Below are 1,102,500 nucleotides of genomic sequence, written 5' to 3' on the forward strand. Positions count from 1 at the left end.
GCATGAGAGCCAAGCTCAATACATATATACAGCACCAGAACTAACCTCAGTACATAAATACAGCACTAGAACAAAGCTCAGTACATATCTACAATACCAGGACCAAGATCAGTACATAAATACAGCCCCAGAACAAAGCTCAGTACATAAATACAGCACCAGAACAAAGCTCAGTACATATATACATCCCGAGAACCAAGCTCAAGACATAAATACAGCCCCAGAATCAAGCTCAGTACATATATACAGTACCAGAACAAAGCTCATACATATATACAGCACCAGAACAAATCTCAGTACATATATACAGCCCCAGAACCAAGCTCAGTACATAAATACAGAACCAAAACAAAGCTCAGTACATAAATACAGCCCCAGAACAAAGCTCAGTATAGAAATACAGCACCAGAACCAAGCTCAGTACATAAATACAACACCAGATCGAAGCTGAGTACATAAATACAGCACCAGAACCAAGCTCCGTACAAAAATACAACACCAGAACCAAGCTTAGTACATATATACAGCGCCAGAACCAAGCTCAGTACATATATACAACACTAAAACAAATACAACTCAATTTAGTGCAATCCCTACCGTATAGGTTTGTACGGCATAAAACTACAGCTCCCAGCATGGCCCGAACATTGGTAAGGATATGCTGGGAGATGCTGTTTCACAAAAAAAATATCATACCACCCAGTGACTACATTACTGATTAGAGGCAGAATAAACATTTACATTATGTGACTTACTGGTGACCTCTCAGATTATAGTTCTTTTTCTCTTTTCCTCTCCCTCCGGTCCAGACTCTTTGATGAATTTCTCCCGGCCGCTACCCATTTCTGCAGTGTTCCACTCAGATGTCTTCAGCTTCTCACATTTAAAAACATTTCTGCACCTATAAACGAAGATAAAATTCTCAACACCTCTTAATATAACAAAGTGACATACACTTCACCACCAACTGTAATAGCACCATACACCGTGTCCCACACACACACACACACACACACACACACACACACACACACCGTGCCCCCTGTAGATAGTGCTCCCATAGCCCCCTGTAGATAGTGACCCCCATAGAGCCTCTGTAGATAGTGCCCCACATACAGCCCTCTGTAGATAGTGCCCACATATGGACTCCAAAGCTGCTAGGCAATAACCACTGAGCCACCGTGTTGCCCTACATATAGTTTCCCCTATAGATAGTGCCTGACATATAGCCCACCCCGGTAGACAGTTCCCTACATATAGCCCCCCTGTAGATAGTGTCCCACAGGTAAGCCATCCCTGTATATAATGTCCCACATATAGCCCACCCCTGTTTATAGTGTCCCACATATAGCCCACCCCTGTAGATAGTGCCCTACATATAGCTCCCCCTGTATATAATGCCCCCTCTATAGACCCCCCTGTAGATAGAGCCCCCTCCGTCCGGTGGCAATGCAGATCTGGTCTCTTCTGAGCTCTCTTCTTGAGAGGGCCCGTTCTGTCCGACACAAATGTTAGAGGCTCGGCGACGCGGGCACCGTAGTAGCGTCGCTCCCACTGTAGCAGCCATAACGCCTGCTAGCGGCACCATAGGGCATATGGGGGGTGTGTCGGCGGGCGGCACGGGCCCCCTCAAGCCGCGGGCCCCGAAGCAGCCGCTTCGGCTGCTACATTGGTAGTTACGCCACTGTATCTATCTATCTATCTATCTATCTATCTATCTATCTATCTATCTATCTATCTATCTATCTATCTTTATTCTATTTATCTGTCTGTCTATCTATCTACCTATCTATCTATCTATCTATCTGTAGGTGGGTGCTGTAGTAGTGGACAATAGATACGACACCGATGTTGGATTAACTTTTTTTTACTGTAGACAATCAGAATCGGTTCTCTTCCTTGGGATAAAACATTGACTTCAGATAACACATATCTTCATAAATGGGTGCCGGAACCCGGGCATGAGGTAGCCACGGGCGGGAGGTTGGGACGTGGAAGTGCGCGGCTCAATGTCTGTTTCATCTTCCCCGTGTGGAAAAGTCTCTGGTGCACGACTACGGGATTTAGGCCTCCTTGTCTTCGCCCAGGGGAAAAACAAGTCCAGTACCTGTGCTCCTCACCGTCGTCTCCCTCGTCCTTGGGGCTGCTTCCAAGTCTGGCTGCTGCAACTTTGCACGGCCGGACTTCGGGACGGCTGGACCTCGGCACGGCTAGACCTCTGAACAGCTGTACCGCTGGACACCGCACGGCTGGACCTCTGCACGGCTGGACCTCTGCACAGCTGGACCTCTGCACAGCTGGACCTCTGCACACCGCACGACTGGACCTCTGCACGGCTGGACCACTGGACATCGCCCAGGGCAGAATGGGAGGAGTGCAAGAACAAAACATGGAGGCAGTCACTAACCCCACATATATGGATCACATAAACAACATCTGTGTATCTCATATATATTGATATATAGTATAGTTTTATGCTGGGGCTACACGGCGACTTTGAGCTGTATGGCATTTTTTTCCAAAAATCACGTCAAAACTGCGCCGGTTTCCTGTCATTTTTCTGAAAATTGCTTCAAAACAGTGTGGTTATGCCGCGATTTTTTTGAAATATCACGGCAAAGTGGTGCGGTAAAAAAAGCATTTTGACCGCTGCATGTGTAACCGGCCTTATGAATGCTGCATTTTTTTTTTAACATTTCTTCTGACCTGCCCCAGCACATTAGCTATAGTCAGACATTCCCCCCCCCCCCCAACATTTTAGTAGTACGTTGCAGCCTAGGCTCTTTTACTAAATTTTGTAATTTGCATGCATTACCTTGCAGGGCCGCCCTCTCGTCTTGGCTCCGCCCACTGTCACTCCATTGGTTCTTCCATAGCTGCAAGAGAACCTGCCGATTGGATGAACGCCTGTCAGCTAGGAAGACTAACAGGCTCTCATCCAATCAGCAATTCCAAGTGCACAGAGTGTGCTGCATGCATGGAAGCCAGCAGAAGGAGGTATGGGGGCGGCCCACTGACTGACCAGCCCACTGGGAATCTTCCCGGTAGTTTATATTGCCAATCCGCCCCTGATTGAGTGCCTCTCCACTCTTCCTCCAGAATCTGGGACCTTGATTTCCAAATGAAATGCAAAATTTACTTTCATCTGAAAACAGGACCTTGGGACATTGAGCAACAGACCAGTCCTTTTTCTCCTTAGCCCAGGTAAGACACTTCTGACGTTGTCTCAAGGAATGCGACAGTTGTAGCCGATGTCCTGGATGCGTCTGAGTTTGGTGGCTCTTGAAGAACTGACTCCAGCCGCAGTCCACTCCTTGTGAATTTCCCTCAGATTCTTGAATGGCCTTTTCTTGACAATCTTTTCAATGCTGCGGTTGTCCCTGTTGCTTGTGCACCTTTTTCTACCACACTTTTTCCTTCCTCTCAACTTTCCATTAATATGTATGTTTGGATAAAGCACTCTGTGAACAGCCAACTTCTTTAGCAATGTCCTTTTGTAGCTTACTCTCCTTGTGGAGGGTGTCAATGACTGTCTTCTGGACAACGGTCAAGTCAGCAGTCTTCCCCATGATTGTATAGCCTACTGAACCAGACTGTTGGACCATTTAAAGGCTTAGGAAACCTTTGCAGGTGTTTTGTGTTGATTATCTGATTAGAGTGTGACACCAGGAGTCTACAATCTTCTACTTTTACCCAATATTCTAATTTTCTGAGAAGCTAAATTTTGTGTTTTCATTAACTGTTCGCCATAATCGTCAACATTAACCCCTTAGCGACATACAACCTACTATTACGTTGTTGTTGCCGAGGTTTTAAGGCAAAACAATGAAAAAAAATGCTCACTATACCCCTCAATAAATCCCTTCAGGGGTGTAGTTTCCCAAATGGGGTTACTTTTGGGGGTTTCCACTGATTTGGTCCCGCAGGTCCTTTGAAAATGTGAAATGGCACCGCAAACCATTCCAGCAAAATTTGAGCTCCAAAAGCCAAAGAATGCTCCTTCCCTTCTAAGCCCTGCCGTGGGTACGAACAATAATTTATGTCTACATATGGGGTATTGCTATGCTCAGGAGAAATTGATTTAGAAATATTGGGTTGCTTTTCTCCTTTAGCCCTTGTGAAAATGAAAAAAATCGAAGATAAATCTAAATTTTATGAGAAAAAAATTTAGATTTTCATTTTTCCGGCCTACTTCCAATAATTCTGCAAAATATCTGTGGGATACCATCCTATCCATACACTATATAAATAATAGGAATAGCTATAGCTGGATAGTATGGTACGTCTAATAATGTGTTACAAATGGGGTATTAATAGATATGAAAAGATACACACCAAGATTATAGTATGTCTATTCACAATCCCGACACTTTGCTAACGTTTGTGTGGGACTTACAGCAGAGCAAAGCGTAATCTCGCTGTAACCTGTCATTTACAGCGTGATCTCGCGAGATTATGCTTGCTCTGCTGTAAGTACCACAGAAACGTTAGCGAAGTGTTGGGATTGTGAATAGACATCCCGTCCTGGCTGGAAGGAATGTCTATTCACTGTCTAAACACTTCAGTAACGTTAATGTGTCAGTATAAGACAGCACATACTGATCTAGCAGGATCCCTATGCGCTGACTAAATGAATGGAGCAAAGTGTATGACACTGATTGGTCACTGATTGGTCAGCGTCATACACTCCTCTGTACAACGGCCACTTCGTCAAAAAGTAAAACACGCCCAGTTGTCCATTGAGAAAGTAATTAGCATAAAGCTAAAATCGCTACTAACGTGGTAAAAATAGATCGTTTTTATAAATAAAAAGCACTGCTGTCACCTACATTATAGCGGCCATCTCCTTATGTACGAGATAGGGCACTTATAATGTGGTGACAGAGTCTCTTTAAACGAGACTATATTGTGATAGTTCAGACTTTTAGAGATGCGGAAATACCAGTTATTTTAACTTTTATTTTTTTTAACATTGCTTTAGGGAAAAAATGGGAAAAGGTTGTATTTTTTTAACTTTTAATATTGTTTTTTTTGGAACATTGAAAAAAAACTTTATTTAAGTTTTTTTTAACTTTTTTTATTAGTCCCCCTACGAAACTTGAATTGGACTCACTGGATCACTTGCATGTTATACTGCAATACTAATGTATTGAAGTATATCGCTATACTGACGGTCTCCTTTGAAGCCCTGCCAGAGGCACGGCTTCAGAGGAGTACAAAGATGGCAGACCTGGGGGCCATCATGATCATCGGCACCCCCTGATCGCATCGTGGGGAGGACGCGTTGTAGCGGGCCACCATCCTGATTATAACAATTTAAATACCGCGGTCGCGATTGACCGCAGCATTTAGGGAGTTAAACGGGCGGAATCAAAGTGATCATTGATTCAGCCCGTTGCAGTGAGGTGTCGTCTGATTTACACAGCCATCACCCGCAGAGTATGGGTTGCGCTCAGACCGTGAGACCGCTCCATACTTCCCCTTCACGGAAACCACGTACATGTACGTGGTATGTGGTTAAGGGGTTAAGATTATATTTCGATCAGCTGAAGAAAATTATTGTGTTACAGCATCACATGAAAGAACTTACAAACAATAATACACTTAAAAACATAAATATATAAGCATATAGAGTCAATAAATTACCAGGTGAAAACCTACCTCCTCATTAATAAGCAACCCACGTCTAATCGCTAACTAAACTACAAAATCCACCTACTCATCATTAACAGAATCCATGTCCATCTCTCCTTGCCTGTGATTTTTTTGTTAAGGCCTATATAGTTGATGGCACAAAAGAACGTCTATAGCGCTCCTTCTTGCCTCGCAAACTAAACAAATATGTGGCTAAAGGTACTACACTTTACCTTTACCACTTCACTTAAAGTGTAGCTAAACGTTTGACAAACTTCTGACATGTTATAGTGACTTGTCAGAAGTTTGGATTGGTGGGGGTCCGAGCACTGAGACCCCCACCAATCGCTTGAACGAAGCAGCTGAAGTGCTCGTATGAGCGCTCAACCACTTTGTGTCTGTTTGGCTTTTTCCGGAAATAAATTTATAGTGTACGGACTCAATAGAAAGTCTATGAGCCGGTACTTCGATACATCGGCTTTCCGGAAAAAGCCAAACAGACACGAAAAAGGCTGAGCGCTCACACGAGCACTTCAGCTGCTTCATTCTAAAGATTGGTGGGGGTCTCAGAGCTCAGACCCCCACCAATCAAAACTTCTGACATGTCACTATAACATGTCAGAAGTTTGTCAAACGTTTAGCTACACTTTAATGGATGAGAGTCAGAGTCCGTAACTCCACTACATCATTAAAGTAGCAAATTTACACCCCACAACCTGCCCTGCCATCTTAATTAGTTTCTCCAACTTATTTGCATCTGACTTCTTAATATTATTCCCCCAGCAAATAGCCCCATAAAAAATAGAACATTGCCAACATCTTATTATAGACATTAAAAGACCGTAACTTCTGTAGGAAATACAACCATGTCACCTGTTTTATACACCTTATCCATATTTATTCCCTAATCGAGCTTCCGATCCAGACGTACACTCAGATACTTATAGTTATTGACAATATCATGACCACCAATAACCAGCCATGACTTACTGGTAGGGGCCTGCTTTCTTCAATGTAACTGATGTCGGACCCCACGTGAGTTATGAAGTCTGAGCATTGCATATTAGATGCAGAGAGAAGGAAAGTCTGTTGGGTTCTGGGGACATTTGTGGCTGGAATGGGGGCATATATAGCAGGCACTCTGGAGTGGGGACTCTGGATGGCACTCTGCAAGATATCTAGCTGGAGTTCCTCCATTTTCTTATTTTAGAACCGTAGGCCCTTTGTGTGCCCCCTTATGGTCCATTCAACACTGTATTACAGAGACATGCAATGCTTCCAAGGGAGAATAAGGGAACATTTAATTAAACAAGCCTGAAATTTTGTTTCTGTCAAATTCATACGGAATTCAGAATCAGACAAAATCCCCCCAAAAAATCAGAGGCTTACAGAGGTACAGTAAGGCCCCACACTTCTATGGATACTGTATTATGGCTCTGTACAACTTGGAGATTGTATGGAGCTGTAATACAGCCATGTGCATGAGCCATAAAAGTGTACCTCCCATTCTAAACTTTTTTTTTTACGATTTTTTTTTAAATGATATTCTGATAAACGTGTGTTAGAGAAGAGATGGAGGATTGGCGCTCCGTTGTAAAGAAATAGACAACTATAGCCTCATTAAGTATATTGTCCGTTGTAAAGAAATAGACAACTATAGCCTCATTAAGTATATTGTCAGAACAGTCATTAATAATCTTGCCGCTTTCTGGAAAATAACGTTTTTTTAATGGAAGGTACACTTTAAATACTGTTAACCTCAATCAGTAATAGGTGAGCACTGCTTTATGTATGATGAAGGTTAATTACCCACAGAAGGAACACACTGAAGGAAATGAGTGTGTTTTGTTCTGTTTTTCTATGTGTTTTTATACCATTGTGTTCCCTTGACACCAATTAGTGTATCTGTGTACTGATTCACTACGTCTTGGATCCTGTCTGAGGATTTGAAGGGTGGAAAAATGCACTACATTTCGGATGAAATGAACCATAACATTCTTTTTGCAACAACATTTTTATTTATTTTTTAATTAATGACATGCAAAAGTAAAACAATCTGATGACAAGTATTCTCTAATAAAATGTCATACATAAAAGTCAGATTAATGAAGACAGAGAAACTTTAAGGCACCTTTCATGCCATTAAAATAATTGGCTCTGTGCTCTATCCTTGAGGACAGTATTTATGTAAGACTCTGTTCACACCTGTGTCCTGGCTTTCATTTATAACAGAAGCCACAGCACTCTGCTAGATCTGTCGTACAATGGATAATAATGGCACACGACGGATGGTATTGACCTTTAATGGGGTCCGTCGCGATTTTCGTTGTAACAACGGACCCCGGCCTCTCCAACGTTTATCGTTGCTTTTCATTCATCTTGGCACTGTAAAAAAGTTATCAATAGCACAATCTGTGAATGTCGCTGTTATTGACATTTACAGATTGTGCTGCCGATAAAGAAACCATTGCTGTCTAGTGCAGGACTCTCACGAGAGCAGTTGCTAGGCAACCATGATGCTCCTCACCTGGATATTCGGAAATGTCAATCAGATCCTCAGGAACAACTTTTTAAAGAGGCCTTTAAGAAGCATTTTTTTTAAACCCTATGGGTATGTTCGCACGCTAAATAAAAAACGGCTGTAAAAACAGCCTCTGATTTTTAGCCGTTTTTTAAGTAACAAGCGTTTTTGATACGTTTTTTTACAGACGTATATGGATCTGCTTTTCTATTGACAAAGTGAAAAACGGCTCCAAAAATGGCTCAAGACATGACATGCACTTCTTTTTACAGGTCGTTTTTTAACGCGACGTTTTTTCAAATGGCCAGTGTAAAAAAACGCTCCATGGGACCAAAACGCAGTTTTTCCCATTGAAATCAATGGGCAGATGTTTGGAGGCATTCAGCTTCCGTACTTTCAGCCGTTTTTTTGGGGAGTTTATGGCCGTGTGAACATACTCTCAATGCCGTACCATAGGGCAACAGTAAAGGGAAACATATTCTTACATGATTATTTTATTAAAGTATTATAAGCACCTAACTTGGAAATGTGGATGCCATCTTCTTTATTTTTCCCCCACTAACTGCACAGAGCAAGCGTCTCTACCTGCGTGCACACTCATGCACGCTCACGCTGGCAACTGAAGCCCACAACTTAGTTAGAGCTGAGGAGCTCGTTCCAATTACAGATGTCACTCTCTATTGTGGGAGAAGTCAGACAGGGTAAGGGGGGATTCACACGAGCATGTATTCGGTCCGTGCGGGCCGCGTGGTTTTCACGCGGCACGCATGGACCAATACAAGTCTATGGGGCAGTACAGACAGTCCGTGCTTTTTGCGCAGCGTTTGTCTGCTGCGCAAAAAGCGCAACAGGTTCAATAACTCTGCGTATTTCGCGCATCACGCACCCATTGAAGTCAATGGGTGCGTGAAAACCACGCAGGTTGCACGGAAGCACTTCCGTGCGAACCGACTGAAACAGCACACCAGCTGTCAAAAGGATGAATGTAAACAGAAAAGTACCACGTGCTTTTCTGTTTCCGAACATCCAAACGGAGTGTCTTTGCGAAGCCGGACAAGCGAACCGAACTTCACCGGGTTCGGCCGAACTCGTTTTGGCCGAACCCGGCAAAAAAATTATCGGTACGCGACGTCAGGAGATAGTCACTGTCCATGGTGCTGAAAGAGTTAAACTGTTTCAGCACCATGGACAGTGACTTCCGATCCCAATATACATGAATCTGTAAAAAAAAAACAAAGTTCTGACTTACCGTTAACTCCCGGCTTCTTCCTCCAGTCTGACCTCCCGGGATGACAATTCAGTCCAAGTGACAGCTCCAGCCAATCACAGGCCAAGCACAGGCTGCAGCGGTCACATGGACTCGCGCGTCATCCAGGGAGGTGGGGCCCGATGTCGAGAGGTGCGTCACCAAGGACGCGTCACCAAGGACGCGTCACCAAGGCAACGGCCGGGAAGTTCTCGGTAAGTACGAACTTTTTCTTTTTTTTCAACAGGTTTTTCGATATTGTGTTCGGCATTCACTGTCGAGGGTGCTGAAAGAGTTAGCTCTTTCAGCACCTTGGACAGTGACAGGCATCGACTAGCCTCATCTCTATGATGGCGGCTGCGCGAAAATCAAGCAGCCGCGCATCAGACACGGATGACACACGCAGCTGTCAAATGGTTTTTGTGCGCGCAAAACGCAGCGTTGTTTGCGCGTGCAAAAACGCAACGTCCGTCTGTATCTCCCCTAACACTGACTTCCGGGACGAACATGCAAACTATTACGGACAGGTGGTAAGAAGCCGTCACGTCACGTGACTTAATAGATCAGTAGAATTAGGAAGTTAAACAGCATGAAGACATTGAACATCCAGAAATTATTCACAGCAATTAGAATACCGGTGGTGAGTTTGCTTTAGACTCACAATAAAAATATACGTCAGAATGCTTCTAAAACCCCTTAGGCTGGGTTCACACGTGGCGGAATTTCACTTAAATTCCGCTGCGGACACTCCGCAGCGTTAATCCGCAGCGGAGCCGTTTGTCCATTGACTTACACTTTAATTTAGCAGTGTTCGTTTAGACGAGGCGTAAAATTCCGCTGCGGAGCATAGGCTGCGGAGCGGAATTTGGTGTCCGCAGCATGCTCTGTCTGTTGCGGAGCAGTGGCGGACTCATGGCGGAATTTCTCCATTGACTTCAATGGAGAGTCAAAATTCCGCAATGAAGTCCGCAGATCTTATGTGTGCTGCGGAGCGTATTGGTTTTACTACCATGACATTTCTTCATTCTGGCTGGACCTATGTATTTCTAGGTCTACAGCCAGACTGAGGAAGTCAATGGGGCTCCCGTAATGACGGGAGCGTTGCTAGGAGACGTCTGTAAATAGTCACTGTCCAGGGTGCTGAAAGAGTTAAGCGATCGGCAGTAACTGTTTCTGCACCCGGGACAGTGACTACCGATCTCAATATACATGTATCTGTAAAAAAATATATAAGTTCATACTTACCGAGAACTCCCTGCGTCTGTCTCCAGTCCGGCCTCCCAGGATGACGTTTCAGTCTAAGTGACGGCTGCAGCCAATCACAGGCCAAGCACAGGCTGCAGCGGTCACATGGACTGGCGCGTCATCCAGGGAGGTCGGGCTGGATGCCGAAAGAGGGACGCGTCACCAAGACAACGGCCGGTAAGTATGAAAATCGTTTACTTTCACTAGGGAAAGTGCTGTCCCTTCTCTCTATCCTGCACTGATAGGGAGAAGGGAAGCACTTTTCCCGCAGTCCGCAGCAGCTAGTCCGCATCAATGTACTGCACATTTTGTGCAGATCCGCAGCAGAATCTGCAACGCAGATTCTGTGCGGCATTGATGCGGACAGTTGCGGAGGAAATCCGCCACGTGTGGTCATGCCCTTAAAGAGGCTCTGTCACCAGATTTTGCAACCCCTATCTGCTATTGCAGCAGATAGGCGCTGCAATGTAGATTACAGTAACGTTTTTATTTTTTAAAAACGAGCATTTTTGGCCAAGTTATGACCATTTTTGTATTTATGCAAATGAGGCTTGCAAAAGTCCAAGTGGGCGTGTTTAAAGTAAAAGTCCAACTGGGCGTGTATTATGTGTGTTACATCGGGGCGTTTTTACTACTTTTACTAGCTGGGCGTTCTGACGAGCAGTATCATCCACTTCTCTTCAGAACGCCCAGCTTCTGGCAGTGCAGACACAGAGCGTGTTCTCGAGAGATCACGCTGTGTCGTCACTCACTCACTTCCTGCCCCAGGTCCTGCATCGTGTCGGACACATCGGCACCAGAGGATACAGTTGATTCTGCAGCAGCATCAGCGTTTGCAGGTAAGTAGCTACATCGACTTACCTGCAAACGCCGATGCTGCTGCAGAATCAACTGTAGCCTCTGGTGCCGATGTGTCCTCGCTCGTCCGACACGATGCAGGACCTGGGGCAGGAAGTGAGTGACGTCACAGCGTGATCTCTCGAGAACACGCTGTGTGTCTGCACTGCCAGAAGCTGGGCGTTCTGAAGAGAAGTGGATGATACTTCTCGTCAGAACGCCCAGCTAGTAAAAGTAGTAAAAACGCCCCGATGTAACACACATAATACACGCCCAGTTGGACTTTTACTTTAAACACACCTACTTGGACTTTTGCAAGCCTCATTTGCATAAATACAAAAATGGTCATAACTTGGCCAAAAATGCTCATTTTTTAAAAATAAAAACGTTACTGTAATCTACATTGCAGCACCTATCTGCTGCAATAGCAGATAGGGGTTGCAAAATCTGGTGACAGAGCCTCTTTAAGGAGAACCTTTCACCTCCCCATACATGTGCAGCTGAGCGCAGCATGTAATGGACAGGGCCGCACAAACCCATGGGCACATTACATTTTTTTTCTACCCTCCTCCGTTATTTAGATATCGGTGCCATTATATTTGGTGCCCGATATTTAAATAACCCCCTGAACTGTCAATGGGGCGTGAAATGGCAAGGGGGCGTGTTACTATGGCTGTGACACTGTCCAATCAGCTACGAAAAATGCCACAGCAGGAGCTGGAGGGAAGAGAGCGTGTGCGCTCGCACTCACTCTTCAGTTCTCTGCAGACAAGGACAAGACAGTGTGATCTCTCGCGAGAGCTGATTGGACAGTGTCACAGCGGTGTTACACATCCTCTTGCCATTGCACACCCCATTGACAGTTCAGGGTGTTATTTAAATATTGGGTGCCAAATAGAACAGCACCGATACCTAAATGATGGAGGAGGGTAGAAAGAAAAATTAAAGTGCCTCAGTGTTTGTGCAGCCCTGACCATTACATGCTGCACTCAGCTGCACATGTATGGGGAGGTGAAAGGTTCTCTTTAAGGACACGGACAATTTTAACCTCGAGGACAGCACATTTTTGTTATATTTTCCTCTTTGCATCCCAGGGCTCAAAAGTTTTGTATTTTTTGTTCGACATAGCTCTAAGACACTTTGTTTTTTGCGGGACAAGTTGTACTTTATGTAGGTGACATTTTTTGGTACATTTACATTATCATTTCATTTATATAAATTTTTGTTTTGGCAAAAATACTGAAAAAAAAAAACAGTTCCGCACCAGAAATGTGTATATTATTTTTTGTTTTGAGACTTATATTTTATTAAGTTTATTAATGGTAAAAAATGTGCATTTGTGTATGCCAGTACATTAGCCTGTGTACTGATAGCACACAGGCAGTTGTTAAGACATACCTCAGTATGCTCTAACAATAGGAAATATGGTCAGACAGCCCTGGTGTCCTTCAATGGACCCTGGACTGTCCGACCATGCAAGGTATATCCCTCGATCGTGTCACAGGGATTCAGCTTTAATCGCGACATTCAAGTAGTTAACGGCGGAGACTGAGGTTTCTCTTATCTCCGCCATTAGAGCGAGGCTGCGGCTGTGTATTACAGCCATTGCCCAGCTCCTGAGCGTGCGAGCACACTTGTTGTGCACGCGCGATCAGCATGCTATCAATGGTGATGGAAATGTTGCTAAAGGTTTCCGTTTGTCACCGTTGTGACAGGGTTCCTTTGTTTTGACGGAATCTATAGCGCAGTCGACTGCGTTATTGAATCCGTCAAAAACGACAGAACCCTGTGACAAACAGAAATTTTTAGCAACGTTTCCGTGACCATTGATATCAATGGTGATGCAAACGGAAGTTTAGGTTTCCGTTTGCCTTTCCGTTGAGGGGGTTAACACGACGGAAACCTCCGACGGAACCTCTCAGCGCAAAGGAAAGGTGATGTCAACACAGCCTTAAATGTTGTGCTCTATTCTAAGTCATTCATTTGTAAACCTGCCTGAAGAAGGAGCCTGTGTGCTCTGAAAGCTTGCATATACAGTTTTCCTGGTTATCCAGTAAAGGTATCATACCAATACCTATTATACTATTATTATACTATATTATAGTATTTATTTAACATTGCCAATATACAGTATAGATAAATTCAGAGAAACTAAAGCATGTGTTTAATCGAGGCTTCCATATGGTCTATATTGCCAGTCTGTGAAAATATATTAAATTATATTACAACATCATGCTTTATGACTTGTAATTGTTTCCTAATCTTCTCAATTATTGCTTACTTCTTGTTTATTCTCTTCTCCATGACCTCATTAGGCAATTACTGCAGATGGGAATGTTTTCACAGGCAGACATGAAGGGCCTTTGCGATAAAGTATGTGCTTAACTTAAATGGACGGACTGAAGGAAATTATCATGTGAAATAAAATGTTTTTTATTACAAACATTTAGAAAAAACTTTTCTGTTACTCTAAGGGTATGTGCACACACACTAATTACGTCCGTAATTGACGGACGTATTTCGGCCGCAAGTCCCGGACCGAACACAGTGCAAGGAGCCGGGCTCCTAGCATCATACTTATGTACGATGCTAGAAGTCCCTGCCTCGCTGCAGGACAACTGTCCCGTACTGTAAACATGATTATACTACGGGACAGTTGTCCTGCAGCAAGGCAGGGACTCCTAGCGTCGTACATAAGTATGATGCTAGGAGCCCGGCTCCTTGCACTGTGTTCGGTCCGGGACTTGCGGCCGAAATACGTCCGTCAATTACGGACGTAATTAGTGTGTGTGCACATACCCTAAGGCTGGATCCACCCGAGCATGGCGTTTTTGTGCACGCAAAAACGCAGCGTTTTGCGTGCGCAAAAGGCACTTAACAGCTCCGTGTGTCATCAGCGTATGATGCGCGGCTGCGAGATTTTCGCACAGTCGTCATCATTATGACACTCCATTTGGATGTTTGTAAACAGAAAAGCACGTGGTGCTTTTCTGTTTACATTCATCCTTTTGACAGCTGTTGCGCGAATCACACTGTTCGCACGGAAGTGCTTCCGTGCTACATGCGTGGTTTTCACGCACCCATTGACTTCAATGGGTGCGTGATTCGTGCAAAACGCCCAAAGAATGGACATGTCGTGACTTTTTTTCAGCGGACTCACGCTGAGTAAAAATCACGGACATGTCTGCACGGCCCCATAGCCTAATATAGATCCGTGCAACGTGCGTGCAATCACGCGCGTTGCACGGATGTAATTCCCGTTTGTCTGAATAAAGCCTATGGGTATAGTGGCAAATCGCGATAAAAGCGCATGCGTTTTTTGGAAGCAAGGCAAAAACGCAACAGAAAAATCGGCAAAAGAATACACCCTTAGAAGAATATGTTAGCCGAGCCACCTGAGTGTGGCAAAAGTATAGTTACATTACTTTTCCTACAGAATTATCATAATAAAGGTTTTTCTTGAGGTAATTACTAAATTACTATTAAAGAAAATTACAGGTAGAATAGTACTTATAATTATATCTGTCAATTCTTTTGTGTTCTCCTTCAATAGGGTAGCAGAAGGTAGAGGGGACATACAGTTTTATATAATTTGATTCAGTATTTTCATGTGAGTCCTACTTTCCCTGCCCACACAGAGTGATTGACAGCTTTTTTTGTGTGAGTTTGTATGCAGGAAGAATTGTCATTTACTTTGTGAGGGGGAAAAGAAGCAGGACTCAAAGGCTACATTCAGAAATTGCGAATCCGCAGTGAATCCCGGGCAGTTCCCCGTTAGTGTATGTGCACACACACTAATTACGTCCGTAATTGACGGACGTATTTCGGCCGCAAGTAGTGGACTGAACACAGTGCAGGGAGCCGGGCTCCTAGCATCATACTTATGTACGATGCTAGGAGTCCCTGCCTCTCCGTGGAACTACTGTCCCGTATTGAAAACATGATTACAGTGCGGGACAGTTGTCCTGCAGAGAGGCAGGGACTCCTAGCATCGTACATAACTATGATGCTAGGAGCCCAGCTCCCTGCACTGTGTTCGGTCCGGGACTTGCGGCCGAAATACGTCCGTCAATTACGGACGTAATTAGTGTGTGTGCACATACCCTTAATATCTGCATGTGTTACTTGTAAATTCTGCCACGTGTTGTGCTGTGGATTTACTGCGGATTTCACAAAATCCATGGATTTTCCGCAACATTATCAGCATTCTGCAGATATATATATCTGTAGCATGATCAAATTTCGGCGTAATTTTTTTTTACTTTAACCCCATCTGCATGTATTGTGTTGCACATTGCTGCAGATATGCAGTGCAGAAACCACACTGCAAATCTGCCACATCTGAACATAGCCAAAGAACATTACAAATGTCCAAACTCAGCATCTCCCCCTCTATCTCATGCTTCCAGGGTGGTTTTTAAATCATATTAGATGCAACGGTGGAGATGATGAAATGCCCCCCCCCCCCCCTCCTCAAAATTTACAGGAATTTAAGTACAACTGGCATCTCTGGATGGGTTGGTGAAGGGTTTAATGTTAAAGTGGCTGTAATTGATAATTTTATTTACTTTAAATAGATCCAAAATTATTTATAGGGGTCAGAGCCTTTTTTTTTATTATATAGAGATTGAAATCTTCTGCTTTCCTCCACACAGTCATAGAGTTACATGATAAAATTCCAGCCACCACTGGGGTAGTTCACCGCACAGGGATTTATACAGCTTCCATTGCACAAATCCATATGCAATGAGCTTCTTCTAAGGCTACATGCACACGCAGGGCCGATTCTAACTTTTCTGCTGGCTGAGGCAAAAATTGAAATGGCGCCCCCCCCCCAGATTTTGATTGACATCCCCCTGGCTGTTCTACATCACTAGCAGCCTCCTCCAACACTTGAGGATGCGCCGTTGCCTTGTACTCCCCTTGCCTTTTTCTCCCCTGGGATACACGGTGTGTGTCCAAGTATTCCAAAGAAATGGTGCATTTGAGAAAGTTGGAGGAGGCTGCTATTGATGTATAAAATGATTTTATAGATTTTGATGCATCTGAAAGGGAATGTTTAGAAATATTGTCAAGTCATGTATTACTGCATGGTGGCCGTTAAAGGGGTTAAAACTACCTGACAGGTTCCCATTAAATATACAATGAGTTAAAAACAATTCCATCTGTCCTCTAATTTTGTTATTGTAAATATATCCTATATAATTACAGCTCCAGAACCAAGCTCTGACATATATACAGTACCAGAACCAAGCTCAATACATAAATACAACACCAGAACCAATCTCAGTACATAAATACAGCACCACAACCAAGCTTAGTACATAAATACAACACCAGAACCAATCTCAGTACATAAATACAGCACCAGAACCATGCTCAGTACATAAATACAACACCAGAACCAAGCTCAGTACATATATACAGAACCAGAACAAAGCTCAGTACATAAATACAGTACCAGCACAAATAAAGCTCAATTTAGTGCAACCCTTGCCGTATAGGTTTGTACGGCGTAATACTACAGCTCCCAGCATGGCCCAAACATTGGTAAGGATATGCTATAGAGCCCCCTGTAGGCAGCGCCCCACATAGAGCCCCCTGTAGACTGTTCCCCACATAAAACCCCTGTAGATAGTGCACCCTGTAGATAGTTCCCTACATAGATCCCCTGTGGATAGTGGCCCCCATAGAGCCCCCTGTAGATAGTGCCATACATAGATCCCCCTGTAGATAGTGGCCCCCATAGATACACCTGTAGATAGTAGCCTCTGTACATAGCAGCCTTTGTAGATAGTGCCCTACATACAGCCCCTGTAGATAGTGCCCCACATATAGCCCACTGTAGATAGCGCTCTCATATAGCCCCCTGTAGATAGTGCCCCACGTATAGCCACCCTGTAGTTAGTGCCCTACATATTGCCCCCCCTGTAGTTAGTGCCCCACATATAGACCCCCTATAGATAGTGCTCCGCATATAGCCCCCTGTAGATAGTGCCCCACATATAGTCCCCCTATAGATAGTGCCCCACATATAGCCCCCATGTAGATTGTGCCCCACATATAGCCCCCTGTAGATAGTGCCCCCTGTAGATAATGCCACTCACACTTTTAAGAGAAAAATAAAAACTTTGCATACTCACCTGATTCCGCTCCCACGCTGTCCTCTTGCAATGCAGGCCTGCTCTCTTCTGAGCAGGTCTGCTGGGACTGAACGACCAAAGCGGCGCGATTACGTCATCGCGCTGCATGCATCGTTGAAAGGCACTGAATGGCAGGGCAACGCAAGCAGGTCAGCACTTATATAGCGCTTATGCATGTAATTGTATCTGCGTCCTCCCAGTGCAGGTCTCCGTGCTCGGACCCCCACCAATCAAAACTTCTGACATGTCACTATGACATGTCAGAGGTTTGTTGAAGGTTTAGTTAGCCTCTAAGGAATCCTATGAGACTTCTCAGACTGTGTCCCCACAACAAATCTTCATCCTTTGTGCTCTGGCATTTAGTATTATCATTGGGACACTTGGTCTCAAAGCAATTAGTCAAGGGTAGGCTGTATTCTCATTGGTTGCCATGAGGCCCAATGCCCCTATGATAACACTGAGCTGCCTGAGCACCAGAGCAGAAAATGGTGTTTGGAGACATAGTTACAAACACTCACAGGAGGGCTGTGACTTCTACTGACGGTAGCCAGCACATATTTGTCAGTGTTATAGGATGGAAACTAGTTCATTAAATAGGGCAGATGATCCACGTGGTTCTGGGTTTCTCTAACCCCCAGCAATCGACTGTTATTTCTTGTGGAAACCGCGTCTGGCAATACATTTTCCTTGTAGCAGTAGTATGCAACAAAATTCTTCTTGAACAGAACAAGATGGTCATACTTGAGAAGAGAAGGGAATGTTGTTCGGTCGTTTTTCGATAATTTCAACAAAATTATCAAGCAGCTTCCACCTTTATGACTCGGGAGCATTTTGGTCTCAGCAAATAACACTTATTAAATATACATGCAATATATGATGATCTACCATTTCTTTTTTTATACTTTGTGTATATATATTTGTCATGGTTTTTAGTATCTCTGCTTGCTGTTGTTGTATGGCACCATATACTTCTTGGGATATATAAATCTGTCCTGCTCATGTGATGGACACAGGTGCATGGCTCGTTACAGTACCGTTATCATAGCTGTGACTTGTTACAAGCCGTGCACCTGCGTGATCTTTACATGTCCAGGATAGATTTTTATCTACTGGAAGTAAACAATAAAAGTTTGCATTCACTGACAGCCACAATAAAAAAAGTATATTAAAATATTGCAGAACTCGCTAATATAGAAGGAATAAGCTTTATCTTCTGAAACCGAAATCTACTTCAAGTTGTGGACATTTTTGCGCCATCTATGCAAATGACTGCACATTTGTAAAGGTAGCATTGTCTTAGCCACTGTGCTGTAGTCATGCCCCAGCAGGCTTCTTGCCCGCTTTGCATGCTTGGTGGCAAATACAAGTCACATGTCACCAAGGTGCAAGCTGCATTTTAATGGAACAACATCCACGTCAATGCTTATGCATTGCTTATTCCAGCTACTCACATGCTCCTATCCTATGTGCTATAATTTTTTTCCTTTTTACATGTATCCAAATCTATTGCATACACTTACTGATGCAAAATCAGTAAGTGGTGCCCACCTACCACGATCGATGTCTGCTTATGTGTCATTTGGGTCTTTGTGTCCCCTCAATCACCATGGACAAGATGCTGCTGATACCTCTGCACTCCATATAGTTACGCCACTGACACTAAGTGGAGTTCACTACATAAGGAGTTATACAGATCCATTGAATAAATTCATGTTCTGTGATCTCTCCCTAGTAGCGACTTTAGGCAAACAGAATTTTATAATTTATCATGGCTTTGTGAAGGGGAGTAAGGGATTTGGAGCAACAAAAAGATATAATGTAAAATTAAATTGAACAGAATTTTAGGGAGAATTTTATGAACCTAATGCATCATTTCAAGCTGGGCCCCTAGGAAGGGTGAAAAATAATACGACTGTTACGCAGCAAAGTGTTTCTATTCACGCTCCTGGGGACCATTTTGGAAGGTCACATTAAGGGTAAGTTCACACGTAGCTTAAATACTGCAGATTCAGAGGCGTAGCTAGGTTCTCCTGCACCCGGGGCAAAGATTCAGATTGGCGCCCCCCTCCCCAACTTATTTCCCGACATCTCCTTCCCCCTCGCCATGTTTGCTTTCTCTACCAATCAATGAGGTGTAATTGTTTTTTACAATTTTTTTTATGTAACTCGAGTATAAAAGCATTTCTACATTTTACAAGCGATGTAGTTCTATAATGTAATTAACATAAAAATAAATTAAAAGAAAATAAATTAGAGGCCACACACAGCCCCCTGTAGATAGCGCCACACAGCCCCCCTTGTAGATAGTGCCACACAGCCCCCCTTGTAGATAGTGCCACACACAGCCGGTTGCCCCTTTGTAAATAGCGCCACATTTCCCCCCTCTTGTAAATAGTGCCACATTCCCCCCTTTTAAATAGCGCCACACTCCCCCCCTTTGAATAACGCCACACTCCCACCTTGTACTTAGCGCCACACTGTGAACAGACCGGTGAGCGGTAGCCTACCGCTACCACTCTCCGCTCTGCCTGGTGTGACGTACCGGAGGAGCCGAGGAGGTAATGCGGCGCAGGCAGCGGCGGAGTTCCTTCTGACTAGGGTTGGTGACAGCCAGGGCCGGCCTTAGGTTGGATGGCGCCCTGTGCGGGACTCTCTATTGCCGCCCCCTACACAAACCAAAAATTAACCACATATATGGACACGCTGGAAAATATATACTGTACATATATAAAGATAGGTATTTAGACATACAGGCAAATATACATACACATATCTGGAATATATACATACAGGTAAATATATATACGTACAGACACATATACACACACACAAACACACACACACACACACATGTTACCTGCAGTCCTATGTAACACCACAGATAACACAGTGATAACTCTCTGAGTACAGATATTGTAGTAGATGTTGCCTGCAGTCCTATGTAACACCACAGATAACACAGTGATTACTCTCTGAGTACAGATAATGTAGTAGTGTTACCTGCAGTCCTATGTAACACCACAGATAACACAGTGATAATTCTCTGAGTACAGATAATGTAGTAGCTGTTACCTGCAGTCCTATGTAACACCACAGATAACACAGTGATAACTCTCTGAGTACAGATAATGTAGTAGTGTTACCTGCAGTCTTATGTAACACCACAGATAACACATTGATAACTCTCTAAGTACAGATAATGTAGTAGTGTTACCTGCAGTCCTATGTAACACCACAGATAACACAGTGATAACTCTCTGAGAACAGATAATGTAGTAGTGTTATCTGCAGTCCTATGTAACACCACAGATAACTCAGTGCTAACTCTCTAAGTACAGATAATGTAGCAGATGTTACCTGCAGTTCTATGTAACACCACAGATAACACAGTGATAACTCTCTGAGTACAGATAAGGTAGTAGTGTTACCTGCAGTCCTATTTAACACCACAGATAACACAGTGATAACTCTCTGAGTACAGATAATGTAGTAGTGTTACCTGCAGTCCTATGTAACACCACAGATAACACATAGTGATAACTCTCTGGGTACAGATAATGTAGTAGATATAAGAGACAAACACATGCAGAGACACACACACACACACACACACACTGTAACATATACACATACTAAGACAGAGACACACACTGTATACACACTACACACATATACACACACAGACACTCACCATGTCTCCTTGCTGACAGGTCAGGACGGGCTGTGGGCGTAGCTTCCCCTTCTGCTCGTCGGCTGTGTGTAACAGGAGAGCAGAGTAGAGGCAGATGCAGGGAGGCTGCAGCACGGGAGTGGACCTGTCCCCTGACCTGAGTCATCTGACCTCATGTCACTGACGTTAGGTCAGGTGACAGGTCAGGTGACTGGACTGGTCCACTCCCTGGCCGTCACAGAACCCAGTCAGAACGCCGCTGTGTAAACATACGGAGCACCTATCAGCAGCGATCAGCTGCTCTTCGGCGCCCCCCCTACCCTTGCGCCCGGGGCACATGCCCCGCCTGCCCCCCCCTAGCTACGCCCCTGGCCGATTTTCCGCAACGGATTTCATTGGGGAACATCTGCAGCATAATACAGTAGGAGCAAAGTGGGTGAGATTTGAACAAATCTCATCCACACGCTGCATACATGATGAGCGGAACAAAAAACGCTCAGAAATTGACTTGCGGTGCGTTTTTTTAATCCGCAGCATGTCAATTGTATTTGCATAATCGCTGCTTTTTTGTTGTGGGTTTTCCTCATTGAATTTAATGGGAGGTAAAACCCGCAACAAAGAGCAGTTGTTGTGATTTTTTCAGCGGAAAAGCTGCGATTCCGCAAAAACAAAAAAATAATACTTTCCCAGAATTCTGTGCTTCTTTGTCTAGGCTGTCCTACTCGGATGACGTTTCATCCCATGTGACCGCTGAAGCCAATCACAGGCCGGACTGCAGGACGGCAGAGCAATGGCTACGTAAGTATCAAATGTTTTTTTTTAGGTGCAGTTTTCCGCAGCAGACATTCCGGATGAAAAACTGCACCGCAATTTGATGCGGTTTTTCGTCCGGAATTCCCTGAGGCGCCCAGGGCGTGTCCGCCCTGTGTGAACATACCCTAAAGGTTCTAACATAAGTATGTATTGGTGGTGGTTTAAGTGCTCAAATGCTAGAATGAAGGGGCAGAAGCGCTAAACACAGCACTGTGCCCCTTCAGTTGATGTCGTATATTCTGGCTTTCATGGGAAAGCTGTGGCAGCTAAGGACAGCATAATGGACTATATATTGATCATCTGTAACTAACCTCGCCTCCCAAAAGAAAACAGGCACAGCGTTCATTCGAAACATACATAACACCCTGACCATTGTATAGGATAGCTAAAATTTCTTATGGCGACCCTGATCACAACAACAGACTTTACCACTGCAACATTAATATTTAAAGGTGTAGATTAATGCCATAGAGATAATAAATTAATATAAGTGTAAATTGAAGCAAATACAGTATTAATATCAGTACATTATATTGCACTAGAATATTGTATTTTATCCCATATTTTTTCTCTCTTACGCTATATTTCCCCTGTAACTGGAACTGCTAAAGCCAGTATTTGAATTCCCAAATTAGAAGGGGAACCTTCACAGAAAGAGTATGATGGAAACATTTGCACCTCTTCCATGTTTTGAAACCCCCCCCCTCGTTTTTGCTCACAAATACTGATGCAAATTACTGACTAAAATACTGGCAGGTGAAAGTTGTCTAAGACTCTTTTAACCGCTTAACGATATGTCACGTACACTTACGTCATTGCAGCTATTGACTTAGCGCAACTTCACAAAACTGTATGTGAGAGTGATGGAGCGGGCTCAGAAGCTTAGCCAGCGCCATCACCAGCGGGTGTCAGCTGTATATTATAGCTGACACCCTGTTGTAAGGCCACGACCCGGAGCTATCCTCCGATCTGGCCGATTAACCGCGATCAAAAGCAATTGCTGCATCTAGGTGGTGTCTAGCCTATGGCAACTGGAGGCCTAACAATGGCCTCCTGATCCGCCTGGAGGTGGGGCCTAAAAGGCTTGCGTTCAGGGCCAAGAAGATGGCGCAGGCTCAGAATCTGAGCCTGAGCCATCAGCCGTGGGTGTCCGCTGTATGGTACAGCTGATACCCCGCTGCATTGGCCAGGACTGGATCTAACCTCTGATCCAGCCGATTAACACCTTAGATGCAGCGATAAAAAGTGATCGCTGATCTAGGTGGTGGTGCTAGCTGATCGGCACCCCCATGATGCAATCGCGGAGGTGCCGATGGTTGAACGGACCTGTAGACCTAACATTGGCATTGGAAGCCTATTATGCCCCGTCCGAAGGCGGAGCATGTTAGGCTTGATGTCAGTGTATGACTGACAGCTCTAATACACTACACTATGTAGATAGAGCAGTGTATTAGAATAGTGATAAGGGGTTCTTGCCTTCAAGTCCCCTAATGGGAAAAATAAAAAGTTTAAAAAGTTAATAATAATGTTGTACAAAAGTATAAAAATAAAAGTTTCAAGTTAAAAAAACAATAACCACCTTTTTTCCCATACGACTTTTATTAAAGAAAAAAACTGAAAACATTAAAAAAAGTATACATATTTGGTGTCCCCGCTTCTGTAATGACCCAAACAATAAAGTGATCACGTTATTTTTCTCGCATGGTAAACACCGTAAAAAAATAAAATAAAAAACAGTTTGGTCACCACCCCTCCCAAAAGATAGAATAGAAAGTGATAAAAAAGTCGCATGTACCCCAAAATTATACCAATAAAAACTATAACCTGTCCCGCAAAACACAAGACCCCCCAAAATTTTTATGACTAAAAAAGTTATGACTCTCAGGATATGCCAAAAAATATATGATTTAACCCCTTCAGGACACAGCCTGTTTTGGCCTCGTGGACACACATGATTTTTTCAAATCTGACACGTGTCACTTTATACCAAATAACTCTGGAATGCTTTTACATATCAAAGCGATTCTGGGATTGTTTTCTCGTGACATATTGTACTTTATGTTAGTGAATAAATTTGGTCGATAAATTCAATATTTATTTGTGAAAATCTTCAAATTTTAGCAAAAATTTGCAAAAATTAGCATTTTTCTAAATTTAAATGTATTTGCTTGTAAAACAGATAGTAATACCACACAAAATAGTTACTAGTTAACATCCACAATATGTCTACTTTATGTTTGCATTGTTTTTTTTCACATCCTTTTATTTTTCTAGGACGTTACAAGGCTTAGAACTTTAGCAGCTGTAGCTGTAGCAGCTGTAGCGTCCATGGCCGCGGGCCGTCGGGTTTACTCACCTCCCGACGCCCGCAGCCATGGATCTGTGAGCGCTGGTCTCCGTCTCCCTCCTAGGAGATGCCAGCGCTCACTTCCGCTGCGTTCGGCTGGGTCCCATAGGGTGCGCGCACACGCTCTCGCCTAGGAAATCGTCATCACTATCAACTGCCACGATTTCCTGGTCTATAAGAAGGCCCCTGGCCTTCTAATCCTTGCCTGAGCGTTGTTAGTCTTCCCAGTCTGTCTCGCAATGGTCCCTTATTGTCTCCCGTTCCAGCTGTTACCAGTGCCCTGTTACCGTTCCTGTATTCCGTATTGTTCTAGTTCCTGTGCCTACCAGCGTTGGAGTATCATCTGCCACGTCAAGTGTCTTCTGCCACGCCAAGTCTCATCTGCCACGTCAAGTGTCATCTGCTACATCAAGTGTCATCTGCCACGTCAAGTGTCATCTGCCACGTCAAGTGTCTTCAGCCACGCCAAGTGTCATCTGCCACATCAAGTGTCTTCTGCCACGCCAAGTGTCATCTGCCACGTCAAGTGTCTTCCGCTTCATCAGATACTGCCCACCACGTCTGGCGCCACCTGCCGCACCTGCCTCCATCCGTGTTGAAGCCACAGCCACCGCCCAGACTATTTCAGGTACCCAAGCATTACTGTCTGTCATTGACTTCCGCATAGACTGTGACCTGGTCAGCTGCCTCCCCGCTACGGCGGAGCGGCCTAGTGGGTCCACATACCCTGTGTCCGTGACAGTACGCTCAGGCCATGGAACCCGCTGGCCAGCCCAAGACCCCAGTACAGAAGATTCAGACAGAGATGCATGACCTACGCACACGTCAGAATCAACTCCTTGAGGCGGTGAATTCTTTCCTGGTCCGCCTGGATCTACTCGCTGTTCCACTCCCGGTTCTTCCTCCTGAAGCTTTTGCCATGCCACTACCTGTTGTTCCCCCTGTTTGTTCCGGATCCTCAGTTCCTCTGCCCCTTCCTCCTCGCTATGACGGTGACCCCAGAGCATGTAGAGGATTTCTCAATCAATGCACGGTGCATTTTAGGCTACGGCCTCATCTCTTCCCCTCCGAGGAGGCCAAAGTGGCATTTATTATCTCCCTCCTCGCTGGCAAGGCCCTCGCATGGGCGAACCCAATCTTGGAGCAACAAGGACCTGTATCCGCGGACCTAGCCTTGTTCCTGCAGTCCTTTCGTGCCGTGTTCGAGGAGCCGGGTCGAACATCCTCTGCCGCAGCTACTCTATTGACCATCAAGCAAGAGGGCTCCACAGTAGGGGAGTATGCTATCTCCTTCCGTACCCTAGCAGCCGAACTGGCATGGAACAATGAGGCTCTGGTGGCGACCTTCTAGCAGGGACTGTCCTCTCACATCAAGGACGAACTGGCAGCCCGCGACCTTCCTTCTACCTTGGATGCCCTCATCCTGTTAGCCACCCGGGTTGATATGAGAATCCGGGAGCGCTCTCAAGAGGTTCGTGAGGAGAGCCGGGCCCACAGACCAGCACCCTCTGCCAAGAGACCACTATTGTCCACTCCTAGTGCGCTACCTGAAAAACCCATGCAGGTAGACAGAGTCCGGTTATCTGAACAGGAGAAGCAGCGCAGACGCTCCTCTGGACTTTGTATGTATTGTGGCCTCAAGGGTCATTTTGTGCACCAATGCCCACAGAAACCGGGAAACTCCAGTACATAGGGTTGATTGGAGAGGCAACTCTAGGTGGAACGTCTCCAAATGTTAAAACCTCTTCCAAATTATCGATACCTGTGTCCATCGTCACCGGACAGACATCACATCCTTCCTCCGCCTATCTTGACTCTGGAGCGGCTGCTAATTTTATCCACCAGGATCTAGTGGATCGGTGTCAACTACCCACAGTCCGTCTGGAGAGACCCCTGGCAGTTGCCTCTGTGAATGGTCTACCGTTGCCTGATCCGATCATGCTCATCACTGGGCCGTTGACACTACGGGTCGGAGCTCTTCACTCAGAACAGATCACCTTCCTGGTACTACCTAAGGCTATCAATCCTATCCTGCTGGGTCTGCCATGGCTCCGTCTACACGCCCCGACACTCGACTGGAATTCTGGAGAGGTTATTCAATGGGGTTCCAGATGCCATAGCCATTGCCTGTCACAAGTCCATCCTGTTGTGCCCCCTCTGCCTGAGTCACTCTCCGATCTACCTTCTCAGTATGCCAGTTTTGCGGATGTCTTTTGCAAACGAGAGGCTGAGACGTTGCCTCCACATCGGAATTAAGACTGTCCCATTGAACTGGTTCCCAATGCTTCTCTTCCCCGTGGACGAGTATATCCTCTCTCCTTGCCAGAGACTTTATCGATGTCAGCCTATATCAAGGAGAACTTGGATAGGGGTTTTATTCGAAAGTCTTCCTCCCCGACCGGGGTAGGCTTCTTCTTCGTTAAAAAGAGAGATGGATCTCTCCGACCCTGCATTGACTACCGTGGTCTCAATCAGATCACGGTCAAGAACAAATACCTGTTGCCACTCATTTCCGAGCTGTTTGATCGCATACGAGGAGCCAAAAAATTTTCCAAGCTAGATCTGCGGGGGGCCTATAATCTAATCCGGATTCGCCGGGGTGACGAATGGAAGACGGCATTTAACACCCGCGATGGGCACTACGAATACCTAGTGATGCCCTTCGGACTGTGTAACGCTCCCGCAGTATTTCAGGAGTTCGTTAATGATATCTTCCGAGATCTCCTCTATATGTGTGTTGTAGTTTATCTCGATGATATTCTAATTTTCTCCCCAGATCTGATGACCCATCGGAGGCATGTTCGTCAAGTTCTTCTGCGACTAAGAGAGAATCGCTTGTATGCCAAGTTAGAGAAATGCACCTTTGAAAAGAGGTCTTTGCCCTTCCTGGGCTATGTCATCTCGGATCAAGGCCTTAAGATGGACCCTGAGAAATTAAAGTCTGTCCTGGAATGGCCACGTCCTCAAGGCCTAAGGGCCATACAGCGGTTCCTGGGTTTCGCCAGTTTCTACCGGCAGTTTATTCCGAACTTTTCTTCTCTGATGGCCCCCATCTCTACCCTTACCAAGAAGGGTGTGAACGCCCAGAGGCAGAGTCCGCATTCATTAGCCTCAAGAAAGCCTTCACTTCAGCTTCAATCCTCCATCACCCTGACGTATCTCGGCAGTTCTCACTAGAAGTGGACGCTTCCTCTGTTGGTGCAGGCGCACTTCTGTTCCAGAGGAGCTCCAAAGGAAAGACAGTTGTATGTGGCTACTATTCAAGACTGTTGTCTTCTGCTGAGCGCAATTACTCCATTGGAGATCGGGAGCTACTGGCTATCAAATTGGCCCTGGAGGAGTGGAGACATCTTCTGGAGGGCGCTGCTCACCCCATCCTGATCTTCACCGACCACAAGAACCTCACCTACCTTCAGTCCGCTCAAAGACTGAATCCTCGTCAAGCCAGGTGGTCACTGTTCTTCACCCGTTTCCAATTTCTGCTCCACTACCGTCCCGCTGACAAGAATGTGAGGGCCGATGCCCTGTCCAGATCATTTGAGACGGAAGACACGGTGGAGTCCCTTCAGACGATCATAGACCCATCCTGCGTTGTCACCGCCAATCCTCTGCAGCTTAGAAATATCCCTCCGGGGAGAACTTTTGTTCGGTTAGCAGACAGAAAAATAATTCTCCGCTGGGGACACAGTTCTAAACTAGCTGGGCACGCCGGTGTCCGTAAGACCCAAGACCTGATTGCTGGTCACTTTTGGTGGCCCACGCTACCTAAGGATGTTCTGGACTTTGTCTCTGCTTGCACGGTCTGTGCCTCTAATAAAGTGACTCACTCCAAGCCTGCCGGCCTGCTTCAACCTTTGCCTGTACCCAGTGCCCCCTGGCAGCACATCGCTATGGACTTCGTCACAGACCTTCCTCTCTCAGCAGGATGCAACACCATCTGGGTGGTGGTGGACTGGTTCTCTAAGATGGCACATTTTATCCCGCTGACCGGCCTACCCTCTGCTCCCCGACTGGCGAGTCTCTTCATTCAGCACATCTTTCGCTTGCATGGCTTGCCTCTTCACATTGTATCCGACCGGGGGGTTCAGTTTACCAGTTTTAAGTTCTGGAGAGCCCTCTGTAAACTCCTGGATGTGAGTTTAGACTTTTCCTCTGCCTATCACCCCCAGTCCAATGGACAAGTTGAGAGGATCAACCAGGTCATGGAAAATTATCTCCGCCACTTCATCTCTTCACAGCAGGATAACTGGGTACAGCTTCTTCCATGGGCCGAGTTTTCTTACAACAACCACACAAGTGAGTCCACCACTTCCACTCCGTTTCACATTGTGTACAGTCAACATCCCAGAGTTCCTCTTCCTGTATCAACTTCATCTCAGGTACCCGCTGCTGACTCTGCATATGGGGACTTCCTGCAAATCTGGCAACAGACCCGGTCCTCTATTTTGCTGGCGGTAGATCGCATGAAGCGAAAGGCAGATACAAAGAGAAGAGAGCCGCCTCAGTATCTTCCTCGGACTAAAGTCTGGCTGTCCTCTCGGAACATTCGCTTGAGGGTGCCTTCATACAAGTTTGCTCCCAGGTTCCTTGGTCCTTTCGAGATCCTGCAACAATTAACCCTGTCTCCTATAAGCTGCGGCTGCCTCCTACACTCAGAATCCCTAACTCCTTCCATGTGTCCCTCCTGAAACCAGTGGTCCTGAACCGCTACAGCAAGACTTCTAGTTCCACAGTTGCTCCCAGCGGTCCTTCTGATGTATTCGAGGTAAAGGAGATCCTGGACTGCAAAAGGGTAGGAGGAAGGACTTTCTATTTGGTGGACTGGAGAGGGTTTGGTCCTGAGGAGAGGTCCTGGGAGCCTGAAGAGAACCTCAGCGCCCCTGCTCTTATTAAAAAGTTCCTCTCTCACTCTGGCCCCAAGAAGAGGGGGCGTAAGAGGGGGGATACTGTAGTGTCCATGGCCGCGGGCCGTCGGGTTTACTCACCTCCCGACGCCCGCAGCCATGGATCTGTGAGCGCTGGTCTCCGTCTCCCTCCTAGGAGATTCCAGCGCTCACTTCCGCTCCGTTCGGCTGGGTCCCATAGGGTGCGTGCGCACGCTCGCGCCCAGCCTTAAAGGGCCAGCACGCGCAATTAGGAAATCGTCATCACTATCAACTGCCACGATTTCCTGTTCTATAAGAAGGCCCCTGGCCTTCTAATCCTTGCCTGAGCGTTGTTAGTCTTCCCAGTCTGTCTCGCAATGGTCCCTTAGTGTCTCCCGTTCCAGCTGTTACCCGTGCCCTGTTACCGCTCCTGTATTCCGTATTGTTCTAGTTCCTGTGCCTACCAGCATTGGAGTGTCATCTGCCACGTCAAGTGTCTTCTGCCACGTCAAGTGTCATCTGCCACGTCAAGTGTCATCTGCCACGCCAAGTGTCATCTGCCACGTCAAGTGTCATCTGCCACTTCAAGTGTCATCTGCCACGTCAAGTGTCATCTGCCACGCCAAGTGTCATCTGCCACGTCAAGTGTCTTCTGCCACGACAAGTGTCATCTGCCACATCAAGTGTCTTCCGCTTCATCAGATACTGCCTGCCACGTCTGGCGCCACCTGCCGCGCCTGCCTCCATCCGTGCTGAAGCCACAGCCACCGCCCGGACTATTTCAGGTACCCAAGCATTACTGTCTGCCATTGACTTCCGCATAGACTATGACCTGGTCAGCGGCCTCCCCGCTACGGCGGAGCGGCCTAGTGGGTCCACATACCCTGTGTCCGTGACAGCAGCAATTTCTCATATTTTCAAGAAAGTTTCAATAGGCCATTTTTTCAGGGACCAGTTCAGTTCTGAAGTGGCTTTGAGGGCCTTCTATATTAGAAAGTCCCCATAAATCACCCCATTTTGAAAACTGCACCCCTTAACCCCTTCCCGCTCCTTGACGTACTATTACGTCATGGCAGCTGTATCGTTCGCGCTCCATGCCGTAATAGTACGTCTCGGGAGTAACGGCCGTTTCGGCCGTCCTCCCGACACATACAGGAGCTGTGACAGCTGCTGTCTTGTTCAGCAGCTGTCACAGCTCCTACAGCGGGGACCGATCGCTGTGTCCCCGCTGATTAACGCCTTAAAAGCCGCGTTCTATAGAGATCGCAGCTTTTTAGGGGTTAAGCTGCCATCGCCGGCCTGCTACGCGATAGCGGCCGGCGATGGTGACTATGGCAACCGGACACCAAACAATGGCGTCCGGCTATGCCATAGACGTAAGCCTAGTGGGTCCTGACAACGTCAGGACCCACTATGCTTGCTGTCAGTGAGTAGCTGACAGTTCTAATACACTGCACTACGCATGTAGTGCAGTGTATTAGAATAGCGATCAGGGCCTCCTGCCCTCATGTCCCCTAGTGGGACAAAGTAATAAAGTTAAAAAAAAGTTAAAAAAAAATGTGTAAAAATAAGAAAATAAAAGATTTAAAAGTAATAAAAGTAAAAATCCCTCCTTTTCCCTTATCAGTCCTTTATTATTAATAAAAATATATAAACAAACAAATAAACTATACATAATTGGTATCGCCGCGTCCGTAACGGCCTGAACTACAAAATTATTTCATTATTTATCCCGCACGGTGAACGCCGTAAAATAAAATAATAATAAACCGAACCACAATCACAATTCTTTGGTCACTTCACCTCCCAAAAAATGGAATAAAAAGAGATCAAAAAGTCGCATGTACCTAAAAATGATACTGATCGAAGCTACAGTTCGTTACGCAAAAAAGTCCTCGCACGGCTTTATTGATTGAAAAGTAAAACAGTTCTGCCGCTTAGAATAAGGTAACACAAAAAGTAAATGATTGTTTACAAAACGTATTTTATTGTGCAAACACCATAAGACATAAAATAAAACTATAAACATCTGGTATCGCCGTAATCGTATCGCCCCGCAGAATAAAGTGAATATGTCATTTATAGCGCACGGTGAACGCTGTAAAAAAACAAGAAAAAAAAACAATAGTACAATTGCTGTTTTTTAGTCACCACGCCACCTAAAAATAGAATAAAAACTGATCAAAAAGTCGCATGCACCCCAAGAAAACTACAATGGATTCCTCAAGGGGTCTAGTTTCCAAATTGGGGTCACTTTTGGGGGGTTCCCAATGTTTTGGCACCACAAGACCTCTTCAAACCGGACATGGTGCCTAATAAAAAAGAGGCCTCAAAATCCACTAGGTGCTCCTTTGCTTCGGAGGCCGATGCTTCAGTCCATTACCGCCCGAGGGCCACATGTGGGATATTTCTCAAAACTGCAGAATCTGGGCAATACGTATTAAGTTGCGTTTCACTGATAAATCCTTTTGTGTTATAAAAAAAATGGTATAAAGAGGATTTTCTGACAAAAAAAAATGTAAATTTCACCTCTACTTTGCTCTAAATTTTGGTGAAACACCTAAAGGGTTCATAAACTTTCTACATGCTGTTGTGAATACTTTGAGGGGTCTAGTTTCTAAAATGGGGTATTTGATAGGGGTTTCTAATATATGGGCCCCTCAAAGCAACTTCAGAACTGAACTGGAACCTAAAAAAATAAATAAATGAGGCAATACTTCGCTTCTTACATTATACTGATAATGAGCCGTGCCCACCCCGAGATGACCCCAGTTTTGACCGTTTGTATAAACGGAGACCCCTATTAGACCGTTCCAGTGCCCGGTTTTCCCAAGCATACACCCCCGAGAAGTGTATTTCTATTGATGAGTCCCTAGTACATTTTAAAGGGAGGGTTCAATTCCGCGAGTACCTGCCGGGTAAGAGGGCAAGGTATGGCGTGAAGATGTATAAGCTGTGAGAGTGCATCAGGGTATACCTACAGGTTTAGGATATATGAAGGAAAGGCCACCCCCAAACCAGACTGCATCCTGGACTACAATAGGTACATGGGAGGGATGGACTTGTAAGATCAAGCCCTGAAGCCCTACAGCGCCATGCGGTGTGGTATAAGAAGCTGGCCGGGCACATCATACAGATGGCATTGTACAATGCGTACATGCTACGTCGATGTGCAGGCCAGAGGGGAACTTTCCTGGAATTTCAAGAGGTGATTATCAAGAACCTAATCTTTAGGGACCAAGAAGGGGGGGGCACCCAGTACTTCTGGAAGCGAGCCCACATGCATCGTACCAGGGCAACACTTTCCAGGAGAAGTTCCCCAAACTGGCAAGAAGGGAAAAAGTCAAAAGAGGTGCAAAGTCTGCTATAAGAGGGTGATAATGGATGACACAATATATCAATATAACACGTGTCCCGAATAACCAGAGCTCTGTATGAAAGTGTTTTAAAATTTATCATACATCCCTTGGTTTATAATTTACCCCAATTTTACTTACCCTGATGCACTCCGCACAGCTTATCCCCCCTCGTCTTTCCCCTCTGGGCCCTGCTGTGTGTCCAGGCAGCTGATAACAGCCACATGTAGGATATTGCCATACCCGGGAGAACCCACATTACAGTTTATGGGGTGTAGGTCTCCGGTCAAAATGCTCACTACACCTCTAAATGAATGCCTTAAGGGTGTAGTTTTTAAAACGGGGTCACTTCTTGCGGGTTTCAACTGTACTGGTACCTCAGGGGCTTCTGCATACATGACTTCGCACTAGAAAATCCCCAGTAGGCCAAATGGTGGTCCTTTCCTTCTGAGCCCTCCCATGGGCCCAAACGGCAGTTTATCACAACAAATGGGGTATTGCGGCACTCAGAACAAATTGCGCAACAGAATGGGGTATTTTGTTTCTTGTGAAAATAAGAAATTTTCAGCCAAAACTACATATTATTTGAAAAAAATAATTTTGTTTTCATTCCCAGCCCAATTCAAATAAGTTCTGTGAAAAAACTATGGGGTCAAAATGGTCACAACACCCAGAACTGAATTCCTTGAGGGGTGTAGTTTCCAAAATGGGGTCACTTCTGGTGGGTTTCCATTGCTTTGATACCTCTGGGGCTCTGCAAATGCGACATGGCACCCGAAAACCAAACCAGCAAAATCTGTACGCCAAAGAACACACAGCGCTCCTTCCCTTCTGAGGCCTCCCATGGGCCCAAACGGCAGTTTATTGCCACAAATGGGGTATTGATGCACTCAGGAGAAATTGGGCAACAAAATTGAGTATTTTGTTCCCTGTGAAAATAAGAAATTTTGGTAAAAAATTACATCTTATTGGAAAAAATTTCATTTTTTAATGTCACAGCCCAATTGAAATAGGTGCTGTGAAAAAACTGTGTGGTCAAAATGCTAACAACAACCATAAATGAAATCCTTGAGGGGTGTAGTTTCCAAAATGGGGTCACTTTTGGTGGGTTTCCATTGCTTTGATACCTCTGAGGCTCTGCAAATGCGACATGGCACCCGAAAACCAATCCAACAAAATCTGGACTCCAACAAACATATAGCGCTCCTTTCCTTCTGAGCCCTCCAATGGGCCCAAACGGCAGTTTATTCCCACAAATGGGGTATTGCCACACTAAGGACAAATTGGGCAACAAAATGGGGTATTTTGTTCCCTGTGAAAATAAGAAATATTGATCACAAATGACATTTTATTTGAAAAAAATTACATTTTTTTCATTTCAGAGCCCAATTCAAATACGTGCTGTGAAAAAACTGTGCGGTCAAAATGGTAACAACAACCCTAAATGAATTCCTTGAGGGGTGTAGTTTCCAAAATGGGGTCACTATTAGGGGATTCCTACTGTTTTGGCACCTCAACACCTCTTCAAACCTGGCATGCTGCCTAAAATATATTCTAATAAAAAAGAGGACTCAAAATGCACTAGGTGCTTCTTTGCTTCTAGGGCTTGTGTTTTAGTCCACGAGCGCAGTAGGGCCACATGTGGGACATTTCTAAAAACTGCAGAATCTGGACAATACATATTTAGTAGTGTTTATCTGGTAAAACCTTCTGTGTTACAGAAAAAAAATGAATAAAATTGAAATTCAGCAAGAAAAATGAAATTTGCAAATTTCACCTCCACTTTGCTTTAATTCCTGTGAAATGCCTGAAGGGTTAAAAAACTTTCTAACTGCTGTTTTGAATACTTTGAGGGGTCTAGTTTTTAAAATGGGGTATTTTATCAGGGTTTCTAATACATAGGCCCCACAAAGCCACTTCAGAACTCAAGAGGTACCTTAAAAAAAAGGCTTTTGAAATTTTCTTAAAAATATGAGAAATTGCTGTTTATGTTCTATGCCTTGTAACGTCCAAGAAAAATAAAATAATGTTCAAAAAACGATGCCAATCTAAAGTAGACATATGGGAAATGTGAACTAGTAACTATTTTGGGTGGTATAACCGTCTGTTTTACAAGCAGATGCATTTAAATTCTGAAAAATTCAATTTTTTCAACATTTTCTCTACATCTTGCAATTTTTCACCAATAAACACTGAATATATCGACCAAATTTTACTACGACCATGAAGCCCAATGTGTCACGAGAAAACAGTCTCAGAATCGCTTGGGTAGGTTTAAGCATTCCGACGTTATTACCACATAAAGTGAAATATGTCAGATTTGAAAAATGGGCTCTGAGCCTTAAGGCCAAAACTAGGCTGCGTCCTTAAGGGGTTAAAGTATTCAAAATCACATTCAGAAAGTATTTGAACCCTTTAGGCGTTTCACAGAAATTAATGCAAAGTAGAGGTGAAATTTACAAATTTCATTTTTTTTGCCGAAATCCATTTGTAATAAAAAAAAAATCTGTAACACAGAAGGTTTTACCAGAGAAACGCAACTCAATATTTATTGCCCAGATTCTGAAGTTTTTAGAAATATCCAACATGTGGCCCTAGTGTCCTAATGGACTGAAACATAAGCCTCAGAAGCAAAGGAGCCCCTAGTGGATTTTGGGGCCTCCTCTTTTTAGGAATATATTTTAGGCACCTTGTCAGGTTTGAAGAGGTCTTGTGGTACCTAAACAGTCGAAATCTCCCAAAAGAGACCCCATTTTGGAAACTACACCCCTAAAGGCATTTTTCTAGGAGTGTAGTTAGCATTTTGACCCCACAATTTTTTTGCAGAATTTTGTGGAATTAGTCTGTGAAGATGAAAATCACCTTTTTTTCTGTGGAAACAGCATTTTTTCATTTTTACAAGGAATAAAGAAGAAAAAACACCCCAACAGTAAAGCAATTGTTCCCGATTATGCCAATACCTCATATGTGGTAATAAACTGCTGTTTGGTCCCACTGCAGGGCTCAGAAGGGAAGGAGCGCCTTTTGGATTTTGAAGCGCAGATTTTGCTGGATTGGTTTTCAGTGCCATGTTGGGTTTGCAACGCCCCGGAGGGACCAAAACAGTGGAAACCCCCCAAAAGTGACCCTATTTTGGAAACTGCACCCCTCAAGGAATTTTTCTAGGGGTATAGTGAGCATTTTGACCCCACAGGTTTTTTGTAGAATTTAGGGGAATTAGGCCATGAAAATGAATATCAACATTTTTGTCCACTAAAATGTTTAATTTTTTAAATTTCACAAGGGATAAAAGAGGAAAAGCACTCCAGCATTTGTAAAGCAATTTCTCCCGAGTACGGCAATACCCCACATGTGGTCATAAATGTTTTTTTATTAGAAATTAATTAACACTTTCAAGACTGATCCTTTTTTGCCTTTTCATTTTCGTTTTTCACTCCCCGGCTTCCAAGAGCCATAATTTTTTTATTTTTCCATCAATAGAGCGGTGTGAGGGCTTATTTTTTGCAGGAAGAGTTGTCGTTTCTATTAACACCATTTAAAGTACCGTAAAATGTACTGGGAAACTGAAAAAAAATAATTTGCGGGTTGACATTGGTAAAATGTGATTCCTCCATTGTTTTTGGGGTTTTGTTTTTAAGTCTACAAAACTAGAACTTTAGTTTTAGTTTTATTCTGCGTCTCAATACGATTACAGTGATTCCAAATTTATATAGGGTTTTTTTATATTTTACTACTTTTACAAAGAAAAGACTATTTGTTAAAAAAAAAAATTTTTTGTATCATCACATTCTGACATCCAGAACTTTTTTATGTTTTGGTCGATTGAGCGGTGTGAGGGCTTAGTTTTGGCGGGACGAGGTGTAGGTTTTATTGGTACCATTTTATGGTACATAAATCTTCCTGACCACTTTTTATTACATCTTTTTAGAGCTAGGGTGACCAAAAAACTGTGATTTTGGCGTTTTAAATTCTTTATTTCTCACAGCGTTCACGAGCGCAATAAATTACATTTTACTCTATTCTGTGGGTTGGTACGATTACGGCGATACCATAAGTATATCGTGTTTTTTTATGTTTTGCAGGGTTTGCACAATAAAATTACGTTTCTATGAAATAATTTATTTTCTGAGACACCATATTCTGAGCCGTAATTTTCTTATTTTTTAGTCAAAAAAGCTGTGGGAGGTCTTGTTTTTTGCGGGACGGGTTGTAGTTTTCATTGGTACTATTTCGGGGTAAATGCAATTTTTTGATCACTTTTTATTCTATATCTTGGCAGGGGTGATGACCAAAAAATAGCGATGCTGACATAGTTTTCCGTTTATTTTGTTTGCGGCGTTCATCGTGCAGAAAAAATAACATTATTCGGACCGGGGTCTGCCGATATGCTAGAAACCCCCAAAATGTGGCGATTGCAAACGATCACCGCATTTAAGGGGTTAATTCGCCTAAATCAGCGGCAAAGGACCGCTGGCCGGCAAGAGTGGAGTGTCAGCTGTCGGCGACAGCTGACCTCCCGGTTCCCGGTGCACACTGTCGGCGACAGTGTGCACCGGAAACAACTCAGTAACTATAATACGTCCTCGTACGGAAAGTAACCTCCCGTGACGGCGTATAGTTACTTTTTCGTGCGGATAGGGGTTAAAAAATATATATTTTATTGTGCAAGCGCTGTAAAACATGAAAAAAACTATATACATTTGATATTACCATAATCGTATCGACCCGCAGAGTAAAAATGGCACCTGTGTTTCAGGCCATTAGCACACTAGAGCCACATGTGGGATATTTCCAAATACTACAGAATCTGGGCAATAAATATTGAGTTTAGTTTCTCTGGCAAAACAGGCTCTGTCCAAATGTTAACTTTCATCATTGACCCCATTTATAGGGATGTATCAGAGCTAGAAGCCCCTAGGAAAAACATTGGCTGGGGATCTGTCTCCTTTTTTAAGTTGAGACCCCTCCACTTGAAAATGAAAAATAGAGAATATCTATCTTCTATCTATCTTAAAAGGGTATTGCCATTATATAATTCTATGGCATATATAGCTAGGTTCACTGCACAGTGGGTGGCTGGGAGTGTTGCTGGGCAGGGAACTGCAACATTGCACCATTAGGGCAAAGCCACACGTGGCGGAATTGCTCTTGAATTCTGCTGCGGACACTCGGCAGCGTTAATCCGCAGCGGAGCCGTTTCTCCATTGCCTTCCACTTCTTTTTAGTAGGCTTCGTTTAGGCGAGGCAGAAAATTCCGCTGCGGAGCATAGGCTGCGGAGCGGAATTTGGTGTCCGCAGCATGCAATGGCTGTTGCGGAGTTGTGGCGGACTGGTTGCGGACTCATGGCGGAATTTCTCCATTGACTTCAATGGAGATTCTAAATTCCGCAATGAAGTCCGCAGCTGTCATGCACATGTTATGTGTGCTGCGGATGCGTCTTGCTTTTTTAACATGACATTTCTTCATTCTGGCTGGACCTATGTATTTCTAGGTCTACAGCCAGACTGAGGAAGTCAATGGGGCTCCCGTAATTACGGAAGCGTTGCTAGGAGACGTCAGTAAATAGTCACTGTCCAGGGTGCTGAAAGAGTTAAGCGATCGGCAGTAACTGTTTCTGCACCCTGGACAGTGACTACCGATCCCAATATACAGCAACCTGTAAAAAAAAATAGAAGTTCATACTTACCGAAAACTCCCTGCTTCTGTCTCCAGTCCGGCTTCCCAGGATGACGTTTCAGTCTAAGTGACGGCTGCAGCCAATCACAGGCTGCAGCGGTCACATGGACTGCCGCGTCATCCAGGGAGGTCGGGCTGGATGCCGAAAGAGGGACGCGTCACCAAGACAACGGCCGGTAAGTATGAAATTCGTTTACTTTCACTAGGGAAAGTGCTGGCCCTTCTCTCTATCCTGCACTGATAGAGAGAAGGGAAGCACTTTTCCCGCAGTCCGCAGCAGCTAGTCCGCATCAATTTACTGCACATTTTGGGCAGATCCGCCGCAGAATCTGCAACGCAGATTCTGTGCGGCATTGATGCGGACAGTTGCGGAGGAAATCCGCCACGTGTGGGCATGCCCTTAAATGGAAAAGCATTAATTCTGAAGATCGGTAGGGGTACCGGGTGTCGGTTTCCCACCGATCCCCACTGTAATAGTAAGTACAGCACTTGAGATATAGTACACTCTTGGTAGATATATGACATTGCAACTCATAATGTGATTCACTGGACATATTTGTGATGCAGTTTTATGCTATATTACTCTACTGTCAATATGTGTAAAAGTGTGTGACAGTAAGATCGCATATTTCGCTACTGTGTTAGTAAATGATACGGGCAGCTTTTGGCTATAAAGGCAATCATTATTATAAATAATATATATGTATATTTATAATGTATTTTATGAGACTCTATCTTTCTCCATCTTCCTCTTTGTCCACTGTCTTCCCATTTCTTCGGGTGATTACGTGAATGGATTTATTTCAGGTTAGAAGCTTCCGCTTGCAGCTGTTTTACAGTAAACATTTTATGCAATGCTTTGAGTTAACCCATTATCTTTCCTCTAATTCATGTACCCATGACAACCAGCAGATAAATAATAGATGCGGTTGACCCAACAACTGTATTATCAAGTTCAGCTTTAACTTGGCAGACAGTGATATTTTTTCATAAAAAAAACAAACAAAAAAAAAAACAAGTGCATGAGTAAGGCATAATAAAAGGCATAGTATATACCCACTGTGGGCTATTTAGGTGTTATTACTATAATTCGCTGTGTGTTACCCGCCACTTGCTGCATGTCAGTAGCATAGCAGTGACAGTCTCAGTGGGAGGAGATAGTGTTGGGTGCTTTTCTCACAGTCACTGCTGTCTCTGCATTAGGAGATGTGTGAAGTGGGGTGTAAGTGCTGCCACAGGCAGATATATAGGCAAGACTACTAATAGCCAGCATTAAATCTCTGCTGTAAAAAAATATAGAGCCACTGACACTAATTACTAAGCGGGGACAATGACTGAGCCCAGCAGCAGGAAAGAGGGATTTAAAAAATGCCGGAGTGCCACTTTCAGCATTGATGGCTTTAGCTTTACCATAGGTAAGAACTTTATTCTTCTCTTTATTATGTTCCTTACATCCTTTATGACTAATGCTCAGTTCTTCGTATGCCGGCTTTACATCTCCTGTTATATATAATAGTTCTGCCAGGAGCAAGACTAGAGGCTCTGGCGATAAACCAGAAATATCCTTTTCTTACATTATTATTTACTTGGCTGGAGCTAGAGCATAAAGATATCCTTACCGATATTGCAAATATTATCTGATACAGTAGGTGTGTGGTACTATAATTTGATCTGAAAGTTTGTGAAGTTTTCCTAAAAAAGTGCTTTTGTTATTAGGTGCTTGGGTATCATTCACTTGTATTGTGAACAGCTTGTATGTTTATCTGTCAAATGCCACTTGTAAGTGATCTATAGTGCCCTCAATGCGTATTATTTGCTTACATACTGAACAACTTCTATCAACATATAATGTGTGCGCGTAAAAAACTGTGCCCAAAACTATTTAGAAAACCTACTGCCTGTCACTTTAAATTATTTAGTATATGTATACATACATATATATATATATATATATATATACACACTTAATAATTTTTATATATATATATATATACATATATATATATCTATCTATCTATCTATCTATCTATATATATATATATATATATATATATATATATATATATATATATATATATATATAAAAGTGACCAGTCAACAACCATATCTTTTGTCGGCCGCTTGTTAGTTTGAACTGTTGCTCCAATTTTTTTCTGGGCCATTAAAATGTCTTTCTTGTCATTAGATAAACAATTCTTGCTGTGTTCTGCTTTGACAGGCAGTCACTCTTGGATTAAACACTCTTTGGGAAAAGCTAAGTTTGATTCCAGCAGCGGAGCACTTACACCTGCCTGGCAGCCACTGAGCTATTCATGTTGGATTAATTAGGGTGTTGGCATCCGCTGTCAAATCTCCGCTTGTTCTGATTTCTAAGGTCTCATTATACTCTTGTAGAGGGGGCACCCCGACTACTCAGAGGCACAGCTGCCTACTGCTTCCCATGATGTATAATTGCTTCGAGACCAGATAGACATTCACTATGTTATGTCAAGATCTTCATCAAATAAAGCATTATTGTCACAAGCAGTGACTGCATGCATAGTACATGGCATATGTGCTTTACTTCAGCCTTTAGGGTAGTGACTGGGTTACTAGAATCATGCATAGTTTCATTTTCAGAGTAATTTGCTGTAGTTAGATCTGGCCTGTTCAGAATAGACCCGTGTTCTTTCATGCCCTTACTTTATAAGATTTCATGCTTTGTTTTCTGCCGCCACTCATAGGAATAGGTAGGGATCTTTAGAAGAATGTGGAATTTTGTTATGACAACTTAGCATTTAATGCCTCTGATATTCCTTATACACATTTCTCCGAAGTTCATAGGGTGACGTGTGTAAGTCTCTTTGAGCTATTTGAGCTTCATGCTCTCCATGTACTTCATGTTACTGCTGTTTGTTAAATGTTATCTCTAAACGAGATGCTGTACTGGTGCCAGAGGGCAAGTGAGGCATCATCCTTAATGCTAAGTAACAATAATGGCAGCTGGAGCCCTTTTGTGTGCTCCATACATGTTCTCTAAAAGACTTGCATTGTATAACAATGTGTGATATTGATTTTAATCACAAAAGTCATAGCTGCGATTTCCCTGGCAAACATTTATCAAATGTTTTAAAGTTTCTTCTATGCTTTTGTTTTTATATTAAATTCCAATCAGGAAAAGTGAGCCACTTGTTGCCACAATGAATTCCCTGGCAGGAATCCTGTTATAATGCAGGCTGCAGGAAGTGGAGCTGCGTAATCTAGAATAGCCAGTTCATGAAAACAGCTACTAGTTAGTACAAAAGATTACGTCATAACATATGGTTTGTTATTTCTTCTGTAATCTTTTTTTTTATTTTTTTGTGGTTTCTTTTTTTTAGTAATTTAAACTTGTTTGTAGAAATGTTTCAGTGTTTTATATATTATTAAAAAAAATGATAATAATAGTAGTAATAGTATAATTACCATGAAGTAATATTCCTATCTTGCAAGAAATAGTTAAACTAGTCATGGAAACCTAGGAAAATAGGAGTGATCTATCTATCTATCTATCTATCTATCTATCTATCTATCTATCTATCTATCTATCTATCTATCTATCTATACATATATATATATATATATATATATATATATATATATATATACACACATACACAGGCTGCTTGAAAGTAAGAAGTCTGATGTTGAGACTCAAAGACACAGTAAGACTTGTACTTGTTTTCCTTGCTCAGTAGGCTATGTTTACGTCATGTTTTTTTGGCCTACATTTCATGTGTATGCTGGAAAAAACGTCTCCAGTATATGTTAAACGTGATTTGTGATGGATGCTTAATAGTGGCATCCGTCACCCGTAGGCTATAATGGTATCTCTTGAAACTGATACGTCATTGAAATTATTGAAAAGCTTATGACGTATTTGTTTGACGACAGTGGCATCTGTCACCCATAGGCTACCATATTAAAAAAAAAGTATATGTTTTTTTTACTGGACTCCACTAGTCCAATATTTTATACTTTTTTTTTGGGGGGGGGGGGGGGGGTGGGGCTTATTGATGTATACCAACCAGACAAAGGCCTAAAGGACATTTTTATGTTCTCCGTCTGATACTGGAGTCCTAGGGACACATTTAGTATGTACATTGGGAGCTTTCTTGGCGTATATGCTAAATGTAAACAAGAAATGTGAATATGTAGAAGTTTTAATACAGAATTACATATACACACGCTAAAATTAGCACATAGCAGGCAATTAAATATTTATACCATTGTTATCAATATAAATTCAGGAATTTTATTTAGTACCAGTCTAACACCTTTGAATCAATTAATCTGAAAAATCTATTGTTAAAACCAGTTGTTGGAGCAAAAAATAATCCAAACCTAGCCAGTGAAGAGATATTTTGAATACAATAAATTATTTTTAGAAAAGTTCCCTTTACAAATGGATCAATCCAGTTAATAAGCATAAGGTCCATTTCAGATTACTATAACACCATGCAGGTTAGTTAACGTTGTATTGTAATATTTCAGACTTTTTACGGACGCGGCTATACCAGTTATGTTTATTTTTTTAACAATACTTTAGGGAAAAATGGGCAAACTTTTTTTTTTTTTCAATGTTTGATATTTTTTTTGTACATTAAAAGAAATGTTATTCAACTGTTTTTTATATAAGTCCCCCTATGGGACTTGAACCAGTGATCGTTTGGATCGCTGGCACTATATACTAATGTATTGCAGTTTATCGTGATTTTAACAGGCTCCTATAAAGCCTATTAAGCCTATTAAGCTCCTATTAAGCCTATTAAGCCCTGCCCTTAACCGCTTCCCGACCGCCCACTGTAAATTCACGTCGGCACTTGCTGGGCTCTGTGCAGCGCCGACATGAATTCACGGTGGGTGTTAAAAGCGCGATCCGGGTGTCTAAGAGTAGCGCTGACACCCGGATAGCGCTGTTATCCCCTGCCTCTAGTCCCGGAGACATGACTGGGACCTAATTGGTTCAGGTCGCGGTCATGTGATCGCAGGGAAAGTTTGTTGTAGCAACGAACTGGAAAGTTTGTTACTACAACAAACTTGAAAGTTTGTTGCTACAACAAACTTTCCCGGGGACCGATTGCGGGTGGTGCAGTCGGTTATAAGGCAAAACCGGAGGCCATACAACAGCCTCCGGGTCTGCCATGCACAGCAGCGTATGAGTACCAGCTGGAGGCCGGTGTGACTCTCAGCGTCGCATTGACAGTTTATAATACGTTACACTACCTAGGTACCTATAATTAGCAGCGATCAGTGCTGCAGGTCTTCCAGTAAAACAAGTAAAAAGTAAAGAAAAAAAGTAATATTTGGTATCACGGCGTTCATAACGACCCAAACTATAAAACTATAATATTATTTTTCCTGCACGGCGAACACAGCAAAAAAAATAATTAATAAAAAAACAATGTCAGAATCACTATTTTTTTGGTCATCAACCCTCCAAAAATATAGAATAAAAAGTGATCAAAAAGTCGCATGTACCCCAAAATAGAACCAATACAAACTACATCCCGTCCCACAAAAAACAAGCCCTTACACAGCTTTTTTGACTGAAAAATAAAAAAGTTATGGCTCTCAGAATATGGTGACACAAAAAACAAATAATTTTATTGAAAAGTGATTTTATTGCGCAAACGCCACAAAACATAAAAAAAACAATATACATCTGGTATCGCCGTACTCATATCGACTCGCAGAATAAAGTAAAATGTCATTTATAGCCACGGTGAACACTGTAAAAAAAAAAAAAAAGACAAAAAACATTGTCAGAATTTATGTTTTTTTGTACGGCTTGCCAAAAAAATCTAATAAAAAGTGATAAAAAAATCATATGTACCCTAAAATGGTACCAATGAAAACTACAGATTGTCCCGCAATAAATAAGCCCTCACACAGCTCTGGTGAGGAAAAAATAAAAAAGTTCTGGCTCTCAGAATATAGAGACAGAAATTGTGCAGTGTCCAAAAGCGGATAAGATTGGGCGCCATTTATAAGTGCGACATTGGCCACATATCTGCGGATTATTATTTATTTACCGAATTATTATACCCTCTTGTTATATCCTGATGTACTCTGTCCAATTTACACATACCCCCACATTATAAACTGAAATACCAGCAAAACCCCAAACAGAGTCAGTTACCAAGCAAAATCTGCGCTCCAAAAGCCAAATGGCGCTCGCTCCCTTCTGGGCCCCACAGCGTGCCCAAACACCAGCTTACAACCACAAAATATGATATTTTATATCCGGCAGAACCCGCTCAACATTGTACGAGATATTTGTCTTCAGTGGCATAAACTGGGCACAACATATTGTGCATTAAAATGGCATATCAGTGGAAAATTGTAATTTTCACTTTGCACCATCCGCTGCGCATTAACGCCTTCGCGCACCACGACTTAATAGCATGTTGTGGTGCAGGGGGTTATATATGGAGCGGGCTCATGCGCTGTATTACAGCGGACACCCGGGACTAATGGACAGGAACAGCGATCGTGCTGTTACAGGAGCCTGTAAAAATATTATACTGCAATAGATTAGTATTACAGTGTATTGTACCAGCGACCTAATGATCGCTCGTTCCAGTCCCCTAAAGGGACTTTTGGGAGGTTTCCACTGTTTTGGTACCGCAGGGGCTTTGCAAGTGCGACATGACACCCGAAAACCATTCCAGCTAAATTTGAGCTCCAAAAGCCTAATATTGTTCCTTCCCTTCTGAGTCCTGCCGTGGGTCCAAACAGCAGTTTATTACCACATATGGCGCATTGCTGTAATCAGGACAAATTGCTTTAAAAATTTTGGGGTGATTTTTCTCCTTTATTCATTGTAAAAATTAAACATTTCTATGTTAGATTTTCATTTTCACGGCCTAATTCCACTAAATTCAGCAAAAAAACTGTGGGGTCAAAATGCTAACTATATCCCTAGAAAAATTCCTTGAGGGGTGTAGTCTTCAAAATGGGGTCACTTTTGGGGGGGGTTTCCACCGTTTTGCTCCCTCCAGGGCGTTGCAAACGCGACATGGCACTGAAAACCAATCCAGCAAAATCTGCGCTTCAAAATCCAAATGGCGCTCCTTCCCTTCTGAGCCTTGCCGTGTGCCCAAACAGCAGTTTATGACCACATGTGGGGTATTGCCGTACTCGGGAGAAATTGCTTTACAAATGTTGGAGTTCTTTTTTCTTTTATTTGTTGAGAAAATGAAATTTTTTAAACTAAAGCTACGTCTTATTGAAGAAAAGAGATGGTTTTTATTTTCACTGCCCAATTTTATTAAATTCTATGAAACACCTGTGGGGTCAAAATGCTCACTATCACCTAGATAATTTCCTCAATGGGTGTAGTTTCCAAATGGGGTCACTTGTGGGGGTCTCCACTGCTTTGCAAATGCAATATGGCCTCCGCAAACCATTCCTACTAAATTTGGGCTCCAAAAGCCAAATCGCGCTCTTTCCCTTCTGAGCCATGCCGTGTGTCCAAACAGACATTTATGACCACATGTGGGGTATTGTTTTACTCGGGAGAAATTGCTTTATAAATTCTGCAGTGGATTTTCTTCTTTTGTCCTTGTGGAAATGAGAATTTTTTTTCTAAACCTACATTTTCTTTGAAAAAATGCAGATTTTCATTTTCACGGCCTAATTCCAATAATTTCTGCAAAAGAACTGTGCAGTGAAAATGCTGAAAAAGCGATTGAGTTATGTATATAAGTATTTACCCCTGTAAATTAGTTATCTACCTGTAGATGTCTACACAATGAGAAATGCTTAATATATGTTGGATGGTTAGGGGTTGCTTCCCCTGTACTTTAATCTCTGACAGTAGTGCTGGGTATGGCAGGAATAGTAAATAAATACATTTAGTTGGTAAAGAAGAAAATTATGAAAAAAAACAGGTGTGGGAGGTGAATAAGCAGTGCTTGAAGTAAACACAGGATTCAGGAAAGGATATTAATCTTGAAGATATTCTTAAAGTTCGAAAGAAGTGAAAAGTTGCGGATTTCTGCCATTAAGTTGCAATTCGAGAGCCTAGGAGAGAAAAGAAAATAGTGGCTGTCATTAGCGTAGGTGGAGCGCCTCTAAGCATCATACAGGAAATATCCAGGTTGATAAGGACATGACAGAGTAGGGGTTCCAAGTATAAAATGAAGGCTAAGCAGGACAATGGTTGGGAAAGATGAGAAAAGGTAACGATTGCTTTCTACTTAAAGAGGCTCTGTCACCAGATTTTGCAACCCCTATCTGCTATTGCAGCAGATAGGCGCTGCAATGTAGATTACAGTAACGTTTTTATTTTTAAAAAACGAGCATTTTTGGCCAAGTTATGACCATTTTCGTATTTATGCAAATGAGGCTTGCAAAAGTACAACTGGGCGTGTTTAAAGTAAAAGTCCAAGTGGGCGTGTATTATGTGCGTACATCGGGGCGTGTTTACTACTTTTACTAGCTGGGCGTTGTGTATAGAAGTATCATCCACTTCTCTTCACAACGCCCAGCTTCTGGCAGTGCAGACACAGCCGTGTTCTCCAGAGATCACGCTGTGTCGTCACTCACAGGTCCTGCATCGTGTCAGACGAGCGAGGACACATCGGCACCAGAGGCTACAGATGATTCTGCAGCAGCATCGGCGTTTGCAGGTAAGTCGATGTAGCTACTTACCTGCAAATGCTGATGCTGCTGCAGAATCAACTGTAGCCTCTGGTGCCGACACGATGCAGGACCTGTGAGTGACGTCACAGATCTGCACTGCCAGAAGCTGGGCGTTGTGAAGAGAAGTGGAGCAAACATTTATCGATCGTTATCTAGCATTGCTCTAATTGATTGTGCTATGTATGTCATGTATAAAGTAACACATATAGCACTGTTCTGATTGATTAGTGTACACAGTAACACACATGGTATTTAATTTGTATTCTACCTGAGTAGTGGTTATATAGTTTGTGAGGAATCATTATAATTTATTACCTACGATATCATATCAGGAATCACCTGGCTTTCTTTTAACCTATTCTAATAATGTCTATAGTATATACTTGGGAGGGGGGTTATCTTTGTACTATGTACTGATGTATAATAAATTGTATAACTTGTTTAATAAAATTGCATTTTGATGAAATTTATTGCATGATTTCAAGATTTCTTTTTTGGTTTAATATGTGAATTTTGTGGTATCTTGAGTATAATTACTAGTAGGAAATATATTATATAGGTTATAATGTATAAGGAAGAGAAAAGTATCTATCATGTTTTAACAAGATGCCCTAAATTTATCATATAGCATTCACCACTTATTAAATTTGGTGCATTTTCTGACTGCCTTGTCTACGTTTACACTGTCTAAAAGTTAGACAGTATCAGCAAATCTGCCCCATAATAGATCTGCAGGGGAAAAAAGAAGGGACTGTATTGGCAGCTGACAGAGTGGGAAGGAGATTCATGGACTCTTTTTCATTTATAATTAAAACCACATTGAATATTTATATTTCGAAAATACATAATTTGCAGAGACTATCATAAAATATCTTCTCCACAATTGAACCCCAATAAACTATATTTTGCTACCATGATTTAGGCCGATTTATAGAGTAAGAATTAAATGATCCAAAACGTACGAAAACATTTTCTGCTTTACCTTGTATCTTTGAATAACTCCTAAAAAGATCTCAGAGTCATTTTATACAAAAGCAAATGCCATATTTACCACTTTCTCACAATGTTTTCCTTCTGTTTCCTGAAAGCATTGTTGACATGAAGGTCAGATGTTCAAACCAAAGTTCTTTTCTGCTTTTCATTTCTCTAAGCCAAAATTATAATTGGCAAATAATTAGAGCCGTGATGCATTAAACGCATCTGTGAAAAGCTATAAAATCTTACGATGCTGATTTTTCTGTAACCATTCTGCGTTGGTTGTTACACAATATGGTACTATGGAGATATAGGGCTTGTTCCTTCCATACTTCCCAAAGGCCAATTTTACTCTCCAAGGTGGAAAGAGATAAACTGCTCACCTATTCCCAATAGCATCACCTGCTTACTATGGTGCTCTCCAAGTGCAATCACATAACAAACAAAATCTACTATGGTTAAACACAGATAAATGGACACAATGCAAGCCCATATCATAGAAATACCAAAAGAGGAGAAAGACCCATGTCTGTGCCAGAACTATCAGCCGATCGCTCTACTAATTGTAAATCTTAACGTTTTCTCAAATATCCTAGCTTTGACGCTCACCCCTCATCTATCCTAAATAATCCATAAAGAACAGGTGGGTTTTATGCCCACCTGTGACGCCCGAGACAAAAATACTAGGACAATTAACCTTCTTCACCATGCCAGGTCGAATGTCCTCCCGTTGTTTATTTTATTCACTAATGCCGAAACCCTGCAGTGAGAATTCCCTTATCCCTGCAGTGAGGGTTCGCTCCCCTGAGCTTTTAAAAAAGTGGGAGAAAGAATCGATCGAATCCTCATTGAGGTTTATGGGAATTTTGTTAGAGGAGGAACAGATCAGCCTGACACGCAGTAGTCAAGAACTAAAAGAGTGTATTACTGTAGTTAATAAATTTAACAACAACTCAGAATACGAAAGAAAGGAGGCTGTTCTACAACAAACAGTTGAGAAGTTCACGTGTCACATTAAAGAAAGGAAACATTTCCAATTTGTACGTGACACTGTGGACTTCAAAGAAGGAAGAATCTTTGACTATAGTGCTAGGACTGGTCTGTCGCATGAGCCTGATACCGATCCTTCCTCATCTGAGCAGGAACAATCGGACTCAGAGTTTGGTAGAAATCCACCCAGAAGAGGTCAGGGAGGGAACGAAACTGGTAGATACCAGACCCGTCATAATTGATTCCTTTTACGCTTATTTTAATGTATCCTTGCAAAAACGGGGACGGGAAAGGGGAAATGGATGGGAAAGGGAAATAAAGAACAGGTGCTCCTCTAAGGTAATATTGTTTTTGACAGTTGTAGTACAATATTGAAAAAAAGCTCATAGATGTGTGTGAGTCCAACTTGTGGAACGTTACCCACCCCCTTGGGTTGTGCGGACTCATCGGCAGGTAAATATATGCCACTCCTGGGTATATTTTTGGACTAATCGGCCCTTGTCCTCCATGCACACTATGCGTTTTTTTGAACGTTTTTTTCCCGCGTTCTAGCTCTCCCGGCTCTTCTGACCCAGTATATTCCTACATCTGACATTGATACCACTTGAGTATGTCACCAGTTGATGTTTCCTGTGTATCACCGGTCAGTGGGAGCGAGATGTGCTTGTGCGTGCGACCTTCTAAAAAGGAAAAAATTGGGACGGGATGATTAACCCTTTGGATCGCATCTCCGATACCTTATAACTAACATACTTTTTCGGCGATGCTATATACGCTGTCTGAATGTATCTGTGATCCCTGGCTGACGGTTGGGATAAAAGGACACTAACTGTGTCACGTCCGAGAGTGTAGTCTCCTACCGAGACGGCTCTCATGAGGACTTACCTCTCCCAATGTATCCACACGGCCTTGTTCTTTTACACTGCCGTGTGCTACACTAACTGTATCCATATTTGTATTGCTGTCGACTGACAGTTCAGGAGCCGCGTCTAGCGTCCCCTAGTTACTATGGACGCGTTCGGCGTTCAGGAACCCTCACTGGTTGCTAGGTCCGTGGGTGAGCCGCCTCCGGCACGTCACAGGTTGCCGTGTATGATGCGGATTGGTTGCTTCCCTTGGGGACGACCTTTTGAGGGCGGGCTCTCAGCCTTTTAAACCATGGGTCTTTTCGGCGCGTGTACGGCCAGTGTATTAGAGCCGTGCAGGCGCCTGGAGGCTAACAATCAGCACATGAACAGTGCTATCCAGTGCTGTAACATTATAACCATTGAAACACTTTAGAATTTAACTACAATTTATATCTATGAATCCCTGAGGAAACATCACCTTAAGTGTGATGAGGAAACGCGTAGGATCTATATAGATAGTGATTTTTGGCAAGGATATAGCGGAATTTATACTATTAGCAGGAGAATTGTTATTTAGGTGTGAGATACATCATTCACTCTGAACCATTTTCTCCTGTCGCAAATCGCTTGCTTATGCCTGGTCTGGTATCAGTGGCTGGTTGAGCCACAATTTTATAAATACAATCAATAAACTTACTTTTTAATCGTTCTTTCAGGCGGTGAACTATATTTACAATATTGGAACGACATTTATTATCAATTTTTCAGTGAATCTACTATTTAACGGTACCATTTAGTGGGGATGGCAGGATTTCTGACGAGTGACATCAATACCGATAAATGGTTTACAGACGCGAGGGAGGTCTTCTCAGACAAAGAACTGATACCGCAGTCTCAAAATTTAAGCATTACTGCCTCTTTTCGACAACTAACTAAAGTATATAAAGACCACATTAGATCCTGGTGGGAAATCCAAACTCTAGAAACGTATATCAAAAACAAAATTGTTCCAAGGGGCCTGAGAATTTCCCTTATCCCTGCAGTGAGGGTTCGCTCCCCTGAGCTTTTAAAAAAGTGGGAGAAAGAATCGATCGAATCCTCATTGAGGTTTATGGGAATTTTGTTAGAGGAGGAACAGATCAGCCTGACACGCAGTAGTCAAGAACTAAAAGAGTGTATTACTGTAGTTAATAAATTTAACAACAACTCAGAATACGAAAGAAAGGAGGCTGTTCTACAACAAACAGTTGAGAAGTTCACGTGTCACATTAAAGAAAGGAAACATTTCCAATTTGTACGTGACACTGTGGACTTCAAAGAAGGAAGAATCTTTGACTATAGTGCTAGGACTGGTCTGTCGCATGAGCCTGATACCGATCCTTCCTCATCTGAGCAGGAACAATCGGACTCAGAGTTTGGTAGAAATCCACCCAGAAGAGGTCAGGGAGGGAACGAAACTGGTAGATACCAGACCCGTCAAAACTTTAGAGGCAGAAGCAGAGGAAAGAGTCAGCATCGTGGTGGTTTTTTAGCCAAGAACCACCCGATCTCAGACTACCTTTTGCGAGACAGAAGGGAGCTATAGGCACTTCAGTAGGTAACAGTGATAGACTCCAGATAGTGAACCTCTCCACACGCAATCTCACAGGAGAGGAGGTGGAGGTACTTAGCAAGGGCCTCTCATTTGTCCCGACCAATAAATTTAATCTTTTCACGTGGGTTAAGGATCTCAACCTCTTTGCCAGGAAACTTAAGTGGAAAAAGTTTTTCAAGATGCATAACAAACGGCAATGCCTTGAATTAGGAATCATGGAAGAAGATCTCCCACATTTTAGGCTGCTGGAGGATCTATGGGAGGAGGGTCACAGGGAGGAGGGCAAGGGCCCATTTACGGAGCTAAGGGTCCCGTCTACCAAATATGCACCCCTTAGTGACAATACCCCCATTGATGTTTTTGTTAAGGTAGTGGAGGACCAACTTAAATTAATCAATCTAAAGGAGCATGGCTCTAACTTTTCCACTAGAGAGATGGCAGCTCTGTTATCTCTAGAGAGGGATGACAATATCATTATAAAACCCTCTGACAAAGGGGGGAATATAGTGGTGATGAATCGATCACAATATAGCAGGATGTGTTACGACATTTTGGATGATCGTAACTGCTATGGGGTCCTTACCAGTAACCCGATGACCACCTTCAAAGAGAAATTAAAGGACATCCTTGGTCCGGCGAAATCGGATAACCTTATTAATGATAGGGAAATGAAATTCATTTTAACAGAGCACCCGCAAACGGCAACGTTTTATAGCTTACCTAAGGTACACAAGGGGGTGAACCCATTGAAGGGTCGTCCCATTGTATCGGGGATTGAGAGCCTCACACAAAACGCTAGCCTGTACCTTGATCAGGTTCTTAGGCCATTCGTTGTGTCCCTGCCATCCTATGTGAGGGACACAATGGATGTGCTGAGGAAGCTTGAGGGTATACGCTGCGATGGTGAGACTCTATTGGCATCTCTAGACGTTGAGTCCCTATATAGCTCCATTCCACATAGTCAGGGGTGTAGAGCTATTGAACACTTCTTGATGGACAAAGGGATACAATACCAGGCCCACAATAAATTTGTGATTGAACTACTTAGGTTTGTCCTAGAACACAACTTCTTTTTATTTGATCAGAAGATCTACCATCAACTCAGAGGAGTGGCCATGGGTAGTCCATGTGCACCCACCTTTGCCAACCTATATCTGGGTTGGTGGGAAAAAGAGGTTGTGTTCAGTGATTTGATGGACCAATGGTCATCATCTATCTTGCTCTGGCTGAGATTCATAGATGATGTCCTTATCCTGTGGACAGGGACCAGGGAGGAATTTAAGGAATTTGTGGAGATCTTGAATGCCAATGAATTAGGTCTTTTCTTTACATCTGAGATTCAAGACACCAGGATCACCTTTCTGGACATTACGATCTCTAAGACGGACATGGGGATTCTGGAGACCAATATGTATCGCAAGGAGACGGCGACCAATAGCCTACTACGGTGGGAAAGCTGGCACCCATCTAACCTAAAGAGAGGGATACCAAAGGGCCAATATCTCAGGGCACGGAGGAATTGCTCTACCATTACCGATTTTAGGATATCCGCACGTGATCTAGAGAACAGATTTAGACGTAGGGGATACCCCAGGGATGTGTTGAGAGGGGCATATCAGAATGCACTTGGGTGCAATAGAGATGACCTGCTTAACCCGAAACCGAAGGAAACGAATGAAGAACAAATTAGGGTCATTGGTACTTTTGACTCGGCCAACAGAGAGGTCAGGGAAGTGCTCAAACGCTTCTGGGGCATTCTTAAGGCAGATCCAGATGTGGGGGCCCTTGTTGGGGACGCCCCGCTCATTACCTATAGAAGGGGACGAAATCTCAGGGACCGACTGGTCCATAGCCATTTACAACCGATGACACCGTGTAGTACCTGGCTGGCTAACAGTACCAAAGGGACATACAGATGTGGAACATGCAAAGCATATGTGTCCATATTATGTAGCAAGAACTTCACGAGCACCCAAACTGGTAAAACCTTTGACAACAGGTCATTCATAAACTGCAAAACAAAGGGCATTGTTTATTTGATTACCTGTAAGTGTGGCCTACAATATGTGGGTAAGACCAAAAGGGAATTTAGGAGAAGGATTCGGGACCACATTGGGGATGTCAGAAGGAAAGTGGACACCCCGGTATCAAGACACGTGTGGTCCTGCCATGACGGGGATGCTACGGCCCTTGTTTTCCAGGGAATAGAACATGTGAGACCCCTCCTGAGAGGTGGGGACTTGGATAAGAAGATATTACAAAAAGAGGCAGAATGGATATTTAGAATGCAGACAATTAACCCTTATGGCATTAACGAACAAATCTCTTATTCTTGCTTCCTTTGATCACACTTTGTGACCCTATGGCTTGCTGTGTCATGTAGGGAGTCTTCCATATAGACCAGGTAAATATATGCCACTCCTGGGTATATTTTTGGACTAATCGGCCCTTGTCCTCCATGCACACTATGCGTTTTTTTGAACGTTTTTTTTCCCGCGTTCTAGCTCTCCCGGCTCTTCTGACCCAGTATATTCCTACATCTGACATTGATACCACTTGAGTATGTCACCAGTTGATGTTTCCTGTGTATCACCGGTCAGTGGGAGCGAGATGTGCTTGTGCGTGCGACCTTCTAAAAAGGAAAAAATTGGGACGGGATGATTAACCCTTTGGATCGCATCTCCGATACCTTATAACTAACATACTTTTTCGGCGATGCTATATACGCTGTCTGAATGTATCTGTGATCCCTGGCTGACGGTTGGGATAAAAGGACACTAACTGTGTCACGTCCGAGAGTGTAGTCTCCTACCGAGACGGCTCTCATGAGGACTTACCTCTCCCAATGTATCCACACGGCCTTGTTCTTTTACACTGCCGTGTGCTACACTAACTGTATCCATATTTGTATTGCTGTCGACTGACAGTTCAGGAGCCGCGTCTAGCGTCCCCTAGTTACTATGGACGCGTTCGGCGTTCAGGAACCCTCACTGGTTGCTAGGTCCGTGGGTGAGCCGCCTCCGGCACGTCACAGGTTGCCGTGTATGATGCGGATTGGTTGCTTCGCTTGGGGACGACCTTTTGAGGGCGGGCTCTCAGCCTTTTAAACCATGGGTCTTTTCGGCGCGTGTACGGCCAGTGTATTAGAGCCGTGCAGGCACCTGGAGGCTAACAATCAGCACATGAACAGTGCTATCCAGTGCTGTAACATTATAACCATTGAAACACTTTAGAATTTAACTACAATTTATATCTATGAATCCCTGAGGAAACATCACCTTAAGTGTGATGAGGAAACGCGTAGGATCTATATAGATAGTGATTTTTGGCAAGGATATAGCGGAATTTATACTATTAGCAGGAGAATTGTTATTTAGGTGTGAGATACATCATTCACTCTGAACCATTTTCTCCTGTCGCAAATCGCTTGCTTGTGCCTGGTCTGGTATCAGTGGCTGGTTGAGCCACAATTTTATAAATACAATCAATAAACTTACTTTTTAATCGTTCTTTCAGGCGGTGAACCATATCAGGAATCACCTGGCTTTCTTTTAACCTATTCTAATAATGTCTATAGTATATACTTGGGAGGGGGGTTATCTTTGTACTATGTACTGATGTATAATAAATTGTATAATTTGTTTAATAAAATTGCATTTTGATGAAATTTATTGCATGATTTCAAGATTTCTTTTTTAATCTCTTCCTTATACACTCTAATAGTTAACTTAGTTTACACCATTTTATTGTGTTGAATTTTGGCATATTTTTGCTGCATGGTGTCACATTAAAAGCCACTACCCTTTTTCCTAGATGATGTCCTTTTCCTGCTAAGCTACACCCCCTTGTTGAGCATGTCGAAAAAAGTGTCTAAAATGTTAATAAATGTGGTGCACGGCATGTACACTAGAAATCTGTTCCAGTAGCACTACCCATGCCCCTCCATGTTTCATCAGTAAACCAGAACTAAGCAGCATCAGACAGTCAGTAATAACAAGGCTTGTGATTACTCCTGCATGTAAATAATCCAGATATTAATATTCACAAGTGTACTTTAATTTTTTATTGCACATTTATTCTTGTTTGTGAGACCTACATTGTAACTTAATGGATTTTTTCAATTTTCACTAGAAATTTATTTTGTAATATAATTGTGGTAACCATGGCATAACGTCTCAATTCTACCATAGCGAACTGAATTAAATCATTGGATTACTAAATCATTACTGAAATCTGAGTTGTGATGTCAGTGTAGCAACAAGACATCTCTTCATATTGCAGTGATGGCCATCATTTTAGCATTGAACTTCATTGCAGTCTATTGATGAATGCTCTGTATTGTGGTCACCAGAATAGGATATCTGCATTATGTTAATAGAATAGAAGGATGCATACGGACTGTTTTGCATACACTGTGGAACATATATATTTTTCGATAGCCTGCACAAGAGTAAAAAGCGGCAGTAAAATACTTTTAACTAATAGTACTCTAGATATATACTGTATTACAGTGTCTGGATCTGTCTATATGTAACATATTACATAAGATGGGCACATTTTCACTGGGTTCTATTACAGTTAACTATATAGAATTGCTTATGTTTAGACAGCCATACAGTTTAGATCAATGATTCTCAAACTGTGGGGCAGGCTTCACCAGTGATATGCGCCCTATTTGTTGGTGAGGCGCACATAATTGATTCCTTTTACGCTTATTTTAATGTATCCTTGCAAAAACGGGGACGGGAAAGGGGAAATGGATGGGAAAGGGAAATAAAGAACAGGTGCTCCTCTAAGGTAATATTGTTTTTGACAGTTGTAGTACAATATTGAAAAAAAGCTCATAGATGTGTGTGAGTCCAACTTGTGGAACGTTACCCACCCCCTTGGGTTGTGCGGACTCATCGGCACAACTCAACTTTGAAACTTCGTATCGTACAGTATGTAAGCCTTTGAATTGGACACCGGCAGCAACTAGATACCAATATCCAATGGTTTATGCAAAACAAATTCACTCCTTCTCGTGGCGCTCCTGTTTTTATTGTATGCGGTTCTTGGTTTCCCTTCTGTTCGGTAAGGAATGATTTCGGTTTAAAAATTTCCCCTATAGAACATGTGGCAAAAACAGCCCAGAATCGCATTTCCAAATTAAATGAAAGAGAAGCCTATTGAATTTTTAAACTCCTAACTTTGACCCGGATGGTCTGAATGAAAATATGGAAATAATATAAATACCTCCAAAAAGGTCTATAGCTAGATCATAATCGGCAATTGAGATTAAAATATATATAAAATCAGTCTAGATTTATACATTTTTTGCAGGAAGCTGGGAATTTTGCCAGGGAAAAGAAATAACACCATGGAATAAAGGGTTTGTAACTCCCATGGCCGCGGACCGTCGGCATTACTCACCCCCCGATGGCCGCAGCCATGGATCCTCAGGAGACGCCAGCGCTCACTTACGCTTCATTCTGCTGGATCCGTATGCTTTTTCCGCATGTAAAAAATCAGTAATTAGCCCATACTCACCCTGGACTATAAGAAGGGCCCTGCCTTCAGTGCCTGAGCATTGCTGTGTTTACCTCTATTAGTCTTTGCAAATGGTCCCTTAGTGTTTTCCAGTTCTCAGTGTTCCCGTACCTGCTACCTGTATCCTATATCCCGTGCTACCTTGTTCCTGTGCCTTAGAGAGTTGGAGTCGTGTTGTGTCACCGTTCACACCAGCTGTGTTACACCACGCCCGGTGGCTGCTGCCATCCGAGCCTAACCATCGCTACTCTCTGAGCTACCACAGGTACCCTTACCCGAACTATAGACATTGACTAGGTACTCTGTTTGGCCAGCTGCTATTCCACTACAGCGGTACGGCCCAGTGGATGCACATACCCACAGATCGTGACAGGGTTAAGTTGGAAATCAAAATACTTACCACTCGATGGAGTGAGTAAAGTCATCTGGTGGAGGATCTTTTTTCTAAATCGGACCTCCGACCTTCTGAGAGTGTCCGCTCTAGGTCTGGTGGATGATCGCAGTGAGACAGATGCGGCGGCCATAGAGAGATTACGCCGCATAGAGAGATGGAACCAAAACAGAGTTCCTGTAGTCATAGTAACAGGAACTCAGTATTTGATTGTTCATGTCTAGAACTCCATAGTACGATAGCTAAATAATCCTCAAAATTATCCTATGATAAATAAAAGGTTTCTCACTAGAAATAAAGACAAAGAAGTGCCATTAATATTTTTTTGATAAATAATTAATAAATAATGTGATAAAAAAAGACTCAAATTAGCAAAAAAAAAAGTTATTCAAAAGAAGCAAACCAGCAACATTATAAAGTAGAATAATACAGAAAGGTTGCTTGTATACTATAACAACTAGGATTATCAACTTCTTAGCCCCATAAGAAACCACATCTTAAGGGATACTATCAATATACATACTATAAAACAAAACCACTTCCCCTTGAACTTGGACCGATAGCCCCTGACCTGGTCTTGATTAAATTAGACTATGAAGATATAAATACTGCAGGAACATCTTAATTTTTTTATGCCTGATGAAGACCTAGGTTCTAGGTTGAAACGCGTTGCATGCTAGCATTGTTTTACTTGTTTTTACTCTGCAATTCAAAAAATGTTAAACTTTCCAAAAACAGAAAGATGCTTATTTTAATGTTATACAAGGTTCAGGAAACAAATGGAGGTTAAATTGAGCAGTATTTTAAAATTTTGCATGGATTGCAACGTAAGGCTCAAGTATCACTATGTTCTGGCTGGTAAGGCCCTGGTTTAGATTGTACCTTTAACAAACTGTAAGTCCCATTAGTTTCAGACTCATTGCTAAAGGCAATGGGATAATACTCCAAGGGTCAGCAGCAGTGGGCTGCACCAAAGGCCTCATGCACACAACCGTATTACAGATCCGTGTTTTACGGAGGAACATGGAAGTTTGTAGCATGTTCCATCCCAAACTGTATTAGAAAGGTATTCTCCAAAGATTTACCATATGCAGGAGGCCTAAAGCTGTTAGTGGAGTTTATAACATTCTGCCGTCCATTTGTCTCACTATCTACAGCAAATGTTACCTCACTAGTATGGCGACATGTCTATTCTCACAAGGGGGCCTAAAGCATATGTCTATTAAGCTCAATTATGGGAGGGGATGTGGATGAAAGGATGGGGAGGGGTAAATGTTAGAAATATGTTTTCCCCTTTCGATCCAGAAGAATGCAAAAACCCCTTAAGACATGAGGCCATTTTCATACAAAAAATATACACATTTATTATGTTTATGCTCAGACGTCTCTTCTCAAGACTAAATAAAAATAATTCTTTAAATATCCTGTCTTATCTAGGCTTCTAGAAGTATAATAGAGCTGTCATTAAACCATCCACCTTCTAATGATAATGAGATAAGATAAAAGCTCCTTTAAGGCTATGTTCACACGGGGTATTTTGCCGAGTTTTTTGACGCGGAAACCGCGTCGCAAAACTCGGCAAAAACGGCCCGAGAACGCCTCCCATTGATTTCAATGGGAGGCGTCGGCGTCTTTTTCCCACGAGCAGTAAAACTGCCTCGCGGGAAAAAGAAGCTACATGCCCTATCTTCGGGCGCTTCCGCCTCTGACCTCCCATTGACTTCAATGGGAGGCAGGAGAAAGCGTATTTCTAGCTGTTTTATGCCCGCGGCGCTCAATCGCCGCGGGTGAAAAATGGTGCGATAATTGCAGCGAAAATCGGCGTGCAGGGAGAGGAATATCTGCCTCAAAGTTCCAAAGGGAATTTTGAGGCAGATATTCCTCCCCCAAAATACTCCGTGTGAACATAGCCTTAGACAACCCAATACTGGCCATGAAAACAGAAAAACAGAACTATCGGCCTATTGCAACAGATCTAGTGGCCAATGTGAAAACTGGACTATTTCAAGCCTTTTTATGTTTAGAATATGTTTATAAAAATCTTTATAATAAAAAACAGATTTAAAGAATGTATAATTTACTGATGATGCATTCCCTTTCACCTACAGACATACAGCACCTTTGTGCCTATTGCATAAAATGTACCTATTTCTTTTTTTATAAATTAATACACAACTATTAAGGGCTTATTCACACGAATGGGATAATCGGCTGTGTGACATCTGTTTTTTTTAATGGCCATCACATGGCTGCATTGAAATCAATGTACTTCAATGGGGCTATTCATATGGGCATTTTTTTTTAATGGACCATATGAACGGCCTGTGAAAAATAGGACATGTCCTATTTTTGCCCATTTTCACAGATCCCTCAATAGACTCAAGTCTGATGTTTTTCACGGCCGATTTGACATCCGTTCGTGTGAATAAGCCCCAAAAATACCATGATATGGATATTTATGAAAGTAGTTTCATAGTTACAGTACGGTACAATGAGACAATGTGATCAACTATGAGGTATAAATTGTTTACAGAAGTGTAATTAGCACTATCAGTAAATTGACACTATCAGTAAATTGTTGTGATAATGAGTTTTATTGCAAAACACGTGCAGTGTCTCCTTCAACCAAAACTAATTAAAAACTCCTGACAGGAGGGTAAGTGTTATGTCTGTATGATGAGAAGAAAATGTTCGATTAACTTTGGCATAGACTAGGATTGAAGAAATTAAGCGCTCTGTATAGATGTTTTTCAAGCTCCCTGCAGTCTTTTCAATGACTGGTAAAATTAGCACTATGTACCCTGCTGGCAAAATTTTATTAGCTGATCCTTGTCCCCAGAAGGATCAATATTTATGAGTCATTACTGTGAGTCTATAGACAACTCCATTATGTCTATGTGCAAAACCATGTAACATGGAGAACTTCCGTTAAAGGACCTTATGTATTGTATGCTTTACTTACCTTTTTTTTTTTTTTAAAGCACTATCTTCCAGTATGTCAATTGTCCTGACATTCAGCAACTCAAATGTTTTGATGTAGAACAATATTCAGATAAGCCAGTTTTACAGAAGCATAATACATCCGCATTTCTGTTCCCGTATTCCGGCCGCAAATCGCAGGTCTGATGACCCAAACTACCAGCATCTTCGATACCTACACTCATGTGAAACTGGCCTTCTTTTAATTTTTTTAGGGTATTGCTTTTACAGCACCTCCCTCAAGGGATTATCCAGGATTGCTAAAAAACGAGTCATGGGAGGAAATGCTATCAAATAATAAAAGAAGCATAACTTACCTGTTAAGTCCCCTGTCGCTCAAGTGCCGCCATTCCAATGCTTCCCGCCGTTTTTTTGTTTACTGAGCTGCAGCCAATCACTGACCTCAGAAGTATGGGTCACACGTGCAACAACGAATAATTATTCTGCAGATGACAACCTGCAAAGGAGTAGAGTTACAGGCAGGGGCGTAACTAGGAAAGACTGGGCCCCATAGCAAACTTTTGACTGGGGCCCCCTCCCCTGGGTGTCACACAACCCCCCTTGCAGATAGTGCCTTTTTTACAGCCCCCCTGTAGATAGCGCCATACAGCCCCCTCTGTAGATAGCGCCATACAGTCCCCCCTGTAGATAACGCCAACAGCCCCCTCTGTAGATAGCGCCATACAGTCCCCCCTGTAGATAATGCCATACAGCCCCCTCTGTAGATAGCGCCATACAGTCCCCCCTGTAGATAACACCATACAGCCCCCTCTGTAGATATCTACAAAGGGTGCTGTATGGCGTTATCTACAGGGGGGGCTGTATGGCGCCATCTACAGAGGGGACTGTATGGCACCATCTACAGAGGGGACTGTATGGCGTTATCTACAGGGGGGCTGTATGGCGCCATCTACAGAGGGGGCTGTATGGCGTTATCTACAGAGGGGGCTGTATGGCGCTATCTACAGGGGGGCTGTATGGCGCTATCTACAGGGGGGCTGTATGGCGTTATCTACAGAGGGGGCTGTATGGCGCTATCTACAGGGGGGCTGTATGGCACTATCTACAGGGGGGCTGTATGGTGCTATCCACAGGGGGACTGTATGGCGTTATCTACAGAGGGGGCTGTATTGCGCTATCTACAGGGGGGCTGTATGGCGCTATCCACAGGGGGACTGTATGGCATTATCTACAGGGTGGGCTGTATGGCTCTATACACATGGGGACTGTATGGCGCTATCTACAGGGGGGTTGTATGGCGCTATCCACAGGGGGACTGTATGGCGTTATCTACAGAGGGGGCTGTATGGCGCTATCTACAAGGGGGCTGTATGGCGCTATCCACAGGGGGACTGTATGGCATTATCTACAGGGTGGGCTGTATGGCTCTATCCACAGGGGGACTGTATGGCGCTATCTACAGGGGGGTTGTATGGCGCTATCCACAGGGGGACTGTATGGCGTTCTCTACAGGGGGGGCTGTATGGCGCCATCTACAGAGGGGGCTGTATGGTGCTATCTACAGGGGGGGCTGTATGGTGCCATCTACAGAGGGGGCTGCATGGCGCCATCTACAGAGGGGGCTGTATGGCGTTATCTACAGGGGGGCTGTATGGCGCCATCTACAGAGGGGGCTGTATGGCGTTATCTACAGAGGGGACTGTATGGCGTTATCTACAGGGGGGCTGTATGGCGCCATCTACAGAGGGGGCTGTATGGCGTTATCTACAGGGGGGCTGTATGGCGCTATCTACAGGGGGGCTGTATGGCGTTATCTACAGAGGGGGCTGTATGGCGCTATCTACAGGGGGGCTGTATGGCGCTATCTACAGGGGGGCTGTATGGTGCTATCCACAGGGGGACTGTATGGCGTTATCTACAGAGGGGGCTGTATGGCGCTATCTACAGGGGGGCTGTATGGCGCTATCCACAGGGGGACTGTATGGCATTATCTACAGGGTGGGCTGTATGGCTCTATCCACAGGGGGACTGTATGGCGCTATCTACAGGGGGGTTGTATGGCGCTATCCACAGGGGGACTGTATGGCGTTCTCTACAGGGGGGGCTGTATGGCGCCATCTACAGAGGGGGCTGTATGGCGCTATCTACAGGGGGGGCTGTATGGTGCCATCTACAGAGGGGGCTGCATGGCGCCATCTACAGAGGGGGCTGTATGGCGTTATCTACAGGGGGGCTGTATGGCGCCATCTACAGAGGGGGCTGTATGGCGTTATCTACAGAAGGGTCTGTATGGCGCTATCTACAGGGGGGCTGTATGGCTCTATCTACAGGGGGGCTGTATGGCTCTATCTACAGGGGGCTGTATGGCGTTATCTACAGAGGGGGCTGTATGGCGCTATCCACAGGGGGACTGTATGGCATTATCTACAGAGGGGGCTATATGGCGCTATCTACAGGGGGGCTGTATGGTGCTATCCACAGGGGGACTGTATGGCATTATCTACAGGGTGGGCTGTATGGCTCTATCCACAGGGGGACTGTATGGCGCTATCTACAGGGGGGCTGTATGGCGCTATCCACAGGGGGACTGTATGGCGTTCTCTACAGGGGGGGCTGTATGGCGCCATCTACAGAGGGGGCTGTATGGCGCTATCTACAGGGGGGGCTGTATGGTGCCATCTATAGAGGGGGCTGTATGGCGCCATCTACAGAGGGGGCTGTATGGCGCTATCTACAGGGGGGGCTGTATGGCGCTATCTACAGGGGGGCTGTATGACACCATCTACAGAGGGGGCTGTATGGCGCCATCTACAGAGGGGGGCTGTATGGCGCTATCCACAGGGGGACTGTATGGCGTTCTCTACAGAGGGGGCTGTATGGCGTTATCCACAGGGGGGACTGTATGGCGTTATCTACAGGGGGGACTGTATGGCGTTCCCTACAGGGGGGGTCTGTAGGGAACGCCATACAGCCCCCCCTGTAGGAAACGCCATGCAGTCCCCCTGTAGGGAACGCCATGCAGCCCCCCTGTAGGGAACGCCTTACAGCCCCCCCTGTAGGGGACGCCATACAGCCCCCCTGTAGGGAATGCCTTACAGCCCCCCCTGTAGGGAACGCCATACAGCCCCCCCTGTAGGGAACGCCATACAGCCACCCCTGTAGGGAATGCCATACAGCTCCCCCCTGTAGGGAATGCCATACAGCGTCCCAGACCCCCCCAAAAAAATGCGACCTACAGTGTGTCTTACAAAAGACATGTATCCCCTATCCACAGGATAGGGGATACATGTGTGATCGCTGGCATTGATAGGGAGAACGGGGGACCGAAAGTCCCCCAAGTTCTCCATGACTAACCTCTGACTTCCGGCGTCTGCGCAGCTCAATAAAAATGAAAGGAGCGCTGGTCACGCATGCGCACAAGCGCGACCGGCGCTCCATTCATTTCTACGGAGCTGCCGACACAGACCCCGGAAGTTCGAGGTTTGTGATGGAGAACTTCAGGGGACTTTCAGTCCCCCGTTCTCCCTATCGCTGCCAGTGATCACACATGTATCCCCTATCCTGTGGATGTCCTGTGGATAGGGGATACATGTCTTTTGTTTAATGGCAGAGCGGGGAGATAACTCCCTGCTCTGCCGTAGTCGTGTTCAGTGGCGTCCCGCTGTAGCAGCCATGGCGGCTGCTGGCGGAGCCTCCGGCCATGGTGGGGGCCCGTGCCGGCGGGCGACACGGGCCCCCTCATGCCGCAGCCCCCGTAGCAGCCGCTACGGCTGCTATAGCGGTAGTTACGCCACTGGTTACAGGGTTTGTCACTTTTGGCAATACTGCGGCTGGTAATTTTCTTGCCCCATCAGCAATGTACTGTATGTGCCAACATCATCTGAAATTAATATGGGGATGTTAGCTTAACAAATACTCATGGTATGAATGGTTGTTCAAACATAGCATTACTGCTGTCTTATGTGTTTGGCCACCTTTGTATTGGTAATTGGTGACAGTCCAAGAGGTCCTGGACTACTGAAGGCATCTTGATAGATTTTGGTAGAGCTCCCTTTTTAGCCATGATAAATATATGACCTTTATGCACAAAAAATATCAGTATTGCTATAACTTTCTTATTTTTAGGACATGGTTGGAAGTATAAGAAGTCATCTCATTGATTGCAATAGGCAATATTAACACTTTTAGTTAAAATATTTGTTATAGAGACCATATTTTTGAAACATTAAATAATTAAAACCAAAAATATGTTCCATGAACGAGGTTCGGTTTAGTGAAGCTTTTAAAAGGTGAATTTGGGATAGCAATGTGATTTAACTTTAGTTTTCTAGCTTAAGAACGTATTGTTTTAAAACGAACCAATTAGCGATTTTTTTTTAATGAAAATATTTGTGGAAGATGAATAATCTTAGCTAGTGGATAGATATTGGAAACTGCATATACATTTTGGTTGAATCCTTAAAGGGTTTGGCCAGTAATTATTTTTATTGATACTTTAACCCCTTCCCGCCGTGGCCATTTTTCCGATTTTCACTTTAGTTTTTTCCTCCCCCACCTTCAAAAAGCCATAACTTTTTTATTTTTGCGTCGATATAGTCATATGAGGGCTTGATTTTTGCGGGACAAGTTGTAGTTTTTCATAGCACCATTTATTGTGCCATATAATGTACTAGGAAATGGGAAAAAAATTATTTGTGGGGTAGAAAATGTAAAAAACAGCGCTTCGTTTTTACGGAATTCACTGTGCAATTAAAACAACATGTTAACTTTATTCTGTGGGTCAATACGATTACAGCGATACCAAATATATATAGTTTTTTCTATATTTGACTACTTTTACAAGTAAAAACCGAAGTGTAAAAATTTAAATTTATTTTGTGTCGCCAAATTCTGAGAGTCATAATTTTTTTATTTTTCCGTCGATTAAGTGGTATGAGGGCTTACTTTTTGCGGGATAAGCTGTCGTTTTGGGGTACATGTGACGTTTTGATAACTTTTTATTTCATTTTTTTGTGGGAAATGAGGAGACCAAACAATAGCGTTTACATTTTTTTTTTACGGCCTAGGGGGCTTCAACCAGTAATCGTTAGATCGCTTTTACTATAAACTGCAATACTAATGTATTGCAGTATATCGTGATTCTGACAGGCTTCTATTTAAATGCCGCGATCGCTATTGACCGCGGCATTTAACGAGTTAAACGAGCGGGATCGCGCTGTATGTTACAGCCAGCACCCGCATTGTATGGAGCGTATGGATACGTCAAATATCGGGAAGGGGTTAACTTAATGTGGCATTTACAATTAATTTTCTAATATAAAGTATGTTTATATGTAGCAGCGTTACTTATTTCTACATTGCGGTCACATGACTGCACCTAGAGTCAATTTTTTATTTCCTCTGACGTTTAATGCTCAGCCAGCATTGTGATTGCTGTTTCGATTTATAGTAATGTGTGAACCAGAAAATGTAAAAAAATCTCTCATATCACATATATTGCATGATTCTTTATCAGTAATATACAGCATAAACACTGCAGATTTTCCACAACAGATTTAATTGCAGAAGATCCGCATCCACACGCTGCAGAAAAAATAAAATTGACCTATGCTACGTTTAAAAAAAAAAAAAAAATTGCAAATCCGAAAAAATAGCAAAAACTTGTTTTGGTTTAAAATTAATAAAAAGGTTAATACTTACCCCTGGGCATTGTCACATTGACAGTTTCTTCTGTTCTCCGTCCAGGCAGGCCTCCTGGAATGGCGTTTCATCCCATGTGACTGCTGCAGCCAATCACAGGTTGCAGCGGTCACATTTGGCTGTGGCGTTATCCCAGGAGGCCGGGCTGCACAGAGAAGAGAAGGATGCGCCACTATGACAACGGAGAAAGGCTTAAGTATTAACTTTCTTTTTTTTTCAGCAGTCTTTCCGCAGCTAATATTCCGCACGAAAATCTGTGCGAAAATTTGGCTCTGTTTTCAGCGCACTATATGGCACTCTAAAATATCCCTGAAAAAGCACTACATTCATTTAAAATCACTGAACAGGCCATACTTACTCATAAGGGAGGTACACACACCACTTCCCAGCAGGACGCAGATAAACCACAATGCTACATAGAGGGAGATTGCACAGGTGCAATATACTGATGAACAGCCATTCTCACGCCTACAATTCATGACGGGGGTGGCTGCTTAGTATTATAATTGCACACAAATATAGCTTTTATAAGAGTGTCATCACATGGGTGCATGTAGTGCACCTTGCTGGCATACAGCCTATTAGTCATGCCCATAATATTAGACAAGGTGGGCTGCCCAGCACCTTCCAATATACTGCCACACCATTCTCCCCCAGCACTAGAAGGCCTGGCTGCATCCTGAAAAGATATTCATGATACATGACAAATATCAATGATAAACATGAGGTATTAGTTGATATTTTGGCCAAAATATGCAAGCTTGCAACCCACGTCAAGAGTCCCCATCGTAATCCCTACACTCCCATTAAAAACAAATCAGTGAAAAAGCACTACATTAATTTAAAATCACTGAACAGGCCATATTGGGGCAACGCTCTGGCCGGGCATTCCGCTCCTGGAGGAACAACTGACATCACTGTCCATATATGGATAGTGACTTCAAGGGTTATCCCAAGACAGGAGTCCCTGGCCAGAGATCTTGCATTGCTCTGGACAGGTACTCGATAGTTGAAAGCCTGATATCACTGTCGATATATGGACAGTGACGTCAAGGGCTTCCCCGGTCTCAGCGCTTAAAGTAGCGATGTGCCCGGAAATTCCTCAATGAGTAGAGGAGATCAGAGGGTACTCCGATCTGTACTATGAGTGGCTCGGTGCAGACAGGCGCGATTACATCACTGATTGGATTGCGCCTGTCTGTGCCGAACGGCTCTCGGACGATTCACACAGTGAATGCTGAAGCAGGGAGCTGATGATTCCTTGCTTCACTTCAGCATTGGATTTAACTGTATCTGCGTCCTGAGGATGCAGATACAGTTGACACCGGCACATACCAGTGGCTGCCCAAGACGCTCGCAGCGTCTGAAACGCGTAGGCTCTCCATAAACCACTACAATTTTCCTTACACTACCAGGATGTCACGCTGTGCACCCAAGTCCTGATTTTTAACCAGCCAAACTTATTGGCCCATTAAACTTGGAAATTATTTTTCCATTTTATCGTATCTTCCATGCTGGATCCAACCTCGCTCTTCCTAGTTTTGTCTACTCACCGTGTGCCGACACGAGGATCCGTGCATGATTATCCAAAATCCCATATGCAACAAAGGTGAGCTGGAGGTCTTTCTTTCTATTCTTGTTCACAGAAATATATATGTCTGTAGTGTATGTTATATATTTGTTTGTTCCTGTTTAAAGCTCTGTATAAAGTCCTTTTATTATAGAGATCAGTGGTGGTCTGAGATTACAGACTTCACCAATGTGATTATTTTTACTGGATCTTCGCTTTAAGGCCCCATGCACACGAACGTGCTTTTGCGGCCGCAATTCCCCCGAAAATCCACGGGAGAATTGCGGCGCCATTCATTTCAATGGGCCCATGCACACCACCGTGGTTTCCATGGTCCGTGCATGGCCCAGGAGCCTGGACCGCAAAAAGAACGGACATCTCTTATTACGGCCGTGTTCTGCGGTCCAGGCTCATAGAAAATAATGCACGCGGCCATGTGCATGGCCCGCGATTTGCTGGCAGCTCGCAGGTGACACTCCGCAGCCGGTCGGCCAACCTGAAAATCACGGCCGTGCACATGGCTACGGTTGTGTGCATGAAGCCTTAGGTTCACTGTACTGTTTTACATACAAAGCTTCCCCAATATTTATTTAAGAAAGATTGGGAAAGATTATACACCACACAATCCTCTTTTAAGATCATTTAAAAAATGAAATAAAAAAATTTGGGAATTTGATTTTGTATAGTCAGCTATGCTTTTTAGAGATATAATTAAACAGTTTCTGTCGGATTGTACAATGAAAAGTTTTGCAGCTTTCTAGCTTTCTAATATGCCTAGTGTTTCAATTTCTCACTATTTCTAACATCTCTGCTTGATCTCTGTGTAAGGAAACATTCTTATTTACATTCAAAGTATGAAAACCTATTAATGGCTATATTCTGTTTATACAGCTCATGGGTTTTGCTACTATGCATTCATTGTAGGTAACAGCCATTACACTGGTATCCAACACAGCCATGCCAGGAGGGCTTAAAGAGGCTCTGTCACCAGATTTTGCAACCCCTATCTGCTATTGCAGCAGATAGGCGCTGCAATGTAGATTACAGTAACGTTTTTATTTTTAAAAAACGAGCATTTTTGGCCAAGTTATGACCATTTTCGTATTTATGCAAATGAGGCTTGCAAAAGTACAACTGGGCGTGTTGAAAAGTAAAAGTACAACTGGGCGTGTATTATGTGCGTACATCGGGGCGTTTTTACTACTTTTACTAGCTGGGCGTTCTGATGAGAAGTATCATCCACTTCTCTTCAGAACGCCCAGCTTCTGGCAGTGCAGATCTGTGACGTCACTCACAGGTCCTGCATCGTGTCGGCACCAGAGGCTACAGTTGATTCTGCAGCAGCATCAGCATTTGCAGGTAAGTAGCTACATCGACTTACCTGCAAACGCCGATGCTGCTGCAGAATCATCTGTAGCCTCTGGTGCCGATGTGTCCTCGCTCGTCTGACACGATGCAGGACCTGTGAGTGACGACACAGCGTGATCTCTGGAGAACACGGCTGTGTCTGCACTGCCAGAAGCTGGGCGTTGTGAAGAGAAGTGGATGATACTTCTATACACAACGCCCAGCTAGTAAAAGTAGTAAACACGCCCCGATGTACGCACATAATACACGCCCACTTGTACTTTTACTTTTCAACACGCCCAGTTGTACTTTTGCAAGCCTCATTTGCATAAATACGAAAATGGTCATAACTTGGCCAAAAATGCTCGTTTTTAAAAAATAAAAACGTTACTGTAATCTACATTGCAGCGCCTATCTGATGCAATAGCAGATAGGGGTTGCAAAATCTGGTGACAGAGCCTCTTTAAGTGATGCCTCCTTCCAGCTGATTATTTGATGAAAATATAGACCTATTCTGCCTGCCCCCCCCACCTCTCTATTCTGTTTTGTTTTTCTTTCATAGAGGAATATATAAAATCTGAAGACACTAAAGGACAGCATTTTTTGTGTTTTATTTGGGAGGGGGGGCATTTATTTGTTGATGTTTGACACATTTTAAGACGGAACAAAAGTAGTACATAAATTTATATTATCAATAGCCTGAAACAATAAGGGAATCCTTCCTTGACAGGCCAAAGCAACTGACCCATTGTTTATCTGGACTAGTTTTTATCCATTCAGCCTAATTCAACTTTTTTTAATGAATTTTGACCATCATTTTGTTTAACCATCATCGTGATATGTCAGTTCATTGAATTAATAGTTACGTTGCCTTAGAATGTGTTACATGTGTCATGTTTAATCAGTAATTTTTCATTGTTTTTAATTGAACACGTCTACATGGCATGGATTTTATTTGCTCCAAGGATTTGAGACAGCTGCTCATTGAAAATTTGAGATTTAAATGCCACATTCTAGAAGGCAAAAAGGTCACACTACGAAAAATTTATAAAAGCATTGAACATGTCTAGCTTACTTTACTTTATTAGGTGCTATTCTTCCAAGTTCACACCAGTGTATAATGTCATGCTTAACCCCTTAAGGACCAGGTCTATTTCAGTCTTAAGGACCAAGCATTCTTTTTAGTTTTTTACTCCCCGCCTTGCACAATTTTTGAGTGTATATATTATATTGCTTATCTTTTATTCATTTTTTCAGGGAAGGAATTGAAAAAAAAACCCAGCTATTCGAGCATTGTTTTTCGCGTTTCAAATTTACGCCGTTTACTATGCGCTGTAAATAACATGCTAACTTTATTCTATGGGTCAGTACGATTACGGCGATACCAAATAGGTATAGGTTAATTCCAAAGATTCAGTGTAGATTGTGTACGTTTAAATTTGTAAGTAAATATTCACTGCCTGTGTAAACGTTTAAAATAAGTTTAATTTGATCAATTTAAAAAAGTGGGCACTAGTGCCAAAAGGATCTGAGTACAGGCATTGACAACAAAAATCATGAGCCTTTAAGAAAGTATCTGAAGTATATTGATTCAGTGTTCGTACACCAATACAACACTATATAAAGGCAATAACAAATGTAATAATGGTCTGTTTGCCATTAAGAAGCAAATTTCCCTACGTGTTTTTGTGCCCCCGTATGGTCAGGGGAGCGTCCTCAGGGTGTATAAATTGCCTAAAGAGTTCTAAATGCTGGTTGGCACATATTATGCTGTGTTTACCGGCGTGCACTGGACACTGATGACTGGTCTAGAGCGCGCCGTTGAAACCCTAGAGCCTAATAAGGCTTAGCCCAAAAAAATGTAGAGAAAGACCTCCAGCTCACCTTGTATATATATATATATATATGATTCAGATCATCCTGCACGGATCCTCGTGTCGGCACACGACAAACGGACAACAATAGAAAAAAGGAGGGTTGGATCCAGCATGGATTGTAGATAAAATAGAACGAAGTTCCAAGTTTAATGAACAAAAAATAGTTGGTTAAAAATCAGGACATGGGTTGAAGTGTGAAATCCTGTAGTGTGAGGAAAAATATCGATGATGTGGAAAGCCTACGCGTTTCAGATGCTGCAAGCGTCCTTAATCATGGTTTAGCCCCGCCTACTCTGGTCGCGTCACTGGGAACCTCCACCAATAGGAGTGTACTATGTCAGAATGACGTCCGCCGAATGGGACGGCCACTTGGTAATGTCACGGCCAATCGAGTCGATGCATGCAGCATCTGTGGTCACCAGGGGAGCTTCAGGTGGACAGGATCAAAAGTCGCTATCAACCACATACAAGAAACATAATAGATACGAAGTAGGTGGCCCATAGTGTTGGACCCAATTGAAAGATGACATAACAAATTTATATAAAAATAAGACTAAGATACTGACGCTACATATTGTTGTGCCTCCTTACTGTAAATAAAGACGCACACACTGTAGCTATGGATGGTGGCAAAATACCTCTGGTTGTATTCCTCTGCATAAGTTGAGAGAGATTACGTACTTGTATGCGGGGCAACAAAAAACATTCAGAACCAACCCATGCAAGGTCCTCACTGTGATTATATTGCCCAAAACGAGCATATGGAAGAATGAGAGAGGATCAGGGAGTCAATACATATTAGAACTTTCCGTATTTAGAGAAGGGAGAGATCGGATATTTGTTCATTCAGGCCAAGCGGTCTGATGGTTTGCATCCTGAAAATCCACTGGGGCTCCTTTTGAAAACTCCTCCTGTCCCAATCTCCCCCTCTGGCAGGTGGTTTGATATGTTCCGTCCCCTGAACTTTAAGGACCATAGGGTCCCCTAAATGGCATTCCCATAAATGCCTGGAGACAGAAGTATATTCCTTTCTAATAATGTCGCATACGTGGTCCCTAATTCTCCGCCTAAACTCTCTTTTGGTCATCCCCACATATTGCATCTCACATACACAAGTAATAAAATACACCACCCCTTTAGTCAAGCAGTTGATAAAAGATCTCGTATGGAAGAATTCTCAGGTAGTCTTACGCCTGAATGTCTTAATATTCCAAATTGAGCTGCATGCTTTACACATGCCACAACAAAACGTCCCATTATCCTTGATCTTCCGACCTCTTCTGAATGTAATCTGAGGGCTATCTCCAATCAAGTTACCCACCTCTGGGTCTGCTTTGAGAATACCCGAGTAGGTCCCTATGACTCTGATGGTATCCTCTGGCAGGGCCTAATAGGCATTCAGCCAGGACTGACCTGTGGGCGTTTATTAGGCCCCTGGTTGCCATGGCAACTGTCGGCGGTCGGCGATTGCATTCGCATGCCGCCGATCGGTGATAGAGGGAGCGCCCTCCCTCTATGAAATATCTTAAATAACGTTGTTGTGATTGCATTTTAGGTGTTAAACGGCCGGCTTTGGAGGTTTCGGCAATCGTAGCGGTTGCAGCTGGGCTTCCGCGGCAATCGTGCGGACACTGCTTCGGTTCCCCGCACAATCTCCTTCATGTACATGCACGGCGGAAAGCGCTAATAACTGTATTCTGTGGCGTGCATGTACGTGATTATGCGCCAACGGGTTAAATTTTAAAAACAAATGCACCTGCTAAGCCAGAATTTCCCAAACTGTAAGTCGCGACCCTTAGGGAGTCGTTTGAAAACCTCCTGGGGTCGCGAGGCACTCACTGATCTCCTGATTTCAACTGTATCTGTGTTCTTAGACGCAGATACAGTTGAATTCAATGCTGGAGCAAGGAGCGGATGGCTGCTTACTTCAGCATTCACTATGCCGGGAGCGGTAAGTTGTGAAGGGCTCGGCACAGACAGGCGCGATGTAGTGACGTCATCGTGCCTGTCTGCGCTCAGCAACACACTGCACAGAGAAGAGGAGCAGAAGGATCTACTCCACCCATCGTGGGAACAGGCAAAGGTATGTATTTTATTATTTTTATTGGGGCTGTGTGGGGGCAGCTGTGGGGCTTTATACTGTGTTGAGGGCAGCTATAGTGGCAGTTATGGGGCATTTTACTGTGTCGGGGGGCAGCTATGGGGGCATTATACTGTAGGGAGGGCAGCTATAGGAGCATTATACTGTATGGGGCAGCTATAGGGGCATTATACTGTGGGGGCAGCAATGGGGGCATTATTCTGCGTGGAGGCAGCTATGGGAACATTATTCTGTTTGGGGGCAGCTATAGGGCATTAAACTGTGTGTTGGGCAGCTATAGGGACATTATAATGTGTGGGGGCAGCTATAGAAGCATTATCCTGTGTGGGGGCAGCTATGGGGGCATTATAATGTGTGGGGGGCACTAAGGGGGGTCATTATACTGTGTGGGGGCAGTTATAGGGGCATTATACTCTGTGGGGCACTAAGGGGTCATTATACTGTGTAGGGGCAGCTATGGGGGCATTATAATGTGTGGGCAGCTCTAGGGGAATTATACTATGTACAGACAGCTATAGGGGCATTATACTTTGTGGGGAAGCTAAAGGGCATTATCCTGTGTGGGCGCAGCTATGGGGGCATTACACTGTGTGGCACAGTGTGGCATTAAGGGGTCATTATATTGTGTGGGGGCAGCTTTATGACATTATACTGTGTAGGGAGGCACTATAGGGGCATTATACTGTGTGGAGGCACTAAGGGGACATTGTACTGTGTAGGAGCAGCAATAGGGCATTCTCCTGTGTGGGGGCAGCTATAGAGGCATTATCCTGTGTGGGGGCAGCTATAAGGGCCTTATACTGTGTGGGGGACACTAAGGAGTAATTATACTGTGTGTGAGGTCCACTGGGTAGGGGCAAATGCAGATGTGTTTCACCTCCCTGTGATAAACCCCTAGCTACGCCTCTGATAGCCTACCATCAGCAGCCATAGTTGGCCTCAGTGACACACAGCAGCAGGATGCCTTGTGCCTGCCCCATCCCCCGCCTGCACAATTGTCATTGTTTCTCGATGTTACAGAGACTTATTTTTCGAATGGAGCTAAATACCGCTATCTAACTATGAATGATGTTGACATACATCAGATGAAATGGGGCTAAGTACGGTAGTGGGGGATTCAAAACAAAAGTCTCGGCCAAAAGTGGGTCCCAGCCTCAGAAAGCTTGGGAATCACTGAACTAAAGAATGGTTGAAAAAGAAGATTTGTGTTTTGGAATGGCCAAGTCAGAGTCCTGACTGTAGAAAGCAGGTAGATAATGGTGGGCATTTTCATTGGCGCTGCTCGTGGATACCAATAACTAAGCAGTTACTTTTAAAAGATAATTTATTTGGTGCAGGACATAAAAATTATTAACTATGTGTTTCGGAGTTGGACCAACCCCTTCCTCAGGCTTGCACACCAAATATGATAGGCGTAACAAAAGGTGGGATTATATACACATGTTCAAGTAGATCCGCCTAGATGAAAATTTAAGTTCAAGTTACAGTTCAAACAGGGCGTTTACACTATCATCAGTGAAGTCCTGACCTTAACCCTATCAAGATGCTGTGGCTGTGGCCGTGGACACAAGTCATCCCAGAAATATTGATGAACTGAGACACATGTGCAGGGAGGAATAGTCCAAAATTCTTCCTCAACACTACAGTAAGTGTAGTGGATTGCTGCTAAAGAGGGGTCTACGGGTTATTAAATTCACGGGTTCACTTACTTTTTCTCCCTGCACTGTGGATCTTTACCCAATGTGCTCAATAAAATACATGAATAGTACAACTGAATGTGTGTTATTCGTTTAGTTATATTGTGCTTGTCTATAATTGTGATTTAGATAAGAATAAGATCACATTTTATTAGTAATAAATGCAGAAATTTAGGTATTTACAGAGCTTTCACATACTTTTTCTTGCAGCTGTATATTACAAGGTCAGCCTGTGTCCCCAGTATTTGGGTGATCAAGTGGTAGCCACAATGCTTCCATAACAATGGCAGCTACATTGCCCTATTGACTGCTTTCATCATCCACTTGCAGAAAGTTAAATGTACAGTAAGTAGCCAATAACTGGAAACAAGGAAGAAACCTGTCCAATGAACTGATCTCACCTTCTGGGACAGGAGCATTGGAGCCTGGGACAGTGGTGGTAATTTCTGGGACTGTCCTGTTGAATATAGAATGCTTCGGAGCAATAAATAAATTCTTATATTTAATAAGTCCGTTTTTACGTGGTTGTAATACATGGCTAACTCCACAGAGATAGCTCCTCCCACATTTTTTTAAGGGGTTGCCCAGCACTTAAACAATACAGTTAGTTTGGGTGAGTTAATATACCCCTACTTGGGACTTCCGGGGTCTGTGTCCAGCCTTTGTGTCCTGCATTTCCATATAAATTAATGGAGCGCCGGTCACTCATGCGCACAAGCGCGCCATTTATTTCTATGGAGCTGACGGACACAAGGGAGGGAGCCATTCTTGCACCTTGACATATACCGTCTATCTATCTATCTATCTATCTATCTATCTATCTATCTATCTATCTATCTATCTATCTATCTATCTATCTATTTATCTATCTATCTGTCTGTCTATCTCATATCTATCTATCTATCTATCTATCTATCTATCTATCTATCTATCTATCTATCTATCTATCTATCTATCTATCTATCTATCTATCTATCTATGTCTGTCTATCTCATATCTATCTATCTATCTATCTATCTATCTATCTATCTATCTATCTATCTATCTATCTATCTATCTATCTATCTATCTATCTATCTATCTATCTATCTGTCTGTCTGTCTGTCTGTCTGTCTGTCTATCTCATATCTATCTATCTCATATCTATCTATCTATCTATCTATCTATCTATCTATCTGTCTGTCTGTCTGTCTGTCTGTCTGTCTGTCTGTCTGTCTGTCTGTCTGTCTGTCTGTCTGTCTAACTATCTATCTATCTATCTATCTATCTATCTATCTATCTATCTATCTATCTATCTATCTATCTATCTATCTATCTATCTATCTATCTATCTGTCTGTCTGTCTGTCTGTCTGTCTGTCTGTCTGTCTATCTCATATCTATCTATCTCATATCTATCTATCTCATATCTATCTATCTATCTATCTATCTATCTATCTATCTATCTATCTATCTATCTATCTATCTATCTGTCTGTCTGTCTGTCTGTCTGTCTGTCTGTCTGTCTGTCTGTCTGTCTGTCTGTCTGTCTGTCTGTCTGTCTGTCTGTCTGTCTGTCTGTCTGTCTGTCTGTCTAACTATCTATCTATCTATCTATCTATCTATCTATCTATCTATCTATCTATCTATCTATCTATCTATCTATCTATCTATCTATCTATCTATCTATCTATCTATCTATCTATCTATCTGTCTGTCTGTCTGTCTCATATCTATCTATCTATCTCATATCTATCTATCTATCTATCTATCTATCTATCTATCTATCTATCTATCTATCTATCTATCTATCTATCTATCTATCTATCTATCTATCTATCTATCTATCTATCTATCTATCTATCTATCTATCTCATATCATATCTATCTATCTATCTATCTATCTATCATATCTATCTATCTATCTATCTATCTATCTATCTATCTATCTATCTATCTATCTATCTATCTATCTATCTATCTATCTATCTATCTATATCATATCTATCTATCTATCTATCTATCTATCTATCTATCTATCTATCTATCTATCTATCTATCTATCTATCTATCTATCTATCTATCTATCTATCTACAGTAGGGCATAATTGAACTGTAAGAAGAGTCCTCCCTTTCTTACCCTAATGTGAATTGCAGTGCTAAATAAGGCCTCCAGGACTGTCGTGTGATTAGGACTATTGGGATCCTCCGAGCTTACTAAATAGTTTGCATTAAGAGCCTAAGCTCCCATTAGTGCAGGCAGACATAATGTTATCATTTAACTATATAGCCATGCAAGGGATTTGGAGCACTGAAGAAATGGCAATAATCAGAACAGAATTGGGGATTTATTTAGGTGAAAAAAAAAAAAAGGTGTTCCAGGGTGGACATTCGGATTTAGACCAAAATGCTGGCCTTCAATAGGTTAAATTCTGTGCACACAGTGGGGCAGATTTACTAATACTGTCTAAGATTTAATAAACATAGACCAGACATTCTGAATATGCGCCAAATTTCTCACAGTGCAGCAAGCTGTGCTATATATTTGGCACATCTTGTAGTCGTGCATTTTAATCCATGCCCCTTTTCTGCTAAGCTATGCCCCTTCTTTTAGACACTTTTAAAAAAGGGTCTAGTAAAGCGCAATAATATGTTCTTAAATTATTTTAAATTGAAATTTGCTAAATTACGCCAAATTGCACCAAAATTAGACATATTTTTCTACACATTTTAGATGCGGACACAGTAGTAAATCTGCCCCAGTGTAACCATAAAATCATGGTACGGATTTGCACATGTACATAATCTCAGTAGTAGCTTCACAATGATTGTCAATCTAAGGCACAGTTCAATAAAAAATCATTGTCACAATTAGATAATGTAACAGATAGTACTTTAAATTCGTTTCTCTCTGCTTTTCATATCTTTCCTACTGGTTTCAGCAATGATAGGTCAATCATAAGGTCAATGTAAAAAAACGTGCCATAGAAAATACAGCGGATGAATGCTGTTTTGGATGTTTTCCTCTGAGCCTCAACATTTCTAAAGGAATATGACAGACCTTTTATTCAGTGACTTGTTAGAACCAGAGAACAACTGCGTGAAACTGTATGGTTCGTCAGTCGCTGTCGCTTTTCTACAATGATCAAAAGAGAACGGAAGGTGCATTTAAAGACCCAGTGGCAGATTTGTCAATACTGGCACACCATACAAACAATGTGCCGGTGTCTCCCTCAGTGCAGCATGCAACATATCCATCTCCCCGGTGATAACTCTGCTGATGTTATAAAACAACGCCAGGTCGGACCTGGCATTGTTTTCGGACATTTTTATAGTTAAAACAGTGTCGTTAATTGCTCATAAATGAGTTGCGCTAGGCAGGGGCGGACGCAGAAAGCTGAAGGCCCCTTTTCAAGAACAGTAAATGGACCCCCAGATAGCCAATATTTCATCATAAATCACCCTTATGTCTCTCTAACAATCTATCAGTAATTCTAGGCAGTGATTACCCTTTTATCTCTACTGTAAGGCCAGTGGATCCACAAGGAAGGAAAGGTAAAAAGTTTTCCTTCACATACAGATTTTGTTCTGTCAAATAAAACTATATATAAAAAAAAAACACTTCTAAAAACCCCAGCAATATTAAAATGTAACTTTTGTTTTTTAAGGCTTTTTTAGTGTTTTTGGTGGCCTTTTGTCCATGCTTTTTGTTCTGCCATTTTTGTCATTTTTAGGGAAGCCTATGGGAAGAACGCGTGAAAAAACGCCAAACCAAGACTATGCTGCATTTGGAAAAAAAAGCTACTGATAAAAAAAATGCCTCAAAAATGGACAAACCAAAACGCAGTTCTATGTAGTGCACTTTATCTTTCACTATAACTTTAATGCTACATCTGGCCGCACTAAAAAACGCTGATAAAAACACCACGAAAAATGCACAAAAAAGCAGGAAAATGCTGTGTGTGAATCCATCCTAAAGAAAATACTGATGCATCTCCTTTCTTTTGTGTTAACTTCAGAGTTTGGCTCACAAAAAGGCTGATTTCACAAGGGGCGGATACGCTGCGTAGTAGCGCTTTTTTGAATGTCCGCTGTGAAACACTGCAGCATTTAGCATTGCTGCTAGCAGGCCGGCCTCCTGGGATGTCGCTTCATCTCAGGAGACTGCTGCAGCCTGTGAGTGACTACAGCGGCGGTCGGTCCTCTGGCGTCATCCAGGCCGGCCTCCTGGGATGATGTTTCATCCCATGTGACTGCCGCTACAGCCTGTGATTGGCTGCAGCGGTCACATGGGATAAATAATCATCCCAGGAGGCCACTCTGGAGGGAGGAACACAGATTTACGCAGCATGTATTCTTTTTTTATCTCATCCACTTAGCTGCTACTATATTTGCTGAGGATTTTCTGCAACTAATTCCGTTGCGGAAAAACCACAGTATTTATGCTGTTGTTGCTGTCTTCTGGGGAACTCTAAACAAGGATCCATGAAACGCTGGTTGGGAAGCGTTTATTAACACGTATTAGATGTATTGGGTTTTTAGGCCTCCTTGACACACTTTCTTTTGAGCGTTTTAAAACATATGTAAAAAACTCCATGCGTTTTTAATTGTGTTTTATTACGTCAAATTTTTAATTGCTGTTTTTGTGTCATTTTGTTCAGACGTTTATTCCAGGTGTTTTTTGTAAGTCCTATTAAGAAGTTATTAAGACGTTAATGGAAAAGAAAAAACGGTAGAAAAAAAGTCATACGTACGTAGAGCATTCTGCATTTTGAAAAAAAACCAAAAAAAAACGCCACTGACCTCAAACGGGGCTACAAAACATCACAAAGCAAAATGCTGTGTATACAAACGTTCTCAAATTTTACTATAGTCTTTAATTTAACATCTAGTCATAGCGTTTTTGTGCAATGCATAACAACACACAGAAAACCCGAGTAAATGCAGTGTGTGAAACCAGCATAAAAGAGGTGGAAGAACACTTCTGACATTTTTTTCTGTGTAGGTATAATAAACCATAATATCTCCCCATCCTCCATTTTTAAAGCATTTCCCTCATTTTCTATAAATGTAAAGGTTATTTTACATAGGAAGATATTCCCCCGTGTTTACCACCTTTAAACGAGTGACGATCGAAAAACAGCTTGTCGATCCGCGCTCGTTTGCTTCATTCACAAGGAGCAACGATTAAGTATGGGGACCAATGATTGTTACTTTGATCCATACATTTGCACCTTGTTGGCACCACATCCCCTGTTTACACAACCATTTTTATGACCGCATAAAAGATCCAATCAGTCGATAAACGAGTGTTTGCTCATTCATCGGCTGAGCTTTCCCTGTTTACTCAGGGCTATAATCGGGAACGCTCGTTCACCCGATCATTGGCCAGTGTAAAAGGGCCTTGAGTCATTGAGCTATCCTCGTTTATTAAATAGTTAAAAAGAGTTGTTTTTGTGAACGCTAAATTGCAACTTATTTGGTCGACACAACAGGTTGTTGTCACCCACTATAGACCTGAAATGGCAAATCTACTGAGCAGTCCATTGTTGGGTAACATCCCCTGGATCTTGTGTGTTTACGAAGGCAGTTGTTTTCTCTCTTTTTTATTTTATTTTATCAGGAACACATCTTTATTACATTGACCTCATAAGGACACGGCTCATTTTGGCCTTGAGGATTCAGCATATTTTTCTGTTTTTGCCTCACTGCATCCTGAAAGCCATAACTTTATTTTTTCACTGACGTTGCTGTGTAATGTCTTGTGTTTTGCATTTTGGGGTGTATTTTTTTTAATGATTAAGGTTTTATTTATTTTCGTTAATGGAAACTGTTTTTATTAAAAATTATCGTGTTTAGTTTATCCTCCTATCAGCTAAGCAAATGATAGCCAATGCTTGAAAGAAACCATATATTCCGTACTCTGAATTTCTTTCCAGATTCAATGCTTTAATGACTAATGAACAACTCATTCCCATCTATCACTTTATAGTATCTCCTTTGGATAGTTCCTAGAATTTCTCATAGACGCCTTTCCCCCACACCCCCCCTCCTCCACCTACCCTTTTTCTTTTTTTCACTTTTCTCTTAACTTTTTTCTATTTCTCCTTCTTGTCTTTATTTCTATTCTGACTCTTTCTTTTCATTTTCCTACTTCTTTGGTGCACTTTTGTAGGTGTAATTTGTTATATTACTGTAAAGTTACAGTTTTTGTACAGATGGAATGGCACATGCAACGTTCTGTCTGTTTGATTAATGTTGTTTCTAATTGTTTCCAATGAGAAGAAGCATATAGTCTAGCTTCAATAAAATATTTTGAAAGTGAAAAATAATCCTGTTTATTATATATTTTTCATGTTCGTGGGTTTTCTTTTACAAATTATTTTATTATATATAACACAGAGAAACAATTAAGAGCCTTTGACACCAATGTATATATATATATATATATATATATATATATATATATATATATATAAAAGTTTTAAATTTTATTAAACAAACACCATACATCGTTAAAATAAACAGAAAGATATGACTCTAGTATAACAAACGGAGACCGCACAAAATATTGTTGCTAACTATAGTCTATGGGCAAACATGTAGATATATTAGACAGACATCTATTTCAAAAGTGTAGTACAAAGAACAATACATTGAGCAAGATTAGCTGTCTCATCATATACTTACCCATAGGTAGCAACAGAGAGTAAAAAACAGTGTCTGCTCCGCCGCATAAACCCCGATGCGTGTTTCGCCACGTGTGCTTCCTCAGGGGGATGTATAATAGTACTACTATTATACATCCTACTGTTATACATCCCTCTGAGGAAGCACACGTGGCGAAACGCGCGTCGGGGTTTATGCGGCGGAGCAGACACTGTTTTTTACTCTTTGTTGCTACCTATGGGTAAGTCTATGATCAGACAGCTAACCTTGCTCAATGTTGTTCTTTGTACTACACTTTTGAAATAGATGTCTGTCTAATATATATATCTACATGTTTGCCCATAGACTATAGTTAGCAACAATATTTTGTGCGGTCTCCGTTTGTTATACTAGAGTCATATCTTTCTGTTTATTTTAACTATGTATGGTGTTTGTTTAATAAAATGTAAATTTTTATATATATACATTGGCGTCAAAGGCTCTTAATTGTTTCTCTGTGTTATATAGATTAGTTCATGGAGCCGCCTAGATGATATGGGGGGACAGTGGTGGTTTAAACAGTCTCCAGCCCTTACTACAATTTTGTTTGGAGTCTATATATTGATTCAAATTATTTTATTAAACTTTATTAATATTTTTTATTTGGTCCCACAAGGGGACTTTTACTTCACAATTAAATATTTTTATTTTGATGCATTGTAATAATAATATAACTTATAATACTATATGTGCGTGTAAAATGCTCAGGTAGATGATAGGGCATGCTTCAGGTATGCCCTAAACATGGGATCACACTGGACAGCCTTGGTGACCTTTGTTAGGCTGAGAACTCTGCTTTAAAACTGTTAGCTCTGGCAATCTCTATTATCAGGGCTGACAATCAGGTACCTAGGAGACCCCCCACCTCCATTGTTATTCCACAACTGCTATTGATTGCACAATGCTGTGGTCAGGGCCGGATTGGGACTTAAAATCAGTCCTGGCATTTTTAAGCACACAGACCCCCGCAGGCCATACGCAGCCGCCAGTGTTGGGCTGGAGTACATGGGACCACCTTTCAGCTATACAAGACATGGGGAAATTTATGAAAACAGGTCTAAATGAAAAGAGGAATAGTTCCTGATAGCTCCAACTCCATTGAATACACTGCATTTCCACGAGAATAATGAACATTATTCTAGGGGAAATTTTTTTTGCAGGTTGGAAAAAGAATTCAAGCGGGCGTACAATATTCGTCAGGTGTGAAAGCACACCACTACTATAGGTGTTACGCTGCTACAGAAGAGTGTGAATGCACACTACCTATATGTGCTGGTGCTCATTTCAGCAATAATGCACACTGTGTCATAGGTCTTGCTAATTAGTGTGAATGCACACTTAGTATATTATATCTATCTGGTGTGAATGCACACTTTTGTCTAAATGTACAGTCCCTTGTAAGTGTGAATGCACACTACTGCTTTAGGTGCTGCACTGTTAGTTATGGGTGCTAATGCATAAGAAATGTATGTGCTGTGTCTCATTTCAGTGTGAATGCACACTGTGTTGTCAGGGTATGTTCACACGAGGGCGTCCGTTACGGCTGAAATTACGGGGATGTTTCAGCCTGAAAACATCCCCGTAATTTCAGCCGTAACGGCATGTGCAGGCGCTTGAACGCCGCGTCAATTACGGGCGTAATTGGCGCTGCTATTCATTGGAGTCAATGAATAACGGCTCCAATTACGGCCAAAGAAGTGACAGGTCACTTCTTTGACGCGGGCGTCTATTTACGCCTCGTGTGAACAGACAAACGTCTGCCCATTGCTTTCAATGGGCAGATGTTTGTCAGCGCTATTGAGGCGCTATTTTCGGACGTAATTCGGGGCAAAAACGCTCGAATTACGTCCGTAAATAGGCCGTGTGAACATACCCTAAGTGTTGCGTTTCTACTACTGAGTGTTCATGCACACTATGCTAGGTATCAAATCTTTATTCAGTGTACACTTTGGTATCTAGTCCAGGTAGGGACAGAATTTATATGTTTTAACTAGATATTTGGAGTAGTTCCATAATAATTTAATCTAAGTGTATTGGCATCCTTATCTAGTCCTACCTACCTGTTTAGCCTGATGTCTATAGGAATTATTGGCTTGATTAGCCAATTTTAAAGATTTAATAAAATGTAAATATTTTTTAAGCGTTCTTGTCCAGGCAATATTATCTAGAACACATCCTCCACTCACACCTAGGACATATGCTGCACATGCACCACTCACACCTAGGACACATGCACACGCACACCACTCACAACTAGGATATTTGTAGAAAGTAGAAAGTACGAGTCACTCACCGCAGTGGCAATCAAAGGTTTATTGAAGTTGATCTTGGTCTGTTATAATGTGGAGGTTTGCATCCTCCACATTATAACAGACCGAGATCAACTTCAATAAACCTTTTATTGCCACTGCATCCTCCACATTATAACAGACCGAGATCAACTTCAATAAACCTTTTATTGCCACTGCATCCTCCACATTATAACAGACCAAGATCAACTTCAATAAACCTTTTATTGCCACTGCGGTGAGTGCCTCGTTCTTTCTACTTTCTACAAATCAAGTTTTACACGTGTGCTATTTTCTACCGATGAGCACCCCGCGGGCAACATTTTGACAGCTGTATTTCCACGTGTTTTGAGCCACACAGCTTCTATACGCAGAGTCTGTGTTTTTCCCCTGCATTGGGGCAGTGCCATCCTTCTTTCTCTTCCAATTAGTAATACTACTAGGATATATTCTCCACTCTTGCCACTCACACCTAAGACATACGCCGCATGATGTCTACCCACACCAAGGAAACATGTTGAACACGCACTACTCGCACCTGGCACTTATGCTGCACACACCACTCACATACTAGACACATACCACTCACACACTAGACATGTACCAGACACTAGACACATACCACACACACTACTTACACTAGACACATACCACACAAATGCAAAACACATACCTCACATAACACTTCCTCACTAGACCTATACCACACATACCACTCACAGTCACATTGAAAACAACACGCACAAAAATGCCACTAATACATTAGAAGAAGACACAAAACTCACACAAATTGCATATTTCACTCATACAATTGACATACACTGTTAACACTACATCAACCAGTCACACTACAAAAATCAATCCAACACTTCACTCAATTTGCGGTATTTACCTGCTTTCTTTTGTTGACTGCTGATTTGTGGGCACTGGCATACAGGATGCTGGCAGTACATAGGCATCTATACCTGAGATGCCCCCCCACCACTAAGCCCCGTCCATGTGCCCACGAAGCCATGCCCCTTTTACAAAGCTAGTCCCATCTGTGGCTCAAATTAACCATAACCTGATGTTTACACTTTTAACCCTATAGCTCCTCCTATCTACAGTATCTGGACCCCATCCCACAAGCAGGTTGCTTGCAGATACTGTGTGCATCACCCATGTCCTTTACACTCACTTATTCACCCCCCACCCCACTCATTGTAGAAGGCAGCTTGCAGCTTACATGAAGCTGAAGCAGATAAAGAAATAAACCTGCTGGCGCTACAGCCATCAGCAACATACCTGCCAGGGGCTGCAGTCTCCTTCTCTTTGGCAGCCAGACTGAAGCTGGGCTCAGGGGGCAGTAGAAAGAGCAAGCCCATCAATGATTGGCTGATGCTCAGCCAACCAGTGTTAGGTTTAATTTGTACATGATGACTGGGCAGGTACTGATTCTCCTTTTCCTCTGCGGCGCCAGAGATGTACGCTAATGAGCGAGGCATCAGTGCAGAAAACAAGTCTAGGGCTGATTAGCTGTGGCTCAGCCAACAAGCACTATATTCATTTCTGCAGTGCTCCTTCCCGTCATTGCAAAGTGAACAGCAATAAATCTCGAAAGATGTGTTTTTAAACACCGGGAGGCAGCAGTTGTTGTAATGTTGGTGCTTGTGTTCACTACTGTCCGCAGGGACGATTCTAGCTTTTCTGCTGCCTGAGGCGAAAATTTAAATCGCGCCCCCCCCCAGATTTTAAATGACAGTCCTATGGCTGTTCTACATTACTAGCAGCCTCCTCCAACTCTTGCGGATGTGTCGTTGCCTTGTACAGGCATGCGCGGTGCAGCCAGGCAGAGTACACCTCGGTGGACGGTGTGTGCCCAAGTAGTATAATGGCTGGTAGGGGATCAAATACTTATTTCTCTGTGCACAATGCAAATAAATATATATAATTTTGACTATGTGATTTTCTGTTTGTTTTTTTTTTTAATACAATCTATCTCTCACTGGTAAAATTAACCTAGCCTAAAAATTCTAGACTGTTCATGTCTTTGACAGTGGGCAAACTTACAAAATCAGCAAGGGATGAAATACTTATTTCCTTCACTGTATATACAGCACCAGAACTAAGCTCAGCATATAAATACAGAACCAAAACCAAGCTCAGTACATGTATATATGCTTTGAGATTGGATTTTATGCTGTATATATGTAATGATCTTGGTTCTGGTACGGTATATTTGTACTGAACTTGGTTCTGGTGTTGTATTTATGTACTAAGCTTGGTTCTGATCCTGTATATATGTATTAAGCGTTTGTTGTCGTGCTGTATATTTGTACTGAACTTTGTTCTGGTGCTGTCTTTATGTACTAAGCTTGGTTTTGGTGCTGTATTTATATGCTGAACTTGGTTCTGGAGTTGTATATATGTTCTGAGCGTCTCTTTGTTGCTGGTTGAGCTTGGTTGTTATGAAGTATATAACTCCAGAACCAAGCTCAAGCATAAATACAGCTCAGTACAGGGATCATTTTCAAATTCAGTTCAACCCCTGTCATATAAGTTTATACGACATAAAACTACAGCTCCCAGTATAGCCAGAACGATGGTAAGGATATGCTGTGAGTTGCTGTTTCACAAAGAAGAACGATACACCCATCATCTCGCTGCAGATCATACAGTGACTACAGTACTGATCAGTCACAGGGAGAATAAACATTTACATTAAGTGACTCACTGGTGACATCTTCTCAGATTGGAGTCGTTCTTTTTCTCTTTTCTTTTCCATTTAGTCCAGATTTCTATGATAACGCCTCCTGGCCACGACCCATTTCTGCAGAGTCTGCTGCTCAGATGTCTTTGGAAGCTCAATTTTCCAACATTTCCACACCTATAAAGAAGATAAAATTCTCATAGTGCCACACTCTATGCCACTAAACATAATAGTATCATATACTGTGCCCCTGAATATAATAGTATCATACACTGTGCCCCTGAGTATGATAGCACCATACACTGTGCCCCTGAATATAATAGTGCTACACACTGTGCCCCTGAATATAATAGTAACATACACTGTGCCCCTGAACATAATGGTACTATACACTGTGCCTCTGAATATAATAGTACTATACACTGTGCCCATGAATAAAATTGTGTTAAGATAGCGCCCCTCATAGAGCCCCCTGTAGACAGTGCTTCTCATACAGCCCTCTGTAGATAGTGCTCCTTATAGAGCCCTCTGTAGATAGTAGCATTCCCTGTAAATAGTGCCCCCTGTAGCATTCCCTGTAGATAGGGCCCCCTGTGGCATTACCTGTAGATAGGGCCCCTGTAGAATTCCCCGTCGATAGGGCCCCCTGCAGCATCCCCTGTAGCATTCCCTGAAGATAGTGCCTTCTGAGGCGGTCCCTGCAGATAGTGCCCCCTGAGGCATTCCCTGTAGATAGTGCCCCCTGTGGTATTTAATGTAGTTAGTGCCTCCAGAGGCATGACCCATATATAGTCCCCTGTAGTTAGTGTCACCTATATAGTCCCCTGTAGTTAGTGTCCCGTATATAGTTCCCTGCAGTTAGTGCCCCCTATATAGTCCCCAGTAGTTAGTGCCCCCTGTATAGTCCCCTGTAGTTAGTGCCCCCTATATAGTCCCCTATGTTTACTGCACCCTATAGAGTTCCCTGTAGTTAGTGCCCCTATATAGTCCCCTGTACTTAGTGTTAGTGACCCCTATATAGACCTCTGTAGTTAGTGTCCCCCTATATAGTCCCCTGTAGTTAGTGCCCCCTATATAGTCCCCTGTAGTTTGTGCCCCCTATATAGTCCCCTATGTTTACTGCACCCTAGATAGTCCCCTGTAGTTAGTGCTCCCTATATAGTCGCCTGTAGTTAGTGTTAGTGACCCCTATATAGACCTCTGTAGTTAGTGTCCCCTATATAGTCCCCTGTAGTTAGCGTCCCCTATATAGTCCCTTGTAGTTAGTGTTAGTGCCCCCTATTTAAGGCCCCCAACCCTGCACACAGTAAAAGGGAAAAAAAAGTAAATTATATGCTTACCTGTCCCGTACCCGCACCATCCTCCAGCAATGCCAGTCCTCCTCCAGCGGAACGACGCAGTTGCGCTATGACGAGCGGCAAGATGACGTCTTCGCACCGACCGCATCATCGTTAAAGCGCGAATGGTGAGGCATCCTGTGCCTCACCAGGGCAGTGCTAGGCAACCCAATTGTATCCGCATCCTAAGGACGCTGATACAATTGCGTGCAGGGGACCGGTTTCGGTTTCCCGCTTCACTCCGGTTCCGCGAACCGTCTGTGATTTTAACAACTGGTTCGGGAGAACCGGGGCAAACCGCCCGGATCCCACCCCTGACCAGAACCAAGCTCAGTACCTATATATAGCACCAGAACAAGCTCATTACATATATACAGTATCAAAACAAAGCTCAGTACATAAATACAGCACTAAAACCATGCTCAGTAAATATATACAGCACCAGAACCAAGCTCATTACATATCTACAGCTCCCGAACCAAGCTCATTACATATATACAGTACCAGAACAAAGCTCAGTACATAAATACAGCACCAAAACAAAGCTCAGCACATAAATACAACACCAGAACCAAGCTCAGTACATATATACAACACCAGAAGCAAGCTCAGTACATATATATACAACACCAGAACCAACCTCAGTACATAAATACAGCACCAGAACAAAGCTTAGCATATAAAAACAAAACCAGAACCAAGCTCAGCACATAAATACACCAGAACCAAGCTCAGCACATAAATACAACACCAGAACCCAGCTCAGTAAATATATACAGCTCCAGAACGATGCTCACTACATAAATACTGCACCACCAGAACAAAGCTCAGTACATATATGCAGCACGAGAAACAAAATCAGTACATAAATACAGCACCAGAACAAAGCTCAGTACATATATAGAGCTCCAGAACCAAGCTCAGTACATATATACATCTCCAGAACAAAGCTTATTACATATATACAGTACCAGAACAAAGCTCAGTACATATATACAGCACCAGAACAAAGCTCAGTACATAAATACAGCACCAGAACAAAGCTCAGCACATAAATACAATACCAGAACCAAGCTCAGTACATATATACAACACCAGAACCAAGCTCAGTACATATATACAACACCAGAGCCAAGCTCAGAACATATATACAGTGCCAGAACCAAGCTCAGTACATAAATACAGCACCAGCACAAATACAGTTCAATTTAGTGCAACCCCTGCCTTATAGGTTTGTACGGTATAAAACTACAGCTCCCAGCATGGACCGAATAATGGTAAGGATATGCTGGGATTTGCTGTTTCACAAAAAAAAAATCCTACCACCCATCATCTCGTTTCAGATCATATAGTGACTACAGTACTGATTAGAGGCAGAATAAACATTCATATTAAGTGACTCACCAGAGACGATCTCAGATTCTAGTTGTTCTTTTTCTCATTTCTTCTCCATCTGGTCAAGACCTCTATGATGACTTCTCCCGGCCACGGCCCATTTCTGCCGAGTTTGCCACACAGATGTCTTCAGCTACTCACTATTCAAACATTTCTGCACCTATAAATGGAGATAAATTTCTCATAGTGACACACACTGTACCACTAAGTATAATAGTTCCATACACTGCACCTCTAATTATAATAGCACCATACACTGTGTCCCCGTTTATAATAGCACCATACACTTTGTCCCTGATTATAATAGCACCATACACTGTGTTCCACACACACACACACACACACACACACACACACACACACAGTGCTCCCCGTAGATAGTGCCCCCATAGAGCCAACTGTAGATAGTGCCCCCAAATGAGCACCCTGTAGATAGTGCCACACATATAGCCCCCCCCTGTAGATAGCGTGGTTCTGGTGCTGTATATATGTACTGAGCTTGGTTCTGGTGTTGTATTTATGTGCCCCCTATAATGCCCACTATATTGCCCCTTTGTGCCCCCTGCAGATAGTGCAACAGTGCCAATGTATATAGTGCCTTAGTGTCCCCCGTAGATAGCACCATAGTGTCCCCTGTAGATAGTGCCACACACAGTCCCCCAATGTAGATAGTGCTGCTCCACAGCCTTGAGATGATGAGACGGGACCCTTGCATGGTCTGGTGTCATCACACTGGCCTGCGCAGGGATTCTGTCCCAGCATCTTATAGGCTTCAGGCCTAATGTAGCCTCATGAATGGCGGAGCAGTGAGCTGCTCCGCCATAGTATTAAATTGTATCTGCGTCCTGAGGACGCAGATACAATTAAATGTGACAGTCTCTAGCACTGGGGCAGTCGCTAGCTGTAAAGGGAAGTGTATTATATATTTATATCTATGTACATTTGAGTGTAGATGTATATATATTTGTCCCTCCAGAAAGGTGTATCTCCAGCCTCCGGGGAAGGGGGGAGAAGACAGTGGACACATTCCCACTGCTTGTCCCCCCCTCGCCAGGTAATGAGATTCCATGTGGGGAGCCATAAACCCATGTCCCCCCATTTCACGTGCATGAGCATGTGATGTCACACAGATGTGCACGGGAGGGTTTAAAAGGACAAACTGTCCCACACTCTTCCTTCTTTTCCTGCCTCTCTCAACAGAGACCAGCTCACCAACTTTGGACCACATGAACCGCTAAGTGTCCACGTGTAGCAGCAGCTACACGTAACCCTCTCCACCCTACACACTTAACCCTTCACTTCTCTCCCCTATACACTTACCCTTTACTTCTCCCCCCTACACAACGAGCTGGTGACCCATCTGCCTACACAACACTTCCATGGTCAACCCTTTCCTACCTGCCTGCACATTACCTGAACCCTTTACACAGCAACCCATTCCCCTTGTTAACCCTTGCTGCCCCTGAGCTAACCCTTGCTTACCTGCATATCCCCTGGTACACGTTGTTAACCCTTTTACCTGATTAACCCTTAGTGTAAAGGGACAGTTATATTAGGTGGGAGTGGGACAGAAATAGTGAGCGTGTATTGTATTGTAACTGTATTCATATGTATGTTTAGGTAAGTGGGTGGTGGTATAAAGAAGGATTGTGATACCGTGTTTATAATGTACTACGTATAGTGTGAGTATACTCAGTATATATTAACTTGTTATATGTATTGGTGTATACTGATACTATACTGTGATCAGTTACTGTGCTCTGTGTTTGGTGTATTTCATATGTAAGTGTAATTATTGTTAGTAATAAATATTACCCCTTATTTACTATACAATTGTATTTACTATACGGTCTTATACGCTTACTTAGTAGCAAAGCAAGTAGACGTTAATACAACAAAAAGGTAGGGGAACTAGACATAACCCTAGTGAACCTGATTATAAAGGAGGTAGTAATAGTGGGTGACACGAGTAGGTGAATCCCGCTATTATACCAGCCCTTTTACACTAGCACATAAATTTGTATGCTACGTGGGCCCCGTAGCAGTCGCTATGGCTGCTATAGTTCTATCCTGGGAGAATAGGGGGTCCTGGGCAATTGCCCAGTTGGCCCCCCCCCTAACGCTGGCTATGAGGATGGGACATCGATCGGTATTAAAATAGAAAAACAATTTTCATTTTCAATCTACCATTAAAAGATAGCTGCTACATTAGCATTGGTTGCTGTAATAGGACTGTTTTTGTTTGCACTGCTTTTTCTTCTGGTGCATGTAAATGCATGTAACAATGTGGTTTATTCCTTGAAACATGCAAGATATGGAAGTAGCGTTTCAATTATTTTGTAAACTGGTGTCTAGAATATTCATTTGAACTTTGGGACTATGGCAATAGTGGCAATGTTGCAATACAAACTGCTTGTAATTTGAGTCTTACAATTAGGTCTTGTTCACACAGTGCAGATTTGATGCAGATTTGTAATGTATTTATTAAGCTAAAACCAGGAACGGAACCTAAACAGAAGAAATATATATAGGAACGCCTGAAAGTATCTTCTCTGTTTGATCCAATTCTAGTTTTTGCGTAAAACCGCATGCAAAATTTGGATTAAATCCGCACTGTGTGAACAAGGCCTTATAAGGGGTTGAGTTATAACCCTTGTGTAGAGGCTTCATCATATGCTTGTCATATATGTGTCATATAGAAGTTTAATTATATTTACTTGTTATGTTCCAAGTTATGTTGTCATAACAATGTAATTGTACAGTAAAATCTGACCTTCAGCATTATATATGATATATTACACTGATAAATTGTGGACTGGTGTAGATATTTGATGTGTAGGTTTTATTGCATTACGTCCCAAATAACTTTCCATACTGTAAAATGTATTGCTTTAATCAACACAGACCATTTATTTCTACATTTGATATCTATGAACATATCTTCATGGATAACTTCAATTATAGCTAGGATTGAATTACTGGTTCTATCTAAGGAAAATGCAACCCACAATTGTAGAAGACATATGCATTTTACTGTTGGAGACATCACTAACAAGCAGGCCAGAGGACAAACTCTATACTAGATTAAAAGGTCATAAAAATATACTAAATTACTATTTGAATTGTAAATCATAATGTAACATCCTTAGCCTTGAAAGCATCGTTTGTATTCTAGGGATGTTTCCTTTTCCCTTGTTTGATAGTCTAATTAATGTATATATTACCACATATGGAAATATGGTTATTTTATATCAGTAACATCAATTTAAAACAAGATCTATGCAATAAATTCATCAATGCATTTGCATTTAACAAAATTTGTTAAATGAAATATAAATCATTAACTGTAAGCATTCATTAGAACTATAAAATATGTAAAGTTGAAATAAAATATTAGACAAAACATTAAAGAAAAAAAATTCCAGTTAAGAAAAAAACCCTTACCACTTGGCGGGGTAGCCAATTTTAGCCTGTATGACGCTGTGATTTTTGTTAGTTTTTTTCATCCCTGTCTTCCGAGGGCCATAACTTCTCTATTTTTCTGTCGTTGTAGTCATATAAGGTTTTTTTTTTTTGCAGGACAAGTTGTATTTTTTTGGCCATTTTGGGTTAAAGAGGCTCTGTCACCAGATTTTGCAACCCCTATCTGCTATTGCAGCAGATAGGCGCTGCAATGTAGATTACAGTAACGTTTTTATTTTAAAAAAACGAGCATTTTTGGCCAAGTTATGACCATTTTTGTAGTTATGCAAATGAGACTTGCAAAAGTCCAAGTGGGTGTGTTTAAAAGTAAAAGTCCAAGTGGGTGTGTATTATGTGCGTACATCGGGGCGTTTTTAATACTTTCACTAGCTCGGCGCTCTGATGAGAAGTAACATCCTCTTCTCTTCAGAACGCCCAGCTTGTGACAGTGCAGATCTGTGACGTCACTCACAGGTCCTGCATCGTGACGGCCACATCGGCACCAGAGGCTACAGTTGATTCTGCAGCAGCAACAGCGTTTGCAGGTAAGTCGATCTTACCTGCAAACGCTGATGCTGCTGCAGAATCAACTGTAGCCTCTGCTGCCGATGTGGCCGTCACGATGCAGGACCTGTGAGTGACGTCACAGATCTGCACTGTCACAAGCTGGGCGTTCTGAAGAGAAGAGGATGTTACTTCTCTTCAGAGCGCCCAGCTAGTGAAAGTATTAAAAACGCCCCGATGTACGCACATAATACACGCCCACTTGGACTTTTACTTTTAAACACACCCACTTGGACTTTTGCAAGCCTCATTTGCATAATTACAAAAATGGTCATAACTTGGCCAAAAATGCTCGTTTTTTAAAAATAAAAACGTTACTGTAATCTACATTGCAGCGCCTATCTGCTGCAATAGCAGATAGGGGTTGCAAAATCTGGTGACAGAGCCTCTTTAAATGTATTGTATTAATAAACAATTATAAATTGTGTTGGGAAGGTAGAATGGAAAGAAAAAAAGTAATTCCACCACTGTTTTTTTTACTTAGTTTTTAAACCATGCGGTATAAATGACATACTGATTTTTCTTTCTGCGGGTCAGTACGACTACAGCGATACCAAATGTAATATTTTACCACTTTTGCACAAAAACAAACACTTAAATAAACAAAACATTTGTTTTTGTATGGCTGCATTCTGAGAGTCATAACTGTTTTTTGAATTTTCTGTCACCTGAGCTGTGTGAGGGCTTATCTTTTTTGCAGGATGAGTTGATGTTTTCGTTAATACCATTCTGGGGTACATACATAGATTTTTATTTTGTTTTTTTGTGAGATAGAATAAACAAAAAAAACAATTCTTTTTTTAAATAACGTTAATGCACTGATGCAAAACACTGATCCAATCGAATGGATATGTTTAGAATATCAAGGGTCAAAAGAACCACGCATAAATCAAAATATAGCACCAATAGAGAAACTGCATGCTTAACCCATAGGAATAAAAGTAGAATTAATTTTATCGGTATACATTAAAAGCCAAATACAAATAGTATAAAAAATACACAGTACAAGTCACATAAAAGAGAAATGGTGAGTATGCAGGGCAAAAATATGGTCACAAACAAAAGGGGAAAGACATTTTTATAAACCCCCAGATACAGTTAAATAACTGAAATCAGCAAATCAAGATAGATGAAGCAGTAAAGTACATATAGTAAAGGATACAGGGTAAATAATCTGGTATTCCTGAATGAATAAAGAGGGATAAATCAATATTCAAGAGGCAAGTGCCCCAGACCAGTGACCATGCATACCCACCCAACCCGACAGGCATATCGCACCAATATAGGACATGCAGTGAGTTTTTACGCAATGGACACACGCTGCGTGAAAACTCCTGCATGTGTGAATTGCCCCATTTAAATCAATGGGTCAGTGTGCTGTGCGTGATTTTCACGCACAGCACATGAACGAGTTTTACGCTTGTCTGAATGAGCCCCTAGGCTAGAGGGGGCCCTGTGCAGCAGAATTATTTTGGCTCCCCCTCCCATATTACATACCTTCCACACAAATAATGCCACCATATACTGTTCACATAAATAACACTGGCATATCCTGCACGTACAAATAATGCTACCATTTATACTTTATACATAAATAGTAAGTTTGTAAAATGTATACATATATAATACCACCATATACAGTACACATTAATAATACTGCATATATAAATTATACCCCCATGTACTGTGTGTCCATACATATATATATATATATATATATATATATATATATATATATATATATATGTATATATATATTCACACATATAAAAATGCAAAGCAAGGTAGGAGCAGCACCGTAGCAAAAAGCCAAAATTGGCTGGTGCTATGCTTCAAATAGTGAGGGGTTACTTCTCCCCATATGATGTATACAGAAATGGAGTACGGAAGCAGCACTCAAAGCAAAAAATGTGAAATTTATTCACCCAGCAAATGCAACGTTTCGCTTCCTCAATGGAAGCATTCTCAAGCACTGGAGAATTCTTCCATTGAGCAAGCGAAACATTGCATTTGCTGGGTGAATAAATGTCACATTTTTTGCTTTCAGTGTTGCTTCAGTGCTCCATTTCATTATATATATATATATATATATATATATATATATATATATATATATATATATATATATATATATATATAATGCTGCCATATAATGTACATATCAAGTCCAACATATGCTGTAAATATAATTAATAATCACTTTATACTCTACACACATATAACACCACTACATATTGTTTGTAGAAAACAATACTGTACACATATAATACCATTATATCGGAACATACACTACGCACAAAATACTGCTATGCAGTCTACACACACACAATACAACTATATACACACTATATACTCTACACATCACAGTTTTGCCACTATTTACACTCATACACTGTAATGTGCTGTAATGTAGATAACAACAGTGGTTTTTATTTTGAAAAACTATCATTTTTGAGCAAGTTATGAACAACTTTAAATTTATGCTAATTAGTTTCTTAATGCCCAACTGGGCGTTTTTTAACTTTTGACCAAGTGGGCGTTGTAAAGAGAAGTGAATTACGCTGGTCAATCAGTGTCATACACTTCTCTCCATTCATGTTCATCTGTATTCACAGCACAGCGTGATCTCGCGAGATCACGCTGTGCTGTCACATACACCCACAGTAACTTTACCGAACTTTACTCTTGAGAGTGAATAGAGATTGCCTCCAGCCAGGATGCGATGTCTATTCACACTCCCAACACTTTGGTAAAGTTTCTGTGGGACTTACTCACACCACAGAGTGATCTTGCGAGACAAGCACAGCGTGATCTCGCGAGATCACGCTGTGCTGTGTGAGTAAGTCCCACAGAAACTTTACCGAAGTGTCGGGAGTGTGAATAGACATAGCACCCTGGCTGGAGGCAATGTCTATTCACTTAAAGAGGATCTGTCACTAGTTTATTAATGCCCTATCTCCTAACTAATCTGATAGGCACCATGATGCTGATAACTACAGTGTAAAAAAAAATCAAAAACTTTTATTATTTGCAAAGTTATGTGCATTTTGCAAAATATGCTAATTTGGCTATACTTGCCAAATGGGAGGTTACGCTTTCTTTTCACTCTTTCTTTTCACTCTGGGAGGTGTAATGTTTTCTGTATGATGCTGTCTAATCAGCATATGGCTTCCCCCCCTTCCCTGCCCAGCAACACGGCGTGATCATATAGTATACAGATTCCATTCCCGACTGTGTTTTCAACTTGTGATATCACCGTTTGTTTCACAGCTAGAACTGTAATCCTGATGCCATATGAAAGATTTGAATCTCATCTTTCATATACCGTCACTGTTCTAGGTGGTCCACAGCCGGAGATATGGCTATTTGAAGTGACCCCCCTTCCCTCCAGCTAGAGATGAGCAAACCGGGACAACCGAACCCGGTTTCGGTCCGAACATCGGGAAAAGTACGGTTCGCAGCGAATCTGAACTTCACCGGGTTCGGCCGAACACGTTTTGACCGAACCCGGCGGAGATAGTCACTGTCCAGGGTGCTGAAAGAGTTAAACGATCGGCAGTAACTGTTTCAGCACCCTGGACAGTGACTTCCGATCACAATATACATCAACGTGTAAAAAAATAGAAGTTCCCACTTACCGATAACTCCCTGCTTCTTCCTCCAGTCCGACCTCCTGGGATGACGATTCAGTCCAAGTGACTGCTGCAGCCAATCACAGGCCAATCCCAGGCTGCAGCGGTCACATGGACTGCCGCGTCATCCCGGGAGGTCGGACTGGATGTCGAGAGGGACGCGTCACCAAGGCAACAGTGACGCGTCCCTCTCTTGACATCCAGCCCAATTGTGATTGGCTGCAGAAACAGATGACCTTCTTGTGAGATATTGAGGTCAACCACCTGACAATGAAACCGCTGAAATGTCCCTCCAATTCCTTAGAATAAGTTAATAAAAGGATAATGAGAAAAGGCAATAACAGAAGTAATAGTAGAACAGAAAATTGAAGGATAAAACCGTAATTACTTCTCGTGGTGCAACCATGAAAACACCTTATTGTTAACAGCTTTATTTTACATGTGTCTATACACAAGCTAAACATTTGTCAGTCATTGTTAAAAATGTCTTACTGCACACAGCTTCGCCATGAGCATTGAGCCTATACAGAGGCAGACATCGTCCTTGTACTTCTGTACTATGCAGCTATAGGTACTCCATGTACTATTACAGGTTACCTTCATATCAGGCTGCAGCCAATCACAATCGCGCTGGATGTCAAGAGAGGGACGCGTCACCGTTGCCTTGGTGACGCGTCCCTCTCTTGACATCCAGTCCGACCTCCCGGGATGACGATTCAGTCCAAGTGAACGCTGCAGCCAATCACAGACCGCTGGCCTGTGATTGGCTGCAGCCTGTGATTAGCCAAGTGACCGCTGCAGCCAATCAAATGCTGCAGCCAATCACAGGCCAATCACAGGCTGCAGCCAACCACAATCGGGCTGGATGTCAAGAGAGGGACGCGTCACCATTGGCTTGGTGACGCGTCCCTCTCTTGACATCCAGCCCGACCTCCCTGGATGACATGGCAGTCCATGTGACCACTGCAGCCTGGGATTGGCCTGTGATTGGCTGCAGCCTGTGATTGACCTGTGATTGGCTGCAGCGGTCACTTGGACTGAATCGTCATCCAGGAATGTCGGGCCGGATGTCGAGAGGGACGCGTCACCAAGGCAACGGCCGGGAGACCGGACTGGAGGAAGCAGGAAGTTCTCGGTAAGTATGAACGTCTTTTTTTTTTACAGGTTACTCTATATTCTGATCGGAATTCACTGTCCAGGGTGCTGAAACAGTTACTGCCGATCAGTTAACTCTTTCAGCACCCTGGGCAGTGACTATTTACTGACGTCGCCTAGCAACGCTGCCGTAATGACGGGTGCACACATGTAGCCACCCGTCATTACGGCAGCTCCATAGACTTCTATGGGCTGCCCGTGCCTTTATTACGGCCTGAAATAGGACATGTTCTATCTTTTTCAACGGCACGGGCACCTTCCCGTAAGAAAACGGGAAGGTACCCGTGGCCAATAGAAGTCTATGAGCCCGTTATTACGGGTCGTAAATACGACCCGTAATAACGGGAGTTTATACGGTCGTGTGCATATATGCAAATGAGCTTTGAAATGGACAACTGGGCGTTTTTTTTCCGTTATGTCCAACTGGGCGTGTATTGTGTTTTTAACTGGGCGTGTTTATGTGTATGACGCTGACCAATCAGTGACCAGTTAGCGTTATACACTCCTCAACATCTGCACGCTCCTCTCCTGAAATATTCTGTGCTGCTGTGAACTCTGCTCTTACCATTACGTAGCTCTCAGTCTGTTACCTCTCCTCCACTCCTGTCCTCAATAACACCTTCACATGATTGGCAAGTCACCACCACCACAAGATCCGCATGCTCATCAATACTCTGTGCTGCCTTAAACTCTGTGGACAGGTCAGGATCCTGTTTCTTTTAAATGCTGCTGGGGAACCCGCTCTATCCACTTATATAGTGGATCGAGCGGGTTCCCCAGCAGCATTTAAAAGAAACAGGATCCTGACCTGTCCACAGAGTTTAAGGTAGCACAGAGTATTTCAGGAGATGAGCGTGCGGATTTTGTGCGGGGTGGTGACTTGCCAATCATGTGAAGGTGTTATTGAGGACAGGAGTGGAGGAGAGGTAACAGACTGAGAGCTACGTAATGGTAAGAGCAGAGTTCACAGCAGCAAAGAATATTTCAGGAGAGGAGCGTGCAGATGTTGAGGAGTGTATTACGCTGACTGGTCACTGATTGGTCAGCGTCATACACATAAACACACCCAGTTAAAAACACAATGTGTGTCTCTACGGTAACCGATTACAAACAAACCCTGTGATTGGCTGCAGAGGCCGCTGCAGCCTGTGATTGGCTGCAGAGGCCACGGCAGCCTGTGATTGGCTGCAGAGGCCGCGACAGCCTGTGATTGGCTGCAGAGGCCGCGGCAGCCTGTGATTGGCTGCAGAGGCCGCTGCAACCTGTGATTGGCTGCAGAGGCGGTCACGTGACGTGCGTGACCGCCGTTACAGCCTGTGATTGGCTGCAGTGGCGACATGGATGAAATGTCATCGCTGGAGGCCGGACAGGAGGAATGTAAGTATGAACGTATTTTTTTATTTTTTTATTTCTTTATTACATTAAAATTGTATTTTCCGCGCGCCGAGCATGGTACTGTCAAGGTTGCTGAAAGAGTTAGTGCAGCCCATTAACTCTTTCAGCACCCTGTACAGTACCATGATCAGCGCACGGAAATTACAGGTTCGGTCAGAACTAGTTCGGTCCAAATCTAACTTTTTCGTGAAATTCGGCGAACCAGCCGAACCGAACTTTTCATAAGTTCGATCATCTCTACCTCCAGCCTCAGTCTCTCACACTGTGAGGAGGCTTCACCTTAGGAGAATCTATGGTGTTGACACCCACTTGTCTAATATAGGCTCATTTGCATATTTAGAAAAAAGCTCATAACTTTTAAAATAATAAACGTTTTGGGACACAATTTTCTCTAGCATTATCAGTGACAGCGCCTATTAGATTAGCTATTAGATTTGGCATTACTAAACTAGTGACAGAGCCCCTTTAAATAATAACAATGTACAGGAAAAGTTCTTAAATCGAATTGAGAACATGTGTTAACTTTACTTGATATAAATTTACTGTAGAGACAATATATTCATTGTAAAACAAAGTTAAAGTGGAAAATATTTTACTGTGCTGAGAAGTTAGCGAGGTCATTGCCACAGGCTTCATGATTAATCCATTTCTTTATACAGAAAACATGCATCATGGGCAGAATGCCCAGATTATGACAATGTTTAAAGTCTAGCTTCAATTAAAACTGGCTGTGCAGGATTAAAGGTTTATTTACCGTTTGGACAACTTTCTATAATATGCCCAATTTGGGCGTATGTATGCCATAGAGGGGGTTCCCTGCTTGACAGCCACCTCCAAGAGCCAGAGCCAGAGAAAAGATCTGCTGCAGAGAGTGTCTCCCACTCTGGCTAACTCAGTGCGATCATGAATGACATGGTCACTCATTCAAATAAATAGGAGCCATGTAGTACTATATTTCTCCAACAGTGGTTTCTGCGGGGTAAATAAGCAGCCATATAGAACTTCTCCTGACAAAAACAGCTGATTGCCGGGAGATAGAGAAGCCAGAACCGTCAGGGCCGTTTTTATTTTAAGAAAGGCTTGTCCAGACTATTTATTTTAGTACTCAAAATACTGTATGTATATATATATATATATATATATATATATATATATATATATATATATACATATTTTTATTTTTTATTTATTTTTTATTATTATTTTTTTTAACCATGTAGAACCACTATTTTGCCACTCAGGGAAAGTAAGACTTTTACTGTTAATCACAGTATATTCTTTATATCAATTCTGCAGGGACAGGGTGATCTAAATCAGCCCTGCAGTGCAAGAAGATAGCAAAAAGAGCCAATAATCTGAGCTTCATGGTCCCCTGTCAGTATGGCCTAGAGGGGAAGAAGGATATTGTGCTTAATTGCACTTAAGAATTATTTTTTTTGCTGTGTCAAATAAGGCCAGAAAGGATAGCCAGCAAATCTGTGTATGATGAGGAGCGTGTTTTTATCATGAGTTACACAGAAGTTTCTGCAAGCCTTCCCCTACCTCATTTGCAAAATAGCTAGAAAATCAGAATCAAATATAAAACTATACACAGAATAAAGCTGATTACACTGTAGAAGAGTTTTATTCATTACGCAGATAAGGTTATGTTCACGCTACCATTGGATGCTCCGCTTGTAGCCTCTGTTGGTTGTTGCGTCACATTTGACAGCAAGAATACAATGCTAGTGTCTATGGGGTTCGTAGGACTTTGTCGGATTCACTCATACAATGGATCCAGCAGATTGTCGTGGCGTGTAGTTATAAACAGAAGCCACAATGCAGATGTAAACAGAGACTAACTGTTAAATTTGTAATGGTAAATAAAACAGAATATATTTATGTATATATATATATATATGCGGCGCTGTCGGGCAGGGCTTCCCGCAAAGCGCAGTACTATTACGTCGCGGTTATAATGCGGGCTCAGGAGCTATGTTACAGCTGGCACCCTGATGTAACGGCCAGCACCGGAGCTAGCCTCCGGTGCGCCCGATTAACCCCTCAGATGCTGTGTTTAATAGAGATCGCAGCATGTGAGCGATTTTTAGCCACCAACACCCCAGCAACGTGATCGCTGGGTTGCCGGTGGCCCCAACGGTAACCGGAGGCTTAATACTGGCCTCCCGGTCTGCCAGCAACGGAAGCCTCCTATGCCCCGCTCGGAGGCGGGGCCTAAAAGCCTTCCGATACCATCGGCAAGATGGCGCTGGCTCAGCTTCGGTTCAGAGGCTTCTGAGCCGGCGTCATCAGCAGTGGGTGCCCGCTAGCTCTGATTCCTGCCATTAACACCTTAGATGCAGTGATCGAAAGTGATCGCTGCATCTTAGTGGTTTGTAGCAAATCGGCAGCCCTGCCATGCAATGCAATGGCAAGGCTGCCGACTGCTACTATGGCAACAGGAGGCCTAAAAATGGCCTCCTGTCTGCCATTACGAAAGCCGATTAGGCCCCGACCGGAGACGGCGCCTGATCGGCTTGCTGTGAGTGAACAACTGACCATTCTGATACATTGCACTACATAGGTAGTGCAATGTATTAGAACATCAATCAAACAGTTGGAACTTCAAGTCCCCTAGTGGGACTAAAGAAAAGTGTAAAAAAAAGTGTAAAAAACAATAAAAATAAAAGTTGTAAAAAATAAAATAAAAGTTTCAAGTAATAAAATAAAATACAATTGCCCTTTTCCCCTTATCAAGTCATTTATTATTGAAAAAAATAATAAAACCATACATATTTGGTATCACCGCGTCCGTAACAACCTGAACTATAAAAATATTATGTTATTTGTCCCGAGCAGTGAATGCCGTAAAAGAAATCTAAAAAATACTGCCAAAATTGCTGTTAAAAAGCACACAGGATATGTCATAAATGTTAGATAGATGCGGCTCTGGGACCCGCAGCTATCTCTAGAATGGGGCCCCTAAACCCTGTTCTACCTCTTTGTGTTCTGGCTCATTTGCGACCATAAAGGAGAAAACAGCGTGGCTCGCTGAGCTACGCTGTTTCCATAAGCCCCATAGTACTGAATTCTACGCTGCTTCCGTAACTGCCATTCACTACTATGGGAGTTACGGAAACAGCGTAGGTCAGCGAGTTATGCTGCTTCCATAACTCCCGACCATGTTATCAGGAAGTGGCCGGGCGTCAGCGTGAGCACAAAAAGCTAGAACGGGGATTAGAGGGTCCCGTTCTAGAGATAGGTGGGGGTCCCAGAGGTGGCGCCCACATCTATTTTACATTTATGGCATATCTTGTGTATATGTCATAAATATCCCTCGTGGGAAAACCCCTTTAATACTGATAATTGTAAAATTATGCACTAATGAAGGGAAAATAGTAGTCATACTAAAAGGGAAAATACTGAGTAAAACCGACATGGAAAAGGACTTGACTTGGGTAAGGGCTTGTCCACACGTAACGGAATTGCTGCAGAAAAATTCTGCAGCATTTCCGCTAAAACTAGCAGACATTCCGCTGTGGAAAAACCACAAGATTTCCTGCGTTTTTTTACTGTAGAAAATTCTGCTGATTTTGCTGGTTTATTTTTCAAGCCTGTGAGAAGGTGATATCTCCTCTGAAAAACTCAGCAATTTAGTACACTTTCAGCAGCAGCAATTGACATCCTGCTGAACTAAAAAAACACACTGCAGGGGAATTTCGGGATGGAAATTTTTTGCAGCATGTGGATGAGATCTGTTAAATCTCACATACTATTGTGCTACTGTATTCCGTTGCGTATTTTCTGTCCGCAATTCCGGATGGAAAATACGCAGCAATTCCGTTACGTGTGGACAAGGCCCAAATTTGAATCCCAATTACCTATAATTTATTAACCTCCCCCCACACATCATAGAAAGACTCGAGACCAGAGGTTGGATAAATTGCCCACAGCACCAATTTTATTAGAAACAAAGAAACAAAGTTATGCAATAAATAACCATATCTAAATAATATTGTCATTATTTATTATATATGATCAACAAATCTGAAAGGCAATAAGCGTTATCCACAACAACACCATCACGTCAGACCACCACTGACAAACAACCTTAACACATAGACCAGGAGAAGTCCTTGGAGCTAAACAAGGTTTTTGACGGCACTCTGCCCACACCAAGTTACCCCCAGCTGTAAAGCTGGCTCAGAGGCACCGATATGCCCAGCAGATGCCATAATGTGATCACCACTGCCTCTTAAGGGATAACACCCTGAGGAACCCCACACCATCAAGTCAGACTGTGTACTTCCCACCCTGAATTTATGGGGTATATCTACCAGCATTGCTTCTCCCTCACTACTTTTCCAACAACTCCATGGAGTCGTCCCCCCCCCTCCCGCAAGCTGCCATGACAAACAGAAAAAAGAATCCCAACAAAACCACCAATAAAACATAAACACACCACATACCAAAGTTTCTACACCGGGCAGGCGGGAATGTTGCTCCTGTGCTGCTCAAGCTGACTTGGGTGATTTGAGTCATGTATGTAAATGTGAATCCCTAATATCTATAATCATGGTCGGACTGGGGCTTAAAATAAACATTTTTAAGCACACAGGCCGACCGCAGGCCATACACAGCCACCAGTGTTGGGCTGGAGTACATGGGAACACCTTTCAGCTATACAAGACATGGGGAGATTTATTAAAACAGGTGTAAATGAAAAGAGGAATAGTTCCTGATAGCTCCAACTAGAAAAAAATCCACTGCTTTTCCACGGGAATAATGAACATGCTCGTTATTCTAGGTGAATTTTTTTTGGGTGGAGTGGGAAAAAATTCAAGCACACTTCTTTCTGCTGCAAGTGAATGGATATAAAATAGCCCATTCTCTTGTAATGGATGCAGAATGTTAGTGTATTTGAAAGGGATTTAGTTGTGGAATCAGGGGCTTAGTCCTAATAAATTCCAGATTGCGTGATCATGGCCTAATACTGACGTATAAAGATTGCAAATTATACCATTATACAATGCTAAAATATCACCATACCGTAACTAAATAGTATGATTTAAATTTTATAGTCAGCCATATACACACACACTCACATGCTGGACACATGACACACAGATGCAACCCACAAGCTGGACACATGCTGCATTAGTGTCACTCACACCTAAAACACATCCGCACGCACATCACTCACACCTAGGACACATGCACACGCACACCACTCACACCTAGAACACATGCACACGCACACCACTCACACCTATGACTCATGCGCACGCAGACCACGCACACCTAAGGACACAAGCGCACGCACACCACTTATACCTAGCACACATATGCACACACCACTCACACCTAGGACACATGTTCACGCACACCACTCACACCTAGGACACATGCACACGCACACCACTTATACCTAGGGCACATGCGCACGCACACCACTCACACCTAGGACACATGTGCATGCACACCTAAGGACACATGCGCACACACATTTACATCTAGAACATATCCCCCACTCACACCAAGGACATACGCTGCACTTGCACCACTCACGCCTAGGACACATGCGCACGTACATCACTCTCTCACCTAGGATATATCCTCCACTCTCGCCACTCACACCTAAGACATATGACGCATGTTGTCTACCCACACCAAGGACACATGTTGAACACACACTACTCACACCTGGCACAGATGCTGCACACACCACTCACATACTAGACATATATCACACACACATTAGACACATAACGCACACACCACACAAATGCTAAACACATACCTCACATAACACTTACACACTAGACCTATACCACACATACCACCCACACTTTCATTGAAAACAACACGCACACAAATGCCACTAATACATTAGGAATAGACACAAAACTCACACAAAGTGCATATTTCACTCATACAATTGACATACACTGTTAACACTACATCAACCAGTCACACTGCAAAAATCAATCCAACACTTCACTCACATTGGTATATTTACCTGCTTTCTTTTGTGGACTACTGATTATTGGCCACTGGCATGCAGGATACTGGCAGTACATAGGCATCTATACCTGAGATGCCCCCTCCACCACTAAGCCCCATCCATGTGCCCACAAAGCCATGCCCCTTTTATAGAGCTCCTCCCATCTGTGGCTCAAATTAACCATAACCTGATGCTCACCCTTTTAACCCTACAGCTCCTCCTATCTACAGTATCTGGACCCCCTCCCTTCCCACAAGCAGGTTGCTTGCAGATACTGTGTGCATCACCCATGTCCTTTATACTCACTTATCTCCCCTACCCCCCTCATTGTAGAAGGCTGCATGCAGCTTACATGAAGCTGAAGCAGATAAAGAAATAAACCTGCTGGCGCTACAGCCATCAGCAACATACCTGGCAGGAACTGGAGTCTCCTCGGCAGACAGACAGAATCTATGCTCAGGGGACAGTAGAAAGAGCAAGCCCATCACTGATTGGCTGATGCTCCGCCAACCAGTGTTAGTTTAATTTGTACATGTAGACTGGGCAGGTACTGTTTCTCCTTTTCCTTTGTGGCGCCAGAGATGTACGCTAATGAGCGAGGCATCAGTGCAGAAAACAAGTCTAGAGCTGATTACTTGTGGCTCCGCCAACAAGCGCTATATTCATTTCAGCAGAGCTCCTTCCCATCTTTGCAGAGTACACAGCAATACATCTAGGAAAGATGTGGTTTTAACCCCTTAAGGACGCAGCCTAGTTTTGGCCTTAAGGCTCAGAGCCCATTTTTCAAATCTGACATATTTCAATTTATGTGGTAATAACGTCGGAATGCTTAAACTTACCCAAGCGATTCTGATATTGTTTTCTCGTGACACATTGGGCTTCATGTTCGTGGTAAAATTTGGTCGATATATTCAGTGTTTATTGGTGAAAAATTGCAATATTTAGAGAAAATTTTGAAAAAATTGAATTTTTCAGAATTTAAATGCATCTGCTTGTAAAACAGACGGTTATACCACCCAAAATAGTTACTAGTTCACATTTCCCATATGTCTACTTTAGATTGGCATCATTTTTTGAACATTTTTTTATTTTTCTTGGACGTTACAAGGCTTAGAACATAAACAGCAATTTCTCATATTTTTTAGAAAATTTCAAAAGACTTTTTTTTAAGGTACCTCTTGAGTTCTGAAGTGGCTTTGAGGGGCCTATGTATTAGAAACCCTGATAAAACACCCCATTTTAAAAACTAGACCCCTTAAAGTATTCAAAACAGCATTTAGAAAGTTTTTTTAACCCTTCAGGCATTTCACAGGAATTAAAGCAACGTGGAGGTGAAATTTGCAAATTTCATTTTTCTTGCTGAATTTCAATTTTATTCATTTTTTTTTTGTGTAACACAGAAGGTTTTACGAGAGAAACACTACTAAATATGTATTGTCCAGATTCTGCAGTTTTTAGAAATGTCCCACATGTGGCTCGACTGCGCTCGTGGACTAAAACACAAGCCCTAGAAGCAAAGAAGCACCTAGTGCATTTTGAGTCCTCTTTTTTTTTAGAATATATTTTAGGCAGCATGCCAGGTTTGAAGAGGTGTTGAGGTGCCAAAACAGTAGGAATCCCCCAATAGTGACCCCATTTTGGAAACTACACCCCTCAAGGAATTCATTTATGGTTGTTTTTACCATTTTGACCACACAGTTTTTTCACAGCACGTATTTGAATTGGGCTGTGAAATGAAAAAAAATTATTTTTTTCCAATAAAATGTCATTTGTGATCAAAATTTCTTATTTTCCCAGGGAACAAAATACCCCATTTTGTTGCCCAATTTGTCCTTAGTGTGGCAATACCCCATTTGTGGTGATAAACTGCCGTTTTGGCCCATGGGAGGGCTCAGAAGGAAAGGAGCGCTATATGTTTGTTGGAGTCCAGATTTTGCTGGATTGGTTTTCGGGTGCCATGTCGCATTTGCAGAGCCTGAGAGGTATCAAAGCAATGGAAACCCACCAGAAGTGACCCCATTTTGGAAACTACACCCCTCAAGGAATTAATTTATGGGTAATGTGACCATTTAGACGTCATAGTTTCTTCACAGAACTTATTTGAATCGGGCTGGGAATTAAAAAAATATATATTTTTTCCAATAATATGTAATTTTAGCTCAAAAATTCTTATTTTCACAAGAAATAAAATACTCAATTTTGTTGCCCAATTTGTCCTGAGTGCGGCAATACCCCATTTGTGGTGATAAACTGCCGTTTGGGCCCATGGAAGGGCTCAGAAGGAAAGGAGCGCTGTGTGTTCTTTGGAGTCCAGATTTTGCTGGATTGGTTTTCGGGTGCCATGTCGCATTTGCAGAGCCCCAGAGGTATCAAGGCAATAGAAACCAACCACAAATGACCCTATTTTGGAAACTACACCCCTCAAGGAATTCATTTATGGGTGTTGTGACCATTTTGACCCCATAGTATTTTCACAGAACTTATTTGAATTGGGCTGGGAATGAAAACAAAATTATTTTTTTCAAATAATATGTCGTTTTGGCTGAAAATTTCTTATTTTCACAAGTTCACAAGAAACAAAATACCCCATTCTGTTGCGCAATTTGTTCTGAGTGCCGCAGTATCCCATTTGTGGTGATAAACTGCCGTTTGGGCCCATGGGAGGGCTCAGAAGGAAAGGACCACCATTTGGCCTACTGAGGATTTTCTAGTGCGAAGTCATGTTTGCAGAAGCACCTGAGGTACCAGTACAGTTGAAACCCGCAAGAAGTGACCCCGTTTTAAAAACTACACCCTTAAGGCATTCATCTAGAGGTGTAGTGAGCATTTTGACCGGAGACCTACACCCCATAAACTGTAATGTGTGTTCTCCCGGGTATGGCAATACCCTACATGTGGCTGTTATCAGCTGCCTGGGCACACAGCAGGGCTCAGAGGGGAAAGACGAGGGGGGATAAGCTGTGCGGAGTGCATCAGGGTAAGTAAAATTGGGGTAAATTATAAACCAAGGGATGTATGATACATTTTAAAACACTCTTTCATACAGGTTATTCGGGACACGTGTCACATTGATATATTGTGTCATCCCTTATCGCCCTCTTATAGCAGACTTTGCACCTCTTTTGACTTTTTCCCTTCTTGCCAGTTTGGGGAACTTCTCCTGGAAAGTGTTGCCGCCCTGGTACGATGCGTGTGGCCTCGCTTCCAGAAGTACTGGGTGCCACCCCTTCTTGGTCCCTAAAGATTAGGTTCTTGATAATCACCTCTTGAAATTCCAGGAAAGTTTCCCTCTGGCCTGCACATCGATGTAGCACGTACGCATTGTACAATGCCATCTGTATGATGTGAATAGCCAGCTTCTTATACCACACAGCATGGCGCTGTAGGGCTTCAGGATTTGATCTGACAAGTCCATCCCTCCCATGTACCTATTGTAGTCCAGGATGCAGTCTGGTTTGGGGGTGGCCTTTCCTTCATATATCCTAAACCTGTAGGTATACCCTGATGCACTCTCACATAGCTTATACATCTTCATGCCATACCTTGCCCTCTTACCCGGCAGGTACTCGCGGTATTGAACCCTCACTTTAAAATGTACCAGGGACTTATCAATAGAAATACACTTCTCGGGGGTGTATGCTTGGGAAAACCGGGCACTGAAACGGTCTAATAGGGGTCTCCGTTTATACAAACGGTCAAAACTGGGGTCATCTCGGGGTGGGCACGGCACATTATCAGTATAATGTAAGAAGCGAAGTATTGCCTCATTTATTTATTTTTTTAGGTTCCAGTTCAGTTCTGAAGTTGCTTTGAGGGGCCCATATATTCGAAACCCCTATCAAACACCCCATTTTAGAAACTAGACCCCTCAAAGTATTCACAACAGCATTTAGAAAGTTTATGAACCCTTTAGGTGTTTCACAGAAATTTAGAGCATAGTAGAGGTGAAATTTACATTTTTTTTTTGTCAGAAAATCCTCTTTTATACCATTTTTTTTATAACACAAAAGGATTTATCAGAGAAACTCAACTTAATACTTATTGCCCAGATTCTGCCGTGTGGCCCTCGGGCGGTAATGGACTGAAGCACCGGCCTCCGAAGCAAAGGAGCACCTAGTGGACTTTTTTATTAGGCACCATGTCCGGTTTGAAAAGGTCTTGTGGTGCCAAAACATTGGAAACCCCCCCAAAAGTGACCCCATTTTGGAAACTAGACCCCTTGAGGAATCCATTGTAGTTTTCTTGGGGTGCATGCGGCTTTTTGATCAGTTTTTATTCTACAGTGAAGGAAATAAGTATTTGATCCCTTGCTGATTTTGTAAGTTTGCCCACTGTCAAAGACATGAACAGTCTAGAATTTTTAGGCTAGGTTAATTTTACCAGTGAGAGATAGATTATATTAAAAAAAATAAAAAAAAATAACATTGTCAAAATTATATATATTTATTTGCATTGTGCACAGAGAAATAAGTATTTGATCCCTTTGGCAAACAAGACTTAATACTTGGTGGCAAAACCCTTGTTGGTACGCACAGCAGTCAGACATTTTTAGTAGTTGATGATGAGGTTTGCACACATGTTAGATGGAATTTTGGCCCACTCCTCTTTGCAGATCATCTGTAAATCATTAAGATTTCGAGGCTGTCGCTTGGCAACTCGGATCTTCAGCTCCCTGCATAAGTTTTCGATGGGATTAAGGTCTGGAGACTGGCTAGGCCACTCCATGACCTTAATGTGCTTCTTTTTGAGCCACTCCTTTGTTGCCTTGGCTGTATGTTTCGGGTAATTGTCGTGCTGGAAGACCCAGCCACAAGCCATTTTTAATGTCCTGGTGGAGGGAAGGAGGTTGTCACTCAGGATTTGACAGTACATGGCTCCATCCATTCTCCCATTGATGTGGTGAAGTAGTCCTGTGCCCTTAGCAGAGAAACACCCCCAAAACATAATGTTTCCACCTTCATGCTTGACAGTGGGTACGGTGTTCTTTGGGTCATAGGCAGCATTTCTCTTCCTCCAAAAACGGCGAGTTGAGTTAATGCCAAAGAGCTCAATTTTAGTCTCATCTGACCACAGCACCTTCTCCCAATCACTCTCAGAATCATCCAGATGTTCAGTTGCAAACTTCAGATGGGCCTGTACATGTGCCTTCTTGAGCAGGGGACCTTGCGGGCACTGCAGGATTTTAATCCATTACGGAGTAATGTGTTACCAATGGTTTTCTTGGTGACTGTGGTCCCAGCTGCCTTGAGATCATTAACAAGTTCCCCCCGTGTAGTTTTCGGCTGAGCTCTCACCTTCCTCAGGATCAAGGATATCCCACGAGGTGAGATTTTGCATGGAGCCCCAGATAGATGTCGATTGACAGTCATTTTGTATGTCTTCCATTTTCTTACTATTGCACCAACAGTTGTCTCCTTCTCACCCAGCGTCTTACTTATGGTTTTGTAGCCCATTCCAGCCTTGTGCAGGTCTATGATCTTGTCCCTGACATTCTTAGAAAGCTCTTTGGTCTTGCCCATGTTGTAGAGGTTAGAGTCAGACTGATTAATTGAGTCTGTGGACAGGAGTCTTTTATACAGGTGACCATGTAAGACAGCTGTCTTTAATGCAGGCACCAAGTTGATTTGGAGCGTGTAACTGGTCTGGAGGAGGCTGAACTCTTAATGGTTGGTAGGGGATCAAATACTTATTTCTCTGTGCACAATGCAAATAAATATATATAATTTTGACAATGTGATTTTCTTATTTTTTTTTAATATAATCTATCTCTCACTGGTAAAATTAACCTAGCCTAAAAATTCTAGACTGTTCATGACTTTGACAGTGGGCAAACCTACAAAATCAGCAAGGGATCAAATACTTATTTCCTTCACTGTATATAGCACCAGAACCAAGCTTAGCATATAAATACAACACTAGAACCAAGCTCAGTACATAAATATAACACCAGAACCAAGCTTAGCACATAAATACAACACCAGAACCAAGCTCAGTACATATATACAGCTCCAGAACCAAGCTCAGTACATATATATAGCGCCAGAACCAAGCTTAGCATATAAATACAACACTAGAACCAAGCTCAGTACATAAATATAACACCAGAACCAAGCTCAGTACATATATACAGCTCCAGAACCAAGCTCAGTACATTATACAGCACAAGAACCAAGCGCATTACATATATACAGCACCAGAACAAAGCTCAGTAGTCAGTACATATATACAGCAGCAGAACTAAGCTCAGTACATATATACAATACCAGAAGCAAGCTCAATCCATGTAAAACCCCCTCAAAAACAAGGGGGCACTCCCGTCTGGAAAAATAAAGGTTCAATGTAATGATGGGGGTAGGGAAACGGACAAGTGAGCCCTAATCTACCCGCCACTCTGTCCCTGCCTACTTGCAACGACCCGCCCTAGGCGACGGGGTACAACTGTGCAACGGTCCCTACACTCAGTAAGTGCATGAGACAAACAGACAAGGGTACACAAAGCTAAGGGAAATGGGGCAGTTGCCCACGGCAACACCGTGAGCAACAAGAGTAGTGAACGAGCCGAGACAAACCAGGAGAGTATGAGGTACCAAACGCAGAGTAGGAGAGTAGTCAGTAAGCCAAGGTCAGTATGGAGCAGGATCAAATAGTTAGAAGCTGTAGCAGGGCCAGGAAACCACACGAGAAGAATCACAAGCAAAGGAGGAACAGGAAAGGCAGGTATAAATAGACAGAGGGCGGGAGCTAGCTCCGTCTGGCCAGGCTGCGATAGGCTCTCCCACTCCTAAGCCTGCCATCCTGAGTGGTGGAAGATGGAGTCAGTCTCAGAGACATAGACTCAGGTGCAGACTGATTACCTATGGGCGTATACACAGAAGTTGTGCCTGACAGATCCTTTACATTCAAGCTGCAAAGGCGACAAGCCTTCTTTACTGTGAGAACTGTGAATCTATGGAATAGTCTACCGCAGGAGCTGGTCCCAGCAGGGAGAGTAGATGGCTTTAAAAAAGGCTTAGATAATTTCCTAGAACAAAAAAATATTAGCTTCTATGTGTAGAAATTTTTTACTTCCCCTTTCCCATTCCTTGGTTGAACATGATGGGAATGTGTCTTTTTTCAACCGTACAAACTATGTAACTATGTAACATATATACAACACCAGAATCAAGCTCAGTACATATATACAGCACCAGAACAAAGCTTAGTACATATATACAGCATTAGAACCAAGCTCAGTACATAAATACAACACCAGCACAAATACAGCTCAATTTAGTGCAGCCCCTGTCTTACTGGTTTGTACGGTGTAAAACTACAGCTCCTAGCATGGACCTGACAATGGTAGGTATATGCTGGGAGTTGCTGTTTAATTTTTTTTTAAATAAATCATACCACCCATCATCTCGCTGCAGATCTTACAGTGACTACAGTACTTATTAGTGGCAGAATAAATATTAATATTAAGTGACTCACCGGTGACGATCTCACATTCTAGTTGTTCTTTTTCTCTTTTCTTCTCCATCCGGTCCAGACCTCTATAATGACTTCTCCCAGCCACGGCCCATTTCTGCAGAGTTTGATGCTCAGATGTCTTTAGCTACTCACTATTCAAACCTTTCTGCACTAATAAACGAAGATATAATTCTCATGGTGACACACACTATGCCCCTAAATATAATAGCACAATACACTGTGTTCCTGACTATAATAGCACCATACACTGTGTTTCTGATTATAATAGCACCCTACACTGTGTCCCTGATTATAATAGCACCATACACTGTGTCCCTGATTACGATTGCACCATACACTGTGTCCATGATTATAATAGCACCATACACTGTGTCCCTGATTATAATAGCACCATACACTGTATCCCTGATTATATTAGCACCATACACTGTGTCACCTATTATAATAGCACCATACACTGTATCCCTGATTTTAGTGGCACCGTACACTGTGTCCTACACACACACACACACACACACACACAGTGCTCCCGTAGATGGTGCCCCCATAGAGACCCCTGCAGATAGTACCCCCATAGAGCCCCCTGTAGATTGTGCCCCACATATTGCACCCCTGTGGATAGATTCCCACATATAGCACCCCCTGTATATAGTGCCCAACATATAGGTCCCCCTGTAGATGGTTCCCCACATATAGCCTCCCTGTATATGGTGTGCCACATATAGCCCCCTGTAGATAGTGACCCACATATAGCCTCCCCTTTGGATTGTGTCCCCACATATAGCTCCCCCTGTATATCGTACACCACATATAGCCCCCCTTAGTGTCCCACATATAGCCTCCCCTGTGGACTGTGCCCCACATATATCCTCCCCTGTAGATATTGCCCCACATATAGTGTCCCCTGTAGATTGTGCCCCACATATAGTTCCCCCTGTATATATTGCCCCACATATAGCCCCCTCATAGTGTCCCACATATAGCTCTCCTGTAGACTGTGTCCTACATATAGCCTCCCCTGTAGATAGTGTCCCACATATAGCTCATACATACTTACCGTGATCTCGTTCCCACGCTCTCTTCTGATCAGGTCCGCTTGGGCTGAACGACTGCGCTGATTGGCAGGGCAGAATGACTTGCTTTGTCAATCAGCGCCTTTCAACAACCGAAGCGGCGCGATGATGTAATCGCGCCGCTAGCATCGTTGAAGGCACTGATTGGCAGGGCAGAATAACTTGCCACACCAATCAGCACCTTTAAACAACGGAAGCGGTGCGATGATCGCGCCACTAGAATAATTGAAAGGCGCTGATTGGCGGGGCAAGTCATTCTGCCCAGCCAATCAGTGTCATTGTAAGGCGGGTACAATTAGTACTGGAGGGGCTGGCGGCGGCTTGTTTCAGTGAGACAGCAGGCCGCCGACACTGACTGTTTGGGTGGCCAGCAGGCGGCCCACTGTTCACCAGCCCATCTGGCATTTGCCAGAACTGCCAGATGGCCAGACAGCGTACTTCACACCCTTAAATTATGGGGGATACATACCCGTGATGCGTCACCCCACCACTTTTTCCACAAACTCCAAGGACTCCCCCCACCACAGCAAACAGGCCTTGACACCCTCAAGCCTGAGAGTTGCGCCACATCAAAACAGCCCGCTTAATGCCATCTTGCAGCAGCAAGCACCACATGTCCATTCCATGCCCACGTCATTTAGGTGCACTCCAGCCTCTCTCCAGAATTCACCATCTCCTGCTCCTAAGTCCCAGTGCCACACGCATATGCCACTGTTCCGAGCGACAAAGCAAGAGACAGCCCTGTTGACTTTGATCCGGGCTTTGTTAAGCCGCTCCACAGAGTGATCTAGCTGCCGGTTTTTCCTAGGCACGATGTCTGACCACACCATGACCAAACCTGGGTAGAACGACCATAAGCACAGCAAATCGTGCTTCACTTCCCGGACAAGTTCACGGAATGGGCGGGCCCCTAGATTGTTGCCCCTGACATGGAGGACAAGGATGTCGGAGGGGGTGGTCTAGTTGAGAATACACCTGGAACTTGAGTAAAAACCCAACCCCACAGCATACCGTAGAAACCAAGCCAATGTATCGATGCAGTGCCTCGAGGAATACCAAGCTGCCAACAATTAGGCCTTATATTTGGCCTGTGGGCACCCCAATACACAATACACTATGATCCAGATAAGGCAAGGGAGGAGACCTAGAAACAGCAAAGCAGAACAAAAAGAAAAAGACCATTAGCCACACCCCAAGCAGACCAAACATAATCCCAAAATGAACATCACATAAAAAAGAACAGTCAGCAGAGGAAAAAGATCAGACATGTGACAGAAGGCAGAAACTAACTTTACAGATTCCCACCGCCCGATACGCTGAACTCCCACCTCATCCAGACCCCACGGAACCACTTCCGTAGCAGCTCCAATGCGGAAAGAATAGGACGAAAAGTGATCAACACTAACACCCCAACTGCCAGACACTTCCTGAACCCTGCAGTAAACTGATATTTAGACAGAAAAGACCCGTCCACATGACGCAACAGAGGGAGATCCGGATTGATGGCCTCTATTCCAAAAAACTGAAGGCAAAGCACTGGGCATACCTCAACTCCTGGTACTGCAAAAAGCATAACACGTCTACTACTGCCAAACTGGTCCGTTTTTGAACGACGCTGCCAAAACTCCACCCCGTCGTCGTATAAATCTACATCCTCTCAAAACAAAACCCCAGGACACTGCGAGCTGGGAGAAACCATTTCCACCAACCGAAGAGCTCCGAAAAAGGCCAAGGAAAAGCAAGACTAAATAACCGAATCTCATATAGAGAATGGCAAACTGACCTGACCCAACCCCCCCAACTGCACAAATAACTGACATGAAACTGGACGTCTCATATTCTTGACAGAACATCCCTTACGAAAACCCTTTAATGCCTGTCCGACCAGGAAATCCTTTGTGACATCTTTCCACCCCTTCCTTTTAAAACCAAAAGCGCAAGCTGTCACAAAACGATTCACGCGGGAGATGACCAACCCAAGTCCACAGCGGGACCCAAAAGAAAAAGCAAATCCACCAAACTGTCATTGTCCAACCTGATGTCACCTTACGTTTGTACCCACTTCTTCCAATACCGCAAGCTAGCCGCGTATGACGACCACGTACTACCAGCCAATGACCATCTAATCAATGCTTCCACACCTCGAAAACCAAGGGACACTCCAAAACCACTTCATCTGCTTCTGGTGCCAACAGCCGGGAACCGGTCCCACTGTGAATGACAGAGAGCATCAGCAATAGAGTTAGCTACCCCAGGCACATGTATGCCACAACCCAGGCATTCAAAGACAAACACACCAAAACTAAATGGCGCACCAAACGAACCATAGGGGAGAGGAAGTTGATATATTGTTAATGGCCAATACCACAATGGAACCTTCTTGTACCTGAGCTTATCCCCAAATGGTCACCACGACCACGATGGGAAACAGCTCGAGCAAGGCCAAATTCCTTGTGAGTCCTGATTCCACCCAACTAGCTGGCCACAAACTGGCGCACCACTGACCATTGCAGAAAGCCCCAAACCCACCAGAAGCGGTTGCATCAGTAAAAAGGTCAAGATCTACATTGCTCACCACCGAAGACATCCAGAAGGAGCGACCATTGTATTGTTCCAAAAAGCATCCCACACATTTAGGTCGGCCCTATGCTCCGCCATGTGGTGCACATTGCAGTGCGGTTCGCTGAAGCCTGCTGTTGCGGAGGCGAGACGACAACAGAAGACCCTGCCCATCGGTATGAGTTAAGTTTACCGAGCAAGGATTGGAGATCCCTGAGGATGATCTTCTTAAGGTGGCAAGCCCTACAAACATCCTGACGAAGAGCCGACAACTTATCCGGAAGCTGACATTCCATGGCTACCTAATCAATGGTGATGCCAGAAAAAGCAATAGAAATAGGAGAACCTTCCATTTTCTCTGGGACCAGAGTGAACCCAAAGTCCTGCGCCATCCGCTGCACAATATGCAGCAAGTTCGCGCACACCAAAGACCCCGCGCACAAAAAATCATCCAAATAATGAATGAGCGATTCCACTCCCGCAGCTTCCTTGACCACCGACTCCAAAAAGTAGCTGAAGGCTTCAAAATACGCGCAAGAGATGGAACAACCTGTTGGTAGGCATCGATCGACATGAAACCAACCCCACCAAAAGCAACCCAGCAAATGCTGACTTTCGGGATGCATCGGGAGAAGGTGGAAAGCAGCTTCAATGTCAGTTTTTGCCAGCAGGGCCCCCATCCATAGAAAAGTACCCACCGGACAGCAGTGGGAAAAGATGTATACACCACCGAACAAAGGTCAGTCTATGCCATCATTTACCGACGCCCCCTTTGGATAAGATAAGTGATGTATAAAACTAAATTTGTTTGCCTCCTTTATGGGAACAACTCTCAAAGGAGAAATAACCAAATTCGTGATTGGGTGGGAAGCAAAAGTACTCGCCATACGTGCCAACAACACTTACTTGGCCAACTTTTCCGATACCAACCCAAGGTGCTGGTACGTGGACTTCAAGTTTCTTGTGGTAAAAGGGACAGAATGGGATGGGGAAGGAATCCAGAACCCCACACTAAAACCCACTGACAACAACTGTGTTCCCATCCTATCAGGATTGTTATTTAGAAACTTGGCCATCCTTGCCAGCTTCGGTCTCCGCCATGACCAACAGGGGGCTTCCCCTTACGCAAACATTTGGAGGCCACGTTGGTTGAGTCATTGAATTGGGGGCACATGTGTTTAAACTTGCATCCCGTGCCAAATTTACACTGGCCCTCATTAAATTTCCACCAGAGCCCAATTGGCTGGCATGTCCATTTTCCCGGGAAGGGGGAAAGGACTGGCCCACACTCACTGGGGCAGTGACCCACTGGCACAAACCGATATTCTTGTTGTTGCACTTTTTGGGCCGCACCGCATTCCGATGCCGGAACTGTTTATCGTAACGCAACCACATGTGACCCCCTGTACACCTGATACGCTTCCCCAATGGAATCCATGTAACAGAAAAGGGGCGAACACAGTTCAGACGGCTTCTGGCCTATCAGACTCGCTAAAATAACAAACGCCTAAAACCAGTTAACAAACGTCTATGGGATGAGCTGATAGCGCAGTTTTTCCTCAGGTCAATCTTTTCAAGCGGCAACAGGAAAAAATTCTCCACATACTCGTAATTCTAGATTTTTTCCCTGAACTCCTGCCAAAGATGGGCTCTCAAAGAACCCTCAAAGCCTTCAAAGCCGACATAAACCTCCCCCTAGCTCCACCACCGTCGGGGATTCCGTCTGAACCGAGACTGCCACAGCCTCTCTTCCAACCACGACTGTGGAAGGGGAGAACCCTGTCCCATTCCCATGCCAGAGGGTCCCATCCATGCCACAACCGGGGTCGGAGAGGGAACCCTGGCAACCTGACCACTATCCAGACACCTAACTAACTCCCTAATACATCCTACAAAATCACACCAACTTTCCCCCCCAACTCCGTAAGCAAGGGCCCAGACCCACTCCTAGGGGAACCCACCCTGGCCTCCCTAACATTAGAAAAACCCCCATCAAAGGAGAGATAAGAATAGCGAGAAAAGGTAATGAAGGTGATAAAAAGTCACCGGACTGCACATGCACAGTGAACCCATCAGATGGGAAACGTCTTGACTACGAAGAGAACCCGTCAGTTTGCCATCCTCCAAGTCCACACGGGTTCCGATTCCCGAGCCACACTGGCAGGAGCCCGTCAGACACCCGGACAGCAGGAGCTCCAAGTGGGTCGACATCTGTCTGCAATGTAGGACCTGCATAGCGCCTGTGGGGGCCATGCATCACCAGTGAACAAAGCCATCTAGTCCCTTGCATGCCTCCTCCTCCCATCCCCCGACATAGGCCTCAAGCTCCTGACGACCAGCAGCCCCCCGGCTGGGACATCACCAGTTGTGGCTCGAGTATTCATCAATCCAGGCGCTGAACGAGAGCGTTTAGGGGTGGCCGGAAGTGTAGGCCACATCTCCTCCACCAGAGTGAGTCACTTATTTGAATGACCCTCTTCCTCTATGTGATCCCATTCCTACCATGTGGCCATGTAGCCTCCCACATATCTCCGTCATGTAGGGCCTCCCCATAACAGTCCGAGGATCAGTCCGGCCTGGGATTTAGTTGACAGTAAACTTAAAGGGGTTGTACAGTCCCTAAAAATTGATGGCCTATCCTCAGGTTAGCCCATCAGCATCTGATTGGTCAGGGTCCGACTCCAGGGAAACCCTGACACGCAGCTGTTTTGAAGGGGCTGCAGCACTCAAACCCATTAAAGTGAATGGGAGAAGGCTGTAATACTGTGAACCACTGCTACAAGTGTGTCGATTTACAGTACGAGCAGATAAGGAATGACTTGGAAGCGTACGAGCACTGCAGCCTCTTCAAAACATTTGATCGGCGGGGGTCCTGGGTGACTGATCCTGACCTATCAGATATTGATTGCCTGGCCTCAGGATTTTTAGAGACTGGACAACTCTTTTAACTTAGCAACCAGAATCAGGCAGCTGCTGCCAAGGCAAATAAGATTATGGGGGGGGGGGCATCAAAAGGGGCATTGATGCACATAACGAGAATATACAGTAGTTGTACAACTTTATAAATCTCTAGTAAGACTGCATGTGGAATATTGTATACAATTTTGGGCACCAGTGCACAAGAAAGATATAATAGAGATTGAACAGGTTTAAAAGTAACTAAAGTAATAAATGGAATGGATGGACTACAGTACCCAGAAATATTATTAAAATTAGGGTTATTTAGTTTAGAAAAAAATAGACAGCTAAGAATTGAGTTAATAACTATGTATAAATATATCAAAGGTCAATACATAGATCTCTGTCATGATCTCTTCTAACCTTTAAGAATGGGACATCCTCTACGTCTGGTGGAAAGAATTTTCCTTCATTAACATAGAAGGGGATTCTTTACTGTAAAAGCAGTGACGCTATGGAACTCTCCGCCTGAGGAAGCTTCTATGATGAATTCACTAAAAACGTTCAAAAGGGGCATGGATGCCTTTCTTAAATGTTATAGTATTACAAGTTATATTTATTAGATTATTATAGATGGGTGGTTGAACCAGGAATTTATTTGGATTACTATATGGGAGTCGGGAAGTAATTTTTGCCTAGGATGAGGAAAATTGCTTTGCTTCATGGGAATTTTGCCTACCTCTGAATCAACATTACAGAATAATAGGCTGAACTAAATGAACATACCGTATTTTTCAGACCATAAGACAAACTTTTTAGCAAGAATAAATCTTGCTAAAAAGTCTGTGCGTCTTATAGTCGTCAGTCAAGGGGTCCGGCTGTGCCAGACCCCCCTGACCGCTTCCTTAACCCTTTCCTGGCCCATGACGTGCCGGCACGTCATGGAGCAGGGGAGGGGGTGATGTTTGGACCGGGATAACGCGGTGAGCCTGCTCAATACACTGCAGGTGTCAGCTGTGTTTTACAGCTAACACGCTGCTCTAACGGCTAGGAACAGCGATCGCGCTGTTCCTGGCCGTTTAACTAGTTAAATTCTGTGGTCAATAGCGGCTGCAGCGTTTAAAGGGGTTTTCCCATGAAGGACATTTATGACATATCCACATAAATGTCAGATAGATGCGGGTCCCACCTGCCATTTACTACTATGGGAGTTACAAAAACAGCGTAGCTCAGCGAGTTACGCAGTTTTCGTAACTTCCATAGTAGTTACGGAAATGGCGTAGCTCGCATGCTACGCTGCTTCCGTAACTGCCATTCACTACTATGGGAGTTAGAGAAATAGCGTAGCTCAGCGAGTTACATTGTTTCTGTCAGCATGATGTGTGGCTCTATATACAGGGGGCATGTGTGGCTCTATCTACAGGGGGCTGTGTGGCTCTATCTATAGGGGGCTGTGGGGCTCTATCTACAGGGGGATGTGTGGCACTATCTACAGGGGGCACTGTGGTATTATCTACAGAGGGCACTGTGGTATTATCTACAGAAGGCACTGTGGTATTATCTACAGAGGGCACTGTGGTATTATCTACAGAGGGCACTGTGGTATTATCTACAGAGGGCACTGTGGCACTATCTAAAAATAGAATGAGTGGCTCTATCTACAGGGGCTGTGTGGCTCTATCTACAGGGGGCTGTGTGGCTCTATCTACAGGGGGATGTGTGGCAATATCTACAGGGAGCAGTGTGCAGCAATATTTACAGGGGGCAGTGTGGAGCATTATCTACAAGGGGCTGTGTGGCAATATCTACAGGAAGCAGTGCATGCAAATATCTACATGGAGCAGTGTGTGGCAATATGTACTGGGGACAGTGTGGAGCACCATTTACAAGGGGCATCTGAGTGTGGCAATATCTACAGGGAGCAGTGTGTGACAATATCTACAGGGGGCAGTGTGGAGCATCATCTACAGGGGTGCTGTGTGGCAATATCTACAGGCAGCAGTGTGTGACAATATCTACAGGGAGCAGTGTGTGGCAATATCTACTCGGGGCAGTGTGGAGCACCATCTACAGGGGGGCTTTGTGGCAATATCTACAAGGAGCAGTGTGTGGAAATATCTACAGGGGGCAGTGTGGAACATTATCTACAAGGGGGCAGTGTGGCAATAAGACATGTACCACTAGCCACACCCACCAGATAAGCCAAATCCATAATACACACACACCAAAGATGCCACACCCTAAGTGTCCCTGGAAATTAAAATTCAAATGTTGGCAACTATGATATAGTACCACATGTATAGCTATGTAATGTGTAATAAAGAACAGTATAGTATGTATAGCATAGCGTTGTATAATATTGGACTGTAAAGCATGTATAGTATTGTACCATATACTATGTATAATATAGTACAGTATAGACATTTCGCCCTGCAGCTTTCTCTTGGATATCACGGATGAAAACGCTGTAAATCCAGTTTTCCTCCAATTTTATAAGGATCAGTACACACATTATTCATACACACAAATCAAAACCAACATACACTGATTCAGAAGCCCTTTATTGGTGCTAGGTGTATTTTAAGACTTGTTGGGTATACTTGTATCAGACAGACAGGAATAAGGCAAGAAAAATACAGTACTTTTTCCAAACATTACAGCCTGCAGTTTAAACATCAAGGATAGATTCTAACTATAAGCTTTGAAAAATTACTATCTGTTATGGAATGACTGGCCCGTGGACCTCCACCTTAGATAAACTATTAGTAAATTAAATCAGGATTGAGGAAACCAACAACTTTATTAAAATCAAATGGGCAGATTTACTATTTTAAATGCGCCTGAATACTGGCTAAATTGTGCCGGAATGATGGCATAAATTCTGTGCGCCAAATTTATTAACTGTCTTAAAACCTTTTTCGACATGCTCGTCAAGGGGGCGTGGCTGAGCGGGAAAGGATGCGGTCTAGTGAAAAGGGCGTGGTTTAAATGTGACACTCAAATAATAGGTGGTATAAGGAAAAGAAAAGTGTCTATGTTTTTCAAGTTGCGCCATATGTATTATATAGCATGCACAACTAATTTTGGTGCATTTTCTGACTGACTGGTCTAAGTCTAAAACTTCAACAGTAAAGTTTCCCCTATTTGGACCCTTAACATCTGGTTTCATGTTGTCAGTAGTCACTTAAAAAAACAGCCTCCTACGCCATGTTTGTACATGTAGTTTTACATGTTATTTTCTATCTTGTATTTTTCCTTATTAAATCAAAGTGGAAAGATTGACAAATATGGCAGCCTGTGATGTAGAAGGATACAGGAAGCTCTAATATCGATGCAAAAAGTGGAAAATATTTGTTATGTGAGCCTATAAAATCTCACAAATTGCACATCTGCCAGTTACAATAAAATGCCACAAAAATATTCTGTGTGAATCCAGTCATAGAATGACTAAAGTGGTAATTTAGAATTTTATTCCACTATGTCAAATATAAGTGGACTGGAGGCCAATGTCATTGTGTATTGTATTTTGTGTCTTCTATATGGTAAAGCTCTGCCATATACACATTAATGAATAGTTTTCAGTGTCTGATGTTCATCACTGCTTATCTCTGACACATAGCTTTAAGCCATCTCGGGAACAGTAGTCAAACAACAGTAGTCTTTGCTTTGGTTGCTAATGGATGGTGTATTGTAACAGACAGTCCTGTCATTTCTACTTGCCGAACAGCCTTGTTAAACACTACAATGTCAATGAAGACAAAATAGAAGACTAAAAGTCATAATGTGGAAGCAAACTAATGCTCAGATGAAAATGACATCGTCGTAAGAAATAACCGAACAATCTGGACATATCTCTGTAGGCTTCCAGTTTTACCACTGCTTGCCTGATCCAATACCATCAAAACACATTCGTACTTTTCTTACTGACATAAAATGTATGTGTTAATGCAGAAAAAGTTCACTTTTCACTCCAGCAAGTATTGATAGGGCTCAGGCACATGACATTGCTCTTCTATATTATGGACCCGTTGATGCTCTGTGGAGATTGTACTGTATCTAGAATACTTACAGGGGAGAATACTTCCATAAAACAGATTTTTTTTTTGTATGGAATATAAGAGATTTATGAGAGAAAACAACCTGACGGTACAGTTTGGGTCCATAGACTTCTATGGGTGCTGTGTTACCGTTTTTTTTTACCATGAGCCCTTAGGAAATTGAAATATTTCAAACTTTTTTTGTTTAGTTTAGTCTTTAGTTTACAAAAGGTAAATCCAACTGCTGCATTTTTCTGTACTTTTTAGAGGAAGAATTTCTACAATAATACCATTATGTTTTATGTTAAACTGAAAATTGTTGATTTATGATTCATCTGTTTTCTTGTAATATTAGTATAATAATATAATGCAAAGTCGGTCTGTGAATAGGAAATTTAATTTGCGTTCAAAGCTTTACAATTCATTGCATTAAATGGCTTAGGAATACACCATAAGGGTTGCCTTATTATTATCCAATATCACAATTTTCTAAAATATAAACGGTGTATTGGAACGCCAAAGATTGGCGGGTGCTGAGCCTCAAAGTGTCTTGACCAAGTCCCCTTCAAGATATCGAGTCATAATCCAAAGAAGGAGGCAGCACTCCAAGTAAATGTAAAACATTAAACATTTTTACATTACATGGAGTGCTGCCTCCTTCCTCGGATTATGACTCACCATTTTCTTTCTAGTTATCGCTAAATAACTCCCAGTATGCTGAAAATGACAAAGCTAGCTAAAGATATCATCACCTCTAACCCCACTGCATTGAAACTCTTTGTGTCAACTACTTATGCTAGGTTTGTAAAAGGAAGCATAGGGTGTTCAAAAAAATTAGAACTTCTATTGCCTAGCAACCCCAAGCTCCGTTTCCAAAGGCTCAAAGAGCATTCTGTTCCCTAGCAACACTCTAACCGCCACCTATTTCAGCTCTTCAAGCTGGAGTGACTTTTTGAAAACACTACTTAGCATTCTTATTCTTTTATGGCCATATGTATTGTTTAGTTTACACACAAATTCCTTTACAAAATTTACTACGTGAAACATAACCTTTATAACTTATTTGATGCATTTGTAGGAAATTATCAGTAATTGTTATATTTTAGTCTTTTATGGATATGTAATTAGAACGTGTTGTAATGAATTTTTATACTGTAAATAAGTAATACATAAACTAAAGGAAAACATTTTGTATATTGTCCATTAGTACTACTCTTTTTGCTAACATTTGTTATTGTACTTATGATTATTACTAAACGGAAGTGTGTTATGGAAAACAATAAAAATTAAATATTTAAATAAGGTTTTAATTATAACATTTTTGGGGGTATTTTGTTTTTTTATGTGACTATCTATACTAGTATTAAAGAAAATCCTAAAATGATTCAGTTTTAACACTCATCCCATTATGATTTGAGGGAAGGGGATTTAATAACAGCTCTATTGCATTGCTTGAACATAAGGCAGGGTAGTAAAACTATGCAGACAGATAAAGCTCTGTATACAGCACTCCTGCCACTGTCTGGGGAGGGGTCCGTACGCCATCACTTCCTGAACACTGAAATAGTCTATGAAAGCTTTACTGTTTATTAACGCCCATACACTACAGTTGCCATGAAAACACACAGCCTACTGTACTGAATATACACTGAATTTACAGCCGACACATCACTGTAACGAGCGGAATCACGCTGGAGTGCGATCCTGCTTATTTAACCCCTTAAATGCCGCAGTCAATAGCAACCGCAGCATCTAAAGCGATAGAAAGATGGGGAGATCCCCTCTAACAGCTCATTGACCCCTTGCTATGCGATCGCCGGGTGCCGACGGTTGGCATGGCAGCCTACGGGCCTAATGAAAGACCCCAGGTCTGCCATCTTAATACTCCTATTAAGCTCTGCCTGCCTCCAGCAGGGCTTAATAGGAGCCTGTCAGAAACACGATATACTGCAATACATTAGTTTAATAACGTTTTTTTTATGTTTTAAAAAATATATATTAAAAGTAAATAAAAAAAACTATTCCCATTTTCCGTCTAAAGCATTTTAAGAAAATAAATAAACAAACATAATGGGTATCACCTGCATCTGTAAAATTCTGAACTATTACAATATAACATTATTTAACCTGCACGGTGAACGCCGTAAAAAAAAAAAGTAAAGCCCCAGAATCGCTGTTGTTTGGTCACCTCATCTCCCACAAAAAAATGGAATAAAAAGTGATTAAAAACTTGAACGTATCCCAAAATGGTACCATTAAAAACTGCAGCTAGTGCCGCAAGAAAATAACCTTCATACCGCTCAATCAACAGTAAAATAAAAAGTTATGACTCTCAGAATGTGGCGACACAAAATAAATGTTCGTTTTTTACAGCTAGTTTTTCCTTGTAAAAGCAGTACAATATTTAAAAAAACCAATATAAATTTGTTATCGCCATAATTGTATCGATCCATAGAATAAAATGAACATGTTGTTTTAATATCAAGGTGAATGTCATAAAAACTAAGTGCAAAAAAACAATGCAGGAATCGCAGTTTTTTTTTTTCATTTTCCACCCCACAATTTTTTCATTAGTTCATTATATGGTACAATAAATGGTGCCAAGAAAAATTATAAGTCATACCATAAAAACCAAGCCCTCATAGGGCTATATTAACTGCTTCCTGACCGCCCACAGTAAATTCACGTCGGCATTTGCTGGGCTCTGTGCAGCGCCGACGTGAATTCACGGTGGGTGTTAAAAGCGCGATCCGGGTGTCAGCGCTACTCTGTTAACCCCTGCCTCTGGTCCCAGAGACATAACCGGGACCTAATTGGTTCAGGTCCCGGTCATGTGATCGCAGGGAAAGTTTGTTGTAGCAACGAACTGGAAAGTTTGTTACTACAACAAACTGGAAAGTTTGTTGCTACAACAAACTTTCCCGGGGACCGATTGCAGGTGCTGCAATCGGTTATAAGGCAGAACCGGGGGCCATACAACAGCCCCCGGGTCTGCCATGCACAGCAGCCTATGAGAACCAGCCGGAGGCCGGTCCTCATAAGCAGAGGCGTAGCTAGGTTCTCCAGCACTCGGGGCAAAGATTCAGTTTGGCGCCCCCCCCCAACCTCTTTCCCGACATCTCACCATGTTTGTTTTCTCTACCAATCGACGTATCATTTCTTTTTATGTAACGCGAGCATAAAAACATTTGTACATTTTACAAGCAATATGGTTCTATACACAACACCAGAACCAAGCTCAGTACATAAATACAGCACCAGCACAAATACAGCTCAATTTAGTGCAACCCCTGCTGTACAGGTATGTACGGCGTAAAACTACAGCTCCCAGCATGGCCCGAACAATGATAAGGATATGCTGGGAGTTGCTGTTTCATTAAAAAAAAAATCCTATCATAATCATCTCGCTGCAGATCATACAGTGACTACAATACTGATTAGAGGCAGAATAAACATTTACATTAAGTGACTCACCGGTCACGTCTCAGATTCTAGTTCTTTTTCTCCATCCGGTCCAGACCGCTATGATAACTTCTCCCGGTCACAGCCCATTCCTGCAGTTTGCCGCTCACATGTCTTCAGCTTCTCACTTTTCCAACATTTCTGCACCTATAAATAAAGATAAAGTTCTCATTATACCACACACTACGCCCCTAAATATAATAGCACCAAACACTGCACCTCTAATTATAATAGCACCATACACCGTGTCCCACACACACACACACACACACACACACACACACACACACACACATACACACACACACACACACACACACACTGTGCCCCCTGTAGATAGTGTCTGCCATATAGCCCCCTGTAGATAGTGCCCCCCATAGAGCCCCCTGTAGATAGTGCCCCCATATAGCCCACCCCTGTATATAGTGTCCCACAAATAACTCCCCCTATAGTGCTCTACAGATAGCCCACCCCTGTATATAGCCCCTGTAGATATAGCCCAGCCCTGTATATAGTGCTCCACGTATAGCCCAACCCTGTATATAGCCCCCTGTAGATATAGCCCACCCCTGTATATAGTGCTCCACAGATAGCCCACCCCTGTATATAGCCCCCCCTGTAGATATAGCCCAACCCTGTATGTAGCCCCCCTGTAGATATAGCCCACCCCTGTATATAGTGCTCCACATATAGTCCACCCCTGTATATAGTGCTCCACATATAGTCCACCCCTGTATATAGTGTTTCACAGATAGCCCACTCCTGTATATAGCCCCCCTGTACATATAGTCCACCCCTGTATATAGTGCTCCACTAGATAGTCCACCCCTGTATATAGTGCTCCACAGATAGCCCATCCCTTTATATACTATATACAGGGGTGGGCTATCTGTGGAGCACTATATACAGGGGTGGACTCTATGTACAGGGGGGCTATATATAGGGGTGGTATTTGTGGGATACTATATACAGGGGTGGGCTATATTTACAGGGGGACTATATCTACAGGGGTGGGCTATATCTACAGGGGTGGGCTATATCTACAGGGGGACTATATCTACAGGGGTAGGCTATATCTACAGGGGGGCTATATACAGGGGTGGGCGATCTATGGAGCACTATATACAGGGGTGGGCTATATCTACAGGGGGGCTATATACTATATAGCCCCCCCTGTAGCTATAGCCCACCCCTGTATATGGTGCTCCATAGATAGCCCACCCAAGTATATAGACCCCCTGTAGATAAAGCACCCCGCGTGTAGATAAAGCCCCCCGTAGATAAAGTCCCCCTTGTAGATAAAGCCCCCCCTGTGTAGACAAAGTCGTCCCCCCGTAGTCAAAGTCCCCCCGTAGATAAAGCCCCCCCAGTAGATAATGCCACACACTTTTATTACAATTTAAAAAAAATAAAAAAAATATTCAAACTCACCGTAATCCCGCTCCCACGCCGTCCGGCAGCCATGGAGACCTGCTCTCTTCTGCGCAGGTCTCCTGGGGGTTGAACGCAGCGTCTATGAAAGGCGCTGATTGGCTGGGCAGGATGACTTTCCATGTCACTCAGGGCCTTTCATCGACGGAAGCTTCACTGGTACAAAAGGTACCAGTCGCTTCACTGATGCAAAAGCGCTGAATAGCCGGGCACGGAACGTGCCCGGTCATTCATTGCTTCTAATTGTACCTATGTCCTATAGACACAGGTACAATTATAGTGCAAGAGGAGGTGGCGCTGGCGCCCCCTCTAAGTTGCACCCGGGGGACATGCCCCGCCTGCCCTCCCTAGCTATGCCCCTGTCATAAGCTTCCTGTCAGTGTGACTCTCAGCGGTAGTGTAATGTATTATAGCAGCGATCAGTGCTGCCAGTCTTCAAGTAAAACAAGTAAAAAGTAAAAAATAAAGTAATAAAAATGTTTCATAAAAGTGTAAAAACAAGTTCTAAAAGTTACAAAAACAAAAAATGCTTTTTTTCCTATAATAAGTCTTTTATTATAGGAAAAAAATGACAATGTTAAAAAAAGTACACATATTTGGTATGACCGCGTTCACAAAGACCCAAACTATAAAACTATAATATTATTTTTCCCGCACGGTGAACACCGCAAAAAAAATAATTAAAAAACAATGTCAGAATCACTATTTTTTTGGTCATCAACCCTCCAAAAATATAGAATAAAAAGTGATTAAAAAGTAGCATGTACCCTAAAATAGTACCAATAAAAACTACAACCCGCCCCGCAAAAAACAAAACCTTACACAGCTTTTTTGACTGAAAAATAAAAAAGTTATGGCTCCCAAAATATGGTGACACAAAAAATACATAATTAAATCGAAAAGTGATTTTATTGCGCAAATGCCACAAAACATTAAAAAAAAACTATATAAATCTGGTATCGCCGTAATCGTATCGACCCGCTGAATAAAGTAAAATGTCATTTATAGCACACGGCGAAAAGTGTAAAAAAAAAAAGACAAAAAACATTGTCAGAATTTGTTTTTTTGTCACTTTGCTTGCCAAAAAAAATCACATGTACCCTAAAATGGTACCAATGAAAACTACAGATTGTCCCGCAACAAATAAGTCCTCACACTTCTCCGGTGAATAAAAAATAAAAAAAAGGTTCTGGCTCTCAGAATATAGCGACAGAAATTGTGCAGTGTCCAAAAGCTGATAAGATTGGGCACCATTTATAAGTGCGACATTGGCCACATATCTGCGGATTATTATTTATTTACCGAATTATTATACCCTCTTATTATGTTCTGATGTACTTTGCCCAATTTACACATACCCCCACATCATAAACTGAAATACCAGCAAAACCCCAAACAGAACAGTTACCAAGCAAACTCTGCGCTCCAAAAGCCAAATGGCGCTCCCTCCCTTCTGAACACCAGCTTACGTCCACATATATGATATTTTATATCCGGGAGAACCCGCTCAACATTGTATGAGGTATTTGTCTGCAGTGGCACAAACTGGGCACAACATATTGTGCATTAAAATGGCATATCAGTGGAAAATTAGAATTTTCACTTTGCACCATCCGCTGCGCATTAACGCCTTCGCGCACCACGACTTAATAGCATGTCGTGGTGCGGCGGGTTATATATGGAGCGGGCTCATGCGCTGCGCCCGCGCCATATTCTGCAGGTGTCCTCTGTGTATTACAGCTGACACCCGGGACTAATGGACAGGAACAGCGATCGCGCTGTTACAGGAGCCTGTAAAAATTATATTATACTGCAATACATTAGTACTGCAGTGTATTGTACCAGCGACCTAATGATCGCTCGTTCCAGTCCCCTAAAGGGAATTTTGGTAGGTTGCCACTGTTTTGGTACCTCAGGGGCTTTGCAAATGCGACATGACACCCGAAAAGCATTCCAGCTAAATTTGAGCTCCAAAAGCCAAATATTGTTCCTTCCCTTCTGAGTCTTGCCGTGGGTCCAAACAGTAGTTTATTACCACATATGGCATATTGCTATAATCAGGACAAATTGCTTTACAAATTTTGGGGTGATTTTTCTCCTTTATTCATTGTAAAAATTAAACATTTCTATGTTTTTTCATAAAAAAGTAGATTTTCATTTTCACGGCCTAATTCCACTAAATTCAGCAAAAAAAACTGTGGGGTCAAAATGCTAACTATACCCCTAGAAAAATTCCTTGAGGGGTGTAGTCTACAAAATGGGGTCACTTTTGGGGGGTTTACACAGTTTTGCTCCCTACAGGGCGTTGCAAACGCGACATGGCACTGAAAACCAATCCAGCAAAATCTGCACTTCAAAATCCAAATGGCGCTCCTTCCCTTCTGAGCTCTGCCGTGGGTCCAAACAGCAGTTTAGTACCACATATGGGGTATTGCTGTAATCGGGAGAAGTAGCTTTACAAGTTTTGGGGTGCTTTTTATTCTTTATTCCTTGCAAATATTATTTTTTTTAATATTTTTTCAGAAAAAAAGTCGATTTTCACTTTCACAGGCAAACTCCAATAAATATAACAGAAGACCTGTGGGGTCAAGATGCTAACTATACTCCTAGATAAATTCCTTCAGGGGTGCAGTTTCCAAAACCGTGTCACTTTTGGGGGATTTCCACTGTTTTGGCACTACAAGACCTCTTCAAACCCAACATGGTGCCTAAAATATATTCTAAAAAAGGAGGCCACAAAATCCACTAGGTGCTCCTTTGCTTCTGAGGCCGGTATTTCAGTCCATTATCATACTAGGGCCACATGTGGGATATTTCTAAAAACTGCAGAATCTGGGAAATAAATATTGTGTTGCGTTTCTCTGGTAAAACCTTCTGTGTTACAGAAATTTTTTTATTACTAATGAATTGCAGCAAAAAAAAAAAAAATTGCCAATTTCCCCTCTACATTGCTTTAATTCCTGTGAAACGCCTAAAGGGTTAAGAAACTTTCTGAATGCTGTTTTGAATACTTTGAGGGGCGCAGTTTTTAATATGGGGTGATTTATGGGGTCTATCCAGTACATAAGGCCCTCAAAGCTGCCTTAGAACTGAACTGGTCCCTGTAAAAATCGCCTTTTTACATTTTCTTGAAAATGTGAGAAATTGCTGGTAAAGTACTAAGCCTTGTAACGTCCTAGAAAAATAAAATAATGTTCAAAAAACGATGCAAATATAAAGTAGACATATGGAATATGTGAAATAGTAACTATTTTGTGTGGTATTACTGTATGTTTTACAAGCAGATACATTTAAAATTAGAAAAATCATAATTTTTGCGAATTTTCTTTACATTTTGGTGTTTTTCACAAATAAGCAATGAATTTATTGACCACATTTTTCCACTAATATAAAGTACAATATGTCACGAGAAAACAATCTCAGAATCGCTTGGATAGGCAAAAGCATTCCAGAGTTATTACCACATAAAGTGACACATGTCAGATTTGAAAAAATGGGGCTGGTCCTGAAGGCCAAAATGAGCTCGGTCTTGAAAGGGTTAATAGGACAATAAAAAAGTTCTGACTTTTGGAAAGTGAGGAGGAAAAAATTAAAATCGGCTGCGGCGATAAGGGATTAAAGACGACCCGGATATCAGTTGACCGGCGGGTCGAGCCTCTGAAAACCTTTGGGATAACAGTTGAAGCTACTGCTGGTCATACATTTCCCCTGCAGTGAAAAACTAGTATTACATGGCAGTCATAAGACATTACTGTAGAAAAAGACAGACCACACTTTTATACATTTATATATTGCTTCTAAGCAAAATGTATAAACATGAACATGAGTTTCTTTATTAACATTTTGATCAAACTGTATAAGCCCACTTGCCACTTCACTCCAACATCTTTCAAGTGGGTACCTCTTTTAAGGTGCAGTATCACATGGCAGCTAATACCGCTGCAGCACAGCACTTGGAGGGAGAGCAACCCAGAGGCCTAACAGCAACCTTGCTCATGGGCTTAACTAGGAAAGACTGGGCCCCATAGCAAACTTTTGACTGGGGCTCCCTCCAGGTGCCACATGCAGTCTCCCTTATAGATAGTGCCCCCCTGATTGTGCCATACAGCCCCCATGTAGACAGTGCTATACATCCCCGCCTGTAGACACACCCCACTTGTAGATAGTGCCATACAGATCCCCTGTAGATATCGCCATAAAGCTCCCTGTATATAGTGCCATACAGTTCTCCCTGTATATTATGCCACACAGCCCCCTCCCTAGTATATAGTTTCACACATCCCCCCTAGTAGATAATGCCACACACAGACCCCTGTAGATTGCGCCAAACACAGCACCCTGTGGATAACGCCACAACCCCCTCTTGTAAATAGTGCCATGCAGCCCCCCTAGTAGATAGTGCCACAAAGCCCCCCTTAGTAGTGCCACACAACCCCTTGTATAGTGCCATACAGCTACCCCTTGTGTATAGTGCCACACAGCTCCCCCTTGTGTATAGTGCCACACAGCCCCCCTTGTGTATAGTGCCACACAGCCCCCCTAGTATATAGTGCCACCCTGCTTCCCCCCTTGTATATAGTGCCACCCTGTTCCCCTCTTGTTTTTAGTGCCACTCTGCTCCCTCCCTTGTATATAGTGCCACCCTGCTCCCCCTTGTATATGGTGCCATCCTGCTCCCCCTTGTATATAGTGCCACCCTGCTCCCCTCTTGTGTATAGTGCCACACAGCCCCTTTGTGTAAAGTGCCACACAGCCCCCCTAGTATATAGTGCCACCCTTCTTCCTCCTTGTATATAGTGCCACCCTGCTCCCCCTTGTATATAGTGCCACCCTGCTCCCCCTTGTATATAGTGCCATCCTGATCCCCCCTTGTATATAGTGCCACCCTGTTTCCCCTTGCATATAGTGCCACACAGCCCCCCCCCCCCAACAAAAAAATATATTGTACTTACCTTGCCCTGTTCTTGTGACAGATCACTGCACAGGCTCCGGTTGGGACACATGCGCAGTGTGATGCAGTGACATCATCAAGACGGCCTGCACAGGGAGTCTTTCCAGCACATTATAGGCTGCAGGCCTAATGTGGCCTGCAGCCTCAGGGCCGATTGTAGCTTTTCTACTGCCAGCGGCGAAAATTTAAATGGCGCCCCCGAGATTTTGATTGACATCCCCCTGGCTGTTCTAAATCACTACCTGCCTCCTCAAACTCTTGCGTATGCGCCATTGCCTTGTACTCCCCTGGCATGAGCAGTGCAGCGATGAAGCCGGGCAGAGTACACCTCGCTGCACGGTGCGTGTCCAAGTAGTACAAGGCAATGGCGCATCCAAGAAAGTTGTATCAGCCAGGGGGATGTCATTCAAACATGGAAAGGTGGGTTTGGAGGCAGGACTATGTGACTCTTCAGGATAATGGCACCGCCCCATGACCCTTTAATGAGTAATTAGCATTCAGTGTGCGCCATTTTAAAAGTTGATTTTATAGATTTTGCGCTATCTGAAAAAAACATACATTTGGAAATATTGTCAGGTCATGTATTACCGCAAGGGGTTAAAACTACCAGACAGGTTCGCATTAAATTTACAATGAATTGAAAACAATTCCATCTGCCCTGTAATTTTGTTATTATAAATATATTCTATATAATTACAGCTCCAGAAACAAACTCTGACATATATACAGTATCACAACCAAGCTCATTACATAAATACAGCGCCAGAACCAAACTCAGTACATAAATACAGCACTAGAACCAAGCTCTGACATATATACAGCACCAGAACCAAGGTCAGTACATAAATACAGCCCCAGAACAAAGAGCAGTACATATATACACCAACAGAACAAAGCTCAGTACATAAATACAGCACCAGTACAAAGCTCAATACATAAATACAACCCCAGAACCAAGATCAGTGTCACGTAGGGTTTGTCGATCCACTGGGCCGTACCGCCTTGGCGGTATGGCAGCTGGCCAACAGGGCGCAGGTCAGAGTCTATAGTTTATATACGGTGACTGTGGCAGCTCGGACAGTAGCAAGGCAGGCTTGGCAGGAACTAGGCAGCAGGTAGACGTCAGGCGTGGAGAAGCAGGACAGGTGTGGTATACAGCACAGCACGGCTACAGCTAAGCACGGCACTAGATCAGGATACAGGTTACAGGAACAGGAACAGGAAACAGTGGGAGCAGGAAACACTAGGGGACCATTTGCAAGACAGACTAGGAATACAACAACAAAGCTCAGGCGTGGGAGGATGGGGCTGGGACCTTCTTATAGCCCAGGGTACTCTGGACCAATTAGCTCAATCACAAACATGCTTGCGCTTTGGCTTCTCAAGTCTGGACTGAGCTCGTGAGTGCACCCTGGTGGTCACTGTGGAACAGGACATCTCTTGAGAGAAGGACGTCGACTGGATTGAAGGAGTTTGTGGTCAGCGACCACGGATGTTACAATCAGTACATATATACAGCACCAGAACCAAGTTCAGTACATATATACAGCACCAGAACAAAGCTCAGTACATATATACAACACCAGAACAAATACAGCACAATTTAGTGCAACCCCTGCCATAAAGGCTTGTACGGCGTAAAACTATACATCCCAGCATGGCCCGAACAATGGTAAGGATATGCTGGGAAATGCTGTTCCAAAAAAAATAAAAAATCATACCACTCATCATCTCGCTGCAGATCATACAGTGACTACATTACTGATTAGAGTCAGAATAAACATTTACATTAAGTCACACATTGGTGATATCTCAGATTCTAGTTCTTTTTCTCTTTTCTTCTCGATTCGGTCCAGGACTCTATAATGGATTTCTCCCGGCCACGACCCACTTCTGAAGTTTTCCGCTCAGATGTCTTCAGATTCTCACTTTTAAAGCATTTCTGCACCTATAAACGAAGATAAAGTTCTCAACACCTCTAAATATAACAGTGCCATACACCAGACCTCTAACTATAATAGCGCCATATACTGTGTCCCACACACATACCATGCCCCTTGTAGATAGTGCCCCCATAGCCCTCCTGTAGATAGTGACCCCCATAGAGACTCTGTAGATAGTGCCCTACATAGAAGCCCCTGTAGATAGTGCGCAACATACAGCCCCCCCGTAGATAGTGACTGCCTACATATGGACTCCAGAGCTGCAAGGCAATAGTGCTAACCACTGAGCCACCATGCTGCCTCACATATAGCTCTCCCTGTGTATAGTGTCCCACATATAGCCCACCCCTGTAGATAGTGCCCCACAGGTAACCCACCTCTGCATATAGTGTCCCACATATAGACCAACCCTATAGATAGTGCCATACAAATAGCTGCCCCTATATATAGTGCTCCACATATAGCCAACCCCTGTAGATAGTGTCCTACATAGAGCGCCGTCCAGTGGCAATGCGGACCTGCTCTCTTCTGAGCAAGTCTGCTGGAGCTGAACGACGCAAGCGGCGCGATGACGTCATCGCGCCACTAGCGTCGTTGAAAGGTGCTGATTGGCTGATTGCTAGCGACGCCACTGGGCATGGGGTGGCCATGTCAGCAGGCATCATGGGTCCTCTCATGCCGCGGGCTGCGTAGCAGCCGCTATGGCTGCTAAAGCTGTACTTACGCCACTGTTCTTGCTGCCAGGCTAGGCACAGAATGAAAGTAACAAAGTCAACCACACAACACCACAACCATTATACAGATCAAAAGAGCTCACCTCTGCATGTGGTCTTAGTGGACAAACTGGGAGTAAACAAGTAGAAACCCTTATGCAGTCTCTTGCTACTTAAAAAAACAGCTTGTCTAAATGGGTGGAGTGCTGGTACCAAGGGAAAAAAAATAATCAAAATGGGGGCACAGAATATGCAAATAAGCCATACTGCAGAACAAGACATGGACCACACATCCACTTTATATACATTGATCTATTGCTAAGCAAAATGTATAAATATGAACATACCCACCATGTTTTTTAAGAGACTATCCTCTATGACTCTAATAGCGGGGTACCAAATGGGTCCCCCCTTATGACATCCATATGCTCTAATAAAGCATATGGACAGATGTTGTCAGCAACCCCATAAAATATAAGATACAGTTGCTTTAACCGCTTCCCGATATTTGACGTATAGCTACGTCATAGCCGGGTAGGGAAAGTATGCAGCAGGCTCACGGAGTTAGCCCGCTTCATACAATGCGAGTGTCGGCTGTAACATGTTACAGCCAACACTTCACAGTAACGAGCGGGATTGCACTCGAGCGTGATCCCGCTAGTTTAACCCGTCAAATGCCGCGGTCAATAGCGACCACAGAATTTAAATAGTTGGAAAAAGGGGGGCAACCCACTCTAGCAGCTCATCGCGCCCCCCGCAATGCATTCGCGGGGTTTCGATAGTTGCTATGGCAGCTTGGGGGCATGATGAAGGCCCCCAGGTCCGCCATCATTGTGCTCCTATTAAGCCCAGCCTCTGGCAGGACTTAATAGAAGCCTGTCAGAAAGACGATATACTGCAATACATTAGTATTTCAGTATAAAGTGCAAGCGATCCAATGATCGCTGGTTGAAGTCCCCAAGGGGGACTAATAAAAAAAGTTAAAATTTGTAAAGAAAATTTTTTTTTATGTAAAGAAAATAAAAATATAAAAAGTAAAAAAAAAAAAACTTTTCCTATATTCTCCCTAAGGCCTGATGCACACGACCGTGTTCGGTCCGTGATATACGGTCCGCATGTCGGCCGCTTGTCCCGGACCGTACAAAGTACAGGGAGCCGGGCTCCTAGCATCATACTTATCTATGACGCTAGGTGTCACTGCCTATCCACGTAACTACTGTCACACACTAAAACATGATTACAGTACGGGACAGTAGTTCCGCGGACAGGCAGTGACCCCTATCGTCATAGATAAGTGTGATGCTAGGAGCCCGACTCCCTGCACTGTGTTCGGTCCGGGACATGCAGCCGACATGCGGACCGTATATCACGGACCGAACACGGTCGTGTGCATGGGGCCTAAAGCATTGCAATTTTTTTTTATAAATAAACATAATTGGTATCCGTAAAAGTCTGAACTATTACAATATATCATTATTTAACCCGCACGGTCTACGCCATAAAAAAGAAAAATGTAAACACTAGAGTCTTTATTTTTTATCACCTCATCTCCCACATAAAACGGAATAAAAAGTAATCAAAACCTCACATGTACCCCAAAATGGTATCATTAAAGACTACAGCTCATCCCATAAAATAAAAGCCCTCATACCACTTAATCGACAGAAAAAAAAAAAAAGTTATGACTCTCAGAATTTGGCGACACAAAATAAATTTTATTTTTTACACAGTATTTTTCCTTGTAAAAGTAGTAAAACATAGAAAAAAAATGATATATATATTTGGTATCGCCGTAAACGTTTTGACCCACAGAATAAAGTTAACATGTTGTTTTAATTGCACTGTGAATTCTGTAAAAACAAAGCGCAAAAAACAATGGAGGAATTGCTGTTTTTTTCATTTTCTACCCGACAAATAGGTTTTTACCATTTTCCCATTTCCTAGTACATTATATGGCACAATAAATGGTGCTACGAAAAACTACAACTCGTACCGCAAAAATCAAGCCCTCATAGGACTATATCGATGGAAAAATGAAAACGTTATGGGTTTTGGATAGTGGGGAGCAAACAGTGAAAATGAAAATCTGAAAATTGTTTATGACAGGAAAGCTCATGATGCAGCCCGCCAGAAAGTGAAGCCACATATGAGCTAACATGCGTTTCATAATTGGAATGACTTAGTGAGTTTACAGGTTAAAATAGGAGTGAAAGGTTGGAATAAGAACATTGGTCTCATTTATCAAAACTGTATAACAGGTCTTGTTGCCCATAGCAACCAATCAGACCTTAGCTTTCATTTCTTAAACGGCTCTGGAAAAATGAAAGCTGGGCACTGATTGGTTGCTATGGGCAACAAAGACAGTTTTAATTTTAGACAGTTTTGGTTATTTTGGCCCAATGTATATATCCAATATTTATATACTCATTATATGTTTGCACATATAAAGTATTAATGCCTTACTTGAAGGAACAGCAAAATGGCAAACAACTTATTTAAAACAAGCGTTTAAGCAAGTGTGGGACCTTGGGAGAGTGCATTGGTCTGATGTGTGCAGTGTGAATTCAAATTCAGTGACTTTAGATTAAGTCACTTTAGAAGAAATTGTTAATTATGGTTTTAGTTGTATTTTTTTTTTCATAACTTGTGCTGTATATTGATTTTATATCACCATTAGAGACAATGAACTCCATTGGTGCCAATGCTACGCAGAGTACCGTACATCCTGTTCCATGTATTTTCTTCTTGAACAACTATTTGAGGGACCATGCTGCTGTACAGTATGTGTGAGAATTGCCCCTCTGGAAGCCCAGATTCTGGATCTAAATAGGCAACTTTCAACACTGCGGACAATTGACAGCATAAAAAGAAAACACAATCACAGGCAGATGGGCAAATGTCGCAAATATACAGTATATTACAGCCGACACCCAGCGCGGATTGCAAGATGGCAATTAGGTCGTAATGACAAATTAAGTTTAATGTGGATAAATGTAAGTTATGAACTTGGGCCAAGGAAACAAATTCTACAATTATACATTAAAGGGTTGTACCAAGATTAAATGGTATCCCCTAACCACAGGACAGGTGATAACATGCTGATCAGTGGGGGTCCGACCGCTGGGAACCCGACCGATCAAAAGAACGGGTGTCCCGTTGCCCCGAATGAATGGAGCGACAGCTCCATTCATTGTGTATGGCACTGCCGGAGATAGCTGAGCGCTGTACTTGGCTATCTCTGGTACTCCTATAGATGGGGAATGGAGCGGTAGTGCGAATGCTCGACCTGCCGCTCCATTAATTTGGAGGAACAGGACCCCTGTTCTCATGATCCGTGGGGGTGCCCCACCAATCTGCATCCTGTGGTTGGGGGATAGCATTTAATCTTGGGACAACCCTTTTAAATAGTAAAACACTGGGCAAAACTGACACTGAAAAAGACTTGGGGATATTGGTGGACAGTAAACTTACCTTTAGTAACCAGTGCCAAGCAGCCGCTGCCAATGCAAATAAAATCATGGGATGCATCAAAAGAAGCATAGATGCTCATGATAAGAACAAGGTTTTGCCTCTATACAAATCCCTAGTCAGACCACACATGGAATATTGTGTATAGTTTTGGGCACCTGTGTTTAACAGGTTCCCGACCGCTGGCCGTATTTATACGGCCAGCGGTCAGGGTCTCTAAAGTCCGGCGTATAGTATATATACGGCCGCACTTCAGAGACTGTGCACGCGGGATCGCGTGCACACAGCTCTATGCCCTGGCTGTTGCTAACAGCCATGGGCACTGGGCAGAATGTCAGGGGTCAATCTTTTGGCCCCTGAACATGTGATCGCTGTGACAACCAATCACAGCGATCACATGCATTTCTGCATAGAAAACAGTGTGCACGCGATCGCGTGCACACAGCCCTGTGCCCTCGCTGTTACCAACAGCTCTGGGCACTGGGCAGAGTATCAGGGACCAATCTGATGGTCCCTGAACATGTGGTCGCTGTGACAACCAATCACAGCGATCACATGCATTCCTGCTTATAAAACAGTGTGCACGCGATCCCGTGCACACAGCCCTGTGCCCACGCTGTTACCAACAGCTCTGGGCACTGGGCAGAGTATCAGGGACCAATCTGATGGTCCCTGAACATGTGGTCGCTGTGAAAACCTATCACAGCGACCACATTTGTTTTATTTTGACTTTTCTGGCAGTAAATCTCCTGCCTCTTTTCTTCTCCTCAAACATTGTTTCAGTTTGAGGAGAAGAAGAGACTCGGGAGAATTGCTGCCAGAAGATTACAGTTACAGTTACAAAAAAATACAGTTACACTCTAAAACATTCTCTGTATAGATAGATTTCTATCTATCTATACAATCTATCTATCCATCTATCTTTTTTTCTATCTATCTACCTTTCTTTCTTTTATTCTATTAGAATAGGCAGGTAGGGAGTATATAATTATATATATATCCACATATATATAATATATATAGCAATAGCGGTTTATTTTTTTGTTAGCGGTAGTGTAGATATATATAGCAGTTAGTTTGTGTGTTTTATAAAAAAATAAAATAAAATTTGTTTAGTTAGTGTTAGTGTTAGTTACGTTATGGCGAGGAAGTTGTTTAGCGCCGAGGAGGCATACGCCATGCTGTGGTCTGAGTCGGAGACCGCATCAGAGATGGCGTCCGAGATGGAACCTGTTTTAGGTAGTGACGATGACAGCGTCACTTCAGGTTCATCTTCAGGGGACGTTGTCCCTGATGCAGTCGAAACTGCAGAACATGAAAGCGCAGGGCCAAGTAGCGCTGTAGCACGGGACAGCCTGGTCCCTCCAGTCCAGGCTCTTGTATGGGCACCTGCCCCATCTTTTGGGCCTAGAATCCACGGATTTACGGCCACTCCTGGCATAACCGTGGACAATACAAATTTTGTCCAAATGGATTACTTCCATTTATTTATAACGGACGACATCCTAAATCAGATTGTCCACGAAACAAATTTATATGCCACGCAATATATAAGGCAGAAACCTTCATCCACCCATGCCAGAGATTGGACGCCCACCAATTTGCAGGAATTAAAAAATTTTTTGGGGCTCACCCTAAATATGGGTATTGTCAAAAAGCCCTCCATTAGGTCTTACTGGTCAACAAGACCCGCCCAAGCCACCCCAGTATATTCTGCAGTAATGCCCAGGTCTCGTTATGAGACAATAATGAGGTTCCTCCACTTCAATGACAACGCACAGGCCCCCCCAAGTACCGATGCAAACCGGGATCGGTTGTTCAAAATAAGACCGCTAATAAATTCCCTGAATAATTTATTTCTGCAACTCTACACCCCTGAGCAGAATGTAAGTGTGGACGAATCCCTCCTCAACTTTCATGGCAGACTTAGCTTTCGCCAATATCTACCTTCCAAAAGGGCAAGATATGGCGTTAAGCTCTACAAATTGTGTGAAAGCGGGTCAGGATATACCACCGCCTTCAGAATTTATGAAGGGCGGGACCGCACAATAAATGTTCCTGGATGCCCCCCTGATCTTTCCACCAGCAGTAAGATCGTGTGGGAGATAATGCAGCCTCTGCTTCACAAGGGGTACCACCTGTACTGTGATAATTTTTATTCGAGTGTGCCCCTGTTTAGGCATTTGCATGCTGCAAGGACTGGGGCATGTGGTACCATGCGCAAAAACAGAATTGGTTTTCCACAGCAATTAGTGGGGAAGCGCATGGTAAAGGGGGACTCCTGTGCTTATGCATCTGAAGAATTGCTGGCGGTCAAGTTCAGGGATCGCAAAGACGTGTATGTGCTAAGCACGATTCATACTGCAGGAACAGTGGCAGTGAGGGAAAGAGGGGCAACATCGGACAAGCACAAACCAGTGAGCGTGTCCGAATATAACAAGTACATGGGGGGGGGGTGGATTTAAGCGACCAGGTTTTACAGCCCTATTTAGTAAAACGCAAAACTAAAACCTGGTACAAAAAGGTGGCCATTTATTTGTTACAGGTGGCCATCCACAACTCATTTGTGCTCTACAAAAAAAACAGAGGCAGAGACACATACCTGGATTTCCAGGAAAAAATTATTGAAGGCCTCATTTTTGATGTTCAGGACACCCGAGAATGCCCCCAGTCTGAGGATGTCACGCGACTGACTGAAAGACACTTCATCAGTCGGATTCCCCCAACAGCAACCAGAAGCAACCCCCAGAAAAAGTGCCGCGTCTGCAGAAAAGACGGGCACCGCAAAGATTCCCGATATTTCTGTCCCTCATGTCCCTCGCAACCAGGCCTGTGCATTGAGCCATGTTTTAAAAAATACCACACTGTTCTGAATTATTAGATTTTAGTTAATTTGTTGAAAATATATTTGCCCTACATTACGTTTTTATTTTTCCCATGATTTTACTCCAAGGGTGAGGGAGGGAATGGGTGGGGGGTGGATGTCATGTTTGATGTTTTCTAAAGTTCATCTGCTGGAGAGCTCCATTTGCATTAACCTGCAATTTCTTATTTTAGAAAACCCAAAAAAATAAATTCCCATTATACCCCTAGATGAATATTTTGGGATTTCTGCTTCAAGAGCAGATATTTTGGAAGTGTTATAGCAACTCTGTTGAGTTTTGTAAAACCAGCTTTGAAAAAAAGCGATATGTGAAATAATCTTCTTCTATCCTCCGCCCTCCTACATCTCTATGTGATAAATAAGGCCACATATTTGGTATCCCCGTGCACGGGAGAAGTGGCAGAATGTGAACGGAGATTAATTTTGGCCGTGGTCTATACCGTGTGTGAAAAATACTAGCCTAAACTGACGCATTTGCTAAAAAAGTGCTGATTTTATTTTGTTACATCTTATTCAAGAAACTTTCAGAAGAAAACTGGACTTGCTAAAAATATGATAAACCCCTTGAAGGAAACCTTGTGGGGTCTACTTGTGTGAATGAAGTCATTTATGGGGTGTTTCTAATGTTTCAGCAGCATTAGGACCCCCAGAAAACAGTATGCGGCTATAAAATCAAATGCAAAATTCCTGGACCGAAAAGGCCAAAAAGCCTCCTTTTATGCCAAGCCCTGGCACATGCCCGCACAGTGAATAAGGCACACATATTTGGTATCCCCATGCACGGGAGAAGTGGAAGAACGTGAAAGGAGATGAATTTTGGCCGTGGTCTATACCGTGTGTGAAAAATACTAGCCTAAACTGACGCCTTTGCTAAAAAAGTGCTGATTTTATTTTGTTCCATCTTATTCAAGAAACTTTCAGAAGAAAACTGGACTTGCTAAAAATATGATAAACCCCTTGAAGGAAACCTTGTGGGGTCTACTTGTGTGAATGAAGTCATTTATGGGGTGTTTCTAATGTTTCAGCAGCATTAGGCCCCCCAGAAAACAGTATGCGGCTCTAAAATCAAATGCAAAATTCCTGGACCGAAAAGGCCAAAAAGCCTCCTTTTATGCCAAGCCCTGGCACATGCCCGCACAGTGAATAAGGCACACATATTTGGTATCCCCATGCACGGGAGAAGTGGAAGAACGTGAAAGGAGATGAATTTTGGCCGTGGTCTATACCGTGTGTGAAAAATACTAGCCTAAACTGACGCCTTTGCTAAAAAAGTGCTGATTTTATTTTGTTCCATCTTATTCAAGAAACTTTCAGAAGAAAACTGGACTTGCTAAAAATATGATAAACCCCTTGAAGGAAACCTTGTGGGGTCTACTTGTGTGAATGAAGTCATTTATGGGGTGTTTCTAATGTTTCAGCAGCATTAGGCCCCCCAGAAAACAGTATGCGGCTCTAAAATCAAATGCAAAATTCCTGGACCGAAAAGGCCAAAAAGCCTCCTTTTATGCCAAGCCCTGGCACATGCCCGCACAGTGAATAAGGCACACATATTTGGTATCCCCATGCACAGGAGAAGTGGAAGAACGTGAAAGGAGATGAATTTTGGCCGTGGTCTATACCGTGTGTGAAAAATACTAGCCTAAACTGACGCATTTGCTAAAAAAGTGCTGATTTTATTTTGTTCCATCTTATTCAAGAAACTTTCAGAAGAAAACTGGACTGTCTAAAAATATGATAAACCCCTTGAAGAAAACCTTGTGGGGTCTACTTGTGTGAATGAAGTCATTTATGGGGTGTTTCTAATGTTTCAGCAGCATTTGGCCCCCCAGAAAACAGTATGCGGCTATAAAATCAAATGCAAAATTCCTGGACCGAAAAGGCCAAAAAGCCTCCTTTTATGCCAAGCCCTGGCACATGCCCGCACAGTGAATAAGGCACACATATTTGGTATCCCCATGCACGGGAGAAGTAGAAGAACGTGAAAGGAGATGAATTTTGGCCGTGGTCTATACCGTGTGTGAGAAATACTAGCCTAAACTGACGCATTTGCTAAAAAAGTGCTGATTTTATTTTGTTCCATCTTATTCAAGAAACTTTCAGAAGAAAACTGGACTGTCTAAAAATATGATAAACCCCTTGAAGAAAACCTTGTGGGGTCTACTTGTGTGAATGAAGTCATTTATGGGGTGTTTCTAATGTTTCAGCAGCATTAGGCCCCCCAGAAAACAGTATGCGGCTCTAAAATCAAATGCAAAATTCCTGGACCGAAAAGGCCAAAAAGCCTCCTTTTATGCCAAGCCCTGGCACATGCCCGCACAGTGAATAAGGCACACATATTTGGTATCCCCATGCACGGGAGAAGTAGAAGAACGTGAAAGGAGATGAATTTTGGTCGTGGTCTATACCGTGTGTGAAAAATACTAGCCTAAACTGACGCATTTGCTAAAAAAGTGCTGATTTTATTTTGTTCCATCTTATTCAAGAAACTTTCAGAAAGAAAACTGGACTGTCTAAAAATATGATAAACCCCTTGAAGAAAACCTTGTGGGGTCTACTTGTGTGAATGAAGTCATTTATGGGGTGTTTCTAATGTTTCAGCAGCATTAGGCCCCCCAGAAAACAGTATGCGGCTCTAAAATCAAATGCAAAATTCCTGGACCGAAAAGGCCAAAAAGCCTCCTTTTATGCCAAGCCCTGGCACATGCCCGCACAGTGAATAAGGCACACATATTTGGTATCCCCATGCACGGGAGAAGTAGAAGAACGTGAAAGGAGATGAATTTTGGCCGTGGTCTATACCGTGTGTGAAAAATACTAGCCTAAACTGACGCATTTGCTAAAAAAGTGCTGATTTTATTTTGTTCCATCTTATTCAAGAAACTTTCAGAAGAAAACTGGACTGTCTAAAAATATGATAAACCCCTTGAATAAAACCTTGTGGGGTCTAATTGTGTGAATGAAGTCATTTATGGGGTGTTTCTAATGTTTCAGCAGCATTAGGCCCCCCAGAAAACAGTATGCGGCTCTAAAATCAAATGCAAAATTCCTGGACCGAAAAGGCCAAAAAGCCTCCTTTTATGCCAAGCCCTGGCACATGCCCGCACAGCGAATAAGGCACACATATTTGGTATCCCCATGCACGGGAGAAGTGGAAGAATGTGAAAGGAGATGAATTTTGTCCGTGGACTATACCGTGTGTGAAAAATACTAGCCTAAACTGACGCATTTGCTAAATTCTTGCATTTTTTTCCAATTTTGCCCACTTTAGAGAAAAAAATAAAAATGATATATACTGACAAATACCACTAAAACAAAGCCCTATCTGTCCTTTAAAAAGAGTGTAAAATTCAAAGATGAACTTTATTCACCTACAGAGTTATAGTCATCTAAAGAAGCGCATAGCAAAATTGTGAAATTTGCTCTGGTCATTTAGCTGTAAAACAGCCTAGTCCTTAACCGGTTAAGAAGAACATAGCTGAACTAGAACGGGTGCAAAGAAGGGCAACCAAGGTAATTAAGGGAACGGGCGGATTGTAGTACCAAGAAAGGTTATCCAACTTGGGGTTATTCCGTTTAAATAAAAGACGGCTTAGGGGCGATCTAATAAAAATCTACAAATATATAATTGGACAGTACAGATATCTTTCTAATGTTATTTTTACATCTAGGCCTGTAACAATGACAAGGGGCATCCTCTACGTCTAGAGGAAAAAAGGTTTCACCATCATCACAGACGGGGATTCTTTACTGTGAGAGCAGTAAGACTATGGAACTCTCTTCCACAGGATGTTGTGTTAGTTGATTCTCTGAACAAGTTCAAGAAGGGCCTGGATGCCTTTCTTGAAAAATATGATATTACAGGTTATGAGTACTAGATTCTTGAGATGGGACGTTGATCCAGGGATTTATTCTGACTGCTATATTTGGAGTCGGGATGGAATTGTTCCCCTAATGAGGCTATTGCCATCCGCCTCATGGGGGTTTTTACTTTCCTTAGGATCAACACAATAGGATTATAGGTTGGACTCGATGCAACAGTATTTTTTTCAACCTTATCAACTATGTAACTTTATATATATATATATATATATATATATATATATACATATATATATATATATATATATATATATATATATATATATATATATATATATATATATATATATTTATATATTTGTATACTGTGACATGGTAATAGGATATTGGTATTTTGGAATTTCCATTTGAATGAACAAATAAAATGTACACAAGCCATAATGTGAATTATGTTCCAGCTGGCCAAACCACAGAGCACCCCAGCAATACAAAGTCCCACACTAGGGTACCTAAATAGTCCAGACAGTGGCCGAGGCTTCTGCACAGATGGAGGTGAGTGCAGCAGCTTACGCCAGACGTGGCAGATGACAACAGGTGCAGCACGTTGCGCCAGACGTGGCGGATCACACTGGACGAGGACGATGGCACTGGACGTGACAGATGACAGCAGGTGCAGCACGTTGCACCCTGACGTGGCGAATCACACTGGACATGGAAGATGGCACTGGACGTGGCAGATCATACAGGATGTGGCAGATGACACAGGATGTGGAAAACGACAGTAGGTGCAGTAGACACGACTCCAATACTAGTAGGCACAGGAACAAGAACACAGCACGGGATACAGGAACAGGTAACAGGGCACGGGTAACAACTGGAACGGGAAAACACTATGGGACCATTTGCAAGACAGTCTTGGGATACACTAACAATGCTCAGGCAAGGATCAGAAGGGCAGGGCCCTTCTTATAGTCCAGGAAATCATGTGTGGTTGATGATGATGATTGTTCACATGTGTGTGCGCTGGCCCTTTAAGACTGGGCATGAACGTGCGCGCTCACCCTACGTGACAAAGCGGACCAGAGCGGAAGTGAGCGCTGGCGTCTCCTAGGATGGAGATGAGAGCCAGCGCTCACTGATCCATGGCTGCGGGCGTCAGGTGGTAAGTAAACCCGACGGCCCGCGGCCATGGACGGTACACAATCACAGTGTTTGTAGATTTGCTGTCATAAATAAAAATGTAGTATCAATTATTGAAAATGTAAATCTAAACATTGTGACTCTTGAGCTATGTCCGTCTATAAGATATATTAAAAAAATTAGTCAGCACAGAAACAAACCAGTGTTGAAGGGTAGACATAAAAATTTTTATTATTCTTTTATTTCAGTGGAAATAGTTTTAAACATAACAATAAAATAGAGGCGCATGCGCGCGGGACTGATGGTTGACTTGTATCACTAGAGCTCCGCACCTCAATGGGAGTATCCAGCTACTATAAGCTATATTCAGCCACTCACCTCGATTGCCTTCCACTGGAATTCCTCCTGCTTCTTCTCAGGGAACTTTTGGTGGCGAAAGGGAACGTCAAAAAGTCTGGGATCGTGACCAGATCGACGGCTGCGGAAGCGGCGACTCCATTGCAGGATGCACACGTGGAGCAGGCCATCATGGCTCCAGACCCGCCTCACTCTCATCAGTTGCAGGCACCCTCACTGGACCCAATACACAGTGCGGATGGAGCCTTGCTTCAGATCTGTTTGGGGATGAGGATTCCAATGCTTTGTCCGCAGAACCTCCGGCGCAAGGGTTTTCAATTAACCAGGCTGGGCAGGAGGGGTCTCCGCCATTATCCTCCCCGCAGCTGCAAGCTAACACTGGTGCATATTCAAAGGACAAAGTACTTATTGCACGCTTTTCAAAACTCTTACAGCAAGAGCTGGAAAAAACATGTCTGAAGATCAGATCTGAACTTAAAGCTGATTTTCAAGCTCTGGGATCTAGGATGAAAGCAATGGAGGCTTAAATTGATAATACGGTAACGACTGTTAATCAGGACTCTGATTGTATTGATATATACCAACAGTTTGAGGAAGCCCACTCTAAGCTTGAAGACATGGAAAATAGATCCAGGCGGGAAAATTTCTGTATAAGAGGTCTGTCGGAGAATATTATGGATTTAGAAAATGCGGTACATGATCTTTTCTTGTAACTCCTTCCTGATTTATCTGAACAATATTTTGACATTGACAGAGTGCACAGGGAACTTACTGCTCCCCGTACGGATGGTCTGCCTAGAGATGTTTTCGTAAAGCCTCATTATTATTCTGTGGTCATGAAAGCTTCCAGGTCCTCAGAACAGCTACGACTGGGTAGCTGCGACATTAAGATCTTTGCTGATTTGGCTCCTCGTAGGATCCAGAGGCGTCGTTCATTTAAAACTCTCCTCCAAGTCCTGAGTCGTCACAAGATCAGATATCGATGAGCCTTCCCTTTGCGTCTTACTTTTTCTTATCGCAATCGGTCACACAGCTTTGCTTCTCTCCGAGAAGGAGAAGCCATTATGGAATGCTTTGGTCTACTTTCAAAAGATGGCATGCCCCCGCTGAGGAAATTGCCACCACCTGCTTCCTCCTCTTCTACAGCACGTCTTCAACCTCTGTGGAACTCCAGATTTTCGACCCGACACTCAGCTTCTAATACCTGAACTTGCAATGCCTTGATTTCATCTGGATGCACTCCACATAGGATCCTGCGACTGGAACTTTCTTCACACAATGATTCCTTTTGATGCTTACTATTAATGTTTACTTTCACATTGCTTTTGCCTTTATTCTTGTGGTATTTTTTGCTGTTGTCTTTCAGCTAAATAGGGGCTGAGCTAGTGAGAGCTGGCCCTTCTGTTGGGTGATGGCATGCCCTCCTTGGGATCTTGAGAGACCCCACTGATATTGTATTGTTCTCGGGGTGGTGTGCTCTCAACATCCCTTATGGCCCTGTTTGGGCGTTGCTTTACATTTTGCTATATGTACCAAATCAACATGTGTTTATTGTCCTTTCTCTTTTACTTTTGCTTCTCTTCCCTTCTTTAATGTCCCCTTCTTATGATGGTCGAGTGTCTTTGATATTGTGCTTTCTTTGAACATTTAGGTCATGGCTGATCCTCCATCCTCCTTTAATATTGTCACTCACATTGTTCACGGCCTCAATTCACCGACTAAACGGCACAATGCTTTCCAAACATATAAGTCCTTGCAATGTGATGTTGTGATTTTACAAGAACTGCATTTCTGCATTTCTTGTCCTAAATGTATGCATAATCATTATCCTTTGTATTACTTAGCGGTTGCTGTGGAAAAGAAGAGAGGAGTAGGCATCTTTTTAAAAATAAATCTTCCCTTTACATATCGAACCACGATGGCAGATCCTGAGGGCAGGTATTTTCTTGTGAATGGTACACTACAGGACACTCAGGTCACTCATCTCTTATTACTCACCAAACGAGGGCCAAATCAATTTTTTTAACGCCATGTTTAGACACTTACTTCCTCATCTCCTTGGTAAAGTGTTTTTGGGCGAGGATTCTAATGTAGCATTAGATCACCTCCTTGACAAAACAATCACAGGTCGCTCCTCCCTTTACCCCCCTAAACAGGGGTTGCAATTAGCCAAACTTTTACACTCTCATGATTTTGTTAATGCCTGGAGATCTGGCAATCTCTCCACCAGGGATTATACCTTTTATTCTCATGCCCATTCGTCTTACTCTTGTATAGACCATCTATTTCTTCCATCTCAGCTCTTAAATAGTCTACTTCGTGCCAAAATACATCCCATTTCGTGGTCAGATCATGACTTGGTGTTGTTTACATTGGATTGCTTCTGGCTTAAACCTAGGTCTATCTCATGGCGTTTGAATGAGTCCCTCCTGACAAACCCCCAAATATTCAAAGAAATCACATCGCAACTTGAACAGTATTTCCAACTTAAATGTGCGACTGACACTTCCCCAGCAATAAACTGGGAGGCACACAAATCTATCCTTAGAGGGAAACTTACTCAGATTGCCTCAAGTCTAAAAAGAACTAGAGAACATCAGAAAAATCAGAAGCAGAACGGGGAATATTTTTACGCGGCCGTTTTAAAAAACGGGCGCGTAAAAAACGCCCTCGAAAAAGAAGTGCATGTCACTTCTTGAGCCGTTTTTGGAGCCATTTTTCATTGACTCCATAGAAAAACTCTAAAGGATCTGCCAGAAACAGCTTCTGTGTCGACGCCCGTGGTTAGTCAGTCTGCACCTGCTCCTAAGTCTGATCGAGTGACCCCTTCTTCTACCAATCAGGCTGGGAGGCTGAGGAGTGGGAGAGCCTATCACAGCCTGGCCAGATGGAGCTAGCTCCCGCCCTCTCTCTATTTATACCTTCACTTCCTGCTCCTCCTTTGCCTGTGATTCTGTCTGTTTCCTGGCTCTGCTGCTGCTGCTTATACTTTTGTCCTCCGCTCCATATTGACCCTGGCTTACTGACTACTCTCCTGCTCTGCGTTTGGTACCTCGTACACTCCTGGTTTGACTCGGCTCGTTCACTACTCTCCTGCTCTGCGTTTGGTACTTCGTACACTCCTGGTTTGACTCGACTCGTTCACTACTCTCCTGCTCTGCATTTGGTACCTCGTACTCTCCTGGTTTGACTCGGCTCGTTCACTACTCTTGTTGCTCACGGTGTTGCCGTGGGCAACTGCCCCATTTCTATTAGCTTCTGTGTACCCTTATCTGTTTGTCTGTCGTGCACATAGTGAGCGTAGGGACCGTCGCCCAGTTGTATGTCGTCGCCTAGGACGGGCCGTTGCAAGTAGGCAGGGACTGAGTGGTGGGTAGATTAGGGCTCACCTGTCTGTCTCCCTACCCCGGCATTACAAAAACAGCTCCAAAAATGTCCGTAAAAAACTCAGCGAAAAACGCGAGTTTGCTTAAAAAACAGCTGAAAATCAGGAGCTGTATCAGCTTGAAAACAGTACAGTATTTTCAGATGTTTTTTAGTAAGTGTATGAACATACCCTTAAAGATAGGAAAGAGACTTACTTGGCTTTAGTTAGACAACAGAAGGCGGACACTAATCTTGATTTGCGGTTTAAAATTGAGGATGCCCGTACTGAGCTTAATTTATGCCTTACAACTATAGCAGAACGTCCGATGGACGCAATACCGATTTTTTGCCCAATGTGATAAATCCGGCACCCTCTTAGCTAGGAAACTTACTCCATTGTCTTGTAATTTTATGGTCCCTAAACTAAGGCTAGCGAATGCTCACGCAGCAACTCACGCAGAACCCTAAAGAAGATCTCAATAGTTTATTTTCATTCTATTCCTCCGTGTATAAATCCCCTCCCAGCTAGATGAAGTGAAAGCTGAAACATTATCTAAGGATATCTCCTTGCCCGTATTACCTGACCCCCACAGAGATACTATGGAGGCCCCTATTTCGACTCAGGAAGTTCTGGCTGCCATTAAATCCCTCAAACCAGCTAAATCCCCAGGACCATATAGGTTCTTTAATCTCTATTTTAAAAATTTGCGGATGTTTTGGCTCCTCACCTGGTCCTCCTATTTAATGCTTTAAGGGATGGTAGTCCTCCTAGACCTGAAGCTCTCAGGGCGTACATTTCCGTGATCCTGAAGCCAGGTAAAGACCCCTCTTCTTGTCAAAACTATAGGCCAATATCACTAATTAATTTTGACATGAAGATTCTCACTAAAGTCTTGGCCACGAGACTCAATGCCTTTGTAGAACAATACATTCACCCTGATCAGGTGGGTTTCGTTCCAAACAGACAAGCGGCTGATTAGACTAGAGGGATTATTGATCTTATATCTCTTGTTCGTTCACACTGGGATGGAACATGGAAGACGGGAGCACTGTGCCTGTCACTGGATTTGCATAAGGCTTTCGATTCTCTGACCTAGGATTACTTATTTTTTGTTCGGAAGCGTTGGTGGTTTAGAGATACATTTCTTACCCTCTTGAGAAGTCTATATTCAGCTTCATCTGCCCAGGTAATGATCAAGGGATTCTTCTCAGACCGTATAACTATAGGCCGGGGAATGAGACAAGGGTGCCCTCTATCCCCTATTCTTTTTGTCTTGGCAATTGAGTCCCTGGCCCACCTGATCAGGAGTAATAACGATATAAAAGAGGTTGAGTTTGGGGGTCAGACACATAAGTGTGCATTTTATACGGACGACATCTTACTGGTTTTGTCGTCCCTCCTTACGTCCCTCCCGAATCTCTATCACGTCTTAGACCAATTTTCCCAAATCTCGGGATTAAAAGTCAACTATGATAAGTCTGAGCATTCCACATTCCACAGCCAAGTTGATACAATTGAAATTTGAGCTGAGATGGAGGGAAGACAAAATCTCCTATCTGGGGGTTCACCTTACTCCTTGCTATTCCACCCTTTTTCGCACAAATTTCCTCCCTCTTAAACAAATATTGAAAACAGACCTGCTGCACTGGGCTTCTATGCCTCTTTTGTGGTTCGGTAGGATAGCAGCTGTTAAAACGACGGTTCTTCCCAGAATCCTATACTTCTTCCGCACTTTACCAATAGATGTCCCTGCCCCCTATTTAAAAGAGCTTTAAAGGCTTATATTGTCCTTCGTTTGGGGTCCTAAAAATTGTAGAGTTCCACAAAATACTCTATATGCTCCTAAAGTATCCGGGGGTTTAGGTTTACCGAACCTCACTAAATACTATTATTCTGCTCGTTTGACACCTTTAGTCTCACTCCACAGCATAAGTAACCAAACACGTTGGATTTCTATAGAACAAACAGCTACTCCTGATGTTCCTGTAGACCAGTTGTTATGGCTAAAGCCCAAACATAGACCACCTGTGTTGTGTCCACTCCTCTCTTCTTCCTTGGCGCTGTGGGATAAGTTGAGTCATAGGTTCTGGCTCTGTTCTGTGCACACACCTGCAGACAGATTACTTGCTAATCCTATTTTTGCTCCTGGAATGCCACCGTCAGCGTTTCAATGGTGGCTGGATAAAAATCTATACCGAATTAGACTATTTTGTGATAGACTAGGCGTAAAACCCTATCATTTTTACCAGTCCATCCACCACATGCCGGAGATTTTTTGCTTTCACCAGATTCACCATTTTATGTCCTCACTTAAATCTACTTCGGTTCTGCAGAATACTTCAGTGTTTGAGAATTTATGTTTGAATAATTCTAATGGTCATCATATATTGTCTATTATTTACTCATTTTTAGTTTCCCCGTCGGACAGGCTGTCATATATGTCTATGTGGGAGAGGAACTTAGACACATCCTTTACTGTTAGGGAATGGCAGGATATGGCAGAACGTACTGCAAATTTCTATTAACGCTTCTCTGGTCAAAGCCAATTATAAAGTATTCTTACAATGGTATTTAGTTCCTCCTAGACTGGCTAAGATGTTCCCTTCTACCTCGTCTTCTTGCTTCAGACACTGTGGATGTGTGGGAGACCCTCTGCATATATGGTGGGTTTGCCCGAAGGTACGCTGGTTTTCGCGGCAAATCTTTAATATGCTATATTCAATAACTCAGATTAACATGAAATTGTCCCCGTAACAGGCATTTCTTAATAAGACTTTCCCTGGACTGTCTAAAGCCTCTCATACATTTGTATCCTTTCTTTTCCTGGCAGCCAAAATTGCTATAGCTACATCCTGAAAAAGCCATGTGATTCCTCTTCATCTGGTTAAGACTAAACTGAATTGGAGTATGGTCAATGACCGTTTACGCCGTATGGTCTCCGATAAGGAAGAACTCTTCCTTCACGTTTGGTAACCATGGCTCAGATACCTTGGGACGATCTCTTAGGTTCATTTTGCCTGGAAGACATTTGACCCTAATTTTCCTGTCTTTCCCCCATTTTTCCCTCTTTCCCTCCCTCCCTTTTATTCCTTCCTTAATTTTTTCTTTCCTTTTTCGATATATGGCAATATTTGGAGTATATTTCTCTGTTATGATTTCATTTGCGGGGAAGACCCCCGACCGTTATTTGCACTGTTTGATGTACAGTTTGCCTTTTCTTGAAAACCTTCAATAAAAATTATTGAAACACAAACAATAAAATAACTCATAACTAATAATGCAATGTTTTATGTCTTTTATAGAAGTAGAATAAATACATAATTCTTAATGTGCTGAAAAGTGTAAAAGGCCTTATATTATACACAAAGCAGCTATTTTAAAAGGGTCAACTCTTCTTTATTATTTTATCTTTTTACACAATATCTTTGTTCATAACGCATTATTGCTGTATTTTGGTGTTTAGTGGAGTAAGAACCAAAGCTGTACAACAATGACATTAAATGAAACAAGTTATTAAAGTGTGAGAGCAAAAACAACCCTCAGGGGGTTTGCTAGCTCTTTTTGTAAATGTAACAAAGGCAGAATGACCTGAAATAACCTAAAATAAATGGACAGCATTAAACACGCTGTGAAGCTCCAGAGCTCTATCCTTGTTAAGGGAAGGTTCAGTCGTTTTATTATAGATAGCAAGAAGAGCAAGAATTCACATGATATTAAAGAGGTCAGATCTTTAAATGTTCATATTTAAACCGTTACCTTTCAGGCCATTTAATAGATCTTAAAAAATGCTGTTTTCAATCACAAAAGCAAAAAAATTAGAATACTTTTGAAAAACTGCTGTTTTCAATCACAAAAAAATTTAAATAATATAATATGTATTGTATTAGGAAAATAAAGTAGAAGAGACCGCAGGCCACCTTTTATGGTGTAAAATGCCTGACAGCTTAGCCTTTCCAGAACTATTAACTTTATTCTATGGGTCAGTACGATTACAGAGATACCAAATATGTATAGGTTTTTTTTATGTTTTTCTACTTTTGCACAATGAAAACAATTTTAAACAAAAATTATTTGGTTTTGCATTGTCGCATTCTAAGAGTCGTAACTTTTTATTTTGTCCATCGATGTAACCATATGTGGGCTTATTTTTTGCGGGACGGGATGTAGTTTTCATTGGTATCATTTTGGAGTACTTAGGACTTATTGATTAACTTTTATTTTATTTGTTGGTCGGGGGAGTGAAAAAAAAAAGCATTTTTACAGTCTTTTTTTTGTTTGACGGCGTTCACCCGGTGGTTTAATTAATGAGTTAACTTTAATACATGGGTTGTTACGATCGCGGCAATACCATATATGTGTGTGTTTTATTTTTTTATTTTTTTTACATTTCTACATAGGTAGTGCAATGTATTAGAAAAGAAACAAAACAGACAGTTGGACCTTCAAGTCTCTTAGTGGGTCTTGAATAAAAGTGTAAAAAAAAGTTTTAAAACATATAATAAAAGTTTCAAGTAATAAAATAAATCTTGCCCTTTTCCCTTATCAAGTCCTTTATTACTGAAAAAAAAAATAAAAACCATACATATTTGGTATCACTGCAACCGTCACGGCCTGATCTATAAAAATATTATGTTATTTATTCCATGCGGTGAACAGCGTAAAAAAAACCGGAAAAACTATACCAGAATTTCTGTTTTTTATGTTTTTTTTAAGGGGTTTCCTAAATGGAGTCACTTTTTGGGCGTTTTCATTGTTTTGTCCTCTCAGGGGCTTTGAAAATGCGACATGGCCTCCGCAAACCATTCCTACTAAATGTGATCTCCAAAAGCCAAATAGAACTCTTTTCCTTCTAAGCCCTCCTGTGTGTCCAAACAGCCGTCCATGACCACATGTGAGATATTGTTTTACTCGGGAGAAATTACTTTACAAATTTTGCAGTGCTTATTACCCTCTAGTACTTGTGGAAATGAAAAAAATTAGCTAAACCTACGTTTTCTCAGAATAAAATTAGATTTTAATTTTCACGGCCCAATTCCAATAATTTCTGCAAAAAAATCTGTGCGGTCAAAATGCTCACTATACATCTAGATAGTTTCCTCAGTGGATGTAGTTTCCAAAATGGGGTCACTTGTGGGGAGTTTCCACTGTTTTGTCTGCTCATGGGGCTTTGCAAATGTGTCAGGGCCTTCGCAGACCATTCCTGCTAAATTTGAGCTCCAAAAGCCAAATGGTGCTCCTTCCTGTCTAAGCCCTGCCGTGTGTCCAAACAGCTGTTTATGACCACATGTGGGGTATTGTTTTACTCGGGAGAAATTGCTTTCCAAATGTTGTGGTGCTTTTTCTCCTTTAGTCCTTGTGGAAATGAGAAAAAATTAGCTAAACCTAAATTTTCTTTGAAAAAATTTTGATTTTAATTTTCACGCCCTAATTCCAATAATATCTGCAAAAAACCTGTGCAGTCAAAATGCTCACTATACCTCTAGATAATTTCCTCAATGGGTGTAGTTTCCAAAATGGCATCACTTGTGGGGGTTTCCACTGTTTTGTCCCCTCAGGGGCTTTAAAATTGCGACATGGCCTTCGCAAGCCATTTCTGCTAAATTTGAGCACCAAAAGCCAAATAGCGCTCTTTCCCTTCTAAACCCTACCGTGTGTCCAAACAGCTGTTAATGACCACATGTGGGATATTCTTTTACTCGGAAGTAATTGCTTTACAAATTTTGTGGTGCTTTTTCCCCTTTAGTTCTTGTGGAAATGAAAAAACAATTAGCTAAACTTAAATTGTCTTTGAAAAATTGTAGATTTTAATTTTTACAGCCTAGTTCCAATAATTTCTGCAATAAACCTGTGGGGTCAAAATGCTCACTATACCCCTAGATAATTTCCTTGAGGTGTGTAGTTTCCCAAATGTGGTCACTTTTGGGGGATTTCCACTGTTTTGGCATGGCAAGAGCCCTTCCAACCTGACATGGGGCCTAAAATATATTCTAATAAAAAGAAGGCCCCAAAATCCTCTAGGTGCTCCTTTGCTTCTGAAGCCTGTTCTTCAGTCCAGTAGCACACTAGGGCCACATGTGGGATATTTCCTAGATCTGCAGAACCTGGTCAATAAATATTGAGTTGCATTTCTCTGGAAAAACTTTCTGTGTTACAAAAAAATTGATTAACAAAGAATTTCTGCAAAAAAAAATGAAATTTGTAAATTTCACCTCTACACTGCTTTAATTCCTGTGAAATGTCTAAAGGGTTAAGAAACTTTCTAAATGCTGTTTCGAATACTTTGAGGGGTGACGTTTTTAAAATGGGGTAACTTCTTAGGGGTTTCTAATACATAAGTCCCTCAAAGCCACTTCACAACTGAACTGGCCCCTGTAAAAATAGCCTTTTGAAATTTTCTTGAAAATGTGAGAAATTGCTGCTAAAGGTCTAAGACTTGTAACGTCCTAGAAAAATAAAAGGATGTTCAAAAAGCGATGCCAATCTAAAGTAGACATATGGGGATGTTAATTAGCAACAATTTTGTGTGCTATAAGTGCCTGTCTTACAAGCAGATACATAAAAATTTAGAAAAATGTTGGTGATTTTCACAATTAAATATTGAATGTATTGAGCAAATTTTGGAAGTAGCATAAAGTCCAATGTGTCATGAGAAAACAATCTCAGAATCGCTTGGATAGGTAAAAGCATTCCGAAGTTATTACCACATAAAGTGAAACATGTCAGATTTTAAAAATGAGGCTCTGTCAGGAAGGTCAAAAGTGGCCGAAGAGTGATTAGGGGACTTTACAATGTGATCTTCTGATCGCAGATAGAATATACTCAGTATACCAAAGCATTATTGCCAGTCAGTGTAAAACTTACAGGCAATCTATTAGGCCATGCCTCTGGCATGGGCTAATAGGCATACAGCCAGGGCAGGCATGGGGGCCCTTGATAGGCCCCCGGCTGCCATGGCAACCCATCGACGGTTGAAGATGACGTTCGCGGGCCACCGATCGGTGACAGAGGGAGCTCCCTCCTTCTCTCAAACAACTTAAATGTCGCTATTGACCATGACATTTAAGGGGTTAAATGGCAGGGATTGGAGGTTTCTCCAATCCTAGCCATTGCAGCAGGAGCCTGGCTGTCATTCACAGCCATGCTTCCGCGGTGATCGTGTGGGAAAAGCTTCTATGCCAGCACGATCACAATCTTGCACATGCACGGTGGAATGCGCTAATGGCTGCATTTCTATGCCGTGCATGTATGTGATTCTGCGCCAAGGGGTTAATGTTGTTTTGTATTGATGTCTGGCTAGATACAAAAAAATGAATCTCGTTCCTGGAGTGGTCTAACTGGCTTCTAAAGTCCATAGTGATCTGCCCACCTTTGGTTTATAGTGTCTATTTTGTTCTGTCTCCAATTCTACTAGTTTGTTTCTATTATTTTAGTATCTTTCCTTTACCCCTTCTCCACCAATTCTCTTTGTATAGCTTCTTATAACAAAAATTTGCAATCTTCCACAGGATTTAACCCTGGCTAGCCTAGATATTTTTCGTCTACCTTATTAACGTTACTAATAAATAATAATTAGATATATTGGTGAGTGGCCTCGGCACTCTAGTTTTGGCCATGGTCACATGGTACCTTAAAGGAGTTTTCCAGGAAAAGCAATATTGACAGCCTATCCTCAGAATACACCATCAATGTGTGAACCTTAAGGACTTATTCCCTCGAGCGTTAAATACGTCCCTGTGATGGCCGTTAAAAGAACAGCCGTCACACGGACGCATGTTTTTCTATGGGGCCGTTCACACGGCCGTTGTTTCAACAGACCATGTGAAGGGTCCTTTGAAAAATAGAACCTGTCCTATTATCTTCCATTTTCATGGATCCCTCCGTAGGCGGAAGTCTATGGGGATCCGTGAAAACGGGACCCACATGGGGGCACCTCGAACATGAAAAACGTCACATTTTTCACGTCCGAGTTTCCCCACATTCGTGTGAATCTAGAATAATAGTGAAACTTCCGAAATTCAAACTGAACCACAGATTGAAGCCGCCATAGCATAGTATGTGTGGTTGTGTCTAGTACTACAGCTTATAGAGCACCTGTCACCTCTCCTGACCTGTCTATTTTAGTAGATTATTTTATTTGCCTTGAAATAACACTTCTGGAGCATCTTTTCTAAAGAACTCAGCATTGTGCCATTTCTCTGGTATTTTTCCTAGAAATTCATAAATAAAATGACACATGAATGGGTGTTACTAGTTGAGGGTGTCCCTACACAGACTGACACTGACCAATCAGTGCTGACAGAGGGAGACTGTGCCGGGACGCACCCCTTTTACAGGGGAAATTGTAACACCCAGTTGTCAATTAATGCATACATTTTTAGGAGGAATAACAGATGAATGGCACAATGCAGAATTCTTAGAAAATATGTACCAGAATTGTTATTTCATGGGGAATTCCATTATTTTTATGTGAACAGAGACTTAAAGGGGTTGTTCAGGTTGGGGGCTGTTTTTATACTGATCAGTATATGATCGGAGGGGGTCTGACACCCGGACCCTGCACGCAGCAGCCGTTCCAGCTGCTCAGCTGAGCGCTTCTGCACCTTCATTTCAGTGACGGTGTGGGTTTTAGCACCCGGACCCCACCATTCCAAACTTCTGATATGTCTCTATGACGTATCAAAAGTTTGCTGAAAATGCAGTTACTCATTAACTGCGGAAGTTAGTGCTGGTTTCTAACCATATTGTTGTATTAAAGATGTAAAAAAAAACAGCAACTCTAGATAAAATAGTAACCTTTCCGTGACAAGGTTGTTATAAACATATACAGCAAACAGAAAAGTTTTCATGGACGGCATTGTTCATGAAGCAGGGTACTGTACACTAACTAGTAACTAGTAACTTGAAATGTCATGGATTTTTTGGGGAATAATTTAAGTGGAATAATAATTGAAAACATTGTAAAAACACTATTCTCATAGGTTAATGGCTACATTGAGTAACCATGTGAATATTTTTACTGGATGGAGAATACAGTATTACATATTGTACTGGCTCCTGCATCTAGCACAGTACATGCTATTACCAACTGCTACTAGATGGTTGAACTCTGTGCAGCTTGATAATGAGATGTGTATTTACCAGGATTACCCTCCTTAGAGAATGATATGTGCAAACAGTTATTTGTGAGATATCAAGCCTGAGTCTCTCTTTCCCGGAGGCTGCAAGTGAAACCTAATTACTAAGGAAATACAACAAACTCAAGCCCGTGGTTGTTCGTGTTTCAGCGAAGGGCTTAATCATAATATTGTATATTAAAGATAATATTTGTAGAATGAAATATGATATAATATTCACTGTGATAATGTATCATTTATTAATTTTGGAATAATAATGGCAACTACACTTTATTAACCAAACATATTAAAAATGTCATGTTAAAGAAGAACTCCAGCAATTTTTGTTTATCGCAAATATGATGCTAACTCACCAGCAATATTCTAGTAGTGTCATTTGTTTCTTCCCAGCTCAGTTGCATCCATGTATTTTGAACCCTTTCATTATGGGCAGTTGTGTCATGTGATCTCAGTCTGAACACCTGAATAGACCATGCTCCCATGTGTAGACAGAAGGTCATTCTCTCCTTTGTAGATGACTTCCTGTGAACTACAGGATTACATAATCACCAATCAAATCCCTCCTGGCAGCTCTGAGACCCCTCCCCACCAAACTCCACCCTCCTTGCTCCTCTGTATGTTCCTCATGCATATAGTGCTGCTGAATAGATCATTCCAGCCCTATCCAAGGGGGCAGGAGTGAAGTGAATTAATAGTTATGTCCATATAAAGATTAGCTGCAGAGTTATACAACTCCCCTGAATCACACTGACTGTCTATACTATCTGTGTGCAGAGAGTCCAGTGTATATCTATGAGATGCTGCTCACTGTCTCCTGCTTGTAAGAATTGACAGAGATAAATCAATCAATAGCAGAATTAGGGTGAACAAGATAATGATACACAGGCTACACTCAGACTCTGCAATGTCAGTATAGAAGTTCTGTGTCACTGATATATTACTGGCAGAGAGAGGCTGAAGCTGCATCACATAGGATACACTGAGACTGCAGTGTGAGGACAGCAGTTCTATGTCTCTGATCGATCACTTGCTGCATTTACATAAGACGCAGAGCAAGTGCAGTGTGATGAGAGTCCGACCCATCTGCCTCTGCAAAGTCAGAAGCATCATGGGAAATGTAGTCTGCATTAGGGGAAACATATAAGAGGGCATGATGGAACAAAGAAGCAGACAACCCATCAATTGCACATCAACTAAAACAGGTATACACAAGGCATACACATTATTCTTTAATAGCAGACTATGCTGCACTATATAGGCAAAAAAAAATTAAAAAAATTGCTGAAGTATTTCTATAAATAGTTTCTGAGGGCTTATGCACACGGCAGAGCCAAGTGCATGGTTGCCTGTACACAGGGGCGTAGCTAAAGGCTCATGGGCCCCGATGCAAAAGTTCTTATTGGGCCCCCGCACCGCAAACTTCTCATGGCCGATGGTCCGCAGCTTTCAGCTGTATCGCTGGGTCTCCTAAGTGACCCAATGCAGCACTAGCAGCCAGGGGCGTCACTAAGGCTGGGTACACACACACTATTTACAGACGTAATTCGGGCATTTTAGCCCCGAATTACGTCCGAAAATGCGGCTCAAAAGCGTCGGCAAACATCTGCCCATTCATTAGAATGGGTCTTACAATGTTCTTTGCCGACGGTCATTTTTTTTACGCACCGCTGTCAAAAGGCGGCGCGTAAAAAATATGCCCGCGTCAAAGAAGTGCCTGTCACTTCTTCAGACGTAAATGGAGCCGTTTTCCATGGACTCCATGGAAAAACAGCTCCAATTACGTCCGTAATGAACGCAGCGAAAGACACCTGCACATGCCTTTACGGCTGAAATTACGGTAATTTCAGCCGTAACGGACGCTGCCGTGTGAACATACCCTCAGGGCTTAAAATGTCAGGGGAAATAGCCCCAATACATATGTGTCCGCCCCAAAAAAAAATGTGTGTATAGGAGACAGCATAGCATATCTATAGCACTACAACCCTATAAACTATGGATAGGATTAGATACATTGGCTCAGCAGACAGTATCACACATAATAGGATTAGATACAGTGGTTCAGCAGACAGTATCACACATGATAGGATTAGATACAGTGGTTCAGCAGACAGTATCACACATGATAGGAATAGAGATAGGGCCCAGCAGACAGTATCACCCATGATGGGATTAGATACAGTGGCCCAGCAGACAGTATCACACATGATAGGATTAGAGATAGGGCCCAGCAGACAGTATCACACATGATAGGATTAGATACAGTGGCTCAGCAGACAGTATCACACATGATAGGATTAGATACAGTGGCTCAGCAGACAGTATCACACATGCTAGGATTAGATACAGTGGCTCAGAAGGCAGTATCACACATGATTGGATTAGATACAGGGCCGAGCAGACAGTATCACACATGATCGGATTAGATACAGGACTCAGCTCGCTGACATTGCGGCTCCAGCGCTGGACCCAGGAAAGGTAAGAATAATAATTTTGCTTCTTTATGTGTTACTGATTATTTTTGTGTGTTTGTGTTTTTTTACAGGTTCGGTTGATGGACTTCGGATACGAGGACTTCAATGACGGCGTTTTTTCATTCTCAATAAAATGGTTAATGGGGGTTGTGTTTTTTTATTTCAATAAAATATTTTTTCTATGTGCTTGTATCTTTTCAAACTTTATTATCACCGCCTTAGTAATGGCCGCTGGCTGATTGACAACCTCCATTACTAAGGCGGGGCTTAATGTTAGCCAGTGTAAAGGCCAACACTAACCCCCATTATTACCCCGGTACCCACCGCCACCAAGGGTACTGGGAAGAGCCGGGTACGAACCAGTACCCGTCCATCTGTAGTGACGGGAAGGCACCGGGGTGGCCGCAGGCTGGTAGTATTAGGCTGGGGAAGGCCAAAAACAGTGGCACCTACCACCCTGGTAATGCTGCCTGCTGCTGCTGTGTTGTATCTGGCTGGTTATGAAAATTGGGGGGGGGACCCGACATCGTTCTTTCCAATAATTTTTTTAAAATGACGTGGGGTCCCCCCCATTTTTCATAACCAGCCAGATACAATAAAGCAGCAGCAGGCAGCATCACCAGGGTGGGAAGGGCCACTGTTTTTGGCCTTTCCCCTCCTGATAATACCAGCCTGCGGCCATCCCAGTGGCCGACCATCACTACAGATGGTCAGGTACTGGATGGTACCCGGCTCTTCCCAGCACCCCTGGTGACGGTGGGTAATAAAGGGGGTTAGTGTTAGCCTCTGCACCGGCTAACACTAAGCCCCGCCTTAGCAATGGATGCTGTCAATCAGCCGGCGGCCATTACTAAGGCGGTAGTAATATAGTTTCAAATAAAAAGACAAAGACATAGAAAAATATTTTATTGAAATAAAATAAAAAACCCACACAATCCTCATTAACCATTTTATTGCTAATAAAAAAAAGCCGTCATCGAAGTAGTCCTGGAATCTGACGTAGTCCAACGACCAAACCTCTAAGAAAACACATGTGTTAGGCTTAGATACAGGGCCCATGTGTGATACTGTCTGTGGGACCCTGTATCTAAGCCTACCACAAGGTAGGCTTAGATACAGGGTCCAGCAGACAGTAATCTTATACAGTATATGGTTACTGTGTGCTGGGGTCCTGTATCTAAACCTACAGTGTGGTAGGCTTATATACAGGGCCCATCACACAGGATCACACATGGGCCATGTATCTACCTTGGATGCCCTCATCCTGTTAGCCACTCGGGTTGACATGAGGATCCGGGAGCGCACTCAAGAGGTTCGACAGGAGAGCCAGGGCCACAGACCAGCACCCTCGGTCCAGAGACCACTATTGCCTTCCCCTAGTGCACTACCTGAAGAACCCATGCAGGTAGACACAGTCCGGTTGTCTGAACAAGAGAAGCAGTGTAGACGCTCCTCTGGACTATGTATGTATTGTGGCCTTAAGGGTTATTTTGTGCGCCAATGCCCACAGAAACCAGGAAACTCCAGTACCTAGGGTTGGTTGGAGAGGCAACTCTAGGTGGGACGTCTCCAAATGTTAAAACCTCTTCCAAATTATCGATTCCTGTGGCCATGGTCTCTGGAGAGAGGTCACATCCCTGCTCCGCCTATCTTGACTCCGGAGCATCTGCTAATTTCATCCAGCAGGATCTAGTGGATCGTTTACATCTACCCACAGTTCTTCTTGAAAGACCCCTGGCTGTTGCCTCTGTGAATGGTCTACCATTGCCTAATCCGATTGTGTTCATCACGGAGCTGTTGACACTACGGGTCGGAGGTATCCACTTGGAGCAGATCGCCTTCCTTGTGCTACCTAAGGCTATCAATCCTATCCTGCTGGGTCTGCCATGGCTTCGCCTACATGCCCCGGTTCTTGACTGGAGTTCCGGAGAGATTCTTCAATGGGGTTCCAAATACCATAGCCATTGCCTGTTAGAAGTTCGTCCTGTTATGCCCCCTCTGCCTCAGTCACTCTCCGATCTACCATCTCAGTATGCCAGTTTTACAGATGTCTTCTGCAAGCGAGAGGCTGAGTCGTTGCCTCCACATCGGAATTATGACTGTCCCATTGAACTGGTTCAAAATGCTTCTCTTCCCCGTGGACGGGTGTATCCTCTCTCCTTGCCAGAAACTTTATCCATGTCAGCCTATATCAAGGAGAATTTGGAGAGGGGTTTTATACGAAAATCGTCCTCCCCGGCTGGGGCCGGCTTCTTCTTCGTTAAGAAGCGAGACAGATCTCTTCGATATGGAAACAAACTTCATCATCAATCCACATGATTTCCTGGACTATAAGAAGGCCGCAGCCCTTCTGATCCTTGCCTGAGTGCTGTTACTATATCCCAAGTCTTTCTTGCAAATGGTGCCTTAGTGTTTCCTGTTCCAGTTGTTACCCGTGCCCTGTTACCTGTTCCTGTATCCCGTGCTGTGTTCTTGTTCCTGTGCCTACTAGTGTTGGAGTCGTGTCTTACTGCACCTGCTGTCGTTTGCCATGTCCAGTGTCTTCTGCCCCGTCCAGGGTCTTCTGCCACTTCTCTCCACAACGCCCACTTGGTCAAAAGTAAAAACACACCCAGTTGGGCATTAAGAAATTCATTAACATTAAGCTAAAATCGCTCATAACTTGGAGAAAATAGATTGTTTTTCTAAATAAAAAACACTGCTTTTACCTACATTACAGTGGCGATCTCATTATGTAAGAGATAGGGCACTTATAATGTGGTGACAGAGCCTCTTTAAATAATCCCCAAATTTTTTTTTTTCATCTAATGAATGTATTTTATGTTTCCCATTTATTCCATTTTATCTTAGATGACTGAGCTAATCTTGTATAGCTTGGGATAAGAAAATTACATTTCATACTTCTGCTGTAAACCTCTATTACTCCCTTCTCCAGTTTATATGATCTTTACTAGAGATTGACTTTAGCTACTGTATTTTTGAAAAATCTGTATAATACTTCAGTTTTATGTGCTTCATATACTTTTTTCCATTTGCAATATTAGAAAATTATTAGAATTTGAAAAATAGTAATTCCTGGCTTTGCAATGTACATGGACTAATACATGCATTAGAAGGAAAAGACTTGTAATTATATTTGACCGTACATTTCCTTGCATTCGTGAAGCTCAATTTACTGTCACCGGACATATCTCCCACACAATTACATTCACTGAATGATGCTGACTGTAAAGTCCTAGCAAGATCTCTGAGATTTCAGATTAGTCTCTATATATTGCATTTATTAACTGTATGTAAATGTTTAGCTTAGTATATGGAAGCTTGTCTTATAATATTTCCTAATGATTTTTATTCCTAAACGTATAGTTTTGTGTTATATTCAGTGACTAAGTGATTGCTTAAATGAAAAAAAACAAAAACTGTATTGTTTGAAAAGGGGCTATTACGTGCTGTTTATAAAGCAGCATCATATTCCACTGCACAGTGATGTACATAGAAGAGAGGGTGCCCAATAGCAAAGATCAAACTGGACCCCCCATTGAGGTGCTGAGGTCGGCCACCCAGCACAGAAGGGCCCATTCATTGTTTAAACCGCCATGCCCTATTCAAGACCCTCGTGCCATTTTTCCACCCCTTCTCTGCTAACAACGCAGTTCCTCTGTAGTGCAGACTCCGCACTCCGCACCTTTGCAGTTTGGGGACTATTGCTGGGAAAGTGTTGTTCTGGTATAATACGGGCACCCTCACTTCCAGCAGATGTGATTGGGCCCTACTGTTCCTGGTTCCCTAATTTTAGGGCCTTGATAAATCGACTCTGCACAACTGCATATTTTTCTTTCCTGATTTATGGGAGCCTTAACTTATTTTATTTTTTCATAGATGTAGTGGTATGAGGGCTGTTTTTTTTGCGGGACGAGCTGTAGTTTTCATTGGTATCATTTTGGGGTACATGCAACTTTTTGATCACTTATTATCCTATATTTTGGGAGGCAAGGTGACCAAAAAACAGCAATTCTGGTCTTTTCATTTTTTTTTATACAGCGTTCACCATGTGTTATAAATCACATGCTAACTTTATTTTGCGGGCCAGTACGATTCAGACGATACCTAATTTATAACACTTTTTTATGTTTTACAACTTTTTTCTCAATAAAATTACTTTTGTAAAAATAATGTATTTTTTCTGTCACCATGTTGTGAGAACCATAACGTTTTAATTTTTTGTCAACGGAGCTGCAGGAGGGCTTGTTTTTTACGAGACAAGCTATAGTTTTTATAGGTACCATTTTTGGATACATGTCACTTTTTGATCACTTTTTATTCAAATTTTTGGAAGGCAAGGTGACCAAAAAACAGCAATTCTGGCATTGTTTTTTAGGATTCTTTTTACAACGTTCATCGCACGAAAAAAATGACATAATATTTTTATAGTTAAGGCCGTTACGGCGCAGTTATATGATATATGTATATTTTTTCAATAATAAAAGGACTTGATAATGGAAAAAGTGCGCTTGTTTCAGTTAAAACTTTTTTCACTTTTTTTTAATTTTTATTTTTAGTCCCTCTAGGGGACTTTAAGGTCCAACTGTTTGATTGCTGTTCTAATACATTGCACTACCAATTTTTCCCGCCAGCGTTTTTTTCCGCTCATGGGAAAAAACACCTGCACCTCCCCCTGAGATCCATGGGAGGCAAATTTGACCGCTTTTTGCCACGGTTATTGCCGCCGTTTCCGCTTCAAAAAATGTGTCGGAAAAGTCTGTGTGAACAGGGCCTTAATATACCAAAGCATTACTGCCTTTGAGTGAAGCACAGACAGGCAATTTATAAGGCCCCATGCACACGAGCGTAAAAAATCTCCGTAATTGTGGACCTTAACATGGTCTGCAATTATGGAACCGCCCGGTTCTATTGGCCGCAGACACCTTTCCGTATCGCTACGAATAGGTGTCCGCGCCGTAGAACCGTGCCGGGAATTATAGAGCATTTCCTACTTTTTGTTTTTTACAGGCTGTGTTCTCATACTTTGTATGCAAGCACGGCCCAAAAATGCGACTCGCGGCCGTCGGCGGCCGTCCATGCTTACGGGAAAGGCAGTGTGCATGAGGCCTTAGGCTGTGCCAATGACCAATCGGTGAGAGAGGGAACCCTCTCCCTCTGTAAACCACTTAGGTGCCACAGTCGCTATTGACAGGGGTTAAATGACCGGGATCGAAAGTTCCTCTGATCCCGGGCGTTAGAGCAGGAGCAAGGCTGTAATATTATAGCTGAACAGCTGCTCCAGCCTGCATGAGAAACCTGTGCAGGACTTTGACTAGGCTGCCGTAAAAAGGCGGCAGCCTAGCCTATGGCCCATTAGTTACCTCCATAAAAAGGTGTATTAGCGGTCACTAACAGGTTAATTATATGACAAATAGTCTCAGAGCTGATTTAGATCTTGTGAATATGTTGTTAAAATGTAGATTATAGTAATACAATTGAAGTATATGTAAATAATGCACATATAATTGATATGTTCAGAATACACCAATTATACTGGCGTTGTACATCTGTGTGACTTGATACTGTAGCATACTGCTCACCTGTCAGATTCCACAGCACCTCTTTTGTTTCTTACTCCACCCTGTATGAGCTCCTCCCCTTATTATGCACATCCACCTTTAGGGGGAGTAGGCATATTTCTAACCTTTTTACTGCCTGATGCAAAGGTGCATAGATGGACTTTGTATCACCCAAGATGCTGTCCGCTCTAGTAAGGGATTGGCGCTGCCCGAACAAAGTTCTTAATGGCTATGTACACCTTTGATTTATTTTTTAATAAAAGAGTCAATCAGTGTGTTTGGTGAAACTTTATATTTAGTTTTTATTAAAAATTCGTTTTGCTTTTTGAGATAAAGCTGCTCTGTATTCTCTATACAGAGATACAGAGCAGCTGTATCGTTCGCTAAGGTTTGAATCCGTCAGTCCCGCGGACCTGACGGGTTTAGTGTCAGCGGGTCCTACATGTCTCTGACACAATCTAACTTAGATGTGATTGATAACAAGTGGATCCTGCGCGTCAGAGACACACAGGACCTGCTTTCACTGGATGCGTCAGTCCCGTGGACCTGACGGGAACAGGATTTAGCAAACGATACAGCTGCTCTGTATACAGAATACAGAGCAACTGTATCTCACAAAGTAAAACAAATTTTTAACTAAAACAAATTATAAAGTTGCACCAATCAAACTGATTGATCATTATATATATATATATATATATATATATAAAAAATCCCTTTCAAAGATTTACATAGCCTTTACCTTATCTTGTGGATGGTGTATCCTGTAATGTAAGTTACTTGTGTACATGGTAATATTTCTCACATCAACTAAATTTATTTTAGTTTTATCTCTGTCATTATGTTGTAAGCCAAGCATAAGTAAAGTGTTTAATTCCAGAACTGTACAGAAATATAAAGAACTGATTCCTGCAATCTATTATCAGACATTGTCATGATAAAATCTGCATTATAAATGAAATAATTCCACTAATATATTTATTTATAAAGCGCCAACATATTACGCAGCGCTGTACAGAGGTCCACCGTGCTGCCCAATATAATTATTTAACCAGTCAACTCCCTGCTGGGTGCCATGTAATGTCTTTCCTTTTCAGTTGTTATCTACTACTAAAACATTTTTTTCTCATGGAACACAGAGCTCTAAATTTAGCAATGTCGTGGTGGGTTCATAGTCATTTATAATAGATAAACTTCACCTTGGGAGATATTTCAATGTTGAAAACCTTTCAACTTTTTAAAATGGTTTTATTTATGATATTTTCATGATTAAACAATACAATTGAAACAAGTACGCTAATACCAAATAGATGGCTGCATATGACCAATGATATTCTATTACAGGTAGGTTTTAAAAGTCCGTAATATGGACGCATTTTAGCGTTCATATTACTGCTGCAAATCCAAGAGAGCCCAGCGGTACTACTAAATCGAACTTAGATCACAATAGAACCCTATCGATGGTGTGATTTTGGTTCAGTAGGAATGAGGTGATATGCAGCCGTAATTTAGAGGCAAAAATGTGCCCATATTGTATTTTGGCTGTGTCAAACAGTAGCGACAGATCATAGGCAACTTGAGTATGGAGAATACACTAAGGAAGAAAAGGGACAGATGATATTTATATTTTGAGATATCAAGACATTGTTTCTAAAATGATAGCACCAATTATCATGGGAAACTGGTGCCTTATTTGGGATATACATAATTATGACACTATAAAAAAAACAACATGTTATATTTTTTAGAAATTAACCAAAATATGGGTTTTTATTTTGCCAGGTGAGTGGAGATCATATTATGGCAGTAGAAGGGATATGGAACTATGCACCAATGGGTCTGTAGAGCAGTGCACCTGTGCACTAGTGAGACTGTAGAGTTCTGGGGCTGTGAACCTCTGAAACTGTCAGTTTGGATATTACCCTACGATCTTGACTAATATTAATATGTTATTTATTATTTTATAAGTCTTTGTCTTCTGTACATGAATTTTACAAGTTTACATGAAATAAACATTCATCACATCTGGGCTTTCCATTTGAAAAATTTGATAGCAAATAATGTTTATTATTTTTTTTCATTTTCTCAACAAATAAAGGAAAAAAAGAACCCCAACATTTGTAAAACAACTTCTCTGGAGTACGGAAATACCCCATATGTGGTCATAAACTGCTGTTTGGGCACACGGCAAGGCTCAGAAGAGAAGGAGCGCCATTTGGTTTTTGGAGCACAGATTTTGCTGGATTGGTTTCTCGGCACCATGTCACATTTGCAAAGCCCCTAAGGTACCAGTACAGTGGAAACTACCCAAAAGTGACTCCATTTACAAAACGACACCCTTGAGGAATTCAACTAGGGTTGTAGTGAGAATTTCGACCCCACAGGTGTTTCATACATTTTATTAGAATTGGGCAGTAAAAATAAAAAATAAAAATTTTCTTCAATAAGTCGTAGCTTTAGCTCAACATTTTTCATTTTCTCAACAAATAAAGGAAAAAATGAACACCAACATTTGTAAAGAAACTTCTCTGGAGTAAGGAAATACCCCATATGTGGGCATAAACGGCTGTTTGGGCACACGGCAGGGCTCAGAATAGAAGGAGCACCATTTGGCTTGTGGAGCACAGATTTTGCTGGATTGGTTTCTTGGCACCATGTCGCATTTGCAAAGCCCCTGTGGGATCAAAACAGTAGGAACTACCCAAATGTGACTCAATTTGGGATGCTACACCCCTTGGGGAATTAATATAGGGGTGTAGTGAGCATTTTGACCCCACAGTTGTTTCATTTTCTCAACAAATAAAGGAGAAAAAGCACCCCTAACATTTGTAAAGCAATGTCTCCTTAGTATGGCAATACATTGGCACACGTTAGGTTTAAGAAGGGAAGGAGCGCAATTTGGCTTTTGGAGTGCAGACTTTGCTGGATTGGTTTCTGGGCGCTATGTCGCATTTGCAAACCCCCTGTGCGACCAAAGCAGTGGAAACCCCCCAGAAGTGACCCCTTTTTGGAAACTACAGAAATTAGTGTGCACTCGATGTTGCAGAGTGAAAATGGGAATTTTTCCTAACACAAAAGTTTTGTATTTTTTTAAGCTGGTTCACAAAAAAAAATAATTCCAAATTCTACTGGACCAACTGCCTATTTAGAGACAGGCAGCAGCTCCCGGAGCGACATCATAAGGGTAGGAACACACTAGGCGGATATGCTGAGTAAAACTCACTGGCAGTCTGCACGGCCCCATTCACTAACATAGGTCCGTGCGAGGCGCGTGAAAATCACGCGCGTTGCACGGATGTATTACACGTTCGTCTGAATAAGCCCTAACAATGAGGCCCAGTTCACAGAGTTTTAGGGCCTTGATATTGACTCGGACACTGCGTCAGAATCAGCACCAAACAACTTCCAAAACCGCCTCCCATTGATTTAATCTGAAATCAATGGGAGCCAGTCGCGGAAAAAAGAAAAAGCAGCACGTCCTTTCTTGCCACTGTTCTGCCTCTGACCTCCCATCGAAATCAATGGGAGGCAGAAAATGCATTTTTCGCTGCGTTTTTGTCTGCTGTCCTCAATCACCGCGGGCAAAAAACGCAGCAAAAAAACGCGGCAAGATAGTCTGGGCAGGTCAAAATCTGCCTCAAAATTCGGTGCGCTCTTGCAGGCGGTCGCGGGTGCGTGCGGTCGTGGGGGCGCACTCGCGGACGCTCGCAAGTGCGCACGTGCGGGAGTTTGCAGGTGCGCGCGATCGGTCACGCGGGCGGGCGGTGTTTGACGGCCCCATGACGAGAGGGAGGGCCCGCAGCTCACGACAATCTTTTGGTTAAAAAAAACGGGCCCCATTTCAGGGGCCTGTTTTTTTTCTACCAAAGGCAGTTGCCGGGCCCCCCTTTCAATTAGGTTTGGCAGGGCCCCTCACATCAGTACCCCTAATACCCCCCTGATGGCGGCCCTGGGTAGCATGATATAGTGCTGGACGGAGTACCGTTAACAGGCGGTGCCACGGTAGGGGGGCCCAGAAAATGTAGCTGTATGGGGCCCTGAAATTCCTGATGGCGGCCCTAGGTATAGTGACCATTTTCACCCTACAAGTCTTTTCCATAAATTAATGAACTGCAGTTGGTGCAAAGTAAAAATTGCAATTTCTTCCTAGATATGCCATTTCAGGGGCAAATATGTTGTGCCCAGCTTGTGCCACTGGAGGCACACACCTCAAAAATTGTTAAAAGGATTCTCCCTGGTTTGTTGATGCCATATATATGGAAGTAAACTGCTGTTTGGGCACACTGTAGGGCTTAGAAGGGAGGGGGCGTCGTTTGGCTTTTGGAGCGTGGATTTTGCTTGGTAGTAGTTTTGTTTCAGTATTGCTGGTGTTTTCAATTATAATGTGGGGGTACATGTAAGCTGGGCAGAATACATTAAGGGCAGTTAGGGGGTATAATAATGGGGTAAAAAAAACAATAAAATAATCCATAGATGTGTGTTACGCTGTGCTGCAATCCTTTATGCACAGGCCAGTGTTGCACTGATAAATGATGCCTTTTATTATTACCTTTAACTCATTTTATTTTTTCATAGTGGTATGAGGGCTGGTTTTTTTTTTGCGGGACGAGCTGTAGTTATTATTGGTACCATTTTGGGGTACATGCAACTTTTTGATTACTTGTTATCCTATATTTTGGGAGGCAAGGTGACCAAAAACAGCAATTCTGGCATAGTTTTGTCGGTTTATACAGTGTTCACCATGCGTTATTAATTACATGTTAATTTTATTCTGCGGGTCCGTACGATTCCGGCGATACCAAATTTATAGCACTTTTTTATGTTTTACACATTTTTTCACAATAAAACTACTTTCGTAAAAATACTGTCTTTTTTCTGTCGCCATGTTGTGAGAACCACAACTTTTTACGTTTTTCGTCGACGGACCTGTATGAAGGCTTGTTTTTTTGTGAGACAAGATATCGTTTTTATAGGTACAATTTTTGGATACATTCCACTTTTTAAGCATTTTTTGTTCCAATCTTTGTAGGGCATAGTGACCAAAAAACGGAAATTCTAGCATTTATACGCCGTTCACCGCGTGGAATAAATAACATAATACTTTTATAGATCAAGCTGTTGCAGTCGCGGCAATACCAAATATGTATGGTTTATTTATTTTTTCAATTATACAAGGATTGATAATTGAAAAAGGGTGATTGTATATTATTTTATTACTTGAAACTTTTATTATAATTTTGACAACTTTTTTTACACTTTATTTTAGTCCCACTTGGGGACTTGAAGGTCCAACTGTCTGATTTATTTTCTCATACATTGCAATACCTATGTAGTGCATTGTATTAGATATGTCAGTCGTTCACTGGCAGCAAGCCGATTAGGCTTAGTCTCCGGGCAGGGCCTAATTGGCTTCCTTAACGACAGAGCAGGAGGGCATTGTTAAGCCTCCTGTTGCCATAGCAGCAGTTAACAACCCTGTGATCGCATGCAGGGCAGGCGATTTGCTACTAACCGCAACGATGCAGTGATTGTTTTCAATCGCTGCATCTAAGGAGTTAATGGCAGGGATCGGAGCTAGCTCCTGGTCCTGCCGTTACAGAAGGGTGTCAGCTATAATGTACAGCTGACATCCACCACTGATGACGCCGGCTCAGCTCCTGACCCGGCGCTATCTTGCCATCGGCTATGGAAGCCTTTTAGGCCCTGCCTCCAGGCGGGGCCTGGAAGGCTTCCATGCTAGGCAGACCGGGAGGCCAGTATTAGGCCTCCGTTTGCCTTTGCAGCCACCGGCAATTTCGTTGCTACGGTGGTGATGAGCTGCAAACACCTTAAATGCAGCGATCGCTTTTGACCACTGCATTTAAGGGGTTAAAGGTGGGGATCGAAGCTAACTTCGGTCCCCGCTATTACAGCAGGGTGTCAGCTGTAACATACAACTGACATCCGGGGATGATGGCACGGACTCAGCATTTGTTGACAAATTGCGGGAAGTACTGGCTTTTGATGACGTATACTTACGAAAAATGTTGGGAAGGGGTTAGTATTAATTTGTCTCTGCATCCTGAGGACGCAGATACAAGTGAATGTGGCTGTTGCTAGCACCAGGGCCCCCTACGGTGTGAGCGCTGCCACCGAGCATGAGGCCCGTAGCAGCCGCGGGCAGTGGGCCCTAAGAGGATGAGGGCCCTGGAAAATTGCCCAGTTTGCCACCCCCCCTAACGCTGGCCCTGCCTGTAGCCTAGTAAATGGCAGAGTAGGGAGATACCTCCCTTCTCTGCCATAGCATTTAATAGTATCTGTGTCCTAAGGACGCAGATACTAATGAATGTGGCGTCGCTACCACTGTAGCAACCATAGCGGCTGCTAGCAGCGCCACCAGACATGGGGAGGGGGCCATAACGGCTGGCGGCACAGGCCCCCTCATGTCACGGGCCCCGTGGCAGCCGCTATGGCAGCTACAGTGGTAGTTACGTTACTGACAGCAGCCCATCAATCACTGTGAGGAGGGCAGGGAGAGGCGGTAGGAGAGCTCCCCTCATGAATACACCAGACTCATAACTATGAGTCCTGTGTATTCCTTGATCACTCGTATTAACCAATTGGCACAATATATTTTGTGCCGTTTTGGCTAATTTGAGAACAGAACTGTCCCCATAATATGTTGCCCTTATAGAGACCAGCATAGTTTGATGACAGATCTCCTTTAAGACCAGTGCTGAATGATGACAGTGTGGAGACTCTATGGGTAGAAATCAATGAAGTGGGCAAGAATGTTAAATTACTATGTTGAAACAAATAGAAAAGGCGGCAAATAATAATGGGGTGCTTATTATGGGGGATTTTAACTATCCTGGCATTTATTGGGACATAGGGGCCGCTGAATGTGCTAAAACCTAGAAGTTATTATCCACAATTCAACAATTATTTCGCTCAGCTGGTTGATAAAACAACCAGAGGGGATTATATGCTGGATCTGGTCTTATCTAATGGACCAGACACACTATCAGATGTGGAGGTCCGGGAGCACTTGGGCAACAGTGACCATAATATAGTAAGTTTCAAAATAATATAAGGAAAGTGTTTGATACACCAGTTTTAATCTAAAAAAGCTGGAATAAAATGCACCTAACTTATTTAAAGACGCACGCCTCTTAACCCTTTCAGGATCAGACTATTTTTTGTTTTTATACTTTTGTTTTTCCTCCCACCTTCAAAATGTCATAACTTTATTATTTTTTCGCTGACACAGCCATATGAGGGCTTAATTTTACGGGACAAGTTGTACTTTCTAATGCCACTATTTAATGTTATGTGCGATGTACTGGGAAGCTGGATTTTCTGCCATTTTCTCATGTCATTACAGTTATCACGGCACGGGGTGTGGACCCACTGGGCCGTACCGCGTAGCAGGATAGCAGCTGGCCAAACAGGTATATGCAATGTTTATAGTTCTGAAAGGATACCTGAGGCAATGTAGACAATAGCAGTGGTTTCAGGCTAAGATGAGGCTCCAGCAGTAGACAGACACCCGGGGGGTGCGACACAGTAGATGCAGCGGAGAGCACAACACGACTCCAGCTCTTCAAGGGACAGAGGCACGGTAGCACGAGATACAGGGTACAGGCGGCAGGAACGGGAAACACTGGGAACTGGAAAACACATAGGAGACCATTTTCAAGGACAAACTAGGGTAACACAACAACGCTCAGGCAATGATTGGGAGGGCAGAGCCCCTTTTATAGTCCAGAGGCATTCTGGGCTAATTGCAGCTATTCTGCATTTGCGCATACTGGCCCTTTAAGGCAGAGCACCCTGCGTGAGCCAGTCTCAGAACACGGAATTGAGTACCGGCATCTCCCAGGAGGGAGATGCCGCCTGGAACTCACTTGTCCATGGACGTTACAACAATTTTTCACTTTAAACTGAAAATTACACATTATCTTTATTTTGTGCATCAGTTCGATTACAGTGATACCAAATTTATACAGCTTTTGTTATGCTTTAGTACCTTTAAAAAATTTTTTTACGTTTCAATGAAACCAAAAATATTTTGCATCGCCATATTGTGACCCCCATAACTTTTTTATCTTTCTGCGTATATAGCTATGTAAGGTGTATTTTTGTACGTGGAAAGATGTTGTTTTTATTAATACTATTTTTGGGGAATGTCTGGCATTTCGATCACTTTTTATAAAAAAAATTTTGGGGGTGGAAGTGGGAAAAAAAACTGTGATTTGGCAATTTTTACCTTTTTTTCCCGCTACGACGTTCACTGTATTGGAGAAATATTTTCATAGTTCGGGCATTTTGGGACACCTAATGTGTTTATATTTATTATTGTTTATTTTTTTTATATGTGATCTAGCGAAAGGGGGGTGATTTGAATTTTTTAATTTTTAAAATTACTTTTATTTAGTCCCCCCTAGAGGGCATGAATCTGCTATCATTAGATCGCTTATGCCATAGACTGCAATATCACAGAATAGCAGTCTATGGCAAAATCAGTACATTGCTATTGAGACCTGCCACAAGCAGGCTTCAATAGCGATCTTCCTATAGCAGAAGGCCCCCAGCTGCTATAGGAGTATACCGGCTCTCCCGATCTCGCCGCATGGGAGCTAGTGACCAGCCCTGAAGTGAAAGGGGCAGTAAAAACTCCTCAGATGCCAGTAGTCACATCTGACACTGGCATCTGAGGGATTAAATGCTTGCGATCAGAATTTTTTTGTAACACAGTAGAGACCCGGCAGCTATGGCGCCCGCTCTGCTTCTGGGAGGCGCCATATCTAAATACCCTTTCCCGTAAATCAACAGTGGTCGACGGGAAAGGGTTAATATATTAGCTGCATCTCTGGCTTGCCATGCACCAGAAAATCAAATCTACGGCAGCTAGGAGCTGGAACCAATTTGTGTTATAGATTGTCCAGTTCTCTGGCGTAAATTCTAGTAAATTTGTTGACCTTCTAAATCCTGACCACTTTTTAGTAAAGTGGCGTGGGCGGCATAAATGTATTAAAAGTCACAATTCTTTGTTCAAATTGCGACTTTTGATGCATTTGTGAATTTTCAACGCCATAAACACCATAATGGCGTAGGCAAGTTAATAAACTCCCCCTTAGTATTGTAGACTGTAATCATGTACTAATAAATTGGGACACAGACTAAATGGTGAGTTTTTAAAAACACATTGCATGAAGAGTACGGTAAGTTTATACCCTCTGGTAACAAAATGTCTAGAAATAAAAGAAAACCATTATGGATGAATAGGGAAGTACTGAATATAATAAGGGTATGTGCACACACACTAATTACGTCCGTAATTGACGGACGTATTTCGGCCGCAAGTCCCGGACCGAACACAGTGCAGGGAGCCGGGCTCCTAGCATCATAGTTATGTACGATGCTAGAACTCCCTGCCTCGCTGCAGGACAACTGTCCCGTACTGTAAACATGATTATACTACGGGACAGTTGTCCTGCAGCGAGGCAGGGACTCCTAGCGTCGTACATAAGTATGATGCTAGGAGCCCGGCTCCCTGCACTGTGTTCAGTCCGGGACTTGCGGCCGAAATACGTCCGTCAATTACGGACGTAATTAGTGTGTGTGCACATACCCTAAGACAAAACCAAAAAGCCTTTAAAACATTGAAGGCTGAGGGTTCAGAAAATACATTCCAGACTTCCAAAGATCTTAATAGAAAATGTAAAAATTAAATCAAGCTAGCAAAGTAAAAAAAATGTAAATGTAAAGAATCTTTTTTTATATTATTGGTCCTTTAACTCTTTCGCTGCCAGAGTTTTCGTCTTTATAGCCCCCACCGCCTGTGTCCCGCTACGGCCCCCTCTCCTTTTGGCCCCTAATATGCTAATTTTGAGTAAAGGTACTAAAGAGGAGAAAACCTCATCTCCCCTCAGTAGGTGTTGCCTCGTGATGATGTCCAATTTGAGTGGACAGCCTCACAGTGATGCAGAATACCTGCTGTTTTTGCGAGAGTTACTGCAGGTCTTCTGCAACGCCTACTAAGGAGAGATGAGGTCTCCTCCTCTTGATACCTTTACTCAAAATTAGCATATTAGGCCACATAATGAGCAGGGGCCGTAGCGGGACACAGGGGGGGGGCTATAAAATGTTTTTATTTTATAGTGCTGGAATCGGGAATCGGCTGAGAATACGGGGATGAATGTGGTAAAAAGAAAAAAAAAAGATGACAGGTCCTGTTTACATTTTGCACCTCTGGTAACCAGGAAACTTTTTACACTTTTGTACAAACAAAACCTAAATTACAAAATAAAAAAATCATACTTGATCCCCATACCTATACATTTTCTAAACGTAGACCCCTGGCATATTGTCAAGATGCCACGCAGTACTTTATATGCACAGGTACCGCCATGTAATTTAGTGTATTTTTTATCCAAAACTGCATAAACATTGATATTTATGGCTAAGGGTATCCTCAAATTAGCGTCGGGCTTCCATTCATGGGTTCCATTCGACTTTTTCGTCGGGTGAACGAAAAACCATAGTTTTTTTTCGCGGAAACAATAGTCGACTATGCTATTTTTTACGCAAAAAAACGGAAACCTTACAGAATGGAAACAAACAAAAACAAACTGCAACGAAAGCATTACCATTGACATCTATGGTAATGCAAACGGAAGCTGTGTTTTTTGGCTTTCCGTTCATCGATTCATCCAACGGAAAAGTCAAACGGAACCCATGAATGGAAGCCCGATGCTGATGTGAACAGGCCCTAAAAGTGTGACCGTAGCAGAAAATTGTATGCATCACACATCCTAAAAAATGAATGTTCAATATGTGCAGAGTTCATACATACCTTTTAGGCCTATGTCTACATGCATATATATTCATAAAATCACCAGAATTGGACAGACCAACGCTTTTAAGCTGGAAATTTTAATTAGTAACAACCTATAAAATTCAGGGGGAAAAAAGTTAGTGTTAAAGAAATGCCCAAAGCATAGGAATATATAATGACGGGGTAGGGAGACAGACAGGTGTACCTGCAACGTCCCGTCCTAGGCGACGGCGTACAACTGGGCGACGGTCCCTACGCTCAACAAGCGCACGACAGACAAACAGACAAGGGTACACAGAAGCTAAGGGAAATGGTGCAGTTGCCCACGGCAACACAGTGAGCAACAAGAGTAGTGAACGAGCCGAGTCAAACCAGGAGTGCACGAGGTACAAATCGCAGAGCAGGAGCGTAGTCAGTAAAGCCAGGGTCAAAAATGAAGCAAGGTCAATAATCATAGCAGGAGCAGCAGAGCCAGGAAACAGAAAAGAATCACAGGCAAAGGAGGAGCAGGAAATGCAGGTATAAATAGACAGAGGGCGGGAGCTAGCTCCATCTAGCCAGGCTGTGATAGGCTCTCCCACTCCTCAGCCTCCCAGCCTGACTGGTAGAAGATCGTGTCACTCTCTCAGACTTAGGAGCAGGTGCAGACTGATTACCCATGGGCGTCGACACAGAAGCTGTGTCTGGCAGATCCTTTACAGTACCCCCTCTTTTAAGAGGGGCCACTGGACCCTTTCTAGGTGGACCTGGATTTTGTGGAAGCGAAGATGGAACCTCCTGAGCAATACCCCAGCGTGAACATCCCGGGCGGGTACCCAAGTCCTCTCCTCAGGCCCTTATTCCTCTCCAATGGACCAGGTACTGGTGGGAGCCTTGGACCATCCTGCTGTCCACAATCTTGGCCACCTCGAATTCTACCCCTTCAGGGGTGAGAACAGGGACCGGAGGTTTCCTCGAGGGAGCCAAGGACGGGGAGCAGCGTTTAAGGCGGGAGGCATGAAACACGTCAGGTTAAGGACTTCAATGACCTTGTACGGCCCTATATATCGGGGAGCAAATTTTTTGGATGGGACTTCAAGGCGCAAATTTTTAGAAGATAGCCACACCAGATCCCCGACCACAAACAAGGGATTAGCAGAACGTCTTCTATCTGCCTGAGTATTTTGTATGCTCTGGGACGCCTCTAGGTTCTTCTGAACCTGGGCCCAGACTGTGCACAGTTCCTGATGAACGACATCTACCTCGGGATTGTTGGAACTACCAGGTGAAACGGAGGAGAACCGTGGTTACCGCAAACGCGCGGTCGCGCGCGAATGACCGGGCACGCCGGAAAGCAACCCGCTCGTGCCCTACGCTGAGAGGGATGCGGTGCGCATGCACCAAAAGTACAGCGACCAATCAACTGGGAAGAACAGCCACACAGGGACAGCGGCGCACAGTCTAATTACCTGCTGGCCCGCCTCCTCCTCCACCTCCTCGTCCTCCTCGTCCGCCTCCTCGTCCTCCTGCTCGGCCTCCTCGTCCAGTGCCTCCTCGTCCGACTCCGCCTCCTCCTCCTTCTCCTTCTTCTCCAGAGCATAGCTGCGTAAGGAGAGGGGGAGGAGTCCAGTTCTTGCGCGGCGGCAGGAGTTCTTCGATCCCCGCCATTTTCTGGAGCCTGGAGGTGAAGGACGACATCTGGACCGAAGACATCGCCTGACGAGGACTGGAGTGGGAGCAGCTATTCTGACACAGTGAGTAAAATCTCTCAAAGTGCTGTTTATGTATGGCCCTGTTCACACAGAGTATTTTGCAGGCCGAAAAAATCTGCCTCAAAATTCCTTACAGAATTTTGAGGCAGATTTTGACCTGCCCACACTATCTTGCCGCGTTTTTTGCTGCGTTTTTTGCCCGCTGCGATTGAGGACAGCAGACAAAAAATGCAGCGAAAAATGAATTTTCTGCCTCCCATTGATTTCGATAGGAGGTCAGAGGCGGAACCGCGGCAAGAAAGGACGTGCTGCTTTTTCTTTTTTTCGCGACTGGCTCCCATTGATTTCAGATTAAATCAATGGGAGGCGGTTTTGAAACGTCATGACAGGAGGCCGGGCTGCGCTAAGAATAGAGGATCGCGTCACCAGGACTACGGCTGGGGCAAGTCTAAACTTTTTTATAAATGTAAAAAAGTACCTTTTTTTTTTCTCACGTGTGATTTTTGCGGCAGAACCGCAGCATTTCTGCAACAGAGGAGCAGCGATTCCACAGAATAAATTGACACGCTGCGGCTTAAAAATCCACACTGCAGGTCCATTATTTTTGCAGCGTGCGGATGAGATTTGTTCAAATCTCATCCACTCGGCTGCGACTGTAATACGCTGCGGATTTTCCACAATAAAATGTGTTGCATAAAATCCGCAGTGTTCACGCCTAGTGTGTTCCTACCCTAAGGCCGGATTTACACAAGCGTGTGCTTTTTGCGTGCGCAAAAACATGGCGTTTTGCGCATGCAAAAGGTCCATAACAGCTCCGTGTGTTAGCAGCGTATGATGCGCGGCTGCGTGATTTTCTCGCAGCCGCCATCATTATGACACTCTGTTTGTATGTTTGTAGCACGTGGTGCTTTTCTGTTTTCATTCATAGTTTATACTGCTGCGGAAGTGCTGGCCGTGATTTTCACGCACCCATTGACTTCAATGGGTGCGTGATGCGCGAACAATGCACAAATATCGGACATGTCGTGAGGTTTACGCAGCGGACACACGGACACACGCTGCGTGAAAATCACTGACAGTCTGAACGGCCCCATAGAGTAACATAGGTCCGTGCGAGGCGCGTGAAAATCACGCGCGTTGCACGGACGTATTACACGTTCGTCTGAATAAGCCCTAACAATAAGGCCCAGTTCACAGAGTTTTTGGGCCTTGATATTGACTCGGACACTGCGTCAGAATCAGCACCTGAAATCAATAGGAGTAAGTCGCGGAAAAAAGAAAAAGCAGCACGTCCTTTCTTGCCGCGGTTCCGCCTCTGACCTCCCATCGAAATCAATGGGAGGCAGAAAATGCATTTTTCCCTGCGTTTTTTGTCTGCTATCCTCAATCGCCGCGGGCAAAAAACGCGGCAAGATAATGTGGGCAGGTCAAAATCTGCCTCAAAATTCGGAGCGCGGTTCCAGGCGGTCGCGGGTGCGCATGCGCGGGAGTTTGCGGGTGCGCGCGATCGTTTGCACGGGCGGCAGTGTTTGACGGCCCCCATGATGACCCCCATGCTACCCAGGGCTGCCATCAGGGGGGTATTATGGGTACTGATGTGAGAGGCCCGGCCAAACCTAATTGAAAGGGGGGCCCGCAGCTCACGACATTCTTTTGGTGAAAAAAACAAGCCCCATTGCAGGGGCCTGTTTTTTTTTCTACCAAAGGCAAGTCGCGGCAGTTGCCGGGCCCCTCTTTCAATTAGGTTTGGCCGGGCCTCTCACATCAGTACCCATAATACCCCCCCTGATGGCGGCCCTGGGTACCATGATATAGTGATGGACGGAGTACCGTTAACAGGCGGTGCCACGGTAGGGGGGCCCAGAAAATTTAGCTGTAGGGGGCCCTGAAATTCCTGATGGCGGCCCTGCCTATAGGTGACCAAAAAGTTGAATCTAGTAAAAAATAACGCCCATCGAGCTTGTCTCGGGTTTAGCCTCCGGGCAGATTCTAAGAAAACCAGATTCTTGTGGTCGGTAAGGACCGTTAAATGGTGCCTAGCCCCCTCTAGGAAGTGGCGCCACTCTTCAAATGCCCATTTAATGGCTAAGAGTTCGCGGTTGCCAATATCATAATTACTCTCAGTGGGCGAGAACTTCCTGGAGAAATAGACACAGGGACGGAGAAGGGTGAGGGACCTGGTACCCTGGGAAAAGACAGCACCCACTCCCACCTCGGAGGCGTCAACCTCCACGATTAATGGCTCCAGTTGGTTAGGCTGAATCAGCACAGGGGCCGAGATAAAGCACTTCTTAAGGACCTCAAAAGCCTGGACCGCCTCTGGAGGCCAGTGGAGGAGATCAGCCCCTTTGCGAGTAAGATCCGTAAGAGGCTTAGCGATGACCGAGAAGTTAGCAATAAATCTCCTGTAATAATTAGCAAATCCCAGGAATCACTGTAACACCTTCAGGGAGGCAGGTTGGACCCATTAAGCCACAGCCTGAACCTTGGCAGGGTCCATGCGGAATTCATGAGGAGTGAGGATTTGACCCAAAAATGGTATCTCCTGCACCCCAAACACACATTTTTCGGTTTTAGCAAAGAGTTTGTTTTCCCAAAGGGCCTGGAGCACCTTCCTGACATGCTCAATGTGGGAGGACCAGTCCTTGCAAAATACAAGTATGTCATCAAGGTACACAACATGAAATACCCCCAGGTAGTCTCTTAAAATCTCATTTATAAAATTCTGGAAGACCGCGGGAGCATTACACAAGCCAAAGGGCATGACGAGGTATTCGAAATGACCTTCGGGCATGTTAAACGCAGTCTTCCACTCATCCCCCACTTTGATGCGGATAAGGTTATAAGCCCCCCGTAGATCAAACTTAGAGAACCATTGGGCCCCCTGAACCTGATTGAAGAGATCAGGAATCAAAGGAAGGGGATACTGGTTCCTTACAGTGACCTTATTCAAGTTTCGGTAGTCAATGCACGGCCTAAGACCACCATCCTTCTTCCCTACGAAGAAGAAGCCAGCACCTACCGGAGCAGTAGAGGGGCGAATGTAACCCTTGGCCAGGCATTCCTGGATATACTCTTTCATGGCTTTACGTTCGGGAGAAGAGAGATTAAATATCCTACCCTTAGGGAGCTTAGCTCCTGGTACCAAATCGATTGCGCAATCAAATTCTCTATGAGGAGGTAACACTTCGGAGGCCTTTTTAGAAAAAAACATCAGCGAAGTCCTGAATAAACTCAGGTAGAGTGTTCACCTCCTCAGGGAGAGAGATAAAATAAACAGAAAAACATGACGTCATGCATTCATTACCCCATTTGGTAAGATCCCCAGTATTCCAGTTAAACGTGGGATTATGCATCTGCAACCAGGGAAGGCCTAAAACCAAATCGGATGATAATCCCTGCATCACCAGTACAGAGCACTGCTCCAAATGCATGGAGCCAACAAGGAGTTCAAAAACAGGGGTATGCTGTGTAAAATAACCATTAGCAAGAGGAGTGGAGTCGATACCCACTTCCGGGACAGGTTTAGGCAAGTCAATCAATGGCATAGCTAGAGACATAGCAAATTCCACAGACATAATATTAGCAGAAGACCCTGAATCCACGAAGGCACTGCCGGTGGCGGACCTACCCTCAAAAGAGACCTGAAAGAGAAGCAAGATCTTATTAGGTTTCATATATACGGGAAATACCTGTGCGCCCAAATGACCTCCACGATGGTCACTTAGGCGTGGAAGTTCTTCCGGCTGCTTATTCTTATGCCTAGGACAGTTGTTCACTTGATGCTTGTCATCCCCACAGTAGAAGCAGAGACCATTCTTCCTGTGGAACTCTCTACGTTGTTGGGGAGAGACGGAGGCCCCGAGTTGCATAGGTACATCCGAGTTTTCCGTGGAAGAATGAAGCAACGGAACCTCGGGAGCCATCATTTAGCGGTACGTCTTGACCAATGTCTCAGGGAACGACGACTAGAACGTTTTTGTGCCTTCCCCTCTGACCCCCCGTCAGAGGGGAAGGCACAAAAACGTTCTAGTCGTCGTTCCCTGAGACGTTGGTCAAGACGTACCGCTAAAGCCATAACCTTATCTAGGGAGTCAGAAGAGGGATAGCTAACTAACAGGTCTTTCAGGGCGTTCAACAGACCCAATCTAAACTGGCACCTCAAGGCAGGGTCATTCCACCGAGAAGCTACACACCACTTCCTAAAGTCAGAACAGTACTCCTCAACGGGTCTCTTACCCTGACGTAAGGTCACCAGCTGACTCTCGGCAAAGGCAGTCTTGTCAGTCTCGTCATATATGAGCCCGAGAGCGGAAAAAAAAAGATCAACAGAGGAAAGTTAAGGGGCGTCAGGAGCCAAGGAGAAGGCCCATTCTTGGGGCCCGTCCTGGAGCCGGGACATAATTATACCCACTCGCTGGCTCTCAGAACCTGAGGAGTGGGGCTTTAAACGGAAATAGAGCCTACAACTCTCCCGAAAGGAGAAAAAAGTCTTCCGTTCCCCTGAGAAGCGGTCAGGCAACTTGAGGTGGGGTTCAAGAGGTGAGGTGGGCGGCACTACCAGGGTAGCATCATGCTGGTTGCCCTTCTGAGCCAGGGCTTGGACCTGTAGGGAGCGGCCCTGCATTTGCTGAGCCAGGATCTCAAGGGGGTCCATAGATGTGTCAGGGACCAGGGTAGAAAAGTTATATGTGCCTGTGATTATGTAATGACGGAGTAGGGAGACAGACAGGCGAGCCCCAATCTACTCGCCACTCAGTCCCTGCCTACCTGCAACGGCCCGTCCTAGGCGACGGCGTACAACTGGGCGACGGTCCCTACGTTCAACAAGCGCACGACAGACAAACAGACAAGGGTACATAGAAGCTAAGGGAAATGGCGCAGTTGCCCACGGCAACACAGTGAGCAACAAGAGTAGTGAACGAGCCGAGTCAAACCAGGAGTGCACGAGGTACAAATCGCAGAGCAGAAGCGTAGTCAGTAAAGCCAGGGTCAAAAATGAAGCAAGGTCAATAATCATAGCAGGAGCAGCAGAGCCAGGAAACAGAAAAGAATCACAGTCAAAGGAGGAGCAGGAAATACAGGTATAAATAGACAGAAGGCGGGAGCTAGCTCCGTCTGGCCAGGCTGTGATAGCCTTTCCCACTCCTCAGCCTCCCAGCCTGACTGGTAGAAGATCGTGTCACTCTCTCAGACTTAGGAGCAGGTGCAGACTGATTACCCACGGGCATCGACACAGAAGCTGTGTCTGGCAGATCCTTTAGAAATGTACCAACCAATTTTTTCATGCAAATTAAATTGGACATTATATAGGTATATAATTTTCTATCTCCTACACAAGCTACACTTACTTTTTCAATGACTTTTCAATGGCTTTTGTTGTGTGATATCACGCTGCAGCAAGTTTTCAGAGTCAAGATAAAGATGGTTACATCCGTATGTTCAAACGTTGTAGTCAAATCGCAAAGTGTGAACACAGCCTGCGCCTAATCAATAATCGTAATTTCCTAACCTTAATCGAATATACTAATTTTTACTGATTTGTTTTAGTGGATCTTGTTGGAATTATGATGAATTATGGCAATCACCAATGGATGACAATGTCTTTTCTGACTGACTGACAAATCTTTTCTATCCATCATAAATATATTAGACAATACTCTCTAGTAATAATTCTAATTGCCATGACTGTAGCGTGTAATGGGCCTCGCTAAAGAAGCGATCAGCGGATTTTATACTAAAGATCAGGTATGAACAGGTTAGGGACTGTGTATAATGTATAAACTTAATTATATGTAATGTATAAAATTAATTAATAGTGCATATGGTTAGAGACATTAGTAGCAACCACGTATTAGATATGTCCTTGGCTACTGAAGTGCCTTCTTGCTAGGGCATATGAGATACGTCCTTGGCAGGGAAAGGGTTAAGAGATAACACTGGGAATATAATTCTAGATGGCAAAGAAAAGGCTGTGTTCAATGATAAGCTGCCAGTGCCAGATATTCAGGGGGACAGAAATCAAGGTTCTCCTGCCAAAATTCCCTACTTAACACAGGAGGAAGTACAGCTGCATCTGAGCAAATTAAATATTGATAATGCCCCCATCCCAGGAGTTGTTGGTAATGTGGCTTTTGTGATTTATCTGGATTTTGCAAAAGCATTTAATACTGTACCTCACAACAGCCTTGTACTGAAGCTACAGAGGCAGGGACTAGGGGAACATGCAGGTAGATGGGTAAAAAATTGGATAAGGGACAGAAAACAAAGTGTTGGTATAAATGATACAGGCTCAAAATGGACTAAAGTCAACTGTGTGGTACCACAAGGATTTGTATTAGGGACAATTCTTTGTAATCTTTTTAGTAATGACCCTTTGGAAAGGATTGAAAGTAAAGTGTCAGTTTTTGCTAGTGACATAAAACTTTATAGGATACATAAAAACTTAACTTCATTGTAAAATATTATAGAAAGAAGGTTACAAATAAGCTAAGCAGCACTCAATTTCAAGCGGCAGCTGCTAAACTAAATAAGATTTTAGGGTGAATAAAAAAGTGATAAAAACCTGTAATCCCAAAATAATATGGCCCCTTTATAAATCCTTAGTAAGACCACATCTCAACTGTGGCATTCCGTTCTGGGCTCCAAATTGTAAACAAGATATAGCAGAGCAGGAGAGAGTTCAAAGGCGGGCAACTAGATTATTAAATTAGATGGGAGGTCCCTTTTATAATGAAAGGCTAGAAAAATCAGGATTAGCGGTGATCTTATTAACCCATATAAATGTATGTGTGGTCAATACAAAGAACTGGCACATGATTTATTATTTCCTAGAACTGTAAAAAGGACCAGGCAACATTCTTTACATATGAAAGAAAGGCATTTCAGACATCAGTATACATAGGAAAGTCTTCTTTACAGCTAGAGTAGTTAAGGTATGGAATGCTCTTCCCTAAGGCCTCATGCACACTTCCGTTTTTTCCTTCAGGGTGCTATCCGTTTTTGTCACTGATAGCACCCTGAACCCATTCATTTCAATGGGGCCATGCACACCTCAGTTTTTTTGACGGTCCATTGCTCCTTTCCGTTCCAAAGTAGAGCATGTCCTACTTTGGTCCGGGATTCCGTGACCGTGAGGCCCATGCAAGTCAATAGGGCCGTCAAAAGAACTGAAGGCACACGGAAGGCATCCGTGTGCCGTCCGTGTGTGACGGAGCCGTTGCCTAGCAGAAAAACATGACAAAAATATTACACTAATCGGCGGGCAGAAAAACATGACAAAAATATTACACTAATCGGCAGCCACTTGTCTCTATCAATAACTGATAGAGAAAAGAGGCTGCTGATTAAAAATAAAATAAAAAGCCTTTCATACGTACCCGGTCGTTGTCTTGGTGACGAGTCCCTCTTCTTCCTCCAGTCCGACCTTCTTTTGTGACGCGGCAGCCTGCGGTTGGCTGCCGAGGGCGCGGCAGCCTGCGATTGGCTGCCGAGGCCGCGGCAGCCTGCGATTGGCTGCCGAGGCCGCGGCAGCCTGCGATTGGCTGCCGAGGCCGCGGCAGCCTGCGATTGGCTGCCGAGGCCGCGGCAGCCTGCGATTGGCTGCCGAGGCGACATGGATTGAACGTCATTGCTGGAGGCCGGACAGGAGGAATGTAAGTATGAATTATTTATTTTTTTATTACATTATTTCCGCGCGCCGAGCATGGTACTGTCACCCTGCACACTAAAACCACACAGCTCTAAAACGGGTTCACGGACCCGTCAAAAGCGGCCGTGAAAAAGGTGTCGGAAGTGTGCATGAGGCCTAAGAGTTAGTAATGGCAGATACTATGACAGTATTTAGCTGTGGATTGCTGAAATTTCGCTTCAGATTCTCCATTGCGAAAATCTGCAGCATAACCGTCCCGTTGGAACATACCCTTATAATTGCTTATGGATTGCAACAGGGGTCGGCAGATAGTCGATTGCCGATGGGTCCCGAGTAGATTGTGGAGGGTCAAGCTCCACTATGAACTTGAAGTTTAAAGATAAAGCTGAAAACTGCGGTAGAGCTCGGGAGCCGTAGGCTCGTGCCCCGTTGTGTAGCAATGCCCCCTCTCGCACTATCACTGAGCTGCGCAGCTTAACCACTTCAAGCTGCGCAGCATGAACTGTATTCATGGCTGCTTGCTCCTGGTGGTGCTTGTGGCATTAGCCACACTAAATAATGATCAAGCGATCAGCCTCTTCAAAGAAAGTGGCACCTCGGAGTTGGAATCTTCCTCCCAATTTTTCCACTGTTCTCTGGCTGCCGGAATAGAGCAAACTACAAGAAGTGCAGCAAGACTGAGCCACATAGAAAGGTGCACAGGACCACTAGTCCACCCCCAGGAATAAAAATAATTTACTATATGCGAGTGACACCGAGCAGTCAGGAGAGGAGTGATGCTGCAAAGAAACATTCATATTTGATGGAAAGATCAATATTCTAATGTTTCTGACAACCATCTAATGTGTAGATCTGGCTTAAAGGGAATCTGTCAGCGGTTTCGAGGCCTCAGACAGAGCGATATAGGGGAAGGCATTTCAAAGGTACCTTTTGTCTAGGTCATGCAGGTTAAACCACAGAAGAAAAAACGGTCACGACCATATAATAGAAAAATACAAAAGATCCTTTATTAATGTCAATTAGACAAATGAAAACAGACAACATTAAACGCAATAAAATAGCAGGTTGCATGACCTAGAAAATTATGTTTAATTCCACAAGTGCCACGATTGCAAGTGTCACTAAGGCGGGCACTCAATGTGCAAGTGCACCTGCACTGCATGCTTCAAGCCCCACCCCTCTGCTCTAAATGACGGCTCTAGCGGTCTTCTGATTGGCCACTAGTGCTATCTCTCAGAGCAGAAAGTAGCACTTGCGACAGCTGCGCCGTGGGAATCAAACGTCGGTGCAAGTTGCATGACCGAGACGTAGGGTATGTTTACAATGTCCTCCCCTATATCGTTCTGTCAGCAGTTTTTGAGGCCTGACAGATTCTCTTTACGCCCTCCTGCACATGGCAAACGCCTTGTGCTGCCTAATAGTGATCCATTTGGCACCATGTATCTGGGATATTTTTCCTCATGGCACAATTTTTTCTCTGTCAAATTCATGTGGAGTCGCAATACATCTATGTGCATGAAGCCTAGCCCTTCAATTGACATGTGACACTATTTTAAGCGGATGTTGCACAAAAAATAAATAATTGTATCTGAATTCTTAGCTTTAAGGGAAGTTACTATGTATGAAAAGAAAAATGTAACATAAATAATTGGAACAATTAATCCAGGATTTTTGCTCATTAAACAGAGCCGGCCCCAGTATGTTTTGTGCTTCATTATACTTAAATGTCCCTTTGCCTTGACCACATGTCACTATTCAGTGGTAACATCCGCACTAAACACACTGCTCATTAACAGTGGATTGAGCTGGTTTACTGTAAGAAAACTCCTTCTGAGATACTGTACACAGACGATGCCTTTACTTCATAATATGAAGCAGCTTTTCTGTTCCAGTCCAGTAAGTTATAACTGTTAACATGTTCTGCATGATAATTGTCCATGACATTCGAGTAATTGCTTTTCATCTACAGGATATAATTGTATTTTATATGTAGACTTGGACCAGCTCTTCGAATAACAAGGGCTTAATTGGCCCCCACTAGATCTCTCAAAGGGCCCTTAAACACCAGTTCATTAGGGCTAAATTAAATCTAGTTGAATTAAAGCTCAAACTTGCATTTTTAACCATACAGTCAAATTTGTGTTATCAGAAAAATAAAAAAGATAGCATTATAGAATTTTAACATGCAAGCCTGGGCTTGCAAACATCATTCAATACTTGGTATGGTATGGTAATTATTGTTGGTTAAAGAGGACCTGTCATCTCTCCTAACATGTCTGTTTTAATAAATACTTGTATTCCCCATGAAATAAGAATGCTGTAACATATTTCCTTAGAAATCTGTGTTGTACCATTTGTCTGTTATTTCTCATAGAAATGTATGAACATATTGACAACTGAGTGTTACCATTGTGTCAGCAATGATTTGATAGAGTCAGAGTGTATAGGCAACTGTCTCAATGACAAGATTGGTGACACGCAATGGTTAATTTATTCATACATTTACAATTTTTACTGGAAATACAAGTATTTACTAAAACAGATACCTCCAGAGAAAGGATGTGTCCTCTTTAAACCAACAGTAACAGAATGCATCATTGTTTACACAGGTACCCCCACCAATCATGAGAATGGGGGACCCAAGCCCCCAGATCCTCCACATAGCACCCCCTGCTGTACTCAACTATTTCCGTCATTCCCTTAGACTTTGAATATATAAAAACAAAAATAAAATTGTATTCAAATCATACAGCTTACTCTTAAAGATTTAATTTACTATACATATATATATATATACATATATATATATATACATACATACACACACACACACATATATATATATATATATATACATACACACAAAATATATGCGTCAAATATCAATACATTTTGGCGTTATACAGTAAGGGTGTCATAGAGATAGAAATTATAAAATTTTTGCACTATAATAATAACCTGCAGTGTCCACACCAAATGACCACAACTCCGACCGCCTTTATAAAATCCGGCCTGTGATCACACATTTTACCCAAAAATTTAGTGAAATATACACCTAGAAAAGAGATAGAAATTAATGAATCCCTCATTCATTTTAAGGGACGGCTAATATTCAAACAGTACCTCCCTAATAAAAAGACCCAGAGACGGCATCAAAATATATAAGTTATGTGAGTCTGAAACTGGCTACACATATACATTCAGAATTTATAAGGGCAAAGCCCTCAGACTGCCCTCCTGTCCTAGGTACAAGTGGAAAAATTGTCTTGGATCTCTTGCACCCCCTGCTAGACCACGGCTACCACTTGTACCTAGACAATTTTTACACTAGTGTTCCACTTTTTAAACGTTTGACCGTAAAAAAAACCCATAGCCTGTGGAACATTACGGAAAAATCAGAGAGGCCTCCTAAAGACCCTCCTAGGCCAAAGGCTACAGTACACAATGAGATAAGCACTCTCATCCCTGTGCGCGGAAGATCTGAGAACCCAAAGCCTGTTTGTATACAGGCGTATAATAAATACATGGGGGGGGGGGTCGATCTTTCCAGCCAGATGATTAAGCCCTATAATGCTATGAGGAAATCCAGGACCTGGTATAAAAAGTTAGTTATTCATCTAGTCCAAATAGCGATGTATAACTCGTACATTTTGTACAGATCTGCCGGCCATCGTAGTAGATACCTGGAGTACCAGGAAAACATAATTAAAAAATAAATTTTTTGAAAGCAGCGAGGAAGAAGGAGAACCTTCAGCATCAGTCAGTGAAGCCTCAAGAATAGTTAGAGGGCAACATTTTCCAGCAGAGGTGACCCTAATGTGTTCGTGTGAATCCAGCCTTACTCTCTACAACCTCATACATTTCTGCCAACCCCTTGTGCTTTAAAAATTCTTATTACACCCCTAGATGAATACCTCCAGAAGAGAATAATTATCATATCCTAAACAGAGTTTTTATATTTTTGCCTGCGTTTTTATGACCATGTTCTGCCGTATTCAGCTGTTATGTTTATTCTCATAACCGGTGATATGGGCATTGTGCTTTTTTTGTTGTTGGAGGATTTCAAGCTGTTCATGATCAATACAGTATCGGCTCTAGATGGTTTTATTCTGTTTCTTCACTGACCTCTAAATACCAAGAAAACTTCTAGTAAAGCTGACAATACTTTGGGGACTGGTGGTCCTTTACTATCCATATATACAGAGTTGGACACTGCCCCTTATATATTCTGCAGGTAACAGGTTGTTTTGTGCACATTCTAGTTCCCACCTTGCCAAGCAGGGACCTGTTATGGTGTGCTGACGTCACTTGGCACGTCTGTCTCTCATATAGTGATTGATGGTGCTAAAGAGGCGTTGTACAATCATTCCTTTTGAAAAAAAGATGTTGAATATATTTCCCTGTAACTGTTCTTTCATCCTGTGAACACGCTTGAGATTTAACACGGCTGATTTTTCCTCCATTTTTCAGATATATTGCCCTTCACTGCAGGACAATTTTTCCTTGCTTGCTAACTTACTATATATCCAACCAGGACTATGTTTGATGGCCAACAGCTTTGTTGGCAAGATATGGTCATATAGTAACTACAGGCAAAAATTCACTGTTTGGGACAAGCCTTTTTTACCAATAAAAATTGGTGCTCCTCTATTGTTAGATCACACAGAAATGCAACTTATCTCTAAATATAGGAGTAACAGAGTAAAGGAATAAATTGTGAGAAGACATGCCATTTATATATTCTGTACCAGAATGGCACATTTCCATTTTTTTTTTACACCTAACCCCCATTATTTTACGCTTTAAAAACTTTTATCACTACATCCCTAGATGAATAGTTTAGGGGGTAAAGTTTTCAAAATGGAGTAATTTCTGGGGATGATGTATAGTTTTGGGCACTGTCGTGTGGCTAGGCAGCAGACTATGGCCAAAGTAGAGGTATTACTGAACACAGAAGAAACGGTGCAATAAATATTGGGGTTCATTCCTTCAGTATCATGAATTTTGCATGACAAAAATACCCTTAAAATGACACTTTTGTGAAAAAAAATTCACACCAGCTTTGCATAAGTTCTGGATCAAAATGTGGGTTCAAAATGCGCACTACACCCCCTAGATGAATACCTTAGGGGGTTTAATTTTGAAAATGGGGTCAATTCTGAAGGTGTTACAGTGTTCTGCCAGCTGAAATCCCTTAAAGGCGTGGAATAGGACCTATAATTTCAATAAAATGATGTCCTGAAAGTCACACGGTGCTACTTTTGGGACCCACCCTTTGATTGAGCAGCAGATGGGGGTATTTATAAACATAGTAGTAAAGGCATAATCCTTGTTGGGGTACAACTTTAAATTTGTGAGACAAAAAAATCAGATTTAAATTCTTCACATAGACTTTGCACCATATCCTACAAAAAACTTGGGCTCAAAATACTCACTACTCCACTAGATAAATACTTTAGGGGGTGTAGTTTTCAAAACTTTTGGGGGCCTCCCCTGTACTGGTACCTCAGGAGCTCTGCATATGTGATATGGCGCTCAAAAACCATTCCAGCAAAATCTGTGCTCCAAAATCCAAATGGCGCTCCTTCCCTTCTGAGCCCTGCCGTGGGTCCAAACAGCAGTTTATTACCACATATAGGGTATTGCCGTAATCGAGAGAAATTGCTTTACAAATGTTGGCGTGCTTTTTCTCCTTTATTCCTTGTTAAAACAAAAATATTCTATGTTTTTTCAGAAAAAAAGTCGATTTTCCTTTTCACAGACTAGTTCCAATAAATTTAGCAAAAAAACATTGGGCTCAAAATGCTAACTATACCCCTAGAAAAATTCCTTGAGGTGTGCCGTTAACAAAATGGGGTCATTTTTAGGGGGTTTCCACTGTTTTGGCACACAAGACCTCTTCAAACCTGACATGGTGCCTAAAATATATTCTAATAAAATAGAGGTCCCAAAATCCACTAGGCGCTCCTTTGCTTCTGAGGCTGTTGCTTCAGTCCAGTAGCACGCTACGGCCACATGTGGGATATTTCTAAAAACTGCAGAATCTGGGCAATAAATATTGATTTGCATTTCTTGGGTAAAACCTTCTGTGTTACAGAAAAAACTGTATTACAAATGAATTTCGTAAAAAAAAATGAAATTTGTAAATTTCACCTCTACTTTGCTTTAATTCCTGTGAAACGCCTAAAGGGTTAAGACACTTTCTGAATGCTGTTTTGAATCCTTTGAGGGTGCAGTTTTTAAAATGTGGTAATTTATGGGGACTTTCTAATATAGAAGGCCCTCAAAGCCGCTTCACAACTGAACTGGTCCCTGAAAAATTTGCCTTTTGAAATTTTCTTGAAAATGTGAGAAATTGCTGCTAAAGCCTTGTAGCGTCCTAGAAAAATAAAAGGACGTTCAAACAATTATGCAAACATAAAGTAGACATATGGGAAATGTTAACTAGTAACTAATTTGTTTGGTATTACTATCTGTTTTACAAGCTGATACATTTCAATTTAGAAAAATGCATTTTTTTGTAAATTTTCTCTACATTTTGGTGTTTTTCACAAATAAATATTGAATTTAACGACCAAAGCTTTTTCACTATCATAAAGTACAACATGTCACGAAAAAACAATCACAGAATCGCTTGGATAGGTAAAAGCATTCCAAAGTTATCACCACATAAAGTAATACATGTCAGATTTGAAAAAAATCGGCTGTGTCCACAAGGCCAAAACAGGCTGGGTCCTGAAGGGGTTAAAGCCTATTGTGAATTATTGATAAGGCTTTATACAAAGCGTTTTGGTTCGTGGCCTTTTTAAGGCACTTGTTCACTCAGTGGCAATTTTTTTTTTTTTTTTTTTTTAAACACAGCATGCTGTGGGTATGGCATTTTTCCTATAGGAGTCTTTATAGGATATTTTAAAAAAAGCCACGAAAAACTCATTAATTAAATGATACTAAAGATAAATGCTACTAAAAACGCATGAATAAACGTGTAAAAATTTTACATTTAAAAAGTGCTGGTGTTTTGCTATGCAGTTTAGAATGCCAGACAAAAGCCCTGTGTGAAGAAGGCCTAATAAATATAAAAGCGAATAAAAGGAACTACTCACAAGCACATCAGTGATAGCATTACATGACCTTGAGGATCCAATCAGCATCTCCTTACACGTTACTGTGGTTTGGCTTCATCAGAGGCATGGATACAACAGGTCTGGTTCCTGAAATGCCCAGCGATCACATAATATTACCAGGGGAGAAGTTTCAGCCAGCCATACATTTACCCTGCATTGGCCCAGTTATCCCACGGTATTACATGGGGTTCATTAAAATGAATAGCCAGACATGTAGTAGATGGCCAGCCTATGTCCTCCAAACCGGAGGTCACTCTTTCTAACTATTAGAGGGGAGTAATATGTCCTTATAGAGCATATGGACAGGACCTATATTATTGAGACCCCTACTTTAACTAACCCAAGTCAAACTGACTTTTAGCAATATTTCTGTTAATTTCAATCTGTTTGGTTGCTATGGGCAGCTGCTCCATGTTTTCCTTGCACTATTTTTGAAAAAATATCCCCCATTGTTTTTCCCCCCATAACATTCTGTTAATAAATACTAACAATAATCGGAAAATCCTTGAAAGGTTCAGTTGAATTTTGAGTGTGACTGTAATTTTAAGAAAATGTTGACATTTGAATATAATAAGTTATAAAATCTGCCTGCTCACTTTTAAGCTCTGAGGCCCTGTTCACACTGAGCTTTTTTTGCAACTTTTGTCGCTGCGTTTTCGCCCGCGGGCAAAAAACAAAGTGAGAAATGCTTTCTCTGCCTCCCATTGATTTCAATGGGACGTCAGAGGTGGAACCGCAGCAAGAAAGAGCATGCCGCTTTTCTTTTACCGCAATTGGCTAAAAACCACTGGGGAAAAAAAACGCATCTGCCTCCCATTGAAATCAATGGGAGGTGGTTTTGGACGTTTCTTGCCGCTGTTTCCGATGCGGTTTCCGTGTCAAAACCAGCAAAAGGCCCAGTTCACACAGAGTTGTTTTAACCTGATTTTGACGCTGGAAACCATGTTGGAATCCGCGGCAAAAAATGGCCAAAACCGCCTCCGACTGATTTAAATGGGGGGCGGGAGCGTTTTTTTTTCTGCCCTGACCATTTGCTATGATACCCATGACGAAACTGCCGGCTGTCTTGACCATTTGCTACAATACCTGTGACAAACCTATGCCACCTGCATTGGCTTTTTTGCCATACCTGACCACGATATAGACACTAAACCTGTTACATTGGCCGTCACCAATGGAGACTTCTCTGGGGGTAGTGACCTGGGATTCCCCTGCAGTGAAGTCCAGATCCCTGTATAAGTGTTAAAGTGTGAAGACTAGTGGTTCCCCTAAACTCTGCTTCCCCTTAGTGACAAGGTGAATTCAAACCAACCTCTGCTTGCCCTGTGACAGAAAAACCCACGGGCTCCGTGACAAAATGTCTGCACTATAACTGCCACGTATGACCATAACCTGAGACAGATTTATACTACATGGAATATTAGTGATATATACTTAGGTATATAAGCAAACTAGAAGTGGACTGGATGTAATTGAGAGAATTGTACTGAACATTGCTTTGTGGTTAAAATTTGAGTTGGGCACATAGTGGAGTAGATTTTTCAAAACTAGCGTAAAGGAAAAGTGGATGAGTGGCCCATAACAGGTAACGACATGCCTCACAACCTTCACAGATGCAGCGAGACAGTCCTGGATTCCGGTAGATGTCCCGCTGTCCCTGGAGGCCTGCATCATGTCCCGGTTTTAACTGTATGTGCGTACTCAGGACACAGATATAGTTGAATGCAATGGTGGAGCAGAGCTCCCTGCTGAACCATTCACTATGTGACACCTAATGTAAGTGACATCATCAAGCCTGCCTGCGCTGAGCCACCCACAGCACAGATCAGAGTAGACCTGCAGCATGCTTTCCTCCATTTGTCATGGGGACAAAGCTAGGTGAGTATTTATTTTATTATTTCCTAGTCACTATGAGGGCATTATACTGTGTTTGGGGCACTATGGGGGCATTTTACTGTGCAGGACACTATGGGGCATTCCACTTTGTGAGGCACATGAGGGCATTATACTGTGTAGGGCATTATATTGTGAGTGGGGGCTATCGGGTCATTATACTGTATGGGGGCACTATGGGGACATTATACTGTTTGGGGGGCAGTATGTGAGTGTTATACTGTGTGGAGATGGGGGCATTAAATTGTGGGAGGGGGTACTATTGGGAAATTATAATGTGTGTGAGCCACTATGGGGGCATTACACTGTGTGTGGGGGGCAGTATGGAGGCAAAATACTGTGTGTGTGACACTATAGGTTCATAATACTGTGTGGTTGGCACCCCTAGGGCATGACACTATGTTCGGGCACTATGGGGAATGATACTGTGTGTGGCACTATGTGGCATTATACTGTGTGTGTGGGGGACTAAGGGGCATCATTACTGTGAAGGGACACTAAAGAGGTATCATCACTGTTTGGGGACACTATTGCTGTGTGCCATACAAAGAGGGCTCTGTGAAAGTGTGTGGAGCACAAAGGAGCAATTTTACTGGTTGTTACCCAAAGGTAGGCACTATTACTGTGTGTGGACATAAAGGAAACTGGGTGTATATAGACAGGGATTTGGCGGGGTTAGAGGCATGCTATAATGTTAAAAAATTTGCTACCTCTCGGTCCTGCATCTATGTGGAGAACGGGGGTCTCACAATTCCTGTCCTGCTTGGTAAGATTGCTGTCGGCTCTCATGTGTGTGGCTCTCTACATTTGTTCCCTGCCTGGACATGGCAGCTGGCGGCTACCTCTTCAGTTGGGATCTGAGTCAGAGGATCCCTATTCCCCACATAGGTGCGGGACCCACACCTATCACACATTTATGGGAAACTGTGGATATGCCATAAATGTGTAAGTTGGGAGTTCGGGATTACCCCTTTAAAGAGTGAGAAGATGAGCAGTTACACATATAATCACCCCCTGCGCCAAATCTGGACATTTGTCAACTATGTGACTGGTATGTTTGCCGGCACCTGAATCCCTGAAAATTTTAGTCTATTCAGCTCTGGTGATTATGTGAAGATATAAGCACGTAGACATAGCCATAAGTGGCATGTATGAACTCTACACATTGTGCACTTTATCTTTAGGAGGTGCTGTGCTTCCCAGGCTTTCTGGGGTCAAACTTTTAGCCACGAACATGAAATGTAATGCATTGTTTATACTCTGATGCAAAATTTCCTGAAAGCGTCAACAATTGTAAAGTGCTGTTGGTATTTTCACAAAGGGTCCAGTGTCTACTTTCAGAAAAAATATGGGTGGTGGGGTATAACTAGATTTTTTTTATTTTATAATTCAGGTTTTATTTTTGTACTGTATGTGAAAAGTGAGAACATTGTCTTGGCAGTGAAAGGGTTAAAACTATATCCTGAATCATATAAAAACAAAAAATAAAAATAGGTTAGAAAAAAAGTAGATGTATTAATTCTATGTTCTTTACATGTTTACGTGAACAGCAGTTCAGATAATTTCTTTGAGCTTTGTGGGCATGCTCTGTGTTCTGCGCAGAGGTCACTGTGCAGGGAGGGGGAGGAGGTGAGCTTTCCCAATCACGTATTGTCCATGTGATCCTATCTACAGTACATCCAGCTTATTATTAGAGGTGTAACTTTTCATTGTTATTCTGCCTGTGATGATGATAATGAATGATGATGAGATGAATGCTGATAAGTGATCACTGCAAAAACAGAAAATGTCAGCTTATTGTGTGTCCAGTGTAGAAATATCAAGATTTCTTGAAATTTTGTTTTCATTTCGATAGTGACACAGAATGTAAAAAACTATTTTTTTTAATTCAGTTTTTTTTTTTTGGGGGGGAGGTGGGGTGGAAAAAAAACATTTATGCCATTGTACTTTATATTTATATATATATTAAATTTTTCCGTTGCTGAATATCAATATGGTATTCTAAATCTATTCATAGTCAATATAATCTAAGATGAAGATTAACATTTATGCCAGATCACCTGAAGAAATATCATATTCTAACCTTGTCTAAACTATAAAAAAAATATGTTTTTATTCTAACCTTTCCTTTGAGAAAGACAGTTAATAGCGCTGCACAGATGTAGATGTAAATTGCGGTGCTCTTTGACTGGCTGACTTTTTTATGAAATATCAAATTGCAGGAATATGTCAATCATCTATTAACCAGGTAGACAACGCATTTCGACTATGCTCGTCCTTAGCAGTAGGTAGTTGCAGCATCTGGATGAGCATTCTTGTCCACAGCAAGTGTTTCTGTGTGATCAGGAGCAGGGCAACGGCTATAATACGCAACTACGGCCCTGCTGTAACAGCAGAGAACAGAGGAACCTTTGATCTCTGTTGCTTAACCTGACACTGACAAGCAATAATCAAACAATCACTACTTCAAGTCCCTTAGGGCCTGTTCACATCAGCGTTGCCCTTCCGTTGAGGGGTTCCGTCTGAGGTTTCTGTCGGGCTAACCCCTCAACGGAAACCTTAGCTTCCGTTTGCATCACCATTGATCATACCCTCCTGGGAAGTAGTCAAGAGTGAGACAGATAGGATCTGTGGTGTTCATTTTTTTCTTAATCCTGGGACGATGCTCCTTTGGGTCTCTTTACCGGACTATAAACCGTCCAAAAACTGTTTGGCTTCTTGTTTGGTACAAACAGCTAAACTACTTATTACCTTGCATAAAATCTGAGAAATGGATGGGAGCACCAGGACTTTCTTACAAAGGTTTTTAGGAATGTAGTGTAATGTGTCTGTAACGTCTATGGCCACGGCCCGTCGATTGGACGTTAACCCCGACGGCCATGGACAGCTTACCTGCCTGCAGCGTCGTCCCCCAGTCAGGCGCCGGCACTCTCTTCCGGTTTCCGAGTGTCTCCGGCGGGTGCGCGCGCCCGCGCGTGCACGGCCTTAAAGGGCCAGTGAGCGCGTTTTTGCAAAAACTGCAATCTTGCCCAGGATGCCCTGGGCTATAAAAAAGGTTCTGCCCTCTTGCCCTTTGCCAGAGCGTTGTTAGTTTTCCCGTTGTTCGTCTTGCTTATGGTCTCCCAGTGTCTTCCAGCCTCCCAGTGTACCCTGCTCCTGTATTCCGTATCCCGTATCCTGTTTCCGTGCTACCTAGTGCTATTGCCATGCTGTGCTACCTACCGTGCTGTCCTACAGTCTACGCTGCCCTGCTACGCCTCACCGAACGACTTCCCTCCGCCTGGTTCTGGACGTGTCCGCCTCGCTACTGCCTACGATTGCCTCAGGTACTCTCGCTGAACCATTGAACTGTGTACTTTCCGGTTTGGCCAGCTGCCATCCCCGCTACGTGGTACGGCCCAGTGGGTCCACACCCCGCATCGTGACAGTACGCTCTGGCCATGGACCCCGCTGGCCAATTCAAGGGCTTGTCACCCTCCCAAGCCATGCAGGCGGATCTGCTGGATCTCCGAACTAGGCAGGACCAGCTCCTCGTGGCCGTGGACTCTATGGCGCAGCAGCTAGGGACGCTAGTTGCCTCCATTCCTGCTTCTATGCAAGTTCCTCAAGCCGACCCTCCTGTTGCTCCTCCTGGCAGTTCCTGTACGGACCCTCGGTTCTCGCTGCCATTGCCCTCTCGGTTCGATGGAGACGCCAGTGCTTGTCGGGGGTTCCTGAACCAATGCCACATTTATTTTACCCTGCACTCTCGGGCATTTCCGTCAGATGGAGCCAAGATCGCATTTATCATCTCCCTTCTGACCGGCAAGGCCCTGGCATGGGCTAACCCTATCTGGCAACGTCAGTGACCCAAGACCCGAGACTTCCAGGAGTTCGCACGAATATTCCAAACCATTTTTGAGGAGCCAGGGCGAGTCTCATCAGCCGCCACCGCCATCTTCAACCTTCGCCAAGAGGACAACTCCGTGGGCGAGTATACTATTCAGTTCCGAACTCTGGAATGAGAGCTATCCTGGAACAATGAGGCATTTGTGGCATCCTATTGGCATGGCCTGTCGCCCGAGATCAAGGACGAACTGGCTGCTCGAGACCTGCCTCCCGCGTTGGACGACTTGATTCTGCTTGCCACTCGGGTTGACATAAGGCTGAGGGAGAGATCCCATGAGGTTCGTCTGGAGCGCCGGCGTCCTAGACTGGCGCCCAACTTTCAGCAACCCCTCTTGCCTGCTTCTATCGCTTTGCCCGAGGTTCCGATGCAAGTTGACCGACTAAAATTATCGGTCCAGGAGAAACAGCGCAGGCGCACCTCTGGACTGTGCTTATATTGCGGCCTCGCTGGCCACGTCGTGCGTCTGTGTCCTCACAAGCCAAAAAACCACAGCGCCTAGGCTTGGTTGGAGAGACAACCCTGGGCGTCAACACATTGAAGCAAGAACTCTCCTCCAAGCTATTTATCCCTGTAACCATCATTGCTGGCGAGAGGTCTCATCAGGTCTCCGCATATCTGGACTCCGGCTCGGCAGCCAACTTCATCTGCCAGGATCTTGTGGATCTCCTACAGTTGCCTACTACCCCGCTTGAAAGGCCGCTGATCGTTGCCTCGGTGGATGGACTGCCATTACCAGATCCAGTTGTGTCCATAACCAAACCGTTGAAACTCCAAGTGGGAGCCCTTCATGCTGAGATCATCTCTCTGTTCGTCCTGTCCAAGGCCGTCAACCCCGTGCTGCTGGGGTTGCCTTGGCTTCGGCTGCACGCCCCCGTCCTGGATTGGAACTCTGGAGAGGTTCTCCAGTGGGGCCCGAAGTGTCTTGACAGCTGTCTGAGTCACATCCAGTCACCACAGCCCGCTCCTCTTCAGTCGTTGGCAGGTTTGCCCCTCTGTTTCTCCATGTTCGGCGATGTCTTCAATAAAAAGGAGGCCGAGACCTTGCCGCCACACCGGGCATATGACTGCCCAATCGACCTGGTTCCGGAATCGTCTCCCCCTCGTTGTAGAGTGTACCCTCTCTCCTTGCCAGAGACCCAGTCCATGTCGGCTTACATCAAGGAGAACCTGGAGAGGGGTTTCATTCGTAAATCTTCATCCCCGGGTTCTTCTTTGTTAAAAAGAAAGATGGATCATTACGACCTTACATCGACTACCGAGGCCTAAACCAGATCACGGTGAAGAACAGGTATCCTCTGCCTTTAATTTCTGAACTGTTTGATCGCATACGGGGGGACAAATTTTTTTTCTAAACTGGACCTGCGGGGGGCCTATAATCTGATCCGGATTCGTCGAGGTGACGAGTGCAAGACTGCCTTTAATACTCGTGATGGGCATTACGAATACTTAGTCATGCCTTTCGGCCTGTGTAACGCTCCCGCAGTATTCCAAGAATTTGTCAATGACATTTTTCGTGATCTCCTTTATGTTTGTGTTGTGGTGTATCTCGATGACATTCTGATTTTTTCCCCGGACCCAGTAACTCATCAAAGTCATGTCCGCCAGGTGTTGCTCCGTCTAAGAGAGAATCGACTTTACGCCAAGTCCTGCTACAAATTAACCCGGTATCCTACAAGCTGCGGCTCCCCCCCGCTCTCAGGATTCCTAACTCCTAATTCCTAACTCCTTTCACGTCTCCCTGCTAAAACCGGTGGTCCTGAACCGCTACTCCAGGACTCCTAGTCCCACAGTGGTTCCTGGCGGCCCATCTGGGACTTTCGAGGTAAAGGAGATTCTGGCTACCAAGAAGGTGGGAGGAAGGACATTTTATTTGGTGGACTGGAGGGGGTTCGGCCCAGAAGAGAGGTCTTGGGAGCCAGAGGAGAACATCGATGCCCCTGCCCTTGTGAGGAAGTTTCTCTCTCGCTCTGGTCCCAAGAAGAGGGAGCGTAAGAAGGGGGATACTGTAACGTCTATGGCCACGGCCCGTCGATCGGTCGTTAACCCCCGACGGCCGTGGCCATGGACAGCTTACCTGCCTGCAGCGTCGTCCCCCAGTCAGGCGCCGGCACTCTCTTCCGGATTCCGAGTGTCTCCGGCGGGTGCGCGCGCCCGTGCGTGCACGGCCTTAAAGGGCCAGTGCGAGCGTTTTTGCAAAAACTGCAATCTGGCCCAGGTTGCCCTGGGCTATAAAAAGGGCTCTGCCCTCTTGCCCTTTGCCAGCGCGTTGTTAGTTTTCCCGTTGTTCGTCTTGCTTATGGTCTCCCAGTGTCTTCCAGCCTCCCAGTGTACCCTGCTCCTGTATTCCGTATCCCGTATCCTGTTTCCGTGCTACCTAGTGCTATTGCCATGCTGTGCTACCTACCGTGCTGTCCTACAGTCTACGCTGCCCTGCTACGCCTCACCGAACGACTTCCCTCCGCCTGGTTCTGGACGTGTCCGCCTCGCTACTGCCTACGATTGCCTCAGGTACTCTCGCTGAACCATTGAACTGTGTACTTTCCGGTTTGGCCAGCTGCCATCCCCGCTACGCGGTACGGCCCAGTGGGTCCACACCCCGCATCGTGACAGTGTCAAGCAGAACCTGAAATGGATCTAATATTTATCTTTGCTATTTAGCCCCCTATGTACGCCACTAACAATAGTGTAAGTTACATAAAAAAAAAATATTTACATAATTCAGAATCTACTTATGATATCATGGTAAAATTATTTGTGTGAAAATAGATAGCATTTTGATGAAAGGCGCATTTTATCCCTTTTGTTTTCTTTTTCTTTTTTTCTTAAAGTTGTTGTCCAGTCCCTAAAAACGTATGGCCTATCCTTTTGGATAGGCCATTAATATCAGATCGGTCAGGCTCCGACTGACAACACTCCTGCCGATCAGTTGTTTTGAAGGGGCCATCCCCTTCATTTCCCTTACTGCTCACACTGTGAATCGCCCACTTTCTTCAATGGGAGAAAGTTGTGATACGATGAACCGACGCTACAAGTTAATATAATGCAATTTTTATTGCTGCTATTATAAACAAATACTATTAATTCTAATCATTTTATTTAGGTTTGATGAACGTTTGCTGAAATAGTACATTTCTTTTTTGGTTTCAGTTGCAAATGAAGCTGGTGAAAAAAATGCAAGACCCCTGGCGAGATTTGCAAGTAAGTAAATAATAGTTGCCATAATGCAATGCTTACTTGTTTAAGAAATTAAAACATGGTTCTCCATAGTGAGGAAACCTTTTGGTATGTTGAGAATGTCCAGAGGGAGATATAACGGCTCACCTTGGCGAGATGTGCTAATAACAGGCACAAGTCTGCACAGTAGCTTTGAGCAGTTTTGGACTAGCTACAGCTCCTCCTTGGCCGGTTGTGCATGAAAGCAGCCGCAATAAGTAGCATAAATAAAGTTTTAAAAAAACCAAAGATATCTGGGCGCTGCTGGATGAATCAGTTTAAAAGTGTTTTTCTATTTCATAGGGCTACAAGTTTTAACACCGAACAGGTGTCTTCCTCAGGCAAGTGTAACAGCAGTACAATATACAGGAGTTTATATACACACCAGTAAAAGGAAGGGAAAATAAAAGTATGACATCATAGAGTAAAGGGGGCGTGGTCTAGAGGGTTAAGGTCAATTGACATTGTTACAATACAAACATGATTAGTAAAAAATGTTTTATAGTAACATTATAAATAGGTAAAATAGACAACATTGGTGGAATATATACCATCAGAAAGTTGGAACAGTGTTAAAAATTGAGAAGAGGTTTAAAAAATAAATATCATGAAAATTCTTAGTACAGTATGTAAGGGGGGGGGGGCGTGAGGAAGGGGCTGTTGGGGAAGAGCAGACTATGTAAACCAGTAAATTGCATAAATGGGGTTTCCAGGAGTTGGAGATGCAGCCGGAGTGATGCTTACTTTGTAGAGAAACACATATATCTAGATGAGCAGTGTGTTCAAGCAGTGTAACTAAGCCACGGAGCAGGGGACCAATCAGAGCACTCTGTAGTTGTCTACAGTAATGTGGAGAGGATGGAGGCTGGGACGGGCATAAATGACTCGTCGGCCGTAGCACACAAATACATGGCGATGTGCAATAATGCAATGTTTATTTGACTAAATTGTAATGTCTAATTTCAATGTAATGTTTTTTGTTGCATATTTTGGGCAATATAGAATGGAAAATGTGAAAATTTAGGCAACAGAATAAAACATTGGAAAATTTGAATTACAATGTATCTATTTAAGTGCTATTCAGACATCAGTTCCTGTCCTCAATGACTCTCACAAACCAATAAACAGCCAATAAACCCATGCAGACCACCATGTTACTTGCTTTAGTTTATTACCGTCATGTGACCATATTTGTACATGTCCTTCTACAGGTCCTTCACTGCCCTGCACACATTTTGTGAGGTTAGGGGTTACTCTCACGTCACAGTTTTGTTATATTTATTTGTCACAATAAAACCGGAACATGCAAGTAAGTCCTAAAGGGATAAATCTGTGCAGGAGTGCAGAGCTGGAGGCTAAATTGCCCCCCACTGCTGTCTTGGTAGGCCGCCACCTTAGACAAAATGCAAATCTCACATCATGGATAGTGCAACCCTGTATTTTAAGTCATAACAAAGTCTGTATGGAAACTACTCTATTAATCCTTTGGTCAAAAAAAAAGATATGAATTTTGCTGATGGGCACAAGGCCGTTAGGGCTTGATTTTCATTGATTTCTGATAAGTTTTTGTTTCGATCTGCTATTGATCCATATGAAAATCAATAAGGAACCTATGGCCCTCTTGCCCTTCAGTGTCATTCATCCTTTTTTTCTGCCACTTCGTGGTACTAGAGGCAGCCAAGGAAACAATGCTGTGGTGTGCATGTAGCCTTTTCCATAAATAACTTTTAATGCTACACATGTAATTCAAATTAAAGTTACAACATAGCCTTGTGCACATTACATATATATGGGGTAAAGAGGTAAATAACCGATGCTGTTGGTCACAACATTACCCCAACCTTAAACTGATCAATTCCAACTTTTTTTTGTTAGGGATCTGCCAGGTACTACCTCTAGGTATACTCCTGGGATTAATCAATCCACACCTGAGGCCAGACCTCTTAGACTGACACCGACTCCCACCAACCAGGGTGGCAGGCTCAGGAGTGGGAGAGCCTATCGCGGCCTGGTCAGTCGGAGTTAGCTCCGCCCCCTGTCCTTTATTACCTGCTGTGTTCTCTTCCTCAGTGCTTGTAATTCTTCTGGATTCCTGGCCCCACTGCTGCTTGCTCCAGCCTGCTTCTGCCGTGCTTCTGCCTTGCTGCAGTTCCGCTTAACCTGCTTCGCTTGCCCCTGGCTTGCTTCCTTCTCCGTGCTCACGTTTGTATACTCCACTTCATCCTGGTCCTGACTACTCATCCACCTCTCCGTTTCCTCGCGGCGTTCCGTGGGCTACTGCCCCTTCCCTTGCGTGTTCCCTGTTTGTTCTCCCGTGCACTTAGACAGCGTAGGGACCGCCGCCCAGTTGTAACCCGTCGCCTAGGGCGGGTCGTTGCAAGTAGGCAGGGACAGGGCGGTGGGTAGATTAGGGCTCACTTTCCCTTCACCTCCTTCCTGCCATTACATAATTACAAGCCCATACCTAGTCTACCATTTCTCCTACGCTGACGCTATCATGGACCCCCTTGAGACCCTGACCCAGCAGATGCAGGGCCTCTCCCTACAGGTCCAGGCCCTGGCCCAGAGGGTCAACCAGGGTGACGCTGCCTTGGTAGTACCCCTCACCTCACCTCTAGAACCCGACCTCAAGTTACCTGACCGGTTCTCAGGGGACCGTAAGACGTTTCTCTCCTTCCGGGAGAGTTGCAGATTGTATTTCCGCCTAAAACCCCACTCCTCAGGTTCCGAGAACCAGCGGGTGGGTATCATCATATCCCGACTCCAGGAAGGGCCCCAAGAGTGGGCCTTCTCCTTGGCTCCTAACGCCCCTGAACTTTCCTCTGTTGATCATTTTTTCTCTGCCCTCGGACTCATTTACGATGAGACTGACAGGACTGCTTTGGCCGAGAGTCAGCTGGTGACCTTACGTCAGGGTAGGAGACCGGTTGAGGAATACTGTTCTGATTTTAGAAAGTGGTGCGTAGCTTCTCGGTGGAACGACCCGGCCCTAAGGTGCCAGTTTAGGTTAGGATTATCTGACGCCCTGAAGGATCTGCTGGTTAGCTACCCCTCTTCTGACTCCCTTGACCAGGTTATGGCCCTAGCAGTACGACTTGACCGACGTCTCAGGGAACGTCAGCTTGAACGTTTCAATGTGCTCCCCTCTGACTTTTCTGCGATCCCCCCCGAGGTCCCGTCTCCTCGCCCCTCCACGGAGGACTCGGAGGTACCTATGCAACTCGGGGCCTCCATGTCCCCTCGACAACGTAGGGAGTTTCGCAGAATGAATGGTCTCTGCTTCTACTGTGGGGACGACAAGCATCTATTGAACACCTGTCCCAGGCGCAAGAATAAAAAGCCGGAAAACTTCCGCGCCTAAGTGATCATCGGGGAGGTCACTTGGGCGCACAGGTATTTCCCGTTAATGTGAAACGCAATGAAATTTTGCTTCCCTTTCAGGTCTCGTTTGCTGGCCGGTCTGCCACGGGCAGTGCTTTCGTGGATTCTGGCTCATCTGCTAATATCATGTCTGTGGAATTTGCTATGTCTCTAAAAATGCCTTTTATTGATTTACCTTATCCTATCCCTGTAGTAGGTATCGACTCCACTCCCCTTGCTAATGGTTATTTTACTCAGCATACTCCTGTTTTTGAACTCCTGGTTGGCTCCATGCATTTGGAGCAGTGCTCTGTACTGGTGATGCAGGGATTATCGTCCGATCTGGTATTAGGTCTTCCCTGGTTGCAGTTGCATAATCCCACGTTTGATTGGAATACTGGGGATCTCACCAAATGGGGTAGTGAATGTCTGATGTCATGTCTTTCAGTTAACTCTATTTCTCCCCGGGAGGAGGTAAACACGCTTCCTGAGTTTGTTCAGGACTTCGCCGATGTGTTTTCTAAGGAGGCCTCCGAGGTGTTGCCCCCCATAGAGATTACGATTGCGCCATCGATTTGGTGCCTGGTGCCAAGCTTCCTAAGGGTAGGATATTTAATCTTTTATGTCCTGAACGTGAAGCCATGAGGGTGTATATCCAAGAATGCCTGGCCAAGGGTTTCATTCGCCCCTCGACTTCTCCTGTAGGTGCTGGCTTCTTCTTCGTGGGGAAGAAGGATGGTGGTCTTAGGCCGTGCATTGATTATCGTAACCTGAATAAGGTCACCGTAAGGAACCAGTACCCTCTTCCTTTGATTCCGGATCTTTTTAATCAGGTTCATGGAGCCCAATGGTTTTCTAAGTTCGATCTACGGGGGGCATATAACCTTATCCGCATCAAAGAGGGGGATGAGTGGAAAACTGCGTTCAACACACCCGAGGGTCATTTCGAATACCTGGTCATGCCCTTTGGGTTGTGTAATGCCCCTGCTGTCTTCCAGAATTTTATTAATTAAATCCTGAGAGATTACCTGGGTAATTTTCTTGTTGTGTACCTTGATGACATACTGGTGTTTTCCAAGGACTGGTCCTCCCACGTGGAGCATGTCAGGAAGGTGCTCCAGGTCCTTCGGGAGAATAATCTGTTTGCTAAGACTGAAAAATGTGTCTTTGGGGTACAGGAGATACCATTTTTGGGTCAAATCCTCACTCCTCATGAATTCCGCATGGACCCTGCCAAGGTTCAGGCTGTGGCGGAATGGGTCCAACCTGCCTCCCTTAAGGCGTTACAGTGTTTTTTAGGGTTCGCCAACTACTACAGGAGATTTATTGCCAACTTCTCGGTCGTCAATAAGCCTCTTACGGACCTTACTCGCAAGGGTGCTGATGTCCTCCATTGGCTCCCTGAGGCCGTCCAGGCCTTTGAGACCCTCAAGAAGTGCTTTATCTCGGCCCCCGTGCTGATTCAGCCCAACCAAGAGGAGCCATTTATTGTGGAGGTTGACGCATCCGAGGTGGGAGTGGGGGCCGTCTTGTCCCAGGGTACCAGCTCCCTCACCCATCTCCGCCCCTGTGCTTACTTCTCTAGGAAGTTTTCGCCCACGGAGAGTTACTATGATATTGGCAACCGCGAACTTCTAGCCATTAAATGGGCTTTTGAAGAGTGGCAACACTTCATGGAGGGGGCCAGACACCAGGTAACGGTCCTTACTGATCACAAGAATCTGTTTTTCCTAGAATCGGCCCGGAGGCTTAATCCTAGACAAGGTCGGTGGGCACTATTCTTTACCAGATTTAATTACTTGGTTACCTATAGGGCTGGGTCCAAGAATATTAAGGCTGATGCTCTGTCACGTAGTTTCATGGCCAATCCTCCTTCCGAGAAGGATCCTGCTTGTATTTTACCCCCTGGTATAATCGTTTCTGCCACGGATTCTGATTTAGCTTCTGATATCGCGGCTGATCAGGGTTCAGCTCCCGGGAACGTCCCTGGGGACAAACTGTTTGTTCCCCTGCAATACCGGCTAAGGGTACTCAGGGAAAACCATGACTCCGCTCTATCTGGTCATCCTGGCATCTTGGGCACCAAACACCTCATTACCAGAAACTATTGGTGGCCTGGGTTGCCTAAAGACGTTAGGGCTTACGTCGCCGCTTGTGAGGTTTGCGCTAGGTCCAAAACCCCTAGGTCCCGACCTGCGGGCCTACTACGTTCCTTGCCCATTCCCCAGAGACCTTGGACCCATATCTCCATGGATTTTATCACCGATTTGCCCCCATCTCAGGGCAAGTCAGTGGTGTGGGTGGTAGTAGACCGCTTCAGCAAGATGTGCCACTTTGTGCCCCTTAAGAAGCTACCTAACGCCAAGACGTTAGCTTCTTTGTTTGTGAAACACATCCTGCGTCTCCATGGGGCCCCAGTCAATATCGTTTCTGACAGAGGGGTACAATTTGTTTCCTTATTTTGGAGAGCTTTTTGTAAAAAGTTGGAGATTGATCTGTCCTTCTCCTCCGCCTTCCATCCCAAAACTAATGGCCAAACGGAAAGGACTAACCAATCCCTGGAACAATATTTAAGGTGTTTCATCTCTGACTGTCAATTCGATTGGGTCTCATTCCTTCCCCTTGCTGAATTTTCCCTGAATAACCGGGTCAGTAACTCGTCAGGGGTCTCCCCGTTTTTCTGTAATTTTCGAGTTTAACCCAAGGTTCTCCTCCGTTTCCCCTGGTTGTTCCAATAATCCTGAGGTAGAGGATGTTCATCGGGAACTGTGCACAGTCTGGGCCCAGGTTCAGAAGAACCTAGAGGCGTCCCAGAGCGCACAAAAGATTCAGGCTGATAGTAGACGTTCTGCTAACCCCCGGTTTGTCGTCGGGGATTTGGTCTGGTTGTCGTCAAGGAACTTGCGCCTTAAGGTCCCGTCCAGGAAGTTTGCTCCCCGATTTATTGGACCTTATAAGATCATTGAAGTCCTCAACCCTGTATCCTTGCGTCTGGAGCTGCCCCCATCCTTTCGTATACATGACGTCTTCCATGCCTCCCTCCTTAAACGCTGCTCCCCGTCCTGGTCCCCCTCGAGGAAACCTCCTGTTCCCGTTCTCACCCCTGAGGGGGTGGAATTCGAGGTGGCCAAGATTATGGACAGTAGGATGGTCCAGGGCTCCCTCCAGTACCTGGTCCATTGGAGAGGATACGGGCCGGAGGAGAGGACTTGGGTACCTGCTCGTGATGTTCACGCTGGGGTATTGATGAGGAGGTTCCACCTCCTAAACCGGGTCCTCTTAGTAAGGGTCCGGTGGCCCCTCATAAAAGTGGGAGTACTGTTAGGGATCTGCCAGGTACTACCTCTAGGTATACTCCTGGGATTAATCAATCCACACCTGAGGCCAGACCTCTTAGACTGACACCGACTCCCACCAACCAGGGTGGCAGGCTCAGGAGTGGGAGAGCCTATCGCGGCCGGGTCAGTCGGAGTTAGCTCCGCCCCCTGTCCTTTATTACCTGCTGTGTTCTCTTCCTCAGTGCTTGTAATTCTTCTGGATTCCTGGCCCCACTGCTGCTTGCTCCAGCCTGCTTCTGCCGTGCTTCTGCCTTGCTGCAGTTCCGCTTAACCTGCTTCGCTTGCCCCTGGCTTGCTTCCTTCTCCGTGCTCACGTTTGTATACTCCACTTCATCCTGGTCCTGACTACTCATCCACCTCTCCGTTTCCTCGCGGCGTTCCGTGGGCTACTGCCCCTTCCCTTGCGTGTTCCCTGTTTGTTCTCCCGTGCACTTAGACAGCGTAGGGACCGCCGCCCAGTTGTACCCCGTCGCCTAGGGCGGGTCGTTGCAAGTAGGCAGGGACAGGGCGGTGGGTAGATTAGGGCTCACTTTCCCTTCACCTCCTTCCTGCCATTACATTTTTCATACAAGAAACAGAAAATAATTGAACTCAGATGAACAAATGAAGCTCAAAAGACATTAAAGAAATGATGAAATATATATTTTTTTTATTTGATTCATTATGGGTACACTTTGATGTCTGTTTTTCAAACCATTATTCTTATCCTTCCTCAGAAAAAACAGTAAATGTTTAAATGCCATACCCTTAACCCCTTAACGACATGCCACATACTACTACGTCTCTCTCGTAGGGGTTTTCTGAGATCGAAAAAAAAAAATTATTAACAGTCTTCCGCTTTTATTAGCCATAAATAAATCCCCCTAATTTCCTTTTGTTAGTTTTCGGTTTCTTTTTGTGCTGTAAACGTTCTATGTTTACATCCTGAACTTTGTTTACATGCCTCCGTTTCTTGAATGACAGCTTCCGCTCCGCTCCTATCATGCATCGCTTTTTATCCTAGCATGCCATGCGCCAAAAGCAAGGCCGGTGAAACACGCTTACTACACTAGGGGGAGGGGTTTTGGCAGGCTAGGGGAGAGAAAATTCTGCGCAAGTGCTATTAGAGCACATGAGTGGGCATGCCTGGTAAACACTGTTAGTGTAGCAACCACGCATGTTCAGATACACCGGAGAAAGAGTATCCGGTCCACCACTTTTCTCAGTGTACAGTGAGGTCAGGAATGACGTTCCCGTACATTGAGCCAACCGGAAAACGGAAGTGAAAGAGCATGTACTGGGCAGCGTCTGGAAGTGCAGATTTTCTTATTCAAGACGCATCATGTGACCGCCGCTGGAATCAAGTGTTAGAAAATGAAATAAAACGCAGGTATACTACAAATTGCATTATTTTTATATGTGCAGTGCAATAACAATTAGTTCGTTGGTTCCGGAAAACCGTTAACACCTCAATGACGGCGCTAGGCGCGAGGAGCTAGTTCCCGCATAAGGACAGATATATTCGTCCTCTAATCGCGTGGACACTGCCAGTGTACCCACGTGATCAGCGTCAGGAGCACGGCTGTTATACACAGCCTGGCTCCTGCCCCAACTGTCAGAATCGAAGCCCCATCGGTGCAAAGAAATCTCGGGGCCTTGTCAGGTTTCCATGGCAGCCGGGGGCCTAACAAAGGCCCCCAGGTCTACCTTCAGCAACTGGAGCAGCTAGAGGCATGGCCTAATAGATTGCCTGTCAGTTTTACACTGACAGGCAATAATGCTTTGGTATACTAAGTATACCAAGGCATTATATCTGCGATCTAAAGATCGCAAAGTAAAGTCCCCTAGTGGGATAAAAAGAAAAAAGTTAAATAGTTAACTAAAGTTTATGAAAAAAAACCAAAAAAGATTACAGTAAAAATAAAATAAAATTTAAATTTATAACGTGAAAATCAATGCTGGAATAGCTGCTTATTTTCAATTCTCTCCCAAAATAAAGTTAATAAAAGTAAATCGATATATTATATGCATCCAAAAATGGTGCAATTGCAAAATACAACTCGTCCTGCCAAAAAACAAGCCCTTATACGGCTATGTCGACAGAATAAAAAAAAAGTTACGACTCTTTGGAATGCGACCGTGAAAAAACAAAAAATAATCCTTGGTCATTAACGTGCAAAATTGCCTGGTCATTAAGGGGTACATTGGAGCGTTAAGCGGTCACCGTTTCTAAATGCATGGGGACCAAGTAAAGATGACTGCTGTCCCTGACAGCATGCCCTCTTTACTCGATAAGAAGAAAGAGGAGGAACCCTCCAGCTCACCCACAGAACGTCTCAGTCCAGACTGCACTCGGATCCTGCGTGCGTCATTTCTGCACCAGATTTCAACAAGCTTACTTCCCCGAAAAGAACATTGCAATAGATGAGTCCTTTGTACATTTTAAGGGGAGGCTAAAATTCTGCCAATATCTTCCCAGTAAGAGGGCAAGGTATGGAATTAAAATGTACCACCTGTGTGAGAGTAGCTCAGGGTACATCTACAGATTTCGGGTGTATGAATGGAAGGACTCCAGGATTGAACCCCCAGAATGACACATTTATCTGTGTGACACCTGCCCCGAAAAACCTGGCCTTTGCATAAAGGATTGCTTTGAAGCGTACCACACATATATAACTTATTAATGTTATTATTTATGTATCCTTTTATTATAGTCTGATTTGCTTTTCACAACTTACATATGCCCCCAGATTACAAATTGAAATACCAGTAAATATGGCCTAATTCAAATAAATTCAGCAAAAAAACCTGTGGGGTCAAAATGCTAACTATAAACTTAGATAAGTTTCTTGAGGGGTGTCATATCACTTTTGGGGTATTTCCACTGTTTTGGTCCCTTCGGGGATTTGCAAATGCGACATGGCACCTGAACATCGAGCAAAATCTGGATGCGAAATAGCGCTGCTTCCCTTCTAAGCCCAGCCGTGTGTCCAAATAGTAGTTTATTACCACATATGAGGTATTGCTGTGCTCAGGTACTTCTGCTGAGCGACTGTTTCTAAACCTATCATGTGTGATATTTTCTGCTGAGCTTCTGTATCTAATCCTATCATGTGTGGTACTGTCTGATGAGCCAATGTATCTAATTCTATCCAGTAGCATAGTGTAGGGGTTGTAATCTTATAGATATAAAAAAACATCAACTACATATATGTATATATATATATATATATATATATATATATATATACACTACCGTTCAAAAGATTAGGGTCACTTAAAAATTTCCTTATTTTTGAAAGAAAAGCACAGTTTTTTTCAATGAAGATAACATTAAAATAATCAGAAATACACTGTATACATTGTTAATGTGCTAAATGACTATTCTAGCTGCAAACGTCTGGTTTTTAATGCAATATCTACATAGGTGTATAGAGGCCCATTTCCAGCAACCATCACTCCAGTGTTCTAATGGTACATTGTGTTTGCTAACTGTGTTAGAAGGCTAATGGATGATTAGAAAACACTTGAAAACCCTTGTGCAATTATGTTAGCACCGCTGTAAACAGTTTTGCTGTTTAGAGGAGCTATAAAACTGACCTTCCTTTGAGCTAGTTAAGAATCTGGAGCATTACATTTGCGGGTTCGATTAAACTCTCAAAATGGCTAGAAAAAGAGAGCTTTCATGTGAAACTCGACAGTCTATTCTTGTTCTTAGAAATGAAGGCTATTCTATGCGAGAAATTGCCAAGAAACTGAAGATTTCCTACAACGGTGTGTACTACTCCCTTCAGAGGTCAGCACAAACAGGCTCTAACCAGAGTAGAAAGAGAAGTGGGAGGCCCCGCTGCACAACTGAGAAACAAGACAAGTACATTAGAGTCTCTAGTTTGAGAAATAGACGCCTCACAGGTCCTCAACTGGCAGCTTCATTAAATAGTACCCGCAAAATGCCAGTGTCAACATCTACAGTGAAGAGGTGACTCCGGAATGCTGGCCTTCAGGGCAGAGTGGCAAAGAAAAAGCCATATCTGAGACTGGCTAATAAAAGGAAAAGATTAATATGGGCAAAAGCACACAGACATTGGACAGAGGAAGATTGGAAAAAAGTGTTATGGACAGACGAATCGAAGTTTGAGTTGTTTGGATCACACAGAAGAACATTTGTGAGACGCTGAACAACTGAAAAGATGCTGGAAGATTGCCTGACGCCATCTGTCAAGCATGGTGGAGGTAATGTGATGGTCTGGGGTTGCTTTGGTGCTGGTAAAGTGGGAGATTTGTACAAGGTAAAAGGGATTTTGAATAAGGAAGGCTATTACTCCATTTTGCAACGCCATGTCATACCCTTGCAACACATCGAAAAAAAGAGTCATATACTATCTTAATTTTTTTTTTTTTTGTATTTCAAATTTTTATTTTCAACAAAAATATTAGGGATACAGAAGAAAGAGAAGGTGACATGGGTACATAAGTTTCAGCCAAGTAATAACATCTCAACACTTTATTCAACAATTTGTACGAATTCAACTATTATTGTTACTGTAACATATCCCGTACATCTATCTAGTGTTCTAGTGGCCAGTTTTACACTTGAACTTAACGCCTCTATTCGGCAGCTCCGAAAACCCCATCTCCACCCATCAGAATTTAGTCCTTATGTTCGGAAAATCACCAAAAAATAGTAGAATTCAAGGGAAAGAGAGAAATAGGAAAAGATAAAAGATCAAGGAGAAGTCTGGGAGACCTCTCTCCCCGTTCCCCCCCCCCCCACAGCCCCCCAGGAAGCCAGGTAGTCTATGCACTCCCAGCATTACCACCAGACCGTTCGCCCATGACGCTTTTGTACCTGTCCGAACCACAAAAATCGAACCAGTAAAACCAAGTTTTCCTGAATTGACTCGCACGTTCAGGTGAAGAATGAAGCAGTTCTTCCATTCTCCGGATGTCGTTTACCCGCTCCAACCACTGTCTAATCAAGGGGGGCTCAGAGGATCTCCAGTTTGCCGGAATACATGCCTTGGCAGCATTTAATAAATGCCTCACCAACAACTTCTTATACGTCCCAATAGCAATGTCATGGTGATGTAACAAAATCCACGCCGGGTCATCCTCTATTGTGAATCCCGTAATTACAAATATAATATCTTGCACCCCTGACCAAAAGGGCCTAAGACTTTCGCAGCTCCAAAATATATGTAGCAGCGTACCTTCTTCCTTGCCACATCTCCAGCAGAGACTAGATATTTCGGGGGAGCATTTTGTGGAGCACATGTGGGACTCTGTACCAGCTGGATAATATTTTATAGTTCGTTTCCTGATACGCATTACTGATTCAGGCTTTATGCGAAAGGAGCATGACCTTCTCCTTCTGCTCTTGCATTAAGGAGATCTGAAGATTTCGCTCCCATTTTGCAATAAACGGTGGCGTAAAGTCCTCCGCTGGAGCATTTAATAAACCATAAATATTGGACAATGCTCGTTTCACATGGCTCCTCTGAGAGCATAGAACTTCAAACTGGGTCAGTGGGCGATCATATGTACCCGGGGCAGGTAAATGTGTTAAGTGATGAGTCAGCTGTAGTGTCTGCCACTGGGATGCTACCGGCAACCCCTCTGGTCGAGAAAGTTCCTCCTCGCATAGCCACTTATTATCTCTATAAAAATTGCCAACCCTAAAGTGTCCCTTCTGAATCCAGGTCCTAAATGTCCTATCCGTTAATCCTGGCTCAAACTCTGGCGTGCCCAGCACTGGTGTGAGCGGCGAAGGTGTCGACGAAATACCCTTCCGGCTCTGCATAGTCCTAAACACCTGCAGGGTTGGATACACAGTAGGGTGATCCCACAAGGATCTCCAATGAGCCCTATGTATCCAGGGCAAACATTTCAATGGAAGATCTGTAAAGCCCTGTTCCACTGCTATCCAATCCTTAAAGGCATTGTGTTGCCAGAAAAACATGTTGTTTTTTTTTTAATTAAACATTTAGTGTGTGGGTGATTAAACATTGTTCAAATTTTTTTTATTTTTTTCACGAGTCAGGAAATATTATAAATTAATTCTAATTTATAATGCTACCCATTTTTGGTCACTAGATGGAGCTATTCCCAAAATTGCAGCATTGCAACATTGGGTTAAAAGCCCTCGCTCTAGTGAGCTCTCAGCATCCCCCCCTCCTTTATCCTGGCTAGTGCCGGGATAAACGAGGGGTTTGAACGGTGTAACTTCCTACACTGTGTGTCGCCATTTTTTGAGCTAACACACAGTGTAGTAGGTTTACATACAGTAGTAAACACACACAAACACGAACATACATTGAAATCTCTTACCTGCTCCTGCCGCCGCGGCTCCCTCCGGCCCGTCCGCTCCGTTTGCTGCCGCTGGTCCAAGTGCACAAATCCGGAAGCCGCGACCAGAAGTAGTAATATTACTGTCCGGCCGCGACTTCCGGTCCACAGGAAAATGGCGCCGGACGGCGCCAATTTCGAATTGGACTGTGTGGGAGCGGCGCATGCACAGTTCCCACACAGACGCCGTACACGGAAGTCAATGGGACGGGAGCCGTTCGCAGTCCCTATGGGACTGTGGCTACCGTATTCCATGTCTGTATGTGTCGTTAATCGACACAGACAGAAATGGAACAAAAAATGGCAGCCCCCATAGGGAAGAAAAAGTGTAAAAATAAGAAAAAATAAAACACAAACACACAAATGAATATAAACGTTTTTAATAAAGCACTAACATCTTTAACATATAAAAAAATAATTTGTGATGACACTGTTCCTTTAAATGGTTCATGACGGCACCAGTCAACCACCCTAGTCAAGTGAATGGCATGATAATACTGCTCCACATCAGGTAACCCAATCCCCCCACGTCTCTTGGCCAGGACCAGAATCTTCCTCTGAAGCCTCGGGTGTTTATTGGCCAATACAAAGGAGGCAATGTGTTGATACACAGTTTTAAAAAAGGACGAAGGTAATTTAATTGGCAACGCTTGCATCGGATACAGAAATCTGGGCAAGACATTCATTTTAATAATACCCACTCGCCCAAACCATGAAAAGGTCCCCCTCGTCCACCGAGCCAAATCACTCCTCAGTGTTTGTAACAGAGGTAAGAAGTTTAGGTGAAAAGTCCGCTCTATACAGGCCGGCAACTGGATACCCAAATATTTGATCGAGTCGCGTGTCCATCTAAAGGGAAAACTAGCACGTAAGTTGTTCTCTGAATCCTGCGGAACATTCAACGTCATCGCCTCCGACTTCTGGAAGTTAATTATCAAATTGGATAATGAGCCATACTCCCTGAACAACTGCATTAGATTGGGCATTGCAATGTGAGGAGAAGTCACAAAAAACAGCAGATCATCTGCATATGCAGCTACCTTAAAAACTTTTCCTTTCAAAGTTAAGCCACTCACATTAACATTACCTCTAATTTTACACAAAAAAGGTTCCAGGGCCAAAGCAAAGAGCAGGGGCGAAAAAGGACACCCCTGTCTTGTGCCATTATGGATCAGAAACGGGGAAGAATAAGTACCATTCACTCTCACAGAAGCCGAAGGCGATGAGTATAGAGCCCCTACCCAGGAGCGCATATTAGGACCCAAGCCCATGTGCTCCAGAGTTCCAAATAAAAATGGCCACCCGACCCGATCAAAAGCCTTCTCCGCATCAGTTGATAAAATAACAACTGGGTTTTTCTGTGTATTGGCCCAGTGGACTAGGTTGAGGGCCTTAGTCGTGTTATCTCTTGCTTCCCGAGACGGAATAAAGCCTGTTTGATCTTTGTGAATCACAGTGGTCATCACTGGGGCCAGCCGGTTTGCCAATATCTTAGAGAATAGTTTCAGGTCTACGTTAAGCAGAGATATCGGCCTATAACTCGCACATGAGGATGGATCCTTGCCATCTTTTGGGATAACCACTATGGTAGCTCTCAATGAATCTGAAGGAACTGAGCTACCTGATGACACCGCATTAAGAGCCCCCAGAAAGCCAACTGGTCCAAGAACATTTTATAGTAACCCATCGTCAGTCCGTCAGGGCCCGGAGCCTTCCCTTTCTTAGTGTCCCGCATAGCCCTTGTCAGTTCGTCTAAAGTTATTGGGTGGTCCAGTTCAGAGCAAGCCGCTTCAGGCAATTGTGGGAGGCCCGAGGAGGATATATACTCCTGTACGGCCTCCCAAGTGGGAGGAGAATGTGGTGTAAGTTGATAGAGCGAGGAATAAAACTCCCTAAATGAACGGGCAATCTCTCTCGGCGAAGTGACCTTCACCCCTGCGCCAGACATAAGATGTGGCACATATGTGGAGGCCCTCTGAGTTCTCAGAGCGTTTGCCAATATCCTCCCTGTTTTATTTCCATACTCATAAAATATTCTCCGGCATCTAACCAATGTGGCTTTAGCCTTAATTTCATAAAGTGATCTAAGTTCCTCTCGAAGGGCCAGCAAGACATCCTTAGTTTCTGGTGTTTGGCGTTGTTTATGTTTGACCTCTACCTCGCTAATCCTAGTCAACAGGTCTCTCGTCTTTGGCATTCTCTCTCTCTTGAGCCGCGCACCCCATTTAATGAAGAAGCCTCTTATATAACATTTATGGGCCTCCCATAAGGTGAATGGATTCGATACTGAACCAGTGTTAGTAGAGAAGTACAACTCCAATTCACGGTGAATTTCCGTTTGAGCTTCAGAGTGATGAAGCAAAAACTCATTAAGTTTCCACTGGCCCTGCGACTGAGAAAACAGAGCAAAAGAGAGAGAGAGCGCTATGGGTGAATGGTCTGATAAGGGAGATGAATGAATGTCCCCCCCCCCCCCACTCTATCCAGATGGAAATGGCTGATATAAAAATAGTCTATCCTGGAAAACATATCGTGTGTTGCTGAGTAATATGAATAGTCTCGATTTCCCGGGTACAGAGTCCTCCACGCATCCACTAGTTGGTGATCGTGAATAGTTTTCCTGATTGACCTAAGTTGAGAGTACGGAAGATGAGAGGCACCCCTGGATACATCTAGATGAGGTTCCATGGCCACATTAAAATCTCCTCCAACTACAGTCAGGCCTTCCCCAAAAGACTGAAGCTGTTCCAGATAATCAGCAATCGCTGCTGACTGCCCCGTGTTAGGCAAATATAAATTAGCCAACGTGACGATCTGTGAAAATAAAGTACCTTTGACAAACAAAAATCTACCCTGAGGGTCCACCTGAGAATCAATGAATGACCAAGGCACATTTTGAGCGATGAGAATACTCACCCCCCGAGATCTAGAATCCTCTGAGCACCCATGATAGCAGTACGGAAATCGCTTATTGGAAAGCTTAGGTACCTTATCTTTCCTGAAGTGTGTCTCTTGGAGAAATGCTACCTGGGTTCTAAGTCTCCACAACTCAGTCAAAATCATGGAGCGCTTCTCAGGCGTCCTCAAGCCCCGAACATTATAGGAGATTAATTTCACGTCCGTGTTCATGTTTCCCGAAAGCTGCGAGGAAGGAAGCAAAAGGGAGAGAGAGAGGAAAAGAAAAGAAAACGGAGAAGAAAACCAGGAAGAGAACTAGGGAGAGACAAGCAAATAAGGAGGGTCTGGAAAAAATTTCTAAGGAAAATCCTAAGAAACGAGGAGGCTCAACCAACGAGACACCCCGGTGGGAATACCTAAGGGGGGGAAGTTGGTAAGGTATCTAAGGAAGTGGAGTCCACCTCCCGTGTTATTATTTATAAACATTACACCATCAGCGACCATCAGCACCCTTTCTAAAAAGAGTGTACATGTTATCTATTAAGGAATTCTGGTAAACAACCCCAGAGCGTGACATACATTAACCTAGATATCGGACTGCCAAGTATGGACCCGAGGTCCCTCTCCCCCATAAGAGTCAATTGACTCGCACCAACCACCCCAACAATTCCAAGAGGGATCCAAGACTCTTTGCGTAACCCCGTAGCATCAGATATAACCCGGATCCGCCCCCGAACCCCACCTCAGCTGATCCCCGAAAAACCCTTACGCACTCAGGGTAGTATGCAAAATTATCCGCAACTTAGAGGATTCGTGTCACCCATCAATTGCTCTCAGCTGACATATCTTAAACAATTTAAACAATTTAAAGAAGCTATTACTCAACTCTGCATTGGGACTCATAAAACATCAATATTCTTCCCACCCTGCTAGCAATACACTCATGTAACCACACATCATACATCTTAATCGGGGAAAAAACCTGGAGTGTCCAACATAAACCTGACTCCACACCCGGCCAGGATTCTCCCGATGCTATATTCTTTTTTTTTTCATGGCAGCTGCGGTTTCACCGGTCGGGCGCGCTGCGGCCTGGGTCTGAGAGGATCCACAGGGCGGTTCCTGCCGCGTCTAGATGGACGATAACTTAGGGCTGCAGCAATCGAATCCGGGACGGTGCTCGGCTGGACTTCCAGCAGGACAAAAAGGGCGGGCAGGTCTTGCGGCGAATGTACTGCAACCACTAAGCCTTGTTTCTTGATGATAAGGTGAAACGGAATCCCCCACATATATGTCGCATCAGCTTCTTTAATTATATCCAGCAATGGTCGCAACACCCGTCTCATGTGCAAGGTGCGAGCCGACAGATCAGGCATAATATGGATTTCAGCCCCTCGAAATTTCACCCGGCCAATGACACGCATCCTACGCATTAGGGCTTCTTTTACCGTGAAATAATGAATCCGACACACAATGTCCCTAGGTCTATCCAGATCTACTGACATGGGGCCCAGCGCTCTATGCACACGGTCCAGCTCAATATGGTTATCCACAGGGTCTCCCAGAATACCATTAAACAATTCCACAACCACAGCGCGTATGTTGTTTCCTTCCTTGTCCTCTGGCAGACCTCGAATCCGTACATTATTGCGCCTATTTCGGTTCTCCAAATCATCGTGATCTAACACCATTGCCTGTATTAATGAATGTTGCGAGCACATTTGGTCTTCCAGCCTATCTAATCTGCTGCCATGAGTATTCGTCTACTGTTCAATTGCTGAGACCCTAGAACACATCTGCTCCACCGTGCGGTTCACCTCCTCCAAGCACGTACGCTGCATTTTTTCCATCCTCTCCAGCATGTTATCAAAAAAGTTCTGTGATGGGAGATGTTTAAGGGCCTCTGCCAGGTCTAGTCTAGTCAGGAGTGGGGAGACAGGGCCGGGAGACCACGATCCTCCATCAGGAGATCTCTCTGGGCCTGGACTGATATCAGGGGTAGTCGTCAGGGGCTTGACTGAAGTGGACACACCTGATACAGAGCCGGAGTGAGCCGAGGCCATCGCTGCCGGTCGTTGAGGCGTCCCACTGTGTGCCGCGGTCGCCATGTTGGATTCCTCCTGTGTCTGTGAGACGCGTGGCCGCAAGAATCGGGACAGCGAAGATGCCGGCGTAGTCTTCTCTGTAGCTTTCAGAGACTTCCCCCGGGGCATACCTCGATGATACGGTAAATATCACAAGTTAATTCACGGTCGGCGGGAGCTCCTCAGAATGCGTCCTTCTTCCTCACATGCCGAGACCACGCCCCCTACTATCTTAATTTTAAATGCCAAAGGCATAGAAAAGGTAGAAACTTTATTGAACAGTACAAAATACAAATAGTTAAAATCGGGACCTCAAATCAGACAACTGTATATAAGTTGCACATAGGACAAAAGAGCACGTAGGTGTCAAAAAGTAGGCTCTAAAAGACGGCTAAAAAAGCCATATCTGAAGTAACCATATAAATGACAATATTCTATGTCAAACAGGGAATATGCATAGTTACATCGCACAATAAAATCCAACACAGACAGAGTATATACCGTGATAATGTCTGTGGAGGAAGAGGTAAATTGTAACTTCGCTATATAGTATTCTTACACTCACATCTAAAAGGCGCCAAAGTCAATCACCAGATTGGAAGAATTCTCAACTTCCAATCGATCATACTATCCCGTTCAATCGAGAACAGAGTCCATGGACAAATTCCAGCCCATCGTAGAAAGAGAACTTCAACAATTACAAGAGTCCAACAGGAGGGGCTACAGCAAACACAATATGTCTATTGCCCAGAAAAAAGCCATGAAATCACTCCAGGAGAATAGAGACATTGTAATTCGTATGTCTGATAAAGGGTGTAGTGTTACAGTTCTAGATACAGACACATATGTGAAACAAATCATGGAGTTACTCACAGATACCGAAACATACCTAAAATTAGAGCACAATCCCACCCAAACATATCGCTCAATTTTAAGAGATCTATTAAATACTGGTCTAGAGAGTGGCATCCTATCCAAAAAAGAATATGACTACTTATTAATTGAATACCCCATTATCCCAATCTTTCATGCATTACCGAAAACTCACAAGGGCTTAGTTCCACCGCCTATGCGCCCAATTGTCTCCGGTATTGGGTCTCTTACCGAGAGACTCTCAGAATGGCTGGATCTTCTGCTCCAACCATTGGGACAGAGGGTCCCTGGCCACCTCAGGGACACTAAAGATGTCCTCTGTATATTTCAAGACAAGATATGGGCAAACAATTTTACATGGCTTAGTTGTGACGTTATTGCACTGTATACGAGCATATCCCATACGGTTGCAGTTAAGGCCCTGGGATTTCATCTGCGGAAATATGGAAAATATGACCAGACGTTACAAAATTTCGCCACTGATGCTCTCATATTCCTCATGACCCATAACTATTTTAAGTTCAATGGCTGTTTCTACCTACAAAAACGGGGAGTATCAATGGGGGCTAAATTTTCACCCTCATTGGCTAACTTGGTTATGGCCTGGTGGGAGGAAATCACCCTTTTTTCTAACACCAATCCCTTTGCCAATTATATACATTGGTATGGCAGATACATCGATGACCTCCTCTTTATATGGGAGGGAGATGTATCTGCCATACCTGATTTCCTCATTTAGCTCAACAATAATGACTTCAACCTTAGATATACATATACTAGTCAAGAGAGTAATATTAATTTTCTAGATTTAAAACTTACTGCCACAATAGACAAAACAATACATTCTGAAATTTACCAGAAACCAATATCTGGTAATACCATATTACATGCCAGTTCCAATCATCCAAGACACACTATCGCATCAATTCCTATAGGAGAATTTACACGAGTAAAGAGGAATTGCAGCTCAAGCCAAAGCTTTGACAGGGAACAATCTAAAATGTGCAAAAAATTAAATAAAAGGGGCTACAAGAATTGGATGCTCAACAGGGCTAAAGCAATAGTAAATACTAAAGACAGACAGGATTTACTAACAGACAAATCAAATAAAAATACCAAGAAAATGACAACTACCATAAATAACGACATTCCAACATTAAGTCTACAATTCAGTAACCAATTTCCTGCTATCAAAAATATGATTTACAGATACATCCCATTATTATATGAGGATGCCAACTTAGAAAACATTCTGAAATCAGGGTGTAGGATAGTAGCACGCAGAGCACCGACGATAGGTAACATTTTATCTCCTTCACTACTGTCAACTAATACAACCAGCACCACCTGGCTTGAACAGCAAGGTTTTTTCAAATGTGGATCTCACCCCTGTAAGGTGTGTAATTACACCAAAATAATTAGAAAATTTGAAGATTCCAATGGCCAACACAGCTTTCCTATTAAATCATATATTAATAGTAACAGTGAGTTCGTAGTTTACATCATAGAATCACCAGTTGTGACTTAAAATATGTAGGCTATACTACTAGAAAACTTAAAATCAGAATTCTAGAGCATTTGAGTTATGTCAGAAACCCTGCAATCACCAACATATCAAATGCCGCACAGCATTTTATCACCTGCCATGATAGGAATATAACTTCTCTAAAAACCTATGCTATTGAAAAAATTTAAAGTTCTATCAGAAGAGGGGACCTCAAAAAAATGCTTCTAACTCGAGAAGCATTTTGGATATACAACTTGAAAACAAGGTTTCCACAGGGTCTTAATCTGAGGAAAGAGCTCATGTTTCTATACTGAGTCACTCAGGCAATCTAATTTTCTCCCCACTCAGCCAACCTATTATAAATATATTACAATCAGTTAATCATCTAGACAACTAAATTTTCTTTCCTACATGACAAACTTGTTATAAATATATTATAACTGCATTACTTTCAATCCCTACAAAAAGGATCTCTGCAACAATTTTTAATCCGAGTCCGGACACATTTTATAATTGAATGACTAGCATACCTCTGTTTCTCTAAATTTGAAGCTGTAACATTAAACACTTTAAGCCAAGAGCATATTTACCACCACTTCTGTATCTGGTATATTTATGCCCAATGAAGTTGGTATACGGAGATAGTTCTCTCCATATATACACCTATGTACAACATAAGAATATATCAAATAAATATACACAATACTTTAGGAGTAATTGTTTCCACCTTAACCACACAAATACTCTTTGTTTTTAAAACAACATAGAATCCATTATGTTGATATCTACATTTACATTTGTTTTTAACATTCCCTTACGTTTTTTCATTCGAATTACTAATGTCCTCTTTAAAATTATTTTCCAAATTTTTTCTATGTTTTCTAACATGTTGCAAGACTGGTATTTATGTACATTTCACTGATTCACAGATACACAAGTCCATAATAGGTTTAAATTTTTCCCTAAATCGGCATGGTTAGTGCGCCTTCACATTTGGTGCGGCTTAAATGCGATAACAGTTGATTTTCATATTATAGATTGGCATCAATCAATTCCAGATCAATAAAAGACACATATCGGGGTCATGATGTATACCATTCATAAGATATAAACAAAAACATACTCACCGATTGATCGATCTTTGGTAGTACCTTCCGTGCACCATTCTCTGTGTTTCTAGAGGAGAGATAAAATTATTTAACCCATGGACAACAAAGGGTTAACAGTATACTCTATACTCCTAAGCAACACAGAAGCTGCCCGAACTAATTAATTAAGAAACACTTCAAGCTCCACCCATGGAGCCAAACACATAAACCTAAGGACTTGGGTCTCAGTGAATGAATGATAGCCATGATTAAGAGCACCCGATGTGCTTGAAACGCGTAGGCTTACTATACCTACCTGTTGCTGCCTTGCTACCAAGTCTGCCTGTTATACTATTTTAACATTTTCTGACATTAATAAATTTAGAAATACGTTCCTTTTTAAAAAACACTCCTGCAGCGCTGGATCAACTTTTCTATTTCTTCGCCAGTGTATGTACTCAGCGTCTATAAGTCTCAAAGGGACTAAATGGTCCCGGAATGTAATATAAATTTCGTAAGTAGAAAGAGTAACTAACCCATATCGCTCAGATGGTCCAGTAGCTCCAAGGTGAGGAGAAACCCCAATGCGCGTTTCGCGTGGACTGCTTTCTCAAGGGGCATCTCTGCCATACCCTGTGGACAGCGCTTGATTGGAGCCAATTTCATCCTACAACAGGACAATGATGCAAGAACTATTTAGGGAAGAAGCAGGCAGCTAGTATTCTATCTGTAATGGAGTGGCAAGCGCAGTCACCAGATCTCAACCCCATAGGGCTGTTGTGGGAGCAGCTTGACCGTATGGTATGCAAGAAGTGCCCATCAAGCCAATCCAACTTGTGGGAGGTCCTTCTGGAAGCATGGGGTGAAATTTCTCCCGATTACCTCAGCAAATTAACAGCTAGAATGCCAAAGGTCTGCAATGCTGTAATTGCTGCAAATGGAGCATACTTTGACGAAAGCAAAGTTTGAAGGAGAAAATTATTATTTCAAATAAAAATCATTATTTATAACCTTGTCAATGTCTTGACTATATTGTCTAGTCATTTTGCAACTCATTTGATAAATGTAAGTGTGAGTTTTCATGGAAAACACAAAATTGTCTGGGTGACCCCAAACTTTTGAACGGTAGTGTATATATATATATATATATATATATATATATATGTATTTATTTTTATATATATATATATATATATATATATATATATATGTATATATATATATATATATATATATATATATATATATATATATATATATATATATATATATATGTGTATATATATAGCACCAGAACCAAGCTCGGTACATATACACATACACACAACACCAGAACCAAGCTCAGTACATATATACACAGACAAAACCAGAACCAAGCTCAATTATATTATACAGCCTTAGAACATATATAGAGCACCAGAACCGAGCTCAATACATATATACAGCTCCAGAACCAAGCTCAGTACATATATACCGCACCAAAACTAATCTCAGTACACATATACAGTATCAGAAACAACCCAGTAAGTATATACAGCACCAGAACAAAGCTCAGTACATATATACAGCACCAGAACAAAGCTCAGTACATAAACAGCACAAGAACCAAGCTCAGTACATAAATACAACACAAGAACCAAGCTTAGTACATAAATACAGCAGAAGAACCAAGCTCAGTACATAAATACGGCACCAGAACCAAGCTCAATACATAAATACAGCACAAGTACCAAGCTCAGTACATAAATACAGCACCAGAGCCAAGCTCAGTACATATATACAGTACCAGAATCAAGCTCAGTACATATATACACAGCACCAGAACCAAGCTCAGTACATATATACATTACCAGAACAAAGCTCAATACATATATACATTACCAGAACAAAGCTCATACATATATACATCACCAGAACAAAGCTCAGTACATAAATACAGCCGCAGAACCAGACTCAGTATAAATACATTTCAGTACAGAGATCATTTACAAAGTCAGGTTAGATGCTTCCAGTATGACCTGAACAATGGTAATGATATACTGGGAGTTGGTTACACCCCAAAAAATAGTACCCTCCACCATATGTACAGATCATACAGTAAAAATTAGGCTTAGTTCACACCTGTGTCGGTTTTCCGTTCGAGGGTGCCGTCAGACCTTTCCCTCCGGGGAACCCACGAACGAAAACCAAACGGAAACCATGGCTTTCATTTGCATTACTATTGATTTCAATGGTAACGCTTCCGTTGCTAATGGTTTCCATTTGTCTTTGTTCCGCAAAGTTTCAATTTTTGGTTGGAATCAATAGAGTAGTCGACTGTATCCACCTGTAATCTATCACATCTAAGTAACTTAGATGTGATCTATTACAGGTTTGTCCTGCGTGTCAGAGACACATAGGACCCGCTGACACTGAACCCGTCAGTCCCACGGACCTGACAGGTTAAGGATTCAGCGTAAGATACAGCTGCTCTGTATACAGGATACAGAGCAGCTGTATCTCAAAAAGTAAAAAGATTTAAAAATAAAAACTAATTATAAAGTTGCACAAAACACACTGACATTTTATAAAAAAATAAATAAATCCCTTTCAAAGGTGTACATAGCCTTTAATGCAAACAATCAGATCGTAACAACAACCATTGTCCAGTACAACACTTACCACATGCAGTTTTAGCAAAAGTCGGTACGTTTTTCAAAGGATTGTTAATGTCTACAAAAAACTGCATGGACATTAACAATCATTTGAAAACTAAGCAGACTTGTGGGAATACAGCATGTTGGCGTGGTTTGCAGCTGTATCATTGTAAGACAGCAGCTACTACATGTATATACTATGAGTATGTTCACACAGGGCGGAAACTCTGTGTAAAAGCACACAGCGCATTTGCCCTGGGCGCTGTATGGAATTCTGGCAAAAAACCCGCACCACGCTGTGGCTCCGTTTTTCGGCCAGGAATGGCCGCTGTGGAAGAACTAAGCAGAAAAAAAATAATGGATACTTACCATGGCGACGCTTCCCTCCAATATCCTGCAGCCCTGGGATGACGTTTCTTCCCATGAGATTGACTGCGATTGGCTGCAGCAGTCATATGGGATGAAACGTCATCCCAGGAGGCTGGCCCAGACGAATAAACAGAATTATGGGTAAGTATAAGGGTATGTGCACACACACTAATTACGTCCGGAATTGACGGACGTATTTCGGCCGCAAGTCCCGGACCGAACACAGTGCAAGGAGCCGGGCTCCTAGCATCATACTTATGTACGATGCTAGGAGTCCCTGCCTCGCTGCAGGACAACTGTCACGTACTGAAAACATGATTACAGTACGGGACAGTTGTCCTGCAGAGAGGCAGGGACTTCTAGCATCGTACATAAGTATGATGCTAGGAGCCCGGCTCCCTGCACTGTGTTCGGTCCGGTACTTGCGGCCGAAATACGTCCGTCAATTACGGACGTAATTAGTGTGTGTGCACATACCCTAAGATTTACATTTTTTCTGAGTTGCTTTTCTGCCGCAAAAAAACCACAAAAACTGCTATTTGTTGCGGGTTTCACCTCCCCATTGAATTAAATGGGGAAGACCAGAAACAGATAAGCAGCGTTTACGCCAATTCAAATGACATGCCGCACCACACGTCAATTGTCTGAGCGTTTTTTCCGCAGTGTGTGGATGAGATTTGTTAAAATTTGTCCACACATAATGGAATTGCTGCTTATTTTCCGTCCGGAATTGCTGACGGAAAATACGCAGCAGGATACAGTAGCAGCAAAATGAGTGACATTTAACAAATCTCATCCACATGCTGCATAAAATATCCGAGCAGAAATTCACCTGTGGTGCGTATTTTTCATACTGCAGCATGTCAATTCCTGCTTCGGAAAGAGGACTGAATTGATGCGTTTTTAAGAGATGTCACCATCCCCCAACATTGTGAAAAACGCAGCAAAATACGCATAATTTTCGACAACAAATCCGTTACGTGTGGAGAAGCCCTTATGCTGCGGATTTTCCACAACAAAATCCATTGGAAAAATCTGCAGTATTTAAACTACGAGTGAAATAAATACAACAGCTCACACTTTATATACATGTACACATTACACATGTACACATGTACACATTACACAATACATTACACACTATATATATATATACACACACACACACACACACACACACACACACACACACACACACACACACACACACACACACACACACACACACACACACACACACACACACACGTACACATCACATGCACACTATATATATATATTTATATATATATATACACACACACACACACATACATATCACACACACTATATATATATATATATATACACATGTACATCACACACACTATATATATATATAGACACACATGTACACATCACACACACATTATATATACACATGTACACATCACAGACACTATATATACCTGTATACATCACAGACACACAAGAATATGCACATTACATGCACACATCATATACATACAAATAAGCACATTATACACATATAAAGTACACATTGTATACACACATGCACTTACTTTTTATGTATCATATTTGGGAAGGGAGTTTAGCAGCTTGGTTGGGTGAGAGCCTTCACTCCAGCATTTCTCCTGCTCACAGCCCGACACAGTGCCCTCTGTCTCCCCTCCCGTTCCCTCACGTCCCGACTGGTAATAGCAGCAGCAGGAGGATAGGTTGTGTGAAGAGTAGAGAAGGGAGGGCTGGAGGGGGAGATTTTAAAGTAACACAGGGAGTTTTAGTAAGATAGCAGCACGGACAACAGCTATTACATGGGAGTTGGACGACAGTTCTTAGCTTCTGTACAAATGCTGTACCCGGCCGCCTGAGGCCAGAAGCTCACCTCGCCTCTTGGCAGGTGCTGGCCCTGTGCGTGAGGGATTATCCATAGGGCGAACAAGACGATGGAGGTGGTCCCACAGATGCTCAATAGGGTTCAAGTCTGGCAAATTAGGGGGCCAGGGAAGTACTTTGAAGTCTTGGTCGTGCTCTTCCAACCACTGTCGGACATTTCTAATCTTGTGACATGTTGCATTTTCTTGCTGGAACATTCCATCTGCCCCATATAAGACACAAACAGCATGTATGGGTGGACGTGATCTGCAATGATGTGGTTGCAGGGTGTTTGCTCTCAAAAGTTTCTCGCCTGACACGCCAACGTCCATCCGTTCGATGAAGCAGAAAACGTGACGCACCGGAGAAGGCAACCCTTTGCCAATCATCGGTGGTACAATTCTGAAACTGCCGTGCAAATTGAAGCCTTTTTTTCCAATGCACCTTTGTTAGCATTGGAACAGTGACCATCCGTCTGCTTCGGAGCCCCATACGCAGTAGAGTTCGCTGAACTGTTGTTTTAGACACACGTCTGGTAGCACCCTGGTTGATTTTCACAGTGAGCTGCTCCACTGTACCGTGCCGTTCGGCCCTCGTGCACCTTCGTAGCCGACGTTCACCTCTCACATCAATGGCACATAGTTCTCCGCAGTTTCCACGTCGGATATTCCCATTGGTGCCATGTGTCCACTCACAATATACTTTCACCACATCAGCACACGAACAGTTCACAAACTGCGCTGTTTGAGAAATACTGTCACCCTTGGCCCGAAAGCCAATAATCATCCCTTTTTGCAACTCTGATAAATCGGCCCTTTTACCTATGGCAACAACGAGTGATATGTGTTCAGGCATCCTATCGCACGCCTTATATACCCACCAAGCCAACCCACGACACATTACTTCCTTCATGGGCTACGCGGCTGCCGACGTCGAAAGTAGGAGGTGGTCATAATAACGTGAGTTGACTGTGTATGTGTATATATATATATATATGCACTCTAGGAATTTCCAATACATGTGATGTGATTTATTCACTCATATAGATAACCACATTTTATCCCTCCCATAGAGACTTTCTCAAGAGAGGGATGAAACGTTGTATTTATCTACATGGATCAATAAATCACATCACAAGTATGCAGATTCCTGGGGTGCTGCAATCTTTTTTATATTTGCAATTATATTTTTTATTAGATTATGCAAATTGAAAAAGTAGCAGGTGTTGCTAAGTAGCAGGTGTCGATTAGCTCCAATCTATGGCATGTGAGAGGGGCATAAAAGCCAAACTGAAAGCAACGTTTTTTAGCCACATAAAATCTCAAAAATCAATTGGTGTGGGATGATTGTGCGATGCCTCCTGTTTGTCGACGTGCCAGTTATCGCCACTTGTCGCAAACTGAGAGGGAGAGAATCCTTGAACTGAGAAACCATGGTTTATCACTCCGGCAGATTGCTACGGGCCTAGACCAAGATGTCAGCACTGTTCAATGTTGTATTGTCCCAGAAGTTGGAAGAACAACAACAACGAACGGGAACAAGAGCAAGAGGTGCGCAGTGGTGAACCTCTGCACGGACGGATCGTCTGATTGAAACAATGTACTGCAAGTAAAATTGGACATCACATCCCAAGTCTAGGGCGGCAATCAGTGTCGAGACAATCCCCCTTTTTCCCTTATCAGTCCTTTATTATTAAAAAATAAAAATAAATAAACTATTCATAATTGGTATTGCCGCGCCCGTAACTGCCTGAACTACAAAAGTATTTAGTTATTTATCTAGCGCCGTGAACGCCATAAAAGAAAATAATAATAAACCATATTAGTCTCTTCACCATCCAAAAAATGGTTATGGCTATTAGAATATGTTTACACAAAAAGTAAATGAGTTTTTATAAAAAGTGTTTTATTGTGCAAACGCCATAAGACATATAAAAACTATAAACATATGGTATCGCCGTAATCGTATCGCCCCGCAGAATAAAGTGCATATGTCATATATGCCGCATGCTAAACACTCTATAAAAAAAAGGAATAAAAAACATTAGTAGAATTGCTATTTTTTAGTCACCAAGCCTCCTAAAAAAATAGAATAAAAACTGATCAAAAAGCCGCATGCACCCCATGAAAACTGCAATAAATTCCTCAAGGGGTCTAGTTTCCAAAATCGGGTCACTTTTAAGGGGTTTTCCCTGTATTGGTACCTCAGAAGCTCTGCAAATGTGACACACGCCCAGAAACCAATCCAACAAAATCTACATGCTAAATAGCACTCCTGCCTTTCTGAGCCCTGCCATTTGTCCAACCAGCAGTTTATGACCACATATGGGCTATTGCCGTAATTGGGAGAAATTGCTTTACAAATGTTGGGGTGCTTTTTCTCCTTTATTCCTTGTGAAAAATAAAAATTTGTACCTTTTATCGGAAAAATTTGATTATCAATTGCACAGCCTAATTCCACAAAATGCAGCAAAAAACCTGTGGTGTCTTAATGCCCACTATACCCCTCAATAAGTTCATTGAGGGGTGTAGTTTGCCAAATAGGATCACTTTTGGGGGATTTCCACTGTTTTGGCACCTCAAGACCACTTCAAACCGGACATGGTACCTAATAAAAAGTAGGCCTCAAAATCCTCTAGGTGCTCCTTTGCTTCGGAGGGCGGTGCTTCAGTCCATAAGTACACTAGGGCCACATGTGGGATATTTCTAAAAACTGCAGAATCTGGGCAATACATATCGAGTTGTATTTCTCTGGTAAAACCTTCTCTTTCACAGATTTTTTTTTTTTTTAAATGATTTTCTGACAAAAAAAAGAAATTTTTAATTTTCACCTTTTTTGCTTTAAATTGTGAAACGCCTAAAGGGTTAAGAAACTTTCTAAATGCTGTTTTGAATACTTTGAGGGTTCTAGTTTGTAAAATGGGGTGTTTATGGGGGTTTATAATATAGAAGATGCTCAAAGCCACTTCAGAACTGAAATGGTACCTAAAAAAATTTAAATTTTCTTCAAAATCTGAGAAATTGCTGCTTATGTTCTAAGCCTTGTAAAATACTAGAAAAATAAAAGAATGTTCAGAAAATGATGCCAACATATAGTAAACATATGGGAAATGTGAACCAGTAACTATTTTGTGTGGTATTACTATCTGTCTTACAAGCAAATACATTTAAATTCCAAAAAATTCTATTTTTTTCAAACTTTCTCTAAATTTTGCTTGTTTTCACAAATAAACATTGAATATATCGACCAAATTTTACAACTAACATAAAGCCCAATGTCTCACAAGATAACAATTGCAGAATCGCTTGGATAGGTAGAAGCATTCCAGAGTTATTACCACATAAAGTGACAAATGTTAGATTTGAAAAATGGGCCCGGAGCCTGTAGAGGGAGTGGGGAAGAGGAGCAGTAAGACTCATTTTTTTAATTTATTTCCTTTATTTAACTATTTAACCCCTTAAGGACACAGCATAGTTTTGACCTTAAAGGGGTTTTCCAAGTTAAAACGACTATGTGTTAATGCTTGAAATTAATTAATGTAAATACATTTGTAATATACTTACATTTTCTAAATTGGCCCCGTTTCCAGATGCTGCCACGGGGTACTAGACGGGTGACGTCACCCTCTGGCCTCTGTGTTGATCTTCAATTATTTTCCGGGTAGACACGTCACTGGTGGCGCACGGGCACGCCAAAAGATGCAACACATTTATTAAGAGGAATTTGCCTCTAAATAAATGTGTCAGCGTTTACTCCAACTTTTTTGTTAATTAAGACTGGAGTATGAGGTGCAAGTCTTAATAAATTTCCCATATATGTTTTACCCCTATTGTTCGAGAAGAAAGTCAAAAATAAAAACATAAGTCACGTACCAGAATTTTTATTTCATGGGGAATACAATAATTTATTAAAACAGACATGTCAAGAGGTGATAGATATTAACCCCTTCCCTCTTTAGCCACTTTTGACCTTCCTGACAGAGCCTCATTTTTCAAATCTGACATGTTTCACTTTATGTGGTAATAACGTCGGAATGCTTTCACCTATCCAAGCGATTCTGAGATTGTTTTCTCGTGACACATTGGACTTTATGTTACTGGCAAAATTTGCTCGATATGTTCAATATTTAATTGTGAAAAACACCAAAATTTCGCGAAAAATTGCAAAAATGAGCATTTTTCTCAACTTAAATGTATCTGCTTGTAAGACAGGCAGTTATAACACATAAAATTGTTGCTAACTAACATCCCCCATATGTCTACTTTAGATTGGCATAGTTTTTGAACATCCTTTTATTTTTTTAGGACGTTACAAGGCTTTGAACTTTAGCAGCAATTTCTCACATTTTCAAGAAAATTTCAAAAGGCTATTTTTACAGGAGCCAGTTCAGTTGTGAAGTGGCTTTGAGGGTCTTATATATTAGAAACCAACAAAAAGTCACCCCATTTTAAAAACTTCACCCCTCAAAGTATTCAAAACAGCATTTAGAAAATATGTCATGCCCAGCTTATGCTACTGGAGACACACACCACAAAAATTGTTAAAAGGGTTCTCCCGGGTATGACGATGCCATATATGTGGAAGGAAACTGCTGTTTGGGCACACTGTAGGGTTCAGAGCGGAGGGAGCGCCATTTGGCTTTTGAAGAGCGGATTTTGCTTGGTAGTAGATTTGTTTGAGTATTGCTGGTGTTTCCATTTATAATGTGGAGGTACATGTAAGCTGGGCAGAGTACATCAGGGGCATAGTCAGGTGGTATAATAATGGGGTAAAAAAACAATAAAATGATCCATAGATGTGTGATACACTGTGAAGCAATCCTTTCTGCACAGGCGGGTGTCGCACTGATATATGGCGTCCTTTCTTATGCCTCTTTTGGTCCACACTCCGCACCTTTGCAGTTTGGGGAATTTTGCTGGGAAAGTGTTCTCCTGGTATAATACGCGCTCCGTCGCTTCCAGCGGATATGTTTGGGCCCTCACCTTCCTGGTTTCCTAATTTTAGGTCCTTGATAAATCGCCTCTTGAAACAGAAGAAATGTTCCCCTCGGGCCGGCACAACTGCATATTTTTTTATTTCCTGACTTATTGGAGCCATAACTAATTTTATTTTTTCATAGACGTAGTGGTATGTTTTTTTTTGCGGGACGAGCTGTAGTTATTATTGGTACCATTTTGGGGTACATGTGACTATTTGATCACCTTTTATCCTATTTTTTTTAGGTTTTTTTTATACAGCGTTCACCATGCATTATAAATTACATGTTAACTTTATTCTGCGGGTGAGTACGATTCCGGCGATACCTAATTTGTAGAACTTTTTTATGTTTTACAACTTTTTGCACAATAAAATTACTTTTGTAAAAAGAATGTATCTTTTCTGTCGCCAAGTTGTGAGAACCATAACTTTTTAACTTTTTGTCGATGGAGCTGTATGAGGGCTTATTATTTGCGAGACGAGCTATAGTTTTTATAGGTACCATTTTTGGATACGTGCGACTTTTTGATCACTTTTTATTCCAATATTTGTAGGGCAAAGTGACCAAAAAACAGAAACTCTGGTATAGTTTTTTTACGTTTTTTTTTTTACGCTGTTAACCGCGTGCAATAAGTAATATAATATTTTGATACCTCAGGTCGTTACGGTCGCTGCGATACCAAATACGTATGGTTTATTATTTTTTTCAATAATAAGGGACTTGATAAGAGAAAAAGGGCGATTGTGTTTTATTTTATTACTTGAAACTTTTATTGTTTTCAAACTTTTATTTTGTTCACTTTTTTATACTTTTTTTTACACTTTTTACACTTTTTTTCAAGTCCCACTAGGGGACTTGAAGGTCCAACTGTCTGATGTTTTTTTTCTAATACATTGCACTACCTACGTAGTGCAAAGTATTAGATCTGTCAGTTATTCATTGACAACAAGCCGAATAGGCTTCGCCTCCCGTCTGGGCCTAATCGGTTTCTGTAATCGCAGAGCAGGAGGCCATTGTGTCTCCTGTTGCCATAGCAGCAGTCACCAGTCCGGATTGCCTGTCAGGGCTGGCGATCTGCTAGCAACCGCTAAGATGCAGCGATCGCTTTCGATTGCTGCATCGAAGGGGTTAATGGCAGGGATCGGAGCTAGCTCCGGTTCCTGCCGTTACAGGTGAATGTCAGCTGTAACACGGCCCCACGTGACTGAGCTCTTGCTTCATGTGCTGTTCCTGAACATGACCGCAAGGGGCTCTCACATTGCCTATTGCTTGAGTCCCGAGCAGAGCATCAGCTAGCGCTTTGCTCGGGACTCCAGCACTGCTCCTGATGTCCATATTTGGTCAATTCAGGGGTTTCCTATCGCTGGAGTCCCTGAGCAGAGCATCAGCTGATACTTTGCTCGGGGACTCCAGGACTTCTGTCCACCTCACTGCACTGTTCATATATAGACAGTGACGTCGGCAACAGTACTGGAGTCCCAGAGCAGTGCATATATGGACAGTGACGGGGGCAGAATGGTGAAGTCCCCAGGCCAAGCATCAGCTGACGGTTTACTTGAGGATTCCAGTATTACTCTGCCGATGTCATTGTCCATATATGGACAGTTACAATGATGTAGGCAGAAGTTTGGGAGTCGCCAAGCAGAGCTCAGCTGATGCTCTGCTCCGGGACCACAGTACTGCTCTGCCAACGTCATTGTCCATATATAGACAGTGACGTGGGCAGAAATTGTGGAGTCACCAGGCAGAGCATCAGCTGATGCTCTGCTCGGGGACTCCAACGATAGGAAACCCCTGAATTGACCAAATATGGACGTTGGAAGCAGTGCTGGAGTCCCGAGCAAAGCGCTAGCTGATGCTCTGCTCGGGACTCAAGCAATAGTCAATGTGACAGCCCCTTGCGGTCATGTTCACGAACAGCACATGAAGCAAGAGCTCTGTCACTTGGGGCCGTGTCAGAGCGTCATCACTTTTAGGCCTTATTGACACAAACGTGTTTTACGTCCGGATATATGTTAGTCAATGGGGCCGTTCAGATAGTCCGTGATTTTCACGCAGCGTATGTCGGCTGCGTAAAACTCACGACATGTCCTATACTTGGCTGTTTTTCGCGCATCACGCACCCATTGAAGTCAATGGGTGCGTGAAAATCGTGCACGGCACACGGAAACACTTCCGTGTGTCGCGTGTGATTCACGCAACAGTAGGTAAAGAAATGAAAGAAAAAATAAAAGCACTTCCTTCATTTCTTTTTCTAAACAGCAAAACCGCGTGTCATAAGGATGGCATATGTGTTAAAATCACACAGCCACGCACCATTGACTGATGACACACGGAACTGCAACGCACGCAAAACGCTGCATTTTTTGCGCGTGCAAAACGCACACGCTCGTGTGAATCCGGCCTTAGGGTATGTTCACACGGCTTCGCAAAATACTTCTGAAAATACGGAGCTGTTTTCAGGCGAAAACAGCTCCTGATTTTCAGACGTTTTTGTAGCAACTCACGTTTTTCGCGGCGTATTTTACGGCATTTTTGGAGCTGTTTTTTAATGGAGTCAATGAAAATCGCCTCCAAAAACGTCCCAAGAAGTGTCCTGCACTTCTTTTGACGAGCTGTCATTTTCCGTGCCGTATTTTGACAGCGATGCGGAAAATTAAGGCTCGTCGGAACAGAACACCATAAAACCCATTGCAAGCAAATGTACTGAAAACAAATGGGATAAGTAATGTGGTGCGGGAGTTTACATTAAACAGCTCTCTCTATATAATCTTCAGTATGTAAAATAGTACATTTTATAAACTATATACATTTTTAAAAGGAAATATAACCTGATCATTAAGGAGGATGTATCGTATAGATTTTAGTTTGGCACAACATAAAAGTTTAGTGTAGTTTGAGGCCTTGTTCCCACAGTGCAGATTTTGAATGCATTTTGTAAGCCAAAACTAGAATTGGATCCAGAAAAGCAGACCTATAAGGCATTTCTTCATATATTTCTTCTGTTTAGGTTCCATTCCTGGTTTGGGCTTAAAAAATACATGCAAAATCTGTTGCAAGTCTGCACTGTGTGAACTAGGCCTAATAAGTTAAATGTTTTTACTTTGTAAAGTATTTAGCAAAAGCAATCACTAGGTGGCAGTACAAGACTTTAGGAAGAAGAAGGAAATCATAAACATCACTGATATATAGAGGAGTGAAGCTAGCCACTGTTATCATAATGTTCTATAACACCACAATTTCCTATAGTCTTCATGTTTTGAACTTTATGAATTAATGAAATATGTTATCCTGTAAAATGTAAGTTAGCTGCTGTTACAGAAAAAACTCATGGACAGGTGTGGTGTTATTTTCTGAAAAAAGCAGACCTTATTTTTCTAATCCTGAACAATACCTTTTAAGGGTATGTTCACACGAGGGCGTCCGTAACGGCTGAAATTACGGGGATGTTTCAGCCTGAAAACATCCCCGTAATTTCAGCCGTAACGGCATGTGCAGGCGCTTGAACGCCGCGTCAATTACGGCCGCAATTAGCGCTGCTATTCATTGGAGTCAATGAATAACGGCTCTATTTACGGCCAAAGAAGTGACAGGTCACTTCTCTGACGCGGGCGTCTATTTACGCGCCGTCTTTTGACAGCGGCGCGTAAATATACGCCTCGTGTGAACAGACAAACGTCTGCCCATTGCTTTCAATGGGCAGATGTTTGTCAGTGCTATTGAGGCGCTTTTTTCGGACGTAATTCGGGGCAAAAACGCCCGAATTACGTCCGTAAATAGGCCGTGTGAACATACCCTAATAAGGAAACAGAGAGACAGAAAAAAACTTCAGGCTGGGTTCACACGACCACATTAACGTCCGTAATGGACGGACGTATTTCGGCTGCAAGTACCGGACCGAACTCAGTGCAGGGAGCCGGGCTCCTAGCATCATAGTTATGTACGATGCTAGGAGTCCCTGCCTCTCCGTGGAACTACTGTCCCGTACTGAAAACATGATTACAGTACGGGACAGTTGTCCTGCAGCGAGGCAAGGGACTCCTAGCATCGTACATAACTATGATGCTAGGAGCCCAGCACCCTGCACTGAGTTCGGTCTGGGACTTACGGCCGAAATACGTCTGTCCATTACGGACGTTAATGTGGTCGTGTGAACCCAGCCTTAGGGCATGACCACACGTGGCGGATTTCCTCCGCAACTGTCCGCATCAATGCCGCACAGAATCTGCGTTGCAGATTCTGCTGCGGATCTGCACAAAATGTGCAGTAAATTGATGCGGACTAGCTGCTGCGGACTGCGGTAAAAGTACTTCCCTTCTCCCTATCAGTGCAGGATAGAGAGAAGGGACAGCACTTTCCCTTGTGAAAGTCAAAGAAATTCATACTTACCGCCCGTTGTCTTGGTGACGCGTCCCTCCTTCGGCATCCAGCCCGATCTCCCTGGATGACGCGGCAGTCCATGTGACCGCTGCAGCCTGTTATTAGCCTGTGATTGGCTGCAGCCATCACTTAGACTGAAACGTCATCCTGGGAGGCCGGACTGGAGACAGAAGCAGGGAGTTCTCGGTAAGTATGAACTTCATTTTTTTTTACAGATAGATGTATATTGGGATCGGTAGTCACTGTCCAGGGTGCAGAAACAGTTACTGCCGATCGCTTAACTCTTTCAGCACCCTGGACAGTGACTATTTACTGACGTCTCCTAGCAACGCTCCCGTCATTACGGGAGCCCCATTGACTTCCTCAGTCTGGCTGTAGACCTAGAAATACATAGGTCCAGCCAGAATGAAGAAATGTCAAGTTAAAAAAGCAAGACGGATCCGCAGCACACATAACATGTGCATGACAGCTGCGGACTTCATTGCGGAAATTAGAATCTCCATTGAAGTCAATGGAGAAATTCCGCCATGAGTCCGCCACTGCTCCGCAACAGACAGAGCATGCTGCGGACACCAAATTCCGCTCCGCAGCCTATGCTCCGCAGCGGAATTTTACGCCTCGTCTAAACGAACACTGCTAAATTAAAGTGTAAGTCAATGGACAAACGGCTCCGCTGCGGATTAACGCTGCGGAGTGTCCGCAGCGGAATTTAAGTGAAATTCCGCCACGTGTGAACCCAGCCTTAGGGTATGTTCACACGTAGTGACCAAAAATGTCTGAAAATGCAGAGCTGTTTTCAAGGGAAAACAGCCCCTGATTTTCAGACGTTTTTTGAGCAACTTGCGTTTTTCGCGGCGTTTTCGCTGCGTTTTTTACGTCCGTTTTTGGAGCTGTTTTCATTGGAGTCTATGAGAAAACAGCTCCAAAAACGTCCAAAGAAGTGTCCTGCACTTCTTTTGACGAGGCTGTATTTTTAGGGTATGTGCACACGTAGTGACCAAAAACGTCTGAAAATACGGAGCTGTTTTCAAGGGAAAACAGCCTCTGATTTTCAGACGTTTTTTGAGCAACTCGCATTTTTCGCAGCGTTTTTTGCGCCGTTTTCGCTGCGGTTTTTACGTCCGTTTTTGGAGCTATTTTCATTGGAGTCTATGAGAAAACGGCTCCAAAAACGTCCAAAGAAGTGCCCTGCACTTCTTTTGACGAGGCTGTATTTTTACGCGTCGTCGTTTGACAGCTGTCAAACGACGACGCGCAAATGACAGGTCGTCTGCACAGTATGTCGGCAAACCCATTCAAATGAATGGGCAGATGTTTGCCGACGTATTGGAGCCCTATTTTCAGACGTAAAACGAGGCATAATACACCTAGTTTACGTCTGAAAATAGGTCGTGTGAACCCAGCCTTAGGGCTTATTCATTTGAGCGTTATTAAAATCGTCCGAGTTAAGTTAATGAAAAACAAACGATTTTACATCAGTTTGCATCAGTTTTTTCTGAGATTATCTTCAGTTTGTCAGTATTTTCCGTCTGGATGGCATCCATGTGCCATCCGTTTTTCACGTCCGAGAAAAAAACAAACCTTAAGAATGTCCTGAATTGCCCCCAACCCACTGAAAATACCCCCAGAAAGGTCAAATGACTGCAGAAAAGCCATTTTAGATTTAAATTGGCCCAATTAGAAAGCCGGTGGATTTATAAATTGGGTAGCTTAGCTCCACATGGCCATAATGAAAGGGTCCCATATATGCAACTTTATTCATTGATATATGACCTTGAATTTATAGGTATTCTTTTTTTGGCTTAATAATTTATATATAAGTCTATATGTGAAGTCTAACTATATATTAAGCTTGTTTTGTATGAAGTTTATTTTGTCAGTTTTCACCTTTAAGCACTCAATATATTGTACACGTAATTTTAAGTCTATTTTTGTATTACGTCTATTTCGCCACGTCTGCAATTTATGCACCAATTATACTGTATACGTGATTTAAATTAATAACTTTTTGTGTGTTAAAAATATGAAATCAGTTTTTTAATTACTTGCACAGGTTTACATTATTATGATTTATAGCGACATTTAGCTCATAATACACAATATTGTTTATTTGATACATATATGTATTCTTCACTATTCATTCACTCTGTTTTTACCTAGTTCTCGTACCACATTACCATCACTGTATGGTATCTATCTATTTATTTTCCACACATCCCCCTTATTTTAGTAAAGAAATATGTAGATGGGTATGTTTGCGGGATGTCCATACCACCTCACGCTGATCCGGACAGTCCGGGTTGGATAATATCCCGTGCACGCCCCATCTCAGGGTCCGATTTTCCCAATTTTTATTCTGAGGGGGTTAACTCTGACTGATGTTGTACAATCACGGTCCTCTTTCTCCTAGTTTCTTTCTTTTTTATCTATTTTATTTCTATTGTTATTCCTTATTATTCTTATTCTCTTTCTAAAATATACATATACCCCTGCCATTACAGTTAAAATATACTTTATTCTCTACTCCATCTTTTCTCTAAATCTAAGCCACCTCCAACATGGCTTACGATATTGAAGGCACACCTAGTTGCGCAAGCACGAACATATTGATGCTTCATCAATTCTTGCCACCTCCAACACGGTCCACGGTACATAGAGCATGCGCAGTGCACAAACCTAAACACATAGGCTTTCATGCATAATTTCCGTCGTTATTTCCATCGGATGTTTGGCATAGCTGGCGGAAAACATACATGGTGATGACCATTTGACTTTTTGCATAGGTCGTAGCTTATTAGTTTCTGTATTCTTTAGCCCTATCAGTCTGGTTCATCCATCGATTGTTGTTTTAAATCATTACTCCGTTGGCCAACCCATCCTATTTAAAGGCGTCCTAAACACTCTCCAACCACGCCTCCTGAGGAGAACTACGACGAAACTCGCGTCGAGGCGGTCATACAAACTAGTCACTCCACTAACTTTGTGCCCATTGTGTCATCGAAGTAAAGCTGCTTTGTTGTCTGTGTGTGAAATGCTATTATAACATCTTTATTACTATTTACAAGGACATAATATAAGTCAGTTAGGCTATGTTCACACAGAGTTTTTTGCCAAGTTTTTTGACGCGGAAACCGCGCCAAAAAACTTGTCAAAAATGGCCCGAAAATGCCTCCCGTTGAAAGAAGCGACATGCCCTATCTTCGGGCGTTTCCGCCTCTGACCTCCCATTGACTTCAATGGGATGCAGAGAAAGCGTATTGCGCGGCGTTTTATGCCCGCGGCGCTCAATGGCCGTGAGCGAAAAACGCAGCGAAAATCGGCGTGCATGGAGAGGAAAATTCCGCCTGCAAAAAACTCAGTGTCAACATAGCATTAAGGCTATATTCACACTGAGTTTTTTGACGCGGCAACCGCGCCCCTAAAATGCCTCCCATTGATTTCCATGGGAGGCGGAGGCGTCTTTTTCCCACCAGCATCCAAATAGGAATTTTGAGGCAGAAAGTCCACCTGCAAAAAACTCTGTGTGAACATAGCCTTACTGATACTTATGCATAATACCTCTGCGGATTTATGCAATATTATTCTGTATTTTTGTGAATGTATCTTGTCTAGTACTAATAGTTTAACTTTACCATGGGTCTATTCCTTAATGGTACACAAATGAGATTCTGAATATATTATATATAATAAAAGACTTTGGAAACAACAGGCAGTAGATATTGGATAGCGTTGTATGAATTCTGTTGATTGAATCTTTTTTTCTCATTGTATGTTTCACCTTGCTTTTTTAAATTATTTCCCAATAAAATATATTATGTTTTAATTCTAATTGAAGTTATTCATTGTCTATATGCTCCTACTTTTTTTTGAGTCAGTTGAAATTTGATATCTGTGGGAGTTCTAGCCGTCTTTCTATAAAGATGGACCAAATGTAGGAATACCTATTTATATTGCTTATAATATAAAGAGCATTGTAAGATATTTCTTATATGTATTTTTGGCTTTTGACCATGTTTTAATCTAGGACCACACTGCTCTGGCTCTACTTTCTGTTTTCATTTCTTAAGTGTCTCTAGGCAACCATACGTGAAAACGTGGTGAGTATGCTATTTTTTTAAATTTAAGGGTGGAATCGTAAGTTCCCGATTTCCTTGTCAGACTCCCGATCTCTTCTAGGTCTGTATCCAAGTAGGATACAGTCCTAGAAGACATCAGGGAGTCAAACAAGGTAATTGAGGCACTTGCAATTACACCCCTAAAATAAAAAAAATACCATACTCACCCCCACCACTGATCTTCCGTAGCGATGCATTCCTGCTAGTCTCCTGAGATGATGTTGTTTTGTCCAATGTGATCGCTACAGCCAATCACAGAGCGCAGCGGTCACATGGGAGAAAACTACGTCCTATCAGGAGGCCGACAGGTGAGATGATGTAGTTTTGTCCCATGTGACTGCTGCAGCCAATCGTTCATCTGAATTAGCTCCCTTTCTTCTTATTAACCTACTGAATATATGGAAAGGTAGACTGCTGCTCTAGGGAGAGGTCCAGACTATGCAGCCAGCCTGCTGTTATAGGGGTTTTCCAGACTACTTAGCTAGATAAGCGGTGGTCCAGACAACAAAGCCAGACTGGTGTTATAGGGGTTTGATTAAACTACACAGCCAGACTGCTGTTTTAGGGGTACTACAGACTACACAGCTAGTGTCAAGGTCTGGAAGCAGTTTTGTCCAGTGACTGATACAATATGGACAGAGGGTAAGGCAGAGATGTGGTCAGGAAACAATCACAGTTTGGTATACCAAGCAGCAGTTTTCTGTAGAGTAAGGCATCAAGGAACTAGAGTAGAGGCAGGAAGCTCAGTAGTCTGGCATGGAGGAAGTGCACTGACCAGGCTAATATAGGAGGCCAAAAGGGTCAGACTAATTAGGTAATTAAGGCAAGGAATCTCAAAAAGCAAGAATCAAGAGAACCAGGACAATAGATTCAGCAGTGGAGGTGTCCAACATCCCAGATAGCTCTATGAAAAGAGCTGTTGCCTGGGTCACAAACTTTTCTGGGTTTAAATCCTACACAATCAGACTACATAGTCAAAGTGTTTTTATAGGGAGTGGTCTAGACTATAGAGCCAGACTGCTGTTATAGGGGGTGATCTACACAGCCAGATTGTTTTTTTTTTTTTTTTTTTTTATAAATGGCAGTCCAGACTACACAGTCAGACTGTTTTTATAGGGGTGGTCTTAACAACACAATCAGACTATTTTTTTAATTTTTATAAGGGGCTGTCCAGACTACACAGTCAGATTGCTGTTAAAAAGGTTGTCCAGAATTACAAAATGTTCCAAAACCTCATGAAATCACACATCACCAGCACTGATGTCGCTGGTGGAATTAATTCAAACTGACCAACTTTCATCATTGCTGGTGCAGAGGGTCCAGGAAGATGTCAATAACAGAGGCACCCATAGCTCTATAGAAGAGTTCCGAGTAACTGTGTCTTCCTGCTAATCATACTATAAAGAGCTCATGGAAATGACAATATAATTTTGTGACACATCCCAGAAATGGAGCTTCACTCCAATTACTGTCAAAAATGATAAAACTGAGACATTTAACCCTAGTGTACAACTATATACTGTGAGCAACAATTAAATCTAGTAAAAAATAAATATACAGTATACATACATTATGTTTAAAAGAAAGCAAAAAACGAACGGTGCCACATAGTGCAGATCACCAAAAATAATGGAATAGAACGAAAGTCAATTGAGCTCACCTCTTGGCGTTGTGCTAGCATTGGCACAACACTGTTGTAGACTTATAATGAAATAGATATCATTAGACCGCTGCAGACAGGTCCCATCCGGTAACTGGAGTTGGTTACAGCTGTAAAGTATTTGGAGGAAGAAAAAAATCGGTGGACCATAAACGGCGCTGCTGGTAATAACGGTAGAAGCAGTTCCCGTGTTTTTAAATACAAAGATAAATAATTTATTGCAAAAGACTACGTGTTTCAACGCTGAACCAGCGTCTTCATCAGGCCAAGTGTGCAGTACCATAAAACGGTCATCTTATATAGTCAGTGTGGTCACATGCATAAGAGGTTTGAGAAAACTGCTAAGTCATAGGTCAAAATTCAGCTCTGACATCACAAGGGATCATGGTGATGCAACTTCACTCAATGCAAAATAGGAGTTCAGAAAAAGAACTTCACTCAATTCAAAATAGACCACAATTTAAATTTATAATGTTAATACTTCAAACCAACAGATAAAACCCCAATCACGGTAGATGTACGTCCCAAATCAAATTGTTACCCCTCACACAAACATGGGTCGACTCTTGAAACTTTCTCATTCTGTCACTCCGAAAGGAGAGCTATCAAATCCCTGAAGAACAATTCAGCTATAGTTATCCGTTCTGCAGACAAAGGTGGGGGGATTGTTTTACAGGATATGTCAGATTATATCCATGAATCCCTTAGGTTGTTAGCAGACACCTCGTTCTACGAAAATTTGGAAATTAACCCCCTTTCTTCATACACCATTGCATACAAATCCCTTATAGAATTGGCCTTTAGTGATAACATCATTACCAAAAAGGAAAGGAATTTTTTGTTAGTTATGTCTTTTATATATCATTTGCCAAAAGTACACAAATCACTAACCCCCCCCCCCCCCCCCCCGGGCACCCATAATTGCAGGTATAAGATCCCTCACTTGTAACCTTTCCCACTTTGTAGATCTACACCTCCAACCGTTTGTCTTAAAACTACCGTCATATCTAAAGGATTCAACGCAATTAATTAGAGACTTGCGTATACTCAACTCCGTACATAGTTTGGCATCCCTCAGTTTTCTCACAGCAGATGTATACACCAACATCCCACATGACAAAGGCCTAGAGACCATTGAATTCTACTTACACTCCAATCGGAACATTCCTGGAAAACAAGTATCCTTTTTAACCAATTGTATTGAATTTATATTACATCATAATATTTTTACTTTTGATAATAAATTTTACAAACAGATCAGGGGTTGCACTATGGGGTCACGATTCGCTTCCTCCAATGCCAACCTCTATATGGGTGCTTTTGAGGACCTTCATATTTATGGCAATCACCTTTTTAAAGATAATATTTTATTCTACATGACGCTACATTGATGATTTATTTTTTATTTGAAAAGGGGATGCGACCGAGGCCTGCCTCTTCATTGAATTTTTAAACTGTAACCAATTTGGATTAAACTTTACACATAACTTTTCAGGCACTTTTGACTTTTTAGATCTCATTATCAGCAAGGATACCAATGGAAATCTGGTCACCAACACACATTTTAAGACAGTTGACGTGAATAGTTACCTGGATTTCAAAAGGGCCCATTACCCTCCCTGGCTGAGAAACATTCCTTTCAGTCAATTCAGAAGAATTAGAAAAAATTGTTCCAACCCAAAACTTTTTAATTTAGAATGTGATATTTAAAAAAACCGATTCAAAGACAAAAACTTTCCAAGTGGTTTGATAAAAGGGGCCCACATGAAAGCTGCTAGCCTAACCCAAGAGGATTGTATACGACCAGTGGTAAGGACTATTGACACTGAAAAAACCAACCACAATTTTATCATGACTTTTAATATGGGAAGTAAACACTGGTACATTTTAAAAAATTATCCATACATGAAAGACATTTTACCAGACCTGCCAAAGATCACCTATAGAAGATCTCAAACCCTAAGAAATATTCTTGCCCCAAGTGATCCTAAGCCCAATCGTCCTAGTATGTTCCCCTCACTTTGTGGTTCTTTTCGTTGTGGGCACTCAAGGTGTTTTTGTTGTACATATCACATAGAACCACATCATACACTTCTGCTGTCACCCTTGAATTCTTCCACATCAAAACATTCCTTAATTGTGGGAGCGACTATGTGGTCTACTTATTGACATGCCCCTTCAATCTCCAATATATTGGTAGAACAACACAACCCTTACACTGCAGGATTAATAAGCACTGTTCTAATGTGAATAATGGACACCTCAAACAGAGTGTGTTAAGGCATTGTGGACTAAAACATTACTGTAAATGCGGCAATATATCCATTGCACCCATCTAACAAATTCCTCCAGGTACTGCCGACAGATTCCCTCGCTTAAAACGGTGAGAAAACTATTGGATCTATAAACTAGCATGCTTGCACCCTGAAGGCCTTAACGATATAATTGAAACGTCACCTGATTGATGTCAGATGACTATTGTTTCTCAATCTTTATATAATTTTTTGCTAATCAGGTATCATCATCACACTACAATTTTTGTACTTGATGTTGTTTTATATGTTACTCTCACACATTATGTTTTCTAATTATGCAGCTTCGCTTTATTTATATTTTTATCCATTTCTTGAGCAACTTCTTCATTATGTCAACCATTTCTACATTTTTCTGTGTTACATTGGACAGGAGTCAAGCCTGGGCTTCCAGCATGGTAGGTGAGAGTTCTGCCACTGGGCCACCAATGCCCTTGTGCCAAATCTTAGGCATACTTTTCATTTTATTTTGTATACTCTTTGTACCTTCTTGGCACTTAATGATCTCATTTAGTGTATTTGCACTTTTATTTGTTTGAAGTATTAACATTTTAAATGTAAATTGTGGTCTATTTTAAATTGAGTGAAGTTCTTTTTCTGAACTCCAGTTGCATCACCATGACCCCTTGTGATGTCAGAGTTGAACTTTGACTATGACTTTTTTCAAACCTCTTATGCATGTGACCACATTGACTATATAAGATGACTGTTTTATGGTACTGCACACTTGGCCTGATGAAGACGCTGGTTCAGTGTTGAAACGTGTAGTCTTTTGCAATAAATTATTTATTTTTGTATTTCAAACACTGGAACTGCTTCTACCTTTATTACCAGCAGCGCCGTTTATGGTTCACCACTTTTTTCTTCCTGCAAATACATTATGTTTACTTACAGATATTTAAGAATAACGTAACTAGTTTCAAGATGTTATGCACCTCAGTCAGTGTAAGCATTTGTTATGTATGCAAGTACTGTACCTGGCGACACTAGTGAATGGCCTCATGTATAAAAATGAGCGCAGAGAAAAGTAATCACCCATAGCAATTATTCAGATTCCAGCTTCCATTTTTATCTATGAGCCCAATGTGTCAAAGACTAGAAATACTTGAACATTTCCAAATAAAATGCAAGAACTAAAGATTGTACAAATATTTCATGTCTGTTTTAGGGTCCAAGTCTCAGAACAGCTTGTGGAATAGCATTATTAGTGGGCTGAATCTCAAAGAAAAACAGAAGCCGGCAATTGCCACTGATCCTCGTAGTCCTGAAGAGATTTTAGCAGACGAATTGCCGCAGATTGACAGCCCAGATGCAATTCCGAAAGCATCAATCAGGTTTGATGGATACCGCACTCGTGTATATTTGCTTATTATGTCATTTTGCTGAGTACTATGTAATCTGTGCTGGATTTGATAAAAAATATTAAGAGCAGTTTATGACACAATGAGAACACTTTTCACAGTAGACTTGTAGTGTTATTTGGATTTTGAGGTTGATGTTGCTAATAACAGTATTTCACAGGCCAGTGATCTGATATTAAATCAATTTGTAATTTTGGAAAGATTTTAAAAATTTTACGGTTCAAAGCCGAGCAAACTATTCAGAAACTTATTGTATCTGCAACACTCTAGGAATGTTCATGTAATTACACTTGTGTAGACATGGTTCACTATTGTATTATTCCAGTCATCTGTAACCTAAATCAGTTAATAAAGTAACTGCATGCATATCAAATATCCCTGTAGCGCTCACACCTTCAGCAAGTCTCTAATGCAACAAGATATTATTGGCATCGGCCCTTTTAATAAACTGCAGGGCTGTAGAGAGTTCTTGCCAACTAATAGTCAAAAATGATTCTCGGAATAACATTTATTAGGGAATTGATATTCAATCAGTTAGTTATTACATAAGGTGGCTCCAAGGCTGAAAATTTACATAAATATGAATTATGCTCTCTACAAAACTTCCACAATAATTATAACATCTTTAACAGTGTTTTTTTTAAATCTTCCAGCCTACAATGACACTTAGGCCTCATATTACTGATCTGTGTGATACGAATCCATAATACAGTGTTAATAGCCTGCTGTGGGCCCATCATGTACCTCCACATTCCTAACAGTGTTAGTTAATATGTAAGACTATCATGTCAACATCCAATGTTTTTCTACCGATTCCAGGAATATTTTTTTATGTTCTGACCTACAATGACACTTAGACCTCATGCCTACAATCTTATTATGGATCTGTGTGGTACGGATCCGTAATACAGTGCTAATAGCCTGAAGGGGCCCATAATGTACCTGTATGTGCCTTTGATTTAATACGGGTGCAAATGGTAGTATTTTTGAACGGATTCGGTGAGAATACATAAGTAAAAAAAATGTTGCATGCTCCATCATCACATGCTATATTACGGAGGTATTCTGCCCTTGAGCCATTGCTTTTAGGGAAAAATATAGTGCCTTGTGAATAAAACATACAGAAGTACAAGAGTTAGTGTAAAGCCGTACAGGGTCTCGGCATGCGTCAATGCCATATGAGGGGAATTTAAAGCACTCCAGCAATTTTTGCCTACCTAGTGCAGCATAGGCTATTATTAAAGAATAATCTAGAGGTTCTTTTGTATGCCTTGTGTATACCTGTTTAGATGATGGGCCATTTATAGGTTGTCTGCCATCTTGGTTCCTTCTTCCCCTCTGATATGGTTCCTCTAATGCAGCTTACTTACATTTCCCCTGATGACTTTGGCTTTGCAGAGGGGATGGAGTCTCATCACCTTGCTCTGAGTTCTATCTAAGTGCACTTGCTCTGAGTCCTATCACAGTGCAACAAGTGATAGATCAGTGAGATAGAACATCTGTCCCCTACTTGCAGAGTTTTAGTGAGACCTATGTGATGCAGCTTCACTCTACTCCCCCTAACTCCTGCTAGTGATAGATTGGTGACATACTGTAGAACTGCTGTCCTCCAAAACAATGGTGCTGAGTCTTACTGTATCCTGTGTGATGCAGCTTCAGCCTGTCTCTCTGCCTCCTGCTAGTGATAGTACTCACACTGCAGAGTCTCAGTGTATCCTACATTATGCAGCTTCACAGTCCTCTCCCTTCCTCCTGCTTGTGATAGATCAGTGACATAGAACTCTTGCACTCACACTGCAGAGCCTTAGTGTTTCCTATGTGATGCAGCTTCAGCTTGTCTCTCTGCCTCCTGCTAGTGAGATTAGTGATATAGAACTTCTGTACTCACACTGCAGAGTCTCCGTGTATCCTATGTAATGCAGCTTCACTGCTAGAAAATTGGTGGGGAGTTAGCATGAAATGTGCAAAAAAATTGGCTTCTTTAAGTTGCAGTATTCAGAACATCATATTTGTGATAATGTAAATTTTGTAAATTAATGTGAACAAGTGACTTTGCTGGTAACAGAGAAATAGTTATAGTAGAGCTATATGTACTTTCAACATGCCTAAAAGTTGCTTTATTTAAATTTCTTTAAAATTTGAATCTCTTTCTTTATATTATTGGATAATAGCACTCATACTCATAGTGATTTGCACATCTACATTGCATTACCACAGTAATATGTGCAACAAAAATGCACTTTTTTTTAAAACTAATTTACCTGCTTTTTTTGAGATTGCACTGTAGATTTTCTAAAAATCTGCAGCGTATCCTGCCTGTGGGAGCATATACTAGAGGCATTTACACTTTTGCCAGTTTCAAATATTTAGCCTTACTTGCCAGCCTTGAAAGAAATCCAAGACAAACATTATTTACGGTAAGCCTCCAACGATAGGAAAATAGGTATGCACATTGAAGTGCGCTTACAATACATGGATGTGCACTTGGCAAAATAGTAGAAAAAAAATACTTTGTGCATCATTTGTACACCATAAAAGACCTCAATTTTATCTTCATAAAATAAAAATGTTTTTCAAATCTTTAGCAAACTTGACAGATGTTCATAATAATATGTACTTTCCATTTCTGCATAATACTTAGGAGAAAGTGGAAGATTTGTATCAAGTCTACATGATAAGAATTGGTTCAAAAATAATAGTACCTGTTCATTTACTATAAAGACTGCATGAAGTAAAATTACATTGAACATGATAATGTACATATTAGCATGGAGTTAAAAGTATTTGTAGAAATGATACATTTACATTGCATATTTTTCAATTATTTAAAGCAATTAAATTTGTTCATCATTATCTATATTCTATTTTACTGGAAAAACAGAAATGTATGCCTCAACTGTATGCTCAAAAAGTTGTGTGAAACTGTAATAGTCTGATTCTAGTGAAACTCAGGGAAAGAACCCACCGGGCGGCACAATTTTACCTATAGCACATTCTTGTCCCAAAAGTTTAATTAGGGTTAAGGTATTCATCTGTCCCCAAGACTTAGGTGCCTCTAGCTGGTCCTGTGGTTGATTTCCTGGTTTAACCAGAGGAGAATCAGACCAAATGAAAGTACAGTAGTAATGAAAGGGAGAGGGGAATGGGAGAAAACCTCCAGCTCACCAGTCTGATGCTCCTGTGTTGATGATCGCCCGGACCATACGTGACGGCACACGGCAGGCAATAGCAGAGAAAAAAAAAAGGATCCAGCGATTCGTAGTATAACTTGGAAACACTCGGTTTCCCCTTTATTGAATATAAGCAAACAAAAGCTTTGAAAGAAACACCAGGAGAAAAAACAAGGTGGTGGTTTGTGGCAAATAGATTAGCCTACGCGTTTCAAGCACTAGCTGTGCTCTTAATCATGGCTAGGTCCATTTTTTTCTCCTGGTGTTTCTTTCAAAGCTTTTGTTTGCTTATATTCAATAAAGTGGAAACCGAGTGTTTCCAAGTTATACTACGAATCACTGGATCCTTTCTGTTTTCTCTGCAAATGAAAGTACCATAGTTGAAGATACGGATGCTATAGGCAAAAGACAAATGTAAAAAGTCTTTAACACACGACCGAGTTCAGTCGGCTGGATTTCCTGGTCCGACCACGGTACAGGTGAACGGGACTCCTGGCATCATAGACATTTTATGATGCTAGGAGTCCCTGCCTTCCCACGGAACTGCTGTTCCGTACTGTATAATTTTGTTCAGTCCCCTTCACCTCTACTGCGGTCGGGCAGGGAAATCCAGATGACACACAGACTGTTTTTCACGGCCCGTGAAAGGTTTCAACGAAGGAAGGGTATAACGAAGAGATAGGGAACAGAAGTGTGGTCAAGCAATCTATAATGAGGATGTAACAGGTCCCTAAAGTTAGAGTGGGTTAACATAACTTTACCAGTCCACTAACGGACACGGGTGGTGTTTCAGAACGAACCTTTACTGTAGATGTACTTCTCATACAAAGGCAGAATCCTTACAACTTTTTACATGCAATGAACACCGTCTCTTTCAATGAAGACCTATATATATTGGTTGATGGTGATGACATCCCCCTTTTTCCACGCTGGTATACCAAACAGGCCCATTTCAGCAGTGTCTGCCCAGCTCGGCAACTGGGTTTCCAGCAGGCCATAGAGGCTTCCATCAGGCATGGCAGCTCGGCTCCTAGCAAGTCCGTTCATTGACTTTTGCAACACTTGACTGCACGCCTGAAACTCTGTAGATCTGGGTGGCCAACAATTGCAGTAATTCCGCCCATATTTCAGGTAAACAGGCCCTCTCCACACTTTGTGGCACACTCCTCAACAAGGTAGGGAAGTATCTCTCTCTGTTCATGGGGTTACTCCGAACAACCTTGGTGCCAACACTCCCACCTATTTTTTATCTTGTAAGGTCCCACCAGATGCAAGACTACATACTTACGCCTGCGCATCTCAAAGGCTTTTACATTATAGTACCTCAGCTCTCCAACAATATTGCATCTGGGAATTAAATTTCCTAAACTTATAATGCCCACTATACAAAGAAGTCACATTCTCAATCAAAACTACCATGCCAGAGGTAGTCATCACCACCCATCACACCAAAACACACACAAATACAATTCAGACACAGGCTTTACCCCACCCACAAGTCCAGAAGTTAGCAATGGGGATTAGGCCGATACAGGTACTGTATGAGGTAATGTTAGTATAGTCGGTAGAGTCAAAGGTCTGATAATTGATGTGAACTCCCAGCAGTGAGATCCCTACATGATCAGCATATTTAGGGATGGCCAACAGTATGGGAACAGGTTTTCCAAATTATTTAATCCTTTACATGTCTATGGTATTTAGAAATGACTTACAAAGTTGGGTTTTATTGTTAGTGGTGGCTTAATAACTTATTATTTACAGTAATCCAACTTATCTGCACTCTCTATATTAAAAAACGTACTTAATTTCTCCCATATCCTATCCATAAGGGTTGTGCACGGTTTGCGTAAAAAATATAGGCTTAGAGAAGCCAAATTTCATTCATATCATTCACTGCACTTGTGCAACCTAGAATATAGGACTCAGGGATTTGCACAATGTAAATTCAAGCCTAAATATGGTTCTGAATTTCTCTGCATTTATAGACTATGATTTTATATTGCATTGTACTTAAGGCATCCAAATGACATTAGTTCCCAGAACAAAGGCTTATGCCAATCTCTGGAGATGACTGTAACAAGATCAGAATCCTTTCCTGCCAAATAAGGTTCATGTGAGTATGTTCAAAAACTAGTTTTGTAAGACCTTGGCACTAAGTAAATAGATGTTCTGTTAGGCTTATGTGTCATCTGATTAGAATAATGCTATGTCGTTTTGCCAGTCAAAAAGGCCAGCGGACAGGTAACTCATTTCAAACTATTACTGAAATGTGTCACTGTCTTTTATTACTCATTTAAAGCACAGTATTATGAATGTAAATGATATAGCAATAGATAAAAGGGCTTTTCCTTATCAACTCTTCAGAAGTTTTACGTGTGTCATGGAAAGTCATTGTATAATAACTGTCGTAACATAAACACATATGGCTTTAGAGATTGTCATGTTCAGAGCAAATAAAATATTTGCCCAATTTGCCCAACCCTTGCTCTCTTCAGTAGACAGCTAAACATAAGGATATATATATATATATATATATATATATATACATATATATATATATATATATATATATATATATATATACATACGAACAAGCTTTTCACGTCCTCTCATCATCAAACACTAATACACTAAAACTTAAAGTCCATACAAGGGCAGATACGAACACCAGTTCCCAACAGGATGCAGACAAGCCACAATGCTACATAGAGGAAGAGTGCTCAGGTGTAAAATACTAATGAACAGCCACTCTCACACATACTATTCATGAGGTGGGTGGCTGCAAGCATTATCATTGCACACAGATAAGGCCTATATAAGGGTGCCAGTCAAAGGGTTACGTGTAATGCGCTATGCTGGCTTACAGCCTATTAGTTACACCCATACTATGATTCACAAAAAAGCCAAGTAGAAAGAAAGGGCAAAATACTATGTAGAAATAAGAAAATGTATGCTTTTATTTTAAAACTGTATTATACATTTTCTTAGCAAACAAAAACCAGATTTAAATAATGTAAACTTTTTTATAATCTGATTTTCAAAAAAACAGAACATGAGCGTCATAAAATAAAAAAAGTATGTGAGCAGATTTCGATATTTTAATAGGGATATCACATGAGAACAGCCCCTTTCCATATGTCCTATTAGGTCATATGGATATCATAGCGGGGATTCCCAACTCACGACCCCTCTCTATAAGCCAGAGCATAGAGCTGCTTGGCAAGAGGCTTGGTGGACCAGCATATCCATGCATCACATGGTCAGTCATTTGAATGGCCCACATGTAAGGCTATATTTACCTGCAGTGGTCTTTCACCTTTATGAACAGACGCAGCTTCCCCTGGCAATAACAGCTGATCATCGGGGTTAGAGAACTACATCGGCAGTGATCATCTGATTGACAGGCCGGCTTTTATTTGAAAAGGGGTTGTCTTTGTGAGACCGCCCCTTTCTTTTCATGTGTCAGAAAGTGGTTTGTTGGTGGATTTCCCCCTTGCCACATAGTGGGTGCACATATGGAGCCCAGCAGTTTATTGTTACAACCCTGATAAAGGCAGGTATTACAAGTAGTATATTTTTCTCTTCTCCATATAGAATTTGCACTGATGTGTTCATAAGATATATAGTAAACTGTTTCCCACACTAGTGGGAAACGTTATTTGCTCTACTTAGTTCAGTCTGTTGGCAATAGGAATATGATACACTGGTGTGGAGTATGATGAAATAAGTGCTCTTAAAAGCAACTGCGAAGCATGTTAGATATTATTCTATAAGAGAATGACAAACAATAAAGTACAGTAGATTAAAGCTCAGTGGTTTAGAGGTTCTAGAGGTTATTTTTATAGGTCCATATGTCAGTAAGGCCCAACCCCCCCCCCCCCCTGCTACATGAAATAGTAGATGTACTATAAGTGACTATGGGAAATATTAGATATGCTAACCATACAATAATGTATTCACACTAGAGAGGACAATCTCACTATTCAACATACCTCAGTCTTAGGCCGGATTCACACGAGCGTGTGCGTTTTGCGCACGCAAAAAAATGTGGCGTTTTGCGTGCGCATAAGGCACTTAACAGCTCCGTGTGTCAGCCCCATATGATGCGCGGCTGCATGATTTTCGCGCAGCCGCCATCATTATGACACTCCGTTTGGATGTTTGTAAACAGAAAAGCACGTGGTGCTTTTCTGTTTACATTCATAGTTTGACAGCTGTTGCGCGAATCACGCTCGTCCCACGGAAGTGCTTCCGTGTGGTGCGCGTGATTTTCACGCACCCATTGATTTCAATGGGTGCGTGATGCGCGAAATACACACAAAGAACGGGCATGTCGTGAGTTTTTCGCAGCGGACTCATGCTGCGTAAAAATCACGCAACTGTCTGCACGGTCCCATAGACTAATATAGGTCCGTGCGACGTGCGTGAAAATCACGCGTGTTGCACGGACGTATATCCCGTTCGTCTGAATTATCCCAGGAGACCAATGCAGCCTGTGATTGACTGGAGCGGCAGTCACCTGGGATGAAGCGTCATCCCAGGTGGCCGACCTTTGATGTCACCTAGGCCGGCCTCCTCGGATGACGTTTCATCCCAGATGGCCGCCACTACAGCCTGTGATTGGCTGTAATGGTCACATGGGATGAAATATGGCTCTCATAGTATATCTATCGTCTTCACCCTAACGTGGAGAGGCGATCACAGCTAAAGGTGCGGAGTACTCAGCTAAGCACTTCTGCACCTTCGTTTCAGCGACAGTAGGATCAAAACTTCTGATATGTTTCTATGATTTATCCAAAATTTAGCAAAAGTGCAGTTACACTTTAATTTTGCACAAAATTGTTTTCAAATGTGACTGTAGTCACCCATTGTGATTATAAATGCTGTTTGTGAAGGACAGGAAACCTTGCAAGCAATACTGCTACTACAGAAAAAATATAGATTTTGGGCTCTTTTAGTTGTATATTGAGGTTTATGGGAAGATGGTTGAAAAATCTAATGGGTAAGTAATAATGTCCTTAGTCGCATCTGATTGATTGTCATATAATCCGGAAAAATTGATGATAATGATGACAGCGATCATGACTGATGACAATTAATGACATTGATTACAATAATGACATAGGTGACAATTAATGACAAATATGACAATAATCAACTGATGACACTAATGCCAAGAATGAAAAAAATGAGAATGATGAAAACTGATGACATTAATGACAATGACTTGATGTCAACTGATGATAATAAAGACAATGATGATATTTTATGACAATAATGACTATGATGACAACTGATGACATTACAATGATGACAATAATGACACTAATGACAAGGAGGACCACCAATGACATTAATAGCAATGATAACACTTGATGACTACTGATGATAACAAGGACAATTATGACAACTCATACAATAAAAATGATGACAATTTATGATAACTATGACAACTGATGACAATAATGACAAGGACAGCAATGTGCTTTTTTCCACATTGTATCTATGAAAACTGCTGTAAAAACTGATGCTTTTTTGAGTTCTGATTTTTCATAAGGATCAACAGAGCAAGATTTAATCTCCAGTGTGAATATAGCCTAAAGACGATCATTTACAACTTAAATTATACTGTGATTTCAACTGACAAAGGGGAGTTCAGAAAATAAGCTTTAGTCTCATCTGGTAGTTTTAAAAATAACAAAGCTTGCTGAAGAAAGTGACCATGGAATAAAATGAAAACATGCGGAAAGCTCAATAAAAACCTTCCAGAAATCCGGCCTGTTATTTGGCAGGGGAGAAATACATATTGCAGAATTGAATCTTTTTATTAAACCCTCAAGGTGTCTGTTAGACAAATGCGTCATTATTAACACAGCTCTGTATCATGCATTACAGTAGCCTATACACTCCGTATGAATGTGTTTATTTAATGTAAAGTGTACGGCGCCTGAGAAAAGAAAGTAGTCATACTAAAGTATCGCAAGACGCAAACATTTGCATTAGGCTTGTGTGTAAATGAAGGAGGAATCATAACTACAGTAGAGACACACACAAATGTTGGTGTATATAACATAGCAGGCCTCCTATTCTTACTTCAGCTTGAATTCACTCATTACCTGTGGAGCAATGCTGCCAAATGGAACATTTTCATAATTTGATCCATGTTATAAAGAGCGCTGTGATAAAGAGCGCAGATAAAAGCAGCGCATGAGAAATAATGCCATGCACTGTGAGATGGAAAGCACTCACCACCGAGAACATTTCACAGGGAACTAAAGCAATGCTATCCATTCTGCAGCCTATATACAGAACATCACATTCATGAATGATACTTATTAATGATTTTTATTAACACCCCTGGCTGTTCTACATCACTATCAGCTTCCTCTAACTCTTACGAATACGCCGTTGCCTTGTACTGTCAAGCGCGGTGCAGCCAGGCAGAGTACACCTTGCTGCACGGTGTGTAGCCAAGTTGTACAAGGCAATGGCGCATCCGAGAAAGTTGGAGGAGACTGGTAGTGATGTATAACAGCTGGAGGTAGCACGGTGGCTCGGTGGTTAGCGCTGTTGCCGTGCAGCGCTGGGGTCCAACCAAGGACGACATCTGCATGGAGTTTGTATGTTCTCCCTGTGTCTGCGTGGGTTTCCTCCCACACCCCAAAAACATACTGATAGGGAACTTTGATTGTGAGCCCCAATGGGGACGGTAAGTGTGGACCTTTGTATAGCGCTGGGGAATATGTTGGCGCTATGTAAGTGACAGAAATAAATAAGGGATGTCAATCAAGCATGGAAAGGTGGGTTTGGAGGCAGGACTATGTGACACTTCAGGATAGCGGCACCACCCCATGACCCTTTAATGAGTTATTGGCATGTAGCGTGTGCCGTTTTGAATGTTGGTTTTTCTACATCTGAAAACAACATACAGGGGGAATGTTTGGAAATATTGTCAGGGCATGTATTACTGCATGGTGGCGGTTCAAGGGGTTAAAACTACCTGACAGGTTTCCATTAAATATACAATGAATTGAAAAATATTCCATCTACCCTGCAGTTTTGTTATTATAAATATATCCTATATAATTACAGCATCAGAACCAAGCTCTGACATATACGGCTCCAGAACCAAGCTCAATACATATATACAGCACCAAAACAAAGCTCATTACATATATACAGCTCCAGAACCAAGCTCATTACATATATACAGTACCAGAACAAAGCTCAGTACATATATACAGCACCAGAACAAAGCTCAGTACATAAATACAGCACCAGAACCAAGCTGAGTACATATATACAGCACCAGAAATAAGCTCAGTACATATATACAGCACCAGAACAAAGCTTAGAACATAAATACAACACCAGATCCAAGCTCAGCACATAAATACAAAACCAGAACCAGGCTCAGTAAATATATACAGCTCCAGAACCAAGCTCAGTACATATATACAGAACCAACTTCAGTACATATATACAACACCAGAACCAATCTCAGTACATAAATACAGCATCAGCACAAATACAGCTCAATTTAGTGCAACCCCTGTTGTATAAGTTTGTACAGCGTAAAACTACAGCTCCCGGCATGGAAAGAACAATGGTAAGGATATGCTGGGAGTTGCAGTTTCACAAAAAAAATAATCATACCACCCATCATCTTGCTGCAGATCATACAGTGACTACAATACTGATTGGAGGCAGAATAAACATTTACATTAAGTGACTCACCGGTGACGATCTCAGATTCTAGTTTTTTTTCCCCCCTTCTTCTCCATCCGGTCCAGACCTCTATGACGACTTCTCCCATCCACAGCCGATTTCTGCAGTTTGCCGCTCAGGTGTCTTCAGCTACTCACTATTTAAACATTTCTGCACCTATAAACGAAGATAAAATTCTCATGGTGCCATACACTGTACCCCTAAATATAATAGTTCCATACACTGCAACTCTAATTATAATAGCACCCTACACTGTGTCCCTGATTATAATAGCGCCATACACTGTGTCCCTAATTATAATAGCACCATACACTATATTCCACACATACAGTGCTCCCTGTAGATAGTGCCCCCCATAGGGCCCCCTTTATATAGTGCTCCACATATAGCCCCCCTGTAGATAGCTCCTCACACATAGAGCCCCCCTTGTATATAGTGCCCCACATATAGCCCCCCCGTAGATGGTGTCCCACATATATATCCCCACCTGTAGATTGTGCCCAACATATAGCGCCCCCTGTATATAGTGCCCCACATATAGCCCCCTGTAGATAGTGTCCCACATATAGCCTCCCCTGTAGATTGTGCCCCACATATAGCCTCCCCTGTAGATAGTGTCCCACATATAGCCTCCCCTGTAGATAGTTCAGCACATGTAGCCTCCCCTGTAGATTGTGCCCCACATATAGCTCCCCCTGTATATAGTGCCCCACATATAGCCCCCCTTAGTGTACCACATATAGCCTCTCCTGTAGACTGTGCCACACGTATAGCTTCCCCTGTAGATAGTGTTCCACATATAGCTCCCCCCTGTAGATAATGGCACTCAAACTTTTAGGTGGAAAAAAAAAATCATTTTCACATACTCACCTTGATCCCGTTCCCACACCGTCCTCTGTCAATGTAGGCCTGCTCTTTTCTGCGCAGGTCTGCTGGGGCTGAACAATGGCGCTGCTTGGCAGGGCAGAATGACTTGCCCCATTAATCATAGCCTTTTAACAACAGAAGCGGCGCGATTCCATAATCACGCCGCTAGCGTCATTGAAAGGCGCTGATTGGCAGGACAGAATGACTTGCCCCGCCAATCAGCACCTTTCAACAACGGAAGTGGCGCGATTACGTCATCGCACCTCTAGCGTCATTTAAAGGCGCTGATTGGTGGCGCAAATCATTCTGCTCTGCCAATCAGCATCTTTGTAAGGCACTGAACTTGCCCAGCCATATAGACGCAGGTACAATTAGTGCAGGAGGGGGTGGCGGTGGCTGGTTTCAGTAGCGCCACCGCCCCCTCAGAGAGGCAGCAGGCCACCGCCTGTGGCAAGAAGCTTACCTTGCCTCATGGACGGTTCATCCCTAAATATATGAATGTGTATGGTTTATTGACACAACTATAATGGTATTAGTCCAGTTTACAGAGAGAACTTTAAATCTTTTCTGTATTAAACTACTATTATCACCTAGGTTATCCTGCTTCCTATTCCTTCAGGCAGTAATGAATATTATTTTCTCTGTTTCCCATAATTTAATTCTACATACAATATTATAGTTTAGTACTAAAGCCCTATTTTTCAGGTATAAAGGGAATGTGCAGAGATTCAATTTTATACTGGCTTTTTTATGCAGCTTTGGTAAAGAATTAGATTTAAAGGGATTGTTCATAACCCCTCATAAAATGACTTTTCAGGGTGAGGGCTAACCCAACTCTCTGCTCTGGAGCAATGCCTAAGTCCTACTTCTTAATTTCCATTTCAAACTTTGAGTGTTCTCTTTACATTTTTATTAGGGGAGTTTTACCAAGCAGGAATTTCATTGTGAATGGCTCTAAGCAAACGGAGTACATGGCGTGCGCCAGATTTAAGGTGTTTTAGGCACTTTTTTACCTTACAGAACAGTTTTGAAAAGTACAGAGAGAAAGAGAGGTGACTAAGAGGAGTCAGAAAATGAGACATAGATAACTACTCATTTCTTCCTTTGCACCAGTTTTGATACATTCCCTTATCTCATATTAATGGTTGTTTTAATTTGGTCTTTAACTTTTGCCACCTCATCTGAGCCACAAGGTCCGCACGAATCAGATACAAAAATAAAATAAAATTCTAAACACAATTTCCCTAGGTAAAGGGGAAGGAAAAAATATTGGTGTACACTCAATAATACTGGAGCACCACCGAGGTGCACTTTTGAATAGGTTTCACTATATACTAGTATATATATATATAAAATTCATAATTTGTTAGCATGATGTAATATAGCATAAATGGAGACGTGATTGTGTTGAAAACAACAATATATATCTGGTGTTATATGCATTGATTTATTTTGTTCTGATGGCGTGATTCACATGCACTTAGAGAACATATAGCTGCAGTAGTTGTTTGTAGAGGGAGACTATTTTACTGCATATTAAATTTAGACTATAGAGCTGTTATGAGAGAAATAATTTCTGCACTATCCAGCATGACTCAGATACTAAGGGGGTTCTTGTTCTGGTGATACACCTTTGAGGCTGAGGGGGAGGTAAGAACATTTGCATCATGTTTTCAAGTTTGATGCTAAAAAGGAATGTCAGCATAGCAATTCATACTTCCATGCAAATATTGCTTATAGGATAGTTTCAAGGTACAAAAATAACATAAAATAGAAAGCAAGAAAGTAAATACAAGGAGTGCTCTAGTCTCCTGTGCCCGGATGGGTACATACTATAGAGGCAGATAGGTACCCGACACAAATGCACACTGTGCCCGGATGGGTACATACCATAGATGCAGATAGGTACCCAAAAGACACACTGTGCCCGGATGGATACATACTATAGAGGCAGATAGGTACCCGACACACACGCACACTGAGCCCGGATGGGTACATAACATAGAGGCAGATAGGTACCCGACACACACACTTTGCCCGGATGGGTACATACTATAGAGGCAGATAGGTACCCGACACACACGCACACTGTGCCCGGATGGATACATACTATAGAGGCAGATAGGTACCCGACACACACGCACACTGTGCCCGGATGGATACATACTATAGCGGCAGATAGGTACCCGACACACACTCGCACTGTGCGCGGATGGGTACATACCATAGAGTACCCGACAAACGCACACTGCACTAGAGCACAGCTAACAGCTTGCATTTTCACAAGTACAAACATACACACACGCCAATGGATCCTATTAATTAGTCTAGTAAATCCAGATCTATAATAAAAATTATTGATAATTTAATCAGTTTATTCCCCCAGCTCTGAAAATGTACAATGTAGATACCAGTTCCATAATATTTTATAACATATTTCATTACAGGTCTCATCCGTACTTGGTTTGGAAGGGGGAATTACCCAGGGGGTCACATTGCCCTTCTATCCCACAAGAGATGGGAAGCACAAATACAAAAATAATAATACACTGAGTTGCAGATTTCATTTGTAAACTGCAACGGAAGAGTGCGCAGTGTGTAATGCAGCAAAAAAAACACACACCATTACTGCACCCCAAAAAAACAACATGTATTTTCATGTGTTCCTTTGTTGCAGGATTGCTATAATTGAGGTCATGGCTTTCATTACAATATTAGGAACTGTTTCTTTTGTAATACTCTAACCACAATTGTGGCAAAGCTGCTCATGAAAAATACTTGACTAAGTTTATGTGATTTATTTCGGTGTGGTAACAGCGTGGTTTCATCTGCATCATTACCACAATGTCTGATAGTATCCTGAGTCGAAACTTGAGAGCTTACATATTTCCTAAATTCACTACATTCGTTTTTATAGACATCATTACAAGGCCAGTTGCAGCGGGCTTGACGCATGAGATTTTGTTAGATAATACCTGAGGAAAGAAGTATAAAGAAAAGCTTTATGGTATTTTTTATACTCGACAGATTTGTTGTATACTGTTTTGTCTCGACTTGCATACTTCTGAATGGAGATTGTAAAAATCCCTGTCCATGCTACAGAACACGTCATTCAGATGTATGGAACAGATTCTAAGTTGCAGAAAATTCTGCAAAGTATAAACATACCCTTCTCCATATACATAAACTTCTCTAACCTTTTGGATCTGATCCCCGAAAGGTATGCTAAAATTGTACCACAACAGGGGCGTAGCTAAAGGCTCATAGGCCCGGGTGCAAGAATTCAGCTTGGACCCCCCTACCCCTCCCCAGCACTACCATCATCATCAGACCCCTGCGCGCTCCTATGCCCAGACGCCTTGCCCAACAGCCCCCATAGTATAATGCCCCCACACAGTTAATGCTCCCATAGCTGCCCCCACACAGTATAATGCCCCATAACGTATACTGCCCCCCATAATAGCCCCATACCGTATAATGCTCCCCATATCAGCCCCCCATACAGTATAATGCCCCCCCCCCCACAATATCAGCCCCCCCATACAGTATAATGCCCCCATATGTGCATAATTACTTACCTATCCCCGTTCCCACGTCGAGTGGAGGATCCTTCGCCTCCTCCGGTGTGTACTATGAGTGACTCAGCGCAGGCAGGCGCGATGATGTCGCTACATCCCGCCTGCCTGCGCTGAGCCGCTCACGGCACAGGGAATGCTGGATCAAGGAGATGTCAGCTCCTTGCTCCAGCATTGATTGGAACCGGGACCTCGGTGAGTGACTCACAAACCCCCAGGGGGATGCGACCCACAGTGTAGGGATGTCACAATACCAAAATTTGGACTTCGATACCGATACTTCATTTACTTTGCCAACAGTAATAAAAAAAAAACAAGTTCTTCCATTTTCTGATGTGAGGCACGAGGTGTGATGATGAATTTTGATTGTGCCTCACATTAATAGTAATTAACCCCATCATGTTTCTCAGTCATAATGGGTTAATATGTAAGGTACATGATGGGGTTAATTACTAATAATGTGAGGCACATGGAGGTTAAATTCATCATCGCACCTTGTGCCTCACAATTAGGCCCCATGCACACGACCGTAAATAACCTCCATTCACTTTCATTGAGCGCGGACACATTTCCGTAGCGCTATGGATGGGTGTCCGTGCCGTAGAAATTTTGTGCCGAAAATTATGGAACATGTCCGTCCTTTTGCATTTTGCGGGCCATTCTCCCATACTTTGTATGGGAGCACGGCCCGAAAATGCGGGTGGCAGTCGGCGGCCGGCCGTGATTGCGGGCACGGTCGTGTGAATGGGGCCTAAGTGATAGAAAGCAATTTTTATTTTAGTTTTTTACAGAGTACACATCATAAATGATGCAAAAAAATAGTTGTGCAGGTTATTACGAGCGCGCCAATACCGATTATGTGTATGTTTTATGTATTGAGACTTTTTTTAATGTTTATTATAAAAAAGGTGTATGTGTATTTTTTTTATTTAACATTACTTTGTTTTTACCTTATTTTTAAACTTCAATGTACTGGCCTATAGCTATATGCCAGTATACTTGGATATAGTATAGAAAAGGGAGGAAACCTCCAGCTCACCGATCTGTTGCGTCTCCGGACTCTTTGCTCGGATCCCCGCTACGGCTGGCGGTGCGTAATAGAGGAAAAGAGAAAATGATCCAGCACTGAGTCGTGCTCTTGTTTAAAAAGGAAGAAATATTCCCACTTTTATTGGAGAGATGAAATTAAAAATTGAAAGGAGACGCAGTCCCAAGACGTGTGATGGTTGTGGGCCGTTGCCCTAGCCTACGCGTTTCAAGCACGTACCGTGCTCTTACTCATGGCGTCTCCTTTCAATTTTTAATTTCATCTCTCCAATAAAAGTGGGAATATTTCTTCCTTTTTAAACAAGAGCACGACTCAGCGCTGGATCATTTTCTCTTTTCCTATATGCCAGTACATTAGCCTGTGTACTGATAGTACACAGGCAGTTGTTAGGACATACCTCAGTATGCCCTAACAACAGGAAATATGGTAGGAAAGCCCTGGGGTCCTTCAATAGACCCTGGGCTGTCTGCCCATATATGGTATGTCCCTTAATCGCGTCACAGGAATTCCCTGTGACGCGATCCAGGGGCATCCCCCCTTCTCATTTTCCCCTGAATGCTGCAGTCAGCTTTGATCGCAGCATTCAGGAGAATAGCGGCGGAGATGAGCGGTTTCTCTGATCTCCGCCGTTATAGAGCAGGGCTGCGGCTGTGTAATACAGCCATTGCCCTGCTCCTGATATAAGTGCGCGCACGGTCAGCATGAGGAGATGCGGCCGGCGCTGCACTAATGAGCGGCGGTTCAGGCATTGAGGACAGAACATGGGGGTGTTTTGTAGCGCGCCCACCATGTTCTGTCTTCAGTGCTGACGCTCATTAGTGCAGCGCCGGCCGCATCACATCATCCTGACGGCGCGCACATATCAGGACTCAGGAGCGGGGTAGTGACTGTATTACACAGCCGCAGCCCCGCTCTCATACACTCATGTGTACTATACTGTATTGTGTTGTATTGTGCAGTTTGCGGTGGAGGAGGGGGGGCTGTGATTTAACCCCCCCCCCTCTCCACCGCAAACAACACAATACATTACAAGGCATCACAACACATTACATTACATTACAATACATAACGTTACAACACAATACATTACATTACACTGCAGCTTACCTGGAGTCCTCCGCACCGACTTTTCTGCTCTGTCTGGAAGCCGTGTCACGTGACAACACGGTCACATGGTACACTAAGTGTACCATGTGACCGTAACCAGGAAGTGCCGGCTTCACGGCACAGAAGATTTAGTTAGAAAACATGCTGTATGGCAATGGGGGCCCGTGGGTCCCCCAGGCTTAGGGGCCCGGTCGCAACTGCGACCTCTGTGACCCCTATAGCTACGCCACTGAGCCCAATCTTAAAGGGGTTGTCCCATCATTAAATATCATATTCATTGTATAGATGAATAATGAACAAGGTTTGCCAATTACATGCTGTTTGAAAAAATTATCCAGTGAAGAGTTATAACATTTACTTACATCGTATGGCGCCACCTGGTATTCAAAGTGTATAGCAGCGTGCTATTGACCGCGATAAGACGTAATTGTAAACCCAGTATATGGCACAAGCATAGGAGCTGTGTCTGCGCCATCCACAGCGGGTGCTGGCTGTAATATACAGCCAACATCCCGCTGTAATGGCTGGGATCGGAGTCACCTCTGAACCTGGCCATTTAACCACTTAGGGGTGTTTTTTTACACGAACGTGTAATACGTCCGTGCAACACGCGTGATTTTCACGCGCCTCGCACGGACCTATGTTAGTCTATGGGGCCGTTAAGACAGTCCGTGATTTTCACGCAGCGTATGTCCGCTGCGTGAAACGCATGACATGTCCTATATTTGTGCGTTGTTCGCGCATCACGCACCGATTGAAGTCAATGCGTGCGTGAAAATCACGCGCAGCACACGGAAGCACCTCCGTGTGACGCGCGTGATTCGTGCTACAGCAGTCAAAACTATGATTGAAAACAGAAAACCACCACGTGCTTTTCTGTTTACAAACATACAAACAGAGTGTCATAATGAAGGCGACTGCGTGAAAATCACGCAGCCACACATCATACAGGGGTGACACACGGAGCTGTTAAGTACCTTTTGCGTGCAAAAAATGCCGCGTTTTTTGCGCGCGCAAAACGCACACGCTCGTGTAAATCCGGCCTTAGGCGGCACAGTGATAGGTGAACATGGAATCTAAATGGCTTCAATGGGAGGGGGCTCCCTATGTCTCCCGATCAGTGCACTGTGACATGTTTCACATGGCGCCGATGGGTAACCATGGCAGCCGACAACCTAACAAAAACATCCAATCCTGCCATGACAATATGCCTATCAGGCTATTGATTGCCTGTCAGTTTTACACTGGCAGGCAATAATGCTTTGGTATACTGAGTATATTAAAGAATTATAGAAGCGATCAGATGATCGCATTGTGAAGTCCCCTAGTGGGACAAAAAAAAATTGTTAAACACAGTTTAATAAAGTTTATTAGGGTATGTTCCCATCAGCGTTCGGTTCCTATTGATGGGTTCTGTTCAAACCATAGCTTCCGTTTGCATTACCATTGATTTCAATGGTAATGCTTCTTTTGCTAATGGTTTCCGATTGTCTCCATTCCGCAAGGTTTACGTGTTTTTGATGGAATCAATAGCGCAGTCGACTTAAGTGTATGACAGACATGTAGCTCAGAGGGCTTCACTTAGCAAACTGTCTTCATAGTTAAATGTGCTCTGCCATCTTTGACAGTTCTATCTAGAGGAAGTTTGTGATACTGTAAGTTGCTATATTTCATTCATTCATGTGTCAATTACCTATATTCAATAGATGCTCAAATAAAGGGAAAACTTACATAGTTTCCTGAGCTCATGAAGGCAAGAACCCCTTGCCCCCACACAATCTGCTTGTTTCAGGGGAATCCTCAACAGGAGAAAGAGTCGCTCAAACAGACAACCGTTTTACTTGATACACTAGATGCCAATACCTTAATTTGAGTCTGTAGGTGCAAACTTAAGAGGATGTGCACTGGACATGTTACTAGCTGAACCAGCATTCCTATCATATAAAGCTACCTTTAGGTAATGTTTACATACTTTTTTTCTTTGCTGTTCTTTAGTATTGGCTGCTTTTTAACTATGTTCTAGGACAATTCTGATCAGTGACTAGATGTTAGGCTTCGTTCACATCTGTGTCAGGGCTCCGTTCCGACGTTCCATCTGAGCTTTTCGTCGGAATGGATCCCTGACTGACACAAACAGAAACCATAGGTTTCCATTTCCATCACCATTGATTTCAATAGTGACGGATACGATGCATATGGTTTCCATTTGTCTCCGTTGTGCAAGGGTTCGGTTGTTTTGACAGAATCAAAACCCATAGTCGACAACGGTATTGATTCCATCAAAACGACGAAGGCCTTGTACAACTGAGACAAATGGAAACCATTGGCACCGGATCCGTCACCATTGAAATCAATGGTGATGGAAACGGAAACCTAAGGTTTCCGTTTGTTTCAGTCAGGGCTCAATTCTGACGGAAAGCTCAAACAGAACATCAGAATAGAGCCCTAATGGATATGTGAACGAAGCCTTAGCTGTACAGCTCACTGCATAGATTTAGAAATCTGCCTCATCTATCTTATCACTCATGATGTTACAGGCTGAAGTTGTTGCTATTTGTCTTCATCCACAATGATTAAGGCCTCATGCACACAAATAATTTTTTACGTCCGCCATTTATCGCAAAAGTGCAGATGAATTGCGGACCCATTCATTTCTATGGGTCCATACACACGACTGTGTTTTACATGGACCTTGTGGGGCCCGCAATATGGACCGCAAAAACTCAGGACAAGTCATTTTACGGTCCACAATTGTGGTCCGGCACCATTGAAATGAATGCACATCTTTTGTGTGCATGGTCAGTGATTGCGGACAACACTCCTTTGCCGGTCGTGCCCGTAATCACATGTGCATAAGGCCTTATACTACAGATTTGTGTGATTAGAGTGGCTGCTGTGTATAAGCACAAACTCACCCAATTCCAGCAGGAAGTCAAAGCATGGAGAGATATGTAGATATAGATAGATTTATATATCTAAACATATAAATGGCATATTGAATAAACACATTAAAGGCTATGTACATCTTTGAAAACAATTTGTGTTTGAATAAAAATGTGTATCAGTGTGATTGATGCAACTTTGTAATTACATTTTACTAATAATAATTTTTACTTTTGGAGATACAGCTGCTTTGTATTCTGTATACAGAGCAGCTGTAGCTTGCGCTGAGACCTGAATCTGTCAGTTCAGCGGGACTGACGGGTTGAGCACAGGATCCACCTGTAATCTATCATATCTAATTTATGAAGTTACATGTGATTGGTAACAGCTCGAGCCTGCAAAAGTAAAAATAATTTTTAATAAAATATGATTACAAAGTTGCACCAATCACACTGATAAACATTTTTATTAAAAAAAATAGTTTTCATAGGTGTACATAGCCTTTTGTGCACAGATGGTGTGATAATACAATCCACATTTTTATATTTTCCTCAGCTTTCTTCTCAGTTTGTATTTTTATACCAATTTCTCCATTATCCATCTCATCATCCATCTCTACAACCACTTCCATCAAAAAGACATGGGGCAGTACCTGGCTCAGTCGATGGATTAGCTGCAAATGTTTAAATAGTAAAAGCACCGTAATGAAAATTTTCCAATAGAATCAAATAATCAACTAAAGTTTTCTCATTCTGTGTCTCTCCTTCCAACACTGCTAGTATGGAACTTTACTTATTTTAACTATACATTTTTACATTTTGTCTAATAAACAGTCTATGCTCTGGGGCTGCAGTCAGATATATTGATTTTAATGATCTATAGCAGACAGGTTATCTCCATGGCTGAGCTCATTCTTGTTTTTAAACAATGGCAATCACAACTGACACATGACTTTAAGGACAGAAGATTGACACCCGCCAAAACCATGGCCCCACCTTTTCCCTCAAATAAAGACTCAACTACCGTTATGGTGCATGGCCATAGCAGCCATATTTATTAACAAATATTCTCATAAATAACTTTACATAAAATACTCCTAGAAGATATTACCCTGTTCTATCTTCTCCATTTTTTTGGGGGAAAAACGATCCTTAGAGGCAGTCTACATTTTTTTAACCCCTACTCTCCAAGTAAGGTAAAATCTCCTTACCCCTATCCGTCCAAACCTGGCCTAAGGGCACCGAATACAACTTATCCAAATATTCCTGGGGGACTCCTTTCCCCAGGACTCCATTCGTTGTATTACACCTTAAATTCAAATGTATGGCCCATTTTCGTGCACCTGACCATAAAATTTCTTCCTCCAAGGACCCCTTCTCCCCGCTCCTAACCTACTGCTATGACAACAATAACCCCTTATACCCTTACCGGGCAGGTGGGCGGGAACTGCTCTATACTGGTACCAACTGAGGTACCCTCTCCTTACCACCTCCTTTAAAGGATTTGCCAGACACAGCTTCTGTGTCGACGCCCGTGGGCAATCAGTCTGCACCTGCTCCTATGTCTGTGAGGCTGACTCCATCTTCCACCACTCAGGATGGCAGGCTTAGGAGTGGGAGAGCCTATCACAGCCTGGCCAGACGGAGCTAGCTCCCGCCCACTGTCTATTTATACCTGTCTTTCCTGTTCCTCCTTTGCTTGTGATTCTGCTCTGCTTGTTTCCTGGCCTTTCTGCTACTGCTTGTACTACTCATCCTCTGCTTGTTATAGACCTTGGCTTTCTGACCACTCTCCTGCTCAGCGTTTTGTACCTCGTTCACTCCAGGTTTGACTCGACTCGTTCACTACTCTTGTTGCTCACGGTGTCTCCGTGGGCAGCTGCCCCGTTTCCCTAGCTTCTGTGTACCCTTGTCTGTTTGCCTGTCTTGCACTTACTGAGCGTAGGGACCGTCGCCCAGTTGTACCCCGTCGCCTAGGATTGGTCGTTGCAAGTAGTTACTGAGTGGCGGGTAGATTAGGGCTCACCTGTCTGTCTCCCTACCCCTTTTATTACATAATCACAAGCCCATATACCTAGTCTACCCTGGTCCCTGACACATCTATGGACCCCCTTGAGACCCTGGCTCAGCAGATGCAGGGCCTCTCCCTACAGGTCCAGGCCCTGGCTCAGAGGGACAACCTGCATGATACTACCCTGGTACTGCCCTCCACCTCACCTCTTGAAGCCCACCTCAAGTTGCCTGACCGGTTCTCAGGGGACCGGAAGACTTTTTTCTCCTTTCGGGAGAGTTGTAGGCTCTATTTTCGCTTAAAGCCCCACTCCTCAGGTTCTGAGAGCCAGTGGGTGGGTATAATTATGTCCCGGCTCCAGGACGGGCCCCAAGAATGGGTCTTCTCCTTGGCTCCTGACGCCCCTGAACTTTCCTCCGTTGATCTTTTCTTTTCTGCTCTCGGGCTCATTTATGACGAGACTGACAAGACTGCCTTTGCCGAGAGTCAGCTGGTGACCTTACGTCAGGGTAAGAGACCTGTAGAGGAGTATTGTTCTGACTTTAGGAAGTGGTGTGTAGCTTCTCGGTGGAATGACCCTGCCTTGAGGTGCCAGTTTAGATTGGGTCTGTCGAACGCCCTGAAAGACCTGCTAGTTAGCTATCCCTCTTCTGACTCCCTAGATCAGGTAATGGCTTTAGCGATACGACTTGACCGACGTGTCAGGGAACGACGACTTGAACGTTTTTGTGCCTTCTCCTCTGACTCCCCCATGATGCCTCCCGAGGTTCCGTTGCTTCGTTCTTCCACGGAAGACTCGGATGTACCTATGCAACTCGGGGCCTCCGTGTCCCCCCAACAACGTAGAGAGTTCCGCAGGAAGAATGGTCTCTGTTTCTACTGCGGGGATAACAAGCATCAAGTGAACAACTGTCCTTGGCGTAAGAATAAGCAGCCGGAAAACTTCCACGCCTAAGTGATCATCGGGGAGGTCACTTGGGCGCACAGGTATTTCCCGTAAAGATGAAACCTAATAATATCTTGCTTCCCTTTCAGGTCGCTTTTGATGGTAGGTCTGCTACCGGCAGTGCCTTCGTGGATTCAGGGTCTTCTGCTAGTATTATGTCTGTGGAATTTGCTATGTCTCTAGCTATGCCATTGATTGATTTGACTAAACCTGTCCCGGTAGTGGGTATCGACTCCACTCCTCTTGCTAATGGTTATTTTACACAGCATACCCCTGTTTTTGAACTCCTTGTTGGCTCCATTCATTTGGAGCAGTGCTCTGTACTGGTGATGCAGGGATTATCGTCCGATTTGGTTTTAGGCCTTCCCTGGTTGCAGTTGCATAATCCCACGTTTAACTGGAATACTGGGGGTCTTACCAAATGGGGTAATGAATGCATGACGTCATGTTTTTCTGTTAATTCTATTTCTCTCCCTGAGGAGGTGAACACTCTACCTGAGTTTGTTCAGGACTTTGCTGATGTTTTCTCTAAAGAGGCCTCCGAAGTGTTACCTCCTCATAGAGAATACGATTGCGCAATCGATTTGGTACCAGGAGCTAAGCTCCCTAAGGGTAGGATATTTAATCTCTCTTGTCCCGAACGTGAATGAGAGAGTATATCCAGGAATGCCTGGCCAAGGGTTACATTCGCCCCTCTACTTCTCCGGTAGGTGCTGGCTTCTTCTTCGTAGGGAAGAAGGATGGTGGTCTTAGGCCATGCATTGACTACCGTAACTTGAATAAGGTCACTGTAAGGAACCAGTATCCCCTTCCTTTGATTCCTGATCTCTTTAATCAGGTTCAGGGGGCCCAATTTTTCTCTAAGTTTGATCTACGGGGGGCGTATAACCTTATCCGCATCAAAGAGGGGGATGAGTGGAAGACTGCGTTTAACACGCCCAAAGGTCATTTAGAATACCTGGTCATGCCCTTTGGGTTGTGTAATGCTCCCGCGGTCTTCCAGAATTTCATAAATGAGATTTTAAGAGATTACCTGGGGGTATTTCTTGTAGTGTACCTTGATGACATACTTGTGTTTTCCAAGGACTGGTCCTCCCACATTGAGCATGTCAGGAAGGTGCTCCAGGTCCTACGCAAAACAAACTGTTTGTGAAGACCGAAAAATGTGTGTTTGGGGTGCAGGAGATACCATTTTTGGGTCAAATCCTCACTCCTCATGAATTCCGCATGGACCCCGCCAAGGTCCAGGCTGTGGCGGAGTGGGTCCAACCTGCCTCCCTGAAGGCGTTACAGTGCTTCTTGGGGTTCGCTAATTATTACAGGAGATTTATTGCTAACTTCTCGGTCATCGCTAAGCCTCTTATGGATCTCACTCGCAAGGGTGCTGATCTCCTCCACTGGCCTCCTGAGGCTGTCCAGGCTTTTGAGGTCCTTAAGAAGTGCTTTATCTCGGCCCCGGTGTTGGTTCAGCCCAACCAAATGGAGCCATTTATCGTGGAGGTTGACGCGTCCGAGGTGGGAGTGGGGGCTGTCTTGTCCCAGGGTACCAGGTCCCTCACCCATCTCCGTCCCTGTGCCTACTTCTCCAGGAAGTTTTCGCCCACTGAGAGTAACTATGATATTGGCAACCGCAAACTCTTAGCCATTAAATGGGCATTCGAAGAGTGACGCCACTTCCTGGAGGGGGATAGGCACCCGGTAACGGTCCTTACCGACCACAAGAATCTGGTTTTCCTAGAATCTGCCCGGAGGCTAAACCCGAGACAAGCTCGATGGGCGTTATTTTTTACCAGATTCAACTTTTTGGTTACCTATAGGGCTGGGTCTAAAAATATTAAGGCTGATGCACTGTCGCGTAGCTTCATGGCCAGCCCTCCTTCGGAGGAAGATCCTGCTTGTATTTTGCCTCCAGGTATAATCATTTCCTCTATTGATTCTGATTTAGTCTCTGAAATTGCTGCTGATCAGTTCAGCTCCCGGGAACCTTCCTTAGAACAAGCTGTTTGTTCCCCTGCAATTCCGGCTAAGGGTACTTAGGGAAAATCATGACTCCGCACTATTTGGTCATCCAGGCATCCTGGGTACCAAGCACCTCATTGCCAGAAACTATTGGTGGCCTGGGTTGCCTAAAGACGTTAAGGCCTACGTCGCCGCTTGTGAGGTTTGTGCTAGGTCCAAGACTCCCAGGTCCCGACCAGTGGGCTTACTACGTTCTTTGCCCATTCCCCAGAGACCTTGGACCCATATCTCCATGGATTTTATCACCGATTTGCCTCCATCTCAAGGCAAGTCGGTGGTGTGGGTTGTAGTAGACCGCTTCAGTAAGACGTGCCACTTTGTGCCCCTCAAGAAACTACCCAATGCTAAGACGTTAACTACCTTGTTTTTCAAGCACATCCTGCGTCTCCATGGGGTCCCTGTCAATATTGTTTCTGACAGAGGGGTACAATTTGTTTCTTTGTTTTGGAGAGCCTTCTGTAAAAAGTTGGAGAATGATCTGTCCTTCTCCTCTGCCTTCCATCCTGAAACTAATGGCCAAACTGAGAGGACTAATCAGTCTCTAGAACAATATTTAAGGTGTTTTATCTCTGACTGTCAATATGATTGGGTCTCATTCATTCCCCTCGCAAAATTTTCCCTTAATAACCGGGTCAGTAACTCGTCAGGGGTCTCTCCTTTTTCTGTAATTTTGGGTTTAATCCACGGTTCTCCTCCGTTTCACCTGGTAGTTCCAACAATCCCGAGGTAGAGGTCGTTCATCGGGAACTGTGCACAGTCTGGGCCCAGGTTCAGAAGAACCTAGAGGCGTCCCAGAGCATACAAAAAACTCAGGCAGATAGAAGACGTTCTGCTAACCCCTTGTTTATGGTCGGGGATCTGGTGTGGCTATCGTCAAAGAACTTGCGCCTTAAAGTCCCGTCCAAGAAGTTTGCCCCCCGGTTTATAGGGCCGTACAAGGTCATTGAAGTCCTCAATCCTGTCTCCTTCCGACTGGAGTTGCCCCCATCTTTTCGAGTACACGACGTGTTTCATGCCTCCCTCCTTAAACGCTGCTCCCCGTCCTTGGCTCCCTCGAGGAAACCTCCTGTCCCCGTTCTCACCCCTGAGGGGGTAGAATTCGAGGTGGCCAAGATTGTGGACAGCAAGATGGTCCAAGGCTCCCTCCAGTACCTGGTCCATTGGAGAGGATACGGGCCTGAGGAGAGGACTTGGGTACCCGCCTGGGATGTTCACGCTGGGGTATTGGTCAGGAGGTTCCACCTTCGTTTCCCCAATAAACCAGGTCCATCTAGAAAGGGTCCGGTGGCCCCTCATAAAAGGGGGGGGGGTACTGTTAAGGATCTGCCAGGCACAACTTCTGTGTCTACGCCCATAGGTAATCAGTCTGCACCTGCTTCTGTGTCTGTGAGACTGACTCCATCTTCCACCACTCAGGATGGCAGGCTTAGGAGTGGGAGAGCCTATCACAGCTTGGCCAGAAGGAGCTAGCTCCCACCCTCTGTCTATTTATACCTGCCTTTCCTGTTCCTCCTTGCTTGTGATTCTTCTCGTTAGGTTTCCTGGCCCTGCTGCATCTTCTTGATCTATTTGACCCTGCTTCATATTGACCCTGGCTTACTGACTACTCTCCTGCTCTGCGTTTGGTACCTCGTACTCTCCTGGTTTGACTTGACTTGTTCACTACTCTCCTGCTCTGCGTTTCGTACCTCGTACACTTCTGGTTTTACTTGGCTCGTTCACCACTCTTGTTGCTCACGGTGTTGCCGTGGGCAACTGTCCCTTTTCCCTTGCTTCTGTGTACCCTTGTCTGTCGTGCACTTATTGAGCGTAGGGACCTTCGCCCAGTTGTACCCCGTCGCCTAGGGCGGGTCGTTGCAAGTAGGCAGGGACTGAGTGGCGGGTAGATTAGGACTCACTTGTCTGTTTCCTTACCCCCATCATTACAGCTTCAGTAAGATGTGCCACTTTGTGCCACTCAAGAAACTACCCAATGCTAAGACGTTAGCTACCTTGTTTGTCAAACACATCCTGCGTCTCCATGGGGTTCCTGTCAATATTGTTTCTGACAGAGGGGTACAATTTGTTTCATTGTTTTGGAGAGCCTTCTGTAAAAAGTTGGAGATTGATCTGTCCTTCTCCTCGGCTTTCCATCCTGAAACTAATGGCCAAACGGAGAGGACTAATGAGTCTCTAGAACAATATTTAAGGTGTTTTATCTCTGACTGTCAACATGATTGGGTCTTATTCATTCCCCTCGCCGAATTTTCCCTTAATAACCGGGTCAGTAACTCGTCAGGGGTCTCCCCCTTTTTCTGTAATTTTGGGTTTAATCCACGGTTCTCCTCCGTTTCACCTGGTAGTTCCAACAATCCCGAGGTAGATGTCGTTCATCAGGAACTGTGCACAGTCTGGGCCCAGGCTCAGAAGAACCTAGAGGCGTCCCAGAGCATTCAAAAGACTCAGGCAGTTAGAAGACGTTCTGCTAACCCCTTGTTTGTGGTCGGGGATCTGGTGTGGCTATCTTCTAAAAATTTGCGCCTTAAAGTGCCGTCCAAGATGTTTGCTCCCCGGTTTATAGGGCCGTACAAGGTCATTGAAGTCCTTAACCCTGTCTCCTTCCGACTGGAGTTGCCCCAGTCTTTTCGAGTGCACAACGTCTTTCATGCCTCCCTCCTTAAACGCTTTTCCCTGTCCTTGGCTCCCTCGAGGAAACCTCCGGTCCCTGTTCTCACCCCTGAGGGGGTAGAATTCGAGGTGGCCAAGATTGTGGACAGCAGGATGGTCCAAGGCTCCCTACAGTACCTGGTCCATTGGAGAGGATACGGGCCTGAGGAGAGGACTTGGGTACCCGCCCGGGATGTTCATGCTGGGGTATTGCTCACAAGGTTCCACCTTCGTTTCCCCAATAAACCAGGTCCACCTACAAAGGGTCCGGTTGCCCCTCATAAAAGGGGGGTACTGTAAAGGATTTGCCAGACACAGCTTCTGTGTCGACGCCCGTGGGCAATCAGTCTGCACCTGCTCCTATGTCTGTGAGACTGACTCCATCTTCCACCACTCAGGATGGCAGGCTTAGGAGTGGGAGAGCCTATCACAGCCTGGCCAGACGGAGCTAGCTCCCGCCCACTGTCTATTTATACCTGCCTTTCCTGTTCCTCCTTTGCTTGTGATTCTGCTCTGCTTGTTTCCTGGCCTTGCTGCTACTGCTTGTACTACTCATCCTCTGCTTGTTATAGACCTTGGCTTTCTGACTACTCTCCTGCTCAGCGTTTTGTACCTCGTTCACTCCAGGCTTGACTCGGCTCGTTCACTACGCTTGTTGCTCACGGTGTCTCCGTGGGCAGCTGCCCCGTTTCCCTAGCTTCTGTGTACCCTTGTCTGTTTGTCTGTCTTGCACTTACTGAGTGTAGGGACCGTCGCCCAGTTGTACCCCGTCGCCTAGGACGGGTTGTTGCAAGTAGGCAGGGACTGAGTGTCTCCCTTCCCCGTTATTACACCTCCTTTATATATCCCCTACCAAGGCCATACCCATACCCCGATCTAGTGGCTTAAATTGAATAGTGCAGACCCCCATCACTATATTCCCACTAATCCCATTAATGATCCTGCTACTTCTACACCAGTCAAGCCGCACTCCGCTACGGTTTCACCCCGCTCCATTGCTCTCCGTCATGTGTTGTATTCCTGTATATAGACAACTTCAGCACTCTGGATATAAGTAATACGTACAGATTTTGTTGCAAAAAAGTGGATTTATTCACACATTAGTTTGTATGGTCAAAACTGATGACAACTATTGACAACCGATAACAACTGATGGTTCCGTAGTAAAAATTGTGAAAAAGCCTGATGGCAACTGATGCATTTTTGCATCAGTTTTTGCATCAGTTGTAATCGCTTGAGAGACAAAAAAAAACTGATGCTGATGCAACTTATATTTGTGAACGCACCCTTAGAAAAGTCTGGGAAGAGTCTAGAGATATTGAGCTGTGTTGCCCCTGCGACAACAGATCATAGTCACTGGTTATCTAGAATGGTGCAAATGTAAATAAGATAAGAGACCTAAAAATATCCTCCAGACGGATCCAATTGCAAAACAAAAAGATTTTGAAAAAATAAATATTTTGGCACTATCAACATGGACACTGGGGCACTATATAGGGGCACTATCTACATGGGCACTAACTACATGGGCACTGGCACTTTATATGTGGGCACTGGCACTAGGGGCAGCTTTGGGGGCATTATACTATATAAGGGCAGCTAGGAGGGCATTATACTGTATGGGGCATTGTACTGTATGGGGACAGCTTTCGGGGCATTAAGCTGTATGGGGCAGCCATGGGGCATTATACTGTATGGGGCAATTATGGGGGCATTATACTATATGGAGGCATCTGTATGGGCATTATACTGTATGGGGCCATTATACTGTATGGGGCAGCTATGGGGGCATTATGCTGTATGGGGGCAGCTTTGGGGGCATTAAGCTGTATGGGGGAATTTGTTTAGGAATTATACTGCATGGGGGCATCTCTGTGGAGATTGTACTGTATGGTGGCATCTGTGTGGGCATTATTCTGCATGGGAGAATCTGTGTGGGCATTATACTGTATGGGGCATTACACTCTATGGGGCATTATGCTGTATGGGGGCAGCTGTGGGGGCATTATGCTGTATGGGGGAATTTGTTTAGGCATTATAATGCATGGGGCATCTCTGTGGAGATTGTACTGTATGGTGGCATCTGTGTGGGCATTATACTGCATGGGAGATTCTGTGTGGGCATTAGGCTGGGTTCACACGACCTATTTTCAGATGTAAACGAGGCATATTATGCCTCGTTTTACGTCTGAAAATGCGGCTCCAATACGTCGGCAAACATCTGCCCATTCATTTGAATGGGTTTGCCGACGTACTGTGCCAACGACCTGTCATTTACGCGTCGTCGTTTGACAGCTGTCAAACGACGACGCGTAAAATAACTGCCTCGTCAAAGAAGTGCAGGACACTTCTTTGAAACGTAATTTCATCCGTTCTTCATTGAATTCAATGAAGAACAGGTCAAATAATGCGAGGAGGAGCTTTTACGTCTGAAACGACGCAGCTGTTTTCTCCTGAAAACAGTCTGTCTTTTCAGACGTAAAAGCCACTTCTCGTGTGCACATACACGTATACTCTATGAGGCATCTGTGTAGGCCTTATACTGTATGCGTGCATCTATGGGGGCATTATACTGTATGGTGGCATCTACGGGGGCATTATACTGTATGGTGGCAGATAGAGGGCATTATAGTGTGTGGAGGCAGCTATTTGGCATTATACTGTGTGGGAGGCACTATGGGAGAATGATACTGTGTGGGTTTACCCGGGTGTGTATGGGCGGGGATTGGGTGGGATTAGAGGCATGGCTTAAAAGGAAAAAAAATTGTGCGCCGCATCGGTTGTCCCTCTTTGTGATACGTGAAAGTTGGGAGGTATGTGACTACCGTGACCTCAAGGATCAGAGAGTGATGCCAGATCCTAGCACTTTCTGTGATGGGAAAATCCCTTTGTGGTTAGGGATGCACACAATGTAAACACTGCAGATTTTCTGCAATGGATTTCATTGCAGAAAATCTCCAGCATAGTACAGTAGCAGCAGAGTGGACGAGATTTCAACAAATCTCATCCACACACAGTGGAAAAAATCAGCCAAGAAACCGTTCATAAATTGACCTGCGGTGCGGTTTTTAATCCACAGCATGTCAATATTTTCAATCTTTTCATTGTCAATTTTCCTCATTGAATTTAATGGTGACGTAAAACCCGCAACTTATAGGCAAATGTTGCAATCTTTGCAGTGGAAAAACTGTGAATTAGCAGCAAAAATTACAATTCAGAAAAAAAAATACAACTTTTTGGGTTTAAAAATAATAAAAAGGTTCATTCTTACCCCCTGGCGTTGTCATCACGATGCAATCATCTGTTCTGAGTGCAGTCCGGGCTCCTGGGATGACGTTCCATCCCATGTGACTGCTGCAGCAGAAACAGTCGCTATGTCAACGGGTAAGTATGATTGAACTGTTTTCTTCTAGCATTATTACCGCAGCGGAGATTCTGCCCCAAAAACTGCGCCACAATTTGGTGCAGTTTTTCAGGCGGAACTCTCTGCGGCCTACCGGACGGATATGCTGTGTACTTTTACACAGAGTATCCCCCTGCCTGTGTGCACTTACCCTGACACTAGCTCTTGTAAATCAGCAGAACAGCTCCTGACATTCCGCTGTGGTCAGGGGACGGCTGTTTTCTTACCTCAGACCAGGAAGTGAACAGACCGAGAAGTTGCAGTCGGCGCACGGATAAAATTAGGTGTATTTTACAGTACACTGAAAATAGAACATTTAATTTTATAAGGCCATTTCATATGGAGCATGGTTTTATTATATAAATATGGCTGTGTGAGAACACCTCCCGCTCTGGCTGACCCAGCAGGTCCTTGTATTGTATGTAATGCCCGGTAATGCTACTGTTAGGCCGGGTTGACACGTAGCATTAATACTGTGAATTTTCTGAAACGGATTTCATTGCGGAAAATCCGCAGCGTCTTACCGTAGCAGCAAAGCAGATGAGTGCGTTTTTTTAAATCCACAGCATGTCAATTTATGTTGCCGAATCGCTGCTTTTCTGTTGGGGGTTTCCCCCATTGAATTAAATGGAGAGGCAAAACATGCAACAAATAGCAGATGCTGCGATTTTTGCGGCAGTAAAGCTGTGATTCCGCTGCAAAGATCGCAAGTAGGAAAAAAATATATATATCATAATTACCCAGAACTCTCTGCTCCTGCGTCCAGTCCGTGTCCAGGGATGACGTTTCATCCCATGTGCCTGCCGCAGCCAATTACAGCCAATGGTATAAAATGTCATCCGAGGAGGCCGGGCTGCAGGACGTCAGAGGAACGTGTCACCATGGCTACAGGTAAGTATGAGCTTTTTTTGTTTTTTTACCCTAAGAGCGGCAGCAGAAATGTGTGCCTGGCTGCGCCGGGTTCTTCTTGTCTTCATCAGACAACCCCTTCAAGTCTTAACTTAGCTTCCGATATAAAGCTTTCACTATAAATTGGAAAACACACGAAGAACCAAGTAACCTAGAACATAAATTAATTCACAACTAACGGTGTGAATTAGAAAAGTTAAACAAAGTTAGGTCATATACAATTCAGGAAGCGATAGCTCATTTTTTTGGGATCATCAATCATGCCTAAAATCTTAGTAATATTGGGACCCTGCAATAGTTGCGGTTGATGAATTATTATTGTATACCTCATTGAAATGCATAGCTTCCATCACAAACACATCAAGCATTGTGTTTCTAGCTTTACAGATGCATAATGTTTATCTAAAAACTGAACATAAATCAACAGAAACAATAGAAGTTTCCCATTTCTCTTGTGCCCTTTTTGCTTTGTACTATATATTATAACAACAATATTAAAATTCATTCTTAGAAAAACTCTACTTGTTAACACTTTTTTTTATTCATTTTTATGTTCTGTTTTTCCAAATACAGAATATGTATATGCCTGGATCTATAGTGCAGGCTATAAATCTGTTTGTATCAATGATGTGAGTTTTTCTGGTGAATTATCCTTGGTTCCGCTCATACAGTAAAGCAACTGATCCTGCTAAAAAGACACAATAATTCATACCCTCTTTTTTTTGTGACTCTCATTTCAGTATACTCAGTAGTGCTATGCATCACACAAAAAGTTAGAAGTTCAACAGGTAGCATGGTGTACAAAAGTTATACAGATCTTTTCTACGGTATAAAATGCCCTGACCATGCACCAATACCATACCAGTCCAGCTTCAATGAGTTTCCACTCTCTGGTTGATCTTGTCTGGATATTGCACAGTCAGCTAAGTCAGTATGAATAGAATATCTACCCTAAAGGAATGTACACTTTCTGATTGTGAAACAAGGTGTGATTCCTGGTGGAAAAGTGGGAATGCGTATTTAACCTGGTGGATCAGATGGCAATTATCCAGTAGCCGTTGACCCAGTGAAGAAGTGATCCTTTTTCTGGTTGCCGAGTACTCCAAATTCAGAATTCAGGCTTATACAGTAGATAAGCAAGAACCTACAAACCTGGTTTGCTGATCGAACTTGTGGCACTCTATCTTCTAGGAAACTCCAACTCCCAGCATGCCTTGACAAATGCAGGCTGTCAGGGCATGCTAGGAGTTGGAGTTTTTGGAGAGCCGCAGGTTGGAGTTCAAGAGTCTTCTGGATAATACTTAGTTCAGATGTCTGATGATGCCTGTGGCTATCAGGGTTTGATGGGTGTTGTAGTTTTGCGACAGCTGGAGAGGCTCAGGTTGTAGATCACTGGTCTACTGGATTTATACCTAGTTCCTGATGTTCAATGATGCCAGCGCTTGTCAGGGTATGTTGTTTTACAACAGCTGAGGAGCCACAGGTTGGTAACCATTTATCTATGGGATAATCCTCAGTTCTTGATGTCCAATAATCACTTACATTTATGTTCTTGAGTTGAGAGGCAACAAACCGCACTGTTAGGTTAAATTTGCCCTAGTCCTGAATCCACAAAGGGTGAGTAAAGCCGCGGCCATTAAAGGTGATACAGTGGTGACCAGAGACCATGGAACGTTACAACTGTTGAGGACTGGTGCATACAGTATAAATGGCCTAGAGGAGAACAAAAGTAAATTGCTGCTTGAATACATTATTCCATTTAATATATCTCAGGACCTCTTTGCGCTGCAATGTCTGAAAAAAATGGCCTAGATTTGTCATTTTGTTCCTACTGAAGAAGTCTTTTTCCACATTATGTTCTTTTATGGAGCTGATTTATTAAGCTGTGAATTCTTTAGACATGTTGATGAATTGTCCCATAGATTTTTACATTTGCGGAAAAATTAGGCAATTGTATGCAGAGGTAATACACTTGGTTTATCTCTTTAGGCTATGTAAGTTACAGAAAGCATCACATTAAAATTAAAATAGATATTATGTGCTATGGTAAAGAATGTTTCAAATGTTCATTATATTAAATCTAAATTAAAGGGATATACCCAGAATTGAGAATTATTACTTAACCACAGAATAGGGAATAATTGTCTGATGGCTGAGGGCACCACCGCTTGGAGCTCCACTGATCGCGAGAACGGGGGTCCCGAAACCACGTTCCTCCTTACTGCACACTCCGCAGTGTGGAGGACATTGAATGCAGCAGCGGTTGATCATATGCGCTGTCGTACATTCAAAGTGTATGGGAATAACGGGAACAGCCGAGTATAGCGCTTGGCTGTTTCTGTTAGTCCCATACACATTAAATCTAGTGGAGGGCGCATGCTCACCACCGCCACATTTAGTGTCATGGATAGGGGATAATTTTTGATTCTGGGATTACCCCAGTGGCGCAACTACCGCCGTAGCAGCCATAGCGGCTGCTAAGGGGCCCGCGGCATGAGGGGGCCCGTGTCGCCCGCCGGCATGGGCCCCCACCATTGCCGGAGGCTCCGCTAGCAGCCGCTATGGCTGCTACGGGCGGTAGTTACGCCACTGGCCTTGCCCCCTGACAAAGCTCCGTACCTCATATCAAGTGATCATCATCACTTTACAGCGTATAGGAGCTCCGCCCCCTCACAGATCCCCGCTCCCTGATGTCATGTGATCATCACCTTCACACACCGCAGGAGCCCCGCTCCCTCACAGAGATCCGACCCTCATGTCATGTAATCCTCTTCACATGACATGAGCTCATTATTCCCACTTCTAAGCTCCTCCTCCTTATGATACAGTGGTCACGTGATTTTGATATCACAGGTCCTTCATCCACCAGGTCTCTCCACTGATAAACTCCGCCCCTCCTGTCCCGGTCACATGCTGAAAACGTCATCACAGGTCCTTTAGGTATCTCCCCGCTCTGCCATTAAACAAAAGACATGTATCCCCTATCCACAGGACAGGGGATACATGTGTGATCGCTGGCATTGATAGGGAGAACGGGGGACCAAAAGTCTCCTGAAGTTCTCCATCACATTCTGTGTTGGCAGCTATGTAGAAATGAATGGAGCGCCGGTCGCGCCTATGCGCATTTTTATTGAGCTGCGCAGACGCCGGAAGTCAGAGCTTAGTCACGGAGAACTTCAGGGGACTTTCAGTCCCCTGTTCTCCCTATCGCTGCCAGCGATCACACATGTATCCCCTATCCTGTGGAGAGGGGATACATGTCTTTTGTAGGACACACTGTAGGTTAGATTTTTTTGGGGGGTTGGGGCTGCATGGCGTTACCTACAGGGGGGCTGTATAGCGTTACCTACAGCGGGGGCTGTATAGCGTTACCTACAGGGGGCTGTATGGTGTTACCTACAGGGGGGGCTGTATAGCGTTACCTACAGGGGGGGCTGTATGGCGTTACCTACAGGGGGGGCTGTATAGCGTTACCTACAGGGGGCTGTATGGCGTTAGCACATACAGCCCCCTCTGTAGATAACACCATACAGCCCCCACTGTAGATAACGCCATACAGCTCCCCTGTAGGTAACGCTATACAGCCCCCCCTGTAGGTAACGCCATAAAGCCCCCACTGTAGATAACACCATACAGCCCCCACTGTAGATAACGCCATACAGCCCCCCTGTAGGTAACGCTATACAGCCCCCCCTGTAGGTAATGCCATACAGCCCCCACTGTAGATAACGCCATACAGCCCCCTGTAGGTAACACTATACAGCCCCCCCTGTAGGTCAAGCTATACAGCCCCCCCTGTAGGTAACGCCATACAGTCCTCCCTGTAGGTAGCGCCATACAGCCCCCCTGTAGGTAACGCCATACAGCCCCCACTGTAGGTAACACCATGCATCCCCCACTGTAGATAACGCCATAGAGAGTCCCCCCTGTAGATAGCGCCATACAGCCTCCTCTGTAGGTAACACCATACAGCCCCCCCTGTAGATAACGCCATACAGCCCCAACTGTAGATAACGCCATACAGAGTCCTCCCTGTAGATAACGCCATACAGACCCTTTTGTAGATGACGCCATACAGCCACCTCTGTAGATATCTACAAAGGGGGCTGTATGGCGTTATCTACAGGGGGACTCTGTATGGCGTTATCTACAGGGGGACTCTGTATGCCGTTATCTACAGGGGGGCTGTATGGCGTTATCTACAGGGGGGGGGCTGTAAAAAAGGCACTATCTACAAGGGGGGGTTGTGTGACACCCAGGGCAGGGGGGGGGGGCCCAGTCAAAAGTTTGCTATGGGGCCCAGTCTTTCCTAGTTACGCCCCTGGATTACCCCTTTTATTAATGATCATTAAAACAATCAATAAAACATAAAAGTGTAAAGAGGTACAGCATAGTGTCCATACAGTCACTCCAAATAATGACGTGCATGAATTTATGCTGCTTTGACTTTTGGTTATGAGAAAAGTCATAAACACGCAAATAAAATCAATAACATAATCCAGGATTCAGAACAGGTCAGGTGCATGTGTGCTCAAAAGACATAAAAGCATCCTTTAGAATCAATGAGGTATTTAATTTCTGTCATTCTAATAGTCGTTTTTATGAGCCAGGCATTGCACATATTCATTGATTACTGATAAATCGATTAAGGTCATATTCATAAAGTGACAATGCAGTAATGAAACATTATGAACACATCTCTGTCATTGTTCTATGGGAACATACAACACAAGCAACATTCAGGGTTCCCAGCCCTCAAGGCCGCACTGTTCAGCTGTACCAATATTGCTGCTTTAGGACTTGTTCACACAGTTGAGATTTAATGCAGATTTTGCATGCATTTTTTAAGATAAAACCAGAATTTGTGTCCCTCTTTATATATTTCTTCTATTTAGGTTCCGTTTCTGGTTTTGGCTTAAAAAATACATGCAAAATCTAAAGCAAATCTGCATTGTGTGAACAAGGCCTTATGAGTTAGGCAAAGTCCTTATAGATTCTTACCTGAAAAGCAAATAATATGAAATGTGAAATGCTGTTTTACATAAAAAAAATATACCTTACCAAAAGAAGTTATTTATTGGAAATAAAGCTGAAAAATAGGAATCAGGTGCATCCAATATATGGCCTCCCAAATTGCAAATCAGGGGGCTGGAAAGTAATTTGGTACATACTAATTAGCATATGCAGTCGCTCCGTGAGTGCATTCAGCAGGAACGGCACAAGGGGTAGGAAGATTATTTATTTATGTGGGCAACACGGTGACTCAGTGGCTAGCACTGTTCCTTGCAGGATTGAAGTCATCAATTCAAATCTGACCAAGAACATCTGCAAATAAATCGATAAATAAAAGGGACAAATGTGTATGTTGCTTGGTGTATCAGGGCTGATAACTGTTGACTAAAAGATCGTCCATCCAACAGCTATCGCACTAGATACTAAGGGCGGAAACAAATTCTGAAACTCCTGCCTTGGGTTCCAAGAGAGGTTGTCCCATTGCTGCCTCTCAACTATTCGTCAGAGCCATAGGGGCCAAAAAGACGTACTCTCCTGCACAGTGGCGGATTAAGTGTACCATGGGCTCTGGGCCGTTGACACAACAAGGGCCCCCTCCTTTTCCCTTACACGCAATGTAACCACTCAACCCCCTTTTCCCTTGCTAGACACCTAAACAATGCTTTTCTTCTTTGAACTTTTTTAAAACTTTAAAAGAAACAATCCTATTAATATATTTTTTTTTAAATGTAAAACCGTAGTATATGAACTTAGATTTGATCAATAACAGCTCGATCCTGCGTGTCAGAGACAGGCAGGACGCGCTGTCACTGAATCCGTCAGCACCGCTGACCTGACGGATACAAGTTTTAGTGCTAGATACCGCTGCTCTGTATACAAAGCGGCTGTATCTCAAAAAGCAGTTTTTAAAAGGTGTACATAGCCTTTAATACATCAAAACAAAAAATTTTAACACCTCTCTTTAAAGTGTAACTAAACTTTTATAAAAACTTTTGATATGTCATAGTGAAATGGCATATGTTTTGATCGGTGGGGTACAAGCACTGTGGCGCTGTGATTCCGCCAAAAAACAGAAACCTTACCGAACGCAGACAAACGGAAACCGTTTGCAATGGAAACATTACCATTGAAATCAAAGGTTATGCAAACGGAAGCTATGGTTTCCGTTTGCCTTTACGTTGATGGGTTCCCCCGATGGAAAGGTCTGACGGAAGCCATCAAGGGAACCCCGATACAGATGTGAACACACCCTTAGGCGAAATTCACACGATTTTTGTGCATCAGTGTTTGGTGCGTAGCTGCGTGATTTACACGCATATGGCATCCTTATGACACGCGGTTTCGATGCTTAGAAACTGCAATGAATGTGGTGTTTTTTTCCCCCTTCATTTATTTAACAACTGTAGCGCGAATCACGAGTGACACACGGAAGTGCTTCCGTGTGCTGTGCTCGATTTTCAAACACCCATTGACTTTAATGGGTGCGTAATGTGCGAAAAATGCTCAAGTATAGTACATGTCGTGAGTTTTATGCAGCGGACACACGATGCGTGAAAATCACGGAATGTCTGAACGGCCCCATTGACTTACATAGGTCCGTGCGACGCGTATCACGGACGTTAAATACGCTCGTGTAAATAAGGCCAAACAGTATGACTAATGCAGTCAATTAAGAAGGCGGTGTGCAGAGGACTGCATCACTGATTTCTAGAGGGTCCAGGAGTGTTGCAAGCCCCAAAGCATATGTCCCCCCTCTCACACAAAAAAAATGATCTACATACATATACAGTTATTATATCATACCACTATACGAACTATATGGAATATTACCTGCATACTGTTACTGAACACAACTCACTATTATAAGACCAATATTATCAATAATAACACAATATAAGATCCAAATAATACCGCCACAACATAACCGCATAGTGACTGAATAATACCCCCATACTGTTACTGAATAATACCGCCACACCATAACCATATAGTGACTGAATAATACCCCCATACTGTTACTGAATAATACCACCACACCATAACCATATAGTGACTGAATAATACCCCCATACTGTTACTGAATAATACCCCCATATTGTTACTGAATAATACCCCTATACTGTTACTAAATAATACCCCCATACTGTTACTGAATAATACCCCTATACTATTACTGAATAATGCCTCCACCTCCACACCATAACCACATATTTCCACCACATAGTGACTGAATAATACACCCATACAGTTACTGAATAATACCACCACATCATAACCACACAGTGACTAAATAATACCCCCATACTGTTACTGAATAATATCGCCATACCACAACCACATAGTGACTGAATAACACCCCCCATACTGTTACTGAATAATACTGCCACACCATAACCACATAGTGACTGAATAATACCCCCATACTGTTACTAAATAATACCGCCACACCATGATCACATATTACCACCACATAGTAGCTGAATAATACCACCACACCATAACCACAGCGGCACACACAGCCCCGTGTAGATAGCGCCACACACAGCCCCCTGTAGATAGCGCTACACACACACACACACACACACACACACAGCCACCTGTAGATAGCGCCACATGCACAGCCCCCCTGCAGATAGCGCCACACACACAGCCCCCTGTAGTTAGCGCCACACACAGCCCCCGATAGATAGTGCCACACACACAGCCCCCTGTAGATAGCGCCATACACAGCCCCCTGTATATAGCGCGACACACAGCCCCCTGTAGATAGCACCACAGTCCTCCCCACCTTGTATATATATTGCCACACAGCCCCCCTAGCAGATAGTGCCACACAGCCCCCTTAGTAGATAGTGCCACACAGCCCCCCTCTTGTATATAGTGCCACACAGACCACTGTAGGTAACACCACACAGCCCTCCACTTGTAGATAGTGCCATACAGCCTCCTTAGTAGATATTGCCACACACAGATGCCTGTAGATAGTACCACACAGCCCCCCTATTATATAGTGCCACACAGCCCCCCTTGTATATAGTGCCACACAGCCCCCCTTTAATATAGTGCCATACAGCCCCCCCTTGTATATAGTGCCACACAGCCCTCCCTTGTATATAGTGCTACACAGTTTTCACCCGTTGTATATAGTGCTACACTGAAACCCCCCCTGTATATTGCCACACAGCCCCCGTTGTATATAGTACCACACAGCACACACCCCCTTGAATATAGTGCTACACAGCAATCCCCTCCGGTATATTGCCATACAGCAAACGCCCCCGATATATTGCCACACAGCCCCCCAAAAAAATGTACTTACCTTGTCCCGTTCCCACAACCGGCATAGCGCGACACAGGCTCCGGTCCGGACGCATGCGCAGACCAGCATGATGCAGTCACGTCATAAAGCCGGCCTGTGCCGTGAGTCTTCCCAGCGCCTTACAGGCTACAGGCCGAACGTGGCCTGCAGCCTATAGTATTCATTTGTATCTGCGTCCTGAGGACGCAGATACAAGTGAATATGGCTGTCGCTGGCAGCGGAGCATGAGGGGGCCCGTGCGGTTATGTGCGGTTCGGGAACTTGCGCCCCCCGGACGGCCGTCCGAAACACCCTAATGATGATCCACCACTGCTCCTGCAGTCTTGACTCCTTAAAAAGAAAACCCAATCTAATGTATGTGACCATCTGTGGTAAGACCTTAAAAAAGCACTCCACTGTTTTCTTTTATTGCCCCCTCCATTTGTACATTGGTGTTTCAGTGGGGTGCTGTGTGCAGAAATACTTACCGTTCCCCGCATCGTGTAGTTTTTAGGTCCAGCGCCACCCACGTGATCTTTACTCTGACCTGTCTGGAATCACTGTGCTACTCAGTAAACTGGAAGTCAGGCTCTCAATACATTCCTATGGGAGCCAGAACAAGGCTGGACCCGAAAACGACACGTTGCGGGGATCAGTACAAATAGAGGGAGCAATCAAAGAAAAAAGTGGAGCGCTTCTTTAAGGGTTGTACGGTTTCAGCAAATTAAGAGTATGATTATTCCTTTACATTTGTAATTCGCTGACTTGTAAGGCCTCATGCACACAAATGTATTTTTTTCCTTCCGTAAATACTGGCGTAAATACGGGTCCTTGGTCACATGTATTCGACCCATATTGCACCAGTATTTACAGACTCGTGCCCGTAAATACGGGTCTGGTGTCACTAGTATTCCACCCGTATTTATGGGCACGTTTTCGCTGCAAAATTGCACTGCACTAATCGGCAGCCCCTTCTCTCTCTCAGTGCAGGATAAAGAGAAGGGGCAGCCCTTTCCGTAGTAAAAGTAAAAGAAATTCATACTTACCCAGCCGTTGTCTTAGTGACGCGTCCCTCTTTCGACATCCAGCCCGACCTCCCTGGATGACGCGGCAATCCATGTGACCTCTGTGGCCTGTGATTGGCTGCAGCGGTCACATGGGCTGAAACGTCATCGCGGGAGGCCGGACTGGAGGAAGACGCAGGGAGTTCTGGGTAAGTATGAACTTCTATTTTTTTTACACGTTGCTCTATATTGTGATCAATAGTCACTGTCCAGGGTGCTGAAAGAGTTACTGCCGATCGTTTAACTCTTTCAGCACCCTGGACAGTGACTATCCCCTGACGTCGCCTAGCAACGCTCCCATAATTACGGGTGCACACACATAGTCACCCTTAATTACGGGAGCCCCATAGACATATGGGCCTGCCCGTGACGTTATTACGGCCTGAAATAGGGCATGTTCTATATTTTTCAACGGCACGGGCACATTCCCGTAAGCATACGGGGAGGTACCCGTGGCCTATAGCAGTCTATGGGCCCGTAATTACGGGCCGTAATTACGGCTCGTGATTACGGCCATTTTTACGTTCGTGTGCATGGGGCCTAACCATAGAAATGGCTTGAGACAAAACAGGAGGGCTTATTTTTTATTTTGTACCGAACCCAAGGTCACTTCAGAAAAATAAATCTCTTGGGTAACACTTCTTTGAGTTAAAAAGGAAATACTGGATGAACCGACATGAAAGTGTTACCTGAAATTCAGCTATCAGTGTATTGATTTTAAAGACTGATTAAAAACAAATTACGTTCTATTCAGCTTGGCCTATTTTCCATATCAGATGACTGCAATGTCATCACGGATACAGGAGAGTAATGACAAGGTTTTGTGATTTCACAGATTACAAACTTCATCTTTATTGAAGGAAGGAAGGAAGCAAAATGTATCATATGTTACTAATTTAACCCTTTATCATGTCAGAGGTTTTAAAAGGGAATCTGTCACCAGGTTTATGCTGCCCTATTTGAGTCCCCGATATTTATGAGCTGCAGAGAGCTCCGCCCACCAGACACTGATTGGCAGCTTTCTCCCTATGCACAGAATAGGAAGAAAGCTGTCAATCAATGACCGGTGGGCGGGATAGACACAGCCCGTGTATACATTGTAGATAAGTACGTAATATAGCATTGGAATTAGGGTCCCTGACTACTTTATGCTGCACTCAGATAGGGCAGCATAAACCTTGTGACAGATTCCCTTTAAAGTGTTATTTCATATAAGAAAAGATGACTAAGGGTATGTGCACACACATAATCAAAAACGTCTGAAAATACAGAGCTCTTTTCAAGGGAAAATGGTTTTTCGCTGCATTTTTAACGGCCGTTTTTGGAGCTGTTTTTCTATAGAGTCTATGAAAAACGGCTCAAAAAACGGCTCAAGAAGTGGCATGCACTTCTTTTTCGCGGGCGCCTTTTTGCATGCCGTGACGAGGCGTAAAGAAACAGAACTCCGTATTTCCCATTGAAATCAATGGGCAGATGTTTGGAGGTGTTCTGCTTCCGATTTTTCATGTTTTTCGAGACGTTTATAGCCCGAAAAACATCTGAAAACACTGCGTGTAAACATACCCTAAAAGGGGGTTTTACACTGGGCAATTATCGGGCAAATGATCGTTCATAGAACACCCGTTGCTGATAATTGCCCTGTGTAAACAGGGCAGCGATCAGCAGATTATCGAGCAAACGCTCGTTCATCTGCTGATGGTATAGTTTTAAAAAAGTTAAATATTATCGTTGTTGGCAGCATATCTCCCTGTGTAAACAGGGAGATACCCTGCCGACATGATAATAATGTATGGGGATGAGCGATCGGAGTAACGACTGTTCATCCCCATACATAGCTCTGTGTGACAAGAGCAAACGAGCGCCGATCAACAAGCTGTCTCATTGATCGGCGCTCGCTGCACCGGCCAAAATCGGCCGGTGTAATGGGCCTTTAGTTTGTGTAGTGTAATTAACATCGGAATTAGTAGAGTGAGGTATATACAGTGAAGGAAATAAGTATTTGATCCCTTGCTGATTTTGTTAGCTTTCCCACTGTCAAAGACATGAACAGTCTAGAATTTTTAGGCTAGGTTAATTTTACCAGTGAGAGATAGATTATATAAAAAAAAAATCAAAAAATCACATTGTCACAATTATATTTATTTGCATTGTGCACGGAGAAATAAGTATTTGATCCCTTTGGCAAACAAGACTTAATACGTGGTGGCAAAACCATTGTTGGCACGCACAGCAGTCAGACATTTTTAGTAGTTGATGATGAGGTTTGCACACATGTTAGATGGAATTTTGGCCCACTCCTCTTTGCAGATCATCTGTAAATCATTAAGATTTCGAGGCTGTCGCTTGGCAACTCGGATCTTCAGCTCCCTCCATAAGTTTTCGATGGGATTAAGGTCTGGAGACTGGCTAGGCCACTCCATGACCTTAATGTGCTTCTTTTTGAGCCACTCCTTTGTTGCCTTGGCTGTATGTTTCGGGTCATTGTCGTGCTGGAAGACCCAGCCACGAGCCATTTTTAATGTCCTGGTGGAGGGAAGGAGGTTGTCACTCAGGATTTGACGGTACATGGCTCCATCCATTCTCCCATTGATGCGGTGAAGTAGTCCTGTGCCCTTAGCAGAGAAACACCCCCAAAACATAATGTTTCCACCTCCATGCTTGACAGTGGGGACGGTGTTCTTTGGGTCATAGGCAGCATTTCTCTTCCTCCAAAAACGGCGAGTTGAGTTAATGCCAAAGAGCTCAATTTTAGTCTCATCTGACCACAGCACCTTCTCCCAATCACTCTCAGAATCATCCAGATGTTCATTTGCAAACTTCAGACGGGCCTGTACATGTGCCTTCTTGAGCAGGGGGACCTTGCGGGCACTGCAGGATTTTAATCCATTGCGGCGTAATGTGTTACCAATGGTTTTCTTGGTGTCTGTGGTCCCAGCTGCCTTGAGATCATTAACAAGTTCCCCCCGTGTAGTTTTCGGCTGAGCTCTCGCCTTCCTCAGGATCAAGGATACCCCACGAGGTGAGATTTTGCATGGAGCCCCAGATCGATGTCGATTGACAGTCATTTTGTATGTCTTCCATTTTCTTACTATTGCACCAACAGTTGTCTCCTTCTCACCCAGCGTCTTACTTATGGTTTTGTAGCCCATTCCAGCCTTGTGCAGGTCTATGATCTTGTCCCTGACATCCTTAGAAAGCACTTTGGTTATGCCCATATTGTAGAGGTTAGAGTCAGACTGATTAATTGAGTCTGTGGACAGGAGTCTTTTATACAGGTGACCATTTAAGACAGCTGTCTTTAATGCAGGCACCAAGTTAATTTGGAGCGTGTAACTGGTCTGGAGGAGGCTGAACTCTTAATGGTTGGTAGGGGATCAAATACTTATTTCTCTGTGCACAATGCAAATAAATATATATAATTTTGACAATGTGATTTTCTTTTTTTTTTTTTATATAATCTATCTCTCACTGGTAAAATTAACCTAGCCTAAAAATTCTAGACTGTTCATGTCTTTGACAGTGGGCAAACTTACAAAATCAGCAAGGGATCAAATACTTATTTCCTCCACTGTATCACCTAGGAGCTTCAAGATGTTTTTACAATCCCTTTTCGTTCTCCAAAATATTTGCTCTGCAGATGGTGCCTCATAACTAGTGCCACCAGTTGTAATGTAATTTGAGAATTCTTGAACAATTCTCAGAGAGAGAGAGAGATTTTGATAACAATTTTCCTAAATTGTTAACATAGCCTCAGCCACACATGACGGCGAACCTGTGAACCTTCCTGACCTGCTCTCTGCCAGCACATGTCTCTGCAGCCTGTCTTCTCCCCCTGTCTGTCCTGACCTTCTGCTGATATCTAATCTTAAAACAGCATCGTAGACAGGAAAAGGAGGGTGGGGGATGCAGGATCTAAGAAAACTTGAATGATGACTCCATTCTGCCTCCACTTATGATGTCAGCCCCCACGCTACCACACAGCAGGCTCTATAGAACTCAGTGGTGGAAGAGACAGACCTGTAGCTGCTCTGATGCTGCTTCAGAGTAGGCAATAAGTGGGAGAGCGGCACATTTGTTACGTGTCTGCTGTGCCCGTGTGCTCCCCTCACTATGCCTGCTAGATTCTAAGAGCTCAGAGGCTGGGCTTGCATATTGCCGCCCCCCCCCCTCATGAAGCTGCAGGCTGCCACCTGAGGTAGGATGGTAGGGACGACCCTGCCTACAGCCCTTTGCACACCACCTACAAGCTCAATAATCGTTGTGTGTAATTGCTGTATGAGCAAACAAGCAACGATTCCAGTAACGACTGAACAGCGAAAAGTTTTAGCAACCATTGTCACGTGTAATGGACCATCTTTTTGAACGAAAATGACTCGCTTAATCATCGCCCATTGCTTGTCCATTAAGAAAATATGCCCGTCTAATAGGACCCTTAGTATTGTAATGATTTGTGTATACTTTTTTTGTCCATTCAAACCCAGATTGGCTTTAAGAAATTTGGCTGTTCTTGGAAGGATAGTGGTTTAGTAATGGTGGCTCAGCCATTAGCACTGTTGCCTTGCAACTCTGGGGTCCTGGGTTCAAATCCAACCAAGGACAACATGTCCATGGAGTTTGTATGTTCTCCCCATGTTTGTGTGGTACTCTGGTTTTCTCCCACACCCAAAAACATACCATTAGGGAATTTAGATTGTGAGTCACAATGGGGACAGTTAGTAAGGACCTCTGTACAGCACTGTGAATATGTTGGTGCCATATAAGTAACAGAAATAAACAAAATAGTAATGCTCTACTAACAGACATGATCTAGCAGATTACCTCTGTGTCATTGTCATTTGAGCTTCTACAGTGCACTACTCTCTGGAAACCAGCGGAATTCTGAACTTACCTACATATGAGTGGAGAAGAAAACATCAGTGTAGTAGCGTCAAAATGCACTTTGGACTGCTCCAATGCATCTGAAATAGAAAATGAAGCAACTTTGCAATAGTCTTACTTACATGTCCTATTGCTCTGTGTCTACAGCTGCTATGCAAACCTATGTGTCTCCATGGTTACAGACTACAAACAAACCCTGTGTAGTCTGATGTTGCAATCATAATCTCTTCCATCTGTCGTTTACTTCTTGCTACAATACTGTACATGCAGTAGAATGGTGGGATACTTTTGATCAAGAATATTTGCAAAATTGATTCAATTAGCATTTTAGTTGCTTTAGGGTATGTTCACACGGCTTATTTTCAGTCGTTTTTCGTGCCGTAAACGTTCCGAAAAATGGCTGAAAAAAACGGAAGCTGAACGCCTCAAAACATCTGGCCGTTGATTTCAATGGGAAAAACTGTGTTTCGTTCCGATGTGGCGTTTATTTACGGGGCCGTTTAAAAAAAACGGCGCGTAAAGAAACGCCCAATAAAAAAAGTGCATGTTACTTCTTGAGCCATTTTTGGAGCAGTTTTTCATTGTATCAATAGAAAAATAGCTCCAAAAACGGCCGCAAAAAAGGCATCAAAAAACGTTTGATGCTTAAAAAACGGCTGAAAATCAGAGGCTGTTTTCCCTTGGAAACAGCTCTGTATTTTACAGCCGTTTTTTGTTTAGCGTGTGAACATAGCCTTGGAGGAATAGAAAAATTGGTTGCACATATCCTTTAAAGAGAACCTGTCACCTCTCCTGATATGTCTATTTTATTAAATACTTGTTTTCCCCATGAAATAACAATACTGGAACTTATTTTTTTAGAACTCTGCATTGTGCCGTTCCTCCGTTATTCCTCTTACAAATATATGAATAAATTGACAACATGGTGTAATCATTACCCAAGAGGGTGTGTCCATACGCAGTCTCACTCAGTCAATACTGATTGGACTGTGTCAGACTGTGTAGGGACACACCCCCAACTGGCAACATTCATTTTTTTATTTATTCATAACTGTATAGGAGGAGTAACAGAGGAATGGCACAATGTAGAGTTCTAATAAAAGATGTTCCAGAATTGTTATTTCATGTGGAATAACAAGTATTTATTAAAACATAGATGTCAGAGGAGAGGTGACAGGTCTTCTTTAAGTTTACCATTTAAATGTATGTTTTACATATCAATTTGTAGAATAATGAACTATTGACCCAAAATAAATATTACCCACAAGAGGGACAATCCTGTAAAGTATAATCATGTACCATTATATTAATATTATCATTATCATTTTATGCAATTAGGAATACTATATTTATATTGTGACTCTCCCTATGTTGCTAGGTATAATTATCATGATTCTAAGGTCAAAATATAATATATCATGTGGTGCTTTACAATCGAACCTTTTAGATGAAAATGAGAATAGTAATTGGAAACATTCTAATCAGCAGGGAATTACTGTGGCTAAACAAATCCCATGAGTTGGTTATAATCATATAGTAGCAACTGGAATAATTATATTCATCAGTACTAAACTGAATCCGCACTGGTCGCCACATACTGTACTTTCATGATTTCCGTCCTCTACAGGCATATACGAAGTGTATATATTCTATCTATCTATCTATCTATCTATCTATCTATCTATCTATCTATCTATCTATCTATCTATCTATCTATCTATCTATCTATCTATCTATCTATCTATCTATCTATCTATCTATCTATCTATCTATCCACACACACACACACACACACACACACACACACAGTATATAGAAACTTTTCTCTTCCTTACGCCACATAATGGCTGGCATACTTTATATCAATATTTGTGCAACACAAGAACGGTGCACGATTAATAAATCTGGCACAATTTAGAGCTTCTCTTAGGCACGATCTTTTTTCAAGACAATTTTCAAAACTGTCGAGTGAGTTGTAAAAATTGTCTAAAACTCATAATACATTTTGTGCGAAATTTGAGCCAGAATTGTGGTTCATTTGGATTTCTTAATGTTCCCCATTGTTGTTTCTCTATTTAGTTATGGTGGCTATTTTTGTGACAAGTGCAACCATCTTACTTTTTAATGAACTTCTCAGAAAATTATGTTAATTCGAACTTTATTATCGATAGTAAAGACTTAGGGCATGCCCACACGTGGCGGATTTCCTCCGCAACTGTCCGCATCAATGCCGCACAGAATCTGCGTTGCAGATTCTGCGGCGGATCTGCCCAAAATGTGCAGTAAATTGATGCGGACCAGCTGCTGCGGACTGCGGTAAAAGTGCTTCCCTTCTCTCTATCAGTGCAGGATAGAGAGAAGGGCCAGCACTTTCCCTAGTGAAAGTAAACGAATTTCATACTTACCGGCCGTTGTCTTGGTGACGCGTCCCTCTTTCGGCATCCAGCCCGACCTCCCTGGATGACGCGGCAGTCCATGTGACCGCTGCAGCCTGTGATTGGCTGCAGCCGTCACTTAGACTGAAACGTCATCCTGGGAAGCCGGACTGGAGACAGAAGCAGGGAGTTCTCGGTAAGTATGAACTTCTATTTTTTTGACAGGTTGCTGTATATTGGGATCGGTAGTCACTGTCCAGGGTGCAGAAACAGTTACTGCCGATCGCTTAACTCTTTCAGCACCCTGGACAGTGACTATTTACAGACGTCTCCTAGCAACGCTCCCGTAATTACGGGAGCCCCATTGACTTCCTCAGTCTGGCTGTAGACCTAGAAATACATAGGTCCAGCCAGAATGAAGAAATGTCATGTAAAAAAAGCAAGACGCATCCGCAGCACACATAACATGTGCATGACAGCTGCGGACTTCATTGCGGAAATTAGAATCTCCATTGAAGTCAATGGAGAAATTCCGCCATGAGTCCGCAACCAGTCCGCCACAACTCCGCAACATCCATTGCATGCTGCGGACACCAAATTCCGCACCGCAGCCTATGCTCCGCAGCGGAATTTTCAGCCTCGTCTAAACGAACCCTACTAAATAGAAGTGGAAGTCAATGGAGAAACGGCTCCGCTGCGGATTAACGCTGCGGAGTGTCCGCAGCGGAATTCAAGAGCAATTCCGCCACGTGTGGCTTTGCCCTTACAGAGTAAGGCTATGTTCACACGGAGTATTTTGCCGAGTTTTTTGACGCGGAAACCGCGTCGCAAAACTCGGCAAAAACGGCCCGAGAACGCCTCCTATTGATTTCAATGGGAGGCGTCGGCGTCTTTTTCCCGCGAGCAGTAAAACTGCCTCGCGGGAAAAAGAAGCGGCATGCCCTATCTTCGGGCGCTTCCGCCTCTGACCTCCCATTGACTTCAATGGGAGGCAGAGAAAGCGTATTTCGCGCTGTTTTATGCCCGCGGCGCTCAATGGCCGCAGGCGAAAAACGGCGCGAAAATCGCCGTGAAAATCGGCGTGCAGGGAGAGGAATATCTGCCTCGAACTTTCAAACGTAATTTTGAGGCAGATATTCCTCCTGGAAAATAACCCGTGTGAACATAGCCTAATAGTTCGTCTTATGTAATGTGGCGAAACTCCCTATCACTTTTGCAAAAAACTTTGACTATTTATTAATATATGACCAACTTAAATTATATTTGGAAATAATATCAAAGCAGCCCTCATGAATGTTCCTAGGAACTAGAGGTTGGAGCCATAGTCAGCTTATTTCAGATTATTGAACCAAGATATCTGGCAGCACAGTCATATAAAGGATGACTATAAAGGATACCATCATAAAATCATCTGATACATTGTTGGGGCATCCATTCCATGTCAGCCCTGTACTTGTCCAACATGACAGTGAAAGTTTTTGCTGGTCCTCATCAGAAAACTTTCTCTAACACAAGGCTTGTAAAAAGTATATATATACATATATATATATATATATATATATATATATATATATATATATATATATAAAAGAAATTATATAATAGTATCATAGTGTAATAGTGTCAGTCGAGGTGCATGATAATAGTGTCGGTCATAGTGAATAAATAGAGATCAGGGGCGTTGCTAGGGTCTTAAAAGATCAGGGGCACAAGCCCCGAGACATAGATTTACCCCCCCCCCCCCATGAAAAATACATAATTTTTACATACATGTCGGATAGCATATCATTTAAGACTAAGGCTCCTATAGCTACACCACTGGATAGAATTGGATGCATTGTCTCAGCAGACAGTATCACAAATAATAGGCTTAGATACATGGCCCCAGCAGACAGTATCACACATAATAGGCTTTGATACATGACCCCAGCAGACAGTATCACACATGATAGACTTAGGGCTATTTCAGACGAGCGTGACTTTCGTAGGTGTGCTGTGCGTTAAAACAACGCACAGCACACAGACCCATTGGTTTCAATGGGGCCATTCACACATGCGAGAGTTTTCACACAGCGAGTGTCTGTTGTGTAAAATTCACTGTATGTCCTATATTGGTGTATTTCATGCACCTAGTGGCCCATTGGAGTCAACGGACTTCACGGACAGCAAACAGACGACATCCGTGTTTCACGCATCAATTACACTAAAAAAGAAAAGTGCTTGCGAGTGCGTGAAAAACACACACCACGCGCAAAGCACACTGATGTAAAACGCAACGCACACGACCAGATTTACGTGTGTTTTTTATGCACGTAAATCTGTCACGCACGTGTGAATGTAGCCTCAGATACAGCAGTAAGTATCCTTCTGGGGCAACCCTCAGGGGCAAATTTTGCATTTCTGGGGCCCCAAGCAAAGTTATGTCTCGGGGCTCTAATCAAAGACACCTGTAGAGCGTTCCCCATACAATGCCCCCTTTATATAGTGTCACAGTCCCCCAGTATGGTTCCACACTCAGTCCCCCTGCCATACGTACCCCTTGTAGACAGTGCCATGCAGTCCCCTGTAGGTAGTCCCACATACCCACCTTGTCTCAGCAGACAGTATTATACATGATAGTCTTAGATACATGGCCCCAGCAGACAGTATCACACATAATAGGCTTAGATACATGGCCCAGCAGACAGTATCACACATAATAGGCTTAGATACATGGCCCAGCAGACAGTATTACACATGATAGACTTAGATACAGTGCCCCAGCAGTTAGTATCACACATGATAGACTTAGATATAGTGCCCCAGCAGACAGCATCACACATGATAGACTTAGATACATGGCCCAGCAGACAGTATTACACATGATAGACTTAGATACAGTGCCCCAGCAGTCAGTATCACACATGATAGACTTAGATATAGTGCCCCAGCAGACAGCATCACACATGATAGACTTAGATACATGGCCCAGCAGACAGTATTACACATGATAGACTTAGATACAGTGCCCCAGCAGTCAGTATCACACATGATAGACTTAGATATAGTGCCCCAGCATACAGTATCACACATGATAGTCTTAGATACATGGCCCAGCAGACAGTATCACACATTATAGACTTAGATACAGGGCCCCAGCAGTAAGTATCCTTGTACTAACATATGTTCACCCCCCAAAAAAAATGTGTATTCGTGTATGTATATATATATATATCATATCATATCTATAGACATCATATCTATAGCACTACGACACTATAGCTATGGATAGAATTAGATACAGTGGCTCAGCAATGGCCATTACTAAAGCGATAGTAATGAAGTTTAAGAGAAAATAAAAAGACATAGAAAAAATATATTTTATTGAAATAAAACCCCACACACAACCCTCATTAACCATTTTATTGAAAATAAAAAAAGCCGTCATCGAAGTAGTCCTCGAATCCGACGTAGTCCAACGACCAAACCTGTAAAATACCGCAAACACAAAAAAAAAAACACATTAGTAACGCATGTGGTAGGCTTATATACAGGGCCCATGTGTGATGTTGTCTGTTGGACCCTGTATCTAATCTTACCACAAGGCAGGCTTAGATAGTAGTAATACTGTATAAGATTACTGCCTGCTGGGATCCTGTATCTAAGCCTGCCTTGTGGTAAGCTTAGATGCATGGTCCAACCGGCTGTATCACACATGGGCCCTGTATCTAAGCCCATGTGTGATGCTGTCTGTTGGACCCTGTATCTAAGCCTACCACAAGGCAGGCTTAGATACAGGATCCCAGCAGGCAGTAATGATGTTACACTTACCCAGCTCTTCGGTGCAGCGGATGTGACGTCATGCGCGGCGCACAGTGTCATGACGTGAGGGGTCTGGCAGTGGTATATTGCTTTCTTCCCCTCTCCCCATTGAAAGCATGCATGCTCAGTCAAGCCAGGCTTGCATGTTTATGGCGGAGTTAGCAGAAAAAGCTATCTGCAGGATGAGCATTTAGCCGAGAGCTATCTCATGTGTATGGCCAGCTTGTCAAATAACTCTCTCACTTGAATGACTAGTCTGGATTCCGAAACAAGGTTGAATTAACTATTGGGAGTTGGGACCTCTGACTTTGTCGTTTTACTTTAATAAGATGAACTGGCTACTTACTGTCTGATGAAAGCTCTCTGTACCTATATACACATATATACAGGGTGCTACCCTGCTCTCTCTATATTGAATAAAGTCCTCTGTATCAAATAGGTTAAATAATGGAATCTATTGTAATATATATAAAAAAGAATCACTGTATATCTTTCTCCTACATTTGCTTTGGGAATAGTTATATTGTATCAAGTCACTATATCATTTATTTTATTGAGTAAATGACATTTAGAGTGATGATTATTTGAACATCATAATGTAACAGGCAGCACTTCATTAATAATCATCCAATTAGTGTTTACTTTTTGGCACTTTAATTGTAAACTGTCTTTGTTGCTCTTTGGATTTCGCTCGAGGTCTCTACTAAGAAAAATGCCTATTTAATTTAACTAAAGATGTTCCATTAAGGTAAGTGCTATCGATTAGTTATTTTTCTGAGCCAACAAAGTTTCTATTCATGAATGTCACATTAACTCTTTAGTGACTGGAGTGCTTCAGAAGTTCTGATGGGAAACTCAAGGAGCATTGTGTGTTGGGTCCACACCTGAAATTGGGCCTAGATGGGGTAGGAGAGAATGACGTTTTTAGTTAAATAGTTGATAAGGTTCAAAAAAGACACAAGTCCATCAAGTCCAACCTATAATCCTACCGTGTTAATATAGAGGATGGCAAAAGCCCCATGAGGTTGATGCCAATTGCTTCATAAGAGGAAAAATTCCTCCCCGACTCCAAATATAGAAATCAGAATAAATCCTTGCATCAACATCCCATCTCCAGAATCTAGTACTCATAACCTGTAATATTATATTTTTCAAGAAAGCATCAAGGCCCTTCTGGAACTTGTTCAGAGAATCAACTAACACAACATCCCGTGGCAGAGAGTTCCATAGTCTCACTGCTCTCACAGTAAAGAATCCCCGTCTGTGATGATGGTGAAGCCTTTTCTCCTCTAGACATAGAGGATGCCGCCTTGTCCTTGCTACGGGCATAAAGATCTCTGTACTGTCCAATTATATATTTGTACATTGTAATTAGATCGCCACTAAGTCGTCTTTTTTCTAAACTGAATAGCCCCAAGTTTGAGATCCTTTCTCGGTACTGCAATCCGCCCGTTCCCTTATTTACCTTGGTCGCCCTACTTTACAGCCATTCTAGTTCAGTTCTAGTCCATGTTTTGCAATTCATAGGAAGGTGTTAATTTACTGTAGCAGATTAGAATAGATTTTGGCTGCTTTTACATAAACATATTTTTCAGCAATATTTCATTAGTTTTTTTAATGTCAGTAAAACAGAGCTAATGTTAATCAATGAAGCTATTCACATAGGCATATAAAATACGCGCATATTTTAAAAACGCAGCATGCGTTAGTTTTATTTGTACTGCGGATGGAAAACAGCCATTGAAGTCTATGGAGAGTGATTAAAATACAGATACATCCTTTTTTGGTCAGTTTGTGATCTGTATTGCATTCGCAATATTGTATCCATATTACATCTGTTTTTTTTTAAAGGGGCTGTCTTCTGTATTACGGATCTGTAATACTGATGACCCACTGATGCAATATCATCCATAAGTCCACTTTAGCATGGCAGTATAAAGTTCAGTATTTTGCTTCAGTGTTTTGAAGCCAAAACTAGGAGTGGAACCAAACACAGAAGAAGTACAAATCTTTCCATTATACTTTTCCTCTGTGTAGGTTCCAATCCTGGTTTTTGCTTCTAAATACTTGTGCAAATTATTGACCAAAATACTGGCACGTGAAAAAGGCCTAATATGCTCCTATTTCAGGTTTGTATTATGGAATTTTACAAATAATTGCTTTTGAAAGTGACCATAGGGTAAGGACCCATGTAGTGGCATCCGCAAAAGGGCGAAAACCACACCCACATGAGGTGAGCGCGGATTTCAAATTGTGAGTTAATATTCCCAATCACAATGTTAACGGCTACGTAGTTTTGCGAGTTAAACTGCAAAATTGTGCTACCCACCGCACGTGGACTTGATTTTCGGCTGCATATGAAAGCTGCTACATATGTCCTCACCCTAAACTGGTTGCCTGGTTTAGAAAACCCATTTTGAAATACCGTATTAGGAAATTTGTTTCGGCTGGTGGAAGCCGTTCGACCACAAACCATATCGCGAAACGATGGTAAAATGCACCATTTGTGGAGTTGTAATTAGCTACACGGCAAAAAGATGGTGCAATTCGGCATGCGTGACGTTAGACTAACAAATCGGGATTGTCAAAAGCATATTAAGGCCTCCTTCACCTGGAGATTTTTTCTGGCAATTTAAACTGCATCAAAAACGCCTAAGATGTAGCATGCATTTTTTTATGGCGTTGTTAGTGTAACTTTTCGAGGTACTTTTAATGCAGTGTCATTTTGTACATTCTTTTTTCAAAAAAATTGTACTTTAAAGATACAGCTTCTATTTATCCTGTATACAAAGAAGCTGTATTGCTCTGTCAAAGACGATTACGTCAGTTCAGCTTAAATGATTGTGTGGCTGAAAGTGGATTCCTCATGTCTCCGATACACAGGATACAGCTAATAATGATCAAATCTGAGTTAAAAACTTAGATGTGATCGATATTAGGTGGATCCTGTGAGTCAGAGACACGCAGGACTCATACTCAGCTGAGCTTTAGTTCAGGTGATCTGAGGGAACTGGCTGAGTTAGAACGATACAGCTTTTACCTATACAGAATACATATAAGCTGTATCGTAAAAAAGTAAAAAAAAAAAGACAATAAAAGTCAAGGTAAAAGTTGTTTAAAAAGACATAAAACATTAAAAAACTATTTTGTAAAAATGTTCCTTTAAAAGTTGTATATAGCCTTTAATGTTTGAATGTATGCCAAAATGGTGTCCAGAATGTCACAGCCCCAACTGTACCAAAGAGTGCAGTCGACTACACTTTTCAATACAACTATATGCAAAAACAACATTCATCCTTTTTTGTAATGGCAGTAATCCGCGGTGTGAATTTAGTCTTAGTTGTATAGTTCTTCCTTATGAAATTCAAAAAGAGACAGCAGTAACTGGCTGCAATTACAGCTGCCATAGTGTTTTCGACCATACTTTCCCAGATTCCCGAATGGTAAGGCTGGGTTCACACACCCTATTTACAAACATAATTCGGACGTTTTAACCTCGAATTACGTCAGAAAATACGGCTCCAATGCGCCGGCAAACATCTGCCCATTCATTTGAATGGGCTTTACGATGTTCTGTGCCGACGGTCATATTAATTCTTGGAGCGTTTTACAAGCTTTGTTTTTCCATTGTCTTTCTCATTGGCACTTTAAAAAAACGCCCTGAAAATACAGCACAAAATACGCTTCAAATACACGTGCAAAATTCGAAAAAGCATTGGAGGGCAGCTAGTAAGGGCATGACCAGACGTGGCGGAAATGCTCTAGAATTCCGCTGCGGACAGTCCTCTGCGGAAATCCGCAGCGTACACGTTTCTCCATTTCTTTCCACTGCTTTTTAGTGAGTTCCGTTTACACGTTGCGGAAAACTCCGCTGCGGACCATAGGCTGCGGTGCAGAATTTGGTGTCCGCAGCATACACTGGTTGTTGCGGACGTGTAGTGGACTTGTTGCGGACTCATTGCGGAATTTCTCCATTGACTTCAATGGAGAGTCAAAATTCTGCAATGAAGTCTGCAGATGTTATGTATGCTGCATATCATATTTGTTTTACGAACATGACATTTCTTCATTCTGGCTGGACCTATGTATTTATAGGTCTACAGCCAGACTGAAGCCCCATGCACACTAACGTAAAAACGCCCGTAATGACGGCCCGTTATTACAGCACGGGCAGGCCCATAGAAGTCAATGGGGCTCCCATAATTACGGGTGACTACGTGTGTGCACCCGTAATTACGGGAGCGTTGCTAGGCGACATCAGTAAATAGTCACTGTCCAGGGTGCTGAAAGAGTTAAACGATCGGCAGTAACTGTTTCAGCACCCTGGACAGTGACTTCCGATCACAATATACATCAACCTGTAAAAAAAATAGAAGTTCCTACTTACCGAGAACTCCCTGCTTCTTCCTCCAATCCGGCCTCCCGGGATGACGTTTCAGTCCAAGTGACGGCTGCAGCCAATCACAGGCCAATCACAGGCTGCAGCGGTCACATGGACTGCGGCGTCATCCAGTGAGGTCGGGTTGGATGTCAAGAGAGGGACGCGTCACCAAGGCAACGGCCGGGTAAGTATGAATTTCTTTTACTTTTACTAGGGAAAGTGCTGTCCCTTCTCTCTAACCTGCACTGATAGAGAGAAGGGAAGTACTTTCACTTCAATACGCAACGGCTAGTCCGCATCAATTTAATGCCCATTTTAGGCAGAGCCGCAACAGAATCTGCAACGCAGATTATGTGTGGTATTGATGCGGACAGTGGCGGAAAAAAATACGCCACGTCTGGTCATGCCCTTAAACTCCTGGTTTTCAGAAACTGTTTTCTCTTGAAATCAGCGTCGTATTTTTCAGCCTGAACATTTGCAATGTGAACATAGCCTAACAGATAACTGATTTTAATAACTGACTAATGTGTCATTTACCTTGTGGCGGTGCTGCTGGGATATTTGATCACTAGGGGTCCCAGCAGGTACATTATGTAATAAGTTTATTGTTGGGGGACCCCTCTTACAAAAAGGGATTGTCCAAAGCCAAAAACTCCTTTAGATCAGCATTAAAGGACAGTGTATCTTATTTGTACTGAACGATATAGTACAACAATCATTCTTGTTCCTGTAGCCATGGCTATGCCACATGTCATGAGAATGGAAACAATGACACCAAACAAGGACTAGATGTACACGGTGACACATGCACTAGTAGACGACTCTAGGTTTACAAACTTTGATGGAAAATCTCAATCAATATCATAAAAAACTGTAAACAAATTAAAAAGAAAAAGTGTTGAATGATTATAATACATCACAGATGTTGTACCGAAATGCCGCCGTACCTCTGTGCACGTCTCAGTAAATTATACTGAGCAACTGCAGTAATCAATATTGTCTGGTCATAATATCTGTATCTACTTGTAAGAAGAGGTTGATTCTATTCAAACAGTCCTAGAAGCCTGCAGTAAATAAAGTATAGATGTTTGCCAGAACAATCATCTGCATTATGTCAATACCATCAAATAGCTTTAATATTAATACCAATTCAAGTAGCTCCTGCTATCTAAGTGCAGCAATGAATCAACAAAATGATTAAGCTAATGTGTTCATGCGAAGTGTCGTTCCAGCCATTAACTTTCTTTTCCATATATTATATTGACTCAGTGACAGACAAATAGACTGTATTTGTTTATAAACTAGCAAGTGTGCATATTATATAACAATCATTTGTAACGTTAGTGAGCAGGCAAAATAGGGCCAAGGTACAATCCAATGGTCACTACTTGCATGACAGAGTTATGTAGTTCATTGTAAAAATTCCACTTGATCCAGAGGAAGGCAAAAAACCCTTATTAGTTTGGCTGGCTGCTTAATTGAGATGTGACCGCAGCAGTGGGATACAATCATGCATTCTTCTCTAGAAGCCATGCTCTTTATCTATAGTTATACCCAAGAACTTCTCCACCAAAGACTTAGTGGTGATCTATTCAAGGTATACACTGATCAACCATAATATTAAAACCACTGACAGTTAGGGTATGTTCACACGGCCTATTGACGGACGTAATTCGTGCGTTTTTGCCCCAAATTACGTCCGAAAATAGCGCCTCAATAGCGCTGACAAACATCTGCCCATTGAAAGCAATGGGCAGACGTTTGTTCACACGAGGCGTAATTTACGCGCCGCTGTCAAATGACGGCGCGTAAATAGACGCCCGCGTCAAAGAAGTGACCTGTCACTTCTTTGGCCGTAATTGGAGCCATTATTCATTGACTCCAATGAATAGCAGCGCCAATTACGCCCGTAATTGACGCGGCGTTCAAGCGCCTGCACATGCCGGTAGGGCTGAAATTACGGGGATGTTTTCAGGCTGAAACATTCCCGTAATTTCAGCCATTACGGACGCCCTCGTGTGAACATACCCTAAAGTAAATAACATTGATTATCTCATGGCAGCTGTCAAGGGGTGGGATATATTAAGCAGCAAGTGAACAGCCAGATCTTGAAGTTGATACATCCACTGGATGTTTCTCTGCAGATGTCTCTACTTAGACACAGACAAATGTTTCTGGTAAAGTGTACTACTCTATAACTAATTGTATTATTTCTTTGGCCTAATATAAATGTGAATGAATTGCTGGTCCAAAATAGTGGCATAAATATATACAGTGAAGGAAATAAGTATTTGATCCCTTGCTGATTTTGTAAGTTTGCCCACTGTCAAAGACATGAACAGTCTAGAATTTTTAGGCTAGGTTAATTTTACCAGTGAGAGATAGATTATATAAAAAAAGAAAAAAAAAGAAAATCACATAGTCAAAATTATATATATTTATTTGCATTGTGCACAGAGAAATAAGTATTTGATCCCTTTGGCAAACAAGACTTAATACTTGGTGGCAAAACCCTTGTTGGCAAGCACAGCAGTCAGACGTTTTTTGTAGTTGATGATGAGGTTTGCACACATGTTAGATGGAATTTTCGCCCACTCCTCTTTGCAGATCATCTGTAAATCATTAAGATTTCGAGGCTGTCGCTTGGCAACTCAGATCTTCAGCTCCCTCCATAAGTTTTCGATGGGATTAAGGTCTGGAGACTGGCTAGGCCACTCCATGACCTTAATGTGCTTCTTTTTGAGCCACTCCTTTGTTGCCTTGGCTGTATGTTTCGGGTCATTGTCGTGCTGGAAGACCCAGCCACGAGCCATTTTTAATGTCCTGGTGGAGGGAAGGAGGTTGTCACTCAGGATTTGACAGTACATGGCTCCATCCATTCTCCCATTGATGCGATGAAGTAGTCCTGTGCCCTTAGCAGAGAAACACCCCCAAAACATAATGTTTCCACCTCCATGCTTGACAGTGGGGACGGTGTTCTTTGGGTCATAGGCAGCATTTCTCTTCCTCCAAACACGGCGAGTTGAGTTAATGCCAAAGAGCTAAATTTTAGTCTCATCTGACCACAGCACCTTCTCCCAATCACTCTCAGAATCATCCAGATGTTCATTTTCAAACTTCAGACGGGCCTGTACATGTGCCTTCTTGAGCAGGGGGACCTTGCGGGCACTGCAGGATTTTAATCCATTACGGCATAATGTGTTACCAATGGTTTTCTTGGTGAATGTGGTCCCAGCTGCCTTGAGATCATTAACAAGTTTCCCCCGTGTAGTTTTCGGCTGAGCTCTCACCTTCCTCAGGATCAAGGATACCCCACGAGGTGAGATTTTGCATGGAACCCCAGATCGATGTCGATTGACAGTCATTTTGTATGTCGTCCATTTTCTTACTATTGCACCCAGGGCCGCCATCAGGAATTTCAGGGCCCCCTACAGCTAAATTTTCGGGGCCCCCCTACCGTGGCACCGCCTGTTAACGGTACTCCGTCCAGCACTATATCATGGTACCCAGGGCCGCCATCAGGGGGGGGTATTAGGAGTACTGATGTGAGAGGCCCGGCCAAACCTAATTGAAAGGGGGGCCCGGCAAACTGCCGCGACTTGCCTTTGGTAGAAAAAAAACAGGCCCCTGCAATGGGGCCCGTTTTTTTCACCAAAAGAATGTCATGAGCTGCGGGCCCCCCTTTCAATTAGGTTTGGCCGGGCCTCTCACATCAGTACCCCTAATACCCCCCCTGATGGCGGCCCTGGGTAGCATGGGGGTCGTCATGGGGGCCGTCAAACACCGCCGCCCGTGCGACCGATCACGCGCACCCGCAAACTCCCGCGCATGCGCACCGGCGACCGCCTGGAACCGCGCACCGAATTTTGAGGCAGATTTTGACCTGCCAACACTATCTTGCCGCGTTTTTTGCCTGTGGCGATTGAGGACAGCAGACAGAAAACGCAGCGAAAAATGCATTTTCTGCCTCCCATTGATTTCGATGGCAGGTCAGAGGCGGAACCGCGGCAAGAAAGGACGTGCTGCTTTTTCTTTTTTCCGCGACTGGCTCCCATTGATTTCAGATTAAATCAATGGGAGGCGGTTTTGGAAGTTCTTTGGTGCTGATTCTGACGCAGTGTCCGGGTCAATATCAAGGCCCAAAAACTCTGTGAACTGGGCCTTATTGTTAGGGCTTATTCAGACGAACGTGTAATACATCCGTGCAACGCGCGTGATTTTCACGTGCCTCGCACGGACCTATGTTACTCTATGGGGCCGTTCAGACTGTCAGTGATTTTCACGCACCTCGCACGGACCTATGTTACTCTATGGGGCCGTTCAGACTGTCAGTGATTTTCACGCAGCGTGTGTCCGTGTGTCCGCTGCGTAAAACTCACGACATGTCCGATATTTGTGCATTGTTCGCGCATCACGCACCCATTGAAGTCAATGGGTGCGTGAAAATCACGGCCAGCACTTCCGCAGCCGTATAAACTATGAATGAAAACAGAAAAACACCACGTGCTACAAACATACAAACAGAGTGTCATAATGATGGCGGCTGCGCGAAAATCACGCAGCCACGCATCATACGCTGCTGACACACGGAGCTCTTATGGACCTTTTGCAAGCGCAAAACGCCACGTTTTTGCGCGTGCAAAAAGCACACGCTCGTGTAAATCCGGCCTTAGGGTAGGAACACACTAGGCATGAATGCTGCGGATTTTATGCAACACATTTTATTGTGGATAATCCGCAGCGTATCACAGTCGCAGCAGAGTGGATGAGGTTTAAACAAATCTCATCCACACGCTGCAAAAATAATGGACCTGCAGTGTGACTTTTTAAGCCGCAGCGTGTCAATGTATTCTGTGGAATCGCTGCTCCTCTGATGCGGAAATGCCGCGGTTCTGCCGCAAAAATCACACGAGAAAAAAAAAAAAGGCACTTTTTAAAATTTATAAAAAAGTTTAGACTTGCCCCGGCCGTAGTCCTGGTGACGCGATCCTCTATTCTTAGCGCAGCTCGGCCTCCTGTCATGACGTTTCATCCCATGTGACTGCTGCAGGTCACATGGTCTACAGCGTCATCCCAGGAGGCGGGGCTACGTTCAGAAGAGAGAGACGCGTCACCTAAACTACGGCCGGGGCAAGTCTAAACTTTTTTTTCCCTACAGGATTCCCGCAGCGGACACGCCTCACCAAACCTGCGCCACTATTTGGTGCGGTTTTGCTGGCAGAATTCCCTGCGGCTACCGGTGCGGATAAGCTGTGTAGTTTTACTCAGCATATCCGCCTAGTGTGTCCCTTATGATGTCGCTCCTGGAGCTGCTGCCGGTCTCTAAATAGGCAGTTGGTTCAGTAGAATTTGGAATTATTTTTTTTTGTGAACCAGCTTAAAAAAATACAAAACTTTTGTGTTAGGGCCTGTTCACATCACCGTTCGCTTCCGTTCCGTCTGAGGTTTCTGTCGGGTGAACCCCGCAACGGAAAGTGAAAGTGACAGCACAGCTTCCGTTTCAGTCACCATTGATCTCAATGGTGACGGAAACATCGCTAATGGTTTCCGTTCGTCACCATTCCGGCTGGTTTTTGGACGGAATCAATAGCGCAGTCGACTGCGCTAATGGTGATGGAAACGGAAGCTGTGCTGTCACTTTCACTTTCCGTTGCGGGGTTCACCCGACAGAAACCTCAGACGGAACCCCGGAACGGAAGCGAACGGAAACGAACGGTGATGTGAACAGGCCCTAACACAAAAGTTTTGTATTTTTTTAAGCTGGTTCCCAAAAAAAAATAATTCCAAATTCTACTGGACCAACTGCCTATTTAGAGACCGGCAGCAGCTCCAGGAGCGACATCATAAGGGACACACTAGGCGGATATGCTGAGTAAAACAACACAGCTTATCCGCCCCGGTAGCCGCAGGGAATTCTGCCAGCAAAACCGCACCAAATAGTGGCGCAGGTTTGGTGAGGCATGTCCGCTGCGGGAATCCTGCAGGGAAAAAAAGTTTAGACTTGCCCCGGCCGTAGTTCTGGTGACGCGTCTCTCTCTTCTGAACGTAGCCCCGCCTCCTGGGATGACGCTGTAGACCATGTGACCGCTGCAGCAGTCACATGGGATGAAACGTCATGACAGGAGGCGGGGCTGCGCTAAGAATAGAGGATCGCGTCACCAGGACTACGGCCGGGGCAAGTCTAAACTTTTTATCAATTTAAAAAAGTACCTTTTTTTCTTCTCATGTGTGATTTTTGCGGCAGAACCGCAGCATTTCTGCAACAGAGGAGCAGCGATCCCACAGAATACATTGACATGCTGCGGCTTAAAAAGCCAAAAGTCACACTGCAGGTCCATTATTTTTGCAGCGTGTGGATTAGATTTGTTCTAATCTCATCCCCTCTGCTGCGACTGTGATACGCTACGGATTTTCCACAATAAAATGTGTTGCATAAAATCTGCAGTGTTCATGCCTAGTGTGTTCTTACCCTAAGGCCGGATTCACACGAGCATGTGCTTTTTGCACGCGCAAAAAACGTGGCGTTTTGTGCATGCAAAAGGTCCATAACAGCTCCGTGTGTCAGCAGCGTATGATGCGCGGCTGCGTGATTTTCGCGCAGCCGCCATCATTATGACACTCTGTTTGTATGTTTGTAGCACGTGGTGCTTTTCTGTTTTCATTCATAGTTTATACGGCTGCGGAAGTGCTGGGCGTGATTTTCACGCACCCATTGACTTCAATGGGTGCGTGATGCGCGAACAATGCACAAATATCGGACATGTCGTGAGTTTTACGCAGCGGACACACGGACTCACCCTGCGTGAAAATCACTGACAGTCTGAACGGCCCCATAGAGTAACATAGGTCCGTGCCAGGCGCGTGAAAATCACGCACGTTGCACGGATGTACTACACGTTCGTCTGAATAAGCCCTAACAATAAGGCCCAGTTCACAGAGTTTTTGGGCCTTGATATTGGCTCGGACACTGCGTCAGAATCAGCACCAAACAACTTCCAAAACCGCCTACCATTGATTTAATCTGAAATCAATGGGAGCCAGTTGCGGAAAAAAGAAAAAGCAGCACGTCCTTTCTTGCCGCGGTTCTGCCTCTGACCTGCCATCGAAATCAATGGGAGGCAGAAAATGCATTTTTCACTGCGTTTTTTGTCTGCTGTCCTCAATCGCCGCGAGCAAAAAACACAGCAAAAAAACGCGGCAAGATAGTGTGGGCAGGTCAAAATCTGCCTCAAAATTCTTTAAGGAATTTTGAGGCAGATTTTTTTTTGCCTGCAAAATACTGTGTGAACAGGGCCATACATAAACAGCACTTTGAGATAATTTACTCACCGTGTCAGAAGAGCTGCTCCCACTCAAGTCCTCTTCCGGCGATGTCTTCCAGGCGAGGTCTTCGGTCCAGACGTCCAGTCCTTCACCTCCAGCCAGGCTCCAGGTAAGTTTTGTCCATGTGTGTCCGCGGCTGCGCGCGCTTCGTTCGCGGGTGCGCGCGCGGCCGTTCGCGGGTGCGGGCGTTCGTGGGTGCGCGCGTTCGTGGGTGCGCGCTCGCGAGTGCGCACGCGCGGGAGTTTCCTTGTGCGCGCGATCGGGTGCGCGCTGCGGGCGGACTGTTTGACGGCCCCCCATGACGAGGGGAGGGGGCCCGCAGCAGCAGCAGCAGCAGCAGCTCATGACATTCTTTTGGTGAAAAAAACGGGCCCCATTACAGGGGCCCGTTTTTTCCTACCAAAAGAATGTTGCGGCAGTTGCCGGGCCCCCCTTTCAGTTAGGTTTGGCCGGGCCCCTCACACCACTACCCCTAATACCCCCCTGATGGCGGCCCTGATTGCACCAACAGTTGTCTCCTTCTCATCCAGCGTCTTACTTATGGTTTTGTAGCCCATTCCAGCCTCTATGATCTTGTCCCTGACATCCTTAGAAAGCTCTTTGGTCCTGCCCATGTTGTAGAGGTTAGAGTCAGACTGATTAATTGAGTCTGTGGACAGGAGTCTTTTATACAGGTGACCATTTAAGACAGCTGTCTTTAATGCAGGCACCAAGTTGATTTGGAGCGTGTAACTGGTCTGGAGGAGGCTGAACTTTTAATGGTTGGTAGGGGATCAAATACTTATTTCTCTGTGCACAATGCAAATAAATATATATAATTTTGACAATGTGGTTTTCTGTTTGTTTTTTTTTAAATATAATCTATCTCTCACTGATAAAATTAACCTAGCCTAAAAATTCTAGACTGTTCATGTCTTTGACAGTGGGAAAACTTACAAAATCAGCAAGGGATCAAATACTTATTTCCTTCACTGTATAGCGTACCTGTCGTTTCATTTGATTTTCAGCATAAACTACCATGTGTGAGTACATGAGGAGTAGCACTATTTCTGGCCATTATATGACTTTGATTTTGCAATTTTTAGCAGTTTTCCCCTCTGCATGCTATATCTGTAGTTTGCATTTCTCTCTGAGCTGCGGGGTGGAGACTAGTTACCATACACTACACACAGTAAGAAGAGGAGAATCTGCTCCCCAACCTTCTCTCTCACTCAGAAACAGCTCCAGGATCATTCAGGACATATCTAGAGAAGTACTGACCTGTACGGATGTGAATAAAGTTCTTTGGTTCTGATAGAAAGCTTCTATGTGCTGGGAAAACACCTTTTCCTTTAAGGTCGCTATGACAATCCGTCTAGCTTCTGGGCGGTTCTTCTTTTGCTTTGAGCCTATCTCCCTTCTCTGTCTTTCTGCCAATCCGCTGTGGGCTTGTATTTATACCTATTTTTTCCCATCTGTCTTTGCTTGTGAATCTTCCTGGTTCCTGATCAAGCTCCTGACTGCTCTTGAATTTCTGATTTCTGGACCTCGTGTATACTGACCTTGGCTTGTCTCTCATTAACCCTCCGCCTACCGATTCTAAATATCCACTCCCGACTGGTTTTAACCGTGGCTTTCCTGATTACCTCTACTCCGTTTCTAGACTTTCAGTTAATCTACTGGCTGTCTGGTTTTCAGTTCAGGTTTGCCTCTTTGCACCTCTTTTCCAAAACTACACTCAGTTAAGACAACTTGGGTTCTAAGCAGCAAAGTCCATCTCACCTTGCGGTCAGCTCTGGCGAATACCTTAGAGTAGCCTTAGACTCTGTCGACCAGAGTGGTTACAGATTAGAGGTTGCGGGTTTACGTGCATGCTCTCTCCCAGCAGACTCCTGCAGCCTTGAGATATCGTTCCACTTGCATTTACATAACACTATGCCTATCGATCTGCTCTTATCTCCTGTACTTCCTGCACACTTTTCCCCCGTCCCTCACCATAGACATGTGTAATCTGATACATGTGAGCTGCAGCCCGACTCGGGATGGATAGAGCTAAATTTTCAGAGTGAAAGTCATTTCAACTGAGGGAGGGGGAGCAGGAAAACAACCAGATAAGTACAGAAAGAGGCTGGTTACTCTGATAAGATATATTACAAAGTTTCTTATAATCGCCTGTACTATTAATTTATGCAAAGTTTGTTTAAATGACACTGCCAATTTATAGAGAATCTGTCACCAGAAAGACCCAATAAATAAAGAGCATCTGTAAGATACTCATGGTAATGCACTTCAGTGGTTGCTTTTGCACCTGCTACACGGTGCCCCAAACTCCTGTTCAGTGCACTGTTCAAGAGCAAGTGTAAACAGCTCCTTCCTGCCTAATCAACCAACAGACATGCCATGGTTACGACTGTGCGATGCCTCTTGACCGTAATGCTGGGAAGTGGTGTCATTAGCAATAGCTTTCGCTGAAGTTCTTGAGCATCTTATAAAGGCTCTTTATAAATCGATGGCAGGTTCACTATTAAGTTGTTCTTTTTAAAACCTTGATTAGGCTATTGGGTGTACGTTCGAGAAGGCAGCAGTAACACAGGATACATAAACAAGTGCCTGCTTACTTTTCTGTCTACTATATAAAGCTTGTCCTTACAGGCACTAGTACAGAAAAGCGTGTAGCCTGTGTTCCTGCTTCCTCCTCACAGCTGCATACTGTAGACACTCTCAAAACTATGTTACATAGTGTGAGCACCTAGGATTTCATTTCCATAAAAACTTTTTAAGTAAAAACAAAATAAATGATAAGCCTTTATATGCAGAGCTATCGAAAAAGAAGAAAAAAAAATAAGATAATTTAGACTTTCAAAACACCTGGGGCATAGGTAAACCAGGACGTGGAAAGGGAAGGGTTGGGAGATTGGGGATTAGGTAATGATGCAAATATAAGTGTAGGATACTCAGTAGCACCATGTGAGTGCATCTCTGATTGGATTTTTGTCTTTTCCATTTTAGTGCCCCCCAAACTTGTATACGCCCAGCCCAGTTTATCCAGGATGGGCTCATCTCTACATCTGACATGCGAGACTTTTTGTACCGAGCCGTAAAGGCTTCATCAGATGCCATGTTACATAGTTAATAGTTAATACGGTTGAAAAAAGACACATGTCCATCAAGTTCAACCAAGGGATGGGAAAATTGAAGGTAATAATTTCTACACATAGGAGCTTATATTTTTTTGTTCCAGGACATTATCTAAGCCTTTTTTAAAGCCAACTACTGTAGCTACTGTGACCAGCTCCTGCGGTAGACTATTCCATAGATTCACAGTTCTCACAGTAAAGAAGGCTTGTCGCCTCTGCAGATTGAACCTTTTTTCTCCAGACGGAGGCTGGGCCCCCTTGTTTTTTGAGGGGGTTTTACATGGACCAGGATTTTACCATATTTTTTGTATGTGCCATTAATATATTTATATAAGTTAATCATGTCCCCCCTAAGTTGTGTTTAATCTTTCCTCATAACTTAGATTCTCCATGCCCCTTATTAGCTTTGTTGCTCTTCTTTGTATTTTTTCCACCTCAGGGCATGCTTTCTATGAACTGGAGCCCAGAACTGTTTGTTTAAATCCGCTTGCAATTCACAAACACCTTCCATAGACTGAACATTACTACATAGCTTGGTGTCATCTGCAAAAATAGAAATATTGTTATTAATTCCATCCTCTATATCATTAATAAATAAGTTGAATAATAGTGGTCCCAGCACGGAACCCTGGGGTACACCACTTATAACCGGGGACCATTCAGAGTAGGAATCATTGACCACAAGTCTCTGGATACGGTCCTTGAGCCAATTCTCCATCCAATTACAAACTCTACTTTCTAAACCTAGAGTTCTTAATTTACCCATTAGACGTCTATGAGGGACAGTGTCAAATGCCTTTGCAAAGTCCAAAAATACTATATCCACTACAGCCCCTCTGTCTAGGCTTTTGCTCACCTCTTCATAAAAAAAAAAAAAATATATATATATATATATATAATACTATTTGTAATGTCCGTGGCTGCGGGCTGTCAGCTCCAACCTCCCCCTGACAGCTGCAGCCACGAGTCGGCAAGTGCTGGCCCCAGCCTCCTCCTCAGGAGACGCCAGCGCTCGCGTCCACTCACCTCTGCCGGATCCCGTAGGGTGTGCGCGCACGCTCGTGCCTGCTCTTAAAGGGGCAGCGCGCACACTGGACCTCATGGACGAACTTTGACCCGTGAGTACCCTGGACTATAAGAGGGGTCCAGCCCCCTAGTTCTATTTCTGAGCGTTGTTGTGTTTCCTTAGTCTGTCTATGCAAATGGTCCCCTAGTGTTTCCTGCTCCCAGTATTTCCTGTTCCTGTAACCTGTATCCTGATCTAGTGCCGTGCTTGCTATAGTCGTGCTGTTCTGGATACCACGCTTGTCTGCTTCCCCACACCTGACGTCCACCTACTGCCTAGTTCCTGCCAAGCTACTGTCCGTGCTGCCACAGGTACCCTATATCCTATAGACTCAGACCTGCGCCATGTTGGCCAGCTCCCTTACCGCCAAGGCGGTACGGCCCAGTGGGTCCACAGACCCTTCGTGACACTATTTTTCAGCACATAATCCTGTATATAGTCCCTCAATAGCCCCTCAAAATTTTTTCCCACGATGGATGTTAAGCTTACTGGTCTATAATTACCCGGGGAAGACCTAGAGCTCTTTTTGAAAATAGGCACCACATTTGCCCTGTGCCAGTCCCTTGGCACTATACCAGTCACTAGAGAATCTATAAATATTATGAAGAGGGGGACAGAAATAACTGAACTAAGCTCTTTAAGAACTCTAGGGTGTGACCCATCTGGTCCCGGGGCCTTGTGTACATTTATTTTATTTAATTTAGCTTGGACTATATCTACATTCATCCAATTCAGTATATCAACTGATATATTAACAGCACTGTCACAGGCTACATCAGCTGCTCTTTCTTCGGTTGTATATACAGAGCTAAACCAGAGGCGTAGATAGGTTCTCCAGCACCCGGGGCAAAGATTCAGTTTGCCGCCCCCCCAACCTCTTTCCTGACATCTCCTTCCCCCTCGCCGTGTTTGTTTTCTCTACCAATCAATGATGTGTCATTTCTGTTCCACATTTCTTTTTATGTAACTCGAGCATAAAAACATTTGTACATTTTACAAGCAATATAGTTCTATACACAACACCATAACCAAGCTCAGTACATAAATACAGCCCCAGAACCAAGCTCAGGACATATATACAGCACCAGAACCAAGCTCAGCACATAAATACAACACCAGCACAAATACAGCTCAATCTAGTGCAACCCCTGCCGTATAGGTATGTACGGCGTAAAACTACAGTTCCCAGCATGGCCCGAACAATGGTAAGGATATGCTGGGAGATGCTGTTTCACAAAAAAATAAATCATATCATAATCATACCACCATCATCTCTCTGCAGATCATACACTGACTACAATACTGATAAGAGACAGAATGAACATTTACATTAAGTGACATCTCAGATTCTAGTTCTTTTTCTCCATCCGGTCCAGACCTCTATGATGACTTCTCCCGGTCACAGCCCATTTTTGCAGTTTGCCGCTCAGTTGTCTTCAGCTTCTCACTTTTCCAACATTTCTACACCTGTAAATAAAGATAAAGTTCTCATTATACCACACACTACGCCCCTAAATATAATAGCACCATACACTGCACCTCTAATTATAATAGCACCATACACCGTGTCCCACACACACACACACTGTGCCCCCTGTAGATAGTGCCTGCCTTAGATCCCCCTGTAGATAGTGCCCCTCATATATAGTGCCCCCATATAGCCCACGCCTGTATATAGTGTTCCACAAATAGCTCCCCTATAGTGCTCCACAGATAGCCCCCCCCCGTGTATATAGCCCCCTGTAGATATAGCCCACCCCTGTATATAGTACTCCACATATAGTCCACCCCTGTATATAGTGCTCCACATTTAGTCCACACCTGTATATCGTGCTCCACAGATAGCCCACCCCTGTATATAGCCCCCCTGTAGATATAGCCCACCCCTGTATATAGTGCTCCATAGATAGCCCACCCCTGTATATAGTGCTCCATAGATAGCCCACCCCTGTATATAGCCCCCCTGTAGATATATCCCACCCCTGTATATAGTGCTCCATAGATAGCCCACCCCTGTATATAGCCTCCCTGTAGATATAGCCTACCCCTGTATATGGTGCTCCATAGATAGTCCACCTCAGTATATAGCCCCCCTGTAGATATAGCCCCCCCTGTAGATAGAGCACCCCCCTGTAGATAAAGCCCCCCCCCCCGTAGATAAAGCCCTCTTATAGATAAAGCCCCACTTGTTATATACTGGGACCACTATATATACTTTTGTATTACAATAAAATAACAAACTATTCAAACTCACCTTAATCCCGCTCCCACGCCGGCCGGCAGCAATGGAGATCTGCTCTCTTCTGCGCAGGTCTCCTGGGGGGTTTAACGAAGCATCTATGAAAGGCGCTGATTGGCTGGGCAGTATGACGTTCCCTGTCAGTCAGCGCCTTTCAGCGACGGAAGCGTGATACCACTTATACAAAAGAGCTGAATGGCCGGGCACGGAACGTACCCGGCCATTCATTGCTTCTAATTGTACCTGTGTCCTATAGACACAGGTACAATTATAGTGCAGGAGGAGGTGGCGCTGGCGCTCCCCTATAAGTTGCGCACGGGGCACAAGCCCCGCCTGCCCCCCCATAGATACGCCCCCGGCTAAAGAACCCATTTAGTAAATTTACCTTCTCTTGATCCCCTGTTACCAACTCCCTATTACCACTATCTAGGGGTCCTACATGTTCCGACCTTGGCTTTTTTGCATTTATATACTTGAAGAATTTTTGGGGATTTGTTTTACTATCCTTGGCCACCGCCATTCATTTTGTATTTTTGATGATTTTATTCGCTTTTTACAGATTTTATTAAGCTCTTTATAACTTAAAAAGGCTACAGCTGTACCCTCAGATTTGTATTTTTCAAATGCCCTTTTTTTGTCATTACCTGCACAGAAGGTGTAAGCTATGTGGGTTTTAATTTTAATCGTTTATACTTGTTACCTATAGGATTAAACTTTGCACTATAATTACCCAAAGTACATTTGAAAATCTCCAATTTATGATTTTTTACCATTATTTGACATTAGTTTTTCCCAGTCGATATCAGCCCTCATCCTGGGGAAATTGGCCTTCTTAAAATTAAGTGTTTTTGCCCTCCCAGCCTGTGTTTGTTTTTTACAGTATAGGTAAAATGTAACTATATTGTGATCACTGTTACCGAAGTTTTCACGAACATAGACATCCCCAACAAGCTCTGCATTATTAGAAATTACCATTTCAATCAGAGCTTCACCTCTAGTCGGGTCTTCCACAAACTGGCCCATAACATTTTCCTGCAACAGGTTGAGGAAATTTCTCCCCTTTGAAGTTGAAACCGAACCATGACACCAATTATCTCGGTAATTAAAATCTCCCATTATCACTACAGTACCCCCCTGTGCAGCCTGCTCCATTTGTTTATATATTTGACCTTCTATCTTCAGTTATATTGGGGGGTCTATAGATTACACCAAAAGTAATTGTTTCAGTGTTTACCTCCCTTTTTAATTCCACCCACAAGGTTTCAACCTCCTCACAGTATTCACCCACTATTGTCTCTTTCACACTCGCCTTCATATCATTTCTCACATACAGACATACACCACCACCTTTCCTATTTGTCCTGTCTTTCCGAAGTAGTGTAAAACCCAGTAGATTTACAGCCCTGTCATGTGAAGAGTCTAGCCATATTTCAGCAACACCAACTATATCTATATTTTCTTCCAGTACCAAGGCCTCCAGCTCCCCTATTTTGCTTGCTAGCATTCTGGGATTTGTGAACAAACACTTTAACCTGCCTTTAATTTTTTTCACTGTTAGTTTCAGAAATGTGATTATTTTACATTATTAGGGCATTTTTATTTTCATTGCTGTTTTGTAACAAAAGGATCTCCCTATCCTGTTGTCTAGTCCTCTCCCCACAGTCTATTTCTCCCCCCACCAATATAGTCTGACCCCTCTCTAACCTGACTACTCCTTTATTTTCTACATTGACCTCCCTCCACAGCCCTAGTTTATAGCCCCCCCGTGTATATAGCCCCCTGTAGATATAGCCCACCCCTGTATATAGTACTCCACATATAGTCCACCCCTGTATATAGTGCTCCACATTTAGTCCACACCTGTATATCGTGCTCCACAGATAGCCCACCCCTGTATATAGCCCCCCTGTAGATATAGCCCACCCCTGTATATAGTGCTCCATAGATAGCCCACCCCTGTATATAGTGCTCCATAGATAGCCCACCCCTGTATATAGCCCCCCTGTAGATATATCCCACCCCTGTATATAGTGCTCCATAGATAGCCCACCCCTGTATATAGCCTCCCTGTAGATATAGCCTACCCCTGTATATGGTGCTCCATAGATAGTCCACCTCAGTATATAGCCCCCCTGTAGATATAGCCCCCCCTGTAGATAGAGCACCCCCCTGTAGATAAAGCCCCCCCCCGTAGATAAAGCCCTCTTATAGATAAAGCCCCACTTGTTATATACTGGGACCACTATATATACTTTTGTATTACAATAAAATAACAAACTATTCAAACTCACCTTAATCCCGCTCCCACGCCGGCCGGCAGCAATGGAGATCTGCTCTCTTCTGCGCAGGTCTCCTGGGGGGTTTAACGAAGCATCTATGAAAGGCGCTGATTGGCTGGGCAGTATGACGTTCCCTGTCAGTCAGCGCCTTTCAGCGACGGAAGCGTGATACCACTTATACAAAAGAGCTGAATGGCCGGGCACGGAACGTACCCGGCCATTCATTGCTTCTAATTGTACCTGTGTCCTATAGACACAGGTACAATTATAGTGCAGGAGGAGGTGGCGCTGGCGCTCCCCTATAAGTTGCGCACGGGGCACAAGCCCCGCCTGCCCCCCCATAGATACGCCCCCGGCTAAAGAACCCATTTAGTAAATTTACCTTCTCTTGATCCCCTGTTACCAACTCCCTATTACCACTATCTAGGGGTCCTACATGTTCCGACCTTGGCTTTTTTGCATTTATATACTTGAAGAATTTTTGGGGATTTGTTTTACTATCCTTGGCCACCGCCATTCATTTTGTATTTTTGATGATTTTATTCGCTTTTTACAGATTTTATTAAGCTCTTTATAACTTAAAAAGGCTACAGCTGTACCCTCAGATTTGTATTTTTCAAATGCCCTTTTTTTGTCATTACCTGCACAGAAGGTGTAAGCTATGTGGGTTTTAATTTTAATCGTTTATACTTGTTACCTATAGGATTAAACTTTGCACTATAATTACCCAAAGTACATTTGAAAATCTCCAATTTATGATTTTTTACCATTATTTGACATTAGTTTTTCCCAGTCGATATCAGCCCTCATCCTGGGGAAATTGGCCTTCTTAAAATTAAGTGTTTTTGCCCTCCCAGCCTGTGTTTGTTTTTTACAGTATAGGTAAAATGTAACTATATTGTGATCACTGTTACCGAAGTTTTCACGAACATAGACATCCCCAACAAGCTCTGCATTATTAGAAATTACCATTTCAATCAGAGCTTCACCTCTAGTCGGGTCTTCCACAAACTGGCCCATAACATTTTCCTGCAACAGGTTGAGGAAATTTCTCCCCTTTGAAGTTGAAACCGAACCATGACACCAATTATCTCGGTAATTAAAATCTCCCATTATCACTACAGTACCCCCCTGTGCAGCCTGCTCCATTTGTTTATATATTTGACCTTCTATCTTCAGTTATATTGGGGGGTCTATAGATTACACCAAAAGTAATTGTTTCAGTGTTTACCTCCCTTTTTAATTCCACCCACAAGGTTTCAACCTCCTCACAGTATTCACCCACTATTGTCTCTTTCACACTCGCCTTCATATCATTTCTCACATACAGACATACACCACCACCTTTCCTATTTGTCCTGTCTTTCCGAAGTAGTGTAAAACCCAGTAGATTTACAGCCCTGTCATGTGAAGAGTCTAGCCATATTTCAGCAACACCAACTATATCTATATTTTCTTCCAGTACCAAGGCCTCCAGCTCCCCTATTTTGCTTGCTAGCATTCTGGGATTTGTGAACAAACACTTTAACCTGCCTTTAATTTTTTTCACTGTTAGTTTCAGAAATGTGATTATTTTACATTATTAGGGCATTTTTATTTTCATTGCTGTTTTGTAACAAAAGGATCTCCCTATCCTGTTGTCTAGTCCTCTCCCCACAGTCTATTTCTCCCCCCACCAATATAGTCTGACCCCTCTCTAACCTGACTACTCCTTTATTTTCTACATTGACCTCCCTCCACAGCCCTAGTTTAAATACTCCGCCACCCCAGCTAGAATGATCTCCCCAGCACAGCAGACCCCCTTCCATTTAGGTGCAAATCATCTGCAGAATACAGTTTGTACCCCCAATGAAAATTGAGCCCAGTGCTCTAGGAACCCAGAGCTTTCTCCTCTACACCAAAACTTAAGCCATGCATTTAACTCCCTGAGCTCTCGCTGTCTGTCCTGTGATGCGAATGGCACAGGCAGTATTCCTGAGAATACAACCTTGGAGGTCCTTCCCTTCAGCTTGTAGCCTAGTTCTTTAAAATTATTCTTAAGGCTCCTTCACCTACCATTTATTCTGTCATTGGTACCTACGTGGACCACGACAGCTGGATCATCACCAGCCCCTCCCAGTAATTTATCCGCCCGTTCTATCACATGCCGAACCCTGGCACCAGGGAGACCACAAACCATTCAGTTGAGGCGGTCTTGGCGACAAATTATTCTATCTATCTTCCTGATTATAGAATCCCCTACAACTACCAATTGTCTTGCCTTACCTGCATTACCATTCCGCCGACTACTAGCTGGGCTGTTCTCCCGGCTGTTAGGAAGATCGGTATCTACTAGGGCTGCCATTTCTGAGACCGACACCTTCGCATTATCACCCAACTTGGCAATTTTGCTTGGAATATCAGAAACAGGATTGGCCTTCCTTTTCTTGGTTCCCTTTCTACTTCCCCTAACTACATTGACCCAGCTACTTGTCTGATCCTGCTCACCCTCTAGTTCTTCCCCACTAACTGCTTGCTCTGTGAGCAGCATGCTTCCCTCAAGATTGTCTATTGCCCTCATTGTTGCATTTTGCTCCTCCAGATCTCTAATGCCAGCTTCCAGGTGAAGAACATGCTCACATCTGCCACAGAGGTATTCACCCTAGAACTCCTGCTCCAATTGTGCATACTTGCTATCCATTATCCCAGTTACAAAAAAACTGTGAACAATTGTTAAAGTAAAAGAAAAGAAGAGTACTTACAGGGGCTTTAACTCCTCTTTTTAACTCCAGTTTAGTAACTCCACTTGATATACAAACCACTTGATTTTGCAAGCCAAAACAGAGCAAAAAAAGATTTAGAAGAGTTAGAGAATTTTTTTCCCTTAAGCAATGCTTCTAGGGGAGAATACACCGCCCAAAAGAAAACCGTTACCATAGTCTTGTTTAGTTTACACTCCTGTTTTAAAGGCGTTGTCTCAGTTTAGATATTGGTGGCATATCACCAGGATATACCATCAATGCCTGCAGCAAAGGTCTGACCACTGTGAACCCTGTCAATCCTTAAAATGAAGTTGTAGTGCCCATGTTACTCCTGTCAGATACACTTAACATTTCTCGGTGGTCAAATGGACGGCTATTGGCTCTATAGCCCCCTCAAAAACCGTATAATGTGAATTATTTTTGCCCAAGTTCCTTTCTTTATGTTTTCCCATCTTGTAGTAATTTCTCGGAAACACTGTGCTTATCAGAACATTTAATTATATCCTTTAGAAAGAATTCCACATGGTATCCAGGTATGCAAGATAAGAGTGAAATGTCCTTGGCACTACTTGACATACTCTTGATGTTCAGCTGAGCTTTTATGTGGCCTCTTCACAGACATTTACATAATATTTTTCTGAGAAATTGGAAAGAATATTTGGTGAATTGAAAAAATGAACTATAAAAGTCGGAGATATTTTTTGTCATTATCTTCAGATCTGTAGTTGTATGTTAAAAATACTGGTCCACATGTTAGTTTTCATAGAAAACTGGGTATTAGCATTAGTATTAATTATTCATTAGGAAGTATACGTCTCCTAGTTTCTGTTTCTCATTTTAGACACAGCACCAGGGACATGCATTTTTATATTGTCCCAACTGGATAACCCCATCTTAGATTGAAGCCACCCTGGTGGTCAACTTATCGCAATGGGTTGAGCTTCTCTAATTCCCAGTGGCTATCTAATAACACACGGAAAAGCTCTGTGCAGCCATCCAATGAAGTATTGAGTGGCTCATATTCAGGTGATATTGAATATGATTGTGCCGGGTCCGCCAGACAGGAAGATTCTGTATCCAGCAGATCTCTGCTCGATTTCATAGAAGAAGGTTCTGAAGAAATGGACTTCCTCTATCATGGTCATATTCCCTAATAGGGCATATGGACAGGAGTTGTCCAGACAGGACAAACCCTTATCTGGCAAATAGTGCACAATGGGAGGAATTTATTAACAGCTTAATGCCACTTTTGTGCAAATAAAAATACATAAATTATGGCGCAGTACATATTTGCACAAATTTTTTTTTTCTTTGTGCCATCTTATGCTTCTCCAGTAGCGAGAAAAGTAGCCAGTGTTTAGCAGGAGGGGGCATGGTCTCCCACAGATGTACTATAATTTACGCCAGAATTTTGTGTTAATTACAGAATAAGTCTCTGCCTGCTATTTATGAAGAGGTGCATTTTACTCCGGCGCAGTTCAGTTTAAGACGTATAAAATTGCAGTCTTAATAAATTCCCCCTAATGTACAGTATATGAAATAGTGCATTCTCTTCATGATAGAGGATGCATCAATGGCAGGAAATATACCATTGATGCGTTCACGTGATCCCTTTTAACCAATCAGTGATGTGCTGTTTTATATACTGTGAACACCCCCTCTTGGCTCTAGCATTAGAAATTTTGATGGCTATTGAGTGGTTATTGCACCTAGTAATCTAGAACTTTTAAGCCCTATTCAAACGACAGGGATTTTCGGGCCATGTGACGGACGTTTTTTGAACGGCTGGCACGCGGCCGCAGTAGGCACAATAGACCCCAAATGGGGCTATTCACACAGCCTATTCTTTTGACAGCCTACTAAACTGGGCCATCAAAAAATGGTACATGTGCTATTTTGGGCCGTTCTCCTGGCCGCACGGCTCCCATAGACGTCTATAGGGCCATGTAAAGCACGGCTGCCACTTGGATGTGATCCCAGTGATGGCCGTGCTTTCTGCCGCTCACTCACTCTCTTCTCCTCCTCACAGTTCGAAGTACATGTGAGGAGAAGGAGGATATTTTTTTGCTCCCTGTAGGAGCGGAATCCCTAATCCCTGGCCACAGTGTTGCCGAGCGGAATCCCTAATCCCCAGCCACAGTGTTGCCGAAGGGTCAGCGTCGGACTGGGGTTCCTTGAGCCCACCAGAGAAGATGATTCTGAGGGCCCATGCCCCATCTATATAGATCATGTACATGTCAACTATTCATTCCATCATAGTCCTTGTTGTTATCGTTGTACACACAGGACATATCATCAACAAATTCTAATAGGTAATTTGTGAATCATCCCATTAAAAGTAGAACCTAGTGGAAAGTGATTGGCTCCAGATGGGAATGTCTTTTGCTGGACCTTTAAGGCCCATTATTGTATTAAAGCCTCAGCCCACTGAAGGATCCCCTTGTTCTCTGGAGGGCCAGTCCGACCCTGATTATGCTATGTCCACACGTAGCGTAAGCATTGCAGATATTCCGTAACAGATTTAATTGCCAAAAATCTGCAGTGTAATACAGTAGCAGTAGAGTGGTTGAGATTTGAACAAATCTCATCAACACGCTGCGTACAAAACCATCCGAAAAAACATTGATAAATTGACATGCGGTCCGTTTTTTTAATCCGCAGCATGTCAATTTATGCTCCAAAATCGCTGGCTCTCTGTTGATCTCTCCATTGAATTCAATGGGGGAGGTAAAACCCGTAACAAATAGCAGATGTTGCGATTTTTGCGGCTGAAAAGCTGCAATTCCACCGCAAAATTGCAACTCAGAAGGAAAAAAAGCCTATATTTACCCATAGTTATGGTGGTGCGTCTTTCTGATGTCTTGCAGCCCGGTCTCTTGGGATGATGTTTCATCCCATGTAACTGCTGCAGCCAATTACAGGCTGCAGAGGTCACATGGGATGAAACGTCATCCCAGGAGGCCAGGCTTCAGGACATCAGAGGAACGCGTCACCATGACTATGGGTAAATATAGCTTTTGTTTTTTTTGTAACATGCTTTTTCCCGCAGTGGACATTCCGCTTGAAAAACTGCACCACAATTTGATGCAGTTTTTCTTCCGAAATTCACTGCAGGCTCCAAAATGGATACACTGTGTACTATAACGCAGCATATCCGCCCTCTGTGAACATAACCTTAGGGTATATTTAAGCTGCACTAATATATAGACGCCTGTCTAGTGAAAAAGGTATTTATTGGAATTATACAAAAAACAGGATATACAATGGCGAAATAATCAAACTCCACGCAGGGGGTGGTGGAGTAAAGGGTTAAAAGCAAAGTGAAGAGAAAGGGAAACAGAGGTAAAAGATACATTATGATACAATTGGGTAATTATAACAAGAGCCAATAACATATACGATAGTAAAAGTCACAAAGCCTCATATAATACGAATGAAAAGTACTATGCAAATCTGCTAAGATAAGGCTGATGAAACCAGTCCGCAAGATGAGTATTCGTAGAATGTTATACAATATTGGAAATAAGGTGCGTGGGAGGAGGAAAACCATGGGTACAAAACCCTACAATGGGATTCAAAAGAATAATTTCTAATAGCATCTAATTTTTCATGGATTGCAATGCGATGAATTCATCCGAAGAAGTTTCTCTCCCAGTAGGCAAATGGACATCCGTGTATTGTGATGCAATTTTTGCCATGATTTTGCCGTGATTCTGGTCTTTTTTTTTTAAAGAAGTAGTTCTAGGAAAACATTCCTAGACCTTCTTATATTGAAAAACGCACTACGGTGCTGCACATGATTGCAGCTTTTACTGTTTTTTTAAACTCTAACATGTTTCAATGGGGGAAAAACAACTCGGCAACAAAAATGCAATCGATAGGGAATGCTGTGGGTTTAGGGAAAAATTATTTTTGCATTGTGTGAATCCCATTTACTACAATGTAACTGCTGAATGTGTTAATTACTGCAATAGCCAAAACACACAAAGAATGTGACAATACCGTTAAGGGGAGCTAATTAATCCGCCGCTCGTCAATCACCAATCAATTAGTAAAGAAATACTCGGCTGTAAACTATTATTCATTACTTGCTGGTAACACTCACTCTTCCCTCCAGTAGTATGCAACCTTATAGTGTCCTTGAAGTGTAGTATGCGCTGCCCAGAGCCAGCAGAAGTGTCTGCACACATACAAGCTGGACCGAGCTCATATTTCATCACGTTATGACTATTTTCTGTTATCAGCTGTGTGCTATATGTTTCTAAAATTTTATTATCACATCCACTGAAAATTGTGATGACTGGGAATATTTTTTATCTCTTTTAGGGCTTGTCCACACGTAATGGAATTGCTGCGTATTTTCCATCCGGAAATGCGGTCGGCAAATACGCAGCAGAATACAGTATCAGCAAAATGGGTGAGATTTAACTAATTTCATCCACAGAAATTCACCTGCGATGCATATTTTTCTACCGCAGCGAGTCAATTCTTGCTGCGGAAAGTGGACTCAATTGCTGTTTTTTCAGAGGAGATGTCACCATATCCTAGAATTAAAAAAAAACGCAAAAAAATCGGCACCATTTTCTACAGTAAAAACCGGAGGAAATGGTGTGGTTTTTCACAGTGGAATGTCTCTTAGTTTTAACAGAAATACTGCAGAAATTTTCTGAAGCAATTCCGTTACGTGTGGACAAGCCCTTACAATTCATAAAACAATGAATTCCTCATTTGCTCTGTTTTACTTTGACGCCATTGTATAACTGTGGAGTATACAGAAATTGTCTGTTCCCTGTTACTAATCTGTTACTAATTTATGTTGGGTTTTTTTCCGGTGCATTCTATGGAACAGCATGAAGTGCAGTATAGGATAGAGAATAGTTCTGTATTTCCCTTCTTGATGTTATCTGTGTTACACAATTACCTGTGGCAGTTTATTTGACTATGAATTACGCATGCTTTACAGGAAAGCCCCATGCTTCCAATGGCATTTGTCTTTTTATATCTACAGATGTATTATGTATAGTATTTGGGGGAGATATAAATATATATTTGAAATAACTACATGTATGGACACAGACGTATAGCTATATGACTAAAGAACGGAATCAGATTGTAATGGAAAGAGTTATTATCCATAGCAGTAATATACTTGGTTGCTATATTATGAGAAGGTGCTCACTTTTCAATATTGAGGTTTTAAATAAGAATATGTGCACACCCCTCCTAATTAATGAGTTCAGATGGTTCAGCTGCACCAAGTCCAAACAGGTACATAAAATCATGTCCACAGCCATGCAATTTCCATAGAGAAATCGAACTAAAAGTTTGGGTCGTACTGAAAGGCTCAGTGACTTTAAACGTGGCACTGTCATAGGATGCCACCTTTATAAGGTTTGAAATTTCTCCTCTGCTAGACCTGCCCCATCAACTGTAAGTTATATTATTATGAAGTGGAAGCATCCAGGAGTAACAACAGCTATGCCACGAAGCAGTAGACCAAGCAATCTCGCAGTGGTGCCGATGAGTGTTTAGGTGCGTAGAGACATCAGTAGAGACATCAGCATAAGAACTGTGCTTTACGAGCTTCATGAAATGGGTTTCTAAGGTCGAGCAGCTGCAAACAAACCTAAGATCACAAAGTACAATGCCAAGCACAAGCTGAAGTGGTGTAAAGTATGCCGCCACCGGACACTGGAGCGGTGAATAGATGTAATCTGAAATGATTAATCACTTTTCACAATCTGGCAGTCTGATCGATGAATCTGGGTTTGGCGGATGCCAGAAGAAAGCTACCCACCGGAATGTAAAGTGCAGACTGTAAGGCTGGGTTCACACGACCTATTTTCAGACGTAAACGAGGCGTATTATGCCTCGTTTTACGCCTGAAAATAAGGCTACAATACGTCGGCAAACATCTGCCCATTCATTTGAATGGGTTTGCCGACGTACTGTGCCGACGACCTGTCATTTACGCATCGTCATTTGACAGCTGTCAAACGACGACGCATAAAAATACAGCCTCGTCAAAAGAAGTGCAGGACACTTCTTTGGACGTTTTTGGAGCCGTTTTCTCATAGACTCCAATGAATACAGCTCCAAAAACGGACGTAAAAAATGCAGCGAAAACGCTGCGAAAAACGCAGTGAAAAGCGCGAGTTGCTCAAAAAACGTCTGAAAATCAGGGGCTGTTTTCCCTTGAAAACAGCTCCGTATTTTCAGACGTTTTTGGTCACTACGTGTGCACATACCCTAATATTTGGTGGTGAAGGGATAATGTTCCGAGTTGGTTTTTCAGGGTTTGGTCTAGGACCCATATTTTCAGTGAAGGGTAAAGCTAATGCTACAACATACAAAGACATTCTTGACAATTGTATGCTTCCAACATTGGTCTGGCGAGTTTGATGTGGAGGAACTTGAGTGGCTTGCACAGAGCCCTGACTTAAAACCTATCGTACATCTGATTGAAAGCCAGACATTCTTGTTCACATTAGTGCCTGACCTTACAGATGCTCTCTTGTTTGAATAGGCACAAATTCTCATAATAACGACTATGGTTTTAGAATGGGATGTTCAACGTGCTCATATACAGTAGGTCAGTTGTCCACATACTTTTGGCCAGATAGTGTATTTGATAATGCACGCAGTAATGTTACTGGGTAGGAATAATTCTTACAGTTACAGTATGTCACATAGCCTGGATAACGCACGGGTATAGTTAACACAATTAAATCACAGTACATGGATAATAAACACAGGGATGTTACAATACAGAAATATTAAACAGTGGTATTTCCACACAGGTATAATAAAGTCAATCATGTCACAGCATACGCTATATGCAATAGCTAAACTGAAGTAACAGAACAAGAATAATAGTTGCATTGATGTCACAGTGCAGGGATAATGCACAAAGTGATGTCACAGTACATGGATAATAAACCCTGGGAAGTCAGTATAATGGGATATAGCACACAGTGATGTCACAGTATGGTAATAATGTACACAGTGATGTCACAAAACATAATAATCATAGTGATATCACAGCTAATGGTTGAGAACCACAGCGGTGTAACAGCACAGGGATATTAAACACAGCATCACAATGCAAGGATAATGCACACAGTGGTTTCACAATACAGATAATAAACAATAGTAGTCCATTGGACCCCCTCAGGCCCTAGACCCAAGTACGACTGCTTCCTCTGGATCCCCTATAGTTGTGCCCCTGATATTCCCTTTTTGGTTAAGAACAAGTTTAGTATTTTGTCTAGGGACATATGGAGTAACCTCCCACAATTAACAGTGGTCCTTGATTTTCTGATCAATAGCCCAACTGTAAGGCTAGGTGCACACATTGAGGGCAATTGAATAAAACTAGCGTTTCATACGCCATTCTAAATCTGAAGAAAGTTGGACTAAGAGGAGCCTAATTTATTAAGTGGCCCCTGCCTCTTAATAAATTAGGCACATCTCTGGCCATCTTTGTGCTAGAAAAACAAATCTACTCCCAACTATGAGCTGCAATAGATTTGCGCTATAATTTACTGACATAAATTATAGTAAATGTATCAGCCTGTAGTGGCCCCGCTCCTCTTGCTAAGCCCAGACCCTTTTTTTTGTAAAGCGTCAAACGCGCCGTAAAATTAGAAAAATTACAACATTTTTGAGCAAAAATAATGTTTTTGTGCAAATTTTAACTTCTCTATGCCAAAAAACTGGCGTAGAGGTCTTCATAAATTTTTGTTTTCGGTGCAATTTTTAGTGATTGTTTTCAAGCGCTTTTTCTTAGGCAAAAATGCTGTGAACAGATATTTGCTGTTAGTCAATAAGAGTATATGAAGTTATCAACACACTTTGCGTATTTATTTTTTTTGTGAATTGGATCTTGGTGACGTTTTTTTCAAAACACAGCATGCTTCATGTGTTGGCATTTTGAGGACTTCCCCCAATAGAAAAAACGTAACTGCTTGTGTCCTTTATGTGCTAATTTTTCTGCAACTCTCATGGTGTTTCTATGTGCGTTTTTAAGCTAAAAAACGAAAACGTGTGTAGGGGGCCTAAAAAGGTGGAGACTCGTGGTAGTTCAAAGTGAGGAGCTGTTGGTGTGGGATTTGGTGATCTAAGTTAACTAGTGTGGCACTTTACTTGTTAACCTTTAAAAAATAAAAAACTTTCTGACATGTCAGAAGTTTTGATCAGTGGAGATCTGAGCACTGGGATCCCCACCGATCGCTAAAACGGGTGAACGCTGAGCTGCTTCATTTCTGATAGGCTTTTTTCAGAAAGCCAAGCAATTGGTCTCATAGACTACAGGTGGTTTTCCCATAAACTTCTCTATAGGACCTCAAAAACGCCAGGAAAAAAACATGTACAAAATAACACTAAGGCCCTGTTCACACGGAGTTTTTTGACGAGTTTTTTGAGGCAGAAACCACACCAAAAAACTCCTCAAAAACCGCCCGAAAATGCCTCCCATTGATTTCAATGGGAGGCAGACGAGTTTTTTTTCCACGAGTAAAAAAAACTCGTCGTGGTAAAAAGAAGCAACATGACCCATCTTGAGGCGGTTTCCTCCTCCAAAACCCCATTTCAATGAGTCAGAAAGAGGAAAAAAAACCCTCGACGAGTGTTTTGACGAGTTTTTGTCAAACCACTGTGCAAAAACCTACTGGAGCAGTTTTTGCAGGAGGAATTTTCCTCCTGCAAAAAACTCCGTGTGAACACAGCCTAAAGACCCCACAAAAAAACGCCACTAAAAACGCCATAAAAAATGAATGTTACTTTTGAAAACTGCTAGTGTTTTTTTGATGCAGATTAAGGGGGGATTCACACGAGCGTGTATTCGGTCCGTGCGGGCTGCGTGGTTTTCACGCGGCACGCATGGACCAATACAAGTCTATGGGGCAGTACAGACAGTCCGTGCTTTTTGCGCAGCGTTTGTCTGCTGCGCAAAAAGCGCGACAGGTTCAATAACTCTGCGTATTTCGCGCATCACGCACCCATTGAAGTCAATGGGTGCGTGAAAATCACGCGCACCACACGGAAGCACTTCCGTGGGACGAGCGTGATTCGCGCAACAGCAGTGAAAAGGATGAATGAAAACAGAAAAGCACCACGTGCTTTTCTGTTTCCAAGCATCCAAACGGAGTGTCTTTGCGAGGAGCGAACCCCGACAACCGAGGCAAACTTCACCGGGTTCGGCCAAACTCGTTTTGGCCGAACCCGGCAAAAAAATTTCCGGTCCGCGACGTCGGGAGAGATTCACTGTGCATGGTGCTGAAAGAGTTAAACTGTTTCAGCACCATGGACAGTGACTTGCGATCCCAAAATACATGAACCTGTAAAAAAACGAAGTTCTAACTTACCGATTACTCCTGTCTCCTTCCTGCAGTCCGACCTCCCGGGATGACACTTCAGTTCAAGTGACAGCTCCAGCCAATCACAGGCCAAGCACAGGCTGCAGCCAATCACAGGCTGCAGCGGTCACTTGGACTGCCGCGTCATCCAGGGAGGTGGGGCCCGATGTCAAGAGAGGCGCGTCACCAAGGACGCGTCACCAAGGACGCGTCACCAAGGCAACGGCCGGGAAGTTCTCGGTAAGTAGGAACTTTATCTTTTTTTTTTACAGGTTTTTCGCTGTTGTGTTCGGCATTCACTGTCGAGGGTGCTGAAAGAGTTAGCTCTTTCAGCACCTTGGACAGTGACGGGCGTCGACAAGCCTCATCTCTATGATGCCGGCTGCGCGAAAATCACGCAGCCGCGCATCAGACACGCATGACACACGCAGCTGTCAAATGGTTTTTGCGCTCGCAAAACGCCGCGTTGTTTGCGCGCGCAAAAACGCAACGCTCGTGTGAATCTCCCCTAATTGCCAGAAAAAATTTGTGTGTGAAGGAATCCTAAATCATTCATATTTATTTAGCACTTTTTTCATTCTTCTTATTTTATATCTTTTAGGGTATGTTCACACTTTTCATGCGTATTTCTGAGCGTAAACGCCTTGAAATACACCTGGAAAAACATTAGATAAACGCCTACAAATGGCTTTCCATTGAATTCAATGGGAAAAACACTGTGCTGTTCACATGAGGTGTATTTTTACGCTGCTGAATTTAAGAAACACCTCGTAAAAAGAAGCCTTGTAAAAAGAAGTAGCATGTCATTTCTTGAGGCTTCTTAATATTCAGCCATATCTTTTTGTATGTGCGAACATACCCTTAGGCTTCCTTCACACATAGATATTTTCTGCCATTTTAAACTGCATTAGGAAACTGCATGTTAAAACGCGAGCGTTTGGTAAAATGTAACAGCGGTTTTTCATGGTGTTTTTAGTGGCATTTTTGGTGGCATTTTTTATTTAGTGTCCTTGTGCACATGCGTGTTCTTCTGGTGTTTTTGAAGTCCTGTATAGAACCTATGTAAAAGAAACTGAAAAAACGCCAGATCAAGCTGTGTTGCTGGTGCTGGAAAAAAAGGCCACTGGCCATGAAAAAAGGAGCAAAAATACCACAAACCAAAACACACTTGTATGTAGTGCATTCTGTATTCCACTTCAAAGTAACATCTACCCACACTAAAAATCGCATAAAAAAACACAGTTTAAAACGCCATTAAACACACCACAAAAAAACTAAACAGAAAACCACTGTGTATGAATCCAAATACTGGTGTGTTTTTTTTGTTACATGAATTGTTGGCTGCAGACAAAAAGTGGAGCTGTTCCCCAGAGTAAGCAATCAGATTTCAGCTTAAATTGCTTTGTGTGTTGTTGTTGTTGTTGTTGTTGAAAGCACTGTTACCTAAGATTCTGTACGCTACACAATGGCATTTCTGCTTATAATTCTGAGCTGCTCTCCCTATAGATATCACCTAGTCTAGGTTAAAAAAATCTGTATTTGTATCTGTACTCGATATCTACATGTCAAACTAGCTGTATATGCCTATGTGTAATAACACTCTATGAAGGCGGTTTTACATGAACGGATAATGTCAGTATCTTTATTTTTATTGCCAAGCACACAATCTGATCCCTTCCTGTAAAATTAGGAAAATCTTTACAAATCTGATCCTGTCCTCGAAACTAAATATATGACTCCTGTGCGGAGCCTTAATACGATGTAGCTTTCACAGTGGGAGAGATTTAGGGCAAAGCCCCACGTGGCGGAATTGCTCTTGAATTCCGCTGCGGACACTCCGCAGCGTTAATCCGCAGCGGACCTGTTTCTCCATTGCCTCCCACTTCTTTTTAGTAGGCTTCGTTTAGACGAGGCTGAAAATTCCGCTGCGGAGCATAGGCTGCGATGCGGAATTTGGTGTCCGCAGCATACAATGGATGTTGCGGACCAGTGGCAGACTGGAAGTTGACTTCAATGGAGATTCTAAGTTCCGCAATGAAGTCCGCAGCTGTCATGCACATGTTATGTGTGCTGCGGATGCGTATTGCTTTTTTAACATGACATTTCTTCATTCTGGCTGGACCTGTGTATTTCTAGGTCTACAGCCAGACTGAGGAAGTCAATGGGGCTCCCGTAATTACGGGTGACTATGTGTGTGCACCCATAATTACGGGAGCGTTGCTAAGCGACGTCAGTAAATAGTCACTGTCCAGGGTGCTGAAAGAGTTAAGCGATCGGCAGTAACTGTTTCTGCACCCTGGACAGTGACTACCGATCCCAATATACATCAACCTGTAAAAAAAAAAGAATTTCATACTTACGAGAACTCCCTGCTTCTTTCTCCAGTCCGGCTTCCCAGGATGACGTTTCAGTCTAAGTGACGGCTGCAGCCAATCACAGGCTGCAGCGGTCACATGGACTGCTGCGTCATCCAGGGAGGTCGGGTTGGATGTGAAGAGAGGGACGCGTCACCAAGGCAACAACCGGTAAGTATGAAATTCGTTTACTTTCACTAGGGAAAGTGCTGTCCCTTCTCTCTATCCTGCACTGATAGAGAGAAGGGAAGTACTTTCACCGCAATACGCAGCAGCTAGTCCGCATCAATTTACTGCACATTTTGGGCAGATCCGCCACAGAATCTGCAACGCAGATTCTGTGCGGCATTGATGCGGACAGTTGCGGAGGAAAACCGCCACGTGGGGCCATGCTCTTACAGAGAAAAATGTGCCGGAAATCTGGTGAAAAATGCTCCGAAATAATGGAGTACACGTGTTTTCGTCACTTTTATTTTTAACCTTCCTTGGCGGGTTTTAAGTGTCTATATAAAGGGGCTTAACTAAGTGGAGTTGTATAATGCGCCAAATGTAATAACACTTTGGATAATAACATGTGTATATGGGTTTTTAAAACAATTTTTCAAACAACTTATGCTAATTTAATAGCATACCTGATATCTAGCAGCTTTTTAATTTACTTGCTGTTATAACTTAGTAGTTTTATTCATGCAAATTCAGTGTGAAGTTACTGCCACTAGGTGTCTCTCTTCCTGTAATCTGCTGTCCACCTCCTGTTGTTAAGCAAAATCAGTCTCTAGTTACAGTGCAGAGGAGAAGTGATAGGAAAAGGGGAAAGGAGGAAAAGGAGCGTGGAGGGTTAAAGTCGCCTTCAATTAGGGTCTATTGATACCGACTGGAACAAGAGCAGAAAGATTGTGTTGTGCAATGTCCCCTATTATTATTGCCACGTTGTAAGGTATTGATTGTTACAATGTGTCATTACGACTTTTATCTAATTCACCAAGGTGGAAATTTTGTTTTTGGTTTTATCACTTTGGTGAAAAATAGAAGAGGTAGTGCTGCAAGGATGATTGATATATGTAAAATTCCTTGCATACGCACCCCGCAAGAGGTTATATTCAGATTATATGAGCAACTGCGTATTGCTTGATTGCGTTTATGGTGTTATTCCAATTGGTTAGTTGGTTATATTGTTGTGCAATACGGACTGCAAATTAGGCCGGTAAGTAGTTGGTTCGCTAGTGCGTTTTATGTACAACGCTATTGCTTTAATCCCAGTTGGATATACACCTTATTCAGCAATATGAGCACTATCGTTATGAACTGCCAATTCCTAGTATATACTGTATTACATTCAGGCGGCCGTGCACATAAGTAGACAGGCTCTGTTTGATTTGTAAGTATTACTAGATAAATTCAATTATGAGATTTGCTGGTTATTTACGTCAGCAAATACTCAGGATGTAAGCTATCAGAGCCACGGCAGCTCAGTGGCCTATGATGATATTACCACCACGTTCGTTCGTTCCCCTTTTGTACGGAGGGAACTCGCAGTTCAACAACCTGTAGTGCTGTAGGATGTAAGCTGTCAGAGCCACGGCAGCTCAGGAGCCTGTGATGGTATTACCACCACGTTCGTTCATTCCCCTTTCGTGCGGAGCGAACTGACAGCTCAACATCCTGTAGTGCTATTGCCACTACCTCCGTTCGTTCCGAGTTTGCAGTGGACGAACTGATTGCGGTAAGATTAGATTTTAAAATTTTTTCATTTGCTAATCTTGCCCTCTATAGTCGAAAATCTTTCCCTATTGCCAGGGTCGGTATGATCCCGACGCGCGTTTCACTGATCAAAGTCAGCTTCTTCCGGGGGCGGGAGCATTTTGTTCCTGACGCTACTTAAAGCCCAGGATTTGATTGACATTGAGTGTAGCCAATCAGTTACAAGGTGATTTGTTACACTGTTTCTATTGTGAAGGGAACTGTGATTGAATTCCCATCAGTAGTTACAAAACAACCTCATTTCGTACAGAATTCACCTCAGCAATGTTTAATGGATTGATTGACTTCTTTAACATTTATTTGTATGTCCAAAACATTCGGACATATTGTGTTGAATGGTATCACATCTTAAACTATATGTTATTTAATAACTTTAAGAGTAATATGTTACTGAAATATTGTTATTTTTACTTATTGTATTATTGGACCTACAAAATTTTTATTTTTTGTTTTTTATTTATTATTTTATATATTCGATGTTTATGTAATCTTTTTAATATTAATATTTATTTTATTTTAATAATTAATTATTTTTAAATGTTTTTGAAGGTTTTTTTTGGGGTTTTGAGTAATTTTTATGTATTTATTGTTTTTAATAATTGCTGACCCTTATAAGTAAAGTACTAAATTCCATATACCATATCTAAGTAAAATCCATGTATACGATAATATCACGATTTGTCAATCCCATGGTTGTTGTCTCATTAATCTTCTTTATTACCTGAGACTAGTTTCCCATGTACCCTTTTTTAGTGGATATTCCTAGAGATTATGACATTTTGTTGCACACAATATACCAGAATCTCCTATTTTTGTTGCTCTAATATTATTATGGACTTATAATAATATATGATTGGCTTAAGACTACATGTAATAACACATATTACAGATTGGCTAGTTAGGAAGTTGTAATTTTTGTGGATAAGGTGAAATGGAAGTCTCACATATTTAGAGAAAGCAGCCAAAATTGAAAGATTCATTTAAACCATGTGGGCTCACAGAGTTCATGTTGAAAATCCACTTACTCTCTTCTTTTAACAACAAAGAGTCCACATCCCCACCTCTGATTCCAGTGGTGAGGTGGCAAATGGCCCAGCCAGATAGTTCTCTAAAATTGAGATTATGGCTGTGTTTAAAGTGTCTGGCCACTGGTGTTGGTTGAAACTGTTTATTTTGTTTTTTTGTTTCCATTTCCACTTTATCATAATTTCTTATGTTTCCAATATGTTCCCTTATTCTAGATTTGAGGTCTCTCTTGGTTTTTCCCACATAATGTAGGTTACACGTACATCTTAGGACATATATCACCCCCTTGGTGGCACAGGTGATATGCTCCCGAATTTTGTAGTGATCTCCTTTTCCGTTCTTAAAACCCTGCTTTTTTATGAGGATTTGACAGGCTGTACATAGGCCGCATGGATAGAACCCTGGGTATTTTTGTTGTTTCTTTTTTATGCAATCCCTCGAAAAATGACTTTTTACAATGTGTTGTTCTATGGTATTGCTTTTTCTGTAACCTGAGGAGATTGTTGTACCGAGATGTTGTTTAAGGTCTTCGTCCAGTAGTAAAATCTGCCAATGTTTTGCCATGATGTTATGCATATCTTGCCATTTGTCGTGCAGTGTGGTGATAAACCTTACTTTATTGTCACTTTTCGACTTTGCCTTTGTAACTAGCAATGTGTCCCTGTCTGTCCTAAGTGCAATGTTATATGCCTGTTTTATCTGATGTCCAGAGTAGTGTCTGTCTTTTAATCTTATTTTCAAATCTACTGCTCCTTTCTTGAAATTTTCAAAAGTAGAGCAGTTTCTCCTTAATCTGAGGAATTCCCCTTTGGGGACCCCTCTGATTGTCCTCTTGAGGTGAGCACTATTTGCGTCAAGCAGGCTGTTGGTAGCTGTCTCTTTCCGATACAGGTTCGTGACAATATCACGATTAAGATCAGTGCCAATTTTAATATCTAGGAATGTGACCTCCTGCCTGCTGTAATTTAGGGTTAATTTCAAGTTCAAGTCGTTGGTATTAAGTTCCTTCATGAAATTTTGTAGTTCACCCTCTGTACCACTCCAGATGAACACGATATCGTCGATATATCTTCGCCATGTCGTAATCTTATCTGTGTACATCTGGAGTGGTTCCCCAAAGACAACTTCTTCTTCCCACCATCCAAGGAACAGGTTGGCAAAGGTAGGTGCACAGGTTGTCCCCATCGCCGTTCCTTGGATTTGTAGGAAGAAGCGGGAGTCAAACACAAAATAATTCCTACTTAGAATAAATTTTAAGATCTTGTTGGCAAAGATCCTCCTGTTGGGGTTATAATCTTGTTCTCGTCCCAAAAAGAAATCCACAGCTTTACAGCCCAAATCATGTCTGATATTTGTATAAAGACTCTCTACATCCAGGGTTACGAGAATTTCTCCTTCCTCCAGATTAGCATTGTTTAGCTCTTGGAGTATTTGCATCGTATCCCTGGTGTAGGAGGGTAGTCTATATACAAAATCTCTTAGTTCTTGATCGAGCCATTGACTACATCTCTCAGTTAGACATCCTTGGCCAGATACAATTGGTCTGCCCGGTGGATGTTCCGCATTTTTGTGAATTTTAGGTAGCATATAAAAGGTTGCCACCTTAGGATGTCCAACTGAGAGAAACTTAGCCTCACCTTCAGAAATGGCCCTTTCTTCTACACCTGACTTAATAAGTCTCTCATATTCCTGTAGGAATTGAATGGTGGGATCCCCCCACGCTCCTTTTCCTCCTTTCCCCTTTTCCTATCACTTCTACAATTCAATAGGTGGTGTACACCTGAGCATGGAGGGATAATCTATTTTAAATTAATATCAAAAGTGGAGGTCTCCTCTACTAATCTCTCTACAGTGCAGAGGAGACACACTGCAAAAAGTAGGGGGTGTGTCTCTTCCCAGCCTGCGCCATAGTAGTCTATGGATAGGAGAGGGGAAACAGGAGGATGGAGCAGAGAGAGACACTCACACACACACACACACACACACACACATAGGAGAGGGGAAACAGGAGGATGGAGCAGAGAGAGACACTCACACACACACACACACACACACACACAAAGACTGCTACCCATAGAACTCTATGGAGAGGGGGGCAGGAGGAGCAGGGAGCAGAGAGAGACACCGACATGCTGCCCATAGAAGTCTATGAAGGGAGGAGGAAGCAGGAGGAGGGAAGAGAGAAAGAGAGAAAGAGAGAGACTTGTCTATATGGAGAGGGGAGGGGGAAGCAGGAGCACAGAGAGAGTGAGAGAGAGAGACGCTCTGCCCATAGTAGTCTATGGAGAGGGGAGAAGAAGCAGAAGGAGGAAGCAGTAGCAGACAGAGATACACACACAAAGACACTGCATATATGGAGATTTCATGGGGGCAGGAGGAGGGAGCACAAGCAGAGAGACACACACACACACACGCACACACAAACACACACACACACACACACAAACACACACACAAACACACACACACACACACACAAACACACACACACACACACACACACACACACACACACACACACACACACACACACACACACAGATGCTACTGCCCATAAAAGTCTATGGAGAGGGAAAGGGGCAGGAAGAAGGAGTAAGAGCAGAGAGCAAGAGGGGACAGAGGCTGCTGGTAATTGTTATTTGTCACCCCAGTGCTGGATTCACAGCTATACTGCTAATTTCTTCTGTCTAATTTCCTCCATGCTGCTGTTGCCATATATGTGATAGATAGAGATAGGAGAGCAGGATTCTCATCATCTCTGTGTGCAGTGTATAGAAGACATGATAGCTATTAGGCTCCACCCACTTGCTCAGGTAAAACTGAGAATTAAAGATAAAGCCTTCGGAGGGAAAACTGCTAAATAATGCAGAATACAAGTCATAATGGCCAGAATTAGTGTTATTCTTCATGTACACACATATGACAGCTTATTCTGAAAAGTCATCTGAAAAGTTAGATACGCTTTAAGGAGTTTTCATTATTGTACAAAAAAAAAAATACCTCATGGTACCATATGATTGTTACCATCTCAAAGAAGTGTGCTGTTGTTTATGGCCAGGGATCCACACCAATTAAATAGCCACGGCAATCACGTTAGATCGCAGTGCCATATCATGGCTGTAGTATCTTTATGGGGTCGCATGAAATCGCAAATCGCATGTGTCCTTGTGATGTCTATCGACCACAATATGTTATTGAAAAAAGAAACAACCATTTAGAATAATTACATGCACTTTTTTTCCCATAGGGATCTAATAAAATTGCATTTGATATAAGGTAATTGCGATTTTAGACACTATGCATTGTGATTTTAATTCTCTTTAAAAACAAGGTTCCTCCCCTAAATTCCAGCACGTAGAATTGCATGTAAAATCGGAATGTACTTATTGCGTGAGATCAAATTACAAGACGACGTCACCAGGAGCGCTAGGCTTATTCTGAGCAATTCCTACTTTTTCATTGCGGCAAAACAGTTAAAATCTTACACCTAGAAAGTTGCCTTCTGACAATATGATTATTTCCCATCGGATTTGCCAACATGTAAATGAAAAAGGTCAACTCACGGATAAACCCTGATGCCTGTGTGCGTATGGAGTGAACAGATATTATGTGTGACTATATTCCTATTCCCTTTTATTCTGGTCTGTAAATACTTCATATGAAACTGCTTTTCTGCTGACTGGGATGAGACGCTAGCATGCTAGAAAGGAAATCTCACATAGTGCTTTATTTTTGTCAACTGTATATTTTACAGACGACATTGGAATATAACAGGGAACGTCTTCTCTGTGGATTCTAGATTTGTGTATCAATGTGCGATACTACTGATATTCTTCCCTTAGCCAACTTTAAACCTTACAAGCTGGGTCGTTGGTGTGAATGTGTTCCAAACAGCACCTTGCCAGTATCTCCTCCCATATATCACTGTGCTAATGAGAGCCAGCTTTATTATTACTTTTCTTCAACCCACCCCCATTTCTATCAAGTAGCAGCCAATTTTTCCTGCAGCCTGGTTAGTGCATCTGTGCATGGGAGTAGAAGAGTGTATGTGTGTGTATAAGTGTGTGTGTGTATATGTGTGTGTATAAGTGTGTGTGTGTGTATGTGTGTGTGTGTGTGTGTGTGTGTGTGTGTGTGTGAGTGTGTGTGTGTTTGTGTGTGTGTGTGTGTGTGTGTGTGTGTGTGTGTGTGTGTGTGTGTGTGTATGTGTGTGTGTGTGTATGTGTTAGAGGCATATCCCTAGCCGGCTATGGGATGACTTTTCTCTCACTTGTCAATTCCCTTGCCTATCAGCGGAGCTGCTGGTAGTGGAAAAGGGATAGAAGGGAGGAGAGAGGCAAGAAATAAGGGGAGGGAGAAGCAAAGCTGGAGGGGACAAGGGCTGGCATTCAGAGCATCCTGGAGTAAAGAACTCGCAAGGTCCATCAAATGGGAGGAATAGACTCATTAGGAGCTGTGCAGATGCCTCTGTTCTGCAATTCCCAGCTTGTCGTCACAGCTTTTTTTTCCAATGATAAAGAGTCTTCAGCTGGTATTACCGATTGTATGTCTGGCTTATCGTTTTAAACAAAAAAATCTGTAGTGATTTCAATCTAGAGATCAACTTAATCCCTTAAATCAGACTCAGGATCATGGCATTCTGCCACAGCTACTCTCAGTATACACCTGGAGCTCCTATTGACAGCACACACTTTCTCTAATAAAAAGAAGCATTCTGGAAAACAAATAAAAGGCAACAATAAGACAAAAAAAAGAGAAGAAGAAACAATTAGAAAATGTTTGATGCTCCCCGTCACTGTTAAAGGTGAAGTTTGTAGTGTCTGTCTGTGCATGTATTGGTATTTGTTTGTTCGGAGTAACCATCCTTCATGAGCTTCAACCAAAGTCACAAACCTATAGCCATGGAGTCACCTACTAAGGAAATCGAAGAATTTGAAAGCAATTCACTGAAGTATCTGCAGCCGGAACAGATTGAGAAAATCTGGCTGCGTCTCAGAGGACTGTAAGTACTAGTCTTTTTTATATATATTTATTTAGTAACCCATACAAATATGCTGCATCTCCTTCCTGCCAACTTTATCTGTTCTCTCTAACTAACCCTCGTACATGAATTTGCCAACATGTGAAAGATTAATTCTAAAAAATAACACACAAAAAGCATAAAGGATGAAATAAGTTGTATCACTAGTGAAACATTATTGACTTCATTCATATAATGAATCTGTCCAGCATTATCTGTCCTGAACCTGATCAGTGACGTGACAATTATATGTATATTACGCTATATGTCGGGTTGCTGATATAATATATACTGTTTACAGTATGCTATGGCGAAAAGATTAAAAATCGAACACTTATAAGGGTCATGGTGCAATTCCCATAATAAATCTTAGGTTTAGATACCTGTTTCTAACAGCTTTGCTTGAACGTTCAAAAGCAGAGTCTCCGTGTCGGAATGTCACTATTGTATACTGTGCAAATAGAGTTTGCACATGATATTTCACCCATTAGTATAGCTAGGACAAGAATGCCAGTGTTAACAGGTGTAGGCTATGCCATCAGATTAAACAGATGTAAAAGGGCACTCTATATTATAGATGTGGTGTATTAGATCCAATGAGAATATTTAACCTATAGCTTTCATGTAGAGTTCAAAATATTTTCCATGAATGATTTTTGATGTTATATCCCTAACTGATCTGAACATCAGCTGATTGACTGCACACAATATGAAAGGCTCTGTTCACACTGGCATCATGGCTTTTGTTTTTACAGGATTGGTTTTTTTTCCCCCATTGACCTATAATGAATCCATCAGGTTTCCATTATTTTTTCTGGTATAGCATGAGGTCATAAAGAATTGAATCATTACAATAATTGCAGCTGTTGCTTAGAACCAATTTTTACATTCTGTGGATAATCGCCCTTACTAAATAACCGATTTAGTAGCACTACACACGTTTATACTGTACATACTGTGGCTTTTATGAGCTATACAGATGTGTCCAACCTTAACTTTTCTTGAATTTTGTTAAGTAATACAATTTGTCATGATACCAATTAAATATAATCTCGAACCATCCGGTAGAAAAAAAAACCGTATACATTAAACATATATCTTTTTTTAACATGTGAGTCTAAGGGTAATGGATGGTAGATGGGTAGCATCCGTCAGAGGCGTGAGAGGCATCCGTGAAGTCATCCAGTAACAAATGTGTTAAACGTTAAGTCTTTTAACATAGGAGTCTTTGGGCAACGGATGGCTAATGGAAGGCATATGTCGAAGGCAACTGTTGGAGGTATATGCTTTTCTTGCATGCTTCTTTAACATCTCGCGCCATATGTAACATCTCGGTGCACACTACATTTTCTGCCTTATGTTTGATGCATACAGAGAAAAAAAAGCACCTCTCTTGCACACGACCGTTGTGCCACTCGGACTGTTTTTGACGGCATCCGTGTGGCACTCAATAGTCTTCATGGACCCATTCACTTTAGCAGGTGAATCGGGTCCGTGAAAAATGGTCCAAGTCTCCGATTCGAGTAAAGATAGAACATGTCCTATCCTTCCTCGGATCACTGACGGAACTGGGACGGCGCACACGGTCGTATGCATGAGGCGGAAAAGTGGCATCTGGCACCATAGAGTATAATGGAATCTCATGACCCTGTTCGTGACGTATACATTAAACACATACCATTATAGTCTAATGGCAACGGATATGCATACTTTTTTTTTTACGGGATACTGCGGGATGATAAATTCTACTATGTCTCCTATGCTATTCCATCCTCCGAAATAAAGGTATATTGACATATACCAGCCCAGCGGAGGCCAAAAGGACACTTTTTTGGCCTCCATTATGCTAATGGAGCCCTACGGACATGTTTAGCTTGTACATAGTAGCTTTCCCGACGTACACACTAAACATAGGGCATAACCGTAGTGTGCCCAGAGCCTAAGTTAAGAAAAGACAAATCTGTATACAGTATCAAAAATCTTAGTCAGGACATTAGGGGCATAGACAACAATTTGTCCTGGTCCGAACGAGTAGCTCTGACCACTTTAGAGAAAAAACAAAATATTGTTCTAAAGACATCTGATAAAGGTGGGAACATCGTAATCATGAGTAGAGATGACTATAAAAAAATGTGTGAGGACATTTTACTCAATCCTGACTGTTACACCATTTTAAAGGACAACCCCACAGCACTGTTCAAAAAGGAGCTGCTGGGCATCTTGAGTGATGCAAAGAGCAGATCTTTGATCAGTGCGAGTGAGTTTGGGTTCCTGTTCCCACAATTTCCTATCATGGCGTGTTTTTATAGCCTGCCCAAAATCCACAAAGGGTATCCCCCCTTACGTGGCAGACCTATTCTTTCAGACATTAACAATTTAACTCAAAATGTGAGTACATATGTAGATCAGGTGTTGCGCCCTTTTGTCTTAAGTCTCACATCATATGTACGTGACACTATGGATGTTCTGAAACAAATTGACGGTATTACTTTGGAAAAAGACACACTGTTGGCTAGCCTGGATGTTGAGGCGTTGTATTCGTCCATACCTCACAAATTGGGGTGCAGGGCAGTCGAGTACTTCCTTGGATCAAGGGGCACTCAGTTTGTAGCCCATAACCAATTTGTTTTGCAGTTACTACAATTTGTTCTTGAAAAAAATATATTTATCTTTGAAGACAAGATCTTTCATCAGCAATGTGGCACTGCAATGGGGAGTCCTGCTGCTCCCACCTATGCAAATTTATTTCTTGGCTGGTGGGAGGAGACTATTGTCTTTGGGGACCAATTTGCCAAATGGACTTCGTCCGTTGGATTATGGATTAGATATATTGATGACGTGCTGCTTCTTTGGAACTCAACAGCTGAGGAGTTCCATAGTTTTGTAGCAGCCCTCAACACCAATGATATAGGGCTAAGGTTCACATGTGAGATCAGTGAAAAAGAATTGTCCTTTCTGGATTTGAAAATTATAAAAACAAGAGAAGGCACAATTCGCACCAAGGTACACCGTAAAGAAACAGCAACCAATAGTTTCTTGCAATGGAACAGCTGTCATCCTTATCCCCTCAAACGTGGCATTCCAAAAGGCCAATTTATGAGAGTACGTAGGAATTGTAGCTCCATGGGTGATTTTGAGAGTCAGGCTCAGGAACTCAAAACAAGATTGAAGGACAGAGGTTTCCCCAAGGGTGTAATCAGAAAGGCCTATGAGGGAGCAAGGGACGCAGATAGGCAATGTCTTCTGGTTCCTAAAAAACGTAAAGAAGAACAAGTTACGAGACTCATAGGCACCTATGATTCTAAACAAAATGATATTATGCAAATCCTGAAAAGGTATTGGCGTATTCTCAGCTCTGATACAGATTTGGTAGATCAGATCACACAATGGCCCTCTGTCACGTACCGGAGAGGGAAAAACATTAGGGACAGAGTTATGCACAGTTGTTTTGACCCCATTATACCTAGGGGTACGTGGTTGGACAGACAAACACCAGGCACGTTTAGATGTGGTAGCTGTAAAGCTTGTGACTTTATTCTCAAAGGGAATAGCTTTATCAGTGTTGCAACACAGGAAAAGTACAACATTCGGGATTTTGTCAATTGCAAAACAGCGGGGGTAGTCTACCTTATTACATGCCCATGCCCCCTAAACTATGTGGGCAAAACGGCACGACAATTTTGGCGCCGGATAAGGGAGCATGTTGGAGATATTATCCACGCTAGGGACACCTCAATATCAAAGCATGTACATGCTAAACACCAAGGCCGTGCAGCATGTTTAAAGTTTCAAGCAATTGAACTCATTAGACCCCCTAAAAGAGGAGGCGACTGGGACAATTTAATTCTACGCAAAGAAGCCCAATGGATCCATAGAATGGCATGTATACAACCAGCGGGTTTAAACGAGCAGACCAATTATACGTGCTTTATTTAATATGCAATTCCATTCCTCTCGAGGCGGCCGGTTTTCACCCTGGGCTGCCTTTTTGGGTGAGTGGTGTATTTTTGTATTTTGCATAGTGCATTTTGTTTTTGATATGGCCATCTTGGCCAGGCAACAAATAAAGAGATTTTTTGTCAGAATTTCTAAGTGGGAGGGACCCCGCATTTTTGTCCACTCAACATGTGTTTATAAACTATAGAGTTGTTTTTTGAGGTAGTCCACTTGCGGTGGGTAACTGTCCCGCAAGACATACTTACAAATCAATTATCGTTTTGCTCTTACCTTCCTCTAACTTGGCAGTCCGGGCGTTATGTCCTTGGCTTCTACTGCGCCTGCGCGGTCGGCTTGATGCGGTCGATGATGACCCCTGGCTGTCAGCTGACGGCGAGGGGTCACATGGGCAGGTGTCACGAATCGTGAGGGCGTTGTGATTGGTCAGTTCATGTAGCGCCGCCAAATACGAGGGGTGGAGTCGTGGTGCTTATAGTAACCCAGCGCCTGTAATGAAGTATGCCGTTGACATCGATACGAGCATCTTCCCGTGACGCACAGCAGAATATCTGCTGTTGAATATTATTATCGCTGGCGACGAGGCCAGAGTGACCAAGATACGGACCCCTGAGGATGAGTATCTGAAACGCGTAGGGTCTTTCATTATACATGGAATGTTTGCATAGGGGACAGTAGCATTGTGTTACACCCAGCGCTAGGAGATCCGGTGTTTGCTCATGGACACTGGTGCTTTTTGGGGATTGTACTATTGCTGTGCCCAGGACAAATGCTGGTTCCAGTAAAATATTGTTATAAACACTGAGATATATTTATCACAATGACTCAGTGTTTCTTGTTTAATTCATTTTTTAATTTACACGGTGGGGCCTATTTCACAGTGGTGTGTTACCCCTGTTTTTAAAAACGAGTTACTAATAAAAGGTATATTTTACTCAGTTGTCACTTCAGTGAACCCTTGAATTTTCTCATATTGTGGGAGCACAATTATATTTATATCAATTTAAACAGTGAATTTTCTGTATACAGTATGAGTGACTGTGAGAAAAGGCTTTACAAATCCCTAATATAGACCTCCTGTGCACTCAGTCTCACCTACCTGCTGTGGAGACTGACCGCTTACAAGTTTCGTCCTGGTGACATAACACTGCAAATCCCAGTATGTTCCATGCTCAAGACTAGGCGGCAGGGAGAGGGATAAAGCAGCTTTCTTGCCGGTATTAGCCACAATTCTGTTGTAATTATTCCTGCTTGCCTGATGGCTGATGTCACCAATTATTATTCTGTCAGCCCTGGTCCAACAGAACTAAAATGGGCAGATAGCAGAAAAACAAGAAGCTGAAAAACATTTAAAAAGGTGCTCCATACGTTACTACACTGAAAAAGTGAGAATAGTGACTTAGAAAACACTATCTACTTTTGTGGTTGTGCAATGAACCTTGGGGGGAGGGGGGTGCTCAGATGATCAATACTGATGCTGGTGCAGGACCAAAATATGTCTCTCCTCGTCTCTGATATCTATCTATCTATCTATCTATCTATCTATCTATCTATCTATCTATCTATCTATCTATCTATCTATCTATCTATCTATCTATCTATCTATCTATCTATCTATCTATCTATCTATCTATCTATCTATCTCATATCTATCTATCTATCTATCTATCTATCTATCTATCTATCTATCTATCTCATATCTATCTATCTATCTATCTATCTATCTATCTATCTATCTATCTATCTATCTATCTATCTATCTATCTATCTATCTATCTATCTATCTATCATCTATCTATCTATCTATCTATCTATCTATCTATCTATCTATCTATCTATCTATCTATCTATCTATCTATCTATCTATCTATCTATCTATCTATCTATCTATCTATCATCTATCTATTTCATATCTATCTATCTATCTATCTATCTATCTATCTATCTATCTATCTATCTATCTATCTATCTATCTATCTATCTATCTATCTATCTATCTATCTATCTGTCTGTCTGTCTGTCTGTCTGTCTGTCTATCTATCATCTCACATCTATCTATTAAAATGTTTTTCATTCTCCGTATTTTAGACAAAAGTTGTGAAAACGGGAAGCTCTGTTTAGTGGCACAGCAGTAGGCAATTCATATTTTTTAGCGAATACAAATTTCAATAACATTGGGTATGTGCAGTAACAATGTATTGAAGTGTTTCCATCACCTCTTCCATTGATCATAGCAAGGAGTGTATATTGTGATTCTCAGACTAATGTCTTTCCATTGAAATATCCCTTTGTGACTGGTAGTTGTTTAGAAATGGCCTGACATCACCTGTAGACAATTGTAGTATCAGGATTTATGGAAGATAAATAAACCTATAATAATATATATATATAACCTACAAGGAAATTTATGCTACAAAAGAGAGTATAGAAAATTGAAAAAAATCTTTATTGAAATAACCATAAAAAGCTTGCATTGTGGGCAAAAAAAAAATATTTTTATGGCGTGAATATAGGAAAAAGTGATTCTCGGCATCGTTTTTCTTGTTTCTTTTTTATCCTATTCACGTTTCACCCTAAATAACCTGTTAAATTAATTATTCAGGTTATTATGGTCGTGTAGATACCGAATATGTGTAGGTTTTTTGATTTTATGTAATATAGGGGCAATAAAATATATTTTATACAAAATAATAACACTTTTTTTGGGACATTTTTTTAAGTTATTTTTTTATTTATTTTTGTTACTTTTTTTTAATCCCATTAACCCCTTCAGGACTGAGCCTGTTTTGGCCTTCAGGACGAAGCCGATTTTTCAAATCTGACATGTGTCAATTTATGTGGTAATAATTCCGGAATGCTTTTACCTATCCAAGTAATTCTGAGATTGTTTTCTAGTGACATATTGTACTTTATGTTAGGGAAAAAATTTGGTCGATAAATTCAATATTTATTTGTAAAAAACACTAAGATTTAGAGAAAATTAGCAAAAATTAGCATTTTTCTAAATTTAAATGTATCTACTTGTAAAACAGATAGAAATACCACACAAAATACTTACTAGTTTATATTTCCCATATGTCTACTTTATGTTTGCATCGTTTTTTGAACATTATTTTATTTTTCTAGGACGTTACAAGGCTTAGAACTTTAGCAGCAATTTCTCATATTTTCAAGAAAATTTCAAAAGCCTATATTTTCAGGGACCAGTTCAGTTCTGAAGTGGCTTTGTGGGCCTTATATATTAGAAAGTCCCCATAAATCACCCCATTTTGAAAACTGCACCCCTCAAAGTATTCAAAACAGCATTCAGACAATGTTTTAACCCTTTAGGCGTTTCACAGGAATTAAAGCAAAGTAGAGGTGAAATTTACAAATTTCATTTTTTTTTCTGAAAATTCATTTGTAATACTTTTTTTCTGTACCACAGAAGGTTTTACTCAAGAAAGGCAACTCAATATTTATTGCCCAGATTCTGCAGTTTTTAGAAATATCCCACATGTGGTCCTAGTGCGGTAATGGACTGAAACACAGGCCTTAGAAGCAAAGGAGCACCTAGAGGAATTTGGGGCCTCCTTTTTTTAGAATATATTTTAGGCACCACGTTAGGTTTGAATAGGTCTTGTGGTACCAAAACAGTAAAGACCGCCCAAAAGTGACCCCATTTTGGAAACTACACCCCTCAAGGAATTTACCTATGGGTATAGTTAGCATTTTGAACCCACAGTTTTTTTGCGAAATTTTTGCGAAATTTATTTGAATTAGTATGTGAAGATGAAAATCTACTTTTTTTTCTGTAAACATAGACATTTTTAATTTTTACAAGGAATAAAGTAGAAAAAACACCCCAACATAAGATTATAGCAATACCCCATATGTGGTAATAAACTGCTGTTTGGACCCACAGCAAAGCTCAGAAGGGAAGAAGCACCATTTAGATTTTGGATTTCTGATTTTGCTGGAATAGTTTTCAGTGCCGTGTCGCGTTAACAATGCACTGGAGGAACCAAAATAGTGGAAACCCCCCAAAAGTGACCCCATTTTGGAAACAACACCCCTCAAGGAATTTTTTTAGGGGTAAAGTTAGCATTTCGACCAAACAGTTGTTTTGCTGAACTCATTGGAATTAGTCTGTAAAGGTAAAAATCTACTTTTTTGCTGAAAAAACGGAGACATTTTTAATTTTTACAAGGAATAAAGGAGAAAAAGCACCCCAACATTTTTAAAACAATTTCTCCTGATTACGTAAATACCCCATATGTGATAGTGCTGTTTGGACCCACAGCGGGGCTTAGAAGGCAAGGAGCGCTATTTGGATTTTGGAGCTCAAATTTAGCTGGAATAGTTTTTGGGTGTCATGTCGAATTTGCAAAGCCGCGGAGGGACCAAAACTGTGGACGCCCCCCAAAAGTAACCCCATTTGGAAAACTACACCACTTAAGGAATTTATCTAGGGGTATAGTGAGCATTTAGACCCCACACATCTTTTGCAGAATTTATTAGAATTAGGCCGTGAAAATTATTATCAACATTATTTCCACTAAAATGTAGAATTTTTTCAATTTTACGAAGGATAAAGGAGAAAAAGCACCCCAATATTTGTAAAGCAATTTCTCCCGAGTACGGCAATACCCCACATGTGGTCATAAATGCTTTTTTTTTTTCTTTATCAAAGATTTTTATTTTGAAAATATAACAATATATAAACATTTCACGTTTTTTGCAAAAAAAAAAATAGAAATTTGCACGCAGTGCAATACATTAAGTGAAGTTTCATAGTATAACAATAATATGTAATATATATATATACATGTATAAGAACATCAGTAGGAGGTAGCCTCCCACCTATCAGAATTGAGTGATAAGAGGGATATAACGGCAATAACTGTACCATGTTCGCATCAAAACAGTGCAATAGTCAGGGAGACCACCCCCCCAGTAAAGTGAGAAGTGGCACATATAAGAACACTTTTAAATGTATGGACACACAACACATAACATCAGACAACAAAGGGGAAACACATACAGACAAAGCGCCTCAGTTAGGCTATATAATTCGTTCAGAACATTCCATCCAGCCAGAGAGGTAGATCAGCACCACCCCGGAATCCAGACCACACCGCCCAAGTTTGGACGAAGAGCACTGATTTGCCCCTATCAGCAGACAGCAACTCCTCCATCCTCATAATCCCGTTCACCTCCGTCACCCATTCCGTCAGGGACGGTACAGTATGCGACTTCCAGTGACGAGGTATCACCATTCTCGCCACGGTCAAGAAATGTCGAAAGATCCCCTTTTTGAGGTGTGGGAGTGATCCAGGAACCATAGAAAGCAAGTCTATGGAAGCCGAGGTCGGAACCTCAGTATGGAAAAGCTTGTTGCCTAGATCAAAAATCTTTCTCCAAAAGGGTTGTAGCATGGGACAGTCCCACCAAATATGCAACATAGTTCCAGGAGCCTCCCCACACCTCCAACAATCAGCAGACACATCAGGATATATCCTATGTAACAGGGTCGGACAACGGTACCACCTGGTAAATATTTTGTAGTTCTTTTCCTGGGCAAAACAAGACATCGGTAACTTATGGGCTAAAAAGAAAGCGGTAGTCATAAATGCTTTTTCATTAGAAAGTAATTAACCCTTTCCCGACTGATCCATGTTTTGCTTTTTCTTTTTAATTTTTCCCTCCCCGCTTCCCGAGAGCCATAACTTTTTTATTTTTCCATCAATAGAGCGGTGTGAGGGCTTATTTTTTGAGGGACGAGTTGTAGTTTTTATTGGTACCATTTTTTGGTACATACAACTTTTTTAGCAGTTTTTATAAAAAGTTTTGGTAGAGCCAAGGTGACCAAAAAAGAGTGGATTTGCCGTTTTAAATTCTTTATTTTTCACGGCGTTCACCGTGCGAGTTAAATAATGGTATATTGTAATAGTTTGGACTTTTATGGACGCAGCGATACCAATTTTGTGTATTTTTTTAATTTTTTTACATTACTTTAGAGAAAAAATTTGAAAAGGTTGTTTTTTTGGACTTTAAATATATATATTTTTTTTCCACTAATAATAACTATTTACTTTTGTTTTTACATATTTTATTAGTCCCCCTAGTAGACTTGAACCAGCGATCGTTAGATCACTGGTAGAATACACTGCAATACTAATGTATTGCAGTATATTGTCATTTTTACATGCTCCTGTAACAGCACAATCGCTGTTTCTGTCCGTTAGTCCCGGGTGTCAGCTGTAATACACAGCTGACACCCGCAGCGTATGGCGCGGGCTCAGTGCGTGAGACGCTCCATACATCACATCCCACACCACGACATGCTATTAAGTCATGGTGCGCAAAAGGTTTAATTCGCAGCGGATGGTGCAAAGTGAAAATTACAATTTTCGACTGATGTGCCATTTTAGTGCACTATATGTTGTGCCCAGTTTGTGCCACAAATACCACATTAAAATATTAACAGGGTTCTCCCGGTATGGCGATGCCATATCGGTGGACGTAAACGGCTGTTTGGGCACGCTGTAGGGCTCAGAAAGGAGGGAGCGCCATTTGGCTTTTGGAGCACAGATTTAGCTTCGTAGTAGCTCTGGTGTTTTGCTGGTATTTCAGTTTATAATGTGGGGGTACATGTAGGCTGGGCAGAGTACATCAGGGGCATAATAAGAGGGTATAATAATGGGGTAAATAAATAATAATCTGCAAATATGTGGCCAGTGTCGCACTTATAAATGGCGCCCGATCTTATCCGCTTTTGGAACACTGCACATTTTGCATCGCTATATTCTGGGAGCCAGAACTTTTTTTATTTTTTCACCACCAGAGCAGTGTGAGGGCTTATTCTTTGCGGGACAATCTGTAGTTTCCATTGGTACCATTTTGGGGTACATGCAATTTTTTTTGGATCACTTTTTACCCTATTTTTCGTCAAGCAAGGTGACCAAAAACCATCAATTCTGACAATAATTTTTATTTATTTTTTACGGCTTTCACCCTGGGCTATAAATGACCATTATACTTTATTCTGCGGGTCGGTACGATTACGGCGATACCATATGTATATCATTATTTTTAGATTTTGCAGCGTTTGCGCAATAAAATAACTTATTTATAAAATAAACTATATTTTGTGTCACCATATTCTGAGAGCCATAACTTTTTTATTTTTCAGTCAAAAAAGCTGTGTAAGGGCTTGTTTTTTGCGGGACGGGTTGTAGTTTGTATCGGTACAATTTTGGCGTACATGCAACTTTTTGATCACTTTTTATTGTATATTTTGGGAGGGGAGGGGTGGTGACCAAAAAATAGTGATTCTGGCATTGTTTTTCGTTTATGTTATTTGCGGTGTTCACCGTGCGGGAAAAATAATATTACAGTTTTATAGATGGGGTTGTTACGAACGCGGTGATATCAAATATGTGTACTTTTTTTTTACGTGTTCATTTTTTTCCTATAATAAAAGACTTATAATAGGAAAAAAAAGCAGTTCTTGTTTATGTCACTTATAACTTTTATTTTGACACTTTTTTTATATATATATATATATATATATATATATATATATATATATATATATATATATATTTTTTTTTTTACTTTCTTTACTTGTCCCTTTAGGGGACACTTAGACTTGCAGCTCTGATCGCTGCTGGAATACATTGCACTGCCTACGTAGTGTAATACATTCCAACTGTCATTGTGACCTGACAGTCACACTGACAGGAAGCCTACGAAGACCACCCTCATAGGCTTCTGTACATGACAGCCCGGAAGCCATTGTCTGGCGTCTGGTTGCCATGGGTACCATCGCCAGCCCCCGTGATTTCAGGAGTGGGCTTATGATCTCTGCTAAACTCCTTAGATGTGGCGATCGGAATCGACCGCCGCATCGAAGGGGTTAACTGCCGAAATCAGCGGTGATGGGCCGCTGATCGGCAACAGGGAATGCAGGGCAGACACCCTGCACAGTTAACCGCCGCGCGGCGGTTAACTGTCAAAGCACAGACGTAACTGCACGCCGAGGTGCGCGGTGACTGCTCACCTCGACGTGAATTAACGTCAAGGTGCGGGAAGGGGTTAAGGGAGAAGTTTACTTACAATTAAATTTTTTACTTGTAATGTATTAGCATACTCATGTATGCTAATACATTACACTGTGTCACTATGACACAGGCTACTGTTAGGGTCCCATAGTGTGCTCTAACAGGAGGCAAACTGAACAGACAGTCCTGGGGTTCTTTCTAGGTCCCCAGGGCTGACTGCAGAGGGATTCCCTGGTCTTTGATCACGTTACCAGGTTTCCGATGACAAGATCAAAAAAGGAAGTTCCCATTGATCATGCTGTGGTCACGGACCGCGGCGATCAAGGAGTTAAACAGCTGGGGTTGGAATGTTTTCTGATCCCAGCTGTATTCAGCAGGCTTCTCTAAGATCAGGAGCTGTAAGTTACAGCTCCTGCTTAGAGGATGAGCGCTCACAGGAGTGCTCATCAGCCTTTTCTATAACGACGCCAAAAGACGTCGCTGTAGACGAAGCACCTGCACCGCCTGCTGTCAAAAGATGGTGGGCGGTCGTTAAGGAGTTAAAAAGTGCAAGAAGCGGTCAGTGCATAAATGAGAACAAATATGAATCAACTATTCAAACAAATGTAGAAGGATATAACTTATCCATAATGAGTTGTTCAGGAGCGTCAAACCCAACACGCGTTTCGGCGCAAAATGCCTTCATCTTGGAGCATTTATGTGAATTGTTTTCTAAATACAGTATGGTATACACAGACTTAAGGCCTCATGCACAAGACCGTATTTTTGCGGCTGCAATTTTTCTGCATTTTTGCGGATAAATTGCGGACCCATTCTTTTCTATGGTTCCATTCACACGACAGTGATTTACACGGATTGGTGTGGGGTCCGCAAATCCGGACCAGATTTCGGATGACACACGGATGCTCAACAACGGACCGCAACAGACCCGTAGTTTTGCGGACCGCAAAACCAATACGGTCGTGCGCATGAGGCCTAAGAAATCGTTTACTACACATTTTTTTAGGAATGTACTGCTAAATGGAGCTTTAATTCCAAAACAACAGCCGGTGTCAGCCCGCAGACAGAAAAATCTAAGGTATGAACTGTAGCAAAAAGCTGTCAGTTTGTGTTAAGCTCATGCTTCATAAGGCAGCCTTGTCCTGGTCACACAGGAGTATAACACTGAATTACTTCTTTATCTGATGATTAAAACAGAGAATGACACATGGGGCAGTAATGTTTTATGTGCTTTCCGTTTATTGCACATAGCAAGGTTATATCAACATTTATTTTATTCTTTTTAATGTTGTATTATTGCTATGAGATCTGTCATGCTCAGGTGTGTCAGTCTGTACCTGGTTTAACCCTTTCCTTTCTGGAGAACACATTTATATGAAAACCTCATATTTATAAATGATAAACATTGTTTAATAATTGTCTGTCTCGTAGGTCAACATTTAATCTGTATTACTTAAATGGTTTGTAGAATTTGGTTCCTAGAACAAAAGGAATGTTGTCTTAATGTAGGTTAAGGCCTCATGCCAGAACTTGTATGGAGATGCACTCCATGTGCCGCCATACGGTGCCTCCATATGGTATCATTCAGTAGTAGATTGATATTCTCCGATAAAAGCAATGCTTCGAGGGGAGCATTTCTCTGTAACACAGCTTCTTGTGTCAGCGATCATTGGGTCTAGTCTTCTAACAGATCCAACTGTCGTGGTCACAGACAATAATTCACATAGGGGCCCGGGAGAGAACAGGACAGGGAGGCTTCACCTTTGAAGCCAGAAGCAGTTATGGAAGATGTCTCAGTCCTAGGATAAGTTGGGAGGACATGTGCTTGAGCTAGAGGATGGAATTCAGATAAGTAGTAAAAAAAGATGGTAATATCCATTGATTTATTGAATTTTTGGTGGTTAGGCTTTAAAGGGAATGTGTCACGAAATAATATATATTTTTTTAAGTAAGTTACTTATTTTTATTTATTTTATTTAACGTTTTTTTGCTGTATATATTGTTTTTCTTCCACGAGGTGGAAAGTTTTAAAAATAAAATAATAATTTGACGTGTTTTCCTACGTTGGCCACCAGAGGGAGCACTTCCCAGAATTACAGCAAGGTGAATCAGGCAGAGTAGACTGACCTACAGCTGCTGTAAATGTGGGAGGGAGACTCACCCCCCTTCCTATTTTTGGCTACAAGCCAGGAAGAGATGTCTTCAAATTGCTAAGCAGTGTCCAGATCTTATTTTTGGAGTGCTTTTACAATGGCAGCTGGCAGAGCTCTAGGACACACTAAAAGGCTAAGAATGATGAAAGTCAAGAGGGAAGACCCTGTGGTGAATGACTTTTCAGTTGACAGGTTCACACGGCGTGTATTTGACTGTGTTTTTGATGCATTTTACGCGGCCAAAAAACGCGTCAAACGCTTGATTAAGCTTCCCATTTACATCAATGGGAAAGTGTGACGTTACTACATACAACACGATTTTTTTACGCAAGTGTTTTTAAAAAAACGCGTTGCAGAAAAAAATAAGTGTCTTGTCGATTCTTTGGCACGTAAAGCGTGCCAAATGTTCCCATAGTCTATGGGACTAATAATTATGCACCAAATAACGTGCAAAAAACCCCTTGAAAGATGCATCAAAAAACACTTAATTAATCTTACCATTTACAGCAATGGTAAAGCGCACCGTTAGTTCATACAACACGATTTTTTACGGGAGCGTTTTAAAAAAAAAATTATTCAATAAAAAAAAAAATCATAACACCTTTTTTTTTTTAAGGCTGATCGTATTGCTTTAGGGTATGTGCACACACACTAATTACGTCCGTAATCGACGGACGTATTTCGGCCGCAAGTACCGGACCGAACACAGTGCAGGGAGCCGGACTCCTAGCATCATACTTATGTACGATGCTAGGAGTCCCTGCCTCGCTGCAGGACAACTGTCCCGTACTGTAATCATGTTTTCAGTATGGGACAGTAGTTCCATGGAGAGGCAGGGACTCCTAGCGTCGTACATAAGTATGATGCTAGGAGCCCGGCTCCCTGCACTGTGTTCGGTCCGGTACTTGCGGCCGAATTACGTCCGTCAATTACGGACGTAATTAGTGTGTGTGCACATACCCTTACTATGCTGCTCAGGAGGTCAGAAGTAAACTGTTCTGGGACTATTGTACTTATGCTACTGCCTGTTATAGCCATTGAATTTTTCAAGATTATTGCCAGAGGAAGGGGTTATTGTGAGCCTGTACTAGAGACCATGTGGCTCGAAGGTGACTCTGGACTAAATAGATACTACCGGACACTAGAAGTGAGAACATTAGCAATACATTTACCCATCACCAATTACACAGGAAGGGTCAGGGTGATCCGAGTGGTTCCAATTTAATAAGCAGATGAATAAATGTATCTATGAAAGGATTTTGATTCCAATGGCCTGAAAAACCACCACTGCCACAAAACCATTGTCAGACTTGTTGTGATAAAAAAAAAATACATTTTAACAGGACCTACTATATGCAACCCAACTCATATCCTATATAATTAAGGCTAATGTCCATGAGAATTAAAAAAAAAAAAAGCACATATAATCATGTATTTTTTGCTGAAGTTTACCTAAAAAAGCAGTTCAAATCAAGTCAAAATTGTAAGAAAATTTTGTTCACCACAGTTTACATCTGGCTGCTGTGGTATATGAATGCACAGCAAAAAGACGTTATATGTTAAGTAAAAGGCCAGAAAGATCACACCTAGAATACACCTCCCATTAATAAAAAGCACAGCATGCTCTAAAATCCCACAAGGCTACATTCACACAAGCATGACAGATTTACGCACATTAAAAACGCGGGTAAATCTGTCCGTGTGTGTTGCGTTATGCATCAGTATGCTTTGCGAGTGGCATGCGTTTATTACGCACTCGCAAGCACTTCTTTTTTTTATGTAATTGATGCGTTAAACACGGACAACACACGGATGTACTTCAATGGGCGGCTAGGTGCGTGAAAACGCAACCAATATAGGACATGCAGTGAGTTTCACGCAACGGACTCTCGCTGCATGAAAACTTACGCATGTGTGAATAGCCCCATTGAAATCAATTGGACCGTATGCTGTGCGTTGTTTCACGATGAGATTCACGTTAGTGTGAATTTCCCCTACGCTCTTAAAAACATAACATCATATTTTCCGATGTCTTTATAAATATCATGTGGCCGCTGCCTTTCTTAGCAAGAGGGCTCAGAAAAGCTGTCTCTTAAGGAGGTTTTACACTGGGCAATTATCGTGCAGATGAACGTTCACAGAACGCTCGTTGCCGATAATTGCCCTGTGTAAAAAAGGCAGCGATCAGCAGATGAATGAGCAAACGCTCGTTCATCAGCTGATCGTATAGTTTTAAAAACTTTAATATTATCGTTGTTGGCAGCACATCTGCCGACATGATAAAAATCGGAGTAAGGAGCGCTCGTCCCCATACATAGCTCCTTGTGACAGGAGCAAACGAGCGGCGATCAACGAGCTGTCTTGTTGATCGGCACTTGTTGATGTTTGGGCCCTTTTGTTACTTTTCTGGTGTAGAAAAGTTGATAAATTACCCCCAAAGTCTGCATGTGATTTATGATGAATGCAGTGTTAACATGGTACATCCTCAGTCCAATTATTGGATAAGCCAGCGTTCACAGAATGCTCATTCCCATTGTGTAAACAAGGCACGAGCATATAGTCTTAAATGTCTTAAATGCCTTAAATATTATCGTTGCCGGCAGCACATCTCCCTGTGTAAACAGGGGGATGTGCTGCCAACATGATAGAAATGTATGGGGACGAACGATCGGAGTAATGAGCGCTCGTCCCCATACTAGCTCCTTGTCAAAGGAGCAATTGCGCTCCGATCAACGAGCTGTCTCATTGATCGGGCCAGGTCGGACCGTGTAAAAGACTTCATGACAATTTTACGTGCAGCCATTATCACACTTTGCAATTGCGATAAGACCACTGCGATATTGTGCGCTAGCACCGCTAAAGTTACCCTGTAAAGACTGGGCCTAATGTAGCTAGAAACAGTGTCTAAACTCCATAAGGCTCTTTTCTGCTTGCAAAAAACAATATGAATTTTAATCGTTTTTTATCATTGCATTTTTTTACCAGCATTTTTAGTGGCGTTTTTTTTATTTTTATTTATTACATTTGTAGTTTGCATTTTTTTTCTCGCGTTTTTCAAGTTGTATAGAGAAGTCTATGGGAAAAACACCAGAAAAATATCATACCTAGAGCATGCTGCAATTTGAAAAGGCCAGAAGTAAACCACAAAGAAAAAATAATTATTTGTAGTGAATTAAAAATTTCTATATAGATTTTTGGCCGAAATAAACAAAGGGAAAAATTGCCACAAAAAACACTTCCCAAAAATGATATAGGGGGAATTTATCAACCTTTTTACTCCAGGGCTTTCTTGGACTGCTCTCACCGCTTCGGAAAAGAGCGGCATCATAGCGGCCAAACTAATTTATTTTAAGTTATTCCAGAAAATGGTGTAAATTATAGTGGAAAACTATGCCAGCTCCTAGCACATGTAAATTTCACTCTGTGTGGCATAGCAAGCTAGAGTATCGTGCTGGGCCTCATACCTTCTTCCAGCCAATTGGGCTAACCCCCACAAACCAAACCCCCATCGGAAAAATAAATGTACAATTTTTTTTTTTAGTTCTTGCTCACCTCATGACTCCTCATTTCCCCTCTTGGTTCACACAGCATGTTGCGGCTCATACAACTATGTACTGATGACATTGAGTGCTGCGTTGCAGATGTAGTGTATTCAGAATCCTGACACTTCGCTAACGTTTGTGGCTGATTTACAGCACAGCAGGCGTTGTCTCGCTGTAAATGACAGTTTACAGCGTAATCTTGCGAGACTACGCCTGCTGTGCTGTAAATCAACCACAAACGGTAGCGAAGTGTCAGGATTCTGAATACACATCCCATCCTGGCTGGAGGTAATGTCTATTCATTGTCAGGACACTTGAGTAACGTTAGTGTGTGTGTATGTGGCTGCACATTGTGATCTAGTAAGATCACAATGTGCAGAATAAATGATTGGTCAGCGTCATACAATTCACTCCACAATGCCCACTTGGTCAAAAAGTAAAACACGGTCAGTTGGGCATTAAGAAAGTCATTGGCATAAAGCTAATATAGGTCATAACTCCATCAAAAATGATCGTTTTTCTAAATAAAAAACATTGCTGTAATCTACATTACAGCGCCGATCACATTATGTACAAGATAGGGCACTTATAATGTGGTGACAGAGCCTCTTTAAGCTTTTGACCTGAATACCCATGATCTATTATATAATATCGAGGCACTTTTATACATTGACTACCTAGAAGAAGCTACATGTTAGAAAAGGCCTATCACAGACTTATTCATGTAGCACTTATTTATATAAATGAATAAGCTATGTCAATGTTTTATTTTCATATGTTAAAATATGGTATCCAAGTTAAGATCTCTAGAACCCTTGTAGTACAGAGGTGTTCTGATTATTTACATGCCTATGGACCTTGTTAATACCATGATGTGCATAAAATGTGCCCTAGAAATACATAATATTTGAAGAGATGCTATCCTGGAGGATCTCAATGAAGATAAACTCATAATGCAGAATCAGCATGGGTTTATGAGAGATCAGTCCTGACAAACTAATCTGAGTAGCTTTTATGAGGAGGTAAGTTCTAGACTGGATCTGGGTAAGGCTGTGGATGTCGTATCTCAATACAGTATCAAAGGTGTTTGATAATGTACTGCATAAAAGGTTGGTACATAAAATGAAAATGCTGGGACTGGGGGAAAATATGTGCAATTGGCTCAACAGCTGGCTCAGTGATAGAAAACAGAGAGTGGTTATTAATGGTACATCCTCAGAGTGGGTCACAGTCACCAGTGGGGTTCCACAGGGGTCAGTACTGGGCCCTCTTCTTTTTAATATATGTTTTATAAATGAACTTGTAGAGGGTTTACAGCAGTGGTGTCATTCACATTTTTTAAAACAGGTTCTCTGTTTTGCAGACAAAAGCATACAGTGCCAGAACCAAGTTCAGTACATATATACAGCACCAGAACAAAGCTCCATACATATATAGTTCACCAGAACCAAGATCAGTACATATATACAGCACCAGAACAAAGCTCACTACATATATACAGTGCCAGAACCAAGCTCAGTACATATATACAGCACCAGAAGCAAGCTCCATACATATATACAACACCGGAACAAAGCTTAGTACATAAATACAGCTCCAGAACCAAGCTCAGTACATATATACAACACCACAACCAAGCTTAGTACATAAAGGCAACACAAGAACCAAGCTCCTTACATAAATATATATACAATTCTAGAACCAAGCTCTGTATATATATACAACTCCAGAACCAAGATCAGTGCATATATACTACACTGAAACCAAAATCAGTATATATATACATATATACAACACGCCAAATACATATATACAGCACCAAAGAGGAGCTCCGTACATATATACAACTCCAGAACCAAGCTCAGTACATATATACAGCACCACAACAAAGCTTAGTACATAAATACAGCACCAAAACCAAGTTCAGTACATGTATACAGTATATGTTTTGAGTTTGGTTGTTATGATGTATATATGTACTGAGCTTGGTTCTGGTGCTGTATTTATGTACTGAGCTTGATTCTTGTGCTGTAAACAGTGGATATAAAAAGTCTACACACCCCTGTTAAAATGCCAGCTTTTGTCATTTTACAAAATCAGTACAAGATGAATCATTTCAGAATTTTTTCCATCTTTAATGTGACCCATAAACTGTACAATTTCATTGAAAAACAAACTGAAATCATTTAGAGGGGAAACATAAAAATAACAAAACTACAATAATGTGGTTGCATAAATGTGAACACCCTCTTATAATTGGGGTTGTGGTTGTGTTCAGAATTAGCCAATCACATTCAAACTGATGTTAAATAGTAGTCAGTACACAGCTGCCATTACCTAAAGTGATTTTGAGTAACTCCATATAAATTTCAGCTGTTCTATTACGATTTTCCTGATATATTCTTTGTTTCATGTGACAGCAAAATCCATGGTCCATAAAAAGCTTACAACACATCAAAGGGATATGATTGTTGAAAGGCATCAGTCAGGAGAAGGGTACCGAAGAATTTCCAAGGAATTAGATACACCATGGAACACAGTGAAGACAGTCATCAATAAGTGGATTACATTTGGCACAACAGAGGGGTGCAGTGGAAAGACAGAAGCCTTTTCTAACAAATAAAAACATCCAAGACCGGTTATTTTTTGCAAAGACCTACATCAAGTCTGCCAAAAGCATGTGGGAAAATGTGTTAGGCTGGGTTCACACAACCTATTTTCAGACGTAAACGAGGCGTATTATGCCTCGTTTTACGTCTGAAAATAGGGCTGCAATACGTCGGCAAACATCTGCCCATTCATTTGAATGGGTTTGCCGACATACTGTGTAGACAACCTGTAATTTACGCGTCGTCGTTTGACAGCTGTCAAACAACGACACGTAAATGGACTGCCTCGGCAAAGAAGTGCAGGGCACTTCTTTGCCAAGTAATTTGAGCTGTTCTTCATTGAACTCAATGAAGCACAGCTCAAGATTTACGAGCGTCTCAGACGCCTCACAAAATGCGAGGAGGAGCATTTACGAGTGAAACGAGGCAGCTGTTTTCTCTTGAGAACAGTCTGTCTTTTCACACGTAAATGACAGCTAGCGTGTGCACATACCCTTATGGTCTGATGAGACCAAGGTTGGTCTTTTTGGCCATAATTCCAAAAGGTATGTTTGGTGCAAAGCCCACACTGCACATCACCAAAAGAACACCATATCCACAGTGAAGCATGGTGGAGGCAGCATTACGCGTTGGGGCTGTTTTTCTGCAGCTGGAACTGGGGCTTTAGTCAAGGTGAAGGGACTTATTAATAGTTCCAAATATCAGTCAATATTGGCACAAAACCTGCAGGCCTCTGCTAAAAAGCTTAAGATGAAAAGGAATTTCACATTTCAGCACAACAGCGACCCAAATCATACTTCCAAATGAACAAAAGAATGGCTTCACCAGAAGAAGATCAAAGTTTTGGAATGGCCCAGTCAGAGCCAAGACCTGAATCCCATTGAAAATCTGTGGGGTGATCTGAAGACAGCTGTACACAGGAGATGCCATCGCAATCTGACAGATTTGTAGTGCTTTTGCAAGGAAGAGTGGGCAACAATTGCTAAGTCAAGATGTGCCATGCTGATAAACTTCTACCCAAAAAGACTGAATGTTGTCATAAAGTCAAAGAGTAATTCAACAAAGTATTAGTTTAACGCCTTAACGACCGCCAATACTCCTTTTCACTGCGGCCGTTAAGGGTACTTATGCCAGAGCGCCGCCTTTTCATGGCGCTCTGGCATAAGCTCGGCACGGGTGTCCTGTAGTTTGGTCTAAAGACAGCCGGACACCTGCATTAACAGGCGGGATCAATTTCAACATCGATCTCACCCATTTAACGCCTTAGATGCGATGCTCAATAGCGCGTGCCACATCCACGTGGTTTTAGAGAGACGGTACTCCCTCTCTCACCCCATCGGCACCCTGCAATTGCAAACGCAGGGTGCCAATGGCTTCTATGGCAGCCAGGGGCCTAACAAAGGCCACGAGGTATACATGTACTGGATGCCTGCTAAGCCATGCCTGAGGCATGACCTAGCAGGTGCCTGTCAGTTTTACACTGACAGGCAATAATACACTGCAATACAGAAGTATTGCAGTGTATTATAAAAGTGATATGAAGATCGTATAGTGAAGTACCCTAGTGCCACTAAAAATAAAGTTATCAAAAAGTTTAATACAGTTAATAATAAATAAATAAAAATCCCAAATAAAAAAAAAATGAAAAACCCACTTTTTCCCTTATAAAATATTTTAATATGAAAAAACAAAAAAATAAAACTTTAAACATATTTGGTATCGCCGCATCCGTAACGACCCCACCTATAAAGTGATTATGTTATTTTACCTGCACGGTGAACGCCATAAAAAATAGAATTAGAAACAATGCCAGAATTGCTGTTTTCTGTTCATCCTGACTTAAAAAAAAATTGATAAAAAGTGATCAAAAAGTCACATGTACTGCAAAATGGTACCAATTAAAACTAGAAGTCGTCCCGCAAAAAACAAGCTCTCATACAGCTGCATCAGCGTAAAAATAAAACAATTATGGCTCTTAAAACATGGCAACACAAAAATCAATAATTTTTAAAAAAAAAGTGTTTTTACTGTGTAAAAGTAGTAAAACATACAAAACCTATATACATTTTTCCCATAATGGTGCTATTAAAAAATAAAACTTGTCCCGCAAAAAACAAGACCTTATACAGCTATGTTGACGCAAAAATAAAAAAGTTAGAGCTCTTGGAATGCGACGATGGAAAAACGCAAAAAATAGCTGGTAATGTAAGTATGTACTGAGCTTTGTTCTGGTGCTGTATATATGTACTGAGCTTTGTTCTGGCACTGTATATATGTACTGAGCTTGATTCTGGTGCTGTATTTATGTACTGAGCTTTGTTTTGGTGCTGTATTTATATGCTGAGCTTGGTTCTGGTACTGTATATATATATGTACTTAGCTTTGTTCTTGTGCTGTATTTATGTATTGAACTTGGTTCTGGTGCTGTATGTATGTACTGAGCTTTATTCTGGTGTTGTATATATGTACTGAGCTTTGTTCTGGTGCTGTATATATGTATTGAGCCTGGTTATGGTACTGTATATATGTACTGAGCTTCTCTTTGGTGCTGTATATATGTATTGAGCTTGGTTGTTATGATGTATATAACTCCAGAACTAAGCTCATACATATATATACAGCAACAGAACCAAGCTCAGTACATATACAGCACAAGCACAAATACAGCTCAGTACAGTATATACAAATTCAGTTTGACCCCTGCCATATAAGTTTGTACAACATAAAACTACAGCTCCCAGTACAGCCTGAACAATTTTAAGGATATGCTGGGAGTTGCTGTTTCACAAAAAAAGAAGGATACACCTATAATCTCGCTGCAGATCATACAGTGACTATAGTACTGATCAGTGAAAGGGAGAAAAAAACATTTACATTTAGTAACTCACAAATGACGTTTTCTCAGATTGGAGTCGTTCTTTTTCTCTTTTCTTTTCCATCCAGTCCAGACCTCTATGATGGTGCCTCCTGGCCACTACCTATTTCTGCAGAGATTGCCGCTCAGATGTCTTTGGCTGCTCACTTTTCCAACATTTACGCACCTATAAACGAAGATAAAATTCTCATGGTGCCAAACTCTAGGCACCTGAATATAATAGTATCATACACTGTGCCCCTGAATATAATAATGCTACACAATGTGCCCCTGAATATAATAGTACAGGAGGCAGCCGGAGCGACTGATCGGTGCGGGGTCCCGATAATGGACAGATCATATACTGATGACCTATCCTGTGGATAGGTCATCAGTTGTACGGTCGTGGAAAACCCCTTTAACTACTTAACTATGTCAATTTGTAACTATAATGTCCCTATTGGGATTCCAGGATCTTCTGGTTTGTTAATTATGTGAGGTGTGAAACCGAGAATTGGAGACTCTAAAAAGAGTTCCAAAAATTATTTGTCCGATTTGAAATACATCCAACTTTTGTTTATCTTATGTAATTTTACATTAATATTGTGTGCCACAGAACAATGGCACACAGGCACTAAAAGCCATTGAATCGGATTTAGACAAACTAAGTTCTAATTGTACTTCTTTAGGTAACAATGATATCACTGACTATGTTACCTTAGTTTACCGTATCTTTGTATTGGTAGCTGAAACATTTTATAATGATAAGTTCTGCAATTTTCTAATATACTTTGTATTTCAGTGCTTTACGATGTCCAAGATCTCTGCTTGATGTCAGTGAACATCCTTCAGAACAGACCTAACGTTTGACACAGTGAAATGTTTGCTTCAATTGCATCTAGTCTAAACAATCTTCTGTAAACTACATACATCAGCAGCACAAATCTCTCTACTGTCCTTATAGTTTACTACAATTTATCAGTCTGGAGTCCTGGCTGAATAGCTCACATAGGATTGTCTAAACTGGATACTATACTAGCAATCACTCTGTAAGAAGTGTTAGGTCTGTATGGATGGTCAGCCCCTGGATGTCAGCAAGAATATTTCCATTCACTCAAATGAATCAGAGATCTTACAAATGGTGGGGAGTTGAACACACAGGATATTGAAATGTTGCAAAACTTTTCATTATTCAATTATTAAGCTTTATTTACATAAAACCAGAAAGCCCCTCTCAAACTCATTTATGCTATAACATTTAAAGAAGAACTCTGACAGGGAGACAAGAAATCCCATTCTTGCCCCTCCAAACCCCTACACCATTAAAAAAAATATATATAAAATCCACAGACCAGGATTGGGCCCCTAGTTGTTAACACTGGAAGTGATGGTGGTGTGTATGTCCAATATTCTCTCACTGTAGGATATATGATTTTTGCAAAAGCATAATTTCCCCTTTAAATACAAATTTATTCCTGCAGAGGAAGCAGATTTGATACTGAACATATCTATGTGTTTCAAGGCTTAGGCCTCATGCACACGACCGTAACCATGTGCAGGCCGTGATTTTCTGGTCGGCCGGCCATGGAGTGACTGCCACGAGCCACCCGCAAATCGAGGGCTGTGCACATGGCCGCGGCCATTATTTTCAATGAGCCTGGACCGCAGAACACGGTCGTAATAAGGCTTGTCCGTTCTTTCTGGCTCCGGGGCCATGCACGGACCGTGAAAACCACGGTCGTGTGCATGGCCCCATAGGAATGAATGGGGCTGCAATTCTCCCTTGGATTTTTGTGGGAATTGGGGCCGCAAAAGCACGTTCGTGTGCATGGGGCCTTAGGGATGTGATATCACACATACACAATTAGTATTTAGATAATTAGTAGAATAATACCGGTATTGCAATTACTACCACTATATACATCATGAGTCTATATTCCTCGCTACACAAAATAGAACATCATTTCAGAGAACAACATATGGCAGTGTGTAAAGCTAAAGTATAGCAGCTCCAATTGCTACTTGAATGTTTAATTGACAATAAGTGCCGTGTTATTTCTTTCCCAGCATCAGGATAAAAAAGACTCTCATTTGCTCAATTGTATGCAACCGGCAGTGAGTGCCTGCATGAAATGACATAAGACTTCAACACTGTGCAAATCTCCAAGCGTTTGACTGTTTACTGTTGTTTAACAGCTGTAGCTGACAGAACACAGACTTCATGTTCTGCGCTCGCTGTGTGGCTACGGCTCTACACATTTTCTTTGCTTCCCGTGCACAGAGTTAATTCTAGAGTGATGCACTCTTAATGTATCATAATGAATTATTTGATACATGCATTAAAGTAAAATTCGCATTAGGAGCATATTGACATGAATGGAAATCTCTTTACACAGTTAACGGCTTTAGCCTCACCAGTCATAGGTCTCATTCAGCTTAGAGCTTGAGAACTGGTAAGGCAATTGCATATAAGTATATACAATGTGAGCATATTGCTTGCAGCATAGTGCATGCAAATGCCTGAACATTTGCTGCTACTGTAAAGTTGTACCAGTGTCGTTTTTGCCCTTTCTGAAGAAAATATCAGCCATATTTTATGGTTAAAAGCATAAATTCTATTTAGGCATACAGTGCAACTGCTATAGGAAAATCTGAGAGAGTTTCCAACTCATCTTCAGCTTATTCCCCTATACCGTAGGTGGTGTGAAGATGGAAAAATTCTCCCACCGCCACAAGCACTACATTGTAGGTGAACAATTGTGTGTAATCCGGCCTTTTACACCGGGCCCTCATGTCGTCACTCAAGACACTGTGAGTCAACACCAAGAAGCGGGGGCACCGAATATCATGACTCCAGGGAAGTCACAAGAAATATATACCTGCTGGTTATTATGTGTGCATACCATAAAAAAAATACCTGATATAGGCTATAATATACAGTGAATGTACATGTGCAGGCCACCTCTCCGATGGGATACATCAGATGGTATCTATCTTATTGGAGAGTGGATATATTATGATCATTTTTTGTTACCATAACTCACTTAGATGTGAAAACCCATTTCAGTTTGCAGCTGCCAATTGAGGCGGGTCTGGTTCCCGGAACCTTTGGCAAAACAAAATATTTTGCCAGGCGAAACCACTGTAGGATTACATGGCGGCTATGATGACATCTGCATTTGGGGCTCCACTCCTGGTCTGAGCCTCCGTCCATCGTTGCATCACTTTTAACGGCAAAGATAGCACAGCATACAGCACAATTCTTGCTTTCAGAATGGCAGAAACCTTAACGGACCTCCAGCAGATCCTATTAGAAATCAATAGCCTCGGCACTGTTTGAGAGGAAGGGTCCTGAGCGCGGAACCCTCTCTATGATTTCCATATGTCCTAATAGGGCAAATGGACAGGGATTGTCTTCAAGGGATAACCCCTTTAAGATGCACGTTTAGGGTCTGGTAGAGTACCATAATGCAATTTGGCAAGCATCAAATTCAAACATCTCTTAGTCTTAATGGGTGTTCTTCCTGGAATAGAACTTCCGTCCTATTTTCCTAGGTAAAGAAGTGGTAAATGATCGCTTCTCAGGGCACCACAAATGCATATTCTCCATGTGGACCTGTCCTACTGTTGGAAAACTTCAGTGTGGACAACAATACAAGCAATTTTCTAGTAAAATAATAAAAAGGTCATGTGATGCAGAATAGGACACTATCGTCATAGAAAACTAAAATGGGATAATGTTTTGTTTTTTTATTATTCAGAATAACCATTCTTAGTTTTGCAATAGAACAAACAGAAAAAAGGAAGGAGTGCAAAAATACCAGCCACAATAATATTAACCTTTTTTTATAAAGTAGTATGTTTTCCCAACTTACTCTCTGTGAGTGGCAACTAAGTTCCCACCCAGAAATAATTCAAAGCAGACAGAAATAAACTCCTTTTCCAGCCGCTGCAATCCTGATGGAGTCCTTCATTATCAGGTTCCGTATAAACGATGCAAAAATATAGAAAAGCGGCTGTATTGAAGTTCAATGCAATGCAGTCAAATTAGCATGCAAATGGCATTGTACTCACATGTGTGAGGAGAGCCAGGCACCCAGCTCCCCTCCGATCCTCATTCACTTTAAATATCACTCCTCTGGTCACTCTTTCATTAATGCAGCAGGCAGAATCATTAACCGCAGTAAAAAGGTGAATTTAATAGCATTTGAATATAAAACAGATATAAAATGGCCAAACATTCCACGCGTATCAGGGCATCCCCCCTCATCAGGAATCATTAGCTGTCATATACTAACACTGTTAGTATATGACAGGTATAAATACCCACTTTCCCATTATTCCCGCCTCCCTTACCCGGAAGTGACAGAAATCTGCAACTCCTCTATAATGTGATTCAGCCTCTGACATATAGCTCCTCCCGCAGGAAGTGACAAAACCTGAAACCGCTCTATTCATGCTCCCATGTCTCCTTTCTCACACCGGAAGTGACTCATAATTTGAACCCTATCCACAGCCACACCTCCTACAGGAAGTGACACATGACCTCAAACACCACTATCTCCACTTCCACATCTCACTTCTCACACCAGAAGTGACACCTAATATAAAAAGACAAAAAGATATAAAGAAGACCCTAGGTAGTTAGCGGGCACAATATACAATTAACAAAAAGAATGCCTGCAGGCAAATAAACCCTATTTCCCAACTACCTCAATGAGAAGGGGGTTAGGAACAATACTTTATTAAGCTACGTATAGCAAGACAGACCACATAGAATTGTATTAAAATTATCACTGCCTGAGACCGGACACAGGAGTAATTGACATGTGCAGGTACAAAAAAGTAGTAAGACACAGCCTAAGAGCATTGGCTCCCAGCGATATCAAGTTAAATTGTCTAGGTAATTTGGCAGTGAATCCGGTCAAAGGTAGGAATTAAAACAAAGGAAGCCCCCCTGACATGTTTCGCTACAGAGTAGCGTCCTCAGGGGTACATGGGGCTAATGAAGCTTCGGATTCACTGCCAAATTACCTAGACAATTTAACTTGATATCGCTGGGAGCCAATGCTCATAGGCTGTATCTTACAACTTTTTTGTACCTGCACATGTCAATTACTCCTGTGTCCGGTCTCAGGCAGTGATAATTTTAATACAATTCTATGTGGTCTGTCTTGCTATACGTAGCTTAATAAAGTATTGTTCCTAACCCCATTCTCATTGAGGTAGTTGGGAAATAGGGTTTGTTTGCCTGCAGGCATTCTTTTTGTTAACCTAATCTAAAAATCTCTCCACAACCACACCTCCTGCAGAAAGTGACAAGTAACCTGAAACAGCTCTATCTTTACTACAATATTAGAGAGCACCATCTATAACCCCACATATACTTACTCATTCGTATCTACTGCTCCATCTTCATTTATAACATCCATTCTCCGAGACCTCACTCATTTCCAATTATTAGGAAATTGAAGGTGGGCATCAGTACCCCTCTCTGGACTACCTAAAAACTATATAAACTATCAAACCCTCCCCTAATTTTTCATACTCCAAGATAATAATCTCTGAAATTACATACCTATTTTCTATGCCGTATTGCTTCTCTCAAGTCACCCTCTCTAACATTTCATTCGAAGCTAATATCCTAGTACAATTATAGAAGGGGCAAGTAATAAAGCATTAAGCCTGAACCAGAAGGATTGTTTGACCTTGAAGAATAAAAGAAAAGAGTACGAAACATAAATGAATTATTGTACAGCATTTGTAACTTAGTTTTCTAGAAATTCAACAGACAAGAAAAAAATCCTTAGAAGACATTGGCAAATACTCTTGAGTGAGCGTTTTTTGAAGGGGGAGGTGACCAGAATCCCGCAGATGATTTTTAAAAGATCTAGAGAAATAATGTTGTGGCTCCATCATATCCTAAATTAGTAGAAAGCTATAGCAATGTAAGGGGAATAGGAATGGGGGTAAAGAAAGGGTCATACAGATGCAGGCATAATAGATGTAAGTGTTGCTCTGAAATAACGCAAAAGAGACAATAAATAGTGTGCCATATGACTAAGGAACAATTAGAGATAAAGCTGTTTTTGAACTGCGACAGTGACTTTGTGATATACTTGCTGGAATGTCCATGTGGCCTCCAGTATGTGGGTAGGACGACACTCACCCTAAGCGAAAGAATCAACAAACACCGGTTTAATATAAACCATAGATATATGAAACACAGTGTTTCCAGGCATTTTTCTTGGAAGCACGGAGGGGATGCCTCTTTAATGAAGGTTACTCCTATAGTACACAGTCGCAGTTTAAAAAATTAGTGAGAAGAGAGATGTACTGGATTTTCAGATTGGAGTGCCTCTGCCCAAATGGGTTAAATTAAATGATAACGAGGGTGACTTCAGAGAAGGAAGATGGCATAGAAAATAGGTATGTAATTTCAGAGATAATTATCTTGAGGTATGAGAAATTAGGGGAGGTTTTGATAGTTTATATAATTTGTAGGTAGTCCAGAGAGGGGTACTGATGCCACCTTCAATCTCTTAATAATTGGGAATGAGTGAGGTCTCAGAGTATGGATGTTATAAACGAAGATGGAGCAGTAGATACGAATGAGTAAGTATATGTGGGGGTTATAGATGGTGCTCTCTAATATTGCAGTAAAGATAGAGCTGTTTCAGGTTACTTGTCACTTTCTGCAGGAGGTGTGGTTGTGGAGAGGGACTTTTTTTTTTAGATTAGGTGTCAATGCCGGGAGATGGTGGTGTTTGAGTTCATGTGTCACTTCCTGTAGGAGGAGTGGCTGTGGATAGAATTCAAATTATGAGTCACTTCCGGTGTGAGAAAGGAGACATGGGAGCATGGATAGAGCGGTTTCAGGTTTTGTCACTTCCTGCGGGAGGAGCTATATTTCAGAGGCTGAATTGCATTATAGAGGAGTTGCAGATTTACATCACTTCCGGTTAGGGGAGGCGGAAATAAGGGGAAAGTGGGTATTTAAACGTGTTAGTATATGTCAGCTAATGATTCCTGATGAAGGGGGATGCCCTGATACGCGTGGAATGTTTGGCCATTTTATATTTGTTTTTATATTTAAATTCTATTAAAATCACCTTTTTACTCCGGTTAATGATTCTGCCTGCTGCATTACTGAGAGAGTAAAAAAAAAAAAACACCGAAAAAGGCCATACTTACAAATGGACACAGCCAGGTCAGAAACGCTGATGAAGGAATGAGCAGGTGCTTTAAATAATAATAGCCACTCCCACTGGTCTTGAGGGGAGTGGTGTGTGTGGTGCATGGGATGTGTGGTAAGAAAAAATAAATGAATAGTGTGTGTGCAAGTGTAATACTATGAGTGAAATATAGAGGGCAGTAATGAGTGAAGTGCCTCAATAGAAATAAATGGGTAATGGGGTGCAAGTGTGTGAAACATGGAGGGATAGTGTGTACGTCATGAGGCATTACTGAGAGAGTGACTAGTGGAGTGGTATTTAAAGTGAATGAGGATCGGAGGGGAGCTGGGTGCCTGGCTCTCCTCACACATGTGAGTACGATGCCATTTGCTTGCTAATTTGACTGCATTGCATTGAACTTCAATACAGCCGCTCTCCAAAGTTTTTTTTCTATATTTTTGCGTCATCCTTAGTTTTGTCTTCCTGCATAAAAAATAAATGCTGTTGTAAATGCTGCTTTAAATCACTGGTATAGTACACTCTCAGAATATGTTGCTTTAGGAGGACCAATAAAATATCTGCACTTTTAAAATATGCATTTTAAACTAGGCATATTGTTTGCTATTCATTTTACATTCTGTGAGCTTTATGTAGCTTTGATGATTACTTGAAGAGAACCTGTCACTAGATCATATAAGTTGAACTGATTAGCTAACCTGAATAGGGATGTCTTTCTGATTCTAATGCTGTTTTTCTTCTTTTTTTCCCCTGAATTTCCCTTGTTCCAGAGATTTTGCCACTGTTGTGTTGGCTCCCTATATGCTAATTTGCTGTAGTTAGCCAACAGGGTGGAGCTAGCTTCCCTGCCTTTAATGCTGACCAATCAGTGCGGGGCAGCTTTAGGGTAGTTCATGCTCTGTTGACTAACTATAGTAAATTAGCATATAAGGAGTCAACACAACAGTGGGCGATATCTCTGGAATGGGGTGTTCTGGGAAAAAAGAAAAAACAGAACTGGAATCAGGGAGACAGCGCTATTCATGTCAGAAAAAGCATTTCAACTTATATGACCTAGTGACAGGTCCTCTTTAATAACATGAAATATATTACATTATCTTTAACTGATTTTTCATTTTTTCCCCCGCTTAATAAAATATAGAACAAAAAAAAAATGCCACAACCTATTATTAAGTGATCAATTTGGGACATTGAGCTACTACAGTCATTAAAGTAGCGATAAGCATAAAGATGTACGTAGAGAGATCGCTGGCGATTTAAGTAACATAATCACGCTGAAAGAAAGTGACGTATAGCTTAGGCCAAAGTATAAAAGGTTTTGTTTTATTTCTTAGCTCCATTCATGACATGTAACAGTGAGTATTTCTATACTTGGCAGTATTTCAGCTGAAACTCTGCTGTCCTACTTGAAACAGGCAGGTGAAATTTCATATGCTAAAAACTGATCAGGTTGTCATGGCGGGTAATTCTCAATGTTTTCTGATGTGTTAATGAAGTGAAAACAAGTCTTTACACTGGTACACACTACATAATACATCGTCTTTAGGTTGAGTGGAACAGATGTCTTAACTGCAGGCAAGATTCTCAGCCTTGTTATCTTACAGAAGCCTAAAATAATCAGTTATTGCAAAGATATATATATATATATATATATATATATATATATATATATATATATATATATATATATATGTATATATATTAGCATGTAAATGTTTAGAAATTACTTGCTTCTTAAATAATTGAAAGTCTTTAGTTTATTTTATTGCCATTAATATGTTTCTAAACTATAGTTAACTCTCTAATAATCTTGTAAATTAATATTACTGCTTGAGATGACTGATTTATGAGCTATTATTCACATGTGACTACATATTAGATATTATTCCAATGCCAAATCTTGTAATGTTAATTAGTTAGTAGGCTAAATGCACACGTTGCGGAATTTGGTGCAGAAAATCTGCATCAAAACGACAGGTATACGCAAGTAGGGAGGGAGGGGGGTTGAACTCGGGAGCGACGTAAGAGCATTTAGGTGCAATGGTAACGCGCTCATTACACCTAAATGCTCATTAGCATAAACGTAATAAAACGTATTTCTCTACAAAGAAGGCAGTAAGCAGAAAATTAAAATAAACCTTAGAAACAGGTTAGTCTCCTCTGCAATACCCTGGTACTAGTTTAACTCAGACATTCTGGGGACATACGCCCTTTAAGTCAATGGTAAAAAAAAGCCACGCAAATTTTATGGATAGGGGATGCTGTGGTTTGAAAAACATGAAGCAAAAATGACTGACTGTGCCTGCAGCGTACAAATAAGATTTATATAAATCCCATCACAATATAACATCCAACCACTACAGTAGTAACACCTTGGCCTAATTCTGAATAAATAAGCTACCCTCCAAAAATATATACTTAAAGATGGGTAACAGTAATAGCTGCTAAGGTGTAGATTAAAGCTTCTGCCCCTTGAGCAAAAGCTTAACCACAAACAGTAATTCCCAAGGGTCTGCTTTTTTACAGAAACAGTGCCACGCTTGACCACGGGCTATGTCTGGTATTATAGCTCATCCACATTTAAGTGAATGAAGGTCAGCTGCAATACGAGGCATAGTCCATGGACAATAGTGGCAGATCTTCTCTGCAATTCTACACATGCGCTATAGTACATCTTTAGAGTAGTGTCCTATGTTGTTATTGTTTGTTTTCTAACTTTACATAAATCTTATTTTCCTTATTCTGTATTTAGAAAAACAAAAATGAACGACTTTGTATAAACACAGACAAAGGAGTAAAAAGAATTTCATAAATTGATATGACAAATAAAAGAGCAAAGAAGCATTCTATAAAGTCATGCAGCAGTAAATTCACAAATACGCTTGATGAAGTGGTCTCTACATGTCAGAAAAAAGCACAGGATTTCGGCAGAACCTACTGACTCAGAATGTCACTTGCTAAACAGCATGCACTCTCACCTCATCATAGGTCACCTTTTTGTTATTTTCACGTAGCAAAAGATGAAACTTTCCTTTTCTTTAGGTGGCCTTTAAACAAAAGCTTTGATGTGCCTATTTCCATTATAAGCTATTCTTGCACTCTCCATAAGCAACACCTTGGTGCCAAACGTGTAAATTAGATTTCAGTTGAGAAATATGAATATGCAAATTCACTTTAAGTGATAGAGATGATGCTAGACTTAATTTGTTTCTGAAACCAGGGCAAATAATTATTTCTAGTCTGTGCACATGGATAGGTGCTTCACTAGTAACTACTAATAATGGACAAAATAATAATGCCATACTGTACCCAAATAGTGCCTAAAATATTTTAATATCGTGCTAAAATAATATTGTCATTCAGTAGATAAATAATAACACCATACCGTATAAGGACAAGAGTGCCTGAAAAATGATACATAAATAAACAATGCTCAAATAATACAATGATAAAATAATTCCTCCATACTGTTCCTACATAATAACATGATAAAATGCCAAAATAATAGTCCATACAGTAGTCCTAAGTGTCCAATAATACTGCCATAGAGTTCTTAAATAATAGTGTCATACAGTGACCTAATAACATCATACATTTCACAAATAATAATACCATACAGTTTCCAATCAATGTTCAAAATACTGCTATAAAGAGCTCAAATAACTACTGTCATGCATACAGTGTTCATATAATAATCAGGCCATTCCTTTGGCCAAACAGTACCTAAAAACACTGTCATAAAGTTTCTGAAAAACAATACCATCCAGTGTACAAATAATAAGGACATACAATACCCAAATACTGTCCAAAAATAATCCCATACAGGAATAATATTATACCACCTAGGCAAATACCATCATACAGTGTAAAAAATACTGCAATGCAGTGCTTAAATTATAAACCGCATACATTACAGAAATAATACCAACATACAGTAATCTAGTATTCCCAAACAATTCTTTAATAACCTGTCTTACAGTGCTTAAATATTACTTACCATGCAGTGCACCAAAAATGTTATGCAATACCCAAATAGTAATGCCATACTGTGCCCAGTGTCCAAAAATACTGTCAGAGTTATAACAATTGCTTACTTAAAGAGGCTCTGTCACCAGATTCTCAAATCCCTATCTCCTATTGCATGTGATCGGCGCTGCAATGTAGATAACAGCAACATGTTTTTTTTTAAAAAACGTTTATTTTTGGCCAAGTTATGAGCTATTTTATATATATGCAAATGAGGTTTGAAATGGACAATGGGGCGTTTTTTTTTTCATTATGTCCAACTGGGCGTGTATTGGGTTTTTAACTGGGCGTGTTTACGTGTATGACGCTGACCAATCAGTGACCAGTCAGCGTCATACACTCCTCTCCATTCATTTACACAGCAGCGATGTGCAGCCACATACACAGAGATTAACGTTAATCAAGTGTCCTGATAATGAATACACATGATCATCCAGCCTGGACGTCATGTGTATTCAGAATCCTGACACTTCTGAATCTTTTCTTTGAGATTTCTAGCAAGGGAAACGAAATCTCGCGAGATTACGGAGGTAAACGAGATTTCGTTTCTCTTGCTGGAAATCTCAAAGAAAAGAGTCAGAAGTGTCAGGATTCTGAATACACATGACGTCCAGGCTGGATGATCATGTGTATTCATTATCAGGACACTGCAGTAACGTTAATCTCTGTTTATGTGGCTGCACATCGCTGCTGTGTAAATCAATGGAGATGAGTGTATGATGCTGACTGGTCACTGATTGGTCAGCGTCATACACATAAACACGCCCAGTTAAAAACACAATACACGCCAAGTTGGACATAACGAAAAAAAAACGCCCAGTTGTCCATTTCAAAGCTCATTTGCATATATATAAAATAGCTCATAACTTGGCCAAAAATGAAAGTTTAAAAAAAAAACTTTACTGTTATCTACATTGCAATAGGAGATAGGGATTTGAGAATCTGGTGACAGAGCCTCTTTAATATCACCATACAGTGACAACATAATATTACCATACATTATACTGTAATTATTTTCATAAACCTTGTGTCTTTTGCCACTGCAATTACAGACATGCCTAGTTAGCTTGCATGATATAAATAATGGCAAATTGGAAAGCTGTAATAGACCACATTCAGAACGTTGGGGCAGATTTACTTAGGCTAAGTTCACACTGACCGTTACTATAAATTTACCTCTCTTCCGTCAGAGAAAGAGAGGATAGATACATTAAACGGAAATTAACGTTCCGTTAGAACTACCATTGATTTCAATAGTAATTCTTTTGTATCAGTTGCTTTCCGTTGGTTTCTGTTTTTTTGAACGGAAACAAAAGTGCAGTCTGCAGAACTTTTGTTTCCGTTCAAAAAATTGGGAACCTAGCCAACGGAGACAAACGGAATGCAACTGATACAAAAGAATTACCATTGAAATCAAAGGTAATTCTAACGGAACCGTTGTTTTCCATTTAATGTATCGATCCTCTCTTACTGTGACGGAAGATAGGTAAACTTATAGTAACGCTAGTGTGAAAGAAGCCGAGTTGCACGCCTCTTCAAAACTCTGTTGCATCTTCCCTCTGACCGTGCGGCACAACGACCGCGGCTGTGCGCCACAATTTAGACACATCAACAGCCATGTGCCATTTAGTCTCCTGACATCAGATAAAGAAAAGTAACTCACCTCACCGCTCCTCTTCTCCCCCCCCCAGATCCTCTTAGGCACTCCTATTGTGCAGCGTCAGGGTCTTATATTAGATGCAGCACTCAAAGCCATCAATGCTTCATCGCATACAACATCTTGACGCTACTTGGCGTCAGGACCTTGTATGAGCTGCCGCACGCTAAGGGAGTCTGAGGGGACATGGAGGGGAGAATAGAAGCGGTGAGGTGATGATTATTTTAATTTTACTTCTGTAACTGTCCGAAGGGGGGTAGTTTAATCAGGGAAGGCAAGGAACAAGGCTTGGCACGGGTCTCTACCTTGCTACACCACACAGGGTAAAATCTACTAGGAGCTGGCTTTGATTTCTACTATATTCTATACACACATCCCCCCTGAGGAAGCAACCGTAGTGAAACGCGCGTTGGGGTCTATGTGAAGGATCAAATACCAACTATTACTTTTCCTTGCTGTCATGAGTAAGGCTGCTAGATATACACTACCGTTCAAAAGTTTGGGGTCACCCAGACAATTTTGTGTTTTCCATGAAAACTCACACTTATATTTATCAAATGAGTTGCAAAATGACTAGAAAATATAGTCAAGACATTGACAAGGTTAGAAATAATGATTTTTACTTCAAATAATAATTTTCTCCTTCAAACTTTGCTTTCGTCAAAGAATGCTCCATTTGCAGCAATTACAGCATTGCAGACCTTTGGCATTCTAGCTGTTAATTTGCTGAGGTAATCGGGAGAAATTTCACCCCATGCTTCCAGAAGGCCCTCCCACAAGTTGGATTGGCTTGATGGGCACTTCTTGCGTACCATACGGTCAAGCTGCTCCCACAACAGCTCTATGGGGTTGAGATCTGGTGACTGCGCTGGCCACTCCATTACAGAGAGAATACCAGCTGCCTGCTTCTTCCCTAAATAGTTCTTGCATAATTTGGAGGTGTGCTTTGGGTCATTGTCCTGTTGTAGGATGAAATTGGCTCCAATCAAGCGCTGTTCACAGGGTATGGCATGACGTTGCAAAATGGAGTGATAGCCTTCCTTATTCAAAATCCCTTTTACCTTGTACAAATCTCCCACTTTACCAGCACCAAAGCAACCCCAGACCATCACATTACCTCCACCATGCTTGACAGATGGCGTCAGGCACTCTTCCATCATCTTTTCAGTTGTTCTGCGTCTCACAAATGTTCTTCTGTGTGATCCAAACACCTCAAACTTCGATTCGTCTGTCCATAACACTTTTTCCCAATCTTCCTCTGTCCAATGTCTGTGTGCTTTTGCCCATATTAATCTTTTCCTTTTATTAGCCAGTCTCAGATATGGCTTTTTCTTTGTCACTCTGCCCTGAAGGCCAGCATCCCGGAGTCGCCTCTTCACTGTAGACGTTGACACTGGCATTTTGCGTGTACTATTTAATGAAGCTGCCAGTTGAGGACATGTGAGGCATCTATTTCTCAAACTAGAGACTCTTATGTACTTGTCTTGTTGCTCAGTTGTGCAGCGGGGCCTGCCACTTCTCTTTCTACTCTGGTAAGAGCCTGTTTGTGCTGTCCTCTGAAGGGAGTAGTACACACCGTTGTAGGAAATCTTCAGTTTCTTGACAATTTCTCGCATGGAATAGCCTTCATTTCTAAGAACAAGAATAGACTGTCGAGTTTCACATGAAAGCTCTCTTTTTCTAGCCATTTTGAGAGTTTAATCGAACCCACAAATGTAATGCTCCAGATTCTCAACTAGCTCAAAGGAAGGTCAGTTTTATAGTTCCTCTAAACAGCAAAACTGTTTACAGCGGTGCTAACATAATTGCACAAGGGTTTTCCAGTGTTTTCTAATCATCCATTAGCCTTCTAACACAGTTAGCAAACACAATGTACCATTAGAACACTGGAGTGATGGTTGCTGGAAATGGGCCTCTATACACCTATGTAGATATTGCATTAAGAACCAGACGTTTGCAGCTAGAATAGTCATTTAGCACATTAACAATGTATAGAGTGTATTTCTGATTAATTTAATATTATCTTCATTGAAAAAAACCTGTGCTTTTCTTGCAAAAATAAGGAAATTTCTAAGTGACCCTAAATTTTTGAACGGTAGTGTAAATGATACTTTAAATCTCCAGTACTTTATCCTATCTTTTCCTCCCCTCTTATCTTTTACTTATTTTTGATTATATTAATAGGATTTTTTGATGAATAATAGGATAATCACCTCTTTTGGGGTCTGTACCTAATTCACGTAATTCATTTATATAGCCCTTACACCTGTGGACACCACCTTGCAGTGTTAACAATTGCTCCATTGTTCATACTAGGGTTTTGTTCTTGTTTAACTTTTTATACCGTGTTTGTGATATGTAATATATGTTTAATAAAAGATTACTTTTTATATGAATTAGCTTTATGGCTCTTTTCTGTCCTTCTGTATAGTTAATTATGTGGAGCTGCCTGTGTGGTAAATTATGGGGGGACGTTTGTGTAGTAATCCGTACCCAGCCCTTATTATAAATGCTTTTGGAGTGCATATGGTGATTATATTCTATGTCAGTTTTCTAGCGTGAATTATTATAAATTTGTCTGGCCACTCTGGCTACGTCCCCTTTTAGAAATCCCCTGTGGAGAGGGCGGAGTAAAAAAGGCCAAAAGTCTTGCAAAGCAAATTGCGACTTTTGGGCCCTTTTGCGACTATTCTACGCCACGTTGATAAGTTCTCCTCATTGTGTTATAAGTGAGATTAGTGACGGTTACTCCAGAATATTTGCACTGATTAATTGGACAGAAAAAAGTCTTGCAAAAAAGTCATATTTTGAGCGTTTCAAAAAGTTCATATAAATAAGATCTATCATGTCTGGTTGAGCACTGATCATTGTACTTATATATCATAAGCTGTAGTACATAGTATAGCCCCTAGGCCCCATGCACACGACCGTAGATTTTGTCCGTAATTACGGACCCATTAATTTCTATGGCCGACGGACACCTTCCCGTATATTTACGGGAAAGTATCTGTGCCGTAGAAAGGCTCTGCAAAATATAGGACATGTCCAATTATTTGCTTTTTACGGACCCTACTCCCATACTTTATATGGGAGCACGGCCCGCAAATGCGGGTGGCTGTTCGCGGCCGTCAGCAGCCGGCCGTGCCCATAATCACTGACCGTGATTACGGGCACGGTCGTGTGCATGGGGCCTTACTTTGTTCTATCCTTCAATGCAAGACAGTTTGTCGTCCTGGGGCTATACTTAAATGCACTGCCCATTTCCTGTCAAGTTCACATTAACTACACATCCATATAAGTTGAAGAACTAAGATGACAGATTATAAACTGTCTTAACAAATGAAAGCAAACATGAAAAAGGTATGCATTATTTATCAGAATTTGAAACTTAGTACATTGGGCAGGAGCCTACCACGAGGCTCTAATGTGATTCTTGACACCCTCTGAGGGCTGCACATTACATTCAGTATCCCGCATGCAGCATAGAAGTTGCCGCACATGGCCAGTCATTAAAACAGTACTTTGCAAAAAGTATCTCCCATTCAATATAATGGAATTTGACTCTGGATGGGTGACCATCTCTCTGCTGCACATGTGGAATGCAGGACCCAAGAAACGTTTTACGGCATATCCTATCAACATTCAGCTATAGATCCATATTTCATGCAGTGCCGACAGAAATGTTTTGTGTAACCTTGGTCTTTCCCGCTGCATCAATTGGGTAAGTGCACACAGGGTGGATACGCTGCTTAAAAATATACAGCGTATCTGTCCTGGAAGCCACAGGGAATTCCGCCTGAAAAATCGCACCACATTGTGGTGCAGTTTTTCGGGTGGAATTTCCGCTGCAGTAACATTTCTAGAAAAAAAAAAAAGTAACCTTTTTTTTTTTTTCTTTTTAAACCCCATATTTTTATTTTTATTTTCTAATTTGAGATTTCTGCGGCAGAATCGTAGTTTTTCTGTTGCAAAAATCACAACATTTGCCTATTTGTTGTGGGTTTTACCTCCCCAGGGAATTCAATCGGGCAAAACCCACAACAAAAGAGTAGCGATTTCGCAGCATAAATTCACATGCCGTGGATTAAAACAAAAGCATCGGGGGTCAATTTTTGAATGGTTTCTTCGCTGATTTTTTATGCAGCTTGTGGATGAGATTTAAATCTCATCCACTCTGCTGCTACTGTAATACACAGTGGATATTTCCGCAATGAAATGTTTACGCTGTGTGTGTCGCTACCCTTTCTGTGAATGTTTGTTTTTTTCGCTTTATGCTGCCAAAGCTACATATGCTGTGGGCATTGATCATGTCTCCTCGCTGCTGCTCCCCTGCCCTTTATACAGTATGATCCCCCTCATTCAATCTCCGCTCTCACAGCATAGACATCGAGGGAGAGATTCTGCTGCAGCTTCTCTCTTCTCTCTGTCTAGTATTTACTGTTTCATACTAGATAGATTTTTATGAGTTCCTGAAGGTGTTTCTGAATATTTACAGAGACCCGGACAGTGAAGAACACGCTAATTTAGCTTAATAAGTTATAAAACAAAGTTCACATGTACTGTATTCACATCTACTAGTGATTTATGCAAATAATTAAAAAGAAACTACAATATAGCAACGTTTGAAATAAATGCTATAATAATTCAAAAACTATCTTATGTGTTTACTCACATTCCTTTTGGTAATTTTATATTTTGCTTTTGTTAGACACCCGTTTGCCTTGTAGTCCTGTTTAAATTCATATTTACAATGGTTTTAAATATGACGTCAAAGCAGATACTTTTTTATATAGTCACTGTATAGAAAACATGTCATACAGCATGTTTAACCCCTTAATGACAAGCCAATTTTTGTTTTTTCCATTTTTGTTTTTTCCTCACCGCCTTCCAAAAGCCATACCTTTTTATTTTTCCATCGATGTAGCCGTATGAGGGCTTGTTTTTTGTGGGACGAGTTGTAGTTTTTCATGAAACCAAGTAATGTACCATAGTATGTACTGGGAATCTGATAAACATTATCTGTGGGGTAAAATGGGCAAAAAAAAGCAATTCCGCCATTGTTTTTTGGGTTTTGTTTTTTTTGGCATTCATCGGGTGGTAAAAACGACATGTTATCTTCCTTCTGCAGGTTGATACCATTAGGGCAATATCAAATTTATATAGTTTTTTTTGTGTTTTACCACTTTTACAAAGAAAAAAACATTTGTTAAAAAACAAAATTTGCTTTGTGTCGCCACTTTCTGAGAGCGATACATTTTTGTTTTTTGCTGGGCAAGCTGTAGTTTTTATTGGTACCAATTTGAGCTCCAAGTGACTTTCAATTTCTTTTTATTCCATTAGGTGACCAAAAAACAGCAATTCTGATGTTTTACATTTTTTTTTTTTTACAGCTTTCACTGTGCAGGTTAAATAAAGTTATATTGGTATAGTTCAGATGCTGCATTAAGTTATGTTATTTTTATTTACATTCATTAGGCCCCCAGGCTGCCATGACAACCATCGGCACCCCGTGAGCCTCTGAGTGCTCTCCATACATATATGTGACATATGATCAAACAAATTGAATATTACATGGTATTTAATGCCATGCAATACTTTGCCTGTATAGTCTTTCTAATATTTATATATTTTATAGTATGATATGATGATATCATTTTTTTCTATTATACCATTACCAGCAGTTTACAAGTCCAGCAACACAAGAGAAACATTATAGAGCACATACATTGACCGAAAATAACTTTGATATATGTGTACTGAGAAGCGTTCTAAAGTTTGTTTACTTATACTGTAAGTATCGGCTAGCATTTATTCTAAGAAAAAAAAATCATAGGAGGAACGTTGAAATGGACCTGAAGGACAGATAACACAACTCGACTAATAGTCTGTATCCTCTTAAAGTGTTTTCAAACCCTAAAAATTGATGGCCTATCTTCAGGATAGGCCATTAATAGCTGATGGTTCGGGACCCCCGCCAATCAGCTGTTTTGAAGGGGGTGCAGCCCTCCCCTTCATTTCTACTTGCTCAATGTAAATCATCGACACAGATGTAGCGGAGACAGTATTGCATTCACTTCAATAGGATCAGGCTGTAATATGTAAATTGCTGCTAGAAATGAAGGGGCATACGAGCGATGCACCTCCTTCAAAACAACTGATTGTCGGGGGTCTGGAAAACCCCTATAATAGCTACAGACATGATGTTGGTAAGTGCACCACAACTGTCACTATTCCTACTATTAGAACTTGAAAACAGTGTATGACTTGAGTCATTCCTCTTGTTGAGCAAATTATTAATTAAGTAAATTGTATTCACATGGGCATGGAGTTATTTTTAATCTGTTTTAATATAACAAACGACTAATATTCAGCAATTCCTTTATAGGGGTTGTCTGATATAGGAAAATCTGATAATCTGATATAAATCTGAGTAATCTTACAAAGCAAAATTTAAATTGGTCATTTTGAAAAATCTCTTTTTGTTAGAAGTTTCCTTTGATGATAAGATGATCACAAGGTGTCCTGCTGCTAGGATCCTCAGCGATGAGCTGTAATAGGGAATCCGGAAGCACGTGTTCAATTCCCCTGCAGCGCCACCAAAAAGAAAATTAAGCATTACACAGTTCCTATTGAAATCTATGGGCTGTTTGTGTTATGCATGAATGTAAAATAGTACAGGAATATGACACATAGTGCCGTCATGTGTTTTGTAGTCCAATATTTTTAGACTACATTGTTAGGTTCCAGAATTTAAATGCAAGATATTTCTTCTAAATGTTTTTACGTTTTATATGATGTAAACCAAAAACTTGCCTTCATATTTAGTGATGTAAAATCACTTATGAGTTTTTGAGGACTCTCTGAATTAACACAGTCTAAAATCTTTATCATATTGGTGTTTTTAAAGACTTCTACAAAGGATATATTAGCTTGACTTTATATTATTATGATTTATTATGGCCGCAACACTCGAGCTCATGTGGTTCTGCTAGACAGTTCCAGAGGTGTAACTTGAATCTACTGGGTCTCAATTCAAAAATCTGTATTAAGGCCCCCACCTACTATGTGCCATTTATAATACTGGTGACTTCTAATGTAGCAAAGGGGCCTTTTGACTCCCTCAGGTACCAGAGCCTTATATACCACAGCTACCTTTGCACCCCTATAGCTATGCCTTTATAGGGTTCATTGGTAATCACAGTACAGCTTAGTATGGCCATGAAACCAGTCAAAGGGTACATTTTGCTGAAAGCTGCATAAAAGCTGAGACAAAACTGCATACATGTGTTTTTGCCGTGATTTTGCTACTATTGGTTGTTGTATTTTTGTTCCCAAAGCTGTTCCTATGGAAAACCACATTTCTTTGGATAGTCTTATATTTCCCTGAAATAACTATACCTAAAACTTGATCAATAGCGCATGCTACATATTTATAAATCTTGGCATATCTTAAAAATGACCACAGCATGTGCTTTAGATGTGACACAATCACATTGTATCAATACAATCTTATCTGAAATTAAGAATGGTCATGAAAGTTTAGGAGAAATGTGTACTTTTCAACTATTATCCATTTACACCTTTACCTTACGGTTCCTTATGCCCATTATAATATACTTGTCTTATAGAGAGTCTTTTACTAGAAATTTGCCTATCGAAGCAGCAGTACAGTACTATAGTGTAGCTTCACCTGAATCTAACATCTTTTTATTTCTCTGCTGAGTGACTCCGTTGCAGCGATAATCCCTTTATTCTTCATATGCAAATGAGCTTTTTGGAGCAACGATGGAGTCACTATTGCTCCAAACTGCTCTAACTTCTATCCCCAGCCCGTCCCTCCCTTCCGTCTTTGATTGACAGGGCCAGGCAGTGTAGAAGACATGATCACGCTTGGCTCCGTATTCTCCATGAGCCTGTCTGCGCCTCTGCTTCCTAATCTGCGCATGCGCAGTACATTATTGAAGTTTCTCGGTCTAGACACATATATACACACAGAGACTTATATACACAGCCACATACACAGGCACATATATACAACACACATACTGGAATATATACACATATATATGCAGATGCATATATAGACACACAGACACATATGCACACACATACTGGAACATATACATATATACACAGACACATATATATACACACAGGCACTTACCATTTCTCCTTTCTGAAAGGCTCACAGGCTTCTTGACTGGCGGGCTGTGGGCGGAGCTTCCTCCTTTTCTCTTGCTGCCTCGGCCCTTATTTACTCTGTGTGTGTAACTAAGAGCAAAGGACAGATCAGAGACAGAGCCCACTGGCGCCCCCTACATGCTGGGAGGGTGCAGTGCGCTGTGCACTCGCACTTGTCGCACATCCCTAAGGCCGGCCCTGAGCATACGTGCATACAAACATGCTTTGTTAATAATATTTTTATAAATATCACATTCTAATGTCAGACCCTGACAACTATATAGAGATGATGCTGTGTAGGCTCTTACTGTAATAGTTTTCTTTAAAGTTCTTCTGCAGCTGCAGTATGTATGATTCAATACTCCACCTCAGTTGCTGCAGGACCGGCACTATGAAAGGGATACAGGTGTTTCATATTAATCTATCAATGGTGGACAGGAATAACACCATTACTCTTCAGACATAAGTTCTGCAGCAGCTGAAGTTTGTATTAAAAGGAATAATGTACTCACTACTATAAATGACTAAGGATATGAGGAGAAGCCTCATAGTTCCATGACCTGTGTTAATGGACATGGCCTCATGTTATTATGTGGTCATGGAACTCCTCTGTGACTTCTTATATTCTTATAATGTGCAGAAGGTGGTACATTATCTGGTATATCTTAATAACAATAATTTCATTGCAGTCTTTCAAATACAATGAAAATAAATATCATAAGACATCATGGTGAGGGAAGGGAGAATAATGTGAGCGGCAGAAAAGCAAAGTACGTTACTTGGAGTACAGGTGCATGAGTTCCTCGAATTGGCTACAATAAAAGTTGTGTCACAGCGCAAAGGCCTAGCAATTTATTATTTGCATATAATAGTCTTTTCCATATGTTAGCCAAAGTTTTTGAATGTTGTCATGCTTATGTACACGGAAATCTGGTGCTGGTCAAGCTCATCTGTGGGTTTATGTGTATGTACATAAGTATAGCCAACCTATTGTGACTATACAGGTTAATCCATTAATTGTATGGGGAAAATTTTATATTTCACGTTCATCATACTAACTTCATAAAAATATATTAGAGACAAACTGGTTCCTCCTTGTGATAAGTAGCATTTACTCTCAAGAACATTGGTTTTACACTAAGTAAGGCTGCCTTCCAGGTCTGCCAAAGAGGTGTGCGACCTGTGCAATCGCATAGGACAACACTTTTACATCACTGCTCAAAGGGGCGCTACTGTCCTTGATGGTCTGGGCACCTGGCACTTGCACCCGCAGTCAAACATTGTGTGCATGAAACTATGGGTATAATGCTGCTATCTTTCGTACTTTTTTGATTGGGCAGTGTTCTGTCTGGCACTGTTATTTGGGCACTGTATGTTGGTGGTCATCATTTATTTATTTTCTGTTACATCGCTGTTCAGAAATTGTCCACATTCCCACTAGTCCCTGTCCCCAAAGGGGCTCACAATTAAATTTCTCAGATGCACACACTAATGCTAATTTCATAGAATGCTAATTAACATTATGGTATTGGAGTCTTCGATGAAAGAGCAAACCCAGAGGAAACCCACACAGATATGCAGATGTTACCATTGGTTTGATTAAAATCGAGGACCCAAGTACTACATAGCAACAGCACTAAACCACTGCGCCACCATGCACTGTATGGTAGTTTTATTTTGGCACTATGTGGTACACCATGGGAGGGGGAGGTTGTCAAAAGAAGGGTCTGCACAGAACACCATCCTACCTGAAATCTGCTCTGACTTCCTCCATTGACTGATGTTTTGTTGGTGGTGGCTGTAAAGAAATCGTCCTCATTGCTTTTGAACTTTATACCACCCAAAACAATGTATTGACATATTATGTATAGTATTTGTCCCACATGCATAACACTTAGGATTCCCATTATATAAATGTTTGGCTATCACTTGTACAGAATGTGGATTATTTTTATGAGAGAGTCTAATTTGTGGGATATTTCCTTACAATTAGGGTTCTGTCCCCATGGGATGTAAATGGTTTGTATCATCACAGATGTTCATATGTAGTGTAAGCAAAAACAACTGACAATCCAAGACACAGTCCAAATGATTTACTGCAGCTTAGGACTAGATGTTGATTTATTCTGTTTCTCTTAATAAAGTGATGGCCAGTTTGATGTGATTCTAATCTCTCTTCTCTGCTGCAGCTGGTAGCGATAAATCCTTCTTCCTCTAAATTCCCAGTACACTGCTGTAATCCCCAATACCAACTGTACAGCCGCCATTTCATTGTTCCAAATATGACAGTATATATATTGATGGTCATGTTTGATTTATAATAACAGACACTGTTCCTGAAATGAAGCATTTAAGTGTAATATTGGACGTTTAAAGGACGTGTGATGATGGAACAGATATTTCCACGTTATATATATATCTTGATGAAACACTTCATTGTGCAGTATATATACATCCAGTCAGACAGTTTTCAATAAATAACTCATAATCAGCAAATAAATAAATATGGACTGATAGAAAAAGCAATATGTGACTTCACAATAAACCTAACACCTGCTGAACTATTTTCAGATATGTGTCTTGTCTATTCCTGAAAAGTTTTAAGTTGCACAATGTTGTTGGCTGATTTCTGTAGCGTTTCTTTTATTTTTTTATGTGAAGCTTCAAGTTCTGAGTTCAGTGGGTGTTCCCTTTGAAGTGTTTTCTCTCCCCCCACCTTACACTCAATCCTGTGTCTCCTCTCTTAGACCTGTTTCACAGACACAAACACACACACACATACATTTTTTCTAGCATTTTATAACACATGTAAAAAAAACGTAATGTCGTTCAATCATTATTAATGCCATTTTTTTTTACATGCGTTTTACATGCAAGAAGCATGGGTCAATGAGAGAAGAGGAATACATGACTGAAGAATCAGTCTACATACAAGACTTGTAGTCGGTAGCTATGCTGCAGCAGCTGCATCACCATGGTGTGCATAAGTCTCCACAACAGCTCCACAACACCCAAAAATGTCCGAAAAAAAAGAATTAAAAAAATTATAATAAAAAAAATAAAAATATATATACCGTATTTTTCGGACTATAAGATGCAGTTTTTAGCAAGAATAAATCTTGCTAAAAAGTCCCTGCATCTTATAGTCGGCAGTCAACGGACTCGGCTGCACTGGGCCCAGACTGCTTCCTTACTTAACCCCTTCCCGACCTATGATGTGCCGGCACATTATGGAGCGGGGCGGGGATGATGTTTGGAGTGGAGTGGGCTAACACACTGAGCCCGCTCCATGCAGGTGTCAGCTGTGTTTTATAGCTGACACACTGCTCTAACGGCCAGGAACAACGATTGTGCTGTTCCTGGCCATTTAACTAGTTAAATGCAACGACCGCAGCTTTTATAGGGGTTTTCCCATAAATGACATTTATGACATATCCACAGGATATGTCATAAATGGTAGATAGATGCGGGTCCCACCTCTGGGAACTGCACCTATCCTCTAGAACGGGGCCCCTTAAACAGCCACTTCCTGGTTAGGTGGTCGGGAGTTACGGCCGAGTGCTCGCTGAGCTACGCTGTTTCCGTAACACCCATAGAAGTGAATGGTAGTTACAGAAACAGTGCAGCACCGCGAGCTACGCTGTTTCCGGAACTCGGTTGCTACGAAAACAGAGTACATGGTCGAGTTACGGCAACAGCATAACTCTCTGAGCTACGCTGTTTCCGTAACTCCCATAGAACTGAATAGTAGTTACGGAAACAGCGTAGCTCGCATGCTATGCTGTTTCTGTAACTGCCATTCATTACTATGGGAGTTATGGAAACAGCGTAGCTCAGTGCGTTACGCTGTTTCCACCACTCATCCATGTATTGTACCAGTGATCTAATGATTGCTGGTTCAAATCCCCTTGGGGAACTAATAAAATGTGTAAAAAAAATAAAGCCAGAGAAATATTCAGGAGTGTAAAAAAAATATTAAAAGTTCAAAAAAAACAAAAGACACCTTTTCGAATTTTTTTCCAAACACAATATAAAATTTTTTTAAAAAAAGGGTATCGCTGCACCTGTAAAAGTCCGAACTATTACAGTATAAGATGTGACTCGCACGGTGAACGGCAGAAAAAAAACCAAAAACATTTGAAACCCCAGAATCGCTTTTTTGGTCACCTTAGCGCTACAAAAATAAATATAAAAAGCGATCAAATTATCATATGTACCAAAAAATGGTGGCAATAAAAACTACTCGTCCCACAAAACATAAGCCATCATACCGCACAATCGATGAAACAATATAAAAGTTATGGCTCAGAATGTGGTGAAGCAGAACACATTTTTTTTTTAACAAATAGATTTTTCTTTGTAAAAGTAGTAAAATATGATTCTTTTTTTTTTCTATTTTCTGTTGTCTAAAACCTGGTTGCGTCTTATAGTCATGTGCGTCTTATAGTCCGAAAAATAGGGTATATGTATGTATGTGTTTTAAGACTATTTGCAAAGATGCTTTATTTTTTTAATTGAGATGTAAGGGAACAAAGAAAGAATACTGGCAAAAGTGTACAAACCCTTTAAAGCAAAAATCAGGTAAAAGCTTGCCATGGTAATTATTTTTGTAGAAAAGCAGACTTAGGCTATGTTCACACGGGGTCTTTTGCCGAGTTTTTTGACGCGGAAACCGCGTCGCAAAACTCGGCAGAAACGGCCCGAGAACGCCTCCCATTGATTTCAATGGGAGGCGTCGGCGTCTTTTTCCCGCGAGCAGTAAAACTGCCTCGCGGGAAAAAGAAGCGACATGCCCTATCTTCGGGCGCTTCCGCCTCCGACCTCCCATTGACTTCAATGGGAGGCAGGAGAAAGCGTGTTTTCTGCCCGCGGCGCTCAATGGCCGCGGGCGAAAAACGGCGCGATCATTGCTATTCACACGGAGTATTTTGGGGGAGGAATATCTGCCTCAAAATTCCGTTTGGAGCTTTGAGGCAGATATTCCTCCCCCAAAATACTCCGTGTGAACATAGCCTTAAGCTCCCAGTATTTGCAGCCTGAATATGCTTGGGCCATTGCTCGCACAACAATGGCTGCGCCAACTGGTGACATGCCAGATCTGCATGATCTTTTGTCACTCACCAGTCAATAGAGGCACTAGTTGCTGTTTTAAATTGCGCCACATGCACTTTCTATGCCAAATGGAAAAGAGATTTTTAGGCAGGATGGAGTTACTTAAATATTCTCCAGTACTATACAAAACATGTATTCATTGAATTCAATATTTGCCCCTCCAGAGTTTCCAATACACTATCCCTGCTTACTTTCTCCTGTTTTTCATTATGTATAGGTATTGAGTTTTTCTTTTCCATGTTACTACAACAACACTTGAGGCACATAAATATAAATTATTGAATGGCAGGTCTAGGTGGCTGTAAATTTCATGGAGTCTTTAAAACACAAATAACCGATTAAACAACGTTTTTTTAAGACTATTTTCATTGGGGAGGTTTACACCCTACATAAAATCATTGTTAATGGCAGGTACACTATTTAAAGAAGCAATACTGGCTGCAAAACGAAAAATAAGTCGATTCACAGTACTTACATATTGGATTAAATCTATGACACACTTTATAATTGATATCACTCTTCACATTTATGTTTTTTTTGCTTTATGTCAGGGATTCCAGTATGTTTGACATCAAAAATAGTGTAGTCTGCAACGATATTCTTGCTGACAAAATACCAGGACCCAATGTCAGTGAGAATTAGCAGAATTAATTTGGATCTGTTAAAAAACTAAAACCGTCACAGCTGTAATAGCTCCATTTGAATGGAGATCATGAAGCTAGTATGAACAGAGACTAACACAGTTAAATCTTTAAAGAGATTCTTTAAGGGCATGACCACACGTGGCGGATTTCCTCCGCAACTGTCCGCATCCATGCCGCACAGAATCTGCGTTGCGGATTCTGCTGCGGATCTGCACAAAATGTGCAGTAAATTGATGCGGACTAGCTGCTGCGGACTGCGGTAAAAGTACTTCCCTTCTCCCTATCAGTGCAGGATAGACAGAAGGGACAGCACTTTCCCTTGTGAAAGTCAAAGAAATTCATACTTACCGGCCGTTGTCTTGGTGACGCGTCCCTCCTTCGGCATCCAGCCCGACCTCCCTGGATGACGCGGCAGTCCATGTGACCGCTGCAGCCTGTTATTGGCCTGTGATTGGCTGCAGCCGTCACTTAGACTGAAACGTCATCCTGGGAGGCCGGACTGGAGACAGAAGCAGGGAGTTCTCGGTAAGTATGAACTTCTATTTTTTTTTACAGATAGCTGTATATTGGGATCGGTAGTCACTGTCCCGGGTGCAGAAACAGTTACTGCCGATCGCTTAACTCTTTCAGCACCCTGGACAGTGACTATTTACTGACGTCTCCTAGCAACGCTCCCGTCATTACGGGAGCCCCATTGACTTCCTCAGTCTGGCTGTAGGCCTAGAAATACATAGGTCCAGCCAGAATGAAGAAATGTCAAGTTAAAAAAGCAAGACGCATCCGCAGCACACATAACATGTGCATGACAGCTGCGGACTTCATTGCGGAAATTAGAATCTCCATTGAAGTCAATGGAGAAATTCCGCCATGAGTCCGCCACTGCTCCGCAACAGACAGAGCATGCTGCGGACACCAAATTCCGCTCCGCAGCCTATGCTCCGCAGCGGAATTTTACGCATCGTCTAAACGAACACTGCTAAATTAAAGTGGAAGTCAATGGACAAACGGCTCCGCTGCGGATTAACGCTGCGGAGTGTCCGCAGCGGAATTTAAGTGAAATTCCGCCACGTGTGAACCCAGCCTAAAGGTTAGGTAAACCTTTAAAATCGTTTTTGTGTTTTTTTAAAAAAAAAAAAAAAAAATGTCTATCAGTGTGTTTGGGGCAACTTTCTAAATACTTTTTATTAAAAATAATTTTTACTTTTTGAGATACAGCTGCTTTGTATCCTGTATACAGAGCAGCTGTATCTTGACATGCAGGACCCGCTGTCACTGAACCCGTTAGTGCCACTGACCTGACTTCAGGTCTCAGCGCAACATACAGCTGCTGTATACAGTATACAAAGGAGCTGTATCTGAAAAAGTAAAAATAATTTTTTAATAAAAGTATTTAGAAAGTTGCACCAAACACACTGATAGACATTTTATTTTTTTTATTTTTTTAAAAAACAACAATTTCAAAGGTATACATAGCCTTCAAGTTACATAGTATATAGCTGAAATAACAGCACAAGACCTGTTCTAATTTCCTAATCAGTGGCGTAACTACCGCTAAAGCAGCCGTAGCGGCTGCTGCGAGGGCCGCAGCATGAGGGGGCCTGTTCCACCCGCCGGCACGGGCCCCCCCATGGCCGGTGGCTTCGCTAGCAGCTGCTATGGCTGCTACAGCGCGACGCCACTGAAGGGGTTGTTCCTACAAAAGACATGCATCCCCTATCCACAGGATAGGGGATACATGTGTGAACGCTGGGACGCCCAGTGATAAAGAGAACATGGGACCGAATGTCCCCCGAAGTTCTCTATGACAAGCCTCGGACTTCCTGTGGATAGGGGATACATCTCTTTTCTAGCACAAACTATAGGCCGTTTTTTTTTGGGGGGCGGGGCTATATGGCATTATCTACAGGGGGGGTCTGTGTGGCATTATCTACAGGGGGGGTTCTGTATGGTGTTATCTACAGGGGGGTCTGTATGGCATTATCTACAGGGGGGACTCTGTATGGTATTATCTACAGGGGGGACTCTGTATGGCGTTATCTACAGGGGGGTCTGTATGGCGTTATCAACAGGGGGGTCTGTATGGCGTTATCTACAAGGGGGTCTTCATGGCGTTATCTAAAGGGGGTCTGTACGGCGTTATCTACAGGGGGGCTGTATGGCGTTATCTACAGGGGGGATTTGGGGCTGTAAGACGTTATCTACAGGGGGCTCTATGGCATTATCTACAGGGGGGCTTTATGGCGTTATCTACAGGGGGGGCTGTATGGCGTTATCTACAGGGGGGCTGTATGGCTGTATGGCGTCATCTACAGGGGGATTTGGGTCTGTAAGACGTTATCTACAGGGGGAAATATAGTGTTATCTACAGGGGAGGGCTGTATTGCGTTATCTACAGGGGGCTGTATATGGCGCTATCTACAGGGGTGCTATCTATAGGGGGCGCTGTGTGGTGGAATCTATAGGGAGGCACTATCTACAAGGGGGTGTGCGATACCCAGCAGAGGGTAGGGGGCCCAGTCAAAAGTTTTCTATGGGGCCCAGTCATTCCTAGTTATGCCCCTGTTCCTAATATAGGGTCTATTATAATTCTCTCCTTAAGTAATGATCTCAAGGATCATGACTGAGAAGAAGCAACTAATGAAGAACATGTAATAAGATGCACCCCAATCTTTAAGGATAGTAACTGAATAGTTGCTTTGTGACAATGCTTTTTCACAGAAATTTTAGATGACTTCAGTTATATTCTCTAGTGATAGGCCAGTAAACAATTTTTTTTGCTTCTCCTCCTCCTGAATAATATCTGTCATCCATGTAATACCTTATTCAGACGAACGTTGTATACGTCTGTGCGCTGTTCGTTAAAAAAAAGTACAGCACATGGACCTATGCAATTTAATGGGGCTATTCAGACCTCCGTGATTTTTCATGCAGCGTGTTTCTGTTACGTGAAACTCACTGCATGTCCTATTCTGGTCCATTTTTTCGGATCACTTCGCCTATTGTAGTCTATGGGTGCATGAAAATCACAGACAGCACACGGACATCATCTGTGTTTCACGCAACAGTTCTTAAAGAAATGTTGAGAAAAAAAATTCAAATGTGCACCAACACTGACATTAAAAACTGATGCCACACGGAACAAACACTGATGGCACACGGAACTGAAATGCATTAAATACAGACGTTTTTTCGGCTGCCATACAGACACGCTCGTCTGAATAAGGCCTAAGGTTAATAAGGTAGACAAATTCTTCTGATTGTGTACTACAGTATATCTACATTGGACTACACTGCTGGACCCACGTTGCTCATTTATTGCCTCACAAGACCAATTGAACTCTTACTATCTGTGGAATAGTGTTAAAGGGGTATTCTGATCTTAGAATGTTGTGACATTGCATCTTGTTCTGTATGCTCAGAGCTTTCTTTGGTGATTTTCATTCTGATAAGTGTACAAATCAGTACAGTGCAGAAATCTGATAAACAATAGGAAAAACTTAATGTCCTTCTAAATTATAGGCGCTCAGATCAACTTAGGTGTGTCTGACAACACGCTTGTTGACTGTTTCCAGTGACAACCAACAGGATTGTATGCAGTGCTATAATACAGTGCAAGATAAGAAATGAGAATGTATTTACAAATTATTTGACTTTTATGTAAACTACGTTCATATATACATTATTTATTCTATATATAAAGTGTATGTTGGTGTTCAAAGGCAAACACACGCTAAATAGGCGACTGGCATTAAATAAATGAATGAACCGAATAAAATTCTTTGAGGACATTCAAAGTTAAACAATATAAGAATTTAGGAATCCTTCAGGGATCAAAGTAAATTTTTCTTATAATAAAACCTATTTTCCTACGCTTTGTATTTAGACCTGAATTTCACTTAAAGGGGTTTTCCCCTACCAGACAACTGATGACCTATCCACCGGATAGGTCATCAGTATATTGCCCTATTCACACTGAGTTTTTTTGCTGGTAAAAAAATCTGCCTCAAAATTCCTTCAGCAATTTTGAGGCAGATTGTTACCTGCCTGCACTTTCCTGCCACTTTTCGTTACCGCGAGCAGCTAAAAGCCGCCACGGAAAAACACCTCTGCTTCCCATTGAAATCAATGGGTGGCGGTTTCAGATGTGTGAACTGGGCTTCTGTGTGGTGGGGGTCCAACACCTGGACCCCGCACCGATCAGCTGCTCTGGCTGCCTCTGGGCACCGGACATCCATGCTGTAAGCCGGTGGCTCCGATCATGGAATAGCAGCCGAGCTGCAGTACTGCAGCTCTGCTCCTATTCAAGTAAATAGGAGCGGACCTGCAGTTCTGCAGCACAGCCGCTATGCAATGTACGGAGTCAACTGCTTCCAGCTCCGTATACAGCATAGTGTGCAATGACATGTGGCACTGATCATATACTGATGACCTATCATCAGTTGTCCGGTAGTGGAAAACCCCTTTAAGCCAAAATGCTAAATTGAAGCGCAAGCCAATTGATGTATCTACTTGTAAAACCCTTTTTTTTGCATTCAAAATGAAAAACATTGGAAATGGAACATTCATGGCCTCTTTAATCAGGGAAATGTATTAGTTATGTTGCTTATGCATTTATCTTTAGTTAATGCAATTCTTCCACTGAACAAAAACAAAAGAAAAACAGAGAAGCTTTTGTGAAGGACAAAGATAAGAACAATTAAATGAACCCACTGAATATTATCTATGACAGATATATGTATTATATTCTCAAACAAATTTATAATTTTACATTTATATGCAGAAATTACTCATTTTATTTTTATTTGATTGATTTTGCTTCAACACGCGGTACATTGCTGCCATGTATACTTGCCAACTTTTGAGAAGGGAAATTCTGAAAAGAGTAGCTTGAAGCAAAATGTTTATACTCCGCCCATTTATATAGGACATGCCCCCAACCTATGCCATTTGAATCATAAATAATGTATGTGACCCCCCTTCATCATACCCCAAAATGAATACAGGACCCATACCAAATCCCCTAAACAAATATAGACCCCAGGCCAGACCCCCTAAATAAAGACCCCAGGCCAGACCTCAAAATAAATCCACACTCCTAAATAAATACAGGCCCCAGACCAGACCGCCTAAACATTTACAGACCCCCCACAGACCCAGACTCCCTAAATGGAGGTGTTATCCGGGTCTTTAAAATGAATGGCCTATCCTTAGGATAGGCCATCAATATAAGAAAGTAGGGGTCAGACTCTCGGACCCCCCGCTGATCAACTGTTTAAAGGGATCATGTCGTTCGTACGAACGCCGCAACCTCTTCATTGTTTACATGGTTTCCTTATTCGTAGTTTGCATGTGCCGTTACATTTGTAGTGGCTGTGCAAGGTATTGCACCACTGTCCGATTAACTTGAATGGGACAGTGGTGCAATACCTTGCACAGCCGCTACATATGTAACGGCACGTGCAAGGACGAATGAAAAGGAGAACAATGTAAACAATAAAGAGTCTGAAACGCTTGTGTGAGCGCCGTGGCCCCTTCAAACAGCTGCTCACGTGTGTGCTGAGAGTGTGACTCTCACTGATCTAATATGGATGGCTTACCCTAAGGATAGACCATCTGTTTTAAAAACCCGGATAACCCCTTCAAATTAAAGGCCAGACCCCTTAAATACATACCTCAGACAGACCCCAATATAAATACAGACCCCCTAACTAAATATAGACCCCAGAGCAGACTGCCTTAACAAATACAGACCCCGCATCCCCTAATAAATACAGACTATGACCAGATGCTTTAAATAAATACAGACCCCAGACCAGAAACCCTAAATACAGATCCCCAGACCAAATTTCTAAATAAATACAAACACCGGACCAGATCCCCTAAATAAATAAAGAACCCAGAACCCTGAAAATCATACAAATATCAGACCAGATGTGCAGATACTCACCTCTCTTCATTCCTGCGGTCCTCTTCACTCTCAGACGCCTTGGAACACAACATCCCGACGCCAACCCCGGCCTCAAGGCATTGTCTGCAGAGACATCCAGGAATGAAGAGGACTGCAGGAATGGCGAAGGGTAAATATATTTTGAGAGATTTGCCTGTTTTTCTGGAAGTCTGGGAGATCTTGCCTTTTTCTCCCAGACATTCTAGGGAGAGTTGGCAAGTAGGCTGTATTATTGTCAGTTTTATTCAACTACATCAATGTCCAAACAATGTACACATAGAACAGGGAATGCTGTGGGAATCTTTCAGTAGTACAATCAAAGAGTATGGACCTATAACTTTAGCTAGGACTGATGAATGTTAAAGGGATCCTGTCATCAATATCTTACCTGTTAAACTCTCCTGATCCCTCAATGGCCGCAGCTGTTCAGAGTTCGTTCCTGTTCTCTTCTTTCCTGAAGTCCTCCTCTGTCAGTAAATATCGTCGTTTAAACTCTTCCCGCCTTTTATGGTAATTATTTTTCCCTCTGGGATGCAGCTTCTTAACCCCGCCCACCGTTGCCACCTGTCTGGCCCTGACTGGCTAAGGAGCTGTCAATCAAAAAGAAGGAGGTGGAGTCCACTCTGAGACGCTGGAGGAATGAAAATCTGACTCTTTTCAGATGAAGATTTGACTCTTTTCTGCTCATTTGCATACGGCGTGGGACCACTGATAAACAGAATACTAAAGGTACAGAGCTTACTTAGAACATATTTATAGCTTAGATGACAATGATTTTTCACCCACTTTCACCAGGTATTTCTGGCTTTATAGCTAAAATGCTGGTGACGGGTTCCCTTTAAGGGGCACTCTGTCCTCTGTTGTAAAAGTGGTCTGGCCACTCATCTAGAAATCTAGTTATATTTGTACAGTTTTCACTTAAATAAGTTAAGCTTATTCATTATATAATGAAACATTGTGCATGTTTCTGATATACTATGTGTATCAATTCCTTATGGTTTTCAAGATCTTGAACCTTGACTGGAGGGATTTAAAACTTAGTCCCTTTCATTAACCCCTTCTAACCAACCCCCTTTTTGGCCCTTAACCTTCCCAAAAACTACAGACACAAGTTTTTGTGGTTGAAAAGGCCACGACAGCCAACTTTTTTTTTCCTTAGGCCTCATGCACAGGGCCGTGCCCGTAATCACGGCCGGCGGTTGCGGGCACGGCCGGCCGAGGGCCACAGCCTGCATATTTGGGCCGTTCTCCCATACTAAGTATGGAAGCACGGCCCGTAAAATAAGAAAAATAGGACACGCTCCATAATTCCCGGCACAGTTCTACAACATGGACACCTATCCGTAGCGATATGGAAAGGTGACCGCGGCCAATAGAACTGGATGGGTCCGTAATTGCGTAATACTGTAATATTTTACGGTCATGTGCATGTGCATGGGGCCTTACCACCTGTTTTACCAAAATATAAATAATACCCAAACAAAACAAAGAATTGCACATATCCATGACATAAAAATACAATAAATGACTTTTTTAACAGGAAGAGTCCTGGGAGGCATTTTCATTTTTCCAATCATCAAAATTGCAACCTTCTTTTTAGTGCCAGCACATGACCTTTACCCTTAGCCGCTAACGCCTGACCCAAGGGCACCCAAATTCAAGCATGGCACTGATTAACATCCTGAGGTACCGAATCACCACCAGGAGTCCCAACTTGTAGCTGTACCATAAACAGCTGTTAACCTCCATCCTTCAACTGATCGTATTCATTACCTCCAAATAATTATCCTCCAAAGACCCTTTATCTGCCACAGATGGAAATGTATGACACCTTATACATTTCCATCCCTCCACACCCGAACAGCAGTCTCCATACCTTCCTGCTGAGACAAACACCACATCTCAATGCCGATGGCATTAAGATGCACCCCGTCACTCCTCAAGTATTCACCTTCCCACTCCCTGTGACGCACAACAATACCCCTAGTCCTCTTCACAAAATGAGCAACCTCCTTGTTGGCATTTACCCGTGCCTTGTTTAAAGCCACCACCGACCTTGCCCCCTCCAGACCTTGCGTGCCACTATATCGAATAAGACCAGAAAAATTCCCCGGAAAGGCGAAGCATATCCATTTTTACATCTCGAAAAGGCCGCACACCCAGATCGTTGCCGCCCGCCTGAATATCCAGCACATCAGGAGGTCTACCTACTGCTACGTGAAACTGAACTTCCCTCAAGAGATGACTCCACAACATGCCCCTTACACCTATCCATCAGACCAACGCCTTGTCCCTACCGATGCCCAACTGACGACCATCCCTGCGCACATCAGCTCGCACAGCACCCAAAAGTATGTGCGAATGGCCGACGATCCAAATCAAACAGGGCCCGCTATCTGAAAAAGAAACAAAAACATGCTATCACCAGTAACATACTGTCCCTCACACTGCCCCGTAACCCCCACATATAGCATATGGTAACTCATAACAGGTGTGGACGAATGTATAGACGAAAACGTCGTGACTTCCAGCGTCCATGATCAGGGGACTGTAGAGTACGTTCATTCTCATAGGGGTAATGCTACTATGAATACTACCCCCCCACCTTAGTGGCCATACCACCTACCCAAACCGTCCCCTATAAGAAAACACGAACACCTTGGGTTGGATAAATTTGGCCACAGCAGCCATTTTATTTCCAAACAAACATAATAGAAACAACAATTTACATATAAGAATAACAATGGAAGGGGAGTCCTTGGAGCTACAAAAGTCTGTCAACATAAACAGCCCACCTGCATCATATTTTACTCCCAGCCGTCACCCTACAGGCTCAGGGGCACCGTCATACCTGCAGTTGGCTGACCTAAACTGCACCCACTCCCCGGGACACCACCCAGCAGGATCACAAATTGACCAGACCACTAAACCATAATAAATTATGGAGGGACCATACTCCCGATGAATCCCCCCCACACCAATTTACCACCAACTCCAAGGACCCCCAATCCGCCATGCTAATGCTGCGACATTGCAAAAACTGCTCCTCAGGATCCTCCGGTACCTGTGAAAATAGCAAAAACAACGAGCAACAAAGCGAAATCCCAGACTTGCCAATATACATAACTAAAATTAAATTAGAGAGGGAGGGCGGGACAAGTTTCACGCTGTCTGCTCTGTAATGGCGCCCCTCCACACTCATCCACCCTTAAATACACCTCGCCTTGCCCCACTAACCTCCACCCCCACTACCTCCTAACCACCCCTCCTAACTCCCTTAACTCCTTCCCTACCTACATCCTGATCATGGTGGCCTACCTCGATGGCCTTCTGCCGGGTCCGACCTGTACTAAACTCTTAATCCTCTCGTCACCCACACCCCAGCGCACTGCCTCAGTTGCAGCACCAATCCGGAAGGAATGAGAACTGAACTCCAAGCTAGACAAACCCCTCGACCGCAGACGTTTCCGAAAAATTTGCCCAAACTGATACTGTGACAAGAACCATCCTCTTGAACAAGCAAAGGACCCACGACCGCCGGGCGCACCACTGAAAACTGTCGAACACATTGAACTGGGCAAATAATAGTCCCAGGCAACTCACCAAATTCAATCCACACACTCCTACCAACCTGAACCATGGAAGGCATGAGCCGAACATCGTCGTACAACAAGCCGCCTAACTTGTACTTGTACTTTAACCCAAAAAATGCCAAAGCAAAAGCAAGCTGAAAGAGCAAACATTCATAAGCAGACAAGCACACCCTCGAAACACAAACACCCAAATGTTCTAACAGCTCAAACGAAACCGGCCTCCTCGAATCCACTCGCAAACGACCCTTTCTGTTGCCTTTCAAAGCCTGCCGAACCAGGAAATATTTTGTGACATCCTCCATACCTCTCAGCTTGAACCAAAAAGCCACAGTTGCCATGCAACAATTCATGCCAGATACTGACACTCCAATCTCATGCCACAATCCCACAAAATACTAAACCACCGCTACCCAATCGACCAGTTTCTCACCTGACGTGATACGTTCCAGTAGGGACCCCCAGTCCTTCCATACCTTCTCATACTTCAGCCAAGTACTATTACTCAGTGACATCCTGATCAATCCTGCAGCTGTCTCGATACCACTGCCCACAATTGTTCCGGACAAGGAATACTGCAGCGTTCTGCCTAAATCTGTCCCACTGCAGGCGAGATAAAGAGTCAGCCACGTTATTATGAATTCCCGGGACATGTACCGCCACAAGCAAGGAGTTAAGAGACAGGCCTTGCAAAATCAAATATCGCAATAACCGTACAACCGGGGGAGAATTTAAACAGTTCTCTCCACCTCCCTGGCCTTTACTTGACTTCCTGACATTACCAGCTTTCTACAACATATAATTTTAACTCTTAGTGTTCCCTGCCCCTTCTCACTTGCACCATAACTCTACAGAATTCCCCTAGTTTAAACCCCTTTCAAGCCGCCTTACTACGCTACACCTGCTGTCCGCTACTTGGCTCCCATTATTATTTACTTCCAAAGGTTGAAAGTCACTCCTGGCATGTGATGATGACAAAGGTAAATTACAGTTACATTATATGTATAGGAGCTGAACACCCGTGTGATGATCATGACCGGCACAGATTATCATTCTCTGGAAGTAATGATGGCTCCCATTCAGTGACAGCAAGCAGAGGTCTTAAAACCGGTGATGAACTAATACACAAAGTATATAGGAAGATTGCATATATAAAACTTTCATACAATTAATGAGTTGTCCTGAACCTAGAAAAAAAAAGAGGTAAAAAAGACAGACTCACATGATATTTGTTGCAACTAAATATATGTCATCCACGTATCTGCCCTTTGCCTCATCCACGGTAACATTTTCCTTAGCCTCAGTGCTATGATGATGGATTTAAGCTTTTTACAGAAAACTGAATAAAGCCAAAAAGCTTTTTTGGAGCATACACTGTTCTGCTCCAGTGCACATCCTACTCAAGCTGTGTGGCTGTGCCCACGTCACTGTATGTCCTCAATTTGAGCTGCACAGGAGACAGGATGCATTATATAAGTATGTCAGACCCCAAGGACACATAACTCATTTTCTTTTTTGAAAGAACTTAAACCTTTAAAAGGTTATGATGATATTACATCGGAACAAAGACATGTAGACTTTCAGAACTAGGTTGATGATAAATATAGTGACAGAGCAGGCACAGTACACAAGTAACTTATAGCTGTTTTTAATGTGATTGTGCATTGCCATAAAATAAAGAGAAAAACATGTCTCACGTTGTTCTTCAAGCCTGACCAAGGTTCTCGAGCATCTTACAGGTTTAGGAAGCTTGTGGTATAATGGACAACTACTTATTCTATATGTTTACTGTGACAGAGGAATAATATGTCTCTAATTGATCACTTTAAGGCCCTGTTTACACGGCTGATTTTTTGTGTCGAAATCTGCCGTGGATTACGCTGCAAATTTCCGCCTCCCATAGATTTCAATGGGAATTAGACGCTTCTTTTTCCCGGTAGCTTGCTTTTTTAGGCTAGCTAATTCTTCGGGTAGCGTGATCGATCTTCGGATTCCGCCCGAACATCCCATTGAAGTCAATAGGAGGAGGAATCTTCCAGGAATAATTCTGCTGCAGAACTTGCAGCGGGACCCGCCAAACAAAATCCGCCATATGAGTAGGGCTTAAGGTCACTTTCACGTGGCAGTATTTTGGTTTGTATTTTGCATCAGTATGTGGAAGCCAAAACCAGGAATGGAACATAGAAAGAGAAGAAATATAATGGAAAGATTTGCACCTCTACTGTGTTTTAGACCCACTCCTGGTTTTTACTTCCAAATACTGAAGCAAAATACTGACCAAATTATGCCACGTGTGAAAGCGGCTTAAGACTGGAAGAAGACGGCACAAAAAATGCTCAAAGTTTCCGATAGCCCCAACCGTTTCCTACCAGAGGATATGATTTAAAAGTTGTTATATGCAGACATCAAAATAAAGGTATACTGTATATGTACTAAAAGCCTAGAGCTGCACAACAAAATTTCCACCCCAAAAAAAAAAAAATGGCTATATATTGGTCAATAAGCCCAAATAGCTCCTGGGAAACTCATAACCTACTGTTATTTAGTTATCACGTTCTAACAATACCAAAATAGAATGTACAGAGAATGGCTGCACTTCCTGTTGTCACTTTGGTAAAAATGGTCAAAGCTACAAAACAGAAAAATACAAATATCTCTGTAAGTAAATAAAATAATGGCAAATTTTACGCTTTGGGTGTAAATCCTGTAGTACTTTCTTGCTTTATCCAGCAATTGACAGATAATTATGACATTGCAAATATACCTGTTGTGATCGTGATTGGGAGAGTTAATTTCTTTCTGATCATTGATTTGATCTACTTTAAAAGCCAAAAATTATCATTTTGAGCTGCAAAAATAAACAACAATATGTATAAATAATGTATAAGTAAGAATAAATGTAACATAAAACCATAGATTTTGATGTGAACATAGGTCCCCATCTCCTTAGAAATTGCCAAAAGTGATGGCTTACCTAGATTGGGCCCTGGCATCTGCCAAGATTTGTTTGGGGCTGCCAGCACTGGCTAGGACTAGCATCAATCTCTTGAATGGGATATCTCAGTCCACTGTCCTTCCCCACCAGCACACCCACAGTGGGGAAGAGTTGCATGGAAAGTTGCCAAGCATGCGCACTAATACTTCATGCAACTAAAAGGGTAAGTTCACACGGAGTGTTTTCAGCCGTTTTTCGGGCCGTAAACGGCTGAAAAATCGGGACCATAACGCCTTTAAACATCTGCCTATTGATTTCAATGGGAAAAACTTTGTTCTGTTCTGACAGGGTGTTTTTTATGTGGCTGTTTTTCTAAATGGCCGCATAAAAAAACGGCCGCAAAAAAAAAAGTGCATGTCACTTTTTCTTTCGTCTTTGGAGCTGTTTTTCATAGACCCTATAGAAAAACAGCTCCAAAAACGCAGCGAAAAATGCGACTTTGAATAAAAAACGTTTGAAAATCAGGAACTGTTTTCAGACGTTTTTTATTTTGTGTGTGCACATACCCTTGAAGGCACTAAAACAGCCAAGTGAAATTATTCCAGGGATCGATGGGGGTCCTAATGGTCGAACCCTTACCGATCCTCTATGAAGAAATGTAGTGATATGTTGTTCATTCTCATTATAAGGGTATGTGCACACACACTAATTACGTCCGTAATTGACGGACGTAATTCGGCCGGAAGACCCGGACCGAACACAGTGCAGGGAGACGGGCTCCTAGCATCATACTTATGTACGATGCTAGGAGTCCCTGCCTCGCTGCAGGACAACTGTCCCGTACTGTAATCATGTTTTCAGTACGGGACAGTCGTTCTGCAGAGAGGCAGGGACTCCTAGCATCGTACATAACTATGATGCTAGGAGCCCGGCCCCCTGCAGTGTGTTCGGTCCGGGTCTTCCGGCCGAATTACGTCCGTCAATTACGGACGTAATTAGTGTGTGTGCACATACCCTTAGACCACTTTGGACAATTGCCGTCCACACTGTTGCCGTCACTATCGACAGCATCATCCCCACAGGGTGGATACGCTGCATAAAAGTACACAGCGTATCCGCAGGGAATTCCGATTGATAAACCGCACCAGATTGTGGTGCAGTTTTTCGGACAGAATGTCTACTGCAGAAAATTGCACGTACAAAAAGTTTCATGCTTACGTAGCAATGGCAACGCATCTCTCTGCCATCCTGCAGGCCAGCCTCCTGGGATGCTGTTTCATACCATGTGACCGCTGCAGTATGTGCTTGTCCACACATAGCGCAATTGCGTATTTTCCATCCGGAATTGCGGACAGAAAATAAGCAGCAGAATACTGTAGCAGCAAAGTGGGTGAGATTTAACAAATCTCATGCACACGCTGTGTTAGATTTCCGACCAGAAAATGACCTGCGGTGCGTCTTTTTCATACCGCATCATGTGAATTCCTGCAGCGGAAAGTGGACTGAATTGCTGCGTTTTTCAGAGGAGATATCAATGTCTCCCAGCATTGAAAAATGCAGCAAATTCCGCACCATATTCTGCACTAAAAAATGCAGGAAATGGTGCATTTTTGCTGCAGCGGAATGTCTGTTATTTTCAACGGAATTGCTGCAGAAATTTTCTACAGCAATTCCGTTACGTGTGTTATGAGTTAGGATAGGTAAAAGTAAAATGGTAACAATCTGTCCACATCTATGTTGTGTTTTCCATTATTCTGTTCAGTCATAGGAACTAAAATTAGAGAACAAACTATTTTGTCAAAGTACCCATTGATTTCAATGATTTTTTTTTATTGTGCTCAGTTCGGCACTGTTCGGTCAGTTTTCTGTTTTTTTGCCAAAAACAATAGAGAAGTCCGCTGTTTTTTCTGTCCAAAATTATGTAAACTTGACGGTAAGGAGCTTTTCAGTTTTTTTTTACATTGAAGTAACCGATGACGGATAAAACGGAACGTCTTACAGATCTGATTTTCCTACTGCGCCTGCACGTCACTTCCTACATTCAAAAAAGGCAAAAAATAAAGACAGAAAAAGAAGGATCCGTTAAAAACGGAGTATAACGGATGACCAAAATGAAATAGACGAAAGGTAAAGTTACAGTATTTCTGACGGATCCAGCTTACTAATATGTCAGAAAAAATTCAAGTTTACCTTCCGTTTGTTTCAGTTTGGCATCCGTTTTTGCATCTGTTTCCATTAAATTTGACTAATCCATTAAAAGCAGAAGGGCCAACGCTGATGTGAACAGAGTCTAAGGGCAAACTCAGACATGGCAGAATTTTTCCGCTGTCAGTGTTGCTGCAGATTCGCGGCAATTACGCAATGAATTCGCAGAAACATTTGCATAATTGACAGCTAATTCAGAAGTTGCGGATATCACAGCGGACTTGCCGCAGATTTCAGATTTTGAATTGCAAAGGCTGAAATCCGCAGTGAAATTCCGCTGCTTCTCCGCAACAAAATGTGCATGCTGCGGCGTGAAAATTCTGCACCGCAGCCTAAATTCCCCACTGTTTTTTTCCGCAACATCTGAACTAAGTTACCTAAAAATGTATAGAAAAAGACGGCTGCAGCAGATTTCCACTGCGGACTGTCCACAGCGGAATTCAACAGCAATTCCGCCACGTCTGAATGTGCCCATGGGGAGAAAGGGTACCTTTACACCTACCCAGCAGGTAGAAAAAAATAAGACATGGGGAGGAGCACAAGATAGAACTCCAAGGCTGTTCACACATTGCAGTACATTAGTGTTTTTCTGCTGTGACTAAATCACAGCAAAAAGGAATAGATTTGAAAGCCTTCAGTCTGATTAGTTCTAAATTTGGCATCTGTCCTAACTCATAGCGGACGGGGAAGCTAGCAAGCTTATATTCAAATCGGACCAGAGGTAACATTTGGGTGGAGTTTATATGTTCCCTCTGTGTTTGCTTTGGTTTTCTCCAACATTTAAAAAACATACTGATAGGATAATTGACTTCCAATGAGATTATAGACAGGGACTGATATGAATGGTAACAAACTCAGTCCTCCGAAATATGTTTGAGCTATGGTGATAGCCAAGGGCGTAGCTAAAGGCCCATGGGCCCCGATGCAAAAGTCCTTCTTGGGCCCCCCAACTTCTCATGGACGACAGCCCGCAGCTTACAGCTGCATCGCTGGGTCTCATAAGTGACCCAACAATGCAGCACTAGAAGCAAGGGGTGTCACTAAGGACTTAAAATGTCAGGGGAAATAGCCCCAATATATATTCCCCCCAAAAAGAGAAATGTGTGTGTGTATACCAGGGTGAGATTACCCACGGTTTCTGGCCTTTCCCAGCCTAGTAATACCAGCCTGCGGCCGCCCCAGTGCCCGGCCATCACTACAGATGTTCAGGTACTGGATTGTACCCGAATCTCTTCCTGGTACCCCTAGTGGTGGTGGGTACCGTGGTAATAATGGGCATTAGTGTTAGCCTCTGCACCAGCTAACTTTAAGCCCTGCCTTAGTAATGGACGCTGTCAATCAGCCAGCGGCCATTACTAAGGTAGTAGTAATAAAGTTTAAAAGAAAATACAAATACATAAAAAATATATTTTATTGAAATAAAAAAACACACATCCCTCATTAACCATTTTATTGAAAATAAAAAAAGACGTCATCGAAGTAGTCCTCACATCCGACATAGTCCAACGTCCGAACCAGTAAAAAAAGCACAAACACAAAAAAACCTCATTAGTAACACATGTGGTAGGCTTAGATACAGGGCCCATGCGTGATACTGTCTGTTGGACCCTGTATCTAAGCCTACCACATGTTAGGCTTAGATACAGGGTCCTAGCAGACAGTAATCTTATACAGTATAAGATTACTGTCTCCTGGGTGGCTCTTGGAAGGCGGGGAGTGAAAAACGAAAAACACTAAAAATGGCTTAGTCATGAAAGTGTTAAAGGGGTTGTCCCAAGATTAAAAGTTATCTTCTAACCACAGAATAGGTGATAACATGCTGATCAGTGGGGTCTGACCGCTGGGACCCCCACCGATCATGATCATGGGGCTCCATTCAAATGAATGGAGCTGCAAGTCCTGCTTGCGCCCTGCTGCTTCGTTCATTCTCTATGGCACTGCTGGAGATAGCTGAGTGCTATACTCTGCTATCTCCGGCAGTCCCATAGCCAGTGAATAGAGCCGCAGGGTGCAAGCGGGACCTGCCGCTACATTAATTCGGAGGAACGGGACCCCCGTTCTTATGATCAGTGGGGATCCCAGCGGTCGTACTTCCACAGATCAGCATGTTATCACCTATCCTGTGGTTAGAAGATAACTTTTAACCTTGGCACCCTTTAAGCAGCAACTTGCATTCTCCCTGGTTCTTTACCATTAAATTGCAGGTTGTGCAGGTCAGGACTGCAGCAGACCCTCTCCAGTCACAACAATGACGAGGAGGTGGAACAAGCACCCCTTGTTTGTCCCACTGCCCTACGCACTGGCCAACCAGGTTAGCGCACAGGGACATCATGTACATCGTGTACCCCTTCTTCCCAGGCTCTCATGGACAACACAACCGCCCACATGCTGGCCAGCTATCGTCCCCGGCAGCATTTTCAGAAACGTCGGCGGGACGTGGGAAGGCTCTTCTGACTCAAAGAAAGTGCAGACGACGGCGAAGTCAGTGACTGGGGAGTCGGGAGTAAACCCACGTCCTGCAATCCTCCACTGTTGGTTCCCCTGGCGGACTTCCTCTGCTCTTGGTGCCCCCGACAACCCACCGCTCTTGGTTCCCCCAGCCAAGTTATGGATTTGGCTGCAGTGCACGGTGTAGTAAGGGAGGCCTCTGGGCCTCCCTTTCTTAGGGGCCCGGTCGCAACTGCGACTGCAGCGACCCCTATAGCTACGCCACTGGTGATAGCTGGACTTTCAACTTGTGCCAAAAGCCCTTTTCAGGGCTTTATATACCTTCCTTGCTTTTCTAACCATTGTATTTTATTTTTTATTTTGGAACTATTAGGGCTTATTCAGACGAACGGGATATACGTCCGTGCAACACGCGTGATTTTCACGCGCGTCGCCCGGACCTATATTAGTCTATGGGGCCGTGCAGACACTTGCGGGATTTTTACGCAGCGTTGGTCCGCTGCATAAAAGTCCCAACATGTCCGTTCTTTGAGCGTTTTTAGCGCATCACACACCCATTGAAGTCAATGGGTGCGTGAAAACCACGCATGCCACACGGAAGCACTTCCATGCGACCAGCGTGATACGCGCAACAGCTGTGAAAAGGATGAATGAAAACAGAAAAGCACCACGTACTTTTCTGTTTACAAACATCCAAACGGAGCTGTTAAGTGCCTTTTGCACAGGCAAAACGCCACGTTTTTTTGCGTGCGCAAAAAGCACACACTTGTGTGAATCCAGCCTTAAGATAACAAAAAAAAACACAGGTACGCCTTAATAATAACACCAAGGGATTCTGAAATGTATCAGTGTTTTTGCCTTTGGCTACCCTTTATTATGATGTACTGTAGAATGTGTACAAGATAGGGTACATTTGTGGTCACTAACGCTATAGATATGCTGTGGAGAAATTTTTTGGGTTGTGGGTTAAAGTTTCTTAGTATTTTTTCTTTCCTTCTCTTTATTACAGCGCATCTTTGAAAAGGTCTGAAGATATCTTCAGGTAACATTATCATTTTCTGGGTTTTCACTACAGTACTGACCTGACAAGTATCATCTTTCACATTTTTCGCTAGATCTCTGACAGCTTTGTATTTGAACTGTGTCCGTAGAGCTGCTATTAGAGAGCACTGTAGAAAGGCTCTAAGATAACACCCCGTACTGGTCACAAAAATAAATTATTATTGACGGCCATTAAGGCCGGGTTCACACGAGCATGTGTGTTCCGTAAAAGACCGACCGTATGTCAGCCGCATTTCCCGGATCGAACACACTTCAGGGAACCGGGCTCCTAGGATCATAGTTATGTATGACACTAGGAGTCCCTGCCTCGCTGTGGGAAAACTGTCCCGTACTGAAAACATGATTACAGTATGGGACAGTTTTCCCGCAGAGAGGCAGGGACTCCTAGTGTCATACATAACTATGATGCTAGGAGCCCGGCACCCTGCACTGTGTTTGGTCAGGGAAATGTGGCCGACATACGGTCCATATTTTGCGGACCGAACATGCTCGTGTGAGCCTGGCCTAAGGGTTAAAAATATGTAAAAATATGCAAATGTGCCTAAGGGTCCATGCAAATGCTATTGCCATGTGCTTGGACTCTCTGTGGTGGCACACAGGGCCTCTGTGAAGCATTACTTTTCCGTTATACAAAATGGATCCGTATACAGCTGTGTGCACGGGTACTTAAACTTGACAAACCAATCAGCAATTAACTTTTATCTGAATAATCCAAATTAGACATGATTCACACATTTCTTAATAGTTGTTATAGTTTAGTTTGGATTTTCAGCTAAAACCAATGCTTGTAACTAACCCTTCATTTATAATCTTGCAATATATATGTGCCACATGGAAAAGTACTGACAAATTGAAGCATCCCATAATTAGGACAAGAAACCTTCTTTTAATTTGTCTCCAGACGTCATTAATTAATTATCTCTATGGGGATATGTGAGGTTAACAAATTCTGACATTTCAGGGGAAAAACCTAAAGACCTTATCTGCCCTAGAGTTTAGATATCTATTTATAATCAGGTTGCATGTTTTCCACAATTTTCTTTTCTTTTTTTTTTTTTACATTTTCCAAAATTCATGGCATTTAGGATTATTTTTTTCAAAAACATTAAAAGATCATCTGATTTTAACACTGAATACATAGATCCTTAGAGACATATTGTATTTCCATGGGGCAGATCAGTGCTTAGGGATTGTATTTTAATAGAGAGCACATGGACTGACTGGACCCAAAAGTTCCCACAACCTCATACAACACACATCAGCATAATATCAAATGCAGAGGCTACACAGTACCTATGGATATGTGGGGGTCGGTCACGGCTTTATTTTAGTATTGTCGTGGAAATCCATGGCTCAAAATATATTAGACTGAAATGTATACGAGTCCAAAAAGACTCTCAAGGCCAGACCCCATTAGTCAGTATCCTAATTAGGATATTTCACCGATATATATCGAGAGAGGAGAGGAAAACACACAGACACGCTGATATGCTCAAAATGCTCCTCTGAAGGATTTATTATCAGACTCAAACTGTTAAACTGAAATTCAGAAGGGGTGTAGGCTTGAGGTTAACCAATCAGAGACAATGTAACAATATTTGTTATTCAGTAAAAAGCATACAATAAAATACATCCCAGATACATCATTATAATTCTTCACACATTAGGTTTGCAGGCCTTATCTCTTTTGGACACAATGTTCTTGTGGAGATGGGGGAGACCTTCCTTCACGCATACTTGCCACCCTCCCATCTCCCTCCCTATCCAACTTCGCATGGGAACCAAGGTCAAAGATAAAACCTACGAAATCAACATTACTTGTATTAAAGGAACAATGACTTTTCTATTCACTACAATAAAACCAAGATGGGAACTCCAGACAAGATGGCTGCTGCACGAAACTAAATCATTTAAACATTATCATCACTTTCACATATTACATATCTTAGTAATTCGGCATCCAGCTTGATAATTCACAATGTAATTTCATACAGAGAATATAAGCAAATAAACCATCCTTCACAGTATGAAGAACCTTGTCCATATATATTATGATGATACTTCAGTCCAATATACAGTGACATTGTAATGGGGAGTGTTTTTGGCTGGAGATTGTCAAAAGACAGGACCACCCTCACAGCCGTGTTATAAGGACAACTCGGGCTAGGAGAAACCTCCTCCCCACTTTTAAAGTCAAAGGCTCCCCATCTTATAACCCAAGAATCCTTAAAATAAATGAGAGCATGTCCAGTACAATTTTTTTTAAGTATATTAATATTTCCCCAGAGAACCCCTTTAAGAATATAAACTGTCTACTGTAATGACATGTATATCATTAGGGTATACACACAGCCTGTACTGTAAAGGTGGTGACTGGTAAAAGTTGGCACCTCGCTGTTTTAGTACAGAGCTTTGATTGTGTATCTTCAATGCGGAGCTGTACTGCTTGAGACTTTCTTCTATTCTTCTTTCCAGAAGATATTATTTCCCTGCAGTGTTTTTTCTTGTTGAATTATACAGTACATGAGAGGATTTCTTGTTTGAGCATGCAACGAGCTTGCTGTACTATTTTATATGACACAGAAGAAATAAGTTTTACAGAGAATACAGAACAATATCATACTAAATACTTCATGTTAAAGCTATGTGTTCAGCCTTAGAGCAGCTGTATTCTAGTGCACTTATTAAAACTACTAAGGATAAGTTCACACGTAGCGTAAACTCTGCAGAATTTCTGTCCGGGCAAAAAATCCTGATAGAAATTCTGCAGTGTTTAGGCTACATGTGAACTTACTCTAAGGGCATGCCCAGACGTGGTGTATTTCTTCCGCAACTGTCCGCATCAAGGCCGCACAGAATCTGCGTTGCAGATTCTGTTGCGGCTCTGCCCAAAATGGGTATTAAATTGATGCGGACTAGCCGTTGCGTATTGAGGTGAAGAGGGCTTCCCTTCTCTCTATCAGTGCAGGATAGAGAGAAGGGACAGCACTTTCCCTAGTGAAAGTAAACGAATTTCATACTTACCGGCCGTTGTCTTGGTGACGTGTCCCTCTTTCGGCATCCAACCCGACCTCCCTGGATGACGCGGCAGTCCATGTGACCGCTGCAGCCTGTGATTGGCTGCAGCCGTCACTTAGATTGAAACGTCATCCTGGGAAGCCGGACTGGAGGAAGAAGCAGGGAGTTCTCAGTAAGTATGAACTTCTATTTTTTTTTACAGGTTGCTGTATATTGTGATCGGTAGTCACTGTCCAGGGTGCTGAAACAGTTACTGACGATCGCAACTCTTTCAGCACCCTGGACAGTGACTATTTACTGACGTCGCCTAGCAACGCTCCCGTAATTACGGGTGCACACACGTAGTCACCCGTAATTATGGGTGCACACACGTAGTCACCCGTAATTACGGGAGTCCCATTGAGTTCCTCAGTCTGGCTGTAGACCTAGAAATACATAGGTCCAGCCAGAATGAAGAAATGTCATGTTAGTAAAACCAATACGCTCCGCAGCACACATAACATCTACATAACATCTGCGGACTTCATTGCGGAATTTAGAATCTCCATTGTAGTCAATGGAGAAATTCCGCAATGAGTCCGCAAACAGTCCGCCACACGTTCGCAACAACCATTGTATGCTGCGGACACCAAATTCCGCACCGCAGCCTATGCTCCGCAGCGGAATTGTCCGCAACGTGCAAACGAACCCTACTAAAGAGCTGTGGAAGGCAATGGAGAAACGGGTCCGCTGCGGATTTCCGCTGCGGGGTGTCCGCAGCGGAATTCCAGAGCAATTCCGCCACGTCTAGCCATGCCCCAATACTGATCTGAAATCAACTATGCAGGTTCCCCTCTATACACCTGCATAGCTGAATAGGCTCTCTATTTTTATTGATATAAAATATGGTTGCCATAACAGCTCCCACGTGATTGTCACCCAGTTTTCCTAGATTTCTGAATGACAAATTTGCCATGTTTCGCACTGATATATTATTTTCGCTCAAATTGCTGCACAACAAGATAGATTAACCATTTATCACTGAAGGAAAGCTGGGTGATAAACGGGCTAACAACCAGTGTGTAACCTTTAATAGTAGCCATTTTGGTTGTCACAAAGCATTTACTCAAATACATAGAAATAATATTCAACACCTTGACATAAGAAAACAAACAAGATGCCCTGGCCGTATTACTGATCCATATTACTTGAGATGCAACCATACTGTTGTGTAATATGGTATCCACAAAATAGAGGCATATAGAGATTTTTTACATGCCATGTTGCAGAGGTATTCTCCCCTAGAGCCATTCAAAGAGCCGTTGGGTCCAAAATATGGATCTGTATGTATTTCGGGTTCTGCCATGCACACGGCAATGCCACTTTCATGGCATTATCGTATGATATGGTATAATTTCTAACCTAAAATATAATTTGATATCATTTCTATATAGACTAAATTTCTTGCTTGCACTATCTTACCATATGATATATGTTTTATTTCTCTATCTGTTTCTCACACTCACATAAGCACAATGGCTCCCTGTCACGCATGCATTCACTGTCACTGATCCACAAATACCTAATCATCTACTAATTGTTATACAATATACACTTACATTAATGCAATTAATAGATGTATGATAATCTTGAATATCACAAGACCAGAAGCAGATGAACCAATTATAATACTGCAGAAGATTTGATGATAACAATTTTTTTAGGCTGCCTTTCTCAAGTTCTACCAAAAAATTAGATCCAATATACTAGAATATCTAATAATCGTCGCTCATTAAGTCGTGTTAGGTACTTTATTTTTTTATGTTACATTTTATAATATATGTCATGGTATGATAGTGTCTATATATGAAGATCAAGTAATGTAGCTCAGGTATGTGTACTATACTTACCACAGAGCTGCTACCTGTATCTTGAGAAGTCATTTTATCTTAGCAAAGTATCTAAGCAGCACTACCTGATTTTGGTGCAGTTCAGATACAGCCAGCCACTCTGATAAATAGCTGTCCAGACAGCCAGACAGTCCTCTGCTCCTTCTGCTCGACTGGCCGGGAACAGTCTGTGTTCTTCCAGTATCACCAAGTTCTGCTTGGCAGTTATGAATTGCTTATCACTAGATGAGCAGAGCTGCATGAGGTTTACAGAATGTAAGCAGCAGCCTGACTGATTTTCAGAACACAGACTACTGTAATCCCGTCTGCCCAGAAGCCACCTACAGCAGGAGGACCAAAAGGCCAAAAAAAGCTTTGCATAATAACATTCACTCTGAAAAAAACATTTGAACCATTAGTCAAGGGCGTATTTTAGCTCATATTTTAAGAGAAAAATATCAGAAACATTTTGTATATTTATTGGTGATTCTTTTAGGACCAATTAGCCGAAAGGAAAAGATCTGATTGATCCCTATGGGCAATAATGACACTTTTTTTTTTAAGAACAGTTTTCTATGTATGGATATTAAAAACATACAACCCCTCTTTGAACATTGTTACAGCTGTGGTCGCCTTTTCTTTACTGCACCTGAAAATATTATTGTGCATGTTTGAAAGTCACCAAATCCACTTTGTTTCATCTTAAATCATAACCTCACTCCCGCTGGTACATTCGCAGTTTATTCCTGATGAGGTAGACAATTGTCATACTTCTCCATTGTAGCATAATGGGGGCCATGGACAAGAGATAACTGTGGACCTATAGTTCAGCCAGCAGCTATTTCCACCTCAGCTGATAGATAAGTGGGAGCGTGGATTTAATGCCGCTTCTCCTTCCAAAAACAGGTTGAGGCGGCCTGTTTGTTATTTTAGACCTGAGATTGTTGGAGAGTTGGTTAGATCTGCCAACAATAATCTCATGTCTATGGGCAGTTTAAGAAAAAATATTCCTAAATTAAGACTTTGACTATACGATCAAAGCATGACACAAAAGAACTGCCTGGTATGAGCATTTCAAAATATTCATTATAAAGTCATGAAGTCTATGCATATTGGATATGATTATCAGTGCCCGATTATTATGAACAATTGCCACATTCCTTTAAATGAACCCCAAACTAAAGGGTTCATTTTCTTTTTATGCCAGAAAACCAATACCTGCATATTCTGCATTAGACTGAATGTTCTGTACATTGCTGCTATAGTAGAATTTGCCATCAGAGTGTCAGGGAAAGACAATGATTATGCATTACATTCGCCATAGGGAGCAGACCACTAGCGACAGGTATGCTGCTCTATTTTTTCCTGCTAAAAAACCGTACAATATCTGTTCCAGCTCTTAATAGTTCCTAGGGGGGGGGGGGCTTTGTTTCAAAACTACTAAAATAGAGTGTGCGACTTCGAACATCATATACATTTCCAGCTTGTACATAGTCAACAAACAATAAGCACCATTACTTAATCATTTGAGTTCCTACTGCAGCAGATATGGTCAGAAAGAAATGAGGTCGTTTTCCTTTAAACAAAATAAAAAACATGAATAATGTATATGCCTTGTATGTACTCCATTCTGCTCATAAATTATACATTTGATATAATTGTCAAATATTTTAGATTTGTTTTTGTGCTTACTCCCTATTCAGTCTATTGTGTTGGGTATTAATCCTTTTATGAGCACATTTATTTTTTGAGAAGCACAGCTTGTGCTGTACTGTACATATACAGTGGGAGGTACAAAATAAATATATCACAAGAAAAGCAATGTATTCTGTTTGGAATTTTGAGGCAGATTTTCCTCTGCCTGCACGCTGATTTTCGTGACGTTTTTCGCTCGCGGTCATTGAGCGCCGTGGGCATAAAACTCCGCAAAATACGCTTTCTATGCCACCCATTGATGTCAATGGGAGGTCAGAGGCGTAAATGCCCGACGATAGGGCATGTCCTTCTTTCTCCCGCAAGCCAGTTTTTTCGCTCACGGGAAAAAAACGCCTCCGCCTCCCATTGAAATCAATGGGAGGCATTTTCGGACGTATTTTGCAGCATTTTGCCGCGCGGTTTCCACGCCAAAAAACTCAACAAATAACTCTGTGTGAACTGGCCCTTAAAGAGAACCTTTCACCTCCCCATACAGCAGAGTGCAGCTGAGTGCAGCATATAATGGTCAGGGCTGCACAAACCCTGGGGCACTTTACATTTTTTTCTAACCTCCTCCGTTATTTAGATATCGGTGCCGTTATATTTGGCGCCCGATATTTAAATACCCCCCTGAACTGTCAATGGGGCGCGTAATGGCAAGGGTGCATGTTACTATGGCTGTGAAACGGTCCAATCAGCAAGAGCGAGGATAGAGGAGAGAGTGTGCGCGCGCGCACATCCTCTCAGTCTTCAGCTGTCAAGATCAGTCTTCTGCCGAACTGGACAGTGTAAATGCGCGCTCTCCTCTCTTCAGCTCTTACACCATCCGTAGCAGTGACATGCCCCCCTGCCAGTTCGGCAGAAGACTGTAAAGACTGTAAAGTGCCCCAGGGTTTGTGCAGCCCTGCCCATTACATGCTGCACTCAGCTGCACATGTATGGGGAGGTGAAAGGTTCTCTTTAAGATGTAGATGATGGAGTTGTGCGTAACTTAGTTATGTGAACAGAGTTTTTAATATTTGCATATAAATACATAGAATATTGTAAAGGGAAGTGTCCCTTTTATTATATCTATCTTGTAGCGTCCATGGCCCCGGACCGTCGGGAATGCTCACCCCCCACCGGCCGTAGCCATGGATTTGTGAGTGCTGGCCCGCATCTCCTGCCCAAGAGACACCAGCGCTCACTTCTGCCCCGATCCGCTGTGTTCCGTAGGGTGCGCGCGCACGTTCGTACCCGGCCTTAAAGGGCCAGCGCGCGTACATGGGAATTATCACTAATTAGCCCAAGATCACCCTGGACTATAAGAAGTGCCCTGCCCCTTTGCTCATTGCCTGAGCGTTGTTGTGTTTTCCTATATTAGTCTTGCCAATGGTCCCTTAGTGTTATCCTGTTCCAGTTGTTTCTCATGCCCTGCTACCTGTATCCTGTATCCCATGTTATTTGTTCCTGTGCCTTAAACCTGTTGGAGTCGTGTTGTGCTACCGGTTCCACCTGCTGTGTTACACCACGTCTGGTGTCTGCTGTCAAGGTCCCATCTCTGCCTAGCCATTGCTACTATCTGAACCACTACGGGTTCCCTTGTGCTTGGACTATTTATACATTGACTTGGTACTCTGTTGGCCAGCTGCTATCCCGCTACGGCGGTACGGCACAGTGGGTCTACATACCCACAGATCGTGACATATCTATCTATCTATCTATCTATCTATCTATCTGTGCCCCATGAGCCAGGGCCATAGAAACACAGCCCTGGCCATGGGAAATTGCTACAGGCAAAACTAGACAATTAATTGTCTGCTCTGCTCTCCCTGCTCTGTGGAGGGCTGGAGAGGTAATTGGGATGTATCAAAGAATGCATCACAGGACGTCTCCACTTGCATTGCCCTGCCCCCCATTCGCTCATGAGTTGGCAGGTGATGTCATATCACTGAGCCGACCGATTTTAGCTGGGCACGAGCACCACTATTGTGCCTGCGCCTGGCTCAGGAGACCAATGCGCTAGCTCTCTTTTCCTGCTTCCACCACCAATGAGGACCTCCTCTCCAGCTCCCTCTACCAACTCATCGCTCCACCAACGACCGAGCATATTAAGCCTAAGTATCCTCCACCTCTCCTCTCTTTCCCTCCCCTGGACAACAAGCATTATCTCCCTATCTCTCTCCCCCTATACAACAAGCTGGTGCCTCATTATTCCCCTGGTTAAACCTTTACCTGCCTCTCCCATACAACGAGCATTAACCCTTTCCTGCACTACCTACACATCCCCTGGCACCTTTACCTCCCCTATACAGTGAGCACATTTCCCCCTGGTTAACCCTTTACCTGCACATCCCCTGGTAACCCTTTTCCTCCCCTAGCACGCACGTTGGTTTAACCCTTTACCTCCCCTAGCCTGCACACTGGTTTTATCATTTCCTGCACTACCTACACATGCCCTGGTAACCCTTTACCTCCCCCATACAACATCCTGCATATTCCCCTGGTTTTACCTCCCCTAACCTGCACATTGGTTACCTACCTGCACATTCCCCTGGTATTTAACCCTTCACCTTCAATAGCCTACGCTTTTCCCCTTGTATTTAACCATTCACTTCCCCTTGTCAAACCTCTCTATTTACCCCAACCTTACAAAAGTTAACACATTAGTAACAGGGACAGTTAAAATTAGGTGGGGGCGGGACATAGAAGCAATATAATATATGTTTGTTTAGGTACGTGGAGGCGTATTGGGATAGAATTGTAATACTAGTACTGTGCCACATGTAGTGTTAGTATACGTGATACATATTAAGTTATCATGTGTATTAAGGTATACTGATACTATACCTTGAATATATATATATATATATATATATATATATATATATATATATATATATATATATATATATATATATATAGCAGAAAAAGAATGGCGACAGCACCCTGCGACACTAATGGCACCTAAACCACTAAATATAAATTAATATGCACAAAAGCTAAATCTACTTATAATAGGGAGGTTCTTAGTGCACATTTTGATCAAAAAGTGTTTGCCCACCTGCCACGACAAGGCGACCTCTGTAAGGTGGGAAACTACGCTGCACATACACCCAGAACTGGGACTAAGCCTACATATATCTGGGGATGGTAGGAACCAGCATTAAACTTATTAAAATCACCCAGGGCAGAATGGGAGGAGTGCAAGAACAAAAATGGAGGCAGTCACTAACCCCACATATATGAATCACATAAACAACAAAAATTTGAACAGCACATTCCAACTAAATGATATAAAATGTGTATGCAGGTGCAGGAACACCTGTGACTGCAAATATACAGCAGAAAAAGAATGGCGACAGCACCCTGCAACACTAATGCCACCTAAACCACTAAATATAAATAAATATGCACTAAAGCCAAATCTACTTATAATAGGGAGGTTCTTAGTGCACATTTTGATCAAAAAGTGTTTGCCAAGGCGACCTCTAAGGTGGGGACCTACTCTGCACATACACCCAGAACTGGGACTAAGCCTACATATATACCATTTTATATCATTTAGTTGGAATGTGCTGTTTAAACCTTTGTGTTTATGTGATCCATATATGTGGGGTTAGTGACTGCCTCCATTTTTTGTTCTTGCACTCCTCCCATTCTGCCCTGGGTGATTTTAATCAGTTCAATGCTGGATCCTACCATCCCCAGGTATATATGTAGGCTTAGTCCCAGTTCTGGGTGTATGTGCAGCGTAGTTTCCCACCTTACAGAGGTCGCCTTGTCGTGGCAGGTGGGCAAACACTTTTTGATCAAAATTGTGCACTAAGAACCTCCCTATTATAAGTAGATTTATCTTTAGTGCATATTTATTTAGATTTAGTGGTTTAGGTGGCATTAGTGTCGCAGTGTGCTGTTGCCATTCTTTTTCTGCTGTATATTTGCAGTCACAGGTGTCCTCCACCTGCATACACATTTTATATCATTTAGTTGGAATGTGCTGTTCAAATTTTTGTTTTATATATATATATATATATATATATATATATATATATATATATATGTACATATATTTTGTGTATTTTGTGTTATTTGGTGTTTAATAATGGAGTGTGATTTGTGTTAGTAATAAACTTTTATTTACTATACACTTGTGTCGCAAATTGATAAGCATAATACAAAGAAAAAGTTGGGGATGCTAGGCATAAACCTAGTGACCCTAATACAAGGAGGTAGTAATAGTGGGTGACACTAGCCTAGGAAACCCCACTAAAAAACGGCCCTATTACAGATATGGACACTAAGGCTGGGTTCACACGTGGCGGAATTTCACTTGAATTCCGCTGCGGACGCTCCGCAGCGTTAATCCGCAGCGGAGCCGTTTCTCCATTGACTTCCACTTCTATTTAGAAGTGTTCGTTTAGACGATGCGTAAAATTCCGCTGCGGAGCATATGCTGCGGTGCGAAATTTGGTGTCCGCAGCATGCAAGGGATGTTGCGGAGTTGTGGCGGACTGGTTGCGGACTCATGGCGGAATTTCTCCATTCACTTCAATGGAGATTCTAAGTTCCGCAATGAAGTCCGCAGCTGTCATGCACATGTTATGTGTGCTGCGGATGCGTCTTGCTTTTTTTGACATGACATTTCTTCATTCTGGCTGGACCTATGTATTTCTAGGTCTACAGCCAGACTGAGGAAGTCAATGGGGCTCCCGTAATTACGGGAGCGTTGCTAGGAGACGTCAGTAAATAGTCACTGTCCAGGGTGCTGAAAGAGTTAAGCGATCGGCAGTAACTGTTTCTGCACCCTGGACAGTGACTACCGATCCCAATATACAGCAACCTGTAAAAAAATAGAAGTTCATACTTACCAAGAACTCCCTGCTTCTGTCTCCAGTCCGGCTTCCCAGGATGACGTTTCAGTCTAAGTGACGGCTGCAGCCAATCACAGGCTGCAGCGGTCACATGGACTGCCGCGTCATCCAGGGAGGTCGGGCTGGATGCCGAAAGAGGGACGCGTCACCAAGACAACGGCCGGTAAGTATGACATTCTTTTACTTTCACTAGGGATTCGGGAAAGTGCTGTCCCTTCTCTCTATCCAGCACTGATAGAGAGAAGGGAAGCACTTTTCCCGCAGTCCGCAGCAGCTAGTCCGCATCAATTTACTGCACATTTTGGGCAGATCCGCCGCAGAATCTGCAACGCAGATTCTGTGCGGCATTGATGCGCCACGTGTGGCCATGCCCTTATGAAAGTGATTACATTTAATTAAATGATAATTATAATAACAGCATGCAGATGACTGTTCAGAAATGCTACAAACAGTCTTGCAGACAATGATTGCATTTTATCTGTATCATTAATACATAGGAAATAGAAAAAAAAAATGCGGAGTGGCTACCAGGTCGCTACCTCTTGAGGTGGCCCTGACGGAGTATCTGCTGGCCAAACAGACTAGAAACAGGCACTAGCAGATGGTGCCTTGAAGGATGGAAGTTGGTAGCAGGTCACTGGTCACAGGTGGATAGTGAATAGCTGGACACAGGCAAGCATTGGGTAGCTGTACACAGGCAGGTAGCGGGTAGCTGGACACAGGCAGGTAGCTGGATACCGGCAGACAACAGATAGCAATAGCTGACTGGATACAGGCTGGTAATGGATAATCTGATACAGCTCGACCACAGATAGCAATAGCGGACTGGATACAGGCTGGTAATGGATAACCGGATACATGCTGACCACAATGGCAGTAGCAGACTGTATACAGGCTGGTAATGCGTACAACCTTCGCAAGATAACACTACATTGTTCCAATGTTGCTCAGGTACCAGGTGGATAGTGAAGGTGCCTTAAATAGTCCTGGGGCAACAGGGATTGGTTAAGTGATTTTTACATTTTGTGCGCGCTGGCTCTTTAAGAAATGTCCGGCGTGCGCACTAAGGACGGTGCGGCTGCGAGCAGAGGACAACCGAAGACACTGGCAACCTGAGATAGAAACAGGCCGCTGGAGGAGGTATGAGACCCGGCACCGGGGACCCCCAGCAGGAGCGTAACCCGTTGTAGGCATTACAGAATCTATGTTGAGCCTCCTAATGACACTATTGTATAGACAGTATATTTGTGTTTTGCCTTTGAACTGAGGTGTGGTAAGGGGTTATAAATGTAAGACAAATGTATTCATTTCAGTCAAAATTCTGTCTTTAAGGTGTTGTCCAGAATTAGAAAAAAAGTGTATTTTTTTCCGGAAAAAAAGTGTCATGCTCGTCCATAGGCTGTGTCTGGTAGTGCAAATTATCCCCATTCCACTGAATTAAGCCAAGCTGCAATACCAGAAACATCCCTTGGACAAGAGTGATGCTGTCTATGGAAAAAAGTTTTAAAAGTGGGTGGAGCTTATCCTTATTTTAAAACAAATTAATAAAAACTTTTACTTACAGCCAAACCCATCCCAGTTACTATATTGATAAATCTGCACCACCGTATGTTTCATTTTTTACAGGTTTGGTGTAGACTAAAAATATTATTAATTGCATTTTACTTTAGCATGTTATTTAAAGATTTATAGTAAAATAATTAAATGCATTGGTATTAAATCATTCTTAATGGACATAGACAAACATATTATTAGCTGTATTTCATAATATTGGTAAAGATTATTGTACAGAACATTATATAATTGATATGTCAAATCCTCAAAACAGGCAGAAAAAAGTGTAATGTTCATAAAAACGTCCTGACTTCAAAACCTGGGCACATGTTTCCACATCCAAGTGAAATATTATGATTATCTGAGAACTAATCATAGTCCTGGGAGCTGGTGGAGTATGATAAGATACGTCTTTGCAGGAGTTCAATACCAATACATCTGGCTCTATTCAACCACTGTATGATATTGACAGCAGCACATGGATTTTCCAGGATACAATAAGGCAGTTTGTAATGTGGTTAAAGCAACAAATAAGTTACACCAAGGAAACTTAAAGGAGCCGTCACATGGTTTGGCATTTTGTACTATCAAATTAAGGTTTCATTTGCCCTTTTTAGGGGCACTAGACAGGGCTGTCCCTTATCCCTTCTGCTCTTTGCATTGGCAATAGAGCCATTGGTCGTACATGTTAGGGTTAGTATGACTATTAAGGGTTTTAAATATGGGACAGTGGAAGAGAAGGTGGCATTGTATGCCGATGATATGCTGTTGTTTCTGGAGGATGTGAACTCGGAGGAGTGATGAAGTTGATTAAAAAATTGGATATTTAGGAAAATCCAATCTGATGGGTTTAGGGGGTGGTAATATTAAAGGGGTTGTCTAGTCCCTAAAAATTGATGGCCCATCCTCAGGATAGGCCATCAATATTTGATCGGTCAGTGTCTGACTGCCGGGACCCCCACCAATCAGCTGTTGTGAAGGGGCTGAAGCGCTTGTACAAGCGCTGCTTCCCCCTAATTTCCCTTACTGCTCACACTGTGAATCGCCGACATGCTTGTAGCGGCAGTTCTCGGTATTACAGCCTTCTCACATTCACTTCAATAGGAGAAGGTTGTAATACTGTGAACCGTCGCTACTGCTGTGTCTGTTATTCAAAGTGTGAGCAGTGACTGGAATGAAAGGGAAGCAGCGCTCGTACGAGCTCTGCGGCCCCTTTAATACAGCTGATCGGCGGATGTCCCAGCACTTGGACCCCAACAGATCAGATATTGATGGCCTATCCTAAGGATAGGCCAACAATTGATATGGACTGAACAACCCCTTTAGGCGGAAGGTAGAGCTACGAGTGTAAGGGGAGAATTTAAACTTTAAGTATTTAGGGGTTCACATGTCACAGAAAGTAGAGGGTTATAGTAGATTAAATATCTCACCCTTGCTGCGTACGTTGAGCAATAAAATAAAGATCTGGCGCAGATTACCTATATCTATGGCAGATCGTATTAATATATCTATGGCAGGTGGTATTAATCTGATTAAGATGGTCTTCATTCCCCAGGTTTTATTTGTATTACCGGACTCCCCAATATGAATACCAAGACATATATTCAGAACCTTGGACTCAGTGATAAGAGAGTTTGCCTGGGAGGGGTGGGTGGGGGGGTAGACCACCGAGAATTAGAAGTGAAGTGTTGCAACTTTCAGGGAAGGATGGTGGGTTTGCCCTTCCAAATTGGTTTATTTATAAGAAAATATAAGAGGATTCCTCTAGCTCGCCAGTATGTATGTCCAGATTTGGACTGCGCACGGATCCACGTGGCGGCACACGGTACAAACACAGCAGAAACTGAAGAATTTGATCCAGCGTTGTTTGTTAAAAGGGAGTAATATTCCAACTTTATTTCATACAAGCCTTACTACTGAGACAACCACCCTTACTCCTAGTGGATTTTACTCTTGCCTTAAATAAAGTTGGAATATTACTTCCTTTTAATGAAACATCGCTGGATCAAATTCTTCCGTTTCTGCTGTGGTTTATTTATACCTTCCCAGCTTAGATATTTGTGGCGATAACCCCTATAATTAGGTATATTTTCAATAAAAGGGAAAGTAGAGGAAGGTATGAAATACTCTTTGGAGTTCTTGAATCAGGAATATTTGGTAGCATAGAAAATAATAATCAAATGTTGAAATTGATGAATGAGATATAGGGGTGTTTAAGAAGATATTAGGGTGAAGGGATATTTGACATACACACTGTTATGGGAAAACCAAAATTTAAAAGAGATTAAAAAAATGAAGGAGTAAGTAAATTGGAATATGAAAGAAATACAACTTTTGAGTCGAGATACTTAAAGACTTTACCACTTTCTCTAGGGAATTGGGATTCAACAGAAAGATTTTTATAAATATTTACAATTGAAAAATTCGATACTGTTATCACCCTCACAGGTCTGTTATAAGGAAGCTTGACTGGAGTTTGGGTTTGGATTGTAGTGTTAATTCTGCTATGGGGTTGTGTTGTTTTATATATATTTTTTTGTGGGGGGGACTTTATTTCCGCCTTCCTGGGGGATGGGTGGTGGTGCGGAGGGTAATTGATGTGTTTTTTAATTTTGAAATATACTTTACAATTTACAGTTTTTGTATTTCCAAACCTTATTCGGTGGATTTGGATGAGTGATTTTATGCTGTTATTCTGGAATTTTTTATTTTAAGAAATTTATATTTAAAAAAAAAGTTTCATTTGCATGTGAGCTGGTTATTGGTTGGAAAATTACCTCTGAACTTCAAAGATGCCATTATAATACTTCTAATTTGTGTAACCCATGTTCCCATATACTTTTTTTTTTTTTTAAAAAAGGTCTTCACATGATGTCTTCCAGTCACCTTTAATGACAGTGACATTTATAAAAATTAAAATTAAAAATTAAAATCTTGAAAAAGAGAAGCATTTTTAGGACATGTCATAAAAGATTATTTCAATTCACCATACTGTAGGTCAGGTATACTTATCCTCAGCCTTACATCAGTGATTTCAGACGTTCAGGGTTGATCTATAAACCTTGTTAATGACAACGCCATGTGTTAAAATCACAAATCACAGATCGATCACTGCCTTGATCTGGATTTCTATTGATGGGATTCAGATCAGTCATTTCCCATGAACAACTTTCCAAGGACTGCAGCTGACAATCGCTGAAAAAAATCCAACACAGCATATCTCCTATTCCACAGATATTCATCAGAAAATGGTCTAAATCGTCCTTCTCGGATGCAAAAAATCTCTATTGTATGTTCAGCTTTATAAATTCCTCAAAAATTAACTTTTGGGAAAAATATGCTTTAACAAGGTCATCAAACTAATATTTTCAGACTGAATTATAAAAAATCTTCAAAAGTATATGTGGTAGATATGTACTATACTAAGTAATGATCTGGAAATATATTACGTTTAGCAGATCTATGTGACGCTTATAATGAATAATGCAAGAAACATAGATACTAAATACTATATAAAAAAAGTGAGAAGAAATCATAGGCTTGTATTAAATGACCACCCACAGATTTAAAAGCCTCAGTTAATCTATTTTACATGGCCATGGAAGAGCAAGAAAAATTTATTATTTTATATTCTTGTGAATTTTGCCTATCTAAGGTTGTATGGAACTTGCTCTATTTTCCTTTGAAGGACCTTCTCTCAAAAATATTAGGAGTGGGTGGAATAGTCTTCTATCTATACCTTCCCAAACCTTATCTACTTAGTATCTCATATTATAGTTGACCACAGGGCCTAATGCTAGGCACCTTGTGCCTGTGTCTTATCTTTTGTCTTCTACTTCCTTTACACAGAAGACAAGAACACAAATCCCTGAAAAGTCTAAATATTAAACCTTTGTCTGGGATATAACATTTATGGACTATACTTAGGATAGGTAGTTTCTGAAATCTTGCGGTCCGACCCCAGGTATGGCATGATCAGAAGAAAGAAGAGGTCACGGCCCCTTAACAGCAGTACCTCACACAGTGAGGCCTCTCTTTCATGTGTCTGTGTCTAGCAAAGTAATTTATTCCTTTCTCAAACTCATTCACTCCACCCTTGTAAACCCTCCAGTCAAGACAGTAGAAACAACCTCTTATTTAAAATATAGAGTTATCAAAAGTACATTTTAATTTTTCCAATTGGTAATACGCACAACCACAAACTATGGACCTTCGCTTTTTTCTCTACACTACTTAATACTTAGGATAAGTTCACACTACTGTAAGTATACGTTTACCTCTCTCCCGTCAGAGGAAGAGAGGATCGAAAGATTAAACGGAAAGCAACGGTTCTGTTAGAATTACCGTTGATTTCAATGGTAATTCTTTTGTTTCAGTTGCTTTACATTTGTCTCCAATCGCTAGGAAACCTAGCGAACCGAGACAAATGGAAAGCAACTGAAACAATTGAAATCAATGGTAATTCTAATGGAACCGTTACTTTCTGTTTAACCTTTATATCCTCTCTTCCTCCGATGTAAGAGAGGTAAATGTATACTTACGGTGGTGTGAAAGAAGCCTTACCCTCAAAATACTCCCACAAGAGCTGTCGGTAGGCAATATTGCTGCTCTTTGACTGGCAGGGAGGATTTTCCTCCCCGCAGGCTATGAGAATCATACCAATAGAGATGTCCATCAGATCATCAACTATTATTTTTCAAACTACCAATCATTCATCTGTGGTTTCAAAAATCTTGGTGTATAAACCCACATTATAGGCACTCATCCTATACCTCCCTCTTTCCTAATATAACCATTCTAAAACCTATCCTTTGCTTCCACTAGACCTACCCTTAACTTTATCTCTTACCTAACCAGTCTCATCTTCCAATACTTTGCTAGTAGGTCCCTCCACTAGCACATTCAGACTAAAAGGGATCTGATGTTAATATAAAAAGCTTTCAATCTAAATATGTCAAGAAGAGCATATCTAGCATATAGTCTTATGAACTAGTATTAAAAGAGTTTTGGTAGATAAAGGGGTTGTTTGCTTTGATGACCCACCCGACGTTAAGCTGATCATACTGTAATCACATCTAGCTTGGACCCTCATGATCTACTGCAAATATTAAATTTCCCTACAGTGCTACCATATGGGAAATGATGCTTTACACAGTGCCAGTTGAGATCAGAGAGCTGTCCATGTAATATGTCGACATGCTGGGTCCAACAGAGCGTGAGACACTCTTTTTAGCATCTCTCTGCTTGGGTTAAGAGATGAAGTTCTGAAATGAGGAACAACCTATATTAACTCAGGATTTCTTATAAGGCTGGGTTCACACGACTTATTTTCAGGCGTAAACGAGGCGTTTTACGCCCCGAATTACGCCTGAAACTACGGCTCCAATACGTCGGCAAACATCTGCACATTGCTTTCAATGGGTTTGCCGATGTTCTGTTCCGACGACCTGTCATTTTACACATCGCTGTCAAAAGACGACGCGTAAAATGACAGCCTCGTCAAAAGAAGTGCAGGACACTTCTTGGGACGTTTTTGGAGCCGTTTTCTCATAGACTCTATTGAAAACAGCTCCAAAAGCGGCCGAAAAAACGGCGCGAAAACGGTGCGAAAAACGCAACGAAAAACGCGAGTTTCTCAAAAAAACGTCTGAAAATCAGGTGCTGTTTTCCCTTGGAATCAGCTCCGTATTTTCAGACGTTTTTGGCTCAGCGTGTGAACATACCCTTAGAGAACCCGAGACAACTCCTTTATGGTTAAGGTTTGTATTAGCCTATACAGGAAAGGGTTCCAGTTAAATTTTTCCTTTCTGTTCTATTTTCATAAAATGTTTATCCTTGTACGTACAACAGGCTTGTACAGTACCTCTAACATATTCTTGAATATTTACTGATGATATATTAATGTGGATTCTACACATTGATGTGTTGGTTGGACCTTGAGGCAGCACATTTGTGTGAGACTTGGAATTCATTATTAGTTTCTACAGTTCTGCATAACCTTGAAATTAGTCATCAGAATACCCCTGAATAACTCAGATAATCTTTTAAATGTCATTTACTTTCGTTGCTAAGTATTGAGTAGGAATGCATATATTCCTAAGATGCCCTTTTTTATCTTACATGGACGAAATCAGATGTAAAGATAATGTTCAGATTCTGACTCTCAAGGGTCAGGTGACACACTAAATGCATTTCACATTTAATTTCTTGGTTCAGAGATTCCAATGTGAACCCTTTTCATCCGTTCTATTACATTGGAGTTTTGGAAAGCTTAGTTGCCAGGCTAGATTTCAGCCCTCAATAAGGAAATGAAAAGGCGTCTACTAATATATAAAGGACACATAGCCAGGACAGTTTTATTTAGAGGTCAATGAAGTCTTGTTAGGGTCATCAACTCTGATAGGTTTGATAGTGGCTTTTAAAAGGAGTTATGAATAATAAAAAGGAAACTAAATGCCATTGGGAGGAATGGAAAATGGAAGATTTTACAGAAAAATCTAAAAGTTAAAGACAAAAATACACATTTCAGATGTTCAAGAAGGTGTTTTGAAATGACAAATTCCTACAGGTGGTTTTCGCTGTAGCTTGGAATTGTGCTGTGTACTAAAGTAATATAATCTGTTCTATAGGACCATAGAAAAATGATGACAACCTGCAAATGCAACTTATAGTTATAAACATGTCACGATTATAATAGAAATAAAATAAAGAGTCTTTTGAAGGTGATGATTATAGACAATAATGATATAAAATTGCAGTTGCTTCCTTTTTACCATCTTGCTCATTGTTGTTGTTCAAACTAGATTTGTCTTTTAATATTAACTGATCTGTCCAAGTGAAATATATAGTCTCCACACAATTATTTATGCAATTTTAATTTATCTAAAAGCAAATAATGAATAGTATTAGTGAAATATTTTACTTTACATACATGGAGGAAACATCATAGCTACAAACAACATTTTCTAGCATTTACATTTGCATAAATCCTTAAAGAAAGTAGTTAGAATATTTGGTAACGTGTACTGACCCCATATTATTACATATTACACAAGAAGATTTAACACAAATTACCCCCATGTCACACTCACAGGTGTCCAGGATTCCTGGTAGTAAGGATTTGTTTTACAGGATCTTGATTGATAAAAACTGGGGGTCACTGGTATTTTTTGTTCCCTAAGAACATTTTTTGATCCCTTGACACCACAGCCTCTGTTTTGTGTACAAAAAAGGGCTTGTCCAATTTTTATTTTTTTATTTATGTATATTGTAGGAAGTTATACAGTTTTTTAATATACTTGTATTAGAAATTCTGCTCACATACCTTTCTTATACCAGTGCAGTAGGCCCCTATCTCTTCATTGTAGAATGCTATAGCCCACAGAATAGTCCTGTATAGGGCTGGCCATACACTTTAGATAGCTGGCAGCCGATGGTTCGGCCAACAGCTATTTCTTACGACTCCTCCATACACATGCACGCTTGGGCCAGCAGAGCGTGCATGTGTTCTTAGGGAGAAAACTTCTGCCAGACTCCTCTGGCTGGGCTTATCTCCAAACAAACAAAAGGTTTGTGTGGATTCGACCGACATACATCTAATGTGCATGGCCAGCTTGATGCATCAGTTATGTGACACACATAGACACACATGATGTGACCCCTAGCATTTGGTTAGCTACCAAGATTACATGACAAATATGTGTTGGGCAGCATAGAAGACATATCGATGGGTTATATGAATAGGAGTAATAGTACTGTACTTGTATTTACCTGTATAAAATGTCTGCCTTGTTAATAAAGTTAACTGTTAAAAAAACACCACAACACACAAAGAGCAGACATGGAGAAGAATTTAAGAGCTTTTCCTACATAGACAATGGCAGACATGATGAGATGTTGCTGTAGGTAGAAATATCTTAAGCTCCTCAGTAAAATACTACTAAACTGTTAGATACCTGGACAAAGTTACCTGAATGTCAGTTGTCACATGATGTGGGTCACATGACTGACGCAATGTTTAGTCCATTGAGTTATCCTAGAGATGCATTACTATGGAATAATCTGTGAGCTATACCATTTTTTTAAAAATCTGTGGGCTACTGAACTGGTATAAGAAAGTCATGTGAGCAGAATTTTAAATACATGTATAATATAAAATGTTAGGAATTCCTATTCTACAAATAAAAAAGTTATAGAAATAAAAACTGGAAAACTCCTTTAACCTCAGTTCTCCTAAGGTCCCTGCCAAGCAAATTCCCATATCCTACCATCCTTGAGACAAGTGAGTGGCTTATTTGATAAGTCCTTTTACAGCTAAATGTCGAGGTTTTGGTAAAGTTAGGCTCTGAAACCTACAAGCTACAGATATTTCTTCTCTTATATAATTAGGGAAAATGGCTGATTGTAAAGAGACAAATTGCTCTTCTTCTCGAGCAAAAAAAATAAATCCTAAAATCTTCAGTTTGTGTTGCCAAAGTTTTAATGACCCATCTGTGGTCTAAAACACATTTTAGAATTTTATTTAATTTGCTTACATGAAATAGGATTTACATGTTCCAGTCATTTACTTAGGAATTCTAGTCTGATCTTTCAAGGGTACAAGTTGCCTATACAAAATAACGTCATCTTGTGATAATGGAGTCATCTTGTCAGTTGCCCCAATATTCTTGACATGCAGTTGAAAAAGCCACAATTCAAGTGCCAGGAAGATCAACCCTAATAATATTAAGAGATATATTATAATTCTCGGTCATTTGTTAGTATGACGTCACTAGCTTGGTATTGTTGAATGAACATTTATGTAAAGCCAGGCATATAGTGATGATCATTCACTCTAAGGGTATGTTCACACGATGAGAGGCATTTACGTGTGAAAAGACAGACTGTTAACAGCTGCCTCGTTTCACACGTAAGGGTATGTGCACACGAGGGCATTACGTCCGTAATTGACGGACGTATTTCGGCCGCAACTACCGGACCGAACACACTGCAGGGAGCCGGGCTCCTAGCATCATAGTTATGTACGACGCCAGGACAACTGTCCCGTACTGTAATCATGTTTTCAGTACGGGATAGTTGTGCTGCAGCGAGGCAGGGACTCCTAGCGTCGTACATAAGTATGATGCTAGGAGCCCGGCTCCCTGCACTGTGTTCGGTCCGGTACTTGCGGCGAAATACGTCCGTCAATTACGGACGTAGTGCCCTCGTGTGCACATACCCTAATTCTGATCTTCTACTTCCATCTTACACAATCCATTTGATTTCCTCCCCAAATGTATTAAATATATTTTAAGTATTTAATAACTTATTGATTTGTAACACTTGCATAATACGAGAAGCTACATTTAATAAAATATGGGAAATCATTTTATTTTTACTCAAGTTTGTGCCTTGTCTCCCAGTGTATCATAAAATAGAATTGTCTCTTGTGGTTTTACATCTATTACTTTTTCTTTTTTTTTTTATTGGAAGGTTGGAGGGGGTTGTGAACTGTAATGTATTATAATTGTATTCCCTGTGAAAACATTTGCAAGTAATTCCCATGAGGAAAAGGAATAAAATCTCGCAATTATCACTTTAGAACAGAATCTGATACAGCTTTAAGAATACAAAGACCCATTCCATGTGCGTTTTTTCAAGCGAATTTTTACAAAGATAACATAAATAATGCCTAAGATCCAAAATGTTATTGCGTGTGATGATGATGACTCGTGAACTATGTAACAATATATTAACATCGGTCTTTTAGGATTAAGACCAAGATCCCTATACTGTGGGTTGGGAGCCTCCTGGGTACTCAGAGTCTGTTTTTGGGACCTTATATGTATTCAATATTTGTCTAGTTTTTGTAATGTACGCTTAACTGCAAGTCGGGCGCTGGTACATATTTTTATTTTTGTATTAATCTTATCAATTAAATTATTATCCTTTTTAAACAAATTAATAGTTAAAAAAAATATATTAAAATGGGTAGGGTCTAATGCTGACCTCTTAAAGGAAAACTTTCCTTTTATTAAGTTGTGATGACTACAGTACTGGAAAACCATTGCTATAATACAGTTATTTACATAAAAGTTATTACTTGATATTCTTGCAGCCCTTACTGCGCTCAGGGATGAAGCTAGGCCTTTTTTCACCTGAAGGCAAAGATTTATTTTAGTGCCCCTAATACATAAAATTCCTTTATGTGAAGTGGCCCAATCCTCAGCCTGCCCTGTTCCAACACAGCTGCTTTTGGGTTACTGGCCTGCTCTTCTTCACCATGCCAAGTAAATCTGCTTGCAAAATAGTATACAACCCTGTTATGATTAACCCCTTGGATTCACAGCCAATTTTTTTTGTTCATTTTTGTTTTTCCATCGTCGTATTCCAATAGCTATAAGTTTTTTAGTTTTTCATAGACACAGCCGTATGATGGATTGTTTTTTGTGGGACGAGTTGTAGTTTTCCACTGCACCATTTATTGTACCATATAATGTATTGGAAAACTGAGATACCTCAATCTTTTGAGGGGTTTTGTGTTTACGGCTTTCACCTTACGGTAAAAATGGCCTGTTAACTTTATTCTACCCGTCAATACGATTTCGGCAATACCAAATTGATATAGTTTTTTATTATGTTTAACTACTTTTATAAGGAAGAAACTTTTTAGAAAAATACAATTTGTGTTTTGTCACCAAAACTTTTTTATTTATCCGTCGATTTAGCAGTATGAGAGCTTATTTTTTGCGGTGTGAGTTGCGGTTTCCATTTTCTGTGGGATATGAAGTGACCAAGAAACAGCGATTCTGGCGTTTTAATTTTTTATCTTTTACAACGTTCACTGTGTGAGTTAAATAATGTTATATTGTAATAGTTTGGACTTTTACAGACGCGGCAATACCAATTTTGTTTATTTTTGACATTACTTTAAAGGAAAAATGTGAAAAGTTTTTTTTTGGAACTTTTAATATTTGTAATTTTTTTTACACTACTAAAATCTTTCTTAAACTTTTTTTACACAGTTTATTTTTCCTCCTATGGGACTTGAACCAGCGATCGTTACAATACACTGCAATACTAATGGGCAGTTCTTAACAAGAGATGAGGCAAGGCTTAACAGTAGATGAAGAAAAGCAGTCCTGGGGGCCTTCATTAGGCCCCTGGGCTGCCATAACAACCATCAGCACCACGTGATAGCGTTGAGGGGAGGCCATGAGCTGTCGAAGGGGGGTTCCCCCCTCTTTCTAACATCTTAAATGCTGGGATCGTGATTGATCGCAGCATTTAAGGGGTTAAACGTCCAGGAACAGCGCGATTGCTGGCCGTTAGTCTCGGATGTCAGCTGTAATACACAGCTGACACCCGCAGCGTATGAAGCGGGTTCAGCGGGTGAGCCCGCTCCATACCTCAACCCTCCCCCCACACCACAATGTGCTATTAATTTTTATTTTCCTTCACCCCCTGGGTTAAATATTGTGATAATTTAATAGTTAAGACTTTTATGGATGCAGCAGTTATGTTTGCTTCTTTATTGCATACCAAATTTTGGGGGAAAAGGTTGTTTTTTTATTTTTAGTTATTTAAAAAAATGTTTTACTTCATTAGACACTCTTGCAATACACTGCAATACTTATGTAGTGTATTGCCTTTCTCTGTGCTCTACTATTAAGCCCTGCAAGGCTTAAAGGGGTTGTCCACAACTGAACAACTGATGACCTATCCCCAGGATAGATCATTAATATATGATGCAGAACGGCAACTATGCAGTGGTTGGAGCCACGTGCTATTATATTTCATTCCGCTCAAAACATCCTGCGTCTGGAGGCAGCCGGACTGGCGGATCAGTGTGGGGTCCAGGTGTCGGACCGCACTGATCATATACTGATGACCTATTCTGGGTCATAGTGACGTCAGAAGTTTTGATCGGTGGTCGTCCGAGCACTGAGACCCCCACGATCACTAAAACGAAGTGGCAGAAGCGCTTGAGTAAGCGCTGAGCTACTTAGTTTCTGATCATCTTTTTTCTGAAAGCCGATCTAGAGGTGACGGGCCCCTAGACTTTCTATTGAGTCCGTTCACTGTTACAGCAGTTTTTGGAGGAAAGCCGATCAGAAACGAAGCGGCTCATGGCTCACCTGAGCGCTTTTGCGAATTTGTTTTAATGATCGGTGGGGGTCTCAGTGCTCGGACTACCACCAATCAAAACCTATGGTTTCCATTGGTTTCAGTCAGGGTTCCGTTCTGATGGAAAGATACGACGGAACGCCAGAACTGAGCCCTGACGCAGGTGTGAATGAAGCCTTAAGCAGAGATTGTACATGCATATCCTTGTTATCTAAGTATGTAGTACCATCTTAATGTTGGACAGTCATTAGGTAAACCATAGGTCATTTTCTGATTGCTGACGCCACATCTAAAATAAGAGATTCACTTATAATTTCACAAAACCTAATCCAAAATGTCCATGAAGTCTTTAGCTCTAAAAATCAAAGCATCCATTTAAGATGAGAAAAGAGACACTTTCCATGTACATGAGGTGGGAAATCACTCTTGGATCTCATCAGTGTACCTGTCTCAGTATCCCATTCTGCAATGAAATGATCACTCTTCAAGAGTACAAGCAAATGAAAGGCTGTCTCAAGCGTGAATGTTAATCATGGTTATTGCTGAGTAGGTGAGCTGAAGAAAAGAAGTCAATTTCTAAAGCAGTGTTTCCTCAGTGACTGATTTAAGCATTTATCCCTATTGTTTCAAAATAAAGGAATTGAAGCACTTCTGAACAACTAAAACATGGCTCTTAGCAAAGTCTGAAGATATATTATTACCGAACATTTCTCTAAAAGTATGACAATTTCACTATGTCCACATACCATACCTATCAAGTTTTAGACAGAGCAGTGGTTACATATCAACTGTAGTAAGTATAGGACTTTATGTGGACTCTCACATGTTAGAAAGAGTTAACTTGCTTTTTTCAATAGGTTACAATTTAAAATGTAGATATTTTTCGGAAATAAGTCTAAGAAGAACTGATAATCTGGCACTTGTTTCTAGCGCGGAACTGAGATTTAACTCCTTAAATACCAGGTCTACAGTATTTTGGCCTTAATGACCAAGCATTCTTTTTAATTTTAAGTCCAAGAATCATAACTTTTTTATTTTTTGTCAATATAGCTTTCTGAGGGCTTGTTTTTTGCGCAACTAAATAAATTTTTTTAATGGCACCATTTTGGGTACATATAATATATTTATGAACTTTTTTGGAGGGGAATTGAAAAAACAGCTATTTCGGCATTGTTTATTACCTTAGATTGTTACCTTTTTCTTTGGGTTGATATAGTTACGGTGATCTTTTTACTGTGCACGTTTTTGTATTTTTTTAAATACATTTCTTTAACAATATTTAAGCATTTTTTGTAGTCCCACTAAGGAACTCGATCTTCTGATTGCTGATATAATGCTTTGGTATACTCAGTATACCAAAGCATTACTATCAGTCAGTGTAAAACTGTATTTGCATGTCGGGGTGCAGGAAGGGAACCTTTCCCGTGATGTACATGTATGTGAAAATGCAAGAAAGAGTTAACATGAAATATCACAAGACCAGAAGCAGAAGGCTGATAGAACCAGATATGAAACTCCTATGATTAAAAAAATAAATAATAATTGAAACATTTTGTGGTAACAATTTATATTGGGCTATATTTTCCAGAAAGTTCTCTACCTGAGAATTGAAGTTTATACCTTTTTTTTCTTATGAATGTCCTATAAATAAAACAAGCTCCCGGGTTCTGTTCTGGAAACATTCACTTCTATGGGAGTCCCAGCAACAGCGTAACAAAACATGCTCATCTGTTCCTGGAAAGCCCGGCCACCAAGTAAGTCAGTGGCTGGAGTCCACTGCTAGTGGCAGAAGATAGGATGGGTGCCCCGTTCCATTGAAAGGTGCACGTCCTATAGGTGGGACCCATGTCTATCGGACATTTATAGCATATCTTGTGGATCTTGCCATAAATGTCAGAGATGGAAATAGCCCTAAATTCATACCAGTTACCTGGGCTTCATGTAGGAAAATGTAGCTTTATTAAGGCAATAATCCACCTGCTGTGTTTCCTTGTCATAGTATTCTCAATGGTCTTCAATAATATCAAATTATCAATAATGTTCACGTACAACTTCTAGCTTTCAAATTGATATGAAATCATAGAAAATCCCATTGTCTGAATTCCTGATATTTGCTTTACAATGACATTCAATTTAAAGACCGTTTTCTAAGTCTTTGTTCTCTGATCTATCATTTATTTTAGTTATCTGCAGGCCTAGCAGTGGCGTACATAGAAGTCAATGGGCCCCATAGCTAAGATTTTATTTCCCCCCATTATTGTTCCTTGTTCTGCCACAAAGGACATAAAGGCATAGGGTATGTTCACACGGCCTATTTTCAGCCGTTTTTCAGGTCGTAAACGCCCGAAAAACGGCTGAAAAATCGGAAGCAGAACGCCTCCAAACATCTGCCCATTGATTTCATTGGGAAAAACAGCGTTCTGTTCCGACAGGCCGTTTTCTTATGCGGCCGTTTTTCACGTCCGAGATGCGCCACACTCGTGTAAATAAGTCCTAATGCTCAGAAAACGAGGATCTGAACATCTTTTCTGCCATGGTTTGTTTAGAGACAGGCAGGATACCTTGTAGAATAGACATTGAGAGACGCTGTTCTAGGTTTGCATCTACACCGTTGAGCTTTAAAGTGTCTTGAACAAATGCCACATCTCTGCTCAAAATGAAAAACAAATTGCTGAAAGAAAAGAAATGGATTTTATTTCACCCTTATTAAATACTTACAAATTAGATATTTTATTTTTACTTCTTCATACCCATGGAGACTTGAAGTTACTATCTGTAGGGCATGTACAATGAAGTATAATTTATTGCAGCTGTGACTGTTTGCTTTCTGCACTGTAACTAGAGGGTTAAAGAAGGCGAAACCATATACAGAATTAGTAATGTGGTGTGATCATCATCAGCCATCTTGTAAAGAAACCGCAGGTGTAGGAATAATGACACCAATAGCACATTGGATTCCTGGGAATTCATCTGCAAAGCAATTTCTCATGGTCTATTTAAATCATTAACTTCATTATGACTCTAAATCAATAGAAGTACGTTTATGTGGATGTGAAGACTGCTTTTTCTAAACTGTCAATTTGGTGACGGTTTCAATTGGCAAGTGTAACTAGATGTAAGTAGATTTAGCAGAAACTAGCAGTAAATCCGCTGCGGAAAAACGGCACTATTTCCTGCTTTTTTTACTGCAGGAGATGGTGTTGAATTAGCTAAGTTTTTTTTCAAGGCTAGAAGGTGACATCTCCTCTGAAAAACGCAGCAATTCAGTCCACTTTTCCGAAAGACACGTACCGCAGGTGAATTTCTGCTCGGAAATTTTACGCAGCATGTGGATTAGATTTGTTAAATCTCACCCATTTTGCTTCTACTGTATCCTGCTGCATATTTTCCATCCACAATTCTGGACGGAAAATACGCAGCAATTCCGCTATGTGTGGACGAGCCCTTACAATGGTTACTTAATAAATTCTACTTTTAAAATTAAAGTTTAGAGAAGAAACCGGAGGTTACATATGATATATTGCCATATATAAAATTCCTCCCTTCCTTTCATAAAGAGGCAGTGGACAGATTGTATTTCATGATAATTGCACAACTGACATAGTAGACAGAATGGTATGTGACGGATAGGTACGGGGGGGGGGGAGGTGGTACATATATTATTTAAAGTATACCTATACTAATTATATTTTTTATATTTGAAATATATAAAACTTGGTAATATATTTTACTTAAGGTTAGCTGCATATTCCTTAATTTCCAGCAACCCTTTCCTTGCATGCAGGTTCTCTGTAAATTTTCAAACTTCTCAGTCAAAAAATGTCTGTCTAGATTATTACAGTAAGCAGAGATGACAGGGAGTAGGGGGATGCAGCTTCAGTTTCCATTTAACGTTTCCATATAGCCATATGAGGATAAAGGGGAGGAGAAGGAACAGGCAGAGACATCTGATTGGCTTAGAGCACACAGCACAGCTCTGACATCACACCAGGAAATCCCGCCTACTCAACAAACATGGAGGGAGAAACCAGCAGAGGGAATGAAAAATATTGCACTACAGATGTAGCCAAGTTTATCTTGACTTCTAAGTCATTTACACAGTGTCAATAAACTTTTACTTGACTTTTTCACTGACTTTTGAATGGCTTTTGTTGTGTGATATCACACTGCAGCAAGTTATCAGAGTCAAGATAAACTTGGCTACATCTGTACATATAAAGCTCCCTAAAGAGTGATTTGCCTTTTGTAAGAATACAGATGTAGCCAAGTTTATCTTGACCCTGACAACTTGCTGAGGCTTGATATCACACAACAAAAGCTAATGAAAACGTCAAGTTAAAGTTTTCTGACACTGCGTTAAATATCAAGCTAAAGATGGCTACATCTGTAGGTTTGCTTTAAGGGCATGGCCACACGTAGCGGAATTGCTCTGGAATTCCGCTGCGGACACTCCGCAGCGGAAATCGCAGCGGACCCGTTTCTCCATTGCCTTCCACAGTTTTGTGGTTGGGTTCATTTGCACGTTGCGGACAATTCCGCTGCGGAGCATAGGCTGCGGTGCGGAATTTGGTGTCCGCAGCATACAATGGTTGTTGCGGAGGTGTGGCGGACTGTTTGCGGACTCATTGCGGAATTTCTCCATTGACTTCAATGGAGATTCTAAGTTCCGCAATGAAGTCTGCAGATGTAATGTAGATGTTATGTGTGCTGTGGAGCGTATTGGTTTTACTAACATGGCATTTCTTCATTCTGGCTGGACCTATGTATTTCTAGGTCTACAGCCAAACTGAGGAAGTCAATGGGGCTCCCGTAATTACGGGTGACTACGTGTGTGCACCCATAATTACGGGTGACTACGTGTGTGCACCCGTAATTACGTGAGCGTTGCTAGGCAACGTCAGTAAATAGTCACTGTCCAGGGTGCTGAAAGAGTTAAGCGATCGGCAGTAACTGTTTCTGCACCCTGGACAGTGACTACCGATCACAATATACATCAACCTGTAAAAAAAATAGAAGTTCCTACTTGCCGAGAACTCCCTGCTTCTTCCTCCAGTCCGGCCTCCCAGGATGACGTTTCAGTCTAAGTGACGGCTGCAGCCATTCACAGGCTGCAGCGGTCACATGGACTGCCGCGTAATCCAGGGAGGTCGGGCTGGATGCCGAAAGAGGGACACGTCACCAAGACAACGGCCGGTAAGTATGAAATTCTTTTACTTTCACTAGGGAAAGTGCTGTCCCTTCTCTCTATCCTGCACTGATAGAGAGAAGGGAAGTACTTTCGCCTCAATACGCAGCAGCTAGTCCGCAAAAAATTATTGCCTATTTTGGGCAGATCCGCAACAGAATCTGCAACGCAGATTCTGTGCGGCATTGATGCGGACATTTGCGGAAGAATTCCGCCACGTGTGGCCATGCCCTAAGGCTACACCCATGTGGAGATAAATATTTTCTGATTTAGATCTGCTGTGCTTGGTTAATATCCAGAACATGGGAAAAGACAGGCCAACAAATACTTTTTTTTAGAAGCTGTGCATTGAAGAACCTTAGTTGCAGGCATTTAAGTTTGATAGCAAGACAACTTTTATACTATAAAAGCAACATAAATGATAAACTGTCATTACAAATAGTCAGCCAGGCATTATACAATTAATAAAAACACAACACAGTGTTCCTGAGGAACCTGAGACCATTGTTATATTGTAAGTCATGTATTTTGTATTAAACAAAATATTAAACAGGAAAACACATGAATCATTGCTGCATTAAAATATAAAAATTGGTGTTAAATTAAATAGACTTTCACATGTTGGTAATTCATAATTTATCTAAGGCTTCGTTCACACTTGCTGGATGGATTCTTTTTATAATGGAGTTATGACCGCTATGACAAATCTGTCAGTTTCTATGGATTCAAATATGGATCCCATTGACTTTATTGGGGTCTGTTGGAGTTCCAGCATTTTTCATGGTAAGAAGAGTGCTGCACACAGCGCTGTGATGTCAAATGGAACTAATGGAACCCCTGTATGCCCGAAATGTGAACAGAGCCTAAAATGTCTACAATGTTGTGGAGCTTAATATGCCTTTTCATATATAAAAAAATTCTCATTATTGATATTTTTAAATACTAATAATATGAGGGCTAAACAATATGATTTAACATACTGTATACATATTGTTCCTTTATCATCATCATCATCTTCCAATTTACTATTTGTGTTTTATTCAAGCCATATATAATGGATTGATAGCACATAAAACATTTGAATGACTGTGCAATTATTACATTGATCATGCAATGTACATGTATTTTTCATACACTAGGGTCTGGCTAAGAGAAATAGTATAAAAGCCTTAAAGGGGATGTCCAGTTTAGAAAAGCCATTTCCATAAACCCTTTTATGAATCCTCATGTTTGGGCCAGAGTGGAGAGCTTGTCTCGCTCTGGAGAACCTATCCTGCAGCACACAATGACAAAAGAATAAGCACCGCGTGATGCTTAATTTCTCCTGTGATGGCGCTGCAGGTAAATTTAACACTTATTTCAGGCTTTTCCCATGGATAATAGCTGATTGCTTAGGGTCCAGGAGTTTGACACTTTGTGATCAGATTATTATCAATAGTCCTATCTAACAGGTACTGTAGGAATGTGCAAAGCGGAAAATTTCCTTTAAAATTAGCCATATATGAATATGTCAGAATTTAATATGATAGTCAAAGTTTGGATATTTTTGCCAAAATGGCAACAGTAAGAACATTTGATCAATATATTGCATTCCTTTATTTTTTCAAAATTAAATTTAGTTCGATAGCTATGTTCCTGCTTTTTCTCTGTCATTCATGTCCCAAATTGTGAGCATGTGAAAGGGATATGATCAACTAAAGATTGCTCCTCTTCTACTTTGATAAATGTATCAACATTTTTCTGCTATCAGCCTCCTGTTTATATAAGACCAAAAAGTGTTGGCAGCAAAATCCTCTCGTTTTGTTTCCTTTCGTGTTTTAGGCAAAATTTGCCAACCGCAGAACTTCATTTTATCTGTTCATTATGATTTAATTTTAGGAATAAAAAATTTATTTTCAAAAGCCACAAATAAATGTAGCAGAGGTATTTGTCATTTGACCCAACTCATCATTGTGATTTCCCTTCTTCCTGTCATCTTTCCGCTACATTGTCAGGCATACTGCAGTCCTATCTACTGTCCCTTCTTTTATTAATGGTTATGTCAGCTTGTTGCATTTGGTCTGTGGGAGTATTTACTGGCATAAAACAGGCATAAAATCTATTGCTCACCTCGAAAGCCGGGTGCAGCCCGTAAAAGCTGTGCCCACGGGATTACCCACAGTAGCATGGCTGTGGATAACAGCTGCGCTCCTGCAACAAAAGCTGACATGAGAAATTCATCCGATCCTGGCCTTCTAACCCGTCAGATATTACAGGCATCTAAGGAGTACAAATAAAGTGAGGGGGTCGATTTGTTACTTCCGTATAAACCGCTGTCAGAAAGTACTACAACCTTAGAAGCAATCTTTACAAACAAAAATGCCCAGTGTTGCCTCACGTATGGCTTCCAGTAGTCAATTGATATCAGAACAAAGAGGGGTAAGTTGGAAGTCCTGGGACCCACTGCAAAATCTGTAACAGGGCTACCATGTTTATAGTACTGGTCTTTGGTCATATGAGGCAGAGGTACCTTTTGGGCCTCCTTAGGCTTCAGAGCCCCAGGATAAGCACAACCTCAAGCATGTATCATTAGTGGCACATATTTTATGTAATTGTGAGATTACTTATATACATCTGAGCCTTGTGCCTCATTGTAAACATGAAGCCTAATTTATCAGACATGTCTAACAGAAAACTGGCCATGTTGCCTATAGAAACCAATAACAATGCAGCTTTTATATTTCCTGAGCAGCTGAAGAAATGAAAGCTGATCTCTTATTGGTTACTATGACAGCAAGGTATATTTTTTTTTTCTGTAAGGCACTTTTTATATAAAAGGCCCAATGTGTGTCCAGAGAAACATGTGAAGATGCAAAGTTCAACATTCAACCACTATATTTTGTGAGGTTTGCCTTTAAGGGGTCTAGTAAACCCTCTCAGCAACAGAATCATACAAAATGGAAAAGTAAATAGGCCATTGCATGTTATAAGCAACTGATGATTGTTAAAGGGGTTATCCCAGGATTAAATATAAAATTTCTCTGTTAGATTACACAAAACTGTTTTTTAATTGCAATAATTTGAAATAAAAAAAAAATGATTGCGTCTAGATATTGCTTTGCATACTTGTTATGTCGCACTACAGTAATTTATACGGTGTAAGGCCTCATGCACACGGACGTATTATAGCTTCCTACAAGCTCTGAGTTGTACAGAGCTGTGATACAGCACACATAGAATTCTGTACCTCCTTATGCCTCTGATTTCATACCATTTTTTTTTTCCTGATTACAATGGAATCCAATAAAAATTTGGGGCATGCTCCATTTTTGCCTTATTACAGAATCCTTTTTCCCTCAAAGGATTGCGTTTAGGGGAGAATATTTCCATAATGTCAGCCCATAGGGAATTCCAGGTTGTAGAGAACTTTGTATGTTAATGGAAGGATTTTGAATGGGATTCTTTGGAAAATAAGCAGCCAGAAATCCAGTTTAGGAATCACGAGAAAGGACAGGGATTTAAAGCGGCCATACACATTAGATGAATGTCGTCCGATCCCACTGACCGTCCATTCAATGTGTATGGCAGTGTCCCGACTGTTCCCCCGATTGCTGATGTCAGGGAAGATAAGGATTGGGCTGCTGGATTTCAACATGTTCGATCGTTTTGCTTGTACGGAGATAAGCTGTTGCCAGAGGTTTCTGACAGCAGCTTCCTCCTTATTGAGAAAACATGAATGCTCGGCCGACTTGCAGGTAACCTGCTAACACAGAAGATTCAAAATTCTCAAAATTGATTTCATCCACCCTTCTCTACCCAAACATGAATCTTTAGAAGAATTACAAAGTAATTAAAAAGTGGTCACCTAGCGCACATGTGTATAATAAGAGGGCGCAAATCCTGGCCGATCACGTGTCTAATAACCTGATCTAAGAGCATCATAAGGATCACAGGCTACACATATAAGGAAGTGCACCCAAGTTGAAGAAAATATTTTTATTACTGCCAATAAAACCACCTTGCTTCATATACCAATGCATTTAGGTGCCAATTAAGGTGCACTTATGAGAACTATGTGGTAAAACAGACATAGCAGTTCACATCAGCTCAATTTTCTTTTCACGGATGAGACCCAGTGTGAGCAAAATTTTTAACAACGCTTGCCTCAACAAGCCCTTACTCATCACCATAGCTCATTCATTTCATTCCGAATGTGTTAATTGGTTTCATCTCCTGCCAGAGCAGCACAATTTACCCGTATCATTTGCAATTTATCAAAACCTGATATTTACCTGTTCACAGTTTTGTAGCTGTACATCCAGCTGATTTCATAGCTGGTTGTTAATCACTACCCATCCTCCATCCTCGGAACAATCACTTTTTCATAAGCGTGAGAGACAACATCTATTATTAAGAGATTCTCCCAGACTTCATGTTTTGATTTTTTTTTCTTCCAGGAGAAAATACAAGAAAACATCACAAAGGTAGGACTCACATTTCAAGAAGAAGTCCAGTATAAGTCGCAAACTAAATTAAGTTTAGATTTAATTTTTGTATTTTTTGAAGTTCTCCCATCTCAACAATGCAAAGTCCACTTTGAAAACTCCTGCATTGTTTTGACAGAACAATTATGTTTTCAGTGCTATATGATGGTATATACATGATCAACTCCATGGTCAATGTGCTCTAAAATGATCATTGAACCAATACTTTTTCCATGGGGCAATTATTCCAAAACATGAAATATATTTATATAGTGGCATACCTACTATATATACACATTGCCTCCCAAATAAAAATCATGAATGAATGGTGGTGGTGATCCCTGTCTGATATTTCTGTAACTTAGCAGATCTAAAATGTATTAATACGGGGGGCACAGTGCAATTGGTGCACCACTAACTTTCTTTTGTGGCGTGCGTCTCACATTTGAATGCCCTGCTAATGAATGTGGCACAGGCCAAAAACAACGCCTAGTCAGAAATTTATAGTAAATGAGTCGCTTTTTATGCAACTTTGAAGACCAACCTGGTCGGAGAATTATAGGTAATAAACCGCATTCCTTGCAACTCTGAAGCAGAGGGAATTCTGGTGTACGTCTTAATCCATATTCTTTTTAATGTATTTACACTAGGAAACTGGTGTAAACACTTTGATAGATCTGCTCAAGTGTCTCTTTAGCATCTTGCACTATTGGTTACATCAGATTTTGTTGCAGGAATTTCTGGGACTGAAAATCAGTTCTATTCATCTGAATGGGGTTGTTTCTACAGCAGGTGCATGGATTTTGGCAAATTCAATTCAAATAAATTGAACAGATTTTCATTTGGAGAAATTTCTGCAACAAAATGTGACGCGTGTGACTGAACCCTAAAACTTCAGCTAGTATAGAGGTAAAGCAGTCCTTGCACTATAGAGAGCATTACAACTCAAACCTATAAGGATTATCAGGATACTGGGAAAGGTTTTTCTCTTCCATAATGGTTGTAACAGCATTTAGACTTCATGCATTCGGCACTATCAGGAATTTGTGTTGTATAACATTACATTTTATAGCTTACTATGGGCCCATGTCGTACCTTTGTGTGCCCCATTTTCATTTAAAAATTCATGGCATACCCTAAAAGTATTACTGCTTGTAAAGAATACACAGCCACATTTAGGTCCCATATGCCGGCACACAGGGTGTCTGCAGGTCCATAACACAAAACTGTAAGGACTTCATGTTTTGCCGTACAGGGGCAGGGCCTAAACCCTTGTCATATGTGTGAGCTTTTATAATATTTGTCTTTCATACCTTCATATTAAACATTATTACCATTTGTAAAACTATTAAACAGTAGTTGAAAACCTAGCGTTTCGTCATAATAACAATTTTTTCATTATGTTTACGCCAGCATATCTGTACACTTGTTTAATCACAGTCTTGTAGAAGCTTTATGTAAAAGTGGAGCAATGTAATCACATATCTTCAGATTTATCACAGTTCAGGGAATTACAATCCAATATGTTTAATATGCACATTTCTATCTAAAAATATATCTTCATGATGACAAAAACTCTTTACGAACATTCAAACCTGCATTTTGTTGCACTTATTTGAATAATAAATTCATAAAAATTAGGGAAATAATTTTTCCCTGCAATGGTTTTTGCCATAGATTTATAATGATTTCATGTTACAATATTGCTATTGATATTAATATATTTTTAGTGATTGAACTGTGCTGTACAGAAGTTTATGAGCTAATATTTCACTGTGCGCATAAAAGATAGTCTTAATAACTACTTGTTTTTGGAATGGCGCCGTCATAACCTGTAATTATTGAATCAATTCAGTGTCAGTAATGCAAAAGTTGTTCCAACTTCCAAACATTTCAAATAGAACATATTTTGTATAGCAATTTAATATTTATGTGTGACATGGAACACTTTACAATTCCAAGCAACTTTATCATTATTGCTTTTTTTTCTTCCACTAAGGCTGGGTTCACACGAGCATGTTACGTCCGTAATGGACGGAACGTATTTCGGCCGCAATTCCCGAACCAAACACACTGCAGGGAGCCGGGCTCCTAGCATCATAGTTATGCACGATGCTAGGAGTCCCTGCCTTGCTGCGGGACAACTGTCCCGTACTGTAATCATGTTTTCAGTACGGGACAGTAGTTCCACGGAGAGGCAGGGACTCCTAGCGTCGTACATAACTATGATGCTAGGAGCCAGGCTCCCTGCAGTGTGTTCGGTCCGGGACTTACGGCCGAAATACGTTCCGTCCATTACGGACCGAACATGCTCGTGTGAACCCAGCCTATTACTTATATATGTATAAAGTGATCTTTTTTTTTTTTACTAGCTTTGTGCCAAGACAATAAACTAATCCAGGGCCAGATGAAGTTTGATCTTCCCATAATCTGGCCCTGAACTGATCACAGGAGATCTTGCTGCTTAGACTCTCATGCTTTACCCCCTGTGATCAGCGGTAATAAGTAATCAGCTGTTACCTATCAGACCTGGGTAAAACTGAACACTGATACTGGACAGGGAGCTGTCCAGCATCTCAGGTAGCTGAGTAAGTAGTCTTCTACCTGGAACAGAAGAGTTTCTTGGATCAAATCTTGACAGCTACTATGCATTTAAAACAACATGATACCACAAAAACTTTTAAGTATACATTTGCTTTATGTAAAATTAATGGTAGACATATCCAAACGTATGGGCACACATTTGCATAGTATATGTTTAGATCTGTCTGAAGAAAAAGAAAACACCAAAAATCTTCACCTCTATAAAAAAAGACGTCAATCATATATAATTGTATACTAACTGTACATGATGGATCCGTCAAAAAAATTATACAGTTGCAGCCTTTTTTTTGCAGGCATGCCTCCGATAAAGGGCACAATCATTGTTGAGCTTACCCTAAAGAAAAAAAGGGAGAGCGTAGATGCAGAAGGGTTGAGAAGGGGTAGCAAGGGTTGAGTATATTTCTCTATACTTTTATTATGTTACATATATCTTTGAAAAGGCAGAGACAAAAGAAATGCATGATAATTAGCGGCCCTTTACAGTATTAAGTAATATAATTATGGTTTATTAAAGTATTAAATCAACGTGATCCAGAGAGGTCAGTTGCCTGCATTTACTAAGCAATTATTTTTTTTGATAGTGATGCATAAAGTAGTAAAATATTTGCAGGTCAACTTGAGACAAACCCATTGAAGATTTCCCATTACAAAGCATTTCTTGTGGTCTTCTTTTGCACAAAATGAACAGAATGATTGATGTCACTTGTCTTCAGTGGACACTCTCATGTCTACCAAAGCCAATGACTAGTGAAGTATGTAGTAATCAGTTTTATCTAAAAGAGTGGGATCTCTACTATTATAACACGCCTTGATAACATAAGTTTAGACGTTTTAAAGGAGATTTGAAAGCAAAACTATAAACAAATGTCAGTGAAATCAACCAGCAAAGTTGTATAGGTTGTCCCTGTCGTTACTGTAAGTGACATGTCAGAAGTTTGGATTGGTGGTGGTCCAAGCACTGAGACCCTCACCAATAGCTAGAACGAAGCAGCTGAAACGCTCGTGTGAGCGCTCAGCCGCTTCCGTGTCTGTTTGGCTTTTTCTGGAAATAAATGTATCAGTGTACGGACTCAATAGAAAGTGTATGAGCCCGTACTTCGATACATCGGCTTTCTAGAAAAAGCCGAACAGACATGAAGCGGCTGAGCGCTTTAGCTGCTTCTTTCTACTGATTGTTGGGGGTCTCAGTGCTCGGACCCCCACCAATCCAAACTTCTGACATGTCACTATATCATGTCAGAAATTTGTCAAACATTTAGCTACACTTTAAAGCACTACAACGCTTGGGTTCTGTTGGCAACTGTCTAACTTACAGTAACTGCAGGGACAACCTATAGCTCAAAGGCAAGTGTCATAGTAAGCATTCTATAATAAGCTTTCACAGAATCCGAAATAAATGTAGTTATATAGAACAGGTGACTAGGCAAATCTTAGGGTATGTGCACACGGTAGCAGGCTTTTACTTCTGAAATGACAGGCTGTTTTCAGGAGAAAACAGCTGCCTCGTTTCAGACGTAATTGCTCCTCCTCGCATTTTGCGAAGCTTCTCTGACAGCCGTAAATTTAGAGCTGTGCTTCATTGAGTTCAATGAAGAACGGCTCAAATTACATCTGAAAGAAGTGTCCTGCTCTTCTTTTGACGAGGCTGTATTTTTACGCGTCGTCGTTTGACAGCTGTCAGACGATGACGCGTAAATGACAGGTCGTCGGCACAGTACGTCGGCAAACCCATTCAAATGAATGGGCAGATGTTTGCCGACGTATTGTAGCCTTATTTTCAGACGTAAAACGAGGCATAATACGCCTCGTTTACGTCTGAAAATAGGTTGTGTGAACCCAGCCTAACAGTAACTACTGCAAGTGGATAGATGGATAAAATTGTACAGAGCACCGGGACCTCCAATACTATTATGTTTGCAACTTGGTGTCTTGACCTTTTGCTGGATATGATTTCTTCTTGGTGACTCATCAGAACTGGTAGTTTCTCATAGTTGACATTTGATGGATTCCTACTATATGTTATGAATATCGAGACAGTTCACCTGTGAGCTGCTTATACAGTTCCTTCTAGCCGTTAGAGCTACAGTATAACGGAACCCTGCATTGTTTCCAGAAATTATTAAATTATTATATGGTACAAGGTCTGTAGCAGATTCGGAGTCCAGTAGCTGAAACAATTTGTCAGGAAGGGGAAAAAAACAAGAGTAGTCAAATTACAGTCCATGTTCGGTAAACCGATAAGTGGTAATCGGTTGAAGTGTGAGGACGAGATGTGGTCAGGAAACTACCCAAATAGTTTGGTACACAGATGAGCAGCAATAGATTTAGCATGAGACAGAGAGGAAATAGACTACATGTAGTAAGCTCAATAGTCTGGCAATTAGGAAGTGCAAGGGCTAGGCTTATAAAGTGAGCCAAAAGGGTAAGACCAATCAGGCAATCAAGGCAAAGAAACCAGAGAGACAAAAGTCAAGAGAAACTAGACAACAAAGTCAACAGTGGAGCTGTCCAGCAGCACCAGTTAGTTTAGTGAGAAGAGCTACTACCTGTGGCACAGGAGTTTCTTGGTTTAAATTCTGATATATGGTTTATTCACACTTGCCCATAGATTGCGTTACTAATCTTGCATTGATCAGAGTAGCATTCACAGTTTGCTGGGTGTCACTGATATTAATTGTCAAACTTGTCGAGAGACACTCCCCTAAAAACATAGCTGACCTCCTTTAATGGACAGTTAGCGTTTCCTAAATCAGATTACTGTTTTGTCCCTGATGGGAAGACTATGCTTCCCAGAATGCAGATTACAAGAGCAAACATGCCTGATCAAAACATCTTAAACACTATTTTTGCCTTCTGTTAAAATGCTAAAACATGAATGACCTTTGAGCTCACATTAAAAGTATAGTCAGACTTTTAGAATCCCTTTTTGTCAGAATGGTTTCCTGAAAATAAGCTGAACACAAGTTGTCCAGGTGCTGAGACACCCAGCAATCAGCGGAAATATGTTGGGAAACACTGCAGTAAATGCTGAATTCCCCTGCAGAACCCCACAGGGGAAATAAAGTATTGCAAGGTGGCCATTGAAATCATTGGGTGTTCCGTGTTATGCAGGAATATGCCAAGTCCTGCAAAGGGAAAGTCACTCTTTGTAGCATCTCTGTACTCTGGATAATAGATGAGAGTTCTGAATGGGGGACCCCTTCTATTAATTCATAATTCCCTAATGGGGTATTTGAAAAAAGGTTTATAAAGCAGGCAATTACCTTAAATAACTTTACTACTCTCTGTTTTACTATTATAAATATGCAGTACTATGATAAATACTGTGGAACTTAACAAAATAACTCAGGATGTTTTTGTAATGGAATTAAATAATTTTTTATGTCATCACAGCTTATGGCAAAAATGGGGTTAATCTTAGACTGTAAGCTCTTTCAGACAAGGATTAGTGAGAGCCAATCTCTGTTGTACTTCTATCTCAGTAATGGTTTTGTGGTATCTATTGACTGCATGTGCACTACACATAATTATGGTTTGTCATTTCACTTTCTCGTTACATTATAAATCAGAGTATAATCTAAAAGAGGTCATGGTAATGAATTGGAGATGTCATTCGTGTGTAATGATAAAGTAAATAAGGGCTGAATTATGGCTCCCAATTATAAAATCTAGCAGCTGCTAATTATACTGAACTGACTCACATTTCTATCTCCATTTTAACACTAATGCAGGTTATTATTTTACTGAGAATTATCAGTGTATAGGTCATAGGCATAAACATCCATGTTCTTAAACAGCAAATAAATTGTATACTCTTGTCCCCCATGTGTTCAAAATGCAGCAATGTGAATATGTTTATAGTAGAAGGTCTATTCTCTGTACCAGATGCAGCCAGACCTCGTGGAATGTCCATAAGGATTTTCTTTCTTTGAGACTCTCTTTAAATTTAACTTTACTAAAATTAAATGCTATCTTGATCTCCCAAGATCTCATCTGAGTGCAGCATTTACATAACTTATCTGCTCCAATGTGATCAACCCTATGTGCTTTTTCAAAGGTTCTGAAACTACAGCCATGATTCTTTGCATGTAGTGTCACATTAGGCAGGTCTTATCCCTGAGCTATCAGATCTTTTTAGACCCTCTCAAGTGAATTTGTTTTCTACATATCATCTTGACGCGTGAACTCAACCAACTACTGGCTGAACCCATGACATCTGTAAGTAGGATGCATTACCTTGATGGTTGCCCTTGGATAATATTTCCATCTCCTGCTGATGGCTTGCCATCTTTCATCAGGATCTACCATTAAGTTAAAATTTATGGTGGCTTTTAGATTCCCTAGCCAGTTGTGTACATAAAGGAGAGGGAGTTTCATAGCACTAGTCATATTGGTAACCCTTCCTTGCTCTGTTTCATGCCCCCACTATACCTTAACAGCAAAGTCCAGAACATGCGCAACTCATCTCTCTTCTCTTAAATGAGTTGTCCAGGATTAGAAAAACATGGCTGCTTCCTACCAGAAACAGCGCAACAACTGTCCATAGGTTGTGTGTGGTACTACAGCTTAACCCCCTTCACTTCAGGAGCTGAGCTGCAATACCAGAAACAACCCAAGGACACGAGTGGCGCTGTTTCTGTAAGAAAGCAGCCATGTTTTTCTAATCCTGGACAATCCCTTTAACTGTTGGCATGTCCCTTAGGGCATGATCACAAAGCTTATTTTCAGGCATATTTTGGAGCATAAGACGATCGCATTAGACAACAAAATACACTTTAAATACGCCTGAAAACAGTTTACCATTGATTTCAATGGGATATACACTGTGTTTCGTGTAGTGATACATATTCATAAAACTCTGCTTTTTAAAAAATAGTGACATGTCACTTCTTGAAACGTTTTACAAGCTGACTTTCCATTGACACTACAAAAAACGCTTTTAAAATACGCCTCAAAAAACACTTAAAAAAAGCTTCAAAATACGCTTCAGAAACACAGTGACTTAGTTACTATAAACTTTAAGGGTATGTTCACACGGCCTATTTTCAGACGTTTTTCGGGCCGTAAATGCCCGAAAAACTGCCGAAAAATCGGAAGCAGAACGCCTCAAAACATCTGCCTATTGATTTCAATGGGAAAAACGGCGTTATGTTCCGAGGGGACGCTTTTTTACGCTCCGTTTTGAAAAACAGCCGCTTAAAAAATGGCCGCGAAAAAGAAGTGCAGGTCACTTCTTAGGACGTGTTTGGAGCCGTTTTTCATTGACTCTATGGAAAACAGCTCCAAAAACGGCCGCAAAAAACGCAACGAAAAACAAAGTGAAAATCGCGAGTGGCTTAAAAAACTTCTGAAAATCAGGAGCTGCTTTCCCTTGAAAACAGCTCCGTATTTTCAGACGTTTTTGACTCAGCGGGTGAACATACCCTAAGGGCACGGCCAGACGTGGTGGAGGTTTTCAGCTGCAAATGTTGGTGCAGATTTGGGGCATTTACGCAACAAATCTGCACCAGCATTTGCATATTTGACAGGTAATTCAGACATTGCAGAAATCACAGCGGACTTGCCACAGATTTCAGTTTTTGCATTGCAAAGGCTGAAATCCGCAGTGAAATTCCACTTCTTCTCCGCAACAGTCAGTGCATGCTGCGGAGGGAAAATTCCGCACCGCAGCCTATGGTCCGCAGCGGAGTTTTCCGCATCGTCTGAACTGACTTGCCAGAAAATGTATTGAAACAACTGTAAAAAACGGCCGCTGGAGAATTCCACTGCGGACTGTCTGCAGCGGAATTCCACAGCAATTCCGCCACGTCTGGTCGTGCCCATACAGTCAGTCTCGATTGAACCTCTTGATACCTCTCTCTGGGTCATTACGTTTTCAACATCACTCTCTGTTTCAGCCATAGTTCCTTTCACTATATACAAATTGCAAAGAGGCTTCTCCTTGCACCCAACTCAATCTTTTTCCTAATTTGTTGCGCATTTCTCATCTGTGGCAATTATCAGTCCTTCTACACTCTTTGGCCTCTTATCTTACTCGGCATCAGTACTTGAATAGTCTTTCCCTTTTTCAGTCTTTCCCTTTTTTCCGCTCACCAGTGATGCGCTGAAATTTGTAGCATATCCCAATCAACAAGCGTCACTATGGGACACCCAATGAAGAGAAGAGAAATACCTGTTTGATTTTGCAACCTCCACCAAGCAGACCAAAATGCAGGAAATAAATACAAAATAAATACTTTATACTAAATAGCGGCATGATGCACAACGCTGTAACGGCCATGGTTGCGGACCGCCGCCTTGTCTCACCTCCCGGCTGCCGCGACCGCAGACCTCTGAGTTCATGCCGGCATCTCCCTCCCCAGAGATGCCAGCACACACCGCTGTACTGCCCTGCAGCCTCTCCGATAGAAAAAGAAAAGTTCCTCAAATTTTCTCCCAGAGTCAAGGTCAGGCTATCCTCAAGAAACATTTGTCTCAAGATGCCTTTTCACAAATTTGCTTCCAAATTCCTCAACCCTTTCGAAGTCTAGAAACGAATACACACTGTGTCCTTTAAGCTTCGGCTGCCTCCTACTCACAGGATTCCCAACTTCTTCCATTTGTCCATCCTAAACCTGTGGTTCTGAACCGCTATAGTAAATCTCCTAGTTCTGCAGTTGCTCTCAGCGGTTCCTCTGATGTCTTCGAGGTGAAGGAGATTCTGGACTACACGAGCGTAGGAGGAAAGACTTTCTATCTGGTGGACTGGAAAGGGTTTGGTCCTGAGGAGAGGTCTTGGGAGCCGGAAGAAAACCTTAATGCCCGTAGCCTCATGAAAAAGTTTCTCTCATGCTCTGGACCCAAGAAGCGGGGCGTAAGGTGGGGCACTGTAACGACCGTGGTCGTGGATCGTCGCCTTCTCTCACCTCCTGTTGGCCACAACCGCAGTCCTCTGAGTTCATGCCAGCGTCTCCCTCCCTGGAGACCCCAGCACTAGGGTGCGTGCTCATCCCCAGCCTTAAAGGGCCAGCGCGCTCACTAGTAAAAAGTTCCATAACCAATCCCCAGATCACCCTGGTCTATAAAAAGGGCTCTGCCCTTCCACATCTTGCCTGAGCTTTGTTGTTGTTGTATTCCCATGTTAGTCTAAGCAAATGGTCCCTTAGTTGTATCCTGCTTCCAGTGTTCCCGTATCCCTCTTCCCGTATCCTGTTGCTGTGTTTGTTCCTGAGCCGAAGTCTATTGTTGGAGTCGTGTATGTCTCATCTGTCACACGTCCAGTGTCATCTGCTACTTCCACTCCTGTCTCCCACGTCTAGTGTCGTCTACCACAACCAGTGTTATCTGCCACGCCAAGCATCATCTGTGCCTAGTGTCTGCTAGACCATGTGTCTGCTACTCCGAGTATGTGCCAGATCATCTCCCCAAGTATTTTTACCCTAGAGACTGTTATTGACTGTCATTTGGCCATCTGCTACTCCGCTTTGGCGGAGCTGCCTAGTGGGTCCACATACCCCACAGGCGTGACAGTACGCCCAAACTCGTAGAAATACCAGTCTTCTAAAGAGAATACAAACATGATAAGTTTCATAGGGAAGTATGGAGGGCGCTCACGGGCTGAGCACCCTCCATGACCTGCGGGTGTCAGCTGTGTTTTACAGCTGACAGCCCAGAATAACGGCCGGGAACAGCGATCGCACTGTTCCTGGGAGGTTAACCCCTCAAATGCTACGGTCAATCGCGACCGCAGCATCTGAGGCGTTATAGAGAGAGGGGCGGCCCCTCCGACCGCTCAGCAGCACCCCCACACCGCGATTGGAGAGTGCCAGTGGTTGTCATGGCAGCCCGGGGGCCTAATGAAGGCCCCCAGGGCTGCCTTTTGTCTGCCTCTGTTAAGCCGTGTCTCTGAAAGTAGATGGTGAAAAAAAAGTTTGAAAACCCCCTTTTCATATTTTTCCTCTAAAGGGATGTAAAAAAAAATCAAAAAAAAATCAATATTGGTATCGCTGCGTCTGTAAAAGTCTGAACTATTACAATATACCATTATTTAACGCGCACGGCGAACGCAGTAAAAATCAAAAAATTTCAACCGCCAAAATCGATATTTTTTGTTTGGGCACTTAAGCTCGCAAAAAAAAATTAAGAAGAAGTGATCCAAAATTTGTAAGTACCAATAAAAACTACAGCTCGTCGCACAAAAAATAAGCCCCCACACCGCTCAATCCACGGAAAAATAAAAAAGCTTTGGCTTTCGGAATGTGATGAAACAAAATTTTTTTTCTTTTTAAGGGCATGTTCACACGTGGCGGAATTGCTTTAGGAATTCCGCTGCGGACAGTCCGCAGTAGAATTCTCCAGCGGCCGTTTTTTACATTTGTTTCAATACATTTTTAGGCAAGTTTGTTCAGACATTGCGGAAAACTCCGCTGCGGACCATAGGCTGCGGTGCAGAATTTTCTGTCCGGAGCATGCACTGTCTGTTGCGGAGAAGAAGTAGAATTTCACTGCATATTTCAGCCTTTACAATGCTAAAACTGAAATCTGTGGCAAGTCCGCTGTGATTTCTGCAACGTCTGAATTACCTGTCAAGTATGCAAATGTTGGTGCAGATTCGTTGTGTAAATGCCCCAAATCTGCACCAACATTTGCAGCGGAAAAACTCCACCACGTCTGAACATGCCCTAAAAGTAGTAAAATATAAAAAAAACTATATAAATGTGGTATTGCCATAATCGTATTGACCCGCAGAATAAAGTTCAGTTGTTGTTTTTACCACACGGTGAAAGCCGTAAAAAAAAATAAAAAAAATGTAGGAATCACAGTTTTTTCCAATTTCAGCCCACAATTTTTCTTTCAGTTTCCCATTATATGGTACATTAAATGGTGCCATTAGAAACTACAACTCCTCTCGCAAATAATAAGCCCTTATATCACTCTAGTGATGTAAAAATAAAAAAGTTATGGCTCTTGGAAGGCGGGAAGTGAAAAATGAAAATGAAAAATGGCTCGGTCCTTAAGGGGTTAAAGGCATTTAATTGAACATTCTCAACAGCTATACATAGATGGACAAGGGTCACACCCTTCAAAATCGCAGAAGAACTTCCAGACATCTCATGGGTCATGTCCACCTCACCAGAGTTTGACAGCAATTCCCGTATGTAGATCTTTGTATTCCCCTAGGATTTTTGTTAATATGCCTATGCAGCAATAACCTCATCTAATGTCTTGATCTTTGATAAAGAAAATTAAACTTGTTTGATTGTACATCTAAATTATGCGAAATTAATAATTAATTACACATTCTGATTATGATATTGCTAATCATATTACATTTACATGTCTCTGCATAGTAACTGATCATTTTGTGAGATTCTTTATAACATTCACAACTTTAAAATTTGCATATAACTTTATTGATGAGTCTGAAATTCAAAGTGTTTTTCCTTTACACAGCATTTGCACAACTTTGATGCTCGATTAACCTCCTAGAAATATTTTTTTTAAGAAAACATATTTCACTCCAAATGTCCTGACTTTATTCCAGAATGATCTTCAATTTCCTTTATAGAGCACACATACAAATAGGACTATTTGTGGCAAGCAACATTTGTCATGCAAACCTGAAGGAATTTCATTTAAAAGTTCTATTTTCAAATCAAGATGATTTACATTTAAATGTTATACCTTTCTGCAATACACAATTTGCAACTATTTAAAAATAGCCTAGTGCGTTATTTCCAATCTATTGGTTATATAACAGTTAATATACAAGACCTGTTTTTAGGCAGTTTCCTTTCAGAAGAATTGTGAGCAATGGCACTAAAAATAATATAGGGCTTTGAGAAAGCTTTTTCTTGCTTTAATAAAATCCCTCTTGTTACAATTTTTGATTACACTTAATGCTTCTGAATATTTAAACAAAATTTAATATTAGACAAAGGGAAAATGAGTAAACAAATTTTATGGTATGCTTGTTGCAAATATAGGGCTCATGCACACGGCAATGACATGTGCACGAACTCCAGGGTGGCACATAGGGTTCTAATGGGTCTGTATTACCCATAGGTACATTATCGAAACATATAGTAAAGGAAGAAATGGGATACAGAAGAAAAGAAGGGAAAGGGGGAAGAGTACAATCCGATCCAAACTCCACAGGAGATTGGGTCGTAATCATCTGTACCAGGTCAATTAACAGCAATCCATATAATAACAATACACCAAGTAGCATAGTTATATATGTCATAGCAATATATGACACGTATATTTACATAACGAATACAGTCGCTATAAGAAATGGACCTGCAAATGTTGTCGAAGGAACTCCTTGTCCTGTGACTATACCGGGAAAAAAACACAATAGGGCCCGTTCACATCAGCATTGCCCTTCCGTTGAGGAGTTCCGTCTGAGGTTTCCGTTAGGTTAACCCCTCGACGGAAAAGGAAGCAGAAACCGTAGCTTCCGTTTCCCTCACCATTGAGCTCAATGGTGACGGAAACGTTGTTAATGCTTTTCATTTGTGACAGGGTTCCTTTGTTTTGACGGAACCAATAGCGCAGGTCAAAACAACGGAACCCTGTCACAACGGTGACCAACGGAAACAATTCACAAAGTTTCCGTCACCATTGAGATCAATGGGGAGGGAAACAGAAGCTAAGGTTTCCATTTGCCATTCTGTTGAGGGGTTAACCTGACGGAAACCTCAGACGGAACCCCTCAATGGAAGGGCAACACTGATGTGAACAGGCCCTTAGAAAAAGCAGATATGAATCAGAAAAGATGGGAGACAGAAGGGAGGAAAAAAGAAAAGAAAAACTCCTCTTCCCCCTCCACAGTCAGCCACCCCCAGATCTAACTCCCACAGATGCACCCAAAATCTCCAGATACCTGGCTGATGTGGTAAAGATATACCAGTAGAACCAAGCGTTTCTAAACTGAACTGAGCGTTCAAGCGAGGAATGAAGAAGATCTTCCATCCTCTGGATCTCATTAATGCGCTCAAGCCATTGTCAAAGCCATTGTCAAATAGATGGGGGCTCAGAGAATCTCCAACAGGCTGCATTTAATAAATGTCTGACCAGCGAACGTGTATGATTTTCCAGTGAAACATTCTGATGATTGAGAAGGATCCATTCAGGATCATCACCCAAGGACCATCCTGTAATTTCATGAATAATGTCTTGGACCTCAGTCCAAAAAGGCCTGAGTTTGTCACAACTCCAGAAAATATGTAGGAGTCCCTTCCTCTGTTCTATATCGCCGGCAGAGCGACGAGACATCTGGGAACATTTTGTGTAGAACATGTGGGTTTCTGTACCATCCCAAGAGGATCTTAAAGTTAGTATCTTGATATGCATTGCTAATTGATATTTTGTGAGCTAAAAGCATGATCTCCTCCCTCTGTTCTCCCTCTCCCATTTCTGTATATGAGGAGATACATGTCCTTCACCAGGTGAAAGAAGCAATTTAGAGATATTTGATAATGTCCGCTGAGTATGGCCAGTATGTCAGCATAGGGATTAAAATGGAGTTTGCTTATGAGCATAGGCATTAGGCTCAGGAAGGGAAAACAGGTAGTGTGTCTGCCAATAAGTTGCCACTGGAAGATCCGTAGGAGCCGAGAGCTCCGCCACACCCTGCATCCAAGCAGTATCACTGCAGAAATGACCAACCCTATATCGCCCAGCTCGAAGCCAAATCTTAAATGTGTGATCTGTCAGACCAGGGCTCAATATAACCTTATATTAAAAATAAATGTAGAAAAAAAGAATATAAACACCTCACCAGAATGTCCATCATAAAGTACCATAAGCAATGTTAAGTGTGTAGGAAAATAAGGGTTGGATAGCTGTACGTATTTAGGCTGAGGGAACTAAATGTCTCTAAATGAAGCCCTAGGTCAGGTATTTTAAACACGCAGCCCGCGGACCACTTGTGGTGTCATCTGCGGCCCGCGGGGCACCCTAGCTTCAGAAGAGAGCAAACCGAAGGAGGAATGCACCGGCGCTACTTCATGACGTCATGAAGAGGCGCAGTCCCTTTCCCACTCTGGATCATTGGTGGTAGGTGAGCAATGGCCACACAGCCCACTGTAGATAGTGCAACCCCCTGTAGATATCGTCCCACACACACCCCCTGTAGATAGTGCTACATTCCCCCGGGGGACCTCCCAACCATCCCGGAATTAGCGGGACAGTCCCGAATTCTGGGTGGTGTCCCGCTGTCCCGGGTGGCTGGGGGTAAGTCCCGCTGTCAACTGTAAGGAATCAGATACAGTTGAACCCAATGCTGAAGCAGGGTACAGTCAGGTCCCTGCTAAAGCATTAGTTCAGAGCGGAGGAGCAGAGGGAGCTCCTCCGCTTCCCCAAGGAATCCCCAGGCACAGCACTGCTTTAATATATGGACAGTGACGTCATTGGCTACTCCTGGAGCGGAATCCCCATTGCCAATGCTCTGGCAGGGGATTCCGCGCCAGTAGTAGCCCCTGACGACACTGCCTATATATGTACAGTGACATCAGGGGTTCCCTCTAGGAGCGGAATTCCCCGCCTATGCTCTGGCTGGGGATTTCACTCCTAGAGGGAGTCCCAATGGCACTATCTACCTGGGGAGGGGGTAGCGCTATCTACAGAGGGCAGTGTGGCACTATCTACAGAGGGCACTGTGGCATTATCTACAGTTATCTACAGAGGGCACTGTGACACTATTTACAGAGGGCAGTGTGGCACTAACTACAGAGGGCACTGTGGAAGTATCAACAGAGAGCACTGTGGCATTATTTACAGAAGACAATGTGGCATTATTTACAGAGAGCAGTGTGGCATTATCTACAGTGGGCACTGTGGCGATATCTACAGAGGACACTGTGGCAGTATTTACAGAGGGCACTGTAGCACTATCTACAGAGGGCACTGTGGCACTATCTACAGAGGGCAATGTGGCACTATCTACAGAGGGCAGTGTGGCACTATCTACAGAGGGCAATGTGGCAATATTTACAGAGGGCACTGTGGCATTATCTACAAAGGGCACCGAACTCTGCATATGACTGACCACAGCTGATCTTTCCACTCCTGTGTACTGAACTCTGCATATAATAGACCTCGGCTTATCCCTCTCTCCGTTGTACTTCCTCACCTGCAGCCCAGCTGTCATTTGGGGAGTATCCCAGGAACTGCGACTTGCAGGAGGTTCAGTGTGAAGACCAAGGAATTCCTCGTCTATTGGATTTCAGACCCGGGTACTAGGTGCTGCCCCGAAAATAAACCTTTTCCTACTTGCCCCTAGTGTCTGCTGATAGACCCTCATATATCTAGTAAACCATTTTCCAACAGGTTTCCACAAGTAGGAGACTTGGTTCATCAGGGAGTTAGTACAGGGGCCAAAATCCCTTATGGATATGCCAGAAAAATCCTTTCTTTGTCAGGCAGCAATTGTCATACAAAGATGTAGATGACGATCAACCAACTGACCAAATTTGAATGATAATTATTTACTCCTTGTAGAAAATATGCATACATATTGAACCATAAGAGGGCAAAAGACAACACAAAGAATTTCAATTAATAGTTTTTGGAATTTATTCTTTCTAAGGCTTTAGGGATAGGTGAGAGCCATGGTCTCCAAGTGGAGATGACTTGGTACAGTGGTGAATCTTCTCAAAAGGAACTGGCCTGCTATTAAGTCACAAAACAACCCTGGAGAGTACCTAAAAACTGCAGATAACATTCCATTGTGAGTGGACTAACACTGAAGGTAGATTTCAGACTAGTTCAGATTCAATATACAATGTAGCTAAACTGAAGCCAAAGATTATAAATGTTCCCTAATGGAGCAGAGCTAATCTGCAGTGCAAGCATTATCCAAAATGAATGACATACTTATATATAATTTTAAAGGCCACATCTGCACTTCCACTATAAATATGGCTCAAAGATTTCAGAACCGGTCTACTCTTTACAAGTCAATGATTGTAGATGTTTAAAACACACCTTTTAAATAGTAAATGAAGAAATTACTAGATCTACGGATGACTTATGTAGTACCTTACTCTGCTTTTTCTTTTGTCAGAGTCTTAAATACCCTTCTCCACAATTAAATTTTCTGCATGTAAGCACAATGAAATGGCAGGAACATAATTTGCATTACCAATGAAGTTCTTTCTGGAGAATAGATTAATCTCTACTCTAGAATGGGGTTTACGGTTTACATTCGGAAAGACTTCAGACCTTTTACATTTTTTCACATTTTGCTATGTTAAGGCCTTGTTCTAAAATAAAAAAAAAAACGTTTTTCCCTATCATTCTGCACTTAATACCCCATAATGACAAAGTGAAAACAGAATTTTCAACATTTTTGCGAATTTATTAAAATTGAAAAACCTCAAATTTTGCATGAACATAACATATTCAGACCCCTTACTATGATGCTTAAAATTTAGCTCTGGTGACCTCCCATTTCTCTAGATCATCTTTGAAATGTTTCTACACCTTGATTGGAGTCCACCTGTGGTAAATTCATTTGATTGGACATGATTTGGAAAGACACACCCCTGTCTATACAAGGTCTCACAGCTGACAAAAAAAACAACCCATGAGGAGGGAAGACAGGTAGAGGTAGATGTTAAAGATAGTATTTCATGGAGGCACAGCTCTGGATAACAGTACAAAAAAAATCTGAAAATTGAAAGTTCCCAAGAGCACAGTGGCCTTCTTAAATCTTAAATGGAAGAAGTTTCGAACAACCAGGACTCTTCCTAGAGCTGGCCGTCCCACCAAACCAAGTAATCAGGGGAGAAGGGCCTTGGTAAGAGAGGTGACCAAGAACTGAATAATCACTATGGCTGAGCTCCAAAGATCCTGTGTGCAGATGGGAGAAAAATCCAGATGGTCAATCATCATTACAGCACTCCACCAATCTGGGCTTTATGGCAGAGTAGCCAGAAAGAAGTCTCTCCTAAGGAAAGGCACATGAAAGCCCATCTGGAGTTTGCAAAAAAGCCCCTAAAGGACCCTCAGACTTTGGGAACCAAGATCCAATGTTCTGATGAAACTAAGTTTTAATTTTTAGGCCTCAATTCTAAGCGTCATGTCTGGAGGAAATCAGGCACTACTCATCACCTGCCCAATACCATCCCTACAGTGAAGCATGGTGGTGGTAACATCATTCTGTGGGGCTGTTTTTCAGTGAGTGGAACAAGGAGACTGGTCAGGGTTGAGGGAAAGATGAATGAAGCAAAGTACAGAGATATTGTTAATGAAAACCTGATCCAGAGTGCTCTGGACGTCAGACTGGGCCGAATGTTCACCTTCCAACAAGACAATGACCCTAAGCACACAGCCAAGACAACATTAGGAGTGATTTAGGGACAACTCTGTATATCTCCTTGAGTGGCCCAGCCAGAGCCCTGACTTGAACCAAATCAAACATCTCTGGAGAGACCTGAAAATGGCTGTCAACTGACAGTCCCCATCCAACCTGACAGAGCTTGACAGGATCTGCAGAGAAGAATGGCAGAAAATCCTTAAATCCAGGTGTGCAAACCTTGTGGCATCATACCCAAGAAGACTGGGACTGTCATATGTGTGTACATGAGGAATAACACTATTTCTGGCTATTATATGACTTGTATTCTACATTATTTAGCAGTTTTTCCCTCTGCAGACTCTATCTCTAATTCTCAGTTTTCTCTGATCTAGTGGGTGTAGCCTAGCTACTATCATATCTTCCTTACACTGCACACTGGGAGAAGAGGAGAATCCTTCTCTCCTATCTCTGTCTATCACATATATAGAAACTGCATTATGGAAGCGATTATACAGCAGTAATGAGCACTGAAGCTGAGAATCCAGCACTGGGGTGAGACATAACACTTACCAGGAAGCTGCTTTGGCATCTGCCTGTGTTACTGACTTTGCTCCTGCTACCTTCTCCCGTCTCCATTGACTTGTATGGGCAGGCAGTGAAGAAACACACCCCCACTTCTGCAGTCCGTAAATTCTGCTCTGTAAGTAGGGGCATATTTTGCTTGACAACAAGGGGCGGACAGCAGATAACCAGATGAGACACACCTAGTGGCAGCAACTTCACACAGAATTTGCATGGATAAGACAACCAAATTTCCAAAAACCAAAGTTTATATGTATATATATATATATATATATATATATATATATATATATACACACACACACACATATATATATATATATATATATATATATATATATATATATATATATATATATATATATATATATATATATATATATATGTCAGGTATTAGATTAGCATAAGTTCTTTGAAAAGTTAGTTACCATTTAAATTATATTCAAGAAAACAAACTAAAAATGGATGGTAAGGATTGTGCCTGATGTTGCATATACTAAATAGTCCATCTAAAAGACTGAAAACTGAAATGATCATAACATTATCAAAATAAATATATGCATACATTTATAATTTCCAATTCTCTAAAAAGAACATGCTAAAAGTGAAGGTGACCTGTCAGCTCTCCTGACATCTCTGTTTTCAATAAATACTTGTTGTTAGGAAACGTCTGTTCCTTTAACCCCCTAATCATCGCATTCCAAGAGCTATAACATTTTTATTTTTTCGTCGACATAGCTGTGTAAGATCTTGTTTTTTGCGAGACAAGTTTTATTTTTTAATAGCACCATTTTTAGGTACATATTATTTATTGATTAACTTTTATTAACTTTTTTTTGGGGGGGAATAGAAAAAAAGCATAAATTTCGCCACTCTTTTTTGCGTCCTAAATCTACGCCGTTTACCATGTGGTATAAATAACACAATAACTTTATTCAGCGGGTTGTTACGATTGCAACGATACCAAATTTGTATAGTTTTTGTATGTTTTACTACTTTTACACAGTAAAAACGCTTTTTTTCAAAATTATTAACGTTTTAATTTTTTCGCCGATGCGGTTGTATGAGGGCTTTTTTTTTTTGCGGGACGACTTGTAGTTTTTATTGGTACCATTTTGGAGTAGATGCGACTTTTTGATCACTTTTTATCACATTTTTTTAAAGTCAGTATTCACAGAAAACAGCAATTTTTCCATCGTTTTTTATTAATTTTTTTACGGCGTTCACCGTGCGGGTTAAATAATGTAATAGATTTATAGTTGGGGTCGTTATGGACGCGGCGATACCAAATATGTGTAACTTTTTAACTTTATTTTGTTTTTTTAATAGTAAAGCAATTTGTAAGGGGAAAAGCTGGGTTTTTCATTTTTTTTCAAATTTTTTTTTAAATTAACTTTATTAAACTTTTTTTTCACTTTTTTACTAGTTCCATTTGGGGACTATAATATGCGATTCTGAGATCGCATTTATAATACACTGCAATACTTTTGTATTGCAGTGTATTACTGCCTGTCTGTTTAAAACGGACAGGCATCTGCTAGGTCATGCCTGCGGCATGATCTTGCAGGCATTCACTCCAGGCAGACCTGGGGGCCTTTATTAGACCCCCGGCTGCCATTAGAGGCACAGACACTCGGCGATCGTATCGCCGGGTGTCGGTGGGGGAGAGAGGGAGCTCCCTCCCTCTCTCCAAAACCACTCAGATGCGGTGCTCGCTATTGAGCACCGCATCTGAGGGGTTAAACGTGTGAGATCGATACAAATATCTATCTCACACGGCAGAGCAGGGACGCTCCCAGCCCTCAGCTGCCTCTGGCAGCCGAGAGCAGGGAGATTTGACAGCTCCCTGCTCTGTTTACTTATTCCGATGCCGCGACGTAAAAAGTCTATGGCATCGGAATAAGGCCCGTTAGTGACCGACGTAGAAACACGATGGGCCGGTCACTAACGGGTTAAGTTCACCATTAATACTAATCTAGCTTCTGAGCGGTTCTGGTCTTACTTGTTCAGCCTATCCCAGTTCTCTGTCTTTTTCCCTGTCAGGTGTAAGGGTGGAGTATTTATACCTGGCTTCCTCCCCTTTTTCTTTGCTTGTGAATTTCCTGGTTACCCTGTGTTTGATCAAGCTACTGACTATACCCTGTACCTTTAGCTTTTGACTTCCTGTAACTGGACCTCGGCTTGTCTCTGGATTACCCCTTGTTCTCTGATTTGAACTTTCTGTTCCCGGTTGGTGCAGACCTCTGCTTTTCTTGACATCCCCTAGCTTTGTGAGATGGATTCTCTGTTTACCCTCTGGCGGTCTTGTTACCTGTTCTGGTATAGCCTGCATTGCACCTCTTTTTCAACACTGAACTCTGTTAAAACAGCCTGGGTTCTATGCAGAAAACACCAACCTGCCTTGCGGTGAGCTCTGGCGAACACCAAGAGGTAGCCTTAGACACTGTTGATCAGCGTTGTGATGGATTTAGGGTTGCAGATTTATTTGCACGCTCACTCCCAACAGTCTCCAGCAGCCTTTGGGGAATCGCTCATCTAGCCATTTTTATAAACTTCCACCCTGGGAATAGCTCAATTAGCAATTCCACAGCACTTGTATTCCCCATAAAATAACACTGCTGAGCCTTTTTTCTTCCAACTCTGCATTCTTGTGTTCATCTGTTATCCCTCCTGGAAATGTATGAATAAATTGACTTCTTGCCATTACCATTGCTCTTATCAATAGGTGTGTCCTTACACAGTCTTACATTGTCGGCACAGATTAGACAGTGTCAGAGTACTGATTGACATGAGGAATTGTAACACCCAGTTATTAATGTATTCATACATTTCCTGGAGGAATAATAGAGGGACACTACAAATCAGAGTTCTAAGAAAGTATGCACCTTAATCCCTAGCTGTACTCAGAGAAAAGATACACAGACAGGGCTAAGTGTGAGAGCAGCTATGAATATGAACATCAGGAACAACATGAAATAACTCAAAATCTGTACCAAATTAGTAAAGCAAAGTATTTGCAAAGTTACTGTGACATTCAACATGGTTTAGCTGGGGAGCCCATATGTCAAGTATATTAAAAGGAGGCATCCTGTTCCATTGAAAGTAAAACCAAACATTACAGGGTACCCATTGTTTTAAGTGGACACCTATGGTCCTCCACAGCTTTGCAGGGCAGCTGTCATCTTAAGATAATATATGGGAACAGGGTCCCAATTTAGTGACCTTTTCATCAAGAGCCACCATATAAGCAATCAAAACAATGCATTGTGAAATTCCCTAGTGGGAGTAAAAAACATTAATAAAATTAAAAAAAATAGTAAACTTTAGTTTGTACTAGTGTAAAAAAATTAAAATAAAATACACATATATCATATGGCTGTAATTGTAACGACCTAAACAATAAAGTTAAGGGCCTGTTCACATTAGCATTCGGTTTCCGTTGATGGGTTCCGTTGGAGCTTTCCGTCGAAGGAACCCATCAACGGAAAGGCAAACGTAAACCATATCTTCCGATTGCATTACCACTGATTTCAATGGTAATGCTTCCGTTGCTAATGGTGTCCGTTTGTCTCTGTTCCATAACGGTTCTGTTTTTTTGGCGGAATCAATAGTGTAGTCGACTGTGCTATTGATTCCATCAAAAAAACGCAACCGTTACGGAATGGAGACAAACTAAAACCATTAGCAATGGAAGCATTACCATTAAAATCAATGGTAATGCAAACGGAAAGCTATGGTTTCCGTTTGCCTTTCCGTTTATAGGTTCCTCCGACAGAAAGCTACAATGAAACCCATGAAATGGAAAGCGTACGCTGATGTGGACACACTCTAAGACTTTATCTAAACTGCATGGTGAGCGCTGTATAACGTAAACCTCATAAAACAACGCTTTACTTTATATTTGCGCCCCGATTTTTTTTTTTATAAAAGTTAATCAATAAGTCCCATGTATGCCAAAATGGTACCAACCAAAACAACATGTCGTCGCGCAAAAAACAAGCCCATATATAACTACACTGATGGAAAAATACAAAAGTTACAGCTCTTGTAATGCAGTGATGCAAAAACAAATTATTTTTGTTTAAAAATGTTGTTATTGTGATAAAGTAGTAAAGCATAAAAAAACCTATTTCAAATCCCCCCGAAAAAAGTTAATTAAATGCAATCAATATATTATATGTGCCCAAAAATTGTGGCATTGAAATATACAACTCTTTCTGTAAAAAAAAACCATCATGTTGACGGAAAAAAAAGTTAGAATTCTTGGAATGCGTTAATGAATAAATGAAAAAGAATGATTGGTCATTAAGGGGTTGATAACTTACTAAGCCCCTGATTGGGAAGGGGGGGGGGGAGTTGGAAAGAGAGTGTCTACTGTATGTCATTTAGTGTCCCTGAGCCCTCTTGCACAATCAGTAGATTTCATGTTCGCCTACTCTGGATGAACACTTTGTTAAAATGGGAGCAAGTCCACAGCTAGAAGTCCATTTGTGATGCCAAAGTACAGTAGAAAATATACAGCAAATGCCTTACAAAAGCGGTTTTGATATGCAGTTTATTGGGCTCCACTAAGTTTTTTTTTATCAGAACATCTTATTGGTGTCCTAAAATACAAATCCAAAAGGTCTGTTTGTTTAATGTAGCGGACAATGGAGGTCACAGGGTTAGATTATCCTATCAAGAATTATGCTTAGATGTCTTTTCCAGGGCCTCTACATAGGACATTTCATCACACTACATGACAGTTACTTTTTCAAGTGTTTGACTAAGAAGAATATTTGACATTGACCTTCACAGTGGCAGGGGTCATTTGTAGAAAAAGTGACTGTTTTAACAACAGGAATCAAACCAAACACCACAGTGAATGAAGCAGGGAGTGCTGAGGAATAAGTTATGGCCAGGGTGCTCAATATATAATATTTACAATTACATGTCTCATGAAATGTATCATTATTCCTTGAGTAGTGTGAACAGGGAATATAATGAAACCTCTTTTTCACAGTACTGTGTTTATGAAGCAATATATTATATTTTTGTTCTACTTTTTGACAGAAATACAAAGACCTTGGCTAGGAACACAAAGAAAGACTTCATCGATAATGTATATCCTGACACATTTGCTTAGATGCTAATGAAACTTTATTGTAGAACACATCATGTCTTGTTACAGGGTAAATGTAAATATGTAATTTCGTTTTGTCCAGTTGAATAGAGAATTTGTCCACATTTACCTATATCATGTATCCTTTCCTTATTACTATTTTACTATTCCTGTTCAGTTCTAAGTGTATATGTGTACTGTATATCAGTTTTCTACCTTCCAATTTTTCCAAATATAAGCAGATTCATTCATACTAACGCCACTTTGATCTACATTTCACAGTTGCATAGCACTTTGTAATGAGAACATAAATTCTAAAATTCACCCGCTAGGTGAAAATTAAAATGAAATGTGAGAACTTAGTTTAGAGTAATCATGAGGAAAAACATGAAATAAGTTTTGATGGCTTGAGAAGAACAATGTTGCTTACATTGGGTAACAAAAAGTAGAAAGATTTTCTTCAAGCCACTAAACAAATAAACAGCTGTAGTTTTGACAATGACGACAATGAGAAAACAAACAGCATTGTGCAGTATCCAAGTGATATCTAGTGGTGGTAGAGAGTAAAGGCCCTATTACAACGGCCAACAGCTCGTTGATCGGCACTCGCTTGCTCCTGTCACGAGGAGCTGTGTATGGGGACGAGCGGTCGTTACTCCGATCGCTCCTCCCCATACATTATTATCATGTCGGCAGGGCGTCTCCCTGTTTACACAGGAAGATGTGCTGCCGACAACTATAATATTTAACTTTTTTAAAACAATATGATCAGCAGATGAACAAGTGTTTGCTCGTTCACCTGCTGATCGCTGCCCTTATCAGCAACGAGCGTTCTATGAACGATCGTATGCCCGATAATTGCCCAGTGTAAAACCCCCTTAAGGCTAGGTCCACATTGTATTTTGGATCTTCATTTAACGTACACGTTTAAAGTGTGCCACCAAAGGTATTCCACCAGATGTATGAAACTATGTAATTAAAAAAAATATGTAGTCCATAAACTATAACAGAGAAAACTCAAACTCATGCTTATGGAACTAATGGCGAGATTCCCATTGCTATACTTTAACGTAAACAGCTCAATCTGTATCACTTCTTGCAGAAGAAATAGCTACATAGTACACAAATTTAAGAACTATCCTGTTAGTAAAGTGACTTGGTACCCAGATGCCCCAACGCACGTTTCGCCACAGCTTCGTTACTTGTCGTGTCATGGGGGAAAAAGAGTGGTCTAAATACCCAGGGATATCCAATGAGGAGAGCTAGATTTGTCATGTGACCACTGACATAAGGAGAATTATCTATACACGCAGGCCCTATGTGGAATAATCACTTAGTAAAGATAGCATTGGCATCACTGCATTCACAGCCGGACTGGCCAACTGCGAGTGCGCATGTACGAGGTCATCATCCTGATTATGCATCTCCTAGTGAAAATGAACAACGCGCACCTATCACTCAAAGAGTGGCTTGTCCTGGAACTCAGGGTGCGCTGGATCTGTCATGCGCTCTGCACTGTGCTTCAAGAAGATTAGAGGAGGATCAACAGAAGATACAGAATGTGAAGGAAAATAAGGTGCCCTAAGGTGATGATGCTTTAGTATTATAATACTAATAATTTTTATTGTCTGATAGGGAAGGGCGGCTAGTCTGATCGAGGGGGGGGGGAGTACTCTTCCTTATAAAACAGAGTGAACACGCTAGCTAGAAGCTTGCGTATCTTTCCGTTGCAATTGACACTTGTTTCTTTGGCATAAATTATAGTAAATTTGTCATGCTGTGAGTGGCTCGCACCTTTCTACTAAGCTCCATTCACTTTTTTCAAATGTGTAGTGACCGACGCAGACTGCCAAAAAGTCAAAATTTTCCAGTCAAATTGCTACTTTTGGCCCATTTGCAACTTTAATACGCCAGAAAACTATCGTAGAAAGGTTAATTAATTCCCTCAATATCTTTTTGTTATAAGGTTAGGCTCACAAAGAGCAGCAGTCACGTACGGTTCAAAACCACGTGCACATGCTGTGGCGAATGTGGCTGCCACTCTGTGTGTTCTCACCCTTAGGGCTTATTCACACTTGTGTATAACAATGCATTGCAAATACTGATGCACAATACGGATCTTTTTTTATAACTTGTTCCGTGCTTGTTTCTGTATGGTATCCGTTTTGTTCCGTATTTCGTTATGAGTTTATCCATATTTCATCTATATTCATTAAATTTTTTGTTAAAGGATTAAATATTTTTTGCTGTTTGATGTAAATAAAATGGAACAAATAATGTAAACTATGCTAAAATGGAACATGCATTTTAAAAATCAACCCGTTGGCTTCGATGGGCTAAAAACAGTACCAATACAGATCTGTTGGAACGTGCTGCAAATTGGAAAAAATGGAATGGACATAAAAAAACACACGTATAAAAAGCGGAAATGTGAATAAAATCATTTAAATGCTTAAATGTATTAGCACCATTTTTTCAATAAAAAAAATAAAATCGAATTACTATGAATATGATATTTGGAAGTGTGAATAAGCCCTTACCCTAATGGAATCAGTATATGTGAGTTGTCCCAAGCTGGTGACAGTCATTATATACCTTTTAAAAGAGAACATTTCTGCATTTTATGGTGGAAAACCACTCCATCATGGGATTTTACTTTTCTTTATTCATTGGTTCAATATATAAACACATTATAAAACAGAAATGTAAAGTAGTTTGTTGCTAATAGTTTATGCTCTAGTTATCCCAGAAGACTTAATTTTTCTATAAGCAATCTCAGTGTTATTAACACCTAGGAATACAGGCTTGCAGCATACAAAATCCCATGCTGGTCCATGAAGGTTATTTACAGGACTGTTTTTATTCCTATTAAGTTATTCTAAACATATGATAGCAAGCACAGCACATGTTATAACCATGTAGATGGGGGCAGCCAATGAAAAATAAACTGCCGTTTGTTCTCTATGTAAAGTCATATTGAAGAATGAATAAAAAAGAAATATTTGTATGGCCTCATATACACTGCCGTATTTCTGATCAGTATTGTATGGATCTATAATACAGCGCCTGTAGCCTAGTCTAATTTTAAAGTGAATATCCACCATTTTATTTGTTTTTTTATCTCAATAAGTTAAAAGGTTTGTTCAGAATAAAAATATGACATGCAGGCTGCTTGCAACTGCCATTAGAGGGAGCTTGGGAGCTAACTGCATACTATTTATACACTGAACTCAGTCAGTATACAGTACACTTATACAGTCAGTATGCAATAAGTTCCCTCTAGTGGCAGCTGCAGGCCGGCAGCCATCATGTTATCTTCTAAATGTATGTACTAGTCCTTTTCAATGAATTAGAATATCATCAAAAAGTAAATTTATTTCAGTAATTAAATTCAAGAAGTGAAACTCATATATGATATAGATTCACCACACACAGAGTGATCTATTTCCAGCATTTTTTTTCTTTTAATGTAGATGATTATGGCTAAATGTTAATGAAAACAGCAAATTTAGTGTCTCAGAAAATTAGAATATTATATAAACCCAATTTCAAAAATGATTTTTAATCCCGAAATGTTGGCCTACTGAAAAGTATGTACAGTATATGCACTCAGTACTTGGTCGGGGCTCCTTTTGCATGAATTACTACATCAATGCAGCGTGGCATGGAGGCGATCAGCCTGTGGCACTGCTGAGGTGTTATGGAAGCCCAGGTTGCTTTGATAGCGGCTTTCAAGCGTCCTTGTTATATCAAGTCCAGAGTCAACGCAGCCGTCTAGCAGGACATTTTTGAGCACTTCATGCTTCCCTCTGCTGACAAGCTTTATGGAGATGCTGATTTAATTTTCCAGCAGGACTTGGCACCTGCCCACACTGCCAAAAGTACCAATACCTGGTTTAATAACCACAGTATCACTGTGCCTGATTGGCCAGCAAACTCACCTGACCTAAACCCTATAGAGAATCTATGGGGTATTGTCAAGAGGAAGATGAGAGTCACCAGACCCAACAATGCAGATGAGCTGAAGGCCGCGATCAAAGTAACCTGGGCTTCCATAACACCTCAGCAGTGCCACAGGCTGATCACCTCCATGCCACGCCGCATTGATGCAGTAATTCATGCAAAAGGAGCCCCCGACCAAGTATTGAGTGCATATACTGGACATACCTTTCAGTAGGCCAATATTTCTGTATTGAAAATAATTTTTGAAATTGGGCTTATATAATTTTCTGAGAGACTAAATTTAGGGTTTTCATTAACTGTTCGCCATAATCATCCATAATAATAATAAAAAATGCTGGAAATAGATCATTCTGTGTGTAATGAATCTATATAATATATGAGTTTTACTTTCTGAGTTGAATTACTGAAATAAATTAACTTTTTGATGATATTCTAATTAATTGATGCAGGGGATTTAAAGCTCTGTTTCAGAAAAACATAGCTCTGACTGGTATAAAGATCTGTTAAGAAATTAGTCCGCAAATAATTTTGAACATAAAAGCAGGTGGAGATTCTCTTTAGAGTACTTTGCATATCACTACAGAACAATTTTTCTCTAAAACATTTTTACTAATGAATTTTTATCTAAAAAAAAAACTTGGGTAGCACAGGAAAGTTAAGCTGAACTGATGGAATTGACTTAAAAAGAACAATAGAGCTTTTATGTATAAATGATACTTAGAAGCTGTATCGTGAAAAGTAATAAAAATTTTAATAAAAGTCAATTTAAACAGTGCCTAAAAACACAAGAAAACAAGATTTTATAATAAAAATGAAAAGAAAAAAAAACATTTAAATGTGTACATTGCTTTTAATGCCAAAATAGCCCTGGTTGTTAAAGTGGGGGAGAACAAATTATAAACCGGCCAAAGCTTAAGGTTTCTTGACACTGTGTATTTATATGTAATGCGTTAAAAGTCAAGATAAAAATGGCTACATCTGTAAGTGAAATGTTACTGTGACCGTTAGATTACATAAGCACATCATTTTCAGTTTGCATTACCCCACTACTAGACTTGTCTGGATTTATCAGATCATTGTGTGAGCAAGCTTGTAGTTTAATTGACTTTTAGTGCTTTTTATAAGTGTATATGATTACTCTGCAGGAAGCATACCCAGGTGAATGAGGGAACATCAAGTTTAATCAGATATTGCGCTTTTAATCATGCAAATTATTAGCATGAACATTGAACGCAATCATAATATTTATGATGTTGCGATTAAATTATTTTATTTCAGTTTGGCATGTTCTGGCCTTTCTTCAATTTATTGTAGAGAAATTACATGGTTTGTGAATTAAAGAAAATTATAGTCCATGCGACATTATTCAGCGAACCGTCACCTCTTCTTAGTGTGTCTGCTGGTAATAAGCTTTTTGGCAGGACAAACACAGTTTAAGGAAAATGCAGTTTTACTGTTTCATGCATCTTATAAGGTAATGCAACTAAAGTGTATTGTACAATTACGGTTTTGTATGCTGCGTTGTATGTATTTAACATTGGTATATCTTAATTCCCAGATATGTTACATAAATATACGTGCCTGGGCATTGACTTTACTTCATGTGATGTTACTGTACCCAATGACCGGCTGAGACTACCCTGGGCTGAACCCCTATGTTTAGACTAGTGACATCACAACGTACAGAGCATGAACGTCACTGTTCACACTTACAGGCTGAGGTTGCCCAATGCCTAATCCCTATGCTGGGACTAGTTACATCACGTCACTTAATGTAGTGTTACTTTGTCCAATGACTGACTGATTGAGACTACCCTGGGCTGAACCCCTAGTGTATGTTGGGACAAGCGACATCGCTATACCAAGAGCAGTAATGTCACTAAATGTATGTCCCTTAATGTAATGTTACTGTGCCCAATGACTGGATAAGTCTACATTGGGCTGAACTACTTTGCTTAGACTACTGACAGCTTTAAACATCCAGCCGGAAGATGTAGAGTCAAAAGTAATCCCTTTAACTGATCTAGTTGATTTACTTCTAGTACTGGACTCCCACATGAAGTTAGCATCAGTGTCTGCCCTACTCAGCTGACAGGTGACAAGAAATGTCTTATATAGGCTACATCTTTGTGCTCATTATTGTATCCTGCTAATAACCTTGTAAAAAGCTTGTCAACATGCAGTAAACTTATTAGAATACAATTTTAATATTCTGGAATGTTTGGGACCACCAAATTGGTGGATTATTAAATTTGACGGACCACTCAATATTGTTCCGGTTTGGGTTGGCAAGTAAGATCCCTGAACCTCAAGTGCAGGGTCTGAAGACGTAAAGAAAAAAATACATATCCGCAGGTCCTTTTGTCTTCAAGCGATGTACTTCTTCTCCTGCTAAACTTCCTTGAGTTTGAGATTACATTTACAAATAGTTAGTGGGTTAGAAGTGTGCAGTGGTTGAGTACAGCACAGTAAACTTTTATGGTATACTAGCCGCACTAAACCTGGTGTAGAAAACAATACACTGAAAAGTACAGTAATATATTTTACTAAGTTAACAAAAATACACCAAACACATAACCCAAAGTTGATCCATTTTCTGAGCCAATAAGAGATTCTGAGTGTTCCTAATGATATGAAGTGTTTATTATCATACAATGAGATTACTCAACATGTTCGAAAATCTATTTGAAAATGCAGAACATTCCGACCTTCGTAAAGACCTATTCTTGCCGGTATAAAATGACTTGACTTCTCCATAGCAGTTGTTACTATTGGTAATGGTTTGAACTGTTAGTGTATTCCATGCAGATTCATATTGCACCAACAGTTACAGCATTTGTAGAAAAGTGAAGGACCAGAACCCAATGTACTGGTGGCATCTACAGATGAGTAGATAACTCCATGACCATAGATATCTGTACATGTATGGTTAATTTAATAGAGATATGGCAAATGACAGCTCATTTTTTTAAATGTGGGAACCCCTTGACATTTTTGGAATTTTGAAAATAACATCACACAGTAAAATGTGTGTGTTCCCATGTAAGAACATTTTACTAGCACGTCAGATCTCATGTACAAGCTAATTTTGCTGATATTTAGAAAATTCAATAGGGTTCACATATGTTTTCCACACAATTGTACTTGGCATAGTTTTTCTTTTTCTCCGGGTGAATGCAGTATTATGACGTACAAACAACCTTAAAAGCTTAGAGGGTTTTTTGTGCTGTGTGCTAAATGCTACTACACATTGCTTAGCAGATATTGCATTCTGTTGAGAATTTCTGTTCTCCAGTCCTTTTATGTCAAGTCACAAAAACTACTGATTTCATGTCATTTCAGTTGACAGACAGTTGGCATATAATCACTAGCTACATCAGTTGTACATTTCTCTCGGTGCCTTTAAAGGAATGGATAACTAGATAAGCATATAGCAGCTGATAAAAAAAAAGTCCCTAGCATGATATAGTAGACTATTATTAAAATATAGCTGCATTTTATTACAGAAAAGATAATATATTCATGTTGATATGCATTTTATTATACCGTGCGTTTGACGTTAATAAAATATAGTAAATCATTCTGTTCAGAAGCCTATATTACTTTTACAATTCTGTATATATTTTATGTGTAGTCTATTTTTACAGTGACACAGATTGGTGGATATAAGCATATGGGAGGATGGCGATCTCATACAGCTTAGGGGAGTATTAGTATATTTGCCATCTCTTAAGCTGGCCCTATGTAAGATCATTGTTAAAGGATCCTGGCGATTTCTGCAGGATCGGACAATCTACTATGTATGAGGGTACTCTGATTGTCCCCCAACGTCTACTGTTGGGAGAAGAAAGGATGAACATGTTGGATTTCAACATATCTGATCCATTGTTCACCAAGGAAATCATCTGCTTATCCCCTTCGCCCAACTAAAGTAAACGTGCACTTATGGCCATTCTAAGTGTCTATATTTATATGGGAGTTGAGGGGAGAGAGCTGTGGGCTGAATGAAGTTGTTTAGTCAGTAGCCATCTAAAGAATATAGCCGGCCTACTAATGTATTAAATCCCCTTATCGCTATAGTTAGCACTGAGAGCTTATGCTGAAGCCGTTCTGTCATCAGTCTGGCAGTTAGTCTCCGTATGTAGAAAGAGGGTTTCCTGAATGTATATCAGAACTGTGCGGAGTGCAGCTGCTGTTAAAAAGTACTGAAAAGCATTGCAGATTATGGATACCCATTAGAAATGTTAAAGGGGATCTCCAGGACTTTAAGACCCCTAAGGCACTTTTACATGGACCAATGTTTGGGTGAACAAGTGGTCCCAATAATAACAGGGCAACGATCAGCCGATGAACGAGCAGACGCTCATTCATCGGCTGATCGCATCTTTTATGCAGCGAAAAAAAATGGGTGCTAGTCGGCAGCAAATCTCCCAGTGTAAACAGGGAGAAGTGCTGCCGACATGATGCAATTGCATGAGAACGAACAATCATAGTAACAATCGTTCATCCCCATACTAAACGATCATTGCTCCGTTTAAAGGGAGCAACGAGAGAAGATCAAGACGCTTTATTGAGATTGTATATAAGAGTGGTAAACACGGGTGTTATCTGCCCAAGTAAATCCACCTTTAGAAAGCACCATTAATGTTTGATTGTGGAGGTCTGACTTCTGTAACCCAGATAAGTACAGTGAAGGGGCCGCAGCAACGACGCGAGTGCCGCTTCACCTTCATAAGCATCTGAATGGCTTTGTTTTTGCAGAATGCACATGGATTCCTGCAAGCCTCATTCAGATGTTTGGGATAGTTGCAGACATTTCTGCAGAAATCTGCCTCATGTGAATATACTCGAACTAATATATATATATTATATAAATAATAATAATCTGCCTAATAACGAGATACAGGAGATGAGTGACAGGTAGAGGGACTGTTGTCTGATGCATTAATATTACTGCAGTTGCTACATATGCAAATGGCAGAATAATTATTTGCAACTATTAGTAACGTACCTGTCTAAAACTATGATGGCAATGTGATTGATGGGCATTTAAAAAAAAAAATAATAATCATGAGCTTTATTTTTGTTAGACTTCTGGACAGCTGGACTAAAAGCCAGGTGATTTTGACACAGCCGACTAACCCGAGCCTGAAGCACATTTACAAATTAAATCAATATAGTAAAAATAGACAGAGCTAACTGACAGCAACATACATATGGCTATGAATTCCTCTAGGACAAAGATGTCAAATTATGATTTTCTGGTTGGCGGTAAATGAGGTTTATTTTTTATTCAAAATGTAATGTGGTTTAATGCTTCCTGAAGCATAACAAACTCCATATTAAAACCAGCTCTAGCTGCAGTCCGAATGCTCGGGAATCCGAGAATATATGCCAGGGCATTTCTGCATCTCACTGTGAACTTTAGAGTAGTCAAACTCAATAATGCTCTCAGCGATTATTCTGCATTATTTCTAGAGCGCTAACATATTCCTCAGTCTACACATTCAGTCCTTGTGTCTACTTGGGCTCATAATCGAATTCCCTTATGTCAAGGATAAATACACATTAAAGGGAAAATTTTATAAGAAGTCAATTGACTTATCAATATGTTTTCCGGAGTGCGGGAGGAAACCTAAGTACTCAAAGTATTCTGACCGGATACAGATGTAGCCGTCTTTATCTTGACTTTTAACGCATTAAATACACAGTGACACAAGACTTTTCAATGGCTTTTGTTGTGTGATTTCACACTGCAGCAAATTACCAGTCAAGATAAACTTGGCTACATCTGTATGCACTTACCATCTTCATATACATTAACATAATAGGAAAGAAGATATTACCGGAAACTGACTTTATTATTTTCTTTTATATTATCTTGCATACCCAAAAGTGAATTTCCACACAACCCAGCTACCTTTTTACTGGTAAGAAATGACTGTGAACAGATCTCCCGTCTAACATGTGAAAGACTTTGAATGTTTTCTCTTTAAGAAAGATGCAGGTTGTCAGGTTCCCTGCTGTGCTTTACTACAGGACATTTAGATTTTCTGTCTGGCATCAGCAAAGACAAAAGAAGATTCTCTGCCTGTATTACAGCAGTTCTAGAGCTGCCGTATGCATCCTTTATATACAGTATATTAGTACTACTTGTCTGAGTCATCTGGCGGTGACAGTGTTAAAAATGTTTTTTTTATTTTTTTATTGTGAATGCAACTATACAGATGCTTCCCCTTTAATATTAAAGGGAAGGCACACTATCATTGTATATTAGGGACCGCATTGCTTGTATTAGCATTATATTGTTATTATCTGAATACATGTTTCTACTTTTTACCAAAGCCATTTGGAGGCGATAATGTTAAAAATAGTTTGTAATGTAAATTCAACTCTACCGATGCTTTTGTATTAAAGAATATAATTTCCATAATGCAGTATACTCCTGTTACCATAGAAAGTAATTTAGGTAAAAGGGTGAAGCAGCTACAAAGGAATGAAATTAAATTCCCTACCACTGCTCTCCCCAGCACTATTAAAAGACTACAGTACTGCTTTTTTCTGGAAAGGACAGAGGTTGTTGTACCTGTATACAGTCGACTGCACTGGGGACCAGATTACAGAATCCCTACCACTATTAAAAGGAGAAATTAGGATAATAGTACTTAGATAGCATATCACTAAGACTTCATTCACATCAGCGTTGGGACTACGTTCATGGGTTCCATGAGAGCTTTCCGTCAGGGGAACCCATGGACGGAATCCAAACTAAAACAAATGAAAACCATCGTTTTCTGTTTGCATCACCATTGATTTTAATGGTGACGGATCCGGTGCAAATGGTTTCCGTTTGTCACCGTGGTGTAAGGGTTCCGTTGTCTTGACGGAATGAATAGCGCAGTCGACTACAGTATTGATTCAGTCAAAACAACAGAACCCTTACATAACGGTGACAAACGGAAACCATTTGCACAATATCCGTCACCATGGTTTCTGTTTGTTTCAGTTTGGATTCCATTCATGGGTTCCCCTGACGGAAAATTCCGATGGAACCAATGAACGGAGTCCCGATGCAGATGTGAACGCAACCTTAGGTCAGTTTCACACAAGTGTATTTGTAAACGTCCGTAATTCCTATTCCATATCATGGATGATATTGCATCAGTATGTCATCAGTATTGCCTCAGTATAATATTCGTGATACTGATGGACTGACTTCGAGGGAGGATATTGCATTACATGAGACAGCCACTTTGAAAAATAAAGGCAAAATAGATGACATACATATAATATATATCTAGAATGAAGTGGCAGTAGCACTAGGAAAGCACCATGCCATGTTGTCTCTTGTTTTTTCACAATGGGAGTCCATGGGTGACGTCTGCGACTGTATCACATACAGCTGTATACATTTGGTGTATGAAACAAAATGTTCCCGGTGAACACCAAATGTACACCACAAACACAACCCTGTTACAACATTAGACATCTTATTGTGTAGGGTTATCACTTGCACACATTATAAAGGTGTAACAAAATGGCACCATCTGTCTACTTACTGTGTCCAAAAATGGCAGCTCCGGGACAGATTCTCTTTCTCACTGCGGCTTCATATACCAGCCATTTCCAGCGCCGGAGGTCCCTCCCAGTGATTGGCGTGCAGTTGTACACACCGGAGTTCTCTCTAGTGGTCAGTGTGAGAAACTACCTTTAAACTAGAAGACCCTCTGGTGTCACATGATCCCATTGGACTGTCTTTATAAACCTCTTACTGAGCACCAACAGGTGCCAGAGTATTAGGTCCCATTCAGACTCCAGCACTCTTGTGTTGTTGCGATTGTCTTTTCGTGTACCTGACCTTGTCTTGTGACCCAACTTCTGAACCATTGTCTATAACCGGGATTTTGGCTTTGTTTTGATTATTCTCGATTTTAGCACTGCGTCCTCATAAAGTCATCTGCTTATCTCCGACTAACCGTGCTACAGGGGCAGTTAGAGTGCCGTGACCAACAGGTCCCTGGCAGCTTAGTCCAAACTGGTCCCTGGGGAAGACCGGGGGGCCTGTTAGACTCTGTGGCTTGACATTATCCTCACGAGCACTAACCCTAAACTGGCAAAAATAAATCCAATACGTCCTTCCAGGTTCGTGACAAGCAGCCACAATCATGATCAGAAATAAATGGCAAGACAGTTTTACTATTACACCATGCTGTAATTCTGCTGCACATATTGGAACTATCATTTTAAGAGATCCGTTCTCAATTTTCTTATAATGATATTTCACACATTTATTTTTCCTTGCTAGACAGCACATGTGGGAAAAGGACACATGGTTCTGTATACCAAATGAGGCAAAATTGTGTTTCTAACCACTGATCGCACTTAATTTTCACTGAGAATAACAGTTAATTTTGTAATAACTGTTATCATGGACAAAAGTTTCCAGAATTTTATGCAGTGATAATTTTTTTAAATAAAAAGTATTGCAAGAAATATTGTTTGTTGAGAAATTATGTCATTCCATATTTATATGCACACTTAATAGAAATATGAAGTGCGGCCTCTAAGAACTTCAAGAACAACTTTAGTGCTTGTAGACCAGATTTGCACAAATAAGTAAATGTAGTATGTTGGAAAAGTGGCATAGTAGAGAGAATGCTTTAGTAACTATCAACAATAAATATGCTATGTTCACATAGGGCGGATACGCTGCGTAAAAGCACACAATGTATCCGCCCTGTGCGCCGCAGGGAATTCCGACCGAAAAGAAACTCACCAAATTGTGGTGCAGTTTTCCGGTCAGAAGGTTCGCTGCAGAAAACTGCAAAAAAACTTTTCATACTTATGTAGCCATGGCGATGCATCCTTCCGCCGTCCTACAGCGCACCCCCCTTGAATGACGTTTTGTCCCATGTGACCGCTGCAGCCATTGATTGGCTGCGGTGATTACATGGGATGAAATGTCTTCCCAGGAGGTGGGCCTGGCTGAAGATTCACAGAATTCTGAGTAAGTATATAATATTTCTTTTTTGTCAGAATCGCTGCATTTCACCCGCAAAAAAAACACAACATCTGCTACATGTTGCGGTTTTAACTCCCCATTGAATTCAATGGGGAAAACCCACAACACCAAAGCAGTGATTACACAAATACAATTGAAATGCTGCGGATTAATAAACGGCACCGCAGGTCAATTTCGTGTTTTTTCCACTCAGCATTTACGCAGCGTGTGGATGAAATTTCTTCAAATCTCATCCACTTTTCTGCTACTGTATTATGTTGCAAATTTTCCGCAACAAAACCTGTTGCGGAAAATGCGCAATAATTACTCTTCGTGTGAACTCACCCATAAGGTGGGTATGGGACAAGATAGGTTATATTTTGTAAAATCCATATCCAAAGTTCCATAGACGTTCAATCTTTACTTTCCTGCTCATCCTGATAGCTGTTAGCAGAATCTTCTTGCTGGCTGCTCCTTGCCGATTTATTAGTTAGTCAACAATAGAAACTGCTTACCCTTCAGAACCAATTCCTATTCACTTTTCTAGATTGTAATCTGGTTACTCATAGAATGATGTATTTGGCATTTTCACATCTCCAAACCCCTGCTGTGCCTTTGTTGCTCCTGGCACCTTGAAGGTTTGTTTGTTTTGTATTACTATAACCAATCTGGTAACCTCAATTATTTTCCATCATGCAAAGTCCTCCCTATTTACAGTCTGATTGTCCGATTATTGTCCCTGTTTAGCTACTATAGTTGACTATTGGTCAACTATAACAAGGCTTTCTTTATTTCATCAAATGGTAGCCCCAAACTAGATCGTTAGTGTTTGATGATGTAAGGACGTCACGAGCTGTTTGACATCTTTTTTTTTTGTCCTTGAACCCACCTCTGTAATTCCTGGAATTATAGGGGTTTGCTATTCAGATGAAATAATACCACCAGACTAGCCACCATTAGCATAAATCCACTTGCAAAATCACTTTTGCTTGTACAGCTACATAGCTCTGGCCAAAAGTTTTCGCCTGGAGTTAGACTTTACCTTTTTAATAAAGTAAGACTGTGTACTTTCCATTTTCCTCATGGACAGGCTCACAGCGAAGCAGCTGCTGTCCTTGTAATTACTGCTGCTGTGGGATATATATGATCAGTAGCGTGGTGGTGAAGGTCATAGGAATAATTTGTTGTGCTTACATTGCTGACAGCCACGTAGACTTGACTCTTTATGTATGAAAGCAAGTTACTCATAATATTATTTAAAAACGTAATTCCTCATAAAAAAAAACATAAAATAAGAGACAAAAATTAGGCATAACATAACAGGTGTCATCCTACAATGCAACTTGCTGCTAATGAATGAATTTAATAGATTTCCCTAACAGTAAATAAAGTACACATGGTCCAATTGAAAATTGACTAAACTTCCTGTTACTTGTGTTCATTCTGTATAACTGGTGTAGTTTTAAGTGGATCAGGCCTGGTTGTAGGTATAGTTGAAAGTACTTGTTATGACTGCGGTCGCGGACCGCTGCCGTCCACCTTCGGCGAACGGCCGCGACCGCAACTTCTTGGCTTACTGCCATTGTCTCCCTCCCCAGAGACGTCAGCTGGTGTGGCCTCCCCTTCCTGGACTGTACGATATGCTGCATGCGCATGTGTTCGTCCCCGGCCTTAAAGGGCCAGCACGCACACTCTCTAAAAAGTTCCCTAACCTATCCCCTGGACTATAAAAATGGCTCGCCCTTCCACTCCTTGCCCTAGCATTGTTGTAGTTTTCCCATGTTCGTATTGCAAATGGTCCCTTAGTCTTATCCTGCTCCCAGTGTTCCCGTGCCCTGCTACCTCTATCCTATGACCCGTGCTGTGTTTAGTTCTTCAGCCTGTCTAGTGTTGGAGTCACACTGTGCCGCCTGCTGTTATACACCACGTCTGGTGTCATCTGCCATCTCTAATATCCTTCGCCACGTCTGGCGCAACCTGCCATGCCTGCTGGTATACAGCATGTCTGGTGTCATCTGCCACTCCTGGTACCATCCGCCATGTCTGACGCAACCTGCCACATCTAGCCCCATTGTGCCAGAGCCTCTGCCATTGTCTGGACTATCTCAGATACCCTTGTGCTACGAACTCTTATATGGACTGTGCATAGACTGTGACTTGGCTAGCTGCCTCTCCGCTAAGGTGGAGCGGCCTAGTGCGTCCACATACCCCTAGATCATGACAGTACTCTACCCTGGCCATTGGCATATTAAGTAGACCATAGGCCCTGTGCTGTTCCCCATACTTGGGCCCCCCTTCTCCACCTCTGCTCTGCCATATCGTGTCTATATGGAACACCACCTCTCTGTGCGAGCAATGACAAATGGGTGTCATGATTCCCCTTGTCAAAGGGCTGCATCTCTACATACTGCCAGTCTCCGACCATTCCTTACAGCATAACAGTGTGTAGGGACACATCAATCTGACAATGGGAATGGTAACACACATTTGCCTATTAGTCCTGGGCTACCAAAAGACTTTATGTGGAATACAAGGTTTTCCTATAACAGACATGTCAGGAGACGTGACAGATCCTCTCTAAATCCAGTGAACCACAGGTGACCTCCTTTCTGATGGGAGTCGTTCTCTTTTCTTTCTTCTCCATCTGACACAAACCGGTTTGGCGACCTGCTGATGACTGCAAAGTTTCCTGATGAGACATGTTTGCCCCTCGCTTCTGCAGCCATTTACAGCCTTTATAGAAACATAAAAATTCAGACACCAAACCCCCTAAATTGTTGTTCCATTACCCAGACCAGATCCCTAAGCAAATTCTGGCCCCAGGACCATACATTAAAGGGGCTGTTTGGGCACGGACCAATTTTTCATACTGATGACATATCCACAGGATAGGTCATTAATATTTCCTGTGAATAGGTCATCAGTATGAAAAACCAGTCCGTGCCCAAACAACCCCCTTTACTCCGACTAAAAGATTCGGACCCCAGACCAGACCCTAGAATACATACAGACCCAGACCTTCCAAACTATTACAGTACCCAGACCAGACCCTCCTAAACAAATACAGACACCCTAAATACGGAGCTCGGACCAGACCCCTAAATACAGACCCCAGACATAACCCCCTAAACTAATGATGATCCCAGACCTGACTCCCTAAACTAATACAGACCCATAAATACAGACCCCAGACCCCCTAAATACAGACCCCTAAATACAGACCCCCTAAATATAGACTCCAGACCAGACCTTCTAAATACAGACCCGAGACCAGACCCCATAACAAGAACTGCAAACATAAGGTCATCTGACCTTATATTTGCAGGCCCTTTTGCAGTACATGCACAATGCAGTTTTGTCGCGATTTGCAGCAAATTTGTTTTGACAAAACTGTAATGTACTTTGGGCGGCCATTGGTGCTCCGGAGCCTCGGGCCCCGGACGGCCGCCCCAAGTGTCCCCATGATGATCTGCCACTGACCCCGGCACCTGAATGTACAGTATTTGGGATGTTTAAGAAGGCTTTGCTGAATGATTCAGGTGCTATTCACATTACATTTATTTTTATTAGCACGATTGAGATCAAAAGGGTGTCAATCTGATCACCGTCAAGCTGGTATACATCGTTATAGCTTGTTTTTTGAGGTATGGAATAACGTAGTAGATTATGTTATTCCATACAATGGGATCTCAGAAAAAACGTATACCACGCGATATAATTTTTTTTTTTTTACATGAGAGCCTATGGGTAACATACAGTATGCCACAGTATGGCATACATCACAGGCATCAGTTAAACGTATGTGTCATGAGCTTTTCATGTCATTAGCATTTCATGACGTATACGTTAAGCAGATGCTATAATAATCTATGGATGATGGATGCCACTGTTAACCATCCATCACAGTTTAAATTTAATGTATACTTTTCTGAGCTTTTCTCAACGTATATGCTAAATGTGGGCTGAAAAATGTTATGTGAACAAGAGCAAATCCTCAAGAGGAAACTCCACATAAAGGGGACCCCCAACATACACTACCGTTCAAAAGTTTAGGGTCACTTAGAAATTTCCTTATTTTTGCAAGGAAAGCACAGTTTTTTTCAATGAAGATAACATTAAATTAATCAGAAATACACTCTATACATTGTTAATGTGTTAAATGACTATTCTAGCTGCAAACATCTGGTTTTTAATGCAATATCTACATAGGTGTATAGAGGCCCATTTCCAGCAACCATCACTCCAGTGTTCTAATGGTACATTGTGTTTGCTAACTGTGTTAGAAGGCTAATGGATGATTAGAAAACACTTGAAAACCCTTGTGCAATTATGTTAGCACCGCTGTAAACAGTGTTGCAGTTTAGAGGAGCTCTAAAACTGACCTTCCTTTGAGCTAGTTGAGAATCTGGAGCATTAAATTTGTGGGTTCGATTAAACTCTCAAAACGGCTAGAAAAAGAGAGCTTTCATGTGAAACTCGACAGTCTATTCTTGTTCTTAGAAATGAAGGCTATTCCATGCAAGAAATTGCCAAGAAACTGAAGATTTCCTACAACGGTGTGTACTGCTCCCTTCAGAGGACAGCACAAACAGGCTCTAACCTGAGTAGAAAGAGAAGTGGGAGGCCCCGCTGCACAACTGAGCAACAAGACAAGTACATTAGAGTCTCTAGTTTGAGAAATAGACTCCTCACAGGTCCTCAACTGGCAGCTTCATTAAATAGTACCCGCAAAACGCCAGTGTCAACGTCTACAGTGAAGAGGCTTCTCCGGGATGCTGGCCTTCAGGGCAGAGTGGCAAAGAAAAAGCCATATCTGAGACTGGCTAATAAAAGGAAAAGATTAATATGGGCAAAAGCACACAGACATTGGACAGAGGAAGATTGGAAAAAAGTGTTATGGACAGACGAATCGAAGTTTGAGGTGTTTGGATCACACAGAAGAACATTTGTGAGATGCAGAACAACTGAAAAGATGCTGGAAGAGTGCCTGACGCCATCTGTCAAGCATGGTGGAGGTAATGTGATGGTCTGGGGTTGCTTTGGTGCTGGTAAAGTGGGAGATTTATACAAGGTAAAAGGGATTTTGAATAAGGAAGGCTATCACCCCATTTTGCAACGCCATGCCATACCCTGTGGACAGCGCTTGATTGGAGCCAATTTCATCCTACAACAGGACAATGACCCAAAGCACAATTCCAAATTATGCAAGAACTATTTAGGGAAGAAGCAGGCAGCTGGTATTCTATCTGTAATGGAGTGGCCAGCGCAGTCACCAGATCTCAACCCCATAGAGATGTTGTGGGAGCAGCTTGACCGTGTGGTACGCAAGAAGTGCCCATCAAGCCAATCCAACTTGTGGGAGGGGCTTCTGGAAGCATGGGGTGAAATTTCTCCCGATTACCTCAGCAAATTAACAGCTAGAATGCCAAAGGTCTGCAATGCTGTAATTGCTGCAAATGGAGCATTCTTTGACGAAAGCAAAGTTTGAAGGAGAAAATTATTAAATAAAAATCATTATTTCTAACCTTGTCAATGTCTTGACTATATTTTCTAGTCATTTTGCAACTCATTTGATAAATATAAGTGTGAGTTTTCATGGAAAACACTAAATTGTCTGGGTGACCCCAAACTTTTGAACGGTAGTGTAGTTGATTTGTCTATTTCACAAATTTTACTTACAAGAATGTAGATTCTTACCTGTTGATATATTTATGTGAGGTGTAAGAGGCATTGTTGGTGGGAGAGGAGTAAAAAAGGCTTGTTATCCCTTTGTAAGGTGGTAGTTGAGGCAAATGGATTCGCAGCTAGTTAATTTTTGGAGCGGCTCGTAGTTGGTAAAAAGGCCTCAAATCCAGGACTTTGGCTGCACGTATCGAAACAACTATCCACTTTTCAACTATCAACAATATCTGCAAGGGATATTACCCCTGTTAAAGAGAGAAAGTGATGGACTTTAAAGATTCCATTAGACCTCCAACAAATAGACTGCTTGAACATTAGGGGAACCGGGGTGAAATTTGGATTAAATTAGAGACTGGACAATGAGAGAGGAGAGGAAAAATTATTTACTGGAGTATGTAACATGATCCCAAATTGCTAAAGATTCTTGTATTGAGGAGCTTAGGGAATGGGGACAATTGGCCTGGTGGAACCAGCTGTAGATATCATCAACAAAGAGACATTGGGGGAGACTTATTAAGACTGGCGTTTCATATGTTACTCTTATTATAAAGATAGCTGGAGTAAGATGCATCTAATTGAATAAGAGGCGCACAATCCTTATTAAATTAGGTGCATGTCTAGCTGTCCATGCACCTAAAAGGGAAATCTACACCAGTTAAGAGCTAGCGTAGATTTCCGCTATCATTTCCGCCAGTTTCTGGCATCAATTATAGTAAATCTTTTGGGCCGTGGCTCCCTTTTGCTAAATTCCACCCACTTTTTGAAATAGAAAGGTTCATAATTTCCCCATATTGTTTACTGATTCAGTTCCTTTGCGGTTTGGATCAGCCCTAGTGAGGGCTGCCAATAATTCTATTGTAAGTATGTAAGAATAGGGGAGAGGGGACAAACTTGCCATGTGAATCTCTCTATCCTAAAGCTGTCAAACGTACATTATGCATATTCTACTTGGGCGATAGCGGATCAGGACAGGTTTCAACATAGATGTAAACAATTATTATTTCCATTCACTCACAGGAAGAAGATATCCTTAAGAACTTTGTGAGGAACTGAAACAAAAAAAACAAAAATTAACCCCCTTTACATATCTAAAATAATTGTTTCTTGACAGCTATGCAGAGATGGTAATTTAACAGCCTCAAATCTAGATTAGGGATGACTTTGCACTGGTCAACAGGCTGACAGTTTTAGCTAACACAATCTTCTACGTCAGCATGATTCTTGATATCACTCTTAAGGCCTCATGCACACGACCGTAGTGTTTTTCTGGTCCACAAATTCCAGGACCGTGTTCCGTGAAATGTCCTCCGCAGTTCATCCGTATGTAATCCGCAGTTCATCCGTATGTAATCCGCAAAATGCGGATAAAAAAAAAAAGCCTAGGTAAAACAGGATGACGACAGAACTCATTCCCGGTCGTCGCCTAGCAACACTTCCGCAAATCCGCAAACTGCGGTTGACACACGGAGGTGTACCCGCATTTTCCACGGGCCCATTGACTTCTATGGGCATGTCCGCATCGAATTTGCGGGCCGTAATAAGACATGTCCTGAGTTTCTGCGGCACGGATTTGCGGACATGCGGAGACGGGTGAAAACACGGATAGTGTGTATGGGCCCATAGAAATGAATGGGTCCGCAATTCTCTCGTGGATTTGCGGGGGAATTGCGGACTCAAAAACACGTTCGCGTGCATGGGGCCTAAGTCAGTTCACCCAAACAATTTTTTCCCATATATTTATTGTTTGTATACTCCTATTGCACTTTTTCCTTATTCACAAGAACATTTCAATCGGCCATGTGTCGGACGTTTTTCTTAACGGCTGTCACATGGCTGCATTAAAATCAATGTACTTCTATTTTTTTAACGGACTATGTGAACGGCCTGTGAAAAAATAGGACAGGTCCCGTTTTTGCCCATTTCCACAGATCCCTCAATAGACTTAAATCTATGAGGGATCTGTGAAAACAGGTCCTTGAAAAATGGCAGATTTGACCCCTGTTTGTGTGAATACGTTTTTATTGTAGGCGGGAAGCAGATCAGATGGGAACATCGTGTGGGGAAAATAAAAAGCAACTTCATATCCAATTATACTCCAAGGATACTTTTCTTGCGGTGGATATTTATTATGCCTTCAGAATCAGTCTCATTTATTCACATGCTGACAATAGTTAGTTGTTTTTGTTGTTTTAGGAAGAGAACAAAATGGATAAGAATTTGAATATATAAGCAAATTTCCAACCCTGCTACTTTATGGGCGCAGCCTATAGATGATGCTATTTGGAAAAGAAAGTGACGGTAAATCATCTAGAAACATTCATTTGTGGTCTCATTTTTTCCATATAAAGCTTTGGTCTGCTTTTAGTAATAGATAATAAGACACATAACACATTTCATCACTGGCAGTAAGCCACTTCTGTCTAATGAGAAAAAGAAGGCAGACAACTGAGGGCGTAAATTGAGGTAGTATTGGCACACAAGCAATTTTCAGCTGGTTATGAGTGGCTTTGCAGTATAACCAGGGTTCTATATTAATAACACATTTGTTATAAAATCCAACAGTAAAAAGCATACTCACAGGGTCCAAGAAGACGTTTGGTGGGGTCCTTACTATAGAGAGTCGTCTCAGCTGTCCCTGTGTCTGTCTATGACAGAGGGATCACTATGGTCATGATTTTCCCGACTTTCTGGGATGAAAAGCATTTTTCTAGTTTTGTTAGTCAAAGTAAGAAAGTCAGGGATACAAAGTCAACAGTAACCACATTATTTCCTCCAAGTCGCAGTCAGGCACCACCACACCAGAGCCTCAGAAGAATTAGTACAATAAACTTTCCTGCAAAGAAATGGGTAACTTAAAACCTGTCACAAATGATGGAGGAACCTGCTCTAGTGTGCCTGTAAGAGTATGTTCACACACAGGAACGAGCCACACCATTACTGCGGTACAGTTGGGGCATTAGATTAACGGCCTTTTTTGGGGGAGGGGCTACATATAAAGGGGTGGGGCATGTGTCTGAAAATTTAGCATGGCACAGAAGTTTGTTTTCAGAAGTAGGCAAGTATGTCTATAACTTATAAAATTGTCTGCAAAAATATTTTTGGGAGTCTACAGAGATTATATACAATATAATGAAATACAGTAGTGGCCACTGTGTTACATTCATGTACTGCAGCAACTCTCTAGCGTGAGTCCAGTAAAAGAGCATCCTAGTTCTCAGCTTCGGAATCGCATCGAACATGAGTTATTGTATCAACTGCCCTGTAATACAAAGCATGCAACACTATAAATCTATGTACACAAAGCAAACATTTATGTCAGAGAAAAAGCTTCTATTACAGGTTTCTTATTTATAAAACATTATCACATAGTATAATAATACTGGACATACTGTAGTCACTCACATAGCCATGCAAGCTTAGTAACCGGGGTTATCAGGATTTTAAATGTCAGTGCTTATTCCTGGCTCTTGTATCAGGTACTTGAGAATAAAGCAATGCAGATGGAGCTATTTGCTGAGGATATAGAAACGTAATTACACAAAAAATATGTAGATCACATGTCCCAAACGCTGTTTACTCTGGGATGATTATCACTATTTCCAAAAGTCCAAATCTTTTTTTAATTGATTGCTAATTCAGTTTATTACCTACAGCAAATATTTGCCTGTTTGTGTATTCTACTATAAATTCCTAGCGGTATCTTGAGTGCCATGTTAGAAGGAAGAAACACTATAACAGGAGAAGATAATTTTGACAGCAACCTTCCTGAAGGTGACCACTTAACAACCATGGCTATGCCTTTATGCATTTATATAATGATATGTAAGGAGTGTTATACGGGAGCGTCATTAAAAGAAAGCACCCCAGAATATCGGTTGCACAGAGCATTGCGCAGCCATAGGTCGGGTACCCAGCAGTTACAGACAGCTTAACACTCAGTAGAAAAGCCAAAAACCGTATTTACAAACATAACATATCCAGATGAGAGTTTTGTAGACAATGGAGGAGGCAACCAGCTCACTGCCGCTATCGGTCACTGTGATTGCATGGTCACCGTGCTTCTTTATACAAGTTAAACAATAAAATTCTGAACTTGAAACATTGTATATTTTTACTATTTTTCACGCACTCACGGCCCTATTTATCAAAAATGTCTAACAGTAAACATGTCTTTGTTCCCTATAGCAACCAGATTTCAGCTTTCATTTTATCAGAGCCGTTTAAAAAAATAAAATAAAGCTGCACTGTGATTGGTTGCTGTGGGCAACAAAGACAGTTTTACTGTTAGACAGTTTTGATAAATGAGGTCCTTAGTTCTATGGAATGGTAGATCACCGAGATTAGCTTAAAAATTGCTCATCCTTAAAACCTTGTTAGGTGGTATGGGACTCCCAGACCCCTTCTCTATTATAAGGCGGCACACTTAGGTAGATGGGTTCACCCCAATAGTTCTTTAGAGTCCTCCCCCAACATAATAGCAGAACGAGCCCTCCTGAATCCTGCTGATGCAGTTCGCCTCTGGTCCACAAAGGTTGTTGAGCCTACTCATATGACCAAGACTAACCCCACAACTAAAGGCAATATCTCAGTCTTTCATGATTATTTAACAACTTAATCTCCACAAGAACGATTTCTGTATTTTAAACTTTTAACAATAAGAAACTTCCGGAATTACGAGATCTCCTCACATCCCTTGACCTGTCCCGTGTATTCTTTCTTCATGAAAGCAGCTTACATCAAAGTTGCAAACAATTCTTATAGACATTTCCTGACATTATCGAACCATCGTGGCTTGTGACGTATGAACTTCTTCCTTTCCCTGCAAAGGGATTGCTCTCAAAAATGCATTCAGGTTTGCTCATTACCAAAGCACCAAATAAACCCAATTACCTATCTGCCTGGGAGGAGGCACTGGATGTGTCTCTTTCCAGAACAGAGGTGCATCACATTTTACATCCCTCACATTGGTTTTCAAGATGTGTACATGTGCAGGAAAATTCCTATAAGACTTTGTCTAGCTGCTACAGAACACCAGCTTTTCTACATAAAATAAATTCCACAATATCAGACAGATGCTAGCGATGCGCCACACACAAAGGTTCTATATCTCATTTAAGCCTTATTCACACCAATGTATTCTATGTCCGTGACACGCGCGTGAAAATCACGTGCGTCGCACGGACCTATGTTAGTGAATGGGGCCGTTCAGACAGTCCGTGATTCTCGCTGCGTATGCTCGCTGCGTAAAACTCATGACATGTCCTATACTTGGCCGTTTTTCGCGCATCACGCACCCATTGAAGTCAATCATGCGGCACACGGATGCACATCCGTGTGCCGCGCGTGATTCGCGCTACAGTTGTAAAATTAATGAATGAAAGCATAAAAGCACCGCCTGCTTTTATGTTTGTAAACATAAAAACAGAGTGTCATAACGATGCCATATGCATGAAAATCACGCAGGCACGCACCAAATACTGATGCCACACGGAACTGCTACGCGCTAAAAACGCAGAGTTTTTTGCACGTGCAAAACACACACGCTCGTGTGAATCCGGCCTTAGTCTGTGTTCACTCGGAGCGGATACGCTGCATAATAGCACTGAGCGTATCCGCCCTGTGCGCCGCAGGAATTCCGGGCGAAAAAGTGCACCAAACTGTAGTACAGTTTTTCACCCAGAATATCTGCTGCGGAAAACTACAGAACTTACCGGCCTGCAGAAAAACGCAACAACTGCTATTTGGAGAAAACCCGCAACAAATAAGCAGCGTTTACGCAAACACAATTGACATGCTGCTGAAAATAAAATTACTCACCGCAGATCAATTTCTGAGCGTTTTTCCGATCAGTATTTATGCAGTGTGTGGACGAGATTTGTTTTATCTCATCCGGTTTGTTGGTTCTGTATTAGCTGTGTATTTTCCATAACTAATTCTTACAACCCTTCTGGAAGAAGGGAGAATCTATTTTTGGGTCACCAAACAACGGGTGACGTTCACTCCCATACTTGTACTACTATGGCTTCCATGTAGTAGCTTCCACCCAAACCGAAATAATCTACTTACCCATTAGATTGTTTCCTGCCATTCCTCTCATGCCGAGACATTACAAATCTAAAGTTTGACATGATTTGTAGAATGGCAGTACTTCTAAGTTGGGAACTACGTTGACATAACAAATATATTGATCTTTGGCACCCATGGCTCACCTTTAGGAGACATAATTCCTCCCCACCTCCATCACCCTCCTGATCTAGTGTTTCCCCACAGTGAAAGATAATTTATTTCTTTGGCTTCTCTTTTGACAAATTGGTTTGTGGAGGCTACTAAGGGAGTGACAGATAAACATATAACCTTTCCTTTTTAGATGAGATTGAGATACTCGTGGTTTATTAGAAAAACGTATACAAAAGCGGCCTCAATGATCATGTACTTTATTTCCTCTCTTCACCTTAGATTGTCTTATGTACTTGTGTGTATGATATAAATATTCACACTTCATTTGGAACCGTGTCCATAGTTTCATGTTTTCTTTATTGCTTTGATACTTTCCTATAGATGAAAATGTTTAATTCTTTGCCCCATTTTTTAATAAGGCCTGCTTGCCTTAATTGTCATCTATGTGACTTCTGTATATTGATGCAATCCAATATATTTATGTTCATCTTTTCTTAAAAAAAAAGATTTGCAAAAAAAAAAGAAAAGGGCCCTGACAGACTTAATTGACTTACAATGTGATTCATTAGATTCCACCAAGGTGTCTATCGTTTTGACAGGAAAAGTAATGCTATTTTTCCTGTTAAATTTGACGGCCCCTGCGACCGAGGCTCTGAACCGAGCCTCCAACGCAGATGTGAATATATCCACAAAAAATTATTTTTCTTAAAAAGCAGATACTGTGTCTCCAAAAAAAAAATTATCATGACATACAAAAATCTGTTAAATACACTAAGGCCCCATGCACACGAACGTGCTTTTGTGGCCGCAATTCCCCCGAAAATCCACAGGAGAATTGCAGCCCCATTCATTCCTATGGGGCCATGCACACGATCGTGGTTTTCACGGTCCATGCATGACGCGGGAGCCTGGACCGCAGAAAGAACGGGCATGCCTTATTATGGCCATGTTCTGCAGGCCAGGCTCATTGAAAATAATGCCGCAGCCATGTGCACGGACCGCAATCTGCGGGCGGCTCGCAGCTGACAATCCGCTGCTGGCCGACCAGAAAATCACGGCCGTGCACATGGCAACGGTCGTGTGAATGAGGCCTAAGTTATAGCCATTTAACCAGTTGGTGAATAAAATAACTACAGTGTTTAGTCATTAAGGTCTAAAATATCTCAGGTATTAAGGGGTTAAGATAGTATTTGCTGCTTCTCCGCAGCCAGCATAATCTACGGTGGGTTAAGTGTCAGTGCATATCAGCTTTTGAGGGATTGCTATTGATCTCTTATTATACATTAACACCTTCCCGACCTCCACAATATATATATATATATATATATATATATATATATACATACACTACCGTTCAAAAGTTTGGGGTCACCCAGACAATTTTGTGTTTTCCATGAAAGCTCACACTTATATTTATCAAATGAGTTGCAAAATGACTAGAAAATATAGTCAAGACATTGACAAGGTTAGAAATAATGATTTTAATTTGAAATAATAATTTTCTCCTTCAAACTTTGCTTTCGTCAAAAAATGCTCCATTTGCAGCAATTACAGCATTGCAGACCTTTGGCATTCTAGCTGTTAATTTGCTGAGGTAATCGGGAGAAATTTCACCCCATGCTACCAGAAGGCCCTCCCACAAGTTGGATTGGCTTGATGGGCACTTCTTGCGTACCATACGGTCAAGCTGCTCCCACAACAGCTCTATGGGGTTGAGATCTGGTGACAGCGCTGGCCACTCCATTACAGATAGTATACCAGCTGCCGGCTTCTTCCCTAAATAGTTCTTGCATAATTTGGAGGTGTGCTTTGGGTCATTGTCCTGTTGTAGGATGAAATTGGCTCCAATCAAGCGCTGTCCACAGGGTATGGCATGGTGTTGCAAAATGGAGTGATAGCCTTCCTTATTCAAAATCCCTTTTACCTTGTACAAATCTCCCACTTTACCAGCACCAAAGCAACCCCAGACCATCACATTACCTCCACCATGCTTGACAGATGGCGTCAGGCACTCTTCCAGCATCTTTTCTGTTGTTCTGCGTCTCACAAACACCTCAAACACCTCAAACTTCGATTCGTCTGTCCATAACACTTTTTTCCAATCTTCCTCTGTCCAATGTCTGTGTGCTTTTGCCCATATTAATCTTTTCCTTTTATTAGCCAGTCTCAGATATGGCTTTTTCTTTGCCACTCTGCCCTGATGGCCAGCATCCCGGAGTCGTCTCTTCACTGTAGACATTGACACTGGCGTTTTGCCGGTACTATTTAATGAAGCTGCCATTTGAAGACCTGTGAGGCGTCTATTTCTCAAACTAGAGACTCTAATGTACTTGTCTTGTTTCTCAGTTGTGCAGCGGGGCCTCCCACTTCTCTTTCTACTCTGGTTAGAGCCCGTGTGTGCTGTCCTCTGAAGGGAGTAGTACACACCGTTGTAGGAAATCTTCAGTTTCTTGGCAATTTCTCGCATGGAATAGCCTTCATTTCTAAGAACAAGAATAGACTGTCGAGTTTCACATGAAAGCTCTCTTTTTCTAGCCATTTTGAGAGTTTAATCGAACCCACAAATGTAATGCTCCAGATTCTCAACTAGCTCAAAGGAAGGTCAGTTTTATAGCTCCTCTAAACAGCAAAACTGTTTACAGCGGTGCTAACATAATTGCACAAGGGTTTTCAAGTGTTTTCTAATCATCCATTAGTCTTCTAACAGAGTTAGCAAACACAACCATTAGAACACTGGAGTGATGGTTGCTGGAAATGGGCCTCTATACACCTATGTAGATATTGCATTAAAAACCAGACCTTTGCAGCTAGAATAGTCATTTAGCACATTAATAATGTATAGAGTGTATTTCTTATTAATTTAATGTTATCTTCATTGAAAAAAACTGTGCTTTTCTTTCAAAAATAAGGAAATTTCTAAGTGACCCTAAACTTTTGAATGGTAGTGTATATATATATATATATATATATATATATATATAAAAAATAAATAAATATATATATATATATATATATATATATATATATATATATATATATAAACGGCGGAGATCAGGTGGAAGTATGGAGCTGGCTTACAGTGTGAGCCCGCTCCATAAGATGAGCGTGTCTGCTGTATGTTACAGCCGACACTTCAGCACAACGGGTGGAGTCCAACTCGCTTAACCCCTAAAATGCCGTGGTCAATACCAACCGCGGCATCTAAGCCATTAGAAACGGGGAAGCCGGCCTCATCTAACGTACCATTGCCCCTGCGACATGATTGTGCGGTGCCGATGGTTGTCATGGCAGCCTGGGGGCCTAGTGAAGGCCCCCATGTCTGCTATTTTTGTATTCCCTTTAAAAAAATGAACATAACTGATATTGCAGTGTCTGTAAAAGTCCATATTATTACAATATAAGAGTATTTAAACCAGTTGGTAAACGCCGTAAAAAAAAAAAGAGACATCTCATCTCCCACAAAACATGGAATAAAAAGTGATCAAAAAGTCTCATGTACCCCAAAATGGTACCAATAGAAACCATAGCTCAATCGACGGAAAAATAAAAAGTTATGACTCTCAGAATATGAGGAAACAAAACAAATCTTTTATTTAGTGATTAGTTTTTTCTTGTTAAAACAGTAAAACATAAAAAAATATATAAATTTAGTATCACTGTAACCATATTGACCCACAGATTAAAGTTAACTGCCGTTTTTACCGCATGGTGAACGCTGTAAAAACGAATTTCAATAAACAATGGAGGAATCTCAGATTTTTTTCCCATTCCACCCCACAAAGATCTTTTTTTTTCCAATTTCTCAGCACATTATATGTTACAATAAATGGTGCGTTGAAAAACTACAACTCGTCCTGCAAAAAAACAAGCCCTCAAACGACTATATCGACAGAAATATAAAAAAGTTATGGCTTTTGGAATGTAGGGAGGAAAAAATAAAATTCAAATCCAAAAATGGTTGCGGAGGGAAGGGGTTAACAGTTATCCCTCAGAAGGCTGCTAAGGAGCAGTTGCAGGTATTCAGGATTGCTCAGAGCTGTTTAGGTGCCCTTTTAAAAGGAGTGTTATCAACTTCAAGAAATGAACAATGGACATCTACACCTGTACTATTTCATGAGTACTTTTGCTCTATTTTCTAACAGCTTGAGCCACACTGCACTAAGTCAGTTACTTTCTTATAAGATGAAGATGTTTATAATCACAGCTGTAACTTAAAGTTCATGGCCCCCATATAAAATCTGTTACAGGGCCAATCATTTACCCTGCTCTACATATAGTACTGGTCCACAAACCTGATAGAGGGGGCTTTGGGCCCCATGTGGCTCCATGACACTCACTCGTGAAACTGCATTGTCCACACCGCTATAGTTACACAACTTTTTGTTGCTGAAGCACTCGCCTGAATTCTTTCTACTAAAACTGTTATGGAGTTATGCAAAGTATTTCTTGAAAATAACAAATTCACAATGACAGTAGTTTCAGCTACAACTGTAGACTAAGGATTCTCTCTATGTAAAAAGAATGTCCAACTTTTAACACCATGTCACTTTTAATTTCAACATTCTGTGCTGAGAATTTCTTAGAATAAAGTTATAGCAGTCAGATCTTTGTTTTTCTGTGATACAAAGTTTCAAATGCCTTTTTAGGCATAGTTTTAAATAATAAAATTGTTAAATGGATACAGTAAACTCCTACACTTTCTCTATTGGTGGTTGCAGGAATCAAGAATTTTATCATCAGTGTATGCCTATGCCTATGCCTGGGATTTGGAGCTTTGTATCAGAAAAATTAAACAGCAGTCATCTATACTGTAGGAGCCTGAGATTCTCTTTTTCAATAGATAGGGCCTGTTCACATCAGCGTCAGCCTTCCGTTCATGTGTTCCGCTAGACCTTTCCGTCGGAGGAACCCATGAACGGAAAAGCAAACAGAAACCATAACTTCCGTTTGCATTACCATTGATTGCAATGGTAATGCTTCCATTTGAAATGATTTCCGTTTGTCTCCACAGTTGACTGCGCTATTGTTTCTGCCAAAAAAATTAAAACCTTAAGTAACAGAGACAAATGGAAACCATTTGCAATGGAAGCATTACCATTGCATGGTTTCCGTTTGCCTTTCCGTTTATGGGTTACTTCGACAAAAACATCAAACTCAGCTGATGTGAACACACCCTTAACAGTCTCATACTTAATTACGAGGTGCAACACACATAAAATGCATTATAGGCTCTTGCCTATAGGAAGAAATTCATGAAATAACATCTTTATTATATGTTGAAAATAAAGTAAAATAAGTTCTTATAAAACTTGTATAATAAAAAACTAATTCCTATTAAAATATTTGACTACTTGGCTTGTATTTACAAGGCAAGTTATATTTACCGGGTGCCTGCCCTTCTGGGGATTCGTGGCAGTCTTCACCACAACTTCCTATTCATGTCCCCAGCGGCGGCTGTCATTGGCTGTGTGGAAAATTGTACAGGAAACAACTCTCCGTGCATGGTGCATGCCCATGATTCTCCCGAAAGTATATTGGGAAGAGGGTGGGTGCCTTCAGACAAATAAAAAAAATCTGCATTTCCAGCTATTTTTTGCAGGGTCAAATAAACTAAATATAAACTAAATATAACTATAATATTTTCTCTACACATTGATAGATAGTATTTGTATTTCAGGAGTGATATAAGAAGCAGTGACTACAGAGATTAGACTACACAATCGAGTCATTTGGCCTTGTGGATCAATATCTCAATATCTTTTTTCGTATTGCACTGTTCAGTTTTCTACTGCAGTTTAGAAAATGAAAGCAGGACTTTGACTAGCTTCTATCGACATTTAACGTATAACTTTGAGCAATTTTAACAACAGTTCCTATATTGATCTTTGTTCCGTACAAAATAACTACAAGTGGTCCAGGTCTTGGAGCCGTAATATGGATATTAAAATGCAGCCATTATGTTTGTCTAACGTCGAAACTTAAAGTTTGAGGGTTCAGAGTATAGCAGTAAATATTGCAATTAAAATGAAGAGTAATATTATTGTCTTAGAATTCTCTTCAGTCAAAGGAATAAAAGAACATAACTGACTTAATGATTTATGTTTTAAATGAGATTCTACTTCTTTTTACTGCCTAATTTCTAGTCTGACATTATTTGCACCTCTTTAGAAAACAGTATCCCACTTCCAGACAGAAACTATGATTATTATGTCATTTGCAGAATGAATTATTGTTGGAAAAATGAGCATGGATTGTAAGAAATCCTTACTTTAGGAACAGGGTGCCTTTTATAACCGAACTGCTCCATGTAAAGCTAATAACCTTCTTTAAGAAAACTAATAATCTAGGAAAGACATGAAGGCCTCATAATTATACATGATAGGTTCAGCTATAAAGAAGATTATAAGATATTCTGTGTAATAGCAGAATCAACCTATTCTTAGTTCCTGTTAAGTGCACTTTTGCTGCATGATTACAGTTAATAATATCCTATTATTTGTTAACATGTTATTCATTATGCCAAAAAATACCTTATAATTTCACTACCAGCACTGGCAGACAAAGATAACACCTGGGCTGCCATAGTAAGATATAGTTTCATTTTGCTTTTATATCATGTCTTACTATTCACATAAAATACCGGATGTTTTTCTATATTTACATAGTTACATAGTTGACAAGGTTGAAAAAGACACAAGTCCATCAAATCCTACCTATAATCCTAACGTGTTGATCAAGAGGAAGACAAAACCCCCATGAGGCGGATGGCAATAGCCTCATTAGGGGAAAAATTCCTCCCTGACTCCAAACACGACAATCAGAATAAATCCCTGAATCAACGTCCCATCTCCAGAATCTAGTACTCATAACCTGTAATATTATATTTTTCAAGAAAGGCATCAAGGCCCTTCTGGAACTTGTTCAGAGAATCAACCATCACAACATCCCGTGGCAGAGAGTTCCATAGTCTTCAGTAAATAATCCCCGTCTGTGATGATGGTGAAACCTTTTTCCTCTAGATCAGGAGTCTCAAACTCGGCCGGGTAAGTGGGCCACATATAGAAAAAATGGGAAGTTGACGGGCCGCATTACTTTCAAATTATACAAATTAGTTATTTGAACTACTATAATAAAACTACATTACTATAATAATAGCGCTAGGTTTAAACTTAACAGAAATTTGTGAGTTTTCTCCACGTGGTTATTTCAACAATCCAGTTTTCCAGCTTAAGTGTCGCTAAATGCAGTCCGGCAGCTCAGTTGGCAGCGTTTGGCAGACACACAAATGTCAATATTGCGCAGCCCCTTTTTAGATAGTGCCCTCTGTAGATTATGCCACACTGCCCTCTGTAGATAATACCACACTGCCCTCTGTAGATAGTGCCACACTGCCCTCTGTAGATACTGCCATAGTGTCCTCTGTAGATATCACAACAGTGCCCACTGTAGATAATGCCTCACTGCTCTCTGTAGATAATGCCACACTGCCTTCTGTAAATAATGCCACAGAGCCCTCTATAGATACTTCCACAGTGCCCTCTGTAGAAACTGCTACAGTGCCCTCTGTAGATAAAGAAAATACAATTTCATAAAAGGATATTTCCACGTTTCATCATTTAAATGTTTGCTCTGCAGTTCTCATTTAATCTCTGGTGGTGTGCAATTATTGACTTTTATATTTAACATTAATATTGCAGATTTGTTTTTCTTTAACGCTGAGGTAAAACGTTCTGTAACATATCAAACGTTTCTTTAGAAAGGGTTCTTAAAGAGTTCTGAACTTTCATCATGAGCAAACCATTAATCAACAGTCAACATGTTCTGTGCTGTGCTGGGGGAGATAATTCTAGCAGGGGTGGTGGAGTATTTAAACTAGGGCTGAGGAGGGAGGTCAATGTTGAAAATCAAGGGGTAGTCAGGTCAGAGAGGAGTCAGACTATATTGGTGGGGGGAAAAACAGACTGTGGGAAGAGGACTAGACAACAGGATTTCGTTACAAAAAAACAGTGAAAATAAAAATGCTCAAATAATGTGAAATAATCACATTTCTGATAATAAAAGTGAAAAACTGAAAGGCAAGTTAAAGTGTATGTTCACAAATGCCAGAAGTCTAGCAAGCAAAATGGGGGATCTGGAGGCCTTGATACTGGAAGAAAATATAGATATAGTTGGTGTTGCTGAAACATGGCTAGGCTCTTCGCACAACTGGGCTGTAAATCTAGAGGGTTTTACACTTTTTCGGAAAGACAGGACAAATAGGAAAGGCGGTGGTGTATGTCTGTATGTGAGAAGTGATATGAAGGTGAGTGCGAAACAGACATTAGAGGGTGAAGATTGTGAGGAGGTTGAAACCTTGTGGGTGGCTAGAAAGGGTGGTAAACACTGAAAAAAATTACTTTTGGTGTAATCTATAGACCCCCCCAATATAACTGAGGATATGGAAGGTGAGCTATACAAACAGATGCAGCGGGCTGCACAGGCGGTTACAGTAGTGATAATGGGAGATTTTAATTACCGGGATATTAATTGGTGTCATGGTTCGGCTTCAACTGCAAAGGGGAGACATTTCCTCAACCTGTTGCAGGAAAATGTTATGGGCCAGTTTGTGGAAGATCCGACTAGAGGTGAAGCTCTGTTGGATCTGGTCATTTCTAATAATGCAGAGCTTGTTGGGAATGTCAATGTTTGTGAAAACCTCGGTAACAGTGATCACAATATAGTTACATTTTACCTAAACTGTAAAAAACAAACACAGGCTGGGAGGGCAAAAACATAAAATTTTAAGAAAGCCAATATCTCCAAGATGAAGTCTGCAATTCAAGATATAGACTAGGAAGAACTAATGTTAAATAATGGTACAAATGATAAATGGGAGATTTTCAAAACTACTTTGGGTAATTATAGTGCAAAATTTATTCCTATAGGTAACAAATATAAACGATTAAAATTAAATCCCACATGGCTTACACCTTCTGTGAAAGGGGCAATACATGACAAAAAAAGGGCATTTAAAAAATACAAATCTGAGGGTACAGCTGTAGCCTTTTTAAATTTTAAAGAGCGTAATAAAAATCTGTAAAAATGTAATAAAATTAGCAAAAATAAAAAATGAAAGGCAAGTGGCCAAGGATAGTAAAACAAATCCCAAAAAATTCTTCAAGTATATAAATGCAAAAAAGCCAAGGTCTGAACAGGGGATCAAGAAAAGGCAGAGTAACTAAATGGGTTCTTTAGCTTTTTATATACAACAGAAGAAAGAGCAGCTGATGTAGCTGCTGCCAGTGCTATTAATATATCAGTTGATATACTGAATTGGATGAATGTAGATATGGTCCAATCTAAATTAAATAAAATAAATGTACACAAGATGAGTTACACCCTAGAGTTCTTAAGGAGCTTAGTTCAGTTATTTCTGTCCCCACTCTTCATAATATTTAGAGATTCTCTAGTGACTGGTATAGTGACAAGGGACTGGTGCAGGGCAAATGTGGGCTCTAGGTCTTCCTCGGGTAATTATAGACCAGTAAGCTTAACATCCCTTGTGGGAAAAATGTTTGAGGGGCTATTGAGGGACTATATACAGGATAATGTGACAAAAATAGTATTATAAGTGACAGCCAGCACGGCTTTACTACGACAGAATTTGTCAAACTAACCTAATCTGTTTTTATGAAGAGGTGAGCAGAAGCCTAGACAGAGGGGCCGCTGTGGATTTAGTGTTTTTGGACTTTGCAAAGGCATTTGACACTGTCCCCCATAGACGCATAATGGGTAAATTAAGGACTATAGCTTTAGAAAATATAGTTTGTAATTGGATTGAGAATTGGCTCAAGGACCGTATCCAGAGAGTTGTGGTACATGATTCCTACTCTGAATAGTCCCCGGTTATAAGTGGTGTACCCCAGGGTTCCGTGCTGGGACCACTATTATTCAACTTATTTATTAATGATATAGAGGATGGGATTAATAGCACTATTTCTATTTTTGCAGATGACACCAAGCTATGTAATATAGTTCATTCTATGGAAGATGTTCGTGAATTGCAAGCAGATTTAAACAAACTAAGTGTTTGGGCATCCAGTTGGCAAATGAAGTTTAATGTAGATAAATGTAAAGTTAAGCATCTGGGTACCAACAACCTGCATGCATCATATGTCCTAAGGGGAGCTACACTGGGGGAGTCACTTGTTGAGAAGGATCTGGGTGTACTTGTAAATCATAAACTAAATAACAGCATACAATGTCAATCAGCTGCTTCAAAGGCCAGCAAGATATTGTCGTGTATTAAAAGAGGCATGGACTCACGGGACAGGGATGTAATATTACCACTTTACAAAGCATTAGTAAGGCCTCATCTAGAATATGCAGTTCAGTTCTGGGCTCCAGTTCATAGAAAGGATGCCCTGGAGTTGGAAAAAATACAAAGAAGAGCAACGAAGCTAATAAGGGGCATGGAGAATCTAAGTTATCAGGAAAGATTAAAAGAACTAAACCTATTTAGCCTTCGTCCCTTGGTTGAACTTGATGGACATGTGTCTTTTTTGAGCCGTACTAACTATGTAACTATGCAACCTCACATCAGGCAGATATCAGCAAACAGCCAGTTACTGGCACATACGTCTTGCATGTTCTAATTGTCTTAGCTATTTGCTGCCTGTTAGAGAAGTTGTTTAAAGCTGACGTTCACTTCTCAGGTACTTTAGCATATGGCATTGGCATCTAAAATCGAGCTGTGTAGGACTAGTATATTTTTTTATCCCAAAACAATTTCCGTGCTACTGCTCATTAACATAAAAAAAGACTATGCTGTGGATCCCAAAGATACCTGTATGCAACAGGACACCCCCTTTTCACTGGCTTTATTAGGGCATGCTGAGATGCTCGAATTCCTTTAGCTGTGTCAATATATATATTGTAATAAATTAAAATTTTGCCTGCTTAGTACTGTTAGTGCACAGTATATGCTACTGGTTTATAGATTTCTGTGATTAACTAATGGCTTCTGACTACAAACAGTATTCTCTGTAGTCCGGTTCAGTAGACACTACCCTGTACTCTGACACTATCCTCCTGCTGTATTCCTCTCAAATGTCACATAGCAGGCTGCAGTAAATGATGAGAGGGGGTAGGAAGAAATTGGAAGCTTTAGAAAAAGATAATAGACTGCATTTTATCTGTATTTAAAATTCAAGACAGAGTATTTGCTGCAACTCTATACAGTCTATACCCAGGTGCTACATAGGTATCTAGAGTCATACAGGTAGAAACATTGGCCCCTGAGGCTGCTGGAATTACATTACATTATTGTAATTACATGACATTACATTACATTAGGTTACGTTACATTAACCTAGGACCTGTTGACACCCCGCTTACCACAGTAGTGAACTATTAGGTCATGTTTTAGTCACATGCCAAATTATTGGGATTTCCAAATTATGGGGTGCCGAATTAATGTAATTTTACTGTATAAGCTGTTTTACATGCACCACATAATTGTTGTTGGTAGACAATTTAATTTAGGCCTTATTCACATGAGCGTATTTCACGTCCGTGTTACGCGCATTAAAACAACGGACGTCATACAGACCTATGCAATTCCATGGGGCCATTCAGACATTGAGTGTTTTTCACGCAGCGTGTGTCCGCAGCGTGAAAATCACTGCATGTGCTATACTTGTGCATTTTTTGCTCATCACGCAGCCATTGAAGTCAATGGGTGCGGGAAAATCACGGACAGCACACGGACGCATATCCGTGTGCTGTGTGTGATTCACGCAACAGTTGCTAAAGAAATGATGAGAAAAAGAAAAACACCTCCTTCAGTTTATTTTGCTGACGTAAAAAACTCGTGACATACGGATGACGTACGCGCGTAAAAAACGCAGACACGCAAGACTGCAACGCAAGAAAAACGCTGCATTTTTTATGTGCGCAAAACGGACACATTCGTGTGAATAAGGCCTTACAGATCAGCATGCATGTGCTTAAAAGTAAATATTTTGTCACTGAAACAGATGTATAGATATCCAGAGAAATACATGTTTAATGTGAACCTATAACCATACTTGCTAATTTTTAGGAAGGAACATCAGGGAGATTCCAAAAAACATTGTATGACACGTGTTGGAAATTTGTACAAATTTTTCAGCCTATTTATATTTAAAGAGGCTCTGTCACCAGATTTTGCAACCCCTATCTGCTATTGCAGCAGATCGGCGCTGCAATGTAGATAACAGTAACGTTTTTATTTTTAAAAAAACAAGCATTTTTGGCCAAGTTATGACCATTTTTGTAGTTATGCAAATGAGGCTTGCAAAAGTCCAAGTGGGTGTGTTTAAAAGTAAAAGTCCAAGTGGGCGTGTATTATGTGCGTACATCGGGGCGTTTTTAATACTTTTACTAGCTGGGCGCTCTGATGAGAAGTATCATCCACTTCTCTTCAGAACGCCCAGCTTCTGGCAGTGCAGATCTGTGACGTCACTCACAGGTCCTGCATCGTGTCTGACACATCGGCACCAGAGGCTTCAGTTGATTCTGCAGCAGCCTCGGCGTTAGCAGGTAAGTCAATGTAGCTACTTACCTGCAAACGCTGATGCTGCTGCAGAATCAACTGTAGCCTCAGGTGCCGATGTGTCCTCGCTCGTCTGACACGATGCAGGACCTGTGAGTGACGTCACAGCAGTGATCAGGCAGAAGCTGGGCGTTCTGAAGAGAAGTGGATGATACTTCTCATCAGAGCGCCCAGCTAGTAAAAGTATTAAAAACGCCCCGATGTACGCACATAATACACGCCCACTTGGACTTTTACTTTTAAACACACCCACTTGGACTTTTGCAAGCCTCATTTGCATAATTACAAAAATGGTCATAACTTGGCCAAAAATGCTCGTTTTTTAAAAATAAAAATGTTACTGTAATCTACATTGCAGCGCCTATCTGCTGCAATAGCAGATAGGGGTTGCAAAATCTGGTGACAGAGCCTCTTTAAATGCCAAACTATATTGCATATGACCCCTTCATCACATCCCAAAATAAATACATACCCTATACCCCCGTAACAAATACAGACCCCTAAACAGATACAGACCCTAGACCAGGCCTCCTAACCAAATACAGACCCCAGACAAAACCCCCTAAACCAACACAGACTCCAGACCAGAACCTCTAAACTAATACACAAACCAGAGCACCTAAATATAGACCCCCTAAAAAAATACCAGACCTTTCAAATAAATAATGACGAACCAGGCATATACAGACCCAGTAAATACAGACCCCACACCAGACCACATAAATAAAGACCCCTAGACCAGACCCACTGATTATAGATCCCTGACCAACTAAATAGAGCCCCCATAAATGCAGTACTCTGACCACTTAAATACAAAACTCAGAACAGTAGTCCGTCACCTCTCCCCATTCCTGTGGTCCTCTTCACCCACTACATCAGGACGTTGTCTGCAGGACACTTGGGAGTGAATAGAACTATAGGAACGAGGAGTGGTATGTTATGAGGGTACATTGCAACTGGGAGATTTTTAAGCTCTTCTGGGAGTCAGGGAGGTGTCCCCTTTTTCTGGGAGTCTTCGGCAAGCATACATATGACCCACAAATAAAAGTCATATTATCTGTACTTTCTACTAGGTTTTGTAGGTGCACGTCACAGAGGAGGGTTACCACGCTTAGAACACTCCTCTATGAGCTACAACAGAAAGCCACTGACGCACAGTGGCTGTTGCTCGGGTAAACTTGAGCTGTCAATGTATTATATTACCAACTGCATCTCCCCCTAGCAAAATAAGCTCTTTGCCCGGGGTCTTGGGAGCGTCAATCAGCTGATCTCCACATTTGCTATAAGTTTAAAGATGCACAGATGTAGCACCTTCTAAAGTTTTTTTTAGTAAACATTGTTGAATCGTTTACAATTTTGTTTTGTTTGTGTGCTGCTATAGTCATTGTTCTAGAAGGTCCTCATCTTAGCTTGGTCTTACATACTGTAGGTCCTACATCCTGCTTATTTGTTGCTGCTCAATTTGCTACAATTGTTAAAAATTTAAAATTGTCATTGGATACAAAATAAAATTCAGATAATCTGATCCTCTGGACTCCTCAGGTGCTGGATTTTTGGAACTGCTAGACCATTACAGGTACATATACATATTTATGCACATGCGCATATATTGACCATGGTTAGATCCAGGGGAACGGCCAGATAGGGGCTTAGAGTGTCCCGGGATAACGTATTAATTTCATCCCATGTTCCTCAGGGTTTTATGCGTCCTCTCGAACCATAAATCAATAAAACTGTGTTCAGAACTATTTCTATAGGGCTCCTATGGCCTCCTAATGAAAAGTAAATATGTCAGCACATTCTGGAGTTTGTATTCCTATTTGTCTGTAATGAAGGTCCCTGCAGGTGCTTGCAACGTTGATGTGCTGCTGCTGACATACTGATGTTCCCACATGATACTAGGAAGCCCAAAGGAGGCCTGTAGAGATTAGTTATGGAGTTTGTTTCCTATGTTTCCTATTTTGCAGAAAGATACATTGGGCCCTGAGGTCCATGAAATCAAAGTTATACAGTAACCTAGGGCCAATTGACCACAGAACCAGTGTTAGAATATCAGGACATTTTAATGATAATCTGCCATGGGAATATTTTTGTTGCACATTATATTATTGGGATTACCAGCCCATAATGTGTCAAATTAATGGAAATTGACTGTATAAACTATTTTACATTCATCATATTATGGTAGTTTGTGGATTATTTCATTCCCAGAACTACATTTGTGTCATTTTTCTACCAGTAAAGCTGCAGGTAATTCAGTTACCTCGTTGTTAACCTGTTGCCTTCAGGCATTGGTTACTCTAAACAGTGCCTGCATTCCCGCTGATAGTATCTTCACGGTTTGTCGAGGTCTGTAGCAGATTCCAAGTCCAAAGGCTAAAACGATCAGGCACGAGAATGCTAATATCAAGCGTAGTCAAGTAACAATCCAGGTTCTATACACTGATAAGCGGCAACAGGTTGTAGCATAAGGCAGATTTAAACAACGTGATATTATGGAATTCCTTATTATTATATTATTATATTAAATTGTGTGAGGCCAGATGTTGTCACTGTGGCTCAGCTGATGTGCCGTGATGGGCCAATATGCACCTTGGCCTGCAGATCTTACAGTCTTACAGCAAGGTGGTGTGGATTTGCAATGCTCATCTTCGGCTGCACAGTTTTTGCAAGTGTTTGAGATGTTTTACCTGAAAAAACCATGGAGGAATACACAAGCATTGCAAAACGATACCAATTTGCAGTAAAACCACATGCTGTTGTGGTTTTTCGGATGCAGAGTGTGGCCTCACCCTAACAATAGTTTAATCTAAAGTCTCTTATTAACTTTATCTACAAAAACAAGGCATCAACCATGTTAAAGGGAATGTGTCATCAGAAAATGACCTATTGTTTAAATCAATTTTTCAATGTTAAACATATTTTTCAAGAATTTTTACATTTTTATTTTTTGTCATTATCTAGATTAAAAAAGAATCCTAAAATCTTGCATTTTTCACACTGGCCTCTAGGCCTCACAATAGACTGACTCTTCCTGTTCTGTAGAGATCACTTCTCAACAGTCATCTCATTATCATCACAGGCAGGATCGCAATGAAAGGTAACACCTTTATATAGATAACACAGGATCCACTATTGACAATAGGAGATGGACACAGCCCCCTCCTATCCCTTCCTGCACAGGTCACAGAGCATGCCTAGAAAACTCTCCAAAAAATTGCAATGGTTCCCCTTCTGTTCACAGGTTCTAATGATTCATCTGGCTGCTGTAAAGCATATCTCTAAATGCTGTTAACAGCAGCTCAGGCAAGATAGCTGCCCCTTAACTTTACACAGAAAATTAAATTTAAAAAAATCGATGATCTGAAAATAAAAATAGACTAGAAAAAATAGAATATGTATAAGTATGTGTTTTTAATTAGTAAACCAAAAAAAAAATGGGTGATACATTCCCTTTAAATGTATTTGTATAGTCAGGTTGTATGAATCTAAGTTTTTTGCTACCATCTTAGGCCTCATGCACACGACCATAAAAACTCCCGTTATTACGGGTCGTAATTACGACCCGTAATAACGGGCTCATAGACTTCTATTGGCGACGGGTGCCTTCCCGTTTTCTCACGGGAAGGTGCCCGTGCCGTTGAAAAAGATAGAACATGTCCTATTTCAGGCCGTAATAACGGCACGGACAGTCCATAGAAGTCTATGGAGCTCTCGTAATGACGGGTGGCTACATGTGTGCACCCGTCATTACGGCAGCGTTGCTAAGCGACGTCAGTAAATAGTCACTGTCCAGGGAGCTGAAAGAGTTAACTGATCGGCAGTAACTCTTTCAGCACCCTGGACAGTGACTACCGATCAGAATAAACCTGTAAAAAATAAAAATAAAAGACGTTCATACTTACCGAGAACTTCCTGCTTCCTCCAGTCCGGTCTCCCGCCCATTGCCTTGGTGACGCGTCCCTCTCGACATCCGGCCCGACGTCCTGGATGACGTTTCAGGCCATGTGACCGCTGCAGCCAATCACAGGTCAATCACAGGCTGCAGCGGTCACATGGACTGCCGCGTCATCCAGGGATGTCGGGCTGGATGTGAAGAGAGGGACGCGTCACCAAGACAACGGCCGGGTAAGTATGAATTTCTTTAACTTTTATTACAGAAAGGGCTGTCCCTTCTCTCTATCCTGCACTGATAGAGAGAAGGGGCTGCCGATTAGTGCAGTGCTATTTTTCCGCCAAAAACGTGCCTGTAAATACGGGTGGAATACGGGTGACACCGGACCCATATTTACGGGCACGGGTTCGTAAATACTGGTGCAAAACGGGTCGAATACGTGTGACACCGGACCCGTATTTACGCCAGTATTTACGGGTGGGAAAAAATACGGTCGTGTGCATGAGGCCTTAGGGTGTTTTCCTTATGTTGAGCTGAAGTGGGATAAGTAATCATGTTCTGTCATGTACGGGGCCAGTTACAAAAAGTTATCTCGATGCATATCTCATGAAAGATTAATCAATGCTTTAATGCAGTTGGGCAAAACATCAATAATATCCCTTCAGGGCTCACTGTTAAGTGCTTACAGATTCCCAGCACCATGACTTTTTTAATCAACTAAATCCTTTCTCTCCGTGATTAAAATATTTATAGTGTCTTTCGATGAGTTTGAAGCTAGAACGCAGGCATGAAGCTTGACTAATCCGTGTAATCTTGCTCACCTCTGCTGGTAGTAAAAATTATGTTTTGAAGAATCATGTCTGGTCGCAGTTAGTCTTATAAAGATTGGATTTCTTTATGCTGCTGTGAAAATCCATTGAGATATGTGACATATAATATTAAAACAACAGATGCAACAAATATATATGTATATGTAGATATTGAATGTGTTTTTTGTCTGCTTGCATGGGGGTGCTAATACAAGCTTATTGTATTAGATTATGCAGGGCATCATGGTAGAATTTCACATATCTATAAAACAAAAATGAGAATTTGAGTTCTCAACCAGCTCTCTATTATCCATGTGGCGAAATAGCTTCTCTACTGCTAGCCAATATCTCAGAAAAAATTGATATCTTTAGTGGCATAAACTATAGGGGTTGTAGAAGTTAAGCTGCCTGCGATGGCAAAAATCCCTTTATCACAGGAAGATGGCAAAACTAAAAATTGATAGTTAGGGGAACCTGGTAAATGACTTTTCATTGGGGACTAGAAGACCTAGCCCAGCAGGCTGTTGCAGGGTCAAATTGGCCCACCAGAGCAAAGGAGGAATCTTCATTGAACCTGACTTGATCATGTTTAAAACAACAGCGTTTGTGAGGTCCAGCTATAGACAACTGATATGAGGCTGACAATGAAACAGATCATTCGCTGCTTGTGCTTATTATAAAGTATATGGCATATCACTAAAATATGCCATTATTTTATGATCGGTGGGGGTCTGACCTCTGGGACCCCCACCGATCCTGAGAATGAATAAGATGACGTACTGATTCACAAATTTTCCCTAAACAGCAGCAATCCCTGCAGCTGTGTTAGGAAAACAAAGAGGGGGACCCAGCGCTAAATCAGCGATATGCCTTCAATTTATAAAATGGGAATAACTCTTTAATTCATAGAGGTCCTTCTCAATGAATTAAAATATAATCAAAAACTTAATTTATTTCAGTAATTTAATTCAAAAAGTGAAACTCATATATGATATAGATTCATTAGACAGAGTGATCTATTTCCAGCATTTTTTTCTTTTATTGTTGAAGATTATGGCTAACAGTTAATGAAAACCTAAAATGTAGTCTCTCATGGGGTCACACTCTAATCAGCTAATCAACACAAAACACCTGCAAAGGTTTCCTAAGCCTTTAAATGGTCCAGCCGTCTGGTTCAGTAGGCTACACAATCATAGGGAAGACTGCTGACTTGACAGTTGTCCAGAAGACCGTCATTGACACCATCCACAAGGAGGGTAAGCCACAAAAGGACATTGCTAAAGAAGCTGGCTGTTCACAGAGGGCTGTATCCAAGCATATTAATGGAAAGTTGAGAGGAAGGAAAAAGTTTGGTAGAAAAAGATGCACAAGCAACAGGGATAACCGCAGCCTTGAAAGGATTGTCAAGAAAAAGCCATTCAAGAATCTGGGGGAGATTCACAAGGAGTGGACTGCAGTTGGAGTCAGTGCTTCAAGAGCCACCACACACAGACGTATTGAGGAGATGGGCTACAACTGTCACATTCCTTGTGTCAAGCCACTCATGACCCAGAGATAACATCAGAAGTGTCTTACGTGGGCTAAGGATTGAAAGGACTGGTCTGTTTCTCACTGGTCCAAAGTCCTGTTTTCAGATGAAAGTAAATTTTGCGTTTCATTTGGAAATCAAGGTCCCAGAGTCTGGAGAAAGAATGGAGAGGCATCAATCCAAGTTGCTTGCGGACCAGTATGAAGTTTCCAAAGTCAGTGATGGTTTGGGGAGCCATGTCATCTGCTGGTGTTGGTCCACTGTGTTATATCAAGTCCAGAGTCAAGGCAGCCGTCTACCAGGAAATACGTCATGCTTCCCTCTACTGACTAGCTTTATAGAGATGCTGATTTCATTTTCCAACAGGACTTGGCACCTGCCCACACTGCCAAAAGTACCAATAACTGGTTTAATAACCACAGTATCGCGGTGCTTGATTGGCCAGCAAACTCACCTGACCTAAACCCCATAGAGAACCTATTGGGTATTGTCAAGAGGAAGATGAGAGACACCAGACCCAACAATGTAGAAGAGCTGAAGGCCGCTATCAAAGCAACCTGGGCTTCCATTACACCTCAGCAGTGCCACAGGATGATCGCCTCCATGCCACATCGCATTGATGCAGTAATTCATGCAAAACGAGCCAGACCAAGTATTGAGCGCATATACTGTACATACTTTTCAGTATGCCAACATTTCTGTATTAAAAATCATTTTTGAAATTGGGCTTATATAATATTCTAATTTTCTGAGAGATTAAATGTTGGCTTTTCATTAACTGTTAGACATAATCATCAACATTAAAAGAAAAAAAATACTACACCTGCAGGATACCAAACATTAAAGGGGTCTTTCTTAGGATAGGTCATCAATGTTTGATCGATGGGGGTTGGATACCCTGGACCCAGCAATTCATCATGATGAAGGGGCCATGTGAATTTACCTGGGCCAGCGCTCCTGTGGACTAGCACCTGTCAGACATTTATGGTATATCCTATGGACATCCTTTAAGTATTAGAGACCACCATTAATAATATGATTCAAATATATCAGACTCAAATCTTTGAAAAAACATTATAAAATATGCGAAATAAATTCACATTTAGGCCTTGGATAAAAGACCACTCCTTCCTCAATGTAATGTATATTTGAGTCCCACAATGGCAGATGTTCAGGGAAACAAGGATCGGCATGTTAGGTTTCACTGTGCCCAATCCTTTGTTGTGCCAGTAGATAAGCTGCTGTCAGACAGCGGCTTGTCTCTCTCTCCCTGTTGAAATAACATGCAGCTCAGCCAAACCCGTGTGCATGAATATGGGGCATTTAGGGAAAATAGCTATTGGCTGAACGAGCGTTCACCCAACACCTACAGTATCTTATGTGTATGGTCACCTTAACAATCTCAAATTATGGCTTATCATAAATGAGCTTCTAGTGGACCATGTTCAGAGTGGCTGGCATCAAATGAAAGTTTTCCCACTCTCTATTGTTCCTCCCAATTATATCATTTTCAAAAACATGGTCTTAAGTCTTTAACGACATGAATGGATATGTCTTGTAGATGGTATAATTCCAGCAAGATGTGTCTTCTTTTCTTTTTTTTTTACAGTTGGTGGAGGGTGATTAAACATTCAGGGCATTCATGTGATTGGGAATTATGTTCTATACCATTTCTGAAAGTAATTGGGAAATACTCCCTTTGTCTTACTATATACATGAACATTTTTTTTTTTTTTTTAAGACCCTGGTGGTGAAATCATCTATAGGAGAAAACAGATTCTTGTAGTTCTGGCTACTTTTACATGAGCCAATAACCTTCAGTGACAGTCTGAGTATATTGTAGAGCCATTGTACGACTGTACACAAGGGTGTGAAAGCTTCATAGTTCATTTCTGAGTGTATTCATGCCCTGGTGAATCAATAAAATACTTAGCTGACCTTATTTAATATAGTTGAAAGAAAACTCCAGCAAAAAAGTAGTCTCTAATTAGTAATGATTTATTAGAGAGTCTTTTAGGCTCCAGGGAATTTACTGGTGGGAGACGTGATGTCTACTTGTCGTATTTTACTTTTAGGTTAGAGTGCATGAAATATTACATGAAATATTCTCCTTTACTTTAGCTTTTTATTTCATTTCTCATTGAAGAGAATCATAAAAGATGCTTAAATAGATAAGTTTTCTCGAATTAGCGTGACCTTTACCTGAACTCACAATAAGCAACACAGGACAGACTCTTGCTTTGGCAATAACACTAAATGATTCAGGCCGGCTGTCAGCATGCCAAAGAAAACCATGTAAATCAAGTTGACAAATTCATAGTTAATATGGAAATTGTGGACGTTGTCTGATTAAAACAGTAATGGAAATTAGTTCATATGCTTCAGCCGGGACTCCCAGTATGATCTGCGACATTAGTTTCTAGGGTTTGTCGGACAAAGGTCTGTCCTAAAGAATAACCTACTAATTGTACTGACTTGTGGCTCAAAATGAATATGTTCTGGTACTTGCCGTTGAATCTACAGGCCACATATCATCTCAAATGCCATATGTTTGGTATAATGGTCTTCCTTTAAGGCACAACAAAATGCAGTAATGAAATAGTATAAGAGCAATTTCTAAACCAGCACTTTATATCTTTCCTTAAAAAGCAGCAAACCACAGAGCTGCCGCCATTCCTATGGGTAAAGTATTTGTTCTTCTTACTAATAAACTACGAGGAACAGAAAAATGTTTTGGAGAAATGCATCATCCCTTTGCCAAGTGAACAACAAAAGGAAAATAAATATCAAGCAACACTTTCTTCAGAAACATATTAGTCAACACCTCCCGAGTGACCCCGAGTGGTACTCATAATGAATACCGGTAATTGATGGTGACCATTATCTTAATGTTGCATTTCTCCCGTTGGGCAGCAATTTTCAATTATTAAATTATCTTTTTGCTGTAATTATAAAATTTCATTGCCTGTCCAATAAAAATTAGGCGGGATTCACACGACCGGGTCCCGCCCGAGCCCGAGTGTCGGCCGGTAAAATCGGTCATTTTGCCCGGCCGGTTTGCATAAAGTTTTGCATCCGTTCCGGGCCGGGCAGATCTGGACAGTGACATCAGCGGCAACTCCTGAAGGGGAATCCCCATGTGTTCGGGGATTCCGCTTCAGGAGTTTCCCCTGATGTCACTGCCCAGATATGGACAGAGACATCAAGCGCTCTGTCCAGGAGCGGAATCCCCGAAAACACTGGGATTCCGCTCCTTCAAGGAGCTAAAGTGGGGCTAGCACATAGCAGAGCGGGGAGATACCTCCCTGCTCTGCTATAGTGGCGTCGCTACAGTAGTAGCAGCCGCAGCAGCAGCAGCTGCTAGCGGCGCCATGGAAGGTGTCGCCGGGCCAGGGCGCTTTTAACAAGCAGGGGAAGGGAGCCAGCGCAGTGCTCCCTTCCACCAGCTGTACACCCCGGCCCTGCCACACAGTGTACAGCGTAGCCATTCGTCCTAATGGCATCAACTCCTCCTCCTCACATGCACTCTGCGCTGTGAGGAGGAGAAGATAGAGCGCAAGCCACGGAAAACCCGGCCATCACTCGGGACACATTCCGGTGATGGCCGTGTATTACCCGGCCCCATAGACTTCTATGGGAGCCGGGCGGCCGGGCACCCGGCCGAAAATAGAGCATGTCCTATTTTTTGACGGCCGGTTTTCCCGGCCGTCAAAAAATCGGTCGTGTGAATAGCCCCATTAGGGGTCTATTATTCCTAATGCAGCCGTGTGTCGGCCAATTTATGAACGGCCGGCACCCGGACGGGAAACCCTGTCGTGTGAATGAGGCCTTACATTTTCATATATACAGTATAATAAATAGGCATATATACTGTATGTATTTTTTTTATTATTAAAGGTGTTGTTCCATCTGGAAAACCCCTGTTCATATGTCCTGTGAGAGCCACTAACAATCAGGGGCTTGTGATCTGGTGGATCCTTGGGCTGTTCATAATATACTACATTTTTCCTTCTGAAATGTCTGTCTGGCAAAATCAGCTGTTTGCCAAGAAGACTTGAAAGCTGTATTTATGCCGTGGCTACTCCCAAATGAAAGGGTTTATGATGCGACCCCTCCTTCAAGGAGTATATGTACCTCTTTTATTGCTCCCCCCCCCCCACCCAATTCATCTAAAAAAAAAATGAAGCAATTTTGCAAATAATGTTTTCTGTGTATATAGTCCCAATACAGATTCATAGTTTTCTCTTCTAGTCATACTCTCTCCAATCAGTCCCCTACTTCTCGCTAACACACATGATAGAAGTGCAGGGTAAGATTACACACGGTTTGCATTCTCTAACAATGACACATAGACATCCTTTTACAATTGCAATCCACATGGAAAAAAACAGTATCTACTGTATATGTCCCTGGAAGCATTTGTCTTGTCTCCCCCTCTTCTTTTCCCTTTCAATGTTGAGATGAGAGTCGAAGTCTTTCCACACATCTCAGTCTGCTGTAAAGACCAAGAGAGGTTCACCCTAACCTTTTCTATGCACCATCCTATGAAATGCTCCTTTTAAACATGGAGGGAATCAAGAGGTTAAGGACCACTGATTCTTTGCCAGACTCCTACAAGAAATCTTGTTTATTCACACGTAGTGGCCGAATTGCTGTAAAACTGCATGACACCTCAGTTTAGGTATAGCTTAAGGCCTCGTTCCCACGGAGTGTTTTGTAGGCAGAAGAAATCTGCCTCAACATTACTTCAGGAATTTTGAGGCAGATCTTGACCTGCTTGCACGTTCTTGCCGTGGTTTTCGCTGCATTTTTCGCTGTGCTTTTCACCCGCGGCAAATGAGCACCCGCTGCAGTAAACGCTTTTTCCACCTCCCATTGATTTCAATGAGCGGTCAGAGGCGGAACTGCAGCAGGAAAAGGCATGCCACTTTTTTTTCCCCTCGAGCGGATAAAAGCCGCCCAAGAAAAAAAAAACGCCTTCGGTTTCAGATGTTTTTTGGAGCTGAATCCGACGTGGTTTCCGTGTCAAAATCAGCGCCAAGAAACTATGTGCGAACTGGGCCTTAGGGGATCTTTCTATGCCTTTTTTGCAATCGTTTTGGAAAACTCATCTTTATATTTTACTACAATTTGGAATTGAAATGTTGGGAGGTATAATTACTGTGACACATAAGCAAAGGGTAAAATGGTAAATTCTGCTCTGCTGCATGTGAATATTTATACACAGGAAAGACATTTGTCAGATTTTGAAATAATTTCTGTTTAACATTATTTTCTTACACCTCCCAATCATAGAGTTGGCGTGAATGCTTTGTTTTACTAATGCTAAAAAACAGTTTGTCACATCCATCACATGCACAGTAAAAAAAAAAAAAGTCTGTTTGATCCATAAAAATTTATTTATAAATCAAATGCAGCCCTTCTGATTTTTGTCATTCTCAGGTGGTTCCAACAAATTCTAACTAAATAATTGTCAGAAAAATTATATGAATGTCCAAGCTACGAAATGATGTACTGCATTATCCCGTGTGAGTCGATTCTGTACAGTGCTGCCAAATATAATTATCGTCCCTGTAGATCCTACTGCAGATATTTTAATGCTATTCTATTTCTATTCCCAGTCTTTGACACATTGTTTTTTGTTTTTTTTGTATATTGGTTTCTTGAGGATTGTATTAAAGAATGAGTCACCGTGGTTTACAAGAGCACTTAGGCCCTAGAGCTCTTGAGCTCAGCGATTCACTTCTCATCACAGTAGATTGTTGTATGTAGAAGTGAAATGCTGGGAATTAAAAAAAAATATAGGTATAAAGAATAAAAAAGGTGTATAGCATAGATCTCTTAATCTCTGATACATTTACTATATTACACTCCTCAAAATTGAAATTGCAACACCAAGAAGTGCAAGTCGTAAGGTTATGCAAATCGAGGAAGTAGCAGGTGTCGCTAAGATCTGCAAATCATCATATTTTCAAGCACTTAGCTCCAATTTGTGGCATGTGGGATGGACATAAAACCCTGATTGAAAGCAAAGTTTTTTTGGCCACATGAAACCTCAAAAATCGGATCAAGTGGTGTGGGATGACTGTGCGATGTCTCCTGTTGGTCTACCTGGCAGTTGTATTTCACTGTATATTTTGTTTTTATATTTTAATTGTGTTCCCACAACTTCACTGAATGTGATTAAAGAGTAAAATTGCTTTTATTTCAAAACTTGCTAAAACCAGGGGTACATTCACCACCGTGAAAATAACCCACTGTGCTCAGATAATATATAATATAATATCAAGTGGTGTGGCATGATTGTGCGATGCCTCCTGTTCGTCGACATGCCAGTTATCGCCACTTGTGGCAAACTATCAGAATCCTTGAACTGAGAGACCTTGGTTCATTACATCGGCAGATCGCTACGGTCCTAGACCGAGATGTCAGCACTGTTCAACGTTGCGTATCCCGGAGGTTGGGAGAACAACCTCCCAACGATCCCGGAGGTTGGGATCGTTTGATTTGAAGAATGGCACATAGTGATCCATTCTGTACTGCAAGTGAAATTGGATGTCACATCCAAAGCCTAGGTCGGCAACCGGTGTCGACACAAACCATCAGAAGACGTTTGCATGACATTGGGCTACAAGACAGACTTCCAGCTACAGGTGTTTCCTTGACCATATGCCATCGCTCTCAAAGGCTATCATGGTGCACAGCAAGATGACAATGGAGGCTGGAATAGAGGTCTATCCTCTTCAGCGATGAGTCCCGCTTTTGTCTCGGACGCAATAATAGCCCGAGATTGGTCTGGAGACCGTGTGGGCAACTTCACAAGGGAACATCACACCATTCCTACTCCCAGGATTATGGTGTGGGGTGGCATAATGTATGGTATTCAGACCCCTCTATTCTTCATTTCAGGTACACTAACAGCTTGGCGTAACATTGGTTTGGTCGTGGAATTAGTGGTACGGCCATTTCTCCAAAGTTTCCCAGAAGCCATTTTTCAACACTACAACGCGAGGCCGCATGTTGCTTGTGCTACTGTGAGCAGCCTGTGTGGCCTGAATGTGCTACCATGGCCTGCAGAACCTCCGGACTTGTGTCCCGTCGAGCACATCTGTGACATCATTGGTTGGCAATTGCCAAGGGAGCTGCCAGCAGCCAATCTTTATGAATTGCTTGCCCAAGTGCATTCAGCGTGACATAACTTTCCTCAGACAACCATTAATAACCTCATTGGTAGCATGCCAAGGCGTGTAATTTAGATTATTTCTGCGCGTGGCGCTCATACTCGATACTGAATAAATCAAGATGTTTGGAATATTTTGTTTCCAATTTTTTATCATTTGCATATCATTAACATGTCTATCGTGCCTGTTATTGCCACAATTCCAATACTTTTCCTTCTTGGTGTTGCAATTTTAATGTTGCAGAGTGTATATTTACTATTTTCATTCATAAATGCATTTCATATGTATATTCATATAGACATAGTGGCACACAGACTGTCTCGAAGCACTGTGTGCCACCATATGGTACCTCGGTTTAGAGCTGTAGGCACTGTCGGCAAATGGTTTCCCCAAACCACTGTACATTTATGGAGCGGTGATGTTGCGGGTTCAACAGCTGAGCCCGCGCCATCACCAGGGGGTTTCAGCTGTATGCTATTGCTGACAATTTGCTCTAAAGGCAGGGTTCAAAGCTAGCTCTGATCTCGGCCGTTTAACCACTTAGATGTTGCGGTCAATAGCGATTGCATCATCTAAGTAGTTAGAACTCCATCAGCGCGATAGCGGGGGTGCCGATGTTTTTTTGGGCAAATGGAAGCCTAACAATGGCCTCCAGGTCTGTCACCTGCGGAAGCCAATTAGGCCCTGCCTAATAAGCTGACTGTCAGTATAAAACTGACAGTTATAAAATGCTGTAATACATGTGCAGTGTATAATAACAGTGAGTAGGCATTTGGACCTTCAAGTCCCCTAGTGGGACTTATTTCCCTCATTGAAAAAAAATAATTAAAACTATACATAATTGGTAACGCTGCATCTGTAACGAAACAGACTATAATACTATCACATTATTTATCCCGCACGGTGAACGCTGTAAAAAAAATTAAATAAAAAATACAGCTTTCTCAATCAAAAAATAAAAAATGTATGGCTCTTAAAAAAATGATTTTATTATGCAAAAACTGTAAAACTTAAAAAAAAAAACAGTATAAATGTAGTATCCCCATAATCGTACCAAACAGCAGAATAAATTTAACATGTCATATATATTACACGGTGATTGTTGTAAAAAAAAAAAATAATCTAGAAACAATGCCAGAATTGCTGATTTTTGGACCCAGTAATAAAAAAGTTGCATGTACCCCAAAATTGTAGCAATAAAACTACAAATTGTCCTGCAAAAAACCCTGCCCTCACACAACTCCTTTTACGAAAAAAACTAAAAAGTTGTGGCTTTCAGAATATTGCAACACAAAAACATGATTTTTTTAAAGGACGCAAATACAATTGAATGCAGGGGACCGGTTCTAGGTCCATCTTCTCCCGGTTCTCCGAAACATCTGTAATTTTAACAACCGGTTCAGGGAACCAGGGTAAACTGGCCGGATCCCACTCCTGCCTCTGGCCCCGGGCAGCCACCCAAACCACCTATTTCGGTACCTGTCATTGACCTGTGGGATCAAAATGCTCACTATATCACTAAATAAATGCCTGAAGGGATGTAGTTTCCGAAATGGAGTCACTTCTCAGGGGTTTCTACTGGAGTGGTACATCAGGAGCTCTGCAAATGCGACAACGCGGACAGAAACCAATCCAGTAAAATTTGAGCTCCAAACGCCAAATGGTACTTCTTTCCTTCTGTGTCCTTCTGTGTACCCAAACATAAGTTTATGACCACATATGGGGTATTAACGTACTTGGGAGAAAGTACATAACATAATATTGGTTGTTTTTCTTCTATTGCCCCATTTGAATATTATTGGGGAAAAAAAAAAATCGAATTTTCTATTTTCACATCCCAATTCTAATAAAATCTATGAAACACTATAAAATTATCACTATACCCCTAGATTAATTTCTTAAGGGGTGTCTTTTCTCAAATGGAGTCACTATACTAGTACCTCGGGGGTCTGCAAATGTCACATGGCACCCAGAAACCAATCCAGTAAAATCTGCGCTCCAAAAAAACAAACACCCTGTGTCTATACAGGGATTAGTGTCATGATCTAGGGGTATGTGGACCCAACTAGGACGCTCCGCTGTAGCGGAGTGGCAGTTGGCCAAACAGCAGTCTATACACTCTATGCAAAAGTCAGCAGACGTGGCCGATGACAGCAGACATGGCAGATGATACACACGACTCTAACTAAAGGCTTAGGTACAGGAGACAATTCAGCAACAGGATACAGGATACGTGATATGAAAACACTGGAAGCAGGATACAACTAAGGGACCATTTGCAATACGAACATGGGTAGACAACAACAATGCTCAGGCAAGAAATGAAAGGGCAGGGCCCTTCTTATAGTTTAGGGTGAACTGGGGTTAATTTGTCATTATTTGCATGTGTGCGCGCTGGCCCATTAAGGCCGGGCATGAGCGCGTGAGCACACCATAGAGGACACTACGAGGCAGATTGGCTGCATATGCTGACCTTTCCAGGGAGGGAGACGTCGGCCAGAAGACAGGAGTCTGTGGTTGCAGCCGTCAGATGGTAAGGAGAGGTGGCAGTCGTTACAATTAGTATACTATTATTGAAAATAGCCACTGAGGCAGAAAAAGATCCCTAAATTACTAGGCTTACTAAAATATAGTAACGAAGCCAGGAGCGAAACGTGTGTTGGGGTGTTCTGACAGTGTTGTGGCAGTGGAATGGCTCATGGTGGGTTTTGGTATGCGTGTCATAAGGTGCTAATGATTTTCCTATGATCATTACCATATATTTTTTGTGGTCATACTTCAGGCATCTGCTGTGTTATATTGGTACAAGTATATTTATACCCATGGCACATACTTGATATTGTATGATATAGTATGCATAGTACCACCTTTGTTTGCCCTGCCTTATATTCAACACTGTCTATTTCTCTGTACTGATTGTACATTGTTTTTATGGGTGATTATTTTTAAAGTGTCCTGATCAACTGTGATGTTTGTTTTCAATAAAGTATTTTTGTATCTTTCTACGATACGTTTGATTTGGTCTTATTGCAGCATGTAGGGATAACTTTTTGGTGTTTCTATGCATGGGGTCCCATATGTGTAATTATACTTATTTATATATGACCTTTAAATATATAGGTATTCTTTTTTGATTTTACTAAAATATAACTTTTATTAATTGCAAATGAAATAGTTCTCAAAAACAATGAATGATAAAATCCTAATTTAACTGCATCACTAATATAAAGACTGTAGAATTAATATTTCTATTGCTGTAGATCAAATACAACAACTGCAGGTATGCTACCTGAGCAATTATAACTAGCCTATAGATGCATCACCATTAGAGCATGTAGTAGTGATGGAAAACCATTCTTTAACTGCAGACTATCATTCTACCACCCTGATGACGCAGGTCATGGCGAAACATGTTGAGAAGGCTAACTTGTAAGGTTTAAATGTACGACCTTCCTGCATCATAAACCAACGTGATACACACCAATCATGTGATAGGCTGCAGCTAAAGCATGGTTTTTCATCAATACCTTGTGTTCCCAGGCTTGCTGCCTCTGAATGTAAAAAAAAGTGTTCTACTATAACACTAAGAAAAAATTTAAGGAAATTACAGAAGAAATTAAAATAAAATTGTTAAAATATATAATTATTTAAAGGGTTAATGCATAATTTTGAACACTAATGAGATGTTTTAACTTTAAGATTTGGAAAAGTGGTGACTCTTCCCAGCTGTAGCCAGCCTTCCAAACTTACTTTAACCCCTTCCTCCTGCATGCATTCTGACCAAGCAATTTTTTTAGTTTTTCCATCATCACATTCAAAGAGCTATAACTTTTTTTATTTTCACGTGGACTATATGAGGACTTGTTTTTTGTGGGACTTCATTGCTACCATTTTGGGGTACATGGGACTTATTGATTAACCTTTTATTATAATTTTTTTGGGGGAATGGGAAAAAATAGCAATGTTGTCGTCTGTTTTTTTAAGGCGTTCACCTTGCAGTTTAAATAATATACTAACTTTATTTTTACGATTGCGGGAATACCATATATGTGTAGTTTTTATTTTATTTTTACACTTTTACTAAATAAAACAATTTTTTGTGGCAAAAAAATTGGTTTTATTTTTCTATTGTGTACTTTTTTATTACGTTTTATTTCACATTAATTATTTTTTCAGTCTCACTCGGAGACTTCACTATGCGATCTTTAGATCGCAGATATAATGCTTTGGTATACTTCATATACCAGAGCGTTATTGCCTGTCAGTGTAAAACGGCACGTCCTAATAGGTATATAGCAAGGGCAGACCTGGGGGCCTTTGTTAGGCCCCCGGCTGCCATGGCACCCCGTCGGATGCCCGCAATTGCATTTGCGGGCCGCCGATGGGTGACAGAGGGAACTTCATCCCTCTGTAAACAACTCAAATGCAGCGGTCGCTAATGACCCCTGCATTTGAGGGGTTAAACGGCCGCAATCTAAGTAAACTTCGATCGCTACCATTGGAGCAGGAGCCTGGCTTTCATCAGACAGCCGAGCCCCGACTCCAGCCTGCACGGCAGACCCGTGCAGGACGTTGATTAGGCCACCGTGAAAAGGCGGCGGCCAAGAATAATGCCCCTTAATGACTGCCGTGAAAAGGCGTATCAGTGGTCATTAAGGGGTTAAAGGTGTGGTGAAAAGACATCCAGTAAATGATTATTTGGTTAAAAAAATAATAATATTGAATTGTGTATTGTATTGTAAAAATATATTTTTATTGGATATCTCGCTAAAATCAGGTGTACAGTTACCTCCATGAAAAAATTCAATGTGTTTAAAAAATAAAACAAGAAAACGACGTAATTCATCAACTGATTCAATTGTGAATCCTATGGACGAACACACTTATGATGATACATAGGGCTAACGTATTTTACAATGTTGCCACACTGGATCATTTCCCTTAACCTGTAAGGCAAACAGGGCATTCCCTGAGTGTCCCAGAACAATTGCTGTATGATCTCAATACGCTGGCTACACTCATTCCCCCTCTATTCTAACCCTACGTGTTTCTATACAAAGATATCATCAAAATTCAATTATGCTGACTACACATGTCATATGCACAATTGCGTGCTCGCATTTGATTCCAGCGGCACGCTAAAATTAAAGCTACTCTTTATTCACAATCAGTGAAATGTAATAATAAAATTGTGGGAGCACAATAAATATATATAAAACATAAAATATACAGTGTAGTATATATTGTATTGTGTTAGAAGTTCATACACTGTATCTGAATTCAAGCAGTTTTGCCAAGAAGAGTCCGTTTAAAATTCCTAAAGATTGAAAAACTAATATCAAAGTATATAGTGATATAGTTACATAGTAATGTTGTAAAAAGATACAAGTTCAACATGTTTAACCTATTATCCATCAGTGTTGAAGGCAAAAAAATAATTTGATGAATAAACCATTTCAACATCCTATGACAGATGTTCCATAGACTTACTTTTAAAAAAACAAGGCAAAAAAAACCCCTTCTATGCTCAAGGTAAAGCTTTCTTTCATCTAGATATAGTAAATGGCCCTTGTAATAGTTACAGGTCTAGGTATGAATAGATCACTAGATATCTGTCTATACGTACATAATACTATTGTCACCCTTAAGCCATCCTTGCTTCATAAAAACAACCCCAAGTTTAATTATCCTGATTTCTACTGCCATCCACTCATTCTCTTAATTACTTTGGTTGCCCACCTCTGCCCCCGTTCCAGTTCAGATATGTCTTTCCTACATAGTTTTTACGGTACAAAATAGACACATGTTCATCTGGTTTAACCAGAGGATGGGTGAAAGTAAGGGATGGTAGGAGTAAATTGTATAACTTTTTTTTATTTTTTACCCCTATTGATCCGCAGGAAGGCAAAAACAAACCCATAAAGCATGAGACAATTTTTTCTAAAAGGGAAAAATTTCCTTCCTGATCACAAGTGGCGATCATACTGGATTAATGTTCAAACAAGAATTTTATAAATTTAAATAAGCACTGATGTTACTATGTTCTATGAAACCATCTAAGCCTTTCTAGAAGCCATCAATTATTCCACACCTTCACAGCTCTTAAGGTAAAAAAAGGTTTAGCGCCTGGAGATTGAACTTTTTTTCACCGGAGTGCTCCCTTGTTTTTTGAGGGGATTTTACATTAAAGAGGCTCTGTCACCAGATTTTGCAACCCCTATCTGCTATTGCAGCAGATCGGCGCTGCAATATAGATTACAGTAACGTTTTTATTTTTTAAAAACGAGCATTTTTGGCCAAGTTATAACCATTTTTGTATTTATGCAAATGAGGCTTGCAAAAGTCCAAGTGGGCGTGTTTAAAGTAAAAGTCCAACTGGGCGTGTATTATGTGCGTACATCGGGGCGTTTTTACTACTTTTACTAGCTGGGCCTTCTGACGAGAAGTATCATCCGCTTCTCTTCAGAACGCCCAGCTTCTAGCAGTGCAGATCTGTGACATCACTCACTTCCTGCCCCAGGTCCTGGATCGTGTCGGCCACATCGGCACCAGAGGCTACAGTTGATTCTGCAGCATGATCAGCGTTTGCAGGTAAGTAGCTACATCGACTTACCTGCAAACGCTGATGCTGCTGCAGAATCAACTGTAGCCTCTGGTGCCAATGTGTCCTCGCTCGTCCGACACGATGCAGGACCTGTGAGTGACGTCACAGCGTGATCTCTCGAGAACACGCTGTGTGTCTGCACTGCCAGAAGCTGGGCGTTATGAAGAGAAGTGGATGATACTTCTCGTCAGAACGCCCAGCTAGTAAAAGTAGTAAAAACGCCCGATGTACGCACATAATACACGCCCAGTTGGACTTTTACTTTAAACACGCCCACTTGGACTTTTGCAAGCCTCATTTGCATAAATACAAAAATGGTCATAACTTGGCCAAAAATGCTTGTTTTTTAAAAATAAAAACGTTACTGTAATCTACATTGCAGCGCCTATCTGCTGCAATAGCAGATAGGGGTTGCAAAATCTGGTGACAGAGCCTCTTTAAACAGGTTTTCACCATACTTTTGGTACAGCCATTGATATACTTATAAAGATTTATTGCTTACCCTCTTAAAGTTCTCTTCTCAAGTCTAAAAAAAATGTAATTATTTGAATCTTTCCTCATAAAGAAGATTCCCCATGCCCCTTTTGTGTCTCTTCTTTGTATATTTTCCAACTGCAGAGCATCCTTTGTTTGAACCGATGCAAAGAATGAAACTGGGTATTCTAGATGAGGCCCCATTAATACTTTGTAAAGTAACAATACTAATTCTCTATCCTGCAAGTCCATGCCTCTTTAATACCCAACAGTATCCTACTGGCTCATATGGCATCCAAAAAGTTGAAAACAATATTACATGTGCAGTTACTAGTGATCTTTAAAGCCATAGAACTATGTTCTGATCATGTGCACATATGTCCTTTTTAATGTTTACCATGATGTTATTTGACTTGGCAACAGCTGCCTGGCACTGGTTGTTATGTTTTTTGTTTTTTAAGAAAAGGACTTGTCAGCTCTCCTGATATGTTTATTTTAATAAATAATTTTATTTCCCATAAAATAACAATTCTAGAACATATTTTCTTTGAACTCTGCGTTGGGCTGTTCCTCTGTTATTCCTGCTTAAATATATGAATAAATTGACAAGTAGGTGTTACCAGTCGGGGCTGTTTTTTTAGGCCTCTTGCACATGACCGTTGTGCCACTCGGGCCGTTTTTGACGGCATCCGAGTGGCACACGATCATCTTCACGGACCCATTCACTTTGACGGGTGAATAGGGTCCGTGAAAAATGGTCCGAATCTCCGATCCGAGGAAAGATAGAACATGTCCTATCTTTCCTTGGATCACTGACGGGACTCGGACGGCACAGTCGGTCGTGTCCATGAGCCGTTACACAGAGTAACACTGTCCAATCAGTACTTATAGAGTGAGACTGTGTAGGGACGCACTCCTTTGACAAGATGAATAGTAACAACCAGTTGTCAATTTAATCATACATTTCTCAGAGTAATAACAGAGGAACGACACAACACAGAGTCCTAATAACATATTTTCCAGAATTGTTACGTTCATGGGGAATACATGTATTTACTAAAATAGACATGTCAGGAGAGGTGACCGGTCCACCATAATATCCTTCATTATTTCAAGAACTTTATTCATGGCAGTTTTACACAGTGTTTTACCATTTACTATGCAAGTTTTATTGGGCACTTCTCCAAAGACTCCAACATCCTCAAATGCCTTTGTAATACAAAACTATTTTCTTAATTATATCATGAAGACATTGGTTGCAAATGCTATTGAGGCTTAAAGGCTACGTACACTTTTGGTTTGTTTTTTTCAATTAAAGACATTAATTTAGTGATAGAAAAATTACTTTAGTAATTTACTTTTATTAAAAAATGTTGTGTTTTAATTCTGAAGCTTCTATGTATCACTGCTATGACAGCTCGGCTGACAGTGAATCCTGTTTTCACGATCTTCTAAGTTCAGTTCTGGATCCACTTTGCTATCTCCATCAGTCCCATAGAGAATGAATGGAGAGTGACCGCATGACTGCTGAGCCATTAAAACAGGAGACTTGGGACCCCCGTTTTTGTTCTTAGTGGGTGTTCCAGCAGATCCTGTGGATAGGTGACAAGTTGTTATGGTGATAATACCCCTTTAAGCTACATAAGAAACTTCTGGTTTCAATTACGAGTTTTATAGCATAACTCCAAGAGTCTCTATTTTGGAGAGAATGTCTCTACTATTAGGGTATGTTCACACGCACTGTTTTCAGACGTAATTCGGGCATTTTACGCCTCGAATTACGCCTGAAAAAACGTTTCCATTACGCCTACAAACATCTGTCCATTGCTTTCAATGAGAATTACGATGTTCTGTTCCCACTAGCCATTATTTTACGCGTCTCTGTCAAAATACGGCGCGTAAAATGATGGCTCGTCAAAAGAAGTGAGGGACACTTCTTGGGGCGTTTTTGGAGGCGTTTTTCATTGACTCCATTGAAAAACAGCTCCAAAAACGGCCGTAAAAAACGCAGCTCTGTATTTTCAGGTCACTGCGTGTGAACATACCCTTAAACCAAAACCTCTCTCCACTTTCTTTCTATTTCCATGTTACAAAACGTGGTGTGTGAACCTGGCCTAAGTTTGACTTTTTGAAAATCTAGTTTTCTGAGAGGTATGCAGTGTTTAAACACAATGGAACAGGAAGGAGCTCTTGTTAGCGTGCCATTGAACAGGCGCCTTAGAGGATTCTTTTAGTGTTTCTTGAAGAAGTTTTCCAGCTTAAGACATTGATTTAATATCATTAGTATATGCCATAAATGTCCTATTTGAGGAGAACGACGTAGTAACAGTGCTAGGAAAGCACTTTGCCTCTTTGACTCCTGTTGGCATTGCTTGCAAATTTTTTGGAGGCTGCATGGTAAAAAGCCAAAGTAACCCACTGCTTTCTTAGGGCATGCCCACACGTGGCGGTTTTCCTCCGCAACTGTCCGCATCAATGCCGCACAGAATCTGCGTTGCAGATTCTGTGGCGGATCTGCCCAAAATGTGCAGTAAATTGATGCGGATTAGCTGCTGCGTACTGCGGTAAAAGTGCTTCCCTTCTCTCTATCATTGCAGGATAGAGAGAAGGGACAGCACTTTCCCTAGTGAAAGTAAACGAATTTCATACTTACCGGCCGTTGTCTTGGTGACGCGTCCCTCTTTCGGCATCCAGCCCGACCTCCCTGGATGACGCGGCAGTCCATGTGACCGCTGCAGCCTGTGATTGGCTGCAGCCGTCACTTAGACTGAAACGTCATCCTGGGAAGCCGCACTGGAGACAGAAGCAGGGAGTTCTCGGTAAGTATGAACTTCTATTTTTTTGACAGGTTGCTGTATATTGGGATCGGTAGTCACTGTCCAGGGTGCAGAAACAGTTACTGCCGATCGCTTAACTCTTTCAGCACCCTGGACAGTGACTATTTACTGACGTCTCCTAGCAACGCTCCCGTAATTACGGGAGCCCTATTGACTTCCTCAGTCTGGCTGTAGACCTAGAAATACATAGGTCCAGCCAGAATGAAGAAATGTCATGTCAAAAAAGCAAGACGCATCCGCAGCACACATAACATGTGCATGACAGCTGCGGACTTCATTGCGGAATTTAGAATCTCCATTGAAGTCAATGGAGAACTTCCGCAATGAGTCCGCAACCAGTCCGCCACTGGTCCGCAACATCCATTGTATGCTGCGGACACCAAATTCCGCGCCGCAGCCTATGCTCCGCAGTGGAATTTTCAGCCTCGTCTAAACGAAGCCTACTAAAAAGAAGTGGAAGGCAATGGAGAAACGGCTCCGCTGCGGATTAATGCTGCGGAGTGTCCGCAGCGGAATTTAAGAGCAATTCCGCCACGTGTGGCTTTGCCCTTAGTCCTGCTACCACTTCAGTCAGGCGACCGGTAAGGATCACAGTGGTTGGACCTCCACAGATAGAAAATTCATGCCATATCCTAGTGATATGTGATATCAAGGTAGCCCTTAGACTTCTAGTGTGCTACTTACAGGAATAAATTGGAAATCCTCAAAGCAGTTTCTTGTTTTTACAAACATGCAAAACTTATATCTTATATCAGAATACCAAAGATTGTGGAGCAGAATTTTCTGCAGGCTCATAATTATTAACATTGACACATTCTGATTTGTGAATTTGTATTACAACTCATTTGCTTATTACTAAGTAACTTTAATTTACTAGCTTGCAATATAATTATTTCAATTATGATTTGTAATATATAGTAGCATGAAGAATATAATAGCATTGAATAGTAATGATAGAAAAAGTCAGTTTTTTATTCTGAGACAAACGTCAGTATCCCTAGACCGTAGTTTCACCATGTACACAATATTAGGTAAATAAACAGAGCAGTGTAAGGCTATGTTCACACAGAGTTTTTTGCAGGTGGAATTTCTGTCTCAAAAGTTTGAGGCAGATTTTCCTCTCCCTGCACGCCGATTTTTGTGGCGTTTTTCGCCCGCGGCCATTGAGCACCGTGGACATAAAACGCAGCGAAATACGCTTTCTCTGCCTCAAATTGAAGTCAATGGGAGGTCAGGGGCGTAAATGCCCAAAGAAAGGGCATGTCGCTTCTTTTTCCCGCGAGGCGGTTTTACCGCTCGCAGTTAAAGACGCCTCCGCCTCAGATTGAAATCAATGGGAGGCATTTTCAAGCCGTTTTTGACAAGTTTTTTGGTACGGTTTCCGCGTCCAAAAACTCGTCAGAAAACTCTGTGTGAACTTAGCCTAATAGAAAAGTTTTTGTAATCGATCCACTTATCGTCGATGGAGAGGGCTTCTCTCCCCAAGAGACTACATTATTCTGTAACAGACAACAGCATATAGATAAGGGAGGACTATTGACTACAGATGGTGAAGTCATCTACCCAATGATTTTCCTTTGTTTCTGCTATGGAATGCAAAGCAAGACAACAGTAATAATAATAATAATAATAATAATAATACAATAACACTTATACTTAGTGACTTTCCGTTCTAGCAAACAGAGGAGGGTCTCAAGCCCTATTAGGGAATATGAATAGAGGTTAAGACCCTCCCATGGAGTTGCTAATTGTTTGTGTAACTTCAGGATCACAATTTATTATCCTCCTCACCAGATAGCTTCAATTTTTTTCTGATCCCAATGAAAGATATAATACCTTTGACTCATCCATCACTGACAATTGTCTAAATGTTTGCCACCAACATGGCATGATATATTAGGGTTGTATAAATATTCATGTATTATTTTATTGTCTGGTTAAGATGTGTTGAATTGTAGCAGAAAGTTTCTTGTTTGGAGCTATTGTAAATGTGTCTACTATACTATGAATTGTAAAGTGTAGAAGGTGGGTGTTTCCATTTTTTGATGAGAACACATTAACATCACAGGAATTAGTCTTGATACCTATCACTGACAGCATCTAGTCTGATCAATAAGTGGCCAGAGGTGGGTTTAGAACAGAGCTTGTGACAGATTTACTAGTGAGGCCTGCTCAACGCTCAGTTGCCAAGAGCACGATTACCTGTAGCCGCTCCTGCAGGTTTTGGCTTTGTTGACAATTATTGTATTTCATGATTGGTGAGGCAAGCGGACCTTTGGGCTCCACAGGTATAGGGGCCTGGTCAGGCTTCTGGAATCATAGAAAAACACCAGTGCCATCCCCTCCCTAGTCTAATATGGCCAATACAGATAACAATAGAATGCATTGAACTGCACAGCACACATGGGACACTGTAGTGAGCCCTTAAATTTGAATATATCTTCGCACATCGATTTTAAAATTCCTTGACACATTATAGGGAAGTATGGAGGGCGCTCACAGGCTGACTGCGCTCCATACGCTGCGGGTGTCAGCTGTGTTTTACAGTTGATACCTTGGACTAACGGCCGGGAACAGCGATCGCGCTGTTCCTGGCCGTTTAACCCCTCATTTGCTGCGGTCAGTCATGAACGCAGCATATGAAGCGTTAAAAAAATGAGGGTCGGCCCCCTCCGACAGCTCATTGGTGCCCCCACACCGCGATTGCAGAGTTCCAGCGGCTGTCATGGCAGCCCAGGGGCCTAATGAAGACCCCCTGGTCTGCCTTTTGTCTGCCTCTGTTAAACCGTGTATCGGGCACGGCTTAACAGAAGCCTGTGAAAATGATGATATACTGCAATACATTAGTATTGCAGTATATTGTACAAGAGATCTGATGATCGTCGGTTCAAGTCCCCTAGGGGAACTAATAAGATGTGTAAAAAAAAAGTCTAATAAAGTTATTAGTAGTGAAATTTTTTTTATTCAAAGTTAGAAAAAAAACTTTTCCCATTTTTCCTCTAAAGTAATATAAAAAAATAAACAAAATTGGTTTAGCTGCATCTGTAAAAGTCTGAACCATAACAGTATACCATTATTTAACTCATACTGTGAACGCAGTAAAAAAAAAAAATTTAAACGCCAAAATCGCTGTTTTTTGGTCACCTTAGCATGCAAATTTTTTTAATAGAGAGTGATCAAAAAGTTGTACATACAAAAAAATTGTACCAATGAAAACTACAACTCGACCTGCAAAATATAAGCCCTTACACAATCCACAGAAAAATAAAAAAGTTATGGCTCTCAGAATGTGATGAAACAAAACAATTTTTTTTCAACAAAAAGTAATTTTTTTCAAAGTAATAAAATCGAAAACAATTATGTAAATTTGGTGTCACCCTAATCATATTGAGCCGCAGAATAAAGTTAAGTTGTAGTTTTTTACCACACGGGGAAAGCTGTACAAACGAAAACCAAAAAACAATATAGGAATAACAGTTTTTTCCAATTTCAGCCCGCAAATAATTTTTTTTCTGTTTCCCAGTACATTTTATGGTACTTTAAATGGTGCCATTAGAAACTTAAACTCCTCCGGCAAACAATAAGCCCTCTCACCACTCTATGAATGGAAAAATAAAAAAGTTAGAGCTCTTGGAACGCGGGGAGTGAAAAACAAAAATAGCTCGGTCATTAAGGGGTTAACTTGTAAAAACGATTAACCCTTTCACGACCAAGGACGAAAATGCAAGTCCTGGTCGGCTGCTAGTTCCCGCACCAGGACGTGCATTTTCGTCCGCATTTCAAACTGTCACTCTGTGTGAACACAGAGTGACAGACCCGCGCTGACAACTGTCCTAGACAGCTGAGACATCAGTCTCGCCGGACAGCGGACCATCGCCGCTGCTTTCGGCAGTTAACCCCTTAAGTGCGGCAACGGATTGCCGTCGCCGCATTTAAGTGGTTTGAAGCACATCGGCAGCCCCCACGAAGTGATTGTGGGGGCTACCGATGCTTGTCACGGCAATCGGAGGTCAGATAATGACCTCCGGGTTGCCATGTACGGAAGCCTCGGAGGAACAGCCTCCGGCCGTTCCTCCTCTGCTTCCTGTCAGTGTGACAGTCACGTCACAATGACAGTTAGAGTACATTACACTACGTGTGTAGTGTAATGTACTCTAGCAGCGATCAAAGCTGCAAGACTAAGTGTCCCCTAGTGGGACAAGTAAAAAAAGTAAAAAAAAGTAATAAAAATGTTTAAAAAAAAAGTGTAAAAATAAAAGTTATAAGTTCTATAAACACAAAATGCTTTTTTTCCTATAATAAGACTTTTATTATAGAAAAAAAATGAACACGTTAAAAAAGTACACATATTTTGTATCACCGCGTTCGTAACGACCCCAACTATAAAACTGTAATGTTATTTTTCCCGCACGATGAACACCCCAAAAAAAAACAATAAAAAACTACGACAGAATCACAATTTTTTTGGTCACCACCGCTCCCTAAATAAAGAATAAAAAGTGATCAAAAAGTCGCATGTACCCGAAAATAGTACCAATATAAATAAGTCATTTTATTGTGCAAACGCTAAAAAAAAGGACCAAATCTATATACATATGGTATCGCCGTAATCGTACCGACCCGCAGAATAAAGTAAAAATTTAATTTATAGCGTACGGTGAGCGCCGCAAAAAGAAAACCTAAAAAATGGTGTCAGAATTCCTGTTTTTTGATAAAGTGATAAAAAAAAAAAAAGCATGTACCCCAAAATGGTACCGATGAAAACTACAGATTGTCCCGCAACAAATAAGCCCTCACATGACTCCGGTGGTGAAAAAATAAAAAAGTTCTGGCTCTCAGAATATGGCGATGCAAAATGTTCCAAAAGCGGATAAGATCGGGCGCCATTTATCAGTGTGACACCAGTCACATATCTATGAATTATTATTTATTTACCCCATTATTATACCCTCTTATTATACCCTGATGTACCCCGCACAGATTACATATACCCTGATGTACCCCGCACAGATTACATATACCCTGATGTACTCCGCACAGATTACATATGCCCCACACATTATAAACTGAAATACCAGCAAAACCCAAAACAGAAAAACTACCAAGCAAAATCTGCGCTCCAAAAGCAAAATGGCGCTCCCTCCCTTCTGAGCCCTGCAGCGTGCCCAAGCAGCAGTTTGCGCCCACACATACGGTGTTGCCATACCCGAGAGAACCCGCTTAACGTTTTATGAGGTATTTGTCTTCTGTGGCACACACTGGGCACAACATATTATGCACTAAAATGGCATATCGGTGGAAAATTGCAATTTTCACTTTGAACCATCCGCAGTGCACTAACCCCTTTGCGCACTATGACTTAATTGCCCGTCATGGTGCGGCGGTTGATGTATGGAGCCGGCTCACGTTCTGAGCCCGCTCCATACGCTGCGGGCGTCGGCTGTGTATTACAGCAGGCCCCCTCGGTACTAACGGACAGGTACAGCGATCGCTCTGTTACAGAAGCCTGTAAGAATAACAATATACTGCAATAAATTAGTATTGCAGTATATTGTACCAGTGATCAAATGATCGCTGGATCAAGTCCCCTAAGGGGATTGATTAATAAAATGTGTAGAAGAATTATAGTTATTAGTAGTGAGAATTTTTTTTTTTTAAGTTAAAAAAACAAAACACCTTTTCGCATTTTTCTTCTAAAGTAATGTAAAAAAATGAACAAAATTGGTATCGCTACGTCCGTAAAAGTCCGAACTATTACAATATACCATTATTTAATTTGCACAGTGCACACCTTAAAAAAATTTAATAATTGAAACCGCCAAAATCGCATTTTTATTTTTTTTGTCACCTTCGCTCTAAAAAAAAAATGTAATACAACTTTTGAATCACTTTTTATGTACCAAAAAATGGTACCAATAAAAACTGCAGCTCCTCCCGCAAGAAATAAGCCCACACACCGCTCTATTGATGGAAAAATAAAAAAGTTATGGCTCTTGGAATGCGGGGAGGGAAAATCTAAAATATGAAAGCAAAAAATGGATCAGTCCTGAAAGTGTTAATTCATTTCTAATGAAAAAAACGTATGACCCCATGTGGGGTATTTCCGTACTTGGGAGAAATTGCTTTATAAAAAATGGTTGTTTTTTTCCTTCTTTATCCCTTGTGAAAATGAGAAAATGCAACATTTTAGTGGAAAAAATTTTGATATTAATTTTCGTGCCCTAATTCTAATAAACTCTGCAAAAGACCCGTGGGGTGTAAATGCTCACTATACCCCTAGAAAAATTCCTTGAAGGTTTTTCCAAAATGGGGTCACTTTTGGGGGGTTTCCACTGTTTTGGTCCCTCCAGTGCATTGCAAATGCGACATGGCACCGAAAACCATTCCAGCAAAATCATAAATCCAAATGGCGCTCCTTCCCTTCTGAGCCCTGCTGTGGGTCCAAACAGCAGTTTATTACCACATATGGGGTATTGTCGTAATCGGGAGACATTGCTTTACAAATGTTGGGGTGCATTTTATTCGTTATTCCTTGTAAATAATAAAAATTTCTAGGTTGTTTCAGAAAAAAAGTACATTTTAATTTTTACAGACTAATTCCAATATATTTAGCGAAAAACCTGTGTGGTCAAAATGCTAACTATACCCCTAGATAAATACGTTATCATTTTCAAGCCTCCGGGTGCTCCCTTCCTTTGGGGCCCTGCCGTGTGTCCAAACAACGCATTAGGGCCACAATGTGGGTATTTTTGAAAACAGGAGAAAGAGGGTGATAGATTTTGGGGTGTGTTTCTTCATTTTCATATTCGCTTTACAAAGAAATCGGTCTTCAAACAAATACTTTTATGAAAAAAGTAAAATTATTATTTTTTTCACCTGATATGCATTAAATTTAGCAAAGAACTGTGGGGTCAAAATAATTACTATACACCTAAATAATTACGTTATGGGGTCTAGTTTTCGAAATGGGGTAGTTTATGGGAAGTTTCTATCGTTCTGGCAGCTCAAAGCCTCTCCAAATGTACAGTGGGGAATAAAACATTTTCAAGCAAAATATGAGTCCTGAAAGCCTCCGGGTTCTCCCTTCCTTTTGGGCCCTGCCGTGTGTCCAGGCAGCGCATTAGGGCAACAATGTGGATATTTTTGAAAACAGGAGAAACAGGGTGATAGATTTTGTGGTGTGTTTCTTCATTCTCATGTTCGCTTTACAAAGAAATCGGTCTTCAAACTGATACTTTTATGAAAAAAGTGAAATAATTTTTTTTTCACCTGTTATGCATTACATTTAGCAAAAAACTGTGGGGTCAAAATACTTACTATACCCCTAAATAAATACCTTATGGGGTCTAGTTTTCTAAATGGGGTCGTTTATGGGGAGTTTCTATCGTTCTGGCAGCTCAAAGCCTCTCCAAATGTACAGTGGGGCCTAAAACATTTTCAAGCAAAATATGAGTCCTGAAAGCCTCCGGGTGCTCCCTTCCTTTGGGGCCCTGCCGTGTGTCCAAACAACGCATTAGGGCCACAATGTGGGTATTTTTGAAAACAGGAGAAAGAGGGTGATAGATTTTGGGGTGTGTTTCTTCATTTTCATATTCGCTTTACAAAGAAATCGGTCTTCAAACAAATACTTTTATGAAAAAAGTAAAATTATTATTTTTTTCACCTGATATGCATTAAATTTAGCAAAGAACTGTGGGGTCAAAATAATTACTATACACCTAAATAATTACGTTATGGGGTCTAGTTTTCGAAATGGGGTAGTTTATGGGAAGTTTCTATCGTTCTGGCAGCTCAAAGCCTCTCCAAATGTACAGTGGGGAATAAAACATTTTCAAGCAAAATATGAGTCCTGAAAGCCTCCGGGTTCTCCCTTCCTTTTGGGCCCTGCCGTGTGTCCAGGCAGCGCATTAGGGCCACAATGTGGATATTTTTGAAAACAGGAGAAACAGGGTGATAGATTTTGTGGTGTGTTTCTTCATTCTCATGTTCGCTTTACAAAGAAATCGGTCTTCAAACTGATACTTTTATGAAAAAAGTGAAATAATTTTTTTTTCACCTGTTATGCATTACATTTAGCAAAAAACTGTGGGGTCAAAATACTTACTATACCCCTAAATAAATACCTTATGGGGTCTAGTTTTCTAAATGGGGTCGTTTATGGGGAGTTTCTATCGTTCTGGCAGCTCAAAGCCTCTCCAAATGTACAGTGGGGCCTAAAACATTTTCAAGCAAAATATGAGTCCTGAAAGCCTCCGGGTGCTCCCTCCCTTTCGGGCCCTGTCGTGTGTCCAAGCAATGCATTAGGGTCACAATGGGGGCATTTTTGAAAACAGGAGAAACAGGGTGATATATTTTGGGGTGTGTTTCTTCATTCTCATGGTCACTTTACACAGAAATCGGTCTTCAAAGTGATACTTTTATGAAAAAAGTGAAATTATATTTTTTTACGCCTGCTTTGCATGAATTCTTACAAAAAAACTGTGGTGTCAAAATACTTACAACACCTCTTAATAAATACCTTAAGGGGTGTAGTTTTCAAAATGGGGTCACTTGTGGGGGTTTCCACCATTCTGACACCTATGAGCCTCTGAAAACCTGGCTTGGTGCAGGAAAACAAAATGTACTTCAAAATGTATAAAATGATTACTAAATTTGTAAGTCTTCCAAATTGCTCAAAAAAAAATATATTTTTTCAAAAGTGCTGCCAAAATAAAGAGTAAAGAGATGGAAATATATATTTAATTAAAAAAATTGTGCAGTATGTATGTACATATGTGACATATTGCAGTTAAAAATAGGGAAAAATGATAATTTTTACAAAATTTCTTCAATTTCTCTATTTTTTAATTAATTTCCGCAAATCGTATCAGTCTACTTTTACCACTAAAATAAAGTACAACATGTGACGAAAAAACAATGTCAGAATTACTTGGATATTCAAAACTTTCAGAGAGTTATTCTATGATAAAGTCAGACATACCAGATTTGACATATCTGGCTTGGTCATTAAGGTACAAACATGCCCGGTCATTAAGGAGTTAAATGTGGAATCCTTATGTTTTATGGTCAATATTGGGTGTCATAGAAATAAAGTGGTATTGGTAACAAAGTATAAAGTCAGGAACGTTCTGCTATAAATCACAATTCATGATATTTATTATTACATTTAGAATAATCAAGATTTAACTTATCAGTCAGTCACAAAAACGAGGAAAGAATGGATATTCCAGAGGTATATCTTAGATCTTAAATATCTCGTATAAGTGCATTTTAGATATGACTTGAATCATCGGTCACTAAATTATGATTTATGATCAAATATAAAAGCTTAAAATAGGAATGAGTTTATTATATGTGCACATATTTAACTCATGAGAAAGTGAAGCCCGGGGCAGTGTATTCTAAATGACAGATAGTATGTTGGAGAATCAAGAACTGCTGTCAGCTATAGTCAGTGCACACAAAAGAGAAGAACCATTACCAGACTGAGTGCTTACTTCTCTCTACCAGACGTCTTTTGAGGTCATCATGTTTTTAGCTCTGTTGGTGACAGCGTTGATGAGATTAGAAAGCACATTAAGGTCTATTTCATTAAGCTCCACAAGGAACATATTAGATAGTATGCTCTATTAAATCTTGCTGCAGGAGGAAAGAGAAGGAGCTATTGTGTAGCAATAATAATAATAATAATGATAGTATTATTATTGTCACAATAACATCTGCCTACTGGATTTTGCGTAAAGGTTTTATGCTTTGTACTGGGCATTGTGACAGTCTGTGACCATAAAATTCTCTGCTGTATTATATGGAACTCTATCTATCTATCTATCTATCTATCTATCTATCTATCTATCTATCTATCTATCTATCTATCTATCTATCTATCTATCTATCTATCTATCTATCATCTTTCAATTCCTTAAAGAGACTCTGTCACCATATTATAAGTTCCCTATCTCTTACATAATGAGATTGACGCTGTAATGTAGGTAACAGCAGTGTTTTTTATTAAGAAAAACAATCTATTTTCACCAAGTTATGAGCGATTTTAGCTTTATGCTAATGACTTTCTTAATGCCCAACTGAGAGTATTTTTACTTTTGACCAAGTGGGCGATGTGGCGAGAAGTGTATGACGCTGTCAATTACACCCACATTAACGTTACTGAAGTGTCTTTACAGTAAATAGACATCACCTCCAGCCAGGACAGGATGTTTATTCAAAATCCAGACACTTCGGTAACGTTTGTGTGGGACTTACAGCATAGCAAGCACAATCTTGCGAGATCACTCTGTAAATGACAGCTTACAGCGAGATCACCGCTTGCTGTGCTGTACGTCCCACACAAACGTTACCAAAGTGTTGGGATTGTGAATAGACATTGCGTCCTGGCTGGAGGTGATGTCTATTCACTGTCAAGACACTGCAGTAATGTTAATGTGGGTGTATATGACATCACATAGTAAACAACGCATCACTATGTGCTGATTACATGAATGGAGAGAAGTGCACGACGCTGATTGGTCAGCGTCATACACTTCTCTCCACAACGCCCACTTGGTCAAAAGTAAAACCATGCACAGTTGGGCATTAAGAAAGTCATTAGCATAAAGCTAAAATCGCTCATAACTTGGTGAAATTAGATCATTTTTCTAAATAAAAACCACTGCTGTCACCTACATTACAGCGCCTATCACATTATGTCAGAGATAGGGCACTTATAATGTGGTGACAGAGCCTCTTTAAAGCAGCATCCTCGCTGGTAACATATTGAGAGTAGGTGCAAGTCCCAACTGTGCCCACTGTCAAGAAGGTGGGACAGTACTCAACTGTAGTGATACATTTCTTAAGGCTCCAGTGTCACAGTAGTTACAGCAGCAATGTTTCAGACAAATAACATCCTTTTTTATAACACCTTTGGTCTCATCATGCATCTTCATGCCAGCTTGACAAAGGATCTCAAGACTAGTGCATGGAAATAATAATGCAGCTTTCTAGAGCAGCCAAACAGGTTGTTAATCTCATAATGCAAGGAACTTCAATAATTGAGAGCTGTATTTTGATTGGTTGCTAAGGGCAAATGTTTGCATTCAAGTTTTTGGGTACAATACCAGATACAACCAAAGATTGGCGCTGTTGCTGGAAAGAAAAGCAGATCCTTCTTTTAAATCTGATGCAATCCCTTTAAGATCACAGACAAAGTATAATGGTGTTCAATAGTAGCAAGGCTTAACAACACACTTTCGCATTTGGGGCAGTAACTGTTGGAAGGAACAGGTTTTCTTCTGTAGCATATGAGCAATTTGTTCATCTTCTACATGTTGTCTGTACATTGCTGGAGATGTTTGACAAAAATAAGTGCATGTCTTCTAAAATACTGTATGTTGTGAACTAAACAGAGGGCAGAAGGCTAAGTTCTGTAAATGTACATTCCGACTTTCATCATTTATGAATTAGCTATTATTATCATCTACCATTATTGTCAACTAAGTGCACAAATTGATGGAGACTGAGAAGTAATGAAATGTCTCTCATACCTTTAGAGCCTTAACACCGTTGAACTTTTTCAGTTCAATTGTTTTAACATATCCAATATGATTTAGGCCTCATTTACACGAGCGTATTATACGCGCGTGCGACGCGCGTGCTTTTCACGCGTGTCGTACGCACCTATAATAGTCTATGGGGCTGTTTAGACGATGCGTGAATTTTGCGCTGCGTGAGTGCGTTGCGTAAAACTCACGACATGTTCTATATTCTTGCGTTTTTCACGCAACAAGCACCCATTGACTTCAATGGGTGCGTGAAAACAACGCATGCCACACTGACGGTCCTGCGTTGCATGCGCGAAAATCACGCAAGAGCTGTCAAAAGGATGAATGTAAACAGAAAAGCACCACGTGCTTTTCTGGTTACAAACATCCAAACGGAGTGTCAAATTAGAGATGAGCGCACCGAACTTCACCGGGTTCGGCCGAACTCGTTTTAACCGAACCCGGCAAAAAATGTTCGGGTACGCGACGTCAGGAGACAGTCACTGCCCACGGTGCTGAAAGACTTAAACTGTTTCAGCACCATGGACAGTGACTTTCGATCACAATATACATATACGTGTAAAAAAAAACAGAAGTTCTGACTTACCGATAAGTCCCGGCTCCTTCCTCCAGTCCAACCTCCCGGGATGACAATTCAGGCCAAGTGACAGCTGCAGCCAATCACAGGCCAAGCACAGGCTGCAGCGGTCTCATGGCCTGCCGCGTCATCCTGGGAGGTGGGGCCGGATGACAAGAGAGAGACGCGTCACCAAGGCAACGGCCGGGAGACCGGACTGGAGGAAGCAGGCAGTTCATGGTAAGTGTGAACGTCTTTTTTTATTCACAGGTTGGTGTATATTGTGATCGGCATTCACTGTCGAGGGTGCTGAAAGAGTTACTACCGATCAGTTAGCTCTTTCAGCACCTTGGACAGTGACGGGCGTCGACTACCTCATCTCTATGATGGCGGCTGCGCGAAAATCACGCAGCCGCGCATCATACACGGATGACACACGGAGCTGTCAATTGCCTTTTGCGCACGCAAAACGCAGCGTTTTTTTGCGCGCGCAAAACGCACACGCTCGTGTAAATGAGGCCTTAAACGGCAGTTAAATAACTCGGAACAGGTCAAATTAGAATTAAAATTAGAATTTCCTTATTAGCTCTGGGTTTTTGTCTGAGTCTCATGACTTTCCCAAAAAGCATTCTACTGCTGAGCCACTTAGAAAAAAACAGTTATTACTTTTCCTGAAATCCCAAATTTTCCCTGTCTTCAAACCATTATGAGGCAGGAAAGAAATCCCACACACGTCGCTGACAGTGTATGAGAGGGAAAAACAAATTCTCCCCTTTTCTTTAATAAAATTAAGTAATTGGAGTCTTAGCACAAAGATTTTTAAAGATGTAAAGAAACTTTGGTGTGCAATATTGTGTTTTTTTTCCGTAGCACTAGTTATCTTCACCTTGATTTTTCTATAAACTATAACTTTAAAGTTTATACCTATCTTTTAAATGCCATGATGTTTTTAACCCCTTCCTGCTGTGGCCACTTTTGACCTTCCTGACGGAGCCTCATTTTCCAAATCTGACATGTTTCACTTTATGTGGTAATAACTTCGGAACACTTCTACCTATCCAAGCGATTCTAAGATTGTTTTCTCATGACACGTTGGACTTTATGTTACTGGCAAAATTTTCTCGATACATTCAGTATTTAATTGTGAAAAGCACCAAAATGTAGCAAAAAATGGCAAAAATGTTTCTAAATTTAAATGTATCTGCTTGTAAGCACAAAATTGTTGCTAATTAACATCCCCCATATATCTACTTTAGATTGGCATCGTTTTTTGAACATCCTTTTTTGAATATCCTTTTATTTTTCCAGGACGTTACAAGGCTTAGAACTTTAGCAGCAATTTCTCACATTTTTAAGAAAATTTCAAAAGCCTGTTTTACAGGGGAAAGTTCCGTTGTGAAGTGGCTTATAGATTAGAAACCCACAATAAGTCACCCCATTTTAAAAACGGCACCCCTCAAAGTATTCAAAACAGCATTTAGAAAGTTTCTTAACCCTTTAGACGTTTCACAGGAATTAAAGTAATGTAGGGATGAAATTTACAAAATCCATATTTTTTTTTGCAGAAATTCATATTTAACCCATTTTTTTTTTTGTAACACAGAAGGTTTTACCGACAAACGCAACTCAATATTTATTTCTCAGATTCAGCAGTTTTTAGAAATATCCCACATGTGGCCCTAGTTTGGTAATGGACTGAAGCACAGGCCTCAGAAGCAAAGGAGCACCTAGAGGATTTTGAGGCCTACTTTTTATTAGGTACCATGTCCGGTTTGAAGTGGTCTTGTGGAAACCCCCCAAAAGTGACCCTATTTGGCAAACTACATCTTTCAATGAACTTATCGAGGGGTATAGTGGGCATTTAGACCCCACAGGTTTTTTGCTGCATTTTGTGGAATTGAAAATCGAATTTTTACGATAAAAGGTATCAGGACATGTGGCTCTAGCGAGCTAATGGACTGAAACAAAGGCCTTTTTATTAGACTATATTTTTAGGCACCATGTCAGGTTTGAAGGGCTCTTTCGGTGCCAAAACTGTGGAAATCCCCAAAAATTACCCCATTTGGGAAACTACACCTACAGAAATTATTGAAAGTAGGCAGTGAAAATGAAAATCCACATTTTTTTCAAAGAAAATGTAGGTTTAGCTATTTTCTTTTCATTTCCACAAGGTCTAAAGGAGAAAAATAACCCCAACAATTTCTCTCGAGTATGGTTATTCCCCTTGTGTGGTTATATACTGCTGTTTACATATATGGGAGGGTTCAGAAGAAAAATGAGTAGTATTTGACTTTTGGGGTGTAGATTTTGCTGGAATGGTTTACGGACGCCATGTCGCATTCGCAAAATCCCTGATGTACCAAAAAAAAAGTTACTCCATTTTAGAAACAAAACCCCAAAGGCATTTATCAAGCGGTTTAATGAGAATTTAGACCCCATTTGTGTTTTTCAGAAATTAATGCACAGTGGATGATGCAAAATAAAAATTGCAATTTTTCTACTGATCTTCTATTTCACTGCTCAATGTGATGTGCCCAGCTTGTGCCACTGGAGAATCTTACCCCATAAATTGTTAAGCGGGTTCTCCCGGGTATGGTAATGCCTTAAATGTAGACGTAAACTGCTGTTTGGGCACACTGTAGGGCTAATAAGGGAAGGAGCGCCATTTGGAGCAAGGATTTTTCTTGGTAGTAGTATTTGTTTGTGTATTACTGGTATTTCAGTTTAGAAAGTGGGGGCATATGTAATCTGTGCGGAGTACATCAGGGCATAATAAGAGGGTATAATAATGGGGTAAATAATACAATTATCCATAGATGTGTGGTACGATGTGAAGCAATCCGTTATACACAGGCCAGTGTCGCACTAATAACTGGTTTTCTTTCTTATTCCCTTTTGTAACACTGCACCTTTTGGGGACTTGTTCTCCTTTGTAGTTTGGGAAATTTTGCTAGGAAAGTGTTGTGCTGGTAAAATACAGGCGCCCTCACTTCCAGCAGATATGCTATGTCTCTTCCCTTTCTAATTCCTAAATACCACTGTCCTGAAACGGAAGGAATGTTCCCCTAATGCCTGCACATCGGGATGTTTTTTCATCACCGCATTACTAGTTCCATAACTTTTTTATTTTTTGGTTGATGGGGCAGTGGGTGGGCTTGTTTTTAATCAAGATGTAGATTTTATTGGTACCATTTTGGGACACATATGACTTTTTGATCACTTTTTATTTCATTTTTTTAGAAGAGGAAATTACCAGAAACAAGCAATTCTGGAATAGTTTTTTATTGTGTTTTTTTTTTGCATTCATTGTGCGCCATAAATTACATGTTTACTTTATTCTGCGGGTCGATATGATTATGGCAATACCAAATTTACATAGTTTTTTTTATATATTGTAGCTTTTACACAATAAAATCTGTTTTCTGTGTCGCCATATTCTAAGATCGATAACTTTATTTTTGCGTGGACAAAGCTGCGTCAGGGACTTCTTTTTGCGGGACGGGTTGTCGTTTTTATTGGTACTATTTTGTAGTAAATGTGAGTTTTTTATCACTTTTTATTAAATTTTTTGGGAGGAGATGAAAAAAACCCCAAAGATTCTCGCATTGTTTTTCATTATTTTTTTATGCCATTCACCATGCAGGATGAGGACGTTGTATATGACACCGCACTGAGGACATTGAAGAGTTGCGTCGCATACAAGGCCTTGGCGCTGCTCAGCGTCAGGACCTTGTGTGAGCTACACTGGAGTGATGAAGAGACCCGGAGGGGAGAAGTGGAACGGTGAGGTGAGACTTTGACTCCATTCAACACCTCCTGGCAGCGTGATTGTGGCTGCGGAGAACGGGGGACATAGCAGTGGGACTCCCACCGATCTAACCATTATTACCTATTCAGTGGATAGGTAATAACTTCTTGTGACCAGAATACCCCTTTATATAATCAATCAATTAGTCACTCACTCAAAAAAGCACATTTTGAAACATCCAAAGACAGCACTGAGAACTGTAAACCGGGAAAGCTGTGTAAAATATCATTGCCCTAGTTTTTCATTTCATTGCAGTAAGTCAATCCTCACAGAGCATACAAAACAGAAGATTAACAGAGGATTTCCCACAGAACATGTTTATGTTAGATTACAAAATCCTAAAGGCATTCTTCATGTTAAGGATTCAGCGTGCACAATAGTTAAATTTACTAAGTACAAAAGATTTACTCTCCTCAACTGTTTAGAATGTGTTTGGATTTTATTATAGTATAAGTGACCCAGGACAAAATGATTTTCAAAGGAGAAATGCCCCAAGTTAATTTCTTGTCATAACTGGATTATCGCACTCACCAATCAACCTATATAGATTCTAGTCTTATTAAGAAAAAAATACAGGGGTAAAACTGATGGACATGTATAATATTACTCTGACGGGTGGACAAGTACATCATAAGTATGGCACAAATAATTATAAATAACAAGTCTTTAGATCCATCCTTCCAAGATAACTATCTGCAGGTGAACATTTTCTGTATAGGATATAGTCCATTCTATAAGACTGCGAAAGTTAAGATACAAATAATGTTAACATTGCTAACCTGTTAGTCCACAAATCCATGCATTTTAACATGTGAGGCGGCACAAGCTCTTTCGAAGTTCTTCCTAAGTTCAGTGTCAGATTGGAGTTCCTTGGGACCATCAGAAGAAATGATTCTGAGGACCTACCGTCTAGCTATACAGTACATTTGCATGTTAGTATGATCCTTAACTAAAAATAGTTTGATCCTTAACTAAAACATAAATAAAACTATACATATTTAGTATCACTGTAAATATAACAACCTTTAGAAAAAAGTAAATACATCATTTATATCACTTGTGAACGACATAAATCTCAAACGCAAAAAACAATGGCAGAATTGCTGTTTTGTTTTTTGTTTTTTGCAATTCTTCTTGCTAAAAAAAAGTTAAAACAGGTTAATTAATAAGGTATGCACCCAAAAAATGGTGTCCTTGAAAAATACAACTCGTACAGCAAAACACAAGCTCTCATACAGCTACGTCAATGGAAAAAAAAAGTTATGGCTCTTAGAATGCGATGATGAAAAAACAAAAATAAATTGCGCGGTCCTTAAGGCCTAAAATCGGTGGGTCCTTAACCCCATCGCCGACATTTGACGGAAATGTATATCATAGTTTGTAGGTATTACAGCTGAGACCTCGCACGGCTGGGAGCAGTCATAACTCCATTCCCGGCTGTTTAACCACTTAGATGTTGCGGTCAACAGCGAGCGCGGTATCTAACCCGCGAGAAATAGGGGGGCCCCCTGTGACCCCATCGCCCTACAATGACGCGGGGTTCTGATGGTGTCATGTCAGCCTTTGGCTCTAATGAGACCCCCCCAGGTCTGTGATCTTGTTCCTCCTATTAAGCTATGCCAGAAGAAAAGGCTTATAGGAGGACGCTAAAAGCACAGTACATTGCAATACATAAGTATTACAATGTATTGTATCAGCGACCTAATGTTCGCATGTTCAAATCAATTAGTGGGGCTATAAAAAGTAATTAAAAAAATTGTTAAATACAATTTTTAGTAATATACAAAAAATATAAAAAGTAAAAAAAAAACAACAATTCCCACTTTCCCCCTAAAGTAATGTAAAAAATAAATAAAAAATAAACATAATTAGTATACCAGCATCTATAAAAATCTAAACTATTAGAATGGAATAAAAAGTAATCAAAAAGTTACAAATATATACCCCAATTTTTTTCTTACAAAAGTAGTAAAAGATAAAAAAAAAGATATACATTTGGTACGTAGTAACATATAATTTTTACTGCTTGGTGTGTCTCGTAAAAATTCAATCCCAAAAAACTTATGATGTGTTTTCTCCATTCCTGTCCACAAAATAATTTTTACAAGTTTCTCAGTAAATTATATGGTACATTAAATGGTGGCATTAAAACAACTGGTCTGGCCAAAAAAACAGCCCTCATACGGCAATGTCACCATTTTGCTTTTATTTTTCTATTGTTTACAAACCTGCATTATGAAATAAAGTCTAACTTATATCTGTAATTCCAAGTGGTTTCTACAGCCACATCTCTTATGGTCCTATTACATGGCCCGACGTGGACCATGTAAATGAGTGCTGATGATAGAGACAGCTCGTTGATCGTCTCTCATTTCCTCCCTACACAAGGAGCAATGATTGCTTATCTATAGGGACAAGAGCTCGTTACTCTGATCGTTCGTCCTCATACATTTTCAACATGTCGGCAGCGCATCTCCCTGTTTACACCGGCCTTAGGTTGGATGGCGCCTTGTGCGGGACTCTCTATTTCGCTCCCTACACAAACCAAAAATTAACCACATATATAGACACGCACATACTGGAATATATATACTGTACATACATAAAGACATATATTTAGACATAAAGGCAAATATACATGCACACATTCTGGAACATATAGATACAGGTAAATATATAGATGTACAGACACATATACACACACCGGCAGATAAATACACAGACAGGAACATATACAAATACATAAAAGGCACATATATACAAGCACAAAGACACATTCCCAAACAGACCCATATATACACAGTACAGATAATGTAGTAGTTGTTCCTGCAGTCCTATGTAACCCCACAGATAACACAAAGTGATAATTCTCTGAGTACAGATAATGTCGTAGATTTCACGAGCAGCCCTATGTAACACCACAGATAACACACAGTAATAACGGAGTACAGATAATGTAGTAGATGTTACCTGCAGTCCTATGTAACACAACAGCTAACACAGTGATAACTCTCTGAGTACAGATAATGTAGTAGATGTTACCTGCAGTCCTATGTAACACCACAGATAACACAGTGATAACTCTCTGAGTACAGATAATGTAGTAGATGTTACCTGCAGTCCTATGTAACACCACAGATAACACAGTGATAACGCTCTGAGTACAGATAATGTAGTCGCTGTTACCTGCAGTCCTATGTAACACAACAGCTATCACAGTGATAACTCTCTGAGTACAGATAATGTAGTAGATGTTACCTGCAGTCCTATGTAACACGACAAATAACACAGTGATAACTCTCTGAGTACAGATAGTGGAGTAGTGTTACCTGCAGTCCTATGTAACACCGCTGATAACACAGTGACAACTCTATGAGCACAGATAATGTAGTAGCTGTTACCTGCAATCCTATGTAACACCACAGATAACACAGTGATAACTCTCTGAGTACAGATAGTGTAGTAGTGTTACCTGCAGTCCTATGTAACACCGCTGATAACACAGTGACAACTCTCTGAGTACAGATAATATCGTAGAAGATAACTATACACACAGCCACATATAAACACACACACACACACACAGAGGTATATATATATATAAGGGCAGCAAAGTATATAAGGAGCAGCAGAGTTTATAAGGAGCAGCAGAGTATATAAAGGGCAGCAGGGTATATAAGGGGCAGCAGAGTATATAGGGGGTAGTAAGTTATATAAGGGCAGCAGGTTATATAAGGGGCAGCATGGTATATAAGGGGCAGCAGGGTAGATAAGAGGCAGCAGGGTATATAAGAGGCAGCAGGGTATATAAGGCGTAGCAGGGTATATAGGGGCAGCAGTTTATATAAGCGGAAGCAGGTTATATAAGGGGCAGCAGGATATATAGGGGGCCACAGGATATATAGGGGGCAACAGGATATATAAGGGGCAGCAGGGTTTATAAGGGGCAGCAGTGTATATAGTTGGCAGCAGGGTATATAGGAGGCAGCATGGATCTCTTCATTTTATCTGTTCTACTTTAAAATTGAGTTCTACACTTTTACAAAGAGACATAAACACATGCAGACACACACTGTAACATATACACATACAAACACAGAGACACATACTGTATACACACACACATACTGTATACACACACACATATACACACACAGAGACACACATAGATACTCACCATCTCTCCTTGCTGACGGGATCACAGGTTTCTTGCAGGACGGGCTGTGGGGGGAGCTTCCTCCTCTTCTCTTGCTCCTCGGCTCTTATTTACTCCGTGTGTGTAACTCAGATAAGAGCACAGAGTAGAGGCAGAGCCCAGTGGCGCCTCCTACATGCTGGGAGGGTGCAGCGCCCTGTGTGCTCGCACAACTTGCACACCCCTAAGGACGGCCCTGCTGCTGACAACGATGATTTTTAATGCTGCATAAAAGAGCAGATCAGCTGATGAACGAGTTAGTTGATCGGCTGATCGTTGCCCTGATTAGACAGGGCAATAATAGGAAACGACTGTTCATATGAACTCTCATTTGCCCAATCATTGGGCCGTGTAAAAGGGACTTTTTACCATACTACTGAAAACTTGTTTTTAAAAGATAAGGGATTTATGAGATGTTCACATTGATAGCGTCTGCCCAGTATCATTAATGACTCAAAAAAGTGATTATTTTATAATAAATAAAGCACCATACACAGTCCATAACTCAATCACTGCCATTACTATGGAATTCAATCTTATGCACACATTGTCAAGATTAATTTTTTTTTTACACTTCATATAGCAGACAGATGTCCTAAAATGCACAATTAACTCCTAATTGTATATTTAGAATATTCATAAAATCTTTGGTTTTTAAAACACTCACAATGTTCTGTAAGATGTGAACTCAAAATGGGAAGGGTCCTCTGCAGCGCCACTAGAGGAGAAAGGAAGCATTACATGGTTCAAATTAAAATCAATATGCTATGCATGTAATGCAGGGTGATCTAGGGTAATCTAGAGAGAGAGAGAGAGAGAGAGAGAGACACTCTGTAGTTGCTCTCTGTTCGAATAGATGAGAGTCCTGAACAGGAGACCCCCTCTCTAATCTCATGATTCTATAGTAGGAAATTTGAAAATTGGTTTTCTAAAATAGACAAACCCTTGAATCTAAATGAATGTAATTATATGACTGTACCAACAGCACAGTGAAATATTTTATGATTTATTGCTACCTACTATTTATTTTAGACGTAAACACAAAGTACATCATTCTTCTTCTATCCCGTATATGTGACAGGGTAAACTATGCTTTGGTACCCAAGCTTTATGGAGGGAGGAAGGTCCATACTCTGAAATGTCACATCTTGATGCATTTTGAAAGGATTGCTGTGAATGGAAATCATAGCAGCTGGGACACGGCATTGTAGAAAGTCATATTCATGTTGTGTCGTGTGTGAAGCACTTTGCTAAATTCATCCAGCCTGAGGCTGGCATTGATTTTCATTAGCTAAGTCACTACTATAATATGCTAGGGCTGGCGTCTATTGAGCAGTACCAGGGTGCCAAGAAAAAAAAGTTTCATTTTTCAAATGAGTGTTTTATAATATGAGTTTTTCCAACCCTATTTTTATTTACATTTTACATAAAAAAACATAACACAAAGACAACAATAAAAATGGACACCTCCAGAGTTAAATATTGTTTGTTTGTTATAAATTAAGAAATAGACTAACGAAATTCTAGATATTCTCCCAGCATCAGAAAACTTTTGCATTGTATTATAAATACATGAACCAATAATGAAGCAATAAGGGAATGACTGATGACTGGGGATTTGATGGCACAGTCCTAACTGTTGTGAGGAATTTGGGTTATCATGGACAGCCTATTAAGTAAGCATAAAAAAAGGTGAGCTCTGATGAGTCTTATATTACAACATATAGATCTTGTTGAAGTCTACACCGGAAAATTCTAGAAGAAGGCTAAAAAAGTTTATGTTCAGAGGTCTCTCAAAAAGTATTCAAAAATGTCATATACTTACCTCCCAACAGAAATGATAGCACACATTTAATAGGTTATATGTTGTCAGTTCTTTCATGCATTTTCATTATTAATTCTAAGGTAAAATCCTGGTTTTGGGAATTTTAAGTTAATGCCAAAGTTTTGTGAAGAAAAAACCTTGTGATACATGTGAACAGACACGTAACTAATGGCTAGTAATTGAAGTCATGTTCCGGTTTGCTGTGCCATCCTGCATCAAACAATGCCCTCCTGTCTACCTCTTTCCAGCAAATGACCTGACTTCCTTTCTCAGTGACCATGAGGTCTGGTCTTCTAACCGATCTATCTTTCAGTGTCATAGACAATAATTAACATAGTGGCCTAGGAGAGAACAAGCCAGGAGGGCCCCACCCAGGAAGCCAGATGCAGTTATGGAGGATGGCTCCTAGTCCTGGACTAAACTGGGAGTATGTGTAGCTTGAAGAAGGGGATGGCATACGGATATGTTAAAAAAGCAGTCTGACTCAATCATCTAACAGTCCTAATATATTTTAACTTCACTTTAGTTGATCCTTTAACCCCTCAAAGTACAAGACTTTTTAAAAAAAAAAAATTCTCCCCGCCTTTCAAGAGCCTTAACTTTTCTTTTTTTTCCATCAATAGATTGGTATGAGGGCTTATTTTTTTGTGCGAGGAGTTGTAGTTTCTATTGGCACTATTTATAAAACATATAATGGACTGGGAAATTGAAAAAAAAATTATGTTTGTGTCGCCATATTCTGAACATATTATATTTTTTCGTCAATTGAGCGGTGCGAGGGCTTATTTTTTTGCAGGATGAGCTCTAATTTTTATTGGTACCATATGACTTTTTGTTCACTTTTTATTGCAGTTTTTTTAGAGGTAAGGTGACTAAAAAACACCTATTCTGGCGGTTTCATTTTTTTTTCTTTTATGGACGCAATGATACCAATTTCTATTTTTTGCATTACTTTAGAGGAAAAATGGAAAAAGTTTTTGTTTTTTTTACTTTTAACTGTTAAAGGAGCACTCCACTCCCCCCCCCCTCTGTTTGTACATTGGTCTGTCAGTGGGGTGCTGTGTGCAGAAATACTTACCGATACATGTATCACGTCGTTTTCGGATCCAGGTCCTCCCAGGTGATCACTTTCTGACCTAGTCTGGAATCGCTGTGCTTTTGAGACAACCGGAACTCAGGCTCTCAATGCATTCCTATGGAGCCTCGTTCTGTCCATTGTGACTGTAATTTTATGGAAAAATAGCAATAAAATTTATTGAAACAGAAAAAAAAGGTGAAAATATGCATAGAGCGAAGGGTTTGTTGGATTGGTAAACGGGGGTTTTCAGGGGGAATTACACTTCTACGTGGATTATAGAATCAGCATTGTTTTCCTTTTTTGGCATAGAGTTTTTCAGGAAATATTGCGAGTAGTTAAACTCCCACTTATGGAGATTTTAGTATGAACGACAATAACTTACCTCCGGAATGGTTTAATCAGAAGACACACAATGTAAGTGTATACTTATGTTCTATTTTGCTTCTTTGTCAAGATAAAATATTAGGTATGCTCTTTATTAAACCTTTCCTCTAATTCCTGACTGCTCATATTACTTGGTTTACATTTATATTGTCAAATATGAAAATCTGTACCTCAGCAAAGCTATAGACTGATATTTGATATACTATGCATAGTAAGTATAGTTAACCCTTTAATGACCGACCTATTTTGGCCTTAATAACCAAGCAATTTTTTTAGTTTTTTTTTCATCGTCACATTTAACCCTTTCCCGTCGCAGCCATTTTCTGGATTTTCGTTTTCATTTTTCCCTCCCCACCTTCCAAAGGCCATAACTTTTTTATTTTTCTGTCGATAAAGCCATATGAGGGCTTGTTTTTTTGCAGGACAAGTTGTAGTTTTTGTGTGGTGGAGTAGGAAAAAAACTGATTTGCGGGGTTTCGTTTTTATGGCTTTCACATAAAGTAAAAATGGCATGTTAACTTTATTCTACCGGTCAAAACTATTACAGCGATACCAAATTTCTATAGTTTTTTTTAAATTGGTTTACTACTTTTACAAGGAAGAAACTAAATGTTAAAAATACAATTTGTGTTTTGTTGCCATATTCTGAGAGCCATAACTTTTTTATTTTCCAGTCGATTGAGCGGTATGAGGGCTTATTTTTTTTGCGGGGCAAGCTGTAGTTTATATTAGTACCATTTTGGGCTACATGAGACTTTTTGATCACTTTTATTAAATTTTTTGTGCAATATGAAGTGACCAAGAAACAGCGATTTTGGCAATTGAAGTTAAATTTTTGATTTTTTACGACGTTCACCGTGCGGGTTAAATAATGCTACATTGTAATAGTTTGGACTTTTACGGACGCGACAATACCAATTTTGTTTATTTATTTTATTTTTTACATTACTTTAGAGGAAATTAACCAGCGATTTTTAGATCGCTGGTACAATATACTGCAATACTAATGTATTATAGTATATTGTAATTTTTACAGACTCCTGTTAAGCCCTGCCAGAGGCCAGAGGCATGGCTTAACAGTAGAGGAAGAAAGGCAGTCCTGGGGGTCTTCATTAGGCCCCCAGGCTGCCATGACAACCATCAGCACCCCCTGATCGCGTCACAGGGGGTGATGAGCAGTGGGAGTGGGCGCCACTCTTTCTGATTGAATGAAGCATCTAAGGGGTTAAACGGCCAGGAACAGCGCAATAGCTGTTCCTGGTAGTTATTCCCGAATGTCAGCTGTCAGCTGTAATCCAGCGTATGGAGCGAGCTCAGTGGGTGAGCGTCATACACTTCTCGTTACAACGTCCACTTGGTCAAAAGTTAAAAACCGCTCAGCATTAAGAAAGTCATTAGCATAAATCAAAAATTGCTCATAACTTGCTCAAAAATTATCGTTTTTTAAAATAAAAAAGTGTTGTTATTTACATTACAGCGCCAATCACATTATGTAGGAGAAAGGAAATAGGCACTTATAATCTGGTGACAGAGCCTCTTTAATTCTAATTTAACTTGACATATAATACCTCCATAGGAAGTTGTGTTTGGTCAAAGTTCTGTATGAATGAATCATTATCATAATTTAATCATTTTTTCATGATCTTTTCGGAACTGACCAACATTTCATTAGTTTGTGGTGCTCGCAGAGCATTGTTTGTGCTTGTCTTTGATGGTCTATGCAGATGGGTTTTTGGTAAATAACAGGTTATTTATGTTTTTTCCATCCTGATATTCACATATTTTATTGCAGTAGTTCACAGATTTTAACCATTAGGCTATATTCACACGCTTAACAAAAACTGGCTGTAAAATACGGAGCTGTTTTCAAGGGAAAACAGCCTCTGATTTTCAGCCGTTTTTGTGCATCAAGCGTTTTTTTTATGCGTTTTTTACGGCAATTTTTGGAGCTGTTTTTTTATTGACCCAATGAAAAACGGCTCCACAAACAGCTCAAGAAGTGACATGCACTTATTTTTTAAGTTTTTTTTTTTATGTGCCGTTTTTAAAAATGGCCGCATAAAAAACGCCCTGTGGGAACCATTGAGTTCAATTGGCAGATGTTTTGTAGGCGTTCAGCCCCCATATTTACGGACAGAAAAATAGCTGAAAATAGGTTGTGTGAACCCATACCCTTAAAGCGGTAGTCTGGTTTAGAAAGTCTATTTTAAATACCCTATTAGGGCACTCTGAATTGTAAGAGCAGAGTCGATCATTTGAAACCTCCATCAATTAGCTGGAGAGGAGAACAGTAAAAACAAGCATCTCTGGAGAACCCAGAACATCCGTGCATTACATAGATAGCCCATTTATTTCTCTGGGCATTGTGTAGTGTTTCTTGTCCCTTGTGCTGGAATTGTAGAGGAATTAAACATTTGCTGCAGGCTTCCTCCACAGATTACAGCAGGTCACTGGGATTCAAGCAGTAGGACATCCTTCTAACAAAATAGGGATTGTCAAAAGTGGACAACAACTTTAACAAAGTTATCAACAGCAGCATGTTTCTGAATATTTTCACCTTTATAATAACTATCCACCTCAATATTTTATTACAATTTTATACGCATATTTCTTTCTGCAAAAATAGGAAAATATTTAAACATACTCCGTCCATATTTTTCCTTATTAAATGGTTTGTTTATCATTGGTTTTGATTATGATTAACCACTTATGAGATCCATAATTCATCCATACCATTTGTCTTACTAGCAGCCACTATTTCATTTTTTTTTTGTCATTCTCCTCCTGCTTCCCTTTAATTCATCAAAATCTTCCCTGTTGCATTCCTATCACTTCTCTGATTCCTTCCCATCCAGGCTTGGAGACTGACTATGTTCTGCCTAAATGGGTGTAGCTATGGGGGTTCAGAGGTATGGTAGCAGTTTCACCTGTGCCCTGGTGCTTGAGTGTTCCCAAAGGCCCAACTGCCACATAAGGAGACCCTAATATTATAAATGATACATGATAGGTGGGGGTCCTGTTACAGGTTTTGTATTGGGGCCCAAAAGTTTTAGGTTACGCTTTTCTGTGCCTCTTAATCCCCGCTCTTTCAGGTCTCATCTATATACACATTCTATTTGGAATGTGAGGAAGTTAAACCATTCATGCATAATCTAAGGTTGAGCAGACCTGCTCACTAATGTTGGGACCTGCTCAGTAATGTTGGGATCTCCTATCTCAGAAATGGGGGACCCCAGTCAGTAAGACTTGGGGAAATTAAATATCCAGCAAAAACTTTTCCCATTTTGTATTCCATATTCCACAACTTATCCTAAGTTATTTGATTATTATCTTAATTGTAAAGAAGCTAATGTTTCTGTGAGGTTTTAGGTTTTGAACCTCTTTTAATTTTTCCTATTTTCAATTATGTAAGATATATTAGTATCCATGACACACTACAAAATCTTTTCCTATGAAATAAAAGTGAAATTTTTAGTCTCTTATAAATCATATATGCCAACTGAACTTTAGAATTAGGTCTAGAATTCTAAATGTAAAATTTTTGGTAAAAGTAAAAAAAATATTTTCCTAATTGTAGGTCCAGTTATTCAACAAATGTTGATGAGAGAGCTTTGATGAATATACAATTTCATTTAGAGTTGTATAAGCATCAATATTTATTTAAAAAACAAACACAAAATCGAAACTTCATCTAGTATATTCTGAAGAAAATAGTCCTTGTTAATATAATATATCAGCATATATAGGAGGAATAACGAAAAGTAATTGCATTTCATGTCATAGAAGTCAGACACCTTTTGTCAGCGACATTCATTTCCAGCTGTAAAATCACAATACAAACAGTGATTAGTGAGCAGCGAGCTTTTGTTTTTGGGAGATTAATTCAGTATTGAATAACCGCAGGGCAGGATTTTAAGACCTATTACAGAAAAACATGACTTAATGAGTCCGGGACTAGTAAGAACAGACTTTTGTTTATGTCGGTGCTGAATCTCACATGAAAAACGAGTCATTTATTTTTATAGAAGTCAGTAATATGTCTTCACCTAGCTTTTCTGAAGATAACAGACATCTTTGTTTTTTGGAACAGAACCGTATTATTAAGCCTTGTAGTATCACTTTTAATATCATACAATATGTCCATTCTCACATTTAACTAATGTTGCATAGAATATTGGTAACACAGCTGTTGTATGGGACCAGGGCTGTGGAGTCCGTAAGCCAAACTTCTGACTCCAACTCAAATTTTTTACTGTACGAGTCCGACTTAAGCTCTAACTCCGACTTCTTTACAAATAGCTCATGTATAATACTTAGTAATAACAAATTTACTGCAGTAAAGTGGTAACATCAGGCTTTTCATCACCAGCATGTAAATATTTAGGCCACTTTGATAGAACATAAAAAACATATTTATTAGAATGCAATTTCTGAATAAAAAAAACCTATCTAAATTACTGTGACTAATTAAGCAACCCATTATGCACTTAATAAATTAATACAATATTAATAATATATCATATTAAATATTGTATTAATTAATAAAATGCATAGTGTGTTGCCTATTTATTGTACCAACTCCACCCAAAACTCTGACTCCACAGCCCTGTATGGAACAATGATGGACAGCAACCAATGATTGTTTCTTTTGACATGAACCAAAATTGATGTAATACAGTATACTAGATGAATTAGTAATCAAGAAAGCGTAACATTACTAGATAACATTATAACCTGTGACTACCTGCCTTGGCTTATATATTATCTCTGTGTCTCTTTTACATAGTAACAATATAGTAATTAAGGTTAAAAAAGGGCGTAGGGCGATCTAACCCCCTATTCAAACTCATGAGAACCTAGTCGATTGTTCTCATCTCAGGGGAAACATTCTTCCATACTGCAAAAGATGGCAATCACTATTTTAAACAAGGCCAACTTGCTGTAATTAGAGAAATACTGGAAATTTCACAAGCTAAAAAACAACAACAAAATAAAACATAAGAAAATGTGCAATGTATTGCTTGTATGTAGTAAATATGCTTCACTAAGTATAATGATTTATGAAATTACACAAAATAGCACGATACAAGGAAAGAGTAGTCTGATTCAAATATATGTTTATTGGTGTAGTATTAGGCTTCGTTCACATATCCGTTAGGGCTTCATTCTGACGTTCCGTCAGAGCTTTCCGTCGGAAAGGAGCCCTGACTGACACAAAGGGAAAGCATAGGTTTCCGTTTCCATACCATTGATTTTAATGGTGACGGATCCGGTGCCAATGGTTTCCGTTTGTCTGAGTTGTGCAAGGGTTCCGTCGTTTTGATGGAATTAATACCGTAGTCGACTACGGTATTGAGTCCGTCAAAATGACGAAACCCATTCACAACGGAGACAAACGGAAAGCATTGGCACCGGATCAGTCACCATTAAAATCAATGGCATGGAAATGGAAACCTATGGTTTCCCTTTGTGTCAGTCAGGGCTCCGTTCCGACGGAACGCAGATGTGAACGAAGCCTTAGATGGCTTTAGTAGGTAATATTTTCCAAACAATGAAGGAAGTCAACAATAAATAAACAAGATGCATATTTCAATGTCAAATGTGACAGACATATTGAAGACCACCAGACACATAAAAATGCTGAATTTGGAAAGGGACAAGGGAGGTCACATACAAATCAAATGCCCAGAGTGCTAGAATATTGAGTGAATCTCTCCTTTACTATTTGCCACTACGGCTTGTGCACAAGATTTTGCTTCAGGCTAGTTCTGCATAGGATATGGCCTCCAGTAGTGTCATATAGCATATTACCCTAGAGTTGTTGAATTGGTTGACCACAGATATGTGGCCTCATTTTATGGGCACAAAAATAATAGTAATGTGTATGCAGCTGAATTATAATAAACAGCCTCACTTCATTATAATTGTGTACTACAATGCAGTGCTCCACAAATGACAAGATTTGGCAAGTTCCAAAATGATGCATGTTATATGCTGAAATGTCTGTCTGAGAACCTTTTCCACTTGCAATTTTTAAAGAAACATTTTTGTATTGACTGGGTTCATCCTTCTTGCAATAATGCCATTGAAGAAATGAATGCCATATTTATCAAACCTTGTGCCACTATGCCCCCCATGTGCGCAATCTTGGGGACTATGGTGCAAGCTGCTCTGTAGTTACATATTGGGGTACATTAGTAAATTTGCCCCATTATCAGCAGAATTCATTTAGAAAAAGCTGTAGGCACTTGTTGTCTCTGAATAAACAGAAGAGTGCCGCTGTATTGATGTGCTCATGGCCATAGTGGTTCTGCTGTTTCCATAGACAAAATACAGGTCCCGTAATTTGTTCTCTAGATGCCAATGCAGAAAATTATTTTTCCTCTTATTAACCTAATTGCTCTTGATCTAAAGGTAGCAATTTGGATATAAGAGGCATATTAGGGAATTGCTTTAAATATAATGTATATGCAAACATTCGCTATATATATGATTGTTACCTCCTAATCTTTAACAATGAATAATAGAATAATTAATTTTTATAATATGAATCATTTAAATGGTGTGAGGGGACATTTGTCATCTTTATTTCTCAAGCAGAAGTGTGTCATATTAACCATGATCCTTTGCATCTGACTATAACAGCTTTGTTCTCAGCTGGTGACCCAAGCCCTTACAGATATGTTGCCTGAACTAGGGACTTTATTTTTCAGGCAATATTCTGAGTAATGTTTATTGCTACAGCAAGACAATTACTGTTAATAAAAAATATACAATAATGTTAATGACAAGTACAAACTTCTTGTACGTTGCAGTAGAAATTGCAGTAGTGTAAGCTCTACACAAGTTTTGTTTTACTAATATTTATGCATATTATGGGAATCTATTTAACTGTTGCAGCAAATGTGTTATTACAATTGTTGCAATTCCATAACTTGTTAATCATTTTGAAAATACACTTATAAATTGTTTTGCATTCCTTATGTGATCCTTTTGATGTTATGCAGTGATCACTTCTGGGTTTGTATATAGGGTTCAGTGACTGCCACTTGGGGCCATTCAGCAGGCCCAGTAAATTGGGGGGGGGGGGGGATGTGACGGTTACTGTGTATGGGAGAGAATATGGCAGAAACTATATATAGGAGCATGTTGCAAGCCCTGCATATAAGGGGCATGTAGTGTATACACACTGTGTATGGGAATCATGTGACAGGCACTCTATATGGGGAGGCATGGAGCTTCACTATATGTGGGACACATGTAGCTGGTAGTTATAAGAGGCATGTGGCCAATCAGTGGCGGATTAAGAAGACCATGGGCCCTGGGCTGTTACCCAAACTTGGGCCCCCCTTCTCCACCACCACCCTGCCGCGCCGTAACTATTGCTAACACTACCTAAACACTAGTACACAAAGTAGGCACATTATGCACAAAGTACACACAGTACACAAAGTACGCACATTATGCACAAAGTACGCACATTATGCACAAAGTACGCACATTATGCACAAAGTACACGAAGTAGGCACATTATGCACAAAGTACGCACAGTACACAAAGCACCACATTATGCACAAAGTAAGCACATTATGCACAAAGTACGCACATTATGCACAAAGTACGCACAAAGTACGCACAGTACACACATTATGCACAAAGTACGCACAGTACACACATTATGCACAAAGTACGCACAGTACAAAGTACGCACATTATGCACAAAGTACGCACAGTACACAAAGTACACACATTATGCACAAAGTACACAAAGTAGGCACATTATACACAAAGTATGCATAGTACACAAAGTACACACGACTATGCACATTATACACAAAGTACACCTTGTAAACACATGAATATGGACATTAAACATACATGAATATGGACATTAAACACACATGAATATGGACATTAAACATACATGAATATGGACATTAAACATACATGAATATCGACATTAAACACACATGAATATGGACATTAAACATACATGAATATGGACATTAAACATACATGAATATGGACATTAAACATACATGAATATGGACATTAAACATACATGAATATGGACATTAAACACACATGCACTTACCTTTTATGTCTTCACTGCAGCTCTTCTCCTGCTCACAGCACAGAGCCCGCCGACAGTCTCCCCTCCCCCATGTCCCGACAGCTAGCAGCAGAGGAGAGATGTTTAGAGCAGGGAAGGGGGGCTGGAGGGGGAGCTTCTAAAGCAGCACAGACCACGGCTGCTAAGTAGAAGTGAAGCTCCCCTCGCCTGACAGGTGCGGTCCTGGCACCGGGGCTCCCTCCGGTGCTAGCGACGCCACTGGGCATGAGGGGGTTCGGGCGGTCATGGGCCCCCTGGGAGCCTTGGGCCCCCTGGGAGCCTTGGGCCCCGGGCGACCGCCCGAAACGCCCTAATGATAATCCGCCACTGTGGCCAATGGAAGATCATCATAGGAGCGTTTTGGGCAGCCGTCCTGGCCCAGCGCTCCCGGGGGCCCCATGGCCGCCCAAAGTACATTGCAGTTTTGTAGCGATTTTGCCGCACATCACGGCAAGAACCGTGCAAGAACTGCATTGTGTATCTCCTGCAAAAGGACCTGCAGACATAAGGTCACATGATCTTATGTTTGCAGTTCTTGTTACTGTTTAGAGACATGACCTCAGGTCCTAGTACAGCAGCAAGACTCCATAGAGAAGACTGAGCTGCTATGTAAGTAGAAGAGGGATGGATTAGTTTAAAGAGTCTGTGGTATGTATTTAGGGGGTCTGGTCTAGGGCCAGTAAAAGTTTAAGGCATCCGGGGTCTGTATTTAAGGGGACTGGTCTGGGGTCCGTATTAGTTTAGGGTCTGGGGTCTGTATTCGTTTAGGCACAAAAGGTCCCAATTTCCCAACCACCATCGAATATAATGTCAGTTAAAATATAACTGGTAATATGCTAATGTAGCCCCGAATTATCCCCTGAGGACGCTGCTTGTGCAGCGAAACATGTCGGGGGGGCTATCGCCATTTTAATATTCATCGACGGCCTGGTATCTCTCTTCACTCGTGTGGGACTGTACTAGCCTACGGCAGTCTGCAGCTGCCGAGTCAGCTTCTCTCACTGTGTTCAGCGACGTGCTGGATACACTTTCAAAATCCTCTATGACACACACTAGCCGTCCTTTGAAAACCATTTTAACCCTTACTTGTTGTTTGTCTCTATTTTGATACATTAATAAAAGTTATATTTTAACTGACATTATATTCGATGGTGGTTGGGAAATTGGGACCTTTTGTGCCTAGGCACATTATTTTTCATTGTTAATATATCCCTGCCAACCACTAGGGGTCTCCTCTTTATCTTTCTGTATTAGTTTAGGGGTTCAGGTCTGGGCTCTGTATTCAGAGCTGGCCTTAGTATAGATGGCGCCCAATGCAAAATTTTGTTTATGTGCCCCACCCCATCATAAACAAAATGCCCCATAAAAAAGTATAATGCCTCCCCAGAGTAGAATGCCCTTTTTAGTGCCCCCACACAGAATAATACCCGCTTTAGTACCCCCCACACGGTATATTGTCCCCTAAGTGCTCCCACAAAGTATATTGCCGCCACACAGTATAATGCCCCTTTAGTGCACCTCATACAGTATAATGCCCCCAATAGCTGCCGTTTACAGTATAATAATAATATTTAATAATATTTAATAATATTATTTAATAATATAATATATTATAACACCTTTAAGGACACAGTATTTTGTCCTCTAAGTGTGCCCACACAATATAATGCCCCCTAAGTGACACACACAGTATATTACCCCCTGTTGGGCCCCTACACAGTATAATGTCCCCACTCCCCTGGGTAGCACACACAGCCCCCCTTGTAGATAGTGCCCTTTGTAGATTTTGCCATACAGCCACCCACCTCCCCCTCGTAGACAGTGCCCACCACCTCCCCCTTGTAGACAGTGCCCCCACCTCTCCCTTGTAGATAGTGCCCGCCACCTCCCCCTTGTAGATAGTGCCCTCACTTCTCTCTTGTAGAAAGTGCCATACAGCCCCCCACCTCCCACGTGTAGACAGCGCCATACAGTCCCCCACAACCCCCTTGTAGACATCGCCATACAGCCCCCCATCACCCGTTTGTAGACAGTGCCTCCTTAACAAATAAAACAAAACCTTTATACTCACCTAGGCCCCGTTCCCGAGACGAAGGTAGCGGCTTTACAACGCCGACTGGATCCTTACGTAGGCTGGTGTGATCCAGTGACGTCGTCACGCCCACCTGCGCAGCATATATCGGAAGGCATGTGGCTGGCATTAATCTGTTAGATGTTTTATATGGGGACAATTATTTTGTATGTAACGTGGGTGTATTAAGGAATTTATGTATCTAGGAACATGTGAATATTGTTGTATGAGGTTCTTTGATTGTTACTTTATATTTTTCCCATCCCTTTTCCCTTCCTTTGGTTGAACCTGATGGACATGTGTGTTTTTTCAACCGTACTATGTAACTATATATATATAACTATGTATTTTGGAGCTGGCATTATTTAATCATATACCTGCAAAAATGTCTATCCCCCAAATGTATTCCCCCCAAAAAACTAAGATAAAACATGTGACCATGCAGCAAAAAAATAAAATAAAATAGAAGTTACAGATGATTAAATCAAGGTGGTTCAAAACAGCAAAATGTTCTCTGTCATTGAAAGAGTCAAATGCAACATATATCATTAACCCGTTAGGGATGTTGCATATTTTGGTGTTCATGATGCAGCAATATGTTTTCATCACCGCATTCCAAGAGCCATATCAATTCTCTTTCCGGTCAACGTAGCCGCATGAGGTACAGTTTTAGGATAGTTTTTACATATTGATTAATATTTATTATATTAACTTTTATATTTATATAAATATAATAGGTACATACACATGGCAGATTCCAGGGCCTTTGTTAGGTCCCTGGCCGCCATGACAACCTATCAGCACCACGCTACACATCGCAGGGACGATGATGGAGTGACAGAGGGAGTCCCCTCTCTCTGTTAAACTCCTAAGATACTCTGTTCGCTATTCACTGTGGCAAGTAAAGACTTAAGCGTCCGGGATCGAGTTATCTCTGCACCAGGTTGTTATAGCAGCATGTCAGCTGTTAGTTACAGCCGGCACCCGCTGGTGAACTGTGCCCGCACCATCACCATGCCGTAATAGTGTGTAGGTTTGTGAAAAGTGAAAATGCCGCTCTCACAGTCAATGGGTGAGAATGGGTTAACATAATGAATTATAGAATCAAATAAATATTGTAGATCTCTCACATTAGATTAGCACATACTGAGATACAGTATATGAAAAAATGATTGAGCTGTTCATTCTGTTAAGCTTCCTTGATTTTTATTTAATTAAAGGATCAGAATGTAACTGATACAAGCAGGCAATCTCATTAAGCGAATACATCCCTTTAGCCAGTTAACTGAGAGCCAGAATCAACACTAAAAAGATTAATTTGGCAGTGAACCTGAAATCAAACACTACAAATTGCCTTTTTTAACGTATTCAGCTTTTGATCAAATTTAGATATTCAGTAATGAAATTGTCTTCTTGTTAGTTGTCAGTTCAATAATTCAGCCTACTGCACTGTAAAGCTTGAAAGGTCTTTAGCACTCATCACATGATACAATGAGGCAGATTTACTATTCAAAATGGGCCAGAATTCTGGTTTAAATTAAGGGTATGTTCACACGGCCTATTTTCAGCCGTTTTTCGGGCCGTAAAAGCCCCGAAAAACAGATGAGAATACAGGTCTGTACACCTCCTAACATCTGCCAATTGATTTAAATGGGAAATATGGCGTTTCGTTCCCACGGGGTGTTTTTTTTTACACGACTGTTTGTAAAAACTGCGCGTAAAAATACGCCCTGTAAAAAAGAAGTGCATGTCACTTCTTGAGCCATCTTTCGAGCCGTTTTTGATTGTCTCAATAGAAAAACAGCTCCAAAAACGGCCGTAAAAAACGCTTGATGCATAAAAAAACGGCTGAAAATCAGAGGCTGTTTTCCCTTGAAAACAGCTCCGTCTTTTACAGACGTTTTTTGTTAAGCGTGTGAACATAGCCTAACACTGAATTCTGGCGTACATGCTGTGTGTCACATTTATTAACTGCTTTAGGCAGTTATTGCTCCGTGGAGTAGTGGGGCGTGGTTAAGCATGAAAGATAAATGGTCTAGCTAAAAGAGGGTATGGCATAAATACGACATGGTGCACCAAAAATGTATAAGGAAGAGAAAAGTGTCTAACAAGTCTAGCAAATTTATCATACAGCATGCACCACTTTGATAAATTTGGCACAGCTTCTGACTGCCTTGTCTCACTGTCTAAAAGTTAGTATTAGTAAATCTGCCTCAATGTCTCTAGTATGCCTCTTTTACAAACATTTAAAATGAGCATAAAGTTGTCAGATGGGAAATGGTTAATAATTGGAATCTCTAAAATAGTGATAGGTACACTTTAAAGGGGTTATGTGGGGACCAAAAATTATTAGCAGTCTACTCACTGCAGTATGTGAGTACACTCGCTTATATACATTCCGGTCCCCCCATCGCACTGATAGGCAATAAAGACAAAAAAAGAGCATTAAAAAAATACAAATCTGAGAGGTTAGCTTTATCCTTTAAAAATTACAAAGAGCTTAAAGGGGTTCTCCAAGTTATTTTAAAAATTGGCCAAGGTAGGAGGGATGCCAAAAAAAAAAAAAAAAAAGCCATTACTCCCATCACAGATCCCCATCGTTCCAGCGAGGCTGCTTCTGTTCCTTGCCTGTGCTGTTTATTGACATAGCTACAACGATGATGTGCCCGTATACCCACAAGATCGCTGCAGCCAAGCACCAGCCTCAGCAATTCTGTGCCACATATCCACTGAGACCAGTGATTGTCTGCAGCGATCATGTGGGTTTACAAGCAAATCATCACTGCAGCTAAGTCAATACACAGCGGCAGGGAGGATTGCTGCTGTGTAGTGGTTGAGCATCATCTAAAGCAGTGGTCACCAACCTGTGACTCTCCAGCTGCCAGGGCTTGCTTGTAATTTTAGTAGTAAACAGCTGGAGAGCCACAGCTCTATCAATTTTAGTGTTACCTCAATTTTAGTGTTAAGTGTTATACGTACAGTGTATATATATATATATATATATATATATATATATATATATATACACACACACATATATAGATAGATACTGTAGATAGATAGATAGATAGATAGATAGATAGATAGATAGATAGATAGATAGATAGATAGATAGATAGATAGATAGATAGATAGATAGATAGATAGATAGTGTAATGATGGGGGTAGGGAAACGGACAAGTGAGCCCTAATCTACCCGCCACTCTGTCCCTGCCTACTTGCAACGACCCGCCATAGGCGACGGGGTACAACTGGGCGGCGGTCCCTACGCTCAGTAAGTGCACGAGACAAACAGACAAGGGTACACAAAGCTAAGGGAAAAGGGGCAGTTGCCCACGGCAACACCGTGAGCAACAAGAGTGGTGAACGAGCCAAGTCAAACCAGGAGAAAACGAGGTACCAAACGCAGAGCAGGAGAGTAGTCAGTAAGCCGGGGTCAGTATGGAGCAGGATCAAATAGAAAGAAGCTGTAGCTGGGCCAGGAAACCACACGAGAAGAATCACAAGCAAAGGAGGAACAGGAAAGGCAGGTATAAATAGTAAGAGGGCGGGAGCTAGCTCCATCTGGCCAGGCTGCGATAGGCTCTCCCACTCCTAAGCCTAACATCCTGAGTGGTGGAAGATGGAGTCAGTCTCAGAGGCATAGACTCAGGTGCAGACTGATTACCTATGGGCGTATACACAGAAGTTGTGCCTGGCAGATCCTTTACAGTACCCCCCCTTTTATGAGGGGCCACCGGACCCTTTCTAAGTGGACCTGGTTTATTGGGGAAACGAAGGTGGAACCTCCTGACCAATACCCCAGCGTGAACATCCCGGGCGGGTACCCAAGTCCTCTCCTCAGGCCCGTATACTCTCCAATGGACCAGGTACTGGAGGGAGCCTTGGACCATCTTGCTGTCCACAATCTTGGCCACCTCGATTTACACCCCCTCAGGGGTGAGAACGGGAACAGGAGGTTTCCTCGAGGGAGCCAAGGACGGGGAGCAGCGTTTAAGGAGGGAGGCATGAAACACGTCGTGTATTCGAAACGATGGGGGCAACTCCAGTCGGAAGGAGACAGGATTGAGGACTTCAATGACCTTATACGGCAAAATAAACTGGGGAGCAAATTTCTTGGACGGGACCTTAAGGCGCAAGTTCCTAGACGATAACCACACCAGATCCCCGACCATAAACAAGGGGTTAGCAGAACGTCTTCTATCAGCCTGAGTTTTTTGTACGCTCTGGGACGCCTCTAGGTTCTTCTGAACCTGGGCCCAGACTGTGCACAGTTCCCGATGAACGACATCTACCTCGGGATTGTTGGAACTACCAGGTGAAGCGGAGGAGAACCGTGGATTAAACCCAAAATTACAGAAAAAGGGAGAGACCCCTGACGAATTACTGACCCGGTTATTAAGGGAAAATTCGGCGAGGGGAATGAATGAGACCCAATCATATTGACAGTCAGAGATAAAACACCTTAAATATTGTTCTAGAGACTGATTAGTCCTCTCCGTTTGGCCATTAGTTTCAGGATGGAAGGCAGAGGAGAAGGACAGATCAATCTCCAACTTTTTACAGAAGGCTCTCCAAAACAATGAAACAAATTGTACCCCTCTGTCCGAAACAATATTGACAGGGACCCCATAGAGACGCAGGATGTGTTTGACGAACAAGGTAGCTAACGTCTTGGCATTGGGTAGTTTCTTGAGGGGCACAAAGTGGCACATCTTACTGAAGCGGTCTACTACAACCCACACCACCGACTTGCCTTGAGATGGAGGCAAATCGGTGATAAAATCCATGGAGATATGGGTCCAAGGTCTCTGGGGAATGGGCAAAGAACGTAGTAAGCCCGCTGGTCGGGACCTGGGAGTCTTGGACCTAGCACAAACCTCACAAGCGGCGACGTAGGCCTTAACGTCTTTAGGCAACCCAGGCCACCAATAGTTTCTGGCAATGAGGTGTTTGGTACCCAGGACGCCTGGATGACCAGATAGTGCCCTTAGCCGGAATTGCAGGGGAACAAACAGCTTGTCCTCAGGAAGGTTCCCGGGAGCTGAACCTTGATCAGCCGCAATCTCAGAGACTAAATCAGAATCAATAGAAGAAATGATTATACAAGGAGGCAAAATACAAGCAGGATCTTCCTCCGAAGGAGGGCTGGCCATGAAGCTACGCGACAGTGCATCAGCCTTAATATTATTAGACCCAGCCCTATAGGTAACCAAAAAGTTGAATCTGGTAAAAAATAGCGCCCATCGAGCTTGTCTCGGGTTTAGCCTCCGGGCAGATTCTAGGAAAACCAGATTCTTGTGGTCGGTAAGGACCGTTATCTGGTGCCTAGCCCCCTCCAGGAAGTGGCGCCACTCTTCAAATGCCCATTTAATGGCTAAGAGTTTGCGGTTGCCAATATCATAGTTACTCTCAGTGGGCGAAACTTCCTGGAGAAGTAGGCACAGGGGCGGAGATGGGTGAGGGACCTGGTACCCTGGGACAAGACAGCCCCCACTCCCACCTCGGATGCGTCAACTTCCACGATAAATGGCTCCATTTGGTTGGGCTGAACCAGCACCGGGGCCGAGATAAAACACTTTTTAAGGACCTCAAAAGCCTGGACAGCCTCAGGAGGCCAGTGGAGGAGATCAGCACCTTTGCGAGTGAGGTCCGTAAGAGGCTTAGCGATGACCGAGAACTTAGCAATAAATCTTCTGTAATAATTAGCGAACCCCAAGAAACACTGTAACGCCTTCAGGGAGGCAGGTTGGACCCATTCCGCCACAGCCTGGACCTTGGCGGGGTCCATGCGGAATTCATGAGGAGTGAGGATTTGACCCAAAAATGGTATCTCCTGTACCCCAAACACACATTTTTCGGTTTTCGCAAACAGTTTGTTTTCCTGAAGGACCTGGAGCACCTTCCTGACATGCTCAATGTGGGAGGACCAGTCCTTGGAAAACACCAGTATGTCATCAAGGTACACAACAAGAAAATTACCCAGGTAATCTCTCAGGATTTCATTAATAAAATTCTGGAAGACAGCAGGGGCATTACACAACCCAAAGGGCATGACCAGGTATTCGAAATGACCCTCGGGTGTGTTGAACGCAGTTTTCCACTCATCCCCCTCTTTGATGCGGATAAGGTTATATGCCCCCCGTAGATCGAACTTAGAAAACCATTGGGCTCCCTGAACCTGATTAAAAAGATCCGGAATCAAAGGAAGTGGGTACTGGTTCCTTACGGTGACCTTATTCAGGTTACGATAATCAATGCACGGCCTAAGACCACCATCCTTCTTCCCCACGAAGAAGAAGCCAGCACCTACAGGAGAAGTCGAGGGGCGAATGAAACCCTTGGCCAGGCATTCTTGGATATACACCCTCATAGCTTCACGTTCAGGACATGAAAGATTAAATATCCTACCCTTAGGAAGCTTGGCACCAGGCACCAAATCGATGGCGCAATCGTAATCTCTATGGGGGGGCAACACCTCGGAGGCCTCCTTAGAAAACACATCGGCGAAGTCCTGAACAAACTCAGGAAGCGTGTTTACCTCCTCCCGGGGAGAAATAGAGTTAACAGAAAGACATGACATAAGACATTCATTACCCCATTTAGTAAGCTCCCCAGTATTCCAATCAAACGTGGGATTATGCAACTGCAACCAGGGAAGACCTAATACCAGATCAGACGATAATCCCTGCATCACCAGTACAGAGCACTGCTCCAAATGCATGGAGCCAACCAGGAGTTCAAAAACAGGAGTATGCTGAGTAAAATAACCATTAGCAAGGGGGGTTGAGTCGATACCTACTACAGGGATAGGATAAGGTAAATCAATAAAAGGCATCTTTAGAGACATAGCAAATTCCACAGACATGATATTAGCAGATGAGCCAGAATCCACGAAAGCACTGCCCGTGGCAGACCGGCCAGCAAACGAGACCTGAAAGGGAAGCAAAATTTTATTGCGTTTCACATTAACGGGAAATACCTGTGCGCCCAAACACCAGTATTTCATCAAGGTACACTACAAGAAATACCCCCAGGTAATCTCTTAAAATCTCATTTATGAAATTCTGGAAGACCGCAGGAGCATTACACAACCCAAAGGGCATGACGAGGTATTCGAAGTGACCTTCGGGCGTGTTAAACGCAGTCTTCCACTCATCCCCCTCTTTGATGCGGATAAGGTTATACGCCCCCCGTAGATCAAACTTAGAGAGCCATTGGGCCCCTTGAACCTGATTAAAGAGATCAGGAATCAAAGGAAGGGGATACTGGTTCCTTACCGTGACCTTATTCAAGTTACGGTAGTAAATGCATGGCCTAAGACCACCATCCTTCTTCCCTACGAAGAAGAAGCCAGCACCTACCGGAGAAGTAGAGGGGCGAATGTAACCCTTGGCCAGGCATTCCTGGATATACTCTCTCATGGCTTCATGTTCGGGGCAAGAAAGATTAAATATCCTACCCTTAGGGAGCTTAGCTCCTGGTACCAATTCGATAGCGCAATCGTATTCTCTATGAGGAGGTAACACTTTGGAGGCCTCCTTAGAGAAAACATCAGCGAAGTCCTGAACAAACTCAGGTAGCGTGTTCACCTCATCAGGGGGAGAAATATAATTAACAGAAAAACATGACGTCAAGCATTCATTACCCCATTTGGTAAGCTCCCCAGTATTTCAATCAAACGTGGGATTATGCAACTGCAACCAGGGAAGGCCTAAAACCAAATCGGACGATAATCCCTGCATCACCAGTACAGAGCACTGCTCCAAATGCATGGAGCCAACAAGGAGTTCAAAAACAGGGGTATGCTGTGTAAAATAACCATTAGCAAGAGGAGTGGAGTCGATACCCACTACCGGGACAGGTTTAGGCAAATCAATCAAAGGCATAGCTAGAGACATAGCAAATTCCACAGACATGATATTAGTAGAAGACCCTGAATCCACGAAGGCACTGCCGGTAGCAGACCTACCACCAAAAGAGACCTGAAAGGGAAGCAAGATTTTATTACGTTTCATATTTACGGGAAATACCTGTGCGCCCAAGTGACCTCCCCGATGATCACTTAGGCGCGGAAGTTTTCCGGCTGCTTATTCTTACGCCTAGGACAGGTGTTCACTTGATGTTTGTCATCCCCACAATAGAAGCAGAGACCATTCTTCCTGCGGAACTCTCTTTGTTGTCGGGGGTACACGAGTTGCATAGGTACCTCCGAGTCTTCCGTGGAAGAGCGAAGCAACGGGACCTCGGGAGGCATCATGGGGGAGTCAGAGGGGAAAACACAAAACCGTTCAAGTTGTCGTTCCCTGAGATGTCGGTCAAGTCGTACCGCTAAAGCCATAACCTGGTCTAAGGAGTCAGAACAGGGATAGCTAACTAGCAGGTCTTTCAGGGCGTTCGACAGACCCAACCTAAACTGGCACCTTAAGGCAGGGTCATTCCACCGAGAAGCTACGCACCACTTCCTAAAGTCAGAGCAATACTCCTCCACAGGTCTCTTACCCTGACGTAAGGTCACCAGCTGACTCTCGGCAAAGGCAGTCCTATCAGTCTCGTCATAAATGAGTCCGAGAGCAGAAAAGAAATGGTCAACGGAGGAAAGTTCAGGGGCGTCTGGAGCCAAGGAGAAGGCCCATTCTTGGGGCCCTTCCTGGAGACGGGACATAATTATACCCACCCGCTGGCTCTCAGAACCTGAGGAGTGGGGCTTTAGACGAAAATAGAGCCTACAACTCTCCCGAAAGGAGAGAAAAGTCCTCCGGTCCCCTGAGAACCGGTCAGGCAACTTGAGGTGGGGTTCAAGAGGTGAGGTGAGGGGTACTACCATGGCAGCGTCATGCTGTGTTGACCCTCTGAGCCAGGGCCTGGACCTGTAGGGAGAGACCCTGCATTTGCTGGGCCAGGGTCTCAAGGGGGTCCATAGTAGTGTCAGAGACCAGGGTAGACTAGGTATATGGGCTTGTGATTATGTAATGATGGGGGTAGGGAAACGGACAAGTGAGCCCTAATCTACCCGCCACTCTGTCCCTGCCTACTTGCAACAACCCACCCTAGGCGACGGGGTACAACTGGGCGGCGGTCCCTATGCTCAGTAAGTGCACGAGACAAACAGACAAGGGTACACAAAGCTAAGGGAAAAGGGGCAGTTGCCCACGGCAACACCGTGAGCAACAAGAGTGGTGAACGAGCCAAGTCAAACCAGGAGAGAACGAGGTACCAAACGCAGAGCAGGAGAGTAGTCAGTAAGCCGGGGTCAGTATGGAGCAAGATCAAATAGATAGAAGCTGTAGCTGGGCCAGGAAACCACACGAGAAGAATCACAAGCAAAGGAGGAACAGGAAAGGCAGGTATAAATAGACAGAGGGCGGGAGCTAGCTCCGTCTGGCCAGGCTGCGATAGGCTCTCCCACTCCTAAGCCTGCCATCCTGAGTGGTGGAAGATGGACTCAGTCTCAAAGGCATAGACTCAGGTGCAGACTGATTACCTATGGGCGTATACACAGAAGTTGTGCCTGGCAGATCCTTTACAGATAGATAGATAGATAGATAGATAGATAGATAGATAGATAGATAGATAGATAGATAGATAGATAGATAGATAGATAGATAGAGCCAAAAAAAGAAAAATCCAAAAAAAGAAAAATCCAGCAGCACCGGTGAATAAGAAAAGATGGGTGCAAATCCCAGAGAACCGACCAAGCTCTCAATATCCACAGACATACAAAAATAGGCAGCACACCATAGATGAAGTGAAAAAAGAAGGGTACTTTATTGGCCCCAAGTGCGACGTTTCAGCTCTATCCACTAGAGCCTTTCTCAAGCCTTGAGAAAGGCTCTAGTGGATAGAGCTGAAACGTCGCACTTGGGGCCAATAAAGTACCCTTCTTTTTTCACTTCATCTATGGTGTGCTGCCTATTTTTGTATTTCTGTAGATAGATAGATAGATAGATAGATAGATAGATAGATAGATAGATAGATAGATAGATAAGTACATAAAAATGTATTTGTGTTGTCTGTTCTTGAGGCGCTTTCGAAGGTTTTACACTGGGTTTCGACTCTCTAGGGCCTACCGTCCTTGCCATATATTCACAAAAATTGCAATACAAAAGCAAATTGTAATGGGATTCCCCAAAGGCTGCAGGAGAGTGCCGGGAGTGAGCATGCAAATGAATCCGCAACCTCAAATTCGTCTCATCTCTGATCAACGGATCTAATGATACTCTATGGTTTTCGCCAGAGCCGACCGCAAGGCAGGATGGTTTTTGCTTCATAGAACTCAGGTTGTTTTAGCAGAGTTCAGTGTTGAATATGTTAGACAGGTGCAATGCAGGCAAACCTGAACAGGATAACCAGACAGCCAGAGGGTAAACAGAAAATACAAATCAGAAAGCAGGTGGATATCAGGTATAGCAGAGGTCAAAACTGGCTGGGAGCAGATATTCCAAATCAGTAAACAAGGTGTTATCCAGAGACAAGCCGAGGTCAGTTTCCAAGAAGTTCAGAAGTCAGAGGTATAGGGTTGTAATGGCAGGGGGTAGGGAGACGGACAAGTGAGCCCTAATCTACCCGCCACTCTGTCCCTGCCTACTTGCAACGACCCGCCCTAGGCGACGGGGTACAACTGGGCGGCGGTCCCTGCGCTCAGTAAGTGCACGACAAACACGACAAACATACAAAGGAACACAAGCAAGGAAAAGGGGCCGTTGCCCACGGCAACACCGTGAGCAACCAGAGTGGTGAACGAGCCGAGTCAAGCCAGGAGTGTGCGAGGTACAAAACTAAAAGCAGAAGAGTAGTCGGTAAGCCAGGGTCTGTATGGAGCAGGATTAAAAATAGCAGGAGCTGTAGCTGGGCCAGGAAACCACAAGGAAAGAATCACAAGCACCGAGGGACAGGAAGGGCAGGCTTAAATAGACCGAGGGCGGGAGCTAGCTGAGTCTGGCCAGGTTACGATAGGCTCTCCCACTCCTAAGCCTGCCAGCCTGAATGGTGGAAGCAGGAGTCAGTCTCAGGGATGTATTCTCAGGTGCTGACTGATTAGTTCTGGGAGTTAACCCCGAAGCTGTGCCTGGCAGATCCTTTACAGTACCCCCCCTTTTATGAGGGGCCACCGGACCCTTTCTAAGTGGACCTGGCTTACTGGGGAAACGCAGGTGGAACCTCCTGACCAATACCCCAGCGTGAACATCCCGGGCGGGTACCCAAGTCCTCTCCTCGGGCCCGTATCCTCTCCAATGGACCAGGTACTGGAGGGAGCCTTGGACCATCTTGCTGTCCACAATCCTGGCCACCTCGAATTCCACCCCCTCAGGGGTGAGGACGGGAACAGGAGGTCTCCTCGAGAGAGCCAAGGACGGGGAGCAGCGTTTGAGGAGGGAGGCATGAAACACGTCGTGTATACGAAAAGACGGGGGCAACTGCAGCCGGAAGGAGACAGGATTGAGGACCTCAATGACATTATACGGCCCAATAAACCGGGGAGCAAACTTCTTGGACGGAACCTTGAGACGCAAGTTCCTAGACGACAACCACACCAGATCCCCGACCATAAACAGGGGGTTAGCAGAACGTTTTTTATCAGCCTGAGTTTTTTGTACGCTCTGGGACACCTCTAGGTTTTTCTGAACCTGGGCCCAGACTGTGCACAGTTCCCGATGAACGACCTCTACCTCGGGATTGTTGGAACTACCAGGTGAAACGGAGGAGAACCGTGGATTAAACCCAAAATTACAAAAATAAGGAGAGACCCCTGACGAGTTACTGACCCGGTTATTAAGGGAAAATTGGACGAGGGGAATGAAAAAGACCCAATCAAATTGACAGTCAGAGACAAAACACCTTAAGTATTGTTCTAGAGATTGATTAGTCCTCTCCGTTTGGCCATTGGTTTCAGGATGGAAGGCAGAGGAGAAGGACAGATCAATCCCCAACTTCATACAGAAGGCTCTCCAAAACAATGGAACAAATTGTACCCCTCTGTCCGAAACAATATTGACAGGGACCCCATGGAGACGCAGGATGTGTTTGACAAACAAGGTAGCCAACGTTTTGGCGTTGGGTAGTTTCTTGAGGGGCACAAAGTGGCACATCTTACTGAAGCGGTCCACCACCACCCACACCACCGACTTGCCTTGGGATGGAGGCAAATCGTGATAAAATCCATGGAGATATGTGTCCAAGGTCTCTGGGGAATGGGCAACGAACGCAGTTGCTTGTGATTATGTAATGGCAGGGGGTAGGGAGACGGACAAGTGAGCCCTAATCTACCCGCCACTCTGTCCCTGCCTACTTGCAACGACCCGCCCTAGCGACGGGGTACAACTGGGCAGCGGTCCCTGCGCTCAGTAAGTGCATGACAAACACGACAAACATACAAAGGAACACAAGCAAGGAAAAGGGGCCGTTGCCCACGGCAACACCGTGAGCAACCAGAGTGGTGAACGAGCCGAGTCAAGCCAGGAGTGTGCGAGGTACAAAACGAAAAGCAGAAGAGTAGTCGGTAAGCCAGGGTCTGTATGGAGCAGGATCAAAAATAGCAGGAGCTGTTGCTGGGCCGGGAAACCACAAGGAAAGAATCACAAGCACCGAGGGACAGGAAGGGCAGGCTTAAATAGACCGAGGGCGGGAGCTAGCTGAGTCTGGCCAGGTTACGATAGGCTCTCCCACTCCTAAGCCTGCCAGCCTGAATGGTGGAAGCAGGAGTCAGTCTCAGGGATGTATTCTCAGGTGCTGACTGATTAGTTCTGGGAGTTAACCCCGAAGCTGTGCCTGGCAGATCCTTTACAAGGGTATTGTTAGAAGCTTGATCAAAACATCTGAGGACAAGTAAATCACAAGCAAAGAACAAGTGGAGGAAGCCAGGTATAAATACTCCACCCTTACCTCTAATAGGAAGAAAGACAGTGAAGAGAAATAGGCTCAAAGTAAAAACAGAACTGCCCAAAAGCTCGACCAGTAGTTAATGCGATCTTAAAGGAACAGACGTTGCCTAACACAAATATGGCACTATTGGCTTCCATTTAAAATGTCCTCTTCCATATCACTGGCACCACTGGTTTCCACATCAAGGGTACTCCTCTATATCACATCAGATGACCCGTATTCTAGGCCTTCTCCATATCACATCGGATGACCCATATTAGCCAATATAAGCTTGCAGGTTCTTCATTCTTAGCCTCACTGACAAACACACGGTTTTATACCAGGTCCCCATAAAAAAAATACATTTTTGTTTAACACCAGGTTTCCTTAACAATCCAGCCATCTTTCTTTGCTCACCGTGAACGGACTGTACCTATATTACACTGTGGAGAGACCTACAGACTAGAAAAATGATCAACTCTGGCACAAAATGCTTGAATAAAAAAATATACATTTTATTACAGATAGACACAACAGAATAAAAAGATGAGTCACACAATGAGAATGCTATGCTAAGAACTATGCAAGACCAAAGAAAACACGTATAACGAGCATGCTTATGGGTAATGTCAAGATACAGGCACATATGTGAATTGGAGTCCAGGAGGGACAGCCAAACCGCATAAGGTGTATAGCAGGTGCTTAATGTTAATAGCAATAGTAGCCAAATATAAAGTGCTGCGAGATGCAGGTAGCACAGCCTATAGCCACATACTAACAGACTGTGTGTAAATCAAATGTTAAGCTGAGAACTGTGTAGCCCATTAACTGAAGGGCAAAATAACATAAGACCAAAAGCATATAACACAAACACCTGTTGAAGGTAACATACATACTCGAGGTCATGGTCTTGTACAGAGAAGACGCCAACACCCGGCGCGTGTTTTGGCGAATGCCTTCGTCTGGGGGGTGGCATCATTCTGGCGGGACCACCTCCTATATACTACCTGACCCATGTGTTCCGGGTCTGGAACCACCGGTTTACAACGGAAGGAGAAAGACGGCATCAGACAGGGGGTACAAATATGGCCGCCTCCCCACTTCCGGAACCACGTCAACGGGGAGGATGTGAGGCAGCGATGTCTGACAGCGCCTCCCACATACAGCCCCGAACGAAGACAGTGGATGAAGGGTGCGTAGGCCACTCCCCCCATCAGCGCACTTGCCCTCCACTGTGATCCGGCGAGTTGGACCGGGGACAACGGAAATAACATATAGAATAGTTTGAGGACATAGAATAAAGTTATATAAAAGATGTGATAAATAACCAGGAACAGAGAACTGAGGTAGCCATACAGAATATACTGCCTTACTGTGTTGAAGGCATTTATATATGTGGGTATATGATGAATTTCTTCATTCTTAGGGTATGTTCACACGGCCAAATTTCAGACGTATACGAGGCGTATTTTGCCTCGTTTTACGTCTGGAAATAGGGCTATAATACGTCGGCAAACATCTGCCCATTCATTTGAATGGGTTTGCCGACGTACTGTGCAGACGACCTGTTATTTACGCGTCGTCGTTTGACAGCTGTCAAACGACGACGCGTAAAAATACAGCCTCGTCAAAAGAAGTGCAGGACACTTCTTTGGACGTTTTTGGAGCTGTTTTCTCATAGACTCCAATGAAAACAGCTCCAAAAACGGACGTAAAAAACGCAGCGAAAACGGCGTGAAAACGCTGCGAAAAATGCTAGTTGGTAAAAAAACGTCTGAAAAGCAGGGTCTGTTTTCCCTTGAAAACAGCTCTGGATTTTCAGACGTTTTTGTTGACTACGTGTGAACATACCCTTAGCCTCACTGACATACACATGGTTTTACACCAGGTCCCCATAAAAAAAACTGACATTTTTGTTTTACACCAGGTTTCCTTAACAATCAAGCCATCTTTCTTTACTCGCCGTGAACGGACTGTACCTATATTACACTCTACCTGTACTAGATTTCAGCATTCTCATAAATTGAACCCATTTCAGACCAGTCATGGAGTAAAAGGAACCCTGCACTTGAACGAAAGACTCCTGCAGCAAAGCACATGGGTGCTGGCCGAGCTGCTGTAACCTCTGAACGGACCCAAGCCCGTCTCCAGGCTAACCACACGCGCAAACAACAAACAAATAGCCGGGTAACTCTGCTAGTCTTATATAAAAAACAAGAATGACATTTGTTTAATTAGATTGGGAAATTACATAGACTCTTTTTATTATATTCTGCCATATGCAGTGATGATTTAATTAAACTTTTCAAGTGACACATAATTTAATATGATTTTAATGAACCAGTTACCATACAACCGGTCAAAAAAATGACTTAATATAAAATCTGCATAATTGTGCATAATTGTGATGCATAATTCTTTCATGTCTTTCGGGAACTAGTCATTTGTCTTTCTGAGGCATACATCATAAAATCACAGCATGCTGAAAGTTACTAATATATTACTTGTGATCATCATAGAATTACCAGAATTTATTCTTAATACTACTAAGAACATAGACTAGAATTGCACATAACTGATTATCACTTATTGTTAAGTCAATGCCTTTCAGATATTTCTGTCATCATAAGGCAGAATTTCTAACAAAAAGCTTCCTATACTACTTTATGTAAGAAAGAGGTAGCAGTCTCACCCAGGCCGTGGTGCCTGAGGTGGCCCTAAGGCATCTCTGCCACGTAAGAGACCAGTATTATAAATTATACATGTTAGGTGGTAGACCCAGGTACAGATGTTGCATTGGGGGAACAGAAGCTTCAAGTTACGTCTGTGACTTCAGATTGGTACTTGAGGACTAAAATTTAACCCCTTAAGGATGCAGGCTAGTTTGGGCTTTAAGGAACCAGCCATTTTCTTTCTTTTTTCATCTCCACATTATGAAAGCCAAAACTTTTTATTTATTTTTTATCGACGTAGACGTATGAGGGCTTGATTTTTGCAAGATAAGTTCTAATGGCACAATTTTGGGGTAAATATTAACTGTTATTAATTTTTTGGGCAGATAGAAAAAAAGTTATAAATAACATAACTTTATTCCCTCTGCAAAAAATGATTACGGTGATAACAAATGTATATAGTTTGAGGATTTTTTTTTACTACTTTTGCACAATATAACCCAATTAATTTTTTTTTAGAAAGTTTATATATTTTTTTGGTCTCCTCATTCTAGGAGCCATACCATTTTTATTCCTTCTGTCGATGTAGCTTTGTGAGGGCTTGCTTTTTGCGGGACGAGTTGGGAGGGGTGCAGGAAGGGGTTAATGCACGATTTTACAAAAGTAACTATGTGCATCCTTTTACTTTAAACATATATAGAAACATACAGTGGTGGGACAAGCTCTGCTGGTGCCCACCACATAGGTTTCAGAATACCCCACCACCCCCCAGCTTAGGCACTAAAGTTCAATAAACAATCATTCATTTAATTGCCCCCCATCTTCCTAACCTTCCTCACCAATTGTGTACAGTAAAAAAAAAAATTCACCCCATTCCATTAACAGGGACATTAAAGAGGCTCTGTCACCAGATTTTGCAACCCCTATCTCCTATTGCAGCAGATCGGCGCTGCAATGTAGATAAGAGTAACGTTTTTTTTTTCCAAAAACGAGCATTTTTGGCCAAGTTATGACCATTTTTATATTTATGTAAATGAGGCTTTCTTAAGTACAACTGGGCGTGTTTAAAGTTATGTCCAAGTGGGCGTGTATTGTGTATGTACATCTGGGCGTTTTTACTTCTTTTACTAGCTGGGCGTTGTGAATAGAAGTGTATGATGCTGACGAATCAGCATCATCCACTTCTCTTCGTTAACACCCAGCTTCTGGCAGTGCACAGACACACAGCGTGTTCTCGAGAGCTCACGCTGTGACGTCACTTCCTGCCCCAGGTCCTGCATCGTGTCGGACGAGCGAGGACACATCGGCACCAGGCGACAGAGGCTACAGTTGATTCTGCAGCAGCATCGGCGTTTGCAGGTAAGTCGATGTAGCCTCTGTCGCCTGGTGCTGATATGTCCTCGCTCGTCCGACACGATGCAGGACCTGGGGCAGGAAGTGACGTCACAGCGAGAAAAAAAATCGTTACTCTTATCTACATTGCAGCGCCGATCTGCTGCAATAGGAGATAGGGGTTGCAAAATCTGGTGACAGAGCCTCTTTAAGGAAAGCACTCATTGTACACCAGCATTATCAACTGTTCAAACACAGTATCCATTTAATTGTACAAAGAATATATATCTGTATATGTATATATATAAATATATATATATATATATATATATATATATGCCATCATACACGCCATTTAAGAGAACTAACAAAGAAAATACTAATAAAACAACAGCTTCTTTGACAACAAAATTCATTTTGCACGCCTATTACAAGTATTGTCTGCCTTGGCCAGCTAAAGTTGGCTATGCACATAAGATTTAAGTTTTCCCTGACACCCTAGTGTATTTATGGCTGGTAAACATCCTTGTGTTTCTACTCTAGTCGGTGCTAGGGTCATCAATTTAGGCAGGTCATCAACTGGACCTCGTAGTCTCTTATCTGGTTTCAAATATGTGGGAGAGCTTGACGATGCATCGGAGAGAAACTACACACTTCACACATTTTGTAAGTGCAATCAGTTTCTCTAGTTTACTAGCAAACAATACATATATTATATATCATTAACCCCTTAATGACCAGCCTATTTTGGACCTTAATGACCAAGCTATTTTTTACGTTATTCCATCGTCGCATTCCAACAGCTATAACTTTTTTATTTTTGCGTCGACATAGCTGTATAAGGTCTTGTTCTTTGCGGGACAAGTTGTATTTTTTAATAGCACCATTTTGAGGCACATATTATTTATTGATTAACTTTTATTAACTTTTTTTTGGGGGGAATAGAAAAAAATCTGAAATTTCGCCACTCTTTTTTGCGTCCTAAATCTACGCCGTTTACCGTGTGGTATAAATAACACAATAACTTTATTCAGCGGGTTGTTACGATTGCAACGATACCAAATTTGTATAGTTTTTGTATGTTTTACTACTTTTACACAGTAAAAACGCTTTTTTTTCAAAATTATTTGTTTTTTGTGTCTCCATATTTGAAGAGCCGTAACGTTTTTATTTTTTCGCCGATGGGGTTGTATGAGGGCTTTTTTTTTTTCGGGGATGACTTGTAGTTTTTATTGGTACCATTTTGGAGTAGATGCGACTTTTTGATCACTTTTTAATCACATTTTTTTAAAGTCAGGATTCACAGAAAACAGCCATTTTTCCGTAGTTTTTTATTACATTTTTTTACGGCGTTCACCGTGCGGGTTAAGTAATGTAATAGCTTTATAGTCGGGGTCGTTATGGACGCGGCGATACCAAATATGTGTAACTTTTTTACTTTATTTTGGTTTTTTAATAGTAAAGCAGTTTGTAAGGGGAAAAAGTGGGTTTTTCATTTTTTTTCACATTTTTTTTTAGTAACTTTATTAAACTTTTTTTTTACTTTTTTACTAGTCCCACTAGGGGACTTCACTATGCGATCCTCCGATCGCTATTATAATACACTGCAATACTTCTGTATTGCAGTGTATTACTGCCTGTCCATTTAAAACGGACAGGCATCTGCTAGGTCATGCCTGTGGCATGACCTAGCAGGCATTCATTACAGGCAGACATGGGGGCCTTTATTAGGCCGCCGGCTGCCATTGGAGACACAGACACTCGGCGATCGTATCGCCGGGTGTCGGTGGGAGAGAGAGGGAGCTCCCTCCCTCTCTCCAAAACCACTCAGATGCGGTGCTCGCTATTGAGCACTGCATCTGAGGTGTTAAACGGGTGAGATCGATACTAATATCAATCTCACCCGGCAGAGCAGGGACGCCCCCAGCCCTCAGCTGCCTCTGGCAACTGAGAGCAGGGAGATTTGACGGCTCCCTGCTCTGTTTACTTATTCCGATGCCGCGACATAAAAAGTCTATGGCATCAGAATAAGGCCCGTTAGTGACCGACGTAAAAAGACTATGGGCCGGTCACTAACGGGTTAAAAGGGGTGTTGTTTATGTCTCCCCCTCCAATCACATAAGAGGGGCTGTGGCCTTCAGTCTATCCAATCAATATTGACCATGTCTCCTTCTCTAAATCACAAGGGATTTTATCCTGGAGTCATCATAAAAGAACACGTGTACATTATGTCACATTATATCACATTATATCATTTTATATCACATGTTTTGTTATAACTGTAATCATCATATATTTTAGCTATGCGAGCAGATTCATAGTCTGTCTAAGAAAGAGGAAATATCTTTTTAGCTTGCGGTGAGACATCTAAAAAGAAGAACAAAGGTTAAAGTGTTACATAAGTGAATCAGTCGTTTTAAAACTTTGAGAATAATATATAAAATGGAAGATAAAAAGTCCAGGCTTCCATCTCATGGGTATTTGTTCCCCCACTTCCGCCTCATATTAGCTGTGGATAAAATGTCAGGCAGTTATTCCCTCTGCCTCATTCACAGCACCTTACATGCATGTTAGGCTGAATGTCTGAGTTTGCGGTGATAAATGGTGGCCACATCACACTCTTATGTGTATGTCTTTGTAAATACATTGCATCACCTATCCTTTACTGACCCTGAGTTACAGCCTGTTCTATAGTCCAGAGCTGCATTTACAATTCTGATAGTTATTATAAGTAACAGACAAGAAGCTTCCTGATAGACACGTCTCTAACAGTGTAGCCGTGATCCTATAATGCAGGGGGATTGTTCGTTTTCATACATCCGATTACTGTACAGTGCCTTGTGTAAAAACACTTCTTTGAATGCAATGACTGGCGGAAGCTTTCAGCTCTGCAGTTTGCAGAATGTTAATGCAGCTTTGGGTTATAATACATACTGGTACTTTCAAGATCAGACAAAGATAAGTAAAATTACTCCACATTTTATGTAGATTAATTATATATGTAAATTGTAAATGCTGTACATACGTGAACATATGTATGAAAAATACATACTTGCAGAACATAAAAAAAAAGGTTCCTGTTTACAGACTGAAAATAAAGTCTGGGTAGTTCCTAGCACATTCACTTGGGTATAACTTGCATTCTACCAATAAATCCAAGCTCTGTATTTATCTTCACATGCCCCCAGATCTGTCACATATTTATGCTGCCCAGGGCCCTGTCTGAGGGCAGCATAAAGAAGTGACCGACACACTGAGGTAATGTTATGTAGTTTAGGAGAATTTACAGTCAAACTTAATGGTACGGCAAGTTGAGTCCAAGAATATTAAAACGTTTGCACTCCTCCCTGCCCTCCAACCGCTTATTGACACTTTTCTCCGTCTTACTGTGCATAAAGCCATGATTAAGGACGCTTGGAGCGTCTGAAACGCGTAGGCTTTCTATCTACCACTACCACAATTTTTTCCCCACAACATCAGGATGTCACACCGTGCTCCTTATTCCTGATTTTAACCTGCCAAACATACTGGCCAATTAAACTTGGAATTATTTCTTCCATTTTAATTAACTGTCCGTGCTGGATTCAACCCAATTTCTCTGGACTATATGTATATACTTGGCCTAAAGCATGGAGCGCCAGTCGCGGGCCTCAAGTATATGTCCTAAATACTCTTAAACTATGAAACATTAACTGATAAGTGACTATGCGGAACTCAGTGTGACTATCACCTCTTTATGTTGCTCTTAGACAAGGCAACATTAAATATCTGACCAACCCACTTTAAAGCCTAAACCTTTTTATTCTGTCCAGTATCCCATAGTTGGTGTGCACCCTGTCAATATAAACAGCACCCCCCCCCCCCAGAATCTCAGAGTAATTTTACCTGCTTAATAAGTTTTATTACTTTAGTATTAAAAAAAACAAGACGTGGTGATATTAACCGCTCCAAATGAAACAGCAAAATAGAAATAAATGTAAAAGAAAAAGCTCACAGTGACTTGAGATATATTTGTATGAAGCTATGCTCAAGCTGTTTATATTGACTCTCACAGCCGCCTGCTGCTCCTGAAATAGTATTTAAGAAATGGAATCAATCACTGCTATAACAATTTCTTGTCACATGAAGGCTTATTGTAGAAAGCTATAATTCCTCATGGGTACCAGTGATGGAGTTTTCATTTACTTAATGATTTTTCCAATAGAAACAGTAACAGGTGTGATGAGGACTGCTTTGCTTAACTCTTTATGGCAACATGACATACGTGTACTGTACGTCATTAACTGTCTTAATTAAAGGTTCTAAGACATCATGATAATCGCGCCGACACAGGACCTGTTCCGTGTCATCAACTGCAGGAGCCAAGCTGCGATTGACAAAAAAGGAGCTGCTCCTTAGATGTCATGGTTAATAGCGACCACAGAATCTATGGAGCTTGACAGAGGCAGGTATCTCCCCCTCTGTCTGCCCATAAGTGCCCAGAGGTGTTGATGGTTTATCATGGCAACTAGGGGCCTAACAAAGACCCCAAGTCTGCCAGCGGTATCTGCCTTTTAGGCAAAACATAGCTTTAAAGAGAACCTTTCACCTGCCCATACATGTGCAGCTGTGTGCAGCATGTAACAGTCAGGGCTTCACAAACACTGTCTCACTTGAAATAATTTTTCTAATTTCCTCCTTTATTTACATATTGGTGCCGTTATATTTGGCGCCTGACATGTAAATAAGCCCCTGAACAGTCAACAGTGTGTTTCTAGCTAACTAAATGGCAAGGGGGCGTGATGTCTTCGCTCTGACACTGTCCAATCAGCTACGGACAGTGTCAGGGCGGCTTGCGCTGTGTACCCTCCCGCGAGAACACACATAGATTGAGAGAGCGCTTCAGAACCACCAGCCCGTCTGTATTTTCGCGGGAGGGAACACAGCGCATGCCACCCTGACACTTTCCCTAGCCGATTGGATAGTGTAAGATCGAGGAAATCACACCCCCTTGCCATTTAGCTAGATAGAAATGCCCCATTGACAGTTCAGGGGCTTATTTACATATCTGGCACCAAATATAACGGCACCGATATGTAAATAACGGAGGAAGATAGGAAAATAATTTCACATGTTCACATGTATATCGGTCCTACAAAATGATATCTAACTCCTGTCTGACTGGCGAAAATGTTTCCTTCTCAATCTAATCTTTGTTTTCCGTGACTGCGAAGAAGTGGGCTCATTGTTCCACATCTGGTGGACTTGCCCATCAGCTAAAATTTAATGAAAATGCTTAGAAAGGTAGATTCGGGCTAAACTGAATCTTCATGTCAGCTTGTCCCTTTGGTCGGCGTTACTGAACGCCTTGATTTCAAATGTTTCCATAGAACAACATAGACTGTTAACTCATTTTCAATATCTCCCCATGATTTCTTTACTACCATTTTACCTCTTAGCGTAACACCACAGAGCTCCATTTTCCAATTAAAGGATAAAGTACATTATGATACTATCTGTATTCCATCTTGTCTGTCGCTGCACATGTAATGTATTGGCAATTGTAAGAAGCTTGTAGGGGATATGAAATAAAAGGAAATGTGGCAAAATTGTCTTAGTTGCCCCTATAATTTGGCTGCCATAGAAAATTTGCCTTGCAACAAAGGAATCTAAAGTAAATGTATATGATTGTACAGACATGTCATTGGCATTGCTTGAGAAAGGCCCATGTGGGCTGAAATATTGCACTGCCATATGGATGAATAAACCTTTTTTTCACTGAATTGGAACCTGTGTTGGGCTGTCTATTCGTTTGTATATATATATATATATATATATATATATATATATATATATATATATATATATATATACATATATATATATAAAAAGCAGTAAATAGGCATCACTCATAAAGGCTTATGGTGAAAAAAGTAGGTGCTTTATTAACCCCAAAAGTGTGACAATTCGACTTACACAATCTGAGCGGTTGGTATATATATATATATATATATATATATATACAGTGAAGGAAATAAGTATTTGATCCCTTGCTGATTTTGTAAGTTTGCCCACTGTCAAAGACATGAACAGTCTAGAATTTTTAGGCTAGGTTAATTTTACCAGTGAGAGATAGATTATATTTGAAAAAAAACAGAAAATCACATTGTCACAATTATATATATTTATTTGCATTGTGCACAGAGAAATAAGTATTTGATCCCCTACCAACCATTAAGAGTTCAGCCTCCTCCAGACCAGTTACACGCTCCAAATCAACTTGGTGCCTGCATTAAAGACAGCCGTCTTACATGGTCACCTGTATAAAAGACTCCTGTCCTCAGACTCAATTAATCAGTCTGACTCTAACCTCTACAACATGGGCAAGACCAAAGAGCTTTCTAAGGATGTCAGGGACAAGATCATAGACCTGCACAAGGCTGGAATGGGCTACAAAACCATAAGTAAGACGCTGGGTGAGAAGGAGACAACTGTTGGTGCAATAGTAAGAAAATGGAAGACATACAAAATGACCGTCAATCGACATCGATCTGGGGCTCCATGCAAAATCTCACCTCGTGGGGTATCCTTGATCCTGAGGAAGGTGAGAGCTCAGCCGAAAAATACACGGGGGGAACTTGGTAATGATCTCAAGGCAGCTGGGACCACAGTCACCAAGAAAACCATTGGTAACACATTACGCCGTAATGGATTAAAATCTTGCAGTGCCTGCAAGGTCCCCCTGCTCAAGAAGGCACATGTACAGGCCCGTCTGAAGTTTGCAAATGAACATCTGGATGATTCTGAGAGTGATTGGGAGAAGGTGCTGTGGTCAGATGAGACTAAAATTGAGCTCTTTGGCATTAACTCAACTCGCCGTGTTTGGAGGAAGAGAAATGCTGCCTATGACCCAAAGAACACCGTCCCCACTGTCAAGCATGGAGGTGAAAACATTATGTTTTGGGAGTGTTTCTCTGCTAAGGGCACAGGACTACTTCACGGCATCAATGGGAGAATGGATGGAGCCATGTACCGTCAAATCCTGAGTGACAACCTCCTTCCCTCCACCAGGACATTAAAAATGGCTTGTGGCTGGGTCTTCCTGCACGACAATGACCCGAAACATTCAGCCAAGGCAACAAAGGAGTGGCTCAAAAAGAAGCACATTAAGGTCATGGAGTGTCCTAGCCAGTCTCCAGACCTTAATCCCATCGAAAACTTATGGAGGGAGCTGAAGATCCGAGTTGCCAAGCGACAGCCTCGAAATCTTAATGATTTACAGATGATCTGCAAAGAGGAGTGGGCCAAAATTCCATATAACATGTGTGCAAACCTCATCATCAACTACAAAAAAACGTCTGACTGCTGTGCTTGCCAACAAGGGTTTTGCCACCAAATATTAAGTCTTGTTTGCCAAAGGGATCAAATACTTATTTCTCTGTGCACAATGCAAATAAATATATATAATTTTGACAATGTGATTTTCTGTTTTTTTTTAAATATAATCTCTCTCTCACTGGTAAAATTAACCTAGCCTAAAAATTCTAGACTGTTCATGTCTTTGACAGTGGGCAAACTTACAAAATCAGCAAGGGATCAAATACTTATTTCCTTCACTGTATATATATATATATATATATATATATATATATTTTTTTTTTTTAATATATATATACACTACCATTCAAAAGTTTGGGGTCACCCAGACAATGTGTTTTCCATGAAAACTCACACTTATATTTATCAAATGAGTTGCAAAATGACTAGAAAATATAGTCAAGATATTGACAAGGTTAGAAATAATGATTTTTATTTGAAATAATAATTTTCTCCTTCAAACTTTGCTTTCGTCAAAGAATGCTCCATTTGCAGCAATTACAGCATTTCAGACCTTTGGCATTCTAGCTGTTAATTTGCTGAGGTAATCGGGAGAAATTTCACCCCAAGCTTCCAGAAGGCCCTCCCACAAGTTGGATTGTCTTGATGGGCACTTCTTGCGTACCATACGGTCAAGCTGCTCCCACAACAGCTCTATGGGGTTGAGATCTGGTGACCGCGCTGGCCACTCCATTACAGATAGAATTCCAGCTGCCTGCTTCTTCCCTAAATAGTTCTTGCATAATTTGGAGGTGTGCTTTGGGTCATTGTCCTGTTGTAGGATGAAATTGGCTCCAATCAAGCGCTGTCCACAGGGTATGGTATGGCGTTGCAAAATGGAGTGATAGCCTTCCTTATTCAAAATCCCCTTTACCTTGTACAAATCTCCCACTTTACCAGCACCAAAGCAACCCCAGACCATCACATTACCTCCACCATGCTTGACAGATGGCGTCAGGCACTCTTCCAGCATCTTTTCAGTTGTTCTGCGTCTCACAAATGTTCTTCTGTGTGATCCAAACACCTCAAACTTCGATTCGTCAGTCCATAACACTTTTTTCCAATCTTCCTCTGTCCAATGTCTGTGTGCTTTTTCCCATATTAATCTTTTCCTTTTATTAGCCAGTCTCAGATATGGCTTTTTCTTTGCCATTCTGCCCTGAAGGCCAGCATCCCGGAATCGCCACTTCACTGTAGACGTTGACACTGGCATTTTGCGGGTACTATTTAATGAAGCTGCCAGTTGAGGACCTGTGAGGCGTCTATTTCTCAAACTAGAGACTCTAATGTACTTGTCTTGTTGCTCAGTTGTGCAGCGGGGCCTCCCACTTCTCTTTCTACTCTGGTTAGAGCCTGTGTGTGCTGTCCTCTTAAGGGAGTAGTACCCACCGTTGTAGGAAATCTTCAGTTTATTGGCAATTTCTCGCATGGAATAGCCTTAATTTCTAAGAACAAAAATAGACTGTCGAGTTTCACATGAAAGCTCTCTTTTTCTAGCCATTTTGAGAGTTTATTTGAACCCACAAATGTAATGCACCAGATTCTCAACTAGCTCAAAGGAAGGTCAGTTTTATAGCTCCTCTAAACAGCAAAACTGTTTACAGCGGTGCTAAAATAATTGCACAAGGGTTTTCAAGTGTTTTCTAATCATCCATTAGCCTTCTAACACAGTTAGCAAACACAATGTACCATTAGAACACTGGAGTGATGGTTGCTGGAAATGGGCCTCTATACACCTATGTAGATATTGCATTAAAAACCAGACGTTTGCAGCTAGAATAGTCATTTAGCACATTAACAATGTATAGAGTGTATTTCTGATTAATTTAATGTTATCTTCATTGAAAAAATCTGTGCTTTTCTTTCAAAAATAAGGACATTTCTAAGTGACCCTAAACTTTTGAACGGTAGTGTATATATATATATTTAGAAGCAGCAGCAGCATGGAGGAGGTTATACAGTAGTACTGAACAGTGTAGCTGAGAATCTAGAACTGGGGTAAGATTTCTATCTATTATCTATCTATCTATCTATCTATCTATCTATCTATCTATCTATCTATCTATCTATCTATCTATCTATCTTATTATGACCAGCAGCAGCCTCTGTGTCTTTTTTCTTTATGCCTCTCTCTTATTCTGCTCCTACTCCCTCCTCTCCCTCCCCTCTCAATAGACTTCTATAAGCAGTAGCATCTGGGTGTGTCTCTCTCTATTCTTGCTCCCTCTCCCCTCTTTATGGACTTCTATGGACAGCAGCATCAGTGTCTCTCTCTGTTCCTGCTCCCCCACCCCTCTCCACAGACTTCTATGAGCAGCATGTCTGTGTCTCTCTAAACTGCTACTCCGCCCTCCTCCTGCTCCCCCTCCCCCTCCACAGGTTTCTCTGGCCAGCGTGTCTCCCTCTCTTCTCCCTCCCCTCTCCATGAACTTCTAAGGGCAGCATGCCTGTGTCTCTCTCACTGCTACTGCACCCTCCTCCTGCTTCCCCTACCCTCTCCAGAGACTTCTATGGGCTGTAGCGTGTCTGTGTCTTTTTCTCTTTGCTACCTCCTTCTGCTGTCCCCTTCCCTCTTCATAAACTTCTATTTTCAGGCAGTAAAGAGACACACCCCCACTTTCTGTAGCCTGTCTCGTCTGCTCTGTAACTAGAGAAAGAATTTGATCAACATGGAGTAGACAACAGATTTCAAGAAGGGAAACATCTAGTAGTAGTACCTTCACACATAATTTGCATAGATAAAACAACGACATTTTAACATTAACATAGTTGCAAACATTTAAAAACATTTCTAGGGACACTTATGGTGTGGCTTTTGTGGTGGGTTTGTCTTATGGACATGGTTTATCTGGTGGGTATGGCTAATGAGGCGTGGCTTTCTTCCCAGAATTTCTGCATACAAATAAACAAACAAAAATTTCTGCACTAGACAACTACTCTGGTGGCTGGTATATCTCTCTGGTTATCTGGTTGTATACAGTCAGGTGATGTCTCACTTTATCACTAGGGCTCGGTGATATGTGCTGACCACTACTGATAGCGTAAAATTCAGCAAAGATAGTGCCACACTGTAGATGGTGCCCCATACTGCCCCCAGTAGATAGTGCCACACACTGTTACCAGTAGATATTACCACAGACTGCTTCCTGTAGATAATGCCACAGTGCCCAATGTAGATAGTGCTATACACACCCTGTAGATAGTGCCACACAGCCCCTTTTTAGATACTGCCACAGTGCCTTCTGTAGATAATGCCAAAGAGCCCTATGTAGATAGTGTCCCAGTCCCCTTTGTAAATTGTTCCAAAGTCCCCCCTTGTAGAAGGTGCCCCACTCCCCCCTTTATAGATAGTGCCACACTCCCACCTTTTTAAATAGTGCCACATATCCCCCTGTAGTAAGGGCCACACAGCCCCCCTAATCATAGTGCCACATCCCCCTCTGTAGATAATGCCACACACAAAGGCCCCCTGCAATTAGTGCCCGGGTGCCCCCCAAACAAACAAAAAAACCTTATACTTACCTAGCCCTGTTCCCATGAAGAACAGAGCTCCACAGTCTCCTCAGTCCTGCAGCCTATGTGGCACTGAGACAGGGTGTCCCAGCGTTTTATGGGCTGCAGGCCTAATGTGGCTTGTAGCCTAGTGAATGGCAGAGCCGGGAGCAGGCACCCTTGCCTGCTATAATATTCAATTGTATCCTGAGGAAGTAGATACAATTGAGTACGACAGTTAACAGTTCAAGTTGTCGGGACACGTTCTGGGACAGTAGATTTTCTCTGTAAATTTGGGACAGTCCCGGCAAATTCGAAACTGTTGGCAACTATGCAGTAAGTAAATGACAAAGTTGATCTTCTTGAGGTATACTATTAAACTAGAAATAGTTGTTTAAACAGTTATTGTCCTTTTAACAAAACATGTAAAAGGGAAAGATAGATCCAGCAGCCCATTGTTTGCTTGGTATAGAGATGAAGGGCTATGGACACCTTTGAGGGCAATTTTTTTTAATAAAGAGATTAGTCAGTCTTTTTAGTCTGACTTTGTAATAAGTCTTTATTAAAAAAATATATTTCACTTTTCGAGATACAGCTGTTCTGTATTCGCTATACAGAATAGCTGTATCGCTCGTTTTACACTGAGTCCCGCAGACCTGACGGGTTCAGTATTGGCAGGTCCTGGTTCTCTCTGACACGCAGGATCCACCTGTAATCAATCACATCGAAGTGATCGATTACACTTAGATGTGATCGATTAGTGTGTTACAATAAACACACTGACTAATCTGTTTATTAAAATTGGTTGTGTTAAACTTTATCTTTCTAGAAAATGATTCTTAATATCTACTTCTATTGCACTGTGATTATTTGGAAATGTTTCATAGAAATATCAGAGCCAGGTTCCATACAACTTTTGTACTGTATGTACATTATATATAAATATGTGCATTCTTGTAATGAGCAGTGATATAATAATAAAATAATAGATGGTACTTGCAGTAAATCGGTAAAACTAGTCAGTTAGAATTACTATTTAAATATTGCAATTTAAAGAATACCTAAATGTTCAAAGCAGTTTAGTCTAATGTACCTATAGAATTCGTACCCAAAACAAACATCACAAATATAAGCTCCACTTTGTGTAATAGTAAATTAAATTTATGTACAGCAGTTATGCGGAAATGTTTTATCATCGTAGTTAAGAGTTTATGAAGGTGGATTTATATGCTGAACATATTAGAAGTCAAAATAGTGCTGTGAAGAGAAAGCCATTTACGCACATTGAGAGATAGTAATGCTCTAAACGATCCTAGAAATTTAGCAAAACTCCAGGTTTAATGGAGGACAGGGGCAACATCCGGTTTATTTTGACAATGTTTTTGTTTTTCTTATTTTGTGTAGATATAATGAATATATGGCATAATCTATTGATGGAGATCACTGTTCAGTTTGTGCAAAGTACATATGCAGCAGTGTTTGGGTTAATAATCATTGTAAAATAAGAATGGGACCGTGGAAATGTACCAAACATTCACCAAAGGCAAAAAAATATTGACATCACGGAATTTAGTAATTCTTTTTGTAACATTTAAGTGGTTTGACAGAGGTAGGGGCTCCCTCTGTCACTCATTGGCAGCCTGTGAATGCATTTGTGGACTGTTGGTTGGATACCATGGCATCCTGGGTGCCTTATAAAGGACCCCAGGCATGCCATTGCAGTATGTCTATTAGGCCGTTCCAGAGTAGGTCTAAAAAATGTATGAAATAAAGTAAAATAAACATTTAAAAAAAAAAAAAAAGTGCACCTCTTTTAGGCCAGCATACACCAATTTTACGTTCTGCCCAGCTATGGCTGAGCATTTCTAAATATTTAAAGGTAACCTGTCACATTGAAAATGCTTTTCAATATGTGGGCAGCATGTTATAGTGCAAGGAGAGCTGATCAGGTAGGATGTATATTTTTGTAGCAAAAGATTCATTATAACTTGTAGTTTATTAACTTATTTCCCTGCTCATTCTGGGTTTAGGAGTTCAGTGGGCGGTTCTAATCACTGATTGACAGCTATCTATGTAGTCACATTTATACAGGGAAGACTGTCAATCACTGAGTAGGACCGCCCACTGGACTCATAATGAGAAGAGTTTTAAATAACTGAATTAGAAGTTATACTGAATCCTTTGCTACACAAAAATATTGTAATCTCTTTAGCTACTTCTGCTCTATAACATACTGCCTGGAGATTGGTCTGCATTTTAAATATGACATGTTCCCTTTAATGCTGTCTGGCACTCCTTTTAAGCCATAAGCTTAATTAAGTTCCTGGGATCTACAAAGGTGTTCCCTTTTGTGTTTATCTGGTTTGACTAACCCCCTACTCTGACATCACTTCCTTTTCTGCAGCTATTATGTGAACCTACACCTCGCACACTTCTTGCTCTCTACTCCCTTTCTGCTACTTTTCCCTGCTTTCTAGTTCAAATGCAGATAAAATGAAGAAGAGAGTTCTTAGTATTACCAGTATTATGTGCAGAGTGCATTGGGCTTAGAAGGCCTATGCCAATATGTAGCTCAGCATCGTGTTATCAAGATGGTTGCATATGTACCTTGGAGACTATAGATAATTAAAGGATGAAGTAATACGTGTTTCAGCATAACTAAACAGGCTAAACAAGCAGTTAAGCAACAGTTGTTCAGTAGGAAACAAAGGGACAGAGGACTGAATATATTTTTACCAAGAGGAGGAATTAGTGAGACAGGAAGTTGCATCTCATTAACCACACCCTTCCCTATAGAAACATTCTATACGTGAAGACTTCTATCTCCAGAGGAACCACCTCAGCCTAAACGAATATTTTTATAAAAATAAAACCACTACAGAAGTAAAGGGTCCCAAACCCAAAAGTCATGTTTCCTGTCGCTTACCACTCCAGGATCTTTATGTAGTAGAAACAACCACCTATATAGCCTTTAAAGGCACAGCACAACAACGAAACAAAAACCAATTACTACTAAAATGGAAAAAAGTGCATTTTTAAAGGAATGTGTATAACACTAATTTGTTGTCCAGCCCAAGCTTTTTATACAGATTCCACAATAATGCTTATCTACAAAACACATTCAAATCCTAAATGTTGTGCCCTATTTGAAATGTTATATCAATATATATAGCAACAGCAACCATAAAACTGAATGATAAGGACACACACATTAACCTGTTCGCTCACCACGACATACTATTGCGTCATGGTGTGGGGTGTGATGTTTGGAGTGGGCTCACCTGCTGAGCCCGCTCCATACGCAGCGGGTGTCAGCTATGTTGTACAGCTGACACCGGGCCGGGACTAATGGCCAGCAACTGTGATTGCGCTTTTCCTGACTGTTTAACCCCTTAGATGCTGCAATCAAGCACGATCACAGCATCTAAGACGTTAGAAAGAGGGGTGCTCCCCCGTCTGACAGTTCATCCGCCTATGGTTCCCATGGCAGCCCAGGGGCCTAATGAAGGCCTCCAGGGCTGCCATTTTTCATCCCTTGTTAAGCACTCCTCTGGAAGGGCTTAACAGGAGCCTGTAAAAATTACAATATACCGCAATACATTAGTATTGCAGTGTATTTACCAGCGATCTAACGATCACTGGTTTAAGTCCCTAGGTGGACTAATGAAATGTGTAAGAAAAAACATAACATTTGTAGTAGTGTAAAAAAAAAAAAAAAAATTACAAATGACAAAAAAAATAGCTTTTTGCCATTTTCCTCTGAATAATGTAAAAAATAAAAAATATATAAAAAATTGGCATTGCTGCTTCAGTAAAAGTCCGAACTATTGCAATATACCATCATTTAACGTACACGGTGAATGCATAAAAAGAAAAAAATATAAAATGGCAGAATCGCTGTTTTTTGGTCACTTCATATCTCACAAAAAATTAAATAAAAAGTTGATTAAAAAGTCTCATATAGCCCAAAATGGTAGCAATCGAGAGCTCGCCCCACAATAATTAAGCCCTCACACCGCTTAATCAACAGAAAAATTCAAAAGTTCTGGCTCTCAGAATATGGCGACAAAACACAAATTTTCCTTGGAAAGTAGTAAAACATTAAAAAAAAACATTTTTACCATATGGTGAAAGCCGTAAAAACTAATCACTGTTTTTTTCCTATTCCACCCCACAAATAAATTTTTTCCCAGTTTCCCAATACATTATATGGTAGAATAAATGGTGCCATGAAAAAATACAACTCGTCCCACAAAAAACAAGGCCTTATATGGCTATATCAACAGAAAAAATTTAAAAGTTATGGCTTTTGGATGGTGGACGGAAAAAAGGAAACGAAAATCCCAAAAATGGCTGCGTCCTGAAATGGTTAACAGTCTTTTACATTTGCTATGGTTTAAAAGACTGGAAATGTAAAATTGTGAAGCACCCTACAGAGAATTGTGCAGAGTCTTTCTTGCCTGCGTTACACATCAGGGAATGCTAATCTAACGTAATATTCATTTGTAATAACATTATACGTTAATTATACTTAAAACGTTTTAATTACTCCAATAATTCACTTGTAATTATAACACGTTTCTGAGAATGCTTTTAATGCAGTTCATTTGCCATTGAATGAATGTAGATGTAGCGCAGTGTTTTAATAATTAAAATCTAATAAGCTTTTACATCTATAGAGGGTCTGATATACTTTCTTTTTTATGTGACCTGCAGGTTAAGATGTCTGGTAAAACAGCTGGAAAGAGGAGAAGCTTCTGTGATAGACCTGAAAAAGAACCTGGAATATGCAGCAACTGTGCTTGAGTCCGTTTATATTGATGAGACAAGGTGGGCAAAATTTTGAAGTTCTTATGTGTGATGTATTATGTTGTAGTATTATAGTCTGATTATTGTTATTGGATACTAGAACACAAAATGAGCATCATTGTCAAACAACAATGAAAAGAGGAGTATAAAAAAATAAATAAAAAATAAATAAAAAAGAAACAAACAAGCAACATAATATAGATATAAGGATAAGTTTGTTTAGGCTATGTTCACATGGTCATTTGGAGCCTCCATCTAGGTCTTCATCATTTTTCATAGCAAGAATAGGGCAGCATGCACTGTACACGGCTATCTCTGTAAGCTCAATAGACATCTAATAGAGCAGTAGTGCACACACGTGACCGATGCACCATTACAATGGGGGCACACGGGACCTTCGTTTTTGTGATCGGTTGGGGTCCCAGTGATCATACATTTATCACATTTATTATGACATAACCCCTTTCAGATTGCAGTTGACACCACCGTCACACAGCTGATACTGCCGGGGAAGCCTTGTCTGACCAGACATTTCTCCTGCAGAGGTTGCTGAAATGAAATGTAGTAATACATGGCAGGTATCTATGTGAATGAATGTCCAGGTAATACAAGAACGGCTTGCGTCCACCAGTGTGGGAGCCCCTCAGAGAGCACTCTGTTCTGGTTCATAGAGGGGGTCCCGAGCTGTTCTTCTATGATGTCCAAATGCTGTAATAGGGTGTATGGGCAGGATTTGTCTTCATGAGACAACCAATTCAAAAGGGTTGTCCACAATTTGAAAAAAGTGGTCTGCTTTTTTTCCAGGATCAGCAACACCTTTGTCAGGTATTGCATCATATTCCTATTCAAGTAAATGAGGCTAGACTGCAATACCAGACACAGCCCATGCACAGTGGTGGGGCTATTTCTGGAGAGAAAAAAAAGGCAGACCCTGTTTTTTTGTCTTAGACATCTCCTATAACACCTGATTGCAGAGGATCCCAGCTATCATCTAGTTGTTAGGAGCTGCTTCTAACAAAAATGGGTTGTCCAAACCGGACAAGCCCTTTAATAAACCTTTCGTGCAAGCTATATGAGCCTACCCTACCATATCCTTGTGGGACATTTAGAAAATGGGGTGGCCGTACGACTACAAGTCAATGTGGTTGCAGTCACTAATATAGTGTCAATGAGGCCAACAAGGTTTAGCATTATTTAGTAATTTGTCCTTGTTTATAATATAGTGCTAACATGTTCCACAGCGCTGCACAGAGATCAGGGATCACAGTCTTATTTCCCATCTTAGACACATACACACTGGAGACAATTTCATAGGAAACCAAATAATTTATCAGAATAGTGTTCTGGGAGTATGGTAAAAAACTAGAGTGTCCGGAGGAAATCCACACAAACACGGGTAGACCAGACAAACGCCATGTAGGTTACATTCTTGGTCAGATTTGAACCCCCAGCACTGCAAGGCAACAGCGCTATGCACTAGATACCAGTCTATTATAAAAAAGCTTGCATTAGCCTTTGTATGTTTGGAAAAGGCCCCATTCTCTTGATATGGTCATTGTTCTTTTTAACCACGATCCTGAGCAAACGGTGAAGTCCAATGGTGATTATTTAGTTCAAGTATCCCATTGGAACGTTTTTAGATTATTAGATGATATGAATGACACTCATGTATGTAATATTCTGCACTAATCTACATTTTGGTACTGCCAATGAATTATCAAATGTCTTTTCTCCAGACGTTTACTGGATACAGAAGATGAACTCAGTGACATCCAGTCAGACTCAGTTCCCTCAGAAGTGCGGGACTGGCTCGCTTCTACATTTACCCGACAAATGGGGATGATGTTAAGGAGAACAGAGGAGAAGCCGAGGTTTAGAAGCATTGTTCATGCAGTGCAGGCTGGGATATTTGTGGAAAGGTAAGGAAGGATTGTAAATATTGTGTTACATCACGTGTTTTCTTTTTTATAATTCTAGTGTCGCATTCCATTTATAGCTGAGATACAATCTGAATCATGAGGCACATGTATTATGAATGACAGCACAGATCCTAACCGGGGTGACAGCCACACTACTGAAGAAGTGACAACTGCTGCTCTCATCCCCTGCACTTTAGTTTTACACATTTTCAACAGCATTTTAACCCATTTAATACGTTTCAATATATTTTATATATTTACCCCAAATTAATTTAATAGTTTGTCTAAAGGCCATTTTACACTGGCCGATAAGCAGCCGATGCAGCGAGTGTCAATCAACGAGACATCGTTGATCGGAGCTTGCTTGCTCCTCTCACCCGGAGCTATGGATGGGGACAAAAGGTCGTTAGTCCGATCGCTCGTCCCCATCTATTATCATCATGTCGGCAGCGCATCTCCCTGTTTACACATGGAGATGTGCAACTGAGAACGATAATCTTTTACTTTTTTAAAACAATACGACCAGCAGATTATCGAGCATTTGCTCGGCCATCTGCTGATCGTTCCCCTGTTTCCACAGGAAATTATCGGCAATGAGCTTTATATTAAAGTGTAGCTAAATGTTCGGCAAACTTCTGACATGTTATAGTGACATGTCAGAAGTTTGGATTGGTGGGGGTCCGAGCACGGAAACCCCCACCAATCGCTAGAATGAAGCACCCGTGTGATCATTCAGCTGCTTCGTGTCTGTTCGGCTTTTTCCGGAAATAAATGTATCAGTATACGGACTCAATAGAAAGTCTATGAGCCCGTACTCTGATAAATCGGCTTTCCGGAAAAAGCCGAAAAGAAACGAAGCAGCTGAATGCTCACACGAGCGCTTCAGCTGCTTCGTTCTAGCGATTGGTGGCGGTCTCCGTGCTCGGACCCTCACAATCCAAACTTCTGACATGTCACTATGACATGTCAGAAGTTTGTTGAGCGTTTAGCTACTCTTTAAGGCTCGTCTGCACGATAATTGTCCAGTGTAAAACCCCCTTAACAGAGATGTAACCGTCTTTATTTTGACTTTTAAAGCATTAAATACACAGTGTCAAGAAAATGTAACTTTACTTTTTCAATGGCTTTTCAATTGCTTGTGTTGTGTGAGATCACACTGCAGCAAAGTTATCAGAGTCAAGATAAAACTGGATATATCTGTATACCACCAACTCACAATATCAGTGCCAACAATTAAGGCTTCGTTCACATCTGCGTCGGGACTCCGTTCATGGGTTCTGTCAGAGCTTTCCGTCAAGGGAACCAATGAACAGAATCCAAGCGGAAACAAACGGAAATTATAGGTTTTCGCTTGAATCACCATTGGATTTCAATGGTGACGGATTCGGTGCAAATGGTTTCCGTTTTCCACCATTGTGTAAGGGTTCAAATCGTTTTGCCGGAACCAATACCGTAGTAGACTGCACTATTCATTCTGTCAAAATGACGGAAGCCTTACACAACGGTGACAACTGGAAACCATTTGCACCGGATCCATCACTATTGAAATCAATGGTGATGCAAACGGATACCAATGGTTTCCGTTTGTTTCAGTTTGGATTGTAAAATGTTTCAGTTTTTGATTGTAAAATGTCAATCAATAGCAGAGTCTGGAAATAGTTGCATTTTACCCTTCAAGGGGTTGTATGATATACTGTATAGTCTGCTTTTTTCTCCAGAAACAGCACCACTATTGTCCACTAGTTGTGTCCCATCAATGATATTACTTTAATTAATTTTCTTACATAATATATATTTTTAAATTAAAGTATTGTAAGGGCGCATTTCCAGTGATCTGGACAAAACATAGTGTTTGCAACAAAATTGCTATAAGTGTTTCTTAAAACGCCAAGGCTATATTCACACGACAGTGGAAAAAAACGGCCGTTAAAACCTAATGAACTGTCAGTTTTTCTTGACCATTTTGCTGTAGGTAGTGCCAATATAGTGCCACACTGCCGACTGTAGATAGTGCCCAGTGCCAATGTAGGTAGTGCCATACACAGTGCCCATGTAGATAGTGCCACAGTGTCTCTTGTAGACAGTTCCCAAATAGTGCTACAGCTCCCATGTAGATAGTGCCCCCTGTAGATAGCACCACCCTCCCTGCCGGGGATTCCCTTGACGTCACTGCCCATATATGGACAGTGATGTCAGGAGCTTTGAGATGGCAGAATCTCCAGATGGCCAGAGCATTCCAAGACAGGAGTCCCCAGCCAGAGCGCTTGCAATGCTCTGGCTTTGGACTGAAAGGCTTGAAAGCACCTGACATCACTGTTCATATATTGTTCACTTTTGGACAGTGAGGTCAGGGGTTTCCCTGGGCTCAGCGCTTAAAGTAGGGCTGTGCCAAGGGAATCGCCTTGTGAGGGCCAGGGTCAGTTATTAACAGCCGTCACCAGTATGACTTTCTGAAAAACAGCCGTTAAAAATGTATCCATTGACCTCTATGAGGGCCGTCGAGCCAAACATGTTCTATTTTTTTGACTACCAGTATTCACGGGCCTTTAAAAAAACGGCCGTGTGAATACAACCATAGAATTTTGTAATTCTGAAAATGGCCATGTGACAGCCGGTAAAAAAAACATCCGTCTCACAGCCGTTTTTTTACTGTTGTGTACATATAGCCTCAATACCCTGCGTGCTGCTTCTTCCTTTGATGATGTCAATACTAAACTATATTGCCCTGGATGTCCAGCTGCCAGGCAGTTCATCACTGAGCTATCATTGTCTATCTATGTCTCATTCAGTATGTGCTATCAATGGTTACACATACTTTTTATGTGAACACACATGTGCTGCCTGTTTTCCCCTTGCAACAGGAACTAAATACAGCTAGCACTCAGGATTGGATGGAGTTCTGGTCAATATTTTAATATATGCCCAATTGACATTTCATAAATCCCTGTTTTGGAAAAACCACTTAAAGCGAGATTCAGGGTAGTTTAATCCCACAGTTGATGCATTTTTTGTAGCCAAAAACCAAGAGTGGATCCTAAAAGTAAGGACACAGACAAAGGAGACTTCTTCTTGTAATTTGATAGGTCTGGAGCCCTAATAACTGAGCAGAGAAAGTCTGCTCATATAAGAATTCAGGAGCACAGTCAAGTTTTCATTTTGGCTGGAGGTATAGAAGTATGCCTTAAAGTAGTAGCAAAGAAGAAGTATTGAGCCGCAGTCTAATTAAAGTCAATTGATTTGCTAAAAAAACCAAACTGCAGAACATTGTTGGAAAAAGCAAAAGGATTAATCTATTTGAAAACTTTTGTCCTGAACAGCAATTGCCCTTAAAATAAGTAAATAACCAGCAAATATATCTCTCTGAGTTGTCGTATTTTTCTTCTAAGTTGTTAAATATTTCATTCAGTAATTTCTTACTTGTGTCTAAAGCCTCTATTGCAGTTACCATAGGGATGCCCAATCCAGCCTTACCAGACTTCTTCATAAAAGATCTTTCCAGCATATAAAACGCAGTAGCTAAAATAAATAAATGTAACAGAGAGGGAAAAAAAAGCAATTATTTGGCGATGGCCATAAATTACATAATTACATAGTTAATAAGGTTAAAAAAAGACAAAGGTTCATCAAGTCCAACCTATAATCCTACCATGTTGATCCAGAGGAAGTAAAAAAACCCTATTAGGTTGATGCCAATTGCTTCATTAGGGGTAAAATTCCTCGCTGACTCAGAATGAATCCCTGGATCAACGTCCCATCTCCAGAATCTAGTACTCAGCCTGTAATATTATATTTTTCAAGAAATGCATCAAGGCCCTTCTTGAACTTCCTCACCAAATCAACCATCACAACATCCTGTGGCAGAGAGTTCCATAGTCTCACTGCTCTCACAGTAAAGAATCCCCGTCTATGATGATGGTGAAAGCTTTTTTCCTCTAGACGTAGAGGATGCCGCCTTGTCCTTCTTATAGACCTAGGTGTAAAAAGATCATTAGAAAGATATCAGTACTGTCCAATTATATATTTGTACATTGTAAGTCGTCTTTTTTTCTAAACTGAATTAAAGTTACACTTTTTCATTATATCCCTGGTACAGTGGGTTTTCATTCAATATAATGGCGATACAGCTTCTTGAATTCCAAGAGATACTTTTAATTATGACTATCCTCATGTAGTCTCAACACTAAATTATACGACTGGTGGCATCTAGTAAATAAATCTACTCTATTTTCAGGACACTGTTGTCTGTTACCATTTATTTTTCAATTAATAAAGAGACCTTCTGCTCCTGTTGCCTACAAAGGCGCACTTGAAATAAAATGTACTATATTTTGTATACTACTCATCTTTGCTTTTGGTGTAATATATAGATTTATTAATAATTATTTTTAACCTGTTTTTTCTTTTTAAAGGATGTACAGACGAACGTCGAACATGGTTGGACTCAGTTATCCTCCTGCTGTCATTGCTGTTTTAAAGGCAAGTGACATTCATAACACTTTTTCAACAACAGGCAAAGTATTTCAGATCACTAATTGGAGATTAGACAAAAACTTTATGTTATGTGTATATTTTCTATATCAGTATTTAACAGGAGTTTGTGAAAGTCAGACATATAATTCCGCCATAATACTGCTCACACAAATAATGCCGAAATATACCGTACACATAAACAGTACTGTCATATACTGTACACAAGAATAAAGCCGCAATATACTGAACACACATATTGCTAGTGTACTCTGTGCATACAATTAATTTCTGTGTCAGCAATCCATTTCATACGGTACATCTGGATGGTATTCTTTCTGCAGCATGTGCATGGTATTTTATAAAACCATTTAGTTGTATGGAACGCATTGTTCCTGCCACTGAAGTTTTCTGCAGCAGAAATCCCCAATGTCCACAAGGTCTAAAGTCATGTTCACACATTCAGGAATCTGTCAGGATTTAGGCTTGAATTTCACATGTAAAACCTAATAGTATCTGCTAGCAGCTATCTGTAAAGCATGTGAATATCTGCAGTATGTTCATTATTGATGCGGATTCTGCAAGAAAAATTACAAATTACAATGGGGCTAATCCGGATACAAATCTACTAGGCAATCCGTGTCAGAATTCAGAGTTTCAGCTGCGGATTTCTGCCACGGGTTGTCTACATAATCCACAGCGGATTTGTCAGTGGCAAATCCATGCTGCGTTAACATAACAGATCTCATGTGCACATGCAGTACGCAGATTTAGTTACATATATGCACAAACTACATATATATATATATATATATATATATATATATATATATATATCACATATATTAATATTGACACACATATGCACACATACATACAAGTCTTTCTCAATTAATTAGAATATCATCAAAAAGTTAATTTATTTCAGTAATTCAATTCAGAAAGTGAAACTCATATATTCTATAGATTCATTATACACAGTGCTCTATTTCCAGCATTTTTTTCTTTTAATGTTGATGATTATGGTAACAGTTAATGAAAACCCCAAATTTAGTCTCTCAGAAAATTAGAATATTAAATAAGCCCAATTTCAAAAAAGATTTTTATTACCGAAAAGTTGGCCTACTGAAAAGTATGTACAGTATATGCACTCAATACTTGGTCGGGGCTCCTTTTGCATGAATTACTGCATCAATGCGGCGTGGCATGGAGGCGATCAGCCTGTGGCACTGCTGAGGTGTTATGGAAGCCCAGGTTACTTTGATAGCGGCCTTTAGCTCGTCTGCATTGTTGGGTCTGGTGTCTCTCATCTTCCTCTTGACAATACCCCATAGATTCTCTATGGGGTTTAGGTCACTCGAGTTTGCTGGCCAATCAACCACAGTGATACTGTGGTTATTAAACCAAGTATTGGTACTTTGGGCAGTGTGGGCTGGTGCCAATTCCTGCTGGAAAATGAAATCAGCATCCCTATAAAGCTTATAAAGCATGAAGTTCTCTAAAATGTCCAGGTACACGGCTGCGCTGACTCTGGACTTGATATAACACAGTGGACCAACACCAGAAGATGACACGGCTCCCCAAACCATCACTGACTGTGGAAACTTCACATTGGACCGCAAGCAACTTGGATTGAGTGTCTCTCCACTCTTCCTCCAGACTCTGGGATCTTGATTTCTAAATGAAATACAAAATTGACTCATCTGAAAACAGAACTGGACCACTGAGCAACAGAACAGTCCGTTTTCTCCTTAGCCCAGGCAAGACGCTTCTGACGTTGTCTCAAGGAATGCGACAGTTGTAGCTCATGTCCCGGATACGTCTGTGTGTGGTGGCTTTTGAAGCACTGACTCCAACTGCAGTCCACTCCTTGTGAATTTTCCCCAGATTCTTGAATGGCCTTTCCTTGACAATCCTTTCAAGGCTGTGGTTATCCCTGTTGCTTGTGTACCTTTTTCTACCACACCTTTTCCATCCTCTCAACTTTCCATTAATATGCTTGGATACAGCACTCTGTGAACAGCCAGCTTCTTTAGCAATGTCCTATTGTAGCTTACCCTCCTTGTGAAGAGTGTCAATGACTGTCTTCTGGACAACTGTCAAGTCAGCAGTCTTCCCCATAATTGTGTAGCCTACTGAACCAGACTGTTGCACCATTTAAAGGCTTAGGAAACCTTTGCAGGTGTTTTGTGTTGATTAGCTGTTTAGATTCTGACACCAGTAGTCTACAATCTTGTACTTTTACCCAATATTTTAATTTTCTGATAGACTAAATTTTGGGTTTTCATGAACTGTTAGCCATAATCATCAACATTAAAAGACAAAGATGCTGGAAATAGATCACTCTGTGTGCAGTGAATCTATATAATATATGAGTTTCACTTTTTAAATTCAATTACTGAAATAAATGAACTTTTTGATGATATTCTAATTCATTGGGAAGGACTAGTATACAGACTGACATACAAAGACCGCTAACCTTCTGATACCCTTGAGGAGCACTCAATTTTGCAGGTAGCATTGTGTGTGTGTGTGTGTGTGTGTGTGTGTGTGTGTGTGTGTGTGTGTGTGTTTGTGTGTGTGGTGAGGTAGAGGCCAGACATAGCTGAAGCCTTAGGCCCCTTGCACGCGACCGTAATATTCATCTGTAATTACGGAATCCATAATTACGGATGAAATTGCGGACCCATTAATTTCTATTGGCCATGGACACCTTTCCGTATATTTACGGATATGTGTCTGGGCTGTAGAAATGATCTGCAAATTGTAGAACATGTCCTATTCTTGTCCACAATTGCGGCACAGACTCGCAAATAGAAGTCGATGGGCGCTTCCGCAATTGCGGACGGCTATGGATGTGTATTTGTAGCCATCGGATTCCATATTTGCAGACAGTAAAAACCCTTACGATCATGTGCATGAGGCCTTACTGTTAATTTTCTACATTAACTTCTAGTGCAGGACCTGGACTACTGGAAGACCTCAATAGACAATCAGTAGCAGGCTCAATATGTGTGCCCATGCACTGATTTTTTTGAGCCTGCCCAGCTGTCCAGTCCTGCACTAGAAGTTAGTGTACGAAGTTTACACTGAGGCCTCATCTCTACCCGGTACCCGCCTCTCTTCTAACTCTGTTCATTTGCGGCCTGGAAAGATTAAAATTAGGCAATTCCCAGTGGAGGCTAGGGCCCAATGGAGGATCCCCTGGTCCCCGGGTGGGCCAGTGCAACACTTTGTGACCTCCCACAAGGCACTGCATTCTGGGAACATAAAACCAGCAGAACTTGAAATGTTGTTTTAAACATGAATGGCTGAGAATACATCATGTAATTGTGCAATGTATTTCAATTCCAGAGTTTCCGTTAAACCAGTGGGAAAACTTAAATAATATTTGGCAATACGGACCCATATAGTAGCAGCTCACAAAAGCTTTGCCCCACTTATTTTCTGACTAGGGAACCAATTTGTTAAATGCATGGCATTGCTTCTGTCAGATAATGACATCTTTGATCTGCTATTCTTATGTAGAAGCAGACCTCTAGTAGTAACCTGCAGTAATTGATATAAATCAATACTTCATGTACTGACTCAACTGAAGTCGTACAAACGTCTTGTGTTCAGATAAACCTGTATGCCCTTTTCTTACAAGGCAGGGCAGAGATAGCAGCCTGTAAAAGTACAGATAACCCTAGGATGAAAAGATAATAATCCCATAGCGACACTGTCGTAACTTTATACTTCTAAGGTTAATCACTGATCAGTTCAGTCATTTCCTTAGGACAACTGAACTGCCGTTGAGTCTTAACTCTATTTACGAGCTGTCTTTTAATGATCACTTATAATTTATTAACAACATGAAGAAGATGAATATTAAGAAAATGGATGTTAAAACAAGTTGAAAACCATGCTTGATCTATATTGAACCATATTGAATACTGTATATTAATTACAATCATTATATATGTAGATTAATGCAGTGCCTTATAATGCATCTTAAAGCCAGTGACATTAAAATGTAATACTGTCAATTATTCTGCCAAGGAACAAAAGGAAGAAAAAAAATCCGGTCAGATGATGTATCATGTAGATAAAGATTATACAAGAATATTAAATTTTAAGGCAATATCGGAATTTTAAGGCAATGAAAATAAATCTAAGAAGGATCATTCCATGAAATTGCCTGCAAATTAAAGGGGTTATCTCACTAGGATATCACATGAATAAGCCATCAATTTTCACGACCATTATAATAGAAGGGGCTGCTCCGCTAGGAAAGTAATGTTTTTTTTTTTTTTACTTTACTAACCGTGTTATTGTGTATATCATTGTGATATAAAAAAAGTCATCTATCTTACTACATTATAATAACTCACTGCACAAATTAAATAGTTAAATGGCAATTCTGTTGAGCTAGATCTGTTTGAGTCTGCAAAAATCCTAAGAGTCACATACATGAGGGCCAGAGCAACAGTTTGGGGAACACTGCCTAGTACATTAGTCCACAACAATAGTAAATAGATCTGAATATTTCCTAAATGTGAAATTAAATACTAAAGTTTTTATATGCTTAGGTTAAATGTCAGGATCTGATCTTGATGAAAATTTTATGACAACCATCATAATGCCTGATCCTTTTTCCGTAAGTCACTTATGAGCTGTGAGTCATGCACGTATACTGTATATACACAGGAAAAGTGTAGCATTTTTCTCTAGTTTATTCAAATGACTATAGGGAATTGGGAAATAACCCCTGACAGATATTGAGCATAAAACGAAAGATCCAATTTAAGGATTTTAATCTTTAATGCAGGGCTAGAACAATGAGACTTAGCTATGCATGAATTTATACAGACTGAACATACACCATCACTTTTACTTAAGAATGAATTAAGTCTGGCCACAGGCCATAGACTCTATTTAGACTCACATCATTTCCAAAGAAAAACTTAATTTTAACCCCTTCAGCATACTACGGCAATACATGCAGTCGTGTACCCTCAATGTAGTGCAATACGCAAATTATTTTTCCAATTTAAACTGTTAAACATTGTAAGAATAAGTATTATTATTTTTAATAAAATGCAAACCTTAACCCCTTAATAAATGTTAAAGGAAAAAAGGGGACCAAAGCCGGCGCTGATAATGATGTTTTATTGCAAACCAGGCTAAGCATTTCAATGCCGCAATGGCATCTTCATCAGGCCATATGGCCTGATGGAGATGCCGGTGGGGCATTGAAACACGTAGCCTGGTTTGCAATAAAACATCATTATCATTAATCATCATTTGTTCCTTCATTGAGTAGCAGCGCCGGCTTTGGTCCCCTTTTTTTCCTTTAACATTTATTGTCTCTATTGCGGTGGCCAATTGGCCTCACCGGTTGGGATCTCAGCAGCAGTACTCTCTCCAAACAGCTATTTCAACGCGAATATTCTACTGTCCTGTGGTGAGCATTCACTTGAATTTACTGACTGCTATTCCTGGGCTTACTTACACTATGTGGTGCCGTGCTCTTTCTCTTTATTTCTTAACCCCTTAATGACCAGGCCAATTTGAGTTTTACATTTTTGTTTTTTCCTCGCCCCCAAAGCCATAACTTTTCTATTTGTTCGTCGACATAGCCATATGAGGTCTTGTTTTTTGCGGGACAAGTTTTAGTTTTTTATGGCACCATTTATTGTACCACATAATATACTGGGAATCTGAAAAGAAAAAAAAATTTGTGGTGTGAAATGGGCAAAGAACAGTGATTACACCATTTTTTGGGGGGGTTTTGTTTTTACGGCATCCAGCAGGCGGTAAAAACTACATATTCACCTTATTCTACTGGTTGATACGAGTACGGCAATACCAAATTTATATGGTTTGTTTTATGTTTTACTACTTTTTTAAAAATAAAACCATTTGCTAAAAAAAAAATGTTTTGTGTCGCCATATTCTGAGAGCCATAACTTTTTTATTTTTCCATCAATTTAGAGGTGTGAGGGCTTAAATTTCGCGGGGCGAGCTGTAGTTTTCACCGATACCATTTTGGAGTACAAGCAAATCTTTTATCACTTTTTATTCCATTTTTTCGAGAGCTAAGGGGACCAAAAAACAGCAATTTGCATGCTTTATATCAGGGGTCTCAAACTCGGCCGGGTAAGTGGGCCACATATAGAAAAAATGGGAAGTTGACGGGCCGCATTACTTTTAAATTTGATACATTACAAATTTATTGTTAAGGAATTAGTTATTTGAACAACTCTAACAATACTACATTACTATAACATTACTACATTACTATAATAATACTACATTACGTTACTATAACATTACTACATTACTATAATACTACATTACTATAACAATAACACATTACTATAATAATAGTACATTACTATAATAATACGACATTACTATAAAATTACTACATTACTATAACTGTACTACATTACTATAATAATACTACATTACTATAAAATTACTACATTACTATAAAATTACTACATTACTATAATAATACTACATTACTATAACATTACTACATTACTATAATAATACTACATTACGTTACTATAACATTACTACATTACTCTAATACTAAATTACTATAACAATACTACATTACTATAATAATAGTACATTACTATAATAATACAACATTACTATAAAATTACTACATTACTATAACTATACTACATTACTATAATAATACTACATTACTATAACATTACTACATTACTATAATAATACTACATTACGTTACTATAACATTACTACATTACTATAATACTACATTACTATAACAATAACACATTACTATAATAATAGTACATTACTATAATAATACGACATTACTATAAAATTACTACATTACTATAACAGACAAAAAATGGCGACAGCACCCTGCAACACTAATGCCACCTAAACCACTAAATATAAATAAATATGCACTAAAGCTAAATCTACTTACAAATAGGGAGGTTCTTAGTGCACATTTTGATCAAAAAGTGTTAGCCCACCTGCCACGACAAGGCGACCTCTGTAAGGTGGGAACCTACGCTGCACATACACCCAGAACTGGGACTAAGCCTACATATATACCTGGGGATGGTAGGATCCAGCATTGAACTGATTAAAATCACCCAGGGCAGAATGGGAGGAGTGCAAGAACAACAAGTGGAGGCAGTCACTAACCCCACATATATGGATCACATAAACAGAACAAAAAGTTGAACAGCACATTCCAACTAAATGATACAAAATGTATGCAGGTGCAAGAACACCTGTGACTGCAGAAATACAGCAGACAAAAAATGGCGACAGCACCCTGCAACACTAATGCCACCTAAACCACTAAATATAAATAAATATGCACTAAAGCTAAATCTACTTACAAATAGGGAGGTTCTTAGTGCACATTTTGATCAAAAAGTGTTAGCCCACCTGCCACGACAAGGCGACCTCTACATTACTATAACTATACTACATTACTACTATAATAATACTACATTACTATAACATTACTATAATAATACTACATTACTATAACATTACTACATTACTATGATAATACTACATTACTATAAAATTACTACATTACTATAACTATACTACATTACTATAATAATACTACATTACTATAACATTACTACATTACTATAATAATACTACATTACGTTACTATAACATTACTACATTACTATAATACTACATTACTATAACAATAACACATTACTATAATAATAGTACATTACTATAATAATACGACATTACTATAAAATTACTACATTACTATAACTATACTACATTACTATAATAATACTACATTACTATAACATTACTACATTACTATAATAATACTACATTACTATAACATTACTACATTACTATAATAATACTACATTACGTTACTATAACATTACTACATTACTATAATACTACATTACTATAACAATAACACATTACTATAATAAGAGTACATTACTATAATAATACGACATTACTATAAAATTACTACATTACTATAACTATACTATATTACTATAATAATACTACATTACTATAATAATACGACATTACTATAAAATTACTACATTACTATAACTATACTATATTACTATAATAATACTACATTACTATAACATTACTACATTACTATAATAATACTACATTACTATAACATTACTACATTACTATAATAATACTACATTACGTTACTATAACATTACTACATTACTATAATACTAAATTACTATAACAAAACTACATTACTATAATAATAGTACATTACTATAATAATACGACATTACTATAAAATTACTACATTACTATAACTATACTACATTACTATAATAATACTACATTACTATAACATTACTACATTACTATAATAATACTACATTACGTTACTATAACATTACTATAATACTACATTACTATAACAATAACACATTACTATAATAATAGTACATTACTATAATAATACGACATTACTATAAAATTACTACATTACTATAACTATACTACATTACTATAATAATACTACATTACGTTACTACAACATTACTATAATACTACATTACTATAACAATAACACATTACTATAATAATAGTACATTACTATAATAATACGACATTACTATAAAATTACTACATTACTATAACTATACTACATTACTATAATAATACTACATTACTATAACATTACTATAATAATACTACATTACTATAACATTACTACATTACTATGATAATACTACATTACTATAACATTACTATAATAATACTACATTACTATAACATTACTACATTACTATAACTATACTACATTACTATAATAATACAACATTACTATTATAATAATAACAATACTACATTACTATAATAATGCATTACTATAACAATGCTACATTACTATAACAATAACACATTACTATAATAATAGTACACTACTATAATAATACGACATTACTATAACATTATTACATTAATATAACAATACTACATTACTATAATAATACGACATTACTATTATAACAATAATACTACATTACTATAATAATACATTACTATAACAATACTACTTTACTATAATACTACATTACTATAATAATGCTACATCACTATAACAATACATTACTATAACAATACTACATTACTATAATAATACTACATTACTATAACAATACTACATTACTATAATAATGCTACATCATTATAACAATACATTACTATAACAATACTACATTACTATAATAATGCTACATCACTATAAAAATACATTACTATAACAATACTACATTACTATAATAATACTACATTACTATAACAATACTACATTACTATACCAATACATTACTATAATAATACTACATTACCATAACAATACTACACTACAATAACTACATTAATATAACAATACTACATTACTATAATAACACTACTACATTACTGTAGTAATACTACATTACTATAATACTACTACATTACTATAATAATACTACATTGCTATAATAATACTACATTACTATAATACTACATTACTCTAATAATATTACATTACTATAAGACTACTACATTACTATAATAATAGCGCTAGGTTTAAGCTTAACAGAAATTTCTCTACGTGATTTTTTCAACAATCAAGTTATACAAGTTTTACGGTTTTACAGTTTAAGTGTTAGTAAAAAAATGGGAAAAGTGGTTTTTTTTTTAACTTTTAATATATATTTTTTTTGGAACATTATAAAAATCTTTATTTAACTGTTTTTTACTATTTTTATTAGACCCCCTAGGGGACTTGAAGCAGCGATCGTTGGATCGCTTGCATGATATACTGCAATACTAATGTATTGCAGTATATTGTGATTCTGACAGTCTCCTTTGAAGCCCTGCCGGAGGCAGACCTGGGGGCCTTCATTAGGCCCTCTGGCTGCCACAACAACCACTGTAAATGGCCGATTGTGCCGCAGTGGGGGAGCGATGGCGTGTTTGAGGGGGCGCCCCCTAATTCTAACAATTTAAATGCCGCGGCCGCGATTGACCGCAGCATTTAAGGTGTTAAAAGGGCGGAATCAAAGGGATCTTGGATTCCGCCCGTTGCAGTGAGATGTCGGCTGTGTAACACAGCAGTCACCTGCTGAGTATGGAGCGAGGTCAGCCCGTGAGCCCACTCCATACTTCCCCTTAACGGCTGCGGCGCACCAGTATGTGACATGTCGTTAAGGGGTTAAATAGGGTAGTACAATATGATTAGAAGGGTTAGGCTGGGTTCACACGACCTATTTTCAGACGTAAACGAGGCGTATTATGCCTTGTTTTACGTCTGAAAATAGGGCTACAATACATCGGCAAACATCTGCCCATTCATTTGAATGGGTTTGCCGACGTATTGTGCAGACAACCTGTCATTTACGCGTCGTCGTTTGACAGCTGTCAAGCGATGACGCGTAAAAATACAGCCTTGTCAAAAGAAGTGCAGGACACTTCTTTCAGACATAATTTGAGCCGTTCTTCATTGAACTCAATGAAGCACAGCTCAAAATTTACGGCTGTCAGAGAAGCCTCGCAAAATGCGAGTAGGAGCATTTACGTCTGAAACGAGGCAGCTGTTTTCTCCTGAAAACAGTCTGTCATTTCAGACGTAAAAGCCTGCTACCGTGTGCACATACCCTTAGAGTCTGACTCCCAGTGATCAGCTTTAACCTGGCAGTTTATGTTAAAGGTTTTGTAATCCTTTGAAGAATATATTTTTTTTCATTTTTTTTTAAATAAAACTGTGTATTTCAATGTTTTGTGCAACTTTGTAATTTGTTTTTATTGAAACATATTTTTACTTTTTGAGATACAGCTTCTATGTATCCTGGGTACATAGAAGCTGTATCCTGCAGTGAAACCTGGACCCGTCAGTGCCGCGGGCCTGACAGATTCAGGTTTCACTGCAGGATACAGCTTCTATGTACCCAGTATACATAGAAGCTGTATCGCAAAAAGTAAAACATTTTTTTCATAAAAACAAATTACAAAGTTGCACAAGACACTCATGTGATTAATATTGAATTGCCCACAGGTATGAAAAAACAGGTTTGCACATGACATGCTCATGCACAGTCACAAGCAAAGTGATAATGTATCCTATTTATACATATTAATAAATCATAAAGGTTAAGTTCAGTATTTAATAATTCAACATCTATTTTTTTTTTACACTTAATTTCTTTTCATTGTAATGTATTTGTTCTCTATTTATTACTTTCATTTGTATTTCACATTTTATTATAAATTAGAACCAGAACCCAGACACTACAAAGAAATGCTTTCATCATTTTACCTCATGCATCCCATTTTTCTTTTACTTTCTACGAATTAGCGGATGAAACATTTGCAGCATATTACAGTAGCTGCAAAAGTAGATGAGATTTTAATAAATCTCATTCACATGCTGTGGAAATAATATGCAGGGTAAATGCAGTGCAGATATTTAATCCACAGCATGTCAATTTATGCTGCGGAATCATTGCATTTTTGTTGCAGATTTTCCACATTGAATTCAATGAGATGTAAAAACCCACAAAAAATAGCAAATGTTGCTGTAAATCTGCAGCACAAACTGCTAGCAGGGAGAAAAAACACCTATTTTCTCTTTAAAATAGAAAAAAAAGCCCATACTCACCTCACATGGAGTTGCCTTAGCGACAGCTCCTTGTCCCCTCAGGTGTTCTCCATGCTGTCGGCCTGATGCGATGATGCTGCATGTGACTGCTGCAGCCAATCACAATCTGCAGTGGTCACATGGTACGCAGTATCATCACAGAAGGCCAGTTGCATGGATACCAGATGTGAGGAGCAGGGACACGTCGTCATTCTAGCCGAAAATCTACACTAAATTAAATACAATTTGGTGCGGACTTTCATCCGTAATTGCCTGTGGATTCTGGTAGGGATACGCTGCAGATTTTTCCGCAGCATATCTGTCCCGTGGGAACATAGCCTCAGGCCAAGAGAAGCATATACAAAGATAGAAAGAAAGCAAGGCACTACCATATACTCAAAAAATTATTCAACTCTTTATTAATACCACGTATAAATAATAATAATAATAGAAATAATAATAACAATTATATAATGAAATTACTTTTTATTTCATTTCTTTTAATATGGAAAATGTATACAAATGGTAATGCAGCACCTGTAGGTAACTTGAGATACCACTACTTGGATCATTCCTGTGATTTTGCATGGAATAATTCCACATATATTTCTGAAGAAGCAGAATATATAATACTGTAAATGTTAAAAATACAGTGTATGTACAGTATCTTAAATTATGGGGCCTTGAATAAGATTGGGCCACTAATTCCTTAATTCCGCATCTTGAGGATCTGTCCTACTGAATTATTTCTGCACCGTTTGTTAACTATAGAGCCTGTAATAATGGTTCGATAATTTGTTCTTCGGTGATCACAATGCCGCTCAGCCTTATAATGCATAGCCAGCTGGACTGAGTTGACCTGGCTATCGCTGTAAAGCTCATTAAAACAGTCTGCATACGCCTCAGTAGTTATACGTTTATATGTGTAAGTCATACACAGCCTTATGCCATTCACCATTAAAATATTTCTTCTGAGTCCTCATAAAAAATGGAGGCATCACAGTTTCAAATAAATGCTTCCAAATCTGAGCTAAACACATAATGGAGCCACAATTACATTTACTCGGAGAATGAAGAAAGTCACAGCTATGGCTATCCTTCAAAAACCAATTACTGGAACATTCCGCTACCTTCTGGATGCATTTGCATACAGGATCGAATTTGTTCTTCACTTTCAGTGAAGCAGATAGTCTTTGCATCTATTTTGTTTGAATTTGCAGCCAGGGCCGGCCCTAGGATAGATGGCGCCCTGTGCGAAATGATATTTAGGCGCCCCACCCCATCATTAAAAAAAAATGCCCCATAAAAAAATTATAATGCCCCTTTAGTGCCCCATACAGTATAATAATGATATTTAATGATATAATATATTACAACCCCTTCAAGGACACAGTATTTTGTCCTCTAATTGTGGCCACAGTATTATGCCATCTGTAGTACCCCTACACAGTATAATGTCCGCTTAGTGGCCCCCACACAATATAGTGCCCCCCTGTAGATTTTGCCATACATCCTCCCTGTAGACAGTGCCATAATTCCCCACCTCCTTTTTGTGGATCGTGCCATACAGTCCCCGCACCTCCCCCTTGTAGACATTGCCATACAGTCCCCCACCACCCCCTTGTAGACAGTGCCATACAGTCCCCCACCTCCCCCTTGTAGATCGTGCCATACAGTCCCCGCACCTCCCCCTTGTAGACAGTGCCTCCAAACAAAAACAAAAATTGTACTCACCTAGGCCCCCGTTCCCATGACGAACTGAGCTGCTCCATGACGGGACCCTATAGCCTAGTACAGAGTTTCCCAACCTTTTCGGACTCGAGGCAGCACTGGAAAAACAAAATTTCCTCAGGGCCCCCCTACCAAAAATTGTTTTGAGAAAGACAGAAAACTGCTAAGAACAAACACTCCACTCATAGGGCATGTTCACACACGTTTTTTGTAAGGCAAAAAAAATCTGCCTCAAAATTCCTTCAGCAACTGACAGCATTGTGTGACCTTTTTTTTTGTGTTTTTTCTTAAGCTGTTGAAGCGAATGCAAAAGACGCAGGAAAAAAAAGCTCCAAATGGGCGCCGCAGGTATTTTCTGCCTCCTATTAATCTCAATTGGAGGTCAGAGGTGGAAACCACTTGAAGACCATCAGCCCCTCACTCACAATAAAATGACCATCAACCCCCCACTCACAGTAAAATGACCATCAGCCCCCCACTCACAGATTCCCCCTGTAGGTAGCGCCACACAGCCCCTTGTAGGTAGCGCCAGACAGCACCCTTGTAGGTAGCGCCAGACAGCCCCCTTGTAGGTAGTGCCAGACAGCCCCCTTGTAGGTAGCGCCACACAGTCCCCTTGTAGATAGCGCCACACAGCCCACTTGTAGATAGCGCCACACAGCCCCCTTGTAGATAGCGCCACACAGCCCGCTGTAGAGAATGCCGCACAACCCCCTGTAGGGAGTGTCCCACAGCCCCATGTAGGGAGTGTCGCACAGCCCCATGTAGGGAGTGTCGCACAGCCCCCTGTAGGGAGTGCCGCACAGCCTCCTGTAGGGAGTGCCGCACAGCCCCCTGTAGGGAGTGCCGCACAGCCCCCTGGTAGGAAGTGTCGCAAAGACCCCTGGTAGGGAGTGCCCCACAGCCCCCTGGTAGGGAGTGCCGCACAGCCCCCTGGTAGGTAGTGCCCCACAGCCCCCTGATTGGTAGTGCCACACATTCCCTTGGTTGATAGTGCCACACAGCCCCCTGGTTGGTAGTGCCACACAGCCCACGGCCCCCTGGTTGGTAGTGTCACACAGCCCACAGCCCCCTGGTTGTTAGTGCCACACTGCCCACAGCCCCCTTGTAGGTAGTGCAAGGACTATGAAATGACCCTGATAGCTGGCGGGCAATAGACATTCAAAAAAGGACAACTGTGCAGGAGCACACAAGATACCCAGCTTTCCCAGCTATCAAATAAATGTGTGGAAATAAACTAAGATATAACTTTTATTTAGTCTGAGTAAAGGATTAATCCTTTTAGCTAGATTAAATAAAAGTTATATCTTAGTTTATTTCCACACTTTTTTTTTTTGATACACGGGAAAGCTGGGTATTTTGTGTGCTCCTGCACAGTTGTCCTTTGTAGGTAGTGCCACACAGCCCACAGCCCCCCCCGTAGATAGCCCCCCCCCCTTCCAGTAAAGATAGCGCCACTGTAGCTCCCTGAAGGAGCGGAATCCCCGTGTGGCCGGTGATTCCGCTCCTGGAGCGCAGCTTGATGCCTCTGTCCATATATGGAAAGTGACATCAGGGAAAACTCCTGAGGCGGAATCCCCGTCCACAGCGTTGCAGACGCTATGACCGTCGGTTCCACTCCAGGAGAAGCTCCTGTCGTCCGTGTCCATGACGTCATTGGCTTCTACTGGAGTGGAATCCCCGATCATAGAGTCTGCAATGCTGTGACCGGGGATTCCGCTTCAGGAGCTTCCCCTGACGTCACTGTCCATACATGGACAGAAACATCAAGCAGCGCTCCAGGAGCGGAATCCCCGGCCACACGGGGATTCCGCTCCTTCAGGGAGCTACAGTGGCGCTAGTAGACAGCAAAGCAGGGAGATACCTCCCTGCTCTGCTATAGTGCCTCCTGTAGATAGCAACCCCCCCCCCTTCCAGTATAGATAGCGCCACTGTAGCTCCCTGAAGGAACGGAATCCCTGTGTGGCCGGGGATTCCGCTCCTGGAGCGCTGCTTGATGCCTCTCTCCATATATGGACAGTGACATAAGGGAAAACTCCTGAGGCGGAATCCCCGTCCACAGCGTTGCAGACGCTATGACCGTCGATTCCACTCCAGGAGAAGCTCCTGTCGTCTTTGTCCATGACGTCATTGGCTTCTCCTGGAGTGGAATCCCCGGTCATAGAGTCTGCAAGGTTGTGACCGGGGATTCCGCTTAAGGAGTTTCCCCTGATGTCACTGTCCATATATGGACAGAGACATCAAGCAGCGCTACAGGAGCAGAATCCCCGGCCACACGGGGATTCCGCTCCTTCAGGGAGCTAGAGTGGCGCTAGTAGACAGCAGAGCAGGGAGATACCTCTATAGTGCCGTCGCCACAGCAGCTGCTAGCGGTGCCACAGCCCTCATGCCCGGTGTCACCGCTAGAAGCCGCTATGGCTGGTACAGCGGTAGCGACGGTTAAGTGAAGAAGCGCCCAGGTGGAAAGGCGCCTGCAGTTAGTGTTTGTATCCACGCTGGTAGTTGCAACGGCGCGGGGATACACACACCCGCTGGCGCCCCTCTTGCAGTGTGGCGGCTGGCGCCCTGTGCGACCGCACTGGTCAAACATAGCTAAGGCCGGCCATGTTTGCAGCTGCACTCCATGTCTAGTGAACGCTCTTGTTACTTTAGTATGCATTTGATAAATGAACTTTCTGGGCTGTACACAAATACAATGTCTTGGGTCCGGCTGCCATTAAAATATATACCATCTGCGGGCCACACTCCATCACCCGCAATGTTTTCCTCTAATACTTGAGAACTGAGTTATAACTTTGTGAACATTCAAACTACTGTACATCTTACTCTGGATGCATACACTTTCTATTTTAGATGACTCTACCTGCCGGTCCTTAAATTAAAATGAAGATATACTAGTAGAATTGCCCTTATTGTTGTTGCTCCCAATTGCTTTTGGCAAGAATAGAGGACAGCTATCGTGAGGATCAAAATATAATCTCCCACCACCACTACATCAATTATTTGTGCCCCCACAATTCATGTATATCTAGGCTCCTCTTTGTCTATTTTTAATTTTAAATATTAAATACTATTCTGTTTTTTTAAGTTCTATCATTATTATTATACATTTTTGTTAAGTCCATATCAACATGTTAGTGAATATTTCATGCATAAATACTGTTTATTCTATAAACTGCATTACTGATTGTTTATTGGAGAAGAATGGCTCAACCTGCAATAACTACTTCTCAGTGTTGATCATAGTGCCCCGATCAAAGGAAGTACACGTATAATATATCATATATATTTCTATCATTAATGCTGGCAGGATAAATGTTAATGTCAAAGTACATGTGTGTTGGTTCGAGAATTAATAACTCCTCATGTTGTTCTCTTGCAGAATGTTGACAAGTGGACCTTTGATGTATTTGCACTAAATGACTCTAGTAGCGAGCATGCACTTAAATTTATCTTTTATGAATTACTCACACGTTACGATTTGATCAACCGCTTCAAGGTGAGTAGCTAAGACTAAACACATTGCTTATAGTCATCATGCATTTATTATATGAATCACTTGGAAAATAATTTTGAGTCTTATTTGTCTAAGGTAATTCAAGTAATATACTGCTACTAACATTCTTTTGCCTCAAGAAAAAAAAATATTTTTTTATTTATTCTAAATCCCAAGATATAGATCAAGATATATTTTTACATTGAACTTTATAGTAGATCCCCCCCCAAAATTTGCAATTTGTTTTTAGTTATTGACATATACATACATTATTATCCAAAGCTCTCAAATGACCCAGATTTCCAGCATATCTGATTGGTTCAAAAATGGAAAAGAGAAAATCTGATAGCTGTTTCTTCAGAGACCCCAAAATATTTTAGCGCATGGTAGGACTTGTGTCTCTTTTAAGATTCTTTTAATCATATATGTTTGACTTAAGTTTTCCTTTTTTACATTAGTATATGGCCGAGTTCACACGTAGCGTAAATACAGCATATTTTCCCCAACGGATTTAGTTGTGGATAATCCGCAGAATAATTCAGCAGGAGCGGAGTGGATGAGACTTGAACAAATCTCGACCACACATTGCGTAAATGATAAGTGGAAAAAATGCTCAGAAATTGATCTGCGATGCTGTTTTTAATCCACAGCATGTCAATTGTATTTGCGGAATCACTACTTTTTTGTTATGGGTTTTCCCTCTTGAATTCAATGGGGAGGTAAAACCCACAACAAATAGCAGTTGTTGGGGTTATACTTACCCAGAATTCTCTGCTCCTACATCCAGCCTGGTCCCCAGGGAAGACGTTTCATCCTTTATGACTGCTGCAGCCAGTCACAGGCTGCAGCGATCACATGGGATGAAACATCATCCCAGGGGGCCGTGCTACAAGTTTTCATGTGCAGTTTTCTGCAGCAGACATTCTGGCCAAAAAACTGCACCACAATTTGGTTCTTTTTTGGCCGGAATTCCCTGCGGCCACCAGGGTGGATACCCTGTATACTTTTACGCATCATGTCCACCCTATTTGAACATACGCTATCTCTTCCCCTGGTGTTTATTATCCACCTAATCATTACATCTCATATGACTCGAGGGGAGAACCTTAGATAGGGGCTACAGTTTTAACTATCAAGTGACAGCTGCAATCCTTAGGAGTTGTATGATTATACCTCTGGACTGCAGCTGTAGCTAGATTTTTGCTTCATTTTAATGTATTTGTTTATATATGACATTAAACAGTATATCATGTGGACTATTGTTGGTACTGTCTAGGTACAGAACTTATATCCTTGTTATTTTATTTCTTGTCTTTTTGATCAATTTCTAACAATTTTAACAAAGGTTTAATTCTTAAAAAATGCAAATTTATATTACGTTATAATTTATATTATAGGTTATAGAAATCACTTGTATTCATTTTTTGTCATAATGCTAGACATATTTTGCTTTCATGTCTAAATAAAAGTTGGTAAACAGTATAAATAACTAGTGAACAGCTTTACTCTCTGTGAATACACATTAACATTTTGAAGCTCACAAGTTTGAAATGAGAGGAGTTATGTATTTAATATGAGGTTTTCATTCCAGACATTTTTATGAAAAATACAACATACAATCAGATACCTGGAGGGCTATCTTTTATGTGTTTATGGCAACTTGTTATATTATGGTTTTATGTTTTTATTTTTCCAGCTCATTGACTTGTTGGTTAAATATAAATTTAGCAGAAATACTACAGTAGTTTACTAGTAGAGCTGTTAAGTTCACATTACAACTTTAAGTTGTATTATACTTTAATGCATGTCTTCTTTAAAATAAATTTCCATATTTGGAGGTGAGGAATTTTTACGACACCTACAGGGCATTATTAAAAATCTATTTACTTATTTGTGGATCTCTACTGGAGAGCAGAAAAAGAGACAAATACAGATTGAAATTAGCGGAGTGTAATTTAAAGATTTTAACCCAAAACATAAAAAAGCTATGTTTTAGTAAATCAGATGTAAGAGTAGGAGCCACAGTTTTCTAATTATTCTACTTTTACATACAGATATATGGACATTTCTTATTTCATTTAAATGTGGCAGAAAAATTTGCTAAAGTCCAGCCATATTGGTGGTTACCTTTAGATTAGCTTCCCTCAATTCCAGTGGGTTTGTCTGATGTCGGCTCTAATATTAACAGTATCCAAACCAATATGCAATAAGCAGACTAGTATGTCTAGAATTATACATTATTCCACTAAAGAAGGAGTACTGACATTACTTTTTGTTTGTAATTTATGATTTGCATTTTATAACTATGCAGTTATTGATGCATAATTTTGATAATGCATAATCCTTAGGATATGCCATCAACGTCTCATCAATGGGGTTCTGATACATGGGACCACATCAATGAGCCGAAATATGGCAATATGTTGTTACATTATGCTGACCGGTGGAGTTCCCTTCCTAGGGTTAGTGGAGTTGTTTTCCTGTGGTCGGACCCTCATAGCCAGGCCTTCAGGCTCAATGCACACGATGCGTATTAGGTGCGGTTTTGCCGCGCAGATATGTGTGTGTCAAATCCGCAGCGTAAGGGTATGTTCACACGCAATGTTTTCAGACGTAATTCGGGCGTTTTACGCCTCGAATTACGCCTGAAAAAACGGCTCCATTACGCCTACAAACATCTGCCCATTGCTTGCAATGGGTTTTACGGTGTTCTGTTCCCACGAGGTGTAATTTTACGCGTCGCTGTCAAAATACGGCGCGTAAAAAGATGCCAGCGAAAAAGAAGTGAATGTCACTTCTTGGGAAGTTTTGAAGCCGTTTTTCATTGACTCCATTGACTCGCATTTTTCGCAACATATTTTACGGACGTTATTACGTCCGTAAAATATGTTGCGAAAAATGCGAGTTGCTACAAAAACGTCTGAGAATCAGGAGCTGTTTTCGCCTGAAAACAGCTCCGTATTTTCAGACTTTTTGTTCCCTGCGTGTGAACCTACCCTAATACAGTACCAGCATAGTCAATGAGATTCCAGGAAATCTCATGTACACGCTGCAGTATTTTGTTGGGACAGAAATTAACCTGCGGTGCGTATTTGAAAATCTGCAGTATGTAAATTTATCCTGTGTTTCCGCTTGTGAATTGTATCTGCCTAGTTTTGTGTAAAATCACACAAAAACCTGCAGCATGAAAACGCACCGAAAAACGAATCAAAACGTAAAAACCACATAAAAAAACGCATCGAAAAATGCATGATTAAGTGCGAATTTCCTGCGAATTGCTACAGTTTTGGTGCGTATTTTCCGCAGAAATATACACAACGTGTGATGTAGCCTCAATGTTTGATTTTGTAAAATCCCATAAACATCATATTCATTAAGACCCCTACCTTTACTTCGTGCATGTTGTCCATCATTTGACATTGGGCTGGTCCTTCTATGACTCTTTACAGACTTTTAGAAACATCTCTGCAGAGCCTGCGGCTGGAGAGGCGAGCCGGCTGTCAGAGACAGTCACACTCCCATAGAGTGCCGGGTATACTGTTAAATATGCTAACCAGTCCGGACTGGGTGCTGGGTATCAGCAGTAGCTGCTTGAGCTTAGAATACCCAAATAATCTCTACAGTGTATGTAAGAATAATGTATTTCTCCCTGTAACTGAGACTGATAGTTACAGTCCCAATTACAAGGGAGATCAACAATGTAAAAAAATGTATGTAAAGTTAAAATGTTCCCCAAAGGTTCTCTTCGACCCGATGAGGGACACAATGTGTAAAAAAATAGTAAAGAAAAAAAAAAGGGAAACCCCCCTAAAATAAACAACGACTACCACAGCTAGCTGAAGGGTTACTGACCAATGTATTAATCCCCTTTATCAAAATGACCACAACAGAAATGTATTTTAGTGGCATTAGTGGCAAAATAGAAAAAAAAAAACAGACGCTTTTCTTGTTTTATTTTTTCCCCCATAAAACACCAAAAAAGCATAAAAAGTATCACGGAAAATAAAAGTTAAAAAATTATTTGAATATCCAAACGAGAAAACATGTTATGTCTTTGAAACCTGCAAGTACTAGAAAAAACAAAACTGTGCCCAATAATTAAGGGAAATATAGCCTGTTCTTAAACTGGTTAAAAAAAAGCAAAAAAACCTTTGGCATCAGGAAAAAATCTTTGTTTATTTATACTTTTTTTTTTATCATGGTATCATTAAATTGATTTCAAAATACAAATCACTAATTTTGCAAATAACAAAGTGCAGGTTAACCCCTTAGTGTCTAAGCCTGTTTTGGCCTTCAGGACCAGCCCCATTTTTGCAAATCTGACATGTGTCACTTTATGTGGTAATAACTCCAGAATGCTTTTACCTATCCAAGCGATTCTGGGATTGTTTTCTCGTGACATGTTGTACTTTATGATACTGAAAAAATTTTGTCATTAAATTCAATATTTATTTGTAGGAAACGCCAAAATTTAGAGAAAATTAGCAGAAATTAGCATTTTTCTAAATTTTAATGTATTTACTTGTAAAACAGATAGTAATACCACACAAAATACTTACTAGTTTATATTTCCCATATGTCTACTTTATGTTTGCGTCGTTTTTTGAACATTCTTTTATTTTTCTAGGACGTTACAACGCTTAGAACTTTAGCAGCAATTTCTCATATTTTCAAGAAAATTTCAAAAGGCTATTTTTTCAGGGACCAGTTCAGTTCTGAAATGGCTTTGAGGGCCTTATATATTAGAAAGTCCCCATAAATCACCCCATTTTGAAAACTGCACCCCTCAAAGTATTCAAAACAGCATTCACAAAGTATTTTAGCCCTTTAGGCGTTTCACAGGAATTAAAGCAAAGTAGAGGTGAAATTTACAAATTTCATTTTTTTTCTTCAAAAATTCATTTGTAATAAATTTTTTCTATACCACAGAAGGTTTTACCCTAGAAATGCAACTCAATATTTATTGCCCAGATTCTGCAGTTTTTAGAAATAGCCCACATGTGGCCCTAGCGCAGTCATGGACTGAAACACCGGCCTCAGAAGCAAAGGAGTACCTAGAGGATTTTGGGCCTCTATTTTATTAGAATATATTTTAGGTACCATGTCAGGTGTGAGGAGGCCTTGTGCTGCCAAAACAGTGGAAACACCCCAAAAGTGACCCCATTTTGGAAACTATACCCCTCAAGGAATTTATCTATGGGTATAGTTAGCATTTTGAACCCACAGTTTTTTTGCTAAATTTATTTGAATTAGTATGTGAAGGTGAAAATCTACTTTTTTTGTGAAAAAATTAGGAAATGTTAAATTTTTACAAGGAATAAAGTAGAAAAAACACCCCAACATATGTAAAGCAATGTCTTCCGATTATAGCAATACCCCATATGTGGTAATAAATTGCTGTTTGGACCCACAACAGGCCTCAGAAGAGAAGGAGCACCATTTGGATTTTGGATTTCTGATTTTGCTGGAATAGTTTTCAGTGCCGTGTCGCGTTTGCAATGCACTGGAGGGAAGAAAACCGTGGAAACCCCCCAATAGTGACCCCATTTTGGAAACTATACCCCTCAAGGAATTTATCTATGGGTATAGTTAGCATTTTGAACCCACAGTTTTTTTGCTAAATTATTTGAATTAGTATGTGAAGATGAAAATCTACTTTTTTTCTGAAAAAAGGTAGCCATTTTTAATTTTTACAAGGAATAAAGGAGAAAAAGCGCCCCAACATTTGTAAAACAATTTCTCCTGATTACGTAAATACCCCATATGTGGTAATAAACTACTGTTTGGACCCACACCGGGGCTTAGAAGGGAAGGAGCGCTATTTGGCTTTTGGAGCTCAAATTTAGCTGGAATGTTTTTGGGTGTCATGTCGAATTTGCAAAGCCCCTGAGAGACCGAAACAGTGGAAGCCCCCCAAAAGTAACCCCATTTGGGATACTACACCACTTAAGGAATGTATCTAGGGGTATAGTGAGCATTTAGGCCCCACACGTCTTTTGCAGAATTTATTAGAATTAGGCCGTGAAAATTAATATCAACATTATTTCCACTAAAATGTTGCATTTTTTCAATTTCACAAAGGATAAACGAGAGAATGCATCCCAACATTTGTAAAGCAATTTCTCCCGAGTACGGCAATACCCCACATGTGGTCATAAATGTTTTTTCATTAGAAAGTAATTAACCCTTTACGAACTGATTCATGTTTTGCTTTTTCGTTTTTCCTCCCCGCTTTCCAAGAGCCACTACTTTTTTATTTTTCTGTCAATAGAGCGGTGTGGGGGCTTATTTTTTCCGGGACGAGCTGTCGTTTTTATTGGTACCATTTTTTGGTACGATGCCATATCGGTGGACATAAACGTCTGTTTGGGCACGCTGTAGGGCTCAGAAGGGAGGGACGCCATTTGGCTTTTGGAGCGCATATTTTGCTTGGTAGTAGCTCTGGCGTTTTGCTGGTATTTCAGTTTATAATGTTGGGGCACATGTAGGCTGGGCAGAATACATCAGGGGCATAATAAGAGGGTATAATAATGGGGTAAATAAATAATAATCCACAGATATGTGGCCGGTGTCGCACTGATAAATGGTGCCAGATCTTATCCACTTTTGGAACACTCTGCACATTTTGCATCGCCATAATCTGGGAGCCGGAACTTTTTTTATTTTTTCACCACCGGAGCCGTGTGAGGGCTTATTTGTTGCAGGACAATCTGTAATTTTCATTGGTACCATTTTGGGGTACATGCGATTTTGTTGATCACTTTTTATTCAATTTTTCGGCAAGCCAGGTGACCAAAAACCATCAATTCTGACAATGATTTTTATTTATTTTTGACGGTGTTTACCCTGGGCTATAAATGACTATTATACTTTATTCTGCGGGTCGGTACGATTACGGCGATACCATATGTATATAGGTTTTTTTATGTTTTGCAGCGTTTTAGCAATAAAATAACTTATTTAGAAAATAATGTATTTTCTGTGTCACCATATTCTGAGAGCCGTAACTTTTTATTTTTCAGTCAAAAAAGCTGTGTAAGGGCTTGTTTTTTGCGGGACGGGTTGTAGTTTGTATCGGTACTATTTTGGCGTACATGCGACTTTTTGATCACTTTTTATTACATATTTTGTGAGGGGTGGTGACCAAAAAATAGTGATTCTGGCATTGTTTTTCGTTTATTTTTTTTGCGTCGTTCACTGTGCGGGAAAAATAATATTATAGTTTTATAGTTGGGGTCGTTACGAACGCGGTGATACCAAATATATGTACTTTTTTTTTACGTGTTCATTTTTTTTCCTATAATGAAAGACTTATTATAGGAAAAAAAGCAGTTCTTGTTTATGTCACTTATAACTTTTATTTTTACACTTTTTTTGAAAACATTTGTATTCTTTTTTTTACTTTTTTCACTTGTCCCACTAGGGGACACTTAGACTTGCAGCTCTGATCGCTGCTGGAATACATTACACTACACACGTAGTGTAATGCATTTCAACTGTCATTGTGACGAGACAGTCACACTGACAGGAAGCCTACGACGACCACCCTCGGGGTGGTCCTCATAGGCTTCTGTACATGGCAACCCGGAAGCCATTGTCTGGCGTCCGGTTGCCATGGGTACCATCGCCAGCCCCCGTGATTTCACATGGGGGCTGCCGATCGGCGCTAAAGACCTTAATTGTGGCGTTCAAAATCGAGCGCCGCAATTAAGGGGTTAACTGCCGATATCAGCGGCGACAGGCCGCTGATCGGCAACGGGGAGAGCAGGGCTGACACCCTGCACAGTTAACCGCCGCTGCGGTGTAGCGCCGTGCGGCGGTTAACTGTCAAAGCACTGCCGTAACTGTACGTCAAGGTGCGCGAACTTACTGCTCACCATGACGTACAGTTACGTCATGGTGCGTTAAGGGGTTAAACTTGCTGATTTATCATTTATTTGTTTTTACATATGACTGCAAAGCCCAGTTTCCTGCATTCATTACTCCAGTGTTCTAATGGCAAACTATTTGATCTCATCTTTATCTAATCATGTTATCTGTTAATTGGTCATTAGATAAAACTGCAATTATGTTAATAAAGATAAAATGCTTATTCTGTTCAGTAAAGCAGGGAAATTGTCTTTTCATGGGATGTAAGGTGTGTTGTGCTCTGGTATTTCTAAGTTTTAATTCTCAGTTAAAAAAATTGCAAAAACAAGGCAGCTTTCTCAAGAAACATGTCAGTCTCTTGCTGATAAACTGGATCTTACCAGGCAAGGTCCTGTCGGCTAGGTACACACCAAATACCAGTGTCATCAGGCTGTTGACTTTATAGTCAAAGCTTAAAAAAAGGCCAAATTTTAGGCTAAATTCACACGACAGGGAAAAATGGCCGTGTGAAACAAGTAGAAATTGAGGCCTTGAGGAAGCGTGTACGCACGTGAAACGGCCGTAGGCTAATTCCACATCCTGACCGAGATCCAGAAATAAAGAAGTTTGTTGAATATCCGGTGAGTGCCTCGATAATTTCTACTTGATCGATGAGCACCTCCGGGCAACTAGGCTGCCATAATCAGCAAAGATAAGAAAACCATTTGATATACTCCGTTTACACAAGTGTTTCTGGTTCAGCAGTGCCAGCCGTTTTTTCCTTCTTCCCATTCAGGAAAAATGGCCGTATGATGGCCATTTTTTTAACGGCCATCACATGGACATTTTTAGAATAATGTAGTTCTATGGCAGAAATCACATGGCTGTTTTTTTAATGTCCTTTTTTTGACTGTTTTCAAATAGAACTCAAATGATCAGTTTTTAACGGTCATTTTTAAGGAATCAATTCTTGTGACGACTGTTAAAAACTGATCGTGGACCTCACAATAGGATTTCCCAGGCACAGCGCTACTTCATGCGCTGAGCCCAGGGAAGCCCTTGAAGTCACTGTCCATATATGGACAGTGATGTCAGGGCTTTCAACTATGAAGTTCCGGGCCAGAGCATCGCAAGCTCTCTGGCCAGGGACTCCTGTCTTGGGAAAGCTCTTGACGTCACTGTCCATATATGGACAGTGATATTTGGGGCTTTGAGATGCCAAAATCCCATGCCAAAGTGTCGGCAACGCTCTGGCCAGGAATTCCGCTCCTAGAGAGAGCCCCTCATGTCACTGTCCATATGTGGACAGTGACGTCAGAGGCTCCTCCAGGAGAAGAATCACTGGCCAGAGCGTCGGCAATGCTCTGGCCGGGGATTTCCCACTTGTTGGAGCCCCTGGCATGACTATCCATACAGTAAAGAAAATAAGTATTTGATCCCTTGCTAATTTTGTAAGTTTGCCCCTTGTCAAAGACATGAACAGTCTAGAATTTTTAGGCTAAGTTAATTTTACCAGTGAGAGATAGATTATATAAAAAAAAAAAACTGAAAATCACAGTCAAAATTATATATATTTATTTGCATTGTGCACAGAGAAATAAGTATTTGATCCCCTACCAACCATTAAGAGTTCAGCCTCCTCCAGACCAGTTACACGCTCCAAATCAACTTGGTGCCTGCATTAAAGACAGCTGTCTTAAATGGTCACCTCTATAAAAGACACCTGTCCACAGACTCAATTAATTAGTCTGACTCTAGCCTCTACAACATGGGCAAGACCAAAGAGCTTTCTAAGGATGTCAGGGACAAGATCATAGACCTGCACAAGGCTGGAATGGGCTACAAAACCATAAGTAAGACGCTGGGTGAGAAGGAGACAACTGTTGGTGCAATAGTAAGAAAATGGAAGACATACAAAATGACTGTCAATCGACATCGATCTGGGGCTCCATGCAAAATCTCACCTTGTGGGGTATCCTTGATCCTGAGGAAGGTGAGAGCTCAGCCGAAAACTACACGGGGGGAACTTGTTAATGATCTCAAGGCATCTGGGACCACAGTCACCAAGAAAACCAGTGGTAACACATTACGCCATAATGGATTAAAATCCTGCAGTGCCCGCAAGGTCCCCCTGCTCAAGAAGGCACATGTGCAGGCCCGTCTGAAGTTTGCAAATGAACATCTGGATGATTCTGAGAGTGATTGGGAGAAGGTGCTGTGGTCAGATGAGACTAAAATTGAGCTCTTTGGAATCTCAACTCGCCGTGTTTGGAGGAAGAGAAATGCTGCCTATGACCCAAAGAACACCGTCCCCACTGTCAAGCATGGAGGTGGAAACATTATGTTTTGGGGGTGTTTCTCTGTTAAGGGCACAGGACTACTTCACCGCATCAATGGGAGAATGGATGGAGCCATGTACCGTCAAATCCTGAGTGACAACCTCCTTCCCTCCACCAGGACATTAAAAATGGCTCGTGGCTGGGTCTTCCAGCACGACAATGACCCAAAACATACAGCCAAGGCAACAAAGGATTGGCTCAAAAAGAAGCACATTAAGGTCATGGAGTGGCCTAGCCAGTCTCCAGACCTTAATCCCATCAAAAACTTATGGAGGGAGCTGAAGATCCGAGTTGCCAAGCGACAGCCTCGAAATCTTAATGATTTACAGATGATCTGCAAAGAGGAGTGGGCCAAAATTCCAACTAACATGTGTGCAAACCTCATCATCAACTACAAAAAAAGTCTGACTGCTGTGCTTGCCAACAAGGGTTTTGCCACCAAGTATTAAGTCTTGTTTGCCGAAGGGATCAAATACTTATTTCTCTGTGCACAATGAAAATAAATATATATAATTTTGACAATGTGATTTTCTTTTTTTTTTTTTATATAATCTATCTCTCACTGGTAAAATTAACCTAGCCTAAAAATTCTAGACTGTTCATGTCTTTGACAGTGGGCAAACTTACAAAATCAGCAAGGGATCAAATACTTATTTCCTTCACTGTATATTGACAATAATGTCCGGGGCTCATCCTGGACTCCCCAGCCAGAGCATTGCTAACACTCTGTTCGGTGATTACACTCCTGGAGGTGCCCCTGGCGTCACTATCCATACATGGACAGTGACGTCAGGAAAGGATGACTGCAGTGAGATGCAAACTGGTAATGGCTCTGTGGAGGCGCAGGAGGGAGAGAGTAGGTGGCACAGCTCTGTGGGGGGGGGGGGGGGCTAAGAGAGCAGAAGCACTGAAGCTGCTGCTTTTACACAACACTGCCACTCACCAAGATGCAGTTCTGGCTCTGTGATCTTCCAGCGGCATGGCATTCCCAGACGAGGTCTCCACCTTCTCTTCACACATCACACCCATGTCACCTGCATAGACACCAGACACAAAATGAATTTATACCCCTGATCACACACAAAATCAGTTCAGACTCCCAGCCAGATTTCTAAACGAATTCAGACCCCTAAATTAATTTACACCCCCAATCAGACCCCCAAATTATTTCAGTCTCCCAACTGCACCCCTAAATAAATTCAGACCCTTTAGCAGACCCTAATTTAATTCAGACCCCAGACCAGACTCCTAAATTAATTCAGCCCCCCGTCCAGACCCCTAAATTAATTGAAGCCCCCGACCAGAGAAAAAAAAAATCAGACCCTATGTATTTAGCACTCCCGGTTTCTTTTGCATTCATCTCTGACTGGGGGCCTGTACTCTTCGGCCCCCACTTTTCCCCCGGACGCCACTTCTTTTTTGGTGCTGGGGTTCTGCTTCACAAGTTTGACGATTGGCTAGCGTCACAACGTTAGTTACTTTGGAGACGGGAACGGGCCCTGCAATATAAGAGAGCCCATTCCTTTCTCCAAACCACCTGTGGGCGGCAGCAGCCAGTACCGGCGGACTGGAGGGACCCTTTTGTTTTTCTTTGAGTCGGACCCCTGGCGGGAGTACAAGTGGTACTGCCCGGATGGCGGCCCTTAGAAGAACAATCTGAAGTATACTACTTAATTATGCAAAGACTATTTAGTGAAAAAACATTTCTCTCTGGGTGACACTGTCAGGTCCGCATTTCACACCGAATAACCACCTCTGTAAATTGAAAGCTGAAGGCATGCCTGGAGAGAAGTACACCACACAAATGTCTGAGGTACAGCTTCAATGTCAGCCAGGAGGGACTGAACTTTTATTCAGAACAAAGAAACACACACAGAGAAGACACATGCCCCTCCCTATAGATGTGTGACTTGCTTGAATTCCATTGGCTCTTCTGCTGTAACTTTTGCTATACATTCTTCTGCACACTCCTCTTTGCATTCCAGGGGGCGGTGTCTTCCATAGGTGTGTCCGACATGAACAAAGAACTTGTTATATATATCAGTATATTACACAAAGAACTGAAATGTATATACATATGTGTGAGGATAATATTTTTCAGACAATATACATAGTAATGATCCCTGACAGTCCCCCCTAAAAATATTATTACTCTATCCCTGAGTCTTGCCTAGCAACCTACCACTGACCACTCGAACCAGGCGGGTAGGGGTTTTGGATTTCTTCACCAGCTTGAGACGAGCTACTCCTGATGAGTAACCCCCCTTTGTACCTGGACTTCCAAGGTGTCGGAGTGGTCCTAACTTTCCCTATTCTCCTCTGGATACAGGATGGTTGTCTTGATATAATCTACAAACCGTTGCTGGTTGTAATATATATATATATTAATCCGGTCTACATTTTTATTAACAGTAATAATTGTCGCACTGTCACTTACTGTCCTAATGGGACTTTACCCCTGCAGATATGACAGGTCATGGGCAGCACAGTGACCTTCACCTCACACCTTCACATAAAACTCCTCAGATTGTAATTTGCAGTACCGTGGCATATTTACACACATTATAATTATAAACCTCAGACATTATAAACAATAGGGCCTCAGCTAATAACATAATGCTATCACCAATCTCATGCTATCACCCTCAGGTCTCGGGTCCCATCAGTTCATTGCCAGTCCTGTACACCATCATCTTCTTCTTCTCCTGTCTTCTGCTCTTCACTGACTGTCACCCTCAGGGTAACCCACACAATTGTGGAGTCAGACTACGTTGGTGTCCAGTGGGGGAGTTATTATTACCCCCTCCTGGTCACTTACTTATCAAAACACTTGATCCTGCTGACGGATTCACTCAGGTCTTTGGTCTTTACTTTGCTGATGTCCTCAGGACTTGGTTTGGTCCTTCTCATCTGTCCGACACCGTCTCCTTTAGTTTACGTCATCAGGCTGTACATAGCACCGCATGTTGTGAGCCTGGGGTGAGATCCCACGTAGGCGGATTAGTGGAGTTGTATTGTGACTATCAAACCCTCCGCATCTGTACTCTTCCTCTGGCAAGTTACTTGTCTGGGCGGCCGCTTAGAATTGGGACACTGCCGTCAGTTCATGATAAACGCGTTGTACTGGCTCAGGCTGTGCCTGCCGCATCTCAGTGATAAAGTTCATCGTGTTAAAAGTCTTTTAGTTCATATTTACTGGCACTTGCTGGGGACCCCCAACTCTTGTCAATTGTTAAAATAAATACTAATCTGGTGACAACATCATCCGCATACATTATAAACGTTGTTCTAAGTACATACAATAATGTCAGGCCCCTAAATGACATCAAACACCTTTATATAAGGAAAAACTTCTCTGTTACAATGGACAGGGCACCTAGAAGATGTGTAACTTACTGGGTACATTTCATTTGCATTTGGTGATACCCTTTCAGCAGGATTTGTACCTTGATCTCAGCTGATTGCCTGGAACATCTCCACCTCACAGAAAGATACACAGATTCCACATGTTTATCTGACAAGCGTCTTAAACCTATTTTTCTTACTCTAATCTGGTTCGTTATACCTGGGAAGGCCTCTCAAGGTCGGTTCTCTTCGTGGGAGGCGGGTATGATAAGGTTGGCACCGGTCTGCCAGGACTGTTCTGTAGGCAAATCAAACAGCTCTAACAGAATTTAGCAGCAACAGCTGTAAAGCCTGGGACATACCAATTAGATCTCACCAAATCGATCCTTGCAGTCTTGGGGCCTATGTGAGGTCATACACCATCAATGCAAAAGCCATCAAGAGTGCTTTGGGTCTTACCGGTTCACGTTCCCTTATCCGTCCACATTCTGTTAGAATCTGGTTCTCACGCCTTCCGCTCCCAGTTGGACTCTTCCTGTGGAGAACAAGCTTTTCATAGCCTAATCAGTAATTGATCTTAATCAGATAATTCAATTGAAGAAAAACATTAACAAATAGCATCTTTACATCAAACGTTCACACTGGTCAGTAACTAAAACTTACAAATTGATTCTTCTTCTTTATATACATATCTATACATACACATATACACTGCACAGAATTCTCTGCTCTAAAATTTCCCTTTCACAACAAAAATAAAAATAAACAAATAAATTTTTTTCGAATGGGAATATTCCGCTTCTGTACCTTTTATTTGACGCATGACTCTAATAGTCCAATGCTAAGGCTGGTCCAGAACTTTACATAAAACTTAACCTCAGTATTTAATATTCCCACAACACTTCTTAAATACAATTATTAAACAAACTAACTTTGGGATAACATCTGGAGAACTGCTGATATCTTATTGTACAAACATCAGGTCAATACCTGGGATACCATTGTTCCCCTGTCACTTACACACAACGTCTGCAGTGGGGAAGATACCGGCCATGCTTCAGGCCCCCCTGAGAACAGGTCTACACACACGAGCACATTGTCATACACTTCTACCTCCGGTAGTTGTATGTTCTGCAGTCGCTGGGACTGTTAATCTGGCCGGGCTGCACTTTTCACAGGTACCTTTGCTGTTTTACCTATGTCATGCCGTGCGCACATCATGCCGGCTGCTACAAACCTAGTGGTGGCATTATTGTATCCAGGGACAAGCCAATTTACTGACACCTGGCTGCACATATCCTTGTTGTCAGGTCTGTCTTCTCTCGCTCTCTCAATTGGCTTACCCGATGATCCAATAAAGTTCCTACTACCAATGGGCCCATAATTGTGGGCGATGCCAAAAGCGTACCTAGAGTCAGTGTAAATGTCGGCCGTCTTACCTTCTGCCAGGTTACAAGCCTCAGCGAGCACCTCCAGCTCCGCTCCTTGAGATGAACAAGAAGGTGAGAGTGGTTTCTGGGTAATTTACCTTGTGCCTCGTATCCTGTTCTACACATGCTGTATGATAAAATATCTCTTTATTACAAATTTACATTGGAAACCCATGTCACATATATATATAACATTTCAAAAGGATGGAGTTTTATTGTTCCACATTCATCTGATAATCCAGAACACTTGTAAATCCCACCCACCAGGTCCTGTAAATACCTGATTAATATAAAAAGAAAACATTCCTAAAAACTTTACATCAAATTAACAATGTCCAGACAATTTTTGTTTTGCCTTCTCCCTCATCTAAATCCATAAAGACTTGTGTGAGTGACGTCACCTCTGCCTCCTGTGTAACTTTGCTGGAGGGGGATGTTCTCTTACACAACCATCTACACAAACCTCAAAATGTAGGTTACTCTCATACACATTTAATCTGGATTACTCATTGGGGTCTCTTACACATTTTTAGATCTTCTGAAACCAAATTAATTAACTCAAAACAAACCAAAATTGTACCTGATCAGTTCCTTCACCCTTCCCCCCTTTGTGGACTCTGCGAGAGTGATGTAGCAGAGTTCAAAACGACATCTCAACATAACACTAATTTAACCCTCTGTAATGTACAACAGCCTGAAACAAAAAATGACTTTTTCCTGACGAAAATACATTTGATCTTTACAATGACATAACTCATGTGTGAAATCAAAAATAAAACAATTGTAGTTAGTTATTCAATAAAACAGAAAATATTATCTCTGATAACATTAATTACTGCAAACCAATAAACTGTATATAAAAATAGGGAACGGTGGGGGCACATACATTTTCAAAACCCCGTGTCTCACAGTATCTAAAGTTTAATACATCTGAATTAACATCAAAACACATGAAATCTGATCACATCAGAACACATAAATATCGTAACTTTTATAACCAACAGCGCATGCGCAAAAGAGAAGAAATTTATTTCGGTTTGTACACATTACATATATATATATATCAGCAGTGCATATTGAAATCCCTTTGTCTCATCAGCCCTGCAGACTGCACCCAGTCAGCCCCCCTCCTCCTCCTCCCAAACACAGCACACTACAGGGGAGAGGGAGGGGGGTCACACAGCTTCTCGCAACTTCTCACAGCTTCTCACAATCTTAACACTTTCAATGCCGGCAAAACAACATACGTATCTGCAATCATTCATCACACCATTGTATAGGAATTATCTACGTATCAAACACATCTTTAACCGTACAATTTGTCGGCCACCATCTCTATATTATAATGACGTGTTGTTTCATCAGTGAACTAGACTGGAACTTCTGTAAATAGAAAAAACACTACAAATGACAAAATTAACAAGGTGATTATTTCATACTGATTTGGTTGGGCCGGGCGTGGCCACATCAGGGGCAGGGGGGGGCAGCCTCTCCCATTGGAAACACAGTGCGCAGCTGTGAAGGGGGGGGGGGTGGTTTCCCACCAACAATGAGGACACACTCAACATGAGGTACGGACGCCATTACCGGGCGTCGGCTGGTCGTGTTTTCTAATACATACAACATACAATACCTTTCTTATTCCTAACTTCCTCTTCTGCAAATCCCTCTAAAGCACTTTCCATCAACTTACTACCTTCCAACTTCCCTTTGTTCTCCAGAATACCTTTTGCCCAATCTGCGGCTTGGAGCCGCCCTCCTCTATGGATCCCACACACTTCCATCAATTTCTTCATTTTACGCACGATCCTGGAGATTTGAATATGGACCGTAAACCATCCATTCTAACAGTCTATATTATACACGTAATTTATATAACAATTTTCGATCTGCAACTCTTGGTCTGGCAGGAAATAATATAATTTCACAGTCTCCAACGCTAAGTCTCGCCGAAATAGTATCATCTCTAGTCTGCAATGTATTTATTATTACATCTCGCTAGAATTATACAAATCTTTAATTAGACTCTCAAAAATATTCAATTAGACTCTCTGGCCTCGCTGGAAATATTAAAAATTCCACAGTCTGCAGCTCTCTGGTCGTGTTATATAACTTTATTTATTTAGACTCTCTGGCCTCGCTGGAAATATTAAAAATTCCACAGTCTGCAGCTCTCTGGTCGTGTTATATAACTTTATCCAGTCCCTAATTACCCAGAGGATGGTTAGTCGGGCGCGACTAAGGTCTCACAGGTTTTCAACCTCACAGCGGAAAATATCACCTCTGTCGCCTGAGATAATCCAGGAAATCAACAAAAGGGTTCTACAGATCGCTACAAGACTGCCCACTAACACAGATAAGACGAAGATTTATAAAATCAATTCGCTTACCGTGTTATTGCGGAGGTGATCAAATTCCTTCAGTGGGCAACTTTGAGTCCTCTGTTTCACCCTGTGATTGTCGACTGTCCGGATTTTGATTTTTCCTCGAGTGAGGTCCCGGCTTCGGCGCCAAATGTCAGGTCCGCATTTCACACCGAATAACCACCTCTGTAAATTGAAAGCTGAAGGCATGCCTGGAGAGAAGTACACCACACAAATGTCTGAGGTACAGCTTCAATGTCAGCCAGGAGGGACTGAACTTTTATTCAGAACAAAGAAACACACACAGAGAAGACACATGCCCCTCCCTATAGATGTGTGACTTGCTTGAATTCCATTGGCTCTTCTGCTGTAACTTTTGCTATACATTCTTCTGCACACTCCTCTTTGCATTCCAGGGGGCGGTGTCTTCCATAGGTGTGTCCGACATGAACAAAGAACTTGTTATATATATCAGTATATTACACAAAGAACTGAAATGTATATACATATGTGTGAGGATAATATTTTTCAGACAATATACATAGTAATGATCCCTGACAACACAATCTCAGATGTCAATCCTAATAAGCTTTTCCTAAGAGCTTGACCATAATATCAGGAAAATTATCATACAATTTAGTAGAACCTTTGGGAAAAGATACAGAATCTGTGGGTAGAACTTTGATCAGAATATCTTCAAAACTAACAGCTAGAATATCAAATGCCTCTAAAGTACCAGATTGTTAAAAAAACAACAACACATTTCTTATTGTGTGTGTGTGTGTGTGTGTGTGTGTGTGTGTGTGTGTGTGTGTGTGTGTCAAATATGCTGACAAATCTAAATGGTGGACCTTGGCTAGGCTTTGCTGAAGTCCAATCGGCTGATCTTCACTCTTAACTCCTTCATAAAGGTATAGCCTTTACTGCACAGGAATGACACAGACAATGCCTTCAGGATTGCCACCATATGGACGCCACTACTATATGTTTAGAAATGGCAGACATTGTGAAAGATATAGCTGGCAGCCATCCCAATGATCTGGAGTTGCTGCAGATAGGATTTAGCAAACAAAAGTGGATGATCGACCAAAGTAAGTTCAACCAAAGTAAGACCAGAATCAAATCCAAGATATGTAACTGGAACACAGCCGAGGACAGACCAGAACCAAATCCAAGAGATGTAACTGGAACACAGCCGAGGACAGACAACACAGAACCAGTAGGCAAGCCAGAACCAGAGGACAAGATCAGGTTACAACAGCTGAACATAACAATACGACCAGGCTAGGGTCGGTGCAGTAGAAACCATGAGATTCTGGCAATGAATGCAAACAATGATATCATTGAATCATGCCAGTTGCCAGGTGAGTGACACTCTGTTTGATAAGGTAGGAGAACAGCTCCTGTTGCTAAGGACGAGCATGGGAATTTAGATATATAGATAAATTGAATAATATTTTAACTCTAATCATATTCTTTCCATACTTCAAATCATGAAGGCACAAAGTTAATAGTATATAAAGTATGCATTAACCTAAAAGCCGGCTGCACTTGAAAAATTGCTTTTTCCATATGATATTGTGCTTAGATTAAACATATTTCAATACTTAAATTGTCCAAACCAATCTGCTACCCTGTTCACAATAAGAAATGGCATTTAATATTGAACACAATGTACAGTATTTAAACACCTTGAATTCCACAGTTTTAATTTATTATAAAATGCTCTAATCCTACTTTGTTTTATCAATAATACTATTGATTCGTATGCTTTTATCTATTCTTTTGTGCTGTCATGCTAATCTATATTAATCTGCCTTCTTAAATCTAAAATGCTATTCTTTATCCCAGGTATTGTCTAGCTTCTGCAAAGTTTTTTTTCCAGGGTATTGTCTATCTTCTGTAATGTTATTATTTTTCCAGGGTATTTTCTAGCTTCTGCTAAAATTTTATTGTCTAGCTTCTGCAAAAATTTTATTGTTTAGCTTCTGCAAAGTTTTTTGTTTTTTTTGCTAGTTCCATTACATACAAATAATATATCAATGTGATACTCAGGATGTGACTAGTATGGAAAAGAAATGTAAAAATGACAGGGAGGATAAAAAGGTCAGAGATATTGGGGTTTAGGGAAAAACTAGTGCAGGCAAAGGTGTAGCTATAGGGGTAGCAGAAGTAGCTGGGCCCTGGTGCCTGAGGGGGCCCACTGAAGACTCCAGTATTACAAATGGCACATGGTAGATGGGGGCTTTGTTACACAATTTGCATTGGGGCTCAGAAGCTTCATGTTACATCTCTAAGTGTAGATAAGCAGTGGAAAGTTCTGATATAGAAAATGAAAGGTGGAATCAGTTTTCTTTTGTCTGCACAGTTTTTTTTCACATGAGGCCCAATGCTCTACCACATTGATAAAATAAGTGTATGTGAATCGAATACGTAACTGTATGATGTTTTTAACTCCACTTTGTTTTGTATTTATCAGTAAAAAAATCTTCTTAAAGAGGCTCTGTCACCAGATTATCAAATCCCTATCTCCTATTGCATCTGATCGGCGCTGCAATGTAGATAACAGTAACGTGTTTTTTTGTTTTTTTTTAAAACGATCATTTTTGGCCAAGTTATAAGCAATTTTATATTTATGCAAATTAGCCTTTCGAATGGACAACTGGGCGTGTTTTCGCTTATTTCCCACTGTGTTTTTAGCAACTGGCGTGTTTACTTCTTTCACTGCACAATCACACTGTGCTGTGGATCATGCTGGGCTGGAACAATGAGAAGTGTATAATGCTGATTAGTCACTGATTAGTCAGCCTCATACACTCCTCTGTACAATACCCAGTTGGTAAAAAGTAAAAAAACGCCCAGTTGTCCATTGAGAAACTCATTAGGATAAATCTAAACTAGCTCATAACTTGCTAAAAAATGATTGTTTTTCAAAATAAAAACCACTGTTATCTACATTACAGCGCCGATCACATTATGTAGGAGACAGGGCACTTATAATCTGGTGACAGTTCACAACATGCTAGGAATTTCAATGCAGTAATATTTTGCATTAATAAAAATACAAATGCTAAAAGTGTGTCACATTTAAAGAGAACATTCTATTTTCATTGTCCATTATCCCATAATAACAACAACATATTTTGCATTAATACTAATTGTACAAAGTAGAATTAAACCACTACTGTCTATCTTCACTATTTTCAATATATTTGGTTGCTATGTGCAGGAGAATAAGATGCTTTATCTAGGGATGTTAACTTTTAGTTTGAAAGTAAACTTAAAGAAGTTGTCACATCAAGATAAGTTCTTTAAAAACAGTGAAGTACAGTAAGCAGAGGCGTAGCTAGGTTCTCCAGCACTCGGGGCAAAGGTTCAGTTTGGCGCCCCCACCCCAACCCCTTTCCTGACATCTTCCCCTTCGCCATGTTTGCTTTCTCTACCAATCGACGTGTCATTTCTTTTCCACATTTCTTTTTATGTAACTCGAGCATGAAAACATTTGTACATTTTACAAGCAATATAGTTCTATACACAACACCAGAACCAAGCTCCGTACATAAACACAGAACAAATACCCAGAACCAAGCTCAATACATATAAACAGCACTAGCACAAATACAGCTCAATTTAGTGCAACCCCGAACGTATAGATTCACACTAAATTGTTTCCAGCTCCCAGCATGGCCCGAACAATGGTAAGGTATAATTTTTTATACTGATGACCTCGACCGACAACCCCTTTTACTCAGACTAATAAATTTGGACCACAGACTAGATTATAGAATACATACAAACCCCAGACATTCTAAACTATTGCAGTCCCCAGACCAGACCCCCCTAAACACATACAGACCCCAGAACAATCACCCACAATAAATAAAGACCTCAGACCGGACCCCTAAATACAGAAACCAGACCTGACCCCCTACACTAATAATGGCCCCAGACCTGACTCCCTTAATACAGACCTCAGACCAGACCCCCTAAACTAATACAGACCCCTAAATAAAGACCCCAAAACTAATACAGACCCCTAAATACAGACCCCATAAACTAATACAGACCCAAGACCACACCCCCAAATACAGACCCCCCCAGACCAGACCCTCTAAATACTGGCACCAGACCTCAAACTAATACAGACCCCCTAAATACAGACCCCAGACCAGATGCCCTATTCTACTAGAGACCCCAGACCAGACCCCTAAATACAGACCATTAACCTAATACAGACCCTAGAACAGGCCCCCTAAACAGACCCTATAAACTAATACAGACCCCAGATCAGACCCCCTAAATACAGCCCCCTAAATAAAGACCCCTAAACTAATACAGACCCTAGAACAGGCCCCCTAAATAGACACTATAAACTAATACAGACCCCAGACCTCAAACTAAAACAGACCCCCTAAATACCGACCCCAGACTTCAAACTAAAACAGACTAGGTGGTACCGACCCCAGACCACTTAAACTAACACAGACCCCTTAATATACAGACCCTAAACCCCCTAAACTGATACAGACCCCAGACCAGACCCCCTAAATACAGACCCCTTAAACTAATAGACACCAAACCTCCTAAATACAGTCCCCAAACCAGGCCCCCTAAATACAGACCCCACACCAGACCCCCTAAATACAGTCCCCCTAAATATAGACCCATTAAACAAATCAATCCCCTTATACTTACAGTCAGTCTTCTCTGTGGAGTCTTGCTTCTGCTGCTGCTGGAGTCCTGCGGTCATGTGACCAGCAGGTCTCTAAGCAATAGTAAGAACTTCAGAGATAATGTAACCTTATGTCTAAAGGTCCTTTTGCAGGACATACACAATGCAGTTTTGTGGCAAAATCGCGACAAAACTACAATGTACCATAATAATATGATAATCCGCCATTGAAGGCCGGGCACAGAACGTACCCAACCATTCATTGGTTCTAATTGTACCTGTGTCCTATAGCCGCAGGTACAATTATAGTGCAGGAGGGGGTGGCGCTGGCGCCTCCCTCTAAGCTGTGCCCAGGGCACATGCCCCACCTGCCCTCCCTAGCTACACCCCTGCCGTAAGGGCAGCTACTAAAATGCTGGGAGATCAGTTATTATCACAATGAACTGGCCAAACCTCTCCTCTGCCGATACAGGAAAAATGTAGTATTTCATGGCATACATGACCAGGGCAAGTCTACCAGAGTGGGAGTGCTCTTACTTAGCAGGTCTCCACTCTCTTATAGAGGCCTGCGCGTGAGGCCCTCTGTATGACATCCATATGGCCTATTAAATGCAACAACCCCTCTTAAAATAATCGATGATATACGAATTTTAAAAATTCTATTGAAAAATAGAAACATTTATTAAAATATATATATATATGGGGCATTCAATTATAGAGCCTCACTAGTAAAAGAGAATTTGCATTGTGAAGATTTTTCCTTAAATAAATGAATCTAATGGTGATCATCCAGAATGGCTTTACTTAATGTACCATGGCCACCATTTCATTAAAATACTGTCAAAATAATAATAAAAAAGATTTTACTATTCCAACAAATTAAATATGTTACTAATCCAAATTCCAATGGATTTCAAAAAAATGTGGTCACTTCTTCCCGTGGCACTCCTGTAGTCCTTATTTGAAACACATAATGTGCCTTTAATTTAGGAGGGAATACTCCAAAGTCCTTAGGTGTTGTTGTGGTTTCATTTTGACAGAAATAAAACAAACAGGATAAAAACATGCAACACGTTTCAACCTAGGACCTAGGTCTTCATCAGGTATCTGACAAAATAAAATGATATAATGAATATATATTTTTTATATATTTTCTAATAAACAACTTTTTTACCACAAAAACGCCTAAGGACTACGGAGTATTCCCTTCTAAATGAAAGGAATAGTATGAGTTTCAAATAAGGACTACAGGAGTGCCACGAGAAGGAGTGACCACATATTTTGTAATCCATTGGATATTATCTTTCACCGGACATCTTGGTGGTTACATGTCGCCGGTGTTCACTCCAGAGGCTTGCACACTGTTATAATACGAATCAATCAAGTTGAGTTGTGCCAACCTTTCTTAGAGGGCGAGTACCACTCAATACGTTTGACTCACCTATACTCAAGAGTCCCACACAGCACCATCTGCATCACTTTGTTCATGCAATATCACCTTAGGGAGCGCCTCTTTCTTTTTTGTCTTCCCCTCTCCACATCCCTTTTCCCCATTCCTGTTTTTTTCAAGGAAACTTACTAATCCAAAGGAAATGTGCAGAAGGTATTAGTTGAGTAGTATCTCAAACTAATTTAACTATATAATTTTACTTTAATCTCACCAAGATTTGGGACACAGACATTTTTTGGGTAATGTGGCCTCAATTCTCTAGGACCAATTCCTGCCTTGTGCTTGTTAAATATAGTAATTTTGTAACATAATGGGATTATTGTCTATTCATAATGCTCCATAAAACAGTGATTGTATCATTAATAATATGTGAGAAAATGCATGCATTGTGTTTCCTTTTCTTGTAAGATATGTCCATGATATTTCATACCAACTTTACACTTGCCATCTTATTATTAATCTTAGTTATTGTTGTTAATTATAGTTATTAACTTAGTTACTAATAATTAATAACTTAGTTGTTAACTTATTTATTAATCTTGCTTATTGTTGCTATTGCTTATCTTAGTTAATCTTAATAGTTATTAATCTTAGTTATTAGATTGTAAGCTCGATGAGCAGGAACCATGAAGATCATTTTGAAGGAAGGTATGTACCTGATATTAAGGTATTTTGTAAAAGTGATATTCCTATTAGTATCTTGCATTGTATCGTATGCATTTATGTTCCATCTGAAGCTCTATTGCTTGCAAGAAGTGATACCTTTTACTGGATCAAAATAAATACTACATGGTTGCAGCTGCACATATGGTTTACAGGAATTTTGGCAATGTGGTCCTGTTAATCTGTGTGCAACTTCATCTGTGTCTTCTTGTTTCATTAAAAGGTGTCACATTTTGCAAACAATTTGACAAGTCTTAGTAGTTTATATTAGCTGTAGGTAATTGGGTCTTCATAGGAGAGATGCACTTGTCCATTCCTTCATTTGACTAGAGGAAATATTGATGAACCACCCTTCTTCCGGTCTGCGTCTCTGAAAGCCTGAATTACTTAATTGAGGCTATCTGTGTAGCCTGCTCTCATGACCCGGCTACCCATGTAACCCTTTTACAGTAGTTCAGATCAGAACCCTGGACAGCGCAACTCTCAACACAGCAGCCCAAAAGCTTCAGAAATCATGTTTACTGAAGAAGCCACACACAGAAATATATTAATACTCATGTATACCAAAGAGGCAGATGACCGGACTACAGTATTTAACCATTTGCAGTATTGATAACCTCTGTGATATAATATGCCTGCATGTCTGAGACGCAATCTTTGTTATATTGTGCTTTTTGTCTGCCGTCTTTATTATTTGCATAATTAAACATGCTACGTAATTGTATTTACTAGGAAGGAACGGCTCAAATAAAATAACGATTATATTTTGGCCATCCAAAGACCTTTTTAGTCCTTGCATAACTACCAATCACCAATACATGGGCGTAACTATCAGGGTAGCGGGAAAAAAACAGTGCTATGGGGCCCATCAACCAAGGGTCCAATCTACACGGTAAGAAGAGGTTTGATTGGTAATCCTACTGGACGGTAGAAGGAGAGAGTGGAAAGAGCATTGGAAAATTGAGGGCAATGGAGTGGAGACCAAAATAATCCTAAACTTTTCAAGTCCTGTGCTCCCTTGGGAGTGTGGCCCCTTTGCATATGTGACCAGTGCAATATATAGAGGCAAAATGGCCACCAAGTGCCTTTCTATGACATAGCTTCATACTGTATCTTCACTGTTAGCATTAAGTTAGAATTTACTTGAAAAGTTTTTATCTAGGCAGTATTAGTGTTGTTAATAATAAACCTCACTGTAACCTTGCCTTCATTTTCATTTGCACACACTTACATACACAAAGACATCACTTAACATACCAATTAAATATCATCTACTGTAGGATTTGTTTATAGGTCGTGCTTGCAATACAGTTTAGATAAAGCCATTTTCTACATTATATCAAACCAAATATATGAATGTATAAGCACAACAAAACGTTTTGGGAAATAACTTATAATTTACCTAACTGGAAAGACAATGATCACAGATTTTGAAGGGATAATATTTCATATATATAAAGGACATCAGAGCAGCATCGAATATTAATATATAAATACTGTATAGTAATATATAAATATTAATAGAATATGTACAGACAATATCAGACATTACATACTGACAAATTAATTAACAATTCAAACAAGAGGACTAAGGACCCTGCTCGTAAGAGCTTACAATCTATGAGGAAATAGAGGAGACACAAAATGTAAAAAATGCTTGTTAAGTACAATGATCCATCCATCTTTTATACACATGGGGTAGTACATATAAAGCTGCATGAGTTAGTCACCACCAGTATCTGTGTATGACAGACATGAAGTGCATTAGGGTTCAAGGAGTGTGGGGGATACTGCTGAATGAGCGGGTCAGGTTCTGATGACTAATGCAATATGGGGCCAAGGAACGGAGTCATATTAGAGAATGTTATAAGCCTGTCTAAAAAGGTGGGTTTTCAGGGCACGTTTAAAACAGTGGATGTTGGAAATGAATCTGATTGTCTGCGGTAGTGCATTCCAGAGAACAGGTGCAGTACGAGAAAAATCTTGCAGACGGAAGCGGGCGGTTGGACTTATGGAGGATGTTAATCTAAGGTAGTTGGCAGAACGTAGAGCGTGAGTAGGCTGGTAGACAGAGATGAGGGAGGAGATGTAAGAAGGTGCAGCACTCTGGAGAGCTTAAAGGGAATGGGAAACCAATGCAGTGACTGGCACAGGGTAGAGGCATTGGTGTAGCGCAGGGGTCTCAAGAACGCGGCCCGCAGGCCGTATTCGGCCCCTGGGGCTGTCATCTACGGCCTGCGGGACACAGAGCCGCTAGTACAGACTCTGGTCTGGGACTCTGGAATTCCCTGACATAACTGTCCACATATGAACAGCGTTGTCAGGGTCTTCCCCAGAGCGGAGTCCCGGGCAGAGCGCTAGCATCGGCTGTGCTCCGGGACTCTGTGGAATTCCCTGACATCGCTGTCCATATATGGACAGTGCATCAGGGTCTTTCCCAGAGCGGTGTCCCGCGGCCAGAGCGATAGTACAGGCTCTTCTCCGGGACTCCGTGGAATTCCCTGACATTGCTGTCCATATATGGACAGTGTGTCAGGGTCTTCCCCAGAGTGGAGTCCCGGGCAGAGGGCTAGTATTAGCTCTGCTCCGGGACTCTGTGGAATTCCCTGACATCGCTGTCCATATATAGACAGTGTGCCAGGGTCTTCCCCAGAGTGGAGTCCCGGGCAGAGCGCTGGTATTGGCTCTGTTCCGGGACTCTGTGGAATCTTCTGACATCACGATCCGCATATGGACAGCGATGTCTGGGGCTTCCCCAGAGCTAGAGTCCCGAGCAGAGCGCTAGTATAGGCTCTGCTCTGGGACTCTGGGGAAGCCTCTGACATCGCTGTCCATACATCGACAGTGATGTCAGGGGCTTCCCCAGAGCAGGAGTCCCAGTGATGTCAGGAGCACAGCGGAAGTCCCAGGCAGAGCCTACAAGTGCTCTGCCCGGGACTTCAGCTCTGGGGTTGCCACTGACATCCATATCCATATATGGACTGTGATGTCAGGAGCAGAGCTGAAATCCCAGGCAGAGTGCTAGAAGTGGCTCTGCTCCGGGACTCCAGCTCTGGGCAAGCCCCTGATATCACTGTCCATATATGGACACTGATGTTAATGGCTTCCCCAGAGTTCCGGTGCAGAGCCTATACTAGTGCTCTGCTCCGGGACTCCGTCTCTGGGGTTGCCCCTGATATCACATTTCGGTCCAGGAGGATCCCATTATGTCACTGTGTATGGACAGTGACATCAGGGGCTCCAACAGTAGAGGAATCCCCAGCCAAAGCATTGGCAACGCTCTGGCTGGGGATTCCACTCCTAGAGGGAGCCCCAATGGAGCTATCTACTTGGGGTGTGTGTGGCATTATCTGCAGAGGGCACTGTGGCAGCATCTGTGGAGTGCACTGTGGCAGCATCTGCGGAGGGCACTGTGGCAGCATCTATGGAGGGCACTGTGGCAGCATCTACGGAGAGCACTGTGGCAGCATCTACAGAGGTCACTGTGGCAGCATCTACAGAGGGCACTGTGGCAGTATGTACAGAGGACACTGTGGCATTAGCTAGGGGTGTGTTGCATTATCTACAGAGGGCACTGTGGAATTATCTACAGAGTGCACTGTGGCATTATCTACAGAGGGCACTGTGGCATTATCTACAGAGGGCACTGTGGCATTATCTGCAGAGGGCACTGTGGCAGCATCTACAGAGATCTGTGGCAGCATCTACAGAGGGCACTGGCAGCATCTACAGAGGGCACTGTGGCAGCATCTACAGAGGGCACTGTGGCAGCATCTACAGAGGGCACTGTGGCATTATCTACAGAGGGCACTGTGGCATTATCTACAGAGGGCACTGTGGCATTATCTACAGAGGGTACTGGGGCATTATCTACAGAGGGCACTGTGGCATTATCTACAGAAGGCACTGTGGCATTATCTGCAGAGGGCACTGTGGCAGCATCTACAGAGGGCACTGTGGCAGCATCTACAGGGGCTCTGTGGAGGCATCCACAGGGGGCACTGTGTCACTATCTAAAAAGGGGCTGCCCGATCTTGACATGTGTGTCTGCCAAATACTGCTAACTGAGCTGCCGGACTGCATTTCGCGACCCTTAAACTGGAAAACTGGGTTGTTGAAATAAGCACGTGGAGAAATATCTCAAATTTTAAACCTAGAGCTATTATTATAGTAATGTAGTATTGTTATAGTAATGTAGTATTATTATTATAGTAATATAGTGTTATAGTAGATCAAATAAGTAATTGATTAACAATAATTTTGTATTGTATAAAATTTTTAAATAATGCGGCCCGTCAACTTTCCATTTTTTCTATATGTGGCCCACTTACCCGGCTGAGTTTGAGACCCCTGGTGTAGCGGTTGGTCAGAAAGATGAGCCTGGCTGCTGCATTAAAGATAGATTGGAGACGGGAGAGTTTAGTGAGGGGAAGACTGATTAGTAATGAGTTACAGTCGTCAAGACGAGAGCGAATCAGAGCGACAATGAGAGTTTTGGCTGTGTCCACAGTAAGAAAAGGGCGGATTCTGGAGATGTTTTTGAGTTGAAAGTGACAGGTGCATGGAAATTATTGAAAGTGTGGAGTAAAGGAAAGATCTGAGTAAAAAATAACCCCGAGTCCACACACTGAGATTGAGACATCAGGTTCAGGTGGATTAGTAGATGGTGGGAATAGAAGGAGCTCAGAGGACATAATGTTAGAGACAGCAGAGAGACAATCACTGGTGTTAAGTATTAGAGCGGGTGTGATGTCACGGTGAGAGGTATATAATTGGTTAGCCTACAGATGGTACTGGAAGACAAATCTGCTGATGGTTTGTCCAATAGGGGCTGTGTAGGGAAAAGAGTAGCGGACCTAGGATTGATCCCTGAGGATCGCTGATAGCAAGGGGAAGAGGAGAAGAAGTAGAACCAGCAAATGAAACACTAAATGAGCGGTCAGAGAGATAGGAAGAAAACCAAGAGAAAGCAGTGTCCTTAAAGAGGCTCTGTCACCAGATTATAAGTGGTTTGTATTTTGAAAAACAATCAATTTTGAGCAAGTTATGAACAATTTTAGATTTATGCTAATTAGTTTCTTAATAGACAACTTCTTGACCAATCAGCGTCATACACTTCTCTCCATTCATTTTTAGCGGTACTCGCAGCACAGCGTGATCTCGCGAGATCATGCTGTGCTGTCACATACACTCACATTAACTTTACCGAAGTGTCTTGAGAGTGAATAGACATCGCCGACAGCCAGGATGCGATGTCTATTCATACTCCCGACACTTCGGTAAAGTTTCTGTGGGACTTAATTACAGCACAGCGTGATCTCCAAAGAACACGCTGTGAATGACAGCACAGCGTGATCTCGCGAGATCACACTTTGCTGTGTGAGTAAGTTCCACAGAAACTTTACCGAAGTGTCGGGAGTGTGAATAGGCATCGCATCCTGCCTGGAGGCAATGTCTATTCACTCTCAAGACACTTCGGTAAAGTTAATGTGGTGTATGTGACAGCACAGCGTGATCTCGCGAGATCACGCTGTGCTGCGAGTGCTGCTCAAAATGAATGGAGAAAAGTGTATTATGCTGATTGGCCTAGAAGTTGTCTATTAAGAAACGAATTAGCATAAATCTAAAATTGTTCATAACTTGCTCAAAATGTATCATTTTTCAAAATAAAAACCACTGTTATCTACATTACAGCGCCGATCAGATTATGTAGGAGATAGGGCATTTATAATCTGGTGACAGAGCCTCTTTAAAGGGAACCTGTCACCAGCATTTCACATATTGAACTTTACTTATCCCTCACTGGCCGCTGCTATCAAAAGTTCATTGCCGTTATCACCACTCCTCCTCCGACTGTAAATAACGGTCTGCAAACATTTTGCGCTTTTTATCATAATAATCTGGTATCCCTTTGTGCGCACACACCAGAAGAGGACATCAATGCATAAGCGTGGGATTCTGTGTGCTGGGGGAAGGCGAGGAGCTGTCAATCAAAAGTAAGGAGGCGGAGTAAACTCGGAAAGACTTGAGGAATGAAGATATGACTCTTTTCAAATGAAGATTTGACTCTTTTCAAACGAAGATATGACTCTATTATGCTCATTAGCATACGGTGTGGGAACACTAAAAAACTGAATGCTAAAGCTACAGAGCCGACTAAGAAGACAATTATAGGTTATATAGAAATTATTTTTCACCTACTACCACCAGGTATTGCTGGTTTAATAGGTGAAATGCTGCTGACAGGTTCCCTTTAAGACCAACACAGTGGAGCATACTGAGTAGAAGTTGGTGGTCTACAGTTTTATGAAAAGTTCAGTTCTTTTGATCTCTTTATTTACTTTAAATTTGACCACAATTATGTGTTTGTTTTTTAGTGCAGTACTATAAACAGAACAGCTAATAAAAATATTAATATATAGTTTATCATTACATCATTTTTAACCTCTTAATATCTGCCCAAAAATGTTTTAAATGCAGTTGTCAAAGGACTTTTTTTCTGATACTCTATCTTTGAAACTTTTCAATGTGTATCGGGGTCCAGCTGTCAATGACAAAGAGAGATCGTGGGGAGAAGGCAGAAGTGGCTTTTTTATTGCTTATCCTTTCTTCTTCACTGTTTACATAGCACTTAAGGAGCACTGTACAAAAATGACAGGAGGAAGTAGTGCACTGTCTATGGAGAGAACTCCATATCGACCCAGTTCAGCATTCAGTGAGGCAGAAGTGACAGAATAGGAAATGTTCTCCTGTAACTAGGGCTGCTAAAACAGCTCCAGATACAGGGGGAATCTAACATATAAAGCAAATAAATGTCGGCAAAAGTCTCTGTTGGATTTAAGTTGGATTTATTCTGTAAAATAAATAAAATAAATTAGAAAAATAACCCCCCCCCCCCAAAAAAAAAAAAGTTCTGGACCTATAAAAATTTTTTGCTTATCACTTATATATGGCATTAATTTAGGATCTGTGTGATTCTGACGACTGGTACCACCACCAATCATGAGAAGGAAGGGACTTTGAGTTCTACAAGACACAGTGCCACTCTTGTGTCTCTTGCTCTGGAGGACCTGTCTTGTCCTGCATTACACAGACAAACAATTATTTGAAAGGACACTGTGCAATGCCTAATTTCACATGTGGTGGCGCTGAGGTGAAATTAAACACATATTGCCAGTCTTTCCCACATATTACAGCTGATCACTGGGGGTTCCAGCAGGGTGACACTTTGTGATCAGCTTATTGTCAAGGGACCCTTCTAACAAGTAGGACAACCCCTTTTAATGGCTGAGCTGCAATAACAGACAGCAGCACCCATGTCCATGTGCTGAGTATTTGGCTGCAGCTTTCAACCAAGCATTGTGATCAGTGGGGGTGTCAGCTGTCAGACCCACACTGATCACATATTGATTGCATATGTTATGATGAGATCAATTAACAAAAAGTACAAAACCCTTCACCTGGGCCAATCATATGTGTAGTCCTGGCCATAAACACAAATACTTTCAACATAAGGAATTTAGAAACATTTTAGACATTTATGGCATAGCCATTGCCCAGCGGCCATATATAAGAGGAGATGAGCTAGAGAGGTGGCTTGACAGAACTCTGCGGCAACCTCTTGACTTCTCTTCACCCTCATATACAGTGAAGGAAATAAGTATTTGAGCCCTTGCTGATTTTGTAAGTTTCCCCACTGTCAAAGTCATGAACAGTCTAGAATTTTTAAGCTAGGTTAATTTTACCAGAGAGAGATAGATTATATTAAAAAAATAAAAACACATAGTCAAAATTATATATATTTATTTGCATTGTGCACAGAGAAATAAGTATTTGATCCCCTACCAACCATTAAGAGTTCAGCCTCCTCCAGACCAGTTACACGCTCCAAATCAACTTGGTGCCTGCATTAAAGACAGCTGTCTTAAATGGTCACCTGTATAAAAGACTCCTGTCCACAGACTCAATTAATAAGTCTGACTCTAACCTCTACAACATGGGCAAGACCAAAGAGCTTTCTAAGGATGTCAGGGACAAGATCATAGACCTGCACAAGGCTCGAATGGGCTACAAAACCATAAGTAAGATGCTGGGTGAGAAGGAGACAACTGTTGGTGCAATAGTAAGAAAATGGAAGACATACAAAATGACTGTCAATCGACATCGATCTGGGGCTCCATGCAAAATCTCACCTCGTGGGGTATCCTTGATCCTGAGGAAGGTGAGAGCTCAGCCGAAAACTACACGGGGGGAACTTGTTAATGATCTCAAGGCAGCTGGGACCACAGTCACCAAGAAAACCATTGGTAACACATTACGCCGTAATAGATTAAAATCCTGCAGTGCCAGCAAGGTCCCCCTGCTCAAGAAGTCACATGTACAGGCCCGTCTGAAGTTTGCAAATGAACATCTGGATGATTCTGAGAGTGATTGGGAGAAGGTGCTGTGGTCAAATGAGACTAAAATTGAGCTCTTTGGCATTAACTCAACTCGCCGTGTTAGGATGAAGAGAAATGCTGCCTATGACCCAAAGAACACCGTCCCCACTGTCAAGCATGGAGGTGGAAACATTATGTTTTGGGGGTGTTTCTCTGCTAAGGGCACAGGACTACTTCACCGCATCAATGGGAAAATGGATGGAGCCATGTACCGTCAAATCCTGAGTGACAACCTCCTTCCCTCCACCAGGACATTAAAAATGGCTCGTGGCTGGGTCTTCCAGCACGACAATGACCCGAAACATACAGCCAAGGCAACAAAGGAGTGGCTCAAAAAGAAGCACATTAAGGTCATGGAGTGGCCTAGCCAGTCTCCAGACCTTAATCCCATCAAAAACTTATGGAGGGAGCTGAAGATCTGAGTTGCCAAGCAACAGCCTCGAAATCTTAATGATTTACAGATGATCTGCAAAGAGGAGTGGGCTAAAATTCCATCTAACATGTGTGCAAACCTCATCATCAACTACAAAAATCGTCTGACTGCTGTGCTTGCCAACAAGGGTTTTGCCACCAAGTATTAAGTCTTGTTTGCCAAAGGGATCAAATACTTATTTCTCTGTGCACAATGCAAATAAATATATAGAATTGTGATTTTCTGTTTTTTTTTTAAATATAATCTATCTCTCACTGGTAAAATTAACCTAGCCTAAAAATTCTAGACTGTTCATGTCTTTGACAGTGGGCAAACTTACAAAATCAGCAAGGGATCAAATACTTATTTCCTTCACTGTATGCGGCCACTGCCAGCTACCTTGGCTTACTGAACAAAGATATGCTATTAATGTCAGAATTGGGAATAATTCTTTAAAATAGCTAAGCTCTGGTTATTAGGTACCAAAATACCTCCATCATTAAGGGATAATTTTTCAAACAGAATGTTTAGGACATAATAATAATGACTTAAATACTTCATTGGTGTGAGTTTTTCTTGGCACTTGCATAACACAGATCTTTGGCTTAGGCAGCTGTTTCCACTTACAAATTGCACATAGCATGCAAACAAACAGATGAAAAATTATTACACTCAATAACCCCAGGTAAGGCCTCATGCACATGAACGTATTTTTGTCCTCTCTTAAATACTGGCATAAATACGGGTCCTTGATCACACGTATTCGACCCGTATTGCACCAGTATTTACGGACCCGTGCCCGTAAATACGGGTCCGGTGTCACCCGTATTCCACACGTATTTACGGCACGTTTTCACTGCAAAATTGCACTACACTAATCGGCAGCCCTACTCTCTATCAGTGCAGGATAGAGAGAAGGGTCAGCCCTTTCCGCAGTAAAAGTAAAATAAATTCATACTTACCTGGCCGTTGTCTTGGTGACGCGTCCCTCTCTTGACATCCAGTCCGACCTCCCTGGATGACGCGGCAGTCCATGTGACCGCTGCAGCCAGTTATTGGCCTGTGATTGGCTGCAGCGGTCACATGGGATGAAACGTCATCCCGGGAGGCCGGACTGGAGGAAGAAGAAGAAGAAGAAGAGTTCTGGGTAAGTTAACTTTTAATACTATTAACTCCAGCGGTAGTCACTGTCCCGGGTGCTGAGAGTTACTGCTGATCAGTTAACTCTTTCAGCACCCTGGACAGTTACTATTGTCACGATGCGATGTGTGGACCCACTGGGCCGTACCGCGTAGCGGGGATGGCAGCTGGCCAAACCGGAAAGTACACAGTTCAATGGTTCAGCGAGAGTACCTGAGGCAATTGTAGGCAGTGGCGAGGCGAACACGTCCAGAACCAGGCGGTGGGAAGTCATTCGGTGAGGCGTAGCAGGGTAGCGTAGACTGTAGCACAGCACAGTAGGTAGCGCAGCACGGCAATAGCACTAGGTAGCACGAAACAGGATACGAAATACAGGAGCAAGGTACACTGGGAGGCTGGAAGACACTGGGAGACCATAAGCAAGACGAACAATGGGAAAATCAACAACGCTCTGGCAAAGGGCAAGAGGGCAGAGCCCTTTTTATAGCCCAGGGCATCCTGGGCCAGATTACAGTTTTTTCAAAACTTGCGCACTGGCCCTTTAAGGCCGTGCACGCGCGGGCGCGCGCACCCGCCAGAGACACTCGGAACCCGGAAGAGAGTGCCGGCGCCTGACTGGGGGACGACGCTGCAGGCAGGTAAGCTGTTCATGGCCACGGCCGTCGGGGTTAACGACCGATCGACGGGCCGTGGCCATAGACGTTACAGTATCCCCCCTCTTACGCCCCCTCTTCTTGGGACCAGAGCTAGAGAGAAACTTCCTCACAAGGACAGGGGCATCGATTTTCTCCTCTGGCTCCCAAGACCTCTCTTCTGGGCCGAACCCCCTCCAGTCCACCAAATAAAATGTCCTTCCTCCCACCTTCTTTGTAGCCAGAATCTTCTTTACCTCGAAAGTCCCAGATGGGCCGCTAGGAACCACTGTGGGACTCGGAGTCCTGGAGTAGCGGTTCAGGACCACCGGTATTAGCAGGGAGACGTGAAAGGAGTTAGGAATCCTGAGAGTGGGGGGAGCCGCAGCTTGTAGGATACCGGGTTAATTTGTAGTAGGACTTCAAAAAGGACCAAGGAACCTCGGGGCAAATTTGCATGACGGCACCTTCAGCCGGATATTCCTAGAAGACAGCCAGACTTTAGTCCCTGGAAGGAACTGCGGAGGAACCCGTCTTCTTGTATCTGCCTTTCTCTTCATGCGGTCCACCGCCAAGAGGATAGAAGATCGGGTCTTTTGCAATATCTGTAGAAAGTCCCTGAAGGTGGAGTCGGCTGCAGGCACCTGGGACATTGTAGAAACAGGAAGAGGTATACGAGGATGTTGGCCGTAGACGATGAAAAATGGACTGGATGTGGTCGACTCACTGGTGTGGTTGTTATAGGAGAACTCTGCCCACGGGAGCAACTGCACCCAATCATCATGGCGCCTGGACACAAAGTGACGTAGGTAGTTCTCCATAATCTGGTTAACTCTCTCGACTTGCCCGTTGGACTGGGGATGATAGGCCGAAGAGAAGTCCAATTTCACACCAAGGAGCCCGCAGAGTGCTCTCCAAAACTTCGAGGTGAACTGGACACCTCTGTCCGAGACAATATGCAGGGGCAATCCGTGCAGACGGAAGATGTGCTGTATGAAGAGGTCAGCCAATCGCGTAGCAGACGGCAGAGCGGTCAACGAGATGAAGTGAGCCATCTTGGAAAATCGATCCACCACCACCCAGATCACACTGCAACTCGCAGAAGGAGGAAGATCCGTGACGAAGTCCATAGCGACATGTTGCCACGGGGCAACGGGCACAGGCAGTGGTTGGAGCAGGCCCGCAAGTCTGGAGTGAGCAACTTTATTTGCTGCACAGACTGTGCAAGAGGAGACAAAGTCCATGACATCTTTGGGCAGCGTGGGCCACCAGAACTGACGGGTGATTAAATCTTGGGTCTTACGAGCACCTGCGTGACCTGCCAGCTTAGAGTTGTGACCCCAGCGAAGAATTCTTCCTCGGTCAACCAGACGCACAAAAGTCCTACCCGGAGGAATGTCTCTGACTTGCAGGGGATTCACAGAGAAGATACAGGATGGGTCAATGATATTCTGTGGAGATTCCATGGCGTCCTCGGTTTCGAAAGATCTAGACAAGGCATCGGCCCTCACATTCTTGTCGGCGGGACGGTAGTGAAGTTCGAACCGGAACCGAGCAACGAACAATGACCACCTGGCTTGACGAGGATTCAACCGCTGGGCCGTCTGTATGTAGGTCAAAATCTTGTGATCCGTGTAGATCAGGATAGGGTGAACCGCGCCTTCCAGTAGGTGTCTCCACTCCTGCAGAGCCAGTTTGATGGCCAGTAACTCCCGGTCCCCAATCGAGTAGTTACGCTCTGCGGGAGAAAACAGCTTGGAATAGTAGCCGCATACCACGGCCTTGCCTTTCGGTCTTTTCTGGAACAACAGTGCACCAGCACCCACTGAGGAGGTGTCCACCTCTAATGAAAACTGTAAGGATACGTCCGGATGGTGCAGAATGGAGGCAGATGTGAAGGCTTTCTTTAAGGATTCAAATGCGGCTTCAGCCTCCGGGGTCCACATCTTGGCATTCATACCTTTCTTAGTGAGGGTGGAGATAGGTGCTGTCAAAGATGAGAAGTTGGGGATGAAGAGTCGGTAGAAGTTGGCGAATCCTATAAAGCGTTGGATGGCCCTTAAGCCTTGGGGGCGTGGCCACTCCAGGACGGCCTTTACCTTCTGGGGATCCATCTGGAGACCCTGATCTGAGATAATATAGCCCAGGAAGGATAGAGACTTCTTCTCAAACACACACTTCTCCAATTTGGCGTAAAGTCGATTCTCTCTTAGACGGAGCAAAACCTGGCAGACATGACTTTGATGCGTTACTGGGTCTGGGGAAAAAATCAGAATGTCATCGAGATACACCACAACACAAACATACAGGAGATCACGAAAAATGTCATTGACAAATTCTTGGAATACTGCGGGAGCGTTACGCAGGCCGAAGGGCATGACTAAGTATTCGTAATGCCCATCACGAGTATTAAAGGCAGTCTTCCACTCGTCACCTCGACGAATCCGGATCAGATTATAGGCCCCCCGCAGGTCCAGTTTAGAAAAAAATTTTGCCCCCCGTATGCGATCAAACAGTTCAGAAATTAAAGGCAGAGGATACCTGTACTTCACCGTGATCTGGTTTAGGCCTCGGTAGTCGATGCAAGGTCGTAATGATCCATCTTTCTTTTTAACAAAGAAGAACCCTGCTCCGGCCGGGGATGAAGATTTACGAATGAAACCCCTCTCCAGGTTCTCCTTGATGTAAGCCGATATGGACTGGGTCTCTGGCAAGGAGAGAGGATACACTCTACCTCGAGGAGGAGACAATACCGGAACCAGGTCGATTGGGCAGTCATATGCCCGGTGTGGCTGCAAGGTCTCGGCCTCCTTTTTATTGAAGACATCGCCGAACATGGAGAAACAGAGGGGCAAACCTGCCAACGACTGAAGAGGAGCGGGCTGTGGCGACTGGATGTGACTCAGACAGCGGTCAAGACACTTCAGGCCCCACTGGAGAACCTCTCCAGAGTTCCAATCCAGGACGGGGGCGTGCAGACGAAGCCAAGGCAACCCCAACAGCACGGGGTTGACGGCCTTGGACAGGACGAACAGAGAGATGATCTCAGCATGAAGGGCTCCCACTTGGAGTTTCAACGGCTTGGTTACGGACACAACTGGGTCTGGTAATGGCAGTCCATCCACCGAGGAAACGATCAGCGGCCTTTCAAGAGGGATAGTGGGCAACTGTAGGAGATCCACAAGATCCTGGCAGATGAAGTTGGCTGCAGAGCCGGAGTCCAGATATGCGGAGACCTGATGAGACCTCTCGCCAGCAATGATGGTTACAGGGATAAATAGTTTGGAGGAGAGTTCTTGCTTCAATGTGTTGATGTCCAGGGTTGTCTCTCCAACCAAGCCTAGGCGCTGGGGTTTTTTGGCTTGTGAGGGCACAGACGCACGACGTGGCCAGTGAGGCCGCAATATAAGCACAGTCCAGAGGTGCGCCTGCGCTGTTTCTCCTGGACCGATAATTTTAGTCGGTCAACTTGCATCGGAACCTCGGGCAAAGTGATAGAAGCAGGCAAGAGGGGTTGCTGAAAGTTGGGCGCCAGTCTAGGACGCCGGCGCTCCTGACGAACCTCATGGGATCTCTCCCTCAGCCTTATGTCAACCCGAGTGGCAAGCAGAATCAAGTCGTCCAACGCGGGAGGCAGGTCTCGAGCAGCCAGTTCGTCCTTGATCTCGGGCGACAGGCCATACCAATAGGATGCTACAAATGCCTCATTGTTCCAGGATAGCTCTCCTGCCAGAGTCCGGAACTGAATAGTATACTCGCCCACGGAGTTGTCCTCTTGGCGAAGATTGAAGATGGCGGTGGCGGCTGATGAGACTCGTCCTGGCTCCTCAAAAACGGTTCGGAATATTCGTGCGAACTCCTGGAAGTCTCGGGTCCCTGACGTTCCCAGCTAGGGTTAGCCCATGCCAGGGCCTTGCCGGTCAAGAGAGAGATGATAAATGCGATCTTGGCTCCATCTGACGGAAATGCCCGAGAGTGCAGGGTAAAATGAATGTGGCATTGGATTAGGAACCCCCAACAAGCACTGGCGTCTCCATCGAACCGAGAGGGCAATGGCAGCGAGAACCGAGGGTCCGTACAGGAACTGCCAGAAGGAGCAACAGGAGGGTCGGCTTGAGGAACTTGCATAGAAGCAGGAATGGAGACAACTAGCGTCCCTAGCTGCTGCGCCATAGAGTCCACGGCCACGAGGAGCTGGTCCTGCCTAGCTCGGAGATCCAGCAGATCCGCCTGCATGGCTTGGGAGGGTGTCAAGCCCTTGAATTGGACAGCGGGGTCCATGGCCAGAGCGAACTGTCACGATGAGATGTGTGGACCCACTGGGCCGTACCGCGTAGCGGGGATGGCAGCTGGCCAAACCGGAAAGTACACAGTTCAATGGTTCAGCGAGAGTACCTAAGGCAATCGTAGGCAGTGGCGAGGCGAACACGTCCAGAACCAGGCGGTGGGAAGTCGTTCGGTGAGGCGTAGCAGGGTAGCGTAGACTGTAGCACAGCACGGTAGGTAGCGCAGCACGGCAATAGCACTAGGTAGCACGGAAACAGGATACGGGATACGGAATACAGGAGCAAGGTACACTGGGAGGCTGGAAGACACTGGGAGACCATAAGCAAGACGAACAACGGGAAAACTAACAACGCTCTGGCAAAGGGCAAGAGGGCAGAGCCCTTTTTATAGCCCAGGGCATCCTGGGCCAGATTACAGTTTTTGCAAAACGCGCGCACTGGCCCTTTAAGGCCGTGCACACGCGGGCGCGCGCACCCGCCGGAGAAACTCGGAACCCGGAAGAGAGTGCCGGCGCCTGACTGGGGGACGACGCTGCAGGCAGGTAAGCTGTCCATGGCCACGGCCGTCGGGGTTAACGACCAATCGACGGGCCGTGGCCATAGACGTTACAACTATCCCCTGACGTTGCCTAGCAACGCTCCTGTGATTACGAGCGTTTTTACGTTTGTGTGCATGAGGCCTAAGATACAATTTCTTGGTAGAAACTTGAACTATATAAAGTAATAACAATACTATTATGTATAATACAAGAAATCAACGACAGGTTTTTTTTATTTTATATGGGCTGTAAAAACTTTAGGATGTGGCATAGTTTATATGTTTTTTTTTGTTCGGTCATTTACGAACACTACAAATTACATGTTATGTTTATTGTATGGGTTGCAATGATTAAGGAGGATACCTAATATGTTTACATTTTTCAATGTTTTATGACTTTTATGGTTTTCCCATATCGCCTGGGATGATAATTGTGACACAAAGGAAGCCGCAACCAGATATTGGTGGCATCCGGACATTGGTGGTATATCTCTAGCATATACTACCAATGTCTGATCGGCGGGAGTCACACAAAGTGGCAGTGGCATTAGGAGATCACCTTTCCTATTTTTCTCCTGTTGGCTGCATGCTGCCAGTGATATAGGTATTATTTTTCCATATAAAAATTCAGGCCAAAGTAGTCCTACAATGAACTTACTTTTTATTCTATATGTCACATGCGTTGAACATATACATAATACTACTGTATAGCTCATACATGAAAGCCAGTATGGCAGAGTCCCTTCATTCCTTACTATTGAGTAATAGACAGTCCATGTGTCACTATGTGTTGCTTCTGTGCGACACTCTATTAGAAAGGTATTCTCCCCTATAAGCAATGCTTATTGGGGAAAATACCAACGTAGTGCAATGTGGTACAATTTCCTCTAATTCCATATAAATCAGAGAAAAAACTGAATATGCAATTGAAGGCATACAGAGGTACAGTATGGCCTAGGGCCGGCGTTAGCGGGGGCAAACTGGGCAATTGCCTAAGGCCCCCATCCTCTTAGGGCGCCCTGCCTGCAGCTGCTACAGGGCCCGAGGGAGCCCCCTCATGCTCGGTGGCGTAGCTACCACCGTAGGGGGCCCCGGTGCTAGCGACAGCCACATCCACTTGTATCTGCGTATTATTCAGTCACTATGTGGTTATGGTGTGGTGATATTATTCAGTAACAGTATGGGGGTATTATTCAGTCACTATGTGGTTATGGTGTGTAGGTATTATTCAGTAACAGTATAGGGGTATTATTCAGTTTCTATGTGGTTATGGTGTGGCAGTATTATTCATTAACAGTATGGTGTTATTATTTAGTCACTGTGGTTATGGTGTGGCAGTATTATTCAGTAACAGTATGGGGGTATTATTCAGTCACTATGTGGTTATGGTGTGGCAGTATTATTCAGTAACAGTATGGGGGTATTATTCAGTCACTATGTGGTTATGGTCTGGCGGTATTATTCAGTAACAGTATGGGGTATTATTCAGTAAATATGTGGTTATGGTGTGGAGGTATTCAGTAACACTATGGGGGTATTATTTAGTCACTGGTTTTGGTGTGTTGTATTATTCACTAACAGTATGGCGGTATTATTCAGTCACTATGTGCTTATGGTGTGGCTGTATTATTCAGCAACAGTATGGCAGTATTATTCAGTCACTATGTTGTTATGGTGTAGCGGTTTTATTCAGTAGCAGCATGGGGGTATTATTCAGTCACTATGTGGATATGGTGTGGTGGTATTATTCAGTAACAGTATGGGGGTATTATTCAGTTACTATGTGGTTATGGTATGGTGGTATTATTCAGTCACTATGTGGTTATGGTGTGGCGGTATTATTCAGTAACAGTATGGGGGTATTATTCAGTCCCTATGTGGATATGGTGTGGTGGTATTATTCAGTATCAGTATGGGGGTATTATTCAGTCACTATGTGTTTATGGTGTGGCGGTATAATTTGGAGCTTATATTGTGTTATTATTGGTCTTATAATAGTGAGTTGTGCTCAGTAACGGTATGCAGGTATTAATTAATCAGGTATAGTTGTATGATATAATAACTGTACATGTATACAGATAATTTTTTGTGTGAGATGGGGGACATATGCTTTTGGGGCTTGCAACACTCCTGGACGCACTAGAAATCAGTGATGCAGTTCTCTGCACACCGCCTTCTGAATTGACTGTATAATTGATACAGTATGGGTGCATTTGTTTTCCATTGATGGCTTCCTTCAGACCTTTCCGTCAGAGGAACCCATCAATGGAAAGGCAAACAGAAACCATACCTTCCGTTTTTATTACCATTGATTTCAATGGTAATGCTTCTGTTGCAAATGGTTTCCATTTGTCTCTGTTCCGTAAGGTTTCCGTTTTTTTTTACGGATGTAATAGCGCAGTCAAATGTTGTATTGTTTCTGCCAAAAGAATGAAAGCCATTTGCAACTAAAACATTACCATTCAAATTAATGGTAATGCAATCGGAAATCTATGGTTTCCATTTGGTTTGCGTCCATAAGTTTCCCTGACGGAAAGGTTGATGGAAGCCATTAACGAAACCCTGACGCAGATGTAAACAGGCCCTATTTCAGAATTTGCGGCCCCACTTTTTACTTTACCCAGGGCCACACTTTGTCTTAAACCGGCCCTGAGTATGGCCCAATAGACTTTAAACTTGTAAGAGTTGTAATACGGGCATGTGCATGAAACCTGATAATAGTTTTACAGGGTCATATTTGTATACTATGGATGAAAAATATGCACATGTGAGAGCAATCCTAGAGTGCATTTACACTTTATTCATATTGTCAGCAGAAAGTCCAAGACTACACACAGCCTTCACAGAAGTGCATTGTGCTTTATGCAACTCAATGAGGCAGATTTACTAATGTGTTTGTGCCTACAGTATGTCATTAAATGCACCAAAATGTGGCGCATTTCTGGCAAATAATATCGAATCAGGTCTCTCAAAAAGAGAGGGTGGCTTAGCCAATGGTGGTATAGGAAGAAAAAAAGTACAGCGTGCACCACTGTGATAAACTTGGCACAGCTTCTGGCTGCCTTATCTAAGTTTAGAAAAAAGAGCAAAAAACACGGCGCCACCTTGTGCGGATCAATAGGTTAGATAGGTGAGAGTGTAAGACATTACCATGCTCACCTAGGTCAAATGCATATATCGCAAGAAAGGTCCACAAGTGCTGCTGCCAGATCCGAACCGGTTCCCAGAAGGGACCGCTTAGTAAAACGAATAGAGGGATGAAAAGGAGTTGATCATCTGAAGGCGCTGCTGCGTGGTGAAATCACGGAAGGACAGGGAGATGAAGTCCAGGTATAAAATATCTTGTCTCAAATAAAAAGATATTTTATACCTGGACTTCATCTCCCTGTCCTTCCGTGATTTCACCACGCAGCAGCGCCTTCAGATGATCCACTCCTTTTCATCCCTCTATTCGTTTTATCTAAGTTTACACTCCCCAAATCTTATACAGCATTAGTAAATCTGCCCCAATACATTTCTCTGGACTGCAGCTGTAGCTGGAAAGTAAAGATTGGAACATCTCAGTACAAATATTTTTTGTGTAGCACTGGCATATGACTGTGCAGGTCTGGTCATTTCTAAAAGGTCTGAATGATGTCTAGAGACACTGCTGTGTCTCTTTCCTCTCTTTGCCCTGGCAAATCTGATGGGAAGGAAAGTGGTGCATCCTGTCAAAAATACGGAAATCACGGCAGCACCCGACAGATCCAATTTACGTCGATGTGAACATGGCTTTATTATTTTTTTAAATAATTTTCGAGCAGTTACAGAAAAAAGAAAAAGTACTACAATAAAGAAAATTCGAGAATGAATGCACTTAAGGCTTCATGCACATGACAGAGCTCCGTACCATGCACGGAGCTATTCTCTCCTAAAGGCAATTCCACAATAGATGTGGAATTGACAAAAAAAAACAAAAACTCTTTATGCTTCCAATCCCTACGCTGTGTCAGTGTTTGTAAAGGTAAGCGGCAGATTTGTTGCAGAAATTTCAGTAAAATTGGCTTAACCCCTTAAGGACGCAGCCTTGTTTTGGCATTAAGGCTCAGAGCCAATTTTTCAAATCTGACATATTTCACTTTATGTGGTAATAACGTCGGAATGCTTAAACCTATCCAAGCGATTCTGAGATTGTTTTCTCGTGACACATTGGGCTTCATGTTCGTGGTAAAATTTGGTCGATATATTCAGTGTTTATTGGTGAAAAATTGCTAAATTTAGAGAAAATTTTGAAAAAATATCATTTTTCAGAATTTAAATGCATCTGCTTGTAAAACAGATGGTTATACCACCCAAAATAGTTACTAGTTCACATTTCCCATATGTCTACTTTACATTGGCATTGTTTTTTGAACATTCTTTTTTTTTTCTTGGACGTTACAAGGCTTAGAACATAAACAGCAATTTCTCATATTTTTAAGAAAATTTAAAAAGCCTTTTTTTTAAGGTACCTGTTCAGTTCTGAAGTGGCTTTGAGGGGCCTAATTATTAGAACCCCTTATAAAACACCCCATTTTAAAAACTAGACCCCTCAAAGTATTCAAAACAGCATTTGGAAAGTTTTTCAACCCTTCAGGCATTTCACAAGAATTAAAGCAAAGTGGAGGTGAAATTTGCAAATTTCATTTTTCTTGCTGAATGTAAATTGTATTCCATTTTTTTTCTGTAACACAGAAGGTTTTACCAGAGAAATACTAATAAATATGTATTGACCAGATTCTGCAGTTTTTAGAAATGTCCCACGTGTCTCTACTGCGCTCGTGGACTAAAACTCAAGCCCTAGAAGCAAAGAAGCACCTAGTGCATTTTGAGGCCTCTTTTTTTTATTAGAATATAGTTTAGGCAGAATGCCAGGTTTGAAGAGGTGTTGAGGTGCCAAAACAGTAGGAATCCCCCAATAGTGACCCCATTTTGGAAACTGCACCCCTCAAGGAATTCATTTATGGTTGTTGTTACCATTTTGACCCCACAGTTTTTTCACAGCACCTATTTGAATTGGGCTGTGAAATTAAAATAATGTCATTTTTTCCAATAAGATGTCATTTGTGATCAAAATTTCTTATTTTCACAGGGAACAAAATACCGCATTTTGTTGCCCAATTTGTTCTTAGTGCGGCAATACCCCATTTGTGGTGATAAACTGCCGTTTGGGCCCATGGGAGGGCTCAGAAGAAAGGAGTGCTATGTCTTTGTTGGAGTCCAGATTTTGCTGGATTGGTTTTCGGGTGCCATGTCGCATTTGCAGAGCCCCAGAGGTATCAAAGCAATGGAAACCCACCAGAAGTGACCCCATTTTGGAAACTAGACCCCTCAATGAATTCAAATATGGTTGTTGTTACAATTTTGACCGCACAGTTTTTTCACAGCACCTATTTGAATTGGGCTGTGAAATGAAAATAATGTCATTTTTTCCAATAAGATGTCATTTTTTATCAAAATTTCTTATTTTCACAGGGAACAAAATACCCCATTTTGTTGCCCAATTTCTCCTGAGTGCAGCAATACCCCATTTGTGTCGATAAACTGCCGTTTAGGCCCATGGGAGGCCTCAGAAGGGAAGGAGCGCTGTGTGTTCTTTGGAGTGCAGATTTTGCTGGATTGGTTTTCGGGTGCCATGTGGCATTTGCAGAACCCCAGAGGTATCAAAGCAATAGAAACCCACCAGAAGTGACCCTATTTTGGAAACTGCACCCCTCAAGGAATTCATTTATGGGTAATGTGACCATTTAGACACCATAGTTTCTTCACAGAACTTATTTGAATTGGGCTGGGAATTAAAAAAAAATATATTTTTTCCAATAATATGTTGTTTTAGCTCAAAAATTCTTATTTTCACAAGAAATAAAATACTACATTTTGTTGCCCAATTTGTCCGGAGTCCGGCAATACCCCATTTGTGTTAATAAACTGCCGTTTCGGCCCATGGGAGGGCTCAGAAGGAAAGGAGCGTTATTTGTTCTTTGGAGTCCAGATTTTGCTGGATTGGTTTTTGGGTGCCATGTCGCATTTGCAGAGCCCCAGAGGTATCAAAGCAATGGAAACCCACCAGAAGTGACCCCATTTTGGAAACTACACCCCTCAAGTAATTCATTTATGGGTGTTGTGACCATTTTGACCTCATAGTTTTTTCACAGAACTTATTTGAATTGGGCTGGGAATTAAAACAAAATTAATGTTTTCCAATAATATGTAGTTTTGGCTGAAAATTTCTTATTCTCACAAGAAGTAAAATACCCCATTCTGTTGCGCAATTTGTCCTGAGTGCAGCAATACCCCATTTGTGGTGATAAACTGCCGTTTGGGCCCATGGGAGGGCTCAGAACGAAAGGACTACCATTTGGCCTACTGGGGATTTTCTGGTGCGAAGTCATGTATGCAGAAGCCCCTGAGGTACCAGTACAGTTGAAACTCGAAAGAAGTGACCCCGTTTTAAAAACGACACCCTTAAGGCATTCATCTAGAGGTGTAGTGATCATTTTGACCGGAGACATACACCCCATAAACTGTAATGTTGGTTCTCTCGGGTACGACAATACCCTACATGTGGCTGTTATCAGCTGCCTGGGCACGCAGCAGGGCTCAGAAGGGAAAGATGAGGGGGATAAGCTGTGCGGAGTACATCAGGGTAAGTAAAATTGGGGTAAATTATAAACCAAGGGATGTATGATAAATTTTAAAACACTTTCATACAGAGCTCTGTTTTTTTGGGACACGTGTCACATTGATATATTGTGTCCTCCCTTATCCCCCTCTTATAGCAGACTTTGCACCTCTTTTGACTTTTTCCCTTCTTGCCAGTTTGGGGAACTTCTCCTGGAAAGTGTTGCTCTGGTGCGATGCGTGTGGCCCCGCTTCCAGAAGTACTGGGTGTCCCCCTTCTTGGTCCCTAAAGATTAGGTTCTTGATAATCACCTCTTGAAATTCCAGCAAAGTTCCAGTCTGGCCTGTACATCAATGTAGCACGTACACATTGTACAAAGCCATCGGTATGATGTGCACGGCCAGCTTCTTATACCACACCGCATGGCGCTGTAGGGCTTCAGGACTTGAGCTGACAAGTCCACCCCTCCCATGTACCTATTGTAGTCCAGGATGCAGTGTGGTGTGGGGGTCTCTGTACTGGTACCTCGTACTGGTACATGGGTACTGGTGTGACATCTCTCTTGTTTTGTACTTGACACACAATATGTTGCTGCTAGAATGTGCCCTGCTCTCACCCCTTCTTGTTTGCCCAAGCAGAGTCTTAGGGAGGCCTCTCAAATTTCTTCTAGCAGTGCCGCATGACTTCTGGAAGCGAGGCAGTTGAAGAGTGGGACGCTGGTATAAAAATTATCCATGTAGAGGCAGTTGAAGAGTAGGACGCTGGTATAAAAATTATCCAGGTAGAGGTGGAAAGCCTGGTCCAGCAGTGGGTGCACCAAATCCCACATAATTTTTGCATTAACTCCCAGTAAGGGGGGGGGCATTCTGGGGGCTGAATACTGGTGGCCTTTCCTTCATATATACTAAATTTGTATGTATACCCTCATTCACTGTCGCACAGCTTATACATCTTCACGCCATACCTTGCCCTCTTACCCGGCAGGTACTCGCGGAATTGAACCCTCCCTATAAAATCTACCAAGGACTCATCAATAGAAATACACTTCTCGGGGTGTATGCTTGGCCAAACCGGGCACTGAAACGGTCTAATAGGGGTCTCCGTTTATACAAACGGTCAAAACTGGGGTCATCTCAGTGTGGGCACGGCTCATGACCTGCCTAAGTAGAGTCGTGTGTTAGTGAACCTTCCATTAACCCTTCCTATCCCTCCACCCCCACCTTTAGAAAAGACACGTGACACCGAGGTTGGATGTGAAATGGCCACAGCAGCCGTTTATTAATTTCAACAGATTGTAAAACAAATTAAATCCGAAACGTTCGGATGACTAAGTAGGAATCCACCAGAGAATTACTCCTAATAATTCACATGACCCAACATGGGTCAGAATCATAAATAACAATTTAAACGTTAACATTAATCCGAGCAGAGGAAGTCCTTGAAGCCATTTTTTGATATTCCTTTTAAACACACCCCGAGTTAGCCATCTGCAACCACCACCAACCAATTACCTCCAGCCGTAAACCAGCTCGGAAGCACCGCTCACCTCTGCAGATTGCTCCAACCACTAGAAGTCCACTTCAAAGGGATAACACCCGATGAAGCCCTCAAGTGATATACCTACCACTAGAAGTCCACTTCAAAGGGATAACACCCGATGAAGCCTCCAAGTGATATACCTTCCACCAGAAGACCACTTCAAAGGGATACCACCCGATGAAGTCTTCAACCATGTACCTTTTTTGGGGGACGCATACCCCCGATGCGACCCCCCCACCATTTTTTACTGACTGGCCTCAAGGACTCCCCCCGCCACAGCGAAACAGGCCTTGACCACCTTAAGCCTGTGAGTTCCGCCACACCACCACCGCCCTTTCTATTCCTTCTGCTATCGCCAAGCTCCAAAGATCAATGCCAACCTCGGTCAGATGAACCCCATCACTCCTCCAGAAGTTCCCCACTCCTGACTCCAAATCCCTGTGCCGCACGCAAATGCCCCCGTTTTTGGCTACAAAACGGGACACCGCCCGATTAACTTTTATACGCGCCTTATTGACTCTCTCCACTGACCTAGCCAACCGCCAATGTTTCCTTGGGACTATGTCCGACCACACTATCACCAACCTGGGATAAGAAACCCACAAACACAACATATCGTGTTTTATATCACGCACCAACTCACGAAAAGGGCGGACTCCTAAATCATTCCCACCCACGTGCAACACTAAGACCTCCGGGACCCTATCAAGCCGGGCATATGTCTGGAATTCCGCCAACACCCTGCTCCAAGACATACCTCTAAATCCCAGCCAATGCACAACCGCATCCTGTCGCGGAATGCGCAACTGACGACCGTCCGGGCGGACGTCCGCCCTCAAAGCCCCCCAGTGCACGTACGAGTGACCCAGCAACCACACCAAACACGGAGGCGAATCTGAAACGGAAAAGAGAATCAGACACCACCATACAAAACATTTTCTTAAGCATTAACAACAAGCCTCATAACAAATGGGGGTGGACATAGGACCTAAATCTGTTGGACTCCCAACGACCGATGCGCCGTACCCCTTCATCATCCAACCCCCAGCGCCCCGCTTCCGTTGCTGCGCCAATCCTGAAGGAACGAGATGAATATGAGCCCGCCGCGACACCAACTGCCGTCAGACATTTTTTAAATACAGCTCCAAACTGAAACCTGGACAAAAATGACCCGTCCACATGACATAACAGTGGCAACTCTGGAGACCCCGCTTGTGGCTTAAAACCCTGCATGCACGCTACCGGGCACATAACCGACCCCGGGAGGCCGAACAAAACTATCCGCTTCCCCTTCCCTAATTGGTCAGTTTTTGACCGACGCAACCATACCTCAAGCCGATCCGCGAATAGACTCACCTCCCCAATTCTCAGCCCACCTGCCTGCTTGGTACTCGGCGACACCAACTCACCTATTCTAAATGCCCCAAAGAACGCTAAAGAAAAAGCCAACCGAAACAACTCCATTTCGGCCGAAGAACGACAGACCGATGCCAGTGAACCACCCAAAGAGCTAAGCAAAGCAAACGACACAGGCCTTCTACCATCCGCCTCCACTCTACCTCGGCGCAACCCCTTCAAAGCCTGTAACACCAGAAATTCCTTGGATACATCCTGAAAGCCCCGCAACTTAAAACCAAACGCCACCGCAGACATGAACCGATTCACCTTCGCCAATGAAAACCCCGCCTCCCAGGCGTCCCCTAACCAGTACAAAAGTGCCACCAACCTGTCTCTATCCGTGTTGACGTCACCCAACTCTCTTACCCACTCTTCCCACTGCCTCCAACAAGCAGAATAAGCACTCCACGTCGTGCGCGCCAAAGACCTTTGTACCAATTGTTCTACGGGACCGAGACCAGATCCCAAAGATGTTCCGGACAAGCCAAACCGAGCCGTTCCGCTCCCGGTGCCAATTCCCAAAACCGGTCCCACTGCGAGCGAGAAAGAGCATCAGCGATACAATTCCGTACTCCCGGCACATGCACCGCCACCACCCACGCGTTCAACGATAAACACACCAACACTAAATGCCGCAACAACTGAACTACCGGAGGAGAGGACGCTGTGATGTTATTGATAGCCAGCACCACCCCCATATTGTCGCAGTAAAAACGAACCTTCTTATCCCTGAGCCTGTCCCCCCAAATGGTCGCCGCCACCACGATGGGGAACAGCTCGAGCAGGGCCAGATTCCGCGTGAGTCCACTGGACACCCAACTAGCCCGCCATTGACCTGCGCACCACGGACCTCCCCCGTAAGCTCCAAAACCGCCCGCCCCAGCCGCATCCGTAAAAATATTCAAATCACTTGTATCCTGCGCTGGGGCCATCCATAGCGAGCGACCATTGTACTGGCCCAAGAAGTCATCCCATACCTGCAGATCCGCTCGATGCTCCTCCTTGAGCCGCACAAAATGATGTGGCGCACGCACTCCCGCCGTTGCCGCCGCCAACCGTCTACCAAACACCCTCCCCATTGGCATAATCCGGCAGGCGAAATTCAACTTCCCCAGCAGCGACTGAATCTCCCGCAGCGTCATTTTCTTCAATCTACAAGCCCGCCGTACCTCCAGCCTCAAAGCACCCAGCTTATCTGCAGGAAGACGACACTCCATCGCCACCGAATCTATTTCAATTCCCAAAAAACAAATCGTCGCTACCGGGCCCTCCGTTTTTTCTGGCGCCAAAGGGATCCCAAAATCCCTCGCCACCTTCTGTAGCGCATAAAGCAAATTCCCGCAAACCGGCGAACCCCCCGGGCCAACGCACAAGAAATCATCTAAGTAATGGATCAACGAGTCGACCCCGGCTACTCCCTTCGTTACCCACTCCACGAAGCTACTAAACGCCTCGAAGTATGCACAAGAAAGGGAACACCCCATTGGAAGGCACCGATCCACGTAAAAAGCCCCATTCCAAAAACAACCCAACAGCCGTTGGCTTTCTGGATGAACTGGCAACAACCTGAACGCCGCCTCGATGTCGGTTTTTGCTAGAAGCGCGCCTGGACCCGCAGCCCGCACTAACCCCACCGCCTTATCGAATGAGGTATACACTACGGAGCACAACTCGTGATCAATCCCGTCATTTACCGACAAACCCTTGGGATACGATAAGTGTTGAATCAAACGAAATTTCCCGGGCTCGCGCTTAGGAACAATACCCAACGGGGACACAACTAAATCTTTCATTGGCGAATCAACAAAAGGCCCCGCCATGCGACCCAACGAAACTTCTTTAAACAATTTTTTCGACACGACCTCGGCATGCACGTAAGCAGATTTTAAATTCCTCCGCGTAACCGGGACCTCATAAGGAGGCGGAGGAATAACAAAACCAACACAAAACCCCTCGTAAAGCAACTTAGCCGCCGCCCTATCCGGATACTCATTTAGATAAGGGGCCATCTTTTCCACCCTCACCGGTGACACCCCCTTGACCAGCCGAGGAGGACTGGTTCCCTGACCTCTTTTTCCGCATACATTTTGCCGCCCCGTGTGATGCACCATTACACTCGGAACACACGTGCTTGAACTTGCACGTGGCCCCGAACTTACACTGGCCTTCGTTAAATTGCCAGCAAAATCCCGCCTTTCCCCCGCCGCCTTGTCCCGCCTGACTGGACTGGCCTCCTTGGCCGGCGCTCCCGGGAAAGGACTGCCTAACCGTAGCCGTAACCCGTAACCAGAGAGCAATATCCTTCTGGTCCCAGCGAATCGCCGGCCGAACCACTTTTCGCTGACGGAATTGCTCATCGTATCACAGCCACGCCTGACCCCCATACGCCCTGTGAGCCTCCCCAATGGCATCAAAATAACAAAACAACGCCGAACAATTTTCCGGCGCCTTTTCTCCTATTACACTGGCTAATATGGCGAACGCCTGCGACCAATTAACGAACGTCTGCGGGATAAGCCTATACCGCCGACGTTCCTCCTCGTCCTTCTTACTCTCGTCCCGCTTGCTCTTATCCAAATTGAATTTAGCAAGCGGCAAGAGAGAAAAAATCTCAACATATTCGTCCTTCCAGATCCACTCATGCACCTCCTGCTTTAAATGCGCCCCCAACGGACCTTCGAAACAAACATACACCTCCCCACGAGCCCGATCATCAATACGCACCCGATCGCCATCTTTTTGCACCTCGGTCTGTACCGACACCGCGACCGCCTCTCTAACCGCCATCACGGGCCGCGCCTGTAACGATCCCACGTCTCTGGGGCCTTCCCAAACTACCGCCGGGGACACTTCCGTGACTACCGGCGCCGCCGCCCTATCAAGGCGCCCGACCAGCTCCAGCAAGCAACCCACTAAGTCCGCCAGACCCGCGCCGTCGCGCCCGCCCGCGCCACTACCGGCCACCGATGCGACGCTAGCAGCCCCCCCGCCGACACCCGACATAAAAATCGCTGGATACGACAATGATGGAGTTATACACTCACCGGGCTGCACAGGCGCTGTGTTCCCGTCAGCCGGACCATCCTGACCTCGACGATACACGTCCAGTTCACCTTCCTCCAGCTCTTCTCTCGCCGACGACTGGCCATCCCACCGACATCTTCGGAACGGGGATGAGGACGCGCTGACCGATGGGCCGGCAACCTGCCGCCCGACCGCCGGGACCCAGACTTCCGACCGGACCTGTTGCCTCGACGTCGCTGCAGATCTAGGCGTCCGTCTCGATGATCCTGAAGAAGCCTGCCCCCTGGCCGGAACATCACCAGGCGGGGCGGCCGTACCATGTCCTCCAAATCTTCCATCCGATGGGGGAGGGGTGACAGGGAACCCGGCCTGTGACTCCCTGCTTACCGCCGGACCCCGTCGCGGCTGGGGATTCCTGCCAGGACGCAGGGCCTGGGAAGAGGCGGCCCTCCCAGCTGCCTGGCCTGCAGCGTCCGTGTTCGGGCTCCCCCTGCGACGCCGTGTCCGCGGGACCGCCTCAGGGCTGAGGCGCTCTGGAGGTCGGGACTGCCGGGAGTGACGGGTAGACCCGGCCTGAGTCGCCGTCACCCCCGGCAACGCTCTCTGCCTGCTCCCAGCAGGAGCGGTTGTTGCCGACTCCCCCCCTGCCGCCATAGTAATGCTAGGAAGGAGGCCGGGGGAGGGGAGCCTGTCCCCCGCAGCAACAGACCTCGTAAGCCGGGCCTGACGTGGCGATACGGCCTCCGGGATCTTTGTAATTGCAGCCACAGTCTCCTCAAGCCAACCGGGACCGTGGTGCACAGCAGCGGCGCACAGCCGCTCAAGTAATGCAGCCTCAGACATGGCACAGAGCAGGAAAACAGGGGAGCTTGTCTCTGTGCGTGTTACTCCTCCCGCTGCTTCCGGCTCAATGCCGAAAACAGCGGGAAGCTCAGCAACGGCACCAACTCCTCCTTGTCCCTCCTCCCCCTCCCTTCAACTTTCCCTCAACCCTTAACCCTTTCCCTCCTAGTGCTGTCATGGAGGCTTTCCTCCTAAGCCCTGCAGGCTGCGTCCAGCCTCTTCTTTATCAGTATAATGTAAGAAGCGAAGTATTGCCTCATTTATTTATTTTTTTAGGTTCCAGTTCAGTTCTGAAGTTGCTTTGAGGGGCCTATATATTAGAAACCCCTATGAAACACCCCATTTTAGAAACTAGACCCCTCAAAGTATTCGCAACAGCATATAGAAAGTTTATGAACCCTTTAGGTGTTTCACAGGAATTTAGAGCAAAGTAGAGGTGAAATTTACATTTTTTTTTTGTCAGAAAATCCTCTTTATTCCATTTTTTTTATAACACAAAAGGTTTTATCAGAGAAACGCAACTCAATACTTATTGCCCAGATTCTGCAGTTTTGAGAAATATCCCACATGTGGCCCTAGTGCGGTAATGGACTGAAGCACAGGCCTCCGAAGCAAAGGAGCACCTAGTGGATTTTGAGGCCTCCTTTTTATTTGGCACCATGTCCGGTTTGAAGAGGTCTTGTGGTGCCAAAACAGTGGAAAACCCCCAAAAGTTACCCCATTTTGGAAACTAGACCCCTTGAGGAATTCATTTATGGTTGTTGTTACCATTTTGACCCCACAGTTTTTTCACAGCACCTATTTGAATAGGGCTGTGAAATTAAAATAATGTCATTTTTTTGCATGCGGCTTTTTGATCAGTTTTTATTCTATTGTTAAGTGGCGTGGTGACTAAAAAACAGCAATTCTACTATTGTTTTTTTATTCTATTTTTTTTACAGCGTTCACCGTGCGCTATAAATGACATATTCACTTTATTCTGCGGAGCGATACGATTACGGCGATACCATATGTTTATAGTTTTTTTTTATGTCTTATGGCGTTTGCACAATAAAATATGTTTTGTAAAAACTCATTCACTTTTTCTGTTACCTTATTGTAAGAGCCAGAACTTTTTTATTTTTCCATCAATAAAGCCGTGTGAGGACTTATTTTTTGCGTAACGAACTGTAGTTTCGATCAGTACCATTTTTAGGTACATGCGACTTTTTGATCTCTTTATTCCATTTTTTGGGAGGTGAAGTGACCAAACAATTGTGATTCTGGTACGGTTTATTATTATTTTCTTTTACGGCGTTCACCGCGCGGGATAAATAACAAAATAATTTTTTTGTTCAGGCCGTTACGGACGCGGCGATACCAATTATGTATAGTTTATTTGTTTGTTTATATATTTTTATTAATAATAAAGGACTGATAAGGGAAAAGGGGGGATTTTTACTTTTAATACTTTTAAAACTTTTATTTTCTTATTTTTACAATCTTTTTTTAACTTTTTTTTTACTTTATTACTTTGTCCCACTAGGGGACTTGAGGGCAGGAGGCCCTGATCTCTATTCTAATACACTGCACTACATGCGTAGTGCAGTGTATTAGAGCTGTCAGCTACTCACTGACAGCAAGCATAGTGGGTCCTGACTTCGTTTGGTGTCCGGTTGCCATCGTTACGATCGCCAGCCGCTATCGTGTAGCAGGCTGGTGATTGTAGCTTAACCCCTAAAAAGCCGTGATCACTATTGAACACGGCTTTTAAGGGGTTAATCAGCGGGGACACAGCGATCGGTCCCCGCTGTTGGAGCTGCGGCAGCTGCTGTACGAGACAGCAGCTGTCACAGCTTCTGCATGTGTCGGGAGGACGGCCGAAATGGCCGTTACTCCCGCGACGTAATAGTCCGTCGCTGAGCGCTAACGATACAGTTAGCGCAACGGATTATTACGCCGCTGAGCGCGAAGGGGTTAAAATCCATTCTATTAATCTGAATATGGTTGTTTCGGCCGCAAGTGCATGGAAATTTGTAAACCCCATTCATACTATATGTATGGAACAGGTGCAGAAATATCTGCATCAAATATGCGCCACATTGAGAGATATCCTGGTTTACTGAGAGGGTGGGCTCGTCCTAGAATGGATCTAGAGTGCTATTCCCAGGTCCATTATGTGGGATTATGTACAGATGTAGCCATCTTTATCTTGACTCTGATAACTTGCTGTAGCGTGATATCACACAACCAAAATGTCATTGAAAAAGTCAAGATAAAGGATCTAGCCATTGTTTATTTAAATTTTTTAAAAGTCAAGGTAAAGACGTGTATTTTGCCCTGTAATACAGTCCACAATACGGAACTATATTGCTTGTTACATGCAGGCAAAACTGTTCTACATTGGGTTCTTGCACCATTTCCCCTACTAAAACATTACATTTCAAAATACAATTGATGCACAATGTCATGTTTTTTATTGCAGACCCTGCAAAACCGTGTATAACACAGTTTAAAAACACAGCAATAGGCATGCCTCGATTGAAATGCATTAACACTGTATATCAATTTGTATAAATTCATGTGCATAAACCCTTAGGATTGGTTCACTCTAGAGTTTTTTGCAGTATTCTTTTTTTTAATGTAATGGACGGAACGTATTTCGGCCGCAAGTCCCGGACCGAACACACTGCAGGGAGCCGGGCTCCTATCATCATAGTTATGTACGATGCTAGGAGTCCCTGCCTCTCTGTGGAACTACTGTCCCATACTGAAAACATGATTACAGTACGGGACAGTTGTCCTGCAGAGAGGCAGGGACTCCTAGCATCGTACATAACTATGATGCTAGGAGCCCGGCTCCCTGCAGTGTGTTCGGTCCGGGACTTGCGGCCGACATACGTTCCGTCCATTACGGACGTAACATTCTCGTGTGAACCCAGCCTTAATATATCTGTGTAGAAGTTTCATTATTATTGGCAATATATGAGTGAATATTTAAATGAACCGCTTACAGAACCAACTGTAATGTATTACAGATGTACTACAAATTGCATTAAAAATAAACTCTTAATTTTTAATCTCCAAGATCTGTTGGGTTGATTTAACATTAACCTTTCAAATGTGTGAAAAACATATGAAAAATATTTAAATGTCTTGAATTTTGCATTGCAAGCAGTGTCCTAATGCTTGCTGGAGGTGATATAAGTAGCGGGAAGCTATTTCTATGAAAAGAGGAGATTGGCGACAAATTGTTGAAAATTCTTGAAAATGTATTCACAGCCTAATTGCTGGAGCTTCAGGCTTCTATATCAATAGAAGAAATCCAGATCTTGTACCCCTCACAGTTGTTTTTTTAGTCTATATTATTAGGTGTAGACACAGACAACCCCTCAAGTATACAAACATGAATGTAAAAATCCCCTTAAAGATGTAGCTGGAGAGCAGTGGCGGATTAAGTAGACCATGGGCCCTGGGCTGTTACCCAAACATGGGCCCCCCTTCCGCACCGCCGCCCTGCCACGCCGTAACTATTTTTAACACTACCTTTTTGGGCAAGCATTAACAAATTGGTGTTACGATTCGCCTTGTCACAGGGCTGTGTCCCTACATACTGACAGTATCACACTGTGCTGGGACACATCCTCCTGACAAGGGGAATTGTCTATCAGTCCTGGACTTCAGAAAGACTTTTTGTGAAATACAAGGATTTTCTATAATAAACATGTCAGGAGAGGTGACAGATTCTCTATAAATCTAGTGACTCACAGGTGACGACGTCTAAGATTCTTGTAGTTTTTTTCCTCTTTTCTTATCCATCCGGTCCAGAGCTCATGACGACTTCTACCGGCCATGACCCATTTCTGCAGAATTTGTGACACAGATGTCTGCGGCTCCTCACTTTCCCAACATTTCCACACCTATAAACGAAAATAAAATTATCATGGTGCCACATACTGTGCCCCTAAATATATTAGCACCAAAGACTGCACGGCTGAATATAATAATACCAAACGCTGTAAAATGCCACATATACACAGCCCCCTGTACATACTGCCACACACAGCCCCCTGTACATAGTGCCACACACAGCCCCTGTAGATATTACACCCCCCCATAGATAGCGCCACACACAGCCCCTGTAGATATTACACACCCCCTATAGCTAGCACCACACACATCCCCCTCATAGAGAGCGTTACACACAGCCCCCTATAGATAGCGCCATACAACCCTCCCCCTCTTGTAAATAGCGCCACAGAGCACCCCTGTAAAAAGCACCACACGCATACCGCTGTGGATAGCGCCACACAGCCCCCCCTTGTATATAGTGTCACACAGCGCTCCCTCTTAGTATATAGGGCCACACAGCGCTCCCCCTTGCATATAGGGTCACTTAGCGCTCCCACTTGTATATAGGGCCACTTAGCGCTCCCCCTTGTATATAGGGCCACATAGCGCTCCCCCCTTGTATATAGTGCACACAGCGCTCCCCCTTTGTATATAGTGCCACACAGCGCTCCCCTCCCCCTTGTATATAGTGTAACAGAGAACTCCCCCCCTTGTATATAGTGTCACAGAGCACTCCCCCCCTTTGTATATAGTGTCACACAGCGCTCCCCTCCCCCTTGTATAGAGGCCCACACAGCGCTACCCTCCCCCTTATATATAGGGCCACCCAGCACTCCCCCCTTGTATATAGTGTCACGGAGAGCTCCCCCCCTTGTATATAGTGTCACGGAGCACTCCCCGGGCATTATACTATGGGGTATGATACTTTATCGCACAGCTATGGGGGGCTGTAAGGCGTTGTCTACAGGGGGCTGTGTATGGCGCTATCTACAGGGGGCTGTGTATTGTGCTATCTATAGGGGGGCGCTGTGTGGTGGAATCTATAGGGAGGCACTATCTACAAGGGGGGGGTTGTGTGATACCCAGCGGAGGGGGAGCCCCGGTCAAAAGTTTGCTATGGGGCCCAGTCTTTCCTAGTTATGCCCCTGCTTCTCAGACCTGTAGTCCTGCTGCGTGTCCACACTATGTGTGCTTGATCGTCTCAGGCCTGTAGTCCTGCTGTGTGTCCGCACTGTGGGTGCTTGATATTCTCAGGCCTGTAGTTCTGCGGCGTGTCCGCACTATGTGCGCTTGCCCCTCTGCTTATATGTATTCCATCTGTGTATTCACTCCAAAATGATTGTTGAAGTGCATCAACGTTTGCATCAAAGATGGTTTTGTATAAAAAAAATGATTTGCTCACCCGGGAGGCGCTATTTTCATCAAGATGATATGAATGTTTGTTACTCCATTGGTCTGTACTCTTATGCGGTATTCACATATATAAAGCAAATTGTAGATAGCTACATACAAGTCAAAGCATCCTCTGCTCCTTTGTCGATGAATGGATAGATAGATTTTATAGTTGTTGAATTATACACAAGTAGTGAATTGGATCTTATTAATTCTGATACACAGAGGAAATTTTACTAAAACCCGGAATGGATACAGATGTGTACTCCCACATCATAAACAATAACACTATATGGACATAAGTATTGGGACACACATAAAAGGCTCACTGAATTCCAGCGTGGTACAGTGTAACAAAATGTGTTCTTGCCCACCTCCTTTCTGCTGGCAATGTCGTTTTTGACCCTGGTGGGATTGAGTATTCATTTCAAATATTAACAAAAATGAAAAAGATCCTGGGTAGTTGGTGGGCGCAATACACAATAATAACTAATTGCCGTTAGGCAAAAAAGCCCTGTTTTCCAACTGCCATGAAAGATAATAAATAAATAAAGTAAATTCTTTAATGTGCTATATATAGCAATAGGACAGACCACATGAAAGTTAAAAATATCACTGCTTGATTGCCGGGTAAACGTATGCAAGACTGCTGTCCATGCACTAGTGTGATACACCTATGAACCAACGTGCCACGACCGCTGACTTAGCCGTCAGTGGTTATAGTGTGTGATGTAGTTTAACCAGCAAGCAGGAATTAAAAATTGAAGAGCCCCCCCGACATGTTTCGTTACTGCTGTAACGTCCTCAGGGGAAATGGGGCTAATGGCGACGCGCCGGGAAATCCTCCCCTCTTGTAAAGTCCGTCTATGACGTAAACCAAAGTACGTCAGTATACACTCCCAATCACCGAGAGCGAAAGAGTACCAGCCTCCACAGCTGATCCGTGGGCCAATAGGAGGCCATTCATGGAACCAATCAGCCATGGAGAGGTGCGCAGGCGCACACTTGCCGATCGGAAACATAGTCCAAAAGAAGTCCTATAGTGATAGACTGATTATACAGCGTCTATGCTGGTACAATTGAGGACCACGCATGCGCAGTGATACAAAATCACAACTTAGAGAAAAGTAAGATAAGATTACAGTGTAAGTGGAAAGTATAAAGTAGGCAGTGACGCCTGTGCATGCATAGATGGATAGGACTTCATTTCGCTAAAACGAAGGAAACGGAGCACCGTTGGTAAATGATATAAAGAACCTAATCATACAGCGGGACCTATATGTTTATCCAAGATAAGGACAAACATATGGTCTCCACTTTATTAGGAGATGGAAGCATGGACTAATGGGAAACGGCAGTGTGCGTAGGGCACATACGTATCATGAGGGACATAGTCTGAGGAGTCAATAGTTTGTGGACAAATGCACAGCATATGCAAGGATCACGGTAAAAGTGACGCATGCGCAGGTAGATGATATCCAGACTTAGAGTAAGTAGGGTATGAATTCATGAATTCAGCGGACTTGTTTTACCTGGAATAAAGATATAACCAAACATCACAGTGCCCGAGGCAGAGCGAGAAGTAAATGATGCAATTAATACATTAGGGAGCATAAGTAGATAAATCTCCATTTCACTCTGCATCGGAATCGGATGCGGATAGGCTACAGGAATTACAAAGTCCATTGGGTTGACTAAATGTCAGATGAATATCAATTGCAAATATTGATTCCAAATTAAGAGGGGAGAATATGGGGGCCGCCATAAAAATGTGGTCCTAGATAGTGTAAACTTTATGAGAGAAACTTGTGAGATTTACTAAAGTATCCATAATTCATCGTCAAGAACAGGTATATGGCTACACTATCCACTAGTATATCAATTAATCAATAAATGTGTATAAACACATATAGGAGAGAAGCCACAATGCGCATTAGGGACACGTAATCAAGAGCTCCAAATAAAAAACAGAAACAGCATCAGAGAAAAGCAGTGAAGGTGAACCCCTCATTCAAGCCCTGCGGGGTCAGAGTGCCGAGCCGATGAATCCAACGTGCCTCCTCTTGTAGGAGTCTACGATCTAAGTTACCCGCCCTGGGGCCCAGTTTGAGCTGGACAACACCCCAGAATTGCAACAATCGAGTATCACCCCCATGAAATTTATGGAAATGCCTGGATAGAGTAGTATCTTCTTTATTATTGATGGTACTCCGGTGTTTGGAGATTCGTCTCCTCAATTCCTGAACGGTCTTGCCCACGTACAACTTAGGACATGGGCATTTTGCTATGTATATAACTCCACTAGATTGGCAATTGATAAATTGTTTAATCTCATACAGTTTACCATCCACTGGATTGGTGAAATTCTTAACTGTTGGCATGAGATGGCAAAAGGAACATTTGCCACATGGATGAGAACCTTTGACTGATCTTTTTAGCCAACTAGATGGAGCACTAGATCGTCTAGAATGATGGCTATGTACTAGGAATTCCCGCAGATTTTTCCCCCTGCGGTAGGTAATGCTGGGACTCGCTGGAATTGCATCCCTAAGGTCAGGGTCAGCAGTGAGTATCGACCAATGTTTCCGTAAGATATTAGTGATTTGAGGAGAGCAAACGTCAAAGGTACCTATACAACGTATGGCATTGGATGATCTAGATGTAGTACGTCTGGCATCTTTATCTAGAAGTAAACTAGGTCTATCAGATGCCTTAGCCCTGGCATAGGCCCTATGTAGCCACTTTTTGGGGTAACCTCGGGCTAGGAATTTATAATATAGACCGTCGCATTCAGTTTGGAAGGATAAGTCGTTGGAACAGTTTCTCTTGGCTCTCAAATATTGGCCGATAGGAATTCCTTTTTTGAGAGCAGGTGGATGATAGCTGTCCCAATGAAGGAAGCTGTTAGTGGCTGTTACTTTACGGAAAATGTCAGTTTGGACACTGCCACCAGGGTCCAAAGAGATCTTGAGATCGAGAAAACTAATCTCATGATTATGTATCTCATAAGTGAATCTCATTCCAATTGTATTGTGGTTAAGTATAGACATGAAGTCAGTGAAGGTATTGACATCTCCATCCCAAAGGATGAGAATATCGTCAATATAACGCCCCCAAAATAAAATGTGAGAGGTGAAAAAAAGTAAAACATCCGTGAAAACAAAACATCTTCAATTTTTAATTCCTGCTTGCTGGTTAAACTACATCACACACTATAACCACTGACGGCTAAGTCAGCGGTCGTGGCACGTTGGTTCATAGGTGTATCACACTAGTGCATGGACAGCAGTCTTGCATACGTTTACCCGGCAATCAAGCAGTGATATTTTTAACTTTCATGTGGTCTGTCCTATTGCTATATATAGCACATTAAAGAATTTACTTTATTTATTTATTATCTTTCATGGCAGTTGGAAAACAGGGCTTTTTTGCCTAACGGCAATTAGTTATTATTCATTTCAAATATAGCTCTGCTACATTACATGTTTTCCCGCAGCTATAATCAGGTGCTTTACACAATCACATTCTGCAGCAGCCATGGAGTCATTAACCCCTACCCGCATGAGTACGTAACTGTACGTAACTGTACGTCGTTGCGGGAGGTTACTTCCCGCACGAGGACGTACAGTTACTGAGTTTTTTCCGGTGCACACTGTCAGCGACAGTGTGCACCGGGAACCGGGAGGTCAGCTGTCGCCAACAGCTGACACTCCACTCTTGCCAGCCAGCGGTCCTTTGCCGCTGATTTCGGCGAATTAACCCCTTAAATTTTAGGGGTTTCTAGCATATCGGCAGACGCCGGTCCGAAATCGCGGGGTTTGCCGATAGTTAGTATGGCAGACGGAAGCCAAACAATGGCTTCCGGGTCTGCCATGGACGGAAGCCCATCAGGACGAACCTTCGGCTAGTCCTGATAGACTTCCTGTCAGAGTGACAGGAAGTCACTGTGTCGTTCCCGATGCACACTGTCGGCGACAAGGTGTGCATCGGGAACTGGGAGATCAGCTGTCCCCAACAGCTAAAACTCCTGTGTTGCCGACCAGCGGCTCATCGCCGCTGATTTCGGCAATTAACCCGATAAATGTGGTGCTCGATTGCGATCACCACATTTAGGAGGTTTGTAGCACATCAGCAGCCCCCATGCAATTGTGGGGGCTGCTGATGCTTGCGATGGCATCCGGAGGCCAGGCAACGGCCTCCGGGTCTGCCATGTATGGAAGCCTATGAGGACCAGCCTCTGACTGTGACGTCACATTGACAGTCGGAATATGTTACACTACCTAGGTAGTGTAATGTATTCTAGCAGCGATCAGAGCTGCAGGTAAGAAAAAGAAAGTGTAAAAAGTAAAAAAAGTTAATAAAAATGTTTTATAAAAGTGTAAAAATAGAAGTTTTTGTTTTCCTATAATAAGTCATTTATTATAGGGAAAAAATGAAAACGTTAAAAAAATACACATATTTGGTATCACCGTGTTCGTAACGACCCAAACTATGAAACTATAATGTTATTTTTTCCGCATGGTGAATGCCGCAAACAAAGCAAACGGAAAACTATGTCAGCATCGCTATTTTTTGGTCACCACCCCTCCCAAGGTATAGAATAAAAAGTGATCAAAAAGTCGCATTTACCCCAAAATAGTACCAATAAAAACTACAACCCGTCCCGCAAGAAACAAGACCACCCACAGCTTATTTGATGAAAAATTAAAAAGTTACGGCTCAGAATATGGTGTCTCAGAAAATAAATTATTTTATAGAAACTTAAATTTTATTGTGCAAACGCTGCAAAACGTAAAATAATCTATACACATATGGTATCGCCGTAATCGTACCGACCGGCAGAATAAAGTAAAACATAATTTATTGCGCACGGTGAACGCTGTAAGAAATAAAGAATTGAAAGTGCCAAAATCGCTTTTTTTTGGTCACCTTAGCTCTAAAAAAGATCCTGTGTGGTCAAAATGCTCACTATACCCCTAGAAAAGTTCCTTGAGGGGTGTAGTTTCCAAAATGGGGTCACTTTTGGGGGGTTTCCCCTGTTTTGGTCCCTCCGGGGCGTTGCAAACCCGACATGGCACTGAAAACCAATCCAGCAAAATCTTCACTCCAAAATCCAAAAGGCGCTCCTTCCCTCCTGAGCCCTGCTGTGGGTCCAAACATCAGTTTATGACCACATATGGGGTATTGCCGTAATCAGGAGAAATTGCTTTACAAATGTTGGTGTGCTTTTTCTCCTTTATTCCTTGTAAAAATGAAATTCTATGTTTCCAAAGAAAAAGGTGATTTTCATCTTCACAGACTAAGTCCACTAAATTCTACAGAAAAACTGTCAGGTAAAAATGCTAACTATACCCCTAGAAAAATGCCTTGAGGGGTGTAGTTTCCAAAATGGGGGTCACTTTTTGGGGTTTCGACTGTTTAGGTACCACAAGACCTCTTCAAACTGGGGTGATTTATGGGGACTTTCTAATATAGAAGGCCCTCAAAGCCACTTCAGAACTGAACTGGTCTCTGAAAAAATGGCCTATTGAAATTTTCTTGAAAATATGAGAAATTGCTGCTAAAGTTCTAAGCTTCGTAACGTCCTAGAAAAATAAAGTACGTGAAAAAAAATGATGCAAACATAAAGTAGACATATGGGGGATGTTAACTAGTAACTATTTTGAGTGGTATTACTATCTATTTTACAAGCAAATACATTTAAATTTAGAAAAATGCAAATTTTTGCAAATTTTTACTAAAATTTTACATTTTTCACAAATAAATATTGAATGTATCGACCAAATTTTTTCACTAACATAAAATACAATATGTCACGAAAAAACTATCTCAGAATCGCTTGAATAGGCAAAAGCATTCCGGAGTTATTACCACATAAAATGACACATGTCAGATCTGCAAAAATCATCTGTGTCCACAAGGCCAAAACAGGCTGTGTCCTAAAGGAGTTAACTCCTCCTGTGCTGGACTTTTGTGCTTTGATACTTCTTGTTGTTTCATTGGCTGCTGCTGATGAACTCTGCTATTTAAACCCTGTTTGTCACATCAGTTTGAGCTTGAGGAAATGTGTGTTCCTGACTGTGGCCCTGTCCAGTCTGGTGTATTCTGCCTCTTGCCTCTAGATACTGTTCCTGGTACTAGTGGTCCTGTCTACTGCGTTTGATCTCTTTCTCTGCTGCTGTGATTGTGTAGTGCTGCTTCATGTCACCTGTGCCAAGATCTCTATCCTGGGATGTGATACCACTTGCTCATAGACGCTGCTCCTAATATCTCCTGGTTCCGACCGGCTAATCCTGGACTCTGTTCCTGGCATCTCCTGGTCCCAAGTCTAGTGCTTAAGCCTGGCCTCTGCTCTAGGTGGGTCCTGGTTCCGTCTGAGGTTAGCTTCATCTCTGCCACTCCGGTGTTTTCCACGTCTGGGCCTGTCTGTTTTAGGACTGTCCGGTTACCCCATTATCTGTTTCTGCATCCCTGTCCTTGTGTAGTTGTCACTGCAGCTTCTAGTTGCCAACTGGTTGCAGTCCAAGCATCCCCTACCCAAGTTAATAAATTATGTTGCATTATCAGGAAATCTGCTTATCTGTTCCTGTATCCGGTCTGTCAATAAAGCATGGTTGAATACTGTAATAGGATGCCACCCCTGCAACAAGTCAGTCTGTGAAATGTCTTCCCACCTAGATATTCCACGATCAACTGTCATTGGTATTATTGAAAATTGGTAGCGTTTAGGAGCCACGAAGTGGCAGACTACTTAATGTAACAGAGCAGGGTCGCGAAGTGCTGAGGCGCACAGTTAAAGTCACGAATGCTCTGCTGACTCAATAAGTGTAGAGTTACAAACCTCCTCTGGCATTAACATTAGCACGGGAATTGTGCGCCGGGAGCTTCATGGCATGGGTTTCCATGGCCGAGCAACTGCATGCAAGCCTTACATCACCAAGCAAAATGCTAAGCGTTGGATAGGGTGGTGTAAGGCATGTTGCCTCTGGACTGAAGAGCAGTGGAAACGTGTTCTGTGGAGTGAGGAATCATCCTTTCTATCCAGCAGTCTAATGGACGTGTTTGGGTTTGATGAATGCCAGGAGACCATTACCTGCCTGACTGCATTGTGCCAACTATGGTGGAGTAGGGATAATGCTATGGTGAATATTGTTATTCAGGGGTTGGTCTAGGCCCCTTAGTTCCAGTGAAGGCAAATCTTAATGCTTCAGCACACCAAGACATTTTGGACATTTGTATACTTCTAACTTTATGGGAACGGTTTGGGGAAGGCCCATTTCTGTTCCACCATGACTATGCCCCTGTGCACAAAGCAAGGTCCATAAATGTATTGTTGGTTGAGCTTGATGGGGAACAACTTGACTGGCCTTAACCCCATCAAAAACCTTTGGGATGAACTAGAACATAGATTGCGAGCCAGGCCCTTTCGTCCAACATCCGTTTTTGTCCGCACAAATGCTCTTCTGAATGAATGGGCAACGATTCAATCCAAAATCTTGTAGAAAGCCTTCCCAAAAGAGTGGAAGCAGTTTTAGCTGCAAAGTCAGGACCAACTCCATATCAATGCTTGTGGATTTATAATGATATGTCATAAATGTAACATCCACGGCTGCAGACCATCATGGTTACTCACCCCTCGACAGCCGCAGCCAAGGACTTGTGAGTGCTGGTTTGCATCTCCTCCCCAGGAGATGCAAGCACTCATTTGTGCTCCTCAGTGTCCCGTAGAGTCTGCACGCATGCTTGTGCCGGGCCTTAAAAGGTTAGCGAGCGCACAGGAAAATATGGTTCTAATTAGCCTAATCACCTTGGACTATAAAAGGGCCCCTGACCTTTCACTCTTTGCCTGAGCATTGTTTGTATTCCTCTGTTACTATTGAAAATGGTCCCTTAGTAGTATCCTGTTCCCTGTGTTCCCGTGCCCTGCTACCTGTATCCTGTATCCCGTGCTCTATTTATTCCTGTGCACTCTCTAGTGTTGGCGTCATGTTGTACCGTCTACTACGCCTGCTGATTTACACTACGTATGGTGTCATCTGCCACGTTTTTCATCACCTGCCGCCAAAGTCCCATCTGTGCCTAAGCCGCTACTACTGTCTGGACTATTACAGGTACCCTTGTGCTTGGACTTTATAATGACTTGGTACGCTGTTGTTTGGCCAGCTGCTACCCCGCTACAGCAGTGCGGCCTAGTGGGTCCACATACCCATAGATCATGACAATAAAAGCTGCTGTAGGTATAATGTGTAGGTGTCCCAATACTTTTGTCCATATAGAGTAACTGCAATTTTATATACATTGTTCTAGTAATTCAGACTATATGTAGAGACCTTTACAGGGATACTGATATAAAATAACAAGCTTTTATCTTTGCTGGTCGAGAGTAATTGTGTTAACACACACAATGTGGTTGCATCTAAAAAAAAAAAAACAGTATTGATAAATGTGCAAACCTACACAAACTAAACTAAACTCATTCTGACAGTCTCAATATGATGCTTTGAAATACAATATCCACATGACAAATGATACACAATAATTAATATGATATGAAAGCACTGGTCCAGAAATGAGAGGGGCGCATAAAAGTTTTATCACTTACCAAATTAGCAATTATAGAGCATCTGGACAATACATAATGTGATTAAATTGTACTACTGCAATCTTACAGATTGTTGTGGTCAAATTGTTCTTGGATCTGAGTGAATAGTTGATCAATCATATAACAGTATTCAAGATCAAGTTGACAGCATGTAAAATATAGTTGCTAATCACATTTAATACTACCATAATAACACCACATACAGTGCATGCACACATGAACCCGCCAGTGAACTCATCGCAGTAATACCTGACACGGTCAGGTCTTGGGACAGGAGCGTGAAACCACTGTGTCTCTATTAGATTTGGCTAGGGTAAAACTGGGGGAGGAGTCTAAAGGATTTTGAAATCGACACCTTTAAACGCCACTCTAATAACATGCTTGCAGATTGTATTTCATTCCAAAGCGAGATACTAGAATCGATAGTTGTACAGGACTGGTAGAGTTAATGCAACATGTTAAGATAGATACAGGTTAGGGCCGTTCACATATATCCGTTGCTCCTTTCAGTTTCTCTCCGGCGTGTTGCAGAACAGCCAGAGGGAAACTGATGTTAGAACGGATCCCATAGCTTTCTATGGGATCTGTCCTGGCACAGAGGACATACGTTGTGGCTCCGTACAGCGCTGGACCTGTGCAGGAGCCAGATCCAAAAACATTACCAGCAGCGTTTTTGTTTTTGGCTCCCATGGAAGTCAGCCCCCGTATCCTATGCTTTTAATTATGGCCGAATGAACGTCGGGTGCTGCCACATCCACCTTCCGGCAGCACCCGGGGGGAAGGTGGATGTGAGCTAGGAGCGGAATCCCCGGTCATAGAATTGCCGGGGATTCCGCTCCAGACGGAGCTCCTGATGACTACCCTCCCAACCGTCCCGGATTCAGCTGGACAGTACCGCATTCCGGCCGATGTCCCACTGCTCCGGGCAGCCGGGGGTATGTGCTGCTGTCAACTGTGTCTGCGTCCTCTGGACGCAGACACAGTTGATCTTAATACTGAAGCAGGGAATCATCAGGTCTCTGCTTCAGAATGAGTTCAGAGCGGAGGAGCAGAGGGAGCTCCTCCGCTCGCCGAGGATTCCCCCGGGCACACCGCTACTTTAAGCACTGTATACGGGGAAGCCCTTGATGTCTCTCTCCATATATGGACAGTGACGTCAGTGGCTACTGATTGAGCGGAATCCCTGTTGCTGATGATCTGGCCGGGAATTCCCTTGTGGTTACTGTACATATATGGAGATCGACGTCAAGGGCTCCTGGAGCGGAATCCCCGGCCAGAGTCGGCAAGAGGTATTCCGCGTCAGGGGGTCCTGCATGAAGGAATCCCCGGCCACAGGGTCGGCAATGCTGGCCGGGGATTTCGCTGCTAGAGGGAGCTTCAGTGGCGCTATCTACAGGGGATGGCGCTATCGACAGTGGGGCGCTATGTGGCACATTCTACGGGCGCGCTGTGTGGCGCTATCTACAGGGGGGCTATTTGACATTACGAAATTATCTACAGGGGATACTGTGGTATTATATACAGAGGGCACTGCAGCACTACCTACAGGGGGGTGTGGCCCTATCTACAGGGGGGTGTGGCCCTATATACAGGGGGGTGTGGCACTATCTAAAGAGTGCACTGCATCATTATCTACAGGGGGTGTGTAGCACTATATAAAGGGGGCACTGTGGCATTAGCTACAGGGCGTGTGTGACACTATATACAGGGGGGATGTGGCACTATCTACAGTGGGCACTGCAGCATTATCTACAGGGGGTCTGGCACTATATCCAGAGAGCAGTGTGGCACTATCTACAGAGGGAACTGTGGCATTATCTACAGGTGGTGTGTGGCACTATATACAGAGGGCACTGCAGCATTATCTGCAGAGGGCAGTGTTTCATTATCTACACATGTAATTCATCTGTTTTTAACAATTTGTCAAAAACGAAAAACACGGACAGGGCACAGATACAAAACAGATGCAAAATGGCTGTCAAAAACGGCCCTGGACGGCTGTTTTTAACGACCGACACCTGAACCCTGTTGTGTGAATAAAAACAACAGCAATCCCTGCATGGTGTGGGGTGGGTAGGAGATGCGGGGTGAGATGAGTAGCTCTAAAGGCGTCAAAAACTAGCTACTCCCTAAACTTAGTGCTAGTGTTTGGCGTTTTTGCAGGTTCACAAGGCTGCTTCGAAGATCTGATCAGCTGCCTGCTGGGCTCTCCCTCTTGGTGCAGGCCTTAGCGCTGCACTGATTATGACACACGTGACATTACAATGTGTGTGTCAGACCAGAGATGGAGAACCCTGACATGGTACACAACAAGTATCTAATCTATCATGTATTCAATCTATCGCAAGCTATACACCACTCTGATAAAATGGACACATTTTCAGACCCTAGACTATCTTCTTGGTGGACCATTGTGGAAAAAAATTATGTTAAAAACTGATGACAACTAACGACAACTGATGACAACTGATGGATTTTTAGTAAAAATTGTGAAAAAGCCTGATGACAACTGATGCAAAAACTGATGCAAAAATGTATCAGTTGCCATCACTTGAGTGACAAAAAAACTGATGCTGGTGCAACTGATATATGTGAACGCACCCTTATGGCCTGTTCACATCACCGTTCGCTTTCCGTTCCGGGGTTTCGTCGGAGGTTTCCGTCGGGTGAACCCCGCAACGGAAAGTGAAACTAAAACCACAGCTTCCGTTTCAGTCACCATTGATATCAATGGTGACTGAAACATTGCTAATGGTTTCCGTTCGTCACCATTCCGGCAGGTTTCCGGTTTTCCAACGAAATCAGGGCCTGTTCACATCACCGTTCGCTTTCCGTTCCAGGGTTCCGTTGGAGGTTTTCGATGGGTGAACCGCGCAACGGAAAGTGAAAGTGAAACCACAGCTTCCGTTTCAGTCACTATTGATATCAATGGTGACGGAAACATCACTAATTTTTTCCGTTCGTCACCATTCCGGCAGGTTTCCGTTTTAACAACGGAATCAATAGCGGAGTTTACTGCGCTATGGATTCCGTCTGAAAAACGGAAACCTGCCAGAATGGGGACGAACGGAAACCATTAGCAATGTTTCCGTCACCATTGATATCAGTGGTGACGGAAACGGAAGCTGTGGTTTCAGTTTCACTTTCCGTTGCGGGGTTCATCCGACGGAAACCTCCGAAGGAACCCCGGAACGGAAAGCCAACGCTGATGTGAACAGGCCCTTAGACAAGAAGAGTACATTCAATTCATAGGCAGTTGGCAGGTACAATAAGTTCTTGTGATTAGAGTAAATAATTACTGGATAATAAGCTTCTTCTAGTAGCCACTCTTCTATTTAAAATTCACAATTTAAGGGCAAGCAACTCATGATCACTGATGGAGTAATTTCGTTAAGCAGGACTGAATGTTTTTGAGAATAAACCGTAAGGCCAGAATTTTCCTAAAGAGTTTTTTTTGCAAGAGGACTGACCCAACACCCACTCAGGGAGCTGAAGAACTGGTGCACAAGCAAATTCTTTTATATTAACCTTTCAAAGGCTTCCACAGCTTCAGTTGGCCATATTTTTTCAGAGGCTACTTTTCCAATCTATCTGCAGACACTGGAAGATGAAGGTGTGACACCAGGCACAATCAGATCACAATTTGTCAATTATGGACTTTCTAATTTAGCATATACGGTAGCTTATTGTTTCTTAGATGCTAAAGCACAATCTTTACATGAGCATGATGTGACTGGATATCTGGGGAGAAAATTAAAATGTCGTCTAGGTACAGGACCACAGGAGATCCCGGGAAATTTAATTTACAAATTCCTGGAAGACAGCAGGAGAATTGCATAGCCTGAATGGCATGACCATATAATCATAAGTTAATGAAGCCTCACACACCTTAGAACCCCCATCATAGCTAGGTGGCAGAGACCGTTGAATACCTGGAGCCGAAGGCAGAGGTGATACTGAAGCTGCAGTCTGCAGGAACGGAGATACAGTATTGGAGGGCGGTTAACTTTTTTCTGTGCAGTCATGGAATTCATATACTGTAACATCTGGCCTGCCGACTGCTGAGGTTATGGATGGCATCGTAGAGGACCTGCACCATAGGTTTCAGGTTGCCAGCGGAGTCCATGGCCTGATAAAACTGTTAAGACCAGCAGGTTTGTGGACCCATTGGGCTACTCCACTGGTTTGGCCTAGGGCCACATATAAGGGTGTTGTCTAAGTATCCTCCTCAGTCTTCACCATTCAATCCCTATACAGGAATCTGGTATTTGCTGCGGGAGGCTACTAGGTTGCTAACTCTTGAGGTGGTTCCTTTTAATCCAACTGCCAATGACTAAATAAGTGGACAAATAAATAAATGAACACATTTTATTGTGCTTCTATAAAGCAAAAAAGACTGACTACCCTAATTAATTAAAATGAGTAATATCACCAGTGGCGGATTAAGTAGACCATAGGCCCTGGGCTGTTACCCATAGTTGGGCCCCCCTTCTCCACCGCCACCCTGTAACTATTGTTAACACTTCCTTTTTGTCCAGACATTAACAAATGGGTGTTACTACTCCCCTTGTCAAAAGGCTGTGTCCCCACATACTGACAATCTCCAACCATCGCTGACGGTATCGCACCGTGTAGGGACACATTCTCCTGACAAGGGGAATAGTAACAGTTATTTGTCTATCAGTCCTGGACTGCACAAAGACTTTGTGAAATACAAGGATTTCCTATAATAAACATGTCAGTAGAGATGACAGATTGTCTATAAATCTAGTGACTCACAGGTGACGACGTAGTTTTTTTTCTCGTCTCCATCCAGTCCAGACTTCATGACGACTTTTCCAGGCCATGACCAATTTCTGCAGAATTTGCCACTCAGATGTCTTTGGCTCCTCACTTTTCCAACATTTCCACACCTATAAACAAAGATAATATTATCATGGTGCCACACACTGTGCCCCTAAATATAATAGCACCAAACACTGCGCCCCTGAATAAAATAGTACAAACACTGTGCCCCTAAATATTATAGCACCATAGACTGCGCCCCTGAATATAATTGTGTCAAACACTGTAGATAGCACCACACACAGCCCCCTGTAAATAGCGCTATACAGTCCTCCCCCTCTGTAAATAGCGTCACATAGCCCTCCCCCTCTTGTATATAGTGCTACACAGCAATCCCCCTTAGATATAGTGATACACAGCGCTCCCTTCTATATGGTGCTATACAACAATCCCCCCTTGTATATTGTGCTACACAGCGTCTCCCCCCTTGGACCTGCAGCTCTTGTAATTGCTCAGTATAATGCCCACCGTAGCTGCCCCCACAGTATAATGCCCTTCATAGCTGCGACACAGTATAATGCCCCCATAGCTGCAACACGGTATAATGCCTCCATAGCTGCGACACAGTATAATGCCTCCATAGCTGCGACACAGTATAATGCCTCCATAGCTGCGACACCATATAATGCCTCCATAGCTGCGACACAGTATAATGCCTCCATAGCTGCGACACAGTATAATGCCCCCATAGCTATGACACAGTATAATGCCACCATAGCAGCGACACAGTATAATGCCCCCATAGCTGCGACACAGTATAATGCCCCCATAGCTGCGACACAGTATAATGCCCCCATAGCTGCGACACAGTATAATGCCTCCATAGCTGCGACACAGTATAATGCCTCCATAGCTGCGACACAGTATAATGCCTCCATAGATGTGACACAGTATAATGCCCCATAGCTGACACAGTATAATGCCCCATAGATGCGACACAGTATAATGCCTCCATAGATGTGACACAGTATAATGCCCCATAGCTGACACAGTATAATGCCCCCATAGCTGCAACACAGTATAATGCCCCATAGCTGACACAGTATAATGCCCCATAGCTGACACAGTATAATGCCCCATAGCTGACACAGTATAATGCCCCATAGCTGACACAGTATAAGGGTATGTTCACACGGCCTATTTACGGACGTAATTCGGGCGTTTTTGCCCCGAATTACGTCTGAAAATAGTGCCTCAATAGCGCTGACAAACATCTGCCCATTGAAAGCAATGGGCAGACGTTTGTCTGTTCACACGAGGCGTATATTTACGCGCCGCTGTCAAATGACGGCGCGTAAATAGAAGCCCGCGTAGAAGAAGTGACCTGTCACTTCTTTGGCCGTAATTGGAGCCGCTATTCATTGACTCCAATGAATAGCAGCGCTAATTACGGCCGTAATTGACGCGGCGTTCAAGCGCCTGCACATGCCGGTACGGCTGAAATTACGGGGATGTTTTCAGGCTGAAACATCCCCGTAATTTCAGCCGTTATGGACCCCCGCCGTGTGAACATACCCTAATGCTCCATAGCTGACACAGTATAATGCCCCATAGCTGACACAGTATAATGCCCCATAGCTGACACAGTATAAGGGTATGTTCACACGGCCAAATTTCAGACGTATACGAGGCGTATTTTGCCTCGTTTTACGTCTGGAAATACGTCTCAAATACGTCGGCAAACATCTGCCCATTCATTTGAATGGGTTTGCCGACGTACTGTGCAGACGACCTGTTATTTACGCGTCCTCGTTTGACAGCTGTCAGGGTATGTTCACACGCTGAGAGGCAGTTACGTGTGAAAAGACAGACTGTTAACAGCTGCCTCGTTTCACACGTAAAAGCTCCTCCTCGTAATTTACGAGGCGTCTGAGACGCTCGTAAACCTTGAGCCGTGCTTCATTGATTTCAATGAAGAACGGCTCAAATTACGTGGCAAAGAAGTGCCCTGCACTTCTTTGCCGAGGCAGTAAATTTACGCGTCGTCGTTTGACAGCTGTCAAACGACGACGCGTAAATTACAGGTCGTCTGCACAGTACGTCGGCAAACCCATTCAAATGAATGGGCAGATGTTTGCCGACGTATTGCAGCCCTATTTTCAGACGTAAAACGAGGCATAATACGCCTCGTATACGTCTGAAATGTGGCCGTGTGAACATACCCTCAAACGACGACGCGTAAAAATACAGCCTCGTCAAAAGAAGTGCAGGACACTTCTTTGGACGTTTTTGGAGCTGTTTTCTCATAGACTCCAATGAAAACAGCTCCAAAAACGGACGTAAAAAACTCCGCGAAAACGGTGTGAAAACGCCGCGAAAAATGCAAGTTGGTAAAAAAACGTCTGAAAAGCAGGGTCTGTTTTCCATTGAAAACAGCTCTGGATTTTCAGACGTTTTTGTTGACTACGTGTGAACATACCCTAATACCCCATAGCTGACACAGTATAAGGGTATGTTCACACGTAGTCAACAAAAACGTCTGAAAATCCAGAGCTGTTTTCAAGGGAAAACAGACCCTGCTTTTCAGACGTTTTTTTTACCAACTCGCATTTTTCGCGGCGTTTTCACGCCGTTTTCGCATCGTTTTTTATGTCCGTTTTTGGAGCTGTTTTCATTGCAGTCTATGAGAAAACAGCTCCAAAAACGTCCAAAGAAGTGTCCTGCACTTCTTTTGACGAGGCTGTATTTTTACGCGTCGTCGCTTGACAGCTGTCAAACGACGACGCGTAAATAACAGGTCGTCTGCACAGTACGTCGGCAAACCCATTCAAATGAATGGGCAGATGTTTGCCGACGTATTTGAGACGTATTTCCGGACGTAAAACGAGGCAAAATACGCCTCGTATACGTCTGAAATTTGGCCGTGTGAACATACCCTAAGGCTGGGTTCACACGACCTATTTTAAGACCTAAACGAGGCGTATTATGCCTCGTTTTACGTCTGAAAATAGGGCTGCAATACGTCGGCAAACATCTGCCCATTCATTTGAATGGGTTTGCCGACGTACTGTGCAGACAACCTGTAATATACGCGTCGTCGTTTGACAGCTGTCAAACGACGACGCGTAAATGGACTGCCTCATAAAAGAAGTGCAGGGCACTTCTTTGCCACGTAATTTGAGCTGTTCTTCATTGAACTCAATGAAGCACAGCTCAAGATTTACGAGCGTCTCAGAGCGTCTCAGACGCCTCGTAAATTACGAGGAGGAGCATTTACGTGTGAAACGAGGCAGCTGTTAACAGTCTGTCTTTTCACACGTAAATGCCTCTCATCGTGTGAACATACCCTAATACCCCATAGCTGACACAGTATAATGCCCCATAGCTGACACAGAATAATGCCCCATATGTACGTACCTAATAAAAAAGAAAACATAATTACTTACCTATCCCGGTTCCCACGACGGTGGGGGATGCTTCTCCTCCTCTGCACTCTGCTGTGAGTGACTCCGTGCAGACAGGCGCGAGGACGTCACTACATCGCGCCTGCCTGCACCGAGCCACTCACGGCAGAGTGAATGCTGGGGCGAGGCTCCAGCATTCAACCCAACTGAATCTGATTCAGCTGGAAGCGGGCAGCGCGGCACCGCTGCATAGGTTTTGAAGTTTGTGTGCGGTTCGGGCCGCGATTGGCCCCCTGGCAGCCTCGGGCCCCGGGCGACCGCCCGATCCGCCCATATTATAATCCGCCATTCAATATCACCTCCGTTTAGGGTATAAGCAGACTGTGCACATTAGACCACGTGTATGTATGTTGTATTCAGTATTGCTTGCGGCTGCAGACCAGCGAGTCAAACATTAACATATGTGGAAAGCAACGGAGGTTCATATTGGATTAAAATTTGTAAGTATCAGAGCCCCCCCAACATGTTTCGCTGTGCTAGACAGCGTCCTCAGGGGTTCAGGGGCTTAATGGCAGCGCGCCGACGAAACAAGCCTGTATTAAGCTGTCCGGAAGGAACAGCTGGGAATCAGGCCAACCAATCACATGCCATCATTGCGGCCAAGCCCCCGGGATGGCCTGACTGACATCCCCACAGGCCAATCAGTGACCATCATCGAGGGCCAATGAGAAGAGCACAACGGCTCTGTCCAATAGAACGTCGAGGGGAGAGACATAGCTCCCATCTCCTCAGACGGACATAGGAGGCAGCCAAATAGGGAGGAATCACGGCGGGGCTGTGACAAGTGTCCGCCCCCCGTGTATTCTCATGCACTAAACCTCCTCCTCAATCGCATTTTGCCGATGTACAGAAAGCCCATCTAGCAGTACTCTAAAGGGCAAACTGCCAAGCAGACACTGCACACTTGTGCAGGGTTCTTTGAAATTCTCAAGTACGTAGAGGAGAGAGACATGACTGACCATCCCCCCTGATGGATGCAGAGGGCAAACAATCAGGGAGGAATCATGGCGGGGCTATGACATATGTCCGCCCCCTGTGTGTTATTACACACCATCATACCTCCTCATCAGCCGTATCGTGCAAAAGCACATACATTAGTACAATAGATGTCAAGTTGCCAGGCAATCATTGCACAACTATGCAGGGTTCACTGTAATTTACCAGCGAACCAGGAATAGATCAATAGGTGCATATAGTGCCGCTCCGGGGGACGTGCCCACAGATGGATGCAATATCAAAAAGAGAGAGTGGCCAAGTATCAGTACTGTGCAACAACACAGATGTGTACACATAAGGCGCGCTATTATCAATGATACAATAAAAAACATATAGGGTAGTCGGAACCACTATCTCAATATGTCTCAGAAAATAAGAAGATCAAAATAATTATTCAAACAGGAACGTGTGCATCAATGCATTAACCATTACAATAATAGGGTGTATAAATTTAATATGATGGTTAGCTCAACTAAGCAACCTGCATGCACATTTATTGCTTGCATATTATCCGATTTTTAATAGTTAATAATAATTCCGAATCATAAGAGTTATATTCATTAGATGAAGGCTGCAAAATTGAAGCCCTCATTGAGTCCAACAGGGCTCAGAGTATTAAGGCGATATATCCATCTGGCCTCCTCCTGCAACAGTTTACGGTCAAGATTGCCTGACCGTGGGCCCATCCTGACCGGAGATATACCCCAGAATTTTAACACTCGAGTATCACCACCATGAAGAGAGCGAACATGTCTCGATAGTGATGTGTCTTCTTTTCCATTAATGGAGAAACAATGTCCAGAGATTCTTCTCCTAAGTTCCTGAATCGTTTTTCCTACGTACAGTTTCGGACAGGGGTATTGTGCCGCATATACCAAACCGCTATTCTGGCAGTTCATGAATTTTTTAATCTGATATGTCTTACCATCCGAGATGTTACAAAAACTTTTGGTGACGGGCATATATGGGCAGAATGAGCATCTGCCACATGGATGTGAGCCTGTAATTGTTGTTCTAATCCAACATGTAGAAGTAGGTGACGGTTTTGAATAATGGCTATGGACCAGATATTCCCGTCGATTCTTCCCTCTTCTGTACGTTACACTGGGGATGGGAGAGATCCGATCACATAGATCAGGATCTGCCCTTAGAATATGCCAGTATTTTTCTAAGATCTTTCTGACTTGGGAGGAACATGCATCGTAAGTACCGATGCATCTGATAACAGGGGTGGGTTCTATAGAGTTAACATTTCTGACGCGTGTGGCTTCACAGAGAAGATCCTGCCTTTTTGTCACCCTGACTCTTGCATAGGCCCTATGTAAATGTTTTTTTCGGGTAACCCTGAGCCATAAATTTTTTAAATAAACCATCACATTCAGTCTTAAAAGACGCTTCATCTGAGCAGTTCCTTCTTGCTCTCAGATACTGAACCACTGGGATACCCCTTTTTAATTCCGAGGGGTGATGACTATCCCAATGGAGGAGACTGTTAGTAGCTGTGGGTTTACGACTAATCTTAGTCTGGACACTACCATCAGGATCCAGAGAGATCCGCAGATCTAGAAATACAATTTCTGCATGATAAATTTCATGTGTGAATCTCATGCCAATAGCATTACTGTTCAGTACAGACATGAAGTCCAGGAAAGTAGTGGAGTCTCCCTCCCAAAAAATCAATATGTCGTCTATATAACGACCCCAAAATAATATGTGACACGTGTAGCAAAGTAAATCGTCTGAAAAGACAATTGTATCTTCCCACCACCCCAAAAATAAGTTGGCATAAGTGGGGGCACATGCTGTGCCCATTACCGTGCCTTTTATCTGATGATACAATTTCCTGTCAAAGATAAAGTAATTATGGGACAAAAGAAACCGTAAAAGTGACAGAAATAAATTATTGTGCATATGAAATTGTGTACCCCTAGTGCTCAAAAAATGAGTGACTGCGGTGATACCCATCTCATGTTGTATACTTGTATATAAAGACTCCACGTCTATACTGGCAATCAAGGTGGATGAGTTGACCTGGATGTCCTGGATCCTGGTGATAGTGTCTTTGGTGTCTTTGAGATATGACGGTAATGAGGTAACGAATGATGAGAGCACCTCATCTACATATAGGCTAATGCCTTGAGTGAGGCTATCATTGCCTGATACAATGGGCCTGCCAGGGACAGGGCGAGAGGTCTTATGTATTTTGGGGAGCGCATAAAAGGTGGGGATTGTGGGACTAGAGATGAACATAGATTTAAACTCATCTTTAGTGATGATATTATGTAACTTTGCTTCGACAAGAATGGCATTAAGCTCAGTCAGATAAATGTCTGTAGGATTTTTTTCCAAGATTACATATGTGGTCCTATCGTCCAACGGCCCGTGCACCATATGGACGTAATCCTTTTCATCCATTACAACTATGTTACCACCCTTGTCAGAGGGTTTGATAACAAGTTGTTCATTTTGACATAAGTCCTCAAGTGCCACTCTTTCAGTCTCATCCAAGCTACTGGAGTTATTCTCTCTGTTTGGTCTCAGTCTCTTTAGATCTGCGCTCACCATCTTTACAAAAACATCAATGTGAGCGTACTGGGAAAAAGGGGGGGTAAATCTGGATTTAGGCTTGAGAGATGAAAAAGGGCCCTCTGCAGTAATGCCCCCATCCTCGTTTTCAAGCAGTAATGTCTCAAGATCATATAAGGTCTTGTTTTCCATCCTGCCAATACTATTATCTCCAATGGCATTGTTCTTAAAATATTTACCCAAGGCCAATTTACGGGCAAAGAGATTGACATTCTTAACCCAATTGAACTCTTCAAAAGCAGGGACTGGGGTGTAAGACAGGCCCCTACATAAAAGGTTCTCATGGTGTAGACTCAATGGCATCGATGAGATATTGCAAATTTGCATATCATCACTCCCATTGGTAGGTGGTCTTGTTACCGATGTCATTGTTTCAGACCCCAATGTAGGTTCGGTGGTCCTAAAAAAGGAAACCCATTTAAAGGGGGAGCACTGGCAGCGCCTGTATTGATTAACTGTCTGGTATTCGGATGAGGGGTCGGTGGTATACTTGGAGTAGTAGATACAAAGGGAGAAGCAGACAAGAGACTGGACCCAGCACCGGACTGAGTTGCCGGAATAGTTTGACATGTTGGAACTGACTTCGTTTGAGTTGGAGTTCTTTTAGAGGAACTAAATTTGGTGTTCCTAATTTTTCGTTTTGTTCCAATTTTTGAGCTGGTAGACTCGTCTGTGCCCGAGATCTCTTGTCACAGCCCCGCCGTGATTCCTCCCTGATTGGCTGCCTCCTATGTTCGTCTCAGGAGATGGGAGCTATGTCTCTCCCCTCCACGTTCTATTGGACAGAGCCGTTGTTCTCTTCTCATTGGCCCTCGATGATGGTCACTGATTGGCCTGTGGGGATGTCAGTCAGGCCGTCCCGGGGGCTTGGCCGCAATGATGACATGTGATTGGTTGGCCTGATTCCCAGCTGTTCCTTGCGGACAGCTTAATACAGGCTTGTTTCGTCGGCGCGCTGCCATTAAGCCCCTGAACCCCTGAGGACGCTGTCTAGCACAGCGAAACATGTTGGGGGGGCTCTGATACTTACAAATTTTAATCCAATATGAACCTCCGTTGCTTTCCACATGTGTTAATGTTTGACTCGCTGGTCTGCAGCCGCGAGCAATACTGAATACAACATACATACACGTGGTCTAATGTGCACAGTCTGCTTATACCCTAAACGGAGGTGATATTACTAATTTTAATTAATTAGTGTAGTCAGTCTTTTTTGCTTTATAGAAGCACAATAAAATTTGTTCATTTATTTATTTGTCCACTTATTTAGTCATTGGCAGTTGGATTAAAAGGATTTTTTCTGCTGGTAGCAGTTTTTTGTAAATACTTTGTCCTTGATTCCTACCAACTGCTGGGGTCTCTCTTTTTCATGTGCAGACCCCAGACTACAGCCCTAAATTTATTTCAGACCACTACATTACTTTAGACCCCAGATCAGAACCTATATACATTTCAGACCCCAGAACCATTAAATACTCAGACCTCAGACAAGACCCCTCTATATACTCCCACATATTCTTCAGCTCCAGGCGAGTGTTGTTTGGGGGTGGGGGGTACGTTTCTCCACACTGCTCCCATAAATCCATTCCTGAGTTTGACCGTGGCTTAGACATTGAAAATTCCTGCTGACTTGGAATCAAGGAAGGCGTCAATCACATTGTCGGTTTGGGTAGACAAATGAACAGGGACAGTAATTCTCAGGTTTTGGGACGTGTTTTATTTTTGCTTTTATCTAGGGAAGCCTCCCCTACAGATCCTGGATGGTGAGAAGTTTCCTAGCTAACTCAGACAATTGCAGACAAAATGTTTTGTACCAGTTCAGTACTGTATAAACAGAGATTTTTCTGGCGGCGACAAATTCGTAAAGCTTCAGAATCCAACTTGCATGGATTTTTCAAGGGGTGCTAGTGTAGCAGATGGCAATGGTCTCTGAAATGTAGGAGCCAATCGAGGAGCTCGCCGAGTAGACTTCTATCTCAAAAGCAAACATCAGTACACATGGCTAACAGTATTAAATAATACATGGTAGACAGTATATTTTAGTCTGATTGTTCATCTTTAAAGGTTAACTAAATGTTTAACAAACTTTTGAAATGTCATAGTGACATGTCAGAAGTTTTGATTGGTGGGGCTCCGAGCACTGAGACCCCCACCAATCGCTAAAACGAAGCAACAGAAACACTCGTGTTAGCGCTGAGACGCTTAGTTTCTGTTCGGCTTTTTCCGGAAAGCCGATGTAGCATCATACGGGTCCATAGACTTTCTTTTGACCCCATACACCCCTACATTGATTTCCGGAAAAAGCCAAACAGAAACGAAGCATCTCAGCGCTCGCACAAACGCTTCTTCCACTTTGTGTTAGCGATTGGTGAGGATCTCAGTGCTCGGACCCACACCAATCAAAATTTCTGACATGTCACTATGACATGTCAGAGGTTTGTCGAATGTTTAGTTACCCTTTAATTCTACCAGACAGAGCCTCCCATAGGGTTGCCAAGAGGGCCTTATTATTCCAGTCCAACTCAGATGCCAGAGTCTGAAACAGTGTTGCGTATTCGGCAACAGATAAAGTCCCATCTTTAAGGAGGCTCTGTCACCACATTATAAGTGCCCTATCTCCTACATAAGGAGATCGGCGCTATAATGTAGGTGACAGCAGTGCTTTTTATTTAGAAAAACAATCTATTTTTACCACGTTAGGAGCGATTTTAGCTTTATGCTAATAACTTTCTTAATGCCCAACTGGGCATGTTTTAACTTTAGACCAAGTGGGCGTTGTACATAGGAGTGCATGACGCTGACCAATCAGCGTCATACACCTCTCTCCATTCATTTACACAGCGCATAGGGATCCTGCTATATCAGTATGTGCTGTCTTATACTGACACATTAACGTTACTGAAGTGTTTAGACAGTGAATAGACATTCTTTCCATCCAGGACGTGATGTCTATTCACAATCCCTGCACTTCCGTAACGTTTCTGTGGTATTTACAGCAGAGCAAGTGTAATCTCGAGAGATCACGCTGTAAATGACAGGTTACAGGGAGATTACGCTTACTCTGATGTAAGTACCACAGAAACGTTAACGAAGTGCAGGGATTGTGAATAGACATCCCGTCCTGGCTGGAAGGAATGTCTATTCACTGTCAGCATCATACACTCCTCTGTTCAACGCCCACTTGGTCTAAAGTAAAAACACGCCCAGTTGGGCATTAAGAAAGTTATTAGCATAAAGCTAAAATCGCTCCTAACGTGGTAAAAATAGATTGTTTTTCTAAATAAAAAGCACTGCTGTCACCTACATTATAGCGCCGATCTCCTTATGTAGGAGATAGGGCACTTATAATGTGGTGACGGAGCCTCTTTAAGTTGCAAGAGTGCCGATGCTGCAGATAAAGACCAAGCTGGTTCTTCATACACCCTTTTATACCAACTGACCATTCTGTTCCCATAATGGGGTGGCCTAGGCAAGAGTCTCTTCAGACGGGAGTGATACAATGTACACCACCATTACTCGAACTGTGGATAACTACTGTGCCAAACCACAACCTTACACATCAACCAATTTGACAGCTACGCCGTACAGGCATGCCATTTTGCTTTTTATCAAATAGTTAGTGTCGTTTTTCTCCTATAGTCCTACATAGGTTTTTATTTTACTCTTTAAAACAGCATGTGTAAACGTGTGTAGTGTTTATTATAGCGTTTTTTCATAATGAATCGTGTTGAAAAAATTTATCTTTGCATCAGATGATTTTCAATGTGAAACACGGCACATGAAAAAAACATTATTTGGAAAAAGCGCCACACGAAACGCCATAAAAAACACATGTACCATTTTACCCCAAAACTTTTTTTAGATGCATTTTTTGGGGGAAAAAATGCACACAAAAAGTATCTGTGCCGGAAACGCAAAATATTAAAATAAGTTAGCTAAGAGGCATTATAACAGCGGTGTAAGGAAAAGTTCCTAACATGTCTAGCTAGATACGTCAACTTTATCATTCAGTATGCACCACAAATTTAGGGCATCTTCTAACTGCCTTTTCGATGTTTACACTGTCTAAAACTTAGACAGCATTTGTAAATCTTCCCCAGTGCATTAAAAAGAAAAATGCACAATTACAAAAAAAAGCTAATTTTAGTTTCATATTTCGCAGTATTTCCAGGAATTAAATATATGAAAGGAATACATAGCCCAATTATGCAAGGGTAAATGAGGGATAAAGGACAGCAGAGAAAAGAGTATACATAATGAAACCATTGTCATGTAAACTGAGCTTTAGATAAAAAATGAATGAAAAATACAGATTACAATAGAGTTTCTAGAAATTCAAGCCGATTTTTCTTTTTAGTTGCTTCTAGACTTCATACTGTATTCTGTAACATAGTCTGTGTGACATGGGACATGGCAGGAGGCCCAATAGTGGCTCAATTTCATAAAGCTTATACTTGATCTTCTTAGAACCCACAAGTTTTAACACAATAAGAACCTGTTTAAATATAATGTATGACAATTTCTTCTTAACTGCCTCTAAATAGAAATTTGTGGTTGTACCCATAAAAGAAACACATGTATATAGGTACCCATAGCCAAGGTGTACGATGGTTTTATCAAACGCAGAAATACAGTACTACATACAAATAATATCAGTTCTAGAGATTTAAGAAAAGGGCTTTGTGCCCTCATTTCTTCTGGGATTTATTCTTGGATTTGCCCTTATTAGAGGCGGCAAATACTTTACCATCTGGTCACAAGGAGTTCATTATAAGGACAGAACAACTACGTAAGCTGCACAACATTTAGTTGCGCCAAAAATACAGTCTGAAAGTTCACATTGCACACATATGACTTGACAAGTCTACTTAGAACACACAAAAACATATTGCAATATATTAAATGAACTTGACACTCAGCAGGTCAATATGACACCTACAGTCCAAGGTCTAATGAGGCATAATAACATTTGGAGCAAAGTTTAAATAATCTTTTTATTAGTATTAATATAGATAATTGTATGTAGAACTGGTATAATCATAGTATATCACTGTTAGTGATAAGAAAACCTCACCGTTTCTTTCATTCTTATTCCTGAGACCAAAATTAAAATTGGTTTAGATTAAAGGCCCTTTTACAAGGGCCAATAATCTGGCAAATGAGCGTTAGTGTAAACAGGGCGCCGATCAGCCGATGAACGAGCAAACACACGTTCATGGGCTGATCATATTGATCATGCAGCAATAAATATTATCATTGTCGCCAGCACATCTTCCTGTGTAAACAGGGAGATCTGCTGCCAACGTGATGGAAATGCATGGGGACGAGCGATCGTAGTAACCATCGCTCGTCCCCATACATAAACAATCATAGCTCCTTGTGAAAGGAGAAAATGAGCACCGATCGACAAACTATCTCGTTGATTGGCGCCTGTTTTTACGGCTTATATTGGCCGGTGTAAAAGGACCCTTAGGTTCTGATGCCACTCATCAATTTTTTTATCTCTTGCAGCTTCAGTTGTGTGAGTGTCACAATGTAGCCCTAACCTAATATGTATAATTTAATTAAAAGGGCGCTTCAGCCTATCAATGTCCCTTTTGAGGATGAAGAGCAGGATTTGTTTATTTGGCACATTTAAATGAGTGAGTCTTGAATATATCCAGTTTTGTTACGTGCCATCCAGTACTATCCTTTGCTTACGCACAAGCAAAACCACATTGGACCCCATTGCAAAATTGTGAATAGTGCCACACTCCATTTTAACCACCATCAACAGCAAGTGAGACCAGGAAATAAATCGGTATGATTATTTTGTTCTTCACTCTCTCACCTTTGTATTTTCCTCCCTTCCTTTGGCTCTTTGTGTTATACTCTCACCCCTGCTTTTCCGCCCCGTGTGCACTTACCCTTATAGTGGGCAGGTGCCTTTTTTCTAAAGATTATAATCCATTTTTTTTAACCTCCAAATGTCCAGGATAATGCCATTCCAACTGACATTACTGACACGACAATAGTGACGACATTGACAACTGTGATATTATAAATCTGGATAAATAGGACATATAATCAGAATATTGACCATGACAAAAGGGAAACAATAATGTTGACTTTAGCCATCATAAGCCTGGAATGACAATACCGACATAAATAAAAAATGATCTTGGCAATACTGAGGTAATTCTAACTACAACAGCACTGGCATCATAATGGTCACATGATAAGGCCTCATGCACACGACCGTAACCGTGTGCACGGCCGTGATTTTCGGGTCGGCCGGCTGCGGACTGTCAGCCGCAGGCCGCCCGCAAATCGCGGGACATGCACATGGCCGCGGCCATTGTTTTCAATGAGCCCGGACCGCAGAACCGGGCCGTAATAAGACATGCCCGTTCTTTCTGCGGTCCGGGCTCCCGGGCCGTGCACGGACCGCAAAAACTACGGTCGTGTGCACGGCCCCATAGAAAAGAATGGGGCCGCAATTCTCCCGTGGATTTTCGGGAGAATTGCGGCAGCAAAAACACGGTCGTGTGCATGAGGCCTTACACTTTTATGTAAAATACTGATCATTGCAACACAAATATTAAAGTGTTTTTTCCCCTGCGGATCACGACTCATTTAATTTTCATAATGTATGTATATTCTAATTGGGCATAAACTCCTTTAGAGACCTAGAACTGAGTTTTCCTTTTTTTCTTTTGTTGCTTCTGCACTGTATATAATGTGTTTGCAAATTTCTTTGTGGAATATGTTTTGAAATTAGATATAATTGAAGAGAGATATTTCTCCTGGATGGATCTTCCTGTGTCGGAGAGTTGGAAATTGTTTTAAATGCTATGTAAACCTTTGACAGTAATTTTTTCTTAAAATAAAAATGTCAGTCATTGAGATTGGTGCAATTTTCAAATTAGTTTTTAGTATAAATTCTTTTTACTTTCTGTAAATCCTGTATACAGAGCAGCTGTGTCGTATTCTGAATCCTGTTTCCGTCAGGTCCGCGGGACTGACAGGTTCAGTGTCAGCGGGTCCTGCGTCTCTATGATAAGCAGGATCCACCTTTTATCCATCACATCTAAGTTCATAACTTAGATGTAATACAGTAGATTACAGGTGGATCCTGCGTGTCAGAGAGCAGGACCGACGGATTCAGGTCTTATGGAAAGATACAGCTGCTCTGTATAGAGAATACAGAGCAGCTGTATCTCAAAAAGTAAAAATTATTTTTAGTGAAAACTGATTTGAAAGTTGCACCATTCACACAGACATTTTTATAAAAAAAAATCAATTTCAAAGGTTTACATAGCATTTAATGTCTCATAAATATATATTAATGTATTTTTTTTATGTGCTACTCACAATGATCGCCTGATTTTGCCTGTCTGTTATAATAGGTAGAAAGGTACTGTATAATCTATATATAATATGATATATTGATCTAATCATGGTAAATCCATTTAACTTTATTTCAAGCCTTCTCGATTTCTATTCTCTTGCTTTCCTTTCTTCTAGCATTTACACGTGGATAAAAACAATAACATTTTTCTTTGCATTTTCCTATGGATATTTATTCTTAAAACCACATAGCTACTGTATGCGGCCTGAAGCCTAGATCTCTATTTACAGAGGCAATCTTCACTGTAAGCATGTCAGCTGTCACAATGATAATGATACAGGATGCGGTAAAGTTTTCAATCTTTACTAAAAGTGGCATATACATCATATCTATATATATGACCTTTATTGTTCTTTTTATACAAAGCCTTAATTTCTTTTCTCAAGTGTGTTTATTATGAAATAGTTGGGGTTCCCTCCTGATGATGTCATATCTAGAAAACAACATAATCATAGTGCTTTCTATTTTAGATACCAATCTCTGCACTCGTATCTTTTGTGGAGGCGCTAGAAGTTGGATACACCAAACATAAAAATCCATATCACAACCTTGTTCATGCGGCAGATGTTACACAAACTGTACATTACTTTCTCTTTAAGTCAGGGTTAGCGGTAAGTAATGATTTTATTTTTAATATTATGCTTTCTTTTATAGAAATATTCGTCATTTTAAATGTGTGGTTAAATTTAAAGGGGTATTCAATTATTGATGTTTATGGCATATCTGTACTGTATTATGGTGAACAAGAAAGGGAGAAGAGTCAGGAGAGAGCATTATGGGAATTCGCCTTCTTTCTCCATTAGAGTCTATGTGAAGCTCAGCACATTGTTTAGGCTGTTTCCCTAAATTTCAGATGGTGAGCAGCATACATGCCCAGTTTGATCTCTCCCGACTCCTGTTCCATTCTTGGTTAACCTCGACTATTTTGCTTTTTCTAGGGACCCATGTTCCCCCGATAACTAGTGACCGAGACAGATCCAACGGATACACCAGAAGTGTCAATAGTTAAATCTATATTCAATATGAGGTAGCTTATAATAAAAATAAAACTTATACATTTATATTTCAGTTTGCTAGACATAAGACACTTCATGTTTTACTACATAGAAACCTTGAACTTCTTACTTGCTTGTCCCCATGCCTGTTGGGCACATATTCATAACAGTATGGCTGGGTTCACACGACCTATTTTCAGGCGTAATGGAGGCGTTTTATGCCTCGAATTACGTCTGAAAAAACGGCTCCAATACGTCGGCAAACATCTGCCCATTACTTTCAATGGGCTTTACGATGTACTGTGCCGATGACCTGTAATTTTACGCGTCGCTGTCAAAAGATGGCTCGTAAAATTACAGCCTCATCAAAAGAAGTGCAGGACACTTCTTGGGACGTTTTTGGAGCCGTTTTCTTATAGACTCCAATGAAAACAGCTCCAAAAACGGGCGTAAAAAAACGCTGCGAAAATGCAGTGAAAAACGCCTCGAAAAACGCGAGTTGCTCAAAATAACGTCTGAAAATCACGGGCTGTTTTCCCTTGAAAACAGCTCCGTATTTTGAGACGTTTTTGACTCTACGTGTAAACATACCCTATATCTGGATACAAGATTGCAGGTAGACAATATATTATGTGTAGATGATGAGGCAAAAGTTTAAAGAGGACATGTCACCTCTCTTGACATGTCTGTTTTAGTAAATAATTGTATGTTGTGGGGACAACTTTGTTAATAAATTTTGCGCATTTAATGACTCTTCGGTGCCATGCCGTTTTTCTTCACGTGATTTAAATCTCTTGAGAGACGTATAACAAGTGTCCAAGTTCTCCACATTTTTGCTTAACAAATCTTGTAATAGTGTATTTTATATGGTCTAATGGCAACAAAACTTTTGCTTTAAAGAGGACCTGTCACTAAGTCATATAAGTTGAACTGGTTTACTCACCTGAATAGCACTGTCTTCTTGATTCCCTTGCTGTTTTATTATTTTGTTTTCTCGACCCCCCTGTTCCACAGATACGGCCCACTGTTGTGTTGGCTCCCTCTATGCTAATTTTCTGTAGTTAGCCAACGGGGTGGAGCTAGCTTCCCTGCCTCTGAGGCTGACTAATCAGCGCGAGGCAGCTTGAGGGAATTTCACGCCCTATATGCTAATTGCAGAAAATTCGCAAATAGGGAGCCAACACAACAGTGGGTCATATATCTTGAACACTGGAAGCATTGAGATTTTAGCATGGAAAAGGTAAGATTACATAAAAGGCATTCCTAATCTGAGCCCAAAATTGACCGATAAACCTTCTCAATACATCTACTTTGCTAACCTGACGTTGGTCTGGGTGGCTTGTTCTGGACTTGTTTTTAATAATCTGAAAGTGTTTAAGGGCATGACCACACATGGCGGAATTCCTCCGCAACTGTCCGCATCAATGCCGCACAGAATCTGCGTTGCAGATTCTGCAGCGGATCTGCACAAAATGTGCAGAAAATTGATGCGGACTGGCCGCTGCGGACTGCAGGAAAAGTGCTTCTCTTCTCCCTATTCAGTGCAGGATAGAGAGAAGGGACAGCACTTTCCCTAGTGAAAGTCAAAGAAATTCATACTTACCGCCCGTTGTCTTGGTGACGCGTCCCTCTTTCGGCATCCGGCCCGACCTCCCTGGATGACGCTCCAGTCCATGTGACCGCTGCAGCCTGTGCTTGGCCTGTGATTGGCTGCAGCCGTCACTTACACTGAAACGTCATCCTGGGAGGCCGGACTGTAGACAGACGCAGGGAGTTCTCGGTAAGTATGAACTTATATTTTTTTTTACAGATACATGTATATTGAGATCGGTAGTCACTGTCCCGGGTGCAGAAACAGTTACTGCCGATCGCGTAACTCTTTCAGCACCCTGGACAGTGACTATTTACAGACGTCTCCTAGCAACGCTCCCGTCATTACGGGAGCCCCATTGACTTCCTCAGTCTGGCTGTAGACCTAGAAATACATAGGTCCAGCCAGAATGAAGAAATGTCATGGTAGTAAAAACAATACGCTCCGCAGCACACATAAGATCTGCGGACTTCATTGCGGAATTTTGACTCTCCATTGAAGTCAATGGAGAAATTCCGCCATGAGTCCGCAACCAGTCCGCCACTGCTCCGCAACAGACAGAGCATGCTGCGGACACCAAATTCCGCTCCGCAGCCTATGCTCCGCAGCGGAATTGTACGCATCGTGTAAACGAACACTGCTAAATTAAAGTGAAAGTCAATGGAGAAACGGCTCCGCTGCGGATTAACGCTGCGGAGTGTCCGCAGCGGAATTTAAGTGAAATTCCGCTATGTGTGAACCCGCCCTTAAACGTCATGACATTTTGTTGTGAGTAATAATATAGTAAAGGAGGCAAAACTCAGGCACAAGGAATAGAAGGGTGATTAATTCTAACTTTTGCTTCATATCAAATGTACCTCCAGCAAAAAATAAAAACTTGACTGTGCTCCTGAATCATGTGCAGTAAGGACCAGTTCACACAGTTTTTTAATGCTGATTTTGAAGCAGAAACCGCGTCGGAATCAGCGGAAAAAAAGTCTGAAACCGCATCCCATTGATTTAAATGGGAGGGGAGGCGTTTTCTTTCCCGTGGTAAAAAAGCGGCATAATCTTTCTTGCCACGGTTCCTCCTCTGACCTCACATTGAAATCAATGAGAGGTAGAGAAAGCGTTTTTTGCAGGGGGTTTTTGTCTGCGGTGATCAATGGCCACGAGGCGAAAAACACCACGAAACACACCATGAAAATTGCAGCAAGAATTTGCAGGCAGGTCAAAATTAGGCAGATTTTTCTGCCTGCAAAAAAACTCGGTGTGAACAGGGCCTAATAACTGTGTGCAGTCTTTTTTTTGTAAGCTCAGCTGTTACTTTCACGCGACAGGATTTTGATCAGTATTTTGCATCAGTATTTGTAAGCCAAAATCAGGAGTGGGTCCAAAACACCAAAGAAGTACACGTTTTTTTATTTTTTCTATTGTACTTTTATGTTTATGTTCCACTCCTAGTTTTGGCTTACAAATACTGATGCAAAATACTGAACAAAATATTGACGTTTGAAAGTGGCCTAAAAGTGAATCCCCATCATGTTGTTTTTGGGTCCATTTACATTTCCTTATATTGGTGGAAGCTCTATTTTTTTGATATAGAGGTGTAAATTCTCTGCACAGACATAGTTTAAAAAAATAAACTGCTGGCTCCCTGTTTCCGCCATAAGGGTATGTTCACACGCTAGCTGTCATTTACGTGTGAAATGACAGACTGTTTTCAGGAGAAAACAGCTGCCTTGTTTCACACGTAAATGCTCCTCCTTGCATTTTGCGAGCCGTCTGAGACGCTCGTAAATCTTGAGCTGTGCTTCATTGAGTTCAATGAAGAACGGCTCAAATTACGTGGCAAAGAAGTCGTCGACGACGCGTAAATTACAGGTTGTCTGCACAGTACGTCGGCAAACCCATTCAAATGAATGGGCAGATGTTTGCCGACATATTGCAGCCCTATTTTCAGGCGTAAAACGAGGCATAATACGCCTCGTTTACGTCTGAAAATAGGTCGTGTGAACCCAGCCTTAGGCTGGATTCACACACAACGTTTTGCTGCGTTTTTAACAGTTTTTTAAATGGCATTTTGTACTGTTTTGTTTTATGCATTTTTTTGTGTGGCCAGATGCTAGATTAAAGTCTAAAGTAAAATATAAAATGCACTACAAACAACTGCATTTTGTTTTGTGGCATTTTTGAGGCAATTTTGTGGTCAGTGCAATTTTTTCCAGACGCAGCGTGCTCTGGGTATGGCGTTTTTTTAAGGCATTTTTCTTATAGGCGTCTCTATAGGTTTTCAAATATGCCAGAAAAAAAGCATCTATAAAATCACACTCATGAACTTAGATGTGGGGATTTGGAACTCTGTACTCCTGAGTCATTAAAATCCTGCCTGACAGACTCCCTTCTCTTTTATCCTGCATCATGTATAGTACATATTATTAGTAACCATATGTTTTGGGTCATTGTCCATCTGTACTGTGAAGCGACGTCCAATCAACCTTGTAGCATTTGGTTAAATCTGAGCAGAAAGTATATCCCTGTACACTTCAGAATTCATCCGGCTGCTTCTGTCTTCAGTCACATTATCAATAAATACTAGTGACCCAGTGCCTTTGGCAGCCATGCATGCCCATGCCTTCACGCTGCCTCCACCATGTTTTACAGAGGATGTGGTGTGCTCTGGATCGTGAGCTGTTCCAAGCCTTCTCCATACTTTCTTCCTCCCATCATTCTGGTACAGGTTGATCTTAGTTTCATCTGTCCACAGAATGCTGTTCCAGAACTGGGCGGCCTCTTTAGATGTTGTGTGGCAAAGTCTAATCTGGCCTTTTTATTTTTGAGGCTGATTAATGGTTTGCACCTTGTGGTGAACCCTCTGTATTTGCTCTCATGAAGTCTTCTCTTTATGCTAGACTTAGATGCTGATACACCTACTTCCAGGAGATGGTGCTTTACTTAGGTAGATGTTGTGAAGGGGTTTTCTTCACCATGGAAAGTATTCTGCGATCATCCACCACTGTTGTCTTCCGTGGACATCCAGGCCAGTTGAAGTTCACAAAATCACCAGTGCGCTGTTTTTTTCAAGAATGTACCAAACTGTTGATTGTCCTATCTTTCTGATGGATTTCTTCAGTTTTTTTTTCAGCCTAAGGATCGCTTGCTTCACTTCCATTGAGAGCTCTTCATGTTGTGGATTCACAGCAACACCTTCCAAATGTGAATGCCATACCAGGAATCAACTCCAGACCTTTTACCTGCTTAATTGATGATGGATTAACGAGGGAATACAGCCCATGCAGCCCATTAAAAAGCTTTTGAGATAATTGTCCAATTACCTTTGGTCCCTTGAAAAAGAGGCAGCTACATATTAAAGAGCAAAATTAGCAGTGTAGAAGGTATACGTTAAAATTTCTAAAGTACAAATATTCTGCCTGTATAAACGTTTAAAATACGTTTTTATTGACAAAATGTATTATTAAAAATGGTAGGGCACAGAGTGCCAAAAGATCCAGGTACAGGCGTTGGCAACCAGATCAGAGATGCACAATGAAGCCTGTGTGATATAGACAGTCAGCGTGCACCCATTCAAAAGTGCCTGAGATGTCAGATGCTATTTATCACATTGCCTAACTCCATGTGCTGGCAAATATTAGTTTAGTCTGATTGCCACAGATTAACAGACACACTTCCCAACGCGTTTCTGCACCACATAAGGGAGCGTCCTCAGGGGTACGAGTTGCCTGATTATTATAGTAGTATTAATAAAGTGCCGGTCAGCAAGTATTCAGTTGTTCATTTAGTGTAACGACGCGCACGAGACACTGATAGTGGTCAGTGTCTCGTGCCTCCGTTACACTAAATGAACAGCTGAATACTTGCTGACCGGCACTTTATTAATACTACTATAATAATCAGGCAACTCGTACCCCTGAGGACACTCCCTTATGTGGTGCAGAAACGCGTTGGGAAGTGTGTCTCTTAATCTGTGGCAATCAGACTAAACTAATATTTGCCAGCACATGGAGTTAGGCCAGAGGCGTAGCTAGGTTCTCCAGCACCCGGGGCAAAGATTCAGTTTGGCGCCCCCCCCCAACCTCTTTCCCGACATCTCCTTCCCCCTCGCCGTGTTTGTTTTCTCTACCAATTGACGTGTCATTTCTTTTTATGTAACGCGAGCATAAAATTATTTGTACATTTCACAAGCAATATGGTTCTATACACAACACCAGAACCAAGCTCGGTACATATATACAGCCCCAGAACAAATACAGCTCAATTTAGTGCAACCCCTGCCGTATAGGTTTGTACGGCGTAAAACTACAGCTCCCAGCATAGCCCGAACAATGGTGAGGATATGCTGGGAGATGTCGTTTCACAAAAATAAATCCTATCATAATCACACCACCCATCATCTCACTGCAGATCATACAGTGCTGATTAGAGGCAGGATAAACATTTACATTAAGTGACTCACCGGTGACGCCTCAGATTCTAGTTCTTTTTCTCCATCCGGTCCAGACCTCCATGATGAATTCTCCCGGTCCATTTCTGCAGTTTGCCGCTCACATGTCTTCAGCTTCTCACTTTACCAACATTTCTGCACCTATAAATAAATATAAAGTTATCATTATACCATACACTACGCCCCTAAATATAATAGCGCCATACACTGCACCTCTAATTATAATAGCACCATACACCGTGTCCCACACACACACTGTGCCCCCTGTAGATAGTGCCTGCCATAGAGCCCCCTGTAGATAGTGCCTGCCATAGAGCCCCCTGTAGATAGTGCCTGCCATAGAGCCCCTGTAGATAGTGCCCCCATATAGACCACCCCTGTATATAGTGTCCCACAAATAACTCCCCCTATAGTGCTCTACAGATAGCCCACCCCTGTATATAGCCCCCTGTAGATATAGCCCACCTCTGTATATAGAGCTCTACAGATAGCCCAACCATGTATGTAGCCCCCCTGTAGATATAGCCCACCCCTGTATATAGTGCTCCACATATAGTCCACCCCTGTATATAGTGTTTCACAGATAGCCCACCCCTGTATATAGCCCCCCCCTTGTACATATAGTCCACCCCTGTATATAGTGCTCCACTAGATAGTCCACCCCTGTATATAGTGCTCCACAGATAGCCCACCCCTGTATATACTATATACAAGGGTGGGCTATCTGTGGAGCACTATATACTGGGGTGGACTATATGTACAAGGGGGCTATATACAGGGGTGGGCTTTCTGTGGAGCACTATAGGGGGGAGCTATTTGTGGGATACTATATACAGGGGTGGGCTATATCTACAGGGGGACTATACACAGGGGTGGGCTATATCTACAGGGGGACTATATCTACAGTGGGACTATTTACAGGGGACCATATCTACAGGGGGACCATATCTACAGGGGCACCATATCTACAGGGGGACCATATCTACAGGGGGACCATATCTACAGGGCTGGGCTATATCTACAGGGCTGGGCTATATCTACAGGGCTGGGATATACACAGGGGGGGCTATATCTACAGAGGTGGGCTATACAAAGGGGGGCTATATCTACAGAGGGGGGCTATACACAGGGGGGCTATATCTACAGGGGTGGGCTATATACAGGGGGAATATATCTACAGGGGGCTATATCTACAGGGCTGGGCTATATACAGGGCGACTATATCTACAGGGGGGGGCTATATACTGGGGTGGGCTATCTATGGAGCACCATATACAGGGGTGGGCTATATCTACAGGGGGCTATATACTATATAGCCCACCCCTGTATATGGTGCTCTATAACAGCCCACTCCAGTATATAGCCCCCTGTAGATATAGTCCCCCTGTATATAGCCCAGCCCTGTAGATATAGTCTCCCTGTAGATATAGTCCCCCTGTAGATATAGTCCCCCTGTATATAGCCCAGCAGATATAGTCCCCCTGTATATAGCCCAGCCCTGTAGATATAGTCCCCCTGTATATAGCCCAGCCCTGTAGATATAGTCCCCCTGTATATAGCCCCCCAGCAGATATAGTCCCCCTGTATATAGCCAAGCCCTGTAGATATAGTCCCCCTGTATATAGCCCAGCCCTGTAGATATAGTCCCCCTGTAGATAGACACCCCCCGTAGATAAAGTCCCCCGTGTAGACAAAGTCCCCCCCCCCCCCGCAGATACAGCCACACTTCTATTACAATTTAAAAAAAAAAAAGAAAAAAAAAAGAAATTTCAAACTCACCTTATTCCCGCTCCCACGCCGTCTGGCAGCCATGGAGACCTGCTATCTTCTGCGCAGGTCTCCAGGGGGTTGAACACAGCGTCTATAAAAGGTGCTGATTGGCTGGGCAGGATGACTTTCCCTGCCAGTCAGTCAGCGCCTTTCATCGACGGAAGCGTCACTGGTACAAAAGGTACCAGTCGCTTCATTCGTGGAAAGGAGCTGAATGGCCGGGCACGGAACGTGCCCGGTCATTCATTGCTTCTAATTGTACCTGTGTCCTTGCGACACAGGTACAATTATAGTGCAGGAGGAGGGGGCGCTGGCGCCCCCCTCTGAACTGCGCCCGGGGCACATGCCCCGCTTGTCCCCCTAGCTACGCCCCTGGTTAGGCAATGTGATAAATAGCATCTGACATCTCAGGCACTTTTGAATGGGTGCACGCTGACTGTCTATATCACACAGGCTTCATTGTGCATCTCTGATCTGGTTGCCAACGCCTGTACCTGGATCTTTTGGCACTCTGTGCCCTACCATTTTTAATAATATATTTTGTCAATAAAAACTTATTTTAAACGTTTATACAGGCTGAATATTTGTACATATTAAAGAGCTGTAATTCCTAAACCCTTCCTCAAATTAGGATGTGAATACCCTCAAATTAAAGCTGAGAGTCTGCACTTTAAGCCCATATTGATTATAGAACTGTATATTCAATATGTTTTGGTAAACAGCTAAAATGCCAACACGTGTCACTGTCCAAATAATTCTGGACCAAACTGTAGCTAAGATTTTGATCTACCGATTGCTTCCCGGGGCGTCCATAATCATAAGGATACTAATCAAGGAAACAGCAAGGATAAAATGAACTTGACTACACACCACACAGGTATTTTTTAACGTTTTATCTTTATTCGGGTTTTACAACAACAATTTTTTTGTCATATAAAAGTACAGCTGTTGCAACCCAGCCTGATTTGATGACGCCGCAGCCCATGTGACCGCTGCAGCCTCTGATTGGCTGTAGCAGTCACATTGGAAGAAACATCATCCCAGGAGATCGGGCTGCACGGAGAAAAGAGGAACGTATCGCTATGACAACTCCCTGGGGCTAACTATTGGCTTTTTTATTAATTTTATTTTATTTTTTTCATATTTGCAATTCTTGCGGTAGAATTGCAGTGTTTTGTCTCAAAAACTGCAAGATATGCTATTTGCTGCAGGTTTTACCTCCATGTTGAATTAAATGAGAAAAACCCATAACAAAAGAGCAACATTTCGGCAGCATAAATTGACATGCTGTGGATTTAAAAACCGCTCCGTGGGTCAATTTATGAACGCTTTCGCAGCTGATTCTTTCTGCAGGGTGTACATTAGATTTGTTCAAATCTCGTCCTTTTTGCTGCTACTGTAATTGCTGCGAATTTCCTGCACAGAATTCCGTTGTGGAAATTCCGCAGCTCTTACACTATGTGGGAACCCAGCCTAAGTTTAACATTTGTGATACTGTCTGCTGGGCCCTGTATATAATCCTGTCAAATGTGATACTGTCTGATGGGGCCCTACTTCTAAGCCTATGATACTTTCTGTTGGGCCCTGTATCTAAGCCTATCATGTGTGATACTTTCTGCTGGGCCCTGTATCTAAGCCTATCATGTGTGATATTGTCTGCTGAGTCAATGTATCTAATGCCAACATGCGTGATACTATCTGCTGAGCCGCTGTATCCAATTATATCATATGTCTTGGGACTAGTGCCCTGTGATCTTTTAAGACCGTTGCAACATCCCAAGCTGCTAGTGATGCTTCGATGGGTCACTTTTGTGACCCAGCCAATGCCGCACCTGCCATGAGGCGAGGTGAGCCGACAGCCTCAGGCGGCGCCACCTAGCCGAAAATGGGGGCGGCATTTTGAACCAGGGACGAACTGGACCGGGGGAAGGGGGCATGCCTTATTTTACTTACCTGACGTGCCGCATGATAGGCACGTCTGTAAGAACACTCCTCCTCCTCTCTGACGCTGTACGCAGCACGCAACACACAGCACGCGCCGCCAGAGAGGAGCGGGTCTGCAGAAGGAGCGGTCGAGAAGAGAAATGACGAGATGCACGAGGTGAGCCTGTGATAATTAGTTTGCCAGGTGTGCCCAATCAAAGGAAAACTACTTAAGAAGGACGTTCCACATTATTAAGCAGGCCACAGGTTTTAAGCAATATGGGAAAGAAAAAGGATCTCTCTGCTGCCGAAAAGCGTGAAATAGTGCAATCCCTTGGACAAGGTATGAAAACATTGGATATTTCAAGAAAACTTAGGCGTGATGATCGTACTGTGAAAAGATTTGTTTCTGATTCAGATCACAGATGGGTTAGTTCAGATAGCCATAATGAAGAAGGTTTCTGCCGGACAAATTAATAGGATTAGGAGAGCAGCTGCTAAAATGCCATTGCAAAGCGGCAAACAGCTATTTGAAGCCGCTGGTGCCTCTGGAGTCCCCCTGAACCTCAAGGTGTAGGATCCTCCAGAGGTTTGCAAGTGTGTATAAAGCTATTATTCTGCCACCCCTAAACAATGCTCACAAGCAGAAACGGTTGCAGTGGGCTCAGAAATACATGAAGACTAATTTTCAGACCGTGTTGTTTACTGATGAGTGCCGTGCAACCCTGGATGGTCCAGATGGATGGAGTAGTGGATGGTTGGTAAATGGCCACCATGTCCCAACAAGGCTGCGACGTCAGCAAGGAGGTGGTGGAGTCATGTTTTGGGCTGGAATCATGGGAGAGAGCTGGTAGGCCCCTTTAGGGTCCCTGACGGTGTGAAAATGACCTCTGCAAAGTACGTAGAGTTTATGACTGACCACTTTCTTCCGTGGTACAAAAAGAAGAACCGTGCCTTCCGTAGCAAAATTATCTTCATGCATGACAATGCACCATCTCATGCTGCAAAGAATACCTCTGTGTCATTGGTTGCTATGGGCATAAAAGGAGAGAAACTCATGGTGTGGCCCCCATGTTCCCCTGACCTCAACCCTATTGAGAACCTTTGGAGCATCCTCAAGCAAAATATCTATGAGGGTGGGAGGCAGTTCACATCAAAGCAGAAGCTCTGGGAGGCTACTCTGACATCCTGCAAAGATATTCAAGCAGAAACTGTCCAAATACTCACAAATTCAATGGATGCAAGAATTGTGAAGGTGATATCAAAGAAGGGGTCCTATGTTAACATGTAACTTGGCCTGTTAAGTTTTTTTTTTATTGAAAGAGCTTTTGATTTCTGTAAATATGACCTCCTGATGCTGCAAATTCAACAAATTACCAATTTAGTTCTCTTTACAACCTTTAAAATGTTTTGATCTCTGTTGTGCATAATAATTTGAAACAGTGCATTTTGAGTTTTTTACTTCTAAAAAAAAATCTGTTATCATTAGGAGATTTGTTCAATAAAATTTGCATTATACTCCAACGGTTGATGGCTTGAAGATTATACTGACTGTCATTTGCATCGACTATTTAGGAAAATCAGCGAAAAATAACATTTGCATAATAATTTCGAACGCGGTTAAGTAACGAAGGAGGGTAGAAAAAATGTAAAGTGCCCCAGAGTTTGTGCAGCCCTGACCATTACATGCTGCACTCAGTTGCACATGTATGGGGAGGTGAAAGATTCTCTTTAAAGGAAAGGTGTTATAGTTATTTCATTTTTTTTTATTCTCCGTGCTCGGACCCCCACCAATCCAAACTTCTGACATGTCAAAAGTTTGTCGAACGTTTAGCTACACTTTAAGCATTTTTTCAATAAAATGGTAAAAGTGGATTGTGTGGAAGAGTTATTTCAATAAAACTTTTTTTTTATGTCTCTGTTTTTAAATACTTCAATACCGCCTTAGTAATGTCAGTTGTCTGATTGAGAGCGTCCATTACTAAGAAGGGGCTTAGTGTTAGCCAGTAAAAAGGCTAGCACTAACCCCCTATTATTATCCCTGTACCCACCACCACCAGGAGTACTGGGAAGAGCTGGGTATGATCCAGTACCCGACCATCTGAACTGAAGGGTAATGGGGTGACCGCAGGCTGGTAATATCAGGCTCGGAATGTCCCAAAACCGTGGCCCTTCCCACCCTGGTGATGCTAGGCTGCTGCTGCTTTATTGTATCTGGCTGGTTATGAAAAATGGAGGGGATCTAACGTAATTTTTTTCTATTTATTCTTAAAAAATTACGTGGGGTTCCCCCTATTTTTCATAACTAGCCAGATACAATAAAGCAGCTGCAGCCTAGCATCACCAGGGTGGAAAGGGCCAAATTTTTTGGCCCTTCCCAGCCTGATAATACCAGCCTTCGGCTGCTCCGCTGCCTAACCGTCTTTTCAGATGGCCAGGTACTGAATCGTACTCATCTCTTCCCGGTATCCCTGGCGGCAGTGGGAACCGGGGTAATAATAGGTGTTAGTGATAGTCTTTTTACTGGCTAATGCTAAGCCCCAGCCTTAGTAATTGAATGCTGTCAATCAGACCTCAGCCCTAAGGCCATAATAAAATATAAAAATAAATAGACGTAAGATTTTTTTTTTATTGAAATCAAAACTCCCCCATGCAACCCTCTTTCACAATTTAAAAAAAAATAAAAAATAGATCATCGGAGTAGTCCAATGAATCTACGACGTAGTCCAGCGGAACCTACCAAAAAAAAGTTAGCAGTATAAAAATGTTAAAAAAAACTTACATTTGCCACAATAGAAACTAGAGGTCAAGGAAAAATAATTCCCCTTCATGTAACTCTGCTACCTATCAACTGAAAAGTCATCCGCCAGAGGGAAAAATGTTTCCCCATGGCGGAGTACATGAAAGTCTAATTCCCAGGTGAGGCTTTCTTGTACTCCGCTAACAAGAAACATTTTTCCTCCTGGCGGATGATTTTTACGTTGACAGGTAGCAGAGTTCTTCTGTAGCGATGTTAGGGGGGAAAACTCGCCAATTGCCCAGTGCCCCCAGAATGGGCCGCTACTCTTGGGCCAGTGCTGAAATTTGCCAGCCAACCCTTGCCATTGGCTCCCTGCTCTGCCGTTTGCTCTTGTAGGCCACAGCCTGGTTTAGACCTGAGGTCTACAAGAGATCGGGAGCACGCTGATGACGTCAACTGCCCGGCACGATGACGTCACTGCATTATGCCGTCCACGCCGGGCCACTGAACTCAGTTAAAAATCATAAGTCAATTAGGTAATAAAAAGGGGGCATAGAAGACGTGTTAAACCATTTTCAATGTTAATGCTGTGTTGCTGATCTATGATACTAAAGTACTACAGTAAGTAGAATTCTTTGTCTTTTCTAGACATTAAATAGAACTTTAACAAATAAACAAAAAATGTTTTCCTATTTAAAAAATTTATATATTGCGTGTTTGTTGTGTAAAGCTAGTAATGAGAAAACTCGGATGGATTGGGGGGGGGCATTATTTTATAGTTCGCCTCAGGCAGCAGGGGGGCTTGGTTCACCCCTGGACCCAGCCATGCAGCTGAAAGTTGCGGCTCGCAGCCATCATAGGTGAAGAGAAGTTCGGGGGGTAGAAGAAGTTCTGCATCGGGGCTCGTGAGCCTTTAGAAATGTCTTTTCTTACAAGAATCTGAAGCATGTGCTTATCATGTTCAGCTTTCTTTTACTTCCCATACTAATCTCTATTTGAGAGGAGTCTTCTGTGGTTATACAGTCACAGGGTTCTCTCCGTGCCTGATCACAGTGAGGGGAGAGATCCTTGAGCTGGAGTAGACAAGTTTTAGTATTGCCATTGAAAATGTAATATTATTAAACCTGGTATCAATCGCTGGGTGACTGCCCTAGTTATTGAATTCAATGGGGAAAATCCACTACAGAAAGCAGCAATCCTGAAGCATAAATTGACATGCTGCGAATTAAAAAACCGCACCGCAGGTCAATTTCTGAAAGTTTTTTTGGTGGATTTTTTACGCAGCCTGTGGATGAGATTTGTTCAGACCACAGATACACTCTGCTGCAACTGTAATATGCTGCAGATTCTCCACAATAAAATCTGCTGCGGAAAATCGACAATGTTTACGCTGCATTCACACGACAGTGAAAAAAAAATGGCCATTAAAAACGTATCAACTGTCAGTTTTTCATGGCCATTTTGCGTCAGTGTCTCCAAATTTTCAGTATGTCTGTCTATTTTTAATGGCCACTTGTCATGGCCATTTTCTTTGTCCCAACCAACTGAAAACACCACAGTGCCCATGTAGATAATGCCCACATAGCACCACAGTGCCCACATAGGATCACTGTAGCTCCCTGTGGGACCAGGATTCTGCTCATTGATGGAGCACCTGATGCCTCTGTCCATATATGCCTCTAAGTGTTGGCAGCTGGGGATTTGGATTCAGGAGTAGCATAGAAATTCATTGTTCTGAAAATGTGTAGGGTTTTAACATTGGGTATTACAATCTAAATTTCCCATTGGTATGTTTTTGGGGTGGTAGAGGAAACTGGAGTACACCCACTTGAACATGACAAGAACATACAAACTCCTTGCAGATCTTGTCTTTGGGTGGATTTCAGCCAAGGACCCTAGCGTTGCGAGGCAATAGTGCTAACCACTGAGCCACGTGCTGCCCTTAAGGGCCTTGCACACGACCGTAAAAATCGTCCATAATTGCGGACCGCAATCATGGACCCCTTCACTTCTATTGTCCAAGGACACCTTCCTGTTTATTTACGGGAAGGTGTTCGGGCCATAGAACTGTACTGCAAAAGATAGGACATGTCCTATCTTTTGCTTTTGTAGTGTCCGTGCTCCCATACTTTGTATGAGAGCACAGGCTGAAAATGCGGGCGGCCGTCCGTGGCCTGCCATGCCCTCAATTGCGGCCCGTGATTACGGGCATGGCCGTTTGCATGAGGCCTTAGTGCATGACATTGTATTCCAGGATCCTGCGGATATGCAATAAATGTTGAAGTGCTGAAATGTTGAAATGTCCCTTTAATGAGAAACATTTCCAATTAAGTTGCAATCAGAAAATCTTTTTTTTAATCATTGAAATGCCCGCCAACTTTTTCAATTAAGATATTAGTGTGTCAGTTTAGAATTATACTACTCCAACACTTACAGTAACATATTTGGCATTGTCGAACCTATAAATGAAAAATAAAATGACTTTAATGAGAATCTTGAGTCTGCTTAGCTGACTCCAAAATAAACAGATGGTGTGTGCAGTTGCTTTGACAAGCCACCGTAGCATTCACTTTGGCTCAGAATTCAAGACCTCAAAACTAAAACGTTATTTTTAGAGCAAAAAGAAGGCTGTGATCTTACTTTAATCCCTTCCCGCTTTGGCCACTTTTGACCTTCCGGACAGAGCCTCATTTTTCAAATCTGACATGTTTCACTTTATGTGGTAATAACTTTGGAATGCTTTTACCTATCCAAGCGATTCTGAGATTGTTTTCTCGTGACACATTGGACTTTATGTTACTGCCAACATTTGGTTGATACATTCAGTATTTAATTGTGAAAAACACCAAAATTTAGTGAAAAATTGCAAAAATTTGCATTTTTCTCAATGTAAATGTATCTGCTTGTGAGACAGGCAGTTATACCACACAAAATTGTTGCTAATTATCATCCCCCATGACAATCTACTGAACTTTAGATTTGCATAGGTTTTGAACATCCTGTTATTTTTTTTAGGACGTTACGAGGCTTAGAACTTTAGCAGCAATTTCTCACATTTTCAAGAAAATTTCAAAAGGCTATTTTTACAGGGGCCAGTTCAGTTGTGAAGTGGCTTTGAGGGCCTTATATATTAGAAACCCCCAAAAACTCACCCCATATTAAAAACTTCACCCCTCAAAGTATTCAAAACAGCATTTAGAAAGTTTCTTAACCCTTTAGATGTTTCACAGGAATTAAAGCAAAGTAGAGGTGAAATTTACAAATTTCCTTTTTTTTTTGCAGAAACTAATTTTTAATCCTTTTTTTTGTAACGCAGAGGTGGAAATTGTTCAAAGAAAGAGCATGCCACTTTTTTTTTCTGCGAGCGGCCAAAAGCTAGCCGTGAAAAAAAAAAGGCTCTGCCTCCCATTAAAATCAATGGTGGGCAATTTGGGTCGTTTATTGGCGCTGACTCCGATGCGGTTTCCGTGTCAAAATAAACACCAAAAAACCCAGTGTGAACTACCACATAGATTGTGAGTTCCACTGGAGACAGTGACTGATGACAGAATTAAAAATAAATAAATAAATAAACCGCTTGTGTTTGACTAGAAATAAACATTAAAAAGCTTGTTTTACATTTTATACTAGAAACAGATTCTGTTTCAGACAATATTGTATATTATAAAGGTTTTTCTGTAGTTAGCAGTGTAAATAATTTCTGAAGATTAGGTTGACAGCTTCTATCATCCTAATGAAACTCATGTAAGATTAGTAGTTCTTAATTAAATGTACATATGCCCTGGGGACACAGAGTCCCGTCTGCAAGAATTGCTTCTCATTTGAAACACTCAGGAGAGTTCTGTATATACATTAATAATTCAAAAGTTCAACACTGTAAACAACCATTTAGAAAATTCCTGCTATTTTGAAGCTAAATCTTTTATGATGTTCATGATAAATTGCTATTTATATAACATAGTAGGGACTCCTGCTGTAAAGCGTTCATAATAGATCCTATTGTGATCTACAATTAATCCTTTGTATTCCTGTATGGATCCATCATAATAAATAATAATGAGAGAACTTACTATCATAGAAATAGACAGCCTGACCTGTAAAATACCCAATGTTTGAACATATCACATATAATTTATTTCAAGTTTAGTTAAAATTATTAAATAAAAAATCTTCCCACAATTATTACACAATAATTAAATGAATGTAAAACATACAAATAGTAAAAAAAAAACAGAAGTAAATCAATGGGGTGAATATATCAAAAGGTTCAAAATCTTGTCACACACTATAGTTGTGCTAAAATTTGCGACTTTTTACTTTTCTCGTTCCTTTACTGAAGTTTCAAAAAAAGGGTTGAGGTTAAGCTGAAGTGAACAGGGCCTCTGCTAAAATGACAGATTTATCCTAATTTACGCCAGAAACGGGAATGTTATGGCGCAAATCTACACCTGTATATTTTCATTTCTAGCTCACGGACAGCCAAATATATGGCAAATATAATAAGAGGTATGCACCACTTTAGATATTTGGCACATTTTCATGTCAACGTAAATTAATTTAAGCTTAATCTATTTCCCCCAGTGTGTACATATTTAGTAATAGTCCTTTTGCAGTATAGAACATCTCCATTTACAAAAAGAAGCTCATTATGATTGTGTTCTGTAGATCTGACCAGTTCCAAATATGCTACTTTTACATGATACAATTCTGTCCTCTGTCATTCATGCATATGTCACACAGCTGCTAATGACGATACACCCCCTGTCACGCCACTATTCAAAGACTAAATCATCACTCTCCTGAAGGAACTCTGATCAAAACTGACACCTTGGTTCAGATTTACAAAGAAAAATGCGGCAGAATTCTCATACAAATTTGCTAAAAAAAAAAGTGGCATATATGGCATACACCAATTTTTTTCTGTGTTTTAGACACTTTTTGCACCTTCTTGGATGGTTTTGAACAGTTTGTAGATGGAAGAAGGAAGAGAAAATTGTCTAACATGCCTGGCCTAGCAAGATGCAACTAATTTATCATAAAGCGTGCACCACTGTGAGACATTTGGCGCAGTTTTGCCAGTCTTGTCTAGTCTTTAGCCGGTCTAGTTTTATACTATCTATCTTTAAAACATTATTAAAGAAGCACTCCCACAAAATGTTTTATTTTCTGGCCCGTTGGAAAGGCACATTATGTAAACTGTGGTGCGGTGGCTGTATTTGTTAGTTATCCACTCCCTTCTGGTCCTCAGCTGTGTCATGTGACCAGCAATAGGACTCTCCAACGGACACAGCGTCTCATGTGTGGACAAGAAGTCAGTTTCTCCATTCATAACTATAAGGCCTTAATCACACGAATGTGTTATACGTCCGTGCTACGCGCGTGATTTTCACGCGCGTCGCACAGACCTATGTTAGTGAATGGGGCCGTTCAGACTGTCAGTGAATTTCATGCAGCGTATATGCCGGCTGCGTGAAACTCACGACATGTCTTATACTTGCCCGTGTTTCGCGCTACACACACCCATTGAAGTCAATGGGTGCGTGCAAATCGCGCACGGCACACGAAAGCACTTCCGGATGCCGCTCGTGATTCGCGCAACAGTAGTAAAAAGAATGAATGAAAACAGAAAAGCACCTTGTGCTTTTCTGTTTGTAAACATAAAAACAGAGTGTCATAATGATGGCGGCTGCGGGAAAATCACGCAGCCACGCACCATATGCTGATGCCACACGGACCTAATTTTAGAAAAATTTGCATTTTTCAAAATTTTAATGTATTTGCTTGCAAGACAGATAGTAATACCACACAAAATAGTTACTAGTTAACATTTCCCATATGTCTAGTTTATGTTTGCATTGTTTTTTGAACGTCCTTTTTTTTTTCTAGGACGTTACAAGGCTTAGAACTTTAGCAGCAATTTCTCACATTTTCAAGAAAATGTCAAAAGGCTATTTTTACAGGGACCAGTTTAGTTCTGAAGTGGCTTTGAGGGTCTTATATATTAGAAATCACCCCATTTTACAAACTAGACCCCTCAAAGCATTCAAATCAGCATTAAGAAAGTTTCTTAACCCTTTAGACGTTTCACAGGAATGAAAGCAAAGTAGAGGGGAAATTTAATTTTTTTGCCAAAACTCATTGGTAAGACATTTTTTTCTTTAACACAGAAAGTTTTACCAGAGAAATGCAACTCAATATTTATTGCCCAGATTCTGCAGTTTTTAGAAATATCCCACATGTGGCCCTAGTGTGCTACTGGACTAAAATACAGGCCTCTTAAACAAAGGTGCACCTAGTGGATTTTGGGGCCGCCCTTTTTTAGAATATATTTTAGGCACCATGTCAGGTTTGAAGAGGTCTTGTGGTGCCAAAACCATGGAAACCCCCAAAAGTGACCCCATTTTGGAAACTACGCCCTCAAGTAATTTATCTAGGGGTATAGTTAGCATTTTGACCCCACAGTTTGTCTTTACCAAAGTTATTGGAATTAGTCTGTAAAAATAAAAATCTAAAAATACTTCTAAGTTTGTAATTTTTACAAGGAATAAATGAGTAAAAGCACCCCAACATTTGTAAAGCAACTTCTCCCGATTACGCCTTGCCCCATATGTGGTAATAAACTGCTGTTTCGACCCACGGCAGGGCTCACAAGGGAAGGAGCACCATTTCAATTTTGGAGAGCAGATTTTGATGGAATAGTTTTCAGTGCCATGTCGTGTTTGCAACGCCCTGGAGGGACCAAAACAGCGGAAACCCCCCAAATAGTGACCCATTTTGGAAACTTCACCCCTCAAGGAATATTTCTAGGGGTATAGTTAGCATTTTGACCCCATACATTCTTTTCAGAATTTAAGGGAACTATGCCGTGAAATTGAAAATCGAAATTGTTTCTAATAAAATGTAGTTTTACTAATATTTTTTCATTGTTACAATAGATAAAGGAGAAAAAGCACCGCAACATTTTTAAAGCAAACTCTTTTGAGCACAGCAATACCCCATATGTGCTAATAAACTGCTGTGTGGACACACGGCAGGACGGAGAAAGGACAGAGAACCATTTGACTTTTGGAGCTCAAGTTTTGCTGGAATGGTTTGCGGCGCCATGTCATATTTGCAAAGCCACTGAGGTGCCAAAATAGTGCAAACCCCGCAAAATTGACCCCATTTGGGAAACTACACCTCTCGTGGAATTTATCTAGCGGTATAGTGAGCATTTTGACCCCACTGTTTTTTTTGCTGAATTTATTGGAATTAGGCAGTGAAAATGGAAACCTACATTATTTTCACTAAAATGTTGAATTTTTTTCATTTTCACAAGGAGAAAAAGTGCCCCAACAATTCTAAAGCAATTTCTCCGGAGTACAGCAATACCCCATAAACGGTCATAAACTGCTGTTTAGACACACAGCAGGGCTGAGAATGGCAGGTGTGCTACTTGGCATGTAGATTTTGGTTGATTGTTTTTTGGGCGCCATGTCGCATTTGCAGAGCCCCTGTGGTACCAGTACAGTAGAAACCCCTGAGAAGTGACTCTATTTTGGAAATTATACCCCTCATGTTAATAATCTAGGGGTGTAGTGAGCATTTTGATCCCACAGGTGTTTCATAGATTGTATTAGAATGAGGCAGTGGAAATTAAAAATTATTTTTTTCCCCAAAAATATGTAGTTTTGCACCCAATTTTTTTTTCCCACAAGGGGTAATAGGAAAAAAAAACAACACAATTTGTTACCCAATTTCTCCCAAGTACAAAAATACCCCATGTGTCTCCCTAAACTTCTGTTTGGGCACATGGCAGAGCTCAAAATGGAAGGAGTGCAATTTTGCCTTTAGAGCGCAGAGTTTTCTGGACTGGTGTACAGGCGCCATCTCGCATTTACAGAGCTCCCTTAGGTACTAAAGTAGAGTGTAACACCCTGAGAAGTGACCCTATTTTGTAAACTACACCCCTCAGGCCATTTATCATTTGCCTGGACATATGACAGGGCTTAGGAGTGAAAGGCGCATGTGAGGCCTATTTTGGTGATTTTTGCAGCATTAGCCCACAATGGCAGGGCTCTGGGGTCAAATAATAAAACAAGCCCCCAAGTAGTGACCCCCATTTTGGAAACTGCACCCCTCAAGGCATTTTTTTTAAGGGGTGTAGTGAGTGTTTTGACCACACAGGTTTTTTTTTTTTATTAGAAATAAATGCTCAGTGGACATTAGAAATGAATGTGCAGGTGCAAAGTGAAAATTGCAATTTTCTACTGATATGCCATTTTAGTGCACAATATGTTGTGCTCAGTTCGTGCCACTGAAGACAAATACCTCAAACTGTTAAGTGGGTTCTCCCAGGTATGGTGATGCTATATATATGGACGTAAACTGCAGTTTGGGCACACCGCAGGGCTCAGAAGGGAGGGAGCACCATTTGGCTTTTGGAGCACAGATTTTGCTTGGTAGTAGCTCTGTTTGGGGTTTTGCTGGTATTTCAGTTAATGATGTGGGGGCATATGTAAGCTGTGCGGGTACATCAGGGTATAATAAGAGGGTATATTAATGGGGTAAATAAAAAATAATTCATAGATATGTGGTCGGTGTCGCACTGATAAATGGTGCCCAATCTTATACGCTTTTGGAACACTGCACATTTTGCATCGCCATATTCTGAGAGCCAGAACTTTTTTTTTTTTTCTCCACCGGAGCTGTGTAAGGGCTTATTTGTTGCGGGACAATCTGTAGATTTCATTGCTACCATTTTAGCGTACATGCGATTTTTTGATCACTTTTTATTTCATCTTTTGTCAAGCAAGGTGACCAAAAACCAGCAATTCTGATGTTTTTTATGCTTTTTTTTTTTTTACGGCGTTCCCCATGCGCTATGAATAACAATTTTACTTTATTCTTTGGGGTCGGTACGATTACGGTGATACCATATGCATATACTTTTCCTATGTTTTGCAGTGTCTGAAAGCCATAACTTTTTTATTTTTCCATCAAAAAAGCTGTGGAAGGGCTTGTTTTTAATGGTATAATTTTTGGGTGAATGCAACTTTTAGATCCCTTTTTTTTATTCTGTTTTCGGAGGGGTAGTGACTAAAAAACAGTGATTCTGGAATTGTTTTTTTATTTTATTTTTTTACAGTGTTCACCGTGCGGGTAAAATAGCGTGATATTTTTGTAGTTTGGGTCGTTACGGATGCGGTGATACCACATTTGTGTACTTTTTTTTAATGTTTTCTGTTTTTTCCTATAATAAAAGACTTATTATGGGAAAGAAGGCTGTTATAGTGTCTTTTAAAGTGAAACTTTTATTTTTTGTTTTAACTATTTTTTTCTCCCACTAGGGGACAGGCATTAATCCCTGATCGCTATTCTAATACACTGCACTACCTACATAGTGCAGTGTATTAGAGCTGTCAGCTGTTCACTGACAGCAAGCTTATTAGGCTTCGCCTCCGGGCGGGGCCTGATAGGCTTCCGTACTAGGAAGCCATTGTTAGGCTATGGTTGCCATAGCAACCATCGGCACCCCCGCGAGTGCCGATGGTTGCCATAAGCAACCATACGGTGTGATCTAACCACATAGATACAGCGATAGCATCTAAGGGGTTAATCGGCTGGATCGGAGCTTAGCTCCGGTCCTGGCCGTTAGAACAGGATGTCAGCAGTGACAAACAGATGACACCCGCGCCCGTGGCAACCATCATGGTTTTCGACAGGCTAGAAGCCACTTAGATGCATCAATCGCTTTGATCGCAGCATCTAAGGAGTTAATCGGCCGGATCGGAGCCTAGCTCCAGTCCTGGCCGTTACAGCGGGGTGTCAGACAGTCGATACCCGGCAGTGATGGCGCTGTCTCCATCACATTCACATTCTCATGAAGCTGTGATTGGTCAGTCTGCTGTGACTGACCAATCACAGCAATCGCCGGCCTGGGACTGCTGTAATTGGTCCCCTGCCATCTTACTGTGCCGATCAGCTGTCATAAACAGTTGATGGCACAGTTCTGTCACCCTGTCCATTGAGTGTATTCAAGATTTTGAGGATGTCTTTTCTGAAATTGGTTTCTTCCTCCTCATAGGCCATACGACTGCCCTATTATACTTCTCCCTAGTGCTAAGCTACCGAAGGAGCAGATTTATAATTTTTCTGCTCCGGAAAGACAGGCGATGAAAAATTACAATATACTGTAGACAGTCTATGTAAGGGTCATATTCATCCATCTACTTCTCTGGAGGGTGCTGGGTTTTCCTTTGTTGAAAAAAAAAGATGGCGGTTTAAGACCCTGTATCGACTATCGTGAATTAAATAAGATTGCCGTTAAGAATCAATATAATTTTCCACTCCTCTCGGACCTGTTTAATCAAATCTCAGGAGCCAAGAGACAATTTGGTTCGTATCCGCAAAGGGGATGAGTGGAAGACATCATTTAATACTCCAGACAGTCATTATGAGTATTTGCTAATGCCTTTTGGTTTAAGTAATGCGCCAGTAGTTTTTCAAAACCTGGTTAATTTTATTTTCAGAAATTTTATTGGACGCTTTGTGATGGTGTATCTGGACTAGAGATGAGCGAACTTATGAAAAGTTTGGTTCGGCTGGTTCGCCGAATTTCATGAAAAAGTTCAATTCGGACCGAACTAGTTCTGACCGAACCTGTAATACAAGAAAGCCCCTAAAAATCGTGTATAACACTGTTTAAAAGCCCTAGAAGCCCTGTATAACACTCTTAGGTCACCAATGAGTGTATCCAAGTACTTTTGAGCTGTCTTTAAGGCAAAGTTAGTGTCAAAGTTACGCCAACATGTATGGCTATAGGAAAACGGATGGGACACGGTGATAACTAACAGAAACCACTGCACTTGTGCATGTTGTATGCTTAATGCATTGTTAAAAAAGGTACAAAAATTAACCATTTTTGGCGGCAGATGCCTGCCAGGGTTCATACATATAAGGTGGTAAAAGAAGAAGCAATGGCTTTTGACAAGCCCTCAAAAAATGTACCCTTTATGGTGGCAGATGCCTGCCGGGGTTCATCCATACATAGATGTAATGCAAAAGCAAAAAGCAATGGCTTTTGAGTGCAATACCTCCAAAAATGTACCCTTTTTATTGGCAGATGCCTGCCGGGGTTCATCCATACATGGATGTAATGTAAAAGCAACAAGCAATGGCTTTTGAGTGCAAGCCCTCAAAAAATTTACCCTTTTTATTGGCAGATGCCTGCCGGGGTTCATCCATACATGGATGTAAAAGCAACAAGCAATGGCTTTTCACAAGCCCTCCAGGCCTGCTTGTAGCAGACGGCAGTGGAGGTGTATTGGTGGTAGTAGAGGTAGCCAACGGAAAGCAAGGGTGGTGGTAGTAGTAGTAGTAGTAGCAGCACATTAAAAGAGACTGGACAGTCACAGGACAAAGCCCTGTGGTGGGGCAGGCCTCAGGCCTGCTTGTAGCAGACGGCAGTGGAGGTGTATTGGTGGTAGTAGAGGTAGCCAACAGACAGCAAGGGTGGTAGTAGTAGTAGTAGCAGCACATTAAAAGAGACTGGACAGTTACAGGACAAAGCCCTGTGGTGGGGCAGGCCTCAGGCCTGCTTGTAGCAGACGGCAGTAGAGGTGTATTGGTGGTAGTAGAGGTAGCCAACGGACAGCAAGGGTGGTGGTAGTAGTAGTAGTAGCAGCACATTAAAACAGACTGGACAGTCACAGGACAAAGCCCTGTGGTGGGGCTGGCCTCAGGTCTGCTTGTAGCAGACAGCAGTGGAGGTGTATTGGTGGTAGTAGAGGTAGCCAACAGACAGCAAGGGTGGTAGTAGTAGTAGCAGCACATTAAAAGAGACTGGACAGTCACAGGACAAAGCCCTGTGGTGGGGCAGGCCTGCTTGTAGCAGACGGCAGTGGAGGTGTATTGGTGGTAGTAGATGTAGCCAACGGACAGCAAGGGTGGTGGTAGTAATAGTAGCAGCACATTAAAAGAGACTGGACAGTCACAGGACAAAGCCCTGTGGTGGGGCAGGCCTGCTTGTAGCAGACGGCGCTGGGGGTAGATTGGTGGTAAAAGTAGTAGCAGCACCAACAGCGGCACATTAAAAAAAGAGCGGACAGGACAGAATCCTGTAGTAGCAGGCGGCAGTAGCAGGCGGCAGTAGCAGGCGGCAGCGGCAGCAGCAGCAGCAGCAATGTCAGATCTAATCAGTGGCATCAGGCATAGGGGTTTTAAAATCCTCACCGATCCACGCTTGATTCACTTTCAGAAACGTGAGATTTTCCAAGCTGTTGGCGGACAATATTGTTCGCTTAGGGGTGACGAAGCCCCCTGCCGTGCTGAATTCTCTCTCTGACGGTACACTGGAGGGTGGACAAGACAGTACACCCATGGCAAACTGGGCCAATTCTTGCCAATGATCTAATCTGCTGACCCAGAAGTCCATGGGGTCTGGGATCAGGATTTCTGACGGAGAAAGGGCACAGTCCAGGTACGAGTGAACCTGGTTGTTTAGGTGCTGGACCTGGTGATGGTGAACATCCCTTTGGTGACTACGATGTGTGTCAGGTCGGGGTATTGGATGTAAAAATGTTGTCATATTTTCCAAACTGAATTGGCTACTGCTGCTGCTGCTGCCGCTGCTGCCGCCTATTGCAGAGGTAGCTCTGCCAGAGGCGGTGGAACGATGAGACAGTGGGGAGCAGAGAGTGGCCCCCCGGTGAGACATGCTTGCAGCAGGTGTTTGCCGTTTGAAAGCCATGACAAGCTGGCTGCATAGCTTCTCTCGATAATAAGACAATTTTGCCTCCCTCTCGGAAGGCGCAAAAAACTCCCCCATTCTGGCTTTATACCGAGGGTCTAAAAGTGTGGCTATCCAGTACTCATCTCTTTGCTTCATGCTAACAATACGTCAGTCAGCTCGCCATCCTGGCCAGCGTTTCAGAGGGCCCGGTTGGTTCCATCTCCGCCCCATACTGCCATGGTTGTCCATCATCAAGGTCGTCGTCAGACTCGTCATCACCATCACTGTCATGTTGTGCGGCTGCCTCGTCCCCTATCCCTTCCTGTGATTCCATCTCCAAATCCAGCTCCTCTTCAGGTCCTGTTTCCTCATTCTCATCCTCCTCCTCCTCCTCAACATCCATAGCCAGATGTGATCCTTCCTCCATTCTTTGCTGAATCATCGCTGTGAGCGTTTGCTCCATAATGAATATCAGCGGCATAACATCGTTCATTCCGCTAGCGTCACGGCTCACAAATCGTGTGGCCTTTTCAAAGGGCCTCAAAACGTGACATGCGTCTCTAACCAGCTGCCAGTGCCTGAGCTCGAAATTACACTGGCTCCAAACGCTGCCCGTCTGCTGCATCAGGAAATCATTCACGACTTTTCGCTGTTTGTACAGACGGTCCAACATGTGCAGGATGGAATTCCAGCGTGTTGGAACGTCGCAAATCAGGCTGTGTTCTGGGAGATTGTTTTGACGCTGCAAGTCCAGGAGGGCGTGCTTAAATGCATACGATCGTCTAAAGCGAACGCAATCCCTCCTGGACATGGCCAGCACACCCTTCAAACCAACATATGACTTTAAGAAGCGTGTTATGACCAGATTGATCACATGTGCCATGCAAGGAGCGTGTGTCAGGTGACCTAGACGCAGTGCAGCCACAACGTTCTTCCCGTTATCAGAGACAACATTGCCCAGTGTGAGTTTCAGAGGAGACAGCCAGCGTGCGATTTCCTCCTTGATGCATAGCAGCAGCTCCTGCCCTGTGTGGCTTTTCTCGCCCAGGCTTAGCAGGTGTAAGACAGCGTTGTGGCGCTTCACCTTGCACCTATGAAAAGAGGAGGGAGGAGGAGTGGAAGATACGCTGTGTCCTGTCGGGGATGGGAAGACCTCCATTCAGGAGAGCAAGGAGGAGGAGGAGGAGTAGGAGGAGGAGGATGGTAGGCACCTGGTGTCCGGAGTTGAACCAGAAAGATACAAGCGTGGAGGTGGTAATGCCTGGCATTGCTGCGGTGGTGCATCGGACTGCAAAATATTGACCCAGTGGGCCGTGAAAGACATGTACTGTCCCTGCCCATAGTTGCTGCTCCACGTGTCGACGGTGGCATGTACCCTGAAGCACACGGATAATTGCAAGGACTGGCCCACCTTGTCCTCCACGTGCTTGTGCAAGGCAGGGACAACTGTTTTGGAGAAGTAATGGCGGCTAGGTATTTGCCACCTAGGCTGAGCGCACGCCATCAATTGCTTGAAGCCGGCGGAGTCGACCAGGTGGTACGGCAGTGACTGCACCACCAACAACTTAGCCAGGTGTGAATTAAGCCGCACGACAAGTGGATGACTGGGTATATATTGTTGCTTATTGGACAACGATTCCGTAATGGATAACTGACGGGACGTAGGAGGAGCACTAGATGACAGTGATGATGATGATGACAACAACATGGTGGATAAGGCCTGGCTACTACTTAGATGACAGGGACTCGGAGCAGCAGCAGCAGCGGCAGAGGGGTCTTCATTAGATGTACATGATGATGGTGGGGCATGTCGATTGTCCCACATGGCCTTGTGATGCCGCTCCATGTGTTTATGTAGTTCCTACATTGCTGCCCTGCCCACGCCTTACTTTCTGCTTGCAGATGCGGCACTGTGCCACACGGCAAAGTACCGTAAAGAGGTAGTACCACGTCCACCACCACCACCACCACCACCACCCGAGCTTGCCCCTTGTCTGTTAGGCTTTTTTCGGGAGCCTACACGAGTAGCATCAGTGTCACCGTCACCGGCTCCTGAGCTGACCCTACCGCTGCAACGTTTTGCAGATTGACTTCTGCCCCTACCTCGGTTTGGCTGTTTATGACTGCCAGTGCCGCCACTACTACCCTCCTCCTCTGACGCCGTCATCACCTCGTCACTTGGTTCCCACGTCCTGTTTAAAACAACATCATCATAGCCCTCCTCATCATCCCCGCCACTTCTGTCACTGTGTTGTGAATGTGATGTGACATCATGGCGGGCTCCATGCCCCCCCCTCATTACTGCGTCTGCCACCACGGCTACCACCACCAACACCCCCACTACCACAGCTATGCGTCTCGGACACCGCTTCCACCTCCACCACCGCCGCAACACACTCCGTTGGCTGACTCGCGGAAAACAAATCATCATCACTATGTTGTTCAGTATCTTCCTTCGCACCCGAGGAGATGTCTCTTAGGACTCTCAGGAAAGATGGCTTCCCGCTAGGAAGGGGGATTGAAGACATAGATGATGGAATGGAAACGCTAGAAATACCCATATTACTACTGTCACTGTGCCAAAGAACTGTAGAGGATCTGGAATCCAACGAAACCTGGCTTGAAGCCAGATAGTCAGAGTCTTCCTGCTGAGATGACCGCGAGCCAGCCAACCAGTCCACAATGGCCGTATTGTCTAAAGTAACCCGCCCACCGGAGGAGATGGACAAGTCTGGCTTGCTGATACTGCTACTACTACCAGCAGGCACATTGCTGCTGCTACTAGTGGAACTGGGCACATGTCTTGTGCCACAAATGCTGGTACTGGGTCTGGCACCAACAGATCCAACATTTGGACTGGAAGAGGACATGGCATGGGTGTTTTTTCCTCTACCCCGTCCTTTCACAACCTTTTTTTTACCATACATTTCACTGCTGTGCTGGAGTGCAGCAAGTTGAATCAAAACCTCGGGGATAAGCCCCTTCTAAAAGCGTATTCACACACTGGCTTGGCAAATGGCAATGAATGAGAATTTCTATCAGCCACGCCACGGTGCACTCAGGGAATGCTGGGCGTTGTAGTACTACAAAGGCTGCCTGTATTGCAAGTTGGATGCAATGGGGATGAGCCCCTTCTAAAAGCGTACTCACACACTGGCTTGGCAAATGGCAATGAATGAGAATTTCTATCAGCCACGCCACGGTGCACTCAGGGAATGCTGGGCGTTGTAGTACTACAAAGGCTGCCTGTATTGCAAGTTGGATGCAATGGGGATGAGCCCCTTCTAAAAGCGTACTCACACACTGGCTTGGCAAATGGCAATGAATGAGAATTTCTAATAGCCACTGCACTGACTCAGGGAATGCTGGGCGTTGTAGTACTACAAAGGCTGCCTGTATTGCAAGTTGGATTTTTATGTTAACGGGGATGAGCCCCTTCTAAAAGCTTATTCACACATTGGCTTGGCAAATGGCAATGAATGAGAATTTCTATCAGCCACGCCGCGGTGCACTCAGGGAATGCTGGGCGTTGTAGTACTACAAAGGCTGCCTGTATTGCAAGTTGGATTGTTATTGTAACGGATAACGGGGATGAGCCCCTTCTAAAAGCTTATTCACACACTGGCTTGGCAAATGGCAATGAATGAGAATTTCTATCAGCCACGCCACGGTGCACTCAGGGAATGCTGGGCGTTGTAGTACTACAAAGGCTGCCTGTATTGCAAGTTGGATTGTTATGTTAACGGATAACGGGGATGAGCCCCTTCTAAAAGCTTATTCACACACTGGCTTGGCAAATGGCAATGAATGAGAATTTCTATCAGCCACGCCGCGGTGCACTCAGGGAATGCTGGGCGTTGTAGTACTACAAAGGCTGCCTGTATTGCAAGTTGGATTTTTATGTTAACGGGGATGAGCCCCTTCTAAAAGCTTATTCACACATTGGCTTGGCAAATGGCAATGAAGGAGAATTTCTATCAGCCACGCCGCGGTGCACTCAGGGAATGCTGGGCGTTGTAGTACTACAAAGGCTGCCTGTATTGCAAGTTGGATTGTTATGTTAACGGATAACGGGGATGAGCCCCTTCTAAAAGCTTATTCACACACTGGCTTGGCAAATGGCAATGAATGAGAATTTCTATCAGCCACGCCGCGGTGCACTCAGGGAATGCTGGGCATTGTAGTACTACAAAGGCTGCCTGTATTGCAAGTTGGATTGTTATGTAACGGGGATGAGCCCCTTCTAAAAGCTTATTCACACACTGGCTTGGCAAATGGCAATGAATGAGAATTTCTATCAGCCACACCGCGGTGCACTCAGGGAATGCTGGGTGTTGTAGTACTACAAAGGCTGCCTGTATTGCAAGTTCGATTGTTATGTTAACGGGGATGAGCCCCTTCTAAAAGCTTATTCACACACTGGCTTGGCAAATGGCAATGCATGAGAATTTCTATCAGCCACGCCGCGGTGCACTCAGGGAATGCTGGGCGTTGTAGTACTACAAAGGCTGCCTGTATTGCAAGTTGGATTGTTATGTTAACGGATAACGGGGATGAGCCCCTTCTAAAAGCTTATTCACACACTGGCTTGGCAAATGGCAATGAATGAGAATTTCTATCAGCCACGCCACGGTGCACTCAGGGAATGCTGGGCGTTGTAGTACTACAAAGGCTGCCTGTATTGCAAGTTCGATTGTTATGTTAACGGGGATGAGCCCCTTCTAAAAGCTTATTCACACACTGGCTTGGCAAATGGCAATGCATGAGAATTTCTATCAGCCACGCCGCGGTGCACTCAGGGAATGCTGGGCGTTGTAGTACTACAAAGGCTGCCTGTATTGCAAGTTGGATTGTTATGTTAACGGATAACGGGGATGAGCCCCTTCTAAAAGCTTATTCACACACTGGCTTGGCAAATGGCAATGAATGAGAATTTCTATCAGCCACGCCACGGTGTACTCAGGGAATGCTGGGCGTTGTAGCACTACAAAGGCTGCCTGTATTGCAAGTTGGATTGTTATGTTAACGGGGATGAACCCCTTCTAAAAGCTTATTCACACACTGGCTTGGCAAATGGCAATGAATGAGAATTTCTATCAGCCACGCCGCGGTGCACTCAGGGAATGCTGGGTATTGTAGTACTACAAAGGCTGCCTGTATTGCAAGTTGGATTGTTATGTTAACGGATAACGGGGATGATCCCCTTCTAAAAACGTATTCACACACTGGCTTGGCAAATGGCAATGAATGAGAATTTCTATCAGCCACGCTGCGGTGCACTCAGGGAATGATGGCCATTGTAGTACTACAAAGGCTGCCTGTATTGCAAGTTGGATTGTTATGTTAACGGATAACGGGGATGAGCCCCTTCTAAAAGCTTAATATTCACACACTGGCTTGGCAAATGGCAATGAATGAGAATTTCTACCAGCCACGCCGCGGTGCACTCAGGGAATGCTGGGTGTTGTAGTACTACAAAGGCTGCCTGTTTTACATGTTGGATTGTTATGTTAACGGATAACGGGGATGAGCACCTTCTAAAAGCTTATTCACACACTGGCTTGGCAAATGGCAATGAATGAGAATTTCTATCAGCCACGCCGCGGTGAACTCAGGGAATGCTGGGCATTGTAGTACTACAAAGGCTGCCTGTATTGCAAGTTGGATTGTTATATAACCCATGCAACGGGGATGAGCCCCTTCTAAAAGTGTATTCACACACTGGCTTGGCAAATGGCAATTAATGAGAATTTCTATCAACCACTGTACACTGACTCAGGGAATGCTGGCCCTGGGCGTTTAGTACTACAAAGGTTGCCTCAGCTGCCTGTATTGCAAGTTGGATGCAACGGGAATGAGCCCCTTCTAAAAGCTTATTCACACACTGGCTTGGCAAATGGCAATGAATGAGAATTTCTATCAGCCACGCCGAAGTGCACTCAGGGAATGCTGGGCGTTATAGTACTACAAAGGCTGCCTGTATTGCAAGTTGGATTGTTAGGTTAACCCATGCAATGGGGATGAGCCCCTTATAAAAGCTTATTCACACACTGGCTTGGCAAATGGAGAATTTGTATTGCAATTTGGATGTTGATTGTTGAGAGTAGAGTAGACTCCCGCTGTAGTGCATGAGCCCCTTCGATTGCTGGATTCCTGGCTTTTAGATTCCTAAAGCTTTCCCTAACTGCACAGAGATGCTATCCCTACAGCTCCTGTTTGTAAAATGGCCGCTGAGCTCCGTGCATAGACTTTTATTGCAGGCTTGAGCCCGCCCCTATGCTGCCTCCCGATTGGCTGGGAGAGCCATTTGCAAGGCATTATGGGGTAGCCTGATGTCAGGTGATATTGTGAAATCCTCCATTTTACATCTAACGTGTGGCAGGCGCCAAAATGTAGCCGGGTTCGGTCAAAACGGGTTCGGCCGAACCCGGTGAAGTTCGGATTCGCTGCGAACCGAACTTTTCCCGATGTTCGGACCGAAACCGGGTTTGGTTGTCCCGGTTCGCTCATCTCTAATCTGGACGATATTCTTGTGTTTTCTTCTGATTGGTCCTCTCATGTTCAACATTTAAGGTCCGTCCTTTAAGTACTGAGGGAAGTTAACTTCTTGGGATATGTTCTGTCTCCTCATGATTTTTGTATGGACTCTGCTAAGGTTCAGGCCATTCTTGATTGGGTTTAACCCACTTCACTAATAGCTCTGCAGAGGTTCTTGGGTTTTGCTAATTATTACCGAAAATGTATTCATAATTTTTCCTCCATTGCCAAACTTTTGGAGGTTCTTACGAAAGTGGGTTCTGATCTTGTAAATTGGAAACCTAGTGTGGTTTCCACCTTTGAAACCTTAAACCAGCGTTTTATGGAGGCACCTGTACTTGTTCAACCTGACCTTTCTAGTCCCTTTATTGTTGCGGTTGATGCCTCAGAAATAGGTGTGTGGGCTGTGTTGTCTCAAGGGTATTGACTAATTTGCGTCCCTGTGCTTTCTTTTCTCGCAAATTTTCTTCCACTGAAAAGAAATATGATATAGGTATACATAAGCTTCTTGCTATTAAGTGGGCATTTGAAGAGTGGAGCCACTTGCTAGAGGGAGCTAGACATCAAATTACTGTACGGACTGATCATAAAAACCTGACTTTTTGAGAATCAGCCAAAAGGCTCAATTCCAGACAGGCTAGGTGGGCCTTGTTCTTTACCAGGTTTGATTTTATTGTAACCTACAGACCCGGCTCTAAAAATGTGAGGGCCGACACATTATCTCAAAGTTTCTGTTCCTCACAGGACACCGACATTCATCCTGAACCTATTTTATCTAACGGGATATTGGTTTCTGCAATATCACCTGATCTGGCGACTGAGATTAAAGAATGTCAGCAACTCGCTCCGCAAACGATTCCGGCTGGGAAGTTGTTTGTACCTCCTCAGTTCAGATTTCGTTTGCTCAATGAGTTACTTGATTCTGTTTTGTGTGGCCATACAGGGATAACTGGTACTAAAATATTAGTAGTCTCGCGGCTCTATTGGTGGCCGTCTTTGTTTCGTCATGTGAGTTCCTACAGCTCTGCTTGTGATGTCTGCGCTCGCGCTAAGACTCCTCGAACTCGTCCTACGGGTGAACTACTACCATTGTCTATTCCACAGAAACCTTGGTCTCATCTGTCTATGGATTTTATCACTGATTTGCCTTCCTCTGTAGAGAAAACTGTCATTTGGGTGGTGGTGGACCTTTTCAGTAAAATGTGTTATTTCATTCCGTTGCCGCAACTCCCTGATTCCAAAACTCTGTCTAAATTATTTATTGATCAAGTGGTTCATCTGCATGGTATTCCGGAAAATATTGTCTCAGATAGAGGTGAACAATTTGTGGCTAGCTTCTGGAGAGCTTTCTGTAAGAAACTTGGTGTACAGTTACCTTTCTCTTCGGCTTTTCACCCTGAAACCAATGGCCAAACCGAGCGTTTCAATCAAACCTTGGAACAATATCTTAGGTGTGATATTGCTGATAACCAGGTTGAATGGGTCGCATACCTTCCTTTAGCGAAGTTTTCTATAAATAATCGCCAACCTGTGTCTCTTGATACCTCATCGTTTTTCTGCAAATATGGTTTTCATCCTCGTTTTGGTTCATTTTCCGCCTTTTCTAGTGATAACCCTGAGGTAGAAGTTACATCAAATAAACTGTGCACAGTTTTTGCTTAGGGTCAATCGAACCTGAAGAACGCCCAAGTTATTCAAAAGAAAAATGCTAACAAAAAACGTATGGTGGGTCCTGTGTTTAGTGTGTGTCAAAAGGTGTGGCTTTCTACTAAAAATCTGCAACTGAAAGTACCTTTTCATAAGTCTGCCCCTAGGTTTATTGGTCCATATAAAATTGGTGAAATTATTAACGCTGTATCTTTTCGTCTGGCTCTTCCTCCGTCTTTTAAGGTTCATGATGTTTTTCAAATCTTTCCTAATTTTTTTTTATCCACCATCTATTCCATGCAGGAAACCTCCCCTCCAGTTCAGGTAGATGGGGATATGGAGTTTGAGGTTCAGAGGATTGTGGATTTTAGGGTCAGGGGTACTTTCCTGTACTTGGTGCACTGTAAAGGGTATGGGGCAGAAGAACGAACTTGGGTTCCTGCCCATTCAGTAGATGCTAGTCGTTTAGTTAAGATCTTTCATTCAAAGTTTCCTTGAAAACTAGGCTGAGGTTTATGGGTCCAGTGACCCCTCGAAGAAAGGGGGTACTGTTAGGAAAATGCCTTTTCCCTTAAGATCCCCATGACTACTGTTCTAGCTTCTGGGCGGTTCTGGTTTTACTTTGAACCTATCTCTTTTCTCTGTCCTTCTGCCTATCAGGTATAGGGTTAGTATTTATATCTGGCTTCCTCCACCTGTTCTTTGCCTGTGAATTTCCTGTCTGCATGCGTTTTGATCAAGCTACTTACCTATACGCTTTACCTCTGACTTGTGGACTTCTTGGAAATTGACCTCTGCGTATAGTTAGATAACTCTTTGTTTACTGATTTTGATTATCTGCTCCCGGCTGGTTCCTACCTCTGCTTTACCTGATATCCACTTGCTTACAGTTTTGGACGCTCCGTTTACCCTCTGGCTGTCTGGTTCCTGTTCAGGTTTGCCTGCATTGCACCTCTTATCCAAGACAACCTGTATTCTATGCAGCAAAAACCATCCTGCCTTGCGGTCGGCTCTGGCGAAGATCTTAGAGTAGCCTTAGACTCTGTCGATCAGAGTTGTGACGGATTTGAGGTTGCGGATTTATATTGCACAGTTTCTCCCGCCAGTCTCCAGGAGCCTTTGGGGAATTGCTTAACTTGCAATTCCATAACACTATGTTTACACCTGTGTTCTGTTGTTTTGCTCCATCAGAGGAATAACGGAAGCAACGGCTCTGTTGCACGCTGAACAGCGGCGGTGGCCGACAAAACCTATTTAGTGGGTTTGGTCTGCTTTCCGTCGGGGGGGTCCGTGGTTTTACGGTAGATAATAGAGCAGCAGGCTGCGCTATTGTCTTTAGTAATCGCTGGTAATCCGAGCCGGATCTGTGACAGAGGGCCCTAATGGATCATCCAACCCAGATGTGAACGAGGTCTTCGATACAGCTTCTTTGTATCCTGTATAGATAAAAGCTATATCGTTCCGTCAAAGCGGATTTCGTCAGGACAGCTGGACTGACAGTTGAAAACGGGTCCTGTGTGTCTCTATGTTCAGATTCACACGAACGTTGTATACATCCGTGTGCTGTCAGTGAAAACAATGAACAGCACACGGACCTATGCAACTCAGTGGGGCTATTTAGACATCAGTGATTTTTCACGCAGTGTGTTTCCATTGCGTGAAACTCGCTGCATGTCCTATCCTGGTTCGTTTTTGTGGATCACGCACCCATTGAAGTCAATGGGTGCGTGAAAATCACAGACAGCACATGGACGTCATCCGTGTGCTGTCCGTGATTCACGCACCAGTTGCTGAAGAAATGCAGAGAAGAAAATAAATAAAAAATGTGCCACACAAAACACACACTGATGCCACACGGAATTGCAATGCAAGAAAAATTCCACGAACGTTCCGCAAAACGGACACGTTCGTGTGAATCTAGCCTAACACGCAGGATCAAACTAATAACAGTCACACCTAAGTTGATGAACTTAGCTGTGATCCTTATTAACTGGATCCTGGGTGTCAGAGACACGCAGGACCCGCTTCTAAGCTCAGCTGTCATTCCAGCTGACCTGGCAGAATCAGCTTTGACGGAACGAAACAGGATACATAGAAGCTGTATTTTAAAAAGTAAAATATTTTTTAATTGAAGTTAATTTAAAAGTTGCTTTAAATCACGTAATACATTGTTTTATTAAAAAGAAAAAAAAATGGGTTTAAAGGTGTACAGAGCCTTTAAACTCCATGAAAAATGCAGCGTTTTGTAAAATGTGACAACTTTTTTGGGCTTTTTAAGTGGCGTTTTTTGTGATGCTATTTTTACTGCTGTTTTTGAAGTCCTATATCGGAGCCTATGGGAAAAACGTCTGATAATGCGCCCCACGCAGAGCATGCTGTGTTTGAAAACAAAAATGCCACTGACTATAAAATTGCCTCAACAGCGCCACATGTCAAATACAGTTCTATGTAGCGCATTTTAAAATTCCCTATAGACTTTAATGTAACATTTGGCTGCACTATAAAACACACAAAAAAAAAGCTGTTAAAAAAATCAATAAAAAAAAAACGAAACGCAGCATAAAGCTTTATGTGAATGCAGCTAGGCATTGTTCACACATTAGGCCAGATATATCAATGGGTAAATATTTAAAATTAGGTGTTAAAGAGTTGCAGACAGCTTGCGCCATATTTATAAAACATTGGAGGCCTACAATGACCTAGAAAGTCAACCATACAAATAACATAACTCTTAGGCTGGATTTACATGAGCATGTTCGGTCCGTAAAGGACGGAATGTATTTCGGCCGCAAGTCCCGGACCGAACACACTGCAGGGAGCCGGGCTCCTAGCATCATAGTTTTGTACGATGCTAGGAGTCCCTACCTCTCCGTGGAACTACTGTCCCGTACTGAAAACATGATTACAGTACAGGACAGTTGTCCGGCAGCGAGTCAGGGACTCCTAGCGTCGTACATAACTATGATGCTAGGAGCCCGGCTCCCTGCAGTGTGTTCGGTCCGGGACTTGCGGCCGAAATACGTTCCGTCCTATACGGACTGAACATGCTCCTGTGAATCCAGCCTTAACCAAACACTCGGTAGCTATCTCCCCCAACCTCCCTCGATGCTCAGATCAACTGAAGATTATTGAGGTGAAGGTTATTTCCTGTTTTTTTTTTTATTTAGTCAAATAAATGGTAACAATTTTATTTGTGAAGTATGAACTGCATGTGTTTACATTCAAAGATATATCTTTTTTTTTTTCATTAATTTGTATATTTTTATGTGCATGGGATATTTGAACTTTTCCATGTCTGTAGAATTGAATATCTGAATATATAATAATGGTATATCATCATTTTTCTTATTATTAGTTTCAGTCTTCTCTCCTTTTGCATTTTAGCACTGGCTTACAGAACTGGAGATATTTGCAATGATTTTTGCTGCTGCAGTCCACGACTATGAGCACACCGGCACAACAAACAACTTCCACATCCAAACAAGGTAGTAAAGTTACTGGTTTACATCTTAGGGCCTGTTCACATCACGTTTGCCTTCCGTTTGGTCTTTCCGTTCATTTGTTCCGTCAGTGGAACAGATAAACAGAAAGACAAACGGAAAGTATAATTTCCGTTTGCAATACCATTGATTTCAATGAAATTTATTTTCTTTCAGTTGGCTTCAATTTGCGTCCTTTCCACTAGGTCTCAGGCTTTTTTACGGAAACAATAGCACAGCAGACTGCGCTATTTTTTCCGTAGAAAACAAACAAACCTAGCAGAAGGGTTGCAAATTGAAGCCAACTGAAAGGAAAAAAACACCATTGAAATCAATGGTATTGCAAATGGAAATGATGATTTCCCTTTGTCTTTCTATTCATCTGTTCCTCTGACGGAACAAATGAACGGAAAGACCAAACGGAAGGCAAACGTGATGTAAACAGACCCTAACGCTTATAGACTCTCTCTATCGTGTTATTCTACTCTATAATGTCTCTATATTGACCCAGGGTCCCCATGCACACGACCGTAGATTCAGTCCGTAATTACGGACCCATTCATTTCTGTGGCCGATGGAAACCTTCCCATATATTTACGGGAAGATGTCCGTGCCGTAAAAACCTTTCGTAAAAAAATAGGACATGTCCTATTTTTTTATTTTATGGACCATGCTCCCATAATTCATAATGGGAGCACGGTCCGCAAATGCGGATAACTGTCTGCAGCCATCCGTGGCACGGTCGTGTGCATGGAGCCTCACCTAGCTCACAACATGTACAGTGGAGGAAATAAGTATTTGATCCCTTGCTGATTTTGTAAGTTTGCCCACTATCAAAGTCATGAACAGTCTAGAATTTTTAGGCTAGGTTAATTTTACCAGTGAGAGATAGATTATATAAAAAAAAAAAAAGAAAATCACATTGTCAAAATTATATATATTTATTTGCATTGTGCACAGAGAAATAAGTATTTGATCCCCTACCAACCATTAAGAGTTCAGCCTCCTCCAGACCAGTTACACGCTCCAAATCAACTTGGTGCCTGCATTAAAGACAGCTGTCTTACATGGTCACCTGTATAAAAGACTCCTGTCCACAGACTCAATTAATCAGTCTGACTCTAACCTCTACAACATGGCCAAGACCAAAGAGCTTTCTAAGGATGTCAGGGACAAGATCATAGACCTGCACAAGGCTGGAATGGGCTACAAAACCATAAGTAAGACGCTGGGTGAGAAGGAGACAACTGTTGGTGCAATAGTAAGAAAATGGAAGACATACAAAATGACTGTCAATCGACATCGATCTGGGGCTCCATGCAAAATCTCACCTCGTGGGGTATCCTTGATCCTGAGGAAGGTGAGAGCTCAGCCGAAAACTACACGGGGGGAACTTGTTAATGATCTCAAGGCAGCTGGGACTACAGTCGCCAAGAAAACCATTGGTAACACATTACGCCGTAATGGATTAAAATCCTGCAGTGCCCGCAAGGTCCCCCTGCTCAAGAAGGCACATGTACAGGCCCGTCTGAAGTTTGCAAATGAACATCTGGATGATTCTGAGAGTGATTGGGAGAAGGTGCTGTGGTCAGATGAAACTAAAATTGAGCTCTTTGGCATTAACTCAACTCGCCGTTTTGGAGGAAGAGAAATGCTGCCTATGACCCAAAGAACACCGTCCCCACTGTCAAGCATGGAGGTGGAAACATTATGTTTTGGGGGTGTTTCTCTGCTAAGGGCACAGGACTACTTCACCGCATGAATGGGAGAATGGATGGAGCCATTCTCTGTGCACAATAAGTTAATCATGTCCCCCCTTAGTCGTCTTTTTTCAAGGCTAAATAGGTTTAGTTTTTTTAATCTTTCCTCATAACTTAGATTCTCCATGCCCCTTATTAGCTTCGTTGCTCTTCTCTGTATTTTTTCCAACTCCAGGGCATCCTTTCTATAAACTGGAGCCCAGAACTGAACTGCATATTCTTGATGAGGCCTCACTAATGTTTTGTAAAGTGGTAATATTAAATCCCTGTCCCGCGAGTCCATGCCTCTTTTAATACACAACAATATCTTGGCCTTTGAAGCAGCTGATTGACATTGCATGCTGTTATTTAGTTTATGATTTACAAGTAAACCCAGATCCTTCTCAACAAGTGACTCCCCCAGTATAGCTCCCCCTAGGACATATGATGCATGCAGGTTGTTCGTACCCAGGTGCATAACTTTACATTTATCTACATTAAACTTAATTTGCCAATTGGACGCCCAAACACTTAGGCCGGATTCACACGAGCGTGTGCATTTTGCGCACGCAAAAAACGCTGCATTTTGCGTGCTCAAAAGGCACTTAACAGCTCCGTGTGTCAGCCCCGTATGATGCGCAGCCGCCATCATTATGACACTCCGTTTGGATGTTTGTAAACAGAAAAGCACGTGGTGCTTTTCTGTTTACATTCATAGTTTGACAGCTGTTGCGCAAATCACGCTTGTCCCACGGAAGTGCTTCAATGTGGCATGCGTGATTTTCACGCACCCATTGAGTTCAGTGGGTGCGTGATGCGTGAAATACGCACAAAAAATGGACATGTCGTGAGTTTTTCGCAGCGGACTCACGCTGCGTAAAAATCATGCAACTGTCTGCACGGCCCCATAGACTAATATAGGTCCGTACGACGCGAGTGAAAATCACGCACGTTGCACGGACATATATTCCGTACATCTGAATAAGCCCTTAGTGTGTTCAAATCAGCTTGCAATTCACGAACATCTTCTATAGACTGAACATTACTACATAACTTGGTGTCATTTGCAAAAATAGAAATAGAATAGAAATCATTTACCACAACTCTCTGGATACGCTCCTTGAGCCAATTCTCAATCCAATTACAAACTATATTTTCTAAACCTATAGTCCTTAATTTACCCATTAGACGTCTATGGGGGACAGTGTCAAATGCCTTTGCAAACTTCAAAAACACTATATCCACAGCAGCCCCTCTGTCTAGGCTTCTGCTCACCTCTTCATATAAACAAATCAAGCTGGTTTGACAGCTTCTGTCCTTAGTAAAACTGTTCTGGCTGTCACTTATAATACTATTTATTGTCACATAATTCTGTATATAGTTCCTCAATAGCCCCTCAAACATTGGGCCCCATGGAGGATCTTCCTGTGGGTAGTTTTCTCCCAAAGAGAGAAACAAGAAGAACTATCCTGGGCAGGAATGGACATGCCCCTAAAGAGAAATGGGAACTGTAGATCTACAGTACAGTGGTGTAATTGAATAGGAAGGTCATGTCAGTGCAATACCTATGTTATGGAATTGCAAGTTGAGCGATTCCCCAAAGGCTGCTGGAGACTGCCGAGAGAAAGCATGCAAATAAATCCGCAACCTCAAATCCGTCACAACTCTGATCGACAGAGTCTAAGGCGACTCTAAGGTCTTCGCCAGACAGGGTGGTTTTTGCTGAATAGAACCAATGTTGTCTTAGAATAGGATAAGAGGTGCAATGCAGGCAAACCTGAACAGCAACCAGACAGCCAGAGGGTAAAAAGAACGTCCAAAACAGTGAGCAAGTGGATATCAAGTAAAGCAGAGGTCAGTACCAGATGGGAGCAGATAATCAAAATCGATAAACAAAGGTTTATCCAAATACATGCCGAGGTCAGTTTCCAAGAAGTCCAGAAGTCATAGGTAAAGGGTGTAGGTAAGTAGCTTGATCAAAACATATGAAGAACATGAAATTCACACGCAAAGAACAGGTGGAGGAAGCCAGGTATAAATACTAACCCTATACCTGATAGGCAGAAGGAAAGGGAAAAGAGATAGGTTCAAAGTAAGACCAGAACCGCCCAGAAGCTAGAACAGTGGTCATGGTGATCTTAAGGGTACAGGCGTTTTCCTAACAACCTAGAGATCTCATGTTACCGAAAATCAGCAGAGCTACCAGCCTGGAATAAAATCACTTTAAAAACATGTAAGGCCTCATACACACTGCAATATTATGACTGTTTTGTATGGAACCATAATAGACACACATAGAGGTGCATAGGGCTTTATCGTACATTTATTTGCCTCCAATCTCAAATGAAAGTATGTGGAAGTGTTTTTCAATATAAACCTGAGAGAAAAACCATTGTGGCATATTTCATCGCATAAGGTATTATGGAGCTGTTCTCCAATAAAGGCATTACTGCTAGGGAATATCTCCCTGATATAGCATGGTACGGCAGCACACAGAATTTCTTCGGTTCGGCAATATGTAGTTGCAAGGGAATCTATGGGCCAACGTATAGCATCTTGGACTGGGCTCTGCTGTATGCATGAGGGCTATGGTTAAGGCTTAGTTCTCACCATGTGTACCCATTCCTTGGTTTGACCATTATTTATTTTATACATTGTTGCAAATATTAGTGCAGTATAAAAACGACTAAGAAATGTCGATATTTTCTTTTCTCTGTGTGGCTTTTATATACAGGGAACATGAAACTAATAAAATCCACAAAAGGCTTCATCAGAATGACTTACATACTTCCTCCTGCTTTCTGGGAATTAGATTATTATACTATTATTATCTTAGATGATAACATGCTGCTCCTCCTTCTTGCGAAGCCATATAATTAAACTCTATAATACATTGTGCTTTTACAGAGTATATTATCTATGAGAACAATGACACAGTGCAGTAAGTCAGTTTGCGCATATAGCTTTTAATGAACAAAATGAATGTGTAGGAATAACATATAGGACTACAGCAAAGAAGCCTTTTATTAGGTTTGATTGAGATCTTTGTTCTGTTTATTAATTGTTAGTTCCCGGAAGGTTCAAATACGTCGTCTATATATTCATAAAAATTAGTTTTCTTCACAGATCTGTTCGAAATAAGTAACACTTCTTAAGACCCACTTACACGAGCAGATATTCGTATCAGAAAATTTAAGGCTGGAATCAGACAAGCAGTTTTTTGTTTTCAAATATGGCCACGTAAAAAACCGCCCGTCAGAACAGAATGCCGTATTTCCCATTAAAATCAATGGGCAGATGTTTGTAGGCGTTCTGCTTCCGATTTTTCTGCCGTTTTTCAGGATGTTTACTGCCTGAAAAAAGGCTGAAAATAGCCTGTGTGAACATACCCTAACACTGCGCACCACATGTTGGAACAAAAGTATTTTTTTATGCTCACAAGGATTCCATATAAAAACAGAATGCATAATATACAATATATAACTACGCAGCTCACCAAGTCCAACCAGACTTAGGGTTTTACCTTTTCGGCTACTTCCACCTTTAACCCCTTCAGGACTGAGCCTGATTTGGCCTTCAGGACGAAGCCGATTTTTCAAATCGGACATGTGTCACTTTATGTGGTAATAACTCCGGAATGCTTTTGCCTATCCAAGTGATTCTGAGATTGTTTTCTCGTGACATATTGTTCTTTATGTTAGGGAAAAAATTTGGTCGATAAATTCAATATTTATTTTTAAAAAACACCAAGATTTAGAGAAAATTAGCAAAAATTTGTATTTTTCTAAATTTAAATTCATCTACTTGTAAAACCGATAGTAATACCACACAAAATAGTTACTAGTTTATATTTCCCATATGTCTACTTTATATTTGCATCGTTTTTTGAACATTCTTTTATTTTTCTAGGACGTTACAAGGCTTAGAACTTTAGCAGCAATTTCTCATATTTTCAAGAAAATTTCAAAAGCCTATTTTTTCAGGGACCAGTTCAGTTCTGAAGTGGCTTTGAGGGCCTTATATATTAGAAAGTCCCCAGAAAATCACCACATTTTGAAAACTGCACCCCTCAAAGTATTCAAAACAGCATTCAGAAAGTGTTTTAACCCTTTAGGCGTTTCACAGGAATGAAAGCAAAGTAGAGGTGAAATTTACAAATTTCATTTTTTTTTTCGAAAATTAATTTGTAATACATTTTTTCTGTACCACAGAAGGTTTTACCAGAGAAATGCAACTCAATATTTATTGCCCAGATTCTGCAGTTTTTAGAAATATCCCACATGTGGTCCTAGTGCGGTAATGGACTGAAACACAGGCCTCAGAACAAAGGAGCAGCTAGTGGATTTTGGGGCCTCCTTTTTTTAGAATATATTTTAGGCACCATGTCAGGTTTGAATAGGTCTTGTGGTACCAAAACAGTAAAGACCCCCCAAAAGTGATCCCATTTTGGAAACTATACCCCTCAAGGAATTTATCTATGGGTATAGATAGCATTTTAAACCCACAGTTTTTTTGCTAAATTTATTTGAATTAGTATGTGAAGATGAAAATCTACTTTTTTGTGAAAAAAATTAAAAATGTTACATTTTTACAAGGAATAAAGTAGAAAAAACACCCCAACACATGTAAAGCAATTTCTTACAATTATAGCAATACCACATATGCGGTAATAAACTGCTGTTTGGACCCACAGCAGGCCTCAGAAGAGAAGGAGCACCATTTGGATTTTGGATTTCTGATTTTGCTGGAATAGTTTTCAGTGCCGTGTCACGTTTGCAATGCATTGGAGGGATGAAAACCGTGAAAACCCCCTAATAGTGACCCCATTTTGGAAACTACACCCCTAAAGGAATTTTTTTAGGGGTAAAGTTAGCATTTTGACTCCACAGTTGTTTTGCTGAAGTCATTGGAATTAGTCTGTAAAGGTAAAAATTGAAGGAATAAAAGAGAAAAAGCACCCCAACATTTGTAAAACAATTTCTCCTGATTACATAAATACCCCATATGTGGTAATAAACTGCTGTTTGGACCCACACCGGGGCTTAGAAGGGAAGGGCCACCATTTGGCTTTTGGAGCTCAAATTTAGCTGGAATAGTTTTTGGGTGTCATTTCGAATTTGCAAAGCCCCTGAGAGACCGAAACAGTGGAAGCCCCCCAAAAGTAACTCCATTTGGGAAACTACACCACTTAAGGAATCTACCTAGGGGTATAGTGAGCATTTAGGCCCCAAACGTCTTTTTCAGAATTTATTAGAATTAATATCAACATTATTTCCACTAAAATGTTGAATTTTTTCAATTTCACAAAGGATAAAGGAGAAAATGCACCCCAACATTTGTAAAGCAATTTCTCCCGAGTACCGCAATACCCCACATGTGGTCATAAATGTTTTTTCATTGGAAAATAATTAACCCTTTCCGGACTGATGCTTTTTCTTTTTTGTTTTTCCTCCCCGCTTTCCGAGAGCCACAACTTCTTTATTTTTCCGTCAATAGAGTGGTGTGGGGGTTTATTTTTTGCGGGACGAGCTGTAGTTTTTATTGGTACCATTTTTTGGTACATAAGGCTTTTTGAGCACTTTTTATTACATTTTTTGGTAGAGTGAAGGTGACCAAAAAACTGCGATTTTGCCATTTAAAATTCTTTATTTTTCACAGCGTTCACCGTGCGAGTTCAATAATGGCATATTTTAATAGCTTGGACTTTTTTACGGACGCAGCAATACCAATTTTGTATATTTTTTTTATTTTTTTACATTACTTTAGAGAAAAAATATGAAAAGGGTTTCTTTTTGGACTTTAAATATTTATTTAATTTTTTCCACTAATAATTATTATTTACTTTTGTTTTTACATATTTTATTAGTCCCCATAGGAGACTTGAATCAGTAATCGTTAGATCACTGGTAGAATACACTGCAATACTAATGTATTGCAGTATATTGTCATTTTTACATGATCCTGTAACAGCGCGATCGCTGTTTCTGTCCGTTAGTCCCGGGTATCAGCTGTAATACACAGCTGACACCCGCAGCGTATGACACGGGCTCAGCGCGTGAGACGCTCCATATATCACCCCCACACCATGACATGTTATTAAGTCATGGTGCACGAAGGGTTTAATTCGCAGCCGATGGTGGAAAGTGAAATTTAAAATTTTCCACTGATGTGCCATTTTAGTACACTATATGTTGTGCCCAGTTTGTGCCACAAATACCACAAATAAAATATTAACCGGGTTCTCCCGGGTATGGCGATGCCATATCGGTGGACGTAAATGGCTGTTTGGGCACGCTGTAGGGCTCAGAAGGGAGGGACGCCATTTGGCTTTTGGAGTACAGATTTTGCTTGGTAGTAGCTCTGGCGTTTTGCTGGTATTTCAGTTTATAATGTGGGGGAAAATGTAGACTGGGCAGAGTACATCAGGGGCATAATAAGAGGGTATAATAATGGGGTAAATAAATAATAATCCGCAGATATGTGGCCAGTGTCGCATTTATAAATGGTGCCCAATCTTATCCACTTTTGGACACTCTGCACATTTTGCATCGACCATAATCTCTCAGCCGGAACTTTTTTTTATTTTTTCACCACCGGAGCTGCGTGAGGGCTTATTTGTTGCGGGGACAATCTGTAATTTTCATTGGTACCATTTTGGGGTACATGCGATTTTGTTGATCACTTTTTATTCAATTTTTCAGCAAGCATGGTGACAAAAATTATCAATTCTCACAATGATTTTTATTTATTTTTTACGGCTTTCACCCTGGGCTATAAATGACCATTATATTTTATTCTTCTGGTCGGTACGATTACGGCGATACCATATGTATATAGGTTTTTTTATGTTTTGCAGCGTTTGCGCAATAAAATAACTTATTTAGAAAATAATTTATTTTTTGTGTCCCCATATTCTGAGAGCCATAACGTTTTTATTTTTCAGTCAAAAAAGCTGTGTAAGGGCTTGTTTTTTGTGGGACGGGTTGTAGTTTGTATCGGTACAATTTTGGCGTACATGCGACTTTTTGATCACTTTTTATTGTATATTTTGTGAGGGGTGGTGACCAAAAAATAGTGATTCTCGCTTTGTTTTTCATTAATTTTTTTTGCGGTGTTCACCGTGCGGGAAAAATAATATTATGGTTTTATACTTGGGGTCGTTACGAACGCGGTGATACCAAATATGTGTACTTTTTTTTACGTGTTCATTTTTTTTCCTATAATAAAAGACTCATTATAGGAAAAAAAGCAGTTCATGTTTATGTCACTTATAACTTTTATTTTTACACTTTTTTTGAAAACATTTTTATTCTTTTTTTTACTTTTTTCACTTGTCCCACTAGGGGACACTTAGACTTGCAGCTCTGATCGCTGCTGGAATACATTACACTACACACATAGTGTAATGCATTCCAACTGTCATTGTGACGTCACAGTCACACTGACAGGAAGCCTACGACGACCACCCTCGGGGTGGTCCTCATAGGCTTCTGTACATGGCAGCCCAGAAGCCATTGTCTGGTGTCCGGTTGCCATGGGTACTATCGCCAGCCCCCGTGATTTCACATGGGGGCTGCCGATCGGCGCTAAACACCTTAATTGTGGCGTTAAAATCGAACGCCGCAATTAAGGGGTTAACTGCCGAAATCAGCGGCGATGGGCCGCTGATCGGCAACGGGGAATGCAGGGCAGACACCCTGCACAGTTAACCGCCGCTGCGGTGTAGCGCCGCGCGGCGGTTAACTGTTAAAGCACAGACGTAACTGCACGTCAAGGTGCGCGAACTTACTGCACACATTGACGTGCAGTTACGTCAAGGTGCGGGAAGGGGTTAAGGACTTCTTGAGTATAAAAATAAATTGTTGTTTTTTTAAAAGCAATAAAAATTTTTTTGCTGTTTTTGTACTGTTGCTTAAATACGGGATGTTAAAAAAAACTGAACAAATACGCACATGTGAACTATACAAAAACAGAAACTTTTGTTTTTAAAATTACCCCATTACCACTAGGGGCTAAAAACTGAACTAATACAGACCCATTGGATAAAAACAACATGTGCATAAAATAACCTGCGTATAAAAAACAGAAATATGAATAAAACCATTTAACCCCTTCCCTCACCTTGACGTAACTGCACGTTCAGACGAGTTAGCGCACCTTGACGTACAGTTACATCTTGACTTTTAACAGTTAACCTCCGTGCGGCGCTACACCGCAGCGGCGGTTAACTATGCAGTGTGTCTGCCCTGCTCTCCCTATTGCCGATTAGCGGCCCATCGCCGCTGATTTCGGCAATTAACCCCTTAGATGCGGCGATTGGGGGTTTGTAGCACATCAGCAGCCCCTGGGGGCTGCCGATGGTTGGCATGGCAAACGGAGGCCAGACAATGGCTGGTCCTCATAGGCTTCCTATTACGTCACTGTCCATGTCAAACTGACAATTGTAATACATTACACTACATAGGTAGTGTAATGTATTCTAGCAGCATTCAAAGATGCAAGTCATCAAGTCCCCTAGTGGGACTAAAAAAAAATAATAAAAATGTTTTATAAAAGTTATGTTACAAAAACAAAAAATGCTTTTTTTCCCTATGAAATCTTTTATTATAGGAAAAAATGAAAACATTAAAAAAGTACACATATTTCATAACGACCCAAACTATAAAACTATAATATTATTTTTCCTGCACGGTGAACACCGCAAAAAAAAAAGTAAAAAACAATGCCAGAATCACTAGTTTTTTGTCACCACCCCTCACAAAATATAGAATAAAAAGTGATCAAAAAGTTGCATGTACCACAAAATAGTACCGACAAAAACTACAGCCCGACTTACACAGCTTTTTTGATGAAAAAATTAAAAAGTAAGGGCTGTCTGAATATGGTGACACCATTTTTTTTATTATTTTATAAAAAAGGGATTTTATTGCGCAAGCGCTGCAAAACATAAAAAAACTATACATATGGTATCAACGTAATGGTATCGACTCGCAGAATAAAGTAAAATTGTCATGAATGTGAATGTCGTAAAAAAACTAAAAATAAAAACATTCTCAGAATTGATGGTTTTTGGACACCTTGCTTGCCAAAAAATGTGATAAAAAAAATTGCATGTACCCGAAAATGGTATCAATGAAAACTACAGATTGTCCCACAACAAATAAGCCCTCACACAGCTCAGTTGGAGAAAAAAGTTCTGGCTCTCAGAATATGAGGATGCAAAATATGCAGAGTGTTCCAAAAGCTGATAAGATTGGGCACCATTTATCAGTGCCACACTAGCCACACACAGGGGCGTAACTAGGAAAGACTGGGCCCCATAGCAAACTTTTGACTGGGGCCCCCCCTCTGCTGGGTATCACACAACACCCCCTTGTAGATAGTGTCACCGCACAGCGCCCCTTGTTGGTAATGCCATACACCGCCCCCTGTAGATAACGCCTTTCAGCCCCCCCTGTAGATAACGTCTTACAGCCCCAAATCCCCCCTGTAGATAACGCCATACAGCCCCCCCCTGCAGATAACCCCATAAAGCCCCCCTGTAGATAACGCCATACAGACCCCCCTTTAGATAACGCCATATAGCCCCCCCCCTAAAAAAAAAGAACGGCCTATAGTTTGTCCTACAAAAGACATGCATCCCCTATCCACAGGATAGGGGATACATGTGTGATCACTGGCAGCGATAATGAGAACGGGGGACTGAAAGTCCCCCAGTGTTCTCCATGACAAACCCCGGACTTCCGGCGTCTGCGCAGTTCAATAAAAATGAAAGGAGCGCTGGTCACGCATGCGCACAAGCGCGACCAGTGCACAATTCATTTCTATGGAGCTGCAGACAGACCTCGGATATCCAAGGTTTGTCATGGAGAACTTCGGGGGACTTTCGGTACTTCCAGCGATCACACATGTATCCCCTATCCTGTGGATAGGGGATGCATGTCTTTTGTAGGAACAACCCCTTCAGTGGCGTCGCACTGTAGCAGCCATAGCAGCTGCTAACGGAGCCTCCGTCCATGGGGCGTCCTCATGCTGTGGGCCCCGTAGCAGCCGCTACGGCTGCTATAGCGGTAGTTGCGCCACTGGCCACACATCTACGGATTATTATTATTTATTTACCCCATTATTATACCCTCTTATTGTGCCCTGATGTTCTCTGCACAGCTTACATATGCCCCCACATTATAAACTGAAATACCAATAAAACAGAACTACTACCAAGCAAAATCTGCGCTCCAAAAGCCAAATGGCGCTCCCTCCCTTCTGAACCCTACAGTGTGCCCAAACAGCAGTTTACGTCCACAGATATGGCATCGCAATACCCGGGAGAACCCGATTAACATTTTATGAGGTATTTGTCTTCAGTGGCACAAACTGGGCACAACATACTGTGCACTAAAATGGCATATCAGTGGAAAATTGGAATTTTCACTTTGCATCATCCGCTGCACATTAAACTCTTTGCGCACCACAACATAATAGCATAGAACTCCTTCCCTTCTGAGCCTTGCTGTGAGTCCAAACAGCAGTTTATCACCACATATGGCATATTGCTGTAACCGGGAGAAATTGTTTTAGAAATTTTAGGGTGCTTTTTATTCTTCCTTGTAAAAATTAAAAAGTTCTATGTTTTATGCTGGGGGGTGGTGATGTATGGAGCGGGCTCACACACTGAGCCTGCAACACTAACATGTTCTACCAGCGATCCAATGATCACTGGTTCAAGTCCCATGGGGGACGAATAAAATGTGTAAAAAAGAAAAGTTAAGTTATTGTTAGTGAAAAAAATTATATAAATATTTAAAGTAAAAAAAAAAAAAAAAACCTTTAGAATTGAAAATGCCAAAATCACTGTTTTTTGGTCAACTTAGCTGTAAAAAAAATTTACTAAAAAGTGATCAAAAAGTTGTATGTACCAAAAAATGGTACCAATAAAAACTGGGGTTCCTCCCGCAAAAAATAAGCTCTCACACTGCTCAATCGACAAAAAAAACATGATCGTATTGATTTGCAGAAAAAATTTAAGTTGTCGTTTTTTCCGCACGGGGAAAGCCATAAAAACGAAACCCAAAAAATAATGGAGGAATCAGTTTTTTACAACTTCAACCTATAAAGAATTTTATTTTCAGTTTCCTAGTACATTAAATGGTACTTTAAATTGTGTCAATAGAAACTACAACTCCTCCCGCATGAAATAAGCCCTCACACCACTCAATTGATGGAAAAATAAAAAAGTTATGGCTCTTGGAAGGCAGGGAGGGAAAAACTAAAATGAAAAAGCATCAATCCTGAAAGGGTTAATTAACGTCATTTTTAATGAAAAAACATTTATGACCACATGTGGAGTATAGCCGTACTCGGAAGAAATTGCTTTACAGATGTTGGTGTGCTTTTTCCTCCTTTATCCTTGCTGAAAATGAAAAAAAAACATTTGAGTGTAAAAAAAATGTTGATATTCATTTTCACGGCCTAATTCTAATAAATTCTGCAAAACGCCTGTGAGATCTAAATTCTCACTATACCCCTAGATAGATACCACTAGATAGTTTCCTTAAGGGGTGTAGTTTCCCAAATGGGGTCACTTTTGGGGTGTTTCCACCATTTTAGTCTCTCAGGGGCTTTGCAAATGCGACATAACACCTACAACCCATTCCATCTAAAGTATAAAAAAAAAACACAGAAAAAATATTTTATTGAAATAAACCCCCCCACACAACCCTCGTTAACCATTTTATTGAAAATAAAAATGCATCATCGAAGTAGTCCTGGAATCCCATGTAGTGCAACAACCGAAACAACCCAAAAAAAACACATAAGAAAAACATTAGTAATTATTTAATATACTTACCTTCCTGGGTCTGTGACAGTAAACTAAGAAGTGAAAGCTCTAAGCTGTCATTGGTTAGTTTACATCACATGGTCCTATGTTACCTCAGTTCATTGGCCTACTTTTAATAGTAGGACAATATACTGATGTAACTGGCAGGGCGTAAAGTGCTCTGTTCGGGAAGGGGGGGGGGGTCGCTGTGTTTTTTATTTTTCTAAAAAATAATAAACCGTGACCTGATCAATAATAGCGAAAATGGGCCCCTGTGTTCATTTTGGGTGCGAAGGGAGGGTATGTTAATGGGGTAGCACTGAGTATTCTTTTTAGGGTAAGTTCACATGTAGCGTAAACACTGCAGATTTTCTGCAACAAATTTCATTGTGAAAAATCTGCAGTGTAATACAGTAGCAGCAAAGTGGGTGAGATTTTAACAAATCTCAGCCACACGCTGCATAAATAATCCACCGAATAACCGTTCACAAATTGACCTGCGGTGCGTTTTTTTAAATCCGCAGCTTGTAAATTTATGCTTCGGGATCGCCTTTTTTTCTGTTACAAGTTTTCCCCATTGAATTCGTTGGGGAGGTCAAAGCCGCAACAGTTAGCACATTTTGCGCAGAAAATATGCATTATCGGGGGCGTCAGCACCAAAAGTGCCTAGTGGAGCACCAATTCCAAATAATACGGCCCTGACATTAGCCTCTTGATTATATAACAACATTTGACCCCCTCCTCCTTGAGGCGGGGCGCAAAGAAATGATAGCAGGTAGGGAAGGGGTAAGAAGCAAACTGGCAGGAGCTCTGTGGAGGGGCAGGGTGGAGACAGCAGGTGTGTGGGGCTTCTGTTAGGGGGCAAGGGGGAGAAACTTGATTGCTGGGCTCTGTTGGGGGAGAGAGCTGGGGGAAACTAGAAGTAGCAAGGGCAGAAGGGGTTCCAAGGGGAGACACAACCTGACAGGCTATGTGGATAGGAGGAGAGAAGACAGGTGTGCAGTGTCTCCTTAGGGGCCAAAAGGGAGACAGTAGGTGTACATGTGCTCTGGGGGTGTAGAGAGGCAACATAAGTAAAAATGTTTGCACTAAAGCTACTACCAGTACACAGCACAGTCACTCACAAAGATGTAGTGCGGACTGCTGCTTCTGGCTTCTGCAGGCTCTAAGATCTTCCCCTGCTGTGGCACGTCTGGATGAAGTCTTCACCTTCTCTTTACATACGGCACTAACATCACCTGCGTAGTCCCCAGACCAGATGCCAAAATTAATTTAAGATGTCAGGTCAGACACCTAAAGTAATTCAGTCATTTATTTCACCAGGACCCCTCCCTGCGTCCAGACCTTACCGTTCAGAGACATTTATGGTCTATCTAGTGGATATAAGAGTTGGATAACATAACATTTATTAGTTGGGACTATGAGTAAGACTCTATCGGAAAGATGCCCAATTTACGTCTCTTTGGAAAGCGGGGAGTGACAAAAGGTGGCAGGGGCTATGTGGTGTAAGTAACATTGCCTCTGTAAGGGGAAGGAGGCAGTAGAAAGGGGGAGATGCCAAGTGGCAGGGAGTAGATGAAGGGGCTCTGTGGGGGACACACACCTTGGCAGGGGCTTTGTGGGTGGTGCATGTGGCAGGGAGACGGAAAAGAATTTGCCTGGGCTCTGTGGGGAGAAGATATGGCTGTTCCACCAATTGCAGTAGCGGTCTGACACTCACTGTCAGAAGACTGCTGCTTCTCTTGCTGGATTGCCGCTTGTGGCCTGATCTGGATGAATAGCCGGCTCAGACTTCTGCTACTTCTGCTGCTTGACATTTACAGTCCCCACTGAAAGAATGGAGGGCTAAAAACATGCGCTGCACTATGAATGAAGTCTCCACACTTTATCCCCCCCCCCACACGCAGCCACACATGTCACATTGCTGTGGAGGATTAGAGGAAGATGAGCAAATGGAGTGGACTGGCTGGGTAGGAACTGTGTGACTAGCTTTCTCTCTCCAGTGGACCCCTATGGTTTTACTTTAGTGGAAAGAACAGGCCCACGATTGGGTAATATTCTTTTCCCCAAAGAGAAATCATATAGACCCCAGATCAATGCCAGCAGCTGCAAGAAGGCCCTTTTTTTTTACATTTATGGCTGGGCCCCTGACAGCAGTCCCGCCAGTACAGCCCTGTTAGTATAACTTTAAACGATAAACGAAGGTAAAAATTCAAATTAATAATCAACTGAAATTCACATGAAATGGGAGAAGGCCTTCAAGGTTATTTATCGCTGTATCCTGTAGGTAACTTTTCTCAGCCATAACATGCTAACGTGATGCTGCATTTCTGTAAATGTTTTCTGGGACACCAAACCATCAGGAAAACCATTGTACCACCATTTTTATACAATACCACTCAGCCCAAACTCAATAACTATCTTCAAAGACCTGACACCTGCAGGCTCCCATGACATATCCATTAAAAGCCTTCTCCCTCAATAAAAAAAAAAATCAGGGGTGGCAAGCTGCAATATTTGGCTCCTCCTCGCAAAACCACCATTTTCACATTTTCCTCAACTCCACTCTTCACCCCTTCCAACTGCTCAACCTCCTATACCACTACAACTTCAATTAACCCCCTTATTCTCAGGGCCCTCAACCCTTAAGCACAATCATATACTTCTTCCCCTATGATGTTCATGCTCCACTCCCGCTATATCACTGCAAATTCGGACATGAAACTTCCAATTAAATGGCTGCACCTGGAAAATACAGGACAGGCCAACTATGATTGTGGATTATCCATTCTTCCATACAGCAGAACAGTTTTATATGTATGAATGAGCATATATTCATTGTGTATATATAGCTATGGACGTGAAATCTATGAAAGTCACAGTTATCTGTCACTAAATAACAACAATAATAAGATACAAATATTGCACCATAATAAATGTAAAATAATTAATTCCACTTGTTTGATATTATTCTTCCTCAAATTGCCTTTTTGTTTGGCCTTGCCATAAAAGAAAGAAATGACAATGTCATTGTAGAGGAAATGTCTTACTTATTAGAGTCGTTGTGTCAGTAATTGAAGTGTCAGTGGCATGCTTTTTATTCAGCAGAGTAATGTGATATTGCCAGTGGTGTCAGCATATTAGACACCTTTCACCATATACTCTACGGAGTAGTCATTTTAATATAGTATTCATGTAGTCAGCTCTCTGTTTCCGATTTTTGCTAATGTGATATCTGAAGTCTGTTATATCAAGCAGATTAATGCATTTACAGTATATAACAATTAAAGCATGCACTTAATGTCATGGTGGGACAAACAACTCATTCTTTTTCATAATACAATTTCCTTGCCACCAGTACAAAGCATTGTCATAGAAATGATTGATGCAGCTTCAAGGCAGCAAACATGGAGAGGCTATGTGCCATTGCCAACAATAAAAAGTGTTATAAATAAAAATATAATGTAGTTATTATGTGTCCCTGCACCTACAATATAAATGCTCATGTGGGAGCAGCTTTTTATGGTAGGAGAACATTGTTTTATGTGATCAAGGATCTGGGTACACGTTGTTCTTTACCAACAATAAATGCACTAAACAAGTAGACTTACATTTCTAGACGCTTCATTTTTAAATAAGGAAAGAATATTACATGGGAAGGGATGTGATTTTTACCACTCTACAAAATTATTTCAATTCAGTTCTAGTTTATTAGTGTTCACCCAAATATTTGAGAAAAGGCCCTTTTACACCGGCCGATAATTGCCGATGCAGCGAGCGCCGTTTAACGAGACATTGTTACTCCGATCGCTCGTCCCCTTACGTTATTATCATGTCGGCAGCGCAACTCCCTGTTTACACAAGTAGATGAGCTGCCGACAATGACAATATTTTACTTTTTTTAAACGATACGACCAGAAGAAGATCGAGCGTTTGCTCGTTTATCTGCTGATCGTTCTCCTGTTTACACAGATCAATTATCGGCAACGAGCTTTCTATGAAAGCTCATTTGCCCGATAATCGCCCACTGTAAAACCCCCTTAAGACACACATTGAAATTGTTACAAACTTGGTTGCAGACCCTATGTTTAGGGGCGGATCCAAAATTTAAATCTGGGGGTCCACGGCAAATTTTGTTCAATTTCGTCGCACCCCTCACCACTTCCTTAATCCCTTAACGACCAGGCCTTTTTTGGACTTAATGACCAAGCACTATTTTCTGTTTTTTTACTGTCGCATTCCAAGAGTCATAACCATTTTTTTTCCGCCGACATAGCCGTATAAGGGCTTGTTTTTTGCGAGACAAGTTGTATTTTTCAATTGCACCATTTTTGGATGTATATAATATGTTGATTAAAGTGTAACTAAACCTTCAACAAACTTCTGACATAGTGACATGTCAGAAGTTTTGATTGGTGGGGGTCCGAGCACTGAGACCCCCACCAATCGCTAAAACAAAGATGCAGAAGCGCTTGGGTGAGCGCTAAGCCGCTTTGTTTCTGATCTGCTCTTTTCAGAAAGCAAATGTAGTGTTCTACGGACCCATAGATTTTCTATTGGGTCCATACACTGCTACATTGGCTTTGCGAGAAAAGCTGATCAGAAACCAAGAGCGCTTCTGCCGCATTGTTCTAGCGATCTGTGTGGGTCTCAGTGCTCGGACCACCAACGATCAAAACGTCTGACCTGTCACTATGACATTATACATATATATCGTCCACTGAATTAAACATTGTTGCAACTCCTTGCAAATATTAAACCTAACTCAAAAAAAGGGTTATGCAACCATAACTAATGATATCAAAAAGTATAAATTGTATTGAAATACATATCAATGAGGCGAGGTGACCAGACACACTACTGAACATCTACCTAGGTGAGCTATTTTTTACTGTTATCATCTGAGAGTATCTGACAGATCCATAGCAGTTGGTAGCCACATAGATTTGCACACTTCCTCTCAAAGGTCCATATATATTTTTTGACAGGTGGTTCAATTTCATGTAACTGCAGTATACATATTACTATTTGACTAGCTATCTGCTGTATTAGAGATCTTTTCATATATACCTATTCCAAGCCAACTGTGGTTGTTAATAATTCATTCAGTATGTGTACTGGTCTATTTTGGTGATCCATCATTGATTTTATTATATGCAATATTTTATGTATTTCAATAAAATGTATACTTTTTGATATCATTAGTTATGGTTGCATGACCCTTTTTTGCGTTAGGTTTAATGTCACTATGACACTTACCCTCCTCTCACCTGGGCACCTCTTCAGCCTGGTTGCCGCAACAAACGTCCTAACGTTGAAAGCATCAAAATGTTTTGTGCGCTTCTGCACATAATCTTCTGACATCGGACTTAGCAGTGATTTAGTGGTTTAGCCCCAAAATCCGCACCTGCCTTTGTGTTACTGTAATATTTGTTGACTACCCGATTGCCCCATGGCCTCTACTACCAGGTAGACCAGTTCAATAATTACAAGTTTCATCTTCCGAATAGTGTCAAGAGTTTTTCCTTTTCTTGGCCACAACCTCTATCTGTTAGGGACAGGGTGCCGTCAGTACCACGTTGATACCCATTATTTTAGTTCTGCGCATAGTCTGGTATAGCCAACCTTATCCATACCCTTCCAGTAAAATAAACACCAAAGACACCTGCACCAAAATAGAACAAATGTGAAAGAGGACTTAAACCTGATGGATTACCACCGACCAATATGTTGCACCCTGGGCTCACCCATCCTCAAGGCACTAAAAATGCGAGTAGCATACTTATCACGTGTATACACAATCAACTGGAAAGAGACTGGGAACCTAGAGTCTTATTCAAACTCCCCCTACTGTATCGCTATAGTCTGGCCCACCAAAAAATTCAATGTAACGCCCCTAACACTGGAAAGTTTAAAGTAAAACTCGAGGGCAGTCACTAAGCTATTCACCTTAGATACAGTCCAGCCCATAAAAGCAGCATCACCCAAGAAAAAAAAAATATTTTAACCTGTCTTTGTATGCACACCTCCAGACAACCTCACCAAACTCCCATTGATGCCAGACTGTGAAATAAGCAGCCAATGTGCCTGCGGACTGAAACCACTCATTTAACTCCCTTACCACTTGAAATCCGGTTTCCACAGATGACAAGGAAATTCTGTGCTCACTTCTGATGCCTCTGGAGCCAATTGGTGAAAATTATCCCAGTGTGAAGGAGAGAGCATTGTCAAATAAGTTATGCACCCCAGGGACATGCACCAACATCACTAACACATTAAAAGATAAACTTTCTATCACTAAGTGCCTTAGCAGTTGCACCACCCAGTATTATTAGCTATAACCAACCCCATGTTGTCACAATTAAAACAAAATGTCTTATTCCTGAGCCTGTTACACCAAATGATAACTGCACCCTCCATGTGAAACAGCTCAAAAAGAGAACCCACACACCACCTACCCTGACAGGATGCACTGAACCCCTAGGACCAGGCCAGGCTGCATCAGTAAATTGGTCGCACATGGCACATCTGCACTGTCCATCACAGATGTCAAGGTCTGTAGCAGATTCAGAGTCCAGTGAATGCAATGATCAGTCAGTGGGGTGATAACAACAAGAATAGTCAAGTAACAGTCCAGGTTCGGTGCACAGATAAGCAGTAATAGTTCATAGTGTGAGACAGAGACATGGCCAGGCAACAATCCAAGTACAGATAAGCTGCAAAAGTTTGTAGAAAGGAAGCAAGGAACTAGACTAGAGGCAAGAAGTAGTTTGGCAAAAAGGAAGTGCAAGGGCCAGGCTAATATAGGAAGCCAAAATGGTGAGGCTAATTAGTCAATTAAGGCAAGGAATGTTAGGAGAAACTAGACAATAGATTCAGCAGTGGAGCTGTCCAGAGTTTCAGATAGCTCAATAAGAAGATCTTCTGCCTGGCACACAGCCTTACAACCGGGCACATTCGTAATTAACCCCTTAATGACTGATATATCAGTCACAGGCGGTTGCTAACTCCCGTATCGTGATGAATATATATGTCACTCGGATCTCTTGGGTACTGCCACAGAGATCAGTGGTAGGAGCACGGATGTTGTACACAGCCTGGCTCTTTGCTGCAACTGCCAGAGAGAACTCCAATACCATGGCAGTTGGGGGCCTAGCAAAGGCCTCCAGATCTGCCATCGGTAACTGCCCATTAGGCCGTGCCAGAGGCATAGCCTAGTAGATTTCCTGTCAGTTTTACACCAAAGCATTATATCTGCGATTGTGAAAAAATAAAAACAGTTAAATAAAGTTTATTAAAAAAAGAAAAAAAAGGTGAACAGTAAAAATAAAATAAAACCACTTTTTTTTCCATAAAAAGTCTATTTATTTAGTAAAAGTGTAAAAAAAAAAAAAAGACATACAGTTATCACATTAACTAAATCGCTGGGTGAACGGCATACAAAAAAACCCACAAAAACAACAAAAAAATAGCTTTTTTTTTTCCATTTCCCTCAAAAATAAAATAGTACCTATAAAAGCTACACCTTCTCCCGCAAACAACAAGCCCACATCCTGCCACATCAACAGAAAGATAAAAAAGTTACAGCTCTTGAAATGCGGTGAGGCAAAGACAAATAATTTTTTTAAAAAGCGTTTTTATTGCGCAAATGTAGTAAAACTTAAAAAACCTATACATATTTGGTATCACCTTAATCGTACCAACCCGAAGAATAAAGGTAACATGTTATTTATGCCGCTGAGTGAATTTTAAACACGAAAAACAATGATGAAATAGTTGCTTTTTTTTTTAATTCTCTCCCAAAAAAAGTTGATAAAAGTTAAACAATATATTATATGCACGGTTGCGGTAAGCGGTTGACAAATATAACTCACCCCACAAAGAACAATCCCTCATACCGATATGTCGACCAAAAAAAAAAAAAATTATGACTCTTGAATTGTGTGTCCTATCAAGATAAACACTTGGAGACATCCTTGCTAGCATTACCAGTGTCTGTCCCTTTACTAGAAAAGGGATCCTCTCCCCCACCCATCTTTCCCTTCCTGAAGCATCAAGACACCCCATGGGATGTTTTGCACTGCAATTAGAGTAGGCATGCTTGAGCTTGCATGTGACCCCAAATTTACAATGCACCACCCCCTTTCTGGATTTCTCTAAAGTACCCGTGGCACCAGCCCCCCTGGAAAGGATTGACTTGGTCGCATGTGCATGGTGCCCACTGGCCATAATGCAATGTCCTTGTGCTCCCAGTATATGGATGGGTTCACTGCCTTACTTTGCCTAACTTGTTCATCATAATGGAGCCAGGCCTGCCCCCATATTTCCTGTGCACCTCACCAATAGAATTCATGTAGCAGAAAAAGGCCAAACCGTGTTCCAGCACCTTCTGCCCTATAACACTTGACAAAATTGCATACTCCTGCAACCAATTGGCAGAAGTCTGCATGATAAGCAGGTACCTGTGTATCTCCTCTATCTCCTTCTCTCATCCCTCTTCCCCTTATCCAAAATGGTAGAGATTTAGAGAAAAAGGGCTCCTTTATTGGGCACTCTTGTGTTAGTGATGATTTGCTGTGATGTCTCTACCGATGGAGTAAAACTCCAAAAACATCTACAGACTATTCCAGTTAAAAAAATAGGATTTATGGCTGAAGAAGTAACATGCAACGCATTTAAACCTCATACTGAGGTTTGACAAATCAAGGCATCTAAAAAAACTCTTACACACAAACAACATATTCATTATTCCAGATACGTCCCCTAACCTCCTGTTTAAGGTACGCCACAAGCGGACATTCAAAAAAAACGTATACCACGTCCTGAACCCTATTATCTAGTCTATCGCCATCACCATACCTGGCAGAATCTGTATGGATGAATACCGAATTCTTGCATGGCATTGAACCCAACCCATTTGTCCCAATGTACCTGAACATACTGTGACAGGAGACATAGCCGGAGTACTAGGCAAAACCCTGTGAAACCAGCACCCCAATGGACCCAGCAAATATCACACCAATATCCCACCAAGTCACCCAATTTCCCCAACCATCTCTTGACATGGGACCACTTATTAAAGTCACAGAATCCTTCTCAGACATTTCTAACAAAAATACTCACAAGGCTGCACAGGAGCTGTGATCACACCAGCTGAAGATCACAGGAACTCCACAATCTTGCCAGCTGCTGCGTCTTTTGGGCATGCAGGCTGATGATCCTGACAGCATGAGTAGTCCAGAAGTTAAACTTCACTACCGTGGCCTGTGACCTGCGATGCTTGATTCTGGTCCCCTCACTTCTGGTCCCCTTGCGGTCTCTCCCTCTTTATTGTGCCCGCTACGTTCTTCACACTGGCTGCCACTGCCGGGTGCTCCCTATTTTCTAACATAGTCATGCAAGCCTGCCCCTTTGACTGCGCCTTCGGTACAGTCTGTTTTAAAAAAATAAAATTTAAAAATTCAAAATCATCTTCACGACATGAATAGGTGTTAATAGATGCACAAATTCTGTATTACACTTTTACCTGTAGAAACAACACCAGGTAATTTTTTTTTAGAGGATTAGTCTGGATTTAAGGTATCCATATACTTTAGATAGCTGGTGGACAAACAATCGTACAGCCAACAGCCTTTCCTCCCAGCTCCACCATTAAACATGCACGTTTGGCCTGGCCAAAATACAATGTTTATCCTATTAAGAGCTTCCATTTCAGCTGAGGCCTAAAGAAGGCCCCCAGGTCTGCTATGTGTGTATGCAGTGTATTATGCAAGCAATTAAACGACTACATGTCCAAGTCCCTCTAGTAGGAATAAAAAAAATGTACGTTAAAAAAAAATGTTCAAAAATAAAAACATTTAAAGAAAAAAAAAAGCTTTTCCCCTTGCAGAATGCTGTTATGGAAAAAAAAGTACACATACTTGGTATCGCCATAGCAACAAGTTAACTTGTCATTTATATCACACGGTGAACGCTTTAAAAATAAAAAAACAAAAAAACAATGGCGGAATTAGTTTTATTTCCATTCTTCAATACATTATATGTATCCCAAAATTGTGCCATTAAAAATACAACTAGAAAAAACAAGTCCTCATACCACTGTCGGTTTAAAAATGAAAACAGTATGGCTCTCGGTAATCCAGCTATTAAAAACAACAAAAAATAGCTGTATTGATTAATCGGTAATCCCAGAACTCTCATTTATCACCTAGAGAATAGAGGATTAGTGTCTGATTGTTGGAGGCCCCACCACAAAGACCCTCCACCAATTTCTAGAAGAGCCCTCTGTTCCTTCTTATTTCCCCCCACCACAATGTGTAGCAGCTTGAAATGAGCAGCGGTCGAGCATGTGTATTGCCACTCCATTCAATGTCTATGAGATTGATGGAAACGTCTGAGCGCTGTATTTGACTGTTTCGATCAGTCCCATAGACTTTAAATGGAACGGCACCGTGCATGCTCATACACCACTCCATTTAAAGTTCTCCTCATTGCGGTTGTGCTGTGAGGAAGAACTGGGGGCTCGGGGAGCCCCGTTCTAGTTGTCGCGGGGATTGAAGCGGTGGATCGGTGCTAAATGTCGATTTTGAGAAAAACCCTTTTGGGACCCAAAACACCTGTGCCCTTATAGCGTAATGGTCTTATCTCTTTATATTGGTTCTTAGGCCGGGTTCCCACGGGTCAGATACGCTGCATAAAAACTGTGCAGTGTATCCGACCTGGAACTGGCAGCACCTTCCATGCGCAAAAATCACAACACATTGTGCTGCAGCTTTGCGGACGGAATGTCCTCTGCGTAAAAAAGTGTTCATATTTACCCCCTCCCTCCTTTGACGTCCGCTCCGGCCTCCTACGATGACGTTGCAGGCCATGTGACACTGCAGCCTGTGATTGGCTGCAGCAGTCAAATGGGATGATACATCATCCCAGGAGGCCCAACTGCAGGAAGAAGGAGGGTGTTCTGGGTAAGTATGCTTTTTGTTTTTCCGGAGTTTAGATTTTTGCGGAGTAATCGGCTTTCTGTTGCGGGTTTTGAAATCCCCATTGATTTCAATAGGGAAAACCCGCAACAGAAAATCAACAAATACACAGCATAAATTTACATATTGCAGATTTAAATTCCGCACCGCAGGTCAATTTATTAACATTTACTCTGCGTTTTTTTCCGCATGCATGGGCATTGCTGCTAATGCTACGGCATTTCCGCACACAATTCCATTGCGGAAATTCCGCTGCATTTACGCTACGTGGGAACACGGCCTTAGGGTCTATATTTAGCACTTACAAAGCTCAGCACTTTTTAGTACAAGTTTATTCTAATATTCAGAATAATGTATGGGGTTAAACTTTCTAGCACCACCATATCTTATCTAAGCCTTGTACTCTTACCATGTAAATACTGTATTACCTTAAAGTTGCTTTATGGTTAATGAACCAAACCCAAGGCCAACAGCATCAATGCAATGAGATTATAGATCTGTCATGAGATTCAACAAGAACATAAACAGACCTCTAAATTGGATGGACATTGGAAAATAAATATATGATACTTTTATAATGATTCTGCTGATCTTTGTTACTTAGGTCAAGTATTCTTTCATAAAAGTACACAGAAACTATACAAAAAATCTGTAATTCTTCAGGGACGGGCAACACGTAAATTGATTGATTTCTAAAGGATTGCCTTTATGCTGGATCTATAATTTAATCCTTTTACACAGATTTACAACACGCCTTCCACTTGATTGATTTGTATTTTCATTAGCGCTTCCATGCTGATGATATAGCAGTAATAACAGTTATTTGGTGCTTCTAGATTTAAAGCACTTAGAAATATAAATAGCTACAACAATATTGCAAAGAAACAACTGTTGAGGTGGAAATGTTCTTATATTGTCAGTTATTCTTAAAGGGGTTGTCTGGTTCTTCTAAAAGTCCCTTGGATTGACCGTTTTTCGAGCAAGTTGCGGTAATAAAGTGAAGGTCACTTAAGTGTATCTGTATGGCACTTTCCTGTACATTAGGTGGCTGTGAGCGCCTTTATACAGAGAAAAATAATAGTGAATGGGCCATAGTGCTAAACCATCGCTGCGGTCTCTTCATTCTCAGGATTGGTGGGGGACCCAAAGGTTTGACCCACCAGTCAGAATGCTACGGAATATAAATTGGGAATAACCATTTAAGTAATTGTTTTAATAAAGAGTATAAATAACAAATATATATATTATCCCAAATATGTACATAATTATTTTTCCCACAAAAACAGACCCATACCCACCCAAACAACACGAGGAGAGAGAGAGGGAAAAAAAATATGTTTCTAATTAAACCCCCAAAAAGTTTTTTTGCTGGTAGTTAAGCTGTTCAATCTATATACTCCATTCAATAGCAAATTTCCAAGCTCTACCTGTAGTCCAGAAATAACTTTTTTCAGAAAGCATGAAACTATTAAGAAGGTGTTTCCAATCGTTTAATGTTCGAGCTTTTTTTACAGCCATTTACATAAAAATCAGCAAAAATAATAGCTGTATTATTAAATCAGTGCTCTAAAAGACAGAAAACTTCAATCTCCCAGTAAACAAAAAAAATAAAAAATGGGTCAAATGGAATTGCTTGTTTAGCCATTAATTTTAATAAATCAAGAATTTCCCTCCAATGTCTAAATGTCTTAAGACACATCCATGTTAAATGAGTAAGGTCTGCTTCACTTTGTAAATACCTAGGGCACAAATGATTTAAGTAGTTATGCCAACAAACGAAGTAATGAATGAATTACTTAATGAAGTTATCAAACCATAACTTAAACATTGTAAGGCCCTGTTTACACTGAGTTTTCTCCAGGCAGAAAAAATCAGCCTCAGAATTCCTTCAGGAATTTTGAGGCAGATTTTGAACTGCCTGCCCTTTTTTTCCTCCGAAAAAAACACTTGGAAACGAGCGCCATGGGTTTTTGTCTGTTTTTGGGTTTTTGATTCAATGGGAGCCACGGTAAGATATGACATACCACCTTTTTTTTCCCCCTCGGGCAGCCAAAAGCCCCCCCCCGGGAAAAAATGCCTCTGCCTTCCATTGAAATCACTGGGGGGGGGGGTGACACGGTTTCCACGACAAAATCAGCGCCAAAAACCTCTGTGTGAACTGACCCTAAAGTTTGTCTTAGAAGTGTCCTCCAAAAATGAGCTGATGACATGGTGTCCCCAGTGATCAGCCGTAATCTGTGTGGGAATTCTGCCAGTATGTGTTTAGTCTCTTTGTAGCGCCACTGCGGTGTAAATGAAGCTTCATTGTCTCTATTGAAATAACTTACATTTCCATGTAATGCATGAAATTAAACGTTTTTTTGGAGTTATAGACGTTTTTTTGTAACAGTTTTCTACTCTGGACAATAGATGTTGATCCTGAACAGGGAGTTAACCTTTTAGTTACTTCAGAATTCCATAATGAGGAACTTAAAAATGGCTTTTAATCACTTTCATTAGAGTTTACAGTATGCATATATAACTGTTCATTTCCTATTATTGTATTGTTAAAAATATTAAAAATGACTACAAGATTTTTTGACATAATAGTATTGCAGATGGTGTCCTGAATTTCAAAATTTTTCATGCATTTCCTAAATGTCAGTAAGCAATTTCTGGATAAAGCTAGCTATTCAGATGAGAAATGTCTACTGTCATCACCATCTCATTGTGCTAAAATAAATCTGGAATAGGATTTATATTATTATTATTATTATTATAATATCATCTGTGTTCTTATTATGATTAGTTTAAACCACATATATCTGTGAGTGAGTCATAATATTTTAAACAATGAACTAAGTAAAATTAATAGAAATATTTAAAAAAAAATGAAAATAGAAAAATTTAGTTAGGGCCACTTTCACACGGCAGCATTTTGAGCAGTATTTTACATCGGTATTTGTAAGCCAAAACTAGAAGAAAATCCAAAAATTGGAAGAGGTGCAAATCTTTTCATTATACTTTTTCTGTTTAAAGAGACTTGTCACTAGAGAACCCAGGTAACCCCTTTAATTCACTAAGTGATATCACAGAATAGGATTAAATGGTGATGTCACAGTAAAGATACATAAAACTCTATTAATCATGTGCTTAGTGATATCCCAGCAGGGCCGCCATCAGGGCAGTACTAGGGGTACTGCAGTACGGGGCCCGGACCAAACCTAACTGAAGGGCACCCGCCGCCTGCCTTTGGTAGGAAAAAACAGGCCCCTGCAATGGGGGCCTAGCCGTCAATCACCGCCCCCCCCCCCCTGCGCGCTCCTGCGCGCACACAGCCTCGCGCACCCGGCGGCTCGCAGCCACGCGCACCCGGCTGATCGCTCCTCTGCTGTCTGCACATTACATCCCCCCCTCTTTTTTACTAATCTCCTCCTCCTCAATGTAAGAGCGTAGCTGCGTAAGGAGAGGAGGAGGAGTCAAGTTATAGCGCGGCGGCGGGTATTTTCCGATCCCCGCTATTTTCTGGAGCCTGGAGGTGGAGGACTGGACCAGGAAAACGTGGGACAATGAGGACTGGAGTGGGAGCCAGCAGCTCTTCTGACAGTAAGTAATGTGTCTGAAAGTGCTGATTAAGTATGGCCCTGTTCACACAGAGTATTTTGCAGGCAGAAAAAAATCTGTCTCAAAATTCCTTCAGGAATTTGAGGCAGATTTTGACCTGCCTACACTTTCTTGCCACGTTTCTCGCAGCGTTTTTCGCCCGCGGCGATTGAGGATCACGGAAAAAAACGCAGTGAAAAGCACTATTTTTGCCTCCCATTGATTTCAATGGGAGGTCAGAGGCGGAACCGCGGCAAGAAAGAACATGCCCATTTTTTTTTCCTGCGAATGACTCCCATTGATTTCAGGTAAAAAATCAATGGGAGACAGTTTCGGGCATTTTGTGGCGTTGATTCTGATGCAGTTTCCGCTGAAAAACCCAGCCATGTCTGAACGTGCCCTTAGGGTAGGAACACACTAGGCGTGAACGCTGTGGATTTTATGCAACAAAATTCATTATGAAAAATCCACAGTGTATTGCAGTTGCAGCAGAGTTGATTCAATGGGGATTTAAAACACGCAACAAAGCGCTATGTGTTGTGAGTTTTGCGCGTGGAAATGCTAAGATTCCTGCGCAAAAATCACAAATGAGAAAAAAAAGGTGTTTTTTTCTTAATTTCAAATTAATAAAAATGTTTATATTTACAACGGCCATGGTCTAGGCGACACGATCCTCTATTCTGTGAGCAGCCCGGCCTCCTGTCCTGACGTTTCATCCCATGTGACTGCTTCAGCAAATCAAAGGCTGTAGCAATCACATGGACTAAAGGCGTCATCACAGGAGGCCGGGCTACACTCAAAAGAGAGAGACGCGTCACCTAGACTATGGCCGGGTTAAGTCTAAACTTTTTTTTTCGCTGCAGGATATCCGCGGCGGACATGACGCCCGAAAAACTGCACCACTATTTGGTGCGGTTTTGCTGGCAGAATTCCCTGTGGCTACCCCCGGGTGGATACGCTGTGTAGTTTTATGCAGCGTATCCGCCTTGTATGTTCCTACCCTTATGATGCGCTCCTGAAGCTGCTGCCTGTCTCTAAATAGGCAGTTGGTTTAGTAGAATTTGTAATTGTTTTTTATTTTAATTTTAATTTTTATATGTATCACTCAAAGAGTGTGATATGGTACTGGACGGAGTTAATGGGTGGTGGCACGGGAGGGGGGCCCAGACAATTTGGCTGTATGGGGCCCTGAAATTCCTGATAGCGGCCCTGTATCCCAGTACAGGGTTAATGAACAGAGTAATGTCACAGCATAGAGATAACTGACAAAGTAATTTTATAAAAGGTTAATCTATTTCGAATTATGAATAATGTCACAATGTAGGGATAATGCACAAAGTAATGTTACAGTGCAGGGATAAGGTACAAGACGATATCAGAGCACAGGAATGATACACACATAATTGTCACCAGGCACTAAATGAGGTCACAGCACAGGAAAAAACACATAATGATGTCAGAGTTTCAATATAATGTACACAATGATGTCACAGTGCAGAGATAATACATATAGTGATGTCACAACACAGTGAAAATTGATGGTAACTATGATGCTCTATAGCTAAACTTTAAAATGGGCCCCATTCAATTTTCCCCTACCTCCTCCCATCATTCATATTCATTACTAATATGCACATGACCGTGGTTATTTTGCGGTCCGCAAAACCACGGATCCATTGTCTGTATTTGTGGTCCATTTGTTTGCAAATAACTTTCCGTAGTTTTTCCGTGTGCGTCATCAGGATTCACGGATCCGAAAAAAAAGGTAGGCTGAAATGGTCACCAGTTTGTCCTAACCCCCTGAGTAGGTCACAAAGAGGACACGCAAATGCGGACAGTAAAATCACATATCCTGAGTTTTTGCAGCCCGGAATCGACGGCCTCAAATGAATCCGTGACCATCACTGTCGTGTGCATGCGGCCATATAAATTAATAGGTCCGTGTGCTATCCCCAAAATTGCGGATAGCACACGGACAAAAAAAACACAGTCGTGTACATTAGGCCTAACTGCAACTTACCTCTAGTAGATGCTCTGTCATCTATCCTGTAGTTTAATCCATGTTTCTATATAAATAAGCAAGCATGTAATGTTATAATAAAATCATCAGTATTAGGCCTTGTTCACACGGCGTGTATAAGCCCTCACATAGCTGCATAGATGGAAAAATGTAAAAGTTATGGGTCTCAGAATACAACGACATAAAACTATTTCTTTTTTTAAACTGTTATTTTTCAAAAGTAGTAAAACATAAAAAAGCAATAAAAATTTAGTATTGCTGTAATTGTACTGACACGCAGAATATAGTTAACATAATTTTTACCACACGGTGAACGTCTTACAATTAAAACCCAGGAAGCAATGGAAATTTATTTTTTCCATTCCACCCCACAAAAAAAAAATAAAAAAAAAAATTTCAGTAACTTATATATTTATACAATAATGGCTGCCATAAAAATAAGACTCATTCTGTAAAAAAAACAAGTCCTCATTACGGCTATGTTGATGGAAAAATAAAAAAGTTATGGATCGAGATGAAAAATTCAGAACAAAATAATGAAAACTAAGTGTGGCAGGAAGAGGTATTTTTTCCATTTTAGGACCATTTGTAGAAAATATATTAAGAATGATATACTATACTCGACGCTAGAACGGCTAATAGGAGATCCAATTTTATCAGTTTCATCAGTCATGATGAATGAATAATTTTCTTTTGAATTTCAGATCAGATTCAGCTATTCTATACAATGACCGATCTGTACTTGAAAATCACCATGTAAGTGCAGCATATCGCCTGCTTCAGGATGATGAGGAAATGAATATACTGTATAACCTTTCCAAGGATGACTGGAGGTGAGATGCAATATATAACATTCTTAGTAAGTTTTAATCACTATTATTTAATGCCGCCATTTTTCATGTTTTCTGCCGTTCTATAAAATAACAGTTAGGGCAGAAAGACACGAACGTTGCGTTTTTGCGCACGCAAACAACGCTGCGTTTTGCGCGCGCAAAAACCATTTGACAGCTGCGTGTGTCATCCGTGTCTGATGCGCGGCTGCGTGATTTTCGCGCAGCCGCCATCATAGAGATGAGGCTAGTCGACGCCCGTCACTGTCCAAGGTGCTGAAAGAGCTAACTCTTTCAGCACCCTCGACAGTGAATGCCGAACACAATATCGAAAAACTTGTTGAAAAAAAGAAAAACTTCGTACTTACCGAGAACTTCCCGGCCGTTGCCTTGGTGACGCATCCTTGGTGACATGTCCTTGGTGACGCGCCTCTCGACATCGGGCCCCACCTCCCTGGATGACGCGCCAGTCCATGTGACCGATACAGCATGTGCTTGGCCTGTGATTGGCTGGAGCTGTCACTTGGCCTGAATTGTCATCCCGGGAGGTCAGACTGGAGGAAGACGCCGGGAGTTATCGGTAAGTCAGAACTTCGTTTTTTTTTTACAGGTTCATGTTTATTGGGATCGTAAGTCACTGTCCATGGTGCTGAAACAGTTTAACTCTTTCAGCACCATGGACAGTGACTATCTCCTGACGTCGCGTACCGATAATTTTTTTGCCGGGTTCGGCCAAAACGAGTTCGGCTGAACCCGGTGAAGTTCGGTTCGCTTGTCCGGCTTCGCTAATCGCAAAGACACTCCGTTTGGATGTTCGGAAACAGAAAAGCACGTGGTGCTTTTCTGTTTACATTCATTCTTTTGACAGCTGTTGCGCAAACACGCAGTTCGCACGGAAGTTCTTCCGTGCAACCTGCGTGGTTTTCACGCACCCATTAACTTCAATGGGTGCGTGATGCGCGAAATACGCAGAGTTATTGAACCTGTCACGCTTTTTGCGCAGCAGACAAACGCTGCGCAAAAAGCACGGACTGTCTGTACTGCCCCATAGACTTGTATTGGTCCATGCGTGCCGCGTGAATACACGCTCGTGTGAATCCCCCCTTAAAATATTCCTCACATGCCTTTCTTTTACCAGTGCAGTAGACCACTGTTTGTACATTTGAATTTTCCGTCATAGTGCAGATACAGGTGTATTACCCCTCCTTCTGAGACCAGGGAGTGGAAGAGGAGGTGATGCATACAAAGCCTCACATGTGTGTAGTGTTGGTTACCTTTTTTAAGCATCCAGCTGTACAATAGATCTGTATCTGTCATTAAATCCCCAATTCTCTGCTGACCCTGCCCCAGTCTACACAGCAAAGCTGACATGTGAGCTGTAGAAGACAGCAAATGTCAGCCTATTGGCTGTGCTCAGTGACCAGTGTGAAAACTATAATATTTAAGAATGGTTTTAATATAGTCACATATAAAAACACAACCAAAAATTAAAAAAAATTAAATATTCTTATAATAACTTGCTCACACTGGATTTAATATTTAAAGACATAAGCTTACCTCCCTCAGAATAAAGATATCAGAAAGGGGTTTGCGACACATATGGTTTACAGTGGAAATGTCACAAAAAATTAGCAGATGCACAAGAAAACTAATGTCTTACACATTCTTTTTCTTTTGGTCTTATGACAACCCTAAAGGGAATTCCGGGCTTTGGTGATTGAGATGGTGTTGGCCACAGATATGTCCTGTCACTTCCAACAAATCAAAGCAATGAAGAATGCTTTGCAGCAACCGGAAGGGTAAGTAACCTTGTTGTGATGTCCTATGGTAAAAGGTTAAAACAAATGCTGGTAGTCTATTATTATTTTGCCCTTCAAAAGGTATTATCTTATGAAAGCTTTTGTGTGCAGCTTTCTGAAGTCTCTTTAAAATTGAAGAATGAAAGATTAAAGTTCACATATATCAAATTGCACAAATTCTCTTCAAAGAACCAGCAGCCAAAGTATTTTCTTTTTAGGATACACATGTAATGTTTATTCGTGTGTAATGTGAATTTAGATAAGTACAACATTTAGAATAGTCGCTGAAGGCAATGCAGTTAATTTTTGGGTAACAAATTATTGTAGTTGTAGATGGAAAAATAACTTCATTTTGGAATCACCAGATTATAATCTAATGTGTATGTTATTCACATATAGATATAGCAAACACTGGGTCTCATTTATAAAACATTTATTAAAGAAATAAAATAAAAATCATTGTGCTAACAATTTTCCTTGTGAGCATTTTTACTGGACATGTACCATATTGAAAGAAATGGCAGATATGTTGTATATTACAGGCTACAACAAGAAAAAAGTATCAGAACAATGCTTCATAGGGTAGTACAATAGGGTTTCTACAGAAAATTTGTCTGATACTGTACAGCTATAACTTAAATGCTCACCGTCGTGCGTTGTTATGCGTTTCCTAGTTCAATCTCTACTTGTTATGCGTTTCAGGATGTCAGTTGTAATATAAATCCGACATCCCGCTGCAATGGCCAGAATCGGACATGACTCCGATCCCGGCCGTTTAACCCATGGCCAATGGCGACCGCAGCATCTAAGTGGCTACAGAGGGAGGGGGCTTCCTCTGTCCCTCCATTGGTGCCTATGGGTTTCCATGACAACCAGGGGCCTAATAAAGGCCGCTAGAGCTGCCATAGCTATATTCCTAATAGATTGCCGTCAGTTTTACACCAAAGCTGAATATACTAAAGCATTATATAAGCAATCAAAGGATTACATTCAGAAGTACCCTAGTGGGACTATATCAGTTGTAATACAGTAGATGGCACAAAAATACAAAGAAAAAGCACCAGTTACATGTTCAAATAGATTAGGCTATGTTCACATTTGTGTTCGGTATTTCCGTGGCTCTGCTCCATCATAGGAGCAGAGCCACGAAAATACTGGATACACCTCTTCCGTTGCACCACGGACCACAAGTGGAGGCCGATAGAACACATTGACTTTAATGGGTTCCGTTGGGTTTCCATCAGGGTCCCTGTGGATTTACTGGAAATGGAGCCTCCAACGCATATGTGAACAAGACCTTACAGTTCAGAGGTCAGTGAATGCATTTTTATAAAAATTGTTAAATAGTATAGTCATGTACATAAAAAGAGCTGAATAACTTGTTATCACTAAACTTGCGGGACTAAGTGGATTGTGTAATAAGTGGAGTTAATAAACTGGAGCTGTGCTGTTGTGTGTGATTCTGTGAACGGATTGAGTGCTCGCAAATAGAAGTTAGCAAGTTTTTTTTGTGTGCAGCTTCTGTTCTAACTACTGACATAATTTAAAACCCTTTTTTCTTTTCTGCTGTGCACCTAATTAAGGGGAGGGGTTAATTGCTCTCATGTGATATAAATGAACCTGCTGAAACTCATTTTGAACTTGTTCTCATTGAGCTTACTGGATTAAGTGGCTTGTGAAATAAGTGGAGTTAATAAAATGGTGTTAAAATGAGGAGTTAAAGTCCCTGTAAGTACTCTTCTTTTCTTTTACTTTTTCAATTGTTCACAGTTTTTTTGTAACGGGGATAATGGATAGCAACGTTGGAGGTTTTCTTCAGTGCACAGTTTGCCATATGTATGCACGACTGGAACCGGAGTTCCAGGTCGAATACCTCTGTGGCAGATGTGAGTATTTTGTTCACCTTGAAGCTCGCATTAGAGATCTGGAGGAGCAAAATGCAACCCTGAGGGCGATAGACAATCTTGAGCGGAGCATGCTGCTCACTGACCAAGCAGATAGTGGGGTAGAACTGGAGGGTGAAGACATGGGTCAGCAGGACCAGGCAAGTAGCTGGGTTAATGTAGTTAGGGGAAGTAGAAAGGGGTCCAAGAAATGGACCACTTTCTTACCTATACTGTAAAAAACAAACACAGTCTGGGAGGGCAAAAACACTTAATTTTAACCATTTCCCGCTTCCCGCAAATTGTCATATACTTACGACAAATGGATGGCACTGGCTCAGAAGCTGAGTTGGTGCCATCATCCCCGGATGTCAGCTGTATCTTACAGCTGACATCCTGCTGTAATGGCGGGGACTGAAGTTAGCTTCGATCCCCGCCATTAACCCCTAAATGCAGCGGTCAAATGCGATCGCTGCATTTAAGGTGTTTGCAGCTCATCACAACCCCAGCAATGAAATTGCTGGGGTGCCAATGGCTGCAATGCCAACGGAAGGCCTAATAGTGGCCACCCGGTCTGCCTAGTCTGGAAACCTTCCAGGCCCCGCCCAGAGGCGGGGCCTAAAAGGCTTCCGTTGCTGTCGGCAAGTTGGTGCTGGCTCAGAAGATGAGTCGGCGTCATCAGCAGTGGATGTCAGCTGTATGTTACAGCTGACATCCACCTGTAATGACAGGAACCGGAGCAAGCTCCGATCCCTGCCATTAACCCCTTAGATGTAGCAATCGAATGTGATCGCTGCATCTTAGTGGTTGGCAGAAGATCGGCAGCTCTGCTATGGCAACAGGAGGCCTAAGAACGGCCTTCTGCTCTGTCATTACGGAAGCTGATTAGGCCCCGCCCGAAGGCGAAGCCTCATTGGCTTGCTATTAGTGAATGACTGACAGATCTAATACATTGCACTACACAGGTAGTGCAATGTATTAGAAAAAAAAATCTGACAGTTGGATCTTCAAGTCCCTTAGTGGGACCAAAGAAAAGAGTAAAAAAAAAGTGTAAAAAAAAAAGTGAAAAAAACAGTTGTACAAAATATAATAAAATTTTCAAGTAATAAAATAAGTCCTTTGTTATTGAAAATAATAAACAAACCATACATATTTGGTATTGCCGTGACCGTAACTATAAAAATGTTATGTTATTTATTCCACGAGGTGAACGGCGTAAAAAACCCTGTAAAAAACAATGCCAGAATTTCTGTTTTTTGGTCACTTTGCCCTACAAAAATTGAAATAAAAAGTGATCAAAATGTTGCATGTATCCAAAGATAATATCTATAAAAACTATAGCTCATCTCGCAAAAAACAAGCCCTCATACAGCTCCGTCGAAGAAAAAATTTAAAAGTTTTGTTTCTCACAACATGGCGACAGAAAAAATACATTCTTTTTACAAAAGTTAATTTACTGTGCAAAAAGTTGTAAAACATAAAAGTACTATAAATTTGGTATCGCCGGAATCGTACTGACCCGAGTAAAGTTAACATGTAATTTATAATGCATGGTGAATGCTGTATAAAAAAAAACTAAATAACTATGCCAGAATTGCTGTTTTTTTGTCACCTTGCCTCTCAAAAAATAGGATAAAAAGTGATCAAAAAGTTGCATGTACCCCTAAATGGTACCTATAATAACTACAGCTCATCCCACAAAAAAAACAGCCCTCATACCACTACGTCTTTCAAAAAATAAAATTAGTTAAGGCTCCAATAAGTCAGGAAAAAAAAAATATGCAGTTGTGCAGGCCCGAGGGGAACATTTCTTCTTAATCAATAGGCAATTTATCAAGGCCCTAAAATTAGGGAACCAGGAAGGGTAGGGCCCAAACATATCTGTGGAAGCTAGGGTTCCCGTATTATACCAGGACAACACTTTCTTAGTAAAATTCCCCAAACTGCAAAGGTGCGGATTGTGGCCCAAAAGGGGAATAGGTAAGGACCATTTATTAGTGCGACACTGGTCAATAGAGAAAGGATTGTCACAGCGTAACACAAATCTATGGATTATTTTACCCCATTATTATACCACCTGACTATGCCCCTGATGTACTCTGCTCAGCTTACATGTACCCCCACATTATAAACTGAAATACCAGTAAAACTCCAAGCAAAACTACTACCAAGCAAAATCCACACTCCAAAAGCCAAATGGCTCTCCCTCCCTTCTGAACCCTACAGTATGCCCAAACAGCAGTTTACGTCAACATATATGGCATCGCCATATCCGGGAGAACCCTTTTAACAATTTTTGGGGTGTGTGTCTTTAGTGGCACAAGCTGAGCACAACATATTTGCCACTGAAATGGCATATCTAGGGAAAAAAATTTAACTTTTACTTTACACCATCCGCAGCGCAATCATTTATGGAAAAGACCTGTTGGGTGAAAATGCTCACTACACCATTTAATAAATGCATTGAGGGGTGTAGTTTCCAAAATGGGGTCACTTCTCAGGGCTTTATTTTATTATATCACATCAGAGCCTCTGCATGTGAACCAATACTGTGTAAGTCGTCAAATTAGGCCTAAACTTTGCATGGTACTCTTTCACTTCTGAGCCTGCTTGAATGTCCAGGCAAAAGATTAGGGCCACATGTAGGGTGTTTCTAAAATCGGGAAACACAGCATAATAATTGGAGAGCTGTCTTGTTGTGGTAGCACAAGCTGGGCATCACATATTGGCATATCTATAGAAAAAAAATCCAATTTTCACGCTGCAACATCGAGTGCACACTACTTTTTGCAAAACACCTGCAGGGTTAACATGCCCACTACACCCCAAGGTGAATACCTTGAGGGGTGTAGTTTCCAAAATGGGGGGTTTACACTGCTTTGGTCACACAGGAGCTTTGCAAAATGCTACATAGCAACCAGAAACCAATAGCTCCAAAAGCCAAATGGCCAAATGGCTCTCCTTCCCTTCTGAGCCATACTGTGTGCCCAAACAGCAGTTTATGACCACATATGGGGTATTTCCGTACTCGTTAGAAATTGATTTATAAATGTTGTTGTTATTTTTTTTCTTTATTTGTTGAGAAAATGACAAATTTTGAGCTGAAGCTACGTCTTATTGAAGAAAAGGGATTTTTTTTTATTTTCACTGCCCAATTCTAATAAAATCTATGAAACACCTGTGGGGTCAAAATGCTCACTACCCCCCTATATGAATTCCTCAAGGGGTGTAGTATCCTAAATGGAGTCACTTCTTGGGCGTTTTCTCACTTTTGGTCCTTCAGGGGATTTGCAAATGCGACATGGCCTCCACAAACCATTCCTGCTAAAATTGAGCTCTAAAAGCCAAATGGCGCTCTTTCCGTTCTAAGCCCTGCCGTGTGTCCAAACAGCCGTTTATGACCACATGTGGGGTACTGTTTTACTCGGGAGAAATTGCTTTACAAATTTTGTGGTGCCTTTTCTCCTTTAGTCCTTGTGTAAAAGAGAAAAAAATTAGCTAATCCTACATTTTCTTTGAACAAATGTATATTTTCATTTTCACGGCCTACTTCCAATAATTTCTGTGGGATCAAAATGCTCACTATACCCATAGATTTCCTAAAGGGGTGTAATTTCCAAAATGGGGTCACTTATGGCGAGTTTCCACTGCTTTGTCCCTTCGGGGGCTTTGCAAATGCGACACGGCCCCTGCAAACCATTCCTGCTAAATTTGAGCTCCAAAAGCCAAATGGCACTCTTTCTCTTCTAAGCCCTGCCGTGTATCCAAACAGCCATTTATGACCACATGTGGGTGTATTGTTGGGCGATTTTGTGGGATTTCCACTGTTTTGGCACCGCAAGAGCCCTTGAAACCTGACATGGTGCCTAAAATATATTCTAATAAAAAGGAGGCCCAAATTCCACTAGGTACTCCTTTGCTTCTGAGGTCGGTGTTTTAGTCCATAAGCAAACTAGGACCACATGTGGGATATTTCTATAAACTGCTGAATCTGGGCAATAAATATTGAGTTGCATTTCTCTGGTAAAACTTTCTGTGTTACAAAAAACTATTTTGCACAAAAAAAAATGAAATTAGTAAATTTCACCTCTACATTGCTTTAATTCCTGTGAAACGTCTAAAGGGTTAAGAAACTTTCTAAATGCTGTTTTGAATACTATGAGGGGTGATGTTTTTAAAATAGGGTGACTTATTGGGGGTTTCTAATATATAAGGCCCTAAAAGCCACTTCACAAATGAACTGGTCCCTGAAAAAATAGCCATTTGAAATTTTCTTGAAAATGTGAGAAATTGCTGCTAAAGTTCTAAGCCTTGGGGGGGCGTGGCTTGGCGCGCAACGGGATCAGTCGCATGACTTGAGAGCTCCGCTGTGGTCCCATGCTATATTGATCCTGTGAATATCCTGATCGTTCCTTACCTTCATCATTACGTCCCGGAGATCCAGGCAGCAGTCGGGTGGTAAGAGTGGAGTTATGGGCCCCACGAGAGGTCAAACGGCCACGGAAAAGCTACAGAGCTATGCCCGGGAAGATATCAAAGATGGCGGCCGTGCTTCCCTGCAGCAACGCTCAAAGGGCAGTGAGACGCCTGGCGGGACGACATCTTCCTCAGCGGTGGTGGAGGAGACAGAGCCGGAACCTACCCCGACGGAGGTGATGAATAAACTCCTGGCAGCCATATCAGCATGCAAGACCTCGCTGACCGGTAAGATGGAGGAGGTGAAAATTGATATAGGCCTCATCAGGCAGGATATACAGGCCTTGAGAGAACGAGTGACGCATGTGGAGGATAGAGTGTCAGGGGTGGAAGACAGGATGGCGGCCATGCCACGTGCGATTACGGATCTGGAATCCATGACGGAGTTATTAAAACAAAAAAATGATGATTTGGAAAATAGGCTGCGCCGGAATAATATCCGTATAATAGGAATACCTGAGAAATCGGAGGGCCAAGATCCGGGCGAATTCATATCTAAGTGGTTGAAAGAGATACTGCCAGATGCACCTTATTCGCAGGCCTTTGCAGTAGAAAGGGCGCACAGAGTGCCAGCAAGACCACCTCCACCGGGGGCCCCTCCGAGGCCGATGCTGGCCCGGTTGCTTAATTGTAACGACAGGGACATGATCCTGAGTCAAGCCCGCCGACTGCAAGGAATTAAGTATAATGGCGTTGCTATATCCATATTCCCGGATTTCACGGCTGATCTACAAAAGCGCAGAGCTACGTTTATGGCGGTGAAAAGGCGGCTGAGGGATCTCAATATCCCATATTCTATGGCGTATCCTGCAAGGCTGCGGGTAGTGGATAACAACCGTTCTATCTTTTTTAACTCTCCGCTGGAGGCCGACTATTGGGTGAGAGGGAGGAGATCGCCCCGCCGCGTGTGATCCCTTTGGAGGGTGAGGATGGAAAGTGCTGCAATTTAAAGATGATGCTGGAGTTCCTCATGCGCCTGATGCAGGCTAAAAGTTTTTTTTTTGCTGGTTGATCTCCTGTGTTTAAGGAGGGATTCCAATGTTATGGTACACCCAACTTGAAGACTTATCCGGCGGGTGGATAGATCCGGAGGCCCTGAAAAGGGTCATTCTTATCCTCCCCATTTCATTTGAATGGACTGCCGGGACTATCAATCTGTTACCATTCTGTTCATGGAGCTTGGCCTATAGTGGGAAGGAGTGATCCGGCCGAAGTGAAGAAGGGGTCTCAGTTGAGAAACCGCAGGAGAGATCCTGGTATATGCGCAGGAAGCATATTGCGGTTAAATATTACTGATATATTGTTTACACTGCTGATTGATTTATAGTCCTCCTGTACAAATTTATGGAAAGGGCTTAAGATGTAATGTGATGTTTGAAGATGCAGATAGGGAAGGATACGTTAACACTGCCTAATAGCACGGGGCCTTCCCCGTTACTCTTTGGTGCCACGAGGAGGGCATGATTCGGCAATGGCCTATGTGTCATCTCGCATTGCCGATACAATTTACTGTTTATATGTTAGTTCTGTCATTTATGTTTTCAACGCCGTATTTAGGCGAAATTATACTCATTTATGGATGCAAATGTCTAAAAAGTCATACAGTGCAAAGAAGGTGGGGAAAGGTCGCTAGGGAAAGTATATTGATATTATGCAGGAGTCGGGAGCCATCTTCCCTCCGAGGCAGACATAGTTTCCGGGCCCACTAATGGCGTCTATACCGATCGTGTCTTGGAATGTACGGGGGCTGGGTACCCCGAGGAAAAGGGCGGCCATTTTTGCATGTATCCGTAAATTTAACCCCTCTATAATATGTCTGCAAGAGACGCATTTAATCCCAGACAAAGCGAGATTATTGCGTAGACCTTGGATCCAATGGTCTTCACACTCTTTTCATACGTCCTACTCCCGGGGGGTATTTGTATTAATCCACAAATCTCTGAGGTGGGAAGCGGTCAAACTTAAAGTGGATAAGGAAGGTAGATATGTGTTTATACATGCTTACATCGACACTATACCATTTGTATTACTGGGCCTATATGTTCCTCCTCCGGCGAATACACAGATTTTACATGAGGCTGCCGCATTTGCTGCCGCTTACCCACAAGCTACGGTACTGGGCATGGGGGACCTTAACCCTTTCACGACCAAGGATGAAAATGCACGTCCTGGTCGGCTGCTAGTTCCCGCACCAGGACGTGCATTTTCGTCCGCATTTCAAACTGTCACTCTGTGTAAACACAGAGTGACAGGCGCGCGCTGACAGCTGTCCTAGAAAGCTGAGACGTCAGTCTCGCCGGACAGCGGACCATCGCCGCTGCTTTCGGCAGTTAACCCCTTAAGTGCGGCGTCGGATTGCCGTCGCCGCATTTAAGTGGTTTGAAGCACATCGGCAGCCCCCACGAAGTGATCGTGGGGGCTACCGATGCTTGTCACGGCAATCGGAGGTCAGATAATGACCTCCGGGTTGCCATGTACGGAAGCCTCGGAGGAACAGCCTCCGGCCGTTCCTCCTCTGCTTCCTGTCAGTGTGACAGTCACGTCACAATGACAGTTAGAGTACATCACACTACGTGTGTAGTGTAATGTACTCTAGCAGCGATCAAAGCTGCAAGACTAAGTGTCCCCTAGTGGGACAAGTAAAAAAAAGTAATAAAAATGTTTCAAAAAAAGTGTCAAAATAAAAGTTATAAGTTCTATAAACACTAAATGCTTTTTTTCCTATAATAAGACTTTTATTATAGAAAAAAAATGAACACGTTAAAAAAGTACACATATTTTGTATCACCGCGTTCGTAACGACCCCAACTATAACACTATAATGTTATTTTTCCCGCACGATGAACACCCCAAAAAAAATCAATAAAAAACGACGACAGAATCAGAATTTTTTTGGTCACCACCGCTCCCTAAATAAAGAATTAAAAGTGATCAAAAAGTCGCATGTTCCCAAAAATAGTACCAATAAAAACTTCTATCTGTCCCACAAAAAACAAGCCCTTACACAGCTTTTTTGACTAAAAAATAAAAAAATTATGGCTCTCTGAATATGGTGACACAGAAATTTTTTGGGTTTATAAATAAGTCATTTTATTGTGCAAACGCTAAAAAAAAGGAACAAACCTATATACATATGGTATCGCCGTAATCGTACCGACCCGAAGAATAAAGTAAAAATGTAATTTATAGCGTACGGTGAGCGCCGCAAAAAGAAAACCTAAAAAATGGTGTCAGAATTCCTGTTTTTTGCTCAGGATTGCAAAAAAATTGAACAAAAAGTGATTAAAAAAAAAAATCGCATGTACCCCAAAATGGTACCAATGAAAACTACAGATTGTCCCGCAACAAATAAGCCCTCACATGACTCCGGTGGTGAAAAAATAAAAAAGTTCTGGCTCTCAGAATATGGCGATGCAAAATGTTCCAAAAGCGGATAAGATCGGGCGCCATTTATCAGTGTGACACCAGTCACATATCTATGAATTATTATTTATTTACCCCATTATTATACCCTCTTATAATACCCTGATGTACCCCGCACAGATTACATATACCCTGATGTACCCCGCACAGATTACATATGCCCCCCACATTATAAACTGAAATACCAGCGAAACCCAAAACAGAAAAACTACCAAGCAAAATCTGCGCTCCAAAAGCAAAATGGCGCTCCCTCCCTTCTGAGCCCTGCAGTGTGCCCAAGCAGCAGTTTGCGCCCACACATACGGTGTCACCATTACCCGAGAGAACCCGCTTAACGTTTTATGAGGTATTTGTCTTCTGTGGCACACACTGGGCACAACATATTATGCACTAAAATGGCATATCGGTGGAAAATTGCAATTTTCACTTTGAACCATCCGCAGTGCACTAACCCCTTTGCGAACTATGACTTAATTGCCCATCATGGTGCGGCGGTTGATGTATGGAGCCGGCTCACGTTCTGAGCCCGCTCCATACGCTGCGGGTGTCGGCTGTGTATTACAGCAGGCCCCCTCGGTACTAACGGACAGGAACAGCGATCGCTCTGTTACAGAAGCCTGTAAGAATAACAATATACTGCAATACATTAGTATTGCAGTGTATTGTACCAGTGATCCAATGATCGCTGGATCAAGTCCCCTAAGGGGATTGATTAATAAAATGTGTAGAAGAATTATAGTTATTAGTAGTGAGAATTTTTTTTTTTAAAGTTAAAAAAACAAAACACCTTTTCGCATTTTTCTTCTAAAGTAATGTAAAAAAATGAACAAAATTGGTATCGCTATGTCCGTAAAAGTCCGAACTATTACAATATACCATTATTTAATTTGCACAGTGCACACCTTAAAAAAAATTAAATAATTGAAACCGCCAAAATCGCTGTTTTTTTTTTTTTGTCACCTTCGCTCTAAAAAAAAAATGTAATACAACTTTTGAATCACTTTTTATGTACCAAAAAATGGTACCAATAAGAACTGCAGCTCCTCCCGCAAGAAATAAGCCCTCACACCGCTCTATTGATGGAAAAATAAAAAAGTTATGGCTCTTGGAATTCGGGGAGGGAAAATCTAAAATAAGAAAGTAAAAACTGGATCAGTCCTGAAAGGGTTAATTCATTTCTAATGAAAAAAACGTATGACCCCATGTGGGGTATTTCCGTACTTGGGAGAAATTGCTTTATAAAAAATGGTTGTTTTTTTCCTTCTTTATCCCTTGTGAAAATGAGAAAATTCAACATTTTAGTGGAAAAAATTTTGATATTAATTTTCGCGCCCTAATTCTAATAAACTCTGCAAAAGACCCGTGGGGTGTAAATGCTCACTATACCCCTAGAAAAATTCCTTGAAGGTTTTTCCAAAATGGGGTCACTTTTGGGGGTTTCCACTGTTTTGGTCCCTCCAGTGCATTGCAAATGCGACATGGCACCGAAAACCATTCCAGCAAAATCATAAATCCAAATGGCGCTCCTTCCCTTCTGAGCCCTGCTGTGGGTCCAAACAGCAGTTTATTACCACATATGGGGTATTGTCGTAATCGGGAGACATTGCTTTACAAATGTTGGGGTGCATTTTCTTCGTTATTCCTTGTAAATAATAAAAATTTCTATGTTGTTTCAAAAAAAAGTACATTTTAATTTTTACAGACCAATTCCAATATATTTAGCGAAAAACCTGTGTGGTCAAAATGCTAACTATACCCCTAGATAAATACCTTAAGGGGTCTAGTTTTCGAAATGGGGTCATTTATGGGCAGTTTCTATCGTTCTGGCAGCTCAAAGCTTCTCCAAATGTACAGTGGGGCCTAAAACATTTTCAAGCAAAATATGAGTCCTGAAAGCCTCCGGGTGCTCCCTTCCTTTGGGGCCCTGCCGTGTGTCCAAACAACGCATTAGGGCCACAATGTGGGTATTTTTGAAAACAGGAGAAAGAGGGTGATAGATTTTGGGGTGTGTTTCTTCATTTTCATATTCGCTTTACAAAGAAATCGGTCTTCAAACAAATACTTTTATGAAAAAAGTTAAATTATTTTTTTTTTCACCTGATATGCATTAAATTTAGCAAAAAACTGTGGGGTCAAAATACTTACTATACCCCTAAATAAATACCTTATGGGGTCTAGTTTTCGAAACGGGGTCATTTATGGGCAGTTTCTATCGTTCTGGCAGCTCAAAGCTTCTCCAAATGTACAGTGGGGCCTAAAACATTTTCAAGCAAAATATGAGTCCTGAAAGCCTCCGGGTGCTCCCTCCCTTTCGGGCCCTGTCGTGTGTCCAAGCAATGCATTAGGGTCACAATGGGGGCATTTTTGAAAACAGGAGAAACAGGGTGATATATTTTGGGGTGTGTTTCTTCATTCTCATGGTCACTTTACACAGAAATCGGTCTTCAAAGTGATACTTTTATGAAAAAAGTGAAATTATATTTTTTTACGCCTGCTTTGCATGAATTCTTACAAAAAAACTGTGGGGTCAAAATACTTACAACACCCCTTAATAAATACCTTAAGGGGTGTAGTTTTCAAAATGGGGTCACTTGTGGGAGTTTCCACCATTCTGACACCTATGAGCCTCTGAAAACCTGGCTTGGTGCAGGAAAACAAAATGTACTTCAAAATGTATAAAATGATTACTAAATTTGTAAGTCTTCCAAATTGCTCAAAAAAAATAATATTTTTTCAAAAGTGCTGCCAAAATAGAGTAAAGAGATGGAAATATATATTTAATTAAAAGAATTGTGCAGTATGTATGTACATATGTGACATATTGCAGTTAAAAATAGGGAAAAATTATTCAAAACTTTCACAGAGTTATTCTCTGATAAAGTCACACATACCAGATTTTACATATCTGGCTTGGTCATTAAGGTACAAACATGCCCGGTCATTAAGGAGTTAACATGGTCATGGATCCCAAATGTGATAGATTTAGAGGGGAAGTGGATTGTGGGGTTGCACCGGTGGCTCCAACAGAGTTGAATTTGCTATTTCAAGAAATGGGTTGGATAGATATATTTAGGTGCAAACATCCGAATGTAAAGGTATACTCATGTCATTCTATCGGTAGGAATTCCCTGTCCCGTATAGATTATATCTTTGGGAACGCTCTAATGGTTCCGATGGTAACGGATATTTCTTATGAAGGAAGGGGAGTGTCAGACCACTCTCCGATGGTAGCGTGCTTCAATCACCCAGGGCCTGTGAGGATTGGTAGCTGGAAAATTCATCCATTCTGGCTCACCCTGATAGGGCCGCAAGATCGCATACCAGATCAATTGGAGGTTTTTCCAGATACCAATAACTCGTGTGATAATCTTAATATTTTATGGGATACCCTGAAGGCCTACCTGAGAGGCTGCTTGCGATCTACAATCTCCTACATAAAAAGGGAAGCGGCAAAGGAAGAGGGTCAGTTGGCACAGCAATGTAAAACATTGGAGGGCGAATATATAGAAAACCCATCGGAAGCAAATAAACATGCATGGCTGTACATACTTATTATTACTACAAGAAAAAGCTGATAGGAAACTGTTTTTTGCTCGGCAAACCTATTTTGAATTGGGAAACCAATCAAGTAAATTGCTGGCTCATTTAATTCACCACAGCTCTCAGAGCTCAGCAATACTAAAGATTAAGGACAGTCAGGGCCGTGAGTTGACTGATACCCCTAGTATAGATTCACCCAATTCTATAGGGACTTATACTCCTCCCAGTCTACGTATGATTGGTCCGAGTGTGTATCATACTTGGAGGACTTGAAATTTCCACAGTTAGATGTGGCAGGCAGGGATATGTTAGAACTTGATATCACGGAAGACGAGGTTACACAGGCATTGAGGGATATGTCGAAGGGTAAGGCATCGGGCCCAGACGGGGTACCATTGGAGGTATATCTTCGTTATTCTGACCAGCTCATTCCCCCATTATGCTCTATGTATTCGTATGCCCGGGGGGAGGGAAAACTCCCGGACAGGTTCTATGATGCCACAATTGTAGCGTTACTAAAACCTGACAAAGACCCTAGGGACTGTAGTTCTTACCGTCCTATTTCATTACTGAATCTAGACTACAAGATACTTGCAAAGGTACTGGCAAATAGACTGAATAAGGTGATATTACAACTCATCCCCCCGGATCAGGCAGGCTTTATGCCGGGGAGGTCCACATCTGACAATATACGCAAGGTTCAAATTTTGGCTCAAATAGGAGAGGCACTGAAGGAGGACTGGGCAATGGCATCTCTTGATGCGGCCAAGGCCTTCGATTCCGTTGAGTGGGCATATTTGTTTGAAGCATTACAGAGGTTTGGTTTTTCCCCGATTTTCATTAAATGGATAAAAATCCTGTATAAGGATCCGAGGGCACAAATTTTGATTAATGGTATAATGTCCCCTTATTTTCAACTCCGTAGAGGTACCAGGCAGGGGTGCCCTCTCTCCCCGCTATTGTTTGCAATAGCTATTGAGCCTTTGGCGATACGTGTCAGAACGCACCCAGAATATCGGGATGACGTGATATTGTATATGTCATACCCGAAGGACGACTTGGGGCTAGCTATTGAAATCCTGAACCAATTCGGTAAATTTCCTGGCCTACATGTTAATTGGAACAAATCATTTTTCATGCCTTTGAAGGAAGTGGGGTGGGCGGATGCTGAGCACGGTCTGCAGGTGGTGTCGTCATTTAAATATCTGGGTATTATCATAAACAGAGACCATAGGCAGGATCGAATCACCAATATATTGCCTCTGTTAGACTATATCAAGCTCAAATTCAAGGTGTGGGGGGCACTCCCACTGGCAGTGACGGGTCGCATAAATTTAATTAAAATGCTTATTCTGCCAAAATGTCTGTATGTTCTGGAGCACGCAGCCATACCAGTATATAAGGCCTTTTTTAAATCCCTACATGCATTATTCCCGGCTTTAATATGGGGATCCAACAGATCCAAACTTAGCTTGGCTACTCTGCAGAGACCTAAACAGGAGGGGGGAATGGCACTGCCGGACTTGTTTATGTACTATCTAGCTGGGCAGTTGAGATATCTACAGCTATGGACAGGGCCGGACTCGTTACCAATGAGGGAACAGCACCTCGCTACATATTTGCATCTAACACACCTTTGGCCAGTGCTAGAAAGCTCCCCGGGAACTTATAAAAAAATGCTCCCAATCCACAAGGTGGCAGTGCAGGCATGGACGGCTGCCAAACAAATTTATGCATATGCAGATATACAGGTGGACATGCCACTATGGGATAATCCCCTTCTTTCAAATCTAATGGAGGGGCAGGCCCCCTCTTTCTTTGAGGTACGTAGAGTCGGGGATGTGTATACGGATAATGTCATTAAATCCTTTGCGCAAATGCAAGAGGACTTCCAAATCCCTAGGAAAAGCTTTTATAGATATCTGCAGCTGCGACATGCTCTCGCAAGTCAATAACCTAGGTCAGACCACGAATTCTCACGATTCCCTTTGAATGTAGTTTTTAAATCACAGGGCCCCCGGGGGCTGATCTTGGCTGTCTACACGGCCCTTATACAAGCTAAACTGGCCAATGTCAAGTTACCGGTAAAAGATAAATGGGAGAGCCTGATACCAGATCTGACAGGGGAGGAATGGGAGGATGTACTTTCATCTCCTATGTCTGTATCGCCGGCGGCAAATAACAAAATGATTCAATTATCTATAGTTCATCAGAGTTACCTCACGCCGGTGAGACTGCATAGAATGGGCAGATATCCTAGCACTGAATGCCACAGGTGCCGTTTTCCCAGATCTGATTTCTGGCATATGATCTGGGATTGTCCAGTGGTGGCCTCCTTTTGGGGGTAGGTGTTGAAAGTGGTTGAGGAAGTGGTGAAGCAGCCGATCCCCTTTTCACCCAAGATTTGTCTATTTTGGGGTGCTGCCTGAAGATCAGTGGCCATTCCACATGCGTATTTTATTGCAAGAAGTATTGTTCATGGCAAGGAAAACCATCGCACTTCGTTGGATGGATCAGAGACCTCCTAGGGTGACGAAATGGAAATCATTGATCAATTCCATTATTCCATATGAGCGAGTATTATATAAGAAAAGAGAGTGTATTGGTAAATTTTATAAAATATGGCAGATTTGGTGTGATTCATCGTGTACCCTGTATACTCCGCATAGATTCACAGACCTGAGGGACCAGTTGCTGCAACCTTGAGGAGGACGGATGTCGCATGATTGGTTACTTATAGGATTTCTATATTTTGTCTGGAATAACTCAAATTGGCCTGGGAAAGTATTTTGCCCGCTGGGATGTTATTACTGAGGGTTAACTATGTGATCTATTAGGTTATGACATGTTAAATACCTCCATAGCCACTATGCATCTGTGTTCAAAATTTGTGTGACTACATAAATGTGTTTATTTTCTGTTATGTACTATGGACATTTGTATTGTACAATTCTTTCAATAAAACGAGTTTAAAAAAAAAAAAGTTCTAAGCCTTGTTACATCCTAGAAAAATAAAAGGATGTTCAAAAAACTATGTCAATCTAAAGAAGACATATGGGGGATATTAATTAGCAACAATTTTGTGTGGTATAACTACCTGTCTTACAAGCGGATACATTTAAATTTAGAAAAATGCAAATTTGTGCAATTTTTCACAAAATGTTGCTGTTTTTCCAAAATTAAATACTGAATGTATTGAGCAAATTTTTCCAGTAACATAAAGTCTAATGTGTCACGAGAAAACAATCTTAGGCTGGGTTCACACGACCTATTTTCAGATGTAAACGAGGCGTATTATGCCTCGTTTTACATCTGAAAATAGGGCTACAATACGTCGGCAAACATCTGCCCATTCATTTGAATGGGTTTGCCGACGTATTGTGCAGACGACCTGTAATTTACGCGTTGTCGTTTGACAGCTGTCAAACGATGACGCGTAAATTGACTGCCTCGGCAAAGAAGTGCAGGGCACTTCTTTGCAACGTAATTTGAGCCGTTCTTCATTGAACTCAATGAAGAGCAGCTCAAGATATACGAGCATCACAGACGCCTCGTATATTACGAGGAGGAGCATTTACGGCTGAAACGACGCAGCTGTTTTCTTCTGAAAACAGGCTGTCATTTCAGCCGTAAAAGCCAGCTAGCGTGTGAACATACCCTTAGAATCACTTGGATAGGTAAAAGCATTCAAAAGTTATTACCACATAAAATTAAACATGTCAGATTTGAAAAATGAGGCTCTGTCAGGAAGGTCAAAAGTGGCCAAAGCGGGAAGGGGTTAAGAAGGCCAATTTCCCCAGGATGAGGGCTGCAATTCAGGATATAGACTGGGAAGAACTAATGTCAAATAATGGTACAAATGATAAATGGGATATCTTAAAATCCATTTTGTATAATTATAGTGCAAAATTTATTCCTATAGGTGACAAGTGTAAACGACTAAAATTAAACCCCACATGGCTTACACCTGTAAAGAGGGCAATATATGACAAAAAAAGGGCATTTGAAAAATACAAATCTGAGGGTTCAGCTGTAGCGTTTGTAAATTACAAAGAACTTATTAAAATCTGCAAAAAAAAAAAGTTATAAAATCAGCAAAAATACAAAATGAAAGGCAGGTGGCCAAGGATAGTAAAACAAATCCCCAAAAATTATTCAAGTATATAAATATAAAAAAGCCAAGGTCTGAACAAGTAGGACCCCTAAATAGTGGTAATGGGGAGTTGGTCACAGGGGATCAAGAGAAGGCAGAGTTACTAAATGGGTTCTTTAGCTCTGTATAAACAACAGAAAAAAGAGCAGCTGATGTAGGAGGTACCAACGCTGTTAACTCCTTCCCGTCACGGACATTTTCTGGATTTTCATTTTAACCCATCAACGACGAGCGACAGATATATCAGTCGCAAGCAGGTGTTAGTTCCCGCATACCGACGGATATATCCGTCGCTCTGATCGTGTGGGTACTGCCAGTGTACCCATATAATCAGCGGTAGTAGTAGGGCTGTTATACACAGCCTGGCTGCTGCCTCAACTGCCGGAATCAAAGAGCGCGCCGATTCCGGCAGTTTAACCCATTAGATGCCGCTGTCAATAGCGACAGCGGCATCTAATGTGTTTGACAGAGGGAGGGAGCTCTCTCTCTGTCACCATATTGGCACCCCTGCAAAGAAATCGCAGGGCGCCGTCGGGTTTTCATGGCAGCCGGGGGCCAAAAAAAGACCCCCCAGGTCTGCCTTCAGCAACTGCAGTATGGCCTAACAGTTTTACACTGACAGGCAATAATGCTTTGGTATACAAAGTATACCAAAGCATTATATAAGCGATCAGCAGATCGCATGGTGAAGTCTCCTAGTGGAACAAAAAAAAAAAGTAGAACAGTTAAATAAAATTTATGAGAAAAAAAAATGACTACAGTAAAAATAAAATAAAACCACCTTTTTCCCTAACACATATACATATAAGGTATCGCCGCAATTGTAATGACTCAAACAATAAAGTTAACACATTAATTAAACCGCCAGATGAAGGCGCTAAAAAAAAAACGCAAAAAACAATGGCAAAATTCCTTTTTTTTCTCCCATTCCCACCATAAAAAAATTAAATAAAAGTTAATCAATAAGTCCCACGTGCCCCAAAATACTACCACTGAAAACTACACCTTGTCCCATAAGAAACAAGCCCAAGTTTTTTATTTTCCAAATGTAAGAAAACATAAAACCTTTACATATTTGGTCTCCCTGTAATCGTGCCGACCCATAGAATAACGCTAACATTTTATTTATGCCACATAGTGAACGGCGTAAATTTATAGTGTCAAAAACAATGATGAAATAGCTGTTTATTTTCAATTCTTTCCTAAAATAAAATTAATAAAAGTTAATCAATATAGTATAAGCACGCAAAAATGGTGCAATTGAAAAATACAACTCGTCTCGCAAAAAACAAGCCCTTATACAGCTGTGTCTATGGAATGAGAAAAAAGTTACGTAATCCTTGGTCATTAACGTGCAAAATGGTCTGTCATTAAGAGGTTCATTTTTTCCTCCCCACCTTCCAAAAGCCAAAAGTTTTTTATTTTTCCATCGATAAAACCATATGAGGGCTTGTGTTTTGCGGGACGAGATGTCGTTTTTCACTGCGCTATTTGTTGTACCATATAATGTATTGGGAACCTGGAAAAAAAAAACTTTGTAGGGTGGAATAGGTAAAAAATGTGATTCCTCATTCTTTTGAAGGGTTTTGTTTTTACTGCTTTTACCGTACAGTAAAATTGGCATGTTAACTTTATTCTACCAGTCAATACGATTACGGTGATACCAAATTTATATAGGCAGTGACGATGATAGCGTCACTTCAGGTTCAACTTCAGGGGACGTTATCCCTGACGCAGTAGAAACAGCGGAACATGGAAGCGCAGGGCCTAGTAGCGCTATAGCACGGGACAGCCTGGTCCCTCCAGTTCAGGCTCTTGTATGGGCACCTGCTCCTAGAATCCACGTATTTACTGCCACTCCTGGCATAACTGTGGACAATACAAATTTTGTCCAAATGGATTACTTCCATTTATTTATTACAGATGACCTCCTAAATATGATTGTCCACAAAACGGATTTATATGCCGCTCAGTATATAAGGCAGAAACCTTCATCCACCCATGCCAGAGATTGGACGCCCACCAATTTGCAGGAATTAAAAAAAAAATTGGGGTTCACCCTAAATATGGGTATTGTCAAAAAGCCCTCCACAAGATCGTACTGGTCAACAAGACCCGGCCAAGCCACCTCAGTGTATTCTGCAGTAATGCCCAGGTCTCATTATGAGACAATAATGAGGTTCCTCCACTTCAATGACAACGCACAGGCCCCCCCAAGTACCGATGCAAACCGTGATCAGTTGTTCAAAATAAGACCGCTAATAAATTCCCTCAATAATTTATTTCAGCAACTCTACACCCCTGAGCAGAATGTAAGCGTGGACGAATCCCTCCTCAACTTCCATGGAAGACTTAGCTTTCACCAATATCTACCTTTGAAAAAGGCAAGATATGGCGTTAAGCTTTACAAATTGTGTGAAAGCGGGTAAGGATATACCACCACCTTCAGGATTTATGAAGGGCGGGACCGCACAATAAATGTTCCTGGATGCCCCCCTGATCTTTCCACCAGCAGTAAGATAGTGTGGGAGATCATGCAGCCTCTGCTTCACAAGGGGTACTACCTGTACTGTGATAATTTTTATTCCAGTGTGCCCCTGTTTAGGCATTTGCATGCTGCAAGGACTGGGGCATGTGGTACCATGCGCAAAAACCGAATTGGTTTTCTGCAGCAATTAGTGGGGAAGCGCATGGTAAAGGGGGACTCCTGTGCTTATGCATCTGAGGAATTGCTGGCGGTCAAGTACAAGGATCGCAAAGATGTGTATGTACTAAGCACAATACATACCGCGTATGGGGCAACATCGGACAAGCACAAACCAGTGAGCGTGTCCGAATATAACAAGTACATGGGGGGGGGGGTGGATTTAAGCGACCAGGTTTTACAGCCCTATTTAGTAAAACGCAAAACAAATGTTTGGTACAAAAAAGTGGCCATTCATCTGTTACAGGTGGCAATCCACAATTCATTTGTGCTCTATAAAAAAAACAGAGGCAGAGACACATATCTGGATTTCCAGGAGAAAATTATTAAAGGACTCATTTTTGATGTTCAGGGCTTAACAGAAGCCTGGAAAAATGACAATATACTGCAAATCATTAGTATTGTAGTGTATTGTACCAGTGATCTAACGACCGCTGGTTCAAGTCCCTTAGTAATGTGTAAAAAAAAAAGGGAAAAAGTTTTTAGTACTAAAAAAAATAATAATAAAATATTAAAAGTTAAAAAAACAAAACTTTTCTGCAAAGTTACATAGTTAGTACGGTTGAAAAAAGACACATGTCCATCAAGTTCAATCAAGGGATAGGAAAAAAGGGAAGGGATGAAACAAAAATTATACACATTGACATAGGAGCTGATATTTTTTTGTTCTAGGAAATTATCTAAGCCTTTTTTAAAGCCATCTACTGTCCCTGCTGTGACCAGCTCCTGCGGTAGACTATTCCATAGATTCACAGTAAAGAAGGCTTGTCGTCTCTGGAGATTGAATTGGAGATCTTTTAAGGGACTTTTACATGGAACAGGATTTCACCATATTTTTTGTATGTGCCATTCATATATGTATATAAGTTAATAATGTCCCCCCTTAGTCGTCTCTTTTTAAGGCTAAATAGGTTTCATTATTTTACTATTTCCTCATAATTTAGATTCTCCATGCCCCTCATTAGTTTAGTTGCTCTTCTTTGGTTTTTTTTTCCAACTGTAGGGCATCCTTTCGAAGAACTGGAGCCCAGAACTGAACTGCATACTCTAAATAAGTCCACACATGCTTTGCAATATTACCACTACAATGACTTGTAAAGTGTTAGTATTATATCCCTGTCCCGCGAGTCCATGCTACTTTTAATACCCGACAATATCTTGCTGGCCTTTAAAGCAGCTGATTGACATTGCATGCTGTTATTTAGTCTATGATTTACAAGTACACCCAGATCCTTCTCAACAAGTGATTCCCCCAGTGTAGCTCCCCCTAGGACATATGATGCATGCAAGTTGTTGGTACCCAGGTGCATAACTTTATATTTATCTATATTAAACCTCATTTGCCAAGTGGATGCCCGAACACTATGTGTCCAAATCGGCTTGTAATTTATGAACATCTTCCATAGTCTGAACTATATTGCATAGCTTGGTGTCATCTGAAAAAATAGAAATAGTGCTATTAATCCCATCCTCTGTATCATTAATACAGAAGTTGAATAATAGTGGTTCCAGAACTGAACCCTGACCACATAGAACCTGTGAATATTCAGAGAAGGAATCATTGACCACAACTCTCTGGATACGGTCCTTGAACCAATTTCCAATCCAATTACAAACTATACTTTATAAACCTATAGTCCTTAATTTACCCATTAGACGTCTATGAGGGACAGTGTCAAATGCCTTAGCAAAGTCCAAAAACACTAAATCCACAGCGGCCCCTCCATCTAGGCTTCTACTCACCTCTTCATAAAAACAAATCAGGTTGGTTTGACAACTTCTGTCCTTAGTAAAACCGTGCTGGCTGTCACTTATAATGCTATATATTGTCACATACTGCTGTATATAGTCCGTCAATAGCCCCTCAAACATTTTTCCCACAATGGATGTTAAGCTTACTGGTCTATAATTACCCGGGAGAAGACCTAGAGCCCATTTTAAAAATAGGCATCACATTTGCCCTCTACCAATCCCTTGGCACTATATTAATCACTAGAGAATCACTAAATATTATGAAGAGGGGGACAGAAATAACTGAACTAAGCTCTTTAAGAACTCTAGGATTTAACCCATCTGGTCCCGGAGCCTTGTGCACATTTATTTTATTTTATTTAGCTTGGACCATATCTACATTCAGCCAATTCAGTATATTAATTGATGTATTAACAGCACTGGCACAGGCTACATCAGCTGCTCTTCTGTTGTATATACAGAGCTAAAGAACCCATTTAGTAAATCTGCCGTCTCTTGATCCCCTGCGACCAACTCCCCATTACCACTATTTAGGGGTCCTACATGTTCAGAATTTGGCTTTTTTGCATTTATAAACTTGAAGAATTTTTGGGGATTTGTTTTACTATCCTTGGCCACCTGAATTTCATTTTGTATTTTTGCTGATTTTATTACTTTTCTACAGATTTTATTAAGCTCTTTATATTTTACAAAGGATACAGCTGTACCCTCAGATTTGTATTTTTCAAATGCCTTTTTTTGTCATATATTGCCATTTTTACAGACGGTGTAAGCCATGTGGGGTTTAATTTTAGTCGTTTATACTTGTTCCCTATAGGAATAAATTTTGCACTGTAATTATTCAAAGTGGATTTTAAGATCTCCCATTTATCATTTGTACCATTATTTGACATTAGTTCTTCCTAGTCTATGTGTTTAATTGCAGCCCTCAACTGGGGAAATTGGCCTTCTTAAAATTAAGGGTATGTTCACACGACATATTTTCGGCAGTTTTTCGCGCAGTAAACGCGCGAAAAACGGGCAAAAAATCGTAAGCAGAATGCCTCCAAACATCTGCCTTTTGATTTCAATGGGAAAAACAGCGTTCTGTTCCGGCGGGCCGTTTTTCTTAAAAACGGGCGCGTAAAAAGAAGTGATGGTCATAGACTCTATTGAAAACAGCTCCAAAAACGGCCGCAAAATACGCAGCGAAAGACGCCGCGAAAATCGAGAGTGGCTTAAAAAACGTCTGAAAATCAGGAGCTTTTTTTCCCTTGAAAACTGCTCCGTATTTTCAGACGTTTTTTACTAGCGTGTGAACATACCCTTAGTGTTTTTGCCCTCCCAGCCTGTGTTTGTTTTTTACAGTATAGGTAAAATATAACTATATTGTGTTCACTGTTACCGAGGTTTTCACGAACATTGACATTCCCAACAAGCTCTGCATTATTAGAAATGACCAGATCCAACAGAGCTTCACCTCTAGTCTTGTCTTCCACAAACTGGCCCATAAAATGTTCCTGCAACAGGTTGAGTCTCCCATTATCACTACAGTACCCCCACCATACTGCCTGCTCCATCCAAAAACTACAAAACTACAGCTCGTCCCACAAAAAATAAGCTATCACACCCCTCAATCCACGGAGTTATGGTTATGGCTCTCAGAATGTGGTGAAATAAAAAAAAAATAATTTTTAACCACATTTTTTTTTTAAATGAGTAAAATATAAAACAAAAACGATATAAATTTGGTATCACCGTTATTGTATTAAACGACAGGATAAAGTTAAGTTAAGTTGAGTAAAGTTAAGTTGTCTTAACACCACTCTATTGACAGAAAAATAAAAAAGTTATGGCTCTTGGAAGGCGGGAAGTGAAAAACAAAAATGAAAAATAAAAAAGTGGCTCAGTTCTGAAGGGGTTAATGTAAAGTTATGCATCTGGGTACCAAGAATCTGCATACATCATATGTCCTAGAGGGAGCTATACTGGGAGAGTCACTTGTTGTGAAGGATCTGGCTGTACTTGTAGATCATAGACTAAATAGCAGCATGCAATGTCAATCAGCTGCTTCTAAGGCCAGCAAGATATTGTCTGTATTAACCCCTTCAGGCCTGAGCCTGTTTTGGCTTTGAAGACAAAGCCAATTTGTTCAAATCTGACATGTGTTACTTTATGTGGTAATAACCTTGGAATGCTTTTACCTATCCAAGGGATTCTGAGATTTTTTTTATCATGACATATTGTACTTTATGTTAGTGGAAAAATGTGGTCAATAAATTTAGTATTTATTTGTGAAAAACACCAAAATTGAGAGAAAATTTGCATTTTTTCTAAATATAAATGCTTCTGCTTCTTAGGCCTCATTTACACGAGCGTAATATACGCGCGTGCTTTTCACGCGTGTCGTACGCACCTATATTACTCTATGGGGCAGTGCAGACGATGCATAAATTTTGCGCAGCGCGAGTGCGTTGCGTAAAACTCACGACATGTTCTATAATCATGCGTTTTTTGCGCATCACGCACCCATTGAAGTCAATGGGTGCGTGAAAACCACGAAGGTCGCACGGAAGCACTTCCGTGCGAACTGCGTGATTCGCGCAAGAGCTGTCAAACTGAATGTAAACAGAAAAGCACCACGTGCTTTTCTGTTTACAAACATCCGAACGGAGTGTCTTAGAAATGAGCGAACCGAACTTTACCGGGTTCGGCCGAACTCGTTTTGACCGAACCCGGCAGGAGACAGTCACTGTGCAGGGTGCTGAAAGAGTTAAACTGGTTCAGCACCCTGGACAGTGACTTCCGATTCCAATATACGTGAACGTGTAAAAAAAAAAAAAGTTCTGACTTACCGATAACTCCCGGCTTCTTCCTCCAGTCTGACCTCCCGGGATGACAATTCAGTCCAAGTGACAGCTGCAGCCAATCACAAGCCAAGCACAGGCTGCAGCGGTCACATGGACTGCTGCGTCATCCAGGGAGGTGGGGCCAGATGTCAAGAGAGGCGCGTCACCAAGGACGCGTCACCAAGGCAACGGCCGGGAAGTTCTCGGTAAGTACGAACCTCTTTTTTTTTAAACAGGTTACTCTATATGGTGATCGGAATGCACTGTCGAGGGTGCTGAAAGAGTTACTGCCGATCAGTTAACTCTTTCAGCACCATGGACAGTGACTGACGTCGACTAGCCTCATCTCTATGATGGCGGCTGCGCGAAAATCACGCAGCCGCGCATCATACACGGATGACACACGGAGCTGTCAAGTGCCTTTTGCGCACGCAAAATGCTGCGTTTTTTGCGCGCGCAAAACGCACACGCTCGTGTAAATGAGGCCTAAAACAGATAGTAATACCACACAACATAGTTACTAGTTTACTTTTTCACATATGTCTACTTTGTTTGCATCATTTTTTGATCGTCCTTTTATTTTTCCAGAACGTTACAAGGCTTAGAACTTTAGCAGCAATTTCTCACATTTTCAAGAAAATTTCAAAAGGCTATTTTTTTAGCGACCAGTTTAGTTCTAAAGTGACTTTGAGGGCCTTATATATTAGAAAGACCACATAAATCACCCCATTTTAAAAACGGCACCGCTCAAAGTATTCAAAACAACATTCAGAAAGTCTCTTAACCCTTTAGGCAATTCACAGGAATTAATTTACAAATTTAATATTTTTTGCCGAAATTTATTTGTAATAAAAAAAAATTATTTAACATCGAAGGATTCTGCAGTTTTTAGAAATATCCCACATGTGGCTCTAGTGTGGTAATGGACTGAAACACAGGTCTCTAAAGCCAAGGAGCACCTAGTGGATTTTGGGGCCTCCTTTGCTTGTCAGGTTTGAAGAGGTCTTGCAGTGCCAAAACAGTGGAAACTCCCCAAAAGTGACCCAATTTTGGAAACTACACCCCAAAGGAATTTATCTAGGTGCATCGTTAGCATTTTGACCCCTCAGTATTTTTGCTAAATTTATTGGAATAAGTCTACTTTTTTTTGGAAAAAACGTAAAGTAAACAATAAAAAGCACTTCAAAATATGTAAGGCGATTTTTCCAGATTACGGCAATACCCCATATGTGGTAATAAACTCGTATGAGAAAACTAGATGGATAACAAATCATCAGTTCGATATATATCTGAGGATTTGGGGAACATGGACGTATTTCCTTACCTCAACAAACTAAGACTCAATGACATAATAAGAAAGATTCTATAAGTATTATTTCTGTCATTGTATCAAGCTGTATATCTATACATAACATCTATATATAGAGACATGCTTCTGTGATATTCATGCACAGTTTTGGTCAGCAGAGATGAAAATTCTACTGTTGTTATTTCACCTGTATTGACTTCATATCTATACCCCCCTCCCTTGTCCTAATTATGTACCCATGTCTTCCTATCCCACTATTTGTTCCTTCACTCAAAACTTTAAATAGAGAATTTACAAAAAAACATTTAAAACTCAAAAAAAAATATAATAATAAATGAATATCAACATTTTTTTCCCACTAAAATGTTTGTTTTTTTTCATTTTCACAAAGAATAAAGGAGAAAAAGCACCCCAACATTTGTAAAGCAATTTCTCCCGAGTACGGCAATACCCCATATGTGATCATAAATGTTTTTTTTTCATTCAAAATTAATTAACCCTTTCAGGACTGATCAATTTTTTGCTTTTTCATTTTTGTTTTTCACTCCCGCGTTCCAAAAGCCATAACTTTTTTCTTTTTCCGTCAATAGAGTGGTGTGAAGGCTTATTTTTTGCGGGACGAGTTGTGGTTTCTATAGGCAGCATTTAAAGTACCATATAATGAACTGGGAAACTGAAAAAAATAATTTGCGGTCTGAAATAAAAAATAAACTACGATTCCGACATTATTTTTGGGGTTTCGCTTTTACCACATGGTGAAAGCCGTAAAAACAAAACCCAAATAGACAATGGAGGAATTGCAGTTTTTTCCAATTTCAGCCCGCAAAGACAACTTAACTTTATTCTGTCGTTTAATACGATTATGGTGATACCAAATCTTTAAGGCTTTTATAGTTTACTACTTTTCAAAAAAAACTTTTTGTTAAACTTTTTTATTTTTATTTTACCACATTCTAAGAGCCATAACATTTTTATTTTTCTGTGAATTGAGCGGTGTGAGGGCTTATTTTTTGTGGGACAATTCCTCCATTGTTTTTTTGGGTTTCATTTTTACGGCTTTCACCATGCGGTAAAAACAACTTTGATTACGGTGATACCAAATATATATAGTTTTTGTAAAAATATTTCTCTTCTTTTACATAGAAAAAAATATTTGATAAAGAAAAAAATTGTTTTGTTTCACCACATTCTGAGAGCCATAACTTTTTTGGTCGATTGAGTGGTGTGAGGCTTATTTTTTGCAGGACGAGCTATAGTTTTAGGGCACGGCCAGACGTGGCGGAATTGCTGTGGAATTCCGCTGCGGACAGTCCGCAGTGATATTCTCCAGCAGCCGTTTTTTACATTTGTTTCAATACATTTTCTGGCAAGTTAGTTCAGACGATGCGGAAAACTCCGCTGCAGACCATAGGCTGTGGTGCGGAATTTTCCCTCCGCAGCATGCACTGACTGTTGCAGAGAAGAAGTGGAATTTCACTGCGGATTTCAGCCTTTGCAATTTAAAAACTGAAATCTGTGGCAAGTCCGCTGTGTTTTCTGCAACTTCTGAATTAGGGTATGTTCACACGTAGTCAACCAAAACGTCTGAAAATCCAGAGCTGTTTTCAAGGGAAAACAGACCCTGCTTGTCAGACGTTTTTTTACCAACTCGCATTTTTCGCTGCGTTTTCGCGGCGTTTTTTACGTCCGTTTTTGGAGCTGTTTTCATTGGAGTCTATGAGAGAACAGCTCCAAAAACGTCCAAAGAAGTGTCCTGCACTTCTTTTGACGAGGCTGTATTTTTACGCGTCGTCGTTTGACAGCTGTCAAACGACGACGCGTAAATAACAGGTCGTCTGCACAGTACGTCGGCAAACCCATTCAAATGAATGGGCAGATATTTGCCGACGTATTGGAGCCGTATTTTCAGACGTAAAACGAGGCATAATACGCCTCGTATACGTCTGAAATTTGGCCGTGTGAACATACCCTAACCTGTCAAATATGCAAATGCTGGTGCAGATTCGTTGCGTAAATGCCTAAAATCTGCACCAAGATTTGCAGCGGATAACCTCCGCCACGTCTGGCCATGCTCTTAATGGTACCATTTTTTGGTACATACAACTTTTTTGATCACTTTTTATAACTGTTTTTGAGAGCTAAGGTGACCAAAAAAAGCGATTTTGGTGTTTCAAATTCTTTATTTTTTACATCGTTCACCATGCGAGTTAAATAATGCTATATTGTACTAGATCAGACTTTTACAGATGCAGCGATACCAATTTTGTTTATTTTTAACATCACTTTAGAGGAAAAATGGGAAAAGTTTTTTTTTTTTACTTTAAATATCTACTAATAGGTTTTTTTTTTTTACTTTAAGGCTGGGTTCACACGTGGCGGAATTTCACTTAAATTCCGCTGCCGACACTCCGCAGCGTTAATCCGCAGCGGAGCCGTTTGTCCATTGACTTCCACTTTAATTTAGCAGTGTTCGTTTAGACGATGCGTAAAATTCCGCTGCGGAGCATAGGCTGCGGAGCGGAATTTGGTGTCCGCAGCATGCTCTGTCTGTTGCGGAGCAGTGGCGGACTCATGGCGGAATTTCTCCATTGACTTCAATGGAGATTCTAATTTCCGCAATGAAGTCCGCAGCTGTCATGCACATGTTATGTGTGCTGTGGATGCGTCTTGCTTTTTTAACTTGACATTTCTTCATTCTGGCTGGACCTATGTATTTCTAGGTCTACAGCCAGACTGAGGAAGTCAATGGGGCTCCCGTAATGACGGGAGCGTTGCTAGGAGACGTCTGTAAATAGTCACTGTCCAGGGTGCTGAAAGAGTTAAGCGATCGGCAGTAACTGTTTCTGCACCCTGGACAGTGACTACCGATCCCAATATACAGCAACCTGTAAAAAAATATAAGTTCATACTTACCGAGAACTCCCTGCTTCTGTCTCCAGTCCGGCCTCCCAGGATGACGTTTCAGTCTAAGTGACGGCTGCAGCCAATCACAGGCCAATAACAGGCTGCAGCGGTCACATGGACTGCCGCGTCATCCAGGGAGGTCGGGCTGGATGCCGAAGGAGGGACGCGTCACCAAGACAACGGCCGGTAAGTATGAATTTCTTTGACTTTCACAAGGGAAAGTGCTGTCCCTTCTCTCTATCCTGCACTGATAGGGAGAAGGGAAGTACTTTTACCGCAGTCCGCAGCAGCTAGTCCGCATCAATTTACTGCACATTTTGTGCAGATCCGCAGCAGAATCTGCAACGCAGATTCTGTGCGGCATTGATGCGGACAGTTGCGGAGGAAATCCGCCACGTGTGAACATGCCCTAAATATCTACTAATAGGTTTATTTAACTTTTTTTTATTACACATTTTATTAGTTGCCCTAGGGGACTTGAACCAGCGATCATTAGATCGCTGGTACAAATATTGTCATTTTTACAGGCTGTAACAGCACGATTGCTATTCCTGTCTGTTAGGCCTGATTTACACGAGCGTGTGCGTTTTGCGCACGCAAAAAACGTTGCGTTTTGCGTGTGCAAAAGGCACTTAACAGCTCCGTGTGTCATCAGCGTATGATGCACGGCTGCGAGATATTCGCGCAGCCGCCATCATTGTGACACTCCGTTTGGATGTTTGTAAACAGAAAAGCACGTGGTGCTTTTCTGTTTACATTCAGAGTTTGACAGCTGTTGCGCGAATCACGCAGTTTGCACGGAAGTGCTTCCGTGCGGCATGCATGGTTTTTACGCACCCATTGACTTCAATGGGTGCGTGATGTGCGAACAGCGCACAAAGATAGGACATGTCGTGAGTTTTTTTCAGCGGACTCACGCTGAGCAAAACTCACGGACTGTCTGCATGCCCCCATAGACTAATATATATAGGTGCGTACCACACGCGTGAAAAGCACACGCGTCGCACGCACGTATATCACGCTCGTGTAAATGAGGCCTTAGTCCCAGGTGCCAGATGTAATACACAGCCGAAACCCGCAGCGTCGCGGGCTAATACATCACCCCCTGCACCACCACGTGCTATTACGTCATGGTGCGCAAAGGGGTTAATGCACAGCGGATGGTGCAAAGTGCACAATATGTTGTGCCCAGTTTGTGCCACAAATAACTCATAAAATGTTAAGCTGGTTCTCCCGAGTATGGCGATGCCATATATGTGTATGTAAACTGCTGTTTGGGCACGCTGTAGTTCTCAGAGGGGAGGGAGCGCCATTTGGCTTTCGGAGTGCAGATTTTGCTTGGTAATAGTTCTGTTTGAAGTATTACTGGTATTTCAGTTTATAATGTGGGGGCATATGTAAGCTGTGCAGAGTACATGAGGGCATAATAAGAGGGTATAATAATGCGGTAAATAAATAATAATTCATAGACATTTGGCTAGTGTCGCACTGATAACGTGATAACTGATAACTGATAACGTGACAAATCATGTCCGCTTTTAGAGCGCTCTCAACATTTTGCATCACCATATTCTGAGAGCCAGAACTTTTTTTAAAAATTTCCAACGGAGCTGTGTGAAGGCTTATTTGTTGCGAGACAATCCGTCATTTTCATTGGTACCATTTTGGGGTAAATTCTATTTTTTGATCACTTTTTATTAAATTTTTTGACAAGCAAGATGACCAAAAACCAGCCATTCTGATGTTTTTTATTCTTTTTTTTTTCACCATGGGCTATAAATGACAATTGTACTATATTCTGTCGATACGATTACGGCGATACCATATGTTTATCTTTTTTTATGTTGTGCAGAATTTTCACAATAAAATCACTTTTTTTTTAAAAATAATTTATTTTCTGCATCACCATATTCTGAGGGACATAACTATTTTTTTTCCCGTCAAAAAAAGCTGTGTAACGAGTTGTCTTTTTGCGAGACGGGTTGTAGTTTTCATTGGTACTATTTTGGGGTACATGCGACTTTTTGACCACTTTTTATTCTATATTTTGGGAGGGGTGGTGACCAAAAAATAGCAATTCTGGCATTGTTTTGTTTTTTCTTTAATGCGGTGTTCACCCTTGTGGGAAAAATCCCATTATAGTTTTATCGTTTGGGTCATTACGAATGCGGTGATACCAAATATGTGTACTTTTTTTTAATGTTTACATTTTTTTCATATAATAAAAGACTTATTACAGGAGAAAAAGCAGTTTTTGTTTTTGTAACTTTTATTTTTCCACTTTTTTGCAATATTTTTTTTTACAACTTTTTTTTTCCCCCACTAGGGGACTTGAACACTAGCAGCATTGATCGCTGCTATAATACTTTACACTACCTGTGTATTGTAACGTATTATAGCTGTCAATGTGAAGACAGGAAGTCTATCAGGACCAGCCAGAAGTCTGGCCTTCGGTTGCCATGCCAACCATCGGCACCCCTCCCCGGGATCGCATCGTGGGGTGCTTCATGGGGGTCTCCCGATGTGCTACAAACCCCTTAAATGCGGCAATTGCAATCGATAGCTGCAATACAGGGGTTAATTGCCAAAATCAGCGGCAAAGGACCGCTGACCGGCAACAAGGGAGATCAGGGCAGACTTCCTGCACATTTAACATCCGCTGCGGTGTAGCGCCACATGGCAGTTAACTGTTAAAGTGCAGACGTAACTGCACATGAAGGTGCACAAAGTAACTGCTCGCCTGGACGCGCAGTTACATAAAGGTTCGGGAAGGTGTTAAAAGAGGCATGAACTCGCGGGACAGGGATATAATATACCACTTTACAAAGCATTAGTGAGGCCTCATCTAGAATATACAGTTCAGTTCTGGGCTCCAGTTCATAGAAAGGATGCACTGGAGTTGGAAAAAATACAAAGAAGAGCAACAAAGGTAATAAGGGGCATGGAGAATCTAAGTTATGAGGAAAGATTAAAAGAATTAAACCTATTTAGCCTAGAAAAAAGACGACTAAGGGGGGACCTGATTAACTTATATAAATATATTAATGGCACATACAAAAAATATGGTGAAATCCTGTTCCATGTAAAACCCCCTCAAAAAACAAGGGGGCACTCCCTCCGTCTGGAGAAAAAAAGGTTCAACCTGCAGAGGCGACAAGCCTTCTTTACTGTGAGAACTGTGAATCTATGGAATAGCCTACCGCAGGAGCTGGTCACAACAGGGACAGTAGATAGCTTTAAAAAAGGCTTAGATAATTTCCTAGAACAAAAAAATATCAGCTCCTATGTCAATGTGTAGAAATTTTCGTTTCATCCCTTTCCTTTTTTCCCATCCCTTGGTTGAACTTTATGGACATGTATCTTTTTTTCAACCATATTAACTATGTATATATGTAACTATAATTATGGATAAAACAATAATAACATGGTTGAATAATTACATAGATTGTGTGACAAACGTTGGTAAGGGCCAGGTTGTTGATGAGGCTTAGAGTGTTGCTATGCACGAGGAACATAGTAGGCGGATATTGGAAACTACATGCGTAGGATTTTGCAATGTGAAAAATAAATTGTGTGTACAACCTATTTCTACAAGTGCTTCCTACATGGAAGGTGATTTGTATTTATTAACAGGTTATTCCAATCTTGGACATTTACGCCCATATCGGAAACATTTCTGTTACTCTCATAGAATAGAATGGAGAGACCAGTGGTTCTCGAGATGGTGCGGTTCCCAGAGCTGGGACGTCCATCTATCAGACATTTATGGCATGTCCTGTGGATTATAGTTAACATTATAGTTTCCATGCCCTCTTCTTCCTAAAAGATAAGTTTATGTATAGAGCAACCGCTTTTCTCTTGGTATACAGTAGTTTTAATTAATTGCAGCCGTTGTTTTAATCAGTACTTTGACACCGAAGGTCTTGTTGGACAACTGTGTAGGAGGAAAATACTTTATTACCTTTAACTAAAATAATTCCGAAAAGGCTCCATAAATATTTTTTGGGATATTAACTTGTTTTGTCATTTTAATTTGCAGGATTGACAAGCCAAAAGCCTTATCCCTGCTATTGCATACAGCAGACATAAGCCATCCAGCTAAAAACTGGGACCTCCATCATCGGTGGACCATGTCACTGCTAGAAGAATTTTTCAGACAGGTAGGAATATGCTTATAAGGGTGTTGGAAGCCACAATTTCACCGAATATATGATGAGCATATTTTTTTCTTTTTGAAGAGTTGCTTTTTATTACATCACATATGCTTTATGCTGTGAAGTTAACAAGGTTCCAACAAATAATAAACTTTAAGAAGCCAAAGTTTTATAGTCCAAGAAGTTTTTTTAGTCAGTGCGAAGGCAATTTTCTAGTTGTTTTGAGATGTCATGATTCGAGACTATAGTTAAATTATTTAGCTGGAGTCCTGTGGTATTTGTATTACTACATATGATATACAAAACTCTTCTCAAATACTTTTATTAACCCATTCACGCAAATAGGCATATCATTACATCCTAGGAGCAGTCTTTTGGCCACAATAGGTCGCAATGTTATGCTCAGTGGATGGCATGGGTATAGAAGCTGTACCTGCGCCATCCGCAGTGGGTGTCAACTGTAATATACATCCGTCATCCCGCTGCAATGGCTGGGATCGGACATAACTCAGATCCCAGCCGTTTAACCCACGGACAATGGAGACCACAGAATCTAAGTGGCTACAGAGGGAGGGGGGCCGGCTCTGTCACACCATTGTTGCCGATGGGTTGCCATGCCAACCAGGTGTTTAACAAAGGCCCTGTCGGCTTCCATAACTATATTCCTAATAGATTGCATCAGTTTTACACCAAAGTTGAACATACCAAAGCATTATACTGTATAAGCGAACAAAAGATTGCATTCTGAAGCACCTAGTGGGACTATAAAATAAGTAAAGTTTAAAAAAAATAAAATTACAGTAAAAATAAAAAATAAAATTTCCATAAAAAGTGGCTTTATTATGCAAAAGTGTTAAAAAAAAACACATATGGTATCATTATGATCCATTTAATAAAGTTAACAAATGAATTGAACAACATGATAATTGGTGTAAACAACAAAAAATTAAGGCACTTTTTTTCAATTCAATCCCCCAAAAATTCATAAAAGTTAAATAATAAGTTATAGGTAGCCCAAATGGTTCTATTAAAAATTAGACTCGTCCCATAAAAAAACAAACCCATATACGGCTATATTGACAGAAAAATAAAAAAGTTATAACACTTGAAACGTAGTGACAAAAACAATTTGTTTTCATAAGTTTCTCTCCACAGAATTGTTTTTTAGTTTCAATTCCCCTACCCAAATAGTTCATTGAAAGATAATCAAAGTTATATGGACCCAAAAATGGTGCCAAATTGAAAAATACAACTATGCCCGCCAGAAATAAGCCCTCTTACAAGCTATGGCGATGCTAAAAAAAAGTTAATACTCTCAGAATGTGGCAAAAATAGTAAAACATAAGAAAACCTATATGAATTAGGTATCGCTGTAATCGTAACGACATGTAATTTTTAGTCCATGGTGAAAGCCGTAAAAATAAAACCCATAAAATAATGGCGGATTTGCATTTTTTTTCCATTCTCCCCCCGAAAAATTAATAAAAGTTTTTTAAAACACAATGGTGCCATTAACCCCTTGACTCACCAGAACATGTTGGTATGTCATGGTGCGGGAGGTTGAAGTTCCATACGCTGCAGGTGTCAGCTGTGTATTATAGCTGATACCTCTCACTAATGGCCAGGAACAGAGATCAACATGTCCTATCTGTTGCAGTACGCTTCTACGGCCCGGACATCTTTCCGTAAATAAACGGGAAGGTGTCCGTGGACAATAGAAGTGAATGGGCCTGTAATTGTGGACGATTTTTAGGGCCGTGTGCATGATGCCTAAGGGGACTAATGAAAAGTGTAAAAAAGAAATATTAAAAGTTCAAAAGACCCCAAATTCCCCTATTTTTCCTCCAAAGTAATGTAAATAAACAAATAAACAAAATTGGTATTATCACATCCGTAAAAGTCTGAACTATTACAATATAGCATTATTTAACTCGCACGCTAAATGCTGCAATAAATTAAAAATGGAAACATTTAAAACGCCAGAATCAGTTATATATTTTTTATATAAAAAGTGATCAGAAAGTCGTATGTACGAAAAAATGGTACCAGTAAAAACTACAGCTCGTCCCACAAAAATAAGCTATCGCACCGCTCAATTGATAACAAAATAAAAAAGTTATGGCTCTCAGAATGTGGCGACACAAGCACATTTTTTTTAACAAATAGTTTTTTTCTTTGAAAAGGTAGCAAAACATTAAAAAAATATATGAATTTGGTATTGCCGAAATCGCATTGACAGGCAAAATAAAGTTTTGTTGTCGTTTTTACAGCAGGATTGAAAGTCGTAAAAACAAAACCCAAAAATAAATGGAGGAATCACAGTTTTTTCCAACTCCATCCCACAAAGATTTTTTTTTTCTTTCCAAGTACATTATATGGTACAATAAATTGTAGCAATAGAAACTACAAGGGTGGATATGTTTTGTACTTTTATGCAGCGTATCCGCCCTGTGTGAACTTGGCCTAAGAGCCACCCATAAGTCATTGTAACCTTCCTTTTCCACAGTGCTGTACACAATTTAGTTATTTCAGCTGTACATCAGAAACTCCACATTTATCCCTTTACATATCTACCCCATGTTTTTCCTAAAATATCAATAGCTCCAACAGTTTTTTTCGCCTAGGGAAAAGTTGTCAAAAAGTGCCATCTTCTTTTAGTTTTGAATTTGCACAAAGGATGCCAGCTTCCCACAAAAATTAGGTTAATGGGCAGAAAAAATAAATAAAAGTCCTCGCTTTCTTGTAAGTGCCACTTTACATACAGTGATGCCCAAACTGCCCATTGGGGTTTATGAATAGGTCTTATGAGGGAAGGTCTTTGCCAACTTGACTTTGCCGCGTCCTCTTCTGCCTGTTCTCTTCGCTTTCTTGTAAGAATCCTTTTCCTTTAACTGTGCTGCCGCGGAAATGTAGAGATTGGATGCCTTTGGGTATTTTTACTGTTCCTTAATGAAAAATGAACTCAGAGTTGCCTGAACTTCCAGATGATATGGATGTATTTTACCAGATCCCTTGGGCGTTTTGTAAGAAGGGTACACTATATTGGTGCAGGCAAATTTGTTATTTTCGAGTAAATAATGACAATGTAAATAGTCAATCCATGCCGAAGAAAAAGAGGTGTAAATAAACTGGTAACTTTCAAGGTCAAAATCGACAGAACACTCAAATGCCTATCCTCATAACAAAACATGCCTTACATCACAGTAACTGCTTGTTTTTCTCTATGCTGAAGAAGTCCATGTGTTATAAAGAATTCCCACACTACAACATAACTTATAAAATTGTACAAACAAACCCTATGCTGGCATATCCATGTACATTGCTTTACAATACAGATGATAGCAAAGTCAAAATGCAATTCAATCTGTTCTTAGTGCAGTACACAGTGCAATAAATCAGAGCTGATATGTATCTTAAGACATCAATGTCACCCAATTTTTCTATATATAGATATATATATCTATATATATTGAATATATATACATCAATCACTCAATAAGTAGGGGCTGATCTCAGGATGTACCAGTACGTCACCATTTTTCTCTGCAACTCCATTAGTGCAGCAAAAAAGTAAATTCAGGACATACTGTACATATTAAGACCTGCCCTGATTCCAGTTTGATTGCAGTAGAGGACCCCTTTAATCAAATAAGTTCTCCTCTTTGAAAAATCACTACTTATTAGAAGGGTCCATTAACAATAAGCCGATCACGAAGTGTCCCCCTGCTGTGCCCCTTCGCCCACCCCTTATCTATATTCAGAACTAAGGCCCAATATGAGCAAAATATGTTTTATCATCTGTGAGTAACTATTAAATATTAACCCCTTCTCGACATCCACCGTACATATACGGCAGAGATTTGCTAGGGGAGTATGGAGTGGGCTCACGGGCTGAGCCCGCTCTGAAGATTGAGTGTGTTGGCTGTATGTAACCGCATCTCAGCCGTCAGAATGAGGGAGGGCCGCCCCGGCCCCCTCTGACGTGACATGCCCCCCACTGCAATGCGATTGCAGGTTGCCGAAGTTTGGCATGGCAGTCTAGGGACCTGATGAAAGCCCCCAGGTCTGCCATATTTGTACTCCTATGAAGACTCCTATGAAGACTGTCAGTATAATAATATACTTATATAAGTATATTTTATATATCGATATATATATATATATAGTTCAAGTTATAGATCACTGGTTCAATTCCAAGGGAATTAGTAAAAAAAAGTTAAATACAGTTTAATAAAAATATTAAAAGTTCAGATAATTCCTCTTTTCCCATTTTCCACCAAGCGCAATGTAAAAAAAATAAAAATAAATTAACATCACTGGTATCGCCAGTAAAAATCCGTAATATTACAATTTAAAAAAATTAAAACACCAGAATCGCTGTTTTTTGTCACCTTATCAACCACAAAAAATTTCATGAAAAGTGATCAAAAAAGTCTCATGTACCCCAAAATGGTACCAATAGAAACTACAGCTTACCCCGCAAAAAAATAAGCCTTCATACCGCTCAATCGACAGAAAAGAAAAAAGTTATGGCTCTAAGAAAATGACGACAAAACCCAAATTTTATTTTTAAGCTTTTTCCTTCTAAAATAAATAAAACTTGGTATCACCATAATCATATTGATCCGCAGAATAAAATTTGAATGCCTTTTTATCGCATGTTGAATGCTGTAAAAAAATAAAAAAATAAAAAATTGAGGAATTTATTTTTTTTTCCCATTCTACCCCACAAATATTTTTTTTTCCAGTTTCCAGCTACATTATATGGTACAATAAATGGTGCAGTAAAAATCAAATCATCACGCAAAACACAAGCCCTCATATGGCTATATTGACGTAAAAATATAAAAGTTATGGCTTTTGGAATGTGATAAAACTAAAGTCAATATCCGAGAAATAGCTGCGACGGGAAGGGGTTAATGAGTAACTACACTTTCATCAAACTTTTGATATATCAAAGAGACATATCATAAGTTTGTATCGGTGTGGGTCCGGGTGCTGGGAAACTAAATTTTGTGCTTATCAAAGCAATAAACCGTAATTCAACCGTACCATGTGTATAGACCTAAATAGTGATCTAAATATTAACAGGTTATATTTTAAGCTTACTTTTAGAACTGTGCCCTGCAGCAGCCAAACACCCTTGGCTGCCACGGGACGTGGCTAATAAAAATATTAATTAGCGTGTGGTGTTTAAGATGACGAGTGGTTTGGCCGGCCATGCCTCCCCCCCAACCAGAGTCTCAGGTCCCGGACGGCTGCCTAAATTGCCAATAATATCATCTTCCAATGCGTTTCACTATTTTACACTACCAGTGAAGAATAGATGGCATTAACCATAGTGGTTAATTTTTCTGCAAAGTGCTGTATGAGTCGCATGTGTTCTCTACATTTCTAAGGGTGCTCCAAACTAAAGAAGTGAGGGGCAAATTTTTAGGCGTTAACAATCTTCAAGATCAGATGGGTGAACAATAGTGAGGACCGCTCTTGCTACTTTATAATTTTTATTTCCAGTTCTAATCCTGAACTCTTTTCACTATCACTCATTTTGTAAAAAAAAAACAAAAACACCTTATGGTCCAATATGCTTCACGGTGACAGCCTGCCGCCCCCTGCCGCAAATTCCAGTGATTCTATACCTTAGTTTTTCATCCTTCAGAGTATAAATAACATCATATGAGTATATTTCAGCTGGGTGTGTCAGGCGAGGAGAGCTATTCACTTTCACCCCAAAATATGCATTTATCTAGTCCCAATTTACAAGCAAATGAAATGCCAGCATCTAAAAGAGTGCAATTCATTATTCTTCATTCAATACTCATTATGTACATGAAACTGACACCTGCTAATAAATTCAGTGTTTTCCAATGAGGAAGCTACTGTATATATCTTAGTAATATAAGGGAACAGAGTGGAATCCAGATTTTGATCACTTTATTATACAGTTTCTTTACTCACATAAAATAAGACTTCATATCACACTGAGAATTCTCTGCGCTGTTCAGCATTGATTTTATTGTGCAGATACTACTCCACCGGTATTATAAGGACATAGTATAGATGCATTTTCAATAGCTCTTTAGATGTATCTTCTACATCTCACGTAGGCCTGGTTCACATCTGCGTTGGGCTTCCGTTCCTGGGTTCCGTTAGACCTTGAACCCGTGAACAGAAAGCCAAACGGGAACCATTGCTTCCGTTTGTCTCCGTTCCGTAAGGGTTCCTTTTTTTTTCGCGAAAACAATAGTGCAGATGACTACGCTATTGTTTCCGCAAAAAAACGGAAACCTTACGGAACGGAGATAAATGGAAACCATTTGCAACGGAATCAATACTTTTGAAATCAATGGTAATACAAACGGAAGCCACGCTTTTCATTTGGCTTTCCGTCCATGGGTTCCCTGAAGGAAACTTCTAACAGAACCCATGAACTAAAGCCCGATACAAATGTGAACGAGGCCTTATCTGTGCATTCATGTTCCAAATGGTTAGTGTTTAAAAATTTGCAACTCACTGAATACTGCTTACAGGGTGACAAAGAAGCAGAACTCGGCCTTCCATTTTCTCCACTGTGCGATCGCAATTCAACAATGGTTGCCCAATCCCAAATAGGTAAGTTTCAAATGTTCTGTATATGCATTATTTTTACAAAAAATAATAATATGTGTATGAAAATTTGATAGAGGAGATAGATTGGGTAGATCAATATTCAGCACCTTGTTTTATGTAGAAGTTTTTCATATACCACTACTTCTTTCCTGAAGAGTTTAGAGGCTCCTCTCTTCTTCTGCTCCAGAATCATGGCTGAAGCCCACTTCAATTATTTTTGACAGCCGTGAGACCAAAGAAAAACATTACTCTTCATCATCCTGTGCCTCTGACATGCTTAAAAAATGATAAAGCATTTGTAAGCGACTGAGAATATGTAAAAAGTTCTGATACATCACAGGACTTCCAAGTGGAATAATTTATTGCCAGCTAGTGCCTCTTGTTTTCACCTTCAGACCTTCTTCCTCGTGGCCTATGAAGCACAGCAAGTTTTACTTTGTGTCTTTTTACACAAGGGCAATGTTATTATACAAAACGTTCTCCTCTTTGGTCACAGTCTATAATAAACTACTGTTGAAACAGAGAAAATTTGACTTTCCATTTATTAAAATCACCACTGGCTTCCGTGTCCCATTTGTGTTATTACCATAAAGAGCGCTAATAGATATAAAGGAGTAATGAGTTCAATGGCTTAATGACCTAGAACTTCAATTTCAATATCGATGTCCCTTTTATGCCGAAGACCGCAGCTTCATTTTCTCCACCTTTGTTGAATAATTTAATGGTTCATTTACAAAACTGTTGAACCAAACGTTCCAAAAGTACCGTCAATCACTTAGCATATCTATCTATTGAAGCCTATAAGATGAGGTCAGGAAGACTGTGTCTTAAAAAAAAAGCCAATAAATACATTTGGTATTTTGCCTTTATTTAAAAGTCAAAGTAACTCTTGGTATTGTGCAGTACTACTGACAATGTACCAATGCAGGGCCTTTCTATACTTATTTATACAATGGCACCACTTAGTGGAGATTGTATAGACATGCAGACTTGAGTTCTCGTTATGTTACTGATATGATATCTATAGATATTTCTATCTAAACTACTGTCATACATTAAATAGTGACAATAATACCCTGTTGTTTAGGTTTCATTGACTTCATTGTGGAGCCGACATTTACCGTATTAACAGACATGACAGAAAAGATTGTAATTCCACTCATTGATGAGGCATCCCGGTCTGGGCTCACAGGATTTAGGCGATCTAGGTAAGTTGAGTTTGTCCTTTTACACTACATGAAAAATTTATAGTAAAGAAAAACCTTTATTACTTTACTGTAGACTGCTAATATAAATAAGATGCACAACTTGCAGAGCTATGGGAGCTTTCTCAACATTCAGATATAACAAAAATATTAAGAACATAATGAATAAAGCTTATAATGTATATGTATACTTCAGGGTTGGACAGACAATGATCTGGGCCCTTGAGAATTAAGGCTCACAGATTTTCTATACTACTCCCTGGTGTCCTCTGGTGGTGTGGAGGTAACATTGCCTCTATCCTGTTGATGGGAGTAGCTTATATTTCAGGGATATCCCTTCAGGCAAGGGATGGGTAATATATATTGTTGTCTAGTAGGGAGGAGGATAATATACCCTGGTTTTAAGTGCTTTGGGTTTTATAGGGGTGGCACATTTTTTAGTATACAACAGATGGCGAAGGTGTCAGTCACATTCCATGGTGTCCAGTGGGTGAGGTAATGGCAGTAGGTCAGAAGTACTTGGCAAGAAACTGGAAAAAGAGGATAGTTGCCATGTAGTATCCAGTGAGAGTGGGGAGGAGGTGCCTGTCGAGACCATGGTGACATTGTCCAAGTTCTGGGTTCTAGTGTATTACGTGGTGCTGCTTCCAGTTTCCAGGTGCTCAGTAATGAGTGAAATGGAATGAGGAACCGTTTTCCCAACATTGCCATACTATGTCTGTCCAGGATGCAGGGGCTCCCTACTTTTTTGGGCCCACAGGCATTGGCCGAATTTCCAAAAGGCTTGTTCTACTACCAGTATACTTTTCTACACAGAACTGTTTATTTCAGGGTATGGAAAATTAAGACCCTGTAGATAGCGCCACACACAGCCCCCTGTATATAGTGCCACACACAGCCCCCAGTAGATAGTGCCACAGTCCCCCCCAGTAGATAGTGCCACACAGCCCCCCCCAGTAGATAGTGCCACACAGTTCCCCCTAGTAGATAGTACCACACAGCCCCTCTTAGTAAATAGTGCCACACAGCCCCCTCTTGTGTATAGTGCCACACAGCCGCCTCTTGTGTATAGTGCCACACAGCCCCTCTTGTATATAGTGCCACAAAGCCCCCCTCCTTGTATATAGTGCCACACAGCCCCCCTGCCTTGCATACAGTGTCACATAGCGCTCCCCCCTTGTATATAGTGCCACACAGCACTCCCCCTTATATATAGTGTACCTCCCCCCTTGTATATAGTGCCACACAGCATTTCCTCCCCTTGTATATAGTGCCACACAGTGCTCCCCCTTGTATATAGTGCCACACAGTGCTCCCCCTTGTATATAGTGCCACACAGTGCCCCACCCTTGTATATAGTGCCAAACAGCGCTCCCCGTGTATATAGTGTCACACAGCACTCCACCCCTTGTATATAGTGCTACACAGCGATCCCCCTTTGTATATAGTGCTACGCAGAAATCCCCCGTATATTGCCACATAGCCCCCCTTTGTATATAGTGCCACACAGTGGTCGCCCCTTGTATATAGTGCTACACAGCAATCCCCCCTGTATATTGCCACACAGCCCCCGCAAAAATAAATAAATATTGTGCTTACCTTGCCCCATTCCCACAATAGAGTGCTACACATCCTCCAGTTGGGACACATGCGCAGACCAGCATGATGCAGTGACGTCATCACACTGGCCTGTGCAAGGAGTGTTCCCAGCGCCTTATAGGCTTCAGGCCTAACGTGGACTGCAGCCTATAGTATTCATTTGTATCAGCGTCCTGAGGATGCAGATACAAGTGAATGTGGCTGTCGCTAGCACCGGGGGCCCCCTCCAGTGCTAGTGATGCCACCTGGCGTGAGTGGGCCCGTGCAGTTCGGGTGGGCATGGGCCCACTGGGCGCCTTGGGCCCCCGGGTGGCCGGCCGAACCGCCCCAATTATGATGATCCGCCACTGTCTATCTATCTATCTATATCTCCTCTACTACCATCTGCAGTACAATTTACTATGAACAAAGTGATTGGCGCACATCCCTGTCTTTGCTGTGGGGCCCTATGAATCATAGTTACGCCCCTACAACTGACTGTGTATAGCCTGTGACTTAGCAGCTGAAAATATTCGTTGATAAGCTGCTGGGCATTAGTATACCCCACTGAAGCCCTGCTTTATTATTGGGTCTCTTGCTTATAAATGACACAAATATATTAGGGAATGGCTGTATATGAACTTACTCTGCAATTTTACATATTAGTGACCTTTGCAATATATATATCTATCTATATATATATATATATATATATATATATATATATATATATATATATATGTGGCTGCACTCTCACTTATAGTATTACTATTTCAGTTTGAACAGCATCACCCCCTCAGAAGTTAAAAGATCGAGTGTGAAGAGCACTGGATCAGAAGGAAGTGCCTCTTTGAACTGTTCAATTCTCACTGTGGACTTCAAATGTTTTAAAAATACCTGGTATGAAGTGGTGCAACAGAACAGAGAAAAGTGGAAGGCACAGGGAGCCAAAGGTGATACGGAAGTGACGTGAATAATGCATTTATTTATTACTTATTCTATTTACTAGATATCCTTGTACGTTATTGTAGCAGGATTAACACCTATACGCCACATTTAGTTTAGGATATAGAGGATTTTATTTGGCTGTCTAAAGCTAAAGGCATTTTAAGACATTGATGTTATATTGCTAAGGTATGTCATCAATGTTCAATCCGTGGGGGTCAGAAAGCTGTGACCAGCACCGATTGCTAGAACAAAGGAGCAGGATGGGCCATGCACCTACGGCTTTTGCTGGCTCAGTTTTTGGAGGCCACATGACTAGCCATTATAGTCAATGGCCGATCATGCGGTCTCCAAAAAATGCTGAGCGGAGCTGAAGGGTTGCAAAATTTTCTTAGAGGCATGGCCACTTACTTCTAGCAGTCCTACTGGGTTGCATGGCTAACACCCCATCCGATCAGACTTTAATGGCATTTCCTTTGCTTTAGGTCTACTTAAAAAACATACACCCAATGATTGTGCTACTTGTTATTCTCTGTAGATGCAGAAGAAAGGGCAAAGAAAGATGCAGAAGAAAACAAGCTGCAAGAAAAAGATGATAAAAAGAATGATGAGAGAGAAGAAAAAAATGAAATAGAAAAATCTTCACAATCCAAAAATGAGGCAAATAAAGAAACAAATTCCAGTGATGGCAAACACACTGAATCTAGTCAGGGAAATATTAATGGGACTCGATTACCAAATGTAAACAGACAAGATGATTCCTCAGGACAAAGTCAAAGTAAGCAAGAGAAGTCTGGTGAAAGTGATGGGAAACAGCAAGTGCAAAATGGTGAGTGAAGTTGTCTTAATAATTGCACTGCAAGAGAATGTATAACTTTTTGTTGCATGAATCAGTAGTACATGTGAACATATAAAACTTTGTAATATATCTTATTAGGGGAAAGTGTCATCTTTCTTAACTTCCACAGCCTGTAGTCCACCTCTGCCTCCCTGCAGGATCTCTGTAAACAGTCATGACATGCTGTGAAAGAGAATTTGAAAAGTCTGTCTACCTTAGGCTGTATGAAAGACTGCATGCTGTGAGAGGGGAGGGGAAGCAGCAGGGAAAAGGCAGCTGATTGGTCAGAGCACAAGATACAGATCTAATATCATACTAGAAAGAACCCAATTATTCAGCAAGCATGAGAATAAAAAAAATAACACTTACAAAAACACCAAAGGTATGTTAGAGGGTGAATATATATATATATATATATATATATATATATATATATATATATACATACATCTAGGGACAGAATTATCTGGACAGTGACACGATCTTCATGATTTGGGCTCTGCATGCCACCACATTGGATTTGAAATGAAACAACTGAGACGCAATAGAGTGTAGACTTTCAGGTTTAATTCAAGGAGTTGAACAAAAATATCCTGTGAAACGTTTAGGAATTGAAACCATTTTTCTACAAAGCCTCCTCATTTCAGGGGCTCAAAAGTAATTGGACAAATTAACATTACCATAAATAAAATGTTTTTGTTTTTTTTAATACTTTGAAGAGAATCCTTTGCCATCAATGACTGGCTGAAGTCTGGAACCCATGGACATCACCAAACGCTGGGTTCCCTCCTTTGTGATGCTTTGCCCGGCCTTTACTGCAGGTGTCTTCAGTTGTTGCTGGTTTGTGGGACTTTCTGCCTTAAGTTTTGTATTGAGCAAGTGAAATGCATGCTCGATCGGGTTGAGATCTGGTGATTGACTTGGCCATTGCCTTATAAAAACTCCTGGGTTGCTTTCGCAGTATGTTTTGGGTCATTGTCCATCTGCACTGTGAAGCGACGTCCAATCAACCTTGCTGCATTTGGTAGAATCTGAGCAGAAAGTATATCCTTGAACACTTCAGAATTTATCCGGCTGCTTCTGACACATCATCAATAAACTCTAGGGACCCAGTGACATTGGCAGCCATGCATGCCCATGCCATCAGACTGCCTGCACCATGTTTTACAGAGGATGTGGTGTGGTTTGGATCATGGGCCGTTCCAAGCCTTCTCCATTCTTTCTTCCTCCTATCATTCTGGTACAAGTTGATCTTCGTTTCATCTGTCCAAAGAATGCCAATCCAGAACTGGGCTGGCTTCTTTACATGTTGTTTGGCAAAGTCTAATCCGGCCTTTCTATTTTTAGGGCTGATTAATGGTTTGCACCTTGTGGTGAACCCTCTGTATTTGCTCCCATGAAGTCCCCTTTTTATGGTAGACTTAGATACTGATACACCTACTTCCAGGAGTGTGTTCTTCACTTGGGTAGATGTTGTGAAGGTGTTTTTCTTTACTGTAGAAATGGTTCTGCGATCATCCTCCATTGTTGTCTTCCATGGATGTCCAGGCTTTTTGGAGTTCACGAGATCACCAGTGCGCTCTTTTTTTCCCCAGAATATGCCAAACTGTTGTTTTGACCACTCCTAACATTTGTGCTATCTCTCTGATGGATTTCTTAATTTTTTTCAGCCTAACGATGGTCTGTTTCACTTGCATTGAGAGCTCCTTTGACCTCATGTTGTGGGTTCACAGCGACAGCTTCCAAATGCAAATACCATACCTGGAATCAACTCCAGACCTTTTACCTGCTTAATTGATAATGGATTAACGAGGGAATAGCCCGTGCAGCCCATTAAAATGCTTTTGAGATAATTGTCCAATTACCTTTTGGTCCCTTGAAAAAGAGGTAGCTACATATTAAAGAGCTGTAATTCCTAAACCCTTCCTCAAATTAGGATGTGAATACCCTCAAATTATAGCTGAGAGTCTGCACTTTAAGACCATATTTATTATATAACTGTATATTCAACATGTTTTGGTAAACAACTAAAATGTATATATTTTTTATTTTCCTAACTGGACCTACCTGGACCTAACTATATATATATATATATATATATATATATATATATATATATATATATATATATATATATATATATATATGAAATGTATATATTATTGTGAGATTTTCAAGGGAATCAGCTCATGGGAACACCCTCTCTTAAAAGGGTTGGCAAACAATGGAAGTTCCCTCCAAAGTAAATGTGGGTCTCAAACAACTAGCCTCAGGCAGTTTTATTACCTCTCCGTGAAGAAAAAGACAAAACACAAAAATAAGTACAACAAAATAAATCCTAGGCTGTCTGGCCACTAAATAAAACATATAGTGCCCCTAGGTATCAGGGTGAAAGGCCTTGTGCCCTGTACCTCTAAACACACTTTTGTTCTTTACCAGAATTATTTTTTTCCCCAAAACTTTGTTTTTATTAAACACTCATCAAAAATCATCATTGTACTAATGAGGACATATATAAATAGGTCACATTGCTAGACAGTGTTTGTAAACCATAGAAAAGGACAATAAAATAATTAACCAACAACTATCATCAACTAACAAAGTGAATGGAGTGATAGCAAAGGCTATCAGTTGTTACTTTGGTCACCAAATAAAAGATATAAAGCATGCAATTCAGTTTAATAGAGATTTGGAATAAACTGCATAATAAGTATGACAGGAAGGGTTTAGGTCCTCCTAATGGTGAAGTCCAACCATGTTTGCCAGATCTTCAAGAAATTGTGTCTATGTTTATTCTTCTAACCTCCCAATTCCTCCAATCTACATACAGTATCTGGTGTATTTTCAAGAGCCATTAATCGACTGTTGGAGGTTTCACCTTATAAGTAGTTTGCAGATATGGATCTAAAACATTTACTGCCAAACAAAATAAAGAAAATGTTAATACATAACCAAAATAATATATAAATAAATATATACCTCGAGTTTGAAGAACTTTACACACTTGAAGGTAATTGCAAAAACATAAAAATAATAATACTAATATTAATGGAATTGCTCCTGATTGCATTAAGAGCACTCTTAGAATAGAACAGGGAAGCCTTAGGGTCGGATTTACTACAGACAACTGCTGCAGCAAATCAGATCCAGATTCTACAGGGAAATCCTTCAGAAAGTCTGCACCAAATCATGTTTGATTTGGTACAATATTTTGGCTGAGCTTGCCGCTGCAAAGAAGTATAGGGGAGAAGAGGAGATTTATAAAAAAAAGAAATAGACTATGCTTACCGCCTCTGACACTTCAGTAGTGAGGCCTCCCTGCTCCCATTGGCTGGTCCCTGTGCAGCCGGCCTCCTGGGGTGACTTCTCATCCCATGTGAAGCTGACTCGTGGAATTGGCTGCAGTGGTCACATGGGACAAAAGGTAATCTCAGGAGGCCTGCTCAACAGAGACCATTGAAGGAAACAGAGACGTGTCAATACGGGAGTGCCAGGGAAGATGAGTATGGTCTATTTTTTTATAGAGGAAAAACTTTTTTTTCCCCTTTAGTTGCAATGCTTGCAGAAGTGCAGCTGTTTCGCAGCAAGAAATGCAACATTTGCCGTGGATTTTCACTTTCCTATTGAACTAAATCGGGCAAATCTGCAACAAATTTGCAACCATTCCGCAGCATCTCTGCATTGAAATTTTCTGTAGTGTATGCATTCATAAAATCTCATCCACTTTGCTACTACTGTAATACGCAGCGGATTTTCCGCCTGCAAATCCAGACAAAAAAGTCTGCAGCAATTATGTGTACATAGGCTTAAAGGGGTCTTCTGGGCTTAATAAACAAATAAACACGCAACTGCTTATCCTATAACATAACAAAGAAGCACATAATCACATTTTAAATCCCTACCACTCCACGCCACCAGTCTACTGTTCCCCTGCTTGTTTGTGTTTACCTTACTGAAGTGATAATGTGTTGAATTGTCACGTCATTGCTACAGCCAATCGCTGGCCACAACAGTCATGTCCAGTGGCGTAGCTATAGGGGTCGCAGCGGTCGCAACTCCGACCAGGCTCGAAGCCAGGGAGGCCCGCAGCCCCCCGCACCACATCAATAAAAATTTACTGTAGTAACTCGGGCCGCGGGCCCCTCTTACTATAGTAACTGATAGTACTTACCTTCCTGGTTCCAGAATCGCAGCGGAGGTCCTGACGTCACAGCACTGTGTGCAGAGCATGACGTCACAACGCTATGCGCCGCGCACAACATCGTGATGGATGGAGTCAGGACAGGACTTCCGCCGCGGCTGAAGAGGAGGGTAAGATTAATATCCCTGTCTGCTGAAGCTGATTGGCGGGGTCCGACTCCCGGGAGCCGGCAAATCAGCTGTATTGAAGGGGCCGCAGCACTCGTACGAGAGCTGCTTCCCCTTCATTCCGGTCACTTCATTCCGGTCACACTGTGAATCCGTGTCGGCGATTCACAGTGTGAGCGAGTAAGGGAACTGAAGGGGAAGTCGCTCTCGTATGAGTGCTGCGGCCCCTTCAAAACAGCTGATTGGCGGGTCCCGGGAGATGGACCCCGACACATCAGCTATTGATGGCCTATCCTGAGGATACAGCAAACATAGAATGGTGACAGCACCCTGCGACACTAATGCCACCTAAACCACTAAATATAAATAAATATGCACTAAAGCTAAATCTACTTACAAATAGGGAGGTTCTTAGTGCACATTTTGATCAAAAAGTGTTAGCCCACCTGCCACGACAAGGCGACCTCTGTAAGGTGGGGACCTACTCTGCACATACACCCAGAACTGGGACTAAGCCTACATATATACCTGGGGATGGTAGGATCCAGCATTGAACTGATTAAAATCACCCAGGGCAGAATGGGAGGAGTGCAAGAACAACAAGTGGAGGCAGTCACTAACCCCACATATATGGATCACATAAACACAGCAAAAAGTTGAACAGCACATTCCAACTAAATGATACAAAATGTATGCAGGTGCAAGAACACCCATGACTGCAGATATACAGCAAACATAGAATGGTGACAGCACCCTGCGACACTAATGCCACCTAAACCACTAAATATAAATAAATATGCACTAAAGCTAAATCTACTTACAAATAGGGAGGTTCTTAGTGCACATTTTGATCAAAAAGTGTTAGCCCACCTGCCACGACAAGGCGACCTCTGTAAGGTGGGGACCTACTCTGCACATACACCCAGAACTGGGACTAAGCCTACATATATACCTGGGGATGGTAGGATCCAGCATTGAACTGATTAAAATCACCCAGGGCAGAATGGGAGGAGTGCAAGAACAACAAGTGGAGGCAGTCACTAACCCCACATATATGGATCACATAAACACAGCAAAAAGTTGAACAGCACATTCCAACTAAATGATACAAAATGTATGCAGGTGCAAGAACACCCATGACTGCAGATATACAGCAAACATAGAATGGTGACAGCACCCTGCGACACTAATGCCACCTAAACCACTAAATATAAATAAATATGCACTAAAGCTAAATCTACTTACAAATAGGGAGGTTCTTAGTGCACATTTTGATCAAAAAGTGTTAGCCCACCTGCCACGACAAGGCGACCTCTGTAAGGTGGGGACCTACTCTGCACATACACCCAGAACTGGGACTAAGCCTACATATATACCTGGGGATGGTAGGATCCAGCATTGAACTGATTAAAATCACCCAGGGCAGAATGGGAGGAGTGCAAGAACAACAAGTGGAGGCAGTCACTAACCCCACATATATGGATCACATAAACACAGCAATCCTGAGGATAGGCTATCAATGTTTAGGGACTGGACAAGTCCTTTAAGCCTACGATGTAGGCAGGCTTAGAGGGCCCATGAGACAGGATCACAGATTGTGTGATGCTGTCTGCTGGGCCCTGTATCTAAGCCAATCACATGGTAGGCTTAGATACATGGCCCATGTGTGATCCTGTCTGATGGGCCCTGTATTACTGTATGAGATTACTGTCTGCTCGAACCTGTATCTAAGCCTACCTTGTGGTAGGCTTAGATACAGGGTCCCACAGATAGTATCACACATGGGCCCTGTATCTAAGCCTAACACATGTGTTACTAATCATTGTTTGTGTGTTTTCTTACAGGTTCGGTCGTTGGACTACGTCGGATTCCAGGACTACTTAGATGACGGCTTTTTTTATTATCAATAAAATGGTTACTGAGGGTTGTGTGTTTTTTTTTTATTTCAATAAAATATTTTTTCTATGTCTTTGTGTTTTTTTACTACCGCCTTAGTAATGGCCGCCGGCTGATTGACAGCATCCATTGCTAAGGCGGGGCTTAGTGTTAGCCGGTGCAGAGGCTATCACTAACCCCCTTTTTTACCCCGGTACCCACCGCCACCAGGGGTGCTGGGAAGAGCCAGGTACGATCCAGTACTTGACCACCTGTAGTGATGGCTGCGCAATGGGGTGGCCGCAGGCTGGTATTAACAGGCTGGGAAAGGCCAGATACAGTGGCGCTTCCCACCCTGGTAATGCTAGGCTGCTGCTTCTTTATTGTATCTGGCTGGTTATGAAAAATGGGGGGGGGGGGCCCATGTCATTTTAAGAAAAGAAAATAAAAATAATTGGAAAGAACGATGTGGGGTCCCCCCCAATTTTCATAACCGGCCAGATACAACACAGCAGCAGCAGGCAGCATTACCAGGGTGGTAGGTACCACTGTTTTTGGCCTTCCCCAGCCTAATACTACCAGCCTGCAGCCGCCCCGGTGCCTAACTGTCACTGCAGATGGTCGGGTACTGGTTCGTAACCGACTCTTCCCAGTACCCCTGGTGGCGGTGGGTACCCGGGTAATAATGGGGGTTAGTGTTAGCCTCTGCACCTGCTAACATTAAGCCCCGCCTTAGTAATGGAGGTTGTCAATCAGTCAGCGGCCATTACTAGGGTGGTAATAATAAAGTTTAAAAAAGTACAAGTACACAGAAAAAATATTTTATTGAAATAAAAAAACACAACCCCCATTAACCATTTTATTGAGAATAAAAAAACGCTGTCATTGAAGTAGTCCTCGAATCCAAAGTAGTCCAACAACCGAACTTGTAAAAAAACACAAACACACAAAAATAATTAGTAACACATAAAAAAGCAGAACAATTATTATTCTTACCTTTCCTGGGTCCAACGCTGGAGCCGTAATGTCAGCGAGCTGGGCCCTATAGCTAATCCTATCATGTGTGATACTGTCTGCTGAGCCACTGTATCTTAGCCTATCATGTGTGATACTGTCTGCTGAGCTGCTGTATGTAATCCTATCATGTGTGATACTGTCTGCTGGGCCCTATCTCTAATCCTATAATGTGTAATACTGACTGCTGAGCCACTGTATCTAATCCTATAATGTGTTATACTGGCTCCTTAGCTGTGTATCTAATCCCATCATGTGTGATACTGTCTGCTGAGCCACTGTATCTAAGGCTGGGTTCACACTACCTATTTTCAGGCGTAAACGAGGCGTATTATGCCTAGATTTACGCCTGAAAATACGGCTCCAATACGTCGGCAAACATCTGCCCATTCATTTGAATGGGTTGGCCGACGTACTGTGCCCACGACCTGTAATTTACGCGTCGTCATTTGACAGCTGTAAAACGACGACGCGTAAAAAGACTGCCTCGTCAAAGAAGTGCAGGACACTTCTTTGGACGTAATTTGAGCCGTTTTTCATTGAATTCAATGAAGAACAGCTCAAATTTACGGCCGTCAAAGACGCCTCGCAAAATGCGAGGACGAGCAATTACGTCTGAAACAACGGAGCTGTTTTCTTCTGAAAACAGTCTGTAATTTCAGACGTAAAAGGCAGCTATCGTGTGCACATACCCTAATCCTATCATGTGTGATACTGTCTGTTGAGCCAATGTATCTAATCCTATCAATAGTTTATGGGGTCGTAGGGCTATAGATAGGCTATGCTGTCTCTTATACACACACACACACACACATTTTTTTGGTCGGACACATATGTATTAGGGCTATTTCCCCTGACATTTTAAGTATGACGCCCCTGGCTGCTAGTGCTGCATTATCGGGTCACTTAGGAGACCCAGCGATGCAGCTGAAAGCTGCGGACCGTCGGCCATGAGAAGTATGCGGGGGGGGGGCAATAAGAACTTTTGCATCGGGGCCCATGAGCCTTTAGCTACGCCCCTGGTCATGTCTATATTTTTCTTTAATAACATATATTACAAAGTTTCTTATATTCGCTTATATTTTGACAAGAAAATAATTTTTACATATTTAAGTGGTTAAGATAAGTTACAAAAAGTTGCGATAAGTTTCAGGCTTCAATCTCAATTCATTCCTTCATTCATTTTCAGACCCCCTGATATTACATAGTTACATAGTTACATAGTTAGTACGGCTGAAAAAAGACACATGTCCATCAAGTTCAACCAAGGGACGGGAAAAGGGAAGGAAAAATTTTTACACATAGGAGCTAATATTTTTTTGTTCTAGGAAATTATCTAACCCTTTTTTAAAGCCATCTACTGTCCCTGCTGTGACCAGCTCCTGTGGTAGGCTATTCCATAGATTCACAGTTCTCACGGAAAAGAAGGCTTGTCGCCTCTGCAGCTTGAACCTTTTTTTCTCCAGACGGAGGGAGTGCCCCCTTGTTTTTTGAGGGGGTTTTACAAGGAACAGGATTTCACCATATTTTTTGTATGTGCCATTAATATATTTATATAAGTTAATCATGTCCCCCCTTAGTCGTCTTTTTTCAAGGCTAAATAGGTTTAATTCTTTCAATCTTTCCTCATAACTTAAATTCTCCATGCCCCTAATTAGCTTCGTTGCTCTTCTTTGTATTTTTTCCAACTCCAGGACATCCTTTCTATGAACTGGAGCCCAGAACTGAACTGCATATTCTAGATGAGGCCTCACTAATGCTTTGTAAAGTGGCAATATTACATCCCTGTCCCGTGAGTCCATGCCTCTTTTAATACACGACAATATCCTGCTGGCCTTTGAAGCAGCTGATTGACACTGCATGCTGTTATTGAGTTTATGATTTACAAGTACACCCAGATCCTTCTCTACAAGTGAATCCGCAAGTGTAGCTCCCCCTAGGACATATGATGCATGCAGGTTGTTGGTACCCAGATGCATAACTTTACATTTATCTACATTAAACTTCATCTGCCAAGTGGACGCCCAAACACTTAGTTTGTTTAAATCTGCCTGCAATTCATGAACATCTTCCATAGACTGATCTATATTACATAGCTTGGTGTCCCATCTTCTATATCATTAATAAATAAGTTGAATAATAGGGGTCCCAGCACTGAACCCTGGGGTACACCACTTATTACCGGGGACCATTCAGAGTAGGAATCATTGACCACAACTCTCTGGATACGGTCCTTGAGCCAATTCTCAATCCAATTACAAACTATATTTTCTAAACCTATAGTCCTTAATTTACCCATTAGGCGTCTATGGGGGACAGTGTCAAATGCCTTTGCAAAGTCCAAAAACACTAAATCCACAGCGGCCCCTCTGTCTAGACTTCTGCTCACCTCTTCATAAAAACAGATCAGGTTAGTTTGACAACTTCTGTTCTTAGTAAAACCGTGCTGGCTGTCACTTATAATGCTATTTATTGTCACATAATCCTATATATAGTCCCTCAATAGCCCCTCAAACATTTTCCCCACGATGGATGTTAAGCTTACTGGTCTATAATTACCCGGGGAAGACCTAGAGCCCTTTTTGAAAATAGGCACCACATTTGCACTGCGCCAGTCCCTTGGCACTATACCAGTCACTAGAGATTCTCTGAATATTATGAAAAGGGGGACAGAAATAACTGAACTAAGCTCTTTAAGAATTCTAGGGTGTAACCCATCTGGTCCCGGGGCCTTGTGCACATTTATTTTATTTAATTTAGCTTGGACCATATCTACATTCATCCAATTCAGTATATCAACTGATATATTAACAGCACTGGCACCGTCTACATCAGCTGCTCTTTCTTCTGTTGTATATACAGAGCTAAAGAACCCATTTAGTAACTCTGCCTTCTCTTGATCCCCTGTGATCAACTCCCCATTACCACTATCTAGGGCTCCTACATGTTCAGACCTTGGCTTTTTAGCATTTATATTTTTTGGGATTTGTTTTACTATCCTTGGCCACCTGCCTTTCATTTTGTATTTTTGCTAATTTTATTACATTTTTACAGATTTTATTAAGCTCTTTATATTTTACAAAGGCTACAGCTGTACCCTCAGATTTGTATCTTTTAAATGCCCTTTTTTTGTCGTGTATTGCCCCTTTCACAGAAGGTGTAAGCCATGTGGGGTTTAATTTGAGTCGTTTATACTTGTTACCTATAGGAATAAATTTTGCACTATAATAACTCAAAGTAGATTTGAAAATCTCCCATTTATCATTTTTTCCATTATTTGACATTAGTTCTTCCCAGTCCATATCCTGAATTGCCGCCCTCATCCTGGGGAAATTGGCTTTCTTAAAATTAAATGTTTTTGCCCTCCCAGCCTGCGTTTGTTTTTTACAGTATAGGTAAAATGTAACTATATTATGATCACTGTTACCGAGGTTTTCACGAACATTGGCATTCCCAACAACATCTGCATTATTAGAAATTACCAGATCCAACAGAGCTTCACCTCTAGTCGGGTCTTCCACAAACTGGCCCATAAAATTTTCCTGCAACAGGTTGAGGAAATGTCTCCCCTTTGCAGTTGAAGCTGAACCACGACACCAATTAATATCCCGGAAATTAAAATCTCCCATTATCACTACAGTACCCGCCTGTGCAGCCCGCTACATCTGTTTATATAGCTGAACTTCCATCTCCTCAGTTATATTGGGGGGTCTATAGATTACACCAAAAGTAATTTTTTCAGTGTTTACCTCCCTTTCTAGTTCCACCCACAAGGTTTCAACCTCCTCACAGTATTCACCCACTATTGTCTCTTTCACACTCGCCTTCATATCATTTCTCACATACAGACATACCCCACCACCTTTCCTATTTGTCCTGTCTTTCCGAAAAAGTGTAAAACCCTGTAGATTTACAGCCCAGTCGTGTGAAGAGTACAGCCATGTTTCAGCAACACCAACTATATCTATATTTTCTTCCAGTATCAAGGCCTCCAGCTCCCCCATTTTGCTTGCTAGACTTCTGGCATTTGTGAACATACACTTTAACTTGCCTGTCAGTTTTTCACTTTTATTATCAGAAATGTGATTTGACATTATTTGGGCCTTTTTATTTACACTGATGTTTTGTAACGAAAGGATCTCCTTATCTTGTTGTCTAGTCCTCTCCCCACATTCTGTTTCTCCCCCCACCAATATAGTCTGACCCCTCTCTAACCTGGCTACCCCTTTTTTTTCTACATTGACCTCCCTCCTCAGCCCTAGTTTAAATACTCCACCACCCCAGCTAGAATTCTCTCCCCCAGCACAGCGGACCCCCTTCCATTTAGGTGCAAATCATCTGCAGAATACAGTTTGTACCCCAATGAAAAGTCAGCCCAGTGCTCTAGGAACCCAAATCCTTCTCCTCTACAGCAAGACTTCAGCCATGCATTTAACTCCCTGAGTTCCCGCTGTCTTTCCTGTGATGCGCATGGCACAGGCAGTATTCCTGAGAATACTACTTTGGAGGTCCTTCCCTTCAGCTTGTAGCCTAGTTCTTTAAAATTATTCTTAAGGCTCCTCCACCTACCATTTATTCTGTCGTTGGTACCGACATGGACCACGACAGCTGGATCATCACCAGCCCCTCCCAGCAATTTGTCCACCCGTTCCACCACATGCCGAACCCTGGCACCAGGGAGACAGCAAACCATTCGGTTGAGGTGGTCTTGGCGACAAATTATTCTATCCGTCTTCCTGATTATAGAATCCCCTACGACTATCAATTGTCTTGGCTTACCTGCATTACCATCCCGCCGACTACTAGCTGGGCTGTTCTCCCGGCTGTTAGGGAGATCAGTATCCACTAGGGCTGCCATTTCTGAGACCGACACCCTCGCATCATCACCCAACTTGGCAATTTTGCCTGGAATGTCAGAAACAGGGGGTCGGCCTTCCTTTTCTTTGACCCCTTTCTACTGCCCCTAACTACATTAACCCAGCTACTTACCTGATCCTGCTCACCCATGTCTTCACCCTTCAGTTCTAACCCACTAACTGCATGCTCCGTGAGCAGCAAGCTCAGCTCAAGATTGTATATCCTCCTCAGTGTTGCATTCTGCTCCTCCAGATCTCTAATACGAGCTTCCAGGTGACCAACATGCTCACATCTGCCACAGAGATATTCACCCTGGAACTCCAGCTCCAGTCGTGCATACATATGGCAAACTGTGCACTGAAGAAAATCTCCAATCTTGCTATCCATTATCCAAGTTACAAAAAAAACAGCGAACAGTTGTTAATCAAAAATAAAAAGAAGTAGAAGAAGAGTACTTACTGGGGCTTTAACTCCTCTTTTCAACTCCGGTTTTTGGAACTCCACTTGATCTACAACCCACTTGTCTTTTCAATCCACAGAGCAGGCTCTACAGAGTACTGAGGCCTGATTTATAGCACCTGGTACCAGCTAACCCCTCCCCCTAGTCAGCTACTCAGCAGGAAGGAAGCTGCAAAGGAAAAATGGTTTTAAATTATGTCACTTTTGCAAACTTTGTAGCAAGCAAGCAATCAATACATATATCACATACAATGGATATGTAGTTTAAAACCTGCTCCTAGTTTCAGGCTTTCTCTTGTGGTTATGTTTCTCACAGTAATACATGCCTAATGTGTGTTATGTGACTCCAGGATGGTGCTGCCTTCACTAGCTGACATGTATCAGCAGCACAGTTTCATTCTTGTACTGCTTTCCCCTTCCAATACAACTCCTATATAATCCCCAATTCCCTGTGCTGACACAGACACTGATGCTGCGTGTGTGTGTGTGTGTGTGTGCGTGCGTGCGTGCGTGTGTGTGTGTGTGTGTGTGTGTGTGTGTGTGTTGATATAAAGCGTGTGTGATTCTTCCCTGGCAGCCTTTGTCATGGATCATCTCCTTTCTATCAATACTCTAGTTCTGCCTGCTCTGTATAACTTACTCCGCTCCCTGCTGATATCTGGAACACTGTGCTACTATAAGAAGAGGGAAGGGTAGCGCAAAAAGGGCAGATTACTGTACATCAGCCCTGAGCCAACAATAGCCAGGAGCAGTGTGCTGTTGGATATATTTCTGAAGCAGCAGCACAACTCACTAAGTTAAATAGTTGCATAGATTCTACAGCACAAAAAATGGTCAAAAATATTTATTCAACAATATTTAGAAAGTTGCTCAATTTTGCATTTAAGAAGCAAATAAACAAAAATTGTGTTCAAAAGTTTCCATAGCCTTTCAGCAATAGTCTATGCCCGATCTCAAGGACCTAACAGAGAAATTCTAAATCCCCTCACAACCCATGCTGTATTTTGTGATAACATACACTGTTACATGGGGAAATCCAGTAATTGTAAATAATGGAATTACTCCAAATTTTTTCCTTCTGGTAGAGTAAATGAAATGTAGTATTTACTGTAAAGAGATTATACCCGCACAATTTTGTAATTTTGTATTTGTCAGCAGTCCATGTTGTAGGTAGGAAGTAAGGAGAATGGTGGGATATATCTTGTGACAGTAGTACTGTATGTGTAGAAGAAGCAGGATGGTGTTGCCTTGTCGCGTAAAATAATATTACACCACTGGGTCACATGGCTGGGCAATCATACCAGTGTAAGATGTACAACACAGTGGCATAAATACCGCTGTAGCATTTATAGCGGCTGCAACGGGGTCCGCGGCATGAGGGGGCCCGTGTCGCCCGCCATCATGGGCCCCCCATGCCTGGTGGCGACACTAGCAGCCGCCATGTCTGCTACAGCGCTAGCGATGTCTTGTTCAATAGTATCTGTGTCCTTAAGACGCAGATACTATTGAACACTACGGCAGAGCAGGGAGGTATCTCCCCGCTCTGCCATTAAAGGGGTTGTCCCACCAAACACATGTATCCCCTATCCACAGAATAGGGGATACATGTGTGATCACTGTGGGTCTGACTGCTGGGACCCCCAGCGAAAAGGAGAATGGGGGACAGAAATTCCCCCAAAGTGCTCCATGAGAAGCACTGGACTTCCGGGATCTGTGTCCGGCAGCTCCACATAAATGAATGGAGCGCTTGTGTGCATGCGTGATCAGTGCTCCAATAATTTCTATGGAATTTACGGACACATGAGCCGGACACATGACCCGGAAGTTCCATGCTTCTTATGGAGCACTTCGGAGGACTTTCGGTCCATCGTTCTCCCTACCAGCGATCACACATGTATCCCCTATCCTGTGGATAGGGGATACATGTGTTTTGTGGGACAACCCCTTTAGCTAGGCTACAGGCCATTTTTTTTCTGAGGGGGGGTTGGGACTGTATGGTGCTATCTACAGGAGGGGGGGCTGTATGGCGCTATCTACAGGAGTGGGGTTGTATGGCGCTATCTACAGGAGGGGGAGCTGTATGGCACTACCTACAGGGGGGGGACTGTATGGGCTGTGGGGGCGGTGTGTGGCACCCAGGGGAGGAGGGGCCCAGTCAAAAGTTTGCTATGGGGCCCAGTCTTTCCTAGTTACACTCCTGGTGCAACATGCTCAATGTTGCAGCAAATGCTCATACTTAGCCCTTTTTTCACCTCCAAAAGATTGTGAGTTATGATTATGTGCCATTCTGTCTTTACATAGGTACCTGGCTTACATATTAAGCTATAGTGCATCTTCCACACCTTCAAGCAAAACTGTAGTTCCCTGATCTTGGCTGCAGGCTCTTTAAATGTTAAGAAAGCTTCTCAGTCATCAAAAAATTCTTCTATAGTATGCAGCTGTGGTATCACACGTTTTCTGTCTGGCAGAATTAATTTTCCTCAAAATTCCTTCAGAAATTTTGAGGCAAATTTTGAAATGCCAGTGTTTTTTTTAGCTTCTTTTTCCATGTTTTTTTGCAGTGTTTTTTGCTGCTGCTTTTTTTACCCGCATGATTTTAATGCAAAAAAGGCTCTGAATGAGCACTGTGGTTTTTTTCTGCCTCCCATTGATTTCTTACAGGTGGAAACCACTCAAAGAAAGATCATTACACCTTTTTTTTTCCTGTGGGTGGCCAAAAGCCACCCGGGAAAGAAAACTCCTCTGCCTCCCATTGAAATCAATGTGGGGGGGGGGGTGATTTGAGGCACTTCTTGGAGCTGATTTACTCAAAATCAGTGTAAATAAAACGCTGTGTGAACTACCTTTTTGTGTAAGATTCATGCAGTGATGGGGAGGTAGAAAAGCATGGGGAGACAGATGATTGGTCAAAATACACTTCGCAGCTCTGACATCATTCAAGGAAGAGTCTACTCATTCAGCACAGTTATAACAAAATAGTATGTATTTACAGAAAGGAAAGACAAAGACCCAAGACATGCAGGTTATACACATTTCTTTTTTTTCATCAGATGGATTTTTTAAATTAAACATTTAGCAATTTTACAATACAAAGATAAAATAAATTAAAAAAACTAACATTACCTCACACCTTCTCCTCCCTCCCCAGTTGGACATACAGTAAGTTATTGCCAAACATCATTTTGAAAGTATTACACATTAGCAATACAGAAAAGAAAGCTCTTAGAGAGCAGATAGTTGGGTATAAATATAGCAAGGTATGTACCCAGATAAATAATCTTAAATGTACACAGAAAGACCCACTTAAATAACAGTAAGGGACACCTGGTGTTCCAAGCCACGCCCCCCATTTGTTCTCAAATTTAGTGTTGCCATTACCTTTACTATAAACCCCTTTTTGTAAAGTAGGTTACATCCATTTCTAGCTGCACTACTTCTAATACACATCTACAGCTGTCTCATTGTTGCCAACAGTCCCGAATTTGCAGGGACTGTCTCGGTAAATTACTGTCTCGGACGTGTCCTGGCAACTGCCATATTCAATTGCTCAGGACACAGATACAATTGAATACTATGGCAGAGCAGGAAATTATCCCCTCCCTGCTCTGCCATTCACTCCTCCTCGAGCGGAATCCCTTGGCCGGAGCTTTTCCGATGGGGATTCCGCTCCTGGAGGAGCCCCTGGGGTCACTATCCATATAAGGCCCCATGCACACGACTGGACCCATTAATTTCTATTGGCCACAGACACCTTTCCGTATATTTATAGATGTGTGTCCGTCCCGTAGAAATGCTTCGTAAAATATAGAACATGTCCTATTCTTGTCCGCAATTGCGGCCTGGAAGTCTATGGGTGCTTACGCAATTGCGGACGGCTACGGATGTGATTTCCCACCATGAAAGCTGAGCTACGCGGTTTCCGAAACGCATATAGTAGTGAATGGCAATTACGGAAGCAGCGTTTCCATTACTACCATTCAGTTCTATGGGACTTACGGAAGTTTCCGTAATTCATGGTGGGAAATCACAGTTTTCAGCTACAACACATAGCAGTAGAACGGGGTTTAGGGGGCCCCGTTCTAGAGATAGGTGCGGATCCCAGAGGTAGGACCCGCATCCATCTGACATTTATAACATATCCTGTGGATATTTCATAAATGTCTCCGATGGGAAAACCCCTTTAATACAGCTTCAAGTAACACGACCGGTCTGGCTTACAGTGAATGCCATGTGCCAGAAATTCAAGGAGCCTGCTGTCCAGACCCGAAATAAATAGTGCAGTTGGCTGAGCTTTTAAGAAAAATTTAGAACTGTTTGCAAGGACTTATTCAAAAATGTGATATAGAGAAACATCTAAGGCCCCATGCACACAACCGTATATTTTTTCTCTCCCGTAAATACGGGTCCTTTGTCACACGTTTTTGACCCGTATTCCACCCGTATTTACGGACCCGTAAAAGAAGGGGGGCTGGAAATGATGTCACAATGGGTCACATGATCGCACAGACGCAATTTTCTTTTTTTCTCTTTATTCAAAATTGAAATCCCCTGACGTCGCCTAGCAACGCTCCCGTAATTACGGGTGCACACACACGTAGCCACCCGTAATTATGGGTGTTTTTATGGTCGTGTGCATGGGGCCTTAAACTGTGTTCACATCTGCATCTGTGGCTCCATTAGGAGGCTCTGTGAAAAATGGCAGATAAAATCGCGCAGTTGTGTTACGGATCCGTCGTAGCATTGAATTCCGTTTTTCTGCTCTTATGACGGAATAGAAAAATGGAATTCATAGCATAGATATGAACATAGCGTAACTCAGTATGAGTATATATAAAGTAATATGAGCAGAGCCTTAGAACTCATACCAAAAGTTGAATAAGAAAGAAGTATCCGTCACACCAATTGAAGTAAATTATTATTATTTATCTTAGTTGCCAGTGGCAAAGTGCAACGTTTCGGTCTTAACAACCTTCTTCAGGCACTGAGCCGTGCAGGGGATAGTGGTACGAGCGCACTGCTTTTAACGAAGCGTCTGGTAGCGCCACAACTAGGGCCAGCCGCTTAGTTAAAAGCAGAGCGCTCGTACTACTATCCCCAGCACGGCTCAGTGCCTGAAAAAGGTCGTTAGGACCAAAGCATTGCACTTTGCCACTGGCACCTAAGATAAATAATAATAAAAAAACTTTACTTCAACTGGTGTACCGGATACTTCTTTCTTATCCAGAATTGGGTTGGGCCCCTATCCGTGCACCCCTCCCTCAGAGCTGGTGCTGGTGCTATCTGAACCTGCGTACATTCATACCAAAAGTTGTTAGGGAATATATATAGATTTAATGATGAATGCAATAATTGTCTTTTTACTGTGCCTGTATTATTTAACATATACATAAATAGATACATTGTTATCCCATAATTAATTTGCTTTGTATTAAGAAAGATTATGCAGTTTTACTTAGCCCTAATTCACACAGCAGGGTTTCAAAGAACGGCCGTCACACGGTTGCAATAGGAACAATAGACCCCTAATGGGGCTATTCACATGACCGAGTTTTTGATGGCCCGGGAAACCCGACCATCAAAAAATGGGACATGCCCTATTTTCGTCCGCCCGGCTCCCATAGAAGTCTATGGTTCCGGGTAATACACGGCCATCACTTGAATGTGCTCCAAGTGACGGCCGTGTCTTCCGTCGCTCGCTCTCTCTCCTTCTCCTCCTCACAGTGCGAAGTGCGTGTGAGGAGGGTATGTTTTTTGCTCCCTGTAGGAACTTCGGCAACGCTGTGGCCGGGGATTGGGGATTCCGCTCCAGCAGAATTCCCTGACTTCACTGTCCATTTATGGACACAGTGACGTCAGCGACTTCTGAAGCGGAATTCCCGGCGATGTGGCCGGGGATTCCGCTCCAGGAGAAGTCTGTGACTTCACTGTCTTCATATATGTACATTGAAGTCAGTGACTTCTCCTGGAACGGTGGCACTATCTACAGACAGGTAGGGAGGGTGCTGTGTAGAACTACCTGCAGGGGGCTGTGTGGCATTACCTATGGGGGGGCTGTGTGCCATTACCTACAGGGGGGCTGTGTGCCACTACCTACAGGGGGCTGTGTGCCACTACCTACAGGGGGGCTGTGTGCCACTACCTACAGGGGGGCTGTGTGCCACTACCTACAGGGGGGCTGTGTGCCACTACCCACAGGGGGGCTGTGTGCCACTTCCTACAGGGGGCTGTGTGCCACTACCTACAGGGGGCTGTGTGCCACTACCTACAGGGGGCTGTGTGTCATTACCTACAGGGAGCTGTGTGGCACTACCTACAGTGGGCTATGTGGCACTACCTACAGGGGGGCTGTGGCAGTATCTACAGAGGGCAGTGTGTGGCATTATCTACAGAGGGAAGTGTGTGGCAAAAATTTAAAAATTAAATTCATCCGATTTTAAAACGGACAGGGAAAAAAACGGATGCAAAATTGGTCAAAATCGGCCATTAAAAACGGCAACACGGCCCGGAACGGAATCGGAACTCATGCAAAATGGATGCAAACCAGCCGGGAAAAAACAGCCCAAAACGGCCGATTTTATCGGTCGACACTCGGACCCTGACGTGTGAATAAGGCCTTTTTGTCCCTTTAGAATCAGTCACACTGAAATATTTTTAAATTTAATCTGGCCTAATACCTGAATATTTTTATTTTTGTTGCCATTTGTATGCAATAAGAAATTATTATTTACTTATTGATTGATGTTGATTTTGGTTTAATGCATTAAACCCTAATTTCTAAGAGACTTTAAGACTCTGCTACAGCAAAGTGTGAATACCAGCAAAGTATTGACATGTTGGTTCCCAGTTGGCACTGTTGCCTTACAGCACTGGGACCAAAAGTTTGACCAAAATGTAAGGGATATTCTTCTGGTGGAATTCCTCTGGGTCTTTGAGAACTCTGATTTCACACTTAGGGCTCATCTGCATGGCATCCCTGTATCCTGAATGGTGGCACACGGAGTACCTGGGAGTTTATATTACACTCTATTTGTGTTAGCACTCTGTGCCACTGTATGTTGCCTCTACTTCTAGACTTGAATACCAGCCTAATCTGACTTGCAATGGAACATGTCACTGATATAAAATCTGAGGCACACAGAGGTACACTATGAGTCCATAGAAGTCTATGAGTTCTGTATTACTGATGCATGACACAAGGATCCATAATACGGCTGTTCATGAGGCCTTTATCCAAACACGTTTAGGTCAACTGGTTTCCCACAAATATAGTTACGTGCATCTTTGAGATATAGAAATAACATTGTAGTCTTTATTGAGGGCAGAACGTCTTCTCTGTACGACACTGTGGAGTCTGCTGGCATTATATAACAGTGTGAAGATAATACCGCCTACGAAAAACTGCAGTTGACAAAAAAAGCGCTTATTTTTTTCAGATTCTTCTGCTGTATCAGTATTAATCAGTATTATTGCATCTCAGTATTATTATTTTTATTTTTTTCAGGGTCAAGGAAAAAAAATATTTTGATTTTAACCCTTTTTTTTTTTCTTTGTAGAGTAAATTATCCAAAGGTATTTGTGTATCCTCAGGAGATAAGAATGTGAGTGACTAACATTATTTTTTTTACCTTGTGTTCAAGTATAAAAGTCATATGCAGCTATGACAATAAATATACATTGGAGCCAGATTTATAGTGTAGAAGATGCTGTTTTTCTAAAAGCAAGGCTATCATATCCTACTGTATCTTGTTCTATGTGTTCTCATTTCTTTAGACCCATTCTTTTGTTCAGCTGGGGCTTTGTGAATTAGGATCCCACCTTAGGCTACATTCAGACGAGCGTGTCCGATTTGCGTTGTGTTTTTTCTACATTTCATATCCGTGTGCCATCAGTGTGCATTGCGTATTGGTATCAGTCTGCTTTGTGTGTGGCATGCATTTTTCAGCACACGGATGATGTTCATGTACTGTACGTGGTTTTCACGCACACATAGACTTCAATGGGCGACTAGGTGCGCAAAAATGCACCAATATAGGACATGCAGTGAGTTTCACGCAATGGACAGTCCCTGTGTGAAAACGTATGCATGTCTGAATAGCCCCATTGAAATGAATGGGTCCATGTGCTGTGAGTTATTTCAACGCACAGCACATGGACGAGGAACACACCCGTCTGAATGAGCGTATACCAAGAGTCAGTGTCCTTTGAAAGTGTCCATTTTAAGACACCGTAGAACTGTGTTCATCAGCTGTACAAGAGTATAGTTGTTGTCTACCAAAAACAGCGCCACACCTGTCCATTAGTTGTATCTGGTATTGCAGCTGAGCTATATTGAAGTGAGTAAAACCACATAAGAAAACAGGCATGTTTTTCTCAACCTGGATATAAGCAGGTTGTACACTGTGCAAAATTTGATAAGATTCAATGGGGTATTTACTAATACTGGTGCACCTCCAAGCAGTGCTACAGGTTTCCCTTTCCTGCAAGGTCTACCTGTCACCACAACTTTTTCGAGCAGACAGGTGGCTGTATTCTTATTAAAAAAAAGTTGTACTACATGTGACTATAAAGCCATACTCATTTTTTCTGATACTTTGCAAGAGTTGGAAAAAAAGAGTTTGAGACTTAGTAAATATGGCATTCACCCTAAACGCTATTCTTTTTAATGCAATTTTGCCTGAAAACTGGGGCAATTGTAATATTAAGTATGTCCCAGTGTTTTTCAGGAACTATTATAGGCAATGTAGGCATTTTGTATTTAATAATACAATATTGCAAAGTGATTTGTGTTGTTCGTCCCTGTTGATTGTTCCAACTGCACAGTAAATACTCCTTTTGGTGTGGTCCATTGGGACATGTGAGTTGTCTGATCTTTATATGTTTTATAATGATATATTAATATTATTTATTTCAAAGTTCCAACAACCTCTGGGCTACCAAGGGATTTTTAGACTTTTGCAATTTTTCAGTAAACATAAATACCTATACAGTGCATACAAACACGTCCTGTTAGGTTATAGAAACTCATGTATTTATAGCCCAAACTGTATAAAGTCTTATTCTGTTAAATCCAGAGAGAGAGTATTATTAAATGAAATGTATATTTCACCGGAAAGACCCTCTTTTCCTGCAACTTTGGTTTGGGTCTTCGTACTCTGCTGACCTTAGAACTGAAGTGCAAATTGGTTCTCCGGCAATTGATAATCTGAATAATGATAGAACCGAGGCAAAAAAAAAAACACAGTGGAGTAGTTACAAGAGCAACAGGGGACTTGCAGGCATCTAGCCCGGTCAAGATTAGTTGGTTGAGGGCATGGTCAAAGCCAAATGAAGACAGTTAGGAATCCAGACATGGTAACGGGTGTATAAACAAATAGCGTAGTCCAGGGTCCCTGTTTTGTGGACAAAGACATACGAACCGTGGGTGGGGGGGCGGGGTTCACGGTGTTTTGCGGTGTATCACGCCACTGAAAATTATTCTATTACTAAAATAAAACAATTACGATATTCCAAATACCCCCTACATTAAAGTGGACTCTAAATGAAGGAATTCCATATCCAGAATGTTTTAGTGTGGATTGCCACACTATGTATATAATTACATAAGCATACAGACCTATCCACACATTATATTAAACTCACCCATTACGTATAGACCTATATGGGCACATTCAATATCCTAAGCGTGGTTCTGGTGTTGTATATATGTACTAAGCTTTGTTGTGGTGCTGTATATATGTACTGAGCTTTGTTCTGGTGCTGTATATATGTACTAAGCTTTGTTGTGGTGCTGTATATATGTACTGAGCTTTGTTCTGGTGCTGTATTTATACGTGGAGCTTGGTTCTGGAGTTGTATATACTGTATGTTCTGAGCTTCTCTTTGGTGCTATATATATATGTATTGAGTTTGGTTGTTATGATGAATATAACTCCAGACCAAAGCTCAGTACATATATATATATATATATATATATATATATATATATATATACAGCACCAGAACCAAGCTCAGTACATATATACAGCTCCAGAACAAAGCTCTGTACATATGTAAAGCACCAGATCCAAGTTCAGTACATATATATATATAGCACCAGAACAAAGCTCAGTACATATATTTAATACCAGAACCAAGCTCATTACATATTTACAGCACCAGAACAAAGCTCAGTACATATATACAGCACCAGTACATATACAGCTCAGTGCAGAGATAATTAGCAAATTTAGTTTAACCCCTGCCATATAAGTTTGTACAGCATAAAACTACAGATCCCAGTATAACCAGAACGATGGTAAGGATATGCTGGGAGTTGCTCTTTCACAAAAAAGAACGATACACACATCATCTCGCTGCAGATCATACAGTGACTACAGTACTGAGCAATCACAGGGAGAATAAACATTTACATTTAGTGACTCACCGGTGACGACTTCTCAGTTTCTAGTCGTTCTCTTTACTTTTCCATCTGGTCCAGAACTCCATGATGCCTCCTGGCCATGACCCATTTCTGCGGAAATGGGTCAATTTGCTGCTCAAAGTCTTCGGAAGCTCACTTTTTAAAAGTTTCTGCACATATAAACGAAGAGCAAATTCTTATGGTACTACACTCTATGCCCCCAAATATAATAGTATCATACACTGTGTCCCCGAATATAATCGCGCTACACACTGTGCCCCTGAATATAATAGTACCATACACTGTGCCCCTGAATATAATAGTATCATACACTGTGCCTGTAAAGGATCTGCCAGACACAGATTCTGTGTCGACGCCCGTGGTTAGTCAGTCTGCACCTGCTCCTAAGTCTGATCGAGTGACCCCTCCTTCTACCAATCAGGCTGGGAGGCTGAGGAGTGGGAGAGCCTATCAAAGCCTGGCCAGACGGAGCTAGCTCCCGCCCTCTGTCTATATATACCTTTACTTCCTGCTCCTCCTTTGCCTGTGATTCTCCTGTTTCCTGGCTCTGCTGCTGCTTGAACTATTTGTCCCTGCTTCATATTGACCCTGGCTTACTGACTACTCTCCTGCTCTGCGTTTGGTACCTCGTACACTCCTGGTTTGACTCGGCTCGTTCACTACTCTCCTGCTCTGCGTTTGGTACCTCGTACACTCCTGGTTTGACTCGGCTCGTTCACTACTCTCCTGCTCTGCGTTTGGTACCTCGTACACTCCTGGTTTGACTCGGCTCGTTCACTACTCTTGTTGCTCACGGTGTTGCCGTGGGCAACTGCCCCATTTCCCTTAGCTTCTGTGTACCCTTGTCTGTTTGTCTGTCGTGCACTTATTGAGCGTAGGGATCGTCGCCCAGTTGTACGCCGTCGCCTAGGACGGGCCATTGCAAGTAGGCAGGGACTGAGTGGCGGGTAGATTAAGGCTCACCTGTCTGTCTCCCTTCCTCGTCATTACAGTGCCCCTGAATAAAATTGTTTCAAACACTGTAAATTAATGTACCACACCCAGTGCCCCCTGTAGATAGTGCTCCCGTAGAGCCCTCTATAGATAGTTCTCCCCATAGAGCACTCTGTAGATAGTGCTCCCAGTAGAGCCTTCTGTAGGTATTAGCGTTCCCTGTAGATAGTGCCCCCTGTACCGTTCCCTGCAGACAGTGCCCCCTGTAGCGTTCTCTGTAGATAGAGCCCCCTGTGACATTCACTGTAGCGTTCCCTGTATAGTGCCCCTTGTAGAGTTCCCTGTATAGTGCCCCTGTAGATAGGGCCCCCTGTTGCGTTCCCTGTAGAGCCCCCTGTAGCGTTCCCTGTAGATAGAGCCCCCTGTGGTATTCACTGTAGCGTTCCCTGTATAGTGCCCCCTGTAGAGTTCCCTGTATAGTGCCCCCTGTAGATAGGGCCCCCTGTGGCGTTCCCTGTAGATAGAGCCCCCGGTGGTGGTCCCTGTAGATATGGCCCCATGTCACGTTCCCTGTAGTTAGGGTCCCCTGTGTTGTTCCCTGTAGATAGATCCCCCTGTGGCATTCCCTGTAGATAGATCCCCCTGTGGCGGTCCATGTAGATATGGCCCCATGTCACGTTCCCTGTAGTTAGGGTCCCCTGTGTTGTTCCCTGTAGATAGAGCCCCCTGTGGTGTTCCCTGTAGATAAGGGCCCCCTGAGGCATTCCCTGTAGATATATAGTCCCCTGTAGTTAGTGTTCCCTATATAGTATCCTGTAGTTAGTTCCCTATATTCCCCTGTAGTTACTGTTCCCTATATAGTCCCCTGTAGTTTCTGTTCCCTTTATAGTCCCCTGTAGTTACTGGTCCCTATATAGTCCCCTGTAGTTAACGTTCCCTATATAGTCCCCTGTAGTTACTGTTCCCTTTATAGTCCCCTGTAGTTACTTTTCCCTGTATAGTCCCCTGTAGTTACTGTTTCCTACAGCCCCCTGTAGTTAGTTCCCTATATATTCCCCTGTAGTTACTGTTCCCTATATAGTCCCCTGTTGTTACTGTTCGTTATAGTCCCCTGTAGTTACTGTTCCCCATATATTCCACTGTAGTTACTGTTCCCTATATAGTCCCCTGTAGTTACTGTTACCTATGTATAGTCCCCTGTAGTTACTGTTCCCTATATAGTTCCCTGTAGTTACTGTTCCCTATATAGTCCCCTGTAGTTACTGTACCCTATATAGTCCCCTGTAATTACTGTTACCTATGTATTGTCCCCTGTAGTTACTGTTACCTTTGTATTGTAACCTATAGTTACTGTTACCTGTGTATTGTCCCCTGTAGTTACTGTTACCTATTTATTGTCCTCTGTAGTTACTGTTCCCTTTATAGTCCCCTATAGATAAGGCCCCCAATGTTGCCCACATTAGAAGGAAAAGGAAAAAAAATACATTATATTCTTACCTGTCCCGTTCCCGTGCCATCCTCCAGCGACGCAGTCCTCCTCCAGTGGATCGATTCAGCGGCGCGATGACGTCATCTCGCCGACTGCATCATCACTAAAGCGCCGAATGGTGAGGCATCATGTGCCTCGCCAGGGCAGCGCTAGGCTACTCAAGTGTATCCGCGTCCTAAGGACGTGGGTACAATTGAGTGCAGGGAATCTGTTCCACCAGCAGAACCGGCTGTAATTTTAACAACCGATTCGGGAGAACCGGGGCAAACCGGCCGTATCCCACCCCTGGCGTAGTCAAATATTCCGGGTACAACATGAAGTAAATAATGAGCAGGTGCAAACAGAATGTCAGCAAGGTACAGGGTAAAAGTATTGTAACTGGCAACATCAGCAGGTTGAATAAGATGTTAAATAGTGCCATTTGGCATCCTGGCCAGCCCTGCTGCAAGACACAGTGGTGGCTGGGAGCTGCAGAGAGGTAAGTTCCTTACATACACACACTAGATAACTATATATACAGGCCCCATGCATCCTGCATCCGTACATTGATGTCATCATTAAGACTTTGATGGCAATTCTAGGACATATCCAGAGATCCAAGTAATGAATGTGGCAAACACATATATTTTCAGACACTTAGACCCACACAGGAAAAGTACCTCTGACCCAAGATCACCATTAACCCCTCAAATGCTGTGATCAATCTAAGACACTAAAAATGGGGGGTAGCTCCCTCCGACAGCTCATCGGCGCCCAAGACTGCCTTCACCCTGCCTCTGTTAAGCCCTGCCTGTAGCAGCCTGTGTCAAGGCACAACAGAAGCCTGTAAAAATGACTATACACTGCGATACATTAGTATTGCAGTGTATTGTAGCAGAGATCCAACGATCGCTGGTTCAGGACCCCTAGGGGGACTAATGAAATGTGTAAAAAAAAAAGTGAAATAAAGTTTTCAGTAGTGTAAAAAAAATATATACTATATATATACAGTGAAGGAAATAAGTATTTGATCCCTTGCTGATTTTGTAAGTTTTCCCACTGTCAAAGACATGAACAGTCTAAAATTTTTAGGCTAGGTTAATTTTACCAGTGAGAGATAGATTATATAAAAAAATAAAAATAAAATCACATTGTCAAAATTATATATATTTCTTTGCATTGTGCACAGAGAAATAAGTATTTGATCCCTTTGGCAAACAAGACTCAATACTTGGTGGCAAAACCCTTGTTGGCAAGCACAGCAGTCAGAAGTTTTTTTGTAGTTGATGATGAGGTTTGCACACATGTTAGATGGAATTTTGTCCCACTCCTCTTTGCAGATCATTTGTAAATCATTACGATTTCGAGGCTGTCGCTTGGCAACTCGGATCTTCAGCTCCCTCCATAAGTTTTCGATGGGATTAAGGTCTGGAGACTGGCTAGGCCACTCCATGACCTTAATGTGCTTCTTTTTGAGCCACTCCTTTGTTGCCTTGGCTGTATGTTTCGGGTTATTGTCGTGCTGGAAGACCCAGCCACGAGCCATTTTTAATGTCCTGGTGGAGGGAAGGAGGTTGTCACTCAGGATTTGACGGTACATGGCTCCATCCATTCTCCCATTGATGCGGTGAAGTAGTCCTGTGCCCTTAGCAGAGAAACACCCCCAAAACATAATGTTTCCACCTCCATGCTTGACAGTGGGGACGGTGTTCTTTGGGTCATAGGCAGCATTTCTCTTACTCCAAACACGGCGAGTTGAGTTAATGCCAAAGAGCTCAATTTTAGTCTCATCTGACCACAGCACCTTCTCCCAATCACTCTCAGAATCAACCAGATGTTCATTTGCAAACTTCAGACGGGCCTGTACATGTGCCTTCTTGAGCAGGGGGACCTTGCGGGCACTGCAGGATTTTAATCCATTACGGCGTAATGTGTTACCAATGGTTTTCTTGGTGACTGTGGTCCCAGCTGCCTTGAGATCATTAACAAATTCCCCCCGTGAAGTTTTCGGCTGAGCTCTCACTTTCCTCAGGATCCAGGATACCCCACGAGGTGAGATTTTGCATGGAGCCCCAGATCGATGTCGATTGACAGTCATTTTGTATGTCTTCCATTTTCTTACTATTGCACCAACAGTTGTCTCCTTCTCACCCAGCGTCTTACTTATGGTTTTGTAGCCCATTCCAGCCTTGTGCAGGTCTATGATCTTGTCCCTGACATCCTTAGAAAGCTCTTTGGTCTTGCCCATGTTGTAGAGGTTAGAGTCAGACTTATTAATTGAGTCTGTGGACAGGAGTCTTTTATACAGGTGACCATTTAAGACAGCTGTCTTTAATGCAGGCACCAAGTTGATTTGGAGCTTGTAACTGGTCTGGAGGAGGCTGAACTCTTAATGGTTGGTAGGGGATCAAATACTTATTTCTCTGTGCACAATGCAAATAAATATATATAATTTTGACAATGTGATTTTCTTTTTTTTTTATATATATATAATCTATCTCTCACTGGTAAAATTAACCTAGCCTAAAAATTCCAGACTGTTCATGTCTTTGACAGTGGGCAAACTTACAAAATCAGCAAGGGATCAAATACTTATTTCCTTCACTGTATATATATATATATATATATATATATATATATATATATATATATATATATATATATGTATATATATATATATATATATATATATATATATATACATTAAAAGTTATTAAAAAAAACTTTTCCCATTTTTCCTCTAGAGTAATCTAAAAAATAAGAAAAGTAGAAAAAGTTGGTATACCTGCGTCCGTAAAAGTCTTAACTATTGCAATATGACGTTATTTAATGCGCATAGTGAACATCGTAAAAAATTTATATTTTAAAACACCAAAATCGCAGTTATTTTGGTCAACTTAGCTCTAAAAAAAGTAATAAACAGTTATCAAAAAGTTATATGTACCAAAAAATGGTACCAGTAAAACTACAGCTCATTCCACAAAAAATAAGCCTTCACACCGCTCAATCGCCGTTAACACCTTAAATGCCGCGATCAAAGCTGATTGTGGCATTCAAAGTAAATAAGGGAAGTGGGGACTACCCTTTGATCGTGTCACAGAAAATCCCTGTGATACGATCAAGGCCCATAACTTGTATGGCCAGACAGCCCAGGGTCCATTGAAGGACCCCAGGGCAGTCTGACCATATTTCCTGTTGTTAGGGCATACTGAGGTATGCCCTAACAACTGCCTGTGTACAATCAGTACACAGGCTGATGTACTGGCATATGGACAATGTTATATAAAAAAAAAAGTAACCAAAATACACAGAAATAAATTTTTTACAATAAATACACTTTTTCAAATATATGTCCCAAAACATGAAATAATATAGACATATTTGGTTTTGCCACGACCACAACAACCTGTACAACAAATGTATAACATTATTTATGGTGATCGGTATATGGTGTAAAAAAACATTTATTAAAACTGCAGTAGAACTGCTTTTTTTCTGCATTTTAAATAGAAATGTATATAAATTAAACAATAATGTATTTGTACCAAAAAATGGTACCTACATAAAGTACAACTCGTCCCGCAAAAATTGTTCTGTCCTCAAGACCAAAATTTGCCGTGTCCTTAAGGGATTAATATCTTTGCATATGTGCCAGTATGTGTGTATATATGTCCCTGTGTGTGTATATAAGTGCCTCATGTGTGTGTGTGTGCGTGTGTGTGTGTGTGTGTGTGTGTATATATATATATATATATATATATATATATATATATGTGTGTCAGTATGTCTATATTTGTGCCTTTACGTGTGTGTGTGTGTGTGTGTGTGTGTGTGTGTGTGTGTGTGTGTATATGTGTTCCAGAATGTGTGTATATATATTTGCCTGTATGTTTAACTGGTTGTCGATACAGGACAAGTATGCTCGTCCTGAGCGGCGAGCACTTCGCGCATTAGGATGAGCATACTCGTCCTGTGTGACAGCCGTCTCTGTGTGTGCGATCGAGAGCGGGGCAACGGCTGTAATACACAGCCACGACCCCGCTCTGACAGTGGAGAGGAGAGAAATATCTTCTCTCCGCTGTTAACCCTTTGAACGCCGCGATGAAAGCAGATCGCGGCGTTCAAAGAGGGGGGACTGCACATTGATCGCGTCACAGAAAATAACTGACGCGATCAAAGCCCACAACTCGTATGGCCAGACAGCCCAGGGTCCAGTGAAGGACCCCAGGACTGTCTGAACATATTTCCTGTTGTTAGGGCATACTGAGGTATGCCCTAACAACTGCCTGTGTACAATCAGTACGCAGGCTAATGTACTGGCATATAGATCTATGCCAGTACATTGCAGTTACAAAATCAAAATCAAAATGATAAATCCCTTTATGGGATTAAAAAAAAAAGTTAAATGAATGTAAAAAAAAATGATGATCGGTGTATGGTGTAAAAAAAATAATATTAAAACTGCTGCGCAACTGCTTTTTTTCTGCATTTTAATCTAATAAAAAATTTATAGAAATTCAACGATAATGTATTCGTACCAAAAAATGGTACGTACATAAAGTACAACTCGTCCCGCAAAAAACAAAGTCTCATACAACTACGTCGTACAAAAAATAAAAGCGTTATGAGCGTCGGGATTCAAAGAGGGAAATGTAAAAAAAATTGCTCTGTCCTCAAGGCCAAAATTGTCCGTGACATTAAGCGGTTAAGTATGTGCAGTGTGTGTGTATATATATATATATATATATATATATATATATATGCATATATATATATATATATATATATATATATATATATATATATATATACATGTTCCAGTATGTGCGTGTCTATATAGGTGGTTAATTTTTGGTTTGTGTATGGCAGCAATAGAGGGCCCCGCAGTGGGCGCCATCCAACCTAAGGCGAGCCCTGCTACAGCATTCACCGGGTAAAGCCGGCAGTTAGAGGCTCGGTGCATTCAGGCACGATGCAGTGATCTCATTGCACCTGTCTGTGCTGAGCCAGACACTGCACAGACCGGAGGAGCAGAGGGATCTCCTCCACTCACCGTGGGAACAGGGTTAGGCAAGTTTTTTTATTAGCCACAATTGGGGTGTTATAGTGCATGGGGGCAGCTATGGGGGCATTATACTGCATGGGGACATCTATTGGGGCATTATGCTATTAAGGGACAGCTATGGGGGCATGATACTGTGTGGGGGCAGGGGAATTATACTGTGTTGGGGAACTATAGGGGCATTATTGTTAGGAAAATGCCAGTTCCCTTAAGATCACTATAACTATTGTTCTAGCTTCTGGGCGGTTCTGTTTTACTTTGAGCCTGTCTCTTTTCTCTATTCTACTAAACTGTAGGGTTAGTATTTATACCTGGCTTCCTCCACCTGTGCTTTGCTTGTAAATTTCCTGTCTGGAGGCGTTTTCATCAAGTTACTTATCTATACCCTTCACCCTTGACTTCTGGACTTCTTGGACATTAACCTCAGCGTGTATTTGGATAACCCTTTGTTTACTGATTTTGATTATCTGCTCCCGGCTGGTTTTGACCTCTGCTTTACCTGATCTCCACTTGCACTGTTTTGGACTTTCTGTTTACCCTCTGGCTGTCTGGTTATCCTGTTCAGGTTTGCCTGCATTGCACCTCTTATCCAACACTGACCTCTGCTAAGACAACCTGGGATCTGTGCAGCAAAGACCATCCCACCTTGCAGTCGGCTCTGGCGAAAACCTTAGAGTAGCCTTATACTCTGTCGATCAGAGTTGTGACGGATTTGAGGCTGCAGATTTATTTGCACGCTCTCTCCCGTCAGTCTCCAGCAGCCTTAGGAGAATCGCTCAACATGCAATTCCAGAACAATGATATTGTGTGGGGGCAAATTTAGGGGCATTATTCTGTGTGAGGGCAGCTATTGGTGCATTATACTGTGTGGGGAGGCGCTATAGGGGCATTATTCTGTGTGTGTGGGGAATTACAGTATATTAGCATTATACTGTGTGGGGACAGCTTTAGGGGCATTATTTCCACTGGGGAAGCTGTAGGGGCATTATACTGTGTGGGGAGGCACTATAGGGGCATTATACTGTGTGGGAAGGCACTATAGGGGCACTATACTGTGTGCGGAGACACTATAGGGGCATTATACTGTGTGTGGAGGCACTATAGGGGCATTATACTGTGTGGGGAGACACTATACTATGAATGGAAGTTACGTAAACAGAGTAGCAATTACAGAAACAGCGTAGTTCGCTATGCTACGCTGTTTTCGTAAGACCTATTCACTTCTATCGAAGTTTACAGAAACAGAGTAGCACAGTTAAACTAAGCTGTTTACATAAGCATGACCCTTCCGGATGTGCCTCTGTAGTTGTTAATATGCGTTGAGGGGCCTAGCAGTTTGGGGCCCACTCAGATGTGTTTCGACCCCCCTGTCCTGAACCCCTAGCTACGCCTTTAGTGCTGCCCTATAATTTATCTGAATTTGTGGTGGGTGGTAGTATGGAGGATTATGATGAAGTTCTGGATAGTACTTGAGAAATGTACCTGGGTAAGGAGGAGACATACTAGGATGATTCCAACTTTGAAGAGGGGGGCATGCACCTATTTTGATTATTATTTTAAATTACAGCTGCTTGTAAAGCGGCAACTCCCTCAGAGATTATGTCACCATGGTTGCTCTGTAGTCCCAAAAAAACGAAAAGCTGTGATAGAAAGGGCTAGACATTTTTTTCAACTGACCGGATTATACGTTGTAAGCCACTTGCAAGGGTGTGCATAGGCGCAACACTTCATTTTCATCAGTCCTATAACAAAAATTTCAAGTACTCTAAACCAGTGAAGGTCTCCTCCATTTCCTCCTATAACTCCCTTAAACATAACTATATAACTCCCTATTTTTCAAGGAGTTTTTATCTATCTATCTATCTATCTATCTATCTATCTATCTATCTATCTATCTATCTATCTATCTATCTATCTATCTATCTATCTATCATCTATCTATCTATCTATATATATATATATGTAATTTGGAAAGTCAATTTTTTAACAAATTTTATGTTGAGGCCTTGTTTTAATATAAAAACAAACTCAGGTTTTTCCCCATCATTCTGCATTAAATACTCCATAATGAAAACAGAATGTTCGTAATATTTGCTAATTTATTGAAAAGGAAAAACTAAAATATTGCATTGACATAAGTATTCAGACTCTACTCATTACTTAGTTGAAGCACCTTTGGAAGCGATAACAGCCTCCAGTATTCTTGGGTATGATGTCACAAGGTTTGCACACCTGGATTTGGGATTTTTTGGCCATTTTCGGCTTGCTATCGGGTTGGATGGGGACTGTTGGTGGACAGCCATTTTCAGGTCTCTCGAGATATGTTTGATTGGGTTCAAGTCACGGCTCTTGCTGGGCCAATCAAGGACATTTACAGAGTTGTCCCTAAGTCAGTCCTGTGTTGTTGTGGCTACTTGCTTACGGTCATTGTCTTGTTGGAAGGTGAACCTTTGGCCCAGTCTGAGGTCCTGAGCACTCTGGATCAGGTTTTCATTAAGAATATCTCTGTACTTTGCTCCATCCATCTTTCTCTCAACCCTGACCAGTCTCCCTGTGTTTTCCGCTGAATAACACCCCCACAGCATGATGTTACCACCACCATGCTTCACTGTAGGGATGGCATTGGGCAGGTGATGAGCAGTGATGGTTGACCTTCTAGAAGTTTCTCCCATTTGTACACAGGATCTTTGGAGCTCAGCCAGAGTGACTATTGTTTTGTTTTCTCACCTCTCTCTTTCCAAAGCCCTTCTCCCCCGATTACTTCATTTGCTGGGGCGGCCAGCTCTATGAAGAGTCCTGGTTGTTCCAAACTTCTTCCAATTAGGAATTATGGAGACCATCTGCTCTTGGAAACTTTCAGTACAGCAGAATGTTTCTTGTACCGTTCTCCAGATCTGTGCCTCCACTCAATCCTGTCTCTGAGCTCTACAGGCATTTCAATCATGTACAATCAAAAGATTTTACCACAGGTGGACTCCAATTAAGGTGTAAAAACATTTCAAAGATGATCTAGAGAAATGGGAGACACACAGAGCAAAATTTCAAGAGTCATAGCAAAGGGTCTGAAAACTTAAGTCCATGCGAAATTTGTGTTTTTAATTTTTATGTCTAAAATTCTGTTTTCACTTTGTGATTATGGGGTTTTGAGTGCAGAGTGATGGGAAAACCTTGTTTTTTATTTTTTATTTTACAACTCCTATACAGTGTCCTTTAAAAAAGCTAGGATATGTTGCATGCATCTATACAATTTGGGTATGTTACACGGGTCGGGTTTGCTGCGGAATATCGTGCTAATTTTGGTGCAGATACTGCGAAAAACAGGCAAGAGTAAAAAAAAAAGTCTATGACGGCAATCCAGAAGTTGGCAACAAGTGTCAAGCAGAGACAGATGCGATACCAGGGGTGAGAAAGTCAGGATGCCAGGGGTCAATAATGTAAAAGCCAGGTATGCAGCACAGTTTTCAGTATTCAGGAGATTAGTCAGATGATCCAAGACTCAGTCACAGTTATGTATCAGAGTCGGTTATGTAGTAAAGTTGCGGTAGTCAGGAAAGTAGTCGCCAAGCCAGGTCGCACTGTAGTCAATACTCTAGGGTTGTCATGATATCAGAATTTGGACTTCCATACTGATACTTTGTGCAGTATTGCGATTACATTATGCTGACCGCGCGCACACTTGTCAGGAGCGGGGGAATGGCTGTATTACACTTGCAATACTAAGCTGTGCGGCCGCAGAGCTTAGTATCGAAATGCATGAATTAACGTTATTGAACTGTTTGTGGGTGCACAGCATGTAAATAGTATTGATATTTCGATGCATCGTGCAACCCTACAATACAACCTATACACGAGAAAAGAGCCTAGCTAGGGAATACACTGTAATATTCGGCACAGAGGAAAGTGCATACAGTAGCTGTTTTAAACATGGTGCCCTCTTCCCTGATTGTTTTGGCAGTCTCTACTCTCCAGAAAAGGTGCTGGAGCGGGACTAAGTGAGCATATGGCACTTAATGGGAAATAATAGAAATCTGCAAACTAATATATCCACAATGTGTATGCCTGCTTATTTCCTTCAGAACACTCTAAAGATGTCTATCAAAAGTTTTGGGGAGCGTTTTAGACTAGCACTTTACCCCATTGCTCCAGTTTTGAGCATGTAATTGGATCCAGACTTGGGCTGCTGTATGAGAGCGTACATGAATATATAGCAATGATAATATATACTATGCTTTGATCAATATTTTTCATTTAAAAGTTTTAATTCTCAAGGTCGTTCTATACATGGTTTGATTTTTGTAATTCTGTAAGCATTATTGTAAATGTACATACCTATTTTTTGATGGACAAGTGAACCTATATATCAATTCTACAATTTTATGAGAAAACAATAATCTCTTCTTACAACTTTTTTGTCAATGATATTTAGCCACCACTTTACGGCATAGGATAAGACAAAAGACACAGATGCATAATATGAATCAGTCTCCTCTGAAGCACACTTCTAGACAAACCTCACAATTCAGTTTTGAGTGCAAACAATGTAATTTCTCCCTCCTAACCACAAGTCAAACTCGCAAGCAATATAGAAAGAAGAAACCAGGATGTAGACATGTGGGTTGTTGTATGCATCGACCTCTCACTAGATAGCTGAATATATTGTTCTTGTGCCCACAACACTGATACAAAGGAAGGAACGTAGTCTCCAATCAATCATTTTCTTTCCCTGACTCATAAAATATTGGATCTGTATTTAAAATAATCAATTGTTCACTTATAAGTCATGTAAAGCCATTACTCTGTACTGCGGACATAATGTAAAATAGGAATATCAGTAGTGTACCCCCTGAAGAAGCTGTACGCGAAACGCGCGTCGGGGCATCACTTTATCCATTGGGTCATACTACTTCACTACTGATTATGGGTAAGCATATGGCAATGGCCTTGTCAGGTCCTACACACAGTTAATGTGACGTCTTTGTTTACTAGATGATAATCGTCACTTTCAACTTTTCACTTTTTTTCTGCTCTGACATATGCCGACCTATATGAGTATATTACTAACATGTGTTAGAATAGATGAGTGACTTTTTATGCCATATATTGTCTATACCTAACTCTCATTTGTGCCATATATTGCCTATACTCAATTTCTACTTAATGTATATTCATTTTTTGATCCAGTTAATAACGTGTTTTAGATTCCCATGTGTTTGATCAATAAAGATTTTGTATTTTCTTAACATTAGATATCTTTGTACTCTTTTTCTCAAGTTTATATATCATGGTTTAGAGTCCGTATCTCTGAAATATTGTGGGTGGTTGAGACTCTTTGCATCCCACCCTTACACTCTTGTGTCCTGTGAGACTTTTTTGTCTAATTAATCTAGGAAATTAAAGTCTCATAAGTCTTGTAAACAAACAAAGTAAAAATAGTTAGGGTATTCATAGCGGTTGCAAAGATATTATCATTTAACCCCTTAAGGACACGGCCAATTTTAGCCTTGAGGACAGAGCAATTTTTTTTTAAATTCCCTCTTTGCATCCCGACGCTCATAACGCTTTTATTTTTTGTACGACGTAGTTGTATGAGACTTAGTTTTTTGCGGGACGAGTTGTACTTTATGTAGGTACCATTTTTTGGGTACAAATACATTATCATTTAATTTCTATACATTTTTAATTAGATTAAAATGCAGAAAAAAAGCAGTTGCGCAGCAGTTTTAATATTTATTTTTTTACACCATACACCGATCATCATAAATAATGTTATACATTTGTTGTACAGGTTGTTACGGTCGTGGCTATACCAAATATGTCTATATTATTTCATGTTTTGGGACTTATATTTTAAAAAGTTTATTTATTATAAAAAATGTGTGTTTTTGTGTATTTTATTTACTTTTTATTTATTTATTTACCATTATTTTTTTTTACATTCATTTAACTTTTTTTTTTAATCCCATAAAGGGATTTATCATTTTGATTTTTATTTTGTAACTGCAATGTACTGGCATAGATCTATATGCCAGTACATTAGCCTGTTACTGATCGTACACAGGCAGTTGTTAGGGCATACCTCAGTATGCCCTAACAACAGGAAATATGTTCAGACAGCCCTGGGGTCCTTCACTGGACCCTGGGCTGTCTGGCCATACGAGTTGTGGGCTTTGATCGCGTCACAGTTATTTTCTGTGACGCGATCAATGTGCAGTCCCCTCTCCTTGAACGCCGCGATCAGCTGTCATCGCGGCGTTCAAAGGGTTAACAGCGGAGAGAAGATGTTTCTCTTCTCTCCGCTGTCAGAGCGGGGCCGTGGCTGTGTATTACAGCCGTTGCCCCGCTCTCGATCGCACGCACAGACGCGCGCAGGGACGGCTGTCACACAGGACGAGTATGCTCGTCCTATTGCAAGAAGTGCTCGCCGCTCAGGACGAGCATACTCGTCCTGTGTCGGCAACCAGTTAAAGAAGTGCATATCAGAAATGAAGATTTGACCTGAACACAGGGGTATCAATGACCCTTGGTCATGAAAGGGTTAATTAAGCTCTACATCTATGAAAGGTATTGGACCATAGTATAAAAAAAAAAAATAGAGCTTTGACTGCTATAAAATTATATTAAGAAATTAATCAGCACCAAATTTTTTACCTGTTTAGATTCAATAAATAAAATATTGTTCAAGTGTGGACATTTAATTTATGGAGATGAAAGGAGAATGGGCTGAGCTTTTTGTGAGGTAACCTACCTACTGAGATCCGAGTATTCATAAAACAAAGACAGCACACACATAAATAACTAGTTTTTAACTAGATTGATAGTCCGATACACCAAATCAGATATTCTGTGAAATAATATATTAGAAGTGATAAATAAAAAATAGGGCAAATAAATCGAGTCATATTGCATGTGATAACCAATCAGACCTATTCTGACATTTCCTGTATGATATGGAGAAGTGACGTAACCTCATTGGCTGCTTTAGGCATATTCTCCCTTTTTATACATCTTTCCCAATCATGTGCAGCAAGGCAAGGGCTGGGGTGATTTGGGGTCAGGCAATTGGCAATTTGAGACACAGACACATCTGCACATACATATAAATACATTACACACACAGATTGTGTCCTACTGGGTGAGTCAAGGCTCATAGCTTGACATAGCTCATAGGCTATTCGACAGCTATCATGCTAAACAAAAAGAACCGATGATGGGGAAAGGGTATTATGATACTTCTGCTTTGGGGCACCAAGGGAGCTTGTCCCACCCCTGAGCAAGTAGCTAGTGTCATTGTGGACAAATATCATCATCATCCACATAAACAGTATTACACATGGTAATCTAAAGTGCCAAACTCATTGCTGCTTTTTGATATCCCTGATGGTTTCTTTTATCAGTAGCTTTCTTTCAGATGGAAGATCAAAGCGGAAAGGACTCACAAGTGACTCTCCTTTTATTTCTTTTTATTTTCCAGATAAAGAAGAGTAAAAAAGAATGCCAATAAAGTGCATCATTTTAGCTGTGCTTCTTCATTCTGTCCCTACTTCCACAAAGACAAGTTTCTTGGAAATACAAGGCATTAGCTTTATAAGCAAGGCATCCACTGGCTCCTTTACAGTTAAAGACTAGTTTTTTGTGTATTTTTTTTAACGCTCTCCTTTTTTTTTTTTTTTAAAGTAATATAAAACTGACTTGGCTTTTTACACAACAGGCAAAATAAGCAGGGGAACTCTAAAGCATTGGTCATTACAACATTAAGTTGGGGCTTAGAAGCCCCTTAGTGAATTCAACGAACATTCACATGGAAATAATTGTGAAACCTGCACTACCATAATTTCATGTGTCCCAGAAGTCTAAAGTGTGTTTGCGCATGTGCTTGTATAAGCCAAATAACGGATGATCATCCTGCACCTAAAGCAGAACTTCACAGATCCAAGGCTCTGCACCATGGCTTCACACGTGCTTCACAGGGTTCATCACTGTCTATTTGAGTGTTTTTATTTGTAATGTACAAGAGATATGTTAGAGTTAATTTTATCACTAATATTTATTATTTTTTCATAATATGTGTTTAGTAAAAAAAAAAACCCTGAAGAACAACCCATGTAATGTCTCATTTATGTGATGAAAGCTCATTTACAGATTAACATGTCAAGGTCTTCCATAAATATTGGTTTCTTAAGGCACATCTGGAAAAAGGCGGTTTCTCATCTTTATACGTTTGCCAATGAACTGTGTAAAAGGCAGGAAGAAAAAAAAGCTGGTATCAAATGGAAATAATGGACTAAACCTTTAGCGCTTATTATTTTTATATCTTTTTCTTCTAATATTTATCACAATTTGCTGTAACACTTCTTTACATAGAATGAGATTTATGTTCAAATCATTTAAAGAGGCTAGCCCTTATTGCACAATAATAGTTACTAAAGAGAGTTTCATATTCTGGGAATACTTATCATTTTGGGGCAACTCAATGGCATTGCTGCATGTAGTACTGCTGCTGCTGTTCTCTGACCTTCAGTGGGGCCTCATTGGTAAATGGTGCAGATGACAGATCAACAAGGTGGACATGGCAAAATCTGCCTTTTCAGCTGTTGCTCTCTTTTTAAGCTTTGCTAACTGAAGAACCACTCATTATCTGGCCTACTATTCTATATACGGAAACCTATACAAATGCAGACATAGATTTTAATATTCAATATGTAAACTCGTCTTTTGTCAGGTAGACATCATGGCTGCAACATTACTGCAGCTGTTGGATGGGGATGTACTGTAACTTGCTTCCTCTTGATCCAATAGCCATGTCCATGCCAGTCTGAGGCTATGATCATAAACATTGCAAATTGCTGAACTTCTATGATGGTGCCAGTCGCCTTGCCATGCTGACTCCTTTGGTTTCAGTTTGTGTCAGTCAGGGCTCCGTTCCAACGGAAATCTCAGACGGAACGTCGGAACGGAGTCCTGACGCAGATGTGAACGAAGCCTAATACTGCTTTAATCAATGTTTATGATAGATTGTCTTCAAACTGTCAAAGGTAATTCCATCACAAAAGATATGGTGACTTTACTCAGCAAGACAGGTATACCCATGATGAGATGTGAGGCCAGCTCAATTCTATCTCTGGGTGGAATTATTTGACCTGACTTGTTACTATTGAACTTTTAGGAACCAGTCTGATGCAGCCTGGTACTAAGTCACTTGGCCCCTAAAAGACTAAGCATGACTACCAATACATTTAGTTCAGAAGAATATTTAAATTGTACTAAAAAAAAAATTTTTTTAATACAACATTGCAACTTTGGTAACAGTCAGTCAGAATTTCAAGTATCCAAACATTATTAGATGGCTAATTCCATACCCTATAATAGCTCAGTATGGGTTTTATGGGTACCCCAAAAGCACAAGCAATAGCTGACTAGCTAAGTTGATAGTTAAAGATTTAGTCATTGCCTCCATTTGCAAATCAAGTGGAAACATAAAAACATGGAGTATTGATGCCACCTAAATACACATGCCAGCCCCATCACAGGAAGAAAGCTTCACCTCTATGATCTGATGCTTCAATGTGCTCAATATTAGGTTTAGTATAAAATGCTATGGGGTCTAAAGTATCTTTATAAGAGAAATATCTGTCTTGTAGTCACTACTTTGCAAGGTGATTTACAAAACCTATTTGGACTTTTTTGTATATACAATAGGCTAGGTTTATGTAGTAAGATTTGACTCTCTATTATAGAATTAGGGTTAGGCTGGTCATTTACAAAATATATTTTTATAGCAGACAAGATTATTTTCGAATCCATTAATTGTATGCGTTTACACTTTGAAATGATCACTAACACTCTGTTAGCACTACTGTCATGGCTTCCATTCTTAACAGAACCAGAACCAGTACTATATGTCGGAACTATCTTCAAATGAATCCTGTTGAAACACATCAACTTACAATGGGCTCCATCAGTTTTCTTTTCGGGGTTCCAGTATTTTTGATAGCAAGAATAGCAGTTATTGTCATCAAAAACACTGGCACTTCAACGTAACAAAAGAAAAATGCAATGTGAACAGAGCTTAAATAGTTATTTTTTTGGTCGAATTGCTCCAGAAATCTCTATTTGTAAGCCCAGTTTGCTCTACCAATTTGATGTAGTACTCCCTAAATGACATCCTAGAGGACATAGTACTGTACTAGAAGAGAGCACAAGGATTACTGCATGTGTCACAATCTTATAATAATCTTCATTTCTAGGACAATTTGTACATTTCCATGAAAAGGCTCCACTGAATGTCAACAATGGCTACACTGATCATACACTAGTAAATACATATTTTTCTAGCTGGATGAGCTAAATATATTTATAATAATGTGGCAATCAAGTCTATAACCACTGAACCACAGACAAAAATGAATCTAGTGATGTAAGCCAGGCTCACATAATGTTTATCTGTTTATAGACAAAAATAAACTTTTTTTTAGAGAGAAAAAAAAGAATGTAGGATGTTTATTGATGTTATGCGGCTACATTAACATTGAGGTGACTGAGTTGTAAGTGGTGGATTTCCATTTGTGTTCATTTAAAGCTGGACGTTGGCATTCTATTATTCACATGCGGACTCAGCTAGATGTTGACTGGGGTACCTTCGACCAACAGCACAAATGATTTTGAGGAATCATTGTCTAGATGTAAAGGATCTGCCAGACACAGCTTCTGTGTCGACGCCCGTGGGTAATCAGTCTGCACCTGCTCCTATGTCTGTGAGACTGACTCCATCTTCCACCACTCAGGATGGCAGGATTAGGAGTGGGAGAGCCTATCACAGCCTGGCCAGACGGAGCTAGCTCCCACCCACTGTCTATTTATACCTGCCTTTCCTGTTCCTCCTTTGCCTGTGATTCTGCTCTGCTTGTTTCCTGGCTCTGCTGCTGCTACTTGAACTACTGATCCTCTGCTTGTTATTGACCTTGGCTTACTGACCACTCTCCTGCTCTGCGTTTTGTACCTCGTGCACTCCTGGTTTGACTCGGCTCGTTCACTACTCTCATTGCTCACGGTATCTCCGTGGGCAGCTGCCCCGTTTCCCTAGCTTCTGTGTACACTTGTCTGTTTGTCTGTCGTGCACTTACTGAGCGTAGGGACCGTCACCCAGTTGTACCCCGTCGCCTAGGACGGGTCGTTGCAAGTAGGCAGGGACTGAGTGGCGGGTAGATTAGGTCTCACCTGTCTGTCTCCCTACCCCGTCATTACATAATCACAGGTCCATATACCTAGTCTACCCTGGTCCCTGACACAACTATGGACCCCCTTGAGACCCTGGCTCAGCAAATGCAGGGCCTCTCCCTACAGGTCCAAGCACTGGCTCAGAGGGACAACCTGCATGATGCTACCCTGGTAGTGCCCCCACCTCACCTCTTGAACCCCACTTCAAGTTGCCTGACCGGTTCTCAGGGGACCGGAAGACTTTTTTTCTCCTTTCGGGAGAGTTATAGGCTCTATTTTCGCTTAAAGCCCCACTCCTCAGGTTCTGAGAGCCAGCGGGTGGGTATAATTATGTCCCGGCTCCAGGACGGGCCCCAAGAATGGGCCTTCTCCTTGGCTCCTGACGCCCCTGAACTTTCCTCCGTTGATCTATTCTTTTCTGCTCTCGGGCTAATTTATGACGGGACTTACAAGACTGCCTTTGCCGAGAGTCAGCTGGTGACCTTACGTCAGGGTAAGAGATCTGTTGAGGAGTATTGTTCTAACTTTAGGAAGTGGTGTGTAGCTTCTTGGTGGAATGACCCTGCCTTGAGGTGCCAGTTTAGATTGGGTCTGTCGAACGCCCTGAAAGACCTGCTAGTTAGCTATCCCTCTTCTGACTCCCTAGATCAGGTTATGGCTTTAGCGGTACGACTTGACCGACGTCTCAGGGAACGACGACTTGAACGTTTTTGTAACTTCTCCTCTGACTCCCCCATGATGCCTCCCAAGGTTCCGTTGCTTCGTTCTTCCACGGAAGACTCGGATGTACCTATGCAACTCGGGGCCTCCGTGTCCCCCCAACAATGTAGAGAGTTCCGCAGGAAGAATGATCTCTGCTTCTACTGTGGGGATGACAAGCATCAAGTGAACAACTGTCCTAGGCGTAAGAATAAGCAGCCGGAAAACTTCCGCGCCTAAGTGATCATCGGGGAGGTCACTTGGGCGCACAGGTATTTCCCGTAAAGATGAAACCTAATAAAATCTTGCTTCCCTTTCAGGTCTCTTTTGGTGGTAGGTCTGCTACCGGCAGTGCCTTCGTGGATTCAGGGTCTTCTGCTAATATTATGTCTGTGGAATTTTTTGCTATGTCTCTAGCTATGCCATTGATTGATTTGCCTAAACCTGTCCCGGTAGTGGGTATCGACTCCACTCCTCTTGCTAATGGTTATTTTACACAGCATACCCCTGTTTTTTAACTCCTTGCTGGCTCCATGCATTTGGAGCAGTGCTCTGTACTGGTGATGCAGGGATTATCGTCCGATTTGGTTTTAGGCCTTCCCTTGTTGCAGTTGCACAATCCCACGTGGGGGATAATTACCAAATGGGGTAATGAATGCATGACGTCATGTTTTTCTGTTAATTCTATTTCTCTCCCTGAGGTGGTGAACACTCTACCTGAGTTTGTTCAGGACTTCGCTGAAGTTTTCTCTAAAGAGGCCTCCGAAGTGTTACCTCCTCATAGAGAATATGATTGCGCAATCGATTTGGTACAAGGAGCTAAGCTCCCTAAGGGTAGGATATTTAATCTCTCTTGTCCCGAACGTGAAGCCATGAGAGAGTATATCCAAGAATGCCTGGCCAAGGGTTACATTCGCCCCTCTACTTCTCCGGTAGGTGCTGGCTTCTTCTTCGTAGGGAAGAAGGATGGTGGTCTTAGGCCGTGCATTGACTACCGGAACTTGAATAAGGTCACTGTAAGGAACCAGTACCCCCTTCCTTTGATTCCTGATCTCTTTAATCAGGTTCAGGGGGCCCAATGGTTCTCTAAGTTTGATCTACGGGGGGCTTATAACCTTATCCGCATCAAAGAGGGGGATGAGTGAAAGACTGCGTTTAACACGCCCGAAGGTCATTTCGAATACCTCGTCATGCCCTTTGTGTTGTGTAATGCTCCCGCGGTCTTCCAGAATTTCATAAATGAGATTTTAAGAGACCACCTGGGGGTATTTCTTGTAGTGTACCTTGATGACATAGTTGTGTTTTCCAAGGACTGGTCCTCCCACATTGAGCATGTCAGGAAGGTGCTCCAGGCCCTTCGGGAAAACAAACTGTTTGCTAAGACCGAAAAATGTGTGTTGGGGGTGCAGGAGATACCATTTTTGGGTCAAATCCTCACTCCTCATGAATTCCGCATGGACCCCGCCAAGGTCCAGGCTGTGGCGGAATGGGTCCAACCTGCCTCCCTGAAGGCGTTACAGTGCTTCCTGGGGTTCGCTAATTATTACAGGAGATTTATTGCTAACTTCTCGGTCATCGCTAAGCCTCTTACGGATCTTACTCGCAAAGGTGCTGATCTCCTCCACTGGCCTCCTGAGGCTGTCCAGGCTTTTGAGGTCCTTAAGAAGTGCTTTATCTCGGCCCCAGTGCTGGTTCAGCCCAACCAAATGGAGCCATTCATCGTGGAGGTTGACGCCTCCGAGGTGGGAGTGGGGGCTGTCTTGTCCCAGGGTACCAGGTCCCTCACCCATCTCCGTCCCTGTGCCTACTTCTCCAGGAAGTTTTCGCCCACTGAAAGTAACTATGATATTGGCAACCGCGAACTCTTAGCCATTAAATGGGCATTTGAAGAGTGGAGCCACTTCCTAGAGGGGGCTAGGCACCAGGTAACGGTCCTTACCGACCACAAGAATCTGGTTTTCTTAGAATCTGCCCGGAGGCTAAACCCGAGACAAGCTCGATGGGCGTTATTTTTTACCAGATTCAACTTTTTGGTCACCTATAGGGCTGGGTCTAAAAATAGCGTAGCTTCATGGCCAGCCCTCCTTCGGAGGAAGATCCTGCTTGTGTTTTGCCTCCTGGTATAATCATTTCCTCTATTGATTCTGATTTAGTCTCTGAAATTGCGGCTGATCAAGGTTCAGCTCCTGGGAACCTTCCTGAGAACAAGCTGTTTGTTCCCCTGCAATTCCGGCTAAGGGTACTTAGGGAAAATCATGACTCGGCACTATCTGGCTATCCAGGCATCCTGGGTACCAAGCACCTCATTGCCAGAAACTACTGGTGGCCTGGATTGCTTAAAAGACGTTAAGGCCTACGTCGCTGCTTGTGAGGTTTGTGCTAGGTCCAAGACTCCCAGGTCCCGACCAGCGGGTTTGCTATGTTCTTTGCCCATTCCCCAGAGACCTTGGACCCATATCTCCATGGATTTTATCACCGATTTGCGTCCATCTCAAGGCAAGTCGGTGGTGTGGGTTGTAGTAGACCGCGTCAGTAAGATGTGCCACTTTGTGCCCCTCAAGAAACTACCCAATGCTAAGGCGGGATTCACACGACCGGGTCGTTCCCGAGCCCGAGTGTTGGCCGGTAAAATCGGCCATTTTGCCCGGCCGGTTTGCATTAAGTTTTGCATCCGTGCCGGGCCGGGCAGATCCGGACAGTGACATCAGCGGCAACTCCTGAAGGGGAATCCCCATGTGTTCGGGGATTCCGCTTCAGGAGTTTCCCCTGATGTCACTGCCCAGATATGGACAGAGACATCAAGCGCTCTGTCCAGGAGCGGAATCCCCGAAAACACGGGGATTTCGCTCCTTCAAGGAGCTAAAGTGCGGCTAGCACATAGCAGAGCGTGGAGATACCTCCCCGCTCTGCTATAGTGGCGTCGCTACAGTAGTAGCAGCCGCAGCAGCTGCAGCTGCTAGCGGCGCCATCGAAGGTGTCGCCGGGCCAGGGTGCTTTTCAAGCAGGGGAAGTGAGCCAGCGCAGTGATGATCCCGGTGATGGCCGTGTATTACCCGGCCCCATAGACTTCTATGGGAGCCGGGCGGCCGGGTACCCGGGCGAAGATAGAGCATGTCCTATTTTTTGACGGCCGGTTTTCCCGGCCGTCAAAAAGTCGGTCGTGTGAATAGCCCCATTAGTGGTCTATTATTCCCAATGCAGCCGGGTGCCGGCCGATTTATGAACGGCCGGCACCCGGCCGGGAAACCCTGCCGTGTGAATGAGGCCTAAGACGTTAGCTACCTTGTTTGTCAAACACATACTGCGTCTCCATGGGGTTCCTGTCAATATAGTTTCTAACAGAGGGGTACAATTTATTTCATTGTTTTGGAGAGCCTTCTGTAAAAAGTTGGAGATTGATCTGTCCTTCTCCTCGGCTTTCCATCCTGAAACTAATGGCCAAACGGAGAGGACTAATCAGTCTCTAGAACAATATTTAAGGTGTTTTATCTCTGACTGTCAACATGATTGGGTCTCATTCATTCCCCTCGCCGAATTTTCCCTTAATAACCGGGTCAGTAACTCGTCAGGGGTCTCCCCCTTTTTCTGTAATTTTGGGTTTAATCCACGGTTCTCCTCCGTTTCACCTGGTAGTTCCAACAATCCCGAGGTAGATGTTGTTCATCAGGAACTGTGCACAGTCTGGGCCCAGGTTGAACCTAGAGGCGTCCCAGAGCATACAAAAGAGTCAGGCAAATAGAAGACGTTCTGCTAACTCCTTGTTTGTGGTCAGGGATCTGGTGTGGCTATCTTCTAAAAATGTGCGCCTTAAAGTGCCGTCCAAGAAGTTTGCTCCCCGGTTTATAGGGCCGTACAAGATCATTGAAGTCCTTAACCCCGTCTCCTTCCGACTGGAGTTGCCCCCGTCTTTTCGAGTACACAACGTGTTTCATGCCTCCCTCCTTAAACGCTGCTCCCTGTCCTTGGCTCCCTCGAGGAAACCTCCGGTCCCTGTACTCACCCCTGAGGGGGTAGAGTTCGAGGTGGCCAAGATTGTGGACAGCAGGATGGTCCAAGGCTCCCTCCAGTACCTGGTCCATTGGAAAGGATACGGGCCTGAGGAGAGGACTTGGGTACCCGCCCGGGATGTTCACGCTGGGGTATTGCTCAGGAGGTTCCACCTTCATTTCCCCAATAAATCAGGTCCACCTAGAAAGGGTCCGGTGGCCCCTCATAAAAGGGGGGTACTGTAAAGGATCTGCCAGACACAGTTTCTGTGTCGACGCCCGTGGGTAATCAGTCTGCACCTGCTCCTATGTCTGTGAGACTGACTCCATCTTCCACCACTCAGGATGGCAGGCTTAGGAGTGGGAGAGCCTATCACAGCCTGGCCAGACGGTGCTAGCTCCCGCCCACTGTCTATTTATACCTGCCTTTCCTGTTCCTCCTTTGCCTGTGATTCTGCTCTGCTTGTTTCCTGGCTCTGCTGCTGCTACTTGAACTACTGATCCTCTGCTTGTTATTGACCTTGGCTTACTGACCACTCTCCTCGTGCACTCCTGGTTTGACTCGGCTCGTTCACTACTCTCGTTGCTCACGGTGTCTCCGTGGGTAGCTGCCCCGTTTCCCTAGCTTCTGTGTACCCTTGTCTGTTTGTCTGTCGTGCACTTACTGAGCGTAGAGACCGTCGCCCAGTTGTACCCCGTCGCCTAGGACGGGTCGTTGCAAGTAGGCAGGGACTGAGTGGCGGGTAGATTAGGGCTCACCTGTCTGTCTCCCTACCCCGTCATTACACTAGATATACAGAAAAAGTGTTTGAGCTGTCGTAAACTGCTGTTGTCATTGCACTCATATCATTAATAAGGTCTCATAGGTTACTTGTGACAAGTATTTCCTGTGGAGCTTAATGGAGCCTGTTGTTACTGTGGGCCCATAGAGGCAATTCAGTTCCTTTGGTAGACCCTGTACAAATTTACTATTGAGGCTTGTTCATAAGAATATATTTCAGGTCTGCATTTCTGTTATTCAGGGATGTGTACCATATTCCTCAATAGGCATGTACTGTGTTGGGGAATAGAAAGTCTGCTACACAAGCATTTTACACTGGCATACACCAGGATTTGGAAGTGTGCTTGTTTATGTTGTTACTACACAATGCTAAGCAGATATCAAATTTTAACATTCCTCCTCTCTCAAAGAGACCTACTAGAAGAAAATGATAATATAATTTTTAATGTACGGTAGATTAACCCATTAGTGACCGTCCATTAATTTTTTACGACAGCCACTAACGGCTTTATTCTGATGCAATTGGCTTTTTACGGCGCTGCATCAGAATAAATAAATAGAGCAGGGAGCCCTTAAATCTCCCTGCTCTAATGAGTTAGATCGATATCAATATCGATCTACCTGTTTAAACCCTCAGATGCCGCACTCAAAAGTGAGCGCCGCATCTGAGTGGTTTTGGAGAGAGGGAGGGGGCTCCCTCTCTCCCCCCACCGGCATCCTGTGTGTGATTGAAGAGTGCCGGTTTCTTCTATGGCAGCCGGGGGCCTAATAAAGGCCCCAGCTCTGCCACCAGCTATGCCTGCTAGACCATGCCAGAGGCACGGCCTAGCAGATCACTGTCTATTTTTACACGGACAGGCAGTAATACACTGCAATACAAAAGTATTTCAGTGTATTATAAAATCGATCGGACGATCGCTTATTGACGTCCTCTAGTGGAACTAATAAACAAGTAAAAGAAAAAATTAATAAAGTTAATAATAAAAAACAAGTGGAAAAAAATAAAAACCCCACTTTTCCCCTTACAAAACTCTTTATTATTAAAAAAATGTTAAAAAGTTACACATATTTAGTATTGCCGCGTCCGTAACGACCCCAACTATAAAGTTATTACATTATTTAACCCGCATGGTGATTGCAGTAAAAAATAAAATCAAAAACAATGCAAAAATTGCTGTTTTCTGTAAATCCTGCCCTTAAAAAAATTTGATAAAAAGTCGCATCTACTCCGAAATGGAACCAATGAAAAATACAAGTCGTTCCGCAAAAAAAAAAAGGCCTCATACAGCTAGATCGACTGAAACATAAAAAAGTTAGGGCTCTTGAAATATGGAGACACAAAAACAAATAATTTTGGAAAAAAAAGTGTTTTTACTGTGTAAGAGTAGTAAAACATACAAAATCTATATACATTTGGTATTGTTGCAATCGTAACAACCCACTGAATAAAGTTATTGGGTTATTTATACCACATGGTAAATGGTGTAAATTTAAAACGCAAAAAAAGTGTGGCGAAATTGCTGTTTTTTTTCTATCCCCCAAATTTTTTTGGGAAAAGTTAATCAATAAATTCTATGTACCCCAAAATGGTGCTAATACAAAATACAACTTGTCCAGCAAAAAACAAGACCTTATACAGCTATGTCGATGCTAAAATAAAAAACGTATATCTCTTTGAATGAGATGATGGAAAACCTTAAAAAATAGCTTGGTCATTAAGGGGTTACAAATCTAATAAACGTTGTTTATTAGCTTACTTCGATGAGATTCAGATGATAACATGTTCCCTTCTGAGCTCTGTCAGGTGCCGTGCTGTCCTGGAGATATTGTGTGGATCCAATTCACTATCTAAATCTATATCCTACATGTCTTAAAGCTGCAAGAAAAATTATATGAACCCTTTTATATAACCTGGATTTCTGAATTGATTACTAATAAAATGTCATCTGATTGTTACAAATCACAAATATAGACAAGCACAATGTAACTAAACTAATAACACACAAACAGTTGTACTGTTCATGTATATTTATTGAGCAAATTGAGTAAAGATCAATAGTGCATGGAGGATAAGTTAGAGAACCTCTGTGTTAATGACTTGTCAAAGAGCTAAAAGGCAAAAGGTCTTTTAGTTAAAATATGATATTGGAAGTGTTCTTTGCCCATTAAATAAAGGCACATAAAGCCTTGTTACTGACAGATCTGTTCTTCTCAAGAAAGATTGGTTAGTGTGAACCATGCCTCAAGAAGACCTCAGAAGATGTGTTATAGTGATGCATGAAGCTAGAAAAGGCTACAAAAGCATCGCTAAAGATTTGAGTATACATCAATACACGGTTAGACAAATTGTCTACAAATGGAGAAAAAGACTATTGTATTGAAGACTACAAACTGCAAAAACCTCTGTTCATGTGTCCACTATTAGAGAAAAACACTGAACAAGAGTGTTGTTTTTGGAAGGACACCACAAAGTTAGCCACTGCTGACCCAAAAAAACATTGTGGCCCATCTCAAGTATGCCTGAGACCACCTGGATGTTACACAATACTTCTGTTATATGGATAGATGAGACAAGTGGAACATTTTAGCACAAATGCACAATGCTATGTTTGGAGGAAAAATAACCCTGCACACCAACACAAAAACCTCATCCCAACTATGAAGCATGGCGGAGGGAGCATCATGGTTTGGAGCTGCTTTGCTGCCTCAGGGCCTGGATGCCTTCCGATCATTGAGGGAATAATGAATCCAAAGGTGTATTAAAACATTTTACAGCAGAATGTAAGGGCAGCAGTCCATGACCTCAAGCTGAAGAGAAATTGGGTGATGCAACAAGACCCAAAGCACACAAGTTAATTAACTAAATAATGGTTGAAAAAAATTTGTGTTTTAGAATGGCCAAGTCAGAGTCCTGACCTGAACACTATCGAGATGATGTGGCATGACTTGAAGAGGGCTGTTCACACAAGACATCCCAGAAATATTGACCAACTGAAACACATTTGCAGGGAGGAATGGTCAAAAATTCTTCCTCATCATTGTTAAAATCTTAATTGCAGCTGCAGGAAACTTTTGGTGAAGGTGATTTCTGCTAAAATGGGATCTACAGGTTATTAAATTCACGGTTTCACTTACTTTTTTTTCTCTGCACTGTGCATGTTATAGGCTCAATAAAAAAGATGAACAGTACAACTGTTTGTGTGTTAATACTTTAGTTAGATTGTGTTTGTCTATGATTGTAACTTAACCCCTTCCCGACTTCCACTATATATATATATATATATATATATATATATATATATATATATATATATATATATATATATACACGCAAAGCACAGTACGGTTACGTTGTGGTGATAGTACTTGATCAGGAGCTGAGCCCGCACTATCATCGCCGGGTGTCAGCTGTATGTTGCAGCTGACACCCTTCTGTAACCGCTGGGTCTAGAGCTAGTTTCCGATCAGGCTGATTAACCGCTCAGATGCTGTGCTCAATAGAGATCGCAGCATCTGAGGGGGCTTTGTGATCGCTGGGCTGCTGATGGCTGCAATAGCAACCAGAGGCCTAATACTGGCCTCCTGGTCTGTCGGCTATGGTAGTCTCCTAGGACCCGCCCAGAGGCGGGGCCTAAAAGGCTTCCGTAGCTGATGGCAAGATGGGGCCGGCTCAGGAGCTCAGCCGGCGTCATCAGCGGTGGGTGTCAGCTGTATGTTACAGCTGAAACCCTGCTGTAACAGTAGGGACCAGAGCCAGCTCCGATCCCTGCCATTAACCCCTTAGATGCAGCGATCGAAAGCAATCGCTGCATCTTAGTGGTCTGTAGCAAATCGGCAGCCCTGCAATGCGATCACAGGGCTACCGACTGATACTATGGCAACCGGAGGCCTAACAATGGCCCTCCTGCCCTGCAGATTACGGAAGCAGATTAGGCCCCGCCCGGAGGTGGAGCCTAATGGGCTTGCTGTCAGTGATCATAGGCAGTGCAATGTATTAGAACAGCAATCAAACAGTTGGACCTTCAAAACCCCTACTGGGACTAAAAAAAAAAGTGTAAAAAAGGGGAAAAAAAGTTGTAAAAAAATAAAATAAAATTTTTAAGAAATAAAATAAAACACAATCGCCCTTTTTCCCTTGCATGTATCCAAAACTGATACGTATAAAAACTATAGCTCGTCTCGCAAAAAACAATCCCCCATACAGCTCCATCAACAAAAAATTAAAAAAGTTATGGCTCGCAGAACATGGCGACAAAAAATTGATTCTTTTTATAACACTTACATTTTTTTGTGAAAAAGTTGTAAAACATAAAAAAATGCTATAAATTTGGTATCGCCAGAAACGTACGGAAGTAAATTTAAGATGTAATTTTCTAATGCATGGTGAACGCTGTACAAAACAAAGACGAAAAAACGAAGCCAGAATTGCTGTTTTTTGGTCACCTAGCTTCCCAAAAAAAGGCTAAAAAGTGATCAAAAAGTCGCATGTACCCCAAAATGGTACCAATAAGCTACAGATCGTCCTGCAAAAAAACAGGCCTAATACCACTATGTCTACGAAAAAATAAAATTAGTTAAGGTCAGGAAAGAAAAATATGCAGTTGTGCGGGCCCGAGGGGAACATTTCTTCTGTTTCAAGAGGCGATTTATCAAGGCCTTACAATTAGGGAACCAGGAAGGGGAGGGTCCAAACATATCTGCTGGAAGCGAGGGTGCCCATATTATACCAGGACAACACTTCCTAGCAAAATTCCCCAAATTGCAAAGGTGCGGAGTGTGATAAGGGGATAAGAAAGGACACCATTTATCAGTGCAATACTGGCCTGTGCAGCGTAACACACATCTAGGGATTATTATTTTTTTTACCCCATCATTATACCACCTGACTATGCGCCTGATGTACTCTGCCCAGCTTACATATGCCCCCACATTATAAACTGAAATACCAGTAAAACTCTAAATAAAACTACTACCAAGCAAAATCTGCTCTTCAAAATCCAAAAGTCACTCCCTCCCGTCTGAACCCTACAGCGTGCCCAAACAGCCGTTTACTTCCACATATATGGCATCGTCAAACCAAGGAGAACCATTTAAAAAAAAATTGGGGTGTGTGTCTCCAGTGGCACAAGCTGGGCATGACATATTTGCCACTGAAATGGCATATCCAGGGAAAAATTTTAATTTTTACTTTGCACCATCAGCAGCGCAATCATTTATGGAAAAGACCCGTGGGTTAAAATGTTCAGTACACCCCTTAATAAATGCATTGAGTGGTGTAGTTTCTAAAATGGGGTCACTTCTCAGGTTTTTTTTTTTTTATTATTTCACATCAAAGCCTCTGCAATTGTGAACCAATACTTTGTAAGATGCCAAATTAGGCCTCAATTTTGCATGGTACTCTTTCACTCCTCAGCCCTGTTGATCATCCAGGCAAAAGACTAAGGCCACATATAGGGTGTTTCTAAAACCGGGAAACACAGCATAATAATTAGGAAGCTGTCTTTTCATGGTGGCACAAGCTGCGAACCACATATTGGCATAGCTACAGAAAAAATTATATTTTCACTCTTAACATTCCACTAATATCTGGAAAACACATGCAGGATTATCATTCTCAAACACCCCTAGGTGAATACCTTGAAGGGTGCAGTTTCCAACATAGTGTCACATCTAGGGGGTTTCCACTGTTTTGGTCCCACAGGGGCTTTTCAAATGCGACATAGCGCCCAGAAACCAATCCAGCAATATCTGCACTCCCTCCAAAAGCCAAATGGCACTCCTTCCCTTCTGAGCCCTACTGTGTGTCCAAACAGCAGTTTATGACCACATATGGGGTTTTCCCGTACTCGGGAGAAATTGATTTACAAATGTTTTTTTCCTTTTATTTGTTGAGAAAATGAAAAATTTTCAGATAAAACTATGTCTTATTGGAAAAAAATTTTTTTTTTTATTTCCACTGCCCTATTCTAATAAAATGTATGAAACACCCGTGGAGTCAAAATGCTCACTACACCCCTAGATGAATTCCTCAAGGGGTGTAGTTTCCCAAAGAAAGTCACTTTTGGGTAGTTTTCACTGTTTTAGTCCCACAGGGCTTTTGCAAAAGCGACATGATGCCAAGAAGCCAATCTAGCAAAATCTGTGCTCCAAAAGCCAAATGGCGCTCCTTCTCTTCTGAACTCTGCCGTGTGACCAAACAGTGGTTTATGACCACATATGAGGTATTTCCGTACTCTGGAGAAGTTGCTTTACAAATGTTAGAGTTCTTTTTTTATTTTAACTGTTCAATTCTAATAAAATCTATGAAACACCTGTGGGGTCAAAATGCTCACTACACCCCTAGATAAATTCCTCAAGTGGTGTAGTTTCCCAAATGGAGTCACATTTGGGGAGTTTCCACTGTACTGGTACCTTAAGGGCTTTGCAAATGTGACATGGTGCCGAGAAACCATTCCAGCAAAATATACGCTCCAAAAGTCAAATGGCGCACCTTCCCTTCTAAGCCCTGCCATGTGCCCAAACAGCAGTTTATGACCACTTTTGGGCAGTTTTCACTGTTTTGGTCCCACAGGGGTTTTGCGAAAGCGACATGGTGCCAAGAAACCAATCCAGCAAAATCATTGCTCCAAAATGCAAATGGAGCTCCTTCTCTTCTGAGCTCTGCCGTGTGCCCAAACAGCAGTTTATGACAACATATGAGGTATTTCCGTACTCTGAAGAAGTTGCTTTACAAATGTTGGGGGCTTTTTCTAATTTATACCTTGTGGAAATAGATTTTTTTTTTTTAGCTAAAACGACATCTTATTGGAAAAATTTTAAAAAACGTATTCTCACGTCTAAATTCTAATAAAATCTATGAAACACCTGAGGGTTCAAAATGTTCACTACACCCCTAGATGAATTCCTCAAGTGGTGTAGTTTCCCAAAGGGAGTCACTTTTGGGTAGTTTTCACTCTTTTGGTCCCACAGGTTTTATTGAAAGAAAATATATATATATTTTCACTGCCGAATTCTAATAAAGACAATGAAACACCTGTGGGGTCAAAATGCTGTAGTTTCCCAAATGGAGTCACTTTTGGGAAATTTCCACTGTACTGGTACCTTAGGAGCTTTGCAAATGCGAGATGGTGCCATGAAACCAATCCAGCAAAATATGCGCTCCAAAGGCCAAATTGTGCGCCTTCCCTTCTAAGCAATGCCATGTGCCCAAACAGCAGTTTATGACCACATTCGGGGTATTTACATACGCTGGAGAAGTTGCTTTACAAATGTTGCAGTCTCTTTCTGCTTTATTCTTTGTGGAATTTTTTTTTTTTTTTTTAGCTAAAACGACATCTTATTGGAAAAAAAAAATTTCTTTATTTTCACGTCCAAATTCTAAAAAAATCTATGAAACACCTGAGGGGTCAAAATGCTCACTACAACCCTAGATTAAATCCTTGTGGGTGCAGTTTCCTTTGTTTTGGCCTCACGAGACCTTCAAACGTGACATGGTGCCTAAAATAAAAAGAAGGCCCCAAAACCCTCTATGTGCTTCTTTTCTTGTGAGGCCTGTGCTTCAGTCCATTAGCACACTGGGGAAAAGTGTGGGATATTTCTAAAAGCTGAAGAATCTGGGCAATAAATATTGAGTTGCATTTCTTTGGTAAAACCTTCTCTGTTACCGAAAAAAATTTATTAAAAATGAAAATGAATTTCTGCAAAAAAAAATAAATTTGTAAATGTCACCTCTACTTTGCTTTAATTCTTGTGAAATGTCTAAAGGGCTAAAAAAAACGTTCTAAATGCTGTTTTGAATACTTTGAGGGGTGCATTTTTTAAAATGGCATCAATTGAGGGGTTTGTATTGTATGGGTCTCTCAAAGCCACTTCGCAAAAGAACTTGTCCCTGAAAAAATTTCTGTTAAAGTTCTAAGCCTTGTAACGTCCTAGAAAAAGAAAAGGATGTTCAAAAATCGGATCACATTTTACTACTAATATATGCAGAAATCCAAGTAATTACAAAGTGTTCACCTAGTCCTTTTATTTTTCTAGGACGATACAAGGCTTAGAACTTTAGCAGCAATTTCTCACATTTTCAAGAAAATTTCCAAAACCTATTTTTATAGGTATCAGTTCAGTTCTGAAGTGGCTTTGAGTGCCTTATATATTAGAAACCCCCATAAGTCTCCCAATTTTAAAAACTGCACCCCTCAAAGTATTTAATACAGAATTTAGAAAGTTTCTTAACCCTTTAGGTGTTTCACAGGAATTAAAGCAAAGTAGAGGGGAAATTTACAAATTTATTTTTTTTGTCGGAAAATCCAATTTAAGCCATTTTTTTCTGTAACACAAAAGGTTTTACCAGAGAAACGCAACTCAATATTTATTGCCCAGGTACTGTGGTTTTTAGAAATATCCCACATGTGGCCCTAGTGTGGTAATGGACAGACCTCAGAATCAAAGGAGCACCTAGAGGATTTTGGGGCCTCCTTTTTATTAGAATATATTTTAGGCACCATGTCAGGTTTGAGGAGGTCTTGTAGTGCCAAAACAGTGGAAACACCCCCAAAAAGACACCATTTGGCAAACTACACCCTGAAGAAATTTATCAAGGGGTATAGTGAACATTTTAACGCCACAGGGTTTTTGCTGAGTTTAGTGGAATTAGTCCGTAAAAATTAAAATCTAAATTTTTTTCAATAAAACTTAGAAATTATACATTTTTACAAGGAATAAAGAAGAAAAAGTGCCACAAGATTTGTAAAGCAATTTCTCCTGATTACGGCAATACCCCATGTATGGTAATAAACGGCTATTTGGACACACAGCGGGGCTCAGAAGGGAAGAAGCGCTATTTGGCTTTTGTAGAGTCAAGTTTATTCAATTGGTTTTCGGGTGTCATGTCACATTTGCAAAGCCCCTGAGGGACCAAAACAGTGGACACCCCCCAGAAGTGACCCCATTTGGGAAACTACAGCCCTAAAAAGAATTTGTCTAAGGGTATAGTGAGCATTTTGATCCCATAGGTTTTTTGCTGAATTTAGTGTAATTAGGCCATCAAAACTTCTATTGTTTTTAATCTTTTTTTTTTACGGCGTTCACCGTGGGCTATAAATGACATATTTAATTTATTCTGTGGATCGATGCGATTACGGCGACACCATATGTATATAGGTTTTTTAGGTTTTATGGTGTTTGCACAATAAAATCACGGTTTTAAAAAAAATATTTTGTTTTTGTGTCTCCATATTCTAAGAGCCACAACTTTTTTATTATTATATCAGGAAAGCTGTTTGAGGGCTTGATTTTTGCGGAACAAACTGTTGTTTTTATCGTTACAATTTTTGGGTACATGCGACTTTTTGATCCCTATTTATGCAATTATTTGGGAGCTGAAGTGACTAAAAATAGCAATTCCGGTATTGTTTTTTTATTATTTTTTTTATGGCGGTTACCGTGCGGGATAAATGACATTATAGTTTTATGTTTCAGGCCGTTACGGACGCGGCGATACCAATTATGCATAGTTAATTAATTTTTTTCTAATAATAAAGGACTTTATAAGGGAAAAAAGGCGATTTTTAAATTTTATTACTTTGACATTTTGTAACTTTTTTTTACTTTTTTTTTTTTTTAGTCCCACTAGGGACTTGAAGATCCAATTGTTGGATCGTTGTTATAATACCCTGCAATTCTTATGTATTGCAGGGTATTATACCTGTCAGTTTCACACTGACAGGAGGCATATTAGTTCCTGCCTCTGGCAGGACGTAATCGCCTTCAATAGATGGCAGACCGGAAGCCTTTGTTAGGCTTCCGGTTGCCATAGCAATCACCCCCCCGCAACAATCGCCCCCCGCAATCGCGTAGCGGGGTGCCGATGTTGCTATAACAACTTAAATGCGGCTGTCGCTATTGACTGTCGCATTTAAGGGGTTAATCGGTCCGGAACATTGACCCGATGTTTTCCCCCAGTACTAAGGCTGCTAGTAGCAGCCTGCACTGGGAGATGCCGGGCTGCGGGGGGCGCCTGTGTGCTCTGTTAGGAGCACACATAGATTAACAGGCTCCAGGCACAAGGACCAGCTCTGCAGCCCGTTAATCTACGTGGGGTGGTCGGGAAGGGGTTAAGTGGTTCCCGACCGTTAACTGTAAATTCTTGTGGGCGCTTGCTGGGATCTGTGCAGAGCCGATGTGAATTCACGGTGAGTGTTAACAGAACGATCGGGTGTCTCAGAGTGGTGCTGACACCTGGATTGTGCTGTTGACACCTGCCTCTGGTCCCGGAGGCATGATCGGGACCTGATTGGTTCAGGTCCCTATCATGTGATCTTGTGATCATGGCATCGCAGGGAAAGTTTGTTGCAGCAACAAACTTTCCCGGGGATCGATCGCGGGTATTGCCGTTGGTTGTCATGGCAACCGGAGGCCATACAACTACAAACTACAACTCCTCCCACAAAAAATAAGCCCTCACACCACTCTATTGACGGAAAAATAAAAAAGTTATGGCTCTTGGAAAGGTGGGGTTTGACAAATAAAACTGAAAAACCAAAAAAAGGATCAGTCCTGAAATTTCTAATGAAAAACCATTTATGGCTACTTATGGGGTATTGCTGTAATCAGGAGAAATTGTCTTACAAATGTTGGGGTGCTTTTTCTCCTTTATCCTTTGTGAAACTGAAAATGTCAATATTTTTGTGGAAAAAAATTCTGGAAAAAACCTTTGGGGTCAAAATGCTCACTATACCTCTAGAAAAATTCCTTGAGGGCTGTAGTTTCCAAAATGGGGAAAATGTGGTCACTTTTGGGGGGATTCCACTGTCAAGACCTCTTCAAACTGGACATGTTGCATAAGTTTATTCTAAAAAAAACGAGGCTGCAAAATTCTCTAGGTGCACCTTTGCTTCTGAGGCAGGTATTTCAGTCCATTTGCACACAAGGGCCACATGTGGGATATTTCTAAAAACTTTAGTTGCGTTTCTCTGGTAAAAAACCTTCTGTGTTACACAATTTTTTTTATTACAAATAAATTTCGGCAAAAAATAGTGTAGTACCCTCTGTTAGCCAGAGACAATATGCAATGTTAAATACTTTTGTGTCAAAAAAGACAAAAGTATAGAAGGTATGATACCTTTATTGGCTAACCATAAAAGTTCTATATGGAAGCTTTCAGAGCACACAGGCTCCTTCTTCAGGCTAGTTTAATTAACATTCAAATGTTGTGCTTTTTTCTGTCATTCATTTGTTAACTTGCCTGAAGAAGGGGCCTCTGTGCTCTGAAAGCTTGCATATACAACTTTTATGGTTAGCCAATAAAGGTATCATACCTTCTATACTTTTGTATTTTCTGACACAAAAGTATTTAACATGGCAAAAAAAAAATGAAATGTGTAAATTTCACCACTACTTGGCTTCAATTCCTGTGAAACGCCTAAAGGGTTAAGAAACTTTCTGAATGCTGCTTTGAATACATTCAGGGGTGCAGTTTTTAAAATAGGGTGAGTTATGGGGGTTTTCTAATATATATACCCCTCAAAGCCAGTTCAGACCAGAATTGGTCCCTGAAAAAATAGGCTTTTGAATTTTTTTTGAAAATGTGAGAAATTGCTGCTAAAGTTCTAAGCCTTGTAACGTCCTAGAAAAATAAATGGACGTTCAAGAAACGACGCCAACATAAAGTACTGTAGACACATGGAAAATATAAATTAGTAAATATTTTGCGTGGTATTACTATCTGTTTTACAAGCAGATACGTTTAAATTTAGCAAAATGCTAAGTTTTTATTTTTCACAAATAAATGTAAAATTTATCAACTAAATTTTTTCACTAACATAAAGTACAATATGTCACTAGAAAAAAATCTCAGAATCAGGGTGTGTCCTGAAGAGTTTAAATAACCTATATTTGGCTCAATAACAAGATTTTGATTATACCCCCCCTAATATTTGCCCTGAGGAAATTGCTCCAAAATGTTCATTATTGACTGTGAGCTAAGGTTCAGGCACACCACTTCACAAACTAGATTCATCTAGAATTATCTGAGATTAGGAAGGAAATATTGTATTCTGTAAAGAGGTGTACACTAGAGTCACCTCTGGGACCTTCACCTATCTCCTGAACGGGGTCGGCCAACCCCACCTAACATGGTGAGACTGCCGATGGCTGCTGCATTCAGGCAAAATATCAGTGCACAGCAGGACGGGTTACTGAAAACAGCAGAACTTGCTGACTACATGGAGCTCCCAAGTCACGTATACAGCATAGCTCGGTGTGCTACGCTGTGTCCGGAAACCTATCCTTCTGTGCACTGATTCCCCACATGGAGGTGGCGGCCAGTGGCTGCCTCATTATGTGGGTCGGAGTCGGGGTCCCCGTTCTGGAGATAGATACAGCTATGGGACCCGCACCTATCAGACATCTATCAGGATCCACATCTATCAGACATTCATGGCATATCCTGTGGATATGCCATGAATGTCTGTCATGATACTATCCCCTCAAGCTTCAGGATGAGAGTGATTATTTAAATGTTTTCTATCCAAAAGAGATTAAGTTAGAACTTGGAAAAACTGAAACTACTACATGTGATTTGGTCTAAGTACTGTCTAATCCATAAGAGTCACTGTCCTTATAAACGAAGTATGATGACAATGATCTTACCAGAATAAAAACAAAATAGGATGTTAACACCTTAACGCACCATAATGCAACTGTACGTCATGGTTTGCTCTACCTTTAGGCACTATGAGGTACACTTATGACATGGTTTTTTTTCTTTGACCATGTCAAAAGACATGGTGACAGAACAGTGATATCGGCTATCAGCCAATAGTCACTATGATGCGCGGGAGTCCAATCACAGCACGGAACAGCCCGCAATTGCTGTGATTGGTCAGTCAGTAGTGACTGACCAATCAAAGCACTGCAGCATAGTTACCTGACAAAAAGAGCCAGGAATTCAGTTTGCTAGCTGATAGGCTGTTGGCAACAGGAGGCATAACAATGGCCTCCTGTCTGCCAAGTATGGAGGCCTGTTAGGCCCTGCCCGGCAGGGTCTAAAAGGCTTTCCAGCTGCAAACGGAAGATGGCGGCGACCTCAGAAGGCGGGTGTCAGCTGTTAGTTACAGCCAATGGTGGATCATCATTGGGCATTTTGGGTGGCTGCCCGGGGCCCGAGGCTCCCGGGGGGCCCATGGCCACCCAAAGTACAATGCGTTTTTTTGCCACGAATCGCAGCAAAAACTATGACAAAACGGCATTGTGTACGTCCTGTAAATGACCTGCAGACATAAAGGTCACATGACTTTATGTCTGCAGTTCTTGTTATTGACTAGAGACCTGCTGGTCACATGACCGCAGGTCCTACAACAGCAGCAAGAGAGAAGACCATGAGGTGAGGTGAGCTGCTAGGTAAGTATAAGGGGATCATGGATTTGTTTAAGGGGTGGGTCTGGGGTCTGTGTTAAGGGGGTCTGTATTTAGGGGGTCTGCGTTTAGATGGTCTGGGGTCTGTATTTCGGGGGTCTGGTGTCTGTATTAGTTTAAGGGGTCTTTATTTAGGGTGTCTGGTCTGGGGTCTGTATTTAGGGGGTCTGTATTTAGGGGGTCTGTATTAGTTCAGTGGGTTTGGTCTGGGGTCTGTATTTAGGAGGTCTGGGGTCTGTATTAGTTTAAGAAGTCTGCATTTAGCTGGTCTGTATTAGTTTAAGGGGTCTGGGGGTCTGTATTTAGGGGGTCTGGTCTGGGGTCTGTTAATTTAAGGGGTCTGTATTTAGGGGGTCTGGGGTTCTGTATTAGTTTAAGGGGTCTGGGGTCTGTACATAGGGGGTCTGGTCTGGGGTCTGTATTTAGGGGTCTGGTCTGGGGTCTGTATATTTAGGGGGTCTGGTCTGGGGTCTGTATTTTGGTGTCTGGTCTGGGGTCTGTATTTAGGAGGTCTGGGGTCTGTATATTTATGGGGTCTGGTCTGCGCTCTGTATTAGTTTATGGGGGTCTGTATTTAGGGGGTCTGGTCTGGGTCCTGTATTAGTTTAGAGAGTCAGGTATGGGGGTCTGTATTCGTTTATGGGGTCTGTATTTCGGGGGCCTGGTCTGGGGTTCGTATTAGTTTAGGGGGACTGGTCTTGGTTATGTATTAGTTTGGGAAGTCAGGTCTGGGGTCATTAGTTTAGGTGGTCAGGTCTGGGGTCTGTATTTAGGGGTCTGGTCTGGGGTCTGTATTAGTTTATGGAGTCTGTATTTAGGGGGCCTGGTCCGAGGTCTGTATTTAGGGTGCTTGTTCTGGGTCCGTATTTGTTTAGGGTGCTTGTTCTGGGGTCTGTATTTGCTTAGGGGGGTTTTGGTCTGGGGACGGCAATAGTTTAGAATGTCTGGTGTCTGTATGCATTCTAATTTATTAGTCTGAAAGGAGTTGTCCGGGCACATCAATAGGTCATCGGTATGAAAAACCGGTCCATGCCCGGACAACCCCTTTAATGTATGGTCCTGGGCCTTGGTGTCTGAATTTTTGTGTTTCCATAGAGGCTGGAAATGGCTGCAGAAGTGAGGAGCAAACATGTCTCATCAGAAGAAATCGCCATACTGGTCTGTGTCACATGGAGGTGCAGGCCTTCAAATCCCCTAGTGGGGCTAAAAAGTTTAAAAAAAACTTATAAAAATGTTGTACAAAAGTGTAAAAATAAAAGTTATAAGTTGAAAAAAATAAAAGCTGCCTTTATTCCTGTAATAAAATTAAAATGTATTCAAAAATAAAATAAAAATGAAAACATTAAAAAGTACACATATTTGGTATCACAGCATCCGTAATGACCCAAACTATAAAACTATAATGTTATTTTTCCCCGAACGGTGAACACCTCCGAAAAAATCTATGAAAAACAATGCCAGAATAACAATTTTTTGGTCACCACCCCTCCCAAAATATACAATAAAAGTGAACAAAACGTTGCATGTACCCGAAAATAGTACCAATAAAAACTACAACCTGTCCCGCAATAAACAAACCCTCACACAGCTTTTTTGAATGAAAAATAAAAAAGTTATGGCTCTCAGAATATGGGGACACAAAAAATAAATTATTTAAAAAAAGAAGTGATTTTATTGTGGAAACGCTTCAAAACATAAAAAAGAGTATATACATATGGTATCGTCGTAATCAGATAGACCCACAGAATAAAGTAAAAATGTCATTTATAGCCCGAACACTGTAAAAAAAAAAAAGAATAAAAAACAATGTCAGAATTGTAGGTTTTTGGTCACCTTGCTTGCCAACATTTTTTATAAACAGTGATCAAAAAATTGCATGTAGCCCAAAATGGTACTAATGAAAACTACAGATTGTCCCGCAAAAAATAAGCCCTCAAAAAATAGAAAAATTCTGGCTCTCAAAATATGGCGACGTAAAATGTGCAAAAGCGGATAAGATTGGGCACCGTTTATCAGTGCGACACAGGCCACACATCTACAGATAATTATTTATTTATCGCATTATTAGACCCTCTCATTGTAGCCTGATGTACTCTGCACAGATTACATATGCCTCCACATTATAAACTCTAATATCAATAAAACCCCAAACAGAACAGAACTACTACAAATCAAAATCTACGCTCCAAAAGCCAAATGGGGCTCCCTTCTGAGCCCTACAGTGTGCCCGAACAGCGGTTTACATCCACATATATGGCATCACCATACCCGGGAGAACCCGCTTAACAATGTTTTCACTGGCACAAACTGGGCACAACATATTGTGCACTAAAATGGCATATTAGTGGAAAATTGTAAATTTTCACTTTGCACCTGCACATTCATTTCTAATGTTAAAACACATGTGGGGTCAAAATGCGCACTACAGCCCTTAAAATGCCCTAAGGGGCGTAGTTTCAAAAATAGGGGTCACTACTTGGGGGTTTGTTTTACTATTTGACCTCAGAGCCCTGCAATTGTGGGCCAATGCTGCGAAAATCACCAAAATAAACCTCAAATGCGCATGTTGCTCTTCACTTCTGAGCCCTGTCATATCTCCAGGCAAATAATAAATTCCTTGAGGGGTGTAGTTTCCAAAATTGGGTCACTTCTTACGGGCTACCACTGTACTCTAGTACCACTGGGGTTTTGCAAATGCGACATGGCGCCCTAAAAACAATCCAGCAAAATCTGCATGCCAAATTGCGCTCCTGCTTTTCTGAGCCCTGCCGTGTGTCCAAACAGCATTTTATGACCACATATGGGGTATTGCTGAACTCAGGAGAAATTGCTTTACAAATGTTGTTTTGCTTTTTCTCCTTTATCCGTTGTCAAAATGAAGAAACTCTACAATTTAGTGGGAAAAACATTTTCATTTTCATTTTCACGGCCTAATTCGAATAAATTCTGCAAAAGACCTGTGGGGTCTAAATGCTCACTATACCCCTAGATAGATTCCTTGAGGTGTGTAGTTTCCCAAATTAGGTCACTTTTGGGGAGTTTCTACTGTTTTGGCTCCTTAGGGACTTTGCATATGCAACATGGCACCTGGAAACCAATCCAGCAAAATTTGAGCTCCTACCTGTCTAAGCCCTGCCGTGTATCCAAATAGCAGTTTATGACCACATATGGGGTATGGCCGTGCTCAGAAGAGTTTGCTTTACAAATGTTGGGGTTCTTTTTCTCCTTTATTTAGTGTGAAAATGGAAAAATCTGAACTAAAACTAAATTTTATTAGAAAAAAAAACGTAGATTTTAATTTTCACTGTTTAATTCCATTAAATTCAGAAAAAAAACCGGTGGGGTCAAAATGCTCACTATACCTCTCAATAAATTCCTTAAGGGGTGTAGTTTCTCAAATAGGATTACTTTTGTGGGGTTTATACTCTTTTGGTCATTCGGGGGCTTTGCACATGCAACATGGCACCCGAAAACCATTCCAACTAAATTTGAGCTCTAAAAGCCAAATAGTGCTCCTTCCCTTCTGAGCTAGAAGGCGCCAAAATCCACTAGGTGCTCCATTACTTCTGAGGTCGGTGCTTCTGTCCATTAGGGCATTTCAACTAGGGCCACATGTGGGATATTTCTAACAACTGCAGAATATGGGCAATAAATATTATAAAATAAATATAAAAGTTGCGTTTCTCTTGTAGAACCTTCTGTGTTATAGAAAAAAATATACACATATCATAGACACATATTATATGTACCTCCTCATTGCTCAGAAACAAACCCCAGGGTTAAGTAACTTAGACCATAAAATAAAATAAAATAAATAAATCAGACCCCAGAGATAATATTCTATGGCATTGTGCTGCATTCATACACTGTCTAAATGCATGTTTTTATAATAATACCATGAAGCCAGGCAAAATAGTGCTAAAGACTGTATATGAGAGCTGCATATATACTCTTAAAGGCCTCGTTCACATCAGCGTCGGGTTACAAAGGATACAAAGCAGCTGTATCTCAAAAAGTACAAATAATAAAAAAAAAAAACTAATTATAAAGTTGCACAAAACACACTAATTGGCCTTTTAAAAAAAAATAAAATAAAAAATAAATCGCTTTCGAAGGTGTACATAAAGGGGTTGTCCAGGCATGGACAACTAATGACCTATCAGTTGTGCGGGGTCCAATCGTAAAAGAAGTGACATGCCTTATCTTCGGGCGTTTACGTCTCTGACCTATGAATCTATGGAATAGCCTACCGCAGGAGCTGGTCGCAGCAGGGACAGTAGATGGCTTTAAAAAAGGCTTAGATAATTTCCTAGAACAAAAAAATATCAGCTCCTATGTGTAGAAATGTTTTACTTCCCCTTTCCCATCCCTTGGTTGGACTTGATGGACATGTGTCTTTTTTCAACCGTACAAACTATGTAACTATGTAACTATGTGACCTCCCATTGACATCAATGGGAGACAGAGAAAGTCGTAGTTTTTTGCCCACGGCACTCAATGGCTACAGGCAAAAAACGCTGCAAGCAACGCGGCAAACGGCGTGGAGGCAGATCAAAATCTGCCTCAAAATTCCAGATGGAATATTGAGGCAGAATTTTCTGCCTGCAAAAAAACTCAGTGTGAACATAGCCTAAGGCCTTATTCACACGGACGTGACTGTTTTGCGCCCGCAAAAAAACGCTGCGTTTTGCGCGCGCAAAAGGTCCGTGTGTCATCAGCATATGGTGCGTGGCTGCGTGATTTTCGCGCAGCCGGAATCATGATGACACTCTGTTTTTATGTTTACAAACAGAAAAGCACAAGGTGCTTTTATGTTTTCATTCATTTATTTTACTACTGTTGCGCGAATCACGCACGGCACCCGGAAGTGCTTCCGTGTGCTGAGCGCGATTTGCACGCACCCATTGACTTCAATGGGTGCTTGCTGCGCGAAACGCGGGCAAGTATAGGGACATGTCATGAGTTTCACGCAGCGCACATACGATGAGTGAAATTCACTGACAGTCTGAACGGCCCCATTCACTAACATAGGTCTGTGCGACGAGCGTGAAAATCACGCGCGTAGCATGGAGGTATTATACGTTCGTGTGAATAAGGCCTAAGTACTATATGGCCTCTCTGTATTCTATATCCTCTGTTATTGTGACATATATTATCTGTGGTCTGAATATATATTGCAGCAATAATACTATGCGTCAGAGTAAAGTAATGGAAGAAAAGAGGTTTGTGTTCTCAAGACCAGTGAGTGTGCATAGGGGACCTGATTAACCCCTTCCCTCCACAGCCATTTTTCAGGTTTTCACTTTTGTTTTTTCTTCAATACATTCCAAAAGCTATAACTTTTTCAGTTTCCTAGTGATATAGCAGTATGAGGGCTTGTTTTTTTGCGGGATGAGTTGTAGATTTTTCTGGCACCATTTATTGTACCATATAATGTACTGGGAAACTGTAAAAAATTTCCTTGTGGGGTTGAATTTGAAAAAAAACAGCGATTCCTCAATTTTTTGGGGGGATTTGTTTTTACGGCGTGACATGACATGTTAACTTTTTTTCTGTGAGTCAATACGGTTACAGCGATACCAAATTCATATATGTTTTCATTTACCAAATTGACTGAATGCAACTATGTTTTTGGAACATTAGTTTAAAATTTGGGGCTCCTCTTGTAATTTTGCCCAGGGCCACACTTTGCCTAAAACCGGCCATGTCAATTACTAGTGGGAGGGATGTTTTCTCTCTTTACAAGCAAATTCACTGGATCAGCATGAGTTGCAGTGCATTGTTTATTAGAAAATGACATCACTTGCGTCCTCCTTTGTAGAATACATACGTAGCACTCCGATAACAAAAAAGTAGCAGATTAGCCACTCTATTTCTCTATTTCTTTTCATGTTTTCGTGCAGGTTTTCAGATTAAATTAATTCCTTGTAGAAACTATAATAGTATTTAACTCGATATTTATGTATTTTTTCCATAGATACGAGGTACAAATTAAACGATTCCTCCTGCACCGTTGATTCTCCGTATCTGCTTAAATTACCTGGTAGGTTTTCCATTTGTGTGACATCAGAATCATATTGACTATAAAACAAGGTGCATGATAAAAGCAAAGGTCTTATTTAATATATTGTGAGATTAGCACAAATGTATCAAAACCATACTTGCCAACTTTTGGAAATGTCCTACAGGGAGACGCCAGTTTTGAGGCATGCAAATTTCCCCCATAAGCCACACCCTTTTATTGCAGACCACACCTCTTTTGCAGACCATACAAGGCATGCTAGCTTGTGTTTTCAGGTTGAAATACCATTCAACATTATAAATGTATATAAATGATCCCACACCCCTTAAATAAATAAGACCCCCTCAAAAAAGACCACAGACCAGACTCCCCCAAAATACAGACCCCAGAACAGACTCCCCCTAAATACAGATGCCCTCACCAGACTATTATTCCCTTAATACAGACCCCAGACCAGACTACTGTCCTCTTATACTGACCCCAGATTAGAACACTATCCCCTTATACAGACCCCCAGACTGGACTACTACCCCTTCATACAGACCCCAGTCTACTAATTTCTTATACAGACCCCAGACTAGACTACTATCCCCTTGTACAGGCCACAGACCAGACTACTGTCCCCTTATACAAACCCCAGGCCAAACTACTATCATGTTTACAGAACCTAGACTAGACTACTATTCCCTTATACAGACCCCAGGCTACTATATTCTTATACAGACACCAGACTACTATTTTCATATACAGAACTCAAACCAGACTATTATCCCCAAATATTAGCTCCTATGTGTAGAATTGTTTTTACTTCCCCTTTCCCATCCCACTTCCCCTTTCCCATCCCTTGGTTGAACTTGATGGACATGTGTCTTTTTTTCAACCGTACAAACTATGTAACTATGTACATACCACAGATCAGACTACACTTTCCTTATACAGACCCCAGGCCTAACTACTATCCTCTTACAGACCCCAGACTAGACTACTATCCACTTATACAGACCACAGACTACTATTTTCTTATACAGACCTCAGACCAGACTACTATCCCCTTATACAGACCACAGACCAGACTACTGTCCCTTTATACAGATCCCAGGCCAAACTACTATTCCCTTTCCCGCCTCCAGACTAGACTACTATCCTCTTTTACAGACCCCAGGCTATTATATTTTTATATAGACACTAGACTACTATCCACTTATACAGACCACAGACTACTATTTTCTTATACAGACCCCAGACCAGACTACTATCCCCTTATACAGGCCCTAGATCAGACTACTATCCCTTTATACAAACCCCGGACCGGACTGTTATCTCATTATACAGATTCCAGACCAGACTACTATCCACTATAGTGGTCCTTATAAAGACCCTAGACTACTAAATGTACATCACAGACCTTATTGTCAATAGGGCCTTAATCAGTAGAGAACAGTCTGCATAGGATATTTCTCAAGTTTATTCTGCATTTTCTACAGTTGTATTTGACCAGCGTCAGACCGAGGTTCCTTGGCCCACCAGAGGAAATTATTCTGAGGGTCTTCTATCTATCTACACAGAACATGTGCATGTCCACTGTTAGTTTCATAATAATCTTTCCTATCATTGCACACACAGAGCATATCATTAAAGTGGTTTTCCGAGATCTCCCAAAAGATTAGAACTTATAAAAAACATTTTCCCTAATGTATACTTGGCTACACCATTTTCTAGTGAAAAAAAAAGTTATTTACCACCATTCCCAGTGAGTGTTGTGTGTTTACAATATTTTGGGGCATGCTTGTTTACTTCTGCTTCCTGTTTAGCCTCTGTTTCCCATGTTTTCTTGCACACTGGACCACGGAAACTGTGCATTGACCCACGGAAGGATCCTCTGATATTCGGGTGGGCCAGTCCCATCTGTATGTGGCCATAGGATAAGTGCAATTATATCTGTTTGTTTTCCAGTGCTGAAACCCCAGCTCAGATACTTTAAGAGACCAAGCTACTGTACGACAACCCGCCTGCCCAGCTTCCACAAGAAAACAGATGAAAATGTGGCAAAACACAGACCAGTAGACCAAAGGGGAAGAATGAAGAAAATCCAGCATATATCCCTCCACTGGAACAAAAAATGATAGGGATCTTTATGAAACAATTTTGGCTTAGTTAATATTATGGACTCTTTCCTATAGGCATAGAATTGCATAATAGGAAATAAAATGCTGAATTATGCAACATAACACTGAAGATATAGTAGCTGCATATCACTTCTAAACAGCTAAAACATCACATATCATAGCTCATAGCGTAAACAAATTATCTTTTCTATGCTCAACTGCTGCAATGGTATTCTAGAGTGCTACCACAGCATGAACAATACCCATTTTCTTCTATGCAGTTGTCTTCTTTGGACCATCCCTTTTTCTTAGAAGAGTCCCTCCACGGTAAGATAATCACAGGTACGTGTAGTCCTGCTGCTGGGACCCTCAGCGATCATCTGTGACGTGTGCGGGAACCTGGCAGCAAGTGTTCAATATCCCAGCAGCGCCGCACTAATGAAAATTAAGCATTACACAGTGTCCATTGTATTCACTAGGCTGTCCATATAAAGCATGGATGTGCTGCAGCATCCAGAGAAAGAGACACTTTTTGTAGCCGCGCTTTGCCCTGGCTAATAGATAATAGCTATAAACAGGAGACCCAGCTTTCGTTAACTCTTTCACTGATGTGATATTTTAAAATAGGTTTTGTAAACCAGATAACCCCTTTTAAGTATATATTAGGTGTCTAGACTAATTTATATACCAATTGCCTAATTCTCTTTTATTAGCAAGGGCAATCCTAGGAAAGCCTAGTATCTGCAGCCGGTCAATGTGATACCGTACTGTATAAAATCAAAATCACCTGTAGGTTTTTTTCTCATAGATTCTCTCAGAATTATTTGCGACATGCTCCAGTGCATGCTGTTTTATGGAGCTGTTCATTGCTCACAAAGGCACCACGTGGCGGCACAAGAAGTGCCTATGGGTCTGTATTGCAGACCTGTGGTGCAGTCCATGTACACAGCATATCCGTATGCATGGACCTTAGAACAGTCAGATCCCTGAGTCCCATAGACAAACTATAGACGGCTATAAAGGGGCTTTATAGTTTGTCAAATTCCTGAGTCTATTAGCCCAGATATTGCAAACCTGAGGTATACTTCAAAGATTTTCTATGGCACACCCAGTGACAGACATCTGGGAGCAACTAAAGCCCATGGTGGTTCAGATGATTTCACCTTGCAGGAATCCATGTGGTGCCCACTTGAGTGAATCCCAGGTACAGTAGTAGTACATGTATTGTTCGAAAAATACTGGACAAGTCATAAAAAAAACCTAGTTACAGCTACTGTATGCTGATTATATATAAAGAACAATTCTAAGGCACATATTAGATAGCAACAGTGACTTTTACTATATTACAGCACTTTTATATTATTGGCTGTCTTACCTGATTGTAGAGATTTCACATGTAAAACATACATGTTCGTCAGATTAAGAAGAGATGAATGATCTACTTACCACGACTCTCACCAGAATTTCATAAACTATATTTTTTTTTACAGGAAGAAGTTGTACAAACAAGGTACCATTGTGTGATCAGTTTGTACAAATGTAGCAGAGCTGAATTTCTGATTCTGACTCTTTTATGCTTTATGATAATTCTCTGAGTTATTGCACTAGGTTTACCTACAGTCCTATGCAAAAGCGATGACATCAAACTGGCGCTTCTACATCTGTATATTGATATTACAATTGACTAGACCTATTCTTGGATTCATATTTGAACATATTTAAAATGTTTGAGAGACTTTTTCTAAGTCTCATTACCCATTACGTTGTCATTTTGAATAAAGTGTATAATTGGATTAATAAATAAATTATTAGTTTGCCATCACCACTTCCAATTTGTCAAACTTCTAAACAATTATTTAATATGTTGAATGTCACATAAAGAAGGAATCTGTTATTCATGTATTTACGAAATGTTTCATGGTTATTACAGAATTGTACATTCTCATTAAGTCAGAATATCAATTAATGAAACTAAATTATGTTTATTTAAATATATATATATATGCACTATACATTTAAAGGGGTTGTGCAGGATTAGAAAAACATGTCTGCTTTCTTCCAGACACAGCGTCACACCTGAGCTGCAATGCTACTCACAACCTATGGACAGGTGTGGCACTGTTTTATTAAAGAAAGCAGCCATGTTGTTCTAATTCTGTACAACCCATTGAAGGCTGCACATTTGCAATGAATGAGAGGACAGAATTTTCAAAAGAAAATGTTCCTTCTCTTCTTTTGTGATCTACTCCTCTTTTTGGGTTTTAAAAAAAAGAAGCAAGTATAGGAGAACAGAGTGGAATGTTATGTTAAATGCGGCATGACCAGCTCTATTTATCAGAAAATCTATGAGATATCAATCCCTACAAGACTGTATTTTTACTTAAAGGGGTTGTCTGCTTTGGACAATCCCTATTTTTTATGTGTCCTCGGAAAATGTGCTGTTCATAGGGTGTTGGGATATTTGTAATCTGTGAGGTAACCAGGCAGCAAGTGTTTAATTCTAGAGATGAGATAATTTCTTAAAATTAGGTTTAGGGTCGAATTCGTCGAATTGGCCATTCTTTGCGTTCCGGATCGAATAAATTTGCTGCGACTTCAAGGTGCCCGATTGACCAGAAAACTCATGTCTGACTCTCTGATGTCTTCTAGGAGGGTATATAACCCCTTTCACGCTCTTTAACACCAAGACAGCATTAGTAATTTGAAAATGACAGCAACATTCAAATCACTACTGTTCAAAAGTTTGGGGTCACCCAGATAATTTGGTGTTTTCCATGAAAACTCACGCTTATATTTATCAAATGAGTTGCAAAATGACTAGAAAATATAGTCAACACATTGACAAGGTTAGAAATAATGATTTTTATTTCAAATAATAATTTTATCATTCAAACTTTGCTTTCGTCAAAGAATGCTCCATTTGCAGCAATTACAGCATTGCAGACCTTTGGCATTCTAGCTGTTAATTTGCTGAGGTAATCGGGAGAAATTTCACCCCATGCTACCAGAAGGCCTTCCCACAAGTTGGATTGGCTTGATGGGCACTTCTTGCGTACCATACGGTCAAGCTGCTCCCACAACAGCTCTATGGGGTTGAGATCTGGTGACTGCGCTGGCCACTCCATTACAGATAGAATACCAGCTGCCTGCTTCTTCACTAAATAGTTCTTGCATAATTTGGAGGTGTGCTTTGGGTCATTGTCCTGTTGTAGGATGAAATTGGCTCCAATCAAGCGCTGTCCACAGGGTATGGCATCGCATTGCAAAATGGGGTGATAGCCTTCCTTATTCAAAATCCCTTTTACCTTGTACAAATCTCCCACTTTACCAGCACCAAAGCAACCCCAGACCATCACATTACCTCCACCATGCTTGACAGATGGCGTCAGGCACTCTTCCAGCATCTTTTCAGTTGTTCTGCGTCTCACAAATGTTCTTCTGTGTGATCCAAACACCTCAAACTTCGATTCGTCTGTCCATAACACTTTTTTCCAATCTTCCTCTGTCCAATGTCTGTGTGCTTTTGCCCATATTAATCTTTTCCTTTTATTAGCCAGTCTCAGATATGGCCTTTTCTTTGCCACTCTGCCCTGATGGCCAGCATCCCGGAGTCGCCTCTTCACTGTAGACGTTGACACTGGCGTTTTGCGGGTATTATTTAATGAAGCTGCCAGTTGAGGACCTGTGAGGCGTCTACTTCTCAAACTAGAGACTCTAATGTACTTGTCTTGTTGCTCAGTTGTGCAGCGGGGCCTCGCACTTCTCTTTCTACTCTGGTTAGAGCCTGTTTGTGCTGTCCTCTGAAGGGAGTAGTACACACCATTGTAGGAAATCTTCAGTTTCTTGGCAATTTCTCGCATGGAATAGCCTTCATTTCTAAGGACAAGAATAGACTGTCGAGTTTCACAAGAAAGCTCTCTTTTTCTAGCCATTTTGAGAGTTTAATCGAACCCACAAATGTAATGCTCCAGAATCTCAACTAGCTCAAAGGAAGGTCAGTTTTATAGCTCCTCTAAACAGCAAAACTGTTTACAGCGGTGCTAACATAATTGCACAAGGGTTTTCAAGTGTTTTCTAATCATCCATTAGCCTTCTAACACAGTTAGCAAACATAATGTACCATTAGAACACTGGAGTGATGGTTGCTGGAAATGGGCCTCTATACACCTATGTAGATATTGCATTAAAAACCAGACGTTTGCAGCTAGAATAGTCATTTAGCACATTAACAATGTATAGACTGTATTTCTGATTAATTTAATGTTATCATCATTGAAAAAAACTGTGCTTTTCTTGAAAAAATAAGGAAATTTCTAAGTGACCCTAAACTTTTGAACGGTAGTGTATATGGGGACATATATACACAAAACCACAAAAAAAGGCCATACTTACAAAAGGACTCAGGCAGGTCAGAAACGCTGATGAAGGAGAGTGAACAGGTGCATTAAATAATAATAGCCACTCCCACTAGTCTTGAGGGGAGTGGCGTGTGGTGCATGGGATGTGTAGTAAAAAATAATAAATGAATAGTGTATGTGCAAGTGATAATAATATGTGTGAAATATAGGGGGCAGTAATGAGTAAAGTGCCTAAATAAAAGAATAATGGGGTGCAGGTGTGTGAAACATGGAGGGATAGTGTGTAAGTCATGAGGCGCAACTTGTATAGCCAGGTAGAAGCCTATTTGTGATGCGTTGTAAATTCATAGAGCGGGCTACCCTGCTTGCTATGCCAGATAACAACACACCATACTCTCCCAGCATCAAAGACCCGGCTGTGTCCAAAAGAAGCAAATATAATGCAAGTAAGCATGAAAAATATCTGGGGTATTAGTAATCATTTTGGCCAAAAGGACGCAAGCTCGCAATCCAACTGGAACTTATTGTTCCTGATATACAAACCATACAGATAAAAACAAGGGGACATATATACACAAAACCACAAAAAAAGGCCATACTTACAAAAGGACACAAGCAGGTCAGAAACGCTGATGATATACATACGTGTGTTTGTGTGTGTGTGTGTGTGTGTGTGTGTGTGTGTGTGTGTAACAGCAGCGCATTTTGGGAAGGCTGCCTGCAAGGTATTTTGGTAAAGCCTGCCCAAGGTCATAAGATCCTTTCTGTAATCTGTAAAATTGTGGCCTGTACTTGCTGACGGCCACCATTTTTCTGTGATTCGTAAGCCATAAGCCTCAAAAGTTTTTGAATTAGCTGAATCCGGACTGAATTTGATTAATGTAAAATCAATTTCTATTCTATTCCCCTGAAGGGCCACCACAGGAAAAATTATGCTTTACATGCTGTCCTTGTTATCAATGATAAATTAATTCCTGAACTGGGGACATCCTTCTATAAATACGGTATTAAAAATTGGGATTTTACGACAGACATCTCTAGTGACAATCTAGCTAAATCAATCAAAAAAGTGCATTCTAGTACACCGCGTTCCAAATTATTATGCAAATGTTATTTTTCGCGGATTTTCCTAAATAGTCGATGCAAATGACAGTCAGTATAATCTTCAAGCCATCAACCGTTGGAGTATAATGCAACTTTTATTGAACAAATCTCCTAATGATAACAGATTTTTTTTTAGAAGTAAATAACTCAAAATGCACTGTTTCACATTATTATGCACAACAGAGATCAAAATATTTTAAAGGTTGTAAAGAGAACTAAAATGGTAATTTGTTGAATTTGCAGCATCAGGAGGACATATTTACAGAAATCAAAACCTCTTTCAATCAAAAAAAACTTAACTGGCCAAGTTACATGTTAACATAGGACCCCTTCTTTGATATCACCTTCACAATTCTTGCATCCATTGAATTTGTGAGTATTTGGACAGTTTCTGCTTGAATATCTTTGCAGGATGTCAGAATAGCCTCCCAGAGCTTCTGTTTTGATGTGAACTGCCTCCCACCCTCATAGATATTTTGCTTGAGGATGCTCCAAATGTTCTCAATAGGGTTGAGGTCAGGGGAACATGGGGGCCACACCATGAGTTTCTCTCCTTTTATGCCCATAGCAGCCAATGACACAGAGGTAATTTTGCTACGGAAGGCACGGTTCTTCTTTTTGTACCACGGAAGAAAGTGGTCAGTCATAAACTCTACGTACTTTGCAGAGTGTGCATTTTCACACCGTCAGGGACCTTAAAGGGGCCTATCAGTTCCCTCCCCATGATTCCAGCCCAAAACATGACTCCACCACCTCCTTGCTGACGACGCAGCCTTGTTGGGACATGGTGGCCATTCACCAACCATCCACTACTCCATCCATCTGGCCCATCCAGGGTTGCACGGCACTCATCAGTAAACAACACAGTTTGAAAATTAGTCTTCATGTATTTCTGAGCCCATGATGGGATTTACCTTAGTCAATGTAGGATCCTGTGTGGATTGCGCATTCGTATGGCGGCTGACCGCTGTTATTAGGTGCTACAGGGGGATCGGGAGTATCCTCTATTTATGTCCCGGTGTAGGGTCACATGTGTTGCCTCGTAGTGCTTGGAACGCACAAGTGAAAAGCAACGTGACCGGATGTATTTGTAGGACCGGAAGTGGTCATCGGGCTGTGCAGAGAACTGCTAACACATGGCTAATTAGATTGGATGGTGAGCGCAGCGCTGGGGATACATCTTGTTATTAAGTTAAGATGATGTGTGTGCACTAAGGAATATATTGGCGATTTCTAAGTGTCAGAGAAAACATTTGTAATGTATAAATGTAAAATAGGTAGTAAAAGAACAGCAATGAAGAAATAGGTGTATAGAGAGTATAACGTTAGTAGATTGTGTGAGGAAGATCGGAGGCTAATAAACTAAAGGAGAGGAAAATCATGTCAAGTTGAAAGGATACATGGTGATGAAGTATATCCTGCATGGATCCTGAGACCTTGGATGGTGTTATTAAGTCTGCAATAAAATTGTAGTAGTTAGTATCAATTACATAATCATTTGCCTTGCTGTAAATATCACAGAGACGCTACAGAAGTGGTAAGGATTCTGAATACACATCACGTCCTGGCTGGAGGTAATGTATATTCAATGTCAGGACACTGCAGTAACGTTATAGTGTGTTTATGTGGCTGCACATAGCGATATAGCTATATCGCTATGTGCTGTGTAAATGAATGGGGAGAAGTGTATGACGCTGATTGGTCAGCGTCATACACTCCTCTGTACAACGCCCACTTGGCCAAAAAGTAAAACACGCCCAGTTGTTCATTAAGAAACTCATTAGCATAAAGCTAATATAGGTCATAACTCAGTCAAAAATGATAGTTTTTCTAAATAAAAAACACTGCTGTAATCTACATTACAGCGTTGATCACATCATGTATAATATAGGCCACTTATAATGTGGTGACAGAGTACTCTAGTGGCCTAGCTGTATTTTTACATTGCACGCAAAACTGATAAATGTTCATTGTCGGGGGGGGGGGGGGGGTGGAAGATGTGGGGTGCGGGGCTGTTTGTTGCGGGGGAGGGGGCCCAGTGAAAAGTTTGCTATGGGGCCCAGTCTTTCCTAGTTACGCCCCTGATGTACACAAATAATCCCACCAAATACTTCAAAAACAATATTACAAAAGATTCCAGTATATAAGGCCCAAATAATGCAGCCACACCATGATCACTACTACATAGTGACTAATATAATATTATCATACTGTTACTGAATACACAGGTGCTCTGCAGACCAAATAAGTTATTACAGTACAGTTCCATGCAGTAACTTACAGGTGAAGTATTCTCTGAATGTAATCATTCACTTTTCCCATCTTTTCCGGCAGATACCATTATGACGTCTTGTATCTGCAGAGTTTGCTGCCTAGGCATCTTTGGCTCCTTACTTTTCCAGCACTGTTCCTAGCATTTCCCAACCTACACAAACTCCCCATCCTGCAACTCCCAATTTTGCGCCTGCTGCTACCCCCAATTCTGTGCCTATTGCTACCCCCAATTCTGTGCCCTAATTACTATACCTGCTATGTTTCACCAGTGCTTTCACTGTACTTCACAAATAATGGTGTCCTAACTATAGTTACCCCCAAAAAAATAGTGTCACACATACAGTGCCCCTGAACAAAAATAGTGCAAGCGAGATAGTGCCCCCAAAATAATTTTTCTAAACAGATAGTGGCTACATTGTGCCCGAGACAGTAATAGCAGACCATACAGTAAAAGTGCCCCCATTTGTGCTCCACAAAGCATTGGTGCCCCATTTTGTATCTCACACAGTAATAGTGATTATATCAGTGCCCCCAAAACAGTAACAGTGCCCCCTCTTTACTCCCATACAATACTAACGTCCACCTTTCTGCCTCCTAATAGGTATAGTGCCCACAAAAAATAAATAAAACCTATACTCACCTAACTCTGGCTTCAGGCCCAGTCGCAATTGCAACCACTGCGACCCTTATAGGTACACTACTGCATCCACAGTGTATGTACTTGATTGGATCTCCTATCATGTCTTCAAAACCCTGCTATTTATTGAACCCTACAACATATAATCACAATATTGTGTAATTCCTGTCCTTAAAATTCTCGAACCAGTGGCGTATCTATAGAGGTCGCAGTGGACGCAGCTGCGACCAAACCCCTAAGCCATGGGAGCCCACAGGTCCGCTTCACCACACAATGACTGACTGTATTATGCTTTTTCCTGCACAGTGTGGTTTGCGGCAGCATGTAAATCCTGATTCCTCCTCCCCTATCTCCTCCTCTCTGGAGCTCTAAGGCGCTGGAGTGGAGAAAAAAGGGGAGGAGAATTCAGGATGCACAGACTGCTGCACACCTTTCTGCACAGGATAGCATAAAATAATATAAAGGCGTTTCTATCATCGGGATGGGGGTGTGACTACCCGGGACAATAACCACTTGGAAAGGAAGTTAAGGAGGGATGGCACAGAAGAGGATCTACCGCAGCTCAAAGGAAAGCAGCAGAGGACATATTTGCAGTGCTCACAGACTATGAGCACAAACTGTTAACACTGCAGTGTTGCGCACTGACTGGGGGGCATCCGATAGGTCTGGATCCCCCATATGTCTTCAATATAGTTTATAATTTGACTTTGATTTTTAGTATCCCTGCTGATCATCTGCATGCAATAGCAGGGACAGCATTGGCACCGACGTATGGATCAAGTAGAGCGCAGACCTCCTGACATCCTCCTTTCTGCATTTGGAGCCTTGCAGAGACGGAGCGGAGAAGCAGAACAGCCAGCACATACTGTTAGGGTATGTGCACACGATAACTGCAATTACGTCTGAAATTACGGAGCTGTTTTCAGGAGAAAACAGCTCCTGAATTTCAGACGGAATTGCATGTACTCGCGTTTTGAGGGGCGTCTTTTACGGACGTAATTTGGAGCTGTTCTTCATTGGAGTCAATGAAAAACGGCTCCAATTACATCCCAAGAAGTGTCCTGCACTTCTTTTGACAAGGCTGTTATTTTACGCGCCGTCTTTTGACAGTGACGCGTAAAATGACAGGTCGTCGGCACAGTACATCGTAAAGCCCATTGAAAGTAATGGGCAGATGTTTGCCGACGTATTGGAGCCGTTTTTTCAGACGTAATTCGAGGCGTAAAACGCCTCCATTAAGTCTGAAAATAGGTCGTGTAAACCCAGCCTAAGAGTGTCAGGTCTGTCTGTGATAAAGAAACGCTTGGGCGCCAACCAGTTGGAAAGGGGTTAAACCCGGGAGGAGGTCTTTTGTACCGCTGCTCAGAAGGAGCAAGAATGGATTGGCATTGCTCACAGACTGTATGCGTAGCACCCGGTGGATTATCCAACGAGTATGGACCACCTCCACCTCCCCTAAATACAGTATTTTAATAGAACTCATTTAAGTGATGCTTGTTTGCAGTCCCTTTTTTTAATCACGAGTAGGAGCTCCAGTCTTCTTACACCCGCAGATCAGATAATTGATATTCGTGTAGTGTATATATCCCTTTAAGGACACTTTAAGAAGGTCGTATTTACAAGCTTATTTGTGATTCTATCATGCTCTAACTCTAGTTTGGATGAACTGCTATATGTCTAGGCAGAGGACTAGCTAGGTTCTCCTGCACCCGGGGCAAAGATTCAGATTGGCGCCCCCCCCCCCACTTCTTTCCCGACATCTCCTTCCCCCTCGACATGTTTGCTTTCTCTACCAATCAATGAGGTGTAATATATTTTTCGCAATTTTTTTTATTGTAACTCCAGCATAAAACCATTTCTACATTTTACAAGCGATATAGTTCTGTAACAATAAATTAAAAGAAAATAAATTAAAGAGGCCACACACAGCCCCCTTGTAGATAGCGCCACACACAGCCTCCTCTTGTACATAATGCTACACAGCCCCTTGTAGATAGCTCCACACACAGCCCTCCTTGCAGGGCCGGCCTTAGGATAGATGGCGCCCCGTGCGAAATTTTCTTTTGGTGCCCCACCTCATCATAAAAAAAATCCCCATAAAAAGGTATAATGTCCACCACAGTATAATGCCCTATGTAGTGCCCCCACACAGTATAATGCCCCTTTATTGCCCCCATACAGTATAATTCACTGTATTTCAAAGATATATTCAATTGTGCTCCCACAACATAACAATTTTAAAGGATTCACTGGTGTGATATATGAGTAAAATATAACATTTATTTATAACTCTCTCAAAACAGGGGTACAATCACCACTGTGAAAAAGCCCCACCGTGTGTATAAAAAAGTATTAAATAATAAGCACTGAGTTCTAATTCAATTGTGAACCTACTATAGCTCAGTGTTCAACAAGAATATCAATATGGAATCAGCATTTGAAAAATGGGCATAACAATAGTCTTGACCCTAATTCACACTAGAGTCCGTGATAACCGCACCGGAAGCTCCTAGTGTTAAGGTATACAAACAATGCTAGTGTTCCCAATGCAAAAAAATTCCTATTCACAACCGACCCTACGCGTTTCAATACTCATCATCAGGGGTCTGTAGCTTGGTCACTCTGGCCGGGATGCCAGCGATATTTAGTTCAGCAGCAGGTATTCTGCTGTACTCCACGGAAGCATGCTCGCATAGATGTCAGCGGCATGCTTCATTCTGGGACTCTGAGTTATTTAAAGCATCTGACTCCTCCCCCTGTCCTCGGCACCGCCAATCGAAACAGCCAATCACACTCACCAATTGAATTCGTGACACCTGTCCATGTGACTCCCGGCCATCAGCTGACAGCCAGGAACCAACATCGACCGCATCAAATGCCGAACGCGCAGGCGCAGTAGAGGCCACAATCGAGTCGCCCATGCCGCCAGGAACTCACCACTGTAAGGAAGGAGTATATCAATATTTAAAGTTTGGGTAAGTGTTGCGGATCAGCTCAAAACCCGCAGCTGGACTGCCATTGATAAACAACTACACTGATAATACATATTGTGTAGATAAATGAATGTCTACCCCACTATAAAGTGTCATTTGAATACCTACTGAATAAGGAACCAAAGCCAGACTGCCCCATAATAATATTTAATAATATAATATATTATAACCCTTTCAAGGACACAGTATTTTGTCCTCTAATTGCGCCCACATAGTATTATGCCCCCTAAGTGCCACACACAATATATTGCCCCCTGTAGTACCACTATACAGTAAAATATCCGCTTAGCGGCCCCCACACAGTATAATGCCCCCCTCCCCTGGCTACCACACACAGCCTCCCCTTGTATATAGTGCCTCCCTGTAGATTGTGCCATACAGCCTCCCTGTAGACAGTGCGATGATCCCCCACCTCCTCCTTGTGGACAGTGCCATAATCCCACCACCTCCTCCTTGTAGACACTGCCATAGCCCCCCACATCCCCCATGTAGACAGTGCCCCCATACAAAATAAAAATTGTACTCACCTAGGCTCCGTTCCCACGACGAACTGAGCTGCTCCATGACGGGATCCTTCAGTAGGCCGGCGTGACCCTGTAGCCTAGTACAGAATTTCCCAACCTTTTCGGATTCGAGAAACCACTGGAGAAATAAAATTTCCTCAGGGTACCCCTACCAAAAAATGTTTCGAGAAAGTCAGAAAATGGCTAAAAACAAGCACACGTTTTTTGTAAGGCAAAAAAAATCTGCCTCAAAATTCAGACAGGAATTTTGAAGCAGATATTGAATTGACAGCGTTGTTTGACCTTTCTTTTTTTTGCGTTTTTTTTAAGCCGCGAAGCTAATGCAAAAGATGCAGGCAAAAAAGCACTCCAAACGAGAGCCGCAAATAATTTCTGCCTCCTATTCATTTCAATTGGAGCTCAGAGGTGGAAACCACTTGAAGACCATCAGCCCCCCACTCACAGAAAAATTACAATCAGCCTCCCTCTCACAGTAAAATAACCATCAGCCCCCCACTCACAGTAGAATCACCATCAGCCCACCACTCACAGTAAAATGACCATCAGCCCCCACTCACAGTAAAATGACCATCAGCCCTCACTCACAGATTCCCACTGTAGATAGTGCCACACAGTCCCTTTGTAGGTAGTGCCACACAGCCCTCTCGAGGTAGTGCCACACAGCCCCCTGTAGATCGTGCCACACAGCCCCTTGTAGTTAGTGCCACACAGCCCCCTGTAGGTAGTGCCACACAGCCCCCTTGTAGGTAGTGCAACACAGCCCCCTTGCAGGTAGTGCCACACAGCCCCCTGTAGGTAGTGCCACACAGGCCCCTGTAGGTAGTGCCACACAGGCCCCTGTAGGTAGTGCCACACAGCCCCCTGTAGGTAGTGCCACACAGCCCCCTTGTAGGTAGTGCCACACAGTCCCCTTGTAGGTAGTGCCACACAGCCCCCTTGTAGATAGTGCCACACAGCCCCCTTGTAGGTAATGCCACACAGTCCCCTTGTAGGTAGTGCCACACAGCCCCTAGTAGGTAATGCCACACAGCCCACAGCGCCCTTGTAGATAGCACCCCCCTTCTGTAGATATTGCCACTGTAGCTCCCTGAAGGAGCGGAATCCCCCTGTGGCCCCTGGAGCACTCTGCTTGATGTCTCTGTCCATATATAACAGTGACATCAGGGGCAACTACTGAAGCAGAATCCCCGTCCACAGCGTTGCCGACGCTGTCATCGGGGATTCCACTCCAGCAGAAGCCCCTGTTGTCTGTGTCCATTTATGGACAGTGACGTAACTGACTTCAGGGATTCCTGGAGTGGAATCCCTGGTCACAGATTCAGCAAAGCTGTGGACGTGGATTCCGCTTCAGGAGTTGCCCCTGATGTCACTGTCCATATATGTTCAGAGACATCAAGCGCTCCGTCCAGGAGCGGAATCCGTGGCCACAGGGCGCACGGGACGGCACGGGCACCCTCATGCCCGATGTCGCCTCTTGCAGTCGCTATGGCTGCTACAGTGGTAGCGACGGCACTGAGTGAAGAAGCGGCTGCTGAGTCGCCTGGCCCGGGCGCTTCTGAAACAAGCAGGGGAAGGGAGCCAGCGCAGCGCCCCCTTCCACCTGCTGGAGTAATGTGCCCTATGCAATGGCACCGGTAGTACACCCCTAAGGCCAGCCCTGCCTCCTTGTAGATAGCTCCACACACAGCCCCCTTGTTGATAGCTCCACACACAGCCCCCTTGTAGATATCGACACACAAAGCCCTTCTTGTAGATAGTGCCACACACAGCGCCCTTGTAGATAGTGCCACACACAGACCCCCTGTACATAGCTCTACACACAGCCCCCTTTGTAGATAGCTCCAGACACAAACCCCTGAAGATAGCGACACACACAGCCCACCTGTAGATAGCGCCACACACAGTCCTCTTCTTGTATATAACGCCACACAGCCCCATGTAGATAGCTCCATACACAGCCCCCTTGTTGATAGCTCCACACACAAACCCCTGAAGATAGCGCCACACACAGCCTGCCTGTAGATAGCGCCATACACAGTCCCCCTCTTGTATATAACGCCACACAGCCCGCTGTAGATAGCTTCACACACAGCCCCCTTGTAGATAGCGCCACACACGGAATCCATTGTAGATCGTGCTACAGACAGCCCCCTTGTAGATAGTGCCGCACTCACCCCCCTGTAGATAGCTCCACACACAAACCTCCTTGTAGATAGCTCCACACACACACCCCTGAAGATAGCTCCACACACAGCTCCTGTGGATAGTGCCACACACACACACACACACACACACACACACACACACACACACACACGCGCGCACAGCCCTCCTTGTAGATAGCTCCACACACAGCCCCCTGTAGATAGTGCCACACACAGCCCCTCTCTTGTAGTTAATGCTAGACAGCCCACTCTTGTAGATAGCGCCACACACAGCCTCCCTCTTGTAGATAACGCCACACAGCCCCCCATGTAGATAGCGCCACACATAGCCCCCCCTTGTTGATAGTGCCTCACACAGCCCCCTTGTAGATAGCGCCACACACAGCCCACCCTTGTAGATATTGTGCACAGCCCTCCCTTGTACTTAGTACCACAACCCCCTTGTACATAGTGCTACAGCCAGTGTCGGAAATAATTCTTGGGGCCCACCTATCAGCTATATAGAAATAATGCAACCACTCTTAATTGTGTAGCAATACAGTGAACATATACTGTAGTGGTAGACACCAGTCCTACACAAGCGTTCTGCAGACCATATAACGTAAGGGAGTTTTCCAATCTTAGACAATTATGGCATATCCACAGGAAATGCCAAAAATGTCTGATAGATGCGGGTACCAGCAGCTATATCTAGAACTGACCGTAGAATCCAAGTTTGACCAGTGGAGTGAGGGTCACCCGCGTGCAGCTCTGTTCAATGGGAGTTATGGAAACAGCCGAGTGAGAGCTGCTCGGCTGTTTCCATAACAACAATACAACAGAATAGAAAGAGCTGCGCGCATGCGTGACCCTCTCTCCACTGGTCCCGCCTGGATTCAGTTCTAGATTTAGCTGCGGGTACCAAAGCTGGGACCCGCATCTATCAGACATTTTTGGCATTTCCTGTAGCTATGCCATAAATGTCTAAGGCCCTGTTCACACGGAGTTTTTTGACACGTTTTTTGACGCGGAAAACGCGTCGGAAAACGCGCCAAAAACGACCCAAAATGACTCCCATTGATTTCAATGGGAGACGGAGGCGTTTTTTTACCGCGAGTAAAAAAAACGCCTCGCGGCAAAAAGAAGGGACATGACCCTTCTTGATGCGGTTTCCGCGTCCAAAACCGCATTGAAAGCAATGGGGACACGTCAAAAAACACCTCGAACTAGTGAGGTGTTTTCTGACGAGTATATTGCCGAGAGTTTTGGAGGAGTTTCTTGCAGTCTCCTGCTGCTAGTCCAGCCCAGAAAGGGGCTGTCATTTCCTGTCTGCTCGTGGAGGCTGAAAAACATCGTGGACAGAACTCAGGGATACAGAAAACCGAAGTCCTGCATCCAAATACAAGTAAGTGCACTTGCTCCTATGTTCCATACATGCTATACATGTATGGAGCTGTGCATTTTTTTTTTTAGAATTTTTTTTTTAATTTTTTTTTCTGATTTTTTTTTTAGATTTTTTTTTTCAATTTTTTTATTTTTAATTTTTTAATTTTGTTATGCAGTTGTTCATGTATGTCATCTCTTTTTTATTTTTATTTAACATTTCAGGAGCAGAAATGACGACAGCAGAGGTGTACCACCGAATGGACATTGATGTTGGGAAATTGATTCAAGAAGTAAGTATACTTTTTTTTTTTTAATGTGGGCCTGTTCACATCAGCGTGGTTTCCGCTGAGGGGTTCAGTCGGTGCTTTCAGTCAGGGGAACCCCTCAACGGAAAGGCAAGTGTGAAGTGGTGACAGATCCGTTGCTAATTGTTTCTGTTTGTCCCCGTTGTGCAAAGGGTTCTGTCGTTTCGACTGAACCAATACCGCAGTGTAGGGAATCCCATTAGCAACGGATCCATCAGCATTGAAGTCAATGATGATGCAAACAGAAAACAATGTTTTTTTTAATGTGGGCCTGTTCACATCAGCGTGGTTTCTGCTCAGGGGTTCCGTCGGTGCTTTCAGTCAGGGGAACCCCTCAACGGAAAGGCAAGTGTGAAGTAAGTTCCGTTTGCATCACCATTCATTTCAATGGTGACAGATCCGTTGACAGAAGGCTGTCAGGCTGGGTTCACACGACCATGTTACGTCTGTAATGTATGGAACGTATTTCAGCCGGAAGACCCGGACCGAAGACAGTGCAGGGAGCCGGGGTCCTAGCATCATAGTGATGTACGACGCTAGGAGTCCCTGCCTCGCTGCAGGACAACTGTCCCGTACTGTAATCATGATTACAGTACGGGACAGTAGTTCCACGCAGAGGCAGGGACTCCTAGTGTCGTACATCACTATGATGCTAGGAGCCCGGCTCCCTGCACTGTCTTCGGTCCGGGTCTTCCGGCCGAAATACGTTCCGTACATTATGGACGTAACATGGTTGTGTGAACCCAGCCTCATGCGTGTGAAAACCTCGGCAAAAACAGCCTGAAAAACCGCCTGGAAAACCGCCTCAAAAACCACGTCAAAAACCACGTCAAAAACCACGTCAAAAACCACATCAAACATGAAAACCTCCAGGGTCAGTTTTTACAGGAGGAATTTTCCTCCTGCAAAAAACTCAGTGTGAACAGGGCCTAAGATGGGAAACCTCCTTTAATACAATACAGTGAAATCCAGTGACTCACCAGTGACGTCTTCTCAGATTGGAGTCGCTCAGTTTTCATTTTGTTCTTCATCCAGCCCAGATTGCCCTGATGCCTTCTCCCAACTACAAATTGCCTCTGCAGAATTTGAATCAAAAACATCTTTGGCATCTCGCTCTTGGTGCACCTCCCCACCCTCTACAAATCCCTCAGCATCTATAGTGCCCCAGATGGAAAAAAAAAACCCTTGGTGCCACACACTATAATAGTACCCCCTTTAGGCCCCACAATAATAATAGTGGCACACACAGCCCCCCTCTTGTAGATAGTGCCACACACAGCCCCCTCTTGTAGATAGTGCCACACACAGCCCCCTCTTGTAGATAGTGCCACACACAACCCCTTCTCTTGTAGATAGTGCCACACACAGCCCCTTCTCTTGTAGATAGTGCCATACACAGCCCCTTCTCTTGTAGATAGTGCCACACACAGCCCCTTCTCTAGTAGATATTGCCACACACAGCCGCCACTTGTAGATAGTGCCACACACAGTCGCCCTCTTGTAGATAGTGCCACACACAGCCCCTCTTGTAGATAGTGCCACACACAGTCATCCTCTTGTAGATAGTGCCACACACAGCCCCCTCCTGTAGATAGTGCCACTCACAGCTTCTTCTCTTGTAGATAGTGCCACACACAGTACCCCTCTTGTAGGTAGTGCCACACAGCCCCCTCATATAGTGCCACACAGCCCCCTAGTAGATAGTACCACACAGCCCTTCTCCTAGCAGATAGTCACACAGGGCTCACCCTGTATTGTGCCACACAGCCACATAGTAGATAGTGCCACACAGCCCCCTAGTAGATAGTGCCACACAGCCCTCCCCTATATAGTGCCACACAGGATATGAGGCACCAGGTAAATCATCCAGAAACCACTCTCACCTTCTTGTTCATCTCAAGGAGCGGAGCTGGAGGTGCTCGCTGAGGCTGTAACCTGGCAGAAGGTAAGACGGCCGACATCTACACTGACTCTAGGTACGCTTTTGGCATCGCCCACAATTATGGGCCCATTGGTAGTAGGAACTTTATTGGATCATCGGGTAAGCCAATTGAGAGAGCGAGAGAAGACAGACCTGACAACAAGGATATGTGCAGCCAGGTGACAGTAAATTGGCTTGTCCCTGGATACAATAATGCCACCACTAGGTTTGTAGCAGCCGGCATGATGTGCGTACGGCATGACATAGGTAAAACAGCAAAAGTACCTGTGAAAAGTGCAGCCCGGCCAGATTACCCGTCCCAGCGACTGCAGAACATACAACTACCTGAGGTAGAAGTGTATGACAATGTGCTCGTATATGTGTAGATCTGTTCTCAGGGGGGCCTGAAGCCCGGCCGGTATCTTCCCCCACTGTAGACGTTGTGTGTAAGGGACGGGGGAACAGTGTTATCCCAAGTATTGAACTGGTGTTTGTACAATGATAAGATGTCAGCAGTTCTCTAGACATTGTCCCAAGGTTAGTTTGTTTAATAACTGTATTTAAGAAGTGTTGTGGGCATATTAAATACTGAGGTTAAGTTTCATGTAAAGTTCTGGACCAGCCTTAGCATTGGACTATTAGAGTCATGCGTCAGATAAAAGGTACAGAAGCGGAATATTCCCATGCGAAAACATTTTTATTTGTTTATTTTTGTTGTTATTGTGAAAGGAAAATTTTAGAGCAGAGAATTCTGTGCAGTGTATATGTGTAAGTATAGATATGTATATAAAGAAGAAGAATCAGTTTGTAGGTATCAGTTTTAGTTACTGACCAGTGTGAACGTTTAACATAAATCTGTCATTGTTAATGTTTTTCTTCAAGTTAATTATCTGATTAAGATCAATTACTGATTAGGCTATGAAAAGCTTGTTCTCCACAGGAAGAGTCCAACTGGGAGCGGAAGGCGTGAGAACCAGATTCTGACAGAATGTGGACGGATAAAGGAAGGTAAACCGGTTACACCCAATGCACTCTTGATGGCACTTGCATTGATGGTGTATGACCTCACATATGCCCCAAGACTGCAAGGATCGATTTGGTAAGATCTAATTGGTATGTCCCAGGTTTTACAGCTGTCGCTGCTAAATTCTGTTAGAGCTGTTTGATTTGCCTACAGAACAGTCCTGGCAGACCGGTGCCAACCTTATCATACCTGCCTCCCACGAAGAGAACCGACCTTGAGAGGCCTTCCCAGGTAGAACGAACCAGATTAGAGTAAGAAAAAATTGGTTTGAGACACTTGTCAAATAAACATGTGGAATCTGTGTATGTGAGGTGGAGATGTTCTAGGCAATCAGCTGAGATCAAGGTACAAATCCTGCTGAAAGAGTATCACCAAGTGCAAATGAAATGTACCCAGTAATCACACATATTCTAGGTGCCCTGTCCATTGGAACAGAGAAGTTTTTCCTTTTATATATATATATATATATATATATATATATATATATATATATATATATATATATATATATATATATATATATATATATATATATATATATATATATAAAGGTGTTTGATGTCATTTAAGGGCCTGACATTATTGTATGTACTTAGAACAACGTTTATAGTGTATGCGGATGATGTTATCACCAGATTAGTATTTATTTTAACAATTGACAAGAGTTGGGGGTCCCCAGCAAGTGCCGGTAAATATGAACGAAAAGACTTTTAACACGATGAACTCCATCACTGAGATGCGGCAGGCACAGCCTGAGCCACTACAACGCGTTTATCATGAACTGACGCCAGTGTCACAATCCTAAGCGGCCGCCCAGACAAGTAACTTACCAGAGGAAGAGTACAGATGCGGAGGGTTTGATAGTCACAATACAACTCCACTAATCCGCCTACGTGGGATCTCACCCCAGGCTCACAGCATGAGGTGCTATGTACAGCCTGATGACGTAAACTAAAGGAGACGGTGTCGGACAGATGAGAAGGATGGTGTACAGGACTGCCAATGAACTGATGGGACCCGAAACCTGAGGGTGATAGCATTATGATTATTAGTTGAGGCCCTATTGTTTATAATGTCTGAGGTTTATAATTATAATGTGTGTAAATATGCCACGGTGCTGCAAATTACAATCTGAGGAGTTTTATGTGGAGGTGTGAGGTGAAGGTCACTGTGCTGCCCATGACCTGTCATATCTGCAGGGGTAAAGTCCCATTAGGACAGTAAGTGACAGTGTGACAATTATTACTGTTAATAAAATGTAGACCGGATTAATTATATATATATATATATTACAACCAGCAGCGGTTTGTAGATTATATCAAGACAACATCCTGTATCCAGAGGAGAATAGGGAAAGTTAGGACCACTCCGACACCTTGGAAGTCCAGGTACAAAGGGGGGTTACTCATCAGGAGTAGCTCGTCTCAAGCTGGTGAAGAAATCCAAAACCCCTACCCGCCTGGTTCGAGTGGTCAGTGATAGGTTGCTAGGCAAGACTCAGGGATAGAGTAATAATATTTTTAGGGGGGACTGTCAGGGATCATTACTATGTATATTGTTTGAAAAATATTATCCTCACACATATGTATATACATTTCAGTTCTTTGTGTAATATACTGACATATATAACCAGTTCTTTGTTCATGACGGACACACCTATGGAAGACACCGGCCCCTGGAATGCAAGAAGAGTGAGTCTGAGAAACTTGTGGGGGGCTTGGGCACTCCGACATCTCTGGGGAGGAGGCATGTGTCTCTTTCTGTGTTTCTTTGTTCTGAATAAAGAGTTTTCAGTCTTCCTCCTGGCTTTGAGAGGGAAGCTGTACCAAACATTACTCTGTGTGGTGTACTTCTCTCCAGGCATGCCTTCAGCTTTCAATTTACAGAGGTGGTTATTCGGTGTGAAATACAGACCTGACAGTTTAACCCAATGCTGAAGCAGGGAACATCAGCTCCCTGCTTCAGCATTAGTACAGAGGACTCTCCGGGGACAGTACTACTTTAAGCGCTGAGCCCAGGGAAACCCTTGACGTCACTGTCCATTTATGGACAGTGACGTCAGTGGCTCCTCCATAGCGAAATCCCCTGCCAGAGCGTTGCCGTCGCTATGGGAGCATGATATTGTTTGGACTAAAGCCGGTGTGTATCGGCGGGGATTGGGCAGGATTAGAGGAGTGGCTTAAAAGGGGGTTGTACCTTTTTGCGATACTTGAAAGTTGGGAGGTATGCTTCATGCTATGTTCACATTGGGAGAAAAATCTGCATTAAATCTGCAAGAAAGTCCACAACATAAATCCATAACATCCTTAGGGTATGTGCACACGGTTGCAGGCTTTTACGTCTGAAAAGACAGACTGTTTTCAGGAGAAAACAGCTGCCTCGTTTCAGACCTAAACGCTACTCCTCGCATTTTGCGAGGCTTCTCTGACAGCCGTAAATTTTGAGCTGTGCTTCATTGAGTTCAATGAAGAACGGCTCAAATTACGTCTGAAAGAAGTGTCCTGCACTTCTTTTGACGAGGCTGTATTTTTACGCGTCGTCGTTTGACAGCTGTCAAACGACGACGCGTAAATGACAGGTTGTCTGCACAGTACGTCGGCAAACCCATTCAAATGAATAGGCAGATGTTTGCCGACGTATTGTAGCCTTATTTTCAGACGTAAAACGAGGCATAATACGCCTCGTTTACGTCTGAAAATAGGTCGTGTAAACCCAGCCTTATACAGAATTTGATGCAGATTTTAGCACAGATTTGACTTTTTAATGGCATGTGTGAAATCTGCAGTAAATTTGTCCACCTTTCCATAGCAGAATAGAGCAGCATGTGGATATAAAAATCTGTAGCACTAGAATCCACCCAAGTTTTTTTTGCATCATGTGAATAAAGTTTTGAAACTTACATTCCACTTTAGTTTGCTATGAATTTTCAGATCAGAGTGCTAACAGAAAATCTGCAATACTGTAAGGGCCTGTTCACATCAGCGTTGCCTAAACTATGGAGTTTTATGTTACCACAGATATATAGGAAATAGAAATATGGTAATCTTGTCTTTATAGAACATATTTTCTATCACTATCCAGGTCATCCATCAGTACTTATATACTGCCCAATCTTAATATGTTCCCCTGTGTGTGTAGTGTGTACAGAGCGCCACTTACTGATCAACGTCCAGGAAAATGTAAGAGAAACCTGTAATGAAGAAAAGCTGCCTGTGGGGCTCAACAAATGCTCCTCTCCTGATCCGGAAATCAAGAGTCGCTGTGATATCTACTACTCCTGGTCAGGAGAGGTTATCTTGAAACAACAAGTTCAAATCATACTGTGCGTGTGCCAGTGACCAGTAACTGCCAATCACATGCCAGTCACATGACCCCTCACCTGTAGCCAGTTAGCTTCCATATTAAGTACTGGAAAAACTGTTTTTATCTATAATATTTTCTGATATGTAGACAATAAAATGATATGAAATGATACATAACCAGTAGCAATGCCTTGTATGTTCTACATATGTGTCCACTGTGAAAAGATGACATTAATCAATAACTCTCACTATTGTTATATCTGCCTATATTAACGTATCACATTCACATAGTTGGCAACATTTGAAGTTTCTTTCCAGGGAGACTTAGGGTGTGGCTTCTATCGTGGGTGTGTCTTATGTGGGCATTACTTATTTGGTGGGAGTGCCTAATGGGTCGTAACCTTCTTCCCAGAACAAAAATGTCTGCACTAGTTTGGCTGACAACTACTATGGTGGCCGTATCTCCCTCTGGTTATCCAGTTGTTTACAGGCAGGTGATGTCTCACTTTATCACTAGGGCTAGGTAATATGTGCTGACCACTACTGGTAGCGTAAAAAACAGCGTAGATAGTGCCCCTTGTAGATGGTACCCCATACTGCCCCCAGTAGATAGTGCAACACTAATCCCTGTAGATAATGCGACAGTACCCACTGTAAATAGGACCATATGGCCTCCCTGTAGATAGTGCCATAGTGCCCTCTGTAGATTATACCACAGTGTCCTCTTTAGATATTGCCACAGTGCCTGTAGATAATGCCACAGTGCCCTCTGCAGATAGTGCCACACACACTTATGTAGATAATGCCACAGTGCCCTCTGTAGATAGTGCCACACACACCCCCTGTAGATAATGCCACAGTTCCCTCCGTAGATAATGCCACAGTATTCTTTGTAGATAATGCCATAGTGCCATCTGTAGATGTTGCCACACTGCCCCCTGTAAATAGTGCCACAGTGCCCTCTGTAGATAATGCCACAGTGCCCTCTGTAGATAATGCCACAGTGCCCTCTGTAGATAATGCCACAGTGCCCACTGTAGATAGTGCCACATGGCCCTACTGTAAATAGTGCCACAGTGCCCTCTGTAGATACTGCCACAGTGCCTTCTGTAGATAGGGCCACACACCTCTTGTAAATAAAGCCACACTGCCCCATATAGATAGAGACACACAGCCACCCTGTAGATGGTGGCACACAGCCCCTTTTTAGATAGTGTCACAGTGTCCTCTGTAGATACCGCCACAGTGCACTCTGTAGTTGTTGCCACAGTGCCCTCTGTATATAGTGCCACAGTGCCTTCTGTAGATAGTGCCACACACCCCCTGTAAATAAAGTCACACAGCCCCCTTGTAGATAGTGCCACACACGCCCCCTTGTAGATAGTGCCACAAACTCCTCCTTGTAAATAGTGCCACATACATACCCCCTTGTAGATAGTGGCACACACACTCCCTTGTAGATAGTGTCACACACACACCTCCTTGTACATAGTGCAACACCCCATATAGTTAGTTACACACACACACACCCCTGTAGATAGCTCCATTTTGGCTCCCTCTAGTAGTGGAATCCCCAGCCAGAGCATTGCTCATGCTCAGGCCGGGAATTCCTCTCCTGGAGGAGCCCCTGACGTCACTGTCCATATATGGACAGTGATGTCAGTTGCCACCTCTAGGGGGTGGCACTATTTACAGGGGGCTGTGTGTGGCACTATCAACAGGGGGGTGGCACTATCTACAGGGGTGTGCATGGCACTTATACAGGGGTATGTGTAGCACTATCTACAGGGGAGGCACTTTATAAAGGGGTAGGTGTGTGGCACTATCTACAGGGGATTCCGGTCCAGGAGGAGCCCCTTACCTCACTGTCCACATATGGACAGTGACGTCAGGGGCTACCTCTAGGAGCAGAATCCCCGGGCAGAGTGGCGGCAACTCTCTGGACGATCATCTACTTCTGCTCCACCTGTAAACCGGATCTGTATCCAGAGTACATCAATCTAGAAATGCAAGAAGTGGTTGCTGAAGGATAAGACCAGAAGACTAAGATCAATTTAAAAGACTTTATTCAGGGGCGTAGCTAGGGGGGCAGGCAGGGCATGTGGCCCGAGCGCAACTAATAGGGAAGGTGGGGGGCGTAAGGCTGAAACAAGCCGCCGCCACCCCCTCCTGCACCATGCCCGGCCATTCAGCGCCTTTCAATGATTCAAGCGGCGCAATTACTTCTTTGCACCGCTTGCGTCGTTGGAAGGGAAAGTTATAGGGCCCTGCCAATCAGCGCCTTACATAGACGCAAGCGGCGCAATGACTTAATCGCGCCGCTTGCTTCGTTCAACCCTAGCAGACCTGCTCAGAAAAGAGCAGGTCTGCATTACCACCAGACGGTGCGGGAATGGGATTAAAGAGGCTCTGTCACCAGATTATAAGTGCCCTATCTCCTACCTAATCTGATAGGCGCTGTAACGTAGATACAACAGTGGTTTTTATTTTGAAAAACGATCATTTTTTTAGCAAGTTATGAGCAATTTTAGATTTATGCTAATGAGTTTCTTAATAGACAACTGGGCGTGTTTTTACTTTTGACAAACTGGGCGTTGTACAGAGGAGTGTATGTCGCTGACAATCAGTGACCAATCAGCATCATACACTTCTCATTGTTCCAGCCCAGCTAGCTTCTTTCAATGCACAATCACACTGTAACAATCACACTGTGCTGTGGATCATGCTGGGCTGGAACAATGAGAAGTGTATGACGCTGATTGGTCACTGATTGTCACCGTCATACAATTCTCTTCACAACGTCCAGTTGGTCAAAAGTTAACCAGTTCAGGACCGGGCTATTTTGAGCCTTCAGGACCAGACACCATTTAGCCCTTTTTAGGACGTATTAGTTAAATGGCTATAACTTTTTTATTTGTTGGGCTAACAACGTAATTTTTGCGATGTTTTTTCGGTAGAGAATGCAGGTTTCTTTTTTTATCGTTTTTATACACATCCTTTTTGCTATTTTAGAATTTTTATTCATAAAGTTTGAAAATAATAGTAAAAAAATAAGCTTTTTTACGTTTCAGCTATTTTTTTGGGTAATAACATAGTTTTATCCTAAAATAGACCTTTTATTTGTCTACCGTAAATTTTTAATATATTACATGTCTATATTAGGGTAATTGGGTCCGGGCTAGCGTTATAACAATGATTAGCGGGGTGGGGGGAACGTTTTTTTGGGGGTGGGTATTTTATGTGTATTTATTATTAAAAAAAATGTGCACTTTACTTTAGTATTTTTTTTATTACTATGGTCTGTCCCTCAAAGGTCAAAAAAGAAACTTTATATATTTTTTTTCTTTCTTTTACACCATGTTTTTCCACTGTAACTGGAGCTGCATAGCAGCCCCAGTTACAGGGGAAATCAGCCCTCTCATAGTGACGATTGTCACTAATAGGGCTGTGCTGCGTCTAGTAAGACCCAGCAGCAGTCTGCCACCAACGGCACCCGGCGATCATGTGACCAGTCACATGAACACCGGGAGGAATAGAGACAGCGGCGCGGCCGCTGTCTCTATTCCTATACACAGCGTTCATTGAGCGCTGTGTACAAGTGACCAGAGAAGACAGAAACAGCGAAAGCTGCTTCTATCTTCTCCTCAGGGTCCCCGGCAGTCACTGACAGCCGGAGACCCGACATTCAGCTGCCCGATCGCACGGGCAGCAAGTTAAAACCTGAGCCATAAAAAGTCTATGGCTCGGGTTTTAAGGACCCTGACCTCTGTCCATAAAAACACAGCCTGCGGTCGGGAACCAGTTAAAAAACGCCCAGTTGGTCATTAAGAACTAATTAGCATAAATATAAAATTGCTCATAACTTTTTTTTAAATGATTGTTTTTCAAAATAAAAACCACTGCTGTTATCTACATTACAGCGCCGATCCGATTATGTAAGAGATAGGGCACTTATAATCTGGTGACAGAGCCTCTTTAATGTGAGTATGTAAAGTTTTGTTTTTTTAATTCTAATAAAAATGTAAGTGACATTATCTACAGGGGGGCTCTATCTACAGGGGGAGCTATATACAGGGGTGGGCTATATGTGAGGCACTATATACAGGGGGGCTATATACAGGGGTGGGCTATATGTGGAGCACTATAGGGGTAGCTATATGTGAGGTACTATATACAGGGGCTGGCTATATGTGGAGCACTAATTATAGGGGGAGATATATGCAGGGCACTATCTACAGGGTTGGGCAATATGTTGGACACTATATACACTACGTGTGGGACGCAGTGTATGGTGCTATTATAATTAGAGGTGCTTTACGCTATTATATTTAGGGGCATAATGTCTGGCACCTTGAGAATTTTATCTTTGTTTATAGGTACAGAAATGTTCGAAAAGTGGGAAGCTGAAGACATCTGAGTTACAAACTGCAGAAATGGGCTGTGGCCAGGAGAAGTCATCATAGAGGTCTGGACCGGATGGTGAAGAAAAGAGAAAAAGAACAACTAGAATCTGACGTCACCTGTGAGTCACTTAATGTAAATTTTTATTCTGCCTCTAATCAGCGCTGTAGTCACTGTATGAGTTGATGGGTACTATGATTTTTTTGTGAAACAGCATCTCCCAGCATATCCTTACCATTGTTCGGGTCACGCTCGGAGCTGTATACAATTTAGTGCAAACCTATACGGCCGAGGTTGCACTAAATTGAGCTGTATTTGCGCTGGTGTTGTATTTGTGTACTGATCTTGGTTCTGAGCTTTGTTCTGATGCAGTATATATGTACTGATCATGGTACTGGCACTGTATATGTACTAAGCTTTGCTCTGGCACTGTATATATGTACTGAGCATGGTTCTTGCACTGTTTATATGTACTGAGCTTTGTTCTGGTGCTGTATATATGTAATGTGCTTTGCAAGACCTAAAGTTCGGAGTCTGACACACCAAAATAATTTAAAACAAAGGTTTCTTTATTAAATACATCTAAAAAGTAACATAAATTAAAACAGAGATGATTTCCACAGTGCAGAAAGACAACCAGATTACAAGTATATAATATAATATATCCAAATATATGGGTGATGGGCGACACTGTTTAAAATCCAGAAATGCAAAAATACATCATCAGTATATTACAATTATATGATGTGCATATTCTGTTACATAAACCAGCAGAAGAAACTATTCAGCAGCAGGACAAATCTTTATATATTTATCACATATTTGTCACATTGGAGGTAAGATTTGATATAAATGTAAATTCATTAAAGCGTGTACAGCAGTGTTAATACCCCTGACTAAAGCCAGATAAAGGGATCAATAATAGTACTATACATACAAAATATATGGCTCAGTTTACCCCATAAGTAAAGAAGCACAAATCAGAATCAGGGCTGTGGCTGTGTTGTCAGCCACAAGTGCAGACAACCACTACCCAATAGTTATAATCTGAAATAGAAGACTCGTTTTGCTGAAAAAATTACATATGCTGGAAGCGGAGCTCATACCCATTTAGACAGGTCACCGTCTCTGGTGTCACCCCTGCTATTATTCAGCGGGTTCACCGTTATTACCATGCTTTATTCCCCATAAGCTATTATGTAATAAGTCAGACTTGTGACTACAATAAATGTATCCGGGGTTTTTTTTTCGTGGTGTTCTTCATGTAGGTATACTACATGTAATGTGCTTTGTTCTGGTGTTGTATATATGTAATGAGCTTGGTACTGGTGCTGTATATATGTAATGAGCTTTGTTCTGGTGCTCTATATATGTATGAGCTTGGTTCTGGTGTTGTATATAGAACTATATTGCTTGTAAAATGTTCAAATGGCTTTATGTTCGAGTTGCATAAAAAAAAAGTGGAAAAAAAATGACACCTTATTGTTTGGTAGACAAAGCAAACCTGGCAAGGGGGAAGTTGATGTTGGGAAAGGAGTTCAGGGAGCGCGCGCCAAACCGAATCTTTGCCCCGGGTATGGAGAACCTAGCTACGCCTCTGCTTTATTTGTCAAATACTGCGCGTTGCTGCACAGCATCGGTGATCAATTGTTAAGTCAACCCCTGCCATATAAATTTGTACCATATGAAATTACAGCACATAGTTTGACGAACAATGGTGAGGGTGTATACTGGGAGTTGTTCTCATTTGCTGCAGACCATATAAGTGACTACAGTACTGATTTGACACGTTCAGACGCAGAATAAACTTTGACATTCAGTGTCACAGGTCTTTCTGGTATATTAATATATATTTTTTTAACACCTTCACCATGCGGGTCAAATAATAACTTATTTTTACAGTGCTTTTGGGGGGAAAGAGGGGTTCTTTGAACTTTTAATATTTTGTTTATATATATGTATTTTTTTTTTAAACTTTATTTAACTATATTTTATCAGTCCCCCTAGGGGACTTTAATCAGCGATCCACAATATATTGAAAATCTAATGTATTACAGTATATCATGATTTTGGTCAGGCTTTTATTCAGCCCTGCCTCTGATTTAACCCGTTAGTGACCGCTAATACGCCTTTTCACGTCAGTTACTAACCGGCTTTATTCTGATGCATCTTTTTACGGCGCTGCATCGGAATAAGTAAACAGGGCAGGGAGCTGTCAAATCTCCCTGCTCTCAGATGCCAGAGGTAGCTGAGGGCTGGGGGCGTCCCTGCTCGAACGTGTGAGATCGATATAAGTATTGATCTCACCCGTTTAACCCTTCAGATGCGGCGCTCAATAGCGTGCACCGCATCTGAGTGGTTTTGGAGAGAGGGAGGGAGCTCCCTCTCATCCCACTGACACCCGGCGATAAGATGCCGGAGGCATGTCCTAGCAGATGCCTGTCCGTTTTAAACGGACAGGCAGTAATACACTGCAATACAAAAGTATTGCAGTGTATTATAATAGCGATCGGAGAATCGAATATTAAAGTCCTCTAGTGGAACTAGTAAAAAAGTTAAAAAAAAAGTTTATTAAAGTTAATAAAAAAAAATTTGAAAACCCACTTTTTCCCCTTACAAACTGCTTTACTATTAAAAAAACAAAATAAAGTAAAAAAGTTACGCATATTTGGTATCGCCGCGTCCGTAACGACCCCGACTATAAATCGATTACATTACTTAACCCGCAAGGTGAACGCCGTAAAAAATTAAATAAAAAAACTATGGAAAAATTGCTGTTTTCTGTAAACCCTGACTTAAAAAAAATGGGATAAAAAGTGATCAAAAAGTCGCATCTACTCCAAAATGGTACCAATAAAAACTACAAGTCTTCCCGCAAAAAAAAGCCCTCATACAACTGTTTTGGCGGAACAATAAAAAAGTTATGTCTCTTCAAATATGCAGACACAAAAACAAATAATTTTTTTACTGTGTAAAAGTAGTAAAACATACAAAAACTATACAAATTTGGTATCATTGCAATCATAACAACCCGCTGAATAAAGTTATTGTGTTATTTATACCACACAGTAAACGGCGTAGATTTAATACGCGAAAAACAGTGGCAAAATATCTGGTTTTTTTCTGTTCCCCCCCAAAAAAAAGTTAATAAAAGTTAATCAATAAATAATATGTACCTCAAAATGGTGCTATTAAAAACTACAACTTGTCCCACAAAAAAACAAGACCTTATACAGCTATGTCAACGCAAAAATAAAAAAGTTATAGCTCTTGGAATGCGACGATGGAAAAACGTAAAAAATGGCTTGGTCATTAAGGTTTAAAATAGGCTGGTCATTAAGGGGTTAATAGGGCTTAAAGGGGTTTTTCGGGCACGGGGCAGTTTTGCATACTATTTGCCTATTTACAAGATAGGTCATCAGTACTTAGTTGGGGTCCGACACCCGACGTCCCCGGATTGGACTATATCCAGCACATCCCACAGATATTTGATCAGATAGGAAGACTGTTTCCATGAAGGAGTGTACTTTGTCTGCAACAATGTTTAGATAGTTAGTACATGTCAAAGTACATAAAATCCACATGAATGCCGGATTTAAGGTTTCCCAGCAGAACATTGCCCAGAGCACCAAACTGCCTCTGCCAATTTGCCTTCTTCCCATTGTGCATCCTGGTGCCATCTCTTCCCCAGGTAAGCGACGCACACACACCTGGCTGTCCACATAATGTAAAATGAAAACGTGATTGATTAGACAGGGCCACGATCTTCCACTCTTCTATGGTCCGGTTCTAATGCTCATATGACCATTGTAGGCGCTTTTGGTGGTAGACAGGTTTCAGCATGGCAACTCTGACCAGTCGTACTTTTAGAGCGGTGCTTGAGTAGCTCTATTGTGGGATCGAACAGGGTGGGCTGGTCTTCGCTCCCCAGCGCATCAATAAGCCTTGGGTGCCCTTGACTCTGTTTCCAGTTCACCGGTGGTCCTTACTTGGCCACTTGTGGTAGGTACTAATATCTGCATACTGGGAACACCCCACAAGACCTGCCATTTCGCAGATTTTCTGACCCATTCGTTTAGCGTAAGTATCGCTTGGACCCTTACGCTTGGACTTTAAGGACTGACAGTTCACTTGCTGTCTAATATATCTCACCCCTTAAAGGGAAGGTGTCATGATTTTTTTTTTTTTATCATATTGCTTTTAGTATGATATGAACATAAATTTTATTTATTTGTGTTCTTGTGTTCTACTTTTTAAATTTTTCTTATTTTTACTTCTCTATGGGGGCTGCCATTTTTTTCATCTCTGTATGTGTCGATTAACGACACATACAGACATGGAACATAGAGAATGCAAACGGGAGCCGTTCCACTCTCTGCAGCGTACGCCGTCTGTGTGGGAACGGCGCATGCGCCGCTCCCACACAGACCAAAATGAAGCGTGTTAGCAGAGCAAAATCCGGCGCCGTTTTCATGTGGACCGGGAGCCGCTGCCGGACAGTAAGATGACGAATTCCGGGCGCGGCTTCCGACCATATGTTCAAGGAAGCGAAGACGCAAGGAATAGGAGCGGAGGCAGCGGGGGCGGCAGGAGCAGGTAATTTATGTTTGTATATGTGATGTGTGTATTATGTTCGTGTATGTTCGTGTTATACTGTCTGCTTAGCACTGTATCTAATCCTCCTACACTGTGCAGTCGCTCAGAAAATGGCGGCACACAGTGTAGGAGGTTTGAAGATTGAAACCCCTCCTTCTCCTGGCACTAGCCAGAATAAGGGAGGGGGGATTGTGTGAGGACACTAGAGCGAGTGTGTCTACCCCAAATTTGCAGCATAAGGCAATGAGGATGCTTTACCACATTGACCATGCTGCAATTTTGGAGACTGCTCCCTCTAGTGACCAGCACATGGAAATGTTATAAATAAGAATCTAATTTATAATATTTCCTGACTTGTGAAAAAAATTAAATCAATGTGTAAACACTTAAATAATAATTGTTTAACTAAAAAAAAAAAAATTCTAGCGACACATTCCCTTTAACAGGCGTCATTGTAATGAGATAATCAATGTTACTCACTTCGCCTGTCAGTGGTTTTAATGTTATATATACGTTCTGTATAAATAATAATGCTACAATATTTGAAATGACACTCGATAATTTATATGTTACATAAAAAGTATTTAAATGACATACAAAAATGTACAAAAACTTTCAATATAATTAAGAAGTTGGACAAAACACATATATTCTCCTATGGTTTCAGTACTGAAAAATGAATCTTGTTCCAAAAAAACTGTATATTTGAACATGGTCTTCTATTCATGACTTTCTTCACTCTCTGCAATAATGGTTCTCCTGCCTTCTTTCATGGGTTTTATAGCTATTGTAAAGGAAAACAAGTAAGTAAATTCCAAGTGAATAACAAGTAATGCAAAAAGATAACCAAACAACAAAATAAAAGGAGAGATGTCCCTGCCCATATGAGCTTACAATCTAAATAGAATGCTGGGAGTGACACAATAGGTACATGGTGCAACGAGAGTAGCAAGTTGAGGACATAGCACTGTGCAGTGGAGATATCTGCGACCGTGTCAGGTTGTAAATGGGTCATGTACTATGTTTACATATGTTTTTCTGTATGTGTGTGTATATATATATATATATATATATATATATATATATATATAAATAATTATTATTATTTATGTATTAAAAAAAAAAAATTGGCTTATCTGTGACATTGCAAGATAATCTTAAAAAGTAAGTTGCACATTCTCAATAAATGTATAACAGCCACTTTTCCAGTAGTCCTGCAAGTGTATCCTTCATTTATAATAGGCTTTTATTATGACAAGTTGTTGCAACTGTGTAGTCATTTATTACGGGTTAGCGCTGTATCTCCAGTAAGTGTTTCATTAATAAGCCATTTAACTATGGTTCTAAACGCTCAGGTCTCAAGTGGCTCTCCTCAGAATTCCCGTTAAAAGAATAAATCAAATATTGTCATGTGATAATAGTGTCTCATCAGTCTCATTTCCTGTTTACTATCGCTATCAAATGAATATTTGATCTTTACAAAATCTTCTTTTCCTAACATTATGTCACTGGTATGAGAATACTTTACAATGGTGCTGTCTGTTTGTATTTGGATATAATATATATGTCGCACAAAATGAGGATGAAAAAAAATAGGCATATACATTGACATGTCTGAATTAGGTTAATTAAGAATTATTAGAATTTATATTAAATTATACATTTTGTTTAGTGTTTGTTTAGAAGGCAAACACTATAATATGTAAATGTTGCTGTATATGTATGAGAAAGTCCTTCTAAGGCTTCGTTCACATCTGCGCCAGGGTCCCGTTCCGATGTTCCGTCTGAGTTTTCCATCGGAACGGGACCCTGACTGACACAAACGGAAACCATAGGTAGTGTGATCGACTACGATATTGATTCCGTCAAAACGACGGAACCCTTGCACAACAGAGACAAACGGAAACCATAGGTAGCGTGATCGACTACGATATTTATTCCGTCAAAACGACGGAACCCTTGCACAACAGAGACAAACGGAAACCATTGGTACTAGATCCGTCACCATTGAAATCAATGGTTTCCGTTTGTGTCAGCCAGGGATCCGTTCAGACGGAAAGCTCAGACAGAACGTCGGAACGGAGCCCTGGCGAAGATGTGAACGAAGCCTAATTTGTATGAAAATCCATAAGTAACACAGGTAAGAGCCTATACCTGAGATCTAGACAAGTAACCTTTAGGACAATAATTAAATGCCCACTTCTTGCAGCATCCTAGTGTTGAGGCTTGAAGAACATACGCACTTTTACTCAATGTTCAACTTGCGTAATAATGATGTAGATTGGATAATAGTTTATTATTGGTGAAAGGTGTGCAGCAGTTTTTCTGGCTCAAGTAGATGACCATATTACAGACTAATATCAGTTCCAGTGGTACAGATCCGTAATACAGTGCTAATGTTAGCCTATGGAGTTTTATGTTCCTCTATATGCAGCCCGTGTGAAAATAATTTGCGGCATTCTCATTTGGATGCCATATGGACACTGATTTTCCCTCGTAGAAGGTGATGGAGTCTGAAAAATCAGATTTATATGACTCAGACCAGTGAGAAACCTACGTATGGGTACTTATGAATACTTTTAATCCCTAAACTACAGGTGCATCAATTGGCGCATCTCTCTTTTTTATACGGAACGCAAACTGAACTTGTACTTAACATATTTGGTACTACATAGAACAGTTTACACATTCATATGGGGTGCGGTCTGAACTGATTTTTTTATAGTCATGTGCGTGGACCCTGTATAGTGAAAATCATGTAGATAATAATAGAGAGAGGGGTGAGGGTGAGGTATAGAAAATGAAATGTTTTTTTTTTTAGTAACTGAAATCGAATGTTTGCTCAAGGATGGTCTTTCCGCCATGCTGTCAAAGACTGTAGGATGATAATAATGATAAGATTACAGTGAATGTCATACTTATTGTACCTGGGAGAAGTGGTGCAGTGTGCAGTGTGCAGTGCAGGGGTATCTTTTCTCCTCGGTTTCCTTAAGTCTTGATCTTTATTTATGACAGAAGGAATTTGCATATTCTTTTGTTGTTTTTCCACTTCATCAAACCTTTTCAGTAATAGCTCTGAAAAATCTAAAACACAATTTCCTGTTATAAGGTAGCAGAGTAAAAAACAAAAATATAAAACAACAGATGAGTTGCTTAAAGGGAGATCATTCTGTACACGGCCAAATTCTGAAAAGGACTTTCTGCCCTTTTTTAGTTGTTTGGCTGAGCGTATATAATATCCTAGGCAGCCCGGCCCTTTACCAGTGTCAGGAAGAAGCCATAAAGCCCAATATACAAAGCAAATTAAATTGGACTGGGTCTGCTGGTAGATTCCCTTCTTAAGAACTCTAGTCCTTGCCTGCAATAAATGGTGGCTTGTGTATGGCTGGCGTGTCTTTTCTCCGTGGTAATTTTAGATCATTTTCATTGTTCTGGGAAGCAGGAGCAGTTTTTCCTTTTCTCACTTTCATCTGAATATCACAGTTCCTCATCAATTGCTCAGAAAGATTATCTGGAAAGAATTGAAATATAATTTCATAATGGATATAAAATATGAAGTGACAAAAAGGTGGTTGACCACTAGGGATATTTTTACAGATTCCTCCAGGTAATATATGCTCTACAAAGCCACCCCCCATTTACAAATTCCCCAGTCTTTTACAACTACTGAATCTAAGGTAATAATAAACCCGGCCAATACATGATGAAGAAAAGAGTCAAGTAATAAACTCTACACAGGGCAGATTTACTATTTAACCCCTTCCTGTCGTAAACTACTTTCAGATTTTAATTTTCGTTTTTTCCTCCCCACCTTCCAAAAACCATAACGTCTTTATTTTTTCGTCTATATAGTCCTATGAGGGCTTGATTTTTGTGGGACGAGTTGTAGTTTTTTGTAGCACCATTTATTTTGCCATATAATGTACTAGGCAACGGAAAAAAAAATATTTGTGTGGTAGAAAATGGAAAAAACAACGATTCCTCCATGGTTTTTTGCGCGCAGTTTTTACGGAATTCACTGTGCAATTAAAACAACAATTAACTTTATTCTGTGGGTCAATACAATTACGGTGATACCAAATATATATTGTTTTTTCTATATTTTACTACTTTTACAAGTAAAAACCTAAGTGTATAAAAGAAAATGTATTATGTGTCGCCAAATTCCGAGAGCCATAACTTTTTTTATTTTTCAGTCGATTAAGTGGTATGAGGGCTTATTATTTGCGAGATAAGCTGTAGTTTTTAATAATATCATTTTGGTGTACATGCAACGGTTTGATCACTTTTTATTTCATTGTTTGTGGGAGATTAGGTGACCAAAAAACAGAGATATTTATTTATTTTTTACGGCGTTCACCGTGTGGGTTAAATAATGATATATTGTAATAGTTCAGACTGTTACGGACGCGGCAATACCAATTATGTTTATTTTTTTATTTTTTTTACTATGCTCTAGGGGGAAAATGGGAAAAGGTTTTTTTTTTTTTTACTTTTAATATATATATTTTTTTTTTTACACAAAAAAACAACTTTATTTAACTAATATTTACTTTTTTTATTAGTCCCCCTAGGGGACTTCAACCAGCGATTGTTAGATCGCTTGCATGATATACTGCAATACTAATGTATTGCAGTATATCGTGATTCTGACAGGCATCTATTAAGGGCTTAATAGGTGTACAAAGATGGAGGACCTGGGGGCCTTCATTAGGCCCCCAGACAGCCATAGTAACCATCGCCCCCCGCGATTGCATTGTGGGTGGCGCGATGAGCTGTTAGAGGGGGTCGCCCCCCTCTTTCTAACGATTTAAATACTGCGGTCACTATTGACCACAGCATTTAACGAGTTAAACGAGCGGAATCGTGCTCGTTACTCTGAAGTGTCGGCTGTAACAAACAGCCGACACCCGCATCGTATGGAGCGGGTTCACTTCCCTTACCTGGCTATGACGTAACTGTATGTCATATGTCGGGAAGGTGTTATAATGCACAAAATTCTGGCTCAAATTCATCATGCCATGCACTACATTTATTGTTAACTGCTTACACACTTTTTGCAACTCGCTCAAAAATAGGAGTGGTCTATTGAAAAGGGGTGTGCCTTAAAATGTGCTGCTGTGCGCCAAAATTTTGGTGTAAAAAAATCTAAGCCAACTAAGACGTGGTGTAAGGAAAAGAAAAGTCTCTAAAATGTACAGCTAGATGCACCAAACTTATCATACAGCATGTGCCACTATGATAAATTTGGCTACCATGTCTAAGTTTAAAGAGGCTCTGTCACCAGATTTTGCAACCCCTATCTGCTATTGCAGCAGATAGGCGCTGCAATGTAGATTACAGTAACGTTTTTATTTTTAAAAAACGAGCATTTTTGGCCAAGTTATGACCATTTTTGTATTTATGCAAATGAGGCTTGCAAAAGTCCAAGTGGGCGTGTTTAAAGTAAAAGTCCAACTGGGCGTGTATTATGTGCGTACATCGGGGCGTTTTTACTACTTTTACTAGCTGGGCGTTCTGACGAGAAGTATCATCCACTTCTCTTCAGAACGCCCAGCTTCTGGCAGTGCAGACACAGAGCGTGTTCTCAAGAGATCACGCTGTGTCGTCACTCACTTCCTGCCTCAGGTCCTGCATCGTGTCGGACGAGCGAGGACACATCGGCACCAGAGGCTACAGTTGATTCTGCAGCAGCATCAGCGTTTGCAGGTAAGTAGCTACATTGACTTACCTGCAAACACCGATGCTGCTGCAGAATCAACTGTAGCCTCTGGTGCCGATGTGTCCTCGCTCGTCCGACACGATGCAGGACCTGTGAGTGACGTCACAGCGTGATCTCTCGAGAACACGCTCTGTGTCTGCACTGCCAGAAGCTGGGCGTTCTGAAGAGAAGTGGATGATACTTCTCGTCAGAACGCCCAGCTAGTAAAAGTAGTAAAAACGCCCCGATGTACGCACATAATACACGCCCAGTTGGACTTTTACTTTAAACACGCCCACTTGGACTTTTGCGAGCCTCATTTGCATAAATACAAAAATGGTCATAACTTGGCCAAAAATGCTCGTTTTTAAAAAATAAAAACGTTACTGTAATCTACATTGCAGCGCCTATCTGCTGCAATAGCAGATAGTGGTTGCAAAATCTGGTGACAGAGCCTCTTTAAGCTGTCTAAATCTTATACAGATGTATCCGTCTTTACCTTGACTTTTAACGCATTAAATAAACAATGGCTAGATCTCTAAGGACCAGTTCAAACAGAGTTTTTTGACTCGGAAACCGCGTCGGAAAACGCGCCAAAAAACTGACAAAAATGCCTCCCATTGATTTCAATGGGAGGCGGAGGCATTTTTTTCCTAAAAACGGCTCGCAGGAAAAAGAAGTGACATGCCCTAACTTCGGGCATTTACGTCTCTGACCTCCCATTGACATCAATGGGAGGCAGAGAAAGCGTATTTCGCAGCGTTTTTGCCCGCAGCGCTCAATGTCCGAGGATGAAAAACGCTGCGAAAATCTGCGTGCAGGCAGAGCAAAATCTGCCTCAAAATTCCAAACGGAATTTTGAGGCAGATTTTCTGCCTGCAAAAAAACTGTGAACCCAGCCTTATCTTGACTTTTTCAATGAATTTTCAATGGCTTTTGTTGTTTGATATCATGTTGCAGCAAGTTATCAGTCAACTTAAAGATGTCTACATCCGTACATTATTAACAGATCTTCCCCTTATTGCTCTAGATGTCACGCAGATCATGACAACTTTTGGTAAGTGATGTAGCAATATTGCATTGGGGGCTGCTGATGCTTGTAATGGCACCCGGGGGCCAGACAATGGCCTACGGGTCTGCCATGTATGCAAACCTATGAGGATCAGCCTCTGGCTGGTCCTCGTAGACTAACTGTCAGAGTGACTGTGACGTCACACTGACAGTTGGAATACGTTACACTACCTAGGTAGTGTAATTATTCTAGCAGCGATCAGAGCTGCAGGTAAAAAAAGAAAGTGTAAAAAGTAAAAAAAAAAGTTACAAAAAGTTAAAATGTTTTACAAGGGCGTGGCTTGGCAGCCGAGAGACATGGCAGCTTGAATCCGGAGCTCCGGCAACGACAAAGCTAATTTCAAAGCTAGGCTCTACTAAAAAGTGATTTCGGCACCCGAAAAGTAGTTATAACTACTCATGATGACAAGGGGCAAGAGAAGCCTTAAACAACAAGGCAAACTGGACTTCTACTTTGAGAAAGACCGTGAAGGAGAAGACGGGGCTACTGGCCTCACTGCATATCCTTCCACTTCAAGCCCGGGAAAATCAGCTTCGCCTCATTCCTCCAGCTCTTCCCAGAGTATGAAAAGATCTACACTCACCTCAACGGAACCTAGGAGGTCTACGCAGAAGATAATCCCGGGATCTCGATACAGTCCCTTGGCAGCGGAATCGCTGGAGGAGGTTAGTGACGAGGGCGCCATGCGGTCGACGCCATCTTCCCTTCACTCAGCCCTGAGAAGCAGCGCCTCAAGTTACAGGTGCAGTCATGTCGGGACACAGAGGTAAGAGAGGGAGATTCCCACTCCAGGGGTTCGTCTTCGGGGATAAAAGCATTCCGGGACATTCCTACCAATGATGGCCCAGCATCGGGCACTGTGATGAAGGAGATGTTGATGGCATTTAGCGCCTCCATACACTCAGAATTTACTGCTTTATTAGCTCCCATCACTGCTACACTACAGGGGATGGGCCAGCGAATCCACCATATTGAGCATAAAATGGGAGAGTTCGCCACGTCTCACAACAACCTGGTAGATTCACACTCTGGTATGGCTACAGAAATTGAAAATTTACAAGCTAAAGTAGTAGATCTTGAGGATCGTTCTAGAAGGAACAATATAAAGATTAGAGGTATATCGGAGGACATTCAAAATGCAGATCTCATCAAATATGTGCAAACACTCATGATGGCAATACTACCAACAAGCTCAGCTACTGACATCATAATTGACAGGGCACACAGAGTACCAAGACTGAAACACCTACGGGAAACCTTACCTAGAGATGTCCTTATCAGGATTCATTATTATCACGTCAAAGACGCGTTGATGGCAGCGGTTAGGTCGACAGGGGATATCCCAGCGCCATACCAGCATATCAAACTGTATGCGGATCTATCCTTAGCCACCCTTCACATGCGTAAAAGTTTGTCACCCATTACTGCAATTTTACGGGACCATAATATCGCGTATAGATGGGGCTTCCCTGTTAAAATTTTGATACGCCATAATGGAACATTTCATGTTATATCTACCCTGGCAGAGGGGAGAAAGTTTCTTTCAATCCAGGAACCTTCCTTGCCCGGAGATGACAGAAGATCAAGGGTTGTTACCAACTCGCATAGGTCAGGAATGGCAAGTGGTGCCACCTCGGAAGAGACTTCCTCGCTAAAGAGTCACCAATACAGCGTGACACAGTTGCCGTTTGGAGTTCTGGCATGTCTCTGGGATTCGAGCCCTGAGAAATTGTCCCGTTATCCATCAACATCTTATTCAGCTGTATATGTGTTTAAAGTGTTTATGTGGTTGGTGCGACTCTACATGGGTCATGAGGCACCCAAATATGTTGGTTTGTTTTATATATCTCTTGAAAAGTGATGTGATGAAGTTGGATGATAATATAACAGATATATCTGTACCTAAATGGTTAAATTTAATGTCATTTTCAGTAGTGCTGGAATCCTGTACCATTCTCTTCCGATTAGTTAAGCATATCGAACCCAAAAAGTTAAGGTTAAGGGGATATCACAAGATATTACACTCCCACAATCTCGCTTCTCTAATACATTATGATGGTTAAGTTTGTCTCCATAAATGTGAAAGGTTTAAACAGTCCTCACAAAAGAGTGTTTATGTGGAAAGAAGCTCTCTCCCTGAAAGGAGATATACTCTGTGCACAAGAGACTCATATATTAGAACAAGATGCACATAGAATAAAACACCTGCAATTTCCAAACATTATCCTCTCTCATTACACTAAAAGAACAGAGAGGGGTACTTCTAGCAATAAGGAACACAGTCGCATTTAATCCAATAAAGTCGTTCCTAGATCCGGGGGGGGGGGGGGAGATATATCATACAGATAGGAGAGCTTAATAATGTGCTATTTACAATAGTGGTTGTATATGTCCCAAACACACATCAAATTCGCTTCCATAACAAATTATTTTGTAAGATTAACAAGGTTAAACGAGGAAAACTAGTGGTATGTGGGGACTTCAATACCATACACGATCCCACAATGGACTCCACGAGTGACCATAAAACCTACTATCAATCTTTAGCACCGGTCTTACTAAGGGAAGATGTATATGATATCTGGCGTATTCAACACGACTCAGAAAGGGATTATTCCTTTTATTCTCAGGTACATAAGTCTTATTCCCGCATAGATTTATTTCTAGCTGGTCGCTCGTTGATACAGAAAGTGGAAAAATCTTCTATTGAACTGATTAAATGGTCGGACCATGCAGCTATTACTATGAGTGTTAGGGAAGTTCATGATACAACTTCTCACTTTTTATGGAGAAACAATGCCTATTTGATGTCTCACCCTAAATATAAAGAAGAATTGCGTAAGGGTTTAGAGGAATATTTTCTACTGAATGTTAATTCTGTAAGGGATCCTTTTGTTCTGTGGAACGCTCACAAGGCATATATGAGAGGTCTTTATATAAAGTGGGGTCATAGAGCAAAGAAGGAAAGGGATAGCCAATTTGATGATACAATAGCACAATTGCGTCGGGTAGAAGCCCTGAACAAAGCAAATATATCCCAAGCCAACACTGAGACGATAAGGAATCTTCGGATTAAATTGAGGGATTGCTTAATGTATAAATGTGAAGAAAATTTGCAATCCATCAAGGCACAATACTATTCTCAGGATAATAAAGCCAGTAAGCTTTTGGCACATAGATTAAACACTGCCGGCTCACGTCCGCTGCGATGACTCGGATCCGGAAGTGGGGCAGTAGCCATCTTGCTACCCCCGGCCTGTCGCCATTAACCATCTCTCGCTGGCCTCACTGATTGGGATCACATCTGATTATACTAATATATAAGGGAGGGTCCCGCTGGGAAGACGCCACCCCCGGACGAAGGCATCTGCCAAAACGCGCGTCGGGTCTGGCGTCTCCTCCATGCGGTGATATGAATCCGGGTACGTACCATTACATTTGCTATATGACTCTTTTGGCTGCTTATTGATTACATTTAGGCTATATCTTGGGCATATCAGCCCTCTGCAGTTATTGCTATCTGACCTGTCTTTACTTGCTGTACTTTGACACACATGTATTGTGTCTTTTTCATAGGAAGCATATTGCCTCTGTACACCAGCACTAGCACTTTATATACACATTGTTCTCTATAAATCATGTGGATATTAGCCTACTATTTTTAACCTCAGCATCCATGTAATTGGGTCTCTCCATACATGTTCATATCCCACTAGTATTTTACATATCCTGCATGGGTTGACGCCTTTTTACATTGTATGACTCATTTTTTAATCGTTCATGTATTTGTTCATTAATAAAGATGTTTTTTCTATTACATATGATGTTTCAGTTGTACTTGACCATTTCCTCTATAGGTTGTTACATAGATTAAAAGCCAGGGCTGTGAAGAGTAGATACCGTTTCTCAAAGACCCCCTGGGAACCGCTAAAATATATTCACCTGGGGATATAGCACAGAAATTTAAGGAATATTACGAATCCTTATATAATTTAGAGTCACATATAGCAAATCCACAACCAATCCAACAAGTCGTCAAAGAGTTCTTGATTGACCTAAAACTCCCACGTCTATCACCCCATCAATTGGTAGATCTCAATCTTCCTTTGTCAGAGATAGAAGTCTCCAAAATAATCAGGGCTCTCCCGCTTCATAAAGCCCCTGGACCTGATGGTTTATCTGGAGCCTATTATAAAACTTTTGAAGAGTCTCTCCTACCTCACTTGCTTGAAATCCTGAAACACGCCATTATGAAAGGTTCTTTCCCAAAAGAAATGCTGAGTGCAGTGATAGTGACACTCCCGAAACCAGGAAAAATACCTGACTCACCACAAAACTTTAGGCCTATATCCCTCCTTAACTCTGACTTAAAAATCTACGCCAAAGTTTTGGCAAATCGCTTGACAGACGTGATCCCATCTCTAGTAAATAGAGATCAGGTGGGGTTTGTTAAGGGCAGGCAGGCCACGGAAAATACCAGGAGAGTTCTTAATATTTTAGACTATGTAGACAGAAAAGGGACTAAAGCTGTTATGGTGACTCTAGACGCCGAAAAAGCCTTCGATAGGGTTAACTGGTCATTTGTCTTTGCGGTCCTAGAGGAAATGGGATTTGAAGGTTCTATTTCACATGCAATTAAAGCTTTATACTCTGTTCCGTCAGCGAAGGTCTTTGTAAACGGGGCATTATCTGAGGATTTCGAAATAACGAACGGGACAAGGCAAGGATGTCCACTGTCACCTTTGATTTTTGTCCTATCCATAGAACCCCTAGCTCAAGCTATTAGACAGCACCAAGATATTCAAGGGATAAAAATAGGAGGACGCTCTCATTGCATATCCCTATACGCAGACGGCATAATATTAACCAAAGAACATCCAGAAACCTCATTATCAGCTGCATTTGAGATCATACAGAAATTTGGACAGATAGCGTTTTATAAAGTGAATATGGAAAAATCTCAAGCCATACCCTTGAACTGCTCGTTGTCGGACCTCGGATATATGAGAGGGACAGTTCCATTAGATTGGCAACAAACACACATAAAATACCTGGGGATAAACATCACCCCTAAAATTTTGCAGTTATATCAGGCCAATTATTCTACTATGTTATCGCAAATAGATCTAGAGTTGAAACACTTAGCAACACATGAAGTCTCGTGGATAGGCCGTATAGCGGCTTTTAAAATGCTAGTACTCCTGAAGTTATTATACCTGTTTCGGACATTGCCGATAAAAATGCCCTTATCCTTTTTCAATAAAGCACGTAAGATGGTAAGCGCGTACATTTGGCAGAAGAGTAGACCGCGAATAGCGGCGAGACTATTGAATAAAGGGAAAAAACATGGGGGCTTGAGTTTACCCAATATTCAACATTATTATCTATCTACCCAGATATCCCAATTAAAGGATTGGTGGGAAGGAGACACTTCCAAACATTGGGTGCACATTGAAACATCAGTATCACCTATAAACAATTTAAAAGCTCTTCTAATAGTAAAATTACACTCTAAAACTCATAATTCATCTCTGCCATATTTTCTAGCTACTTCATTACAGAATTGGGTAAAGTTCCACTCCTTGTGTAATAAGTCTTCATTCTCTATACTCCCAATTTCACCGTTAGACGTTCTAGAGTTCTTTATACCTGACTTGGATCTTCGGTCCTGGAAGATAAAGGGTCTGACACAGATGATATCTTTGATAGAGAATAATCAATTGGTGCAATTTAACTCATTACACACTAAATTTGGTATTCCGAATACCGAATTTTACAAATTTCTGAGAATCCTAGCATCTTTTGCAAACGAATTGCCCACTAGAGGTTACAGCCAATGCGGATATATTCCGATTTTGGTCTCAAACTGGGACGCATATTAAAGGAATGCGGCCCATATATGATGTTTTGGGATCTAAAAATTCATTTGAAAAGTCTCCATCCTTTTTGGCTTGGGAAAGGGAACTTATGAGGGTTTATTCGACTCAAGAGTGGACTTACGCACTTACTTTTGTAGCGAAAAACTTGTACTCTTCATTATGAGTCAGTGATGAAGACGATACTCCGATGGTATTACACGCCAGATAAGCTTCAACGCATATACCCGACTGCTTCTCACTACTGTTGGAGAAACTGCAGTGGTAGAGGGACTTTGTTACATATTTTATGGACTTGTCCATTACTCAAAAATCTCTGGAAGGCCTCATTCCTTTTATTGTCAGAAATTATAGGGATTACAGTGGTTCCCTCCCCATCGCTAGCATTGCTTTTTTTAAACATTAAAGATATCCCGAGGGAATATAGAGTAATTGCCGCGCATATCTTTATTGCAACCAAATTAGCAATAACTCGGTACTGGAAAAGTCAAACAATTCCCCCATTAACAGAAATTATTGCACATGTCAACAGTACATGCTCGCATGAGAAAATGATGGCACATAAGAACCATTCAATTCCTAAATACGAGGAAGATTGGGATTCATGGTTGAGTAGCGCTCATAACTTTATTCCTTAGAGAGGAAATATATGTACAGAAAGGGATACCAATGCCTTAGAGACATACACCTGCAAGGTTTCAAGAGGAGAGATATTATATTATTATATTATTTAGTATGTTTTGTGTTAATTCTGGATTATGACTTTTGTATTGTAAGTGTTTTGATAATGCTAGTATTTCACAGTTTATACATTGGAATGCAAATGTCTGTTATTTGTGTGTTGAAAAATTTCAATAAAAACTTATTGAGTTAAAAAATGTTTTACAAAAGTGTAAAAATAAAAGATTTTTTTTTCCTATAATAAGTCTCTTATTATAGGGAAAAAATGAAACCGTTAAAAAACAGTAAACATATTTGGTATCACCGCGTTCGTAACGACCCAATCTATAAAACTGTAATGTTATTTTTACTGCACGGTGAAGGCCGCAAAAAAAATAAACTAAAAACAATGCCACCACCCCACGCAAAATATAGAATAAAAAGTGATCCAAAAGTTGCATGTACCCGAAAATAGTACCAATAAAAACTACAACCCGTCCCGCAAAAAACAAGCCCTTACACCACTTTTTGGCCTGGAAAATAAAAAAGTTACGGCTCTCAGAATATGGTGACAGAAAATAAATTATTTTATAAAGAAGTGATTTTATTGTGCAAACGTTGCAAAACATAAAAAAACTATATACATATGGTATCGTCGTAATCGTACCGACCCGCAGAATAAAGTAAAATTGTCATTTATAGCGCATTATGAACGCCGTAAGAAATAAAGAATTTAAAACGCCAAAATCACTGTTTTTGGCCACCAAAGCTCTAAATAAAATGTAATAAAAAGTGATCAAAAATTCGCATCTACCAAAAAATGGTACCAATAAAAACTACAGCTCGTCCTTCCAAAAATAAGCCCTCACACTGCTCATTTCATGGAAAAATAAAAAAGTTATGGCGTTTCGAAGGCGGGGAGTAAAAAACTAAAATGGAAAAGCAAAAAAGGATCAGTCCTGCAAAGGTTAATTAATTTCTATTAAAAAAATACATTATTACCACATGTCGGGTATTGTCATACTCGGGAGAGATTGCGTTACAAATTTAGGGTGACTTTTTCTCCTTTATCCCTTGTGAAAATGAAAAAAATCAACATTTTAGTGGACAAAAATGTTTATATTCATTTTCACAGCCTAATTCTACTAAATTCTGCAAAAGACCTGTGTGGTATAAATGCTTACTAAACCCCTAGAAAAATTCCTTGAGGGGTCTAATTTCCAAAATGGGGTCACTTTTGGGGTGTTTCCACTATTTTGTTCCCTCCAGGGGGTTGCAATCGCGACATGGCACTAAAAACCAATCCAGCAAAATCTGCGCTCCAAAATCCAAATGGCGCTCCCTCCCTTCTGAGCGCTGCCGTGGGTCCAAACAGCAGTTTATTACCACATATGGGGTATTTCCGTAATCGGGAGATGATGCTTTACAAATGTTGGGGTGCATTTTCTTCTTTATTCCTTGTAAGGGTATGTTCACACACACTATTTACGGACGTAATTCGGGCATTATTGCCCCGAATTACTTCCGAAATAGCGGCTCCAAAGCGTCGGCAAACATCTGCCCATTCATTAGAATGGGTCTTACGATGTTCTGTGCAGACGGTCATTTTTTTTACGCCCCGCTGTCAAAAGGCGGGGCGTAAAAAAGACGCCCGCGTCAAAGAAGTGCCTGTCACTTCTTCAGATGTAAATGGAGCCGTTTTCCATGGACTCCATGGAAAAACAGCTCCATTTACATCCGTAATGGACGCAGCGAAATAGCGCCTCAACATGCCATGACGGCTGAAATTACGGAGCTGTTTTCTCCTGAAAACAGCCCCGTAATTTCAGCCGTTACGGACGCTGCCGTGTGAGCATACCCTAAATATTACAAATTTCTATGTTATTTCAGAAAAATAAGTAGAATTTCATTTTCACAGACTAACTCCAATAAATATAGCAAAAGGCCTGTGGGGTCAAAGTGCTAACTATACCCCTAGATAAATTCCTTGAGGGGTCTAGTTTCCAAAATGGGGTCACTTTTGGGGGAGTTTCCACTGTTTTGGCACCACAAGACATCTTCAAACTCGACATGGTGCCTAAAATATAATCTAAAAATAAGCAGGCCCCAAAATCCACTGGGTGCTCCTTTGCTTCTGAGGCCAGTGTTTCGGTCCATTACCACACTAGGGCCACATGTGGGATATTCCTAAAAACTGCAGGACCTGGGCAATAAATATTGAGTTGTATTTCTCTGGTAAAACCTTTTTAAAAAATTTTTTTATTACAAATGTATTTCGGCAAAAAAAAGAGAAATTTGTAAATTTCCCCTCTACTTTGCTTTATTTCCTGTGAAACGCCTAAAGGGTTAAAATACTTTCTGAATGCTGTTTTGAATACTTTGAGGGGTGCAGAATCGCTTGGATAGGTAAAAGCATTCCGGAGTTATTACCACATAAAGTAACACGTCAGATTTGAAAAAATCGGCTGTGCCACAAGGCCAAAACAGGCTGCATCCTAAAGGGGTTAAACGGGGGTTAAAGGGGTTAAACGGATCCCATAATAGTCTTTGGGTGATGTATACCACTATTAGGCATTCATCAAAGCTTGTTTGGCTTATACGTTTTAGCATATACACTAGACGTATGTCAAAAAATGTGAAGTGAACAGGACCTAAAATAGATGTAATACCGCTGCAATACTGATGACATACTGATGCAATATGACCTATTAAATATCAGTATTATGGATCAGTATTACGGACATAAATACTGATCCACACTTTTTTTCTGTGTTTTAAAATGGATGTTCAAAACGCATTTTCCCTGGCATTTTAGAAGTCCTATGAAGAAGCCTAAATAAAAAATGCCAGAAAAAGAGGATGCTGTGATTTACAAAAATACCACTGACCCAAAAATTGCTACAGAAATGCCTCAAACCAAAATGGTGTGTTTGTAGAATTTCTTATATTTTAATAGAGAGAATGAAAAAACGCAAGTATACGCTTTGTGTGTGTGAAAGTGATTAGAATATGTTTAAATGATATTATTTAGAGTAAACTCCATCTTGTATGGTGGCGTCCATTTTGGATAGTTGGAATCCATCTTGTGGCCTGTAGGAACCATTTTGAGATCAATAAGTCATGTTGCTTTAAAGCTAATACATCTATGTCAGCTTTGTCTAAAACAATTCTATGTTTTTTCTTTAGTAAGCTGTATGCTTTTTATTTCGTTTTTCTTGTTTCGGAGAATATAGATAAATATCTAACCCATTATTGTGTGATAAGGAGCCTCTCATCCTTGAGCGTCTGAAGAATGACATTGTTTACTATAAGGGATGGGGTCAGTCTGACGCCTAGCATCTATAACGTGGTATATTTTGGGAACTCATGGTTTTACATGGTTTTACATTCTTAGGGCATGCCCAGACGTGGCGGAATTCTTCCGCTACTGTCCGCATCAATGCCGTTGCAGATTCTGTTGCGGCTCTGCCCAAAATGGGCATTAAATTGATGCGGATTAGCCGTTGCGTATTGAGGTGAAAGTACTTCCCTTCTCTCTATCAGTGCAGGATAGAGAGAAGGGACAGCCCATTCCCTAGTGAAAGTAAAAGAATGTCATACTTACCCGACCGTTGTCTTGGTGACGCGTCCCTCTTTCGGCATGCAGCCCGACCTCCCTGGATGACGCGTCAGTCCATGTGACCGCTGAAGCCTGTGATTGGCTGCAGCCGTCACTTAGACTGAAACGTCATCCTGGGAAGCCGAACTGGAGGAAGAAGCAGGGAGTTCTGGGTAAGTATGAACTTCTATTTTTTTTACAGGTTGCTGTATATTGTGATCGGTAGTCACTGTCCAGGGTGCTGAAACAGTTACTGCCAATTTCTTAACTCTTTCAGCACCCTGGACAGTGACTATTTACTGACGTCGCCTAGCAACGCTCCCGTAATTACAGGTGCACACACGTAGTCACCCGTAATTATGGGTGCACACACGTAGTCACCCGTAATTACAGGAGCCCTGTTCAGGATAAAAAGATTTTGGAATACTCTGAATAATGTAGTTATGAAGGGGTTTTCAAATTTATGGTGAATAAACCTTCTTGGTTTAAGGGCACGTTCAGATGTGGCGGAGTTTTTCCGCTGCAAATGTTCGTGCAGATTTGGGGCAATTACGCAACGAATCTGCACCAACATTTGCATATTTGACAGGTAATTCAGTTGTTGCAGAAAATACAGCGGACTTGCCACAGATTTCAGTTTTTGCATTGCAAAGGCTGAAATACGCAGTGAAATTCCGCTTCTTCTCCGCAACAGACAGTGCATTCTGCAGAGGGAAAATTCCGCACCGCAGCCTATGGTCCGCAGCAGAGTTTTCCGCAACGTCTGAACTAACTTGCCTAAAAATGTATTGAAACAACTGTAAAAACCAGCCGCAGGAGAAATCCACTGCGGACTGTCCGCAGCGGAATTCCACAGCAATTCCGCCACGTCTGAACCTGCCCTAAGGGCATGGCCCCACGTGGCGGTTTTCCTCCACGGCTGTCTGCATCAATGCCGCACAGAATCTGCGTTGCAGATTCTGTGGCGGATCTGCCCAAAATGTGCAGTAAATTGATGCGGACTAGCTGCTGCGGACAGCGGTAAAAGTGCTTCCCTTCTCTCTATCAGTGCAGGATAGAGAGAAGGGACAGCACTTTCCCTAGTGAAAGTAAACGAATTTCATACTTACCGGCCGTTGTCTTGGTGACACGTCCCTCTTTCGGCATCCAGCCCGACCTCCCTGGATGATGCGGCAGTCCATGTGACCGCTGCAGCCTGTGATTGGCTGCAGCCGTCACTTAGACTGAAACTTCATCCTGGGAAGCCGGACTGGAGACAGAACCAGGGAGTTCTCGGTAAGTATGAACTTCTATTTTTTTTACAGGTTGCTGTATATTGGGATCGGTAGTCACTGTCCAGGGTGCTGAAATAGTTACTGCCGATCGCTTAACTCTTTCAGCACCCTGGACAGTGACTATTTACTGACGTCTCCTAGCAACGCTCCCGTAATTACAGGAGCCCCATTGACTTCCTCAGTCTGGCTGTAGACCTAGAAATACATAGGTCCAGCCAGAATGAAGAAATGTCATGTTAGTAAAACCAATACGCTCCGCAGCACACATAACATCTGCATAACATCTGCGGACTTCATTGCGGAATTTTGACTCTCCATTGAAGTCAATGGAGAAATTCCGCAATGAGTCCGCAACAAGTCCGCAACACATCCGCAACAACCATTGTATGCTGCGGACAACAAATTCCGCTCCGCAGCCTATGCTACGCAGCGGAATTGTCCGCAACCTGTAAACGAACCCAACCACAAAGCTGTGGAAGGCAATGGAAAAACGTGTACGCTGCAGATTTCCGCTACGGACTGTCCGCAGTGGAATTCCAGAGCAATTCCGCTACGTGTGGTCATGCCTTAAGCCTATGATTGGTTCAGGACAAAACATATTGTCATTATATGCTATTGGCTAAATCAAATCCAAATTAACATCACATTGTAAACGATTGGCTGGAATCAAGCTGTTTATACTGCAAAATATATTATTGTAATTGTTTGATGAACAAACATCAGAGAAGGATTTTAAGTGTACCAACAATGTGCCTGTGTCTTCCTTCTCTCCGATATATCTATAAACTATGATTTGAAGCTGGATAAATTCACTGGGGGTATTGGTTGACATGATCAACCAATTGGTAGTCCATGATCAGGAATGCATGATCATGTTTAAGCCAAAATATCTCTACCTTGACTAATCATTTACATTATGTCAATATATAAAAAAGAGTTCAGCCTTGTTTTATTTTCCCCCTCTTTGTATTAATCTTTTATTGTGTTAGATATGGTTTGGTTTTATACTTATAACTTATAGAATACAAATGAATAACAGGATATTTTTCAGTTATACAGTTTCCCATCCCATGGGGAGAAACCTTAGCCATCATCTTCCCATCTGGCATCAGGTCTGTTACCAGAAAGCAAGTGATATCAGGTTTCTAAGATTCAGCTGGATGAATCATTGTCTACTATGGTCATGGTGACTCTGGATGACTCATCGCTGTATCTAATGAATTACACGTCAGAAGCACCAATAATGGCATTTACCTAAAAGCTTACAGTGCTGTTCTTGCTTTTCCAATATGTCTTCTGAGAGATCCAGTGGCGACACAAATTCTGTTGACATAATTGAAAGGTTTTTTCTTCTGTCTGTGAAAATGTATACAATGATGAAAACAATGAAAGATATGGAAAAGGGATTAACAGTTTTCATATCTTTACTACAATATGCACAGAAAGTTTTTCATTGTAAAATGTTAAACAGTTTCCTATATAGAAAGATGGAGTGCAGAAGATAGATAGATAGATAGATAGATAGATAGATAGATAGATAGATAGATAGATAGATAGATAGATAGATAGATAGATAGATAGATAGATATGAGATAGATAGATAGATAGATAGATAGATAGATAGATAGATAGATAGATAGATAGATAGATAGATAGATAGATAGATAGATAGATAGATAGATAGATAGATATGAGATAGATAGATAGATAGATAGATAGATAGATAGATAGATAGATAGATAGATAGATAGATAGATAGATAGATAGATAGATAGATAGATAGATAGATACATAGATAGATAGATAGATAGATAGATAGATAGATAGATGAAACGAAAATGGCAAAGTTCAACCTGTAGATGTAATATACTTTAAATAAAGGTATGACAGAAATTATAAACTGTAACATTTACATATGGAGGTGAAATCCAAAGCTTACTGAGGATGCATCATTAAATGCTAGTATTACATTATATTTTATGTTTGATAGCCAATACAATTATATTATTTAGTACTTATAATTCATTTACAAAACTGCAGAATATACATAGATTAATATTTTGTATGTTCCGTGTTCTGACATTACTAAGATCGTTATATTAGTGGAGAAATCAACTAATGAATACATGGTATGAGCTGAAGAAACACATTAATAGCATAATAAATCTGCTCCATATGTCATTGCTCACATAGGGGATGGCCTATTCAATATCCATGAATAATTCACATTATAACCTCTAATTAAGCATGATAGTAACAATGCTCACCAGATAATATTATTATTTTTTTTAATTGTCAGCAACTCTTGTAAAGAACAGTCTGAACGTAATATATATATATATATATATATATATATATATATATATATATATATATATATATATATATATATATTATATATGCAATACATAGACTAGCTAACCGTAATAATATAATAAGAGATAAAGAAATATTATTATTTTTTTATTATTATTATTAATATTATTATTATTATTATTATTATTAATCATATGCCAAAATATCCTATCATAGTAGGAAAATTAATGTTTGCTGATGATGATGAGGAGAAGGAGAATGGAGTTTTTTTTAGGAAAAATGTTCCAAGATCACTATTTTACTTCCAAAGTAGCCAATATATTAATGTCACCAAAAAATAACAAAGAATAAAAGCTCCCGCACAACCACAGAGAATCTACATACACATGAAATCGACAACATACTATGAAGCTGCGCTATGTGCCGTTCTGCATTTTGTATAATACATTTTAACATCCTTATACAAATTGTCAGAAAATTATAAAAAGGTAAAAAAAATACATATGATATATTCTATACAGGAAAAACATATTACATTGCAAAAAGTACTCGTTCCATATAGTATAATGTACTCACAAATGCAGCAGTGCTGGCTGGGAGCTCTGGGCAGCAGGAGGTCCGGGTCCAGCTGATGTTGCCTTGTGTTCTCCACTCCTATTTAAGTAACTGGAAGAGGTGTTACCGTGGAAACATTGTATAACGCTTTAGTGCCCCACTTGCACCCTCCTCCTGATGATTTTCTTATGTAATTCAAACAACAGAATTAATCAATGAAAGAAATAACAGGAGAACATAAAAGCAATTATACCATGAGATCACAGAGATGATGCAACTTTATGTTTAGTTACGTGAATATAGACAGGGAGAACAGTAGAGCAGTGGTAGAATAGTGCATGTATTTGTATTATATAAGAAGTAGCTTGGTAGAACATTGCATTATAAAGTATATTGAACAATTATATTAAAGCGTAACTAAACTTTCAAAAAACTTCTGACATGTCAAAGTGAAGTTTTGATCGGTGGGGTCTGACCACTGAGACCCCCACCGATCGCTAAAACAAAGCTGCAGAAGCGCTTGGGTAAGCGCTGAGCTGCTTAATTTCCACAACAGGCAGAACTGCTACACAGTCTCCAAATGGGACCCTTGCGTAGGTCAGCGTGATCCAGGGACATCATCACGCCAGCTTGCGTGGTCTAATAGGCTTCAGGCCTAACGTGGCCTATAGCCTATAGTTTTACCCCCCCCCCCGGTGCTAGCAACGCCACCAAGCATGAGGGGGCCCGTGCCGCCTGGCCCATAAATGTTATGTGCCGGGCGACACGGGCTCCCTCATACCGCGGGCCCCATAGCAGCTGAGGCAGAGAGCCCTGAGAGGAACGGGGCCCATGGCAATTGTTTTGTTTCACAGCGTCCATCAGGCGGTAAAAACTACATGAGCACCTTATTCTACAGGTTGATACGATTATGGCAATACCAAATGTATATGTTTTGTTTTATGTTTTACCACATTAAAAAAATATATATATTTGTTGAAAAAAAAAATGTTTTGTGTTGCCATGTTCTGAGAGCAATAACTTTTTATTTTTCCGTAAATTTAGTGATGTGAGGGCTTAATGTTTTCGGGGCGAGCTGTAGTTTTCACCGATACCATACTGGGGTATATGCGACTTTTTGATCACTTTTTATTTCATTTTTTTGGAGAGCTAAGGTGTCTAAAAATGTATGTATTCTATATATTTATTTTATATATAAATATATATTTTTTTATCATTATTTTTTTACGCCGTTCACCGTGCGAGTTAAACAACACTATATTGTGATAATTCTGACTTTTACGGACGCGGCAATACTAGTTGTGTTAACTTTTATTTTTTTAACCTTCCCTCTTCAGCCACTTTTGACCTTCCTGACAGAGCCTCATTTTTCAAATCTGACATGTTTCACTTTATGTGGTAATAACGTCGGAATGCTTTCACCTATCCAAGCGATTCTGAGACTGTTTTCTCGTGACATATTGGACATTATGTTACTGGCAAAATTTGCTCGATTCAGTATTTAAATGTGAAAAACACCAAAATTTTGTGAAAAATTGCAAACATTAGCATTTTTCTAAATTTAAATGTATCTGCTTGTAAGACAGGCAGTTATACCACACACAATAGTTACTAATTAACATCCCCCATATGTCTACTTTAGATTGGCATAGTTTTTTGAACATCCTTTTATTTTTCTTGGACATTACGAGGCTTAGAACTTTAGCAGCAATTTCTCACATTTTCAAGAAAATGTCAAAATTTTTACAGGGGCCAGTTCAGTTGTGAAGTGGCTTTTAGGGCCTTATATATTAGAAACTCCCAAAAGTCACGCCATTTTAAAAACTCCACCCCTCAAAGTATTCAAAACAGCATTTAGAAAGTTTCTTAACCCATTAGACGTTTCACAGGAATTAAACCAAACTAGAGGTGAAATTTACAAATTTCATTATTTGTTGTTGCAGAAATTCATTTTTAAATAATTTTTTTGTAACACAAACTTTTACCAGAGAAACGCAGCTCAATATTTATTGCCCAGGTTCTGCAGTTTTAGTAAATATCCCACATGTGGCTCTAGTGTGCTTATGGACTGAAACACAGGCCTCAGAAGCAAAGGAGCACCTAGAGGATTTTGAACACTCCTTTCTATTAGAATATATTTTAGGCACCATGTCAGGTTTGAAGAGCTTTTATGGTACCAAAACAGTGGAAACCCTCCAAAAGTGACCCCATTTGGGAAACTACACCCCTCGAGGAATTTATTTAGGAATTTATTTAGGCGTATAGTAAGCATTTTGACCGGACAGCTTTTTTGCAGAAATTTTTGGAAGTAGGCCATGAAAATGAAAATCTACATTCTTTCAAATAAAATGTAGGTTTAGCTAATTTTTTTTAATTTCCAAAAGTACTAAAGGAGAAAAAGCACTGCAAAATTTGTAAAGCAATTTCTCCCGATTAAAATAGTACCCCACATTTGGTAATAAACGGCTGTTTGGACACACGGCAGGGCTGAGAAGGGAAAGAGAGCCATTTGGATTTTGGAGCTCAAATTTAGCAGGAATGGTTTTCGGAGGCCATGTCGTGTTTGCAAAGCCCCTGAGGGACCAAAACAGTGGAAACCCCCCACAAGTATCCCCAATTTGGAAATTGCACCCCTTGAGGAAATTATTTAGGGTTATAGTGAGCATTTTGACGCCACAGGTTTTTTGCAGAAATTATTGGAAGTAGGCCGTGAAAATTAAAATCTACATTCTTTCAAAGAAAATGTAGGTTTAGCTATTTTTTTCTCATTTCCACAAGGACTAAAGGAGAAAAAGCACTGCAAAATTTGTAAAGCAATTTGTCCCAAGTAAAATAGTACCACACATGTGGTAATAAACGGCTATTTGGACACACGGCAGGGCTGAGAAGGGAAAGAGCGCCATTTGGCTTTTGGAGCTCAAATTAGGCAGGAATGGTTTGCGGAGGTCTTGTAACATTTGCAGAGCCCCTGAGGGGACAAAACAATTAAAACTCCCCATAAGTGACCCCATTTTGGAAATTACACTCCTTGAAGAATTCATGTACGGGTATAGTAATCATTTTAACCCCACAGGTGTTTCATAGAATTTATTAGAATTGGGCAGTGAAAGTAAAAACAATATTTTTTCTTCAATAAGATGTAGCTTTAGCTCAAAATGTTTCATTTTCTCAACAAATAAAGAAAAAAAAAGAACCCCAATATTTGTAAAGCAACTTCTGCCGAGTACGGCAATACCCCATATGTGTTCATAAACTGCTGTTGGCAGCGCTCAGAAGAGAAGGAGCGGCATTTGGCTTTTGGAGCACAGATTTTGCTGTATTGGTTTCTTGACACCATGTCGCTTTTGCAAAGCCCCTAAGGTACCAGTACAGTGGAAACTACCCAAAAGGGACTCTATTTGTGATACTACACCCCTTGAGGAATTAATCTAGGTGTGTAGTGAGCATTTTGACCCCACAGCTGTTTCATAGATTTAATTTGAATTCGGCAGTGAAAATAAAAATTACATTTTTTTCCAATAAGACGTAGCTTTAGTGCAAAATTTTTCATTTTCTCAAAAAATAAAGCAGAAAAAGAACCCCAATATTTGTTAAGCAATTTCTCCAGAGTATGGCAATACCCCATATGAGGTTATAAACTAATTTTTGGGCACACGGCAGGGCTCAGAAGGGAAGTGCCATTTTGCTTTCGGAGTACAGATTTTGCTGGATTGGTTTCTGGTCGCTATGTAGCATTTGCAAAATCCCTGTGGGACCAAAACAGTGGAAACCCCCCAAAAGTGACCCCCATTTTGGAAACTACACCCTCAAAGTATTCACCTAGGGGTGTAGTGAGCATGTTATCCCCGCAGGTGTTTTGCATAAATTAGTGTGCACTCGATATTGCAGAGTGAAAATGGGATTTTTCAATAGATATGCCAATATGTGGTGTCCAGCTTGTGCCACCATAACAAGACAGCTCTCTAATTATTATGCTGTGTTTCCCGGTTTTAGAATCACCCTACATGGGGCCCTAATCTTTTGCCTGGACATTTGACAGGGCTCAGGAGTGAGAGAATACATGTGAAATTGAGGCCTAATTTGGGGATTTACACAGAATTGGTTCACAATTCCAGAGGCTCAGATGGGAAATAATGAAAGAAACCCCCCAGAAGTGACCCTATTTTAGAAACTACACCCCTCAAGGCATTTATTAAGGGGTGTAGTGAGCATTTTCACCCCACAGGTCTTTTCCATAAATAAATGTGCTGCGTATGGTGCAAAGTAAAAATTAACATTTTTTCCCCAGAATTTCCAATTCAGTGGCAAGTATGCCGTGCCCAGCTTATGCCACTGGAGACACACATCCCAAAAATTGTTAAAAGGTTCTCCAGGCTATGGCGGTGCCATATATGTGGAAGTAAACTGCTGTTTTGGCACACTGTAGGGCTCACATGGGTGGGAGCGCCATTTGGCTTTTGGAGCGTGGATTTTGCTTGGTGATAGTTTTGTTTGGAGTTTTACTGGTGTTTCAGTTTATAATGTGGGGCATATGTAAGCTGGGCAGAGTACATCAGGGGCATAGTCAGAGGATATAATAATGGGGTCAACAATAAATAATCCATAGATGTTTGTTACGCTGTGAAGCAATCCTTTCTGCACAGGCTGGTGTCACACTGATAAATGGTGTCTCTACTTATCCACCTTTTGGTCCACACTCCGGGGTACATGCGACTTTTTGATCACTTTCTATCCTATTTTTTGAGAGGCAAGGTGAATAAAAAACTGCAATTCTGCCATAGTTTTTTTAGTTTTTTTTTTTTATACATCGTTCACCATGCGTTATAAATTACATGTTAACTTTATTCTACGGGTCAGTACGATTCCGGTGATACTTAATTTATAGCACTTTTTTATGTTTTACAACTTTTTGCACAATAAAATTACTTTTGTAAAAAGAATGTATTTTTTCTGTCGCCATGTTGTGAGAACCATAACTTTTAAATTTTTTCGTCGACGGAGCTGTATGAGGGTTTGTTTTTTGCGAGACGAGCTATAGTTTTTATAGGCATGATTTTTCGATACATGCGACTTTTTGATCACGTTTTATTTCAATTTTTGTAGGGCAAAGTGACCAAAAAGCAGAAATTCGGGCATTATTTTTTACGTTTTTTTACGCCGTTCACCGCGTGGAATAAATAACATAATATTTTTATAGTTCAGGCCGTTATGGTCGCGGCGATACCAAATATGTATGGTGTATTTTGTTTTTTTCAGTAATAAAGGACTTGATAAGGGAAAAAGGGCGATTGTCTTTTATTTTATTACTTAAAATTTTTATTATATTTTTTACAACGTTTTTTCACTTTTTTGTTCACTTTTTTTTACACTTTACTTTAGTCCCACTAGAGGACTTGAAGGTCCAACTGTCAGATTTTTTTTCTAATACATTGCACTACCTACGTAGTGCAATGTATTAGATCTGTCATTTATTCACTGACAGCAAGCCGATTAGGCTTCGCCTCGCTTCCATAATGGCAAACAGGAGGCCATTGTTAGGTCTCCTGGTGTCATAATAGCAGTCGGCAGTCGTGCGATTGCAGGGCACAGCTGCCGATCTGCTAGCAACCACAAAGATGCAGCGATCGCATTCCAATTGCTGCATCTGAGGGGTTAATGGCAGGGATCGGAGCTAGCTCCGGTTCCTGCCGTTACAGGTGGATGTCAGCTGTAACATACAGCTGATATCCACCGCTGATGACGCCGGCTCATCTCCTGATCCGGGGATGATGGCACCGACTCAGCTTCTGAGCCGGTGCCATGCATTTGTCGTAAGTATACGGCATTTTGCGGGAAGCACTGGCTTTCCATGTCGTATACTTACGACAAATGTCGGGAATGGGTTAACATTGATTTTGGGAAAAAATGCTAATAGGGTTTTTTTTTATCTTTTAATCCTTTTTCTCTTTTGGAACCTAAAAAAATCCTTTATATAACTTGAACCAGGGATCGTTGGATCGCTTGCATGATATACTGCAATACTAATGCCAGAGGCAGGGGTTCACTCAGCCCGTGATGCTCCATGCTTCCCCTTGGCGACATTTCAGTAATAGTACGTCGTATGTCGCCAAGGGTTTAAATCCCTTGTTTCGAGTTTTCATTAATTTGAACTCTTTTGTCTTGTGTAGGATAAATGAGTTGTGAAAGTAATCGTGTTAGTATTCATTATAAGTGTGCATGAGATATTTGAGACTTTTCTCTCCTCCATGGTATAATGTGACATATTTGCTGCTCAAAGTTGCATCAAAAGAAGCTGCATCAAACTTATTTGTGCTGATATCAGTTCCAACATGAAGGAACGTTTTATACTCTTCTTTATACTCTGCTCTATTATTTGTTTGCACAGTACAAAAAAACAAAACACTTCAATAGGAAAAAACACAGTATTGAAAACCACATTCACGGAAGCAGAAACATTTCCATGAATTTCGGTATATTGCTGTGGTTTTCACTTGGCGGATGTGGTGTGGCTTTGTGCTGCACCACAACACTAGGTGTGAACCTGGCCTTAGAAAAATTGACAAAAAGCTTTAGGAGAATCTGCATATCTCAATTGTATTTTCCTGCCGATAGCCATAATAATTTGTTCTTCTTTGTCTTGCATATTCTCAAAAAGCCTTAACACTTTATTTAAGTCCTTCTAAAAGATAAAAAGCAAACTTAATAAAATAGTAGAAATAGTCAAATGGTAAAACAATCGCCAAAGCGAAAACCATCAGATGCGGCCAAATTCTATTTCATAGCATTTTATTACTACGTACCTAGGCCTGATAGATTGCTTCCTATTCGCTGTAATATGGCAATGTACGAGCCCCAACACAAAGCTTTGTTGTGAGTGCTAAATAAGATAATGTCACCACATCTGGATGAGAAGATTGTGTAATTTGATTCAGAGACTTCCTGTCTATTGTAAACAGCTCTCAGTGGAGCTGCGGTATTGATCCATCTTTTGATTAATTCTGTTTTTCACATTACATTCTGTTGATTTCCCGGAATGTTCACTGATGGACGTGTAAAAAATGTTTTTTATTCATGACTATGTTATTTCTTTATGTAATATCTTTAGTACTACATAGGTATTGCAATGCATAATCTTTCCTGGTGTTGTTCTGGACTCATCACAAGTTACCGTTCTTCCTTTAGAACTAGTCCTTTATTTTCCAGATTTACCCCCAAGTCATGTTCAGCCTCAAGGGCGTACATACCAAAGAGGCAGCTGCTTGGATAGAAGGGGTCCAGCCATTTTTGGTCCCATCTCCTTTGCTATTGGGTAGTTAGAACCTGTACAGGACTTCTCTCTACATTAGTAGGGAATTGGCCCAAGGGTCATGAAAAGGGAAACAAACACCTGAAAAAACTGCCACCATAATGAGGGGCCTTGTTATTTTCTATGGGATTCCCTCTACTATTTGTACCCCACGGTTGAGTCTAGCTACAAGAGTGTATATTATCAGTCATTTGGGAGAGGGGACTTGTATACTATGCTGCATTTTTCCTTGTACCAGTCGTAGCCACGGATACGCTATATCTAGCTATTGTAATCCTTACCATGTAATAGTTATACCTATCCATAAATATATACAAAATATAGGAATAAAACATTCAACGGGTGAACATTGCATTTAGTGACACAAAAAATATACATTTAGTCTTAATATCACAGACAAATTCTTCCTCGCTGAAACTCTAATTTAACCCCTTAATGACCGGGCCTGTTTGGACCTTAATGACCAAGCCAGATTTGTTAAATCTGGTATGTCTGACTTTATCAGAGAATAACTCTGCGAAAGTTTTGAATATCCAAGTAATTCTGACATTGTTTTTTCGTCACATGTTGTACTTTATTTTAGTGGTAAAAGTAGACTGATATGATTTGCGGAAATTAATTAAAAAATAGAAAAATTGAAGAAATTTTGTAAAAATTATAATTTTTCCCTAATTTTAACTGCAATATGTCACATATGTACATACATACTGTACAATGTACAATTTTTTTTATTAAATATATATTTCCATCTCTTTACTCTATTTTGGCAGCACTTTTGGAAAAAAAAATGTTGTTTGAGCAATTTAGAAGACTTACTAATTTTGTAATCATTTTATAAATTTTGAAGTACATTTGGTTTTCCTGCACCAGGCCAGGTTTTCAGAGGCTCATAGGTGTCAGAATGGTGGAAACCACCACAAGTGACCCCATTTTGCAAACTACACCCCTTAAGGTATTTATTAAGGGGTGTTGTAAGTATTTTGACTGCACAGTTTTTTTGTAAGAATTCATGCAAAGCAGGCGTAAAAAAATATAATCTCACTTTTTTCATAAAAGTATCACTTTGAAGACCGATTTCTTTGTAATGCGACCATGAGAATGAAGAAACACACCCCAAAATCTATCACCCTGTTTCTCCTGTTTTCAAAAATGCTCCCATTGTGACCCTAATGCATTGCCTGGACACACAGCATGGCCCGAAAGGAAGGGAGCACCCGGAGGCTTTCAGGACTCATATTTTGCTTGAAAATGTTTTAGGCCCCACTGTATATTTGGAGAGGTATTGAGCTGCCAGAACGATAGAAACTGCCCATAAATGACCCCATTTAGAAAACTAGACCCCTTAAGGTATTTATCTAGGGGTGTAGTGAGTATTTTGATCCCACTGTTTTTTGCAAAATTGAATACATAGCAGGTGAAAAAAAATTACATTTCACTTTTTTCATAAAAGTGTCAGTTTAAAGACCGATTTCTTTGTAAAGCGAACATGAAAATGAAGAAACACACCCCAAAATTTATCACCCGGTTTCTCCTGTTTTCAAAAATACTTCCATTGTTGCCCCAATCTGCTTATTAGACGTGTGGCTGGGCCAAAAAGAGAGGGAGCACCCTTTGGCTTTCAGGGCACAATTGAATAAATTTTTTAAAGGAGGAATATAATATAAGGGGTATTATTTCAGACACTATGGGTATAAAATGTTTTCTTCAAATTCTTATTACATTTCCAGATAAAATAGAGGAGACGTGGTAGAAGGTTATTTTGTTAGAAATATGCCACATTAATAAATTTGTGCGGCATACAAAAGAGAAGTGAAGCCGTGTATTCATAACGGATACATGTTGCTATAGACGTATTTGCCTGTACTTATGACTGTGTCTTGCTGAAGAAGCCGTTGTCTCGCATCTGTGCCATTATGATGTCATTGTGGACAGAATTCTGTCCTAATATAAAATCAGTCAGAGAGGAAAAAAATAAACTGTACTGGAGTGACGGGCAATATCTTCAAACAAATGGAGGAAAATGTATCCAACTATGTTGCAAACTCGAGTCTGTTCACTAGATAGAAGAACACCTGCAGGGCTGTCATGACAAGGTTTTTTTTTTTTCCAGTGACTGGTTGTACAACGTCTCTTTAGCTCCATCAATCCTTATGAGGGACGAAGTGCCAAGTGACGCGGTACACCATAACAGGCCCCTGCCCGGCAAGGTAGGAACCGCTATGTCCACAAAACAACCAACCACCTACAGAATATATAAAGGGGCAGTGTTCAAAACCATCTATAGGAACAGTAAAGGATCACTAATCCCCAAAATGATGTCAGTATTTCCAGAAGAACTGTAACAAAGCCCATGGTGTATTGATAAGGCACAGCTCGATTATTAGAGATCCTCCAAAAAAAAAAATATCATGCTCATATCACGGTACAGAATTAGGAATGTAACAGCCGTATGTGGCAGGACGTAGTCATAAGAAAAAGGAAATACATCCCCAATTTATTCTTGTAAATATTGCTAAAATGCACGACTTCCACTAATTCAGGGGCGGCACGGGCCGCAGGTGTTGGATTTATCTACTAATAAATGCAATGCCCACATTTATTTTTTATTTCAAGAACACTTGTGGGAGTCCATGTTCTGAATAGACAGATGTGGGCTCCTGCACAATAAACAGTATTCATTTGTGAGTGATCAAGTCCAGGATTTAATTGTCCAAGAAATGTATAAAAAAAAATCAAAAAGGGGAAAATTAGTTTTACAGTCTGAAATAAATAATTTACTACCTCCCCGTGAGAATCCCTCCCTCCCTTGGAAAGCCCAAAAACGAAACAAAAAATATGAATAAATTAAATTGACTCCCTAAAATGAATCCCCTACCCCACCCTTTTTGGTGTTCCCTAAATTATATATAAAATCAATAATTAGAAACGGTGTGGTAGGTCTCAAAACAGGGGTAGTTGCACAGGGCTGGATGTGAAGGGCACATGGGGCAGTAAAACCGGGTATCCCTCCTCCTTCCATGTTTACTGCACACCTGGCATCTCCTTTGGGGGTATTCCTTATTCTCAGTGGCAGGGACAGGGTGAAGGAAGTGGTGCTCAGTGAGCCTTTTGACTTCCTCTGACTCAAAGGATTCTCCAGGTGCGGGGGAGTCAAACAGGAGGTGCTCTATAATTTTCTCCTGATATTGGAGGAAACTGAGCGTTCCCTGGGTCTTGTAGAGCACATAGCTGTTGTAAGTGGCCATTTGGATGAGGTAGATCGCTACCTTTTTATACCAGGCCCTAGCTTTGCGCTTGACCAGGTACGGACCTGGTCAGATAGATCGACTCCCCCCATGAACTTATTGTAGTCCACCACGCAGACCGGTTTCCTCTTATCAGAGGTAGCACCCCTCTCTCTCACTGCCACTGTGGTGACCTCATGCACGGTGGTCAGCATGTACACGTCATTTTGTCACTCCATTTGACACCGAGCAACTGGTTGCTTGCAAAGGAGAGTGTCGCACCCCTTTCTATTCTCCTGGACACCAGTTGTTGAGGGAAGCCGACCCTATTTTTGCGTACCGTCCCACAGGCCCCTGTATTAGCAGCATGGAGGGACTTATACAGGGGGAAACTGGTGTAATAGTTGTCGGTGTACACATGGTACCCTTTCTGTAGGAATGGCACCAGGAGTTCCCAGACAATTTTCCTACTAATGCCAATATCCTCTGGGCATCCTGGGGGATTAAGGTGGCGGTCCCTGCCCTCATATATAAAAAAGGCATAGGTGTAGCCCGTTGTGCTCTCGCACACCTTATAGAGTTTCACTCCGTATCGGGCTCTTTTGGAGGGGATGTATTGGCGAAACGATAGACGGCCCTTGAAGGACATAAGGGACTCGTCTACCGCTATTTTTTTGTCCTGGGGTGTACAAATTTAGAAATGACTCAGATAGGAGGGAGATGAGGGGTCTTAACTTGTTGAGGCGATCATGTCCTGGGTCACTTCTTGGGGGGATTTGGGAGTTGTCCGAGAAGAGTCTAATAGCGCGTTCGGGTCATGACAGCAGCAAATACAGGGGTGCTATGGATAGCGCTGGTAGCCCAGTAGGAGCGGATAGAAGTTTTTTTTACTATCCCCATATTTAGTGTAATTCCCCAAAAAAATGTAATTTCACAGACGGTTGTGGGGATCCATCCTCTGGCATAGTAAGACCTGGGATTTTGGATGACAAATTGCCTTGCGTATAAATTCGTCTGCTGGACAATTAGTTCCAGGACCTGATCGCCTATAAACAAATTAAAAAAATTATAGGGGGTAAAATTTGTGACATCAGAGTTGATGCCTGGAGTCGCTGTAAATGGTGGAATTTGGGGGGAGAAAGAAACTGCAGGATCCCACATTGCTGGAGGCACTGCAGTACTAGGCCCGGCTCCTGACGCTTCACCGGTGACCGCTGCGTCCACCACCATAGGGCTGGGGGGTCCAGTGGCAGAAGCAGAACTTGTGTCGCTTTCTGAGCCAAGTTCTGCTTCTGACGCAGTGTCCGTATCACTGCCGGAATCGCAAGAGCACAGCATGGCGTATGCCTGCTCTGCAGAGAACATTCTGCGGCTTCTGCGGTTCATTATTTTGTGAACACTAAACTAACAAGTACATTTTTTTTTTTGTATTTTTTCTTTTTTTTGTATTTTTTTATATATTAAATATAGACAAAACACTAACAGAAAATTCAATTAAAAAAAATACGGTAAACCACAGTTAATAACAGCAACTAAAACTAATTCACGGGAAAAAAAAAAGAATTACGGAGATAACAAGTAATTGCGGGTAATCTGGGGTGATTACGGGTAATCTGGGGTGATTACGGATAATATAGGAACACTGGCAAATATGTGGTGTATTTCACAGTATAATACAGCACAGGATTTGTATAGTATCTCTCTCTCTCCTCTCACAGATCAACTACAGTGAGAGGAGGGAGGGAAAGAGCACAAATCCTGTGCTGTATTGCGTAAATATGGGACTATGGTCACTGTGATAGGTATATCACAGTGACCATCTGATCAGGGACCAATTATCAGGGTCCCTGATCAGTTTCTATGTACAGGCAGAATAGCTGCCTTACACTGACAGCGCATGCTTGCACCATTTTTCTTTTTTTCTCGGCAGTTAGGGGTGGGGGACGGGGGACACGATCGGTGGCAGCAGGGGGCCTAACAAGTAGTTTTTTTATCTCCTCTCACCAAACATACATGGGGTGAGGAGATAAAAACCTCATTTACATCGGCACATTCATTGTAACGGCGGTCGCCGGTATGGGGACCGCAAACAGCGGTCCCCAGTCACTGCTCCAAGCCCTCAGCTACCTCCGGCAGCTGAGAGCAGGGAGCTAAACCTCCCCCCGGCGGCGCTACTTTATTCCGATGCCACGACGTAGAAAGTCTACGGCATCGGAATAAAGCCCGTTAGTGACCGACGTAAAAAGACTATGGGCCGGTCACTAACGGGTTAAAGGCTATGTACACCATTCGAGGGTAATGTTTTTTTTTTTATAATAAGTTCAGTCAGTGTGATTAGTGCAACTTTCTAAATAGTTTTCATTAAAAATGTGTTTTAATTTTTGAGATACAGCTGCTCTGTATTCTCTATACAAGCAAAATAAATGAGATTTCAAGTAATCTCATCTACACGTTGCAGAATTTTTTCGCAGCTAAATTGACCTGCAACGCATAATTTAAAATCTGCAGCATGTCAATTTGTCCTGTGTTTTCACCTCAGAATTGTACAAGTTAATAGAAAACCGCACCAAAATACACAGCATAAAACTCCACCTATTCCCGCATCAAAATGTAAAAACCGCACCTAAAAACGCATAAAAGAATAATGTACGGAATTTACCTGTGGAATTATCTGAGTTTATCTGCGGTTTGATGCAAATTTTCTGCACCAAATTATGCAATGTGTGCATGTAGCCTAATGGTTCCATTTCTTTCATTATTCTCAAAGGTGGAATTGTATCCAATTATTATGTAGGTAAGAGAGCCAGACATTAACCTTTTCCCGACATCCGCAGTATACAGTATATACTTCGGAGGCCGGCAGGGAAAGTATGGAGTGGGCTGAGCCCGCCCCATATGTTGCATGTATCGGCTGTATGTTACATCCGCCACTTCACTGCAACGAGCAGGATCCCGCTTGTTTAAGAACTTAGATGCCGCGGTCAATAGCAACCGCAGCATCTAAAACGTTAGAGAGAAGGGGACAGCCCCTTCCAACGTCCTTCCCCCCCCCCCCCCCCCCCCCGTGACATGATTGCAGGGTGCCGAGATTAAGCCCTTTCAGAGCCTTAAATCACGTATATCAAAGGCTGTAAAAATCATGATATACTGCAATACATTAGTATTGCAGTATATCATGCAAGGGATCCAACCATCGCTGGTTGAAGTCCCCTAGGAGAACTAATAAATAAAGTCAAATAAAGTTTTTTATACAAAAAAGAACTTGAAATATTAAAAGTTAAAAAAAAACTTTCCCATGTTTTCTCAAGGGTTATGTAAGAAAAAAATAAAAAATGAACATAAAAGTCCGAGATATTACATTATAACATTATTTAAGGCCCCATGCACACGAATGTAAAAATGCCCGTAAACACGGGCCGTAATTACGGTCCCATAGACCTCTATTGGCCACGGGTGTAATGTCCGTGGCTGCGGGCTGTCAGCTCCAGCCTCCCGCTGACAGCCGCAACCACGAGTCGGCAAGCGCTGGCCCCAACCTCCTCCTCAGGAGACGCCAGTGCTTGCATCCACTCACCTCCGCCGGAGCCCGCAGGGTGCGCGCGCACGCTCGTCCCCGTTCTTAAAGGGGCAGCGCGCGCACCGGACATCTTGAACGACCTTTGACCCGTGAGTACCCTGAGCTATAAGAGGGGTCCAGCCCCCTAGTTCGATGCCTGAGCGTTGTTAGTTTTCCCAGTCTGTCTTGCAAACGGTCCCTTAGTGTTTCCCGTTCCTGTTGTTACCCGTACCTTGTTCCCCGTTCCTGTTTCCCGTGCTTTGCCCTAGTATCTAGTCGTACCACGTCCTGTGTCATCTGCCATGTCCAGAGGAATCTGCCACGTCCTGTGTCATCTGCCACGTCCGGAGGAATCCGCTACTTTCTGTGTCATCTGCCACGTCCGGAGGAATCTGCCACGTCCTGTGTCATCTGCCATGTCCGGAGGAATCCGCCACGTCCTGTGTCATCTGCCACGTCCGTAGGAATCCGCCACATCTGGCGCAACTTTCAGCTCCTGTGTCATCCGCCACGTTTGGCGCCATCTGCTGCACCCATCTCATCTGTGCCAGAGCTGCGGCCACCATCTGGACTATTCAGGTACCCTTGTGCGGGACATTGTATTTCTGGGGTGTCCTCTTGTTTGGCCAGCTGCCTCCCCGCTGCGGCGGTACGGCCTAGTGGGTCCACTAACCCGCTTCGTGACAGTAAGCTCAGGCAATGGACCCCGCTGGTCAACCTGAGACGTTGACTACACAAGCCATGCTGGCTGAGATGGAGGATCTCCAGTCACGACAAGACCAGCTCCTCCTGTCGGTGAACGCCATAGCCCATCGGCTGCTTGCTCCGTCCACAGTCATCACCGCACCCGTTCCTGCAGTTCCGCCTGCTACACCTCCTGTCTGTACCGGTACCAACCCCCTGTGTTTCTTGCCGCTACCTCCACACTATGACGGAGATCCGAGGTCCTGCAGGGGATTTTTGAATCAGTGCCTGATCCATTTCAGACTACATGCCAGGTCCTTCTGCTCGGATGACGTCCGGATCGCCTTTATCATCTCTCTCCTTACCGGCAAAGCCCTGGCATGGGCCAATCCTCTGTGGGAACATCAGGGACCTGAGACCCGGGACTTGCAGTGCTTCTTACGGACCTTCCGCTCGATCTTTGAGGAACCTGGGAGAGTTTCTTCGGCTGCTGCATCCTTGCTGACCCTACACCAGGGAGACCTCTCCGTGGGCGAGTATGCCATTCAGTTCCGTATCCTGGCTGCTGAATTGACCTGGAACAATGAGGCTTTGGTGGCTACATTCTGGCAGGGACTGTCTTCAGCAATCAAGGACGAGCTGGCTGATCGCGATCTGCCATCTACCCTGGACGATCTTATCTTACTCGCCTCCCGCGTTGACATGAGGATCCAGGAACGTTCCCAAGAGGTTCTCCGGGAGAGAGAACTTCCTAGGCTGGATTCTGCTGTCCCGCAATCCTCCTCAGTCGTCCCACCAGAGTACCTGATGCAGAGTAATTATGTTAAATTGTCTACCCAGGAGAAACAACACAGACGCACTTCTGGACTTTGTTTGTATTGCGGCCATGGAGGCCATATTGTGCGCCTGTGCCCCCAGAGGCCGGAGAGACCCCATTGCCTAGGATTGGTTGGAGAGACAACACTAGGTGGAACAGAATCTAACAGAGGATTCGCTTCCAAACTGACTATTCCTGTGACCCTGGTATCCGGCGACAGGACGCATCAAGTCTCTGCCTAGCTTGACTCTGGCTCTGCTGCAAATTTCATCCAGAAAGAGCTTGTGGATCGTATTCAGCTGCCCACAGTTCCCCTGGAGACATCTTTGGCTGTGGCCTCAGTTAATGGACTGCCTCTGCCTGATCCCATTATCTCTAAAACCAAGCCGTTGAAGCTCCAGGTTGGAGTACTTCACTCTGAATTTATTTCGTTCCTTGTTTTGCCCAAGGCCATCAATCCTGTTCTGCTGGGCCTGCCTTGGCTTCGACTTCATGCCCCAGTCCTGGACTGGAATTCTGGAGAGGTTCTCCAATGGGGCTCCAAGTGCCATGGTCGTTGTCTGTTGCAGATCCATCCTGTCAAGCCTTCTCTGCCTCAGTCGCTGTCGGGACTGCCTCCCCATTTTGCTCAGTATGCAGATGTTTTCAGCAAAAAGGAGGCTGAGACGCAGCCTCCACATCGCACCTATGACTGCCCCATTGAACTGGTTCCTAATGCCTCTCTTCCCCGTGGACGGGTATATCCTCTCTCCTTGCCTGAGTCTCTATCCATGTCGGCCTATATAAAGGAGAATGTGGAGAGGGGTTTTATACGAAAATCTTCCTCCCCGGCCGGGGCTGGATTCTTCTTCGTTAAAAAGAAGGATGGATCCCTTCGTCCCGCATTGACTACAGGGGCCTCAACCTGATCACAGTCAAGAACAAATAAGGCAGGGAGTTGAATCCAGCGATGTAGAGGATAAAATGGAAAGTTTCCAAGTTTACTAAATATCAAGGTTAAAACAGGATCCAGTGGAAAGTAATCCTGGTGTGCAGATAGAAGAGTGTCTCGGTCCAGTCTAGGGGCCTACGCGTTTCAGACGCTGTGCTCAACTTCTAGAACACCATCAAACATGTAAACTGGATTCCAATCAGCCGACACTGGTTTTACAGCAAAGCAACCAGTTTCAGGAAATAAAACACCTAGTAAATAGGTATCTACCTATCCTTATGGAGGACAGTGACCTGCGGTCTATACTTAAGGAAGGATGCAAAGTAATAGCAAGAAAAGCTCCATCAATAGGCAGCATCCTCTCACCATCTGCATTCACATCACAAGAGACCAAATCGACCTGGCTAGAAACCAAAGGGTTCTACAAATGTGGACAGCACCCCTGTAAGGTATGCCAATTTGCATACCCCACGAAAACCTTTTGTGACTCCACACAGTCAGACACATACACCATCCAAAATTACATTAACTGTAATACTGAGTCGGTCATCTACGTCATCGAATGTACTGAATGCTTATTAAAATATATTGGCTGCACGAACCGAAAACTAAAAATTAGGATCCTCGAACACCTCAGCTACATAAGAAATCCAAATATTACAAATATCTCAAGTGCCTCCAAACATTTCATACATTTCCATAACCGCACAATTAATACTTTTCGTTGCTTTGCCATAGAAAAAATTAATCTCCCTAAAAGAGGAGGAGATTTGAAACACAAAACTCACCTGCGAGAGGCATTTTGGATATATAGATTAAAAACAAGGTCCCCTCTGGGACTCAATCTCAAGAAAGAACTCATGTTCCAGTACTAATCCAGGTCATTACATCCTTCGTACACCGTGTCCTCCCATAGTTGTAGTCATGCCGGAATAGGATCTTTTCACAACATGTACTTTCTCCACTTGTATACCCGAGTCTACAATATCTTTTTGCTGACATAACATGTGCTTTTTGTACAGCAAATCAACAAAATATTCGAGACTTTTTTAGCCACTTTTCTTTTATTTTTCAATCAATTTTTCTTCATTTTTTCTGCATTCCCTGCACTCTTTAAATTCTCGCTCCATGCATAGAAACTCAGGGCCTCGCCCCTCCTCCAACATGAATCTCTTCGCAAGATCATGTTAAATCATCAACTCTAGTACAGTTCCGATACAGGTCATACATTTAGGCGAATAGATGATTATAGGTCTTACAATGGCCAAAATACTGTATGTTACAAACCACACAAGAATAACAATCCAAATGTCACAAATAATCACGCCAAATCCTATCCTCATTAGACATGCAAAGAGTTCTACTCACCCACAACGTACTTTGGAGCACTCCAGCCGCCATCTACGTGATCAGTGTGGCTTGTTTTCATTGTCGGCTGTTTCTCAGACTTAGTATTAAAATCTGTTAATCAAATAAAAACCAATGTCAACAGCCTCAAGAGACGAGAACATAGCCTCAATCGATATTACTACATAGGGTCACATGTCACTTCACCGTACTCCTACAGTGCTTTCCATTAGCGTTCAATACCTAACCAATACATGTCATTCCGTTCATTAATCTATAATCTACAGTAGTCTCCTACTAGTAAACAAGGAATATATATTTACCTTGCACCACATCAAACTGGAACACCGGCTGATTGCTGGAGGCCTCCAAGTGCCCTTGCCTCTGATTGGTCCGCCCCGTGGTCCAGCACTATACATGGAACCTGGAACGCCAACAAAAAACCAGACACTATGTAACACACCAGATGAAATTTCTCCAATAATGACGGGAGCAAAATCATAAAGTCCTCTTTAGTGTCGTTAGTCGGCCAGACCTAGTATAGTTATTTGCCATTTAATAAAGGCTGACGTCTATATCTTCACAAGACTATAACATAGCCCTAATTGATACTGCCCTATAGGGTCAAACGTTATTTATCGTATTTATATATTGCATTATAGCTGAATCAAAACTTAACTAAAACATGTCCCTTTCCATATCGATTAGAAAATATTCAAAGTTCTGTTGATAGAAACCACGGCACATACATATTTACCTTGCTTCTCATCAGATCGGAGCGACAGCTGATTGCGGGAGGCCGGTCAGTTTCTCCCGCGTCTGATTGGTCTGTTTTGCTGTCCAGCACTACACAAGATTCTGGAACGCAAACAAAAATCCCGATATTACGTAACATACCATATGAAGTGAACAAAACCACTGAGTCACCAGACAAATACTAGTTTGCTCTTGTCTTTATGGTTTCCTTCCTCTCCCTAATGATAATTTCTTTTAGATCACTGATCACTATGTAGTAACCCCTGGCTGTATTTACTTACCTCATTAGCGTGCGCTTCAGTGACTCACCCAAGTGTGAACCGCAATTAAGCATGACAGCTGGTAAAACCGGAACTGACAGACACATAAAAACAGAGCCCCAGTTTCTAAAACACCAAATAGCCATGATTAAGGACGTGCACAGCGTCTGAAACGCGTAGGCCCCTAGACTGGACCGAGACACTCTTCTATCTGCACACCAGGATTACTTTCCACTGGATCCTGTTTTAACCTTGATATTTAGTAAACTTGGAAACTTTCCATTTTATCCTCTACATCGCTGGATTCAACTCCCTGCCTTGCCTGTCTTCATACATCGTGTGCCGACACGAGATTCCGTGCGATGTCCGCGACACACATGCCAAGTGTCAGGTGAGCTGGAGGATCTCTCCCAAGAACAAATACCCGTTGCCACTCATCTCTGAGCTATTTGATCGCATACGAGGGGCCAAAATTTTTTCTAAGCTAGACCTGCGTGGGGCTTACAATCTAGTCCGGATTCGCCGGGGTGACGAATGGAAGACGGCATTTAACACACGGGACGGGCACTACGAATACCTGGTGATGCCCTTCGGACTGTGTAACGCTACAGCAGTGTTTCAGGAGTTCGTTAATGACATCTTCCGAGATCTACTCTATGTCTGTGTTGTTGTTTATCTCGATGATATTTTGATTTTCTCCCCAGATCAGACGACTCATCGGAGGAATGTTCGTCAGGTTCTACTACGATTGAGGGAGAATCATTTATACGCCAAGCTGGAGAAGTGCGTCTTTGAGAAGAGTTCTCTGCCCTTCCTGGGCTACATCATCTCGGATCAAGGCCTCAAGATGGATCCTGAGAAAGTGAAGGCTGTCCTGCAGTGGCCACGTCCCCAAGGCTTAAGGGCCATACAGCGGTTCCTGGGATTCACCAATTTCTACCGGCAGTTTATTCCTAACTTCTCTTCTCTGACGTCTCCCATCTCGACCCTTACCAAGAAGGGTGTGAACGCCAAAGTGTGGACTCCAGAGGCAGAGTCTGCATTTAATAGCCTGAAGAGTGCCTTCACTTCAGCCTCGATCCTCCATCATCCTGACGTATCTCGGCAGTTCTCACTGGAAGTGGACGCTTGCTCTGTCGGTGCAGGTGCACTTCTGTTCCAGAGGAGCTCCAAAGGAAAGGCTGTAGTATGTGGCTACTACTCTAGACTGTTTTCTTCTGCTGAGCGCAATTATTCCATTGGAGATTGGGAGCTGCTGGCCATCAAATTGGCCCTGGAGGAGTGGAGACATCTTCTGGAGGGCACTGCTCACCCCATCCTGATCTTCACCGACCACAAGAACCTCACTTACCTTCAGTCCGCTCAAAGACTTAATCCTCGTCAAGCCAGGTGGTCGCTGTTCTTCACCCGTTTTCTGTTTGCGCTCCACTACCGTCCCGCGGACAAGAATGTGAGGGCAGATGCCCTGTCCAGATCGTTTGAGACGGAAGACACGGTGGAGTCCCTCCAGACCATCATAGACCCGTCCTGCATCGTCACTGCTAATCCTCTGCAGGTTAGAGACATCCCTCCTGGGAGGACTTTTGTTCGGTTGGCGGACAGGAGAAGAATTCTCCGCTGGGGACATAGTTCTAAACTTGCTGGGCACGCCGGTGTCTGTAAAACTCGAGACCTGATCGCTCGTCACTTTTGGTGGTCCACGCTACATAAGGATGTTCTGGACTTTGTCTCTTCTTGCACGGTGTGTGCCTCTAACAAAGTGACTCACAGCAAGCCTGCCGGCCTGCTTCAACCTCTGCCTGTACCCAATGCCCCCTGGCAGCACATTGCGATGGACTTCGTCACAGACCTTCCCCCCTCAGCAGGATGTAACACTGTCTGGGTGGTGGTGGACCGGTTCTCTAAGATGGCTCATTTTATCCCGCTGACCGGCCTACCTTCTGCTCCTCGTCTGGCAAGTCTCTTCATCCAGCACATCTTCCGCTTGCATGGCTTGCCTCTTCACATTGTGTCCGACCGGGGGGTTCAGTTTACCTCTAAGTTCTGGAAAGCCATCTGTAAACTCCTGGATGTGAGATTGGACTTTTCCTCTGCCTATCACCCCCAGTCCAATGGGCAAGTTGAGAGGATCAACCAGATCATGGAAAATTATCTCCGCCACTTCATCTCTTCACAGCACGATAACTGGGTACAGCTTCTACCATGGGCCGAATTTTCTTACAACAACCACACAAGTGAGTCCACCACTTCCTCTCCGTTTCACATCGTCTACAGTCAACATCCCAGAGTCCCTCTTCCTGTGTCGACTTCATCCCAGGTTCCCGCTGCTGACTCTGCATATGGGGACTTCCTGCAAATCTGGCAACAGACCCGGTCCTCTATTTTGTTGGCAGTAGATCGCATGAAGCGAAAGGCAGATACTAAGAGAAGAGAGCCGCCTCAGTATCTTCCGGGGACTAAAGTCTGGCTGTCCTCTCGGAACATTCGCTTGAAGATGCCCTCATACAAGTTTGCTCCCAGGTTCCTTGGACCATTCGAGGTCCTGCAGCAGATCAACCCTGTCGCCTACAAGCTTCGGCTGCCTCCTACCCTCAGGATTCCCAACTCCTTCCACGTCTCCCTCCTGAGGCCTGTGATCCTAAACCGCTATTCCAAGACTCCCAGCCCTGCGGTTGCTCCCAGCGGCTCCTCGGACATCTTTGAGGTAAAGGAGATCTTGGACACCAAGAGAGTGAGAGGAAAGACCTTGTATTTGGTGGATTGGAGGGGGTTTGGTCCCGAAGAGAGGTCCTGGGAGCCAGAGGAGAACCTCAATGCCCCTACTCTTCTAAAGAAGTTTCTCTCTCGCTCCGGTCCCAAGAAGAGGGGGCGTAAGAGGGGGGATACTGTAATGTCCGTGGCTGCGGGCTGTCAGCTCCAGCCTCCCTCTGACAGCCGCAACCACGAGTCGGCAAGCGCTGGCCCCAGCCTCCTCCTCAGGAGACGCCAGCGCTTGCATCCACTCACCTCCGCCCGAGCCCGCAGGGTGCGCGTGCACGCTCGTCCCCGTTCTTAAAGGGGCAGCGCGCGCACCGGACATCTTGAACGACCTTTGACCCGTGAGTACCCTGGGCTATAAGAGGGCTCCACCCCTCTAGTTCGATGCCTGAGCGTTGTTAGTTTTCCCAGTCTGTCTTGCAAATGGTCCCTTAGTGTTTCCCGTTCCTGTTGTTACCCGTACCTTGTTCCCCGTTCCTGTTTCCCGTGCTTTGCCCTAGTATCTAGTCGTGCCACGTCCTGTGTCATCTGCCACGTCCAGAGGAATCTGCCACGTCCTGTGTCATCTGCCACGTCCGGAGGAATCCGCTACTTTCTGTGTCATCTGCCACGTCCGGAGGAATCTGCCACGTCCTGTGTCATCTGCCACGTCCGGAGGAATCCGCCACGTCCTGTGTCATCTGCCACGTCCGTAGGAATCCGCCACGTCCGGAGGAATCCACCACGTCCTGTGTTATCTGCCACATCCGGAGGAATCCGCCATGTCTGGCGCAACTTGCGGCTCCTGTGTCATCCGCCACGTTTGGCGCCATCTGCTGCACCCATCTCATCTGTGCCAGAGCTGCGGCCATCATCTGGACTATTCAGGTACCCTTGTGCGGGACATTGTATTTCTGGGGTGTCCTGTTGTTTGGCCAGCTGCCTCCCCGCTGTGGCGGTACGGCCTAGTGGGTCCACTAACCCGCTTCGTGACAACGGGTACCTCCCCGTTTGCTTACGGGAAGGTGCCCGTGCCGTTGAAAAATATAGAACATGTGCTATTTCAGGCTGTAATAGTGGCACGGGCAGGCACATAGAAGTCTATGGGGCTCCCGTAATTACGGATGACTACGTGTGTGCATCCGTAATTACGGGAGCGTTGCTAGGCGATGTCAGGGGATAGTCACTGTCCAGGGTGCTGAAAGAGTTAAACGATCGGCAGTAACTGTTTCAGCACCCTTGACAGTGACTACCGATCACAATATAGATCAACGTGTAAAAAAGATAGAAGTTCATACTTACCCAGAACTCCCTGCTTCTTCCTCCAGTGCGGCCTCCCGGGATGGCGTTTCAGCCCATGTGACCGCTGCAGCCAATCACAGGTCAATCACAGGCTGCTGCGGTCAAATGGACTGCCGCGTCATCCAGGGAGGTCGGGCTGGATGTCGAAAGAGGGACGCGTCACCAAGACAACGGCCGGGTAAGTATGAATTTCTTTTACTTTTACTACGGAAAGGACTGTCCTTCTCTTTATCCTGCACTGAGAGAGAGAACGGGCCGCCGATTAGTGCAGTGCAATTTTGCAGCGAAAACGTGCCCGTAAATATGAGTGGAATACTGGTGACACCGGACCCGTATTTACGGGCACGGGTCCGTAAATACTGGTGCAATACGGGTCGAATATGTGTGACCAAGGACCCGTATTTACGCCAGTATTTACGGGAGGAAAAAAATAAGTTTGTGTGCATGAGGCCTTACCTGCATGGTAACGGCAGAAAAAAACCAAAAATGCCAGAATCGATGTTTTTTGGTCACCTTATCCTCTCAAAAAATATTGAATAAAAAGTAATCAAAAAGTCATATGTACCAATAATGCCTAACGCTCATCCGGCAAAAAACACACCCTCACACCACTCTATCGACAGAATAATAAAAAAGCTATAGCTCTCAGAACATGGCAACATATCAAATTTTATTTTTATTATGTTTTTACCTCATGTTGAGCGCTGTTAAAACGAAGCCCAGACAACAATGGAGGAATTGCTGTTTTTTTCCGATTCCACCCCACAAAGACATTTCTTTTTCAGTTTACATTACATTATATGGTACAGTAAATGGTGCCGTGAAAAACTACAACTCGCCACACACAAAACAAGCCCTCATAAGACTATATTGACAAAAATAAATAAAAAAGTTATGGCTTTTGGAATGTTAAGAGGAAAAAGAGAAAATGTAAAACCGAAAAATGGCGGGAAGGGGTTAAAATACCATTGTAGGAAATCACTGCAGGATTTGTGACATCATATGTGTTCCTCCACTCCTGGCATCATATAAAAAGACATTACACCTGTTTATGATATTGTCTACACTTTTAAAAGATATAGCACCTAAATCTCGCAAATTAATACAAATTCTAAATCTTCCAACAATTAAAAAAATGACCCCTGGGATATCCCATGAATATCTGATAGGTTGGGGTTGCATCTCTAGAACCCCATGTATCAGGATAATTGGAATTCCCCATCCCCTGTCCAATACTCTAGAGAGGAGGAGATGGGGTGGAGAGGTGGCCATGCATGCATGCTGCTCTCTTTATTGTAGTTTATGTAGTTGTGAACCACTTGGCCGTTTCCATGTTCTCCTAACATTGGGTTCACACGTCGCAATCAAAATGTGGTCAATTACGAAAATCGAGGCAAAAACCACACTGACCACGCTGTGTGAACACTGAATGGCGGTATTATTCAGTCATTGTATGGTGGTATTATTTATTTACTGTATGTGGTATTATTCAGTCCCTGTAATGTTGTATTATTCATTCACTATATGGCTGTGTTATTCGGTCTCTGTATGGTGGTATTATTTAGTTATTGTATGTGATATTATTCAGTGACTGTATGGAGGTATTATTCAGTCATTGTATGGTGGTATTATTTAGTTATTGTATGTGATATTATTCAGTGACTGTATGGAGGTATTATTCAGTCATTGTATGGTGGTATTATTTAGTTATTGTATGTGATATTATTCAGTGACTGTATGGAGGTATTATTCAGTCACTGTATGGTGGTATTATTCAGTCACAGTATGGTGGTATTATTTATATTGTATGTGATATTATTCAGTGACTGTATGGAGGTATTATTCAGTCACTGTATGGTGGTATTATTTAGTTATTGTATGTGATATTATTCAGTGACTGTATGGAGGTATTATTCAGTCATTGTATGGTGGTATTATTTAGTTATTGTATGTGATATTATTCAGTGACTGTATGGAGGTATTATTCAGTCATTGTATGGTGGTATTATTTAGTTATTGTATGTGATATTATTCAGTGACTGTATGGAGGTATTATTCAGTCACTGTATGGTGGTATTATTCAGTCACAGTATGGTGGTATTATTTATATTGTATGTGATATTATTCAGTGACTGTATGGAGGTATTATTCAGTCACTGTATGGTGGTATTATTTAGTTATTGTATGTGATATTATTCAGTGACTGTATGGAGGTATTATTCAGTCATTGTATGGTGGTATTATTTAGTTATTGTATGTGATATTATTCAGTGACTGTATGAAGGTATTATTCAGTCATTGTATGGTGGTATTATTTAGTTATTGTATGTGATATTATTCAGTGACTGTATGGAGGTATTATTCAGTCACAGTATGGTGGTATTATTTATATTGTATGTGATATTATTCAGTGCCTATATGGAGGTATTATTCAGTCACTGTATGGTGGTATTATTTAGTTATTGTATGTGATATTATTCAGCGACTGTATGGAGGTATTATTCAGTCACTGTATGGTGGTATTATTCAGTCACAGTATGGTGGTATTATTTATATTGTATGTGATATTATTCAGTGACTGTATGGAGGTATTATTCAGTCACTGTATGGTGGTATTATTTCGTTATTGTATGTGATATTATTCAGTGACTGTATGGAGGTATTATTCAGTCATTGTATGGTGGTATTATTTAGTTATTGTATGTGATATTATTCAGTGACTGTATGGAGGTATTATTCAGTCATTGTATGGTGGTATTATTTAGTTATTGTATGTGATATTATTCAGTGACTGTATGGAGGTATTATTCAGTCACTGTATGGTGGTATTATTTAGTTATTGTATGTGATATTATTCAGTGACTGTATGTGGTATTATTTAGTCCCTGTAATGTTGTATTATTCATTCACTGAATGGCGGTATTATTCAGTCATTGTATGGTGGTATTACAGTATTTAGTTACTGTATGTGGTATTATGCAGTGACTGTATAACAGTATTATTCAGTCACTTTATGGTGTCATTATTCATTCAGTGTACGGCAATATTATTAATTCACTGTATGGTAATATGATTCATTCATTGTATTGTGGTATTATTCGGTCACTGTATTATGGTAATATTCTTCAGTCATTTTATTGTGGTATTACGGGCACCAGATACGTATGCATTGAGGTTCTCTAAATAAATAAAATGCTGGTGGTATTATTCAGTTACCACATGATGGTATTATTCATTCACTACAGGGTGGTATTATTCAGTCACTGCAAGGTAACATTTTTCAACCACTGTCTGTGATACTGGAAAAATTCCTTGGGGTGGGCTGTGGTGGGGTTCGCTAAAGACACCTAAGTAAATGTTGCTCCTCTTTATGGTGCCCTAGGTGTTTGAGATTCTAGCAATGTTCCTGATGGTTTCAGTACTTGATGTCAGGGGTACACTTATCACTAGGCAAGGATAGCACTTTGCCTCATGTGGCTTCTTAGCCTGACTGCAGGGGGAAGAACTTTTCTCTATATACAGACCCGGGTTCTCCCTTTGAGTTAACATCAGACATTACTGGGGCAGAGGGGAGCACGTAAGAAGTTCTATTACATCCTCTAGTACTGTATGTCATATGTGCACTGCCTGTTACAAAACATGTGTTTCTCCGCACAGACGAGCACTTCCAGTGAGTGGTATACAGAAGGAGAGTAACGCTGGGGCTACATAAATTTTTAAGCATTCAGCAGTCATAGAATGATTTTAATTTATATTAAAATGTTCAAATATGTGTAGTGTATTTAAAAATGACTAACTTTTTAAACTGTTTATAGAGATTTCTAACGGCATGAAATGTTTCTCTGAGTGTATCCAAACATTATACTGGAAAATTAGTTTTTCTTTTATTGACATCTAACAAAATTCCAATTGACAGTAAGATTCAGTGAACTGTGACCGGCCGTCTGTCACACTGGGCACAACCACACAATGGGACATTGCATTTGGCTCTGTGCACACATCTACTCTGCCTAAAAACATTGTTGTCTCTCTCCTTGGAAAGTTTGTAACAAATCACATTATAAAAACAGATGTTCTACAATTAAACAGAGCATCTGGTCAGAGATTGCGTTACAGGGTATTCCTCTTTAGCTGCAAATGAAGTCAGCTACATATTCTGCTCTGTACATGGATGTGTACATCATTTATTGCATCCATTGATATAGATATCATTTATTTTTAACAGATAATATGGTTTGTCTATGTATAATATATGACGTGCACACAATTATATCTCACTAGAGAGTATCTTAACAAAACCTGGACTAGTTTTATTCACCATTATCAAGGTTCTTTAGTGTGATTGGGCATTGTGGACTAAGCTTAGCCATAGTCCTCAAAAATAAAAATAAAGGTTAAGTTAATCTTAACGTCTATTTGTAATAATAAATATCACAATTGTAATTAATTGTTATCTTTTGGACATTGATAGGCCGTTATCATTCACGATTTAAAGCTTTCCTACTGATGATCGGTTGAAAAGTAGTGAAAAACATGCTGATATAAAATTGAGGCCTTCGCACTGGGCTTGCAATGGAATTGTAATTTTTATGCAATTTATCTTTTGCACATCACAAATTATTGGCATTTCACTGAACCATGAAAATTTGCAAATTTCTCTGCCAGACTTGGTTTGCCCATTTCTAAGCATAAATCATTACTCTATAGAATGTATTTCCACTGCTATTGTCTAATTGTGCTTTACATCAATCAAGCTCATTCTTGACATTGTGCACAATGATCTACTCTCTCATGGATGCCCAATCCATTAAGCTACTATTGAATGTTGTGTGCTGTTTGTGCCTCCAAGGGCAGTTTAGAACTTACTAATGAGTATTAGGCTGGGTTCACACGACCTATTTTCAGACGTAAACGAGGCGTTTTATGCATCGTTTTACGTCTGAGGGTATGTTCACACGGCCTATTTACGGACGTAATTCGGGCGTTTTTGCCCCGAATTACGTCCGAAAATAGCGCCTCAATAGCGCTGACAAACATCTGCCCATTGAAAGCAATGGGCAGACGTTTGTCTGTTCACACGAGGCGTAATTTACGCGCCGCTGTCAAATGACGGCGCGTAAATAGACGCCCGCGTCAAAGAAGTGACCTGTCACTTCTTTGGCCGTAAGTGGAGCCGTTATTCATTGACTCCAATGAATAGCAGCGCTAATTACGCCCGTAATGGACGCGGCGTTCAAGCGCCTGCACATGCCGGTACGGCTGAAATTACGGGGATGTTTTCAGGCTGAAACATCCCCGTAATTTCAGCCGTTACGGACGCCCTCGTGTGAACATACCCTAAAAATAGGGCTACAATACGTCGGCAAACATCTGCCCATTCATTTGAATGGGTTTGCCGACGTACTGTGCAGACGACCTGTCATTTACGCGTCATTGTTTGACAGCTGTCAAACGACGACGCGTAAAAATACAGCCTCGTCAAAAGAAGTGCAGGACACTTCTTTCAGACGTAATTTGAGCCGTTCTTCATTGAACTCAATGAAGCACAGCTCAAAATTTACGGCTGTCAGAGAAGCCTCGCTAAATGCGAGGAGGAGCATTTACGTCTGAAACGAGGCAGCTGTTTTCTCCTGAAAACAGTCTGTCTTTTCAGACGTAAAAGTCTGCTACCGTGTGCACATACCCTTACAACCAAAGACATGGTTTTTACACACTATATGCCTCAGCACATGGCAGCCACTTATCTGATGTCTTGCCTGGCCCACCACTAAACGATTGAGCTGTAGTTGCACATATATTTTAGGCTTCACAATAACAAAACTTATATACTGGCACAGCTATGGGGGGTCAGACATTTCAGTCACCACCTGTCCCTGACTCATTGGCAACATAAGCAGTCAGTAGTATTATAACTGACACATCCTAAGTCTGTGCAATGTTATAAGCAAGGCTGTGGAGTTAGTATGCCAAACTTCCGACTCTTATAATTCCATTGTCTAACTCCAACTTCGACTCCAGCTCCGACTTCTTCATAAATGGCTCATGTATAATAAGCCCGGTTGTCTGCTCGCTGTGTATAAATGTAGGTGTGGTTGGTAATACTGTAAGAAAATAATATGCACTCAGATAACTTAATAAAACTATATATGTATGTTTCCTCTGGACGCAGACATAGATGAAAGCCAGGGGCGTAACTAGGAAAGACTGGGCCCCATAGCAAACTTTTGACTGGGGCCCCCCTCCCCTGGGTGTCACACAACCCCCCCCCCCTTGTAGATAGTGCCTTTTTTACAGCCCCCCCTGTAGATAACGCCATACAGCCCCCCTCTGTAGATAGCGCCATACATCCCCCTGTAGGGAACGCCATACAGCGTCCCCCCTCCCAAAAAAATGCGACCTACAGTATGTCCTACAAAATACATGTATCCCCTATCCACAGGATAGGGGATACATGAGTGATCGCTGGCAGCGATAGGGAGAACGGGGGACTGAAAGTCCCCTGAACTTCTCCATGACAAACCTCTGACTTCCGGCAAACCTCTGACTATCCCCTATACATGTCCTGTGGAGATCCTGTGGAGAGGGGATACATGTCCTGTGGAGAGGGGATACATGTCCTGTGGAGAGGGGATACATGTCCTGTCTTTTGCTCTATTTTGCGCCTTCAGGACCAGACACCGTTTAGCCATTTTTAGCACGTGTTAGTTAAATGGCTATAACTTTTTTATTTGTTGGGCTAACGACGTGATTTTTGCGACGTTTTTTCCGTAGACAATGCAGCTTTCATTTTTTATCGTTTTTATACGCTCCTTTTTTGCTATTTTAGAATTTTTATTCATAAAGTTTGAAAATAATAGTAAAAAAGTAAGCTTTTTTACATTTCAGCTATTTTTTTGGGGGTAATAACATAGTTTTACACTAAAATAGACCTTTTATTTGTGATCGCCATTGTCTACCGTAATTTTTTATATATTACATGTCTATATTAGGGTAATTGGGTCAGCGCTAGCGTTACAACAATGATTGGCGGGGGGGGGAACGTTTTTTTTTTGGCGTGGGTATTTTATGTGTATTTATTATTTACATTTTTTTTGCACTTTACTTTATTCTTTTTTTATTACTATGGTCTGTCCCTCAAAGGTCAAAGAAGACCTTTGGGGAACTTTATATATTTTTTTTCTTTATTTTACACCATCTTTTCCACTGTAACTGGAGCTGCACAGCAGGGAAATCAGCCCTCTCATAGTGACGATTGTCACTAATAGGGCTGTGCTGGGTCTAGTTAGACCCAGCAACAGTCTGTAAGTAACAGCACCCGGCGATCATGTGACCAGTCACATGCTCACCGGGAGGAATAGAGACAGCGCCGCTGCTGCTGTCTCTATTCCTGTACACAGCGCGCATTGAGCGCTGTGTACAAGTGATCAGAGAAGACAGAAGCAGCGAAAGCTGCTTCTATCCTCTCCTCAGGGTCCCCGGCAGTCACTGACAGCCGGAGACCCGACATTCAGCTGCCCGATCGCGCGGGCAGCAAGTTAAAACCCGAGCCGTAGAAAGTCTATGGCTCGGGTTTTAAGGACCCTGACCGCTGGCCGTAAAAATACAGCCAGCGGTCGGGAACCAGTTAATGGCAGAGCGGGGAGATACCTCCCTGCTCTGCCGTAGTGTTCAGTGGTGTCCCGCTGTAGCAGCCATAGCGGCTCCTAGCGGAGCCTCCGGACATGGTGGGGGCCCGTGCCGGCGGGCGACACGGGCCCCCTCATGCCGCGGGCCCCGTAGCAGCCGCTACTGCTGCTACGGCGGTAGTTACGCCACTGATGAAAGCCTTTAAGGGGGATTTGGGGGCGGACAATCATACAAGGGGAGAGTGACAGTGTTGTTTGTTTTCCGCTGTGTATGTGTCCCTTGTTAGCCTTTCTGTCTTTCACCATCACTGCTTGTCTGTCTTCCTTCTCCCCTTTTAGGTCATTCTAGCTGATTTCTATCTTGTAGTTCTGTCCAGAGGCGTGCAGCTCACTGCAGCGCCGCTGAACACTCTGTAGTGTTCCTGTTTGCCAGGGATATGGAGTTTACCAGGAGGCCCGGCTAGAAGAGTGGAAAGACGCCAGCTTGTCCTGAGCCCAGCACTAACGTAGGGTATCTGTGCCACACCAGCTGAGTGGATTGTCTGGGTGCTGATGAAGAAGAGGGAAAGGGAATATAGGAGCAACAAAAAGGGTTGCATCGCAGAGAAGGAGACCACATGATAAGTACAGCACAACCCTGGTGCTCACAGTCCTCAATGCAGCCCGATCACTGGAAACAAAGACAATATTAACCCTCAGTGCTCCAGTCTTATCAGGAGGGGAAACCCACATGATATTTTTGAACGGGGCCCACCAAACGGCACTGTGCCCAGTTGTGAACCTCCTCTCCTGGTCTTCAGAAGAGGAACTTAACTACCAAGCATGTGTAGAACAAATTTTAACTTTAGGGCCTTCAAGCAGCAGCGTGAATATACTTAGTCTAAGGGAGAGGAGAGAGAAACGGAGAGCTCATAACTGATTTTCCATCGCTGCTAGAATATCCTAGTTATCATTTTTTTTCTATAAATAAGGGCCTTAGATTGAACAACACATATATTGTATTTGTATTTATTAAATTAATATAATATTAATAATATTTAATATTTTTATTTTGAAGCACGAGTTGGAGTTGGTTTATTTCTACCAACTCTGACTCCACCCAAACTGTCCCGTGACTCTGACTCCACAGCCTACAGTAAATTTTTATTTTCCGGTGACGTTTTGTGTCTTTGTTTAGCCAGCACTTCCAGCTGAACAAAGGCACAGCGCATCATCAACTACATTTACAGACAGTGGGCCGGGCGGATGTTTCATGAGCTTTTCAGAGCTTTGCCTGTGTTCCAACTGCCGTAGACATAGTTGATGACGCGCCGTGCCTCTGTTCAGTCGGAAATGCTGGCTGAGCAAAGACATGGAGCGAAATCAATCATACTACACGCCCCTCCTCCTCCTGTCTCTTTGTCCACACCCCCTCCTTCACTCTTGGAGCCCCCGTGCTGCCTGTAAAGGTAGTTGATGACGTGCCAAACCTCTGTTCAGCTGGAAGTGCTGGCTGATCAAAGACACGGCGCGTCGTCTCTCCTAGAACACGCCCCCTGCTTCTACTCTCTGATGTAGAAGGAGGAGGGGGCAGCGTTGTTTTTCCTCAATCTCCACGCGTCCCAATGGTTACATAAATACAGGGCTGATGGGCTTACATGACTCCCATTATCCCTGTATGTGACACCCATCATTCCTGTATGTGACCCCATCATCCCTGTGTATTACCCTCAACATCCCTGTCTATTACCCCCAACATCCCTGTCTATTACCCCCAACGTCTCTGTCTATTACCCCCAACGTCCCTGTCTATTACCCCTATTAGTGTGTGTGACAGTGAGCGGGGAGCTGGCTGACTGTAATTAGCGCAGGGAATGACCTGGGAACATAGAGGGGCGTGGCAGTATGCAAATAGCTGAGATGCTTTGGAGGAAGGGGGGGGGGGGGTGCAAGCTGTCTCCTCAGATGCAGCAAGGGATCATGGGTATGGTGGGTTACAAGACGGGAAACAGCCAGGACCAAGAGCAAGGGATGTAAACAAACAGAAACAGCAGCAGTGACGATGGAGATCAAACAGAAACTGGTTATAAAATATGTAGGGGGTTTTAGGGAAGGCAAACCAAGGCTGGGGGACCTTTTTAGAAAATATTTTGTTTCTGGCCAACCCCCTTAATACACCAGTTGGTAATATGTGTGGCTGAAAGAGCTTAGTCTATTCATTAGAAGGAGTGAACAAATACTTTTGTCCATGTGGTGTAAGTATTATGTGGTCCACAAATAATGCAACATACCTTGTATCCATATAAACTTTTCTGTGGAAAAATTCATGGAATATGTCCTTAGAGTGCTATGGAACAAGCCACAGTAAAATCTTTTTCTGTGAGGGAACTGAAAATGGAAAAGCAAGCACAAATGTGAACAGAGCCTAAGGCAACAAAAAACACTCCTGCTTGTGACTCAAGCAACAGTATTGGTAACAAAACACACATCGCTTCTTTGCCCCTGCTGGCTCCTTGGTAAATTGAGTTGGCTTTTGAGTATGAGACATATTCTAAATGCAAGGATAACAGTCTAATCAGGATTTGGTTCTGGATAAATAAAGTTTAGTCATTATATAATGAAAAGTTGTGCAACTCCTATGCAATTCCTCACGATTTCCAATATTTCTGTTTACCGTCTATGAATAAAAACCAGCGTCGGACTGGGGTTATTGGGCCCACCAGAGGAGATGATCCTGAGGGCCCACCCTCCTTCTATATAGAACATGTACATGTCAACTTTTTATTTGATCATAGTTCTTGTTATTATCATTGTGTGTTATCAATTAGGTCTAATAGGTAATTTGTTAATCATACCATAAGAAATAGACCCTAGTGGCAAGTGTTTGGCTCCAAAGAGCTCCAAATGCGGGACATTTAAGGCCCATTATTGTGTTAGCGTCTGGGCCCACCAAAAGATCCTCCGGATCTCTGGTGGGCCAGTCCGACCCTGATGAGAAAATTCACGTTTACATCCAGAGGCTGAAACAGACCTAATACTTCTCATAGCTAAGGATTTGCTACAATTGTATCCAGGCAATCCTCTCTGAGATAAAATGCATCAGATTTAAGTTCAGGCTGTGTATCTCACAGATGATTGTCTAGACTGGATACAAGTCTTGTAAAAAGATCAGCTGAGAAGTATTTGGTCTGTATGGGTTTTCAGCCTCTGCATGTAAAAAACATTTGATGGTATTCCCATAAGGCCCTGAACACATTTGCGTTAGAGGGTCCGTTAGGGAACTCCATCGCAAATTCTGTTTTTTTTGACCGTTTCTTTCTGTCATGCGACAGATCCGGCGCTTTCAGTATTCTCGTTATTCCATTCCTATGATGGAGCAGAACAATGGAACCTGGAATGCAGGTGTAAACACAGACTTATACAATGGTTACGATTATTTTATATTATACTACATACTTTGTTGTAGGCCACTATGGATTTCTTCAAAACCCAGAACCTGAAATAACTAATATTTAAGGATGGTGTTTGCTTTTAAATTGCTAAATATAAGTGTTTGAATTCCATTATGCCCTATTGATGGCACACACTGCGCGGGTGAGAGATGCCAGCACATTGCTTGCATGGTGTGCCAGTATTACAGTATTAGAAAATCTATACCATTGTGGTCCTCTTTGAAATAAACTTTTGTACAGAAATTGCGTTGTTACATTCCCCTATTTCTCAACCACATAATGACGACAATACCCCATTGTGTTAATATCATAATTTATTAGTCTTTTACATTGTAAATTTCCACTCTTTAACAATATATGGTAATAATTTTCTGCAGTAGATCCATCATTAAAGGGGTTTTACCAGAATCAAAAATGATCACCTATCCAAAGGATAGGTTATAATTTTCTGATCGCTGGGGGCTACACTGCTGGGACCACCACCATCACAAGAACAGGGGTCCCAAACCCCCTGTTTCTCCTCACTGCTCGACCGCAGTGAGGAGGACATTGAATGTAGCTCCATTCAAAGTCTATAGTAATGACATAATACAGCCGAGTACAGTGCTTGGCTGTTTCTGCCATTCTCATAATCATTGAATGAAGCAGCAGGCGCATGCTGGACGTCTGCTCCATTCAAGCTTTTCCTTACTGCGGGGGTTTGAGACTCCTGTTATCTGATCGATGGGGGTCCGAGCAGTTAGGCCCCCAGCTATCAGACAATTTTCACCTATCCTGTGGATAGGTTATAATTTTTTATTCTAGGAATATCCCTTTAAAGTCTTGTTTTACATTTATGTAAAATCAGTAAATGTTACATATAGTAAGACTGAGTAAAAGAGCAAACGAAAACACAGTGACAGATTAGTTCAGTATTTCTTACTTTTTAGCTTTGTTGTCCTGTATTATTGTAAGGCAGTCAAACCTACATGTTAAATATAACACCACTCTGAAGCTTATTTTGCTTAGTGCACTGGACATTTCTTATACTGTAGACTATATCCACGGAGGACGGTTTATGATGCACTGTTTTGCAGTCAAATGCAAGTACTTCTATTTCTCCTATTATCTGGTTCCAAGCCATGTTTATCGTTAAAGAAAAAACATCAGAACTTCTAGACAGAATATGTAGCCCCTTATTCTCTGCCCATCAAAAAGGTCATAACTTAAAGGCCCTTTTGCATGGGCCGATGATCGGGCAAACAAGCACTGATACGAACGCTCGTTCCCGATCATTGACCCATGTAAGAATGACAGCTATCAGTCGACAAGCGAACAAAGGCTTGTTTGTCAGCTGTTTTCATCTTTCATGCTGCCTAAAAAATAATATTTCACCGGCAGCCAGCTCGCCATATAAACAAATAAATTATTGTAGTCAAAATGAAAACTGCATAAGGACAAGCAATAATAGTAACGATCGTTTGGCGCCATACTCACAATCATTGCTTCAAGTATATGGAGCAAACGAGCGCCAATCGCCATGCTGCTGTCATTGATCGACACTTGTTACCGCCCATGTAAAAGCACCTTTAGTCATTCGAGGTCCTAAAGTCTAGCACCCCCTGCCTTTCCCTTGTCCCTCTCTGTGTGTCCTCCTCTTATTGTGTACATATGAATAAATATATATATAATTAACATATAAATACACATTGCTCAGATGTGTTTTTTTATGTGGAAGTTTTCGCTATTACAGACACCCCTCCACCAAGGCACTTCCTTCTCCATTCCAGATCAAAGGCTGCATTTTAAATCAGTCTATTGTCCATCTTTGGTTTTCCGACTAAAGAATATTTGGACTAAAGACTACAGGGAATTCATCAAGAGGATGAGGATGTGGATGAAGAGGACATTTTGAAATTTTGGTAAAAATAATCTTTTAACTTTTGTTTTAAAAACTCTCGAGCAATGACTTGCAGCGGCCAGCTACTTTTTTTTCCACTTGTTTTTCGTAAATAATAGCCAAAGTTGCATTTTTAGTGCCTGTCACAAATATGCAATGGATCCTGCCAATGTGCTAAAAATGCAGAGTTCTATCAATGTGTCAACAAAAAACATGCAATAGGTTCTCTTTTATGAGAAAAGTAAATATTATACAACTATTTTATTCTAAATATTTTATTCAAGTGATGTTTCATAATACAATTTAAGTGCCTAAGGCTGGGTTCACATAGAGTTTTTGCAGGCGGAAAATCTGCATCAAAATTCCGTTTGGAAGTTTGAGGCAGATTTTCCTCTGCCTGCACGCCGAGTTTCGTGGCATTTTTCGCCCGCGGCCATTGAGCGCCGCGGGCATAAAATGCCGCGAAATAACCTTTCTCTGCCTCCCATTGATGTCAATGGGAGGTGGGAGGCGTAATCGAGTGAAGATAGCGCATGTCCCTTCTTTCTCCCGCGAGCCGGTTTTACCGCTCGCGGGAGAAAACCGCCCCCGCCTCCCATTGAAATAAATGGGAGGCATTTTTGGCCATTTTTTGGCGAGTTTTGGGGAGCAGTTTCCGCACCAAAAAAAAAACTTGTCGAAAAACTCTGTGTGAACCCAGCCTAATAGTTCAAGCTTCCCCAGCACTAGTACAAAATCTGAACAGAACAGCTACAAGGCACAGCCCATGTTAGATTCTAGCCCAGTAGCTCAGAAGAACTACTACCTTCTATGCGTGATGTGAGATCTGCCACTTTTCATCATTCATGTATTTTTTTTTTTCATATTGCAGAGTTAACTGTATCTGCTAGAGGCAATATTCTATAGCAGATGGAGCAGACATATTTTTTTATATGTTATAGGTAAACCTAACAGAAAATGAATGCCTCATTATTATACCTCATGCTTCTATACCTCTATATCCTGGTGTGCGTGGAGCAGCGTGGACATCGAGGGAAAAATAAAAATGTCCACAACTGGTGTTGGTTCATGCCATAACATCCCACCATCCCAAGATAGTCTTCATCCCTAGTAGGTGAGAAGGGTGGCATGACTTTCTGGTCATTTCCTCCTCACTTGTTTAAAACTATTGCTGCAATTGTGGAGAGGGAAGCCCTGCATATGTTCATACAATCCACAGGAAATGTGGGTAGAGTTAGCCTGGGCTGAGCTACCACTCTCATGGGCCCCATAGCAGTCGCATACTATGTAGACCCTTGTCTTTAACCAATTTGTAGTCTTAAATTCTCTGACTGAGTGTCATTAATTCTTAGTGGATATGTAAATTGGTAATCTCATTAAATGGCTGCTTATCTTATTTATATTTCTATAAAATGATTTTTGCTTCTTTTTTATGTTTGTATTTATGGTAACTACAATTTTTTTCCGGGCATTTAAAGGCTATGTACACCTTTGAAATCATTGTTTGTTTTTTAAAATAAAATTGTGTATCAGTGTTGGTGCAGCTTCCTAAAGACATTTTATTAAAATTTATTTTTACTTTTTGAGATACAGCTGAGTTATGAACTTGGTTGTGATAGATTACAGATGGATCCTGCGTGTCAGAGACCCGCATGACCCGCTGACACTGAACCCGTCAGTGCCGCTGACCTGACAGATACAGGATTCAGCGTACGATACAGCTGCTCTGTATACAGTATACAAAGCAGCTGTATCTTAAAAAGTATATCTTTAGGAAGATACACAAATCACACTAATACACATTTATATATATATATTTTTTAAAACACAGCATTTTTAAAGAATAAGGAGAACACCTTGAGGCTATGTTCACACAGGGCGGATAGGCTGCATAAAGGCAGACAGTGTATCCGCCCTGTGCGCTGCAGGGAATTCCGGCCAAAAAACCATACCAAATTATGGTGCATTTCTTCGACCTGAATGTCCGCTGCGGAAAACTGCACATAAAAAACAAAAAAGGTTCATACTTACGTACCCATGCGACGTGTTCCTCTGCCGTCCTGCAGCCCGGCCTCCTGGGATGATGTTTCATTCCATGTGACCGCAGCAGCCCATGATTGGCTGAAGCTGTCAAATGGGATGAAACATTATCACAGGAGGCCGGCCTGGATGAAGAAACTTAGAATTCTGGGTAAGTATTGCTGCTTTTCCACCGTAAAAAAACCACAACATCCGTTATTTGTTGCAGGTTTTACCTCCCATTGAATTCAATAAGTAATTCAACAAATAAGCAGCGATTATGCAAATACAATTGATATGCTGCGGATTAAAAAAACGCAGGTAAATTTCTGAGCAGTTTTTCCACTCAGCATTTCTGCAGCATGTGGATGAGATTTATTCAAATCTCATCCACTTTGATGCTACTGTATTATGCTGCGGATTTTCTGCAACAAAATTCGTTGCAGAAAATCCGCAGTATTTACGCTACGTGTGAACTTACCCTGACAGTTAAATAGAGATGAGCAAATATGTTTTGAATTTACCAAAAGTTTAAGATTTTAGCAAATCTAAAACATTTGGGATTTGTTCAGCACAAATTGCTCAATATAGCTGCCGCCATTTTACAGATCAGAAGAAGAAAGAGAAAAAGTATAATACCACCTCAGGCAGTGGCATGGCAGGCTTCCTCATTATGTCTTACAGGAGCCCTCCCTCTAGCACATCCAAGGGTACAGGAATAAGTCAATGATGACTTAGTGGATGACTAATAGCAATACACAGAATGCAGATAGAGAGTGGATTCGTGTCAGTGAGTGTGTGTCATAGTGAGACAAAGAAAATAGTTAGATTTACAATAATTTGATAGCGAGATAGATTTTAGAGAGAGATAGGAGTCAGTCAGTGTTAATGTGTTAGTTAGACAGTCAGCCATTGCTGTGAGTAAGTGCTGCTGCAGCTATACAATTCTTACATTAATTTGTGAATCACCAATCTTCATCACATAAATCACAAATATTCTTCAATAATATTCATCCAGAGTGACTTTTCAGGGCAATTTCGATTTGCAACAAATAAATTTATACTAAATCTGACAGCCTACTTAAGGTGGTCTTACACAAACCGACATGTAAATGAGCCCCGATTAATGAAACAGCTCGTTGAGCTGCGCTCGTTTGCTCCTTTTACAAGGAGGTAGTATGGGAACGAGCGCTTGTTACTACGATCACTCGTTCCTATACATTTCTATCATGTCGGCAGCACGTCTCCCTGTTTACACAGGGAGATGTGCTGTCGACAAGATAATATTTTCAGGATTTACAACGATACAATCAGCCGATGAACAAGCTCATTCATCGGCTGATTGTTGCCCTGTTTACACAGGGCAATGGTCGGGAATGACCGTTCTGTGAACGCTTGCTTGCCTAATAATTGGCCCATGTAAAAGACTTCCTCCTTTCTACTACAAGTTGAATGTTTCTCTCTAGACTTTTATCTGAAATAATGACTTTCTATTGTCTGGCTTCCTGATGATAATTTACTGTTCTTGTTCCTCTAAAATACAAGGTTACAGCGAATAACCCATACACAGTGGAGGATATCGGTAATCAAAGGTGCTAGACACTGATCAATGAGGATTGATAATCAGGTTATGGCAGTACATTATCTGAGATGAGAATTATAGTCTATTTTTTAGGCATATTACATATTTGGTATGTACATATAATGTATTGATGACCAAAATCCAGAAAGATTGAATGCCACGTCTCTCGCTTTTTCTTCATGTTTAGGAGTTGTTAAAACTTCTGAAGGTTTTCTTGATCTACAAAAAACAACAAAAACACATTGGTAAGAACAACTAGATTTGGTTCTGACTGAATGTTAAATTGAACCTACCACTATGTTTAGAGCCACATGTTCCTATGCAGCTGTAGCTGGGCGTTCGAAACATGTCCACATCAAAACCGAACTTTTCGACAATAGTTAGTGAAAGAATTTACAAGTTACTGCGATACTACTAGGCCACAGCTAAAGTCGAGCTATGGTGCCATGACAATGTACCATGCTTTTATGAGCCACTTGGGAGTCATAATAGCAAATACTACTAATGTTAACTGTATGATATAATGACAAAATGATAACTGAGCACTGAGGTCACTGTTGTCTGAAACATTGCACATATGGGTGAATAAAGGATTCCTATTTCTTCACCAAACTTTATTTTTGTATGCTAAGAAGGAACACTGAGTCGGGCGTACTAGGAGAATTTGCAATCCCTCTACTTCCGGTGCTGCTCCCTTACCCTTATATATTTAAGTCATTAACAACTCGGGAGAAGAAGGCATCATAACAAGGTCATAAAGTTTGATATGGTTTCTAGAACAGTAATTCTCATTATTTAATCAGGTGGAACCTAGTACGTATCAACACATACATAGATAGCAACTAAGCTAGATCAATTTAGCACTGGCAGTCCTGAGGGTGTAATGGGATCCTACAAAACAATGATTTATAAGCCATTTAGGGTCTTTAGAAAGCTAGTTGACAACCCCTATTCACATAGCAATGACAGCCATTAGTGTATGTCACCCAACATCTGCTATTGATGTACGAGACACATATAATTCTGAAATTACTACGTTAGTAACATAGACTTTTAGGGAGAAATTGTCTTACAGTATCACAGTTTCTGTTTTCCTCAAATATTTATCACATAAGGTAATAATAATACTCCATATATTACCTATTCATTATTATTACTTACATTACCTATACATTATTATATAACTTACATTTTGTAAAATAGTACTCAGGTCAATCTTTTGTGACTGAGTCTTGGATTCTTCCTGGTTAATTGGGGTGCCCTGATCTTCTTTCTGAACTGTACAAGATGAAGCAGATGGCAAACTCTGGGTCCTATGTAGATTTCCATAGCGTTCCACAGGATTCCTATCTCGTTCCCAGTTATAAAACTCAAGCTCAGAATACAGCCTTGACTGCTCTTCTAAAACCTCTTCAAGTTGCTAGAAGCAGAAACAAAGAATATAACATAATAAACTGTAGAATGGCTGATAACATACTCTAGAATGACTTTTCTTAAGTGTAATGTCATTATTTTATATTTTACACAGCAGGGACATTTGGATCCTATATCTAGAGAATGCAGGGATTTTTATACATGGCATGGTTCAAATGTTATTTATCCGGCGGCCGTGCACAATAATTATTTTAGGGGAGAATACCTCTGAAAATACTGTACAGAGTCCAATGGAGCCTGTTGCAATTTTTTTTATCCATCGGATTTTAGACTACATAAGTTTTGTTTGCAGTCTCTTACCATAGAGACACATAGGTTTCTATAGGAGCTCTAGACACAAAAGAACAGAAGAATTGTAATTAAGATTATTTGCAAAATTGGTTCATTTTTTTTTTTAATGTTGCATCAAAATAGGTTACAAAAAATATAAAAACTGGAACAATAAAAAAAAAAGTTGCGAAGATGGATCTTCCCATTAAGAAATAGTACTACATACATGTCACAAAAATGGCACAAAATGCATATTGTGATTTTTTTTTTTTAAATATAGCATTCTCTTAAAAAAAATTCTGCTTTTCAATCTAATAATGGTAATGGGAGTCTATAAAATGTTGTTGCAGTGCAACATCGGCCAAAATCAAACAGAATACACGTACATAAAAAAGAATGATATGAGAATATTTAAACTATTAACATACCATTGAAATGGTTTCCTTCACCTGACGTGCTCGTGCATCCAAATTGAATTCTAATTCTAATGCTTCTTTCAGAACATTTTGACGTAACGAGTTCAATCTTCTCATATTTTCTCTAAAAGCAAAAAGAGTAAAGTTTAATATTACACACGCCTGTCATACTGCAGGTTCACAGTGGTTGAATAAGAAGGAATAGCAATGACAGGTTCTGAGGACAGAAAGTGGATGTTCATGAAAGAACAATTTTACCAAAAACAATTCTCCAATTGTTCCTCAATTTACTGGAGATCTGGGTAGAGGAAATGAGTAGTATTTGATCACTTGAATTTACAGGCCCAAAGGTGGAGAGTGGTTCTGATGACAGGATGTTCCTTATTGATTTCTGTCGGAACTCATAGGAAGGGAGATTTATCAAAACTCGTGCAAAGGAAAAGTGGAGCAGTTGGCCAAGGCAACCAATCAGATTCAAGCTATATTTTTTTAGAGGGCCTTTTGAAAATGAAAGAAGCAATCTGATTGGTTGCTATGGGCAACTACTCCACTTCTCCTTTGCACCAGTTTTGATAATCTCCACCATTGTGTGGATCGAAATGATCAAACGCGTAGGTGTCTCCACATAAACACATATAACTGATATTGTATTTGGTGATTTGCACCTGAATCAGAAGGGCATATGTTTATGTGAAATGTTGAGTAATCTTAATTCCTGCATTATAGTCCATCCTCATCCATTCTAGAGGCTGCTGAGTTGAAGTTTTCAAGCGTATCTTTCTGACTTAGGATTCATGCACACAGCCAATCCATGTGCATGGACCCTGTCCCTATTTGTCCTTGAGGCACTATAGTCTCTTTTGGAAACAGTACTTCTAGGGGAGAATACCGTGTGAATCCGTGCGATTAAGAAATTCTGTGTTCCTTCATATAAAATTGGAAACACACCAAGGTACATTATGGCCCATAGTAGACTATGGGAACCATATTACATATCTGTACAACACATCTGTAATAAAGCCATATGCATGAGGCCTATTGTCTACACAGAGCTTGGCGATATGCATTGTATGAAATGTTGTCTTTACCCCACACACTTTAAAGTAGTGTGTAGAAAGATAGAACTACCTTTTCCAAAATGCAGTGCAGCAGAAAGCATTGTAGTATAGTAACTAAGCTAAGCTCTTCCCCTCACTAAACTCTCCTCTTTCCAATCTATCATTAATGCAGCATCTTTCTGACCAACCGCTTCACTGGTTGTCCATTGCCTTTAATAAAATGTAAACTTAAATTCTCCACAGTGCTGCACCTTCTTACATCTCCAACCTCATCTCTAATCTACCACCCTAGCAATACTATACGTTCTGCCAATGACCTTTTTATCCTCCATAATCTTTCTCAAAGATTTTTCTCGTGTTGTACCAGTTCCCTGGAATGCGCTACCCCAGACAATCTGATTAGTTCCCAATATTCAGTTTTAAGCCTGCCCTGAAAACACATCTTTTTAGACAGGCCTATACATTCCCTTACCTGACTACTTTCCTTGGCCCCCACTATTACTTTAGTTATCAGAACCTGACCCCTCATTCAGCAGTATCCCCCACACTCCTTGCACCCTAATGCACTTCATGTCCGTCATACACAGACACTGGCTGGTGACGGCTCATGCAGCTTTATGTGTACTACCCCATGTATATAAAAGATGGCTGCACCATTGTACTTAAACACTTTTACACTTTGTCTCTCCCTTATTTCCTCATAGATTGTAAGCTCCTGTGAGCAGAGTCCTTACTCCTCTTGTCTGAATTGTAAATTTGTTTTAGCACTATGTAATGTCTGATTTTGTCTGTACCCCCTGAATTGTTAAGTGCTACAGAATATGTTGGTGCTATATAAATAAAGATTATTATTATTATTATTATTATTATAAGCTATTAGTTTACGCTTTGTAGTAGTGTATAGGACCGAGCTGCACAAATACTAAAACCCTGCAAAAACCGCATGTATTTCTTATCGTGGCCCCATTTTTACATTTTTTTTTATTCTAATATTTTTTTATAGAAAAACCAATTGTGGTATGTACCATAGGGCTGGATTCACACATGCAGTTTTCTATGCCATTTATGGTTACATTTTTGATGCAGAAACCAGAAGTGGATACATAAAAGAGGAGAAATATTGGTATTTCCAATGCAAGTCATTTCTTATCCACTCCTAGCTTTGGCTCAAAAAGTACATTCAAAAAAATGCATCAAAACTGCATCTGTGAAGCCAGCCTGAGTGAGGTTTTAACATGTAGTAATTTACTAGAGCAACCTTATTCTAAATTTAATTAAAATGGTTAAAAAATCTCTTTTACAAAATGGTTTATTAATACTAGCGCAGAGCAGTGCACCAGTCCATTAGGCTGGGTTCACACGTGGCGGAATTTCACTTGAATTCCGCTGCGGACACTCCGCAGCGTTAATCCGCAGCGGAGCCGTTTCTCCATTGACTTCCACTTCTATTTAGAAGTGTTCGTTTAGACGATGCGTAAAATTCCGCTGCGGAGCATAGGCTGCGGAGCGGAATTTGGTGTCCGCAGCATGCTCTGTCTGTTGCGGACCAGTGGCGGACTGGTTGCGGACTCATGGCGGAATTTCTCCATTGACTTCAATGGAGATTCTAAGTTCCGCAATGAAGTCCGCAGCTGTCATGCACATGTTATGTGTGCTGCGGATGCGTCTTGCTTTTTAGACATGACATTTCTTCATTCTGGCTGGACCTATGTATTTCTAGGTCTACAGCCAGACTGAGGAAGTCAATGGGACTCCCGTAATTACGGGAGCGTTGCTAGGAGACGTCAGTAAATAGTCACTGTCCAGGGTGCTGAAAGAGTTAAGCGATCGGCAGTAACTGTTTCTGCACCCTGGACAGTGACTACCGATCCCAATATACAGCAACCTGTAAAAAAAATAGAAGTTCATACTTACCGAGAACTCCCTGCTTCTGTCTCCAGTCCGGCTTCCCAGGATGACGTTTCAGTCTAAGTGACGGCTGCAGCCAATCACAGGCTGCAGCGGTCACATGGACTGCCGCGTCATCCAGGGAGGTCGGGCTGGATGCCGAAAGAGGGACGCGTCACCAAGACAACGGCCGGTAAAGTATGAAATTATTTTACTTTCACTAGGGAAAGTGCTGTCCCTTCTCTCTATCCTGCACTGATAGAGAGAAGGGAAGCACTTTTCCAGCAGTCCGCAGCAGCTAGTCTGCATCAATTTACTGCACATTTTGGGCAGATCCGCCGCAGAATCTGCAAAGCAGATTCTGTGCGGCATTGATGCGGACAGTTGCGGAGGAAATCCGCCACGTGGGGGCATGCCCTTACACTAGTGTATTGTAGTATCTTTCGTAGAGTGAAAATCTACAACCCCAAACACTTCGTCTGACACAAGAGTAGGCGTTGGAAAAAGTGGCATACCAATCTTACCTATCGTGGCAGAAAACCATGTGATTTTTAAAGAATACTGCAAATTTTAAATTTACCTTTCTTCCCTTGTAAAAATATTATAGCATCCAGCTTGTTGTTCTGTCAGACGTTGCTCAATTTCTAGAAGCTTCTCCCGAAATTTCTGACATGCTTTTTTCATGTTTTCCACATCATGGTCTGTATTCTGTTCAGGATAAAAAGATTTGGGAATACTCTGAATAATGTAGTTATGAAGGGGTTTTCAAATTTATGGTGAATAAACCTTCTTGGTCTAAGGGCACGTTCAGATGTGGCGGAGTTTTTCCGCTGCAAATGTTGCTGCAGATTTGGGGCAATTACGCAACGAATCTGCACCAACATTTGCATATTTGACAGGTAATTCAGTTGTTGCAGAAAATACAGCGGACTTGCCACAGATTTCAGTTTTTGCATTGCAAAGGCTGAAATACGCAGTGAAATTCCGCTTCTTCTCCGCAACAGACAGTGCATTCTGCGGAGGGAAAATTCCACACCGCAGCCTATGGTCCGCAGTGGAGTTTTCCGCAACGTCTGAACTAACTTGCCTAAAAATTTATTGAAACAACTGTAAAAACCAGCTGCAGGAGAATTCCACTGCGGACTGTCCGCAGCGGAATTCCACAGCAATTCTGCCATGTCTGAACCTGCCCTAATAGTTCTCAAAGCTTAGCGTTTGCTGATATTATGCATACTGGGTACCCCTCCCTTATCTAAACACCCTATACATTTTAGGCTAAATTCACACCATGCCTGTGGTACACCATTGGTGTATATGCCCAGTGCCGTACCTGCCATGAGGCGAGGTGAGCCGACAGCCTCAGGCAGCGCCACCTACCCGAAATCGGGGGGGGGGGGGGCACTTTCAGCCAGGGACGGACTGGACCGGGGGGAGGGGCCATGCAGACACACATAGCAGACGTGCCGCATGATGGGCACGTCTGTAACACTCCTCCTCCTCTCTGACGCTGTACGCAGCACATGCCTAAGGAGTAGCGGTCCGAGCGACGAGAAATGACGAGATGAGACGAGACGCACGATGTACGTTCCTGCCTTCGCTGGGACCGGGACCCGGGAGTTTACTGCAAGGGGGGGTCTGAGCATTTTACCAACAGCAAAGGGCTCTATGGGGCTGGAATAATCCACCCCATAGAGCCCTCACATCACTATAATGGAAGGATTAGTGGGAGGGGGGGTCTGGTCTGAGCGTCTGACTTACTGCAGAGGGCTCTATAGGGGGGGATTCTGCCCCCCCCTTTAGAGCAGTCAGTCAGATGCTCAGATCCCCCCTAACCTTGCAGTATAGAGGCTAGTCAGGGTTCTATGGGGGGGATAATTCCCCCCTATAGAGCTCTCTGCTGTCAGTAAAACGCCCAGACCCCCCCTTTCAGTATACTCCCGGCCCCCCAGCGTTGGCCGACCCCTTTTAAATTAGTAGGGGAAGGAAGATGAGCGCAGTATAAGGGCCAGTTCACATCAGCGTTGGCTTTCTGTTCCGGGGTTCCGTCGGGGGTAACCCCGCAACGGAAAGTCAAACTGAAACCACAGCTTCCATTTCCGTCACCATTAGCGCAGTCGACTGCGCTATTGATTCCGTCAGAAAAACGGAAACCTGCCGTAAAGGTGATGAACGGAAACCATTAGCAATGTTTCCGTCACCATTGACATCAATGGTGACGGAAACGGAAGCTTTGGTTTCAGTTTGACTTTCCGTTGCGGGGTTCACCCGACGGAAACCTCAGACGGAAACCCCGGAATGGAAAGCCAACACTGATGTGAACAGGCCCTAATCCTTCCCCATAAACCTGCCCCCGCTAATTCAAATACATATATATATATATATATATATATATATATATATATATATATATATATATATATATATATATATATATGCATATAATGTATATAGCGCTGAAACCTGTATCCGTCATGTCAGCGGGACTGACTGATTCAGTGTCAGCCGGTCCTCCAGGATCGAGCTGTTACTGATCACATCTAAGTTCATAACTTAGATGTGATAGATAATAGGCGACCTAATGGATTCAGGTCTCAGCGCTATATACAGATGCTCTGTATACAGGATACAAAGCAGCTGTATCTCAAAAAGTAACAATAATTTCCATTAAAAAGTAATTAAAACTTGCACCAATCGCATTGATAGACAACTTCATTGATATATATATATATACATATATATATAAAATATGTTTTTAAAGGTGTACATAGCCTTTAAACCCTTCCAGACATTTGTTGTAAGTATACGTCATGGAAAGCCAGTGCTTCCCGCAAAATGTAGTATACTTACGACAAATGTTTGGCACCAGCTCAGAAGCTGAGTCGGTGCCATAATCGCCGGATCTCAGCTGTATCTGACAGCTGACATCCGGCTGTAATGGCGGGGACCGAAATTAGCTTCGATCCCCGCCATTAACCCCTTAAGTGCAGCGCTCAAACGCGATCGCTGCACTTAAGGTGTTTGCAGCTCATCGGAACCCCAGCAATGAAATTGCTGGGGTTCCGGTGGCTGCAATGGCAACCGTAGGCCTAATACTGGCCTCCAGGTCTGCCTAGCACCAAAACCGGTCAAGATCCGCCCGGCGGCGGAGCCTGATCGGCTTCCGTAGCCGCCGGCAAGATGGCGCCGGCTCAGGAGCTGATCCGGCGTCATCAGCGGTGGAAGTCAGCTGTATGTTACAGCTGACATCAACCTGTAATGGCAGGAACCGGAGCTAGCTCCGATCCCTGCCATCAACCCCTTCGATGCAACAATCGAAAGCGATTGCTGCATCGTAGCGGTTATTAGCAGATCGCCAGCCCTGATAGGCAATCAGGACTGGCGACTGCTGTTATGGCAACAGGAGACACAATGGTCTCCTGCTCTGCCATTACGGAAGCCGATTTAGGCCCCGCCGGGAGGCAAAGCCTAATCGGCTTGCTGTCAGTGAATGACTGACAGATCTAATACATTGCACTATGTAGGTAGTGCAATGTATTAGAAAAAAAAAAATCTGACCATTGGACCTTCAAGTCCCCTAGTGGGACTTGAGAAAAAGTGTAAAAAAAGTATAAAAAAGTGTAAAGAAAAGTGCAAAAAATAAAAGTTTGAAAACAATAAAAGTTTCAATTAATAAAATAAAACACAATCCCCCTTTTACTCTCATCAAGTCCTTTATTATTGAAAAAGAATAATAAACCATACGTATTTGATATCGCCGCGACCATAACGGCCTGAGGTATCAAAATATTATATTATTTATTGCACGCGGTGAACAGCGTAAAAAAAAACTTAAAAAACTTTACCAGAGTTTCTGTTTTTTGGTCACTTTGCCCTACAAATATTAGAATAAAAAGTGATCAAAAAGTCGAACATATCCAAAAATGGTACCTATAAAAACTATAGCTTGTCCCGCAAAAAACAAGCCCTCATACTGCTCCGTCGACCAAAAAATTAAAAAGTTATGGTTCTCACAACTTGGCGAAAGAAAAAAGACATTCTATTTACAAAAGTAATTTTATGGTGCAAAAAGTTGTAAAACATAAAAAAGTGCTATAAATTAGGTATCACCGGAATCGTACTGACCCGCAGAATAAAGATAACGTAATTTATAACGCATGGTGAGTGCTGTATAAAAAAAACTAAAAAAGCTGTGCCAGAATTGCGTTTTTTTGTTTACCTGGCCTTCCAAAAAATAGGATAAAAGGTGATCATAAAGTCGCATGTACTCCAAAATGGTACCAATAATAACTACAGCTCGTCCCACAACAAACCAGCCCTCATACCACTACGTCTATGAAAAATAAAATTAGTTATGGCTCCAATACATCAGGAAATAAAAAAATATGCAGTTGTGCAGGTCCGAGGGGAACATTTATTCTGTTTCAAGAGGCGATTTATCAAGGACCTAAAATTAGGGAACCAGGAAGGGGAGAGCTCAAACATATCCGCTGGAAGCGACGGTGCCCGTATTGTATTAGGACAACACTTCACAGCAAAATTCCCCAAACTGCAAAGTTGCGGAGTGTGGACCAAAAGGGGGATAAAAAAGGACGCCATTTATCAGTGCGACACTGGCCTGTGCAGAAAGGATTGCTTCACAGCGTAACTCACATCTATGGATAATTTTATTGTTTTTTTACCCCATTATTATACCACCTGACTATGCCCCTTATATACTCCGCCCGGCTTACATGTACCCCCATATTATAAATGAAAAGATCAGCAATACTCAAACAAAACTACTACCAAGCAAAATCCGCTCTCCAAAAGGCAAATGGTGCTCCCTCCGCTCTGAACCCTACAGCGTGCCCAAGCAGCAGTTTCCTTCCACATATATGGCATCGTCATACCCGGGACAACCCTTTTAACAATTTTTGGGGTGTGTGTCTCCAGTGTCATAAGCTGGGCATGACATATTTGCCACTGAATGGCATATCTAGGGAAAAATATAAATGTTTAATTTGCACTATCCGCAGTGCAATCATTTATGGAAAAGACTTGTGGGGTGAAAATGCTCACTACACCCCTTAATAAATGCCTTGAGGGGTGTAGTTTCCAAATGGGGTCACTTCTCAGGGTTTTCTTTTTATTATTTCACATCTGAGCCTCTGCAATTATGAACCAATACTTTGTAAATCGCCAAATTAGGCCTCAATTTTACATGGTACGCTTTCACTCCTGAGCCTGGTCGAATGTCCAGGCAAAAGATTAGTGCCCCATGTAGGGTGTTTCTAAAACCGGGAAACCCAGCATAATATTTAGAGAGCTGTCTTGTTATGGTGGCACAAGCTGGGCACCATATATTTGCATATCTACGGAAAAAAAATCCCATTTTCACTCTGCAACATCGAGTGCACACCAATTTCTGCCACTCACCTGCAGGGTTAAAATGCTTACTACACCTCTAGGTAAATGCATTTAGGGGTGTAATTTCCAAAATTGGGTCACTTCTGGAGGGTTTCCACTGTTTTGGGCTCAGAGGCGCCCAGAAACCAATCCAGCAACATCTGCACTCCAAATGGCGGTCCTTCCCTTGTGAGCCCTGCCGTTTGCCCAAACAGCAGTTTATGACCACATATGGGGTATTGCCGTACTCGGGAGAAATTGCTTTACAAATGTTGGGTTCTTTTTTTCCTTTATTTGTTGATAAAATAAAAAAAATTTGCGCTAAAGCTACGTCTTTCTGAAGAAAAAGGATTGTTTTTATTTTCACTGCCCAATTCTAATAAATTCTATGAAACATCTGTGAGGTCAAAACGGTCACTACACCCCTAGATGAATTCCTCAAGAGGTGTAGTTTCCTAAATGGAGTCACTTTGTGGGCGTATACATTGTTTTGTCACCTCAGCGGCTTTGCAAATGTGACATGGCCTCCGCAAGCCATTCCTGCTAAATGTGATCTCCAAAAGCCAAATAATGCTCTTTCCCTTCTAAGCTCCGCCGTGTGTTCAAACAGCCGGTTATTACCACATGTGGGGTATTGTTTTACTCGCTAGAAATTGCTTTGCAAATTTTACGGTGCTTTTTCTCCTTCAGTCCTTGTGGAAATTAGAAAAAATTAGCTAAACCTACATTTTCTTTGAAAAAAATTAGATTGTCATTGTCAGGGCCTACTTCCAATAATTTATGCAAAAAACCTGTGGGGTCAAAATGCTCACTATACCCCTAGATAATTTCCTCAATGGGTGTAGTTTCCAAAATGGGGTCAGTTGTGGGGGGTTTCCACTGTTTTGTCCCCTCAGGGGCTTTGTAAATGTGACATGGCCTCCGCAAACCATTCCTGCTAAATTTGAGCTCCAAAAGCCAAATAGCGCTCTTTCCCTTCTCAGCCCTGCCGGGTGTCCAAACAGCCGTTTATTTCCACATGTGGGGTAGTGTTTTACTCGGGAGAAATTGTTTTACAAATTTTGTAGTGCTTTTTCTCCTTCAGTCCTTGTGGAAATGAGAAAAAATTAGCTAAAACTAAATTTTCTTTGAAAAAATTTAGATTGTCATTTTCAGGGCCTACTTCCAATAATTTCTGCAAAAAACCTGTGGGGTCAAAACACTCACTATACCCCTAGATAATTTCCTCAATGGGTGTAGTTTCCAAAATGGGGTCACTTGTGGGGAGTTTCCACTGTTTTGTCCCATCAGGGGCTTTGCAAATGTGACATGGCCTCCGAAAACCATTCCTGCTAGATTTGAGCTCCAAAAGCCAAATAGCGCTCTTTCCCTTCTAAGCCACTCCGTGTCTCCAAACAGCCGTTTATTACCACATGTGGGGTATTGATTTACTCGGGAGAAATTGCTTAACAAATTTTGCAGTGCTTTTTCTCCTTTAGTCCTTGTGGAAATGAGAAAAAAAATCTCTAAACCTACATTTTCTTTGAAAAAATGTAGATATTAATTTTCACGGCCTACTTCCAATAATTTCTGTAAAAAGTCTGTGCTGTCAAAATGCTCACTATACCCCTACATAATTTCCTTGAGGTGTGTAGTTTCCCAGATGGGGTCGGTTTTGGGGGATTTTCACTGTTTTGGCACCGCAAGAGCCCTTCAAACCTGACATGGTGCCTAAAATATATTCTAACAAAAATAAGGCCCCAAAATCCACTAGGTACTCCTTTGCTTCTGAGGCCGGTGCTACAGTCCAGTAGCACGATACGGCCACATGTGGGATATTTCCTAAAACTGCAGAAACTGGGCAACAAATATGAAATTTGTAAATTTCACCTCTTCTTTGCTTTAATTCCTGTGAAATGTCTAAAGGGTTAAGACATTTTCTAAATGCTGTTTTGAATACTTTGAGGGGTGAAGTTTTTAAAATTGGGTGACTTTTTGGGGGTTTCTAATATATAAGGCCCTCAAAGCCACTTCATAACTGAACTGGCACATTTCTTGAAAATGTGAGAAATTGCCGCTAAAGTTCTAAGCCTTGTGATGTCATAGAAAAATAAAAGAATGTTCAAAAAATGATGTCAATCTAATGTAGACATATGGGGGATGTTAATTAGCAACAATTTTGTGTGTTATAACTGCCTGTCTTTCAAGCAGATACATTTAAATTGAGAAAAATTCAAATGTTTGCAATTTTTAGCTAAATTTTGGTGTTTTTCACAATTAAATACTGAACATATCAATCAAATTTTGCCAGTAACTTAAAGTGCAATGTGTCACGAGAAAACAGTCTCAGAATCGCTTGGATAGGTGAAAGCATTCCGGAGTTATTACCACATAAAGTGACACATGTCAGATTTGAAAAATGAGGCTCTGTCAGGAAGGTCAAAAGTGGCCAAAGAGGGAAGGGGTTAAACTGTAACTAAACTTTTATCATGTCATAGTGACATGTTCGAAGTTTTCATCGGTGGGGGACTGAACACTGAGACCCCCCCACGATCTCTAAAAAGAAGCAGCAGAAGTGTTTGGGTGAGCGCTGTGCCGCTTCATTTATGATCGACTTTCAGCCGAGTGAGCGGTGTACGGACTCATAGACTTTATATTGAGCCCGTACACTGCTCCAAGGAAAGCCAAACAGAATTGAAGCGGCACACCGCTCACCCGAGCACTTCTGCTGCTTCGTTTTACACTTTAAAGAGAACCTTTCACCTCCCCATAGATGTGCTTTTGAGTGCAGCATGTAATGGTCAGGGCTGCACAAACTCTGGGGCACTTAACTTTTTTTTTCCTACCCTCTTTCCTTACTTAGATATCGGTGCCGTAATATTTCGCGCGCACACGCTCTCACTCTTCAGCTCTCGGCAGGCAAGTACAATACTATGTGAGCTAAAGAGTGAGAGCGTGAGTGCACGCACAGCTCCGATGCCATGAAACAGAAGAATTCACACTCTTCTTCTCCTCTTCTGTTCCGTAGTGGTGGCGGAGCTGCGCGCGCACATGCTCTCTCTCCAGCTCTTGCTGTAACGCTGTCCGTTGCTAATTGGACAGTGTCACAGCGATGTTACACGCCCCCTTGCCAATTACCTCCCCATTGACAGTTCATGGGGTTATTTAAAGATCTGGCGCCAAATATTACAGCACCGATAGCTAAATAACGAAGGAGGCTAGGATTTTTTTTTTAAAGTGTGCAGCCCTCCCCATTACATGCTACACTCAGCTGCACATGTATGGGGAGGTGAAAGGTTCTTTTTAAAAGAAAGGTGTTATAATTTTTTATTTTATATGTTTTATTTTATAGGCCCAATTTTTATAATTATTTTAATATGTTCCCGAAGGTAACTATTTATTCATATGTTTGTACTTTTGTGGGGGCAGCCATCTTTATTTTTATTTTTCATACTGCAAATTTTTGTTTTGCAGGTTCCGCTGTACCATTTGGACTACGTCGTAGATTCGTTGGACTACTTCGCTGATTTAAGTTTTGTTTTTTTTTTTTAATAAAATGGTTAAAGTGGATTGTGTGGAAGAGTTGTTATTTCAATAAAATAAATTTCTTTATGTCTCTGTTTTTCAATACTTCATTACTGCCTTAGTAATGGCAGCTGTCTGATTGAGAGCGTCCATTACTAAGAAAGGGCTTAGTGTTAGCCAGTAATAAAGCTGCAACTAACCCCTATTATTACCCCGGTACCCACCGCCACCAGGAGTAACGGGAAGAGTCAGGTACGATCCAGCACCCGACCGTCTGAAGTGAAGGGCGGCCACTGGGGTGGCCGCAGGCTGGTAATATCAGGCTCGGAATGGCCAAAAACCATGGCCCTTCCCAACCTGGTAATGATAGGCTGATGCTGCTTTATTGTATCTGGCTGGTTATGAAAAATGGAGGGGATCTCACGTAATTTTTTTTCTATTATTTTTATTTTTTAAATGACGTATTGTTCCTGCTATTTTTCATAACCAGCCAGATACAATAAAGCAGCTGTAGCCTAGCATTACCAGGGTGGAAAGGGCAACGGTTTTTGTCCCTTCCCAGCCTGTGGCCGCCCTGCTACCTTACCGTCGCTTCAGATGGTCGGGTACTGGATCGCACTCCCCTCGCGGCAGTGAGAACTGGGGTAATAATAGGGGTTAGTGATAGCCTTTTTACTGGCTAACACTAAGCCCCTTCTTGGTAATGGACGCTCTCAATCAGACAGCAGCCATTACTAAGGCCATAATAAAGTATTAAAAATAACAGACATAAGAAAAACATTTTTTTATTGAAATCTAAACTCCCCCAAGCAACACTCTTTCACCATTTTATTTTTTAAAAAAGTAGATCATCGAAGTAGTCCAATGAATCTACGACGTAGTCCAAACGGTCCAGCGGAACCTACTAAAAAAAAGTTAGCAGTATAAAATTTAAAAAAACCTTAAATTTGCCACAATTGAAACTAGAGGTCAAGTAAAAATAATTCCCCTTCATGTAACTCTGCTACCTATCAACTGAAAAGTCATCCGCCAGAGGGAAAAATGTTGCCCCATGGCTGAGTACAAGAAAGTCTAATTCCCAGGTGAGGCTTTCTTGTACTCCGCTAACAAGAAACGTTTTTCCTCCTGGCGGATGATTTATCCGTTGACAGATAGCAGAGTTCTTCCGTAGCGGTGTTAGGGGGGCAAACTCGCCAATTGCCCAGTGCCCCCAGAATGGGCCGCTACTCTTGGGCCAGTGCTGGGTGCTTGCCCCCCAGACTAAAATTTGCCAGCCAACCCCTGGCCATTGGCTCCCTGCTCCGTCGTTTGCTCTTGTAGTTTTAGACCTGAGGTCTACAAGAGATCGGGAGCACGCTGATGACGTCAACTGACCGGCACGATGACGTCACTGCATCATGTCGTCCACGCCGAGCCACTGAACTCAGTTAAAAATCATAAGTCAATTAGGTAATAAAAAGGGGGCATAGAAGATGCGTTAAACCATTTTCAGTGATAATGCTGCGTTGTTGATCTATGATAATAAAGTAATACAGTAAGAAGAATTCCTTACATCTTTTCTATACATTAACCTCTTCCCTCTTTGGCCACTTTTGACCTTTCTGACAGAGCCTCATTTTTCAAATCTGACATGTTTCACTTTATGTGGTAATAACTTCGGAATGCTTTCACCTATCCAAGCGATTCTGAGATTGTTTTCTCGTGACACATTGGACTTTAAGTTACTGGCAAAATTTGTTCGATATGTTCAGTATTTAATTGTGGAAAAACACCAAAATTTTGCGAAAAATTGCAAAAATTTGCATTTTTCTCAATTTAAATGTATCTGCTTGTAAGACAGGCAGTTATAACACACAAAATTGTTCCTAATTAACATCCCCCATATGTCTACTTTAGATTGGCATCGTTTTTTGAACATTGTTTTATTTTTCTAGGACGTTACAAGGCTTTGAACTTTAGCAGCAATTTCTCACATTTTCAAGAAAATTTCAAAAGGCTATTTTTACAGTGGCCAGTTCAGTTGTGAAGTGGCTTTGAGGGCCTTATATATTAGAAACCCCAAAAAAGTCACCCCATTTTAAAAACTTCACCCCTCAAAGTATTCAAAACAGCATTTAGAAAATGTCTTAACCCTTTAGACATTTTACAGGAATTAAAGCAAAGAAGAGGTGAAATTTACAAATTTCATATTTTTTTGCAGAAATTAATTTGTAATACAATGTTTTTTATAACACAGAAGGTTTCACCAGAGAAATGCAACTCCATATTTATTTCCCAGGTTCCGCAGTTTTTGGAAATATCCCACATGTGGCCGTAGCGTGCTACTGGAATGAAGCACCGGCCTCAGAAGCAAAAGAGTACCTAGTGGATTTTGGGGCCTTATTTTTATTAGAATATATTTTAGGCACTATGTCAGGTTTGAAGGGCTCTTGCTGTGCCAAAACAGTGAAAATCCCCCAAAAATGACCCCATTTGGGACACTACACACCTCATGGAAATTATCTAGTGGTATAGTGAGCATTTTGACAGCACAGGTTTTTTACAGAAATTATTGGAATTAGGCCGTGAAAATTAAAATCTACATTTTTTCAAAGAAAATGTGGGTTTAGCGATTTTTTTTCTCATTTCCACAAGGACTAAAGGAGAAAAAGCACCGCAAAATTTGTAAACCAATTTCTCCCGAGTAAAACAATACCCCACATGTGGTAATAAACGGCTGTTTGGACACACGACAGGGCTTAGAATTAAAAGAGCGCTATTTGGCTTTTGGAGCTCAAATTTAGCAGGAATGGTTTGCGGAGGCCATGTCACATTTACAAAGCCCCTGAGGGGACAAAACAGTGGAAAACCCCCACAAGTGACCCCATTTTGGAAACTACTCCCATTAAGGAAATTATCTAGGGGTATAGTAAGCGTTTCGACCCCACTGGTTTTTTTCAGAAATTATTGGAAGTAGGCCCTGAAAATGACAATCTAAATTTTTTCAAAGAAAATGTAGTTTTAGCTAATTTTTCTCATTTCCACAAGAACTGAAGGAGAAAAAACACCATAAAATTTGTAAAGCAATTTCTCCCGAGTAAAACAATACCTCCCATCTGGTAATAAACGGCTGTTTGGACACACGGCAGGGCTTAGAAGGGAAAGAGTGCTATTTGGCTTTTGAGATCACATTCAGCGGCCATGTCACATTTGCAGGGGCCATGTCACATTTGCAAAGCCCCTGAGGGGACAAAACAATGAAAACGCCCAAAAAGTGATTCCATTTAGGAAACTACAGCTCTTGAGAAGTTCATCTAGGGGCGTAGTAAGCATTTTGACCCCACAGATGTTTCATTGAATTTATTAGAATTGGGCAGTGAAAATAAAAACAATCCTTTTTCTTCAATAAGACGTAGCTTTTTTTCATTTTCTCAACAAATAAAGGAAAAAAAGAACCCAACATTTGTAATGCAATTTCTCCCGAGTACGGCAATACCCCATATGTGGTTATAAATGGCTGTTTGGGCACACGGCAGAGCTCAGAAGGGAAGGAGCGCCATTTGGAGTGCAGATGTTGCTGGATTGGTTTCTGGGTGCCTGTGGGCCCAAAACTGTGGAAACCCCCCAGAAGTGACCCAATTTTGGAAACTACACCCCTCAATGCATTTACCTAAGGGTGTAGTAAGCATTTTAACCCTGCAGGTGTTTTGTAGAAATTAGTGCGCACTCGATGTTGCAGAGTGAAAATCGGATTTTTTCCATAGATATGCCAATATGTGGTGCCCAGCTTGTGCCACCATAACAAGACAGCTCTCTAATTATTATGCGGTGTTTCCCGGTTTTAGAAATACCCTACATGGGGCACTAATCTTTTGCCTGGACATTCGACCAGGCTCAGGAGTGCGTACCATGTAAAATTGAGGCCTAATTTGGCAATTTACAAAGTATTGGTTCACAACTGCAGAGGCTCAGATGTGAAATAATAAAAATAAACCCCTGAGAAGTGACCCCATTTAGAAACTACACCCCTCAAGGCATTTATTAAGAGGTGTAGTGAGCATTTTCACCCCACAGGTCTTTTCCATAAATGATTGCACTGCGGATGGTGCAAATTAAAAATTTATATTTTTCCCTAGATATGCCATTTCAGTGACAAATATGTAATGCCCAGCTTATGCCACTGTCGACACACACCCCAAAAATTGTTAAAAGGGTTCTCCCGGGTATGACCATGCCATATATGTGGAAGGAAACTGCTGTTTGGGCACATTGTGGGGTTCAGAGCGGAGAGAGCGCCATTTGGCTTTTGGAGAGCGGATTTTGCTTGGTAGTTGATTTGTTTGATTATTGCTGGTGTTTCCATTAATAATGTGGGGGTACATGTAAGCTGGGCAGAGTACATCAGGGGCATAGTCAGGTGGCATAATAATGGGGTAAAAAAACAATAAAATGATCCATAGATGTGTGTTACGCTGTGTCAGAATCCTTTCTGCACAGGCCGGTATCACACTGATATATGGCATCCTTTCTTATCCCCCTTTTGGTCCACACTCCGCAACGTTGCAGTTTGGGGAATTTTGCTGGGAAAGTGTTGTCCTGGTATAATACGGGCACCCTCGCTTCCAGCAGATATGTTTGGGCCCTCCCCTTCCTGGTTCACTAATTTTAGGTCCTTGATAAATCGCTTCTTGAAACAGAAGAAATGTTCCCCTCGGGTCGGCAGAACTGCATATTTCTTATTTCCTGACTTATTGGAGCCTTAATTAATTTTATTTTTTCATAGACGTAGTGGTATGAGGTCTTTTTTTTTGTGGGACGAGCTGTAGTTATTATTGGTACCATTTTGGGGTACATGTGACTTTTTGATCACCTTTTATCCTATTTTTTTGGGAGGCCAGGTAAACAAAAAAGCGCAATTCTGGCATCATTTTTTTAGGGTTTTTTTTATACAGCGTTCACCATGCATTATAAATTACATGTTAACTTTATTCTGCGGGTCAGTACGATTCCGGCGATACCTAATTTAAGGCACTTTTTTATGTTTTATAACTTTTTGAACAATAAAATTATTTTTGTAAAAAGAATGTATTTTTTCTGTCGCCAAGTTGTGAGAACCATAACTTTTTAACTTTTTTGTCTACGGAGCTGTATGAGGGCTTGTTTTTTGCGAGACGAGCTATAGTTTTTATAGGTACCATTTTTGGATACGTGCGACTTTTTGATCACTTTTTATTCCAATATTTGTAGGTCAAAGTGACCAAAAAACAGAAAATCTGGTAAAGTTTTTTAAGTTTTTTTTTTTTACGCTGATCACCGCGTGCAATAAATAATATAATATTTTGATACCTCAGGTCGTTATGGTCGCGGCGATACCAAATACGTATGGTTTATTATTATTTTTCAATAATAAAGGACTTGATAAGAGAAAAAGGGCGATTGTGTTTTATTTTATTACTTGAAATAAACTTTTCTTTTTTCATTTTTTTTTTTTACACTTTTTTATACTTTTTTTTACACTTTCTCTCAAGTCCCACTAAGGGACTTGACGGTCCAACTGTCAGTTTTTTTTTTTTTCTAATACATTGCACTACCTACGTAGTGCAATGTATTAGATCTGTCAGTTATTCACTGACAGCAAGCCGATTAGGCTTCGCCTCCCGGCGGGGCCTACTCGGCTTCCGTAATGGCAGAGCAGGAGGCCATTGTGTCTCCTGTTGCCATAGCAGCAGTCGCCAGTCCTGATTGCCTGTCAGGGCTGGCGATCTGCTAGCAACCGCTAAGATGCAGCAATCGCTTTCGATTGCTGCATCGAAGGGGTTAATGGCAGGGATCGGAGCTAGCTCCGGTTCCTGCCATTACAGGTCCCTGTTAGCTGTAACATACAGCTGACTTCCACCGCTGATGACGCCGGATCAGCTCCTGAGCCAGCGCCATCTTGCCGGCGGCTACGGAAGCCAATCAGGCTCCGCCGCCGGGCGGATCTTGACCGGCTTCCATGCTAGGCAGACCGGGAAGCCAGTATTAGGCCTCCGGTGACCATTGCAGCCACCGAAACCCCGGCAATTTAATTGCTGGGGTTCCGATGAGCTGCAAGCAGCTTAAATGTAGCGATCACGTTTGAACGCTGCATTGAAGGGGTTAATGGTGGGGATCGAAGCTAATTTCAGTTAATTTCGATGTCAGATACAGCTGACATCCGGGGATGATGGCACCGACTCAGCTTCTGAGCCGTTGCCAAACATTTGGCGTAAGTATACGACATTTTGCGGGAAGCACCGGCTTTCCATGTCGTATACTTACGACAAATGTCGGGAAGGGGTTAAACAGAACTTTAACAAATAACCAACAAATGTTTTCTTATTTTAAAAAAAATTATATATTGTGTGTTTGTTGTGTAAAGCTAGTAATGAGAAAACTCTGATAGATTGGGGGGGGGGGGCGTCTTTTTATAGTTCGCCTCAGGCAGCATAGGGGCTAGGTTCACCCCTGTATATGCCAGTAAAATTGCCCAATTTATATGTCGACCTGCCGTTAAAATTTAATGGCCAGACATATGCCAAAAAGGTGCCCTTTTCAAATATGTTTGGCCAGTATGCATTGGGGTCCTGCAGCTCCAAATGTAAACTCTGAACGCTGTGTCATTTTAGCCTTATTTACACTGAGAAATTGCGGCAAATTATCAGGACAGGAAAGACATATGTGCTGCTGCTGGGTTTAGTTTATAGGGGATTGAGAAAATACAGCTGTTAACAGACTGTTACAATTATTTCCATCTCTTAGCTGTGAGGAATATTGTGGTATGTTCACACGTTCACACCGTTGTTTCTGTAGCATTTGCATGTGATTTTTACAACCATCATTCAGAAGTTTGGAATAGATTTCCGTTCCAGAAATATCTGCAATAGAAATCTGCCACATGTGAGCAAACCCTAAAATTAGGAACACACTTGGCGTTAACACTGCAGATTTTCCACAAGGGATTTAATTGCAAAAAATATAAGCGTAGTACAGTAGCAGCAGTGTGGGCAAGATTTCAACAAATCTAATCCACACGCCGCAGAAAAAAATCAGTAAAAAAACTGTTCATAAATTGATCTGTGGTGCAGTTTTTTAAGCTGCAGCATCTTAATTTATGCTGTGGAATTGCTGCTCTTCTGTTGCGCATTTTGCCCATTGAATTGAAAGGGGAGGTAAAACCCGCAACAAAGAGGTATGTTTTGCGACTTTTGCGGCGGAAACGCTGCGATTCTGCTGCAAGAATCGCAAGTGAGAGAAAAGAAAAATTACTTTTAATTTTAAATGAATAAAAAAGCTTATACTTATCCCCGTACTCCACACGATGCAATCCTCTATTCTGAGCGTAGCCCGGCCTCCTGGGATGATGTTTTATCCCATGTGACTGGTGTAGTCAATCAAAGGCTGCAGCGGTCGCATGGACTACAGCGTCCTACCAAGAAGCCGGGCTACGCTCAGAAGAGAGGGACACGTTGCCATGACTACGGCCGGTGTAAGTATAAACTTTTTTTTTACAATTCCTGCAGGATATCTGCAGCGGACAAGCCTGCGGGTTCCAGGGCGAATATGCTGTGTGCTTTTACGTAGCGTATCTGTCCTGTGTGTTTATACCCTATGGGTATGTTCCCACACACAGGATACGCTGCAGACTCTCTGCAACAGAAAATATGAAGTGGAATCTAAAAAAAAATGCAGATAAATCTGTCACAGAAATCCGCATTAAATAGTGAAATAGTGAGTTGCTGCGATTTTACCTGCAGATTTACTGCTAAACATTGATTATAACAAAGTGTTCGTGCACCTCCAGATTTCCAGTGGTTTTAATTGCGTTTGCGCTGTGTAAACGCTGTAAAAACCGCAACAACTCAAATCTGTTGCCAATTACACAGCATCTCTGCACAGAACCCACTGCACAAATTGACATGTTGCAGAATTGAAAGTCGCACAGCAGAACACTTTTCGTGCGACTTTTCTGCCTTTTTTCCGCAGCGTGGGCATGAGATTTTCTAAATCTCATTCGCTATGGTCATACTGTAAATACTGCAGAATTTTCAAACAGAATTTTGTTGCAGAAATTCTGCAGCATTTACGCCATGTGGGAACCCAGCCTTGAATATGTAAGGGTATGTTCACACATACTAATTACGGATGTAATTCGGGCGTTTTTGCCCCGAATTACGTCCGAAAAATGCGCCTCGATAGCGTTGACAAACATCTGCCAATTGAAAGCAATGGGCTGACGTTTGTCTGTTCACACGAGGCATATATTTACGCGCCGCTGTCAAAAGACGGCGCGTAAATAGACGCCCGCGTCAAAGTAGTGACCTGTCACTTCTTGGGGCGTAATTGGAGCCGTTATTCATTGACTCCAATGAAAAGCAGCGCCAATTACGTCCGTAATGGTCGCGGTGTTCAAGCGCCTGCACATGCCGTTACGGCTGAAATTACGGGGATGTTTTCTCCTGAAAGCATCCCCGTAATTTCAGCTGTTACGGACACTGCCGTGTGAACATACCCTAAGGCTCTATTCACACCACGTTTGGGGCATACAGAGGTATCAAAAAACATATGCTCAACTTAAGGCCACTTTAACATGGCAGTATTTTTGCTAGAACTTTGCCTCAGTAATTGTGACCGAAAACCAGGAGTGGGGCCAAAACACAGAAGAGGTACAAATCTTTCCATTATACTTTTTTTTGTGTCGGTTCTACTCCTAGTTTAATCTTCCAATTTTTGATACTGACCAAAACACTGCCATGTAAAAGAGACCTTAAAGAGGCTCTGTCACCAGATTTTGCAACCCCTATCTGCTATTGCAGCAGATAGGCGCTGCAATGTAGATTACAGTAACGTTTTTATTTTTAAAAAACGAGCATTTTTGGCCAAGTTATGACCATTTTTGTAGTTATGCAAATGAGGCTTGCAAAAATCCAAGTGTTGTGTTTAAAAGTAAAAGTCCAAGTGGGCGTGTATTATGTGCGTACATCGGGGCGTTTTTAATACTTTTACTAGCTGGGCGCTCTGATGAGAAGTAACATCCTCTTCTCTTCAGAACGCCCAGCTTCTGACAGTGCAGATCTGTGACGTCACTCACAGGTCCTGCATCGTGACGGCCACATCGGCACCAGAGGCTACAGTTGATTCTGCAGCAGCATCAGCGTTTGCAGGTAAGATCGACTTACCTGCAAACGCTGATGCTGCTGCAGAATCAACTGTAGCCTCTGGTGCCGATGTGGCCGTCACGATGCAGGACCTGTGAGTGACGTCACAGATCTGCACTGTCAGAAGCTGGGCGTTCTGAAGAGAAGAGGATGTTACTTCTCTTCAGAGCGCCCAGCTAGTGAAAGTATTAAAAACGCCCCGATGTACGCACATAATACACGCCCACTTGGACTTTTACTTTTAAACACGCCCACTTGGACTTTTGCAAGCTTCATTTGCATAATTACAAAAATGGTCATAACTTGGCCAAAAATGCTCGTTTTTTAAAAATAAAAACGTTACTGTAATCTACATTGCAGCGCCTATCTGCTGCAATAGCAGATAGGGGTTGCAAAATCTGGTGACAGAGCCTCTTTAACTGTATGCCAATGCATTGCATATGTCTGTCGTTGACTTTCATTGTACAAAATAGTACATCTTAAAGGGGTTGTATAGGCATGGGGCGGTTTTTCATACTGATAACCTATCCATAGGATATGAAGTGAATAGGTGCAGAGCTGCAGTATTGCGGTCCCGCCATATACAGTGTATGGAGCCATCTGCTTCTGGCACCAACCACTGCATACCTTCCGGTGCTGGAGGCTGCTGGAACAGCTGATAGGTGCGGGTCCTGGTGTTGGACCCCCACCCATCATATCCTGTGAATAGGTCATCAGTATAAAATCTGTATAAAATGCCCAGACAACTCCTTTAATATATAGAGTTTTTCTGCAGCACTCAACAGTATAGCACAGTTTGTCTGTCAAGAAACAATCTAAATATTTAGCTATCAAACCTATGCTAAAACAAAACTCTTGGCATACGTTTGGCCCATAAAAATCTATGGGTACAGTATGTCACAGGATCTGGCTGGATATTTTTTCCCCCTAACCAAACATATGCTTCTGCAGTCAGAAACATGACTACAAGCTCAGTGTTTTTCAGGATCTGAATAAATTGAAACAGAGTATATTAGAAAGTTGTACATATTATATAGTGATTAAAGGCATTGTATAGGATTAGAAGAACATGGCTGCCTTCTTTCAAAAACACTGCAAGCCCTGCACACACATGGATTATTGTGTGGTATTGCAGCTTAGCTTTACTGAAAGCGATAGGGATGCAATGCAATACCACACATAACCCCTGGACATGGGTGGCACTGTTTCTGAAAGACAGCTGCCAAGTGTTTTTTAACATAAAAGTATAGTCAGTGTCAGTCTGTTACCAAAATCGAGTCATACTTGTGGGTATAATTACACCTACTAAACTGCTCCTAAAGCGCAACAGATAGGAGAGGGAAATAAAGCTCTTGTTATCATATAGTGTATCACATGTTCCTAAATATCCAGTGAAATATTTGTGATTCAAAGGTAGGGAGGCTTGGAAACGCTAGTTAAAGATATATAAATATAAACTGCTGCTGCTTATTCTTGATGGAGCTCTGATGTAAAATTAGGAGTAGTAGTTGAGGTAGAAGGAAAAATTAAGAACTGTGCTAAAAACTGCTATGAGAAGCAGGATCCTGGACAAAACACCGGAAATAATATGGATAAGCTTTATTGAATTCAGAAGATGCTCAACACGTACCTGGATTTAACCAGGTACATGCAAATTCTTACAAATTATTGTTATAGCTACTGATTTGCCAGTACAAGCACTGGTACGCATAGCTCTAACATAAAAGTCACCTATTATTTAGTTGAGTTTATCATACAGTTCTTTTTGGATCCCAGAATGGAATTTTTGAAAATAAAGAATAAATGTTTTTTGTTTTCCCCGGTTCAATAATCAATTTAGGAATCCTGTTTCCTGCAGCAGCAGTCTGTATAGTTCCCAATGTTAAAGAGCTTCCCTTATGTAAGAAATACAGGAATTGCTTTGCAATAATCCATACTAGTGTATATGTAGAATGTGCATTGTATCCTATAAAATGTATTATACCCGTAACAAAAGATAAAATTCTGACATTTGACCTCACCAGATATGACTGATTTTTCAAAGATGACAACTATATTAACACTATTATATATACACTATTTGACTACTTGATGAATATGTGGTGTGGGATATACATACCAGTGATATAGTGTTCAATGACTCCCTCAATAAGTTCAGAGTATCTGATAACTCTTTCTCTAGGTTGACATGAGCAGAAGGCCTCACGGATACATTGTGCCTGTGTCTTGTAGGGCGTCTTGGAGGACAGCAGTGATGGCAGTGACAGCAAAAACAACAATGGGTGCTTAGTGGTGAACATGGAGAATGATGTGGGCTCCAGCGAGTGTTATTAAATGGCAGTGACTCAGTGAGATAGCAGAACCTTTGATGTGAACAGTGATTGTTAGTACAGCGTTCATTCCACCAGCCCATATCTGTCTGACTAAAGGCTTCCTTTCGTTGTGTATTGAACTGTAACAAAGTGTGCACTTCACTTCTGTTAGTGTTTGTGTTATAAACAGTGTTAGGTCTATTCGATCCATCATTTGTGTCTTGTAGCCAGTTCGAAGACATCTGAATAGTCACCGACTTGTAAATATTTGTATTTATTTCTGTTTGAAATGTGCTCTTTTTGTCTTGGTAGCTAGTACTTAGCTCCCTATCTGAGTAATCTACCGATCCTTCTGGGGTATGGACTTGGAAACTGAAGCTTTGTAAATCACTCGTGGGAGATGGTGTCCATTTTAAGTTGAACAACTCCACTGAACACTCATCATCTGCAAATGAATCTCTCTCACTATCACTGTTTCGAAGATCCCTTACATATTCTTCAGAGAAGTCGGGCATTAGACTATCATTTATCTCACATGGGGATTCATGGATACTTTCCTTAATATCGCTTAAGTAATGTGTGACATAAACTGGGAAGTCTTCTTCTGAGGGAACCTCTGGGGACTGTACATGAGCCTCATTGACTGAACCCTCCAGTTCACATTGTAGTAGATAGCCGTCGCTATCTGTATTTGCTTCATTTCCGGTATCTTCTGGTGCTGGCTTTTCGCATCCTATTTCTTGTATATTGTCATCATTATCAGCGTGACTATCAAAACTTTGAAACACATCATCGCTGCTTTCAGTGTTCATTGACAACGACTTATATTTTACTTTCTTTGTCTGAAGTTCACTCAATGCAATATTTTCATATGTCTCCAAAGGTTCAGTAAAGTGGCTGACGTCATCAAATTCTTCACTTTCATCATGAAAGATAGAGAAATCTGTTTTCTCCCTGAGAGTAGTCTGGCTGTCATTACTTTCTGAACTTTCATGCAGATTCTGTGGAAAGAGAAATATAGACAAACATGATCTAAAGAATGGTACTCAAGTTGTTGTGATAGTCAACGAAAAGACTGCACTAGGTTCCTTGTACTGTCGACTATCCCACCAAGATAAATTTAGTTTTTCTATCAATAACTATACAGGTCCTTCTCAGTGAATTAGAATATCATCAAAAAGTTAATTTATTTCAGTACTTCAAGTGAAACTCATATATTATATAGATTCATTACACACAGAGTGATCTATTTCCAGCATTTTTTTTCTTTCACTGTAGATGATTATGGTAACAGTTAATGAAAACCCAAAATTTAGTGTCTCAGAAAATTTGGATATTACATGAGCCCAATTTCAAAAATGATTTTTAATACAGAAATGTCAGCCTTCTGAAAAGTATGTACAGTATATGCACTCAATACTTGGTCGGGGCTCCTTTTGCTTGAATTACTACATCAATGCGGCATGGTATGGAGGTGATCAGCCTGTGGCACTGCTGAGGTGTTATGGAAGCCCAGGTTGCTTTGATAGCGGCCTTCAGCTCATCTGCATTGTTGGGTCTGGTGTCTCTCATCTTCCTCTTGACAATACCCCATAGAATCTCTATGAGGTTTAGGTCAGGCGAGTTTGCTGTCCAAATAAGCACAGTGATACTCTTGCTCTGGAGGACTCAGCACAACCATGTACAAACGTGTCCTTCCTCACCTTTCCTCTTGGCACGACATATCCTGAGATGTGTGGCGTGAGATGACCAGCTTTGGGAAAAAAACATATTTCACGATACTCTGTCGGGAGTTGGTTATGCTATATGTGTCTATGTGGGGCCACCAAGTAGTTGTGATGTGGATTGCAACCTGTCATGGATTTTTCTAGCAGGTCACTATAACGTATTGAATTTGTACCATGAAAGTTAAGGGTGGACACATCCATATTACATGGTCACCCATATATTTGAATAGGAGACATGTAATTTTCTTCTACAAATGCTCGGCCACTCGCTGCATGCCCAGGTGATAAAAGCTGGAGGTTTCATTGATGGACCTGCAGCGATCGGCTGATAGAAATAGGATTACCCCTTTAAAAGCTCTGAAAAAAGTTTGGGAATGAAGGAGAGTGTCTTTAGTCTAATGAATACCAACAGGAATCTTCGGAATAAAATATTAGTTACCTGTAAAGGTAAAGACTCTGGAGGTTCTTCTTGAAATCCACTACTGTCAGACTGGCAGCTATTTGTTCTAGTCATTTCTATAAAAGATGTGTCAAACATAGTTGATAGATTTTACAAATACAGAGTAATATAGTAAAACAGATTTTCATTAGCGTTAACATACTCTGGTATTTCCATTTAAATGTGTTCAGAGACTTGTAAGATATAAGTGAGGCCTACAGATAAATCTCTACACTACTATTACATATTTCCAACAATGTACAGGATTAACTTTATGGAAAGTGCAGTAGTATAATTCCTAATAAACACTATTGTAACATCCAATATATAATCCTAAATGTGTGTGTGAAGCGCTCAAAGTAGTTATTAGAATAAAATGATTGGATCATAATGTTTATGAAGGCTGACCCCCCACAGATATCTAAAAAGGGAAAATCTGCCTGATATTCAAAGAATACTAGAAAGCTTCATAACTTTTCATTATACACAATTGGGCTTTGCTTACATAATACTAGTGTGTCATACTACACAATGTCCAGTTGGTGGCGGTAGGAGACCACATTTCTATTTATTATGAAAATACCTCTACACATACCTGTATATATAACTGCTGTAGTTACTGCTATACACTGTCATTGGTACAATTGCATATTACATTTGCATTTTCGGTGTAGTCTGTTACCATTTTTGTTTGCTTTAATTAGAATCTCTCTTTTTGTACTTGCAAAGCATATTAGTTTTATAGTCGTAGCATTTTGCCTCTACTCATACAGTATCACTATGTAGTGTTTTTATATACTATAATTATTACATCAGTATTATACAAAATGTCATTTGAGGCATAAATCCTCTAAAAAGCAGGAAACAAAAGTCAGGGGTGATTGCAGTTGACTCCAATATAGGAAAGTAGAATTGCTTTAGCTTCCTCTGTGCATTTTGCTTTAATATTCTCTTATTCCTAAGGCTTCTGGCAATTTTTCAGTCTTACGCACCTGTTGCTTAGCCCAGGGGGTGCCACACTTCTTCTATGCTTGTAAAAGTAACACCTTTAGTAAATATATTTTTAAAGTTTGCCAAATGTTATCATAAATGCATCATCCTAAAGTGTTTCAATGTTGTAGGAAAATATTAGGGAATTGTTTAAATAGCCATTCACTAACGGGGTGTTATGTTTGGAATTAGCTGATGGACAGCCTGTGTCTGCTGACTGCTTTTTAGAGCAATGTAGAATTTGTAATTGTCGCCCTGCGTTGTATGACCAGACCACCCCTGCTCCTAAAGGGAACTACTGCGCTCTGAGCTATTCTCTACTATTATCCTGAAGCTTCAGCATGTATGGAACTGCACTTAAAGGGCTAAACTGACTGCTTGTCAAACATTTCAATTGCAAAATAGGTAGATAGTAGATTATTTTCTTGTCAAATGTGTATCTGTTTTGAAGTTTGTTTTTTTTTGTACCAAACTTGATGTTACACCAAATACTGAAAAAAATATTAATTGCACAAGCAATGTCACAACGTCCTGAAGCCATAATAACATTGAAAGCAATGTAAGCAAATGTCAGGGTGAGATGACGTAAGCACCTACTATATAAAGCTACCATACAGGGAAGGTATCACACATATATTTATTTTTCTGTACCATCTGTCACAACACAGTTTATTCAGTCTGCATAGAAACTTACTGTATAAGGCCTACTTCACATTGCCATATACATTGCCATATAAACTGTTTTTGTGGCCCCCACAGTACCTCTGTATGCAGGGCCGGCCTTAGGGGTGTGCGACCTGTCCTATTGCACAGGGCGCATCACTCCAGCAGGTGGAAGGGGGCGCTGCGCTGGCTCCCTTCCCCTGCTTGAGTTTCAGAAGCACCCAGGCCCAGCGACTCAGCAGCTGCCTTTCCACCCGGGCCCAATCAGGGGCAACTCCTGAAGCGGAATCCCTGTCCACAGCATTGCCGACACAGTAGCCAGTGATTCGGCTCCTGGAGAAGCCCCTGACGTCACTGTCCATATATGGACAGAGACATCAAGCGCTCCGTACAGCAAGCGCTCCTGTGGCCAGGGAATCTGCTCCTTCCGGGAGCTACAGTGACGCTATCTACAAGAAGGGGGAGGGGGTACTAACTACAAGGGGGCTGTGTGACGCTACCTACAAGGGGGCTATGTGGCACTACATACAAGGGGGCTGTGTGACACTACCTACAAGGGGACTGTGTGGTACTATCTACAGGGGGGGGCTGTTTGGCACTACCTACAAGGGGGCTGTGTGGCACTACCTACAAGGGGGCAGTGTGGCACTATCTACAAGGGGACTATGTGGCACTACGTACAGGGGCTGTGAGTGGTGGGCTAATGGTCATTTTAGTGAGAGTGGCGGGCTGATATTCAGCGCAGGGCGGCGTGATGACATCACTGGATCGCAGCGGCCTACGCAAGGATCCCGTCGTCGGCGTTGTGGAGCAGCTCCATTCGTTGTGGGAACGTCTACAAGGGGGAGGTGGGGGTCTGTATGGCACTGTCTACAAGAGGGAGGTGGGGGGACACTCTCTACAAGGGGGAGGTGGGGGCTGTATGGCACAGTCTTGGTTATAATATATTATATTATTAAATATTATTATTATACTGTATGAGGGACACTAAAGGGGCATTATACTGTGTGTGGGGCACTAAAGGGGCATTATACTGTGTGGGGGCACTATATAGGGCATTATACTGTAGAGGGCATTATACTTTTTATGGGGCATTTTTTTATGATGGGGTGGGGCACCGAAAGATAATTTAGCATGGGGCGCCATCTATCCTAAGGCCGGCCCTGTCTGTATGCCTCTAAATTTCATAAGAACAGGTTCTTTTTTTAGATTCTGTATGAATCCAACAGAATTGACGGGCGTATTTCCCCCTGGAAGCATTGCTTCTAGACTTGGAAGAATACTTTTGTAATATAGTGCTGGATGGTGGCACAGTACGGCTGCACACAGAGTGCCTATATGTCAACATTATAGAGCTGTTTGGACTCCGCATGCCTCAGTACAGGCTCCATGCACACAGCTCTGCTTTGCGCATTAGGCCTATATTGACATGTTCAGGATTTGATGAGGATTAAACACGGATTCTAAATCCTCACTGAATCCGCTGACATTGCATCCAGTGCAACTGAATAAGGTTTTTATAGCCTCATTTACATGAAGTGGAAAAAATTCAGCGCGGAACAACAAACAATTTGCGGATTTTAAAATATACAGCATGTTCATTATTTGCACGTATTCCACATGGAAAAGCCACAGATTAGCCCTGTTGTATTACAATGGGTCAAATACACGCTGATGGCACATTCGCAGCAGAATTCCGAGTTTCAGGGTCGGCAAGTGGCAAATTTGACACATGAACAAAGCTTAAGAGTTTGACTTATACTGCAAATTCTGTAGCCAGTTATTGGCCTGTGATTGGCTGCAGTGGTCACATGGGCTGAAACGTCATCCCAGAAGGCTGGACTGGAGGAAGAAGCAGGGAGTTCTGGTATGAACGTCTTTTTTTTTTACAGGTTGATCTATATTGTGATCGGTAGTTTCTGTCCAGGGTGCTGAAAGAGCTACTGCCGATCGTTTAACTCTTTCAGCACCCTGGACAGTGACTATCCCCTGACGTCACCTAGCAACTCTCCCGTAATTACGGGTGCACACACGTAGTCACCTGTAATCACGGGAGCCCCATAGACTTCTATGGGCCTGCCCGTGCCGTAATTACGGCCTGAAATAGGACATGTTCTATATTTTTCAACGACACAGGCACCTTCCCGTAAGCATACGGGGAGGTACCCGTGGCCAATAGAAGTCCATGGGCCCGTAAAAACATGCCGTAATTACGGCCCGTAATTACGGGCGTTTTTACGTTCGTGTGCATGGGGCCTAAGCCTGTAAATATAGTCTATTGTAGCAAACAAGAAAAACATTGCAGGATACAATACAGTTTAAATTAGGTTACGTTTTGTAAGCCTGTGAAATGATGGGACTTGATGAGAATGATGGGGAAAAATAGCTGCCCTGCAAACGGGAAATAAGACATATGTCCATCAAGTTCAACCAAGGGATGGGAGAAAGGGTAGATTAATGGGTAAACTATGGAACTTTAGTTCACCCGTATTGTTCCAGAGGAAGGTTAAAGGGGTTTTCCACGACCGGACAACTGATGACCTATCCACAGGATAGGTCATCAGTATATGATCGGTGCAGGTCTGACACCCGGACCCTACACCTATTAGTTGCTCTGGCTGCCTCCGGGTGCCGGATGTTTTTAAAAGTATGCAGTAGTTGGAGCCGGGAATCAGATGGCTCTGAACACTGCATAGCAGGCATTCTGCAGCACTGCAGCTCTGCTCCTACTCACTTCACTTCAGAACTGCAGCTCGGTCATATTCCGCGACCGGAAAATGGAAAAACTTCCCTCGTGATCCCAAGGGGCGATCAGACTAGATCAACATTCAAACAAGAATTCTACACATTAACATAGGACCTTATATTGTTTTGTTCTAAGAAATGATCTAAACCTTTTTTTTAAATTCATCTACTGTTCCTGCTTTGACCAGCTCCTGCGGCAGGCTATTCCACAGTTCTTATGGTAAAGAAGGCTTGTCTCCCCCTTGAACTTTGAGGGGATTTTACATGGAATAGGTTTTCACTATATTTTATGTACAGGCTATTTATATACTTATAGAAGTTAATCATGTCCCCCCTTAGTTGACTCTTTTTGAATCTAAATAAAGTTTAATTCTTATAATCTTTCCTCACAACAAAAAATCTGCATGCCCTTATTAGTTTAGTTGTTTTTTACTTTTTTATTTTTTACAACTCCAGGACATACTTTCTATGAGCTGAACTGCATATTCCATATGAGGCCGCACTAATGCTTTGTAAAGTGGTAATATTACATCCCTTCCCGCGAGTCCATGCCTCTTTTAATACACGACAATATCTTGCTGGCCTTTGAAGCAGCTGATTGACATTGCATGCTGTTATTTAGTTTATGATTTACAAGTACACCCAGATACTTCTCAACAAGTGAATCCCCCAGTGTAGCTCCCCCTAGGACATATGATGCATGCAGGTTGTTGGTACCCAGATGTATAACTTTACATTTATCTACATTAAACCTCATTTGCCAAGTGGATGCCCAAACACTCAGTGTGTCCAAATCAGCTTGTAATTTATGAACATCTTACATAGACTGAACTATACTGAATAGAAACAGTGTTATTAATCCCATCCTCTATATTATTGACTAAAAAAAACATAATAATCTAGGGAAAGGAAGAGATATATCTTTGCTTTGATTATATTTCTGTATCAGTACAGTATAACTACTTGGTAACAGTGACATGCCCACTACAGAAGCAGATCACACCAAGCTATGGAGCCCATTTAGTTGCTTTAGGAAACATTTTGTCTTCATTTTTTTACCCCCTTTTTTTTCCAGTTGTGCCCATTCTGAGTTCTGCTATGATGAACTATAATTTCTGTGTATATCCCTGCTTTGTGACTAGCATCAGCTCTGAGGTGACTCAGATAGATCATCTAAAGCACATCTGCATAATGTGTAACCAGGTGTTACCACGTGTGGTCAGCGATACTATTCGATGGAACCATAACAAGAGGAACAGTCACTTTCTATAACTTTATATGAATAGAGCTAATTTAACGGAGAACTAAATCTGCTCCAAAGTTTGTAGTATTCATTATCCCAACATTTAATTGTAACCTTTATTACAATCTGACAATGTGGTCCCAAAATGGTTACAGGAGTTGTCCTGGCGGATCTCTCAGTGACAACCGCACATTAAAAATTATGATGGAGATCTACTAGCATGGTGGGTACATTCCTATGGCTGGCTCTGCTTGATGAGCAGTCGCACAGTCCACTACTGCCAGGCAGATAATGAGTCCCAAAAGCCTTCTATCTTAAATTATGTCCAAAAGACACAAATGAATGTGCCTTTATGTTAGCCATAAACTCAATTTTGATGCAACTTTTGTCACAACTGGTGATTTTTTGATTTATAGCGCAGATTGACTTGTATAAAATAATTTGCATACAAGTCATGTGATGTTGCAGAATGTCACAGTTGCATTCAATTTCCTTAGTTTCTAAAAGGGTTGTCTTTAGCTGCATCTTGAGACAGTTGCCAAAAGATGATGCCAATCAGTGTCTGTCGGAGACCCATGTACGTACACTATGTGGCCACAATGAATCTCCATGGCCGTCTGGCAATCGCTGCATCATATTGTGTGGCTTGTGGTGCAAGGACAGTGGGCGTCTAATGTCGCATGCAAAAAAAAAAATTCAATCAAAAAATCATAAAAAATATAAACCATTTTGGAAATTTGTATCTGCATCTACCTGCTACAACTGAACTGCTATCCCTATTGCTGTGCATTTATTCATGCTGTATTACGGAAGACATGCCAGTGCTTTAGAGGTTAATTTCTCTTGTCAGTTTTTGTATTGAGAATACCACATATAAACAGCCAGTTACAAGGTAAAGCACTAACATCTACACTGCCAGCACAGACTGTTCACAGTTGCTGGGTCCTAAAGCACGGCTGCGAACAGAGCTTCATTGCAGAACAATGATGTTGGCTGCCTGTGCCTACAGAACTGAATAAACAACAAATAAGCAACATCTGTTCCAGCATATGTGTTTGGTGAAAAAAGTCACAAAATAAAAGAATTTGTAAATGCCAAAAGCAACACTAAACTGCCAGTGCAACTGTAGAGTGAATTTTTAATTGCACATGCATGCGGGCAGACTGAGGGTATTAGTCTCACATATGTCTTGTTGCTGCCAACCTGGGAGTATAGATGAATTTAATTAAATAAGGATTATCCCTTCTCCCCAACCCAATTACTAATTTATAACAATGATACAAATGACTGATAATAACGTGGTCGTACATTATATGCAGAGCAAGAAAACACCCTGGATCTAATGCTAATTATCCGGAGCAATGCAAGTATTGAGGTATCTTTATAACCAAGTATCGTGTACAGCTATTTCTCCAGCTCCCAAGAAAACCCCATCAACATAATGCTGGTTATAAAGAATCAGCCAGGATCAGCACGAGGGCATATCATAAAAAAGACACAAAGCAGTCTGAATACTGACAGTCATAGAGAGCGAAGGAAATTAACCATTGAGAGAACAAGTGTGGCCAACTTATTAGTGTAAGGGAATATTCTACATGGAGGGATAAATCACTCAGCTTCTCACAATAGATTCAATACATTGCTGTGCAGAACCATATCAATATATATATATATATATCCATATATATATATATACCCAAAGGCATAAATAGTGTTCATAGGGACACAATGTAATTGTCCCAACACCTCCACCAACCAGACACCCAAAGTCAACACATAGACAATGGTAGATCGATCCAAGAACAGGGTATTGATGTTATACAAATCTTGGACAGTCAAAAAAAGTAATCCAGTTTAACTGGAAATCTATACAGTCAGTAGAGAAATAATAATAATAATAATATTAACTTCTGCTAAGTCCTATTATGGATCACTGGTAAGTGTAACTATAAAAACCCAATTAAGGCTGGGATTTAGGACACAGCCTGTTTTGGCCTTGTGGACACAGATGATATTTTCAAATCTGACATGTGTCACTTTATGTGGTAATAACTCTGGAATGCTTTTACCTATCCAAGCGATTCTGAGACTGTTTTCTCGTGACATATTGTATTTTATGTTAGTGAAAAAATTTGGTCGATAAATTCAATATTTATTTGTGAAAAACTTCACATTTTAGCAAACATTTGCAAAAATGTGCATTTTTCTAAATTTAAATGTATTTACTTGTAAAACAGATAGTAATACCACACAAAATAGTTACTAGTTAACATCCCCCATATGTCTACTTTATGTTTGTATAATTTTTTTTCTCGTACTTTTATTTTTCTAGGATGTTACGAGGCTTAGAACTTTAGCAGCAATTTCTCATATTTTCAATAAAATTTCAATAGGCAATTTTTTCACGGACCAGTTCAGTTCTGAAGTGGCTTTGAGGGCCTTATATATTAGAAAGTAACCATAAATCACCCCATTTTGAAAACTTCACCCCTCAAAGTATTCAAAACCACATTCAGAAAGTATTTTAACCCTTTAGGCGTTTCACAGGAATTAAGGCAAAGTAGAGGTGAAAATTACAAATTTCATTTTTTTTGCCGAAATTCATTTGTAATAAAAAAAAAATCTGTAACACAGAAGGTTTTACCAGAGAAACGCAACTCAATATTTATTGCCCAGATTCTCAAGGCATTTTTCTAGGGGTATAGTTAGCATTTTGACCCCACAGTTTTTTTGCAGAATTTAGTGGAATTAGTCTGTGAAGATGAAAATCACCTATTTTTCTGTGGAAACATAGAATTTTTTCATTTTTACAAGGAATAAAGGAGAAAAAGCCGCCCAACATTTGTAAAGCAATTTCTCCCGATTACGGCAATACCCCATATGTGGTCATAAACTGATGTTTGGACCCACAGCAGGGCTCAAGAGGGAGGGAGCGCCTTTTGGATTTTGGAGCGCAGATTTTGCTTTTTTGATTGGTTTTCAGTGCCATGTCGGGTTTGCAACGCCCCGGAGGGACCAAAACAGTGGAAACCCGCAAAAAGTGACCCTATTTTGGAATCTACACCCCTCAAGAAATTTTTCTAGGGGTATAGTGAGCATTTTGGCCCCTCAGGATCTTTTTTAGAGCTAAGGTGACCAAAAAACAGCGATTTTGGCGCTTTAAATTCTTTATTTATTACAGCGTTCACCGTGCGCAATAAATTACGTTTTAATTTATTCTGCCGGTCGGTACGATTACGCCGATACCATATGTGTATAGTTTTTTTTAAGTTTTGCAGCGTTTGCACATTAAAATTAAGTTTCTTTAAAATAATTTATTTTCTGAGACACGCTATTCTGAGCCGTAACTTTTTTATTTTTTCGTCAAAAAAGCTGTGTGAGGTCTTGTTTTTTGCGGGACGGGTTGTAGTTTTTATTGGTACCATTTTGGGGTAAATGCAACTTTTTGATCACTTTTTATTCTATATCTTGGGAGGGGTGGTGACCAAAAAATAGCGATGCTGACAGTTTTTCGTTTATTTTGTTTGCGGCGTTCACCGTGCGGAAAAATGAACATTATAGTTTCATAGTTTGGGTCGTTACGAACACGGTGATACCAAATATGTGTACTTTTTTTTTAACGTTTTCATTTTTTCCCTATAATAAATGACTTATAGGAAAACAAAACCTTTTATTTTTACACTTTTATAAAACATTTTTATTAACTTTTTTTTACTTTTTACACTTTATTTTTTTGACCTGCAGCTCTGATCGCTGCTAGAATACATTACACTACCTAGGTAGTGTAACGTATTCCAACTGTCAGTGTGACGTCACAGTCACTCTGACAGTTGGTCTACGAGGATCAGCAGAGGCTGATCCTCATAGGCTGACATACATGGCAGACTTGGGGGCCGTTGTCTGGCCCCCGGGTGCCATCACAAGCATCAGAAGCCCCCACGATTGCATGGGGGCTGCTGATGCGCTACAAACCCGCTACATGCGGAGATCGCAATCGAGCCCCACATGTAACGGGTTAATTGCCGAAATCAGCGGCGATGAGCCGCTGATCGGCAACACTGGAGTGTCAGCTGTCGGGGACAGCTGATCTCCAAGTTCCCGATGCACACTGTCGCCGACAGTGTGCCATCGGGAACGACACAGCCGAAGGTTGGTCCAGATGGGCTTCCGTCCATGGAAGACCCGGAAGCCATCGGGGTCTGCCGATATGTTAGAAACCCCCAAAATTTGGCGATTGCACCTGATCGCCGAATTTAAGGGGTTAATTCGCCGAAACCAGCGGAAAAGGACCGCTGGTCGGCAAGAGAGGAGTGTCAGCTGTCGGCGACAGCTGACCTCCCGGTTCCCGGTGCACACTGTCGCCGACAGTGTGCACCGGGAAAAACTCAGTAACTGTACGTCCTCGTGCGGGAAGTAACCTCCCGCGAGGACGGACAGTTACGTCCTGGTGCGGATAGGGGTTAACCAAATAGAAGAGTGAACACAAAAGAAAGGAGATGCATCAGTGTTTTCTTTATACCTTTGTCTTTCTTTTGGATCCACTCCTGAGCCAAAAACAACACAAAAAATCCTTGCCTAACTGAGCACAATGCACCAGAATTCATAGCATTGTGAAAAATTTGGCTCAGTTTCTGCATGTCTGGTCAAGTTTTATTCTGTCTAAATTTAAACAAAATAAAACAACAATATGGCAGTTGTGAGCACTAGTTTACCTCTGTCGCCTAGAGAATAGCGGTGCATGCAAAATAGACGGGAGGTGCCAGATGGCACAGGGTGACATTTCAGGTGCTGTTTACCAGTTATCTCTATTCTATGACAGATTAACCATTTCCTGACCAGAAGCTCTACCCTCCTTCCTGACTAGGCCCATTTTCAAGTTTTAGCCATGTGCCAATTTGAAAGCAAATTGTTGTTCTATTACTTTTCCAACCTACATGTATTGTTCTTTTTTTTCCTCAGAACATATTGGGCTTGCATAAACACACCTTAAGAATGGCAGTAGAATCTCCCAACCACCTTTTTTGTTTTTTTTCTGTTTACAGACAAATTGGAAATACAAAAAGAAATGAGCAAAATGATAAGTGATATATTTCTATAGCTCAGATACTGAGATGGACACATTAGTAGGAATTACTGTGAACTGTAAAATGATGATAATTATAATCGCAATACCCTGCACAACCCCCTCCAGTTTCAATAGTAATAACTGTCTAGTACATTTTTTTTTATTACTGACAATAAAGAAAGGTTTCTTACTTTTATAATCTGTCCAGAAATTTATAGGCAGTTGGAAGCCCGACAAGATCTAGGCAGGACAGCTTTTGAAGACCTTAAGGCTAAGTTTTTTCAACGGCCGTCACACAGCAGTTTTCAATACAATTATGTTCTATGGGTTTTTTTAACGCCCCGTGAATATTGGCCGTCAAAAAATTGGACATGTCCCCATAGAAGTCAATGGATCCGTTTTTAACGGCCATCAATACATGTAACAACCGTTAAAAACGGATCTGTGACATGGGGATTCAAGAGCCAATGGAACTATTGGTTCCCTTGCTGGCGATCGGCGGGGTCGATGAAGCTGAATGCCCTACCCACTCACCGAAGCAGTTCAGTCTTCTTCAGGTGTGGTCTCTAGTCTTCACAGGTTCTGCGAAGGCGACGTGATGACGTCACCACGCTGCCTTTGCAGAACCCATGAAGACTAGAGACCACACCTTAAGAAGATGGCACTGTACCGGTGATTGTGTAGGGCATTCAGCCAGAAGTTTATTAATAGGTGTCGTGTATTGTTGCGCTCACTACAAAGATAGTGCAGGAGGCATTGTACATAGTTGTCAAATGTAGCGAATTTTCTGGGACTGTCCAGAATTTACAGAGATAGTCCCGGAAAATGACTACAGGGAGGGGGGGAGGGTGTGGTGCTTTCTCTGGAGGGGTGTGTGTAGCATCATCTACAGGGAGGATTTGTGGCATCATATACAGGGAGGCTGTGTGACATCATATACAGGGAGGCTGCGTGGCATCATCTACAGGGAGGCTGTGTGGCATCATATACAAGGAGGCCTTGTGGCATCATGTACGGGGAGACTGTATGGCATCATCTACAGGGAGGCTGTGTGGCATCATATACAGGGGGACTGTGTGGCATCATCTACATCGGAGCTGTGTGGCATCAACTACAGTGAGGCTGTGTGGCATCATCTACAGGGAGGCTGTGTGGCATCATCTACAGGGAGGCTGTGTGTGGCATCGTCTACAGGGAGGCTGTGTGGTATCATATACAGGGGGGCTGTGTGGCATCATATACAGGGAGTTGTGTGGCATCATATACAGGGGGACTGTGTGGCATCATCTACATCAGAGCTGTGTGGCATCAACTACAGTGAGGCTGTGTGGCATCATCTACAGGGAGGCTGTGTGGCATCATCAACAGGGAGGCTGTGTGGCATCGTTTACAGGGAGGCTGTGTGGTATCATTAACAGGGGGGCTGTGTGGCATCATATACAGGGGGTTGTGTAGCATAATCTACAGGGGGCTGTAAATAGTGTCTAGGTGAACATGTGACCTTTCTTTGGGGGTTGGGACAAAAAAAGCCTGACAAATGAAATTATTTTTTTTTTAACGGCCATTAAGAATGGATTCAAAACGAATGTCAAACGGCCATCAAAAACGGAGAGACAGACTGGAAATGGATGAAAATTTGGTGAAACACTGATACAAAATGGCCATGAAAAACTGACAGTTGATCAGTTTTTAATGGCCATTTTTTTTCCACTGAGTGTGAATGTAGCCTTAGGCCTTATTCACACGACAGTGAAAAAAAATGTCCATTTAAAACTGATCAACTGTCAGTTTTTCATGGCCATTTTGCATCAGTTTGTCTCTAAATTTTCATCCATTTCAAGTCCATCATTCTTATTCACACGACAGTGAAAAACGGCCGTGTGATGGCCGTCCTTTTAACGGCCTTCACATGGCTGTTTTCAGAATAATGATATTCTATGGGTGAATTCACACGGCCGTTTTTTTAACGGCCCGTGAATAAGGCCGTCAAAAAATAGGACATGTCCTATTTTTGGTCCGTTTTAATGGCCTGACAGCCGCCATAGAAGTCAATGGATCCGTTTTTAACGGCTGTCAATACATGTAACAACCGTTAAAAACGGGTCTGTTGCATGGGGATTGGCAAGGGAACTACGAGTTGCACTTGCTGGCTATCGTTGGCATACTCACTGTTGCAGGTGTGGTCACTCGTCTTCACGGGTTTGAAGGCCCCTTGATGACGTCATCGCCCCGTCGCGCTGACTTGCCAGATCCCGTGCAGACGAGTGACCACAACTGAAGAAGACAAGAGACGGTGCTGCACCCGTGAGTATGTAGGCAATGATCTACAAGGAGGCTGGTGTGGCATGATCTAAAGGGAGGCTGGTGTGGCATGATCTACAGGGAGGCTGGTGTGGCATCATCTACAGGGAGGTTGGTGTGGCATCATCTACAGGGAGGCTGGTGTGGCATCATCTACAGGGAGGCTGGTGTGGCATCATCTACAAGGAGGCTGGTGTGGCATCATCTACAAGGAGGCTGGTGTGGAATCATCTACAGTGAGGCTGGTGTGGCATCTACAGGGAGGCTGGTGTGGCATCATCTACAGAGAGGCTGGTTTGGCATCATCTACAGGGAGGATGGTGTGGCATCATCTACAGGGAGGCTGGTGTGGCATCATCTACAGGGAGGCTGGTGTGGCATTATCTAAAGGGATGCGTGTGTGGCATCATATACAGGGAGGCGTGTGGCATCATCTACAGGGAGGCATGTGGCATCATATACAGGGAGGCTGTAAATAGTGTCTAGGTGAACATGTGACCTTCCTTTTGGTGTTTACAGGGGGCTGGGACAAAAAAAGCCTGACCAATGAAATTCATCAGTTTTTTTAACGGCCATGAAAAACTGATGCAAAATGGATGTCAAACGGCCATTAAAAACGGACAGACGAACTGGAAATGGATGAAAATTTGGAGACAAACTGATGCAAAATGGCCATGAAAAACTGACAGTTGATCAGTTTTTAATGGACATTTTTTTTCACTGTCGTGTGAATAAGGCCTTAGGCCTTATTCACACGACAGTGAAAAAAAATGTCCATTTAAAACTGATCAACTGTCAGTTTTTCATGGCCGTTTGACATCCATTTTGCATCAGTTTTTCATGGCCGTTAAAAAAACTGATGAATTTCATTGGTCAGGCTTTTTTTGTCCCAACCCCCTGAAAACAACCAAAGGAAGGTCACATGTTCACCTAACGCTATTTACAGCCTCCCTGTATATGATGCCACCCACCCCCCTGTATATGATGCCACACACCTCCCTGTATATGATGCCACACGCCTCCCTGTATATGATGCCACACGCCTCCCTGTAGATGATGCCACATGCCTCCCTGTAGATGATGCCACACCTGCCTCCCTGTAGATGCCACACCAGTCTCCCTGTAGATGATGCCACACCAGCCTCGCTGCAGATCATGCCACACCAGCCTCGCTGCAGATCATGCCACACCTGCCTCCCTGTAGATGATGCCACACCTGCCTCCCTGTAGATGATGCCACACCAGCCTCCCTGTACATGATGCCACACCAGCCTCCCTGTACATGATGCCACACCAGCCTCCCTGTACATGATGCCACACCAGCCTCCCTGTACATGATGCCACACCAGCCTCCCTGTAGATGCCACACCAGCCTCCCTGTACATGATGCCACACCAGCCTCCCTGTAGATGCCACACCAGCCTCCCTGTAGATGCCACACCAGCCTGCCTATAGATGCCACACCAGCCTGCCTGTAGATCGTGCCACATACTCACGAGAGCAGCGCCGTCTCTCCTCTTCTTCACTTGTGGTCACTCGTCTGCACGGGATCTGGCAAGGCAGCGCGACGGGGCGATGACGTCATCGAGGCGCCTTCAAACCCGTGAAGACGAGTGATCACACCTGAAGAAGCGCCGCAAACGTGAGTATGCCAACGATAGCCAGCAAGGGAACTAGTAGTTCCCTTGCCAATCCCCATGTAACAGATCAGTTTTTAACGGTTGTTACATGTATTGACAGCCGTTAAAAACGGATCCATTGACTTCTATGGGGGCCGTCAGGCCGTCAAGACGGCCAAAAATAGGACATGTCCTATTTTTTGACGGCCATTATTCATGGGCCGTTAAAAAAACGGCCGTGTGAATGCACCCATAGAATATCATTGTTCTGAAAACGGCCATGTGAAAGCCGTTAAAAGGGCGGCCATCACACGGCCGTTTTTCACTGTCGTGTGAATGAGGCCTAAGTGTGTCTCTAAATTTTCATCCATTTTGCGGCCATCTGACCGCTCTTAACGGCTGTTTGTCATCTTTTTGCCATCCGTATTTCACGTCTGTCAAAAAAACTGATGAATTTCATTTGTCAAGGGTGTTTTTCGTCCAAACCCCCTGAAAAAAACACAGTGCCCCTGTAGACAGTGCCCAAATAGTGCCACATGGCCCATGAAGGTAGTGCCACAGTGCCCACTGTAGATAGTGCCCACATAGATAGTGCCACAGTGCCCACATAGATATTGCCACAGTGCCCACTGTAGATAGTGCCCACATAGATAGTGCCACAGTGCCCACTGTAGAAAGTGTCCACATAGTGCCACAGTGTCCACATAGATAGTGCCACAGTGTCCTTGTAGATAGTGCCCACATAGATAGTGCCACAGTGCCCACTGTAGAAAGTGTTCACATAGTGCTACAGTGTCCACATAGATTGTGCCACAGTGTCCTTGTAGATAGTGCAACACACACTTATGAAGATCCTGGTAGTTGGCAGGCAGAAATTAACACTTAAATTATCTAACTGCCAAAAGGCTGACAAAGCCCTATTTCCCAACTACTGATTATGTATCAATGTTTTAATAAAATATAACCTTTATTCAATAACAGTAACACACCACACAATTGTTACAAGGATCAATATAAACTGGCACAACAGTAACTTGCAGACACTAAATGTCTGATTAACCCCTTCACGACTGCCATACGGCTATATACGTTCTAACTGCTGATGCCCCGTGCAGTTAGCACGCGTATAGACGTTTGCAGCGTGCATCGGGGTTTAATGAGTGCAGAAGCTCTCTTTACAAGTGTCGACACCTCTTTGACTTAGTTTCATAAAACAAACGTGTGTTTTTTTTTATGAAACTAAAGTTACAAGTGTAGCGCTGTTCACAACGAAACAGTCTGCACTTTTCTCTCTGCCCTTGTGTGTCGAGATCTCCCCCTCCTTCTCCCTCCGTTGGCTTCTGCCCAGAGATAACGGAGCCAGTGTGCTCGTTATCTAGGCAGATAAGGTACTGAGAGTTTTTTTTAAACTTTTTAGTCTTCTTCTCTCTCCTGGAGATTGAAGAAGGCTAACTGTTAAAGAGCTGCAACAGTATATGTACGGTACTTTTTTTTATATATTTATCCACATATGCTATTTATATATATATATATATATATATATATATATATATATATATATATATATATATATATATATATATATATATATATATATATATATATATATATACAAAAGTATTTTGTACCCTTGTACCCTTGGTCATGAAACGGTTAATACTACGTTGCCATAATTCACAGCGATTCATACATGCCTCCTCTGTGTGTTGTGTTGCTGTTGGCCCCTAAACCTCTGAAGACGTTACTTATGTAGCAAAACAGTTTGGGGGGCTAACTATGTTTTGAATACGATGCAATTCTCTGACAGTCATATAGAGTGTAGTATTAGTTAAAGCGGACTGCAGCCGCTTATTTAAAAATCGCTGTGAATTATGGCAGCGTAGTATTAATCAGACGTTTAGTGATAAAACAAAGAAAGAGGAATGATGCACTGCACTCACCATTCCAGATTATCAAAACGCAGCTTTTTATTTAGTATGGAGGCAGGTTACAAACAGAAGACTAGCGCACAACAGTGTGCAAGTTACCGTTCTGTCAGTTTACATTGATCATTTTAACAATTGTGTGGTGTGTTATTGAATAAAGGTTATATTTTAATAAAACATTGCTACATAACGGGTAGTTGGGAAATAGGGCTTTTTTTTCTGCCTTCTGGCAATTAGATAATATACTTATAGATAGTTCCACACACAGTGCCCATGTAGATAGCGCCACAGTGCCCAAATAGTGCCACACACCCTCCTGTAGATATCACGCCATAAGCCCTGCAGATAGCGCCACACACACACCCTGTAGATAGCGCTACCCCCCGCCCCCCGTAGATAGCACTGAACTTACCTGTCCCTGTTTCCGCACTGTCCTCTTATTCAGCGATGCAGACCTGGTGTCTTCTCACCAGGCCTGCTCCAACGAAGCGACGCAGATGGGGCGATGACATCATTGCGCTGCCTACATCACAAAAAAATAACAAATAGCGGAAAAAGGAACCAATGGTTCCCTTGCCTCGCCAGTGCTGTCAATAGTATCCACGTCCTAAGAACACGGATACAATTGACATCCCTTGCGAGGGCCAGTGAGGCAACCGACCAGTTTGTCACAACGGTTGTCACACGGATGGCTTTCTGAAAAACAGCCATTACAAAATGATCCATTGACTTCTATTAATGCTTCCTGAAAACGGCCGGAAAGAGAACATGTTTTGAACAAATTTTTGACGGCCCGTGTCTACGGCCGTTAAGGAGACGGCCATGTGAATATATCCATAGAACTTAAAGGGATGTCCAGTTTTTATTTATTCTTTTGCTCATTTGTAGAATAGGAAATCATAAAGTTTTCTAACATACATGTATTAGAAATTATTCTCACATACATTTATTACAGTGGCTGAGGCCCCTGTCACAGTGGAGTGGTATAGTCCACAGATTAGTCCTGTGTAATGCATCCACAGGCTAACTGAATATGACTAGACATGGCATCAGTCATCTGACCATATATACACTCACACGCACACGCACACACACACACACACACACACACACACACACGCACGCACGCACGCACGCACACACACACACACACACACACGGGCTATGTGAATAGGATTAATGGTGGAATAATGATAAACAATTGAATAACTGACGACCAGCATATTATCCCTCCACGTATTACACATAGTACTGACACCCCATGTACTATTCACAGCACTGACCCCTATTCATCACATTTATTTATTTATTTTTATTACATTATCACACAGTTCTGACACTTCCATACATACACATTTCTTTTTTACCATACATTCACACCCTAGCACTGACACACATTTATCGCACACCTGTGAGCACTTAGTTCGCCACTCCCCTCAAGACTAGTGGGAGTGGCTATCACTATTTAATGCACCCTCCTTCTGCAGCATTTGTTGACCTGTCTGCGTCCTACTGGGAACGGGTTTTCACCCACCCACCTACCTAGTAAGTATGGCCTTTTTTGTGGTTTTGATGTTATCTATGTCCCATTTTTTCTGCTTGTGTTTTTAAATTAGGAACGAAAAGTTCTAGTTAGGGACTCGCAAGGCACTGGGGACCCTTGACGTTGGGTTGCGAGCGTTGCGTATTTTGGCCAAAATAACAACTAATACCCCATGTTTCATGGATATTTTTTACTATGTATACTACTTTTTTTCAGGACGTAGCCAGGTCTTATATGCTGGGAGGGTATGATGTGCTGGCGTTTGGTTTGGCATGCAGAGCAGCCCGCTTTAGCTAACAGTAGCGGCGTTACAAATAGGCTGTTATTCGGCAAGATATGCTATGCCTGACGACCAGCACATTATCCCTCCACGTATTACAAATAGTACTGACACCCCATGTACTATTCACAACACTGATCCCTATTCATCACACATTTATTTATTTTTATTACATTATCACACAGTTCTGACACTTTCATACATACACATTTCTTTTTTACCATACATTCACACCCTAGCACTACACTGACACTCATTTATCGCACACCTTTGAGCACTTAGTTCGCCACTCCCCTCAAGACTAGTGGGAGTGGCTATCACTATTTAATGCACACTCCTTCTGCAGCAATTGTTGATCTCTCTGAGTCCTGCTGGGAATGAGTTTTCACCCACCTACCTACCTAGTAAGTATGGCCTTTTTTGTGGTTTTAATTGAATAACTGTGCCTGTATTTGCTGCCTCTAGATAATTTATAAAAGAACTGCCTGTCTCTAGGTCAGGGGTGGGGCACGTCCAGCCCGTATAAGGCCCGTGGGATCATTTGGTCCGGCCCGACCTCACTCTGACCACTGCTTGCTCCAGCATTCACTGTGCCGCGAGCGGCTCGGCGCAGGCATGCGCGATGTACTGACGCTATCGCACCTGTCTGCACCGAATCACTCACAGAACAGTGCAGAGAAGGAGAAGGATCTCCTCCACCCATCTGTGCAGACGGAGAAGGATGGGGCAGTAGATGGGTGTGATTGGATGATAAGGCAAAGGTTGAGGTGTATGTCTGTTTTGAGGGCCCGTTAGGGGCGCATCTGAAGCCCGAAGTCCGGGAGAAAATATGGAGGGATGAATATGTTGAAATTTTTTCATTGTTGCCGTTAGAGAAGTTCAACTTAGATAAGGGAAAATGGTTGGAAAGTAAAAAGGAGAAGGAAGATAAACGACGCTATCGCTTGATTCCCCAAACTTTTGTTAATTGTTTGCTGGCGTTTGCAATATTGGCAAGTGTGATAGGTCAGAAGACGCTGTAACATTGTTCCGGGCTCTTTTGTTATATGGATGCTATCGGGGAGGCTCATCGTGTTTACAGCGGGCAGACTTGGTTGCGCTACAATGAGCAGTTCCGGCACCACAAAGCCGTGTGGCCTGACATTAGATGGGATAATAAGGATATAGGGTTGTGGTTGCAGGTCATGGCTCCGGTGCGGTATGGCCAATCCTTTCCTTCGGGTGGGATCGGTTCCGCCGGTCCCTCGGCGCCTGCGAGTGTGGGGTCTGGTGGGACAGGAGGAAAACCTGGGTTCTGCTGGCAGTTTAACGAAGGCCAGTGTAAGTTCGGACCGGGATGTAAGTTTAAGCATAGCTGTTCCTCCTGCAGTGGGACTTCTCACGGGTCCGTTAAGTGTTTTCGGAAAGGTAAGGGACCGGGGGCAGGGGGCGCTAGTCAAGGGCCTGACGTCAGTGAAGTCGGAAGAAATGGAGCCTTTCCAAAATAGATTTCCTGATAGAGTGCGGGCGGTTTTGTTGTTGGATGGTTTTCGGGTTGGTTTCCGTATCCCTGCCCCCTCTCATAAGGTTCCGTTTTCCTTGCGTAATCTGCATTCTGCGTTCTTTGGGGCCATGAGGGTGGGGGAGCTGGTGGCGCCGAGCACTAGGAGATCTGGGGGTTGCGGATGTAGGATGTGGTGCTGGTGGACAGGAGTGTTGAGTTTTGGATCCGGCGTTCTAAGACGGATCAGGGTGGACGTGGTAAGCGAGTGGTATTGGGGGCAGCAGCAGGGACCAGGATGTGCCCGGTTGCATGCTTCACGAGTTATAGGGCTGTTTGGCCGGTGGTGAGTGGACAAATGTTGTGTCACGTGGATGGGTCATTTCTGTCTCGGTACCAGATTACTTGGGTTTTGCGTAGGTGTCTTGAGCGGTTAGGATTAGATGTGTCCTTGTTCTCCCCTCATTCATTTCGTATTGGAGCAGCGACAGAGGCGGTGTCCTGGGGGTTGGGGGGCGGATGTGGTAAAGCGGATAGGTCGGTGGGATTGCCGCCGTTTTCAGTTGTATGTGCGCCCGCAGTTTTTGTGATGATTATGTGTGTGCTGGTTTTTTGGCCCTCCTCTTCCCTCTCTTTTTCCCTTCCCACCCCCCCTCTTTTCCCCTTCACCCCCCTTTTTGGTCTGGAGTCGGGTGTTGCCTGATGTTCATAGGATTGCGCAGATGGATAGAGCTCCTGATGTTTTAGTGTTGCACGTGGGGGGGGAATGATTTGGGTAGTCGCCCTTTTCGGGAATTGATTAAGGATATTAAATATGATTTGCTTAGGCTGTGGTCCAGTTTCCCGGGGGTCACGGTGGTGTGGTCTGAAATTGTTCCGCGTAAGGCCTGGAGGCATGCCCGGTCTGTGGCGAGTTTAAATAAAGCCCGGGTGAAGGTTAATAGGGCGGTTTCGGGGTTTGTAGTGAGGAACGGGGGCATCTTTGTTCGTCATTGCGACTTTGAAGATGGACGAGGCAATTTCTGGCTGGGTGATGGTGTTCACCTGATGGCCGTGGGGATCGACCTGTGGACTCTGCGCCTGCAGGAGGGGATTGAGCGGACTCTCTTCCTGGATGGGGAGCTCTCATACTTAAAAGTGGTCTAAGTATGTTTGTGTGGCGGATTGGGGGTCCTTGGAGTTGGTGGTAAATTGCTGTTGGGGGGGGATTCATCGAGGGTATGGTCCCTCCCTAATTTATTATGGTTTGGTGGTCTGGTCAATTGGGCTCCTGCTGGGTGGTGTCCCGGGGAGTGGTTGCGGTGTAGGTCAGCCAACTGCAGGTATGATGGTGCCCCTGAGCCTGTAGGGTGACGGGGGGAGTAAAATACGGTGCAGGTGGGCTGTTTATGTTGACAGACTTTTGTAGCTCCAAGGACTCCCCTTCCATTGTTATTTTATGTAAAATTGTTATTTCCATTATGTTTATTTGTAAACAAAATGGTAGCTGTGGCCAAAATTTATCCAACCTAAGTGTCTGTGTTTTCCTTAGAGATAAAGGGTGACTGTAGGGGGTATGACCATTAAGAAGGGGAGGGGTAGAAGGCATAGTAACATTACCCTTATGATAGTAAATGCATTCTACAGTCCCCTGATCAAGTACAGGCCGGACCCGGCTGAAAGCCATAGAGGGAGGTGTCACGAGGGGTTCGTGGACCCACTGGGCCGTACCGTCTTGGCGGTATGGCAGCTGGCCAACAGGACGCAGGTCAAAGTCTATAGTTCGTATAGGGTACCTGTGGCAGCTTGGACAGTAGCGAGGCAGACTAGGCAGAAACTTGGCAGCAGATGGACGTCAGGTGTGAAGACGCAGGTCAGGCATGGAATATAGCACAGCACGGCTGCAGCAAGCACGATGCTAGATTCAGGAACAGGAAACAGGAACAGGAAACCACTGGGAGCAGGAAACACTAGGGGGCCATTTGCAAGACAGACTAGGGATACAACAACAAAGCACAGGCATAGAACTAGGGGGCTGGAACCCTCTTATAGTCCAGAGTACTCACAGGTCAAAGGTCAGGAACGAGGTCCGGTGCGCACACTGCCCCTTTAAGAGCGGACACGAGCGTGCGCGCGCACCCTACGGGATCCGGCATTGGTGAGTAGACGCGAGCGCTGGCTTCTCCTGAGGAGGAGGCTGGGGCCAGCGCTTGCCGACTCGTGGCTGCGGCTGTCATGGGAGGAACGGGGCTGACAGCCCCCAGCCACGGACATGACAGGCAGTCACCATGAGCGGGGATGTAGGCAGTGAATGGGTTAAGGGAGTCAGGAGGGGTAGTTAGGAGGTAGTAGAGGCGGAGGCTAGTGGGGCGAAGCATGGCATATTTAAGGGTGGGGAGAGAGGAAATACGCCATTGCTGAGCATAACAGTGCAACTTGTTCTGCCCTCCGTGAAGAAATTGTTATTAGTTTTGTATGTTTGTCAAGTCAGTGATTTCGCTTTGTTGCTCGTTGTTTTTGCTTTTTTCGCAGGTCCAGGAGGATGCTGAGGAGCTGTTTTTGCAATGTTGCAGCAGTAGCGGGGCGAATTGGGGGTCCTTGGAGTTGGTGGTAAATTGCTGTTGGGGGGGGATTCATCGAGGGTATGGTCCCTCCCTAATTTATTATGGTTTGGTGGTCTGGTCAATTGGGCTCCTGCTGGGTGGTGTCCCGGGGAGTGGTTGCGGTGTAGGTCAGCCAACTGCAGGTATGACGGTGCCCTTGAGCCTGTAGGGTTACGGCGGGGAGTAAAATACGGTGCAGGTGGGCTGTTTATGTTGACAGACTTTTGTAGCTCCAAGGACTCCCCTTCCATTGTCATTTTATGTAAAATTGTCGTTTCCATTATGTTTGTTTGTAAATAAAATGGCTGCTGTGGCCAAAATGTATCCAACCTAAGTGTCCGTGTTTTCCTAATAGGTAAAGGGTGATGGTAGGGGGTATGAACATTAAGAAGGGGAGGGATAGAAGGCATAGTAACATTATCCTTATGATAGTGAACGCACTCTACAGTCCCCTGATCATGTAATAGCTGTTCCTCACAGACACTGACAGACATGATGAGATGTTGCTGGAGGTAAACATACTTTATAATTTCTGCTCCTCACTAACCTCTTATATACCTGGACAGTGTTACCTGAATGCCGGTTGTCACATGATATGGGTCACAAGACTGTCTATTCATTTATCCAATGTGTGCTTTTTTATGGACAAATCTGTGGGCCATACCATTTTTTTATTTTTAGACAGAGACAAATGCACTGATATAAGAAATATATGTGAGCATAAATCTGTATGATTTATTTCTATAAATAAATGAATATAAAAAATTAAAAGTGGATAGCTCCTTTAATTGTTCTGAAATCGGTCATCACACGGACGTTTTTAACTGTCGTGTGAATATAGCCTTATTCTCATTTAAATCTGGATATTTGAGGAGCTACATCTATGATTGCAGGCAGCATCGAACCAGGATACCATGGCCCTATCAAGGGAAATGATGAGGGCTCCCATCTTATACAGAACGTGTGCACATCCACTTATTATGTTTTTTTTAATGTTTGATGTTGTTGTTACACATGCATGACATATCATCATTAATTTCTAGACCTTAATCCCGCTCAAGTTCTACTTTGTCTTTGCGCTGTATACTGGTGCCAAAAAAATGAACACAGTATTCCCTGTGCGGTCTGATTAGTGCTGCGTGAAAACTATTTTGAGAAGCTGTATAGATTGCATTTACAGATCCAGAACTGTTTACTAATTCTAATCATCACATTTCATTGTTTATCATTATTTATCTTTTCTTCTTTGCTATGCCTTTCCACAATCATATGTAATATAAATCTCCGTCCTAGAAAGACATAGCACATTTCCATGTAATGTTAGGACACTGATTGGGAAAGTGGCCAGCAAGAGATATACAGTTAGGTCCAGAATTATTTGGACAGTGACACAATCTTCATGATTTCGGCTCTGCATGCCACCACATTGGATTTGAAATGAAACAACTGAGATGCAATTGAAGTGTAGACTTTCAGCTTTAATTCAAGGGGTTGAACAAAAACATCCTGTGAACCGTTTAGGAATTGCAACCATTTTTCTACACAGCCTCCTCATTTCAGGGGCTCAAAAGTAATTGGACAAATTAAAATTACCATAAATAACATGATTTTTTTAAATACTTTCAAGAGAATCCTTTGCAGGCAATGACTGCCTGAAGTCTGGAACCCATGGACATCACCGAACGCTGGGTTTCCTCCTTTGTGATGCTTTGCCAGGCCTTTACTGCAGTTGTCTTCAGTTGTTCCTGGTTTGTGGGTCTTTCTGCCTTAAGTTTTTTCTTAAGCAAGTGAAATGCAGCTCGATCGGGTTGAGATCTGGTGATGGACTTGGCCATTTCAGAATATTCCACTTCTTTGCTTTAAAAAACTCCTGGGTTGCTTGCGCAGTTTGTTTGGGGTCATCGTCCATCTGTACTGTGAAGCGACGTCCAATTGAACCGGTTAAGGACTAGGCTGTTTTACAGCTAAATGACCGGAGAAAATGTCACAATTTTGCTATGCGCTTCTTTAGATGATTATAACTCTGCAGGTGAATAAAGTTCATCTTTGAATTTTACATTATTTTTAAATGACAGATAGGGCTTTGTTTTAGTGGCATTTATCAGTATACAAAATTTTTATTTTTTTAGTGGGCAAAATTGGAAAAAAATTCAAAAATTTAGCAAATGCGTCAGTTTATAGCATTTTTCACACACATTATAGACCACGGACAAAATTAATCTCCTTTCACATTCTTCCACTTCTCCCGTGCATGGGGATACCAAATACGTGTGCTTTATTCACTCTGAATACTGGGAAGACCCTAGTAGTTGGCAGGTATATGATTAATACGAAAAAACTGATGTGCCTAAGGCACACTGAAACCCAATTTCCCAACTACTAACTAAATAATGATAAAATGTAACTTTTATTGTTATGCTATTAAGATGTCCATGGAGAGACACGCGACAAACACAATGAGTTAAAATTTCTAGCCAATGTCAGCTAGCACACGCTCTATATGAACTATGCCTTTACTGTGGCAGGATAGAGTGTGATGAGTCGGAGTGTATAGATGTCTGGAACAGCAGCTGCAGACTGCTGAACATACGTGGATATTACAAATATACGTACTATAGAGGCTAGTATGACACGACTGTTTAAAAATATCTTAGCCCCCCCGACATGTTTCGCTGTGAACACAGCATCCTCATGGGATCAAAATGGGGCTAGTGAGTGCGCGTTCTGGTTTCTCCTCCTTTAAAGTCTCGGGTGTGTGTCACACAGGAATCACCTGTGTGAGGACCAATAGGATTCCCTGTCTGGAGGCGAGCCTCCGTGCAACAAGATTGGCTTAAAGATCAACCAATCAGGAAAGTATATACAAAGGCCAATCGATATGCGCTGGATGCGCATGCGCATAGTGTCCCAGACTGAACTTAGCCGATTTTTGTAGTTTGGAAGGCAAGTGCGCATGTCGGGGCACTTAGAATCTACACTGCTGAAATTGTTCCAGTGAATTCCAGGTAAGTAATATGTAGGTGCCAAAAAGGGACAAGTGCCTAATTAGAAGGTACCATCTCTACAGATATAGAAAGACCCTGGAAATTATGTGAGCAGCGTAAAGTCTGGGGTTAATGATATCCCTATATACGCTGCAATGGTATATAAATGTTCATGAAAGGGTGAATATATTGGACTCTATATACACCATGGAACGGCCTGTTTGGCACTGGATTAGGAAGCTAGTAACCAGTAGACAGGTCCTATTGTGGAATATCTCGATTTAATGTGAAGAGAAAAAAAACAGCCCACATGGACATATATGATGATAGCAGGTCGCTTGTATATATAGAGATACCACATCACTTACTAGTAATGATATAGTTAAAGTTATGGTGGTTTATTGACATAACGTCAATAACTGGTGTGATTAGAGATTGTAAATCAATGTAAGATACAGGAACTACACCGTGTTCCAAATTATTATGCACATTGGATTTAAGTGTCATAAACATTTAATTATTAGTTTTTCAATTAAACTCATGGATGGTATTGTGTCTTAGGTCTCTTTGGATCATTGTAATCAATCTCAGACATTTGTGATAATTAGTTTGCCAGGTGTGCCCAATCAAAGGGAAACTACTTAAGAAGGACGTTCCACATTATTAAGCAGGCCAAAGGTTTCAAGCAATATAGGAAAGAAAAAGGATCTTTCTGCTGCCGAAAAGCGTGGAATACTGAAATACCTTGGACAAGGTATGAAAACATTGGATATTTCAAGAAAACTTAGGTGTGATCATCGTACTGTGAAAAGATTTATGGCTGATTCAGAGCACAGACGGGTTCGTTCAGATAAAGGATTAATGAGGAAGGTTTCTGCCAGACAAATTAATAGGATTAGGAGAGCAGCTGCTAAAATGCAATTGCAAAGCAGCAAAAAGGTATTTGAAGCCACTGGTGCCTCTGGAGTCCCGCGAACTTCAAGGTGTAGGACCCTCCAGAGGTTTGCAAGTGTGCATAAAGCTATTATTCGGCCACCCCTAAACAATGCTCACAAGCAGAAATGGTTGCAGTGGGCTCAGAAATACATGAAGACAAATTTTCAAACCGTGTTGTTTACTGATGAGAGCCGTGCAACCCTGGATGGTCCAGATGGATGGAGTAGTGGATGGTTGGTGAATGGCCACCATGTCCCAACAAGGCTGCGATGTCAGCAAGGAGATGGCGGAGTCATGTTTTCGGCTGGAATCATGGGGAGAGAGCTGGTAGGCCCCTTTAGGGTCCCTGACGGTGTGAAAATGACCTCTGCAAAGTACGTAGAGTTTATGACTGACTACTTTCTTCCGTGGTACAAAAAGAAGAACCGTGCCTTCCGTAGCAAAATTATCTTCATGCATGACAATGCACCATCTCATGTTGCAAAGAATACCTCTGTGTCATTGGCTGCTACGGGCATAAAAGTTGAGAAGCTCATGGTGTGGCCCCCATGTTCCCCTGACATCAACCCTATTGAGAACCTTTGGAGCATCCTCAAGCAAAATATCTATGAGGGTGGGAGGCAGTTCACATCAAAACAGAAGCTCTGGGAGGCTATTCTGACATCCTGCAAAGATATTCAAGCAGAAACTGTCCAAATACTCACAAATTCAATGGATGCAAGAATTGTGAAGGTGATCTCAAAGAAGGGTTCCTATGTTAACATGTAACTTGGCCTGCTAAGTTTTTTTTGATTGAAAGAGCTTTTGATTTCTGTAAATATGATCTCCTGATGCTGCAAATTCAACAAATTACCATTTTAGTTCTCTTTACAACCTTTAAAATGTTTTGATCTCTGTTGTGCATAATAATTCGAAACAGTGCATTTTGAGTTTTTTACTTCTAAAAAAAATCTGTTATCATTAGGAGATTTGTTCAATAAAATTTGAATTATACTCCAGCGGTTGATGGCTTGAAGATTATACTGACTGTCATTTCGTGTGTATGGTATAAGTGAATTTCATCCCAATGTGGTTGTTGTTGATAATGTCCATGAAATCAGAAACAAGGGCAGTGTCACCATCCCAAAAAATAAGTATATCGTCAATATATCTGCCCCAATACAAAATGTGACTTGTGAAAAAAAGTAGATCAACATTAAGAATCAAAGTGTCTTCGCATCACCCTAAAAATACATTTGCATATGTGGGTGCACAGACTGTGCCCATGGCAGTGCCTTTAAGTTGATGATAGAATTTACTCTCAAAAAGAAAGTAATTGTGAGTGAGTAAAAATTGAAGTAATGATAAAGTGAATCTATTATGTGCCTGAAACTGGGTCCCTTTCATGTTCAAAAAGTGTTGCACAGCATTGAGACCCAGGTCATGCTTGATGTTGGTATACAATGACTCATATACAGATATACAGAAAACATTATTCTCCTGGACCCTGGTGAGGGTGTCCTTGGTGTCTTGTAGAAAAGAGGGCAAAGCTGTGATGAAGGGTGACAAAATCTCGTCTACGTACATGCTGATTCCCTGTGTTAAGTTGTCATTCCCAGAGACAATTGGTCTGCCGGGTATTGGTGTAACATCTTTGTGGATTTTGGGCAGGGCGTAGAATGTTGCCAAAGTAGGAATAGGATTAAACATTAGTTTGAATTCCTCTATAGAGATTAAACCATTTGACTTTTCATCGAGTAGAGTGCGTAAATCAGATAAATATCGGTCAGTAGGGTTTTTGTCTAAGATCGTATAGGTGGATGTGTCGTCCAAAAGCCTATGGACCATGGAAACATAGTCTGTTCGGTCTAGGACGACAATATTGCCCCCTTATCAGATGACTTGAATATGATTTCATCATTTTTGCTGAGTTCATCCAACGCCATTTTTTCTAATTTACTGAGATTGTTTCGGGATTTTTGTTTGTACATTTTGAGTTTGCTTAGGTCAGCACTGACCATTTTAACAAAGATGTCAATGTGTGGGTATTGCGAAATAGGTGGCGTTAGTCGTGACTTAGGCCACAGAGAGGAAAAGAGACCTGTAGCCATGTCAACCGTGTATTCGTTCTCATTCACTGTACAGGCATGTGCCAGGGCTTGGCATAAAAGGAGGCTTTTTGGCCTTTTCGGTCCGGGAATTCTGCATTTGATTTTATAGCAGCATACTGTTTTCTGGGGGGCCTAATGCTGCTGAAACATTAGAAACACCCCATAAATGACTTCATTCACACAAGTAGACCCCACAACGTTTTCTTCAAGGGGTTTATCATATTTTTAGAAAGTCTAGTTTTCTTCTGAAAGTTTCTTGAATAAGATGGAACAAAATAAAATTTGCAATTTTTTTAGCAAATGCATCAGTTTATGCTAGCATTTTTCACACACATTATAGACCACGGAGAAAATTCATCTCATTTCACATTCTGCCCCTTCTCCTGTGCATGGGGATACCAAATATGTGTGCCTTATTTATCACATAGAGATCTAGGGCGGCTTACGATAGAAGAAGCTTATTTCACAAATCACCTTTTTTCAAAGCTTGTTTTACAAAACTCAACAGAGTTTCTATAACACTTCCAAAATATCTGCTCTTGAAGCAGAGATCCCAAAATATTAATCTAGGGGTATAATGGGAATTTATTTTTTTGGGTTTCCTAAAATAAGAAATTGCAGGTCTATGCAAATGGAGCTATCCAGCAGATGAACTTTAGAAAATATGCAAACATGACATCCACCCCCCACCTATTCCCTCCCTCACCCTTGAAGTAAAATCATTGGAAAAAAAAAAATGTAATGTAGGGCAAATATATTTTCAACTAATTAACTAAAATCTAATAATTCAGAACAGTGTGGTATTTTTTAAAACATGGGTGAATGCATAGGCCTGGTTACAAGGGACATGAGGGACAGAAATATCGGGAATCTTTGCTGCGCCCGTCTTTTCTGCAGATGCAGCACTTTTTCTGGGATGCTTCTAGTTGGTGTTGGGGGAATGCTAGTGATGAAATGTCTTTCAGTCAGTCGCTTGACATCCTCAGACTGGGTGCATTCTCTGGTGTCCTGAACGTCAAAAATGAGGCCTTCAATATTTTTCTCCTGGAAATCCAGATATGTGTCTCTGCCTCTATTTTTTTATAGCGCACACATGAATTGTGGATTGGCACCTGTAAAAGATAAATGGCCACTTTTTTGTTCCAGGTTTTTGTTTGGCGTTTTACTAAATAGGGCTGTAAAACCTGGTCGCTTAAATCCACCCCCCCCCATGCACTTGTTATATTCGGACACGCTCACTGGTTTGTGCTTGTCCGATGTTGCCGCTCTTTGCCTCACTGCCACTGTTCCTGCGGTATGAATCGTGCTTAGTACATACACATCTTTGCGATCACTGTACTTGACCACCAGCAATTCCTCAGATGCATAAGCACAGGAGTCCCCCTTTACCATGCGCTTCCCCACTAATAGCTTCGGAAAAACAATTCAGTTTTTGCGCCTGGTACCACATGCCCCAGTTTTTGCACCATGCAAATACCTAAACAGGGGCACACTGGAATAAAAATTATCGCAGCACAGGTGGTACCCCTTGTGAAGCACAGGCTGCATTATCTCTCACACTATCTTACTGCTGGTGGAAAGATCAGAGGAGCATCCAGGAACATTTATTGAGCGGTCCAGCCAGTGGCGTAACTACCGCTATAGCAGCCGAAGCGGCTGCTATGGGGCCCGCGGCATGAGGGGGCCCGTGTCGCCCGCCGACATGGGCCCCCACCATGGCCGGAGGCTCCGCTAGCTGCCGCTATGGCTGCTACAGCGCAACGCCACTGAACACTACGGCAGAGCAGGGAGGTATCTCCCCGCTCTGCCATTAAAGGGGTTGTTGCTACAAAATACATGTATCCCCTATCCACAGGATAGAGAATACATGTGCGATCGCTGGCAGCGATAGGGAGAACGGGGGACCGAAAGTCCCCTGAAGTTCTCCCTCACAAACCTCGGACTTCCGGGGTGTGTGTCGGCAGCTCCGTAGAAATTAATGCAGCGCCGGTCGCGCTTGTGCGCATGTGTGACCAGCGCTCCTTTCATTTTTATTGAGCTGCGCAGACTCCGGAAGTCAGAGGTTAGTCATGGAGAACTTCGGGGGACTTTGGGTCCCCAGTTCTCCTTATCAGTGTCAGCAATCACACTGTATCCCCTATCCTGTGGATAGGGGATACATGTCTTTTGTAGGACACACTATAGGTCAAATTTTTTTGGAGGGTTGGGGCTGCATGGCTTTACCTACAGGGGGGGCTGTATGGCATTGCCTACAGGGGGGGGCTGTATGGCATTACCTACAGGGGGGGCTGTATAGCATTACCTACAGGGGGGGCTGTATAGCGTTACCTACAGGGGGGGGCTGTATAGCGTTACCTACAGGGGGGGGCGTTATAGCGTTACCTACAGAGGGCTGTATGGCGTTACCTACAGGGGGGCTGTATGGCGTTACCTACAGGGGGGGCTGTATGGCGTTACCTACAGGCGGGCTGTATGGCGTTACCTACAGGGGGGGCTGTATAGCGTTACCTACAGGGGGGCTCTATGGCGTTACCTACAGGCGGGGCTCTATGGCGTTACCTACAGGGGGGCTGTATGGCGTTACCTACAGGGGTGGCTGTATGGCGTTACCTACAGGTGGAGGGCTGTATGGCGCTATTTACAGAGGGGTCTGTATGGCGTTATCTACAGGGTGGGCTGTATGGCGTTATCTACAGGGGGGCTGTATGATGTTATCTACAGGGGGTCTGTATGGCGCTATTTACAAAGGGGTCTGTATGGCGTTATCTACAGGGTGGGCTCTATGGCGTTATCTACAGGGTGGGCTCTATGGCGTTATCTACAGAGGGGGCTGTATGGCGTTATCTACAGGGGGGCTGTATGGCATTATCTACAGGGGGGCTGTATGATGTTATCTACAGGGGGGCTGTATGATGTTATCTACAGGGGGGGCTGTATGGCGTTATCTACAGGGGGGGCTGTATGGCGTTGTCTACAGGGGGGGCTGTAAAAAAGACACTAACTACAAGGGGGGGTTGTGTGACACCCAGGGGAGGGGGGGCAGTCAAAAGTTTGCTATGGGGCCCAGTCTTTCCTAGTTACGCCCCTGGGTCCCGCCCTTCATAAATCCTGAAGGCGGTGGTATATCCTTACCCGCTTTCACACAATTTGTAAAGTGTAACGCCATATCTTGCCCTTTTGGAAGGTAGATATTGGTGACAGCTAAGTCTTCCATGGAAGTTGAGGAGGGACTCGTCCAAGCTTACATTCTGCTCAGGGGTGTAAAGTTGTAGAAATAAATTATTGAGGGAATTTATCAGTGGTCTTATTTTGAACAACCGGTCACTGTTTGCATCAAAACTTGGGGGGGCCTGTGCGTTGTCAGTAAAGTGGAGTAACATCATTATTGTTTCATAACGAGACCTGGGCATTACTGCAGAATACACTGGGGTGGCTTGGGCGGGTCTTGTTGACCAGGTACGATCTTATGGAGGACTTTTTGACCATACCCATATTTAGGGTGAGCCCCAAAAATGTTTTTAATTCCTGCAAATTGGTGGGCGTCCAATCTCTGGCATGGGTGGTTAAAGGTTCCTGCCTTATATACTGAGCGGCATATAAATTAGTTTCGTGGACAATCATATTTTGGATGTCGTCAGTAATAAATAAATGGAAGTAATCCATTTGGACAAAATTTGTATTCTCCACAGTTATGCCAGAAGTGGCATTAAATCCGTGGATTCTAGGCCCAAAAGATGGAGCAGGTGCCCATACAAGAACCTGAACTGGAGGGACCAGGCTGTCCCATGCTACAGCGCTACAAAGCCCTGCACTTTCATGTTCTGCAGTTTCAACTGCGTCATGGATAACGTCCCCTGAAGATGAACATGAAGTGACGCTATCATCGACACTGCCTACAACAGGTTCCATTTCTGATGTCATCTCTGATGCGGTCTCAGGCTCTGACCACAGAATGGCGTATGCCTCCTCAGCACTAAATAACTTCCTCGCCATAATGTCACTAACACTAAAATTATTTTTTTTGAAATTATTAGAATTTTTTTATAAACACACAAAATAACTGTTATATACAGATATATTTACACTAACGCTAACAAAAAAATAAACCGCTATTTATATATATATTATATATATATATATATATGGATATATATATATAATTATATATTCCCTACCTGCCTATTCTAATATAATAAAAGTTGGAAAGGAAGATAGAAAAAAAGATAGATGAATAGATTGTATAGATAGATAGAAATCTATCTATACAGAGAATGTTTTATAGTGTAACACTGTATTTTTTTTTCACACTATTCTTCGGCAGCAAGTCTCTCAAGTCTCTTCTTCTCCTCACACTGAAACAATGTGTGAGGAGAAGAAAAGAGGCAGATTTGCTACCAAAAATGTCAAAATAAAAACAAATGTGATTGCTGTGATGTGTTTTTACAGCGGTCACATGTTCAGGGACCATCAGATTGGTCCCTGATACCCTGCCCAGTGCCCAGAGCTGTTAGTAACAGCATGGGCACAGGGCTGTGTGCACGCGATTGCGTGCACACTATATTTTGCATTGAAATGTATGTGATCACTGTGATTGGTTGTCACAGCGATCACATGTTCAGGGACCAAAAGATTGTCCTCTCACACTCTGCCCAGTGCCCAGGGCTGTTAGCAACAGCACACTCTCTGAAGTGCCGCCGTAATTAGTCTATACGGCGGAGTTCAGAGACCCTGACTGCTGGCCGTAAAAATACAGCCAGCGGTCGGGAACCTGTTAACCTTGCTGCATTTGGTTGAATCTGAGCAGAAAGTATATCCCTGAACACTTCAGAATTCATCCTGCTGCTTCTGTCTTCAGTCACATCATCCATAAACGCTAGTGACCCAGTGCCTTTGGCAGCCGTAAATGCCCATGCCATCACACTGCCTCCACCATTTTTTACAGAGGATGTGGTGTGCTTTGGATCATGAGCCGTTCCAAGCCTTCTCCATACTTTCCTCATCCCATCATTCTGGTACAGGTTGATCTTCGTTTCATCTGTCCAAAGAATGCTGATCCAGAACTGGGCTGGCTTCTTTACATGTTATTTGGCAAAGTCTAATCTGGCCTTTCTATTGAGGCTTATTAATGGTTTGCACCTTGTGGTGAACCGTCTGTATTTGCTCTCATGAGGTCTTCTCTTTATGGTAGCCTTAGATACTGATACACCTACTTTCAGGAGAGTGTTGTTCACTAGGGTAGATGTTGTGAAGGGGTTTTTCTTCCCCATGGAAAAGATTCTGCGATCATCCACCACAGTTGTCTTCTGTGGAAGTCCAGGCCTTTTGGAGTTCACGAGATCACTAGTGCACACATTTTTTTTCAAGAATGTACCAAACTGTTGATTTGGCCACTCATAACATTTGTGCTATCTCTCTTAATTTTTTTCAGCATAGCGATGGTCTGTTTCACTTGCATTGAGAGCTCCTTTGACCTCATGTTGTGGGTTCACAGCAACAGCTTCTAAATGCAAATGCCACACCTGGAATGAACTCCAGACCTTGTACCTGCTTAATTGATGATGGATTAACAAGGGACTAGCCCATGCAGCCCATTAAACAGCTTTTGAGATAATTGTTCAATCGCCTTTGGTCCCTTGAAAAAGAGGCAGCTACATATTAAAGAGCTGTAGTTCCTAAACCCTTCCTCAAATTAGGATTTTTTTAAGCCCATATTGATTATATAACGGTATATTCAATATGTTTTGGTAAACAGCTAAAATGGCAAAACTCGTGTCACTGTCAAATAATTCTGGACCTAACTTTATGTATGTGTGCATCATGGGGCTAATTTATCAGCCTTTCAACTTTTGGCCTTTTTACAGCACCTTCGCCTCTTTTGTGGAAAAGGGGTGAGGCTTTAGGAAAAAGTTATATTATACTTTAATCCAGAAAACAAAATTATAATGGCAAGCCATGACTAAGGACGCAGCAGGCGTCTGAAACGCGTAGGCTACAGCCTATTATCTTTCAAACCATCCTCTGTACTCTGGACTAAAACCGCTTCCATTACTTTCCACTGCTTTTAAACTTACGAAAATAAAACTTGGAAGAAGTTTCCTGTTTTTACCAGATGCACCAATTTCCAGCGCTGGATCTAATCCTTTATCTTCTTTGTCTAATTTTTATTAATGGCTGCAAATGACCTGAATTAAAAAAAGAAATAGTACTTACCTATCCTTTCCCCATGGCGATCTAGCGCTGACTCTCAGGGGCCCTCCTGGTGATTTTTTTTACATGATGCAGCCAATCAGAGGGCCAAGCAGTCATGTGTTGTACTACTGGAATTATGCCAGAAATACGTATTCATCACCACTGAGCACTCGGATTGACTGCAGCGATCACATGATTCACGCATATAAACAATCACCGGGAGAGCAGCCAAAGGGTCAGCACTACATTGCCAGGGAAAAGGATAGATGAGTACTGTTTTTTTTTTTTTTTAACTCAGGTCATTTGTAGCCATTAATAAAAAAAAAAATTAGGAACACCTTTAAGTCAAACTGTAAAGGATCTGCCAGGCACAACTTCTGTGTATACGCCCATAGGTAATCAGTCTGCACCTGAGTCTATGTCTGTGAGACTGACTCCAGCTTCCACCACTCAGGATGGCAGGCTTAGGAGTGGGAGAGCCTATCGCAGCCTGGCCAGACGAAGCTAGCTCCCGCCCTCTGTCTATTTATACCTGCCTTTCCTGTTCCTCCTTTACTTTTGATTCTTCTCGTGTGGTTTCCTGGCCCAGCTACAGCTTCTGACTATTTGATCCTGCTCCATACTGACCCTGGCTTTCTGACTACTCTCCTTCTCTGCGTTTGGTACCTCGTGCACTCCTGGTTTGACTCGGCTCGTTCACCACTCTTGTTGCTCACGGTGTTGCCGTGGGCAACTGCCCCATTTCCCTTTGCTTTGTGTTCCCTTGTCTGTTTGTCTCTTGCACTTACTGAGCGTAGGGACCACCGCCCAGTTGTACCCCGTCGCCTAGGGCGGGTCGTTACAAGTAGGCAGGGACAGAGTGGCGGGTAGATTAGGGCTCACTTGTCCGTTTCCCTACCCCCGTCATTACATAATCACAAGCCCATATACCTAGTCTACCCTGGTCCCTGACACTACTATGGACCCCCTTGAGACCCTGGCCCAATGCAAATGCAGGGTCTCTCACTACAGGTCCAGGCCCTGGCTCAGAGGGTCAACCAGCCTGACGCTACCATGGTAGTGCCCCTCACCTCACCTCTTGAACCCCACCTCAAGTTGCCTGACCGGTTCTCAGGGGACCGGAGGACTTTTCTCTCCTTTCGGGAGCGTTTTAGGCTCTACTTTCGTTTAAAGCCTCATTCCTCAGGTTCTGAGAGCCAGCGGGTGGGTATAATTATGTCCCGGCTCCAGGAAGGGCCCCAAGAGTGGGCCTTCTCCTTGGCTCCTGACGCCCCTGAACTTTCCTCCGTTGATCGTTTCTTTTCTGCTCTCGGACTCATTTATGACGAGACTGACAGGACTGCCTTTGCTGAGAGACAGCTGGTGACCTTATGTCAGGGTAAGAGACCTGTTGAGGAGTATTGTTCTGACTTTAGGAAGTGGTGCGTAGCTTCTCGGTGGAATGACCCTGCCTTAAGGTGCCAGTTTTGGTTGGGTCTGTCGAACGCCCTGAAAGACCTGCTAGTTAGCTATCCCTCTTCTGACTCCCTTGACCAGGTTATGGCTTTAGCGGTACGACTTGACCGACGTCTCAGGGAACGACAACTTGAACGTTTTTGTGTTTTCTCCTCTGACTCCCCCATGATGCCTCCCGAGGTCCCGTTGCTTCGCTCTTCCACGGAAGACTCGGAGGTACCTATGCAACTCGGGGCCTCCGTGTCCCCCCGACAACGTAGAGAGTTCCGCAGGAAGAATGGTCTCTGCTTCTATTGTGGGGATGACAAGTATCAAGTGAACACCTGCCCTAGGCGTAAGAATAAGCAGCTGGAAAACTTCCGCGCCTAAGTGATCATCAGGGAGGTCACTTGGGCGCACAGGTATTTCCCGTAAATATGAAACGTAATAAAATCTTGCTTCCCTTTCAGGTTTCTTTTGGTGGTAGGTCTGCTACCGGCAGTGCCTTCGTGGATTCAGGGTCTTCTACTAATATCATGTCTGTGGAATTTTCCATGTCTCTAGCTATGCCTTTAATGGATTTGCCTAAATCTGTCCCGGTAGTGGGTATCGACTCTACTCCTCTTGCTAATGGTTATTTTACACAGCATACCCCTGTTTTTGAACTCCTTGTTGGCTCCATGCATTTGGAGCAGTGCTCTGTACTGTTGATGCCGGGATTATTGTCCGATTTGGTTTTAGGCCTTCCCTGGGTACAGTTGCATAATCCCACATTTGACTGGAATACTGGGGAGCTTACCAAATGGGGTAATGAATGTTTGACGTCATGTTTTTCTGTTAATTCTTTTTCTCCCCCTGAGGAGGTGAACACGCTACCTGAGTTTGTTCAGGACTTCGCTGATGTTTTCTCTAAGGAGGCCTCTGAAGTGTTACCTCCTCATAGAGAATACGATTGCGCTATCGAATTGGTACCAGGAGCTAAGCTCCCTAAGGGTAGGATATTTAATCTTTCTTGTCCCGAACGTGAAGCCATGAGAGAGTATATCCAGGGATGCCTGGCCAAGTGTTACATTCGCCCCTCTACTTCTCCGGTAGGTGCTGGCTTCTTCTTCGTAGGGAAGAAGGATGGTGGTCTTAGGCCATGCATTGACTACCGTAACTTGAATAAGGTCACTGTAAGGAACCAGTATCCCCTTCCTTTGATTCCTGATCTCTTTAATCAGGTTCAGGGGGCCCAATGGTTCTGTAAGTTTGATCTACGGGGGGCGTATAACCATATCCGCATCAAAGAGGGGGATGAGTGGAAGACTGTGTTTAACACGCCCGAAGGTCATTTCGAATACCTTGTCATGCCCTTTGGGTTGAGTAATGCTCCTGCGGTCTTCCAGAATTTCATAAATTAGATTTTAAGAGATTACCTGGGGGTATTTCTTGTAGTGTACCTTGATGACATACTGGTGTTTTCCAAGGACTGGTCCTCCCACATTGAGCATGTCAGGAAGGTGCTCCAGGTCCTTCGGGAAAACAAACTGTTTGCGAAAACCGAAAAATGTGTGTTTGGGGTACAGGAGATACCATTTTTGGGTCAAATCCTCACTCCTCATGAATTCCGCATGGCCCCCGCCATGGTCCAGGCTGTGGCGGAATGGGTCCAACCTGCCTCCCTGAAGGCGTTACAGTGTTTCTTGGGGTTTGCTAATTATTACAGGAGATTTATTGCTAACTTCTCGGTCATCGCTAAGCCTCTTACGGACCTCACTCGCAAAGGTGCTGATCTCCTCCACTGGCCCCCTGAGGCTGTCCAGGCTTTTGAGGTCCTTAAGAAGTGCTTTATCTCGGCCCCGGTGCTGGTTCAGCCCAACCAAATGGAGCCATTTATCATGTAAGTTGACGCATCCGAGGTGGGAGTGGGGGCTGTCTTGTCCCAGGGTACCAGGTCCCTCACCCATCTCCGTCCCTGTGCCTACTTCTCCAGGAAGTTTTCGCCGACTGAGAGTAACTATGATATTGGCAACCGCGAACTCTTAGCCATTAAATGGGCATTTGAAGAGTGGCGCCACTTCCTGGAGGGGGCTAGGCACCAGGTAACGGTCCTTACCGACCACAAGAATCTGGTTTTCCTAGAATCTGCCCGGAGGCTAAACCCGAGACAAGCTCGATGGGCGCTATTTTTTACCAGATTCAACTTTTTGGTTACCTATAGGGCTGGGTCTAAAATTATTAAGGCCGATGCACTGTCGCGTAGCTTCATGGCCAGCCCTCCTTCGGAGGAAGATCCTGCTTGTATTTTGCCTCCTGGTATAATCATTTCTTCTATTGATACTGATTTAGTCTCTGAAATTGCGGCTGATCAAGGTTCAGCTCCCGGGAAACTTCCTGAGGACAAGCTGTTTGTTCCCCTGCAATACCGGCTAAGGGTACTTAGGGAAAATCATGACTCCGCACTATCTGGTCATCCAGGCGTCCTGGGTACCAAACACCTCATTGCCAGAAACTATTGGTGGCCTGGGTTGCCTAAAGACGTTAAGGCCTACGTCGCTGCTTGTGAGGTTTGTGCTAGGTCCAAGACTCCCAGGTACCGACCAGCGGGCTTACTACGTTCTTTGCCCATTCCCCAGAGACCTTGGACCCATATCTCCATGGATTTTATCACCGATTTGCCTCCATCTCAAGGCAAGTCGGTGGTGTGGGTGGTAGTAGACCGCTTCAGTAAGATGTGCCACTTTGTGCCCCTCAAGATACTACCTAATGCCAAGACGTTAGCTACCTTGTTTGTCAAACACATCCTGCGTCTCCATGGGGTCCCTTTCAATATTGTTTCGGACAGAGGGGTACAATTTGTTTCATTGTTTTGGAGAGCCTTCTGTAAAAAGTTGGAGATTGATCTGTCCTTCTCCTCTGCCTTCCATCCTGAAACTAATGGTCAAACTGAGAGGACTAATCAATCTCTAGAACAATATTTAAGGTGTTTTATCTCTGACTGTCAGTATGATTGGGTCTCATTCATTCCCCTCGCCGAATTTTCCCTTAATAACCGGGTCAGTAACTCGTCAGGGGTCTCCCCCTTTTTCTGTAATTTTGGGTTTAATCAACGGTTCTCCTCCGTCTCACCTGGTAGTTCCAACAATCCCGAGGTAGAGGTCGTTCATCGGGAACTGTCACAGTCTGGGCCCAGGTTCAGAAGAACCTAGAGGCGTCCCAGAGCGTACAAAAAACTCAGGCTGATAGAAGACGTTCTGCTAACACCTTGTTTATGGTCGGGGATCTGGTGTGGTTATCGTCTAGGAACTTGCGCCTTAAGGTCCCGTCCAAGAAGTTTGCTCCCCGGTTTATTGGGCCGTATAAGGTCATTGAAGTCCTCAATCCTGTCTCCTTCCGACTGGAGTTGCCCCCATCTTTTCGAATACACGACGTGTTTCATGCCTCCCTCCTTAAACGCTGCTCCCCGTCCTTGGCTCCCTCGAGGAAACCTCCTGTTCCCGTTCTCACCCCTGAGGGGGTGGAATTCGAGGTGGCCAAGATTGTGGACAGCAAGATGGTCCAAGGCTCCCTCCAGTACCTGGTCCATTGGAGAGGATACGGGCCTGAGGAGAGGACTTGGGTACCCGCCCGGGATGTTCACGCTGGGGTATTGGTCAGGAGGTTCCACCTTCGTTTCCCCAATAAACCAGGTCCACTTAGAAAGGGTCCGGTGGCCCCTCATAAAAGGGGGGGGTACTGTAAAGGATCTGCCAGGCACAACTTCTGTGTATACGCCCATAGGTAATCAGTCTGCACCTGAGTCTATGTCTCTGAGACTGACTCCAGCTTCCACCACTCAGGATGGCAGGCTTAGGAGTGGGAGAGCCTATCGCAGCCTGGCCATACGGAGCTAGCTCCCGCCCTCTGTCTATTTATACCTGCCTTTCCTGTTCCTCCTTTGCTTGTGATTCTTCTCGTGTGGTTTCCTGGCCCAGCTACAGCTTCTGACTATTTGATCCTGCTCCATACTGACCCTGGCTTTCTGACTACTCTCCTGCTCTGCGTTTGGTACCTCGTGTACTCCTGGTTTGACTCGGCTCGTTCACCACTCTTGTTGCTCACGGTGTTGCCGTGGGCAACTGCCCCATTTCCCTTTGCTTTGTGTTCCCTTGTCTGTTTGTCTCTTGCACTTACTGAGCGTAGGGACCGCCGCCCAGTTGTACCCCGTCGCCTAGGGCCGGTCGTTGCAAGTAGGCAGGGACAGAGTGGCGGGTAGATTAGGGCTCACTTGTCCGTTTCCCTACCCCCGTCATTACACAAACCCTGTGTCTATGCGGACTGAGATACAAAATGATCTACATTTTTGGTTGCAGCACTTTACATCAGACAAATGGGTTTAGTTCTTTGGTGTTGCCCATAGGGAATTCAAACACACATGTAGAGCCCAAAGTGAAGACTGGGTTCATATTGCTGTACAGTTACAGTATGGTAACTGTGTACCATTCCCCCTTCTGTAGCTGTGTACCATCCCCCTTTCTGTAGCTGTGTACCATCCCTATTTACATGTGCCACCAACTAAATAGTGTACCTACTGCATCCGACTGCTCTGAGGCCTGTGGCGGGAGTGGGCCTGTCACTAAACTGCTTCCCCTGCTTGCTCATAGGGAGCTTCCTGCACCCACCATTGGGGGGGGGGAGGGGGGATTTTACTGCTACAGCTCCCATTCAGCTCAATACTAGCTAGATATTTCCATATGCAGTTAGCTCCCCCTAGTGGTGGCTGCAGGCAGTCAAAGTAATATAATTAATCAAGTCAGAAAAACAGAGCTCTCCTATATATATATATATATATATATATATATATATATATATATATAATGAAATCAGCACAGAATTTTGGACCTAAAATTAAAATTGTGGACATTAACGTAATTAGGGTCAGAACATTAGTTCAGAGAAGAGCCCATCTAAGTTTTACTATGACTTCTGTGTACTCCTCTGCATCAACTAGTTACATTCTGCTTTGCTACTAGTTTTAGGGATTTACATTTTGCCAGAAATATTTAATAACATTTTAATAACCATTTCTCTCCAATGACCTACATTTAAAATATAAAATGTATATTTGATAAAATATATATGTAATGTATTTTTAGTGTAAAGGTTGAATGCTCCAAGTCCCAAGATATGCTGTCTGCGTTTTACCTTTTGTGAATTTTGATGTGGTCACCTCCACCCAGTTCATGATATCAATTTCACATGGAAGGAGCCAACACATGGGATAGAATGCTTTTTCATATGATAATTTTTTGAGCTGAATACTGTGAGTTCATGCAAATATAGAAAAAAATGTAAAGATGCATGAATGTATTACAGAGTTAACACAACATTAAGTTGGGCATATGTCCTGTGAATCAATTGAAAGCAACACTTTTTCTTTTAGGCATATAATACATGTGAATATATTTAGTAGTCCAGTAGCATAGATTTATTTAAATGTATTTTATTGTAAGAACTGCGTCTAGCAAATGCTGGAAGATACTTTGTAAATGCAATTAAAATAAAGGGATTGTGTCCTACTGTACCTCTCTTACAGAGCAAGATTACCCATCCAAGATTCCCAGAGCCCCATAAACGGGACTCATCCTCCAATCATTTCACAGAATAAAATACAAAAACTAGTATAATGTTTATTCTAGAAATGCCTACATATAGTTATTTACAGCAGAAGCAAAGCTTGAGGCTGAATGCACACATTGTGTAATTTGATGCGGAAAATACGCATCAAAACCGCAGGTATACGCACGGAATACCGCAGCTAAAACTGCATCTAATGGTGTGGTTTTTAATGCAATTTGATGCGCATTTAGATGCGGTTTGATGCGGTGTTACATTTTGATGCGGAAATTGGTGCGTTTTTATGCTGTGTATTTTGGTGCTTTTTTCTTTAAAACTAGACAGATACAATTGGCAAGAGGAAACGCAAGATAAATTGACCTGCTGCGGATTTTAACATACGCACCACAGGTCAATTTACGTGCAAAAAAAAATCTGCGCCGTGTAGATTACATTTCTTGAAGTCTCATTTACATTGCTGGTACTGCATTACGCTGCGGATTTGCCGCACGCAAATCCGCGCAGCAAAACCGCACGTAATACGCATCATGTGATTAACCCTGAACGTTCTGTGCCGTGAGCCCTCCACCACCAATTACATTACATGCCATTAATGATAACCTCCTATATAGAACCTATATGTATTATATATTATATTATACATATTGTAACATTAACATCGACATGTCTGTAAATAATATTTGTATTATCATCACATTCTGATTTCAGAACCTGTTGGTTATATAGAGATTAATGGTGCCATATACCGTAGAAGTAGTATGTTATAGGTCATTTTTGCAGGAAGCCCCTTCTCAAGTGTCAATTACTGGTTGTATGACAAGTAGTGCCCCTTCTTTCTTTATAAAAGAGGTTCTTTAGCAGCTGTGGTTATTATTATACAGTTCTGTGTCCCAGCTTCAAAATAACATAATACACATCTCAGATGCTGCAGACCTTTTTCATATCAATCAATTTCAGACGGGAAGCGACCCACCTTTCAGAAAGAGGTTCTGCAGCAGCTGATGTGTGTATTTTTAGGAACATATATAAAATATAACTATAAATGAAAACAAATATATTGTTGCCTTGGAGTTTATTGATCTTTATAAATGCACTTATCCTGCGGCCTTGTGCATTTATGTGGTCATGGAACTCCTTAGTGTCTTCTAATATTCTTATAATTTACAGTGGGCGGTAAATTATGCCATATATAATATAGATCAGTGGACTTCTTTGTAAATGATAGATATTTGGATAAACATTACATCTGATGTCAGAACCTGTACAGTGATGAGCTGCGTGAGGCACTCCTATTTCTGAAGACAAAATCTGTACCAGATACAGGCCATGGATAGACTTGGCGTTGTTTCTGGGAAGACTCTTATTTATAATCTTGGAACACACCTTTAAATTGGGTCTGGACTATATAACAGGCATTACTTTGATATCTAATAATGTTTAATTCTAAGTGGTTCTTCTACTACATCAATGTGTTGTGATGCAAGGTCACATGCAAGTCCAGTTATAGAACAGAAGACATTTAGTACTGACCTGATATGCTGTTCGGATTCCTTACCCTTGGACAATCTTCTTCAAAACTCAGCACCTAAAATGCACAGTATTAGCTTAGACAAATAATATGTTTAATTGTAACTTTAAGTATTTAGACATGACAGGAAGTCAAATATTTTTAAACATCCACATATATTAAAGGGGTTTTCCCAAAATCGATTTTTATCTCCTATGCACAGGATAGGTGTTTAAAACTGGTCGGTGTGTGTGTGGGGGGGGGGGGGGGGATCTGACCACTTAGTTGGGCTTACCTGGCCGTTCCTGTGCATCCCATATGAATCAAACAGTACTGCACTTGTGTGCATCGTTCCATTCACTTTCTATGGGGCTGATAGCGTCACATAGAAAATGGATGGAACGGTGGCCAATCCTGTGCAGTACCACTACATTTATATGGGGTCAGTGTGGGTCCCAGCGCTCGGACCCCCTCCGATCAGACATTTATCTCCTATACTGTGGATAGGTGATAAATATAAATTATGGGAGAACCCCTTTAAAATTCAATTCATAGGGGTTGTCTGACTAAGACTTGTGCCTTTTTAGGGTATGTGGACATCATAGAGAAGTCCCCGTTGCTCAGGACCCACCTCTAGGAGTCAAAGGGGAGACCCACAAAGAATCAGCATCTCCCGCTCTGGTGGACCTGGCCCATTCACTTAAATAACTGCCCTATAATACTAAATTTCCCCTGCAGTGTCAAGAAAAATGTATGGCTGGCCACAACTTCCCACGCCAATAACAGCTGGTCACCGGGAATTTCAGAAACAGTATTCTCTGCGATCAGCTGATTGTCAGGCCGTCTTCATTCCAAAAGTTGTTGTCTTTATGAGACAAACTCTTTAGCTCTTCATACACAATACCTCTTTAGAAGAAACTAAGAAAATAAGTAAATTGAGAAGTAGTAAAACATGTTATACAGTGACCACCAAATCCATCACTTTAAGGAAAGGTAAAACCCTCCCAATTCAAATCAAAGAACTGTAACCCTTTACCTGTAAATGAACATATTGTCCCTCAGTTCCAAAACACTCATAAAAAAGAAAAAAATATGCTGCTTAAAGATTCTTTAACCCCTTAATGACCAGCCTATTTTAGACCTTAATGACCAAGCCATTTTTTACGTTTTTCCATCGTCTCATTCTAAGAGCTATAACCTTTTTATTTTTGCGTCGACATAGCTATATAAGGTCTTGTTTTTTGCGGGACAAGTTGTAATTTTTAATAGCACCATTTTGGGGTACATAGAATTTATTATTAACTTTTTTTTGGGAGGGATAGAAAAAAAACAGCAATTTCGCGACACTTTTTTGCATCCTAAATTTACGCCATTTACCATGTGGTATAAATAACACAATAAATTTATTCAGTGCGTTGTTGTGATTGCAACAATACCAAATTTGTATAGTTTTTGTATGTTTTACTAATTTTACACAGTGAAAACATGAAAACACATTTTTTTCAAAATTATTTGTTTTTGTGTCTCCATATTTGAAGAGCCGTAACATTTTTTTTTTTTCGCGGATGCAATTGTAGGAGGGCTTTTTTTTGCGGGACGACTTGTAGATTTTATCGGTACCATTTTGGTGTAGATGCGACTTTTTGATCACTTTTTATCGCATTTTTTTTAGGCAGGATTCAAAGAAAACAGCAATTTTTGCATCTTTTTTTTTATTTGCTTTTTTACCACGTTCACCGTGCGGGATAAATGATGTAATAAGTTTATAGTTGGGGTCTTTACGGACGCAGCGATACCAAATTTGTGTACATTTTTAACTTTATTTTATTTGTTAATAATAAAGCATTTTGTTAAGGCGAAAAGTGGGTTTTTAATTTTTTTTTCACTATTTTTTTTTTTCACTTTTTATTAAACTTTTTTTTTACTTTTCTACTAGTCCCACTAGTGGACTTCACTATGCGATTATCCGATCACATTTATAATGCACTGCAATACTTCTGTATTGCATTGTATTATGCCTGTCCGTGTTAAACGGACAGGCATCTGCTAGGTCATGCCTCCGGCTTGACCTAGCAGGCATTCCCTACAGGCAGACCTGGGGGCCTTTATTAGGCCCCTGGCTGCCATCGGAAACACAGACAGTTGGTGATCTTATCACTAGGTGTCGGTGGGATGAGAGGGAGCTCCCTCCCTCTCTCCAAAACCCTCAGATGCGGCGCACGCTATTGAGCACCGCATCTGAAGGGTTAAACGGGTGAGATCAATACTAATATCGATCTCACATGTTCGAGCAGGGATGCCCCCAGCCCTCAGCTACCTCTGGCAGCTGAGAGCAGGGAGATTTGACAGCTCCCTGCTCTGTTTATTTATTCCGATGCAGCAATGTAAAAAGTCTATTGCATCGGAATAAAGCCCGTTAGTGACCGACGTAAAAACACTATGGGGCGGTCACTAACGGGTTAAAGGTTATGACATGAGCCACATAAATAAACCAGAAAATATGTGCATCATAACATCCCACATTACTTCTTACGTGCTCACATTTGTTCAAACAAATATTCTGCGTACTTTCTAATCTTTATTAGGAATTTAGGTCATGAGATCTTATTTTGGTCTGTACATATTTTACTCCCTGATCAGAACATGTTGCAAAATGAAATAATTTATAGACCTATTACTTCTTCAGTTCCATATTAGTGCCATTTTAAGGAGAACTGCAAGATCTATATTCATAGTTACATAGTTAGTATGGTTAAAAAAAGACACATGTCCATCAAGTTCAACCAAGGGATGGGAAAAGGGAAGGGAAAAATATCTACACATAGGAGCTAATATTTTTTTTTCAAGGAAATTATCGAACCCTTTTTTAAAGGCATCTACTATAGTTACTGTGACCAGCTCCTGCGGTAGACTATTCCATAAATTCACTGTTCTCACAGTAAGGAAGGCTTGTCGCCTCTGCAGATTGAACCTTTTTTTCTCCAGACGGAGGGAGTGCCCCCTTGTTTTTTGAGGGGGTTTTACATGGAACAGGATTTCACCAAGTTAATCATGTCCCCCATTAGTCGTCACTTTTTCAAGGCTAAATAGGTTTAATTCTTTTAACCTTTCCTCATAACCTTTCTCCATGCCCCTTATTAGCTTCGTTGCTCTTCTTTCTATTTTTTTCCAATTCCAGGGCATCCTTTTTATGAACTGGAGCCCAGAACTGAACTGCATATTCTAGATGAGGCCTCACTAATGCTTTGTAAAGTGGTAATATTATATCCCTGTCCCGCGAGTCCATGCCTCTTTTAATACACGACAATATCTTGCTGGCCTTTGAAGCACCTGATTGACATTGCATGCTGTTATTTATTTTATGATTTACAAGTACAGCCAGATCCTTCTCAACAAGTGACTCCCCCAGTGTAGCTCCCCCTAGGACATATGATGCATGCAGGTTGTTCGCACCCAGGTGCATAACTTTACATTTATCTACATTAAACTTCATTTGCCAAGTAGACGCCCAAACACTTAGTTTGTTTAAATCCGCTTTCAATTCACGAATATTTTCCATAGACTGAACATTACTACATAGCTTGGTGTCATCTGCAAAAATAGAAATAGTGCTATTAATCCCATCCTCTATATCAGGGGTCTCAAGCACGCGGCCCGCAGGCTGTCATCTGCCACCCACGGGACACAGAGCCGCTAGTATCGGCTCTGCTCCGGGACCATGTGGAATTCCCTGACATCGCTGTCCATATATGCCATCTGAGCCGCCGGACTGCATTTAGCGACACAAACTGGAAAACTAGATTGTTGAAATGCGGCCCGTCAACTTCTAATTTTTTCTATATGTGGCCGAGTTTGAGACCCCTGCTCTATATCATTAATAAATCAGTTGAATAATAGTGGTACCAGCACCACTTATAACCGGGGACGATTCAGAGTAGGAATCATTGACCACAACTTTCTGGATACGGTCCTTGAGCCAATTCTCAATCCAATTACAAACGATACATTCTAAACCCATAGTCCTTAATTTACCAATTTGACGTCTATGAGGGGCAGTGTCAAATGCCAGTCCAAACACACTACATCCACAGCGTCCCTTCTGTCTAGGCTTCTGCTCGCCTCTTCATAAAAACAAATCAGGTTGGTTTGACAAATTCTGTCCTTAGTAAAACCGTGCTGGCTGTAACTTATAATACTATTTTTTGTCACATAATCCTGTATACAGTCCCTCAATAGCCCCTCAAACATTTTCCCCACGATGGATGTTAAGCTTACTGGTCTATAATTACCCGCGGAAGACCTAGAGCCCTTTTTGAAATAGGCACCACATTTGCCCTGCGCCAGTCCCTTGGCACTATAGCAGTCACTAGAGAATCTCTAAATATTATGAAGAGGGGGACAGAAATAACTGAAGTAAGCTCTTTAAGAACTCTAGGGTGTAACCCATCTGGTACCGGGGCCTTGTGTACATTTCTTTTATTTAATTTGGCTTGGATCATATCTACATTCATCCAATTCAGTATATCTACTGATATATTAACCCCTTCCCGACATTTGACGTATCCATACGCCAAAGTCGGGTAGGGGAAGTATGGAGCGGGCTCACGCAGTGAGCTCGCTCCATATGATGCCGGTGTCAGCTGTATGTTACAGCCGACACTTCAGAGTAACTAGCGGCATCACGCTCGAGCGTGATCCCGCTAGTTTAACTCGTTAAATGCTGCGGTCAATACCGACCGCAGCATTAAAATCGTCAGAAAGAGGGGGGCGACCCCCTCTAACAGCTCATCGCGCCCCCCGCAACGCAATTGCGGGGAAGCGATGGTTGCTATGGCTGCCTAGGGGCGTAATAAACGCCCACAGGTCCGCCATCTTTGTACACCTATTAAGCCTTGCCTCTGGCAGGGCTTAATAGGTTCCTGTCAGAATCACGATATACTGCAATACAAAAAAAATATATAAAAATTAAAAGTTAAAAAAAAAACCCTTTTCCCATTTTCCCCCTAGAGCATAGTAAAAAAATAAAAAAAATAAATTGGTATCGCCGCCTCCGTAAAAGTCTGAACTATTACAACATATCATTATTTAACCCGCACGGTGAACGCCGTAAAAAAAAAATTGTAAACGCCAGAATGTCTATTTTTTGGTCAACTAATCTCCCACAAAAAATGAAATAAAAAGTGATCAAACCGTTGCATGTACACCAGAATGGTATTATTAAAAACTACAGCTTATCCCGCAAAAAATAAGCTCTCATACCACTTAATCGACAGAAAAATAAAAAACTTATGGCTCTCGGAATTTGGCGAAATTTTTTTCTTTTTTACACTTAGATTTTTACATGTACACTACCGTTCAAAAGTTTAGGGTTACTTAGAAATTTCCTTATTTTTGAAAGAAAAGCACAGTTTTTTTCAATGAAGATAACATTAAATTAATCAGAAATACAGTCTATACATTGTTAATGTGCTAAATGACTATTCTAGCTGCAAACGTCGGGTTTTTAATGCAATATCTACATAGGTGTATAAAGGCCCATTTCCAGCAACCATCAATCCAGTGTTCTAATGGTACATTGTGTTTGATAACAGTGTTAGAAGGCTAATGGATGATTAGAAAACACTTGAAAATCCTTGTGCAATTATGTTAGCACCGCTGTAAACAGTTTTGCTGTTTAGAGGAGCTATAAAACTGACCTTCCTTTGAGCTAGTTGAGAATCTGGAGCATTACATTTGTGGGTTCGATTAAACTGTCAAAATGGCTAAAAAAAGAGAGCTTTCATGTGAAACTCGACAGTCTATTCTTGTTCTTAGAAATGAAGGCTATTCCATGGGAGAAATTTCCAAGAAACTGAAGACAGCACACATAGCTCTAACCAGAGTAGAAAGAGAAGTGGGATGCCCCGTTGCACAACTGAGCAACAAGACAAGTACATTAGAGTCTCTAGTTTGAGAAATAGACGCCAAACAGGTCCTCAACTGGCAGCTTCATTAAATAGTACCCGCAAAACGCCAGTGTCAACGTCTACAGTGAAGAGGCGACTCAGGGATGCTGGCCTTCAGGGCAGAGTGGCAAAGAAAAAGCCATATCTGAGACTGGCTAATAAAAAGAAAAGATTAATATGGGCAAAAGCACACAGACATTGGACAGAGGAAGATTGGAAAAAAGTGTTATGGACAGACGAATCGAAGTTTGAGGTGTTTGGATCACACAGACGAACATTTGTGAGACGTAGAACAACTGAAAAGATGCTGGAAGAGTGCCTGATGCCATCTGTCAAGCATGGTGGAGGTAATGTGATGGTCTGGGGTTGCTTTGGTGCTGGTAAAGTGGGAGATTTGTACAAGGTAAATGTAATGACGGGGGTGGGGAGACAGACAAGTGAGCCCTAATCTACCCACCACTCAGTCCCTGCCTACTTGCAACGACCCGCCCTAGGCGACGGGGTACAACTGGCGACGGTCCCTACGCTCAATAAGTGCACGACAGACAAACAGACAAGGGTACACAGAGCTAGGGGGAGAAAGGGCAGTTGCCCACGGCAACACCGTGAGCAGCAAGAGAAGTGAACAAGCCGAGTCAAACCAGGAGAGTACGAGATGCCAAACGCAGAGCAGAAGAGTAGTAAACAAGCCGAGTCAAACCAGGAGTGTACGAAGTACCAAACGCAGAGCAGGAGAGTAGTCAGCAAGCCGGGGTCAATAAGAAGCAAGAACAATGGTACAAGAAGCTGCAGCAGGGCCAGGAAACCAAACGAGAAGAATCACATGCAAAGGAGGAACAGGCAAGGCAGGTATAAATAGACAGAGGACGGGAGCTAGCTCCGTCTGGCCAGACTGTGATAGGTTCTCCCACTCCTAAGCCTGCCACCCTGAGTGGTGGAAGATGGAGTCAGTCTCACAGACATAGAAGCAGGTGCAGACTGATTATCTATGGGCGTTAACCCCGAAGCTGTGCCTGGCAGATCCTTTACAGTACCCCTCCTTTTATGAGGGGCCACCGGACCCTTTCTAAGTGGACCTGGTTTACTGGGGAAACAAAGGTGAAACCTCCTGACCAATATCCCAGCGTGAACATCCCGAGCGGGTACCCAAGTCCTCTCCTCAGGCCCGTATCCTCTCCAATGGACCAGGTACTGGAGGGAGCCTTGGACCATCCTGCTGTCCACAATCTTGGCCACCTCGAATTCTGCCCCCTCAGGGGTGAGAACAGGGACCGGAGGTTTCCTCGAGGGAGCCAAGGCCGGGAAGCAGCGTTTAAGGAGGGAGGCATGGAACACGTCGTATACTCGAAAATATGGGGGCAACTCCAGTCGGAAGGAGACAGGATTGAGGACTTCAATGACCTTGTATGGCCCTATAAACCGGGGAGCAAACTTCTTGGAAGGGACCTTAAGACGCAAATTTTTAGACGATAGCCACACCAGATCCCCGACCATAAACAAGGGGTTAGCAGAACGTTTTCTATCTGCCTGAGTTTTTTGTATGCTCTGGGACGCCTCTAGGTTCTTCTGAACCTGAGCCCTGACTGCGCACAGTTCTCGATGAACGACCTCTACCTCGGGATTGTTGGAACTACCAGGTGAAATGGAAGAGAACTGTGGATTAAACCCAAAATTACAGAAAAAGGGGGAGACCCCTGACGAGTTACTGACCCGGTTATTAAGGGAAAATTCGGCGAGGGGAATGAATGAGACCCAGTCATATTGACAGTCAGAGATAAAACACCTTAAATATTGTTCTAGAGACTGATTAGTCCTCTCAGTTTAGCCATTAGTTTCAGGATGGAAGGCAGAGGAGAAGGACAGATCAATCTCCAACTTTTTACAGAAGGCTCTCCAAAACAATGAAACAAATTGTACCCCTCTATCAGAAACAATATTGACAGGGACCCCATGGAGACGCAGGATGTGTTTGACAAACAAGGTAGCTAACGTCTTAGCATTGGGTAGTTTTTTGAGGGGCACAAAGAGGCACATCTTACTGAAGCGGTCTACTACAACCCACACCACCGACTTGCCTTGAGATGGAGGCAAATCGGTGATAAAATCCATGGAGATATGGGTCCAAGGTCTCTGGGGAATGGGCAAAGAACAAAGTAAGCCCGCTGGTCGGGACCTGGGAGTCTTGGACCTAGCACAAACTTCACAAGCGGCGACGTAGGCCTTAACGTCTTTAGGCAACCCAGGCCACCAATAGTTTCTGGCAATGAGGTGCTTGGTACCCAGGATGCCTGGATGGCCAGATAGTGCATAGTCATGATTTTCCCTAAGTACCCTTAGCCGGAATTGCAGGGGAACAAACAGCTTGTTCTCAGGAAGGCTCCCGGGAGCTGAACCTTGATCAGCCGCAATTTCAGAGACTAAATCAGAATCAATAGCGGAAATGATTATACCTGGAGGCAAAATACAAGCAGGATCTTCCTCCGAAGGAGGGCTGGCCATGAAGCTACGTGACAGTGCATCAGCCTTAACATTTTTAGACCCAGCCCTATAGGTAACCACAAAGTTGAATCTGGTAAAAAATAACGCCCAACGAGCTTGTCTCGGGTTTAGCCTCCGGGCAGATTCTAGGAAAACCAGATTATTGTGGTCGGTAAGGACCATTACCTGGTGCCTAGCCCCCTCCAGGAAGTGGCGCCACTCTTCAAATGCCCATTTAATGGCTAAGAGTTCGCGGTCGCCAATATCATAGTTACTCTCAGTGGGTGAAAACTTCCTGGAGAAGTAGGCACAGGGACGGAGATGGGTGAGGGACCTGGTACCCTGGGACAAGACAGCCCCCACTCCCACCTCGGATGTGCCAACCTCCACGATAAATGGCTCCATTTGGTTGGGCTGAACCAGCACCAGGGCCGAGATAAAGCACTTCTTAAGGACCTCAAAAGCCTGGACAGCCTCAGGAGGCCAGTGGAGGAGATCAGCACCTTTGCGAGTGAGATCCGTAAGAGGCTTAGCGATGACCGAGAAGTTAGCAATAAACCTCCTGTAATAATTAGCGAACCCCAGGAAGCACTGTAACGCCTTCAGGGAGGCAGGTTGGACCCATTCCGCCACAGCCTGGACCTTGGCGGGGTCCATGCGGAATTCATGAGGAGTGAGGATTTGGCCCAAAAATGGTATCTCCTGCACCCCAAACACACATTTTTCGGTCTTTGCAAACAGTTTGTTTTCTCGAAGGACCTGGAGCACCTTCCTGACATGCTCAATGTGGGAGGACCAGTCCTTGGAAAACACAAGTATGTCATCAAGGTACACTACAAGAAATAACCCCAGGTAGTCTCTTAAAATCTCATTTATGAAATTCTGGAAGACCGCGGGAGCATTACACAACCCAAAGGGCATGACGAGGTATTCGAAATGACTTTCGGGCATGTTAAATGCAGTCTTCCACTCATCCCCCTCTTTGATGCGGATAAGGTTATACGCCCCCGTAGATCAAACTTAGAGAACCATTGGGCCCCCTGAACCTGATTAAAGAGATCAGGAATCAGAGGAAGGGGATACTGGTTCCTTACAGTGACCTTATTCAAGCTTTGGTAGTCAATGCATGGCCTAAGACTACCATCCTTCTTCCCTACGAAGAAGAAGCCAGCACCTACCGGAGAAGTAGAGGGGCGAATGTAACCCTTGGCCAGGCATTCCTGGATATACTCTCTCATGGCTTCACGTTCGGGACAAGAGAGATTAAATATCCTACCCTTAAGGAGCTTAGCTCCTGGTACCAAATTGATTGCGCAATCGTATTCTCTATGAGGAGGTAACACTTTGGAGGCCTCCTTAGAGAAAACATCGGCGAAGTCCTGAACAAACTCAGGTAGCGTGTTCACCACCTCAGGGGGAGCAATAGAATTAACAGAAAAACATGACGTCAAGCATTCATTACCCCACTTGGTAAGGTCCCCAGAATTCCAGTCAAACGTGGGATTATGCAACTGCAACCAGGGAAGGCCTAAAACCAAATTGGACGATAATCCCTGCATTAACAGTACAGAGCACTGCTCCAAATGCATGGAGCCAACAAGGAGTTCAAAAACAGGGGTATGCTGTGTAAAATAACCCTTAGCAAGAGGAGTGGAGTCGATACCCACTACCGGGACAGGTTTAGGCAAATCAATCAAAGGCATAGCTAGAGACATAGCAAATTCCACAGACATGATATTAGCAGAAGACCCTGAATTCACGAAGGCACTGCCGGTAGCAGACCTACCACCAAAAGAGACCTGAAAGGGAAGCAAGATTTTATTACGTTTCATATTTACGGGAAATACCTGTGCGCCAAAGTGACCTCCCCGATGATCACTTAGGCGCGGAAGTTCTCCGGCTGCATTCTTACGCTTAGGACAGTTGTTCACTTGATGCTTGTCATCCCCACAGTAGAAGCAGAGACCATTCTTCCTGCGGAAATCTCTACGTTGTTGGGGGGACACGGAGGCCCCGATTTGCATAGGGACCTCCGAGTCTTCCGGGGAGGAACGAAGCAACGGAACCTCGGGAGGCATCATGGGGGAGTCAGAGGAGAAAACATCAAGACGTTCAAGTCGTCGTTCCCTGAGACGCCGGTCAAGTCGTACCGCTAAAGCCATAACCTGGTCTAGGGAGTCAGAAGAGGGATAACTAACTAGCAGAACTTTCAGGGCGTTCGACAGACCCAACCTAAACTGGCACCTTAAGGCAGGGTCATTCCACAGAGAAGCTACGCACCACTTCCTAAAGTCAGAGCAATACTCCTCAACAGGTCTCTTACCCTGACGTACGGTCACCAGCTGACTCTCGGCAAAAGCAGTCTTGTCAGTCTCGTCATAGATGAGTCCGAGAGCAGAAAAGAAAAGATCAACGGAGGAAAGTTCAGGGGCGTCAGGAGCCAAGGAGAAGGCCCATTCTTGGGGCCCTTCCTGGAGTTGGGACATAATTATACCCACCCGCTGGCTCTCAGAACCTGAGGAGTGGGGCTTTAAGGGAAAATAGAGCCTACAACTCTCCCGAAAGGAGAGAAAAGTCTTCCGGTCCCCAGAGAACAGGTCAGGCAACTTGAGGTGGGGTTCAAGAGGTGAGGTGAGGGGCACTACCATGGTAGCATCAGGCTGGTTGACCCTCTGAGCCAGGGCCTTTACCTGTAGGGAGAGACCCTGCATTTGCTGAGCCAGGGTCTCAAGGGGGTCCATAGTAGTGAGAGGGTATAGACTAGGTATATGGGCTTGTGATTATGTAGTGACAGGGGTGGGGAGACAGACAAGTGAGCCCTAATCTACCCACCACTCAGTCAATGCCTACTTGCAACAACCTGCCCTAGGCGACGGGGTACAACTTGGCGACAGTCCCTACGCTCAATAAGTGCACGACAGACAAACAGACAAGGGTACACAGAGCTAGGGGGAGAAAGGGCAGTTGCCCACGGCAACACCGTGAGCAACAAGAGAAGTGAACAAGCCGAGTCAAACCAGGAGAGTACGAGGTTCCAAACGCAGAGCAGAAGAGTAGTAAACAAGCCGAGTCAAACCAGGAGTGTACGAGGTACCAAATGCAGAGCAGGAGAGTAGTCTGCAAGCCGGGGTCAATAAGAAGCAAGGACAATGGTACAAGAAGCTGCAGCAGGGCTAGGAAACCAAACGAGAAGAATCACAAGCAAAGGAGGAACAGGAAAGGCAGGTATAAATAGACAGAGGGCGGGAGCTAGCTCCGTCTGGCCAGGCTGTGATAGGTTCTCCCACTCCTAAGCCTGCCACCCTGAGTGGTGGAAGATGGAGTCAGTCTCACAGACGTAGAAGCAGGTGCAGACTGATTATCTATGGGCGTTAACCCCGAAGCTGTGCCTGGCAGATCCTTTACAGTAAAAGGGATTTTGAATAAGGAAGGCTATCACTTCATTTTGCAACGCCATGCAATACCCTGTGGACAGCGCTTGATTGGAGCCAATTTCATCCTACAACAGGACAATGACCCAAAGCACACCTCCAAATTATGCAAGAACTATTTAGGGAAGAAGCAGGCAGCTGGTATTCTATCTGTAATGGAGTGGCCAGCGCAGTCACCAGATCTCAACCCCATAGAGCTGTTGTGGGAGCAGCTTGTCCGTATGGTACGCAAGAAGTGCCCATCAAGCCTATCCAACTTGTGGGAGGGGCTTCTGGAAGCATGGGGTGAAATTTCTCCCAATTATCTCAGCAAATTAACAGCTAGAATGCCAAAGGTCTGCAATGCTGTAATTGCTGCAAATGGAGCATTCTTTGACGAAAGCAAAGTTTGAATGATAAAATTATTATTTCAAATAAAGATCATTATTTCTAACCTTGTCAATGTCTTGACTGTGTTTTCTAGTCATTTTGCTTCTCATTTGATAAATATAAGTGTGAGTTTTCCATGACCCCAAACTTTTGAATGGTAGTGTATATATATGTATATATATATATATATATATATATATATATATATATATAGAAGATCCAAACATAGGAGCAGCACTGTGTCAATAGCCAGAAACGGTTGGTGCTAGCTTCAAAATATCAAGGAGTGACGAGCTCCTCATGCATATATCCAAGAAAAAGAGACTGGAAGCAGCACTCAGCAAAAAAATGTGAATTTATTCACCCAACACAGCAACGTTTCACTTCCTCCAGGCTTGAAAATGCTTCCATGGAGGAAGTGAAACGTTGCTGTGTTGGGTGAATAAATTCACATTTTTTTGCTGAGTGCTGCTTCCAGTCTCTTTTTCTTGGATATATATATATATATATATATATATACAGTGAAGGAAATAAGTATTTGATCCCTTGCTGATTTTGTAAGTTTGCCCACTGTCAAAGTCATGAACAGTCTAGAATTTTTAGGCTAGGTTAATTTTACCAGTGAGAGATAGATTATATTAAAAAAAAAACTGAAAATCACATAGTCAGAAGCTGCAACGTTTCCGTCCTGCTATGGGACCTTTATCAAGCATTAATAAACCACCATTTTTTTCACTAACACGGAGTGCTGTGGGATTTTCTTCAATATTGATCTATATCCCCTGGATCGGGATTACCTGCTTGCACCTGAGACCATCTTGGAATTGTATTGTGAATGCTGCTGCTTCTCCATTGTGTATATATATATATATATATATATATATATATATATAAAATCAATTTGTAAAACATCTTATGATTTTTCTGTAACATTTTAATTATTTAGCCAGAATGACCAGTACCTATTGTACCAATAAACGTGTCCATTTAATGTGAGTCTAATGCCTTGATCACATAGCGGATTTTGCGTGGCAGCTCCCGCCGCAAAATTTGACGCAGAATTATTCCTGAGGTCCACAGGAAGATTCCTCCTTCCATTGACTTCAATGGGAGGTTCAGGCCGAGATCGAGCTAGAAGGAAAAAGAAGAGTCTTACTGAAATTAATGCGGTTCCGCCACAAGATTTCCGCCGTGTGCACAGGGCTTAACAGGGCCTAACAGAAATCTGCACTGGCATTAAGATGTAATAATAGATAGTTTGTGTTCTTTACAATATATTGCAGATACATACGAGAAGATCACATTGGTGAAGTTTATGATCTCAATCTGACTACATTCTAAGCAAAAGTGCGTTTAAGAGACTGTCACCAGATTATAAGTGCCCTATCTCCTACATAATCTGATCGGCGCTGTAATGTAGATAACAGCAGTGGTTTTTATTTTGAAAAACTATAATTTTTTAACAAGTTATGAGCAATTTTAGATTTATGGTAATTCTTTTTTTAAAGACCAACTGGGCGTGTTTTTACTATTGACCAAGCATGATCCACAGCACAGTGTGATTGTGCAGTGAAAGAAGCTGGGCTGGAACAATGAGAAGTGCATGAGGCTGATTGGTCACTTATTGGTCAGCGTCATACACTTCTTTACAACACCCACTTGGTCAAAAGTAAAAACACGCCCAGTTGGTCTTTAAGAAACGAATTAGCATAAATCTAAAATTGCTCATAACTTGTTCAAAAATGATCGTTTTTCCAAATAAAAAACACTGTTGTTATCTACATTACAGCGCCGATCAGATTATCTAGGAGATAGGGCACTTATAATCTGGTGACAGAGCCTCTTTAAATTCAATTGCTGTTTGCTTCGAGTGCTGTGTCAGATTTCTAGTAACAGAAATCTCTACGCAGTGCTGAAGGATTTAGATCATTCTATAGACCCCTTTCATTCTGAAAATCGGTGGCTGACCACACTAATGTAATCTTTGGCTGTATTTTCCCTTTACGTGACATTAAAAATTGATGTCTAACATGAGTTAATGATTTTTCTTCTTTGTTTATTCAATGAGGATGTAATCCAGTTTATGATGCCTGTGGTGATGTAGAACAAAGATTGCATCATGTACTTGAGCATTATGTATGTGTCACATGTTATAATTATATTCTGTATTTTTTTTATTATTTTTTATTATTATTATTATTATTATTATTATTATTATATTATTTCCAGCTGCTATTTTCTATGGAACATCATTGTAGCACTTTTTTTTTGTACACCTCAAAACATAGGTTCACCTAGACTGAATATATTTCAAGAATGTATTGCTTTAAAGCGTTATACCATTAGGACAACCTCTGTCCATATACAAGGGTGAGTGAAAAATTATCCATACTCTGGCTGTTTATTTCAATAAACTTTCAGAAAAGACAAATACATAATTTGACATAATCTCGCTGCTTTTCAATACACTTTGTCAGTCTGTCAACAAGCTTACGTATTCCCACATTAAAAAATGTTTTAGGCTAAACTGAGAGCCACAAATTCACCGCTGTCTTGGATTATTGCATGGCAGAGCCATGGCTGATTTGCAAATGATTTGCCACATAATCCATTGATACTCGTCTATCCAAAAGAGTCAGTTCATGAGCACGCTCAATGTTGTCATCAGTCGTTGACGTGGACGGGCGTCCGGCTTTTTCTTCATGGCTGACATTTGTGCGATCCTCCTTGAACTTCTCTATCCACTCATACACACTTCTTGGCGAAAAAAAACACTTTCTCCATAGTGTGCACAAAGTCTATGAAATCGGCACCAGACACTATCAGATCACAATAAACGAATTACTGCATGCTGGTCACCTTTCGTGCAAATCACAAGTGGAGCAACCATTGTTTCTCACACCGCAGTCACAAATAAACAGACGTAACACGTTCAAGCCTGCACAGCAGTGACTGGGGAGATAGTGACCTTGTACGGAAAGCGCTGATAAGACAGTACGGCCAAAAAAAGTTTTAATATAACCAAACTGCAGATAATTTATGACTCACCCTCGTATCTTATTATTTATCTTATTTTCTATAGAATTTTGCAGATCTTTAAGACGCAGAGATATATCCTGGGCAAAATGATCCACTTTGATACAGACTACAAGTTGCTGTAAATTAGCGTATATTATGCTAGTAGGGAAGCTGTGGGTTGTATGATTAACTCCCTCAGCTGGCATGGATAAATATTTTTTCAACTTTAAAGGGTGATTCCAATTTTAACCCCTTCCCAACTTTTGCCATAAGAATACGTCATGGAAAGCTAGTGTTTCCCGCATTTTGCCGTCTCCATATGACAAATGGTGGACACCGAATTTGGTGCCACCATCCCCGGGTGTCGGCTGCATGTCATAGCTAAAACAGTGGGGTAATGGCGAGGACCAAAGTTTGCTCCGATCCCTGCCATTAACCCCTTAAATGCAGCAGTCAAAAGCGATCGCTGCATTTAAGGTGTTTGCAGCTCATCGGCACACCAGGAAAGGCTTTCGTAGCTGCCGGCAAAAAGGAGCTGGCTCAGGAGCTGAGCCGGCATCATCAGTGGTGGATGTCAGCTGTATGTTAGAGCTGACATACACATGTAACGGCAGGAACCGGAGCTAGCTCCGATTCCTGCCATTAACCCCTTAGATGCAGCGCTCGAAAGCGATCGCAGCATCTTACTGGTTGGCAGCAGATCGGCAGCTCTGCCCTACAATCGCAGGACTGCCGACTGCTACTATGGCAACAGGAGGCCTAACAATCCTACTTTGCGATTACGGAAGCCGATTAGGCCCTGCCTGGAGGCGAAGCCTAATTGGCCTGCAATGTATTAGAAAAATAATCTGACATTTGGACCTTGATGTCCCCTAGTGGGACTAAAAAAAAGCGAAAAAAAAAGTTTAAAAAAAGTAAAAATTAAAGTTGTTAAAAGTAAAATAGAAGTTTCAAGTAATAAAATAAAACACAATTGCCCTTTTTCCCTTATCAAGTCTTTATTATTGAAAAACATAAATAAACCATAAACATTTGGATATTTGGTATCGCCACTCTGTAACGGCCTGATCTGTAAAAATATTATGTTATTTATTCCGCGCGGTGAACGGCGTAAAAAAAAAAAACGTAAAAATCGATGCCAGAATTTCTTTTGAAGATTTGTTTGGTCACTTTGCCCTACAAAAATTGGAATAAAAAGTGATCAAAAAGTCGCATGTATCCAAAAATGGTACCAATACTAACTACAGCTTGTCCCGCAAAAAAAAAAGCCCTCATACAGCTCCGTCGACGAAAAAATAAAAAATGGATGGTTCTCAGAACATGGCGACAGAAGTGCTGTATATTTGGTATCTCCGGAATCATACTGACCCGCAGAATAAAGTTAACATGTAATTTATATTGTGTGGTGAACGATGTATAAAAAATATGAAAAACTATGCCAGAATTGCTGTTTTTTGGTCACCTGGCCTCCCAAAAAATCGGATAAAAAGTGATGAACAAGTCGTATGTATCCCGAAGTGGTACCTATAATAATAACAGCTCGTCCCACAAAAAAACAGCCCTCATACCACTACGTCTATGAAAAAATAAATTAGTTAAGGCACCAATATGTCAGGAAAGAAAAATATGTGTCACAAAGCGGGTTAGTGGACCCACTAGGCCGTACCGCCGCAGCGGGGAGGCAGCTGGCCAAACAACAGGACACCCCAGAAATCCAATGTCCCGCACAAGGGTACCTGAATAGTCCAGATGGTGGCCGCAGCTCTGGCACAGATGAGATGGGTGCAGCAGATGGCGCCAAACGTGGCGGATGACACAGGAGCCGCAAGTTGCGCCAGACGTGGCGGATTCCTCCGGATGTGGCAAATAACACAGGACGTGGTGGATTCCTCCGGACGTGGCGGATACCTCCGGATGTGGCAGATGACACAGGACGTGGCGGATTCCTCCGGACGTGGCAGATGACACAGAAAGTAGCGGATTCCTCCGGATGTGGCAGGTGACACGGGACGTGGCAGATTCCTCTGGACGTGGCAGATGACACAGGACGTGGCACGACTAGATACTAGGGCAAAGCACGGGAAACAGGAACGGGGAACAAGGTACGGGTAACAACAGGAACGGGAAACACTAAGGGACCATTTGCAAGACAGACTGGGAAAACTAACAACGCTCAGGCATCGAACTAGGGGGCTGGACCCCTCTTATAGCCCAGGTTACTCACGGGTCAAAGGTCGTTCAAGATGTCCGGTGCGCGCGCTGCCCCTTTAAGAGCGGGGACGAGCGTGCGCGCACACCCTGCGGGCTCCGGCGGAGGTGAGTGGGTGCAAGCGCTGGCGTCTCCTGAGGAGGAGGCTGGGGCCAGTGCTTGCCGACTCGTAGCTGCGGCTGTCAGCGGGAGGCTGGAGCTGACAGCCCGCAGCCACGGACATTACAGTATCCCCCCTCTTACGCCCCCTCTTCTTGGGACCGGAGCGAGAGAGAAACTTCTTTAGAAGAGTAGGGGCATTGAGGTTCTCCTCTGGCTCCCAGGACCTCTCTTCGGGACCAAACCCCCTCCAATCCACCAAATACAAGGTCTTTCCTCTCACTCTCTTGGTGTCCAAGATCTCCTTTACCTCAAAGATGTCCGTGGAGCCGCTGGGAGCAACCGCAGGGCTGGGAGTCTTGGAATAGCGGTTTAGGATCACAGGCTTCAGGAGGGAGACGTGGAAGGAGTTGGGAATCCTGAGGGTAGGAGGCAGCCGAAGCTTGTAGGCGACAGGGTTGATCTGCTGCAGGACCTCGAATGGTCCAAGGAACCTGGGAGCGAACTTGTATGAGGGCATCTTCAAGCGAATGTTCCGAGAGGACAGTCAGACTTTAGTCCCCGGAAGATACTGAGGCGGCTCTCTTCTCTTAGTATCTGCCTTTCGCTTCATGCGATCTACTGCCAGCAAAATAGAGGACCGGGTCTGTTGCCAGATTTGCAGGAAGTCCCCATATGCAGAGTCAGCAGCGGGAACCTGGGATGAAGTCGACACAGGAAGAGGGACTCTGGGATGTTGACTATAGACGATGTGAAACGGAGAGGAAGTGGTGGACTCACTTGTGTGATTGTTGTAAGAAAATTCGGCCCATGGTAGAAGCTGTACCCAGTTATCGTGCTGTGAAGAGATGAAATGGCGGAGATAATTTTCCATGATCTGGTTGATCCTCTCAACTTGCCCATTGGACTGGGGGTGATAGGCAGAGGAAAAGTCCAATCTCACATCCAGGAGTTTACAGAGGGCTCTCCAGAACTTAGAGGTAAACTGAATCCCCCGGTCGGACACAATGTGAAGAGGCAAGCCATGCAAGCGGAAGATGTGCTGGATGAAGAGACTTGCCAGACGAGGAGCAGAAGGTAGGCCGGTCAGCGGGATAAAATGAGCCATCTTAGAGAACCGGTCCACCACCACCCAGACAGTGTTACATCCTGCTGAGGGGGAAAGGTCAGTGACGAAGTCCATCGCAATGTGCTGCCAGGGGGCATTGGGTACAGGCAGAGGTTGGAGCAGGCCGGCAGGCTTGCTGTGAGTCACTTTGTTAGAGGCACACACCATGCAAGAAGAGACAAAGTCCAGAACATCCTTATGTAGCGTGGGCCACCAGGAGTGACCCGCGATCAGGTCTCGGGTTTTACGGACACCAGCGTGCCCAGCAAGTTTAGAACTATGTCCCCAGCGGAGAATTCTTCTCCTGTCCGCCAACCGAACAAAAGTCCTCCCAGGAGGGATGTCTCTAACCTGCAGAGGATTAGCAGTGACGATGCAGGACGGGTCTATGATGATCTGGAGGGACTCCACCGTGTCTTCCGTCTCAAACGATCTGGACAGGGCATCTGCCCTCACATTCTTGTCCGCGGGACGGTAGTGGAGCGCAAACAGAAAACGGGTGAATAACAGCGACCACCTGGCTTGACGAGGATTTAGTCTTTGAGCGGACTGAAGGTAAGTGAGGTTCTTGTGGTCGGTGAAGATCAGGATGGGGTGAGCAGCGCCCTCCAGAAGATGTCTCCACTCCTCCAGAGCCAATTTGATGGCCAGCAGCTCCCGATCTCCAATGGAGTAATTGCGCTCAGCAGAGGAAAACAGTCTAGAGCAGTAGCCACATACTACAGCCTTTCCTTTGGAGCTCCTCTGGAACAGAAGTGCACCTGCACCGACAGAGGAAGCGTCCACTTCCAGTGAGAACTGCCGAGATACGTCAGGGTGATGGAGGATCGAGGCTGAAATGAAGGCACTCTTCAGGCTATTAAATGCAGACTCTGCCTCTGGAGTCCACACTTTGGCGTTCACACCCTTCTTGGTAAGGGTCGAGATGGGAGACGTCAGAGAAGAGAAGTTAGGAATAAACTGCCGGTAGAAATTGGCGAATCCCAGGAACCGCTGTATGGCCCTTAAGCCTTGGGGACGTGGCCACTCCAGGACAGCCTTCAGTTTCTCAGGATCCATCTTGAGGCCTTGATCCGAGATGATGTAGCCCAGGAAGGAGCTGAGAACTCTTCTCAAAGACGCACTTCTCCAGCTTGGCGTATAAATGATTCTCCCTCAATCGTAGTAGAACCTGACGAACATGCCTCCGATGAGTCGTCTGATCTGGGGAGAAAATCAAAATATCATCGAGATAAACAACAACACAGACATAGAGTAGATCTCGGAAGATGTCGTTAACGAACTCCTGAAACACTGCGGGAGCGTTACACAGTCCGAAGGGCATCACCAGGTATTCGTAGTGCCCGTCCCGGGTGTTAAATGCCGTCTTCCATTCGTCACCCCGGCGAATCCGGACTAGATTGTAAGCCCCACGCAGGTCTAGCTTAGAAACATTTTTGGCCCCACGTATGCGATCAAATAGCTCAGAGATGAGTGGCAATGGGTATTTGTTCTTGATTGTGATCAGGTTGAGGCCTCTGTAGTCAATACAGGGACGAAGGGATCCATCCTTCTTTTTAACGAAGAAGAATCCAGCCCCGGCCGGGGAGGAAGATTTTCGTATAAAACCCCTCTCCAGATTCTCCTTTATATAGACCGACATGGATAAAGACTCAGGCAAGGAGAGAGGATATACCCGTCCACGGGGAAGAGAGGCATTAGGAACCAGTTCAATGGGGCAGTCATAAGTGCGATGTGGAGGCAGCGTCTCAGCCTCCTTTTTGCTGAAAACATCTGCATACTGAGCAAAATGGGGAGGCAGTCCCGACAGTGACTGAGGCAGAGAAGGCTTGACAGGATGGATCTGCAACAGACAACGACCATGGCACTTGGAGCCCCATTGGAGAACCTCTCCAGAATTCCAGTCCAGGACTGGGGCATGTAGTCGAAGCCAAGGCAGGCCCAGCAGAACAGGATTGATGGCCTTGGGCAAAACAAGGAACAAAATAAATTCAGAGTGAAGTACTCCAACCTGGAGCTTCAACGGCTTGGTTTTAGAGATAATGGGATCAGGCAGAGGCAGTCCATTAACTGAGGCCACAGCCAAAGATGTCTCCAGGGGAACTGTGGGCAGCTGAAGATGATCCACAAGCTCTTTCTGGATGAAATTTGCAGCAGAGCCAGAGTCAAGATAGGCAGAGACTTGATGCGTCCTGTCGCCGGATACCAGGGTCACAGGAATAGTCAGTTTGGAAGCGAATCCTCTGTTAGATTCTGTTCCACCTAGTGTTGTCTCTGCAACCAATTCTAGGCAATGGGGTCTCTCTGGCCTCTGGGGGCACAGACGCACAATATGGCCTCCATGGCCGCAATACAAACAAAGTCCAGAAGTGCGTCTGTGTTGTTTCTCCTGGGTAGACAATTTAACATAATTACTCTGCATCGGGTACTCTGGTGGGACGACTGAGGAGGATTGCGGGACAGCAGAATCCAGCCTAGGAAGTTCTCTCTCCCGGAGAACCTCTTGGGAACGTTCCTGGATCCTCATGTCGACGCGGGAGGTGAGTAGGATAAGATCGTCCAGGGTAGATGGCAGATCGCGAGCAGTCAGCTCGTCCTTGATCCCTGAAGACAGTCCCTGCCAGAATGTAGCCACCAAAGCCTCGTTGTTCCAGGTCAATTCAGCAGCCAGGATACGGAACTGAATGGCATACTCGCCCACGGAGAGGTCTCCCTGGTGTAGGGTTAGCAGGGATGCAGCAGCCGAAGAAACTCTTCCGGGTTCCTCAAAGATCGAGCGGAAGGTCCGTAAGAAGCACTGCAAGTCCCAGGTCTCAGGTCCCTGATGTTCCCACAGAGGATTGGCCCATGCCAGGGCTTTGTCGGTAAGGAGAGAGATGATAAAGGCGATCCGGACGTCATCCGAGCAGAAGGACCTGGCATGTAGTCTGAAATGGATCAGGCACTGATTCAAAAATCCCCTGCAGGACCTCGGATCTCCGTCATAGCGTGGAGGTAGCGGCAAGAAACACAGGGGGTTGGTACCGGTACAGACAGGAGGTGTAGCAGGTGGAACCGCAGGAACGGGTGCGGTGATGACTGTGGACGGAGCAAGCAGCCGATGGGCTATGGCGTTCACCGACAGGAGGAGCTGGTCTTGTCGTGACTGGAGATCCTCCATCTCAGCCAGCATGGCTTGTGTAGTCAACGTCTCAGGTTGACCAGCGGGGTCCATGGCCTGAGCGTACTGTCACGAAGCGGGTTAGTGGACCCACTAGGCCGTACCACCGCAGCGGGGAGGCAGCTGGCCAAACAACAGGACACCCCAGAAATCCAATGTCCCCCAAGGGTATCTGAATAGTCCAGATGGTGGCCGCAGCTCTGGCACAGATGAGATGGGTGCAGCAGATGGCGCCAAACGTGGCGGATGACACAGGAGCCGCAAGTTGCGCCAGACGTGGCGGATTCCTCAGGATGTGGCAGATAACACAGGACATGGTGAATTCCTCCGGATGTGGCGGATTCCTCCGGACGTGGCAGATGACACAGGACGTGGTGGATTCCTCCGGACGTGGCGGATTCCTCCGGACGTGGCAGATGACACAGGACGTGGCGGATTCCTCCGGACGTGGCAGATGACACAGAAAGTAGCGGATTCCTCCGGACGTGGCAGGTGACACGGGACGTGGCAGATTCCTCTGGACGTGGCAGATGACACAGGACGTGGCACGACTAGATACTAGGGCAAAGCACGGGAAACAGGAACGGGGAACAAGGTATGGGTAACAACAGGAACGGGAAACACTAAGGGACCATTTGCAAGACATATTGGGAAAACTAACAACGCTCAGGCATCGAACTAGGGGGCTGGACCCCTCTTATAGCACAGGGTACTCACGGGTCAAAGGTCGTTCAAGATGTCCGGTGCGCGCACCCTGCGGGCTCCGGCGGAGGTGAGTGGATGCAAGCGCTGGCGTCTCCTGAGGAGGAGGCTGGGGCCAGCGCTTGCCGACTCGTGGCTGCGGCTGTCAGCGGGAGGCTGGAGCTGCAGCCCGCAGCCACGGACATTACAATATGCAATTGTGCTAGCCCGAGGGGAACATTTCTTCTGTTCAAAAGGCGATTTATCAAGGCCCTAATATTAGGGAACCAAGAAGGTTAGGGCCCAAACATATCTACTGGAAGCGAGGGCGCCCGTATTATACCAGGACAACACATTCCCAGCAAAATTCCCCAAACTGCAAATGTGCATAGCGTGTACCAAAAGCGGATAAGAAAGGACGCCATATATCAGTGCGAAACTGGCCTGTGCAGAAAGGATTGCTTCACAGCGTAACAAATATTTATGGATTATTTTATTGTTTTTTTACCCCATTATTATACCACCTGAATATACCCCTGGTCTACTCTGGCCAGCTTACATGTACCCCCACTTTATAAACTAAAATACCAGTAAAATTTCAAACAAAACTACTACCAAGCAAAATCCACGCTCCAAAAGCTAAAAGGAGCTACCTCCCTTCTAAACCCTACAGCATGCCCAAACAGCTGGTTACTTCCACATATATGGCATCACCATACCCAGGAGAACCCTCTTAATAATTTTTGGGGTGTGTATCTCCAGTGGCACAAGCTGTGCATGGCATATTTGCCACAAAAATGGCATATCTAGGGAAAAATTTTAATTTTTACTTTGCACCATCCACAGCACAATCATTTATGGAAAATAACTGTGGGGTTAAAATGCTCACTACACCACTTAATAAATGCCTTGAGGGGTGTAGTTTCCAAAATGGGGTCACTTCTCAGGGATTTCTTTTATTATTTCACATCAGAGCCCTGCAATTGTGAAACGTTACTTTGTAATTCGCCAAATTAGGCCTCAACTTGGCATGGTACTCTTTCACTCCTGAGCCTGGTCGAATGTCCAGGCAAAAGATTAGGGCCACATGTAGGGTGTTTCTAAATCTGGAAAACACAGCATAATAATGAGAGTTGTCTTGTTATGGTGGCACAAGTTTGGCACCACATATTTGCATATCTATGCAAAAAATCCCATTTTCACTCTGCAACATCAAGTGCACACTAATTTCTGCAAAACACCTGCGGGATAAACATGCTCACTACGGGGGCGTGGCCTGCTGGCAGCATGAGCGGACGTGAAGACTGAGGGCTCCGACCGGTAACCCGCTATACACATTATCCTGACTTTACTCATGAGATTGACAGACCTTTTTCCGGGTCAAAAAAGTGTTCCGACGGTATGGCACCGATGGGTCCTACGAAAGGGTCATCAGCGGCGGAGAAATTGAATGATTTCGCCAGAGACGGCACACAAAATGGTGCCGCGGCCACTCCAGCACAACGCTCCAGGCAACCACGAGGTCAGAGTGCTCCTGCGAGCCACTCTGAGGAGACGGAGCCTGGCTCTGATCTGACACTGCAGCAGGTTTATGAGCAACTGTTGCAGGCTATTACTTTGTCTACCCCCTTTCTAACTGACAAGATAGACGAGGTGAGGGTGGATCTTGGACTGCTTTGCCATGATGTTCAGAAGGTTAGAGATAGGGTGAAGGAGACGGAACAATGCATTTCCACAATTGAGGACACCATTGCTCGCATCCCTGATCGATTGTCGGCGGTGGAGAAATAAGTGGAGCTGTGGAAGCAGAAATGCGACGATTTGGAAAATCGTTCGCGCAGAAATAACGTTAGGATTATTAGGCTCCCGGAACAGGTGGAGGGCAACGGTTCCGGAAAACTTTTCCTGAGGCACAATTCTCGGCGGCATTTGCTGTAGAACGTGCCCACAGAGTTCCGGCGAAACCGCCACAACCTGGCTTACCACCAAGACCTCTGCTGGCACGTCACCTGAATTGGAAAGATCGGGATTTGATATTGCAGATGGCTAAGAAACAGCAGGACATTCAATATAAGAATTCCCGTGTTTTGTTCTTTCCTGACTTTTCTGCTGAATTGCAGAAGAAAAGGGCAACATTTATTGCAGTGAAGAAGTGAATGCGGGATTTAAACATCTCTTATTCAATGGCTTACCTGGCTCGTCTACGGATATATGATGGCGGGAAAACCATTTTCTTCGGGGATCCGAAGAAAGATGAAGATTAACTAACTATGCGGCTAGGAGACTCACACAATTGATACCAGTTACATGTCCACTGATGAATCTGCTTGGACTGAGCATGTAACGTTATGGTGACTATGTAATTTCATTGATCTGGAGGGGCAGGATGGGAGATCGCTCTTATTTTTGTACTTTTCTTGACTTGTATTCTGTAGGGCTGATACCTGTCGGTAACTAACTTTCATTTTACTTTCATATATTTTTTTTTCATGTCTAACCTTTGAATTGGTCTGAATTGTAATAGCGGGGGTAACTTCTGTTGCACTATTCTTTCTGTGCAGTTTAAATTCACCATCTTGTATTGTATGCACAGACACCACGTAACCATAAGCCATGGTACACAAGTTACAACCATACATCTAATGGTTACTAAAGTTCTTGAACATGGGAGGAGATCCCTCCCGAGGTTACCCTTAAGGGGGATTGTTATTATATGTTGGAAACTGGTTATAATGCTTGCTATCTGTTTAACGCAATACGAGTGTTGTAGATCATGCAATGGTACTACATGTGCAATGTACGGTATGCGTGGAGATGACCTTGTTAGTTCTTATATGTGTGATTCACTATGGCTGACCTGAAAGTGATGTCGTGGAATATAAGGGGACTGGGTAGATCACGTAAGAGAATTGCTGTGTTTGCACATGTGCGGAAATTTGGTCCACACATTTTATGTCTCCAGGAGACCCATTTGACTGCAGACTCCAAATAGATTGCAGAAACTGTGGGTTCAATGGACCAGGCATTCCTGGCACTCGTCCTATTCTCGAGGAGTTTCCTTACTAGTTCACCGCACAGTGTGATGGAATGCAACTCAGACATTTGAGGATTCAGAGGGTAGATATGTTTTTGTGCATGCCTATATCAATTGTGTATCTTTTGTGATCTTGGGTGTATACTTTCCACCTCCGGCCAATATGGCGTCGATACAACTAGCAGCTAATTTTTCTTCCAATTATCCAGAGGCTAAAGTTATATGTATGGGGGATTTTAATATTCTCCTGAACCCTGTTCTTGATAAATTTGTGCCCCAAGGTAGTGCTTTGGTGTCGTGTTCTTCTTCAAACCTGCAATGGTTAGTGAATGGGATGGGATGGATGGAGTTGTGGAGAGTGAGACACCCTCAATCTTAGGAATTCTCATGCTTTACGCCTTCTAGAGGAGCATTATCTAGAATTGATTACATGTTTGGTTCAATGTCTTTATGTCCCATACTATCCGATATTGACTATGCCCCACCTAGTGTTTCGGACCATGCACCTCTACAGGCTGTATTTCAATTATATGACCGAAGAGCCAGTAAAATGAACTGGAGAGTACACCCCTTTTGGTTATCTTTGATTGGCTCGAATAATCACATTTCCGATCAGTTGACCCAATTTATAGATATTAATTGTGAGGAGACCAATACACTAATTAAGTGGGGTACTTTTAATGCATACTTGAGGTGGTGTCTGAAATCCACACTTTCCTTCATCTAAAAAGCAGTGCAATCAGTTGAGCAGGGACTGGCCGCCTCTTGTAAAGCCATGGAATCGTCATTTATTACTGATCCCTCTGAGGAGAATAGAATACAGTGGTTGAAGGCGGGTAGATTATACAGTGAAGGAAATAAGTATTTGATCCCTTGCTGATTTTGTAAGTTTGCCCACTGTCAAAGTCATGAACGGTCTAGAATTTTTAGGCTAGGTTAATTTTACCAGTGAGAGATAGATTATATATATATAAAAAAAAAAAAGAAATCACATAGTCAAAATTATATATATTTATTTGCATTTTGCACAGAGAAAAAAGTATTTGATCCCCTACCAACCATTAAGAGTTCAGCCTCCTCCAGACCAGTTACACGCTCCAAATCAACTTGGTGCCTGCATTAAAGACAACTGTCTTAAATGGTCACCTGTATAAAAGACTCCTGTCCACAGACTCAATTAATCAGTCTGACTCTAACCTCTACAACATGGGCAAGACCAAAGAGCTTTCTAAGGATGTCAGGGACAAGATCATAGACCTGCACAAGGCTGGAATGGGCTACAAAACCATAAGTAAGACGCTGGGTGAGAAGGAGACAACTGTTGGTGCAATAGTAAGAAAATGGAAGACATACAAAATGACTGTCAATCGACATCAATCTGGGGCTCCATGCAAAATCTCACCTCGTGGGGTATCCTCGATCCTGAGGAAGGTGAGATCTCAGCCGAAAACTTCACGGGGGAAACTTGTTAATGATCTCAAGGCAGCTGGGACCACAGTCACCAAGAAAACCATTGGTAACACATTACGCCGTAATGGATTAAAATCCTGCTGTGCCCGCAAGGTCCCCCTGCTCAAGAAGGCACATGTACAGGCCCGTCTGAAGTTTGCAAATGAACATCTGAATGATTCTGAGAGTGATTGGGAGAAGGTGCTGTGGTCAGATGAGACTAAAATTGAGCTCTTTGGCATTAACTCAACTCGCCGTGTTTGGAGGAAGAGAAATGCTGCCTATGACCCAAAGAACACCATCCCCACTGTCAAGCATGGAGGTGGAAACATTATGTTTTGGGGGTGTTTCTCTGCTAAGGGCACAGGACTACTACACCGCATCAATGGGAGAATGGATGGAGCCATGTACCGTCAAATCCTGAGTGACAACCTCCTTCCCTCCACCAGGACATTAAAAATGGCTCGTGGCTGGGTCTTCCTGCACGACAATGACCCGAAACATACAGCCAAGGAAACAAAGGAGTGGCTCAAAAAGAAGCACATTAAGGTCATGGAGTGGCCTAGCCAGTCTCCAGACCTTAATCCCATCGAAAACTTATGGAGGGAGCTGAAGATCCGAGTTGCCAAGCGACAGCCTCGAAATCTTAATGATTTACAGATGATCTGCAAAGAGGAGTGGGCCAAAATTCCATCTAACATGTGTGCAAACCTCATCTTCAACTACAAAAAACGTCTGACTGCTCTGCTTGCCAACAAGGGTTTTGCCATCAAGTATTAAGTCTTGTTTGCCAAAGGGATCAAATACTTATTTCTCTGTGAAAATGCAAATAAATATATATAATTTTGACAATGTGATTTTCTTTTTTTTTTTAAATATAATCTATCTCTCACTGGTAAAATTAACCTAGCCTAAAAATTCTAGACTGTTCATGTCTTTGACAGTGGGCAAACTTACAAAATCAGCAAGGGATCAAATACTTATTTCCTCCACTGTATATGTTACATCTTAAAGAAAAAGGTGATAGGAAACAGTTTTTTCTTAAATAAAACGCATTTGAATTGGAAAATCAGTCAAGTAGATTATTGTCACATCTAGTACACAATAGTTTATCATCACCTGCCATTATAAAAATCCTAGATGAGCGTGGCTAAGATGCCGAGCAGATTGGAAACAGATTTTGTAGGTTTTATACTGACTTGTAAACTTCCCAGAGCGGGTACACGGATGGCACATTGCTTGAATACTTAGAGGGGATTACTTTCCCGCAGTTGCCCTTGGTACATAGAGATCAATTAGATCTTCACATTACACTGGAGGAATTGAGGGCTGCTGTGCGGGACCTAGCTAAGGGGAAATCGCCTGAACTTGACGGAATCCCTTTGGAGGTGTATTCTAAATATTTTGAGATCATTGGCCCTGAATTGCTTCAGATGTACAAGAAAGCTTTTGAAGTGGGTACTTTACCCATATCTTTATATGAGGCCACTATTATAATTTTGCTGAAACCTGACAAAAACCCCTTGTAATGTGGGTCATACAGACCAATTTCTTTACTCAATTTAGACTATAAAATTCTGACCAAAATTCTGGCAAATAGACTCAATTCTATTATCACTTTGTTGATACATAACGATCAATGGTAATTTATTCCTGGAAAGTCCACTTCTGAGAACATCCGCAGGGTCCAGGCGGTATCACAGTTGGGAAGGGAACTGAAACAACAATGGGCATTGGAGTCTCTTGATGCGGCCAAGGCCGTCAACTCAGTGGAATGGAGATATCTACAAGCAGTGATGACACGATTTGGCTTTGGCCCAGGTTTTTCAAAATGGGTTTCCATCTTATACAAGAATCCTAAAGTGAACATATTGGTGACTGGCCTGGGTACGGCCTTTTTTTATCTAGGTACAAGACAGGGATGCCCGTTATCCCCTTTCCTATTCGCTTTAGCTATAGAACCTCTTGCTATTAAAATTCACCAAGACAGTATATTAAAGAGGGTGATAATTGGACATAGGGAGAGTAGAATAGGTATGTATGCGGATGATCTAGTTATTTTCATGTCCACTGTTCACACTACACTTCCTAGGGCTATTGAAATTGTAAACCAATGTGGCCTTTTTTCTGGTCTCCTGATCAATTGGACCAAGTCAGCTCTGATGCCTTTGTGGGAGGTGGATTGGCCGGATATTTATTATATTCTACCAGTTGTTACATTCTTTAAATACTTGGGCATATACATAATGAGGTATCACATGCTAAGAATATATACCCTCTGGAGAACCTCTTTATTCAGAAATTTAAAGCATGGAAAACCTTGCCCCTATCGGTGGCCGGAAGGGTAAATTTGATAAAGATGATCCTCTTACCGAAAGGTCTATATTTATTGGAACACGCTAATGGTCTTGTTCCAAGATCATTCTTTGATAGATTGCACTCTCTGGTATCTAAATTTGTCTGGGCGAATTCTCATAGGAAACTTGCCCTCTCCACACTTCAGTGCCCCAAAATTAAGGGTGGCTTGGTGCTACCTGATTTTTATATTTATTTTCTGAGTGGCCAACTCCGATATTTAAAGAGCTGGATTGCCTTAATTCAAGAGCCCTTTTCAGAATATGTTTTAGGTAATGTGCTGGAACAGTCTGTCATGTGGTCTGTTCTGGAAAGTCCAACACTGTTTAGAGGGAAATTATTATTGCTTCACAGACTTGCACATCAGGTGTGGAAGGCAGCCAGGCTGCTCTGTGGGTTTGAGGATTTGGCGGTGGAGACTCCGATGTGGGACAATCCAATGTTTCCTCACCTACAAATGCTGGAAGGGTCTGAATTTTGGAAATCTAATGCAGTTGTCTGCCTGCGTGACGTATACCGGGGTAATGTGTTTTTGTCCTTCACCCAGATGATGGACTGCTATAATTTAAATCGTACCCAGGTTTTTTTTGATACTTACAATTGAGACACGCATTATCAGTGCAATTTCCTGCAGAGCCCCCGTCTCTTTCGAAATTTCCTTTGATTGGAATTCTAAAGACACAGGGACCCAAGGGCATTATCTCAGCGATCTACGCACACTTTTTGAATGTAAAAACCGAATCTTACACGCTCTCTGTACAAGCTGCGTGGCAAATCACCATTCCTACCTCATCTGAGGAAGATTGGTCAGAGGCACTGGAGTCAAATTTTTATTTGTTTCTCCCTTTGTAAATAATAGACTATCCCAATTGTACATAACCCATCAAAGTTATCTAACTCCGACACGATTACATCGCATGGGTCGTTTGCCACATTCAGAATGTCACAGATGTCATTCTCCTGGGGCAAATTTCATACATCTTATATGGGATTGCACATATATTAGTTCCTTCTGGGAAGACGTGATTGATGTTTTGAACAGTATCACCTTAGTGCCTGTACCGAAAACTGTGGAGGTGTGTCTATTGGGATTACTGCAGAAAGACTGTTGCCCGTATCACACACGTATCTTCCTTAGAGAAGCTTTATTTATAGCTAGAAAAGCTATTGCCCTGAGATGGATCACGGATAGATCCCCATCGATTGTACAATGGAAATCCCTGGTTAATAAAATCATTACATTTGAAAGAGTGGTATACCGTAATAGAGGATGCCCCTTTAAATTTGGAAAGATTTGGGAAGGATGGATCTGTTCCCCCTTGACCTTAGATTTTGGAAGTACTGTGCGTTCAATATTGGAAAGGCTGACAGAGGAAGATAGAATGGGCTAGATTTCATCGGACACTGACAGCGACTATTTTCATATGTATTTATGTCAATTAAATAAATTACTGAGATATTCCTTGGAACGTTTGTTTGAAACATGTTTTGCATTGTAAATACTGTGAATGGAATGTAACTTTGTTCTCTATATATCAATATATGATGTACTGTACTAATGTGTTATTCTACTGCAAGCTTTGAGTTCAATAAAACGAGTTTAAAAAAATAACAAAAAAACATGCTCACTACACCCCGAGGTGAATACCTTGAGGGGTGTAGTTTACAAAATGGGGTCACTTCTGGGGGTTTCCAATGTTTTGGTCCCACAGGGGCTTTGCAAATGCGACATAGCGTCCAAAAACCAATCCAGAAAAATCTGCACTCCAAAAGCCAAATGGCGCTCCTTCCCTTCTGAGCCCTGCCGTGTGTCCAAACAGCCATTTATAACCACAAATGGAATATTGCCGTACTCTAGAGACGTTGCTTTACAATGTTGGGGATCTTTTTTTTCCTTTATTTGTTGAGAAAATGAAAAATTTTGAGCTATAACTACGTTTTATAGAAGACAAAGGATTGTTTTTATTTTCACTGCCCAATTCTAATCAAATCTATGAAACACCTATGGGGTGAAAATGCTCACTACACCCCTAGATGAATTCCACAAGGGGTGTAGTTTCCTAAATGGAGTCACTTTTTGGGTGTTTTCACGGTTTTGGTCCCTCAGGGGCTTTGCAAATGTAACATGGCCTCCGCAAACCATTCCTGCTAAATTTGAGCTCCAAGAGCCAAATGCCGCTCTTTCCCTTCTAAGCCCTGCTGTGTGTCCAAACAGTCATTTAAGAATACATGTGGGGTATTGTTGTACTCGGAAGAAATTGCTTTACAAATGTTGTGCTGCTTTTTCTCCTTTAATCTTTGTGGAAATGGTAAAAAAATTTGCTAAACCTAGATTTTCATTTTCACGGCCTACTTCCAAAAATTCCTGCAAAGAACCTGTGGGGTTAAAATGCTCACTATACCCCTAGATAATTTCCTTAAGGTGTGTAGCTTCCCAAATGGGGTTACTTCTGGGGGATTTCGACTGTTTTGGCACCACAAAACCTCTTCAAACTTGACATGGTGCCTAAAATATATCCTAATAAAAAGGAGCCCCCAAAATCCACTAGGTGCCCCTTTACTTCTGAGGCCTGTGCTTCAGTCCATAAGCAGACTAGAACCACATGTGGGATATTTCTAAAAACTGCAGAATATGGGCAATAAGTATTGAGTTGTGTTTCTCTTTTTAAACCTTCTGTGTTACAAAAACAATGGATTATAAATGAATTTCTGCAAAAAAAAAAATTTTATTTGTACATTTCACCTCTACTTTGCTTTAATTCCTGTGAAACGTCTAAAGGGTTAAGAAACTTTCTAAATGCTGGTTTGAATAAATTGAGGGGTAACGATTTGGAAAATGTGTGACTTATTGGGGATTTCTAATATATAAGGCCCTCAAGCCACTTCACAACTGAATTGGCCCCTGTAGAAATAGCCTTTTGAAATTTTCTTGAAAATGTGAGAAATTGCTGCTAAAGTTCTAAGCCTTGTAACATCCTAGAAAAATAAAATAATGTTCAAAAGACGATGCCAATCTAAAGTAAACATATGGGGGATGTTAATTAGCATTGTGGTATAACTGCCTGTCTTACAAGCAGACACATTCAAATTTAGAAAAATGCAAATTTTTGCAATTTTTCTAAAAATTTTGGTGTTTTTCACAAATAAATACTGGATGTATCGAGCAAATTATGCCATTACCGTAAAGTCCAATGTGTCAGGAGATAACATTTTCAGAATCGCTTGGATAGGTAAAAGCATTCTGAAATTATCACCACATAAATTGAAACATGTCAGATTTGAAAAATAAGGCTCTCTCTGGAAGGTCAAAAGTGGCCAAAGCAGGAAGGGGTTAACATTTAATTGGGTATTTTTAATTCAGAAAAGTCCCTGATATATTTACTGAGCCTATACCTTAAGGACCTTTTACACTGACCAATTATCGGGCAAACGAGCGTTCACAGAACGCTCATTCTTGATAATTGCCCTGTGTAAACCGGGCAATGATCAGGCGTTGAACGTGCAAACGCTCGTTCATCTGCTGATTGTATCATTTTAAATGGCAAAACTATTAGCGTTGTCGGCAGCACATCCCCCTAAACGTCTCTTGTAAACAGGGAGACGTGCTACCGACATGATAGAAATGTATGGGGACGAGCGTTCGGAGTAACGAGTGCTCATCCCCATATATATCTCCTTGTGAAAGCAGAAAACAAGCGTTGATCACTGAGCTGTCTCGTTGATCGGCGCTCGTTTACACCGTGTAAAAGTACTTTTACTGGGGGAATCCAGTGAAAATGATCTGATATATGATGAGTTTGTAGATGTAAATCTTAGACCACCACTAATTTTCAGAACCAAATGCCTCTGTAGAGCGTACACCTCTTTGGTATTTGTCAGAGATTTCTGTTACTGGAAATCTCAGCAAACAATCTAATCAATGGTTCATTCGAATCAATGACAGTGTGCTTAGAATGTAGGGTCAGATTTCCAGTAACTGATATCTCTGAGCAGTACCAAAAGTATTTTATTCTGAAAATTAATGGTAGTCCAAGATCATAAAAATCATTAATGTGTCATCTATGGCATATCAGAAGATCATGATCAATGGATTTTTCCTATACAATGTTTGGGTAATCTGACTGTAATCTGTCGGTAATCTGAGACTTTATGATTAAACACCATTGAAGGGGTTGTATGACAGTAGAAAAACATGGCTGCTTTCATCCAAAAACAGTGCTTATGGTTGTAACATGTGTCTGGTATTCAAGTAAATGAAGCTGAGCTGCAATACCATACACACCATGGACATTAATTTTTAAAAACCTAACACAATCCTTGTAATTGACTTTCTTTGCATTTTTTATATTACAAAATTAGTTTTTACTACTTTATGCTTTACATTAACTGTAGACTACAATTAAAAAACAATAATGATACATAGTGTAAAGTGAATTCAATATTAAGAGAATTTATAAGCTACAGCCGATCATATATCACTGTTCATCTTTTTCAATATCCAATTTGGCTAAATTATCTAATATAGTGTTTCTAAATCATGTGATGGGCTAAATGTGTTCATTTAGCTTGTACTTTCCATCTGTAGTTTCCAGTTTTTTAAACCCAAGGTGTCAGCAAGTGCTTGCAGCTATGTGCTTATATAGCCAAGTAAAATAAGATGACCTAGTGGCTTTATATTTGCATTACTTGCAACTGACAAACTTGTTCAGCGTAAACAAATGACAAATATTGAATGCATAGTTCAGGCTAATTCTTCTGTCTTACATACTAGTTAATTTTTTTGCAATATTTTTTTATTTTACTGCTATTTAAATACATGATTCCAATAATGTTACTAATATATATATATTTATATAAGAGAGTTCATGCCTAATTCACTTTATATGGAAAATTTGGCAAATGGATTCTCCAGTGCTTTATACGTAAAAATAAAATATTTAAAAAAAGTGTCTTGTATTCAGATTCTGTTAGAAGGGAGTCAGCCCGAAGCTCTGACAGCCTCAAACCTGGTGAATTATTTCTACAACTTCTTACTACTATTACTGCCTCTCTCATATCTGACACACAGTCAGGGCCGCCATCAGGGGGGTATTAGGGGTACTGGTGTGAGGGGCCCGGCCAAACCTAATTGAAAGGGGGGCCCGGCAACTGCCGCGACTTGCCTTTGGTAGAAAAAAACAGGCCTCTGCAATGGGGCCCGTTTTTTTCACCACAGAATGTCGTGAGCTGCGGGCCCCCCCTCTCGTCATGGGGGCCGTCGAACCGCCCGCGCGCGCGCGACCGATCGCGCACACAAGGAAACTCCCGCGTGTGCGCACTCGCGAGCGTCCGCGAACGCGCACCCACGAACGCCCGCACTCGAGACCGCCCGCGCGCGCACCCGCGAAAGCCAGGAAGCGGGCACCCGCGACAGCCCGGGCGCTCCCAGATGCGACAGCCCGGGCGCTCCCAGATGCGACAGCCCGGGCACTCCCAGATGCGACAGCCCGGGCGCTCCCAGATGCGACAGCCCGGGCGCTCGCAGCCGCGAACGAAGCGAGCGCAGCCACGGACACACATGGACAGAACTTACCTGGAGCCTGGCTGGAGGTGAAGGACTGGACGTCTGGACCAAAGACATCGCCTGGAAGACATCGCTTGAAGAGGACTGGAGTGGGAGCAGCAGCACTTCTGACACAGTGAGTAAAATGTCTCAAAGTGCTGTTTAAGTATGGCCTTGTTCACACAGAGTATTTTGCAGGCAGAAAAAAAATCTGCCTCAACATTCCTTAAAGAATTTTGAGGTAGATTTTGACCTGCCCACACTATCTTGCCGCGTTTTTTTGCTGCGTTTTTTGCCCGTGGCGATTGAGGACAGCAGACAAAAAATGCAGCGAAAAATGCATTTTCTGCCTCCCATTGATTTCGATGGGAGGTCAGAGGCGGAACCGCGGCAAGAAAGGACGTGCTGCTTTTTCTTTTTTCCGCGACTGGCTCCCATTGATTTCATATTAAATCAATGTGAGCGTGTGGTTTTTGCGCGTGCAAAAACGTGGTGTTTTGCGCATGCAAAAGGTCCATAACAGCTCCATGTGGCAGCAGCGTATGATGCGTGGCTGCGTGATTTTCGCACAGCCGCCATCATTATGACACTCTGTTTGTATGTTTGTAGCACGTGGTACTTTTCTGTTTTCATTCATAGTTTATACTGCTGCGGGAGTGCTGGGCGTGATTTTCATGCACCCATTGACTTCAATGGGTGCGTGATGCGCGAACAATGGACAAATATCAGACATGTCGTGAGTTTTACGCAGCGGACACACGCTGCGTGAAAATCACTGATAGTCTGCATGGCCCCGTAGAGTAACATAGGTCCGTGCGAGGCGCGTGAAAATCACGCGTGTTGCACGGACGTATTACACGTTCGTCTGAATAAGCCCTAACAAATAGGCCCAGTTCACAGAGTTTTTGGGCCTTGATATTGACTCGGACACTGCGTCAGAATCAGCACCAAAAAACTTCCAAAACCGCCTCCCATTGATTTAATCTGAAATCAATGGGAGCCAGTCGCGGAAAAAAGAAAAAGCAGCACGTCCTTTCTTGCCGCGGTTCTGCCTCTGACCTCCCATCGAAATCAATGGGAGGCAGAAAATGCATTTTTCCCTGCGTTTTTTGTCTGCTGTCCTCAATCGCCGCGGGCAAAAAACGCGGCAAGATAGTGTGGGCAGGTCAAAATCTGCCTCAAAATTCGGTGCGCGGTACCAGGCGGTCGCGGGTACGCATGCGCGGGAGTTTGCGGGTGCGCGCGATCGGTCGCACGGGCGGCGTGTTTGACGGCCCCCATGATGACCCCCATGCTACCCAGGGCCGCCATCAGTGGGGGTACTGATGTGAGAGGCCTGGCCAAAGCTAATTGAAAGGGGGGCCCGCAGCTCACGACATTCTTTTGGTGAAAAAAACGGGCCCCATTGCAGGGGCCTGTTTTTTTTTCTACCAAAGGCAAGTCGCGGCAGTTTGCCGGGCCCCCCTTTCAATTAGGTTTGGCCGGGCCTCTGACATCAGTAACCCTAATACCCCCCCTGATGGCGGCCCTGGGTAGCATGATATAGTGCTGGACGGAGTACCGTTAACAGGCGGTGCCACGGTAGGGGGGCCCAGAAAATTTAGTTGTAGGGGGCCGTGAAATTCCTGATGGTGGCCCTGCACACAGTGGCGTAACTACCGCTGTAGCAGACATAGCGGCTGCTACGGGGCCTGTGGCATAAGGGGCCAGCATGGCCCCCCCATGCCCGGAGGCGTCGATAGCAGCCGCTAAGGCTGCTATAGCGGTAGTGACGCCACATTCAATAGTGTCTGAGTCCTTTAGACACAGATGCTATTGAACACTATGATAGAGCAGGGAGGTATCTCCCTGCTCTGCCATAGGCTACTGTAACAGTGGCTTAGCTCTAGGGGTCGCAACGGTCACAATTGTGGCTTAGCTCACAGGGCCCCCATAGCCACACAGCGCTAACCGTGCTGGCCCCGCTTTATGAATGCTGGAGCACTGGCTCCTTGCCCCAGCATTCACTCTGCTGTGAGCGGCTCAGCACAGGCATGAGCGATGTAGTGACGTCATCGCGCCTGTCTGCGCCGAGTCACTTACAGCACAGACCTTAGGAGAAGGATCTTCCACCCGTTGTGGGAACAGGGATAGGTAAGTAATTATGTTATTCTTTTTCTATTAGGTTCTATGGGGCATTATACTGAGTAGGGAAGGGGGGCTGATATACATTACTATATGAGGGGAATTATACTGTATGGGCGGCATTAGACTATGGAGGCATCATACTGTGGGGACAGCTATGGGCAACAGTCTACTGTATGGGGGCATTATACTGTGGTGGCATACTACTGTGGGGACAGCTATGGGGGCATTATACTGTGTAGGGGGCATTATAATGTGGTGTCAGCTATGGATGGCATTATATTGTGGGGGCAGCTATGTGGGCATTATATTGTGGGGGCATTATATTGTGCAGGCAGCCAAGGGGGCATTATACTGTGTGGGAGCAGCTATCGGGGGGGGGGGGGCATTAGACAGTGGGGGGCATTATACTGTGTGGGCTGCTATGGGGCAATATACTGTGGGGGCAGCTATGGGAGGCATTATACTGTGTGGGGCAGCTATGGGAGGTCTTATACTGCGTGGGGGAAGATAGGGGGGCATTATACTGTGTGTGGCAGCTATGAGGGGCATTATACTGTAGGGGCAGCTATGGGGGTATTATGCTGCATGGGGCAGCTATGGAGCATTATGCTGTATAAGGGAATTTGTTTGGGAATTGTACTGCATGAGGGCATCTGTGTTGGCATTATACTGTATGGGGGCATCTGTGTGGGTATTATACTGTATGGAGCATCTGTGTGGGCATTATACTGCATGGGGTCATCTGTGTGGGCATTATACTGTATGGGGCATCTGTGTGGGCATTTTACTGTATGGGGCATCTGTGTGGGCCATTATACTGTATGGGGGTATTATACTGTATGGTGGCAGCAATGGGGGCATTATACTGTGTGGGGGGCACTATGGGAGCATGATACTGTGTGGGCTGAAACGGGTGTCTATGGGCGGGGATTGGGTGGGATTAGAGGTGTGGCTTAAAATAAAATAAAAATGCCACTGTGCGCCGCATCGATTGTCCGTCTTTGTGATACTTGAAAGTATAGCACGGTCTACAGGGGGGGGGGGGGCTGTATAGCACTGTCTACAGGGAGGGCTGTATAGTACTGTCTATATAGCACTGTATGGGGAGGCTGCATAGCCATATTTACAGGGGGCGCTGTATAGCACTGTCTACAGGGGGGACTGTATAGCACTGTCTACAGGGGAGGGATGTATGGCACTTTTAGGCCTCATTTACACGAGCGTATTATACGCGCGTGCGACGCGCGTGCTTTTCACGCGTGTCGTACGCACCTATAATAGTCTATGGGGCTGTTTAGACGATGCGTGAATTTTGCGCAGCGTGAGTGCGTTGCGTAAAACTCACGACATGTTCTATATTCTTGCGTTTTTCACGCAACACGCACCCATTGACTTCAATGGGTGCGTGAAAACAACGCATGCCACACTGACGGTCCTGCGTTGCATGTGCGAAAATCACGCAAGAGCTGTCAAACTCCTGAATGTAAACAGAAAAGCACCACGTGCTTTTCTGGTTACAAACATCCAAACGGAGTGTCAAATTAGAGATGAGCGCACCGAACTTCACCGGGTTCGGCAAAACTCGTTTTCACCGAAACCGGTAAAAAATGTTCGGGTACGCGACGTCAGGAGACAGTCTCTGTCCACGGTGCTGAAAGCGTTAAACTGGTTCAGCACCATGGACAGTGACTTCCGCTCCGAAAATCCATGAACCTGTAAAAAAAAAAAGACGTTCTGACTTACCGATAACTCCGGTCCGACCTCCCGGGATGACAGTTAAGTCCAAGTGACAGCTGCAGCCAATCACAGGCCAAGCACAGGCTGCAGCCAATCACAGGCTGCAGCGGTCTCATGGACTGCGGCGTCATCCTGGGAGGTGGGGCCGGATGACGAGAGAGGGACGCGTCACCAAGGCAACGGCCGGGAGACCGGACTGGAGGAAGCAGGCAGTTCATGGTAAGTTTGAACATCTTTTTTTATTCACAGGTTGGTGTATATTGTGATCGGCATTCACTGTCGAGGGTGCTGAAAGAGTTACTGCCGATCAGTTAGCTCTTTCAGCACCTTGGACAGTGACGGGCGTCGACTAGCCTCATCTCTATGATGGCGGCTGCGCGAAAATCACGCAGCCGCGCATCATACACGGATGACACACGGAGCTGCCAAGTGCCTTTTGCGCGCGCAAAACGCAGCGTTTTTTGCGCGCGCAAAACGCACACGCTCGTGTAAATGAGGCCTTAGAGGAACACTATCTACAAGGGCCCCAGTCAAAAGTCACCCCTGGTGACACCACATTGTGTAGCATTTTCCTAAGAGAAATTCCAGTTATCACATTATTTTACATTGATAACTTACCTACATGATACATCTCAGCCTGAAAAATGAAGAGCTGAGATGTATACATTTTTATTTTAGTCAGGCCTAAAGACGCATTGTTCCTTACTGCCATTTTTAAATTTTTCTTATCCGGGGAGGAACTTGGTTGTGTGCCCCTGTCAACTGACCCGTGTGTAGGGAGAAAAAAATAATGTATGGCTGACACAATTTCTGACCTGTATGGCATACAGTTGTGAGCTGTATATGTTATGGCTGTACATTCGTTGTATATGTTGGTAGAATCTGCCAGCCTATACGCCAAATGTGCACTACAAACAGAACCTTAGCTGCAGTATACTCTTATGTTGTTTCCAGGCATCCAGAATGATTTGGAGTTCTGTTTTACAAATATGGAGATTCAACTCCAAATAAGATATATTATGACATTAATTAGCCCTGAATTTTAACATATTTAGATTAAAAAAATTCAAGGATAAGCAATCCCTTTAAGTTTATTTCCAGTTATAGTAAATGAAAGCACCTTTCTATATTATGTATATAATACTTTAATGCTTACCTCTTCCATTTCAAATGACTCTGGATCTGGAGGCTGAAGTCTTTGTTGGGCAGATGTTTTTTTGAATGTTTTGGAAAGCACTTTGGAGCCCTTGAGCATTCTGATTTTTTCCGCCATGTCAGTAACACTACATTGTGTCATAGGTGTCGAAAGCAAACATGGTTTCGATTCTTGCCCCTCAGAGACTGTGTTCCCACTGTCCCCAGCTGACAAAACCACCAAACTGCTCTCCACAGTACAATGTTTTCGCTTTCTGAAGACCTTCAAATTGTTGGAATCTTTTAAAGGACCTGGATGCTCTAGCTCTTCTTTAGGTACATCCAGTTCTGCTTTAGCCATAGTTGGGCTTAAATTCTCATCAACTATTTTCGCCTGCTTGGAAAATTTCCATAGAAGCTGTCGTATTCTTCTTCGCTTCTCTGGAGTAAGTGCGGATTTTCTCTCAGAATCAGCATTATTTTGAATAGTGTGAACATCTTTCAACAATGAGGAAAATGCACTTGTCACCTGTTCTAAGACTTCAAGTTGCCGGAAACGGCCTAAAGGATAAAAATATATATTTTATTCCAATTAAGTTATTTTTTATTTTTTTTAAATGCCACAATGTTTATAATTAAACAATGCAAATTTTTAAAAAGTGAACTTGTTAAGACAAACACAAACCAAGAAGTTTCCCAATGCAGAGTTAGTCATATCTTTACCTCCTCCTACCCAGAGCTCACAGCTTACAAATAATTTCCATACAACTACCCAGTGGTATGGAAGCCCAGCAATACACTGTCAAGTGTTTCCATAGTAACATAGTTTGTAAGGCCAAAAATATAAAATATAATACATGTCCATCCAGTTCAGCCATCCATGAACTAGGACTTAAAATAATGTGCATGCTAGATTTGAATTCCAAAAATAAAATGACAATAATGTCTACAACAAAAATAAAACATCTCCAACATGGGTACTCAATCTGTCTATGTCTACCTATGTACGAGGTGAGTCCCAAAAGTAATGAGAATGATTTTTTACGCTCCCCACAAGGGCAGCATGAGGGAAGTGGGGTGGAGGTTGTTTTTGCGGGGGCCCCTCAAGTGTACGGCCGGACCATCCTCAGATGAGTCCGAGTCATTCAAAGCGTCAGTACATTACAAAAGTGCACCTTTGTTTTTCCCTCGTCACAAACGAAAATGCAGAGGAGCATCACGCAGCGTTATGCATTCACATTTTGCATGAAACTTGGAAAAACAGCTTTAGAAACCTTGGAGATGCTGAAGACAGTGTATTGGGAAGTTGCTTTGTTGTCAGTATAAGTTTTCAAATTGTACAAGGCTTCCAAAGATGGAAGGGAAGCCGCTGAGGATGAACAGTGCTCAGGGCGACATTCAACGTCAACAACCAATGAAAATGTGGCCGTTATCAAGGCTACTCTGAATCGGGACCAACATTTAAAGGGTTTTCCTATGAGAGATATTTATGACATATCCACATGATATGTCATAAATGTCATAAAGATACAGGTCCCACCTCTGGGTCCCGCACCTATCACCAAAATGGGGCCCCTTAAACCCCGTTCTGACGCTCTGTGTTACAGCGGAGCCAGGTGAATTCCGACCATGAAAAAGGTTATATGCTGTTTTCGTAACTCCCGACCATATAATCAGGAAGTGGCCGGGAGGCAACAGGAGCAAACAAAGGTAGAACAGGGTTTAGGGGGCCCCGTTCTAGAGATAGGTGTGGGTCCCAGAGGTGGGACTTGCATCTATCTCACAATTATGACATATCATGCGGATATGTCATAAATGTCTTTCATGGGAAAAAGCCTTTAAGTGTCAGACTAATTGCAGATCAGGTAGGAATAACCAAAACGGTGGTTCATTGAAACATTACTGAAACTCTCATCATGAGGAAAATTGGGGAAGAGTCGTCCCAAAAAACGTAATCGATGAACAGAAGTCAATAAATCAGACTTTTTATCTACAGCTCTGGATTGTTTGAGGAGAAGGGTTTTGCGAGTACGCCCTGACAGTGCTATAATGTGGATCCTCCACCATGACAATGCGCCAAGTAACACATGATTGGTTGCGAGTTTTTGGCACAAAAACCATCCCTTCCCTTCCTCACCCACCCTATAGCCCTAACTTGGTACAGTAAGGACACCATTTTGGTACTGTTGAAAACTTCCAGTCTGCCACAATGAGGGCTCTGAAGAACCTCTCACATGAAGACTTCCAGCACTGCTACAAAGAATGGCAGTGTCGCTGGAATTAAAATGTTCAGTCCGAGGGGACTTACTTTGAATGTGATGGAGCTTAATTGTATGTTTTTTGACTAAAAGGATTTCTTTGGAAATCATTCTTATTACTTTTGGGACGCACCTCGTATATCTGTGGTGTTCCTCTGATCCGACAATCACAGTATTGAGAGTTTTAGGGTTGCACGATATCGATACTATTTTGATGCCGTGCACCCTCAAACGGTTCAATACCGTTAATTCATGTATTTCGATACTAAGCTGTGCGGCCACAAAGCTTAGTATTGTAATACATGAATGAAGTCAGAGCGCGGCTATGGCTGTGTAATTCAGCCATTGCCCCGCACTTGACAGGTGTGCGCGCATAATGAGGGGCGGCACTGAAGATAGAGAACATGGTGAGCGCACTGTAAAACACCCCCATGTTCCGTCACTGAACACAGAACATGGGGGTGTTTTGCAGTGCACCCCCCATGTTCTCTGTCTTCAGTGCCGCTGCTCATTAGTGCAGCGCCGGCTGCATCACCTCATGCTGACCCTTGTTGTCAGGAGCGGGGCAATGGCTGTATTACACAGCCACGCTCTAACGGCGGATATCAGAGAAACCTCTCATCTCCGCCGCTATTCACTTGAATATCAAAGCTGACCGCAGCATTCAAGGGGTAAATGGGAAGTGGATGCCCCTTGGATTGTGACACAGGGAATTCCTGCGACGCGATCGAGGGACATGCCATATATGGGCAGAAAGGGATCCCAGGGCTGACTGACCATATTTCCTTTTGTTAGGGCATACTTAGGTACTATCAGTACACAGGCTAATATACTGGCTTATAGATATATGGCAGTACTTTAAAGTTTAAAAATAAAAAAGTAACAAAAAATTAAAGTGATATTAATAAAAAAAAATACAAAAAATACACACAGTTTTTACAATAAACATAAAAATAAAAGTCTCAATACATAAAATATACACATATTCTCGACCATAATAACCTGCACAACAAATTTATAGCGTCATTTATGATGTGTACACTGTAAAAAAACAAAATAATTTAAAAACTGCTTTCTTTCACCCTATTACTGTGAGGCACGAGGTGTAATGAATTTAGTACCTCCATGTGCCTCACATTATTAGTAATTAATCCCATCATGTACCTCACACATTAAGGCCCAATGCACATGACCGTGCCCGTAATCATGGTCCTTGATTACTGGCACGGCCTGCCGCTAATAGCCACCCGCATTTGCGGGCCATGCTCCCATACATATGGGAGCACGTTCCGTAAAAAAGCCAAAAATAGGAAATGTCCTATCTTTTGCGAAGCCTTTCTACGGCACAGACACCTCCCCGTAAATATACAGGAAGGTGTCTGATGGCCATAGAAATGAATGGGTCCGTAATTACGGACTGTAATTACAATCCGTAATTATGGATGAAATCTATGGTCGTGTGCATCTGGCCTAACCCAATGTTGTCCATTATGACTGTGAGAAACATGATTGGGTTAATTACTATTAATGTAAGGGACACATAGAGGTTCAAAATTGATCACACCATATGCCTCACATCAGAAAATTGAAGAATTTTTCTTTTATATTATTGTTGGCAAAGTATCGGTTTGGTATCGAGAATCTCAATACTACACAAAGTATCGGTATCGAAGTCCATATTCTGGTATCGTGACAACCCTAGAGAGTTTATCATGATTTATGCTCAGGTACACAATTTGTATTAGAGATATAAACTGTTAGTTCATAAATTGAGGTAATCAACATCATTATTATCATCATTATTCCCCATAGGGCACCATTTCTGTGGGTATGTTTGTGCCTAATGAATCCAGAGATTCTAGGAACTTTCACCATGTTACACTGTCAACACATATCTAAAAGAGCCCTCTGGGTTAAACATCATAGGTTTCTTTGTCTGCCTATTTATACTGGCAACAAGTAAATCGGACTTTGCTTAAACCAATTAAAAATTGGTGGAGGTTATTAAAGGGTTACCATATAAATTATGATTTTTCCAACACTAATACATACATCTTTACATTTTTTTTATGTTTAAGTATTTTCAAAAGGTATATTTAGAAGGTTATTTTCACCAGATGTGAGATATTGTACATCATTATGCCTTTCCAGATGTCTTGTTGAAAATATTAACATGGTTAATATAGTTAAAGGCGTTCTGCGCTTTGGACAATCTCTACTTGTTAAAACAGTCTCTTGACAATAAGCTGATCACAAAGTGTCCCTCTGCTGAGATAACCAGTGATCAGCTGTAATCTGTGGGGAAATCTGTCAGTAAGTGTTTGATTTCCCTTTAGCACCACCACAGGAGAAATTAAGCATTACACAGTGCATGTTCATATCAATGGGTTATCTGACTAATACAGGACAGTACAGGTCCTCCAGAGCAAAAGATGCTATCTGAAACCACTATCCACCCTGACTAATAGATAAGTGTCCTAAACAGGGCATCCCCCTTTATGAACTCAGAATTCCCTAATAGGGTATATGAAAATGGGTTTCCCAAATGAGATGATTCCATTCGAAAGTAATAATATTTATAATGATTAACATACCGTGCATTGATAGATTCCACCCCTTATTTTTCCAAGAAAGTTAGGAAAATAAAACCAGAAACCTCATTGGTTTCGATACATTTTCCGAATTTTCTGCAGTAGTGGAAGTTTCTCTCATCAATTTGTATATACAAAAAGTCACAAATAATGAGAAGTTATATATAACAGACAGTAACTTACCACACAAGTTAGGATTTTCAATTTCCATCCGCTTTTTCTGTGATTCTATAAAAACTCTAATGTTAATTCCTCTAGCCTCAGAAGGCGTCATGATGAAACGGGAGGGAATTTTAGTGCAGATGTCAGGTTCATCAATACCAAATCCAAGATCAATGAGAAGGTCCACAGGATCTGCCTCACATAGTTTCAGCATTTCTGAGATGCTTTAATAAACAAATGTAACAAGATGTAAATGTTAGAGATAAAATATTATTACTTCCTCTTACTTGAATTACTGCAGTTAGTTTCATATTGCAATAAAGGCCTTGCATTCAGGATCCCAGGATATGTACCCCAAACATAATAGGCTTTTATATTGCTATGAATGCAGGCTTTCAAGGTGCCCAGAAATACTGACAACTTCAGTATAGAGATGCAGTATGAGCCAGGCATGTACCCCGTGTCTACTAAATGAAGATTAAAGTAGGGTTACAAGCTGTCAGTCTAGTCCCTCTGATCATGAGAATGCACAGCTAGAAAAGTGATGGTCTTACTTGGAAGGAGATGGAAGCAGGCAGCTTTCCTTCTGCTGTAGGTCAGGAGAGATTATAATAGAAAAAAAAGACCCACACAATTCTCTGAATACTTATGGGGATCTTAACATTCCATATTCAATTTAAATCTTCACTATAAATCATTTCTAAAACGTATCTTTTAACAAATGATTTAAAATAAAAAGTTAAGAGTTTAGACGTAGCGGAAATGTCGCTAAAGCAAAATCCAGAGTAAAATCTGCATGTAACAGATGCAGATTCCCTATAGACTAGCAACAAATTAACGTCACAGAAAACGTCTTTACATAGGGCCACACGTAGCAGGGTTTTTTCCGTTGTAGATTTAGCATCAAATGCATCCCAAATTCGCAGCAAAACCCATGGGGCGGATACGCTGCATAAAAGCACGCATCGTATCCACCCTGTACGCCGCAGGGAAACTGTGGTGCAGTTTTCCACCTGGAATGACTGCTGCGGAGAACTGCAGCACTTAGCTCCCAGGAGACCGCTGCAGCCTGTGATTGGCTGCAGCGGTGGTCACATGGGATGAAGCGTCATTCTAGGAGACCAGCCCCCTGACATCATCCAGGCCGGCCTTTTGGGATGATGTTTCATCCCATGTGACCGCCGCTACAGCCTGTCATTGGTGCAGCGGTCACATGGAATGAAACATCATTCCAGGAGGCCGGCCTGGAGGAAGAAACGCAGACTCTGGGTAAGTATATTAAAAAAAATTCAGTGGAATATCTGCGTACCTGCCACAAAAATGCAACAACTGTTATTACATCCACATGGTCTCACTATAACTTTATCTTGACTGTTATATATTTGTGCATTTGTTTCAGTCCCAGTTGTTTTCAAATGTAATCCCATTTCTTTACTCTGGTACAGTATGTAGATGATATGTTCGTTCCAACATGCGGGAGCCCTGGTCACTTTTAGCTTTGAGTTAGCCTGCACCAACTATTAGTAACGCAGTAACTCCACATGGCAAACGTCATAGTTTGTTTTCTATGTGGTCATGTTGCCTTCCTACAGATGTAGACATCTTTATCTTGACTTTCATCGCATTAAATACACACTAGCAAGAAACTTTAACTTGACTTCTTCAATGGCTTTTCACGGGCTTTTGTTGTGTGATATCACACTGCAGCAAGTTATAGTATGATAAGGATTGCTACATCTGTATACGTTAGATTTTAGTGAGTATAATTCAAAATTGCAAAATGGTAGGGGGAAAAATTGCAAAAATGTATATATGTAATAATTACACTTAGAAATCTAAAGAAAGAATGCTCATATATATTTAGTGTTCTTCATGAACATAGAATGAATATGTAGCCACAATAAGATGGCGCGGCTGCTATAAATGGTAGTAATTTAAAGTAAAAATTTCTAAAAGAAACATAAAACTATAAGAGAATGTACCTTGTAGGAACACATGGAGCAGTTTTGATAGTTCCATTGCTTCTTGCTGTTGGAGATCTTTCTATATAATTATGTAGAGAGCTAGATGAGACAAATACACAGAAATAAATTCATTTTAATTATACATCACAATGATTCTCTTGAGCAATTATTTTCTTTTTTGCAATCATTTACTCTTAAATTAACTGTTTTAAGAGGAAAAAACTTAAAAGAAAAAGAAAAAACATAATATGTGTCTAATTCAAGCCTCAGCATCTTACTTTGGAAAACAAAATATGGTAGCATATTGTAGGTGTGAGAATAAAGGTGTTAGGTGTTAGCAAATGCTAATTATACTGTAAATGAGACAGAAGGTATCCTGCTTTATGACAGATGGTGCATCAGATGCTAACCTTCAGGGAACACAGCTTCTCCAGCCATGACTTTCAAAATATATTATTTCTGAAATATTGTATTTGTGTTCCTTTTAGAGATATATACGTCAAAGATCAAACTCTCTAGGAGATCAGATTGAAGAATACATTGTCAGTAAAGGCACTCCTTGCTTTGGTTAATAATTGATTGTAGCCAAGAAAAAAGTTGAGAAAATAGTTTTTCTTGACATTGACTTTGGAAAGTGATAAAACAGTTAAAATGCTACTTGTATGTTTTTAAAGAGCTATCTAAAGTTTCTGGTCATTAGTCAACGACAAAAGCAGGGATTGTAATACAAACAATGCGCCTGTAGCAGCCTTTAAATAAGCCTTTATAAATATGTTCCAGCCCTTTGCTAAGTGTTTGCATTTCAAAATTATTCCAAAGAAATCATTTTCCTATTTCCTTAATTGAGTAATACGTATTAATACCCTTGTAGTTTTCTATGGTGCCATTTTTATTCCAATGCAGAGCACCTAAACAACAGGCTGTTTTTATTTTTTATTCTCACATTTGAATGTAGGATCTTATTCAAAAGACTGAACAAGAATTGAATACAGAGTTAGGGCCGGTTCACATCTGCGTTTGAGGCTTTATTAAGGACCTCTGTCAGAGATCTGTCCGAAAGTACCAGAAAACATAGCGTATCATGCTGCACTATTGTTTTCGGTAAAACCACAGACACTGTGACGAGTAAAGTCAATGGGTTCCATCCGGGAGCGATGGTGTCTGTCATACAACGGAATCGGCGATTCTGGTATTTTCATTGTTCTGCTCCTCTAACAGAGCAGAACAACGGAAACACTGATGCAAGTGTGAATAGGCATTTATACACAAGCCTTACCAGCTTGACTTCACCTACCTTGGATCCCAGTTTAAAGGGAATGTGTCACCTATATTTTTTGGTTTACTAAATAAAACCAGATACTGATACATATTCTTTTTTTCTAGTCTATTTTTTTTTATGATTGTAGAGGACAGCGTGCAGGAAGGACTAGGAGGGGAGCTGTGTCCATTTTGTTATTTCATTTATGAGTAGCATATTTTTTCCAAACAGCCACTATAAAATCCTTACCTTACTCCTCCCATTCTACCATACACGGATGTTTTCCTACCTCATCTGATGTATTAAGTGATTTATATACAGCTGATAACTTATATACAGAGGTAATGTAAGGTATAGTTGAAACATGGATATTTTTAATGCTGTAGTTAACCCAATATAATTGTAAAGGATCTGCCAGGCACAACTTCTGTGTATACGCCCATAGGTAATCAGTCTGCACCTGGTTCTATGTCTGTGAGACTGACTCCATTTCCACCACTCAGGATGGCAGGCTTAGGAGTGGGAGAGCCTATCACAGCCTGGCCAGACGGAGCTAGCTCCCGCCCTCTGTCTATGCATACCTGCCTTTCCTGTTCCTCCTTGCTTGTGATTCTTCTCTGTTGGTTTCCTGGCCATGCTGCAGCTTCTTGAACTACTTGTCCCTGCTTCGTATTGACCCTGGCTTACTGACTACTCTCCTGCTCTGCGTTTGGTACCTCGTACACTCCTGGTTTGACTCGGCTTGTTCACTACTCTCCTGCTCTGCGTTTTGCACCTTGTACTCTCCTGGTTTGACTCGGCTCGTTTACTACTCTTGTTGCTCACGGTGTTGCCGTGGGCAACTGCCCCATTTCCCTTTTGTTGTGTGTTCCCTTGTCTGGTTGTCTGTCGTGCACTTATTGAGTGTAGGGACCGTCGCCCAGTTGTACCCCGTCGCGGGTAGATTAGGGCTCACTTGTCTGTTTCCCAATCCCTGTCATTACAATAATTAGTCAATTAGTGTCGTAATTGTAAATACTTAAAGAAGCGCTTCGAGGGAATTTTATATTTACAACATTAATTGACAACATGTTATTGAGAGCTGATAAAAATGATATGTGATGAGCTTTAAACAATCTTACCAACATGTGTACTATTGTTGGCATATCATATTTTGCGGTAGTCTTAACATATTTCTCCATAGTAAACCCTGAAGGTCATTGCAGAGTACAAACGCTTTTTCCCGCTCAGCCCACAATGCAGCCTGCGACTCTTGCCATCAGCCCTTTACCTGTACAAGCTCAACTGCTAAAAAGTA

General features: G+C 42.1%; 3 protein-coding genes across 9 annotated transcripts in view; 1 reads left to right on the forward strand and 2 right to left on the reverse strand.

The window, feature by feature from the left end:
* The first annotated feature begins 39,555 nt into the window (after window positions 1-39,555).
* Window positions 39,556-890,875, forward strand: PDE1C (phosphodiesterase 1C). Of its 6 annotated transcripts, none has more exons than XM_075826958.1 (18): window positions 39,556-39,769; window positions 204,119-204,169; window positions 249,150-249,315; window positions 597,955-598,068; window positions 599,784-599,966; window positions 604,376-604,442; window positions 621,182-621,298; window positions 707,812-707,952; window positions 745,082-745,182; window positions 776,019-776,147; window positions 777,842-777,943; window positions 810,955-811,075; window positions 817,600-817,681; window positions 818,766-818,886; window positions 821,239-821,414; window positions 821,945-822,239; window positions 888,715-888,773; window positions 890,706-890,875. In XM_075826958.1, exons 1-18 carry the CDS (start codon window positions 39,685-39,687, stop codon window positions 890,873-890,875), a joined length of 2,280 nt encoding a protein of 759 aa, XP_075683073.1. In that variant the 5' UTR covers window positions 39,556-39,684. The 6 variants fall into 6 exon arrangements, with proteins under 6 accessions (XP_075683073.1, XP_075683070.1, XP_075683069.1 ...); XM_075826955.1 differs by lacking the exons at window positions 888,715-888,773; window positions 890,706-890,875 and adding exons at window positions 842,311-842,355; window positions 860,112-862,809 and having other exon boundaries at window positions 821,945-822,235; XM_075826954.1 differs by lacking the exons at window positions 888,715-888,773; window positions 890,706-890,875 and adding an exon at window positions 860,112-862,809 and having other exon boundaries at window positions 821,945-822,235.
* Window positions 890,876-922,545: 31,670 nt separating this feature from the next.
* PPP1R17 (protein phosphatase 1 regulatory subunit 17) lies at window positions 922,546-942,967 on the reverse strand. Its single transcript, XM_075828204.1, has 5 exons — window positions 942,900-942,967; window positions 941,262-941,363; window positions 925,185-925,337; window positions 924,731-924,910; window positions 922,546-922,610 (listed from the first exon to the last, which is right to left on the reverse strand). Exons 2-5 carry the CDS (start codon window positions 941,338-941,340, stop codon window positions 922,546-922,548), a joined length of 477 nt encoding a protein of 158 aa, XP_075684319.1. The 5' UTR covers window positions 941,341-941,363; window positions 942,900-942,967.
* Window positions 942,968-977,158: 34,191 nt separating this feature from the next.
* ITPRID1 (ITPR interacting domain containing 1) overlaps window positions 977,159-1,102,500 on the reverse strand; it is a 200,292-nt gene continuing 74,950 nt past the window's right edge. For both annotated transcript variants that reach the window (XM_075826962.1, XM_075826961.1), the window contains 10 exons: window positions 1,099,964-1,100,044; window positions 1,098,003-1,098,205; window positions 1,092,993-1,093,531; window positions 1,053,118-1,053,172; window positions 1,009,921-1,009,997; window positions 1,007,562-1,008,755; window positions 987,979-988,106; window positions 984,466-984,577; window positions 983,523-983,753; window positions 977,159-982,552 (listed from right to left, as the gene is read on the reverse strand). In XM_075826962.1, coding sequence (XP_075683077.1) covers window positions 982,517-982,552; window positions 983,523-983,753; window positions 984,466-984,577; window positions 987,979-988,106; window positions 1,007,562-1,008,755; window positions 1,009,921-1,009,997; window positions 1,053,118-1,053,172; window positions 1,092,993-1,093,531; window positions 1,098,003-1,098,205; window positions 1,099,964-1,100,044 — 2,656 coding nt within the window. In that variant the 3' untranslated portion in view covers window positions 977,159-982,516. The remainder of the gene's footprint in view (window positions 982,553-983,522; window positions 983,754-984,465; window positions 984,578-987,978; window positions 988,107-1,007,561; window positions 1,008,756-1,009,920; window positions 1,009,998-1,053,117; window positions 1,053,173-1,092,992; window positions 1,093,532-1,098,002; window positions 1,098,206-1,099,963; window positions 1,100,045-1,102,500) is intronic.

This window comes from Rhinoderma darwinii, chromosome 5 (genome assembly GCF_050947455.1).
Source record: "Rhinoderma darwinii isolate aRhiDar2 chromosome 5, aRhiDar2.hap1, whole genome shotgun sequence".
Lineage (NCBI taxonomy): Eukaryota > Metazoa > Chordata > Amphibia > Anura > Rhinodermatidae > Rhinoderma > Rhinoderma darwinii.

Coding starts and splice junctions, on each gene's coding strand:
- PDE1C (XM_075826958.1), top strand. CDS start 39,685: ATGACTGAGCCCAGCAGCAGGAAAGAGGGATTTAAAAAATGCCGGAGT. Junction 39,770..204,118: donor TGGCTTTAGCTTTACCATAG/GTAAGAACTTTA, acceptor TTTTGGTTTCAG/TTGCAAATGAAGCTGGTGAA. Junction 817,682..818,765: donor GGTTGCCCAATCCCAAATAG/GTAAGTTTCAAA, acceptor CCTGTTGTTTAG/GTTTCATTGACTTCATTGTG.
- PPP1R17 (XM_075828204.1), bottom strand. CDS start 941,340: ATGTCAACAGAATTTGTGTCGCCACTGGATCTCTCAGAAGACATATTG. Junction 925,338..941,261: donor ACAGCACTGTAAGCTTTTAG/GTAAATGCCATT, acceptor AATTCTTTCCAG/ATAATCTTTCTGAGCAATTG. Junction 924,911..925,184: donor CAAGCCACCATTTATTGCAG/GCAAGGACTAGA, acceptor ATTGTGTTTTAG/ATTTTTCAGAGCTATTACTG.